Source organism: Scomber japonicus, chromosome 14 (genome assembly GCF_027409825.1).
Source record: "Scomber japonicus isolate fScoJap1 chromosome 14, fScoJap1.pri, whole genome shotgun sequence".
Lineage (NCBI taxonomy): Eukaryota > Metazoa > Chordata > Actinopteri > Scombriformes > Scombridae > Scomber > Scomber japonicus.
This window is the reverse complement of record NC_070591.1, coordinates 22136756-23290188: the sequence shown is the minus strand read 5'-3', so window position 1 is coordinate 23290188 and position 1153433 is coordinate 22136756. Positions and strand designations below refer to the sequence as shown.

The window sequence follows — 1153433 nt, the reverse complement described above, 5'->3', positions numbered from 1 at the left end:
TTTATCTGACATTCATGAGCACTGACAGGATTTTTCCACAGTGTTGTGCTTTGACAGGCAGGTAGATCATCGCTGCACAGTCAGGACTACAATTTGTCCTTGCGGGGGAAGAAAGCTGAGGCTGGGAACAAGCCGGGACAGATACGTACATCTACAGTACAGAAGACCTGCAGCACGGGAGAGGTGAGTCAGCGCGCTTCACTGGATAAAGCAAACTCCAGGACTGATCTGTCAGACACCTGCTAGGGCATCTAACCTGTGAGCTCCATTTTCCCTGAAAGCATAGCTACATTTCAGCCATCAAATACTTCAAAAGAAGCCTCCGCTTTGTGACTCTGTTCTTATGAAGATTTCCTTCAAAAGAGGCCTGACATCATTGTTAGGAATAAAACAAAACGTGCAAAAAAATGACAATAATTTGAGACCTTTTAATTTGTATTCTCAGCGTGAGCCTCTAAATGGCTCCTTCTCCAAGCAATGAAACAGAGCGCAAATGATATGCTTTGACAAACACTGTGGGGAGTTTCCTGTACAGTAGATAATAGATCCTGAGGGGACCTGCAGGGACACACACACACACATTCAACTAAAGGAACAAAAATACACAAACAGAGAATGAGATCTGGAAACTTATCAGATGCCCAGATCACGATATGTGAGGCCTTTCAGACTGAACACTTACCACCACCATATATCACAAACAGGGTGGGTTACATACTGCATACGTAATCTTACACCTGTGTTAAACTTCAGATAAGCCATAGACTGACCCATCGTGCAGCTTTAGCTTTCCTCCACAATGTTATCATGCTGTTACATTTTTAACACACTCAGCATCTCCCGCATCTAATTTCTTCTGGGTGGGGAAACAAATTAAACAGCCTGTCAACATGCTGACAATTAACGCTGAAAAACTGGATGAAAAAATACACAACACAATTTTCTCAGCCGCTGCAGAAGATGAAAGGTTCTGTGCCATGGGCTTCAGTCACTTTGTAGAAAAACTCAACAGCTCAGACGGGTCACATAGTTTGAGGAATTAAAATGTAACTCACTCAACATTCTCACTACAATGTGGATTACATGTACAAAACAACCTTCACCGAGATTAGACAAGGACAAGCTGTTTCGCACAAACCCCTGCAGCAATGAAATTAACATTTTCAGTTCCTGCGGGGAACAATTTCATGCGTAAGTGCCAGAAATCTGATGGAAGATGAAAATCACACCTGGGAGGAGTGTCACATATACAGTGGCTATAATGCAAACAGGATGTACAGTACCTTTTGTGTGCCTATTTCAAAGGCCCACACACAATGGGTTCTCAAAGCATGGGCAGACCACACACACCTGTGACTGGTGCAACACAGTGTTTAAAGGCAGATGGTGATAAGCACTGATAACACACTGAAAAAGACTTTTGTTTTCACATTTTCTCCACTAAAATGTTCTCCTTCCGGCAGTAATGGTGAGTGCCACACACCTTTGTGCCAAAACACAAGGGCTGTTTTTTTTAACTTCCTCCCTTTCAGCAGCACCCACACTCCTTGTCTGATGTGGACTGGGTATAAATACAAAAAGTATAAGCAGTGGATGGGACTGAGGCTTATTTGAGTATAATGACCAGCTGTGAATCTGCTTTCACACTGTTCCTGAATAATGACATGCCTGAAGTGAGGTGGTATTTACACACCCAGTGCCAGTGTTAAATCCCAGCATTCACAGGTGTCAGAAATGTACTGTAAGCACGTTAGATGTGCCAAGTGTTGTAGCAACAAGCTGTCTGAGAAACACAGAATAGATCAGACACAGAGGAAAGCCAACATGTCTCTACAAGGTCATTTCTGTAGCCTTTTGGGCTGCTGCTGGGCACTATTTGTTTATCGAGCACAGCACAGGCTGAATTACTTTAATTCTTGGCATCAGCTTCAGTGCAAGCCAGAGCCTGCAGTCTGCTGCTGGACATATTGTATAGAGACCACCTGTGCTTAATCAGGCTCCTAAAAACTTTACAGAAATGCAAGGAAAAATAAACAAAGAAATGTCAAACATAATGTGCCAGAAATTAAAACAAAAGCTGAGGAATTTATTTTTCAAGTCTTTTGCTTGTGAGATAAAAATGAGCCATTACAAGAAAAATAAAGGCTCTCTGTTTTTCACATATCGTTTTTTATCATCAGTCGTGAGAGGCAGTAGCAGGATGAATGATTATGGCATGCCTGAATTCATTCACCTAAAAACCTCACTGCAGAAAACAGGAGAGGGGCGTTTACTCAAAAAAGGGAGAAAAAAAGAAAAAGAAATAACAAACAGAAAGTTAAACAAACTGAATTTAAGCAGCAGGGCACTTATTTGAGTAAAATAAACCAGACCCATAAATTGCAGAGGAAGAAAGTCAATAAAACGTGAAAACAAGTCAAGACCTCATGCACTGTTGATAAAATTCACCTCAAACCTGATTATCACAAGTATTCAAATTGATCTTTAACGCAATGTTAATGAAGTGCGCACAACTTGGCTACGCGTCATGGAGAAAGTGGATAATTGATTAACGCCACGCGACAGCAAACACAAAATCTCCATTTCATGTGTGTGTGAGTGCGTGTTAGCTCTCTTTTTAAAATTAATTTATATCCACAGATCAATGAAATAAAAACTTACCTGTGAAGATTTAAATAATCCTCAAGGAGTTAAAATACGTAATTCCCTGCGCACTTTTCCCTTATCCTTACGCGTTCATTGAGAGGACGTATGGACCATCGGGCGTGTTTGCAAGCACTGAACTGTTCCACCTGGACTTTTACTCCTGCATGATCGGAGCGCTCATTAAAAGTGGAGAACGGGATGGGGCCAGAGTTCGCCCCCTCCACCCCTTTGCCCGTCCCACTTCAGGCTCTCAACTCTTCACCCAGGCAGAAGAGGAACTATAACCCCGGGGGGCATGAGGAGATGATGCGAAGAGCTGGCACACTGCAGCGTTATCAGTGCAGGCATCTTTTTGTTTGTTTGACGGTTTCTTTCAAACACATATTTTCACAGTTTAAGCATGCCCAAGAAAAAGATGGTTTCAGTTCTGTAATGAGGGTGGAGAAACGATTTATTGATGATTCTTATCAACTTTTCTGCAAGCTACTCATCCTCTGACTGCGAAATAAGACAACCAAGAGGAGTGAGTAAACTCTCACCACAGCAATCACTCCTCCTCCACTAAACAAACCAATTAACACCTGTTTGGGAAACAGAGACACTTGGAGTCACATCTACTATCACTTTAGGGTTTGTGGCTTTAGTCTGCTGTTGTGGTTTACTTTACATGTGCACCCCCACAGCACGCCCAATACACCCACACACACAGTACACACAGTACATGCACAGTCCTATGTAGACCCCTAAGAAGGGTGTTGCACTAACAGGGAAAGCCTGTTGGTGTATGCAGTTCTGCTATTATGCACTTTGGATAGTTCTGCTGATGCTGCCTCCCATTTTGATCTAAAGGTCTTAACTGCTGCTGTTAAAGAGCTCATTGTGCCTGTGATTATGGTCTTTGCAGAAATACAGAAACCACCTCAGGAGCTTTTTTGAAAGATTAAACCTTCATGGCTCAAGTAGATGATTGCACATTGATGTTGCTACTGTTTCAGTGTTTCTTTGAACAGTTCCATTAGTTTGGAAGCCTCTCGGAAGAAAACAAGTTGTCGTAAATCTTTCTGTAAAAATAGAGTCTCCCTTGTTCCTTTAATGAGAGCTTCCTCTCTAAATTGCAGATGCTGCTTAAGAGAATGTTGTCTAGCATCTTCCTGCCAGGGAATGTGGGATATATAGAGGATCTGATGGCATGAGTGTCTCTGGGGGCAGCCTGGGAAAATGCAGAATACTGTGCCATCACACGCCTCAGTTGAGTTGAGGACACTTCAGTGTTTCCAGATGGTATCCTGCATCTCTGACTGCATATTTCATGAGATGCATACAATAAAAGGAGATTCAAGAAAACCAGAAAATATTGATCCAAACTGTATGTTGTCATTACCAATTTAGTCTGGGAGATTGCAAAAAAAACAAAACCCAACGACAAAAAAACAAACCCCATATGAGATTCATAAAATAATTTATTGACAGCAGTTACACATTTTACACAGTTTATCAACACGGGTAAGACCAAAAAATACAAAAATACTCTCAATCTCCCCTCATAATTCAAGTATTGGTTCAGGTAAAATGAGAACAGTCTTCAGAGCCTGTCACACCAGTACTGTGATGTTTCAATGTGCGAGGGCACATCGATGTGGAAGACCTCCTGTGGGTCAGATGGAGGAGTCTGTGGAGGACTATTGACCCCTGAGTCACTGTCAGCATTGGACTGTTTCAGTGTGTATTTCGCCTCCAGTTTCTGGACAGGAGGTGATGCAGGTAGGGGTGGGGCATCAGCCCTGAGCTTGAAGTTTTTGAAATGTTGCAGATGGACGACCTCCTTGTGCTCTCCCGTGCATGGCAGCAGCACAGCGATGTCCTTACGAAACTTGGAGCTCATACCGAAGTAGATGAGTGGGTTGTAGAAGCTGGCAGACTTGGCAAAAAGACGGGTGATGATGCTGGTTGTGCTTGGCACATGGAAGCCCCAGGCTGACCACATAGACACCACTGCATATGGTGACCAGGCCATGATGAAAGCAGTGCAGATTACAATGGAAATCTAGGGAGGAACATGAGGGGAGAATTGTCAGGACTGGAAATAATGTGTGAGGAAGTTTATTACTGAGAGGGCACTTTAAAGAGTCTCAATCAAGTCTTTTAAACAAACCCTTTGCTATTAACCTACCCTTGTGACATCTCTCTCCACCTTCCTTTGGCGAGTGGTGAGGAAACCATCAGCTGACATGGCATTAGTGCTTTTCACTGTGTTGATGATGGAGACGTAGGAGAAGAGCATGATCATCACAGGAATGAAAAAGCAGAAGATGAGGATGGAGATGATGTAGGACTTGTGGATGGTGGAGTAATTGGCTTTCGACCAGTCCACCTCACAGGTACCATATCCTCGATCTATGAACCATAAGACACGAGGATCAGATTACGGCTCATAAAATAAACATCTCATATTCCCTCCTTTATATGAGATGGGTACATGAACAGACCTGTGTAACTGCCCCAGCCCAGCAGCGGAGCAACAGACCAAAACATCGCTCCAGTCCAAATGCAGATGAGTGATATAGCGATGGTGTTCATACTGATGCAGAAACCTGCAAAAACACAAAACAAAGAAATGCAATACAATGAACACAACACAATAAGCAACTCTGCCTCCCAGAAATCCCCAAATAGTTCAACAGCTGTTTGTTTGTGTGTGGTCTAGAAAGGTTAAATGTGCTGAATTTGGCAAACACAGGACAGAAAAAGTGAGAGGCACTTAAAGATGCAGCATTCTTGCCTTGTTATGAATGTCAGATTGTGACATTTATTGAACAATGAGATCTTTTCTCATATTAGCCTTTGCAAACATCTGCGACTGAAAGGACCTCTGTTGTAAAAGTACACATAGCTTTGTATTCAGAGGGAAAAAAATCAATCAGTCTGCTCTGTTTCCAAGCAGAACACACACATCTTATGTCAATACACCATAAGTCGAGCAGCACAGTTAGCATATACAATAACTTTGTTGCTCTGGGTTACCTGCTGTATTAGCTGTGATTGTTGCATGTGCAGCTAGATACCTACATGATTTACTTAATTTATTTTATTTTCACCTAAAACCACATTGCACTTGTTGGATCAAGTTGTATTCTGGCACATAATATATATAATTCACTGGATGTTATCCGACATGTACCACCAATGTCGACAGCTTAACCACTGATGTTAAAAAAAATACACACACAGGTTTTTTTATGTCTTGTGTTTTGTGAACACTCCAAACACAGACATAATTAAGACATTCTTCAGCATCAATTACACCCGAAAATAGAAAATGTCACCTCAAATTAACTTAATGACATGTTGGCAAAATGTAAATGGAATTATGGGAGACAAGTGGTAACTGTTTCCACCGCTGACGGAAATAAGGTTTCATTAAAACTGAAAAACACTCTTTCTGTTAGATAAGAACTAAAGGAATGTTAGGACGCTGGTCAAGAAGCTTTCTTCATGTTTTCTCATTTGAATATGAGATCTAACCTTTGTTTGGGTGGCATCCCTTGATGTATCTGGTGACACTGATTACGGTCAAGGTGTTGATGCTCGCAAGGCCAAAGAGCAATGTGAAGAAACCGTCTACCTGGAAGGAAACATAAAGAAGGGGTTGATCATGATATATCTTCAAAGCATCACTTGAGCCTCAGGGTGCTTGTCTAATTGTCCCAGACCTTTATCTTTTGACTTTGTTTTGCTCTGGACTTTATCAGTTAAAGACTGATCTTTTCCTGCCTGTTACCTGACATGTTCTGCAGGGTTTTTTTGTTTTTTTTACATGTAGGATCAGCACTGGAAAATTAAAATGTAAACCCTCATTGTAAGACATCTATGAAATTCATCCTTATTTCTGTAAAAAGCAGATGGATAACAAGCTTATTCAAACTGCTCAATAAAGCAAAGAATTATGCATTATAATATTCAGCCCATTGTTTGAAAAGACAAATGATAAGCCTAATCTTTTAATCGCAGCTCTTCTTAAAGGGAATTATGCTACTGTGTTTCAGTCTGGCTCGATCTCCCTGCTGTGCCATTTCCAGGTGACATGGATCAGTTAAGGTCTCTCACTGATTAGGGTCTTGATCGTCCTTACTTGTAATCCTATTACTGTCCGTCATCACGTTTTTTCACCCTCACATTCTGCAGATTACTGGACTGTCAGTCTCTGACCTGTCTGGATTTTACCTTGAAACTGGGTTATTGTACATTTAGTATTTTTAAAGAATTCATGACCAGGTGCATTAGGATGGTGGCCTGATGTTCCCTGTTCATCTCAGTCTCTGTCTTGACTGACAAGAAAATATGTTGTGAATCTGGACATTTTGGATCATAGGACAAGTATGTGTAAAGTAATGACTTGTTGGTGTTCACTGCTTGAACAATCCTTTCTCCAAATTTCCCCTCTCAACATCAAAGAGTCCCACATGGCTCCATCCTATTCAAAAATGTCCTGTCCCATAGGGTGCAAAACACAGGGATCTGGCTCAGCTTGCAAGTGTTCATGTCCCATCATGCTCCATGCAGTAATCTGCTAATGCTTCTCACATGCCTGTCTCCTTCACCTTCCTGTTCCTTCCCTCCTCTATTTCTGTCACTTCTTACTTTTCCCTTGTTTATTCCTGACACCCCCTCCCCTTTCTCAGCTCACCACTCTCAGGGGAATGTGAAACAGAGAGCGCCGTACTGCTATCCCAATATTTCTCCTTCACCTGAAAACCTGTGATTGGATGTCTGAGAGATGAGATCACCTCAGTGGTTGCACTGACGCCCAACAGCAGCAGCCCTCTATTTACAGTATCTCTCTCACTCAGATTTTGGGGTTTATGCCTCTGAGACTGAGAGTGTTCTTGTTACACCAGCTTGTTTTTGTATGATTCCTCAGAGAGTTCACTCTCTGCAGCACGGATATCACGGTTTCCACCACAGCTAGCCTTGAGCAAGAAAAATACCCTGGATGAATTCCAACCTAAAGTATGACAACTATTTCATTTCAAGCAGAGGCTGTGGAAGGAGGCTACCAGGAGTGAATGGTGCAACTTACATTATAAAAAACAACTCATCTTTTAATTTAATACAAATTACTTGTCATAATTTAACAGTGTAAATCACATAATTAAATTCTACAACATATCACCACCTTGAGGCTGTGACTGTATTTGTTTCCTGTTTGGTTGTTGACAGGTGCCACGCTGCTCGAAGAGTTTTCCCCATTTAAAGGCCTCCACAGAGGTAATCTCATTACAGATTTAACCTCCAGCCCACATGGCTACTAGCATAATCCCCTCTACACACACACACACGCACTCACACACATACACACACTCACGCATTCACATTTTACCAATAGACTTCCACAGATTCTTTTAATGTACTCCATTAATTGGGGATTGGCCAAGAAAGCAGATCATACACACATGTTTTGTTTTGCAAGCTTTGCATTACCTTAATAGGCTGAAGGACATTTAAAACCAACATTCCTGGGATTTGAATAATTGTTAAGATTGTTGTGAAATTAGATCCGATATGGTATTAATACGAACACAAATTACACTTTTAAATGTAGTGCTTTTAAATCAAGTATTTGTGTTTGTGTTGCTTTCACCTGGCAAGTCCAAATCCAGGTGATCAGATATCCATTGTCCTTGAAGATATTGAATATTTCTAGAATCCCTCTGGAGTAGCCGAATACTGAGATGCTAGCATCCGAGATGGCAAGATTTAAAGTGAGGAAATCTGTTGGCTGAAGTGCTGCCCGTTGTCTGTACAGCACAAACATCACTAAACTGTTTCCAAACCAGGACAGCCATCCTAGGGAGAGACAAACATACAGCATATTTAGTACATGCTGAGTGGAACACACATACATATAATAGAGTGTTGTATGGTAACCTTAACATAGTTTAGGAGAGAGTACAGCGTGATTTAAAATTCTAGTATGGTCGAGCAGAGAAGTGTATAGTATAAAATAGTGGGGTAATGAATAGTAGAGTACAGTATAATGTACTAGAGTATTTAAGTTTAGTATAGCTAAGTTGAGCTAAGTTGGAAGCGTATGTTATAGAATATTATAGTACAGTACATTGCTGTATAGTACAGTAAGGTACAGTACAGAAGTGTATAGTATAGTATAGTATAGTATAGTTTAATGCAGTATTATTGTATGTTAATGTGTAGCAAAATGAACCACATAATTAGCTGAGTTGCAAAGTATATAGTATACGATAGCATAGCATAGCATAGCATAGTATAGCAAAGTAAAGTAATAATAGAGTATGGAATAAATTACAGTGTAATAGAGTGGTTAGCATAGCAGAATAGAGTCAGCTAGTGCAGAATATAGAAGAGTGCAATACAAAACATCATAATAGAGCACAGTAAAATGAAGTAGTGCATAGTGTAGTAGAGTGCAGTAACATAAAGTAAAGAATAGCATGTAGAAAAGATAAGAACAGAGTAGAGTAGAGTAACGTGCTGTTTATAGTTTCTGATCTGTGTCATTGTGTTAGCTGCTTAACTACTCGGTAACCTAAATTTTAAATAAAGACTCGAACAGCAATCATAGTTATGGATGTTCAACATTAAGTATTTTTTACTCCATGTTAGATAACAGTGGTGAGAATCTTTCATCTTTTTATAACTCTGTGTTAAAAAAAATTGGCTGCATGAATCGGCATGGGCCAGCAGACAATCAGTGCCACCTACACAAGCCAAACTGTGTCGGCCACTGTGTCAGTGGTGGACTCGCCTTTGGAAACACAAAACAGTGGTTTTTGTTCTTGACAATAACACATAACTCTCTCTTTCTAATACCCTGAACATTAAAGGACAAAAGTCCTTTAATGTGAGAGGTCCTCCCTGAGAATAGTTATGATTTATAAATGTATTAACTATTAACAATGCATAACACACAACAACATTTAACAGTAGACCTACCTAACACTATCAGGTAGACTCCAATGATAGTCTCTCCTTGTTCGGATAGAGGCGGGTCTGTATGCAGATTGCTAAGGTTATTATTCCTCCATGGAATATTGACGACCTTCAGAGGAAAACCCTTCAACGTTATTTCCATGGCCTAAATGTTGATACAACGGCATGGATTCTTGCTATCCTCTACAGTAGCTGTGCTCTCTCTTCTGCTTTCAACAGACACTCCTGTGTTAAACCAGTGGGGATGACTGGTATGTACACTTTAAATCCAGCTTAGATGTAGTCACTAATACCTCACCACTCACTGTCCAAATGATTGCAGCTATAATCCTATTTATTACTAACTAAGCAGATAGAGATTTTGGGGGGAAATCTTAGCTAACAGGGAAATGTCTAGTAAGCTGTCTACTAAATGGGAATTCATTTGGAGGGGTTCCATTGATCTTAAATTCATTTTAAGTCCTAATACTCATCTCCAGTGAAGACACTTTAAGGCCTTCAGGAGAGTCCAAACCTACCAACATTTCTCCAAATTACACACTCCCATTGGTTAAATGTGTTTATTATTTATCTTCCTGCTGCTGTTTTCTAAGAAAATGTTATGTGAATGCAATTCTGTTTAGCAGCCAATATGAAAGTTCATGATTTTGGACTTTTCCACCAAGGCATCAGGGCAACATTTAAATTATACAGTATGTCAAACTTTCCCTAACATCTTCTAATTACTGAACTAATTACCGAACACACAAAATTTTGATAAAAAACATTCCTTAAACTCAATTGGTCTTCAACGACTAAGTGCACAATCCACAATATAGCAAGTGAAATGTCCAAATGCTTTAGCTAAACTTTCTTTCAGCTGATACTTTGGTTCATTTTGGCAGCGTTAGAAATACACTTCATTAAAGACTGATTGAAAAAATGTGAACACAATGAAGATATGTGTTTGATTATAAGTTGCTCCACATTGTCCCAGTTGCCCAAATGTTGGAGGAACTGTTCAACATTTCTTGCGAAGAGTTAAATACAAGAAAGGAAATCATTGTCTTTAAGTAGAGCATTTCCTTTGCATGTTATAATACAATAATAAAGACCCTACAGACCACCATTAGGTCATTTTGTTAATGTATATGGTCTTATTATGGAGTCAGTGTGTAACAGAATTAGTGAACAAGGTCCCATACTGTACTGTATGGTCTGGCAACAATTTACGTTGCCCCAACCATTACTAAAAAGAAAAGGTTTGTATCCTGTACATAACTCATGCTACAATGACTAAGAGTGCCTGCCTTATCTCCTGAGGCATGTTCTAGTTTTCACTAATCATTTCCATTTAGGAAGGGTCATACAGGTGAGGGCTTTAGTCCTGTTTGCGTGACTGCACTTCACTAAAATGTACAGCAAAGTCAACTAAAAGTACACTGAGGACAGATGTAGATCATATAAAAAAAGTGTGACAAAATATGTGGCTTAACAAATTCATTGACTCTGATGTAAGTGTGAGAGCATCTGGCGCAGAAACAAAACAAAAAGCCATCTATCGAGGAGAAGGGGTGTTTGGGGGACTCCTTTAACACATGCTGGTGCAATTTCATCAATTAAAATCCTTTTGTTCGGTACAAACGTACAATTGCACCACATCTACCCACCTCCACCCTTCTCCTCTTCACAGTGAGCTTCTCTGTGGCAAAACACCTACCGAAGGGGTAACCTGAACCGCCCCCCCCCCTCCTCAGTCTGTGTTTAGATCACAGTATGCACCTTGTTTCCCTCCTCTGGCCGCCACAGAGCAGTTCTGCCGGCCCTCAGGATGTGGAGGGAAGGGTTGCTGCTGCCAGATGCCTTGGTGCTTCCGAGTCCTCCTCATCAAACCCTTTCTTTGAGCCTCTGAAAGCCAGTCTGGAGAGAGAGAGACGGAGCTGAAGGGAAAGTGAACCTCTGACCCCAACTGTCACCCGTCCAGCAGCAAACACTGAACCCAGTCATTGCTCACCCCCACCTTCACCCAGAGACGCAGCACGACAAGGTCTGCAGTGATCCCTGTGTGTGCCGCCCGTAGAGTTGAGAGTTTTCTGATGCCTCTGTGGTATGAGTCTACTGGTTAAAGTGGATAATGTGATAATGGCTGTGGGAGGCATCATACAAAAACCTCATGGTGCAACATAGCAGCTCATGTTTTAGTGTTTCCAATGAGAGGTCATGGCATAAAGTTCACATAATTTTCATGAATGATCCTTACACATACAGTAGTTAGGAATCCCATCCTCTTACAACGAAAGTGAAATTAGACCGTCTGGCAGCAAGTGAGCAACACTTGTCGTGCTGTCAGTGTTGAGGACAGCTGCTACTGGGATTACACTGCTAAGGTAAGGTTAAAGGTCAAGGAAGAACCTGCATTCAGCAAGTGCTAAGGACACTATTATCAGGAGACATGAGACATGTGTTTGCATGTAGGTCCATTGACATCCAGGCATTTATGCTCTGTTCTCAATGTATTCTTATGTTAAGTTTTACATATGTTAGGTCTGCAAAGTGAAGCATAAAGCAGTGACATGTACTGTACACTGCACAATGCTCAGGTGTTAGCATGTTAAAGACATCAAGATTAGCTTAACTCTCTTCTGTATGCTTTGGCACGTGTATGTGAAGCTTGGCGATCACAGTGGAGCCACAGTAGGCCACTGTATCATTAGGCTTATGATGATTACGCTTGCTCTCGCTCTCTCTCTGTCGAGTGAAGCCTGGGATGTGAGGTTAAAAGCTCACAATTTTCCAAATGGAAAATCACAGACACAGATACTATTATGGAGGTATGTGTTAAAGGCTACGAGCTGTCTGAGGGCAACAAAGCCTCTCTTCACAGAGGACATACACCAGGTCAAGAGACCAATATAGGATCTCCTTAAAAAGGTCTACACACGTTCTCTCTCCATGTCACTAAACTAGAGCGCTCCGACACAGGGACTGCTTGTATGAAGGCTCCACACAGTATGGAGGTAAATGGCTTGCCTGTCATTTTTTTGGGTCAGTCTGTGCATGATATTAGTGACTTATTTATGTCATGTAAGTTACAGCTATGTACACTCATTTGGCCAGCAAGGAGGAAATTTGTTTTGTATGTCTGCTCAAGAAGGTTTGTCAGAGTTTGACTTTTTTTTAACGCATTGTTCTTCATATGTGAGTGTTGAATCTGTGACAGAGCTTCTTGCCATAAACCTTCAAATTCAGCTCAATGCAGAGAAGTAAGACAATCTACATGAGAAAAAAAAACGTGGTACTAAACTGAAAATGTGGAAAGATTTCTTCTCTCCCCCTGACTCTCAGACACAGGACAACTAATTTACAGGAACATCAAGCTGGTCTACAAGTGAAGATGGCACAGCTCCAGTAACAAAAACCTATAAACCACCACTGCCTGCCCACTATGTGTTCACACCTCTAGTCTCTTAGGGGTGATATTGGATCACAGAATTGGGCGTCTTCATAGTATTTTTCAAGCAATTGTAAGTTTGATATATTGCAGTCATACTACACATGGTGTTTTCTTTCAATATTCATGTGATAAATCTGTGTTCCCATCACTGCGCCTGATGACATAATCTGGACAAAATATGGATATTAAACATGATATGTTAGGGAAGAGTTAGACAGCATAAGGTAAAAGTTTCTGAAATCCATCAGTGAAACCCACAGTTCATACAGTGACTTTATCACAGGTACAAAGGCTGGACTGTTTCTCCTTTTCCTCCTGCACCAAAACAGCTCCCTGCCTTGATTAGGTAGAGCAGCAGAAATAGGGGTTGCTCTTTAAAATACAATTACTAAAAAACAAGTGCAAAGTGTTACAGATCTTTAGTTTTGTGGTCCAGTTCAGTTTCATGAAATTGCATGCAGGAAAAGAGCACTTTGTATTATTGCTCTTATCTGAAGAGAAAGGGGCTGCACTGTTGTTTTAATGCTTTTTGCATAATAGCTCGTACACCATAGGAAAATAATACATGAATTGTTCAGAATGTACCTAAAAACATGTGAAAACAGCCTCTGTGTCAAGCCCAAGGAGCAATGTTGATTGGTTTTTGTGGCTCAAGAACTTTGGCTCTGAACCACATGAAAACATTTATTTAGGCACTTGGTCCAGTTTGCAATTTCTCCTCCGGAGTCTGTTTGTTTAAGCAGGTAACTTATGTAAGTAGGTCTCATTTTGGGATGAATACACACCTCTTCCGACACAGTCTGCACAACAGTTTTGACATGAGTGGATATTTTGCCAAAATATGGAGTGATTTCCATGCGGAAATGTAAATCTGCAAATGAAACTTTACATAACTTAACACAACCAGGCGCAGCGTGGACAATATGTTGTTTTAAACACACAAGAAAGTAATCATTTCCAGGAAAACTTAATTGACACACTTTCTACGTGATGTCTGGCAGACTGAGCCCTTCGCTTCACTGAAGCTTATCTGGAGTAGCTGGCAGTGTTGCAGCCCGGCTTGGCACTGTGGAGAGACTACTGATGGTTCTTTGCTTCAGCCTCCTACTTGGTCTGAATGAAAGGTTTGTGCTCTGACACTGGACCCTAGATACTCTCCTCAGGCCTTCTGGGGATTGGGGAGATTAGTGACCTTGCTCCTCAGAGGAGCTACAGCTGCAGGAGCTTGACGATCTATCACATTGCAGATCTCTATAGACATCTTGAGGGAAGCCCACCTGTCTCCCAACCTGATGCGTTGCAACACATGGGCGCCTTGGTCGATGGTGGAAAAAGTCAACAAGCTTGAAACTGTCAGTCAGGATCAAAGTTACATCAAACAAGCACTACAAATCTCCTTAGAAACGCATGACCCCATTAACAACATAGATGTTCTCAGCTGTCCCATCGCCCCATCAGGGTCGATGAGTTGACCCATGTGTGACGGGAGGTTATTGGGTCAGACCATTATCCTCTCCCTCAGCAAAACTTGTTATGCTTAAAGGTGACACTCTTGCTACACCTGATGACCCGTGACACATGCCTGTTTGGGCCTAATTAAGAAGGAACAAGACAAGTTTCAAACTGACCTGCTGACCGCTGGATGAATGTGGCCCCTCCATGGCCCCTTTCAATCCTCTGGTCAAATAATCAATTACTGAGTTTCAGATGTACTTCACTAAACACTTACGGTTTAGATGCTCTAAGCTTAAATATGCTCTTTGTAAGGTGGTATGCCAAGGTATATTGTTAGCTATTGTTACAGTTGTCAGATCCCTTTTTCTTCCTAAGAAGCGTATGCACTGGCTTATAAATAAATTCAGATCAGGTGCAAGAAGACATGTCATAAATGTACAAAGATGGGTAGGTGTACTCTGTATATGAAAGAAGTAGAGAAGTCTTTTCACCTACTTTCCTCAGCTAATTTCCATATGTGAAGGCGCAACCTTCTGAAACCGGGTCTCACTTAAAAGGAAGCATTTTCTTGACCACCTGGATAACATACCAGATGGTCTAGAGTGACTCACTTAAGCATACAATGCCCAGCTGTAGAACATCTGGTAAGATCTGGTCTTCCACTTAACATACCAGTCACATGGTATTGTATGTTAACAGGTTGTGTCTCAATTAAATCTTCTCAGAAAATCTGCTACTACTGACAATCTGAGTGATGAAGGATAAAATAAATGTATTCAGCCTTGGAGGATCGCAGTGGCATATTTCCATAAATAATGCCTCCTGATACTACATCAATCCAGATATTAATTTGATCACAGTAATCTGTTCCTTGCTCCCAGTGTGTGAAAGCTGGCAGCATGCTAAAACTAGTGCTTGGGTGCAAATAGAAGCCAAGCAGCTGCAGCAGTTTCTTAGATACATGTCCTCAAAATGACATAAACCAGCCACATGTGACTTAAATACTCTTTGCTTGATGGCCATTAATGCTCTTTCAAGGTTTTTAATATACAGTACTGTGGTAATAAGCTCTGTGGCTATATATGCAACATGATGCCAGGTATCAGTATTACCACTGAGAACATTGCGCAGGTTAATTCACACTTTACTTTAATTACACAGTGATCTACACAGGATGCTGCGATGGTGCACATTAAACTTTATAACTCTTGGTGCTGCTTTACCCTGTGATATATCTAATAATCACTGCAGTCATTCACTGGCTCAGGTTTTTTTTCCTGTTCCATGAGAGGCAGTGTCTCGGTTTAAGAGTACTTGGCAGATGCAGCTCTTCCTGTGACTCAATCCTAATGTATTTCTCCTCAGTGAAGTCTATTTTCAAGTTCAATTTGTCCTTGACGCTTTCAGACAATGTTTACCACAAAGTTCAGGTTACTCAGGGAATCACCGTGAAAGCCGATGTGATACATTTGAAAAACAACATCCTCAGACTGACCTCATTCCCCTGTCCCATCCCCCAATAGATTGCACCTCATAGTCCAATTCTGTGGATAGGGAGACATCTGTTAAAGAGGTCATGTGACAGAGGTCAAGGTCTGCTCCATGGCTGAGTACTCCTGGCCACAGGTCCAATTTCAAGGTCCAGGTTTCATTGCACACTCTGATCTAGACTCAGATAGTGTGGGTCCCTGCTGATTGTTGGAATTAAAGAAAGCAAAAAAGGAGCCATTTCTGGAAATACAAAGTACAGTAAAGATTTCTTTATTCCACAAACCAGTGTTGTGGTTTTGTTGGCTTAACAATTTCAAGGATTTTGTCCCCAAGGGAAACTTCCTAATCATGTCAAGCTACCCCACAGAGCTACAAATCGACACAATGCACCACAAACTACAAAGTAAATAGCACAAAACTGTGTGTTGTATTATGTTGTGTTGCGAGTGGCGCTGTGAGACCCTGTGAGATGCTGTAGGACACAGAGAGATGAAAGAGCTCCAGGCCTGTTCCTGGGCGTGTGGCCAAGACAGTCTGCTTTGAAACATCCTGATGAAACTAAACCTCACTGTAGGCATGTTCCACCGGGACGTCTTTGATAGATTTTGATGTCCTGCACGAATGGACAGGAATGTGTGATTAAATGTCAGAACACAGTATGTTGCATGCACTGTGATAAATAGGTACAGATGAGATATATCAAATGATAGGTCTCTATCATGAGGGGATGCAGACAGCAAAACATATGAGCTTCTATATTGTCTTTTTCTATAAATAAGCTCTTTTGGTATATTTTATTCAGATCACAGGACGAGACTTAAAGTGTGGTAACCAGCAGGCAGAGCATGTCAACATGTCCAGATCTGCAAACCTGTGACTCTGCAAACAGCTTCAGTCCTTTCAGGTCTAATGCTAATGCCAGTGCAGGAATGTGTGTTTTGCGTAACTCTCTCAATACCTGCCAAAGCAAATCATATTCAAGAACCTACATTTAATTGCTTTAATCTTTGTACGTGCCTATTCTATCACATACAAAAGAGTGTTTGTAAAAGAACAGCTGTGTGAGCTTTATGATCCAGATTTTAAAGACTTAAAAAGCCATTAGGTTGTGATTTTGTACGGCCAGTTCGCTCTAGCATAAGGGATGTTTTGATTTCAGTGGGACTTCTTGGAAAAAAAGATAATTAATTTTATCAAGGAGAAAATATTTGCTCTTTCTGTGTCAACCCAGTATGTTTGCTGTGATGAAGTTTAATTGGCATCAGTGGATGGCAATGTCAGTCAGTCTGCCCAATGCTTTGGTTAAGAAATTTAAACAACTATTGAACTTCAGCAACTACTGGATGAATTTCTATGACATTTTGTACAGACGTTCATGATTTCAGGATAATGAATCTGGATGACTTTGGTGATCCCCGACTAGTGTCACCAACAGGAAGTTTCGGTTCTGAAGGAAATGTCTCAACAACTATTGAACAGATTGATGTAAACTTTGGTAATGACGTTCACATTCCCTGCAGTCTGAGTGGTACTAACCTTTATCCTCCCGATTCATGCAGCATCATTGTCAAGCCAATATTTAAAAGTGTCCGATCAGAATAAATCAGAATCAGAATAAATTCCAACAGAACTACTGACATTATCATCAGCCTCCTTCGGGGCTCATCATCAAACATTGGCACACTGAAACACTAAACTTAGGTGGTGATGGGTGTGTGTGTGTGTGTGTGTGTGTGTGTGGGGGGGGGGGGGGGGGGGGGGGGTATTAAGTTGGTTGCAATCTGTAACGTCATTGCTAGATGCCACTAAATCCTGCACACTTTAATTGAAGTGATGACTTTCACAATGTGAGCTCAGGTTATTTCAGTCCTGTAGTCATCCAGCCCAATCTTCCAGTGCCAATGTAGAGCACTCTGTGCGAGTTCACTTAAAGTGCAGCTGAAGTTCATCATCACTGTCGATCTGCTGAGTGACTATGACACTATGATAACATATAACTATCATCACCTGTAATATGATCAAATATGATCAACATCATCACATCACCTTTTTACCTTTTGAAACATTATGTTTCATTCTTGAGCTGGAAAGCATGGTTTACACTTAAGTGTGAGATGGGAATGGACTGATAGTGTAATAACTGCACAGTGAACCTGACCAGGGTCAGAGGTGGAGCTGAACCCACCACTCCTGTCCTCACATGAATGACCCGAGGGAAGGGCAACAAAGAGATAAAAAGGGGTGGACAAGGGGAATGGGAAAAGCAGAATGACAGACAGACAGAGCATTATTCTTGTAAAAAAATGCTTTGCACTTTCACTTTACATCAGGAGTTTTGGCTGCACATGAGCTGAAAGAATGCACCGCCGGGCAGTCTGCAGCTCACCCTGACAGTGCACCGTTCCCCTCAGCATTGTCCCTCCTTTCCTCCATGCATCAAACCCACGTCTTGACATGTCCATCTCAGTCCAAGTCCAGTATGTAGCCTAAGCATGATTTAGAAAGGAGGATACACCTAGGAAAGAAATCACTATTCTCCTCCAATTAATACAGGCATATAGCTGTATTTAGCTTTTACAGAATTGAATCCTAACCATCCGGATATGAGACTGAAAACAGACCTTTGTTGACAAGCAGGACTGACTGATGTTAAGTCTGATACATCTGCACAGTTTCTATGAAGTGAAGAGGGTTTAGCTCCTGATCACTGCACAGAGGTTATTGAGATTAATGGCTTTGCAGGTCATGTGCAGGCATGACAGAGAGTTCACTTCCCTCTGTCCACCACAATCTTTTACAGCTTTGTGGCTGCAGGCTGCAGTGGGATAGAAAATACATGAACTTAGATTAGTTCACTTCAGGGCATGAAAACATGGGATATATTCAAAGTCAAAGAACTTTTTGAAAAACACTGTCATGTGGCCTTAAACAATATCCCCTCCCTCTGCTAATCAGTCATCTACAGACGTTAAAAAATGTTGTTGTTCCACAAGCTATTTCCCCTCTATCCCTTGGAAAATGGCGTTGGCTTCCCAAATTGATGGTAAGGGTGTAAGACCATCTATTACTGACTTCACCACAGACCTATCACACTGCTTGAGTGAAAATTTAACAGACACACAATCAGTGGTTACTGTAAAGTACAAATCAGGGAGTATAAACAAACTAAAATCTCTTTGGAGCTCCTGAAGACCACATGTCTTATTTTTTGCTAGGGTGCAATGAGATCTTGAGCTAGGAGTGCATGGGTTTCACAATTATCATGTCGCCAATGCCTATATCTATCATATCTGACCATCATCTGGATTTAAAAATGCATAGCCTTCCCTGAGTTAAACCAAGGCATCCAGTGGCATTTAGTGAATAAGTTGTCTGTATTTGAAGGGTTAAAATAAAATACTACCTGAGAAGTATATTGATGTCTGTGATGTGTGTCATTCTGTGAAATATGCTGATTTGCTGTCTTGCCTAGAGTCCGATGACAAGTTCGACTCATCTACTGTTAGCTTAGCTTGGCAAAAAGATTGGAAGCCCAAAAACAAAAGACTAGAAATGATATGTTATGGTTTTACAAAATGATGTGCTGGTCAGTCTGCTGAATATAAATGCAGCTTGTCCTGGCCAAGACACTGTCTGGCACATAATCCCCCGCCCATACAACCATGTGCACTTTTTAAATTTCAGTATCTGTATGGATTAAACAAACAAGATATAATGTGTCAATTAGTGAGCTTTAGAGTTGCTGATAGGTGGATTTTATTAATTTTGCACAGAGCCAGGCTAACTGTTTCCAGTTTCATGTATGCTAAGCTAAGCTAACCAGCTGTTGGTGGTAGCTTCATGTCTATCATGCAGACATGAGAGCACTATCAGTCTCATCTAATTCTCAGCAAGAAAACGAAAATGCACCCTTCCACAAATATTGAAATATTCCTTGAAGTGTTTTAAACTTCACATTAGATAGATGAGTTGTCCTTATTTCTCCAAGCTAAGGCTGATATGGAAACATACCAACACCCCATTTTTTCACTCTCACACACCAACAGATACACACATACACCATAAATAAACAGAGAGCAAGAAAAATACATTTTCTCATAAAAGACAGATGTTGCCATTGGATACAAGATTAGACTCGGCTTCTAGCCTCCCATGAGACAGAAAGATAACACTCCCATGGTAAATGAAGTTATGTATTGGGTGTGCAGAGCAGTGGAACAGTAGCAGCCAGTGCTGGAAAGTGGACACAACTCAGCCCTGAAGGCTTTCCACTGTGCAAAGCACTGAATCACATCTTTAAACCAAGGGTGATGAAAGGGCCAAATCCCAAATTTTGAAGGAAATCCCGTTCCACCAGTTCAACAATTTACAATCAGGCTTTTCTTAAAAATACTCAAGCTCTCAGTGACTCTCCAGAATAGCGCTACACACAGTTAGTGTACTGTCTTTTGATTTTTTTAGTGTCTAATATAACACTGTGAGAAATAGCTATAGACACATTATATTTGGATTATAATTAATATCTCCACAGACTCAACGAATAATCCCTGCAGCTCCAGACATCTTAAAGTGAGACACGTGCACACACCATAACAAAACCCTCCCATCCACATACTGTTTTCATAATGGGCCACTTGAAGAAAAACTCACAGACTGTTTGCTCAGTCAGTGAGCGGTCCTCCCTATGTTGACTATTATTCAGCTCTCTACAGGGTGGGCTATTTCACTGGAGGTATCAAATGATCACCTATTCTGTTTTCCCTTGAGTGGATGTAGTGGTCAAAGCATCAATGAGCCACTGTGGAGGTGCGAGCCTCTGACACGCAACCAAAAAGGGAAGCTGTCAATCATCTGCAAGGTTTAAATCACTTCAATAATGCTCTGTCAGCTAGAAAATTCATTTAAAGCACATTATATACATCTGATAATTGCTTTCTACTGTAATTACAGATCCTTCAAAAAGTAATTACCTGCAGGAATGTTGATATGAGGTGATTAGCTAATTATACCACCTGTAGGCATTCATTTGATACTCACACATGTATGCCCGAAAGGTGACAAAATAACGCAAGTGAACGGCCATGCAACTGGTCTGTCATAAAGGCCATTTGTTTACTGTGTAGGATGCTCTCAGTGAAGAGTAAACAGAAAAAAAGGTGATGACTAAACCCTAACTCTCCTAACACTCTCCATTCCTGTCTGGCATCATGAAAGAAGCTCTTCAGTCATGACAAGTTGAAAAAATACACTCCAACATCTCTCCCTTGGGGTAAAGAGAGTAGTCCTAGGTGTGGTTGCAGCTCTGGAAGCGAGTGTTTTGCATGCCTTATTCCTTCTTTTTGATGGCCTGAACAGCATGAAAAACACACGATGTCTCAGGACAACCTTGAAAAACCAAATTAATTGCATTAAATGTTTGCATTTGCTGAGTCTGTAAACATCTGCAGGAACAGATTATGCAGCTGCTGGGCCACATAGACCACAGGCAACACCACCAGCTAACCATAGGAAGGCCCTTTGGGAGAAAAGTTGTATTTAAGTTGAATTTTTAGTGGAAGAATTTGGAGTGCACTGAAAGATCTATGACCACACGCATTTACTAAGCCGAAGTCTGCTATTCCCAGACAGCTGGTGACCCTTGTTCATGTTAAGTCTCTAGCCTTGTTATTAGCTGTTGGCTAGTTATGGGGTCTCAACCACAATGCTGAATAATGTAACTTCATGTAATAACACATCACCCTCTCTTTTGAATCACCTCAACCTACATGCATGTGCATAAACACACCAAGGCTCCCATTGTACAAGTGTAACTATTTGGCATATCCAAAACTGCAAACATAATCTAATCTGTCATTTAACCTGACAGCTAACACAGCAGAACAAGGATTTAATTCTCATTAATAGCAATTTACTGCATTCCTCAAATCTGTGCTTGCAGGCAAAATATATGTTGATTCCAGATGCAGCTTGACAGAGGAGTGTGGAAAAAGGCAAAAGCAGGACTGCAGCACCATCTACCTACAAGACTGAAGCATAGGACTAATCTGTGTATGGTGGGAACAGTGGAAAAATAAAGCTGGAGAAACTTTTTCAATGGATTTATTCATGCATGATAAAAAGTGGAAAGCCATTACAGTTCTGATTCTTTTCAGCTAAATATCATACATGTTTTTGGGGCAACACAACAATTCATTAGGTCTTTCTATTTTCAAATACAATACAAGTATTTGTATCTACAAGCTGCAAACACATTTACACTTAATATACAAAAGCACTCATTTTGGAAACTTTTTACAATTATTATCATTCTTGCATGTGCACAAATACAGAGAGCACTTGCTATACCATCAACATGTCAATGCATCAGGCAATTAATGGATGTGAAAAAATCATGGCAAGAGAAAGATCACTTGTCGTTTTTCAAGACATTCTTAAAAATAATGGAGTAAGACTGTTTGTGTAATAATACAGTAGAGAAACTCAACATTTTTTTTATTTTATTATTAAATATTATTCTTAGCATTATTAAAATAGGGAAGTTAGGTACAGGTAGAGGTCAGTGCTTCATTAACAATGTTAATGTCTTTCACCTGTAGAGTAAACCAGAAAAATTGAAAATGTTCAGGAGTGAAAATGAACTACTAGGTTCAAAAAGTTGTTGTGTCACCAAAGTCTCTGTTCCATTTGACATACATGTTAAGAGTCGCTGGGCTAACACTGGGCTTAATGCGCTTCAGGGAATCCTCAAAGTCTTTCTTCTTGATGTTTCGCATCTGTGAAAACATACAAGAGTATATTTGTTTAGGTAAATACATAATTACATTACATAACAGGTGCAAAGAAGATATATGCAGCACTGTATTTTAACAGCTTTATCTCACCTCACTAGCAGCCATATTTATGACTTGGTCGGGTCTCAATTCTGTACAAGGGACAGTGTTCTCATTAAAATGAGGCTGATCAAGCGTGGCATGAAACTAAAATATAAGTACATAAATTAAATGTGATCAAGGGGTCTTTACCTCTGATCGGCCCAAGTGCGGCATCTTTGGCTAACGCTGTCAGATCGCTCCCTGAATATCCTGCAGACGCTCTGTCGAGTTACACATCCGCAAATTAATACAAGTTAACATAAAAATGGAGGTGAAACGGCTGCATCTCATGTAAACGTGAAACTCACTTTGCAAGGAAGGTCAGATCATTTTTGGTCAGTGGATTCCCGTGTTTTCCCAAAAGATTTGTCAGCAGTGTGAATCTTGTCTGGAGGGATGAGAGAGTTACATTTAAAAACTCAGTGAACCAAAAACAGTCATTTTGCACCGTTCATATCTCAAAGCTGAAAAAAGGACGCAAAAGTTTACACAGCAAATACCTCCTCATCCGGCAATGTCACATAAACCCTTTTTGGAAATCGCCTGCAAAATAATCACAGGAGAAAAATGTTGGTGACCTTGTACAAAAAACAAAAAGTATTATTAGTATATTACAGCATATAGGTCACATGATATACCTCAGAACTGCTTCATCAAGTTCCTGAGGCCTGTTGGTTGCTCCCATTACCAGCACCCTGTCATCCCCTCCTGACTGCACCTGAAACCAAAAAGCAATAATACCATTGCACTCTGGGATAGCGGTGACTTAAGCAGTATAAAAATGACATTTCAGAGGCTTTATTAGAGTGACAGCACTACTGCTCTTACCCCATCAAATTCAAGGAGGAACTGGGTTTTTAATCGACGTGAAGCATCATTTTCTCCCTCCCTCCGTTCACAAAGCAAGCTGTCAACTTCATCTGAAGGCAAAATGAAAACAAAGCTCAAAGTGATACTCTAAGCTAATGTGATTAAGGTTAGTTATATGGGCTCAAATGTGGTGTTTTGGAACACATCTGGTGTATAAATACAATAATACAAACCAATGAAGATGATAGAGGGCTGCAATTCTCTGGCAACTGCAAACAATGCTCTGACAAGCTTCTCACCCTCTCCCACCTGTAATAAAGATGATAGAAAGGTTAAATAAAGGCCCAGTTTGCCTACACACTACATTTGGTGCATTGTGGAGACCTACACCAACAAAGAGAGCACTTAAAATGACTACTAATGCACAAGGATCTGACAGTGTTCCCAACTTGGACTGCTATCTTTACATGTTTGAAATTGTGAAATTTGTTTGTGAATGTATGTAAAGGCCTATAATCATTAACAATTGACTTGGAGGAGATAAGTTCAGTCCTCTCTGTCATCACAAATCGTGTTTTAATGCAGACAAATTCCCAATGTAGCTATTCCCATTTGTCAGATCAGTAATGTATTCAATTAGATCATGGTTCATAAATACTATATTGACCAGCAGTAAAGACCAAGCCGCTGAGATACATCCAGAGAGCTCTAAACATGAATGTATGCTTGAAAATGACAAAACAACTAAACAAAACAACTCCATTATGTAATAAAGCCTTTTCTGAAATGTTTCCAGTAGACATTGAAACCACGACAGATCCTTGACTGAGTCAGAAAATAGCAGGTTGCTGTGTACATTTGTTGTTACGGCACCAACTTACATATTTAGAGGTCAGACTGGCAGCGCTGATGTTGAAGAATGTGGCGTTTGACTCGGCTGCGACTGCTTTGGCCTGTAAGAGGAAGTGAAGGCTGTGATTCAAATGATAATAACTGGAGCTGCGGCTATCAGCAGCTACATGCAAACTATAAAGCAGAGTTTGAGCTGAATTCTTCCGTTTTCTTATGGTGGAGAGAACATTTAACTCACCAGCATGGTTTTCCCATTTCCAGGCGGGCCAAATAAGAGCAAACCACGTGCTGGAGCTCTTAGACCAGTAAAGAGCTAAAAATGAATGTGAGAAAGAATTTAATGTGAATCTGTAAGCATGACACACTGAAACCAGAGACCACATTATTGTTCATATAATAAGCGAGCACCTCTGGTCTTAAGGTGGGAAGGATGACGATCTCTTGGAGTGCTTGCTTGGCCAGATCCTGTCCCGCAACGTCATGAAAGGACACAGACGTTCCACTGCAATGAACAGAGCAAGGCCATTTAAATGCAGCACAGGTTTGTTTTAGACATGCATTTAACTGACCCAAAAAAACTGAAAGTGTAGCTTTGCCTCTATGTACCTGTCAACTATTTCATTCAGGATCAAGTTGGCCATTCTGCTGTCCACATTCTTAAAGTTTCTCATATCTGTCCTTCTGGGCGGTCTGTCAGGTTTTCCATTTTGAGCTCTCCCCATCCGTGGTGTCACCTTTTCAGCAATCAAATCATGTAGAAAACATTACACCCTAAATCATAATCAGAGATCTTGAAAAAGCAACTGGACGACTGAAATTGATTAAAACAGATCACCTTCAGATCAGTAGACCTCGATGGCATTCTGGCACCAGAGGGTCTGATGTTACCGGACACACCTCGAACTGCAGGCTGGGTTTTGGAAGCAGGCTTTGGCAGAGAGGGGGTATGATTTGATGCCCTCGGGGGATCACTCTTCTTTTTAGTTGCCAATGTTGCCTCTAAAAACAAGAGCAGTGTGTCATTTTGGTAAAACTGGTCAACTGGTAGTGTCCAATGTGACATTTTTACCTCAGTGGTCAGTAGATCAGAGTTTTACTAGCACCTTGCATATTTTCACTGGTCCGGCAGATAAAAAATTAAAATAACTTTTTCCCCATAATTTTGGTGATATATTCACTGTGGACACAATACGTACAACAGTGACGTCACCTTTACATATGGTTGTTTTTCTTCAGTTATGGATATGTGATGTCAAGCAAGCCTAATGATGGGTTTGCCGCCATCCGCTTGGCTAGCATACACTGCTTGTGGTTTCTATTTTTGTCATGCCTGAGCATGTTTTCAAGCATGTCAATAAAAAAACAAACCCCCTCCATTGGCCTGAGCAGGAAATTACTGGCAGGAAATTACTGGCAAACTGTACAAAACATATCATAGTTGCTGTTTTCTACACATATGTTTCTTTTACAGACATCACTTCTTTTAAGTACAGATAAAGTGGATGTATAAAGAAAGCTGGAAACAGTGTTGGAAGCAGGGCTCTGTTAAATTCCTATGAAAGTTGCTCAGTGGTGAAGTCACAATAATTTGACCTCCAGGTATAAAATGTCCTGGATCTCCCAAGTTTGCATGGCCCATACAGCAGACGCACTCAATACTTTCCCCACCTGAGCCACCTGACTTCCTGTTTAGCCCTCTGCTAACTTGAATTGGGGTTAAAATGATTCAATTGTGCAGCTCTTCTAGACTTTCCAAATTATATTGGACTTAATGGGTTCACATTTGGATGGTGAAACTATCTTTATATGGGGATGTGACGCTGAAAAAAAAACTGCTGATTTGCAGATGTCCCTTTCACAATTAAGTCTATGCAAAAAAGTCTTTTTGGGCCAGTGTGCAGTGTCACATGATAGACATGGAAATTGAAAGTTTAGCCACTATGACAAATATGCTTCAAAGCCTGGAGCCGTTCCTGGGGGCTTGATGAAGACAAGTATGATGGATGAATGACATTAGGTTGGGAAGGACTGGTTAAATGGACTTACCCATGACCCTGATTGACGAATCAACTTGCCCTGCATAACATTTTAGTGGATCGGGAATATACATCCATGCCCCCAAGCCCCCAAGCCCCCCAGGCTATCAGTTATGTCAGACCCAGATAACCAAGGTGTAATTTACCTAACAAAGCAAGCCTGTCTCTTGCCATGGTGAGATTGTTGACCATTTTATCTCGGAGTCTCTTTGCCCGGTCATGTTGCTCTCCTGTTAACAAAACACTGAAGTTAGAGTAAAGCATGTCAACACTGCACTCCGTGTTCATGTGACTGTTGTTTGCATGTTACCTTGTCCTGTGATCTCCACTGCTATTCCCCTTTCAAGCTCAGCAATCCCTTTCCTGTACCACTGCGCAGCCACCCCCTTGTCTCCTGTCACCGCAGAGAGGAGCGGGGTTAGTGTGACCAGCTGTCAAACACACTACAATATGTTACAACTCATGCTAATCACTAGAAACAAACCTGTATCGTCTTCATCGATCTTCAGAGCCTTAGATATATGCTCAAACGCCTGCTTGTGGTGGTTTTTAATAACTTCGCTGTTGTCTTTGGCTTTACTCGCGTTTGTTTTGACCGACATTGCTCCCTCGTTTGTCTGCTTGCTCCTAACGTTGGTAACGTTAGCCAAGTTATGAAACACGATACTTTGAAATTACGCTTTTCATTCGCTTTTATGAACCGGTCGAGTCGCAGTTTAAGGTTAGGAAAACAACAGTTTTGCTACATATGACACAGAAATCGTGATGCCTCATCACAACACAAGTATTTCAACCGATAGCTTCCGCTTTCGCGTGTGCCGTCCGCTAGGTTGGACAGCAGTCCCCGCCCTCCTGTTACGCTCAGAAGTAAAAAACAAGGAGAATGACTTCCGGTAGATTTTCAGAATGAGCGCAACCTAAACTTTTTGCACAAAAACCAAACAGACTAAAGAAACTCAGAAAATATATATTTGATAAGTTCTTATATGATACAACTTGTTCTTTTAAAGAAGGAGCGCTCATTTCAGCCATATGGTTCAGCAGTAACATCTAGTTTAGACCTCTTGTTAAGCATTCAGACCTTCTGCATAAACATAATAGCAAATGGCTTCAGTTACATTGCCCTTATTGTAAGCTACTGTGTGTGTAACTTCTGGGAGTGATAAAGTAGGATAATAAATAAGACATAATTCAAATACAATATGCCAGTGGGAACACATTGTGATTGATATGTGCACAGACAAAAGGTATGATTCACACTGATACTAATTGCCCTTAGATCAGTGGTTCTCAATGTTTTTCATGTCAAGGACCCCTAAACGGAAAAATTAGACCATGGACCCCCAAATGAGATGTTGCCTCAGTGTACCCCATGAGATAAGACTTTTGATTTAAATGTTTTATTTCAGAAAGTGTATGAAACACATAACCAAAACCACCATACATTCTGTCATTATGTTACTTATGGATAGAATTACAGAAAAAGAAATAATTCCCATTTTTGCTGGGAAACCCTCTTTTTGGATGCACTTTGAAAACCACTGCCTTAGATTAATCAGATCAATATATGACCTCTCCCAAGGCTAGCAGAAACAGCATTCACAACAACATATACTGCTGAGAAGTTGTCACGTGACATTATCTGCTTTGATAATGTGCAAATTTAACAATACAACATGCTGAACTGTTACAATCTGAGAGAGTCCCCACTATAAAATCACTACTTTTATAACACACAAACACAAACCAATGCCAGCTATACTAAAACAGTCAGTTGTACAGTCCCCTTTTAATACATGGCTAGATATTTCATCAACGACTCTTAAGCAAAAATAAAACTAGATGTAAATGTTGTGAAACCTGAAGACACAACATTGACAGAGTGTACATGTATATCAGTTTTAGAATTAGTGTTACAGTTGTTTAACAACTAACATTGAGCGCTCCTTGATTTTTCTGAAGAGAGAGGTTTTATTGTAAGTAAGTGAGGTAAGTGACATGCAGTTTGCAACATGTAGTTAAAGTATCATGGTGAAACTACTCAGAATAATAACCATGGTGAATAATTTATTATCTGACATTATTAGATTGATGATACCTATGCATGAATGTGTAAGCAGCATTTTATTGCTTTACTTGAAGTGAAGCTATCTAAGTATTTTATACAGTCGGTTAGTTTGGTCCATTGGTACCTTCAAATTATACATATTCATTTAGTTTAAAATACAAAATGCGTGGTACATTTAGCTAATTACTATATATTTGAACAGGCTTTAAATACCTATGTTTATAACCAAACTTCTTTTCTTTCTTTTTTTTTACCATTCAGTATTTATCTCAGTAGTCCTTGTTCTCTCCTCTTCTTTACAGTAATTGTGTCCTGTTTACAGTTCACATAAACAGTTTAATCTGTTTATTGTCATTCTTTGTATATATTTATGAAGATATTTTGTTATTTTGTGCTTAAGTATATTGAGAGACACTTAGCCAGAGTCAAATTCTTTGTATGTGTAAACCAATAGGGCAATAAAGATTATTCTGATGAAGCAAATAAGAAAAAATAAATATTTATTTAATTAATATTTAATAAATCCCAAAGAAAGCAGCAGTAATTATACCCATATTATATAGTAAAATGAAAGTAGTGAGATAGTTATGATCCATTGTGTAATGATTATATACATAGTATATGATAAAAGATAACAAAAACAAAATCAGTTTAGTAATTATTATTATGATTAATATTATTGTTGTTGTTGTTATTCAATGTGCAAAGTGCGATAGAAACGTTGTTAATATAATACATTTTGCAGGGCGATAATAATTATATAGTGCAGTCCTTAACCAGATATGAGTTAAATAATCAATTCTTCATATTTTCTCCAGCATTGACACACTATACCCGCTCACCTGACGGACAGATCAACTTCATAATCAAACGACCCTGTAAGGGGAGGTCACGCCCACTAGAGTTTTACACCAATCATCTTTAAGATGTTTCATCAAGCAGCCAATAATCGGGCTTCAACGTCATCGCCAGAAGCGTTTCAGGGACGCCCCTCACCTGAGTCGACAGACATACTCAGTAACACTTAATCCTCAGATTTCGGCTGGGACAGACCCTGTTGTCGTTATTTCCCTGCTGGCTGCTTCAGCTTGACCCATCACACAGATTTTGTCCTTTGTGCCTTTTGGGAATTTGCTCAATAATACCCCCAGACTGGCTAATTAGCTGTCGTTAGCTGCTGTCTCCGGGTAAAAACACAACGGCTAACCCAGCTGTCTCTGCCCTTTGTCTCTACTCAACTACTCCACTCTAGCAGCCGCTGATTCTCCTCTGAGTTCACTGACACCGGCTTATGCTATTTTATTTCACTTTTTCGCCTGACAAGAGTTAAGTAAACCAAGATAGGCGGCTTGGGAACCAAGATGTCGAACCGAGTGGTGTGCAGAGAAGCAAGTCACGCCGGGAGCTGGTACTCTGCTTCGGGTAACTGTCAACACACCACCGTTAGCACCCTGCTGCGTGGTAGCTGGCTGTTGTTGTTTTTCTTCTGTCATGGCAGCATTTTATTACTTATGGTTTTCTTTTAACATGTCGACACCAAAAATAGTGGAATGATTTGCTTGCCAAAGCAGACGGCGACAGCAAATGTCAGGGTTGTAAATCCAGCTGATGAAAAGTCGTCGAGCTAACACTTAGCTGGTATTGACAGCCTCGTCTGTGTTATCACATTTTGGTGCAAGGTTGGTTTGAGCTTATTCAGCACTTTTCCTCTCCGTGTGGTCGATGGAAGTGTTTAAAACATAAAACAGACATCTTCTACTCTTTTTTTATACCAAGTAATCAAAGCTATCAATTTGAAAGAAAAGCTAACTTGGCTAATATTGCAGAACTTCCTGGCCTAGCAACCATCTGGCTAGATTAGACATTTCCCGAAACAGACAGCCAGCAACTATTTCATTAAGGCTAAGCTTCTTGTGTTGTGATCTTGTTGTTGTTGTTTGACCCTGTCTAAGTGAAGTGCAAAAATACTCCCTGCCGTGAAACAAAGAACTGGGCTGGGCAGGGCAGAAAAATGAAGGTTCATGTTGCACCCCTTCCCCCATTTCACCAGCTAGCTGCTGCTCGTTTATCCTTTTAAAGCCTGCCTTACTGCATTGTAGTAATACCCACAGAGCGTATACAGCAGCTACACACAAACAGTCTTACCAAATTCATATAGCACATAAACAATAATCTGTCCAAAGATCTGATGTTAATCCACCTGGATTCAGATGTCCTTGTCCGCTTTTACAAACATATTATTCAGGTTTGTTTGTTCTTCGTGTAAACTTAATTATATAACTCAGTCAGCTGTTTGATTGATGTTGACATAAAGTTAGCAGCTTATTTTTTATTGCTTAACCCAGACCAGAACAATAGTGTGGTTTGCTGTTAGATGTCAAAGGTCCTGGGTCACACAGATATTATGTGTCATTAGAGATGGGTAATTATTTGTATTTATTACAGGGTGGATATGACAGTCACTATTTCCATTTCTCACCCAAAATAGCATACACTTGAATAGGTTAAATAAGCTGCTGTCACCCCCTGGGGATCATTACAGTGATATAAAAATACATTTGTGAGATAGCAGTATGAGGAGGAAACTTATCTTTAATCCAGCTATCTGGCATAATATATTTATATAATTTTTAATGGTTTTGTATATTTGTTTTTTTGGGTTTTTTTGTTTTTTTTACTTCTGCTTTTTCAGGATCCCAGCTGAATGCACAACTAGAAGGCTGGCTCTCCCAAGCACAATCCACAATCAGACCTGCTAGAGCCATCATAGCACCGTAAGCACACAAATGACAAATGAGAAGAAAAGAAAATCATCTGAATGTGTTTGAAATGGTGCCATGTCATTTTCATTTGTTTTCAGGCATGCTGGTTACACCTACTGTGGTGCTTGTGCAGCACATGCCTACAAGCAGGTTGATCCCTCTATTACGTAAGTCATTCAATTTTCATTCTCCATTCTTTGTTTAAGAAAATGCTTTATAGTCTTTTTAAAAAATCTTGAATTTGCCCCCATATAGTGAACAGATGTTAGTTTAGATAGTAGCACTGGTATAGATAAGGTGGAATGGCTTTGTTTAAATAGTGTACTGTCGCCCTTCAGTCGTAGGGTGTTCATCCTGGGACCTTCACACCACGTGCCGCTCTCCCGCTGTGCCCTGTCACCTGCAGACATCTATAGAACACCCCTCTATGACCTGAGAATCGACCAGAAGGGTATTCAATGCTTTTACTAATGAAATTATGATTCTGTCACCTTTGTTTGGTGTTTGTAACTCAATCTCACATGTGTTTTAGGTTGTTACATTTGGGGTGTTATAAGGGAATAGCATAATGACTGCTTTAATTGCAATTTGGATATTGTAAAATAAATGAACCAACAAATTTGCTTTCAGTCATTCCAGTTCATGGTAGTGGTACAGCAGATAACGGTAGAAAAAAATACACTGTGGGTACAAATACAGCTAAGTTAGGCTTTATTCTATTGTAATTGCTCTAGTCTAGCAACACTGGAGCTCCAGCATGCAGACCTTAAGCAGCCTTGGGAGGCGATACACTTTTAATCATCCTCCAGGGACCAGATAGCTCCCTGACTCTGAAGGATAAAGGCTTTCTTAATGATGAAGTTTTGCTAAGCCAATTTAAATGAGTGTTCAGCTCCAGAAACTACTTAATCAGTAGGTATCGTGGTCATGATAGCATGCACAAATTAAAGCGAAACTCACCTCTGTTTTACAGTTTATGCTGACCTCTGGAAAACTGGGTTGTTTGAGCGGATGACTATGCAGACGGACGAAGATGAGCACAGTATTGAAATGCACTTGCCTTACACTGCTAAAGCCATGGAGAGGTAATGCACATTGGAGTGGCATACATTACATATACATTAACAAAGAAATCGACACTATACGTTTTCAGAGGGGAACGTGTCTAACAGAGTGAAACTTTTTCTGGAGTATTATTGATGAAACTAGAAGACAGTACAAGGGCTCTTTTAGTTCTGTAAACCAGAATCACATGGGTGCAGTGATAGATGGAAAGTGTGACATGCATTATTGATACAGCCTTCTGTTAGGTTGGCGGGAGTCGAAGGCATTTTCTTGGTTCAGAAAAGCTGGAATCAGGTAGTATATAGAGAACTGATAAGTTTCATAAAGGTTATTGAAGGGACAACTCAACACTCACCAGTATTATTAAGTCACTCACTATGCTGCCACAGTTTAAGTATATGTGCAGCTTTCTAAGAGATTTTCACTGATGGGCGCTCATTTATCTATCTAATCTCCTTAAACAGTATTTGACAGTGAGGGGCAGTTATTGTACTATAAGTTTTTAAATTCTATGATTTGATTTTGCAGCCACAAAGATGAGTTTAGCATCGTCCCTGTGCTTGTGGGAGCCCTGAGTGAATCCAAGGAGCAGGAATATGGGAAGCTGCTCAGCAAGTACCTGGCAGACCCTTCCAACCTTTTCATCATCTCATCTGACTTCTGCCACTGGGGTAGGTACCGCACTATCTTCATTCTGTGCAATTATTCTGCCTTTAAAATGTGCAGTTTTAGTGATGTGTGTGTGTTATTGTGTTGATGTGTATGTGTTATTTTGTGTTCTGTGTTAATGTTCTTAAATGTGACTGTTTATATTGATGTCTTTTATGAAGGTCAACGGTTCCGCTACACATACTACGATGAATCTCAAGGGGAGATCTACAGGTCTATTGAGCATCTTGATAAAATGGTAACCACCGAGATGTATTTGATTCAAATGTGGTGACTTGTAAAGACACATTTTTGCAGAGTAATGTCACCGTAATAGAGGTGCAGAGGGAATATGAATATAGATTTTTCTTTTGTTTTCTGGTGATAAGGAGGCTTGTTTTCTTGAGTTCTGTTTAAGATCAGAAAACCTAGAGATTAACAGAATAATTCAGTAAATGTCGACATTTGACATAAACCCTAACAAATCATTAGTTTTGTTGTTTTGTCTCTGAAAAAATTACCTGCCCACAAAAATCAATTATCTCTTTTCAGGATTTTTTTGGAAAGACATGAAGGTACATTGGAATTTCATTGCTTTTTGTTTCTTTTCTTTCTGCGTACGAAGGGGATGGGCATTATAGAGCAGCTGGACCCCATGTCTTTCACCAACTACTTGAAGAAGTACCGCAACACCATCTGTGGACGTCACCCTATTGGAGTGCTGCTAAATGTGAGTATTACAAAAGTCAGTCTCAGCACTTTGTAGAGGTTTTGACGGGGTTCAGTTGACTGTTAGCAAAGCCCCCTCCTCCCCTCAGTGACTGACTGCAGTGATAATGGAAACAGATTCACCATTGAAATGTTGAGTAACGTAGTTGAAAATACCGTCTCCCATGAAACAGCATTGTTTTTGTACTGCAGCGTAGAGATAAGTACCTACTGGTTACTTACTGCTGTAGGTCATTATCTAATTAGCTGGATATGCTTACAGTTGCAGCTTATGATACAACAGATAAATACACTGTTTAATCTATTCCTCACACTTCTGCTTTTAAACTCTTTAAACACCAACTGTTTGTGTTATTTGTCTTATAAGAGCCTCATGCACACCATGTCAAGGTGTTAAAATCTATAGTTTGACAGGCCTTATGGTTACTAAGGTATAATTGAGCAATCGCTGCTTCTAGGGAGGGGCTTAGCAAATGATTGACAGTAATTAACATTAAAAAAAAGGTTAAGAAATATACATCCTGTCATGGTGAGACACTATTTCATGTGTGTGCGTGTTTTGCAGGCTGTGGCTGAGCTGAGGAAGACTGGTTTAGAAATGAACTTCACTTTCCTGAACTACGCCCAGTCAAGTGAGTGCAGGAACTGGCAGGACAGCTCCGTGAGTTACGCTGCCGGGGGACTCATCGTTCATTGAGGTCAACTTTCGCAGGGGCCACTGCAGCGCCGTCACCCTGCCCTTATTATCTATCGCCATAACTTGACCCAAACACCCTCCCTCTCACCCCACCCCTCTCCCTCTTCCAAGTTACACCCACTATTTGCAGGATGGACCTAGACACTCCAAGCCAATGCAGTCTCTCCCCCCCCCCTCCCCCCCCTTACCTGTCTCCCACTCGCCTCTCACGCCTTTCTCCGCCCTCCTCTCAGTTTGAAGTGTGTCTCAGAGCTTTAGGTTGAAGCTTTTTGTTTTTGAAGTGCAGTTTTGAGATTATGAACGAGCACATGGTAAGAGGAGATGGGAGGGTTGTGTGTTATTTTGGATCGGAGCAAGCGCGGGGAGGGGGAAATCTTATGTGGGTTCTTGCAAGGACTGCAGTCGTCCTTTTTAGTCCCTTTTTTTATTTCCATAAGAAAACAATGGATTTGAGTTGTACTAATGCAATCTTCACATTTGGACTCTTTGGCGGTATGTGCTCATGTAACTTGCCTCAGAAAAAGGAACGAAAATAAAACTGCAGAACTTAATGGATATCAAGAATATTGAAATGTTGCCAGATGAAAATGAAATGAGTGTTTTTGACTGATTGCTTCAAGCTACATGCAACTTAAACTTTGAACCCAGTGTCATAGGTGATTACTACCGTTGCTCAACATATACAGTATGTTCTAGTTGCTAACAAAGGGCTGCATCCAACAAAGTTCACTAACCCCCCCTGTACAAAACCAAAAATGTTATTACTATTATAATAGTTTATGAAATATTATCTTTTATTCATATTTCATTCCTTTTATTTCTCCCTATTTTAGTACTTTTATTAGACGTGATGGTATTTACTCAAGTAGTGATGTCATTTATGCTTTAAGGTCATCGACATAGTTTGCCCAATAAATTAGTTTGTGCAACACTGCTTCCAGATTCCAACTAAACGCTTTGTAGCATTATAGATGTTTTATTAGGGCCAGGCTGCAGTTGTGGGTGCTACAGAAATGTAATCAAAGCTGGATATAAACACTGACACCTCTAGTTTTTGTTTACACTGCCACCTTGAATCTCTGTAGTTTTTGACTTGTCAGATTTTGAGTGCGTTTTTTTCTTTCACTAGACTTGTAGAAAATGTCTTTTGTTAAACACTGAGCTCTTGTCAGAGCTTTCATTTTGCTCTGAGCAAAATAACAAATATATAAAGACCTACATGGTCTGCTTAAGTTGTAGGAAATGTTGTTATATTAGCTGAATAGGTAGCAATTTACAGCTGTTTTTGTTCATGCGTTTTGATTTAAGAAAGCCAAAAGTTATTGGGACGTTTCAAGTGTTCATCTTTATTTAAAGGTTTGCTTTCCAGCTTTGTTGCCTTTTAGTGTATGATAATGAGAATTCGGCTATGATTTCTCTTCAGAATTGCTCCTGAGGCATTAGGAGTATCAATTGGATTTGGTCGGCTAAAACAAGTAACAGATGGATTTTTAAGATCAGAACAAAGCCACAATGCTTTGTTCTAAGGTTTAGGAATTTGTGCAAAAAACTCCCCCCAAAACTAATAATTGCTGCTCTCTACTGGATCTGATCTCTTGAACAAAAATGTAACTGTTTTCATGATGAAATATTAAGCAGGAGGATCATTAAGAAAAGAAAATGTTTTTAAAGTCATTTATCTTGTAGTCCTCCTGTCCGTCATGAAAAAATGAATCAAACACAAAAGCTGGATGTAAATCCTGATGATTCATAGTGACAGTTTACTGTAGGCTCAATGACAGCGTTATGCAGGCAGCACACAATGTCTGACATCCTGATCTTTGAGCTTTGATTATCACTTTTTACAGAGAGACTCTTGTTACTAAAGTCAAGTATTCCCCTTACAGATGATGCAGTCCACTCATATTGGTCCTCCTTCTCGGCACACTTCACATTAAGCTACAATATTCGGTCGAACCAAGTGGGCACATGAATCCCCAGACTCACTCGACCTCCAACGTTAATTTAAGGGAAACTAGTAAAGCATGACACACTGTGCTATTGTGCCTTTTATCACTGTTGCACATATACATATAAAGCGTATTCTCACTTTTGGTCTTATTTTAGAATGTGTACTTTCAGTTTTCGTTTTTTTTTCTCCACATGTACCCCCTAACCCGAACCTCATCCCCTCCCTTGCCTAGTGCCCAGCTCCAGCTCACTGAGCACTCCAGGAGTATGTGACCTGTCCCCCCATCTGTTGGTCTAAAATGGCACCAACTGTTATCTCCTTTCTCCAGCAGGGAGTGGTGTTCTGTTTTCTCCACCTCACCTCATTCCTGTAGAGAAAGACAAAGGCTGAACCTCAACACTGTTCATTTTCTTTTTATGGATCTTTGTCTTTTAGAAAATGTTTTTGTATTATTATTGTTGTTTCTCTTTTTTTTTGTTCTTGCTTAGAGAATGGGAACTTACAAACGTCATAAACCTAAAATATACTACTTAACTACTCCCTGAATGGAGTTTTTTTGATCTCAGGTTCCACTGACAAAGCATCCCAAAAGGCTCTTCAGATAAAGCCGAGGATTCATGTTACAAAACAAGTAAAATATACTGAAAAGCATGTCTGCTCTGGTGTCTTGTTCTTCAAGTATTTACAATCACACACAAAATGATTTACTTGGTATATATGCATATCATTAATGAGTCTCTTACTTTAATTGAATTATTCCTCCAAAAAACAAACAAACATAGAGCTCTTGATTTAAAAAAACAAAACACTATGTAAATGCAGCCACTTTGCAAAATTACATCTTCTATTTCCAGCACTGAAGCAGATGAAGTCTAGTGTTACAGTGATTGTAAATGCTGTATTTTTCAATCCAGCTTATCACCTTTCGAACAGGTTTACAGTGCAGTGCTGCATATACTGCTAAGGTATGGTAAGGACATGCTGGGTGAAATAAATACAGACCTGTTTATTCAGTGTCATTTTACAGTGAAGATATTTAGGTAAATGTCACCAGTAGGGGGAGCCAGATAGTTGGAGGAATCTAGTAACAACACTGTTCTTACACAGCAGCAGAGTATTTCATATATATATATATATATATATATACTGTATAAATCTAATGTAAAATATATTTCAGTTTTCACATTTCAGCATGAGGTTTCAGCAAGATGACTACAGATGATGTCAATTTGATCTAGTTTTGTAAATTGATCATTAATCGCTTATATTCTATAGCCACTGACATTAAATCACAACAAGAACAGTTGATTTTGTGTAACTTTAAGAAAATACTGCTGCTGACACTTGATCAGTTGATGTAGATGCAGGGAAAAACATGCTTGGAGTTTATATATGAAAGCAGCTCACATGTCACTGACGGGTAACGGCAGGAAAACCAGAATATCAGACAAAATGTATCTTAAAGCAAAGTTCAGTTTCTGTATGGTGTCATCAGGCATTAAGGAAAGTCAGAGCTCAGATCAGGAAGAACAGGTTATCTTTAGTGAGGCTGTCTTTGACATAGAAATCAATTTATCATGAACCACAGTACTAAAGATATTTTGTCTTAACTGTGTGTTACTGTCTGCTTTAGACTGGCACTGTTTGGCTGGATGTTAATGGTCATTTTAATTTTCTTATTGAGGTATTCATACTGTGCTGTGTGTACTAAAAATACAAAATTGGTTTGACCTTTGAAAAAACAAATACACTGCAAAATGTAATTTGTAGTGGTTGTATACAACATGTGGACATCTTTCCTCAATGATTCAGCATTTGTGGCTGAATCTGGACTGACTTCACTGTGAAGTTTTGGTTTAGTCAGTCCTTCTGTTTAAGCATCTCATTGCTAAACTTCACACTTATTCCAATGGTTAGGAATGGCAAAGCTTCATATAAATAGATCTGGTCAGTAGCATATTTACTCACACACTTGGGTAAAATCTTCGAAATATAAACAGAGCTACATCATTTCAGATTGGTGCAGATGTTGCTGTGTGTCTGTAAACAGGATGGACAGGCAGAGGAAGTTGTCAGCAAGGGACTTTGGTTGATTTCATACCAAAACAGATTTCTAGCAGCTGACTTGCATGGTGATTATAATGATTTGTGCAATTCTGTTGTAGCTATGGGAAATTCAGCATTTTAATGTCAGTGCTTTCCAAGATGGAAAAGAATAATCATAACCTCACCTCTAGCAATGTTTATACCCACGCTGTGAAAAAAGGAACACACTCATGTTTCAGCTGGCTGACACACATCTCTCTTTGCCTTTGGGAGGAGTCAGAGTTGCTGTTTACATCACTTTAATTTTACACACACACTTTAGATTAGAGGCACAGATTATAGCAACACTCACCAATACTGCTTCGAGATGCACTGCTATGGGACCCTGATCAACTATCTCAGCTGTGGGTTCATCCTGACAGGACTGGTGCATCTGGTCCATCACAGGAGTTTCCAGACTTCCTACGGGCGCCACATGAAACTCTCTCCTCCAACTAGGATGGTCCCAGCCAGACTAGCCTGGTTCCTCCAGGAGATGCCGGCTCTCTTCATCCCCCTGCTTCTGACACTCACTTCATACAGACCCTCCAGCATGGGAAAGACACTGCTACTTGGGACCTTTTCCATGCACTATTTTCAAAGGTAAAAGCAGAGGCAGATGCTGGTGGTGGCCATTTGATGTGTCTGTGAAGGGAATTGTGAAGATTTACTTTATGATGTGCAGCAGTGATCAGTATCTTTTGAGGTAGGCGAACACACTCCCATTCATTCAAAATAGACTTGTATAACTGTCTGCAGGACTATTTTCAGATTCATTTTAACTATAACTCATTTTAATCTTTGTTATTTGTCACTGATTTGATACAGTTTGTAGTTTTTCCTCATATTTATTTGTCTTATACATGTTAGTCTCAGTTATACCTGCAGTATGAACAGGAAATGAGTGCTTATAGGAGAACTCTATGACTTTCTGTATTCAGCATGGATCATGTTGCATTAATTACTTTAAGATCTTATAGAGCACATTTTACAAACACTAAACCTAATTCAAGCTTTTCTTTGTATCATTCAAAAGGTTGAACTCCCATAATAATGTTTGCATCCTTCTGGTAAAAAAAATGTGGTATTACCATCTTATTAAAAGGCATATTTTATCATTGTACCTTTACATTGTACTGTACTAGATGCATGTATTCAGTCACTCTGTGCAAGATGAATATTACAAATACATTTTTAGATGGAGTGAAAAAAGCAGTTTTGAAAAGGAGATCTCGTGCTGTTATAATCTGGAGGATAAAGCTCTTTGAGGAATGCTGAGAACCTCCCATGAAGAAGAGGGCTTAATGGCACCTTTTTCCACCTGATTATACAACTGTTTTTGCATGTAGCAGCATGGATAAAACACAAAGATTATGCTTTCATCTTTTTACCTGTTGTATATACTATTTCTTTACCAACCACAGGACATTTGTCTATTCACTACGGACCAGAGGAAAGCCTTTCCCGCTGAGTGTGATGGTGGCAGCAGGTTTCTTCTGCTCTCTGAATGGTTTCCTGCAGGGACACTACCTGCTGCACTGTGCTCAGTTTGATGATGACTGGTCAGCTGACTATCGCTATAAAACTGGTAGGTGTAATATTGATTCTTTCATTTTTTATAGATGTGTCTCTTGAGAAGTCAGTAAAACACAATTAAGACTTTCATCTAGGTTTAGTGCTGTTTTACGTGGGAATGGCCATTAATATACACAGTGACTATATTCTGCGTAACCTGAGGAAACCAGGAGAAGTCATTTACAAGATTCCTACAGGTAAGAAACAAAGATTGCACATTGATGAACTCAAATCCATCCTGATTGTGTTGACCTGTGGTCTTTTTAATCTCCTGCAGGAGGTCTTTTTGAATATGTGTCTGGTGCCAACTACTTAGGTGAGATTGTGGAGTGGTTTGGCTATGCAATAGCTACCTGGGCCCTTCCGACACTCTCATTTGCTGTGTTTAGCCTCTGTTTCATTGGACCAAGAGCATATTACCATCACAGGTGCCTTTGATATTTAAGCATAAATAAGCAATACATGCACAGACATAGTCATATGTCGTTTCTGATTGACAGCTTTTATCCTTTGCTCCAATGTTACAGGTTTTACCAGGAGAAATTCAAGGACTACCCTAAGTTACGAAAAGCTTTGATTCCATTCATCTTTTAAGAAAAGGTATTGCTATCATCTTATAAGGGAAGACAACATCTGAGTTCCCCGTGGACCTAACAGCAGAAGACAAGGCAGTTTTGACACTACTATTGTTGTATTTTTTAGATACCACTCATTTACTGCACAAGAATCTGGTTTGATTTTGATGGTCATTACTATGTAGACTTTCCTGCACTCTTACACTCACACACAACTTCATATTGAAACCATGCTCATTTTTCTTTGTTAAGACAGGTCAAAGTACATGATTCATGCATGGAAAATTTCTCACACCAAGGGAGGTGGAGGGTGTTGCTGGTGTAACTAGATAAACAGTGATGATGGCTAAACAACTGAGCAGCATTCAGATGAAACTGCCACTTGAGCCAGCCATTGTTGGTTAGCTTAAGCAGGTGCAGGGTAGATACACAAGCTGCCAAGTATCTGCTCTTTGTTTAGGGAGAGTAGGATCAGAGGCCACTTAAAGGTAAATTAGGTCAGTGTAGACGATGGGGTAGCCTGTCATAGGGCTAAGTACATTTATAATAACAAAGCCTGATACCCACTGCAGGACCTAAATATAGTTCAACACATAATTTAATGTTAACTAGGAATGCTTACCCAACTTCTGGTACATTTCAGCATTAACCATTATACCAAACTCTGTTCAACTCTTTCTGAACACACTGCTTCAAATGAAACTATGGAATAAACAGTTTCTGATCGGAAGAGATTTTGTGAAAATAAATAAACATTAATTTGTTACAATCTGGGCTCATTGTCCTATCTCATGAGATGGTTATGTCTGTGTGCAACATGGCAGAGGAACATCCAATTGCCTGAGGTTAGTCTGTATTTTACAGCTCTCAGGAGTGAGTGTATCTTCCCATTCAGCAGGTTTAGGCTGGTAACATTTTGGATGTAACAGTGTCACAAAAGTAGAAAATGACCACAAGCCAAGAGCTGATAGTTTTTTTTTCTTATTGTTTTGCTAGTTTGCTACTATGGTGGTAAATACAAACAAAAACAAACCCAAATCTTTAACATCCTTGCAGCTCCTCCTAGTGTTGACCAAAGGCAATTACAACAGAAAATTGGTCTGATAAATAAGGTGAATTATTTTGATTTATGAAATGTCTTTTTTCTTACAAACACTTCTCACTGTAGATCATCTAAACACAAATATTATTGGCTGGAACTGTTGCTGAGATAGTTAAATTTTAAATTTTGGACAGTGGACAAAAGGTTGCTTCCTGCCAACAAAACACCAAACTAAGAGTAAACACATATACCAAATTTGAGCTGAGAACAAGGCTCGTATATTATAGCCAGTAGGCCGCAAAATTAAGAAAAAGGGTGAGTTTATATCTCTAAAGGAAAATATGTACAAATATGATGCTATGATTAAACAAAACACTTTCAAGATGATCATCACAAACCAGCTAGTTCATATCTTGAATTATATAGCGTATATCAAGAGCAATATTAGCAGTTTCTACAGCAACCTGCAATGCATTGAGCTTAGCTGTGAAGGAGTCCAGCACACGCGGTAGCACGGCCGTGTCTCTAGACAAAGGCGCAGGTAAGAACTCTGGATATTTAGTGTTCAAATAACTCCACTTCATATTTGGACTACTTTCCACCAGTCCACAGCCACAACAGCCCAAGCTATCCTCCATGTGTTCTTGTATCGCATCCGCAGGGAGAGTCCAGTGGTGAGCATAAGTCAGATCAATAAGAGAATTCCCACCGTCATGCTCCAGTGCTGTGGCTACAGACTCCAGAGAGCGGCAAAATGCCTTCATGCCGAGCAGGTACTCTGTCTGTGAGCACCCCAACACTGACGCTGTGTCAATGACATCATTCATGATCTAGGATGAAATATAACATGAGTAAGACAAGCTCTCCTTAAAATATGTGAAATTAATCAATTTTTTTTGTACTGCTCACTGGTTCAAGACTTAATATTGGATCTCACCTTGTGTCTGATGTGAGCAGCTAGGTGGGTCTCAGTGCACCCACCTCCAAGTAGCGCATATGGTTCCCTCAGGGCGAGCCGCAACACATGTTCTGTCTTCTGGCACACCACCTTTTACAGAAATAACCACAAACAAAAATGAGCCCATAAGTCCATGAATCACATCTGCCTTCTATTAATGGATGTTTCAGGCTGAAGAAATATATTCTTACATGATTTACACTGATTTTAAAAACATATCTGATTATGTCTTTTGGGTGCTTTTTATGAAATGTGCTGTGGAGAAACTGAATCTATACAACTAAAAACCTGTGTGTAAATCTGTGCGTGGGAAGGAGTGAATCTAAAAGCCTCTGAAGCCACCAGTACAGTTCCAACATTTCTCACTTTATCTTACCTTCAACTCATTTAACATCGTCTCATTCCTGTGGCAGAGGACCATGGTGCAGATCACTGACTCCTCAGGAGGGAGTAAATGCAGCATTGTCTTGGATCCAAATTGCCTAAAACTGAGACCCCTCACATTTCCATAGGCCTTGAGTGGGATTGTGGTATGTAATGTGGCCACAGGTTGAGCACCTAGTTGTTAAAGTAGACAGAGATGAAACAGGGTTTTACAGCACGGGATACAGTTTTTTTAATGTAGGATTTGATGCTTTTCTTTGTCATTTACAACAATTAACTGAATATTTTTTCTATGTGGTGGAATAAAACAAGCTCTTTGAATACATCATGTTGAGCTGTGGGAAATGATAACGTCCATTTTTCAGAGAGTTATTTGAGAAGTTAATGGGATGATTAATCAATAATAAAATGTTATTTTCAGCCCTACATATAACATTATATACATATATATGTTTTGCTGGAGCTACTGTGCATAACACACACATATTGAGATATGTTCCTACAATTAAATCTTGTGTAATTTAAAAAGTTCTGTGAGTTAAAATCTGATAAAGGCTCCCTGCCTACATTTAAAGGCCTACCTGTCAGCTGAGTAAGTGGCTCCATGAGAGTGATGCCCAGTCTCTCAATCACTGTGATACCGTGACTCCTCAGAAATTGCTGCAAGACTGGGTGGATGACCTTCTGGCACACAAAGAGCTTCACTTCATCTTTAACCACCTGTTTGCCAATCTCTAGGAGCTGGTCCAGGATTTGAGAGTCTGTGTCTGTACCACAGTGCACCTCAATTGTCCCATTTCCTAGCTCAGAAAGATCCCCAGCGAGAGATACATTAAACAATACCACACGCAGTGGATGAGAAGACAGATTCTCCACCTTGAAGATGCCAAAGACATCAGATAACTCCACCAGTAAGCCTGGAAACACTGCAGAGTCCAGCACACACTGACCTTCAACTGAGACAGTCACTATCCTGCCAAGACTTACAATGCCTGGGCTATTACAAGGAACAGTCAGTAAAAAAGCTTGCACTGCCAACTTGCTGATGTGAAGTGCCTCTGGCTCTGTAAGCACACTGGCTGGTTTGCTGGAGATGACACTGTGAGCTAATGTAATCAAGTTGTGGCTGCTGCAGAAGTCGAGCTTCATTTTACACCCACAGTCTTCTTGATGAAGGTAACTGGTGCACAAACCCAGAAAGTACTTGTTCAGTCTGATAGCCACATTTCCACTGACACCAGTTTGCTTTGCTTGTTCAATAAGAGCCAAACAAAGAATAGCAGCAAACAACCCACAGTCACTGAAACGAGAAACGTGGTTGCGGATGGAGGTTATTATCAGATTAATAAAAGGTTGAGGCGAAGAAATAGCTGGTAGCAGCACTGAGGAAGATGAGGTGGTTACAACGTGCCCTCCTATGTTGTTATGAACTTGTTTCAGTCTACCCGTGGGACCAAAACAGGATCTCAGAAGCTGCTCCAGAATCTGAAGCTTGTTACAAATATCAGTGTTGTCCAGTGGTAAATCCGTGCAAAGAGACGGAGCTTTCTTTTCGACTCGAGACATCGCTTCAGCTGCTGTTTCACCTTAGGACCATTGTTGACAGCCTTTCCTTACTGAAGTCGCTCAGACAGTAAGTTTAGTTTGTGTAGTGAAGGTAAGACGAGTCAGAAATGTCATGTGCAACTGTTGAACGAAATTCAATGTTGTAGGGCACCGTTGCCTGTCACTACAGAAGCTGGTCGCATTGCCTGAGCATAATTCAATTAATTTTGGGTGACCACTTTGTCGTAGCAGAATAAAAAAGCAAACGAAGTTAATTCAGGTGAAAGTGACTGCTGTACGGTGAATAAAAAAATATCTGGATACAGTTTGACAACATATAATGTCGATATTAATACAGGCTTTTTAAAATATGCCACTCGTTTCCATGGTAGCGTCCATAGCGTTAGCTCCTATTCGACAAAAAAAAAAAGTGTTTAGAAATTACTGCTGTCAATTTAAAAACCCATAGCTCCGCCAGCCCGCTTCATAATAGTCGCTTTCCCTTCCTTTCTCAGTATTTCCGAGGAATATAAAGAAATCCGCCGAATAGCTCCCACTGCCGCTGGCTTCGGTGTTGTAGGACTACAAATAGGACTACAAATGAAGTGTGACGTCAACTCCCGCAGCCCAGTCGTCGTTTGACAAACATTCAAAACTGTTGGCGGTATGAACTTTTAATGTTAATGTTACACAGCGTTGTAACAAACACACATGGTTATTACATATGTGTAGCATTATGTGTCATTTGCTAATGACAGTTTAACGTTGTAGCAATGGTGATTTAGCGGTCATTATTCGTCTGGTGAGCTTTTCAGTAAAAAGCAGAAGTCGTGTTTTTAAGGTTGAGAAGTATAATACATTTATATCTAAGAAACCAAGGACCATAATAATTTACTAAGGTTAGCTGGCGCATCATAGACACTCACGAAGTGTCTAGTTAGTATTATTTTGTAAGGAAGGTGGTTAATTTATAGCGTCCCAGTTTTACATGTTGTCCACAATGCATGATTACTGGAGCGTTTTGTTAGCCTATTAGGCTACTGTGTGTAATACATAGACTATACCTAAACATATGTAATACTAGTATACACTGTATGTTGTAATCCATGACAATACACTTGTTTCAGGTGATACTGACTGATTGCTGTGTTCAATACAATGGCGCCTCTCAAATTTGTCATTAAGGTAAGTGTAAATGGACAGTATGCACTTCTGTATGTAATATACTTTATATAATATGTTATATTAAATATTGTTGTTTTTATATTAAGTGTTCAACATTTGTGTGTAGCAACTTCTGAAAAAACAAAACTAGTTTAAAAAGCTGGATCATCGTTTTGTGAACCCATTTGAATGAATACTGAAAATACATTACATAGATAACATGCATAGAGGACACATAAAAGCTTAAATACTTTTAGAGAAATCTTTAAATTTCAAGAGAGACATTACACTTAGTGTTTATGTTTAACTCAACATTTATATTTCATGTATTTCTGTTTAGGGCAAGTTCTGTAGCCTATAACTATTGAGTTCACAGTGAGTACTTTGTGTCACAGCCACTTGACATAAATCAAAATACAAAAACAATGCGGTAGATAAAAGAAACAAACACAATTAAAGGTTAAATGATATACAATAACCACATAGACTAACCCATATATAAAACAGAGCAGGGACTAGGGATAGAAATATAACCATAAGTATAATTATAATACATTATGTGCTGAGTCTACATTGTTCAATTATGTTAATATGCTATAATACACTGTACATTAGGGCAAGTCAGGTGGATATTTCTATGGTAAGGTTAGAATTACATATTCAATTGAAACAATAATAATTTACACAATGTATATACATGTGTATTGGTATATGCACACAGTACTTGAAAGTACTGATGATACAGTACTTGATGAAAAATGATGGCTTTAGGATTTTTGAATATTTATGTTACCTGGTAAAGTAAAAGTTTAAAGTTATTTATTGGAATATTGTGTGTGTACAGTTCGGCATAAACACTTTTAACAAAGTGAGATCTAAGGTCCAGTCATGATAAAAACTGCTGACCAAAAGTAAAAGGTCCTCATCTGGACACAATCATATTCTTAAGTCTCTTGTGAAAATTTTTTAGATGTTGGAAAATCTATTGTTTTTTAAGCAAAGAAGCTTTTGGATGTTTCTCTGACCACAAAGCGTCATTCCTACTGTCATTTCGTCGAGGAAGCAACATTTTTTCCCACATAAAGTACACACAAGGTACTAATCAAATCTGCTTTTGATTAGAGCCTTTCAGCTTTTATTGTCAGCTTTCATGATAAAATGACTATATTTGCGTCATTCCCAAACAGTGGAACCTGCTACAGACACTAACTTATGTTATTTTGGTCTATGTTAAACCACTGAAAAGCTCTTTTTCACCAGTGGAAAGCTATTGTTCCTCAGATTAAGTAGGAACAAAGGCATATATTTTGCTTTTCTGACATTTATAGATTGAACACAGTATTAATATTGTTTTGCAATCTCTTTTATGTTGCTTTTTTAATGAGTTTACCCTTCACCAGTAAACTCTGTGACCACTAGAGGGAAGTAAAGATACATATTTCAACTGTGATGTTATTGCTCATCCTTCAGAACAGCTTCTTGGTCACCTTTTGCAAATCTCAAAATGGACTGCCTCCCTGAGAGCTGTTTGTTAATGGACGCAGCAATACAGGACAGAGGAAACTCATTCTATTAAAAAGCCAAGCTGTTCATCCTCAGTCTGATGCTCTGTCAGGAATAATGCACATCAGATGTTTTTGTTAAGTGCAGGGAAAGCCGATGATCTCTCTTTTGTTGATGTTTCATTTATTGAGAGTTTTGAACGAGGGCTTCAGACATTTGCACTGATCTCTCACATCCTCCATAATGCCATGTGTGCCTAGTTGACCAGATATTGCATTGGCTCCCTTTATTTGTTTCATATGCATGCCTGCATACAGGCCACCCCACCACCCCACCAGCTGGTTGTGGGAGAGTAAAACCCTGGAGGTTCACGAAAGGTTCCTTCCCACTGGGCACATAATGATACTGTTGTGTTACTCTGCCTGAGAAAATGCACAGAGCCTCTACCATGCTTAACCAACTAACCACAAACAAGTATGCTAGAAGGGATCAGGTCAAACAATAGCATTCAAGGCGCTGCATTGGGCTCCTCTTTCGCAAAACAAACACCACTACAGCCATGTTTTTTAATGAATGAATCATTGTTTTCAAAAAGACATGTTGCAAACGGTGTTTGCCGGTTGCACAGTGCAAGGATTATTGAAGTAATGATGAGTTATGTTCTTAGATTCACATGTTTAGTAGGCTCTTCAGCAGTGTGTTTTACGATCCTTTCTCCTCAAATGTTTTCAAAGCGGCTCCCTCCCGGTTTGTGGAGCTGCAGGAGGTGCTGGTATGCTCCCTCTTTAATAGGCTTAGTCTATATAGTGACCTGCCACTTCTCAGACCTCCCGAAAAGGGCCTGCAGGCTAAAACACTGATGCACTGAAGCGCTTGCTGTCTGCCAGGACATTACCGCTCCAGAGCCCCACAATCTGCCTTCTATTAGCAATATGCACTGCTGACTTCTAACCGTCTAATGTAGTAGGTTGATACACAGACCAAAGTGTTTTTTAAGAATAAAAAGTTTGAGGTACCACAGAGCAGTTTAATGTCAGAGGTTTATGCGCTGTTTAATGTTGTTGTCATTCTGTAGATGAGCTCATATCAGACCACACATCATGCCTCTGTGCAAAGTCATTGTAGCCTGATTAGAAACATTTTGACACTTTCCAACTTGGGGAATCTCTGAGAAAAGAAGGGTTTAAAACATTAGTTTAAGAAAAAAACTCTTTCATTTCAGCATTTATCTATATTGTCAAACAGAATTAAAATTTCTTAATGTAGCCAAACACTTCTCAGCTTGCTATTTCTGTCTATTTACCAATTTCTCAAGGATGTGTGCCTGAGTTTTGTTTGCTGAGTGTTACCTGGAGATATTCCTGTCTGTTCTTGCTGCTGGAATTCCACTGCTGGGTTGTGTCTCTTTTTATCATCAAATAGACGACTCAGGTGTGCTAACATTCACCTGAATGTAGGCAGTTTTGCACAAAAAACACTTCCACGCACTATCTGTAAATGACATTCACCTCAGTAATAATCAAGCATCACCGCTAAGTATCTGGCAGTTTGAAAAGTTGGAATAAAGGATTTTCTCTTTTTTTTTTCTTAAGGGGAAACCCAGGTAACTCACAGCAGAGAAAGAGCTGGGAATGAGGCAAATAAAGCCTGAGAGCAAAGCTGTCACACCCACAGATCTAAAGAGCTCCCCTGGGTTTCTTGCAGACTGCAGAAAGTGAGGGAGAAAGTTTTAAAAAGAGAGAGAGACAAAGGGAGAATGGGAGAGATGCAAGTTTTATTGAGTGAGACCGCATCTGCTGCCCCTTCTCTCCCAATGTAAACATCTGTGGCTGGTTAGTGTTAGCCTCTGAGCTAAGTGCAGTCCGAGAAGGTCTGGTTCTTATACGGCGCGATAGCAATGGCAAAGGGCAGCGAGGTGGGGAGGCGAGTGAAGCTGCTCATAGAGTTTGGGCCGTGTGCCCAACTTGGAGAAGCACAGGCGGGAGGATGGAGAGCCCGGTCTGGGAGAGAGATAAGGGAAGGTAGAGAGTGTTTTGGGAACTGAGAGTGATATAGACCAGATCACCGAAGACCAGAAAAGGGAAAGGAGCCGTCAGTGGGTTTGAGGCAGGATTTGTTTGTTTACAGACAGAAAGTATGACGGCATTGTCTCATGTTGTGCTCTGGACGTTAGGTCGCTTATGTCTCAAATATTTATAATGTTTTTGTCTTTGCCGAACCCTTTATTTCGTGCAGGTTATCAGATTGCGAGTGGGAAGAATTAGGATAGAATAAGTTGAGCTTAGCCTGCAGGAAGAGTCCTATTCATTCACTGTGTGACAGCACACAAAAGATGGCACAATAAAGGATTTGGTATTAAGTAGCACTCCTTGCCGCTTCTCATTCAGCCTTCAGCTCCTGTTCATAACTCTAAAAAGCCTGTGCAAGACAGAACAAAGCAGTGCTGGCCCACTTTAGCCTGTATGAAAAGAGTAACTTCCTCTAGAACTTGGCCATTTATCAAACCTTTCTTTCCAGCAACGACAACAGTTGCTCCGTATCGCCTTAAATGTGTCAAAGCAAAGTACATGAAGTTGATAAATGAATATGCAAAGTTAATAAAATTCTTTAGGGCTTCTTGTTTATGATGCAGTAGAGATGGTGTAATAGAGAAAGACATGTGGTAGTATTTGCTGAGAGGGCTGTTTTTTAAGGGTCTTCTAGATTGATTGGGAAAATAATAGAGGACAATGTCTCCCGTCGGTAAGACGGCATCCACTAAGTCTTATGTTACTAGCAGAGGTCTCACTAAAGAGGGGCTGTAGATGGGCTTTTGGGGGCAGGAGGGAGGACATTGAGGTCATAGTTCATGGCAGAGTTCACCTTTGAGATTCACTGGTCACTCTTTGTGCTCCGACTTGACAAATTTAGACCACATGATGTGATTGTAGTCAGATCCTTTGTGTAAAATTAGATTCTATTCCCTTTTTTGTCCTTCCACATCTAGTCTGACACTACCTGCCACACTCAACACAAATATCCTTTGTAACAGCTCTGGTAGCTGCACCTAAACATTGCAGCCAGGACTCAAAAATTGACACTTTAGGGGGAATGGCTCTCCCTCTGCTAAACCTCAAGTTTCGCTGGGCAAATTAATTGTTTTCTCATTAGTGTGATTGCATTAGTTTGCATTCCTGACATCCCCCATTTCTGAGAAGCCCCGCGAATCACATGCTGTTTTTGTGTGAGGGGCAGACCAATGTTTATCATTAATGTCCAGTTCTCAGTCGAGCCTTGTCTGCTGCTCTAATGTGATAAAGGAAGTTAGTCTAAGGCTTGCTAGATGTCTGGTTTTCAGCCCAAAACACAGACTCAATCAGAAGCTCAGAAACCACTTTAGAGGATTCACCCTGCTGTGCCTCTCTATAAGGACTGCACTCTAAACCCTGTGCTGCTCTCTTCATTCCAAAATATTGATCAAATTAAGTCATTTTAAGCCATGCACCTTAGAAAACTGATCTTGTGCTCCTTGTCAGGATTACATGCATGAGGGGGACAGAACATTAGAAACACCTTTTTAATATAATGCAATATATACAGCACACTAACTATGTCCTAAACCTTACAAATAATATCTCTGTGACACAGTGTGAATAAAATGCAAAACAAAGTTCACAGGATTTATTGCAGAGTCATTATATCTGGAAAAATGGTAACTTGCATGTAATGGCGGAGTTGCTACACTAATCTGCGAAGCCATTCTTAGCTCTGAAAAGGCAGAAACTGAAGGCAGGCTACCAAAACCAGTCCAGCGTGTGTCAAGTCCAGCCCAAGAAACCACTGTGGGACTCAGCCACTTGTCCGTCCCTCTGTTTTGATTGACAAGGTCTGACCCTCGGTTGCCAGGCTTTCCCACGCACTGGTAATTGTTGGAAGCAGTCAGCTGAGGCCACCAGTCATCCGTGGACCGCCGCGAGACAAAGGCCAGGAGATGGAGAGAATACTGATCTGTAGGGAAGAGCTCATACTGACAGGAAACATGCACACATTTTATACAAGAGGAGCCAGCGCATAAAGGTGGCTCTGTTCTGGTCTGCGGTATTCTTGTCTTTGTGAAAGCATGTTTTTGTTTAACAACTTTTGTGTATCTTTGCAGAGTACCATGTTTGCGCAGTGACTATTTAGTATTTCACAATTTTCCATTTGCGGCCGTCACATCTTTGGTGTTCGGTATTTTGGTACTCTGTCATGTTCGAGGTCAGAGGATCACAGATTAATGAGCTGCCTTTATAAGAAACTTGGAACTGCATTAATTTTATATTGGTTTGGTAATACTAATGATGACACATACTTCAGTGCAGGTTGGTGCACTTTAGGGCTTAAGAACTTCACTCTCTGCAGAAACACAGTGCAAAGCACAGTTGATATTAAGCACTAGAAAAATTCACCTTTCTGTCATATGGGGGCGCCCTCTCCTCTAGTTGACCTGCAAGCAGAGGTAAGGAAGCAGCTTCTACAGAGAGACAACAAAAAGAAAAAAACGCTTATGAGGAAAAAAATATGAAAAATATTGGCACTTTGATTTGCTAAGAGCCAAATTTCCATTATTTAGTCTTTTAATGTCTCTTGACAAGAGTCTTACTTCACTTTTTTTACTGTGAATGGAAGTCTCACTTTACCTCCTTGAGGAAGGAGCTAACCCAGTTCATTTTAAAGAAGAGGAGGGGACAGCTGGAGAGAGTTTGGAGTTTGAGTGTAGGCTTGTGTCCAGAATTAGGACCTTAAGTGGCAGGGGCCTTCCCCTACACACCCTGTTAATTCATTCTCTCGCATCACCCTGAGAGCAAGGCCGTAGGAACACCCCTCAAGTCTGGGTTGTAGAGTTTAGTCATCCTGTCTGTGATTCTTCAGCCCAGGGGAAAAGCCTGGCTCAAAACAAAGCTTTTAGTGTGCACAAGTATTCCCTTTTACTAAATGAATAACCTCTTCTGTACACAGTCGTTTCCAGTTCTGCACTCTGTGCCTGGTTTTGTCTTTATGTGACTCTTTATGTGTATTTTTGCTGCCCTGTTCAGTTCAATGCCTTCTGATGCATCATCATCACTTTGGATTTTAGGGCAGAACTTGTTGCTCCTCTTTGTCATATTGTGGGTGGTCTCAGTCCGTCCATTACTTCGTCGTCCAGGGAGAGGCGAAGTTCACACGAGACCCACATCCATTCGCTCTCTGCAGTGGGCAGCTTTTGCACTCATGTGTAAACCATAATCAGGCTGGCTTGAGAAAGATGTAACAGCAACTTAACCAGCCGCGGCGTTTCTGGCCTCCCTGTCCCTTGTAGCTTATTGTCATTGACACAATGACGTATTGACTCAGGAATCCACTCTGCAGGCCTGTACTTAGCTTTCTACAGCACTCAAAAGTGCAGAAACACGGAGTGCTTTAGGGTAGATCTGTGGCGTTTTATCACCACTTAGCTACAATTTAGGATAATCCTCATTTATATGGTACATCTTCAGGCTTTGTATGCAGCCTATTGTGACCTGAGACAGTGACTGTATAGCAAAACTTATAGAACAGGAAAATACTTTTTATGCTGTGAGAGGGGATATATAAGGAGACAGACAGGACCCTAGTTTTTTTGTGAGGAGATTGGTGGTGAGATGGCTAGACAGAGGAACAGGAGGGAGGGGACTGCAGGAGAGAGGCCTGGGGTGATGTTTGAGGACATAGGGGGTCGTTGTGGTTTGTCTCGCTGTCAATCACCCACACTCTGATTTCCTTTGTTGTCTGTGAGCTCAATGCCCCTCAGCAACCTGTGGCTGTCCTTCCTCTTTGTGTTACAGTGTGGGAACTTTGCTGTGCTGGTGGATCTCCACGTTCTGCCCCTGGGCGGCCAAGAGGACACCAGCTGGTTTACTACGAACCACATCGAGGTACAGACACAACGAGAAGAAGGGCGTGCGTGTGAATAAGTGTGCGAGTGAATATATGGCTTCTGTTCTGCTGGAGGGCTTTTCAAAAAGAAAGCAACAGCGTGGAATCTAAAATGACTTTGAGCCTTCTGTCTTTTCTTCCTGGGGGTTTTCATTGTTGCACACTGTTAACTGTTCCCATCTCTTCACCTAACCACCTGCAGAGTTGCCTTGATGGCCTTCCACTGCATACCCTTACTGCCCTGTTGTTTGACTGTACTTTACTTTGAAAGTGGAATCTCAACCTACTTTGTCCCAGTTGCTCAACAACATGTTGCCATACTGAATTATATTCATGCTGTTTATAGGACGTCACAGCTCTGGTTCGAGATTCCGTGGACCAAAGGGTTAAGCAGTACACAGAGTTCCTCCACAATAGAAGACTGCCCAAACAGAAAAAGGAGTTGGCACCTGCTTCAGCCTTTATCGCGAGAGGTAACACACCATCCTGTGACCCTCATTACACTGAACTAGAGCCAAATAGCCTGTGTTTAAGATATATCCTTTATTGCTTTACAATCCATTACAGTGCATAACATCGTTTTAAGTTAATGAGGACAAGTCCTATTTATATTGTTTTGATTTCACTGTTGCTCACTCCTCTGGAATGTAGTCATCTTTGTCTTCCCTTTCCTTGTCTTAGGTGTGTCTATCATCAACTCTTGAATAAGTGAGAGGGTTTATTTTGGCTATGAACTCAAAACCATTATTTATTCACTTGGACCTCTTTGCAGAGATATGGTTCTGCACATGGAGGTGGGCCATTGAGGTGGGAATGGAGTTGCAAAACATTCTGAAAAATATTTCATGGCTACCTTTATTGGGCGAGTGTGGGTGGAAAGACAACAGAACTAGTTGGGACACGGTGGCTCTCTACGCCCAGGGTGTGACCTGTGGAGGCAAGAGCTGATAGGAGTCTTTATATTGTGTAGCAGTGTTTAACTTGGCACGTCTTAGACCATTAATATAACTTAATGTTTGTTACCCACACCTGTGTTTATATGTACGTGCAGTTAGCAGGATGACATCAAAAACAGTTGCCTTGACACATTACAGTCCACATACAAGAGTGAGAAATCAAAAATATGTCAGTGTGAGTAAGCCAATTCAATTCATCCCTGTTTATTCAATGGGAACACATTCCCCCAGCCACCCACGCACATGCCTTTGAAGCACTGTAAGCTTAGCTTCAGAGGAACCCCCAGCTGCGTGTTGTAAGGCAGACAGGTTTGTCACAGGTAGCAGTTAAACTGGGCTCACTCAGCAGGGCAGGCCTGACTGTGAGAGTGGGATTACAGGGCAGTCGGCCCCATAAAGTTTGTCCTGTGGCTGCAGCTCTGCCTCTCACGCTACTCCCCTCTACTTTAGTCTTCTCCCCCACTAAAACTGTATATTCATTTGTGTGCGTGCATCTGTGTGTGCATTCGCTTTTTTGCAAAGGTGCATGTGTATATTTTATTGAACGTTTGGCATTCTGTCGGTATCCAGGCTGTAAATACGGGTAGGTGTACTGGTTAATATGGATTTGCACGCATGTGTGCGTGCATGGGAGCACACAGGCGCTCACGCACACGTCAGAACCAGTGAGAATCAGAAGGAGCGACAGTGTGTTGGAGAGATATACTGTATCCTCCCCCTGGGCTAGGTGTGAACAGGCTGACAGTGTAAGGTTACTGAAGAGCCTGACTCATATTCCCCATGACAGACTGAGGAGAGACAGACATCTCTAATGATGGAGATCACAGACTGAGGCTCCACACACACACTTAAGCGCATGCACTTTCTCCACTGTGTGAACAAGGGGACTATCAGTATTTCAGCAGTGAAATATGCATGTAAAAATGATTAAGCCCCTTGCAGCTTTGCCAAGAAGAATGTAACCAGTGGAACATGACTCCATACCATATCGGAGAATTTTTCCCTTCTCTGAACATGAAAAGGTACAGTGCCTCAAACAGGCCTGCACAGTTCATGTGCTCTAGTCCTATTAAAGGTCTTAAGTGAGTGTAATGAGATTCTTGGTCTTTTCATTGTCCCATGCGCGGGAGGCAGCAGAACCGTAAAGGTGGAGACTGTGACTGTGAGAAGTGAGCAGGCAGGCAGGAGCCAATAAAAGGGGAGGACAGACTATAGGCTTAGGGAGGGAAGCCCAGCAAACCTCAGGGCGGGTTTTAAGTATTGGGGTCGTCTGTTCTGCAGGCAGGTCAAACGCTAACCTGCTAATCCGCGCAGGACTTTCAGACTGTCTGTGTAGGGAGTGGAAGTTGGTTTTCTGTGTGTATCTGTTTCAGTAGAGGACCTATTTGCATCCGTGTGTATATGTGTTCAGCATTATGTTATTCGAGAGCAGAATTAAGCTGGTTATCCCGGCGTGAGACGTGTGTATGTGCTGGAAAACGTGCATATGTACGTAGTTGCATATAGGAAAAGGTGTCGGGCGGGGTTGTACTGATGTCTGGGCCAGGAATAGGCAGATGGAGTGTGGTGCTATGTGTGAGATGGTATGGGAGGGGGATTGTGAGTCTTGTATGAGGTGGTGTTTGAGCCGGTGCCAGTGTGAAATCGCAGGGGCTTCCGCCAACAGACAGCAGTAAGGACAGCGTAACAGCCTCAGCTGTTGGCACTTCAAATGAGCCATCAACAGCTTTTAACATTCCTGGACCCTTCAGTGCAAGTGTTTGTATCTGAGTTATCTCTATGGGTTATTGTATTTATGTATGTGCTGTGTGCTTTGTTGGGTGCATATGTATGTGTATATAGCACCCAGTGAAAATGTCAGAGAGGAGCTTATCCCATGTCTTCTGCCAACATAAATCCAAGCCATTTCTTCAAATCTCAGCTGCAGAGGCCAATTTCCAACTGTCAGTCCCCACCAGCCCCCTCATATTTTTTTTTTTTACCCAGGCTACTTGAGACTTCATGATTAGCTCATAGTGATGTGATTTATTTATGTTTTTAGAGAGATGAACAGAGGGAACTTTTCCCACCAAACATCTTGGCTCTGGACAAGCAGAATGGACATGCTAGACTTTAGAAGCCCAGGGAAAGGGGAGTTTGGGAGAGGCCTCTCGCATTCTCCCTGGTAGACCGTGTTGAACACACCCACATTTCTCAGAGTAATTACAGATTGAAAATGAGTGGATAATAGGTTCTCTGTGCTTTGAGGAACACATTTTTGTCATTTGATATGATATTTGAGCAAGGATGGTGGTTATTCTGTATGACAGTAAACGTGTCACAGTTATCTCCAGGTAGATGCCACTGCCCTACAGAAACCCTATTTATATAGAGTACAGCTTGTTTGCTCTATAGGCTGTTCCAGAGATTGTTCTGTGGGCTTTACCAACATGCGTTTACTTTTTACATTAGATTAGATTTTGTTTACTCACACTGTTGGCTCATATGCTATCTGGATTTTCACTGGGTCTTAGGCTAACACCTCAATGGGAAATTGATTCTTGGTTGGTAATGGTGTATGTATTTGTGTGTATATGTGTAGAGTGTAAACTGAGAAGTCCCATTTTACACGGATTTAGTTAACATGCCGTTTCAAACTGCCAAAGCTCATTACCAGATGTCTTTTGTCTACTATTAGTATTGATAGAGGCACATTGATCTCTCTATGTGAGGCAGAGTGCCTTCCTGTAGTTTAGTCTTGTGTTTGAGAGTCTTCCTATCAGTGAGAAGAGGTAAAGTAGCCCTGGCAAAACCTAGTGGTACCTTTTTAGCCCATGGCAGAGCTGGGTCCCTCTTCCTCTCCCTGCACAGGTGCCAGGGCTTAGGAGGAGGGAACACCTGCCAGCCTGTTTCCCCATGGCCACGGCAGGCTGGAGAGGCATTTTCCCAGGCTCCCCAGATGAATGGTCACTAATAGCCGTGGGAGAGGGCTTTGCGAGTGCTGCACAGTGTACCACTGACTCCTCTTGGCAGCCCTATGAAGGGGGCTTAAGGCAGCCTGGCCACAGCCATTGCAGGGAAAAGCACAAGTGTTGCTGGATAGCTTTACTGTTGGAGAATGTGTTTACGAATGACCATCTCCCTCCCATTGAAGAATGCGGAGGATGTGTACAGACTAAAAGGGAGATGGTTAACTTTTTGCTCTGCCCTGTCATAGATTTAGCTTTGCTTGGCCTCTCTGGCCCTTTGAAGGCCTATAGCCCCAGGCTAGACCAGTTATCAAATTAGGTGAAACTGCTCAGTCAAAATGTGAGCGAGCAAAGTGCACAAACATGTAAACCATTACTTGTGTGTTGGACGTCCATTGCAGGGAGAATCAATATATGCTGAAAGGCAGCCTCATACTGTGACAGATCAAAGCAGTTCTCTGAAAACACACACATGTAATTTTGTAGTGACAACCTGTCTTAACCTACCTTGTTTCTTCACAGTGCAACCACAGCTATAACTATTTATATGAGGGACTGCTATGTGAGGGACTGGTCTGTAAATAGAGAGGCATGCCTGTGGCAGAGTTACCTGCCCTGCTCTGTGTTACTGGGCGTGAGGCAGGCTGGGATTAAGGCGAGGGGGAAACGGAGACCTGTGACAGGAACAAAGGAATTCCAAGGCCCAGGCTGGAAATGGATCCCGAGAGAAGCCTAGTATCAGAGTAGCCGCTCCAGCCAGCCTACCCCTCTCCCCACTCACCCTCCCTCCTCTGGCCCCTGCCGGGCAACCCCCCTCACCCTGGTGCTTTGTGGTGTTGCTGTGGCTCTTTAAATCCCTCCTGTAAGCCCCCGGCCTTACTCAGCAGCAACACATAGGACAGTCTGACTCCACTGTTAACCCCCCCCCCCCCATTATTGCACACACGCACAGTCGCACACACACACACACACACACACACACTCCTACACACCTTTTCTTTTCCTGTCTTTTGGATTTTTACACTCTCCTCTCCTCCCCTCTCCTCTGCTGTCCTTCCCTCTTCTCTTATCCTCTCCCCTCTCCTCTTTTCTCCTCTGTTCCCATTTCCTTTAATTTCTCCTCTCCTCTCCTAACCTCTCTCCTCCTCTCTAACCACTGCTCTTCCATGTCCCTCTAATGTCTGCACTTCATGTTTTCTCACTTTCTCCTCTTTTCCTTCTCCGCAGGGTCAGCTGCAGTCTCTTAGGACACAACCGCAATCCCTGCCATAGCTGTCACACCACACTCTTTTCCCATATAATTAGGGCCTGAGCCTAAGCACGGATCACATTCATGTGACTGTTCCCCTTTACCACAATCTGGTCTGGGAGACGGCACACACTCTCTTGAACTCATGCTAAGTGTTCAGCCTGACCAGAGCGCCTTGTTTCAGGAATTACTGAAACGTTTCAGAAGATCTTGTTGTTTTTCTCTGTCTCATGCTTCACTTTGAGAGAAATGAGCCCATGTCATGTGCTCTTGTTAGCTCTGAGGCTTTTCCTGTGGACAGGTGTCATGGTTGTGCAGTGTGCTAAATTTGCCTGGTGTTGTCAGGAAAGGCACATTAAGGCACTACCACAAAGTGCACTGTAACACAGTTTACTTGTAGACTGTAAGGAGTTTTGATCATGAAAATTTAGTGTATTACATTTTTTTATGACATTAAAATTAGAACTTCAGTCTATTCACGCATGTGACGCATGTGAATAGACTGCCTTGGCATTACCCATCTGTTATCATTAGACAGTTGAAGCAAGACCTCAACACTTTCACCATGTGTGCCATGTAGGGTTGGGTAACTAAAACCAAACTTGAACCAAATCCAAAATGCCAAGAACCAGGTACCCATCAAAAAAATTGAATTCCTGTTCCAACCACAATTACCCTTTTATTAGCCTTTGCAAATAAAGGCCACACATCTGCAAGGACATAGCTATCTGATAGGACCTGTCTATGTCATACGTCAACACAACAGTGTGTTGGTTTGATTAGACGCAGTAAACATTCAAAAGTTTGACTTCACTTTATTAAAGAAAATGACAACACAAAGTGCATTTGACAAGTTAATTAGCTGTAAGTCAGTTTGCACATCAAATTTGACCAAACATTTAAGGCAGCACAGTGTCAACCTGTAAGAATGTTCAGTGGATGTCTTCTTGTCTCTTAGCATGAGTGTGTCATCAACCAGCGCTAGCACTTCCAGCACAGCCAGTGATAACTAGCCACAACACACTGTTACATACAGTTTGTTTTACATTTTGCCTCTGTTGCTCAGATGGACCCCAAACTTGGACAGACTTTTTGGATTTTCTTTTAAATTTTGGAGTCATTTCTAGTATTTCATGTGAAACATGCAGCGACCAGTCGTTACATGTTTTGCACTTTTCAATGTTTCATTGCAACGGTACACTATCAAGGAATTATTTTTCTGGAGTGTTCCTTAAGGCCTTGATGACTGATCATGCGTTTTTATTATATGTATTTACTGTGTGAATGTTCAGTTAAAAAGACTTTGAATATAAATATTTTAATTAAACAGTAAAAGTCAAAGTAAACACTTAAAAGAATGAGGGTATTTTCTTATCTAAACATTGGACCTTTTTTTTACCATGTTGAAGTTGAAATTGAAACTGGGAATCGATAAGAACTGGAATTGATGAAATCCAAACGATACCCAACCATGTGTGCCATGGTTCATCTATTTGGATTTATAAACACAGACTAGGAGATTTACAGAGGACCCAGCAAGCAGGGAGTCTGCTTTCAATGAGTCCTTGATCTGAGTTTTAAAGGGCCAGCACAGTGCATAACTCAAGTCCACAAACTGCTCTGCACAACATAAATGCAAAATAAGCAGTTTGCATCCTCTTATTCTGAATGCTCTTTAATATAAACAGTGTCAGCACTTTGAGAGATTTGTGGCCTCTCAGGCTAATTAAGATATAATGATGATTGAATATGACATTTTGTATTGTGACTGCATTTCTCTCATCAGATTGTTTCTGAGAAATAGATTTTCTTCCCTTGATAATTGTTCTGTGCTCCAAAATGCTCCCCACCACTTTAGTCACATGCTGCATTATGGGTTGGCCTGAGCTACCATGCTGCGGCGTATTTTGTAACTGCGATGAAGGGGTCACCCAAATGTTAAATTGAACACTCATGTGCAAATATTGTTTCAGGTGGACGTTGTGCAGGATGATAAGGCACAGTGCTCTGCTACAGCCGTAGTTACAGTTACACACAGAGAGTGATGTCCTTCCAGGAAAGCCCCCACTTACATATGGGTAACTTCCTCATGCTCTCTCATCCTTCACCACTCCACCCCTCTCTCTCGCTCTAAGCCCCAACAGTCCACCCACTCTTGAGGACAGAGGGAGGGGGTCCACATCAAAGCAGAGATGTCAAAAGAGCAGGATTCTCAGGCACTGATGTCTGACTGTCCTGCTGATTCAACTCCTGTTCATAAAGGGATTGCGTGGGAAATGCAGTTTCCCTGATACACAGTCATTACATTAACTGTACATGCACACCAGAAACATGGTTAACGGGAGAAATCAGGTTACAGGAAAAGGACGGAGAAGGAGTTTACATGCCCTGCAATAACCAGGTTACTGTAAAACTTGCGTTTATATGCAGCTGCTGGGTAATCAGATTTCTCTCCTTCTCAGTGCCATGTTTGTGAAGCAAGGCTGGCATAATTTAATCCTATTGATGATAAAAATGCTGTAGCCTGAAAAGAGTTTTTTTGATAGCAACATTTGGACTGTTTGGGAGTCCCTAAGTCTTTCCTTATTGTGCACATATAAACACACTCACCTGTGGAAAATAAATTTGACTTATTTATTGTAGTTTAAATTTTGGTCAGACTTTGGTTTGAGCGACTTCGCATACAAAGATGCAGCGCTACAAGTTAACGTCTTTTCTTCTGTCCCTTAACACGGCTTCTGCGTTGATAGTCACCTGAAGAAGTATTATCATGCACATCTGGTTAAGCATATATATGGCCAAGAAATCGGTTTCCTCCAACAGAAATTAAACTGTGCTAACAACATTTGTCTCAATAATTTGATTATGAAAGGGTGCTTTCACGTTTACATGACGTCAAAGAAATCAGGTTAGTGCATAACTCTTAGGTGCATGGAAATGCACTGACACCCTCTGATGTACTTCGTTAGAGGCCCTGCACCCACTGTGGTCAGGCTAATGCATGGCCAGGACTCGCAAGTTACCCTAGAAAATCCTCCATATCAGAGCAGAAATGCTTATGGATTCCTGCATGAGTCACAACAACATAGGCCGCCAGGAATGCGGATGGTGAGGAGAAGTAGGCTATGTTTTCTATGGCTGTTTTAATGATCTCCTCAGGATATGACTGAAGTTAATGAAGTCTGTTCCATGGGGGCTTACCTTTGACCCCGGTACAAATGCCTCTCACCCCTGTCTTTTCCATTTTACAGTTCTAGTCACTCTGGTTGCCTTTTGGTTTGTTGACTTTTCTTTCCTCTCATTGTTTTCCCAGGAAGCGGTGAAAGCTGAAGGGATGTGTGTGTGTGTGTGTGTGTGTGTGTGTGTGTGTGTGTGTGTGTGTGTGTGTGTGTGTGTGTGTGTGTGTGTGTGTGTGTGTGTGTGTGTGTGTGTGTGTGTGTGTGTGTGTGTGTGTGTGTGTGTGTGTGTGTGTGTGTGTGTGTGACTCGAAAGTACAGTTTTCTAGCCTTGGCACCAGCCCTGTAGAGTCTGCTTTTTTCTGGAGTTGTCCTGTGGTATATTACAAGATGTAGGAGTCTCTTCATACAAGTGGTTACGATATTATCTACCACATTTCTGAAAACATGGCGTGCTGGCTTGTTTACTGTTTGATTTGACCTGTCATAATATTGTTGTGCACTGGGTTTCAAAACAATTAAGCAAGACCATCTTCTCTTGAAGGAAGTACAAATGAAACCCTTTAAAGTTTCTGCTCTCAGATTTGTGTATTGCACCACTGTGGGCCACAGTTGCCACAGAAAGGGGCCACTCATTCCCAGAGGAGGCACCAGCAAACTGTTTGTGAGAGAGAAACATGAATGTAAGCTTAGCACGAGAGAACCTGGGCAGAGAGCCAAGAGCAACTCTGCGCTGTGCAGGACGTTATAAAGTTGGAGCAACAGCTGATGTCTCGGGCCATGCCGTTTCACTGGTTCCCAACTCTGTGTCCAGACGTCCCTGTCAAACTTGTCCTGGGAATTGGCAAGCTCAACCCACCAGGGAAAGCAATGAGAATAGTTGTAGAGCTAGACATGAGGCTAAAGAGTCTAACGGACTAAATCAAAGCTTCTAAAAACATAGAAAGCCATGAGTGTGCAATGAAAGATGTTTGCTTCCTGGTCCCTCCTGGACCCAGAATGGGCAGAAAAAACAAAACAGAGATACAGATCTGCATTCCTCTCTAGTTAGACATCCAAAACGGACAATAGATGACCAATGGGTTGCTATTTAAAGAATAACTGAATATTAAAAAAGTTTTCCAATAAAGGAATGTTGCTATTGTTAACTACAAACACGCTCAACATAACATACAGACTGTTTATGCAATTTCCCTTTGGGATTTATAAAGTATTCTATCTATTTAAATCTTGTTGGCTTATCTAGTATTATTACATACTTTATGTACATCCAGTATTAAAGGGCCAGACTTACAAGGATGTCTGTCTCATTTATATTACCGCAGTCCATAAGAATTTGGACAGTGACTTATGTGTTGTTTAGTCTGTGTTATCATATTTAAAATGAAAAATGACCTTAAGGTTAACATACCAACTTGTAGCTCTAAATTGAATTTAGATCCACATCAGATGAAGTATGTATGATTTGTAGCTGTATCCTAAACTTACAGCTAGACAACCAATCTGAAGTTTTTATGTTTCTTTACATAGAAATGTTGCGAGTGGCCATGTCAAGCACCTGACCTCAGTCTAACTATAGCATGTACTTCATTTGCTGAAGCTCAGATTTAAGTCCCATGAGTCACCTAAACAACCAAAAACTGAAGAGGGCTGCTTTTGAGGCCTTGGTGATGACCACATGGGATGCTATTAAGACTGCTGATGTCGATGGCTCATACACTTCAGGTAGTCATTAACTGGAAAGAATCTGCAGCTACAGCTGTTTGTTCACTTCCGTTCTGTTCGGTATAAGACTGGTAGCCTGTTAGGTAATATCAATTAAACACGACTTTAATATTTTATGTTTTCATGTTCATTAAATGCTGTGTGTCTCTGGCTCTGTGAGGGAGTTTGTGAGCTCAGGGACAGTCTGTGCCAAGCTGACTAACGTTTGTTTGAGGGCATCACGTGAGCAGAAATACATCAGTATAATAAAATGCATATGGTTGAAATGAATGGTAAAATATATTCGTCCAATTGCATAGGTTCTCTAGGCTACACTTGCAACACTAATCAGAATGTAAATACCCTCAAATTAAAGCTGAAAGTTGGCAATTTAACCTCAGTCAATGTTCCAATGCAGTGGGGTACAGATTCAATAAAATAAGAGTGTAGCCTACCTTTGTCAGTATATTTACAGACTGCTGTATAAAATCATTATAGGGCTACCTGAGTCTTGGATTGGAAAAAACAAGTTTTAAAATGATTTCTATAAATCCCCACTTAAAGCTGTCACATGGCCTTTGATTCATGACGAGAATTCTCAATCCCAGTGTGCAGGTCTTATGTTTTTTCTTTATGAAGACGAATGACTTCAGTTTAAATATAAAATGAAAGTAATTAAAGCTCTAACTGTGATTGTATCTGAAGCTGACACTTTATGAAGCTGATACGCAGGAATAGGACAAACAAGCGTTGTTACGGATCAGTTCTTCAAAGAATACTAATTCCTGATAAAACAACCTTTGCACTGTCTACAAAGGTGTTGCTTCAAATCTCCTCTCAATAGTGTGGATACAGGTTGTTCTGTCTCTGAGAGGATATAATGTATGTTCACAAATCATTACGAAACTGCCTACATGTGAAGTTTGCTGTAGGCTAAATATCTGCTTAAGAGCTTTGGAGGGGCAGACACATTCCTATAGGAGCTAACCTGACAAGTGCCTGTCACCAAGGTAATAATTTACCCTTTCATCTTTGGAAAAATATTGGTTGTAATTGCTCTGTATCATAGTAACAAACATCTACATTTCGAAATCCCAAGTAGCTGTTTGATATTTTAATTTAGTTTCATTTTAATTAAGCTGTAGAAATCTAAAGATTTATCTTTCGTTGACAGATTGAGCTTGGTTTGTTTGAAATAGATTAGATCGACGATTTCATTCATTCTGTCATTCATTTATGTTTGCACATGAATTGTACACACTAATATATTTATCCTGGTAGCTAATTCAGCCACAAACAAAAAGAAAAAGAAAGCAGAGGTGGTGCCATTAATCAAAGGGAGGTGACTTAACCGTATACCTGTGGCAGCTTTGTGGCAAACTGTCTCTGTAATTGCATGTCATTATCTAAAGAATGGCAGGAGAGCTTCTTTTTGAAGATGATAAGTAGATGCTTTGAGTCGGGGCTGAGATGACTTCAGCAAACAGAGAAAGGGGAAATGTTCACACTGGCGCCTTCGCACTTGCGTGTGGGCCAGTGCTGTTAATGCTGTCTGCTCTTTGTGTTGTATGTTCATGCCAACGCACCATGTGGGAAATTAATTGCCCTTGTTGTTGGTCAACTTTTAAATTAGTTTTTTCTTTTAACCCAGTGTTGTAGGGACTATTTTTGTGATGAGTGATTGTCAGTGTTTTTGCCAACGGGTAAAAACCTTCCCCACTTCCAAATGTCAGCTTTTCAGAGACAAAGACAGCCTCGTTTTTTTAGCTTGATGACATTGCACGTTTGACATTATCCAGGGAGCTCTGAGAAAGTCTCGAGTTCAAGAGGTCAACAGTTTTTCAAATGTATAATCCTTTAATTGAAGTAAAAGTACTAAAATCCCTAAGTTAGCTTAATGAGCTTTTCACACGAAAACAGAAATATGAGAATACAAAACAAGAATAAGAGGGAATAGAAAGGTGGAGGTGGAGGTGAAGTGAAGCAGGGTGTAGTTTTAACGTGACGTGTGTAAAGAAAAGGGCGAAAAGTGGAGAGTCAGGTTGAAGTGTGTGGATGTACCAAAGTATGAGCAGGCTCTGTCAGCTTCCCAGTGCTGTTGTCTTGTTTACAAAGAACAACTGGATAGCGTGTTAGCCAGACCCTTGCTTTTAGTCAACAAATTCCTGCCAGATTAGGCAACAGGCCACTGTTTCTGCCCAGCACATCTTACATACCATGACAAACATTCCATGACAAATAGAGCAGAGGCCCAGAACACGGTTTCTCTGCTCCTGCCAGACTGGGAGGTCAGTTAAATTACAACAGAATGAATAGGGTCTCTCTCCGTTAATGAATTAGCTCATTTGGGAGTATTCTGGGCCTCTGACTGAGCATAAGATTAAAGTTAGTGGGGAATTGAAGAGCAAGGGAATGCCATCCAGACTTGCCTGCTGCCATGTGGAGCTAACAGTACAACAGTGTGCTGAAGTGGGTATAACAATTTGTATTGAGGAAGTAGAGCTGCTGGTTTCTTTAAAAAAACATCCCATATCTTGTATTCACTTTAAGTTTAACTTCATGGGTTTATTTCAGCAGTCAGTAAGCCTAGCCTGATTCTAATGTATATTATGACAGTAACTCATCATATGCAGGGCTTCGTATTGGATCAGAACTGTTTGCATTTCATGTCCCTTGATGAACCACTTTATCTTGTTGTCTTACCAACAGGATGATCTGAATGCCAACCCATGTTGTTTTGTGTCATTACAGTAAATCGAATAAATGTTATCAGCGTATCAGGGAATGGCAACAATGCTAGCACACATCCTTCCAGAAAGTCCCATCCAGAAGTAATCAAGTAGTGGCACTTTTCCAGCCTTGGTAATAGTGCCACATGTATATGAAATAACTCTGTGCCCGTTTGCTCCTTTTTGCTGTTGATTGTAATTTTGTTTTGTTTGTTTGTTTGTGTTTTTTTTATAGGGCAAAACTTCAACCTAGTCGCCAATTTTCTGAAGCGCCACTTAAGCCTCAGATGTATTGTGAAGCAGCTCCATGGGGGTACGTAATCTAGATGCTTTTCATGAGTCAATTCCCACTTAAATGAATCAGAAATAGACATTTCAATGACTCATACTCAGCCAAATTTCCCACAGAAAGATCAAGTCATCTGTGCTCTGCATGTTGATTTTTCTCCCCCTCACTTGTTTTTATGTCCTGTCCCTACCTGCTTGGGGTGTTGTTGAGAACCGGCAGCCATTAAGTGTTTCCCTTGAGAGGCTACTGAGAGTGGGAGAGAAAGATTGGAGAGCTGTCTATGGAGGGCAGTGAGAATCTATCTCCATGGCCCATCTAGTGCCTATGACCCTTGGCCACCTTTTCATGGGACCAACATGGCTCTCTTCCTGTCAGTAAAGTTAATATCTGCTCCCTAGGGGCCTGGATGTTAAAGCAGCACTGACCTGCTGCAGACTGAGATGACTGCTTCTCTCAGCAGGTCCGTTACACATCAAATTAGATCCAGTCTCCTGGGGCAAAGGTTGTGTAATTCAGTCCACTTTGTTTGCAGTACATAATAGTCGTGTAAAAATTTCAATTAGCTATAATCTGACCATAAAGAGTAAGAGTTATTCTGGCGAATTACAGTTAAGTTTTGTCATGGCAGTCTTTTAACTTGAGGCTGGTTCAGAAAGAGAGAAACTGATGAAAGATCCAAAATGTGCAGGGTCATACTCTGTGAAGCATGAAGTTGTTTAGTAAATGTCATTGCAATATTCTTTTTTTTTAATTTTGAAGTTTATTGCTGAAATTGTCAGATAATTAATCTTCAAAGGTCATAAACATCCACAGCAAACTCCACTTACCCTCTCTCGAGTGTTGGATGATCAACTGACCCCCTGACTGACTGACTGACATAATCCTCCTTAGAACCTCAACACAAGTCTGCATACACTAATGCAGGATGTGGTTCTGTGGAAGTGGAAGTTCTCTGCCTGCTTAACATGTGTGTACATTGGCTTCCCAGGAACTAGTTTATGTTTGTAAACCACTAATCCACACAAGTGAAGCAAAACCAATGTATTTAGAAATGGCCACTTAGGAGGAATACAAGCTTTTATGCACTAAATTCACCACTGCTGCGAAAAAGAAAGCGTTGAACAGACGACGGCAGGCCAAGTGGATAACCAATACAAGATGAATATTCTTGTGATTAGTATTTTCTTTTTTATCAGTATTTAACATTTTGCTCACATGAGACACATGATGAAGCAACACATGTTAGAGTTGTATTACAAGTTTTGGATTTGCTCTACAGGCTCTTTACATACAGTAAGCTATATAACAGGCAGTAGGTCAAACACTGGCTGTGCAGTTGAAGTGGTACATTGACTTCATCTCATCTGTAAAAATACTAAAGGACAATTAGATGTATTGTAATAACATAATAAATAATGTAATGTATGCGATAGTATTGTTGTTGTAAATGATCTTTGTCTCTGAAGCTGATGAATGATATTACTGATATTACTCCCAAGAGCCATTATTAATATAAAATTTCCTAATAATTCATGCTGTTTACGTGGTTCATAAAGCTTAGCAATTATGTGTACACTGCCATTTTCTACTCGGTTTGAGGGATAATAAATACTTGTGTTTGTAAATGTCCTCACAAGCCTCCACCACAATTCCCACTGTCTGACTTTGACTCGTAATTAGAGGTGAGCCCACGTTATTAACTAACATCGTCTGTATTGTTATTTCGCCTGCCTTCAGATTTGCGTGTGTTTCCTGAGCGCTATGTTGTGTGTGTAAGCTGTCCAGAGGATGCCTCAGCGCACCATGGAAACCCGAGCCTGGCCGCGGTGAGAACTGTTTATACTCCTCTATTTCCTCTTCCAGTCGCCTGGCAAAAAATCTTGCAAGGGTCTGTGTGTTATTATAGAGATGTGTTGCCAAATTGTGCTCTTGCTTTATATATACTGAGCCTCTTCACGTGGTGGACGTGGGGTTTTGTACCTGCAGGGGCTGTGAGGAGATCTACTAAAGAGGAGTGAGAGGGTGGGAGGAGGTTAAGTGGAGTGAGATGGGAACCAAAACTGCAGATTCTCTCTGTCTTTTAAAAAAGTCCCCACTGCCACATCGTGCCAATTCACCCCAGCTGTACAGTTCAATTTATTTTTGAATGACTCAGACATGGAGTTGTTGAAAACCTCAACATTATCGGGTAGTCAAAAAATAAAGCCAAAACGAATTTTGCACATTTCAACATTTCCTGAGAAAGTCTAGATGTGCCTAGAATTTTCTCATACTCGTGATCTGTTTTGGAAAATTGTGGCAGAGAACATCAATTTTTTTTCTTCTTCTTTTTTTTTTATTTCAGTAGAACTTGAATCCATGTTGACATTGTAAGAACATCTGATATAAATATCAAGATTTCCTCTTACCTCTTTCCACCTTACTCTTTGCGTAAACACTTAATATTCACAATCTTAATCTCCATTATGCAGTATGTTATTCATGGTACACTGTAAAAGTTACTGGAACTACAGCATCACTCTTTCTCTTAAACGTACATTGTTTTTGGTCTTAAGAGAATTCAGTTAATGTGATTGCCTGCGGTGAGATGTCATGTGCCTTGATTGATTGGTTTCAGATAAAGTTGGTTTCAGTGGGTATTTCCCTGTAAGAGTCCACGCTGGATGTATCATGTTGCACTCTTGCCCATGTCATAAGCCCTACTACTGCAGTTCTTTTTTGTTCATTCATATTGCAGGCAACTATCCTTTGGCCTGTGCTCATTTGATCCCAAAACTCCCCAGAGTATTCTGGGAAATCGTGGTGGAGCCTCTCACCTTGGCACTCACATCAAGGACAGACATCTCTCCCATCACATCCCATGATCAGTGGCCCGCTGTTTTTCTATGTGCTCTTTGCTATTGTTTCCCTTTGAAACGTCTCTGCACTCTCCACAGTTTGGCTTCCAATGAAAGCAACGATTGTAATATTTTTAGTGGAGCAACACAGTCGTCAGTGAAAAGTTCAGATTGTGTAACCAATTTTCCAGTTCAAGGAGGCATTGCTGTCGATTGCGTTCCTCTCCTCAGGATGTGGTTCTCCGGGCTCATACAGTACAAGCAGAGGGAATTGGAGGGTGGGAGTCTTGTGGTGGAGCTCTCACTAGCCCAACCTCAAGCGTGGTTTGCTAGGGAAAGATACCAGACAGCAAGGCTGAAGTTTTTCACATGACAAAAACAATTATTTGTTTACGTCCTCTGTTCTGTTCTAATTTGTCAGAGTGAAAGTTTTTGCAATTTTCAGTGTTGCCAAGAAAGTTGAAAATTTACACGAAAAAAAGTTTACGTAGTGAGTCAGAACTGATGTAAGGCATAATAATGTTGCTGTCTAAAAATAATGGGGCCTTTGGAATTCTATGTCAAAGTTAGTCATATGTTTAAGAGGGGATCTTTAATCCTTCAACTCTTGACAGCTTGAGCTCCGCTGGTCCCAAAAAAATGCCACGTTTCCCTGTATTTAAGGGAGGTTTCGGTTTTGTTGTTAGGATTCAGTTTGTGTGACTTGCTGAACAAAAATCCTTGACCGCAGTGGAAATGTAGACTCATCAAATTAGCACTTCTCATAAGGTCAGGGGGTTATGTTGTGAGGGAACTAAGGTGACATCATGGTTGGCCTTTTGTCCTGTGAAAGGCAGCAATTCACTCCCACACTTCAGCATGCTGTATTTCTGTTTTATCATCTGCTTCCACATTAGTCATATTCTCAGCTGCTATTTAGACAAGTGGATGGATGGTTAGTAATTTCCAGTAATGTAGAATATCAATTATTATGGGTATTATGATTTTTTCTTAATTCAAAGTCAATACTAATACTTTCTTAGGTCTTGTCTGCAGTTTGAAATGTTTTGTGCAGATTCACCACATGTTATCTCAGCATTTAGTTCCATCAAGGGAGAGTAAAACTACAGTTGACATAATCAATGATTTTATATTTACAGTGGATCAAATAACTATATTTATGTGAATGAGGTTGCCTGCAAACCCATACATAAGTATCATCCAACTCGGCAGTTCCCCTCAGCTTTGCTCAGCGTTTCTGAGTCTTTCAGCTCAATTTTGGTTTTATAGGCCACAGCTTTTCTGTTTCGGTTCAATCTCGACGCTCTGAACAGCGACGTTTCCAGCAGCAGGCAGCTGTTTCCCTCAGGAGTTGGTGGGGAGCAAAACAGAGCTAAAAAGAAGACTGAATATTGGACAGCCACACTCGAAGGTGGAGGGAAAAGCTTGTGGTCGCATAGAGGGCCGAGACACGGTAATGGTTCAAATGGGGATAATTTTGTTATACTGTTTTTCCATGCTGTATTTCTGTATTTTTGCTTACTTGGTTTATTCTGTACACACAACATCTATTGCATGTCTATCCGTCCTGGAAGAGGGATCCCTCCTCTGTTGCTCTTTCTGAGGTTTCTTCCATTTTTAACATTTTTTTTTTTACCCATTAGAGGTTTGGGGAGTTTTTCCTTATCTATCCTGAATCAAGGATGGATAATGTTATATGCTGTACAAGCAAATGTAATATTGGGGTATATAAATGGATTTGACTTGACTTATTTGTACGTGTTTGTTGACTTTCTCACTAAGCAGCCAGTTAGAGTTAGATTGAAACTGACTGAAAGTTACAGACATTGTCGGACACAGGCCTCTCAATTCTGACATCAGAATGGTGTGGGCTGGAGGAGTTTCAGATGTTTGACCATACTGATGGCTTTGGTTTGGGCATACTGATGGCATTACTGTCACAACTGTCATGCCTGGAGCTGTTGAGTAAAATGAATCCTTCCACCACATCTGTGGAGGGAACACTAACTGATATTTGATCTATTGAAAGGCCTGATGTCTTTGGTCTGTTACGACCTAGAAACCTACAACCAACTGGTGCACTACAGAGTTACGGCTATTGAAAACTGCTACGTTTGCATAAAACAGTGGGAAGCAACCAAAGGCGTCTCTTGCGACATTGCAACCCCCCCACTCCCCACCCCACCCCTCCTGACATTTCGAGATTCAAGCATTTTATAAAAAGTTGCTCCCATTGTGAGTCAGCACCAGCAGTGAGGAGGGCAGCATGGGAAGGAAGAGCTAGTGTTTAGGATTGTGGCCGTTGTTTTCTAGTCAGGCACAGAGTGGGCAGCCGAGGTGAGTGGCGTGCTGGGCCGCAGAAGTTTGGATCAAAGGCAGAGCAGATGTGTTTCCAGTCCCCCCCTCTTCTGAGCTCTGGAAGAGCCTGTGTGTTTACTCATGACCTCAGCACGCCTCTGTTCTTCACAGCTCGCAACAGCTAGCAGCAGAGTTTTCCCAAGCGTCCAGTGTCTGCAGATCTTCTCTCCACCGGGGCCAAATCTGTTACGATACGTTGCCCTGTCTCATCATTTCACTCGATCATCTGCTTTCATTGATTTGCAGCACATATAACAGCTCATTTTAATCCTTACAAGTTGGGCGGACCCAGAAACGTTTGTCATTGTTAAGGGATAAGAACTGTCCTCTATTTTAGACAAGTATGTGCCCATGCATGTTTGTTGACTTTGTTGCAGGGAAGATGTGGTGAGCTTAGACAAACAGAGCATGTTTCCTCAGTGGGAGCAGGGTGGGTGGAGGGTGAGGGATGAAATTTGTGGACTAGTTTCACGAACATCTCAGCAAGAGGTATTTCTGTCCTGACAGTTAAATGGTGTTGTTGTTTCCTGGTGCCAGTTTAAGGATTTTGTATACTTAGTCTTGCCACCATAAAGCCGTTCAAAAGCTTTCCATTGAAAGAATAATTCGATTTTTATAACTCCAGTCATTTGAGGGATTCAAGTGTTACAAAGTAGTACAAATTACTACATTGTTAGAGTCAAGTGAAGAACTGGCTTTTAATGACTGTGTTTCAGGTGGGATACAGAGACATTAGAGTTATCCAAGAACAAACAATGTGGCTTCCACTGCGGCTCTTATCACAAGCAAATATGAGTTGATGGTTGGTTTGAGCTTTCCATGCTTGCTCGGCCATGTGTAATGACTAGTTATCTTGTTTTTTCTGGTGTTTTTTCATGTGTAACTGCAACTAAAAGTTTGCGTTGCTAGATGATGGTTTTAGAAATGTCTTTGACCTCTTGGGCTTTTGAAAATCCTTAAAAAAAACAAAAAACCCTGAATGAACTAAAAATGCATGGCCATAGCTAAAGTGCTCTTGCATTGTACAGCTGCACATGGACATTTATGTAGATTACATAGGACAACCACTGTTGCTTGGGAATACTAAATAAGCAATGTCTTTGTCTACCAAGAGGTGTTTTGTCATCTCATGCAGCAGTGGGGTATTTTAGACCACTCAGACTATTTGGCTGTATCAGTGCATTACTTTCAAGTGCAGCTGCATTAAGAGATAACCAACATAATCTTCCTATCTGTGTTCCTGCCTTATCTTAGATGGCAGGGTAGAAACTGCTCATTCCCTGTATTTTATGGAGCCTGTAGTCGGTTATCTTTTTGAAGTTGTTTCCAGGAGTCATTCAGAGTCAGGACAAGCTATGAGAATCTGGACTGGTATCCTTTTAAAACCCAGTGATTCATGCTCCCTGCTCTCCATGCCCTTTTGCCAGGCTTATCTCTATAATCTGACAGCCAGATGTGCTGTCCTGTTGCTGCTCCTGAGGTGGAGCCGTGTTGTTTTGGAGGCTCAGGGCCGGGGAGGGCACTGTTGGTCTGCTCTCAGTGTTGCATCATGAGAAGTGTTGTGCAGCATTGTGTGGGGGCGAGCAGACTGGCTGGCGGTGGTGGCGGTGGTGGTGGTGGATGGGGTTAAATCCTTGTTGCTGGTGGCAGCGGGTAGACGTTCATATTTACCACCATCCCTCCCTCCTTTTTCATGGGACACTCTCCAGCTTATTGAGAGTTTGCATCATTCCGTACAAGATTAGTCCACTTTGGTTCCCACACAATACTTACTGTTTTAGCCACATAGCTTGTGATAATTATAATGTTCATGCACTGTCTCTCTCACTCTCTCTCATTTGAATCTTTCCATCTGAAATCCCCCCTACTTCCTTCTCAAGTGGCTATATACAGACCCCTGGACCCCTGGTAATAATCATTCATCCGCCATTCCTCTCACTGTCTGACCTTCTATCTATCCCCATCTTTCTACTTTCTATGTATATCCAGTCTCTTCCTCTCTTCATCCTCCTTCCTCTCCATCACTCTGTTCTTTCACTCTCTCGTACTCTTTTGAAGTCCTGCCGACAGGAACAGAAAGGCACTAAACTTTCCCAGAGAGCCTCCCATTGGCTTCTTGTTGATTTTTCTTTCAAGTTCATTTTCAAACAGCAGCATTTATTCATATTAAACAGATGAGAATACATATCAAGGCATTACAATGCAAATGATGGCACCCACATCTTTCTCAGAATTGTTGTTGTTGGAGTGGGTGTGCGAGTGTGTAGGCAAAATGCGAGTTTGTGTGTGGATGTGTTTGTATGTGTGCCACTGTCCCAAATCCAAGGCTAGCCGTAGCTCCGCATACAACAGAGCGTAAAGACTGAATTTCTGCCCACACTCTAGCATGACTCCATCTGTACACAAAGGGCAGCCTGTGGAGAACTTCCTGTGTGAGGATTCTTGTGTTTGTGGGCATGCTGGAGAGACTGTTGAGGTCAGGCGATATGACTCTGGGGGGGGTGCCTTTTCCTTTGTTGTGTTCCCCTGTGAACGCTCTCTCTTTTTCTTATTCACTCTGTAGTATCTTGTCCCTTGTTTCTTGTCGTCTCCGCCTACTTCCCTGTCAGCCAGCCCCTCCATTCACTCCCCTCCCTCCGTCTGGCCTCTTTATTCCGTCCACCACACCACACACCATAGTGCAGTTGCTAGGTCTCAACAGCCAGTGCAAAGCCACAATGCCCCAGCTTGCGCCTGCAGCTTGGGACAATTACTTTTTTCCCCATGTGTATTGGGTCATATTTTGTCACTGGTATCATGACATGTGGGAGAGGACATTAATGATTTTTTCTCTGTGTATACAGCGACTGTTGCATGCCAGAGCTCACCACATTGGCTTTCCCCTTTCTTAGAGTGCACATTGATCATTTTACCAACCAGTTTATGGAATAGTAATGATCTGAAAAATGGCAGATATTAAATAAACATCGCGGCCACAACCTAGAATTTTCCCAGATTTAACATCCCGGGTAGTATTTTCCCACTGCTATAGTCTATAGAGTGTTTTTAGCCGTGTTAGCAGTGCGGCTTTAAGGATGGCAATTCCGGTTTGTTAGTTGGTCATCGATCCACCACTTTGGTCCAGACTGAAATATCTCAACAATTGGATGGATTGCCATGAAATTGTACAGACATGCATGGCTCCCGCTGTATGAAGCCATCTGGCTTTGGTTTTCTCTAACATTTCCTCTTGTGCCACCATGAGGTTGACATCTTTGTTTATTAGTTAAATGTTTTATGTGATTGCATTAACACCTAGCACCATTAGCAGGTAATAGTTGTCACTTGTCCACTGAAATATGTAAAAATCAGCTTCACGCATTGGCACATATTTTTGTACAGACATGGTTCCCCTGACTTCTACCTCTAGTGCCACCATGAGGTTGTCATTTCTGCTTGTTATTGAAATGCCATGACAACTATGGGAAGGATTCCCACGAAACTTGATTTATGTCCCCCTCCAAATGATTTGTAATAAATTTGGTGATCTCTGGACTTTTCCTTTAGAGTCAGGTCAAAATTGTAATATTTCCAATGCTTCAATACCCATAACTACATTCCTGAAAAACCAACATTCACAATAGCCACAGTACTTTGTTTTTATTGCTAATGCTACCATGATAATACAAGGTAAACATTACTAACCAAACATCAGCATGTTAGCATGCTGGTGTTAGTGTTTCGCTCAAAGCCCCAATGTGTTTCATAGAGCTAACATGGCTCTAAATTAAATTTAGTACTTTTAGTACACATGTCACTCAAATCTTGAAGCTGAATCTGTTTGCTGCTTATTCTGATGAAACAAGTATATATTGGCTCATTTTCTAAAGCATAGTTAGTGTCTCTCGCCAACTTTTTTTTCTTTTTTTTACGATAAATTGACAATCTTTCAACCTTTAAGTTCTGCTCAATTTACCACCAGCGTCTCTTGTCCACTCATAAATCCACAGTCTGTTCTGGCTCAGCCAAGGAAAAGACCAGTGATTACCCTTAATTAGTGGCCTGTTGAGGGCACACGTTGGTGAGATCCAATCTTTGGCTTGCTCCCTGTTCTGCCTCAGAGGGTGCCTTGCACATCATTGATATTGAAGACTTCAAAATATGTGGTTATACTGAACTTTTAACCCGTTGTTAACCATTTTAGCCAACTCAAATATTCTTTTTTCCAGGAGCTCCTATTTATAGTGGCATATGAAGTGAGGGTTTTTACAAAAATAAAGATTTGTACATGTAGCCTTCCACAGTCATACTGCTTGTTCAGTAACAGTTTCAAAAATAGTAGTTATTGAGATTAAAGAGCTTCTTCCTGTCAAGATTTTTCCAGCCTGTTTGCATTAATTCCAGTGAACCCACAAGTCAAAGTGCTGCTACAGTCTACTAACCATAAGAGTGCTTCTAACTCTTTTAACTCTTATCCTCTGGCCTCTTAAATGCTTTTTACCCAATATTTGCATTTTTCCATTGCTGTGTTTCCCTTGTATTTTTCCTCTTGCCTTGCTCCATCATCCTATTAATGAGCCTTATTTAATCGTTGTTTTAACTTGTCAACATGGTTTCACTCTAGCAATTCTGCCTCAGGCACTAAGAATCACTCTGAGCCTCAGACAGTGGAGACTATGAAACGCATGTCACACTATGACAACCTGGTGATTATTTTCTGAAGCCTTTGAGGTGGTTCCTTTGGACAGAATTAAGTGGGGGACTAATTCTTTGTGCCAGCTGGGGTGTTACTAAGTGTTTCTAAAGGCATAATAGCAAACATTCTTATTCGCCTGTATCATAGTTTAGTTTAACATTCTGCCTGATGGGAGATGACTAAACATTGAGGGGCATGAGTAGAGGATAGTGAGTTTGGAATTCAAGAGAATCGAAAGAGAATTCATTTGTATGAACTTGCTGCAAAATCCCCTTTATCGTATTGGATTATTTTGTGTTGTAATTGTTCTCATTATATTATCATTTTTACAGCAGTCTAGTGAATGTTTGTTAATGTCCGACAATGCCAGATGATGACAGCAGTCTGCTGTGCAGCCAAACCTTTCCAGCGGATGCCAGGAATAATATTTTTTGTTTACACCGATTCTGTTTGTCCTCTCTAGACTGAGCTGAGCGAACAAAGCCGATCTGAATATTTTTCCAGAGTGGGAGAAACCCAAGAGCCTTTAAACAGCCCCACAAAAACAAAGAAGACTGCGCTTCAAAAGATGTAAGTATGATCTAATGCAGAACTTTCCAACCCCGGCAGTCAGACAGGACACTCGAGTATCTGCTCATATCCTCTCATCCTTTTAACTTTTTCAGAGCCAAACAAGCTAGTGTCCAGCAAGAGCTCTATGGTTCCAGTTTGGGGGAGCAGCAAATTGACCAGAGAGCCCTTCCCAAAGTCCAAAGAGGGGAACGTGGAGCAAAAGAATCAGAGTCACGTCCAAAAGAGACAGAGACAGAGCATCAGGTCCATTGCCCCGGTGTCAGTGAGGCCGTGGCTCAGATTGGGTCAGCCCAAAAGCAGCAGCAGGCTGAGAAATGTCCTCCAGACAGCATCAATCTAAATGGGGCCTTGGTAGTTTTCTGCCAAGATGAAATCAGTCGGGAGACCAGTAAGAGCAAGAGGTGTAAGCCGAGCGATGCAGGGGAAGACCCTCACCCACAGAGGGCTAAGAGGACATGCCTTGGAAGACCTCCAGCCACAATGCAAACTCACTCCACTGAGTGCTCCACACAAACATCCAAGCATGACCTTCTTCCTCTGCCGCCCCTTCCTCCAGAAGAAGCCAAGGCAGAGTCCAAGGCTTTCCCAGTCTCCGAGTGCAAGAAAACCACACTGGAAGTAGAGCTGCTTACTCCAGGGAAACGGGCCCAGAGGCTCCCCCTCACAAGCAATAACACGGCACAGACAAACCAAAACAGGCTGGCCGCAAGTCTGAGGGGCCTATCTGTCAAGCCTGCATCCTCAGGCTCCTCTATTAGTTCCAGATCCACACTCGGAGAGGAGGGGAGTGAAAATGTGCCCAGAACCTCCAGATTACGACGACTGAAGAGGTCCTGAGGGGGAGAGACAAGCTACAGTAAAGATGCCTGACGCCACAGAGATAGAGATGATATTGTGTCAGGCTACATGTTTACCCCATGCTGTCTCTTCAGATGCCTCGCATTTGTGCACACGTCACATTTTACTATCTTTTCTTTTCACATATGCTGTACATGCAGCACACACACACACACACACACACATACACACACACAGCTCAAATACTGAACACATTATGGCAACTGATACATGAGCGTTTGAGTTACGCTTTGTCAAATACTTGAAACAGATTTTGCCTCCACCCATAAGTAGTGGTGGTCAAGAGAGGCTTGCAAATGAAAGTCAAAAACCTTTAATTGGAGTTTAGATTTGGTTTTGTGTTAAAGATTGGGGATTTCAGACAGGCAGGAGCCATGCAGTACGTCATGGCTTTCAGTCTGAAACACTGGCTCCTACATGTCTGAAAACTGTCCAGTTTCCCTGCTGAAGCTCTGGTGTGATTGATTGCCGTTTCCAGATTTATTTCATCACCCCGTTTTCAAAAATGTATTTTCATAGTTAGATTTCATTCATATACAATTTTCTCTGTACTTAAATGGTAAGCACCTGGAATGTATCTTTGAATTTGAGCGTATTATACAGCTTGTACGTTGAACTTGAACCAAGTATGTGCTGGTACATGAGCTGTATTGAAATATTAGTGGTTTTATTGGGGAATAGTAGGACATCTATAGTTACACAGGTTAAATTGTAGCTTCTGTCGACACTCTGACACTGTCAGGATTCAGACAGTCTCTGTTTGAGTTTTCACCCCACTGGTCCAAGCCCAGAGAGAGCATAGGGCAACCAGGGGCCAACAGTCACTCATACTGTGCCCCCCCCATTCAACATGTACTACTTAATGAAATAATATTGCCTCGTTACATTACTCTTGATTTATTTTTATTTTACTGGGCAGACATTTATGATATAAATAAATTTGTTTTTCCCAGGAAAAAAAAGTCTCTGAATCTCTGTGGAAATATGTAAATAGGCTGATAATTTTGGGGAAGCAACCAGCATGAAATACCATGTAGGTCTCTGCACAGTGTTTTGCACACACTCAGTCCAGACTGGCTGATACTCATGGCAATTTGACAGTGAAAGTCTGTCCAACAACAGTGATGTTACTAATAAACCAGTGCTTGCTCCTCTGTTCTCGTTCTCCCTCAGCATTAGCGGGTGTAATCTGAGATGAGTCACAAGCAGCAGCCAATTCTGGTCGTATCGGGGAGGAGACAATAGTGAAACTGACCCAAGTGTTTTAAGTCCTAATATGTTTAAGGTCATTCTCAAGAGGTGTTGATAATCTTTTGCCTTGTCTTTAATCCTTAACAGATTCTGTACAAAAGCATGACTTAAGATCAGCTCAACTCTACACCGCAAGGCTCCTCAAGCCTGCTAGTTTGAAAGGTTTTTAGTTAAGTCTGCTTCTTAAACCAAACCAACAAGGACAACATTGTCTGAGGATCATGAGGGAGGGAAGGTATTTTTGTCTTCAGGATTGACTTAATGCACGGATGGCTTGCTACAACGTAATTAGCTGTAAACACATTTGGACCGAGACCTTTCTGAAGTCTAAGATGTCTTTCCAGCAGCGGTTCCCACGCCAGCTGCTGAGAAACCTTTCATAGGGTTCCGACATGTTTGGCTTGATGCATCACAGACAGACTCTTCACTCGCTCTCCAGAACAAAGACAACTTTAATTCTCTTTTCATACAAAATATTTAATAAATATGACTTTCAAAAATATATTGCCAGATCAACACATAATTCTCAAGTTCATAACACAAGTCAAAAATAGGACAAAATGTTGCCATGATCTCAAAGGGTTAACAAATGAGATAAAACATGTTTGTCTTTAAGAGCCTCATTTTAAAAAGAAACAAATGTGCACAGAAACAAAGCAGACTTGCAGAGCAAGGCAGTGTATTTTATCTGATTCTACAGTGTTCCCATTGCCCCCCTACTGTTCAAGTACTCGTGGTCTAGCTTATGATATTATGCTGACTAAAGCAGATGGGAATTCTGGCTTGTCCCACTGATGTGACTCGCCTCTCGCACGTTTGGTGGATTTTCGACAGCCTTTGAAATGTGTCAATGGGTTAAACTGAAGCTGCTAAAGGATTTTGTTCCCTTAATCCATTAGTGGCAAGCAATATGTCTGCCACCATGTCCATCCCTCAAAGCAGCCGGGATCTTTTGTTGTCCTAACCTCACTTGCCTTCAATCAAGGTCCTGGCAACAAATAATGAAATGTCAAATGTGTGGAAAAACAAACAAACAAAATTTCTTTCAGGCCAAAAGTGCCCATCCTTTGTCTTCTTTGAAAATTTGGCTTTATAGAATGCGTTGGAGAGAGAAAAAAAAAAAAAAAATTAAGTCATTGAAAGAAATGGTAGGCTTGCACAGCTATCAAAACCTTCAAACTAGACAGAACATATAAATAAAAAGGAATGATATCTTAAGGCTCTTGATTATTAAGTTAATAAATCAAATATACACAATGATTAATAAAAAAAATGTACATATCTACAAGTTCTAAATCGACACATAAATTCTTCATATTGGCAGCAACTGCTGACATTGAACCCATCCCTCCCCCTCTCCATCCCCCCCCCTCCCCAAAAATAAAAATAAATAATAAAGTTGATCTTTTTTTTTTTCTCATTTGACAGTTGCTGAAGTCTAAAACTGAAAAGGCACTTTCTCCAAACGGAACTAGAAAGAATTCAAACACATACTAAAAATAATTAGCTCTAGTGCTGAACACGTCGGGTAGTTTTAGTCATTGTACAACAATTACACCAGGAGCCCCTTTCATGTGTCCACTAAATAGAAAAGGAGAAAAAAAAAGGGATGTGAAATGCATAGGACACTTTCGCAACTAGTTCTACAGTGAAATGTATACCAGTGCCTTGTGTTTCCAGCCAACCAAAGCAACTGTCACTGCCAGTGTAAGCCAGCTTGTCAAAACTTAAATTAACACGGGGAATATCTGAAAATACTGTGGGGTCACGACTGACATGACAGTTTACTAACTACACATGCCAAAGCTCCCCCGTTTCACCCACCACCGGGGTGTGAAGGCATAAGGCTTGGTTGCACAGCAACACAGCTGTCTGCTATACAATGTAGTCCATCCTGTTTATGCTGTTTGCTGTCTCCAAGTCTCTGTTGTCCTGTTTATTAGTCCAATTTGGATGTTTGGATGTGGAGTTGGGGTTGGAGATGGGCGTCTTCTCGTCCCTCTCCACCAGTGTGTATGCTGGCTGTTTGGCAAAGCGGCCCTTCTGTAAGTGCCTCTCCTTGTCGTCCTCATCCCCCTCGGGATGATTTGTCCTTATTTTGGCAATGATGGAGTTCTTGTTTTCATAGTCTTTGATGGCCACCGTGAGGCCCACGTGCTTCTCTATAGGGTTCTTGATCTGGTTCAGCTGCTCCCGGACATTGTTGGTCGTGTTGTCCTCGGAGCCGGCGGCCGTTGTGCCATTATGGTTGCTCTGTTTCCGCCGGCGACGCATGCACCACAGCAAAATGGAGACCAGCACGAGGACCCAGATGACAATGAAGATGGAGCTGAGGAGGGGCACTAGGTAGTCTGAGAAAAGAAAACAAGACAGTGAAAGGTAAATGAGGTGCCACAGATTTTAAAAAATGAAGTCCCAGCTGAGTAGTAAACAACAGCTTTTATTATATCACTACACCAAGCTGGCTAAATCATTAGCATGCTTTTGCCAGTGCAACCTGACCTCTGAGCCCTTAAACAGGGGAGGAGAAGGCTTGTATTTGGCCGTGGCGGCAGTCTGCTGTCACCGTGTTGATGAATGGTGGACACATGCAAGAGTCTACTATGGGTCCAACCAGTCACAGTACGAGCCAATCTAACGCCACGTAGCCAAGCAGCTCTGCTCTTTCCATTGAAATCCTGGCTAGATTCTTTCTAAGCTCCATTTCAACTGCCATGGGATGGCAGACATGGGCGGCCTGAGTTGTGTGGGAGGTTTAGGAATTACTTTTCATACATGTTTTTCTCTGGTACACTGTCGTGCTGTCATATTCAGGGCTTGGCTCTATCTCATCTCATCTCTTCAGGAAAAAAAACAAACTCCTCCCACCCAGTTTTTTCACATGCAAGTGTGTGCAAGTCTGGAAAAACTTTACAAGAGATTGGAGGCGGTTCATACCAGTTTTGCTGGGGCTTGGCACGCGCACCTCTGCGATGGCGGTGATGATGGTGTTGTTCCCGTTGCGTTTGCTAACCAGGTCAATTATCCGGTCTGTGATCTCTTTAATGGGGCTCCGGTCCAAGCGATGGTCCTCAGTAGACTAGAAGTAGCAAGAAGAAAGTGAGGTTTTTAAATCTGTTGGCTCGGGTTTAACTTCTATCTCGTCTGCCATCGATTGTGTTTACTTGCTGTCAACCGATGAGACAACTCAACCAAATATATGTGAATATAAATACACCACATATCCCATTAGAGCATGTCTTAATGCTGCTAGGAGTGCATGCTGCCAGCTATAAATCAAAGAGGATTTTTTTGAGTGCATTAATAGAGGCAGACAAACATATGGCAGACTTGGATGACAGTGGGAAGAGGTACTTACGATGCAGACGTGGATCTCGTTGCTGGCTGAGTATGAGGGGTCACAGGTTATGGACACAGAATGCTCCAAGGAGAAATTCTTCACTACATACAAGCGCCTCAGCTGCTTACACACATCCTCTACAGTCAAGCTCTAGACACAGGGCAAAGAAATGAAAGCAAACATTAATGCACATGGAAAATCGAGGGGCAATCAAGAAGGGAAAAATGAAAAGCTAGACCTCCATTTTGGCAGTAAGTCCAACACGCTATCTGGTTGGGATCCACCTCATTTAGATTAAAGACCACGGGCTCATATGCTTGTCACTATCTGCCGCATGCTTGTTAGGCAACAGGCGAGTGATGATCCTATGTGGTGACAGAGTCGCCAGTGGTCCTGTTTAGTTCAAATCCTTATGATCCTGAAATTAATCTTACAGTGCGGTTGGGTTAAGAGGGGATTGGCATGAGTCGAAAGTGCCTGACTCTCAGGAACATCAAAACTTGGATACAGTGAGAAGAGAGAGAAATATCTCCACTATTTTCTTCCTGGAACACTTTTAATACATAACCGAATTGTTCATGGTCCTTGACTGGGAATCTTTTTTGCCCTGGAGGGATGCTTGAGCACTTCTGAAAACCTGATCTTTCACACTTTGCTGCTCCCATTCAATTAAGGGCGGCGGAGTAAGAGAGGCATGAAAAATGACCTCAAAACCCTTTAATTCAATCTCTCAGTGCCTAGGTAACTCACTTGAGGCATGGTCTCCTTGTTGAAGGTGAAGGTGATGTTGGCGCAGCTGTTGTCCTGGTAACTGGAGCTGGGGTGGCATTTGGTAGGAGCCGGGGGAGGGTTGGAGCGCCAGCACTCTCCCAGGCTGAGACAGGGCTTCACAAAGCAGTGGCTCTCTTTGATGGGGATGCAGCTCTGGCCTGAAGGACACCCGCCTCGACCTTTGGCACCCAAGTGGCACGACATAGGACCACACCACATCTGGAGAGAAGAATATCAGAATAAGTATAAAGATATATACCATGGGATATACGGTAAAAGGTACTAGTCTGGGCATGATTATTGAGTAACTTAAAGCTTTTTTCAATACATTATATTAAACTTGACTTTCTGGAAAAACCCCTGGCATGTCTGTTGATTGGCCTACCACTTTGTTCCAGGCTGACATATATCTCACTCAACTATTGGATGGATTACCATGCAACTGTACAAATATTCATGGTCCTCTACTATCCTACTGACTCCAGTGATCCTGACCCTCTTATTGACATTGTGTAGTTTTGAGTGAAATTTCACAAATAACTATTAAATGCATCAGCATGCAATTTAGCACATTTTAATGGACAGAAACTGGAATGCAGCTATTGGTACTTGACAGCACTTCAGGTGTAAGGCTGCAACTAACTATTATTTTCACCATTGATTGGTCTATAAAATATCCAAAAATGTTGATCACTATTTCCCCAAAGCCCGAGGTCACTTCCTCTAATGCATTATTCTGTTTGCACCAACTACATAACCCCAAAAACATTTTGTTTACTATAAAAGATAAACCAAAATATATCCGAAAATAATCATATTTGGGAATCAGAACATTTGGATTAGTGAAAATGATTCATCAACAATCAAAATAGTTGTTTAATTCTGTTCCTGTCGTAGCACCTCTACCCAAGTAGCAGCATTTTGGTTGGTACCTTGGTTGTGAGCAAATAAAAGATCCCACTCTTTGTTACACCAGATACGGTTATCAAAAGTGCAGCATAAACACACAGCTTTTCCCATCAGACTATGTTTCAGACATTATCAGGCTATATTTGAACAGGGTTAGCTTATACTTCACAATCCTAGATCATTTTCACCCGATGATGCATTTTCCTCCTGAGGGGAGCGGTATCAGAGACGCACCATTGTTCTCCTTACGATTAGACGAGCGTGATAACGATAGCAGAACTTCAGGCCTCGACTGTATCTTAACTGAATCTCCACCAAGTGTGACATCGGGAGATCCAAAACTGGCATCCGACACCCATTTCTAACAGTGCCATTGTGTTTCTTCTCAAAACAAACTGCATCATCTCTGTATAGAATTTGACACTCCTAAACCAACTCCACCCCATGACACACAGAGCGTTGTCGAGGCCCGACATGGCCCTACCTGAGTTCTCTCGGGACTCGGGCGCCCACGCAATATTTGAGTCTGTAACTATTGCACAGTTCTACCACTGTAAGCATGCATCTCTGTACAGCTGCGTAGCATGTGTTACCATTTACCATTTTCTTTATATTTATAGACATACCTTTGTACACACAACTTTCCCATTGGAACAGTGGCAAGTGTTGCAGTCTTCATCCCATTTGGCTCCATCAGGGGTGGCGTGTCCGTTAACAGAGCATGGTTTTCTTGTGACTGTGTTAAATACAACCGCAGCATTAGATATATGTCACAAATAGTATGTTTGTTACGTGGACTTGCCCTTTATTGTAAAGTGGAGGCTCATACCTTCTTGACAGTGGGATCCAGTCCTGTCTGGTGGGCACAAGCAGCGATATCCATTGATCTCGTCTACACAGGTGGAGCCGACAGTACAAGGAGAGGACTGGCACTCGTTTATATCTGCCACAGAGGGGAAGAGTAGGAGGTAAGAAATGGCTCCCTTACAGAGTAAAGAGCACAGCCAGACAGCACAAATATTGGGTTAAGTAGTCAGCACACAAATAATTCCTAGGCTAAATTCACTCAGGTCATGTGTCATTTGAACAGTACATTCACATACACAACCAGTTAATAAAAAAACAAGCAAACTTGCTTTAAATCAGTCCTGGACTTTTTTTGCCCCATGCAGCTTTATTAAAAGCAGCATCATTAGCAGGTATGCAGGAGCTAAAGGCTGGACTTAGCAGAACAAAGGGTTTGCAATGGGAAAGAATGTGGCCATCTGAAAGCCTTTAAGAGGGAAAACAATCTGTGTAATCAGTGTCAGAGAGCATGGCTGATTAGCTGTTGGCCTGCTAAGCCGGTTTCCCCCGGGGACAGCAGCAGGGCCCGGTGGAGTGACACCGACATGGCTCAGCCTGGCCTACAGCCCAATGCACAGATAATTGGCCGGCTAGACCTTCCCGCGGCCCGGGCCTGCTCTAACCGACAGCTCAACCAGGGATCAGGGAGGAGCGGGAGTCAGGGTTAATACTCACTGATCCGACAGTCTGGACCCGCGAAGCCCGGGGCACACTCGCAGCGGTACCAGTTATCCCCGTCGACGCAGGTTCCGCTGTTGTAGCTGCAGAATAAAAAAAAAAGGGGGGGAGAGAATGAGACTCACCCCTCTGGGTACCCCCTGGCTATTTTCATTTTGTTCCCCCTCTTTACAGACACACATTTATCTATTTCAGGCTGGCATTTTCTCAACATTCAACTTATAATGATCATTTCTCATAGGCAATTTATGCAATCCGACTAGTTCTTTTTATTGGACAAGTGTGCATTGGTTTGGGAGTGAGCTCCAGTGGTGTGTGGTTAAAATACAGTCGCGCCTGGGAGTTCAACAAAGGCAGAGTTAGCTGATTGCATCCCAGGAATGACAGGGAAGGGTGTATGCCTGGTTCTCAGCAGAGTTAGAGAAAGCCTCCAGGTGAGAAACCATACAGGAGGAGCACCCTGTTTACATCTGTCTAAATATACAGGAAATGTTTGGCTTTCACTTACCAGGGGTGGGGACTGCAGTCGTTGGTATCTGAAATAAATAATAAAAAGACAGGGAGAGAGAGACAGAAAGTTTTGAGTATGTTGTTTTCCTTTTTCTCTTTCTTTCTCATGTATGAGTGTTTTGTGTACATGAAAGCAAAGAGCATGTCTGAGCTTGCGTGTGCATAGGCGTGTTGGGCCGGTCGGGCCTGGCCCTGGACGCCATGCCGCCTGGTTACTCTGCCTTATTAACAACACAGAGCAAACAAGCGAGTCGGCTCTCGCCGTCAAAATGAGTTCCAGCTAACAACCCCCCCACCCCCACCCCCACCACCGCCGACAACACCTCCACACCCAGATTCCCACCCCGGCTGTTTCTCCCTCCCTTTACAAATGTTGGGGGAATTCATGTTTTGGAGTACATGCGCTCAGGGCAGGGAAGCCAGGGAAATGGAGGAGAGCTGTAGAACAAGCCGACATGTCACTGTTCGGACAGGAATGCAACGACGAGAGGGGAGAGAGTGAGAGAGAGAGAGAGAGGGGTGTGTGTTGGACGAGGGGGAGAAACATCTGTCTCCACTTTCCTCAGTTTGAGCCCCCTTTCTCCCTCCTCCTCCTACTCTTCTTTTCTCCTCTCGTGGCGGGCAACAGCCAGAGAGAGAGAGGGGAAAGAGATTTTTTTTGTGTTTTTTTTTTTTTATAAAGAAAAAAGGTATAGATCAAGAGGGGATGGGAGAGGAACAAAAGTCAAGATTTAAATCAGATGCAGGACTGCACCTCTGCACTAGTTAGCAGGAAGTTTATCATCATTAAATGGTAATAACTGTCCACTTTATCCCATCCACCACTCCCCCTTAAAGAGCACTTACTCTGCGTGCATGTGGGACCCTCCCAGCCTTCCTTGCAGACGCAGGTGAAGGATTCCCCCGTCACCACACAGGTACCTCCATTCTCACACGGGTTTGGAAGACAACTCGAGTTCTTGGCTGCGAGGAAAAATTTAACAGAGAAGTTCAGTTTTTTTGCAGTAACACAAGCAATAAAGAGGATTATCAGTGCAATCAGAGCTCCAAAACCTTAAACAGTCACAGGAGACTCATGTTGGTTTGACTTTTTTTGGTCGGGTTTCCATTTTTTCTCTGAGGGAATCTACATTCCATGACTTTGAAGTGTACTGTCAGTGCAATCAGGGGGTTTTAAGCGGATATCTGTAAGCGCTGACAGAAGAAACGTTGACAGATAGAAGGATAAGAGCTGTTTGTGGACCTTGCGTATCTCACAGATCTGATTAATATCTGATACAAGAGATGGTGCTCTCCCACAAGGCGATCTTCTTGAAGCGTGTGCGGGTGTAAAGGTGAAACATCAATCCAAACCGCCGTGACCGTGTGACTCACCTATGTTACAAGTCGTGCCTTCCCACCCTGGTGAACACTTGCACTGGAACGTGTCGCCCTCGTCGTGGCAGGTGCCACCGTTGTTGCAAGTGGCTTCATCGCACTGACTTTCGCCTGGAGGGGGGAGGGTATTTAAATCTTAAAATTTGCTTAAGCTGTGCACTCACTCAGTATAGAATATTGGGTAATTATATACAGCCATAAGCACATACCATGAGCCTGCACAGACAGACTACACGGTTGTGGAAAAAACAAAAGAATGGATCTTACGGGAGTGGCACGTCTTTCCCTTCCAGCCATTCTTGCACTCGCAAAAGAAATCAGTCACCAGGTCTCGACATGTCCCTCCATTATGACAGGGGTTGGTGCTGCAGTCATCGATGTCTGGTGGAGGCATCAGAGAGAGAGAGTGTGATTTATGCACAGCTTATTGAGCTGATCATCAAACAGACCTTTTTATGTCGAAACATGGGTTGAGCAGTCACGTGGAGGGTGAGGTGTGGCATTGTTTTTGAAGTCACGGGGCATGCTGTCCTACTTACTGATTTCACAGTGTTCCCCCTCCCAGCCGTCGCCGCAGATGCATTGATACACGCTGACTTTGTCGATGCAGGTCCCCCCATTGCGACATGGGTTGCTCTCGCAGTCGTTGATGTCTACAAAAAAACAAAAAGGAAAAGACAAGAGAGCTCAATCTCACATATCATGATTAGTTTTGCAATGGGTTTCGGTCTCAAACGTCTTGTTTTAGTGTGTGTGTGTGTGTGTGTGTGTGTGTGTGTGTGTGTGTGTGTGTGTGTGTGTGTGTGTGTGTAAACTGTGGTCTTACTCTCATGGCAGTAGGTCCCTCTGAAGCCCTCCTGGCACTCGCAGCTGAACTGGCCCCCAGCCTGGCTCCGGCAGCGGCCGTGAGGTCCACAAACATTTGACGAAATGTAGCGCTCTCCTCCCGGCGTGCTGTTAGACGCTACAGCAACAGTGCAGCTGTCAATCACTGCAGAGGGGGAGAAACACAGGGACGGTTGCTGTTAGAGAGAAACAACTGATGCAGCCTGTTAGTACAAACTGTTCATTCCAAATCATAAAATGCGGTTTGTGTCTTGTGAGTGATATGGAGGGATGGGAGTTTAGTTTATAGCTGATATTTAAATGAGATACGCAGCTGTCGACCAGTCGACGCTGAGACAGCCAACAAGTGACCGAGAAAAGGAGTGAGTAGTGATTAAGTAAGGGATCATCAGGGCCCTCATAGATAATGCTGACTAGTCAGATAAAAATTCCCTTCCCCAGTGAAAAACTGTATCTCTGCAAGAATCTGACTAAAAAAAAATTGAATGATAGGAGAAACAGCGATAAGCTGTTATGCTTTCATAAGCAATTCAGAGTGATCCTGTTCACTCCACACTGAAATCCCTTCCTTTCCCCCTGTCTGATCAGGTTAGGAGAGCGGGGTGATTTCGCTCCCCTGTAATCACTTGATTCTTGCCAAGAGCAGAGAGAATCTCACCGTCTGCTATCTGACTCCGTGGTTGGTCCACTCACTCAATTACACACGCACACTTGTGCACACACACACAGAAAAATGTGCACATTCATTGAGGGGGAAAAAGAAGAGGTAGCCCACCAAGTCTTTACCAGGAACACACACAGTGCTATCAGCCTTGTGCCAGATTTTCAGGGAACTCAGAGGAGGGGAGAATCATTGGAAAAGCTTTGCTGAGGAGATGGAGGGGGGCATTCATCAAGGGAGCTATACTCAAAAAAAAAAAAAAGAACATTTTGCTCACCTAGGCCAAGAAACTTCAGTGCACGAAACTAAAATATAGGTATTGCCCTCATGGGAAAAAAAAGCGGGCAAAGTGTTCAAGTAAATGGACCTGGGCTTATTCAGCATTTCGCTACAGCACGCTACGTAGATCACCTTTCAGGAACGTTCTGGAAAAAGACAAAGAGCGAAAAAAGCTTGTGGTTGTTGGAGGCCGGAGACATACCTTTACACGTGGTGGTGCGACAGTGGTCTTTGAGGTGAGAGCAGTTTTTGCCCTCGTAGTCCTCGGGGCATGCGCAGTAGTAGTCTGTGGCCAGGTTGAAGCAGGGCGCTCCATTCTGACACGGGTTGGGCGAGCAGTAATCGATATCCAGCTAGGGCAGAAAGGTATTGAATAGAGAGCGGTGAACCTGATAGCTGACATAGTTTCTGCTACACTAAACAGAGCAAAACCCACAGCATCCTCCCTACAGGCTGTGCCAGGAAACAACACACGCACAGCACTTGGAGGAAGGGGAAAAACAAGGCAGAGACATAGGAGCCGTCCTCTGAGTCTGGGCTTCAGCGCTGAGGAATGTATCCCGCTGTAGCCAGGAGCAGCTTCAACAAAGCACTCCCTTTTAAAAAAGGAGGACTATGGAACAACAGCCATTTAAGAGGGTGGGGCAGGAAAACTTTACAACGAACCCAAAGATACAGCAATGCTGGCAGAAAGGGGGCAGGAGGAGCAAGACAGAGGCTTAAGATGCTAAATGATAGCGGGGGGGGGCGTGGGGGGATTGCACGCATGGGTGCTTAATTGTGTGAGGGACAGGGGTGGCAGACGTGTCTCACCTGGCAGAGGTTTCCTGAGAAGCCAGCTAGACACAGGCACTGGAAGCCGTTCACTTCGTCCTGACAGCGCCCGCCGTTCAGACACGGCGAGCTCGAGCACTCGTCGACGTCCCTCTCGCAGTGCTCGCCGGCAAAGCCAGGGGGGCACACGCAACGATAGCTGTTTACCAAATCCTTGAGCGAGAGAAAAAAGAGGGAGAGAAACCTGGGTTAACCTCATGTTCGCCACAAATTTGATTAACTGCTTTGACAGGGTGGGGTCCAAACAAAAACTGTCAAACCAGGGAAACAGAATGAAGGGTGAGGCTGAGAGCGAGGGGGGTGGGGGGGGGGGGGGGGGGGGTGGAAGAGGGACTGGTTTTTTTGGGGGGGGGAGGGGGGGTGTTAGCGACAACTTTGAAGGAACATTATCACAGTTCCACAATTATTTCAACACATTTTCCTGGCACAGGCTCAACACAATAATGTTTATGGTAATTCAATCTAGTGTGGTCAAGGAACTTGTGTGTCCCTCCCTTAGAAACCCCTCTGAACCCACTCCCCTCAGATTTGATTTCAGAGAGGAATTCCACAACAATTCCACAGTTGGTTTGGAGTGAACAATTTACAGCAGCTATTTATATAACCGCTGTAAATGTCCCGGGCTCCGACAAAAAAGAGACACACTAAAAACAAACATAAGCTGGCAAATAAAGCGGCAATACCAGATAAAGCTAGAGAAGTTCTCCTGACACGAAGCATACCTTGCAAGTTCCTCCATTCTGGCACTGGTCCTTGCAGTCGTTGATATCTGCGGAGGGGGAGGGAAAAAACAAATCTGAGGATTCGTTCTGAAAGGCTTTACTAAATAGTCTGTCTTTGAAAACTACTTTTGTGCTTTATGTTTCCCATGCAAGAGGGTGGAGGGGGGGGGCTTTAAAAACATTGTGGAGACTAAGACAGAGAGAGAGAGAGAGAGCTCTGCAAGAGTTGGAAACCGTGGCTGCGGAATCAGTGCAACAACGGTATTGAGCAATCCTGACTGCTGCCAAGCGAAACCAGTCCTGGGATTGTTTTGAGCCACCTCTAATCACCACAGCCTTGGCCACACACAGGCCTAATAATCATACAGCAGATTCATTTACACTGCACTTGTCCAACTATTTGCTTTATGCCTTTGTCTTATAGCAGTGAGTTCTGTTTTTTTTATAAATTTGGGCTGTGCTGAATGAACAGAAGGAAATTTAAAAAAATAAAATGGGGGCATAAGCTGGACAGGTGTCCCGCTCCACAGCTGCGGCCGACAGCCTTCTACTCACTGATGTCGCAGTTCTGGCCCGTCCAACCAGGGACGCACTCGCAGAAGTAGCCGCCAATCAGGTTGCGGCATGAGTTGGCATTGACACAAGGCTTGCTGTCACATTCGTTGGCATCTAGAGGGAGAGAGAGAGAGGGAGAGAGAGGGAGAGAGAGATGAGGTGGGAGGGCGGCGGTTGGTGGCGGTTGGTGGCATTCACAAGTGCAGTTGACAGAATTGAAGTGTTGGTAAAAGCTAACCCTAACCCACCTATCAGACACGTCTTCCCCGTCCACTGTGAAGGACAGTGACACTTGTAGCCGTTGACCAGATCCTGACAGGTACCTCCATGGTTACAGGGGTTTGGAGAGCAGTCGTCGATATCTGCGTGGGAGAAGTAAACCGCTGGTTATTCGATGACATATTTCCTGTGGAGGGTGTCGACACGTAACATAAAAAAAAAGTAAAAAAAAAAAAAAAAGGGTATAATGTAATCTTACTGATGGTGCAGGAGGGGCCGCTCCAGCCGGATGCGCACTGACATTCGTAGCCTTGACTGGTCTCGGAGCAGCTCCCTCCATTAGAGCACGGATTGGACAGACAGGCGTGTTCCGCTAGAAAAGGGAAAAAAAAAAAAAAAAAGACAGTGTTAGAAAACAGGTTACACACACACACACACACACACACACATACACACATAGACACACAGAGCACTGTGACTCATTTCAAAAAAGGGAAATTCCACCCTTGGATACTCTTATCTTTCAAATTTATGACACTCTTGAATTCATCCTGTTTTGCACAAACCTGCTCTCTTTGGCAACAGCCGTAACAGATATTTACATTGTACTACTCTTACAATGTAAATATATATCTCACTGTGACATCATGTGATCTACCCCCCTCCCCCTCCCTTTATCCATAAGGAGACAAATTAGATGTAAAAATGCATTACAGCTTGTGACTCCCTCCCTCCCACCCCGGACCTTCCTGTCAACAGAGCGCACCCAGGGGTCGACTCCTTCCTTCACCCATCACCTACCCTCATCACCTACCCTCCTCCTCCTCCCCTGCCCCCAAAAGCCCCACTCAAACCCCTCCCACCACCCGTCTCACTCTCATTACCCGGCCGGCGGACCACACCACCAGGAAATCATCTTTCATGCTAAGCTGACCTGACCAACGCACCGTGACTTCCCTCTGACTCCCCGCCATTCTTCTTCTGAGTGGCGGCGCAAGATGAGAGAGTGGCGGGAGGACGAGGGAGGGAGGGGGAGGGGGGGAGGGGTGGGGGCTCGGCCCTGTAGCTTCTCCTTTATGGGTGAATTAAGGATGAGTGAGTCCCAAATGAATCAAAAATGAATGATTCACTCAGGGAATAACTAGGCGGTCGGAGGTGATCAGCGGACGGGTCTTGGTATGCCGAAGGGGGGTGGGGGGGGGGGGGGGGGGGGTGGATACAGCGATGCACCCTGGGGCCTCCCCTGCTACAATAGCCTGACGTATCCCCTCGTCTGCGGACCTCCTGTTACGAAGGGCACGGTTTCCTGACATCTCTGCAGTTAAGCTGTCAGCACCCCGCAAGACTCAGATTTAATGAGGAAAAAACCATCATCTCCATGGTAAGTGTTCGCAGCAGCTGAACCTTAGCACCACACCCATCAGTCTGGAGTGCCTGAGGAGCGAAGGGATGACCGCCGACTGCCTCCCCCCACCCCCCCCCACCCACACCTCAACATCAAACTGGTGGATTACCTGACTTGGGGGCCACTTGTGCTGGAGTGGAAACAGATTATTGCTGAGTTACCACCTCCTCTGATTACAAACTCAAGGCACCTCTGACCTTTAGTCTGCAGGCTCATCGAGATCAGAACTTTTCAACTTATTATAACTGTGAGCAGTAGTTTGAAATCCTGTGAGATTTATTTCACTTGTAGATAGTTTTTTTTTACTTCAAATAAAAATAAAAAAAGACTTAAAAAAAAAAAAAGGTGGTTCACTTTTAATTTGCCAAAAATAATGTCAGATATCCTGACTTTTAGTCCCCCTTATGAGACAAGCTCTACAAACACTGGATCCTAAATTGCCCACAATTCAGCTTGATAGCATCTTCCATTGGACCCTTCACTTCTGGTTAAGGCCCGTGTCTTTAAAAAACACCACAACCACAGTTCATAACACAGGCTTTATGGTAAAAATTAATCATAATAATGAATAAAGTTTGAAGCTCAAGATTACCCGATGACATCATCACAGTTATTTTCTCAGACTTTCGAGAGCTCCCTCCAGAGCCACACGAGACATTATCCAACTGTTTTCCACAGGCTGGGTAGTAGTCCCCGTGTGAATGCACTGAACTTAATGTGTCAGTCGCTTTACTGCTCTTTATAAGCCTACTAGTGATCATTCTAAGTCATCTGCTGAGCATCATTACTCACCTCTCTCACAGGTGGCTCCAGAGTAGCCCTCAGCACAAGTGCACTGGTACTTGTCAGGTCCTGTGTTGATACACGTCCCTCCGTTCAGGCATGGCTGGTGAGTGCCACAGTAGTTCAGATCTGGAGGAGGAGGAGGGGGGGAGGAGTGTTTCACAGGGCTTTAGTTTGTTTTGAGACAACATGAGCCGCTCCTACAGCGACCGAAACTGAAATAGGATGAGGCAATTAACCTTTATCGCAAAGATGGCCGCCCCAGTTGGTGTCGCACAGGCACTGCCAGGGTTCTACACAGGTGCCATGTACACAGCCAGGGTGAGGGATGCACTTGTCACAATATTGGCCTTGCCAGCCATACAGACACCTGCAAGACACACACAGAGCCATGCGATCAGCCTCAGAAAGGGGACATCAAATAAAAATAATTATCAGCCCACCTATACACTTAAACACACACACACACACACGCACACACGCACACACGCACACACACACATATACACACACACACCACAGCAACACATGCAGGACATTCAGGCATATTCAAAACAATCACAGCACGGTCAGATAATCCCTGTGGTATCTGAAAATGCTAATATCTTAATCTTTTGTTTATCCCAAATTCCTTCAGAGGCAATACAGCGATAATCTGAACTTAATGAACTACACATTAGCATAAACTGCATGGAGCTGCACAAATGAAACAAACAAAGAGGCAGTATTCCCACCCTCACAACTGGGCTGCGTCTTAAAAGACCACAAATTAATCTTAAGTAGCAGAGTGTTTATGCAACAGCTTTTATACAATACTTGGGGACAGGGAAACAGAGGAGTATTTAGCATTTTACTAAACAGAAAAAAACCCCCAAAACACTAAATTACAGCTCCAATGGGACCGTTAGCACGGCTAACATTAGCATGTGGCCAGACGCTCTCTTTAACAACACTGTGCCTGTGGCTTGGCAATAGCGACATCATTGCCGAGAGGAGTGTTCAGCCCTCCTTTTCTGCTGTTACAGAGTTGCTCATCCTGGTTCCCATGAGTAAGGAGTCAGGCTTGTGCCCCAGGACCAAAGGAGGGGAACTCAAGTCTGCTGACCGCTGAAATGTCCAGGTCCATAATTACACTGATAATGCTGCCCTTTTTCCCCTCCTGGGCTCCATAATTAAGACTGCAATCCAGCCCTACTGATAAAGTCAGGCTCTTTAAAAGGTGGCGAATTGGCGATACAAGTTGCTGCTATGGAGCCGAGCGACAGGAAACACAGTGTCCCTCTGGGGCAGCGGCGCGCTGATTAGCCCCGAGAAACGGACGGACTGTAAAAATAAACGCGGTGGTTAAGTAAACTTCAGTCTGTGATTAGAGAGGCTATTCTTAAAAAGTGTGCTAATCCTCTCCATGAGAAGCGGAGCAAGATTCCTCAGCAGGATCCCAAATTATTTACAGTTATTACACAGCCAAATTACCGGGGAATGAGACATTACATTGTGCGGCGCTGCTGATGCACATTAAGATTTTAATCCTCTACATGAATGCAGAACTCTTTCAAGAATCTTTTTTTGCAGTTAAAGCTTCTTCAAACCAGTTCTCTAGTCACTCACAGGTACACTGTTATTACTCTATTAGAATCAACGAGAGCTGGCTTAGACTATCATTAACAAACAAAAAATTCCCACGGAGCGTCATTAGCTGTGACTGTGCTGACATAAAGTTAGTGACAAGGAGGCTGCCCTAGCCTGCAGCCAGTGTTGCTATGTACTGCTGTTGTTTAACTCCCTGAACTCAACGATGGGAAACTACTTACTCTCTACAACAGTAGTCGAGCTTGCTTGGAGGGTTTGTTGGCAGAGTGTGTACAAACAGAGTTAAACCCAGAGCTTTATATATAGCCACACCTGTGCAGAGACTAAAGCGATTCAACCCTCTTGTTCTGCCAGTGGCCACACAAGCACTTACAAGAAACCTGATGATGTCAAAAGCATGGGAAAAACAACAAAGCTCTTGTGCAGAAAATGAACAAACCTGATCGTCTTTGTGCTTGATTTACAGCCAAATCAGACAACTAAGAAAGCAACCGATGCCTGAGCTCTGGGAAGAGTGAGGCAGTGCGGGGCCTCCTCCAGGATGAGGATGAGATACAAAAAACTGTTACTGCACACACACAATGCTCCGGCTCTGATATCCATCTGCGTCTGGGCTTTTCCTCTAGCTGTGTGCATAAACAGCATTAGGAAGCCATTAGCTACACAAACAATACACTTTAAAGCTCATCCGAATGTTACACACGATTTGACTGATAACGCTCGCCTCATTAGAGGGAAACACATAGGTTTCCAACGCGGAGTCTTGGCCAGTTTCCTCAGACTGGCAGCTCCGGTCCAAAGCCCCCGCGAGAGATTTACAAGCAGCTCAAGTCTGTGTCTTTTGCTAAAGCCTTGGTATAGATAGTCTCTTGGCCGAAAACTGGAGCACGTACGAGAAAAGATCCATGCCATGACAGAATTGGCGCTTGGACAGAAATCCCTACATATCTGAATGATCCACACCACAGGCTTCTGGCACGGGCCTCCATAATAAGTACAGGCACTTGGACAAACCCATGTTTGACGTTTCACATAGTAAAAACACAGTCAAAACATTGATACAAGACTAATAAATCATACAGGGCGGCCCTCGGTCACTTACTTGCATCCACCTGGCTCCTTACATGATCCGTGTTCGGTGCTGCAGCCTTGTCGGCATATAGCTAGAAGAGGAAGAAGAAAAGTGTTTAAAACTGCCTGCTAGCTAGATTCAAATTTAGCTTCTTAGTTTTTTTTTGTTACACATTTTAATTATAGCTATAAATTATATAATTAGTACCCGCTATGGCATTTCAGCCTGCAAGAACAAACAGCCGAGCTTGCCCCGACATCATAAGATATGATTCACAAATGGCTCGCTACATAAGGCTGATTACTGGGGGGGATAAAAGTTTATTTCTGGTCATGGATGCAATGAAAAGATCATTTGAATTGAAGAGGAAAATGGGTGGTAGTGGGTGGGGATGGGGTTGGGGATGGGGGCAGAGTAAGAGTTCAGAAACAAAGTCTCCCATTCAATGCCAACAATGCAGCAGACAGTGTATCAGCATGAATCACAGATTACAGTCTGGCTGCTAGTTTTAGAAGAGTCATTCACAGTCTAAATACTAATCCGACTGTCTCAAGCTGCTGCCTTGAGCGCTCTTTCCGTTTTTTTCCCCCAGAGTGATGTCACCCGCTCGCCTTGCGTATTCGCCATTTCCGCTCACCTGTGTTGCAGTCAGGTCCGGACCAGCCTTCCAGACACGTCTTGTTTCCGTTGTAGTCGCACGTGTAATGCCCGAAGAACTCGTCCCTGGGCCGACAGAACTTGTTGCAGCCGAAGCCGTAGTAGTGCTCGTCACAGCTGACTCGGATCTGGTATTCGAACTGTGCTACGGGGCCGTTGTGAGTCAGCTTCTGCCAATGCAGGCTGGGGTTGATCATGCCGGAGTGAGAGGCTTTCTCTATCAACCTCCCGTCTGCACATAAAAAACAAATTCAACACCATCAACACTGACTGCGAGGGCCTCTTGTTAAACCATTTAATTTCAGTCGGCATTCTTTAAAAAGGTTGGAGCCGGGGGAGAGAATAGAAATGGGAAAAGCGAGCGTAGAAACACTGAAGTTGCGATGTTTACCGGCATTCATTACACAGTGGGAAACATAAAAAATGGCCTAAGAATCCTGACACAAATTGCAGAAGATCTCTTAGATAGCAGATTATATGTAATTAAAGCAACTATGTGTGCTGGAGAGGAAGAAAAATACGAGGAGGAAATGCAGGAAAGAAAAAAAAAAAAAAAAAAAAAAAAAAAAGGAAAAAGCCTGCCTTTAATGAGCACTCTTAACTGCTTTTTTTCTCACGCTCTCTCTCCCAACTCTACCCCGGGTTGGGTTTTTCTGATTCTCAGGTTTACAGCTTGAGGACATTACTGGTCTCAGATGCTGTCCTCTGCATCTGCTCAGGCGAAGACAGAACCGCAGCCGCCATAAATTATAGCGTTAGGACACCAATGCCACAGTCGGTGCTACGAAGCCTGCCAGTGTACCATCAGCACTTTTTTTTTTTTTTTTTTTTTCCAGCCTGATTTTCTCACATACACATTCTTGTAAACAGCAGTCAGAACAGTCTTGATTCGACATGTTTTTCACACACACACACACACGCTTACAAGTATCTATCTCTGCTTCTGACAGAGAGAGGCACGGCTTACATTGCGCTCTGTTTTTTTTTTTCTTTTCTACGTCAAACAAGACGAGGTCACGGCTCTGTCAAGCGGGCAAGGACTTAACCTGAGAGCCAAGGGCTGTAATGAGCTTCACACGCAGAGCAAATACACTGGAAGTGAACAAACATGCTTAGCCTAGTCTGCAGACGCTACACTGTACACATGCGTACACGACCTGCCGCTCGCTCGCATATGTAACCCTCGCTACCTGATATCTAAATCTTCCACCTGGGAGAGAATGAAAAATGTGTCACAGTGGTTATTTAGTGCGCTCGCATGAACAGAGGTGGCTGACCGCTGGGTTGAACTGCTCCTCTGTGTAGTATGATGCAATGCCGCTGAATGGGGGCAGGGGGGATGGCATGCTGTCATTTATTTACTGTTCTGTGGTGTGTATAGGAGGGGTTGGAAGGGGAGAGAGGGGAGGGGGGGGGGGGTAGCTGAGTGGGTACTGAAATCACAGTGCCCAGTAACATTTCGCAGCGGTCTGGAATCCAGAGCTCAGCTGTGTGGCATTTCTCTACCGACCGCTGGCCTGCAGTGTCAGGAGTAGCACATCCTCGCTACCTGCTGCCTGGCTTTGGAGCTAAACATAAATCATCACACAAGCTTTATAAAGCTTAGAAAGGCTGCATTCCAGCATAAAATTAATTTCATATAGGAGAAAATCCAAACTTTTAAAAAGGGGAAAAGTTTGTTTTTCAGATACTTCACACAAAATCCTCTTGAGTAAGAATCTGAAATCAGAAAACTCATGCTTGTAATCCTGGAGGCGTCAAACTAAAAAAACTCATCTTTTTTTTTTATTTGAATAGGAACAAGTTGGCATTTCTATCCGTTAGGCTAGTCACAGCCACATGAAGCTAACATGAAGCGAGCTAGGCTGCCGGAGCTCAGAGGGGCTTAACCAGCATTGAGTGTGTACATTCAGGGGGCTTTTCACACTGATGCCCTAATAGCTCTCTGGGGAGCGGCAAATACAGCAGAAAAGACCGAAACCTTGTTGACCTCATAAACCTGCATAAACAAGCATGAGGACGAGGCCCGCCCACAGCTGGAATCACCGTGCCGTCCCCCCGATCTGACCACCGACCCCAGCTGGAATGTCAGGATAGTTAATGGCAGAAACCAAAACCTGGCAACCAGAGTTTATATTCAGCACGCTGCCACAGTCTTCTCCCCACATTCATGAGAAACACCCGCAGTCTTTAAGTACACTACAAAAAAAAAAAGAAAAAAAAAGAGGCCTGATCTCAGTGTGTGGAGCACCTTTGCCAGAGGTAACTTTAACTTACAGTAGAACAGTATATCTCATAGGCTTCAGCCGCTCTACCGCCCCCCCCCACCCGCCCCTCCACCTCCCCCCTCGCATTGTGACTGCTGGCTGGTCGCAGCGACGGGCTGAGCGGCCGGATGAACTCTGTGTTTCACGCCTCAGTGACAGTGAGACAGTGTGACCCCAACCCTGGCTGGCAGCACCTGCCATCAGTCATCGGCCAAATGAAAACATTTTCATAGGGGGGGGCGCGCAGCGTGGCCCCCTCTCTACCTCGCCACATATCCTTCTCTCTGTCTACAGCCCCCCCTAGTCGACCCTATCCCCGTTACTTCTTCTTCTCCTTCCTTACAGGCACCTGTCAACACACTTTCTTCTTTAAAGACACACATGCACACCCAAGTGGAGTATGTGGAAGAGGGCAGGGGGGGTTGGGGTTCAGGAAGGATAAACTTCCTTTTCTGACCTTCAGCACGACTCCTCCCAGACGCTGCAGTGAGGGAGAGGGGGATAGGAGGCAAAAAGAGAGAGAGAGAGACAAGAAAAGAGAGAGAACAAATACTCACCATTGGTTTCATTGTTGAAGTCCAAGGCTTCCACTATCAAAGTGTAGGACCTCTGAGGAAGACAAGACAGAGATGAGACCAGTTAACCAAGATCAGGATCATGAAAAAAAAAAAAAAAAAAAAGAGACATTACTAAGCAGCCAACCACACAACCTCTGACACCCTTGTGTCGTGCAAACTATTTTTCCACACAGGGTTTTTATGAATACATCCATTCATTTGTAGTCAGTCAAGTTTGACATTATAATTAACTAAAGCATAAACAACATTTAGAAGTTTATTTTCCTTTAATTATATTTTCATTTATTGGTTTCTGTATTAAAGCCTCGGGGGGGATGGGGGGAATAAATCACATCAATGTTTTTTTGTTTCTCTCTCGAGGTTTCTCATGACTTCAGGAGCTCTGCCAGCACAACTTTGCAGCTTCACCTCCCGCTCGTTGACTTAACGATGAGACCTGCTACTATTACTGCTACTGGGACATATAACAACAGTCTAGCTTATCTGATTAAGAGAGGATAAGCTTGCAGTGGTGGAGCGCTCTGTGTTGTGATGATTAGGATGACAGACAAATGGGCAAAGTGGTCTGGTCTAGCTGGACACCCACCCAGCAGGAGGGTGTCTGATGCACCGAAAACACCACCCACACCGAGCTGGGCTACACAGGACAGACTCTTGAGTAATGATTAGAATGAGTCAAAATTTAAAAAAAAAATTGAAAAGAATAAAAAAAAAAAAATAGCACTCCGAAAAGGATACTTCACCCTGCAATGCCAAAAATATGTCTTCATCTCAGCCACGGTAACCTTGCTCACTTTAGAAACCATTTTTCCCCCAAACACAGTTCTCCACATGTTTATAAAATGTGGCGAGAGCAGCCAGTGGATGATTTCCAGTATTCTGAGAAAGCACACAAGTCCGTGCTGTTTTGCAATGTATATGGGATTTTCAATTTCTTGCTAATTTATGGACCTCTAACAGAGTGCTGTGAATGCTGTGAGTGATCCAGATTTGACAAGACAGAAAGAAAAAAAATGCAGAAAGAAAGAAAAAAAAAGTAGAAGTGTATGTGACGGATGGTGAGGCAGAAGGGGGCGGAGGGGGGGGGGGGGTTGTAGGAAAGGAGAGACAGCGGGGATAGAGAGAAAGAGAGAGAGAGAGACTGAAAGAGTGCTACACTCTGGAGGGCCTGTCTTGATTTCAGCACTCCTGAAACGCTTTGTCTGATTCGGGGTCGGTAGCGCTCACACCAATATCAGCTTACACATTCACACTGCCCTGTGCCACAGTCATGGGGGAGACGAACAATGTGCCTGCGAGCGTGCACGACCGAGTCAGAGAGAAAGTATGTGGTTGTGAGAAAGTGTAATCCACTTACACTGCTGGAGCATCCAGTAGAAAACACCTACTTGTTACATTCGCACACGCGCGCTCGCCCCTTACGGCGCTGCTCGGAGGCATTTCAGAGATTCTAAAATTGCCACTCCGGCCCTTTTTTTTTTTTTTTTTTTTTTTTCTCTCTCCTCTCCTTCTGCTTTTTTTGCTGTGATGACTTCATGGTAAACAAACCTGCTTGAAGGAAAACCCCTGTTCACTTCCCACAGAAAGCAAAAAGCTATGACTCACTCCTGAGCCTTCTTTCTTTTCTTTTTTCTTTTTTCTTCTTCTTCTTCTTCTTCATGGCTTTACCTTGTTTTGTCAGACGTTCAACTTTCCATCTTCCAGAGGAACACATCTGTCTCATCCTGTGCCAACATTTCACTGTAATCAGAGCTCCGATTGTTTGAAACACGGAGCTCATCAGCAACACTGTCTTTTACTGTATGTTCTGACTCACAAATGGTTGCAATCATTTTGACACAGAACTCGAGTAAGTGACTCAGTGGTAATGTGATACCTAATCATTCAATACTACTACTACTACCCCAACCTACAAAGCTAGCTATATTAACACTAACAGGAGTCCTCTGGCTCCTCTTCAAGCATTAAGCTGTATCATGTTATTGCTTTTCACCTCATGTGTTCACACTTAGCCAACACTTGAGAGGAGCTTTTGCGTTCATTTCCCATTAGGGGAGTAATTTTCCAGTCTGTACAACTGCACTTGAACACATCATTCTAACAGACCTCTCACCCCACTTCTCTATCCACACAGGACTTTAAAAAGCATTTTTTTTTGCATTTGGGTAGGGTCATCCAAAATAAATCCCACATATGTGACACAGTGCAGTAAATGTGATGAGTTCATGCTAAAAAAACAGGAACTGGACAGCACCGCGCCATCGCTGGACACACGCAAAGTCTGACAGTATCGTCTGGCTTGTAAAATCTGAATATTAGTCATGATTGTGAAATAAAAATGATGTAGGAATGACATATATAAGAAGGCGTAAGTAGGTGGAGAGAAAAAAAAAATCTTGCATAAGAACTTGTATTCACTACAACAGAAATCACCCTTCAATAACCTCTCAAACAATCAACCTTTTTTTTTTTTTTTTTTAAACTGGCTTTGGAAGCATATTATTATTTTACAGGCGGTTACTTTCGGTGCAACGATGGATTCCTGCCAACCGAAAACATCCCTGATCTTGCTTCACCTGCCTCATGATGAAACATCTCATTGTGTCCAGGTTGAAATTGATGAGGGGGGAGCGGGGGAAGGGGGAGGGGGAGGGGGAAGAAAATCATTATTACCTTTGAGGTTGCCTGTTGTCAAGGAGCCTAAAAGTTTAAAAAGGATAATTCGCAGGATTGGCGTAACTGGTAAATCTGCTACATGGCAACACACCCACACCGTGTGCTATTAAGACTTGCCTCAACTTAGAAGCTATTGCGGCAATGTGATCAACGTCATCACCGCTGATTGATCATTAGTGGAACATAAAAATGGGGCTTTTCACTTGTTGCTGTATCACTGAGTTGCAATCAACTAAAACTACAGCTGAAGATCTAGAGGATTGTGTTATCCTGTCAACTATTTGGGGGTATTTTGACTTTCCTTATTGTTTGAGTTGTTTTTTTATAGATAGTCTTTTTGGCATTTCTTACATACTACCATGGTTTGTTGTCCATCTGCTCTTTTCTAACCAAACCACTTCCACGCTGCTGAAGTCGCTCCCCCTTTTTCTGGAGCCGACCCCCTCAGTGTTACTTTCGCTTTCGGCCACGCTTGTTGTTTTGCGTGTTGGTATATTGCCATTATCGCCATATGAATTAAATATGCCGATATCATCGTGATACAATGTGGCACCCCCCCCCCCCTTGAGCAGCCTCACCATTATTGGGGACGTTTAGCTCCGGAGTAAATAACTGCTTCCAGAAAAAAAAAAAAAAGTGAGATACCGCCTGACTACCCGTTCGCTAACACTCCATAACTCCTCGGCGGTTATCAGCTTGGAACCGTCTGCCACTGCCAGGTTCACTTTTCCCAGGCTCCCAGCTGACTCACAACTTCTCTTTGAACTACAGAGCTCTCACTCTCTCACTCACACACTCTCTCTCTCTCTCTTTTACACACATGCACGCACACACACACACACACACACACGTCCAAGTGCAATAAGTGTGGCCATATGTCTTCTTATCTTCCCTGGCCAAGCAGACACTGTCCAACAGACAAGCAACATAAGTGATAAAGATCATTCCAGTTCGGATCACACCGACTTGCCAAAGAACACTACTGAATCCTCTCACTAGGGGAATTTTCCACACACACACACACACACACACACACACACACAGAGACAAGGCTTACGTCCTGCCCATGACTGAAAATGGAGCCATCTAATGTACCATTCCAAGGTAATCTAGCAAAATACAAAAAAGGTATGTCTCACAAAAGCAACAGCCAAAGGTCTAAATAAAGGCAAGGCACAACAGATGGGGCTAGTCTCGGCCTATGCTCGGCACAGAGGAAATGTAAACAGTCTACTCAAAGGGATGTTGACCTTCTGTATCAGTTTTCCTGAGTCAATCACTTCAAGAGTATCAACCTGCAATCTAACCAATGATTGGGACTGCTAAGTAGCACACCCTGTTTGCCATTACACTCGCAGCTCAGTCGTGAAAACACACCTCCGCTAATCGCCTTCAAAAGCCAAAAACACTGCACTGATGGATTGGGGAGGAAAAAGAATGCATTGTTTGCCAAAGGGCTTATACTTTTCTTTTTCTTTTCTTTTTTTTTTTTTAAATCAAAACAAGAGTTAGGGCTGTTGTACAATCAACAGCTTATTAAATATCCTGTAAAAAGGTACGTCAGTTGGGCTACGACAGGACCTCACCCTACCTCCGCCAAGAGAATCACACCTCTCGCCAACTAAAACAAAAAAAGACACAGCAAACAGATTTTGGATCCTTCACAAGTCAAACAAGATCAAAACACGAAGCTGGGACTGGGGAAAAAAAAAAAAAAAAAAAAGTCTTATCAGCCATTTAACTAAACAAGCAGCCAGTCATCTGTCTTTTTTAGATGGGTCACTAAGCATTTAGAGGAAACAAAAACAGGGGCAACAGGTGATCCCAATTAAAACGTTGTTGTCAATGCGGGGGGGGGGGGGGGGGGGTCGTGATTCCATACAGCTTGAAGCCACTGATAAGATTATGTAACGACATACTGACACAACACTGCAAGTATGCTTAAAAAAAAGGTTCCTTGTTAAAAAAGGAAAACAGAAGGAGGGAGAGAGAGAGGGAGGAAAAAAAAAAAGAACGAACATACTCCTTTTCACTCTTTCACTTGAGCAATTTGCACTTAACTGCCACATCAGAGCAGACTGCATAAAACAAACATGTCATTACTCTTGCAGCTGCCAGCAGCGCTTACCCTCCAGGCTGAGCCGACTATTGTTTTACGACTCACCTGATCCCTGGTTCTCAGACTCTTCTGACTTGTCAACAAATTGATCAGGTTGGTCAGCGTGTCGCAGGTCTGAGGAGGGGGGGGGGGGGGGGGGCGACAATTATGCTATATGGGCATAATCACATCAAAATTTGAGTGTAATTAAAAAAAGGCGCTCCAAAAAACAATTATGGATTGAAATGAAAAGATAACAGATTGCTCAAGAAGAAGGAGAATCTGGAAGAAGTTGCTTGGAATGAGCCCAATCTAAATCATTAGGAGCAATCCAATTAAAAACAGGTCTTCTCTTTCATTGTATCTACTGGGCTTAGGTGTAACATGGGTCAATGTGCTGAATTGGCCACAGAGGCAAGGTCACAGTTTGCCTGAGAGAGCCAACTTCATCACTGCTGAGTCTACCACAACTGCTTCCTGTTGCTTGCCCTGCACTGGCATTACAGCTGCACTGCCTCTATTATTCTCTGTAATCCTCACTGTAGTCACTGAGGGCACACTATTGTCCCTGCTTGATACACTGTGAGGGCCCGGGTAGCTGGGCCCACACTTGGAATAAAAGCATGAAGCAAAAAACGGTGAATCCATACAGGGGACTCTAAAAGCACCACAGATGCGCTTCATGTTAAAGATGTCCAGCCGACGGCATTCAGCTGGACGGGGCCGGCTCTCGTCCCCTACCTGATCTAAGCACATGTGTGTAGCCTCATTAAGTGCAGCAGTTACTGTGGGTGGCAAGGTTAAAGCGATGAAATGCCTGGGGTCCAACCGAGCGTGACTTAAACAAAGCCCTTAGCCTGGACAAGAGGCCAACTTCATGCAGCTCACAAGAGAGGATGAAGAGAAAAGGGGGGAGAGAGAGAGAGAGAGAGAGAGAAAAAAATAAAAAAAAAAGCTTCATGAACTCAGAGTACCCAACAACCCAATTGCACCACACTGCCATCTGTCCACAGCAGCCAATCAACTGATGAAAAGGACAAAGAGTGATATCATACCTAACCTGACAATTGTTAATGTGCACTGAAGTAAAGCACTTGAAGTGAAGGATGAGAGAATCTAACGAGCAGGCTCTGTTCTTCCCAAAACCTCAGGAGCCAGTGTGCTCCCAACCCCTCTTTTCTACAGCAGAGTTATGTTATGATACATTTATCGAAACCTGAGATTGCTTAACTGAACCACTTACTGCACAGAGATGAAACCACAAAATGGCAATGCTGCCAAACCATTGAAACTATTTTCTACACAGTCCACAGACAATAAACTCTGAACACTACAAGAACATCCTCCATTTGGTCTTTGAGGACAACAAATTTTAGGACATGTAGGCCTCTGGACAAAAGCAATATGAGCAAAAAGAGTCCTGAAACTTGAAATGGTACCAGGTTTCATTTCAATGTCAACATGTGCTGTTTTCAAAAAGGGAATGATTTCCAACCAGTAAGATGAAACTAATCTGGCACTGAGCGTCCATGCCAACTTAGTGTTGCTATAGTGTGAGTATAAACAGAAACCTTTGTCTTTAAAAAAAAAAAAAAAAAAAAGAAGGTGCGATGCAGCAGTTGAGAGCACATAAAAATACAGACGATATCAAATTGCATGCTACCACGCTGAGAACATTGTTTAACTGGCTATCAGATCAGAGAAAACACAAACCTAAATTATCTGTTCTGCTCTGCTGGAAACCACTGAGTGAACAGCAGAAAAATGTACAACAGGCATGATTTTCCCACTTCTTTCACTTATTCTGGCTGTGTGTGTGTGTGTGTGTGTGGGGGGGGGGGGGGGGGGGGGGGGGCAACACAATGCTCCAAATTACAAACTTCCATCAAGATTGAGATAAAAATAGCCTGTGTGTAATTGGACACACACACATACCAACAGGACAGTGCCTTTCACCCATCAGGCACAGCGGAGGAGTTTTTTGCGGGCCAAGCTGTGGGGCCAGTCAGTCTGTGCGGAGGAGACCTTGTTTTTTTTCTCACTACATCGAAATGTGCTCCAGCATGGCAAATCATCTCTCACACAGACCTACAACACTCCCACAGGCCTGTCAGGCCCATTTATTTACTCTATGAAGAAGAGCTGACACTTGAGGAAACCAGAAAGTGGGTTTTCACTGTACTGAGCAACATGACCAGCTGCCAGAGAGAGAGGCAGAGGAGGGGAGAACTCTGTAGGATCAAGGCTTTTTTTTTTTTTTTTTTTTTTTTTATAATTTGTAGAATTCAACCAGGCTGAGGGAAAATATTTATGGAGGCACATATCAAGAAGGCGCTGTAAAAGATTTTTAAAAAGTACCAAGCATCAAGTAAATGATGCTAGATAGTGATTGTGTTTAGAGAGGGGGGGGGGGGGGGGGGTGTAAAGATCAAATTGATGGCCATCTGCAGGTTAAAGTGATCTGTAGGTCATAGTTTACCTACTTTTTCTTTACTTCTCACAGCATGGGTGTGCCCTTAAGCCAAATTCTGAGACTTTTTACCTTTATGGTTTACCTGACATCATGCAACCTAAGTTTTAAAACCCCTTAACAATATTTAGACAGGAGAAAAAAAAAAAAAAAAAAGACAATGCTGGGCCTGATGGGAGAAAAATACCTGCACCTGGTTAATTGGCGCAGATAATGGGAGGAGAGAGAATTCACACTGGAGCTAATTACCCAAAGAGAAAATCAGCTTGTGTTTGTTGTGCTTTCTATCCAACTTTTTTTAGAGGAGGGTGAATGAGTGACGGACAGTAATTGCGCAGAATTGCCTTGCAAACACCCTCCACCTCCACCACCACCAGCCCCCTTCCCCTTCCCCACACACACACACACTTTTTTTTTTCGTTTGAAGAAGCACGGCGGGAAGCACAGAAAGTTTGTTTGCTTTTTTTTTTTTATAAGTCTCCAACTCACCGGCCAGGCAAAACTGAAGGGTAATATTATCCGCGATTTGTCATTCCTCACAGAGCTCTTGAAAGAAAAGGTATTCCCTCCGAGGACAGGCGTAGATCCCATTCCGAAGCTGCAGGGCCCCGCAGCAGAAACTCTCGACTGGTATTCCTTCAAGCAAACTCTAAAAAACGCATCGCACTCGTCCCGTGTGCATTTTCTATCCGCCGTGTTCCGTGTGCCGTCGCAGCACATGCCGTTCAACAGCTCTCCGTTCACATTGTGCATCGATAAGATTTGCAACTCGAATTGTCCCGATCCCTCTGACACCTGTTGAAGACAAGAACACAGTGAATGCAATGGAAAACACAACGTACCCTCATCATCGTATTAAAAGAAAAAGTGCATTAAACACGCTTTGTTTTTGCCCCCCCCTGCATCTGTATGTTAGTCTCACAGCTGCGCTATCTTGTTTGTATTATTAGCGAATCCGTGCATATGATCAGATCATCAGAATAATAAATACGATCGCATCCACACCGCTGAACTGAGTGACCCCCCCTTTTTTTTTTTTTCCTCCACAGTCCCAACACCCCAGATGTATAAATCCACGTACCTTCGCGAGAAAGCAGAGCAAAAAGGCAACAACGACTGAGCCCCGTCTCAAAATCATGCCTCCGGACTGCTGTTGCCACTCGTTTGTACTAGTCTTCTGGCCGACACACGGCACCAGAGCTCTCCTCTGGTTTAAACATGCACGAGTGAGGGGGGGGGGGGGGAGGTGGGGGTCGACACTTCTGATCAGCAGAGCACAGGTTCCCGATTCACACAAGATCTCGTCTTCTTCCTCGTGTATGTCCCGCAAATATCTGCCCAGGCGTCTCGCTCGTCTTTTTCGTTATCAGACAGTTTCCACTTTGTTGTTGAAGAAAGTTTACACAGTAGCCATGCGGCAGCCGAGCCCACTGCTGACTGACTGACTGACTGACTGGTCCGAAGTGGAGCTGGCTGCACAAGTTCAACAGGGAGGGGAGTGTCTGTGTGGAGCCCACATCCTCCATATTCATGAGCAGAGCGCACAGGGTCCGCCCCTTTCACATCAGGAGGATAATCATACACTCAAGACTGCTTCTGAGGACTCTTTGGCACTGATGTGGTGGAAAGTAAAAGTGGAAATAAACTGTGACCTGCAGCCATATTGATAATCATAAGTCATCACAACCGCAAACCTAAACATAAGTGAATTATATCTTCAGACCAGCATCAATTCATAACCCTCCGCTCCTTTAAGAGGCCTTATCTTCCTGCATCCTGCATTGGTCGCATACTATACTCACCACAGTTTATACTATTATTTTACCTCATTAAGATTTATGTCTGCCTAAAAGGTGGGTAGACAGAGTTTAGCTGGTTTTACTCTCCTCTGCATTTGCCCCATTAGGTAACACACTAAATCATCCGGATTGCAAAATGAGCTCGCACCAAGGCCAGTTAGCTGAGTCAAGGGCATTTCGATAAATGCATGGTATGTAAGACAGTTTTCCTCGGGGAATGCAAGCCTTGGAGAAAGAGCATTAGATTCCATAGCGGAAAAAATGCTTGATATCTGCACATTTTCTATTTTTTTTTTTTTTTTTTTTTTTAAATATATTTTTGAGTATTTTCAGAAAGGAATTGCTAAGAACATGATGGTATCAGAGTGCACACAACAGTGCCCCAGAGTGGCAGACCTGCAGCTTTTATGCCCATGCTGTGAATGTCACCCTCTTAAAATGACAATCTATGGTCGTTTCCAGCAATCAAACTCTAGTTTATGACCTACACATTATGCTCGATATTAGTCAGATTTACAGCTTTAACCAGCTTTAAACTTACACCAAAGCTGCGAGAAAGGAAAAGGGTGACAGATTGTTGAAAGATATTATTGCCCCTGTATCCTTTTTCTCTTTTTCTGCCCGCACTGGTGTCGAAAGGGCAATTGCCGCCAGGTGTATCTCTGGATAAAGGTAATCTGCAAAGTGGATCAGTGACTAAGACTACACACTATACACACACCAGTACACACATTCATATGAGGGGATGGGAACCCCCTCTGCCCCTGTGGTTAGTGATTTGTGTGGACCAATTACACAGGTCACTCAATGGGTCACAATCAAGGAGACACAGTTGGGAGCTGCGGCGATGCAATGAGAGGAGCGTATCAATCAGTAACTATGCCATGTTTCACCATCACACTTTACAGCCGTTTATGAGGCTGTCACACGTCTCTCCTCTATGTTATTATACCTGATAAGCGGAAAGGTGTGGATTTTTCTCTCGAATTTAGAAAGAAATCCTACAAGTATTCAAAAGGTGGAGTTCATTGTTTCCACTTAAGCAGCAAAGCAAACACCACCCACATAGAGTTGTTGACAGAGGCTTCTGCAGTGAGTGCACCAAATACCTTGTTTCTTATTAAACAAGGCGTAGTATAATAGTAATATGAATTTATATTGTAAGTGTTCTTTTCACCACCTTAAATCACTGCTGCCAATATTCTAATGTCATATTTCCTGTGGTTGAACTTCAAGATGAAAGGTACGACTTCCTCCCCGCTCGCCTCAGTCACCGGACTGATAGACATCTCAGGTTACAGGCCTCATTGAAATGCTCTCTCTGAGTAATTAGGGTTAATTGGAGAAGTTTTTAACCCTAGGGAGTTTTTTTCCCCCCCTTAATGGCAAAAGCTAAAATTGAGTCTAGAGAATGTTAGAGGGTTTTGGGAGGGGGGATGTCTGTGCACCCGTGACCTGCCCAGAGGTGATGGGTGTGTTGACAAGATGACAGGGGTGCGGGAGAGTGGTGGAGGTACTAAACTATGAAAAAAGAATATGGATATTATACTATTGGTCAATGAACGAACACATGATTTTGATAGTGTGTTCATATATAGGGGAGTAAATGTTAGACTGGAATTAGTTTCAGCATCAAAATGAGCACACACAAAGAAATATGTCCCATAAAAATGTACTTTGCATTCGAAGATAATCTGCTATCTAGGATAAGGAAGGAAGGATGCTTCCTTGGTTTATCCATCACTTCCACATGACTGTCACATCACTCGTGTATCATACAGCTAATAGGTATCTAGGCAGCACATTCAGTGTTCCCTAAGCATGGTCTGTAGTCATGGAGCACAGACAGGGTTTCTCCTCTGAGGCCATGGTGCTAATCTCCTGCAGCCTTAATGTGATTATGGTAATGATCACACAAATGACCCCTGGGCTTTGGGGGATCCGTGGTTCACACATCCTCACACAGGCTGCACAGGCGCTGTGACTCCACTGGCCCGCACAGGAGACCACCAGACTGAGCCAGTCCCGGTGGCCTGGTCCTGTTTCTCTGTCCTTGCTGAGCTTGGAAGAGTAGAGTGAATGACCAAATAAATTCCAGCCAGCAACAAAAGAGCTGAACGGCCATGAGAGAGATGGATATCTTTTGTTGTCTGACACTCAATGCCGTATTCCAATCCAATTACCTCAGCCTTTTGCAAACCCTCCTGTCGCAGTGCATGGCATTGAAGCCTGCCTGAATTCAGCCTCGGACCCCTAACAAGAATGTGGTGGATTAGGTGCTTAGTGAGCATTCCCTTCCCCCCCTACCTTTACCAAAATCTGCAGTGCACTCTCTCCTAAAAAGATTTAGAGCTAACAGCCCTCTCTGCTAAATTGTATCCTATTTATTTTAATGTCATTATTGCCCAGCTCTCAAAGACAAGGATCAGAATAATTTCCCCTCTCATTCTCATATGGTCAAAAGTGACACTACAATGTTGCTTCATCAAGGACTTCTGTTATCGACAGTCAGCTCTCATCTTCTAATTGCATGGTATTTGTTTAAACGGCAGCAAGAACAGCCACTGACAAATCTACACCCCTTGCATTTAGTCAAAAACACGCCTTATCTGAAATGATGCTCTCCCCATACATTTATCCATATTGAACTGCATGTCACTGCCCCAATTTGAAAGGCTGCCCCAAAGATTCTCTAATCATTTTCACCCTGTTTTAGCAATGAAATCTGAGAGATTGTCTTCAGTCTCCATGAGTAAAGCATTTAGTGACTGGTACTGCATCTGCGTAGCACCACACCTCTTTAAAAATGTACCTACACATCATGAGCTAGTATGATGCCACATTTAGGTCATAAGAAGCGTGATAGGTCAGCTGGGGCAGTTTGTGTTTTCTTCTAAATGTCTCTTCCCCCGGAAAGACTGTTTATAATGAAGACAAGGTGACGTAAGTTTAAAAAAAAAAAGTTTAATAGTCTTCTCCTTTTCAATAATGCCTGACAAATCTCACAAAGCCATTTCAGTGCAAACTCTTTCCTCATATTGACTGGCACTCTGTCAAAAAAATGAATGAAGTAATATGAACATGATTACTCCAGGTTTAGGGCTGTTTTCTCAACTAATCGTTTGGTCTATTATATGTCAGAAAATGTTGGAAAATGTTTCTGTTTCCAAAAACCTGAAGGTGACTTCTTCAAATTGTTTGTTTTGTCTGAGCAACAGACCAAAACCCAAATACATGAAATAAAAATATCATAAAATCACACAAGAAGAAGAAAAAAGCAGCAAACCTTCACATTACAGAAGCTGGAACGATTAAATATTTGGCAATTTTGCTTGAACAGTTAATGGATTATCAAAATAGTTGGCCATTGATTTTCTAGGCTAATCGATTAATCATTTCAGTTTTGGTTTGTAGAGTTTGCACAACACAGTCCATTCATCTAGCTGCTACAACAGTCAACCCACTGAACTATAAATGAATCATAGTTGAATGCCAGCGATGTGCAAGTATAAAACATGTAGTTAAATAGTGAATTGACTTGCTGATGTTAGTTTATCTGTGCATCAGTTAAAGATGTGTGAGTTGAAGCAGCACATCTGAAGGAACAGGGAGGGTCTCTCTGCAGTTTAGCGTTCAGCCCATTTAAAAGTACTGCACTGTTTACATGGTGTGTTTATGGGAGCTGCTTTTACAGAACGTGTCACAGATGGTATCAGCAATCGACGCTCAGATAAATATTATTTTCCACCGTTAAAGGTGGCTGCTTTGTTATTTTCAGCGTTTATCCGAAAAAGGCTGTTCTGTGAGGTGATGGTATTTTTATGTCTGAGTGTTTAAGTACATCCATGGGTTTGGTGAGCAGGGAGTCCAGCTGCTATATGGAGGTTTTAGAAATGACATTATAGAGGGTTAGGTTGAGAGAAAAGGTTTTGATTTTCATTAGTTGAAAGGGTTCTTAACTGCTGTGGTGATGCGGGTGACTCATTTATGTCGTGTTTATTCTAGTTGTCTTTCCTGTGGCTTTTTTTTATATTCTTGAAGGGTTAGTTTATATCAGCGATACTTAGAAACTACAAGGCCTCTCAGATGGGTACTTTTTGAGCATGCACATGGACATACTTTGCATCATGGGACAGATGACTGGATCAGCACTGCGTGAGCCCACGTGTCTAGGTTAAGAACCTGTGAATGGATCATCAGTCTGTGTGTGTCCTTGCACATCCTTAATGGTCAGGGAGGTGTTTGATCCTCGGAGGGGAGGGGAGGCCAGAGGGCTGCTGCAGTCAGTGAAACAAATCAGATTATCCCTGCTTAGGCTAGTAGTCTACTACTCATCAACATAGTGTTTCCACCTGGTTAACAATACCTGGTCTCATACTGCTGAGCTGACCCTTGTGATCATGTGATTGAGCAAATATGTCATAGCTTGGTGGTTTCAATGCGAGGAGTCAAATGAGTGATTAGATTTGTCCCTGCTGTGTTAAAGTTGGACTGCAGAGGAATCTTTATGGCTTAAATCATTGATCAATGTGACAATGTCTCAGGTGGGAGGATGCAAACCATTCAGGCAGGGAGATTAGATCCTACGCTCATCACACCATCCAAGGTGGTCTCCCAGTGTTAGGAGGGTCTGTGTGTGTTGCCCTGAGGATCAGTGAGTCAGAACAGTGCTCTCTTCAAACAGGATATTGGACCTCGCTTGAGGTGAGTGTGGCTAATTACCTGAACTTCCTATCTGGAGGAGGTGACACTGATAAAACCCTTCCTCTCTTTTGTCTCTGTTTGTCAATCAAGGTACACTATGGATCGTGTGCATCAAAGAGAGAGAGGGGAACTCATTCGTATTCTTCGTATTGCAAACTCTTGAAATTATGACCTGTAGACTTGTCGAGAGGAACTTGACACAAGTACATAAGCCCAGTCAAAACGACAGCCATTGCCAGCCTTGGAGGAAAATATTGATGCTGGCAACATCTTGACGTCCCTTGCACCATGACGTAGCGGTTTTTCCATGACACATTTGATGATTGCTTCCAAATGGGCCTGTCAGTTTTAATACAGGCGACCCCGGCATTTCACTTTCCTCTAAAGTAAACAAAATCCACAGGCTCTCCCACACACACACACACACACACATCCAGAAAGTGTGATCACACACCAGGAATGGGTCTTGAGATAGAACAGGCATTTGCGAGCTGAAATATGTTTTCATGTTCAATCTTCTTGCTCTTGAGTGAGCCAGTTTGAATTGATGTTGTTTTTGTAAGTTTGCAGATTGAAAGTCGCAGTGTTATTTTAGGAAACTGGATGTGAGTTCACAATATGGCATAAAAAATGACGAGATGGTGTTAGGAAGTCAAAAAAAAAGAAGAAGTATCAGAGATTTAAATTTAAAAGAAGAAGCCTGTCAGGGTGTTTACTTTACACTTTTCCTCACAGTAATAAATTAAAATATTGTCCAAGTCTGAGACAATAAACTCATTTCTTGTCATATTAAGTGCTGGGCTCACACCCAATGCCAACATTTCGTGAGTCAATATACTGACAATTAGATTATACAGTGTCAACTAACAAGGGAAGGACAATATTCAGTTTGTTTATTGACGTATGTATGTGTGTGTGTGTGTGTCTGTGTGTGTCTGTGTGTGTTTGTGTGTGACTGCGCCGCAGGAGAATTGGAGCAGTCACCAAGAACATGGAAATATGTGGGAACAACTCACTTACAAGAAACACGCCACAGCTGAATACTGGACGGGTCCACTTCACTCCACTGGAGCATGTCAACCTGTTAATGTTAAACTAATGAGCCCACTTTCTTTCCCATTGGGATAAGGCTGCTAGTTTAAAAGGCGTGACTCAGGATGTAAATAACTGTGTACAAGTATAATTTGTAGAGCAGAGTTGACTCTCGCTGGATGTGTTGGAGCCCCAGTTTACTTTCTATCATCTTAACTTTAAAGAAATAGTTTGCCACTTTGGGAAATACATGCTTTTTTAGCTAGATGAGAAGATTGATATCGCTTTCATGTACATTAAATATGCAGCTGTTTACAGTCTCACTTACACACTTACATCTAATACAGCCTTTAATAGTGCATTTTTCCATTAATGTACAATTTTGTATCTGTAAAAGGTGAACTTTACTTGTTTATTTTTAAGATTCATTGACCATATTTTCCCAATATATTGACCTTGCTATTCATTCAATAATAATCTGCTTTTAATATGTCTGACAGTGAGACTTGATATACAGGCCAATAAGGAAACACTTGTGTTTTAATCTGTTTGCAGACAGGAGAGGTTTATTAAACAAACTTGCAACTGAATAATGTGCTTCCTGAGCCAAGTTTTGAAAGCTGCAATATCAACATCTGACTGTTAATTTTTTTGACATGAGCTGACAGATGTAAATGTTGTATGTCATTACCTTACCTTGATCTGTGGACAAATTTCAGTCAGTTTGTGAAGACTACAGAAAAAAAGTCAGGTTTCTTCAGTCTGCGCAATAAGAGCAGAGACACACGATCAATGGTAAACCTCAGTATGGTTAAGTTTCACTATGGCTTAATATGCAACAGGAGGGTTTTATTGCCATCTCCCTCTCTCTTTTTTCTTGGCCATGACTCTCAAAATGCTGTGTGAAGTACTCATAAAGCTGTCAGTAGGAGCAATATTTTCCACACGGCATGATGACAAATAGCATGTAGGCAATGCACGCGTGGGTGTCATACAGACAACATATTGTAATGTGTAATGTAATTTCTTTTTACATATTATCAATTTGGCTCATTGGGTTGTAATCTGACAGCTGGTTGTCTTGTTCTATGGCAGAAATAAATAACTGGTTACACTTGGTTGACATAGTTTTTCACTTTTTTTCAAAGCTACTTTCTTTTCTCACCTTTTTTTAACATTTTTCAAGATAAAAAATGGCCAACTTCTTTATATTCTAGAAATCCTCCATGTTTCAACAGTTCAACATGTTGGCGACTTAAATCTTGTTTCCTACATCCTGTGAAGGCAGGAAAATTCTGTGCACCACTGCACTGCATCCAAGACATCATGAAAAGTGAGAAATGGGAACGTTCAGGCACATAATTTCCTTCTTTCTACCTCACAGCATTCCAGTGGTTTAAGTGGGAATAAAGCAGACACCCAGGAAAAAAGTTGCATCTATTTTGTTGCTTTCAAAGTACACCGGTAAAAACAGTATACCATCAGAAGAGCTAAACATTTTCAGCTGTATCCTACTTCATTAATTTATTTTAAATTATGCCAATTATTGAGTCTTGAAATTGTCTTGAAAGTGTGTTGCTGTATAGTACTGTCAGACAAAATGTCCGATCAGTTTTAAGTGTGAGAGTGAGTCTTGTTTTTTGAACTCAGGTCAGAAAGAAGATACCTCTGCATGGTTGGCAGACTCGCGGCCCTTTGAAGAGGTGTCAGTTTGCAATGAACTGGCATCTGTGCCTGGTTCTGTCCTCTTGTGGTTACACCACACTAAATGAGCCAAAACACCAATGCAAAGTCTTCCCATTAACAGAAAATAGGAGAAGAAGAATCTGATTAAAAATACTGAAAAACAAAGTTAGTGGTAAGCAAGGAAGAACATGGCCAGACCTGTTGATAAAATTATTCATGTGTTTTAAAATGCACAAAGTCAAAGTATTTTTAGTATAGGTGGGCAGTGGATGAAGACAGAGCATGCAGAACCTTCACAAACTATTTAACAGTATGAATGTTAAACTGTTAACGGGACTGTTGCTAACTTTTATGAGACATCATGTTCTTTTAATAAACTGCATGTGTTGTGATACATGAGAAGTATGCTCAAAAATGTTGCCGACGTCGAGGGTGACGGTGTAACTACGCCTTGCCGCACGCCGTCTGGGGTCTGCTGTAGGCTGGCTGCAGCAGACAGTGTTTTGACATGAGGGTGCCTGTCTGTCACTGGCCAAGTCGACTTGTGCTGAAAGAGAGCGAACCGCTGGCAAGTCTCACAGGATCTGTGAAACGGGGTCGGCACAGCAGAAGGGGCCCAGTGTTTTCTTAATTCACTGACAGACACAGCTAACTCTGTTTATGATGAAGGCTAAACAATAACAGTCTGGAAACCATAGAATCCAAACCTTGTTTTAATTCTTTTTATTTGATAAATAATGTTTTTCATTCTGGCCTAATCAGAATTCCTGAATGCATTTTAATGTGGTGTGCAAATGCTTGAATGTCCCATCTCTCCCAGTGCATTACTCTTTATGTAAATCAAGGAGAAAAAAGGGAGATCTTTTGTGTCAGCACATCTAACATTCCTTTGTGCTAAATTAAAGGCTTGTCTCGTGAAATCATGCTTCAGTGCTATTGTGAACATGTGGTTTGTGCACGTTCATTATGAGGAGCTTGCAAATGACATTATGTTAGCTGGTAGGGTTGAAAGTGAGAGGTTGTGCTCATTAACGGGCTTAGAATGAGTCCCAGTCTTTTCAGTCTAAGCTATACGCCTCTACAATAACGTCTGGATTAATGAAGGACAACATGAACATTAAGTCATGGTTACTGGCATTACTAACAAGTTTCCTTGCCAATTTATAAAAAATACTAAAAACTTCATATTAATTCTGGCTCAATTAATACAGAGTGCATTCACGTTAACCAGTAATCATTATGCTCCAGTGATCTAAAGGCCATTGTCACACAGGCACTTGAAGAAGTCTTTTGTGTAACAGAAGAATGGCGAAGTGACCCCCGGCAGTGCAGAGCAAGGCCAGGGAGACGTGCGTTTCTTTAGCCCCTCCGCCCGCTCCTCTCAGCACCCCGGGGTAAAATTTCAGGGTCCGAGTGGCCATGAGTGTTGCTGAGTGATAGGCGGAGAGAGGAGACCCCAAACCCAATAGCTTTGATGATGGAAACAAAACACAGAATTTCCCCAGACGATAGCCTGCAGGTCTGTGACTAAGCACGCTGTAATGCTTGCATGAGGGTCACAGCTCCCTAAGTTTGACGATCTGTGCCCTTTCCTCTCACTGTATGTGTTTAGTCTAGATGTGTGTACGTTATCAAGTCACTCCCAAAGCTTGAGACAAGACAGACTCTAATATAGAGTTTACTGTCATCTATCAACACTCGCTGCAGCTGCTTCACTCATGGCACACAAAGACACCAGACAGCCTTGACAATGACAGTGATTCTGTGAAGTGAAGGTGAATCTGATGGGTAGCAATTCTTTTACTTTTCATGAAATAAAAAGTCATTTCTGTGCATCTAAAAACTCTAACTCTTGTTGGAAAAGCAATTGTTGCCAAGATTAGGTTCCAGGTAGGTTATACTGCACAGAAATCACAGGGGATGGTATAAGGCACAAACAACAGAGATTGGAGTTGGCTTTCTGTGTCACACATGTTGTTAAGTTTGGTTAAAAATAGAAAAAGCCACTGCTTCTCCTCATGTGTTTCAAGTCAGCTTTGCCTTATTTAATTTTTAACCAATACCATGATCTCTCCCTAACCTTAACCTTATACGACTGAAATACCAGGAGATCGTTGGATTGCTGCAGCCAGGCAGAGCCGGTTTTGGCTGGGGAACAGCACCCAAGATGTGGTCCAAAGCCACAAAGAAGGAAAAGAAAGACCTTGTGATCCCTGAAGTTGTGAAGATGGAAGAGGAGAGCTATAAAATCAGAGCTCTGAGCCAACAGTAACAAGGGAGCTAGACAACCTGGAGGCTGTGATCAACAGGGCCGTTATGTGGGCGGTTATGTGGAGGATGCCCCAGGCGAGGTTGAGCTTCCTTATCAGGGCCACATATGAAGTCCTTCCCAGTCCCAGGAATTTGCACCTCTGCTGTGGCTCAGAGGAGACCTGCTAAATCTGTGGCTCCCAGAACCCCAGCTTGCAGCACATCCTTTCTGGCTGCAGGTACGGACGGTCCACAACTGGGTCCCCCATAAGTTAGCTGAAATCCTAGAGGCATGCAGGCTGGAAGCAAACAAGGCCAACCTGGTAACATCACAGCAGCTGATCCAGTTTCTCAGGCAAGCGGGTAAAGCTTAAGTATAGCAGTGCGTGGAGTGGTCCCTGCTATCACCCAGAGGCAAGTGGAACACGAGAGCTGACCTCAGCCGCCAGTTTAAGTTCACACAAGAACTCCATTTGGCCAGCTATCGTGCTCTGGTGACTAGGATGATCATAATGGCTGAATTGACTCTTCCTTGGGGAGAGGGAATGAAGACTGCCTTTGAGAGAAAGAAGGAAAAGTACACAGAGCTTCCAGCTATGTGCACACTAGCAGGATGGAGGGTTTTCACCTATCCAGTTGAAATTGGTTGCAGAGGCTACACTGAAACATCCCCGTCCCTACTTCCCTGCACTGCTCCACCACCTTGAGATGTTGTAGGCTTAAAAGAGCAAAACTTCAGTAAAGATGTAAAGAAGAAGAAAAAAGCAAATTGTCCAACATCAGTGTTCTTCTCTAGAGATAAGGTTGTTAAAAAACAGAATGTGGGCGGCCTTAAGTGTTCTCCAAAATGTATGTAATAATGTAAATTGGTTTTATGGACAACATTCTTAAGGTGTGAGCTGTAGTTTTTTTAGATTATAGCCTTCTGACATGGTTGCTGTCTCTACTCACTGGTTTTCAGTGACGAATGCTCAACATCAAAGGCTCACGAAATCTGAATGTCTTAGAGAGCGAGTTTTGCCTTAAAAAGAAAATAATTCTTCAGAGCCTTTCAACTCTGCTGCACGCTCCACGTCTTCAGGATGTATGAGAGAGAGAAAACACTGGATAGTAAAATGTTCCAGGTTCATGGGATGTGTTTAAATCTGGTGTTGCTCAATCAAAGAGTAGATAGCGGCTCCTTCTCATTTTATGACCCTTTAGAAACATACCCAGAGTATTATGTTATCAGACTGGGGAAAGGGAGGGAGTGCACAGACAGCTGAACAAAGGCAATGCAAACAGCTGTGCCAGTGCAAACAGGCAGTCAGATTATTTGTGAGTGAAAAGTTAGGCAGGCCTTGCTAACATAATACTGCCATCAAATCATAGCAGTCATAAAGTCCTTTTCAGCTGCGTCTGTTTGTAGATTTAGGTTTTCTTTTTTTTGTTTTGTGAGAACATTTTTCTACAGTAAACAGTATTTTGCTCAGATCATGGTGGTTAAATTAGATTCAATCCTTGGTATCAAACCCTGATTAGTTCAATATTTCTCTCAGCTGAATGACAATGGCTTTGCCTCATGGCTTTGTTCAAACGCAGTCAGAGGACGGTTCTCAGACTCGATGGTTTCTCACTTGAGGTGGCTGGCTGCAGTAGGAGGACCAGTGTTGATACAGCTGATCTCTGTTATTGCAAGTGAAATATATGGCCCTGTTTGTTTTCAGAGATAGACCCAACGCTTTGCTTCAAGTTCATATTTATCTATTGAGGGAAATATGTCAACGCAGATCCAGTTTGTACTTTTACACAGTCTTCTTCTCCTCATACAGCTACTGAAGTACAATTTACCTGCATGAGTCATAATTACTGTACATCCAATCACATCCAATCATATTGCTTAATGAAAAGGATACCTTCAAATGATCAGGATTAGAGTCTTAACTCTGTTCTCACAGCTCTTCTCACATTACCTAACCTAAAAATAGAGTAAAGGAACCACACTTACATTCAAATTAACCCTCTGTGAATTGCATATGATGAGAGGTGTTGCACATTATGAGCCGTGTTTTAACAGATATGGACCCGCAGTGTTCTGGGCTTTTTAGAAAAAAAAACACCCCTCAGCACCCTGAGGTGTTGAATGATTATCAGCCATTATCTGTGGATAGCAGTAATTTTAGAGTTGCGTGCAAGAGACAATACCTCGTGGAGCTGCTGCACACCCATGTGATGGATGAATGGATTCCCCTCAAGAAGATTTGATTGGTATCTATCAGGGGGGAAAAAACATGAAAATGACTTAAAGCATTGTTCGATACTCTTGGCAGGAGTCAAGGTAGTATGCTCTGTTGGAGACTAGAGTTACAACCAGAAAAAAAAAGTGTTACATTGCACAGTGAGATTTATTCCAATGCTACAATAATCCAAGTATTATGGTAATGCTTCAACATTTCTTGACTTTGTATACTCTCACACACATGTGGTTTGGACTCATAAGACAATATTCAGGTTAGATTTTGCAGTATTTGGTTGAAGTAATGATATTACCTCAGTGGTGTATGAGGCAATACAGTATTCCTCTACGTCTTTGGAGGAAAGGGGAAGTCCCCACGTCTGTGTGCTGTTTGACTGGACCGGTTGAGTAATGCAGCCTGGGATTAGGTGGAGCAGCCTTTCAGCAGCAAAGCCTCCCTCACACTGATCTGTCTGGACCCACACAAGTGAACGGCTGGATCAGAACCACAGCTGGCCTACATCCTTTCACTGTGTCAAAACACTCATATAGTCAAAGCTTCAAGGCTGCAACATGCAATTTTTATTAAATGGTACAACAACCATAAAAGAAGGAAAGAGTAAAAGAAATAAACAGGAATAAAATACAGTACATTATATGACATCAACCCTTAAGGAAGACTTTTTTTAATTAACTTGTTTTCTTTGCCAAAAATGTATGTGAGGACATGTATTTCCTATCTGATTTACATCTTTTGGCTATGTTTTGTTACATTCTTAAAGGACTGAGAATTCAGCATGACAATAAAACATATAATCACAGCGTTAAGCTTCCCACAAAACGTCAATGCAAGTTAGTTGATTATGAACATAATTTTAAGTTGACATTAACGATCTGTGCCGCCGTGACTCTGTGTATACATTTCTAACTCCCCTGTCAGCCATAAAACCACTTCTGAATGAGGGAGTTTCCACCTGTTTCTATATGCGTTTTACATTTTTTAGTCAAAGCTGTCTCTACTCAAAGTCTGACTGGCATTTCTATAATCAAGCATATTAAAAGAAGTTCATTTTACATAAACAAAGATTTTCAGATTGGCAAAACATTCTCTCTCTTGTTTTAGTTCTGGTGTATTGCCAGAAAGTATTAAAATTAGAAATGTTTTCATGAAGGTAATGTATAGGCAAATGGAGAGCAGCAAGAGAATATCATGATGAACCAGAGTTTCAGCAAAGCTTGTGGTGCTCTTTTGCAATTTTGTCCTCCTTTGAATAGTTGATAGTATAGTTGATGGATTTTTTAGGCCACTGAAATATTTGTTTAGCCAACACACGGATGTGGATAATGTTTGCAATATTTTGTGGCATAAACCATGTCCTGTGTGTGTGTGTGTCCTATAGGTGTGGTGACCGGCAGTCAGCTGGGTTGTGGCTATTGAGGTTAACAGCCTCAGCATTGCAAAATTATAGCACAATAACATACACAGAGAGCAGTGTGAAGCAAAAAAGCAGCAGAGATTGATATTTCTTTACATCAGCCTGATGCTGGATGCAAGTTTGAAGTTGACAGCTTATCAAGATGAGTGGAGTGCTACGGTGGGAAACAAGCGGGGGGGACCTAATGATAATAACGATAAGGATCTTGCTGACTGACAGTGAAAAGTTGAGTTAACGTTGGGCTTACTCGACAGTCTGGCTTATCATCGGGTTTCCTACAAATGAAAAGTACATTTAGCCCATCATTTAAGATCTTAAAAGGACACAAAAAATATGCATATACTATTTTTTGTGGACTGACTTCCCTGACATGCTTCTTATTGACTATGCCTCTCCATATCAAATTTAATATGACATGTAGCACTAATTTGGTTGAAATGAATTACAACGCTCCATTGCATCAAAGCATCAGAATATATCAGTGGCAGAAAAAAATAACTCACTGTGTAATATGTCAACATTAAATCATTAGACAGATGTTAAGGGTGGCAGTTTAAAAGCCCAGTTAAAACATGATTAATGTTGGGATGTGTCAGAATGGGAATTAATGAGCAATCCAATCATATAAGTGGTTAAACAAACTGCCAAAAGCAGAAAACACCCCTCATTTAGTGCTGAAAGACAGCAGCAAATATGTGACAGCCCCCTCCCTGCTTAACCATCTTCATTGCTATCTTGCAACATTTAAATGGTAAACTAATCAAAGTTTAATTTACAAATGAACCAGTTATGTATACAAAGGACTGTGTTTGCTTAATTAAAAAAGAAACAATGATTAGGCTGGGAAACAGATTAGTGGAGAGAGTGCGTTGATGAAAGGCTTCATAGTTGTATTGTATATATTGTACCACTGGGATTGAGAGAGGCGTGGACTACTCTACTAACTCTGCACCAATCAGCTGTATATAACAGGGTGGAAATTGCCTGTATATTATCAAAAGATTATTATCTAAGCAGTGCGGTGTGTGCATATAATTCATGCCATATCCTACAAGGGCCTGGGGTTAAACAGGCAGACTTAAGCTACATGACTGAGAGTTCAATCACTCTGAGGCCCCAACAGGATGAAGAGGAAAATTCACTGCCAGCAGTCTATCTGAAATGACATTAGTTTAGATGGAAATGGAACTGCAATTATTGAGGAAATGTGTTTGCTACAGTTTGTGGGATTTTAAGTTTGAGAGGTGTTGCTATTGAAAAATCAGATTTTCATGTGAGTTTTTAGTGTGGTAATGTCACGAGAAATTCAAGAGACATCAGTGAGAGCCACAGGACTGTGAAGAGGGATGTGTGTGTGTGTGTGTGTGTGTGTGTGTGTGTGTATGTGTGCGTGTGGCTAACAGAGTACAGCTGGTTTGTGAGTTTCTGAGGCGGCAGGGGCAGCCTCTCTGGGGTGTCTACAGTTTAGTGTCCTTGGGAAGGACTCCCACGTTCACGCCCAGGCTTTAGTCCCAGCATGCAGTGGTGTGGACTGACAAATTGTAACGTTGAGGGAAGTGTTTAACCCCTACCACCCCTCCAATTAACCAACTTGTGTCCCATTTCCGAAAAGATCTTGAGAGCACATTTATTGGAGAGGGGCTTTGACTGAGTATGAAAGAGTGAGATCCTCCTGTCGCCACTGAGATTTAGCAAAGGTAGATATATTTCTAGTCTTTAGGTTTATGTTAGCAAAGATCCAATTTAGCTTACCACCAGGTATTGAAGACGGAATTTTAAAGTCAAACCGAAATGAGAATTCTCCTTACTTTTTTTGTGCAGGAAATGAGCTGTTGTACAAGATTTTCCAAAAGAGGATAAAACATATTTGTGGAAACAGTGTCTAAGCTTCAAGCCTCTGGGTCAGTGTTTCCCATGGCAGCAGTTAAGTGACAAATGAGAGCCAGTGTTGCAAGGAGATGTACTGTTTTGTGGTCTGTCAAACTATATATCCTACAAATGCTGATACAAGACGTCTCCCCCCCTTTTAAAAAAGCATACACAGTGGTGGCTATTAACTGTTGAAGTCCATCTGAAATTCAATTGCATGTTTTTAAGCTACAGCATTCATCTGTGCCTCGTAAATAAACTTTTAAGAAAAAAATCATAGTCCAAAAGGGAGAATTTACATTTAACATTGTTTGGTTTAATGGTGGTGCCACCTTTCTTTTGATGAGTGAATTCTTAGCATAAATTATTCTTAACTTCAGTCCGATTATAAAGAAACGTACAAAGAGTGATGAACCGTGGCTCTCTGTGACAAATCCCAATGGGCTGCCACAATGCTAGGTCGACGGGCTGTCAAAAAATATGTTTTTTAAGGTCCACCAGTGTGCCCATCATTCAGGGTGTGCAGGTGTGCATGAGAGTGTGCATGTATGCCACTGGCTAACCACAACTGAATAACCCCCCTCCCCTCTACCAGTTGGTCCCAGTGGATAATTTCTTTCCCACTACACCCCTGAACAAAAGAGAATAAAGGTGAAACCAGATCTATGACCCGATCTTAGTGCCACCAATGAACAATCAGGAGGAAATGCAGCGGTGTTCAGGGATAATAATCCTTTTTTCTACTGGTTTTCCAACCTCTTAAAGGCTCCCATGCTGCCAATCAGCACCTGATTAACACCAAAGGCCTCCTCTTTCCCCTCCCTGCTTTCATCTCCACAGTGATCTACCCTCTGAGTGAAATGGAGACTGTGGACTTGTCAAAACCTAGTCTGCGGACAGTCTGTGTCTTATTATTAGCACCTCAACAGGTTTTACCGAAGCCAAGAAGGAATAAAACTTGGACGTGCTTAGTCGTCTAGGCTTTTTTTCCCTTTTCTCCTCAAAGCACAGAGCGGCAAGGAAATGATCATTATGCTTCATCATAACCCCATCATGGTTCTTTTGAAAAATGCTCAAACCAGCTCTTAAATTTGGTTATTTTCTTGGACCTTTCTACATACTTGACATGATTGCTTTGAACTTGAATGTCAAAAAAGGAGAAATTTAATCTGACCCACTCGAATGCTTTTCACTGACAACTGGAGAAAATCCTCTCAGGTTAACGATAGGTCAATACTGAATAGGGGACTTAGGCCTATATGCTTACAGAGTCCCGGGAGAGGGGCTATCTGATGGTCCATATGGTTAGCAGGTATAATCGGACCGGGTCACAGGTGAGCCACAGATGGTAAATGTATGTGTATCAGTGTGTGTAGATCTTAATGGCCCAAGTGATTCATAAACTACTGCTGGAGGGTTATAATTCAGTGGAACAGGCAGCTAGTATTTTACTAGCTTTTTTTTCATTTTCATATGGACCATACACAGTCTTAAATTGCACAATTTCCCTTACAGCATTTGTTGTTCTTGTACGAGAAGAGCAGTGAAAACACGTGTGTGTTTTACAAGAACTTCAACAGAAAAAAGGAGTATTCTGACCTTTGTCCTAGTCTTCAAAAATCTACAATATAATTCTTCCAAAGCTTAACACTATGTTTGCTAACATTAGCCAACATAAGCTACTGGTCATACCACACCAAAGAAGGCTGTGCCAACAATACTGACACCTGAGTGAATTCACCTGAGCAAAGGGTGTGTTTTATTATTTACAAGCTCAATTTTGAGTCTACAAGAGAAGGAAAGTGTTGTTTCTTCTTTCAACAGTTACACAGCCTCTCTTTAAAGCCAAGAATCAACTGACCAGAGTTACTATGGTCAGATTTCAGTTGCACAATATTAATTGCAGGTTTGTATACAGCCCTGCGGTCCAAATCGGGCTTAAAAACATAGCCGGTTTGGAAGAAAGCAGTTGTGTTTGATAAGTTTTCTGCATAACAGTATTTCCAAATGTGTCGCCCGCTTAATAGAAACCTCTTCAAAGTATGCATAAGGATGTAGTGACAGACCAAAAAACACAGGGAAAAAAAGCACACAAATTCAGAGATATTTGTGATGACAAGGCTCTTTCTGTAGGTTGACCACAGTTGGGTCTATTAAGAGTCTGTTTATTTGAGTCCAGTTCAACAACACATGTATATAGTATTTTATTACTAAAGCATCGCCATAGGACTTTCAGGGGAGATTTGGGGTGTGCTTTCAGGAAAACACAACCACTTATTAAAGTCTAGACGCAACATAAAACCATCAGAAGTCCTGGAGTAAGCACTCACAGGCTCTCTGGTACAAAACTGTCAGTGTCTGCTCAACCACGTCGCTTTTCTTGTTGCTGTCTGTGCTGCGTTAGGAGAAATTTGGTGCATACATCAGTACATCTGTCCTAATGGATGGTGACAGCGCAAATGGAGGTTCCTTCACTGAATGCATTATAGAAGGACAACAGTAGACCAAACAAAAGCCCAGGTCACTGACTTCTCTACCATTTGTGGTTAGAAACATATTGTGACTATCCTAAAGCAAAAAGGGTTAAAAAACAATACAAACTCTATCAGGAAAACCTAGAACAATAAGTCAGTTTTTCTTCAATATTACCCATGCTGACTTGTAATATTTTTGTTTTACTGATGGTTTCCTTCGCAGCAGCGCCAAGACATTCCACAATATCCAGAGGTCTCCCACCTGCAGCACAGTGAAGATATCTGAGCTAGATTTACAAGCTCTCAAACTGCATTCTAGTGGCTGAAACTGCATGCGGAAGAAAATAAACGTATAGACCGGGCTCAAGGGAGGAAGAAACTTTTGGTTTTAAAACAATTTCCTGTCCCACCGTCTCCTTTACAGGTAAGTATAGGGAGAGTTACATCCTCTGCACAATGGATTCTTTCATAAAGATAAACCCATGATTTTAAACAGATCATCCTAATATCATTAGAATTAGTCAGGAAAGCAGGAAATGATTTTGGAGACTCAGCAGAAGAGAGCAGTCATTAATTTAAGCTTCTTACGTAACCAAAACACTTAGGTGTCCTTGTTGGTGATGCTAGCACATTACAACCTAGAGTTCACCCCACAAAAGACCAAAGAGATTGTATCACAAGTAAAAGTGCATCTGATGCGTCTATGAGCATGAGACTTGTTATTTTTCACCATGACTCACCACAATGGTAACCATGACTTGGTGACCTTTAACAAAACAGTGGAGAAACTTGGAGGGCTGTTTGCCTCAGTATCTTGACATTCAAAGAGAAATCATGAGCACTTTTGGAATGAAAGCATTTCTCTAATCTTTTAGCGAGACATTGAGATAGAGAACATAGCAAGGTGAAAGGAATGGGGCTGCCTGTGTCTGCGCACAGGAACAGGTCTCAGGAGTCCGGAGGTCTGGCCCACTCTTCAAATGGCACAGTGTTTGTTGGGGAATGTGCAATTATGGAGGCCAGGCCTTTGATCCAGGTTTTCCATCAGGGCTAAATTGTCCTCACATTGAGCGCTGCAGTGTATCCTTGGGCACTCCTTTATATTCTGCTGCTCTTTCATGTGCACCCCTCTGGAACTCAAAGCATCCCCTCTTGAAAAGTGAGCTTTGGCCTGTCCATGCTCTAGTGCAGGAGGGGGAAATAACTGGCCAGTGTGTCGGTGTTAGTGTGTGAGCAGATGACCATACAGTATGTATCTAGGAGAAAGAGATTTGTTTGTGTAAGAGGGGAGCTGTGTGGTAAACAGGATATAAAAGTGCTGGTGTCTATGGATGTATTTGGATGGGCTGAATTTGATATTGCATGTGTTTAAGTGTGTGGAATAAGTGTTTGTGGCTGGAAGTTTGTGTGCCTGCACTTTGCGTGTGCTTGAATCTGCCATTGTGATTCTTTCCACATGTGTTATCTGTCCTCGTAATAATAACCACCACCTCTGTCAGATTAACCAGAGGGACTTTCTCTCTTTCTTTTTTCTTTCAGATAGCGGCCTCAGTTCCTTTTTTCTCCAAAACATCAAGATGGAACGCTGCATGTGCTCTCCACCAAACGGCTCCTTCATACAGTCTATGTGCTATAAGTTCATGTGAGCGACCGAAGAAGCTATTTATATCTCAGATCATTAGATTGGTTCTCTAACAAGATGGAGAATTGCTGTCCTCTCTGCGTGTCCTCATGTGACTAAATCGTGTGACGTGACACTGCAAGTAATAATCAACCGCAAAGCTAGACCAGATGTTTTATAGGAAAAGAAATACCAGTGGTGATAGAGGTGTTTCACTGGAATGTTTTATTTGAAGTCTTCACATGTGATTGCTGCAACTATGTGTACCTTGTGTACTTTAATTTAGAGGTGGAACATTGGTGTCATTACTGAGGAAAAAAATCTTCCAGTAACAGTATGGACAAAAATAATAGCTGTTTACAGGTTGAACCTAAAAAATATCCTGTCTATACACATGTATTATCATCACAAAAACAAACAAAACACTATCCAACATACCTATATCTTACTTTTTTCCCCTGCTGACTAAAAACCCTAGCGGCACCAGCCCTGTTTTTCTTTATGGAATGATTGATACAAACATTTCATTCAAACAAAGCAAGACTCAATATCAAGCAATATTCAATATATTGATTCGAATCAGACATGCTCCTACTTGTCGTATACATAATTATTTTATGTCATCGTTTAGATTGCTTACATCTGCAATATAGAAGGACATTGTATGCCAGAGGGGCGGCTTCATGCTTTGTAATCAGTTTCTTCTCATTAAAAGTCACTATTTGAGTCTGACTGTTAATTATCTGTCAAATTTCCAATGATTCACTGCCAGATTTGTTAATGAGGTGACAATGAGAAATAAAAGTATCTAGATGAGGTTTTAGCAAAAGAAAAAAAATAGAAATCCTCTGCATGAACACATAAGGAGGTTTGGTGAAATGACTGAGTATCATATTTCACCTTCTTCCTGTGGTTAAGGTAATAGCTTATTCCCAAAGCCCCCCATGCTGTATCGGCCCTCTGCACGCCGACCCCAACCAGCTCTACGGAGTTAGGAGGACCTCAGCTGTTGAGCCGCTGTGTTAAAGAGCTGGAGGAATGTGTTTTAAGTGGTCTCTGCGTTTTGGTTGAGGCCAGGCCAGGCTCCGCACTTAAAACCCTCTCTTCCCTCTCAGTTGGCGACGTGCCAGGCTCCGCAGTAGGGTGGTGGGTCCCCTCCGAAGGCGACGATGTGAGACTCTCTGTGTGTGTGTGTGTGTGTGTATGCGTCGCAACAGTTGGTGTCGGTGGGGGCGAGCCTTCGTTAGTGGCTCCCACTGTGGTGAGGAGAGCTCTGACGTGATGTCTCTCGTCTCTGAAGTCTGGGCCTTGTGCTGTGCTCACTGTCACTCAACTCCAAAATAAACATGTATCTTCTACACACCCAGAGACCATGGGTAACCTGCACCATGTCTCAGAATATCCACTTGGCCCATTAATAGATTTTTACTGCGTTTCATCTATCGCCAGCCGCTCATTACACTCACCAGACAGTTCTCTCTGAGACAGGAGCCATGACAGAGAATTTAATGTTTTATCTCTCAGAGGAATAAACCACTGAGTATTAAATAACAATTAAATGAATTAGACATCATTTTTTGTGTGTCTGAGAGATGGTCTCATCTTGTTCGGATTTACCCGTGCGGCCACACAGACCAAAAGAAATCCTCGATGCCTTTGCTGTTGTGCTGAAGGTTGCAGGAAGCGTGAGTGGAAAGAGATATTTCAATCCTATGAGACACATTCTCATTCTGATAAATTTTTATTACCACAGACAAAGGGAGGGGCTTGTAGAATTAGATCGGACTGGGACTGGTGCCGATGAGAGCTTGGCTGGCTGCCCTGGAAAGCCACACATGAGCGTATTTAATTGCCAGACAGACCAGAATAATTCTTCCATAATCTGAATTTATACAGTCACTTGAGTGGGGCCATAACACGCTGACAGTGTGTGTTGGATATCAAGACAGAGTGCCTGGTGCACATCAGTAGAGGCAGAGAAAGAGAGAGAGGGATAATGTGGGTATTGTGGAATTGAAGGGCCCCATCACTGTACCAGCGACTGTAATGGCCACGAACAAGCACTCCTTCAGAGCCGACCTTCCGCGTCTCTGTCAGACAGCGACAGGCAGACATAAAAACGGCCCTCAGCCCTTGACAGAGCACACTTGTCTGGGGACGGCTTTTCAATCTGGTTATCTTGTGAAATGCAGACGTGCGAGGGCCTCTCCATGCCCTGTAGAGTCACTGGTAGGAGTGAGAGTGGCCTTGCTTCCTCTCAAGGGTCTTCTGAGAGCCACATTCATTAGAGATCTCCTGTCATGAAGAGGATAGACAAGGGTGTGTGTGTGTGTGTGTTTGCACATGTGTGTAATTTCTTTATGCATGTGCATTCATGTGTCTGGTAAAGTGCCAACATCTTCAGTGAGTGATAGATACCTCTAGTAAGGTCAACACTCCCCCGCCCTCCCCCCCTCCCGTAAGCATCCCTGGGTTTTTTCCTTGACCCTTCCAAAAGGTCGCCTTGCCTTGTTGCATCTGTACCACTCTGGAGACACTCAAGGAGAGCGAGTGCTTTTTAAAAGGCAGGGGGCAAGGCTAGGCTCTTCCAGTTGTAGATCTTTCCTGCCAGCACGGTTTTTGTCCTTGAAGAGCCATGAAGGATTATTCTGTGTGGTCCCAACTTTCTCTGATGACACGTCTGTCAATGCAACATTTCCTCTGAGCTTCTTGAAATGCAACGAGACAAGTTTGTTTGGGGCACTTTTTAAAAACGATTTTAGACTAATGGTTGGATAAAGGCATGTGTTCTTCATTAAGATGAGATGATACTCACTGATAGTCAGAATCCCACCTGCTGGCACTTCCGAAATCCTGAAAGACTTCTTAGAGGACCTTAGAACCTTCCTTATTTCCTTTTTAGCTTCATTTATTTGCATAAAGAGCTACAGAAAGGAGTTTATATTTCATAGTTTGTTATGAACTTTATTTTCTTTTAACAAGCTGAAACCAAGCAAAAATTGAATTAATACTGCATAGGTTACTTTAATTTCAATCACAAATTTCCCCAGCATATATTTGTTGTGAATGTTTCAATGAGAATCAGGCCACAGACTATTTTTCCTGTTATCTTCGGATTAAATTAAGTTGTTTGATATCATTTGCGTGCCATCTTCCAAATGTAATTCCACCTAACATATGTTGTTTTACAGCTCAGTAGAGAGTTTTGAATCTGTGGGTTAAATCTTGTCATCTGGAAAGTTCATAATAGAGGTCCATCTGCTATCTGCATTCAACTCATGCACGACATTAGATTTTATCTTCCGGATGAGCTGGATGTGTTTTGTGTTTGGAGGCAATCTGATGATTTTTTGACTTACTGAATGTATTCTCTCCTTGACCAGGGGGTATGTTTTCATCAATCCCTCTTTTCCCTGTGATGAATGGTTTGGCCCCGAGTGAGCAGTAAGTAGTTTTCATAGCTGAAGGCGGTGCACGGTACCTACAGCATGACGTAGCTGCTATTGCTCAACACAAGCTATACGGCAGTCTGTATGTTGAGCTGAAGATGGAAGACAAACAAGCACACACGTACCTTCCCCCTCATGCATTTTCAGAACTAATCCATCCCTAGAGTTTCAGTCCTAATCAACGTTCACTACCTCAGCTGGTCCATCAGTAACATAATCTCATCCACAAACACAAATAATTGACGGTTTGACCAGAAGTGCTCAGCTTTTTCCAATAGAAATTCATTTAGCTCACCATCAGGCGATTGCATATTAAGAAACACAACCTTGCCAGCTCAATAGCAAATTCAATTGCAAGCTCTCCATCTTCTAAGGAAACAACTGTGACAATGTTATATATAGTAGATTTTGTTGTTTTTCTATTTTCTATTGGTTAGCCTTGAAATTGCCAACGGTAACACAGAATTTTCCAGAGCTGTAGAACTACATGATAAATGTGGCTGATACATACAATAGCTTGGCTCTTGGAAACTTCCATGCAACATGGAGCAGAAACTTGAGGCCTCACTTGTGAAGTGATGGGCTGGACGCTGAAGAGGAACCCCCTGCTTGGAAGCAATTTAGGCTGAAGAGATGCACTCTAAATCATCTGTCCGGGGCCAGCAAAACGGGAGAAATGGACTCTGCATCAGCAGCGATAGCTTTTCAGAGCACTAACTCTCTCGTCTCTGCTGAAATGTGACTGACTTTCTGTCTTAAGCTAATAATAACACAGAAGGATTTTTCTTTCCTGTTTTTGAGCTGTCATAAGGCTGTGTGTAGTCTGTATGAGTCAGCATAAATATTCGTGTCGCTAGACTGTGCAAGTATTTCCAAATACAGCATGCAAATCCGTGACACTAATAGCTTCAATTTGATTTGTTGAATGAAAAGAAAGCAGAGACAAGAAACAACAGCACATGAAGGAAGAAATAACACATAAAGGATTGCGGAATGTTTTAATTACAGTAATTTGGATGAAGAATTACATGTGGCTACTGCTCTGGGTGAAATGTATTGTATGCACTCTATGGCAGGGCTATTATTAGTGAATGCGTGGGAGGATCTTCACAGCATGGAGCTGACCTCACACTGTAATCAAATGGATCCATAGGTTAATAAATATTCACTCTCTAGGAGCAAAACAAAGGCGGTTTGCAAACTTCTAAAACCACCTCTAAATCTCTGCTTTATCATTATGGACACAGTTCGGTTTAGTCTGCCGTAATAGTTTTTGCCACAGTGTTTTACAGCCCTGATGTGTTGTGTGTGACAGTGTCAAAGTTTAAAATCGGCCACAGGATGTCTGGCTGTGAGAAATCTGCGTATGAGAGAACACATGAAAGCAAAGCAGTGGAACTGTGGTCCACAAAACTACATATTGTGATAGAGATTGAGAGAATGAGGACACGAGCGAGGAAATGGGAGAGAGGAGGGGAGAGTTCAACAGTGAGGGAGTTAGTGGGGAGGGCAGAGGGAGGGATAAAAGCAGGAGGCCCAGACAGGCTAGAACAAGAAAGCAAAGAAAAATATCTAATTGGAATTAAGTGTCCTGACAGAGTGCGTGGGCGACTGAATTCCGCAAAGCGTGCTGCTTTTCCACTTGCAAAAAAAGAAGTAAAAGAGTATAAGAGAGAAAGGGTAAAAAAAAAACTGAAAATCCCCTCACATTTGAGTAATTTTTATTTCTGGGCGGGTTTGGTTAAGACAAATGACAGAAGGGTGTGGAGGACGACCGTAACAGCATTTCCATTTCAAACTCCTTTCTGTTAACAGGCGTTAAGACACCGCACTGCCTGTGCTGCTGGCTTTCAGACAGAGGAAATACTACCCAATGACAAACTCAAACCACTAATTAAATTTCCAATTTCTAATGGATCCTAATTACAAATGAGGCTAAGAAGTGAGCGTTTCTGACTGTGTCTAGAAGTGTGTTCCTGTGTCGGGGTGAAAGGGGTCAAAGGGCACCGTTGCCAATTAAGGGGTCAGTTTCTGAGGTAGTTATCTCTGTTTCTATACTATGTGCTGTTTATTGTATTTGAGTGTTAGATTTATGAGTTTATTCCTAAGAAGGATATTCAAATTTTTGTTTAAAAAAAAGAAGAATCAACCAGAAAATTGGTAGTGAGCCATTACCTTGTGCACACTATTATTCAAAAAAGTCTATGCATGCAGTAGTTGTTCACTACATGCATGTTAATAGCAGTGCACAAGTATACACACATTCCCTCATGTTGTGAAATGATTTCTCAGCCAGAGGGAGGATCTCCTCTCTGTCCACTGACCTTTGCTTATCCAAGGTAAAGTGTTCAGTCTGCTTCCAAGTCTTGGTGAGGGACTTGGGGCCCCCACAGACACTCAGCCTGACCACCAGGCATAACCACAGGATATAGCTTTACACATGACATATCGCAAAGGAAGCCAGCCAGATTTTAGCATGATATGCATGTCAGTGTTTTTCTTTTTCTTTTTCTTTTTTTTCTGGGTGTCTGTTATAACTGATGAAAATCAATCCGTGGATGTTTTCCCATCATGCTGTACTGCACTGTTGTTCCTGCTGTGTGGGCTTCCCCTTCAGAGTCCTCTGGTGGAGCAGCGTGGTTCTCTGGTTTAGGAGTCCAGACACAATGCTCTCTCTCTCTCTTGCCCTCCTTTCTCTCTCTCTCTCTCTCTCTCTTACTCTCCTCCCTCTCTGTCTCTCTCGCTCTTACTCTTTTTCTCTTCAACACAAAGCTTCTTAAGAGGGAGGTTTGTATTCTACTTTGGTGGCTTGCTGCGCCCCCCAAATAACACATGTAATACAGATGAGTTTGGAGTGAGAGAAGGCTGGGTGGGACATTATAATATTGTGTACCCTGAGACCCCCCAAAGTAATGTGGGGCCACCCGGGCAAATGCCAACCACAAGGTGACAGAAAGAGTAGGTGAGATTATTGAGGAACTATTAATTAAATGTTTCAACATTTGAGATATTGTAAAGCATTTACGCTTGAAACACATCATAAAAATAACCATCAGTCTTTGCACCAAGTTCTATATTTACATTATAATGTGTGAAGCACTGTGTAATGACAGCCAAATGTATTCTTTGGTAATGCTACATGTTAATTAGTCCCACTTCTGACGAGGGGCTTAGCTGCTGTAATTAGTGGTTAGAGGAGCAGAGACATTGTAAGTTTGGAGTGACGTTGGCCCAGTATGAGTCACATCTGTAACCATAAAACATTCCAAACAAATAGGGCTCAGAGTGAGTTTTTCCCACATATTTCTTAAATGGAACACCAGGTTTGCCCCTCCACACACTACATCCCACCACCTGTGTCAGGGGGAGCGATCAGGGACCACTTTGAGAGTGTAATTGAAAACCTAAGGCTCTCTCTGCGGTGGACACGGTATTTGAAACTCACAGGGCACAGAGGGAAACTTAACTCCAGTTATTGTTCGCTGTATAACCATAATCAAGGGAACACCCTTTCTCACTATAAAGTCAAAAATAGAGGTATGAAGTGAGAATATTGTGCTGCTAAAATACATGACGTGCAATATAGAGCTATTTGTGGATGTTGTGGTTAGTCTGGAAACAAAAAAACAGAATGGAAATCTGGTGTATTAGAGAAGCTCTGTGGGGCCACTTCTGCTCCAGCTGCAGACAGGAGGACATTTTTCATTAGAGCCGGTGTTGTTGCTGCATTGTTCAATGGTGTATCGACACTTGACATTAGCGTTCAACTCTAGCCACGAGGCAGGGTGTACCTCCCTTTCTCTCAAAGAATCTCCGCCGTGCACTCTCATCCTGACACACCCCTTAAAGCATAAACATTAGGAGATCCCTGGCTGATAGCTGGACAGTCCCTCTCTGTAAAGGCCATCCTTCACAGGTCATTCATCCTGTTCAGTCAAAAGCCGACGTAAAGCTTTTGGAGGCCGGCTGAAGGTCACATAACTTTAGAATTCTGTAGTTGAGGTGCTTGGGAAAAAGATGCTTTACTACTCATTTAATCTCTTTGTCAAATATTATACTGTACCAGAGGCATGTAGATGAAGGTATATTACTATTAATAAATTATGATTCTTACATACTTTTTAGATTAAGTCTCTGGACAACCCAACATTAGCTCTTATCAGCCTAAAAACACTGAGCCACAATATTTATTAAACCCATGGAGGACAACAGCTCATAGTTGCCACCCCTGTCTAGTAACTATACATGTGCACACATCAAGACCAATCTGACTTCACTGAAGAATGCAGCCAAGTTCAAAGATATAAAGAAATGTTAAATATATAAGAATTAAGGGACTGAGACTTTACTTAAAGGTATCCAGTCAAGCCTTCCTCTCCATACAATCTAAATCCTGCTCCAAAATGTACCCTACCCAGGATGGAAAAGAAAGATTCTGTACAATGTAATACAAATTTGATTTAAAGCACTACAGTTCAGGTAAAAAGTTGAACATATCATATTGTATTACTGTACAACCAAGTAGGCAAAGTGAAGCTCTAAATACAAAACAGCTCCATGTAAAAATGTCACACATCATAAATACTGACCAAACTGTCTCGTTCCTGCTGGCAAATACAATTATTTTGCCAGCATGTGGAGTAATCATCAAGTGTGTTACTGTTAAACAGTGCTGGATGTATCCTTTGAACACTCTTGTGCCTGGTGGTGTAAACATTGACTTTGACCCTAATCCTTCTCTGAACTTTGTCATTCATTCAAGTGCTATACAGTACAACCATGTCTACTTATTTGGATGCTATATCTTTCATTGGCATTCAGTTCACGTATTGTAAAGACAAAATCCCTGGCTCACATATTAAGTTACAGCATTAAGAGTGGAATTGTGACCTGTTGCAAAGCCAGATATACTGTTTCCCTGGACATAAACACAATATGGTGCAGCTGATAATCTAACAGACAGTCTTGCCTTGCTGACTCCTACATTTTTATAGAGAGAAAGTAAGTGCTGTTTGTGGCTTTTTAAACTATCTTCTACATCTATCACAACTTTGGCCAGGCTTATTAAACAGTCATGCATCACCTCTTGAAAATTGTTAACTGAACTGTGCTCATCGTGCCATGGCACATAAACACGAAAAATGTTTGTTTTCTGACCTGCGAGGGGAGCTCAGGTTGCCTGTTACTGTAACCGATGACAAAGAACTTGTACTGCCTTGTCCCTAACCCTGTCCAGATGGGACGGCTGAACATCGGTTCGGAAAAGTTAAAAATAGTCCGTAAAGTAACACTTCATCTATCATCCGTGGCCCTGTGGCATCCAGCTGAAAGAGAACAAACCACGTCACTTTTTCTCAACAACGAAGGAGATGCTGGAAGAGCTCTGACATTTACAGATTTGTTGTTTTTCTTTGTGCTGAGCAAAGAGGAGAAATTCTTCAAATGCTTAATTCAGACCATCTTTCTTTTAAAATGTCAGATTCAAGCTTGTAGTATGTAGAAATATTTTCCCAGTACAGTGAGCACATTCATTAAATCCGACATGGGACTGGGATTATTTTTCTTTGCTGTTAACACTAATAGCTCGCAGGGTAAACCACCGCTGCCAAGCTGATTATATTTAAGTAACTGTTAAATTAGATGATATTCTAAAAGGAAAAGTGAATCAGGATCATTTTTGTCCTTGACTTTGCTTGTATGATGATTCAGGCAGAGAACTGTGTGCACAGGAGTTTCAGAGAGGTTCTGTTTTAGCTCAGGTGTTTTGGTGATGTATGCCTCAGGCCCAGAAGTATGTTATTTTCAGCAGTGTGCATGTCATGACATATTTTTGGTACATGGCTGGCTGGTAGTACATGCAAAACTGCTGTTGCAGGTGTGCATGTGTGTGTGTGCCGTGTGGGTGGGTGGGTTTTGATGTGTTAGCTTGCAAGAATGAGGGAAAAGAAAAAGGAAGTGAGGGAGGAAAAAGCGAGAGTCGGATCGAGCTCAACACGGTTCACCACAGATGGTTATTGTTTAGGATTCCAGGGTCATGATCTCATGCTGCGCTCTCCTTCTATCTCACAGATCCTGTAGGCTATGAATTAATCAAACGAAACACAAGCCTTGATATTGTAAGTACTCTCCTATCAGATTACCGACTACAGCCCCTGTCAACAGAAATCGGATTACTTCAGCAATAGGCAGAGACACTTGTGATTATAGTTGTAGCCAGCAGTGCTTTGGAGAAGAACACCACCCTTGCCAAAGTTCAGGGGAAGTAATCTTTTATACATCGAAGGACATCTGCAAGCAGCCCACCTCGAGTCCGTGTGACAGAGGTAGACTTCCTTCTCTCTCTTTCTACTGTGTTTACTTTGCTGTTAACCAGGGGGGATATCCTGTCGCTGCATGCTCTCTTTCTTCTTTCTCTGTCTCCTCAGCCAATCACAGTGACGGGTGCAGTAAGGATGTCAGCAGGAGAAGCCTCTGATAGATAACGCTCCAAAGAAGCCTCTTTGTTTGCACAAGACGACCAGCAAAAGCCTTTGATGGGATGAAGTGTCCCCGCCTGTCACCCACCGCCTCACACCTCCCATTATCTCCGTCTCCTCCTCCCCGTGTGTGTGATCCCCGCGCACAGCGACGCAGGACTGAAGCATTTAGCTGCTGTCAGTCAGACAGAACAGGGGTGCGGAAGAGGACATAGAGGAGCTGTCTTGGCTGACTGCTGGCAAACGAGCCACGGAGGCCCCATTACTTTCCCCGCTTGTCAGGAAGGAGTTAACCCCAGGGGGGGAGGCCAAACATTAGGCTCAATGGTAACTGAGTGTGTAATTAATGCCGCAATGTGTCCAGTCCCCAGGACCTTCTCAACCTCGAGACTCTTTCTCAGACTCTGGAAGAGAGGGAGAGGTCAGCAGGAGGAGAGGGGGGCATCCGGGCCCCCCTTATGCCACTGCATCTGTCCAGAGAGGGGATATAGTCTCTGTCGTGGCCTCAGGCGAATGACCCTTGTCAGGCATGAAGTTATGGGAGACAACAGATTGGTCTCCGATGACGGATGTGTGGAAGTTGAGAGCGTTTCATAGTCTCATGATTTACATTGACTCCTTCCTTAAACTATTGTGGTTTGGTAGAAAAGGATTTAATAGCTTGCAACACAGCGTAAGTGACTCAACTAGTTGGTAATTATTTTCATGTTGTTGCTTGTGAAGCACTGTGGAACAATTTTCAAATTCCAGTCGGTGTATTATTCCTGCTAGCTTTTAATGAGCTCTGATTCAAACAGCTATTTAAGGAACAAGCATCATTTTGGAAATGTCAGCTTACAGTATGAATAATAGATCCATATAAATATTTTGGCACAATTGCTGAGGGGTAACAAATTACTTTCTCTTTATCTCTCTAGGCTATTGATATTAAAATAACAGACGGCACAATCGCTGCAACATCAATCAGTGTGAATGTTTTTTTGTATGGAGGCAGCTATGAAACCGTTTCTGTTGTGCATCAATTCGCACATTGTAGATATTGTTAGTATTGTCTGGCTTGGCCGGTTTGGTGGAGTAGATGGGTTTGGACACGTTCGATCCTTTTATGGCTTGGGAGGGACAGGTCCTGTCCAGTTACATTAAAATACCAGTACACAGCAAACTACTGGGGAGTGTCTGTAAATGGCTGGTGGTATACTGGTGCGCTGAGTCTAGCAGGTTCTGGGCTAAATGTCTTATTGATGAATGCTCTTATGGCTAGGACTGATCTTATCAGGGCTTATATTTTGTTTGGCATCTCACTCAGATTCCTAAACTTCTTTACGTGTTCATTTTTTGCCTAAATCCTACACTTCGGGCCAATATAGCTATGTCAGAACTAACTTCGGCCTGGTGGAGGCTGTGAGAGCATTTCGGAGTTGTATAAATAAATATGAAAAGACATTCATAGAATTACACTTGATCTGGGAAATGTTGCTGTCTGCCATGTCATTCCATGTTTGTTTCAGATGCTGGTAACTGGTGATTAAGTGCATTTTTGGCCCTGACCGAGATCAGTCAGCCAGTAAACAATAGTGAGATTGGTTGCTTTGTCAGAGTTTGGAGTAAACAAATAACACGCTTCAGTAGGAGACTTGAGCCAGAAAGGAAACTGGCATCAGCAAGCACGGCCTCAAGTCTTGAAGTCAAATGGCCTCCTATGTAGCTCTCCCCACCAGGAATCTTGATGACCAAAAGCCATCTAACTCTCTTGTCAATGGTGGTGAGAGCCGCTCGACCACATGTGAGCATTCCTGGGGCACCACGGCCTCGCCACAAGCTCATATTTATCGTGTGTGGTTGAAACGCCACAGAGGAGCCCACACACACATACACACATACACACACGCACATGCACACACACACATGCATGAACAAACACACACACATGCATGCACAAGCACACATACATGCATGAACAAACACACACACACACACACACATACACACACTCACACATACACACACACACACACACACACACACACACACACACACACACACACACACAATCTATACTGTCTAGCCCTGCTTTGCAATGTCTGTCCGGCTCTGCTGCTCCTCTCCTCTGTAATATAGACAGAATCAGCAATATTGTCAATGTCAGCAATCCAACGCCTGTAAAACAAGTCTGCAAAGACGTCTGGCAGCCATGAAGTCACGATACGAGAAGCCTCCCATTAAGATCAGTGTGCTGTAACTTGCTTTAAGGGTGACCTACCAGGCTGGTACAGGGTAATTACTGCTTTTCTGAGTCTTTTGTATTTTAATTAACCCAAAGTTAATGGAGTTTAATCACTAACACCGAAAAAGTTCCCTCTCTTTACAATGCATAGAGTGTGTGTTATAGGAGATATAACGACTGTCAGATCAGTTGTCTCTGACACACACAGGCCATTAGCAGCCAGTAAGAAGTGCGGGGAGTCCTTCCTCTGGGCCCTTTGATTGTGGACTGTCTTAGTAGTTTTAGTGGTGCTCGGCTATTATCATCCTCCAAGGTAACATGCAACAGCGCTTTTATGTCTTCCCTGAACTTTGGACCCAGCTGGATGTGTTTAGAACTGTTATAATGTAACAGAGGTTCAAAAGATTTCACTACCTTCCATTTAGCTCTCCTGCTGACACTGTTGGGCCACTTTAATATGCTTCCACACTGGGTCTGGATCTCATCAAGACCATATGAGGGAAGGGGGAAAGGTGGGTGGGTTGACAGGGGGGCGGCTTTACACGGAGAATCAATGTGATAAAGTGTGGATCCATTAGCCGCAGTGGTGGTGAAGCCTGACAGATACAACTGGCTTGCGGGCTGATTAGCACAAGTCGATGGAGCAACGTTACACGAGTGACATTATGTTGGGATAATTGCTATCAAAGAGGGGGTTCAATCCTTTGTTTTGACTGCATTTGAGCAGCTTACTTTTGCTTTCAAGGTGTGATATTTGACCACAGCAGCATTTGGAGCTGCTTGAAAGAAAAGCAATATCATAACCCCACACTTTCACAGTTTCAAGATACCTAACAGACCCCGACTCAAATGCAGCAGTGTCAGCCCCAGGCATGAGTACAGAGTATTTTTCTAGGCTATGGCGTCACTTTCCCCTGGACTCTCTGGAGAGTGTGGTGGGACGCTGTAAAACTTTACTGAGGGGAGTAGTGCAACATGGGAGTGTCTCACCTCCATTAAAGTCCCTGCCAGGGTGCTGTGGCATTTAAACACTCATAAATAAATAACGGTGAGATCTACAAACCTCCTAACATGGAGTTCCCCACTCTGAGGGGGAACAGCTGGGGGGGACCTTGAGGGGTGCGACAGAGAAGGAAGGGTCAGAGGAGGCATACTGGTCTGATACCAAACTAAATGGCCCCCAAAAAAACTTTACAGTAACCACTAATAGGTGCTGGCCCTCTGTAGTCACACAAAGCCTCAGCCAAGCCTCTGCTCCCTGGGAGAACGAGACCATTATAGTCATCATAACCAGGGTGTTTTTCTTACTCTTGTTTTACAGGCGAGGGGTTAAGTCACCAGCATCTGGATGCCCATGCTGCAATTGAGGGAAGGTCAGTGCAGGAGCAGGCGTTTTCAATACTGTGAAATAAATTGCTGTACCAAATAGGGATGTTGGGCAGCTTACACAATGTAAATTTCATTTAGGTGCGACATTAATAGGCTATATCCTGCTCTTGGCAGTTTGAGCTTGTGCCTGTTGTTGAGCAAGTGATGAGTGTGTGGTGGGGAGCCCATGGATTAATCTGCCGGCAGGGTTGACATAGAGAGTGAGAGGCGGAATTGGGAGAGAGTGGCAAAAAGCTGTTAGCAGCAGAGCAGGCTGACATCATCAGAGCTGATACAATCAAAGTTCTGGTTGTAAACTGGCCCTCCAGTCCAGAGCGGAGGGGCTGGCCTATGTCAGCCTCCTGAGGTAATGCACATTGCTGTGAGTCCTGCTTGCTCTGCACCAGGAGGATTTGGAGGGATTTTGGGTGGGCCTTTCGTTGTGGTGTCCCTCTGGTGTCTAGATGGACAGTGCCGCTGAAGTGAGATTGATCTGTGGTTGGAGCTGAGCCCTGTGCCTGAATGAAGACAAACGAAGGCCCCTGCAACAGCCACTGATCTTCATCTGTTATACAGAGAGCGGACAGGACAAGAGCTAGAACAAAGTGTGTTTACCCAGGTGTGTGTTGTAGCTTGCCAGCTGCTGTGGAACATTATTGAAAGCAGACTGAAAGCTTAGCTGTATGTACAAACCTGAGAAAGAAGAGTGTTTCCCTTACAAAAATGGCTTGGTTTATTTTATTTTATTTTTTGTGATCAAATATTTATTTTTCAGGACTGGATTGAATATAACAGCAAATCATCAGCCTCTACTTACATCTGCAACACTGGACATGGATCATTTTAAAGTAAGCATACAAACACAATACTCTTGTTTATCTATGTATATTCTGACATTCATCAACTCTTTTCTTCACCCCTCCAGTTTTTAAAGTTTCCTCTACTTCCTTCCCCCACCTTGGATGCCACATAGGTAAGACAAACCAAAAGCAGGAAAACTGAAAAATAAATAAGTAAAAAAACAACAAAAAACTGCAATAAATAAACAAATTAAACAATACATCAGTTATAAATGTCAAAAACTGCCACTGGAAAATAATGTCGACTATATCTTGGTAATAGAATGGATGTTTGAAAACAGTCCAGTGTAACTTAAAGGGATAGTTCAGATTTTTTGAAGTGGATCTGTAGATTGTTACCTGAAGTAGATTTGAGTCAGCACACTCCCAATTTGAACAAGCAACAAGTGTAACCAGCATGGAAACAAAGCAACGTACTGCTGTGGACAGGCCCAGCTGAAAATTTTATTTTAGCTACCTACAAAAAAGAAACCTAAAAAAATCAATCGGTATAGGTGTATGCTATATTTAGCATTTATATTTACCTCATCAGACCATCCTTTCCTTTGTCACTACTTTTTCTCAACCAAAAACTGCATACAGCGCACTGTACTGTAGTACACTACAGACCAACTGTTTGGGTCACAAAGTGCTATTGCACTTCATTACTGATAACAGATCTATATTTTTGATAATATGGGAAAGAGTATGGATGCCGCCTTTAGACCAGGCGGGAAAGGCCAAAGATTTACGCCCTAAAAAAAGTAACTTATATCTCAAAATTGGCATATGTGTATGTATGCCATTTCACATCCCAATTTCCCAATTTTTCAGCCTGCTGCCATGTTTGGATAGAGTGAGATGTAATAGAGCCAATTTTTTCCTGGCAATGCTTACGGTTTATTATTTTCTGAAGGCAAATCAAGGCTGATCTCTGCCTTAGAAACACACTTTCCTTACAACCCCTACTCTGCTCTCCCATAGGCCAACCTTTCCTTATCTCAGTAAAGAAAGTTTTATGCAGTCGAGATGATTTAGATATGTATGTTAGATGTATGTTAGAGAAAGAATTACAATGATTTTGGTCTCACTGTTAGAGCCTGAGCACAGGCTACTTCCAAAAATACTCACAGGAGAGACATAACTGATTTTAGTTTCAATTCATTCAAGCAGTTTCTCCTGAAAAATGATCCAATTGTGTTACTTTTCCACAGAATATGTATCAAGGCTTAAAGCTGCTCAGTGAGTTAAAAATGTCCAGAAATGGAGAGGTGGTTTTGCAGAAAACCTTTGGCTTGCGTACCTAAGTGTATATCTGTAACACTGTGGATTCATATTCCCAACTCCAAATTTTCACTCTGCATGAGACAAGTATTGCAACAGCTATTGGCAAAAGAGCCTGGCTACAAGCTTTTTTTCACTTCAGTGTATAAAAGTATTAGTATGGTGGCCATGCCAGGAAAAGTAAATCCTCCAGAGCTTTGTACATGCACATATACGCGTGTGCATGTACATTTGCACATGCAGAAATGTGTACTTACTGTATACGTGTGTGTGCAGACGGAGACAAAATCAATCTCATCAATTCAGAGGGGTATTTCCAGCAAGCCCACTGCTTCTAATTACAATAGACCTTGCAGTCATTGTCTATTTTCTCTTTCTTTCATTTGTCTGCCATCAGCTTCATATGGTTGTAGTTTGCATTAATTCATATGTGGTCCACATTTGTGTTTGTAGCCTCAGAAGTTTAATCTCAGCCCAATCACAACAGAAAGGTATGTTCCGGATGTGTCTGAGAGTGATCCCATCCCTGCCCTCTGGATATAAGAGACTCGCTATATTCTCACATGCCTATGCAATATATAGCAAAGCTCAGTCCGACACGGCATAATCATCAGCACCCATCGCCTGGAAAACACACACAGACACACACACACACACACATTGTAAAACTCTTACACTGTTTTTGCATGTGAGCAAAACAGAACATTGCAATATGAAATTGTTTAAAACAACTTGAGAGTAGTTATGGTGTGCAAACTGAGAAAGTATCCATATGGCACAGAGATCACTTCTTTATGTTAAAGAAAACAATGTACAGAGTGGTTTGAGTTGCAGGGGGTTTTATGAATACAGCTCACATGGAAGGAAGTCATGCCATATGCATTCAAACTAAAGACAAAGCTTAGTGCATACATGTATATTGTTTATGTAGAATGTGGTGTCTATAGTATGTTTTTCATATCCCTGCACACAGTATGTGAGGTCCTGTTCTTGTTCTACTGTATGTCTGTTGTTATGTTCTGTTAAAGTCTGTATATTGTCCATCCGCCTCTGCACTAATAGCGCCAAGATAAATTCCTGTACATTTATTTGTCTTGGCAATTAAAGCGCATTCGCTCCTTTATTCCAAAAGTGGAAGTCATTGCAGCACAAGCCAAAAATGGAATTAATCCTCTGGCTAACAATGGAATTTGACAATGAAACCAAAATGCAATATATGTATGATTAGTGGGATTGTAGGGAGTTGATTAATTTTACTGTTCTCCTAATAAGGGCCAATCAGGGCAAAAATGAATGTTACTGGAGCTGGTTTGGTGCCACATGCACCGAATGTGACAAATTGGCTCTCATAGTCGGTGCGGTTTTCCACAGAGCTGATCTGACTTGACATTTGAGAGGGTATTCCTCCTTTGGCAGGGAGTGTGGAAGATAATGACTGCCATATTACATCAACATAGTGCCATGCCAACTGCTCAACTGATGACACATCCCATGATGCAAAGCTTTAATGTGTTTCCCGTCAATGGTTGTCATACGGCCCTCAATATTAGTTATTTCTCAAACGGTGTTGCATGTTGTAACAGATAGTTGCATAATGATGAGTGCACAGAGGGAGCGCCAAATTGACTTTAGAGACATTATGATACATTTTGTGCATATTGCATGCATCAATATTAATATATCAGTAAGGGAAATTTCTTCACAGTCACATTTTCTGGTTTATTATAAGGTGACGTATCTTTGATGTAATATGTTGTGATTTTAGCTTTAAACCTTTTATCCTCACCTGTTACTGCATGCCAAACTACCTCCTCTGACCTGCCTCTCAAATTGGAGTGACCAATTTTTAAATAATTGTAGCTATTACTGATTACTATTACTCCTTCCTCAGTAAAGGAAAACAAACAGAAAATATCCTTCGCTCATTTTCTGTACAGTAACTGTACTGCTGTAAGGCTGGTAAAAAAGAATCAGTCTTGATGAGAGTTTATTCAAGGTCTTATCCCTCTCCAGAAAATCTATGCAAAAAGAAGATGATTCTATTTACTTGACCACATTAATCATCCTTGAGACCTTGTTGGATTTATTCTCCTGGAAACTATCTGTCGATCAGCATTTTGCTTCCCTTGTGAGCCAGACCGCCATAGATTGTTTACTATTGTTAGAGCAAAAATATCCCTGAACCTCTGCTGTGAGTTGTTAAATAGTTACCCTGACTTTTCAAGAGTGAGTAAAAATCAAAAAGCAAATCCCTGTTCGCTTAATGCCTCCCTTTTTATTGGATATTACCCTGGATTGTCAGGTGTGGGTGGGCTTGGCTGTTCTTCAGCCTATTAGCTTCAAGCCACAGACTGAACAACCTTGCCAGTTTATAAGTCACAGCCAGCCAAGACAAGGTGGTGGTCTAGATTTCCAGAAATCAAAGCAGATTGTTGTAAATCGTGATCATCACTTCCTTTCTTTATCCAAGTAAAGCAGTTTGGAGGTGGCAGGAGATTATTCTACCAGACGCTGGTGTAATGTAGTATGTTTGGCTTTACCTATCCATCTGGAACACATTATACAACACAGGGTACACACTGTCATGGCAACATGGGCAACAGGGTCTCAGGTCCACAGCCAGATAATTTAGGTCTCAAAGAAAACAACTGATGTCACTCAAAGTGTTGAGAGGTGATGCCAGATACAGTTTAGATTGCTGAATGACTGAGAGGATCAACACGTGTGTACAGTGTTATCTGCTACACACTCATACAGTGAAAGCATGAAAATACTGCGCAGTTGTATATTCTAGCCACTGCCCTGCTGAGGCTTTTAGCTCTGTGGCTGTGGTGAGCGGACTCCCTGCTGGGTGCTGTTGGGAAGAGGCCACTCTGTGGTTAATTAGCGGGCAGTGATTTGGCCCCAAGAGGGCCAAGTCGGCCCACCAGTGAGCTCACTTCCCCTCGTCTTCACACTCACATGCACGGCCGCTCCCCAGCTATGAGTCAGCCCATGGAGAGTGAGAGAGCGAGAGGCAGAGCGAGAGACAGGAAGTCATTTTACCCGCATCGGGCCCATCTCCAGTCTCATCGCCTGCCAACTTTGAGTAGTGTGATTACAGGCGAAACTGATTAAAACAAAACAACTTAGCCGAGTAGCCCCCCCCAACCCCCTGCACACATATACAGTACACATGGACTGTGGACTACCCCCCTCCTCCACACATACACACAGTCCAGAGAAACAGGATGTTTGAGCAGGATCCTGGACGTGATCTTTTTAGACTCTAATGGCATCCTGATGGAACACAGGTGCCTCCTGAGAGTTGCAGCCGTGGAACACTTACGCTGAATACACATGAGATGACTCAGTGCCTACTTTCCTGGTTTAATCATTTAATGATTATTATGTCTTTTGGTATTTCCTCATGTTCATGCTCAGGAGCTTCAGACTGGTTCCTTAGAGACAGAGTTAAAAGACTTGATAATAAAGTGATGAGAAAGCAGGTCGCTGTGGCAGCCACATAAACATGCCTCTGACTTTTAAAGGATTTTCTCCTGAGACATCGGATGCAGGTGCTCTGCCAAGATCAAAGAAGTGAAGTAAAACCTACTTAGTTTGAGAACTCCAAGAGAGCTGATTTATTCAGCCAATCCCACTGTAAAAATGCCCTGTAGTTTTGTTGAGGACATCGGGCTAATGATGTATTCCTTCGGAGCAGTTGAACAGGATGATGCATTGTCACTGACTGTAATGGCAAAAAAAAAAAAAAAAAAAAATCCCATGAGAAATCCGTTGATCCCCTGTGTTGGATTTTTAATTTTTAATAGTTGAAGACAGAATGTGATTTTGGGCGTCAGATGTGATACCTTGAATTTTTCTTTTTGGTTTTTTTCCCAATATCCAGTACATAATGACACATATGGCTTTAATTATGGGCTGTGTGGTACTCAGAACATGCATCAGTATATTACAGTACCTATCATTGCCATGTGCTCAACTCTGGGGAATTTAGCATTTTGGAAATTAAATGGAATGCACTCAATGAACGCAAAAATGTCACAAACTTCTCTTTTTTTCCATTTGTCTCCAATGACCCTGCCACACCAGCTACAATATGTTGTTTTTAATATGCCATTATAGCTTACACTGTAGAGTGGAGAATTGGGTCAGAAATGGACCGTTTCCAAAACGCAGTGAACATTTGCTGTTCGCTCATCAAATCCACCAAACATGTGAGTCCAACCCAAAGCAGTGAACCACTGAAACCATCCGGCAAACAAATAAGGCTTTCACTGTAGAGCCTCTCCATTGCCATGGGAACTGTGTGTTTTACTGTGCAAATCAAACATAATAAAGTATAATAAAGTGGGGTAATACAAGTGTACAGTATTGCAGCAGACCAGAGTGCAGCACAACAGGGCAGAGAGGGGGCAAAGACAGCCAATAGCATTTTAGTATAGTCACAGTGACCTCACTCCAAGATGAGGGCTCTTAATAATATCATCAGTAGGTGACAAGTTGAAAAATGTGCACTCGCATTACAGTGTAGGTGTGAAACCTGCCAAAACACAAGCACAAACAACTCGCTGTATAGTTGTATTTATGTTGCATTGTTAAAGTAACTAGCTCTGTGGGAACACTTCTCAAAACCTCCAACTATGTCGCATGAGAAGTATGACACTGAATATATGACGCAAATGCTACAATAAAAAGGACGTTAAAGGAAATTAATCACATAATATGATGAACATCTGGTATTCGGTCCCGTCCCTGGGGTGATATTGTCATGCCAGTAGTGACTCTTGGTTTTGGCAAAAGTTGATACGCAATCATTTTTGACCTGTCAATACATGCTTGATTTTCCACTGAATCAGTGGATTTACTGTCTCATTGCCTCATAGGCGGCAGGATGGCAGAGCAAACTGGGGTGATTTAGGTTCAGGGGTGCTCACTGTCACCTCTGATATTTCTGTGCTGTACTGTATTTATTCTTAGCTTTGAAATCCAACTCTTTCCATTACTGCATGTCTTCAACAAACTGCTCATTCACAAACGTTTTGTTCATGTGAACATTCAGAGTTCCTTGAAATATTCCGAAACTGTGTTTCTCAACCTCTCTGCGAAAGAAAAATCCTCTCTCACTGCAATGTTAAGCAGCTTTTTGAACTGGGATTTATCCTCTTGGTATGTTTATGCCAAGTACTTGGAGCTGGCTTCCGTATGCACAGTTCCTGCATGAGCATCTGTCAAAATAGCCATAAATAACATTTATTCAGTGCTGAAATGGCTTTTCCTCCTCGAGGCTTCCTTAAATACCTTACACAAACACCAACATGAGCACACACACGTATATTGCTTCACTTTTACCTGTTCAATGGGCACATTTCACTCAGTGTGCTCACAAATCTAGATATACCCTTTTCCTTGTCATGTCTGCATAATAACGATAATGAATCTGGAAAGATTCCAGACACTCCCTCAACAATGCTAGATATTGTGCTCAGCACTACTATAGAGAGCAGTTGAGAGCATGAGGATCACAGACCTAAACACTGCCAACATGAGTGAGATCAGTCCCTATGGATGACATGCACCCACTCATTATGGAGCTTAAGGATCAGAGCATGTGCTTTGTTCCCTTGTCATGGTGTTTTAAGGCTGAAATCCTCAAGACTTTGAGCTGTGTCTTTGGACGAGGCCTTCTCACCTCAAACATCACCCAGTCCTGTATCATGTCAACATACCACATCTAATGGTCACCCCAAGGATGAGTGGATTTTATGCCTGGTTGGTCCCCAATGCAGCCTCCTGTAACTGCTTGTATCCCCGCTGAGTGAATGTTTCACAGGCATCCTCAAGGGGAGTTGACAGAGGACGACACAGAGCCTGCACCACAATGCAAACTGTTTTACAAGAAAGGGCCAACCAGAGGTGAAGTGCAGCTGAAAGCAAAAGGGGTAAATAGGGGACATAAAGCAGCAGCGAGCAGTGCAAATATTGCTGTGAGAAGGAGGGAAGGCTCGCAGGATCATTACCTGCAAGGACTGAAATTCTTGTTTTGACATGCACAAAGATACATACCCCAGAAAGGAATAGTGGAGACATGAGGGCAATGGTGAAGGCTTGAGTGATTGAGCACCTCCATACTGTGTACAGTCACCTGAGCATACACGCAAAGCCTTATGCAGAATACAGACAAGTCATCTATTTGCTGTCTATTGTCTGTCTTGTACTTCATAGACACACTGTAGAATGATGTATGTAAAACAGGATATATGTGTGTATTAGTGTGCATTATTAGGAAGGAAGTTGATTTTATTGGCTATTCTGTAAAAAGCATAAAAGTAAGCAAAAGTAAGGGTAGAAGATCTTAGGTTATAATTTGGGACAAAGTAGGTAAAGTGCTGAAAGAGACACTTTATCCATGTGTGTAAAACATGACTTTATTCTCTGATGAAATTATACAGAGAAGCATCATCATGTAGCTCAACAGTGTAGGCTATACAGTATAAAATATGTGAAATTACATGTTGGAGCCTTTTAGACCCACAGGCAGATTGGTCATTAAAAACTTGTGCTGTGCTGCCAAACATTGATCAAACACACACAACTTTAAATTCCTTCGGAGATGGCAGGAGGAATTTTGGGGGAAATGTGTATACAATGATGTGCAAGACAACTAGAAAAAAACAGTTTGATTGAATAGTGTGGAAACATCAATAAAGCGTCAGTGAAAAGGTGAGATGAGCCTGAATATGATACAGTCAAACAATAAGGAATTAGATGATTTTTCCAACCTTAAAAGCACTTGAAGGGAAGGAGTTGGAATCCAAGAGGGAAAAAACGAATGTTAAGGGGTAAAGGAAAAACCTGAATAAAGGAACGTAGAAACAATTCATGCAGATGCCTCCATACAGAGAACAAGGGATCACTGCAGGGTTTGACGAGGACAAGAATAATGTGAATCATATGCTATGGCCTTTACAGTCATCAAATCATAAACCCAGTTGAACACTAATGGGAGAGGCTGGAGTGTTGTGTTGTCGACAACACTCTACCACTACCATCAAAACACAGAACGAGGGAATGTCTTCGAGAAAAATTATGTTCTTGCTTCCAGTAGAGTTCAGACACTTGGAAAATGTGTAACAAGCAGTTCTGAAGCTGCTCTGGAGGCTTGTGGTGACCCAAAACATTACTAAGACACTTTGTGTTGGATTTTCCTTTCATTTATCACCCGTTTGTATCTGCCAAATGTTTGAAATGTACTGTCTGTCTGTCTGTTGTTATAAACACTATGTAGCTATTGTAATATTACCACTCCATTTAACATACTGGAATGTAATTGTGCATGTATTATTAGTATCACACAAACAGCAGCACTTTACTTTGTAGCTCTGCGGCAAGTGAGACACTTAACCTCTGCAGCAACAACACAGTTAGCATTATGCTTTTGATAATACTGAACATAAAGTATTATATCTGTATATTACCTGTAGCCTATTGTTTGTACTATAGATGCACATATCTGTAAATAACCTGCACTTCTAAATTAGCACTCTTTTTCTTTGCCCTATGAAACTAATATTTTACGTAGAAACGTGTATAGTTGTGTGTGACACTAATGTAACAAAGTCACATTGCTTGTAAAAGTGAACACAAATTGTGATTCTTAAGTCACATAGTCTGTTTTCTATTATCTATTATCTGCAGATCAGTCAGAGTGCTCCAGTCCTCTCTCTGAAATCTCCTGTCTGTGATCTGAGCAGCACCTGATGCAGCTGTACAATTATACAATGTGCTTAAATGTGAGTCAGATTCTGCAGCTAATGGATTGCAGTTATCATGTTTTATAACTAGATTACTTTAATCCAGTTACTTTGACTCTGACAACCCTGACAATAAGAATTACAGGGGCGTGATGGGAATGAGAGGTGATGACAAACACCCTCAGTTTTGAACCACAGTCCCACACTGGGATGGAGCGGCTTGGCTACAGCCACTAATTTGTAGTGTAGTGGTCATTACTGAGAGACAGCAGCCAGCTGTGGTGTACTGCTGCTTATCTGGAGGTAATGAGAGGTAACATGGGTGTAATGCGGCTCCGTGCACACATATTTGTCTTCACGTCCAGAACGTCTCTTGACTTTCCCTTTCTCTCTCCTTTCTCCCTCTGTCAAATAAATCCTCTGTGGCTGTTTTGAAAAATCCCTCCACCTTTTCTGTCTGCCAAACATTCTTTCTCCCTCTCTTTCTCCTATTCCTCATTAAACTCACAAAGAAGAAAGCATGTTTAGTGAGAGCTCAGGGGCCCCCCGCCTCAGTTGTGGGAAGGGAACTGTAACGGTTAATAGAGGGAGGTCTCACCCGAGGAAAGAGAAGACACCCACATTCAACAAACACATAAACAACACATATAGATCAGAGAGCAACAATGTTTTCGAGTGATGTCAAAGGCGGCAGATGAACAGAGCATGTTTTTCGAGGAGTGGCGGGACTCCTGATGGGACTCAGGTGATGGAGGGGAGAAGGAGAGAGGAATAGCCCAAGGAGACATGGTGCTTGTCTGGCCTGTTTCCCGGCCTCCCGTGTTGGAGCATGAAAAGAAGCAGGTCGTTTACACCCCAGTGAAAAAAGCCACCATAGCCACAGCAGCACCTGGATGTTATTTAGGCTAATGGACTCGGGGCTTACTCAATAGTAATCAACTTGGGGGGGCTTGTCGCTTTGTTTCCTGCGCCACCTTCCTCCAGCACTCCTTTTCTTTGTCTTTCTGCCTCTTTTCCACTTTTTTCCCTCTTACCTGCTCTTCCTGGCTCCCTCCCTGTCCTTATCTCCCCCTCCCACCCCTCGCCTTTCTCCCTCACTGTTTATTTTATTTTGCGGAGAGCTGTGTTATGACAAAGACTTCACTCCCCGGATGTATGCAGTCAGTGCTTGTGTCATGCCCTTATGAGGTATGGGGGCCCTCACAGCTCTGCCAGCCCCACCCGGCCTGCCCTTTCCAGGCAGAGAGGGCTGGGGAGGAGGGGCTGGAGGAGGGTGGAGGGTAGAGGGGGGGGGGATGACTCCTGCCCACACCCTGTCCTGTCCTGCCTGGCGTTGATAGAAATTTCACACACACAACAAAGTATAGCTAGATTCACGCTTCTAAGATTATTTTTCTCTTTCTCTTTTGTTCTCATGGACAGTTGAAAATGCTGACATGAGACTTCCTGGCCCAGTCCATTTTCCTGTCTTGCTGCTATTACCTCATTCATACAAGCTTCAGAATGGTTCGGGTTTGTTTACCATCCATCACAAAGTCCCGAAGGGCTAAAACCTTTAGCTGAAGTCATGTAAGGCTCTAGAGCCACATAGCATAGTTTATCATGTAGCAGACTCATTTATCCTCTGCTGACTTCTTTTTTTTTTTTTTTTTTTGGAATCACTAGTGGGTTATTTTTGAGTCAGAATGTACACTTCCACTGTGGAGTGTCTTCTATTAGTGTTTCATTCAAGATCTCTTTCATCCTCCTTGACAAAAATGACAAACACATTTCCTTGTTCACCATGAAATTCAATGCATTTGTCATATCATGTAAGAATCTCTCACCCCGAGACACAAAGAGCAAAGCGGAGGGGGATTTCTGGTCTTTGTATACAGCCTCTTGTGAATGGATTCATATGGAAAGTTGGGATGAAATAATGATAATTATATCCCCTATAAGATTGTGCTGTAAAAATATTATGTTTCTCATGTTTGCTTTGCGTTACGTGTATGACAACTGGCTGATCTGAAAACCAAAGATGCCACCCAAGACATGCCACTTATCATGGTAAACTTGCATGAGCTGCTTAAGAGGAAAAAAATGGGGCTTTACATGAAAAATAAGCCCACTATGATAAAAGTTGTCAAATGTGTTTCCATCAGTCTCATCTTCTCTCCCTTCTCTAACAGCTTGAATGTGAAAAAGCCTTAAGCAAAATGTTACATTTCATCATTTTTCCATTCTTTAATTTTCACCACAAAGCTTGACATGTTTTAAGAGGTGCAACCTAATATTGCCTGAACTCCAGGACCTACCACAAAGATCTCTGGGTAAATGGGAGGGAAGGAAGTGCACAGACAGGAGGACGGGCGTGGATGGAAAAGTGCGCAGTAACTTGGCTGCAGCACACCCTTAAGTAACAACACATGGCAGTGGAGGAATTCCACATTCACGGGCCACTCTACATGAGCGAGGATGGGATGGAAAGGCTGTCCGGGCTGCTCGCGCTGAGTTGCCGGCCGGTTCCGAATGGGAAGCTGATAAGACTTTGCCATACCTAATTCCTTTCCATGTTCTCATCCTGGGTAGGCATCACAATGGGCATGATTCATGGGGGTAATTCCGCCAGCTACTGACTTGGCTCCTGCCTGCATTTGGGAAGAATGTGACCTCACAATACGCCTCTTTCAGGCCCATCCCTGTCTGACTTCGACCAGCCTCTCCTTGAAGCCTTCTTCTGTTAGAGACTGCGGAGTGAGGACAGGAGAATGCAGCAAAAAAGCAAAGAAGAGAGGCTAGGTTGAGGGGGGGGGGGGGTTACTCTCCTCCTTCCCTACTGTCTCTCTCCCTACATCACTCTCTCTCTGTCTCTCTCTCCCTCCGTGTTTCTCTCTCTAATAACTAAATGATGTGCAGTGAGGAGGGGAATTTAAAACAATGAACTTGAAAGTCAACCACCGTGACGACCACAGAGACAAGCCCTGATTGCGCAGGGGGAAGTTGTAGGTGTGATGCCTGTTTTATGTTTCCACATATCAGCCACAGGGACTACCACAAGTCTAGCCCAAGTGATGCTCTGAACAAGAACACGTGATGCAAAACAGTGTTTTGTAACATGAGACCTCTGAAGCGTTCTCTATCTAGTGCTTAAACAAACTGCAATCATCGTGGGTAATTATTTAGCTGTATTAGGCCATTTGAAGCTCGGTTAATTCCTGGTTACATTCCATCTGTCACAGACACAAAGACTCTTGTCTTTATCTGCAGTCAGCGCTGAAATATAAATTAGGCTGTGGAGTGGCTCAGGCAAAAGTAAGCTTACAATGGATGGAACATAAAAGTGTGTGATCAAAATCCCTGCCAATACAGAGTTAAGAAAACATGTGGTCTACAAAGGCCTTAAGGACGATAAGGATATAATAGTATTCCCTAATGTCCAAGACCAAGGCATTCTTTAGTTTCAACAAGATTAATTGAGCATCCTAAAGACAGGGGGTGAAGGATATTATCTTAAAAGAGGGTGGTGGTGGGGGGGATTATATACACTAATGTAGAATGTATGTAATTTGCAAGCACATCAGGCATAACCCTAACCCTCCACGGCTCTTTCTTGGACATAGATCTCAGAAATATGAGTTATTCTACCTCTTTAAAAGAGTTCAGAGAAAATAGAATAATGCCTCAGTGGTCCAATAAATCTCCTTTTTATTCAAGCAATTCACCCCTACCCCATTTAACTTCACTACAGAGGAAAATGACTTTACAGACCTGCACCATCATCAAACAGCGAACACACACGATCATAAACACTTACAGTCTGGCACAAGTAACGGCACGCACACACTGGCACCCACCCGCTCTCACACCACACACATAAAAAGGGCACTGACACGTACACGTTCGTAAGCAGAGGTGGTTTTGTCATGTCACCCTCCTTAACTTCCTGCTGTAGTCTCCCTCATAGGAGGAGAAAATATGGTGTGATGTCACCTCTGGCACGGCCCTGGTGTCTGAAAACTTTTCATGCGCCGCCCCAATGAATGAGAGGCAGACATTACTCAGAATAAGAGTGGAGACTATCTGCTCTCCACAGTTAAAGCTGGTATTTGTTAGCGTGGACCAATGCCAGAGCCGGGCCACTGTCTGTTGACTGCAGATCAACACAATGCAGATCAGATAATTCAGACTCCACAAAACATCCACAGTATGCGACTCGATTTGCCACTCACAAGTTCTCCCTGTCACTCCTACTGGCAGGGTCATGCTGCTCCCCTAGCACCACTGGCACTCCTATAGCGGCCCGGCGGCACCGTCTGAAAACCACCAAGTGGGGTTAGTCATAATAGAGCTTCATCTGGCCATCAATCTTCATGCTCTCCCCTTGCGAGCTGCACAGACCGCGTCTTGTGTTGCAGTTAAAAGCCTTGGCACTGCTTTACCAGGCCTGTGATAAATTGATTGCTCTATGAAGCCTGTGGAGAATGTTTGGAGATCCCGATCCATCCTCCCTGTTTGTCACTGTGCATTAGCAATGAGTGAGGGGATTCCTGAACTCTGACTCATGCAAGCTGCCTGGGCAAGCACCTTTCAAATAAAATTTAGCAGGGAACAGTCGACTGGAAATGTAAATTGCACACCCATTTAGAATGTTTGATATTTTTTCCAAGGTTTGAGTGAAAAACAAAAGCCAGAGGCATTTTGGGCAAACAATGTGTCAGCAGTTAAAAGAAATAGACTGTTGAAGGACCAATAAAATAATAAATTTTGGGCAGTTTATCAAATACACGCACCCCCTGCTTTTCATCACCGGGAGAAGTGAAGGAGAACGCTCACTTCGGTTAGCTTATTTGTTTCTGAAATCAGTTGTTTTTTTTCAACTACTGTTCCCAAATAAAGTCATTGTTTTGTTTGTGTGTGGAAATATAATAAATGTCAAAGTCATCTGTTTTTTTCCAAATTTTGTGGTGACATTCCGATTTCCTTTGATTATGCAAGCGAAATGTCACTTTTATTTCCCTTAAATGGTTTAATTTAAGACCAAAAATCTATGGTCATCCATTAATATCTCTGTTCAGTGTTCCATGCATGTCTTCAAATCCAGATCAGATATCACGGTTATCTTTCCCATTCTTATTGCTGTATCAACATTTCTATTACAGCTGACAGGTCTACTGGACTGTGAAGTCGAATAACAGAACGGAAGAGGCCTTTTTTTTCACCCATGAGAAAGTACGCTGATCCTGCGGGTAGGACAGAGTTGACACACAGCTAAATCCGCTCAGTGTGTCTATTTTGGTGCGAAGTCTAGACGTAAAAACATTTTACAAGGGACCAAAAGCCACAGTTGGGTTATGCAAAGCTGGACTTGACTTGGACCGGCCTAGACACAACTGCCAGAAAACACAGCGCTACATGTTAGGACAAAGTGTCTGTAATTGATTTCCTGCCAAGCACCTTGCAGGGTGTATATTTTAACTCCAGAGATAAAATAAGTTGATGAGGTCTTGCGTTTACTTCTTATAATGTCTTTGTGCTGGGGGAAAGATTGTCTGCAGTCATAAAATGTTTATATTAGTGTCTTTTATGGGATGTTCCTTGTATACATAATTGTTCGCAGCATCATAAAAAACAAGACCGACAAAGTGCAAATTAAGGGGTTTTTGGGGGTAGTGACCACCTATTTTCCACACTCCAACTCACAACATCTGTAAACAAAGAAAATGTGTTCAACTGTCAACATACACCCAAAAGAGTGGCCACAGATGATGTCATTGTAGGGTAATGAACATTCAGGGTTGAGAAACAAGCTGTGCATTTCATTAAAAATGAGTTTGCTTATTAGTTATATATAAAACTTTGGTCGCCTTAAGATGTCTTGATGGTTAACAAAGTGCCAAAACAGCTACGCTACGGTCAATTAACTTGTAACTGTAGTGTAATAATGGGATTTTTGGATTCACACAATGTTTTATACTTACTTATAATATACAAACTCCAAATGTATCTGTTCTAGTTTACACCAGAATGGGCAGAATGACAACGAGCTCCCAACAACTTTTTTTAAGAAGTGATCTACACGATGAAAAGTTAATCTCACGGTGATGATGAGATAATTCTGGTGCTTTTTGTAACAGCCTTTGTGAAGCACCACTGCAATTATTTCAGACTTCATCATTTTCCTTTAAGCTTAGTCCGCTTCCTGCAGCTGTGGAGTGAATCTCAAACGTCACCTTCCTCTAATCCTCTACTGAACACTTCCACATACATGCATTCATAAGGTAGTACCGCTCATGTCTAATGCCCATTAAAGAAAGGAGGGGCATTATTGGGCATATACGTGTTGCATTGCTTAACAGAAAACAGGCACGCTATTATACACAAGTACAAAAGTTAAAAAGCTATGTATTATAATCATAGCTACATGATAATGAGACTAAGAATATCCACGCTGGTTTCTTTGTCAGGCCATGAGCTAACTGCTAACGTCAACATACTAATATGTTGACAATAACTATGCTAACCTTCTGATGTTTAGTAGATATGTTTAGCTACTAGTGTGTTAGCATGCTAATGATAAACTAGCAGTAACACAAGTACAAGTACAGTTGAGGCTTTGCAGGCATTTGGTCAAAAATTGGTGATTGGATAAGGTGAAATTTTGACCTGATGATGAAAAGTCCTCCTGAGAGAGACATGAGTGTCTGTAAGTGAAAATAAATGAAAATTCTGACGCTGCTGGTGGCGCTATATAGAGTATAAAGTCTGGGGATCAGTCGGCTTTATCCTCTTAGGACCACAAATGTGTGTACAACATTTTTCAGCACTTCATACAACAGATATTTGAGATATTTCAGTTTGGATCAAAGTGGTGGACTGACTCACTGACTGACTCACATTGCTGTTGCAAGTGGCACGTTGCTAACTACTAACGTGTATCGACCACACACACCAGTCTCCCCCTGGGTTAAACAATTACTCAACACTCATATGAACAAATGAGTACCATCAGCACAAGCTTCAATCACAGACGTGAGCATTTTTATGGTGAAATAAATGACAATGAAAACATAAACAGTATACATATGGATTTTCTTGGTACACATTGGATAAAGTTACAAAGTCAACCATTGTGCAACTGGGTTACATCACTCTCAGATCTAAGTAGCATTTCTCTTTTTTTACGGTATGTTTTGTGGTTAAATTAAAAAAAGACCCCCCAAAAAAACAAACAACTTTTGAAAAATGTTTTTTTTGTTCTTAATTATCTAAACTAACTAAAAGCTTGGGGGGTTTCAATTTTTGCTTTTTCAGTGTCCAAAAACCCAACCATTGTTGTCCAAAATTAGAGCTTGAAACAGATTGTTTGCAGGTCTCCTTCCTCTTTAAAGCTACATCAACTGCACGCTTTGACTGATTTCTTTCCGTCAGAAGCACAAATTCTATTTTGTCCTAATCTTGAGGAAACATATTAGTGTGAGAACCCTGTTCAGCACTATGCTAATCTCCCTGTCTTGATTAAAAAAGACTAATTTAAGCCAAACTCTGATACTGTAACTGGGAACAAGAAACACAAAGAGTCAGCAGGAAGAAAGGGCCTCCATTAGCCTTCACTGTAGCCGCTGATGATTGATATGATAGCGAGCCCATTCAAACTGCAAATTTTACACATGATTGAGGCTCTATTGGATGTAATGAAATGGCCTTCCTGAATATTGCACTTGAGTGACTGTGTGACCACCAGCACAATAGCTGCTATTATAGTTTTGGGCCCTCAACCCATTTTTCATTGTACCAGGTCCACCGTATTATTATTGCAGAACTCAGAGTGAACCCGCGGCTTTGGTTTCTTGCTGTTACGGATGTGACCGTTCTCTCCACCGGGAGCAATTCACAGAGTGTTAATTGACCACCGCAATCACTCAGCAGATTTATGGAAAGTCTGAAGGGTCACAGGAGACTTCCAGGGGAGGCCGTCCAGGGAGCAGGGTCTGCCCCAGAGCTGTGGCTGGGGAATTTCTGGCCTTTGTAACTACAGGTTCATAAACTCTGCCTTTCTGTAATGACCTCAGAGGAAATGAACATTATATAGAAAATCTGACATTTAAATGGCCCAAAGAGGAAAATTAAATCATCCTGTGGGTGTCCCTGTGTATAGTTTTGATTCTAACAATGCCACAGCAGCACTGATTAAAATCATACAAACACTACAGAGCACTTACAAAATGTAATCTGTCTTTGAATATAGGCACGGATGGGTGACCTAGTTTGTGTCTCTTTGTCATACAGATGTGTGTCTTTTGCTGAGGGGGAGGAGCTGTAGCATAGAGAGACTAGGCGTGGGCACTGGGGTCCATCTGGCCCGCTATAATCAGCTTTAAACAACAGAGCTAACGACAATGAAACGAAACAAGGCACACGTGTCAAAACAGAATCACACTGTTAGCTACATTAGCAAGCATCTAACTCCAATTATTTACATGCTTTGGCTTGTGAGGAGCCAATGTGCAAACACTTGATATGATACAGTAGGAGGATGGCGTTAAGATGATGGCAACGGTTTTTTATCATCGTTTATCCCCCAGCACAGTGTATCAGTATGTCTAAGTATTAGTTTGAACCAATGTGCATGTGCCCTTGCATCTGGACACTCTTAATACTGTTTAATCCCTTTCTGTCAGCCAGCCAGGCTTGTCCTCATGCCAATGCACTATACAGTGTCACTTATCTTCAAACAGAGAAAGTGAGCGGCAAATAATGACTTTGGTTTAACGGCACACTCATGGAATAATTACATTGTAGCGCTTGTACATGGGCTTGTTTGTGTTAAGGTAAGAGTCAACCTTCTTTTTCACATTTTAATGATACAAACACGATGTAATTACGCAGTGACGTTGCCTCGAGATTACTCCATGTTGAATTCTAGTAGAACGGGAGGCTAAACAATGAAGCCAGCTTACTAAATAGGGGTGTAGGCACAACACTTCTCCTTATAATAAGTTACAAAAACGGGCTTAATTTTGAGATTAATGGATCGTTTTTGTGGACAGAATTGTTAGGAAATTGCTCCTACAGTTTAACATGAAGCAGTTGAAAATAATTGCCTCGGGCATGCCAATAATTTTACAGTGATTATGTGATAAGCTGTATCATTTCTTTTGATGAAATGTGTAACTGCCTTTTGTGAGTGTTGCCCAGACCCGATGATTTACGAGGCCTATAAGTCTGTGTTTTGCTGCATGGAGCCTGCATGGTGCATGAAGTTTGAATGCCATGCTTGCTTACACAGAAACTCAACACACTAATGGGTTTGTGTTACATTGCTAAATCAACTCGAGCTGTGAAGCGGCTCCCAGCAAACCTTTATGATCCATTACCCACCAGGCATGGTTTTGCCAGGGCGCCTGTGCCAGCTGGCAGAGACGGACAAGCCTGTATCATAAGCAGCCTCTGCCAGCGATAGCTTTACTGAGGTTTCCAGAATTCCCTCCGTTCTCTCTAGCTGATTACATACATGTTGTTTTCTCATTAGCCCAGGCTCCTCGTGGTCCTGTCTTGTGGAAATGGTTGATGGAATGAAGGTAAACGCAGTCTCTACAATATGTTAGACTTGATGTCTGCAGACAGCTCGGGAAGAGAGACAAGTCTGTGGAGTGGTTTGAGTTTGGGTGGAGACAGCAGCATTTACTGTAGAACTGCAGACAAATATGCATGGACCCCACCCTCGGCTAGTGATCAACTCCTCTGTCATCAGTGTCTTTATCACGCAGACAGAGATTGATATCCGGGGATCAGATTCCTCTGAATTCCTCTTGCGAAAGAACGTCCCATTTTTCAAACATTTGGAAACATGAAAGATTTCTGTAGCGTTGTCTGACTTTTTTATTCTGTTATTCATGAAAGCTGGCAGGGCTCTGAGATATCTACACACAAATAAGCTCTCTCTTTTCCAAGTTGCTTTTCATTTCAACAGTTGTCAGGGCATGTCTTATTTCTGAAAATGCAAAATGAATTTTTTTATGCCTTTTTTTTGTTGCAGCTCTGCAGTTCTTGTTAAATATTTTGATTATGTTTGCCAAGCTTTTCTCCTGAGCACACTACACATCTAGCCTCTGTGCTGATGACTAATTGTCTCTTGTTTCATGGCTCATGTTTAATGGGTCATGACAGGCAAGGAGAAAAGACAACTGAACTACAAAAGTCATGTACGCAGAGGAAGATATATGTATTGGATTTTCTTTAAATTGTAATTGATAATAATGTGGATTACATGTAAATCCTGTATCATGTCATCTGTTATTCCCAAATCCCGCTTTTTCCCCTGAAGTGAATATGATCTACCTACCCACCCATGGTTTCCAAACTGCATTTGTTTTATGACTCTGCAGTCAGATGTAGGGGAATTCCAAGTTTTATCAGATCGAAAACAATAGCGAGCCAGTATGAAGGCTGCTGAAGCTACATGTATTCATTGAGTAAATACTGTTATCTAGGTCATAAGTAGATAAGATAGGCTAATCAGAAATTACCTCCTCCTTTAAAATGAGACACTTTCACTCAGTCAGATAGCAAAGCCTGATATCAGGAGCAAAGGGGTAGCAGAAGAGGGTCGTGATGGGCATGAGCAATAGAGGGAAAAGAGAGGAACAACAATAGTTCAAAGCCTTGCCGTTTGTATTTGATCCATTGTCCGTGCTGGTCTTTCGAGACCACCACCAACAAGGCATCATCTTACTCAGGTTGACAGCGTTTTGTATAGCTAAGATGCCCTGTGAGATTAGGTTCAGGTAGCTCAGGGTTAGAGCGGAGTAGGAGGAACCATGTGTCATCATTGTTTCTGCAAGGACAGCAGACAATGTGGGGAAGCTGTACTGATTAAAATGATGGATTTTGAGTTTTTACAGCATCTGCAACAGGAGTCATAATCATTGTTTTGTTAGATAGTACTTAGATAGTGAAAAAATGTGTGTAATAGCAAAAAGCCAGATAAGGAAATGGGTGTTTCTTTATCTGATAAGGATATTAAATCCCTCCTAGAGGATTATCACAATGGCCCGTTTATGTTTTCACCAGATTTTCCTCCTGTGTAATTAACATTTGCCTCTATCTCTCTCTGTGGCAAAACTGACGGGCGGAATATCTTGGGAAAAATGTGAGGAAAGGCCAAAGGGGAAAACAACTCAGAGGCGCACCACAATGAATGAGAATTTGAGGATGCTAATTAAACAATGTCATGATTTATTGTCTGTAACAAAACATTTACTGTTTCAGACCCAAAGGCTTGGATTCTTGGAAAATGTATCATTGGGTCACAGCTGAGTTAACTTTTTCACTTCCCTTCTGGCTGTAACTGAGGGTTTATAAAAAAATAATCCATAAGGCCTTGATTATTACAGGTCTTGTGTCAGGGGACCTCCATATATTTATTTAAACAGAACACAGAACGTGTGATAAATCATGGCCTTCGGGTATACTTTTGCCCTTCGTCTATTAATAACTTTTTGCTTACCCTTAGATTGTGTTTAAATGTCAAAAAAACAATTCAAGGTCAAGAAATCAATCAATAACCAAAGACAGCAAAGACCAGTTGAAAGAGTTCATCACAACTTGTCAAGAAGGTTTTCTTATCGCTGATGGTTTCACAACTATAAACTTGTAACTACACATGAAACTGTATGCTGCTCTCACATATTTAAATTGAATAGACTTCCTAGAAAGCCTCCCCGGCTTCAGAACACAGGCTTTTGGCTGGCTCATGAATGGACGGGACAGAGATGTTATCTGGCCTTAGGGAGGATGTTTGGGGAGTGGCAGTGGAAGGGCTCTGGGGCTTCAGTGTGCTAATGCAGCTAACAGCCAGGAAAGCAGAGTGTTGACTCTGCAGATTTAAGCCTGCTACTGATGGCTATGGGGCTAAATACTGACCCTGTGGACTAATAAAGAAAATCACCTCAGGCACGAGCCACAGGGGTCAGAGGTAACAGCATGGCTGGGAAAAACACAGGCCGTGGCTTTCGATCACTACTCTGCCTAATTGAAATGACAGTTGAAGACCGGTGGGGGTAACAGTGTTTATTTACGTCTTTGTTACGCAGTGAGCAAGCACAAAGATATGCCTGGCCCGGCCAGGGATGACATCGCTCCCGTATGCTGTCTGGCTCCGGGATCTCTGCACCAGTACAATAAGGACTTCCTGTCTGCCACCAGATTCCCCTGCATTCCATCCAGGCCGGGGATGAGGCGAGGGGGCTGATGGGGACGTGGTTTTGTGAAAGAGTACAAGTCCTAATCAAACTGACAATATGGGCCTGTTGCCTTCTTTCAACTCTCAGCCTGAGCGGTCGTCTATCAGGTCGCTAGAACAGATTGTGATTTGCTGAAGCTGTAGCGTGGTTGGTTTCCTGTGCTTTAACAGATGCTAAGAGACGGCCTTAGGGAAAGGCTGGACCTGACTGTCAACACCCCGTTTCACAGCGCTGAGACCAGCATTTCTATAAAGGCCATGCACTCAGCCTTGTTGCATGATAGTTGTTACTGTATAGTTTAATGGTATTTATGGGAAGTTTAAATGAAAGTTCATGTAAATGTACATCTGAATCACAGATGTTGTGCATATATTGTACACAATGAACAGAAACAGAATGTATGTATGAGTCCAATTGTACTTATATTCATATTAATGTTAAAATTAATTTAAATGGTTACTGAAATTACTAAAACAAAACAAATGTTATTTGTTCATAAGATTTCTGTTGTGAAGGTGCACTGAGACTATGATGAGCTTTTTTTTTAAGTTGTGATGCAAAAACGTGTGGGTGGCAATGAGCACATGCTCCTGGTAGGTCCTAATGACCGTTTAGTATATCGCTGATACAACAAACAGTGGAATATAAGACGGCTGCACCGAGCAAGAGGATTAACCCCATATTGCTCTCAATAACATTGAGAGAAAACAAAGAGAGGAGGCATAGGATAAAAAAAGGAAAGAACAACAAATAACGGAAAATGATACAAAAGCTGATATATTGTGATTAATAGTTACATTGAATACACCATAACTGTTGCTTTCTTGGAGTTATTCAAGTTCCAGCTGCTTTGCCCATACTCCACTGGTGTAAAAAACACCCTGATGTTGCTATTTGAAGAAATGGGGGAAGACAGCATTGAAGCTCTCCTGTTTCAGTGGGGTCAAGGTGAGAGAGCAACAGCAACCTTCAGCAACCTGAGCGCTAAAACAGCCTACTGCTGCCTAGCGTGACTAGACATTTGGCATTAAAGGCCTCTTGGGCCCTCGGTACAAGAGGAAAAAACCACAAATACTCCTCACTCACACCCCAGCAGCATAGAAGACAGAGGAAGTGATATGTAAGTGACTTCACCCAACAAGCATGCTGTTTAAAGGATTATAACAAGATTTTAGGATACTGGTCAGTGCATTATTTAAATTATACTAAAGTAAATTAGATTAAACAAGTGATCCACATGTCCCCTGTAAATCACTAGCCTGAATGCTCCACTCTAACGTTTTAGGGGAACTTTGTTTTAGACGGAGATGGAAAATTTGTGTGTATTGTATCTCATTGTATGATGCACATGGTCGCTGACGCAAAAGATAAGCCTGGATGTCATGAGTTTATGGTATTTTTAAATTAGACAATGTGTTTGCAGGGATAGTAATTTCCTGTGTGGAAGGACCGTAGTGTCATTTCTACAGAGAGGACTTTGAGTCATTCAGATTCTGATAATAGTAAGAAGATGAATAAGCGTGTGATCATTTCAAAAGTCTTTTCATCTCAGGAAATGAGCAACTATTGCTCTGGCTTTTTCTAATTTAGCTGCTGAGAATACTCAGGTTTCTGTCAGCACTTCATTCTGTGAAATTAAAGGATCATTGCCTTGAAATTAAAGGATCATTGCCTTGAAATTAAAGGATCATTGCCTTGAATTCTCAAATGTTGGCGATCTGCATGAACACTGACTAATGTCACAGGTGATCAATGAGGGTACAGTACATTTGATATCATTGTGTTTCCAGGTTTTGTTGAAGCCACTCTAGGTGTTGATTACTGGTGATATTATGCTTTCAAAGGGGGCCTTTGTGCCATCCTGCATCAGCATTGCCAGACCTTCATAAATAGTTTTCAGTGAGAGATGGAGGGAGGGGAGAGAGAGACGTTTGTGTGTGTTCTTTCAAACACAGATTTTTTTTTTTTTTTGGAAGTCATGAATGGGCTTCACTCACCCTGAGACATATGCAAATAACCATGCAAACATGCACACACTTCAACAATAAAGTACATTTTTCATCTCTTGGAATTAAAAGGTTTTAAAAGCAGTGCCATAGTCATCACATCAAATCAACAACTGAACAAATCAAATCTATTATAATTTAAATCTATTAATGTTTCAGAAGGAAGAAAAGCAAACAAGAAGTCACTGTATTCAGTGATTATACCATAGAGCACCAATCAGACTAGGTTGGTACAGTAACGTGGATAAACAGGCTCAAACATCTTTCATGACATGGTGAATTTATTTTTAGATCCCTTACATCCCTTTTTTAGGTTTCCCTTACATGTAGTAAGTAGTGGCAAAGAAAAATAAGCCCATACTTCACTCCTCACTACAGCTGTAATCACTCTTTTCTCACACGGCTCTGTGCCAAACACACATTTGCTTTATGTTTACATTACTAAACTTACCTGCATAACACAATATTAAATCAAATGTATTTATATCTTCTAACCTAGCAAGTACTTTGGGCTTTTCCCTAGGTACCCCTCACCACCAATCTATGGACATATGGTGGCCAAATACTGAGTGATAATCCACAATAAACCCAAAATGACCAAACGACTATTACGAGGGCTACTGTTTATATTTAAGCCACTCTTTATTATTTGAAGTTTTCATGTTAAAGCCATGTCAAAGACAATGGGAGCTATAATGTTACAGAAGGGGTAAACACAGCATAATAGCTGATTTATAAAGCTGTGTAAGCCACTTTTAAGTCTTTTAGACGATTTGTTTGTTTGAACCCATAGGATCCTTTTTTTACTTCTTCGTCAATAAAGCAGTTTTAGGATTTCTCCCAGGTCCCATTTGTTTTATCCATGGCTATTTCCGAAAAGTAAACACATTCCCTTCTCGCTCAGCCATGGTATGAATCTGATCAAAAGCTCAGCCAGTGCTCCCTCAAAAGGGTCACTGCCCTTCCAAAAGATCAGATTTATGTACCCTTAAATGGAGGTAATTTATTTGTGTTAAAAAACTTGGTGGTCATTCAAATATGATTCTCACTCTGCTCCCATAGTGGCAGCCAGCAGACAAACTCAGACTTTCCTCCAAGTCTTTGTCTTCATAAATTTCTCCCATGAACTGCATACACTACAAATTAGTAATCTCATGACCCAATCAAAAACAATCACAAAGCTGTGAGACTTCTACGTGTTGGGCTGTATTTACGTTCTTTCAGCTCATGATTTGTGACACAAGAGAAGATCATTTTTCCTGACTGACGTACATGCTGTCTTACATTAAATAATATGTGTATGAAAAAGGAAGTTAAAGGACATTAGACACATTTCCTGTACAAAAAAAATCAACCACCCCCCCCAAGAATCTAACTGACAAAATGCAAGCATACAAAGCAAGCGTTTTTTTGTGGAAGAGGTATGGTGTCAAAAGGAGTTTACATAAATATATCTGGTGCTTGGGACCTCTGTCATGTCTTTAATGCCATTGACCTGTTGGCAAGCTTCACCTCCTAGTGCTAACACTTCAATGAAAACCTCATGAAGTCACGGTAAATTTGTCCCAAAGAAAAGATGTCCGTGAACAGTGCTGATCGTGCTGAGGCCCGTGACTATTGTTACCATCTGCTCACTAGTTCCTCCAGCAAAGAAGATAATTGAATCTGAAATCACTTTTCTCTCTTGGTTTAAGAGCGAGGGTTGTGTCTGTCACTGAAGTCTCCACCACAATAGTTTAGGCCCTTGTTTGTACTCTTTATAGAGCTATTACCCCTGGTTGTCTCTTGCAACATCTGCCCCTAGCCCTCCGGATCAATATGGACCATCTAGGGACTTGCCACACTTAATTAAAACCCAATCACTGCCTTTACGAGAGGCATCAAAGGGCACCGTGCCCAAAGGGGGTCTTCCAGATAAGACTTCAATGGTGTGCTTTGCATGGTCTTTGCACAATAGAGGATGCTAAAAATCTTTAAGCTGGTTTGGTGAAAATAGGTCAATGTTGGCAGCTGTGGGTAATGTGTCCCAGGCCTGGCCTGTGGTCCAGCATGCTGCTCGCCATATTTAACACCCTTTGTGCCATCCTCTCGGCACTAATCTGTCTTTTCACTGAGTGTTAACATTAATTTGCAGTGATTTCTATGAGGGCACAGGCATCGTTAGGAAACCTCAAAGGGGCTACAAAATGGACAAGTTGCCAATAGTGGGCCTTTGTCCTTGGTCTGCCCCTTTCTAAATACCCATGACAGCAGCTTTGAAATGCCTGCCTGATGAGGCTCAGATGCTCTGGCTGCGGACATCACAGTGACCATACTTGTCTGGCTGTGAAAAACATCTCATGACAAAGACAAACCCAGCACAGCAAACAATACCACGGACTGAATTCCAAAACTGCCCGAGTCAGAGTCCAGCCTGCATTGCACAGTGATGTATCATGATAATCCTTGTTGGCTCTGAAATTACAGATAAAACCTAATTTGATTTTACTTTATTTCCTCAAAGCTATCTCAACAGCGCAAGTCCCGAAGGAGAACATCAGTGAAAAGAGATAACCGTATCAGAGTGCTTGGCATCTACACAAAATGGTGTTCCCATGGGAAAATTGTAGACACAACTGTGTAGCTGAAGCTTTCCAGTGGTGCTCATAATGCCATTAATTGTGTGCTGGGAGAGTTGGATAAAGGGCTAGCCACGGAGAGCCCTGGAGGAAGCCACATCTTGTAAAGCAGGTTTCTGCTGTATGTGCTGTGTTGTATGCAGTCAAGCGCTGTGTCCCTGTTTCCCTGGCTCATGACTTCTTCCTTTTTATTATGTCTTCCTCTTTTATTTTGCTTTATTTAATATTTCTCCCTGTGCATATCTTACTCACTCTCTCTCCCCCCCTCACACATGAACTGCCTTTGCTGTCTTGCCCCCGGGCCATAAAACAAGAGGGGAGAATTACCGACACAAACATTTCTGACGTCTGCAGGAGTATGGGCCTCTTTTCTCTGTCCGCCTCACTCTCACTCTATAAAAAGATAAACCTATAAACTTGGAGGTGAGAGACGGAAGAATCAGAAATGGAGAGAAAAAAAACTGAGAGGAGGGCAGTTGTGGGTGGGTGTGGTGGGAGAGTTCCTCTCATCAAATTAAACTTCCATCACAGTCAAAGACATACCCAGATTCCAGCCAGCCAATCAGCCAATCTAAGACAAATGATTTTGTTGAGCTTTCTTGCCACACTGGGCGTGGGAACAGCACAGATTCTCATAAAAAAAAGCCTGTAAGTTATTTCCCTTCCTGCTTCAAAGACCTGCACAACAAAAAGGTTTGTGTTTATGTGCGGCATTTCTGTGTTGTTGTCTTTGAGCCTGTCAGTCTCTGCTGGTTTTTACTGTTCATGTGCGAGTGTAAACAATACTTGGCATCTACAGTTGTCCACTCACGTGCGACAGTCCGAGGGACAAAACCCAAAAGGATGCAATCTTTCATTTTCATAGATAAATAAAACTGTTCAAGGGTCATTTAAACCAGGGGGGTCCTGTTGCATTCCCCTTTTCTCGAGGCAGTATTTTGATCAAAGCCGTTTGTAGGACCTCTTTCCTCCCCTTTCCCCCACGCGCCCCCCACCCAGCCTCCCACATCCCACACTCCAACCCCCAAACCACGTCTGCCTTGCTGCTGCTAATCATTGGTGGTCTCCTGACTGCCAACAGTAATTGATTAGGGAGCAGCGGAGTACTGGCGGGTGAGGATGGAGGGGTTGGAGGGGGAGGTGGGGGTGGAGGGGGAATTCAACCCAGAAGTTCTCAAGGTCACTGCCCTCTCCTTCCCCCTGCCGAACTCCTTTTCTCATGCTATTAGGTATCAGCCACAAGGGAAACTGCAAATATTTGGCACACTTGGTCTGACTTCCAAGAGGTTTGGTGGTAGCGAGCACAAACAGGAAGGTCTGTGTAAGCAAAATGGATGCATCTGTTTAAGGGAAACTCAGTGGTGAAGGCTTTACTCGTGATGTGTTGATTTATCTGTTGAATTGGGAACTCAACATCCTCGGTTGAATATGCTTATTTTTGTAGACCCCCCTCGATGCTCTAAGAATGTCGCCGTGTTGTTTGGCCATGCAGGGTTGCTCAACATCTTTGACAATATAAAGAGGTTGTAGATGTTATTCTGAAATAAAAGCATTTACAAACTGGGTGATGCATTCATGTCTTCTGTGAACTGGGGCAGAGAAAACCCCCTCTATTTCTCTTTTTGTGTGTGTGAGTGCCTGTGTGAGTTCTCTGTAAGGCCAAACAGGGTCATGTTCACCACAGACCCGGCTGCTGACTACTCTTAACTAACTGTGGACCCAGAGACTCTATGCCTTTGGAAACATGACTGTCACAGGAAATGTTCGACATGTTTCACAGTGCTGCAACCGAGCAAGAGGTGAGGGTGTCTTATAGAGAAGCCTTCCCCGAGCTTAGGGCTGGTGTTGATGTTGGCTACATGGAGGTCTGGGGGCTGTCCAGAACTTACCACTCTCTGGTTGTGAGACCAGTAAAAACACTCTCAGAGCATTCTCAGATACTCACAGATATATGTCTGGACATGTAGACTAGCTCTCCCAGTGCAGTGATGACCAGTGATGTAACTTCCATGAATGCAAAGAGAAAGTCAAACAAATCCAAGAGGCTAAGTTAAAGACAAATAATTAGCATAGTTTAAAATTTACATCGTCACTTGTTGGAGAGTGGAGACAAGTGGCTTTCCATGTCTGTCTCAGTCATCTCTCCCTGAAATGGCCCCAGGCGATGGCAGCTGTGAGGCATTCATCTTTGTCTGCTCTGTCACTTACACTGTCTCTCAACATTTATCATAAGGAACTCATTTTTCATAAATCTGCCAGTATGGTTGCAGATTTTCAGCTAATTTCAAACACAACCCATATAAAGGAGATGGAACATTAATCTTACATATATCTTTTCGTTCCCCTACCGCTTATGTATATTCAAACAACATGTAAAAAGGATTATGACAAAACTTGATATTCTTGCAAATACCAGATCAAGATATCATGAAAGGCAGCCTCACTGTGCTGCGAATGAAAAGCACTTGTGTGGTTTAACTTTATCCAGACTTGTGAATACCAGAGGAGGTCGTTCTAAGAAGTGGTGGGTTCTGTTTTATGTCCTGTTAGTATTGTGCATCTGCTCTTTACTGCCCCCCTTTGTTGGGCACGCAGTATTGACCAGGATTATGTCACAGACCCCTGGATTGAAAATCCCCCATATACAGTACAATGTTTTAACAATGCACGCTTGTTCTCAACATTGCACAAGTTTGCTCTGACTTAACATTTACATAATGTTATAGACTTTTTTTTTCTCTTAAATATTTAATTCCTTAAATGGTTTGCAGCTGTTTCTAAGTGGAGGGCATGTTTCCTTTTGCTAAGGCACGTCCCCCTCACCTCTCCAAGTGTACTTTAGCTCTCTGTTTACTTCTTGACCTTTTACTTTTGCTGTGTCATGTTCAAATCTGAGGTAAACTGAACCCACATAGTTGCTCATTCACCACTCATTCTGAGGTTATGTTGTTAAAGACAAGGCTTCAGATAACTCCTCTCACAGCAGAAACTGTCATGCAGGTCTCTGAATGACATGATTATAAAAGCTTTGCAGTCTCCAGATCTGGAATAGCCAGCTGGCATTCCACTGAAAACACCTTGAGGTGCTCTGGAACTTCACTACCTGAAAAACACAGGGTATCTAGAAAAATAAAACAAATAACTTTTGCTCATATCTGATGCCAACATGCAGAAATGATACTCCTGCATGCCAACAAACTGTTTAGTCTAATTTGAGAATAGTTACTGTGTCTGAGGTCGGCTTTTATTTGGGAGAAAATGTCAGTGTTGTTAAAACCCCAATTAAGGCAACCTTTGTGGTCAATTTTTATTCAAACATGGGGCTGAGTTTTCCATATGAATGTGAGTAATGTAATGCACTGGCACTTTTATGACAGAAGAAAGATGTAGAATAATTATAAAAACCACAGGAAGTTTATCTGGATGACATAAAACTGTAGGCAGGTAAACTTAAAAAAAAAAAAGAAAAAAAGAAAAACAAAGAAACTTCTCAAACACAGGGCCTGTATTTTTCTCAGAAATATGCATTGCTGGGGGCAGAATTGGAAGGAACTAAATAGAAATGAAGTATCAGCTTTAAGAAACAAACAGTAGCAACTTCCTTTCACTACAAAGTGAAAATGCAAGGTGAGAGGTGGATACTGGAGATGAGTAATTATTATTCCCATCACTCTACTGTCACTTCATGAGCGTGAGAAAAAAACACGGATATCATCTTTTCATAGAAGCCTTCGATGTGGGTGGTGTGGCAAAATGGTTTTACGCTGCTGCTGGAAGACTTATCTTGTAGCAAAGAACAGGACTGGGCCTGTGGAATGAAGGAAATGTCATCTGATGCCATAGGGGTTGTGTAAGCCAAGCATCCGCCAGCCCATATTCTCACCTGTTTCCAAACATGGTGTAAGTCCCCGACAGATGACCCACTAAGAAATTGAACACAGACTTGTTATATTATGATCACATGCCCTGGCACATGCACAATCATGCATGCACGTGTGCTGTAATATGCACACACCCTGTATTCTCATGCAAATGCATGGCTGGTTATATTTTACCAATTCACATTTCTAGTTGTTATCTACATCACATATATTTTATGCCAAGATTTTATTTGCAGGGTTTTGCTATCATGTTGGAGCTCTTTGAAACAAGAGCTGTACCTACAATGACGCTGCTTAACATATCAAAGCACGCTGATGAATCCCAGCATTCATTTCAAGTGCTCACCTGACCCTGAGAGCATGAATCTGACTATTTTTTGTTCCCCTCTCCTTAGCAACACGTGTTGCAGATGAGTGTTTGTGTGTTTGTAGTGTGCAGATGCAGTGGCTTCTATCACAGGGCAGTTTATCATCCTAGAGGTGTAGATGCTTGTTTATTTCCTCTTCAGTCTGCAAAGGTTTATCTGATGAAACTGAAGAATAGTCTGTTTAACAGTATAGACAGTTTATAGTCAGATGGCTGCTGCAATGTCGAGCACAAATGCAGACTCAGAGAAACTGTGGCCTCGTAGGCGACCCTGGAGAAAGACTGCTTCGCGTCTTTCGTGCAGCCTGTTCTGCTGCTCGTGTTTGCAAGGCGAAGAGGGGGATCCTCTGCAGGAGCAGGAAAAAAAGATAAATGGGGGCCCTCAGCATCCCTACATGGATCAACAGGGATCAGGTGATAAGGAAGCTATCCAGATTACAGTGGAGGATCTGGGGATAGTTAACACCAGTTTCAGCCTGTTTGAGGAGGACCCCCTGACCCTGAGGAGCAGCATGGCTCGCTCAGCCAGTGCTGTGTCTGCATGCCCAAGAGCTTTGAAAAAGAAACGACTTAAGCCTCTGTCTTCATTGCCTATTCAGCCCCAATCTGAACAGGCCATCACTTCTACCAGTGGTGAAGATGATGAAGAAGAGGAGGAAGACCCATTGCTGTTTGATAGTGGCACTGATAGCACAGTAGCTTCTGGGAGCCTCCTGACACCACCAGTCATCAACTTGATTCCACCCACTCCCTCTGATGTTGTTGACGATGATCAGTTCTTTGACATTATTTCAGAGGAAAGTATGGCACATACCTCAGGAAGTGAGGGAAGCTTTGCTGCTGGTGATGTGGAGAGCTATGAGGAGAAGATGGACAATGTGGAGCCAGAGGAGTCAAAGGAGGGATTTTCTGAGAATCAGGTTTGTTCTGATAGTGCAGCTAAGCCCGAGGATGGGATCAAAAGGGATCAGCTTGGAGAAGAAAGGGAGGCTGTGCCAACCAAAGAAGGGGAAAAAGTAAAACCAAAGCCCAGGTTCTTACGTAGTGCCTACCAGGTGGCTCCTCTCCCAGAGTACCCTCAGAAAAGTGAGTCCAACAGTGATAACATCTCCAGCGCTATTCCACTGCCATTCAAAGCTCTGATATTTTGGGAAATATGGTTGTTTGCTTTCTTATAAGAGAATAGATGAGAAGATTTAATCTGTGTGCTCAGTAGCAAGGTAGCAAGCTGTTTAGTTTTGCTTCGTAGGCACAAAGACCGGAAGCAGTTACCTTAACTCCAACAACTGCAACAGCTCTACTATTTACAGGAGGTATCTTTAACTCTGATAGAAACTAAAAAAGAGTGTGGTTTAACTAGCCTTAATGAGTTTCCAGTGGCAATTCCTGTCCTGACCAATTAATATTTTTTTTCTAATGCTGAACATAAACCAAGTCATTCTGTATTATTGTCTAGATTGTGAAGATGCTAACTGCTAAGCTAGGCTAACCACACCCTGTAACAATAGGACTTTACACTGAAGACATTTTAACATGTCGTAGTAGGAAAAGCAGAGGTGTAAATAATAAAATCAATTATGTGTGAATTACATTTAGCTGCTTCAGTTAGATGGTCCTGGTATTGCTGGCTCACTGTCATGGTTTACTGGGACACTTGAACAGAGTGGAGCCTTCATGAATGTTATTGGTAACAACTGTGCCTCCCCAATATGACAAGTCAAAATGTGCAAAGGAGCAATCTCTTTATTGAACGATAAAGTTGACATACCAAAAAATGAGAAAGGTTTCTTAAATGTCATTTGTGAAAATGGCTCTCTTGCTTTCCTTCCTCTGTCTTAGGAAGCTTCAACACTGGAATAAATCTTTTGACATTCACTGAGCACAACTTGGGTGAGTTTTCTTGAGGTGAATTTGGGTTAATAAGTGTTTGTATTTAAATCTTTCTGTTTCCATTTAGGGGAACTATAGGTGAGAGGTAAATGGCACCAGATGATGGTTCGCTTCATCCAGCTGTTGAGCTCATGTGTTACCTCTTCGTTTTGATCTCAGCTCCCCATTCAGTTGAAATTGCAGTCATTATGTGACATGGCTACAGTACCTCGAAACGCCTCCTTTGGGAGTTGCAGAAGTTCCCCTTTGTTGGAATCCCTTTTTAGCTATTGTGTGTGTATTCCCAGTGCATGGCTGGGCAGGCGGTTCCCAGGTTTTGGGTTCCTGTGACTCAGCATGCTCTCCTCCCTCAGTCGTCTCTCAAAGAGCTTACTTTCTTTTCAAACCAAGAGGGGGACAATAATACTGGAAACGATAAGCATCGCTTTTGCCTATCCATTACATAAATGTGCTGAAAAGTTCTGACTCTAAAGCTTTACTTCGTCATTAACCCTGTGTGTGTCGGGGCGTGAGTAGTTGTCAGACTTTGTCACGCACCTGATTGCTCACTGTGTCTGTGTGCGTGCAAGGATGCAATGTGCTTGTCTATGCTAACCAGTCAAGGGTGCAGGAGCTCACTCATGCTTTTACTTGTCCTGACTAAGCCAGCATCAGTCTATGTCCCTGAGTCTGCCCAAAATTTCTTGTCCTTCTTTGTTTTGGTTGGACTTTTCCTGGACCACGCAGACTGTGTGTGAAGTCTGGGTATGGCTGTGGTAGGGTGGGTGTACTGCTACCCTCCATTACCATTCTCAGACAGCTCACCACTTTCTCCCATGCAAGGTGAAGAGGAGTCACAGTATGAGACTGGAAGTGATTTTCTCACAATTTCAAAGACACGCTGTTATGTCTGAGGTCAGCTGAAAGAGAGTGCTCCTCACCGTTCTCCCTTAGCTTTACTAGTGAGGATAGAAGCGATTTGCATGGACAGTATTCTGATTTTGCTTAGTGGGCCAGACATTATGATCCTCTTCAGAGTGACTCACAAGCCAGGCAGGTGATGGAGAGAGTGCCTGCTAGTTGCCCCCCTTCCTTGTACTCTGCTGTCTCTCCAGGGCCCAGACAAGATTCCACTGCTGACACACATAAACCAATTACACTGTCTTATCTGATTCTGACTCCATCTAAACTCCTGTCCATGTCAAACCAGCCTTTCACAAGAAGGCCCCTGAAATGAAAAACATGTGTTTAAGAAATTACGCTCAAATTTTTTGTTGGGTAAACTATTTGAAAAGACTACTGTTTTTTAAATGGTAAAAGGGGTCCTGATGTTTCAATCAGTGAAGGTATAAAAGTTAAAGTGGTTACAAGTTTGGACTGTAAACATTCCAACATCTATCACAATCACATCACAGCGTTGTGTTTGCCTGAGAAAGCTGGGCCTAGCCTGGATGCCATATTCTCAGCCTCATTCGTCTTGCTTGTTATCATAGCAGAAAAAAAAGATATCTGCTTGCTGACCAAGTGACATTTGGAAAATGTAAGAATATGTGCTTTCTGTGGGAAAGAACTTGAGTTGTCAGAAAAGTATGTCATCAACCAGACAGACGTTAGTGTGTCTGACAGGTTGCTAAGCAACTCCATCTAGCTGTGTCCAGTATCAGCACCGGCTAATGTACTGCAAATGGACTTGATGACCTGTACAATAATAAAAGTCTGAGCAGGCCCAAGAGAACAGAATGACTTGAAAAGGAGAAAACAAGGACTTAGTTTGTTTCCAATATGGTGACTAAATAGGATGTGTTCATACTATAGGCATTTACTGACATGTTGTCTCTATTTCAATGCAGATGACCTGAGTAATAAAGATGTGAGCTGCTCTGACATGCTGAAGGCTGAACTTTGTCTGCATCCTTACACCGTCACGATGGACACATTCACTCACCAAAGGGTACTGTATAAAGCCATGCTGTGAACCTTTTGCTCAAAAGTTTTTCTCATGATCTCTTCATACTGTATATCACATGCTCTAGCTAAAGCCAACATGCCCACACATGCACCTTTAATGTATTTAAAGGTATCTAAACAGAGTCACTACACATTCCTGGAAGAAATGTGCTTTATCTGATTTAGACTGTGACTGTGTATTACTACTCATGAAGTTAAAAATACTTACTGGTGGTAAATTGATTAGACTAGACTTAATTTTCAGTCCAGTGTTAACTGGAATCTGTTTTACATGACAGAAACCGTTAACTCGCTCCTGTAGTCTTGGGGACACACTGACCAGGAGTGCCACTTTCCATGCTCTAACCCAGACCACAGACCAACAACAGAAAAAAGAGGGCTCGCCACAGCAACGACGCATAACTGTTGGTGAGTCTGGTGTTGTTATATTATGGACGATCCTATTGTTCCAAATGATATAAATTCAAAATATGACCTTGCAACTATCTTTTTTTCTCTATGTCTTTCATGCAGCATCATATATGCCTCAGTCTAAGGATCAGAATGGAAACTTCCCTGAGAAGGTACTGTAAACCATCAAAGCAGGGCCTTCAGGGTGGCATCAGCACACAGCCCAGAGCTGCTGCAATTACAGAATATGCTCTGTTTATATTTCCCAGCTCCCTTGATCTGTCAAAGCAATGACTCTGCAAATAGTCTCAGGATTTTAGTCTTTGTGTCCAGGATTTGCCAAGCAAGATTGCTTGTATCCTTAGCAATCCGTGTGTTAGCTAAAACACAAAGTGGATTGAAAAAAGAAAGTATTTTTTTAAGGCAAATTGCTCACGTCCTGCTATTATTATCTACATGCACTATCAGCATTTTAATTTTCCTCTGGTACCCCATCAATTTCATATGAGTCATTTATAGTATGTATAACATGTATCTTAAGCAGCCACACCTCATTCTAGAGCCCCACACAGGGACCCCAAATTATACAAAATAGCTAAAACTATGGATTATGTATGTGGTTTTGGTAAATTATGATCTAATAGGGTTCTTTTTTACTAAAAGTCTCTCTGTCTTACAACATAATAGTAAAATCCCTAAAACAAGACAGACCTCTCACCTCAATTTATCCAATCTCTCCACAGTCACCTTGTAAAGCCTTTGCTGGCAGCAGGGAACACTGTATTTTTCTTCCCAGGAACACCATAAACAGTGAATCTATGACTCAGGCAACAATTACATAGAAACCTGTGTTTAGGTTACGCGATAAGTAAACACGTCTTTGTCCTTTTTAAATAATTGTTTACAGTTTAACGCACAAATGTATTTATTCGCTGTAATAATTAAAACATGGATCACCAACATTTGATGAATCAGTTACACAGACGATGACAAAGTGTCTTGGAGTTCAACCATGTTTTGCCTTGTCTTGTCTTGTCTTGCCTAATCTTTGGGCTTTTGTTGCCTCTATGAAGAGAAGGATGACATAATGATGTTGGACATTGTACAACAGTTAGATCTGACCAAGTAATTTGATTGGACGAGGTGCTGATACAGAGCAAAGCAGCACTGGGATTTTTAACTATACGTGTATCTCTCTGATTTACAGCTGTTCTAATAACTACACTTAACTACATTAAAAGGTCATTATTCAGCTTTGATTGTAACAAACATGGAATTTAATGCAGGACATAGAGTTCATAGAGTTCATGAGCTATAATGTTTTCAAAAGTGTTCTAAAGAGATTAGAAGAGTAGAGAAAAGCAATACACCAACTCTGATTTCAGCACATCTTAAAATAGTCTGTGACACGAAGTTCAAACAATCCAAAAAGGTTACTGAATAAGGTCAGTTGCCCTTTAAATGCAAGGGGGAAAGAGGGAAATCAGCATCTCAAACCTGACCCATTCCTCCTATAATGTAATGAGAATAGAGCAAAGTATTTCACCATGACATTCAACAAAAAAACAAAAAGATCATCCTCTGGAGAGAGAAGGAGAAAATTGGGAGGGCACTATTTTCAAGGAACAGGGAAATCCCCTCTGCCTGGTAGCATCTCTCTCAAAAAAAAAATCCTGAGCAAAATTCCACCTGTTGCAAAAGTCCTCTATCTAGCAGCTCAGAAGGATAACAGCTCCAAAACAGAGCTTCTGGTATACCACTGATTCCCTAGGAGTAAACCAGCTGTCACAGATGTTGCCTAGGATGTGCAAAAAGGCAAGGACACACATCTTATAGCAACCACAGCCTGAGAGCCACCGCCAAACAGAAACTATCTGATGCAGGACTCTACACAAGAGAGATCATGACAGAGAGTAGGTATAGGTAAGATGCTTTATAAATATACAGAGACTACAAAATGATTTAAAATGAGTTGGCTGACATAAAAAAAAATTACTAAACTAATAAACTTGTTTGTCTTGCAGGTCTGAAAAGAAACCATCCAAGAAGAGCCAGAAATGATGAGCAAAGTAGTCTTTGATCATACGGATAAATGTACATGATACAAAGTAGCCGGCCTGTGGTAACATGTACACTGATGCAAAGTAGCAAGCTAGTGTGCAGGGATATGTTATGTGTTGCTCGGTAACAGTCTCGAACTATTTGTGTTGGTGGAGCCAAATAAATGATTAAATAAACTAATCATGATCTTTTGTCGTTTGTTATTGTTAACTAATAAATGGAGCATGTTAAACTGTCTTATCAAAGCTATGTCTCACTCAAGGTTGTGCTGTCATAATGAATATTAACACGGCTGTGATTGTCTTTAGCACTCGGCTTTTAGCCTTGTACCTACAACCGAATCACAGCCGTGATGATATTCAGTACAACAGCACAACCTTGAGTGTGATATTGCTTAATTATTCAAAGTTTTTTTTTTTTGTTGCAATATGACGTTTATAAAGCAGTTTTCCTCATAGGATTATAAGCAGTGGATATATAACTTCTTCTCCCCAGGACGGGAACAAGCAAGGGGCCAAATCACTCAGGGAGCTGAACACAGATGAAGTCTGCCAGTGGTTTACCAGTATTGGACTGCAAAAATGTCTCCCTTTCATCAGAGGTGAAACACATTCTTGTCTCCCACTGCAGATCAATAATGAGTTTTTCATGAGCATCCAAAATTTTAAAGCAAAAGGAGATAGGGATAAGGATAGATTAAGCTTGATACCATTACTGTTGCATTACTTCACAAATCATGTTACAGTGGCAAAATAGTTGAATGAGAATATAATTGCTATACTATACTTTATATTTCTCATACAATCTATGCTTTGTGTTAAAAAATGGAATTTGTGCAACTGGTTTCCTTTACACCTAAAACAACCTTCAGATGTTTTAAGTCTTTATCAGTCAAGCATGATGAATAAATCCACTCTTCATAATTTCTGAGATGTCTAAATTGGATGATAAAAGTAACCCATGACTGTACAAATGTAATAAACTTAGATCATTTTGTAAAGCTGCTAAAAGCTACTATAACATTGTAACAGCCACATTTCTTCTACTTTTCATAAAGATGTCACTTGTTTATTACTACATGTTGGATTTCCACATTTTCTTTAAAGGGGACCTAATATGCTTTTTTTCTGTCATATATAAATATAATTTTACAATGTTTGATGTTCATATTAAACATAGTATCAAATAATGAGTAAAACATATGTAGAAATGTAATCCTTGTAAGCAAAAAGCATCAGCTTCAAACTGTTCTGAATGCTTGGTTCCAGCCTGAACCGAGGTCAGCTCATGCCTGTTTACTTTATATGATCACCTGCTCCACACACAGCACACAGGTTCACTCTTCCACTCAACACAGCTCAACACAACATTATGGCGTTTTTCCATTGTTTTTGGGGTAGTCATGCCGAGCCATGACTCAAGTCTAGCTGGCACACTGTGACTGTTTTTCCACTACACGGCAGGGCACAGTGAAATGAGTTGTATACCTGTTGGAGGTGTGCTGGTCCTCTGCAGCTTTTCATCAAACATCATTATCACTGTGGTTGTTTCTGCTTGTGCTATTCCTCCCTGCATTACTTCTAACTGATCCACTGAACAAAGAGCTCTAAATATTAACATATGTTGTGTCAGCTGGGTTTTAACACCGCTAATGAAGCTCTGCTAATTTTGTGAGCAACACATTTAATTTTCTGTAAATTCTTCACAATAATAGTGTCAGTAAAAAAAGAAATGTTAGGTTTGCATTGGTGGTAACTAAACACAACTCTGATACAGGCCTCTGGAAAGCTGGCAAATCAGAACAGAGCAGGTTTATCAGGAGGGGGGTCTTAAAGAGACAGGAGCTAAAACGTCCTGTTAGAGAAAGAGGCTGAACTAAGGGGCTACATAAAGGGCCAGTATAAGATAAATAAGCAGTTTTGCAAAGATACTCTAGTGGAGTATAAAAATTAAATGAAAAAATAAGCATAATAGGTCCCTTTAACAAAAACACTTTTGCAAATGTTATTTGTTGGATTATAGAATACTGACTGCAGTACTTCTCCCAGATGTGTTGCAGAATATGTGTATTAATAAATGTTTCTCTTGCAGAAGCAAAACTGTGTGGAGCACACTTAGCCTCAGTAGATGCGAACACGCTGGACATCCTCCATATTACCACACTGGAAGAGAGGGAGCAGCTACTGTCTGCCATTTATAACAAGCTGCACCCTCCCAATGCTATCACCCAGAGACTGGACTCTCTGCTCGGTACACTTTTACCATTACGACATGACAAATAAAGATTTAACTCGGCAGCGTGCAAGTACACTGATGTTTCTTGTTTTCTACAGAATCTGTGGGGCCTAATCATGTTGAGACATTCACTGCAGCATTAGTGTCAATGAGTAAGTCAAAGTCCTCTCCTCATGTGAGTTGCCTAAGCATGAATCGGCGTTCGTTCAAGCTAAGGTACAGTCTGCCCTTTTATAAGTTTACTGCTCACAATACCTATACTGAACACCTCAAAGCCTGTTTGAAAGCAAATGACAAAGCAGCATATGTTTTAATATCTTGTTTTTTTCCACTGTAGAAACAACAGCCCAAACTACATGGCACAGAGGAATTCTCATCTGATAGAGATCACTATTAATGGTGAGTAATTGAATAGGCTGATAGGTTAAATATGCACAGGGTACAACCTCAATGGGAGTAGGATCAACTATGTACTGTACAAATGTACAGATATACGTGTGTGAACATATTCACATGATCACATGATTCAGTGTTCAGCCTGTTGGGTAGTGTATGGCTGTCATATTTATAACACACACTTACTTAAGGATAAACCAGGTCTCTGGATTACATCTGAGAGCAGTGTCATGTTGTGTTACAGCATCAGAACGGATAGTTCATCTCAGAACCCCAAAGGAAACAACAGTGGGAAAAACCATGGATTCTTGTATGAAAACGCTGGGAATAACAGAAGATAGAAGCCTATACACACTGAAAGACAAACCAGGTGCACAATACAGTACATGTTGCATACTACATAACTTACTCTTTATTATAAAAACACAAAGACATTATGTATAAATATATTGCTCATATGGTTTGTTTTCAAGGTTCATCTGAGGAGCTCTCACCAGATAAACAGATTGGGTCTCTGCTGATGTCACCATCAGGGAACAGGCAACTGGAACTGCACTTGTGCAAAATGGTAACACTGATCGTTTTGTCAACATTTTTATGTCAGCTACCAACCCCTTTACCAAACATGCTTCCTCTCTGTTTATGCATCTTAGGACAAACCCTCAGGTCCCGCTTCCGAAAGCAGCTCGGATGTCAACAGCTCTAATGAGAACAGCAACGTCAACAAAAATGTCCAGTCAGCTAAAGAGGAGAGGATCAGGGAGTTAAACCAACAAGTGGACTCACTACAAAATGTCATCCTTCAGGTCACTATCTCTATTCAACTATATCTCTTCAAATATATTACAGTACAGTATTACATTTGTTCTACAACTGATGGTGTAATAACAGTGTAGAACATTTAATGTATTCACTGAGGAGAGAGTATAATCACAATCACCATTGACAGCTGACCTCTTTTGACCCCAAGGTCCAGGAGCTCCACCATGGTCTGGTGGCATTCTGCTCAGAGTTAAAGAACATGGATGGAGATGTGAATGTAGACAGGCTCAGCTCCGCTGAGCTGAAACAGAAGCTAGAGTTGGTCAAAAGCCGACTGAACGACAAGAGACAGAACCTGCAGACCCTTAGAGACAACATTAACAACGCTGCTGCTCACAAGAAGAAGTAAGTGGATTGTCTTTTACAGGAGTAGTTTATTGAAATGCATACAATTCCATTAGATTAGAGATTCCAAAAAGTTCACTGATATCAATAGAAATGTGATCAACTGTTTGTCTTGATGGCAATCTGCCCAATAAACTTTATGTGATGATACTGCAAACTTAAAAAGTAATCAAGTGGCAGAAAGAGTTAAATAATGATGAATACATAGATAACAGTAACACAGTCTTAAGAGAACATGGATCTTGAAACAGTCTTACCTGCACATGTCATGTATGTATGGATGGATGGGTTATATGGCAGAGATGTATTAACTGCACTTTATACTCCATGGAAAATAAACCATCTGCTAAGTTTGTTTAACTCTGTTGTGGTAGATTTAAAAATTTTACATGTCACTACAAATCTCATAAGCCATGTATGTGTTTATGATTTTACAATGTGACCTTGTTTGTTGTTGTCTTTCCATCCAGACAGTTGGACATTCGTCTTTTGGAAAAGATGAAGCTGAACTGCCAGGTGTTTAAGGAGGAAATTTCCATTGTGCATCTGAACCGACAGGTGGCTCACCTCCAAAATGCTCTACAAGAAAACTCTATTAAGGTACTATTGACCTTTATGCATTAGCATTACTGTGACAGCTAAAGTGGATGGTTTGGAGCTCATTCGGTGAAGTTTTAATAGACAGCATGTGAAACCCGATTACAATGATATGTGGGAGAGTTGCGTGGTATGAGTCAGAGAATGTTTTGATTGCTTAAAATAAACAATGAACAACTGAGATTCATACCAAAACAATAATAGTTACTGGGAGAGGCATTTGTGGCACGGGGTACAAAAACCAAACTTTTGCTTAAAAAAGAACAGAGTCAAATTTGGTGTTTTGTGGACAATAATGTTGTGGTGAATGCTGTCTACTCTCTGTTTTTGGTCTTTGGGTCAGAACATTTTTTTGCAATATACTCAGTAAACCCAAATAAGCCATTTCATGTGCTAGCAATAGATTAGATCTGAGAGCATAAAAGGTATTAACAGCTTGCTGATATACTAGGGTCATTACTTGACACTATTATGTCCACCATCTTTGATCTTCTCATCACTGTTCTCCTGAGTGACAGCACAATACTTCATTTGATCCACTCTGTTCCGTTAAGCTGTGCAGTTAGTCCCATTTTCCGAGTGGGCATACAGGGCAGAGTGAAGTCTTTTGGATGAACATGCACTTTTTCTGAGAAAATGAAGTTTAGCGCTGACATCCGAGAGCCTGTGACCATACCAACAAAGGAATGTGTCTGACAAAAGCCACTGGGAGAGTGCAATGGAGAAATGGGCCAGCATGTGTAAAACTATCTCCATCTATCCCCGGAGGAGCCCACTTCTTTTTTAATGTGGGTCTTTTATCCCGTTGGAGAAGCCCTAACGAGGTGCCATGAAAGGACACACGCGGCTTTGGCTTTGAAAGGTGCCCCGTGTCACGTTGCCGCCCCGGGGCCACGCTTTTTTAGGTGCTGAGTTTGTGGGAAAAGCAGCAGCGCTAATGTTTATCATATGACCTAATCAGAGTTAACACACAGGTCAGAGCTGAGGAGCAGCCTGGGAACTGATGGAGCCGCTGCTCTAATAAGGAGCAGACCGCCCCGTGTTTGGTCTTGTAGGCTGCCCTGCATTACAGACAATAAGGAAATATTTCATCATCGGCAGTCTAATCTCCAGGATCTATTGCAACTGGAGAGCATCAATAAAGCAGCCGAGAGGGCAGGACAAAGAGAAACAGAAGGAGAGAGAGAGAGAGAGAGGGAGGATAGGAAGGAAAACAAATGGCGGAAATGATTTTAAATAAGCAGTTTAGCTTGGACAACTCAAAAACTTCAGACAGATTATTAAAGAGGGGAAATTGGGAGCATAACTGTTTCCCGCGCTCTTTAATCTCACATGGTCTTTGAGGATGGATTGAGTTTTGAGAAAAATCTGCCACCTCTTTTCCCTGGCGTACCTCTGAATTTAAAAAAAAGAGTTAGTTTGTCTCTAGTTTTTATATAGAAATAAAGTCATATTACAAGTTGCGGTTGCTCAAAGTGGTCAGATTGTTTCCCATTACTGTGTCCTCTGTTTTCTAACCCAAGGTTGATTGTGTTAAAGATCTGTGCTGTTGGAGCAGCCAAGGCATTCATATTCAGAGTGACAGGACTGAATTTAGAACTACTAACACCCATCATTATAAACGATATGCAATCCCTTCCACTTATCATCTACAGTAGTATATTGTCTGGCCTGTCAAAGAATAACTTCTCACACGGGGTGAAACTAAGTCCTATCACAGTTTATGTTGTAGCAAATTATTCTATGTATGAAATTTGTATGTGGGTGAGCAAAATAAGATACTATTTCTCTTCTGTGCCACCTTTGTGATCCTGAATGGTAGCATTTTAATTAGTTATGTCTGGAGTGTATTTGGGGTGTGTGGAATGGCCTGTGTCTGGCCTAGTTAGGTTAGGATTTGATCAAATCTTGTGGATAAACAAGAAGAATATGAAGAGAAAATTCCTTGGTCTCTTGGCGTGTGTCCAACTTTGAGGGAAACTAAAAGGGAAAATGATGTGCATTAGAGTGTGCTTCTCAAGGGGCTTCGGCTGCGTTTCCGTGGATATATCCTGTCTGGCTCACTTGTCTGAGGAAAGAGAAGCCTTAGCTTTGACCCCTGACCCTGGCAAGGCGACATCTATTGCTGCAAGGCATTCACACGCCATATGGGGGGGTGGGGTGGAGTATGCCAAGAGGCTGGATAAGGGAACATTGGAATTCAGTGGTCAGACTCACAAGTTATTTCTGATCCCTGCAAGCTACTTGTGGTGTGATCTCTTCCACAGCTAATCATTGCATCTTGGTGGTCTCATGGCTTTGACGCACCTTCAGTTTTATCACTTAAGGACTTCCACTAAGAGGGATTCGAAATCTTAAAAGCGTCATTCTGAGAAATAAAGTTACATATTCATCTTAAGAAAATTATTACTACATTTTATATCGACAGGCACAACTTTTAAAGATTCTTTGGTTTAATAAAGTTGTGTTACAAATAATGATAAGAGATTGAACTTCTGTGCATTCTGGTTCAACTTTATATAAGAGTTAGATGAGAAGATCAATACCATTCTGTCAGTAAAACATCCGGGAGATGGTTAGCTTAGCTTAGCATAAAGACTTGAATTGGGAGTGGGGGGGGGGGGGGGGGGGCTCTGTGTCAAAAGGTAAATATAATCTGCCTGCAAGCATCCCTAAAGCTCACTTATTTATACATTACAGTATATCTTACATGTTATATCAACAAGTAGCAGTTTTTTGGGTATTACATGCCAGAGCCAGGCTAGCTGTCTCCTCCGGGTTCCAGTCTTTATGCTAAGCTGAAATAACTGCTGGTTGTAGCTTCATATTTAATGGACATACATAAGAGCGCTATCAGTCTTTTCATCAAATTCTCAGCCAAAAAGGAAAAAAAGTATACTTCCTAAAATGTTCAACTGTTCATATAACTTTTTTCCTGCAAATATACTGCAAGTATGGTTTCACTTTATAGGTGTATCTGATTGAAGTCAGACTAAATAAAAAAAAGCATGAAATGGGCCTGTTAAAAATACTACTTTTTTCATGACCAGTATGTTTAGCAATAATCTACAGCAAACCTGTGTATAGGGAATGGCTCAAATCCTGAAACATGTTTGTATGTGTTCTTGCTGTAAATATGTGGTTTCTATATTCAGGAGAAAGCTCAGAAAAAGAGTTTGGCCATCAGTAATTTGAGCCAGCTGGTGTCGCCACAGTCTCCAGCCATGCTGCTGGTTGTTCAGGAGAGCCGGGGACCTGACGGCTGCTACAGCTTTACATGTCTCTACAAAGAAGGCAGTGGGTTGGTGGTGGTCAAGGTAGACAACTCACACCTATGCGTGGATGACAGGTAACACATACTAAAGAATTGTAATTTTATTTCGCCAGAATTAATGACACATACTTGGTTGATGTTCACAGAAGCTACCTATTTAGTCAAAGTAGTATTTAGTATCTCACTCATCCCACCCATTTCTTTCATCACTCTATTTTTCCATGCTTGGTAGCTATGGAAACCCATTAGATATTGGCTCGCAAACAAGAAAACACTGTAATGTAATATCTTGGATGCAGAAGAGAGTGAAAAGGAGCAGATAAAAGAATTTCATATAATTAACCAATTACTGCATTACAATAAGTACATACTTAGATCCAAAGCATTCATGAACACGCCCCCTCACACGCAAACACACAAACACACACACAGTGGTTGACATCCCCCTATGAGACTGTACAGCCAAAGAAAGAGAAGTCTGCATGACAGTGCAGAGACAGAACCGCAGAAGCTGAAAAGCCTTTGAGCCTCACCGTGTGTGCTCACTGATCACAGCATCTGTGCCAATGCTCTTTACACAGCCAATGAAAAAATACAAGGGGCTGCTATTTCCCCGTCAGTTTTATCCGGGTGGCTATAAATAAAAACTAATGAAGGGGAGTTTTTCATGAGCTCTGTGTGAAGGTGATGTTTTTAATATTTCATGCCCAGTGATTTATGACATATTTTATAATATTTGTTGCTTGTTATTTTGATATTTTCCAGGAGTTGAGGCAGAATGTCTGCTTTAGTTGATAAGCATTAAATATATAATTTTCTGTATTTCATCAAAGAAACATTTGAATTTTCTTTTATATATATATATATATATATATATATATATATATATATATATATAAATTGGAATTAATCACATGATAAAAGGCATTTATTGTATTTCTAACCCTCTGTCTCTTTGGTCCCCTCCCCCGTAGGCTGGTGGAGGTGAATGGTGTACCGGTGGTCAACTCTACAGAAGAAGAGCTGAGTGACCTCCTGCTTCAGGAACCAAGCGCTCAGATTGTTGTCCTGCGCCAGCCCCCACCCGCCCTCGCCTCCCAGCAGCACCCTCTGCTCCTGCAGCACTTGGTTAACCCTGATCCCCTGCAAACAATCTGCTCAGAGAAGGAGGATGTGGTTGCCTTGGAAACCCCATCATGCCGGAAAGTGATGGCCATCTGATGATAAGGGGCAGAAACAGAGAAATAGAGACAATTACAAAGACTGAGATAAACAGCACTGATGAAGATAATGCAAAGTGTTTATATTTTATTAGACTGATTTCCATCCGTAGAATAGCCCCTAATGTGAAATGCCATTTCATCTTTTGTTACTGATTTACCTTCATAGTTGGACATTATTATTATATTGTCATTATCAGAGTATCAAGTGGTATTTTTTGTTTTTATTTGACTTTTTCCCTACTTTCACCAAAAAAGTTCACCATATGTACATAACTTTGTTCTTGATAGACAGTAATGTATAATCCACATTATTTAAATGTATGTGTAGTACACTGCCTATGAAAACATATTTCCAGCACACACAAAGAACTACATTCACTGTTTCTTTTTCCCATTTGGATCTCTCCTGGTTTTATATCATATTTGTAGCATGAGGGGAGGCTGGAAAGTACAAATAAAGAAACACAAAGGCAGATAAAGCTTTTGCTCCACAGGATATGTGATAAGCACAGGCTTTTTTTTAGCATCTAGCAGAGTAAATCCTGAGGGTATGACAATGCGAGCCTGATGAGGACTCTGCATTGTTCACCTTTGCAAAACAGAGATAGAACTAGGTTGAAAATATGTGATGTAGTTTAAAAGACACGTGGAAGCTTTGTATTCTGTTTGCAAGCTTTCTCTTTGCAGATTAGACACTAAGATGATCTGGGGTTCAGTGTTCAGAGCAGAAGATTTCGTTAAAAAATGGGTCGTGTCTCTACTGTATGTTGTAATGTAATCCACTATGCTGTAGGAATAAACCCTTGGGCCCGGAAATGCCTCATTTCTCAGCCTTGTTCTCCCTCGTTAAGTGGCAGTGGATCATGCAAGTCTGACAGAGAGACAGCGCAAACACTACCAAACCCTGACCCAAGCCCCTGGGGTCCAAAGAGCCTGAGAGGCAAAGTGATGAGACTGGTTTTGCCTGTCAGTTGATGAGAAAGGTCACAGCTCAGTCACCAATACTTCGGCACGTCAATGATTTTGCAATCAAAGGCAAATGAGCTCTATCTCTCTACTCTATGTGTGCATGTATGTATGTCTTTTGCATATCTCAAGAACTGTTCATCTGATTTACTTCAAACTTGGTGGGTGCATAGCTGAGGATCCAAGGAAGTGCAGTATTGAATTTTGTGAAATTTGGACATGCAATACAATCAATATTAATAAACAAGCAATCACTGAGCCACTCCACTCTGCAGTAGTGGGCCGGGGCTTCTGGGCTCTGTGACTGCATATCATGGTCAGACCCGTACAACCCTGCCATGAGAGAGAGGACGGGAGGACAGAGAGAGAGAGAGAGAGAGACAGAGAGAGAGAGAGAGAGAGAGAGAGAGAGAGAGAGAGAGAGAGAGAGAGAGAGAGAGAGAGAGCAAGCTGACAGCACAGGCAAAAGACAGAAAGATAGAAAGTAGTGGTGAATAGAGACAGCAGTGGAAAGCTTTCTCTGAGAGAGAGGACGCGTGTGAATGACAGAAACATGTTATTTTCTGATTGTTTCACAGCTAATACATTGTAAAGCACAAATAAACAACACCCATTAGACACTCAAGATATGATTTACTGTGGAGACAGATGTTCTAAGTAGGGAGAGAGAAAGAGAGAGAGACTACTACTTCCTCCTACAATGTAAAACATTCAGTGAAATGAGGAGTGTTTACTTTTACAAGTCCAATTCTGTAATTTCAGATTTCAAACAGCTTAATGACCCCTCAAATTTTAATAAGTAGAGACAGGACATATCTTACTGTCCAATATGTATCAACATGCCAGAACCTGAGGAACAGTGATGTACACACACACACACACACACACACACACACACACACACACACATGCATAGGATATATCATATATCATATATCATATATATATATATATATATATATATATATATATATATATATATATATATATATATATATATATATATATATATATATACATATGTAAAGTAAATATGAACATTGTTCTAGAAATATTCATGCCAATAAAGCCTATTTAATTGAAAAGAGTGCAGCAGAGTGAGGAGAGGGAGCAGTTGGAAAGTTTTCTCTAAAACAGAAACCCTGCGAATAAGATAAATGACTGACCAATCAGTGCTCTGCCTTGTTTTCATGTCACCTTTTCGTATCAGCACAGTTCAAGAAGTTTTTTCACATGGTGTGCTGTAAAAAATGAAAAGTAGGCAGCGAAAACAAAGCTGTTAATCAAGAATGGACAGACTCTCAGGCTACTTCCCACGGGCAGTGCAAAACCAAGTCTCATATAAGCACAAATGTTTTGAGCAAATATATCCATTCAAATGATCTGAACTGAAGCCAAAGAAAATAAATGACCTAAGAGCCCAACATAATCGATCCACTTTATTTTAGGATGCACATTTTCTCAAAAGCTTTCCGTTAGATTCATGTTGTTGGTACTCATTCATACCTCACATCAACAGTATTCATTTTATTTGCGTTGAAGCAGCAAACCGAAGGCCAAGCAATTGCTAGTTCTGAATAAGGACGTTTTGAACGGGCACTGCTCTAGCATAATCCAATGATGAGAGAGATGGCATTTGCTGATTGCCAAACAGACCCACAAGCAGGGAGGAGTATGAATCTGGCAAGCAGGAGATTTGAGAGACTTAGTCACAGACATGGGAAATTGAAGTCGACCATGCCACAGCATGTTCATTTACCCTCTGACACAGATGAACCATAATGACATACCTCTGGAAGCATAACAATACGGTGAGAAGTTATCCAAACCCACAAAACAATGCAATAGCAGGGTGTAGACATGTAGACTGGGGGAGATAGAGAGGGCAGACAAAGTGAGGAGGAGAAATTGACAATGATGATGATGCTCATTGTCAAAATAACCATGCAACAGTGCCTGAGGTCAATCCAGTCTATTCTTTCATTCAGCACTGAGAAAAATTCATAGCTCTGTAAAGTAAAGCCACACAGAGACAGAAAGCAAAGGAGAAAATGTGTCATGGCTGCCTTTATGGAAATAAATTAACACTGGAGAAAATGAGACAAAATCCTATAAACACTGCTGCTGGCAAGAGTAGAAAGACACCGTGGGATTCCCAGTGACCAACACACCCAAGAACACACGCTCACAGGCTTTGATACTCAAGCTATAAACCACTGCAAGTTGTCAATCTAAAAAGCAGAAGAAATCCATCGGGGTGAGTAATTGAAGTGACACCATGAAGACTTCAAAACTATTGCAGGATGCTGTCAAGCCAGGAGGATGAACCGCAGGACCTATGACTGTACTATACACTAGTCAGGAACATCTGCAGCACGTTTGAACTGTACAGTGGCCTCCTCCTATACAGCCAAGGCGCCTCAGGTTGACCCAGGCTGTACCTGACACATAGTGGCACAGAGAAACCTTAACTGCATCTGGTTTGCCTTAGCAGCCTCAGTAAGACTACATCCAGCATTCACTGATAAGCTCTGAGGAGAGCCCAGTGTGGCTGGATTTCTCTTTTTCGCCCAGCGAGCCCCCGCTTCTCACTCCTCAATCCCCCTCCCTCCCACCTCCTTCAACTCTCTAACCACCCCATGACATTTAAGGGTGCCTGGCATCTGTTTGAAGTGGGAGAGAGGGCATTAGCTCTGGTTTCCTGCCCAAATCCCACACAAGCCAATAAAATGCATGCAGGTCTGAAGAGAACCAAAGGAATTCCTGTCCACTAAATGTTAAAGGTAGAGTGCGGGACATGTACATATAAGTGAATGAACGCTACGTGTAAACTCTTGCCAAATGAGTTCACACAATGCAGATTAAGCCGATGATTGCCAAATTATCAGTGACAGATGAATCCCTTTGTATTTCACAATATGCCAAGTTTGTGAATGTGGTGTCAATGGCAACTTTCCCACGCTGGTGCACTAGTAATCATGCATTTCACATCAACCAGCAATGATAGGTTTGCCAGAGCTGAAGGGTGTCTATAGATCAGCTAACTTGGGGTTTAGCCCTCTGCTAACTTAACTATTTGCTCTCAGTGCCACAAGGGGGATACCAACGCTCCTCTCAGCAGGTTTTAATAAACAACATTGGCATTTAACTTTAAATTAGAGTATGTACTGTCCTATTGCTTGTTGTGGAAGCTATTGTTCTTCATAGTTTTCATTGTGACTTTCTGCTCCACAAGACTCTAAATGACATTAAATGATATATGATGTTAATTAGAGGGCAATCATTATTAATGTATGTATACTGTAGCCTTGTGCTGTGTAGGATTATGTAGCTGATACAGCCCTACAACTTCGAGCATCTTACGTTTCAGTAATCACTCAGCAGCAGCGAGGGCTCGGAAGTTCAGAGTCAAATCCCAGGGGCTTCTGATTTCATTTTGCAGAGGTGGAAATGGGACTTCTGCCTCTTCCTGTGGCAAATCTCACACTAAGTAGCAGCACTAGGCACTTGAGAAAGTCCCTGGGGATATTTATGTGTTGACCCACTCTTCGTCAACAGTGCTGTGTTATTTGACCTTTGTCCCTGGGATATTCTCAATGCATACACTGCCAGTCCAGACAAGCTTAGGAAGTACTGCCATCTACTGGCAGCATTACGCACTTCACACCAATGTCAGAATTGGTGTACAAATGAGAATGCCTCTTGGGGTTGATTATGAAGTGATTCTGATTAGATCCTATTATTCATACAGAGCAGGCTGTGTGTAACAATTATCTACCATGTCTGGATGAATACCCAGATGAATTCACATGCTCCAAACTGTAATCAGTGATATAACCCTCTGGTGGATTTACCTGATTAATGTGCAAAACACATGCACACCTTTTTGGTTCAGGTGTTTAGTCCAAACTGTAATTGTAATTCCTACTACCCAAGGACTTAACCATGTTGAACACAAAATCTTTATTTCATTACAAAATTATAATTCTTTCTCTTCACTGGTTATGGTGATTTTTGACATCCATATGCAGTTATCAATAAAAAAAATCTAATATTCATACTTATATGTATTTACCTTAATGACAATGTCATTTGAAGTGGTATCATTGTAAAATTACAAATTATCATCAAAATGAATACATCTTTATTTAAATCCTAAAATAAAATACCTTTCAAGCCAACATTATACTATATGTCTGAAAAAGTACAGGACTGTATTTGTTGTGTCATTATAAAACACATTTCTATATAAGTTGTAATAAATCAGCATCAGTATTTTCTAATGAGATTATTACGATCCTGTTATTAATGTAATTACATTAATTTGGCTGATATGTAAATGGTGAGCCAAACTCTTTTTCCATTCATCAGGTTATTCATTAGGTCACACAGTCAGATCAGGAATAAAATAGGGGGGAACATGCACGATTAATGAATGCACTTGGAGGTTAATGTGGGTTTAACTACCCCAAATTAATGGGTATAGGCTGGATCTGACGTGGGGCCACTCTGCAGAAGCTGCCGAAATACATTTAAACAGTCTACGTGCTAGTAAATTAAAAGGCTAATGAATAGGCCATTAGGATTAAGTCTAAGGTGTGCTTTGGATGAGATAAATACGTTGGTGAAATTGCTTTTCATAGCCTTGCCAGCAGGCAGTGATTGAGAAAGTTCAGCATAACGTATTAGTCATTTTCCAATCTATTCTCTCTGAACTATAGAGAGTATAATACCCTGTGCCTCTGTCCAGTTAAAAGGTTTAATTAAAGCAAGATGAAAATGATAATTGGAAAAATAAGTGTGGAAAAATCCTAGCAATAAGTGTCTGGGATAATAAAAAGAAAAAACTTCCCACAGTTTAAACAACAAGTAGTTCATTTATAAACCTCGGGGCAATTTGTGGCATTTGGGACTGATCTGGCATTACTTGTGCTGAGAGGAGGAGGCTTTTCTATGAAGGAGGTTTTTTTATGAAGGAGGTGAAGGGGCAAGAGCTGAGAAAGAGAAAGTCAACAAAAGAAAACATTATATTGTCTACTGGAGTAAATAATCAAGCTATTAAAGACTTTGAATAGTTTAATGGACATATAGTAAAGCAGTTTTATTTAATGTACTGTATGTAGATCAGTTTCAACATAATTGGAAATCTCTCCTAACCACACAGCTTTCTCCCATGAATCACTTGCGACTGCGCTCTAGATGGCAGTAGAAGCCTCAGTATTCTTCCTGTCATCTACAAGAAATGCACGGAACGCTCTTGTTAAGTCTCTCAGTGAAACCCAACACTTGCAGAAAAAGGATGCATCACAAGCATCCACGTTTGAGAGACTGCCAGGCAAATCCGCAGTTCGGGCTGATTATTTGCTCCTCGATGGTTTGGGAAAGTAGGCCAAGGCAACATTGATTTCGATTGGCAATAAAGGTTTGACACCAGGAACAGACATCACACATAACATGCCGAAGACAAGATGAAAAGAACAAAACACAGAGGCAGAAATCACCATTTGATGTCATGTTTGTAGGGAATTGAGAAGTCAACAAGGATGACTGTCACGTGAAGAATAAAGAGTCTTCATCCTCCCGCTCTGCTCATTTTAGAGACGTGGCCTCAAAGTTGTCATGGAAATTGATGAAAAACTTGTTGCTTTCACCATATGATGTGTGAAAGTATAAATAAAACCTATAATTTACCGTTTTGACATAAAGTTGAGACTGTGTAGATTTTACAGTAATATCCAGCTGTGGTTTCTTCAAAGTGACATCAAAACCCATTTCACTCAGAGCACACTGTGACACATTTTGTGAAAAATGGTCATGCTGACACACAAAAATACACTTGAAAGACTCGGAGAAGCAGGTTCCATGTAATAGCCTGCAAACCTAGATATACAAGTACTACGCCTATTCCTATACACTACACACTGAGGCACACACACACTTACTAAAACACATACACACACAAATAAAAGGGGTTTATGGGGAGTGGTTGATGGCAAGTGAACAGGGCAGAGGAGATGGAAGAAGCACACCGGGGGGAATGATGAGAGGAAATGATGCGCATGATGAGTGCTGAATGGTTGGCCAGTGGGACAGACCCTGTCAGACTGTTTGCTAAAGGGGTGGAAGACAGAGAGAGAAATGACTGCAGAGGACGAGAAAGAGAGAAAGCATGAAAGAGCAGGAGAAAAATGATGATCAGTGTCAAAATATTATTACCCTGTGACAACCAAGGTTTTTCCTGTCTTGTGTTTCACGCACTGCATTTTTACGTGATTGTGTTTCATCTCAGCTGTGCAGCTATAGCCGACCAGAAGATGATTACTAAACTTAAAGGGTTCAGAGATAGAAAACCGGGCCAGTAGCATGTTTTATTCAGCTCCTATTACATAAAATCTGTGTTGCAGTTCCGATTCCTCAGTTGTATGAGTATTTCTGTAGCCCAGAAATGTCTAGGGCTCCCAGTGCTGTATTGAGCGTCGTTTGCTCCTCTTGTCTTCAAGCTTTTCATCTGCAGAGCGGGCCCTCACACAGAAACAATGATGACCCAGTTCTGAGTTTGTCTCTGTCTTACAGCCAGTTCTCTTCTGTCCTAATCATAGTCCCTCAGCTCCAAGAGCTGCCGCGCTACCAAGACAGGAGAGAAAGAGAGAGAGAGAGAGGGTGGAGGAGGAAAAGACAAGGAGAGATAAAAAGAGAGAGAGAGAGGCGGAAAGAGATCCAGCATGAGAGGAAGAAAAGAGAAAGAGAGCTAATCTCTACGGAAAAAGAAGAGAGAGGATGACAAAATATGAGGATGGATGGAAACATTCACAGATGGAAAAAGAGAGAGAGAGAGGAAGACAGAGAAGGTTAAACCACAGCACCTTCTCTGATTCGTTCCCTATGGAGAGCACATCTAAAGGCAGGATTGATTCCATGACAGGTTGTGGAAGAAGGGAAACGGAGGCCTGATGCACAGAGCTTCTTCATCTGCACAGATGTCTCTGGAGATACACGAAATCAGGTCATTCTGTTCATCATCAGGTGTGACTATACATTTGCAAGCAGGGCTGAGGAACCCTGTTGTGTTTATGTAATATACTATCTGATACAGTACTGAATATACAATAACTACATACATCCAAGCTATACACTCAAATTTTTATTTTCTGTTGACCTGATGTTGTAAAAAATGAAAATAAATGCCTTGGTGTAACAGAAAAGGTTGAAACACTATAACCCAGCAAACCAACTGATTGAAATCACCAGATTAGGGCTTTTCTTGGAAGCATTTAGTGTGAAAAACTGCATCCTCAGAGAGCTAATTTCACAGTTTTGTATCTTGATAATCTGCTCAGATGGGTTACATATAGTAAGTCTTGGCTAATTTCACTGACATTTAACGGGTTTATTTCAAAGATGCCTGTGAGGAGCGGAACAATGCGAAATGACGTAGGAGCCCAGAATACACAGATAACACTTCTGTACAAAATTACTGTGATGGATTGCCATATTTGGCATAAGAGAAGATAATAACTAACATTTACACATGCACTTTCAATTCCTAATAGGTGTTTCTGACCGCCTGAGTGAAAATATGTGAAGTGAGGGCATTCTGTGGGTTTAGGACTTACTTTTTAATATTAAAGGAATAGTTTGTACCCTCTACCACAACTCAGTCAGGAACTTAAGTCCACGGTGACAAAAAGGGGAACTTGTGCACTAAACTGGCTGTAACTTTGGAATATATCAACTTGATTTAATGGCAAAGCCTCAGTTTAGCTTCAGTTGAACTTTGGAATACAAATTTGCACAGGACAAAGGCTCTGGATCCCCCCCCCCCATTCCTTACAGTGTAGTCATGTTCTGAGAGAAGAGCTTTAGAGTCACTATGGACAGTTGAAATGGTTACACCAACCAAGATCCATTTTTAACATATACTTGGATGTCAATATTGTTTTAAGAAAGACTTGAAAAAACACAAACCTAACTGCTTTAAAGTTAGAATGGGTGAACTCTACCTCTGGACTCACACACGTACCACCACTTCTTTCTATCACAGGTGATCATCATCCTCTAATTTATCAGGATAGATCCTAAATTAATTGCTCAAAATATGAAATGCATAAATCAACTCATCAGTCAAAAGAATTGAGTAACGAAACAATATAATTCATTGAAAGACGCTTACAAATAACTGTGTATGCTTCCAGGGTACAAATATTTTGCGAAAGCATTCATGCTTCATGTGCAAAATTTGGAGGATTTCCAAGGTAACCAAGAAAAAAAAGCAATAACTGTTTGTGACTGTGGATGTGACTGTTGATGTCACTCAGGTCTACTGTCAGTGATGCAAATGGACAGGAGAGTAAACACTGGACAAATTGTGCATCCAGCATGAAAATGTCTCCCTCTCTCAGACACCCTTGTCACTGGGGTTTGTGCCAGCTGGGGACTGTAGGGATGGATTTGACCTTGCCCGTCTCCCCATATCTGGCATGGTACCCAGAAAAAGGGTGATATTAGATTACAATAAAAATTTGGTTGATTGGAAAAAAAATGTGACTAACTCAATTTGAGAATGTGAGATGTCGCCTTGCACAGCCCCCTCTGTTGACACCAAATGTAATGTTAGCAGACAGGACGGTTAAAGTAGATGTGAACCATACAGTGCCTCGCTGTATCCTGTGTGTCTGGGGGAGGGGAGGTGTGAATGAGATACAGTCAACGGTCAAGGGTGCCAAAGCTAGAGAGGCACAGAGTTGGCATTGTGCTGGCAGTGAGATAGTATGGGGGAGGGTATTCCTTGCCTGGCAGTGTCTGACTGTCAGAGTAGAGGGACCATCTCAATGACTCCTAAGATGTCTGTATTATGCTAAGACATGTATCCTTGAGGGAGCATGGCTTGGAGTTGAAAGTCACCCAAGGACGGATATTAACAAGGCCAATAAGAAGCTACTGCATGACTTCCAGCACCACATCTGCATATATTTGTTTGAATAGTTCTATTTGCATTGGTTGTTTTTGATTCACCTTCTTAACAAATCAATGACAAATGATACTTTCTTTAGTGATGCAGCAACATTTACTGTGATATATGATTTACAGCAATAAACACAGAATTGACAGTCTTTAGATGCATGGTTTAGTGTGCTCATAAATATAGACATCTGTGCTGGGTTTGTGTTTGTGTTATCTGGGAGTTTATCTGCATGTGCTTCAGTTTCCACAGTGTGATATATATCTCTGACACGAAGAGATGAATTACACCTCAGCTCATTTCTTCCTCCTTCCCAACCTTTACACAAGGTGACCTTGCATGTAACATCATTTACAACTGAATGACATGTTTGCTGTTCATAGGGCTGCCAAGCTGCATCAACAGTGCTAGTGTTGTGACACATTGCTTAGCCGGTCTGTAGCACTAAGAGGTACAATTCAATGAGGGGGAATTGTCTTTGCTTCCATATGTCTTCCATCTGCCTTGCTAACACTGATCCTTTCTTTCTACAATGAGACTGCAAACAGTTATGGCATGTATGGGTGGATAAACAAACGCAGATGCCGTTTCAGTGTGATCAACCGCCTCCAACTCATCTTCCTGTAAATGAGAGCTTAACTGCTGCAGAACAGAATGACTGAATGTGGTTACAGCAGTAAAACAGAAAGATATCTGGCTGTTCATTACCTCTACAACACCTACTGTGCAAGTGTAAGATGTAGCCCTAACTTGACTTCTTTTGCGGTCCAAATCACTGACAGTATTGGCCGCACCTCATCATCCTGTCCCCATGCTCCACCAACCAGTGGTTGATGATGTGAAATATTGATTTGCATGTCCACCCATATCACCACGCCTTGGCTTTGCTGTCAAGTTCATTTAGAAGAAGCCTCTTTAATGGCCCTTTGATGCAAAGCTTGTGGCAGTGGCCACAGCAGAGGTGCAGAAGGAGGGGGATCAAGTCCCTTAGGGTAGACGACATAATGCACACATGAGGGCAAAAACAGCATAATGATGTTTAGAGATTTTCATAATGTAGCACTGTGTTTATAATCAACAATATAATAGCTGCAGTGGTGTAAGAAGCTTCACATGAGCACTGTATTTAGGGCATAAACCTGCAGTTATTCATGCAAAGGGAATAAGTTGCTTGGTGCATCAAATGAGCTTGTACACTATATTTCCCAATTAGTCATTTCAGCATGGATACACTCTTCTGCTTCACATAAGCAGCCAACAGCCTTGCCTGAACTTAGACACACACGCATAAGTGGATACACACAGGCATACACACAGAGGGTAAGAAACACTGGTTTATAACTTGCGTCAGAGACAGGATGGCCTTTGCAGAAAACATGAGGTAAAAGGTTACTCTTCTGTCACAGAGTGTGGGTCAGTGTTACGTCCCTGGTTCAGTGGTCTATAGACAGATTTCATGCTGAAAACTAATGCCGCATGAGACCATGTGAGAGATAACAAGGTGACCTTTTCATGTACAGGATTTAAATGACAAAGTGATGTTAATGCCTTGACTCAAAGCCTCTTTAGTCTTCTTCCAAACAGCCAGACTTAGTGTTCATTTCTCTTCCCCAGAATGACTGCGAAGGTTCCACACAAATCAGCTGCTGTTGATAGTTGATGGGTTTGTTTTCACACTTTTTTTTTCTCTCTCAGTGAATTTTAGAGGCTGCTTCAATCAGACAACGACAGTTCATCATGCAGCGAGAGAAACCATTGGCCTTTATTCTCACTGCCATGGTCTCTGACATTGTCTGAATGGCAGAGTGAAGAAGAAATCTACTGAGACAACAGAGAGAAGCAGACAGGGTGGAAGAGAAAGGAGCACAGCGAGAGGAAGAAAAAAAAAAGATAGACAGGGCATGGTCTAGGGACAGAATGAAGTAGACAGGCCAAATCACCATCAATAAGACAAAGACTCCAAAAAAAAAACACCTTTCGTCAATGTCCTGGCTCTAGAAAAATACACCACAACATGAAAGCCAAGCCATTCCCTGAGCTCTACTGAAGTGTGCAAAGAGAGGTGAGTCACAATATACAATTGAACTAAGAGAGGCCAATTCAAACACACAGTCATGCTGGTAGCAGATATTGCAGGCAGCATTGTGGGATAGAGTATGGGGGAAGCAGAGGCGAAGAGATGAGAGAATGAGTACGATAGAATTGGTCTCTATTACGCTCTCAGTGTGAAATCCAAAGTCTTTATTGTTATAATGTCATTAGCTCATCCTGTGTCCCACTTCTGAAGATTTGCCTCATCCTCCCTAAACCCCTGTTTATTTATTTATTTGCATGGAAAAATATAGGTCACGCATTCATACAGACCATACATTTTTAATAGTTTTGCAGCTTTAATTCAAATGTCTGCAAGCAGCCCCTGTGAGCCAATCTGTCGCAGACGCCGAGTATGAATCGAGCACAAACAACACGCACAATGCACAGCAGAGCAAGGTGTCTTTTCAGAAGCCTGAGGTATTTAGAAATACCCCTGCTAATACGGCTGCGGCATGATTAAAAACCTCTTCTTTTCAAAGTGTGTGCTATGATATTCAAGGTGAAGAGAGACAGAAACCTCCTGCTTACAGCTGTGGCTGATTAATACAGCCAGGATTCTCACTCCATGGTGGACATGTTGCTCTCATTGTGAGTCACATGGGTTAACAGCATCAGCCAAAAGCAAGATGAGTTAAATAGAAATATAAGCTACAGTATATGAAGCTAAATTCTATAGAGCTATCTTCATGAGTATATAACTAATGAGCACCAAACTGAGACACAACTGCAGATGGTTTGATCCGTGTTTGTGTTGATCAGTCTAGCTCAATTTCTAGGAGGCATAAGGGAGCCCAGAGGCTGTAACTGGCCTTTTCCCTCCCACAGCGTGTTCTATCATTTCCACTCTTCTATCTATCACTGAAGAGAAATGGAGAAAGGGCACTCTGTCTGTGTCTTCAGTATCCATCATCACCACTGTGATGATTATATGAGACTAACATGGAGGCTCAGTCAAATAAGCAACCTGAAACAGATTGAGCTAAAACAAATCTAACAATGATGTAGAGGATGTTTTATCTTTGAATGTGACCTTCAAAAATTTCATGTGGTTATGAAAATTGTCGAAAGTCATGGAGACATCTGATTTTTGTCTATTTCAACCATGTGAGATGGGCAGGAGCACAAAGTAGAATGCACAAACCAATTTCATCTGTGAAATCAGGCATGATAACAGTTCAAACTGTGTACAATTTGAGGGATTTTGAATGTTTTACTAACACTGGAGTGATTCCACCAGAGCAACACTTCTGTGGTATTTAAGTGGAAATAAGGGGATAGGATAGATATTATGGTTCCATTGTTTCATTTTACATCCATTTAAATCTGATTAGACTGTGATCTCACTTGGGTCTTCTGTCTTCACTTTTAAACAAGGTTTCTTCTGGAAGGCAACTAAGCGATAACTACCTCTTGGATCATATAACAGGAGATAAAACGTCAATGAGAGGAAGATGTTAAGAACTATTTCATTTATTACTTTTCTCACATCAGCAGTTTGCCAAATGACACAGCATTTCAATTGCAACATTTTTCCTACCTCCAGCTTTAAATGTCTGACAACTTACACAGATCGCTGTTGGCAGCTTCGGTTTAAAAACATTGTACTTTAGTTACTATTCTAATCAGTATTAATCATATTTAAGTGCAAATATAGGAATGTAAATGAGGAAATGCACTCACATTTACAATACAACAGGTGCTTTACCATCTTTATGTAGTGAAGACATTCATACATTTTTTTTTGGTTAGCCCATCATCCAAATGCAGTGACATGCTCCAAATAAAATGTATATTGTTAGTTATGCCTGACAAGAAGAGTTCCTCAGCTGAGTGGAGCCATAGTATTATATCTTGAATGCATTAAATGGGCAAAATCAATAAATGTCTGCACTGTAATGCAATGTCAGCCATGTCAGCAACACTAGCAACACTGCAATGTCAGCCTGCCAGACCGGAAAAACAAATTTTTTATTTCACGCTCTGTCTAAAAATGAAATTGCCCAGAGAAGAGAATTAACCATGGTTAAGTTAAATCGTTAGAAATGGTTACTTTCTCTGTGTGTCCACACTCTCTGCCCACTAATCCTCCAACTGCAGTCTTAGAAGGACGTGCAAGGAGAATACATCAGAATTTCAACTGATTAATCATGCATTGAAAATGTATATCATATTAGAAGCTGTATCCTGTAATTCATGTCAAGTGACATGATGAAATAATGAAATCATCCACAAGATTATTTCTACTTCACATCCTCCCACCTCATCTCCTTGGTCCAGAATAAAATATCTTGGTAAATGTTTGAATTGCCATAAAGTTTAACTTGATTGACCAGACTATATATGTACTTTAACACTACCTGCAGGTACATTTTCTCCTGTTTAACAGTTCAAGATATGTCATTAATTAATGCCAAAATTCATATATGCTGAAGCTGTAAGATTTCTTGTAATAACATTTGTAACGTGGGAGGCATCGCTCCATGAACCTATAGAAAATTATAATTGACTCTACAGTTCCCTCTCGGCTTTATGGAGCTTTATAGATCTTTATAGACAGTTTCAGCTCATTGTTTAGCTGTCCAGACCACAACTTTACTGTTTTGGTTCACTCTCAGCACTCTCATAGTGTCCTTTTCAGTCAGGCAACTGTTTCCATTGAAAGAACTATAAATCCCACTGTACACTACCTGCCCAGGTAAAAAATAATATACTTACTGTAAGTGTAATTAAAATGCAATGAAATATTGCAAGGTATGTGCATGTATATAAATGTGTACATATTGGAAATAGATTGAAAGTATATACATATTATGCTATCATGAAATACTCAACAGAATAGTTTACCACACTTCATTTCAAACTAAAATACAATGTATTTGTAATAACTACAGTACTGTAAAATACAGTTTTAGTAAAGTTTGAGTTCAATGTGTAAAATGCACTTTTAAGATAACTGCTGCTCACATGCTGTTCTAAAATATTTTCATCAATTCAAATCAACATATTTAAACAGATTACTTACAATTGTCTCAGCCAATGGTATGCATGAACATTAAATACAGAGTAGCCTTTAATATATCATTTGAGATTACAGGAGTGTTGTCATGATTCTGTGTCTCTTACCTGTTGCAACTTCCTGTATGTGTGCGTGTGTGTGCATGTGTGCGCACAGGTGCACTTCATTTCAGTAATCAAGCCCTTCACAAATGCTCAGCCCTGCCACTTCCACTCTGCCAGATAGTAAAGTCTGCTACTTGTCAGTGTTACTATGCTTCAAGCCAATTCAACTGCATTTATCCTGTTTTCTTGTTGCCTGTTTTCCCTTGCCTAGCCCTGTCTCCTGTTCCCTGCAGTTCCATCTGCTCTGGCTCCAGTCCCTGTCTCCTGTCCCCTTGTCTGGTCAGCTCTGCTTCCCTGCCCTGGACCCCCACATTTCCCAGTTTGGCCTCAGGTCCCAGCTTATAGCCAAAGTCCCATTTTCCAAGCTACCTGCCCAAGCTTCCCCAGGCCTGCATATCCCTTTCCCTCCACCTTTTAAAATAAATAGATTGTTTCTATCCCGGTCTCCTTGCCATTGGATGTGTGCACTTGGGTTCAACTGTTCCAGGTTGAGTGAATAAAGAGATCCTGACTTGCAAAAAATGGACTTAGTGGACTTTGTTGCATGAGAGTGGTGTTAGCTCTGTGTTTGCTTCCCACTTCCAAACGCATGACAGTTTGGCATGACGTACCTTTGATTGTCATGGTGTTTACTAATGCCATGAATATGAAGGCTGCCTAACTTTAAGGAAGCCGTAAATTTAACCGAAACCATGTTGCAAGTATTTTAACCTATTTAAACTGATAAAATTGTGCCAAGTCTGAAAATGTAGCCTGACGAGCTCTGAGACACAGCTTACCGTATACCATAAATGTCCGCGACACAGAATATGAAGTCATCTGATTTGGAGTAAAACAGGATTTTTCCTCTGTCACTATTCAACCCAAACCTTTCATCTTTTGACTTTATGTTAGGGAGAAGCTAAAAATAGCAAAGCTTTCCATAATTTTAATTGAGCCAAATTTTTTCTTATGTGTGATAAGAATTCATTACAGTGTCTCGAGGCTGATAGCATGACTAGACTTTTAGTCCTGTCTGACTGGGTTTGTACAACTCCTTCCAGTAGTATGGATGCATAATCTTTTAACAAAAATGAGGCTACTGCTAACCAAACATCAGTCATGTCAGTATGATGCTCTACCATTTGATAAAAATATAGTTTGTATATTTAAGCAGAAATAGCCCCTCTCAGTGTTACAGTAGCTGAATAGCATAAAGATGGTGGCAACTATTAGGGCTTATTTTGTACTTATGCAGCTCTGACAGAGAGTAGCATGTATCACAGAGAATAAGCAGCCAGAAATAGTACTCAGTGTTCTGACTGAGTGTGTATATCCAATAAAGAACACTTTTTTCCCTTTAAGACAAACATCTTTATTCACTCATTTAATCACGTTGTTCTGGTTTTAATTTAGGTGATTACCTCAGACAAGAAGAATGATAGGTAGGTAGATTTTTTTCCTTTGTTTTCATGTTTTTCCCAAGCAGCATGGTGGGTGTCGAGTGTGTGTTGCATCCCAGCTGTTGTAAAAGCAAAATCAGGTTTAGCCAGCTGGGTTCACAATTCATCGAGTTACAGTTTAATGTCATTATATCATAAGTTAGAGGGAGCAGCTGGAGAGGCGACATCAGGAAAAGGGTAGAGAACGGTTGCACTGATGAAGCTTTTGTGAGTCAGTGCTTTGATTATGTGTGCGCTCAGTCTGAAAGTAGAACAGAGAGAGCATCGTCTTGTAAAACTCTTTCACTAGAGAAGCTTCTTCCCTCAACACAAACTGCTCGTAACTTTTATGTACAACTCCTGAGACATCAAAAGTGAATCGGAAAAAAGGAATGATTTTGGGTGCAATATAAAATTAGAGGGAAATGTATGACATAAACATAAGTCAGGATCAAATCACTCACTGTGTAAAAATGTGTGATTCATATATAAGTGTGATGTCCATATAGACCAGATAGTGTATGTACAGTATAAAGAGTCTGAATGCAGGTAGTGAGGGAATTACTGTTAAAGCTTATTTTCATTTTCATTTTGGCCTTATCAAAACTATGTTTGTCACTTTGAAATCATACCAATACAATAATTATGAATTCAATGTTTATAGTCTTCATGTAAGCCTATGTGTGGAAACTAATTCATGCAGTGATTTCACATGTTGTGAGTAGATCTGTATCTTATGTGTATCTGTATTTCTCTATCTGGCTCTGACATACAGTAAACTATTATTAATTAACATATATTCAGTTTTAAAATCTGATATTTATACATCATGACTACAGATTTCAACACAGATTTCAAAGCTTTGGAAGACAATAATGTATTTCATTTGTTTATTTTATGTGTGTGTGGCAGCATGTATATCAGCATGTGTGACTGTGTGTATGTTTTCGTCTGTGTGAGCGCTGCAGTAAAACAGCAGAGCTGACAAGCGCACCATTGGCCCTCGGTGGCACATCAGGGACAGCTGGATGTTGTCAGGCAGCCATAACACTGATGGAAATGGGCTGATTGCAGCTCACGGGCCCCTCCCTCTTATAAATCAGCTTCACAGCACTCGGGTGGAATACAACAGTGACAGGCTGCACTACACCTATGGTACAGTACAAGAAACCCTGCAGCAAATACTATGTGCAAATGCTGGCTTTACTCTAGCAGATGGATGCGAGTTACTGCATCAGGGTAGTTAAGGCGGTGTCAAAATTTGACAGTTACACTAAAAGTGCTTTGCTGTTCGATGGTTTTTGCATTAAATGAAACTCATTAAATTGTATTTTGAAAAAAAACCATGCCCAAAACTATAAATACATATTTTATAATTACTGTAAAACTATTGTGTGCTAATCCTATATCATTCTGTTCCCTCTTATTTACAGGATTTGCACCATTTCAGACAGCCATGCAAAAGAAATGTGAAGCTCATCCTAAAGGATTTCATCTGCGAAAGTACAAAAACTAAATCTTCTACCACCTTACACTATGACAACAATGTTCTTCTCTTATAATAAGTATGTACGGTCTTTTCTCCTGGCATGTTGGATGTGAGCTGCCAGGCATGTTCACCACCCACATGGGCTGCACCACTGTCAGACAAATCTGAAATTAGAAAGTAAAAGTGTAACATGCAGCTCCAAAAGTAGCGTCATTCCAATTAGTCAGCTTTGGCTGCTAATTTGAAGGAAATTAAGATATGAAAGCTTAAGTAGTGAGCTGTGGTGGATTTTAGTAGCATTACATTTGATTAGAATGAGGACCTCTGAGAATATGAAAGTTTTTGCAACCACGAATATGACATTTCTTCAATGAAACATGTGAATATCACTTTTGCCTAAATCTTTTTGCAGTAAGGAGAATACAGAACTGTTAAATGTACATCAGTGTGGCTACACACACTCCATGCAGAAAATATATCCAAGCTTAAAAAAAAGATAGTGAAAGATGATTTGAATTTGTATTGACTATCTCATTTCCAATCACCTCACAGAAATAAATATTTAATCACAACAAGCCATAATCAATCATTCAATGCTGACCTTTTAACGAAGTTTACCCAAATTAATTGTGCTGAAAAATTACCAGATGCCCAGAGGCTTAGTACTCATAAAAAAGGAGAAAAAAACATAGGATCTTTCAGTTGGCAGTCTAATTGGCACTGTGCACATTTTGATTTGCATGCATGTGAAGGTCATTCTGGTATAGCCTATAGTGACATCCCTCCTTGTGTAGGTGCAGGTGGTTTGAATTACTGACTCAGGAAATAATATACAGATGAGGGAAAGGACACAATGATTTTCCTCTGCAGAGAAACAAAAGAACTGGTTATTTGTTCAAATGCATGAAACAACCTACAGTACTGTTTGTTGGCTTTACTTACCTCTCCTGGGCCTTCACCAACTATTTTTTACAAAATGTTATATACACTGCAATCATGGCAGATAACTATTGTATTTTAGCTAAAGGTAATAGTACATTTCATAAAATATATGTGGACCATTGTGGCCCTTCTTTTTGTCACTTACTCTGGGCATTTTTTCAAGGCCGCACAAGTCCTTTTGTCTCAAAAAGCCATTATTTTGTCTTTGCCAGGGGCAACAAACCAAAAGCTGTCTGTAAGATAACAGTGTGTGTGGCTGGACAGGCAGACAAATCACCAAAACCCCACAATCTTCCATACCAATCTCTGCAACAGGTTTAGCTCTTTAGTTGTTCAACTCCAGTGAATATAACAAATTGGCTGGTTGCCAGAGCATATGTTTGGGACAGAAATCTCTACTACAAAGCAGAACCATGAATTGTGTATTGAAAGTAAAGCGAGATAAGATAAAACATTCTACATATGGTCAATTTTCTACAAATTGAAAAGGAATGATACGTGTTTTAAAGCTGCCACCACATTATCCTGATTACTGTCACTTGTTTGTGTTGCTGATAATAAAATTGGAAAAGGTCATATTTTGGCCCCGTAGGGCTGCAGACAAATCATGAGAAATTAGCAGTGAGAAGGTTAAACCATCCGCTCCCATTGCAGCAGCAGTAGGTAATTAGTGTAAATGAATAAATCTAGGTGGTCGTGGCATACACTGGATTCAAATTGCTGTGAAAAATTTAAATGTTAATGCAGTGTCAGAGATTAAACTGAGGGAAGGAGAAGGGAGGAGGTCTGGGGTAGAAAAGGATTAGGAATCAGCTTTGAAGGGCTTTTCCCATGTGCTCCACAGAACCATATCTCACTTTCTGCTTTTCCATGGCTTTCTATAGGGACTGCTTTCACTCAGTACAGAAAACCCAATCTCTTCTCTGACCTTCTCTTGCCCCATGGTTTCTGTTGATTAACACACACACACACACACACACACACACACACACACACACACACACACACACACACACACACACACACACACACACACACACACACACACACACACACACACACACACACACACACACACACACACACACACACACACACACACAATTTCATGTTGCAATATAGAACATGGGGTCATCTGACAGCATCCACATTGCAACAAGCTATAGCATGTGGCCACAATAGTGTGATGCAAATCCAGTATATAAATCCTTAACATCATATAAACTACATTAAAAAAAATGTATTGTATATTTACTTCTTATTGTTCTCTGTCACTCTATCTCCCCCTCCTCTCTTTCCCTCTGTATAAATGTCATGGATATGATCTAGACAGCTGAGCACATCATTACTGTTATCCCACTGCCATACTCCTCCTGCTTTATTAAGACAGTAAGGAGACGTCGCCTCCTCCTCAACAAAAGGACCGTTATTACAAACTATCTCTCTATCTCTTTTCCATCTGTCTGCTCCGTCTCTCGTGCTCTGCGTTTTCTTCCACGCCTGTATGTGCCTGGTCAGCAGTGTGCTTCATTGGGGGGGGGGGGGGGCTCCTTTGATGCAGTTTGAGCACATAACAAATCTGTTTAGATACTCACACATGTATATCTCAATTCAAGACAGCACACCTACTATGTTAATATGTGGTATGAAAATGTACAAGCTAGTGTAGTGATAAGTGATAAGGCTACACATTATGCTTGGGGTACTTGTGTTCCTGCATCTGCATGACATGTAGACATGTAAAATCACATCACAGAACAAACCATATGGTCAGCCTTTCCAGCGTCGGTGGGACTCCTGCCAACACTGAAACAGCTTCGTCAACACCTTGCTTTCCATATTTTACTTTTAGCAGAGCATGGTGCTGTGCTGCAGGAATAAGCAACCGTGTCTGTCGCATGTACGGGTAACAAGCGTGCACATTTCAGTACCTACATAACACTAAAGCAGCTGATTTCACTGATGGTCGTCTCCTGTCTTGACAGCATGCAAATCATAACGCTGTGATGTTTAGTTGGAATGAAAACCTGCACACTTTACAACATGGAGTGATTTGAACCCTGTCACTGACTCAAACATTTTACATTTAACAACTGAGTGATGGTGCAGGCAGGTTTATGTAGGTGAGATGATGGAGTATGAGTCTGTAAAACCTGATGCTATACCAGTGGAAGTCCTGGACCGTGGTGGGGATGTTGAGGAGGAGGTGGAGGTGTTGGATATAGAATGTAAATATCTGACAGGCAGATTATGATTGGTTTTCAGTGTTCTCATAATAAAGAGAAAAAGAATCGGATTAGTTGATATTATAGAAACAGTAGGATTGCATTGATTGAACAAATGCTTTGAGAATAAGAACAGAAAGAAGGAAGAATAGTGACTAATTTAAAAATAACTGGAGGAGGTATCATTGTTACTCTGTATTAGTAAGAGTAGCTTGTATAGCTCTTTTTTTAACATTGATCCTAAGGGATTTTTTACAGGTGAAGAACTCCTATAAGATAACAGAGCTGACCTCTACCCCCCCCCCCCCCACCCCCCACCCAAATGGTTCAATACTCATATGCACATTTGAGATGATATTCAAATGAGGTTGCAATAAATTGGATGCTCCCTGAACCATGGCTGCACCTGGATTTCTTTCTGTGAATATTATATTCTGAAATGGTAAACAACTCTGAATAAGCTTTATTGAAAGCTGAATATGTCAAAGCAGCTTTCACCTTAAATGTGGAAGAATTGGGAGGGTCCCAGTGGCTGCCCCAGCACCCACACTTCCATAGCGTCTCCTGGAGGAGATCTGAGAGAACACAGTCGTAGCCTTGTTTCAAATAACCAAACATAAAGGATTTCAACTGCAGAGCTCTGTAACTGCTTCAGTGATCTATGCAAAGGAGATAAACTGTGTCCAGACTGGATTAGTATTGCGGGAAAATCAATGTTGGTTATGTAATTTAGTACATTCTACGTCAGTGATTTTAATGAACGATATGGGCTCATAAAGTAGTCTTTTATTACTCTCATAAATTGGTGAAGAAGCATATCCTTCCAGTCAGACTCCAGAACACTTCTATTGCCAAAAATATTTGTAATTTATGAATCACATATTGATCTGGATGGAAGTAGAATTTAGATAGAGGATAAGAGACAGCTGCAACGTATGGCTGGCATTTACTCATCACAATTAAATTCACTAAATTGCATATGCAAAAAAGAAGGTAGAACTAAATGACATTCAGAGAGGGTTTTTTAGAGCCTCCACACTACAGTACTGCTTACTGAATAGGTGTGTCTGTCAGGATTTTCATTTTACCTTTCAACAATACCCCCCAACAAATTTCAGCATTTCACTATACCCACTGAGCAACATCCTGCTTCCTACAATGGTTTATCAAAACCACTTTGGGGTTCAGAAATCAGAAACTGAAAATCATTTTCCATTAGCCCTGAACTCCTCCCACAGCTGAGCAGTCACTTCTTTAACAGCAGGTGCGCTGGTCTTTGTAACCTGCCTGCACCTCTGTGCTGAATCAATGCAAACCAGACCTGGAAAGCCTCTGTAACAGAAGACTTCCAGGGTAGATATTTTGGAAAGAGTCATTCTGACCTAATGTCAAGATGCAGGATGAGCTCATCCAGAGTCATGTCCTCCTTATGTTTCACATAATGGATAAGCGTTGAGAAAATGGGATCATCAACCGTGAGTCTAAAATGCTGAATTTCAAAGTCAAGAACTTCTTTGCATTTGAACATGGTATTTGTTGCAGATCATATTTAAAACAGTATCATAACTCAGCCTAGGTACAACTCCTCCGCATCATACTCTTTCAATCTTCCTACTTGCCAATATAGCTACATAAAAACCAAGAACAGACAATGTAACACCCACAGGCACTGGTTCATGCCAACCCCTCCATCACAAACGAACAGTAATTCCTTGAGAGGGGCACCAAACAACACTCAAAACAAATAAACTGAATTAACCGCAGGGCAGAATACATAATAGATCAGCAAAGACCACCTCATACCACGAGCAAAACATTTAATCAGGATGAAAATTATGGCTGTCAAGTTTTATATGACAGCAACAGAGAGGCGATGAGTGAGCAGCGGTAAAAAGTGTGTGGGAGTCAGCGTGTGAACATGTGGTGGGCCGGGGGTTAGAAGGTCTTCTCTACACTGTCATTACTGTGTCCACGCACTCAGCAGCACGCACACACACACACACACACACACAGCTGAAAGAAAGACACACAGAAAGACAGAACGATAGCTACTGTGTATGTAGTGAAAGTCTGCCTATGTTAAAATGCTTCCTCTTACACATGTGATCCAGAGGGGCTTCTTGTGGATCTTGTGGCCCTCCTACAGTCTCTGTCTTTTCTGTGCTCTCCAGACAAGTAAAATTACCCCCATACATCTTCTGACTATGACATATTAATTGTGAGCCGAAGGGGAGGCTATCATCTTATCTATGGTGTTGTTGTCTTCTGTGATCAGTGTAAGTGTGTTAGGCCATATGTTGGACAAGAAACTGTTGAAAAAAAAATCAGCATGGATAACAGGATTGCATATTTCTTTATTTGCATATGGTTTAATTCCATGTTTACGCTGTGTAAACGTCTTATTCAAATTTTGACGAGCTGATTATGAGACGATGGTCTTTGTGAACAAGGAGAACAGAAAATGGATAAGCAGAGCAGTGTTGGAAAGGTTGTGTGGATAAAACCCAAGTTTCAGCTTCATAAACACACATTAACTCGCATACTTGCTTACTTTCAACACACAGACAAGCACACACACACGCACACACACAACTAACAAACACTCACACTGTTCTTCTGCATGACTGCCATCTCTCTCCCAGACCCCGCTGACTAACAGTTCTCTTTTTCAGGAGTTCTAAGCCCAGTCTCTGGGCAGACGCCATCGCTTCCGCCCCTTCCACCTGTCAGGTGCCCTTGCCTGCTATAACGGTGGCGACGGATAGGGCAGGCGTCGGTTGGGGGGGGGGGTTTGCGAGGGAGGAGGAAGGGCGGGGGGCACACACAGGACGAGCTGCTGGATCCTGTCCCTGCCTCCGTGTGCCAGGCCTGAATCACAGTTCATTTCCCAGCCTCTTCTCTCCTCCGCTAAGCTCAGCCAAGCCTCACAGCAGGTGTCTCTCTACAGAAAAGTCCCGTCACTACCAAGGGCCACAACTCTGTGCTCAAACACACACTGGTAAGCAGTCACTTCAACGACATAACTAATGACCTCAGTATCCAGCGGGTTTTTGACGCAATTAGGTTTTCAGACCTTCCAATAAAACCCTATCATGATAATACCTCATTTGATTACTAATAGGACTTTTATACAGAAAAAATTGGCCAAAACACTTCACTTCACGTCTCGCAGTTTACTGTGTGCAGGCCAGTTAATGTACTTTACTGTCTGAAGTCACTAATGCTCATTTTTTCTGTGTATTAAGCACAATTATCCAATGATTTATAAGTTAGCCACTATGTATTAATAAGATGTGTAATCTAACAATACTGATGAATGTTACAGTCATTTACTTCATGGAACTTTCTTGAATACAAGCTGGTGGAAACAACAGCAGAGATGGAGAGCAACTTCATTTACTGATGCATCATCGAAATGTTTAAAGCACCTGACTCTTTCTATTTTGTCCACCTTGTCTGAATTTCACACTGGCTGCATTGGGTTCTTCTTTCAAGATGAAAGTGTCTTAGTGGAACCATTTTGAAGATAAGGGTGTTGCATTGAGTGCTGTCATCAAGACGTTATCAACAAAGGCACAGCTGGACTTCTGCTGCTTTTTAACTTCACCTTTTGAAGTTAATACACTGAGACTGGACTTCTTCCAAGCACTGGGACATGTTTAAAGTGGGTACTTGCTTCAAACCATTTACTGCTTTTATCTGAAAATCATAAAAGACTGATAGTTGAGATATGCTCAGCACTGGCTATATGATGAGTATGAGTACAGTATTCCCCAGTTTTTGTGCACACTTACTTTAGTTTGCGTTATATTCATTTTTTACATTATTTCAGCATAAATGATTAAATGAGGAAAATATTACTAGTAACACAACGCTGATTGCTTTGCTACTACTAATATTTTCCATTCCTGTGAAAATGTGTGACTACATGATGACATAGTGCGAGACAAAGGTGATGTTGATGCTGTGATAACACCATTATTACTTCCTCCTCTCACTCCTACCTGAATGTGTGAATAACAAGATTACATTTTCTGCTGATGAATGGAGAGAAAATGCAATTAAAGAAAGCAGGAAGCCATTTAGGGTGATATATGCAAAATGACATCATATTTATCACATAGGCTACTAGACAGAGGTGTCAGATAAATCACAAAAGTGTTGGTTTAATATGTGTATTCTGTCACGGTTATCAAGGTTTCTTCTTAAACATAACAATTTCTATCTAGTGATAAAATAGCAGGGGTAAAAAAAAAAAAAAAAAAACTGCACAAAATGTAATCTAATGTAAGGTTTATTGTGACGTAAAACAATGCAGAATTATATAAGCATGTTACCTTTACCATAGCCATTGTTTTTTATGTCCCTATACTACATGTCTGTCCCACTGTTGCTTGTGGATGTGGTTACCAAGGTAACATCTCTAGTGGCCTGCAATTTGAGAGCATGGTGCCCTGTAATGTTGGTTCGATGTTACCATAGCAAATTTCCCTGTTCGGCACCACACAGTGTATAAGGGGAGCTTTGTGGGCTAATTCTCCACTGAGCAGCAGATACTAAGACAGTTAATTAGGGTTTATGGAAAAATCATTATTGTAACAGTGGTTCAAGGAAGACTTTCTCAATTCAATTTATTCACATTTATCCTGCTCTTTTTTTGCCAGTTTTATTTCCCCCTCTTACAAATATGAAATAAGATATGATGCAGCAAATTAACAGCTATTGGTGGTTATAGTGCTACTGAAATATTAAATTAAGTCAAATACTAGATTATTATTACATCAAATATGTCAGCATTTCATAATATTTTCCACCACTACCACAAAATAGCTAAATCATCCCAGTGCTTTAAATAGAAAACCCACAGTGCAAAAGCCTGACTATATACAAAGAGCAGAAGAGCTGTATGCATTATACATTGTGCCAAGAGTGCATTGCGTTTAAAGCTCCATGTACTCGTCTGAAGAGATGACTTAACAAGAAAGCTTAAGCACAAGAACACTTTCTAGGTTTGGGACTGGAAGCAGTTGGCTTTTTAAGAGAAAAGTTCAGTGATTATTAACACATGATGAACTTCATGTATTTAAAAGGCAAAAAAACTCATTAAAATCTGACATATTTAAATATGGAAGAATATTAACACACTGCAATAAGTTACAGTGCAAAGTCAAATTATGGTAGCATTGTCTGTCTATTTCTATATTGTGTCTATAAGTCTTATACGGACTTGAATCTAAGGAGGTTTTGTATGTGCAAACGTGTTGAAGTCATAGTAAGTCCAATCAAAGCAGCAAAGCGAACAATGAATTGCAAATTCAACTATTTGTACACATTTATGAAAAGCTTATTAAAAAAGAAATATGACTGTCAGAGAATGCATGAATTAAGCAAATTCTGCCCTTAAAAAGAGCCCTGTACATTTGCATTGCCCTTTTGATTTATAATGTGGGATCTATATTTGCTGTGGTGCAAACTGCATGCTGTGACTCCAGGTGAAGCGGACAGAGGAAGTAAATCTATAGATAAATATATCATTCTTATGGGGGATGGCTGTCTCTTTAATAGAGACGTTGACTATTGCATATTCAAGTATGTGCTGCACTGGGCTGCATGAGCCAATCATGAATGCTGTGCGCTGCCATTGGCTGTGCTGTGAAGAGAGCTGTGTACTGTGCTGAGAGGGCCGTGGGGGGGGGCCTCTATCTCTTCTGCGCTCTCCCATTCAACCTCTGTAGTCAGCAGAACGAGTGGCTGAGCAGAGCGACACAGCATCCACGGCTACAGCATCCTGCAGATGACTGTGCTCCATGGAGGAGAGGGAGGTAAAAAAAGAAAGAAAGTGCTGAAGAGGAAACGGTAGAGCCACAGAAGAAGAGAGATTGAGAAGGGGAAGAGAAGCACACAAGGAGTAAGAGTGGGAAATTAAAGGAATTGAGTAAACACCGCTGCCTGCCTGAGGACCACTGCAGCTGTACTAAATCTGGGGCTGTCAGGCCAACCCTCAGCAGAGCAGTGAGTGAGAGAGGAAAGGGAACAGAGGAGAAAAAGAAGTGATTTGAAGAGCTGATCTCATCACTCTGGGCAAGCAGAGATGGGAACCCCAGGAGTCTTTCTGTCAGCAGATCAAACTTCAAACAGAAGAAAAGTGCCTTTGGATCACCACTGTGAGCCTGACTTTTCAGAGGAGTGAAGAATACGAGCATAACAAGAGAGTTATCCTCGTAGTTCCCGAAGGTAAAACCTCAGACAGGATCTCCACTGTGCTGCTGAGTACAGCTCAAGTCTCTGCTGTCCTCTTCCCGAGTCCTCCCTCGCACCTGCCTGCTCCTGGTGAATGTCTTCTCTGCATGCAATCCCACTGCTCGGCAGTTGAACACACTCATGGTCGATGCCAAGGGAAGGAACATGAAATGTCTGACTTTCTTCTTAATGCTTCCTGAGTCAGTAAAAAGCAAGTCAAGTAAAAGCTCCAAGAAAGGGAATGCCAGTGGCAGCTCCAAGCTGCCCCCAGTCTGTTATGAAATCATCACTCTGAGGAGCAAGAAGAAGAAGAAAATGGCAGCTGACATTTTTCCCACCAAAAAGCCGGCATCCACAACCACAGTGCAACAGTATCAGCAGCAGAACCTCAACAACAACAACACCATTCAGAACTGTAACTGGCAGGGACTGTACTCCACTATAAGAGAAAGGTAGGTACAGCCAGCCTCTTCTTGAACCAGGGACCGTTACTGCTGCTCCCAACATTTCTCATCAACATTACAAACAGTGAGGATGAAGTCCAACTGAATTAATTATGACATTGTCTAAGTAAGTTAGATTAGAAAAGCATGTTCTACTGAATTTGTAATGCAAGTTTTGGGAAAGAAGAAACAGTAAACTTAGTCTAATTAATAAAAATGAAATGTATCCTGAAAATATACTATGTTATACTAAGGTGTGTGTGTGTGTGCATGCATGTGTTTGTGCATGTGTGTGTGTATAAGTACAAGTGGGTGTTCCTGCCGCCCTGCCCTCTATCTGTTGGGGGTATCTGTGTTTACACCCTCTCCACTCCTGCAGACTTTGCCGCTCTGACATAACAGAGGGTGGACAGGCAGCAGGTGCGTTTGATACGCACAACAGGCAGAGGTTGCTCTGTACTAAAATCTAAATATTTACCTTGGCCTATCAGCAAAAGACCCCAGCTGTCCAGAGCAAAATGTGTGCTTTCCGACCTGGCTTTGTTGTCTCTCCAGAACATCATGGGGCTGTTTATCCACCCCTGTGACATGTTCCACTACTCAATAATATATGAACACAGCTTTATTGTTGGTCCCATTCTTTCATAGTGGGGATTTTCCATTTAGTCGATTGTCTCATTTGCCTCTCTTTGTATAGGTTCAAGTTCAGAAATGATTGAGCCATGAAATAATGTTTGTGTTTTTCTCAAATACTGTGACGTGGTGTAACTTTTAAATCAATGTGTTCAGTCTGGCTGAAGCATAGCAATCATAATAGTCTTGTTTGTATTAGAGTAGCAAGACAGATACAAATACATGTAGTTTACAACTTTACTTGAACTTCTGCTAAAGACTCATAGACTCACAGATTCATATGTGAGGTTATATGTGTTGATCATCATTTAATCTCACCTCTTCTTCTCTCCTAGAACAAATAAAGTAATAAAATCTATAAAATGTGTTTTCTTCTGTATTTTTTTCTCTCTCCTTTTTCAGAAATTCAGTAATGTTCAACAATGAGCTGATGGCAGATGTTCACTTTGTGGTGGGTCAGCCTGGAAGGACCCAGCGGCTGCCAGGACACCGAGTAAGAATTTCTCTAACCAGTAAAATAAGACTCAGCAGGGAGGAAATTAACAAACAAGCAATCAGCCAACCCACTGTTGTTCACATCATATCAGCATAAAAATAGTCTTCCTCGTTGCCAGCGGTAATTTAACTGAAATCCTTTGTGCTCCACTCTCACTTCCGCACCATGTGTCTTTTCGAGACAGTCTTCAATTATTTATGTAAATGAGGCTGAAGGAAGGAGGAAGGGATATCCTCTCCAGCAGTCATCTCGCACAGAATGGATCGCCTTTGTCTCTCTTCTTGAGCTCAGCTTTTCAGAAAGAGCTCCGCAATTACTCAACTTTTAATCAAATACATCCAACAGCACACAGTTACAATGATAGACTGATGAAACAATGATAGACATAAAGCATGGAATTAAGTGCATTCAACTTTGCATCTCACATCCTAGAAACACTTTTGTACTCATTTACTTGATTATCTTTTTGGATTTTTGGAATGGCAGTACAATGAAATGTACCTTAAATAGCTGCGATTATGATTATCATAATTGGGGCGTATATATTCATTCATCCTGTGCATGCAAGTCGAAAGCTGCAGGTTGACATCCGCTGACTTGGTTCTTTAATCCGCTCTCTGGCCTCATTGTTTTTTTAAGATGTTCACATAAATCATTGATCAGGGTTTATAGTTGCCTTGACCATGAATATAATCTCAAAGCACATAATCATTCTCCATTTGAATATGATTATAAAATTCACATTAAGTCTGTTAAGGGATTTTCAGAGCCATGAATTTTGGCACTGCTGTCCGTTCCACATCTAGACTGTCAGATGAGCCGTGCGTGGGTCATCTTTTCTGGTCTTTACGTAGGACACAAATGTATTATGTGTGATTGGTAGCTGCAGTGCATTTGGTGCATTTATCCAAAGCAGTTATGGAAGGACATGGAGGATGACTGGACACTTTATGCTGAGACATTATGCCAATGGGATATAATGACATTCAGCGTAGCGATCTTGATTGTGTCCATTTGGTAGAAATTCAGACATGCAAGTATGATTTTATTTACAAAGCTATATATTTCAAGTGAACATCTGTAAAATACAATGGGGTCAAGAGGTGGGAATAATCATATTCTCACATGTAGTATTTATATACTGGTCTTAAATCCACATGAAAGAGCAACTGTGTGTCAGCTGCCCTCTCTTTATTAAAATGAAACATGCATTTCAGTGTCTAACAACATCATTGTTTTTGAAAAGCCCTTATTTGTAAAGGTTATTTTAGATTGGGCTCACTGTAATTTAATCACTTCAGAGCAAGACTGTGTGCCTTTTTTGGGAAATTTATACCACCCACTTACCCACCTACATATACTTCTGCTGCACATTCTCACACACACTCACACACATACACACAGACCTAAAACATGAATCTGCTTGAGTATAATTACAAGACTCATACTCTTACATACAGTGCTTATTCCTCAAATTATTAGCTGCATTGTGTTGCATCTGATTTCATCATACGTTATTAATTTCAGTAAATTGACCTTTTGTTGCACTCAGTTCAGTTGTGTTGGTAGGATTTTTTTTTTTTAATCAGAGGCAATCTTGTTCATTAGAAATCTGCCTGCCTGTCCTCAGGGGAAATAGTATCTGGCTGAGCACTGCTCATTATGTGAGAAACTCAACAGGTTCAATCTCCAGTGATTAGAATTGAGGCATTGTTCAATATCCATGAGGAGATTTGTGTTTTTATGTACGGAAAAAGAGCTACATTTGTAACTGGATTCAGAAAAATGATCACAACTAATCTTTTCCTTATTTCCACTTGTTACTACACTTGATGTACTGTAGTTTCCAGTGAAATTCCGGATTAACTAGGGCATGTTTTCATTTCCTTCTCGCCTCTGTCACTGTTTTCTCTTCCTCCAACAGTATGTTTTGGCTGTGGGCAGCTCAGTGTTCCATGCCATGTTTTATGGTGAACTGGCTGAAAACAAGGATGCAATCCATATTCCAGATGTGGAACCAGCTGCCTTTCTGGCAATGTTGAAGTAAGTAATTCTATTGATTGTTTAAACATTGTAACATACAGCACTTCCTGTGACTGGGCATCTTCCAACACTTTCTTTTCTTAATGTAATCTTTATGTACATAGTTGCTCAAATGAAGTGTTTCGTCCTCTGTTGATTTGATTTTCATTCTTTCCATTATACTTTATGCTTTTCATGTTGGATCACTTCATATTATTCTCTGCCTCCTTCTTGCTGTTCCTTTATCACTTTCATTTCTGAGTTTTGTTTTTCCTATCCTTACAAGGCGAGCTACAGTGGGTGGTAGATACATTTGTAGGCGGAAAACAGGGGGCAGAAATATGTCACTAGAAAATTGTGCTCAACATGAATAATAATTGGTATTGAAAAACTGAATTTGAACTGCGTAATTTGAAATTAAATGTATTAATATGAAACTGAATTCAGTTGCTTTGAAGGTGAATTGGATCCCCACTGAAAATTGAACTCTACATATTTCCACATTCAGTTCACGCAATTCAGTTTCAGTTCCCTGAGACACACATCTGGTCACAGAGGAAGAACAATCGACTGAAGACTCAAAGAACTTCTTTTTGGCCAATCAGCAGCTATTCCCTCTGCACTAGCACCTATTTTTAACCGTTTCCTTCTGTCCCATTGATCAATGGGGTGCTTTTCATTTAGCCAATTAATGCTTCCTTGCATCCTCCCTCGTCTGTCCTCCGACCATGACTCACAAACCGCTCTCTCTCTACCACCATTTTTCAATTCCTTAAATGCACCTCCAGGAGCAAGGAGAGAGGAGGCTTCTTGTTTACTGATTGGTCAGCTGATCTGATGGGCTGTTGTTGTAATACAGCAGATCAGGAAAACTACCCATGGAACAGGAATGACAGCACCAACAGCAACTTTTCATATTCACTCATACAATAAATGTTCCTGAATTATGAATCAATCATAAAAACACTCATAACTTTATTATATTTCTACATGAACCAAAAGGCTTAACCTTTCTTCTTTTCATGTTTGTCTAAGCTGCTTCAGGAAGATGCCACACAGCTGCATATCTCCTAGAAAATCATCCTGAGCCTGAAAACAATGTCAGACTTTCAACTAAATGAGATATATTTTGTTTAAACATAATCTGCAGGTTACAGCTGTTTTATTACCCCTTTTTGTCAGTTCTGTTCTTTCAGTAAATAACAGATTTAAATTAATTGTGTCTCATTCTGTGACAGACGCTGCTACAGATTTATAATCAAATAATAACACATGGGAGCAGTTATCAGGTGTTTTTAATCATTGCTAAATGGTGATAGCTGACTTCTACATATTTGGGGGTAATGACATTGAAGTGAGTGAGGACATCGCATTTGATGAAGTCAATTCCTCCATCCTTGTGTCTCTTCCTCACATCCTCACTGGGATCTATAAAGAGATGAATTTTCAGTTAAGATCAAATACAGTTCAGAGCAACTAATATTACATTTAGTTTCAAGTTAACTGGAATCCATTTCCAAACTAATCATTTCAAATTATGATCTTAAGTTTTTCAAGACAATTATTCAAGTAAAGCAATACAAATTAAAATGATGTCATTCAAATCCAGTTTTTCTAATGCAATTATTCAAGTGTATGTGCAAACTGTATATGTATATGGAAGCCATGTGCTGTTAAGATGCTGGTGTTTTTTCTTTTACATTGCAATATGTATGATTTTATCTTCTGTGGAACTGCAGGACGGAGTCCAGAACAAATTTCCCTACGGGGACATCAAAGTGTATCTTATCTTAAGTCGGGCAATTTAAATTCAAATATAAATGATTTAAATTCAGTTTCTGGTGACACATATTTCTACGCATAGAAAACTATCATGTTTTTTCCACATTGTTTTTTAACAGATGCAGTAATGCCAATGATTTTAACACTATAATACTGTAATAAACCACAATTGTCAAAAAAGTTCTAGTTATCATCCCCAGGCATAATCCTGGAGGGGATCATGTGTTTGGTTGTGTGTGCATCTATCTGCAGCTAATCTTGCCTTCATCTGGACCCATCTGCTTAATACATTTTGTGCACATTTATGACTGTATGCTTAAGGATCTCTCATAGTTGCAGTGATTCAAACTTTTGAAAAACCTATTTTATAACACCAATCCTGATCATAAAGCTGAAAAGCAAAAGGCATTTCAAGCAAATGGCTGGGCTAAAAACAAGGCTTACCTGCCAAATGTTAGCCTTTTTCATGGCTCAAAACCTGACACTGACAGAGAAGTTTGGTCTCATCTTGATCCAGAGCAACTGCAAACCCAATATGTTATGATCCACTAAAGACAGGTTCTGGTATCTTCACTGCCATCATGACTGCACACACCTGGCAGAGACCTGCACTCTACTGAGTGCATTCTTCTAGTTATTTTTATTTTAGATAGATAGATAATACCCCTACATCATAGATAATAACCTATCTGTCCAAGTAAAGTCCGATTTGGACTTTATTTGTTGAAATAAACTCATCAGTTATGAATGTGTGGCTTTGCCATTTTTTATGTGAATACAGCTGAGCATCACATTTTTGTGTCAACAGGTATATTTACTGCGATGAGATTGACCTTAGTGCTGACACAGTACTGGCCACTCTTTATGCTGCCAAGAAGTACATAGTCCCTCACCTGGCACGTGCCTGCGTCAACTTCCTGGAGACCAGCCTGAGTGCCAAGAACGCCTGCGTGTTACTCTCCCAGAGCTGCCTGTTCGAGGAGCCAGACCTGACACAGCGCTGCTGGGAGGTGATTGATGCCCAGGCTGAGCTGGCATTACGTTCAGAGGGCTTCTGCGACATCGACGCCCAGACCCTTGAGAGTATCCTACAGAGGGAAACACTCAATGCTAAAGAGATAGTGGTATTTGAGGCAGCGCTCAGCTGGGCTGATGCTGAGTGCCAGAGACAGGAGCTCACCTCATCGACTGATAACAAGCGCAAGGTTTTGGGCAAGGCCATGTACCTGATACGTATCCCTACAATGGCTCTGGATGATTTTGCTAATGGAGCAGCCCAGTCGGGCGTGTTGACACTTAATGAGACCAATGACATCTTCCTGTGGTACACAGCAGCCAAGAAGCCTGAGCTGCAGTTTGTGAGCCAGCCCAGAAAGGGCCTGACACCCCAGCGCTGCCACAGATTCCAGTCCTGTGCGTACCGAAGCAATCAGTGGCGTTATCGGGGCCGCTGTGACAGTATACAGTTTGCAGTGGATAAAAGAGTTTTCATCGCTGGGTTTGGACTGTATGGATCTAGTTGTGGCTCAGCAGAGTACAGTGCCAAGATTGAGCTCAAACGTCAAGGAGTTCTGCTCGGACAAAACCTCAGCAAATACTTCTCAGACGGTTCCAGCAACACTTTCCCAGTGTGGTTTGAGTATCCGGTCCAGATCGAGCCTGATACCTTCTACACTGCCAGTGTGGTGCTGGATGGGAATGAGCTGAGCTACTTTGGACAGGAAGGGATGACAGAGGTGCAATGTGGGAAAGTGACATATCAATTCCAGTGCTCCTCAGACAGCACTAATGGCACAGGGGTGCAGGGTGGTCAGATTCCTGAGCTAATCTTCTATGCTTGACAACTCCTGTGCACAGATCTGACTGATTTTCAGTTCAACCATGGAAAATAGAAAATTATCACTTTGTGCAAAGTGTCACTTTCTGTTTGTTTATTTTTGTCACTATTATTAAAAAAAAATTCTGATATCAGACGTCAAAAAAAGGTTTTATGTGGTTTTGATTTGAGTAAATGGTCCATTTGAGTAGGACCAGAAATATATCTCAAGATGTTGGATTGTACAAACATGTAGATGAACAAAAGTCCTAAAAGATAAAAATATCTTGCACTAGACGTGCCTGTATATATGAATATATGTAAATTCTGAAATGTATATGATGCTACACATCTGGGCAATGATGAACACAGAGATATCTTATATGACGAATATGCTACAGTATGTTTATTATTTCTATGCTTGCATAGAATGCACATACATATATAGCAGCAATACTTCACATTCTCTATGATGAGTATTTCATGTCATTACTCAGTCTGGTGGAAGTGAAAAAGGCTGTATGATACTCGATACCAACATAAAATTACGGTCAAAAACACTGTTTGTCCTATTGTAGTGTGTGAAACCCATTAGGCATTTGTGTTTGAGTGGTTGCAAATTGTATCTGCAGCTTTTTGATACTTTGAATCTAGTAAAGGGCACTTAGAGAGGGCCTGAGGGGTCTTAGATTAGGGAACACTAGATATAATGAGACACATAACCCCGATCTCTCTGTAGCATGTTGCTCTGCACCTACATTCATCTCAGTCACTACAGTGATCATTCAGTTAGATCAGTGTCATTATGTTTACAGTGAAAATTAGGACTTAAAGTGATCACCATTCACAACTACATAGTAGAGTGAAAGATTCCTTTGGTTTTCTATCTAAAACTGTCTGCACTGCAGTATTTACAGTACTTACAGCATGGGCAGACAGGTTCCATTTCATCTAATGTGTAGTACTAATTGTTCTGGCACCTTGGTTTTGTTTACAGCAAAAAGATCAATGATTGATTCTGTGTTAGAAGCTGTTTATCTTATGGACTTCTCTTTGTTGAAAATCTGTGCACTCTGAACTGCTGAGCACTCCCTCCAAATGTGATCATACAGTGTCAGTATTTGGAGAAGCATATTGTCCATATGCTTCAGACTTGTACTGATGTTGGTTTGTAATTAAACTTGTCATTTTGTTTTACTTGTTCTTTTTCAATGAGGCAGATTTTTTTTTTTTTTTGATTTCCTGTACTACTGAATATGTTTTTCTGGTGTCTGATAAACCACAGGCTCTTCTGGTGAGGACAATGGATGAGCAAATCGGTGTCATGTCCCGTGTTTACGTGCTACAGCGCTGGGAGACCAACGAATGTGTATGATTGTTGATGATGCAAATAAAACAACACAAGTGGTACATATTGGTTGTGCATCCCATCTGTAAAAAGAGATGCTATCAATAATGCTTCATACTTTGTCTGAAATTAGGAGATGGGGACAGATGATGCCCTTCGGCACAGCAGTCATTTACAATGCCAAGGAGAGCTCTCTGTTGATGGATGATCCCTGTCTTTACGCCAATTTCCCACGCTGCTTTTGTCTATCAAGCTCTAACTCTATTCTGCATCACACTGAACAACACGACATTATAACACCCCACCTTACTGTGAATTTTAATGGGCAACAGCTCTCAAGTATGGCTTTTTGACGTGCAATCACTTCTGCAAAGGCATGAAGAGATAGATAGCATTGCAAACAACCGTCAACAGTCTCAATTTTTTTTTTACAGGCTGTAGTCAGAATGCCTCCTTGAAATAGCCATCACATGAATTCAAGTGTCAAAAGATAGAGAGAGAATGATATTACAATCTTAAACCTTTGAGAACCCTAAAGTGTTGAATTCCCAGCATACCACCCTGACTGTTTGACCCACCGTCGATGTTGATGGGTCTGTCTGCTGATACAAAAGAAAAGACAGCGAGTCTCAAGAGGAGACTTCTTCTCTTGTTCGTATCTTTTTCTTAGAAACACTCTTCAGAAGAGTTGCACTTGTGTTTTATGTGAAGTTAAAAATTAAGATCACAGGAACAGATTTTTGAGTTTCACTTTTTTTCAGTACCCGATTCGCAAAAACCAGAGGAGTCATTTACTGAATCCCTAGGTGCATTATATCTCCTTGTCAACTGTATGTTCAAAAAGATAATCACTCCTGGGTGCTCATGGCAGGTACTTGATTACCAATGCACTCAATAACACTGAGACCAAGTCTGACATCGCCAATGAGCATGAAGCCCTTGATGAATTGAACTCAATATGTCAGGGGACTCAGCGCGTCGGTGTGATTTTTCATGATTGTGGTGCTAATGTCGTAAGCAAGATCATTACCTGTACTGGAGGTGACAGGGGACTAGAATGTGCCAGGAGTCAGAAGCAGGCCTGCTTTCCACAGACTCACAGACATGCTCAGGTTTTAATTTTATGAATATAAAATAATAAAATTACATTTTAAAGGACAGTAAAGGTTCAGTGTTTATTGACCAGAGCTGTGGTGGACCAGTGCTGCTCTGTAAAAAGCACAGTCCCAAAAAATGACTGTTGGATCAGTGGAAAGACTTCAATCAGCAGTTCTGTTGGCAGCTCTAATTAATTGCTATAATTAGTCTTCCAAAACCCTCTAAGATATAAATCTATCACAGACTCATTATGTGTTTAGGCTATACTTTGTGAAAACATAGTATTTTATTTAATGAGAGGTGACAATTACTGTAGGTAACCATTATAATACAATGAATGAAATGCGATTAAATCCCAGAGGGCTAAGAATAAAATGCATGGTTAGGTGTCTAATTATAATTAGTTTGTCAGTAAAGGAAAGAGTCACCATGTATTACTGATGAGGATGTCAGTGTGGCGATATAGTATTTTCATCCAAATACTAACAGTACAGGATAGAAACCTCCCTCAATTCCTTGGATTGCTTACTAACATATACAGTGCGCACATCCTGTTTTGACTATACCAAAGATAGTTTAATAATTTAATGTGTTTACAGTCTTATATCTGTTTATTCATCTGTAACTATAAACATGACTAGGAATTCTGCTCATAGAGTCAAGCTTTGGAATAAACATGTGGTTTAGCAGGGGAAGGGAAAAGCAGAAACACACTTGGTGGATACTGACGCAAACTGGGCATATATTGCCCAGGAAAGTCTTATTAAGGGTTTAATTGCTGTTCAATACGAATTAAGGATGAAAAGATTCAGTCCAACTTGAGAGACTCGAGGGAGGACTGTGGATTACCACTGATCAACATTCTTCATGCTCTCTAAGATTGATTGTTCCAAGTGCAGATCAGTCTGTGAACAGAACAAAAAAGGTCCTTTGGTATTTAAGAGGGATAGTTTCTTTATACTGTGGTTAACATGCTGCACAAACAATCAGATTGCTGACTACTGGGCATATTAATGTGGTGTGGAGGACAGAAATGTCTCCTTAATCTGCAGAAAAAAAGCACTGCAATTCAATGCTATAAGCAGTAAACAAACTGATGAGTGGAGGGACTCCGGCTTAAAACAACCACGGCCTGTTGTTGAACTGTTTCAAACACCATTCTGTGTACTGCCAGCGATCACATATCCAACCCTCAACATCCTGGTAATTTCCATCCTTGCAAAATGTTGATGAATTAATAATGGCTGGAGAAATAAGGGGGAAACACAGCTGTGGGCTTAAAGAATTCATCAAAGAAAATAATTTAAAATTATGTTTTTTAATTCAGCAAATCACAAAGGAAAACTCAAAGCTCTCTTCCCCTACAGACCCCCTAAACCATATGTTTTCTCCAAGGGTATACATGTATCTGTGCAACAGTGTTTGGAGCACAGGTTATCTTAAATACTGTACTGGTGAGTTTTAAGTGCAAAAACTGCCCAGTAAGTGTTATGAGAACATCTAGCAAGGGCTGCTGAAGGTTATTATAAATTGCTGTAATCCTGACAGATGTAAAAGGTATTTCAGCCCCACACTACCCATTGCACTAACCTCAGCATATTGGCAGCCAGTCAAGGAGGAACAAGGCAGGGGGTGAGAGGAGAATGGAAAGGGAGGAGCAGAGGTAGGTGGCCAGTGTGACCTGACTAGTATTCAGGTAAGGTAGTCATTCCCTTGATAATTATCACATGGATTATTAGCGGACAGTCAAAGCAGCAATTAATCACAGATGAGAATGCTAAAGGGTCATAAAGTTCGCACAAGGTGTAGGTGGAGGCGGGGGACAGGGCGAGAGTTTGACTGATGATAGCCCACCATGGCTTCTTTGTCATCCCCATTCCCAACCCTGCGGTGCTAAAGAGCTGCAAAATGTAAGGGATATTATTTCAAATAATCTCATATCCCTGCGCTGTTGCCTCCAGTCGCATGCAGTTGGAGGTGCGCTGCCGGATCGGCCCCGCAATTGTGTGTCTCATTTATCTATTTATTTATTCATTGCTACCAGGCAGAGCTAAATCGTTTCAACAGGCTGGGGCATTGAGAGGCCAGCTTTTATGTTAGATTAGCCTGTTTATAGCAATGTCGCTCAGTTCCAGATGGATCAATATGGCTGGGATTTCTGGAGGTAAGCGCGCCGTGTATCAGGTGAATTATGATTACTGAAAAGAGGGGGAAATACGCTTTTGGTGGACAATGGGAGCTTCAGAGCCTATTCAAAGCAGCCAGAAATACAGACAAACATAGTGAAGGAGTATCAGACACACAGTGGAACTAAATTATATTACCTTCCAATGGTGCAGAAGTAAATACCCTGTTTACATAATTGTGTTTGTCCTATGAAATATGATCCCAGAAGGTATATGAATGCTGCACTCAGGCAAAAACTAGTTCTTTCACATGGCTTGAAAACTGAATTTGTTGGTGATGCATTATGCTAATCAAGCTATTTATTCCCACAACTATGGTCTCGTATACCTGTCACCCACAGCCATTACTGCAAGGCTTGATCAAAACCTTGAATGTTGGCAGCTTCCTACTGAGAGAGGTGATGAGGGCTGAGCATGCTACTTTTTGTATGTACTCTAGAGCCTCTATTCATACTGAAGCATGTCCTCTAAGGCAGCACCATGGCTTTGATAGTATGGAGTGAGAGGGCCCTTCTCTCCCCAGGGTCTGATATAATGAGAGTGAGCTTACTAAACATGATCTGCGGCTCTCTCTCTCTAAAAAAAAAAGAGAAGCTACTTGAAACAGCTCGAGCCTGAAAAAGAACAACAAACAGCACTGATTCATTTGTACACGTGCTTTCTTTCTCTCTCACTCTCTCTCTCTCTCTTTCTGCGCTGTATAGGGGGGGGGGGGGGGGGGGCTAATGTGTTTTAATGTGTGATAGAGAGTGATATGGAGATAGAGGAAGAGCACAGAGAGGCACAGGAGCCTAACTCTGTGTGCATTCATTCAGAACTCCAACCCAGGAAATCTGGCTTTCCAGTTTAATTATTTTCCCGTAAGCACAAAGAAAATGTGAAGTGACAGATTTTAAATGATTGCATTCACGCTTCGAGTTTGTACAAATAGGAATAGAAATGTACCATAGGCTTATAGTTATTGTCAGAAGAATGGTTTAACCGTGCCATTTCTCATATTCGGTCATTATCTGCTATTGAATCTTATCACTTGGCGGCGGGCAGTCTGGTAATCAACAGAGACGTTATATTGGACACCAGGTATTTCTTTTGTCAAACAAATCAACTAAGACTGGGAGTCAGCACAATTTTACAGTACTATAGGCATACATTTCCAGTCCCTGAATACACATTTCTAAAAGAGAATTTTATTTGCTGAATGCCCGTTTCCCCTCCCGTTTAACCTCAAAGTGACCGGATTTTCCCACACTGGCAATTTCTGTCTGAATTATTGCAAGGAGTATAATAACATCTACTGTGGAGTGATACTGTGCCCAAGTTCTTTGAAATCCAACTGAGTTCTACCAGCCTGCTTTTGTGGCCTAATTTAAAAAAGTAGAGCGCTATCTCCTGTTTCTCTGCCCTTTTTTTTTTTTAATGTCCTGCTCACCACAGGGAAAACCACTTCCGGTATCTTAAAAGTCCATGCAATTAGCACCGCTCAAAAAGGCATTATCGTGGCAATTCTAGTTTAATGCAGACAATAAACGCTTGTGTCACGCAATTCATTACATCTTTGTAGCAGAGGTTTAATATTCAATCAAAGAGGGATTGAGAGAAAAACTCCTGCGTTCACAGAAGCATCACATTCCCATCATCTGTCTACACAAACATCCTTACAGCTGCACGATCCCGGCCTAATTGTCAAGCTGATGATGAATCTGATGTTGGCGAAGCAAAGAATCCTTTCTCATCTTACCATTAACTCAGATAATTAGCTGCAGCTGCCTCAACTGTCAGAAAGAAACCCGGTTTCAAAGTTGCTAGAAAATGTCAGAAGTTATTTAATTATGAAGGATCAGTTTGAGAAAGTCAAAGTTGAGATTCACAGTCACATCCCATTACTTCCCTTTAACAGTAAAACGTAAGACAGACATCATTTTCTGATTGTCAGGATAGGGGTGAGTATTTAATGTGTTGAACCTTTAGATTATTTGAGAGATTTAAAGGAACTGCCATCAGTGTTCTTCTGACCTAACTAAAACTCTCTGTCTATGCTTTTTTTCTGAGTCAAGCCCCCAACTATTCCCTCACTGCCCTCAATAATGGCCTCAATTTAAGCTTTACTGTGCCTTACCGTCTCCTTATTTCCACTTCCCTTTGAGATACCGAAGCTTTTCCTGCTCTGAGCTTCTGGAAATAATCACAGGACATGAGATGAATAAAAGTGCTGTATTTTGTGGGACATTTCCTTGTTTGACTTCATGTTCTTTGTGTTCTTCTGCAGGCAGTGTATCTCTAACCTAACATATTACACGTGCTTTGAGACGTGACGCCTCTGATAAATTCAGCATCCTATAACTGTAAGGTCCAAAGAAAACAATGAAATTGTGTGTGAATGATAGATAAAGAGAGCGTCAGACCTTTATTTGAAGCAGTCATCCCAAACAGACCCACTCGCTGCATGACCGTGAGTAATATGTGTTTGTACTGGCAGGCAGTCACACATGTACACAAGGCGTAGGATGAGCATTATGTATTCATTCAGAGGAGATGGAATGTATGCATCATATGTTTTTTCACATGGTTGTAATGGAGTGTGTACTATACATTGTAGTCAGTGCGTGGGCAGACGTCAGAGCTGTCATGTTTATCTAGTTGATAATAGTGGCGGGATCAAAGGGAAAAAATAACAAGGAAGTGTACAATTATGTTTATAAAGCTAAGCATGAACGTGGGAATTATATTTCAGCTGTGATATTTTTTCAGATTTCATAATAGAAACTTGGCTTGATATATATGCTGCTGACATATCACGCTTTTAACTGTAATTTGATTAATATTTAAACAATTTATGAGTTAATTGCTGATGGCAAAATGAGAGAACAAAACAGGATGAGTCTTTGGATTCACTGACAGATAACTTGTGTTGTGGGAGATTTTGACCACCCTAAGGCAAAAAAAAAAAGACTCAATAGACAGATGTAATATTAACCAACCCGTAGCGCATCTAATTCCAACATAATTTCTTTCACTACCAATTATTATGTTGTCACCAGAGGCAGCACAAGTAGTACGGAGAGGAAGGACAGAACATTCATGAGCATCTTCTGATAAAATTCAACTGTTTGCACTTTTTTGCAGCATTTGCATTTGGAACAATACAATGTAGTTAAATATGCTCAAAATGTGCAATGTCAGGAAATGTGCATTGATACTGTAAGCAAGATACTACGTGAATAATTAATATCTTTCATCAGAGTGCCAGCACTGGGTTCACTGAAGAGTGCAGCGTGTACAGTAGTTTCTGCACTCGTTTACATATCACCAGAGTTCTCAATCTACTATTAATCTGAGAGTGACTGAATACAGGTTGGACTGCTCTGTGCATGTGCATCCCCCCCACTGCATCTATTTGCTGATCCTTCTATGGCAGAGAGGAACCACATGAAATATCAAAAGGCCAAGTACGTCGACGCTCAACAAGATTGGAGTGGAGGGGATTTTCCTCCAGTGTGCAGTGCTGCACCCCTAGCAACATTCATGACCACGGGGAGGAGGAGGGGCAGCTGGAATTCCATTTCTCAATGATGAAATTCTTTTCATCATGCCTCTTTTGCATAACAAAGGTGCATAAAATGTATTATATATGGCAAAGTGTAGCTGTAAACTGACACAAGAAGGCTGTCTTTCCAACGCACTTGTCTATTTCCAAGAATAGTAACAAACACTCTTGCACAATATCTGCCGTTGCCTTGAAGAGGTTAAAAATATCACCACCCACCACTGCTTCATCATGCCAAATGTGCATGAGCCACTAAACATACATTTAATCTGCTTAGAGTGTTCATGGAATTTCAAAAGTAATTTATCCAATGACTACAATATAGGAAAGAGAAATGTAGACGCTTGGCTGTTTCCTGATGTTTTTCATACCTATTTGAATACATCCTTCTAATTCGCTGTATCATTAACGTCTCATGAGCCAATGGCTTGTTTCCTCCGACCCCACACAGAGTTCAGTGAAGCACAGAGAAGAATCTGCGGGTTTGTAATATTTCATCAGAGGTCTATTATGCTAATAAAAGGGATGAGATGAAAGGGCCATTACAGCTGAGGATCCATGCCAGGTGTCACTCTAATTTAATCGAGCCACTAAAGACAAAGAAGTGGCCTGAGGGAAGCCTCTCAATAACAGGCCTGACTGCAGATGACAAGTGGCACAGTAACCTGTGATTGAGGGGACAGAGGAGGCTTTAGGGCAGACCCACCCTGCACAAATGATAGGATTCACTGAATTAAAGAGGCCAAAGACACAAAATGTGCTTTTATATAGATAATTAGAAATTACAAATAAAATCTGATGAAGAGTAACATATTTGCACTTGAAAAAATGGAGAAAGTAGGACAATGTGCATTTTTTATTTCCCTGGAAATTAACACATGCAGTGAGCAGCTTCTAAACAAAGACAAGCAGCAGTTCATTTTCGTGATTAATATTAGGAATTTAGGAGGTAGAGCATTCAAGCAGTTCTTGACAAAGGAGATATTTCACTTTCCCTGTGCCATACTACATTTATCAGAGGATGAACCAGCTGTGCTGTGATCAATAGCTTCAGATGTTTTTCTATCCGTAGTTATATATAATTTAATAGTATAATTTCTATTCAGATCAAGCCAACGGCCGATAAAGTTTGAACAGATCAGTGAGGACATGGACACAATAGTCTTGGCGACCTGCAGGTAAAGCAGGGAAGGTTCAGGTTCTTGTGCCAAGGCATCTATATATGGAGGTCATAATTCACATGAAAAGTCCAAATTTAAAATCAAAAGAGATCAAATTACGAGGAATAATCAGGCCATAATTAAATTTAGAAGAAGAAATAATCATATCACATTTATTTTTCACTTGACTGTATACACAAGTATAAAGAGGTGAATGAAAGTCTTGGGTACCTGCCCCACAACTATGTATCTTTATAAGACACAGACATAACCCAATACACTCCAGTCTAAAAATGTAATAGTTCTGATTTAATACAGGGTTATTGTGTTGTAGCAGTGCAGTGTATGAGGTTAACACAAGCTCCACTGTTTTTCTGTTGCTCTTACTTGTCCCCCTCCCTGCATACAGAGATGTTTCACCTGAACATCACAATGAAAGACTACCTGGTGTCACAGCTTTGCATCAGCGGTCCGCTGCAGTGTTTACTGAAGTGCTCAGTGGGTTACAGCACAAGCTGGATGTTAGATACACAGCAGCTGATTCTGTACCTACTGGATCAATGGACATCACTAGACTCAGGACTTTTTCTCTCACTCAGACATGTTGACACTTAATTCATTTTAGGATAATGGAGGATAATGTTAAAATAAGCATTCTTCCTTAAACTATTGCAGCAACAGAAGGTTCCCACACTGGATCTCAAACCCTGGTCTTCCAAACAACACTCAACTGTCCTAATCACCAAGCCTCAGCTCCATTAATCATGTGCACATAAAACAGAGGACAGGAGTGGGAGTCTGAGTTGGAAGAAAGGAAGGGTGGTGGTTGATGAAGAAACGCCAACATTATTGAAGGTTTCCTCATCATCAAGAACTTCCGTTGCTAGTATCCGATGTAGATGGCAGAACGGAGTGTGGTTACTCTTGTAGTTTGGACTCATACTGCTCTGCCAAACTCACTGTGCTCTTTAGCAATCAACTCCCGCTGATGTCTATAAGGCACCTCTGCACCTCAGTCATTTAAAACATTATTTCCGGCCTTTGGACCACGCCTCCTCATTCACGTACAGCTTGAAAAGCCAAATGGCAAATACGAAATGGCAAATACCAATGGACAATGGAAAACATGAAATTTAAAATGCCAAATGTCAACTGCCAAGTGGAAAAGTGCAAATACAAATGCAAAAAAACCCAAAACCTTTTAATTTAAGTAAGCTTTTCCATTTCCAATTTTTAGTTTGATGTTTCCCCTTTTCCAATTTCCATTGACATTTTCCATTTATTCTTTATAATTTAAGATTTCAGTTTAAGCATTTCCAATTAAGCTTTTGCATTTTAAATTTCACTTTTTTCATTGTTACTTTTTAATTTGATCTGTTGTAATTTTCTGTTTGGACTTTTCATTTTAAAGATGACCGAAAATATTCTCCTGGCTATCAGTAGGCACTGCAGCTAAAGGTCGACTGATCTTGAACAATCAACGTGCTTGAGCAGGAATGGATCTGGACACAGGCAGACGCATTACATAAATTATGCTTAAGCAGTGCTATCCGAGTCATTCAGATATTCAATACAGCACTTCAGGACCTCAAGAAGATTTGCAGGATTAGAGGTTGTAAGCCAGGCCAGCTCGATATATTGATCTCCCCTCACAGAGAGCTGCATTCAATTTCCCAACAATTAGATGCACCTGAAGGTTAATATGGTGCTTTGTTAATCTCTTGCGTGTTGTGCTGGCTAAAACTAACTCTCTCTCTCTCTATGTTTTCTTTTTGTTTTGTTTTTTTGTCACTGCATATTCGGGTGCCAATCTGTTAGACTGAAAGGGTCAGATGGCCTGCGAGGCACTATCCAAACTGGTATCAGAGAGGTCATTTACTAATTAAAAAGGCCATGACAGTAATGCATCAGAGGAGAGCCTTTCTCTTCTAATACTGCTAGGTGAGTACTCTAGATAATTTCTAGGCAACATTACCAGCCACAGTAAATTAGGTTGCTCCCCACTGTGACCTTGTATCCACACTAACTTCTCATATGACCGCAGTATGTTTTTAATAGGTCTGCCTATTATACCTTCTGGCAATTTTGTTTCAATTTATTCCCGCTGGCTGATTTCATATTCTGAGGATGTTGCGGGACTTATGGCTATATGAGAATGAAACTTCCCTCATGGGATCTGGGGATATTACTCTAGTGTGCCATACATTGGCTCTGAGAAGCAGAAATGAAAGCAACATTACATGGTTGAAATGACCCCCCCCCCCCAATCCCCCAATAACGTTATCCATTTTTATTCATAAGAAGCTATGACATGCCTCTCATTGGTTTATGTGTATGAATGCAGAGCAGTAGGGGGGATTTTGTAGCAATTTTCAGTTATAAATCATGGACAACCGAGAATTATGGGGTCAACAGAAATATAAAGTGACAGTGTAACCGTGTATGTGTAGCATGCACACGTGGCTTGATACAGGGCTCACATGTGCTCATTTTATACGACTCCAGCCACAGCCAGCTGAATGAATTCATACATCCTAATTTCTGCTGAAAGTGAGCAGCAGAGCGAGGAAGGGGCTGATACTGACCAACCAGGAAAGAGGAGATTAGCTACAGAGGTTTTTGCTGCTGTCTGCTATTTTAGGGGGAAACTAATGGCGAGTGAAAAGGGAAACAATGACTCCAGATCTGGAGTAAAAGTAGCTGAAGCGAACCTGGAAGGTGAAAGTCCCTCTTTCAATACCTTCCCAGGTGAAAATGTAAGATAATGCATGTAGTTAGTGTCACAAATGTTCCTTTCTATAATTTGCGTACCAGATGCATTATTCACATTACGCCAAGAACATCTAACTTTTCCATCAAAGAATCCTTTTCCATCAAGGCTGATATTTTAAGCAGTCAGGACTAATAGAAAGTAATAATTGGCTGTTTTAAGACTGTTTTTCTCTGTTCAGGCACAGTAAAAGGGTTTCACACGGCAGCTGTGCAGAGGCCACAATCATCTAGAGCTTCCATGCTAGACACGAAAGCCGGGAAATAATGAAAAAATTGGCCTGATGGAAAATCTATTATAATGGCGCTAATTTTTTTTTGTTCTTAAAAGCCTCATTTTTACAGTTGCCATGGTATGGCTATTTGTATGGCATTCCGTTCAAAAGCACACCTTCAGTGGTCAACTGAAGCAGAGCTACTATCCCATGAGCAACTCACATATATAATATACATGTACTATGATGTTTTTATTCTCCAGAACAACATTAACCTCCACTCCAATCAATGTGAAAAGGTGACAATAAATCCAAATCACTAGTCCACTCTCAGCCTGGTTTCTGTCATTTTCACCTTCACCATCCTTCCCTCAGTACCATCATACTGTCACCTCTGCAACAGCTGATTCTGCAAAACTGAGAAATGATATAGGGTGTGAGGTTGGTTTTACTGCGTGTGAGTCTGTGTGTGTGTGTGTGTGTGCGTGCGCATGTGGCTGTAATCTCCATTGTGTGTATGTTGCATTGGCTGTTACAAACTCAGATGTCACTAATCATTAAATATTTCTGTAAGATTGATCTTAGTGCTTTGCCATTTAAAGGCTGCTGTCCTACTGATGACTGATAATCCATGAAGCAGTCAATGACTCATATAGAGTGTAAATGCTGAATGAATGTATGACATCTATATGTTCCCTCAAGGCTACTGACACACCGTATCCTGGCTGATGTCACATGGCTATTATTAAACCTGCAGTGCAGAACTTTTGGATATAAATGAACATCTGTTAAATTCAAGCCCTTGCTAAATGACTTTACACAATGCTGATTAAGCCTATCAGGTAAATCTCGCTGTTTTCATAGTAAGAGATTTGACAGTTCCATGCTGGCCAGATGAATACATATTGTGCATACTATATGCGCAGATCATTAGCTCTAAAGACTTTGTCGGCTGAGCTGGCTAACTTCCGGTTAGCCCTCTGCAGTCAATCATTTAATTCTGCAGTTCTTCTAGACTTTCCAAATGTTATCGGAGCTAATGGATCAAATTCTGATAGTGAAACAAGTCATTTTGTTTAATGTTCAAAACAATTTATCCAGCGTTTTACAGCAGTAAAAACATGGCTAAGCTGTCTTTGTAGCAACAACTGCAATGCAGAGTAACCCTCACATTCAATTTAAGTCTATCCTGTAGTACTGCTAATTTAAACCATTAATTCAAACTCACACTGTTCTAAGAATCCTTTCCATTTTCTCATCTCCTCACACACCCCTCTTTTTTTCCCCCCTGGTGGCGGATGGAGAAGCGGTCAGGGGTATTGCCTCAGTAATTGGAGAAACCTTCTGAAACATGCAGATGAAACAGGGTGAGAAGGAGAGGAGCGAAAAGTGTTAAAGAAAAACGGACCACATTCCTAATTATCCGCCCCCTTTTTCTCCTATTCCCTGTTTCTTGCTCTGACAGGGTTTGAGTCATACAGTGGAAGCTCCTTCTACTTCTCATGCTGGCTTCGGCATAATTAGGCGCAGTGTACAGGGCTGAACAGGGATTGACGTTCACATAAAGGCCTGAGTGAGGAGGGGGGTTCAGAGGAAAGCTGGGGCTTTGATGAGAGGGTTAAGAGCGCTGTCAGCACACTCATTCTTACACATGTTACAACGAAACAATCTTTCAGCTGACACCCAAGATGCCTTGCATGAAACTTGGACACACAGCTACAAATGAAATGTGTGCGCTAAACATGCAGCATACACCAATCACTCAATCACTGCATGGTTAAACAGACATACATGCAATTTAAGGCCAGTGCAGTTTCAGAATGGGGGAAAAGAAAATGCAGGAGTCCCAAATAGCAAACAGGCATGTGATATAAAAATGACTCCTTTGCAATGAAAGAAACCCCCATTTCAATGAGGTGACATTCATTTCCTTTCAGGTGGTGAGGAGGAGGATAAGAAAGGCTGTGTGCTTTTTAATATATCTAACGATGTCAGAGCTCCTGGTAGTACACAGCAGAAGCAAAACTACATTGAGAGATAAACTGCACTGTAGTTATGTGTACTGTGTTTGCCACCAGAGCACAGCACAGAAATGGCTGCTATTTGTATCTACACGCAGCACAATATGGACAAGTATCGCATTCAGGGTGTAAATTTGCTTTCGCTCCATGAGTCAACCAGCATGTACCAACTGTTGCTGCAATTTCAGTGAGTCAGGAGGAGAGGCAATTTGACTTTTGATTGTACATAAAAGCAACGACCCCAATTTGAATTGTGTGCATAAACTGGATGAGAAAGACAATATTTCTATTATGTGTGATGTGTCTCTGAAAGTGACAACATACAGTATAGACGATGACATCCCACTGACTGTAAAATAAATACAAATATGCTTCACTCCAAGCCCTCATTCTTCAGTGTGACAATGCATTGTTTTTGTCTCCTTATTTAAAACACAGTTCTGTTTTCTCTACAGATGTCACACAAGTCCCTTTCCAGCTTAGTTTTATCTTACCTCTATTTTAGTGTCTATTGTGCTACAAATTATTTGACAGCCATATTCTGGCTTATTTTCCTGCAGGCAATTTCATCTTTAACAAACATACACACCTCTTTGCAAAAGCTAATTCCCACTGAAATGAGTCCAAAGGCTCTATGGAGCATTCTTCCCACAGTTAAGCCACCTACCGCAGCTCAAGGAGGCTCAGCGCTACCCCTCTTGCAGGGCGCCAGACTGCTCTTATCGCCCCACCACGAGGCCGTAGAGGGGTAATAGGATTGTGACTCACAGAGAAAGTGCCATGCTCACCAAGCAGGGGAGGGCTGAGGCACAAGTGTGAAGGGGCCTCTGCGGCTGTCCAGCATCATGAAAGCAGAGAGGAGCAGGCGGGAGGATGTGTTCTCCTCGCTCCATAAATAACCCTGCTAAATTGCAGGCTTTGGAGGGTCAGTGGGACACTGGACTGCCAGTGTATATCTGAAGGCCTGGATATAACCTGTAATCCTGCAGCCCAGAAAACGAACAGCACAGCAGTTACGGCAAAATGTGTTTCTGCAAAATGGAAGCCTGGGCGTTTATGAGCTTGGAGAGAGAGAGGCAGAGAATGAAAGAAGAGGGAGTGAGAGAGAATTGAAGGAGGGTGGGAGTGATTTTTATAGTTTGTAGTCAGTGTCTAAGTGGTAGACTCCTTCCTTGGCTGGCTGGGTCCCAACAGCAGCACAGCATCCACTTTGTACTTAGAGGAGGAAGATGAAAGTGCTGGGTCAAATAGGGGTGGAAGGGGAGGGGGGAGGAAAGGCAGATGTGGAAAGGGAGTGGGGGGGTGGGTTATTTTACAGACAGTAGGATCATTTTGGTTTTAGACACTGGCTGGGTGTGACTGTTACCATGCGACAAGAACTCTCTGGGTTAGGCAAGCATTCAAAGATTAAATACTGACTTTAAAAGTTGCTCTGACTCTGATGATTTGAAATCACAATCCTGGGGCACCAAAGCAAAACAGTGTTTTTCCTTCCGCCCCCTCTGTAGCATGTTCAGTGCTGCAGGGGAAACCATTCCACCTGTCGGCAGTTAGGCGAGTGGGTGTGTATTTTAGTTACATCAGCGCTCCGGTGCTCATGGGAAGGGCAGTAAAAGGCACTGCAGGTGGTGAGACTGAGATGGCCATGCTGGTTGTTTTGATAGAATATAAGTGGCCTGAGGCATTAAGCAGTAGATGGAGGGCTATCCTGAAGATGTAAGGCTATTATTGAGAAGCAGGCATGGTGCAGCCCTCAAAGATGCACACAGGCATGGACTTGATATCTTTATCAGATTGGCGAGATAAGAATCCTTCCCTCCAGGACTGATTACTTCGTGTGGAGGACCATACAGCATGTAATGGGCAAAGAGAGGATAGAGCATGGTACAAAATCTAGCCTACACTGAGATTAAAGGTGCTTAACATATTTTCACATTTAACATATTTAACTTTTTTTTTGCAATTAATGCAGAAAAAAAATGTTTGTTCACTCTCACTGTGGTGCATCAGATAAGCTGAGAGATGGGTATGATTATAATTATAATTTGGCATTCATGTTAACACTGGCATGGTCCTGTAGTCACAGGCAGGCATACTGGCAAGTGAGTTTTTGATTATGCTGAAGTGCCCTCTCATCTGCATGCCATTTTACACCATCAGCTGTTGCAATGCCTGTCTTATTTAGTTTGATTGATGGTACTGTTTACTGCTCACACTCCCATCAGGACAGTTTCATTCATTTCACACATGCTGGATGACGGCAACCACGAGCAGATGCTTAGAAAGCTTGAGTTGATGTCTGGATGTTCCTGTCCTCGTAGATAAAGGAGCTTTTTTTTGGTCTGTCTTTCTGAAGATCTGTATAAATCACATCTCTCACACAGAGTACCTGAATAATTCAGAGAAAAAGAGAGTTCTTCAGTGTGAGCTAAAGAGTTCAATAGTGTGGGTGAACAGGTTCACACAGCGGCAGAAACAACTGGAGGACACAGCAGCCAAAGATCATGGATTCTGCCCTCTCACCTTCTTGTCATCTGTACTGGAGAAATTCAGCTTTCTGACAAGAATATTGTCTTCAGGTCAACATTTTTATGTGAGCAAATAGTCTTATTTTATGAGGGCATAATCTGTACATTGTTTTCTGAAAGTAAATACTTTATACTAGCTGAGAACTTTACCCCTGACCCTTATTTGCAGGCATATTTTGTTCACTCCTACATCTAAGCACACTAAGGTTGGGCTGATTGAAGAACTATGGATGGTATAAACTGCAAAGAATGTCTTTATCTCTGACGTAAAGCACTCACATGACCGATTCTCCATGAAATGTGTCATTCTATACCTGTCTACAAGCCGTCACTACTAGCTCATTACCTGCTGTCTGTTTCTAATGACATATTGCCTCTTGACTGCCGCATGCCTTCTCAATGCTGACTCTGCCCTTTTTTTCAAACTAAGACTGTTTCAACCACACCTGCTCTAATTCCACTAAGTGTTACAAAAACTACCAGACCCTTTAATGCTGCTAAGAAACGCTTCTTTGTGTCTTCAGTGTTGCTACACCCAGAAAAAAAGGAAAAAGGTTTCCTTGGCATACACTACACAACTACTCTTCCTACAACACTGTAAAATTTGAAATACCATTTTGAGAACACAAACTCATCATCCAAAATTTGTTTCCTCTAAATGAAAGTTCTATTGCTCTGAGAATCAAAATTTCAGACAGTTAAATTTATAATGTGCATCACATCAGCATGATGGAATCTTTATTTTTCATACTTTGAATGACAGAGGCATATATTATCAAACCAGCTGTGCATCAAGCTGTAATCAATCTCAAAATGCACATGCATGAAATTACACAGGCATTAATGGCAAAACAAGATTGTCAGCCAATGTCATATGTGTCACAAAGGACACTGCTTCTGTTTATCCTGCGCTCGCTGTATTCTAATTTATTTCTTGCCTTGATGAGATAAAGTGACGAGCGGTAGGAGATGGTTGTCAGGAGGAGACAGGCTCTTTCTTCTGGCTGTCGTTTGGTGGCTATCAGGCCTTCTCATCTGGCTGAGAGGATGCCTGCCACACTGAGAGGGTCAATAGCCTTCACACTACAACAAAACATGTTTTTGTTCTGTGAGTGACACACCACATATATTGTTGCTGCTGAGTGTATAGATGTCTTAATAACAAAAAAGGCTTTCGCTTAGACATTGAAGAAATAAATACAGTACTTTAGGAGTGCAATTAATTGGAAATGTAATGTACTATATATGAAGTGAAATAGGAGATGGTAATCAATGATAAAAAAATATATAAATATAACATACACTAGTATGTCTTGCTGACACTGATGTGCTGTTATCTACTGGCACACATGCACATATATGACAGGCCCTTGACAGTGCAACAGTGCATGGAGACAGACAAGGCTTGTATTAAATACCATCAACTCTGCACTGCTATACTGGTGGGATTTATAGATTTCTGCAATCACTAGGGAACGTGCAACAGCAAAATGTGTCAGTGTGTGTTTATATGTTTTTGGATGTTGGAATGTTTAATAAGCAGCTCCTGTCACATACTGTATTTTGATATGTAGATACACTGAAGAATACTAATTTCACTGGATGAAATCTCCATTTGTGAATTCTCTCCCTGTTGTTGATGGTCACTTGACATCATGAGATCTATTTTTGTCATCAGAGGATTCAGCTTTCTTTGAACAAAGATTTTCTCTCTTCTATTGTAATGTATGGAGATTTTTCTATCTCTTGATTCACGTCTCCCAACTTGTCACATAAAAGGCTGTCTATTACTTCCTCTTCTACAGTTCCTACTGTTTAATGTCTAAAAGATCCACTAGTCTGATCTGTGTGGTTATAGAAGAACGTTTGTACAATCATATGTGACATATGTGCTAAAATTCTCTATACATACGGCAGCTTATATTCAATCTCCTCTTCCTCCTCCTGGTTTCTTTTTCCTTTCTGAATCTCTGTTTTTTCTTTTTCCTCTCATGTGCACTAGTAAACATACTGTACTTTGTCACTGGGTGAGCTTATGCTTCAAAACACACAATCCTGTTAGGAATTGGCACAGTTTCATTCATTTGATGCCAGTCAAAATATTACAGTCTGCTCACCAATATAATGAGCAGTGGGCACAATGTAGCCCATAGTGAAGCTTGTTTATACGTCTACATGGTGCAGCATGCTTTGGAACAATGCCATGTTGGTTAAGCACACATATCTGTTCACCTTGTTTTACAGTTTGGAGTGTGTGTGTGTCTATGCGTGTGTGTGTTTATGGGTGTTCCTGTTTTAACCTAAGGAGCAAGACATGGATGCTATCATGACAAAGTGATGGGCTTTACTAATATGAGCCAACAGTCTGATCAGGATTCAGCAGGTGTTCTGCTTAAAGGAGACTGACGTCTGCTTGGGACCATCCATCAGAGCTAAATGGCAGATGGTCCTCTCTGTGGCCAGGCAGGAAGTGCACTAACACAATCGCCACAGAAACACAGGGAGCACTCTACCTGCTGATAATCCACTTACATACAGACAAAGCTGCTTTAATCTGCCTGCTCCTTCCCTGCACACCCCCTCTCCACACGACAAGGCCAGGCTCCATGCTGGAGAATCACCATTGATCCGCTGCACACATTACACAGGCTAAGCACTGACAAGCCATGTTACAATGAACCCAATCACTCTCACATATGACAAGAGGCTCCCAGACAATTAAAACAAACACTCATTATAATGCAACATTGTAATGGCAATTTAAGTGTTGCTTTTTTTTTTTTTTTTTTTTTTTAATTATTTTTCTGCAAATCACATGTATGCATCTAGTTGAAGTGATGGAGAAACTGATGAATGTCAGATGAAAGATTATTATCTATATTGACCAAAAACAAAGTAAGTATGATATATATAGTGAACTAAACCCCTAATTAAATTTCCATCTGCTGTATACAACTATAGACACAAATATTGAGAATCTAATCACAAACGTTGCATACGGAAGTAGGAAGCTGATGTCATGTGTCACTCGAAAAACATGGCATATAACACTGAAAGGATAGGACTGGTGATTTTCTATGTTTTCCTTATCGTCAACAAATCTCATGCAGAGCCAAACCAACCATGAACTCATCCTAGTCAAAATTAGATTAGCTTCTGGGGACGTGGCCAGTACCATCTGACATATGAAGATTATAAATTAATGAAAAAAAACCCACAGTAAATATATATCTTATTCCTTGGTGCTACAGACCTATTTACTACACCACTGCACATGCGTTGAAATGTGGTTGTGTTTACAGAACTTTGCTAGCCTGTTGTGCCACATATCTCAATCTACTGAAGTTCTTTGAGAAATATATAATGTAGCACAAAGTCAAAAGGTTGTGATGTGTTGCATGTGCTGTACAAGGGACCGCTCATCTGTTACAATCTTATCTCTATGGAGCCATTTCTAAACAAGCTAAGGTAGCCGGTAGCTGTTTTTCACTTTTTCCATGACAGCTACATGGTTCATCCCTAAAGTATGAGCCATCTAACCAAATGAACCCTTTGTAGGTCACACCAAGAAAGTGATATTTAAAAAATCAGTCTTTTGCTTTTCCTACCTCTTTGAGGCCATGATAACATAAAACATGGATTGTTTTCTCATTGATCCTAAATGTGATGTTTTACAGACCTCATTCATACCTCATTCGTTCAAAACTGTCTTAAAAGCATGTTAGAGACTCATTCTGTTCATGTACAAGATGAAAAACTTGAAAGTCAACTTCAAAAATGTCTCCAGCAGGATCTCTTATGTCAGCAGTGATTTGTGTTATTCTTCATTTATACACTAGCACAACCTGTATCTATAGCAACCATAATACAATCTGATGGTCTGTCTGTTCATTACATATCTCATACAAGTGGTAAAGACTGACCAAAAAGTTAAATGGGTTAAATAGATTTTGGTTTTAACCAGATATCATGACACTAAGTGACCTCTACCAAACGGTTGAGCAGACCTATAAAGGGTTAATCTTATTTTTGGGCATTTCATTATGCTTGTGGGCTTTTTTTCATTTTCTAATTGTGTGTCTGTTTAATGAGAACAGATTGCCAGTTGACATTTTGGTCTAGGATTCTTATTAGAAAAGCTGGACTTGGAACTGGACTCAGAGGTACATCAGGCTGAGACCTGGAAGTCCCACATGGAGTCATTAGAAAAGAAGATGAAGTTTGATTGAGATCTTTTGCCAGGTTGTTGCCGCTGATTGGGCTTCATTAAACCGCACAGACTTATTGAAGCTGAGCAGGAGGATGTTATGTTTATCATTCTGGCATCAGAAAAGTCCGCTGTGCTGAAACTCTGCCCAGATCAAAACAGATTTCACTGTGTCTGCAATCACTACGTCTGTATTCACTGTGTCTGTATTCTGGGGTGCAGAGCTGTTCTTGCTTATGAACTCAGTTTGACAACAGTTTGAATAATGACATGTCCTCTTTTCTTAAGACGTGAGCACTAGAGCTCTACCGGGAGGAAGTGTCAAATCGAAATAAGAGGAAAAGAAGGAATGAACAATTAGTGTGGAGTGGAGGAACGGTTCCACCACAAGGCAGAGGCAGAGGCGAAGGGGGGAGGGAGCCATGAAAGAGGCCAGGTGCAATATCGCATCCTTCCTGTCAGAGGGCTTAAAAGGAGAGCAGAGGAAGAGCGTTTAGCTCCAAGGGACGCATGTGGAATGCTGACCACAGGTTGGAAGAATCGACTATTCAGAGTGCGTCTCTTCCATGTGCCCTATCAGGTCGGGGAGGTATCTGCCAAGTAAAAACTGTTGCCAACGTCTTCAAGGTGCTTGGAATACTGACAAGCAAAATCAGGTCTGGAGGATGAAAGCTGACCTTGATCACAGCAACTGTGATACTGTGTTGAGACTGCATGCCAGCCAAAAGAAGCTTGAGATTTCATGAGTTTGCCACAGTTTTCTTTGAGCACTTGATGTCATGAGAATGTATTTTACGGAGTATTGTTTAATTATGAAGGGAAAAAAATATGAAGGAAAATGTATTTACAGTACACGCCATTACAATGAATTGACATTACACACCAATTGATATTCACACCATACATCTTTCTTTTATACTGATCTCTCTGCCACGCTTCTTTCTCCTGTTTAATTTGTGCTGTGTTTCATGAAAATCAATATAAATAACATTTCTAGTATGTCAGCAGAGATGCTCTTAATGTTTTTTCATACCACTCGAACGATGAGTAATCCTAACTGCTGGCCACTTAGAACAACTACTGGGCATATGTTTTAAAAAGTCATATAATAGTCTACATTTACTAAGCAATAATATACAAAAACTATGATCTTATTAAAACTTGACAGCAGAATGAATTCTGCAAGCTTTGTGAACTGGGAATATAGGCTACAACAATAAAGTAAACTGATAGCCTTGCTATTGTTTATTTGATGCAGCCAAGCAGCCAGCCTTTAGCTGTAGCTTTGCCACCATCTCACCAAGGCTGCTTCTCACAGGGGGAAAAGTTAAACCTCCTGTTGGTTAAATTACATGTTATTTAACAGTGGAGCTCCAGGCTGATCCATCTGTTTCACTGTGTGAGATGTAACGTTACCTGCAAGAAAACTGTAAGACTTTTCGGAGTTGCATTAGCTGCTGTCGGGCAACTTCACACCAGTTAAAAGCTGGCATATGCCGGCTACCGTAAACCTGGCCTCCTAATTCCTTACAGCTTTCACATCGTTCAGCAAATAATACTGATAACCATAGTCTTTTATTGCCAAACGTATATTCACATGACATCTGCATGTGCAGTACAGGAGAAAGGTCTGGTAGAATGAATAAGCAATCATTCTGTAAACGGTGAAACGCTCTGTTATTTCATACATGAACACAGTTTGAAAATGCCTTATAAAATATCAGAGCAGAGGGTGGAAGCTAACAGAGTACACCAGACAAGGATGGAAAATACAGCTGTCCACATCTGGTGAGTCTATTTGATTAGAGATCACCCCTGATTGCAATGGGGACAATTATTTTCCTGATCATCTGTATCTCATCCAGTTAAAGCTGCCCTATCATTTCTTGTTTTATGCTTTGTTGTTTGACGTGTCCTCATTCAACTCTCCCTGAGTCACAGATTTGTTTGACTGTCTTGTTTTTGGTAATAGAGGAGCCTTTACAGTATGTAGTTGTATGCTTACAGCATCAATTGATGTTTGCCGTCATCAGCAATGAGCATCATCAAAGCTACGTGTCATTTGTTAATTCCAAATTAAAATGATCAGTGAATAATTACATTTTCTCACATACATTTAGCAATGTTTCCTGTAAAAAGGAGTGGACATGAAATCTCTCTACTATCCACTCTGCAATAGCCATGACTCCCAGTAAAAGCTAAAACCTAATGTTTTTTTAATTTCTGATTGCCTGTCACTTTGATTGGCCTTAAGTGCAACCCAATCTCCTTTCAATGGTGATTACTGTGGGAACTTGTCAGACTGGTTAATTGGTTCTATTAGTAGACATTTTCTTGAAAGGGCTTCCTGCTTCTCCCAGGGGCAGCAGGTGTTGAAAGAACAACACTGCAGGCTCTAGATGCTAGGAAGACCACTCCAAATTACATTCATTACCGCAATTCAAATATAAGGAGACTTACGTAATTATGCGCTATTAAAGAACTCAAACAAGTTTGAGATTGGCTTAAAAGGACCAAGTCAAACTCACTGCCACTGTGGAGTTTTAATTGCACTCTCAAACTGGGAGAAGATTTTAATTTGTCCCTTGGATGACAAGGCAACATTTCAGCTTTTTATTCATCAGTAAGTGTATAAAATTTGGTTCTATTTTTTGTTCCTGCTGGGAGAGGGGTCACAGGATGTCTTTGATCGGTCCTTTGTGTGACGCAGAGCAAAATCCCTGCTGGGAACTCTTGGTGTTTGTCCATCATTGATTAGGAGGTCTGTTAACAGCATACACTAACATCTCAATTCTCTGGTGAGATGAGTGCCAAGTTCAATAAGCATTCACTGCTCTCATAGCCAGAGTGACTTTTTGCTTGTCACAAGTATGCAAAGAACTGTCTTTTAGTCTTCATTGACATTTGTGTACCAAAGTCAATATCAGCCACTTATTCACTCAGTCATAAGTACAGAATGGGTCTAGTGGGTAAAAAGAAAAAAGCAAGGACACAACGTACTTGAAAAGTTTTGCCTTTTGAGGCAGTTGAACAATGCTCATCATTAAAGACTTCTCTTGCTTCTCAATCTAGGGTAAAATACTGGTGCTTTCTACAGAAGAAATGTCAGTTTCATTGCATTCTACAACAAGCAGTCTATGCTCTGCAACTGCAGAAATAACAACAGAACAACAGATTATGATGCCAAGTGAGAAAGTATATCTGCACAAACAGCTGCTTATCCTTAGACTCTGCTTCTATTGATCAGTTTGGGGTTTGCCATTGGGGACTGACAAAGCAGAGGACATGTCCTGGTATCAGATGCTGAAGGACACTTTAATGTACAGGATGTCATTAGTCTATTTTGGACAACAAATGCACTGTTTCTTTATGCCTCCAGGAAGCCCCATTTGACATTGAAGGACTTTTACTGAAAACTTTCAGTTAGGAGAAATGAACTTTAACCTATTAATACTCTAAGCAGGCATTTACACTAATGACCACACTGACTTGAGGTAGAACAAAATCAAAGCGTGGCTTTTTTTGACAGTTGGCTCCTGGTTCTGAGGAAAGTCACATGGATTTAAACCTTTGAGAGAACTTTTGTGTGAGAAAGGGCGTATAGTTTGGACATAATGAGTGAGAGACCAGATGTATAAAGCCCATTTATGCTGTTGTAGTGACTGAGAACAAAAAGGGAGCACATCATTTCCCCAGCAGATAGAGAAAACCACTTTTTAGGCATCAACAGCTAAATGAACTGTTGCTGTAGTGCAAGTGCGTGCAATAAGTGTGTTCAATAAGTATTGAGGATTTATGAGAATCAGTGACAACTAGTACTATGGCCTTTCACTAAGAACAAAATCAAACTGTACCGTCATTCAAAAAGAGGCTTGTGTTTGTCTATATAATGGTTCCATTGTGAATGCCAAGTATGTGATACAACTCAAGAGCCATTTGGTACTGGATTTAATGAGTAGGAAAACATAAGAGACGGATTTTTTTCAGTAGCAATTGAAGTGTCCGCGGATGTTCTTGAGGGCTCTCTAATAAATAAATGGCCAGGCAAATGCTGCCTGACTTAAGAACATGCTGCTACCTGGCTCCAGAGTTAAAAGCCCAAAGTGAGATTAATCACTGCTGCTGAGGGAGATAATATTCTTTGTTTCTGTTAATTTATGTTCTCTACAACCGAGACCTTGAACCAACATCACATACTGTATGTACTCTGCTGCTAATCATCAACAGCTCCTTAGGCACCTCTTTAGCAAATGTTCACAGTGACAACAAAATGGGCTGTACATAAACAAGACATCAGAGCTAATACACTGCTGCTTCAATGAAAGTAAAAAAGGTGCTCAAAGCTGTTTTCCCCCCTCTTTCTTGTTTTTCATCTAGCATCTCTTACCTATTCAGGATTTATCATCTAACATTAGGTAGCAACTAGTGTTGAAGTAAGATAGAAAGATGAGGAAGGTAGTACTACAAAACAAGGAGCAGTGTACAGCATATGGAGCTGGCTTGGCATGGGGAGAGACAGCTTTTAGTCAAGAGGCCCAGCAGAGGATCAAAGTGAACAGTGACTCCTCTTAGCCAGGTCTGATCTGGGAACAGGATAGTCAAGCTCCCTGCAGTCTGAACATGACTCGTGGTATTGTGAATATTTCATGGCAGGCGTCACAGAGCTGACAGTAGTGCTGGCCACAGGGCAGCTCTGAGAGAAGAAAGTGTGTATCGCAGGGTGTTGGTATATTAGTATTCAAAGGGAAGAGTCTGTAAGGTATATGAAAACACATGTGAACACTGTGTGCAAAAATACAGTAGACCAAGTTCACCTATCTAACATTGTGCTCGCAATATCAGACACTACTTAGTTTCTTTCTTGGTTTTACAAGACAGCTGGGACAGAAAACTGTGATGTATCCATAAATGAAATTCCCCCCATAGGCCTATTAAAAATTGTCCCTTGAAAAAAAATGCCTTCTCTTGCGGGGGTTTGAAGGCAAAGCATACAGTTTAAACATTGTATAACACAAAATTGAGCCATATTTATCTAGTTAATAAGGTGCTCGGTTATGCACTATTTCATTGTCACCCACACATTTTCATTTTTGTTTAAACACAGAGCTTACATAACTGCGCTGTGTTAAGCCAAACCATTAAATGCATTGTTGGTCTTCAAATAGTTTTAGAGGGCAACACTCAGCATCGACTGCACTGTGACAAGCTCTCTGGAGAGGCCAAATCATGTAGTCTTATTATAGAGGAGACAAATCAAGTGTACCAAAACCCTCCCCTCCAGCCCTACTTTCTCAAGGTTATTTTCAAAGATAGCTCATGTCTTGGTACAGTATGTGGGTTGGGCTTTAAAGGTGCAGTGTGTAGAATTGAATGGCATCTAGCCGAACAGACTTGGCAGAAATTATATATAATATTCTTAAGCATGTTTTCATTAGTGTATAATCACATGAAAATAACATTTGTTGTGTTTTTGTCACCTTAGAATGAACCCTTTGTATCTACATAGGGAGCAGGTCCTCTTCCACAGACGCTCCCATGTTGCACTGTCATGTTTCTACTGTAGGCCAGAAAGGACAAACACTGGATCTGTAGAGGGCCTCTTTTTCACAAGTTCCACAGTCACCATAGTTTCTCCTACATCCTTGGAAGCGGAGGGAGGGTATTCAGTTCACACACTAGGTGCTGCTAAATTTTACACACTGCACCTTTAAGTAAGCTCTGCCACTTGAGACATGGTATAACCCATAGCAGTAGAAGTAGGGGGGCTTCAGAGGCCATAGAGAGAAAGGGGTGTAACTAATTTAAACCCATGGGAGGCCCGGATGGGCACTGGCTATGTCCCAGCAGAATAAAGTCAGGCCACTTTAGTCCTGGGTGCATTGTACTTCACAACGGCATCGGCACTGCCGACTGGCATGTCAGCATTATAGCACTTAAAGGTAATGAGATTTAGGCTTTGAGAAACCCTTGAGACAATAGTGACTGTGTTCTGCCTTGGAGCTCAAACCAGACTTACATCATATCAGAATCGCCACATTCCACAGTGAAATATGATTATAGGCTCCAGAGAGTCATGTTCCTTCTGTCAGTGATATTGTAGCTGTCCCACAGTATATCTCTCAACATTGCATTTACTAGCTCCACTTCCGCTTACGGGAAGGGATACCACTTTTACAGCTCGCTGAATTCAAAGAAATGAATCTCTGCAAACACCCTGCCCACTCTGATAAGGATGTTCTTATTTACTCAATTCAGGAGCATGCATCAGCAATATCTCTTAATAAAAATAGTCACATCCTCTATTTTTTAATGCATTGCACTGTGGATGTGGAAGCGAGACAACTTCTGTACTCACTGTATCCCTTTTGGTGGGAAGCCAGGCATCACTAACATTGATTTATTTTATTTTATAGTGCAGTATAATGAGATAGTTTCAGTCAAGACCTGTCACCATGCATTACTGTCCAACCACACCAAATGAAAGCTATGCTGCCTTTCAGGCACTTTTAAATGCATCGGCTAGATGACTCTATGCAGACAGACTGGAAAACAAGCACCGTGTGTGCAAATGTGCAGCGTTTGAGATCAAGATCTAATGCTTATTCATATTTATTTGGTCCATACGTACCAAATGAGGGGTTATTCTGAGAGAAACCAGAGCTAAAGGATCGCCTGTGGGTAACATGGAGTGTATGCTGATGTGTTTTTTGTAAAAGTATATTACAACATTTTGAAGAAGATGGCAACAGTATCAAACTTGGCAGAACTGAACAGTTTAAATTCTTTTTCTTTTAAAAACCCATCTGATTCACTAATATTGTTTATTATTATTAGTTTAGCTCCTTTCTCTTTAGTGAGTGGGCATAATTATTCTTTTTTCTCAAAGACATGAGTGATGAATGTCCAGTATGAGAGCTTGGACTAAATAAATGTGACCTAAAAAGATTTCATGCATTAGCAAGTCATTGAAGCAAGAGAAGGCTGCTTTTCAAATCTTATTTTTCAAGGACATGATTTGGCACACAAGAGAGTGTATAGTTATGTTCAGGAGAAGTAACTAATCTTTAAAAGGTGAAAATATATTACAGAAGTTAGTTCCAAAGTGTGGAGGCAATGTGCATCTTAAGTGCATCTGTTATACAACTATTACATAAAGAACAAAACCAAACTACAGTATCTAGATTACAGCAGGGCGGCCTTTCACATCGGCCTATCTTGCCTGTGGCTGAGATCAGGAGACATCCAGATGGCAAGTTTTTCTCTCTCCATCTTCCTTTCTTTCTCCTGCTCCTTCTCTACTACTCTTTGAATCCTATTTTGTCTGTCTTGCTTAGTAATAATTGCACAAGAACAATTGTAATGCTAATGTGAACTAACCACAATGTGTCTGAATATAACAAACTGAAGGTGAAAAAGACATGCTTGACATACAGCGTCTCTAATGGCAATTCCTTGGTTGATAGTGTGTGTGTGTAGTACACCGGTGCTAGTCCTTGCAGCAGATGCCCTGGCCTCCTCACGTGTACGCACTAAGCAGGAGTAAAGAATCGTCATCCAGGCAGGTAATTGGCTGCTGTTTACATTGCCGTTGGCCTACCCCTCCTCCCCTTCTTGACACATCTGTAGTGTTCATTAGGGCCGAGGAGCTCTCTGCTACACTATGTTATTAAATCTGGCTTCTCAGGCTGTTCACTTTGCAAATTGCAAGACTGATTCAACCACATCATGCTCAGTGCTCACATGTTGGAGAACTCAAAAATTTAAGTTAAATTGACCCTTAGGAGGTGTTTTGGAATTGCACAATGATGTAAATATATGAAGTTGTTAGATATTGTGTAATTCCCTTGAATGTGAGATTTATGTTGTGCCTGTATAATCTACTTCTTCCAGGGAAAAAGCTGTAAATTTTGACGAGAATTGTATTTTTTTTGTTAAATTTTGAAAATGCTAATGTTTTGCTTACAATCCAATCAGAAGAATTGGAAAGTACAAGATAATAAGAGACACAGGAGAAGAGCGTAGAAAAACAAAGCATACAAAAATAGAGAGTTAGTTAACAGGGATAGGCGGAGAAAAGCAGTTTGTAGAGGAAGGCTTACCCCAGGTGCTCAAACGCCAGATGGAGAAACAGCTGAATCAAGTCCAGGGAAATAGACTCGTCATCAGCTCCAGTCTTAAAATCTTCATTAAAAACCCAACCAAAGCAGAGAGACCAAAGTGAGAGAGAGAAAAAGGGAAGACGTAAAGGCTAACAACAGCTCGTGAAAGGACAGATTAAAATTCAAAGTGGTTTCATGGCAGAGTGACTTGACTCTGAATTCCATGGCTTAATAGATTAAATCAAAGAATTATGTGCATGCCAACCTTTCTTTTAATTACTGATTTCAGAACATATTAATTATACAACCACACTCTATGCTTGTGCAGTAATTCGAGGAGAAAGGGCTGAGTGCTCTTTATTATCTTCATTATTGAAGTGAGGGTATTATTCAACAAATGCATCCTTTAATGAATACAGTATATAATATTATAAGGAGCATTTGTCACACCACATTCCCTCTCCACCTCTTGCTTTAGCCATGGAGCGGAGGCAGCAATATTTTTCTCATAAGAGGCTCATCATCTATTGGAGGGTTTTGTTTTAATGATAGTTAAAACCTGAGCAACTTCATACGTACATAATATATTCCCATTTTGTTCTATTTATAACAACAAAAAAAGAAATGATTATTTATTTGATCCCACTATTTTCCATCTACTGACTGATAATTATTAACAAAGAGCTGATGCAAAAGGTGTGTAATGCTGGCAGGTACTATTAAATATAAAAATTATAGCTCATACGCAGATACCATTGACTGAAAAGTAGGACACAAGATGAGAGTAAAAAATACATAAGGTGTTACTACAGAGTGAGCACCAATCATCTATCATATATTTCATATCACTATGACACTGCATGTAGTTAAACATCATATGTAATGTCAAATTCATAATGGACAAGATTAAGTGACATATTAATGGACATATTTGGGATATATTTAGCACTTGCATGTACAGTCACTTAACTGCATTAGCATGTAACTACATTCTATGTGAAAGTGTGTCCTCTGAGTTCACCAGGTTACATTTTCATATTTAATGTTTCATACTGTTTCTTCTGAAAATGCTCTTTCAAACACACGTGGGGCTACACTCTTTCATCTGCAGCTTTCATTTGCTTTCCCTTCATACATATAATACTTTAATATCTGAGCTATCTCAGGACATCATATGTGGATGTCTATCTTTAGTGCACTTACACCTGTAACTTGTATTTGTGCTGTTAACTTCAAAGGTAGATGGAGTATTTTTAATTGGAAACAAACACTGTTCAGCTGTCAACAGACCAGCCATAGAGCTACTTTCACAGCGCACACATTAAATAAGTGGACTAAGATGCCTACCAAGCAAAAGGAACACTAGTTTGAACATGGCTCATTATGTACTGTGTGACAGTTACTTGGCCAACAGTACTGCTCTCAACTTTCCTGCCTCTCTCTCCAATTTAAAAAAAAATATTATATGCAACAGGCCAGTGGGAAATCATTTCACTTGTAGCAGTGGAAACACAACAAAGACCTGTAATAACACATGACCTGCAAGGTGTGAGGTGACTGCAAAACACCCTTGCAAAAGTTGACTGTCCTCAGCCAAATCTGCAGGTGTCTTTGTGTGTGTGTGTGTGTGTGTGTGTGTGTGTTTGAGAAAGAAAGAGGGAGAGACACATAGAGAGAGTGAAACAGAGATCAAGTGAGACTGACTGTCATTTTAAAAAGGTACCATGTGGAGTTACATTGTAAACAACACTGGATATGTTTGTGTGGATCTTTTAATGCCAAACAAATATATTATATGCATTTCCTACCCCATAAAACAAAGCCTTTGTATCTGAATGTTCTGAGACCTGCACTGTTTACACTGGCCTGCAGTCTTTTTCTATTTAAACTGTGCTTTGCTACTTTTAGAGAACGTTACCGCCACCAACTGTTAACACCCTCTGCATCTGGCAAGAAATGTATGTTTCACATTGTGGTTTGTTCATGGCGTGTATGTGCTTCTTTATAAACACACTGTTAGTAGATGTGATACAAACAGCAAAAGGATAAGGCAATTTTCTATATTTTCTTACCGTCAACAAATCTCATGTGCTGAGCCAAAACAATAATGAACTCATCCCACTCAAAATAGATTAGTACAGCTCAGATTGGAATGGCCAACTCCATCAGATAGATGCAGATTAGAAATGAATGTAAAAACAGAGTGAATAGGGGAGTAACATAAAGAATGCAGATGGAGTCACTGAAGAGTATAAAAATGTTGTAAATCATAAATTATGACGCTGGCATTCATCAGATCGCAACTCAATTCAACAATCCATGGGAAATGTTGGACTACCATGTTAGACCGGTGTCCACCATCGTCAAAACAAGATGACTCAAGAACCAATGCACTGAAGCTCTTCTAGACACTACACCAACCCAACATCTTATTAATTGACTATGTGTTATTTTTTCATCTTATTTCTCACCCATCTGTATATATTTTGTATCCAACAGAGTCCATAGTTTCCTTGTTTCCCCCGTCCCATACAAGCTACACTCATAATAATATGCATCTGTATATATTTTTTACCATTAGTAAATGTCTGTAGCCACCTTTGATGCCATTATATAGCCTTACCAACATATCACATAATGATATGCAAGACATTAAATACTGTCCCTGAAAGTCTGTCTCAGTCTGGCCCCATCACTTCTATGTCAGGGCCTGGATGGCCCCATTCAGGGACCTCTCACTTGTTCTATAGCCTTCTTGATTGCCATGGGAGATTAGCTGACCTCAGGACCTGAAAAGAGCTAGCATTACTCACCTTGACCATGCACTCTCTGCTCTGTAGGTTTCCAATCAGAGCTGGCTCCGAGCTCCCATTCCCCAGCAACCACACTTGGAGGTCATGGTTGTCCTGAAACATCTGCTTGTGACAAATAGCTGCTGGAAGGTTGGCCCGCAGAGACAAGATGAGAAGGTCTGTATGATGGGGAGAGGGAGAAAAGGTACAGTGTATGAGCAGGACAGGCTGCAGGACAGGCTACAGAGTGGAGAAACCCCCAGGCAGCAGAACGATACTCAAGGTAGCCCCTGGACAAGGGGAGTGCTAAAAGAGACATAATTGTAGAGCATCATGCTAGGCAGAGCTTGCAGAAGAGAGCCAAAGTAAAAAGACACAGAGCACTAATGAAGTTGTGCTCTTTTTTCTCCAATTGCCACAGTCATCAAATATTAATATTATTTGGGGGATTTAGGCACTGAATATTTTCAAACAAGCCTATAATTTCAATAACATCAACAAGCACTGAATATCTTTTTTTTGGTCAAACCTCCTGACTCTCTTTGATTAATATCATGCATGCATCGTATGCTCACTCTGGAGAATTTCTGGTATAGTCTTTCCTGATTATCATCTTAGTGTATTTCTTACCTTCAGTTCACCTCAAAACTTTCAAAAAGTAAGCAGAGAGAGAGAGAGGGAGGAAGAGAAAGAGAGAGAAAGAGAAACCGAGAGAAAGAGAAAGAGAGAGCGAGAGAATGAGAGGGGGAGATAGTCAGTCCAAAGATGTTTTAAACATGAGGGGGTTTTTGTTGCCTGTGTTTTGCTTTCAGCCATAATTAAATTCTTAATTAGCGAGCCCTCTGGAAGAAATACATGAAGATGGAATTCAATTTGGAGCCCTAACTCATTTGGCCAACAGTAAAGGAGCAGAGAGAGGGGAAGAGACATGGAAGAGGTAAGGAGGCAAAAACCCAGAGGCAACAAAATGAGCACACTGTTTTAACTTTAATTCGCTGTGTTAATGCTGCTTCTGCAAATATAGTTGTATCTGTACCATCTTGATGAAGATCTCAGTCTACAGTAGCCTGGAGAGGGATGGAGGACAGACTGAAGGAGTGTTATTACAAATTTCTTGGCTCACACATGCCCTTGCACCACCACCCCCCGTATTTGTAAGAACTGAGGATATCACTTTCATTACTGTGCTAAATGGATTGACTGCTTGCTGTGCAATACACTTGCCCTGATGTACTTGGGTATTAACTTCCAAGTTCATTGATCAGCATGGTTATGTGAGATTTTTCAGGAAAGTAAGTTAAGGTATTTTTTAAAAAAAGAGTCAGACAGTGCTCTACTTAAAATTCATTCATCACATCTACCCTGTCATGCACATCTTATGATCCAGATCATCTCTCCTTAACCCCCAGAGTTAACCAAGCTATGATGGACCAGGAAACCATCAAGCTCTGCCCACAGGCTGACCGGATAACTTTAACTCACCGAAGTGAGAAATAGAGAATCCATTTTTTAATATGTCTACTAAGGTCTTTAGTCATGCCTGGCCTCTCCCTGCGCCTGTCTGGCCTTACCCCGAGAACGGCTGTGACATAGCTGTAAGGCTCTGAGGAGTAGTGTGGATTTGCCGCAGCCCTTTGATGTGTCAGCAGTGCGTTGGCGGCATACCTCTGTGCAAATTTGAAATGTGATGCAACAACGATAGGTAAGGGTGAGGAACTGCCGCCGGCTAATTGAATATGCTCTGCCCTATGCAGTATTCCTTGGCTCCAGATCCTCAATTCACCCCTTGAAACTGCATATGTGTTATATGTTGGTGTAGGTGTGTGTGTGTTATTATGCAGACATGTGATAATAAAGTCAGTGTCTACATGTGTGTTTGTGTAAATGTCCTGGGGTTCAAGTACATTGAGAAACTCCAATTCTCCTGACCTGTTTTTCCTCTAAAAATAAACTGATATATAAATAGATACATTTTGAAAAATCCTCACTCGAGTCAGAATGTCCGACTCTGTCCGTAGTGAAGCAATGGTGAACTAGAGGGTCAACTCCCTGGTGATCCACTGTACACGGAGGCAAGCTGACAAATTTACTCATGGTCCGACCTTCGCGGGATCTGCAGAGCTCTGCTGATCTGGAAGTAAGCAGCCAGCATCCTGGGAGAACGGAGGACTAATGGTCGGTGGAGTGGAGCTGAGAGTGAGGGGGGGGATTGTGCAGTCAGATCAGCTCTACGGAGGCGAGGGTTTAGAGGCTTTAACGTGTACGCAGCACATGTAATCCCCAAGCCCCTGGGTAGGACTGTGTGCCAGTAGGATTCTCAGTAGTGCTGCCATTCTGACGAGGACCGAGAAAAGATATTTTATCATACGCATATTCACTCGTTCAATTCTTCACACTCTGGGATGCACCAGTCTTCAGCAAAGTCCAAAAGACGTAGGGTTTTGATGTTTATCTTTCAGCTCTATCATAAAATACCCCTGGAGGGTGGAGGCACAGTTTGACTACTTGCATCTTAATCTACAAGTGGGTTTGCTTTGTTTCATCAAACAAAATCAGCAGGTTTGATGACTGCGTGTGCAGATCTTACTATAATCACAGTGTGCAGCTATGCATGATAACCCCATCATCTAATCAACTTATTAGACATACTATTGAGAACATCAGGGGTACCGGATTACCAATGCTTCATTTCCTCTACAAAAACGGGAAGCTCTGATCTCCAGAACAAGCAGATGAGGACATTGTGCTTATTGAAGTTTACTGCGTTGTGTTCTCCGCCTCCTCTTTCTCCCGTCTCTACCTTTCTCCTCTCCCTGGTTCACACCTCCCAGAGGGAGGTTGTGGAAACCACGCATCAGCAGCACTGCCGCAGTGTGCAGAAAAAAGCAAGAGGAAAAACACTCTGTAGAATATTGCCGTCTTGTAAGACATAAGCATTGTAAGAGATAGTCATTATTTTGTGCAGAATCTGTGACAAAAAAGGACAAATGTGCTCCTTAATGTCTTTGCTAAACTGCAGGATGAAGTAATGGCATGGATGACTATAACATGAATAACTCTGACAAAACTTTCTTGCTGAGTTGTATGTTATGCAGTTTATGCTACATTTCATGCACACAAAAAAAGATTCTTAAACAAAGCTTGTTAGAAGACCTGATTGGAATAGTGTGCTTATAAAAAGCTGTATTATTCCACCCACTGTTAAGACAAGAATATACTTAAAATTCAGCCAATCAGCCACCAGTCTGCATTCATTTTGACCTTGTTGTGTAAAACTATAAGTGAGATTTTGAGATTCTTAATGGCGACAGAGTGCCGCTAGAAATCCAGTTAACCTTCTTAAGTATGATTAATCATTATGTGCAGTGGATAATTTCCTTTTCAAAGTAGCAATACGTCTCTGCCTGTAATCATATCAATCCTCATTTCATATCCTTGAATTAATTTTCCCTTTTGCAACTTCACAGCCACTTCATGACAAACTGTGAGGATGTGCAAAAAAAAAAACCTAGTTGATCTAACTCATAATTTATGCAATCAGATACATGTGTGAGCTACTAAGAGGATCTTGATCTTCTAAGAGGTCTTCAGAGGAAATCAATCTCATGAGAATGTGAAGAAAGTGAACATTAAAAATGACTGATCTGATCAGATAGAATACACACGGGTTAATGCTGGCTTATTATCATAGTAACTCAAGCATCCATAAGTCACACTTTTCCATTTTGAAGAAAACGGTTTGAACATGTACTGCATTCCCACACTGATATGCATGAACAATGAAGAGTCAAATGAAATCAGATTATTAGATTAAAAGCAAAGTGTAATCAGGATCTTACGCGCTGGTGAAGATTCTTTAAGGCGGCGTGTGTGATGTGTACGCTCATTTAACTCAAAAAGGAGACGAAGGGAACTGTTCAGCCAATGGAATATTACACCTTATAATGTCCGACAAGTGGTCTGTGCTATTCTTCTGCCTCAGAAAGAATAAATGAAAATCAACTCTCTCCTAAGCATTTCTGTGTCATGCTGCCACAGAAGCTAAATCCATGGTTTAGGGCATTAATTGTTTCTCTGCTATTCAGCTCATTTTTAGCAATAACAGAATTGCTTATTTTCTAGACTTCATGTGTTTCGTGTGAAGTACCTGTCAGCCAGGAGACTGCCTTGAGACAAGCTTATTCATTCCATCACCTGTCTACAACATTTCTCTGAGCCCGAGCCTTGTGTGCTGCCAGCCCGACATGCTGCAGGGAGTCCACGATATCTCCCTCTATTAGGAACTCGACTTTAACATGGGGAGCAGCTCCGTGCTGACATGCAGAGCAGATTGATGGGTGCTGTGCTACTTTTAAATACAATTTTCTGCTGGTTTGAGGGGGTTAATTATATCTAGGTCACTGTTTTTTGATGAGATCTAAGAATGTGTTCCAACCAACACAAGCGCAAAAAAAAAAAAAAAAAAAAGAAAGAAAGAAAGAGAAAAAAAAAGCTGAATATAAGCAAGAAAAGAAACACACATACACACACCAAAAAACATTTGCATGTATGCGTGCATGCGCAGGACTACTGATACACACACACACAAACATGCACACGAACACACGAACACACACACACACACACACACACACACACACACACACACACGCTGCATAGTGAATTCACAAACACAACATTCAGAAGCCTCCAGAGCAACTAAGCCACTGGATGGATGCCTGGAAACTGGGTCATCTAAAGCCTTAAATGCAGTCTTTTTTTTTTCTTTTTCTTTTTCAAATTCCAAGTAATTCTTTTAATCTTCAACATCTTTTGCATTTGCATCGGATGCTGGAGAATATGTTGAGCAGTTTAACAAGTAAGACTGTCCCAGATTACTGTCTGAGTAGATCTGGTGGTCATGTCCCACTACAACGACGCACTGACACAGAACATACTGACCAAGTGAAAATCTGATCAAAATGTTACCAGTAAAGGCTGCTTTTACAATGTACAGTAGAGCTAGTGGAAAATAAAGAGCATCTATTGACAGTCCTAAAATATTCTACTACATGGAGGCAAAAACATGTCAAATTCCAGTTCAACCTCCAGCAGATCTTTCTACATGAGTACTGAATCCACAAAACAAGGCAAACTGAGCAATTTGAGGTGACATTAATGGTATGACCCCTCATGGCGTGGCCTTCTAACATCTCACCCCCTCCTTGGTCAGCTAATTAGGTCATTCTCAGTGGGGGGTTGTTAATATAACCCTTGATAGTGTGGGCCTAACACTTAGTTATCCACATTAATTCTGTGTTGAACCATCTATGTGAGGCGTACTCTCCCGCGTTTGTAGTAAACATTTCACGCTGCCTTTCTGAACAAACTGGATAAAAGCATATATGTGTATATATATCTTCTCTGTGCAACATGCACTCCCCTCCTGAGATAAATGGGTGGTCCTGCTGTTGCTGTTGCACATTAAAAATAAATATAACTTATTAGACTGTGAGTTTTTGCATTTGATGTCATGGAGATAAATCCTAGTACATTTCTCATGGGCAAAATGCATTGAGATTCAGATTGATGAATGTTGGTGCATTTATGTTCACTTGAGTATTTTTTAAAGAATGTCTCCTTACTTGTAAGCGAGCAATTTTTAGACATGAGAGTAATGAGTGAAAAGATCTGTCCTTTAGTGTAGCAAGACAAATGATTCTGGACTGCACCTGATCAAAATAGAAACCATTTATAAAACTTAAGCTGACATGAAAAGCCTTCACCCATCAAATTGTGTAAGGGGACCATGCCAACACACATTCATTTGGTGCTGCTTATGGAGGCAAAGGGAGAGTTTGTGTTTTGAGACACCAAAAGTAACAGATAAGGAGAGTAAAGGCTGATTTATGCTTCTGTGTCGTTGTCCTTTCGAAGTTCTGCGTCGAGGGAATGTGTTGCTAGGGGGTGTGTGTGTGTGTGTGTGTGTGGTTTCAGAGGAGTCTCTATCTGTATCCTTGTTTATCTTCCGGTCACAGTAGCATGTAGCATTGCACTATGTGCTCTAATAACAGAAAGCACATACCTTTTGTTCATTATTAATAAATAAAGCAACTGCCGGAGGAACTGACGCTTTGACCGGACCAATCACAGCCCTTGCGATCCGCATTGCCGCGACGCGTAGTTAGGATTTTTTGGAGGTGCACGTCAGGCTACTGGGTAGGGGTCCGCGTAGATGCAGAGGGCTACACGTAGCTACGCTGTTGGTCTGACGCAGTAGCATAAATCAGCCTTAAGCGCTACCACTAAACAGAATACATTCTTTTAACTAAGTAGTTTAGTAATGTCTCAAAAAAGAAACACCAAAAGATCTGTGGTGCAGTTGGATAGAAGTCTCAGAATAACTGGAGCCATTAAGAAATTAGTTAATTTAACCGCAGGCTGTTATGGATAATCTGAGTCAATAGGCAGATAGTCAGCAGTTTCCTATGCTTGGAAAACACAGAATAACAGAGAGCCAAGTGCCAACTTCAAGTGCCTTCTCAATATAGAGTAAAGGCTGAGTATGCCAAGGAGCACATTTACAAATTCCTTGAAAGTGCTTAACTGGCAGGACCACTGGAGAAGGTTAATTGGGAGTGCACATAAATCATTTAATTGTCTTTAAATGCAGTCTGAACCAAAGAAAACAAACTTTAAGCATGATTCAGCCATTAGAGGACCAACACTTTTCTCCCACAGAAACATTTTAGCTTCGGCACTTTCACGACGACAGTAACCATTTCCCAAACAGTGATCACTAACTTCATCAGCTCGAAAATCATTATACAGATACTGTTCTGAATTCCTATCTGCAATTTTCAGACGCACCCTGGAGTGTTGCATTATTAGGTCGCCGCTCTGATTTATTCTCACTGATGCTGTAGATCAATCTAAATGATGCCTTTCATTTCATGGGTTGTTTGGAATGATGCATGTTAGCGCTCTTTAATTGAGATGTTCAGCCCCTCCCCAGTGTCCCCTTCTGACATTTACTGGTGGTTCCGATGAAAAGAAAATTTGCATATCAAACACTGGTTAAACCATTCTCCCGGGAAGTCCTTTATTCCCCCATATAGCATAGTTATTTCCTCTGTTGTTTGTTTATCTATTATATTTTTGAATCATGATTATTTAATTATTTCAAAATGAATGTGTCAGGAATGTTTACAGCGGGAGGGTAGGTGACGTGTGGAGCTGGGAAGATCTGAGGGCTGCTGTTTTGAAGTTCACAAAACAGTGTGAAACACATGTTGGGAAGAGGTTCCTACTTGAGTCTAGTGTTAAAATGTATAAGCTGCATAATATTTGAGAGGACAGATTACACAAAAGGGACTGTCCTTTTTTTAAGCAAAAACGTCAGGTGATGTCAAAATGCAAATTGGACAACTTATACAAAACGTGAAGTCTTTTCTCCTACATTAGCAATGGCCCATCACATGTGGCAATATCCCTCCCCTTTTCTACCATCACAACCACTAGCCTTCATAAATAATTAAAGATTTAATCTTTGATATTTTCAAAAGGTCAGATGCACAATAAAGAGAGAGAAATGCCAGTCCTTCCTCTGCAAGAGCACATTTGGTAATCACTCCACACTGGGTTTATGTTTTCACCTGAAAGCTCTATCAAGTGGTGCGACAGATATGATGATGTCTGCGAGGGTGGGGTGGGGGTGGGGGGTGTGGGGGGCAGTGATGAGGAGTGAGGAAGGAGAGGTGGGGAGGCCACTATGGCCAAACAATGTTGGATCTGCCATTGTCAAGAAGTGATCTCATGAATATTTCATCCTTTTGTCTGGAACTGGGGGGGGGGGGGGGTCACTGTGTCCCTGAGACCTGAGCTACTGTAGTAGGGGACAACCTGGAGAAGACAGCCCCCACTTAGCCTGGCCGCAGGTTCAGAGCAAGAGGCCACGTGCACTTTCATACATAAATGTCTGCTTCATGCATTAAATGGATGTGGTCCTGATGGATTTCTTCTCCTGGTGCATTATCAATGAGACCAGTTCTCTGCATCACAGCTCCGGCCCAGACAGAAAGGGCTCTATCATCTATTTCCCTCTTCAGTGCTTCGCTCAACTATGAACCAATGGAAATTTAAAGGGACGCCTCAAGGTGAAGTGTGAATCTTTAAGCAGCGATGCATCATTGAAGTCGTTTAAGGTATATGCAAGTTGAAAAGTTGAAATAATAATTACAGAACGATACTTTTCACAATGTGCATGATTATAAGGCAGGAGAGTAAAAAAAAAAAAAGATAAATAATCATATGCATAGGCTGTCCACTCTGTGAGTTCAGCTGACTCATCTGCTTGTTCTATTTCTTCAGATTTTAGCTCAGAGTTGAAGGTTTTATCTGGCACACTGGCGGTAAAATTTAAGACTTTGCTGGAGTAAAAGTTTCCCTACACTTCGATGGCACTGAAGAAAACCTTATGGCTCTTTTCCACTATACAGTTCTAGCACTACTCGACTCGTTTTTTTGTGTTTCCATTAGGGATAGTACCTGATAGTCTCTCTCTCTCTCTCTCTCTCTCTCTCTCACACACACTCACACTCTCATACTTCATGACACATTTGACTAGTATTCCCTTTGTGCTGTCTCGTCCATAAAGCTGGAAGAGTGGGATGCTGTCAGGCAGATATAAGAAGCTGATTGTGTTTATCTTGCAAACAGAGAGTAAAGGACTTTGATTCGATTTGATGTTGTTTGTGCCTTTATAGTCAAACATGGCATCAACAAACCAGCAGAGCTTTTGTTTCAGGGACATGGTGTGGGGCTTTTTAAAAATAAATTAGGTAATTGCTCTCTGCATTACTGCTCGTCTGTCTGCCAAAACTAGCATATCTCCTCCACACATTTCTCCACTATTTCACATACAATCTCATTTCACTCTCAGACCCAATTATCTCTTCCATTTTCTTTTAATATTATCACTTCCTTCTGCAAACTGCTTCTTGCTATTGTCTATCTTTTTTTTTTTTTTTCTTCAAAAGGTGTTTCGTGACTAGAGAGAGTACATGGTGGTAGATAGAAATTTTGAGGAGATAGAAGAGGTGTCAGGGGATGCAGGATGTGGGCAAGACTGTAAAAAAGACACTGTCGCAACGACACCTCACCAGCAGTACATCTTGTTGTTCCTGTTCCTTTTTACCAAATCCCCCTCTCATACTCTACTTAGCCCCCACCCATGCTTTTTTCACTGAGCCCGAGTTTGTCATTTCTCTGTCTGTCAATCAATCAATCAATCAATCAATCAAGTGTTCTGGTATGATATTCGATAGCATTAATTAATCTCTGGCTGCTGCAGTAAAAGATATGGGTCACAATATCTGTAAAGGCTAACCAGGATGTTAAATATAAAGAGATCAAATATGACATCAAAATGTGTGTGTGTGAAGGAATGGACATTGTCTTTGTATGTGTCTTTGTGTGCATAATTGCATATTGCCCTCACTGGATACCTTATTTCTATGGGTATGAAGGGTGTCTACTTGTCAAAGGTGGTGTCTGGAGTCCTTTGTTTAGTAGCACCCACCCTTTTAACCTCTGCTCTGCCTTTGAGTTAGTATGTTTCTGTCAGGCAGCAAACCCAGCTTGGCAGGCCCAAAACAGCCAGCATTTCCATTAAACATTCATGAACTGCAGTGCAGTGGCACCAATGCAGAAAGGTCATTCAAGAATGATCGGTTTAGTCGGGTATAGCGCTGCACATCAACACACGGCTGCCTATAATAAATAAATATGCTCCCCACAGAGCTGCACCTGGTGGCCCGTTCCTTTCATAATGGAAAAGGAAATCCCATCATTGCATGTCTTCGCTACTGAATATGATATTGAAGCAAATTATTTGACACAGCCAAATATAAGTCAGCCTCTCCACTCCAACACCGTGTCTTTGAATGATGAGGTTACTGATTGCGCTGTATATGGGGCAGGTCACCAAAGACACAACAGAAATATTTTTGATGTGCTTACTGGAAGCAGAGTGTGATCTATCAATCTAGAAGTTTTTGGTATTAACTGTTGTTCACTGTTTAGCATGGATCAGAGACTTTTTTCTTCTCTTAAAATGGCAATCGAAGATCCAAAAATATACATTTGAAATGTTAAATACTAATGTGTCTTTACCGATAAACAATAATAAAGTTACTCATGATAAGTATTAGAGTGAAAACCAAAACAACCCCCCCCCCTTTCTGAGGTTCATGGCGTTCATGGAGGCGCATTGTCATGGTAACGGACGTAACCACTGCACAAGCTAACCAACATGACGGAGTCTGAAGCGTCTGCTGCGGGACGGTAAATTAGCTTCAGTTTGATAGCAGCATTTATTTCTCTGATAGTACAAGTGGCTAGCCTGGCTAACACCAGACCGTGTCTCAATCTCATGTGAGATTATTGTGATAGCAAACCTGTGTTTATAAGTCTTCATGACTGTAAACACTTTGAAAGCAGTGAACAAACACCACATACACAGCGAGCAACTACACAGCAGCTACGTTGTAGGTTACGTTAGCACGCTGCTAACGTTAGCTAGGAAGCTAACGTGCAGAGCGTCAAACAACTGTAGTAACAACTCAGCTACTTTACAGATAACATCACAACAACAACATCCTGACTAACCAGACAGTGAGCTGAATGTCAGCAGGTAACGTAACAGTTTATGTGAAGCGGCGCTGATGTTACTCACCTGTCCGGCAGATCAGCGTCCGCCTTCACTCTCCGCTCCTCCACCGGGTCTTCGTCAGTCCTTCCGCCTTTAGAAAACCACACCGATGTGTCCGCGGGTCTGGTCAAAGTCCCATTTTTATATTAAATGTTCTTCTAACTTTGTCCTCTTTGGATGTTTCTCCACTGTGTTTGTACCAGACGTTTCTCGCTCCGACTGCGTACGCTACGTAACCCCCCCCCCCCCCATCTGACCGTGGACGCGCATGAACACCCCCTGTCTCTGATTGGCTGGAGCATTTGTTGTTGACAAAAATATTGGATTAACGGTGTGTGCTCTACAAGTAAAGGTCTCTGTGTGTGTGCTTCTGATAATTATATCTCTTTGTTGGTTGCTCATTTTCTCTGTCCATTATGTATTTCTGATAATAGATGGTTTGTGCAGGTGAAAACAAAAAACAAAAGCAGTATGTCATATTAAACCAACTAGAAAAATCCTTTGTGCAACTATGACATTCCACCCACATCAGTGATATTGCACCGGCATCACCCCTCTTTGGTTTGCATCTGCCTAAAAACAGTCTTTGTGTTTAAGGACAATTCTCTTAAGAACACACCACAGTGGTGCTGTAAAGACAGAGTGCTTAAATGGTTATTCACTTTGCATAGTGTCATTGCGACATTAACCTTTTCATTTGCAGTTGCAAGTTGTTTAAAGCACACAGATGTAACCGGGGCCATTAGAGAGTAATCACAGGGGATCTGATTCAATGGACTGGGAAGGGCTGCTAGAAGGGCCAGCAAAACAAATCACATTACACCTCAATTAACACCAGTGAGGCCTCTGGAGTCCAGTTTCATTCTCGGCAATAAAACTTCCATTTTTTCTCACTAAATGCACTGTCTGCATGCAAATATTCCACTATACATCCTATACAGGAAAGCAAGAGCAAACTTCTGCAGAGCTAGTTACTGTACAGAACTGCAGCGTTTCTCTCTCTGTCTCTCTCTGACCCTGCTCGTCTCACTTGGTTAATTATGAAATGCTGCATCTGGCTCAGAGGGCAGCAAGCTGATAAGTCCGTGGAGCGGATGGTGTCCCCATCATGAGACAAGGACAGTCCCACAGAGCACCCACTGTACAGCTCAGGGCCAATTACCCACCTGCTGCATGACTGCAGCTCAGGGGTGTCACTTCATGCTAATACCAGTCCCACTAATTGCTGTTGTTTTCCCAGTTAGAGGGTTATGGAAATGAGATCTTAGCAGGTTTTAAAAGCCACTCAAATTAGACCATAATACTGGTTCGCTTTGTTCGGATCGTTAAAGTCAAGAGAGCGAATTACCAAAAAGAGACACTGCCAAGTACTAGTATTTAACAGACATTTAAAAAGAGACTGGGGAAATTTTGGTAGCATATTAACTAATTATATAGTGAATTAACCTCAATTATACCTGTTAGTATCTAGTTTTGCAACACATTGAAAGCAATGTTTAATTTGTGGGAGAAAAAAACCCTAAAATAATCCATTATGTAAAATTAAATAATCAGTACTACATGTAATTCTATCAGCTGACACAACTACATCATTATCCCACTCCTCTAGTCAGGGAAGATTCCAGGAAAGTAAAGAAAATGGTAATCAAATACAACAATAAGAAGACAATCACTATTTTATTACCTGCTTCATTATCGCTGTCACTATCAGTTTTTCACACTGGTTAAGCAGCTCACTGGAATAACATGTCTTTCTATTAATTTCACAGTAAATTCCAGAGGCTGCGTCCCACTCCCCATCTCTTTGGCGTTATTTCCCTCAGGATGTCACATGAAGAGTTCTGAAAGAAAGGAACAAATCAAGGTCAAAGAAAAATGATAGATGTTGGAAGGCCAAGACCTGTACTCTATTATGACCAATATAATATCCCATAGTATTTCTGTTATTATTGGAGTGATTCACTGTTGGATGGGTTGTGCAAAAGAAGAAAAAAATATCAGTCCGTGGCTTTGTCTCCTAGGGTTTCTCCCCGAAATTGCTTTGCAAATTAAATGTACAGATGTTCAATAATTAAAGTGGACAGCTTTGTGTTCAGCGGCACAGTGTGGTACCAATCTTATCAGTACAAGAGCCACATCCAGAAAAAGATGTTTTGTGTTCACTCATTCACTTCAATGCTTCAGCTGGCTTTTGCCTCTAAACATATTAGTGAAGATGATGATGAGTGACAGGGACTTTTACATCTCGCCCCAATTAGCGAGCCACCCTTGTCCCCCCTCAACATTTATTATAGGAAGAGAGTTGACACATGCCCATCAGTCACTCACCTCTTCTTTTCCCCACCCTACTGCCTGCATGCAACCTTCCCCCCCTTTTGCCTCCAGACTCATAGGCCTGTTGCCACCAGTGTCACAGCCAGCCGCCATCATTCTCATGTCTCTCTTTCCTTTTCAACTGCAGGCTGAGACTTGCAGGCTGCGGGCTTTTCATTACTGGAAAATTCATTCGATTTTTTTTTGCTAAATTAATTTACCATCAAAGACAAACCAATCTCACTTCTTGGTCACAGTTTTCGTCTAACCGCTGAATAGGGGGCAGTTGAAAATAGACTCTAATTTTAAATGAATTATATTTGTATGGTTTCAGTAAGGGAGTTTTAGTCTTTTTTTATAATGGTAAAAATGCTGGGTTGTCATTAAAATGGTGAAATTGGTGCATCATAAAAGGACACAATATTGGTCGCCAGCACCTTCAACCAAAAAACTATGTGTGTGGATGTCTGTTGGATACCCATAGTGATGGTAACATGAGCAGACATAGTGCAGGAATGCAATTTCTCAAGTATGAGCACAAAGCGGGCCATTACACAATAAAATTGGGAGGTTTTAGCACTGTGGCTTTTAGCACCAAATCAGAGGCAAGGTTTTGAAAAACATCACCTAATGGTGTGGGTTTGTTCTACTGTAGCTGTGACACGAACCACTGTAAACCACTGAGGGGTAGCATGATCAGTGGGAGCTAAGTGTTGAAGCTGTGCAGAGAACATTTTAACGAAACAGTTGAAGTTACATCATGCATTAGGCCTAACAGCAACAAGCCAATGCCCACTGCGATAACCAATGATTTTCAAAAGACATGCCAGACATTTTTATAACACTGTGCTGAATGCATCCGTTTGTTTTATTGATCCTTCTTTCATGGGGTGAAAGTGAACCATTAACTTCCTTCTTTGCTCTAGGAGTTTCCTGTATCGACCCGTTCTTCTCGAGGACGCTTCCAAAGTGAGAGAGTGAAGCCAAGTGTAGACACATGAGCAGAAGCCTCCAAGAAAGAAAAAAAAAATCTACAATCATTAGACTATCTGTGCTTTTTAAAGAAAATGAGAAGCTGATCTGATTGGTCATTACTGAAATCCTCCAGAACTCCGCCTGCTGATATCGTCTTCCTCCTAATTTCAAAAACTGCAACAATTATTTGCTTATGCGCTTGCACCCTCAGTTTGCACCACCCACTGCATTTGCACCCAGTTTTAGGGAAATAAGAGGCATGAGTGTCAGGCTCTCGCCATGTGTTCACAGAAGCCTGGATAAAACCTGCAGTGCAGTGACAAGGAGTCAAAGCTCTGCATGGCTTATAAGGCTTATTAACATTCATCTCCAGCAGAAGCTCGAAGAATAACAAATATTGAATGTGACTTTTAAATACAGTAACTGTGATATTCCCATTTGAGGACTGGCAGCGTGTTGTAAATGAGTGGAACAGCAGTGTGTCGTAATGTGGATTGATACTCTCATAATAACTGTGCTCAACTAAGCAGGCTTTCAAAAAGAGCCCCTTCAGCTATCTGTCTCTCTCTCTCTCTCTCTCGCCCTTTTTATTTCACTTTTCGTACTAATGCAAATTTGATGGCATGGCAGACCAGCTCAAAGCACAACTGGTCCCCCTTTTCTTCTGAATTGACTTGCTGATATGCGGGGTATATTAAGTTTTACTCTACATTCCCTGGCACTGTTTCATAGGTTTTGTTTATTATCATTTTCATCAAACGCATATAATTGTGGTGTGTTGGCAAAGCTGCCTTCCAAATTGTTCCATTGGGAAAGTCTGATTACTTAATCTTTGTTTCCGAAAGCTGCGCATTGATTGGAAAAGTATTTAATTTATTTTTGGACAACGACATAACAACAAATCAATATTTGAAACTAAAGCCACTCCTTTTATCATCAGGCTCCTTTCAGCCCACAACATAGCTCAATGAAATGTTTTACATCTCAGTCTAATTCACGTCCTATAAAAATACTTTTTCAACATAAAGTAAGCACAAAGCACCAACTATCCTCATACCAATCAATTGAAACACATGCTGCTAAAATTCTGTCAATCAGCCCTCTGCATCAAAACCAGAGTCGACACTTGTTATATTGAATAACTGGCATCAAAAGAGAAAGAGAACCATCCACATACTCATCGATCATAGACACTGTGTTGATGCTCTGAGCTTTCTTTTCTTCTTTGTGACTATTTCTCACTTTTTCCAAGACTCCCATGAATTATTATAATTTTTCAGGAGAGGTTTTTTTTATTGTTCTTCCTGAAACTACACGTATTGTTGCTGTCTTTACCATGTCTTCCCCTACAAAGGAATTATTGATCAAACTCATTTTAATATAGGTTCTGTGCCTTCCCTCTACATATCCTCATTTATTCCTTTTCCTGACAGCCCAGGTCGTATAAACTACTCTTTCCTTCTACAGCAGGAAAAATAGCAGCACACTGTGTGTCTCATCAGCTTGTTCGCTAGACAACATTTTCTCCACCCTATCCTGAACACAGAAAACTCCCATCTATCCTCGCAGACACATTTGCCCGATGTGACAATGACTTAAGAACAGCCCGATGTGGGAGGAGAGACCGTCTGTTGAAATCAGCCTCTGTCAGAACATGCATCAACCACCCTGGAGAGGACCTCACTTCCAGGAGGGCCCTGCCTTTCTGGGCTGTCCAGCTACCTAGCTATCTGGATGCTGACTGACAACATCAAGGAGATTTAGTGCAGAGTCTCGGTGGGCCTGGTCGGGACAATCCTGGCAGATAGGAAACAGTAATTACAGTTGGGAGGGAGGCACGCTGGGAGTCTGGAGCCTTGCAGAGATTTGATGTCATAAGGCCAATAGATTCCTCTGTGCCTGGAACAAATGGTTGCTTTACTTTTCAGAGCAGAAAAAAAGAGCCGTAAATTTGGGCAAATTTGACTTCAGAGCTGTCTGCTTAGTGACATAATTCTACCCAGATGGGAATATTAAGACTTTGAGTTCACATTCTGACTTATGTATGAGCTATTCAACATTAATAACACTTCAGCAAAGCCCAATTCACTTCAGCTGACAATGCTAATAAACTCAGCTACCTATATTATTTCTGCAGAATATAAATATTTCAAAGTCTCCCATGGCATTACAATCTGCTTCTAGGATTGGCACAATGAAGTAAAGATTATAGACTGACAGCGGGGGGAGCTTGGAGGAGGGGATGACACAGTGGGGAAACAGTGGATGTAAATACATGACATCCCCAACAAAGATATTCCCTCTAGCCCTTCAATGACTAATTTGCAATATCCGCAGGACTTAATTAGGGTCAACACAGACAATAAAGTGCCAGCCTGACCTACAGAGACACAGATATTTACAACCGGGTCCACGCAGCCTCTGGTGATGTCTGAAGAATCATCCATTTCTAAATCTTCCAAATCTTTATTCTCCGCCATCTCCCCGTTTCACCCCACAACTCTGTCATTCTACTGCTCTGTCATTTTGCAGCTCCCTCTTACTTTAACCTTTCAAACCACAATCTCACTTTCTCCCACTCTCTCTATAAATATCTGTCTCTGAATCCGCCCCCCCCCCCCCCCTCCTCACTTCTCCTGCTTGCTTCTGAAGAGAACAGGGGAATCTTCCATCCCCTGTGGATGTGAACACCCACTCAAGGTTAGGAGTGCTGCAGCTGCAGGAGCTAACAGATGAGGCTTTCTACGGTCACACGGGACTAATTGAAGACATTTGTACAGTGAGTCCACAGCATTAATAGCCCATGCTGTCAAACACAACCTCACTTATCTACTACAAAAACTAAAGCGAAATTGAATTTTACGGTCTATAAAGCTCTAATATGAAGTGATATTTCAGTCTGTTCCTTCTTCCATCCAAAAATACAGCGAAACACAATTAAAGTTTTATACCCTATTTAGCTGAGTGAAAAACACATTCTGTATTCTTATACCCAGAATAGCAACCAAAAAAAAAAATCCCAACAATTCAGCCATTTTATGCATCAACCTTTTATGACATCCTCATTTCTCCTGATAGTCCAAATGGATTGAGCATTTTGCAGAACTATATAGTCCTCCTATCAAGTCTCCCTCCTGCCAGCCGACGCAAACGAAACACTAAATTGTATCGCAACATATACTGTAATATCCCGCTCCTGCCAGTCGACCATCCAAATGTAAGGAATCTGAGCTTATTCCGCTGTCGTGCTTATTTCAAGCCTAACATGATAAGTGTGTCTGAGAAAGGGATGAAATTCAAAATGTAAATGTTAGATAGCACAGTAGATACAAAATTCAATATTCCTCTTTTTAATGTTTTTCTTAATGCCGTCTGATGTGGGTATTAAAATGAGGTCAGCCAGGCCTGACGAAGAAATTACATGATTTAATGGCACCCCAGGGGAAGTTTAAATATAGCTCTGCATTACAACTGGCCTCCAATAGCACAGCATGACATGGGTTCATCTATAAACACTTAAATCCTAAATAGGGAACTGTCCATTTTGTACAAGACTTTCAGATGCCAGATTAGAGAACATCACTCTTTTTTTAAAGAGTGATGCTATTTTTTTTTTTTAAAGGTACAGTAGGCTTCAACAAAAAAAGGCAGTGCTGTGCAACGCAGTTTTTATAACCTGCAAAGAGCACTTTGTCTGATTGGGACCATACTCTCCTGCTCCATCGCTAACTAATTTAAATAATTTGTATTTCACCACCACAAAATCTTTCAAAAAAATTGTACTCCAGTTTTGAGGAAATAAATATGCCAAAGACTGGAAAAAGGAAAGAACTAAAACAGCAGAGTTGGCAGCTAATGATGAAAATTTGCGAGACTAAGTGATGCAGATAAAAAAGCGTAACAACTTAAGAATAACAGGCACACCAGAATAGTAAGAGGGGACAAACTGCTCTCTCCTAAAATGAAGAGAGCTCACCGTATTGCCAGCAAAAAAATGCAACTCTAATTTGCTGCAGGTCTTTATTGTGAAGTTTCTCAACTATAGAGATAAAGAAAGAGTCCTGAGGGCAGCAAGATTGAAAGGCCAGGTAATGTACAAGGACAATGTTATCAGATTCCATCAAGACCTATCAGCTGAAGTCTACAAGCAACAAAGGGGCTTTGACAGCATACGGCAAAAACTGCGAGAGAAAGAGATCGCCAAGCATCGTATCCTATTTCTAGCTGGACTTTTCTTGACTCACGGACAGGCTACTTAGACCTTTGACTTGCCCGCAGCGGTCAGCAACTACATCGCTGGAATGTTCGACTAGACACAGGAGAAGGAAGGACTTTCTTTTTGCTTTCACTTTTTTGCTAAAGGGACCTCTTCTCACTCATTGCAGATATCCTTGCATTAAGGTTAGTCAGTAAATAGTGTGATAACAGTAACCTAAGAACTGATTGACATATATTGGGAGTACTATTCAAATGTATTAATGGACATCTTCACTTGAAAAACTGTAGAATTAGACAGGTCTGTCCTGTAATCATTGAGTTGACACACAGTGCTATTTTTATTTCCTACTTTGGGCTCATCAAGAGGAAATTTGATGACTAACCAAGATTAATATGGGGTGTATTGACATCTACATAAGAGCAATGTGAGCAGGAGTTAAGGAAACTCAAACGGACCTCAGATAGTTTCTCACAATGATGTGGGTCCACTGGTAGTTGAAAGTAGTTGTAGTATAGGATAGGATCAGGTTTGTAAGTTCCAGGTTATTCCCTCTTCACAGTCTGAATATACATCTAACTGCTACTCTAGCACTTACGTGTCACTGCCAAAAACACATCTGTGTGTTTTACAGAGTTATTTCATAGCAGCAAATGGAAATCGCATAAATTTCAACAGTTAAATTGAATTGAATTTCTCAGAACTGCAGGGGTTTAAACAAATTGGCAAAGGCGAAACAGGTTATAAATAGGATATAGTTTTGGGGGGCTAAAGTTGCTATTTTACAGGAGACTCATTTGCAACCTGGGGATACATCAGGTAGCCTAGGCAGGTGTTTTCAGCAAGTAATTGTATTGATTTATAAATGCAGATATAGCATGTGGTTGAGGGCCTGGCTGGGAGGTTTGTGATTATTTATGGTTTTCTTTTGCATGAAGAGGTATGTCTGATAAATGTATATGTCACAAACGGTGATGAACCAGCTTTCTACAGCCATCTCTGTCTGAAAATCTTAACATTTCCTGGCAAATATATTATGGTTGGTGACTGCAACTGCACCCTTTACCCTGTAAAAGACAGATCTTCTGGTTTGGATGTTAATCATGTGTAAACTAGGAAAACAATGCAATGCTTCATCCAAGAAATTAATCTATCTGATGTTTGGCGGCATCTAAACCCAAATGCTAAAGAATACTCTTGTTTCTCTGGCACACACCAAATCTATTCAAAGATCACCTATTTTTTAGTCTCTGCTGAACTTCTTTCAAAAATTGAAGGTTGTCATTAAAATAATATAATTCTCTCAGACCACAGGGCTGTGTCATTGGTTTACATAGAAAAAAAGCTGCTTAATGGAGATTCCAAACAAGGATCCAAAGTTTGTATTATACCTAGGCCAACAAGTTGACTTGACTGAGATAAACATCGCTCAACACATGTATTCGATTGGAAGCATTCAAAGCATATGTTAGTGGACAAATTCTCAGTTTTTCACGAAAAAAGACTAAACAAGCCAAGGAAAAAAATATCTTGTGAGAGTTAAACATAGCAAGATATTCCAGCCAGGACTGAATACGACAGATCCAAATTTATGTCACTTTGTTTTGTGTATAATATGGCTCTCTGCCAATATGCTGAGACTCAAACAATTGATACTTTTTGCAGATGATGTCATTTTGTTTTTAAAAAGGTTAGATTCCTCTATCCCTGCTCCATTAGAACTTATAAGCTATTTTCGTAATATCTCTGGTTATGAAATAAATGCTTTAAAATCTTCAGTTATGATACTCAATGAGGAAGAGGAACAGAATAAGAGTACATGTCCTTTAATTTCATGTTTCAGAGAATTTCACTTGGCATTAACATTGCCCAACAATTAAACAAAATGGCATCCATTAATTATGGACCTGCCATGTGGTATGTAGTACTGATTTCTGTACTGTTGGATGTTCTTACATACTTCTCTTATAAGAAGGATAAATATACTAAAAATAGACATATCGCTAAAATGTATTTACCTGTTCCCATGAAGCCACTGACCTATATATTTTCAATGATGACAAAACTTTTCACAACGCCCAAACGTCCAATGATATTACTGAGCAGCACAGCTGGGAGCAATAATCTTTTACTTTTCAACAGGTTTCACAGTGTGGATGGATCAACATCCCTTCACAAATGTATCTAAACTCCACTGGGCTGAAATATACCCTCAACCCCATAGTAAGCAACATAATCAGTGTGTGGTTTGATGTGAAAAACTGTGTGTATCAGGCTTCCCAGCTGGTTTTGATCCAGTGTGGGGTATGTCTTAATGACGTTCAAAGAATTCTCACCTAGACACAGCATCCCAAGGAAACACTTTTTCAAGTATTTACCAATCAAATGTTTTTATTTATTGTATGCAGCATTCATTGTTGAAACCAGAACTTTTGCCATTGGAGAAATTAATGACAGGGGTTTCAATTCATTGATGTATAATTGGCTTATATCAGGTTCCACAGTAACCTCAGAGTCAACACTTGAGGCTTGGAATGGGGATCTAAATGTCGAAATATCAACTGTGTGAGGCCTCCACAGAAGACCAAGCAAAAACAGCAAATACTAGCCTGAAACTTCTTCAGTAAAACTGGTTGATGCACACTTACAGACAGATTCAAATATAATATCCCAGACCTTTGTGTTTTAGTATAACCTTCTACAAGGAATATTTACACACTGCATATGGGAATGCAACAAGATAAGAACTTTTTTGGGGGGAGACGATTTGTAACCTTCTGTTTATAAGGGCGTCCATACAACCTAAGGCTATTATTTTGGGGCTGTACCTTGGCAAAAGGGAAAATTCAAATTCAATGCCTACTGCAAGCAAAATGCTTGTTAGGACTTCATTGGAAGAAAACAAAAAGATATAGTGTGAGGACTTGCACAAAGAATATGGCTCAGTGTATGTCAGTGGAAAAGATGACATATAATGACTTATAATTTGTAAGAAAAGATATGGGACCCTTTCATATTTTGTGGAACATGGTGACTTGGGGGATGTACAGAAACAATAAGACCATTTGGATGACATATGAGAGACTATGAAGTTTGTCTGAGTTTCTGAAATACCTTCGGATTTATTTCATTATCGGAAAAACATGGATGGAGGGTATGAAGTAGGGTTGTGTGTGTGATTGTAGACTGGGCTGCTGTTCCCTGCACTGCCACTAGGTGGAGGGACTCTCCATAGCTCATCAAAAACCTTACAATAGTGAGAGCATATTGAACTCTACAGAATATTTTACAATCACAAATGCCTTGTTTTTCATCCAAAACACAGACATTAACACAGACGTAAATTCACAAAGAAGATTAAAATCCATAAGAAAAAAAGATATTACTCAAGCTGGCAAAATTGTGTGTATATGTCTATTAAAAACATGAAAGCGGATCAAATATGGATTAGTATTCATTATGTATTTAAGGATAGCCCATTTTACATGACATTCACATGAAAGCAATGTAGAGTATGATGTCCCACTGAGCTCTGTGGGAAACTCATTCCCTATATACACCGTCTCACCATTCATCAGTATTCAAGGTAAGAAATCTCTTTCATGGAAGCTTCAAAATAATTTCCCTCATCACATCTTGAAAAGGAAAACTGCATCTAATAATTTTAAATGCGGAGAAGAGAAGCTGGGGTTAGAAATACAGGGATCAATCCTGTTAGGAAATTAAAACCCTAACCCTCAATCAATATAAAAAAGGATACATTTCAAGCGAAGAAATGAAGCCCAACCTTCAGTTGCACTGAGAAACATGAAAGATGATTGTTGAAGTAAAATGGAGAATTTCCCTGCAGCGATGAGCCTAATTTTATGATCCTCCATAAAGACTGACTAACTTCAGTCAAACTAACAACAACAGTATGTTCAGCAGAATGATGAAGTATGATGAAAAGTTCAGTGCAGCAGACTTCACAGTGAAAACCATTACTGCCTGAATGTGCAAACTGAATTTTAAAAAAATTGAGAAGCTAAAATGAACAGTGCTATCCAGATTGACAAAGCTAATGAAGCCTGACAGATGTAGGTTACATCTGGTCCCCCTGGTAGAAAGCAATCCTGTAGTGAAGGCAGGGAGGCACCAGCCGCCGTGACAGCTCCATTCAAGACTTCAAGCTAAGAGGAGGTGAGAGCTTGTGGTATGCTACCCTACATTCAATCACTCTCTCTGTAACAGCTGGATGCAGACCAACTATTTTCCCTTTTCTCTCTGTTTCACTCCAACTAAAATGTCCATGATCTCCCAGCACTCCTCTGTCAGCATTTCCAGTTTACCCACATGCGAGTATCAGCCTGCGTCACCCCACCCGCCCTTCCTTACAAGGGTCTTGAGTTATGAGACAACACCAACCCTCATCAGTTAGTGTGAAGTGAAGGCAGCTCTGAAGTGACACGTGTCATCCCACAGGGCCTGAATGCTTTCAGCCAAAACATCAACCAGTGCATGCAAAGAAAGTCAGATTCTTACAGCTTTGCAATTTAAATGAAGACTTAAAGGACCAGTGTGTAAGATTTAGTGGCATCTAGCAGTGAGGTCGCAGAGTTCAACCAACTTAACACCCCTCCCATTCCCCCTCCCAAGTGTGTGAGAACTTGTGGTAGCTGCGAAAATCACATTGAACGCAAAAGACCTTCTCTAGAGCCAGAGTTTGATTTGTCTGTCCTGGGCTACTGTAGACACAGGGTGGTACAACATGGTGGGATCTGTGGAAGAGGACCCACTCCCTATGTGGGGCTCACTCTATGTAAACAAAAAGAGAAAACAATTCTGACTTTCAGCTGTTTGTACACAAATTAAAACATACTTATGGATATTGTATTCCATTTCTGCCAATTCCATTCTGCTAGATGCCAATAAATACCACACATTCTGCACCTTTTTGGAACTCTAGATACATGTCAAAGAGACAGCACAATTTCCGACTCTAGTGAGATGGTAAAGGAGGAAATAATGTCTGTCAAATGGTGAATGAAGGATAGAGTCTTGCACCTATAGTAATAAGTGATTTGTGTTTAATTGACAAAGAGACAAAAGATATCAGAAAAACTCTAAAATATCCTATATTGCAGTTCTTAATCAAATGTGCACCATGTCTAACCAAATAGCAGTAGAATATCACAATGAATAAAAAGTGTATAGCAGATACTGTCATCTAAATATTTCCTAATCTAAGGGCATAATGTTCAGACATGCACTTGCATTCCAGACTTTAAGTCTCTCTTAACATTAGCTGGACTGTCTGCTGCTTCCTGTATTCTGCTTTTTCACACCCTCAAAGAGATAATGAGACAATTTCTTCAGAACAGTAACAGTTCAATGTAAATATGTAGAAAAACTTTTATTACACTAACTGTCACAACACCAAGCATGTTCTGATATACTGTGCACCCACAAACTAAGTGCACCACAAGATCACTGAGTAGGCGTTGAACTTTTACCAACAAAGTGTCTTTGTTTTTCCCTGAAGGGAAAATCTCAACAATGCAGGCAGACACTGAAATTGACGGTAGCCTGCATAGAAGAAGCAAGTTTACAAGGCTATTTTGATTTGACCCATACCAATAACCATGTGTCTGATTTATGGCACTTTGGTTAATCATCACCTTAAAAGACTAACTGCAGTGACTACAAATTACTGGTATGCCTGCAAAAGCAATGCCACAGTAGCAGAAGGGGATGCAATGTTTATCATTAGGCTGAGCTGGGTTGTTACACATTACTGCTTAAAGCTGTAATCCGAGACATTATCTATTTGGCAACATGTACCCAATAAAAGTTCCTTATTACTTACTGAACATTTGGGGCAGTATAGCAGAGTGGGCAGGAGTTCAAGCCCCCATGTTAGTAGCATCTGTCTTCTGTGGGAGTCCCTGTGCAAGACAATGACACCCCCTCAGCTCCAGATGTGGCTGAGTCTGACCTCTGACCTGTACAAGCATCAGGACAGGTTTTTTTGTCAATAACAAGTACCACATTATTAATATTAATGTAAGGATTGGGCAATATGACAATTTGTAGTTAAATTGGCAACTCTCAGACACAGTGCTATACCATATACCTTTAATATCTCTGGCTGTATTAGGCCATAGTGAGCAACATTGCAAATCAATGACCAGGACTGCTGCAAAGTAATATTGGATTTTTAAATGATTGCCTGTCAGGTATATAATTTGCTGGATTTGTCAATAACAAACATCCTTGTCTGGGTTTTTTTCTCAATGGAGTTTCCAGAGATTTTGCTATAGCACAATATATATCAATAGTAGAATATGTCTTATATATCTATATATTCTCCACAAGACTGACAGATTATCTGCATTGTAACCATGAGTTAAACTGGATTTCTACAGTCTGCACTCATTTTTTAAATTCAGACTACTTTAAGCTTAGGTTGTAAAATTACAATATGAACTCAAAGTAATTGGAGAACCGTTTCACTGTACAGAGATTTTCTATTTTACAGTGGGAGAGTAAGAAAAGCAATACCTCAATGTAGAAAATTCTCCATTAGAATTAGAAGTACTTAAGTGAAAGCACAGTAATATTAACACAATTTGCATGAAGTATCAATGGTAAAATAAGTTGTTACACGGGAAAATGGCTCCTGTGAGAGATTATTATGCATTATATTATTGAATTGTTAATGGGTTCATCTGCAAGTAGCATTTTACTGTTGTATTAATTCTGATCACTTAACTTAATTCTATAGATTTTAGTAGTTATACAACAATGTATCATATTTTATAAAAACATAGCCTATGTTTTGAAAGTAAAATAATCCATGAGTTAACAAATAGTATAAGAAATAGTTAAGTAAAAATGAAAAAAAGAGATTAAAAGGCAAATAAGCTTCATTTTAAGACTCACTCTACATAGTAGAACATGTGTGTGAAAGTGTCTGATCACAACGCAAGTCAAGTTTCATTTTCGTAACAAAGAAGAAGAGACACTTGACACATACCGAAACAATCAGATAATGACATGTGATCGTTTTTTTTAGAGAAGCGTTAAACACAAGCAATGCTCACACAATTAGAGGCTGACCCGAGCAACAGAAAGGAGGAAGTAAGTTGTAACTTCAGTGAAGCACAGCGGTTGTCTTACCTGACAGTCAAACACAGGAGACAGTCGCTGTTGCCTGTGCCTTAAGGAATATGGCAAGAACAGCTGCTGACGGCAACTTAAAACCAAATTCAAACCAGAATGGACTCAAATGTGAAGATGTCAAGAAAAATGGCTATCACCACAGGAGTGAGGTATGTCTGACAACGTATGGATGGTTTCACATTTCCGTGCAAAAAAGTAATGTGCAACAAATCATGCACCGTAAGTGCGCCTGTTTTACTGTGCTGGAGTCAGGTATCCTATTTAAGCACTTTATCGGAGAGATAGACTTGAATCTGTGCAGATGTATTTTATAAGGTGTGTTTACCTGAAACAACCTCAGTGACGTAGGCAAACGTTGTAACCCATGGAAACATCTCACAGACAGTAGTAGGCTATATAAACCACTACAAATCTGCACAATAAATACAATCCCCTACTGAAGATACACTGGCTCAGTGTATATGGACGTAAACACGTTTGTAAATTGCAGTTTCCTGTATCAACACTCATATTAGCGCTTACTGGAAGTGATTTTGTAATGGTATTTTGGCAAAGCTGTATACACATTTTCAAACATACCATTTTTTTAGCCTATACTGTCGGTGTTTGGGCATTAGTTAACTGTAACAGCTCCTCCATTAGAGACATGTGTAAACAGCCATAAATGAGCGACCCCTCCCTGAAAACAGGTTCTCTTGGCTAGGTGTGTAAGGTGCTGTCATGTGTTTTGTGATTTTGTTTAACTTTTACTTTTAACGCTTCTAGCCTATGTGCCATTTTTATTTGAATACGGTAGACATTATACCTTGCTCATTCTGGCTTGAGGCTACGATGCTATTTGTTGTTTATTTGTCAATATGGTAAATTCATTTTGTAACATACAATTTTACTACCCAACATAAGTACCATAACAATTTATATCTGTATCTCCTCAAACAAATGATTTTGTTTTTAAAATATTGTAAATGATGGGTTAGCTAACAGTCTTCACGGCTACATCCATGAGGCTAACAGTTAAATCACAGCCGTTGGTTGGTTCAAAAATACTCACCACTGTTTAGAGATAGTTCCACATTTCTAAAAGGCACTTTCTGCACAACTGTCCCGACTGCTGCATTTCATAGACTTTTTTATTTGCTGTTATGCTACTTATAAACCAGAAAACAAACAAAAATGGCTGTCGGAAGTGACATCTCTTTAATGGTCAAAACTACACTAATTTATTTCTATATTTAATCGTTCATATTTTTCTTGAGTCGTACAAAACAGTCCCAACTTCAGAAGTGGTTAAAATATTTTTTTTATTGTGCAGGCAGTATGTGTATTTATTTTGGTCTAGATGGACAGCAATGACTGAATTGTGGAAAAAAAACCTTCATGAGAACCATAAAGTTTATCAAATCATGCAACAATCAATCTGTCATAAAATAGATGGTTATCGTTAGCTCTTTGACACCAGTTCAGGAATCTCAAAAATGAAAACAATGATTAGGAAATATAAGTAACTGAAGCTCTGTTGAAAGCCAAATATCGTTGTCATTTGTTATGTAATAACTGACGTCTGCATTTACCCAACAGTTTGGTTAGAAATGTCCCAATCAAGTGTGATGACAGCAAGGGAAACAGCTTTCCAATAATTTCTTAAAGGATGGGTTCACAGTTTTTCCAAGTCTGTCAGGTGCCCATATGAACTCTGAAAGAGGTTTTCCTCACTGTAATCATTCCTCCTGTTCATACTGGCTATTAAAAGATCCTCTTCAAAGGCGCATTCAGTAGAAGCAATGGTAGGCAAAATCCAGTGTGTTCACACAGTCATTTTGTGCAAAAGTGCATTTAAAGGTTTATCTGTAGGGTTAAATATTAGGCTTCAGCAGTCTGAGTTAGTCATGTATCAAGTGGATGTCTGCCACATTTACTGTCTCTTTAGCTTCAAATTTCCTCTTTGTGTTTCCTTAAACAGTGTTTCCCTGTTGAGCTGTGGTGGAAGTATAGTAACAAAAAGTGTGACATTGTACATTGAAAAACTTGATTCGACTCATTTGATGGCTGAAGTTTGAAGTTTCAGATAAACTTTTAAATACATTTTTGCATTGAAGGAGGACTGTGGTGTCACTCACTGTTAGTGCACAATATCACGACTTACTGGGACAAATTAAACAGAGCCAACATTATGTTTTTCTGCTCTGACAAGCCTAAAATGTCTCCTGGGAAATGTGCCTATTGTTTGAATGTTAACAGTGTAATATAACAATATTTTCTGCAGCATGCATTTAATTTAACACAACTACTAACTATAATATCTGTGCTGTTTATTTATACTTAAATCAAGTCAAGTCAGTGCACCAGACTCTCATTTTAATTCAGGTTAATTAGTGTTATTACAAGTATTTGTTTGAAATCGAGCCACTTTTATTCACATGGTATTGTTTTTATCTTGTCTCATTTGCAATGTAAGCAGCTTATGTGGGCCTGTTGTTGTATAGAAATATGTCCCAGGGAGTGGAGTCGCCTCCAGGCAGCACAGGCTGGAGTCCTTTGAACAAGCGCCAATGTACGTGGCTGTGTTGACATACCTGGGCTTTGGTATTGTCACCCTGTTTGGCTACCTCAGAGACTTCCTCAGAGCTGTGGGCTTAGAGAAGTGCCATGTTGCCCAGGAAAGAGTGGAACAGAAGGTTGGTAAAACATCCAATCATCACAGTCATATGCATGTTGTAGCCATACACATATAATGTAGCACATACACACACAGACAGTTAGAATAGAAGAGCATGTATGCCTTGGGTGTCAACATATTTTGTTTTCCCCTAATTATTTCAATTTTTGCTCTTAAGCTCTCCCTCTGCCTTATTCATTCGTGTTCCTCTGCACTGTAATGTTGCCACGGGTGAGACAGGACACCACTGAGAATATCTGCTGAAGACCTAATTAAATCTCAGAGGATTCAAGTTCCTTCTTTGTTACTGTGCTTCAAATTCTAGACAAGGTCTGAGCATTGCCACATAAGGAGCCATTGTGTTGCCATAGATTTGAGTGCTTGAATCCAAAACTTGAACTTAAGATATTATAAGTTTGTGGTAATGGCTTGTTCTGCACTGCTTGAATCAAAGCAAGTAAAGCTGTGATAAAGTTTTTGTTGCCATTTTGGTAAGGCAGTACAGACAGAAACAATAAAGCAATTTCAAGCAGGGATAAACAGGCAGTTTTCTCACTCTGGCTGAGAACAGTCACTTAATGAAGTCAAGGGATGGAAAGTTTTACTGTATGAAGGCTCTCTCATGGGTGGTGGCTACATTGGATCAGACAACAGCATTGTTAACACTGCTCTTAGGGGATCATTTTTTGAATAATTATCGTATTAATAATAATTACCATATATGAATAAAGGCTATAGTAGATCCCCCCAAGATAGCAGAAATGTGGTTCAAAGTCTCCTCCATACTGTAGTCAGAGGAGGACACAATGCATTGAACACCTGCCTTCTTGGACTATACAATATGGTCTATTTTTTATGGAAGAGCTCCTAATTACACTTTGAGAATGTGGGCGAAAAGGCCTTTAATCTCTATGACTTAAGGTTCAACCTGCAACAAGATTTATTTTACATATTTATGTTGGAGCCAGAGCAGACAAAACAGTCTCATACTATAAAGACTCTGCAATGTGAGTTCTTTGGTTTTTAATACCACAATAATCCCAGATGTTAATGAATTTCATCTCTATATAAAAATCATGACATAAAAGATATACTCAGCACCAGTCCATTAGTGAAAAAGAATTTGCGTCATTGTACTTGAAAAATGCAGTCCAGGAGAATATCATATGTTATGTTGTAGGCTTTACATTTAATTCCCTTTTAATGTGCCGGTCTTTTGAAACCTGTCATCTAACCAGGGATGGTCTTTGTTTTTAGTCCTTGGAGGCCTTTTAATGTAACCAGAAAGCCCCATTTCCTGCTTTTTATTGTCCCTATAGTTTCATCAGCAACCCACTTAAAACAACACACTTTAATGCCCTTCTCCTGGCTTATTTGTCTCTGCTTAAAGGATTTCATACCACTTTATCAAGATTTTGAGAACTTCTACACTCGAAACTTGTACATGAGAGTACGAGACAACTGGAACCGTCCCATATGCAGCCTGCCAGGACCTGTCTTTGACCTTATGGAGAGAGTTTCTGACGACTACAACTGGACGTTCAGGTAATACAAGCTTTGATAGATTAGGAGAGCTACTGTAGACAATTCAGTCTGTCGGTATGTGTCATCAATATGTCAGTTTTTGGGCCATAGTTGAGATGCTACTGTGCAGCATGGTCATGGAATATCATATGAATAGGAATATGAACAGAGCCATGGGGAGGGGATATGGCATTATGAATCAGGGAAGAGGGGTAAGCATGGATTACATATTTAAAGAGATTTAATGTGACTGGGAAAACAATGGAAATTGGGTAGTCAGTTTGTCTTTTGTGGTATGCATAAGTATAAGTGTGGTGAATGGGTAAAGAGTATGCAGACAGGTTTTGTAGTGGTTTACAGGTTTGCATGAGCTGAGACAAGAACTAGGTCAACTGATGAAATGGAGCAACATTTAAAACATTGATACTGACGCACACTCTTGACTTTACCTGAGAAATGTATTTTGGATGCTACTATATTCACTGCATCATTCTTTTTCCAGTTTATTCTAAATTTATATCAAGTCACATATGTTCTTGTACTTGTATATTTGATTATGTTCTTCCTAGGATCCAAGGAAATAGGAATAACAAATTCTACTGCAGTCACTCACTGGTGTTCCCCTTCAAAAAAACATTGCTATAATTGCACTTCTCATGAATAGAATTCCACTGATTATTTAACAAGTTTATAATTAGCTATTGCATTTAATTGATTGTTGATTGCTTTTTATACCATGTAATTAATTCTCTGAATGCGTGTTGGAAAAAAATAAAAAGGCTAAAGGAATTTCCTAATGTTTATATGCCTGCAGATTAACCGGGAAGACAATACACAGTGTCATCAACATGGGCTCCTACAACTACCTTGGCTTTGCTGAGAACAACGTTGATTTCTTGACAACTGTGGCAGACAAAGTGCACCAGTATGGGGTGGGGGTTTGCAGCACAAGGCAGGAAATAGGTAAGTAAGTTGTAAAGATAAAAGAAATGCGTGGTAGTTGTCCTATTGACAACGAGGGCACTCAGCTGTATAGTGGTGTTCCTGTTACTTTGTCTTACAGTGTTTCACATTTCACATGTGCATCTTTTAAAAGTCGGACCCTGTATAGGTCGAATATCAAACTGGAAATGAAATTCCATCTCCCTCATCACATATGCCATCATTTATTATCTTTCTCTTGAATTATACGGCCTGCATGTTTAATTATCTTTCAGTGGCTGCAATGTAATATGAATTATTCACCCTTTGTTAAATTATGTAAAATCTGAGGATAAGCTGAGATCATTACACACTGATCCACACTGAGCTGTTGGGAAATGGTATCATAGTGAAATGTAACATTATGAAACACCCTGGACATTAGGCTGGATGCAAAAGGAATATGTGTGATGGAAGTGTTAGGGCAGCAAGGATCAGAAAGTGGATCCGTGGCTTCAGATGAATTTTGAATGCTGTTTTATCCTCTGAACTTCAACCCGGTGTCTGATGGTGTCGAAGTGGGCGACGTATGCCAGGATCTCATGTTCCTGTATCCCAATGGTGTTGTAGTGAAATCTGATGATTGGACATCAGCCTGGTGCTGATGAGTAAACGTCAAAGCTCACTGAGCAGGTCATGTGTTCAAAGTCTTCTTGAGGAAAGTAGTTTATTTTTTTTCTCTGTCAGTGATGTGTGGTTTATGGAACTTCTGACAGCACCGTGCTGAATATCTACTGAGAGAAGGCTAAGGTGAGCAGATTCTGAGGAGGCCGAGTTGCTGCATAGTGTTGCATGATATCAGCAGTTTGACAAGACCAGAGAAAACCAGAGTTATTAAAGAGAAAACCAGAGTTATTAAAGGGCATGTGATTAATAGTTATACATGTTTGTCAAAGTGCAAGAACCCCATGCTCCTCCACACTATCCATTATTCATTTATGTGATTTATTTATATGTTTATTTCTCTTTCAAAATGGAACTGTTTTCCACAGAGTTTGTAATCTGTGTTTCAAATGGCTCACTGACAGGGTTAAGGAATAACAAGCATTTCTCCCATGAGACCTTAACAAGCATCAATTATTAAAGACCCTAGTGTCTCTGTAGCAGCACAGATGCCAATATCACCAACGCTTTAGTTCACATGCAGGGATTTGTATTGGTAATACACAGACTTTTCATTTGAATCTTCAAAATCAAAATTTCCTGGGTGCGTTTTTTATTGAATTTACTCAAAGCACTAAATTTATTCAGAACAAAAATCTCCTTTCATACTTCACTCTTGTCTGTGCCTCTGAAGTCCTCTTAAGATGAAAGTTACCTATTTGGAATGCACAGTTCCTTTTAAAATGTTTCAGTTCAAAAGTTAAAAGTTCAGATTATAAAGTGACTCAAAATTCTAATTCATTTTCCCTTAACTACTAAATGTATGTAAGTGCAGTTAGAATATTTTCCCCTCCAGATTATGTTATTGAATGGGCAAGTGAAAGCAGATACAAAGTGCACTGAAAGCACGCCCTGTGAATAAACAGACATGTCAAACATTCATGGATTTGTATAAATGGACAGCTCACTGTTACCGCTTTTCTTGCAATCATTAACATACAGTAAATTAGATAATGATGTCATGCATTCAAATGAATGACAAATTACCAAGATATATTAAGTGTGGCTACGAAGCAAACAACAGTGGGTGTTTCACAGCCATGTGTATAGTAATATACTTATCTGATAGAGCTCTTAGGCATGTTTACATGTTAAAACTAAGCCATGAATTCTGAACTTGTCTTATGAGACTGCAGTTGAGGTTAGTGATAGAAATTATTAACTCTTTGAAGTGGGTTTTTATTATTGTCTTGTTGTAAAAGAAAAACCTCAGTCACAGGTTTACAAAGAAAGAACAGCTTTGAAGTAGCTTGGTGATTTGCTTAGACAATCTTTATTTTCTCATCACTGTGAGACTCTTCAACCTTGGGAATAGTCATATAGCTTTTCTGCCAACAAGCTTTGATGATTGTGGTGACAGGAATGTGACCTTGGTAATTCAGAGAATAGGTAGGAGCAGGTTTTATGAGATGCATGTGACAGTATAGGTATATTTTATTTCAGTTAACTCAAGTAAGCAAAGTGGTTGAAATCTAATAAAGCCTCTCGCTTACCTGAAGAGCATCCAGACCCAGAGCAGCAATATCAAGTTAGCATATCAATAAGGTGGAAGGACATGCCTGTGAAGCCACAGCTATGTAAAAGGTTCTTTTAAAGAAAGCAAATATCAGTGCAGTGTGATTAAAAAAGCTGCACATGCCAGCATAGGCTGCGAGCCTGGGTGGCTGAGGAAATGTATGAATCGATTTGACTTGGTGCAAGGCCTGATGGAAAGCACCGAATGAGAAACACCATAAAGACAGAGCTGCTTCACTGCATTAGGTTTTTATACACATCACTCAATATCCATTTTCCAGTCCTTCCTGAAACATTGAATCTGATTGAACTCTCTAATGCCTGCCCACTGTGGTTACTGATTGTTATTGAGTTTGATTGTAATGATTAGTATGCCGTGTATAGGCAATTAATGCACCATTTCCTTATGTGGATGACCTCTGTTTTTTACATTATTAATGGGTTATGGTTAAGGTTAATGGTAAATGAATGAATGTATGTTTTCAACCTTTTTTTTTGTTTTCAACTGGCTATGAGTAAATGTAAATAGACATTTTTTCCCTGATCTTTTTTTTATATCTGCAATGATGTTGACAATTTTATCCTAGAATGAAGGGGAGTGATGTACTGTATTAGTCATTAGCAGTCATTAATTGTATCACTAGTGAATTGGAAGTGTAGAATATTTACTTACTGTCTTAACTTCTGCCCAACAGTTTATTAAAATGTATTGAACTCATGTTATGATGTATTACTACCATATAACTTCACCCGGAGCCAGCTGAAATGAAATACAGTATATATGAGCCTTTCACCGCCTGCCTCTCTCGCGGTAGCTCACAATTATAATAGTAATTCTCTTTTTTTTATCAGCTAACCACAAGGGCAGTACAGAAAGCACCCCAGAGATACCCGAAAATCCCACATTTATTGCACAAAATAGAAAAACACCATGTCAGGTGGCAGATTACAATCTGATCAATTTGCTAAATGAATTCTGGTCCCCGCCTGTCAGAGTGGTTTATAAGCAACTGCCTCTGTCCCAAAATGTGCTGCAGACATATTTTAGATCTTGTGGGATCTGCCCTGATATCTCCTGGGATGAAAAAGGGTAGTTGCACAGAATTACACATTTATCACATCTTGAATCTTTATAAATCTCTTCAAATCCCCAGAGAGTGAGAGGCACTGATACTGTGAGTGCTGCTGGTCCAGGCTTTTGCCCCCCAGTCTGCATTATATCAGGAAGTATCAGTGTCTGTCAAAACTTGTGACTACAACCAGAAAACTCTCAAGATTCAAGGACCACCAGATAAACAAACAAGAACAGCGTTTTTTGTCACAGTGAGTCACCTTTTGTGATTTTTGTCATATAGGTAACCTCGACATCCACGAAGAGCTGGAGCAACTAGTGGCTAATTTCCTGAGAGTAGAGTCCGCCATGACTTTTGGGATGGGTTTTGCCACCAACTCGATGAACATTCCAGCACTTGTGGGCAAGGTATGTGTTTTAACACACTAAATGCCACACAGCATGCAAAGGAAATCCAACTGTATAAGGGAACAAGTTTCACGGGGAAGTAGAAATTAATTTAATTAGCCCAGCTTTTGTTCTTCTCTTGCATATGGCCTAAATTAATGAATAACAGTCAAGTAAACTCAGCTGCGAACAGCTCCCGACCCACTCCCGTTAATTAAAATCATAATTAAACATTACAGTAGCCAGGAGGTTGAGGCTCTGGGCATACATAGCGCTTTCAGACAAATAGACAAGGAAGGGCAGGTTTTGTTAAGAGCGCCACTCAAGGGTATGATTACTCCGGCCTGTCGCCACACAAGCCTAGCTCACACAGACGGCCATGGGTTACCAGGGGCAACACACAGCATGAATATCTGTGATTGGACTGGACAGGAAGAAGGGTAGGTTGACTGTTTAAGTGATGAGAGTGGGGTCATTTATGCAGCTCAAGAGGTGCAGCAGCCCCTTAGGCTGCAGCCCCCGCAGTAACCCTGGAGGGGCTGAGGGTCAACCCATACTGCCAACTCTATCCTACAGGGACAGGCAGTGCCAGGACTGGCCTTGCTGTGAAGGCAGAGCTACATTAGAGTGACAGCTGCTGGTAGACCAGGGACCAGGCCAGCTGGACCTCAGGCCAAACTGAGGGTATCTGTCAGTGAGAGGGTGTCAACATACCCTCTACAAGAGTTCATTCAAACTAATGCAGTCAAATGCTTAGAGCTTCCATGTTAAATATGCTAATGCACTGGAGAGAATTTCATGGAACGGCTGAATTCATTTGCATGCTGATTTGTACCTAATGTGAAGGACTGTTCTCTTCATTAATAAAATTGAGATGTTTGCATTGGTCAAAACTTCATCAGACATAAAACAGGTGAAAGCAGATTTACATATAGAGTACATACAACCAATTTAGCACATAGTGGACCAAGACATAGGTGACTGTGACTGAACTGTGGTAGGGGGCGGGCTGACATGTAATTGGCCCGGTGGATCTATTTTAGAGCGGTGATTAAGATACAGTACATTCCACAAGGCTGCAGCAAAAAAGCACAAAGACATGTTGAAATACATTAATAAAGTAAGTTGGTAGCAGGTACTGTTCTGATTCCCATCCATATATTGTGATAACTATAAGGTGTTCAGTTTAGAAGCAAATTATTTTCTCCTGTCCCAAGATAGCATTTAATTGACCCACTCTATCTAGAACATGATCATACACCATCTATGCAGATGTCATTGTCATGTCAATATACTGTATGATTACATATTTTAAAGGGAAACTCCACCAACTTTGCACATCATTGTCTGTGGTATTGCTGCATGTGTTAAAATGTATAAAGACTTTTGTGCCTCCAGAGAGAGCTGCATGGTGCGATGGTGTCACTTGAGTCAGTGTGGATTGGGGCTGATATCTACATATTTGAAAATGACAATTAGGTTAGAAAGAAGTGAGGTTACCCAATCTCTGTAGCTCACTCCTCATTTCTGCTCAAGGCTAGCAACCTGATGCTACATTAGCCACTAGTAACATGACACCTAAATCTGTAAAGTCACGTGAATCCTGTCAAGTTGCAATGGGTAGGTGCCAGGTTTTGACAAGGAAGAAAAAGGCATGCGATAAAAAGACAATATCTCTGGTTCTGCTGCTTGATTTTGATCCTTGTTTTGTCCATTGTGAGTCTGACAAAATTACAAGACTCTGATGCTAAATTGGTGGAGGACCCTTAAGTTTTTTGTTTTGTTTTGTTATTGTTATTATTTAATGCAGCTACATATGCTTCAGCTTTTACATTGTAATTTAAATGCTTTCTTAGGGAAAAATGGCTAACGTTTTTTTTCTCTTTGCTGATTTCCAGGGCTGTTTGATACTGAGTGATGAGGTCAATCACACCTCTCTCATTTTAGGGGCTAGACTCTCAGGGGCAACCATCCGGGTGTTTAAACACAACAGTAAGTCCACTTGCTATTTCATCTGAGAATGAGCCATAGCGATTTTGCACAATACTAATGCAATAAGCAGTGAAGTATGACTTAAACCTGTGTGTATTTCTGTTTGTACAGCCACCATTGCTCACCCTATCCGGTTTGTCTTGTGTTCTTTCCAAACTATCAGTGCTGTGAAAAAAAAACACATTACTTTCTGTGCAGTACAGGATTTGCCTTAGGAACGACCTACTTAACATTCTGTGTTTAGAGCAGCAAATGTAAAAGCTTTAATGCAATGGGTTCAGTTCACTGTCACGGCCATGTTTATCCATCAGTAGCAGAGCAGCAAAACAGAAGTTTATTTGGATGAAAATGTCATCTTACTTAATATATCTGTCCTCTATTATATTGTCAAATTACATAGTGTCAATACGGGAGAATTATTAAGCATATGATACACTGTTCATTTAGCTTACATTAGGAATCTCCTCTGCTCTTTCAGGAGCCAGTCCTCTAGCAGCAAATGTGTCCTGACAGGTACAAGCAGAGTCAGTTATGGGTCCTCCAAGCAGACCCCAGAGGCTAGTCTAAAGGCAAAGAGCCCTCAGGCACCTAAGCAGCTGACCCCTCCCTGCCTCTATACCTCCTGCACCAGACACTCTTTTATTAGTGCAAAGCCAATATTTACAAAGAGGGTTATACCAGTTAGCCTAGCAAAAACATAGATAAATAAAGTAAAGTAATGTTTTGTAGTGATATATTGATGAAACCCCCATCTCAAATTTCTGAGTCCCCTTATGTATATTTGACATGCTTGACATGTTAAGTGGCCAGTTTTGCCTGGAGATGGAATTAGCATACCAGAGAGTCGATAAACTGGTCTGTCCAGTCTAGCATTGTCAGAGTCGTCTGTTAATAATACTTCAAATAGTTGAACTGTAGATAAAGGGTGCTTCGTTTGAAGGTTTGCATTCTTTTTCTTTTAAATGATAAAATGTCTCTGTAGGAAGGTTAGGCTTTTGTTTATGAAGCTAGTCACATTTTTGCATAGTGGAGGTCAGTACAAAGATAAGATAATTGAATGGATATCATACCATACATGCTTCATTTGAGGAACCAAAGAATACCATCCTCCTCATCACCATCATACAATATTTCAGGCTGTGGCTTATCATAAATCAGTGCTTAACTGTGAAATAATCTTTCCCCTATTCTCATCTGTGCACACAGCATGCCACTGTATGTTCCTCCAGTTTCCTTATTGTTGAGACTGGTAACATTAGATACGTTGTGCACTGCTGAGCTTCAGGAAGTAATTTTTATCAGATGAGCATCTGTTGCCTCTTTACTAAACCTGTTGTGCTGCAGCAGACATATCAATCATCTATGACAGAGTATTGGCTATGACAGGTTTACTCGCTGCTCAACTGGAAATGGTTGGATTGCAGTCATACTTTGAATAATGCTCCCTATTAGCTAAAGTCATTCAATACTGCCATCTGCTGGTGAAGCAAAAGATAATGATCATTAATAGTATCACATTTAACCTGTTTAAAATCTCCAAATGCCACTTAGGAATTACATTACTGAAGCCAAAATTTCAGACAGAATTTAATGCAACCATGCAGACGGCAGTGAGGAAACCTTTGGCCAAACTCATGTTTTGCTCAGTTAGTAATCCTCTTTGATACAGACTTTGCAGGTGTTCATGAGCATCAGGCAGCAGTTATTTCCTGTCTGTAGTTTGTGGAAGGCGTTTCTGGCAGATAAAGTAGTACCTTGTGTACTCTGAACTGATTTGGCCTGCCCTTTGGAGATGATTCTGCTGCTTACTGTTGTTTTCTTTCAGACAGTGTTTCTTACAAGCCATGATTTGATTATTGCTACAGTCTGTATTGTTTATGTACATATAAATAGTGAGTGTTGTGTGTTTTTATAGCACAAACTATTCTGAACATCACTGTGTGTTATAAGCTTTGTCTTTCTCTTAATAATATTTTTTGGGTTGCTGTCTGTTTTTGTGTGTGTGTGTGTGTGTGTGTGTGTGTGTGTGTGTGTGTGTTTCTGTCAGACATGAACAGTCTGGAGAAGATGCTAAGAGAGGCGGTTTGCTCAGGGCAGCCTCGGACCCACAGGCCCTGGAGGAAGATCCTCATCATGGTGGAAGGCATCTATAGGTCAGCTGCCAGCTATTATACAACACACAGACATATTACTCACAGACACATATCTTGGGTCAGCAGATTTGGTGTATCAATCTTTTTAAGTACAGGCTTCAAGGTGGTCTTAAGAAGAGGTTAGTAGAGCCAGATTCAGACTCTGCTCAGGTAGGAATCTTAATTTGTAACCTGAGGAGAGCTTTCGGTCTGTGTTTAGCAGTCCCTGTGAGGGTCCCTGTTTCAATTGCTTCCCTTTCTACCCTTGAATATTGGATAGCGTGTGTGTGTGTGTGTGTGTGTGTGCGTGTGTGTGCGTGTGTGTGCGTGCATGGTTGGGTACCGTTTGATTACTGGAGAGAGGAGAAAGGTATTGTGTGTCTCTCCTGGCAGTGAGCTATCCTGAGTCTTAGTGACCCTCTCCATCTGCTCATTAGCTCCAAATCAAGGCCAAATAGAGCCACAGAGATTGACTTGGCTACACCCCCAGCTCCAACTGTTTATCACAGCCATTTTCTCTTCTCCTCTCTTGCCTCTTTTTGCCCCTCAGTTGCATTTCTGAACAAAAAAAATAACATATCTATAGTGCTTTTGTTAAACATGTCGTTTTTCGTCAACACATTTAATCAATTAATTAATTGTTTTATGACAACCTTCTAATCAATCAAAGAGGAAAATCTTAAACATGGCCATCAGTTGGTAGTAATATAGTAATTAGTTTCACAACCATCCTGGTAATTTGAGAGACAACTTAATTGCACATCATCAAACAGGCTTTATCAGGCAATAATGTCTAATGTCTGGCTCAGATATAAGCGAGATGCCATCTCTTGGTACAGCACTGAAAGAACTAATGCTCCATCTATCGCCTCTCCAGTAACATCAAAAGGCTCGGATAAAGAGTAAGCATGCTTTAACATTATCCTGGGCCTGCCTTTGATGTCCACACGGGTCCTGGTGAAACCCTGTCTTATGTCATTTGGACTGCAGACATTCTCAGCCATAGCAAGGATAGCAGGTCTGGGATTGCTCCATTTCTCCTGCCGTATATTCACTCATGCTGTCCATTTGTAGCCTTAAAAGGCTTGCATCAGACTGGAGGAAAAGATTGGAGAGAGGTGGGAGTAAAATGAAAGAGGCCAGCAAAAAGATTCTTGGAAGATTGAAGTATGTGAGATTATGTAATATACAATTACAGATGTACAGATGCTGAGCAGTGGATGAAGTGAGGCTGAGGTCAGCTTATTTTCCTTTTAACAGTAATCACTTTAAGAGTTTCATTAACAGTTGATTAAATGTGTGTGTCCATGTTTTTTCTTGTTGTAACTTTTATTCCTTGTTTGTGTGATCCTTTGTCATTAGCATGGAGGGCTCAGTGGTGCGACTTCCTGAGATCATCGCTCTGAAGAAAAAGTATAAAGCGTTTCTGTACCTGGATGAGGCCCACAGCATTGGAGCAGTGGGACGTACAGGGAGGGGCGTGACCGAGCTGTTTGATGTGAACCCAGCTGATGTGGATGTGATGATGGGCACCTTCACCAAGAGCTTTGGGGCTGCTGGAGGCTACATTGCAGGGAAAAAGGTTCCTGTCCATCTTTGGATTTTCTGCATCAGTTTTCTCTTCATTCAGTTTCATTTGAAATTAATATTAATAGACTTTAATCTCAATGAACATATCCAAATATCTACACTCCCTTTTTATTAGTAGTAGTTTTTTATCTAAAATCAAGTAATAAAGGCCCTTAGTGAGAACCCTACTGGGAAAGTCACAGCATGACTTTCTCAATAGACACACTGTATACACTGTCTTGATGCAACAGCACAACAGCTGATAGAAGAGGCAGTGGATTGGCATGGTATTCCTTTTTGAAACTACAACAGAGATATGTTACACTTAACAACTCTGCCTGTTTTAAATTATAACACCATCCATCATCACTGTTTTCATTTCCCTTCATATAACCACTTCATAGTACACACGTAAGAGACTTAACTTGTTAACACTACGTCGACCTGTTGATTCTCCTGTCAGACAGAAACTAGTCTGGTTGCTATGCTGCTCATTAAAAGTAATTCTCCTGGACCTGAACAGGGTCAAGATGTACAATATGTAGGTGGGATTAATCCCAGTGAAACAATTCCGATAGCCTTGGGTAAGTTTGCCAGTCTCAGGAAACCAAATAAAAAAAGATGACTTTGTGATAATTTCCGGTCATTGTTTAAACAGCCTGGCAACAATTGTGTAACAACATTAACCTATTTGGCTCCAAAGCAGGTTAGATCACACCATGAAAAGTGTGTTTAAAAACGAATTAATCCAGGTCTGTTTTTCAAGACGTATGTTTTTTAACCATACGCACTCCGTCACATCTCTCCCTTGAAGCTCTCATGTGTCCAACAAATGTTCACCAGGCTGTGACTCTGGGCCTTTGTAATTCCTTTTTACTCCATTAAAAAGTACACTTTAGTACATAACCACACCGGTTTTGTGGCAGTTGATTAGAAAGCAACAGAGGAAACGGCCATGTTGTTTGAATTAGGTATTCAGAGTGGGACCCTTCCTGCCCTTCCCTTATGTTGGCTCAGCCCCGCTCTGCCATAATAAGAAGGTAAAGCTGGCAGAGGGCCAGCCCCTTCTTGTGGCAGGCGTCGGAACTGTGCTCCAGATTTAACAGGATGGCCTTTAACAAGCATGATAATGTTTGAAGTATGAACACTCTGCCTGATTTGACAGCTGGCAGTAGTAAACTCCTGAAAGAAACAGGCAGGAAAAGAGAGAAAGCCTTTAGATTTGTTGTTGTGGTGAAATCTCCCAAATCCTACATTAAATGGATTTGCGTTGCCCGACAAAAGACTCTGCAGATGTGTTCTGGAAAACAGTCATGTTATAGCTATTTTATGAGTGTACCAAAAATAAATAGAGCAGTGAATATACTCCAAGCTCCTTCTAATTCACTTCAACCGTGCATGGAGGAGGTTTTGTTCATCATCCCTTTATTCAAAAGCTGGGATGGCATTTAAATTGGGTTATCAAATATATAAGGACCGTGTGTGTGTGCGCGTGTGCTGCGCCAGCACTGCTCCTATTCTGTGGCATTGTGGACATGTATCGCCACATCAGTACTGCAACCGCCATGTGGCTGCGGAAAACACTCTGAGCTGTCACTCCACGCCCCAGACGTGAGATGGATTTCGGACATGTTCTCTTAACTGGTTTATCTTGGTTGCACCAAAATCCTGCGGGGCCCTTAAGCGGTGAAAATCCCCTGCCTTAAATGAAAACAGATGTCAGGTTGTTTCAGGGCTCTTACGTTTGAGCATTTCCCCTAAAATCCCTTCCCCTTACTGTATGTGTGTGAGGAAGCCACAGCCACCGCCCAGCAGGGACAGATGGCGGTGAGTGGAAATGGTGGCCAGACAGCATCTCCGGCTACGTATCATCACCCTGCACCCGCTGGCCACCGCTCAGCCACCGAGCAGCAGCCCATCACAGCTCCAGGCCCGCTCCAACCTCAGACCACTTACACACACATGCTCCAGGGACCCGTGGCTGAATCAGTTTCTTGAAATCTTGCTCTTCTCTTGACAACCACAAGCAGAATTAATCTCTTGCTGACATTTAGGAATAATGAGCATGACAGTCCTCATTCTGGCTCATTTCAGCATCGGTTCTTTCTCAAATTAGTGCTCTGGCTCCCTCAGAGCGGAGAGCAGGAAAGCATCCAGAGCTATTTTACAGTCAATGCCAGATAGTCATAGTGACAGAGAAATGACTTGAGGTATTTTAATTGATTCTCAGGTGTTGCCTGTGCATGAGCTCTCTCTAGTGGTCCTAGAGGAAAAGTGCAGGGCCTCACTTCTTTCACAGAAGATATGAAATCAAAAGTTTATTTCTGTAGATACACATCAGGCACACAATCAATATTTTTTTCTATTTATGATCAAAAATAAATTGTGAACATATTGTGTGAGGTAAATGTGTTGATTATCCATGTCCTATATTACAGGAGCTGGTGAACTACCTGCGCAGCCATTCTCATAGTGGAGTATACGCCTCGGCCATGTCTCCTCCTGTCACTGAGCAGATCATACGGGCAATGAAGTGCATCATGGGAATAGACGGGAATTCGGAAGGTGAGTATGTCAGCGCACTAGAGCTCCTTCCAGTGAATGTCACTCTCAATCTCAGTCTCATTATCCATATACACGTCAAACCTGATGTTCTCGGCTTAGACAAATATTATGTCTGTCTTATAAAAAATGTTACACCTTTATATAATTTTTATGGTAACAATAGCAAACCAAATCCAGAGGACAGTACCAATGTTAACATTAGGAGATACTCCAGACCTGCAGGGAAAGACAAACAGCTGCTTGGTCAGAAAATGTGGTAGCAATTACTGGGGTCTGCAGTGGTAGAACGAGGGGGGACACTGAGCACACGTGACCTTAACGTGGAGGAAATCATTTTCATGTGTGTTGTGAGGAACCATGTACCTCTGAGAAGTTTCTTCTTTAATGGCATCAGACACTGGGGCAGGGAAGTAGTCATTACCAGACCAGCCGCACTACCACCAGATCAACTCTTCTTGAGCTATCGTGGTTGTAGCTTCGGTAGTGGTGGGAATAGAGTAAGTACACATATAGTGGTTGTAGCATTAGAGAAGTGACTCTGGAAATTCAGACCAAGGGCAAAGGTCAGAGTTAAGGAGTGACAACAGGCCTAAGCAACAGGAAAATAAGCAAAAAAAAACTGTGATGCAGCATCATGCAAAATTACAGAACATGTCTATCATAGAGTGCTGTAATGGTTTAATCACTCCAAGGTCTAAAGCCTGGTATGTTGTTCTGTTGGCGGCTGAGGTGTATCGTACTTTCATGCAGAGATGAGTAACTTCCTCATCTGGCTCTGAACCAGACATGCCTTGCGTCTGACGTAGCCCAATGAAATAGCTGTTGTGGAGAAATGAGTTTTGACCTGTCTTATAGAGGGAAGGGAACACTGCAGTCTTTCAAAACATCAAAACACTATAAATGCACACTGCGGCAAGAAAACGTCAAATGATCTTAGTGTATATGCCATGTTTGTTTTTATTCATCTTCCACTCAGTCTTGCTCTGCCTCCCTTATCTTTCTCTCAAATGTAGAATTTCGCACTTTAAGGCAAACTGGTGGCAACAGCTCTGAAATAGGGAGAACCTCCGACAGACAGCAACATCTACAAATTCTCACCTACCACCTATGGTTCCTGTGTCTGGCAGCATGTTTTTGACCTTCATGCCCTCTCTCTTTGCAGAGAGGAACAATTTACAAAATGGGGCCTGTGCTTTTTGGCAGATGCCCGAATGTTATGTTGTTATTTTTTTTTTCCTTCGCTCTCTCTCTCTCTCTCTCTGCTGAGATAAGGGGATTTAAAGTGCTCTCTTACATCCCTTTGAAAGAACTGCCAATCTGTTCCCAGGTAATCAGAGGGAAACAGAGCTGTGTTCCAAGGCTGGGCCATGCCAAACTCTGCTGCAGCCACGGAGCAACCTGGCTCCCCAGTGATTCACATCGTTAGGGCACACAGGGGGTTAGCAGAGTGCTCCGCCTCTGCTGCCTTTGATTTTTTTTCTAATACATTTATATGAAATACATGCGATACTTAAGCATGATTTGTATTCCGTTTTAGTTATGGCTACGCTCCAATGGCAACCCAGAGTCACTCATTTTGTGCGAAATCCATCGTATCCAATTTGCGAGCCCTCATTTTGGCAACATGCAAGTGCGTACACCATGCCGTCAGGCGGACAAAACTGAACCATCTGCTGCTGCAGCTGAGTTGTAATCACAGTGTAGGCTGGAATGGCCCAGATGGAGGTGCAGGACTCAGGATGCGATAGCCCTCCACGGAGCTTACACTACATTAGCTACTACTGACAGGTGATGTCCCTCTCGGCAGGGGCCAGCGGAAATATGCAAAAAAGCAGTGAGTCTCACTTATGTACATCTGGTGGTGTCCTTGTTTTCATGGCAGGTATGAGACGGATCCGCCAACTGGCAGAGAACACAAGATACTTTAGGGCCAGACTGAAGAAGATGGGCTTCATCATCTACGGCAATGATGACTCACCTGTGGTTCCAGTCCTACTCTACATGCCAGGCAAAGTGGTGTAAGTACACTTAAACTCTCATCACACTGGCACCGGATTGACAGATGCATTTTCCTCTTTTGGAGTAGAGTGTGGATATTGTCATGTTAATTATGCATAACCCAATTTTGAAGCTATATGTGTTAACTTCATTGGCCCTTGTTGTCACAAGCAGTTTCAGGCCAGGTCACTGTGTACCATCTCTCAGTGATTTGAATAGCTTGCTAATATTACACTCTCAAAGTTTCCATGAATCAGTGGTGTAGACTGGTATCTGTGACCATTTAGGAGGAAACATCAGGTACTGGTTATGTATAACTCAGGTCTATTTCAGCCACTCAGGTATAATCAGTTGGGTATAAAGTGTCTTTCATTGCTCATCACTATTAATACGCATGAAAAGTTCAAACCATTCAGCAATTGTCATAATCAGAAGCGACTGTAGTGTGTGATTACAGTAGTACACTAGCAGTGATGGGCTCAATAAAATAATACATACTGTAATTAGTTAGAAGTCATTATTTTAATGGGCGTTAGTAATGTAACGTAAAGTAGTTGTTACCAGTTTTGGCCTTAAAAATTATTTATCAAAACATGCAATTCTAACTTTCAAGACACATTTTAAAGACAATTTTATGAAGAGTAACAGTCTGATATTCACTGTACTGTTATTAAATATTGTACAATGAAATATGTGTTCAATCTACATATGTTGTGACATCACTGTGGTGTACACACTATTATGTGTTATAGAGCTAAATGGAATCAATATAATTTGAAACACACAAAACATTTCTTACATACAAAAACTGTGTTTGTCTTTATATTGCTGTGTCAGATTCACCAAATATGTTCCAAAACATATTTTTATGGTCTGAACTCTCCAAACTGTCCACTTTCTCACAAAGTTAGAGATCATTTACTGCTTGACCTCGCCAAGGTAAAAGTCAGACAAGTTTATATTGTTTTCAAAATTGTGAGTTATGTGTTTTGATTTAATTCATCATATTTTTGCAGAAATTATGATGTCATTCATACCACATATCCCAATTTTGCATAATTAAGGTTTTGGAAAGGCATTTCTCATGATTGCTGAGGCTAAGCAGCAAATGCTTTCTCATTCTGATGTGGCTCTTGGTGTCATTGCACATTTTGGAGGCTTCAGACCTTAAAATATGAAATTAAAAAAAAATAAATAAAAGATTGTTCAGTTTTGTATTGGGAGGTAAGGTAGGCAGTGATTCGCACCAGCAACTTTACAAGCTCACAGTGACACTGTTGTTGGTGAGAGGTGAATTTTTGCCCTAAAGTTTTTGTAATTATGAAAAGATATCATCACAAGAAAAAATCCTAGTGCCACTTATTGTTCAGGAAATATAAAGTCAGTGACTTTAAAAGAATATCAGCTGATAACAAACATTAGAGGTGACTGCATTTCCTTGAGTCAGAGAAACCTTTATTTGAAACTTGCAAAAACTACAATCTTTTGTCTTCTATATATAAACTGCTAGTTGTTTGTGTTTTTCTGTCTCTGCATAGGGCTTTCTCACGAGAAATGCTGCAGAGGAAAATTGGTGTAGTGGTAGTCGGCTTTCCAGCCACGCCGATTACAGAAGCCAGGGCTCGCTTCTGTGTGTCTGCAGCACACACCAGAGCCATGCTGGACCAGGTACACACACAGTACAGATGTAGAAATTTACCAACATTCACTTTTTTCAGTATCTTTTCTCAGTATTTACAGACTTTTTTTTTCTTTTATTTAAATCAAACACACATTCTGAGACTTTTCTTTTGTCCTCAGGTGCTTCACCATATGAACGAGGTGGGAGACACTCTCTGTCTGAAGTTCTCACGACAGAAATATTCCCCCTGTACTGACCTCTATGGTGAGACAGACTTTGAGCTGGACAGCTGATATGACCCTTGACACCTTCACTTCACAGTGTCAAAACTAAGTCTAAGTGTCCACGCCACAGCAGACCCATAAACACACAATGTTGAGTAACACCCATGTCTCGCAGCAGAAGAAGGGCCAAATGTTTGCCAGCTGCCTTTTTTATATGTTTGTAAAACATTGTGATTTAATAGAACACTTACTTGTGCTTCTTAACAAGAGAAAGTATTTGAACTTGAGAGCATGAAATACTTTATCTCTGAATAAATCGATCTGTGAATACATAAATGTAATTATTGCACATGCCTTGCTGGATTGTTCTCAGAGTCAAGTATAATGTAAAATACTGTATATTTACAATATGTACAACTTTTTTAGTGAGACAAGCTAGATATTGTTAGTTAAGTTATGAAGTTCAGTTTTTCTGAACATTTTTGGGGGCATTTTTGAATTTTAGATTTAAATCGGGGTCATATAATTTTACACTTTTGTTCTAAATACTCTAGTGTCTATGTTTGGACATGCAAAACTTTTTTTTATTTCATTTTTCCACATCATAAATTGTCATCAGTCACCATTTATTTAAAAAAATTTGTAAAAAAATACAATGTATTACGTGCATTGCTAATATTTGGATTTAATTTAATTTCTGACATATGTATATGTGTATATATATATATATATATATATATATATGTATGTGTGTGTGTGTGTGTGTATATATATATATTTATATATATATATACCCCCAATAAAGAACATATACAGCAAGTAGAAGCCTCTTGAATGTGTTTTAGATTAGGAAGGGCCATGAATTATCTAAAGGGTGAACTTATAAAACTTGCCTTTGAAACTGACACATGATTATTTACACTATTCATGGCTGAACTGGTTAAGCAAAAAATTGACGAAGATGGCTTCATTGCGTTCCATTCGTGAGCTGTTCTTATAAAAATCGTCCCATTCTAAAAACACTTTCATCTCCATAGTAAATGATAACCTTCCTGTAAATAATAGATCATGCGGCAATTACTTTTTTGACATGCAATTAAATCTCAACAACCCCTGTGCAGTATAAAAAAGGTGTTATGGCTTGTTTTGTGGTGAGACTGCTCATATTCACCAAGTCTTAACAGCTCAATTATTGATGTTTTAAAGACCTGCTGTTCTCCTTCATGCACAAACTGCATAACAGTTGTGAAGGTAAGCATGCAGAGTATGCAGCACCTGAGCCAACAGAAACCAAACCCAGCAATTAGCTGAACTCAAAATTCCCGTGGTATGGGGTAATCATTTGATTAGCACAGGAAGGATTATAGATGGATGATAAATGTGTTTTCACAATGTGTCAAAATTGGGTCTAGTTGACACTTGTTTACCCGCCGGGCATCCCCGTGTTTGTGTTTTTTTCCTCCACATAAACAACATAATGATAACTTGTTATGAGATGGGATAAAAAATACAATATTCAATCCTTGAGAAGAAGATAGTAGATGAGCTACAAAAAGAGACAGAGCAGAGCAAACGTTTGGAGAAGTAAAAAAACAAGACACTTTCCCCCTGAAGGAGAAAGCAATTGAAATCTGCTCTATACTGGATCACTTTGTTCTGTAAGTAAATATTCACATCTGGCTCCTATAGCCAGAAACAATAGAAAACAGTTTCTTTAATCCTCAAATCTGTGATGTCATACCAGTGTACTGTTCCATAAAGATCTGGAAGAGACGGGCCTCACAATTTTAGACCGGGATATCTGTTATTAATTTGTATTTACTTTCACCTTTAGTCCAAATGTGACCGTTGTTAAAATCATTTAGGATTTACAGCAGAAGACAGGTGTGTGTAAAGAGACATTTAAAGCTTGAATTCTCTCGAAAATAACTCGTCACAGACGTGGAGCGTTCAAACACTGAGCTCTATTGTGATTATGCAGAAAGGCAAACTCTAACTTGCAGAGACTTACCAGTCACATTTTTGCACATAACATTTGCACAGCAGGAAAAATGCTTGTAGGAAACTCATATTTGATAATGCAGCTGAGCTCAAAGAAGACATTGTATTAAAGTTTGTATGTTGTTTTAGTCAATATTCAGACTTATAAGAAACTGAATCACAGCAACTTCTGAAAGACAAATTTGTATAGTGCATGTGATGGAAGTCTAGTAATGATGTATGTGTGTGTGAGAGAGAAAGCAATACATTGTTCAGTGTGTAATTGTTTCTTGTTGGATATAGCAGGAAATGAAAGCAAACTGTGGTTGTCAGCAGACACAACATCGACAAGCTTGGTTAAATACAAGCACAGACCCTTTATATTACAGCCGTTACCATGACAGTCAACACATTTTATTCATCTCTTTAGAAATAAGAATTTGGATGAACCCTCCTGGCAAAAAAAAAAAAAAAAAATCCTAAATGATCAAATCCTATTTGGGCACTGAAAAGAAAATGTTCTTCAGCTGCTCTACAAGGCCTGTTGTCATAAAATCATTACAGTCAACACTGCACAGACATCAATTTCAGATTTGTGAATATGACTGTTGGGTAAGGTGGGAAGCACGTGTCCTGCCAAACTTCCCCGCAGTCACTTCTAACTGCCCTCAGCGTTAGCCGAAGTGGCAAATGGTCTGCGCTGGCATTCAAAACATCTGTGCAGCCAGACTACTGGTGGCAAGGCCCCAGAGACCTGCCTGCACCAGCCTCTTTTGAACTGCAGATCCAAATACACTGCACTTATTGGAATGGCATGTAGCTGCTATTCTGAAGGGGGGATCCTCTGCTACGCCTTTGATGTCCACCACTGTGTCCAAAGCAGGCGAGGCATTCTCGCTGCTCTCTGTTTTCCATTTGGAAAGAGATTTTTCTATTCTGGAAAGGGATTTTTTTTGAAGTGAAGCAGACAAAGGACAGATTTACATGGTTCAGACAGCTATGCTGTGCCTGGTGTGAGTAAGACTGTAACTGAAGATTGCTGTAAAGCTCCATACTGGGAGCCACTTGTTAACAGGGAGCACACTGAATAGGCCAAGGTGGTGTATTTCAGTAGGACAGAAGAGTTTACTTTCACATTTATAGCCCAATTCAGACACATGATCACTTTTATGAGTTATTTGTGAGATCATTTGGAAACAGGAAGCTTTATGCAGTCAATTATGGCACTAATAATTATATGCAACATTACTCATCTGATTCATCTGATTTCAGGTATTGAATTGCTCCCATTCGCTCAGTCCCATTGTCACGAGCTTTTGTGTCACTAGAATAAAAAGTAGCTGCCACTTAACCCAAATGAGTTATAATTTAGCCTGAGTTATAAGTATAGATTTATTCCAGAGGATCATGCTGACAGGTTGACTGTTATTTATGAAACATCACATATGGAGTCTGCTACCCTCATTTGAGAGTGAATGACAGGACAGGACAATAAAAATGTAATTAATGGTGACATCTTGCAGTTTTTCTTAGTTTGGGTTTCAGTTCAACATATTTTCAAACACTGTGTGGCTGGTACACTTTATGTGTTGCAGTCAAAATGACACAAATATCGATAGTAACACAAACATTTTTTTATGTGAAAGTGTCTTGGATACAAGAATGGTCAAATTTCAGTGAGTGACTGACCTGATGGTCCATTATCATCGTGCAGCCGGATCTATGCGTCACGCGCCGTTTGCCCAAGACATCAAGGCTTCAGCGTGCGCAACATCAAATAGGTGGGTATACTGTCGATTAGAAAATGTCCAAATTTATGATTTCATACGAGCTGTAAGAACACTGACAGATAATCACAATTACACTGACAGGTAACAATTTGATCTAGGTCTTAATCAGTAGCATTAATGTTCTTCTGGCGCCTAAACTGAATGTAAATAAGTCGACACATACCATCAAGGTCCCTGCCGTGCCTTGGGGTTCAGTGAACTGTCACCTATGCTGACTCAGAAGCATCCCTGCTTGGTGCATAATTTGACACAACGAACTATCCTTTGAAGTGGACAATAAAAAAAGTCTCACAAAGGCTAATCACATTACGCACCATTTGTCTTGCTTAAGTGAAGTGTTACAGCACCTTCCGTAGCAGCGTGCTAATCACAGACTGAGACGAGGCTGCTGCTGCTGCTGCTGTACATATGACAGCAGGAGAGTTCAGACCTCCTGTGGAGCGCCTCCGGGTGTCTTCCTCTGCTCAACGGCGCGGCAGTGCGCCCAGTGCGCCTCCGGGGACCACCAAAGTTACTTGAGACCGTTTCAGGGAGTCCTTATTGTGCCAGAGCAGTGGAAGTTACTCAAAAATAAAGTATGTTGGGGTGACTTCATTAGCATACATTTCCTCTGTTTAATGCCACTGAAACGTGACATTTTATGGGATCTGCCTCAGGGACCCCCAATATATGTTGTGGTGATTTGAGACACATTGTCTGTGTTATTGTGACAAGTAGTGGCATAAATATATCTAATCTGCTTTGGGAAGTGGAGCATAATAAACTTTTTTTTGGTTTCCCACTCAAATGTCCTCAAGCATATATGGTGTTACACCCGGCATGACTGTAGTTTGGGGAGGACCGGTTGAGAGGGACGAAAGAGTTAACCAGGGGGAGGGCGCCTGCACAGGGGCGTATAGTATAAAACCACCTCAAGAGCGCACAACAAGAACAGCGTGTGTGTCTCTGAAAGCTGTAGTTTGATATGGTTTGACTGGTTTCCTCCAGGAGGACTCGTTGGAGACGCACGCCAGCCTGTGAGCTCACTATCGGCACCAGAATGGATGAATATGCTTTTTGAGAAGCAGACACAACTCCACCGAGAAGTCTTAACAAGGAAGATAACATTTTAAGTACCTTAACTTTTTATTTATCCAAAGGTACTCTCGTCGAATAAGGCTCTGGGGAGCGCAGAATGTGGACACAACAAGAGATGCGTAAAGCGGCTGAAGTGGAAGTGAGGAAAAGTGAAGTGTGAGGCTGAGAATGTGGCGGGGACACCACGGGGCAACTGGGCTGCAAGTTTCCTAAGCTTGGAGATCTGACTAGAGCGCAACAAGAGAGGAAAGTATTAAAGCTCAGCGCTGTATCAGTGCTGCAGTATCCTGTACACTTTGTTAATTGGCAGATCAAAAGCAGTAGCTCTTGAAATATTTGGCTTTAAATCAAAGTATATGAACCATCACTAAAAGAGGATCAATCTTAATTTAGGGACAAACCCCTCGGCTTCCAAAGAAAACCACTGGATCCAAATTCACCTACAGCACTTTTTCCAAGTTACTGGACTGCCACCCCCCCACCCCCCCCACCCCAACCCCCCACCTCCGATCCCCACCTCCGATCCTTTTCCCTTCAACTTTGCAATTCTGATTCCCGAAGTGGCTCCGAAGTGGTGTTGCGGCTCGTCCCCGGCGGATCCGGAGATTGGAGTCTCTGCACCGGGAGGAGGCGGAGTCGGAGCTCCGGCCACACCGCAGGCTCCCAAGAGCGGCCGGGTCAAAAGGATGGTGCGACTGGCGGCCGAACTGCTGCTGCTCCTGGGACTTCTTCTACTTACCTTGCACATCACGGTGCTGCGGAGCAGTCCGCTGCAGCAGGGAAATGCAACTCTGAGCCTGGATACAGCACACAGAGAGGTGAGTGTGGGAATCTAGAAATGTGGTGAACTTCCACAACTGATGATAGCCAATTGGGGGGGGTCATTTGGTCCTAGATGGGTTTGATGCAGTGCTCACATGTCACAGGTAAAATAAAGCATTCATTACCCCGGGGGTCCCAGTGACTCTTTGGAGGATTGTTGACATGCACACACGGATGTGGTCTCCCCAGGGTGCCCCCCCCCCCCCTACCCGGGAGTGTCAGTCAGCCAGCGGAGGGAAGGAAGATGATGCAGGGTCAGAGATCAGTCCCCCCACACACACACACCAGACACACCGCCCTATTGTCAGAGGTTAAACTGTAGCTTCAGGCACTTCTCTGTCATCATGGACTCATCACTGTCATTCAAGCGTTCAGTTGATGAAGCGGAGGGCTCAGTGCTGAACCCCACCCACCCCCCACCCACTACCACCACCACCACCACCACCAAGCTTGGCATCTAACTGACTTGTAGCTTGCAGCAGATCAAGATTTAAGCCACATTTGATTTTGTTTATTCTGTACTGTATTCACATGTGTAAAGCCACATGGAAAAAATCAGATTATGGTACATTAAGGAAATTTATATTTATATATATATTTAATGGATCAAATTTTTTTTTAAACTTTTTTTATAAGGTTTAAAGTCTGGACTCTGGCTGGTTAAAGTACAGTTTTTGATGACAGGTGAAATCCTGAAACCTATTTGGGTTACGGTCTAGTTTAGAACGTGGTGCGTCAACAAAAATTCACAAGGGAGACATTTGTCAACATGACACCACTTAAGACAGGTTTAATAGTTTTACTGCCTATTTTAACATCAGCATAAAGCACACAGACTCCAGTAGAGCACCAAATCCTGACCTGAGGGTTAAGACGGGTCTGGGATCAACAGGCTTTTTTAGAGAGTGTTAAGCATCCTTCAGCTGTCTTTTGATGTATATTTAGCATGCTACTGAGATATTTTCTTCATGTTCCAGTGATAAATGGGTATTTATGCCCACTGGAATGCGGTCCCTTCATAAATGCTTTATCAGGGCTTGAGAGAAATTAATGGAAAGAATTTTGACTTTGACTAGAAGCAGTTTAGGTTAATTTCTCTTATCTCCACTATCACTTACATCACTGCAGACCAACCTGTGTATATGCAACAGCAAGCCTGTGTTCAGTCAGATATTAGAGCATGCAAAGCTGAGGAAATATTCCAAGAATTTATCAAATATTTGACAGACGGCCAAATACTGGATTGGACAGGCAGGACCAGGAGGGAGTCCCTCCTGAGGAATCACAGTAAAAATACTAAACACATGCCACCCATTCCAACCAGCAAAACCTCAATATCCCTTTTGTCATTTGTCCACATTTACATAGAAACTCTGGCTTGTGATGAAAGAGGCCAACCTTGCCACTCATACCCCATGTTGAGACAAGCTGAATAGTTTTTTTCTGGCTCATGAATGCTCCGACTATGTGCGGATATGCTTCACTGGTCCGCCACTGAAGATGGTGATGTCATCTTTCGGCCAGGCTTGTCACGGCCCAGGGGGTGCATTGTCACCCCAAGGTGTCATATTTAAAGTACCATTCACAGAAACACAAATGACAGGATGCGGCTCCATGCACCTGTAGTGGAGAGAGAAGGCTCTTTGGTCCGGGGCACATTATCATCACTGACCCACGAAGGCAGATTCATTGGCTGGAGCAGTGTGAAGTCAGTATTTGTCACCTAAGAACATGCACTGCTGATTCAAAGACAGATGTGAGAATGTGTGATGAATAATGAGTCAAATAATTATTGGTCTGGGCATCTACCCTTGAACTTGTTCTTTTATTTTCAAGGAGTCTCATCTAACTTGTCTACCATGTATCTTTTCAGTTTGATCTTTTAAATAAACACATTGGTGCACCCAGTATGAGAAGTGTGACAGGGGAAGGATAGTTTTCTCTTCCACCTCCGTAAGTGTAGCGCTGAAAAGCATCTGGCACAATATGCACTGCCTTCATTTCCTGCCAGCCTCCCTGGGGGAAGGACCCCTGAGTTGCTTCCAATTGAAAATGGAGTCATGCCCCTTTAAGCAGCCCTCACAAAGTGAAAAGGGGGGAAGCGGGAAAAGAAGAGGAGACACTGTGAGGAGGGAGAAGGGGGTGGCTTGTGTGTGTGCAAGTGTTCATTCATGGCTTTTGAGAGTAGGGGGTGACATCCTGGGAGACCGCAGATGAACTGAGGAATGGTGTGTCACTTTTGATCTCCAAATTAAAGCATGTTCCTCGTTGAGGAGGGTGGCAGAGGAGTGATAGGAACTGTAAAGCAGCCCATCAACAGAGGAGCACTGCTGACAGCATTTTTTAACAGTTACTCCTGTGCACTGTTACAATCTGGACTGTATGAAAGAAAAATGAGAAAACAGCATGTTTTTCTCATTAAGTTCCATTGAGAGTCATCCGGGAAAGATTGAGAGGTGTTTATGTGGACATTATCATGAATTGATGGACTTTACACAACTGCAATTCTTTTCTCCTGACGAATGCCCTTGGTGTTCATTTTTCCATGATTTTCAACTCTACTGATCATTCTGCTAAAATACTGATTTAGTCAGAAATTCTGTAATTTTGACATATAAAATTTCATTGGTTGCTGAACCCCCAGATGGAAATACAGATTTAGTGAAATCACAGTGCTTACGGGAACAAATGGCTTCGATTTCTTTCCATTTCTGTCTGTTTTAGACTGTATTATCCTGCAGTTTCATTATTTACATCACATTTCAAAGCTTTATTCCACTGCATCATGTGTGAGACTTGTATTTTACTATGTTGAGAAAATCAGCATTTGTCCTGTTGGCACCAAAGAAAGTGAGACTTCTCAAAGTTAACACTTCATACACCATACCACCTTCCAGAGGCATCTATTGCTTTAGCAGGAGTTTTCAAAGGCAAAAAAATGAACATTTAACATGACAGTTTAGTTAAATTAAGTCAAAATAATAATCAGTTTATAGATCTAACTGCAATGTTACTAGTTTGAAATCAGCAAGGACAATCTAGGTTGGTGACATCAGGTGTTTGCAGCTGTTTCTTTGGCATTTTCGTGAATATCAACAGATATTACCTGGCGTAGCAGCTTTTTACAGCTGATTAATAAGAATTTTCTCTTTAGTTTCATGGTAATAAAACAGATGCTGACCTAACATTGTTAAATGAACTGACTTTTTGTCAAAATACCACATTAGAAAATATCCTTTCATAGCAGGATTTAGCGACATGCTATTAAAAAAATAATGTAATCAGTAAATTTGAAGGTGGTCACAGTGACTTGCACACATTTGCAGATAATTTAATCATTTCCTACTTTATCTTTTGGATCCTAATTAGGTTTAGTAGCAAACAGTTTTACCACCTTTCTACAATAACAACCAACAATTCTTTCACATGGTTAGTTGTGAACCTACTGTCTGCAATCTACATGGATTTAACATAATTCAAATCGTATTAGAGCTAAGCTACCAATATTTGCCCATAAACAGACAAACTGTGTATGTTTACAAGCAGGCTTATACTCTAAGGCCTCCCCATACTGAGCGCAACATCATTATGAGTGTTGCCATGGGATTAATCAGAGTACTTTGAAGTTTGACTTTAAATAAACCAAATTTGTGTCAGGATTAGATAATCTGCCTGCCATGTGTAATACAGCATAATATGACACAACAGAAGATTCAGATAGGATTAGACTGGGTAATGGAGGATTAATCTGCCTGTAAACACTGTCACTGGGTTTCATGACCTGAACGCTTTGTGTATTTTGAAACACTTGTGGTGGCGTCTGCTCTATTTTAATAGCACGCCTCATGGAGAAATAGTAAATTTCATGTTTTTAAACAGTAGGCTGCCCATTAAAAAATGTTCTGGCTGAATTTGCTCACAGACTTAAGACGGTGAAAGAGAAATTGTATGCATTCAGTGGCTGTGAAATGTGTGCTAATCAGGTTTTTTTCTGGCAGTGGATTTAAATGATTGTTTATAGTATCTGTATCATAAAGCTATAATGTCTAGACTCAAGAACTGCTTGTGTGGTCTGCAGTTAAATGCTATCCACCAGCTAACCACAGCTTTTTTAGTTTATTTACTATTTTATGTATGTATTAACCATCATGATTGGACCTGTAAGTGTTGTGTTAGGGCTGCTCCCTCGGTGGAGCTCAATTACAGCCAGTGAGTGACTTCTGAAGGCTGGGAACTTGAAAGGCAGGGTTATCACATGGGCATCTCAAAGCCCAAAGTACTTGTGATAGAACCAAAGAGGATCCTGTGATGTTAACACAAAGGGCCGATAGCTGAAGCACAAACGATGCCATTGAATTGACCTTTTTCTGTTCCGACCTCTCAGCTGTAATTGTTTGGTCGTGGAAGAGAAATGTGCGGTTTGAAGTGGAATCTGTATTCTCAGAGGCGTCTGTCCTCAAATTTTTATGATTTTGAGAATACATTCTCATCAAATCTCGTCATCTCATCAAAAAACCTCTCCCACTTTTTATTTGGTGGTCACAGGCTAAATGCAGAACTATCTACTCTTCCTCCTCAAAATTATGGCCAATTGTATAATCATTGTAATTATGGCAGTAGCTCACATTAAGAAATGTGCTGTAAACTTTTTGAATTCTTTGATCAAATTATCATATTAACTTCATCTGGCCCAGGGGACTGAATGAAGCTGCTGTCCTCAGAGCAGTTGAATTAAAGTTACATGTACGTTTATAATCCTTCCTGCCATGCTGCGCAGCTCCATTTACAGCACCTATATTGTGCAGCAGTGCACCTTGGACGGACACAAACAGCTCCACTGGGGGCTTTTATGCCCACCACAATGTGGCTGAGCTGACACTTTGTCTGTGACTGGCCACCGCAACCGTACAGCACTGCTGCCATATTCTCAGGCCTCAGCCCGGCCGCAAAAACACAGTGGAGGAAGAAATGGGACATGAAAAAAGAAAACAAGAAACATGATTGATGGCTTGCTTTGATCTTATTTTCTGCCACCCCAGAATGGATGATTACTGACTACTTATGGCTGTCTGTCCAATTGAGGAGTAATTGTTCCTTCTGTGCATACCTGACAGGGGACATATGCTTCAACTGTCCTCTTGGGGTAAATTTACAACCCCCTTGTCAGAAGACCAAATGTTTTTCTGTCTACAAGAAGGCAGACATAATTATTTTTGCAATGTTTGCTTAGCTTTCTCTGTATAGCCTCAGTGCTTGAAAACCATCACTCTCACATAGTTCTTTTTCTCACAGTCAGCACCAAAACAAGCTATATATGTCCACATCACATTACTATGGTAAAGCAGCAGCGTACTCTGTAAGTTAAAAATGGAAAAAATATACAGTCCAACTGTGACATTGGCTTTAAATACAGACTCTAGATGGATTATGTTTTGGTTGAAGCAGACTGACACAGAACTGTGTTTGTCCCACTGTTTCAGTGACTTTTTTTTCTCTGGACTCACAGCAGTCAAGAATCCACTGTCTGCAGGATTTATGACAGAGGTCACAGCCACATGAACCCCTTGTCAACATGAGAGATCAATATAACGTTGCTGAGTGTGCAGTCTCTGTAGACGCCAAGTGACGACAGTGTTCTTCACAGTCACATTAGTTTGAATTTAAAGCACAAGAAAATAAGTATTTATTATTTTTTTTTAAAGAGGTTTCAATAATCTTATATAACAAATGCACAAACCAACAAGAAATTGATATCATGTTTCTTTCTCTCCTCAGCAGAACAATATAAATGCAAAAAGTAGCTCATCGGCCCAACTGGCACCTGAAGACCGGAGATCTGGTCCAGAACATCGGTTGGCTCACCGGCCCGCCACCCTCCCCTGGGCACAAGGCACGGGCAGCAACGTACACAGGGACGGCCCCGGAGCTTTCCTTCTAGATCTGCACAATTTCCCCGACCTCTCCAAAGCCGATATCAATGGACAGAACCCCAACATACAGGTGATCATGTGTGTCTGCGCACCTGCCGGCATGCTTTCATGCTTTCACTCACTTTGTAAGACATGGCTACTCAAGCACACAGCGCAGGGAGAGCAAACAGGAAGAGGGAGAATAGTTTGGTGCACATCACTACCCCCCCCCCCCCTCCTTCCTTCTCTCCCTGTGTTCTTTCACACATCCTGGCTCGTAGCGAAGCTTTAGATAGGCGCTGAGGTCTCACGTCCATCATAATGACATCTGAAAGGCAGACACTAACCATCAATACGTCGCTACTAACCCGTGGGCAGGAAGACAGACGGCAGCTTATGTAAATGTGTGGCGAGCTATTGCCTATAAGTCCCTCAGCGTGCAGATGGCCGGGTAACCGCTGCCATGTTTAAATCATTCTCCTGTCTAATCCAGCAAGGGGGTCTTTCCATTTCTGAGAGCATCACTGCTAAATCCGAGCACGAACAAAGTGTATTAACATCTCAAGATGTGGGAAGAGAGTGGAGCAACCAATTGAGCAAGGGCGTGAGGCTGTGGGAGAAGAGGAGGAGGAGGAAGAAGGGGGGTGTCTTTGATCCTGGGATTCATCTGGCTTTCATGGTCTGGAGGAGGCTGAGTAGCCCTTTGAACTTTGCGTTTAGGTGGAGAAAGCCCAAGAGGTGGGAGGGTGGCTGTGGGGCAGGGGTGGTGGTCTCCCCCTCATCTGGGAAGCACATGTGTTAGGATAGAAAGGGGGAGGGAGTAATATTGTGTGGTTAGGGGTATCAGAAAGTGTCACCTCTCTACACCTGATTGACCCATTCTGTTCAAAATAAAAACTTTATTTATTTATTTACTCTCTGCGTTTATTTAACACAGGTGACAATTGAAGTGGTGGATGGGTTGGAGGGCCATGAGCCAGAAAAAGGACTTCGTAAGGAGAGCAAACCCAGCTGGGCTTCTCCTAACTGGAGAAACTGGTGGCCTCACACTTCCTCCTCCTCCTCCACCTCCTCATCTTCCACCACTCATCAGACAGAGGACCACGACCGCTCCTACGGAAGCAAAACTGAGGACAGCAACTTCCTCAGACCACCGGTAGACTGGGATAGAAGAGGAGGCACCGGAGGAGGAAGCAAAGCTCAAACAGAATATGGTGAGAATGACACAAGTGCGTGTTGTGTGCGAGGAAATGAGCGCACAATGCACACAAGAATATGCAGGATTCATAGTCTCTTATTAGAGCACTGGTCTTCAGCGTTTCCACAGATGGTCATACTCTGATGTGGAATCTGTAATTTGCAGATTTGCTGATTTAAGCTGTCACCATAATAAGTGCAGTCATCCCAGGCGAGCCTTTGGGAGCCCCTGATTGAAGCCTTTAACACTCTTTTATGAGATGGATTCCTCTGTGGCGTGGAGCTAGCTATGTAACACAGTTTAAACGCCTCGCAACATCAAAGTTCAGGAGCAGGAACGGGGCCAGAAGCACTGTCGGGCTGCCACACCAGTCTCACAACACTCTCCAAAAGTAACCCCACAGATAAATCTGCCGTGGAAGAATTTACACTCGCTGTCATACAGTATGTGTCCGGCCCGAGTTGTAGCATGCCCAAACCAACGTGGGTGAACAGGAATGCGTGCTCTGTGGAAAATGTCATTTTATCCACTTGCACTTGCACTACGGCGGTTAAAAACGCGATTTTATAATCTTTGTCTGTCAAACCGTAACCCATATTTAATGTTTCTGGCTTATCACTGCGGTCAACTCTCATTCATCCTTTATTTCATACCACACTAATGGATAAGGAAATATTTTGTCATCATTACTGTCCTGGTTTTCAACCTAAGCATCATAATTATGGACGGGCAGTGAAGGTCATCCATCACAGACTGTTGATAGAGCATTCAGTCGTCTCTTCTGTGGTCTGAGGGCTGCTTATTATCACGTTTTCTGAATTCAAAATTTGGTCTGAGCTGCCCACCAGCTCTTTGGCCCTAATAATCTATGGAAGGGGGAGGGAAGCGGCCCTTGATGGCTATCTGGCCTGTATTCATACAAAATGCTCATAATGAGGGGCAGATGGCAGTGAGAGGGGAGGTGGGTTGGAGGGGTTGGGGTGTATAGGAAGGTTTGGACCCCTGCCAGAAATACTTCCATCCCAACATGCCCACATTAATTCTCCTCATTGATAGAGTACTGCTTTCAAGATGTGTGTGTGTGTGTGTGTGTGTGTGTGTGTTTGTGTGCGGCGGGGTGAGGTGCTTGTAGAGCCTAGTGTAACTGTTTCCATGTATACCCATTACAGTGATCTGCTCAATGATAATTGGAGTTAAAGAGGATTTCTTGCCATTTCACTTCCCATTTTCAAACCAATGAATCACAGATAGAGCAACTGAATGGTGTCCAGTGCCACTGTGCCAAAGATATTCAGGCTGCAGAGAAAATTTCTATTTGTAAATTGCCTGTCGGATGTCTTGTAGCTTTTTTTTTAAATTTGCAAAAAAGTTCCTCTGTTACTTTGCTTACTGACTGAACACACATGCTGTTCCTATTGCCTTGGAGTTATTTACTCACCAACTCTGTGTTTGCATGTATAGCATAGTGTATGTGAGTGTGTATGTGTATGTGTGCGCCTGGTATCTGCTTTGAGGGGCAAAGTCAAAGAGAACTTTGAGCCCCCCCCCCCCCCCCCCCCTCGCCATTTCCCCCTTTATGTCCTCCCCCCACTTATTATTAGTGAGGCATGCTAACAGGCCTGAGTAAGTTCAGCATGTGGCCTGCATCAGAGCTGAGGATCTCTCTCTCCTCTTTCTCTCTGATCCAGACTACATGGACGGCGAAGGGGACTGGAGTAACTGGTCAGCGTGCAGTATCACTTGTGGAAATGGCAACCAGAAGAGAACCAGATCATGTGGTTATGCCTGTACAGCCACTGAGTCCAGGACCTGTGATATGCCCAACTGCCCAGGTGAAGTCTTGATTTTGGATCCTAGAGCTAAATAATCCAATAGTAAAGACAGTGTTTAAGGATATTACAGGATGGTTTGTAAGTGTATAGATGTCATCTTTTGATCATCCTTCCATGTGCATTCATCTCTCTAAAGGTATTGAAGATGCCTTCAAGACAGCAGCTACTGAAGTGAGCCTGCTGGCTGGAACAGATGAGTTCAATGCCACGGAGCTCTTTGGTGTTGGTAAGATACAGCCTTGTCTTGTCATACTACAGACTATCCCTCATTTAAATGTTCTGACACTATCAAAGGCAGTTCATCCATCTGGCAGCAGCGTTCCTGCACACATTTGGCATTCCTCGTGCTCGGGCTGCGCTCCATTACAGTGCAGAGCAGGAAGAGCACAGTATGCCACTGCTCTCTCTCTCTCTCTCTCTCTCTCTCTCTCTCTCTCTCTGTCTCTCTCTCTCTCTCTATGTCTGTCTGTGTCTGTCTGTTCTCAATCAGCCCAGAGAAAACACACCTTCATGTCATATGTTACACCTTCTCACACTTCTGGTTTGATCTTTGACTGTCAGGAGGGAGCATTTAAAAGTGTCTTCATGTCTTCCAGACACAGACAGCTGTGAGCGATGGATGAACTGCAAGAGCGACTTCTTGAAGAAATATATGAGCAAGGTAGCGAACGACCTTCCCAGCTGCCCTTGCTCTTACCCGACTGAGGTGGCATACAGCACGGCTGATGTACATGATGCTCCTACACGCAGAGATTTCCGTTGGAAAGACGCCAGCGGGCCAAAAGAGAAGCTGGAGATCTACAAACCTACAGCGCGTTACTGCATCCGCTCCATGCTGACGCTGGAGTCCACCACACTGGCTGCACAGCACTGCTGCTACGATGACAACATGAAGCTCATCACTCGAGGCAAAGGGGCAGGCACGCCCAACCTCATCAGCACAGAGTTCTCAGCCGACCTGCATTATAAGGTGGACATCTTGCCTTGGATCATCTGCAAGGGAGACTGGAGCCGCTACAACCAGGCAAGGCCGCCAAACAACGGACAAAAGTGTCCTGACAACCCTCAGGATGAGGACTTCTACAAACAGTTTGAAGAAGCAAGGGAATTCTAGCCTGCTTTGAAGCGAATGGAAAAAAAACACACTGCATAGATATTCTGCTAAACCTCAAAAATGGTGCTGAAACCATTCTTCATTCTCTTTTAGGTTAAATAACACATGAACATTTTAGGCTCTGAGGAAGAAGACTTACTTGCTCTTTTGAACCAAGAGGATTTAAAATCCAACAGAGTCAGAGCCCTCACTTGGACACAAGGAACTTCTCTTGACTTCACCAAAACCAGGCACAAAACGATGCTTTGTTTTTTTAAATGTTTTTTAAAAAAAAATAAAATATGGAAAAATTCATGACAATTTTTCCAGTAATTGTCTTGCCAATTATAACTCTTTCAGATTTGGTCACTAAAGGGAGAACTGAGTTTCTGTTCTTAAAAAGGGAAAATGATTATTGTAGGTATGTCCATTTAGAGTGTGTCCATGTTTGTCTCCATAGTTTGTTTATGTCTGGTGAATCTGAGAGGCCTGTGGTAATAGAATAATGAGATCCTTCAGGAATGTGTTGGGGATTTTGGTGGGTGGGGGGTGGGGGTGGGGGTGGAGGGGACAGGTTACGACACTTTTACCATTTTTTCCCAATTTGTCTCCCATTTGCAATATCCAGGTTCTCATGTAAGCTTGTGAGTATGTTTATTTAGCATGCACATTTAATTTGTTTTGTTTTTGTTTTGTACCAATAATTTACAACCACAACAAGTGTCCCCTCCTGTCTCTCAGAGGCAGATCTTCCTTGTAAAAATCCTGCATTATTTTTGTAAAGTATTTATTAAGTTGTAGCTGTGTCTGATTTGGGTGTCTATGACTGTGGTTTCTGATTCACATATGGCTGAATGCTAACTTGAGACTCCTCTCTTACTAAAACTTTCCTGTCAACTTTGCTCATCCCCGTCTCAAGTTAGGATTAAACCATTACAGAGCGTAAAGAATGTGTGAATACAATTGTACGGAAAGATTTTTGAGATATAAATCTATAAATAAATTTTTAAAAAGCCAATAAATGTGTTGCTAGAAAACAAAAAAAACTTTTACTCTGATTTGCCAAGTTCACCTCACACGTATGGTCTCCCCAAAGGTGGTAAATTAACAGTATTTCCAGAGAAGTTGGATCAGCTGCTATTAGATTTCCATCCTGTCAAAGGAAATTCATTGCAAGAAAAAAAGAAATCCATCTCATCTCAACAATTAAAGTCGTCTAACGGGCTTAAGCCAGTGCACAAGACTTCCATTAGTTCCATCCAGTGTGGCTCTGAGTCCAGGCCTTTTGATGGGATTGTGATATTTCTTCAGAGGGTGAGGAGGGTAAGGTTCCCTTGAATGCGACTCAAATTCTTTGTCTTTGGCATGTATCCTCACATTCCTGAGTAATTTCTCAGTGTACACATGCGCGCACACACATATACACACACACACACTCAACATTGCCTGTCCGTAGCGAGGACCTCTGACCATTCTCTCCTCTGAGTGCTGCAGTCATTGTCACACAGAGAAAGCCATTCATGATGCCCTCATTCCTCCAGTCTTGTGTACGGCATAGCTGGCCGAGTGCAAGGGCTTGTCTTTATAATGCAGCAGGCCTCAGCACGTTCCACACCCCTGAGGCGCTACATGCAACCGCCTTGTTGCTTCACTTTTCATACAAAATTCTTCCATCCACGCGTGTCCTTCGACCTATTTATCCCAAACATCATCAACCCACCTTTAAATACTCACTGTAAATCTCTGATACATTCTTTTTTATAATGCAAACTTCTCTGTCTGTATTATCAGAGCTGTAGTGTGTAAAGCTATCTTTTTTTTTTGATGTCATCTGTCCCCCTCCTCAGTAAAAGCATGGTTCCAGGCTAAGATTACTGTAACCAGCATGGATGATTATCTTAGCAGACCGTCTGCTGCACAGGCCACGAAGATCAAAGCGAGGTGTTGGTCTATATTTTGAAATATTAGGGCCGAGCTCAAATTGATGACATACCTCCACCCCTTCCTCCTCCTCCTCCTCCTCCTCCTCCTCAAGTATCTCTTCCCCAGACAGGCTCCACGCGTCTCGAGAGCAGGCAATTACTCGTACGCCCTCCTCACTTTTTGTCTTCCATTTCTTCTCCCCTCCCCGCAAAACACTAACACAGCTTGCTCCGAGGTGCAGGTAGGAGCATTTAAGTCTCATTGTAATTGGTGTGAAATTGTATGAGAGGGCAGATATAAACGAATGAGTGCAGAAAGTACAGAGAAAAAACTTGTTGGGTTGGCTGTGGGGCGTCAGTGAGGCCTCTCTTTTGTGTTACTATTTCCAGGACTCTGGTATGTTTCAAAGGATGGAAAGCACCATATTAGTGGTATATTGTCAAGGATCCGAAAGGGCTCATTAAGCATTACCAAGATATGATTGTTGGTATTTTGCCTCTATTTTTGTTATGAGAAAGAAATTATGTCCAACGTACTTACACTGTTTTAGACCGACTTTGACAGGGCTGGCTCTGGGGTTTCTCAGTAGGTCTCCACACATGAGCTAACTATGGCAATAAGAAAACAAGAGGAGTTAAAAAAGACAGCAGTGGAAAAGTTGGATGGGTAATGTTTAATTAATGATTAACTCACCCATTTTTTGCTAGGAATACTTCTCATTACAGCAGGTTCATGTGCTTTGTGTGTTGTGCATGCTGGTGCTCGCTGTAGGGGGTTCTTGTACTGGAGGTAAATACCTTACAAAGCAAAACATGGGGTGCATGTTGGCAATCAGGCATCTCTTTGTTTTGTGGTGTGGCGCAGATGTGGCAGAGTCATTTTTAGCCTCTCGCCCTCACTTTCTTTCACTCACTCCCTCGCTCTGCTACTTTATGGGTGGTGTAGCACAATGCAGGAAGTGTCTGGGCCGCAATACCGCAGGGCCCTAACTGCGCAGCAAGCCTAATTAAAAGGTTTGTCTTTGGTCTACTAATCTGGAATAGCTGACCTGCACCAGGAGGTTACTTATCTTGCCGCCATATCCCTCCCTCTCAACCGTCACCCCCCTCTGTCCTATAACAGCAAAACAGGGGTAGGGCCGTTGCCATAGGGTTGCATCTCTGGCACAGTGAGTCAGGGGAGGAGTGGGTAAAGCAAGCGATTGGGTGTGCAGCTGAGCAAACAGGTCAAGTAGCTGTTGAGCATCTAAGAGGGCAGGGTGCCTTACTTAACCCCTGCTGTCCAGGAAATGGCCGAGATGCTGCAGCCACATCGTCTATGGCACAACAATGGCAGTGAGAACATAACGCTCTAGTTCACTTAGACATATGCAGTAAGATCACCATGAACTGAGCATCATTGTGGTAGATGAGGCTGAGTGGCTTGAGTGGCACCTGCCCCTGGCCCATGTCTTGCTATACCAGCTCAAACTAAAGCTTATATACTGCAACATGCTCCTGCTCATAAATCCAAACACACAAAGCCATTGGACAAATGAGGACAGCAGAGGAACAGAAATCTGCTTTCCCTCCTTATAAAAGAGTTATTATATTCAACCATGCCTTTCATTGGGCTAAACTTATGACCAATGTACCACCACACATTTTATATGCTATGCTTACATCACATGCCAGTAGTAGTGAGGGGCAGTAAGCTTCAATCTAATGCAAATTGACTTTTAAAGAGGCAGACTTTATTTTAAATCCGATGGGTCATTGCATAGAAAAATAACATTAATTTTGAGTCACCATGCACACACATACACACAGCTTTGAAGGAATGAATAAAGCACTAAGGCATGTATGCAATTGCTAAACTGTTAACCCTTAACACTCTAAGAGAGGATTTTGATGTGAATATTGGTGAGAGATGTCTGATCCTCCTCAGTTCTGGCTTCATCTCACAAGGGTGTGTGTGTGCGAGTGTGTGTCGATGTTAGACACTGGCACACAGGGGCTGTAATAGTGTTGAGGGGGTTGGTGGCCCTGAGGTGGTGAGTAAAGGGGAAGGGAAGGGAGGGGAGGGGGGGCACCATGAGCACGGAAGCTGCATGGCTGTGATTCACTGTGACAGCACCGCTTGGCATGTGAGGACAGCGGGCCAGGCAGGCAAGGCTGCTGCCTTTGATCTTTATTTGCTCCACCGTCTGTTTTGCATTTAAGAGCCTTGCTGAGCGCAAGGCATTGGATACACCTTGAATGGTTCAGGGACCCCGTCCACTTTTTAAAGACCCAGGATCCTTTTTCAAAGCAAAAGGGGATCCAGGACAGAGAGGGATGATGTTTGAAGGGGAAGGTTCTGTGCTTGAATAGGGCCGAGGGTCTCCCAGCAACACAGATTAGCTCTGATGAAAAGAGGGTGCTCTGTAATAACACATAATCAAGCTAATGGAGAATGGTGTGAGTGTGGGTGAGGGGCAAGGTAACAGACGTCTCCCTTTAGATGGACCCTCAAGATCAAACCAGGGTCAGGAGGCTGTGGAACAAAAACAAACACCCGCAGCACAGCACAGCACAGTACCCCCTCCCCACCCTCCCCACCCTCCCAACCTTCTGCTGCTCCTCCTGACCTGTCAGATACATTTTAGTGATGTCGAAAGACTGACATCTTACACCTGAAAGGCAATCTGGCTTTGGATGTAATCAATATATCTCACAACCAGGCTCTGCTCATGGACAGTGAGACATCTCTCCTCTCAAACAGGGAACATATTTATCTTCTTGAACATCTCTATTGCACATTCCTCTCAGACAATACAGTGGCCACGATCCAGAGGGAACAACTGGACTGACTCATGCCCTGGAGCTGATACAATTGTTATAAATACATGTCATTCTTTAGTTATTGCCACGAACACTGAATTAGCCTACTGTATGTACTTATTATATACAAGTTCATCATTTAAATACATTTAAGAGGAATTAAATGAAACTTGTTGTCAATCTTTGGAGAATGGCACATTGGTTATGTAATCCACACTTGAAAAGTCAAAAACAGTGGCTAAGGAAAGGACTATCTTGTGTGTTTGTGGGAGCATGGCACACATTTTTAACAGTCATTAAAGTTCCTCAACAAACACAGACTTCAATATTGTTTTCACATGCTGAGAGGTTTCAGCGTGCTCACGACTCCCTCTGCAGAACTGCTTTTTTTCCACACCAGTTACAGTCCAGCATGTAATTTATTCCCAGACTATACATTTTTGGCAATCCACAGTTCAGATTATGATATTTATGCTGTCTGTTAGGGTTTACACAAACGGCTGCGTGGGTAGCAATGCGTGTCTCTTTCGGAGAAAAAGCAGAACAATTCAAAGAATATGTCTCATGTCATCAAGTTTATGAGACTAAAGACAGTTAGACAAAGACATGTAGCAACATAGATTTTATTTACTTTTCAAGCACTGTAGAGAGCTGTGCAATCATTTCCATAGCTTATACCATTTTATATTCATTGCATTTTCAAGTAAAGATAAGACAAGCTCTATCATGGTTTTGTTGGAATTCTTATTAGTAACTGAGTTTAACAGCAAAATCAGAGAAATTGATTATCCCGACAGAAGTATCGATTTAGTTAGACCTTTACTCTTTTCAAGTACAATCAACAGCACCATTTCATGGGCTTAAAAATGCATAAATTCGTTTTAAGCTGTCCTTTTTTCTCTCTAAACAAGAAAATACATGTCCTTCAATGTAACTCTACAAATATAAATTGTGTTTTTAAATGCTGACTAACAGTCATGTTTGGCGGTGGGATCAATTACTGCTACCTGAGCGCTATAGTATCAGCATCACTCTGCGAACTGCTTCTTGATCAACTCTACGCCTGCTAGAGAACAAAAAGTGGCTTACTGGAGGTGTTTTGTTTTTTTTTTGGACATGCAATAGCTGTGTGTTCACATTTTAAAACAATCATAGCAAAACAAATTCTATGGCCGTAATGGTTATAAAACTCATCATGATCTAAGATGCACATAAATGCTACATTATACAGTATGCTGGAGGATTAATAACAATATGTGTGAGTACATGGAAGTTGGTCTGTACGTGTTTATTAATATAAATTGCTTTTATCTTCACTGTTCAAACTCTCACAGCTGTAAATGCTTCATTCACAACAACAGTTATCTTGAGTAGCAGGCATTCCCACAAGGTGCATACCGACATCCTTTATACTTGAAAAGTATATTTTTTTAACAAGAAAATAAGGTCTTGCATTTTAAATTCCTAAAAGTTTGAAAATAGTCACATCTGTTCAGCAATACAAAATAACATGAACATCCACCCTGTTTACCTAAATCATAGCTTATATACAAAAGGAAGGACGTCACTTTTTAGTTGGAAAAGAGTAACAAAGAAAAATAATGGTGAATCAAGGCAATGGTGCATCAAGTCTAATCCAGGTGACACTGGAGAGCTGAGGGGGGTGTAGATTGGCATAGAGTACATGCTGTAGGCAGACAGTGGCAACAGGAAGTCCTGTAAGTGCACTAACTAGAAGCTAACACCCCTCCCTCCTTCCTGGAAACCTGTTAAAACAGCTAAAGCTTATTACTTCTAGCATCACAAAGGTATGTGTGTGTGTGTGTGTGTGTGTGTGTGTGTGTGTGTGTGTGTGTGTGGAAGGGTTTGTATTGGAGTATTGCTAAGGAGGCCCAGGAGGAAGGTAAATGCGGCTCACTCCGCTACACTCATCAGTCGACACACACCTCCCTCGATGGCCAGGGACTGGCCAGGAACGGTCCCAGGTGGTAGTCTGGATATGTGTGTCTGCAGGCAACAAAAGAGGAAACCCAGACAGTGAGAAAAACAACCAAGCAAAGATATACATACAGGGTAAAGCTTTTTTGGGGAAAAGGAAACACTAACTAAGTCTTGATCATTCAATAGTGATGATGGAAGATGTTATTTAATATGAAATTATGAAATATGAAATACCAACCAAAAATAGCACTTTATAGAGAGCAACCATGTACAGTTGTTGTCCAGTTTGAGAAATATATATATATGTATGTATGTATGACTCATAGGCCTTTTATCATTTTATTAAAATACTATGAGACAAGATTGATCATTTTGCTTTTTGATTCAGTGCTATCATTCTGCCTCCGCCACTGGTGTCCACAGGCATTTTCCACATTTCCACAATCCTAAGCAGCTGCCACAGCTGTAGAAGCATAGCCAGTGGATACAAGAGATTTTTCAGGAAAAGGATTTGAAGAACTTGCATACAGGCGTCTGTGCCAGATGTTCTCAGTTCACCATCACTAAGCGTTTGACTTTACAGGAATCTGTAGGACGGGCATCACGCCACCTAATCCAACTATTAACAGTTTTGCATCTCTTCATGTGTGTGTGTGTGTGTGAGTGTCCAAGACAAACAATCACCTTCAAAGCTGACCATTATTTGTTGGTCTATGGTGTTGTGAAACCTACTATACTTCTGAACATCCTTCTTCTTGTGCAACTTCAATGGCTAGCACAGAAAGTCAAGATCAGACAGTCTCTTCTTACAAGCAACTACCCTCAGGTTTCTTCATGTCAACCCCTGAAGGATTATCTTCCTGGACGTCACTCAGAGACATAGACATAGGCAGCCCCAAGACCAATTTTCTTCAGCAGACAGTACCAGGAGACCTGGTTCAGGGTTACGGGGGCACCTGTAACCCTGAGGTAACATTTCACAAAGCAGAATTTGGAGTAAAAATGCTAAATATCAGTCAGGGACATTCTACACTATAATAAAAATCTATAATGTATTGCTGTGGAAAGAGATGTTATTTTGCCAGGAAAGGTTAAAAGTATACTATACGTGACAACAATCTGAACATCATTTGCTAACTACAACCCAACCAGTCATTTCCATTTTTCCGAGAACATATGACTACTCCTGTTGCATCATGAGCAAGTATCCCTGAAGTCTCAGGATGCCAAGTGAGTATTTATAGAGAGACAGTAAGTGGAGAAAGGGAACAGACTGCTAGTGTTTTGTGTTTGAGCAGAAACAGAGAGGAGTAAGAGGAGGAGGGATGGGGCAAACACAGCTGTGAAGACGGGAGTGATACTTCCACTGGGGGATCAAAGGTGACCGACTCTCCCTGTGCCAATAATGGCTGTCATCCGCCTTCCTCTCTCTCTCCACGGAGTTTAGCAGTTGCTCCAGCCTTGGGGGAAGAGTCTGTCCACTTGTTGAGCAGGCCACTGAATTGGCCTGACATCACTCCCCCAGTTGCAGGGTGCATCCATCCTCTACGAGACTCCTTTTTTTTGCGTAGGTCTGAACTTTGGCCCCTGGCACCCCGAGGGCAACTGTCACTACAATGGGACAACAGCCAGACAAGGCCACGCACACATGGCAACACTCTCAGGGGCTATTATGCCTCCAGTACCCCTTTCTATGTCCATCTTCTTGCCTTCATCTTCTGGGGGTGGGGTTACAGAATGGACTTTTTTAAATTGTTTTCAAGTGAAGGTCCATAGCTGAGTCATAATCCACTAATGGTGACATGATGAATGTTTTCCTTTTGATGTGTGCATGACAAAAAAAACAGTTTGAATACATAGCTGAGCATTAGCAGTATGACTTCATATAATTTTCAGGAAAACTGTGTATGACAATCATACCAGCGTGTCATAAACCTCATACCAACTTGCAAGCCTTTGTACCGCATATTGTTTCAATCTGACACAACGGTCAACATGAGTGAGTAAGCAGGAAGAGTCAAAAGCTTACTAAACCAAACAAGTGGTACAGTGATTCACCACCGCAGCGCTGAGAGCAACACGTGTCTTTCCAGAGCTTTAGTGCTAGTACAGAACTCCAGGTTACAAGGCCACAGCGGTGAGGATGTGTCAGGCTTAAACTCTACTTGAATACACAGATTTATACTGAGTTTCATTTTGTCTATTGGTGGGAGTGACGTTAATCTCAAGAACAGCTCCACAATGAGCCATATCACAACGTATGTTCAGATATACTTTTTTAATGAATCCTTGTAATGGAATCCATGTTTTAAAGAGACAGAGTAAACTAATTATCAAGTCAGTGTCAAATGTAGAATTGCATGAAAGCTATGATAGATAGAAAGAAAGAAATGAAGACACGCAAACCTACAGTGAGCCTGTTGGCAGCTTGTCACCCAGTGACTGAAGTGACCACATGACACGACTATGGCGGAGTCAAAACAGAACGTGAATAACACAGTTTCATTGTATCTGTCGGAGAAAAACAACATTCTTTGGTGATATGAATGTGTTTAGGAGCTAGAGAAGCCACACATTAACACCACAGTGTACGCCAGAGGATAAATTTAGCTCTGTGACTGTGCCGCTGTTTTTGTGTTGTGGTTTTTAACATTCTTCTCTTTTAAAATTAAAAAATTAAAAAAACAAACATATGCTATTTATTCTCCACTGGAGATGGATAATAAAAACAAAATGTACTATAATAAAAGCCATTTGTCGTGTAATATACAAAGCAGACAATATCCAGGATGCCTGAATTGCATGCCATTTGATTTTTTTCGGGCTTTCACAATTTGTGCAGCGATGGCTTTATAGTGGTAATGATGTCCAGGAGGAGGGAACTGAGCCATGGTGGTGGTGCTGTGGAACCTACACTTCTCTTTCATCTGTCCAATCATGACAAACAATAAAACAATAGTCTAACTGTTTCAGAAGCGCCGCCACTGGCCTGTCCATGCAGCTTTGTGGAGCTGTTTAAAACACGGCCTGATGTTTTGATGTCCTATCCAGTGCAAACACAGGTGAGTGTTTGAATGAAACCAGATGCTCTCCCTGTGCAGCGCTGCTGTTTTATAGCTATTTTACAGTCCAATGTCAAAATGATTAGGATACAGACTCAACTTTCCCCAGAAACAAACATCTGATTGAAAAGTAAGAAAAAAACTTGAGAGAAGCTGCCAGCACAATGTCTGGCCTGACGTCAAACACATTTTTACTGAGCTATAGCATGCTTCACTGCTCTCCTGGGTTTACGAAGCTGTCATTTGTCAGAAAAAATATACACATATGAATCTGAGTGTATAAAAATCAGTGTTAAAAGAAGTAAACCTGTGGCAATATAAATCCAGTCTGACCTCTGTACTAGATACTCCTGTATGTCAGCCCTTTCAAGTTCTTATCACAGACAGTCAATGGAGGATGGACTCTGACTGGACCAGTGGGATGCTAATAGGAATGGGAGGAATGTCGGTAGAATAGCAGCTGGGGCTGTGGATGTCTCTGGCTTTATATATTTAGCCACTTACCTTTGCAACAACATGTGCAGATGCTTAAATCAGGATTACTGTAAGTCCCGTAGGAACACCAATTCTCCTAAACTTTTCTTCAGTAACTACCAATGACAACACAGTCATAACAAAGCTCCATATTTGTTACTATCATCGACCCTCATCTGTTAGGGCCGACACGTATAATTTTCTAGACTCTCACTGCATTGTGAACTTCATTGTGCTACATTATTCTTCTATTCCCCTTTGCTGTGTCTATGAAGTAGGACTTCCTCACGGATCTAATATTTGTATGAAAATCCAGGTGCCACCTCCTAGGCCTCCGTACCAATCACTTTCTACACGGAGTCTACAGACAGTAAACATCATAACTGGAGCCTGATTCCATTAACGTTCCCATCATGGCCTTTTTGAACTATAACGGCTGAAGGGAAAACAGATGCACCGCGTTATGCCATCCGCTCAATGGACGATGTGTTAGCAGTGAACAGAGGCCAATTCTGAGTTCAGCTGGGAAGCAACTCTGGGAAGAAAAATGGGATAAAATTTAGTTTTGCACCTAGTCTGGAGGCTTGAAGGACAGAACAGCCAGCTGCTCTGGTATGCAGATGGTGAGAGCTGCAGAAACACATGGGAGGTTTGTAGCCTCCGCCGCACAACTAGCTGCTCAGTCTCTGAGGAGCAGAGTGAGGTTTTGGTGGAGCAGCTGTGCTCCGGGCTGCACTCTACAATATCAGCATGTCACCAGTGGCTCCTCAAGGGGAAGTGGATACCCTCTCCCAGGAGATCCAGAAACCACTACAGATAGACAACATTCCCAGATCTGTGCCCACTGAAAACATTCATTTCATAGACAACATCTTTCATGCATATATTAATGAAGTGATGCTCGGCAACTGGTTCTAGTTATATATGCCACCAGTAACACAAACCTCCTCTAATGCCGGCTAAACATCCAACTATACACATTACTGTATGGAGGCAAATAAAACAAAAAGCTACAAACAGTAGGAGTGTCTAGTTATGCACCTGAAAAACACAGGAATACAGGGTTCATCGTGTCCTGCTCACCTCTTTACGTTGGCACAGGCGTGAAAGGGGAGCTTGCACGCTCAAATTCCACAACAAAGCCCAATACACAGAGCAAATATGCAGATGGATACTGATATCCCCGGTGTTGCATGACTTTCAGTAAACTTTATGGTACTTTAGGTTCAGGTAGGGCCAGAGAGGGGGCGCGACAAGAGACAGACCAAGAGACAGAGAGAGACTGGTGAGGGGGCAGGGAGGCGGGACAGAGGACAAAACACTTTGAAATCTGAACCAGGCTTGAACAACAGTGCCCTCTCTTCATAGCGACAGAGATACATTAGCCAAACAAATCAGTCAGAGCCGGCGCTCCACTCAGAGCCAGGAGACCTGAGCATTAATCACTGCTCCCTATAAAGCCACACTGATTCAAATCACACAATATCTGTACTTGTGAATGTTGCTAATGCTTTTAATTGAATTCAAATAATCCAATCTTTAATGATGTAGTCATTTCTTTCCACAAAATTGTTAAAAGAAAGTTCTGCGTAAAAGATTTTACGTCCCATAACACAACAGCCAAGGTCATCAGCAGATTACCAAACAAGGTGCAGGGGCAAACGTGTTGTCTACAACCACAGGGTACTGGGTTCTAGTTTATTTCAGGAGGGAAGTTGGGGAAGGATTATATAGTTGTCATTAGACTAGCAAGCTCTACTGGTTAGGAACTGGAAGTGGGATTTGGGGAAGTAGCACAAACCCTTTGGATGAAATCCATTGCAGGCAAGTGACAAGCAGAATCAGAATAGTATATAATAGGAAGTGAGGAAGGAGTGACAAGGCCAATTCAAAACTGTGAGGAAAAATGGGGACGAAGTGTACAAATGAACAAGATGGCAGTCTCCCATCAGCAGGTGAAGGGAAAGGACATGGAGAAGGCTTTGCAAATACCCCAATTTCAAATCAGGCGCAACACATTATCAAGGACTGTTTGTCAAATTGACTTAGATTCTGACATGTGCTCAAGTTCAAGTTCATGGCTCAAACTGGAGGTCAAGACAGGAGACAAAGCAGTGCATAAAATATGATCAAAAACATAACTGATTTATCTTCAAACTCCATAATACTCTACATTTTATGAACACTCATATGAACTAGGAGTGTCACAGAACACTGGTATTGATGATAACCGTGATATATAAAAAATGTATAGTCATATATCAAAACACACAATAAACAAAGGTGAAGATGAATTTGACTGATAAAATTATTATTATTTTAACATTTTCCATAAATATTGTAATAATATTCTTATTGTGAAGTCTTATGGTCATGTTTATTGTGTAGTGAAAATGTGATATTGTAACAATCTTAATACAAACTCAACCCATACAAGTATTGTTTTAAAGACTTGTTAATGTTGCTTGTCAAGCTGATTGGAAAGCTCACCTTTGCTTTGCTATCTTGGGCAGACATGTAGCCAACACACATGCTCTCTGTGGTGTGACTCCATAGGAACTCCACTGTGAAAATACACATTAAAAATGTTTTAAAAAAAGAGAAAACAGAAAAACAATCAACATAAATATAACATATTAATTCAATACCATAAAGGGGGCAGAGAAATAGTGTGGAGAGGGAACAGGAACATATTATCACTTAAGCTGATATAATATATTTTATTAACAGATCTTCACAGGTCATTAGTCATTTGAAGATTCAAATCAAGATGTGTCAGTGCATGTCAGTGACCTGAAACTCATCTACATGTATTTGTTTCTTTGGAGTTGAGGGTTCAGTATACATCGTGTCATCAACACACAGGGCAAATGGCAAAGATAAAACCCACAATTGTCAGATTCTGACTTTCTCTTTCAGAACTGAGATTAAAGATTAAATCTCATTCCATGACGGTAGCTTTGCGAAAAAGAAAGGAGCTTTCACAGAAGCTCCAGGTAGAGAAACCAGATCCACCAACACAATCAGCCAAACTGGGCAGTATTGAGAAGGCCTCCACTTGTCTGAAGATTAGCGGTTTATTCCATAGTGGGAGGTCTATGCTTGAATCTGAGATGAAGGGTGTGAAACCAGAGACTGATTGTGCAAGTTAAAACACAGACCACCCGCCAGGAAAAGCCACCTCCCCCTCCTCCCGACCATCTGATGATAGATTTTTAAATATTAGCAGCCAAACTTTTTGCCTACCATCAGCTGTGATGTGGAGTTTTGAGTATGATCAGGCTTGAAATGATTATTGCCTCACCCAGTATACCCTGAATATTTTGAGATGGCTGAGCTTCCACACATCTGCAGCACCGCAAGACAATTACTCCACCCAAAACACGGTCTTCGCTGGCCAGAAAGGGTGAGCCTGGACACAAAAAAGACAAGAAAGACAGTTCACTTGAGATGACTGAACATGGCATAGGCATAGGTTTTTACTTTAATCAATATAGTTACTCCACTCTGACAAACTGAACCAAGAATAACATGTGTAAAGACGAGACAAAACACAGCCCGTTTAATCAAATTAGTCTAATCTATGAAAAGAAAAGCTCTCCATTCTAGTTGTCTGGCCAAGTTAAACAACTGAAAGCAATTATTGTGTCATGATGTATTTTTTTTATTTAGCAGACTATTAAATAAAAAAGTATTTCAACTCATTTGTAAGAGCATGTTTTAGCACACAATAGTGACAGGTGTTGAAATATTTAACACCCCATTCTGTATATAATACTCTTATAGAATTCATCATGTAAAGAAAAGCATCCAGCTAGATAACCCTCAGAGACTTTTACGCTTATTCTTTAAAACTAAACAGAAAGAAAACTATTGTGTGTGGTATGAGAGCTTCTTGTTTCCTGACTTAGCAGAGGTATGCTTGACTGAGGTGTCATACAGACAGAAAAAAATCTTGGCTGCGATAAAAGAAAAGAGGGCTCGGTTTGGAAAACAGCAGACTAAGAACAGCTACAGCATGTCAAGACAGCATCAAGTTGAAGGAAAACAGGACCGGTTGGTGCCTTTGATGGAAATATTGTTGGGTCTGCATTGTTTCTTTGTTGCATTTCACACTTTCGGTTCCATGTTGTAATGTTCCCCTCACTCTAATAAAACACTTTTTTTTTTTTTTTTTGCATAGCTTGAGAAACATTTACATAAAATCAGGGTATTTGTTGTACAATCTATAACAACTGAAAGAAGATAACATTTGATCCAGATAGTTTTGGCTCCACATTGCAGACATAACTACATCCTGCTGTCATCACCTATGTAGGCTGTGCCCCCCTATCATAGACATTGATTGGTTTGTAGATGGGCGTGTGTCCATTTCATCAGCGTGTTGTCAATTTGGAGGGTAGGCTTCTATCACTGTTTGAATGAATGGAGGGAAAATGAATAAACATTTTGTTTCTTTATCTTCAGGTGGCATTACTCTCCAGTCCTTTCGTATCCTCTCCAAAAATACCTGGAAAGTGTTGGCGTTTTTATGAGTTTTTTCCAGTTGACTTTTTATAATGTCGAGACTGAGAGTTTTTTAATTAAAAACTCTGTCTCCTCCTCTCCCCATGTGCTATCGCAGCTCTTTTTTTTTCTTTTTCCGTGACGATAGCCTTCTGGAACTTCCTCTAACTGGTCCGAAAGTCTGAACCATCCAAAAAATGTTTTAATAGTAGAAATGAACCGAATAATGGTTCAATTTGATCCAGCCAATGTTGGGCTGTTTGGTCCAGACTGTGGTCCAGGGGAGGTTTCACACTCGTAATTTTAATATTTGATCAAACTGTAAAGTCCAAATTCTGGACCAAACGGGGTGGGTGTGAAAGGGCTCTAAATGTATGGATTTAAACCTTACATGTGTGTGTGGCAGGTTTACCATACCATGAGACTCACTGTATTACACAAGCAGATGTAAACAACTGATGGTATGCTTATTATAGATATTCAATTTTGAGAAATGTATTATGTAACTTTAGTTGAGACACTGTTATCATTGCTCCTTCTAAAGCAAGATTTATGGAGCTTTGTTTAACTTAATGTGTGCCTTGAAAGGAAACAAACAGGAGAATTAACTTCAAATTGACTTCATCCAGCCTGTCCAAAATGTCTTGGTGTTACAGATGTCCATGACAGAGCCAAACTGGGACGGACTTCTAAAGGGGGCCAGAACAAGGCAGAAACCACCACATGTTTCCACATGTCCTTTCTTCCTCTGCTCTGTCTTCTCAGAGCTGTCCCAGCGGTCATTCACAGGCGCAGCAAACACACTTAACAAGACTTTCTAAAACTGACCACTTCTGAGAATATGGCATAAAAAATTACATCTCCACATGAACTTTCAACAAAACAATTATGTCTTCCAAAATTATCTGTGGCTTTCAGCTATGATGTGTGGAACATTTGAGGGCCCTGTTTAAACAGTGAAAACTAACCATGAATCAAAAGACTTCTCTTCTGATTCTATTATTTCCAATGTTTCCAGTTGTTAGTTCCTTCCTTATGTTATGCAACATCTGTCTGTTAGTTTAATTCTCTCGGTGCATCATTTTTCACAAACACGCTCTTGGCTGACAAATCTATGGGTATGGAAAGGAGTGCTAATCAGGCTACATGAGGGGACTCACTGATGAACTTGTTTTGCATAGCCTCCAGCAGTGCTTGGTGGGCATCTTCAGACTGCATGGCAGCAGAGCATTCCTGTGCCAGCATGGTGCGAATCAGATGCTCTCCACAGCCTGGCAAAAGACACACAGACACAGCTGAAAATGTAACATAAGCTTGTATCAACTCACTCCTTTGTTGCAAGGCTCCAATCAGAATTGCACAAAGTCTCCAGTGAGAGAATTAAGACAGTTGTTGCACATGCAACACAAACCACTCACGCCCAAGTGTCTTAGGCAAATAAAAAACACTTTTAAAACATAAGTTGTGTATGGTATTAATCATGTGTTGATGTTTCACATCTTGATGTTGAACTGAAATTTTGAAGAGATCAAGACGTAAGAGCCCTTCTTGATTACCGTTTGTAATACTATGCTTTGATATTCAAAATTTGTATTTGTTTCCAATATATCTGGTTATTAAGTGACGTAATGGAAAATATTGCAGAATTAAAGGATTTGCTTTTTCGGCCAGCACAAAAAGACTTAGTGCTACTGCAGTCATTCTGGCATGTTCCCATCAATGTGATGCCTTTAAGCTGTATGATTTCAGGTAAACTTGACAGAACCTGGTGGCTGCCAAGTACAGCTGCCTTGCTCAGGGGCACATTGACAATAATTGGTGAAGGAGAACGTGTTTCTCACTCAGTTTTCCCTGCCCAGATTCACAGCTGGTCTGGGAATTTGAAACTGCAACCACCTAGTATTAATTCCACTTCTGTAAACTCTGTGCTCCAGCAGGCTGCTTATGGCAGCATGTGTCAGCATACTCATAAAATAAAAATGATCACCTTTACATTTGTGCATCCATTTTATGTTACTTGGTTATAAATTTACATATCACCATTCTATACATTTTAGAAACATGATTTTTTCACTCCAAATGTAAAATATTGTATTTATATTATTTTAATGTGGATGGTAAAAAAGAAGGAGTTATTATTATTATGTAAGGTCTTAAGGCATGTAACACTTGTCTTGAGTGACTGCGTGCCAAATACAAAACTAAAAATTTTATCTGTAAAGCTTTTGACACACTCTATATTTTAGTGTGAGAACATTTTATTCATGCCAAAACCTATTCCTCTGAATTAATTCAATGCTCGCCAGTCATACTGCATGTGGTGTAAAGAGAAGACCAAGGAGAGAAACAAACTGTTCTGTTAAGCATTTAAGCAAACCAGGAACCATAAAAAAAACATGGGCAGCCTGTAGAAATGTCTCACCTTACAAATTCAAAACATAGCAGGTGTGATTTTTTATATCTTAGATAGTATGCTACTATCTTATACTTACTGCTTAAAGGACTGCAGCTAAAGCCAATACATTGTTGTTACCAAGAAAAAGACAGATATTGGGTGCATATGATCTTCCTCAAATGTAAAGTATACCTGCGCTCAAGATAAACAAAAGAAATCTAAATGTGAAAACAAAACACGTTTGGCAAAAGCTCCAGCGCCAACCCCATAAAGACTGAAGAATATAGCCTTGTTGTTTCTGTAAACACAAATCAAGTACCCATAAAATATCAGGTAACTACAACAAAACTGAATGCAGGTTGGTAACTGTGGAGACCAGATGCCTGGAGCAATTTGAAGTTCTTTTTTAACAAGAGCAGAATGTCGGATTGGCCAGGTACCGCGCCTTTTGTACTGAGTTTACCGTAAACCACTCTGTCCCGGGGGAACTGGATATTATGGCAGCACAAACACAGTTGAAGCCTCACGTACAGCAGCAACTCTAGAGAAGATAAATGTAAAAAAAAAAAAAAAAGAAAAAAAAAGAGGCCAACAACAAACTGAGACACAGCATGCGACAGCCAACAGCAGCGAGAGTAAACAGAGATGTTTTGTGAGCTGTTCTCTCACCGGCCACACAGCAAAGTAGAGGCCAGACAAAGCATCCAACGTGCATAAAACAAAAAGACCCGCATGAGCCGCATATTGCAAGACAAATTAGAGCAGAGGAGGTGGTGGGTGGGTGGATGGATGGGTAAAAGGGGTGGTGGGGTGAAGGGAAGGAAAAGTGACATATAGGGTGAGGATCATTCTCCTCGTGTCAGAATGAAAATTATTGTTTTTCTGTTTCTTTTGATGGGAATGCCTTTCATGTTAGGAAATTAAAAACAGGTGTTGTACTGGAACACACATTATGCTCTCCATCCCCATAAGGAAAGATTTTTTTTTTTTTTAACTAACATCAAAGGGAAAGCCGCAACATACTGGAGGAAGACGGAGGATGAGCTGAAAATATATACAGAGCTAAATATCTACACCTCATGTACTGGAATAATAGATTAACAGTAAGGGTGCAACCAAGATAATCTTATATTGCTTGTAGGAGACCAAGAGGAAGTGGCAGGATGCCTTCAGGAAACTGGCATTTTGTACCATCATAGACACAAATGTCCCTAACAGAATCCAAATTTACTGCAGCATAAACTAATAAAACTGGCTTCAGAGAAATATCTCAACAATCTTCAACAACTGCAACTATTTTTCTGGGGTTTATTGTGTACGTAATGAACACTCTAGTTGGATCTTTTAAAACTGTGCTTCTGATTGGTGTGTAAGTTTCTAAGAATTGTATAATATAACATACAGAGCTGGTGATCATTCATTCAGGCAAGCTTCAAGGGTGGAAAATGCCGGCAACCTCAGTGGTCCAATGTACATATGACTCCCGCTTCAGCCTGTCTGATCAAATCAGCTCTCTGCACTGAGATGCATTAGGCTACAGATCCACATCAAAAGATTTTAATGTTCCCCAGAAGCTATGTTGCAGACAAACGTCTATGCATCTTAAAGAAGTGGGCTGATATATACATCTCACAGCCAGGAATTTTTCTTTCAGCTATAAGAGGCATGTACTCTTTTAGCACGGTTGTATAAATGTTTAATAGGTCCAAAAAAATGCAACTCCTTTTGAAAATGGCAGATTGGGCCCGAAAGGGAAGGATGTCTTTGTTCAAATGACTATCTGTATTAATTTAAAACCTAAAAGAGACAGAGCTTCAGGAGATTGCCCCTCTGCTCCTGTGTTTGCAGTGTCAGCAAAAGATGGACGGATTTAGGAAGGTGGCCGACATACTTTCTCTACATGCAGAGCTGGAAAGGCCAGAGCCATTTTTAATTCCAAAGTTCCCAAGGCTCCTATTGCTAAAAGAAGTTGACTTTCACTAGACATGTTGGTGCAGCGAAGGCCAGGTTTCTATTGAAGTGTGAAGGATTTGAGTAACCTCTCCATCCAAACCTCCAAGTTCCTTGTACACACACCAGAGACTGAAAGAGAGAGGAGGTGGGAATGCAGATATCTGTTGCTGTGGTTTTTTCAGCCATAATAGTGAGAAATGGATGCACAGTGCTCCAAGCATTAGAAATTTACATTTGAAAAACTGAACAGCAAAGTCTCCTTTAAACAGAAATGTTACTCCAAAGACCAAAATACTTTCCAGTGGTGTCAGATGCTTTCAATCTAACCATCCATCCAACCATTATGTTTCAGCTGACGTTGTTCTGCACTTTGATTGTTTATGCTAATTTAAAATACAGGACAACACTGGACAGAAACTGGTCTTATTGCACTAATACTAAAATCGTTTCTGTTACAGCAGTGCTGGCAGAATATGCAATGGCTCACTTTATTGTTCGGATTATTCTGGGCTGACTTATTTGTTGATGCATTGATAGTTTCTTTCAAAGTGTCAACAGCCCCAAAAGCAAGTTTAAGTTTTTTTTAAATCACTAACTTAACTTAAATCTGTTGTGGATGATGAGAACACTGAATCTAAATGAGCTTATACTTGAGGGGATGAAATCATCTACTGCACTCTTAGTCATCTTACTATCATAGCCCATCTATTTCAACAGCATTGTTCTGTGTGATAAATGTGCTATGATAGCATGTGAGGGAGGCACAGCTGTTTTCATAGCTCTGACTTCCTCTAATAAATTATTGACAACTTTTAACAAACTGTCAAACCTTAAACCTTGATGACCGCCATTAACCACAATGGAAACCCAGCAAGTTTGCCAGTTGGCAAAGTTCAGCTTTCTAGCTCTTTATTACGAGAAACAATAGCAACCACCTACTTCCTCTCACTCCTCCTCCTGATGCTGACACTGCAGACACAGTAAAGAGAGGAAAGGGAGAGGGACAAGCAGTGACAGGTGACGACTATAAATCATTCTCATGCACAAACAATGCGTGTGTGTGTGTGTGTGGGGGGGGGTTGGAGGGGGAGTGGTGGGGGGGCAGTAGGGTGACTGACAGAGACTGTCTACAAATGAGTTATGAGTTCAGGATATTTGCAAGCCAAAGAGTGTGTAGAACTTGAAAGCATTAAAGTTGCTAACCTCTGATACAGTTCTATTCAAAGTCTAATAAAAGTTGTTCTCTTTTTTTTTCTTCACCTTGCATCTCATGAACTGTCATATCAACAACACATTATTTTGATGCTGCAACATTTTGTTTTCAGTTTAAAGCAGGAAGAAGCTGTAACAATGCAAAATAGGGTAAATCAATTGTTTTATATAGCTCACAGGCAAAAGGAAACCTGATACCATCAATACTGGATGCCTCTTGCTTTAGATGTTGTGACATAAACTTAATATTTAAAAATAACTTCATACAAAAACTGTATCTGACTGACTTAATTGCACTTATTTACACCAACTAACTGATGACCTGAATCTAGATAACTGTACTTGAAGTTTGCGATCTAACCAGCGTCCCGCTGCACTACAGCGGTTCTCTTTCTGTCACGTCCATAGCAGGTGTCCCATGTCAAATGTCACTGCAAATCCGAAGAGCTTTTCAATGCACCTGGCATGCAGCTGACTAACAAAGAGGGGAGAATGATGACTCAATCAACTGAGGAAGTGACAGATGAGAATCACTCAGCGGGAATGGTTGGAGGTCATCGGAAAGTATTATCAGGCTTTTTGAAGCATGACTGTCTGGGGCTAAACAAGAGACGCACATCAAATATCTCATTCAGATTCATATCATCTCCCAGAGAAAACATAGGCTAGTAGTAAAAATGTAATATGAGAGGAAACATTACACACAAAAACCTGCAAAGTAGGCTGTAGAAAGTGTGCTGTGGTATACCTGAGGTACTCACTGCTGTAGAGTAAGGGTTCATATTACAGGCATTTTCAGCCCAGCAGCCACATCCATAATGAGCAGCCTGAGAAAAGAGAGGAAATGTAGACAGTTTAGACGCAAAAGAGTAATACTGTTTACACAGTAATGATGTTAATGAGGCTAAGACAATAAATCCTACAGATTCATTAATTATGTTGGTATTGAGTGCCTTATTTTATTTTATTTTTTTGCTATTGATTTTTTTGTGGCCATTAATGCAAGACACATAACTTCCTGCAGCTGAGTCATAGTAAGAGTAAAAAGACCTTTAGCAAAGACAGGTTTTCTGTTTAGAAATTTTTTTAAAGATATGTTTATGTTTATTTTCTGTCTTTAATGGAGAACAGATAGTGGAGATGCAGACAGGAAACATAGGAAGGTGTGTATCACATGCATCAAGACAGTCTATTAAGTTTTTACTAGAAAATGTTGAGTTTGCATTTATATTCAAAAAACATGACGTACAGGTAATACCCAGGTAGCCTCATTACTTTAATCACATTAAACAGCATTACTGGCAGAATAACTCAGCAAATAGTGACAAAGGGGGAAAGTAAGAAAGCTGTTTTTTGCAGAGACAAAGTGGTATGACATGTAACAAGTGTCCCTGGTTGGATTTGAGCCTGGGTCGTTTTGGGTACCAGACAAGTTGCATTAGCTAATGAAAGACTTGGCTTCAGATAGAATAGGTAGGAAAAGCCCTAATTTCCTTCTACTGCATAAATTCTTGGCACTGTATTATAATTTGACACTACACTACACTACACAATTTTGTCCTCTAAATATACCACTGAGTCAGCTATGTGTTAAGATACATTAAAAATGATACATTACAATACTAGAATATTCAAAAAACTAAACTAAAAGAACAAATTGAAATGAGTGTATAACACATTGGGGCTGATGATATTTGAAGCTGTGATGTGGATTAAGACATAGATGCAGACTACCTGGCCAACCCTGCCGGGGTGTTTCATGGCCAGGCCTCCACTGGACACTGCTGCAGCTACATTCCCTTCCAGGTCAACCACAACGGCTCCCACTGTGTCGAGGCACCCTGAACCATTTTCCTACATATCAAATGAAAAGAAAAAATATTCAGTACTTGTCAGAAGTTTGGATACATTTATTAATTCATGGGTTTGGGTTTTTTTTGTTTGTTTTTACTATTTTCTACATTGGACAACAATACAGAAGACATCAAAACTATAACATAACATATGTGGAATCATCTAGTAAAAAAAAATAGTGTCAGACCATCAGTTGCATTGTGCTGAGGTGGTGTTGGCATACAGCTAATCGCTCTATTTAAGTACTGCAGTAAATCATTCTATGGCAAGAACTGCTCAACTAAGTAAAGAGAAATGACAGTCCATCAAAGCTGTAAAACACGAAGGTCAGTCTGTCTGGAAAATTTCAAGAACTTTGAAAGTTACTTCAGGTGCAGTTGTAAAATCTGTCCAATACTATGATTAAACTGAGGAGGACCACCCCAAGAAATAAAGCTGGAGAGTTACCTCTGCTGCACAGGATAAGTTCATTAGAGACCAATAAAAAGAAGATAATAGCTTAGGCCAAGAAACACAAGGAAAGGATTTTAGACTAGTGGAAATCTGCATTTTAGTCTCATTAGTCCAAATATGATATTTTTGGTTGCAACCTCTGTGTCTTTGCGAGGTACAGATAATTTGAACAGATGGAATCTACTTGTATGGTTCCCACTGTGAGGTACGGAGGAGAAGGTGTGGGGTGGGTTTGTTCTGCTGGTGACTGTTGGTGAGTTATTCAGATCTTTAACCAGCATGGCTACCACAACGTTTTGCAGCAACTCACCATCCCATCTGGTTTGCGGTTTAGTGTCATTTATTTCTCAACAGGACAACGACCCAAAAACAGGCAATGAAAGGGCTATTTGATGAAGAAGTAGAGTGATGGAGTGCTGCATCAGATGACCTGGCCTCCACAATCACCCGCCCTAAATAGTCATCAAATCAAAGAGGAATCTAAAATATGAAACATATTTTGGTTTGTTTGGCAGTTTTTGTTTATTACATGATTACATGTGTTATTCTATAGTGTTGATGTCTTTCGTATTGTTTTACAATGCAGAAAAACAAAATAAAGAAAAACCCTTGAATCAGTAGGTGTGTCCAAACCTTTGACTGGTGCTGTATATACAAATACTGACAATTACCAAGTGAGAATTTTACTCAACATAAAGGAGGAAAGATTATGGACAAAGGCCTGTGGAAACTTTCACATCTCTGAAGTAGAGCTATCATCTTTGGGAAAGCACATTTCCAAAATTAAGAATGTACGGGATGACAAATTTATGAATCATTCTTTCATGCCCTTCAAAGTTCATCAAGAATTTATTGTTGTGATTTCAGTCAGCAGTTTTCTTTCCCTGATTGCAGTTTGCTTTGGACGTGACTTGTTTGTGAACCCTCATGAGTCAGACCGTAAGATGAATAGAGCTCTATGGTGTAAATGTGTGAAATGGCATTATGAAAATGTATTCCGACTCTACCCATTCTTACCAAAAAACTGAAGTATATGCTGAAACCATGAAATGGAAGAGTAAAAAAAAAAAGGCTGTCTCATCTTTCTTATGCGCTCCTAAATCAGCCCTGTCTCCAGGCGTTTGAGGCCAAAGAGAACCAGAGCCAGCTATTTCGAAATGCTACAAAGACCATCTTGTCATTCCTTATCAAGATCCGTAAAGGAGGAAAAATCCACAGAAAATAGGGACTGTAAAGACTTATAAGCATTCTTGAAATTATATCAATATGCTTTAGATTGCACTGTAACTAGACACCATCAACAGGCAGGTGCTTATATTGCTCTGAAAAAAAAATAAGGGAAAGATTTTATTGCTTGGCAGAAAAACAGAGACATAAAAAAAACACATTGTGCAGGAAAATTAAAGCCTGCTGCAGTAATATTTGAGTCTCTAACGGTCACGATTCTTGATGCAAAGAAGTAATTACATGTTAACTGACTTTGTATGACCATGGCAGAATCAAAATTTAAGATAAGGCTGATGCCAAGTTCCTGTAAAATACCCTGAAACTCATGACTTGCATGTGAGCTGTCACAGTCTGAGTGTGTCTGTTATGTCCAGGTCTGTGGAAGCTGGACTGCACCAAATGGTCATATATTAATCTTTTAATAGGTCAACCAGGTTTGTCTAAACATGTAAGAGTTAGATGAGAACAGAGGGCAACTCAAAGCTTTAACTCTCATTAGGCCCATTACCGTTTGACACTTAAATCAATCAATAGATCATATGTCAACAAACAGTCCAACTGGGTTGTTAGTCTTTCTTTTTATGGATACACAGTATCATTAATATTGAGGATTGATGTGACTGAACTAAATAAACAATAAGACTGTTCAAAAACAGGTCCAATGGAGCACATTGGGCTGTGGCCATTTACACGTTTTAGACCATTTAACACAATTAACATCCGAACCAAGATAAACTTTCCCACCCTTGTCTGTGTGGGCACCACTGCTGGTGAGCAGGGAGCAGAATTAATTTGCTCTCAGCGGCTTTCTACTCATCATCAAGCCACTCTCTAGTTCAGCTGCTCAGGGCAATGAAACTTTGCCCTTACTCTTGTTAGTTTCTTAAATAATTTCTTGGAACAGTCTGTGCAAATCTGGTAATGCAATTTCCTTCAACGACCCTGGAAGAACTTGAGATCAAAAGTGGTAGGACATAGCTTAGTTCAGGAGGATTATTCATTTCTTCCTGTATAAAATACCATATTCTACTTGATACTTTTGGCCTTTTTTCGTTCAGTTTTGTTTTGTCCAAAAGCTAAGCTACATACACTGCAATTTTTTTTAAACTAAAAATGTAGCTAGAATAAAAAACAATGATATTTAACAGAAGAGGCAAAAATAAATGCAATTTTCCACACTAGTAGCTGCAACAGACCAAGTGATGCAGCCATATTCTTGTTAAAACAAAACAAGAACTCACCCATATTTAAAAAGAAAAAAAAGAAAAGAAAAAAATAAGCTCTATAGTGCTACTAGAAACAACAAGTGATACCTATAATACTGTAGGGGTGCTCTGATCGCCCTTTTACTCAGTGTACTTGCATCTAATAGAACATTTCCAACACCTTTGTATAGATGAGACCCCTAATCCATAACACATAAAGCCATTAAAATAAATGATCTAACATTTACTGATATAATACTACTCACATTTTCACTTGATTGTCGTCTTTTCTTTGTTTGATTATGTCCTGTGTCCATTTTCTCCGCCAGCTCCATCTTTCTCTTGTTTCTCTTGTACGCAGATAAACTGAACTCTGCGTGTGACAAAATATTCTCACTCGACTGAATCTACACCAGTTGATGGACTTCTCCAAATGTCCTGACTCAAATACTTACTGGTAGCCATTTTCTCTGAAGGGCATGGTGGTATACCATGGCTGACGGCCCAATCATGCGCTCCTCGTCCCACTAAAAAGCTGACAGATAAAAAGAATTTAAAAAACAAAACAAAACATTAACAAGTAGAAATATAGTGGCATTAATAAGATATTAATTGATAAGCATGATAATCACCAGGGAGGTATTCTGCCAGCTGAGAGTTTCCCTTTCTGTGCTTCATTCAGTAGACGATTTGCAACTAAAACTGGGTTCTTAATACCTGAAGGAAAAGGTACAATTATCAGAGTGCTGTCAATTCACACTACTTGCTTTTATTATTGTATAAGCAAATCATGGTTAGATTTTACAAACACATAATCCTCTAATCAAATCAATACAAGAAACACGGCTCATCATGGATAAAAAGCCTGAAAGATTCTTATTTTCAGGTGATTTTACACTACATAAAACATACTTATTAATGTTATATTACATTTTTGCTGAATCATCATCTTTCTTTCCATGCTTTGGTTTGCAGTACATATGATTTTGTTTATTTTCACAGACAATGTCTTCACTGAGTCTATTGTGGAGGATTGGATATTTTCCTTTTTTTGATTTTCTTACACAAGCACACTTATGAATGCTAAGTTGCTTTTTAAACATTCTGCCTCATAAAAAAAAAAAAAAATCAACTCACTGAATTCTGCTGACCTTTTGAAAAACACAGGTTGACAAGTATCCTATTTTATATTAAAAGCCAAGAAAATTTCATTCATCATGTACAAAATTATATGCCTAACTGTTACCTCATGCAGACGTGGTAATAAAAACAATCTGCTGTTTTTTGGCCTAAATGTTGAGTGCCAGCTTTCACCCCTGGGCTGTTGTTTGGAATAAGTCTTGAGCTCTTGCAAAAAAAGAAATACTGCTTTTGTTGAAAACCTTCAAGGAAAACTGTTTATCAGTTTGCTGATGTGTACATATCAGGAGCATTACTTGGTTGTCCTCCAGGTAAAATGTGGGTGGTCCCCTATTTCAAGAATTTATGATGCCAATTCACTCCCGTAATCTCTGAAAACTCTGAGATGGTAGAAAGTAAATCAGTAAAAACTGGCCTGATTTGTTGCCAATACTTCCAGGTGACTGAAGTTCAGTGCCACAGCAACCTAGCAGTATTACATAAATATCAACACACGTGTTGTAACTCACCACTAATGGCGCCTACAGCTCCATAATGCAGCGACTTCCCATCCATGATACTCGCATCACATTCAATTTGCCCTGACAAGTTAAGGTTGGAGCCCATGCCAGCGTTTGTAAAAGGAGAGTCCTGGGAACAATTAAAACAACAGAGTCTAAAATAAAAAAATATGAACTATGAGCCATACTGTCAGTATGATATGTTGAAAGAAAATTAATCTTTTGTAGGTAGTTAAACCATGATAAAAAGGGGTACCTCTTTTAACAGCGATATTTCCAGACAATAAAGAGTCCATATCTACCGTAGTAATATGTCTGTATTATACAAGCTTATATGATGACCCTGCTGAATATGCTTCACTGCTTTAACAACTGAAAACACTAGTAGCTGCACAAACTTTATTTTTTGAAAGAAAAAAAAAACAGATAGATAATCAAATACTGAATGACGATCAAAGCAAGATAATGAAAATTATTTTACAACATTATGAGAAAGAACCTCGCTGTAACGCAATAATAATCAGATTGGAAAACCCATGTTGTTGTCAATCTGCCTAACTGTAGACGTTTTACCCTCTCTGCACGAAAGATAATGATCTTGACTTGATTTTGGGAGAAAATGGCTGGCTAGCCTATGTCCCTCTGTTCTCTCATATTAATCTAGTTATGTTGGTTCATATTAGGTTTTAAGTTTTTGTGCCTAATGGCTCCCTCATAAAGAATTTGTATTTCTGTGCTGTATAAGTGGATTTATTTTCAAAATAACATTTTTACTTCCAAACACATGCGATTGCTAATATCAGTGTTTCCCACACATAGACTAATTTGTGGCGGTGCGCCACAGATTCAACACCGGACGCCACATAATTGCGTTTCGTTATTAATTATTTTTTTAACGCTAATTAAAAAATACGCATCTCGTATTCGTTAAACTGCATTTCCTTTCTCTGCTCTCTGTCACTCACGCGTCTCTCTCACATAGCTCACACACAGTTCCTTCCCCCCCACCCCCCACCCCGTCGGTCAGTTTACCGAAACCAACCCCCCCCCCCCCCCGGTCGGCCAGTTTACCGAACCCCCCCCCCCCCCCCCTGTCGGTCGCAGGCCTACCACCACACATTGCCTTCAGATCTGTGGGAAACACTTAATATGAATTACATGCTACAAATATGTCAGTATGTAAATGGGAAGTAATATTTTACATGGAATAAAGGTTTAGTTTGTTACTGACTTTTTTCTCAATGTATAATTAATTGTTTATCATGTTTGTTTCTCTTTTGGGTGTTCATCATTTCGCTTGCTACAGGTCATTTTCCTGTACATTTTTGCAGCTGCAGAGTTCATCACAATCATTCTTTTCTTCCAACCTGGCCCTGAGGAGAATCATCCCTTACATCATCCAACAGGATGTGCGTACATGCATCAGAGGTTGGAACAGAGTAAAGCCGTTTTGGATAAACACACACACATGTCAAATTATGTTGCTTATCTGCACTGAAAGCTTTTTGGATGTTGTTGTTTTTTTTTATTCCAATCTGGACATAAAAATAATTGTTTGCAGTGTGTTAATAAATACTGACTTTACAATGGTTGAGTACTGAATCGATATAATCAAACCTGGATCGTAATCAACCAACCTCAAGTTCAACCAGTGCTGCAGCCACTGCTTCCACTGCAAGAGCCCCAGCTTTGAGCCGGTCCACAGCCTGTAGAAGACAGACAGGGCCACCTTGTTAAAAAGAGTAGCAGGTTTCCAGTAAAACCACCACATACAGTCACTGCTGTCAGCAATATCAGCATTGATACAATACTTCATTAAAGTCCATTACATAACATCATGATAAGACAAATACAGAAATAAATCATTTTACATTGCCCCTTATCTCATGAAGGTGTCATTTTCCTCTACAACGCTACAGTGCATTTAGTAGAATATATGAACATTCATGTACATTGTCTCCACTTTCCTAGTTATCTGTTTAGTTTTTTTGCACTGTGCCTCCACTGATTGCATGTGAGCTCCTTCTGTGAGTAAGAAAACAGAGGCCGACAAAGGCTGGCTGTGTGTTCATGTGCGTGTAGACAAATGGCAGCACTCTAATACATTGGAACAAGGTATGTGATTGACCAGGACACATGAACGCAACTGACCCCTTTTGAAATTGAACTCTTTTGGTCTTAATGCAAAGCACAACCTCTGACAGAAACTGAACACAGCTCATCATCTAACATCACAATCTAACACCATCTCTATTATAAAGCAAGAATGATGGCACTATGGGCTTGTTTTTCTTCAGTGGCAAAACTGAGAGAAGATCTAAAGACACAATGAATGAAATAAAATACATGGACATTCTTGAGAAGAACCTGCTCTAGAGTGCCAAAGAACTAAGGCTTCCCTTCCAACAACATAATGCTCTTTAATACAGCCAAATGAAAACTGGAATGACTTCAAAACAAGAACAGTGAAGTGCCTCAGTGGTACAGCCAAAGCAAAGATTGGAACTGTTGAAACACTATTGAATGATTTAAAGACAGCTGGTCACACATACTTTGTATCTATCCTGAGAAAACTTCTAATAAAATGTAAGAGAAAATTCCAATATTCCAAATATTTTTCAAGCTGAGGAATAATAAATGAAATAAATAAATAAAGTTGATGTACTATGTTGGGGGTTGTAATTGCTAATAACTGCAAAAAAAGTGAGTGTTTAGTAAAAAAAGTGAATGTTTAGTAAGAAATGTTTTTCCATTTTTCTGGAAAAAGATGGAAAAAAAATCCCCACTTTTTGAACAAATATGCAAAAAGTTAGTCATTCCACATGCAATATATTTTACTTTTAAAGACAATAATTCCGAATTGTATGCACAAAAATGTAGTCGAGGAAGTTTATGCACCTTGATTTAATTTCACAATTTGTATATCAACCAACTTTTAGATAGTCAGAGCAGCTGACTGTAATAGGTCATGTTCATTGTATCAATAAAAGTATACTTATTTTTAAATGATCACATAAACATATTGTGAAGGAACCAACATGTATTGGTAATAAATGTAGTACATACTGTATAGTGTATGTTGAATGTTGTGAGCTAAAACTGCATTTTGATTGTTCTGCATCATTCTTTGATTTTTGAAGGAAACCAGGAGAGGTTATTTAATGGATGATCACGTCTCGATCTGTTCCGTTGCTCTCTAATTAGAAAGTACTTAAGTGATTAAAACCTGTGAGGTCCCAAATAGCAAAACATTTACAAATATTTCACAATAAATGAGGCCAATTGAGGACAAACATAGGAAGGTTTCATGTGTTCAGGCTTGTTTGCACACATATTGGATAATCTATGGTAATGCCCATAAGGTAAACTTACTCGCTGGCAGGCTCTTTTGCACACATGCTTGTACTCCTTTGCCTTCGATTCAGAATGGTATCCTGCTCCTGAAAGCAAATAATGTGAAAGTGAATGATAAAAAATAATTGACATCTTTAAGCACTAAAAGATATCAGATGTAGTGGGAGGGTCATATTCAAAGCTACCTCAACAGAAAACCTTATCACAATGCTGTAGCTTGAATTCACATCTTAATAAGCTGAAGAAGACAGGGGGTGATGCTGTGTGGTCTGGCACAAGGCCAAAATTCATGTTCTGATCTCTTGTACAGTTTCTCTATATGCATCTCAAATGGACAACACATACCAGCATAATGTACACCTATGAAAACACAGGGTAAATGTGTGTCACAGCTGTCAGGGTTTGCAATCTGCCTGTAATTTGTTGTTTCATTTAATGAGGCAGCAGCTCATTATGCAAAGCATGCAGGTCAATGGGCAATCTTATTAATGACGCGAGTATGTTCAATGACACTCCCCACATCTTTGATTAAAATAACTGTAGCCTATATGTGGGTTTTACAGATGTCAATAATAAACTTAAGAAATGTTTGTAAAACTCTCACAGGAGTGCTTAAATTAACTTAAATACATAAGAAAAGACATGGAATACAGACTATATACAAATATATATACACAGGTGTTGTGTACGACGTGCAATAGCCATCTTCATAACCCATTACAAGTTCAGTTAATATCAAGTTCAATGATAATGACCCTGGCATTACACACTGTTGACTTATTATGGGTTAGCGCTCACAATATTCCTCTTTTGGCTTCTTAATTATGCTGTTTAATGATGGTGTGTACACTTACCAGCATGCACCAAAACAAATCCACCGACACCTGGCTTTTGATTCTTGCTTGATTCCTGTTTATTGGACCATGACTTGTCCAGGGGAGAGGAGGGCTGCTGCTCTTCAGCAGAATTGATTAGACTTTCCATAACCCCTGCATAACTTGACAAGCCAATCATGGCCTATCACACAGAGGTGAGAAAGTCATTTTCAGGACACACCTGAGAAAGAAAAAGGAATACACAATGAGGGTGATTTCGTATTTTTGCCTGGACATGCAGACATGAAGGGTGTGGTGGCTCTAGAAAACAAGCTTTCATTTGAAACATGACTTACAATGACTTCAGTGGTTAAAGTAATGGGTCATTCTTCTTATATACAACACATGATGAATCACCCATCCGTTAGCTGTCAGTGATCTGTCAGCAGTGGATCATCATGTCAATAACATCTACCTTTTACCAAAGGATATATTAATACTTACAATTTGCTGTGACCGATAAGACTTAAAGTCAAAAGCTTGAAAGCTTGCACATAACATTAATCTGCGGTATCGTGACGACGTTATCAACTCTCCTAGCAATGTCTGTTGTTCATGTACCCAGCTTCAAGTTTGAACTATTAAACATAGGTTGTTTACTTTATGCTACGTGTCTATTGAAATAATTAAAGTGGATAAACTTGCAGATTACAGACAAAATAAGATTGCAGTAATGTGTTTTCGTTAGCTTGTTAGCTAACAGCTCGCTAACACAAAACAAAACAAACCTTTAACTTACAGATTTCACTCCTCCTCCCCTTTTAGCGACAGTGCTGTATGCTAACCACGACGTTAGTTGACATGTGTTTAATACTCATGAACTGTTGTTTCACTGACACATGTAAGTGAGACAAACTTTGCAGCTACAACACTCTCCATCCACAGCGCTTCACAGAGCTAGCTGAAGCGTCCAAAAGTACTTCCTGGTTCAGATACACGTTGCTAAGGAAGTGAGTTCAGCCCAAACATTGGCCCACGTGGTCACTCCCGCACACACAAATACACAAAATACACATACAAAATAGCGTTGTTTGTATCCTGCTAACATGTACAGTAAGAAAACACAAAATATAAATAAGCAATAAGTGAAAACAATTTCTATTCATTCGTGTTTGAAATAAAGAAGAATGTCTTATTCAATTATTGTTATATTTATAACAATGTGGAATATGCCCAACACTAGGGGACATTTGTTGAAAACATTTCAATAAAAATAAAGAGTCAAACTTTACGTTATGGCCCACTCACAATTATTTTAAACACTTTTGAACATTAAACTGAAATTATAAGTAAACCCGGATAAGTTGATTGTACTTAAACCATTTGCGTCAAGTGATTGCCTCAAACGGTTTAAGTAATTGACAGTAGAGAAAATTAATTTGTTCAAGTATAGTCAACTTAATAATAATAATAATAATACATTTATGTAAAGGCGCCTTTCTTGGCAATCAAGGGCACGTACAGAATTAGTGAAATTAAAAACACATTAAAAAGAAGCAACAATACCAATAAAATATAAAAATAACTTGTACAATAGTCAGAATTTAACATTTTTAAGTTATATATACTTAAATGGTTTAAATAATCTTCAAAAAATTGTGGAGTATACTTAAAAGCGGTATTGTCAAAACTTAAGCTGAAAACTTGAAGTCCTAGTTTGATTAAAAATATGAATATATATTAAATGTTTAACTATTATGTTTGGGATAAGAAAATTCCAATTAAATTCTTCTTTTGTCATTGACCACACAATGCAGTACATTTTACATTCTTATTTAGACATACAACAAAGCAACAAATATGTATTAACAATTATGCTCTGTGTGAACAGTAAGACCTTGTTTTCATACAATTATCAAAATGGGTCTTTGCCAACAATTATAACAGTATATTCTTCCTTTTTGCTGCAGATATTACCGTACAGTACCTTTCTATGATGCAGCACATATAACATGTGTATTGAATCTGAATCCAACACACTTACATAAAAAGAAAACAAATAATGACTTAGTTGTACCTTGAAAAACATATAAATATAAAACTTTTAAAATACCACGTGAAAGTTAAATAAGTGCAATGCAAAGAGTGGACATGGACTGTCCTCTCCATAAAAAAATCAGCAATTAGTTTATATTTGATAGTTTGCTATTATGGTATGGTATGTTGCTATTAAGGGAATTTATTTGTAATTTGGGCTTTCTGTCCTTCTTGCAGCTTACACCATGCAGTACGGGATACGGGATGGATGGACATCGGTTGAGAAGACATTTGTTGAGGTGACCATGGTCAAATAAGTCCTCATAGTAAAGACTAAAGTAATTGAATGCTCTGCATTGTTGTGCAACTGTGTGGAACACTGTTAGACACTTCTCTAAGAACTTTAACTGAGAAGAGACACATTTATAGACTGTCTTTACATTGCTAGCTGAAATAGTCAGTTGTTACTAGTTGCTTAAGGCAATCTGCATTTTTTCTGAAGAGATCACTTTTGTCAGAAATGTCAAGTGTTATCATGATTCTGTTCAAACTGTGTTTTATAAAGTGCTGCTGTGTTGTACACTAAAGATGGTGATTTTAATAAAGATTTTTAAAAAGTGTCAATATATATGCTCCAGTACTGCTCATTTTTGTTTCTAAGGGAGGTCTCAAATAAAGCTCTGTCATGTCTCAAGTAAGGTTCCTGTTGCTTGCTATCATGTCTCATCTATTGCTCCTATAGTGAATTTTAGGAGAAACGAACGAGAAATGTTTGAGACCAAAGAAGACTACAACGAGACTGAAATGACAACTTTCAAGCTTTGAGCAGTAACATTTTCCTCTGGGGATAACTCCACTTGTTTAGATTCTCTTTACCATTACATCTCACTTGCATGTCATTTTTACTCTTGACATTATGATAGTGGTGTTTAGCTGTGTTTTGTTGTGTGAGGTAGGGAAAGGATGGGATGTGCTTTTCCCAAGATATGGCCATTCCAAAAAAATTGTGCTGAGCCTGTCAGGCAGCCGATAATTAAACCTCGAAGAAAAAAACACTCAGGTCTTGCCTCCGTGTGAAAAATGACTCAATATTGCAGTGGATAGAGACAATTACATCACCGTCGTGACTACAGTTTGCTCTTAAATTTCAGAGGTTTAATAGCAGTTATTATTATGCACTTAGAGAAGTTTTCACCTGAATATTTTTCATCATTTAGTTTGTTAAAGAGAAGTGAGCTTTAAAGGAAATGACTCACCAAAATTCTCCATATTGTTGGAAACATCAAAAGATTATTGTTGTATTATAAAGCTCTGCTAAGACATATACTGTTTGAATAAATGGACAGTGCGTCACAAACATCCAATAGTACTATACTACTAATAGCTACTATGACATAGGTTATCATATTTATTATTTGACTGCAATAAAAAGGCATCTTTATTAATTCAAAACGTTTAAGCATGCTGCCAGTAAAGTCAATAACATTTGAGCTACTATTGGCCTATACCGTACCATATTTACTACTAAATTATGCAAAGTGATATAAAATATGATTACAAATCAACATTGGATATATGTTATTACTGATCTGAAACAAGCTCTGTTATGTGTCTAGTCTAAGCAGGAGTTGTATGGGTGGACCAGAACAAGGACATTCTTTAATCATAATGTGCAGGGTGATGTTGTTTGCTTTGGATCAAGTCAACAGAGATGAAAGAGTGCCGTTGAGCAATTAATGGAAAGAGGGTTGGGGCCAGGGTGCAGAGTTCTGAAGAGAGGCCAGCTAGCCTTTAGGGGGTGGCTTTAGTATCGCATGCCATCAAATCTCTGTGGAAACTCGTTCTTGCTGTTGTTAATGGTGTGCAGAGGAAAACTGCCAGTCCTGTTTTAATAGATGTGTTATCTCTGTTGACCACACAGACTGCAGCTGTGATCCATCTGAGACCTTCTCCAGTTTTTCATGAGACAAATTCACACTCATTCAGGCTATTTGTGGAGTAACTACAGCGTTGCCATGAAGTTGCTCCACATAATGTCTGATAAAATAAGATATCTTAACGTTTTATATCTACATGTGTGCGCCACATGACATGATATTTCAAGATATCATGGGGCAAAACAACTCTAAAGCCCTCCAGTATTATACTGAAAACATTAAAATAGCATGCACTCCTTGATTTTATTTACTGGCTAATGAAACAAATGAGTTATTATACCCCTGGTAAGAAACAGGAAAAACAGGTGCAGGACTCAAGGTGTCTGTTGTGGTGATGAGAGTGAGCAATACTGTTTATAATATAGTTTCTGTGATCATGTTTTCTGGTTCTCCTGAGATATTATGCTTAGTCATCTTGCAGACATGGTAGGTATTTATTTCAGTGAGTAGTCCTGTAGCGTGACTAAATGCATAGTCAGAGGGAACACATGATAATTTAATTTGTTTTAGAATAGTTGGAATAAAGATATTTGCACCTGTGACTCAAAACAGTTAGTAAGCAGAATAAAACTAAAACTATCTATGAACTAAAACTGTTTATAGAACCTATATTTCACAGCACAAAGGCATATAACTGTGCAGGAGAGGAAAAGAAGCCCAAGGGGTTTATATAAAATCCTCCCCTTCAGTATAAGAAATCACCCAAAACATATCTTCCACATTCTTTTGATGTAAACTGAACTGCGTCACTTCTTTGGGTCATAATTACTAGGGATGCTAGATGGCGTCTGTCATGCAAATGTAACTGTAAGTTGCTTTTGCTGGCTGAATTTACAACCTATACTATTATTTTTCTTGTAAGGTTGAACTAGAGGAGACATACTGTATGGGGTCTTTATTAAATACAGTAAAATAAACAGAGGGAGCCTTTGTGATACATTTTGCCAAAGCTACAACCCACAGGAATCCTGAAGGAAAAGAATACTGACAGTGTTATGCTTTTTTAAATCAACCACAAACCCATTTTGAGTAAGTAGACTAAACAAAGTACCACTCAGTACACCACTATATTCACATCAATACATCACAGTGCATCTCATGACAAATTGCTCGTGCAGTTGACTTGCGGACTATTGAAGACAAGCAAAGTCAGTGCACACGAGGCATTTGTGATCTACAACAACAAAAAAAGCTTGTAATCATGAAAAAGATATTTGTCGAAGAAAGATTATAAGAGCAGGATTTCAGAAATAAATGTGTTCTCTCATTCTCTATTCTTCTTAATCAGATTTATGGGACAATGAACTGAATCTAGTATCTAGAATCTATAAAAAAATCAATATATATATAAAATAAATATATAAAAACAACTCCCTCATTTTATACAAATGTTTTCAAAATACTAACCCTAACCCTAACCCACCTGATAGACATACTGCACATTTGCTGTTTCATAATTTTTTTGATTAGTCTTATACTACTAACAGGATGTTCCCTTACAAGCTAACACACAGGTGCATGTTGTAGAGCATCACTGTAGAGTTTATTCATCATTTCCCTAGAAAGCAATTGAAATTGATAATCACAAAGTAGTTTTTGTTTAATTTAAATGTGTTCTGATGTGAAAGGGCTATGGGTGCTTTTCAAGACAATATTAAACACATATGGATATAGAGTGGTGTGTATCAGATTAAGCCTGAGCGCAAATGGGGCACTCAGTCAGAATAACAAACCACTGCTCACATCTGTGAAACAGATGAGTTACATATATGACAGGACACCATGGATGATATTGGCATACAAATGTTTGACTGAGAAGGTTGAAAAGAACCCACACAAACCACTTGACTGTGAAGTGTTGTCATAGTAAGTGGGTCAAAGACTCACAGCATCCTCTGCCTGTGGAAAGCGCTACAAAACTATCTCCACCTCTAATGAACGCAAATTAGCACTATTTTGATTAAATATGTTTACAGATTTATGTGAAAAACAGTCATATGTTACCATCTTTGCGTATCAAATTTGACTGAGGAATTGTGTTTTTACACAATAATTACCTTTATAAACCCTCCACATGCTTTAACAGGCCTCAGATGAGGTTTGATGCACAGTGTCAAACCTCACTGAGGCCTTCAATTAGCAATGTTTTTCTCAAGGCATTTTATTGATGTTGGCAATATATGATAAATGATGTAAATATTAAACCATTCAAGGCATCCACCAAACGCCTCAGGGCGCAGTTGCCCTGATGGCTTAGCTTGGTTTTTCTTCTGAGATTCACATTAAGTAGAGTTGCTTAGTCTACACCCATGGACCTGAGCTATGTCTGTAAAACCACCACTTATTGTACTAAACAAATTATGTGTTTTATCATTAGGCACCAACTGAGAACAGACATGATGATATAATTGTTTCACAGAAATGTACCAAACCAAATAGTCACTTAGAATCCATCAAAGGGCTTATGGATATTGACATAAGAACACCTATAAACAAAAGTTATAATTATAATTCCTACAGCCTGTGGGCTTACTTTGAGTTAAGGATAATTTTGTGCATTTCTCTGTAGATAATTGGCCTACATTGCTTTCTGTAATTACGTTGCTATGATCGTAAGTGGGATATGAAAAACATAAAACGTATCAAGCCAACAACAGATTAGACGATGCAATGTTCTTGCTAGTGACTTGTAGGTGCAGACACCGGCTTAATCTCCTTGTGCTGTAACCATGACAATAACAATTGCCTACGCAGTCTTACACAAATAGATCCTCCTCTGTTTGGGGTATACAGATTGCCCTGCAGTGCCTGCCTTCACTGGCAACAGGCAACCAAGTTGTATTATTATTTTTTTTTTTGCTGCTCATCAGGCATCACGCTGTCTGTATTATTCCTGTTGAGCAATGACAAGAACCACAGTAGTCAGGTAATTATGAGAAATAATGCTTTACATAAATGGCATGACATGTCCCTCTAGAAACTGTACATGCATGTGACAATTAGACAATTAAATCACTCTTAAATTAAAACTATAAAACAACAATTTCATTGTATAGTATGACATACAACACTCCACACAACATGATGCTATTGTTATTGCCAATTTATCATGGTAGTGACTGAAGCTAGAAATGTACAGTCCAAAATTGACACTTTAAAATGTGGCACACACATACAGGTACTTTCAATCACTGTAGGTGATTGGAGCTCAAGTCAGGTTAAAGCAGGGTAGTGCTATGCGTGGAATAAGGTACTGTCACAAAAGTAAGGGTAAGTTGTCCTGCTCTAACAGGTGTCCACACAGAACAAGGGCTTATTAGACAATAGGCTATAAGTGAAAACACCTGTGAGAGTAGTAGACTAAGGGTGAGTAGAGCCTTTTATCTCATCAATAAAATTATAGTTGTAGTGTAGTTGACAATTAGTTAGTGTAACTAGATGTGCTTAGAGTAGTGTACGCTTATTTAAAAATGTCTATATGAAATATGTGATGGTTTATTTAAAGGTCAGATGTAGAAGAAGCATGTGCTCTGGTTGAAGTCCAGTCAGAGAGAAAATTAGATTATTTACAGATTTGGCGAAAAAACAGCAGTCTTTGCATGCCTCTGTGAAATGTCTGCCAGTCTTTATAAGATTAGTATAAAACCACATACCTCTTGCAAGATGCTGTGTGATGCCAAATCTGACCATTAGTTATGACTTCACGCTGTCTCTTAACTGTTGGCTATTATGTTGCAAGACTGACATCTAGTGGTTAGGTTTGAATCGTACAGGGAGGGAAAAATGCAGTGGCCACTTCATTCATATCACAATTTATTTAGGTCTGCTTCAGGTCAGGAGAAGATACTTTCTGTTAGTGTGTGTTAGGGTCACTAGCTATTAGGGGAAAATTACTGGAGATGTCCTATTGTGAGTTTTAATTAGAACAGGCACTGATACAATATAATAATATTTTGTGGATCCACATTAAGCAGTTAAAGTGGAAACTAATTAAGATATGATTAATTTCTGAGCCAGATGTGAGAGCTGATTTATTGTCTTAATTTCCTAAAAAGGGCAGCAGGCTGCAGCTCAATGAGATAAAGATTTTTTAATTTGACTGTAATATAGTGTGAGAAGTCTGGAGAACACTGAGATAATTTTGTGGTCTTGCATGGGAAAGGTAAATCTTTTTGCACTTTATGATATGTGTTTTAGATATGATATGCCCTGAATATATACTTAACTGTATGTATTTAATGCAACATAAACATGGATAATATTAAAAAACCCAAGCAGTGAGTGCAGCTTGGATGAAAGATATTTTCCTCTGAGATAATGTCAGTGGTTTTAGGAGCAGATGGGTCTGGACCAGAGCAGAGCTAACACAGCAGATGACAGACGGTGGTCTCTGGAACCAGCCTCTCACATATGACAGCCTGACTTACTGGTCTGATCTGGTCTGTCCTAATAAGTATTGTTCTCTGCCACAAACCAGGACAGGTTACAATGCATACATTTAATCACACTTACAAAAGAAACATAATTATCTTAGCTACTGCAGGACAAATGATCATCAAAACTGTATTCATGAACCACACCACACACAAAAATACAATCATGGGCCAGGGTCAAACAAGTGGGTTGCATTAAAGTGTAATCTCCAATGTCATCATTACTCACAATTCTTAACTTTTTGTTGCCAGAGTGTCAATAAAAAGTAGTGGTTGGCAACTAAAACGTGTGGTCTTGGTACTGTATTTCTTGTCACTGTTATAGCCTGTTTTAGATGGTTGATTGAACATGTGGGTTTAATGCTGGAAATACTCAAGAGGTATAAAATACAAGTAGGGTCTTAGTAAGTATTATAATATCACATTATCATATGGTATCATATTGAGTTTATATCTGTTTTAATGATACTTTAAAAAATATGTATGTGTGAATTAGTGTATCTGGCATTGTCTTCTATAATTTGTTCTTTTTATGTTTGCCTTGTAAATCACTTTGTTATTGCTGATTTTGTTAAATGGTAAATAAATCAACCTTATTATCATATTTATTATATTATCATCCAACTAAGTATCCTTTTGGGACAAAGAATAAACTGAATCTGAACGATACAAATATAGGTACAACTGCACCTGCACTTCTCTCTTCAATGGGATCGAAATTTATCTTTTGAAATATTGCAAAAATACACTGTCATAGCCAAAGATGTACCTTTTCGAAAGGTAAATTCCGTGTAAAAATGATTACTATTACTATTGTTGTTATTTCCCTCTTAAAATGACTTGACTGTTTCCTTGCCCAGTATCAGCCTACAACCTCACACGCCAAGAGGATGAACCGCCGGAAACAACCTAGCCTGCCTCCCAAGTGGCGTAAACCCTTATTGATTGACTCACAGCCCGGCCAATCATAACCCCACTTCCCCGTTCTCACCAGCCAATCATTCGCCCAGGGAACGTACACATAATTTACGGCGCAATCACGGTAGGTTGAGCCGGCTGAGGTCCATAGAAATTTGACAGCTTCACAGGTGAGACAACCGTCCAGAGGCTGTTTCACTTTTACATTTCAGTTTATTTTTTCCCCCCCCGGAACACAATTCACTGTGAGCCTGGGGTTGCCACAGTCAAAAAACAACCACTCGAAGTGTAATCATTCCGGCAGCATGAGCAAAAAGAAAAAGGACTGGAAGATAGAAAAAGGTAAGGCTTGTTTTTTGGGGGGGAATGAGGCTATCATTATCTCCATGGCAGACAGCATGAATCCTAACCATGCCGGAAGATTGACAGCTGCTCTTCTCGTCTTCCTCGTATTGCTGTGTAACTACTCACTGTCTAGACTATTCGGTGAGCCCACACGGTGACTGTACAGATGTTAGGAAGATGTTGCGCCTGTTGTTTGACATTCGCAACAACACTGTTCACACAGTGGCTCTTATTGCTACTTATTAGCTTCCATGGAAGCTGCTCACTGACTCATTTACCTGTCAGAGTGCCACTAACTAACATGTCCTTACACCTGTGTGATACATCCATTGTAGCTTGCTGAGTTGCAAACAACCCTCACAGAAAGTGCTGTAAATATTCCTGCAGCCAAACAGCACTCACACAAAGGAGCGGAGTGTCTACTAATAAAAAAACATGGTTGTTTATAATTAATTGGATAAAAAGAGGGTCGCTGCTCAGTTTCAAACGCGCATAGTTAATAGCTGCTTATATGCAAACTTGTTCTTTTGACTCCAAGTGAGCTTGTGTGTGCAGTATAGACCTGTTGTGCACATAAATGCAAATAAACGTTAACCTTCTCCAATGTGTGGTTATAAAAAAAAAAGGAAAGAAAAGTGATGCATGTCTCACACAGTAGAGCTTTTTCACAGCACAGACGTTTGAACCTGTCACAGCAGGTACAGTACTGCACAGGTGTCATTTATCACATCATGAATTAGCTCATTTATGCCACCAGATCCCTGCCCATGTCACTGCCCCAGAGTGTATAATACAAAGGCCTTGGAACTAGTGGACATAATTGGGGTGCAGCCTTTTTAATGCCATTTATTACACCTTGTGGTTTGTTAACAAAATGTAAAAAAAAAAGAACTTGCTCAACAAGTCTATACTACTTTTGGTTGTATATGGTTAAACTGTATTCCTCATCTTATGCCTGGCTAGAGTAGACCTCTCATTCAGACAGACCTTGCCTCTCCTTAAGGAGGATGTGGCTTGATTTGATCAATGAAACAAGGCTGTTTGCAATGATTGTTGACATTGTTGGCAAGTCGACTTAAATGGTTAATTTTTCTGGGGAAATACTGAGGGTCAGTCACTTTCTTGTCGTCAAGCCTGCTGACTCACGATTCTTGCATACGGATAAATCTTATAATAGCAATTAAAATTCTTGGTGCAAAGATAATAATTAATCTTAGCCAGCCATTTCCAGTTGGAGCAGGTAGCAGCATGGAATGAACATCAAAGTAAATCAGATTTCCTATTCTGAGCGTATACTCCGCTAGCTCAAATTGCTTTAAGAGGAGATCAAGGAATGTCAAAATGGGAGAGAAATTCTGAAACTTAAGGATGAATTTAATATGATTTTCTTTTTCTTAAATAGTGGCATGGGCCCAGGGCTAGCCTGTAGGCTGATAAAAATTGTAATATGTAATACCACCAAAAATAAATGAATACAACTCATGTTGGCATCTATGATTTGTTATTTGCCAAAATCAGTCTGATTTCAGAAGGTGTAAAACATGCAGAATTTTACCAGGATGCAGTCAAATCTTGAGGCGAACGACTGTCTTAAAATAAAATAAAATAAAATAAACAAAACAAGGAACATGAGACAGCAATATCTCTAAAATGTTATGTGACATGAAGTCATCCCATTTGGGTTTGTTATTTCTAGATTTGACTAGAATTTGGTTCAGGGATGTCTGCAGCTTTTCAGTGACCGGCTTTCCCATGTAGAATTCATTACGTACCGAAACATCTTATGGGACCGAGCATCAGTAGCACAATCTTGTATGCAGACACTCCATATTTGATAAAAACGTATCTTGACTCCATCATGTTCTCATGACAGCTAAAGCTAAGCTTTGGGAGTCTTCAATGACTTCAAGTTCAGCAGAGTGATGAACCGCTTTAGTGGAGTCCAGAGAGCTTTGCTATGTTCCACCTCAAAACTGCCTTTTTTAGTCATCCATGTAGAATAAAAGCAGCCTTGGGAATAACAGGAGTAGGCATGAGGGAGAGAAAACACAGAATGGATAGGAAGGATATTCCCCAATGCAGAAATACCTTTAATGTAAGCCTGACCTACCGCAGGATGTTGCCAGAGGGTGACCCGAGGAAGGTTGTAGTTCACTAAAATATAGTCAGTCCTGACTGCCTCAATATTTTAGGCTTCCCTTCGTGTTAGAGATAAGTCCCACCACTCACAGTCTCTTTAACAAAATACTGATGGAGCTAGAAAGAGCATTACATGATAAAGCAGTATTGTGCTTTTCTGTAGTCTCATGTTCATTAAAACTATTTTACAGAAAGGATGTTTTAATTGACCAAAGTTGACATCATGTGGACTATTGTGAAGCACATAATTAGGGAGATTCTTGTGTTGTGGAACAGCCCATTGCTTTTTGGAGAAACAGTAGCAACTTATGGCTGTTTTACAGGAAGTGGTGATGGACACGAGGACACAAGCTGCGAGAAGCAAAGCAGTGATGCAACAATGCAGAGGTTAAGCTGCAGATGTGTGACTATTATTAGCCAATTATCATGCAATTTGTGGTGAAAGACTTGCACTTACTCTAAACATTGGAGGGACTTCAACATACCATAGATAGTGTTGAATTTGTTAAAAAAACTATTTAGCCGTCCTCTCAGCTCCCCAGTCATAATAATTCTTTCACATAAAACTTGTGCAGGGGTAGACCAGCACAGAGTTAGAGCAAAGAGGACAAACAGTCCAGAGTGCAGTGAGGTTTAGGCAACAGGGTGACATAGTGCAGCAGTTCTCAACTGAGAGCCATGGAGACACAAGAGTATGAATGTTTTCTTCCTGACAATCACGGCCATTTTTGCTAATTACCTTTACCACAACCAAAGAAGAGGGACTAATGAGGGAAATCAACTGGTGGTGAAGTGTCTAATTGGACTGCAACATGTGCCATGGAGACATGTGCCATGTCTCCTTGGCACATGGTCGAGTAGTAAGTGGAGGAGACTGCCATTCAACTAGAGCACTTGTGTTTATATGTCTTGGATGGCAATCAAGTACTCTGCTGATGTGTGTTTGAGCAAGACTCACAATCCCCACTACTTCCAGGGGTGTTCTTTTATTGCTCATCCTGCACTTTGACCCTGCAAGCTAAAATAGGATTTTAATGCATGAAGCAGGTTCACGTTGTTCAGGCTGATTTTATTAAACATCACATTTTTCATGAAGTGAATTTATAGAGGCAGGGAGAGGTGGAGCAGGTGGAGAGAGGAGCAGGACATGACTGGCAATGATGATGGCGGCTGAGAGGTGGAACAGTCTGGTCAGAGAACATCCTCAATCAGGACATGGCCAGCAATAGTTGCAGTTGTGGTTGGTGGACAGGTGAACTAGACAAGGACACTGGGGGGAGCTTGACACCAAGTAAAGAAACAAGAAGGAAAAAACTTTGTGACTTTAAATAGAAATGACTGTTGCACTTGTTCTTACTGTACCAGTACCGCACCTATTTCCTTCTTTCTTATATCCTTTAACCCGTTCTTCTTCTGCTTCTTCATTATCATCATCATCGTCATCATCAGCAGCAGCTTTAATCTTTAATTACTTTTCTTCCACAGAGAGACTGCTCCGTCTAGATCGGGACGAGAGACGCAAGGAGTATCGTCGTCAAGAGTTTGTATGTCTGGACAAGATTCTTTCCTGGAGAGAGGAGAATAAGCGTAAGAGAGATAACTCATTCTCTGGGTTTTGAAACACCTCTTGAGTTGGGAATGTCTGATAAATTGACAAATTATGGCACTGTGTACACAACACAATTGAGCCGAAATATAGGTATTGAAAAATTAAAGGTAGAGTCAGTCATTCTGGAGAAAGATTGTTGATATTTAAACTAAAACCCAAACAAATATACCCCTCCCCTCAGAAGCGCCACCTCTCAAATACATATACTCACATTGCCAAGACGATGACACAAATGGGCGGGCTAAATAAATATGGCAAAATTTGGTAGAATTCAGGGCTATGCGTCAGCTGTAGAGTCACTTTTGTTCCTCTCACACTTCATCATGAGCAGAAATGTTTTTTTTTGTCTCAAGTGAGCTTAACAGTTCATCCATACTCTGCATCTCTGTGCATACTTCTCACTCGACCTGCGTTCAGCGTCTCTGTCCACAGAAGCAGCTGTCTGTCAGCTGTAGCTCCTGGAGAGCAGAGAGGACAGTGGCCAGACAAACAGCCTTCAGCAGACTGACTGACAGCAGAAATTCACTGAACCAAATAGTTCTCATGTCGGCTCCATGGAAAGAAATTGACAGTATCTGTATCCATTCATTGATATGGTTAATAAGTTCAAAACACATACACAGCTGGATTTTTGTGTGATTTAAACAGCTGCCTGCTCAAATTACACTTTGCTAAATGCAATAGAAAGAGGCTCAGAGTTTAAAAAAACAGCAGGGGGTCTCTGTGAGACTGTCTAGGATTTAGTCTTGAGTGATACATTTAATAAAATGGAAGCGTATCTGTTCTGTGAGAAAACGCTTTCTATGTGAATTGGCCATGGCCTTTCGCTCCCCAGTTTGCCAGCCCACCCCCACTGTTCAATGGCTGCTGGAGACAGGAGACTGTCATGTACTCACACAGACAGCTGCACTGATGACTTCCCCCTGTCCTGTGCACAAACACGAACGCCCCCTGCTGATTGGCTGGAATAGTGTTGTATTGCTTTCTCCAATCCACTGTATTAACATTGCCCATTTAAAGAACCAAGGCTGTGTATGAACACCAGATTTTTCTTCATCGCACACATAGTAGGGACTGCTAGCAGACCATGAGAAGATATTCACTGGATTTAACAAACAGTGTATTAAATTCACTGATTCTACCTTTAAGTATTTAGCCCATTCTTGTGCATCTAGCCACACTTTCATACTATGTAAAAGCACAAACCATGCTTAAGACCTCATGTGTCTTTCTGATCTGTGAGAGAGAAGTTGTGGAGTCAGAGCAGATGAATGATGCTTACATTAAGAAAAAATTACATCATTTACTGTAGCAAAAGAAGATGCCACACTATTTGACTGCTCCATTATTAAAATAGGGTTCTGCAGTCAAAACTTTAGCTAAGTAGAAGTACTTCAGTATTATCAACAAAATGTTCTTAAACCTCATATGAACTGCAGAATGGTCCCTGTCAGTGTTATATTATTATTGGATCAACATTATTGATTAAAAAATATGTGAGCACTAGCTTTGGTGGCATTGGGGCTGATTTAATCAACGTATATACTATTTGTTATTGTAATCTGTAACAATGAATCTTATTGTTGTTTTTGTGTGTAGAATCTTAATCTCCATGGTTATGGAGTAAAAAGATCAACATTCCCCTCTGAAATGTTAAGTCGACATATAGGATAAAATATAATACTGAAATAAAGTATCTCAAAGGACAATACTTGACCAAATATACTAAATTACTTTCCACCACTGCATTGAAGTCATATCATTCTTAGATAAAGAAAGCTGATTTTTCCAGTCAGTAAATATATTATATAAATAAAATAAAATGTTCACCAGAAAAGTGTGACAGGACAACATAATCCATATATAAATGCATGTTATCAACAACTCTTTGAAACATTTCAGTGTATCTTCAAAGTGTAGTCACTTTAACCTGAAAAAATATCAAGTAGAGGCAGCAGACATTTTCAAATATGGAAAAGAAATGTGACGGATACCCTAGTTTGGTGATCATATCAAGGATATTGGTTATCTCATGTTGATTCTTTACAAATGACATCAGAGGCTGTGTGAGTCATCTAAGACATGCAAGTCTAGGTTAGATAAATGAAATACACATATTGTTAAATCACTAGTAAAATCAAAGTCAATTTCTGCATTAGAATTAAAAGATTTGTCTGATGTAATGTATTAAACACTACAATTCTGCACCTAATTTTTGTATTCACCAGCGTGCTTGAGTACTTCTACAGTACTTGCATAACTCTAGTGATTCACGGTGCAACTAGATATCAAACTGTCAGAGGAAACGTCAAATAATTTATTCTTTTCTTTCCATAATCTCCTTTTCCAGTAGATAGTCGAGAGTTCAACAGTTGAACTTTGCTTGGTAGCCAAAACAAACAAACAGACAGCACCTTTAATCTGATTCTTAGGAAATTCATTCTATTGCATGTAAATAGACCTAGACCTAAACCATATATTTATCACCACACACTGTTGACATTTCTGTACTCTCAAAAGGTAAGGTAGTACATTAGACAAAGTTCCACAGGTCTGTTCTTGAAAATTTGTAATACTTAGGTTGTACTTTATTGCATGCTGCAGAATTGATTTAATGTTTTTTTACACATTTCTGCCTTAAAACATGTCTCAGTACAATTAAAGAAACAAAATTAAATTACTAAGTACATGTTAGTATGTGTGCCTAATGAAACATGTAGGTCATGTATAGAAAGGTGAGTGAGGTCCTCTGGTGAATATGTAACTGGAGAGAGTGAGGAGGATGTGATCCAGGCTGGCAGTCACGGTCAGATGACTGGAGGTGCAGAAAGAGACACTGAGGCTGAGTTTGCTGGTGTAGGAGGGGGCAGCTTTATTGAACACAATATGATTGACTGTTGAACAGCAGCCATGGCATCACACTGCAGAAAGGGACGAAAGGAAAGCAGACATTACACAGGGTATATAAACTAGACTGGTAATGTCAAAGAAACAGCCAGTAGCAAATAAAGACAAATAATGTCGAGCAGACAATGTAATGGAAACATGGAAATAAATGAAACTAATAATTTCACTGACTGACTACCAGCTGTGTATAAGTAGGGCTAGATTCCTTGCAGTCGAGACAGACAGCCAGGACACAAACTTCACATTCACAGGCTGATAATGGACAGAACGCCAAAGCATCAAATTAAAGATAAGACCACAGCCACACTGAGTGGTCGACATGAAACAATGATCAAGGCCCTTAACTTTACCAGCAACAATCTTAACTTTAAAGCAACAGTGTTCAAAGGGTATTAGGATTTATGCATAAGGTGATAACTGTGCCCACATTTAAGTTCTTCACTCACACTAATCTGGAATTCGGGAAACAGAGACAAAGCAATGTGGCTTAGCTTAGTTTGACCAACCTGCTTTCTGTGTGGACCACAGTTTTAGGACCAGTGATTTTCAATCAAAGCTAATTGAGTGCAGAACCTGTATCTTCTATGCATCTGGGGCTGGACGTGGCTGGGACAAGACAGACAGCAGAGATGGAGATTGGCCTTTTGTAGAAAAAGCAGGAGGGAGCAAGACAATGTACAAAAACATATTCAAGCAAGAAAATTCATGGTTGTGGCTATTCCTCTGACTAACCAGCCCATACCAACAACAATTGAAGTTCAGTGAAGTGAGATAGGTTGGCAAATTGGGATGAACAAGGAGAACCTGGTGATGAGTTCATATCTGTTGTGGTGTGTTTCTCTACATTAAATTAAACAAGGTTTAATAACTTTTTATCTCAGTTAGTTAAAATGTACTGTGTGAACATTTACTGATGTGTTATCCTTCAGCACCAGTATGAAACAGTTTGATAACATCCCTTGTTTCAACTCTTAGAGGAAATATATTGTACAACATAATCAAGGCTGATCAGGCTAAACTTGTCTGACTTGTTACTAGTGGAATTCATTTTTATGCAGGTTATTAAAAGAGGAAGCTATACCATGAGTATGCTTCAGAGTTTGCAGATTAGTAATCCACAGTAGAAATGTTAAACACTGTGTGGAGTCCTGACATTGTAGCATGTCGGTAGTACTACAAATGGTGGTTCAAATTGTAGTACTACTTAATAATATTACTGTACATTGGAATAACGGATGAAATGATGATGATCATAATGACATTTATCTTAAAATTGTGTCTTGACATCTTCATATCTTTTATATTCTTGCTTATATAATGTAATGAGTTGAATGTATCTTCTATTTCAGCCAATGACCAAGAGGAAGGGACAGAGCTGACAGGTGGAGGAGGAGGTCTAAGTGATAAAGTGTCTCTCTACAAAGGAGACATCACCGTCTTGGAGTTGGATGCCATAGTCAATGCTGGTAAGGACTTTTCCCTGTGACCTTTTGAGAGCTGTTGATGGTGTCTGTTGCCTTGGCAGCTCAGCTCATTAAATTGTCGTTGGCTGCCCTCTGCTGTTAAGACTCCAGAAGTGCTGGTTCTTGAAGCATTACAAAACCTAACGCTTGCATTTGAGATGAATGCTAAACAGGACTCTTGTTGGTCTCTCACAGTTCCAGCTCTTTTCCTACCTTGTGCCAGCGAAACACAAGGTTAATGACTGAATTAATTTAGATTTGGTTGGCAGTTCTGTTCATCTAATCTGTCATTAATGTAGCATGTGTGTGCTGCAGTGATTAGTGGTCACATATTCAAGCGTGCAGGGGGGTGGGGGGACATGGTAAAGATGTGTTACAGTGAGTGGATGTAGAATCAGAGAGCGTTAGTAGATATTTTTTCAGAGATTTTTGCTACTGTTATGTAAGTTTCTGCATTTGGCTCACAACCTACACACATTGTCAGATATTTTAAAAGACTACTCTACCTGTTGCCTCTGCTGCGGGTGCTTAGGAGCACCATTTCTCAGCTGTAGGGTTAATAATCTCACACCATCACTATATAGCAGTGATGGTGTGAGACTATTAACCCTCTTTTTCATCATGCAGTATTTACACACACACACACACACACACACACACACACACACACACACATGCACACACATTTACAAAGCAGCGTGCATGTTGTGTCAAATTAATGCTCTATAATTTATGCAAGATTAATATATGTGACAAACCGACTGCTCTGTTGGATAAGGCTAATGAATTTAATCTATCAGTCTATGTAAATACCCATCCTGATGAGGACAGGGTGACATGACATTCTGAATCATCATCATGTAAAAGACAAAGATGTGTGCACCTAACAGACCCCCGCATAAATGTCATGGCAATTGTCTTGCTTTATCAACATTTTCACCTTTTACAAATGTTGCACTTGTAGCAGTTATTATACAATTCAAGTACTTTGTTGTTTGTTCTGAGTTTGGTAATAGATGTTGCTTATTTTCTAAATGCATTTAACCTCTATCTAGATAGATATTAAATAAAAATGTTGATGTTAAGATATTTATATTAAGAGTCTGAGTCCACACTCTGGTAATGAAGAGCTCTTTCACTGCACTTTCACCCAATTGTATGAATTGTGTTTGTCCTTTGCAGTCAGTATCATAAATACATCATGGGGAAGGCAGTCAATAAGATGAGCAATGTATCCATTAATTTACATTAAGAGAAATCAAGGTTATGAGAATGGGAATGTGGTTTAGGACCGAGCATTGCAGTTTTTTTTAGTTTTAAACTGTTGAATACTATTGTATCTCTTCAGTGATAAATTCTGCTAGATGCCCAGCCTCTGATTGAGCTACATGTTGGCTAGGAGGCAATTTGTTCTTTTTAGCAGGCTGTCAGAGGGTCTGAAAAGGTTGAAGTAGCCTGAAGCCTTTTATAATTTTCAGAAGGGCTCTTCTGCAGTTGGCACGCTGCTACTCTATCTATACTGCAGGTACCAGCTGTCTCTGTACAGGTGGCTGGACTGTTAAGATCATGTAGTGGGGGGTTTTGTGGTCCAGTTGTGTTTACTATCTGAGACAGTGCTGCTCAACAACAATAGTATGCTGTGATTGTGATCTAATCTTAATGTGAACAAAATTATCCGAATCATGTTTTTTGTTTCTTTGGTAACAAAACACAGGTATTTTTGTGTCCAAAATAGCTAAGAAAATATTATTCACTTTCCGTAGTTGATGGTTAACAATAATATTCAGCATTTCCAAAATAATGGTAACAGACTATTTATGTGCTGAATAGCCTGGGCATGTTCTGGCTTTAGTGGCTCACGTCCAAATTTTGGTGAGTAACACGGCTCTGAGCGCCATGTGAACAACTCTGCGGATGTTGTACAAGGTGTGCAGATAAGATCTTTGGATAGTTTGTTAAACTTCTTGCCTTTCATCTATTCACTGCTTCCAATCTCCAGCCTGCAGTACTTCCATTTTCTCATGCTGTTTTTCATTTAGGCTTGGCACCAGTAGACTGCTGTGTGTGAAGTGTGGGACTTTCTGAGCAGTGTGAAAAGATTAGTGTACAGCTTAATAAACTTTTTTTTCCCTCTCCTGAGTCAAACAATGAAGTGCAGAGATACTAATTATGCAAAAATTGTGTAGGTAAAGGTGATATTTGGTGTGTAAAACCTTCCAGGAATACATTTTCTAGTTTCTACATATTTAGGTTGGTTACTGTAGGAACTGAAGAGAACAGTCACAGGAGCAATTTGTCTGTAAATATTGTGACTGTCTAGCACAGTTCGGTATTCTGTTTGGTCCTGTGGTTGGATTTGGACATGTATTGATATAATGCTGTACTATGAGTTTTGTGCATCATTGTGTATGACGACTCAACTTAACTGTTTTTTATTATCTTAAAGTCTATAATTATAATGACCTAAACGCAGCTGCTCTAGCTCAATGAAGTGAACAATGAAAACCTCCACCCTCTTGGTCATGATATGGACATTACTAATGGAACTAAGGAAACAATCATTGTTACAGTTGTGTCTGCTTTGATTGCAGAGCTCTGTCATCTTCCATGTTTCAAATGTATTTTTTAAGCCAAAGGTGTGTTTAAAATCTCTGTTAAAGGTTTTGTCTAGCATCGGCAATATGTGGCATGCAATGGAAAAATGTCTGTAATTTTACAGGCCTGCTTGGTACTGCTGTTATTGGGGGCTGCCTATAGCTTTTAGAGGGTGTCTAGTTGCTTTATGTCCTCCATTAAAGTTTAATTATTGGGCTCATTGAGTTTTTAATTCTTCCTTAATTCTGTTTGGCTGGAGTTTGGACAGGAGGTGCTCAAACTGTCACCTGGGTGAGAGCCCGGTGGGAGCCGGACAGTGAGGCATGTGGTGATAATCGGTTAACTGCAGGGGGTGGTGGGCAGGATGGCCATAGCATGACAAGGTGGCTCGGGCTGCAGCATCCAGCCCCGCCAGATGGATCAACTCAGCCTTATGTTTACAGTGAGCCTGCATGGGTCCACCACCACTCTGCATCAAATGTTGTTAGATCCACCCTCATTCTCACTATAACCCTCTTCCAAAAGATGAAAGCAACAGGCAGGGATATGTGCGACACATCTCCCAGTGGTGGATCTCATTTTTTACTCGGCACATTGTGTAGATAGCATCTCAGGACTGTCGACTGTTTTTCCCCGGTTATTGATTCCCTGATATGGAACACTTTCTGCCCAGATTGTTGTAAAGGGTACATTTTTCTTCTTTTGTATAAAAGCTGTAGTATGTTCAGTATGCAAGTGGCAATACAATGTTGTTCTGTAATTTTGACAAATACCCAGCAATTTTCCTGATTACTAATTCAACGGCTCTAGTAGCCCATGTCTTTGGCATATATCTTTGGATTGGTATCAGACAATGATAGATGGAAAGAGAAGACTATCACAGTTAATCAAGGCATGTTTCATTGAAAATTGCCGGGTTCACTAAAAGTTGAAAGCATACTCAAAGTGGGTTTTAAATTAATGTGTATCATTAATGTTGCCTCTACATGGCAAACACAAGATAACGTTTTCCATTTTTCTCCTTTTCTTTGTGCATGGAGTTCATGTGAGTGTCACCATCCCTCTCAGATCAGAATGAGGTCGTAAAGATAGCAGTGTGAAGTGAAGAGGACTTCTCTTATCACGATGACTGTGGTAATTATGCACAGGGTTTGACTCCTAATCCATTACCCGCTGTAAACCTTTCCCATCATTCTGTATTAGATCATTTTTTACAGGAGCCAATTTAGTGTGTGTAGGGAATCTGGTTATGAATGCCATAAAGAAGCTGAAGGGGTAGAAATGAGTGCGAGAAAGGCAATTGGTATTCACTTGTATGGAGCTGCTGGTACTGCTGTCATCATGGGTTTGATGAGAGTGGTGACCTTTGGAGGGCAAAATACCTTGATCCAGTGGAGATTGACTTTATTTATTTATTTTATTTATTTATTTTCTGATAAGCAGTCGATTCAAACAGTGTTCACCTGCAGCGGATGCTTGGCACACAGACAGCATTGTTTACCTTCATGGTCATTCATGCATAATGTACTGCAGAGCACTACATGCCCTGCTCTGGTCAATACTGAATAGAGTACAATGTTGTTCTGTGGTCAGGGCAAGGTAACATGCAGTAGTACTACTGTTTTTGATGCTCTGAAGGTAATGTCAGCCATCATATTATTCTAAATGAAATCCTAACAAATTTATTAGCCAATTAATGGAGTGTTCCTGCCTGTTATATCAGGTAAGTGTTAGACAAAAATAACAAAAACAAAATAGGCTTTTAAATCACTTTATTGATATTATTCAAATTGAACTGAGCTCCTGAACGGAAGACTAAATTATTAGAGCATCCAGGACATGACATGCGTTTGGTAATTAGGTTATTTGAGGTACAATTTGAATAAGAATAATGGATTAAAATAACCTAAAAAAAAATTTGAATCATCCACCAATATTCAGATGTTTTGAAAAACAACAGCCACAGGCAAGCAAAGAAATGCATATTGTTAGCAGATTTTTATTGAATGAAGAAAACTCTTTTTGCATCTGTGATTGTGATTCTTTTTCCCCTTATTGAAACCCTCAGTAGATGTGGCAGCACAGCAACAGTCCTGGATAATGGCGTGTAATGTCCAGAGAATATTATGTGCTTCTCTGAGTCACAGGCCTTAATGGAGAGCACTGCCTTATTTATTAGGGAATGACTCTCTGAGTGCTCTGGTAATATTTTAGCTTGAAAAGCAGAAGGCTTTCCAGAATGAAAAGTAGATGTGGCATTTTTATTCTCTGGGTGAGCTCTTGGTCTGTAGACAGACTCTATATAGACAGACTTTTCACTGTCACACTTCCCAACTTTAGGGTGCTTTTAAAGTCCTGGTTGTAATATATGACAATGTATTCCCATTTTCTTCTTTGTGAGAGCCAATACTCTCTTGCCAAATTGATTTGCTGTCCAAATCCTCATTTTACTGCATCTGTCTAAAATGTTGTTGGGACACAATGATACTGTTATGGACCAGGGCCATTTTTTTCCTTTTTTTTTCTCTTCTTCTTTCTATTATTGAATAGGCTGTCTCACCAGTAAGCCCACGCAGACTGTGGTATGACATAGCAAAGAGTGGTGTCAAATTTACAATTCACTTTTTGCTTTTCTATTTCCCTCTAGTGATTGATAAAACCTATGGCTTTTGGTTTTTGCTTCCTACTGTTTTGGGATCTTGTCGGTGTAGACTCTTCATTAGATTTTCTGTCAGGCCACGGATGTGCTGCACAACACGCTCAGCCCCCAGAGAGTCAGGCTCGACGGGTCTATCTGTCTCTCTGTGGATTCACACCCTGTGCCATAAACTCTCTGCGTGATACATCCATGCTCCGAGCTATATGACTGCAATTCAGGGTCTCTCACGTTGTCCCTCTCTCTGATGCCAGTTGTACATACATGTGAGTACACACTGACATGTGCACTCACACACACATACACACACAGTACATTAGATATCATGGCAGAGTACTGGTAACTTCTTGAGCAAACTTGTGATTGTTGCACTGTCACACCAAGAATGAAAATCAATGCCCCTGCCTGAGAGAAGTTGCTGCTCTGTTGAACAGTGAAATGACTCCGGTGAGTGGGCTGCATTGGGTCCCGCGCTAAAAGGTCCAGTTAATCGTATCAGCTCTGAGAGAGATACAGCACAAGGACAGGGTTTTCCCTGCCATCAGGGTGTAAATGTGAACCGAGGTGACAAACCAGCTGGCGTGCCTCCCCTCCTTCCGATCTCCGCTCGATTTCTCTCCTCCCAATGTCCAGATTGTGAACAGCCCTGCAGCCTGCCTCAGCATGTGTGGTTGTTGTTGTTTACCTAATCTCTACGACCTACGTAATGCCAACACAGCCAAAGAGAAATAATTTTTCACGAGGTGTGGCTAATGGAAAGTAATCACGGGAATCTTTGCTGTCAGTGTGTATCCGGCTGGCACTTAGAGAAATGTCTCCCATTGCTTGGACTGCTAATGGTCTATGACCGTATTGAGTGTTTGGAAAATGAGCCTCACCTTCCTTCTTAGTCACACGTTTTGTGTCCGAACCCACACACCCCTCTCTCTCTCTCTCTCTCTCTCTCTCTCTCTGAAACTAACACTGTCTTTAGAGACTGTTGCCAGTGTTTATGAAGAGCCCCGTCAATCAAGTCAGGTCCTCTCTTGTTGTCTTCCCGGTAGATGGAGAGCTTAAGTCATCGTTGTCAAGGTCAGAAAGCCGTTGTTTGCATCCTTGTTTTTCTTCCTACCCTCCTCCCTCCCACCTCTGTTCCACCACCTCCTCCCTGTCCTGAAACAAACATTTCAAAACAGCCTGCCTTATGCTGCACACACGCCAGATCCCATCCGTCAGGCCCTGAGAGTAATTGAGAGGCTATTCAGATGGGAACACAGGGTCTGTCCAAAAGGAGGAAAGAGTCTCTCACCACCTTCTGTTCCTTTTTTCCTTTGTCCCACACAACCTGTATAGGTCATTTATAGAGTGTGGAAGGAAAAATAAGATGATGGAAAAAAGTAACAGAGGAGCATAAACTAATATTTAGTGAGATACATTTTACCTTGATCTTTTGTGGTGTTTAACATCCTTGTCCTTTCCTTTTCCTAATTCCCGTTTTAGGGATTTTAAGGACAATAACATAATGCTTTTGAGTGGGTACTTGGGGATAGTGGTTGCAAAAAAAATATGGCACACAACTTACCCCTCTGCATACAGTATGAGATGGCCTACCTGTTTGTGTGCATGTATGTGTGTGTGGTAAGGGTACAGTACTCTCAAGCAGATGAATTAAATGTTTTTTTGTTGCAGTGTAAAGCAAGTAAAGCTTTCTTTTAACAGGTAACACAGCAGCAGACCAACGGATGAATGGATCCAGCGAGTGGTCAAAGCTTATTTATTTATCTGGTCACCTGTAGGGGGCACTGTGGCTCCACCTAAGGATCACTGAAATCTCTGATAGCAGTTAGTTTGAGAAGTAGGATGACTGAGCTGGTTCTGCATTTCACATGGATAAATCCCTTTTTTCTGCTTCCCCATCACAGATGTTTCTTTAGAACTGTTTGAGGTGACAACTGGAAATTCTGAGGCATCTTACAGATTTTCAGCATCTGCTCCTCTAGCAGTCTGGAAAATGTCCAATGTTGTGCTGTGTTTTTTTTAAATAAATTTTTTTGGGACAAAATGAAACAGGGATGCAGTACAGGGTTTCACATACAGTATTACACCGTAAGAAGTGAGACTGTGGCATGTTCACTTCTTATTTTTGGTCTTTTTGGTGGAGATGCTGATTTGAGAAGTTGCGTGGTTGTATGAACAAAAGAGGGAGTGAGTTCTTTTATCTGTGACAGAATGTAGGGAGATGCGGGGTGAGAGTAGCACTTTACTGGCAGAGTGAAACACGAGTGAAAAGAGAGGGTTGGAGAAATCAACCCCTGACTGCTGACTGTTTCTCTGCACAATCCTCAAGCAGTGTACTCGGCACGGTCGTCAGCAGGCGATTCACTGGTTTCCACAATACCCCTCTTTGAACATCAGTTCATTCTCTTCAGTTCTGCCCCCCACCCCTCCTATGTTTTCCTCTCTTCCCTCATCTCAGTTTCAGTTCATCTCAGTTAATCTTTAGACCTGCGATTACTGTAAAGCTTTGATGAAACAAACAAATGCAAGCCATGTACACAGAGAGACCAGAAAACTGTGCACCTTAGCAGAAATACTGATGAGCTGCTTGGTTACAAGCCTGCGGTGGTTAGGTTTTGTATAATGGTTTCCTACTGTATGTATAATAGCTAGGTAATGGTAATGGTTCAGGTAATGAGCAACATAATGCTACAAGTACGTAAAGGAATATAAAGCACATATTTTGGTGATGGTGTTTGAAGGATGTAATTTTCTTTCACCAGACACTCCATTCGATAATTTTATGCTTTAGCTTCACCGTGCTCGTTCCTTCAGAGAAGTTGCAGTGGTTAGAATAAATTCATGCTATCTAGAAAATGTAACCGTGTTGTAGCAGAAATAAACTAATCCAATGTAGCGTTACTGTGACTAAGACTCTGTCAAAATTCTACCTAGAACATCAGCTCTTTATGGAGATATGAAATTGTGTCCTCCCTACTATTTCTCTGTTTGCTAAACAGAAAAAATCACTCCGTATAAGAGGGCCTCTAAGCGACTGAAATGAAAGACTGTGATGTTTGCTGAGAAGCTTTAAATGAGAATACAATTCCTATAACCCAGGGCAGTTCATTCAATATTTGTGAGCATGTACAAGTTTTTGTGAGGAACCAGGGGCTGTGTCCTCAAAACTAGTTCTCAACTGGCCATTTTGAATGCATTTTAACATAACTTATATTGCTCTCCTTATTTTAAAATGCTGTTTTTTATAGTCATTCTTGTAGGAATCAGTCACTAATAGAATTTAAGAGGTGTATTTACAAGTCCTAATAAGACGAATGTTTGCTTCTAGACAATTAGGGAAACAACACTAAGAAAAATATGACATTTCACTCCTAAACTACAAAATATTACTAAAAGTCGCTAAATAAAAAAAAAACTATCAAAACAAGAAAAAACAATTATTTGCTTGAACACTTAAGTTCATGTGGTTAACTGTACAGAATAATGCCAATTTTAATTTTTCTTAAATCAGATTAATCTACTACTACAATCTACTACTACACATAAATGCAAATTAGTCATGTTTGTCAGTTAGTAACAGTGCATTTGTATTTTTACTGAATTAAGGAGTTTAAAGAGCAGTTTATGAGAATCGAAGCAATCAAAGTGTTTCATTATCTTTAATTTAACAGGTACAGAGAGAGCATTGGCAAACTTGTATTAGTTCCTACTTTTATGTTTTTTTTTATTGAAAGACTGCTAATGCTTTTTGTTCATAACCACCACTACTGTTACTATTACTGGAAAGAACCCACTTTTCAAATATATATTTTTTTATTTATATAAGAATAAATATATACTCTTTTGTATATGTTTTTTTTTTGTTCATTCAGAAGTTTTTTAGATGTTTACTTACTGTGCTAACATTAAAGATTGATTAACTAATTATTTTAGTAATATAGTAATATAATATAACTTTTTGTGTTTGTGCATTTTTAGACACTGTAATCCTTGAAACTATGACTAACTTAAAAAATCTCAAATAGGACCTTAAAACATGCACTAAACTGGACGTACTGTAGGTGATTGCTGCTTAACCATTAGCAGTCTGTTAAAATACGCAGCTCGCTATTCCCATTGTGAGAAGTTTACACACTCTAAATATTTTTAAAGTGTTTACGCTCAAATTATATTTTATAGCAACCCTTGCAGACGTGAACCAGGAAACTTACTCTTAACTCTTAGCCTAGAAAATCACCCCAAGGCACAATCAGAGAGACCTTTTCCATCTTTTATAATGAACCTGGTGCATAACACCAGTAGCCTTTCCCCAGATGAAAACAAATAAGGTATGAATTCAAAACAACATATCTTTTGAAACCGGGGAAAAAAATCCAAGAAATGTGAAGAGGAAAAAAAAAGTAATTTGTCATTGATCTCAACACTGTTTATTGCAGACTCGGTTAGGAATTTTGTTTAGAAAGGAATCAGCTAGTTGAAGATGACAGAAAACAGTAATGATGCTGACCTTAGAGAACACTGCTGAATACTTACTAATACAAATTAGATGACCGAAGGAAAACATTGGAGGAAAACATGCTGACTGTCAGTGGTTTTTGATCTTGTCATGCTTTATGAATCCACACATTATTGGGCAAAATTAAGATGAGTTACAGAAAGAGAAAAGTAATCTCAGTTTCTATGTGTCGCCGTAGTTTGTATCATCTTCACCATTCTTCTGGAACATGTTACACGTGCTGGTTTTAGAGAAGTGGTTCGACGCAATATGTCAACCTGATGAATTGAACACGCTCTATCTGTCGTACATTCATAATGAAGAACTCTCGGCAAACACATTGAACTCCAGCAATCAGCAGCAGCTCTCTAGGGCTACATGGCTGCACAGTTGTTGCCCTCGTGTATGGTAATGAAGTACTGACTGGACGTCGTGATGAAATGGATTTCCCTTCTGTTGACACAAGTGATTGTGTGGTTACTGTAGGGCTTAGGGAATGTGGACTCATTATAGACAAAGACCTTGGTACAGCTGAATGTAATAGAAATGAGGCTTGGTTCTGTTGGCTATGATGAACGGTGAGCTTTATGTGAAATGTCTGGGAGATATGATTCTATTAGGCTTGATGGAGTTATTATGTGGAAAGGTCTTAGGGCTTACAAGTCAGTGTTTGATGTAACTACCCTGCAAACAATGAGTACTAATGAACTCCATCAGTTTTCCAAAAGCAGAGCCCATTTAGGCTCATTTCTGACTAAATGATCTCAACACTGTTTATTGGAGACTTTGTTAGGAACAGATATTACAGGATTTTATTTCTTCAGTTGATCATTTTTAAAATAGTTGTTAGGCCTTGCATACTGGGAATATTCTGTCATGTCATACTGTGTAACAAACTCCCCAGAAGAACAAAAGCAATTTTAGCTTGACCAAGGAGTTAGATTGGTTTTTATTTCCGTAACAGAGCGCGGCATGCGAAGGAAGTTTCGATAAGAGGAGACTGAAAAGAGGACTCTTGGGCCTTAGTGCCAGTGAGTGAAGAGGTGGTTAATGCAGCAGGGTTCAGAAGGTTGCTTATATAAAGTAGTTATAGACAAGCTGATGATTTGTTGTGATGTACAGAGGGAGAGCAGCGAGACCTGACTTGGAGGTAGTGCGACCTCATACAAACTGCATTTGTTTAACCTCGCTCAGCTGTGGAGCTATAATGGGATGATGGCTCCTACCATTAGCATGATGAAATGGACAAATAAGTGACTTTAGTGAAACCCACTCAAGTAACAGGCCGCAATTTGGTTGGCCTTTGATGCCTCAGTTGGCTATGGAAACAATTTAATCTCTTTAATAGAATCTTGGTCCCCCCCCTCCACACCCAAACAAAGCAGATTAAGGTTCCCCATAAGGCGAAGACCTCGCAGTCTTTGTGATGGAACCGAATTCCCAATACTGTGGGTGGCATTTGGTTTTTTTGTGTGCTGGGTGCAGATACTGGTGAGCAACTCTCCCTGAACACAGAGTCAATGCTCCAAAGCTGTTCAATTGTACGTATCTTACATTATTCACTTGATTTGCTCTTTATTTAAGCAGATTTCTTTTATGAGGGAGAACCCACCAAAGCAACAACAGTACATTACGTATTACATTAATCTAAGGGAACAACAATAGACACATAAATGGATACAACAGGATAGATAGAACACCCGACTAAGAAAAACAGACAATAGATTCACACACTAATAAAATAAGGCATATTACCTTGTCTGCAGAGCAGTGAAATCTCTGTACTATAAGGTATATCTAGGTTACTGCCTTATTGTGTTGTGCTTCGGCATGACGGTGAAGCTAATTATATCTCAAGTGGCTGAAACTCAGGCTGTTGTAAATAGTCAGCTCCTAAGCAGCTTCCACGCAGTCCTCTTTGATATGAGCACCAAGAAAGCAACTGTTGATCTTTTTTTTTTTCTTGCCTCCTCTGCCATGAGCAGGTGTTGATTGATTTGTAAGAATATAATTTGCTATGGATGAATGTGGAAGCAGTAAAAGTAGAGAAAAGGAGAAAATCTTGTGTTTGTCATCTTTTTTTTTTTTGCCATTCATGGGTTGTGCCACTTAGACAAACATGAAGACAAGGTGCAGAGACACTGTATATTTATAGGTATACTTTGAAAAGCTGCCAGGTGAGGGGAGAAAAAGAAGAAGAAAGAAAGATGGGAGTAAATTATGACAGGCAGGGGACTCGGAGGAGGATGTTGTCTACTCTCAGCAGATTTAATTTCCCATGTTCCCTGGATAATCAGCCACCACATGGCCATCCTAGAGCCACCACATTTCCCCAGAGGCTGCACCACGTTGTTGATGAAACACATCACATTACAGTTGATATAAATGCGTTTATCATGTCACAGTAGGCGTCTTGAAAATTAGTGGAAAAGGCGGCAGTTGGCTCTATACTGCATGGCCAGTAGACACAATTACCCCTTTTAATTACTCCTTTAATCACATGATCTCTCTTCAAAATCGAAGTCCAAATGCACACAAGGCAAAAGCACAGATGTTCAAATTTGGTTGGCAAATATGTATATATGTAGTATATATATATTTTTTTTAAAGGATAAACACATTTGCCTTTTAAAGCCTAATTTTACAAAACTTGGTCGCATATGTAGAGGTATTCAGATCAGATATAGGTATATCTAGGAGTGTTTTTGATTAACCAAAGTGACTCAGTGGTAGTGCCATCTATTTCCAGGAGCTTTTAAAACATACCATCTAGCCTTCAACAAAGACACACTGCAGGTATTTTAAGACAACCCCTATTTCTTCCTTTCTTCTTCTTCTTGTACAGCGCAGCAGTGGAGGGCAGAGTTATGAGTGATCGGCTGCCGTCAAAAACCTATTCAGTCATGGCTAAAAAGCCTTCTTGTCAAGCCTAAAAAGAAAATGACAAAGTAGCATTATTATCTCAACATTTAGCATCATGATATAGGCTATTGCCTCAGTAAACATTTTTGTTGGATCTCTGCTCTAACGAGCTTCCTTGTTTGTGTCTGTTTGTTTAAATGTGTCTTCACTGCAGACCTCTGTGGTTTAAGTGAATTGCAAGGTTGAGAGGCTGATGTATGGGCTCCTGTGCAAATGAATGGAAGTAAATTATATAATACTGTATTTAGTGTCTAATTGTTAGTGTGAATACAAGTCTTTAATCAATTTATCGAACAGACCATTTTTTGGATGCCAGACTAATAACATTTTGCATACAGATACAGTTACTTTCACATTTATAGCTGTAGGTTATGCTGTGTCATTTTATTATTCCTACAATTAGTCAACACTGCATTCATAATCCACACTACAACATATTATAATTGAACTAATACTACTAAAACAACTTATCACATTTAATTCCAGGGAGAGATTATCATACAACATCTTATCACATCAGCAGAATGTCATGCCTTCAGATAAAAAAGCTTTAAAAATATTTTACTAACTGTCTCAGTTAAGCTCACTAATTGTCATCACACTCTCGCTCTGTGAATCACTCATGAATTGCACATTTAAATGTAACTGCTGAAATAATAAAAAAAAAACCCAGGGTAAAATATTCTACCTGCCTTGTGTTTTGCAAAATGACTCTGCAGAGCTTACCATCTGATGCAAGGCGTTGCACACAGTCGCAGAGCAGGTGAACATATTTGAGAGGGATATCAAACTTGACTGCCCTTTGAGCTTGACTATTGCAAAATACTAACTCTGACATCTCTCTTTCTTTTCTTCCTTTATCCTTCTTGAGGTGATTCCTTCTCACACAAAGTTAATGGCTGTAATCTGAAAATCCCAACTACATAAAAGGATGTGTGTGTGTGTGTGTGTGTGTGTGTGTGTGTGTGTGTGTGTGTGTGTGTGTGTGTGTGTGTGTGTGTGTGTGTGTGTGTGTGTGTGTGTGTGTGTGTGTGTGTGTGTGTGTGTGTGTGTGTGTGTGTGTGTGTATATGATGTAGTTCAGTCAAACAACATTTTTTACTATGACTTGAAAAATGTCAAAGGGCCTGATTTACTAACATCCCAAATAAAGGGTACTAAATTGCGTGCACAGTGCAATACATGTGCATTTCGTTTGTGTGTGTTTTGCAGGTGATCTACTAAGAATAACTGATAACAGGTGCAACAGGGTGGAGACAGCAGTATGTAAATGAGGGTTTTGCATGTCTGAATGGAGAGTTTGGACGAGCAGAAAGCTGCAAGCGCAAAATGAAATGTGATCAGGTTCTAGTTGAAGGGGTTAACAAATATATTGAGTTATAAAAAAAAACTAATTTTGCCAGAAAAACCCACATATGGGAGAATATTTCTGACAAAGGCAATGCTGTTAGTAAAACCAAAAATATTCCTCTCCAAAATATTAACACTTGTGGAAAAAATCCGTCCTGTGTGTATTCTGTCATTGTGCTTCCTTCTCCTCTCCATAGTGACAGAAGTCATCTGTGCGCAGTGCTCAGCCGGTTAATACCTGCCCTTCAAAGGTATTATTTATAGACACAGTTAGCATCAGAAAAATTACCTTCAGGTTTAGTAAATCACAATGCGTGTGCTAAATAACATATTTGCATTTTCTCCTCCCTGTATTTTGCACATTGGGGTTGAAACGCCCCATATTACATATTCATTATGGCATACATACTAAATGGGTAGCAGGTATTATCTTACACATTTGAAAGACGCAAACCTTTAGTAAATCAGGCTCAATGAGTTTTATCAGCACCCCTCTGACTGTCAACTGAAACTGATCATTTCACAAAGTTCCACTGCATAGCTACTGTATTGGACTAAATGATGTAGCTGAGATGCACCTGAAGAGGACTATGTTATGTACCTAACACAGGAGATCAGATCACCCCAACATTTGATTTTCCTCAGCAAGGTGACATTGTAAGGGGTGTAATTGTTTCTGTAAGTGTGTTTGACATACGTGGTATCACTAGTATTCTAACAAAGTAAAGCCCTGAAAACAGCTACACAGTGATTTCCATTTAGAAGACAACTCAATTAACTGTGGGCCAATTAATGTTGTCTGTGTGGCTGAAATTAATGAGGAGGCATGTCAGAGCAAGCCAGCAGGATGGAAGAAGAAGCATAAGGTCAGGCAGGATTTTCATTGATGATTTTATTTTACAGGGAGCTTCACCCAAATAATGAAACGCCAATGACTATTTGCCTTAAAAATACAACCAAGTGTGGTTAATACTGTATGTATGTGATTCAGTAAAGTGACAGTAGTTTACTGTTGAGATAATCTGTATTCTGAATGGGTCCCTGCCACAGACTGCTCCTAATTTCTGGGGTGTATTCAGAGCTGATGTGCTTCTAAATGTGTCAGCCCACACTGGCTCTGTAAGCAAAGAGACAGATTATACTTAATTTACAAATCAAGCTGTCTGACAACATAGGGGGAAATTGTTCTTATCCTTCTTTCATGAAGGAAAGAAGGATAAAAACAAACATAACTTAAACACCACTTCTTTTCAGCAGTAATAGAGGGTAACTTTAAGCTTTATACTTGTAGGTGTATGTGAAGAAGCAGGAGTCCACAGTTTGCCTGAGGCAGCTGATAGCGCATTCTGTTTTGGGATTTTCCAGTATATAAAAGCAGAGATCTGGATTTTGTGTCCTGGGATACAACAACTTTTAGGCATTTTACTGATTTCTCACCGGAAGGAAAAATAGCTAGTTTTGACTGACTGGTGTGCTTTTTCCCCAAAAGAGTGGCCTGGCTTTAGGTGACCAGAACTCTTTCTATGATAACTATGTAGACCTGAAGCTGCCAAAACACAACAATCACAGCTGAGAGGTAAGTCGAAGCTGTCAGCTGGCAGTAGGTCGATGTGATTCAAAACAATGAGTAAAGTCTACTGTCCATTTGTGGCAACTAAGCACAGCTGAAATTCAAAATGTGATAGAAAGTTGTCATTAAGTAGTCATTTAGGGCTGATTACAAAGGGGAACAGGGCACCATCATTTTGGAACTGATACTGTAATGCTTCCTGTTATCCATGATAAGCACATTTTAATTCAAGTTTTGTCTTGGAACAGACTTTCTCTCCTGAATAAGCAAGCTATAAACAAACAAATAAAGTATGTCCAACAGAGAGAGGGCAAAATTATGTTTACCCATCCTCAGACAATTTGGCACCCTGAAATGAAGATTTTTTTTGTTGTTTTGTTAGACTCATGCAAGTTGGCATCAAATAGTCAATCATTTGTTTAGTGGGGCTCTCTCAAGCTGTGCAAACACACCCAGTGCCACTTTTTAGTAGCAACCAGGGAGATCTTGTGTTTGTCCCAAAAAATCCATGTGTGTATGTTTCAAGTTTGGAAGTGTTAAGAAGCCAAGTAAAGCAGCATGGAATGAGGAGTGCATCGCCTCCTCCTGAGAGCTTCATTATGGTAAACTAGGTTTAGGCTTTCACTCTAAACACCAGCTGGCGTCTCAATCACAACCGTCTGCTGTGGTGTGTCAACATATTTAGATGTTAACACTTTTTTTTATGGCAGTTCCTTTGCTGTTCTGTGGTTAAGACAAGGACCGCCTGCTACAAAGTATGAAATTGAATCAGCATTACAGGTATTTTTTAATTTGCATTGTGGGAGATGATGTTTTGTATACCGTTTGATTATTTCACTGTCCGACAGTCTTTTTGGAGAAGTAGTCAATATCAACAGAGTATGGACATAGATGAGTAAGTGTTTATGTCTCAACAACTTCAGCTCATGAGTTACAATTGAATTTTGTCCAAACTCTAGACATCACCGCTGACAATATTGACAATAATACTGATGTTGTTATTCATGGCTTTTCTGCCAGTTGAGGTCAGACAGACCTCTGTTTGTGCTTTGCCTGCTACAGTACTGTCTAACATTGGCCTATTCATTTTCATTTGACCTAGAGCTATGCAGTTACAATAATACTGTTGTCATACTCAAAAATTCTCCTCTGTCTAGCATCCTGCTTTTTTTTTTTCTATAAATATTGGTGGAATCCAACTGAATTTTAATAGTTGTGACCTTTGTTGAGAGTATTATAATTTAAGGTTATTTAAAATTAAGATTCTCACCAAAGTTTCTCAAAGTTACTTTCTGGTTTGTGTATTTTCCTATTTCTTGTGTTGTTTTTTAAATAAAGCAGAGATGGTTCTCGAGGTAACCCAATGTTTCATGTATGAGTAGCTTAGAAAGAATTTTGTTTTCACTTTTACCCCTTCTCTCAATTCTGTGTTTACTTTTCTCCCAGGTGAAGAATGTGCCAACAAACCTCGTCCTTGTCTGAGACATGCACCTTCTAGGGTGTTAGGTGTAAGGAGGGCTAAGATGCATGTGCACTCATTGTTTTTCAGGCTCATTCCCGAGCTCCTGCAAGCAGAGATTTGATGGAGGGGTCTTGAAAACCTGTGTGCTTGGAGATTAATCATCATAAAAGACAACAGGCCTGTGCTTCGTACTGCCAAATGGCGCATGGGAGAATGGACCACTCACGCCTGCATTCTTTGGCTGCGTGTTTCATTCACTTCCTTTCCTTTCCTTTCCCTCTAGCAAAACAGCTTTGTGGGTTAAAACTTATGTTAATAATCAGAACAAAGGAATATGTTGGCATCTCAAACCAATAGTTACAGAGGCCAAGCAGCACACATTCACACATGCCTGTGCAATGTTTTGTGCATAGGCAAACATTAGGGTCAGGTCTGGGCCTCATTAGGGAAATGCACTCAATTGCAATTAGTGGTAAACATATTCTTCCGTGCACTTACCATTTGATTGCATTGTTATTGCACGAAGGCAAAATAGATGGCTCTATATTTGACGTTGTATACTTTTTCAATTAGCAGACTTTTCTGGGTCTGTGGCTATGTGTCCCACGGGCATAGTACGTGAAGCACACAACCTGAAGAGAGCAAAGTTAGTTTTGAATTCATTAACAATTAGCCAAACTAAGAACACACTGAATTTTATAAATGGAGATTGCATAGTGCAAATGGAGGATTTTGTGGTTTCTCACAGTCTTTTTAGTGGCAGGTTCCCTAACTTGCTGTATGGCCAGCGTTCAGGTCCGAATAATTTAATATACAGGCTGGTCCTTCAAGAGACTGCAGCAAACTGGTAAATCTGACAGTTTTTGACAAATGCAACATAATTATTTAATCATCCAGAGCACGAGAAGGAGAAAAAATTCAATATAAAGCATTTTCAGCTGTGACAGTGCTAATAAAAGCGTTTGTTGGCGTGCTGGTGGAATGACAGCAGATTTTACCCATTCATTTGTACATTTATGACTGTGAGGCAGTGTCCTCCCGGTCTGGGCCACAGCAAGAGGCCAGGAGGCGGTAGATGAATACTTGATAGCTACACTCCCCAGACATTACTAAATGAGCAAACTGGCAGTTTACAGCTACCTCTAAACGCAACCTGCATGTTTTATAGATGAGAAGAATCTCACTAACTGTCAGAGAATGAAAGCATCTTTCAGGATGGTACCATAATGGCTTCTCAGTAAAATGAGACAGGGCTTTATGGGTGTTTATCATTGCACATTTCACCAACTTTCTTTTATGGCCCAAAAGGAGATGGCAACAAAGCTTTAGAGAACGTTGGAGCTTTTATTTCATTAGCCAGGATGTCAGATTGATCAGAGAGCACAAGGAATGTTCTAGTGCTTTATTATTTAGATAGCAATTAAAGTGAGAGCAGTACTGTAAAAGATCAAGTAAATACCTATGGGTGTCTACGAACTGCTCCATTCCCCACACAACTATTAACTTTATGCTTGTTTCATGTGATGTTTACATATTCGTGATGGGGAGCCTTGGTGTCTTTCTATTTATACTGGGTTTATCAACCCTGGTACCCCTCACATGACTTTGCTTAGCAGTACTGGTGATGAGCAATGATTTGGGGGTCCTAGCAGCTCAGTTTTAAAATGGTAATGCTAATAGAATATGGCTATAGTTGTGTTAGTAATTTAAATCTTTTAATTTGACTATTTGCATGTCAAATATGCAGATTTTGTCCCTGAGCTGTTTTCCTGTCAGAGTGGAAAAACAGAAACAGCATTAAACCTTGGGACAAAACCCTGAAGAGCCCTGTCAATCCAAAATAATGAAATTATTTTATAGTGAGCTGCTTCTCAAGGCAGAACGGTTAAAAAAATAACTGTAAACCAATTACACCAATGAATACATAAATATTTTTTTTTATTATGCTTTTTAAGTTATGGAAGTGAATATGAAAAAATGACTGATAAAAGCACCTTTTCATAATCTACAGGAGATGAACTGCACATATGACCCTATAAAGCCACTTTGGAAACAAGGCATGAAGTATCCAAAGGTTACAGGATACATGGTCAGAAGTTTCCGGCCAAGTTGCAAGGTTTCACAACATTTGTCTTCCCACCACTGGGAGGTCATCAGGAGCTCATATGCCTGAGAAGTGCTGAATTAGCTTTGAGTGGACAAAGATGGAGACTCCCAAGGAATCAGCAAGGAGGTAGAACAAAAGGGCTTACTTGGAAGCTAACGAAGCTCATCAGTTTTCTGAATTAGTTGGCTGCCGGGAGACGGCGACTGAAACGACTTTGGCAAAGAAGCTTTATTACAGTTACTTGTAAGGGATGGCCAAGAAGGCAGGGTCTTTATGATTCCTATATTATTGGATTCTGGTATAATAAAAGCATGATCAGTAATCTGTTTGATAGTATTACTGTGTCTAACATTCCTTATGCTTGCATTTGAAATTGTAGTCGTTTAATTGCTAATATCATCATGAGCCCAGGTTTTTATTTCATTTCTTTTTCTCAGACTTTACAGTTAATATTAATTACCAGCCTTTCAGGCAGTACAGCTCAGCATCTCTCTCCTAATGCCAGTGTTAGTGTCGCGTGTGAAGGCTGAGATTTTGATCAGTATCATTCCTTAACGGCTGTTATAGAGTCAGGTGTGAGAGGGCAGGTGTCACGTGCCTGTGATACAGACGAAGCATCAGTGGGAGAAAGACAAAAGCTGCTGGCCTTCTTATTGCCTTACAAATGCCTTAGGCCATCAAGTAAACATGCACCCCAGCCCTCCCCAGCACAGTAACTCAATAGCTCTTTCCACACCACCCTTCAATGTCTCAACACCTTTCAAAGGTTGAAAAATGCTTCACACCAGTTAGCTCCCCAGGATTTTGACCCAGCAGTGCAGGTCATCACTCTGAGACAAAGAGATTCTTATCAATCCTTTCGCCCTTCTCCTCACCCACCTCCATTCCCTGCCCCTCAGATGGTGAGCGATGACTTCTCTGAAACCTAATATCAGTGATATCATCAAGGTGCTTCTTTACCCCTCTCTTAGGACTGAGAGGGGTGTTGTGAAAAAAATACCATCAGGCACTTGGCTGACGGAGGGTGCCTCCAGGGAGTGTTGGTCAGTTTGGTGCCATTAAGTAGTGTGTAATACAAGACTGAGAGAGAAACAGGCAGACTGATAGAGAGAGAGGGAGAGGGGGGGGAAAAAGAGAGATAATTGTGAATGAAGAGGTTAATGCCCCATAACTCATTTGGCTCTTTTCTCCAGCCAGTAATTCAACAGCAAGGGAGAAATTACAAGCTGCCCTCCTGCTCAATCCATTATGTTTCCTTTGAAATGGATTTGCATTTTTAGTGTAATGCTTATCCTTCCCATTCTCTTTTAAAAGCAAAAAAGGATATATGCACATTTTATATGTAGTTTGTAAAATAAATTGGTTGAAATACTGTCTATACCTGTGTGGCAGTGTTGATGGCTCACAGTACCTAGAGAAGCTGATCTATGAAATATATAATCTCCCTGTATTCTTGTACATGGGTAAACATAGTTGTTGGGATATTGCAAAAGAATATTACCATGGAAATCAAATTGCACTGATCATAAAGGCCCAACAGTAATTGGACTAAAATGTTTACACAGCTCAGTATACCAGATAATAACCAAGCTCATATATTCAGGCTTCTAACTGGGATATGATCGTAAACTGGGTTATTATAAACAGGACATGATGGTTTGGCATACGTGAGTATCCTAAATATTACAGAAACTCTACTGTGCATGTAAATGTATTCACCAAGGCTTCAATTAAATTGCATATTTACAAGGAGTTTTCCCCTGTGGTGCCACTGTGCTGAAATCATTTCTCTTGGATTATTGTTTCACACGACTAAGAAGAATATGTGTGGATATTGAAATTCTTCTGATGATGATGATAGAGTGATAAGCTGGACTGCTATCCTGGTAGAACTGGAAAAAATGGACCAGTAAAGTCCATTTTAGTGTGGACAATCATTTGTCTTTGTTGTAATCTCACTTTGTTGTGTATGGGTAGGAAAGCAAAATCCTGTTTGTAGTTAACTAAACATGCACATTTCTCTATGTTTGTTTTAACAGCTAGTACACACTTTCATCATCTCGCACCATTTTGCTCCTTTAGTAATGCAGAAGATGTAATCATGTTAATAGAAGGATAATATGCAAAAATGAGTAACATATTATCTCACAATATTTGTACCGTGATGCATCTTTCTGCTTCCACTGTGAACCACCTCAACAGAATATATGCACATTTATATTCAGGCCCTCAGAGTATATTCATAAAGTTTTCATGAGAGGTGAATTAATTTGATCCCTGAATGCTTAGCTATTACAACTCGTATTGTGCCTGTCAACACGCCTCAAAAGCCTGGACAGAGTAGATGTCTAAGACCCAGGCAACCTCATTACAAACCAGTTATTCTTTAGTCTCAGTATGAGCTTGATGTATGTTTTTGACATAATGTACCAAAATGCAACAATGAATAGATAATAAATTCCTAGGATTGTCAAATAGTGGCTCATCGTGAGGTCAGAAGGAGCTCTTTTTTCATTCTTGTTCACAATCACTCAACTAAATCCAGTCTTCTAGTCAATCAGCCAAGCTCACATATTGCGTGCTCAATCTGCACTTTGCTTATCAACTAATCACAACAGAGTGCTATAATCAAATAATCAATGAGCCATTTGACTTGAGTCAATATCCCACCTTCCAAAGCTGACAATTTAGGTTTTCATTTATCTGCCTGATCTGACATATAGATCAATGGAACATCCTTTATACTGTCTATCCAAAGTACATGATCAGTTCACGTCAATGTAGCCATGTCTGCTAAACAGATAATTGTCATTATGTGACCAATTTGGAAAATGGACAGTGTGTAAAAATTGACAGAATTCCTTATTTGGCCACCATTTACCCCTGACGATCAGTGTAATCTATTGGGGATGAGAGGTAGAATGAGTTTCTAGCTTTTAGCTGTCACACTTATCTAGAGAAACATAATAAGAAAAACAACAGCATAAACACAACGGTCAGAGTGACAGCCCACAAACTATACATCTAAGAAATATAACTGTGTTGCAATATTCATGTATAATAGAGAAGTACAGGGTGAATAAATATGAGCCAGGCAGAAAGGTGATGTTATGGTGATGTTATTTCTTTTCTTTTATCTGTACTGCTGGAGAGAAAAGTGGCACAGGACATCAAACACATGGCTATTATGTTCTGGAGGCTGAAGACAGTTGTGAAATTGAGGCAAAATAGCAGACTCTCCCTCTCTGATAGCAAGGCTCAGCTGTCTTTTCGCATGGCAGGTCTTGACATCGGGGTGCTTCTACTCCCTCATAATGAACGTGGCTGTCTGCTTTGGTCATGGCCCAGAAGTGGTGTGGCGTGGATTGGGAGCTGGTTTCATTAGCTGGAGTGCATAGCCAAATTTCAGGCCTCTGATGGACTGTGACATGGTAGGCCAAGTTTTCCTTTTGGGCAGTGCAGGGTCTGAACTGTGGAACTAAGCCTCTGTCAGTCCAGATGGGGTCTGGCCACAGCAGATTACCACCCCTTCACTGGACTGCTATTGGCTATGAAGAATTATTCAGAGAGTAATACAGTGTAATCCCCTCACTTCACCGTGACATTTGCCATTCATGGCACACAATCCCTTTGACACCTGTCAACAGTGCCCAAAACATGGCACCATTGTACAGAATGCAACTTTAAAGATGGGTGATGTGTGGATGGTGGCTTAAGATGGCAGAAAAGACAAAAAGCAGCAAAGCGTAATATGAGTTTGGTATATTTTATAACCACAAAGCCTTTTCAGTTTCAGGAAAGGTATGAATGGAAGGTGTGAAAGTATAAAGAAACCCATTGTCAGCAACAGTCACAGACACGGATAATAAAAAACTGCCCTGGAACTATGACACAGATGGACTCGTCATAACATTGGAAAAATATCTTATTATAATAACACGACACATTCAGTGAAACTGGGATATTATCCGTGGGATGACACGTACATGATACATTCTGACTATTCAGTAGCTGGGGGGTCACAGAGAAGTTGTTGACTTGATTCGCTTTGGTACATGCACAGCCCCAAAAAACCCGTGTTGAAAAATGTGTGAATTGTCTGTGCAGACACCCAATGCAGTATAGATAAAACCACATGAATGTCCACTCTCCATGTGTTAGGACTATATCTGAGCACTAATACTGTGTTAAGTTTTGCCAGACTGATTGGAAAGTCCCACAGGTTGACTAGCTCACCAGGGAAACTCCCACTGCTCCAGATGGCCAGTCCACCCCTATTCAGTACAAAATGAGACAGGAATTTTGAGACATATGGCTCATCTGTAGTAAATGCTCTAAGCAAAGATTGAAGCTGAAACTGCCTGATTGTTCTTTTGGCGAGTGCTCTTGTTTGGTTTTCTTTTTGTCACCAAACACATCCAGACAGTAGAAGACTGTCTGAGGTTAAGCTCTTCAAAACAGATGGCTGAAATCTGCTCAACCGTTGGGGTTAAATACCCTCCTTATTTCCTCAGGTACCCTAAGTGGTATTGTGTTTTACAGAAAGCTTGTGACTTTCAGGTCAAACTGTAGATGAGTTGAATGTGCTTTGCTGCTTCAAGTTAATCTGGTAATTTATCACCACATCTACTTGTTTACTGAGCCATATGGACAGAGAGAGGTACCTTAACCAAATCCACAAAAGAAGTGTGACAATGCCTTGTACTCTGACTAACTGCCAGTCATAGTCTTGTAGAAGTGGAAAGCACTGACTACATTATCAAGGAATTCTGGGAAAGCATCTCCACTCTGTAGTGGAAGGGGCACATGGAAGATTGAGCAGCTCAAAGAACCAGAATGGGAAATAGTTAAGGGTGTTAGTGCAAAAGGGAGGAGGGAAGTCACAGAGGGCGTGGATGGACTTTTACACAGGCTGGGCTTAAAGAAAAGAACCTGAAGGATTTCAAAGAAGCTCCTCCACATTGAGCGGTTCAGTGCCTCTCACTGCATCTCCTTGTCACTCACACAGCAGAACAACTCGCTGGACAGCTGGGCTTCGGCTAAACCAGTAGCTGGGAATGAGATGGGCTGTGAAAGCGATGAGCTGAGTCCGAGTCATGCTGCAGCACAGGGAAGAAAAAGAAGTTGGGTAGAAGAATCAGAGGATTTGTCAGAGTGGCCATTAAGTCCAACTGAACCTTTAGTTTGTCAATAACTGTGATTACTGGCCAGACCTTCAAGCATGTGGAGTGACAGGGCCATGACCTGCTCTAATACCCATACTACCACGAATTACATCTGAAGAAAACACTCTTGAGTGCACTTTCTTTTTTACTTGTCCCATTAGCATACTGTATATCTTGCAGCATGTGCTTATGTTGTTTAACACTGGTTTCTTTATGTGTGTTTTTTAGAAAAATATTATGTCTTAATTCAATCTATAAACATGAATTAATTAATTTTTTCTCATATTTACCCAAGGCTTTAGTGAGGGCTAGAGTGAAGGACTGTATAAAACTGTGCTCTGGCTGCTGATTCTGATTCCAACCACTATTCATTCATAAGCGTATTGCGTATTAACACACACACACACACACATTCAAACAAGGATGGCTGCAAGCTACTACACCACACGGGTCGGTGAAAGCTGTCTGACCAGGGCAAAAGTACTCACATTCTGTAGCTACTTAAATAGAAGTACAGATACACGCTCACACACCACACCTGACATGTCTCACGCTGAGAGGTGATAAAGCCCACCGCACAGCAATAAGTATAGGCTATAATATACAGAAATGAACAGCGAGGTGTGGACAAATTTCTCTGCTGAGTTCACAGCTGTCCTGAATTAGCGACGTACTAGCAAATCTGAAAATAGTATTTCTTGTTTCTTGCCGGGTAAATTCGGAAAATACGTTCCCATGCTGCAAGCACGTACTCATAAGTCTGTCTAGCGCTCTACTTACCCAAACAGCCCACAACTGTGTATTATTAGCACACCCACGCAAACAAACACACACACACAGATGTTGAGCACTGCTGTGTAACCCTTACATGCTGTTTAGGGTAAAATTTGACCAAGGATTAAGGTTTAATCTTGCTGTTTATATGTGACTGATGACGAGGTATTCGTGAATGGTTAGTTGTGCAGAAATTTGGTAGAGACTAATTATGCCGGGATACTGTCAAGAGTCTGAATATGAACAGTGTGTGAGGATACGCACAGAATTCGAGTCGCTCCGGTCCCAACAGATGTAATCTCACTTCAAACTTTTCATGAAACTTGAGAGCCCTGGTTACCATAAGGTTGCAAGAAATATCAACCACTGCAATAACTATTAAATTAACAGATAAGATAAATGATATGACTTAAGATCTCAAGGACACATGCACATGATAGCAACCGACTAATGTAGCCTCTGGACAGCAGACATCAATCTCTTCCCTCTTGACTCTCAGCTCTCTTTGTTATTGCATGCTTGCTCCAGGTGTCCAGAGCGTACCTACTCTAAATTTCCGGCGCACGCCCTTGGTAAACGATTGACGGCCTTTTGTACAATAGCTAGCTTTGCTAAGCACTCCTGCTTAATATTCACAGAGTTGCACATATTAACAGCCTGAAACAGCCCAGTACAACTACAGTGATGGTCTGTCACTGAGCAATTTGGGGGTTAAGTGAACAATATGCGTGATCCCTACCAATATTTATCTTTACTGGCCCCAACCCTGCTTTTCTCATCTATAGTCCAGCAGTGGTTTTCCTCTTAGGATGCTTAGAAATTCTGCTTGCTCTTTGAATCATAGATCATCATAAAAAATCATGTAGGTCCTTGTGATTTGTGTTAGTGTGTGTGTATGCATGCCAATATGTGGGCGTCTACATTAGTGTTGGTGGTACTCCTCCGTTGCAATTTGTCCATCACTTATGTCAGTAGCATTTCAGTGGAAGTGTGTGTGACGTGGGTGATGCTAATTCTTATCCCGCTGATCAAAGCAGACCCAGGAGAACGTTGTGAATGATGCAGGAGAGTAATCTGTCACGGAACATACATCATGTCCAATGTGGTCCTGACGAATGTCAGCCTGCAGAGCTTGAGTGGGAAAAGTAAAAGGTTGTCAGGAAAGGTCCCTGCCCGGTGAATTAAATAAATGTTTCATGAATTTTAAACAGCTTGCTGTTTGTCTGCCTGCAGTTTTAAAAGACCAAAAGGTTTAGAAAAAAGCAGAGTACAGGCTGATAGAAGGAATCTGCATATATTTGCATTAATTTTGCAACACGTTAATTTGCCTCCTTCTTTTAGAAGTGCATTTACAGTGTCTGTGTGTCTTGTGCTTCATTCTCCACCATGCCTCTATATTGGAACAAAATAGTCTTCTACAGTAGCATGTCATTTCTTCCCTTAATCACCGATCTTTTAATGTGCTGACAAAATGAAATCTCTCTACTCTGTCTTTTATTTGTCTGTTTTCAAAAATATAGTTTTCTCTCTCAGTCAAGGTTATATCCTGGTTTAGTCATGGAAGAGCTATGTAGCCTCTTGTTGTAATTCATCAGGTCATTTTCTCTCTCTCATTCTTTGTAATTGCTTTATTTATTATGTCTTGTAATATCAGTATCACTTCTTCTAAGAGATTAACTGATATTTGCAGTTGATAGTATTATTAAATAATGATGGTTTTGTTAAATAGCTAATGGCACATTCTCTGAGTTGCAGGTACCATACACACTGGCAGCTTATTATATGAAAGAAAAAGATGCTAGTGAACTTAATGCTCTGTGCTCATACCCACAGCCTCCTCTATCTTTCTTATCCAGTTTCTTTAACGGAATATTGCTTCTAAGGAACTTGCTATCACATCTTTACTGAGGAATTTAAGCTCTGTGACCTAATTTAGTTTGAAACATTAGCTCTCTGTACAATGTTATTTCCCCCTTAAACTGGAGCCTCTATTCTTTGATACATGGTTTAATCATTAATCTACATTTTCAATGATTAGATAATTTTTCCAAAACTGTTGGAAAAATACTGTTCATTTAGAAGAGCTGGGTTTATGTCAGCAAGCGTTTGTCCTATTAAAGCATCCTAAAGCAAGACACCAAACCTTCACAAGGATGCTGTAATGAAGCTCACTTTTTGCTTCACCATCATTAAAATGAATAAAGGCAAATCGTTTTAATAAACCCAATAAATTAATATGAATGCATGAGTGGTCACTTAATCATATAGGCAAAGTCAGAAAGTAGTTTGGTGCTGGACGCCAACAGGTCTAGTCATCATTTTTCTGTTCCTTAGTAGTCAGATGGATGGGCATGACCGCGGTGACAGCAGGGAGGAGGGTTTATACTGATTGCTCCTTGATTATAAGATCTGCGGCAGGTGCAGATGAGAGTTCTCATTTTCTGCTTACTTGAGTTTCCACAGAAAATGTTTTAATCCCTAATTGCTATATTTCCATGCACAGAGGATTCTGATCTTGAGTCTGTTCCTTTAGTAACATGCCTTTGGGTGTACACATGTAAATCTGTAAGTGGTGCGACTTGATTTTAGTTGAAATAATATTTTTAAGTTAATATTATTATGTCAGACTACACAACAAACACAAAGAATTGATACTGTTGTGGGGTTGGGGGCAGATAAAACAGCGAACCCCCCCGATATTGGCTCTGGTTACTGGCATTGTAAGCTATGCTAACTACAGTAACACAATCCAAACATGCTGTCAGCTTCACAGCTTCACAACACTTGCTCAGTTGTTACTGTAGCTGCTTTGGTATTCTCTTTGGCACTTGTTTCTTTTGGTTAATGCTTAAAGAAGAATTCAACATGAATTGTAATCTGTCAGATTTGAAATATTTGTTCGGCTTTGATACCTGCTGAACATGTTGGAGATGCACTGATTCAACTTTTTCAGTCCTAATACAGATACTTGGACTTTAGGTATCAGCCCACACTAAATACTGATCAGATACCAGTGTACAATGAATAAGCTATGTGCCTCACTGTGTGGAAGACACTGGGATCATTTCATCAGTAATGCAAAATCAGGATTGACCTAAACTATGGTATCAAATAAGAGATCAGTCCATTGTCACTGAAACCCAATGCAGATATTTAAGTTAGTATCATACTTATACCGACATCATCTCTTGTACACTATTACTAATACACATGAGAAATGAAAATCAGAAAAATGCCACTTTAAAAATATACTCTAATTTTGAGAAAGGTGACATCTTGACTTGTGAACATTACACTACTAACAGCTTTTAGTGTTGTGTGATGTTTACAATACAACAAAATGCTCAGAAGGGCTTCACAAAAGCCGGCAGTGAATAAGTGAAATTAATTCATGGCAGGAAAATGATATTATGCAAAGAGGGAAGTCAGTCTAATATGACAAAGCATATCCTGCGGTGAGGTAAAATAAATTTCATGTTTCCAGTTATAATCATCATGCCTCAGAAACATGTGAGCTCATAGGTTGGCTTATTTTCCTCTACACAAGGGACAACTGATAAGTCTGAGTCGGCCACATTGAACCCTGACACATCTTCCTGTTAGTGGGTAATGGCTTAAGACAGGTGTTATTGACCTACCTGACTGATGCAGCTCCAAAAGGTTTTCATTATAAAGCTTCCAGATTACTAAAAGGTCTTTTATGTTAGCTGGGACCCGATCTCTATTCCAGAGACATTCTCACAATAACCATTTGAGAGGAAATAACATTGCTTTATTGAGCCAGGGGTTAATTCAATAGCTGAGTGTTAACATGACCTAAAACTCTTGTGTCTGCTGATGACTTGAAGACTAAATATGTTGTGAAGCCAGTCTTCAAGAATTAATATTGTAGTAATAAAGGAAGTACTTAACCATTCTTTGTCTTGTGAGCACATAGATTGTGGTGTACGCCTCGTATTAATAGATTAACTCAGTTTGTGTCTCAGTATGTATTCTCTGAAGGATCCCTAGAAGGGCAAACTTGTGAGGACTCAATAAGGTTAAATCCAGTTATTGTTGGGAGAGATGTGATGAAATATGATTTGGTACATTGCAACATGATTTAGTTAAAGGTAAGGTTGGATATTGTTTGGGTTCATACTGGCGCTGAACGAAAGCAATACTTTTAAAACAGTACCAGTGCTTGAACGATTAAAAAAAAAAAGCGCAAAATAACTGTTGACAACATTAAAGAACAGCTTTTTTTAAAATGCAAAGACAACTTAAATCATAATAGTCAAAAGTATACTCGAATATATAAATATAAATATAAATATAAATAAATACACAACTATGAATACACATAATAAATAAAACCTAATCCAACCACAATAAGTTAACACTAAATTACAGTTACTGTACTAATAATAACAAAATCAATTTTGACCTAGGATGAGTAATTGTCTCCCTAATGCCAGGTCTGGGGGCGGGGGCGGGGGCTGGGGCCGGGGCCGGGGCCTGTGCTGGAGGCGTTCACGCTGCCAGCTGATGTGCTTGCTATCAGGTCACACAAGCAGTTGAACACAGTGGATCCCTCTGCATTCCTGTGTGCTATGTGCAATGCTGGATGCTTCATTAAATTTGACACATTCCCCCTATTACATGCAATTGTTTTGAAACATTTGTAGCACATGTCCATGTTGGAATCCTTTTGAGTGAAATACAGCCACACTTTAACCATGTTTAAGGTAGCTACTAGCTAACGGTCGGCTACCTGCTCCCTGTGGTGATGCTTCTGTTGCCTGTAAGGTTAGTTTTAAAGTACTGCAGGGAGAATACTACAGTTGACAGCTCAGGTATTGAAGTGGCACCAAAATAAGTCAGTGAAATCTGCACTGTGATTTGGATCGGTAGGTACTGGTGGTATAGGAGTACTCAACCCTAGTTAAAGGCGTCCTAGGCTTCCAGTGCAACCCGCACTCATGCTGTTTTACAAATGATTCCACTGTCAAATTGCCTCTATCTGCAGTCTGTGCATCACACAGAGGACAACATTACAGTCAGTATCAGTGGAGTTCATTGCCCAGTTATTATAGGAACGGTTATGACAAAAGAACTGAGCAAACTAATTTACTTTCGATCTGTGTTGTTTTTAAATTACACAGTAGAGACAACAACACCATACAGTTGATGTTGTGATAAGTGTTAACATCACTCAGCAAAGGAATATAATTGCACATGTATTGAATTAATTTTACAACAAATCTGACTCTTCAACTTTACATTTTATTTATCACTTTAGTGCTGACAGCTAATCCCATTTGTCATTTTGATAGCATTATTCTAGTGTCACTGAAATAGAGAGTAGAATGAGCTACTGAATTCACCAGTTTATTTAACACTTTAAAACTTAAAAGATTAGAAAATGACTTCTGGGGCTTATGGTATAGGAACATCACAGATGTGAGTGAAGATTATAATGGGGTGTAACTGTGTGCATTGAAACTGCTAAATAGAGGAGCGCTGGTGGGGGGATTACAATGGAACACTTCTATAAAATCTGCTTTAGTGCTAGTAAGGCAGATAAGGTACTAGACTCAGTTTTATATATTTCTGACATTACTTCCTCATTTTTAGTGCATCACAATACAGGGATGCTTTCTGAAGACATGTATCTAAACAAGTTGAAAATGGTACAGCACTCAGCAGTGGGTTGGGTTTCACGATTTGAAATGTGTGTTGTGCATATTATATTTGTATAAACTGTACAAAAACTGAGGGAGCCCAGGCACAAGAATAATATAATATTCTTAAATGATCAGTGCACTCACATTTTTAGTAGTAAATGCTTTGTATCATGCTGCATTATCAGTGGCAAAGACATTTCCAACATTTGCACAGATTCATGGAAATATCTTTCTCCACATGTTTTGCTCATTTCATCTCTTTTATAGACTGCTAAGTTTATAAGTCTTACTGATGGATGAGTGAAGCTCTGCTGTCCCATTTTTATTCCCCAGCATACTTTATTTTTAAGAGGCATTGAACTAAATAAACTGTTAATCATGCAATCATACACAGGTAGGTGAGAGATATTCGAGAACTTCAAGAAGTCATTTCCATGTTTAAGATGCCTTTTAATTTCACAAAACAATGCAGGGAAAATAAATGGCTAGGAAGATTGTAGACATCTGAAAGTACTCTTTAGCATGAGTTGCAGTAGCACACTCATTGTTCTAACTTTTACCACCTTCAGTATGTTAAGAGTTTTTCTCTTTCAGAACTGGTATGACAGGAGACAGCGTTTTAAGGCACAGGTAATAAAGGCAAGAGACAGCAGGTGTTAATGAGACAGAAATGCGTCGTGTCTTTTCTGGCTCTCAGCACCGTAATTGTAGGAGGCCTTTTGTTGACAATCCCTGGAGGAAAATTGCAGGCACTCTCTGACGCCTGGGCAGTCTGATCCTATTACCTGACTCCATGCTAACATCAGCTTCAATCAGCAGGTAGAGCACTACCACATACTCCCCTCATTCTACTGCTCTTTTGTCTGAAAGGATCGGCCGGTTTCGGCTGGGGTCTGGTATTTCGTGCAGCAGAATAATAATAGCCTGCTGTTAAAACACATCCTGAAAACCCCAGTAAGTTTTACACCATCAGGCATCATTAATGTATTGCTTGTGCATATTTGGGACTTGTTAAACTCAGAATTTTCAGGTGATTATTCATGTATTTCCTAAACCCTGGATTTGAACTTCTTGCTCATATTTTCCAAGTGTATGCATCATATTACAAATGGAAATATACTGTTTTAAAACATTTGCACCGTGCTTGAATTCAAATGGTGGTTACTGTTGTGTTAGAGTCTACATGGTATCTTGATACTGAAACAAAAAAAATTCCAGCTTCCTGTTCAGTCAACCTACAAAGCTGCTTGGTGTAGCTTCACATAAGAAAAAAGTGAATTATTAATTATAATTAGGATGTGCAGATACATTTCTTCACAGAAAAATAAATTGATGTTTTTCCTAACAATTATCTTTGTAATTATAGGTGGCACCGTTGAGGATTCAATTTTCTGAAATATATGACTCAGATCTCTTAGATGGGAAAGTAAAAAAAGTTACTTAGTTGCAGGACTAAATAAGTGTGAGTTAGATGACAGTTTTTCCTCATTTTCTCCCCCAAGCTGCCACATTTGATTTGTCAGAATACTCAAGAAAAAAAAATCCCCTCAAAACATGTTTTAGCTCAGGTTATGTAAAGCTTATATAACAGAGGGATGGAAGAGGCTTCTTTGAGTAGGTGACTCTGCTTTGGGATTGGGAACAGTTTAACCCTTAGAGACCCATCATAGATCCACATAAACACACCAAGACCCTGAGGAGCGCCATAGAAAAAATCATGCTGTGATGATTTTAAACTTGACATTTAGAGTTTTCTTTAAGAATTACATTTTTCAGGGTTTGGATGGTGAGCACTTCTGCTGTTGAAATGACTCAGAAACCCCCTTGTTGTCAGTATACCCATAAAGCCATATATCCTCTCAATGACCAGGATTGCTAGTTTGTGGTTGTAAAGTTTCATGAGGCTGTGATTATCCTAGAAGCACAATAGGTCATACAGCGAGGTCAAGTTAAAAAAAAAAGCTCTCACTAAAATGAAATGGCTACTATGGGGACTAACATCATCACACATGAATGCAATTGGGCTTACTGAATCTACAAGAGTCTCGACTTTCCAGTCATACCAAATGAATGCATTTCCGAGATTGTTTAGGGACCCCAATATGCAGAAATGCTTAAATTCACAATTTTTAGAATATTTTTTATTCTTTATATTGGATTGATAAAAAACTACATGGTTTTCACATGAAACTGCATAGGATTGATGAACATGCCTGTAAAGGAGAGACTCATCAGTACCCATATAACCCACACAGCTAGCATGGCCTGGTACCAATTGATGCCTTAGGTTGTCTGGTTTCATACGATACGAGTGTCTTCACTATAGCTTTAAAATTGAGCCTACCGTTCCCTCTGTCGGCTAAGGGTGCAGACACCCCCGGTGGGTCTCTGAGGGTTAAATGTCCCTCGTCATGACTTCCAAAATCCCTCCATTAATCATGAACTCCCTTGTATGAAATATTAAAACTGAATGTAGCTGTGAGTGTCGGAGCAGAACTTCCCAGCTTTCTCTGGGCCCCGTCCTTTGTTATCTGGCGCTTACTACGCTCTGACGTCCGAGATGGTTCAAGACAAATGGACCAAGAGGGAGGCCAAGTAATCAGCCATGAATCTCACAGAGTGAAAGAGTGAGCTCTAATTAAATTTGACTTGGCCTGATAAGAAGTTTAAGTCCAAGGTTAGCATGAAGAATGAGTGGAGTAAAAATAAAAACTCCATTTCTTCTTAATGACTAAAGGCAAATTTGAATACAACTGTTCGGATTGTAAAAGGGTATTTTTCTTTTTATCCCATTAAATATTTGAAAAAGTGATACTAATCGAAATGTGATAAACTGAAGTTTTATACTGCAGATTATAAGCTAGATCTAATGTATTTTGTTAATAATCTGCTGGCTGTGGACCCATGCATAGTACTTGTCAGCCACGAAACAAATAGCTCTGTTGCGGTTATTAGCTAGACGGTGTGCTGTATGTCATGTGCAAATGCATTTCTCAGATGGGTTGTCTTGGAAATATATGGCTTCTTTCTCTGTGCAGCGATGAGTCGGTTAGAACAGTAATGAAGTTATTTTTCCACAGAGTGAGAAATGGGAGAAAGAGAGGGAAATCAATAGTGATATCTTGAAGCAAGAGTCTGCCATCTAATCTTTCAGTGGTACTGGAAGTGCTTCATTTGGCCTTTTTGATGCTTCCCCACCCACACTCTGCTCACAAAAACACCTACTCCCCAGTGTTTCTTATAAGTAAACATGCATAAATGGACCTCATACAAGCTTGAAATATGAGCTTACCCATGCAGTAGAAATTTTTGAAAAGTGCAGACAAGTTTCAAATTGAGGCCCGTTAGAATTCATCACAGACTGGGTGCTGAAATATGAATTTCTTTTTTTCTTCTCTGTTAATCATATTTTATTCAGTTGCTAAGTTTCCACTTTATCCATTTTGGTGCCTAGCTGTAAAATTACTTGTGTTGTATTATCAGAGGATTTGTGTGCAGCGAGGAAAAAGAATGGAGAGAAGTTTGGCGGCAGTTGCAAATGACCTGGCACAGACCTCCTGTATGTTGAGTAACCCCTTCCCACACATATTATTTGCTGCTTGTGAAGAACAGACATCCACACAGCTCTTGTTACGGCGCTGTGTCAGCTGAGGAATGTAAATCAGGAGTAATGGATGAGGGCCCATAAAAGCACCTGCACATGTGATGTTAATGTTCTGCTTCACATGATCCAGCATCTGAAAGGGTGAATCTAAAGGCCATGAATAAATCACACGCTTTCAGGCAAAAAGATATTTTGCTTTTTCACATTTGCCGGCCTTTTTTTTTTTTTTTCACTGGGGTAGAGTTGTTTTGTTTCTCTGCCTTTTACGCAAGCCATAAAGCAGAACCACAGCCTTAGTCTGAGTGTTTAGGTTGAGCTGAGGCAAGCAGCCAACACCAACGTTAGCCTCTATGCAACATGACACCAAAGTCTAGATGATCCTCCCTTAATCTTTGTGGCAGGGTGGCTGTGGTGCTGGAGGACATCAGCCACCATATCATAATAAGACACCTTTCATGTCTGAGGCTGAGAAAATATATGGCCTTCTTTAAGAGCCCGTTTCTCCTTGGGCATTTATGATTTTGCCAAAGTTTAGGTAAGGACTCCAAAACTCCAACAATAAACCGGTGCCCCCTGGATTCTGGAGTCTTTTTTAGTTTCTTTGTTTGATTTTTCACCTGAAGAAAAGCAAACCTGTCCACCTACATCTTATCAGACAACATCTCTGTTAATATTGTTTGGGAATCTGGGTTGCAGAGGTCTGGGTATTTTTCTACCTCAAAGTTTCTTCTTGTACATTCTGACAGCAAAGGCACAGAAGAAGACATGTATTGTAGACAAGAGAAGAAGTATAGGGTATGGTGGATTGTAGAAAGTTGGCAGGTTGGGAAGGAATGGTAATAGGTTGTCACTGGAAAATAGGACAGTGATTTGTTCTGTTAGGGTGTAGCATGGCCACTTGCGCCTGTGCCTTGTCCGTGTGTGTCCTTGTGTGTCCGTGTGTGTGTGTGTTAATGTAGAAAAGAAAAAAATGTTGGATAACCCAAAGGTCACAAGTTCACTTTGTGCTATAGCATCTCTCAACAGCCTTTAGAAAAGTAAGTAAAATCCAAACATACTGTGATGTAGGAAATGAAACAAGTGAATATTTCATGGCTTCCACTACTCTTAATCAGACTGTTCAATGCTCTGTGGAAACAGGAGAGCCATGTCCCATGTGTATGCCCTCGCTCCTTCTCCCTGCTGGTCATAATCCATCCTCAGTCCAAACCTTCCTGCTGCCACAACAGTTTTTTGGCCCCACATTTCAAGCAGAATCTGAATCTGACACAGCAAACACTCCTATTCACACAAACTTTGGGACACTAACGGAAAACGCAAAACCAAAAAACTCTCCTACCGGGCATGTTGTTGAGACAAGTTGTTGCTCAGGTCTCACCTCAGAAAATGTTTAAGAGATCCGACTCCCTTACTCAATGTGACATGCTTTTTTAGTATTCTGTTAATAGGCGAATGTATTGTTTTATTTTGTGCTTCTTGATAGAACCAATAACCAAGAAAGTCAAACTAGCTTTGATGAAACTATGAAACATGACTTATAGTCCTGTGGAAGGGTCATTTTCTTGTGTGTAGTATTATTCTCCACAAAGTGTTACTTGGTGTTTCACCTCATGTCTGTAGTTGTTGTTGTTCTTAACCTGACAAGCAAGACACATCTTACAGCCGACCTTAAAGTGTCGGTGAACAAAGAGGATCGTATCTCTTATCATACAGCGAACTGCACTAGAACCAAGTGAGTAATTGGTTGGCAAATTTACATTTGGATAGTGATAGTTGGTGCCCACTCATTCATCAGAGGGAGCGACACAAATGAATGATATCAACCGAAGCAGCATTACTCAACTGAGAGGAGGCGTACTCCAATCAGAACAGAGGCAGCCCCCTCATTACTGATTAGGTCCACAAACTGTCAGCGACATGTTTTTTTTTTTGGGAGTGGCTGTTTAATGTTCAGGTCAGTGTCCGACTAATATATTTGCAATTAATCCAACGACCTTTGGATTATAATGATGATTATCATGTTTAATCGGGCATTTATTGTGGCACCGTTATTCAAACACAACCAAATTCAATTGTTACGGTTACTAAATGAAAAAAAGATGTGTGTAAAGTGGGTGAAGCAATCAGTTTGAAGGCTTAATTCTGGCTGTTACTATCGACTTGTTTAGAAGAGGAACGGCTGTCTGATTTTTCTATACCTATCCCATAAATCCCTCGTATCCTCTTCATCATCACTGACACTTCCCTTTCTCTACAATTGTCAGGCCTTGTTTTCAAATCATAGAGACTTTTCAGTGGCAGAGAGGCTCTCTCCCACTCTGTATGTCAAGGTGACATAGTGATGATTCAAGCAGAGAAAATGAATAGAGTGTAGAGCCGCATTACTATGTGTCGGTCCTCAGTTAAAACCCCATGCCCAAGGGGAGATTTTAGACACTCACAGTGAAGTGAAGTTCTCGGTCTCTCTCTGCAACCTCCATCCCTCTCTCTCTCCAACCTCCATCCCTCTCTCTCTCCCTCCCTGGCTGTCTTCCTTCTGCATTTTTTCACCCACACCACCTATTTTCTTCTGTGGTTGCTTTCTCTCACCACGTCCAAAGACTCAGGTCAGAGAGAGCTGACAGTCTGCCTTTAGCGGCTATTAAAGTAAGGTTTAGCAGATAAAGGCCTCCAAGGATAGCCATCCATCAGGTAAAAGTGTGAAAAGTCCATTCTGGGCTCTCATTAGAAAGGTGGTATTGGCGATCAGGAAAAATAGAACTGTTCATTTTAAACGCTTTGACCTCCAGCGTTTCAATACTTCAAGCTTTGAATCCTGCATTTCTCCTTCCACCTCCAACCCAGTGGACTATACACTTGGATGTCATTATGGTCCGATCCGCTGAGCCCCACATCCCGGTCTCCTAGGGGCTATACGCCTTAGCCGGGGTTCTTGAGGACTTTGCCTCTCTACTCACGGGACCGAGGTGACTCCTTCTCCTTTTCCTCCAGGCCACGTTAACTCAGCTTCTCTATCTGACTAAACTCAATTTCCTCCTCCACTGCCTCGAACTGCATCATCAGAATAGGGCGCAGTAGAGCCAGAGCGTATTCCCAATGGCCAGATTTGCATACGTGCCACTGTACAAAAATCCACTCTCTCTTCTTTTCCGAGGGCTGTACCTTTGCTTCTTTCATTCCTCTAAGCTGTCTCCTTTCCTCCTTCACTTCCCACTTCCCACATCTACAGATATATCTTGAGGGTAGCAGATTGTGTGAAAACTTGCATTCATATGTTTTTTGCATCTGATACCAGTCCATTGCCGCATTTGCAATGACCACCCTAACAGGAAGCAGACTGGCATGCAAACAGCAAAACAGGATGTAAGCCAGCATGGGTAAACAGTTTCTGTAGGTGCCGTGTTACACTGAGAATGTCTGCTGGCCCTTTGCCTGGGAAAGCCCCAATTAACAGCTACTGCATGCTTTATGTTTACCTCAAAGTAGCTAAAGTTGATAGGTCTGCTATGGAACAAAAGATGGCCAGGTCACTACCAAAAGCAACTTCTTAGACTTACACTGATCCCCTTAACTACAGTGCTTGTAAATCCAAGTTCTATACACTGTGGAGCTGATCTGGCAGCCAAACCTAAACAACTCAGCTTAATCTGTGTGGATCATTACAGTCAAGTCTGTTTTGATAAGATTTTAATGGCTGGGAGATGACCAACTTTAGACAGCCTTTCCATTGCCAATGGCTTGTAAAGGCATAAGCACTCGATCGTTGTTTTGATCCTGTCACTTCTATTGCATGCGTCTAATATAATTTCGAAAGGAGGATGCCTTGCCAAGAGGCAAAGAGGCATCCTTTGAGGCAAAATAAAATTTGATAGAGCATAAAGGGTAATGCGATTTCCGCTAAGGAGCTATCAATTTTGTTCATCTCCTTGGTTTGCTGGTAGCTTTGAGCACCCTTTCAGTGGGAGTGAAGCGGAGATCTTCAAATAAAAAAAAAAAAAAAAAGCACACATTGTATTTGTGACAGAGGCGTGTATCTGTGGGGAAGCGCTGACTATCCAGATGAGAACATGAGTGATGTTTTTTTGCCTCGCATTAGACCTCACAGAGGGGATGTGTATCTGTATGCAGCAGTGGAGGGGAGAGGGGGGGGGGTGGTGACAGGATACAGAGATGGTAGCAATGGGATCAGTCTTTGACTAACTCACAGACACACAAACACACAATGCACACTGCATGGGTGGCAGTCCTAGTCGCACTCATATTTTTACAGCTGGACGCACATCCCATGGCTTCCACAGATGCTTCAAAGCTCTCTTCAAGGCCTCCATTGAGGACACAATTGCATGATTCACTCAAGGGACATGTTTTGATGAAGCCTCCCTACAAACTGCACCTGAAATTGTATTTTAGAATGTTATTGTCACTTTTTATCGCTGTATACCGATCATAAAAAAATAATGTGTATTGACAGTATTTAAGTCTGCCTGAGTCTCATATGTGAAACAAATGCTTAAGCAACTACTGACTACAGGCTGTTTTTATTTAGTTACATTTCAAATTGCTTAGCACTGCAACTCGGAAGGACACATTTGAGCTTGGACTTGCTCATTGATTCCCCTGAATAATTATGCTGCATCAGGCTCTGTGCGTTTCCTGATATCTGAGTGCGGGTGTATACCTGGATGTGGCCCGTTGTATTTAACAAACTCCCAGGCTTTCCCCTTCAATGGGATTTGAGTGCAGGCAGGGGAGACTGAGATATGAGCTCATAAGAGATTAAAGTTTAGTATATTTGATTGTTTCTCTTGTGTGGTGGGGTTTTTACAATGGGTCCGGCCAGACGAGTTCAGTCTGAATTAGCCTTAGCAGGAGGGAGAGAAGGGGCACTGAGACGGGGCCGCAGCTAATCCCAGGATATTGAGCAGGATTCCTAGGATGAGGCTGCGCTCCTTTGCTTTCCCAAGTGTGACGATGGGGGAGTACTAAGGTGGGGGATGAGGGAAGAGGGTGGATTTGGGGTCTCTTTCTCTCCTCAGTCCCCATTGTGAGGAGAGTTTTCACAGTTTAGGGGCACAGTGTTTGGGATTCTCTGTCCACTGAAGTGAGTCTTTTTTGGGGGGGAACGGCTAGGCAGTGCCGGTCTCTGAGGATTAGGCCCACTGGGATAATCAGGATCAGTTCACAGTGTCCTCGAAGGGGGTCTTAGTCTATGTCCAACAGAGTAGGAGAAGGGACGCCACTGTCCTGTGTAGCTGCTGGCTCTGCCCACATCCCCCTCTTACCCCAATGACATCTGCTCCTCTCGCTTCCCTTCGATGCACTACACATATAACACCTATTCAGATTCTGCATGTTTTTAATTAGTAGTAGTCATTTCTGGCAGTGAATTAGACAGAATCTTCTGGTGAAATATTTTAAAGTTAGATAATTGCCTTTTTTAAAAATTTCCATTCATTTCACATCATTTAAATATCACACTTTCTTCTACAGGATTTTGCCCTTTTTAAATGCGTAGGAAACGAAAATGAAATTCATATTATGTATCGATATGAATGTCGTTGTTTAAGTCTGTAATTGGGAATCCTTTCAATTCTTCTGATTGTGATTTCAAATGTTCTCTTGAACTTTTGTGAAGTGTGAAGTATAAAAGAGAAGTTGCAACAGATAAGTATGCCATTTTTCTGGGCGGCACATCTGGTTTTCATATTTATCAATACCTTTTTATATCCCCCTGTGAAAAAACTCAACTCAAACAAAAGCCCAGGAAATGCTTGGAACTGTACAAGACAGTCACCGAGCGTTTACAATGAAGGGAACACTGACGCAAGCGGATACCCAGGTGGTGCAACCGTTTTCCCTCCATCTTGCACGTAAAGCAGGAAAGCACATATTTATAGCATGGCACTATTGTTTTTTTGTTCCAACCTGAACCTTAAACACGCCCAAAACCAAACCCAAAAACCACATTTTCAGCAGCCTTCTGTTACATTTCATCAACAGTGTTATTTTCTCAGAGACGGGGGAAAGCAGACTCTGTTCTCTTAATCTGTCACCCTCAAACATATCTTACAGTAAGACCCTCCGCAATGTTTGGTCGCCTTGTGCTGTTACTAAGATACGAGTGGTAACAACCGTAAGTATGCGGGTGAGCTGGTGGGCAACTCCAGCACGCGCACAGACAGAGCAGTTCACAGCACAAAGGCCAACAAATAAGCGCTTTCATATCTACCCTCCCCCTCATCTTGGGACAGTTGAGGGGTTGAATGGAAAGCAGGGTTGGGGGTGGGGGGGTCACTTGGTAGTATAGGAAAACCAGTGTTTGGAACATTGTGTTGTTGGATTTCATGGCTCTGTGTTCATGTCTGTCTGTGAAATCTTGTTTATCTGCTCTGCATCTTTGTCAGCATTCAATTGCTTGCATTAATCAGTGCTAATCATCATGTTTGGAAACTCAAGAAGTTGGCGTCTCTGTTTTGTGTCTTCATTATTAATAGTCATGTATTGATGTTGTTTTTTATTGTAGTTTCCACCAGAAACCCAAGTGTGAAGAATGTTTATGCAATATAAGGAGATTATTCTTATGGGGGCATCAATTTCACAAGTTAAAACTGATGCATTGAGGATTTTTTGAAATCTTATACATATTGGCTTAAGCAGAATAAATCTGTCTCTGCATCTGAATATGAATATAAGTACACATATATCAGTGTCTAAAACTATGTAACTAAATGCAATAAATAAATAAGATATTCTGTCTATTTGTAATTTAGCTGCAGTACATCATGCCAGTGCACTACTTGTTGCTTATGTCAGTTTGTGCTGCATACTGTACCAAAGTGTCGCAACAGCACATCTTGTGGTGTAATTTCATAGCAGTGTAGCTCTCCTTTGGGGCAGGTGTAACAATATAAGCAGAAATGGCAGCATGCTATTAGTCTTATGCTCTTCTGGCAGGCACTCTGTCTCAATAGACCCCACTGCAGTCAGACAGTGTAGCTTATGCAGCATGGAGAAAAGGGTTGGTGCTCCCCTTAATACACAACATCTATTCCCTCTACTCACAAGACCAGACCCACTTACTAGATGTTGTCAGACTCACAACTCAGAGCATTGCAAGTTTTTAAGTGCGGCACTTTTTCATACTTTTGTGTAATTTCATGATGAACAGCACTGCCAAGGTCATTAAAATGAAACATTACATGTATAATGTATTACTTCTCTTAAACAGAGAATAAATTGAACCACATTACCAACTGCTCTCTGGGAAAAAAGCACTTGTTTCTTTACTTTTTGTTGCACCCAAATGATAAAATAAGCTATTGTTCTTCATGGTGCAAAATATGTCCCACATGTGCACCCTTCAATTATCACTCTGGTCTAGAGTCTCAGCCATTTCTTGTCCTTTTCATCTCATTGCCTCTCATGTCTTACGTGCTTTTTCCTCTCTTTTACATGCATGTAAACAGAAATACTATTAAGGGAAGGGATTGACTACATGAAAGTGTGTCTTCCTGACAATATTAAAAAAAAAATGTAATCTGTAGAACAAGAACCTTAATATTCCGTAACTGTAATGTGATAATGCGAGGGAAATTCAAACAGCAGCACTTCTCATCACTCAACCCCAGAAAAAGTAATGTAATTACATGTTCTATTTTGTGTCATGTTACCTTGCTACACCAATAATAATCCTCATCACCACTATAAACATATATCTTATCCTTGGCTCACTCCAACTATATGAGATTCCTTATTTTATTTTTTGTATCACCTGTTCCGCACATCATAAATTTCCAACTGATGTTTGGATCAGGCCTCCTCCCTTTGGTGAGTGCACACTGTGGGCAGCATCATATCATATGCTGCATTTCATCTTGTAAAAGTAGTTTTGGTTTGTCATTCCTATCATTCCTCCCACAGCAGAAATAACTGCTGGGCCAGCTTCAGTGTGGGCTGCTCCGTGATGCACAGATGCCGTACTGCCGCTTTATTAATGGGATTCAGGAGCTCATCTGAACGCTCCGATAATGGAACAATGGAGGACCCCTCTTTGACAATCCCTCATCTCTGAGATGCTACAATTGATCACCAATTCAATTGCTAACTGTAGAAAATTGAATTTCTAGCCCTAACATTGTTCGTTAACCACGGTGCCGATGAGATGGCCATCCAGATTAATGATAATGGGAGGCTGAGATGGCTTCTGAGACGGCCTGTGAATTTGATTAGCTCCAGACGGCTGTGGAGACAAAGAGCAGCCAGTCAGACTCTTATGTGGAAGTACTTAATGAAAACCCTGCATGGAAGGTAATTGGGAAATGTTTGTCTGGCTGCATGCTTCTCAACTTACTGTACGCAGTCTTTAAACCTATCTCTTTTCAATCTCGCTCTGACTGTTGCTTTTACACACACACACACACGCACACACACACAATCGCACACTCCGTCTTCATTTTCTCTAATATCATTATCTTTCTTATTGAAAGTAAAGAAGCCAATTTAAAAAAAAACAAAAAAAACAATACTGCACAAACAAAGTGTTCCGGTTGTGGTGCTGTTGATAGGTTTGGTTTTCATGCTCAGTGTTCAGATTAATTATATTTCTTAAAATAGATTCCCCAGTATCAAGATCTCATTCTATACCAACTCAGCCTAGGTTTTCTTTAGCTTCATAAGTAAGGTCTACATAGCAACTGCAATGTCACTAAGGATTCAGAAATAAAAATCATCTAGCATATTCATATACATGTCTTTTTTCTGCATTCTTCCAATTTTCTCTCCTGCACTGCGGTCCTTGCCACTGCTACATCTAAGTCTCACTGTTTGCTTGGGGAAGATGTAGACAGCCATGTTCCATCTCTGACACACATGGAGTCATACCAGTTGCTTCTTATCAATTGACACAATGTTTATGTAGATTCCAGCCATGTATATATTATCACTTGTGTTTGAGGATGTGATTAGCTAGTCCAGTTTTAAGTAGTTACCAAGATCCAGTGAAATAAAGAAACTGCCCTCCCAAGAAAATGAACAGAATCTGCAATTTCAGCAAATGCCCAAAAATGTGCAAATTCACGTGACAGAGCCCTCTAATGGCTGTAGGATGTATGACGGGAGCAAGGGAAAAAAATTGGGTGGCGTTATTATAGAGCGACAAAGTCTGCCTTGGAAGGAGATTGGGATGGGTCACTAAAACATCAGACTTCAACCATGTGGTTTTTATTGTAACCAGGACAACAAAGATTCCCTAACCTCAACAAAGCGATCATTTTAACCCATACCGTGATCTTTCCTAAACCTGGCTAAGTCGTTTTTGTGCCTGTACCTAATCCAAACCAAACTTGCTGTAGTGTGTTTTTTGGAAAAACCTTCTTTTCTGTCTTTCTTTTCCCACGAATGATATATGATATATGATATATTTTGTGATATTTGCTGCAGTTCTAAGAAAATGACTGTTTTGCCTATTCATTGTATTTTTTTATGGACACTTGTTTTTTAGTTGGTTGAGCAGTAAGGACAATTTGACCTACAGAGTAGCTTCAAATCTAGCTTGTCTCATTGAATTGAGCATGACAATGATATGCAAGAAATGCAGTTCTGTGGCATTTTCCAGTTTATCAGCATTTTTGAATAAGACTAAATGTTGAGCGACTCATGTCCATGCCAGACTCATTCTGTCTCCTTGACAGTCCTGCTTACATGTCTCAGCACTGACTGTTCTCCCCTGGTGTCAGCGGTGCTAGTCAAACACTGCCAATTAAGCAGTGGTGGAAATGGCTCATATTCCTGCCCCTCTCATCAAAATGAGACTGACTAATTTAGACTATTGAACAGGAAGATAGTGTTTAAAATGGTCATTTCTACTACTATGTTTGACAGGAGAGCAGATATCCCCAGTGCCAGTAGTGTGACATGTCATGGTTATATGTGGAGGGACGCTGTTATGAGCAATTTCTCCTCCATGTTAAAGACACAATTAAACATCTACAGTAGAATTCATCTATGTAAATTGATAACAAAGTCGTACAGAGAGTAATGACATTGAATGTACTACAGTAGAGGTAAACAAGTTCACAGCCGTGGTTGTTGCATGGTTCTTTCACCTTTTGATTATTACAAGACAGGAGATTCTGTGGATTGGAGATTAATTGTCTTGTTTAATTACACCTTAGTGATTAGAGAAGGGAGGAAGTGAAATCCCTGTTGCTCAATCTGTATAATATATCCACCCTCAAAGTCAAAGTCTGTGTTTTCAAGGATATTGTCCTCCTAAATCTGCACTTAATGGACATAGACAAGCCTGCTGTCAGCACCTCTGAGGAGCATGCAAGCGTGAGTCGTGACAAGTAGCATGAAAGTTTGTGTTTGTTTGTATGATTGTCTGAATTGTGTGTGATGATCATGCAAATGGACACTGCAGAAAGAGGTGAGGTGCAGCTGCATGAAGAGACCCCTCCAATAAATGTGAAGGATCCACTTACTGTGGGCTTCCCTTGAGGTTGGACACATTGTATATTGTGGATGTTCTCTCTTGTACAGCTGTGTCCAGTGCCTCTGAATTAAGGCTGCATGCCAGCTGTGGTTTGACCATCAGTTCATTTGATTACAGGGGACCTGGGGATGTGTAGCCTGAGAAAAGTGTGTTGTGGTTTGAAGATAACTGTCCAACTTTTTTTGTAATCAAGGTACAATTTATGTTGAGCTTTTTATTCAGCTTGTGAATAGGGTTCTGCAGCCAGAATTGATTAGAAACCTGTTACATTTTGGGTGCAAAAGGCAGCCAAGGTTAATTTGCTGAATGAGGAGGCCGTTATAACTCTCCCTTTAGTGTCTCTTCATTGGCCTATTTTAAATCCCCCCTGAAAACAGGAGTTAATTAGAAACACCAACAGAAGAGAAATCTAAGGCAAGACACTAGGTTTTGCTTTAGACTGAAAAAGCACAAATGTGTTTGCATCCACAATCAATTACTTCCTGATACATTTTTGAAGTGCCTGCCATGGACAGGGTGTTATTGGGCTATTTCATTTACATGGGGCAATATTATTAGAAAGTAAACACAGTGGAAGATCTTTGTGAGGTTAAACCTGCTTCTAATTAACAAAGAGTGAATTTGAAACGGGAATTAGTCTATGAAAGGGAGCTTGTTAATGAAGTGTGTGAATAGAATGAAAGAGGAAAGCACGCAGCCCTCCCTGCTGGAGAAAGGTTAATGACTGTATGAGCCGACCAGGAGTGTCTCCTCTCACTGTGCTCTGGGTCCTGATCCTCAGGGCTTCCCTTTTTATTCTCTTCTACTTTTGTTGTGCAAACACCATTGCTTCAAAGCAACTCACTATGTCCAGTTACTGCCATCTTGATATTAATGATATGGCATCATTGTTAAATGATGTCTTTGTTGAGCTCTCAGTTTGTACATGCATTTTGCTGGCTGATAGGTATGCTTGCATTGCAAGTTCATACAGTCAACATGCAGTGCTATAAAGGGCATGCACATGTTTGTTTGCATACCCATTATACTATGTATAAAGGGCAATGTAGTGTCTGTATACAATGTATACTCACCTCTGGGCAAGTAAATTTAGCACATACCCACCTAAAAATAGCCGTAGATATGTGAAACATCCTGCAGAGTAAACTGCAGTCAAACATGTTCCAGACAGTTTCTGTTTGTAATCTGTGGTGTTGACTGCTTATGAGTGACTTTTCTTTATTATTAGTTTTTGTTTTCTTTCAGATTTTTATGGCACACCCGTAAAACAGCACCGAGCCTGGAGAGAAGAGCTGTCTTAAGAGCAAACTTGTGGAACAAAAGTCCCTTTTATTGTTGTCATCCCATAACTTGTTCCACAAGCTTTATAACTGATCACACACACAACCAAAGTACAAAAACTATCTTACAGCGACTGCTGCATCAGAGTTGGTCGAGGACTATTTTATGTTGAGTAGTTTAGATCTAAATCTGTGAGTAAGTAGGAACTACAGATGCCATGTAAATATGGTGGAGGGACATTTCTGCATGAATATTTGTAAAGTAGGAGTGTCAATTAGAACCTAAAAGCCGATGTGTCAGTGTGGCTCCAGGGATGGCAACGCTGGTTAGTCTATCACTTTGGTCCAGACTGAAATATCTCAACTTTTGGATAGTTTTCCATGATATTCTGTACAAACACTCATGGTCCCCAGGGGATGATTTCATCTGACTTTGGTAATCCCCTGATATTTCCTCTAGTGACGTCTGCTGCTGATATTTTTGTTTTTAGTGAAATGTCTTGACGTCTATTGGTGCCCAGAGGATGAATTCTAATGACTTTAATTCCCTGACATAATATTTAGTTCATTCATGTCTCCTCCAGGATGAGTTGCGGTAACATTGGTGATCTCTTTACTTTTACTCCCTTCATTCATGCACACATTTGTCCATAACTTATATTTATCACCAAATACATCAACTATACTGTGTGTTCAGTGCTAACAAGCAGTATAAACATGCTACCACTCCAATTACGATCATGAACATGGTAAATACTATGCCTGCTAAACATTAGCATAATTGTGATCATGTTAGCTTGCTGGTGTTTGTATGTAGCTCAGAGCACGGCTGAACAGCCTAACAGAGCCTCTAGCATGGCTGCAGACTCTTGTTTTGTTTATGAACTTCTGATTAAAAATTAAATATGTGAGAGATATGCGAGTCTCTGAGACTGTCGCCAGCTTTTGACATACTCCCATTCACATCACAATATCAGTTCTGCCTAATGATGCAGGAATGATTAGATATACAGTCATTCCCTTGAGTTCATTATGCACATTATAGCATGTAACAAATTGCTAGCAGGTAAGTCTGGGTTTTCACAAATAGGAAAGGAAAGCTTGTGAATAATGTCAGCATAATAAATTAATTACCCAGTGGTCCTTGCAGATATGAAAACGCCATGTCTGTCACAGCACTGCCCCCTCTGTGTTGTATCTTTCTTATACTTAGACTGCTAATATGAGAATGTAAAGGGCAAAAATAACAACAAAAAAGTGTTTTAAGACCCAGGGGATGTTAAGATTGTGGGCTGCATATAAATGTTGGCCTTGTGACTGATGTTTTTCACTACTGTCACCAGGAGACACTAATTTAGTGACTAGAAAGGGAAACAAGGGACCACTTTAGTGCTAAGACTTTGCTGATGGCAAAACAGTCGCAACAATTACTGTGTAAGAAATCACACCATGGCTCATACTTCAACCCCTTCACCTTCCACTGCATTAATTCTACATTACTTATTGAGTTGTTACAGTCACTGTTTTTAATGAATGCTCACTGTCAAAACTTTGCTCATTGAATCCACCACTCTGTCTGGAGTCACACAGACTGATTTTAATCGTCCCTGACTTGGAGATGAAGCTGAACACAGACAAAGTATTGAATTTTCATCCTTCATTTCAAACAATATAGAGCCACTAGGGTGTAGTTTTCATCACAGCAGTGACTGATTAAAGCCAGGTGCCACAGGCATAAGGGATGATTTTAGTTTGGCATGTCCAAGGGTTTTGCATATTTCACTGATTTACCTTCACACACAGTGGTTTATGTAAATAACCAGCAATGAAAACACATTAAGGACATTATCTCTTCCCTTAGAGTTGTTATGGGCTTGCGGAAAGTTAATGCACTACATTAGAATGACTATGTAATGCCATTATTCACCTGTTGTACTTCTCCTAAACTATACCTCATTGAATATTTATGTATTTTCTTAATTGCGTGGAAAATGTAGTACATTATTTAGTTTCAATTGTATCTATCTCCTTGCATTAATTGTATCTATCAATTGTGAATTTGGTGCCTGGGGGCAGTGCTAAAATGTTCTACAACTTCAATCCTGTCTTCCTCTATTTAGTAATCATGGTTTAGGCTTGAAGTGGTAATACAACAAAAACAAACAAACTATTAAAATCATTTAATAAAATACTTTGAATACTACAGTCAGCATTACAGATTCTTAAGATATAAAAACAAAAATGGTGTTTCTTTTCTGTTCATTTATCAGCAGGCCAGATATTTCTATTTAACAGATGTCACTACAAAATATTCTTGCCCATTCTCATAATCCTCTAATGACGGATTAGTCCTTTACTGATATTGTACACATTTTGCCTTGTTTGACATCTTACTTCCAAAGCCTCTTTTGGATTACATCCATGTTAAGAGTTTTTGATATCTTCAATTTGGCAACTTACAACCCTGAGCTTAGTTTCTTTGTCGATGTGTGTTAGATGTGGATAGCTACTTACTGTAGACTTTGCCTTTAGCACTGTGGATATAGTTTCCTATCCTGATGTGACAGTAATACTTTAGAGGAGTACACTCTTTAGATGGAGAGATGATTCCAGGGTTTCTGAGTCCATCAAAGAGCCCTTTAAGGACAAGGGTTTCATGCCAGAGATTTCATCACAGTTTCTTCTTTCTATTTGTTAGCATACATTTGAGTGTTACCCATTAAATAGGTAACTGATAATACTGTGTGATACTCTATGAATGCTATTTAAGAAGCCACTGGTAAAGCTTTGCTCTATCCTTTCTTTCTCTTCTCTCCAGCTGGCCTCAATGCTCTTTCTGAGGCCATGGACACTCTCACCCAGGTTTCCATGTTGGCAAGGTCTTCTTGGCTCTTTTTAGGAGAACACACTCACAAACTAAAGCTTCTGGGGCTCAAGGCATCTGGGGTTTCACTTGCATCTTGGCCCACCTCCTTGTCAACCCTTTTGCAAACCAAAATAGAGTCTATAATTCATGCCAGCCAAACTAGCAAGAATGTAAATAAAGAACAAAAGTTGCCTGTTCTACACATATCAGAGGGCCTCTTTGGGAATAGAGCCTTCTTAAAACTGATCCTGCTGCAGACATGACCCCGGCCATTTCTCTCCACTCCATTTTCTAAAGCAACAGTACAGGGCAGTGCGCCATAGTCTCTGTGCTGTCCTTATCTCACATTGGCAGACACTGGGTCCCCCCATAGTCTGGATTTATGAGCTCCTGTGGCCTGGCTGTTCCTCTCTCATCTGCACAGCCATCTCCTCCTTCAAAACCGCCTCAAACTAATTGACTTTAATTTGTCTTTTTGCCCTCCTAAAGTGTAGGGTACCTTTTGAATTTGTCAGTCATTTCAAGTGTCAATTAAAAAGGCATCACCCAATAAAATCTGTGAACAACTGATGTTAATTAATATCAGAGGTTTATGGTGTGTGGTACAGGTCCCGGCATGGCTATTAGCACTTGATATCCGTTTGGCCATGCAGTTTGAGTACCATTTTGGAGGCTGAGACTAATGAAGCTTGTCGGCTAAAATGAAGCCAGACTGTGAAATAGCCTCATCAGGTACATTATCTTAACACAATCAGAGCATTAGCACCTTCATTTGGATACATTCTCGGTCTCTCTCTTTTTTTAAAATGCCATCAAAATCAAAGGACACAAAATTAATAAAGTGAATAAAAAGACATCCTAATGAAATTTACATAATACATCATCCAAAAATGTGCTTGTACTGTGAGTGTGCACAGAGAAAATCAGGTGGGCCTATCTTCAATATCATTTTTTTTTTTTTTTACTAAAGTAGGAAACTTTTAAAAACTTAAATTACGAGTATTTAATAAAGTAACATTACACTCACACATCATCACATGAACACATTTAATAGAGACAGCATATCCTTGTAGTTAAAGACATTATAGTAACTGTAACTTATCTCGACACACACCACACTGCTATATTCAGGTGGCCTGATGTCAAACAGAATATTCAACTTGTTCTCTCTTTCTATCTGCAGTCTGTCTTCACCTCCACTCTAACCAATTTCCATGGGGGAGCGAGATTTGATACGAATGGTGGAGAGCGAGTTGGGCAGTGCTTTGGTTTGGCTCGTCTGTTTTCAATGTGGGCCGCCCCAGGTCACAAACTTTCTCATTACTGCTAAACAGTACACTAAAATATTCTGAAAACATTTGAGGTGAGAAATATGCAGTGCAGTAACAGAATCTTGGTTCATATTTAATCAGCACTGTCTGGTTTTACTCCTCCTTGGTCCTGGCACACAGCTTTGACAATGCTGGACAACAGCTTGACAATGGCGTTCCTCCTGGCCATGGCACTGATTGACTAATCATCAGACCCCACGTAGCTGCACATTGGAGAGAAAGCAGTGTTTCATATCATGATGTCAGATGAATCAGTTAACTTGGAGGAGTGGGTGGATTCAAAGGTCTGGATCCAAGCAAAAGTTCAGAGCTGTACTGCTAACTTAATTCTCACCGTTACACACATGCTTGCTCTCTCTCTTTCAAAGACACACTCACTACGCACACCACATATGCACTGAGCTATTCCTTAAAGGAGCTACACTACTTGTATAACACATTTTAGTTTAACAAACTTCTTAAAAATACATTTTAAAAAATTGTTATGCCTGTTGCTGGGCTTGCAGTGAAACCCTAGTTACATTAACATTGTGTAGCAGATGTGGTAATGCAATCAAGAACGACCCATAGGTCAGTAATATGACGCTTTCGGACTTGTGACAGGAAACAGGACACTTACAGTTGGAAACAGGAAGCAAACAGCGGTCTCCTGCAGCAAAGTTCACTTTTTACAATCTAACTAACTAGCCATCCACCCAACCTGCCTCCTCATAATGAGGCTAAATCATCTTATCAAGTCACCTTATACTGATGTCATCTGATACCCTTTTTTTTTTGCTGGCTGAATTTTAGACCTATACTGTCGTTTTTCTTGTGAAGACAGGCATGACAGCATAGTCTTGGCACTCTCTGACAGCCATGCACCCCCCCCCCTCCCACACACACACACACACACACACACACACACACACACACACACACACACACACACACACACACACACACACACACACACACACACACACACACACAGACAGCAGGCATACACAACCATATCAGAATTAACCTCAAACCATACTGATACACAAAAAAACACTATGTAGTGCTAATGAAATGGAGAGATCTCAGTAGTCTGTGTGTAGAATTACAAGGAACATCAAACAATAAATGGCATCTCCATATTTCACATCATTACATAATGTTTCTTCTACACAGAAATCTTGCTTCATGTCTATCACTGGACTTCTTGGTGTTGTTGATGCTATAGATATCACCCATTTTCAACTAACACAATGACATTTCATTATACTTGGATTATTATGATGAATTATGAATCAGTCACTGAGGGCATAATGAATTAAGGCCATTCATGAAGCACAATGTCATCCACAGAAACAAGGTCAACTGTTTCTCTAAGCTTAGCTTAATTCTTAAGTAAGTCTATGTTCACACTGCAAGTGTCGGTGCTCAAATCGTATTTATTGCTCAGATCTGATTTTTTTTTGTTTGGCCAGATTTAAAAAAAAAAGGCCAATGTGAATTTCCAGTGTGAATTGGTCATGGTCTTAAACTGTCCTGTATGTGCAAGAGAACGATAAAGTCACAGAGAGCACACTGTTGTATGGAAGTGATCATGGAGGCCAATGTAGTTAGTGTTTATGGTTCCATTTATAAGTTGGCGTGCAGTGGAAGCCAGCAAGTTTGTGAGCAGATGATAATGAGGATAAGGATGAGGAGAAAGAGAGCCACATTTTTAATTATGGCGTTTTGTGGAGCAATGGTGATATGATTGTGGTATGTATGACTTCACGGAAACACATAAAACCAAAAATTGAAGGATGCCAAGGGCTACTTTTAACTACATTTGTCAGCGCCTCTCCACAAGACTTACAGCAAGACACTCAGTTCAGACGACCCACCTCCCTGAGAGAGCATGTAGAAGATGGGTTGTTTTGACTGGTGTAACGTTAAGTTGCATGAATTGCAATATGACTTTTCAGACTAACGTCAAATTGTAAAAAAAAAATAGATCTTTCTGATTTAGGACCACATATGAGTGGCCCAAATCAGAATGTAAAAGATCAGATTCCATGTGATTTGTGCTGTTCACAATAAAAACAAAACCCCCCCCCCCAAAAAACAAACTAGTCAAGTCCGACTCACGTATGAGCAAAAAAAAAAAATCGGATTTGAGCCACTTTTGCCTGAAGCCTGAACTTGGCCTGAAAGTTGATCTCAGCAGCTTCTTGAATAGGTCAGGACATAGAGGAGTAAGACGGAGGGATAAAAGAGGGATAAAAGGGGAAACTCTTTGCTATGGCCTTGCCATTTAGGAGAACTCCTAGTGGTGAGATAAACCCCTGGAGTTTAATGTATTACTAGCTCAACATTTCGTCTGCGTGCCTGGAGGGTGAAACCAGAATGACCATCACAAGAGAGATGTGATCTTGTTTCCATTATCCCTGGAGTATCACACTTTGCTTCTTGGGTACATTCACAGGTTTATATAAATGCTATATTGCAGCATTTGTTTTTTGTCACTGGGGCCTATGTTTGTAATAGTATCCATATTGTTTCTTGCTTTTTTGTGGGTGACAGCTTCCATGTCTGTCCGCATCCATTAACATCTTTTGTCATCCTCTCTGCCTAGCTGAGTGTGTGCTCACTTGTGTGTTTCACACAAACACACTTGTGCATGCAAAACATGCCTTCGTAGGTTGTATATAGTCTCTCTCCTTGACAGGTAGAGTCAGAAAGGGAAGCTGTGTATGCTTATAGCACCAAATTATCTCTATTTTAATATGTTTCCTCTCTCTATTGTTTTTCCCCTTTTCTTTCTTATTATGCGGTCTGCATGCTTACATCTTTACCTTTCACGGTCAGCCAAAGATTTCCGTGAGAAGGAAACCTCACCCTGTTTCATTTTGATGTTTAAAATGATGGAGAGTGGGCTGTGTTTTGAACATGACTCATGACTCGTCACATCATTATCAGATGGATTAGTTAGCAGCTTGGTATGTAGCTGTGACTCATTTATTTATCATCATCAATTAGTGTATGCAGCTGTTGGGAATTCCAAGAAACTAATGATGTAATGTCTCAGTTCAATTTGGGAAAAATTGGTAAGCTTTTTGAACAGTTTCACAAACATACTACAACAACTTCTTCTTACTTACAGTATGGGCTGACTGACTCAAAAAAGAAACTTCAACACCAAACAACTCCGTCACTTTATGAAACTCTTTTCATGTAGAAGCAAAATGTGTTGAGGCACGGTACTCACTAATCTTGAATAATTCTATCTAAGCCACTAATATAGGCCTGGAGTTTAATTCATTGGAAATACAATTAGCGTTAAATCCCAATACTGGTATAAAACAAATTGTGATTTAGATGTTTTCCTCAACTCATTTAGTCCTGTGGCCCATGCCATGTATACACAAGTTAGTTTAGATGGTCTGTCACTCTGTCTGCTTTTGTTTCCCTTTTGGACAATTATTTCTTTTCTTTCCTAATCTCCTGTTCCTCCATCCTTTGCTTGGTTTTCCCTCTTTCTCTATTCATCTGTAGCTTTAATGCCACCATGATCGTGTGCCGGTAGTATGAAAGAAGCACTCTGACTGTATTGTAGACTCAAGCACTTGAGCCTCCGAACAAAAGATGCCTTTGCCACAGACATTCCTCCGTGTCTCTCTCATTTCACAACAGCTAAGTGAGAAACCTTGCTCCTTTTCAGCCTCTGCGATCTGCTATAAAACCTGCTAATTGCTGTCTCTTTAATGACAGACATCCAATGAAGCCTATTGTCTTGGTCGAGTATTCAGTCAATACTTCAGACATTTGTCTGCTGATTGGCAGTTTCTGGCACTGTTGCCATGTGCACTGCAATATTGATGTATTTTCCTGTTATAATCACTTTCCGTATTGCTTTATTGCACATGACCTGTGTGCCTTTTTAATCTAAAAAAGAAATATGGACTGCAGCCCTGGAGACTGGAGATTCAGGTATTATACATTTCTCTTAAACCCACTGTGTTTAAGAGAAAAATATCAATGGCCCTGGTGGATTCAATTGTAATCATGCTACTACTGGGCAGAGAAGGCATAAGTGTAGATTTATATTGATGTCCATAGGTCGTTACATAGGTCTTGCTCTGCCTTTTAACACAGCATGTGACTTTACACTCTGTGTGGCAGCGTCTGTGAAACGTTGCAATTTCTCACTTCTCCACATTGAGGAAATTGTCTCCAAGACAAATTCTTCTGTATTTATAGCACTTATCGATTAAAATGATTCTCATTTTGACTCTGAAATACAATTTTCTCATTGGGACATGGTCATACTGTTCACCTTCACAGTTTTTAGTAATGTGGCTGGACATGATTAAGCATGGATAAACCAGTCCACAAGTTTCGCCACCAAATTGTGCAGCCACCCACCACGGCCCACTCTGGGGAATGAAACAATGGCCGCCACATTAAAGGTTTCAATTAATCATCCTCAAAGAAGATTTGCATTTCTCAAGGATTTCTCTAGATAGGTTAAATATATGACCAACTTTACATTCAAGTCACACTAACTGTGAAATGTGAGCTCAAGTGGTCATTGAAATGACAAATTTCACAAAGCAAAGAAACCAATGGTGATAATACATCTTCTATGCTCTGTCAAATACACATTAAAGCTGCTCAAATTAATTGCACCCCAGGACAAGACATTAGAAGGCAATATAGAAAGTTCAATTTTTAGCCTGTGATAGAAGAGATTCAAACATATTTGAAGTAAATGTTTTGCTTTATTGTACTCATTAAAAAATCATAACATTCACTGAAGTCAACTTAGGCCATGTGTTTCTGTTTCTGGCCATGCGGGTCGGATTTGTGGTGACAGAAGGTGGCTTTGTGTGGTTAGGGAGTTGGCGGGTGACCCCAGAAGGAGCACCTGTCCAAGAGTGGACCTGCTGCTCGCCGTGTTATGCCTTTGGGTGGGTTTGGCATTAACCCCACTGTCATGTTCCTCTCTCCTCACTGCCCCCTCACCCCGGCCCTAAGACATACATAACCTGCCAGATCCACTCTGTCAACGCGGGATTAATTAAAATGCTACACAGCAAAAGCACTGGATCCCTTTGGGACTGTGGTATATGCATGAATGACATACACACGTGTAAGTCTCACCTTAGCATTCCTTTTTTTTTTTCATGTGTTGTCCAATAATGCACAGGCCATATTTATAATGTGAAACATTACTTATGCTTGACAAAGTGAATTTGCCCAAAACTATGACCATCTGGCCCATGCTGATGATTTGCATTTGCATTTGCATAGTTTTTCTTGCAGTGACAACTATGTCGTCAGAAGTTCCAAATTACCTACTCTCATTGTTGTGTTTAATTCATGCCTTGCTCACACGGCATGCTATTCATTCAAATAAATTGAGAAGAAAAGGGGGTTACTTATTTATCCCAGACCCCAGCGATGTCGGGGCAAAGAGACAATAGAAGTAAGGGATACTAAATGAATTCTGTTGTCCGTTGCGCTATCCCTGGCTATCAACATAATTTGATTAGTGACCTGGTAACTATGAATGTGTGGGACCTCTTCTTACCAGTCCATTTGAGCTCCAGGGGCAAGAGTCCATGTTACAGGGCTCAACCCCCTTCCATTGCGACCCTGCCCTATGTGTCATGTATCACACAACCGGCCGACTGGGTGATTAATGACCGAGCTCGTGGTGCCATTGACAACTTCTGGTGACTCTACACAAAAGCCATCACCCTTGTCACATTAGCACCAGTCTGGGAACATTTGGCCGTATGCTGCTATCCTGCAACAGAGGCAATATCTGGTAGACAGATGTATGTATACAGAGTATGCACGCCTCAAGCTCAGTATTGTCATAGTAAAAAACAAAAAAACAAAACCCAAAACAAACCCCAAAAAATGAATTATATCCTTTTTCTTGTATTTTCCTGCCAAGCTTTTTCGGTTGGCCTGTGCACCATATACAGCAGAATCCCTTTATAATAACATCATCTGCTCAGCGTGCATTTCCTGGCATCTCCTGATTTCATTAGCACACTACTTCCATCAATGTATGTCTTCTTCGTCAGTTGTGTGTCTCTAGCTAATAATAATCCAGCATAATTAGAAAATGAAGAATGGGCCTGCCAGCATTCCCAGCAGTGTTTTCTGAAACTGGAAACTTTCCTCTTTTGCCTAAGTTTTTGTTTAAATGAAATGTCTGCATATTAAAGGAAATGAATAATTAGCAGTCTTTAAGCTTCTGGTTATATTAAATTTTCATCTAACTCCTGAAGAGCTTTAATTTGTGAGGTGCTGCTCACAATCTTTGGTTTATTAGGTTGTAGTCTCATGAGAGAATAAAGTCGATATCATTCAGTGAGCGTGTTTATTTTTCACTGATGAAACAACTAAAACCAAACTGAGATTGCATACATGTACATGCTATCTATATGTTTTTAGATCTGTTAGAAATAATTAGCCACATTGCTGTCTTCCTCATCTACCTCTATCCTGTTTTTATCAAAGCTATCACCTTTAATAAGAATTGTTGTTAATAACATCTGTGGCTGGGGTGTAACCTTTAGCACTCCAACCCAATTTTTACATGTCTCACTATCACAACACTAAGAAAACGTGGTATTTCCCCCCCCCCCCCTCCAGATATTTTTACTTTACTTTTCAACCTTGTTATATTCATTGAATCCACAATTAAATCCTTTAAAAACAGTGCTGACACAAGTGTTAGAATCTGACAACACTGCAAATGGCTGATGCATAAAGATATCTCCAGGCTGATGACAGATTGTAAACATTAGAAAAGCAACCAAACTCTGGCTGCATAATAATGTGCTGCTACAAATATTTCAACACCAAATCATGTGTTTTTTTTAATTCTGTAGTGTCTCCTCTTAAAATGCTATTCATCATGAAGATTTTTTCTGGCTAGCTTAGTGGCAATTGCAAAACCCTTGAGAAGTACCATTAAGTACCATTCCTATAGTCTTTCAAATAATTTATAGATAACTGGAAAAGGTAGAAAGGAAACAAGGGAGCTAAAAACGAAAAAAAAAAGAAAGGGAAACAAAGAAAATCTACACGGCTTCACAGGGGGGTGAATAGAACTGTGAAACATGGAGCTTATAGTACATTGTAGATGAATATTGGGCTGAAGTAATTGTTGTCACTATCAGTTAACTGTTGTTTATTTTTTTGAATTATTTTATTGATGATTTAGTTTATAACATGTCAGCAAATTGTCCAAAATGCCCAATTTACTAGAGACTGAGGCGACATCATCAAATCACTTGTTATGTTTGACTATCCGTACAGAACATATTCAAATTATAATGAGATTTTAATAAAGCGAGGATGATGATGTCGGTCTGTTGGTTGGTTGGTTCACTACTTTGATCCACCCTGAAATATCTCAATAAGTAGTGGACTGATAGAGATTATGTTTTGCACAGACATTCATTGTCACCAGTAATGACTTTTTATCTAGTGCTACAAGCAGGTTGAGCCTTTCTGATTTTATTGAAATATCTCAACGTCAATTGTGTGGATTGCTGTAAACATGGTTACAGACATCAATGATGCCCAGAAGAGAAGAATATACAGTATTGAATGGATTAGCACAGTATTGTGTTCACTGGGGTTCCCACAAGATGAATCCTCTTGACTTTGGTGGTCCCCTGACTTTCCCTGTGGCAAAATCATGAGGGATACATTTGTGGTTTTAAATGAGTCATCCCAATGACTAGATGGATAGCCATGATATTTGGCACAGTCCTTCGTGTCCCCCTCAGGATGAATTGGTATATTTTGATGAATCCATGACACTTCATCTGCAAAATACATCATAAATTACTGAAATAATTATGAAAACTCTTCTTAATTGAATTCCTGTTGAATGACTCATTTCTTAATTGACCACTCGTTGCAGCACTAGATGAATGGGAAGCAATTCTGTCTCATATGTATTCTGCAATTTGATAATTCATTCAGTATATTAGTCACAATACAGGGATTACCAAGCTTTCTGAGAAAGAAGTAGGAAGTTAGATATGGTAGCATTGCCAGATGTTAACTTAAGCTGCGTGTGTGTCATAGAGTCTATAGACACACACATATCACCCTGTTAACTTGAGCAGGTTTTAAGCAGCAGCAATCTTAGGATTACAGTGGCTTAGATCCTTTGACCTCCTCCTCCCACCAGCCGAGTGTATCCCTCGATTGAAATAGATTCAACAGACTCTTATTCAAAAACAAAAGAATTTCTTTCCCTCATCCTTCTTTTTTCCGCCCTGCCCTTTCCTTCCTTTTGGATTCTCAGATTCCTCTACATGAAAAATTATTCTCTCTTTCTTGGCATTTTATACAACAGACGGTCCCATTTTGCTCCCCCCCTCAATGGGGAGGAAATGAGTTGTGGGAGCAGATTCCTCTCACACAGAGATCTCAGTAATCGTCTGGCTGCGTGTCACAAGCACACCACAGTAACAGCAGCTTTTAATTAATCCCACATCCCACCACCCTGCCCTGACCATTGGTGGCTTCTCCCCAAAACTTTTCCCTCTTAACTTTTCCTGTGTTTGACTGTGTGTGTTGTTTGGATGGTGCAGACTCTCACCCCGATGCAGCGTTGTGTGCATAACTTGTGTAGTTACAGGATGACACTGCTGTCACTTTTCTGCACTCATGAAAGCGGGAGACAGCCCACTAACTACATTCACGTGTTTAAAACCTCTCATGTCAACTCCACCAACTCTTGTCTCCAAGACCTTGGTAATTGTGACTTAAACTATGTGAGTACAGGAAGTTCACATGAATTGTTAATAACCCTTTGTGGTGGTTGACACTTGGGTCAGGGATGTTACCCCCTTTGCTGCACTGCAGTGATCTTACGTCGAGGTGCTTGAGGACAACGAAATAATGAGGCCTTGAAGTGTCTGCGTTCTCCTTCTGGTGCCCTGATGAATGGTGACAGGTTGTATTTACAGTCCTAAAAGGTGCTGACACTGCTGAATTCTGCACCTCTTGGAGAAGTACCAAAACATTGCTACCCTTGAGCAAATGTCTATATGTTAGCCCCGGCTGTGGTGTGGAGGAGCTCTTGTCTGAGTGAATGAGGAGCATGATGGACTTCCCTGGACTTAGCTCTTGCCTGAAGGTCGCACTGTCAAAAGGGTAATATCAGTACTGCTGAGGTAGAGTTCTTCATCCTCCAAACATCTTGAGACAATGAAGTCAGACATTTGAGCGGGAGAATTGAAGCCTCAGCGTGCAATTGATATCATTTAAATTTGGTCTTCTTGTTACATTAGTGTTATTTAGTGGACTTCGTTAAGCCAGTGCTGTTTGATAGTCAGCATTGAACGTTTCTTGTCATTACTCACTTGCTGGTCATGCAAGATCACTGCATTTTCACTGTTTTATCCCTGAAAGGCAAAGTGAATAAGGCAGCTGCAGACAAACACTGCAGATACAAACCTTGGCTCACTATTTAGTATGACTTGGCTGTAGCAAGCATTAGGTTAGCACAGTGGGCTAAACTTGCATGCGCTTAGGCTGTCAACATCTGAAAATAATGAGCTGCAGACAGAGCCACATTGGCATGCAAATACTGTACTGACATTTAAAGCTGGCTTAACATAAATGAGAGAAGAGAATGGATCGAAGAGGGGCTTTGGCATCCCACTGCAGAGCTGCAGATCTGCTGGGGTAATGGACATGTTGGACCCCTCAGAACCTTTAGGAATGAAACAATTATCCCTTTGCATCAGACTTCATGGACAAATGGGACTGAGAGTCGATTAAGTTCTATGGGGGACGTGGTGTTGATCTCATAAAGGGCATCAGGAGATGTATGGCCTCTTACAAGATCATTTAAACCACTTAATGGAGGACAGGAATTAATGGCTGCTGTAGTACAGAGTCAATTATATGGATATTTTCATAACATATTGTGTATAATTCATAGTGTAATGGCACTGACACCAATCACCCCCTCTGCTTTTGTTTTGGTTATAGCCTGTTAAATGAGATTATTGACTCTTGTATTTTTGGGGTGTAGAATAAGTCACTGTCTACATACAGTGATATAGATGCAATGTCATTGTCTGCCATTGTGGGGTGGCACAATCTTGATGATGGTGGCTCTTGTTAATTTGTATTAATGTCAGATAATTTAGAGCTGGGATGGATGTATGTGCACGCCTTGTGCTCTCAGGCAAAAAATTGGATTCATTAAGAAGACGGAGGAGCTGGTTAGGTTTTTTGGCCCTGGGGTTTCAGGTCACTGAGTAATGTGAAGAGATGGAGAGGGTCCTGGCCTGGAGGATGGGGGGAGCTCGTCAGAGGCAGGACAACACCCCCACACAGGAGCACATCACTCACACTGACACATCTCTCACCGGACACACTGTTTTTGCCCCTGCGCTCTTTTACAGCTAGAACAGACTGTGCTTGTGACTGAGAGCGACAAAGTCACATGTCAACTGTGAAGAAGGTGATGGCTTTAGGTTATTCTGCTCGCATACATGTAAATCAGTACGATTGTCTGTCGCTGTTAATTAGATGTGTGAACAATGCACACTCATTCACATGAAAGCACAAGTAATTATGAGTACTCTTCTGCACATGTGTAGATAAAGCACAGTCACAGGCAGACATTTGCACGGGTTAGAGCGAGGATCACTTTGTCAGATGCGATCATGAAGGAGTGATGAAGATTGCCCCGAAAATCAAAAACATGCTGTCCCTTTAGTTTAAGACTTAGGCTGTCCGTTTTCACCTCTTCTTGTTGTCCATTGCAAAAATATACAGAGCAGTCAAATGACGGTCAAAAGTAGTTATTAGGTTGTGTTATGATGACGTCTTTGAGAACCCCTCCCCAGTCTGGCATTTAGCTGTGTTTTTAATGTAGACCACACCTCGACATACACAAGCATGTTTGCATTAATAAGTGTGTGGATGAATATGAACAGCGATAGTGACTAATGTATGGTACTTCACATCAGAGTATCAACAGCCGCTGTTAATTTTCCTTCTATACATATGAACACACACACACACACAATTTACACACTGGCAAAAGTACAGACTGTGTGAGGCCCTGAGCCTTCGTTTGGCTTCTGCACTCAGCACCGCTCAGCAGTTAGAGACCATTAAATCATGGGTCTGTTTGATGTGCAAGCTGTGTCCAACAGTATAAGAAAAAGGGAACACAGAGTGCGTATTATGGTTTCAAACGTGTGGTTGTTTTTGGCAAAGTTATCTATGTGTTGATGAAACACACTTTTTAACAAGAGTTTAGAAACAAGGGAATTTTATCCAGTGTTTTAACTCTTTCTAGAACAAAATGATTAATATGCTTAGCTTTTGTAAGACATTCCCTTACATTATATTCATTAAGAAGTGTGTGTGAGGAGACCATTTAACTTGCCTTGCCTGAATCTTGATTAATTCCACAAAACGGACACAATGCTGTGTTTTGTTACCCATGTGTCCAAACCAAGCAATTTCTCTTATTTGATACAGTTTATTAAGTTGGCCTGGCTGAGCGTGCTTAATCAACTTGATAAACCATTTCACTTTCTCTCTTAATCAACTCATTGGCTTAACCTTGTGCTGCGATTCTTTGTTTTATCGTGAAAGCAATAAAGTAATTAGCTTAACATCTGACCTTTTCCTCAGAGCCCCTCCCCTCATAATTTCTGGTAGCCCTGCTAAGAATGTCCTGTAATAAATGCCAGGGGCGGGGGGTCTCACCTGAGCAGAGCATCCTTATGGTTGACAGGTTTCCTAACAAAATCCTTGATGATAGGCTGTTTTGTGGGCACTGATATGCCTCCATTTTTCACCTTTTGAGATCCTTGAACTGAGTGCGACCTGACCTCACCGACCTCTAATCAGTCATAGGCTCACATGGCCTGTGCTTTTTTGATCCTACTAATGGTGCTGATGGAGAGAAAGCATGCTCGGCTACTGACCACGATGAGGTCATCCAGGGGTACTTTGATACGAGCATCTATAGGAATGCAAATGTGACCGGCTGCCTGACCAGTACATTACAAAAGGAATAACAGCAGCCTGGGGCAGACAGTGCAGCTGCCCCCTTTAGTCCTTAATCTCTGGGTTACATAAAAGACAAACATAATTAGTTTTTGTGTGTGTCACACAGGAGACAAATGTATGTGGCATCTTGTGTTGTTTAAAGACTTGTCTGACCTCAGCAAGAACATGAGAGTGATTAAGGAATTGTTTAAAGCGACAGATGGGTCAAGGGGTCATGAGTGATAAGTGAGGTCACACAGGGTCGTCAGCAGTCCGGTTCATTAATTTAGTTTCATACTTGGATCAGCCGAATTGCACAAAGCTGCTCTGTCTAATGTATTATTTTCAGTGAAAGTCACAACAATGGCATGCTCCTTTCACCATTTGGCAAAACTGTAATTTATCACAAAAGGTGAAAGAACAAGAATGAATGGCTTGCTCATTCTCATAGCTTTAAAGTGGTCAGCGTACTTCAGTCACTACAAAGTCCAGAATGTAATTTACTTAAACCCCAAAGCCCATCAATAACACATGAGAGATTGCTGTTAGCTAGCTAGATAAATTGCAGTGATCTCATCGATACACTATATTTGGATTCTTTTTGGCTCTGAAATAACAATTTCAGAGATTCTTGCAATTACGAGACATATGGACGCTCTGTTGAAGCAATACAGCAATTTTCAATTTCTCAATATTTGTAGAGTCACCTCATCCATCAGTGAGAGGCTGAAGCTGTGAATCCAGCTGAGATCTATGAATACACATTTTCAGCAAGGTTGAAAAACAGCAACAAGTAAACCATACAAGTTTATAGCATATTATATAGCCTGGTTTCTTTTATGTTGCTGTAGAACACTACCATCAAATGTGTGATAAATGTTTTCTCTAAAGAGGATGCTCTGCTTACTTTAGCATAAAAAGAAAAATTTACATTTCAAGGTTTTATAATGTTGTTTGCTTTCTCTCAAATGAAACATGACTGAGGCTGAAAAGAAAAGGAAAATATTGCCAATGTTCATATGGTAACTATTAATATTCAGTATTCTAAAAGTAGACCATCTGTTTACTTAAATTCCAATTTAACGTGATATATATTTAGTGTACGGGGCAGGGTTAGTGTATACTTAAGGTTTGGATCACTTGTGCAGCTTTTAGCGGCTCCCCTTACTGTAATTAAAGCTTTCACTGTGTTAAGAGCTTGTGGGTGTGTGAGTGTGGGTATGTGATCTTTTTTGTGACACAAACTGAATGCTTATGTGCTTTCGAGTAAGAGCATGGTCAATGCTCGAGTGAAGTGAGTACAATCTGTAATGCATTAATTGTATAGCTTTCACAAAATATTCTGTTGGATACATTTGTAAAATGGCTTAATAAGCTATTTTACTGCTTTTGCACATGTACATTTTCATGGGCCCTTGCCTGAGTGAGTTGCAACCATGTCATTAAGTGTGCTGCCTGGAGCCCGGAGCAGTGTATATATACTTTGTCCTCTGCAGGGACGGGCATCCCCAGCAGGGTCTGCCTGTACCACCCTCCATATGGTGGCTCGTCATTCGTTTTCTGTTGCCCTGGTGCCTGGGAGTTTCATCAAACCCTAGAGCCCAATCTCTCCACAGCCCCAATTCTACTCTACTGTGATATTTCTCTCTCTGGCCAATCGGATAAGTCACACATGGCTTCACCACACGAAAGAACAACAGCAGCCTCAAGCAGATGTTGCTCTGCAGGCTACCCATGGAGTGGAAAACTGGGTTTCAAGAACAGTATCAGTTATTGTTAAAGAGTTCACTATGCCTTGGAAGGGGAGATGTGGTTTTAGGGCTATGATCTAAAATTCCAGTTACTGTTGACCCACAATATGCTTTTCATTCAGTTTACCTTTGCACATTACAGTTAATTTACTGTTAAATGACTGTTAATCTACTTTGCATTTTTCCATATTTGCACTTTTGTCCACACAGCAATTCAACCTTGCACATTACTTTTTATCCAATTGTCTTTGTTGTCTTTTTTTTGTATTTCCTTACTATGTATTTATTATTATGACTATTTTATTCCTTAGTTGTTTTTACCAGCAATTTAGCTGCAGGGTTATGTTTTTCATCTCCAAGCATTTTTAGATTGTGTGTCTAGACAGTCATTTTAGATTTGAATGAATAAACAGGTCCCCAGTAGCCAACTTTTTAAATTCAGGTCAGTTCACATTTATACACAAATAAAACGTTTGAGTAACTAAAAAAACAAACTGAGAAATCACAGCAAAGCATGATTGGATAATAGTAGTTGAACACATCCATATATGTATAATTAAAGTGGGGTTTTCTGTACTTGAGGTAAGAAAAAGCAAAGTTATTTTTGTCCACTTTTATTCTGTAATATGACCAATATTTCTCATATTCAAGTGTGTATGAAAAAAAGTCACTGGTTTCTTAAAAAGCTAAATACAATAAGCATTGGATCAAGGCACATACAAGACTGGCCAAAGGGCATACAATGCACTTTGGTTTTCAATTGTAAAGAACAGTTAACTTTAAATTGTGGCAACATAAAAGTGTGTTCATTTGGAAAATAATACAAACTAATACTCATAACAAGGAGTTGCTGACACTGGTTATTCTAATGAACGCCAACATGTCTTGCAACGTTTTTTTTTGGCCTGGCGACTAGAATGACGTATGGTACATGGTACTAAAGAATGTCGCCATTGTCGTTTGGCCATTGTTGGCTTGTACAAATAGAGATAGTGGGGGGTCCTCTGTGTCAGCCTGTCTACTTGTTTTGAGGAGCAGAGAGCTCCTTAAGGTCGGTGTGCTTTATCTGCCCTGTGCTGTGGCCTACAATCCTATCGGAAACACAGAAACCCTGCTCGGGTCGCTCTTCTGTGTTTCTTCTTTTTCTTGCAAAAAGAAAGAAAAAATCACACTGAACAAAGCAGAGAAATAAAGCATGGCACCTCATCTTTAGTTATTTGTACTCCATATCAGGTGAATACTAGAGAAAGACTCTTGGTCTGTAGTACGTGGAGACAGCAAATGGCTGCTCATTTCTTTGAGAGGGCAACATGCCTGCTTTGCAAATTACTTGATCAGCTGTGCCTTAGTTTATGTCATGACATTTTTTTGCCTTTTTGTTTTTCAGACAGCCACAAAGTTAAAAGAATGACCTGTGCTTATACTACAAGGTTTTCTAAAGTCTGATTGTTCAACACAGCAATGAAAACCCACTTTCACAGTTGACAAGTCATCATATCTCAGTAGAACACAGAGTTTCTTTTAGTTGGTCGATAACCTTAAGCAAAGGAAATACAGTACAAATTACTACAAATCCCTAAAATATAGAATTGCAGTTAGTTACAATTCCCACTGACGGTTCAGTGATGGCCTGCAACTGCAACGTTCTCCGTCTTCATAAAATGTCCTTAAATATAAATTATATGGCAAATGTACAGAACATTGCTTCCTTAGTCATATAGATCCAGTGTTTTGTAAAAGTCTTGCCACTCTGTTTAAATCACGCACTCATCATGAATGTCCATGCGCAATATCATGAATGGGAATGGTCTGAATCTGGTATTCCACTGTCTCTGTAGCTCCTGTTGTTAATACTGTTCTCATTAGGTGGGCTTTTGTATAAACTCAGGCCATTAGGTGGGAAAATCGTGTGTATCACAAACTCCTCCTTGGAAACAGGCAGGTGATTTATAGGAATCATTTGAAAAGAAGTCTCTCGTATTTCTAGGATGGAGTTGTCCTTCTTAGTGCCAGCCTCAGCATAGTCATCCTTTCTCCGACGACCTTTGTTGTAGGTGCAGTTCCTGGAAAAAAGTGAACCGTTCCTGTGGACATACCAGCAAACCAGTGCCAACATGATTATTGCCAAAAGTGCCACAGCCCCTCCAATGATAGCAGCCAAAGGCAGGCTGGAATTTTTGTAAGGCTCTTTCTCCTGCTCTCTGTTTAAAGTAGTGGTCGGGTTGTATGATTTGTGAGAACCAGTCTCTGTCTCTATGCAAACGGGGGTCTCGTCAGACAGGTAAATGTTGCTGGTCTCCATGGGAACCAAGCATATCCTGTAGGAAGACTCTGGCTCGAGCGCAGTGAGAAGGTACTCCGTCCTCTCTCCCTGCACAATTGTCTCTGTGATGGAGCCAAAGGCAGGGCTGTGTCCTAGCTTTAGCCAGCTGAGCCGTAGGGCGGTCATGGTCTGTGACACCTTCCATGATATGTGTATTGTATCTGCACTACTTGACTTCACGATGATGGTGATGATCTTTCTGCCTGAAGTGGTGGTAGTGCTGTGGTAATTCTTGCCCATGTCAGGCCCTTTTACTACAGGCCTTCTAGTCACAAATGAGGGCCACTGGGGCTGTGAGGCGCGTACAGTGTTGGAGACTGTGCTTGTCTCATATGTGGTGACGGGTTCTGAATCTGTGCAGTCAAACATGTCTGTAGTTAGGTCTTTAATCGCCATGCCTTTAACCTTATCAGGACCCTGGCACATGAAGCCACGTACATTCACTTTAGATGGCAATGACCGCAACCAGTCTCTCACCCATTTCATCCTGCAAGTGCATTGCCAGGGGTTGTTGCGTAGCAGGAGATGTGTGAGATTGTCCAGATCTTCAAATACACCTTGTGGGAGGCTACTTAGGTTGTTACCAGACAGGTCCAGGCGATACAACTGCCTCAGGTAGGCAAAGGCCCCGGGTGGAACCCGATTAATGTGATTATCTTGTAGCTGCAGCTTCTCCAAACTGCTGCCTGGCAGGTTGGCTGGTGGCGATGTCAGGGAGTTCCTCACTAGTGAGAGCTCAGTTAGGTTGATCAGGTTGATGAGAGCCATCTCCCCAATTCCACGGTTGTTGAGCAGATTACCATCCAGGATTAGTCGCTTCAGGTTGATGAGATCTTGCAGAGACTGCTCTGAGATGGAGGAGATGCGGTTGTCATCAAAGCGCAACTCCTCAATGCTCATGGGTAGGCCTGCAGGGATGGTGCTTAGGTGGTTTCTGGAGAGAAAAAGCAGTCTGAGATGAATGCTGTCCCTGAAGGCCCCCTCCTCTATGCTGACTGCTGATACAGAGTTATCATCCAGGTGCAGCTCCTCAATGACGGGAATTTGGGCTAAAGAGGAATGGGTGATCATCCGAATGTTGTTCTCCTGAAGGTGAAGCTCTTTAAGCCCAAGAGGAAGGTTAGTGGGAAACTCATCCAGATTGTTGCAGTAAAGGTAGATCTTCTCCACATTTGTGAGTCTGCGGAGCTCTGTAGGAATGCCCGAACTCTTAATGTGATTGTTTTGCAGGAAGAGCACTGTAGCATCCAGGGGTATACCAGTAGGGATGGAAGTCAGGCCACGGTCATTACAGTAGATGAAGGTCCCATCACAGCGGCAGAGTGAGGGACAGGAGGCAGAGGTCACCAGGGGGTTAGCAAGACCCAGCAGCAGTCCGATCCTGATGAGGAAGAGGATAAAGGCCTTGCATTGACGCACCATCTTGATGCTGTGTTGCCTGGCAGTCTAATCACTCAAGAGCCCCTGGGGAGAAGACACAAGGGTACATTTAATGCACGAGGCCTTAAACGGAGAGCCAAATTCCTGTTCTCATAATTGCTGGGTGTTTGAAATGCTGCCTACAGCACTTTCTAGATTAAATAACTGCTGAAAGAGTCAGTTTGAATTCCTCCTATTGAATTGATATGAATTGATCATCAGGTTTGCCAGGCAGTGAAAATAAAGTGATTGTTTTTACAATATAGTGTTTGCTTTGAACTGGCTTTACATTGTCCACAGGCATATATATTTTCTATGGATTAGAATTTAAAAAGTAATTTACATCATGAAAGAAACTGTTTTTTTCTATTTTCTTCATTTTTGATCAGAAATCTTCTCTGAGCTCCGTGAATTGAATCTCTGTGCCTCAGCTTTTCGGCTAGGACTTGTGAAATGTAATAGCATTCCCTCGTTGTTTTACACGTTTCTGTATCTAAAGGCTGCCTTTCATCGCTACAGACCACAAGGGTGAACAAAGTCAGGCTTTGTTGTTGAACTGTTGTGGACCCGACATACTCTTAAGTCCTGTTAAATCATTACCCATGCCTTTCCCCATTCAAATTCTGGGGTTTAACTGGCCTCTAACAAGATAGCAAAAAAACACTCTCTCTTCACAGATAGGTTTGATAAATGTATTAAGCACATTAAGATCTAAGAAGAATGTGTTTTCTGAGGTAGTGCATTTAAGTCTCCTGGTTACAAGATTAAATTTGTAAGCTTGGCTAGAACTGGGGTAGCTTAAGAATTGTAAAGTATATTTTACATTTTTTACATAATAATATTACATTTCACAATTCATAACTATATGGCAGATACAGCCTTGAAATGAGCAAAACTGTGGTGCAAAGCAGAGGGTGCCAACCAGTTGTCTCTTTTTTCAATATCGACGTGTAGCTCCCTTTTAATTAGGCTAATACTGATTTATTGCTTTAATTATACATTCCTGCCATGACCTCTCTTCCTGCACGTCTCATTAGAAACTGTTGTCTGGTCAGTGAAGTGGAAAGAAGCAAAGCCATCTGTATTTGTCATACCTGATTTGCACGACGTGGTAAATCCTTTCCAGACACGGAATATCCAATCAAGATTTCCTCTTGAATTCGCTAATATCCTTTCTGAAAGGAAACGTTTGTCTGAGGGGTTTCTGGTGATATCCTGACCTGGTCAATGTTTGCTGAGCTGATCCTTGTTTGGACGATGACCTCCTCTGTGTTGTCAGAGGCTCATGCTTTCAATGCCTTTACCATGGCAGATAAGCCTGTAGAAAAAGCATCCCTTCTCACTGACAAAGCATATGCTCTCAGGTAATATTAAAAATCCTAATGGGTGTTGAAATTGTCGAGCTCAACAGCCATAACCGTAAATTAGATTTTTGGGGTGTTGTATAGTGATCCGCGGGTGAGCTTCAGCAAAGGTTCCTTTCTGCAATCAGACCCAGCAGGCATGATGAGTTGACACAAAGCTGGTCTGAGCCATGCCAATCCCCAGTGCCACAGGCTCAATCCAGGCCTGTTCACCTGTGTACTCCAGGTCTTCAGGTAACCAGAATCCTCTGCTCCGTTGTCGAGTCTGTATACACATTAATCCAGGGCTGTGGTAGCTTTCTCTGAAGCAGATAATCAATGTTCTCTTCTCAAAGCAGGGTACTTATTCTTCTGGGCCCAGCCTTCCTCACGCATCTGCAACTTGACTCATGCTGTGCCCTCCTCACACCAAGGGGGCTGTTCTGAAAAATAACCAGAGACAACATATTTAGTATACACAGTCATGAGAGAGTAATTTTTCAGGATTAACAAAAGCTGTTGAAATGTTTGCACGAGTAACTATTTATTTTTTTCATTTGTTTCTTTTTAAACTGAGGGAATAATCTAAAAAAAAATATAATATACTGCTTATTTCAACCACTGTCTGATACTGAGAAAACCTAATTAAGTTCAGGAATGTATTTGATACTGAAATCTGACATGTCTTAAATTGTAAATTCTTATTTTAAGCACCCTTTCTTCTTGGCCATGATTGTGCCTGTTGACCTTTTAACGCCTGTTAGTCTGACAGACAACATTTCTTTTCTATGGTGATACAAGGAAGAATGTCCATGCATACGAAAGACAACAGTGATCTAGACCCCAACACAATAGCTGAGGGTGGAGCCCCTTTGCCCTTATGTCCAGATCTCTGCTTATCTGGTGTTTTGCTGTTTCACAAGAACTAGTCCTGCGATTAAAAAAAAAAAAAGAAAAGCAGTCCGTGCTACTTTAAAAACAGGAAAACAGGGCTAGACCAGATTCCACAGATGAGAGGAAAAAACAGATCGAGCCGGCGCTTAGTGAATTACTCAGATTGTTAAAAAACCACTCATGACAAATGAGGCCCATTTAAATTTCGTATTGAGAAGAGGATGGCTATTGCATCCATCCTTGTCACTCCCAGCTCCTCCTTGTGACCCCTTACCCCCACCCCATCCTCACTTCACATTCTATGAATGCTGTTTCTTTTTGTAAAAATAGAATTTCCTTGGCCAGAGCAAATATTATGTTTCCTCTCATGACACAATAGCTTTGTGTCCTTATATGTAACCATTCATGTGACCTGCTGGCAGTCACTCTGTGCTGTAAAACATGTAAAGGTAAATTAGGAACAAGGGCCCAAGCCATTTAACAGTTGTAGCCCATGACAAGGAGAAGATTAGGGAATTGAGAGGCTTGTAACTCAATTACAACTCCAGAGATGCTGTCTAATAATAACGCGCCCCCCCCTCCTTCTCTTCCATCTAAACACGGGCCCTGAGTCCAATATTACATTAGTAGTAGATTAGAGTCTGGGGAAAAGCACCAGATGTGACCTCTACTAACTTCTGGAATAAAAGAGTCAGACAAGAGGGGGAAAAAAAGATGAAATTTGGTGATATAGTTTTAGAAAATGGCGGGATGATAGAGGGATATGTGCTATCTGTCTGTTGGAATGAACTTTTAATGCAGCACTTAGTCAAGCTATTTCAATTTTAAATAGCTCTTTTCACCTCATTTTATACAGTTCTCCATTCCCTGAATATTGTGAAGTATGTAGTCTTGATTCGAATCCTTCAATTATTTGCATTACATAAAAGAAAGTAATTGTCTCTGCATTTATATCTTATCAAGAGAACTCAGCAAGACCTATGTGCACTCAGAATAATAGGCTTTTAGGGTTGTGAAACAGGATGATTCTCTGCATGAAAAGACTCTCATATGATAGGTAATTCATTTGCTTTTCTTTGGCCACTGCAACTCTGTTACCTGCAGCTTAGATGACAGAATAGAAGTGAAGAGGGCCAAGGGACATGATTAGTCATTTCTGATCTGGTATGGATAAAAACATATTGTAGCATAATATCTTCTGCGTGTTGAATTATATTGTGGATAATTTATCAGATTTCTGCTTTGAACCAAGCACATCCTGCTTAGTTTACAAGGAGCATAGTCAGGCCTTGATAATGGGCTGTTTTTTCCCCTTTTCTTTTCTCAACGCTCATCGGATTTCGGTGGAGTGGCCCCTCTCCATTGTTTGCTACAAGGCAAGCATGTGGACCTTATAGCCTCACAAGAGGGGGTTTAGGTATTAAAACATTTTATTCGGGCAATTCAAAATTCTTCCACTTTACACACTTCATTTTGCAAGCTTTCCCTATTGCATTTACTAATAACGTAGACTCACGCAAATGTACGAAACCCACCCAACCACACAGGCTCTGTTCATTTTTGAGAGCAACGGGGGCTAAGTTAAACATTTTTAGTGATGGATGTCTTTCTCCATCGTTCTAATAAGCTCTGCCGGCTGACAGGAGATTCCTCTAGCAGTCAAAGTGGCTTCCGCTTCATTTAATATGAACTGGCAAAGTTAAATTGAGCATCCTGGTAAAATTGTGTGTGAGTGTGTACAGCTAGTTACCTTTCAGTGGCGAGCGTGGGAGGCTCACACAAAGCTGGACACTGATAGCCATTGTGAGCTCAACACGCATAAATGCACATTAGTCTGCAATAACAGAGCCCAAGACTTTGTGCCCCCTAGTCATACACTGCACAAGAAAGGCTTTGGAAAAAAAACTCAAATAGAAACAATTTCATGCCTGTCAAAAGTATTACAGATTAGAATGACTTTTAGTTCCATAAAATAAAGAATAATATTACATGGGCTGCATTTAGGGGGAAAGAGCTGTAGAAGTAGTAATGGCTGACTGATAAATTATTCATAAGCCCCGAAATTAATTTTGAACCACACTAGAGCACTCCATTGGGAAATCAATGTTGTTTGTATCTGCTGTTGATTATTCATTTTAATTCACAATATAGTTTAAAATTATGATTGATTGCACACAATGTAGTTATTGTGGGTTATATTTCTTTTCTGGAAAAAAAAATGTGTTTTGTCTGCAAAGCTGCTGCTTGGCAAGTGAGTAGGTTTTAAGCTAACACCGAAATAATACTTGAATTGTTTTGGGTTGTTAGTCCATGACAATAATTTTGAAAGCAAAATATAGTGTCCATATGTATTTAATTGGTTTGTTTTTGAAATGATTTTCTGCTCTAAACTTCCATGTCTTAGAAACTGATGGTGAGTTTTTGTGACTTTGTTCCTGTGTGTTCCAGGGAACCTTTGCGCCATTGATTCCTGCATTAGTAAGTTGTACGTCAACACACCGGGCATCGGCCTGCTGTGCTGCCGAGACACAATGGAACATTAACGGTCACATCTGAATTCACAGGGACACTGAACACGTTTTAGCTGAAGAGAAAATGGGCAAAAAAAAAAATCTCTGATAGTTGCACACATTTGGAATGTGGCCTCCTGTTGCTGTCTTTAGATGGGCTGAGCAGATGATACTTTTGCTGGCCCATTAAGAGCATAGAGAGGCCTGGGACAGACGGGGGTCTCTCTTTTGTAACAGAATGAAAGGAGAGATCTGTAGCAGCTGCAATGGTTTTTCCCCACATGGGGGTGGTAGGCACTGCAAGATGAAATGCGTGCATGTGTCTGTATGTGACAAGCAAACAGCAGAAACACTGAATACCCATGTTAAGCTGCACCCAGGAGCCCAGCTCAGCAAAGGCCAGACACCTACCAACATTACAGGGATTTGCTACCTTCACTCCTGGCCCATCTACAGTTTTTCATGAGTCATAACGCTTCCAGAGGTTTTTCCTGCAGTATTTATGATTTGCAGCCATGTTTACACCTTTGCATTGAGTAACCGACGTGGAATGAGTTGTCTGTTTAAGCTCTGGATAAGATGGTAAACAGATACGGCTTAGTGGCTAAATAAATAATGAAAAGATCTGAATCAGGCCTCCTCAGATTACATCTGAAATATGTCTTGGCAGTTATGAAGGTCTTACTGTTGGTTTTTCCCTAACGCAGGCGTCCATATTTTCTGCTTTAACTTGTCTGACAATAGATTCTGTCTGTGGTGACCTGGTTAGTTGTTAATCTGATATGTGAATTCCCTCTGAAAGCAATTGACTGAGGACTTTTGCCTCAGGCAGTCATCAGTGAAGACAACTGGGTCTGTCCTCATGTCTACCAGTTTAACAGGCAATTTATTTCTTTGTCTATCAAACATACTGAACAACAAAGACCCACCATTAACATTACTTGACAATTGGAACACTATTTGGTGGGTTTACTGAAATCAGACTGTAGCCTATATATCTGTCATTGTTTCAAGCCTGGATGACCTTATTGCCTCAGGATGATAAAAGGCTATGTTAAATTGGATTAACTACTGTCTCTGCCCTGATGCTGCCAATAAGACATACAGCTTAAATACCGTGCATAGGAATTGAAGGCGCCCACTTTTATTGCATTGATGAAATGGGACAAATCACGCCTTGCTTGTATCATTGGCAACATAGTTGACATTAGGAGTGTAAAATCTGCTGTCAGCCGGCCTTATGAGCTAAAAAGTCTTACTGTAAACCTTTATTTCTGGATGCTTATTATTAATATAAGACTATCATTTCCGAGCTGCGGTTGTAGAGGCATGTCGTGTATTTTATTGGAGGTATTGTTAATGCAACGTTACATGTGCGTTAAATGAACAGAGCTGCTGAAAAATGAAAACTTCCACGCATTTTCGTGCATTTTAAGGCTCAGCTTCACGACTGCGCCCCTACAACAGCAGCAGGACCTTCTCCTCACAACGCATCATGTTTTTATCCGGGGGGGCGTCCTTATTATCTAGTGGACAAGCTCACAGTCGCACACTGTAAAAGTTCAATGGAGAGGCATATGAATAGGAGCTGGACCCCGAGTCGTCCAGACAGTGACGCCTGAGAGACGCATTTAGCGGAGTTTTTTTTTTCTCTCCAGCTGCCCCATCACGTCCAACTCTGCGGGATCTGCGCTGCAATTTCAGATGCACACCGGGGTGTCTTCTCGGGGCCGCGACGCCGAGACTCAAAATCGCACAGTCCCCCTTATAATCCTATCAAGTTTGCGTATTCACCACTGTTTATTTCCCTCCCCACTGTCTGGAGATATATCAAACGCTGAAACAGGGTAACGAAAAGATTTTTGACACGTCCCTGTTGTTGCTTCCCAGAGTGTCTTTCACACGCTTTGACCGGTGTACTGAGAATGACTTTCATGGAGTCGCAAATTTTAGCGCTTCTCGATCATCTCCTAAGAGTGGAAAACCGGTAGAAAAGACACAGATCTGGTGTTTGTGGTCTCTGTTAGATATACGCAGAATAAAGAGGGGTGCAGCACAGGATCGAAGCAGCAAGTTGCAGGCGTGAGAGGGGCTTGACACGAGATAGATAGATAGATAGATAGATGAATAATCTGTTTAAGTCTGTTTTTTTATCTCCAAATTGAGCCAAACGCTTTGCAGTGCGTAAAAAAGGAAGAGCTTAATTGGTTATTTGGAAGAAAAGTGCACTCACGATTTTTTGTTACTATGGCTTGAAGCATTAATAAGCCTGTGTGACAAGCACCTCAGAGAAACCCTGTATTTAAGACTAAGGTCGGGGTTGTAAAAAATAAAGCAAGAGTGGTGGGGGGGAATAAAGAGGACAACTAATGAGCTACGAGCAACTCTTTTGGCGATCCCGAATGACTTTAAATTCCTTCTGCCAGAAAAGAAGATCCAAAAAAAGATGAAAAGGATGCACTCCCAACCAGCAAAAAACACACACTTACCTCTATAATCAACCAAAAAAAGAAAAGTAACAGGTATCCTCTTTAAATTGGGGTTCACAACGAGGGGGGAAAAATAATAATCCAATCCAGGTTGTGCGGATTTTAAATTCAGATCCAAAAAAGCTCCTCTCACTCACAGTGCTATAGAGCTATTTGGAGTTTTATCTGTAGCAGCACTGCTATGTTTACTGGTGCCCCCCCTCACACGCATACACAATCTGTAGGCTGTGCAAGGACATAGGTGCACGGGTAGATCCCAATACAAATGTGGAGTTGTGTTTGCTTCTAGCCTTGCTTCAATAGAGCACTGATGTCATCTGGAGGAGGGGCCTCTCCATCTCTCACTCACTCTCTCTCTCTCTCTCTCTCTCTCTCTCTCTCTCTCTCTCTCTCTCTCTCTCTCTCTCTGCTTTCCCTCTGTTTGGGAGATGCACAGGAAAGATGCAGTGTTGGGTGGATACACTAGGGGGAGTGGAGGAAAGGGGAAAGGCATTCACATCCTTGTCAGATGTGTGCACTGAAGAGGAGCGAGTAGTCACTGGTTGGAAAGCAATGCTCACTAGCTAAAAAAGAGGGGAGAGGATAAAGAAAAAGGAATACACTGTATGTGGGTGCATGCCAGTGAGAGTGAGAGATGCACACAGCCTTTTTTTTTATTTGTAGTGGTTTGGTTATGAGTCAACGTGGTTTTTGTCTGTGGAATTATCACTGGTGTATTTGAGTTGTGTCAGGAGAGTTTATGGGCAGATTTATTTTGGCTTTTTTTTATCGCCTATCATATTTTCAGTGATGTGTTTTGCAAGAGTTTGTTCTCATCCAGACATTATGCATGTTTTCTCAAAAGAGAGAAGGGAAACCAATATTTCACAATTTTAAAACCAAAGTGTTCCATTCAATATGCTAATAAAAACTTTGTCTGTTTATTTGTGAAGCACATACCTGACAGTCATTTCTTGTTCTTACAGGTAATACATATTTGATGAAGTTTTCACACTGAACTAGAATAATTTATAGCAAGAATGTAAACTTGTTCATTCCTAACATGTGTTTTTGTGTGTGGGGGCCCCGCGATCGTGTATGCCTTCATACAGCGCGCATATGTGTGTGACTGTGTGTTGATATTGAGAGAAACATGTGAGTCACTCAGACATACCTGAACCGTACTGACTTCTGCCCCTCCTGCTGTCTGTTTGACCCTCTTCGGTTTCATGTTTAAATGAAGCCAAACAGTGGGTGTACTTCCTCCGAGGCCCGACGCAACAGTGAGTCACCCTGTTAGTCAAAGGGTTGTACAGCAGAGTTGACCCAGTCGACACTCTCCCGCCCCACGTCATCTCCAGTGTCTCCCCCTCCGGCTACCTGACAAGGCAGACACCACAGCCTGGCACACTCAGCTGCAAACGGAGCAAGCTCTATTCATCTGCCGTTAGATATCAACAATCAGATCTGTGTAACATGGAGGACTCTTCTCTTATATGTCATTCACTACTGCCAATACTACCTTTAGCTTATTACTGCAAAGCCTATCATGCCGTTCAGTTGTAGATGTCTGGAGGGGGTCTGCTTTCATTTTCAGTAAACAAACAGATTTGTTAGAGAGGTGTTGTTCATTCTTTCTGTGGCTGAAATATATCATGTCGTATTGCTGTCATGCTGTCAATAGAAAGCAGCTGCCTTGTTAAAATTAATACAAGTTAAAAAAGCAGAGGAACATATTTTGCCAGTAAATTAGATTACTAGTAAGAAATTAGACCCAATAATATTTTCAACAGCTCAACAGCTGAAATGAACCATGTAATTTTACAAATGACCCCCAGTTCATTCAAAGTGTTTCCAGTGAGAAAATGCTGTTCACAAAGGCACCCTCCTGACATACACTCAAAAGCACTGCTCATTTAATATTCCCATCTATACTCCACTACTGTTTCTTTATTCTGGCCCCCTATTGTCTGCTCATGAGCTGATGTGGACCTGTACTCCAGGCAATTGTTATGGCCTCATTAGGATAGTGCATACTTGACAGGAGTGACTGTCTAGGTGTGTGACCACCGCTGACATCTCATGGGTTATTTTGCCAGGACAGAGGGACGTGTTCCAACTTCAGCCTCAACACATCCGCACACGGTTAAACCATGATTGCCATCTTAACTGGAGTGCCTAATTGAACAGACACTTAAGCCTGGAGCATCTGCCAAAACTACTTAGACCTCCATTGGAGTTTTTTCAGATTTGTTTGCTTTCCAGCTGGAGTGGCTCTCACTTTTGTTTCGACACACAATGGGATTTCTAGACAAATATAAATTGTCTGTCTGTACTTGAGGCAAATTGGTATGAAATATATTTTCTATTGTTTCATGAAATTTCCATGAAGCTTACTTCGAGTTTATAATGAGCTTAACTATGTTATCATAGTGGTCCAGGTGTCGTATGCCAAGGACTGCGAGGTGAGAAAAGGTCAGTCTTGGACATCCTTGTCTTCTCTCCAGGGGGACAGTGCAGTAAAACCTGTAGCTGACCTCAGCCTGGCTTCCTCTCTTAAATCGACTGCAGACACATCTGTCAGCGGCTGCTGATTGACCCCCTCTCAGACATACAAAGAGCCCCACTGGAGGACGAGGGTGTTGGATTTCAGTTATCTCAGGACCAGGGAAATCTGTTGCCCCGTTCATCTTTTGTTTAAGAGGATAGGTGCTTTCCTTTCTCAAGGATGTACTCTAATCTATGTGGCCCACTTCACTGTTTGGACAACAGATGCTAGTTGTCTGTGTTTGCAATGAGGGACAGTACAGCTAAATATATTAAGCCACTTGATTTTGCTAAGTGCTGGTTAAAGTGCCCTTTGGCTCCAGTGGCAACAACACAACTGTTAAGCGTGCACTTTGTCTTGTTCTATATCAGACTGTCCTTAGCCCAGTTTTTGTCTGTCATGACAAACATTTGACCAGATAATTGATTTACTTTTTGCTCTTGCTGTGGTCAATAGATAGGGCTTACAGTTGGAAGGCTGTGGTGCCCTACATTCTGGACTGTCTGCCAAAACACATAAACCCAGTGAGATTGGTGCTGTGTAAGCTAGGTGTTATGGATATTATTTTATCTCCGTCAATTCTCAGTTTATCTGTCACTTAAGCTTAGTGTGTGTTCACTGAAAAGCGTGTGTGAAATACAATAGGCCCCAAAACTGCTCAGGGGCTCACAGGGGAAAAATGCAGACTGATTTCCCCTCATGTTTCCTTCCTTGCTCTGACTGGAATTCATTATTGATAGACTTTCTATGTTCTTAACCAATGCCAAATTAAGGGGAACACGTAAAAGGCTGCTGCCAAATCCCTCGCTTTGTTTTTCATTTACCTTTTGCTTTATTTGCATATTCATCCTCTACAGGCAATCAGCAGCGATCTTTGCTGTGGGCCTTTCATCTCCTCCCTGCCATCCTGACAGGCAGCTTTTCAGTATCACAACAGTTTAACTAGGGTTTATGGATGAAAGGTACTGTTGGTTGTGCCAGAGTATTCACATTTTTGATAGCAAAGAATTTTATGTGAGTGACACAGATAGAGAAAAATATACCAGTGAATGAGTGAATATGTAGATGAATGTTGGATTTCAATAGTATGGGTTCAAATTAATGTAAATGTAGGCATCTTATTGCCTTATGTGGTTGGTAAACAAGAGCTTTGATTGAAAGAGTTTGATGGATCTCTATGCATATCAATGCAGATGAGACATGGAGCAGGGCCACGCCATGGGCATGATTGTTATTAGGCCATGCAGTAAGGTACTAGTCTTTTCTGATGCTGATTCCAGATGTTGAGGGATAAGTTGACCCCTTCATCTCTTGGGACTAGGATGCAACCAGAGAAAGAAAAGAGCCAACAACAACAGAGACTAAAGGGGCCGACATCCTGCTGCTTAGAGGAGGCCAGAGGCTTTGGTCAGTAGTCATTTGGGCCATGTGTTTGTGGAAGAATGACAAGCCATGCAAATAGCTCCGTCGGCTGTTTTTCCCCTCGTCTTTTGTTTTCTTTGGTTGTTTTTGTGGTTGCTGTTGTGTTGCCTGTAGAGACAGAGGAACTCAGGGATGAGCGAGTTTCATAAAAAAAGGTAGAGGGGGGTAGGAGCTGACTTGTCAACCTTCGGACCTCCCATAGGTTAATGACCCCAAACACAATGCTCTGTGATCAGATTAGATAGAGCACTCTCCCCCCACTGCACTAATCAGCACAATAAAGGAGATAAAAGATACAATTACCATACAGTGTTTTCACAGTTCAGCATGCATCTCTGATGCAGCTAATTGAAGCCCCTCTCTTTTGCTTTGTAACTAGTTTAATATTCCTGTACTAAATCTGTAATTAGCCAACTTAACATCCTTTCTCCAGTATTAGTTAAATGGTAGCATTTATCTTTCCAATGGGCTCTATGTGCTTCTGTAAACACAGACAGGAACTAAAAGACAAACATACAACTTTCTGATTATTTAACTCAGCTGCACATTCCCACAGCAATATGGTTGAAGTTAGAGCTTCAGTCCTTTGAGTTTAGGGATGTGAGTGTCTAAAGAAAGGGTCAGTCAAGGTTTAGAGTTGTAAGAAGAGGAAGTCAGTGCCAATGTTATCTAGTGAAACAAACCAAGTCTTTGCTGGTCTAGATAAGATAGCACAGATTACACAAAACCTCAAGGCCTGTATGTGGCTCTGTTGATTGGAACACATACAGGAAGTAGGCATGTTAGGCAACAGCATTTTGAGTAAAGAGAAGGGGGAGTATTAAAGGACGGAGGTCTCGTCATAGAGAGCTGCCATCACAGTGATCAAAGTGTTCACTTATCTGCGCCAAACACTAACTCTGACTTTGTTTTCCCTATGATCTCCATGACTTTGTTTACTCTCGTGAGTCATATCTAAAAATTACTCTTTTTAATGATTTCTCAACTCTTTGTTTTTTCCACTGCTGAACACAATGAATAACTGCTCAGAAAATACAAAAGCAATGGGAGTTTTTCTCATGTTCATGCACTTTAAAGCAAACTTAGTACTATCAGCGCTCTCAACTCAAAAGCTAATGCCTCAGTTGCTTGCTTAAAATACACTCTCATCATCCAGTTCCATACTTGAAGGAGTGATTTAATTCTGCTTTCATTATTATGTTATCTGTCAAAGCTCAGTAGACATATGTACACATTCTGTCACTCCAGTGGTGAGAAATGTCGTCAATTAAAATGTATTGTGAAAATCGGAGTAACCAGAGCCAGAACATTGGAATTAAACTTTACCTAAAGGTGTTTTCAGGTAACACCTCCAACCACCCCAACAACAAGGAGGTGTCAAGCCCTCAGCGTCTGACAGCAGTGCTTCAGTACTTATCCTGAGTGACTCGTATATCAAATGTCTTATCCCACTGCAGCCAGGAGCCACATTCAAAGGAAGCCTAGAGAACGTGATGATGGGGGAATAAAGGGACAACTTGAGATGAGGGGACATTTATGACTTTCCTGAAAGAAGCGTTTTGTATACTGCCCGCCCACCTATTAACGCAAGAGTGTAAGGTGCTTGTGGTGGAGTTGTGAAGGACATGTTTTGGGTAAAACTAGGAGTAACTGGAGTAGACCCTCTTTATTCCACACTCTGCTGCCGGGGTGTTTTTGAGGTTAACCCTCAGCAGGATGTGTGTGTGTGTGTAGGTGTTTATTACATTGGCAGTGATGGGGACGAGGCGTGGGAGGATCTCATTTTAGTGTCAACATTCACTGGGACATACTCCATTTTTGTCAGTTGCATAAATATAGTGGATGGACTTTCACCATCTCCCAATTACTGCCATGCAAATGGCTTCAAAGTATGATGTATAAGTTTTATTTCATATTTCAATTATTTTTAGGACATAATTCGTACTCACATATGGAGAGAGTTTTGTTACTCTAAAAGGAAAACCCATTCAGAAGAAATGGGAAAAGCTTTGGGAAAGGATCACACAAGGGCTTACCTTCCTCCAGGGTGGTGCCTGTTGCACAGCATGACGAAAACCAGACAGTTGATACAAATCAAACATGACAAAAAGGTGTGCCTGTATGGACATGGTTATAGTATTTTGCTGCTTACCTCTATCTTTTAGCAATAATTGTCATTAAGAATCTTTATTGCTTGTGAATGCAGGGTCATGCATGCACATGTTGAAATTCTTAAGTCTTTGAAGTATGTCTGTGCAAACAGAGAGACCTAAGAAGACAAAGTTTTTTAGTTTTTAGTTTAAAAAAGGGCTCTGGGCCCAGGAGCAGTTCTTTTCTTCTTACAGACCATAGCCTTGAAATATACCTTTCTGTTCTACAATTTCACAAACGGACAATAAAGACAAAGCTGTGACATTTCACAGGCCAATAAGAACTCCTTTAAGCTTACCCATCAAAGACAACCAGTAAGAGGTACTGTAGAGGAAGTCAACCAGCAAATCACCGATAGAGGAAATGGGTAGATGTGTTGGGTAAATAGAAGTAGTATCATTATAACTTACATCAGTCACACAGGCAATCACAGAGATGTGAATTTATACGTAGCGATTGGATAAAACACCACGGCAGGAGCTGCCAGACTTTGGCAGTCACTGATGCTGTCTCAGTATTGGTGTGAAAATGGCTGTGATTTGAAATGGAAATGGTCCCTTTCTCTAGCGGGTGTTATTGGTGAACAGTCTTTCTGTTGATTGAATTGTAGCTTCCTGCATCAAGTTTGTGCATAACATTGTAATGGGCTCTCAAAAAGCATTCCTCTCTTCGTAAAGGTCACTGGTAATGTGGAGAATGCCAGAATTTCTTATGTGGAAACATTCATCACTGTGACTGTATCATTTGCAAATGCTTTTTTTTTTTTTTTTTTTTTTTTTTTTAAATACCCATTTAAGCATTCTTTCTATACCCATTTATGGTCATGTGTAAAGCTTATAATGTGTTTTTGCACATCAGCATACAAATTAATGGTCTTTATTGATTATGTCACCAATAATTCCATTACCAATAGCATGAACAGTTTCAAATATAGGTATACTATATTCTTTGACTGTTCCAATTTATAACCTGCAAATGCTGAATTATTATTATTATTATTATCTACTACAGCACTCAAACTATGTTCTCTTATTCTACTTCTGAATTCATTTACTGTAAACCACTGTACCTTTTTTCTGTTTTATAACTTTAACTTTTTCTTTGCTGCTCCACTGACCCAATTTCCCGACTGTGATCATTTGAATTTCATTATACTTGTCATCAGCTGCAACATTTCTCTTTTTCATACCTATCACCTGAGTATCTTCCATGGGATGCCTTGAATGTAAGCAGATACGTACGTCACACCGATGGCTTAAACACTCCTTATATGTTGCATTACTGAGTTTTGAATTGGAATTCCTTTGAGTAGTTTAAAAAAGTTTAACTGAAATTCTGCCAAATACATTAAAGTTCTCTGTGCGCTGCAGCAACAGCCGCCCCCAGCTCTCTCAGGATAGGGAAACCCCAGAGGAGGCTCCATTTAACCCCCAAGGATTAGTGCTCATGCCTACTTTAGCATTGGTAAAAGGGAAAACGTCTCAGCACATTGAGTCAATAGGGATTCAGGCCCGCTCTACTGGCTTCCCACACAAAAACGAACAAAGAAAAAAAAAAGTGAAGCTTCAGCTCGGACTTGAATAGGGGCTAGATGTTTGCCCTGCCTGCTTTAGCTTTTGCCCTTCCACTGCTTTCACAGTACATTACCAGACCAAAAATTCAAGGCTGTAATCTCAACAATATATTCAAAGTAAGGACCTGGAGCTTGCCTCGAATATTGTGGCTGCATCAGTAGGTCCACTTATAATGGAAGAAAGATTTCTAATTGTGTGTTGTTTTTTCATACCAGCGGTGTATGGAAATGGACATATTATAGTTGTACTTGTTCAGTGGTGTGTTTGGACAGTGTTTACCCCCGGCCTACTTTAATCCTTTATGCTGAGCTGACTCGCCTCTGCTTGGAAAAGGAAAACAGCCTCGTGGTGTTTCTTTATGAGCTTGCTTTTTGTCTCCTTCTCTCTCTGTCTTCCTCCCCCTCTCTGTTTCACAATTTACATTCTGCTCAGGTGTCTTTATATAATATCAGAGAACATAGATGTTCCTGTGTTGAATATTTTTTCTGTCTTGCCGGTGAGGAGCATTGTGGAGACACAGTCCGTTGCAGTGTGGGAGGGCATGGCCTCTTTCACAGTGGTCCCTGGCAGAGTCGAGGTTCTGTGTGTTGACTTTAGCCCTCCGTTGACATTCCCTTGTGTTTGTCTAGGCTTTCATCACGGCACCGTACAAACAAGCGCCAGCAACTGATAAAACACATGCTCTCACTAACTCATGGTGAAGCGCACACACACACACACACACACACACACACACACACACACACACAGACAGACATATATGCACAAAGTGACACATGGACAGACTTCAGTTTTGCTTCATAGCAACAGGTGATTCCTCAAAACGGAGTCATAACCATAGCAGCTGTATTGTGTGTTTCCTGGACAGTCCTAGTAAAAAATGACATGACTTTTAAGTTTGATAGCAGTAACAGCTGTTCATAATGTGGAATAATATATGTCTGCAACAGCGTCTTCTGCTGCCAGAATACAGTAGCTAGATGTTTCTGCTTGGGAAGTTGATGTTGGAGAGTACGGGAGTAAAATATCAGAGGACTGGTTATGTCTTTCATTCTCAAGGAGAAAAAACCCCCCAAAACAGCTGTGTTTTTACATTTGGCCCTATTACTCTGCCCTGTACATTTATCTGTCTGAACTGAAAACTTGGAGCCAACCGACAGGAATGTATCTGCCAGTCAAGCAGGGAGAGTGTATTCTACTGGTGTGGATTGCTGTCTGTTCTCTTGTGTGGATGGCTTTCCATCCTGAAAGATTTCACGCCTGCACTGGCGCCTGAGATGTGCAGTAGGAGGAGAAGAGGAACGCAGGGTGTTGGGTCGGTAGCAGTAGGGGTGTGAGCTGAGAGCAACATCACAGGCGAAGAAAGGGAGAGTGTGATCATCCCAATGTAGTTGGGACATGGAAAAGCAAGTTTCGCAAACCAGGTGCAACCCACACCTGCGTGTATAACTTCCACCTCGCTTAATTAGAGTTCAGTATCCTACTAATGAATATTCTCTCCATGTGTTTGTGTGTGTGTGTGTGGATGTGCGTGTGGGTGGGAGCCCTTGGGCTCAATTGGGAATTATGTTGCACTCCCTGGAGAAAGCCTCTTTTCCCTCATCCTCTGTTTATTCACAGGAGCCTGCTTACTTCCAAGTTAGCTGTACAGACTCAGCCGCCCATTACTGATCTCTTGATCTATTGTTAAAATTGATTTGCTGTGAATATATCTGCATGTTTCCCCTTAATCTTACTTTTGTTGTTAAGACCCTAATGTAAGACTCATTATTGAGTTGGCAATTAATGCTTGGTATAAGTGAGTTACAGGTTCATAGTCAGTCTGCTGTCATTGTTTGCAGGAGATTCATAGCGTGAGCGCAGAGGGAACCAGTTCTTGTCTGTCACGAGACCTGTCAGGTGGTTGCTGGGGATCAATCACACCTCAATTACATCTGTAGTTGAATGTGTCAGTCAGACAGATAGACAGACAGATTTATGCTTTATTATGTTTAAAACACAACAAAACATAGCCACTTAATAGCACTTAATAGCAGTATAAAAATATGTACTTGTAGTCAAATATCCATAGTTGTATATTGCATTTGGGGAAAGGGTAGTTGTTTTGGAGGAGGGTGGTGGTGTGGGGGGGGGGGGGGGCATTATGGGTCCATTTTGGCTCTGGGGAAGAAGTTGTTTCTCAGCCTGTTGGCTGAACAGGAGACAGACCTGTGTGTGTCTGCAGTTTGTTGACCAGTTTGTTTGGGTTGATGGAGTTTAATGCTAAGCTGAAGTCAACAAACAGCATCCTGATGTTGGTGTTGGGGTTTTTCTAGGTGGGTGAGAGCTGTGTATCTGATGTGCAGTCATCTGCTGGGTTATAATTGGGACGAAGGCTGCTGCACCCCTGCCTAGTTCCTCTGAATGCAGTGACATAGAATCCTTTATAGAGATTCAGTGTGTGATTTGTCTCATAGTCTGCAGGCATTTTCTGATTCTGACATATCCAGCTGTCAGTTGACCTGATCCACTCTTTGTATTTGTCAGTGTTAGGCTTGTGTATGACTGTGAGGATACAAGTGCCAGGCCTCCATTTACACAGCATAAGGTCTGGTAGGTGTTCTGCTCATGATCCCAGTTAGCTCCAACAAAAGAAAAGTTTCCTTATTGTGGCTTGCCAGTAGCAGAAACATAAGGTCATCAAGTCAAAGAAGTTCTTTTATTAGATTCATGTAACCAGTCTGCGCCCCTACCAGCCACCTCTGATTGATGCCACTACCACCCACATCACATGGTCAGCTGACCTTGCCCCCTCCATGTTTAACAAACTCTGTGCCTTTTGTTCATTCAGCCATGTTTCCATAGTGACCAGACTGAGTCACCCCAAACAGCAATGACACGTAGCCTCAGAAGGCCTTAGCGGAAGTCCATGGCTTCACAATATTCTTGTTACATGGTGTGAATACACATCAAAAGCCATGTAGCATAATCTAACAGTACCAAACATCTTTGAGATATTGTTGTACTTGTGATTGTTTTTCTGGAGACCAATATGATGGTCAGATTTGTTGTGAGAGAAAGAATAGTGAAAGTTGTGTTGTTTTCAGCTATGTTTATAGTCCACCCAGTGAGCAATTACCAGGCTGTTAGCTTAGAAATGTGGCTTTTTCTGTCCAAAATTTCTTTAGTCATCTGAATGGTACCTTATGGAATATGAAACAGATTGTGCTATGAACCATAAGAGAGAAAAAAGAGAAAAAGTGGATGGGGGAGTTAAATATTTTAGCTTAGAGGAGTAAATTGGATAGACTGATTTACCCACATAGTTAATATATCAAGTTATGAAGGACATATTATAGATGTAGTGAACAGACCAGAGATTTGATTCTTAGTCTGGACGAATGGTTGACAGGTTATTGAAATCCACAATAAATGGTCTCCATGACTTGAAAAAAACCACCATCACCCTAAGAGAGACTTTGATTGAAAGGGGAGAGTGGTTTTGGAGACTTCCAAGATAGTAATAGCCTTTTTCTTGCTAAAAGTGTTGTAAAGGCAGTTATGTCTCCATTTTGGTCTGTGCATTGCAAGGGCATGCCAAATATCACTAACAATGGGCATAGTTGTAGTGGTATATGTAAGATAATAGATAATGCATCAAATGCTGACATCCAGAATCAACCATTTAGACTAGACTCTATGTATTTTGTTATCAGTGAAATGCATTATATCGGCATGAATATTTAAAATGAAACCATTCTCAAATGGAGACAGTGAAATAAATTTGAGATCATTAGGAAGATGTGGGAAATAATCCACTTTGTTCAATCTGAAGGATTTGGAGGTACCTGGAAATTGAATTTAGCACAAAGATGAGAAAAACTATATATTGAAATATAGAGATCTTTAAAGTCCTATACTGTACCATTTTGTAAATGTTGAATTTAGGGTCAAAGGTCTTGTGAGGATGGTAGAGAGAATTTAAAATTATGTTGAAACTGAATCCAGATTTTTAAAGTTGGATGACTAGTGAGGAAATAGGGAATGGGAAGATAAGGCAAAGGCAGGTAGAGAGGATGATCAACAAGATTGAGCTTCCAGGATGCATCAGTTTGTATCAGGTGCATGTAACCAGTAATGTATTTTTATAAATATTAGCTTCCCAGTAATATTACAGGAAATTAGGAAGAACCCAAACTTTTTAAGATTGCTTCAGCGGCAGGAATATAGCAGTTTGGGTCATTTATGTTAGACAAAATGTTGTCCTCATATTGGAAAGCCCTATATTCATACCATGCCAAGTAATACCGCTTAAAGTAGTAAAAAGTAACAGAGACATGGGGCATCCTTGACATGTCCCTGTGTAAAGGTGAAAAGATGAAGAGTGCAATGAGTTTGTATTTTCACTGGGAAGCAGATTTAAATACAGCAGCTGACTCCAACTAACAAAAGTATCTCCAAAACTGAACTTCTGTTTTGATCTTCTCCTTTTCCAGACAACTACTTCTGAAGGGAGAAGTGGGTTTGCCATATTAATTATGTTTCCTGATGTTGAAAAAACAAATGTCAACCTTAATAAAACCTGTCTGGTGTACTGAAATTATCTGTGGGAGGACAGATTCAACCAAAACTTTTGATAAAATGAGTAAGGGAGTGAGGAGTGAAATGGGGCAGTACGAATGATCAGCGGTTTCTTTATCTTTCTTGTAAAAGGAGTGTTGTAGTTGCTTGTATGAGTGACAGTAATGCAGCGATAAGGAACTGTTTCCCAACATTTCAACCTTAATAAAACTGGGGCTAATTTGTCACTCAATTTCTTATAAAAGTCAGCCACGAAGCCATCTGGGCCTGGCAGGCTGGCACCTTACCGTAACATAAAGATCTGATAGCTGTGACATTTTCTTGAAATTCTGTGTTTTTCAATTTTACCTTTTTCCCTCAAGATTGAAAATTGGTAAGATAAAGTTATCTAAAAAAAAGAGTGAATCTTATTTCCGTAAGCTGGTTGTGAACAAAGAATAATAGTATGATTTAAACACCTCATTCATTCTGTGAGGATTAGATAGAATTTTAATGGAATTAACTTTAAATTGAGGGTTTAAGCATGAGGCAGCTTGATGCTTAAACTGATGGGCAAGTATCCTGCTGCCTTTGTCTCCATATGGATCTGAGGCATATTGCCTATCAAGTATAGATATTGCATCAGTAAAGTCTGTGAGAAGTTTGTTGCACTTTCTTTTATCATGGGGTGCAAAAAATATTATTTTACCTCGTAAAACAGCCTTGAGGGTTTCCCATAGCAGTGAATAGGAGCATGAAGCAGATTTATTCTCTACCAAGAAAGTGGCTATAGATTTAGAGATTTTGTTGCAAAACTTCTGTCTTCTTGTCTCTAAGCAATGAAGCATCCAAGAGCCAGGGGGTGTGTTTCTAAATATTAAGAGCGAATTAAATATCTAATTGATGTGATGCATGGTCAGAAATGATTATGGCTGGATATTCCACTAATACAACAGAGCTGGGAAAGTATCTTTCTATAAAAAAAAAAAACTATAGAGAAAATGCTTGGTGGACATGTGAATAAAAAGAAAAGCTTTTAGATAATGGATTAAATGATCTCCAAGGGTCAACACACACCCATCATCTTCCATAAAGACTGACAAAGACTTGGATATTTTCGATGGTTACATTTTTGGAATTGGAACAGTCCATTAATGGATTGAGAACAAAGTTTAGATCCCCTTCAAAAATAAGTTTATGGGTGTTTAAATGTGGAAGAGAAGACTGAGGTCTGTTCATGAATTTAATATTATCCCAGTTGGGAGCATAAAAGTTAACTAATAAAACCAGAGTTTGAAGTAAGGTTCATGCCACAATGATGTATCTTCCATTCAGGTCTGATTTTATATCTGAGCCTGTAAGTTGAATTCTATCATTGATCACACACTGTCACTGTAAAGGCCCTAATATACTCCAAAACGTATGGACAGCGGAGGTGCACTCAGTTCTTTTTATACTACTTTGGCAGTCTGTATCGCTTTAGGAACACAGATGTTCAGATAGTGAGTATGGTTTCATGCAGTCATAAATTTTGGGCTGGAAAGTTTGAAAACATGGGCCAATGATGACATGTATATCACACATACCATTGCAACTATGCAAACACAAAGTATAATTTAGACTGAATACTCCTTTTAAGGCAGGTACTTCACTCCATAAATGTTGTAGCAATGAGTTGCTGTCTGCATTGTGTTCAAAAAAGACCTTGAGTCAGTTTTTTGGAAAAGGTATGCTAGTATTCAGACTGGCAAAGACCTTGCAACATTTCCACTTTAACACAGCTCAAGCCAGAATTGAATGCAGTCACATTGACAGAGAGGCTACAGCACACAAGGTTACATACACATATTTGAGAGAGCTATTAAAAATGTGCTTTTTTTTCTGTTTGCTATCATTTGGGAATAAAAGCAGTTTAATAAACTATGAGAAACTATGAGATATTCAGATTAACCTGTTTATGAAATGTGTTCACAGTCAGGATTTTCCCCCAAAATCCTAACATCAATATTTAGTCAATTACAAACATTTGTCTTAGGTTTTTGGATAAAATTATAGCAAAGCACTTTTTATACAATATATTAACAAATATAGGAACTGTTTTGAACTTTTAAAAGTTCACTTGAACGCTGTTGGACTGTGTTTAGTAGTCAGCAGAATAATATCATAACTAATAACTGATGAAATCCATGAAAATGAATTATTCCGTGTAATAACATAGGGGTAATGTGAAATCTTAAAGCTAATAAATAATAAACTAAAATTGTTGTTAAGATGTGTCAGATTTATAACATTATAGATTATATGCTGCTCATTTCCACTTTTAAAGTAAAGTTTTAATCATAGGCCAGTGTAGTATGTCTACCATCTCTGCCACCTAAAGCTGATTAAAGATCTCAGCTGAAGAGTTTTCGGTGCTTTAATATTAAAGCATTCATAACTTTGTTATTTAGCAAAGTTTAAATATACATTTAAATGGATGGTAGAAGATTTAAAATGATTAGGCAGATTCAAAACTAGATTCAGATTTGATAAAGATGCTATTGTACCCCTAACCTAATACTTCCCTTTATTGCTCTCAAATGTACTGAATCAATTGACACTATAATGAATTCTACTGTAATAAACTGATTTTTCATGATGTGCTGTGAGATATACTGCCTAACTACGTTGACGGGCCATTTACTGTTCAGCAATTTTTTTCAATTTTACACCTTTTGATTGTGTTGGTTGTCCGCTTTAATTCCACCAAGTTTCACATGGAAATTGCACAAGAGAGAGTTTTTCTCATTAGCTTGTCTGAGTTTGTGTACCACTAAACTAGCTGTTTTTTTGTGACGCTTCTGCAGGTGTGTCTTTGGCTTTGCGGCGGCCATGGTGAGATTGCCTGTGTGACTGTAATTACTAATTTAGCTAAAGTGCGGCGAAAACAAACAGAGCAGGAAAAGCTGGAATGATCTGACTATAGCTCTCTCCACCTGCCTCTCGTTCTAATCTGCACAGGTAATTCTCCTCAAACCCATTGATTCCATGCAAGCGATTGAATTTCAATGCATCTCTGATGAGATGAGGAAAAAAGACAACCTTACCGGAGCACTCAAATGGATTGGCAAGCAGATGCTCGGTCAAAGTGACAGGTGATAAGTGCTTTGCCAAGCTTTAAGTGAAATCTTTATGCATGTCTTGCTGTATGTAGCTGCGCTGTCACTGCCCATCTTTCATGTGGTCCCTCTCGATTGCAATGCCGCTCGGAGCATTTTGTCAGACACAGAGCAAGCAGCCCTCACAGTTTCATAAGCACCCATGACCTTTTCAGATGAAGTGCTCTGTTTATTTAAGTGACTACTTCACAACTGTCTGCTTGACAAGATGGTGTATAGAGAAAAAGAAATAAGCAACTCCACTACTTCTGGTACTTCATAAGCATTGACCTTACTGGCCCTATATGATAATTTCCAGTTGGAATTGATTTTAAGTTTTACTTTTCATGCAAAGATGATAATTCCAATCAAACCCTGTACTGTGCAGTTGGTGCCATGTTGACCCAAAATAGTAGACTACATTTGGATTGTTTGGAAAGTCAGAGTTGTAGTCTTTGTGAATATAAGAGGTAATGTACTGTCAATACTACCCTGGTAACAATTCAATAATCTGATAGCTTTTCGGACTTATCATCATGTAAGAACTGCAAACCTTTATTTTCCTATCATTAATGCACATGTTATTCTTCAGCAGCCACCCTTAATGTATAGGTGTCCTTGCTTGCATTTTCTATAAGGGCTTATTGCATTCCTTTGTCATTGTAGTGGTAGAGCTTTCCTACTTGAGCATGCACTATCCAGTATGTTTCACACTCTGCCTCAGGATCATATTGTGGAACGGGCTGCCTTTTATTGTAACTGCTGAATCCTTTTGTTAGCATGCAAGGCACCTGCCAAATTTTGCACCTCTGGTGGAACAGTAGTTAGTTAAGATTACACTTTCTGTGGATAAAATACAATACACATTTACTTATTAGCACACCATCTTTAATCTTTGAAGTGTAATGTGCTTCATTGTATGTACATGTGTATTAAACAATGCTGTCTCTGTCTTTCCGGACCATTACCATTCCTTTTATCTGCCCTTTTTCTGGTCTTGGTAGTGTTTCAAATAACACCAGGAGCCTCATTTTGCAACACTTAATCACCTTTCTCAGTGTATTTGCCACAGCACCAGCAGGCTGAGCAGCACATGCAGAGCAGCTTAAGATGCTTGGGCTCATATTTAGCCTGTTGTGTATAGTGATGTGAAGCCCCCTTAATTGGAGTCCAGAGGAGAATCTCTGGGAGCGCTCTCTAAGTACTGACCCACAATTGTCTGCAGGTCAGAGGGCAGCTCGGAGATTTGCATGAAGTTCCATACTAGAAAGAGCGTTTAAGCCGAGCGTTTCATTTAGAGCAGCAGCTGAAGCAGTTAGAATGTGGTGCAATATCTTTTCATTCCCCACACGAAATGGCCTCAGCCACCTTCATTTATTTCCCTCCTCACTTCATCTCACTATGCGTTTTTCATCTGTGTGGATCAGCAGCAGTCTGTGCTTTCAGCTGGAGACCCCCACACCAATCACATCATAGCACATTTCTGCAAAAATGGACGACTCAAGGCACTGTCTCTACATCAGAAATTGATGGCAATCAGTAAATTGCTGTCTTAAGTGCAATGGGAATACATTAGTAATGGGTTGTGAGCGTAACTAGAGCGCTGTGGATCAGAGTAGCTAAGCCTATTGTCTCTAAGGACAAAGCAGGCATGGGTGACTATTCTAACTCCTTTTGCCTCAACCCACAGTTGAATTTCCCTGATCCCAGGGCCTAATCCCCCTTTTCCCAGTCTTGCTCTCGCTCAGTCAGCCATCAGGTCTTCCCTTTTTTCCTGTGGACACTTGGGCTTGCATAGCATCATTAGCTGAGGCTCAGTCCTACCCCGTCTTTAGCCCCCTATGGAGTCCCTGTTGCTCTTTTTTAGGAGCGGTCACCATTCCCAATAGCATTAAGTCTTTGGCTGTTGGACTGTAAAACTCTAATACCAGCATCTTAAGGAGTTTTTAATCCTCTTGAGCAAAGACCCATAAAACATGGTGATGAGGCAGCCCATGCATGTGTCTCACACAATTGCCTATGTATACTACTGTAGCAGCAGCAGCAGCAGCAGCAGCATTATTTGGAATGAATAAAAACCACAACATATAGAGGCTATTTGTAGCACTACATAATGATCAAGGCATGATGACATGAATGCAGAAACACAGCAGAGTTCAGTTTGCCAAAAAATACAGTTACTAAAATGTACAATGCATCTGGTTGCATGATGCTAACGATTGCCATATTTAGATAGACTAAACATGCACAGTATCTCAAACACTGCTGGTCTACTCTGGATTTGTCTATGTTGCTGTTATGTTCTTTACAACAGAAAGGCAAAAGCTCTCAGAGGGCATTAATGCTAAATAGAAATTGGAACAGCAACACATAGATGTTCTTTCAGGACGATTAGGGCTGCAGCCAGGCATGGTGTCCTTCTACATTTGCCAGTTTAGAGCCAGATTAAGCTACTCAGAACCTGCACATTCACGTTCACTTCCTGTTCCCAAATGTTTTTTTGGAATACGTCTTCTGAAGCCATCGAGGAGCACAATGGCCCCTCAGAATTTAGAGATGCTTCTCTTGAACGCACTTTAAGGTGCTATGCATAATGATACAGAGATGGTTGATGAGACATTTTTGGTTGATGTAACAAAGTACTCATCTATTTATTAATAGCTATTATTATACTCCGGGTTTTATTCAGATTTCTTCTTCTTTCCTCTGAGACCTTTTTCAGTAATATCTGTGTGGGGTCTAATCTTAATCATTTGTGGTGGTAAAGAACTCTTATTTCAATATTATGATTAGACACACCAGTATGTCCATATGTGGTGATGGACTGATGGACAGTGAAGGTGATGCATTTACAGTGAGCTGAGCTGTAAATAGCTTACTCATATTGGAGGTGGAACAAATGTCCTGTTGTACTAATTCACAATCTGGCCTCAAGCATTATTTATGTAATGTCATTTGGGAAGCAAGGACGTGGAACATGCGAGTGGGAGACTGCACAACTGTTTACTGGAAATAATCAAAACAACATGGCAGAAGTTATACAGTCACTGACCGGTCACTTTGACAAACCAAAGATACATTTTTAAGAATGCGCTTGTGATGTTTGCAGGAAAGTAGCCAGCAAACAGCAAACAGTAAACAGCATTTTTATATTCTCTCCTCTCCTCGCTCTGCTGCTCTCTCTCTCTCTCTTTTCCTTTCAGTTCAGTTCAATTGAATGGGTTTTATTGGCATGAAAGTTTCAAGAACAATGTTAATATTTATATACATTTTGTATATAGGTTACAATATATCCTATGCATGCTGCATTTACATGTGTTTGTGTGTCTCATTCACTGTCCCCCAGGCTGTGGCATATTGGGTCTCTCTCTCTCTCTCTCTCTCTCTCTCTCTCTCTCTCTCTCTCTCTCTCTCTCTCTCTCTCTCTCTCTCTCTCTCTCTCTCTCTCTCTCTCTCTCTCTCTCTCTCTCTCTCTCTCTCTCTCTCTCTCTCTCTCTCTCTCTCTCTCTCAGCATATTGTGTAAGCAGCATATTATACTTAATACAACATTATCATTATAACATTTTAGGGGGCGTTAGGTATTATCTGTAGCTGTATGTACTGATGTATAAACAAATCTTTATCCCCATTCACTTAAAAAGAATTGTAAATACAATGTGATCAACCGTTTATCCGAAGGCTGATATGTTTATCACACAACCTTATGCATACAGAAAGCTGATGTGGACTGGATTCAAAATTGTCCTGTCAGTGTAACCACCCTTCTGCCTTTCTATAATAAAGACCTAAAAAAAACCATAGAAAGATGTAAAATAAACAACCACGCTGCACTCAATATTCTCCCTGCTAAGCCCTGAGGATCCAGTAAGAGCAAACTCCCAAAATCTACTGAACAGAATCCCAGAGAGCTGCAATTATATGAGTCAATAGTTAAGTTTCCCACACTGAGGCAACTCCCTTGTCCATCTTACTTCTCTGCTTGTGATGGAAAGCAATTTACGTGTTGGAATTTATACTGGTGCTTTATAGCACAAACCTTGCTCCATCTCCAAACAGACCTTGAGCCTGTGTCTGTTTAAAAAATTGAGGCGGATGCAGTCAGACAAGGGGAACAAGGAGGAGAGTGAAAATACCTCCACTGCTGCCTCACTTTGTCAAAATTCCTTCATAATTTTAGGAGGCAATTAATCTCAAAGGAAATAATTGAGCGTGTTCTGCCAAAAATACTCAAGTAGGATTTGAAAGATGACACAGCTTGCTGGAGATAATGCTGCACAGAGTTGGATAAACATGGAAGACGATGGCTTGTATAGTCATTAATTAGGAAAAGCACTATTATTTTTCAAAAGTAGAGGACATGTCACAGATGTTGAGCTCAAATCATTTAGAAACTAGAAGTGTGCACTTCTCTGCCAGGTGTGTGCAGTCTAGATGACGGTGAAGATAACAAAGACGAGGATTTAATTCATCTTGTATTGTGATAAAGTTTAAATGATCATAACACATCAGTTATGGAATTAATCTGCAGATGTCTGTTTTTGATACATGATAAAGGCCTACAACAGTGCCAACTAGGTAAGCCTTGTTATTAGCCTAGCTATGTAGTCGTGCATATCATAAAATGGCAAGTATGGCGGAAAAGATAAAAGTCTAAGATTTACGGAAGGCTCATTATGAATCTTATCAGTATTTATTTCAATTCATAACATAACCCGCTCTCATGGTACCAACATTTGGCACTGATCGTTCTTGTGTGGCAACAGGCATGATTGGTTGTCCCTTGTGGGAACAGGATTCCTAACTGAAGCAGTTTTTGATCACTTGCGACCCCAGCCGACCGATTAAGAGTAGTGAGGAGTCAGCAGTCAGTGAGGGTATGAAGCAGAGCAGTTAGTGGTGTTATAAAATAGGTCTTTTAAAATGTGTGAATTACCACAACAACAAGAGGTCCTCAAGCATACAGTCATAAATATGCACAATACATCTTTGGCTGGTGGATCCAGTAGTATGTGAGATTAGTTAGGACAGATACACATAGACACTCACACACCCACACACACACAACCAAATGCATGATCCCCTCCAGGCTTACGCTTGGTGGAAATAATAAAGTGAAATGACTATTTTTGATTTTGACATCTGATAGTGATCATCTCATAAGTGCAAAAGCAATAAACACATGACCAAGTGACAAACAGGTTAACATGAGCTGTCAGGCTGCCTTATCTTTTTCTACAATGTCTTACATAAATGTAATAACACAACATTAAATAGCTCTTGGTTGTTTTCGATGCATTGAATGGGAATGTAAGCATACCATTAACCTGTGCCCTACTGTGGGCTAGATAAGGTTAGAGGAAACTGTAAAGTGCTGTTTAGAAGTGTGATCTTAGCATGTTAACCATATAGATCTGACCTTTGGTTTTCTGGAGTCTTACTGTAAGCCTGTGAACCATGAAATCTGGAGTTAGTTATTCAGAGTACATGTATACAGCTCAACAGAGTTGGTATAATGAAAATAGTAAATATTTATTGAATTATTACTCCTGTTAATTAACCAAATGTTGTCATTCTATGGGAAGGTTTAAAAGAAAGACAATTGTTTGCTGATCTTCAGGATTTGTGTTTCTACACACTGTACTACTTGACAATGTTGCAACACTGGCTGGTCTCTAATGTTACACCCAACTCTTTCATCCCTTCCACCTCTAAAATACTTAACTTAGAATGATTTATTTCATAGCATAGGAAAGCATTTTAAATGCCACTTTTTAGTGTATAAATGAAATAAAGGGCATGACTCAGGTATATGGATATTGCAGATTTCTGTACACAGTTAACTTTACCAATATTTCTTTCCTAATGTAGGCTACCTGAAAGGTGCTGACTTTGCGTACTGACCAGCTGCTTTCTGCTATTGTTTTGTGATGAGCAAGTGTATGTATATACAAGGTATCCGCCAGAAAAGATGTTAGGCTTGGTGGAGGGGGGTTGCTGAGCAAAATGTTTTAATGTGTGTTACTGGTGGTATATGGGTGTACACTGTTAATATTATTTCCCCACTGTCACTTTGCTCCTTTAAGGAACTATACTAAACCATCTTTTTTTTCTTTTTTCTAATTCCCCAATGATTAGGCCAAGCGGGGGGTCAACTCAGGCCTGGCAGCAGTACACTGGCAGAAACCCTGATATAGCCATGATATATCTGGCCCACACATTTGATAACCATCTCTACCCATTTGCTTAGAGTGCAGGCACTTATAAAGAACAGCATTTGCAGTTAAGTTTAGCATAAACAAAAAACTAGAATGGCAGTGTGCACAGCTGACATATCTTTGGGTTGTTGTGAATTAAAGTGAAGCTGTAAAACATGGGGAAAAACAGATTCGGTAGACATTCAAGAAGCACATTGAAGATGGATTTCTTTTCACGTCACCTGAAATTGATTCATCTTGGTGTCATAGCTGTTCCATCTACCCGAGGTGAAGATAATATAAGAAACTGTTAAATGGAGAGAATGCAGCCCAAGCCCACAATCAAGAAGTGCAACTAATCACATGAAATTGTTCACCAATTGCAGGCAACGGTGCATTAGGAGGCGGTAAATGACAATGCAAACAGTTGAAGAGGTTTTCATTCACTTTGTATGGCGATTGAGGCTTGTATAAGACGACTTTGTTTTAATCACAAACCCACCATCCTACCTATGAGAGTACAACATTTTGGAAAAGTATAGACTAATATTGTTGCTAATTAGAGGACTCATCCTCAGAGAGTCTAGTAAACAGGTATTTATCCACAGGTAATATATCACAAAACAAAGTCTGCAATAATAATATTTGTTATTTCGTTTTTTTTTGGCTTGAGGACATATTGTGTTCTCAGCTGTGTTAAGATTGTTTGCATGGGGATGCTAACTTGTAGCACTATATTCCATCAAAGAGTAGCTGGAAGTGTTTATGTGAAAGAGTTTTTGGGGAGTAGATGGGGAATTGGGAGTGTCTTGAAAAATCTGTAGACAGTTTTCGTGCCAAAACAGAAATAGGTTAGAAAGTAAGTTTTAAAAAGCCAATAGTCTCTACGGCTGGCAAAGTGGTAATTCTTCATATTGATCAACACCTCTATGAAACCCTCCCAATATATTATCAGATATAAGGTGCATCAGTATATTCAGTTTTATCGTACTCATATACGAATAGAAATCCTGCCATGCTCTTCTTTTAGTAGTAGTATTCTCTTCTGCACACGTAGGCAACATTTCCGGACGCTTGATTAGAAAATGATGTCATCTAGACATGACATAATCGGTGTATACAGCTCCTTCTGACAGGAGAGATGAACATACATAGGCATAGTTCCCGCTGAAAGCCACTCAACTATGGAATTATTTGATCAGATCTGCTGAAGTGAACATCCTTCCGCTGTCTTCCTAAACAAATAACTGTCATTTCATTTTTTACTGGACCTCCTGTTCTGTCACTTGGCAGTCCATTTCCTGGCTGCATGCACTGCTGCTTCCTGTGCCACTGAATCAGAACAAACAGTGGAGTGGACTGTAGAGGGATCTGAAGGAAATGCAGACTGCTGGTTCTGAGAAGTTAAACAAGTAAAATGGAATCATAGCCTGGTCCATTTTAATAATCTTGGGGAATACACACATAATCAACGAGGGCTTTCTCTTTGATCATTCCAACACGTTTCAGTGGTTTATATTGGACAACATTTTTACAACTCCAGCATGTACTATTTGCATGTGGAAATTAATGAGTGATAGATATTATACAGTATGTTATTAGCAACCAAAGCGCTCAAAATACTGTAATTAAGTCAGTCCTCAATGATATTTGGACACATTTCTAGCCAAAAGTGTTCATCACTGCTGTCAAATAATGACACTTTGTATAAATGTTTTCATAACAGTTGCTGTTTTTTTACCCAGATATTGATATTTAATAAGCGTTTTGAAGTATCAGTTTGATACTTAAGATATCACATATATTTCAATGAACAACTTTTAATAGTGAAGTCAATAAAATTTGACCTGATAAATAGACTTCTAACAATGTGTCTTTGACCTCAAAGAACGTTAAATAAACACAGAAAGTCAAAGGTGTCTAGACTTTAACGTAATAATGGGAGTGTCAAACAGTTGTGTGAGTTGGAAAAACACAGTGTTGCTGCAGTCCTCCAGATGGGCCGGGTTGTATCTGCTGTTAGCGGGCTCGGAGGCATGAGGCCTGCATGGAGCCTAAACAGATGCTGCTCTTTAAATGAGACTTCTGACATTAACAGTGGTTAGTGTGCTCCTGTGAAGCCTCCCTTTACAGCTGTTCTGAGGCCATTTCATCTTTTAATTGGGATGGGAGAGATCATAGATTGCATTAATCGAGCAGAAGACACTGCGGGCCAATGCGCTCCCACTTTGGGACCCCCCCCTTCCGTTTTTTACTTGTCCTTTGGGCTGATAGCTTCAGCTTAGCCTCATGCTTAATAAGCCTCCCATATGGAGCATTGGTCCTCAAAGACCGACCTAACGACGAGAGAGTGAGAAACAACTGTACAGGAAGGTTTTGCTGGGAGGGTCCATCTGTTAGCTCCTTTGGTGTGGATGTTGATGAGTGAAAAGTACATGTGTTATTTTTTCAGAATCAATTATTTATTTCTTCTGTACTTCTGCTGCAAAAATATCCCCCTAAAAGAGAAAATACATATCAGTTTCCTTGACGCTAGTGTGTTCCCTGTCTAGACTGGGTGACTGTAACCAATACCTGCTGTCTGGCCAGCAGTGACATATTATATTTGCAGGAGACAATCCCTGTATTTATATATGAGTTAAATATGCCCAGGAGACACCACTGGAGATTACATATCTGCAACCGGAGTGCTAGAAAAGATTGACACACGGCTGTTAACTTGATTCTAACTTGATTAGGCCAAATTGAAGAATGAATGCTCCCTCTCTTTGAGTTAGGTGGGGGAGGAAAGGCAAAGAGAGGTATTGACAGGGTATCAGTGCTCCCTGAGCAGGCCACATAGCTTCAAGGATATTTTTTTTTATACCTCAAACAGCTTCAGACAAACATTATATCCACTGAGGTTGTAGAGTGAATGCCTGTACTCCCTGTTAGATAAGAATAAACTAAAAACATGTCATATCCAATCCCATCAGTCAAGATTTAGTCTTTCCCTTTCCTCTTATACATGTCACCAGAGACAACTGCGCACACATGCATGACCCACCTAACTGCCATACTAACACAACAGGGAACACTGATCAGAGGGCAATGAATTTGGGCTGATCTATTTCATTTAAGCAAAAGGTACTTGGAGAGGTTAATCCTGCACTAGTAGTATTGCTCTTAAGCCTCCTCCTCTTCTGTCCGTGGTCTGTTTCTGCTTGAGATACTGCTTCCTCTCTTTCCCTCTCTTTGCCTCTCGTGAGAGACTGTCACAGCTGACCAAAAAAAAAAGAAGAATTTTGCTCCAGCCCTAATGCTTTGTGCATGTCACTCTATCACACTGCATCTATTGCATTACTATGTGCGTCTTGGCGGGCCTGCATTGTGTTTTAGCAGCTACCACAGGATCCTGCTCCATCCTGCATCCGATCTCATTAAAGATGGAAGTGAAGATTAAACCACATCCTCTTTTGCACACTGCGGCACTGGGCAGGAGGCATCCACTTCGCTTGTATTACTCATAAATAAGATTGAACAGACAGTTCCTGCAGTGGCAAAAATAATGATTGTTTGCCACACCAGTGAAAGGTTTATTTAATCAAACAAGCTGACAGACACTCTGGATGATATTATCAGGACTTTACTTTTAAAGCCAAAAAAAAAAAAACATTAGATTTTGCAGAGACCTAGTATGAATCACAGTGGGATATAAGCTTGTGTATGAAGAATGCATTTAAAAGGCTTTTCATACCTCATAAAATGATACCAGACTGGGCCTAATTAAGATTTTTGTGCTGTCTACTGCCTTATGTTTTGGTAAATCCTGCCTATTTTCAGTAAAAAAAAAAAAAATCACACATTGTCAGCTGTTCTGTGCCGACTAATTAAGTATGTGACTTTACCGTGTGACACAGACTAATGCGGGTTTGTCAGACAGTGTTCCTCTGAATGCGGCCGAAGCTGTGTCCCTTTTGTGTTTCTGTGTAGCAGAAGGAGAGATAAGCCAATTAAACGCTTTGGAGAGTTGAAACTGTAGTCCGGCTTCATAAATGATGAACACTCCGAGAGCTAGCACTGGTCCTTTACTGGTGGCTCCTCAGTAATTAGACCTTCCATTAATGATCACAAAGTCCCTCTTCTTTGAAGTGGCGCTTTAATCCAGACAGTGTCACATTCTTTCAGTGTGCTCGGAAAGAAAGCTCAAAGACCCAAATCTGATGCCAAATCTGAATTTAGCAGCGCAATGGTTATTATGCTGTAAAGAAATGCCTCCATCTTGGCATTTAATTAAAAAGGCTGAAAGAATGTTTGCCTCTTCCTTAAATAATCTTATCAGAGATTGTTAATATTTTCTGTTTTCCGTTCTTAACCAAATTCTCCAAGTACAATGTGAAAGCCATGCTGAGTAATTGCATTTTTGGTCTAATCATCTGCTTAACTTTTTTTAGATTTTTAGCTGTTGGCAACCGCGATGCTCTGAGACAAATCGAAACCCACTGATGTACACCATTTTAGTCAGGGTCAGTCTACCTGTGCAGCTGCCGATTCCATTTAGGTCATTCATCCATCTCAAGTTCCTAACTGAATTGCATTTTAATCATGTATGCTTTTAGCCATCTGTGGCTTCAGTTTTCTCTCTTCTCCACAATGCACTCACATTTACCGTTTGGAGACACATAGGCAGGAGCCCTCTCGTTCACTGACTGGACCGCCTCATGGTCGAGATAACCTTGGAATACAGATAGATCTCTGCCACTAATAGAGGTCACAGAGACATTTCCATCCTTCACGTTTCCTAAAAAAAGAAAATCACAATTAGATTGTATTTTTCAAACATATGCTTAACTGACCTGCGAGATCTTTCTAGCTATTTGTCATGTTTGCCTCTCGCCCTTACGAGCTGGTAAACATACAAAAGGCGGGGCGAAAAGTGCTCTGAGATTGTGTGTCGGGACTTGGGACCTGTCTCCATTCATACCCCCTGATTGGTTGGTGACAGGAAAGACTAGCTGAGGTTAATTCTGGAAAAAAGGATATATCACAGTGCTGTGGCACCCAATGCATTTCAAATGATGTGTCCTTGGGATGCAAGGTTACCGCCAAGTCTGTCTCCTCTCACTAGAAACAGGCTGTGTAACTATGGGTATTATTTAATGGGCCTGACAATGAAAAGGTCTTGTTGACTTGTGCAGAGTGTTTGGTTATACAGAAGGTCTGTCTACCCTGTGACATTATTGTTTGGATGAATTTTGCAAAGCTCATTTCTTTGTAGGGATTCACCTTATTAAGATCGCCACTGCAGCAGCATTCCTGTTCTCTATGAAAGCTTTCAGACCAGTAGTCTTACAGGCAGCTGGTTGGAACTGCCTATCCAACTGCTCCTTTGGTTGTATTAGATAGCACGAAATGAGAGTGCAAGTAGTAGTTACTGACATGATTGATGTTGAATATTATGATCGTAGGTATAATATTACCTTTATATCCCTGACATGTCCAACAAAAAAGTTAGTTTCTAGCTCACATAATCATATCCTATCTATTTCATGTCATCTTTTGCATTTCTCTTTCTTAAAGATGCTTTTAACTCCCTGTGAAATGTCACTGCCTGATTTTGATCTTCCAGTATTAAAATTACCATGGTGTATTACAGGGATGGAAATTAACTTTTTTTGTCCACCTGCTACTGTGGCTGGTAAATTCTAAAATCTACCAGCCACTCAACATTTTTACCAGACACAGCGTTGATGTATACAGTACAATGCCTAGAAACATAGCACACATAGCACATAGTATTTCCCAATCAGTACTTGTTACCAGAGTTGATTATTCAGTAATTATGTGATACCAATGAATGAGTACAGGGGTAAGACTATCCAAGGGTCATCTACTAGGTTGTGAAATAACAGGGAATGAAGCCTGAATAGACAAAGTGGTCTAATGGCACAAAATGAAGGTCAGGTGATGAAATCTATATTATCTCCCAGCAAATACAGTAAGTCTACTTCAACTTATTTCAGATGTTCAACTGCACTGGACCCACACAAAGGAAGTGGAAATTGCATCATTAGGTGATTAGGAGGTTAGTAATATATAGCAACATGCATCTCAACCTGCAAAAACACTGGGTGTCGGTCCGGGGGGGGGGGGGGGGGCTGATTAGTCTAATAAGCTGCAACACTGAGCTATAAGGTCGCTGTGCTCTCACACGCACTGTATTTTTAGTTACACACACACATACACACATGCGCAGTCTCTTTACAGCTCACTCTTGCTCGCTCCAGATTCCGGGAGATTGTATCTTAGGGAGCCGCTATCAATATGCGGTACAGTTGAGATGTCTGTAGCAATATATCTACTTGCAACTATAGAATTTACTGTACTTCAGTTGACTTTCCTCCTCGTACACAAGCCAATACCAGCGTTCCCCATCATCTGCTGTTCTCCATTTTACATTAAAAGATCTCTTCTTGGCCTTTACCTTGCTTGGCTCCCCTTTCTCCTTCATGCTCTCCTCAGCGGTTCTTCTAAATCCAGCGTTGTAACACCACATTTTAATTTACTTCAGTTCTTGTAAACTCCGACAAAAATGTAGCTCCCGCTTACCTTTATTCATGCGCCACAATAAATAGTTCCAACTTAGAGTCCATGAGGCCATCTCCATACACATACAGCCGGCTTGGCTGACCGGAGTGTGGAGTAATAATTAGTAGCAGTGAAGTGTCCAATCAGAAACATATAATCTAACTCTAGGCTTGTGGAAAGCGCACTGTTATGCCTTAATCAAGATATCGATCATTAAGATTAATTGGATCAGATCTGACTGCAATGAACCCGCCACAGTGGCTGCTAAACTGATTCAATTCACCCGCCAGCACACAAATTCACCCGCATTTGGCGGGTGGTGGGTGCTAATTTCCATCCCTGGTGTGTTACATTGGATAGCAACAGTATGTTTTGCAAGTTTTTTTCTAAGTTGTTAGAGAAAAGACTTTGTACAGTTTGTTTTACTTTCATTGAGTAGTTCTTGTCAGACAAAAAACAGGAGAATTAATCCTCTGCCTCTGTCAATTTCTCTCCTTTCATTTTTTTTGGCCTTCCAATCTGAATTACAAATAAATCCTGCACAACTGACATTTTATTCTATCACTTCTTGTTTGATTTTTTATTTTATTTATTTATGTTTTTGTTTTTTTTTTGTTTTTTACAAAGTCCTTCTGTCTGGCGCTCTTGTTTAATGTTCCTTTTCAGGTTGGATTCAGGGTTTTCTCCATTTCCAGGCACCAGAGATTTCAGTTAGTCTAGTGTGAGAGGATGATACTGAATATCTGTTCCTTCAGGAAATGTCCAGTCAAGGTCATTAGAATTGAGTGTTAATGTTAGGTAATTCATGCTGATTTCACATAGCATATTGAGACATTTTTTCCATCTCTTATATAGTGCAGTGCAGGAAATTGTAAGTAGCAGTGGGTTAAATAAATCTTTGAGGTGCCTCCCCCCTGTGTTTTCCTCTCCTTTAAGATTCAGCTCCAAAGCCAGCCTCACAGTTAGTCTCACTATGTGTGTCTCAAAAACCTTAATCTTCTTCAGCAAGTGTAAAAGCCACATAAATTGGCTCTCCAGATGTGACAGGCCCCTCACAATGTAACTTGTGTGCTAGTGTGATTTAGTGTTTGATTGGTGTTTTGGAGCTGCCAAAGTGAAGCAGCTCTCTGTTCATTGCTCCACCTCCTATTGTAGAGGCTCTAACACAGGAACACTAAAGCTGACAGTCTCATGTAAAACTGTCCTGGTTTGGCTAGAAGTACCACAGGGTTTGTTTCTCGTTACTGCCCGCATTCTTCAGCCGCTCACCTCATAGATGTGAACCACTGGGGGCGTGCTATTTGAGTAGGATACATCGGAGTCCTGTATTGGACCTTTTCAGGCTAAAAAAAACTGTCATCTGGTGGTGATGGCGCTCTCACATAAACCTTCCTGGTGGGAGAGCCAGTGACTCTCACAGGGGTGTTAAACTAGCAGGAATCCCTAAAGTCGCTAATGCTAGTTCATTGATTTTTCTCACACTAGTCTATGTGCATCTTTTTCATCAATACAGCAGTGAGAGAAAATCTTGTGTAAATCTTGGCTTTAGAGCATAACCCAGCATTAAGATGGTTATAGTGGGTGTGTGCTGGGGTTCAGCAATGAAATCAAGAGCTTGGAGACAAGCCAATTAACAGCTGCAATTAAGCGGCACTGCAAAATTCAGCAGGAGGATAGCAATATCATTTAGAGAGACACAACCGTCGTCCCAGCTAAGTGTCCCCAAGATAACTTTTTCAGTCTCTCAGCCTGTCACTAGTCTGTCAATTATTTGGTTTGATGAGGTTGATTATGTGTACTATCCTCCTGTGTGTCTGTTAGAGGAACATTCTCTGATACAGTAATATGTGTGTATAGAGTACATTGTATACTTAGCTGCTCTATCCTTGTGCACAATCTTCAATTTTCTTGTCACACCTTGTTTAAAGTTGGTGATTTACTTGCCGATGATTACCGGTACTTACAATGGATGTTTGCCACTTGCTCAGGCAAAAGGTGGAGAAAAGGTGTCTTTACATTATTCTGTGGCTGGATATTCTAGTTAGAGAGATTCTACTAAGCTATGTCATGTCCTCTATGTAAATATCACTAAAAGGTAGTCATTGGACACCTTCAGAATGGATGATGAAGTCAAAGAGAGATTGTAATACAGGATGCAGCGTGTCAGCCCAGGCAAGGTATTTTTTTTAGACCCTTAAGAGAGCTGCTTTCATATTGTAAACATGATTTGAGGAGTCTGATGGATTGTATCAATTCAGTTGACACAAACAAATGACTCTCAAAGCAGAACAATACAGAGAACCACAGTGCTCAAGACTGAAGAAAAAACACAAAAAGATGGCAAACTTAACTCTTTTTTTTTCTTTTTTCTTTTTTACTCCTTATCTTGCCAATAGAATGCTTTGTTCAGTCTCTTTTTTGATGCCAAGAGGAAAACACTGCCTGTCTGATTGTATAGTTCTCATGGTGTCAGCACTGTGTTTTACTATTTCGTAGGGCGCATATTTAAATCTCCTCAAATAAGCAATTGAAACAGGTTGTCTTTTTGTTTTCCTGTAACAAAAGAGAGCAGATTCCGGTGAGCAGGAAATTATCCATTGGGATTCTGTGTGAATGCATTTGTGAGGAAAAAAAAAAACAGATGCTTGTTTGAAGATTCAGTGAAGTGAACATTGTGTGATCCACAAGCGACACAAAAGAAAGTAGCTCAAGACAATGTTATGCTATTATTGTTGCAGTTTAAAAAAAAAAAAAAAAAAACTAATAAAAGTTACAGATGTTGAAAAGGAAGGAACTGTGAGGGAAGTGTAGTTTCTGTTGTGCTGTTAGAGCTAGTATTAGAGCTAGCTGTTAGTGTTTAAAAGCTACACCATCTAACAGGGAGATAATAGAGTGTAACATCAACGCGCAGTTGTCGAATCTCTTCATCTTCCTGTTCAAAACGGGCCTGTTCAGAACATCCATTTGCTTGGCCTCCAGTATTGCTGCTTCAACACATAGAAAAATGAAAGCTGTTAATGAGAGCTGTGATTGAATATATACACTGACAAAATGAAACAAACGTTGTATTATACACTAGTAATAAGTTATTTTCTCATTTCAAGTGAAATAAAATACATAATAATAGAGCGCTTTTGAGAAAATGTGCTTCCTAAAATGCATTGGATCGATCATGTTGGGCTCTTACATCGTTTTTTTTTTTTCTTTGGCTTCAGTTGGGATCATTTGAGTGGGTATATTTGCTCAAAAGATTCAAGCTTATATGACACTTACTGATTTTGCACTGCCTGTGGAAAGTAGCCTGAGAGTGTATCCATTCTCGATTAAAAGCTCTGCTTTCGCTCTTCTTTTCTCTTTTTAGAGCACGTCATGTGAAATTAATTTTCTCGTACTAAAAGGTGACGTGAAAACACTGCCGACCACTGATTGGTCAGTCATTTATCTTATTCGCAGGCTTTCTGTTTCAAAGAAAGCTTTTCAACCGCTCCCTCTTCTCGCTCTACTGCTCTCTCTCTGTCTCTTTTCATTTCAGTTCAGTTCAATTGAATGGGCTTTATTGGCATGAAAGTTTCAAGAACAATGTTAATATTTATATTCATTTTGTAGATAGGCTGCAATATATCCTATGCATCATGCTGCTGCATTTACGTGTGTTGGTGTGTCTCATTCACTGTCCCCCAGGCTGTGGCATATTAGGTCTCTATTGCTCTCTCACTCTCTCTTGTGCTCTCTCTCTCTCTCTCTCTCTCTCTCTCTCTCTCTCTCTCTCTCTCTCTCTCTCTCTCTCTCTCTCTCTCTCTCTCTCTCTCTCTCTCTCTCTCTCTCTCTCTCTCTCTCTCTCTCTCTCTCTCTCTCTCTCTCTCTCTCTCTCTCTCCCTCTCTCTCTCTCCCTCTCTCTCTCTCTCCCTCTCAAACACAACATTCACACGAGGAAAAAAACAACACAGATTTGTCATGTTCTTTGTATTTACTGCTGCATTAGTTGGATCTAATGAATAAATGAAAAGGAGAAATGCAGAGGAGGAAAATGAAACAGAAACTAAGTGTGTCTGTCTGCACAGTAAATCATTTGTTGAGTGTTTGATGGTTGTTTAGAGCATAACCGCTGTGAAACAGTCAGCAAATAATGTTGCATTTCTGTCATTCATAGGCATTCTCTCTCTCTCAAAAAATGCTTTCCACTGCTGGCTCTCTGTCACTTGCTCGTGCTCTCAGCTCACTCTCCCTCTCTCTCTTCATCTCTTGTCTTTTTTAACATTTTTTAAAATGAGCTGGGAAGCCGGCAACAAAGCCTAACTTTTAATGTCATCAAATGGAGAAAGATGTCCTCCCTACCTCTCTGTCATGGCATGGTTGTACAGCTCTGATCATGACATGCAGCCTCAGAGCCCAGAAGCCACAGCTCACTACTGCAGAGTGGAGTGGCTCACTGATCACCTGTTTATTCAAAGTTTATTAATACTGGTTGTGTTGATTGCCTAAATTGCAACATATTTGACACTGCACTTTTTTGGGTTCCCAGCTATGCACCCAGCAAGTTTGAAGTAGATCAGATGAACAGTTCTTGAGATATGACACAGTAAGGACACATACATATATAGACAGACCAAGATTTCTTCCTTTTTAGTGGTGAGATGGAACAGGGATGTAACAACCTTAATAACTCTGACTCACTCTGACACAATGGAATACTTTTATTTGTTTTCTGCAAGGTTTTCTCTTTCATGTTTTCCATCTCAAATTCTTGTACCTGCAAAAACATGTTGTCCATTTCTCACGTATGTAAGACTTGATCATTGATCATGAACAAAATTGATGCCTTTCAAATGACCATACAAAGTGACCTGTTCTGCTCTCTTTGTGGTCATATAAAAAGAAGTATTTCACAGTGTGATGCTTTCAGAAATCAGCAGTCAGTAGTATTGGACCCAAAAAAATCTGGAAATACTTATACAGCTTTCAGTGATGCATATCACAGGTGTGCAGCCTGCTGTCAGGGGCAACAGAAGTTGATAGAGGCCTGGATAAGACCATGAAACAGCTAAAATATAATTTTAAAAAACTCATTAAATTGGCAAACCATGATAATGATGATGACAACAATAAAATGGTGAACATAATAGTCTAAGAAAACAAGTGAATGCCACAAATATTCTTAAATCACTTGTTCATGGCCATTTAAGAACAAATCTGTCCACATGAGATTTGCATGAAGCCTATTTTTTTGTATGGGAAATTAAAATAAAATAAATAAAAAAAATAACTGATTATGATCAAACCATACAGCTGTCACTATTAATGTTAATTAAAGTATGATTATTTATGAGATCATCTCTGATCCAAGAAGGATTAGCCTATCTTTGTAAAAGCTTTAATCATGCACTTCAGTAGACTGGACTGACATGTCTTCATTTAGACTCTGTTAGACTTAGGGACATGATTTAGGAGCACCACTTTTATACAAGTGCTCTATATTTAGGCAGAAAAATGTTTAATATTATTGCAAATGCTTTCTTAGCCTTACTATATTCAACACTATGTATTTTTATAACTTAGACAGTGTCATATTCTACTTAAGAAAATGTACATACAAGCTGTAGAAATGTATATTATTACTGTCAATTACAAACTGTCTCCTTACATCAACATACAACCCATTTTAGCATCCATACTTCATAAGCAGAAAAAGAAATACGGACATATTTTTGCACCATGTTAACACAAATAACACAAATAACACAACGGTCTGACTACTGGACTTCAGATTGAGTTGCTCCAGTCTGATTGCTATTGGTGCTCTAGGGAGATGAGTCTCTGTGACATAAACTAAGTACTTCTGGAGTCTGGGCTCACTTCACACATCACCTCAAAACATATATACTGCTGTGATCAAATAGACATTGGTGGGAAAGGAATCTCTTAAGTGCTGGTTAAGTGCATTTTGCTAAGGAAGTAAGAGAAGTTAAAATACATTTAGTGTTAAAAAAGACAATGCACTCTTCCTTAATGCAATGTTCTGCACTTAACATTGGACACGTGAACTCTGTCTGAAGTCTGAGTGTATATATTTGGCCTGGCTATCAAGGGCAAGACCCTCATTTCCAGACTTCTGTTTCCCGCAAAGAAAAGGCAGTGATATGTAAAAATGAAGTCGATTCAGAAACCACACTTCAGTAGCCGAGGATCTCCAATTTAATGCTGCCCTGGCTCCTCCGTCAGGAGAAATCCCAGCCATGTTATTTTGGATATTGTGAGGGGAACTGTCTGACTGCCTGGCGGGTACCTAACTGGGGGTAGTGGACTGTGAAGGCCCTGAGGAGCCATGCAGGTCTTTACCATACCAACAGGCCAGATCACCAGTAAAGAAGAGACTGCATTAACGGGAGGCCCAGAAATCCAGAAATGTGACTGGATAAATCTATAATATGCAGCTGCTGGCCCAAATCCTGCCAGAGCTCCACAGCGACACAGTGCCTTGTGAAGTTTGTAGATAGCCTATTTCATCTCACCCAGAAAATGACGGTGCCTCTTCAAAGTTGTCATACTTGCACAGGGTTGGTGAATATCATTAAAAAATATCTTGCAGTGTTTTTGCACATTGACACTGAATTTAGTCCAGTGAACAATGCTTAGGCTAGCTTCATTTCTATATGGATCTTTTCTGTCTGCAGTATCCATCTGTATTGCATATACTGTAAGTGTCTCATCTGTTGTTAGTGTTTTTAAATCACCCAAGGCATGTGAGCAATGAGGTGTGCTAAGATGTCAAGACATGCATTAAAATATGCAAGCATGCTGATATAAATGCTGTAAACGTTAGCATGATTCATTAACTGGTCTAATTTGTGTGTTTTAATCGGAGTATTTACATGAATGTTTGTGACTCTAGACATTATTTAATATTATGTTTTGAAGATTACTTTGCAGGATTTTCTCAGTATCACGTGGAACTCTCTAAATTCAACTTTAATCATGTTGTAACAGTATCGGTGGAAATATAATACAGCAAATAATAGATTGTGTTGTTTTTCTGAGACTGTGCTTGTGGTTTCTCACAAACCACAGACATTTTTATGTTGTTGTGACAACCACAGTGCATTTGTGATTAAAATAGCAGGACCGGATCGAAACAACTTTATCTAATGAACCTCGCTCTCTCTCTGCTTGCCCCCTGCATTGTGCTTTCACAGCCCTTGTTGTGAGTCTTCCTCGTTCATGCTAATAGGCTGTGTCTTTACTGTTAAAAACAATTATTAAGCGACACTTCAGTTCTTACAAAGTTGTTTTCCATGTCTAACTTTGGTGGCATTGACTTTCTCTTGGTGTCAACTTCAGAAGAAATACAAAGTTGCGCTTTGCCGAGCCCACCTACAGCTTTATTTTCTTGTAATTTCTCCAAGCTGCCTTCTTAGGATTGGGGGGGTTGAGCAGATGCAGGTAGATGTATATTTATGAAGGGGATGTGTATTTCAGGGAGAAGCAGTGTTGTGAAAGGTGACCTTGTTAGATAAAAGGAGGGCTCGGAAGCCAAATGATGAAAGAGAATGGGATCATCCTGTGCTCATTAATGTGGATTTGAAGGTCAGGTAATTATAACAATAGACGTGTGGGCTGGCTTTGGCATCTGGTATTGTTGCTTTGTTATGAAGGTGACAAGCCTGCGGAGGAAAGGGATTAATCACTGTGACGCCAGCCTGTTGTCACATTGATACATTCAGACATCATAACAGTACTACTGTAGTTCTTGAAAGAAGCTGCAAAAACAACATAATTTCAACCATCAACAATGTATGACAAGTACTAAGAATATCAGCTGGTTTCAGACTCAACCCACAGTCTCATGGCATTGTAATGAGTGCTTCAAGGTAAAATCCAACCTAAAATAGAATGGCATCATTTTTATTGAAGTGTTTTTTTTTTATTAAAGCCTGATTTTGGACACACAAACAAGTGCCTTCCAAATTTATAGTGCTAGATGATGCTATCATAAGTTGAAGGCTGCTTCATACCACAGCAAATCCATACAGCTGAGGTTGGGTGAACCACTGCATGCAGTTGTGAATCCCACACACATTCTCTGCATTCATGAGCCAGGTGAGCGTTTTAATAGGCTGAATTGAAAATACTCCAGAGCAGCTTAGAGGTTCAACCCATCATGTAACTTAATGGGAATTGTGTTTGTGCTTAATGGTGACAGGATATCAGCACATATGTGAAATTAGACCTGCTTTATGTTGTGTGCACCAAACCAATTTAACATTAACAAGGTTCTCCCAAACTTTTACAAAGCAGACAACCTCTGTAACTTTCTATAACTTGTTATGGAAGACAGGAGATACATGGCTGGCAATGTACTTTAAATTAAATTCGGTGTGTCGTAAGACTGTTGAACTCCTAGGCGTGCGCATTTATTGTGTGCGTTAGTAGGCACCGCTGACAAGTTTGTTAAATTGAAAAGTTAAAATAGATAAAACCCAGCATAATTATATGAAACCAGACCCATTATCATGTTACATGCTGTTTTAGAAGGAGAGGAACGAGTTGCAATTTTGATAAGTTGATCTACTCAACCTGCAGACACAGAGCAGGTATTAATGCCAAATGCAAGGCTTCTTTTTGGTTGCATACCTACCACATTACCTTTGCTGAAATGCCAAATTCCATTTACAATACTGAACTATTAAGATTTATGCTTTTTTTTCTGCCTAACAAAGTGGTGCTCCTGCATGTGTTATTATTGTACCTACAGCTCGAATACTGTCAATTTTGAAATTGTGATATCAACATATATATTAATTTTAATATTACAATAATGCTCTGATATGAAATGTGTTCATATTGCACATATTCTCAGGTGAGGCACAACCTTGCTTACTCGTTGCGGTGACAGTTGCATCATTTTCACTACATTGTGTTGTATTCCACATGAAACCAGGCTTTAGGGTTTTTTTTATTGTCTGTGTGTGTGTGTGAGTGTGTGTGTGTGAGAGAGAGAATGTGCTGCTGGGATCATGCTACTTCTACCACAACTTTGTCTGGCTCAATCTGGCTCCCCAGGGACCACTAGAAGCTATAAAGAATGAAAATACGAACCAGTATTATCAGGAGAGGCAGCATGTGTGGTGTAACATGCATTTTTAATGTCCCACAAATAAGAAATACCACTGTTGCCTCAATTCTCTTATCCCACAACTGGTGGCTCGTTTAAGTTTTATTTCTATTTGTGTGAATTCTGGCAGCTACTAAAAGAAGAAAGAGCCCCCCCATTATTAAAGATTCAAATTTCCTCAATTTAACACAGAGCTCCACAGACATGAGATGGATTGCTCTAGATATCAAATCCTAGCCTGAATGTTTCCAGTTGTGTTGGAGTATGTCAGTGCATACCATGCATGTGTGCACTGTGCATGTAATTGGTGTGTGTGTGTTTATGTGTACAAGGCTAGTAGCAGTGCTTGTTAGGAAGACTGGTGGAGTGGAAATGTGTGTGCGTGCGTGTGTGTGTCCGTGTGTGTGTGTGTGTGTGTGGAGCAGCACATTATTCCACTCAAAAAGAATTTCCGAAGTCATTCACTTCACTGCTTCACTGACTCTTTGAACATCGACATACAGAGCTGACATGTTAGATATCAGAACACTGTGGGAGGAGCATCTAATGACCATCTAGTGTCAACCAAGACTGCAAACATCATCACCTTTTTCTTTCTCTGTGCAAGACCTATATTTGTCATTATTACAGGTCTTCCATTTGCAGAGCATTGTGTAATAGATGCTAATATGTGTCAAATTAGCTGTGAATATGACTTCTAATTAAAGCAGAAGAATACAGAAAAAAAATGATGTGACTCGCGGTGACAAAGAGCAGCTCCATTGACCTAGTTAATGCTTTTATTTGGGACAGTTAGTGTGTGCACAGTCACAATTGCAAATATCTATCAGAATTCCTTTCTTGTGGACAGGTGAGACACACCCCAAAAGCAGCAGTGAGTGATAGTGAAAGCTACTGATATACAGCACAGTACAGCTGCTGTAGAACATCGCAAAAATAATCTTTATCACCGTTAATTTGACTTAGATTTATTTACCGAAAATCCTGCCTAAACACCTGAAAGATTTGCAGACACTGATATGCTGGTAGCGTTATATTGTCATGGCAGCTCTGGTTGCTTTGAAAAATTGCACCACATTTTTTTTTTTGACTCAGCAACCTATCTATTTGCAGCAGAGCAGGCAACCTGAACCATAAAACTTTTTTTTTATTAGTTTCTGTACCCCACCTTTTATCCCAGAGTCACAGCGCAGTACACTATTAACCTCTGGGCTTATTGAGAAGTGTGTGAGTGGCTGGTAAGGATAAGGTGAGTGTGAATTCGATGGGGCATATTTAAAGGGTTCAGTTAAGGTGGCAGAGACCAGAAGGTGGACACAGGATCTGTTTACTGCCTTGGGGTTTTGCGGTTATGCATGAGCACTTCCCATTTAACTGCATGATCTAGGACTCTGCTGACGACACCGAACACGCAACCCAGATCCATGCCTCACTGTCCTCTGCACACACACACACACACCAAAATGCACACAAGCCATTTTTATGAATGCATTGCAAATATATGGGCACACTGAGGCAAGAGCGTGGTTTCACAATTCTTTTCTGTCTGTGCTGGATTCTTGATGCAGTGCCACGATTCATAAGCGGTGGCTGTCACACTCTCTGGCTCAGGCTCTGTTATCAATATTTTCTTGCAGTGAAAATACACAGCAACAGCCTCTGTGTTGTCATTGGGTAGAGATATATGAGAGTGTTACGGTGGGGGGTTAAGAGTTCAAAGGGGCAGACAGGAAGTGGGTGTCCCCACAGTGACAGTGCAAGCATGTGTTTGATGGGTCATCCTAATGCTGTAGACTAGCAGTTCCTAATGAGCTGCCATCCCCTGCCAGTCTGGGGGGCTCTTCCCCTGAGATTTATGACCCACAGCACGTGGGGGCTACCACTTGGATGACACTCCCCCTGACAAACACCAAATCATAGCCTATTCTTTTGGCTTTACTCTTTCTTCTCATAACCTTGGATATTGCAAACCTCCAAAGCTTATTTTTACTGCTACAACAGGTATACCGGTTCCCTGAAATATTGAAGCTCAAAGATAACTGCTAATCTCATCCATTCTGTCCTTGAAAAAATATTGATTCATGAAATTCCCCATGGGGCACCCATGGGCAGACGCTAAATAGAGGATGAGGCTCTTGTGGCAAAGTGAAAACCCATTAAACATACATTCAAAGAGACAATTCCACATGTAGGCGCTCAACCACTGTAGAAGGAACTCATAATAGTCTTCTGATAATACTAATTATTGGCTCTCTCACTGCTTCCCTTAAGGCAGAAATGTGTTGATCCACCACAAGATAGCCAAACTGAGCCCAGGGCAGGCACAAATAGCAAGGAGAGCTAGTTTATAATTAATACACACACTATAAAATATGTATTATGGGGTGAATGCAGCCAAATATGGATTTCTGTTTTGATTTTCACTCAGGATAATTGAAGCACTTCTCAGCAAGTCATACTGAATAAGGCAGAAGCTTGTAGCCTTTAGTGCCAAAAGTTAGGAGCCGCTCTGTGTTCTGCTGTAGTATAGCTTCACTACCAGCTGTTTCACATTTGTCTCATGCTTGAAGATGGATTGTTTGAGCAAGTCCCCATCCATTTGGGATTTTAGTGTCTCCTTTGATATGTATCGCTCTGGGCTGAGGTCTCTGACTCTGTAGGTTAACGATATTGTGTGCATACCATAGACTGTAAAAAATAATGCAGTCACCATGAGGTCATCCATTGGATAGTGGAATCCCGTTTTTGAAGCCTTTTGCCTGTCGATTTTTGGAGCCAGAAGCGACCATATTTGGATGAGAGGATGGAGCTGACCTTAATACTAGCTGCAAGTATTAGGTTTAGCATTAGTTAGCACAGTGCACTGACAGTCTTTGGTTAACAGTGATGAAGCTACTGCAAAACATGAAAGCCATTAAAACAAAATGTACTTACAATAAAAAGTTAACATTGGACTCCTTAGAGGATATTTTAGAAAATATTTTTACGATTAACTTTCATGAATTGAAAATACATTTAAATAGCAATAGCTACGTCTACGCCTATGCTCAGTGAATCTGGGTTTATGCCATGGTTAGGTTACATAACCAACATTGTTGCCATGATTTCCTGTGATGGCCCCCACCTGTCACTCAAAGCAGTCACGTCCTTAACTATGCATAACTTTAAGCCTTTATACAATTTAAATGAGTGGATCACATAAATATTCACCCCCCATACTGTTGTCATGAACATTAGCTATAGAGACCAAAATCGTCTTTTGTGTCAGACTGTAAACATGTTTATGCCTGCTGTAAATTTGGGCATTTTAACATGGGGTTTATGGAGCCAGCCTCAATTGGCCATTCAAGGAACTGCAATTTTTGGCACTTGAGCGTTGGCTTCATTTTTTAGCCCTGGAGGTTGCCGCTCGGTGCATACGCGGCACCGTATGTGTTAAGATAAATTGCCAAAACATGTTTTCATGACATTCTGATCATTATAGGAGAGGATGCAGGGAGAGAGGAAATGAAAAGGCATAAAGCAGCTTTTTTTTTTTTTTTTTTACCCTTCCCTATTTCCATATTTATCAATCCTTCCGCAGAGATGAGATGGCTGTCGAACTCTTTTCATCTCCCATTGTGCCATCACTGTGATCATACCAAGTCACATGTGGTTAGAAAGCATCTATCATGTCAACTACCGTGTTCACCACTACTACTATACCCCTCCACACACACGTGCACAAACACTGTCCTGTGTTGTCCTCGGTTACATTTGGGGAAAATACATAGACCCTAGAGACTTATCCTTACCCTACCTATAACCACTACTTCCCTAACTCTTATCTTAACTCCCCCCACAGCCCCTACAATCCATACCCCAACTCCACCACACACACACACACACACACACACACACACACACACACACACAGACACACACAGACACACACGCACAAGAGTTCTGTCAGACTGATTAGCAACCACATCTCCAATCTCTGATTAGGTGTGGAGTAAATGAAGCGCCCCTCTCAGGTATGCATTTCCATAATGTCAGGTAATTAAACCCCAGTGTTTTAATAGCTCATGAATAGGAAGACTCCCCAGGAGACTACAGAATGATGATAGACTTTACTGAAAACTAGCTTACTATTAGCTTGCTTTGAACTGCCACTGAAACTATTACTTTCATCATACTGATAATGAGAAACGATAACAAGCTAAACACATTTATGCCATTGGAAAAGTAAGATACAAGAATTTTTTACAACTCGCTCTCACATATCTCTATTCATTTACCGATCAAAGTCAGATCTGGTACTTTTTTTCCCCTTTACTACATGTATTCACGCTTCAGGAATGTGAGCAGAACATTTCCAAACGGGTAATACAAGGCTGTTATGGAAATGATGCACATTGGAGTTGTGTGGTTGCTGTTGATAGTTGACAGATTCCAGCTCTAAACAAAGGCTGGGAGAGCATGAGCATCTTTTTCATCACAGAAAAACCTGGAGAGGTGCTATTGTAAACATGACAGTGGATTGTCAGTACATCCCTGTTTGGGTTGCTGTTTTTGTGTGTGTGTGTGTGTGTGTGTGCGTGTGTGTGTGTGTGTGTGTGTGTGTGTGTGTGTATGTTATGCTCATACCGTATGTGCACTCAAACACACATAACAAAAGCCCTTTGACGAAACAAATTCTGCAGAGGGAGAGATTCCTTTGTCCCAATGCCCACTCATATGTGAGGTGCTCAAATCAGAACAATGTAAAGCCATAATGGTGCCACAGAAAGGTGTGGAAGCTGAGTGAACTAGAAGTCCCCTTCTGCTTGTAATCAGACAAAAAAAAAAAAAAAAAAAAAAAAAGTAGCCAAAGGATTGTGCAGTGATTGGAGAGCTGCTCCCTGATACCGCATGTTCATTATCTGTTGCTTGTGAGTTAAAACATTTTTGAAAAATAATAAGCTTTTAATGGGCTAGTGTTCAATGCTAATGATACCCGATGCTGCAGCTGGATCTGAAGATCATTAAAGGCATGTGGCAGTGTATGATTCTGCCAATGCCCGCTATCTGAACTGCACTTCAAACACATCGGCTACCTACTCTCACTAACACCCAAATTAACAGATGTACTTTAAATCCCATCTAATCTCGTTTCCTGTCATGTGCAACGGACGTCTTTAACTGACAGGTAGAGCAAAATGAAAATAGGTTCATTTTTAATGATGCATCCTCCGCTTAGAAAAGCTCTCTGACATTACCTTCTGATGAGCCAGTAAATTACCACTAAAGTTGGAAATTGATGTGAATACAGGGTTAGGTCATGCAGCATTTCGGTTAGGTCATGCAGCATTTCAGCACTAAACTATCTTAAAGCTTATAACAGTGGTGTTCTACATATGTCACATTTGAGAATGGAGCCTCACTCTTTAAGATCACAAGCCTTGCACTGAAGAGCTCCTCTCAGCTCATATCAAACAAACAAACGACCAGACCCCGCGGAGCTGTGGTGAAATCTGGATTTCTCTATTGTACAGCAGTAGATACAACTATCTCAGATTGTAGGCTGCTGTTAATTGCTTTTAATGAGCCACATGTTTTATTGAGCATAACCTTTGTCAGGCTGCCAAATAAGAAATCAACTAAGGTGTGTATCTCTAAATTAGCAGATGACTGAATCACACGTGTTGCCAACTCTCTAATTCAATATTCAAAGAAAAACACTGCCACAATGATCACTTTTGTTTATTGGAGATAAACAAATTATGGCATCATTTTCTTGCTGCATGTTATTGTTACATTGGGACTACTGTGATGTTATTGGAGGCAACCGTCACAAGGCTTAATACAGTATTTTTAGATTTGGGTTTGTAAATGGTGTGTGATTACAGGTTTAAGTGAGAAAAAGACAAAAGTGCTGTAATATAGCAGCATAATTATTGAAGCCAATTATAGATCTCTCTTGGCTGTCTATACTGTAGCACTATCCTCCACTCTTTCCTCCATGATAAACCCTCCCCACTACCAGCTTCTTCTGTGATCACAATAAAATGAAGGCAAGAAAGAGACTTCTCAAATGTAGTTTTCAATGCTGTTGAAATGTACTGTACATTTTGATGAATCTTTGTATTCTGCTCTCAATTTCAGTGGCAATTTCTCAGTTCACTTCATTAGATGATATAAATGACACATTTGATAAATTGTGTGTTAGAGGTGCATTTGTGAAATACCACACTGGTGCAAGTTAAAGAATCCAAACTAAATAATGCTGACTCTATTGAATGATAAAGATTTGCTTACTCTTTGAAGTTTACTGACTCTTTTTTTTTTTCTCTTCTCTTTTCAGCAAACTCAAGTCTTCTGGGAGGAGGGGGAGGTGAGTGTACGCCTTTTGTTTTTCATTGTGTCATCTCCTTGTTTGTTCCTATGGTATTAAAGCAATTAAAGTTGCACTCATCAGATCTGGCATATGGCATATATATATATATATATATATCTATATATTCTTCTGTGTGGCAGACTTTAGTGTCTATTTCGCTCCGAGTGTCTGTGTTAAATGTGGGCGACTGTAAGGCCAAAACATGGGAGTATAGTGCAGAGGAACCTTGCACTATGCCACACTGAGAAATGGTCATTACTTTAGCAGCCTGCCGAAGAACATTATCATCAAAGTAACGGAGGAAATCTGAGGCAGCCAACCGTGGTGTGGGAATAATGGGTAGGGAACTCCAGGAGAATGCTACTGCCCAATCCCACTGTTCTTTTCTAAAAATTTGACTGTTACAGTGACATGATTGAGATAATCATTCTTCACCACCGTGGGACAATGTTGGGCTATAATGCATCCGGTTATATGTAGAATGTTAAGTTTTTGATCCGAGGGGGAAATTTTTGATGATATGTTGAAATGGTATAACAATGGAACAAGGTCACTGCTCCAGCCTTATCTGTTTATCCATCTGTGTTGGCTGTCACTTTGGATGTGTCACTGCCTCCTGACAGCACTCAGTTGTACAGGGTGATCCTAACCGGTACATTAGACATTGGTCCGTCCATCCATCCATCCATCCCTCTATCCATCTCTATCTATCTATCTGTCTATCTATCCATCTCTATCTATCTATCTATCTATCTATCTATCTATCTATCTATCTATCTATCTATCTATCTATCTATCTATCTATCTATCTATCTATCTATCTATCTATCTATCTATCTATCTATCTATCTATCTATCTATCTATCTATCTATCTATCTATCTATCTATCTATCTATCTATCTATCTATCTATCTATCTATCTATCTATCTATCTATCTATCTATCTATCTATCTATCTATCTATCTATCTATCTATCTATCTATCTATCTATCTATCTATCTATCTATCTATCTATCTATCTATCTATCTATCTATCTATCTATCTATCTATCTATCTATCTATCTATCTATCTATCTATCTATCTATCTATCTATCTATCTATCTATCTATCTATCTATCTATCTATCTATCTATCTATCTATCTATCTATCTATCTATCTATCTATCTATCTATCTATCTATCTATCTATCTATCTATCTATCTATCTATCTATCTATCTATCTATCTATCTATCTATCTATCTATCTATCTATCTATCTATCTATCTATCTATCTATCTATCTATCTATCTATCTATCTATCTATCTATCTATCTATCTATCTATCTATCTATCTATCTATCTATCTATCTATCTATCTATCTATCTATCTATCTATCTATCTATCTATCTATCTATCTATCTATCTATCTATCTATCTATCTATCTATCTATCTATCTATCTATCTATCTATCTATCTATCTATCTATCTATCTATCTATAGTGTAGAAGTATGCATGTTAAAAATGGCATATTTAATTTTACTTGGCCAAATCTTCTTCTAGTTTCATTTTTGAAATTCAACAACAACAACAACAAAAAAAAGACAAAATTATTCATTTGCAGGATGATTCTACTTTCTGTATTTATTTATTCATTAGGAGAAGAACACCTGGTGTGAAATGTGGGTCATCAGAGACAAGGGACAGGCATATAAAGCAACATCAAAGCTGCCACACCGTTAACTGCACAGTCCCACACGGTGTCCATTAGAGCATACACAGAGCTGTTGAAATCCTATTCACATTTAATCATGCTGCCTCGAGTGGCCCTCATCTCGTCTGATACGTGGTTAAGACTGCAAACTTTCCAGCCGTTGTTGCATAGCAGTGCGCCATCCCAATCTGTATCAGTGACATAGAGAGGGCCCTCAGCTCACAGCCGTCTGAACAACTTCTGTGATTGAGATCAGAGGTCACGAGCATCCGTCTCTATAACCAACCCCGGCCCTGTAAAGTAGGATATACCGTCCTCCTGATTGGTGTCTGTCTCCGCTGCGGTCGACTCTCAGTATTGATTTGCCACCTACAGAAAAAAAACACAAGAGGCAATTCTCTCCGCTGTTATGTTTTCATTATTGTTATTTTGTAGCAAATCATCTTTTTACAATACTCTTGAATCTTAGAACATGCAGCTTTTGTTGATTGATTCAGATCCCTTTTTCAACTAGACAATAGGTGTTACAGTAATACAGGTTGCTCCTTTTTTCAACACAACTGACAAAACTGAAGTCTCATTCTCAGCTGTCAACACTGGAACGTGAGATCTTATGCGTCAATTAATGTCATACTTTGGAAGAAAACATTTCGGTTGATTGTGACCTACAGCTGTGCTTATTAACTCCAGAGGAATTCTAATTGTAGCTAGTGCCATTTTTTTGAGAGCAAAGCCTCCTTTCATTCTTAATTGACTTCCAGCGATGCTATTCCTGCCAAGTTACTGGCACAAGATACAAGGTCAATTAACTCTAAAATGCTAAGACTCACATTTTTCTCATGTTCATAATGACCACAGCAAGTCTACATTATTTTATTATTTCTTATATGTGCTTTCTTTTGTAGCTTGTTTTTGTGTTTTTTGTTTTTTAGGGTGTTTTTCTGGTTTTTTTTGTGTTTTTTTTGGTCGTGCTAAAGAATGAAGAGATGATTATAACCAGCGAGAGATTGCTATTATCTACCAGAGAGCTGAAAATGTTATTTTTCCCCCCCAAAACAAAACCATACAGCGTTTGTCTTTTATCTGCACAAGGCCAAGAGAGGTATTATCTTCCAGTGTCTTTATCGCTCGAAGGTGGCTGCTAAACCTGCAAAACTGTTCACTCTGTTCTCACCCTGGCCCTCCCTCTACCTCTATCTGTGGTTTGGCATGTGAGGACCTCCTGCCTCGGTGGCGGCAGGGATCGATGTGAAGAGGAGATGTGCTCTCATATAGGGCCCTCCTTATCTCCCAGCTGTCTTCTCAGGGCTTTGCAGAGGGGAAACTTCACAACAGGATGATCCATCATGTTGGCCTCACACACCTGAGCCATGTTTAGTTCTCTCAGCTCAGGAGGTTTGATGTCCCGCTAGTATGTGAAAACTGGACAAAGTCCTTACTTCATGATAGAAAGTTAGTTTACCACCCACACACTTTTCTGACTTGGCTTTACATGACTTTAAGGAATAGTTGTTATTCCTTATGTAGCATGCATATGTATGATTTGAGAGAAAAGTTTCACCTGTACGTATCAGTAATTCAAGTGTGATATTCAGCCACAGCTTGTTTTGTTGGTCTGTAGCCAGAACAGTGTGAATAGAGTGGAAATTAGTGGAAATTTAAGCCCTTGGTGAGATGTCTTGTACCCAAAAACATCATTATATTTTGAGCATTAAGTTATGGAGACAAAAAAAACTCTAGAAAAGATTCGTATGCCCCGGTGCTCTATTAAATCCTTAGAAATCACTGATGGGAATTCCCTCTGGGTTGAATGTCTTCAGTATTATGTACACAATGGGGTTAACCAAAATAGCACCGTTATCTACGTGAGACATGTTGGTCTCACTGGGATTCCATACATTCATGGAGGGAAATAACAATGATCTCTGATAATAGCATGCTAAATGAGGCCTCTGTGAATAGAGGGTAATTATGAATGGTACCAGGTTGCTTGTGTGATGTGTGTCACAGCATGGCTGGATTGCTGGCACTGTCCCAAAAGAATAGACCTAATGTAAACATCATGTTGTCTATCTGTCCCTCCCCCCCACACCCCAATTTGTGTCTTCCTCACACACACACACACACACACACACACACACACACACACACACACACACAAACACGCAAGCACACACTGAGCCATGTAATGATACCACGAAGCCCTGTGTTGCCAGCGAGAGGGAGCCTCACTTGCCTTTGATGTCTCCATCCAGGAGGGGAATTGGCTCATTAGCATTCTAACCAGAACCGATGCCCATTTAGCAGTAGGCTTTAACTAGACCACCCAAACAAATCGTTCCTCTCAGGTCGGGCCTCGTTTCTCTGCTCCAGTCAAGCAGCAGGACTCATGCATAGTTGTTTTGTATGTCCTGACTCGAGCTAATTTAGCCACAGGCTGCTAACGCTCACTGAACTCACCAGCCTTTGTCATTGCTTACATAACATAGGCTGCACTGCTGTGTGCCCCCAGCTCTCCTCCCTCATTTCCTAAACATTGGTGTGAGTCATAGCAAGTTCCAACACATTCTAATATGTGGGATTAATTATGCTTGCTGTGATTATGTCTGGCCGTGGTGGTGCTCATGTGGTTCTCTACTCTCCTCTGTAACTAAAGATGTCATCGGATGTAGAATCACAATGACATGACTAGGCAATGCTTAGTGGCTCTACTGAGAAAACGATGTGCAGGCAAAGGCCTTTAAATTACAAATCTAATTACCTGAAGGAGTATAATGTCCTAGCTATGACCTTTTATGTGAAATATGAGAAGATGTGCTTATAGTAAGTTTATCTGACCACAGAAGCACAACATCAGCATTGCTATTTCAGCAGAACTACGCAGTAACTGCAGAGCTGGCTCTTACTACATCAGTGCTCAAGAAGCCTGCTTAAAAAAAGAAAATGTATCCAGTTTTGGACATGTTTGGATAATCATTTATCAAGATTTCTAAGTGCCTCACTGTGCTTATCTCTGTCTCCATTTGTTATGCAAAGAGCTCTGTTTTCTTTTCCTGTCACCTTCAGGTGAACCATTATCCTCTGTCTGGGTCCTGCCCGAGGCTTGTTTATTGAGTAGATTGGAGGGGACCAGGGCATGGTGTTCTGTGCAGGGGGAGGGAGGGGACGAGATATAGGATGGTGTTGTGTGAAGGTTTAAGCCGGATGGCCTTATGTCTGTGTCACAGCCTCATCAGCTCTCTGGAGGCCCCAGAGCCTCACTATATGATTAATCATTCAAAGATGACACATTATTCTCATAGCTCATAGATTGTACACTATGCTTGACTGATGGTCCTCAGTTCACAGATGGTAGTAAGAGCCATTAGCATAACTTACGACAGAGATAGTGTATTTCCCCATGGACTAGCCTAAATAATAATAAATAAAATGATGAATGGAATGCAAAGATTCTTCAGTCAGTGTGGTACCCCTGGGATTTACTTATCTTCTCGTATTTATCGGGCAGTTAGTTACACTGTGATATAAGTCCACCTTGTATTTGTGCTAAAATGATCACTGTGCTTTTTAAAGTGTATTTGTGACAGCGCCAATATAAATGTGTGTTGGGATGAACTCAAAGCATTAAAACATTTGTATTTTCTCTTTTTTTGTCTAAACTGAGTGTTTTTACCTTTCTTTTCAATAAGTTGTGTTCAGGACAAGGCATGGTACTGTTGCCTTCTTACACTGGATTTAGCCTGTGGCATTCATTTAAATAATTTAAAAAGAATAAAAAATAAATCTTATTTGAATTGAGTATAATGCAGGTCTGAGTTTATGCATTAACACTGTACTGTATGCTACCATTCACATTTTCTCTTTTTTAAAGTCTTACCCCAGTATACTGACTGCATGATATGCAAGAAAGCTGTAACACTCCAATCAGCTTCATTGGCAAATCAATTGTTTGTACCAAGTTGAAAAAAAGTGAGTTTATTCTTATGTTTGTTCTTTTGAAGAAGAGGGCTGTGATCTATAACACCTGTGTGATAGTCTCTTGCCTTTATTGAAGGTGCTAAAAATCTGTATTACTATATAATTATATGCTGTCACATGATGTAACTAACGGAAACATCAGTCATTATATTGAACAAAATATAATGTAACAATGACCTCCACGCTGTCATATCATTCCACCCAATTATAATAAAGACGACATATTTTAGAGGGCATTCCATTGAAATTAGCAGCTAACAAGGTCATCGTGTGGACTGCGGTTTGCGATACCCAAATAGCGATGGAAATAGCATTTTAGCGTGAAAGCTCTCTCTAATGCCGTCTCTGTCTCCCTCCTACCCTCACTGAGAACAGTCACCATGAACACTCCCTCCTCCTCCTCCTCCAAACAGCAGTGATGGATGGACTAATTGATGCAGAATGATTGGGCCATCCATTTTAACCTACAACAGTGGGTTCCATATTTAGGATTAGCGTTGCATTATAATGGGAAGGGAAGAGGAAATGGTCAGGGAGTCAATGAACAGTAGAGGGAGAGAGGGACAGCTTGAGGAAGAGTTATGAAAAAATTAGATATAAAGGGAGGCATAGAGAAAGACACAGAGTCATAATGAGTGTCAGTAACAGGACTGGTCAGTTGTGTAATGGTAAGCTTATGAGACATAAGAGAGTGTTCCAATGGGATTTATGGAGAGGTGTGTGCCTGAGAATGAGAGCAATATAGAGGGGCATAGCTGCCACGTGTCCTGGTATCCCTCTCTTAGCCTATGAATCATTCATCTCTGTCCCCATGTATAAATCAAGCTGCCGGCCGTCGCCTGCGGCAGTCATGTCATTAGCTAGTTGACGGCATCACTTGATCTCTGGCACTGCAGTGCGGGCGAGGGAAAGGACCTAACTTTAAGCAGCATACATATCAGCATATCAAACTGTATAGAGCTCTCTGTGTCTGGCTGTGGTGTAGAGAGCTTTGTGGAGCTTACCAGGACCACACAGAGACAGGCTTACTCAGAGAGACTCTCCTCTGACACTCACTGTTGCACTTTGCTATCAAATTGATGGTTTTAATGGAAACTGTGTGTGCATCTGTAAGGCACAAATATCACTTCTGTAAAGGTGTATTATATGTTATATTTTATTATAGTTGATTGCATTTGACAGCTGGATTGTCTTGCATTTGTAAACAGATATTTTTACATTACAATTGGAATTAATTAATGTCAGTATGTGTTGCTAGTGTTTGAAAATAAGTCATTAGCTGACTCCATGTCTTTTGTTGACATGTAAAATATGCTATTATAGCTTTCAGTGCATTTGATACTCCAGCAGAGATAGAGAATGAGAATAGCCCCAGTTATTCTTAGTACCCTACCACCTATTTCCAATATAATTTCTCACTGCCTTTCACCACTGAGGGGTCATTTGAGGTGGTGACTACACTGCTTTAGACTCTCTCACGTTGTATATTGTACCAGAGGACTGAAAAAGTGTGCAGCCTTATCAGTTTAAGTGGCTAGCTCTGCCAGCTGCAGCTCAAAACCTTGGAGCAGTAGCCAAGCCTTGAGGCAGCTCAGGTTAGGGATGTCTCTGAATAAGGTTGTATTTTGGCTTGCAGTGCTGGTAAAGTATAAATGTTTTTTTTCTTCTATTTTTTTTTCTTTTATACTTAGTTTGTTCATAGAACTGTTACATGACCATTTGTGTTTGTTTTGAAAGCTCTGATGTGTACCTTTTGGCGTGCATTTTTCTGCTTCTGCATGCTTTCAAGTATGCCTGCAAGGACACGGCACAAGCATACAGTAGACCATCTCGACTCCTTAGGATGATTTAGTTGAAAATAAATATATGTGATATTGTAGTTGGGTCCTCTCCTTCCCTCCGGGTTGCTGCTGTAACCATATTGCAGCTGCTTGTTTTCCTTTGTGTTTGACCTCTGCAGCCTCTCTCACCCTCTCTTTCTTTCTAGCCCTCTCAAAGAGGACTTCACTTCAAATAGGGGATAGGAAGAGTGATATTTTTCAATCCCACAGCATATTGTGCCCATTATGTATATTTCAACCACTTATTAACTCACATGCTTTTGTACAACAAAGGACTTGGACTGCAGTTTAAGGATCATCCACCTTATTCTGTCTCCTCTCATTGTACACAAAGTGAAAATACCACCACAGGGCTTGAGAAATGGGCAAGTGTCAATTTAGTTCTCTTCCACATTGCATCACACACGACCAAAACCCCCCAACCCCCACGTGCACCAGAATTTCTGGGTCAGTTGTTGAGATTTTAGACAACTCAAAGCATTACCAGCCCCAATGTCAAAGCATATTTGTGTCCTGCACAGGCCTTTCTGTGGCTGTTTTGGGGTTAGATCCTGCATTTGGTCTGTCCTTTTTCTTTTGCATGCACGTGTCTGCTTGCGTTTGCATGACAGTGTGCGTGAGTGTGAACGTGACTGTGCACACATTTGCTTCCGTGATGGCATGTCTGTGTGTCTGTCTGAATTAGCAATTGTGTGTGTGTGTGCGCGAATGATTCTTATTCTGGGATAACTGGATGCTGAGCTGTCTTGTCAGTTGACTCAGTGGTCAGTTTTGGTCCCGCTGCCCCCAGCAATGTAGGATGGAGTGATGAGATCTGACAGATGGGGACAGTTCTTAGCAGGGCACTTCCCCATCCCATAGTCTCACCAATCAAAGCAAGGCTGATACAAGGGCATCACAAGAGGCTCTGAGAGCTTCTCCACATGCTCACAAATGACTCAAAGACATTTGACTTGCCAATATACCAATCATGCGAAACCCTATTATTTTCAAAATGTTTACTTGGATTGCATATGTAATGCTGAAATTGTTGCAAAGTATATATTTGGAAGTGAGAACACTTCCAATAATAATAATAACAGGTGGGACAAAAGGTAAACAGAAATGGTGAAGTCTACATAAAACCATTTAACAAATTCACTTTGCTGATGCACAACCTGAACTGAATGCTGAGGCACTCTGAAATATGAAAGGCGTCTAGTATCAAAACTACATCCTTTGTTTGCTCTCTTTTGAAGTTGAATGGAAATGAATTTCTTAACCCAAGGGTTACTTCCATGCCATCCACTATTTATATCTAACAGCAGAGAAGGTAATTGAGGAACCAGTGGAGATCAATGGAAGAAATTAGTGGGACGTTGCCATTACACAGAGCCATTAAATCAATAAGCTGCCACCAGGCCAAACAGAATTACCTTTTCCTGTGTAATGTAAATTACATCAGTTTCCTTTGGACAAACTAATAGTGTTACTGATTTAAAAATATAAAATATCCACACAAGTGTAATAGTTTCCACACACATAACTTTATTAAATTAAGTGTGTATTTCCATTGTTTGCATTGTAGAAGCACTTTGCTGTACCTGTGCTGAACCCGGGTGTGGTTTGGTTAAGCATGGCTTAAGATTATGCTCTTTCTGTTTGTGTTAAAATTTGGAACACGAGACCACACACAATCAGAGGGAGTGAAGCTGCACTAACGGTTACCACCAAATAGGTGTGGTAGCACGTTTTGTTTAAACACTACAGTTTCAACCTTATGAGCTCCATTCCTAGATGGGAATGTACCATGTACCATTCTGGTATGTTAACTAGAGCTGGCTCCTGTTGCCTCCTTTACAGTGAAGGTACACATGCACACTGCATGACTGAGGTTTTATCCTGCTTAACGGTGCATGTCATAATTCCACTAACCACTGTGCATGACAAAAGCATAAATGAAAAAAACACACAGAGTGCTGATTACTCTCAAGTAATCAAAGTTTACACTAGCGTTGGGGTGGTTTATGGATCTGAAGCTTGAGTGCACTGATAATAGTGGTTTAAAGTAGTTTGAACTTCTGTAACTGTGGGTGAGGAAGGAGCATATTCATGTGAGCATCGCAGCTGGTTGGTGGCTGATTAGTGGCACTTCTTTGACACTTCCTGCACAGAAGCTGACCTGTTATGGTGGCCTTTTGCCAACTAGTTACAAACTGTCAAGCTTTCTGCATCTCTCATGGGGCAGCCTAGTTAGCTCTGTCTGACAGGCCGCTTGCCTACAAGTGAGGTTCCAGCCCAGGGAGGGCAGAGCAAGCTCCAGAGAAAAGCTGTCATCATTTTGTCAGACCACAAGGAAGAGGAGGAGTTTCTTTCTCCTGTCTCTCCCTCTCTCCCTCTCTCCCCCCCCCCCCTCTCTCTCTCTCTCTCTCTCTCTCTCTCTCTCACCCTCTATCTATCTTTCGCCTTGTGTTAGCCTGTTCCCTTGGTGAAGATCTTCACTTTCCAAGTGCCTGTTATGCTCTTCTCAGCCTGGCTGTGCAGAATAAACAGGCTGGTGTCAGAGGATGAATCGTCAAGCGCCCCCCAGGAGATGAGTCCGTTGTTGCGTTAACCCCCTCGCTGTTCCCTCCCGAGGGCCACAGCAGCCATCCCAGTATGCTAGCTGTGAGTGACAGAGAGACAGCCAGTTGGACTGAGGTGAAAGACGCTCCATGTGTCCTTCCTGAGGGAGAGATGAGCGCTTATACCGCAGGGATGATGCCCACCACTCCACCTAATCCTCTTTTCCCAGACACTTCATTATCACCCGCACACTGCAGCCGTGCACAGACAGATCTCTGAGGAGAGCCACAGAATCTCACATAAAGGTGGAGAGAGAGAGAGAGGAAGAAGAGTGAAAAAGGTGAGAAAAATATGAGAGGAGGGGGGTATGAAGAATGACAGAAGGATACACAGAGTAAAAAAGTGTGGTGGAGGTAGAGAACAGATGTCAGATGTAGTGGGCTAGAGTGAGAGGAAAACAGTGTGTAATGTCTTCTCATTCTCCTTTTGAATATTCATGCATTTTCATTACAGGAGCAAGAAGCAGGCAAAACTGAAAAGGAGTCAGGGGAAAACAGGCCCTCTCTTCATCAAACACCCCGCTTTATCAAATATGATACACAGACTGTTTTGTCTATTAACTAACTTTAAAGTTGAAATAATTAACATGTTTTTGTTGTGTGAAAAAAGCATGCAGATTTGAGGTAAAACACTTTAATAATATTTTCTCTTATTAAACGTGTCATTCATGTGCAGCATCCTGTGTATTGGTGGGTACAAATCTTCAAACGGAGAGGTTTTCAGATAGAAATTGAGTTTGTAGTTTACACAAACCAATTAATACTTGTATATGCGTTCCTTTCTGTGTTGGGCATGTGCGGAGAGGTGTCTGCTGGGAGGAAGATTAATTTCTGAGTGGGAGAGTGCAGCAAAGCTATTTGAGCCCACTGAAACATGTTGGCTCTCTACTGTGAGACTCGCATTAGCACATGCCATAATTGATGGAGGAGCATACTTAGCAGTAATAATGGGCATTATAGGGGGTGGTATCAAGACATTATTTTCAGAAAGCTCTAATTAAGCTTTTTGCTATGGCTTTGGCGATGCATTGACTGTCCAGTATCATCGGGAATGCTTTCTACACTTCTGATAAACACACTGCTTGCCAATCAGTTTGTTCTGGGCTTCCCATGCGCAGGGAAAATAAACAAGTTCATCAAACAGTGAGAGACAGAGCTTCTCTCCACTGACTCTAGTTCTGGCCCTGATGAAACAGCAATCAGCTCAGTACCACAGGGAGCCATTGTGTTTACAGTCGGTGGGTGGATAGACTGTTGCTAGCTCCGGGAGATTAGACCTTTGAGACCAGCTGGGACAATTCCACCACCAGTCAGTTCCACCTGTGAAATTGCAAAGAAGACCCTGTCCCTTCCCCTCAACCTCCACGGCCGTTGGAGTGATCAACACCACACTGACACTTTCCCGAAGTCTCTACAGTCATCCCGGTATTTGAAGGGGGGGTTGGTGGCCTAAATAAAATAGAGAGCCTGTGGACACATGTGGTTGTGTGACTATCTTTGTGGTGGAGGTGCAACAAGGCACACACAGCTGCAGTGCTGGTCTTTAGCGTGTGTGTGTGTGTGTGTGTGTGTGTGTGTGTGTGTGTTTGACCCAAAGATCAAGATGTGCGTGGGTTTGTGGTCTAAGCAAAGAAAGCATTTGACCTTGATGGCGTTTCTCCAACAACTTTCCCATCACCTCTTAAGTTCACTTCCTCTCTTGCCAGTTGTTTGAAATGTTATATTAACATTTCGCAGAACTCCTTGGCAATACCCCAAAGATTAGACACACGCTTTTCCACAATAGTAGTTCCTTAGACACCATGTTCTGTGTACTACATAACAAGTAAGTCTGGAGAAAATACAACAGGATAGAGTGTGAATATGAGCTTCAAATGACAGCCTCTGGAAGGTGTTTCTCCCCCTCGGTGGGCAGCGGAGAAAAACCTCAGCAAGCGTGACAATAACAGAATGCCAAAACATGGATTGGGCCAAATGAGCTGTGAACGCAAACAAAGTAGCGAATTTGTTCTGTGGCATTTGGGGTGGACATGTGTCCCCTCCGCACGTTAAATACTCCACACAGTCTCACTGACGAACAGGCACGGAGAGAAAAAAAAAATAGGAAGAATAATTATGGAGAGATAAAGGACAAGACAGAAAGACCGAAGGTAAAGAGAACAAACAAAGCAGTAATGACGATGTCAGCTCAAGGATGTGTATGTTAATCATTCTTGCGCTGCAGTGTTTGAGAGCATTTGTGTGAGTGTGCTATTTGTCAGGATCCCACCTGAGATTTGTCATGCCTTGTGGTAAATTTTTGAAGTGTGAGCTACACCAGTGTAATGATTGTTCTTTTCGGTCCTCCCCCTAGAGAATCTTATCTTTTTCAGTCTGTTGAAACTGTATTTTTAAGTTTGTGTCATACTTATCTCGGGCGTCTCTGTTTCTATGTGATCTATGTGGTTTTCTGGGACCAGGCAGGCTGCCCACACTGTCTCTGCAATCCTGAGATTGGCGCAGCTGTTAAATGTTTTATTTACTCAGCCTTGATGAGATAAGAGCCGAGTGTTTCGGAATGTCTGTCTGAGGACATCACCGTGCTTCTCTGTGTGTATGTGTCTTTTAAGTGCTGATTGGTCATTTGGCATCCGTCCCCCAACACCTAAATGGACTGTTAGAGCAACTCAGGAAGGTCATAAACATAAGCAGCCCGATGGCAGGGCCGGTCTGAAAAGGGGAAAAATCCTAATAATACACAACTCTTTTGAATCGTTCCACTGGGCTATTCTACAATTGGATTTTCAAACTTTTAAGTCTATTACTGTTTAGCTCGGAGCTTTATGTTTTGCAGGGCTGAACTGTTGTGTATATTACATTGTTTTACTTCCTCCCTTCCTCTGTGTGAGACTTAAGCAGACCAGCTAAGGAATCAAAAGGGCCAAACTGCATGGAAAATGGATCTGTGCTGGGTGGCTTGTTAATTCCCTGGCGTGCCTCCTGAGGTGAATTGCTCTCGATGCGGACGCTGCCTTTGATCATTCACAAAGCATGTCGCAGCAAGGTCTGCACCGGCACCCAGCAGATGGTCATTAAATCATGCGTTTTATTTTACTGGGGCTTTTTACATTCCTGCAAGATCTGTGTGCTTTTATTGCTGCCATTTAGGATGGCTACCATGCTGATTAGAAACATGCAGAGGCTTTTTGTGAGTATGCCAACAGTCCTGATGGAAAAACAATGTGCATACTAGCATTGCATTAATCCAAACTTAAACAGTCTTTACCCTTTGCAGAGCACACAGAAGCGTAGATGTTAGACTGGATTAGCCTGTGAATTTTTATTGATTACCGGAGGTGCTGTAAGTACTTTACTATGAGTTCTTAACATTTTTTCTTTAATATGCGTAGAAAGGTCTCCATGTAATGTAAGTAGTGTTCATTGTTGTGTGGTCTCCTCTAAGGTAAAGCACAGTTCCAATGCCATCGGCTCCTACAGAACCTTGTTCATCATCTAGGAGATAATAGCAGATTTCTTTCCTCCAGTCAACTGTGGTCCAGAAGCTTGTTAATCTTAGTGTCAGTCAACGTCATGGAGACAGAAATGCCTAATTACCTTTGCATGATTGGCTACTGAGCAGAATAGGAAATCCACCCTAATGATGTATGTCATCTGTTAGGCATTTAAATCGCTGACCTCCGCCGGCTACCTCAGCATGGCAAGAAACAAATGATCAAATCTTCTCAAGTCAATTATGGTTCAGGTCTGTAGGCATAGAAGTGGGAAGCTTGAGAGTACAATTGAAGTAAATAATGACAAATGTTGGAGTAGAGTTTTTACGTAATGACGGTCCTCATTTTCTTAAATTTCACTTATAGTTTCTTTTAAATTTCTCTTATATTTTCTCTTAAATTTCTGACATGTTAACTCCAGATGCACTAAATATTCTTAACCACCCAAATCTACTCATACACAGGTGGGCTGAATGATACATTCCATTTAATCTTACATGTTGGGTGTGTAACCAATTGTTTGTTATTAGAAGGTGACGCTCCCTATACACTATATATGTGCAAATACCAAAAAAGGCAGCAAGAAGAAGATGAACTTAAGCAGTAATGATATTGACATATGTTAACTTATTATAGTCCTAATTGCGATCAGTTGACCAATAGTATTTCTTTGGGCCACAGATGTATTAATCCAATAATTATAAATACTCTGAAGCATAATCTAACTTCAATTATATGATATTCATACATTTTTTATGTTCCTTAAATGTAAATCTTATGTTTTATTGCGTTGGACAAACCGTTTGCAAACGTTTTTCAGTTTATACTAAAATAAAATAAGAACAAGTCATATCATATGTTTGTATATGACTTCTTGCATGAGGACCAATTCTTCATTGTACTTGATTTGTGAACTGTGCTGACTAGTTTGTGGCTTGGTGAGATTTTGCTGCTCACTCTGTTGGGTTAAAACTGGGGTTCATCAACATGGCTGTTTATCCCTGCATGTATCTTATGTTCTTGTATATCTCAAGATACATGTGTCCCTCGTATAACCTGCTCCGGTATGAATATGCATTCATTTGCATTAAATGTAAATGTTAATTGCAGTGTAGAATTGCTGCAAATGAAATTCTCTGAAGCAAACACCCCCATACACTCCTACATGAATTCACATTGTTGTTATTTTCTAGCAAGAATTGAGGTGCATCATATAACCTTTTGCTACTCCTTCTATATTAAAAGGCTAAATGAGGGACAAAGGCTGTGTATTATATTGGCATGAGGGCCAGAGTTCCTGACATGGCAATTTGCTGTCTTTTTCTTTAGGTGAGTGGTGACAATAGGCCACTGTAGGCTCTTTCGGGTCCCCGTGTACTGCAGTGTGAAAGCGGCTTGGCTTTTTGCCCTTAGGGTCAGCTCAGGATCTCAAACAGCACGACTGATGACCACTAATCTGGCCTCCTCGGCAAACACAACCCTTTCTCTGTAACCTTCAAGCCGTGAAACACAATTTACAGAGGTGGCAGGGGGTCGAGAGGACCACGATGTCAACAAGCAAACGGGGGAGGGTTTTCGGAGTGTCACAACACACAGCCAGCCCATTTACATGCAGTGTAGCAATCTGATGATATCCTGCTTTCAGCAGTAATCTGATTTCAGGAATCTAGGAACGTCCATGTAAATGACTGAATTTATTAGGATGTATTAGAGAAGATAAACCCTTTGTCCTCATGTTTATGAATGTAAGATAGGGAAAGGGGAAGTGACTCTGTTGTAGCAGTATCATGTACAGTAGCAATTACCAATATTTTGCAAAAGTGGGTGCCAGCTGTTGCTGATTTAAAATATCAATAACAATCAATAAAAATATATTTTACAATCCAGTACAATAGCCCTACGTTGAACACTTGTTTGTTAATCTTGTCCAATCATTAATTAATGTTAATTCACCTCTGTGATCAGTTTTTCTTTTTTCTCTAATATTCTCTCCATCCATGTATTCAAAGGGATGAGGAAAAACAAACAAACATTAGAAAAAACTTGAAAAAAGACTTTACAGTAAAAGCATTCCATAAAAGATCATTGTATTATTGCAGGTCGTTTGTATTATATTGTATCATGTTTGTCATTTGAGTGATATGGTTTTATTTTACCACTGTAAAGTAAGATAATAATAATTCTGAACAATGTTGTGATTAAACCTTTGTGAATTAGATTACTTCTTGTTGTTCTCAGCATTTCTAAATATTGATCAAATAAGAAATAATGTATTAAAGAAATAGATGTTCATGCTCTAGGTTTTGCTGTTGTGGTGTCAACAGATAATCAGCATGTTAACATACGTTGATATCAGAAGTAGAACAGATCATGTCTGTTTAAGTAAGGGGTTTATGTTTATGTTAACTCCTTATTTGATATTCATGGAAATGTCTGCAGCTGCACATATCTGTAAGGAACATGACTCTCCCCATGCAGCTAATACTGAAGTTGATTAAAGAATTTAAATGGTTCATTTAACCCCTAACACAGCTAGAGCCTACCTATGTGATAGTACCATTACTTTGCAGTAATTCCTGCAAGCAGCAGCTTGAATTGATCCCCTCTCAGCCATCTGGAAGTTTTAGTGCTGCTATGTGTGTGCTCAAAGCCCAGTTTAATAAAGCTAGCTGGTCATGAGCCGTTAAAGCAGAGGAGAACAATAAATAAACAGACTTGCTCTTTCCTGCTCTATTCCTTACTCCCTCTTCCTCCTCCAACATACCTGCATTGTAGATGTGCGCCATGCAGAGAGTCAAGTAAATCACTGCACCCCTCAGTGCTTGCATTGAGATAGCACAGCAGGGTGGCTACCATTTAAGAGGTCTTGATTGTCTCCTTTGGGAATCAGGAACACTAAATATTAGAATTACATTTTTTGTTTCTTTTATCTACCATAGCATACTCCTCAGAACATTGATGTTTTTTTATTATTATACATAAGCAGGGTGGTAAGAATGTGTTACGAGACTGTTGCTACAAAACAGGGCATCAGCAAGGCAGATTGATGTTGAGGGGCCTGGCTGATGGAGATAGTTTATCTGCTGCAGGCTGGGATGTGAAATCTAATCACATGTGTGAGTGCCAGGTGAGAAAGCGCAGCCACAGATGAGCCACTAACGCACACCATCACACTTGTATTCAACAAATGGCTAGGAATTTCTCTCTGCAGGGTTGAGACAGGCGATAAGACAGTCTCAAACAAGGACGCTCCTGCTCCATAGATCTGTCTTTCAAAGAGAGCAAAGAGAAATCGAATGAGAGGAGATGGAGAGAAAAAGCATTAGAAAGAGAGAGAAGGCTGCAAAAAAAAAGAAAAAAAGGTTAGCTTTGGAAAGTATAAAAATTATCTGAAATAAGTGCACTTAAAATACTCTCAGCTGCCTAAAATAATGAATCTCCATGGTCTTTTTGTTTTTTTGTTTTTTTTTGCATTGTTGATTCTCCACACTGACTGGAATGCTGACCTTATGATCTGTTTTTCTCTTTGCACTTGGCTGTGGTCAGTGAGTGGTTCCCAAAACACAAAACCATGTAAGATAAGTGAGAGTTATAAAACACTCTTCATTGTCGAATAATGGATTTTTCTTTTGCATAGTATATTCCCCCAATACACACAAAGCCCCCTATGCATATGTGTTAACCCAAGGTTCGCCTACATCTCAGAACCACTGCAGCTGGCAGAGCTTTCAGTGCGCTTCAGTTGTACTGGCAGCCACCACAAATGAGATTTTAGTGCTCTTCAATCTCTCAAGTACTAGTCTAGTCTACTCTTGTATTATTTGAATCAAACAATGTGCATCATCTCACTTTTTTCAATCACCTGCATTTTTATTATGCCGCATTTCATTTGTGAGACACTATAACATCTTATGTGGACATATTTTAGGTATAGCCACTGTAGCCCACAGCCATGGGACATAAACTTATAAAGGCCAAAGTAATTGTTTTTGACCTAATGTGATATTGATCACTGACTGTCTGCAAGTTTGACTGAAAGTAAACACAGAAGGTAGCCCCCTATTATGGCTGCATAGGATCTCCATCTGGTTGAGCTTGGTAATAATAATGATAATACCACAATTTCCCTTTAACACAAGCTCACATTGGACTTGTAACAAAAATCAGCCATGAAAGCCACAACATATTTTTGGGATTGCTATGATTGTGCTTCTAAATCCCACAGTTGGCTCAGGAAGTGTGTAGACCACTGCAGGTTTTTTTCAGGTTTATGGAGCTGCCAAGGAAGATGTAACATGTCTAGAGGTTCATGCTATCGCCTCAATATGCCTGCCCTCTGCATAGGCATCCTGACCAGAATGTCGGAGATGATAGTGCTGTGCTAAGGGCATGTTACCTGCTGGCTTCCCATTGACAAACACTGCCAAATATGTTTTTTGGAGCACCTTACCAAGAGAGGCAACAACCCCTGCACAGGAACTAGCCTGCAAACACTCTGCATCCCATCTAAATGGGCTGACACCTTGCTTTGCCACCTGTTGCTTCAGTATTCTTCCACTAGCTCAGTGTACTTTGCCCACTTCCTCTTGTTGGCTTATTCAAAGCGGTCCTCCCAGGGCATGGTACATTTTAAAATAATGAGTAAATCCCACTGCAGATGGTGTCCACTGGCATTAAGGACATGGGTGTGGCAACAGTGGTAGTGGCCCTTACCCATGGTTTCTGGACAGCAGCTGAGGATGTCGCTTTCCTCTTGCAATGAGGGCAAGCTGCTGACTCCACCTTCCCCCCAGCAAAAAAGTTGGATGGGCTTGCTGGAACGTCATAGACAGCCTGGATGAAGAATATTAGTGGGGCTTGGTTCTGAAAGCTCAGCCCATGAGACTTTGCACTCACACCGCTTGCTCCCATCTTGTCCAGGCTCCCTGCTGCCGCATTCCGGCCATCCTGCTGGCTCCCTCCGCCTCGACTAACATTGCACCTCTCTGGATCAGGAACATCTTATTCTTCCCCTACGCTTTGTTGTAAGAAGGGTTTGTGCTGCTACCCAAGTCAGTCCTTTCACGAGATACTGTGTACACCTGTACCCTTTGCCTTAGCTATGACACAGCAACATCCACGGCCTCCGCTGCCCTCAACTTCCACCCTGTCCTGACCTCCATACCGGCCTGAGAGACTTTTTTGGTCATAGGACTCTTGGTAGTGTAGTACCTTATTACGGATCACCATTAATTCTTCATTCAGTCTGCTGATGGGTAGCTTCAGCTTGTTGTTCTGTCTGTACAGGCAGATGTTGCTCAGCATTGCAGCAGGTGAGCAGGCCGCTGCACTTTTGCCCGTGCTATTTTGTAAACCAAAATGCTAGAAAGGCAGTGTGCTTCCTGGTCCTCTCCTTCTTCTGCCTCATATGGCAGTCAACCAGTCTGTTCCTGGTATTCACTGATTGTTCCACACAGAAGATGAAGAACAAGAAAAATATTTTTAATACACAAAAAACAGAAAAAACAGCATCACTTCACATATTGGATACATATATAATCTACCATAATTTGAAATGTTGCATTTTTACTGTGGTGTTAAAACACCAGTATTTACAAAGACACATGTAATTCCTTGAAGTAGCCATTATCAAACATATTTCAATTTAGTAAGTGCATCTCTCATTGAAGTTTGAGTTTATCTCCTGAACCTGATCCTATGAATATTATAGTAGGACCATTTATAGGTGGAGCACAAGACTGATAAAATGCTCGGAGGAAGTTATATAACATGAAATTGGGTGAAAAATGCAATGGTCAAGGACAGAGGTTTTCAAAAACTTAACTTTGTACCAGTTGATGCAAAGTTGGCTAGTAGGCTGCAGAGATGTTATGAAATAATTCAGACTACTCAGTTAATGATAGGGCCATGATTTTGACAGGACATTCAGATAGAGCAGGAAAAAAAGTTAAAGTTGAGAGAGATGATTAGTAAAATAAGGAAATGAGCTTCGCTTCAATTTTCATCTGAATCTAAGACATGTAGTGGGCATGAGAATGTATTTGCTGAAACGCTATCCTAAAACTAAAGTTTAGAACTCTGACTGACTGGCCTCGTACTGAGTTTTGAGGTTTTGTTCTCTTTCACCTTTCTGCCTGCTGGTCAGCAGAAAGTTATACACACATTGTAAATCTCCAGAGACCTCTAGACAAATACATTTGTCAGAACATCATTAATGTCTGTTATGCTGTTCATTAGTTGTTGAATGTTTAATAGTACATTTCCTACATTACTGCATCTAGTGCGCACGAGGGAATGTTAGAGGACATGAGAATGACGATGACCTCTTCACCTGGTTGGACAGAACTATCAGATGTCTCTGGGGAAGGCTTGCTGGACACGTCTCTATCTCTGTCTGTGCAGCATTCCTGCCCTTCACCACTCATTCACACATCCTTTGGGCTCCCGCTGAACTGACGACCCCAGAGCTAGGGTGCCTTGCCATCATTTGCCAACAGAGAGATTGTTTTTCAGCCCTTGAAATTTTAGCTTGGCAGATCAATGTTGCAGCTGCCTTGAGAGATCCTAGTTCAGGGCACAGGGGTCCAGAAGGGGGGTGAGGTCAGGGTCTTCTTCCAGACTCCCTCTGGTGTGCTTAGAGAAAGATAGGACATTCTGATATCACTCTTTGCACTAACAGCAAAGGGTTTAGTCTTAAATCAGGACTTGATAAGGCCAACTACTCTGGTTGATATTTTTAGATCCTTCTTTCTGCTAACTGTTTGTTATAATCATTGACTTACAAGCACGTCAGGGGATGTCTTACTTAAGTTAATATAAAGACTTCTGTGTTTCTTTTTGTGCCTACACTGGGTAGATCCCAAAATGCAACACTGTGATATTCCCATTCCCTTCTCATTAACTAATCTATGTAGTCAGAGGGGATGAAATTGGAGAATGTGTTTTTGCTAGCCCATCTTTAATGGCCACCTCAGACCCATCCCCCACATTTGCTCTCTCTCTCTCTTACACACACACACACACACACACACAAGCACGCACAAACACGCACACATTTTTTTCTGCCTTTACTAAACTGGACTAAAGCAGAGCGATTTCATGCTTTCAGCTTAGTAATGGCATTATGCAAAATACCATTACCCTGGAAAGGACACTCCAATGTGTGGAAGCAGGTCAAGTGCTCATTTTAAAAGGGGGAAACTGTGGAGTTGTACAATACAACACAAACAGCCACATCTTCCTCACTCTCCACTTTAACAGCCATTAAAAGGGAGACATTTTGGCTGGAATGATGGTGGGCAAAGGTTCCTTGTAACTAATGGTCATTGTTAGTTTTGTTTAAGGAGCACACTAGAAACATCTGAAACATCTAGAGCTTTCCATACAATATTTTCCCTTTTCTCTTTCACACTCATCGCTTCTCTCAGTCTCACACTCTTAACGTGTTAAGGTGCTGTCGAGATTTCTGGTGAACATGGCATAATGGAAGCTCTTTGTTTGCTCAGGTGCTGATCCTTCACAATGGGTGGATAATGGAGGAACACTTTGGAGACAGATGTTCCCTCTTCATCACACTCCTCACTGTGACCCTCTTAGGAAGCACAGAAAGGGGAAAAAAACACAAGATCACTTTAACCAGCTATGCAGCCCCCAGTGCTTCTGCATTAAAATTGGCTGTTTATATGTGGAAACTTTAATCTGTCGTGGTTGTTTACATTTTCTGAAAGATCGGTTGGCCTTTTAAAATGGCACAAGGCTGCGTGTTGCTTATGTTGACCACACTAATTTGCTCAAATCAATCCCCCACAGCTCGATGAATGTGTAATAACATAGCAGACACATAAACAATCATAGACCTGGGTAACAGCAGACAAAGCCTTAGTTTTAGGTTGCTGCATGGCACACTTTTCCAGGAGTGTTTATTAGTTATGGGTCACCTTGAAGGTAGAAGAGTGGATGGAGGGCAATCAATAGCTAAGCCAATAAGGAAGCAAGAGGCTAAGGTTAAGAGGGTAATCCTTGATGGTAAAGCAGGAAATCTATAAAATAAATGATTTCTCCACTCCTTGTGGAGACTATTTATTGGAACAAGTTTGGGAACACATACTGGGTTACACCAAAGTGAAAAAAGGAATGGTCCAAAACTATGCAATTCAGCCCCGACCTGAACACATGGCAATTTGCAGGCCAATCATTACACCATGTCTTTCTAAATCCTTCACAGAAGTTTCAACAACAGCAATAAGATAGTCAGATAGTCAGACTGGAGGGGGGTTGGCTAGGCTGTTTTGATGTAGGAGACAGTGTGATTCTGGAGGTAACAATTTAAAGCTACATGTCAGCTTAGTTACTTTTCACTGAACAGAAGTATCCCCATGAAAAAAAAAAATCTAAAAGTGAAACAGAACATTCAGCCTAGCCTGAATCTAAACTCAAATTTCAGTCACAGTTTATGAGAATCAATATTGTTTATTCATAAGTATAAGGAAAAAAAAATCCCAATTTGTATCAAACTAAAAGCAACGTCAGCGGTATGTGTACTGAATATTTAGCAGTCAAATGGGTTAGAGCGCTTGCTATGTGTTAGAGGATGAACTATTGACCAGCACAATACCAGTACCAGTAGTTATGGCTTAGCGTTGAGTGTGAGTGTGTGAGATGTTTATAAATGCACCTGACAGAGACATGACGGGACAGACATCTGCTCAGTGCCCAGTGCTCTGGAGGAGAGAACCGGTGGGGGGAGAACTGGAGCTCTGGGACAAAAAACACCCACAAGTCACACCAGTGTCTGCTCTCATCTGGAGACGTTTACAGGCAGGAGGAGAGCTCAGGGTTTGTTTTGTTAAATGACAGGCTAGAGGGTTTATATCAGCTTATATGTAGCAGCAGCATCATGCATAAACCTGTGTCACGCCACGTGGGACAATGTTTTTAGGAGGAGTTGGGAGAATGGCATTTTGGGCTTTGACCACAATTTGAATATTTAGATTTGAATACATATGGAACACTATATACATATAAAAACCTCAACAAAAAAAAGGAAAAAAGGACCCTCATTAAAGCTTGATTTGAGGAGAAGTAATTTCTGTCAGATTCAAATTTATTCTTTATTGTCCTCTATAGAAGAAGTTAGCTTTTGCAGTGTGTACACGGCACACACACTCAAAATAAGGTATAGCAAACAAGAACAACACTGTCTGTTACCCTGTTCCCATGTCAATAAAGGCAGTGATTGCTGGGGGCACAAAACAGCTCCTGAAATATGCTTTTTTGCAAGTTAGTTGTCTGTATCCGCAGCCAAAAGGGGGGGAGGTGAAGGATTGAGGAGGTTTTAGGGGTTGTGTGCTATGGTTCGTGCTCTGCGGGTGGTGGTAGTGTCAATGAGGTCAGGCAGATTGGGGTTGGAAAGGCCAATTATTTCTGAAGATATGTTATGCGTTGAGCATGGTGAAATAGCAGGTGGCGAAGTACAGGGGGGATGGGTTCAATAATAATTTGGTACAGAAGGAGCAGGGACTGGGGTTTGACTGAGAGAGCCCTAAGTTTGCAGATGACAGAGTCTTTCGGCAGCGTTTATGGATGTCTGTGATGTGGTGATCAAAACTCAGTTTATTGTCCAGGATGATGCCGAGGTACTTAAAGCTCTCCACCGTCTTCACTGGCTGGCCATTGATGGAGGTGGGGCAATGAGGGGTGGTAAGTTTATTGCGGGTGTCAAAGATGAGCTTCTTCATCTTGATGACGTCGAGGAGGAGGTGACTGTCTGTGCACCACTGGGTGAAATAGGCAACGGATTATTGATAGGCTGTGACTGATTCCCTGACTGTGAGGAGGGTGAGAATGGCTGTGTCATCAGAATATTTAAAGTACTTTGTAATGGAGGGGGAGGGGGGGGGGGGTAACACAAGGAACATAGGGACAGCACTAACTAGAAACACACCCAGTATTTAGTTTTAGATTTCCACTTAATAATGATAAATATACAGCATGAACTCACAGAAGTGTAATTAACTTTAAATAAAAGCATCCACTCTATAGCATACATGTAACCAACCAATCTAATGCATTTTTTCTTCTGTCGGCCTCTGAACAGCCCTGTGAATCAGTTTGGGCTGGATGCCTTAGTCAAAGGCAACTTGATGGTAATTGTTGACAGAGGGCAGGCCATAATTCATTTATGTTACCGTATTTTCCAGCCAGTTAGGAAATGTGCATTGGTGATCTTCCAGTCACAAACGCTGCTCCTGTAACCTTGTGGCTGCTTGCCATGCTGGAGAAGGTGCGCTCCAGTGCTTTTAAGTCCCTAATAAATCACATGCAGTAGTTTTTATGAGTCTGCCACTAATGCCAGCATCAGTACATGTTTGGCTGAAAATTACCAGCATCTGGCTTCACCTGTTTAGCTAAGTAATGATGTGTGTTATGAAAATGTCTCCCATCCAAAAGTAAGGTGTCATCGCTTTAAGTAAGGGTGTTTTTATACTGAGTTTTTAATTGAACAGCGGGGATGAAGCACTAATGGTTTTTTCAGCAGCATACGTTAAGTGTCTCAGTATTTGAAGTCTGACCTGTCAGTGAAAGCAACAGGGCAACATTTCCCTCAGTAAATAATTAACATCACCATTCTCTCTTTCGCTATGCCCAATGCATATTGATACAGACAATTTGTTGCCTCATCTAGGCACTCAGGTTTCTTCTGTTAGAGTTGTACTCAATGCAAAACAACCACAGCAACACATTTTTTAAGTAGCTACAGAACCCGTTGCCCCCCATTTTCTTATGCTGCACTTTTAGCGAACATGGTGCCAGTCTACAGTCATTCAGAACATTTTTCACAGTATCTGGACTCGCTTTGAATCTAACAGTATTAATGTAGATTGGCCAAAGGATGACAAAAATGCGTTTTAAAGAACACAGAGACATCATGAGTCACAGCCACTCATAGCTGGTTGAATAATCAAAACACTACAAAGAATGCCATATCAGGTTAGATCAACCCAGGAAAACCAGAAACAGTGTGGTCCTGGACGTCAGAAATGATTCATTTCCTTTGATGCGTTTGAGCACAGTGTTATGTACTGTATGGAACTTTTTTCTAATCTAATTCTGTCAAAATCCTACAATGGCATTTTGATAATTACTTGTGCCATTGACATCCTGTAACTGAAAGAAATCATGAGATATTACCAGCAGGCTGGCATCAATTTCAGTTCTCTGGATAGTAATTAACAACTCTGAAATTACAGCTATTGCACAAAAGCAGGATGACTCATACTTGACAACCGTTGTCTTTAAAACAAAAAGATGCTGTCTAACCGGCCAGTTACATGTTTCCTATTCTACTTCTAGGGCAGTGTTTTGTTCGGCAGACCAAGTGTCCGGTCCGTAGCTGACTGTCAGCTCGTGTCAGTCGTAGCAGCAGTGAGTGACTGGGTGTCTTTTCGTGCTCCAGTCAGTTCACTGTCTGAGATGACTGCTTCCACTCCACAAAGCCTAAGCTCTCAAGCATCCCATTAGCACCTGCTAACTCAACCTGAAACTTTTTGATGCCAGTTTGACTTTGTGCATGTAATTACTCTTTCTCTCTTGCTGTTTAAACCCAAAGACCTCTTATTCCTTATAAAGGGTCACAGAAGATTACTGACTTAACTTTCTCTCTCATTCATTAGCAAAGTCCTTCAAATGAAACAATGGTTTAGACTTGCCGACACTACTAGTGATTTTGTTTTGTACTGTGGTCACTTCATACATACAATTAAATTCAGTGTTTGCTAACATGTATTTTTTCTGTGGTAGGGTATATACTGAAATGATGGCTTATATTTGTTTAAATATACACAATGTGAGGGATTTAACAGGCTAGCTAAGATGTTGTGTAGACCCGTTTTCTGTTATCTTTTAATTACGTAGCTCCTTTGCAGTAGTGTAGCGGAACATCAGCCTCTCTGCTGTCAAATCAGCCTCTCTATCAATTAAAAGATGATAAGATATACTTTTTTTGGTGCAATATTGTCACAGTATTGTTGTAGACATTTATATAACCCAGTTTGTTTACTCAAATTCCCCATAAAAATATATAAAATGACTTCACGTTATAAAATAAAACATTGGGTCCAAACAATATTCCATGTTATAGAATCCTATAGACACATAAATACTACATGCTAACATAATTGAATGCATTATCTTTTGTGGCGTTTCATTCCTCCCTTTATGTGAATCAAGATTCCTGGTTTCAAGCACCAGCACATTTTTTACCCTTCCTTCCCTGATTATGCATGTTTAAGGCTATCAGGCTTTAGGGTTTTCAGAGGGCCCTTGTGTGAGAGCCACCAATCTACTTGTCACGGCTAATATTCCCCCAATTCTAATCTTATTGAAAAAAATGTTTGCCAGATGCTAGCAGTCTTTTGACACATGATTTCAAATGATGCTAAATGGCCTCACGGACTGATACGTCCAGAGGGTGAAGCAGGGTTGTCCTGATCAACCTCTGACACCCGGGTCATTCATGAGGTTATGCTCCAGGCACGGCTCCATTGACAAGGGTCACCGAAAGGGTCATCCTCTCTCTCTCTTTAGTTCTATCCAATTAAAGCATCGGCAGCTGAATCAGTGCCCGATGTTCATTGGAACATTAATTGTGCTCATTGATTGGCATGTAGTTCAACTAAGTGTCCTCAGAGCACCACACAATGGCGGGGTTGTTTTCGCATCTCAACTGACGGTCTTTCTGTTGTCAGTTCTGATGTAAAGGCTTGTAAAATTGGTGCCTAAAAAAAACTGTGCTCTAAATCAGGTGGGCGTCTCTGCCTGAAAATACAAGGACACACTCAGTTTTTCTGTTTGCTTTTAGCCTACTATTAGATCCCAAATACAGGCTGCAATACTTTCTTCAGTGCAGGTGAGGGGTTGTCTGGCAACACTTTGGAGTGATTTCCAATCATCCACTCGATTTACAGGCCATGGGGGAGGTATAACCTGTTATTGTGTCCTTCAGTTGAGCATATTGAGCCTTTTTTTTTACAAACAGGAAACAAAGTCTGTACTTTTTGCTGGCATTTAAACCAATCATTTTTTGAAGATCAGCAATGCAAAAATACTGACTGATTCAAGGATTTCTGACCTTTAGTTTATATGCTTTGGAATGTAGAAATTGAGGATGTTCCTCCCAATCCCCTAAATGTATTTTCTGTCACTTCTCATACAATATCTGTCAATTGTAGAAGAATAGTGTGCAGAAAGACAAACTAAGATCTGCATACATCTGAGTGGCAAAGCATTTACTCTAAATGTTTTTCTACCTCAAGAAGTTAAAGCATGAGCATCACTGTTTGGATAAAACTACTACAACCTTGATTAAATAGCTAAGGTAGTTTTTACTACACTGTAATATACAAGGTTAAGTGGTTATAGCATGACATTAAGGGATATGACTGGTGTATCTCATTATTCATGCAGATGGGTCTCAACTCATTTTGCCTCATGCTTCCAAAGCTTATTAAAATGCACAATTATCATGTATTTTAGAGTAGCCTATGCACCCAGGCTTTTAAATGCAACTTCACAAAGACTGTTCTCTTTCAGAACTGGGACAGCACCCCCACCCGTTCGAAAATCTAATTAAACTAAACTAGTTTTTATCTGTTCTAAATGACTTCAGAGAACCCATTCATTATGCCTGCCCTCCAGTCCTGTCACAAATATACTCCAATATTACATTTATTTAACAAATAGGTTACTAAATATTTTTCTTTTTTGTTGTCTTCTCTGTGTGTGCTTCAGCGCACTGATTATATTTCAGCCCTTATAAGCACTTGGGAAGTGGGAACTCACTCTTGATGGCACCGTTTTTATCAAACCTTTTAATCTAGCTTGTTGTGAGGCCACCAATCCAATAACACATTTCACCCTAACCACCAGATATGATGAAAGTATAACAAAGTGACAGGATTTACACTTTGCCTCCCATTTTTCCTGCAGCTCTGCAACCTTATTGTTCCCTCTGAATTATGTATAACTTGTCTGGATGCATTTAAACTTTGTTTACTCTTGTTATTGTCTTCTAAATGTTGTATTATTTTATTGACTCTAAGAAATATATATGTTTCAACCCAAATATATGAAACGTATTCTTTGTCTAAGTTCATAACTTTTGTTATCTGCCTGTATTGATTCATACTTTATTGTTTTTGTCCTTGCTTTGGGGCAGTAGGAAACTTGCTGGAAAACAGTTTCTAAACTGAGGCAGGCCCATAGCTGCTAATGGTTCTACATTGCTCTGCTGTTTTTTTCCTGCTAAAAATAAGATAAAATGAAATGAAATGAAACCATAGCAACAGGACCAGGATAAATCCACTATTTAGTGAAACGACACAAGAATCACCCTTGGATTTGATCATCAGCTTTTGCTCTATTCCTCCATTTCCCCTCTGCCAAGCTTCAGCTGAAATGATCTGAGAGACAGATAGGCAAAAGAGAAAAATGAGTCGCTTGCCTCATACCTGGTTTGAGTAAATGCGACGTGAATGGAAATACGAATGATTTCTATTTAGTCTGTTACCAAGATGCCTGGCTCATTTGTTGCTCTGCTGAGATGGAGAGGTATACGCACATTTCACAGGAAACAAAATGCTACAGTGAGGTTCAGAGGCAGGGGCATATTGCTAGTATTTGACTGAAAGACACTAATCTCTCATGATGTGATGAATGAGATATGTCATGAGAAGATGTTGGATAGACTCAAATCTTAACATTAATCTATTAATCTATTATCTTGAAGACCCAAAAGCCACAGTCAAGAATCTGCTGAGTCACCAAAATGTGGCAACAGTGGCTATAAAGCTTTGCATATAGCAGTGTAGTTAATTCAAGCCTGTATCATAATCACACACACTGAATGTTACTATGAAAGTATGGGAATGGGTGATTGTCCAAAATTGGCACCCCTGAATTCAAGTCAAATCTCTGCAATTATCTCTTTGTAGAAAAACATCATTATCATTATCAAATGTATATTACTATAACATACTACTTTTATGGATGTCACCTATGGCCTTTATTATATTGTATACTTTAGTGGGAAGCCTACTAAAAAGAATGGTCACCGTTTATAACTTCCCCCCTTTTTTGTGATTGAGATGAGCTGGTGGTGTTCCTGTCTTCCATCACACTGCCTGCTCCGGGGATCCCCGTCTAATTAGAGCGTTGCCGATGAGATGGCCATGGCACCTGACAGAGAAGGATGGCCACTCAGGAAAAAAGAGATAATTTCAACACTGACTGCTCACAGTCAGGCTGTTCTGCTGTGCTACTGCACTGGCCACACATTGTTGATTGATTTGCATTGCAGATTGTATAGACTTGGAGAGGACCTGGCCAGCTTTCCAGGCTGTCTCAAACCCAGCGTAATCCCTGGCTAGTGGCCCAGCATGTTGCTCACCCTTTCATTAATATGGGAGTGACGGTACACCTTGCTAATTGGATGAGCATTTGAGGCAGCCTCAAATGAAGAAGTCAGTCATAGCATCTCAGTGGTAAATGGACTGCTGATGCTTGTTCTCTTCTGTCTGGCTCTTTGTCTCCACAGTAACCATCTTAATGCAACTTGCCCAGAGTTGAACTCGTAACTACAAAGTTAAATGGAGGGTGTCATTATCTTTGTATACAACCGCACAATACAACTAGTAACATTCACAATGGTAAATGGACTGTACTTATATAGCGCCTTTCTAGTCTGTGCGACCACTCAAAGCGCTTTACATGACATGTCATATTACCCTTTCACACACATTCATACACTGATGGCAGGGGCTACCACGCAGGGTGCCAACCTGCCATCAGGGGGATCTAACCATTCATACACATCTACACACCGTTGGCACAGCAACGGGAGCAATTTTGGGGTTAAGTGTCTTGCCCAAGGACACATCGACATGTGGACTGGAGGAGCCGAGAATCGAACCACCAATCTTCCAATTGGAGGACGACCGCTCTACCTCCTGCCCACAGCCGCCCGATAATTACAATAATAATTAATAACAATAATTACAATAATTCTACATCGCATAACAGCCTTATTGAACACACAAGATATAGACATAGAACATATATCTACTACTGTATATTTTACACTTCTTTGTTGTTTTACACAATACATATTTTGAAACATCACTGTCTTAACATTGGAAATTGCTTCCAGTTATGAAAACGGCACCAATTATGAGCCATAACGGTGTAAAATTGAGGGTTATTTTCTGTCTAATTTCACGGACTGAAGCCAGCCAAAATGTGTTACTTTGGTTTGCACACTGGCTTGAATGGGCTGTGATTACCAGAAGGTAAGTCTTCACACAAAAACAGTGAAGCTTGATATCAGCATTCTGGTGCGACTGCAAAGTGCTATATGTATGTTGGGCTCTCGTTCACACTGACTAATTACCTTTACAGCTGACATATCTGGAGTCTGTGTCTTGTTGAACTGAATTAGACTGAGACACCTCATGATGTGTGGAAATAATACAAGCCGTTCCACCTCTAATGCCCTTGCCAGGAGATCAAATGTAATCTACAGTATGTCTATCTTTACATACCATAGCACAAAGCCCGGTCAGGAATTATTTGTCAGATGTATCTCATGAATAGTGTTAATGTAAAGTTACCCATCACCTCATTGAGTTTGACATAAGGCCTAATTTGGCAGAATCACATATTGCAAGCTTTATTAGGCATCAGACTTTTTTTTTTTTGATTTCAAGATGAGAAGTGTTTTGTAGCTCAGGTGCACCAGCAGCACGGTTGTAGGAGGTGAGGTCATACTGCCTGCCATCAATTAGGACCAATAAAATGACATCCTTTCATTCCCTTCCAAAGCAGGGCACTCACCTCCATGCTGACAGATTTATATTAACACTCCACCTATTTTTGCATAGCGTCATGGGGTTCCAAGAGAACAATAAATGATAAAAGATGACAAAATAAAACACTCTTGCCCAGCTGGATAGCAGTTTAATTTCTCTCATCTCAGCCATTGTAGAAATATGACCCATAATGACCTTTCAGCCCGAGTGCTTATTTTGTCCTAACAACTGTTAATATGACCAGTAGCATTCAGTTTATAATTCTCAGTATTTTCCTTAAATACCACACTGAATAAACTGAATAATAATAAGTAATAAATAGTTACATCCTCTGGTGAGAATCCCCAGACAAAGAGCCAAACCTCTGCTCTGTCTGTTAGCTGCACTGGCAGTTCCAGTCTGAGTGGTGTTTACCAAGCCTGTGCCAGGTCTTTGTGCTGGCCCAGCTTTATGTTTGCCCCCTTTCTCTATTGACAAAATCCCCAGTTGTGATGCTAAATGTCGAGTTTGTGCACAGAAAGGGCTTGTTGAGCACTATGGTGGGTACAGTGCACTAGAAAATACACACTGGTTTGATTGGGTCATAACATATAATCTGTTAGTGTATATTAAATTTCTGAAAGCAAAGATCATTATTAATGTTTTATGATCAGTATATGAATTTGACATTCTGCAGAGGTAGTATGGTTTACTTTACACTAGGATCCCTGCCAAGTGTAAATTCTGTTGACTTTATTGTCTTCTGTGTCAAAATGTAACTACTATATAGAGATTCAAGTTGAACACCATTTCTACCATTGTGCTGTATTTGTATTTTCTACTATGAAAAATTAAATAAATGCCTGGCGCTGCCTTTTGTTTTTAAAGTAAGCTCAGGCTGGACAGTATTGTGCCCTTCTGTTCACCTTATCTGTCTGTGTTCCTCCTCCATATGTACTTGTGTTTACCACTGCAACAGGAACAGATACAGAATATCAGATAGTATTTCTGAGTGGTGATTACAAGTTTATCATTGTCCATATTGTGCATTTCCACACAGATTGTATTTCAGTGCCATTCACCAAACTCATCTTTTATGTCCTCCCAGACGTTAAGTAAATGCAGTACACTGGCAATCTTGAATTCTGGCTTCTGTTTGCAAAGCTATTTCTCTCTGGCAACTTTCCTAACAAACATATGGCATATAGAAATATACTGTTTATTGTGAAAAATATAGTGACACAAACACTACATCTGTAGCTACACTGATGAGTTGCTGCATTCTCAGCTTTGCCTTTTTCAGTCCCTTGTGTGTGTGTCTTATTTTTAAGGTAGCTTTGATATGCAAAATAATCTGATTTTAATAATATCTTAATCTCTTCTTTAATGGCATCAGCAATTATGCCATAAATGGATTTAATATATCCTGTCTTAGTATAAGACATGAAAAATGGATCATAACCTGCTTAAGAGGCTGTAAGGAAATGATCAGATTAGCTTCAAAACAAAGAATGTAGCCTGCAATTCCTTTAACATCCATCACTGCTGCCGCATCGTGACATATATGCTGACCTGAGAGATTTAAAGTCAAAATTGATAACTAATATTCTCAGAGGTGACAGTGCACTGTATTGTAAGTCCACATATCATCTCAGGAAGGTCAATGGCTTCCATCACCGTCTCCACGAACTGATACCCAGCGCTGCTAGTTTGTGATACAGAAATTGGTGTATAATGGTATTGTGTCAGCGTAGTGTGTAATGTTTTAAGGTGGCAATAACTCCTCAGCTGCTATCATTGGCTTTTACTCATGCTAATCTGAAAAACCATAGAGTCTCAACACCAGAATGTTATGTATTGTAGGATTTTAGCATCTAGGTTGATAAATGCTTGTACTTTTTTTTTATTATTAGATGTTTGGCCAGGTGAATGTTTTTTTTTATGACCAAATTACCATATCCAATGCCACTGCTATACTTTTCTGAATATCATAAAAAAATATTTTGGGTTGCATTTATGATGGTTTTAAATTCATGGGCAGTAAGCTGTGAACAAGCAGCTATCTGAATGCTGTCACTGTAGAGGCCATTATAGCATTCCGTTTGAATTATGAAACCTCTACAGAGCAAAGTGGGTGCTGCATGGGTGCGTGACTGCCCACCGGATAGCAGAGATAGGTCCCTTCAGTAAAATGGTTGAATGGGTGACCAGGCATCTCCCTCGTTATTAGACTTGTCACTGTCACTCACAGAGTCGTGAGTGACAGAAGACCCTATTACCCTCCAAGATTCACCTCCATCCTTCAGCAATAGGGCAACTTTTACAGGCATCACTGAAGTGGGGGGGGGAAGACAAAGGAAACGCTTCAGCAATCTCATTAGCATACCCCCACCAATGAATAATTTCTCCTAACAGTAACAGTCAGTTCTTGCATCAACACAAGTGTGATTTAAAAATATATGAATTCATAACATAGATAATAGTTTTGATTAAGAAGATCTTTTCCACTGTTCTGAGAAAAGTCCGCTTTTGAAATAGCCGGTAAGTATGTTAAAGCTGGTCTTCCCCAGAGAAAAATTATCTACTTAATTAAAAAGACCAGCAGGAAAGGCCTGGAATCATGACGGTATAATTATAAAAGCCCTGTTTCTGTTAATCCTTGGCTCTGAAGCAAAGGAGCCTCACATAGTGGAGCCAGGCCACGGCCACTAGTTAAGCACCCAAGACCACACAGGGTTTTTACAAGTCGAGGCAGTAGGAGGACGGCAGGCCTTTAACTGAGGATGTGGGGAGCTGAGAGTGAGCCCAGAGGTCTACTAGAGGCTTTTTACTGCTACATAGCCTCAGGAGGAAAGCACAGCAAGATCATTTATGAAGGACAAGGAGTCAAGAGGCAAGTCATAGGCATGTTTATAAGTCAAGACTATGAATTGTGTTCCAAGCACTGATGCATTATTTGACCCATAGGGCAACAGAGCAGAGTAGTACTGCAGAATATACTGAAGAATATATAATTTTATAAGACCCAACCCATTAGATTTGATCTGAATCATCAGTTATGTGACAAAGTATATCAGATTTGGGTAATAGTCACGATCAGGCATCATACTCTAGATATTTATTAAACAGTTTATCAGTGAGGGGACATTAGTGCTGAGCTTTGTGTTCGTGTGGAGGTGGGCTCTGTGTTGTGCTGGTTCATCTCAGTGCTGGGGCCTTTGATTTGTGTATCACAGCTGGGCCTGGGGAAGACGTTTCAGTGGGCAGCTGTGGACGCTTAATCTCCCCTGTGCTGACACAGGCTCAATTAATAGATAGCACACTTTGGGATTCTGCAAGAAAGTTGTCAGGGTGCCGTCAGATAAATCACTGGAGAGGATTCCACGCAGACTATCACAAGCTCTGGCCCCAGTGGCCTGCTCCTCTTTGTCTGCTTACTATGGGTTACAGAAAGGTAATGATTTTATAGCAGCCATGCAAACTGGGGACTATTTTGAATTAAAGCCAGTTTAGGGAATGTCCATAATTATATTTTTGGTTTTTATTTTAGGCAAAAGCAATCAGTATAATTATTGAGTAACACTTGAGAACTTAATAGATTTTGAACTTAATAACTTTAATTCTGTCATTTTAGACTTTCATACCTTTGAAGTCAACATGTGAATCTGTGGAGATCACAGAATCCTCTCACTTCTAAAATGCTGTGACTGGATGATTATAAAAGACAAATAATCATTTTGTCCCCGCCAGCAGTTTTTTACTGATTTTATTCAATTTTCACTTCTTTTAATCATCTTGTTTACAGTTCCACCATAATGGAAAATGGATAGTCATCTGGAGAACTCTAGTAATCTCCTTTTGAAAGAAAAGAAAAGCACTTACCAAAGATTGTATTGATTTTGAGGCTTTACCTTAATTCTTTCAGGCTTCTTCCTTCTTTCAGGCAGACATCACATTGATGGTTATGATGAAAGAATGCAAATTTAACTTTCGCTAGTCCTAAAATCCAACTCCAATCCCCATCTCCTTCTGTCTATATAAGAAAAGGCATAAGGCAGGAAACAGACTTGTTCAATGCTTGTAGAGAATTTTACATTTTCTATCATTGGATTGCCAGTGTATGATCTTTAGTAGTTTTTTTGTCTGTTTTTCTACTTTTTTAGGCCTCAGTGTTTGTTTATTTTGATAATATTATTAATTTAATATTTCATTTATTACATTATTTTGTGATGTATGCAGTGTGCCTGTTCAGTATTCTAAAAATGTTCATAGTTGATATTGTTGAGTTCTTTACTCTGGAAGAAACAAGATATCAAATTGAAGCCCCCTTAATTAAGATAGCTCTGGTATTAACTCTTATCACACAGGTTTATCAGCTTGAATTTGCTGTGTGTTGTTACAATAAACACTTGAGCTACAGGTTTCTCATCAATTTATGAATTCAGAAAAGGCAGCCAGCTGACCTATTGTCCAAACACAACAAAGGGACATGTTTGGCAAATTAGTTCATTATATTGAAGAAAAACTTCATCTAAACATGAGCAGAGCAAATATGGATCATAAACCTAAGTGTCCTCCACATATTATTGCTGCCACTGGACCAACCATAAGCTTACTACTATAGAAGGTATATCAAACAGGCACAGTCCAGCATGAACCTTAATGAATATCACCAAAAGCTTAGTGACATCAGAAAATAGTTGCTTGTTCTGGTTAGAAAATATACAATAATCTATGCTGATGACATACAAAAGCTTCATTGAAATGGCTGAGAACCTTTTTTCTGATATTAACCAGGAGGACATTGTTCCCATGTTTTCACAGTCTTTTACCTGTTTGCTTGAACATGAATCCAAACATCTGCCTTTCATTTAACCAGTAAAATAAGGTTATTGGTCAAGAAAAAACAAAATTATGATGACCTTTTAATTCCAAAGCTCTCTATGGTTTTGACATGCCTCATGTGCTGCTTTGCAAATGTTAATGTATTGTACCATGCTGTAGGCTTTTCTGAAAAAGGGCCTTGCACCAGCAAACCAAAAGAACCATGCATAATAGCAACAGCTGTTCATGCATTTTAATCCAAAGCAGTGGCCTTTCATTGAATGGCTTCATCTTTCTTCATTTCCGCAATTACGGACTTGCCAGAGAGTTTGGCCTGAAGATCCACGAGTCTGGAGCAGCAGCCATGCTTTCTTTCTCTCCTCACCAGCTCGCTATTTAGATTACTCAATAATTACATGCATTTGTCTAGTCTGTCTACGCTTGTTGTTTCTTACAGCACTGTATTCATCGAACAAACTGCTTCTGTTCCAACTTTCACCTCTAGCTAGGTTGTTCGTAGAAAAAACATCCTTTACCATCAAGCAGCGGGCTCTCCTGGGTGACTCAAAGATGAACTTTGTACAGGGAAATCATTTATGATGAAATTGGCCAGGATCTGCTCTGGGGGTTTTGTTTCCAAGCTGTGTTTTCTCAACATTAGTGTGTCCCTTATTAGGTAACTTCTCAAAGAGGGCAATTTCTCCAGGAGGCGACATTTAATTATGTCTGGATGAAAATGTGTGTGTGTTCTATTGATTCCAAATAGTCCCTCATCTGAGGTAGAGCCGACCACATGTTGTTAAAGAACATAAAGATGTGCCTGACTGATACAGCTTTCTAGCTTTATTATAATGCCATAAACACACAAAAAACATGAAAGACATGAAATCGATGGAAGCGGTAGGTCTCCATTAATGTTAACTGAAAGCATGATGTGCCTAATCAATAATTCACATCTGGGTCTGACTGTTGATCTAGGGAAACCCTCTCTGGTCAGCAGTAGGATTATACTTTGAAATTACAAAAAACACATTTCATTTAATCTTTTCTGGCAGCTGATTTGCTTCTCACCCACTGAGCTAGTTGGCCAGCTTATTGATAGGAGATGCTTCCTGGTGGTGGTGGGTTACATGTTGACTACCTTTGTACCAGATATGTACAGCTCTGGTAAACCCCCACTATGCGAGCTCTTTGATGTCTGAATCCCTTACTGGGAGGAATTAACTACATGTCATGTTGTTCTTGTTAATAATGTTTCAAGTTCGTTCAGAAATATTTAGCTTCGCCCCAGGAACTCGAAATAACCAACGTAAAATGTGTGTAATTTTACAAACAATTTAACTTATATGAAATTATGAGTTGAAAGATATGAATAAGAAATGGCATTTTTTTTATTTAAATATTGCCAAGTGACTCTGCAAGCAAAAATAAAACACACCGAAACATGATAATTAAAGCTTCATAGACACACTCGTATGTACACCAAAACACACACACACGCACGTACGCTTCACTTCAGATTGGTTTTGCTGGAAGAAAAATATTTCATACAATACTGTCTACTGACTCACCTTCACTCCCCCCACCCCCCCACCCCCCTTTTCCTCGAGCAGTAATAGTAAAGCTGGGGTGCCAAAGGTAATCTAACCTAGGAGACGAGGCGATAATAGCCACATTGACAGAGTGCTTGTTTGTAATAAGAGACTGGATGAGGAGTCAAAGGTGAAAAATGAGTGTGATATTGGAGGAAGGAAAGGAAACTGTAAAAAGGAGTTTTGTGTTTATCTGTGATTATTAGGGCACCTCACACCCAGAAATGAAAGAAGGTTTTCTGACACGAGTAGCATAACATAAGACACAAATGGCAAATTTATTATCTGGCAGGATATCATTGGGTAAACAGGTGTGATCACTGTCTGCTATAAGGAGGCAAAGCTGATCATGTTTCCATATGTAAGACGCTGCTTCAGTTCACTATAACAACAATACAGCTTAGTTTAAGGCAAGCAGTGTGGATCTGTACAGTTGAAATACAAATCATTATGGCTAAAGCATAAAAACTACACAAGTGACCTGGAACCCACACTGCCAAGCTTGTCAGACTTCATTTGGATAATCCTTTGTTGATACTCTATGTCTTATCAGCTAACTACACTTTGTCACTAAAACGTCTGCAGAGTTTAAAGTGAAAATCATAATTGTGTTTGTTGATAGTCAATGTCTTGGCTCATTTTTTAGGGTTGGATTTAGGATTCAAAATGTATTAGTTACACTAGGAAAAAGAAACACTTTACACACTTTTATTCAATAGCTACTGTTAGAAGAGACTACCCAAATAATGTGTTGCAGAGCTGCCTGGAATTACTGTACAGAAGAAGAAGAGGTGCCGGTGCCGGTGTCATGTATACAATGCAGACAGTGTAGTTCAGGTTATCTGGGACAGGGCGACTCCGCTATCTCAGACAGGGAATGCTGCAACAACAAGACAGAGCAGTTAAAACAACATGTTTAAATGTGAGAGCCAGAGCTGTGACAATTGTCACAGGGAGTCAGCACGGCTGGGGTTCGGCACCGAGTTGTCCGCAGCTGTCGGAGTGCAGGTTTCCAACAACAGTGTCACATGAGCTGTTGTAACCTAACCTGGCATTCCTTTACAGCCCTGGGAACAACAGTGTGAGAGGTGTATGTTTTCCTAATATGTCCAACATTAGCCCTACACTGCATAAATTAAACTCTGCTTTTCAGGGTGCTAACATGCTGTAGAATGAAAACAGTCATCTTAAGTACTACTCCAGCATTGCTTTTCACCCTTATGAATGGTAACATAATTCATTTTACTAACTAAATACTATTATAGTGTGTACACCATAATCTCAGTATGATTGACAGAAGGGGTACCATGGTAACACGGTAACATAACCATCTAAGTGTGCTGTTAATTATAAGAAGTGTGAGAAAGGACAGGAATAAACCTACACATTTTACAATAATGACTTTGTCAGCAGGAGGTAGAAAGCTGCTGTCAATGTTATGAGAATCCATGTTTTCCATCCATGTAGAAAGACATAGAAATGGAGAAAAGAGCAAATTATGATATTAAAATCATGGCATTGTTACATCTATTAATAAGACTCTGTTCAGTGAATATAGCAATATAGTTGTTTGTACTTTGCTAGTGTTGAAATGTGATCTCATTAAAATCACCTTTATTGAGAGTAGATTTCAGGTAATTGAATGATTCTGTATTTATCTCTTAATTAATTTTAAAGCACACATATTGTTTTTTAGTAGGGACTTGATTTTCTCCCATTAAGGTACACACATTCACTACATTGAAGTGTGCAGTCCAGTGGTGGTTAAGGGCACCTCTGTAGATCCTTTTTTTTTCTTAGACTGTATATTTAAACCAAACCAGTTGTTTAAATTGCTGCTGCTCTGTTATCAATGTGACCTACAGTATGTCATAATAACTCTAATTGACCATGTTCCTTTATGACACATTAGAGAAAAAAAACTCCAGTCTTTACTGACATATTTGTCAATTTGAGCTGAAACATAGTAATGATAACCACAGGGTTTCTACTGCATTGTAGTGAAGCCTGTGATTGTTGTGTCATTTATTCTGGTTCCTACTTGCGTCACGGTCTCAGGGGAATTGTGAGCCGTGTAAGCCTAACGTATTTCAAGTCACTTTGGAGAGTAACATCTGCGACTATCTGCCTGGTATTCTATTAGTCCAAATCCCCTGTTTACCTGGGTATTATGGGTAGAATGGAGATTATTATCCCTGTCCCTTTCTTGGGAACTTGGTTACAGTAGAGAGTGAGCTCTGGCTCCTGTTGCATCCAAAATTGCTGTGATTAGGACACATAATCTAGTATCACAAGGGAATAACCACAATGGCTTGAACATATTCCACCTGACATTTAGTTCAGCCAGATATCTGATTGGCACTTGATTAGCAACTAATCCATGTCATTATCTCCTTCAGTGAAATTAGTTGAGTAGAAAATGGTGTCGTAAATCACAGAGGTGGAATTGTGGAGGGGCTTTGATCAGTGTACAGCTCTGGATGTGCTGTGAGGAGAGAGGAACTAAGTTGTTGCCATGGATACTACAAAAAAAATAGGTGAAAGGGAATCTATGGCTTAATAGTTTGAGAAATATGTTTGCAGTTCTCAGTATGAGAGAATACTGATAAAAGTTTGTGGTCCTACCTGCTGATCTGCCAACAAGTGTCAGTGTTGTCTCAGTGGAGCAGCAGTTAATGCCCTAATAGGCAAAAAAAGGTTAGGAAAAAAGGTGGAAGTTAAAGCCTCCCTTGATATGAATTACTATCTATTCCCCCCTGTTAGATTATTGACTGATATTCAGGCTTCTCCTTATCCTGCCAGGTAGAATCCAGCTCACCCCCCCCTCCTCGCCCCCCCTTCCCCCCTCTCCCTCCTGCCCACCCCGTGCAGCCTCCTCTGGCTCCAGTCCTGAACCTAACCCTCAGAGGAGCGGAAAATAATTAGGAGAGAAAATTGCAGCTGACACTATTTCTGAAAAGCAGGGTATTGTAATGAGAGCAGAGCAGGTATTCATTGTGTCTGAGGGAGCGATTGAAAGCCCTTGGTTTTCAGGCTGCCTGAGAGAAGCCCATGGAGAGTCAGCAGAGCTTTGCTGAGTCCCTTAATGCATGTGGGAACGGAGCCTTGAGAGGACGAGGCAGAGGTGTCTTCAACAATGGCAGGAGCCAAGGTTACAGCTGAGTAACTAATTCAAACTGCTCCAGACTGACACACACACTCACAGGCACACACACTCGCCTTCTTTGTCTCTCTCAATATGTCTCTCCCTCGGTCTCTTGCTACCTCCATGTTCCCATTATGAGTTCAGAGGGATGCCGTCCAGCCACCGCACAAAGTTATCTTCATTAGCTGCGTGGACTTGCTGAAGTGGCTGCTCAGGGAAGCGTTCTCTGAGCAAGGCACTCAGAGAAGATGAATAAATGTTTTGTCCCACATTGGCTCAGCCTAAAGCAGTGGCAGGCTGCAAGGAGAGATAGATGAGGTATTAACTGTTATATTTTTCAACAGTGGCTAAGGAAGCCCAGTAGTGGGGTGGACAGAAACCGAGGCAGTCGGAATATTAAGCCTGTTAAATCAAACGCCCTCCGTAAAGTAGTCCTAACAGGAGTTGAATTACAGCATTCGGCACCACTGATTGTGCATCACGTAGCCGAGCACATGTTCATCTTTTGGCTTCTACTTGACATATGACTCAGGCTGGAAGCTGGGAGATGAGAGAGAGGGAGGTCACTTTGATCGCTTTTTGCTGCTGTGATGCAGGTGCATCATCAGGATGGGCACACTGTGATTTTTTCTCCCCCCCCCCCCCCTTCTTTTTAGCACTAGAATCTGATTATTGCATCTAAGTAAAATGGAATAGGTATGCAGGCTTAAGGGCTTTCAGAAACTACTCCACCACATGAGACTCTGACTGATAACAAAACTTAAATTACACAACTTAAATTGACTTCATCAAAGACAGACATGTATAACTGCATCATTTCACTTTCACAATGTTTACCTGATTGGATTAATTTGCAGATAATCAAAATTAAATGTAAATCTTTGTAATCAAACAGGCACTAAAAATAGAATTGTTTATGATTGTAGAAGTCGTGATGTTTCATTGTGAACAACAGGAGAGTGAGCTGACATGTCCTCCTTTCTGAAATGAATGTAAATCCCATTCTTAGTTAATGAGAATCTGAGGCTGCCTTTGTAATGTTGCAGGCATTCATAACGTTGGAATCTGTAGGGAATAATGCTGAAATCCCACTTAAATGAGAAAATAAATTGATGGCCAAATTGCATGTGGGTCATATCTGCACTTGTGAAAACTCAGATCTTCCTTCAGTTGAATAAGTAATGGACACGGAAAAAGAAAAATGTGCTCACAATCAAGTTTTGATTGCCTCACAACCCACTCTGCAATTGAATTTAAAATTACAAAGTACATTTTGAAATCTCTGTCATTACGCTTCCCTACCTCTCTCTATCTCTCTCTCTCATGCACAACACACATACACACATATTACCCACAATGCCTCTGCACACACTTCACCCATTCCGTGAAGCGGTCTAAGTAAAGCAGGTAAATTAAATCTGTAGCGGTAGTATCCAAGACTCTGGCAATCAGCCAGATCAGTTCAGCATCTTCTGTATTTACGGGCACTGTGAACAAATTTCAAGGCTTGTATAGGGACCGGCTGACACTCGATGCACAGTGACACACACACACACACACACACACACACATATGCATCAGAAAAGCAGTGTCACATTCACAGCAGCTTATGCAACCATGAACAGGAGGAGCAGCGAAATGGAAGTTGAAACTATTATCTACAATCTCATTATTCAGCTACTGGGATGAAACACAGAGCCCCATATGCTTTTCCTCACTGGTTTCCCAAGGTGCTCATAGGTAAGAGATCAGCCATGCTTGGTGGTGATGAGAGGAACTATCTGGGGAGGATGGACTCCTGTGTGAGAGCTGCAGACTGAAGGAGGGCATTGTTAAATTTTTCTAACCTGACTGGCTTTATATGGCCGGCAAAAAGAAACAAAAAAAAATGAGTTCCAGAAAAGAATTGAGGAGGATTTCCAGCTCCTTCCCTGCCTTATTTCAGATTGTAACAACGCATTTATTTTTTAAAGAAACAGCTCCATTATTTTATATTCTATCTAATAAATAAATACAGACATGAATATTCTCTAAGTATTCAGGGCACAGAGATATTTCTGAAGACCTTGTGAATATCTTTTTTCTGCTTAGCCAACACATGTGCTATATACTTATTCTTATACGTACTATAACTGCCAGCTTTGTTCAAAGATTGGATCTACTTGGCTCATTTAACAAGCAGATGAGTCAGCCAGATCAGCCAATAAAATGACTGAGGATCTCTTTTGAGTAATTTGCATGTGAAGATGGCCAAGTTTTCATCAGTGTTGTCAAAGTCATCTGATGTACAACCTTCAGTATCTCTCTGTTCTTGCTCCAGTTTACTGGTCAAAATGTCAGAGAGCAAGTGATTATAAGGTGTAGAATATCCTCACAGAGGGAAGCTGCTGCTATATAACAGCTTGGGAAATGTTTAAAAAACCCACAGTGGATGTTAGTGCGTCATTAGAGCTCTTCTGTGAACTTTATTTTCATGCCTTGGGAACCTTTTTTATTTTCAATATCACATTTGAAAAGAGAAAACTACATTTTAGATGATATATTCAGGCAGAAAAAAAAAGAATAGTCGTTTCATGCATAAGATAAGATGAGATAAGATGTATTTTAAGAAAGATTGATGCTGTATGTTATGCGATTATAAAGAATATCAAACAAGGCAGCAAGAAAAGGAAATATTAATGAAATGTTTGGTCGTATTAGAACTTCATATGAAGAGTAATAAAACTTTAATAACACTGAAACCTTGGGGGCGCTTAATCAATTCACCTTAATAGGCAAACAGTGAACATAGAGCCTGTCTGTGGGAATAGAGACATTGGAAATTATTGACTTTCCTGTCACTGCTGGGATATAGATGTTATATCAGGTGAACACATCTTGGTAATTCAGTGTTGCAACTAAACACAATGAAAAAAGGCAACGTTTTGTGACTTCATGTGTAAGTTTAACCCTCGTGTCATCCTCCCGGGTCAAATTGACCCCGTCTAATTCTTCCTCCATCCCCCTTTCTTCCCTCCTTCTTTCCTTCCCTCCTTCCGCCATCATTTCCTTCTTTCTTCCTTCTTTCCTCCCTCCTTTCCTCCCTTCCTTCCTTCCTCCCTCCCTCCTTTTCTTCATTTCCTCCTTTCCTTCCTTCTTCCTTCCTCCCTTCCTTCTTTCTTCACTCCCTCCTTTTCTCTTGGAAGGGAGGAAGGTAGGAAAGAAGGACAGAGGATCTTTCCTATGTCCTCTGTCCTTCTTTCCTACCTTCCTCCCTTCCTTCTTTCCTCTGTCCTTCCTTCCTTATTTCCTTTCCTCCCTCCTTTCTTCCCTCCTTCCATCCCTATTTCCTTCCTCCTGTCCTTACTTCTTCCTTCTTTCTTCCCTCCCTCCTTTTCTCTTGGAAGGGAGGAAGGTAGGAAAGAAGGACATAGGAAAGATCCTCTGTCCTTCTTTCCTACCTTCATCCCTTCCTTCTTTCCTCTGTCCTTCCTTCCTTCTTTCCTTTCCTCCCTCCTTCCTTCCCTCCTTCCATTCCTATTTCCTTCCTCCTGTCCTTACTTCTTCCTTCTTTCCTTTCCTCCCTTCCTTCCTTCTTCCTTTCCTCCCTCCTTCATTCTCTCTTTATTTCCTCTGTCCTTCTTTCCTACCTTCCTCCCTCCTTTCCTTCCTTCTTCCTTCCTCCCTTCCTCCCTTCCTCCGTCCTTTCCTTCCTTCTTCCTTCCTCCATCCTCCCTTCCTTCCTTGACTCGAGGACAACAGGAGGGTTAATGAGGAGCATCCTTCTAGACCCTGAGCTTTTACTGCAGACTGTGTGCATTTGGCTTGTCACGTTTAAAGTGTTAAGAGGCAATTATGATGCAAACAAGTGTGTCTGATCATCAACAATCTTGTTTGCACGGTAGATATTATTAAAAAAATGCCAAGCCTGTAGCCAGCACTACATCTGCTCTGTGTTGTGTTAAGTAGCTTTCACTGTCACCAGCGCGATCCCTCCTCATATCCACATCACTGTCAGACTCATGTTACTTTTTCGAAAAGCCATCAGGATTCGTCTCTGTCTACTGCCTGTCCCCCAGTCCATTAAAGATGATTGATAGAGCTACAAAATCTTCCGCCCAGCTGTTGTCGTTGACTCATCCCTGAGAAATTGAAAGGAGCTCAGAAAAAGGACCATCCCTCATCAAAAGACCTTTTGTCTGTGTTGACGATGTGAAGCAAAGTACATTTTTGAAGATAGTGTATAACTAATCTTCAGTCCTTTTCACAGATTTTCCTGGCACTGTACGTGAATAATTATTACATTTCAGATCAAGATAATGATTAGAGTCATATTTAGTCTTTTATCATAGATATAAATTCAGATTATATTTTTATCAGTTTCCTCAGTTCTCCTTTTATTCCCATCAGTTATTTAAGCATACATAAACATTGGTTATCCTGCAGAATATCTGAACTCAAACGTTTTAACTTTGACGGATGAAGACAGTTTGAGAGGCTTGTTCTCTCCATTGGCCGAGTCTTTACAAATAGAAACCAAAGGAAAGACACGTCTGTTTCTCCAACTGCTACTGTTCCTCCTCCTGGCTCTGTTATCCCCTAATGGCTTGTGAGGATTTTTACAGGACAACTTGAGGAGGATTTTATGATGTTTCAGTGTGATTGATAACATGCTCTTGGAGGGATGTCAGGCTTTCAGAGATGGATAATGTGGATTTCTATCTCTCTGCCTTCTTGTATAAGACGTGCCATCAATCAAGTCTATCGCCAGCCTTAACCCGGTAAAATTAAAACCTTAGGGGGGCGGGGGGAGGGGAGGGGGGAGGCCTGGGGTCTCTGTAGAACCAGGGCACACACACACATCAACAGCGAGCGCGACAGAATCAGAACACAGATCCACATCATAACAGGCTCACCACAGAGAACAGGACAGATATAAGATTCCCACCACGGGGCAGAAAATACAGTTAATGATCTGACTGTATATTGTTGTTGACAGTGGAGAGGGATTACAGGAAGAACAGTCTCATTTTCACTGTGTGTGGAGGCGTTATTAGATCCTAGCCCAGCTAATTTCATTCCTAAACTCGTCAGTATTTACCAGCAACAGGCTCAGCGCACCATGGCAGCCCCTGCTCTCCCTACAGAGTGGATATACAGAACAAGGGAGATAATTTAAGAACATAGAGACTCAGTAACCAGAATCAACAACTCATGAACATATTTGTCACGTCGGTTTCTTGTTCTCAGTCCCGTTTCTGTAAACACTTGTTTGTTCTGACATGATAAAGCACACACACTGCTAATTAGCCCAGCTTGTTTTGAGATATGTCGAACACTGGCTCCTTGTATGTTTCTCCTCAGGTAGTCCTAACCTCTCTTTGTGTGTCTGTTTGCATTTCAGTCGACGGCTGCATACACAAAGCGGCAGGGTCCTGTCTGTATGATGAGTGCAACTCACTAAATGGCTGTGAAACCGGCAAAGCCAAGATCACCTGCGGCTATGATCTCCCTGCAAGATGTGAGTATCAGTAATTAATATGCCTTTTTGTTTGTTTGGTAATGTGTGTGCCCCCGGTGCCTTGAGGGGACATTCTCTAATCAAAACTGCTGCCATTGAGGGCTGCATCACCTGACAGTTAGGGAACATTAGGATTAAGTGACACACATTGGAGCAGTGAAACATTGCACAATCCAGTATGAATCTATTGTTTTTTGTTATTGCTCAAACCAAATGTTACTGAACCAACAGGCCAACAGTTCTGGCACAAATGATTTGGCGATTTGTGTGTGAATTTTAAATCTGTGATATTTGGATAAGCTGTGTCTCAAATGGAAGCGTATACATGACCATTCATAAACTGTACCGCGTATAATAACTGGGGGTCATTAGTGTCCAATCCAAAAAGCAGAGTGGGATGCTTTTAATGTCCACAATAAAAAACATTTCAATCATAATTTATTAGTTTTGAAAACTCATTTGTAATAAGTGGGGAGTTATTATTTGGAGGATAATTAATATGATTGGTGCTTGTTGTATGGCTGGATGGGAGTGTCATCTGCACACAAACAAAGACATTAAGGGAGCTATTAGTTGCTTAATTTGATTGATTTTTCATCCCTGATTTATTCTGTTAACGGATCACATAACTCTTGCTGTCACGCAATAAATGATCAGAGGAGGGCCTGCGCTGTTTCCTTTGGTGTTATCTCTACCATGGATGCAGGCCTAATGTTTGGTAATTAAGTATAAGTTTTTTTATTCTGTTACAAATTTCTAGACTAATTTCTTATGGTTGTTGTTAGTAAAGGGGGTGTCACTTTTAAAGTTTGTCACAAGTTTCTTTCCTTGGAAACGTGAAGGGGTGGGGGGGGGGGGGGGGGGGGACATAATAGGGTTATGTAATTCGGTTGAGAACAAACCTTCCCATCGGTCCTCACCTAAAACCTGAAGAATTTCCATGAGGCAGCCAAGAGAAGACATTGAAGCCCATGTGAAATTAAGCTGTGTTAATACTGTATGTCGTAAAGATGTCAAACAAATGGAGCAGATAAACTGTGAGTCAGTCTTCTGGGCAGCCAGTTCAAGTGTCTTCAGCGCCAAAAACAGGGTGCACCGTGACAATTTAATAACCTGCAATGTCACCTGGGAGCAATCACGCTGCCACTGGGTAATGTTATTGTAATTATCTCTGGGCAAAACACTTTCTCTCTGTGCTGATAACTCGTTATAGATTGTGTAGTTCTTTACCGGGAACAGTCGGATCTTTTTTTTTTTTTTTTTCTCGAACGTGATGTTATTTCATTTTAGAGCCTATCTTTACTCCCAGCCGGTATCATCTTCTTATCTTCCAACTCTGATCACTGTCATCATCAGTGTAGTCTCTCTCTTGTCTGCTCTTGGGATATTGACAGCCGCTTGACTTTTCTTTGTGAGTGCTCAGCTCTGACAAGAGATCTCACTCGTTCCTAAAGTCTAGCCACATTTTGGATTTAGTTCTTTTTTCCATTAATTTCTATCTCTGACTCATTTGTTCCACCTACACACACACATTATTAAGCCGCCTTGACTGCAAACAACAATCTATTCGGTTTATGAAATCTCAAATAATAGCCTATCCACCCCCATCCCACTGAAAGAAGTAAACAAACAGGACAACATAGATTTTTCACTTTTTTTAATTTGCCTAAATTCTGGGATGTAACATGTAGGCGTGGCAGGAAAAGGGTAAAGGCTTACAGTGAAATGTCAGTGTGTATATTAGATTAATTGAAAGTTAATTTTATGTTAATGTCTTTCTGCTGTGGCTAAAACTAAATGCACACAATGATTAAAATTGACATAAAATTAATATTAATAATTAAAATCAAATTATTAACTCCAGCAAAACAACCTCATGTCATTATTTAGAGTGGATGGATCATCATGATAATTGACGGAGGTGCCTATTGAAACTTCCTAAAAGTAGTGCTATATTTATAATAAGCAATTAAAAAGCTACAAGGCAGCATTTCTACATAAACAAAACCCAACATGTCGGTGAGAGAGAAGATGATGGCAGTTTAAATGAGATCTACACTGAGAGTTGTTTGTTTTCACATCTCATTGTCTTGTCTGTCAAAAGAGTTAGACAACTGAAATATTATTATCGTCATAGTGGGTGTAAGGAAAATAATGTGATGTTGTTAATGCAGTCACAGATTGATTTTTCAAGGGCTGCCAGTCAAATACAAGAAGTTTTAAATAAAGTGTTTATATACGGTGAGACAAACAACACAGCCAGACAAACCTATTTTGTACAATAAATGTTGGCACTACTTTTTCAATATAAGCAAGAACAAACCTGTTAATATTTATTCTGATGTTCACATTATTTGTTAAACTCTTCAATCTTCATACATATATTTATACATTGCTGTCAACAGAATATATTGATTTAATTCCATGTATCTACAAAATTTAATGTCTGTATACAAGACTCAAATTTTCATGGCATGCAGAATATCTTCTGCTGACGCAGATCTACAGATGGTGACTCATCTAGTCTTCCAAGAGTGAGAGGAACACAGACAGATGGACCATTTACCGTTTACATCTTGGCAAAGCCCAATGTTTCCAACGTGGGCATTCTCTTCCCAGTTTTGCCTGAACATTAGGCTGCTTCTCACAATTTTCTATAAACACATAAATCTCTCAGAGGATTGCAGTCTTCTTTGGGGACCCCCTCTCTGGAATCCATTCCACTGGATATAATTGGAAATAAGTAAGTCTAAACCCTGAATAATGTAGTGCAAACTGTATGTAATCACATCGCTTTTAATTAAGTTTTTAGGGATTTAGGCTTGGCTTCATACCGTACCTCCAGCAGTCATTTTACGACTTTGCCAACAATACATGGGAATGCCATCCATCATACCATAAACTCAGCCATTCCCCTTGATCTTACAGCATTTTTGGAGTCTTAAATGTTATTTGAAAATACTTTATCACCCACAGCGTCTTGTATTTTATTCAACAAAGGATTATGCTGGTCAATTTAGTTATTTCTCAAAGATATGCATGAAATTGCAATTCAAAGATGATACTCAAAATAGTTGGTAAAGCAATAAAATACTTCCTTGTGTCCTGGAAAACTACTTATTGCCCACAGGGAGAAGAGCAGTTGATCTGAAATCAGAGTTGTCCTTGTTTGGAGATGTGATGTGCTGAGGCAATGGAAAATGACCAAGCTAACCCGCTCCATCTCAGCCTTTTTTTTTTTTTTCTTTTTTGTTCTTTCTCAAGACAAGAAAATTGCTCCCCCATTACATCTCACTAAGCAGTTTAGGTTGTGAATCCCAGTGGCAAATGAGCCTTTCCTTTAAGAAGGCCAAGCACATGTGGGACTGATTACTATGGGGCTGGCCGAGGATTATTAATCAATGACAGTAATTACCCACCTACCATAGCGGAAAGACTCCAAAAAAAAACCTGTCTGTTACATCAATCTGACAAGGAAATTGTCTATTTGCCCTCGTGTTAGACAAGTTACTCATCTGTTCATAGATTAATGATCAAATGAAAATGTGATGTCAAGTGTAACAAGCCAAGTCACATATTTATTATTACACTATCGGATGATATGTTGCAACATTGTCTGTGATTGTTTGATTAAATACATTCCAGTTTAAATATACATTATGTCTACAAAGTTATAAAATGACAAGTTTAGGTGGTTAGTGAGTAGAACTAGCATCATATAGCAGAGAAGGCTACATAGATAAGAATACTGTAGATATAAATAGGCCATTTTTTTTATTTGAAAGGTTGAAATGCAATAGAAAGTTTGTGGATTGTATGCAGTTTGGTAATTCAGAAGATCTACTGTTGTTGCAGCCTGACTTAGCCACGGGTATTAAAGTAGATTTCCCAACCGAGAGTAAACAGTTTTTCCTCCAACTGTCTGAGACTTTCTGAAGCACACACGCTTGTTTTTTTTTTGTTTTTTTTTACCACCTGTAGTTGCTTTGTGCCATTTCAACGTCTGAAATCCTTATAATGGTGTTCATTATACAGTGTGTGTATACGGTGCTTTTTGTTCTTTGTAGATACAGACATCATTAAGTCACCCGTAGACATCTGATATAAGTCACTTTTTTTTGTGTACGTTGGTAGTGTTGCGTCTGTTAAGAAGATTTCCAGTGGTTCAAAAAAAAAGCTGTCTGTGTAAATCTCTCATGACTGGATGCAATGAATCAGTTGTCTGAGTGGCTCGCTGCTAGAACTGTCTAATGCGGTGTATTCTCTGGCTCAGGTCCTTCGTCTGAGAGAAAACAACCATGATATTTTTTATTTGTGGCAATATTTCAGGTTTGTGCTTTTGTTGATCGTGGGATATCACTGCATCCAAAAGCTCTCTGAAATGACAAGAAAAGTGGAATCCAAAAAAAACCCTTTGGAGGAAATGTTCACACAATCATCCTGCATTTCAACATGGATTTAGTAGATAATATACTTGAAACTTTAAATGATACTAAATACTAAAGCTCTGATATTTCACAAAGCAGCATTAAATATCTCATTATTTATGACAAATGACTGCATCTTAAGCAGAAGCTAATTTGAAATTAATATATCAAAACCAAGCAGTGCCTTAATCATATGTTTCTCTTCTCTTGTGGCTGAACTACAATGACCTGCATTTGAATGCTTGTTCATCTTGTTTACTGTACATAGTAAAACACTGGCTTTGCATTGTGTTACAAGGTGTTATTATAATTTAAATGTATGACACATCTGAGGATGATCTGCAGTGACTGAACTCTATAATAAAGTTGTCTGAATTGTATGGTTATTATTCTGGTCCACAGGGCCACTCTAATAAGGTTTAACAAAGACCTTGTGGGTTAATCTGCACTTGCACATTTCAGCCCTAGCTGTCACAGCAGACCTAGAAGGTATTTAGAGTTCAAACAAGAGGTCTGCCTGAGAAAAGTTAATGTCCCAAAGGAACTTTTAGATAGACGTCGGGTGTTTTGTTTCTCCAGTTTCATCTGCAATCTTTTTACCCAGTTTTGTTTTCTTCCCTGGGGCTACTTTAGATTGACAGTTCAAAACGTTTGTACTGTTTATTGTTTTGCTTCTCTCCCCCATGCATTATTTTAGCTCTATGTATATGCTTTAAATAATTAATCATATTTGGATACAAGAAATAAGGACCGACATTTTATTCTATCATGCTGCTATCATAACAGTGGCCTTATATTTTATATATGAGTTTCAACCATATACTTACATGTTTACATGCAGGGAACAATTTCTACAACATGTCCTGTATGAATACTCTACTCATTCAATGTGTATCTCTTAAAATGGGTCTAATCTCAGTGAACAGAGAACATAGTTTGCTTTGCTATTTTCCTAACTGCTCCCTCCAGAGCAATAGTGCTCATTGGGATTCAAATGGAACTCCTTTTCGCTCTGAATTATCAGTTGTAAGGTTATAGATTTCAGCCTTTGGAGTATTGCTTTCCACCCAACCCACTCTGATAGTGTGGAGATCCAACCTTATCCAAGCAGCATCGAGACGCCGGCAGACCTTTGATTACTTTAATCTAAAACTGGATGCTAACTGTTTTGAGCACACTCAGCCAGCTCTGTCTCTCTACTGACTGGCTACTCCTCCGCACTTCTCCACTGTGCACTCAAGCTTCTCTAGAACAACATACAGCTCTGCGATTTATTTACTTTTTACTCGCTGCTGCCTGCCACACAAGCCTGTTGGCCTCCTGTACCTAGTGAATCCATATGCTCTCTGTAGCTACTGTGTTATTACAATCAGGGCGTGTTCTCTTTAACAACATTAGACGTCTCTGTCTAGCCATGTGTACAAGACATTGTGAATTGTAGTTTGCAGTAATGTGGTTCCAATGGCAGATTTTTTAACTCAGATTGTGTCACTGAATAGACAGGGGAGTTGTTTTTGCTATCCAGTTGTAAAACCTCTCCTGTCTAATTAAAATATATATATTTATCTTTGTTGGAGAGATTACTATGTAAATATTAAGCGTATATATTAGACTATAATGTATAATAAAGTGACACTACAGTACTATTAATTTCTTATATATCAGAGGCATGAAATGGTGAGGTTGTGGAACTGCCTTATTTAGTTATCAGAGGAAAAGACTGACCAAAAAGATATTTAATTGGGATCGAGCGCACATTTATCCTTGGTGGAGATTTCTCATTCTTTCTTTCTTTGAATATTATTTTCAGGAATAGAGAAAGATTTATAAAGAAAAATGGAAGGAGGACATTTGTTAGAAGTCAAAGCTTAGAAATGACATCAAATCAAAGACAATTACTACACAGAACCATATATGAAATACCATTTACAGAGAGGGAAAGGACCTCAGCTAGGAACTGGTACTTTCATGTTGGCAGCAGCTGAGGAAGGCAGAGAAAGATTATCCTGAAGAGCAATGCTTATGTGTTTTTTGTGATGTTGGTGTTGTCCAGGATGAATTTAATTTTATATTTCATTGGCCTTTGTACAGTGACTTGAGGAATTGCTTGCTTGAAACGATCCAATTGAAGAATCCTAATTTGTTTTGCTTGTCAGAAGTTGATACATTGAGTTGGCTTTTGAATGTGAAGATTTTAGTTTTGGCAAGATTTATAGGAGATGCTTGGCAGCTAAGACAGAGAGCACTGTATCCATCCTAACAAGACATTTCAGCCATGTAAATGAATGCTCTGAAATGTGCACCTCTTGAATTTGTGGAAGTGTACATTATGATTTGTCATGTGGATGTGGCCACCCTGATAATTGTTTAGTATGGGTCGGCATCAGAGAGGTACAGGACACAGTCTATCATTCAAAACCTGTATTGTATATATAATTACTGTACTGTAGTGAATATATCATTGTTTTGTTGAGATAAGCCATGTGTTTTATGACTACAGCATTGGCCCTACTAAGATAAAATGAAAGCTATCTGTGTATTCAATCAAGATCATGTTATAATTCACTCAACGTGAATGATGTATTGAAGAATGAGTATCATGAGGCTTCATGTTAATAGATTTTCAGGTTAATTTTTTTTTTTCATTATAATTTTATGAAGCACCTGGTTATATAATATGCCTCAGGATATGACTCTTTAGTGATCTTGACATATCTATTTAGCATAAAGACATGAACAAGTACAGGAAAAGTCATATTTTCATATTTCTTTTATGAATTGTTGCCACAAAGGAAGATGATATTGGCTGTATGACAAAGTGGAATAGCTCAATGAGCAGTAACTAATTTTATACACGCAAAACAAAAGAGCCAGAGCTCCCGAGCTGTTGTTGCAGCAAACTTTGTTTCAGCATTGCATTTCTGAAACAGTATTTTTGGTTGCGCGCTCCTGTGGAACTCATAGACAAAACACCTTTGGGAGCCCGCACTCCAGTTCAGTTCACCTCCTTCTTCATCTCCTGCTCTTTCGGGTACAAAATGGGAGTCTCAGGTGTTTACTGTAACTGCACCTGTGCTAATAATACTAATCATCAGCTTGTGATAAATTTTCCTCCCCGATAGCGTGCCGAATCTTTTTCCGTGCCCTATTTAATCTGGAAGACCAGGCCGTCTGTTCTGTCTCTCTCCACTCAGCAAACACAGATAAATCACAGCAAAGTACCCACTATTAGTAAGTGACATATAGCTCATTCTGATTAAATTACCCCCCTAGAACATTATCATTCTGCCGAGCTTGTTTATCAAAGCAGTCTCCGCCCCATCACATACAGCCGGGCTGAAGCTTTCAAAGGGCCATCGGACGGCCCCGTAATTCATTTATTTGTGTACAAGTGTTTAAATGGACAGGTTTAGTCTTGTTACGGAGCTGCCGTTTGACCAGGATGTTTCTGTGGGTTGTTCCCCCTCAAGTTTAGAAGTCATTGTGTTTTAAGTGTTTCCATGTGTGCAGCAGGCCAGCAGCATTCACAATAAAGAATACAACAACCACTGGCTTGAACATAATCTCAAAATGAAGTGATTATGATAAAGGAGTCATATCAGTGTCGGGTGAAATAGCCCTGACTTTATTATGAAGCAAGAAAAATCCCTGTTTGTTTTTTGTTTTTTTAACTTTATCCAGTGAGTCATTAAATGGTCTCGTAATCCCAGGGACTCATTGGATTTTCTGAACCTGCAAATGAGCTGTTATCCCTTCAAGTAAAAAAAAATAATAATAAAGGAAAATAACAAATTTTATGAGATTATCACGCAACAGCAGTGCATTGTTAACATTGTTAGCCTTTCTTTCCACAAATGAAAATGACTCACATGGCAGACGGCTGAACAGACTGTACTTTATCTCTACGTAATGGATCAAATAGACGCAGAGTGACTTTTTACAAGGTGTTTTTTTTTGTTGTTGTTTTTTTTTTTCTCATTTTGGATTCAAGGCTTGAGTGAAAGAAATCCTTTGTAATAGTTTGATAAATTAGTGGGGCTTAACTCAGCCATGGTGGCCATCATAACCCCTACCAGGCTACCACACACACACACACAGTGCTAAATCAACATCTTCTCTACTGCTCACTGTTAGCACTCACATCATAAATGTCACTTCATCACTTCATCCACACTCCATTACCAGACAGGATCTACCTTCAGCCTTTCTCACTCAGTTTTGATTGTTTTTGTCTGGTATCTTAGTCTGTCTCATTATGATACTAATCAGCAGCAATAGGTTTAAATAGAAAAATGTGTACTTTTCTCTTGTAATAGTTGCACAAGTACTATTTTTTAAAGGTAATATTTAAAGATCTATTATTAAAATTGCAAATTAAATCAGACAAAGCATTAAATCAAGGGAAGGTGAGTCAATTTCCAAAATAAACTTAGAAAAGTGATAAACCTTTTGATGCATAAAAGATAATGGTCAGACCTTGCTGTGAGCATGAAATATTAGGCTGTTTGTGATTATACTCTCCAGCATTTCAAGATGAATTAATGATTGAATAAATTGAGTGTGAAAGGGAAGATCGGATATCAAGGAGAGGCCAGATGTTTTTTAGCATTATTTATGAGAGGAAAACTGCTTCTGCTTCTCCAGACTAATCAACTCACTTTCTGGCTTCTTCAGTGGCTGTAATGTGGGCACTCTCAAAGAACAGAATAAACCTAATTTCGCTGCTCGTCTGTAAGGGCCCTCTCTCTGTATGTTCCTCTCTTTTCAGATATTTGTGTTTCCTTTGTTGGCTGGACTGTCAGTCTTCCAGGCCTTGTGAGGACTGGAGTAATTTGGTAATTTTGCCTAAACGGTGATACTGTAATTATGTGGCATCAGCTGCCTAGCTGTCAGCGAGACGGCCAATGGTCATTCATCACCAGGAAACTAGAAGTGGGAGGGGGGGTGGGCATTGTGACTGATCGGGTAAACACTAGCAGAAAGAAAGTATGGTGGTCTCACCCCAAAAATGGCTGAAAATAGGAGGTGAGAGGCCTTAGGAGTAATGGGATGCAGGAGCAGCTACGGCCTGTGTGGCAGGCTGGTTGTTTGGCTGAGATAGGGATGCAACAAGGCATGCCTGAGCTCCAGAATGACAGTGATGCATCAGGAGGGGGCTTCTGGGTGGCAGATGAAGTGGGACCACTGGAAGGTCAGGTTTGAAGTGGAATGTGGCAGCAGCTCTAATGTAGTCCTGCCTTCCCATCACACACAGCTCCCATCTGTCCATGAGTAAGCCGGGCCTAATGAAGGCTGTCGGTATAAAGGGCTCAGTAGTGGCACATTTACACATGCACATACACACACACACATACACCCACCCACACACAGATCCATCAGTGTTTTGGTTGCCAAAGTCTTTTACATTTTAACATTTCGATAAAATGTTGAATAATACTTTTTGCATGACGCAGCAACAGGACGCAATTAGTCTGATTTAAGTAGTGTCTCATAAGCCCTTGTGGGTGTATTGAAAAGAATTAACTTAATACCACACATCACACAACTGATGATGCAGTCAGAGCCCAAAAAAACTGTCCTACTGTATTGAGTTTGTTAGTCATCCAGGCACAAGATATAGTAGAAACATCAGATGCATCATTGAGAAACAGACTAGAAGCAATAACAGTTGGTCCCTACTTGGCTCACTGCATTCAGAGTCTCACAGATTTAGTTTTGTAATGGTTCTTTCCTCCTGCTGCCTATGCTTGCATCATTAGTTGTAGGGTTTTGGGGTTGACCGGGGTACAGAATAAAAACCTTCCTATGAAGTTCAGAGTATTGACAGGTGCAGTGCTTGGGGCATGTCGATCAATGACAGCACATTCAAACTGCTGTTGGTGTGAAGATGTTAAATAAACTGAAATCAGGTTATACTCAATACAAATGTTTCATGTCCAAAACTCAGACAGCCTCATATTTTTTTATTAGTTATTTGCCCTCATGCAGGAATGTAGAATATTTGCCATCAAAAGCACCAAATCTAAATTCACTGAATCGTTTAACTTGTTCTTTTTGTAGTACTGTACATGTCACCAAATGAATCACTGTTGTGAATATTATTCTGTATTGTTTTTATGCCTACTAAGACAAAAATGCTCTGTGAACTTTGACCTTAAAGCAGTATTTCAATATTATTTGACATTTTTGTCACTATTTATAGCCTCACGGGAGTTTCTGAACAATTTGATCTTAAATGGATCAATAGTGAAATCTCTCACAAATGTCTGCTGAGTAAGGACACATATATTGGTTTGGGGAGTGCGCACTGTGCTTAAAAACAAGGATTTTTCTTACTCTAGGTTAGGAGAGGAGGTTTTTATGTTTGTTTTGTTCTGTGGGTCATTTCCACTGACCCCCCCACAGCCCTCCCCCAAATACTGAGCTGTCTTTATTGAAATATCATTGTATGCTCTATTTTAAAGATTGACTGCCTTGCTACCATAACAGCGTGGTGTTAAGCGGGGCTTCAGGCTTCCTGATACTGTGACTAGTACCCCTTTTCCACCGAGCTGGTGCTGGTTTGGAGCCAGAGCCTGACTAAGCGCCGGTTCTTTGCTTTTCCACCACCAAAGCTCCAGCCCCGAGCCTCAGGACGGGAGCCAGAGCAAGCACCAACTCTTTGCTGTTCTAAAGCAAGAACGATTATGTCAGCGGACTGGGGGCGGGGCTAACATTTATTAGCCGGCTAGCGGGGTTAACATTTATTAGCCGGCTAGCGGGTTTCACGTTTATTAGCCGGCTAGCGGGGTTAACGTTTATTAGCCGGCTAGCGGGGCTAACGTTTATTAGCAGACTAGCGGGGCTAACGTTTATTAGCCGGCTAGCGGGGTTAACGTTTATTAGCCGGCTAGCGGGGCTAACGTTTATTAGCAGACTAGCGGGGCTAACATTTATTAGCAGACTAGTGGGGTTAATGTTCATTAGCTGACTAGCGTGGCATTTACGGAGGGTTAAAGATTTGTTGATTAAAACTACTATTTTTATCATTTTTTTTGCCAGAGCTTCTTTTCCTTCCTCTTTCTCTTCTTCTTCTTCTTCTTCTTCTTCTTCGTTTCCGGCAGGCTAGATGCCTTGCGCCATGTTGCTGCCACCCATTCCTCAGGGACAATACTACACAGTTTATTGGTAACACTAGCATGTCGACTCTGTTGACAGTGTTGTTGTCTCGGGAAGAAAAGCAAAGTTTTAATCTGATGGCTTTGTTTACCTCTCATCCAAGACTAAGGATAAAAACTAATTAAGAACAGGGAGTAACAGACTCCTGTAGTGCCATTTTCACAGCTAATTATGCATGAATACAGCCTGCCTAAATAGTTGCTCCCTAGTCTTTGATGTTCTTTTCACTAAATTGCTATGGTTACTTCCGCTCATTAGGCTTTTAAGATTGTAAACGTTGACAGGTTTTGTCTTTTTTTTTCCCCCCTTTTACTTCACATCCCAGAATCCCTCTACTGAAGAGACGAGCGGATGGAGACTTTGGAAGACAGTCAAGTAGAGTTTTTCAATATAGTCAAGCAACCAGTGTGTATATCCCTGGTTGCCATTCTTGGTTTTAATGGTGTAGATTTAGACCTGCGCTGTGGTCCTTAAAAACCATTAACCTTCCCATAAAAGTGCGTATGTCTCTCTATAAACCCTAATGGGGAACAGGACCTATACACAGGAGCCTAAGTGTGCTTTCAGGTGCAGTGCTTTTAAGAAATATGGAAATGAGGCTATAAAACGACAAGTAAAAATTCCTTTTATTTGGTGTATATGATGTTGGGGGGTTTCCCAGATTTGCGTCTACCTTGGTTTAAGTGCTGACTCAATCGATATGTTCCCAGGAAATTAAAGATTTTATACTTGTGTGTAGATTTAATGGCCCAAGGCTGGTTTGTATTTCTAACCTTTAATTCATTCCTGTTTTCTTTTTTTTTATTTCCCTGTTATTCTCACACTACCTTGAAATAAAACATATGTGCAGCTGTACTGTGTGTCTTGAATCAGTTTGGTTTTCAGAGTGACTTCCCTCTATGATGATTTAGCCCTGCACCTTAATAACAAAACACAGCGTGGGGAAACTATTAGACACAATGAGGAAGTATAACTGTATTGTGTAAATGTGTAATATCATATGTTCTCATTATTGGTATTGAAAATACATTAAATATCAGTATCCAGCTATTTTAAGTGATCATCAGAATGACTACATGTTGGCTTTTTAATCAAACTTAACAACAGTTGAGGGAAAATGATGAAAATAGTCCATTTTTGAAATAGCTTCTCTGCTTTTAGCAATTAAACATGTAATAGTTTATTTATGTAATCACATATATCAAAGATTTATTTAGCAATGGCTTCAAATTGCCTATTGACTGCAGTAAAGCAGGGCGTGTTTACTTAATAAGTGTATATGACACATGTTGGCCCGGGGGGCTGGTGTGCCGTCATGCTGCCTCTGTTTCCCAGGTTGTTTTAAAAGCATTGCAAGGTGAGAAATGGTTCTGTGGCAAGCAGTTTTATGGTGATCACCTTGAGTCGTTGCTCCGGCCAGGAGACCAGTGAATGTAATGGATCTGCTGGGAGCCCTTAGTATGGATTTATGAAAGTGCAAGGCTGGAGGGAAGGATCAGTCACCTGCCACTGTTTTCCACAGACCAAGAGACACCAATGAATAACATCAGAGACCCAATCCAAGGCAAAGAGCTTTTGACAAACAATGCACACGGACTATTTTTGGCAGTTGTTACTGATCCACAAAGTTTACTTTTCCAGCACTTCCAGGAACGCCTAAAAGTCTAAAACATAAGATGTTGAATTTTTAATTGAGATCAAGGCGCTGCAACTGCAGAATTGTCTGAGAAGTGAACCCCTATAATGGTTTGCATTCTTTTTTCTGAATAATTGCACATGCACATACATACACGGCATGTCATGCTGCACGTGGCTGTGCACTGTAGGGGACCCGGACGTGCCATTAAAGGCCCCCTCCATGTGTGTGGTGGTTAGGTTGGCAGGGCAAGCAGGGAGCGTCCGGATCAAGTTTCCCCCTCCTGCTGTCTAATTATTGACCCATCTGGTATTGTCTTTTCAATTGTTTCAATTATGATGGCACTGGTGTTGCTCAGCACCCTGGCGTCAAGGCATGCATAATTCATGTGTAACATCCTGGACTCCACTCAGAGCTGTGGGTTTGAGCTGAATGTCAATACCGTCTCATGCCCCCAGTGGAGCAGTGGGTTGTCTGTATTGACAGCAAGGAAGATAAGGGGAGCAAAAGCAAGTGCTGCCAAAGACTGTAGATAGTGATGCTATCATAGAGCGTATAGGTGAAAAGAATTTCTCTGAGTGTGTGCCTGTGTGTATGTCATCGGGAAGAGAGCTGTCTTCACAGTTTGTGTTTGCAGTCGCCTGATATCTGACCTCATTATTGTCACCCCCAGACCTTAGAATCAATAATGTTCAATTACTCATGAGCCACAGCCACATCACTGTTTACTAGGAAATCAGAGCTATCCAAGGGTTAACTCACCCATCAGGGATTTGACTTTTGTGTCCAAAACCACCGTTTTCATCACGGTACTGTACAGAGGCTGAGAAAAGGTAAAAGTCAATCAAAATGAAAAGGTTCAGGGAGTGTGACTGTTCATTAAGAGGTGTGAAGATGAAAGGAAGAAGGGGTCATATTTGTGACACTCTGCTGTAATGGAGGTGCTTCTGGGAAAGCGGTATATGACATCTGTAAAATGTGTCATTACCGGATGACACTGGCAATTGTTTACCCACAGATTGGAGCTCAGCAGATGATCAAAAGAGCTTCATATTTTCACAGAAGCTGTTTTATCCACCGCTGTCTTCTGACAAGAAAAACATTCTGCAGTCTGCATGAGCACTCAAGACTATCAGCACCATCTGTATTGCTCTTAAATATTGTTTAACAACTTAGAATTTTAAGGTGTAATATTATCATTCTACCCAGTGGAACCTGAGCTTTTTTGCATATCCATTTTTCATTTCCATTATCATGATAGTAAAAAAAAAATCCTCATTGATTCAGTACCTGTGGACCCATGTGACTCATTCAGTATTCATACAGTGACCTCTCACAACAACTCACCTTCAATTGCCGAGGTGTTCTCGTTCACACTGGCCCACTGGCCTTCAGCTCTGTCTCTTGTCCCCCTGCAGTCACAGTGGATGTGTGCAGAATAAGCTGTCAGAGTCGTAACAAGACAGAGATTTCACTCTTCTAAATGCATCTCTGAAGACCTCAGCCTGCAATAGCTAAATGATGCCTCTGCCTTTAGGGGAAAACTCCATACTGGGAATATTAACCCCCTGCACCTCATTCAAGGACATTTGTTTAAGTGAAATTTTTTATAGTATGCAGACATCTTCAGACATTAGTATTGATGACAAAGGGAGTAAGTGATGCAAATGAATGTATTTTTCCTTATTTTAAACGGTTTCTGCTGTTTTGAAAGACAAAGCAATTGTGAGATTTTAAAAATGTATCTTGTCTTATTTTGTCAGAAGATCCTAGTTGACACCAATTATGTCGTGGCTTATGCTTTGCATTAATGCAATGTATTCATTTCGTTTTTTCATTTTCGTTTTGCAGTTGGTCACACTAACTTGCCTTGAGTGCCTTTGTGGCCACTGTTGTACTGCCATGCCTGGGACCTTGTTACCCAGAATGTAACTCCTCTGGCAGCTTTTCCTCCCATGTCGTTGGCTTGTTGAGGATTGCACAGAGGAGCTACCTGAGAGGCTCTGGACAAAAGTGCTTTGTGTAGTGTTAGTGTACTGCCAAAGAAACAGCTTAGCTTGATAAGTGAGAGGACCCAGAATAAAACAGCCCAAAGATGAGATGACTTAGAAAGGTTGTTTCATTTAAATCTTCTCAATAACTCAAAGAACTGAAGTGTGTCATTACGTTGATAATATTACACTGATCATATCAATTATACACATTTGGACAGAAAATCTAACTATGAAAAAAATAATACATTTTCCACTAATGTATTTTCCACATTACACATGCTCCATAAGTTAAAAATCACTATATGGAATCTCAATTTTAACATATGACAACCCAAACTAAATATGTTTCTTCTCTTGACATTATTTGTTGTGTGGGAAATTAAGATCAAGGCGTTGTCTTTTGAGTCATACTCACTGATGTATGTAGGTTTTGATGTGGGAAAGAGCTGATAGGTGTGATTGTTTTCTAAATCACGAGCTGTCAATCTGTTTTCATTCTGTCTCAAATGTTTGTCCTGTTTGAATGTGAAGCAGCATGGTGTAGGAATTATAACAAGCGAGACTTATTTTTATCTTTTCCAATGTCAGACATTTTCTTTGTGATATTAAGAATGTCTCTAGCCAGGCTTTTTTTCCCCCATAGATGTGAAAGACACATACTATACTCAGTGTGACATTTACTGCATGGGCTGGGTGTGTGTACATGGAAATGACAGGAAAACATCCCAACTTGAGCTTCTGAGTAGATCTACCGGTGAAAGACTCTAATAAGCTTTACCTCAGTAGTTACTCATGACAGTGAGGCTCAGACACACTGCAGGAAGGCAGAAATAGGTAAAATATTGAGACAAGACAACCATTCCTCAAAGCATTGTGCTCACTCCTGTAGAAACATTATTTTCTCTTGATGTAGGACACAGAGCCCGGCAGTTATCACCCTCTCCTGGCATGGCGACACACGCACAGCTGCACACCCCACCCCACAGCTCATCCGCCTCGTGCTCCGGGGCCATCGATCGGGAGCTGTCATGCTCTCAGGGGGGAGTTGTACGGACTCCTTCCATGGCACAGCGCTGCCCTTCCTAGGTGGAGTCACAGAGCAGCAGGGGGGCTAGGGGGAATGGAGGTTGCAGTGGGTTGCTAGGTAGGAAAAGGAGTGGATGGTGGAGGAGGGGGTTGTGTGGTGAGCAGCTGCTTTCCTATGGATCACTTCATTAATATCCCAGGGCAGAAATTTGAGGGGCCGCTGCAGACTAATTAGCCCTGTCTGACCCTTGTGTCTCATAGAGGTTGCTCCTTTCCAATTCCTGCAGAAGCAATGCAAAGCCAAGTAATCCCCCCCCCACCACCCCACCACACACACACACACACACACACACACTGCCCACCCAACACCCACCTACCATCTATGTTTTAAGAATACAGTGCAGCAAAGGAAAAATCAACCCCTCTGTCGTGTGCTGCATTACAGCTTGTTGAACATTGAAAGCATCTATTGGTCTTATTGTGGCGGTAAATCGTCCCATGTCACTGCATACCTGTCCATGTCCATCACTGTGTGTATGTTTGCGTAATGAACGGTATCTGTGACTCCCAGGGGGCAGCAGGGACAGACTAGCACAATGGAAGCAGTGTGTGTGTGTATGTGTGTGTATGTGTGTATGTGTGTGTGGTGCCAGGAGACAAGGAGCCATCCCTCATTAGTATCATCTGTTTTCCCAGATGGCAGGGTCAGGGTAAGAGGGAAGCTTGATGAAAGGACTCGTCCTGCAGGGTGACACTCATTCTGCCATGCAACACTCACAGCGACTCCCAAAGCCAAGTTCCCAGCTCTCACAGGTGATACGAGGGCTTTAGTGGGATTCACAGTCAGACAGAGAGAAAGCTTCATGTTCTCAATCCGGGGTGTACAGCCACGTACCCATGCTGCAACCTGATGAGTTTAACAGAGAGATACAGCAAAGCAAAGAAAAGTTAACTCAAGAAGGTGACATTTCAACTTGTTGCATAAAAAGGGAAAAAAAAAGAGAAATATGGAAAAAAGAAAAAGGAATGCAATTACTTTGACACCTGCTTTTCTCAAACACAACAACTTCTCACCTCAAAATACCCCCCCCCCCCCCCCCCAAACATGCTCTAATGATTTTTCAATGGCTCATTAGAGTGGAGCCGGGGTCCAACAAAAAGCCAGAGAGCCTTGTGTCATGGCTCTGCGGCATGAACGAAGGCGGAAGCTATCGCTGCCATGGCGTGTGAAGGCAGCAGCAGCCTCTCTGAGAAGGAAAGGATAATGAGTGCCTTCACACTTTACCTTGAAAACTCAGCAAACGGCCCCTTATACCAATTAAGATCTTGTTTTTCAGTGGAGTGGCCATTATCAAATCTGACCTTCCAATTATTTTTCTCATTTTCCTCCTGATTCTGTCACCCTGGTGTGCCCGGTTGGCCCTCAGAGCCTCAGAGGATGGACAAGGAATGGGTAATGGTTCTCCAGGCTGAGATCCAAAGACCTGAGACGCAGAGACATTGCCACCGGTGCTATCTCCTGGTCTTGTTATCTTTATTTTGTCACTATCGTTGGAAAGAAAAAGAAAAAAAAATGACACACACACACACTTCACTTATCTTTTTGATTTATTTTCTTTACTAAAAATTTGGTTTCAAAACACTGTTATGAAAGAGGGGTATTGCTTTCTTGGAACCTTTACTTTTATTTTTTTGGCTTAATTTTCGAGCAGTTAAGATGCACATTAAATTGATCAGTGAAAGCAGGCCATCTTGGTTGTTTCAGACCCGTCTCATTTCTTTCTCCCCTTTCATATATATGTCTTCTGTCTGGTGTCCTGTTAGTGTGCTTTACCTGATGGTGACGGCTGTTGAACAGCTGCATCAGGTTCACAAATCCTTCTATCTGTCACTGGATACTCCTTTTTAACCCCTGTTGCTCTCATAAACACACACACACACACATATATACACACCACATACCACACAAGCGCTGAATAATGTGTATTGGACTCTACAAGCTGGTGGTGGTGGTGGAGAGGAGGCAGAGGGGAAGTACAACTGTTCATTGTAAGCTGAGTTAAAGTCTTATGGGTTCAATTTAAGCAATGCTGGGATTTCAGTTATTTGGCAAAGCTTTTACCTCTATTAATTTTGATCCAATTACACACTGATCATAGCAGGATGTTTTGCTAAGGGTTTGATGTCACCTTTTCATCTCTAGTTACCACTTCTGCCAATCTCAAAATGACATCCTCAGTTATAGAAACATGAAAAGAACAGATATTTTATAATTGGTAAACAAGAGCCTTGATGTCTGAATCCTCACAGAATTAATAGATGTAGATCTGAAATACATCATGGACATGGTAATACACACATGTAATAATGTCAGTGTTAAAAATCATTGTTTCAACTAAATATGGTAGAGGTTTGGTTAGGCTTAGGCTCTGAAACCACTTGGTTAGGTTTTAGGGGATCATATGTTGGGCTAAAATGACTACTTTGTTAGGTTGGGCGACCTTTGTCGTCAAGGTTACAACAATAACAGCGTTATGGGACAATCATGGACACAGTTAAAAAAAAGTCCAATGCTGATTGGGAATAGAAATTTTAAAATAAAAGAAATGAATAAAAATCTCGAGTGTTAAAGTCAGGTGTTTTGTTGACCCAAATCATCTGACGTCCTCCATATATCGGCTTTGTCATTATATGATAGTGTCACCTCACCTCTTTTGCTCTTATCACAAACAGCCACTAGAGGGCTCTATCACTTGTCACACTTTTTTTTGAAGGGACAGTCTGAATTTATAATGAGATGAATAATTATTAAATCACAGAATGAGATTAGACTGAAATGAATAATATTCCAAGATCAATTGAATACAAAAAAATGATCTGTGTAAGGCTTTGAAACAAAGTGGTGAAAGTTCTATAGGAAATGACAGCCAATAATGACAAGGTAGGTCAGAAACTGCAATTAAAACCAACCACAAAGACATTTACAAAGCTACACTCACCATTTACCCTGTTTAATTCAGATTGAAACATAAGACCTTTCAGCAATTCTTTTAGTCCGCTCAGTGAAATAAAAAGGTAAATTCTGAAGTTAGATGAACATTTGACCCCTGGCTATGTTCTGATGCTTCAGAGGTCATCTTAAGTCCCGCTACAAGAGAAGACATTGTTTAATTCATCATCCCTGGAACATTGTTTCTGTCAGACTGCACGTAATGACTCCATTAGCATTTTCAGCCAGGCAGTGGATACAACCTGAGACCAGATGCATAAATTGAGCTAGATTTCATCAAAGTGGTATACAGCCATTGGCAGCCTTGCCAGAAATGTAATATAATATTCATAAGTATGTTTTTGTGTATTGTCACCTATATATGAGAATGATTATGTTTTCATTACCTTAGAGAGGGTCCTCTTCTAAGTATCCGCCATATTGCATTGCTGTGTTTCTACAGTAGCCCAGAATGGACAAACCAAACATTGGCTCTAGAGAGGGCCTTTTGAGTTTTTTTGTTAGTTTCCCAGCCACCATAGATTAGCTACACTCTTTGAAGGGAAGGGTGAAGGATTATTCAGTTGGTTGCAATCTGCAGCCTCATGCTAGATGACACTAACTCCTACACAGTGCTCTTTTAAGTCTACAAAAAAAAGCATGTAAGAAGATAGAAACAGACCCTAACCCAAAAAGCAAAAAAACACAAGAGCAAGCATGGCAATTCAAATATGTTTAAACCATCCATCATATGTATATCATACTTTAAAATTGAGCAGTATGAATTCCTGAATACATTATCAACATGCTTAAATATCACTGAGCATTAGAGTGTATAAAACAGAATGACAAATTATCTAAAGTTCTGTGTGATCTCTTTGCACACACCTAGGATATGATTATTGATGCTTAAACAGACATTTCACATCATGCTTAACAGATGGGCTAAAAAATCACAAAGTGTGATTGTGTATGAGATAATGTTAGACATCCTGCCAAAAACCCATAGAAGATAAATGAAATGTCTTATATGACAAAATGCTGCAAAAATATATTTGTTGGACTCATGCTTTATGTTGTCTCATCCTTTACCTCTTTTAAATTGTATATTTATTACATAGCATCTAAAAAAAAACATAATGTCATTTGTTTTTGTTCCTTTGCACTTGAGAGACTCGTGCCTGCAGTTCTGACTGTGTGTGGGATGAAGGGGAGATAAAATGAAAAGATCTGAGGCTACTGTCAGACTTGCATGCTTGAAGATGTTCCTAGAGGTGTTTATATTGATTCTTTGACAGTAATCATGCCAGTCTTGTGTGTGCATGCCTACCAGCAACACAGTGATGGGAATTTAGGACAGGCAATGTTTCTGTGTTTTATGCTCATCAAGAATATTAATGAGAGCTCTGTTTTATGTGCATACATCACCCAGTCTGTCATTCACACTGTCCATGTCCATCACAATATATAAAGTCACTTTATTCAATATTCTCACATTAAATGTATTACACTTGTTTGTAGTGTTTATATCAGAATAATAGTATATAATGATGCACAATGCAGGGGTATGAAACATGTAGAGTAGATGATGCAACATGCAACAGTACCATTTGCTCTGTGTGTTATGTTTTGAATGAAGCAACACACTTCCTCTTCATTTTAAATCATTCTATGTAAACCATCTGCTGCAGGAAAAGTATGAGACAATAAAATAGGATTGATGATACATGTGTTAGGAGGACAAATATTCACTGTAATTGGGAGGTGGGGGGGGGGGGTGTATCACATTCACAATATATTTGCTTATTTTTGTCTCATTTTTGCATTTGACAAAACCCCAGTGCATTATTTTTGATTAACACTTGAAATATTTAAAGCTGAGCGCCCAGATCCGGGCAGCTTTATAATTCTGTTGCATATGCAACAGAATTCCAATTCAGTGGAGTACATTATGAAACAGATGGCCCCTTAGCAACCAGACACTTTGATGTTAGATGATGTCTGGTCTCTGACTAGCTATGTCATTTCAATGAATCTACTGATGTGAAATGCACCAGGGCCCCCTTACTGTAACTACCTCATTCAGACGGATAGTACCTTCTTTTGGACTGAGAGAAGAAGTAACTCATAGAGCCAGAGAATGGATGTGCATGCGGCATGCAATTAGTTTTGCTGTATGTGTATTTACAGGAAGGGTTGCTCATTTCCGGGCGCCTCCTGATGAAATAAATGTAACAAATCAGACCAGAAAATGTTCAAGTTGTAGTTCTACACTTCCTATTACTCAGTGATGCCTTATGATGCTCCTGAGTTTTAATGGAAATAACATGGAAACAACAAAGAACACAGAGAGATAAAATGTGTATAAAAAGATCGTAATGCACTGTATGACGCATATTAGTTATTATGATGTATGCATTTTGCTGTAAGCTCACAGTGCTGTGCAAATACCCACTGAGAATATCAATATTTGTCCATCCAATGAGAGTTATAACAGGGTGGGTTATGTGTAAGACTGATAATAAAATGGAAAAGTGATACTCAGTGTGGATGTAAAAAATAAAGAGCATGTTTACTTGTATCATCATGTCATCCAAGTGGACGTTTTGTGCCATTGTGCTGACTGCCGCCTAGGAACCATTCCAAGGTGAAATTCTCCCGGTGGCCTTCAGCTTGTCACGTATTTAGTAGTGACAACATTACCCCCCCCCCGTTAGTAAACCTGCTGGATGGAGATCAACATTATTGCTGGTCCAAGATCTTCCTCAGGTCCTTTATTTCATTTTCGCTCAGTTTTTATCACGTTATCAATAGAATTATATGAAAGCAATATTTCTCCCCGACTCCTTGTGCGGTCTTTGTGAAAGATGAGATTCTGGCATTAAACCCACCTGTTTCGCCTCAAGTCAGTGAGAGCGCGGGTGCGGGTGCGGGTGCGGGTGTGTGCTTTCACAGTATATTTGTTTGTGTTCGTAGACATCAGAGCAGGCATGAGTGTGAAATTGACCTCAGCCACAGGACGCTCAGTGGATTATTTGCCCCTAGAGAGATGGAGTGGCCACCTACATATCAGCCAGCTTCAGCATGTGTATTTAGTCGACAGCAAAATTAGCTGTTTAGTTTCAGTCTCTGACACAACACACCCACTTTACCCTTAGCTTATCATTGTTTTGGGATTGCTATTGTTAGTAGGGTTTGTTTGTTCAGACTTTTTTCCTTGAGTGTATTTTTGGATTGCATTTTTTTTTCTCTCCCTCTCCCCTCTCCCCTCTCCCATCTTTGAAGCATTGTTTTTCAGTAACCTCCATTAATTAGACAATTGTAAGCTTCTAAAACTGCATCAAAAAAGAGCAGGAGTGGAGAGTTTGAAGTGTGAATAATAATTCATTTGCCCAGTCACTCCCACCCACAGTACAGTATATGCTTACTCATAAACAGAACCTATCCTTTATAGATGAATGAAAAAGTAAGCATGGCGGAACAGAAATGTCCTTGCACCAAATAGACATTCATGGCTCGCAAGACATGCAAAAAGAAACAGAGGCTTATTGACCCTGCCCTGTTTGCCTTTGCTTTCTTGCCATTTTTGCACCGGCTCAAGGTAGAGCTGCTTTATCAGTTGCAGACAAAACTGACATCAAATGGGTTTCTTTCATGTATGAACAGATAGCCTCTTTCTGGATTGGCAGATGGCAGATGGCTTGATTACACGTTTGAAGGACTTTGTAAGTGGAATTAAAGGAATACTGTCTCATCCATGACTTCTCCATCCTGTGCTAAAGGTCTCCAGTTTCAAGGCCTTTTGAAGCAGGTCTGCAAGATCAATGCACTGCAGTCAATCGTCTTTTGTCATTCATTATTGTTGTTGACGTGTACTGCTATTCTACACACGCTTTCTTTTCGATGATAATAGCTCTTTAAATTCAAGTAAGCACAGCTAGCATGTGTGTAATAAAGTGAAATTTGTGCAGTCAAGTCAGTGTGTCGAGGTCTCAGGAGAGCACTGGAGGTGTGTATATCTGTTTCCTCTGCGTTGATTGCATGTGATATTTATCAACTGTTAATGAGATAGTATTGACCTTTAATTAATCGCTGAAATGAAACATTGTACCTCAAGTGGCTGGTGTGGCCTTAACCAAATCATTGTACTTTTAATGTTAATTTAATCATTTAAAGAGTGAAGCTGTTGGTGTAGAGGAGTTATACTGAAGTGGGGGAAGCTCACACACACATTGGCATAGACACACACACACACACACAAACACATAACTTTATTACATGAGGAAGAGTTTCACTAACACTTCTGGAGAGCAATTCAATAATTTATCATCAGGAATATGCCTGAAGCAGGGTCGTATACTCATTTTGTGTATTCAGGTTCACTTTATATTTATTTGTGTGTGCGTGTGTGTGTGTGTGTGTGTGTGTGGTTTTGGTTGTGCGTGTGTGTGTGTGCGTGTGGTTGTGCGTGTGTGTGTGCAAAAATAATACAGATGTAGGGCCCATTTAAAACTTCTAAAACTTGCATTGCATTCCCATCTCACATGATTTATGTGTTAATTTATTTATGCATAAGTGTTTCAGATGTGTGCTCCTCTCGGTTCCATACTGCACACTCCTCTTCACACAGCTCAGTTCGGTAGCCGCTCTTACTTAACAAGCTTCTTTACAATATTGAATGAAATCTGCTGTAGCTTTTCATTACAGTGTGAATAGAGCTGAAAATGAAACTTTTGTCACATTCTGTATGCGTCACTGTCGTGGTTCTGCGAGTTTAAACCTGCCTGAAACTCAAGTGCTCTACCTGCACTTCATTTTCCATATTCTTCACAGCTTTTTTTTTTTTAAAGTTGAGATGTAATTTAACAAAATTCTTAACTTCAAGACTTTTCATCTGCATCACCTTTGAAGTTATATAACTGGTCATCATTGTCAGGCATAGGATATCATCACTGACAGGAAAAGGAATTCAGCTAGCTATCTATGCGGTAGATTGCCATGAAGATTATATATTTTTCATCAGCGGCTCTCGTGGAGCATATTAAGCCAGTGTCCCAAAAGGGGGGGAATCGCTTATTTCTCTGATGCTATTTTGAACACAGTAGGATTGAACACTTGGCATGTTGCTGTTTAAAGAGGCGGATTACCCATGGAGGTATTTCTGTGTTGATTTCTCCTCCATGAGAAGCCATTAGCCTCCGGGGGCAGCAACGAGGTCTGCCCATTATTCAGGGACAAGGTGGTGGAAATGGAGAGGGATAAGACACAATGTGCTCAGGGCCAAGCCGCTCACTCCCATGACCTGCTTCTCAAATGGCTTTTCCACACTCTCATAAAAGCCATTGCGCTGCATTTTAAAGAATAATAGAATCGCTGCCTCCTCCCTGAGAAACTATTTTAGCTTTGTAATTCCTTGGCACCGGGGCATTTCTTTGAAGGTGACTTCACAGCAAGTTTTCTTTTTACACCTCACAAATGCCTATAAGAGAAATCAAATGCTCCCTTAAACAAGGGCAGTGTGAGCATTGATGCTTTTGTCGCTACATCAAGCTAAGAGAATGAGGCTGTGGAGAAAATGAGTTGTGTCGATGGGGAGGTCTGCGAGGGGCATGCAGAGGAGTTCTGCATCTCTATGATGCTTTCATCGCTATTACACTTGATCTTTGTCTCTCAGTATCCTGCATGCTTAAACACCTCCATTTTATACTATTTTACCCAATCTCCAGCTACTAAAGGTGCAATGAAAGATCCAGAGAAATACAATTTAAAAACATATGTGCCTCTGATTTTTTTTTTTTAATCTTTAATCTAATCAGTGAAAACTAATCACGTTAATTTGCACTACAGATTGCTTGATTGCTTGAAATCAGGTTCCCTTGCACTCTGAAGTTTGTTGTTTTTCTCTTTTTCTGACCAGAGCTGGTGCTACTGTACATCACAATCCATGCAAATATTCTTGCATAATCTATACTTCATATTACTGATGAATATGTTGTCTCTGTTCAATGTTTGTCCAAATCAGAAAACACCATTTTATCACATGACTGTTTTGACCGCAGTCAGAAACATAACAGCCAGCAGTAACATAAACTGTGTGAGCTATTCCTATTGGGTAGCGCTTGATCTTTGCCCTTTTTGGTGGGATCATCTGCTGCTGACTGCTGACCTGAACTGTCTCGCTCATCACAATTTCCAGTCTGCTTTGGCACAGGAGATTTGTTTCTTTTTTTTTTGTGTGTGTGTGTGTGAGGAGAGAGTCCAGAGTTCATTTTATTGTCACCACAGGATCGTGTGTGAGAGAGAGAGAGAGAGTGTCCGAGAGCACTGACAGTCACTGGTTACAGGTAGAAGGCTGCCTGCACACTAAAGTAGGTGTAGGTGCTGTTATGTTGTTAAGACCTGATTGTTGTGATATTGTTCCTACACAATCTTATCTCACAGACTCTCTCTCTCTCTATCTCACTCTCCCTCTCTCTCTCATCCACACACACACACACGCACACACTCGCAAACAGAAATAGCTGGTTCTTTCCCTTCTGGTAATAAATAATTGAGAAATTAGAGGGATAAATAAATATATAAATGGGGGAGCTTTTGAAAATCTCACTAGTGTGTCCTATTTATACATTTTAGTTGCACCAATTCAACAGACCTTTAAACATGTGAATAAACTGTCATATTCAGGAGCCCTGTGATGAAATGTTCTGCCACATCCAGCACCTGGTTGAATTTATTGTCAAGTACAGATTGGTCGTGACCAGTTCTTGACCACTGAGATATGTTTTCTTATTTATTGAGAAATTATTGTGCTATCCTTACCACCCTTAAGCTGCAGGCACTGGGATAAGGAGCTTAGGCAAATATCACCTGCTGCTTTCCCTCCTTTTTCTATTCTAAGTAGCACACTCACTGTGTTTATAACAGAAAACACACCACTCCTTTTTTCCCCCCTCTAATACCAGGGGACCCTGAAATTGCTCTTATTAATCAGAGCAGTGATAATGAGCAGTGAATAATAACCATGGGTGGAGGCCTACTGAATGCAATGAGATGGAAAAAAAAGGAAGAAAAAAAAATTCCCCACTCCCCTAGAGAGGTGTTTATTTGAGATTTGAGGATTTGAATGTTTCTGTGGTTGTCCCTTTAGACTCAGTGTGGGTATTTCTGCTACTGACCTTATCCCCCACAAGTGCAGTACCAGCTGCCATTCTACCCTCCTCCCTCTTGTCCTACACCCTTTTACATCTACTGTAATGCAATTGCTGTGCTGGAAAAGTAAGTTAAAAGGTTTTTACAGTAAGACATTCATGCCTTTAACCTTTCAGCGTTAGTTTGCCTGCATCAGCTGCATTATGGAGGTCCTGAAAGGCAAGGTGTGGTCCTATACACGTAACACATATGGACAAATGTGGATTTTATTAGAGGATTAGCAGCGCCAAAATAAACGATAATGTAAATAAGTAATAAGTAAACAAGACTAACCAAGCATGTTGCACCAAATCAATACTTTACTGTTTCTATTATTCTCTGTTATGGACATTCATTTATTCATTACTTAAAAGGTTCAATACAGAGACCTTTAAGGGAAAAAGAAATATCCATCTACTCATTAAATGAATTAATAGTTTGGACATATGTTTTGTAAGCTGCTAAAGAATATTATATAATAAAATAAAAAATCCACAGAAATCAGCTGCTTTTACTTTTCCTTTGCATGGACAATGATTTTCTCTTCTGCACAGCTTTGCTCTTTATCATTGCATTTCATCAGTCATTAATTATCATTAAATATGCAATCTAAACCACTAGAGTACTTTTTAACACTGAACTTTGTAATGTCTACTCCCCTGTTTTAACTGTTTAACTAAAATAAAGACCTGACATGTCCAACACTTATCTATTAGACAAATTTTGGCTCTTACCATCAGAGGTTGTTCTTGTGCCAGATTTCCTCACTAAGGGATTTACTGATGTAGACTTCACTTGGCATCAAAGTCCTGTTGAATAGTTGGTCTTACTTATAATGTTTGTTTCCAGCTTCTGAGCCTGCAAAACACAATACAATATCCTCTCTCTATCGCCCAGTGTGAGTAGACTTTTCAATTCCTTTTTACAGCCTGCTGAGTTTTTTTATTTCTATTATAAAAGAACAGAAGTCAAAATAGAGAAAGCACTGCCCACAATATGTGTTTTCACACATGGGGAGTAAGAAGGGGATAAGGAAAATCATACAGTACTCTTGTCTAAGCCATTATTGCAGACCTTTGCCTGGGTTTGCCTCCAATCTTCCTCAGATTGCATTTTTAGAGATGTAATCGTTATAATAGCCACTTTGAGCGACGGTAGAACTGAACATTGAGCAAACAACCACTGATGAATGGAAATTACAAGTAATACATGCATTTTCATTTCTCTAAAATCAGGCTTTTGTCTGAATTCATTATCCTAACACATATATTGTATACCACATAATCTAGGAACCTAACAAGGAGCTTATTACATCTGCCAATGGATCCACACCAACTATGCTAAATGCACTCAGAACTAAATGTACAGGCTTGTGCGTCATCCACCTTTTGCTTTTCTGCACACACACACACACACACACACACACACACACACACACACACACACACACACACACACACACACACACACACAAATGCATTTTGAAATCTATCTTTTTTTTAGCCCTCCTATTGTCCTCAGGTCAATGAAGGACAGGAGGGAGGAAAGAAGGGAAAGGAAAGGAAAGGAAAGGAAAGGAAAGGAAAGGAAAGGAAAGGAAAGGAAAGGAAAGGAAAGGAAGGGAGGGAGGGAAAGGAAAGGGAAGGAAGGGAGGGAAAGGAAGGAAGTAAGGAAGGAAATGAGTAAGGAGGGAGTGAGGAAAAGAGGAAGTAAGTAAGGAGAGAAGGAAGGGAGGAAGGAAGGAAAGGAAAAAAGAAGGAAGGAAGGAAGGAAGTGAGTAAAGAAGGAAGGGAGGAAGGAAAGGAGGAAGGAGGGACAGGGGAAGGAGGGACAGGGGGAAGGGAGGGAGGAAGGAAGGAAGGAAGGAAGGAAGGAAGGAAGGAAGGAAGGAAGGAAGGAAGTAACAGTCAAAAGAGACAGGGTCAATTTGACCCGGAAGGACGACAGGAGGGTTAATGAAAAAAAAAAAAAAAGTATTCCACTGTAAGTGTGCTTACCATTACAGTGTGCTGGCTCAACTAGCCACATTTTTTCACACACCAGCCTGAACTGTGTGACCATCTGCAACCTGTGAGATCTGAGATGATGTAACCGGCTGTGACATCAGGTTCATCGCCTTTCTTTGAAGTTGCTTCTAGATCCTGAATTTTTTTCCTCAGCCATTTCTGTTTCTCATTCATTGCAGCCAGTGTTGTTGTTTGCTTTAGTCAAGGCCATTTTTAGTTGATTACGGTTGCCTCCTTTTGTAGCATGAAGAAGTAAACAAAGAGAAGCTGCTTTCAGTATGCACAAAGACATCGTTTCTGTGGCAGCATAAAGTGTGTGAATGTGCCTCGTGTACGGTCAGCTGAGAGTGATTAGCAGCACACAAACACACACATTTTGTATTTTCTCTTTCTTTTTTGTACCTGTAATGGAGGTATTTCTATGTTTCCATATTTAGTACACCTAATCTTACCCTTACCCTGCTGTTTGGTCTTAGTTTGTCATTTTAATATGTCTTAGCTTATTTGTGTTTGTGTTTCTTTTGGCATGAGCTGTTAGTGCTTTTTCTCATTTTGTCTCTACCTGCATCATGTTGTTCTTTTTCATCACGTTTCATCAGTGCATGCTCTTTTTTTTATCTCTTTGCTTCAACGCTTTATCACCGCAGATAAACTGGAAATGAAAGTTTATTAGAAATGTAGAAATGTGTGATTCATACCCTCATTTCCTTTATGTTCTCTTTATCCAATAGCTCGCCTTGATCTGCTATCACCCAAACAGCTTCATTCCAGTGATTGCAATAATGAGCTTTAGTAAACTGTAGTTGTTCTACTGAGCTCTGTCTTTATCCAGGCAGCCGGTTTGTATTTGATGGCACATGATTAAATTTAGCTTAGATTTGCACCAAGGCTCCCTCCTTTCACCTTTCTCATCAGGAGCTGCAGAGTGCGTGAGGCTTTTTTAGATGCAAGTTGTGATTGATGAGCTTTTGATTGGAATCGCGAATGAGACACTTTCATTACTGTCTGTCGAAGTGCATCCTGTTAGGAGCAGTAAAGTCTATGGATGTCTGTGAGAGTGCTTGTGTGAGTGTAGAGAGGAGAGAGGAGAGAGGAGGAGAGAATGGCATCACTTGATGATGAGACCCACTTAATGACATTTCTCATTTGGTTTCTACCAAAACCATAACTGCTCAGAGTCTGGGGATCTGGAGGCCCAGATCACTTCTGTAGAAGAGACGCCGAGCTCTGACTGGCTTTTTCTCTCACTTATATAAACAGGAATTCAGCCAATACCCTATCCTTCACTCTAACCATATACAACTATTAGTCAAAATTGAATATACAACAGGTGAATGTATGGAAACTGAGTATGTGGTGGATGTACAGATGTGCTGCATGCTAGAAAAACTGAGCAGCAGATTACATGAGGAAATGTTTCCATGTTGTTTTTGCTGTTTTTCACTAATTAAGAAAAATCAAGCTGCTTGACTGAGGAGTCAAGTAAGTTTATTTTGTTCCACAAGGACACTTTGAAAAGTGTGACTTCATTAGCCAAGTTGCATGACCGAAAAAAAAAAGAAGAAGGGAGGGATCATAATAAGATGGGTTACTTTTTCAGGTCTAATTTGATTATGCTTTGTAATTAAATTAAGGTATAATGCAAAGGTCCCTTGATATTCTTCTCAGTTTGTGTAAAGCATTTATTATGCCCCCTGCTGTGATCAATTAAGCTGTCAAGACAAGTTTTATGAGATATGCTCACCTCATAATCACCACAACGGGAAGCAGTTTGCATCGACCTGCTCATCTATTAACAGACGGGTTGCTAGTTAGCAATGACACAAGTGCATTGTGGGAACACTATCGATTGTTTTCCACCTTTTTAATAGTTGTGGTGCCAGATTTATTTGCAAAATAGCACTCATCATTTCCTCATATTGAGGAAGCGTGACAGGCCATTTTGCTCCTGGCAGCATCCCTATTTCATGTCACATTATTTTGTGTTTTGTTCGGGTCACCTTGGCACTAAACAGGGAAGCAGTGCCTGCAGCAGCTGTGATTCCAAAAATGTTTATCAGCAAATGATGTTTCTTCTACAGAAACAAACCGCACATCACGATTACTGCTCAATTAGCGGGAGCCAACTCATTTATTTTCAGGTTTAGCCTGAGGTTCTCTTCTTCGTCTAAGTTGCTTTGTTAAAAAAAAAGAAAAGAACAAAGAAGAAAATGCTACAATTCTTGCTTAAGAAGACAGTGAGTCTATAAATGAATATTATACAGTACAGTGTAGTGTAGGCAAGTGGTGGATTTAACTATTAAATTTGACACCAAGTTAGAGTTGGAGAGTTTCTTTTTTTGTGTGTGTTCCAGTGTGGGACAGGAATCAAAGAACAAAAACTTGGCAAATTGAGAAAGCACATTGGCATTATAACATTTACTTTCTTTCTTTCTTCTATCATTTTCGTGGTGCATGCATATTTCAATCACAAACATGGTCGGTATCAGAACACAGTTAAAATACTTTAACACTATAATACCATGCTAATACAAGTACATACCAGTACTAATATGGAGTTAAATAAGAGATTGTTAGTTGTCTTGTGAGAACTAACTGATAATGGTCTCTTAATGTCACTCAGTTTATAGGCAGCCACTGTCTGAAGTATCTAATCTTTTGTTCAGAAGTGAAAAAAGTCATTAACATCTGTGCTTTTTTAGTTAAGGCAGTATTGAAAGTGAGTTTGAAGCCTATATAAGCTTAGCACCTGCTTTTCATAGCACTTCAATCAATACAAGATTTCACAGTTCAAAGACACAATGCCCTCATTGCTAAATGATACCTGCAGCCCGATTGGATCGGTTCATTTAAATTAGACTAATACTATGATTTGGATTACACACACACTTGCAGACAAATACCTTTAAGCACATATACACATATCCGCCCTTTGTATTCCATTGTGATTCATGTGAAAATGAAATGGTACGATATGGCTGACATTTTCATCTCCACATTCTCTCACATCCTGTTTCATTGAGTAGCTTTTTCGGAAGCTTCCGTTTCTTTGTGATTTTTGGAGTCAGCCTCGGTGTACTTTGTATGTGTTGTGTGCAGGAAACAACATGCATTATTTACACTGGATTTGTGAACCTGGCATCCAGCCATGTTTTTTCTGTATTGAATCCAGGTGCTTTTTGGCAGTGGTTTTGGTGATTCATTTTGTCAAAGGGTGCAGTGTACGACCTGTATCTGTGTCTCTGCAAAACACAAGCAGCATCCCGCAGGTTGTCTCATCCCTGCCTGCTCTGTTCACTGGAAAAATGAAAATACAGCTCTTCTGCCATCACTCCACAATGACAGAGCAAGGTAATCCCTGTTCATGAATTCTAGATCCCCTTGCGTCATGTGCATAAAAATGATTTCATTCTCCATTTTTCCTCTCTCTTACTCCTCTGATGAGTTGTATGACTGCAGGCTTCTATATCTGCCTCTTGTCATGTTGGAGTGATGCAATTAGGAATGTATTCTCTGCGGTCTCTGTTCTTTTGCAGGAGGATTGCCTATAAAATACCTGTCTGTAGCAGCTTCCTGCTCCTTCTAATGAGCTGTCGCCCATGTTGTTCTTGGATAGGTGACGTTTTAGCAAAGGAGACATCTCAAAAACGGATTATTTGAATCTCTTAGCAAAAATACAGAGTTAAACAGTGTGTGAATGTTTGGTCTGTGTTGGATGGGTAACAGATAACAGCAATGCAACAAATATGTTATGTTGGTATATCTCAAACCCTCAAGTTCTTTATTTTTTCTCCTGCACTGCTCCCTGCTCCAACAGTGCGTGGAGGTTTCTTAAACTAGTTTTATCAGAAGCATCCTGCCAGCAGAGGTCAGGGCTGAGGGACAGCGTGTCAGAGTTTAACTAGCTCATGTCCTAATGGGTCCTCACTTTGACTTGACCTTAGAGTTTTAGTGTGTTTAGCATTCCCTGCATGCTGGGGAACAAATCCACCTCCGGAGCCAAAAAAGAAGTCCATTTTTAAAAAAAAGAAAAAAAAGAGTGCTCCGTCGACGAGCTTCAGGGTCACCGACCGCACTGGTGCACAGAGATTAGACGCTTGCAGATTGCTCTGAAAATAGCTGATGACAAGGCATTGCTGCTGACAAGTAAGGTATAAAGACAACGCTTTGGAGTTTTTGCACGTAGTCTAACAGAGTTATGAGCACAGCGGCTTTGTGAAATGCCAACTTCTGCTGCTGGAGGGAAGCAACAACAGTAGTATGAGTTGAGTTGTCATACTCCACCTGAACTGGCAACAACAAACTTTTTCCTTTTCCTCTTACCAAGTGGTGATGTATTATACAGTGAGAACAGCATTAGCGCCCCTGCTGATTTTTCCCTATGACTCTAATTCTTCAGATCTACAGGAGGTTGATACCCACTGTGAACTATCTCATGCATGTGAACTTTCTCTTGCATGTGTCCTCGCCCTGCCTCTCCCCTATCTCTCTCTCTCTCTCTCTCTCTCTCTCTCTCTCTCTCTCTCTCTCTCTCTCTCTCTCTCTCTCTAAGCTAGATCTTTCTCTTTTTCTAACCTATATTTCATGACATATTTCTCTTATGCCATCACCCTTATCAAATTTATTCTCTTTATTTGAGCCCCCCCCCCCCCCCCCCACACACACACACACACACACCACACCCCCCATCTCCCAGCTACAGTTTGATAATCTTTTTATAGTCCGTTATATGGATGCTTCTTAACTCCCCAAACAGCTAAATCAGCCTTGCCTCATATCTCCTAAGCTCGCTTCTTCATTCTATCTGACAATTCAGGGCCCTGCTCCAAACTCCCTCTTTGATAGAGTTGATTCCTCAAATCCTCTAAATGATATCATCCTGACCAGCCTCCTTACAACCTTTTCCTCCTGGTCAGCACATTGCTCTTTGCCCAGAGTGGAAGAAGCCATTCTGCTGGCTGTCACCACACAGACAGGTTCTGTGTTGCTCTTGTCTGGATGATGGATCTGGAGTAGTCAAAGAGTGCTGACTCCTCACTGACCACCTTCTCCCTCACCACCACATGTCGGCTCCTTAGCCCCCACCAGCAAGGGCCGCCATGATGGATAGGGCATCCATCGCTCAGCCTAGCCCACATCCCCCTCTCTCCCTTCCTCCCTCGACCCGGCAGGGCCTTTGTCAGTCAGGACTCTGGTGGAAGCTCACGGCTTGAGGCGGCAAAAAAAAAAAAAAAAAAAAAAAAAAAAAAAAAAGACAGGCAGGTAAACACTGCTGCCATATTGTTCTCGGCTTACCCGCTGTCATCCCTCTGAGGTCATTTACAGTTTAGCAGCAGGTTCAGACAGAGAATCACAGATGCGTGGTGATGGATGTAGTTTTTACTTCTCTATTCTCATGTGTATCGTTACTTTCATCAACTTTTTAAAGATAAGGCTCTTGAAAGGATGTCTATTAGTTTTATAATATGGCTCGGACTAATGCCATGTTTAGATAGCAGAAGGCTTAATGAATTTCACAGTGCATCTGAGGTTTTCTGCCCTTGTAGTGCCCTTAATTATTTAAACTGAGCTCAGTCCTAACATCAGTCCTATTAGAATCAAGTGGTTTTTTTTTTTGTGTTTGTTTTTTTTTTTTTTTTTCTCATCTCTTTCCTCTAACCCTAACCCACCCAGTAACCCATCAAACAGCCTGGGTTTTGTCCACTGACTTGAAACTATGCCAGATGGTGTAAATTGATTCAGGTTGTTTCAGTTTCCATCAGGAAAGTCTGAAGAGGCAAAACACAAAGAGAAGCTTAGATGAAACAGACTATTAAGTGCTGCTGGTGGGCTGATAAGTTTGTTGAAGTGGGTGATTTCCATTGGAACTGGAAAAAAAACTAGCAGCTATCACATGTTTGTAGCAAGAAATTTGTATTTTTCTGTTGCTAAAAGGAACTTTGATACCATTTCTGGAATCTTTAAGCCTGCATATCAGTGTTAGTCACATATACAACATGAGAGGCATTGTTCACTGTTATCTCACATGAGATGTAGAATGAATCTCAGTCCTGGTCCTTTCTGTTTGTAATTTGCATGTTTACATTAGTTCTCCATGTTTCCACTCTGTGCTCTGTTTTCTTCCTGCATGCATATGTGAGTAAATATCAGCTTTGGGACTGTACTACTCAATTTGACTCACAGTTTGATATCTGCGGTGAGAACAGTGCATGTGATATCATTGTCAGTCTCCTCCAGCCTCATTATATTACATTTAGAGCGTGTTTTTGTTTCCTACCATGGCTTGAGAGAGCAGTAGTAGAAAGTGAAGTGTGTGGCAGCAGTTCATCTGGACAGGTGAGGCAGCTCACATTAATTTTACAGTAGTCTCTCCATGCTCCAGACTGTGGGCCTGCCAGCATTTCATGGAGACCTGAAAATACAGCAGAATTGAAAGTAGAACTTTTTGATGATCCAAAAGTTACAACAGAGGAAATATAGGAGACAAGTTAACTTTAGGATATAACATGGGAAAGAAGTTTTAATGCATGCCATAAAGGATTTAATAGCCTTATTACTTATTAGGCGATATAGATACAATCATTAAGAAGTGAGGAAAAACCCTCTCAGCAGTATGCACATATAGTGAGTGTGTGTGTCTACATGGGGGGGTATATTTGCTGTTTTCTTTCAGCTATACCACATGATCTTTGAAATGAATGGGCTGATTTCCAGTCGTCTTGCCATCAGCACTTAAGCTAAACCCTGTAATGAACACTTGATTTGAGTAGATAGACACTAAACTACAATTAAAAGATCAGACTCAATCTTCCGCCAGATCACACATTTTAGTCTCTTAATGCATCCTATATCCACTTGAGATGTGTCCCATTTATAGTGATAAGATGGTCGCACCATGCAGAATGTCCTGTTCACTGCAGCTGAAGCCCTGCAGAGTGTCTCACCAGGAGATGTTATTCTGCCAATGCGAGATAATTCTCACTTGTAGCACATCCTCTGTCTCAGTTTAATACAGGCAGCCTGTCAAATTGGCTGTTGATCACTCACGGTTTGTTATCCCACCGAAACAATTAACGTGGAAGTTAAAGTGACACTTAATTGGTTTGTTGACAGTTTATGACAGTCAGCGTCAATTATCAGGCAAGAATCAAGACTGACTGAATGCTGTCTTTGATTTTTCAAAAAGCTGACATAAAAGGTGAAACAAGCAAATGACTGCGAAATTTGTCAGCGTTTGAAAACTTCTGTTGCAATCTTGCATAAGCGATGATTGTTAGACTGACACTTTTTTACACTGTTGAATTATTCTGGTGCAATAGACTTCCAAGAAAAAAACATGAACAAAATGTTTTAAGTAATCAAACAGGAAGTTGGAGAGATGGTAACTTTTAATAAACATCACAATACTGAGGATACAAGAAGCTGTCATACGGAAAACACAATAGTCCCACAGTGTTGTCACTAAAAAGTAAATCTCAATGCTTCAGCCTGGTTTACTACTCTTATTTTGTAGTAATGATAATGGCATTAAAAAAGCAGCCAGTTAGTTAACGGTAAAGTTTTACAGCTTTGTCTTTGAATTAGGGCTGCTCGATAATGGAAAAAAAAAATCATAATCACGATTATTTGGGTCAAAATTGAAATCACGATTATAAAAACGATTTTTTTTTTCAACTTAAGAAACATGCTGCATTTATTGGACATTTCTTGTTCATTCAGCTTAATTAATTTTCTCTCCAAGCAGCAGCCTTTTATCTGCTGCTTAACGCAACACACAGCAGAAAATGAGCACAGATATTAGAGCTGAGCAAGTTACCATGACGATAGCTCACACGTCACTTCCTGGTTTTTAATAATTAGTCAGTAAACTCAGCATCGTCTGACGCAGGCTGGAAACTCTGCACGTTTACTTACAGTTAAAACATTTCACCGTGTGTTTCAGCTTCTGTCAAACTAACGGAGCTGCAGCGGCTTCCGTTGGCTTCCGGTCTAAGCTTTTCAAAATAAAACCTTTGTTATTGCGCTATCTCATTATTATTTAAAAAATCGTTTCCCCTCGATTTTATTAGTTTTGAGATCGTTTGGTCCCTAAATCGTAATCACGATCAAATTTCGATTAATTGAGCAGCCTTACTTTGAATGTTAAAAGCAGTGCTAAAATTGTGAATTGTGTACAGGAGAATAAGGCACAGACTGAGAATAATACTAAATTGCATATGAGAAGTCACTAAACTAATCTGTATATTTTCACTAGTGACAGACTAAACTAATCCTTTACATTTAGATTTTTTTTAGGTTACCAGGACACATCAAATCTAGCCTGAAGCTCAGTGAGGATGAGGGCGTATAGAGAGATAATGATAGGCAGAGAGAGATAGTGTAAGACAGAAATATAGTTTGCAAACTCATCACTATTTTGAAAAAAATATCTATTAAACCAGTGCATATTTGATAAGAAAAAAAAATCTATGAAAAATGCATTGATGCACTTTGAAGGAACCACCCTATTCTGTGTCAAGGAGGAAAATAGGAAGCTTAGCCTATTCATTGGTTTCAGTTGTCCATTAGACGTCAGTTGCTCCTGATGAAAAGAGAATCTCAGTTTGCTCTATGAATGAAATCTCCTTCACATTTCACATTGAGTAAATGATTCCCCTTTTAAACTATGCAATTTCACCAACTGTTTTTAGTAGGAAAGGCAACTCATTTAATAGCGTATAATAAAGCCAAGCCCTTCAAACTGATTCTGTATTCACTGCAGCCCTGTGGAAATTGAGTGGAGCCCTGTTGATGATATCTGATCCTCAAAAAAAGAAAGAAAAAAAGAAAGAAAAAAAAATCATGCATTATTTTCAGAGGAGGCTTACAGTTCCCTTGTGGAGAAAAGAAACCATAAAAACAAACCAAAAAAAAAGAGAAATGATTAAATAACATTGGTGCATCAACATCATCAATAAAATCATATCATAACAATTACTAATGTATTGGCAGAATGAACAAATGCTTTCTGATGAAGTTCTACAAAAAGCAGTGTTATTGTGTTGTTTTGGAGTTGCCCTTGTTATTCCAATCAGAGATGGTAACATTGGAAGTTGAAAAAGTCTATGAAGTGTGTAATGAGGTGACACCTGATATTCTCTTGGGCCCGTGTTGCATCGGGCTGGAAGGTCTCCATCTGTCAGGGGCCACCAGTGGCTAATCTTCCCCTGCATGCAAGGAACTGATCCCACTCACCTCCAACCTGAATTATTCATTATTCACACACACTTTAGTCCAGACTGAACTCTATTTAGTCAGAGGAAAATGTCCTGTTCTGCAAGACAAACAGGAAGGCTTACTTAAGCGTGAGGTAGCTGGTTCAGCTGTCCCTGTCTCACTGCACTTCCTTACTTCTCTTTGATAAGTCACACCTTCTGCTGCCCCTTTGTGCTGTTCAGATGACTAAGTGGGGAAATGGGCTGTGGAAAATGATCATCAATGCAGCTGGCCTAGTGACAAGAAAGGAGCATTTTCTCCCCTGCTCTCAAGAAAAGGAACATCCATTCAAGCCCTCTACGATTCATTGCACTCTTTATTCATTACAGGCTTCTTTCTGCAATTGTTTAGGTTTCTAAAGATTTGATGTTTTTTTTTTTTTTTTCTCTGCGTTTTAGGTCACTTTGCACCTTTTTATTTGATCCCAAGGCTGTAATAGTTATTATGTTTGGTATCTTATTCAAATATATGTTCAATACATTAACAGTGTATGAATTAGGTAAAATATACTAACTGTTTGATTACTTTGGCATAAATCATGTATTCTGTGCCTCAGCTGGATTTTTTCCCTCCAGCTCTTCATGAAAAATTCTGCACAAGCACACATCTGCTCTATCATATTTAGACCTAAGTGATTGGACAGTGGTGTTGAGGGCATTATGGAACCGCGGTTTACTTTTCAGTTATGTGGCTGCTCTACTGCTGTTCGTTACCAGCAACAAAAGGAGCAATTTAAAATGATAATGAAGCGTTTATTGTCTTATGGGGATGGGAAATGTGGCGTGTGGCACGCTCTGCCTCGTAAATCTCTGGATGTCACCCGCAGCGTGTAGATGGATCTCCTCTCCTGTGGTTGTCTCCAGCCCCATAGAGCGCAGCTTCGGCAGACTAATGAACACAGAGAGCCTTGAGAATGGTAAACAAGTGCCTGATTAATTGGCCCTCTGCTTCCATTATTTTAGCAGAGGAATACAAAATGTCCTACAATGGAATGTTTCTGATCAGTTTTTCTTTTTTTTTCTTTTTTTATTTCCTGTATCTGCCATTCTCCCCTAGAAATATGGGTGGCCTGGTTGTGGAGAATAGTATGCTCCAATATGCTCTGTCCCACTCAGAAGAATGGGTAATACACTCAAACTATTGCCACTCAATGACATTAGAAAATCAGCCATAGCATGTTAAGCTGTATGAAACTTGCCCCATTTAGAAAAATAGGCAATCTCAGAAAACAGCCAATAGATTTTACAGTAGTTCATTTATCAGGGGTCTTTTAATCAGTGCTAGCCTTTTTTCCACAGGCAGCACTTGTTACTAAATTTAGCAATGAAGGAATATTTGAACCCTGAAATGTCCACTGCAATTATTTAGAATATCAGTCAAGCGCAGCAACTTTGAAACAGTTGACATAATGATCAAAAGATGAACCACATCAGATGTCTTTGCTGTCAGAAAACTCTGTGGATCATAATTTATTAAATTATCTTTTGATTTACGTCTCATGAAAGATGTTATGTAATCATCTTTTTGCCAAAAAAAAAAATCCTGACTTTGCCTTGTGCTGCTACACTCCATGCCATGTGTGCATATGCATGAACACACACAAGCAAGCATATATTTGCACACACTCAGCAGATGGTAAACTCACATCCCACCCAAATGTCCATGTCTTGCCCTCTTATCAGTGATTTGAATGACTTTGCATACTGTATAGCAACTCTTTTCAGGTTAAAGATGTTAAGATTGTAAGTGCAGGCAAAGACCCCACTGTTCCAAATCCTGCTGTAGTTCACTGAAATTTTAAAAAGGCCCAAAGAGCTCAGGCTCTTGGCTGACTCTCTTCACATTGCTTGCTGAATCATTGAGGGGCCGTTGGATTATCAATGCATGAGAAAGTCCTCAGTACCAGCTCTTCAGAGAAAGCCTTCAAAAAAAAAAAGAGAGAAAACATTCAACATCCAAATAAGTGCAACTGTACTGAATGTGTCTCTAAGAATATGAATGTATTTTCTATGTGCCTCTGTGTCATAGTGATTTGACAGCTCCTGTCAGTGTGAAGCTTACAGCACACACATATAATTCCAGTGTCACTGCTTGGAAGTCGTCTTTGGGTATTCTTTAAATGTAATAGCTCTATTTTACATCAGATCACAGTTGCTTGCCATCATTCATTAGTTTAACCTGATTGTAACATTTTAAACTTTAATGCTTTAGCAGGCAGTGGAGGTGAAATCAGTTTCATTAGCTGCTTGCTTTGCCCTGGCAGGTGGTCAGACTTGACCTCCTTGCTCAACCTGAAAGTGTTATGTCTTCATCTCTGATTGGAAAAGAATGTGAGCCTTTCCAGACAGATCATTTTTCAGCTTTACGGCTTGACACTTGAGAAAGGGAGTAATACTCTTTCACATGACATGATAACTCTTTTTTTTCTCCATTCAACAAATGTGGCTGCACCATTGTAAATGCTTTACAGGTTGTCTATGGTACAATGGATTGGTATTGAAAGAAAGAATGATCAAAATGCAGGCTTGCGTTCAAACCTCTCATATTAATTTTGGCAAGAACATTTTGGCACAGAGGGGACATTGTATTTTGAATGTGTTGCTCCCTCTACACATGATTACACACTGTTACAAAAAATATATATAAATCACACTACTCTAATTTTCCACGCATCTGGTTCTGGTCATTTTAAGACAGTGGGCTGTTTTCTGATAACATTGACAATGGCATTTATAATACGCTTGCATAAATTACATGCTATTGTTTTGCTGTTTTTATTTTACATGATTTAAATAGATATTGAAATTTACAATCAAAAGTTAGTGAAGCAACAAATGTTTAAACTCCAAAGTTCTGCCTGTTTATTTATAAGGAATATTCTTCTATTTCTTATTACTAGGCGTCTCCTCGCCCATTCGAAGGAATAAAGAATGAATGTGTTTGGGGTTTAACAAGAAGCTTTTCACCACAGCAATCCACTGTGGCATGCAGTCTGCATTTTTATCTCTTATACCTCTTGCTGCAAAAAGCTGTGCTACATCAAAATCACAGCAGACAGGCTATGTATATCAAATATATCCAGCATACCCCCTAATGATAAAATCATAAATCTCCTCGGGCTTGTAGATAGCCTAGTTAGGCAGTAGTTTGAATTCATTTTGTCTTGGGACCCATCCCTCTTCAACCTACCTTGCCATGTCTCTATTATGGTGAATACTTTCTTGTTCACACTGAGTTAAACATATTGTAAAACAGTGATTATTTTGTGAACTGCTGGTGATTCTGTGAGGTTCAGATATCTTCTGGGTATACCACACAGCTCAGCAAAGCCAACAGAACAAGGCCTTTTTGAATATGTATGGTTGGCCTTTTGGGATTACTTTTATCGTTTGTACAAGCACAGAAACATTCACCACAGGGGATCTGTCTTTTCATGATCAGAACCGGTATCTGAATGTGACACTGAACGAGGAGGTGAGTTCTGACAACAATGCAGCATTTTCTTTTTTAGCAGGTATCTTGCATTGCAGTTCTTGGCAAACACAGTTACAACTGCTGAACATCTTTGATGGATGGAGAACAGAAGGTTGGATTTCTCTTTTGCTTCCTCACTCTTTTTCAGAGAGTTCGGGAACAATGTTTGTAATGCAAATAAGGACACTTCAAAGAATGGCTTATTAGCATTTTCAATGGTAGAAATGTTCCATTGTGCGAAAATTTCAATGATTGGATTTTGGGCTTATTTTTTCATTGCTTTAGAGACAAACTGCATGTGACTTTGTTAAATGTTATATGTTAAATGATATATGACCTTAACTCGTGTGTCATCCTTGTGCTCATGCACGTGCATTAGTGCAGCAGGGATAATCAGGCGTGTCACATTTGGAAGCACAAGGATTGATTTGTGCTGTGTTTTATTCATTGTTTTGGCACCTCTGACCATGACTCTGTCCCTGTGCTGTGGGATTCAGCAGCAGCAGACCAGGCTTAGTATCATTATCTAGTTCTATATTAAGACTATTGATTATATTGTAACTGAGGCAGTGAGGCTGAAGTCAGTGACAGGCTGGTGGCGTTTTTTTTGTTTTTTTTGGGAGGTCAGGAGATCAGATATAGTTGTTATCAGTCTAGTGAGAAATCCCAACCATTTGTAGTATTTTAGTGTGACATTTGTGTGCATTTATAGACTACAAATATACAATAATATAACACAGTTGCCTGCAGTCTTTCCCTCTCAATTCACTCCGAATGAGCCAAATGATTCAAACATTTGGTGTAAGTGCTGTAACCTGTGCAGAATATTGCGCATTGACAGCGATGCCTTGTCCGCCTGTGCTGAACAGATGCCGATATTCCCTGCAGCCCTGTTGATTATGACTGGTATCATAGTAATTGAGCTGCTGTCACACTGTTGTGCAAGTGCTGAACTTCACAGTCTGACTGGAGCCCGCCTCTGTCAGAGAACCTTGGGCAGGAGGGTGACAGCTGACAGAAAGGACAGAGAAACCACAGCGGCACATCAAAGAGCCCCAATTAGGCTTCTCTGAAACATTTATGATCCTTATTGTTTACTGAGGAAGCCGCAAAAAAAAAAAAAAGAAAAAAAAAAAAAGCTCCACAGAAAACATTTGACATCCACTGTATTTTTTTTTTGAATCCCCAAGTTTAACCTGGCTGCTGCCTCCAAACAGACTGTTGCTCATCTTGTCCCTCGAACAGGTGCATATGAGTCAGTCACCCCTCTCGTGTGCTAGAACAAATTTTGTGGGGGGGGGGGGGGGGGGTGGTGGTGGTGGGGGGGGGGACTAATGGCTGTTAAGAGCTTCACAAACATATGCAATGCAATTACGCTCAATTATGGATGATCAACATTTGCATAATCTTTATTCCAGCTACTCCTTAAGAACCAATCAGGTGTTGTTTTTCAGCATGAAAATCGCATGAATAATTTATAGCAGTAAAATATATCTATTCTGTGGGTCTCAGTGATCTCGGTGGCTATTCAGCCTCCTCAGTCATCTATCATTTATGATGGAGAGAGTTAGGAAGGCTCCCTGATTGAGCTAATGAATGCAAATGCAGTGCGAGACTAGCATGGGTCAGTAGCCACACTCCCTCCTCCTCATACCTGTTTTCTTCACTATCAATTCACTCCAAGCCCATAAACAAATGTGGCATGTCATTTACTGTGGCCATGAAACGATTAATTTTCATAAAGAAGGAAAGAAATGGCCATCTCTTAGGTACTTGGGGCACCTGGTTGTGTTTTGACAGTGATGATAAGCATACATGGCAGCTCAATTACGTTCTCAACACTCGTTTTCTGTTTTATTTAGGCGATGGGAATCCTCTCTCTGAGCGACACTCGTGGTTAAATACATGGAAAGCTGCATTTATGGTTGCACCTGTGCTATTGCTTTTTCATTTGGCAACCTAGTGTGAAATTACACACATTGCTCCATAGGATGTCTCATGCATATTTGCTGTCATGTGTCTATTTATGCAGTTGCCATGGCTGACAGTTATGGATCTGGTTTTTTTCAAGGAATATACCGGTATTAACTTTACCTCAACTATTACATTTTACATATCTTATATTTTGAATTTCAAACCTTAGTTAAACATTATGTCACATACTCTGCAAACTGTTTTTTTTCCTGACAATGACACAAATGAAGAAAAACATAAATAACAACCTTTCTTTGTGAATCAAATACTCTTGTAAAAAACTTTTACAAAAAGACGTTGTAAATGATTGCACTGAGTTGAAGTATTTGTCTCTGACGCATTAGATCTTCCCAAACTCAGTATGTGCTGTCTATTCAGTTTCACAAATTAAGCTTATTTTTGTTCTTTTTTAGAAATGAACAAAGATAGCAGAAGAGGCAGTTAACAAAGCATTGGCCCTCTGCTTGTGTTATTCTGAAGTATCCCAATCATTTTAACCACTAATTAGGAACAGGAGGATTAGCAGTTGTGTCAGTCACTTGGCGGTTTGTTCTTTGTCTTAATAACAGGTGAAAATGAGGCTGCTACTTCTCAACATCTTTATCTATTCATTGGTGAAATATCAAAATTAGAAGATCCTATAACCTCCCTGCACATCCATTTGTTATTTTCTTGCATCCTATCATGTTAGTGTGATAATGACTGTTTCTCACCATAATGACACTTTCTTTCAACCCACATATGCAGGGTGGTTGTGATATTTGGGACAATAAAGACTTCAATTGGGTGTTTTTTTTTTTTTTTAGTTACCAAGAAGTAAGAGACTGTGAATGTGTTTTCATATAAGGTGTTCTTTAATCACTGTTTTTGCCCTCCGTGTCAAACAACACAGAGGCTAAATCAAAGCTTAGAAATGTGGATTGACCCAGGTCTCGCTGTGAAATTGCATTTCAGATAGTAAATTCTCAGTAGATTTCAGTCCTGCCCATTACCTCTATTTATATTGTCATCACAGTAATATGCCTCATGTCTTCTTAATATATCAATGATTGTCATGGTTTCTGAGACATCGTCTGCCGTCCTTTCGTATAGATCTTTGATTTAGATCAAAGGAATAATTAGAGACTCAAAAGCCCTGTCTGGTACAGGAAAAGCACATCTCGAGGCCTCTAATGGACAGTGACTGCTTTTATTGTTCTTACTTATTATGGGAAGGACACATAATGGACAACTCGTGGACATTATTCCTTCACTCTACACTGCAGTGCTTTTATGCACCATATTCATATATTTTAGCCAGCACTGAAACACCCGTTCCTAAATACAAAGACTGAGTGACATTATCTGCTGGCAGAGGTTATATTCCTTTTTATTTTCATCCCAAGCTTCCACAGCTTTGACAGCACAAAGCAGCCCCACTCCCCACTAAAACACACACTCACACACACGCGCACTCACACTCACACTCACACTAGCGCCTCCTTTTCCACACGTCCAAATGTGAAGCTCTACCAGGGTTGTCAACTATTGCCAACATGGCCCTTTTTTTCCCCCTCAGCAGGCAGTTATCAGAGCCTGTTCTGACAGCTCCGCTTTTGATATTTATATTTGCACAGAATTTTAATTACTCTGTGCTTCATCTTTCATGTCTATCCATTGTTCGTATGCCCATGGCCACGTGCAGTTGTGTTGTTTTACAATGTGGCTTCCAGATATTCACTTTTTCATTCTTCAACACATGCGTCCCCCTTTTTTAAGTGTTTTCCTCAGGGCATTAGCATGTTGTGTTCACCTGGCCAACAGAACCACGCATGGTGTATAGTAGACATAACACGCACAGTTTGCTCTTTGACATGCTCGCGTCTCAATCGTTTCCTGTCTCTCCAGCTGGCATGCATGTAGAGGCTCCACTGCAGGTGAAGTACAGATACTGTTTGGAGCAGCTGTAAAGTTGATGTTCACGTCTTTTTTTTTTTTTTTATTTGGTTTGTTTGTTTGTTGGTTTGGTTTTGACTGAAGCTTATGGAGTGCATTACTGGGGTAGGGAAGGGATAATCCATGACAAGATTTACATTGGATGCAAAGAGGCAGAGTGTGTTATATTACATCTTTGAGTGCATTATTAAATCCTTAAACACATAAACACACTTCTCAGAATGGATTATCCTGCTTACTTCCTGGTCACTTGGCCAAAACCAAAAATGTGCATCCTGCTAACATTTCTGACTCAAAAAACTGTGAAGAAAAAGTTTCCATTCAGTTTAGTGTGATGGGTTTGTTATTGCATTACTATGTTGTTATGGTTACACATAATGGTTAGTAGCTTTATGTCTGACTATGAATTGACTTTTGAATTTCTAATTGGAATTAAACGTAAACCAACTTCAGGTGTCAGATAGTAATCAAGGTCATTGTATGAACTAGTTTGTACTTTGCTTTAACTCTCAATCTGGGGGTTGGGAACCTGCAAAGGGTCACTGGATTAATGTAATGAGTTGATTTTTTCTCCTTACGTTTCTAAAAGTTATTCAACTAAAACAAAATAAGTCTATTTAATTGGTGGACAAGGCAACTTGTGATGAAAGGGTTCCAGATAAACTTTGTTTTATTTTAAAGGGTCAGAGGCCAAAAAAGGTTTGGGACCACTGCCTTAACTGACCTGGGAATGGCTCTCTGAGATGTTGGCTGGAGTATAGTTGAGGCAGCACTCTGATAAAGCACAGCGGAGAAAGGTCCAGCACCTTTTAATGAGCGGACTGTGAAGTAGTTACAATGGTACTGTTATATGTTTTAAATAGTTTTTGTCCAAAGTAGTATGAGATGTGTTTCACAGATGCATACTGTAAGTTGTCAGGCTGGCAACACATACAGTACTTGTTGTAGGGTGAATACAGTGCTGCTTTTGGCCTTTTTAGGTGAGTTGTTGGTAAAATATAAAACAATCATGTTGTCCTTAAATCTTAAATGGAGTTGAATTTAAGTCTCAGCAGTTTGGGTACTTAGTATAGGAAACCAAGACATGCACATTTACCCTGATGACTGTAACTTGTGTATATGTGCTACGTCCACGTGTATGAATGAGCATGTACCCGTATGGATGTTTTTTATGCAGTTATGATGTGGATGTGTGCTGTATCTATGTATCTGTGTATTCACTCAAGAATATATCTTTGTATTTGTAATGCACATTCATATACATACAGTACAGTAGTATACATGGAACCATTATGTCTGTCACCTGTCGTTTATTCTTTCCAAAGTTGAGTTGCTTAAAGTTTTGTTCACAGTGTTTTAGCAGAAAACTGGAGTTGCGCAGAGGAGCTGAAATCTATTTTCATTTTATCAAACATACTGTCTCCCAAGAGAGAGACTAACGCTCAGCTCTACTGTAAAACGCTATAGTTTAATACATTGTGAGATCACTTTAAGTTATTGTGACTGACATTTTTCAATGGAGCACATTCACTTGTTTTTTTTTTGTTTGCCTGTTTTTAAATCAAAATGCTTAATATGTAGCATAAAAAAGAGCATTTTCTTTATTTGTCCCTACACATGCTCATGGGATAACTTGTGTTAAACAATTTAAAACACCATTCATCCAATCATGTGCTTAGTTTAGACATATGATAAGTCGGTCGGCCAGTCTTGATGCGTTGGTTTGTTTTTAGATACTAAATTTCCTGACAACCCTGTAATGGGCACTCCAGTTAGGCAAGCGTTGGATCAGGTCTGTCATGTCAGAGTACATTGTTTGTGGCAGCTCAGAGACAGACTCTCACTCCACTTCCCCTCATGGCTGAACTCAATCCTTTCCCCACTCCCTGGTGAAATGTCCCTCTTACAAGCACATGCTGCTTCCCGTGGGAAAACTATGAGGAACATTTTCAGGTTTTCCATTGATCTGCATTTTTTGTTGAAAGCAGGCAATCTGTCGCCCTGATTGTGTTACTGTTTGTTTATGCCTTTCAGTTTATTTTGCATGTGACCTGTGAAATTATGTAAATACTAAATAGAGGCTTTCCCATGGATGTGATTTGTTTTATTTAACTTAGTGCTATTTAAATGGGAACTTTACCCAGCAAACTAAACTCATTTTCTGCATAAACACGTCATCAGGTCATGATTAATAAGACCTTGAGCAGCAGAAGAGATCAGTGCTTGCACTCGAATAGAAAGCATACTGGCTGTGTGCTCACACTATCCTGCAACTAGTCTCTGTTTAGTAGATGGGCTCAAGGTGAGGAGAACAAGATGGCTACCTCAGACATCATTTTGGGCACGGAGTCCTGCAGAGTTATCAGAGAGGCAGAAACATTAAAGATTTATTAACTACTGTCAAACTTATTTTAGAGTGGTACTATGATGTCTCTTAATACAGCTTCATTATGAAACACATTCATATTATCTTTATTTCATCAGTATCATAGATAGGAACATGTATTATACAGTAACATCAGAAGGAGAAGAACATCCATTGCACTCCACAGTGGGATAAAAGACTAATCAACCAAAATGTATTCCCATGCAGTCCATTAGTACTGTTCATACAGATAGCATGCATGTATGATCAAATCAATTTTTTTTTGTATTCATCTTTGTGTTGGTTAAAATGTACTGGTTAACCACACTAGAGCACTCAAATACCTGTGCAATTTAATAAGAGGGTCTCTTTGATAATTGTTTTTCGCAAACAAAATACTTGTGTTGTTGCATCTTCATAATCTCATGTCCTTCAAAAAAGTTATTTAGGAATTCAAAGCATGCATAAGCCCCTGCTTTTAATCACAGATGAGAACTTTCTTTTTGATTCATGCAACAGCTACAGTCAGGATCGACTAATTATACAGACAAATGAGGATTTGGATTCAGAGAGCTGTATTTTTAATTTTGCCAGCAGTCTTTTCGATCTTCAGCCTGCTTACCTTCTGTGTAGATAAAGCTTTTTCATCCTCATTTTCAAAGCCTTTACTCTTCTTTTTCTTCTCCTTTTGTCCCTCACGTAGATAATAAATGTAACTTTCATGTGTCACCACTTATTGTGCAGCAGAATCTGTTTTTCTACACAAGGCAATTAATTTGAATGTACTTGAAACTGATTCCTTTAATTATTTTCCCTATTTCCCAATAACCATACATCCAGTAAATGATTATATTTTTCATCTATTGCTGTAGCACAGACCTCACCACCGCAACTTTGACACAATATGGAGAAGGAAAGACTTTTGTGGCAAAACATCTCATCAGCTGCTCCCTGTCATCTAAGTCATTTTGCATCTTGGGCCTCTTGGGTGCGCAGGAGAACACACTTTGCATTATTTAGATGGGCAATCACTCAGAAATCCCTCTGTGTTTGGCCAGGCAGAGAAGCAGGGCTCTAAAAATATCACCTCAGCTCATGTGTGATTTTCTATGTCATATCAATGGGACCTCCACGTGTGTACATTTGTCTCTGAAGCCATATTTCAATATGAAGGTGGCAAAGGGATAAATGTCTGTGTGTTGGGCACAAGAGGATTCTTGCTGTAGGTTTCCTCAGGAGGTGTCCTAGATTCCCCACCACTGCAGTCATTTGTTTGATGGACAGAAAGACAATTATCCGTGAAAGAATTGTCAAAAAACGCTGACGCTGATAGACTGAAACATTTGTGTCAAGTCAGCATTATCATATGATCTTCACCGTTATTCACCGGTCCTTTTGTATAGAAGAATGAAACTGAAAAAAATAGTGTCCTAAATATGTAAGCACTAGATAATTTAGGAAAAAGTATGTGCTGCATCTAAATGTCAGAGGCTGCATATTCACTCAAGAATTTATTATCCTCATCAGTATCATCATCATCACAAAACCATTTTCCTGGCATATTTGCATGCTCTTGTGTCGCAAGAACTAATGACTTGGCAGGGTAAGTTGCACAAGTCGAACAAAATTCATGATGTTTCCTTGTGTCATCTGTAATTCATGACTGTAGAGAACTCTAAGCCAAAGCTCTCTGGAATTAAAGGTGTTCAAGCAGGATGAGTTCAAATGAATAGCTGCCAATATCCTATAGCAACAAAAAAGTTCCAGCATTGACATAGAATGAAATCAAAGTTACCATGTTTGCATTTTCATGTCAAATGATTAAAAAAAAGAATGCTCCTTATTCTACAAGGGAATATTAAGTAATCAGTTTCCCAAATTACATTTTAGCTTTTAAGGGCTGTTAACATGACAAACATTGTATGTCTAAATAAGTATGAACTAATGAATAGCTATGTTTTTAATGTGAATTTCTTGCCATGTTTCCAGTGTGAGTAACATGGGAGGATGAACAGAGCCCGTTCAAGCAGAAGTATGCGTAGGCTTAGAAAGAGGCATGTAGCCCCATCTGAGTTGTGTTTTTTCCATGGATAACAAGCTCCACAGCCGTGAGGACCACATCTCCAGACAGTGTGGAGGCTTTCAAAGAGCAACCATCCCCTTTCCCCCCCCTGAGCCCAATCTGGCCTTAGTCGTCAAGACGTGTTTCAGCAGCATACCCTCTGGCATGTCCCCTGCTGCTTCAGCCCCCCTGCTATCTTGATGGTGCTGTAGCCACTATCTTCCACTTGAACACTTGAAAAATAAGGGAGAAAAAATGCAAACGGAATGACTGTGTATGCATGAAGCAGTGGAAAAGAAACATAAAATGAGCAGCAGTCAGACAGAGAAAGAGTTGAAGTAAACAACATCATTATGACTCCCTCAGCTCTGGCCTTCTGTGTGAACTGGTCCAAAGCGTTTGTGCAGATGGCTGTTGTGGTTGTTGCTGTAGTGTTTAGACAAGGTAATTACGGCACACAGCTACAAACTTAGTCGAGCAGTCTCCCCCATAGTGTGCGGCCTTGATGAAGGCAGAGGTAGAAGGAGATGGCAGCATTCAAAAGACGTCGTAGTGTACAATCATATTTAATGCCTGAGTGGAAGGATGGTACAAATTAACACGTTTGAGCACACAGCCGTCATCAGCAGTGATTTGGTGGCTGTGCACTAAAACATGACAATTTATTCTCCTGCTTCCTGTGCTGCTTCGGGTTCTTGTAGTTTCTTTAACTCTCATTTATCTTCAATTCGAGTCTGCAGATACATACTGTATACATAGACAAGGAGATGAATAGGAAGGGATGTGTACACAGTCTTCAGCCACAGAGAAATACATGCTTTTAAATATCACAGAGAGAGACATCAGAGTCCAGAGGCAGTGAAGATCATTGCCCTTAGTGCAAAAAGGCCTTAGTAGTTATCTCTCAATGATAGATTATCTAACCACAAGGAAACCATGAGGAATGACTGATGAAAAAAATATTAAAAACTTAATTTAGTCAGAATCTTTGACCCAGTATTGTTTTAAGAGTATGTGATTTTACAGCTGTTGAGGGCTCCAATTAAGTAACTTATTGATTCAAAAGGAAAAGTTGAGGCAGATGCAACTGTTGCCAAACATCTCTCAGGACCAGCCTGAGATATTCTTCTGTCTATGGGTCATAATTACCATTGTAACAAGCCTCTAGCCCCTTGGAATGGGTGGGCCAGTTTAATGTGACTTTTTAATTAACAAAGGCATTTCATGGCTCTGTTTAACATTTTGGGTGCACTGTTCAGGGTGCATCTTGCCACCTCTTCCTCACCCCTCAGCCGCCAGGCAGATGGTCAGTTATTAGCAGTAATTAAAACTCCATCATCGATCATGGTTTGTAATTGTATTTAATTTGAAATGTATTAATGATTAAGTGCTGCAGCTACACGGTGTGAATGCTAATAAGGATTGGGACCAACAGAGGGATACAACATGTCAGTAGAAACATCTCAGAGTTTATCCTCTCTTGTTACCTGCGGACTATTCCAATTACATGTGCAGGTAGCCCTCTACATGGCATTACTTCTGTTTCAGAGACTGCAATACTCATTAGCTGAAACCTCATTTCATCACCCCTCATTTGTTTATTTGTGTAGCTGATTTGGAATTAAGGAGGTAAACACATTGTAAACAAAGCTAATATCATTTGGAGGCAAACTGCATGCGATGACATTTTCTGGATCTAATGAAGACAAAATGGTGTCTTTGTTGTGGAGGGGTTCTTGAGGGAGCTGCAAGACCTTACAGAGAATAAAGTAGGTCAGCCGGCTGACATAGGGTGCCTGTGGACATGTTCTTTATGCTGCTGCTGCTGCTTTGCACACAGCAGCTCTGCACAGAAAGGAAGGAACCGTAGTTAACGCTGGCAACAGCTTATCATTAGAGGAAAAAAGCCTGGAGGTATTTATTTGATCATCTGAGTGGTTCTTGTCCATCAAGTTTAATAGTAAAACAGATATTAAGACATTGTGCTAAATGTGACAGCGGAGTGTGTAGTTGTGTAGTTGTGTGCATGTGTACTCTATGTCTATGTGCTGGCAGGCTATGTAGAACACAGATTTTTGAAAATGTAAAATAGTTAAAAAATATATATAACAGTAAAACACTAAACAGTGATGAATATAGAATCACTGACAGTAATCTCTGGTGTAATGTACATTTGTCCTTAGTTGAACAGAGGGTCTAAGGAAGAGGATGAAGTATTGCTGTACGGACTGTAAAGCCCCTTTAGGCAAATTTGTGATATTGAGCTATGCAAATAAAATTGACATTGCCATGCTGATCTGATCAATACATAGACACAGTAACATTGTCTTAACTCTTATACATTTCAACTGTCCTTATTTGAGTTTTGGAATTTGAGAAACAATATTCAGGGTATAATTATTCCCAAACACCACCAATGTTCTGCTTATTTGTGGTCCAGAGGCTGTTGTTCATTTTCAATGCAAATTTAATTTTCATCAATACTAGGGCAAGACATCAGCACTGAATTGGCTAGAACTAGTCTAGAGATTTAACTTTGTCTCTGAAAAAAAAAGAAGATACATAACCTTTGTGGCCTTACTGTAGTTATTAGAAACATCGAATATTAATCAGAATACAAAATTATGTTTAGTAGAATAAAATATGTTAGAAACATGCAGTAAACTAACTTCTGGCAACCAAGTTGTCCTATAAGTCATTGTTATTTATTGCACATTGAGAAGTTCAAGTAGAAAGTTGAAAGAATAAAAGTTATACAACAAAATGTGTCTTGTTGCTGCTGCCGGCAGGAGGAACCCTGAACAGGGCTTATTCTAGGAAGAGACAGATTGACAGCTATAGTTAATGACAGGAAATCTCTCCTACTGCTCAGGCTCTTGTTTATTGATTTGTTGTCAAGAATATTATAAAGGAATCTGCAAAATCCTAGTGTTACTGTTGACCGCATGCTTTGAGTGACAGTCAATTAAAATAGGAATGGGATCCTTGGACCGACACTATCCAAATAAAGGCTCTGTGTGCCAAGAATCAGCAGTCGTCAGATTTAACAGCTATAAGGATACTTGGACTCTCTCGAACTGTGAAACTCTGAAAAAGAAAAGATCTTAATTCCTCAGTGTCTGAAATATGAGACATTTATATTTTGTAAAGTGCCCAGAAAATTCTTCCACTAGAACATTAGTTAAGTTATGCCTGTTTCATGATATTGTAGATTTTATGGCCTATTGATCATTGCACGGTGAACTGATTATTCTCAGTGTATTTGATTTATCTGTGTTCAAGAAGACACGTTTTTCAAGTTTTTGCCTTTATTTGACAGACAGTACAGAGATAGGAAATGTGGAGAAAGAGGGGGGGTGTAACGTGCGGTCTGGGTCCCCTGGCCACAAGTTGAACTGTGGATGATGCAGTTATGTCTTATGTGCCCATTACATTAGACCACCAGGGCTCCCCAATCGGACTATCATGCTTGCATCAGGGTTGTTGGGGAATAATTCATCTTTATAAATAAATATCTGCATATGAATGTAATATCTGTAGGCAGCGGGACAAGATTTTGGCATTGGAAGTGTTCTGTTTTCCATTTATAGTCCTAGTAGTATTGACCAATCAAGTTTGAGCGGGCTTTGGTTGCATGCACGTAAACAGTCTGTGTGGAGAGCAAAAAAGGTAGAAGCATTGGCCAAAATGCAATTTTGGAACCCATCAGCTCTCATCTGATGACAATAAAGTTATCTGGATATTCGCTGGCTGCACCGGAGCCCGGAATATTGGCTGTTGCCCTTATAGGCTAAATCATGGTCAGACAGACAGCCGATGAGTTGTGAGATTAGGGAATAATTACCTTGTTTCAGACGTATTTTCACTGATTTATGGAGCCGTGTCTGCTGCAGGTTGTTTATATGCTTACACCGACTGTCAACACTTAAAGTACTCAGCAGTTGAGTTTGGTGGAGTAAAGCAAAGTATCCTTTCACCCTTGTGGATTTCTAAAGAGAGGAAAGGCAAATGTAATGCAAGCCTTTTCCCGTGTTCTGATATCTCTAACAGCCACATGTTTGTATTGAAAATGATTCGGATTTTTTTTTTTCCTCTCTCAAAACACTTGCTTCTGAAAAGCAGCAATCCCCTTTACAGCCTAGTTCTCCACAGTGCAGCACTACTGCTTTTGTGTGTCGATAAGAGTTTGTGAGTGCATGCGTCTTTGATCTGCCCTACCGGAGAAGATGTTGACGGTTTAGCGGGGAGATGCCGGTGTTTACTGTTGAGCTCAGATATCGCCCCCCTGCGTACTCCACATGGAGTGGCTCTGTGTGTGCTGCTGTACTGTGGTTAGCCTTTTTCAAGCATGTCTCCAAATTCTGTCGACTAGCTTGTTCTCTTTAAAGAGAAGGCTTTAAACACAGGAAGGCATATCATGTGAATAAAATGATTCAGTGCAAACTTATACCCCTTGGTAATTGAAAAGTGATGAGCCCATAGCAGCAGGCTCTGCAAGGATTGTGGTCAGTGAACTTTGAAACCAGTCACATACACAGAATATTAATTAAAATCTATTTATAAACTGTTTTCCATAATTATACAGAAGGTAATACATTTGTTGTTTTATAAAGCCTCATATTCTCGGTGTGAAGTAATTTACAAATGGCAAAACTAAAGCAGGAATGAATGGTGTGGAGGAAACAGTCATTTGATATGCCAGCGAATGCACAAGAATGCTTCTTAGTGGGCACACAGAGACACATTGACAAGGACGATAGGAGCTCTCAAAGACCGTTGTGAATGTTTTTTGGAGGCTTTGAGGGATAAATTCCAGACTGGTTGATTTTATTGCTGTCTACAGTCTGCTTTTATTTGAATATGACAACCATTTCACCCAGTTACTCACTGAACGTTACACTCCATTGATTTCTATTGATGACTTCCTTGTGTTCCCTCTGCTTTGCAACATGTGACCTTTGGACGACTCAGGCACACACAAAGAGAAAGGGCACGTCACAGAAAATGAGATATAGATTCTTTGCAAATGTGCAGAGCATATCATGGATTATTGCAGCATTGTGAATCATGTTGTTACAGTTTTCATGTCTGTTTTTGAGGGAAGATTACTGACCACGAGTGAATGTGACCTTCACAAGGATTACTGAATGAAGGGATCAATTCCAACAGTTTGACAAGTCAGTTGGGTTATCATGATTAATATAGCCTTGTGCCGACAGCAAGATATGTGGGATCTGAAAAGTTCTCATTACAGTCCTGTCAAGGTCCTTTTGAACTTACCAACAAGTAAATAATGTTTAATATCATGTAGCCTCCCCTCCATCTTTCACCTTGACCCTTTACTGTCATCAATTAGTGATGGTCATCTTACCCTTCATGCAAGTCACTCCTAGTTTCTTACCTTATGAATTTTACAGATAAAGAGAGAGAGAGTGAGAGAGACAGAGAGACAGAGAGACAGAGAGAGAGAGCAAACTTCCTTTGCACTCATTTTTGCAGTGCCCATGATAATCATTGCAAAGAAGCCTCAGTAGTTAAAATTGTGCCCATCTGGTGAGGAAACTGGGACAAAGTGTACTTTAGAGTGAACAGAGGATAACTCTCCTGGCCTTTAAGGCTGGAGCTGGGGAGCGCCTAGTGCTCTGAAATAGTTAGGTAAAGATGCTTATTTTTTCATTCTTTTTTTATTTTTAGATATTCCTTCGGGAAGTTGCATTTGTGTGGTTGCAAAGGTCATCAATTTAAGTTTCCCTTTCACTTGTTAATGAATGCTGGCAATGTGAAAGGAACTGTGACTTTACATATCTCTGGGTTGAGATGCAGGCACCCTTCTTGGGAAGCTGTATGGGGTCTCGGTGGATGTCAACAGTGTTCAATACTAATGACGTACTGGCATCAGGAGAGAAGTCCACAAATTGGCTTTTTCAACTCTTAGCCCAGTCCCATACTGCTGAACTCCCCCCCCCCTCTTCTATTGCTTTCCCTGCCCAATCTCCCAGGATTTGGGCCATTCCAGCTCAAGCGTTCAGAGCATCATTATTCTCGCATCTCTTATCCAGAGATGGGATCAATAAATCTATGGATCCTGCCCTGACTGGACTCTGGTGTCCACCAGCCTCCTTTTTTTTCCTCTTGTCAATCCACGAGAACACATATCTGCTGGAACATGCTGATGCATTGTGTGACACCTTGGCGAATGTTCATTAAGTTGTTTTTCAATGAGAAGTAGGGATCAATAGCAGACTGTGGTGATTCATGCATACACACCCCTATGCATCTGTGCTGATCTCTCCGAAGGATTAGCATGGCGGAAGACACAGATAATATGGAGGAGTCAATTAGTAGCTCATGAAATATAAATGATTATGCAGGTAAAAGCTAAAATAGCTCTTAGGATTTTTCCAATTGCAATTAAAGGTTTCTCATTGTAAGGCATGAATAGTCTCAACAGTAATAATATTGCTTTTAACATTTTAGAATTGTCAGTAATAATGCATGATGTATCCTCATGTGTTATAAATGGGATAAGCCTTCGAAACCCACATCTCATCTTTGTTGTGACTGGCTTGTTATAAGCTCCCAAACAGTATTCAGCTTTTGCTGCTATCAAATGTCTACACAGAAATGTAGTGGACAGCTAATTCACAGTCTTGGCAGGCTTAACAGGGTTGTCTCCTCTCATGTTATAAACACAGCACAGACCCACAGGCTTTGAACCAAAATACCCACGTTCTGCTTCTTTTCTTTTCTTTCTTTTTTTTTCAAAATTACATTTGTAACAATGCCATGGTGAACCAGTAAATGCTTTTCCAACTCATAGAACCGAGTTGTTGATTTGAGGATATAACTTTCTGAATATCTACAATTGACAGCGATCGTTTGCTCCTTCTTTTTGTCAAATAATAAAACACATGCCTCTGCACATCCTGTATATTCACACACTGACTCACCTGTACATGCGTGTATTGTCAAGAGGAATATCATTCTCATCAAAGCAAAGACCATTACAGCCTCATTACATCAGCCTGAAGATGCACTTGTTTTAACCTCCCACATTCAGTCTTTTCAATCTGCGTAAACACTACAAACATCTAGAGACATAGAGCTGTATGCAAAAGTGTGGGCACCGCTTAACAAATAACATGTATTGGTGATTTTTTAAAAATTGATAAGATGTAACACAGTTGTACGTTGCATATTTCTGAAAATGGATTTATTGATGAGGATGCAGGTAAGGTTGTCTTCTACTGACTCTTTCATTAAGGTCTTGTTTGTGCTAGCATCGCTACCCAGTGGAATGATGCACCACCACTTCTGAGTCTGCTAAATCTCCCTGCAGCTTTTTTGCAGTCAAATGTTTTGATTTGCCTGTCTGACTAATATATGAACACTTCTCTCCGAGAGTTTTCTTGACCTTCCAAATCTCATCTTGACCTCCAAATTTATCCTAAACTGTCATCTCTTAATTTAATTTAGCACTGTGAGAAAGTGCAACACATTTCGCTGTTTTCTTGTAGTCATTCCTTGCACTGTGAGCATCAATAACTTTCATTTTCAGAGTTGTACACAGCGGCTTAGAGGAACCAGTGGTTGCTGAGTGCTTGCACAAGCTTTGAAACTGGCACCAGCTGACAATCCCTAATGACAACTGGTGACATGCCTCAGGCCTTGTAATAAGAATGGGAGACTTCAAAACTCTAAGGGTGACCTAACTTTTGCACATGTTTTTTGTTTGTGTGATTGTGATAAGCTGATAATTGTTGCATTCAGGACAAATCACTACAATTTATTACAGTAATGCACTATGTTATGTTATACTTCTTAAATAATAATTACCAGTAGACAATTTGGGAGATATTGTTTGTTTTATTGTTTCTGAAGCATTTTATGCAAGAAACAGGAAACAACTACAGTACTAATATTACTCATGCTGATATTTGATAGGGAATAAGTTAGAAAAAGAGCAGTTCTACTGTATGTTTGCTATACTTATTTGACTTTGGCTGATTTAATTCCACACTCAGCACATGGCGTACATCATGGTTGGAAATACCCCAGTTATGGAGAGATGCCAGTTCTAATATGTGTATTTTTCAGAAAGGATGGTTTAGTCCATCTGTCAAATAGTGTGAATCTGGGACATACTGTGCGCCTCGCAGTCTGAGGTGATTGCCATGTAACAGTGAGGTGTAGAGTTCGAAACAGGCCATGAACCTTTGGCATATGTCATCTCACTCTCTCTTTCTCCATTTCCTGTCCCTCTTCACTGTCAACTAGCCAAGGCAAAATGCCATGAAAATGATCCTAAAATGTAAGTTGCCTAGTTGTCTAGTTAAATTGTCTAGGACTTTTTAAAAATGATTATGACATTATTGTACACGTTCAGTTAACAATAAACTTGATTACTCTTTTGCATTATATTGCTGTTGAATAATTTGGACACAATTATATATAATTAGTATAATAATTAGTAATTATAAATAAAAGTCCAGGTACGTTGATAGTTGAGTGTGTTGTAGTTATTACTGCACAGGTTAAACTATACACCCACACTGGATATGTGGTAGGAGATAGTGATAGCTTTTCTGGCTTGGTCATCATGTAAAGCTGTAATCAGTTTTAAAATATGGTCAGTTATAAAAATGTAATCATTCTCAGTGAATATTCACACATTTTCCCCCAAAGACACATGTTTAAAATGCTGTTGGACTTTGCTTTTTGCTGACCTTGGATGTTCTTTTCTTGCTTCTTTTCCCAACCCTTCTGGTTCCTGGTGTGATGGACCTGAAAGGTGGTGATGTATGGTACTAGTGAAGCTGCTGGAACAGATGGGCCTTCAGTACAGTAGTGGACCAGTGGGGTGGAGATCCACTGATTGCTCTTTGTTGCTACATAGACGGGGAACTTCCTAATCTACTGTAACTGATGACGGAGGACATCTTGCTCAGCTGCTCACTCCCAGAAGCTTATCATTCTCTCCTTTCCTGAATCAATCACCTCAGAGTCGGGGCCATTTGGTCATGCTACATAGCCTTAGCTGTACCTCCCACTGTGTCTCCAACTGTACAACATTATACTGTCTGTAGTCTTGAAATACTGGATAGAAAGCTTTCCTTTTGATTCTCATTCACTTCTCCACATGGTTTAAATCTATGAGGTGTCACACTGAATATCACACATGACAGATTTGGTAAAATGGGAAGAAAGAAAACAGCAGGTGGAAGTTAAAGTTTCACAGTTAATATTAGTTTCACTTGTATCCTGCTGCTGAGCAATGAGGATGAAGGATAACCCATTGTCTTGTCGGCTCTGCTGTGGTCGTGTATCCTATTCATGCGCTAATTTGTACATCCCACTTACCTCTGGCTCAGTTTAGCAGGAACAGGAAATGATCGACCTCCCATTGCTTACCCTGTGGGACACTGCTGACCACAGCACTCAGCACTAAGCAGCATCACAAAGACATCATTACAAACAACATATGTGTGACTGATGGAGAGCAACTGCCTTTTGCTCTAAAGAAGCATCAACGTGGACAACAGAAAGCATCTTTGGAAGCAACATTGTAGTCATGTGACAGTAGCAAAAGCCCTTGGGGCCAAGCTGAAAACGCCCAAGTGAAAGGGATGAATAGGGGGCGGAGGCAGGAGGGGTGTGGGGCAGTGATTGAATGCTGTCAGAGAAAGGAGGATAGACTGACAGTATGATCTAATGCTCTGTCAATTTATGGATCTGGTTTTAATGGAAAAGCTTGATTTTTTCTTCTTTTTTTTATTTTCTCACAGTCAGAGTAGCCATACAATTCCATTCATTCATCAATTAGATTTCACTCGCAATCACTGTGTTGCAGAGCAAATACAGAGACTCTGAGAAACTGCAGTTTGGAGTCTAACCTTTGAATGAGAGCCTCTGTGCCCTTTGCAGGTGGCTGTTTAAGATTTATGAGTTCTCTCAAGAATCTTCTCAAGAATCAAGAGTAGATATTGAGTCTCAGTGTGCCAGCAAAACGAGTGGGGCTTTTGGGCTGCAGCTCGAGAGGGCTGTCATTTTGTAAATAATTTGTAGTAGCTGACATCTGATGAAATATATTATTAGGCTTGTCTTCAGTGAGAAAGAATAGGGTGTTCATTTTCACTGTTTATCTATATTGATTACACCATCTTTATACTGTAAAATAAAAACAGTGCTGGAAGTGTTGTATGTCGTATTGCTATATTAGAACAGATATTTTTTAGTTTAATCTTAAATGTGGACTTTCTACATGAACACGCTTGCCTCCACTCTAGCAAAAACACAATGCTATTAGAAAAATTAATATTTTGTCTCAGTGCAGTGTCCTGGCCTCAGTCAATGAGGTCTTTCTCTGGAATCACTCAGCGTATTGGAAATGTCAAATCCATCTTGGTGGCTTCTGTAATGAGTAGAGGGGTGCTGGCTTAAAGTCATTCATTTTGTTTTATTGACCATTGAATTCCATAAGGAAAATCACACTGAGGTGTTAATGAAAACACGGGTGGACCTTGAATATATTGCTAGAGGTCCTTCCAGAGTCATAGCCATAGAGCATATTCGGACATGGTTGAGCTAAATCAAATCAACAGCGATGTCATGCACCAGCTTTATAAAGTTGGTTTTGCACAGAAATGATTTGAATGTGTCTCCCCTGCGATTTTTCTCTTGGATTCCTGCTCTGGTGTAACCATTTCACCGTGGCTGAATGTCTGCTGGGACCTGAATGCTTACTTCCTCATGTTAGCTATGAGCCAGAGAGCCCAAATGTTAAGTATGAGGGGAAAATGAGTAAGACTGAGTGGTACTACAGTATCTCTGCTGTCTTAAAGGGTCCCTGTAAGGAAAAAAAGGTATTAAATGTAGTTATTTCCTGGTGAAAACAGATTACAGTAATATTGCTGTTTTGAAGTGTGATATCAATGCAGTGGAAACTGTGTCTTTGATGTCCTTAATATACTTGTGCAGTCTACCACTTATTTAACAAAGACGCTTGATTATCAGCAATTCACATGTGGACCTTTTTTCCACAGAAGCATGATTAAAGGTAAATATACTTAAGTGCCCCCTGGCCAAGGGCATCATTGGACCAAGTGGTCCTCTTTTTTTCTAAAGCTCACTGTTGGACCAGCATATGGTTTAGGCATGTGGAGAAAAGAAAAGCTGTGCACACAATGAAAGAGCCCGGTAATACCATTTGCAATTGGGCGTAACACTTTGCAACAAGATACATGGGCAGAGAGGGGATGGGGTGTGTATTCAGCAATAATCCTGTAGAGGGGGAAAGTAAGAGGACTCAAGCTGTGCAATTACCAGAAGAAAGAAACAACACAGGACTTCACATCTGCACAGAACAGCACAGTTATTTCTTAATTTTCTAAATCAGCACCAAATGTAGATTCTGCGCGCTCTGAAAGAAACTTTCCCCTCTGACTGAGTCATTGCTGCATGTCCTTGTGTCTCTGTGATTCTTCCAGCTGCATGCTGGGTGATTTGATATGCTGTATGTTTATTTAGTGGAAATCATGCTTTTGTTTGGGAGAAGTTTGTGTATCTTTTAATGCAGAGACATCTATGTGTCAGGTATACAACTGTGTTGTCGTGTGCCTCTTACAGTGACCCTCTTTTCTGTAGCCTGAAGCAATACTCAGGCTGTCCCTTAGATTTGATTTTGCCACAAAGGAGTCCAGTCAGGAACAGGGGTCCTGGAGGGGAAGCAGGCAGCAAGGCCTAATGATGAGAGGAGGGGATTTGTGGCTCGCAGTATCAACCCTACTCCCCCTACCCCTCACCCCGACCCCCCCATAACACACACATTTCTGTGTAGTAGCACGGTGACAGTGGGAAGGCCCTGGAGTGTCAACCCAGTTGTCTCTGAAGTCTGTCTACAGAGCTATGGATACTGTATACGGGTCAACATGGCGGCAGCAGTCTCACTAATAACGCATGCTCTTCATCAAGCAAAACTGAATCTGAACATAAGAGGTTGATAAAAAACCATAAGACATGCATGTTTCATTCACTGCATATAGTAGTCAAAAATTACCTAGTTAAAATTATTACACCACATGAAAATGGTCTAGATTGCACTGCACATTGCATCTGAAACTACACTAAGTTACTGAATAACACCTGTCACCATGCACTGGCTATTTACACAGAGGAATGGCTAATAATGGAAAGTTTGTAAAGTTTTTCTTCGTATTTGAGGTGGGATCAATGAATGTCGATCAAATGCTTCTGTACACTACTGGACAAACTTACAGCCTTTCATATCAACGATAGACGATGACGTATTCAGAGCCTGTAGGGAGCAGTGTGAACACATCCTCTTTATGAAGGAAAATCAAGTAGTGCAAGTTTTTGTTCTATTTTCAAAGTGAACTTGTCTTCCAATTGATTTAGCACACAACCTCCTGCTGCTTTGAACCAAGGTTATTATAGTTTTGAAATGTTCTTTAGTTTTTATTTTTCTTTAGTTTTTCAGTTTGCTTTTTTATTTCAGTTTAGTTTTAGTTAGTTCAACAAGTGATTTAGTAGTTTCAGTTTAGTTTTTATTTTGAGGAATTGACTAGTTTTTATAACTAGTTTTTATAAACTAGTTTTTATTTAGTTTTAGTTTTTCAGGTATTAAGAGAAAGCCTTGACTTGTAGAAGCTGAAAAGGATGAAAGAATGTGTGACACCAAATATGGTTTATCATCAAGTCCTTTTTAATTTCATTCTTTAACCACTGCTGCTGCAGGACAGGAAGTAATCGGGGGAGAAAACGAAATGACAACGGAAACGAAGCTGAATTTATCTGCAATACAGTTCAGTTTTAGTTAGTTTTACATTGTTCATTGTAGTTTTTATTTAGTTTTCGTTTTTTTTTAAATTGTAGTTTTTATTTTAATTTCAGTTAACTAAATAATTTTTTCATTGCTAGTTTTAGTTTTAGTCTTAGTTTTCGTTAACTATAATAACCCTGCTTTGAATGGTTGCTGCACCTCCGTGGCCGCCATGCTGGATGTAAACAGAGTCGCTCTACGGTCGTCATTGTCTTGAGCCCGCCTCCCCGTTCTGTGATTGGTTCCCTATCTCAGGCGAAGATTTTGCTAACTTTCTGAGCGAAGTGGAATGTCACTGGAAAGAGAGCATGGGTATACCCAGGCTAATATTGAATGACACAACTTTAAAATGTAACTTCTATGTGTATCTAAACAATCTGACATATATTCATAAAGTGTATTGTTAATTTCTATCATTCTTGAAATCTTTAAGATTTACATTTTATGATTCAAAATCAACTCAACAACTCAAAACCAGGAAAAAAGATAATCACAAAATATACATTTCAATCTAGCATGTTTTTGTTCCTGGCAGGGTATGAATAGTATTTTACACTCAAAATGAAAATCAAATATAAGCCAAATGCTACACAATACATAACAACATTTTTTGGTTATCTTGCAGGGACAAGAGTGTGATTTACATGATTTTACAGTAAGCCCTTGCTGACTGTAGATTTAGCTTAGCAATAAACACAAAGCATTATTCATTTCTATAGAATTGATGTAGTCTGGTGCTACAGACTGTTTCACATGGAATACACTAGTAATAAAGCACACATAGCAACACAAGTCATTTGTATGTTAATCTTGTGTTGCCAAGAGGCAGAGTGTATTCAAACTGTATATAATAAAATTTTATAGGGAATTTCACCAACCCTCTACACATTACCTATGTAGAATACGTGGGCTGTAAGTGTAGGTTTCTTTCTTTTTTGTATTGACTGAGCTCTTATTTTTATTTAAAAAAAAATGAAAATTAATTATCTATGTTGTGTTAATACCAACATTCAAGCATATGTAATGTTTCAGCAGCTATCCTAATTTCTCCACTATTAAATTGAGCATTACTTTTTTCTTTGTGTTGAGTTTGTTTGAGTTAACAGGCTCGAACAGGCAAGAATTCTTTGTTTCACATCACTGTCACTCGTATTCCTCAGGGCGGCTTGACAGCATCTTAGTGTCAAGATTTCCAGAGTCCCTGGCTTTTAACCATCTTAGCTGACAATACCTCCATTTCTTGACAGCTTAAATTCATCCACTCCGTTGCCATGTGACAACAACAAATTTTTCCCCTGCCCACCCTTTCTCCCTTCACTCTTCCCTTTCTTTTTTCTTCTGTTGCATGGTTACGCCTATCTGTATTCTGCAATCAATTATATTAAATGGCATTTGATGGGTAAAATGAGGCATGGCAGAAAATGTTGAGTCACTTCCAGTTTTTAGTGTCATTTTATCTAATTCCCACTGCAAACTGGAAAGAGTTCAAGTTTCTTCTGTCACCAAGAAGGGACAAAGCAGGATTTAGAGGATGGCAGGCGTGGAAGCATTATTATGATTAAAGCCTTTACTCAAACTGTCCTGCCTATCTGTGGGCTAAATTTGAGTATTGTGTTCACACAAAAGGACTTGCTTGGCAGCAGAAACAAATGGCCACTGCTGGTAATGTGTAATGGGGAGAAAATATTCTGCAGCTCCCTCTTTGCACCTCAGCTTGGTTCTGCTGCTGACACTTTTCTGTCCATCATTAAAAGCTCAGCGCCTCACTTGCTTTCACTTTCTCTGCAGGTGTACAATATTCCTTGATGGTTCTAGCTTACAATATGTAATGCCACGTGGTGTCAATATTGCCTTTCTGGTGCAGAGAAGAGAGTGCAAGTTTCCATGCAGATCCACATCTAATTGGCTTGCTCCGTAGTTTGCCGAGTCCAGTCCTGTGGCTGTTCTTCACTTCCCATTCACACCTTTTTTTTCTGGCATTCCCGCAGGTGGAGTGTGAAATCCATTTGTTTCTAAGCTGGAACCAAAGCGCTCTCTGCCCCATGACAGACCATTTTGTCTTTTCCTCCAGACAGTTCCTATTGAGCTAAACAGGTATAACTCAACGGTATAAGTCAGGCGGCTAATAGTGAGTCATTAGAGAAACTTCAACCTGAACCCAAAGCGAGTGTTTCTGCCTTGATGCAAGGGCCACCTATTGTTCCCACATTGCTCTGGTGATAAGCAGACAATTACTGATTCGACTAAGCAACAGCATGGGTCATGAATCATGAAGTAGCATCATGTCAACCTTGTACCTGGGCAGTACAAAATTAACCCCTTTAGAAGCCGGTTTAATAGCAGTGCCTCTATTGTGCGCTTTAGCTTTTTAGGAGCTTCACCATTGGAAGTGACATAAATAGGTCTTTACCCAACAGTGAAGAAGGGGCACTTAAGCGGTGTTCTGTTCTTATGGCATGGTTAATGACTGACCTTTTGAAACTGTGTACAGGGATAGCCCTGAGAAATGAGTCTGCCATCCAGAACCACTGATAACCTGTAAGCTGACCTTGACTGCTGGTAAACACCAGGTTTGTCTGTGACTCCATGTAATAGCCACGGCCATTAGAATGCTCTGAAGGCATTTGGGACTGGCATTCCTCTGAGGCTCCATGTGAAGATTTAGTGCATCGTGCTGCAAACTTTACCTCCTGACTGAGGACTAGTACAGGCCTAATGAGAATGAGGAATTCAAAATGCTAAATCGCCACAGTTAGGGCACCACCTGTCTCTGGTGTGCCCTGGTAATTATCTTGCATCACTACTTTCTCATTTCTGCCCACCGAGATGACATTAGCATACAACAGGAATGGCTGTGCATTCGCTAGATGAGGCACTTGGCTGATTGCATGCCTGTCCTGACCCTCATGTCCAACACACAGCACTAGCGGAAGCTCTCCAGATCATAATGAACCCATAGGATGTTTTCTGGCTTCTCACAAATAAACAAAGGGCTCAAATGTTAGACTTTGTATAAATTAGCATTAATGACTTCATTATGTTTCTGGACACTGTTCTGTTCTCACAATCAGCACTTCATTAAGTGGTGTTGGACACTTAATTGAAGTTCCTGTTCTGTTTAAAAGGTAGTTTGACAAGTTGCACAAGTGAACACCTGGCCCCATTTAAAGCAGACAGAACTGAATAATGTTTATGAGCACCATGTGTCAACTTAATGAAATTAAAGTCTTTTACTTGAAATTAGAATCAATTTTGTAGTCTTCGAATATATTTTTCTTGTGTTGATTTCAAGACTGAATGTGTGTGCCTGAATGTGTGTGCACACTGAATATGCTTCTTTCAGATGTGTGTCTACGTTGTTCTTCAGTGGGTATGTGTTTTTTCATCCTAAATTCTCTTTTTAAGTAGCCTGAGGCGCAATGAGTAGCCCGAGGACTGACTGAGATTGCGGATTAGATTTTGATGTGTCTTGAAATAAAGAATATTTAGACTTGTTTCATGAACTTTCAAGTTGTGTAAAATTGGTGCTGTGTTCAGTGCTTAATACCATTACATTCTGTGTATCTGGACATATCTTTTGTTTGTCTTGGCTATATAAATGTCTTTTCCTTGCTTTAGAGCAGAAAACAAATTACCATAAAGCCCATAAGCTTAGGGATTGTCATTGAAGATATTTCATTGCTGACTGCCGTGTTTCACAGCCTGCCAAGGCTGTTGGCATTAGCTGTCAACATTAGGAAGCTGTCAATCTGTAACCACTGCAAAACAAATCACCTTGTGATGGTAAGACAGTGGAGAAGTGAGGTGCAGATGAGACAGCTGATTATAGAAACACCTCTGATCAGAATATATTATTTGAGGATTTATAAATAGTGTAGTCAATGAGCAGTGGTATAACATAATGGACCATCATTCAGGTGTCATGATATGTTAGAAAGGAAAAAAGGAAGAGATATATATACATATGGGAAAAATATATATTTTTATAATGGTACATTTACTGTAACATTATTTTATATGTCTTTGTTCTAAATCATTACGAAATAAATATTAAAATATTTGTTATAGCATAACAGTATGTACACATTTACATTTTTGGTTGCTATCAGCAAGTCCCACCAAAGTAAAAGAGAATGAAGAGAAGCAGGCACTGTTGCAATGGTGGAGATAGAACTGTGACAGTACTGCAATGTGTCTATTATTATTTATCCAGTGTTAGCTCTGAATGAAGTATTCCGACATTTTTTTCGGCCTCTTTAGTCTTTCCTGGCCTGAGTTCTGTCAGATGTGCCTTAGGGACTTGGACCTAATAGCCTTTATCGATTCAGGCAATAGCTGTATGAAAACTTGCTTTTCCCAGGTCTCATTTTAATGTGGCTTTTGCACCTATGCCTACCAAACTGTCAATTGGTTTCTGCGTCGTTATGGAGCTGTAGGGGTGAGTTAGTTAATGATATCACCACTGTGTGAAGATTAGAACTCAATTATCTGCCTGTGCCATGGACCTGGGTTCTGGCCCAACATATTAATCATATTTCTTGATAGAGTTGCAGCGAGGTGCAGGTGGGGAATGAGCAACATCCACATTAAAAAGGAACTACTGTGCGAGAAGTAATATACAGTAAAAAAGAAAAATCCTTCAGTTTTTTTTTCTCTTTTACTTTCTTTCAGTGTTCAGAAAAAAAAAATCCTCAAGCAAAAATGTTGCTTACAGTGTTGTATATGTACTGTCATTCATTAGTTCCTCACTCTCGTCCTTGCCAGTTTAGGCTCTAGGATCAAAAGCTTTCAATTATTGTAAGTCCCCTAAAAAACCTGTGTGAACTAATTGAGCCCCGTAGTCCAGATATAAAGTTCTATTTTAATATTCAAATCACTAAACTGTCCTGAGGCTCCTCACATTGTTCATTCATGTTAAAATTGTGCTTTGAAAAGAGACTGAGAATAGAAATGCACTACTTTTCAAAGCATGTGTAAAAAGCACTTGCTCAGACAGAATAAATAGTAACATTTATACTGTGCTGATTTTCAAGGGATTCAGTTATTGTTAACATTTGCCTGGCACACTGCAAAAACCCCTATTTTAAGCAGTTATATAGAGTCAGAAATACTATTGTCTTCCTCAGCAAAGATAAATCTCTGCTATTGGGGTGAAATAATAATCTTATCTGTTTTCAATAGAAATTGGGCTGTTTTGTGAATTCTGCTAAATGAAATGTACTTTTTCTTGATGCAAGTGCAGCCTTATTCTGCATTACTTCAGGATATAGACTCTCATTTATTTAAAAAAAAAAAAAAAAAACAAGCCTACAAATCTGGGAACTATTGGAATTTACTCACACCAAAATGTTCTCTTAGGGAAACTGCAGATGAATGGCAGAATATATCATTAAGTGGTGTGCTAAGAGGTTGTTTTTTTCTGATTGGCAAGATAATGAGTCATTGTTAGATAAAAGGTTTTAGTTTCAATGTGTAAAATATTGAGAAGTTGATGTTAAACAGTACTGTATGTATAAAAGAGAGCAAGCTACTGAATAAATGTGACTGTGTTCTGTAAAGCTGTTTCATTGTTACGGTATAGTGTTCACCTGTTTAGAGTAAACCTTTTCTGAATATAAATATGGATTAGTTTCAATTGCACTCATTCTTCAATTTTAGCAATAGCTTATTTTGCTAACAAATGGCATTGTCAACAATGAAGTGGAACATGGTTGTGTGTGTGGCCTCATTTCAGACAGGAGGGTTGTGTTATTTATTCTCATTCCAACTCAACAGATGCTTTTCTTTAGCGTTCACCTTGTTCTTTCTTTAATCATGGTCATGTAGAAAACCTTTATATCTTCTGAAGGTCAGTTTCTTTAACAGTCTGCAGTCTGCCTAATGGAAGTATGTTTCATCAGAGGACTCCTGTGCTTCCTGCAAGGCACATACAAGATGCACTTTTGATGTGGTTTTCTTTTGAGAAAAATACAAGACTGGTGATAGTAATGACATCGCCCTCAGTCTGCTGCAGATGCTGATTGAAGAGCCTATTTTGGCTTCAGGAGTTCTGTCAGTGGGACGCACACTCCTGGAGCAGGTCACTGTGATCTTTTTGGCACCCACTGGAGCTCACAAACAGTACCCCCCTCCTAGTCCTCTACCACATGTCCTGGTAGAGTGATACAAGTCCCCAAGGGAGGCTGCTTCCCAGCCAGATGCCAGCCAACGCTGCCTCCTACTGCTGCAGCACCTTCATTAACATACTGACAGAGTTGACGTGGATAAGAGGGCTTTATAAAGCAATCATTCTACTCTAGAGACTAACAGAATTGCCCCTGTTGAGCCTCAACACTTCCAGTATTACATAAATGTTTTCTTTTTTTCTTTCTAATGTGTCAACACTGCTTCCCCTCCTCTCTCGCTGTGATAAGACCAGGCAGGAAAATCAATAAAGAAAACACTATGTTTTGACAGTGACGTGAAACACCCAAACTCATGCACATCTGTAAAAGTGCCAGTTGTCAGAATAGCTTTGGTTAATAAAGTAGCTGTTTTTATTTACTTTTTAGAGGCAGTCTTGTGTGGCCAATCACAGTGCCTAGATCAGTCACAGCTCATTGATGATGTGTATGTCAAATAGTAATAGATTATATTTCAAATGCAATAAAAGAAATGCAGTGCTTTAAAAACACTTCAGCAATGCAAATACATCTGCATGACAAGAACAATGACACTTTGACGCCAAGATTACTCTTTACATAAATCCTGCTGTCAACACCCAGGGAATATGTTAAAATCCATATCATTCATGCCTTCAGTGCTTAGCAGCATTTTCAGATGCTTATGTCCCAGGCAAATTACACAAGAACCAAAATGCTCGACTGATTAACATGTTTGTCTTGTTCTAACAGGTGTGCAGTGTACCGCAGTGTTACCAGCAAAGAAAGTAAAAGCTTCCCACCCACACAACAGGGTGACTTTCAGCCCCACATTGCTTTGATGTTGGATTCAAAGCATAAAACACAGAGGTTGGGAAAAGGGAGTGAGCCCCCCCCCCCCCCCCCCCCCCTTTTCCCCCCAACCTCCAATCCTTTCTCTTTGTGAGCGAGTACGAGTCCACTCCCTTTGTGGTCATTGCAAGTTCACTTTTCATCACCAAGCCACTCTCTCCTCTCTCATCTGCCAGTGTGGAGGAAAAAATGTGGATTTTTACCAGTGCCATAGCCTGAATTTTGATCTTTGATTTTGATCTTTGGTTAATGAAAATGTGTTTGTTTAGATTGAACCTTACAGCTAACTTTTTCTGAATCCAGTGATATAGATGCATGATTTATCATACTGTCCAGATTTTATGCTGTCTGTCCATCTCAGGATCTCATGGTGCTGGTTTATATTCAGTCGAGTGGCTGAGTGCTTCTGTGTCATGAGGTGAGGACAGTAAGAGGTTTGTCAGGAGGAGAGCACCTGTAAATAATTTAACTAGCCAGGGAGTAAAGGATCATGGCTCCTGCATACATTGGAAGGTTGTGAAGGCTCTGTTTGTGCTATGGGCAGGCTGCATACTTCTATACAAGCACAAATGCACACACTTATTTTTTGTGGTTCCAAGCAGGCCTAACTGAATCCAAAAAATAAAATTAACTTCTAGATCATCCAATTCTTGACTGGATTGGTCAACATTGATCGTTCATGTTTGTATTACTATAAGGAGATGACCACATTCAAGTTGGATAAGAGGAGAGTTAGACAACTCCATATCCTCAAGCACACTGGGTGGCACAGAAGTGTCATCTAGAAGAGAGAAAAGCTCTTTCAAACTAAATGATGTTCAGCTTTTTTGTATGCTGCATCCCGTTTCCTAATGATGCAAAAGTACTGATGTCTCCATTATCCGGGTAGTTACTTTAGATGTACAGATTTAATGAACACATTGTCGGTTTGTTAGAATGTTGCAGAAAGTCTTTTGAAGGCTATTATTAGGCAGCGTTAGTCTACATTAGTGGCATCTGTTATTCCCATACTCTCTTGCTACTATCTGTGCAGGCTAATAAATCACATAGCAGTCTACAGCGATGTGCCACAGGCGGGGGTATAACAACACCAGTGTTGATACAGATACACCTATGTAGCGAGCCCCAGCTCTCTATGATCTCTTTCATTTCACTCCAAACCCTCTACCCTGCAGCACTGAGGCTTACACAGAGGACACTATCAAAGCATCAGTTGCAAAAAAAAGAGGAGACAAGCACAAGCACATATATTTAGGAAATGCTGCAGTGTTCAGAGCTGTGGCAAATTGGTATTGTTACAGTTCCTCATTTTAGTCTGCTCTGCTTCACTGTGCCATAGCATTACCCTGGTGGACTTTGATGGTGGAAAAGAAGGGATGAGGCTAGGATTAGTTTATTGCTACTAATTAACAAAAGACAGAGGAGAGGAACATACTATCTGGTGCTGGATGTCATGAAGCCCTTCAGCACCTCCGCCGCTGTTAATTACCTCTGGCATTTCACCATCTCTCCCAGGAATGGACAGAGCTTGCATCTCTTGAGCTGCTGCCTGCGTGGTCATTAGAAAGAATAGATGTAGCCCCACCAACTGTCGTAGCACATGGGCTGTTTTATTTCTGTAGGCAAGTGTCAGTCCTAAGGTAAACTGTATCAACCTGAACAATTTTCATTTTAAGTGAGATTTTTTTTAAGTGAGATTTTTCTTTCATTTAAGCCTTTTTTTAAAAATATATTGTTAATAATATATTTTCATATTAACAGGAGAGTATCTCCACATGTCCATTATTTTCACCTTCATAATATTTGAGCCAGGCATGACAATTAGTCCAACTCTTATCAACATCCCTCACATTTATTAAATGGATGATCTCTCCAACTCTTGATATCCAATTAAGATAGCATTTGTATGGGGCTTAGTAGATGAATAATGTTAGTCAGCCTTTTCAGTGGACAATAAGTAGAAATAGCAATAGCAGATTTGTGTATTGTAAGTTTAATCCTGTTCTGCAGTTGTTCTGTTATATTGTGCTTCTTTTCCTCTCCTGCTGGTTGACCAATTGAATTGCATCTCCAAACAACACCACCATCTCCAAAACAATCAGATAAGTGCTAATGTAGACAAGATGGTAAAAACACATTCTTATAAACTTCATACACAACTATGACAATAACATGACCACAAATATGTTACAGTTTGCATCTCTTTTAGCATGTGTTGACATCGCCCAGATGTAAATTACTAGCAGCTGTTAATAGCTACCATATTGTTTGACAGAGGCACAACTTTAAAATAGAGTGCCTGTGTTAATTGGTGGTTGTTGCATTTGCATCTGTTGTGCCAAGAACAGGAACAACTTACTTAAAATAATTAGTGCTAAACTTTCTAATCACCACCTTCAGAAGTTTTCTTTAAAGGTGTAAAACATTCTTGGCAGTACCATGCTAGTATTTCTCAGCTTTGACTCATAATTCAGAGGCAATGGATTATCTGCATGCTGACCTCCAGAGAATACTGTGTGGCCAGAGGGCCTAATCCAGTTACAATGTGTGCACCAACCGTACTTTATCACCGGGAACAGTATCTACCTCTCCTCAGGCTGTGAGACCACACTCTTGAGAAAAGATGCCTCTGAGCTCTACTGTAGTCTTGGATCACGTTGTCCTAATCCATTCCAAAGCGTAACCACTACATCCTAGGAAAACAAAACTTGCCCTTGGCCAGAGCTGAGGGGTAGCTCACACCTGTCTTTTTGGTATGGTCTCTGTTCTCGTGTGTTTCCAGAAGGGAGAGCCACATAAACAAACACATTTCTCCTTGAGTCCTTCAGTTTGCCTGCAGAATGGGTTCAATACTCGATTCATCTTTCTTGTTCCTGTGAGAACCACAGACACACATTTGTATTGTTAGGATGGCTTTTATAAATGAAATACTGTTTTATGTTGTCTCCCACTCAGTGATTTTTGATCATCTATAACAGGGAATGAAAAAAACAATCTAAAAACCATGTATTAGTAACAGAGAAAGTGTTGCTACAGTATAAGCATGAACAACGTGGGTGTATATCTTCAAAGCCGATGAAATTCATGACCACAGCAGTGCATTTTTATATAGTTTTAAATGGAATACATTATGTTTAGTCTTATTATTTATTGACTAAAATAGAGAGCTATATGTATTGTAAGAGGTTTTGGTTCATCAATGTTCCATAATCACTCACTACTGTTGTATTTTGTCTTCTATTTAGTAACTAATTGTTACATTTTGATGAAACACACTTCAATGTATTCCTTTGGTCCATGGAATGTGCTTCCCATTGAAACACTACATGTATGGAAAATAAGTTCCTGTTTAAAACCAAGGCTGGTTTCAGGTGACAGGAAACTATTGGAAATTAAGGGCAAAAAGTCTGATTATTTCTCCATCTGTGTTGAATTTAACGCTTATCATAGTGGTCGTTGATCTCCGTCTGTGCAGGCCAGACACTATTGGGGTACATGGTACTCAATCAGATAGGCTCATTTTGGGATTTGTTTTTCCTCCCCTTAGGCATCTGGTGCCAATTTTCAGAAGGGTTTGGACCAAATTGTGGCTGGAATGTGAATCATCATTTGGTGCACTTATCTGTGCTAAAAAAAACAACAACTTATACAGTAAATACTGCTATATTCTGCCCCTGAGCTTGTTAAAAACATTGCTCTAATGTTCAGCATGGTTCACACTTTCTCCTAATAAGCTCTCACATCCCACCTTTCTGCTTTATAATAAACACAGAGACAAGAAAGGACCATACCAGCAGAAAAATACCCTCCTTCACATTTTTTCTCCGATTCACTAATGTATGTCCTTCTCTTTTCTTTCATGCCATCATCCATTTGGCCCAATTGACTCTGCCTGGTTTATCACCGTGCAGGTAAGTCATGCACTAGCTGCTGTGTTTCTATCTGTGTCTTTGAATTCACATGAAAATTATCTGAGGAACAGCTCATATCCTCCAGCTGTCTTTAGTGGGTTGAGGCAATCACTTCTGTTGCCTCCTTGTGACTCCTTTTTATCGATTGAGTGTCTGTATGATTTCCCTGCTCTGCACTCAAAAATTACCTGTGCTAGAAGATAGAGATAAATTAAAGGCCAGGCATTTTAAAGTAATGCAATTGCAGGTTAAAAAGAGCTGCTCGGAATCTGAAAGAGTCCTCTCCTCTCCTCTCCTCTCCTCTCCTCTCTTCTCCCTCTCCTCTCCTCTCTTCTCCCTCTCCTCTCCTCTCCTCTCATTCTCCTCTCCTCCCCTCACCTCTCCTCTCCTCTCCTCTCCTCTCCTCCCCTCTCCTCCCCTCTCTTCTCCCTCTCCTCTCCTCTCCTCTCCTCTCCTCTCCTCTCCTCTCCTCTCCTCTCCTCTCCTCCTCTCCTCTCCTCTCCTCTCCTCTCCTCTCCTCTCCTCCTCCTTCAACTCCTTCTCTTCTATCCCCTCTTTTCTGCTCCAGTGGAGTTTCGTAATTAGATTGTCATAGCACAGACTGCTCTTGGGTTTGCTACTGTTTTATATGCAGATGACTCAAATGATTTGTCTCATGATTTCATTGTCACTGTTTACTTGACTTTGACTATGTTGATGCGACAGTGTTGTGGCTCAGGAGGTAAGAAAGGCTTAGGGGAAGTGGAAATCAGAGAAAAATAAACAGTGTTTGCATAGGAGTGCTCCCAATGAATAATTAGTCATTTTTGTGTTGTTGGAAGATAATCCAATTAAAGTATCCAGTAATGACTAACTCACTGTATAATAATCGTGTGGTGATACAATGGCACACAAATTTTTAAATTGATTTCCAGTGAGACTCGTAACATATCGCTGTGATATGAATGACGTGCATGTGCAGAAACTATCATATAGAAGTAGAAGTATGGGTCAACTTTCCTTCTTTCATGCGTAGTCAAATGTCCTTACTTGTTCATCCAAGTTCATGTCATATTTTTAAAGAAGATCAGAAGCATAATTCTCCAGGGGCAGGACATTAATGGAGTTTCTGGGCAGTAGATATCGTGGGAATGGCCTTTACTCCGCATTTTAACCATCCCACTGTCCAAAGTCATTCTGTTCCATTTCCACATTTAATTGCTGCTGACAGTACTTACAGAAAAGTCCTGTGTAAAGTGGTCTGGCTGCTGTACAAACGTGTTTGCAAAAGCCTGGCCAGATCTGTGCTGTGGTCCAGAGGAGTGGGCCAAAACCAACAGATGGGTAGAGCAGAGGAAATGTTGCTGCAGTGTTTGTCCCGAACGCCATGCTGAGCGGGTGTCCCTCCTCTGAGACTGACCACTTGGCCCTACATCCATTGGGCCGATGCCAAGAGAGACAGAAAGAGAGGAAGAGAACGGCAGCAAGGGGCAAATAATATGGACTGAAGATGAGAAAAGACCTTAGACCTTAGCTAAGTCAGAGAACTTTGTGTGAGACCTTTCTGTCCATACATGCAAACATATGTAGACACACACACACACACACATACACACACACACACATTTACAGTTTAACAAGCTGCAGATTTTTACCCAGCGGCATTTACTCACTGATGTCAGGATGCGGCCTCTGAGATTCGGCCTTCTGCGTCATTCTTCTTCCACCTACCACAGCCTACTGTAAGCCAAAATCTGCAGGTCGATGCAGAGCCAGGGGCATGCTGCCCTCTCTGCGTGTGGGTGGAAGTATTGCAAGGGGAGCGCTAATGCTTAATATGAGCTGCCTCCCTTCTCCCTGTAAACAGGATATAATATCTGCTCTTCATTAATGATGCAGGGCCCAGCCCCACGCAGCAGAATGCATTAGAGCTTTAATCAGCAGATATGATTGCTTTGTACTCCGTCTGACTGCACTAGGGGGCCTCGTGGGGGTTTGGTGGCGGTTTATGACAACTAGCTGTCGACAGAAGAAAAGAGAAATGAAAAGAAATAAAAAAGGTTTAATGATATTCAATCCGACAGTGCCTTGGAAGGGTTTAAAGGGATGCAGAGAATATAATCTTGTTTTTTCCCCTCTCCATAACTTTTGGATTCAGAGGCATGGGTATGAAAAACTGCTTAGTCAGGACTAGCATCTGTTTCTTCCCTTTTCAGGTAGGTGTTCTACTAGTTTGGCCTGAAAAACCAAGATTCATTCCAAAAGTCATGAAATCATGACAGAAAGAGTGAGAGGACCCATAGCAGCATCTTCAAAAACTCTTCCCAACTTGCCCAAGTGGCTCTGTCCTTCTTGATTTTCAAACCACATTTGATCCTACTTTTTCCTTACCATTAGTTTTCATGCCAAAACAACCACAAATATGTCTCATCAGCGCCTTGGGACCAGCCTTGTCACTAATTAGTTTCTAGGATGTTAAGAATCCAACAAGGGACAGTATTTTTTTTCTCCCTTTTGGGACTCATCTGTTTCCTGCTGTTATTCTTGTACATTATGCACACTGAAAGATGACTTTGATGTGTATTTTTTTTTCTAGTTAAATGTGCCCAAGCTGTCTGTGCTTGCATATATTGTATAGCATATACTGTATATCATATATCCTCTCCAGTATTTGAAGGGTCACTATTTCATGTTATAAGGTTTGACTGATAAGGTTTCTGGATCACCTTAACTGTATACAGTATGTGAGGGGGTGATATACTATGATGCAGTGGGCAGAAAAAACAGTGGCCTCTAGGCACCATTATGTCTCTACACACTTTCCTACCCTATAAGGCTGTTTTCATTGTCTGCTTGGTAACTGCAGAGGTCACAGTGGATTGTCAGATGCTTCCTAGTAACTGGCCAAGTGTTCTCAGAAACAAAGAATTTGGTGTTTTACTAGGTTGTGGGTCTATTTTGAACTACAATTTATTCTTGTACCAGTAAAGAATTTTCATTCTGTGACTATAATACACATTTTGCTATAATTGGCTTGTGCAGACACACCACCAAAGATTGCATAAATTGCTCTCACTCTGTCTGTTTATTTTAATTGCTTATGGTTTCATTTTAACGGAAGTTAATTGCATGATACATGCTTAGGAGAATTCAAATGTTTTTATCTCAAAGAATGAAGGAAATTGCTTTCATGATTTGTCCATTCTCACTCACAAATAAGGATAAACAATGTGACGCTGCTCAAGTGATGTGAAAAAACTGTCTGTGTACAGGTAAATGCTGAATAAGAAGGCTTTTGTATCCTTTCTCTCACATGAAAGCAATCACTAACACGCACAAACCCAAATGGGCATGACTTATGCTATACTCATGCACTCCGCAATCTTATGTGAGTGTTGATTATTTTCTTATTGAGTTGCGGTTACTTGGTATGACTATTGCAATATTTTTTTCTTTTTTTTAATCAAGTGCAGTGGTAGGTTTGGCTTGTGTAAATGTTGTGAAAAATTGGTCATATGCGAAACGTGTGGGTGTCATCGTCATCATTCTTGTATCCCAGTCAAATGATGCAGGTGGTTGGGCACACTTGTGAGTGATAAGCTGCTGAAACAGTGAACTGAGTCAGAATCTATCTGACGAGACATCTAAAGCTACGGTCCAAGGTGAAGGATCAGAACTGCCAAAGTGTGGGTGCTTTGCGCCTCGTGTCAGTCTTAATACAGATAGACCTGGCCTTAACCCTGTCAGTACATCTTCTTCCATACTGTCTTTACACATACCTCTACTTCTAAACTATTATAGTGGAAAACAGTTTATATGGATTCAAACGATTTTCATACCATTCAGTTGTGAGCCAATATACATGTAGCAATTTTGGATACATAAGTGTGACAGTTGCATGTCTATTGTTCTCAGTCATAAGTGGAATTGAAAATAATAGAGTGTCTGGTTGTCTGTCTTACTGAATGCACTGTAAATCTCAAAACGTGTGGCTGTCTATTAAGTATTACACTATATACATGAAAGGTTATTGTCAGACTATGTACAGTAGTGCTGAAAAAAACACTTTGGTGCCATTGAAAAGTATTATTTCAAGTGGTATTGAAATGGAAGGCACCTATGAAGGTCTCATCATCTCTTGCTACACCAAGTAAAGAAATATGGAACTTGAAACACTTGAGTCTTTGTCAGGAAATCCTATTTTCAGTATACTGTTATGGTGGCAACCAAGACAAGCCCACAGCCAGGCTTTCTACGGTGTAGTACAGCATAAGAAACAAACAAAGAAAAGAAAATGGCAACACAGAGCTGATGTCAAAACCAGAGTCGAGCAAACTGGCAGCTAAGCTTACGGTTACTTCAGCCGTGAGATGTCATGAGAAGGTCTCCCCTCAGTGGTCCAAAGAGCCCAAGCCCAGCTCCAATGAGCTGCCAGCCCCTTTGTTGTAGATACCTTCAGTTTTAGTGCGTGTGGTGGAGAGAGAAGTGTGTGGTCACCGGACGGAGCCAGCTGTGTGAAGGTTTTCCCAACTTGAGTTCTGTCAATCTGCACGCGTTTCTAGACTTGGCAGCTACTCGGTCCATACCCGCATTGGGGCACGCTACAATTAAGAAGCACTTCAGCAGGTTTATTGTTTATGATCCAAAAGCTGAGAAAGGCTGTTTTTTTCTGAGCAGGTGTACCATGCCATCTGTGACCACCGTGTGCCGATCAGCTGTGGCACATTTATCAGCCTCTCCCGCCAAACAAATGTGCAGGAAGTGATGTCACACAGCATACAACCAATAACAAGCATAGCTGCAACCTCTCAGGTTTAACAATCAGCTCTGCATAAACAGATAGGACAGAAATGATAGAAAAAACCCCAAAACATATCCTGTAACAATAGACTATACAGTAAGGTATTTCAATTAAAAGGATTGTACAGTTACTGCTCATGGACACATTTCTTTTTCAATAAAGATGAAAAAAAAAAGAAAGAAAAAAAGATACAAAAACTTATTAAAGCTGGAGTATTAGTAAAATGTGAAACCATTGTGGCAAACTCATTATTCCTTTGATGAGAAAAACTTTTTCATTGACTAACTTATATTGTAAAATCCTATTCTGAGTGGATGTCTTAGCCATTTAAACACAATTCAAATATCCCGAATTTTATTTCTAAAGAGACTTAGTATCAGCTGGAAATTCAGTATAATTGTGTCCAGAGAGTGTGATTGTGTACTTGTGTAATCTGGAGTTATTGGATTGCTCACAGTGTGTCATTTCAATCATTTTTGTTAACAATTTGTTTGCTGTCTCAATCCATCAAGACCTTTCACCTACTGTACTTAACATTTAGCATTACCACAGCTGTATGATGATAGTCCACAGCAGCTGAAAGTGTTAGATCTGCAACACCGCTGCTTACAAAAAGCAGTAATTACAAAACCCCTTTTACTTCATATGTCATTTTCACATTATTTTTCCATTTGATACAGAACGTACTGTCCCACTATAACATTATAATTGAAATAACACACAAAAAGTACCCATAAATGACCCATTCTCCATTTGAAGAAAATAAGAATGGTGTTCTGTATTTATACCACCTCTGCCTGAGACATTCGGGATAAAGGTGTCCTTTTTTTAAAATCTCTATTAGGATGAAAATGATCCGTAGTTGCTGTTTTGATTCACTGCAGAGGTCCTAATCCATGTCATGAAGCTGTGTAGGTCAAGACTCTGATGTACCCTTCTCAATTGTATAGGACATGCTTCTTATTGAGATATCACCCACAGGTAAGGTAATAGCCCCTCAAGGCTCCCCTCTTAAACCTTTCTGATGTCAAGCCCATGGCTTTAATAGCGCTTCTCGACAAGATTCATAAAGCACCCGTGAAGTTTTTTTTTTTTTCATTGGAGCCAATATTTTGTAGTGTCTTGACCTCACTGTGGTCGTCCTTTTCTGGTGGACATTGCAGGTATGAGGTGCAGAGTAGAAGTTAAGTGCATTAATGACTCTTACTGTCCCCCAGCGAGGTAGAATTAATTTCGGTCACACATAGTTCAGTGATGTCAGATAGTCCTTTACTGAGGTGGCAATTTGCCTGGTAACATAAAACTGTGTTTGCTTAAGAGCTCATCAGAGATTATTGGCTGTTATTATGTCAGTGGAAATCATCCGCCTGGTGTGGAAATTGCCTAAATGGATTTTGTGCATTAGCTATCATGAGGGATTTGTGTAGTTGGTATTTGATAGGTATGGTCAACATAATTTTAACCAAAGGGGTCTGTCTTATTAGAGAGCTGCCTGGAAGAGTTAAGATAACATGGAAATCCCTCAATCGTCCACCCTCCCTGATCTTTCTTGTTTTATTTCTGTCTAAGCAGTGTTGTTGCCTTTTTGCAGACAGGAGCAGGCTGATACTGTTTGTTGTCATGAAAGCATCTTATTAGTTGTGACAGCTTGGGTCTGTCTCTGTATGTGATGGTGATTTGGCCTGGGGAGGTTAGTGCCTGCTGACTGCCCATGCTTGCCTTTCTTGTAGCACCACTGGCCTCTTTGTCAGATGTTCGTCCATCCTGAATGTGAAGTGACATTCGCTTTCTAGTGAAGAACCTAATATGAAGGCACATCATGCTCCCAGGGTAGGAAAAAAAAACAACTCATGGATGAGCTCTAAAAACCCAAATGAGGTACGATTCCTGCCTCCCACACATAATCCAGAACGGTGCAAGTGTGGCTCAAACTGTTTTCTGCCACAGGTAGAAGCCAGATGCTGTTGAAGGCTGTTACACTGAAATGGGTTTCATTGTATGTGCCTGTGGCATCTTCTCACAGCCTGCCAATCAAACTGAAGGAAACACGTTCCTTAATAGTGTTTGGTGATATAACTGTATAGGTCACTAATAACAGGCTTTTATAAGCAGGTGCAGGGCCAGGTAGTACCCTGCCCTTCCTGTAATTCACCTTCAGAGGCCTAGCAAAGACCGTCATAGAGTCAGAGCTTTGACTGACAGGGAGATGTACTGATGTGGGGTTACAGCCAGAATAAACAGGCGCAGCTCACTGAACACTTGAAACCATACAGGGCTTCCCTGCCCTCAGGACATGGCTGTTTCCTCATACAGAAGAATGAATGTCAATCATGTAATTTTCAAAATCCCCTGTATGAAAAAAAAGCCTTTGGAGCCCCCCTTCTTTTTTGTGGTAATACAGAGCATGTTATCTCTGCCTCTCTTTCACACACACACACACACACACACACACACACACAAAGGCACACACAGTATTATACAGTACAGTATTTTATTTATGTATGTTTACGAGACTCCGTTGTCATATTGAATGCTAAATGTAGATAAGCTAATTTTCCTGAGCTGATTATCAGCTTCAGAAACAAGTGGGCAGACCACAGTGAACATTCAAACAGAAAATAAATTGAAGGAGCAGTAGAGAGAGAGAAAGAGGACGGTTTAGTTCTCCTCCTACATAGCTAGAAATGGATCTCAGCAGTGGCATTTCTCTCCGGCTCAGTCCTGACATCCCCCCCCCCCCCCCCCAGCTTTAAGAGACGCTGCTATTTGCCACAGTAAATGACCAGTAATTCATTTGTCCTGTAACTCAATAGGAATGCAGCAGATATGATGGCTTTTAGAGAATTTCATTGTAAACAAAAGGAAAAGCCCTTTCTCTGTGAGGATTTTTGTGGTAACCTCAGCAGCTTGAATCAACAGTATGCATGCTCCTTCTGCATGCTTTACGCTACTTGATAGGTACTCTGTGTATGTATGTAAACCATTAGACTGTTGTTGTTGAACTAATGTTTTATAGCTTGTATATACACAATCATTTCCTGTCTGCAACACAAGAATATTTGCACTAACTACGTTTATTAGATTATCCATGAATAGACTTTTGCTGTAATAAGGCTTCAGTATTTTTAGACCTATGTCAACTCATGTGCAATCAAGCCTACCTTTGCCCTGCTCCTCCTGAACTTTGACATAGTGTTTTTTTTTCTGGAGATTGTAATGACCTTCAACTACTTTTAGCAGAGTAGGTATTCAAATCTATGCAGCACGGACACAAATATGACTTGAAATGGCTATACCCGCCTGTTTTCCTGTCACAACAAGGGTATGCCTGAGGATGGCTTCATCCAGGGGACATTTACATTAGTAAATAGCACAAAACTGACAGGCTCTGCTATAAATGAGCGAGTATGCTGTCCTATCAAACGGCGGGATTGCTGCTGGTGGGGAAATGGGACGTGTTAGGGGCATATGAACTGTATATGCCTGCTGACAATGATGAATGTTAGCTCCAAAATACAGTATAAGTGATTTTCTCCGCTTTATTTATTTATATACCGACTGAAATTGGGGTCGTTTTTGACCAATCTGATAAGGAGGCTATAGTGTGGGAAAGGAGAGCTGCGGCGAAGGACACACACCTCATGCGATAGGTCTTTCACAAATGGATATTGGCTTTTGTCAAAAGGGCCTCTAACAGCACTGGTAAAGTGTAAACAGTGACCCTCTGCACCACCTGGCAAACTGCTCCTGAGTTATTACATGGAAAATGCAGAGTGCAGAGACATTGTGTTAAACTCTTGTCCCAGCTCACAGTGAATAGAATGAGAACTTAATACGGCCTGGACACAAGTTATCCAGAGCACTTGTGTTCACATACAATGACATTAATCCATTAATCCATCCATTAATCCAATCTAATTATCTAAATCATATACATGCGATCATTAATCAATGTTGAGATATATACAGTATACAATCATTTTCATCCTTTGCCGACAGTTTTCTATTTGGAGCAAACTCTACATATGTTTCCATCCAGTTGTTCTCATGCAGGCGACAGCAGTAGGAACAGCATACATTTTAGGAGCCCATAGTACAAAACACGTAAAGTTGCCTCTTTACTTCATAAAAGTGTTTTATAGGCCATGATGTTTTAATGGTGTTTACAAGGTTTGGTTGGTTTAACGGAAGCTTTCTGTCAGAGACACATGACCAGTGCTGCTGAGCTGTTGCAGTCTTGTACTTAACTTTCCTCCAACACATTTTATGCCTTGATATAACATAGCAATTATTCACATATTGCGCCATTTGAGAGAGATTGCAAGTCAAGACGGAGCAGTGAAGAAGATGTGGCATGGTGAGGTGGGGGTGTGATGAATTAAAATATCTTCTTCCACAATCCATTTTCATTTGTGCTCCGTGGAGGCGTGTTATTTGCTTGTTAAACTGATGGCAAAAAGGTTTCAGTCTCCCTTTGGAATTCTACACTGTGTAATGTGTGTTGTAGTTGTAAGGGAGTAATTATCAGTAATTAGCTAGGTTTTTTCTCTGTTTGTTTTCTAACATGCTTAGCTTTGAAAAGTCTTGCATGGAATACATTTTCTGGCAATTTGTGCATTTATAGAAACTTAAGAGACTTAAGAGGTCTGCCTGAAATGCTCGTTTTCATAACAAAGCACGGCTACTGCACAATTGATTTTGTTGAAGAAATTAATTTATTATTGACCTTTAACAGTGCTTATCCATCCATCCATCTTCTTCCGCTAACCAGCTATGTTACTATTTTAAACAAAGACAAACCAAACAGATAAAGGTTTTTCTTACTTACTTCACTGTCTGCTCAAAGTAGAAAAAAATCTGGTTAGCAGGCTCAAAGCAGTATACATGGATTTTTATTTCTTTAAATAAGAATGCACAATGTACAGTAAAGGCAGATTTCAAAATAAAGCCAAGTGTTTTTATGCCTTCAGGCTTTCTTTAGTGTAACCCCCCAGTTTCCAGCTACATACATACAGCATACAGTCTGACACCCACAGGCAAGCATTTTGATGTGCAAAGAGCGCTAATGGCTCAGTGTAATGTACTGGTCAATTATAATGGCTTTTAACTTTTCAAGATATTAATTCTTCACAGTTTTTATAGCTTTCCTAATACTTACCAGCCACCTGTTGTGCTACTCAGTGGTGATGAAGGGTGGTATAACATAAAGAAGTGACATCAATATGTGACATCTTATTTTGAGACAACATTTTGTTATGCCCGGGCCACCTGCCAGCTTTTTTAAGTGAACGTTTAAATGTTTCAAGTCTATTAGCCATTGTGTCAGATTTGGAGTCTTTTTTTCTGAACAAATTGGTAAATGTACACATGCTGTTCTTAACCTTTCTCACCTGGCTTTATCCCTGCTCTCCCACTGTGCTGGATTAATGTGTCTGTTTGTTAAATTCATCCCTTTACAGAGGCTGACATTAGGGCCTGCGTTTATATACATTTAAAAAACTGCCAGTCACTCTGATGATGTTTTGTGCTGCTCTAAGAGACTGCCATGGAGCATATCCATCCTAGGTATGAGGCTGCATACCTGGGATGGATATGCTCCATAGGCCCAGTCCATTAACACATCCACCACTGACCCATAAATCACTGTCCAAGGCCTCCACAGACAGTCCCAGCCTGTTGGAACAGTCTGGCCTCCCCCAGTACTCACATATGGACCCCCACAGATAAATCAGATCCCTCTCCCTAACAACTTTCATTCATTTTCCTGCCCTCCTATTTATCTCCTATCCTCATCTTTTCTGACTGGCATATTTTTTATTTTCTCACTGTTCATGATTAAAGTCCACTGCTTTACAGTTTTTACACTTTTGACATGCAGGTGTTGACATAAGACCATGGTTGTGTCTTTTGAAGAGACTCATTCATTCAAAAAATGTCCTTATACTTAAATGAGTCATATCAAAATGTGTAAATTATTAGCTAAACATGTGTCGATCATTAGCGTGATTAGCTTATTTTGGCACATAATCTTTTTGAGGACATGACTGAGAACATAAAGTCATTCCGGCACCTTCTCTTTGGACTACACAAGGAAAGCAATATGCAGTTAATTACTGCACAAAGTTCACAGTTCTGGTATCAGCATGTAACCTCAAGTGCTACACACGCGCTTTTCAAATGCTAGAGCTGCCGAACCCTCTTACACTCATGAAGAGGCAGTCAACCAGCCATCCCCAGAAGTCTGCTCTCCCTGTCAAAGAAATGGAGTCGTTGTATTCTCCGTGATGAAGCTTTATCCCATCCCCTTGACAAATTAACTCATTAATGATTGATTTAGATTGAACATGTATATGAAGAAACCATTCATCTATTCATGGAATCTCATTTGTTCTGTTTTATGGAGTGATGCTTTTGACAGGAAGTAGCAAAATGGAAAAACCCAATCGTCCAGGAGAGATAGGCTTTTTTATTAATGCCTTTCTCTCCATCTGCCTTTTAATTCTCCTACACAGAGGATTCATTTTAATTTTTTTACGGTATAAAAATGATGATGGGTCCTGATTAGAACTATTCTTGTACTTAAATTGAAATGCAAGATATGCCATTTTATATAATTATCTTTTTTTCCTTCTTTTTTTTTCTATATGCGCACAGGTCCGTGAACCCCAACTCTGGCAAAGTTCTTAAGGTTTTATTCACTTCATTACTACTCCCACTTAAATGTTTTTTTTTTCCTTGCATACCTCATACCCTCGGCATACAATAGAGGGACAGTGATTATTAGCACCAAGAATGTGGGGTACTGTGGTAGAAATTGTTTCTTGATAGCAAATGACAGTACTGGTACTCAGTCCCTTCTGGAGCTTTGTGAATGCCAGCTGGAAGAACATTGGATGAAGAAGAAAAAACAAGTGCGGGCATGGAGGGAAAGTGATGGAGTAGAGGAGTTGAGGTGGGGAGGGGGGGGGGGTATGATATAAAAATCGAAAGAAAAGATGCCAGCTCATTTAACATGTACAGTTGAGAAACAGTGAGAGAAGAAAGGGGCAAGAAAAAGGGAAAGGAAAGTTTTGTCTCTCCTGGGCTTAGATGCAGCCAGCCCGGGCATGGCCATACCCTGTTGGCCTCATGCAGAGCAACAACCCTCTATTCTGTCAACATGAGTGTGCAGCATGTCATCACTGATAAACCCTCTGTGAAAATACATACAGGCTAGTTCATAGGAAAAACAGATAATGTATTGGAGGCAAGATCAGATAAAAAGGCCCAGATTTAGAACATTTTCATGTGCTGGCACTGATTACTTTTCTCTTTTCATGTGTTTCTAAAACATATATTAACAAGAAATGCAGTAGCATGTGGATGTGGTCTTTAATGGAGAGGACCCCATTATTTCTTGCTACAGAGGCAATGGGAGATAATATCAGCTATTACATTTTCTCAGAAGTCATAGAGTCCTCTGCACAAAGAAAAGTGCCTCTTTTTTGCAAGCTGTGAGTGTCTGTAAGGGTGTTATTGTGCCGTCCTGGTCTTCACAGCAGAAGTAATAGCTGATGGGAAGGCTGCATGAAAAGATTTATTTGGAAGTGACAGGATTTTAAATAGTTTAGTAATTCTTTTAGTTTGTTAATAGTAAATTTCTGTGTCTTTCATTTATCCTCTTTCACTCTAAATGTATCAGTGTAGTATTAGTGTTATGTGTTCTATGATAGTTTGCAAGGACAAGTTAATCATTATAATTTTGAGGATTTATGCTTGATGGGACTGACAGTCTGAAGCCTGTTTAATGGCTTATTCAGAGAATGGAACAGGATCTTTTTGAAGCAAAATATATTCTCATAAGTCTGTGAAATAACTGCTCTGATAGGACTGTAATTACATTACGAAACCATTACCAGTTGTCGGGTTTCCTAAGCGACTGTCCAATGATATGATCCGCCGTTGTGTATTTCATTGAGCACAACTCCGTGCTCAGTGAAATACGGGTGGCTAACATTGCATCATTGAGCTGTACAGATAAGTGTTGCTTTCTCTTTAGAGCAGCGTTACAAGGATCTAATGTTGGCAGCAATTATAAGGATCTAATGTTGTGAGTTATCTTTGAAGCACATTTCCCTTTACACTAACTACATCTGTGAAAGCCTCTGCATACTGGAGGTACTGAGATTATGTGTTCACAGAAAGGCTTGTGCAGTGTGTATCAGGGTTTGCAGCAACAATGTCCTGGGTTTGGATTTAAGCTGTGGTCCTTTTAAGTTTTCTGCATGTTTGGCCATGCTAGCAGCATGATACACCACTGTCTACATAGAAATCACTAAACGTCCAATTGAATGGATTGCCATGAAATTTTGTACCTGTAGATATTCATGATCCCAAGAGTATGAGTGTGGAGATCCCCTGACTTTTCTTCTTATGCTGCCATGAGGTTCCCATTTGTGGTTTAGATTTAAATATTGGAAGATTATTGGAGGGATTGTCATGGGATTTGTTACATATATTCAAGGTCCCTAGAGGATACATTCTAATGACTGGTGATAGCATCATCAGCAAATTTACACTTTTGGTTGGTAATAAAATATCTATATCGCTTTACTATTCGATAGACTGTCATGAAATGTCATACGGAACACTCATTTAGCACCATCATCACGATTTCACATGACCTTCCCATCACCCTTAACTGTACTTTGTGTTTAGTCCTAATTAGCCAATCTTATCATGTGAAAATGTTAAACTAAAGATAGAGAGCAGGGTAAACATGCATGGTAAAATATGATGTTACGCACTGCAATGTATAACATCATTCTAGCATTATTACTGTAAGCATGTGGGCAGGCTGACATTAGTGTAAAGCATCACTGTGCCTAAGTACAGCCTCACAGAACTGCAAGCATGACTGCAGAATCTTAACTGTGTATTAACATAGTCCAAAGACATTTGGATTAGGTCAACTGAAAACTTCAAATCAGACTGAAATTAGTGTATACTGTATGTGTCTTTGTCTCTGCGGTTGTCATGTGATGAACAGGGTATTTTCCTGTCTCTCATCTAATTCCTGTTGAGGTAGGCGCCAGTCCTCCTGTGACCCGTGATGAGTGAGTTACTGTCATGCTGACTGCCTGCTATCATCTATATCTGCATTTCTGGCATTGGTGTCTCCCTCCTCTGGTGCTGTTTCTGTGGTTATCATAATGAACGAATGAGCAGAAGATAGGATCCCTTGTACCCTTGTTTAAGCATGATATGGGACTGCATGGGCTGAAGAATGTGTGTTAAAATGAGTTTTGACATTCACTTTGCTGCATGTCCAAACTGGTAGCACAGTGCATTATTCACTCATAATGCACTCTTTGTGCAATGCTAATGCCTTCTCCCTGTTCCAAATGCCAATGATATTTTAGCACACTTGTCACTGCAAAACCCGATTTAATGCCAGTCTACTTGCCCAACACTGAATGGCAGTCAAAATGTTGTTGCTCTCTCGCAAAATAAATTATTGGTTATAACATTAATGTGTGTGCCTGCACTTTTCTGTGTATCTAGGAGAAAAACACACAAAAAAACTTTCCAAGAAATATCCATAAATATTCTTTTTGATAAACTCTCCCGAAGGAGTAAACATTGTTCTCTATCTTCATGTGAATTTCTGTGACACCTCTTTTGCTGATTGTCCAGCGCGGTTTATCTCAAAGCCTCCCTTCATATGAGTCAGAGTACCGAGTACTGACTTTCACTTCTATCTGGAGTAGTTTCTAGGTAAGAAATGTTAACCATGGGACATAAAGTTTCACTCCTGACAGATTGCTAGGTCAATGACAGCAATACAGGGAGCAACAAACAGATGCTTGGTTAAGAAAAATAGCCAAGGATTTAGTGGCCACAAAACGCTTGGATCTCACATTGTGAAGAAAAGACTTGCTTTCACCTTATCAGCATTCACATTACAGGCTCATTAACAAGAATAATGGAGCTCAATAAAAGCAATCAGGCTCTGAAATAAACTACAATTAAACAGCATTATTTTTCCCCATTAGAGGAGGAGCACCCCTCTGGGCTAAAGAAGAAGGACATTGCTTCAGTCTTTCCCCATCTGCTGCAGACAGACATTATTACTGTGCCTTCATGACAGCTGCATACTGTAAACATCAGACGAAGACAAACAGGACAAAGAGGATTTTTGAGTGTTCCTGTTGTTTGAAGGCTTCATAATGCTTCTGCCATGCTAAACAAACACATCCCAAAGCTTTTAATGTCTAGTTACGCTGCACAAACACATTGTGTACTGTTGTCTTTCTGCAGAGTATCACTCCCTCCATAAATCCATCCAAAGCTCCAGCATGAAGTGTGGACTGTAGTGTGCAAACATGTCGCAGGGCTTTGGTTTTGGAGCTGCAGCGCCAGGAAAGGCCTGTCTGCTTAGGAGCTATAATTTAATTGAGGGATTAGCATTACTGTGCAGGGTATAATATGCTTCTTTCAGCACCTGCCATTTAACCTTGCTGGTGGTGTGCAGGACTTGCAGGAACAGAGAGAGGGGTTAGCTTTAATCGTCAACATGTTAGAGCCCTGAATGGTGGCTGGGGGTTTCAAGCCCCCCTTATTGATTCCAACAGATGGCAGAACCAGAGAGAGAGTTTTTCCGCTGACTCGATGCCCAGATGAACAGCAGTGGAGAGCTTGCCACGGCTTCATTAAATATTCACTCTCAGTGACAACACACCAAACATTAAGCACACACAGCCAAGACACAGAAGAACCACAATAAATGTGCTACTGTGCAGATATATGAACAGGACATAGAGCCATATCCAAGGGAAAAAGACATTTACCTAATGCCTATGGCTCTTGAAATATTGAACAGTCAGCAACAATGGCTTCCATAGCTCAGTACGCTTGATAATACATGTCAGAATTCTATTAATAATTCATTCAGAACTTATTGTTTTTTTTCTCCTTCCAAAATAGTTTGTATTGAGGATCATACATATCATCTCAAACAATTATCATTATCAACCAATCTTTCAGTCAAACTGTTTCTGGCAAACTGTAATTTAGCACATGATGAAGCAGCAATGAAACGTGGTGTGTGATGCGTCTTGGGAGAATTTGATATTTGTGCAGTCTTGACTATGAGACTGCCACTATGCATGCAAAACATTCCCCATGAACTTGGACCACCTGAGGATTTGTTTATGTTAGCAATTAACTTGAGGAAAGATGATTGTTAGGCAGGTCAGGAAAATAATTACAGGGCTTAGGCAATGTCAGGCGTCACATTAAGGCCACATCAAAACCTGTCTCTGCTGTCCAGAATTAAATATGAAAACATGCAAATGAGGCTTCAAGGCTTCACAGGGATGCACTTCCTGTGGCACTGCAATAACAATCTCATTGAGATGCAGTGTCACTCGTATGTGATACCTACTATTTATTTGTGAAAAATTGTGTTATGGACTGAGATATCCAGAACCTGAGGTGACAAAATGGTGTTAAAGATGAGGTTGGTCAGAGTTTGAAAAAAAAACAACATAATTTGCCGTTGTAGGTTTACTGACCTGAGAGTGGCAGCAATATAGTAATTTTAATATAGGCGAATGATTCCTGCTGGGTCCATGCATGCTAAGCTTTTATACACATTAGGTGAGGCCATCCACCACTGAGTATTAATACCGTAATCTTTCCCACAGTTGAATTACTGATATTAACACTCAAATACGGAACTTCATGTCTTTGAGCCTAATTTTCTATTCAGTGATCTTATGGGGACAGGAAGTCATAAAATTGAAGTTTTATGGGTTGTGTTTTGTAATGTCTTGTATTTGGCAGATGCGGTTAAACAGAGCTCAGAGCTAATTTAATTGTGCATATCTGCTCATGCTTGCTTTTCAATGTGTGTTTGAGAAAAAAAAGAGAAGGAGTGGGAGAAAAGAGAGAGAGATTTAGAAGACGTGAGCTTTGTAAACACATACAGCTGTATCCTTTTAAAGCAGGCCCTGTGGCTGTCCCCTCTTCTTCTCTGTGTGTAAGCTATCATGTACTTCTGTCATGATAAGGGGCAAATGAAACTCAAGGCTCCAACGGCAATTATTAGTTATGTTCCACAGTCTCCTCTCTATCTCTCTCTCTCTCTCGCTCCCTCTTTTTCCGTCTCCACCTGTTTCCTCGCTGCTCCCTATTTTCTCGATTTGTTTGGGTGATGGAGAAACATCTTTTGTACGCCGTCATCTTTTTGCGCAGTATGATTAGTTTCTGTTTATTTTCCTTCAGTGTATTTTGTTCCTGCTTACATTCATTGTGCTTCAAGGCCAGAGAATAGACCACGACCCACAAATAAATGTGTTATATTGAAATTCTCAGTCAAAGGATATTGTTTGATGCTCATTATTTTCACTGTGTTTATTCAAAGCCAGGACTTTGTCATGCTGTATTGGATTCTGTACAAGCGGCTTCAGTCTTCGGGTAGTGTTCCTCTCTATCTCTTTCTCTTTGTTTGGTCTTCTCCCTCTTCGGGATCACCAGACTGTGCAGCATAAATCTGATTGGCAATGCATCACTGCTGCAATGTGTTTTTCCTTCACACAGAGATACTAAGTGTAAACTGCTAACAGAGAGGAAGTAGAAAAGAGGTAGAAGGAAATGTTGGAATATGTGGGGGGGCTCTTTGAAAACAGTTGCTCCATTCACTTTAGTCAAATATGGAATATTAGCTGTTTTCCATGCCTCATTACCCTCTTCCAATACAAGATACTAAGCCAATACAGCTGTACCTAGGAAGTCTGCTCCAGGACTTATGATCAGAAGTGAGCATTTATTCCACTATGCCATTTTTTTCTCTGATGGACATTGTCTTTGCTACTTAGACAGTTGAACAAATATATTATTTCTAGTTTAAAGATGCATTAAACACTTTTAACCACTATAGAATGAGAAACAAAGTTAATAATACTATTGGTTGGCCAAGTTCTCATCATGAATATTAACTAACAAATTGTCTTCTTCTACACAGCAGAGTAATTTAGACGACCTACTGTTGCCTTCTGACTTTCCACTTGATTCCAAGTTTCTATTTGATTTCCACTGACTATATGTGTAATAATAGAGATTTATTTAGACATTAAAATCTTCATCATAGTTTTAGCCATGGCAACATATCTGATGAATTCATTCTGTCCTTCATTCTGAACTTTATAATTATTCCACAGAAGTTAAAATGTGTGGGTAATGTGTCATTTATGTATTTATTATTATATAATTATGTATTGTATCAAATAATTTTCACTTTATTGATCTTCATTGCATCAGCCAAAATGAAGACTTCTTTATTTGTATGGCACATTTAATGGGCTTAATAATCTGTACTCCATTAGACCCCTTGACTATGTGTGTTATAGTCACTATGTCTCACAGATATTCTCTGTGATAGGGCTCGTCCACTCAAGATAATCTCCTGGGCAATTTGACTAACAGAGCTACTATTTTGCATGGAATGCAATTGTCTAACACTTTTTTATATCCTGGCTTAAATAGAAAAACGGTGTCCTCTTTTTCAACGCTTCATTTGTCCTAATGCTCTTTTAAATGGACACCAGCTATAGAGATGGACAAGGATTCTTGTGGAACTACTATGTGCGATTAGTAGCCTCTCATTTGACCGCCCTTGCAGGCCAATTATAAAGCTGTAACAGGGCAACACCTCCTCAGTTTTTCTATTATTGAACGTCTTTGGTCTCTCCCTCAGTTTCTCCGTTTGTCTCCGTCATTTTCCTTTCTATCCTTTGTCTGTCTCTCTCTACCCCCGCGGCAAAGAGTAGAGAGGGCAGGCGTGGTGATGTCCAGCCCTTGTGTCCTTTAGTGTCCGATAACAGAGCCTTCCCATCAGCCGTCTTCCTCAGCCAAGCAAGGCCTGCCTAATGGATTTGGCTGGCAGGCATACATCCCTTCATCCCAATTCAGCCACCCTGCTCTCTCCCACACCTCTCAATTATTCAGTCTCCACTTCTATGCAAATGGTTTCCTATTGAGGAAAAACCTGCCATCATTTTCATCTGGTTGTTATGTGTGCTGATGCGTGAGACTCCAGAGACTTGTCGGCTGTGACATATGGTATAGCTGGTGAGATGGAGCACGCTGCCTGCTTGGCGATCCTTCATCTCCTTCTAGGCGAAGCTCCATCAGACCTGAACCATTAGAGGCTGATCTATCGAAGCGCCGTTCACAAGTGGTAACACTCTCTAGCAGTTCCCTAGCAACCGCCGCAAGCGCTGGTCTCTTGCACTGTAATGCTCAGTTGCTTAGCTACAGAGACTGACAAAACTACACATGGCTGATCTCCCCATGGAGTCAAGGGCCAAAAACCGGTGGTATCATTCAGAAACTGGATCAATGAATAGAAGCGCACAGGAATATATGTCACAACACACCATTTTATGGCTGTCTGTGAAATGTCAGTGTGAATATTTCAGACATCATGTTTGATATTCTCTGTAGATTATATGCCATCAACTCTCTCATGTCCCCATGTTACAGTGGGTTAACCCAACATCTGGTATTTGAATTGAAATGATTACATAGATGGTGTAAAGGTAGCATGTGCTTGATTGCATTTGTGTATGTGTGTTGGCAGGTTGCTCCTTGGAGTCAAAGGGTGAATGAAGGACAGTGGGTGCATAGGAAGGGAGGATGGGGGTGAAGGTTTTGGAGGACTGTGTAATTAAGGCACATAAAACAGCTAGCCTTGCCGGCAGCAGGAAGGTGTGCTGCTAATTTAGCCCTTCCCCTCTTTCCTGACCACCTGTAATAGGTTTTATTTCCCAGGTCAGTGGTGGGCGCCTGCCATCATCAAGCAACCTGCTTCTTCGCTTGGCACAGAGGGAGGCCGGCAGAGGAGAAGTGGAAGGAAATGGGTATATATGGCAAGAAAACCTCAAGCAATAACCTTTGTTTTCCCGTTTTCTAATTTGGGGCTGCGATTTCCAGTGAGGGCAGAGATAGGAAAACAACCAATTTTTGTCTTGAGATACATCTTGAGAAGTGTTGAAAGTTCTAGGAAATATAATGTTTCCTGCTGCTCTTTTCCCAGTGTGTAGAGTGCAATGTGCAAGTGAAAGAAACTTCCTCCTCAAGTCATCTGGGAGACATTGTGCCCTTCCAGTAGCCTACCTCAGCAATGTCACACCCCACCTTAGCAGATGCTTAAAGAAAACACCAGCAAGCGCATTTACCCCCATTTCACACTCTCATATTTCATTTTCACGTCCACTGAGGTTACCTTTCCATTTTCTTCTCCACTGCAGATACTGCAAGGTGAAAATTGTATATTATCTGTTTATTTATGAGAACTGCAGTAAGGGCAATGTGTTTGCCATAGCCACAGATCTCTGTGTGTTTTGAAGACGTCTCAGAGGTAATTTCATGAAACTGTAGTTAGGTTTATGCTAACAAGGCCGGGGTAGACACACCCCCAGATGGCGGCATGTCTGTGCCCCCCTGAGAGGCAGGCACCGCTGGGCACCACCAGGCAGTGGCAGGGCCTGCTACAGCCAAAAATAATTAAGCATGCTGTCACAGGCTTTTTGCTGTATTTGCACAAAATTTTCATCCAAGTCTCAACATGGGAGAAGGCCCATGCCTCCAGTCTTTTCTTTTCCAGAGACTCACATACACAAACACCCACACACACACGCGCTGCAGCACTCACTGTTTACACATGATGTCACTGCCAGTGCAGAGGAGGTAGTCTTTGATCAAGTGTCTCCGAGGAACAGCACTTTGTACACAACCAATAAGATTACATCCTCACAGGGTCGTAATTCCTCATTTGTTATTGTATACTCTATCAGATGCTGCATAATGATAGAAATTATGTTTGTACTTGCTCAACCTGTATGTACTGAACATGCAGTACAATTCATAGTAATGTACAATAAAAATGATAATAGTTGGATCTTAGCAGCAATATGCAACTCTAAATTAATCATTACACTGTATTGTGTAGCAACCCACATGAGGTATGAATCTCATTCTTTGCTGTATGTTGGCAGACTATGATTTCTGCTGCCACTGTTTCTATGACAACATGGTAATCAGTGCGGGATAGATCGTGCAATTTAATTCTAAGCAGGTATACACTGACATATATTTTTCTTGATTTTCAGATCCACAATAATAACTGTCATTGGTTGAAATAATGGCAGTAAAGGAAACAGGAAGCAGCCACTGTCTCTGTATCTGCTGCTGTGCTGAACAATGAAGTGCTGCCTCAAGCCTACAGATTTATCTTCACTTTTATGTTTATGTTTTTAAGGCTATACAGTGTCACACATTTTCTGCATTACTGTCAAAGTCCCTCAGGGCAACTTCCACAGTATTCTAGTGAAGCATATGGCATAGGATAGTTTCAAAAGCATCTACATGTGTTTTTGGAGGTCTGCTGTATAAAAGCAAACATTGGGCTACCCCTTTAAGCTAGTCACAGTGGGTCCTCATCACCCATGGTAAAAAGAATGTATAATTTCTAAAGCAAAGATAGTAAAAGCCAAGGAAAAAAAACAAAACATGCCTCGTAGGTATACATGTGCTTCGACAGATTTCGACAGAGCTTTGAAGTATGCTTCAGATATCCCACAGACGATTTACACTGTCAGTGACTCTTAGAGTTTAATGAAGTTACAAACGTATCCATATCTTAGTATTTGCATCATCTTTGCTTCACCTTACCATGTTATGTAATTGTCAGCTGTGGGGCTTTGGAGTGTAAAACTCATCTGCACCTATCATTTATCCTGAAGTGTGAAGGCAGACCGACAGCACCCGAGAATTGCTGTCCATCCTTTAGATTCTCTCTGTCTCTCCACTCAGGTGTGGAGAACTATTTTCAGCTCTGTCTGAGCGGCACCACTGATGTGTGCAATGTTTTTCACCTGCTCTTCATCATTTCATTTCATATCCTGAGCAGTTTTACTTTGAAGAAGTGCTATCTGGCTGATGTGTCAGTGTGTTTTTGGTTGCTTTGGGGTGGATTTAAGAGGTTGTTTTTACTTTTTGCCTCAGTGCTAAAAGAGAATCCTCTCGGCTTTTACAAGGCTTCTGTTTCACACGGCCTCGCTGGCCAGGCTACCCAAATGGAAAACAGTGTTTGTTCACCTGTGCTCTGATACTTAAAAAATAAAGATTTTTATAAACTGCTATGGTACAGCTTTTAAAGAAAGGTTTTTGATGACATGTATCTCAATTGATTCTGTATAACCTGGATAACTTTTGTACATTTAAAGCATCTCTCTTGACCTCTTCCTCATTTTTTTCTCTCTACTTTTCATTTCACTCTACTTTTCTCTATTGGTGGCTCCTTATGTTGCGTTTAGAAACTGAAATCAGATGGTGAGGCATATTTTAAAGGTCAATGTGGTAGTCGTAGGCATCTGCTAGATCTGGCAGGAATGGAGACCTGCTTGTATGCTTCCAGGCTCCGGACTAAATGATTTCTCTCAGCTGGGGTGAAACTGGAGGCTGATTGCTCAGTTCACCTTGTGCAACTTGTTAAAAGGTAAAAAAAACCCTGTTAGTCCTACTGTGTCTTCCATCCAACACCAAGGTCCCATGGTAATTTATTTTGCTCTCCAGTGTAAAAGTAAACTAAAATAGCTGTAGCCATTGCTTTTTACTGCATACAACCAACCAGTTCTCATACCCCTGACCTGGACTCTGCCTGTATAGAGACCACACATTGAAGCTCTTCTGCCACGTCAATCTAGTATAGAACCCCAAATTATCTCATTAAGTCCACATTTTTGCGAAAGTAAGATAAATGTTCATGCAGCATGTGGCTCTGATTGCCAAAATACACTCAAGAACAAGAGACTGTTGTGCAAAAGACTCAACTGCTATGAATTATGGGGGCTGGGGGAGGGAGCAAGGATAGCCTCCCGTCCATCACGTTGCTGGTGCACTCAGGCCAGCGCTACTCAAAGTAGTTGTGTGTGTGACCCAGCTATACGGGGGGCCACCCGTGTTTGTTGAACATATGGAAACATCACCTGGCTGCCTGTGTCATCAAAAGCTCACCCTAAAGTGCACTGTGCCATTAGTAGCATTAATGCAGGCCTGCTGAGAGATCCAGCGGCACTCTCTTATCTCCTGTTTGCCTTCCTTATCTGATGGCTGTGACTGGTGCAGCTGGAAGGCCAACAAGTCGCTGCTCCGCTCCTCTCAACCTAAGATAAGACCACTCCAGCAAATGTTTCACTTTAACATTTACATTTTTCACTATAACTCCCTTTTTTTGTGTTATGTAAAAGTTTATTTTTCCCTTTTGTAAATGCACCCTGTCTGATGACATGACTAGACATCTAAACCACTCCTAGGAGTGGGAAAACGAACATTAATTATCCATTGTTTAAAACAGTCACTTCAGCATTTTTGAAAAGCCTGTGCAAAGCAGTGGCAAGGTCAAACTCTTGAGTTTAGTATAGTGCTCAGAAAGAGACCCCATAAATGTATGTATTTCAGCATTTCCCATGCCACTAAGAGGCAAGAGTTTATATGTGCTGTACTAAAGCACTTCTCCCTTGTGAGGCATTTCTGTCGGGGGTAACAAAGTGAGCGTATGCACAGCGTAGCACAGCCCTTAGTCCAGACATGGCTGCATCTGTGATAAATACATACGGCAAACAAATTGCAGTAAAGCAGGTGGGGAACCGAACCGATGCTATGCATGACCTTGCATTTTTTAGGCATAAACCTTTGCTAAATTCAACAGATTTGATTTACAATACTGCTGAGAGAGAGAGAGGGAGAGAGAGATGCAGGAAGAATTGTAGGAAAATAGAGATTGGCAGAGACAAAAAGGACAGAGAATTGGAAAAGAGACAGCACTGGGCCACATTCCAACACCAACCCAGAACCTTTTACTATACCATCAATCCAAAGCATCAGCCCACAGTGCACATGTACTCACTGTGTGGTAACTTCAATTGAGTTCTAACATGTTTGATCATGCAGCCATGTATAATACTGTGAGTAGTGTATTCCCATAAGAGCATGTTTCTTATAGCGTTTGCTGGCATTGCACAAGCAGGCATTCAGCACACTGTGTTTGTGTGTTCTCTGTCCTTTTAAGTCTTCTGTGGCAGGTGTACCACTGCTAGGCAGGTGAATTCTTTTTGTTGGGTCTCCCTGGAGAAGTTTGGTCACAGTTCTTCCGCATCCACACAGGGCCTTGCAACTGTCTTTGCGGGTGTTTGGAGGAAGAGGTGAAGAGAGGAGAGACTGTGAATGACCTCTATTTATTTCAATAGGGCCTTCTCACAGATCAGTCAGCACTGCCTCACACTGATGGACAAGTTTTGACGCTGTTGTAGATAGATCCTTCATCCTTGTATGTGTTTGAGTGCACCTTGTGAGACCAAAGTCCTGTGAGACCTCCCTGGGTCCTTGTAACAGCTCCTTCAGTGGAGCTACCTGAAACAGGCACAGATAAAAGGCTGCTCTGGTGGCCTTCACAGATGGAACAGTAATGGGGCCATACCCCAGTTCCACTGACTGAAGTTTCTGAGAAAAATAGTCATTCCTCTGTCATTTCAAAAAGGTCACACTAGCTAGCAAAGTGCCCACAGGTGATGCAGAAAAAGATTTTTCTGAAAACTGCTATTGTGGTTGACTTGCATGCTGGCTCGGTGGTTTGTCACCTTCCTACAAAACAAGACCAGGTTCGATTCCCAATCCTATCAGTGTGGAGTTTGCAATGTTGCTGTGCATTGGTTTCTTCTGGCTTTTACTGTTTCCATGTAAATTGACCAATGCTGTGAAAGTAAGGTACAAGATTACAACATGCTCGGATGTTCTTCTCTGCCTGATACACAGAGAAGATGCATGAACTGTATCGCCCCTCGTAATGTGTTTTGGTCAAAATTAAGTAATGTTGGAGAATCGGTAGCTGCAGTGGTAATCTAGGAGAAAACCGGGAACACTGAACTGATTAGCTGCATTGAATCCCTGAGGCCCACATTAACCGGGCAGCTGGTTCAGTAGTGAAGGAGATAGTTTGTTGTGATTAGTTTGGTAATTAAACTGCTGAGGCTATGAATACGTGAGTAATGAAAGGCACGCTGGATGTGAAAGGAGTTGATAAGTGGGCTGTCTATTTGGTGGTGCTTTGGGCTGAGAGGAACCTAATGTGTCAACCATCACTGCTAAAAAAGAGTGCAGGAAATAGGAAATAGGCTGACCTGTCTTGTTGTACTTCAAAAAGTTGCTTCCTGAGGTCACTGCCCACCACTTTAATTTAATTTCAAAAAGTGCAGTTAGCTTAGTAAGTTGCAGCACAAGGGACAGAGAACAATGCTAACTAGATAGGTAGGTCGGTAGGTAGGTAGGTAGGTAGGTAGGTGGGTAGGTAGGTAGGTAGGTGGGTAGGTAGATAGGTAGGAAGGTAGGTGGGTAGGTGGGTAGGTAGGTAGGTAGGTAGGTAGGTAAGTTGGTTGGTAGATAGAAATAAAGATATACCTTGAGGTTAAAATGAAGGTAAGAGCAGACTAGATTACCTCAATCAATCTATCAATGAATAAATAAAGGATTTCCAGAGTGAGTGTTCATATATTTGTAATGTGCCCTTTTCTCTGTGATTGTAGGTATTTATAAGCATTATTTGCACAGAGGAGACACACAAGAGAACTTGGCCAGATTAAATAACCATTTCACATTCACATGAGGACAGACTTCAGTCCAGCCCGAGGGAGAGAGCAGCTCTTTCAGCATGAGATGATGCCCCCTGCAGTTTTTTCTTATTGCAGCCTTGAATGTCAGCATGTTAGCAACTGTCTGACAATTTTTTTTGATATGTAGTAACAAGATTTTCAAAGGCCTTGTGGCATTATCATATTGCTTTGAACTCCAAAAACAAGAGGGGGGAAAAAAGGAACGTCCTTCATTTCAGTGCCTCAGGGCCACATTTAGGTCGACACTTCCCAACATTATAGAGTTCATCATTCATTTGAAAGAGCAGAAGGTCAAAAGTTATTTTCTGATTAACAAAAATATTTATTTGCTCTGGGCTGTAATATAAAGGAAGCCATTTTTTAAATGTGTTTTTAGGAGAAAAGAGGAGCACAGAAGCCAAGAGTTGACAATAATAGACACCAAAAGCCAGAGGATCATTTTGATCATTTTTCAGCTCCATTTAATATTCATAGACAAACTTCTCATTGACACATTTTGAAGATGTTAATAAACAATCTAGATAAACACTCTAGTCTTCAGTTTTCCTTAATTTTACATTGCTGTTTCTGAGTAGCATCCAGAAACTCACTTTAGTCTTTCATTGCCAGTGTTAGAAAATACCATACATATATTTTTATAACACCTACTTTGGAACTGAGTTATATAAAGGCTCATTTGTGTTTTCACCGTCTCCTGCAGATGTTTTCTGTGTTGAAGAACAGCATGATGTGTACAGTTGATAAACACTGACAGAAAGGAGATAATTTATTTCCCCTGTAATTAAAAATGCATGACTTTTTTTTATTCAGGCATTATTCTTTTCATTGTTTTTTTTTTCTTGCTTCCGCTGCACAACTATGATCTGCTATTGTTACTATTTGATGATTTTGTCTTTTTTTAACATTAGGTTAAAGACTCTTGCAGTGGCACATCATTTTACTTTTCATCAATTAAAAGAAAACATGAACAAACACAATATTGTAGTATCAAATAAAACACACAAAGTCAATGCAAGTTTATGTTTGTGGATCACTGATGACTAAAATGAATTATACATAGTAGTGCACATTGATTCACAGGGAGGGTAATTTTGACTTCATGGAGTCTTTTATGAATTTATAAAACTCACAGCTTGATTGTTGCACAAGTTCCAAGTCTATCAGTGAGAGAAAAATACAGAATCAAACAATACCATTTATTCCCATTTCCTAACCCTTACCCAAACACCGACTTGAATGTGCCTTTGCAATTACTGTCATTAGGACAATTTGGGGAGAGTGTGGCACATGGTGCTGGAACGAGAGCGTGCTTAATCTCTCCACCCGCAGTGTCTTTCTCCATCAAATCCACGTCGGGCGCGTATGTCTTAATTGAAATGACGGATAACAGCATCTGTGAAGGCCACATCACTTTCGGTCTCCCTGCAGCTGTGCCTCCACAACTGTGTGTATGTTTGTGTGTTTGTGATTTGTGTGTGTGTGTGTGTTTGTGTGTGTTTGTGTGTGTAAACCTTACTGAAATTTGAAAGATTCATGAAGCTCAACTCACCAGCTCAAGGACCTGCTTGCACAGACCCCTGCAGAATTATGATGTAGTGCCCCGGCTGTTTGGTGCCCTAATCAGGGAAATGATGAGATGCAGTTGAAGTTGGTCTAATGTTCAGTGGTACAGATGAAAGGCTTTACTGAAACTGTATGTGGTTTGTTTTGTACATATAATACAAATAAAGGCTTTAAAGGCAGGGTGCTTTTAAAGCACTCCCATCACATGGCAACTTGCTGAAGAGCCAGCAAATGGAATGGTAAATGGTAAATGGACTGTACTTATATAGCGCCTTTCTAGTCTGTGCGACCACTCAAAGCGCTTTACATGACAAGTCATTCACCCTTTCACACACATTCATACACTGATGGCAGGGGCTACCACGCAGGGTGCCAACCTGCTCATCAGAGGGAATCTAACCATTCATACACATTCATACACCGTTGGCACAGCAACGGGAGCAATTAGGGGTTAAGTGTCTTGCCCAAGGACACATCGACATGTGGACTGGAGGAGCCGGGAATCGAACCACCAATCTTCCAATTGAAGGACGACCGCTCTACCTCCTGAGCCACAGCCGCCCCAAGCACAGCAAGTGAACAAGTACTGTAGATATTGTGGATCCCAACTGTATATGATTATTATAATAACACATCTGCCTGTTCAATTCAAATTGAGCTGACCAGGCTGTAGTTATTCAGCCCTATCAGATTCATTACCAGCATGTTTCAAAGGAGTTTCAGAGGGGATCCATGTTGTACAGGAAAATCAAGATTGTATTTTCCTCACAACATGAATGTTGTTGATGTTACCCAGCAGGCCCATTCCTTTTACATGCAATAGTCACTACATCACCACACAGCCATGTCATGCCTGCAGAGATATTACAGACAAACAGACCTGCGGATGCCGAGTAAACGGGAGGCTGTGGTTATTTGATGTGACTGCATAGCTAAAGTGGCCTTTGATTTCCTTTGGTGACTCACAATTTGCTCAGCAAAAGCTATGATTACATGTCAGTTAGTAAAATAAATATCCCTCCTTTCTCCTGTAATAATCCATATATAGATGGCATGCTGTGTATGTAATGTTACATACAGAGTGCATGTGTTGTTGTTTTTTAACACAGAATTACATTTACAATTAAGTCACATTCATAATTTAAACCATATCTACACATACAAATTGTGTATATTGACTTGATACCTGCTACATGTCGTGGCCCAGTCTTTAGGTCAACAAGCTGTGTGTGTGTACAGAATGACTTTTTACTTCCTCTGTCTCATCTCACACATGGCAAAACTGCTCTCATATTTGAGTTTTTCTTTAGAACGTTAGAATAAAAACTCTGGTTAAACTGGGAAAAGGGCATGCAGCAAAACCTAGTGAGGGCTGTGGTGAGCAGTGTCACCTGGCAGCTCATTCAAGCTTAGCGGAATGTTATAGAAAGCCCAGAGCAGTGGAAACAGCTGGTGGTGCTGCTCAGTGACTTTCTCCCTCTATCTTTGCTCTGGGCCGTCGTCCCTGTAGACTATGCCAGGGCCATTCTTACAGCATGTGTACAGCAAAACAATCATCACACCCCCAATGTTCTTGTCCTTCAGTATGGGGCCAATGCATACTCACTCTCTCACACACACACACACACACACACACACACATTCAGCTCACCTTTTTTCAGTACTGTAAAGTAGTAAAAACGTGTGGCAGGCTGAGAGATGGCTTTCCAATGAAGTGGTCTTTTCTTTCACTGGAAGAGTTTCTGGACATTTGAAGGCAGCATGGACTGTATTGCACTGTACTTTATGCTTGTGTGGATGTGTGTGCGTGTGTTGAATTTGTGACTCCTCTGGAAGATTGAAACATCTCATTGTAAGTTGCCAGTAGAATAAATGATTGACAGTATGGAGAAGCGCCGATCAGTGCTTCATAAAAATGCCATGCCTCTGAGTCGCTCAAAGGGTCATCACCTCACACAGTGGAAATATAGTACTTTAGGAGCCACAGTCAAAAGTTATTAATTAATGTCTGTATATCATATGCATAAAGATAGAGTATTTTTATTTTCCAGATTTATAAGACAACAGGTCAGGTGCCTAGCTTCCATCCATCAGGACTCGGCTCAGGGCAGAGACTACAGAATACAGAACACCTATCCCGAAGCCATTTGCAAGCATGTTTACAATAAAACAAAAACATTTTCATATCTTGGCAGGTGGGAAAGAAACTATCAGGCTCCTTAGGTCTTGATATTACCTCTCACTGCCTGGGTTCAGAATAGGGATATCAAAAATCTCTGTATATACACAAATCTATTGAGGGTGCTATACATCAACATAGGCCTGTATAATTACGATCAAGGCCTTGTGGACCTGCAAACTGCACTATGTATTCTCATTTATAAGTACCACATAAATGCATACGTGAGTAAGAATAACAACACAAATAACAACACAATATACATAGGAGATGATTGATGAGATTATTAATCTCTTAATCTCTGCTGACTGTTATATACAGCGGACTGTTATACAGTATACTGTACTATTACAAATGTCCAATTTTGTCATTTTTATGCAAAACTAACATGATTGGACTCAAAAATCCTGTGTGACCACTGCCACTGCTCCACTGATACCAGATCCAAATAATCTTTAAATCAGCTGTCTCTATTGGAACAATTCAATTTCCTCACCTTGTCCGTTTCACTGAGAGAAAAGTTAATCCAATCAAGTACTGTAATTCTTTTGAGGTTACTCCATCTATCTTATTTCCCAGTAGACTCACTGTTGAACATCATTTAAAATTTATATCCAATATTTTGCACAAAAAATTCTTTCACATTTACCCAAAATCTTCTTACCTCAGGGCAGTGCCACAGTTGATGCATAAAAATGCCAGTCATTCATACAACCATGCCAGCACATATCTGAAATATTACTGCTCATTTTCTTCAGTTTGTGCGCAGTGATATATAACTTAAACTAAATCTTCAGTTGTATAACTTTATACCTCACACAGTTTGAAAGATAAAGTAGCTTGAATGACTCAGTATACTGTCGCGACCCTCTTGATCTGTTGTGAGAGGTACACCCACACCCATACACCCCCATTGTGCTTTTATGGTATACAGTCAAGAAAGGTATGACATAACCTTTACAGTTTGAAGACTCTGCCAGTTGCTGCATCTCTTAATTGAATATCAACAGTGTAATTATTAATAGTCATCCTTTTAAGTGCACAGAATATATTTTTACTGGATATACTTATATGTATCTCAAGTTCATGAAAATGCATTATATATCCATCCTTTAGTAAGTGACACATTTCAGCAATGTTTTTATTTAGCTGTATGTCATTTAAAGGAGGTTTACCACCAACTGTCAATAAATATGACAATGAAAGTGAAATGTGAGCTATTTATGGTTTGTGCGAATCCCTGTATTAAATAATTATTAGTCTCAATCAGCAAAAACATGCTTGTGATATTGCATGTGTGCATGATGCTCTGTCATCATCCTTTGTAACCGTTCCTCTCTTACTCTTTACCCTTTAGCCTGTTTAAGTGTGACAGAATCTCAATGACACTCACAATGGAAAAGCTCTTTGAAAGCGCAAGTGTATGAATAATCACTAAGACACCCTTAATCCATTTTTAAAGAAGGGAATATTAATGCACTAACAACTGTATCTGCTCGGCATGCAGCAGATGATTCCAGGTCTGCAAAAAGCCCCTCTCTCAGACTGAAGCCACAGCGAACGTTAAGGGATCACTCTGCACTCTCTGTCACCATGACAACACCAGTTCCATGTCCGAGTGGGTGTACACACTTCATTTAGTAATCCTCATCGACCAACATGGGAACAGCTGTGTGCATGCTGAGAGGGTCCAGGCTAGCAATCACGCCAAAATACACTTAATTACTGGAAATGTGGTCCTCTTATGGGTATTATGGAATTAGAATTCGAGTGGCAGTGGCTGGCATCTACTGTATACAGTACATGCCCTTGTATTTGGCCTTTTTCTGGATTTTTACAGAAGTGCAGGTTGTTTTTTTGTTGTTGTTCTCTACAGTATGTAGAAAAAGTATGTTCACTGTACATGCAGTAGATGAGAAATACAAATACACTTGCCTCATTAATGTTAAATTCTATTACAACTGAGCTATCAAGGAGCCATCAGGGAGTCACATTGACCTGCCTTAAGTGCCCTGACTATCTGACTACTACTACTACACACACACACATACACACACACACACACACACACACACACACACACGTGCGCTCTCTCTCCTCGAAGACCCAGCCATACATCTTACAGTTGAACTGTGAAGTCTACCTTCCTTCTGTGCACTTTTTAAAGTTGTAAACAGATATATTTTCCTGTGAAGTTATGAAATTCAACCACTTTTGATATGTGTATTGATATTTAAAGGGGACCTTTTAATTTAAGATTCAAGATCACTTTATTGTCATTGTGTAAAAAATATACACAATGAAATAAAGTACTCTGCCTAGAAATGGAACTCAAGTTATATACATTAAAAAAAATGTATCATACACACACTCATCAAAACATATTTGCTCATAACACACTTCACATTCACATAATTACCAACACATTTTTAAAAGAGAGTTAAAAATGAGATGTACCATGATGATATAGCTAAATAAATAAATCTGTAGCAAATAAATAATATTGCACAGGATGTTGATAGATTTGATGTGTTACTGATTACACTGTGTTTAATTTCAGAGAGGTGTTCAGTGTGATGATGGATGTGGGCTACAAACTGTTCTTTAATCTTGCAGTGCATGCTTTAATGGACCTGTAGCATTAGCCTGAGGGCAGACATTCAAACAGCTGATGGATAGGGTGGGATGACTCCTTTAGGATACGGCAAATGTTCTGCAGGAAGCAGGATGTGTATATGTCTTCTAGAGCAGGCAGCTGTGTGTTGTGCAGTTTTTATAACTCTCTGCAGTGCCTTCTTATCTGTTGCTGAGCTGTTACCATACAGTACATATCAAGATGCCGAGGACACTCTCAATGGTGCACCGGTAAAAAGACACTAGCATCTGTTGAGACATGTTGATTTTCTTGAGAGTTCTCAGGAAATACAGTCTTTGTTGTGCTTTTTTAATGAGGCAGTGTGTGTTGTATGTCCATTTCAGGTCCTCTGGGATGTATGTATCCAAGAACCTGAAACTAGAGACTCTCTCCACCTCCTATCCACTATGTTCAGTAACAGGTGAACATTCTGGTTTCTCCTGAAATCAATTATCAGCTCTTTAGTCTTTCTGGTATTTGGTATTGGGGGAATAGTTACAAGCAGAAACAGCCACAGTGATGATGATGATGTTTGATGAAGAGTTGCAGACAACCAGCAAACCTCCATCGAGTAAACTACTTGTTTTACTTTGGCGTGCTGTGTAATGGAAAAACACTCACAATGTGTCAGCTAGGCTTGAGTCATGGCTCGGTGTGACTACCTCCAAAATAATGGAAAATGCCATAATGTTAACAGAGGAGAGCAGTGAACTAACAAGTGTGTGGAGCAGGTGACCACATAAAGAAATTGGTCACAAACTGGCGACAAATAAGGTGAAAAAACTGTTGGAAACCATGCATGCTTTTTCTCACAGGGATTACTTCTACATGTGTACCTCATTATTGACATTTTGGCCATGCTTAATATGAACATCCAACAAAAGCATAATAAGTCTCCTCTAAGATCAAGTATGCCAGTGGTGTATATATGTTAGCACTTATTTTACCCAGGAAAGCCCCACACAGTCATTCCCTCTCTTTGACAAGCCATACTCACTGTGTTGCATTCTTAAGTTGCCACGGTGAGTGGGGTACAACATTTGCAAATTTTCACCACGGTTTTAGCACCTGTGTTTACAGTGGAGCCTTATCTGCCAAACAAGGTAGCGTGCCGTGTGGTGCTCTGACACACTGACGGTAAGTTACGTGTCGAGATGAAGGAATGGGAAATGATAGAGAGCCCTTTGAAGCAAGATGCCATCTCTTAGATTTTTTTTTTTCTTTTCCATGGGCCATTGAACACTTTGAAGAGAAGGCTTCATGACTGACAAAAGATAGACGTTTCTTCTGGGTTCACAATGAATACCACTTATTTGCTGTCATGTTAGGATGGTTGGAAGCAGTCATCAATTAAAATATGAGCATGTCCAAGTGACACAATGGATATTTTATGTTGACTATTTGGCAATACTAAAGAGCATAAAAATGATGGAGTGCTGAGTTTAGTACATGACAATAATGAAAATCTGCTTAGACATATACTGTATTCCTACTATTACCATAACACTTGCTTATGCATTATACTTTTATTTAAACAGGACAGAAAATGGTTTAATGATAAAATACCTGCTTCCACATCACTGATTAAGATGTGGTTGAAGCTGTGAGCTCTGTAGCAGTAGATTTTCCCCCCCCCTGTGCTTCAGTGGTGAATTACCCTTTAAATGATAATCCTTCTTCTTCTCCTGTGTTTTGTTTTCCTTTTTGTTTTGTTTATGTTTTTGAAGAAACAAATTCAATATTAATGGCACAGAGATGAGAGATTTCTGCAAGTGCTGTGTTACCTTATTGATCTTCTTTCTTCAATTTGCTCTGATGCATTACACTGTAAAGTCTTTCTAAATCAAGTCTTTCAAAAAAAAAAGACAGGCAGTTGTTGAACAACACCAGGCATCTTTTCTTAGCTTTAAAAAATCCCACAGGCTCATGCTACAGCCAGCTGTGATTTCCATTCCTCTGAGACAATTTTCAGAACAGGCCCACACAGAATTCTGATTTTTCTTTTCATAATTAGGAAGCAAACTATACCAAAAAAATACCTCAGTGTTTTCATTGTGGTGATCAGCCTTCAACAAGGAGAGTTAATAGCCTCTTGAATTTACAAATGATTTGAAAACAGACCTCAGCCATCACAATGAAATCAAAAGTGCAGTGCATAAAATGCAGTTGATGATTTTCAGCATCAGTCATAGACATTTATAGAGATGCTTAATTCTATTCACAAGGCTCTTACAAACTAATACAGTCCGCACTCTCCATGTAAAATCTGGCTTTATCAATAAAAATAATGACTGCATTTAAATTGAATTTTGGCTGAATTTCTTAATGGACTGTAAGTCATTATGTGCTTTGTTGATTCTTAAGTATGGAAGATAATTGCCATGGGCAGCATGAAAGTGGTTTGATTACTGTCTGCTGGCTCATGTGAAATATAATAGATCTAAATGAGGATCCCATACCCACATATCTCGTTGGTACTAATAGTGTTTATATTGCATCTCTAGGGTTGTTGGCAAGAATGAGTCTGTTCGAGAATAGTCACACTACAGTGTTCAAGTATCTCTGCCTGGTGGAATTGTTATTATGTGGAATGGTAAAGCAGCCTCAAAGTCAGTACAGGCAAGTAAAAATGAAAGATTGATTAGGCTGTGAAGAACTGGTCCCACTCTGAACTAGCACTTCTCTTCTAAATGAAGTCTAGATATTTCAAAAGATTTTTTAGTTGCTAAGAAAGTGGCATCTTTGAAGTGTGCATGTCCCCTTGGTAGTTATTCCTCAGCTCTCCCAGAGCTAAGGAATATTTTAGTAGGGTTGTCTAAGATGTTCACACACATGCTTCACAGTCGATGCATTAAGGGGTCATTTCATGTTCAGTCCATCCTGAACTGTCCAGACTTACCAGAAATCACTTGCCAGGGATAGGATCAGAGATTTTTTGTTGTTTTGATTTCTATTTTCCTACATAATGTATCTGCACGGTTCACACTGAGGCCGAGGACATTTAGAGTTAAGATATGTTTGACGGCTGAATAGATCTGCTTTAAGAAAATATAGCCAGCATTACAACTTTATTTTGTATTCTGTAGTGTTTTGGGGTTTTTTTGTGTTCTCTATCTGAAAAAGGGTGTTAGTCTGGAACTGGTTGGAACAAGCAGCCACCATAGGTTCTCCTATACATCATCTGGCATCTGCAACCTCACTGCTAGATGCCACTAAATTCTACACACCAGTCTAAATGAAACAATATACTAAACAATGAATATCTGTTTAAATATGTCTTAGTCAGTCCCAATAGAACTGCTACTACCTTACAACAGTGATATAGTAGTTATTGCATGAGGGTTTGGAGAACAACACGATGGCTCCTTTTGATTCACATTCTTTCTGGTTTAAATATTATACTCAGTCTGACTAGAAAAGTGCAGCTGAGAATTATGTCTTACACTTGTTGTAGAGCCTTTCTTTTCATATTGTTGTACACCTTACTTGATGGCTAAATATTTAAGAGCATGTTTGCATTTATTGCTGCCCCAATTATTTTCCAGTGTCTCTTGCTGTTACAGAAAGATGACAATCTCTGCAAACAAACTAAAGAAAACTAAATGTCTGCTGTTGTGGGTTTTTAAACAAAGGCTGTATGCATTCAAGTGGCTCTATATTCTTTTCCTTATAATTGGATCCAAAAAATATTTGTATGGGATATTTTTATATGACCAGATTGTCAGACATTTTAAAGACTGCTCATGCTCTTCATTTTTTTTGTTTATCAGAGACAACACACATTAATTAAAATCAGTATGATGTCTGATTCAAACCAACAGGCTAATTTCCATCTGCAGTCCCTCGTCAGGTTGATGTTATGCATTGCTGACAGATCGAAGAGAGGGAGAGGATAAATATGCAGGCATGCAGTATGCTGGGGAAAATACATTTTTCATTTTTCACCCAGTATCTCCAGTTATAGGATGCATCGCAGAACAACAATATCAGTCACTATCAGTCTGTTTATTGTATTTAATTTGCTCCATACACCTGTAGTCGGCACACAATCATCCTTTGACACGTATAAAAAGAGTAAACCTCTGGGATTATTTTTATTTTGTTGAGTTGTGCTTTCTTTGTGGTGCCTATAGACTCACGGGGAAGGAAAACATGGTTTGAATGGGAATCATCAGTCTTTGCTTGTTTAGTTGTGTTACTGACCTTGTAGCCCCCAGCAAGAGAACACAATGAGTAAATCCAGTGGAGGTATTGGGGGTGGTGTGGGGAGAAATGCTAAAAGAAAATTGCTGGGAATAGAAGCTAATTAACTACTGGTGGAATTGGCAAGGCAAGAGTCTTGAAGGAGGTGTGTGCAGTGGGGATTTTGTAGGATGTGTGATAAAGAGAAGCTCTTTCAATTCCTAAATGACTTATTCTGTATGCTCAGAGCAAACTATGCTTGGCTCTGTCTAGTAATATACAGTAGTTCTGTTTCTGTTTCTGTGCTGGTTAATTTTGAAATGATTGGCGTTTTAATTCCCAGTCACTGGTATATTTTTTAAGTTGATTTCTGTTTAATAACACTTCAGGAGCACAGAATATTACTTCCGGTGTGAAAATTTGAAAATCCTGATACTGACAGATTAATTTCCTTTCAAACATACATACCAACTAAACAAGAGCTTCCATTTAATGTATTTTATCAGGACATTTCTCTTGATGTTTTTCCCTGCTATCAAGCCACCCCCCCCCCCCCCCACCATCCCCAAAGTGCATGAAAACCACTAGTAGTCTCTTCAACCCTAAAATAGATTGTGCCCCTTTCGTTACATGCCGATAATGGTATGCATGTGTCAGTATGTGCTTCTCACCAGCGAAGAAACACTGATACACTGAAATGTGCCTGTCAGCTAATGGATGAGAATAATGATAAAAGCTGAGAGCTCTACCAGGAGACACAAAACAGTGATGATAAAGACCCATGTTGGATGGATTATCTGCCATTGAAATCTGCTTTCCAAAGTCTAACATTAAAGAGCATCTTTGTATAATGTATGTAATGAAAAACGGTGTATTAATAACTATTTCCTGATTCTTCAGACACATTGGAAAAAAAGGATTTGTATATGCCCTAACCTTGAGGCGAGAGTATGTTAAATGTTAAATTGCTCATAGTTAATGTGCTACACTGACAAGCATATATTATATACTGCTAAACTAACTATTATTTGTATTTTAGTGTCCATGCAGACTTTCTTCTATTCTTTAGAAAAGTATGATTCAATAAATGAATAGACTGTAGCTTCCTATTCCAAATCAACATTGAATTTTGTTGGATTCTGAGAAGGACTGTACTTTTTCCTATATGAACAAAATGAATGACCACAGCTCCTCTAAGACAAGGTCATTTATGTTTAGGTTTTCAGCAGCTGCCAGTGTTATGGAGCTCTTCAACAACTAACCATCCTTCCTGTAATTTTCCTTCTTATGCACAAAGTGAAATATGTCTATTACCTTACAGAAACACAGCTGCATAAATATTTATTTGATGTGGAAGTGTTGATGATACGAGCAGAGACATCGGTACTGGTGAGATAAGAACTGTTTAAATTTTCATGAATTCACCAGTAGTCTGGTTTTTGGCGTTTGCCCACATTCTAGTTGGCGTGTTGCCATTCTTGTAGTGTGGAAATTCATGAATTATGCATGAAAAACAACTTACCATGTGTCCCATTATAACCACATTGTTCTATGCAATTTTCGGGGTGCTTTTCTGGAGCTGTCTGAAGACAATACTTCAGACAGCTCCATTCTCATTACAGCCCAACTTCAGCTGAGCTGGGGATCACCCAAACCCCTTGTTTCTAACCTCTTCCAAACAGAAAATCTCATCTCTTAAGCAACACCAGTGAGACCTATTTGATTATGGCTGTTCTCCATGCATTTAATCATCTTGACCTATTAAGCAACCAGACATACAACTGAGAACTAAATTTAATCTATAAATGATTTATGGTCAAGTAGAGTAGTAATATAGCTTACATTTATTCTGTGGAAAAGTGAAGATAAGTGTTTCATATTATAAATAAATGGTGAGATTAGGTGTAAGAAAACACTTGAGGGTCTCTGCATTTCACAACACAGGCTGCTGTGTTTTCCTTTCTTGCCCTCACCTGAACCAGGTCTGAATTTTCAGTATTCATACTTCAACAGGGTTTAATATTTTAGGGCACAGAAAAGGGGACTTGATGCGTTAAATTGCAAATGTATGAGTCGCAGCTGATCTATATTTAATGGGCCATGAATTCAGACTTACCAGCCAATACTGCTGAATGAAGTAAAAGACTGTAATTTTGCTCTCTGAAACAGCCTACTTTTGAATGAACAGAAAAACAGTCATCATGGTTGGCGGAATTACAGTATAATTTACAATGGCATTTTATTTAAAACAAACCTTTTTGAAAAAAATATCAGGCATATGGCATGTTTTATATGCACAGTTAAGTCTTGTGCAGTAAAATCACGTTTTACAGTGTTACTGAAATCTTTGCAGTTAGTATGTGTCAGTGAAACAGCAGTGGTGAAGCTCTCTGTAATGCTCTGTGGATGATGCAGAGTTGCTTTTTGTGTGTTGATGTTGACCTGCCCTGTCCAACACGGAGAAGGAGAAGGCCAAGGGTAGTCAGGCAGAATGTGGAAAATTCTGTTTTCGCTAAGTCACTGCTTAGATTGTCTTATTTTCCTGTCATCACATCTATGATTCAATTAAGAAGCCACATTCCTCAGTCCAGGCCAGACATGAAACCAGTGATTGACAGGTAAAGACATTACTATGTGAAGAGAAGGAGAGTACAGGGAGAGATATGAATATTTGAGTAGATGGCATAAAAGAATCTTGTAATTGATTTTCTATCTAAGCTGCTATTTCATTTACTGAATAAATGCATTCATTCCAGACAGTGGGATGTTCATGCTGTCCCCATTCTCTCATTGTGAAGACAAACTTTATTGTATTGTATTTTCTAATAACTTTGGCTCGGCCGTGTGGTCAGCTGAGAGGTTCTGCAGTGCTGTACTTATCCTCACCCTACATGTTCCTATTAGAAATACTGCCAGCAATGTAACCTTGCTAGAAGTGGACTGTGTTAAAATGAGCTTTGTCCGTTGTCCCCTTCCTACAGATGTGATCCACACCGTGGGACCAGTGGCCAGAGGTCATGTGGGCCCAACTGAGACCAATGACCTCACCTCCTGCTATCAGAACTCCCTCAGGCTGATGAAGGAGCATGGCTTGAGCACTGTGGTGAGTACAGTACGCCTCCACTCTTGCACTCATCTGAGGAGCAATGTGTCTCTGTTCTGCGCAGCTTGAAAGAAATAAATTATATGCTTCTATGTTTTTGTTTGACAGTAAGTAAGCCTTCACTGAGAAAGGCTGCGTTTGATTTCTTTTTTTTTTTTTTTTTTGAAAATTTGGAAAAGGTACAAGAACAAAAGGATTTAGCATCTTCTATTTTCTGTTATTTTTGATACAGTTCTAAAAAGCCTTAACCTCCTCTATTTAAACAAAAGCAACTGAGAACACAACAAAATGGTAATGTTTCATGTTTGTCAAAAGAAGGTGTTTCATGTGGACTACTTTGGCTTGTGATAAAATGAAAAGCAAGCCTTTGTATCCACCTCTCCATATTGAAGTCCCCAATATAACTACACATTTTTTCCCTATGTCATTGTATAATAGGCCAGCTACTACTTTTGACAATTTCTTCATAGGCTTTAATATAGATTTGATATTTCCAGGTTAATTCAGATGTTTTGATTCTTGTACATGTCTGTGCTATCTCATCAAAAAATATTCTTTAAAACAGCGGAAAATCAAAAGGTTTAGTGAATGAAACTGAATCAGAAGAGCTTTAGATGAGACAATACCCATACAATCCACAGCAGGCAGCAGACAATCATTCACACACTATCCCAGCTTCTAGTCTGTTCTGCATGGTATGTTTCAGTCTGGTACACAAGATATATACACATTAGATATATATACATTTGCCCTGCCTACAGAGGGTAAACAAATCACTATCACACCAAAAGGTCACAAATCACATTTTCAGCACCAACCTACTGCCCTGCTACCTCCTCAAAGGCCAATCAAGGGCAGTACTTACCAGCACAGATAGGAGACATAGATGAGTGCCAGTTTAATTAAAGATGATTGTGACAAATTTCTGCTCTGTTGATGACTTATTGTGAGTGTGACAGACACCTCTAGGTAGCAATTAAATGGATTGCAAAGCCAAATGACTGAAGTAGTTTTGATAAGTGTTTTGAAGTTAAAGTGAAGTCAGATGGATTTTTTTAGGGTTAGGGTTACAGTTAGGGTTACAGTTACCATAGATTAAACTCTTACAACAGCATTTTATTAGAATGTCATTTGTACTGTAGAATAATTTACTTGGGAGGACTTTAGGCTTCATACACACAAGGGAAAAACTACTCTATACAGCTCTGGGCCCCTAAAGCCTCATCACAGGAACACACCACCAACATGCCTGCTTCCATCCACGAATGTCCCAAACATTTGCACGTTCCAAAGATTTATTTATTTTAGGTCTATCTCTTGATTTATTTATCTGCTAATCCATAAGAAACTGAGTTTTTGTTTTTGCTGCGAGCTGTCTGGATTCTGTCTAATGTATTTATACAGCTGCTCTGTGTTGAGCATGCTTTCAGTGAAAACAGTGCTCTTCTGTGATTGACTGGCCTTGTAGGATGACACTAGCCATTACGTTATCTTAGCCACAGTCCATTTTGTCTCTCCTTGCTGCAAGGACACCAGTGAGCCTTTATTTTACCAAAAGCAAAGTGGAAATGGCTGTTTCTTTCTTCAAGCAAGGATGTGGCCTTGATTTAGTTTTACTCTAGACTGCCTTGATATGCAAGACTAACTGCACTTGAAGAGACGCTCCAAGGGGTTCTCTAGTCCTAATTCTTTGTTAACACAGTTGTCCAGCCTCCTAATACAAAGCACAATGAGTCCACGTTTTTGGTTAGCTGATCAGCACTAAGCTCATTTTGAGTCATCAGAAAGGGTCTCACTATGAGCTTTGCAATGTGAGAGAAACAAGAAGACGGGCATCCCGCCAAGTGGGTCCGCAAAGTGGGCAGGGGGGGGGTGGATACTTTTGGGAATCCTAGACGACTGGTTTCCCTAATGGGGATTCCAGGGCATTACAAAGGAATAGGAGACAAAACAAAGCCTAATACAAAATAAACTTGAGCATGAAAAATTAAAGAGAAGCAGAGCTTGGTAGTTAATCCCTTTTTCTTAGAGCTCAAAGCCACCCTTCAGGCTATGAAACAGTACAGCTACCACAGTCATAATCTGCACATCAAAATCTTCTTGTGACTGTAGCATGTCAAGACAGGGAGTTAAGAGATACCACTGGATTTCAGAAGTGAAAATGCATTTTCTCTACCGTAGGGCAGCTCAGTGTATATGACTGAACATTTACTAGTATCCCCAGAAGTGAGAAATTAGATAGAAGGGGTTTTCCTGTCCTGAAGTGATGTTGCACTGATTTACAGCTCTACTGGGAAGGAACTGGGGAAGATGGAAAATGTGACTTTTAGGCAACCTAAGGCAATTTCTGTCTGACTTTATCAGCGCAGTTTCTAGGTTGCACTCTTACCATTAGTGTAAAACAAAATTCAGATGCAAGAAACAGCTTGTATATATATCCATAAACCTATAAAGTTGCAGTTATACTTTTGGAGCAGCTCTCATACTGTAGTGGATCATGATGGTATTAAAATTAGATTATTGCTTTTCTGTTTTAGTGTTGAGAGATAATTGGGTATATTTGCAATGTTATGTAAACAGTCCCAGGTCAGGGAAGTACATTTTTATTGATTTTATTTTTAAATGTTAAAGGTGTTAAGCAATAAGCATTAAGTGCTACAGTACATGAGAAAAAAATCCCTTTTTCTCTCAAATTTGTATTGTCTTATTATTTCTCTAAAGGCTTGTAACTCACACTGGACACTGCCAAGCCAATATTGGCTGAAATGTAAAGGCAGATGTGCACATTTTGTTTATGGCACTACCCCTGGCCCACAGGGCACACTGTAAGTGTACAGTAGGATGCAATTCTAGACTTTACTGCGGGATGGCCTTCAGATGAAAAATGATGATCAACCTGAGCCAAGAAACCTGCCGTTTAACCCCCACACTGAAGTTGAAAGCTATCTGGAACGGTCCAGGCTTTCACTGCTTCAGTCTCTGGACAAATATCAGATGGCTGGATGGCCTATTGAGTTGTGTTTACCAAATCATTTGGCTGCAGTGCATGCTGGAAAATGATAGCTTGTATTTGTGTGTATGTCTTCTACATGTATCTTCCTGAGGCACATGTGATCGTGTCTGTTAGTGACGTTCTTTGTTCATGTCTCTCCTGCCTAGAGGACTCTTATGCTTCAGTGCTTTTTTTTTTTTTGCTGCGGCTGAAAGAGCAGCAGGCTGTCACAGCTCCCTGGGCTCTGACTGACCACAGCCCACAGCCAGGATGCCATCGTTGCCGGCTGGGCTCTGCAACATCACACAGGGGAGTCGTGGGAGCTGTGCAGCCTGTGAGTAGAGTTTCAGCGCTGGGCTGATGAGCACCGTGTTGTCAAACAGCCCCCTCCTCTGCTCACTGCTTGTTACACTATGTTGTTTGCTTCCAAAGGAGGCTCAGGTGAGGAACCAAAGTGGAAATATAGCTAGAAATATGGATTTTTGGTGGATTGATTCCAGACAAGAATTGTGATAATAACACTGCCTCTCTGGTCGATAGGAGTGAAGAGCTTTAGCAGACTATCAATATTTGCTTGAGCCAGACCATATTAACAAGGCATCATCATGGTTTCTCTAGTATACTGAGCATGCTACATTATTATGGTCTATTTGGAAACAGATGGGTTTGTTGGGGAAACTCACTGCTCAGCATTACCACACTACTGAATTGACAGAATATTCAGAAGACAGCAGATATAAATATATAAAAAATGATTTTCTGTCATGTGTGAGTTAAAGAGCCATACAGTGGCTGAGATATGTAGATTTTTAACCACTGACAGAGACCTGCTATTCACATTATCTTCTTATTCAAAGAATAATTTAGCCTGCATCCACGTTTAGGTTTTAAATGCTTAGTGAAAAACAAATGCTTCTCCTGTGTGTGTGTGTGTGTGTGTGTGTGTGTGTGTGTGTGTGTGTGTGTGTGTGTGTGTGTGCATTATCACAGTGCACTCTTGGGTATTAGTGTACTGTATCTGTGTACGGTCAGACCCTGGGGGGCCTCCTCTCCGAAGAGCTGAGAAGTCATACAGTACATTGGACTGAGGAGATGGTTAATGCAGGTCCCCTGTCTTGGTTAGTCATGGAAGGCTGCTCATATTCTTCCCTGGAAGCAAGCATAGCATCTGTCAGGCAGAAACAGAAAGACTGTGTGGAGGGGGACGCCACCATCTGGAAGCCATTCAGCCTTAGACTCTGGTTCATTTTAGAGACCACATTAAACACCCCTTAGACTGTGACCTTTAGAGTAAAAAAATAGCCATGTTTACCCAGAACATCATTATTGTTTCATTTCATTTAGCCTTCCTACTGAGTCTTTGGGGAGTATTCTGTTGAGACAAAATAAGGATTCCAGTCTCGAGGGTATGTGGCAGAAAGATACAGCGTGCATTTTAGTTGTTGGCTAATGATCTTGCGGATAGCTGAGCCTCCTTTTTGTTCCTAATTTGATGTTGACAGGCCACAATTTGATGCTTTCCGAAACTATCTGTCATTAAGCTATTTCTGGCAGTGTGCAGTGGGCTGGCAGCTGTCAGTGTAGACAGTGACAGGGTCACAGACTGCATTTAGTGGCCTTCTATCTGACTCGTAGGCAGCCCTGGAAGTGTTTTGTAGTCATAACATACTGGCTTCAAGGAGATCCAGCAGGGAAGCCACAAATTGCCCGTTGAGAAAAAATGCTGAAAGCCAAGTGGATTGGAGATGAATGGTGTAGAATGATAGGATTAGCCACCCTTCTCTGTGGGCTCATTCCAAGGCTGCTAGGAGCATTAGCTTCCATTCATTTGCTTGACATGTGTTTCCAAAATGCATTCCCACAAACGATACCTCATACTGACACATAAGCATTCACACTTTACTTGAAGATGACAGATGATACCTTGTACTAAATAACCTGTTTAACATGAATGGGGCCACAAGTGATGAACAAACCAACAATGCATCAGTAGGACAAGGGACAATGTCTCCAAGGTGTCTGTGCGATAGCAACTCATTGGGTCTGGGTGCAGGTTGACTCTGACCCAGATGTCTATTCTGTTTTGGCGAGACAGTTTTAAAAGCATCTCCTCTGTTCTTTGGAATAATGTAAAATATGCAGTAAATCACTTTTATTGTTCTACCTTTATTAATGTAGGTCATGGGTGATATTTGAAAATGTGTTTTTACTGCTGCATTTAAGTGCACTGGAGGGTCTTTGTCATTATTGATGTTTCTAAATACCACAGTATCAAACTTAACGACTTTGCACTCCGCCCTGTTCCATTTTGGTGTGCTGACTTCCCATGTGATTAATTAATTTTCATTTATGTACTGAACAGATCGCGCACAAACTTTTTTCTCTGTTTGCTTCTCTCCCCTTCCTCGTAAATTATTGTCCAGGAGTGAAAGCGACTCCAGATTTAATTATATAATGGCTTAGAGCAGGATAGAGGCTTGATTGTCCACATACTTGGCTTCTGATCATAGCAAAGTAAACTGTGCCATTAATTGGGATAGAAGAATGAGAGGTTTACTGCTGATCTGCTTACACAACACAATTCGTCTTTGTGTTTGTGTCATCCAATAGTCTGTTTTGTTAATATTTCAAATTCCTCCTTGACATCACTCAATTATTTTCTTAATAACAATATTTGCCAGATGTTATTTGCCAATGAGCTGCAGACATTGTATGACAGGCTGCAGCAATTAGTGTTTTTTTACTGTGAATGGAAAGAGGTGATGTAATAGATGGTACCTACATTCTACACCTATTGTTTATGTATTTCCAAAATTGGACTAAATGTCAGTTTTTAGCAGTCTGCACACTTCTGCCATGCACCATGTAGCATGTATCTGTGCTTTATGAAGATAAAGCCATATAAGTCACAGAAGAGGGCAAAGGGTAAATGCTGTGAGGGAACGAGACAATGCTAAAATGTATATAAAGTCCATTTTTGTCTAAGCATACTGGCAATAACATGTTACAGAATTCAGCTATTCCTGAAGATATAGTGTTTTTATTTTTTAATTATTATTATTTAGCTTTGAAGGTTTGGATTTTTAGGTAAATCCTTTGCTCTTTAAACATCTTGAGATTGTGCTATACTATTTTGGTTTGTGTTGGTCATTTTGCCATAATTGTAAGAGTTGTTGGCATTATTTATTATAATGTTGACCCATTAAGAGCTACAGAACCAATAAAAAAAATGTAGCGTGGTATTTGCCACAGAGGGTTTCACAGGGTGCCATCCCCCAGTCAGCACTTAGCTACAATATGTGATTATAACCCTGCCTCTTCTGCGGCCAGTCAACCAGTCGTTGCTTGTGGCCCATTTCCACATACAGTACCTGGCTGCATGCATCACCAAAGGTTAATTAGACTGAAGCTTTTTAAAGGTCATGACGCCATTTAAATTAGTCATTGCTATTTGTCTGATCCAAATCATTGGCAACACCGGGCCAATTAGATCCAATTACAGTACACTGATAGTAGTTGTGGTGTTCTGCCACCGTCTAAGTTAATGACCATTGGAGCCCCAATTACCCCAGTGCCCTGATTTAGAAGGAGGCAACCACGGCAAGAGCAGGAGCTTCAGGTTGAGCTGAAGAGCACTGCCCTGCCACATCACCTTCCCCTGACATTCTCTTCACTCCAGGGATGACTGCATAACTTTATGTGAGGTGAAATATTAGGATATGTAAAATATGACATTTCCACACACCTCAAGAGGGGTAATCACAGCTGATGGGGATTGAAGATGTGATCTCCTGAGTGTCTATGTGGAGTGGGCTGATGTGAGCATGTCAGTGTCTTGATTACAAGTACAGGAAGCCCATAGCAATCACCAGCAAAACTAAACCCTGTCTCCTACAAAGGCTACTCCACCTAGATGTTCTGTGAGGGAAATGGCAGCAGTTTCGTTCTAGATTAATATGCTCTGACAATAATAAAGGCTCTTCAAATAGTTTAAGTACTAAAGCACAGTCAAGCAGTATAAGACTCAGACTCAGCACTCAGACTGCTTTCACTTCATCTTTTTCCTCTGCTGCTGTACCTGGCTGTGAGGAGCTCCTGGAGATGATCTCCTGAATTTCTATGAGGCTCATATCCCTCTGCGGTACCATCTGAGAATAGAAGCGACAGCTCGCACCCAACTGAGGGACTGTCAGAGGAAGTTGTTGATTAAACAGATGTTGTTCCCGCCATACGCCATGAGACGAGAACGCCACAATAAGCATGCATTAATTAAACATACCTGAAGAATGTGGGCAACACAGGAGAACAAAAGGCATTTCTGTCTATCTTTGTTTCTGCTTCACAACTAGAATGACAGAGTGACTCTTTTCTTACCTCTGGTTTGACTTCTCCTCAGAATACAAATAACTCACATAGGGGGGGGAGAACTTAGTAATAGACCCAAGGAAAGAATAGTTAGTGACAATTACTTTTCATTAACTACAGCTCATTCAGATAAACTTCAGTGTTGGAATGAATTATTGGCAGTTGTGCTTATTTTCAAAGTGAGGCTCATGTCTTTTGCCTGAGGGAGGCAACTTTTAAATCACATTGTTCATGTTGTTCATGAGAGGAGACAGTGAGTAGAGACAGTACGTGGACAATGGCATCTTGTATGCTTTGAAGCTTCATCAGTTAAACCAATACACACAGAACTTCAATAAAAATGATGTAGTCCTTTCTCTCCACCTGAAAGCCTGTTTTTCCTCCCACCTGTTCAGAGCTGTGCTTACGCCTAAAACACTGATGTCATCAAACACTTCTTCCACCACCTGATAAATGCTTCTTCTTTCATCCAAGGAGCTGAACTTGCAATGGAGGGTGTGAAATACCTTCTATGCATAGCAGGCCTCTTAGCCTGACAGTTGCTCCTCAACTGAGTAAATCTCAGCAATCTCACAGATACTGTAACAGATTGCTGTTCATCGGCGGCGGACCTTGGTGGAATGAGTTCTTGTTTACATCATTATGGTTAATTACCATGCAGAATCAGTCCAGCCAATACTGCTTGTAATGCGTGTGTGTGTGTGTGTGTGTGTGTCTGTGTGTGTTAGACAGAGCTGTCACACTCTTAGTCATCTCATTACTAGTGCAGCACTGTCCCCTCTGGTGTGTTTGGTCATCCCTGAGGTCCCTTTGAGTCTGTGCCAGTGGGCGGGACTAACCAAACAGCATATTTGAATGTATAACCAGGGAAACCCTTTGTATCTAGTCATGTACAAAGCATGCAGTCATCTTCTACCTCCAACTGGTCCACAAATCTTGGTGACACATCATGCTGCAATTGTGATACGCATGGCAACATTTTCAATTTAACACTCACAGATGGATATTTTAATTATTATTGAGTGAATAATAATGAGAATGCTGAGTCTGTGCGTTCCTTTTAATGCACTTAATTAAAGTTACTAGGCGAGACATTTAACATGGCGGCGTATCAAAAAATAAGCTTCCCGGCAGGTTATGTATCAAGTGAAAAACACCAAGATAAAGCCATGAACATGTGATGTATTAGCACTAATCAGTTTGAGGCGTGAGTCTCATTTTTGCTCCAATGTTGGATCTAGTCCCTGGGCTTCATAGTTTTTTCTTCCAGTCTTTCATTTATGGCTTTTATGAAGCCAGGTGTCGAGTCTGACGACCTTGCCAGGGCCATGTCCATGAAACTGGAATTTCCTGGTCTATCACAGGGTTCCATTTCAACAAGCTTGCACCCAATTATCCTTCAATCATAGTCTCCAGTCTTACAGATGTGTTTGGTCCAAGTACAAGGTCTCTTTATCGTGGTTTGACACACAGGGGACATTCTCTTTCGCTTTGGCTGTACACATGAAATGTTTTCAAGGGGAGAAATCAGTGGCATCCTAGATTAAGATGAATGTCATCCAAAGAATTATTCATGTGGTTGTTTGAAGCTTTTACACTGAATAAGTAGCCAAAATGAGTGCGACTCGACAGTACGGTACAGTATATGTGAGACATTAAAACCTTCAGACATACAAATTCGCAGCCTGTCAAGCTGCTAAAAGGCTTGCTAGCTGTTGCACCATCACTAAAGTTTTCTACTGCTGTTTTGTTTATGCACAGTACGCATACAGGGGAATAGAAACAGCAAGATCAGCTCTCTGTTATAGTCCCCTATGCACTGATATAAAATGCTAACCCTTCGTTTTGTTTTTTTTTCAAAGAGAGCTATGTAATTATTGCTTTTACACAATAAAAAAAACCCTCTTAGTTACAGGATTTATAATATACATTATAATGACATTTTGTTAGTGTTGAGTGATGGGAAAATTAATTAAGAGAAAAGTGATGGAACAAAGACCCCTCGCTGTTCTCCATCGGATAGAGGGGTAGCATTTTGTTCTATTTTATTGCCAAATATAATTGTGAATTTTTTAAAACTTTATCTTGTAGTTGACATTTTGTTCTTTTGTAACTTGCTTTAGCTCTCTTTTGTTCTTTTCTTTCTTTTCTTTCCTGTTTGTGACTTGTTTTGTGTTGAGCAGAAATTGGGACTTGAATGCTAATGCCATGCAGCCAGTTCTACTCTCTGCTCTGAGATTATTTACTCTTTTTCACTGCAGGTACCCTTCTTGATTTCTCATAGCAAGCCTTTTCCTAACCTTAAAACATACTGAGCAGAAGTGTTTCCTGTGTTTTGTTAATGCATCGGTTCCCACGTGTTTTTATCAAAGAGAATGCATAAGGAAGAGAGTTGACAGGTATCAGGAGCCTTGGGAATGTTAGTAGATCTGTTTGCAGTTCAGAAGTGCACAACTGTTTGTCTACATCCAGGATATGTATACAGTCAGAAATGAATATTTATAATAGTCCCCATCTGCATGACACATATTTACACTCCGTATTGTTTGGCGTTACAATTTAACTGACAGCAAACTGGGAACAGTGCGTATTATGTTGACCAATCAGTCAGCCCCTGTTCATGAATATTTATTTACAGTTTAAGAAAATCAAAACAGCTATGAGACTCCATACAAAAGCCGCAAGACTTAAGTTGTATCTGCAAACGTACACAAGTTACAAGGCTGGCCCCCCTCATCATTTTGTTATCAAAACCGCAGCAGTCTTCCCGGAGGCTCAGGTGAATGATTGTGTGCATTGGCAGACACGCCAATGTTTATGCTCTCCTACATAATTCTTTAATCACGGTGCTATTACCCCACACATACACCCGGTTTAGTGCCATTATTATCTTCCAAGGTCACAGCTAACGAGGGCTGACGCACTATGCCTGGCCTGAGCTGATTGACTCACAATTTGAAACTGGCTCAATCCAGGCCTACTCAGCAATTCAGGAGGCAATGCAGCATCTTGCACAGGTTTATGAGGAGATATATTAGCCCCAACAATGCAGGACTGGCTTGCTTTGATGCTGGAGATTACCACTGTGGTATAAGATGCTTCTTCCTGGCCCAGCAAATGTCTCAGCCCATTCAACTGGAAGTGACATTTGTGTTCAAAGTACAGATGTGGATCTCCATCATTGAGGCTGATGTGATATGCATCTCGATGCAATACCACTGATCTGATACATTAAGGATACATATGATGCAACTACCAATGCAATACAATCAGCCTGGTCACCAGAATAAAACACTGGTAATGTACATTTCTGCAAACCGCAAATACGTAGAGTGTCTATGTTTCTACGTTTAATACACAGCATATCAACATTTATACAATACTTATATATATATTTACATATCATATCTACATTTAAAGTTACATACTATAGATGACATCTATATGAGCGTACCTTCTTTTTGGGAAGATTAGGAGTAGTTGAAAAGTTGGAAAAGCATCAAAGCAGAAGATTGATTCAATGTATACTAGATATGCAGTGCAATTTGATGCGATGCAAAAGAATGATGCTATCCAATTCAGTACGGTACAGAGAGTTTGGTTATATGTCTTAAGCATACAGCAGATCATCAATTAATTGAAAAGTGTCTGTTTTACTTTAGCTATCGTTTCTCCAGCACTGCGACTCAGTGAGAATCTCATTTATGCTGTTTCTTCTTGGCCTCCAAAAGCACTTGGACCTTTCACAAACAGGCCTTTTAGTGTAGTATTCACTGTCTCCTGTTTACATGCAAACGCTCCGTGACCCAAGTAATAACTGTCAAAACAGTTAAATAATCCACTTACTCCGATAACGACTCCAATAAGTCTGGAGTGTGAGTTCCACCTGCATATTTTGGCACCGCACCGTTTAGCTGTAGTATGCTAACATGCTTGAGAAACAGTTCAGACAAGAGGAATCAATCTAAATGTCAAAATATTGGTCACATATGATAATTAATGATGAATAATTATATTTGATTTCATTGATACAATGATGTTACTGTAGAAATGATGCATTGCAAGTTCAGCACACTTTGTTAATCAAGGAAATTTCATCATGAATGTTTATGCTGGTACATCAATGCAATTCAATGAATCTTCCCATCCCTAGTCCAGAGTGAGAATTCATATTTCCTTACAAAGATTATTTTACTGTTTATTAGTCTAGCCTTGTAATTTACCCTTCACTATAATTTGTGATAGAGAAACTCTTAAGCATCTGAATATCAGCCACCGGATTTTAAATGTACAGTTGGTCCTTAAGTTAAACCTCCGGCTTCCACATTCTCTACTGTTCCAAGTTAATTAAAAATTATACGACATGTTAGCATTAAATCATTATGAAGTAGGTCTACTGAAGTAATAATTTCATGGGGTAATTTAGCAGATTAAACATTTCTTTCATTGTCAACCTGTGACCTTAATATCGTAAATGTCAGACTCGCCTTTTATGAATGACGCCGCCACTGTCAGGACCGCAGAACATATTTAAATTTAAATCAGGTCTTACTGTACCTTTATCCACCTTTTTCATTTCATATACAGATGAATCTAGGGAGCCTAAAGATTTAGTCACCATACCATATGAAGAATGAAGTGCCTGCTGGAGCAAGCACACGGGTGAATCCTGTTTCATGGTTTGACTTTTTGCACACAGCCTGGAATGCCAGATAACCTCCAAATCTCACTCAGCTTAATATCTAATGTCACATCCATAAACCCCTGGTAATGGCAATATGCATGGAATAAAATCTGGGGATCTGTATCATTTAGGTCTTAGCCCCCTCACAGGCAAGAAAAGAGCGTGACATGGGACAAAATAAGTGTGTATCTGATCCTTTTTAGATATGTCTAGTAGTATGCCAAAAGCAAGTGTTAAAAAAGATTTACTTTATTAGGTGTCAAAAGACCAATGTGTGTCTGAAATCCAGACTTGCATAATTACCACTTTATGCATGCAATGTTTGTGTGTGTGTGTGTGTGTGTGTGTGTGTGTGTGTGTGTGTGTGTGTGTGTGTGTGTGTGTGTGTGTGTGTGTGTGTGTGTGTGTGTGTGTGTGTGTGTGTGTGTGTGTGTGTGTGTGTGTGTGTGTGTGTATGTTTCTGTGTTTGCAGGAGCACGCTGTATTTAGAAGTTGGGATGTACTTTTTGATCTGGAGAGCATTGAACTCTCTGGAGCAATGCCAGAGGACACCAATCAATTTGGATATTGAGAAAGCACTTCATCTGATAATTTCCCTTACAGGAAGTCTTCTTTTTATCTGGACTCAGCAATGCAAAGTCACTGAGCAATTAAAAGAACAGACACTCTACAGTGGTTCCCATTCAGTGATGCAGTTAAGATGCTCTGTAATGAAACTGTAGAGAAGTGATTTGAGATAAGTATACACATCAGAACACTTTGGCTTAATCAAGACCATCATGGCTCCAGATAACTAACACAGAGAATGATTGACTCCCCACCTGAGTCCAGTCCTCAGCTTTTCCAGAAGGAGGCTGAGCCATAGTGACATATGTATGTGTTTAGCATAAGGCTCCATCAGGCACAATGTGTAATTATGATCTGCAGTAAATACTAATTAGGCCTCTCTGGTTTGTGTTGTGCTTGTATTACATTATTGAAAAAGAGATGTTATAGAAAACATAGTGTAGCCTGCTCCAATGTTTTCAAGCTTGTCTAAAGAGAAGACAATTCCTGAGTGACAGAGTTGTTTGGTCACATTATTTATTGCTGTCATATATAATTCCTCACTGCTCTAACTTGATGCAGTACATTTTTGCTCTAAAAAACATGTGATGTATTTGGTGCAGGGAAAATGGTTTCCAGTTTTAGTAACTAATTAATGCTTTATCAATATTCATGATGAACTCCACATTTAGAAAACTGTAATTAGCTGTATTATCCTCTGGCCATTTGTGCAAAAGTTATCCATACACTTCAAATCAAACTATAGCAACAACTCCAGCCTCTGACCAAACATATCCTTTGCAGCACCTACATGAAAATCAGACATCATTCCAGAAGCAAACAGCACATGACAGGAACACTTCCATACTGCACTTTTTCGTCTGCGTGAGAGATAGAAAGTGCTGGATGGGCGGCATCATAATTCACGGGAGCCACCTGGTGATTCCCTCAGTCACCTTCCTGTTTCCTCTCAGCCAGCTGCTCCCTGTACTCCCAATCAATCTGCAGTTGGTGCTGCTGCAATTCACCGTGACCTTGAGTGGCGTGTCCCCGCTCTTTCGTTGGGATTTTGGTGTGCCTTGAGTCCCTCCTCATTTCTCCTCATTTAGAGATGCACCTGTGCTCAGACCAAGATATCGCCACTTTGCAATGCAGCTCTGGGATTTGACTGCATTTAACAAAAAACCCCATATACTGTACACAGATATAGAGCCAGTTGGCGCTGGCCAGCTCTTTTTGTTACCTCTGCCTTCTGTTTCATATATTTAGAGTGGTTTTTTGTACCATTTTCAGTAATTGTCCAAATTTCCTCTCTATACCATAATAGTAAAAAGAGATTGCCCACACATGTGTTGGCGGTTTCTCTCAGTTTTAATGGTTATAGAATTATCTCCATACTGTATATTTGGTAGTGTGTGTCTGTGTATCTGTGTATTTGTCTGTAGCTAATCTCACATACTACTGGACCATCAGCTCAATAATTTTTGTACACATTTATGACTGTATGCTCGAGGACATCTTGTGGTTACAGTGATTCACGATTTTTTAAAAACCTATTTTATAATGCCATTTCTCATGAGCCTATCTTAAAGCTCAGACTTTTGCCTTTTAGCAGTCCACATCATTTTGTAATATGCGTTACAACATAGCAAAAGGCATTTCCGGCAATCAGCTAGAAACAAGGCTTACCATGTCTCTTAGAGGCCACATTTGGCCATCCACATACAGTAAACGTTTGGTTACATCTTGAATCGGAGCATCTGCAGATTAATTCCATACTTCATTTGTTATGATCCATTTAAGTTAGGCATGATAAATAAATCCCTGTTTCTGTTATCTTCACCATGATCCTGACTGCACACACCTGGCAGAGATCTGCACTCTTTTAGTTTAATTTGCAGTCCGTGATTACATGTCATAATCTAAAAGCATCATTGTGTTCAAGTAATTATATATATAATAATAATGTTTACTTAGATAATGTCTAGTTTGAGGAATTGTACAGTAACCTCAAACAGAAGCATAAAAGTACCATTTTGATCTAGTTTTTAAATTCTATCCAAGTTTGTTTCTTTCTTTTTTTTTAAGTCTGAAGGAGGTGTGGGATTTGTTGTTCTGCTTGGTTGCCCATAGACAGGCATTGTCTAGGCCAGGCTTGGGTGGCAGAGTGGCTCCCTTCATGGCCCTAGTGTGACATAGCTGTCTCTACATGAAGGTGACCCTCTCTCTGGATCCTCCTCTCTGCCCAGCTTGCCTGTCAGGTCCTTCGGCCTGCACGGTCTATTAAGCACCTTAATGATGACCATAGCCCTGTGCACTCACACAGTAGACCCCTTACTCCTTTATATCTCTGTCTATATTTGCAATGCTGAATCTATTTGAATATATGAGCTATATGTTTTTTCTGTACCACCATCCCTGTAAGAAGGAATCTAACTTGTGCTGGCTTTGAGGGGAGATTCTAATTAGATCTGGAAGCTTGGTCAAATAAATCTCCTTTGGGATTTAAAGGTGGATACTTTGATCAGGCAATCCTTTTACACTCAATAAATCCACTAACGCCCCAATGTTTCAAAACACTGATTTTATACCCTTGTTACTTTATATCCATATCCCTCAATGTAGTGGAGAAGTGACAGGACTTATTTGAAGGTGGCAACCAGCCTTGGGGAGCACTCCTACCAACACTTTCACATCTGTTGATCCTCCATATCCCTGTATCTGCCATGAATAAAGGAAGTCTACTACGTGACGAGGCAGTTATATTATGTACTCTCCCCTTGAGGTTGGCAAGAAGAGACCATGAGCTTCAGATGGCTGCTGCAGGGCTTGGTGTGTGCACATTTTCAGTAAAAGTGTGGGGACAGGGGATCAGATTAAGTCTCCCAGGGCATCCTAGCCACAGTTCATCCCATCGTAATTACCTTTATGCGGTGTTTACATCCGTTGACCACTGGGAGTCTGTGTTCTCAAACAGAGTGGATTAGAGGCAGGAGGGAACAGGGCAACCACACCACCCTAGTCACATTGTAGTTTCAGGAATTTTGATTTTAAGGCCTAGAGCAGAAAAGGTCTGTGTCTCCTTATACACAGTTCATTACTACAGTGAAACAGTGATGGTGAATTTCTATTGTATGTTGTCTAAATAATATTCAGGGTTTTTTGGTACATCTTCTGTGACAACATGTAATTTAATAGAGGAACCTTTTCTTGCATGACATTTTTGGCTTCATATTTTGCTAAGATATACTTTGCTACTGTCCAGCGAAAATCATGTCAGTTCCTTCATAATTAATTCAAATTATCAATCATATTTAAATTATTTTATGGATGGAGAAAAGTCTCACTAAGCCAAATATACCACTTAAAAAGCCCCAATTGAAATTGCATGGTCACAAAAATGAGACAGGCATAGAGATACATCCAGATAGTGAAGTGGTTTTACAAGAGCACAAGTACTCTGGTTATAATCAGGTTTTTGGAGTATGCCAGTTATGTGTTTTCACATATAAACACCACCTATTTAGAGAAAGATGAATAATGGCTGGAGAACTCTGATAGAAACAAGGACATAGTGGCATGTAAACATATTTCTGACCATCTCTGCTATGCTTTTAGATGTGTCATCAAATGAAGTGATGTAATATGATTCAGTAAAGCAAAAACAAACAAACAAAATAGTCATAGTGATTGATGATATAAAGGTCTGACTTCAGTAATGCAGATCATGAACTATATTGTTGCTTTAGTTTTACATTAGTAGAGAGCAGACAAAGAAGCTAAATCCACTTCAGTAGTAATGCAGAAGAGTTCAGACAGCCAGAAACTGTTCTCATTCTCTATTGTAAAGGTAACTCCGTCTGTACAGAAATGTGTGATTCAGATGTTTAGGAATCAAAGACGCACCTGCAGGCAGATGATCAAAAACCTGGATACTGTTATGATCATGTGTACTGGGAGATGAATAACCAGGTTTCTCTTCGATGTGAATCACACATCCAGAAAATGATCAAAACCAGCAATAGTGTAAACCCACGCACACTGGTGCACACTGGACTACAGCCAATATTATATAGGAATATTATTAATATTATATTAGCTGTTCACATTCATACCACGACTATGGCTAAGAGCTAATGGTGGTTGACATCAATAAAGGCATGGCCCACATGGCTAATTGCTAGGTTGCCAGTGCTAACCAGTCACTTCACATGGTATTTAATTGTAATTCTTAGTTTAATAATGGACTTGAAAGTTGCTGGGGAGCAGATTATCTCAGTGCTGTTGTGGCTATAAAATAAAAAGCACCCAAACAAGTATGCCATTTTATTCCTTTAATTTTAGTTTTTGTGACATCCTTTGTCATCTAACAATAAAATATGTCTTCATGGCTGAATTCATATTCATTCTCTAATAACCAGTTTCCAAGACAGTTCTGCATTTATGTAGCTTTGTATGGTTCCAGACAAGCAAGGTTAAAAGCCAATCAAAGAAAGGCACACACTACTGAAATGCACATTTACATTGTCACCTTTCAAGAGCCTTTTCAAATGGAGACAAAGAGATACAAGGTCCTTTGTTTTTGCCGTAGGTGTAAATATCATTAGATCTACAGTGAGTGCAATAAATCTGAGTAGGTGCTGTAGCCTTTGCCCATGAGACAATAAAACATATATGGAAATGAGATGACAGCATGACTAATAGCTTGCAGTTTGAACCACGTGCCCATCTCCACAAAACGCCTGTTCTCTCAAAGTGAGCCATTATACAGTTATCAATGAGCCTGCTTCGCCTTTGATCTCTCTTTTTAAGAGTTGAGGATTTTACACCCCAAAAAAAGAAACACCTCAGAGAAGCCATTGGTTTGTATGCCGCATGCCGTTATGCCCAAAATGAGGATAAAACGAATACAAAAGAAGCTGTCACTCCCCATGTCCCTCCTGTCCCTAATCCTTCTACTCCTGAGTCTGTGCCTACCACACCATCATCAGAGCTCAGATCAAAGTGTGAGAGAATGGCCCACAGGTCTGCACCGAGGGAGAGCTGACCTCCTCAGAGCTTACTCTGTCCTTGGACCAAAGTCCTTTTAAGGGCTAGACATATTCATTGAAAACCAATTCTGCGCTGTGTGCCTAAATTGAGCTTTACTTTGGATCAGTGATCTTGCTTTGTGGACATTCCCTGAGGCAGTCATCATATCTAAAGTGTCAGCTGTACAAAGACAATTTAGTCATCTCATTTGAAAGCCCTTGTGTTCATACAGCTGCAATGAGGTTGAAAACATGAATTATTGTGTACACAGTATGTGTATTTGTATTCATACCCGTTGTACTGCAAGCTTAAATCTTTATTACTTAAAGCACACCAGGCCAATATACTGTAAATTGAAAAATAGTGTTTTCTCACGCTAATGCGACACAGGCCTTGACCTCTCATCCCGCTACAGTTAATTAGTGTTGGTTGCTCTTACCTCTGGGCAAGCTCAGATTTATGGCTCCATGTTGTGGGGAGCTTTAAAGTGTAAGTGTGCTGCTGGGGCCTAGCCTGCCCACAGACTACATGGATAAACAGGCTTTCATATTCTGAACAAAAGCTCTGGTACGAATGCTGATTCCTTAACTGCATAAGAGTATGCATATGAGTGTGCTGTGTGATACTAAAATCCACCCACAGTTTAGCAAGAAACACTCAAATAGGGTGATGAATTTTGACACGAACAATTGGATTACTACAGGTTTTGTTGTATAGTATATATTTTATGAATATGGCAGTATCGCTGCTATTGTGGAAGTTTTTTTGTGCTGTACTGTATGTTGTAATCCAAAGCCATATCCATACAGTATAATCTGTAGTGATTTATTCAGTCTCTAAGGGCTACTTTTACATTTTGGGAATATGACAAGAAGATTAATATCAGTTTCATCTCCACACATTTAGTACAGAGATACCTTAGAGAAGTGTTTAGCCTAGCTTAGCACAAAGACTAGAAAACTGGGGAAATAGAAAGTCTCCAACAGAACTGAAAAAAGCCCTCCAGTTATCTGGGGTTCTAGTTATATGTGTGCCTAGCAGCACTGTTTTTATTTTCTCATGCCCATTCATCTCACCCCAGCCTACCTTGGCTCACAGACATGCTGCAGCCTGCCTTTTATTCCACCCTACGTTGCATCACAAGAATTCAACTAGGCTGTGTATCACTGGAGTTGTGCAAATGGGATGAGCTATCATCAGTGTTGCGGAACTGAGTGCGATGAAGGCAATCACAGAGCACCCTGAGCTTCCGTTAACAAAGAGAGTTCATTAAGTCCATTAAATTCCCAGTTGACAAAAACATCCCAGGCTTCAAGTCGGGGAGTAATTATTCCTAAAGCACAAGGCCAATGAAGAAATCAGAAGAAACAGACTTACCCAGTGGTATACTATATGTTTTGCCATACACAATCCAGGAAAAAGACAAATATTCAGTCTTCTAATTGGAAAATTTGTGTCCCTATGATTCAATAATAATTATGTACTTACCATGCTTCCAAGGGGTCACTGCTACTCTAGTGCAGAGAGTGCAATTCGATTTACAGTTAATGAGGTTGCGCCTCTTAACGAATGCTGGTTTTTATTTTGTATGTAGTGCTTTGGGAAATGTGGTTATAGCCTATTTAATCATGTGTTATGATTCTATACAGATCTGCCATCTAAATTCATCTGGGTAATATTTTACTTAGCTTTCCCGTTTTACACAATCAGAGCACTAGATTAAAAAAAAGACAAACAAAACAGGTTGTGGAGTATAGCTATGATGTTAAGTTAGCAACATTTTGTGAAATATCTCTGTCTGTGTAACTGTCTATCTATGTATCTGTCTTTTATGGTGGTTGTGCTGACAAAATATGACTTCACTATGACTGCGCGATCAGTCAACCTTCAAAGCCTGGAAGTGGAAATGGCCTGCAGGCTGTAGAGGGAGTCCATATCTACTGGGGTGTTCATATTCAAAGTCGTGATGGCAGTGAGAAATATCCTTCAATGAAGCCTTTATTAGCATACCCCTAACAACACTGTAGCTCATCAATAAACCTTTGATGCTATAAATAATGCAGGGCCAACAAAATAAAGGTTTATTTAAGCCATCAATCATCTATCTTCTCTCCAGATGACAGTGGTGTTTGCTCAGTAGCTCGGTTCAAACCACTTTGGTCAATTTGAGGATGCTAACCAGGCTTTTGCCATTGAATACTGCCTGAGCAAAGCCAAGCCTTTATTTTCAGGTTTTTAGTATGCAATATGCAGCAGACATGAATTTTGTCTCATACTGGTCTTGCCACAAAGACAGGGTCCATGCAGCAGGTCACTTGTCTAAATATGCATGCTGTTCTATCACTTCGAAATTCAGAATAGGGTTTTGAGAATAGGGTTTTTGACTTTGAAGCCCCTTTGATATGGTGCTTTTGAAATGTTGAAGGACGCCTTGAAAGGAAAAAAATGTTTAATTAGTAGCCTTACGTTAGAAGGGTACTATACCACATTGCAACCCTTTTTTCCTTTCTCTGGTTAAATGTGCTGTTGTTGATTTATGAATGGAAATTAAAGTAATGCCTCATGAAAAATGCTCCATAATTATTATTTTACTATTCATTTAGATCAACCGCTTTGGAATCATCTGCTATTGCGGTACAAATCACAAGCTATATTTTAGGATTACTGATAATCCTAACCTCCCAGCTCCATATGCTGCTAATCTCTACTAAAACAGTTTGACATGGAGTATGGATGTTTGAGAATTCACATATGCACTGGTTTTATGTTCCACAGAGGGATATATGGCTCAGCTTCTCTTTCGCTCCATTTTATCTTTTATTTCAGAGACTCTCTCACTTTGAGACACCTTATGAAACAGCAGTTTGATAGATTCAGACAGAATCCTCATATTCCCCGCTTTGATCATTTTCTTTATGCCCACCTGTAATTTAGGCTTCCAAAATGCAAATTACTTCTAACGCTACACACCATGCACACATGGTCGACATTTCTTAAGCACTCATTGGAATAGTCACAGGCTTTAGATTCCCTGAGGCATACTGAATGATGTATTCTACACTGGTGAGTATTTAAATCAAACATTTTGCTCAGAATTACCACAGGTACATCCTGTCCTATATTTTCTGCTTTCTTTGCTTCACACCTCCATCTCAGGATTCAATCAAAATGCCTTCTTCAGTTTATAATGCCATGGCTCTTGTGATAAATACAATAAAAATTTCATAAGACTATTATAATCATGTCATGTTGAGGATCTTAATCAAAGTAAAGTTCAAAGCTTTAAAGGTAGCGGGTGCAAGATTCTATAAATTGTCAAATAAAGCCGGTATTCAAATAATAGCTGAGGCTGTGGTCTGTTGGAACAAATAAAGTTGTTGTTGCCAATGGAGGTGGTAAAAAAAAGAAACTGTTAGCTGCACTGTAGGGTTTGCATGGTAGATTCAGAATAACATTCAGCACATTTCTGTGGTATTATTTCCACCATTGCAACATAGTTTTGCCATTTTCCACCTTTTTTCTCTTGGCAGCAGAAATGTTTTTTCTTTCTAATCTATTAATACAGATTCTATTTTTCAGTTCTTGTGAAAACATAAAATGTTGAGTTTGAGTTTATTGCAAATTATAATGGCAACAGGACAGAGATCAAATACTATGTAAAAGAATAAAGAGCAGGGGTAATTAAGATATGTCTTTAATAATAATAGCATGTCTCAAAGTCCTGGTTCTCCCTTCAATTGCGACGGATAAATGTAGTATTTGAGAATGTACTGCATGTTATGATGGTTCTTGATGAGACAACAAAACCATAGGTCTATTACCCCACCTGTCAGTCTGTGGCTCTCTGTACTCCTCAGCCTCTTAAATCAACCCACACAGAAGCCTTGATTTCACCCACCACAAGCACACTAATCTAATCAATAAGTTATATTTTAAAAAACAGAAAATATCTGACAAGTAGTCTGCCTGCAGCTGTACATCGGAGTGACACAGTACAGTGCAATAGTAGGAATAGATTTTGTCATTGAGTTTACCTGACATGTTCTTCACCCACTCATTTGAATTCTGTCAATCATGTGCAGGTCAGGTTGAGGTCAGTCAGTTTGTCTCACCGATGTGAATTTTTTTCTTTTGTCTTTGCCTCTCTGTTGCTGGGCGGTCAGTGATATCATTTCAACTGATACTGAGCATGAGTCTTCATCCATAAATATATGAGCGTCGGGTTGCATGTGCTCTCAGTAGTGTGTGCTCTAAATGTTCTCTCTTTAACACTGAGGGAATCATCAGTGGACCTCTGTAGGAAATCATGGCGATATGAATAATAAGAGAACAATTATCAATCAACACTGGATTGTATTTGCATTATACATGTATTGGTTAACAGTGTACAGGTGTTTGCCATGTGTTTTTATTATTAATATTGCTTGACAGTTCCTCATGTGATGACCAAATTATGTTTTTTTTAAAAAGCTCCTAAGAGTACCTGTGCACTGCAGCTTTGGGCTACAGGTTGAACTGTGCCTGATCAAGCGTATACCTGGTCATGGACCAATGAATCAAGCAGCCATCAGTTTAGTATCTGCTTCTATGTGCTCCACTGCTCTGCCCTATCCACTAGCTGCAGCACTTACACCTTTTTTTCTGCCAATTCATCTCACCCCTGTCATATGTTTGGCTGACAGACATGATGCAGCCTGTCTTTCCTCCTCTGCAACACCGCCTCCATTGCATGTGCAGATGGGATGCGTGCTGTGGCGCTGATTGTGATGAAGGCAATCGTAGAGCACCCGCCACGTCATTATGTCCGAAGAGAGTTTGTTATGTCCATCTGCTGCATCTATCTTTGGTTCAGTCTGAATTCCAGCCCTCGAGACACGTTTTAACATTATATTTGGATTAGAATGACCCAGCAGTCCTCACACTGTGATTATAAAAGACCAGGTTAAGACGACTGGTATATTTCAGTATTAAATGTTTTACTATGAGGTGGGAAAATCTCCTCCCTTTCAGTGTTTATTTATATTGGTGTTATAAACTCACACTTGCACAGCATGATAGCTATATGTTAATGCCAACAAAAACATTGTGTAAAGCACTGTTTACAATTTCTAGTTTGGATTGTCATTTCTCTCTTCTATATTAAACGTTACCTTCTGTTCCTCGGGGAAAGGATTAACGTGATGGCTACACATTTTCCTATTTTATTGTTGGCCTAGAGGAAGACAGGAATGCTCTGTTCCGGTTTATTCAGAACAGCAGGGATTCTCCATCACAGGGTAGCAAAAGTGCATGCAAACAGCTTATCCTAAATAAGCTGTTTTCCAGAGTATCATGGGCAGTAAGTTTATCCCTGCATGTAAACACAGCCAGTGATGCTGACACAGAGCCCTTAATGGACACTCAGATATTTTTGTAATAATAGTTACACTTGATCACGGCAGAAATAAAAACGGGTAGTGGGACTCGGGCCATTAGGTTCCAGGTTTCTCACCCTCTGCATTTCTCTATCCTCCATTTAGCATAATGACACTCAAACAATCAGTGCTCACATTAGAATATGGAGTGTATTATGCAGAATAAAAGGGTGTTAATGTGTCATATTTGAATATCCTGATCTGTAACCGTGACATGCTCTTCCCAGCAGCAGCAGCAGCAGCAGCAGCAGGTAGCTGATTCAGACAGAGAAACCAGGCATGACCTACATGCTTAAAGAATTACAGCAGTCAACAAAGAGGATTCTCTTGGATTCATGTTCTGATACTCTGATGTAAGCCCACACTGTGGCAACAAATAATAACATACTTGTGGTTGCATTTGCACAAGGTCTCCTCTTGCTGCTGTGATTTATAAGCACAGCTTCCATCTGCAAACAGGCTAGGGGGCTTCAAGCTTCGGGGGCAGCACCCTGGGTCCAGTGCTATTTACTCAGCCAGCCGAGACGAGGTTCTCCCCGTGGCAGGATCCTGCAGTCACTGTGCACTTGCATGGTTTTCTCCTCTTTACCTGTCTGCTCATGGCTACTCCACAGTGCTTGCAGCATGGGATGGTGACAGCTACAGCATTTTGCCACAGGTTGAGCCATCTTCACTGTGTCATGTCCTGCTGCTTAACAAATGACTGAAAGCTGCAGGCTATCATGCCCTCAATGGAATAATACTGACTTGGTTTTACGAGTGCAGTCTTTTCGAAACTCTAGTTGCACTTTGAAGTCAATACATCATTGTTTTAATAAGCTGTGGGAGTGTCAATTAAAACATTTAAAATCCAATTTCTTATGTCAATATTAATTTAAATGGGAATGATAATAAACTTAGCTTCCTTTCAAACATAAGCATTAATGTAACACAAGTATAGCTCTGCCAACAATAATCACTGTAGCCACCCTGTTCTGTACTTAATATACTGTGAGCTGAATAAGTGTGCAGAGATACTAAGAGGAGAGGTGCTCTACTTTAAAGTGATGTGATAGATTAGGGAGGAACCCTTGCAACAGAATAATTTCCCTGGTGACCAATTTCTGAACACTCCCTAAGCAAAGAAAATCAGCAACAAGCTAACATGTCAGACACAGCCCCATGCCAAGGTGTAAGCAGACATGCTGACTCACGGCTAATGAGCAGCCACAGATAGAAATAATAACCTATAGCAGGAATCATAGGTCATGACTGGAAATATATTGCTGGCTGGCCTAATTAACACTAGGTCTTATACAAGGTAAGCATATGTACAGGTGCAGATGTACGCTAACAACTATCAAAATAGCTTCTACGGTGGCCCAGTGCTGATACAAATGAAAAAGAAAAGTATGCTATGCTTTACTAAGCTTATTCTGTAGTATATTTCTACATCTGAAATCTGCTCTAACTGTTTTATTACATTTGCATGCTACAGGACACTAGCAATCATTTGTTGTCTGTCTCCATAAAGGCTACAGCTCTATTTGATAATGAACAGTTCCCTTAGGACTGACCGTCATGTCTTATCTGCTCTGCATGTAAATATGCAGTACTAAAGCAGATACAGCAGCAGTCAACAGGTACTGGTTGTTCTGTCCTTACTCACCTTGACATTAAAAAAGTTGTATATTTAAGTTAGTTATTTGCCAAACTTGAGGGTTGGAATAATACTGAGCATTTTGGTATTTACAGGTATTGATTAGCTGTAAGATTTATAATTTGAGCACATCTTGTTTATTGGATGCTTACTGCGTGGCTGATTTATTGAGAAATGGAGACGCCTCGGCCATGATGCACTCCAGGTTTTTGCAGTTTTATTGGAAATATTCTGTACGGTACATCTCTTCACTTCTGGCAATAACTGTCCTTTAAACAAGTTACAGACATCTACATGTGCCACAAAGGTGTCAGATCTTTACAACATCCTGTTAAGTGATTACCCAGTGCATTTTCTCACACACACACACAGGTGGATCAATACCTTTTAATGGATCAGCTAGGGAACTAATAAAAAAAAGAATTGAATTGATTATGTTGATGGTATGTCCCTGCACAAAGGCACTCAGAGCAGAAGTTCAAGTTGAAGAGACTGACATTGTGGCCTTTTAGCTACCTACAGAATAAGAGAGGATGACAGGGCTGCTGGCTCAGGATCAGTTTGGCATATAGGACTGGCTGGAGGCAATGACAGGAAATAATGCTCATCTTGGCTGAGGATTAAATTTCTTTTATTTTCTCCTTATTATTACACACCTTCACATAGATTTCTCTTGCTGAGGTAAATCTTGATTCATATTTGTATTGACTGTGGCCAAATGTTATGGCATCATTTAAAGAGTAACTACCAGTATTGAAATTTCACTGGTCTAAATGCCAAGTATCGTTCACCTCATTTATGCCACCGCATTTTTTAGTCATCTTATTTCATTTGAAAACACAATTTTGTGAAACCTGACATTAAAATCATGAACAGTTATTATTTAGATCTGATGTCAATTATCTGTTTTCATTGAACCATTTTGTGTCCTCAATCTCAATATACTTGTGTATATACCACGGGCAGAGCTTGGCATAGGACTAAAAATGGCCATACTTTTCCACGCTTCATCATCTGTGGTTTATGTCAGACCAAGACAGTCATCTGGAAAGGTCAACGCTTCAGTAAAAGATTTAAATCACCCAACAGAAGAAAGATTCACCTTGACAGGCGGAACCTGAAAACTGGTAAATAAGAATACAAACAGAGACTCATTCCTCTTCGCTTAAAGCAAGGACAAAGGGACCATTGCATTTCAAAGTGGATGCCATAGGTTATTACGCTTCAAAGAGACAAATCTGCGTATTTCATCATTCATCTTAATCAAATATTTCCTGGCTTTACATGTGAATTATGTTAGAAACTGGGTTTTCTTTCGTCAGTAGAATGAGTCTGACGACTTAACTGATTGTGTAATCATCATATGGGGAAATGTGTGTTTGCAATCTTACCCTTTGAGATGTATTAATTGTTTTTTTTCATCTCTAAAATAAAAGCATCTTGGCACGGCTGCTAGCTTTAGCCTGTTCCTAAATACAACTTGACAGGGTCAGTGTGGAAAAACAAACTGTTGGGTTTAGTTTTGGCACTAGAATAAATTCACATATGGCGGTGCTATTCTTTGATGAATATCTGTAGTGTTTTGTTGCTCTAAATTAATCCAATTGTGAGCTGGTAGTGAAATGTTTTCCTTTTTTTTTTCATTTGTCATTTTATTATATTAATGTAGTGGCCACATCTTTTGATGAATGCAGGAACTAAAGCACATATTCAGCTGCTTTTGAGGACAAATGGGACCTTTGAAAAAATCCTTTCTCTTTACTGTTTATTAATATACATAAAAAGATGAATGTGAAATAGGGAATCTTACAGCTAGGCCTATGTATCATAATATATTTGCTCAGAGAAGTAAAGAATAATGGAACTATTTTAAGCTATAAAGCCATACTTGAAAAATATGCCTCCCGCAAAGTGCTACAAAGCAAGAACTATTACAAGGCGGTTACTTTTTATAATGTTATTGAAAAAGACAGCCATAAATATGTGTAGGTTGTTGCTGTTTAGCTCCTGAAAGTGTTTATATTCAGAATATTCATCCTGATTCTTTGCATGTCTGTTTTGTATTGTGTGTGTTTATGAATCACTGCACTTCAGAGGTTGGTGGGATATTATTGATTCCTACTATTGATCTAAATGTGGCAGCAATGACTTTGTGGGTTTTGTGTTTGGTTTTGGTCATAATTTAAGTCAAATGTGCTGAAAACCTTCATGTTGAGTTGTCCTTGTTGTTGAGACATAGCTGAGTCACAGTTGGCAATGTGCTCTAACTTCATACAGAATGAGACCCAAGTCCATATTTTGCAACTTCCATTCTAAATCACTGGTATCAAGTCGTAAATAGTCGTCAAGCTTAAATTATTCAATGCTTTTGACAGGATAGAGATTCATAGTCTGAAACATAATTTGATGTGTGGAGTAGCTTCAGTCTTTAGGAGAATTCCATATAAACGTCAGTGGAAGGGCAGGCCCGATCAATCCACCATCGTTTGGATATTCATACGCTGGAGATTATTAAGCAGTGAGCTCTACATGTACCTATGAATTCACAGACCGACCGGCTCTTCCCTCAGGCAACATATGCAAACCATGGCTGTTATGGACATCAAGTCCAAGAATTAAGTACTAATAGGCCGTCATGTTCATTGGTGTAACCGTACATGATAGAATTTTCTCCAGAAGCCTCTGTTGTGATTATGATCTGTGGGTTTGAAAAAGTGGGCTCCAATCCAGGATGTGTATAATGCCTTGTTTTAGAGGTCAACAGAGGAGTACATTCTGTGTGTGTGTGTGTGCGTGCGTGTGTGTGTGCGTGCGTTTTTTGTGTGTTTATCCATTTTGCATGCAAGCTGGACTGCCGTTCACAATGGAGTTCTCTGGACCCAACCTGCATTAGCATTGCAGGAATTTGGCTACATATTGCAGTAAATTGCTCCTCTTGGGAATGAAAAGGCAAAGCAGTAGAGGTAAAACACAAACATACAGAGGTGAACAGTAGGTGTCCTATAGCAGCTGCAGTTTACTTATACAGTATACAGTTGTGTAATATTTACTTAAAGCAGTTAAAGACTGAATTCTTCTGCTGTGGGTTTTTATACAGTAATAGCTCATTACACAAAAATATTATGCTCAGTGTGCTTTTAGACAAAGGGAAATGAAATAAAGGCCTCATAAAAAAACTGGATTTCAACTTCTTGGGTGGCATTTTAGCTCAGTCGTTGTTTGTTTAGTGCTCAATGGGACTGATAAATGCTACAGTGGTTTTGTCTAATTTCTCAGTCTGTGTGAGCATGCTTTGACTGTTATTTCTCTTTTCTCTTTTTTTTTCAACAGGCCTTCCCATGCATATCCACAGGAATCTACGGTAAGCCTAATCTCTCCTGTGTTGTTTAATTGACTTTGGATTTTGTACCTTAGATACATGTTTTACCATAACAACCTGTACACATTACCACGGTCCAGTCTACATGCCTCATGTTGCAAAGAGAACACAACATAAAGTAATTCAATATATATCTTTGAAGGAGAAAACAGAATGTTCAAGTATACTGTACCAACAAGTTCACCTTATACCATGTTGCACAAAGACACAACCTACTATAAGGTGAACAAAATGGAGATCATGAACAATGTTTGTGCTCCCTGGTGGGAAGAGGCCTGATATGCAGCAAAGCATCGCTGGCAAAGAGCTAGTGTGCTCATTAAACAAAGTCACATTGAATACATGCCAAACTTGTTGATATGCACAGTCTTTGAAGCTATAATGGCAGAAGATGTTAGATTTGGTGAAACTACTGAATTTTATGAAATGTTTTAAATTGCCTCTGTTGAGAACTAATAATTATTTCTTCACTATTCTTACATACTACACAGTATTTGTTCTCCTTTGAATTTGCGCACAAGCTCTAATAATCATAGCAGGTCCAAATAAGCAAGTGTTAATTAGCAAACACATTTATCTTGGTTGTCACTTGTGTTGTCACAATACCAAAATTATGACTTTGATATCTTGATAGTGATACTGAAATGATACCTCTGTGAAAACTAGAATATCAAGAAAAGTAATGGAATTATATTTTAGATGACAGAACATGGAACTTAAAATTATTTGTTTTTTATTACCTAAAAAAATTGTTAATATGTGGTTACTGTCTAAATTTAAAAAAAAATCAAATACATAAATTAAAACTGTCATTATTTTAAATTTGTCACAGCTGCTGAGTTGCTACACCTATTATGGTTGGGCAATATGTTAAAATGTTCCTACTGGCCACTGTCAATCTATTTGCACTGGTGGAGCAGCTGAGATTGTCACTAAAATGAGAACAGCTGGTCCACCTTAAAGGTCAGTCAACCTTTAGCGAGCCTGGTCAGGTTAGGCTTAACCATTATGGCTAGTTTTAGGGCTAACCCCCCTTCACTTTAATCAGCAGGTGATAAGCATGACACAGGAACTACTTGGGTCTTGATGACTTGTAGCATTTATTCACTGACAAACACATACTGCACTGCTACTTTCACAGCTATACTGCTAAATTCATGCTCTGCTCTAGCCGCTGCAGACTCTATGTCACATACTGTACATGCTTTCTCACTCTCTCTCTCTCTATCTATCTATCTCTTTCTCTGTGGACCACACACTCGCTATGCACACAACCTACGCACTGATAAATAATTACAAATAATGCCATATTTCGCTCCAAGTGTCTGCTATGTCAACTGTGCCTGCAGGGAGTAGAAGCGGAGCGCTGCAAACACTCATTGCCCTGCTGTTGCACATTATGCTACTTATAGGAGATGGGGTATAGTACTGTTTTTAACGGCAGGGTATTGCAATATCTTTCTAGTATCGGTATACTGTGCAACACTATAGCTGTCACTAAAAACAAATCAGCAGCAATGTGGTCTCATAATATCAAATATAACTCTGGTAATCTTAAGAATAATTTCATATGACCAAGAAAGCAATTCTGTACACTACAGTGTTATTCACACTGTTTAAATAAAAGCCAGTGTAAGTCGTAAACTGTTAAATATGATCAGGGACCTGTAATTGTTTGGGCAATCATCTCGTGAGAGTTGTTAGGTGCTCGGATCACTCTCTATGATCATATGAAAGCCAAGGAAATAAAGATCAGGCGCTCTCTATGGTGCAAATACTGCTCCCACAAACACAGCACATGTATAAAGATGATAATGTCCCAGTGTACGATGTAAAACTAATTCAGAAGTGGTTTCTTAAACACTAATGTGAACTCGTAATGCTTCCATGGCCTCCCCAGTCAACAGAACTAAACATTAAATCTTTATGAGGTGTATATCTCCATCATCACTGAAAGAGGCTTTCCTTCACGAAAAAAGATGTAATCTATCTCTAAAATATGTCTGGACACAAACCCAACAAGTACTGGAGCTGTTCTGAAGCCAAAAGGTATTCCTTGCTCTCTGTTCAGATGCTTGACAATTCATATAATTTTAGACATTTCTTTTGTTTGAACTGCTCAGTGTAGCTTTCTGAGCTATATTTTTGGTGCTGTATATCCTTGATAATGAGGTTCACCTCAGACATCATATTCTGTGATATCCTGCCTGTGTAATGGTGTTGAGGCTTTGTTCTAAATAGAGTTGCCAACCTTTTAAAAACTATAATACCTTGGGGTTAATTTACTACACCTACTGCAAATTACTGTCATGGCTGCAAAATAATTTTGCATCACTGCATGTTTTCAATTTAGCAGGGTTTTTTTTCTAACACTGGTGGTGTAAATGAGCACAGCCGCAGTTCTTTAAATTATCTGCCACTAAGACTTGATGCTGAGCTGTTGTTTTAAATATGTTTCATTGAATCTTCCATTATCATAAAGGCAGAGAACAAAAATCTAAAAATGTACATTACCCAGTACAGCTTAGCACAGACAAAGAAAAGAAAGAAAAAAGAAAGGAACAAAAAAGAAAAAAAAGGGAAAAAAAGGCACACGTGTAAAATATTGCACATCATTTCGAGTGAGCTATCACAACATCGAACCTTATCTCATATGCTTCATATGAACACTCTAGATAAGATGGCAGATATATTCACATTCACATATTCACGAAAAGGTGTCCACATTTTGATGAGGTTAGCTGTCTTGGAGTGTACTAGAGAAGTCAGGAGATCCAGCTCCATTATTATCATATTCCAACCAGAGATCTTGGAAGCCTTACAGGAAATCCACTGAAAAAAAGGTTTTCTTACACAGAATATGAGGACATTAAACACTTTTCTCTGGGGTACATCATATGAACACTTTCTGCTTATTGTGATCCCTTAGCTGAAATAACAAAAGAGGTAATTTCTCGATACATCATTTTTCTGTCTAGTTAACGGTGAACGAGGTCCCTGAAGGAAAAGAGATACCCTTCCAAAATTCTAATGTTTGAAACCTGAATCTAAGACACCTGGCACAAAGTCAGGTTTATTAACAAGTGGAGTAAGAGCCCCCCCAGCCTTAACTTGTACTAATTATTGTTATTGGGTTATTGCAACAACCTCTGACAGATTACAGTTTATCTAAAAGTAGTACATTTAAAATAAAATGATGCTGGGCTCTTTAACTGTAAACACAGACATCCCCAGCTGAATTTCAAGTTTACAATTACAAGTGAGACATCAACCATTAATAATTTTCATTTAGTACTATCATGCATAAAATGGAGCTTTCTGTAATGTGATTAGCTAATCACAGCCCAACCTGAAACCAAACCTGCAAACAGTTAAAAAAAAAATCAGTGGCAATTAAAATGTTGTCATGCACTCTTCTTCCCACAAAAAGGAAAGTTACATAATAGTTAATAACAATATCTAAATGTAAATTATTTTTTTCAACAGCATTTGAAAACCATATAGCTGTAGGTCCATAGGCAGTGGCCCAGTGAGCACAGTCAACCTTGAGTACCAGAGAGAAGCATCTTCACATACAGCATTTCATACAGTTATTAGTGAAGCCCAGTGTGTGCACTCAAGAGAGACTTTGCACTTATAAATCACTAGTTGTTTATAATTATGCACTCTTTGCTAGATAGAAAACTTCCCTCTCGGGATATTGAACATTTTCCACCCGTCACTTCTGTGATTCACACAGTTTACTGCACAACAACTCCTCATCATCTCCTCTCATCATCTCTCTCTGCAATAGCATCTTGTTTTCTGCCACCTGTCTATACACACATCTTAAGATGGAGATTACTGAAGTGCTAATGATAAGCTGGATCTCTCTCTTGCATAGGAAATTCCTGCAGCACATGTACTGTAATAATCAAAACATGCATTTTCTCTCATTTTCCCAGCACAAAAGTTTGATGGAGCCCTAAAGTAATTATGTGCTCATAATTAAAATAAAATAAAACACCTACAAATTCCCAGTAAACTCTTTGGTGTCCTATGTGTGTAGTGCCTGACTCGTTAGTGTCTGACTCATTAGTGCCTTAAAGACTGTTCCAAATCTTCAGTAAATTAACTCAAATGACGCACAGCACGAAATACCAGTAGAGTCTATTTTAAAACATAAAAATAAATTTGAGTATGACAGTCATAACACTTTTGCAGGCCATAATTAAAAAATTCAATTTATAAATTTTACATAATGGTCCATTTTCAAAACGGTTATCTGACATTGTGGAGTAAAGTAGCCCAGTTGTAAAGATACTTAACAAAGGCAGCCCAAATGCATGCATGAAGGATGGGGGTCACTGTACTGCACGCTGCTGACGAGGGCACTGCTTACTGCTGTTCACTGTGGTGCTGTGTGCTGCATTGCCGGTGGGAGTCCGTCATACCACTCTACCAGCAGCCCCTTACATCAAAGGGATAGGCTGTGCAGAGCCAAGCATGCAGCAGAGGGGAGGAATTAAACCCTGTTCAATAAATAAACAGCTTAGCGCTTCCCATAACTGCATCTCCACAGAACAATACAGCTGATTAAGACTGAAGATCTTCACATAGCAGAGGGCAAATAGAGGAGGGATTTTCAAAGGAAGTACAGTATAGAACGGTGCTGTGATGTTATTCTCTATCACTCCTCCCTGTGCCCCCTGAGAACTGCCATATTCTGAAAGCGGCCCTGCTCTCTTGTCAGGCCTTTTGACATTTTTTGTACATTTAAGATAACCTTTAAGGTCAACTCCCATTTCAGCAATGTAAACAAAAGCTTTTTAGTTTGAAAGGCACATCTTTCCGATCTCTCTCTTTCGCCCTCTGTCTTTCTGTGTGTGTCTCTCTATCTGCCTCAGCCTCTGTAGAATACATAGATATAGCCATAGTTTTATATGTGTGTTTTCATGGCCGTGCACCCAGGTACTATACTAATGCACATGTGCTTGACCCATTTCCACACTCAAATTGTAGGAGGAAAACAAATCCTGTGCTCCCAACATTGTGACAAAGAGGAATCAGGAACAAGTTATCCGAGGGCTTTGTAGTGAGAAAAACAGATTTGTCAGGAAAGTTAATGCTAATTGACACTCCCTCTCACGCCTCCATATTCCAGGAGACTCAGTCACCATTGACAGATGATGGCAGAACAGGGAGGTTGGGTGTAGCAGGGGTGCGCAGGGGGTACCTTCGACGCTTGGAAAGAAAAATGAGGGCTCACACTGCGCTGACAGTCCAATCCCTCAGTCCGGCCCATTAGCCACAACAGAATTTCTGCACGGATAGTGTGTCGGAGGTACCACCCATAAACAAACTGGTGCCCACCGTGGGCCACAGGGTCACCCAGCATGATAGAGGTTATTAAGTGCTGCTCCTGTTTGCACATCAATCACAGCCATGCGACCCAGGTTTAAATGGATTATTCCTTCCAAGGAAGAGACACCTCTCAATGTCTCACAAGATCAGTGCCAAGAGTCCAACTACCCAGACTTAGAGAGGTCATTTGCTCTTTTTTTATTTTTTTTTCCCTTCCGTTTTCCTTTTTCCTCTCATACATCCTTTTGTCTCTAGTAGTCCTTTTTTTCTCCCTCATAAGTCTTTCCTACACATAGACACATGAGCATGCTCACACACACAATCAGGGATACTTGTTCAAGCAAAGCCACATACATAAAAATCCCATTTCAAGATGCATTGTGGATAATTTAGCCTTGTGGAGATCACATCAGTTGGTGCTGAAGGAGCACTTTCCAACAGCCTTGTAATGAGCTGTACAGTTTAGGGGCGTCTGCTAAAATCAATCTTAGTGCTAAGCAGAGGACTCACTGGCACGATGCAAAAGCAAGGACATGAACATTAAGTCTACTATTTACCTGACAGATGCCATGGCACACATGCATTTATAACCCTATCAAAACAATCAGAGGCTCTCAACACAGCTGTACCTCTGCTCGTCTTAGGACAAATATCTCCCTGTTTACTGCTCACCCTCCACCTTTGGCTCATCTGTCTCTGTGACGGATCTGAGGATTGTTGACAGAGTAGTTTCAGCACTGACTGGTGGCTGTGGAAGATATGCGGATGTAATCCACCCAAGCTCTACTGGTATGTCCACGCTGCCATTCTACTGTACTGTCCAGATCAAAGGTGTCAAGCAGCTAAGATTTTTTTCCTCTAGCCGGCATCATGCTCTGGCTCTCCTCATCCCTGTCTAGGATTAGGAAGGTTGGAGACATTCACGGTACCTTATCTGTCGAAAGTGATGGCTTGCTGCTAGCTTGCCAGGGATGGCCCGGGCAAGTCCCCCCTTCTCTTAAAACCCAGGCTTTACTACAGGGAGCTTAGCCCAGCTGGGTTGGGAATTTCAAGGTACATAGGAGCAACATGCTATATCAGTGGGTAGCAGAGTGTGTGCTCAGAGGAAACAGGAGCTTCGTAGCCCATTTACTGAGTCACACAGTGTGCATTGTACTCAACACTAGCCTTGCTCTACCATTTTCATGGATGATAAGCCAAATGTAAAAATACTTCCCACCCACAGGACAATATATTTAGGACTTTGAAAAACTTGGTTGAGCATTAAACCTTTCCGTATCAGTGTTCAGAATGTTTTTTAAACAAGTGAAATACCAGGTGTTAATTTTAGCATGTAGGACAAAGCATGGCATCACCTATATTGAATGTTTCCAAGGAAGGTCATCATCTGTTGTGCCACAAAGGCTGCTCTCTTTCTTCCTACCTCTTTTTCTGCCTGTCTTCCTCACATAGCACCCTCCCATCCCTCTTTGTCTCTGTCTCCTTCTGTGGGCTGCAAAGTCGGTCATGGTCACAGCCCTGCCATGTCCCAGTGTTAGTATAGAGAGGAGCTCCGGGCCATTTGACACCCACGCTTTGGCGTCTAGAGTCCTGGGGCGCTACTCTGTCCTCCACCCCGGGTCACCTCACCTCTCCTCTGGGCCCTGATGGGGTGACAGCCCTTCCCCTTCTCCCTTTCCAGATGAATACACAGCACTGCTGCCCTCAACTAGAGCAGCCCTCAACTGTACTGCGCTTAATGATTTCCCTTTGCTGCCCAAGCTACAATCAACTAATTCACTTTGTATTATAAAGTACAATAATGATGTACTTGTGTGTTGTAACAAGGGTCCTCAGAGACAACGGTCAACATGTCACAGTTATTAAAAAGTTAAATATGCCACATTTTTAATATTTTTTTTAAAGATGTTTAGTAGCAACAGTTGTAAAAAGCAGTATGTATTTAGCAAGCAGTGTGTTTTGTAAAGAACTTTCAAAATCGGATGAAATCAGCATTTTGTGGGATTTTTTTGTTGTAGCTTTCCTATTGTAGATTTCCCATGTTTACTGTTTGCCTTTTTAATACCTTTGGTGAATTTACGGATACCGTAGGCCTTAGGCTATATGCTGCTTCAAGGTAGACAGCTCATCAAAATGAATGACAAGTGCTGAGACATGAACTTGACCAACTACAATTGAAGAGATTGATGTGAGACTAATAATACAATCCCTGCCTCAAGGGGAGAAAAGATGTACTTTGTGTTTTTGTAGAATTCAGCCAGCTTATGTTTATCAAAACCAAAACAACATACTCCCACAAAAATCAGTAAGTTCTCCAAAGAAAGAAAAAATACTAGTTATTATAAAGGACTAAAATAGCAGTAGGTCGTGGTATCCTCCTCGCAATATAAGCCCACTCAGGAAAAACAAATCTGGTGTGGTGTGCAGTATGTGAATATAGCATATATATTTGCAAACAAAGAATGGGAATGTATCATACCACAGACATGTATTCAACTTGTTGATTTACCTCCCCTCACTTTATCAGCTACTTCTCACTCCTTCTCACTGGAGAAAAACACCTTAGCTAAACAAGTTTGTTGTGAAAGTTAACTCAGTGAATTTAGGATATGAAGGAGTTGCCATGCTGGCAAAAGAGAGAGCAACGAGCTTGCTTGTTCTTAAAGTAAGAGTTTCCCCCTAAGGCAAACTGCACATTTATATTATTTTTCCTATGCTCTTGTTCAGTGGATATTTTTGAAAATGAACTTCTTTACCAAGTGTCACAGTTCAAGATAGGATTGTCTGTGATGTAAAGTGGAAGCTGTTTGATTATGAACTGAATGTATTTTTGAGCTCCAACATCCAAAGCAGTGGCTTTTCTCTTTTCTCTCTGGCTTATATATATAAATATATATATATAAATAAACATAAAGCCATATTTCTTAAAAGTCATCCAGGGTCCTGTGCAAGTGTTTATAAAGGTGTTTTACATATGCCTAAGAGAGGGGCCAGAGACTCTGTCTCTTGGTTGCATCAGAGATTAGAGTGGGCTCTCTTTTTCTTCATATTAACAAAGGTCCTACATGCCCGAGATCATAGGAATAAAATATGTGAATTCTGTTTTAAGATGAATATTCCCCTTGGCATAACTCACTAGGCTGACATGGAGACATGGATGAAAACGTACCTTTCATTTAAAAGGAAATTAAACCAACTCTTCTTTCTAATATAATTTGATCCTGCATTTAATTGTTGCCTAAAATTAGTCATGTCAGATTGTGATTATCTAACTTTATACTTTGTGGTTACGGTCCAAATTCATTGTGGTCACTGAACCCATAACTACTATTGCAGTCCTCATCACTGGATGTACTATGCAAACGTTACGTAAGCGCATTGTGCCACCGTAACCCTTTGCTCACATGGCATGTGCCATAGCCCCTCTCCCCCACCCACCTTCTCCCCTCTTTCTGAATGCTGTGCTCTGCTTGGTGATGAAGTAGAGGAGCCTTCAGCAGAAATAACATTGCACCACCTGAGTCCTCATCAGTGGCGGTGCGCTGCACATATCCCATCAGTGTGCCTCACTAAGACAAATCTCCCTGAGCCGACCATATTCCCTGCATAGGACAGAGCCGAGCCAAGCAATGCAGGGACCCTGGAGGGCCCACCATCACTGTGCCTGACGCTAGCTCTCCACCTCCTGACAGATTAGCTTTCACTGAGCCCTCCACACAGCAAATGGAGCAAAAGAGAATGAGAGGGAGGTGAGGGAGAATGAGAGAAGATGTAAAAGTAAAGCACTGAACTTTTTTATTGTGTGTGTACTTGAGCATATAAAAAGAGTCAGCTCAATCAATCTTTTTCTGAAAATGGTTTTTTAAAACACCTGTAAGTGGACTATGTCAACTGTACTACCAACAGTGCTGTGACTCTTCGAAGAGAGGTGATGAGAAGCGATGATTATGGGTATTGTATTGTATCATTTTAAACATACTTGGCCAGGCTTATAGAGACAGAGAAGCCAGGTGAGGAGAGATAAAGGTAGTGGATATTTAGAAGGAGACAAATGATGAGAGAGAGTTGCAGATGCACTTGAACTGCAGCTGTTGACCTTGAGCTGTTGATGTTGCTGCCGAGCAGAGTTCTCCTGGCATGCTGTCCCCAGCTGCACTGACCTCTTTTTTCAGCTTTCCATCTAACTCTCTAACACACTCCTTTTGTCATCTCATTTCCCCCGGATGTTTACATCTATCCCTCTACTCTCCTGCTATCTTTTTCACTAGTTTTGTGGCTCACCTCTTTTCACCTCTTTCTCCTTTTCATCTCTAACCTAATGTATCTCAAGCCTCACTTTTATCTCTCTTAAGCTGGCATCAAGACAGCACAAACACAGGCCTTTACTCCTTAAATAATAATTTTCTCACTTATTTCACTTGTTTGCCTACTTCGCTGACACCTCAGTAGTACCGTTTGTGTGTGCTCTTCTGAAACAGCTGGTCCTATCTCCATGGATCTATTTTTCTCAGCTTTCTTGTCTTCCACACACCACAACATCTGCTTGACTATGTTACTTGACGTGTGAGTTGGAGTGTCAGTACACCTGCATATGTGTGGAAAAGGATTTCAAAGTGGAAGCATCACCAGACAAAGTAATATCGCTGGAAAGGTTAAGTGTGTTTGGGAGACAAGAGGAGTCAGGTGACCTGCAAACTGATTTGGCATGCTGGATTAGGTTCTGAGCACACATCTCTTGGGGCATCTTTTGAAGGGCAGGAGCTCTGAACGGGCCACGCACTGTCTGCAGACACTGCCTAACACAGCCATAGTGTAGGCTGGCTGTCACTGTTAGCTTGTATGCAGCTCACATCCTGCTCCACCCAGGGCTCATAGAGGAGCTCAGCTAGGGCTCAGCAGCACTTCAGCCCATCTCTACTCCTCATTGTAACTCAGCCACTTCTGTCAGGCAGAGGAGGGGGAGTGGAAGAAAAACAGAAAGAGAGAGACATCAACAGTAGTCAGATGTGTGAGAGTGGTGGAAATGAAGTATACAGTATATCTTGACTGTCAAGGCAGTTGATTTAGAGCAGTTATAGAATAGTTATTCAGAGGCTTGACAGCAAGCAGTCTAAGTGCGAGATGAAAGAATTCAGGAAATGTAAGGTTAGATCTCTCTGGCTTTTCATTTTTTCTTTACATCCGCTTGAAGGGGGAAAGGTCGTTGCAGTACTTGTAAGCCTGTTTCTTAGGTCAGAGAATGTTATAGTTGTGGCATTGACCCAGGAAAAGAAAAATATTTGAGAATGTGACCCGTGCAATAACCAACAGGTTACAACTGTGGCATGGCCCTTGTATCAGTTGATGTGGGTTGAAATTGAGGTCTTGACCCCTGTCGTTACAGTAAGATAGTGACTGCTTGTGGTCCCTTATGCAAGTCACAGGTTACAATATGGGAGGAGGTGTAGATTTCATTCCTGGAGTGGATCACTCAGTAGTGGAAAAAAGGGGACCATATGTGTCTAAACTTTGTATATGGTATACAGAATTAAGGTTGTATCTGCAAAGAACAGCAGCCTACCTTTTAGGATTCATGCAAAGCCTTGTGAGTAAAATATTTCAGTCAAGTTTTGTCAATGATAATTACTTTGAAATGAAGACAACCAAAACACAACTGTGCAACAGAGTAGCAGATTGTAAGCACTTTTGGTAATGGCATATATACTCTCAAGTTGTAGCAAGGCTGGCTCAAGGGCTTTTATAGTCAATAGCTCACTCTAAGTGTTGGGTCTTGGGAAGTTCTCTCCAGTGGTAGCAAATGATCTCACATCCAACAGAGTCTTCACTTAGTCGTCCTTATTAAAAATTAATCTAATCGTGATCTGTGTGTTTGCAATCGACCGATACATTCTCTTAATGCAGTGTTAAGGTTTCTGAGCTGGCACAACTGTTGTGATTAATAAGGTACTTAACCACACTGCTTCTTAGCAACACTGTAAGCTTTACATCATGTTCACCCGATAAAATAGGCCAGTATGAATGGTCACACATCTAAGTGTAATTTTCTCCATTAAGGTAAAACAGCATTCATCTTTTATACCTAAGGTGATAATAAGTGAGGGTGTGAAGATCTATATTATACACTGTATCTGAAATGTCTTGTAATGTGTATGAAGCTAGTATCTACACTTTGTAACCCAGGAAATATGTTTGCATGTGTATGTGTTTTCTGGTCTCATCTACCAGAAGCATTTTATAGTGCTTTCCATTGATTTAGGAGAAATACATTTATCTGTGGTGATATCGGTTTGTCTGTCTGTTCACCTTTTGGTTTTTGTCTCCTTCTTGCATCTGCATGTTGGATACAACTGGTATTGACAGTTTGTTTCTTTTTTCCTAGGTTTTCCCAATGAGCCTGCAGCTGACATCGCTCTGAACACAGTAAAGAACTGGATCGAAGAGAATCCTGATAAGGTAGGACGTGCCTGGGTAATGCATGTTCAAAACAAATAGTTGTCAATCTTAAACCACTTATCCATTTCTGGAAGCACTATCTTTTTTTCATGCTTTTTTTGTTTTTGCTTTTGGTTGATTTGTGAGTGGAGATGATTGGAGCACTGCAGAAACACAGAACACTAATTCTCATGCATCTCCACATCAGACAGACATCTCATCCACCTGCATCACTTGATCAACCATTTAGTTTGTGGTCTGCATGCATATCAAATTAAAAGGCAGTCTGAGACTAATCAGGCCTTAAATGGTCTGTTTACTATTTAATTGGTCTATGCTGAGGAGAGCTATTAAACCCAGAAGAAAATAAACACATCAGATGAAATAATCTGAAATTGGTTTTTGTATTAGATCAATTATAATTATGCCTTCCTTAGAGTGAAGGCTCAAATAGTCTGTAAAATGCCCAGTCATTCATGCTTACTGATGTATCTCACCACTACAATTTATTTGGTGGAAAACATACATAAACACAGTCATCTTCAATGAAAAGCATGGGGAACTGCATAATCTGACAAACAGACGATCATCTTCTATTTCAGTTATTAGGTGAGTAGCAAAATAATAATTATTTGGAATGACTATCACAAAGAGGCATAAATCTGTATATCCATCTTCCTCCGTGGGAAACTGAAATACATGTGGACATTTTAATTTCAAAGCCACTTTTACTGAAGATTGAGCTGCATGCTGTTGTAAGGGTCCTTACCACAGAGAAGCCAACATTACTACTGCGTTATTAGGCACTGAGGAAAACAAACAGCAGTGTGCTACTTTACATTTATTTCTATAAGGCCTTGAACTGATTATCAAGTACTACTCTGAGGCTGATAAGATTCTATTATATACTACTAGATACTGTTATGATACTGTGTTTTACAGTATCAATACCTTTATTTGTCTTACAATTTGTCAGGACTGATTACCCTAGTTGTTGTGATAAACCAAATTAAAGCCGATACCAACTTCAATACAAGTAATTATGAATTAGGTACTACTTAGCAGCATTATCATGCATGACAGGCATTAAAATAGATATTCATCACACTGATAGATTCTCATTAACATGATCAAATTTTGTCCAGTTGTCAAGAGGCTGTTTCAGGCTATACGGGACATTTATCAGTTTCTAAGTCAGTGACTGATGGTAACCTCCAGGGGTCATCTCTGTTTACTGTGGCACTGTTTATATCTGTCACCGTGGATTGAGGTGTTTTATAAAGCTCACAGCTTGATGTGCCACAGCATCCCTCAGCTGGTGTTATGGATGTTGTGAACAGGCAGCCAAATGATACAGAGCTGCTGGATTACTTTGCAGCTGATGTGCTATGTTTGTGGCATTCATTCTCTGCCTCATCATTGCTGTAACATGTTCTTGGGGAATCTATCAACACTCTGGCATAAAGAAGGTTTTATGTAGCTTATTGCTGACTGTAAATAAGAACCTAATGTGTAAAGCTGACTTTTGTGGTTGTTGTTATGCCACATCCAGGATTGCTACCTGCTACCTGTACGCCCTCACACATAAAAAGACGATTTTGTGATGAACTGGCTGATAGCTCTCTCTAGTGTAGATAGATCAAGTAGAAAAGATTACAATTCAGGAAGAGGAATACACTTCTGTGAAGGCTTCCCTAAATGCTATTTGGCAAAGCTCTGCAAGCACAAGCAGTGGATTCTAAACTCTAACTACTAGAGTGAGTAAGCTTTTAGCGAGATCAGAGAGAATAAAGTGATACATTTTACCCAGAAGCACAGCAGTGTTCCCTTACATTGGAGAGTCTTCCAATCAAACCACAAAACAACATGCTCTGATGCAGGAGGTCTTCCCTCCAATTAGTGCTTAGTTACTTAGGGTGCTTCCCAAAACAGTTTTTTTCTTTTTAGAAAGGATACATATTATTTTATGAGTCATGTCATTTTAGTTTTTGCCAGACAGAAATGAAGAATTCAAGCAGAATACAAATAAATGTCTCATAGCATTTCATAGTGAATGGAGCTGCACCATGCCCTTCCTGTTAGCTGTGTTAGTATTTTAGACTCTGTGTTGAATTATGAGCAGAGAATTGCTCATCTGGTCTTAGAGCTTACAGTCCATAAAGACATTCAGAATAAAAGGTTGTAGGTGTTTGGACATACTTTTTTTTTCATTTTCTCAACCTCGCTTCACAGGCAATCTCAAAGTGAGGAGATATTGTTTGCTTTACCATAAAAAGCCTTGCATAAGTTCAGCATTGCTACAGTAGTTCATATCACAGATTGCACACAGTTTTTCAGACTCCAAAGACAGAGTGAGAATGAGAGGGCTGAAGGCCGGTTTATCATACATGGAACAATAGGACTAGATTGCCCCACTCATTCGCCTCCAGCTCTGTGCACTTGTGCCCGAGGAGCCAGTGTTGTGGGCGTCCGTAGAGACGAGTCATTTCAGGGCCATGATAAGGGCTCTGCTTTTGGGAAGATACAGTGCTATTGTGGCTGAATTTCAGCACAATAGCCTGGCGGAGGATCTAACACACTGGGGTGGCAGAGTGCAGGCTACAGCCCCCCAAGGCAACCTCCTCAATGGACACACAAACTCTTAACATGATAGTGTTGTGTATGTTTGCTTCTTCTGTGTTGAGTGAGTTATGTGTGACTCTGGCAGGTTGTAGTCACAAACACACAGCAGCCAGACTGTAATTGTCCACTGATTGAAAAGTGCAGAGAAGAGTGTCTAAGGTCTGAGGGCACTCACATCAAATAGCTGAGGACTTTGTGTGCATACAGTACAGTGTGAATGTGTATGTGTAAGACAGGGAGAGAGGATAGAATTTTAAAAAGAGGACACTACGTGATTGATTAGCAGTGAGTTTATCTTCAGAGCCAGCACACTGTAGCCCTGATGCACTCACCAGCACACAAAGGGCACCAATGTCAGCATGAAATTCACTGTTAAAAGCACCTAGACTTCTATTGAGGAAGAATAAACAACCTCACTGTGGCCAGGGAGAGCAGATCCTTTAATCTACAGAGACTTGAGTGCAGGAATGATCCTTCAGATCACAATAGATGAAAGCGTAAGGGAGGTCAGCCTCTGCTTCCCTGTATCCTCCACACAAATAAATGAAATAGAATATGTGTGTATTCATAAACAACAGACCAGAAGGCTCTAATCTCTTCAAAAATGCATAAGGGTTTGCAGAAACAGAGGCAGTGTCAACCCAACACAACCCGTTCTCCATATGGTATCGGAGCAGTTTTCCCCCCTGCTCACTGCACACTCTGCCCTCCACTCATCTGGCTTCGTTTTATTTCTCATTTTCAGATCTAATTTGGTTTAATTCAGGTTTACATAGGTTTAATCTGCAGATGGAAAATGTGGTCTGGCACTTTATTTGGCTGCCACGGATGTGCTCTGGATGGCCAAGCTTTTTAATGAAGCATTTCGAAGGCCCAGCAGCCCGGCATCACTGACACAGTCTGAACACTTGAGACAGATTGGGAGTCTGTAATAAGCTCTGCTGCGCTGTGCTGCTCAGGACAAAATTGATGTGTAGAGATTTCACCTTTCACCATCACTCTGGTTTGGGCTTTAGTATTAAGTACTCCAGTGTGCCCATGATGCTCCCAAAACAGGTGTTTACACCCCTTTTCCTGTTCTGTGAATGATCTGTTTACCTTAGCTGCATTTGTCATTTAAGACTCCTGATAATAAATTCCATCTCAAGCCAGTGCTGGAGACTTAACAGTGATTTGTGACAAATGTCAAGTGGGTATTAGGAATAAATACAGTATGGTGTACAGTATGTTTTGTATGAATGTGTTTTTCTGTGTCAATGGATATCAGTTAAGGAGGCTGTCTGGGTTTTGGCAGATGGAGCTATAATGTGACAACATTGAGGCATTCATTGTCATTCAGCTGAATAAGATGGATGGTTTCTGTTATCATGGGTATATTGTTCACTTCACCTTTAGAAAATGTGAATTACATTTTTGTGTATTGTGACCAGCTGTATCTCTGCCATGCTAAGCATAGTAAACTACATATGTGCTTCCTCTGCTTGCTTTATCATCTATACACAGCCGTTAAAATGGTGATGAATTGCCTCGGAGAACACAAAAAGAATAGAGTCAGAGTCCCACCATTTTTTCAAGTTAGCCTCTGTTCCATTAGTATTTGCATTTAGAATATTTATTTTCATACATATGTCTTCCTAAACATGATAATGCATGTCAAGGTGATATGTTAGTGGTGTGCTAAGTGGTATCATTTTAACCAAAGGAAAAGTGATATATTGTTAGTATTCAGCAGTATTTCTCATGAGGTTTTGATAGCTACTCATTGAAGTTGGGAGCTACAATATATTCAGCAGACTCGAAAGATGTATGTGAACAGCCCACTTATGTTCCAGCATGTCCTTATATACAGCAGTTCTGGTCAGATGCTCTTACACAGTCAGACAAAATCGTTTAAATACTTTTTTCAGCTGTGTGCTTTGACATGTGCTGGGATTAATGATAAGTAACCAAGCAAATCTGAGGCCAACATATACTGCATATTGTATAGCAGTGGGCCCAAAGATGTATATTGAGTCTCTGGATTACAGATCAATTTCAGGCTTGCTTTTTCATCAGCTCTGAAGGACAAACATTTTTTATTTTATTTCAGACTCAAACTGGTACTGAGGGCTAAAGGATCAAGCCTGGTAACAAAGGACTTAAATCTGTACAAACCATAATATCTGGTGCATGTTATCGGAATTCAAACAACAAAAAACAAAAGATTCACATTTGAGAAGTAGGAATGTTTGGGTTTGTTGTTTCAAATGATTTAATAATGATAATCTATAATTAAAATACTTCGTGATTTCACCTCTCATGATTTACAAATCGAGAAATCCCTTTACTTGTATTGTACTTAAATACTTTATATACATTCATATTTGAACTGTAACTGGTATTAAATGCATGGATGAAAAGAGGCTCCTTTCTTTCCCTGATGTACTTTATTGGCAGTAGTGTTTTAGTTGCTCCAACTTCAATAAAATGACCAGGTGTTTAAATTCCACTATCCAATAGATCTCTGTGTAGTTAAAATATGGGCAGAAAACCCCAGCAACACATCTTCGTTCAGAGCGATCAAAGAAAACCTCTTTGGGAAAATACTTTGAGAGCTGAAGGTTGCTGGAACAGAGGTTAACACTAAGTGAAGCCGTACTCCAACTCTCTGTTGCTGCATCGCCTCCTTCGTCTTGTTTTCATTGTCTAGTATCCAGTGAAAAGACTTTGCCAAGTGTTGCATCTGCAGCTGAGAGAGGCACAAATTTGCTTCGTGCATGCCTCAAGGACGCTGATGTGCCGCTGATGGTTTGTGCAACTGGCATAGTGTTCAAAGCCAGCCCTGGTCTTTTGAAGTCAGTGTCTAGCCCCTTTGAATCGTTTGCTGTGACTGAGAGCATAAGGGAGATATGGCCTGATCAGGAGCTTAGAGCATGACTAAACACTCGACTCTGCATCCACATACTGTACTGTCTCGTGTGGATGGAGATGTACAGTTTGACCTGAGAGAACTATTCTCTCTCCAAGTACTCTGTCAGACACCTGCAGATTTGGCTACAGAAATGCTTTAGAGAGAGTGTGTGAATGCCTTATTAGTTTTCTCTGTCAGAGAATTACTTTTCTGGCACCAATGCTAATGCATGTCATGTAGTCTAATACATTAGTGGCAGCCATTTGGCCAAAGGCAGTAGAATGGGGATTTTATGGCTTTTATGATCTGAGGATTTTATTATCTGCCTCACTCTGGATAATATGATGTGTGCTCTTTGATTCCCCTGACCTCAGGTTGGTGTAGTTAAATACTGCTAGTTTCAGTGTTTAAATAGATTTAAGATGATATGGATCCAATTTCTGAATTGGCACTGGTGAAAGTTATTTCTTAAATGTTTAACTTTACGCAATTTAAATTATCTGCAGAGCCAAAGAAGTTTTGATTAAGCGCTTGTGCTGTCAAAGATAAAGAAAAGTTTATCATGAGCAGCAAATGCTACAGTATGTTTAATGTTTATCTAAACAGTTAGATTGAGCTCTTGCCTTCAGAGAGTAATGCTCTCTGCACGACTGGGGATTAAGCCTGTCATCTCTCTATCTTGTCCAAAGACCAAGGTGTTGCTTTACTCCTGGTAATTGCAGAATGATCACCTTATTCTATGATGAAAGGTGACTTTGAATTTTCAGTTCTGAAAAGAATGAATTGATTCTTCTGTTCATGCTCGGTACCCATTCAGAGTGGGAACAATAAAGAATTGAATACATGAAATGTTGCTTGTTCGATTGATTACATCTCTCTCTCTCTTAGGAAAGTGATAAATAATTGAAAAGTTGTTTGTGATAACAACAAATAATGTTGTAAATGTAATTGCTGTGGCTGTTATTGATGATTACAGAACCAACAAAACAAATACTACAATATGAGTTACTAGAGGTCTGAATAATTTGTCTGTATAGGTAATACAGATCACTGGTACTTGTTGAGGACTATGTAAAACACTTTTACAGTGGTGAGAAAGACCTTGATGTTTAGTTGTACACATGCACTGAGCTTACCAATAGATACAGCCCACTGCACACCAACACATGGACACTGAGATATGATGCCCTCTGAGTTCAGCTCTCCCTATTCGTACAGATACTGTAGTCCCACCTCCATGCTTACTGTGCTGGAACAAGCTATCTTAATGACATGCTAATTGATTTAGTGTAGCACAGATAGCGGTAGGCTGGCACACCGTGATAAAGCAAGAGCGGGTCGAGCTATTGGTTCAGAAGAGGACGGGAGACTCATCAAACTCCAACCAGCTCATTCACTCTATTTGAACACAATTTTACACTGCAGTACCCCATGCTGAAGCATGGAGACCTTTACCGTGGAGGTGGGTGTTTGTGTGTGTTCAAACCATTTAGTGTATGGTCTGTAAATACAGTAAGTGACCCAGGAAGCTCATTTTAAGACAAGTTCGAACAACACAAAAAAACCCTCTGCTGTGTTGTCACAAGAATGCTCAACGCAGCCATTAATTATGTAGTCTATCTATGGCCTGCAGGAACAGATAGTGAATGAAAAACATTATGACCACTCCACTACACTCACTCACTTGTGCTGAGCCATAAAGTCTGGGACACACAAATAACCTTGGTAAGCATCAGCACTATAATGAGCTGCTTATTGAATTCTGTATTGAATTCTTTATCAAATGTATTATTAGCTCTCCCACAATCTTAAGGAACAAATGTTACCTTAAAATGTAAGAGCTATAAATAAAATACTGACATTAAAAAACAAGAACTGATCATGTGCTATTTGTATTCTTTGTGATAGACAAACAATTAACTCCAGACTGCAAATCTCAGCATGGAGGGAAGTTACATTTCATCTTGGGTGATGCATTCTGCAAGGTGGGAGTATCGGAAATGTTTTGGCATTTAGCAGGGCAACAACTTAATAGGCAGATAAGTCACAGGCTTTACCTTTCATTCACACTATGAGCAACAGATTACCAGAAATCCATGAAATTTACAGCTTAGTGACCAGGAAAACATATCTGACATAGCAGTCGTCAGCAAGCTTGTTAGATAAAAAGTTTGCTGCATCAGTCATTACACGTCAATGCTTTCCTGTTTCTTCATGCACAAAGAAAGCTCTGGTTGGCATCTGCGAAATGGATGAGAGGTTGGATACAGTCGCAGTTTTCCAGTTCTCTAAACCATTTATCTGAAAGATTACGAACAAGACATGTTTCAAATATAAAGCTGAGTATTACTAATGCAGTGTATGAACTACACGTGGAACAATATACTGTAACATAACAAAAGGCAATATCTGAACAGCCAGAAAGGGTTTGACCTTCCTGTTCTGAAATTCATAATGATATCCTCTTTCATTAATCACTATTGGTCATCATTAGCACCCTGTCTACAAACTTGCTTACAGTGTGAAGTATTAGTATTAATAGTGTGAGTGTTAGTATTAGCAAGACTTCACGGTGCTACTGATGTTGTGGGGTTGAGGCTTGGTTCAAGGGGGAAGTGGGGTTGGGGGGGGGGTTGGGGACCACCACAGTGATTACTTTAGCTGTTGCTGTGTGATTGCACAGTCTCTGGCATGTGATTAGGGGGAATGGGTCGTATCTCTCACCATCTCAAAGGGGGATCAAATCAGCCTCAAAGCTTGGCTTCAGGCGGTGGTGCATTTGAAAGTCAATGTTTTATTTCTAAGCATAAATTACTTGATCGGGGCACTTTTTTGCCTAAGGTTGTATTCAGAATTAAGGTCTGCCACAGCTAGAGGGGTTGATAAAGGGTCTAATGTTAGCATATGTCATGTCACACATCAAGTCAATAGGTTGTACTCCTGCATGAAATTCAAAACTGCCCAGTGTTACAGAATTGGTCAAACATTGTTGATTGTGCTCTTTGTCATCTTACCGTTCACTAAATATACCATCTATGAGTCTACACTGAACTGCATAATTTTCTATTAACCTTTCCCATAGTATTTGTAAAAACCAGCAGTATTTCTGAAAGCTCTCCAAGATGAGAGAAAGATGCTCATATTTCCAATGACGCCCGATTGATCCAGTGAACCATAAAAGGGTATAAATGCTCTTCAAAGTTGTTTTAAAGGTTGAAACTGTGGTTCCATTCAAGTCATGCTGAGTTCTGAAGAGCTAATCCCCCATGCAGTTTGTCTTTTCTATGAGAGTTTTCTTTTGAGCTGCAGGAAGAGGGATGTTTAAAGCTGTGGGTCAGTGTGTGTGTGTCACTACCTGGTTTGATCATGGCAGGATATTAACAGGACAATCTCTCACAGCCACCCCTCTGTCTAGCAAAGTCCCTTAATTATGTCATTGTTTGACTGTTACCTTTTACTTCATTGATAAATGGTCTTCGCAGTGCTGATTGACAAGGGCATTTGTCTCTGTGGGGCACAGCCAGAACAGTAGGAGTGGTACATTGTAACTCAACAGGGCTTCAGAGATAAGCCTGGGCACTGAGGTCAACTACATGGTGGAGAAGGATGATGGACACAACAGGAGGCACTTCCTGAAGGCTATAGGGTTGGAATTTGTCCATTAGAAAGATGCTTTCGTGCACAACCCCTCTACTCACTTTTCTCTTAGTCTTAAGGATTAATATCTTGTCTGAGGAGATCAAGATATTTGAGAAAAGAGACACTTTCATTTCTGTGAATTGTAATATGAAATGTACAGGGGAGGTGAGGACAGTAAAGCTGTGGGCAGGTGTGACCAGGCTTAGAGACTACCAAGTGTGTTTATGCCACATTACTATGCAAATGCTGCAAAATTAAGCAAAGCAGCTTACTTTTTCTGATGTTTATAACGGCTGTGTATGTTAACAATGTGACCCAAACTTGAACCTTCATCAGAGCTGTCTCCTCTTTGCTTTGTGCAATGTTCCTGGAGTCGAACACTATCTGCTGGTCTGCTGTATCCCCAGGCTGTCTGAGGTAATCAAAGGAGGGCAGCATTAATTGCTTGACCCTGGCAAGAAGGCAGGTGGTCGGGAATGGGTCATCACCTGCCCGGGGAAAGGGCGCCCCTCATCCTCTCATCGCCCAGCCTTTCCTTCTTTCTCTCCCTTCACCTTCTGCCACAACCAAGCACCAGGAAGTTATGGTCCATTCTCTCAAGGGGGGGCTGCAAAGTCACCTCAGCCAAATGCTCATGCTTAATTGCCAAGCGCCCAATGCATCTCTACTCAAAGAATAATAACATTCCATTTGAAATAATAGATGGAGTTGGACCTTGGCCTGCCTGCTTTCCATAAACCTTTTTTCATACAATGGTCCCATTCCTGTTACACTATCCAATGTCTGTCTATACCTCAGCATAAACATGTTAGAAGGTGCTGTTGCAGGAAGGGCAGGGGTTTGTCTGACTTATGGCTGATACATTCATCAAGCTCATGCCAAGCCAATATCACACTGTCAGAAGGGAGCATGTGGCATTCTATCACCATGAGGGGCTGTGACAGAACAAGTCCTTTTCCATTACACTCTCTCAGGGCAATCTCTGATATTGCCTCTCTGCTCCTCTGTAATGCTGTTTATTTCAGTTGTTTGCACTGGTGGATTCCATATTGCCGGGTTTCGCTCTCTGGGCACTAATCAGTGTGAACCTAACCGAATTTGAGCTTCACTATGTCAGTATTGTATTCAAGATTGGAGAGCTGCTCCCCTCAATTTTTTTTCTAAACTGACCTAAACCCATGTAGTTTATTTATTGTTGAGCATATATATTTTACAGTGTGAAATATTTTAATGGAGTAATAAACTGTATTTCAATTTCAAATCAATAAACAGGCTCACATAAATGTACACTCACCTGCTTTCTCATTACTGGCATACTGCTGTGCAGGGCTCAAGGTTCTTCGATCTCACTAAATTCCTCTTTCTCATTTAATGGGCTGACAAAGGTTTCCTCCTCCTTATCCCAAATATATTAGAAAGAGCAGTTGATGTGCCCAACCTTTTCCTATCACTCTGTATTCTCTCTGTTTCCTATTTTTTATTCAGTGGAGGCCGTTAAAAAGCTGTCGTCCTGTGGAGTGGTCCCCAGCATGCTCCTGTGTTCTCCTCGCCTGGAGCACTGAATTACTATTTATGTGCTGAACTTTGACAGTACAGCAAAATCTGTCCCTGCTCAACCAGCACAGCTAAAGCAGTATTGCTATGACGTTTTACTTGTCTTCTGCTTTTAAGACTTCCTCTTGGCTGAGAAAAAAGTGGAGTGGATTCGAGTGGTATTGAATAAAGTGCACGAAAACATGCTGTTAGGCTGCTTATCAGAGTCTATGTCGTGCAGCCACTGCAAAACAGATACACACTTTTGATACACCTTTCCAATTCCTTTTCTGTGTTTTGATGATTTTTGATTCTGGTATCCAGTACAAGCCTGTTCCTTCAAGCAAAACAAATCAATGAGATTTTGCCGATTTTTTAATGGCTGTTAACAGTCTCTCCTGAGTGCTAAAATGAAAATGAACCCCTTCATGAAGTCATCGGATTAGATTTGTTCACAGTTATGGGATAAAAAGCACTCTCACACTCTGTAATGGGAACACCACAGATAGAGTTTTTCATAAAAGCTTTGATGGACATCAAATCTAATCTGAAGGATACAGAGCCAAAGTATTCTGGCAAATCTGGTACGATTTTCTGCCTTTGATGCATAGTAATTCTGCTTTCGCATCTGAAGAGGGCAAACCTCAAACTGAGCAGACACGATTTTCTCAAAGAATGAGGTTATACTGCAGACATTCCTTCTCCGATGGGAACTCTATTGATTATCTCACATCTGTCTGGCTGTTGGATTTTTCAGCACTTTCATAGCAGAGTTTTATGCCAGATATTTGACTTTACTCGTAAAAAATCCAGAAAGTTCATGCTGTAAATTGAACACTGATTGTCTTGTTACTGGGAACCATTAATTCAAGATGGCACAATGCCATGTTTTTACCCTACTGTCTCATATTCCGAAATGAAATGTCACAAAAATAAGAAATTTAAGTGAAATTAAATCTCCTCAGTTGCGTTAGAAAGAAGAAATAAGCCCTTTAAATATCAGAAAATCATATCCATGTGAAGAAAAAGTCTTTTTAGAAAGTATCCTATTAATTGCATTGGGAAAGCCTTTAATGTTGTTTGAGTGTGTACAATTTTATACACAGTATCAGTCAAAAGTTTGGACACACCTTCCAATTCACTTAATTGAGAAAGTGTCTAAACTTTTGACTTATACTTAATATAATAAGAACTGTCAATCATACCTCTTAAATGTGCCAAAATGTGCATTCCTATTTCAATGCATTCCTATCTTCATCCTAAAATCCCCTTTTTTAAAAAACTTGAAGATTATCCTAGGGCTCATTTGGGATAAAAAGAATCCAAGAATCTGTAAAGTATACCAACTGAGACACAAGAGGTTGGGGGAGATATCTGCAGGTTTGTAGCTTTGTCTGGGAAACAAGCTTCCAATTTCCCTCTGTAAGCCCCTCCACTGATGCTTTCTCATTACCACCTGCTACATCAAAAGGTATCATCGCATGTAGATATGAGAGAATTCTTTTTCTTTGGAATTGATCATTGTTAACTGCCACAACATCATGGGAGCAGGATGTAGGAGAAGAAATGAACAATGATCTGTGGGATGATGTTCTTTTCTGGGTCCATTCTTCATTAATATGTGCCAAACATGGTCTAATCCAATGTTAAATCATAAACCACACTTCCTGAACAAAACACATTTATCAACCTGCATCACTGATTCATATGTTTTGGTCTCGCTCCTTCTCTTGATAACTATTGGTCAAATATCTTTGAAAAGCTACCAAGGGTATTTCAGGTGCCCTTGGACCCAGTTGCAATAATAGCACTATTTTGGGGTAATACCAAACACAGTGGTCCTGCCAAAAATTAAAGCAGACCTTATGGCCTTCTTGGCCTTATTGGCTAGGCAGCTTTGTTGGAAGTTATCCTTTCCTCCATCCCATGAAGCTTGGATCAAATATGTTCTTTATTTAGTAAATTAAAAAGGATTAAATACACACTGTGTGGGTACATTTTTCAAAAAATATGGCCACCCCTCTTTGACCATAAACACACACTGAAATTCCAGCTGTTGTGTAGCTTTCCTTTTAATTTTGCTCCTCTGATTACTCAGTACTAATCTGTAGCACTAACAGTAATTATTTTGTAATTTACCACAAAGACTGTTTTGTTTTTCTTAGAGGGGAGGGGGAGTTATTATAAACACTGTTTTATATGTATTCTTGTCTTGTTTGTAATTATTGCCATATCCATATTGTTTATACAGCATTATTTTTGTATATGTTAAAGAATATATTAAAACAATTTGTCAAACTACTGTTAATGATGCAGAAAAACCACAGTATAAAGAGGTTTGTTTTTTTTGGGAGGGGGGGGATATAAATTTCACATTTTTCCTCCACCAAGAGTGGTGGAGTAAGGTCGAAAATGATATATTCTGTGATTATTGTTTTGTTGTAAATTGTTGCCCTGGTAGAAGAGAGGATTGTACTACACTGCAGGCAGAGAATAACAAGCTTCAGATAAAGTGGGTTTATCGTGACAGACAAAGGCAGTTGAAATAATAAACTCCACTGAGCCAAATTGGATAATAAGTTATCTTGGATATATCATCCTGATACTGAGAATTGAAATTATTAATTCATTAAAAGTGTCTGCAATACCCACAGTCAGCAGGTAAAAAGCTATTGTCAAGCTGGTGTGCTGATGCAGTAACACCACTAGTTATCGATGTAGCATGTTAATGCTGCTGATGTCAATATAGAGAATATACCTCTCACCACCTGTGCTGTTGCTCATGAGCACCCTGGTCTAATGTCTTTTTAATGGAAAATGATGAAATACTGTATGAAGTTTAGTTTGGTTTGGTTTCTGGCAGAGAAACAGAAGCAGGAAGGAGCCTGTGCTGCAGTTCAAAGCGTAATAATAATTAAATATGCTGTCAGCTTGGCTCTAACACTCAGAGCCAGGCTCTTGGTATAAGATACTGTTCTGTATATAATTTACACAAGCCTCGTTTAAAAAACTACAATGCAAAATAATTACCCACTTTGTGTCTGCCGCTGTCAAGGCAAACTGAATGACATTAAAGTATGAGCACTGTGTAGCTTTGGCATAAGCACTTTTCATCCTCATCTGACAGACAGATTGGGAGAGATCTCTGGAGGGCTTTGAGCTTTTTTGCCGTTTGAGTTCTCTCAACACGACCTGATAAGACCCCATTCATCCTCTCTCCCTTCATCAGCCAGCCAGGGTTTGGACCATAACCAGATTCAGCCTGTCACATCATCACTGAGAATTCAGACGTGCCACTGTCTAAATGTGCTGCTGACAGAGTGTTCAGTGGCAGCTCATGGCTTGGGTTTAGCAGGAAGATGATTTCTTAATGGAGCTAACAAATAGCATCTATCAAGGTTACATTTAAGTATGATCTGCGCCTGCATATATGTATGTGTGTGTGTGTGTATGTGTGCGTGTTTGTGTGTCTGTGCTCGTTTATTCTCAGTACAGCAGGATACTACTGCATTACATTACATTGCATTTATCAATCTGTATTTGCAATAGGAGTCGATTCTAAATTCGTTCAAGCTGGCATAGTGTCAATTTGAGTCATACAAACAAATCGCTTTTTCCTGGGTGCATGCTGGGCCTTGTATTGTAGGCCTGAGAGGGCTGCGTCATCTGACAGCTTTGTGGTTTCTTCTGACAGAGTAGACTTATTTATGTCTCTCATCCTCTGTGCAACCTCTCTGAAGGCTCATGCTACAAACCACAGAGACTGCACAGCTCTTGACAGGGTATCACACTACAAAGCCCTCACACTCATTTTTGACTGGCAGCAGTCAACCTTCGATTTCCGACTTCTGCTGCCATGAAACCTGGCTCTTAACAGGTTTTTGACATGTTTGATGTAGGGATATTATACTGTAGTTGTATTATGAGCGTTGCTGACTCATAATACAACAGTCTGTGCCGTTGAATTTAGTAATGCTCTACAGATTAACACAGGATCTCTCTCTCTAATTTGACTGAAGATGGGCTTTCTAATCTTTTTTCTTTTTTTGGCTTTACAACAAGGATACAGTAAGATTCATTGTGATTTTCTGCTTCTTCATACTATTTTACTGTCACTAAATGTTTGTAGATACAGTACGTTTTGGGTAATTGGTAGGAGTGTCAAAGTCTTCAATTTCAGACAAAACATTGGATCTGTTTCAACCATTTCATACTCCACTAGTTTCAGAGTCGTACCACAAAAGGGCAATAAGATGACAGACAGAGTGACTTAAGAGTAATAAAATCCCTCTCACAGTCATCTCTCAGTCCACCAGTCATCTTGGGGTTGCAATTCCAGGAGGGGTTTTGAGGAGAAAATTAAAAAGAAAATTAAAAGAATTTCAATTAAGCGATTTGCTGAATTGGAGGGAAAATGGCAGCGATGTGGAAAAGGCTTTTAATCTTCGTGAGCCACCTCTTGTTTCATTAAACTCATATCCCCTGCTTATCTCACTAATCATTCCTCCCAGTGCCAGCAGTCTTGGCGATTTTTAATGAACCCATTATGTCCTGATTCAGTCCACCAGGACAGGCAGGCATACCATACGCTCATGAAGTGGGCTGGAAACAATCAAAGTACAATCAGGCTCTCGTGATGATGCTACAGCCCAGTTACAGATAGAGAAAAATTACATTAAAAATGCCCATAGTGGCTTTCGGGAGGTCAAAAAGCTTGCAGTCAGGACAGAGAAATAAATACTCTGCTATGAGACCTCTGTACAATTTGCTTGCCATCGATGGAAGGCTCAGGGTGTCAAGCTGTTAGAGGGATTACAATACTGTTACTGGAAGACTGTCAGTGGCAGAGAGGCTGTGGTAAAATAACTGTCTGAATAAAAAAGACGTAACTATAAAACAGTAGCTCAGAAGCACAAAGAGAAATTTCAACTATAACTGCAATCTAGCTCCTTAATATAAAGTTTAGTGTGTTGTATGTAAAAGAACAGAATAGTGTAAAATCATAGTGCTAGATGATAGAAATGAAAGGATTTGGCTGCTTTTAAGGAGAAGGAGGTATTCATTCTTTATGATTAGAGAGGAGTCTTGTACTGTAAATGCTGATGATTGAAGGCAAGTTTTTCAGTGCTGCAATTCAGCTTCCCTACCTCTGAGCACAGTCTGATCTACTGTTCTGATCTAGAGCTCTGTGCTGCTGTGTGGACAAGCACGCCTCAGCCTTCTGCCTCCGGTAACAAGCAAAATGCATTCTTTGTTTTATTCATTCACTGTATTGTCTCAGCAGACTGCCCGTGTGAGAATGTCTCCGGTGCATGTTGTGGTTCAGATGTGCATTCAACACTTTTGATTCCCTTCTCTGATTTTAATATATAAGTGTGGCAAACTTCAAAAGGCTTTAGATGATGCACACTGTTTTTCCAGCAAGGACATGCGTTTGTTCCTTTTTGGTTTTAGGCCTCAATAATGAAGGAGGTGTTTTATTCAGGTCATACAGAAAAAGATGAAGCAGTGCATGTTACTCAAGGCACCTCATGTGTTCTCACCTCATGAACCTGTAGCAGCTATTTTAATAAATTGTTGTGTATATGCATATGTATGCATCATACAGTCACTATAACTTAATTAATTGTACATACTCTATATGAATAAGAAGGTATACAATTAGTTTGCCACAAACTAAGTAAACCAAAAGGACATATTCTGAACCTTGTTCCATTTTATTTATAAGTTATAAATAATTGATAAAGAAAATGCCTTCAAGTATGATATTCTGGTCAAGGCTGTCGAGAAAAGTTGTAATTTTCTTTCATTATATTTTCCCAGGCTTATCAACTGTGCTCAAGTCTCTGAACTCCAGTACTTAGTGTGGATGATTAAACGTGTTCTTAAAAGTCAATCTTGAACCTCCTTGGCCTTTTTTACTTTTGCAAGAATTTTCAGACGAATTCGGTTTGATTGCATAGAAACAAAATACTCAAATGCATTTGTTTAACTAACTTCATAGCAATCAATCATTTGTATTTGTATATGTGCTCAGAAAAATTGATTGCAGGTCAACATATGTAATACTATGCCATGCCATCTGTGTTTAGAGCACTTTGATACAAATTGATTATTTGCATTTACTTTTTACTTTAAATGCTAACTGTATTGATAAAACAGACATTCCAGGGCAACTCCTGGTGGTACCACAATGGGCAACATATGTCCATCGCAAAATTAGAAAACCTTTTACAGTCAAGGTTCAAGGTGGACTAAGGCATTTAATTCATCTAACCTTTTCACTTTTTTAAGTGTGGACCCAGTTCATAGTGACTGTTCCGCATTAACATCTCCTTTTCTCATTAGTTGAAGGACAAAGGACACATTACATAGTAGAATTTATTTGTAGATTCAAATATGATCTCTGATCATCTGCTTTCAACAAGGCTGTTAAATTGCTACAAATATTTAAAAATAACAATGTACAGTGTTCTAGACTGGTGCACTGGAGTGGTTATTTGCCATGCCTCATATTGAAATTGATATGCTTTTTCAAGCTGTGATAAGAAGTGGTGCTGTGCCTTTTGTCATTATTCATGCTTGTCAATCGATTCTCCACTATACCAGCCAATCGGGTAACTTGACTTTTACTCATAATTAAAGCTATCTAGATGCAAATCAGGCAAAGTCAGAGGGCATATTGTACTATATGCATATCAAGTCTTGCTATCCAAGGATGCTTCATTTTTTTAATTTTTGTTGCAAATACTTACTAATAAACCATGTGCATACCCACACACACACACACACACACACACCTTATTGTCAAGAGATCAAACAATCATTGCGCTGATTAAATCCTAGTGTAAATTGCAAATGTTAATGTGATTACTTTTTAATGTTTTTCTTGCCCATTTCCATAGTAAGCAGTATTCATTTAAACATTCTGTCAGTAATCAACCCACAGTTCTATAATTGTAAATATTATCGGTGTTAACTAAGTGTTTGTCCCTCTCAAGTGTCTGGTATTGAAAATGAGTTCATCTCATCAACTTAAATTCACCTCTAGTGATCCATATGGAAAACTTGTGTTGACTTTGACTCAGCTTATTGACTCCAAAAAACATCTAAGGAAGAGAGAAATTACACTAAGAGGGAGAAGCTAATCTCAATTCACATTCAATAACTAAGGGTTCTTAGTTTCCACTGTTAAATGTATATGTTATACATATAAGACTTTTAAATGTCTGCTGAGAGGGTGATTGGCTGCAACCTGGCATCCCTTAAGGACACTGAGGCGAGCAGGAAAGATCATGGCCCCCTTCCACCCACGGACATAAACTTTTTTCAAGCACTCCCCTCCGGCAAGAGGCTGAGGTCCATCTTAACCAGAACCTCACAGCACAAGAAAAGTTTTTTTCACAACTGCAGCTGGCCTCATCAACAAGGCACAAGACCCCAACTGACATGCACGCTATTCCACTCATACAATATAGTACTCATTACACATCATACTAATGTGAAACCTATAATCTTAGATTGAACTGTGAACTCATCACATCTAACATCGCACGTTACATTAACGCAATTATTTGTCTTTGTATTATAACACTTGAACATTAATTACACTGTTTATACTGTCAGTGTCTGTATCTGTGTATTATATTCTCTTCACGTACAACTTATTTTTATTTATTATTTTTATACATATTATATTGTCAATGTTTTAAAATATATTTATATCACCTGTCTCTAACATTGGATAATATATAATAGGACCTGCAATATCAGCTAGTCATTGCTTAGACATTGACATCTAAAAAGGACTCAAATACAGCAGGTGTTTATGTAACCAGACAAGCACAGTACACAAAATGAACATTGCTATTGTTGTTTGTTTATTTAGCAGAGACAATGCACAACATATATATTACACCAGATATAAAAACTATACAAGAACTAAACAAAAAAATAACAACTACCCCAAAACAAACAGCAGAAAAACCAAACTCTATTCCCACTGGGCAGCTCACCATCAGCAATCCCAACACCATTAAAACAGACAGTTCATCAGGACAAGAAATTTCCGACCAGACGCTCAGTAACAATGCTGGCCAGTGTCTCTTGGCTCAATGACTAGAGACCTGAGTTTCTCTCAACCATGTTTTCAGACCAACTTTAAAATGATTTGAAGGTAGTGCATTCTCTGATACTCAGGGGAATACATCATGTTTTTCTGTGCTTAAAAGATACCATATTTATTCTTGCTTGTAGTAGAGCTTACATCATTGCTTTATAAATACACGACTATGCAGTGCATTGAAGTTAACAAAGTGTGATAGGCAAGTAATAACCTCACACATTAAATCACGTAATTGTGTCAATCCCAAATGTGATTGATTATTTTGACAGTTGCATCTCTTTCTCACCGGTTCACTCCATTTCTAGAATTTTCTTCTAGCTGTCTAATGGATAATAAGACAATGCTGCTACACGCTTCAGCTTTCAAACACAAGCTCCATTTCAATGTATTTTTCTCACATGAAAGCATATGCCATTTCAGATATGTTACACGTTCTGAAGTGACAGCCCCGTTTTCGGCTTCCACATCAGTGAAAAACAATGTATGCTGAACCAACATGTTGATGGGAAACAGCAATATCAAAGAACACGAACCTATTGCACTCACTCATAGAAATTTAAGGAGGCTATTCATACTATTTTTAAACTTTAATTTGACACTTTCATACACATACTCATTTACATGAAAGTTAATCTCGTAACAAAGAAAAAAGTCATTGATTTTCTTGCTTATGATCTAATAATTCAGTCTGGGGAAGAGAAACTTGAACTTTTGAAACCTCGCCAGTTCACAGTCCAATATAGTCTCTGTGTTACCTGAGTTTGTGTGATCTGTATCTTCCCTGGTGTGTATTTGTCTGTGTGCATCTTTTATATTTTTATTTGTGAGTGTCTGCCTTATCAAGTGTTTACTGTCTGCCGTATCCATATTAATTTTTGGTAGCTGTTATTGCAGCTCATTTGAGATTGAATGTGTGGCAGCAGAGAGGGTGCAAGTGTGTGCGTGCGTGCACATATGCGTGTGTGCGTTGGATAGCGCAGGTCTCATATAAAGTTCTGTCTGCTCACAGCACACACATCATTAGAGGCATCCAAACAGCACAACATGAGTGCTGAAAAAACAGTCATTAAGTGTGAGACATGAATGGATTAATGAGTCATTTTCCTTGCCATTGAGGTTTTCTAATTATCATGTCGGTTTGAAACCTGTCCTCTCTCCAAATTCCTTTCACATGCGTGCGCGCGTGTACTCATCCGTAGTTGACAGGGTAACAAAGAAATAAGTTCTAGCAGGCAGCAAATACAACACTCTTTATTTATTCATTTTAAAGAAATAGTGTGAGCTTGTTATAGCATGATTTGTGTCCACACTACATCAATGTTTTAAGCACCCTGCAAAACTAGTGTGAAGAAATTTTCCAAGAGGTCTATGACCTGCCATGAATTGCTATGAGGGCCTGAATTAAGAAGGCAAAGGTTAATGTTATTGTAATTATCAGTGTGGAGCCTTACGGGAGATGATTTCCTCATCACTGAAGAGCCTGTGTGATCACATCTAATGCATTAGACTAATAATTAAATTCAAACGCTGCCTTTTTTCATACTTTATTAATACCAGTGGCAACCAGTTTGTCATTGCTATGGCTATTTCAGGGGTCAAACATGTCGACGGCCAGTTAAATGGGAATTGAGTAATGACAGAATCATCAACATAGACGACCAACAGGCATGCGTAAGCGCCATGCTTACTTAACAGTGTCCCTGCTGCTTGTTGAGTCACACGTAATTATCATGCATGGTTTGTCTCATCAGGCCAAGGTGCTGAGGTGTAAAAATGGCCTTGGGTGAGTCACAGCCGTGTGACTTAGACTTCCCATTTGCCTCAGGGGAGATGGAGAGGAACTAGAACTACTGTCCAACACAATACATCATCTTGTTATGTTTACCTATTGTCCACAAGCACTTCGTATGGTTTTAGGGACAATGCAGCACCACATTCAGGAGTATAATAGGATAGTCTTGGACATGCAAAGTCTGTCACCAGAAGAAGAATTTATGGCATGCAGTTCTTTTAGAGGTAGCTGTACAAGATGGAATTACACTGCGAAATTTATTTGACAGTCTTCGGCCAGGCCAATCTTTTCTCTAGCAGGAACAATATCAGTTGTTCAAATATATCAGTCTTAGGATAAGAGTGTGACTGGCCCCTCTGGCACTGCTCTGCTTTACTATGTTTGTCAGAGTTTGTGTATCAGAGAGGTGCTGTCAGTGCTCGCAGCGTATTTGCTGCAGGTGCCCTGACTGGTGCGTCCATCATCGTCTCCCCACCCCACGGGCAACCTAAAATGCATAGTCTGCAGAAAAAGGGCCCTGCTTTGATCCAGAGCTCCAGACAGGAACAGCTGTGATGAATGAGGCCTAGCTGTCCAGACCCTTAGTAGTGATCGAGACATTGCTCTGGAACTGCTGTGGGCATTCGGGTACTGCCCAGAAAATGCATAAAATCCATGTGTAGGAGTATGTGTGTCTGTGTTTTCAAATTCAAATCAAGATGTCACTTCTTTGTGTCAGAGAGTGCTTGCTAATGTTTGCTATTAGACCAACAATCCTATTAATAGGCGTCTCACCAAGCATCTATCAGTACAGTAGCTCGGAGCAATTTCTGTTAAGCTAAATTTATTGCTTCATAATTCAGTGGAGGTGGTACACTATAGTGAAAATAATCTCATACACTGTTTTAATTTGCATCATGCTGGGATTTGTCACTGTTACAGATGATGCTGGATGAAACCACCAGAGTCTTGTTAGGTAGAGTTGTGTGAGGGCTGACATAATTTCCATTATTCAGAGCATGCTGCATAAGTGTGTGTTAGCTCCTGTCACTCTATGAAAGCCCAATGTGCTCTCCCACAGTGCAAAGGGACTCCCCATGCAGAGCCTCCACCGGGACCCGCTCTACTCTGGTAGACAATAAGGATGGCTAGTGTTGGCCATGGAAGGAAAAGATCAATTCCCCTGCTTCTTAGAGGTGCTTCACCATGCCATTGAAATATTGGATGGAGAAGAATACTCATGGGGGGGATCCTGCCCTCAACAGTGCTTTCCTTTCTATTTTCCCTCATCATAAGAAGTGATTTCTAATTAATGTTGTTTTATCACTGCAAAATTAAATCTTTCTAGCAGAAGGGAAAAAGTCAATGGAAAGTTGGCACCAACCAGCCTGTCTTTCCCAGTTGAATCACTGTATTAGCATGACATTAGCAGCTCTCAGTGCTCAGCTTTCTTTTTTTTTCACCTCCAAGATAAAGCTGCAGCAGGAGCTCAAGCTGTCAGAGAAAGCTGTGTGATTAACCAATCCTAGCTTCTCATCAACATGACCCTGAAGTCAGCGGTGGCCCTAAGGCTGAACAGACTCAAGTAAGCTCCAAGATGGTGACAGAAGGTGCTACCTCTACCTTGCTGCGTATGTAGCCATTCACACCATCTTCTCCTCCACCTGTTCACACACCCGGCCATAGCAGGAACATATGCCAAATCACATCCCTGCAAACTTGGTGAGAAACTGAACCAATCAGGAGGCATGTCTGGGTAAATGTGTGTGTGTGTGTATACATGTGAGAGAGATCTGTGGTTGGCACGTTTTCCACCATGACGCCCACCCAATCAGCGTGACTAAATTAAAACTGGAGCCAGGATAGAGTGCCCTCCTTGATGTGACTCACAATTGATAGTCATAATTACAACGACTAGAAATCAATTAGCGCAAATGAAAGTGATTTGTTGCTACCTTTGCCTTGCTAATTGCATTTTTAAAAGGCAAGTATCCAGCCAACATAAGCATTAACCCCTCTTTGAAGAAAATCTATATAACTATCAGAGGAAATAGGTTAAAGCAAACATGTCTTTCATCAATAGTGTGGCATCAGCTTTTTCTTTTGTTCAGTATTTTAGCAGAAGCATCTGTGTATGGACTCTCCAAGGACATCTGCTAATGACTCATTTACCACAAATTCTTCTGAGTCTTGCTTGTGAAAAACATCCGTCTTTTTAATGTGAATGTAAGCCAAACAATAAGCACAGGCCAACGTCATTCCCATGTGTGTTTTTAAGTGTATTGAGTATCAGGGTATTTGAGTGCATGTGTACATAGAACAAATCTACTCTATCAACCTTGCAGTGTGGTCATGGTTACATATTGCCTTTTCACAAGCCTTAAACTTCAGCCTACATCTTGGTTTCTCACCCTGACAAGAGGGAGGGAAAGAGGCCTTAAAGCATTGCTGTTTCTAATTGGGCAACTAATCGAATGTCACTCTGCAAAGCCACAAGGTGCTGGATGGATTAAACTGTCCAGGACACAGGTGAGACTGAGATAAAGAGAGGATGGCTACCATGACAGCAAGACCTGAGGGCCAGCTCGTCTTGTCCTTTACTGTTACTTGCACTGTCTCCAAGACAGAGTGCAGAATAATGCTACTTGAATGCTGTTACTTTACACCATGTGCAGAATAGACCTGGACAGACAAGCCAAAACTACACAGACTTTAAGGATCTCTCACCAAACCTGCTATTTGGGATGAGCTTTCCCCACATCCTGGCTGAGATGCAGTCAATTAGCATCCACCTCACCTCATCCAGCCTTTGTGCCTCATCCAAAACAGCCTCACAACCATATTGTTATTGACCATAGATAATCAGCTCTAACATGCCGTGCATAGTGAACAATTTGAAAACGTTAGACCTAATATCCCCCAAAAAACGTTCTCAAATGGGCAAAGTGTTAGTTCCCTTGCAGTTATTGTAGTAGCTTTAGTTGATGCATGATATTCAGTATATGATTAATTTGATTCGCAGTCATGTTTTCCAGCCAAGCATGGATTCAGTAAAGTCCAGTGTGCTGTTTAGTGAACAGAATACACATACTTTTAAACATGTATTCATGAGATTGTGTTCTGCTTTACCAATCATGTCTCTTTGAAGATGAATTAATTTGCCTTTAGACATGTCTTCACAATGATGTCATTTTACAGTGCAGCTTTAGCAAAAAGGCATCCTGATTGTCATTCTACCTTCACTCCATTTAATGGACAAAATGGAATGCATATAAAAGTCAGTCACTGAGTTGAATGTCAAGAGTGACAAATGTGATTTGAAATATCATTTCCTGTCCTCATCACAGTAAGTGCTTTTTCCTGTGAATGTCATTTTATTCCCAAAGTTTGCCTTTCGCTTAGTGTGACTTGACCAAAGCAATTGATTTTGCGCTGTTTTTGTTTTCTTCTCTGTAACTCTCCGTGCCCTGGCACAAAGTGTTAATGTAATGTCAGTCCAACTTTCTTGGGAGCAGAGTGACTCCATCAGCCAGTACATTCCTCCCTGGGCTGGAGAGTCTGTTCAGTCAGCCCCCAGCAGCATTACTGTTGATAACTGTATCACAGCCGCAAGAACTGCTTAATCACGGCAATATCAGATAGAGTGACAGATGACATCTTTCACGGCCCCGCTTTGTAGTGACAGAACGTCTGATATAGAGTAGACAAGTCTCATCTGCTATAGCTGACAGGATACAGTTGTTTTTTCATGTCTCTATAGCTAGACATGAAAGTATAGGTGCCAAAAAAAACATTGCTAAAACTGGTTGGCTCTTAATGACCTATTTGAAGAACATTTTCTGGCTCAAATAGGCATGATATAATGTAGTAGGCTATGCTGAACTCTCCTTGACCAAAAAATGTTAGTGGAGGAGGCATTTGAGGAATTTAATTTTTTATAGGTCAGTTTGGTGACTCTCCAAGAAGGAGTTGTTATGTAAATTGTACTTACAGCAAATAGGAAAAGAATCTCTAGATACAGTGAATCTCATCCTAACCCCATCTAAATACTATTCTTATGTAATTATAGATGCTTTTCTTAAATCTTGTTAGTTTCTCTTAATCTTCATGTAGCTGTTTTTCAGTCACCAATATAATGCTAAGACAAGACCAATTATAGGTGCTTTGTTTAAATAATGTGCAAATCTTTCTAACATTTTTGGCTGCCTTAAACCTGCATTGCAGAACTTTCACACATAAATAAACGTCCATTTCATTCAAGCCAACTGAATTCACACAATGCTGATAAGCTTATCACAGCCAGACTTTAATTTGGTGTAAGGTTTGACATTTCTGTGCTAGCCAGATGAATGCATATGACACATCCTCCATAGGTAGCATATGTACCAGAGACTTCCACCAGCTGAGTGTCTAACTTCTAGCTGGCTCTTTGCTAACTTGAGTTTGAGATAAAATAATTTAATTGCACAGCTCTTCTGGACTTCAAATGTTATCAGAGGTTTAATACTGAAATTAGTCATTTTGCAGGGGTTGTGTGACACTCAAAACAATTTATCCACCGTTTTGCAGCCACAACAGGAGCAGTGATATTACTTCCACTGCGTGAAGGGGAAGATAAAAGGTGCCTCACTCCTGTTTCACTAGATTTCACCAGCACAATATACCACTAGATACTGTAAGATGACTGTTGGAATAAACAAGCCTAAGCTGTAGGCACCTTTTTTAAGTAATGTACTGTGAAAAGTTATACAGTTTATGAGCCACAGATGTTTATATTATTTTTCTTTACTCTTTTATTGGCTGCAGAGTTAAATCGTCTTATCTAGCCTGTTTCCATGTTAGCAGTTAGGCATGAGAGGTCTCTTTGGCCTCAGCACAGTTACGGTTGAGCTTTTACCACAGTGATCAAGGGACCGGCAACTTGGTCCTGCTGTGGGGCCCAAGGCATGATGGCAGTGATGACAGCCCCTTCAGCTGCAGTCCAGCTGGGAACCAGTCTGCCCAACATCCTTGGACAACCTATACTAGTGGCTGGCAGTGCCCTCACCCTCAAAAGGGAAGGAGAGAAGAGAAAGACTCCTCAGGCAGGACAAGCTCTGTGGAGCATGTTGTAGAAAGTGGGGCAACATGGTCACATCTGCAAGAGTCACTCTGCCTGCTAATGTCTCATGTTTATCCTCTCCTGCAGTGCTGATTGCAGCTCAGTATCAGGACGATAAGTCAAACGGAATAAATAAAACGGCAGGTATCCAATACCAATTTGAGAAGAAAATTCAGAGACATCAGGTCAATTTCTTACAGCTCCAGCTTTGTGAAATCACACTATTCTCCTCACCACGTCACTGATTTAATGGCGAGGAGGAAAAGGTAGAGATGATTCATTCCTGTTGTGCTGTGATGTTGTCGTCCTCTGGCGGCAGTGCTGTCAGAGGGTTGTAAATCTGTGACAGCAGGGAAGGTTATTTGTTTGGATTTGGTTCAGGCTGACCAGCCAGACCTGTGGACTGTCCTTGAGTGTTGATGTGTTCCTGAATGGTAGAAGCTGTATTGACAAAGCACTGTGGCCAGGGCAAAAGGGAGTAAATCTGGAGGTCACCCTCACTGTGTGGGGATTCTAGTCCACTGACGAGTGGAAAGAGACACACTGAGATGAGCTGTCTTTTTTTTTTCTATGTTAAATTCAGCATTATTTTTTTCCAATATAGTCAATACAGTGATGTAATTTATTGAATTTTGAGAATGTTTATTGAATTTCCTCTTGTATAAAGCAGAGTAAAGATCACAGCCTGTAGGTAAAATACAAAATCAAACAAACCACAACGAAGCATCATTATGACATGTGTAAAGCAACAACAGCATTTTCTGATCCATACCACCTCTCACATATACACTTACAGTATACACACTAAACACACAAACATGTCCACAGATACTGTATAGTACATGAAAAACACTACAGAGGGAATTGCTCGCTGTCACAGTCACATCGGCATGAAGGTCAGAGAAAATGGCACAGATGGCCTTTTGCACTAAATCAGCAACTTTTCCAAAGTGTGGTCAAACATTCACACATGGAGTTGATTCACACACTAACCCACTTACACTTTGTTCTTCCACCATCACGTACAGCCATACACATACATCAAGTACCACTGAACAGCACATGCACTCACATAGCCGCATTCTTTACAACCTTGCAGCCTTTGACATTACAATACACTGACAGTTACATTTGCTTTACATCTTTACATTATTGTTTTTAAATACACATGATTATTCATGCATTGAATGTTGCCAGATACATTTCAATTTCTTTCTAACAATGGACACAGATATTCAGGATTGATGCATTAAATCTAAACATTAAAATGAAATTAAAATCAGGTCTGCACATCAACCAGTGAAACTCATGACTGTAGGTTATGTACTGTATTGAAATCAGTTAAGAATATTTATATATTATGAAGACTTGAAACTACCTACTGTATGAATCAGTATAGTATAACACACCTTCCCCTTTTCTTATTAGGGTACAATAATACAATATTTCACTTGTATGGATAAACGATAAAGGTAATGACAAATAACCTGTAAATCACATAGAGGAATGCTAGTCCCATCATCCAAAAAGTGATCCTGATATAAATAATCTACCAGTTTTGGGTTTAATCATGCTCCTGTGAGGCTTGTAGGTGAGGAGCCGAACCGCTGCGGTTGAACGCCGGTGTCAGGAGAGAGAGCGTCATAGCATCATGGTGGCAAAGTGAGGTGAAGAAATGGAGTGTGACTGGGCGGATATGACAGAAAGTCTAACTGTCACCTGGGGTCCCTCAGGCCCAGCTGCTCCACAGCCGGAGTTTAGAAGAGAAAAACAGTCATTAACCCTGTCACATTGATTCAGCTCTGTTAACTTGTTTTTTCTGACCCATACTGTGGAATAAAGCGACTGAAAAGCTGTAATGATATCCTTTTTGATATTGTTACAGTCTCTACACACTATTTTGCTCAGTGTGCTTGTTCATTGTGTCGTAAAAAGCCCAATATATGGTGTTTTGTTATTACTGTGCTATATTTGATTTTCTCCTCCCTGCATGGCTGCTCAACTGCCTTTTGATTTTCTGACACCTGGGATTGTTAGGAAATACTGATAGAAACCAATGTTGTGTGATAATGAATGAATCTGCTGTCAGTCAGCGTTAGATCTTTCCACTTCTGTTGGATTGTATGTCAGTCATGATGTGTGCAGACACACAAACGCACAAACACACGTTTCCTCCTCCTCTCTCCCAAGCACTTTTCCTTGTATTTAGAGATTCTCTGGATTCCTCCTCCCGCGCGGTGTTTGTCCGCATGCTGTTTGTTCATCAGACAAACCATCTGCTGAAGTTGTGTGTTTTTCTCTGCGTGCCGTCCCCTTGGCGCACTGCTTCACGTGGCGGTGCTCTACCAATTATCTGATGCGTGCGGGATGCCCAGCGTGAGCCACTGCCCACTGCACAGGCATGAAGTCTGTGTGTTCACACCAGGTAGCCTCTCTGCAAGCCATCGGATAATGGGGAGAGCGAGAGGGAGTCCTCTCTCCTGCTCTCCTCATCATTCATTTGGCGAGCTGATTAGCTCCTCTCAGTGACCAGCAATAATCTGCAGTCCTGTGTATTTCATGGCCCATTTCAGAATTAGTGCATCTTTATATGTTCAAGCCAATCTACATTTGCAGCAGTGTTTGCACAGTGTAATAAGCATTGCCCCTCTGTTTTTGTGCAGTGTACCATGTAAAACAATAAGGCTTGAGCTGTGAGTGCTTGTAATCACACTTGTTCCTTGTCGTTTTACTGTGTAACATTTAGGTGGCTAACTAGAGGAAATAGGTCTGAATTCAGTGAAAATAAAGTAGAAATTAGCAGCAGAGTCTTTAAGTCAGAACATGACCAATACATTTCACCCAAATGATTTTGGATTCATAGTGAACGATAAAAGAAAAGCAAAGAAAATAATATGTGGCAATCTAGCACACCCAGATTCCATAGACAAAAAACAATTAATTTATTCATAAAGAATTCATATGCAGCATCTTTCTGTCTGGCAGTCACACGCCTCAGCAGACTTTCATAGATTCCTTTGTGTCAGAGGATGAAAAACATCTCTCCTTCATCATCTACTGTGATACCTTCTTAGGCCCTCCGTATATCAGTCACCTCTTTTTTCCCGAACCCAATCCTTATCAGTACTTCATCTAAATTGATTTATATTTTTCTTTAAAGTTGTGAGAGTGTGTTGTGTTAAGCCTGTCATACAGCATGTCAGTAATACTTTTTGGATTGATCTTTTATTTAGTAATAATTGAGAAAATTGAACGGGGAGATAAGCATGGTCGTGTTTTTCAGAGGCTTTATCTGGCGTACAGGATTGCCCAAGTCAACGCACATGTGGTAAGAGTTAAGGGGAGTGAACCCATGCAGCCTACTGAACACTGACTGAAACATACAAGTGTTCCTGCAGGGGATGGGGGATATTAGAAAAAGCCTGAAATTGAGAAATGTGATATGGGGGGCTCTGTGGAAGAAAAACAAAGTTATTTAAGCCGCAAGCCTTTCCTCTTATTAAAATAGTATCAAGCTTTTATTGAATTTTACATGTTTATGGTAGGGGCAACATAAATGGCTTGTGCGAGTGTGGATTTAGCCGAAGCTCTGAGATAGTCATCTTTGTTCACATTTTCATGCAAAATATGACTTACTTCGCGTGGGCATGCTTGCGCATTTACGACTTTGCCCTTGTGTGAATGTGCATGGACATAGTGTATGTTAGCAAAGTTTCCCCCCCCCTCACACAGAAGACTCCTCAAAGCAGTGTTCCTGTTATTTGTTGGCATTTTTAAAGGTGTTATCAGTGAGCCCTTTCTTTGGCACTCCATTACATTCTCACTCTGTATCTAATAATCTTGTCATTTTCCACCACATTTCCTCCACTAAGCAGTCAGTTAGTGATGCAATACTTAGCTGCCTTCAAAATCCTCAGAAAATTGTGTCTAAAAAGGTTAATGTAATTTCAAAAGCATAAAGTGGATGGAATAGCCTGGATGTAAGTGTGTCTTGCTCATTAGAGTTCATCTTCACATTAACTATCCCAGACTGGAATCTGATTGAAAACAGGCATTGAAAGCGTCAACGTTGAACTAGATAGCATTTGCTCTATGCATAATTTATATGCAGTGAGACAGTGGTGTGGTAATTTAAAAAATATGGATTTAAACTGTGGATTGTGAAAATGCATGTAGCAGTGCTTCAGTTAACTGGCACCATTTCTCCATCTTGTCAGGATGTTGTGTTGTTTCATCAGAGCCAGAACAACTGCAGCCATTATGCTCTTTTTTTTTTTATGTGACGTTTATCAACATCATATCTGACAATAAAGTCAGAATGTTATCAGGATATATAAATGAAAGGTTATGAGGCAACACACAAGAGAACCCATGTCTCATATCTTATTTGGAATTACCCATCTACTGTGTGATATCCCTGCTATAGCTGTTACAGTTCACAGTAAAAGTTTTGGGTCCCCACAGGCTCCGTGTCTGTATTTGTTATTTTTAAATTGGTACGGCTGCTTTAACCTGGAGAGACAACGGATTCAGCTCTCATGAAAAAAGGCGTTTATTATTTTCTTTTGCAGCTCATTTTCTACTCTACAGTGTTTTGCAAATGTTGGCAGACTGAATGATGTGAAGACTGTCAATCAGTCTTCAAGTAGTCTAGTGGTGCAGATACGGCACGAGCCATCACGCAGCGTTAACTGCTGCATTCAGCAACATTAATTTATTCTGAACTTAAGTTGTAATTATTAAATCTTATGCGGTGACACCCTGAGCCGTTTCAGTCACTTCATTTTGTTAAAGAACACTTATGAGGTCATATAGAGAGCACTTGTTTAAAATGTTTTTCAGATGGTGGATGCACTTTTCAAGAGGTTAACCTTCAAACTGAGTGAAAAAAAAACGTAACACGAGGTTATTTTCATAGAAATCCATACTGTACCTCTCAGCACAGGACTTGTGAGCCGAGCGGAATGAACAAAACCACATGAGCTGCCAGCTGCACATATTTACATCAGGTTTCCCCACTTCTAAGGACTGTGCTTGCGGCCATCTCTCAAGGAACCGGTTTGTGATTTGTGCCATACAAGAAGGATCTAAAGGACAAATTAAACATTTCAGTTACAGGCCGAGAACAGAGGCAGAGCCAGAGTCTCCCCCTAATCTTCAGAGTCACTGGTTTATGTCTGAATGTGACAGGTCACAAAGCCTGAACCAAGGCTGATTCACTGCATCCAGCTCATGTTATCATCAGTATTGATTCATCTCCACTGTGTGTCTTTGTACTCCTACCGAAAATTCCATTGGCTCCAGGGTACAACCTATTATCCATCGCTAGCAAGAGAATAAATATTCTCATCCTCTGGGCTCACGTGTATATTCAAACAGTAAAGATAAAGTCCTAACATTTGTGATAGGTTTATAAAGCTTCAGAGAAAAACTGATAATAAAACAAACTTGCATTTGGCATGCTCTAAATGCATCTTGAACCTTTGACTCATTGTAGCCCCTCTCCCTACCTCCCTCACTGGAGAGTAGCGATAAGATGTCTCATTTCCCTTTACCTTTTAACATTATTCATGGTTATGGAGGTGTTTTGTGGTTTTGTTCCCAGTGCATCCTTAGTTCTGTGCTGAAGGCTGTATTTTTTCAACTCTGTTTTGAATCATACAGATAGAAATTTGAATTATAGTTGCTTACATTAAATTATACAAACAGCAGGATATTACAAAAGACCCACCTTTAATTAATACATCAGCTAATTACGTCAACGTCATTGTCATTACGGTGCCATGAATATCAATTAACCATATAACCTGGGTTGGTGGGCGAGGCAGGGGTGGTTCTTGAGGGATGGGCATCACACAAATGCATCCCTGACTGGATAAGAGGGATGCAGAGTTTCTGGCATCCTAATGAGTTCCCTGATGTATTCGTGTCCAAACAGATGAAAGTGGTGACACCACAGGGTGTCCTGCATTGAGTAGCACAGACCTGAATTGACACTGATGCTGACAGTTTGAGTTTTATTTTTCAGTGCTCTCTGTATATTGGGGGAGGAGGGAGCTCAAGTTATTAGTATTTTTTCTCTGATTGTAGAAAAGCATCAAAAAGTAATCCCATTTTGATCTCACACCTACTCCAGCGAGTCATCAAAGTAGGCGCTTGGGAGTTGGTCTCTCTTCACCACAGCAATAAATGCCTGTGTTACATCCATGAGGCATACAAACTGATATGAGACAGGAGTCCATACCAAATAAATTAGTTACTAAATTAACCCATGTACGGTTCACAGTGGACGTCTGATTGATGTGATCCCAGGTCTGACCTCTGACCCTCTAAGCCTGAGGCTGTTGTAGGGACTGAGGCTGTAGATAGGATGTGTACCTCTCATCAGCAGACAGCCAATCAGAGGGAAGGAGTCTGCATCAGCCCCTGTCTGGCTTCACCTCATGCTGAAACAGCATGATGGGGCTTTTATTAGCTTTTAACGGATTATAATTGTCTGCTAAGTACTCGTCTGTCCGTCACACAGATGGAAGTTGAACCTTAATCCTCATTTTGGATGCTTTCCTGCAGTTTTAGGTGGAGAGGTTTTTATGCACGTTTTTCTTGTCTTTTCATGAAACTTCTGAAATCCTCTTTTCCCTCACAAAGCCTCTGGGAGTCCAGTAAATGTCTCCTGACACCTGGCGAGCCAGGCATTTCTATAACAGGCTGTAACCTGGGATGTTTTAATGACACTGTCCAAGGCACATCAACCATCGACTTTGGAAATGTCTTACAGATGTGTGTTTTTTTCTCGGGAATGTTGGCAAGTGAATCCACTAAGCGCCAAGGCTGAACAACTCTGAAGTGTAAGACATGTGAGACGATTTATTATTCCAACAAAACACACACAATTTCGCATATGGGCTCATAGCCTTGTGCCGATGGGACAGCCACAGCTCTTTACACTTAATCTGAGCCTTTCATATAAACCAGCTAATTAGAATTAGTTTGACTACACTTAAGCTCATGAAACGCATATCATGGACATTTATGCAATGCTTAATTGACATTGAAAAGGAATACATATTCATAAACACACACCACTGACTGCTTAAAGCTGCCTCATACAGAATGTCAAATTTAATTGGAGTGTGCTGAAAGATAGATGTGCCCGCTGATTTGAAATATAGTATATCCTATGCTAACTTCGTCATTCATATTCATACTGTTGCCACAGATTACTAAACTGTGCCAATTACAGCATAACACTGAGGAAAGACGAATTTCAATAAATAAAGAAATGTAAATCTGTGTTATCATTCTAGGTAGTGACAACTCATACCGCTTCACCACTAATGCATTTTCATGTTAATGACATACTGCAGCTCGTAAATTCCTCATGTTCACGCATTACACACACAGCCCCCCACAGCGCCGACTGTATAGAACATGGAAGAGGTTATACTTTCATCCTTCTTTTTTCATGGTTATGCAAATAGCCTTTTACCCATTTCTTTGTCAACTTTTTGTGTTTTACCTCTTCAAAGTGGTAACTGGATATTCTAAGGAAAACATTTTTTTTAATCTCTGCTGAGATGCACAGAGGTAGAAGTGAGACATTGTGAGATCAGTCAGAAACTAAATTCCTTCCTGATGGTTGCCCTCCTGTTCACAAAAAAGCTCAGTATCATTTTGCAATAGACTGGTGCTACAAAAACAAGAGGACTTCAACATGTCAAACTGAATCTTAATTAGAAAAAATACAGTGAAAAACAAAGGGATGTTATCCACAAAAACCCATTAAAGCTCAATCAAGTGAAATAAGCAAATGGCAGAAATGAAAGTGCTGTCAGGCTCTCAGCCCCTTATCTGGGTAAGTGAAAGCAGGAGAGATATACCTCTCGGGTCTGTGTTCCCTCTGCGCTGCTGTGATCTTTTCTCAGCTGCTTTTTCAATATATCTTAGTGATAAAAGAGTGACCCACTCTCTTCCTGTGTGCACAGCATGGTCTGCGACAGCAAAGCTGTCTGTCGACCTTGCTGACCTGCAGTCATCGCAAAGTAGGAAGTAAAGCCTCCATTTGAAATTCTCCCATACTGCCATCTGCCTTGATTTTTAAATGCACCTAACCCCACTCAATGATCTCATACATTCATATCAACACCTCCACACTCCCTGTCAGACAGGCAGCCAGTGACCGAAAACATGGCGAGGACATAGCACATGAATTGAAAGTAGAGTCACGCTGCATCTGAAATCACATCATATGCACTACATACCCAATGTCTGTACTATCATTCGACATACTTTTGTGAATAAACATTATGTATCTTTTCAGACGCACTGAGCTATACTTATCACATCAATTCCTGAGAGCCTCCTTGCTGGTTGGAGACACATAACCATGGTAACCCATGCCAATCATAAAGTCTGAACTAATTTTTAAAAATGTTATGCCTACTAAAGTGACCTTACTTAAACTGAAGCCTTTTTGACATTACACTGGAGTTGCCTTGGTCACTGTTGGACATTTCCTGTTATGTTGTTGCTGCTGTTGTCACTACTACAGTGCATTGTGGGATATTTATGCCAGTGTAGTGTTAAGTATATTATGTATGTATGTATATTATAATATATTTCCATAAATGGTATGCAATTAATGATCAATAAATACAAACACTATTCCCTGCCCATTGTATCGGGTGAAGGGACTCTGCCGAGCTCACAGATGTGGGAGCTTTGATCAAATGAAATATGAAACAGAAATTAATTGAAACAGTTAATAATTCTTGAATTATTGGATTCAGTGTAGATTGATACATTGAATTAAATGGAAGTGTATCTGTTCCTTAAGAGGCATGAGTGGTAGACATGACCACTCATAATACACTTCACCAGCCCTCCCACACCATTAAAAAGGTGCTTGAGACAGAAAACTGTAATGGCACCACAGACAGCTGCTCTCATGACTTCACCCTTTGTACGAGCATGAATATTCCCTGCTGATTGGCTGCAATATTGTTGTGTGGCTCGGTCCAAGCCACCTTGTTTGTTTCGCATTTACAGAATGAATGAGTTTTTTTTAGTATGCACACAGATTGGACAGCTAGCAAACGGTGAAGAGATATTCACTGAATTTGTAATGAAGAATCTCTCCAGAATCACTGACTCTACCTTTAAAGATTCAGCGTTAGTGCACACGAACAGATGAATGCAGGACAGCATGTTACCACTGTATCTTCACTATATTGTCAACATGTGCCTCTGTATGTTTAGGTCGTAAAGACTGTATGTCGGTGCATATCACAGCATACCACCGTTTCTCTGAACTATAAATATCTGATAAAAAGCTGTACTGCTGTCATGTTTATGCCTGTCGGAGTTCCACTGTTTATTTAACCTTATAGGTTTTCTAGAAGCCTCTACTTTTAATCGTTAAAATGGATTTGTGGTTCGCCCCCATCTTGAAAGAATTAACAAAACGATTGGCATGGAGATCAGCAGATGAGATAGGGCAGGCAAAACAAAACCATTCCAGCAAAGACAGAATATCAGACTGGAGATGCATTTGTGGAAATAATTCCATTTTCCCAGTGCACCAAGATAAAACAAGAGAGTGTTTAGAGTACAAATGTGTCATAGCCCTTTCATTAGCTTGCCATGGTTCCAGTAAGTATCTTAATTAGATTATTGGAGGAATTATAGAGAACTTGTGGCTCTGTTTGCCCTGGGGTTCTTTACTCTTGGTTACAGTGTGTTTCCAGCTAATTGTTTTGTTTTGTTACTAAATCTGAGCTGCCTGATATGATGCAGCCCTATCTCTGGTCAAATGTATCTTGAAAACACAATTGCTTTTCTATTTTAATATTCTTTGTTGTTTACATCGAACCGCTACTCAATTTAAAATAAGTTATATAGAATATAGAGAGGCTCTGTAGCATTGGATCAAAACCTGGCAGATAACTATTTTTTTCAGGACAGGAAATTGGGCTTGGAGCTGCCACTTACTATGATTACTACACATGTAAGGATAGATCATTCTAGTCTGTATGGTTAACAATTCATTTTGGCCTCTGACTTAAAGTGTTCCCTGAAGCACCTGTTATTCCAAAGGCCATCACCATCTTGACAGCTTCAGTTGTCATCTGAAAAGCTGAAAAAACTGAAAGCTGAGAAGCTGCACTCCGAGTTTGGACCCTCAGGTTAACCCTTTGTATGCAGGCCTTCCTTCTGGCTTGAATAACCTGGCTGTCAGCAATTGTCAGCATTTTTTTTAACACAGGTTTTAAGATCTCCATATGTGGAGTGGAGGACTGTGATTTATACCAGACTAAAGCATTTCAAATATAGAAGCTTAGAAGTCTCAAAGCAAAATATCGGTTAAATGTGTGTTAATTTTAGACATTGGAGAGAATTGGTTGATAAAGTGAATACTAATGAAGATAAAATCAACGACAGCACAAAAAATTGACACGGCCATTATATTCAGTTAGCAGTCTTTGCCTGCGCTAGCTCACTCTTAGTTTCAGATGGCCCTGCACAGACATATCACAGACTGATTAAACTTTTAGTGGCTCCTGAATACCATTTTCACCTCTCAAAGCAGCCAAGCGATGGGCTTCCTTTTCAGAGATCCCTCTAACCAATCGTGTCTAAAAAGCTTTTCAAAGTGCAGAGTGGAAGAGCACTTGAGTTTGAGGAAGGGTTATGTTCTCCATGCAGCAGGTAGAACAGAGTGGTGTGGAGAGCGGTGATAAATACAGTTCTTTTAATACAATAGTTTTGTAGGTCATTCTGTGGAGAGGCGAGGTGCGTTCACTCAGCCGGCTGCTCCTGCAGAGCCTGCGCAGCCCACAGACACAGGAACATGCAACCTTTAAAGTGGGATTTGAAAAGGTCAAAGCACAGGCATGCAGAATGGTAATATAGTAGTGTGCTTTCAGAGGTCACAGGGTCAATATGGGCTTTATTCCTCTGTGTTCCTCTTATCGTGAAGAGATGGCTTTATGGGGAATCTTAAGACTTTAATTTTTGTGAGTTAAATGGTCAAAAACATAACAGCATTTTCGTCGATTGCATGAAACTATGTATCTCCTTGAAAGCGCCCTCCCTTTCTGTGGCTGCGTTGACCCACTTTGGAGGACTTGGCAGTGAAGAGTGAGAGTGTCCACCTGGACTTGGTTAGAGGTGTGGTTAAGACAGGCTTACTTGGGGGCTGGTCTGTCCCAACACACCACCCTGTTGTTTTTCTTCACTCCCTCGAAGGCTCCTTTTTACAGCTCAGATGCTGTCTAAGTGGCCGTTTGCCATGAAAAGATGAATCACATTTATTATTTTGCCAGGTTTATCCACTGGATGTTACTCATGAATCTTGGGGTATTATGGTAGAGCCTGATTTCCTCTTGATGGAGCAGGGAGGATTTCCTTAAGACTGAGCAGACTAGGTCTGTGCCATATGACAAAATGGGTGCTCTCCCTCTTTACTCCACAGTCCCATGTGATATCACGACATGCTTAGCGGCTCTTCTTCCACTGATCTAATTAGTCCCTTGGCACATCTTTAACGGTCTATATTCATCACGAACATTAATTAGTAACAAGACTGGATATATTACATTGAATATAGTGGATGCCCTTGTTTATTAAAGTATTAACAACAGGGGGGAAATACTCTCTCTTATCCCCTGGTATTAGTCACTTAGTGAGCCTGCCCATTCATCATACCCTTTCTGCACTGTTTTCTACTCCTACTTACCCTTGTTTGTCTTTTTCTAAGTGCATATATGAAGTGATGTTGTATTAGCATACAGCAGAACTCTATGGCCCATGTTACACAGTTGTCACATTAACAAAATGTCACCCATCTCGTCACTGAAGTACAAGGCCGAGAGATAACTGGCTCTTGCTTTGGTTTCAGTCAGGTTTAAGGAAGCTTACAAGAGGCAATGTGGAAAACAGTGTAAGAAATGTGTAGGTTATTGATTTTCTAAGTGACAGCCAGTCCAAAACAGATACTGTATTGATTGGAGGGTTCCTTGGGATAGTTGTCGAAAGCTGGAGAGAGTTCAGGTGCTGGGAAACACTAGTCAGTGGAGCTGTGCTGTGTGACCGTCCATCATGCATGGGGCAGACTACCTCAGCATCTTGGGCTAATGTGGTTGCAGCATAGAAATACAGCATCTTCTGCTCTATATATCTTTTCCTTCCAATAAAAGCACATCACTACTGTTAATGTAGTTGAATTTTTTGGAAATGGCCATGTTGTCTCTTCAGGCCTTGATCCAAAAGAACACTTTTTAGCAGCCTGGGGCACCTTTTTGTAATTGTTTTCAGTAAGATTTAAGCTTTTTGCTCACTGCTTTATGTACCTCATGGTTTTGCAATAGCACCCTGAATGCCTCATGTTAAAAAAAACTTCAGCCTGTTTTCAGTAACACTCTACGCTTACAGTTAGAGCTCTCTGATCTGTCAGAATGAATTGCATCTCTAGCATGAACGGCCTAGAAGGCTCTTGTAGGCATCCTCTCTGTTTTTAAGTGGCTTTAGCTGTGGGTTAGTAGCATGCAGCTCTACCCTGAGGTGCAGTACAGCAAACCTGCATAAGGACATTGACACTAATATAGATATATTACATTCGCTCTGAGAGAAATCATGCAAATCAGGGAGACTAGGGAGAATTACCTTTCTCTCCCTGCCTAACCGCACTGATATGACTGTACTGGAGTGTAGATGATGATAAAAATCTTGCCTTCGTTTTGCATCCTTACAAATTTTGCCATAGGTTCTATGTATGTTCTCTTTGTGTTATACTCTTCTGAATCTAAAGTCATCCATGTATTTTGTTCCTCTTCTCCCATTAAACCAATAGCTTTGTGATTCCCATGGTTGATAGGATTTCCTGGTCTTCTCTTAGCATATAAAATAACTGCTCTCATAGTTTAGCTAATTAGAAGTCCTCTTCCTCCCACTACAAACCCTAATCCTGATTTACTGTAGATGATCTCCCCAGTGTGAGATTTTTGACCCTTGTTACACCTAAAATCAACACCAAAAGAAGGAAATCAGATTATATTTGAGGGGGGCAAAGATCCGATAAATCCTGTGCCTGGGATACATTTGGTTACATGAACACTTGAGTATAAATGACAGTAATCTCTATTTGAGTTTTAAAAGCACCTGTGTAAACACAATTATGTTTCACATGTAAATAAGGTGGCAGGTAGCTTGGGTAGTAATGTTAGAAGAAGAGATGAATTGAAGCAAGAAGGAGACAAAGAATACATATTATCATAAGACATCAGCCATCAGCAGTTCAAGGGAAAGATCAGATTTCAGTGTGTGTGCTGGAATAGCATTTTTATTTCAGTTGTGCATCAAATGTAGTGTAGATATCCAGCTTTACAATGCCTGTTAAGGCCAGTTGTGAAGGTAACCGTTCTGTCATCAAAATATTACACTGCATAACTGGGACTTTGAATGACTAGATCTACAATTACACAGCTGTTTGTCATAAAAAAAAGTAAAGACTACAGTGGATGACACTCATTTGCACAAACCTCCATGGCGTAATTCTCTTTTAGTTGATTAACCTGCTATAAACCTTGTGAGCCACTTACATGTACAATATATAATCAGCCTCCCATCTCCAGATTAAACACCCTCAGGCACCACCTATCAGTCTGTTGCTGCCAGTTGCTGCAACACAAAGGAGACCCAAACCAGACAATTTTATCTTAATCACTGCTTTCAAAGACTCTGTTTGGGGCACGCTCTGTGAGATCTGTATTTTATTTCCATCCCAGTACCAACATCAACATCTGTGTGTGTGTACTTCGTCTGTTGACATCATTTTTACATACTCTAGCTTTGCTCAATTTATATTTAACCTGATTAGTGACATAGCACTCTAACTAACTGCAACTAATAATGGGATCCCAAATGGTGCCAGGGATAGTTACATTAATATTTTGTTCCCAAGCATCTTTTGTTTCAGTCAGTGTTGGAGGAATTTTGAAATGTGCCCTTTAAAGTTTGCATCAGTCCTTGAACATTTCTCTAAAGGGTAGTTTGGTGGGAGAAGTACAGTAGAAATGTCGTATAGTGTTTCATGACAAAGCTTCGAGCTTGTAAGCATCTAAAATAATGATATAAAGCGATGTTATAATTTTTAGCTATCAAATGAGGTAAATGAGTTATTTACAAACAGGTCTTTAAAGAAAATTATACCATTTCTGAGCCACAATGTAAATACTGGGTCAAAACTAAGTGCTTTATATAGTCAGAACAGAATGATGATGATGATAATGATGATGATGGTGATGATGATGAGTATAGAATGATATATTTGGGTTGTCCAGTTCTATAATTTGTAATGTTCTGCCGTACAAAGGTGTATCTTGTAGGGCTATAATATCTGGTTTAAGGGTTTAGAGTTGTGTAAGCTGTTTCACTTCATTGCATTACTGAACCCTTTAACATTCAAGATAATGAAAGTAGTGAAGGCGGTCTTAGTCTTAGATGTCAGATTACTGGGAGCAGCCCTAACCCATCAGTGGGTGGAAATAAGTCACATAAAATAGAATGAGTTCTAAATTGTACGTGAGATTAGCAATAGTGTGAAGTAACACAAGAAAAAACAAAAGGACAAAAAGTGACAAGAGAATATATGTATAACATCTACCACTGACTCATTTCCCCCCAAAAGGAGACATATCCCACTCCCTAAATTAGCTATAACCTAAACATACAAAATGAAGGTTTGCAACTTCACACTGAATCTTACTGAACTTTTTTTTTACTGCTCCTTGAAGAGTCTTGATCCTAAACATTAATGTCCATATGCATTATGTCAACTTGAACACTTTTAACATAGGTGCAGAAGAGAAATGGCATTTAGGAGTAGATGATATAAAAGTTTTCCAGCAATCACATATTTGGCAGTTCAGAGACAAAGGAAAAAGAGAGACAAAAAAACAGAAAAGCACTGAGTCTATTGAAATGTAACAAAAAAAGAAATACAATCTTTCTCCTGCAAGAAATTGAAAGTACATTCAGTCTTCTTTACTGCATATCATTTTAAATGTGCTACCCCTGCGCCCCTCTTTCCTCCCTTTATGGTTTTGGATTATTTAGGCCTTCTACCCTATATATCATTTCTAGGGTGAAAACAAATAATAGAAGCCATCAGAGCCTTCCCTCCCTATTTTGAATTTCTTAGAAACTCTTTTGTTTACCACAAGGGAAGGGAAACATTAAATAGGCCTATAAGAATACAAAGTTGCCTCTAGTGGTACTGATTGCAAGGGAAACATAGTTACATATACAGTATATCAGGCTGCGGTTTTAGATTTGCACTATTTTCCAGCCTAAACCTCATAATTATGTGTTGCAGTGACCCAGAGCCTGTGCTGCTCTATGTTATGATTATTATTGGGTTAGTTAACAGGGCACTTATCTGCCAGACATATGATTCTGGTCTGGAAGAAGGTTTTTATAACACAGTCTTTGGCAGCATCTTTCTCACTCCTTTCTAATTTTTCTGCCTTTCTGTCAAGTCACTATTTATCCTCTCCCTTCTCTTTTTTTCGGATACTATCTGTTTCTGGCCCAATTCACCTCTAATGAGTGTTTAGCCATTTGTATCTGAATCATTTAGAACTAAATAGCTTGTTTTAGTCATTGATAATTATCCATTTAACACTGTATCAATGTAGTGATGGTATTCAAACATATTATTTGAAAATGATTGTACAAATATCAATAACATAGTAATTAAAGAGAATCAAGGGTTATGTCACCTCCGTCAGCATAGATGTCAAGTCTATAAGATGAAATATCTGTCTTTTGAAGTTGACAATTTGGGTTTAGTTTTTTCATTTTTCAATTTCACAACATAGCTGTAATGAGTGGCCATTTTATTTTAGTACTTTTAATGCTGATGAAAATCCACATTTTTAAACCATAATTAAATAATGAATGAATTAAACAACTTTTGAGAATTGGGACAAAACCTCTGTTTTTTTTCTTAAATAGTATGACTTGTAACTAAATACTTTAATTATATCAACTCAACTAATTTGTCAGGCATGCAAAAAGTCACAGTATTATAATATAAACATGACTGAAAAGTACTTAATGGTGTTTGAAGTTTATTTAATCAGCTGTATAATCACAAAGTTTGAATGTCTTTTTAATAAAGAAATAAATACAGTACCATTATAATGTTGCCTGCTCAAAAAATGTAATTTGTCTTTGTGAAACAAAATACAGTATAATTCATAACATAACGAACACACATTAGGTGTATCATCGGAACTTGTTATTGACATAAACTGCTACTACTGCAATTGCTAGTACAAATACTGGTCGGGGCAATTCAGCATTATTGACATGAAGTGACATGTACCTACTGTCCATACTCGAATCCATGCCTTCCATGAGCCTAATCATTTCCTTAGTCATGGTTTATGGAGAGTTCATTACACATTCAAGATTTATTTAAGTTTTTTAACTTCTCTTATGTCTTTGCACTTTCTTCTGCAAGGGACTGTCTGCTATTATAAATTCCACTAGTCTAAAATCATTTAAGAAACTAACCATACTCTTTTTGCTGGATCAATAATTAGTAATTCATCACTATAATCACTCTCACTGTCATATTCTATGCATCAGTAAATTGTCCCCTTTCTTGTTACACTTGTAGCATCTTAGTTTTTTTTTTTATTTTACTCTTAAATTTTTATGTATGTCTCACAATAGGAGGGCCACCCGACAAGCCCTTATGGGTTTTATTTACTCCTCCTGCACATTTCTCTGTTAGTTATTGGTTTCTTTTCTTAATCTCAAAAGATGCTGCATGTATTACTTGTATTATGTATTTTTTTCTCTTTATGTGCAAATCAACTAAACTAAACATCTGTCTCATCAATGGACCTTAAGTCTTGCTTGATGAAACATTCCAAATCTCATATCCTGGCAATGCTGCAAAAGCTCCTTTACTTCTTTCACAGTGGCTCTGTGTTTCACAGAAGTGGGCGGCACATCCAGGAAAATCATTATCTTGTCACCATTTAGGTCAGTGGACTCACCCTTGCTGCTTTCTGTAGCACTTCCAGCTCCTCTTGGTGGTAATGAAATTATACAATGAAAGCCCTGGGCTGATGTCCTCTTGCAGATTCTGGCTGCAGACCAGGATCTGCCCAGTCCAGTGTCATTGTTGTGTCCAGACCGAGGGTCTCTTGACGCAGCTTGGCCACCGAGTGGATAGGATGAGCACCTGCCTCAAATTTTTCCTCTATCCCTTTAATATGGATGTTGCACTGGCGTCTTCCTTCCAGGTCTTCAGTTTTCTGGTTTAGCTTGATCACATGGTCTTTTAGCAGGAGCATTTAGATCTTTAGACAGACTTTACAGTGAAAACAGTGATAGGTTTCTCCACAGACAGCTTTAGTGTTGTAACTGTTGAAGTAGTTATTAGGAGGGGAATTTACATTATGTATGTAGAAAATGGTTACTCTCTGCTGAGCACCAGGCTAATGCGTCGTCACATGTCTTTGCTCAAGAGCGCCCCCTTCACAACTGTTTTCTCTACTTTCATTGTAATCCTAATCTGTTTGTCTCTCAAAAAGTATTCTACCTTCTGCCAGTCTGTCATTGTAAATAAATTGCCCTGACACTCTCTGCAATTCACATTGAAGGAGAGGCTGTAAATTTGCTTGACGCATCTGACAAAGTCCAGATCAGATCTTCATTCCACTTTGTAAGTTATGTCAAACAGCACCTCTGCTTTAAGGCTTGCTTCCCCGTTTGATGTCGCCCACACAGCCATATGGTATCGCTCTCAGGATCAGTTTTTCTGTTCTTCATTTCCTGCCATTACACTCACCCTGTGTTCCATTCAGCAGTGTGTAAATCTGTTGTAACACCACAGTGGCTATTGCATTTAAATGTGAAAAGATCACCTTTTTTGTTGTGAAACATGTTTTTGTAATGTTTTCTTTAAATTTGGGTGTATTTCATTATCCTTTTTTATTGTACTGTAAGACCTCTAGAAAGCCTGTAGTATATTCTTGGTATCAGTGGATGGCTTTACAAACATAATGAGAGGATTTCGATTTGTGACTCTGTCTGCATATAGGTGGCAAATGGTAGAAATAGTAAGCCCATCTTTAAACGTGAGACAAAATAATGAGTAATACTTAGTTGATTTTGTCAGTGTTTAGTTAGAAAGCAAAAATGGGCTTTATTGAACCTTGTCTTCGAGGGTTCGGTGCCAGCTCTAATACAGATGGTGGATGAGCAGTTACAAAAGGAAAAAATATGAATATTTCTGCCTGAACATTCTGTTGGCATTTTGTATAGGCCTTGTTATAATGGCAACAAAGGGGTAATAGCTTTAGCTAGATAAAGTGTATGTGAAGCAGAGTACTTTCTAATGAGTGCTCCTCATGACCTTCTGGCATTAAACTCTACAGGAAGAAAAAAAAACACCTCCTGTGGGTAAAACCTTAGAGAACTGACAAAGTTATTAGCATTTCCATGTAGCGAGGGATAGCTCAGCCCACACGCTCTCTCACTCATCTGCATCATCCTATTCAAGTAGTAACTGGTGTACAAGGCTGGAGAGCATGGTTAATAAGAATGCAAAGGACAGAGACGCTGTTTGACCTCCAGTGGCTGTAGCACGTTTGATTTCCCGAAGAAATGTGGACATCTTTGTAAAATAAATTGCAGGTCACTAGTGGCGCCTGTGTGCCTCTCCATGACTCTGCCAGTGGTATTCTGTTCCTGTGGTTCTTTCTCTACATACGTACATGTTCAGATCCAGCTTTGTGTGCACTTCAGGCAATTTTACCATGGGGAGCTGTGATTGGATTCCCATTTGTCTGGCAGCTTTTGTATAATACTCAAATTGGAGAGGACCTGGCTGGATCACACCACATATTTCCTCCCAGGAAACCCCCTCAGAACCAGCAGAGCCCAGACAGGGCAAACATGCAGCAGAAAGGAGAAGGTGAACATGCCAGACAAGTGCACATAGAAACACTGACTGCTCTAAGTCCTGCATACACCAGAGGGAACCATAAAAAATGATTTATTTGGAAAATAGAAAAAAGACATTTGTATTGCTTTATTTTCCTCAGTTCGCATGAGTAGACTTAATTTGCTAAAGACTGTATTTTCCCTACAATTTACCCCTGCTGGACCCCAAAAGGGTTTGCCCTTGTTGTGAGAAGTGTATCTGACAAGAAACCAGCATTGCGTAATGACTTTATCAACATGAGCTGGGCGTAACAGCTTCAGCTTAGAGGATGTCTATACCTGGCTGCACACACTAGGCTCCCTCAGATAGAGTCTGAGTTGGCTCTTATTGACTAGGTATTGACTAAATAGAAACAGGAAAAATGAAAACTTTAGTGGATTTGACAACTGAGCAGGATAACCCCTGCATGGTGCTGGAGAGCAGATGATCAGACACAGAGCCTGACACATCCATAGCAAGCACCAATCCTTCAACTTGACATGTAATACTGCCTATTGGTGGTCAATATGGGGGATTGGGAGCACAACAAAGGTGTCAGATAACAGTCATTGCTTTGAGTCAGCTCAATAGGAGGTATGAGTTCATGCAGAGGAACATTGCAAGATCATAGCAAGTAGATAACATTTTGGGGCAATGCCATGTACCACTTCTGCTTTGATTGGAATTTATTTTGAAGATAAATGTAGATTTCATCACTTAGTTTGGTTTGTGGTATATTTTACTGTAATCTTTCCTTCTTAAAAGGACCCTGTGAAGTAAATGGTGGTGCATGGCACTAAAAAGATCATTATTTTGCTTTTATGGGACGTTGTTTGTGTCACATTGCATACCATAAGCATGGATAGGGATGTAGTCTGACGTTTCTGCCAAATGCAGCAGGCAGTAATGTCATGTATATTAATAGTTGGTGGGCTCTAAAAGCTAATTATGAACCAGTAAAAGCAGAAAAGGACTGCAAGCTGACAGCACGTTTCCAAATATTCTAAGATTTTACAAAAGTTTTAAGAGGTAGGAAATGCATTCAACGTGTTTGTTGCCTCAGGGAATTAATGTATTTTGGTCCAGAAAAACATGTTTAATGTAAACAAAATCGTGTTTGTTTAAAACTTCACAGGATATCTTTAACCAGAGGCAGACAAACTTGTGGACTTGTGGATCAATCACATGCTCAGGAGAGTTTGTGTCCCTTAGATGGGCCAAGCCAAAGATTGGAACATTTTATTATTATTTAAGCGGTTGTATTTCTCAACCTCATAGAGGAGCCTCATGTTCAACAGACATCCATGAACTGAGCTATTGAATAATAAGCTTATTAAGCTCAGCATTCCATTTTCTTTCAAACTGCTCACAGACATGAAAGGCATTAATGAGTTTGTCTGACTCTAGGTGAGGAGAAAAATACCATATTTCTCTTATTCAGTACAACAGAAAAGCTTAGACCTTATACACTGTCTTTACATGTGGACAAGATGTCTCAAGAACCCTCCTTCAACCTTCGCACACAGACACACCTACACATACATACTCTGCTTCATCAGCAGAGGTTGTTATATGCCAGTGGCTGTCCAGGGGTCAGATCATTACTAATGCAGCCATGGATCATAGATACAGCTCTCATATTAGTCCTTCCTTCATCATTCCCCTCTGACCTCGTCCGCAGCTGCACTACCTCTCATCTTTATGATTTGAAAATGGCCCAATCCTTCTCCTTCACACCCACACTATTCCCCATTGACTCAACAGAAGTACTCCATCATTATAATTATTTGACCGTCCATATTAATTGACAAATTTGTGAAATCTATTGCATAGTGCCAAAAGATGCTGCAGTAGTGTGAATCCCAGGAGGATCCTTAGATTTTCAGAGATGCACACACTGCTAGGGAAGAATTTTCATTAGTGTCATTGCTAATGTTCTACTAAACATTTAGTTGCTGCTCAGTGATGTCAGTTACAGTTGCTGCCGTTCCTGTGGGAGGCTATTGACATTTTCTGAAACTCTGGTGGGATAAAGCTTGCTGAGATAAAAGAGCCACCTTATTTCCTGCACAGTGTTTAGTGTTCATATTGGCAACATTTACTGGAGAATTTAAAATCCATGAAGCTTGCCCTCCTCCTTCAGAAAGATTAAAAATGAAAATATTATAGAATAAAATGTGGGGGATGAATTGTGTATTTTTCCTGCTTGAAAATCATGTCTCTTTTTTTTTTTTAAATCAGATACCACAGTGCTACTGCTGTTGGCAGCGAGAGCTGGCAGAAACTGCTCAAAGCCTGTGAAAGTCAAATGCTGTCTCTTTCAGTTTGAGAGAACAATTTTTGAAAATGTGAGCGGCCTCAAGCATGCTGTACTCCAATTTTTGTCTACAGTGCCATGCAGCAATGAGGCCTGAATAATACAGTAGGAACTATTTGTTCAGCTCTAATGTGGAAAAAATGTGAGGCACACGCAGCATTTGTTGAATTAACATACAAATTGCTGATATATTATCTTATGGATTTTTCCAAATCTAGCAAGACAGCATTTTCCTGTCAAAATGTTTTATATTCTGCACTGCATACAGCTTTAGAAGCAGCACAGTGATGTTTTACACTGATGAAATAACCAGACAGCTTACCAGAATGTTATCACTTCTATTTAGTCACACTGTGCTGAGCACTCATGCATAATTGTGTACATAAGCATTTACCAAAATCTATCGTCTGTTTAGCAATATTAAGCTGACTCCATTGACTATCCTATTGCCCTTATCGTGATAAAGTGGGCATCTAACATCGACCGGCTTTAGAAAGTAAGGATTTGGGCTCAGCACTTTCTTCCAGTCTTTGGTCGTAACCATAGCTTCTCAAAGCCCAGTGTCAGGCTTCTCCTTTGATGTATGGATGGAGGCGTTTTGTTCAAAGGGATAACCTTTTCTGGGCACTTCTTTGAAATGATAATTCACCAGCTTGCTGCAGGTGGAGCTCCAGCTCTCTTGGCAGACAGGGTCAATCAAAGTCAAATGGAGGAGATGCTCACAGCTTCACCCGAGAAGTCGGTGCCAGTGCTTGGCTGCTGCTGTCAGCCCTGCCACCAACATAATCTCTACCTCTGGTAAAGCAAGTGGACACGAGGGATGTCATAGTGATGAGCATATTTTAAGCAGCAGAACGTGGACTGAGTAGTGGTGCTGTCATAGTCATGAAGGAGCTGGAAATGTTTATGTATATTTGAGTGTTTACACAGCTCAGACTATACAGTAGATGCCTGTCAGACCCAAGCTGAGTTTTTGCCCTGTTTTTCCAAGCTGCACACTCTGTGTAGTAGTGGTGAGGGGGACGCAGGTGTGTGTAATTACATCAGTAATAAGGCCTGGATATGGTCCACCTGCCTCAAAGTGAACCCTCTATACAATCCAGCGCTCCTGACACAAAGGAGACTAGAGCTTGCTGATTATGGCTTTGATGATGCAGCTACAAGGCTGTGTTTTATTGAGAGATATTTCTAGCTCCTGAATAATTTGCTGGAATTATTCAGTCTGTCTCGAACAATGACATATATTATCAGTGTATGATCACATACACAACCCTTGCACAACACTGAGCACATGGCATATATATGTCATGTCACACATTAATAAATCATAAACAAACATACAGTTACTGTATGATAGTGCTAGTGTATGATGTACACACTTCATTATGCCCATCCGCTGTGATGTACTGAATACTTGCCCAGGTTCCCATTCATCCAGTGCATGCTTTTGCCTGCTCACTGCAACCTTAAATATAAGAAAATAAAGTGAATTAATTAATTATTTCAGCTGTTGTGAATATAATATCAGTCTCCTCTCACTGTTTTCCATCTGGATGCAACCATTCAGGATTCTGCATCAGCCGGTACCTCAGTAACGAGGCAGCACAGGACACACACACACAGACCTCCCTTGGGTTCAGGCTCCAGCTGGAGCAGACATGCTAGGGCAACCTGTCCCTATTATTGTTTGTGACAGAATCAAGAAGGAAATGCAAGTAGCAAAAGTGCGTGCGTTGTGCCTGCACGTCAGATTCTGCTGGCAGTGCCCCCAATGTAATTATGGGCATGGGTGGCCAGCTATGACAGCTCATCTGTTAGCCAGCCAGTAGGAGTGCGGGGCACCTGGTGAGCCCTGCACCAGAATGATGAGCTGCAGATACACACAAATTAAAAATCACATACAATGTTTCATGAAACAAGAAATGTGAATAAAGGACACTTTCGTGTCCTATCATGTTGCTCATTAACACCCAGGCACATACATCTGCCACAAACTGCCAGAGCTAGCCACTTGCAAATCTTGTTTCTTTGCATTTCACGTGTCATGCTAATGAGTTACAACAGCGTAGGTTGAACTCCTGCCATTATCATATTAATTAGTCTCATCTTATCACATAATCAGAATTCAGTTACAACTAAGAGGCATTGGTTTGAATTGATTGGGGTACATGAGCAAAGTGTCCTGCAGATGATTTTAATGAAATAATTGAAATGAGATCTTTAACCTACATTAGATATTTGTACAATACGGCATTAGTGTTGACAGGTAATGTCTGCAGCATAAATATACATTTGTACAGTGTAATAGAAGTATGCCCCCAATGCACTGCTGGCCACTTCTCAGGTTTTCTCATATTTTCAACAGTGAAGCTCACAAGTGATGAAATGATGACATGGACTAGTATTTGAAAATATCACTGTGCTTTTTTTACTTGATAATTGAGGGAAATAAATTATTTTCTCTTTGAAATTCAGTTTAATGAGGTCATTCACAATGTCAAAATGATGTTTGAATCGGATGCTCCATTCCAAGGAAGCACACTGTTTTCGTTAAACTTCTGTTTCCACTGAAGTCCCAGCTTATGTCAGAGGTGGCTGGGTTTTCACCAAGTACAGCTCAGAAAGCCACAGGTCAAGCCAACTATGCAGTCTCAACACCTTACAGTGCAGAACACGTTTCTGTCAGGATGGCCATCCCTCCATATGCAACCAGGGGACCCAATCATATTGTGCTCACCCTTTGGCAAAGGCCCTCCAATCAGGGATGAGTAATGACTAGGCAGGGTAGCATGCAGTGATCCCAGCTTTCTAATTAGTCTTCCATTAACTTTTTCAACCTTGGTGGCTGCGGGGTGCACACTCAACGCACACACATGCTCACACACACATACACACATACAGTACATACACCACACAGCCTCTAAGCAAAGTATTGGTCTTTTTCCAAAATAGAACATTTAAAAGGAAGTATTTAGTAATATTTTTTACTCTGCAGTGCTCATCAGTGCTAATTTACATATAGTTAAAGAATATTTACACTCCAGTAACCACCTCCTCTCGTTTTGCATACGTAATCATCCAAAAAGGACTCAATATCACACCTAATCAAACAGAGACAAATCAAAGCAGTTTGTAGAGCAGAGTGATTATTTTCAGTGCCAGTCTTTATGATGACAGTAAAACTGTAAAATGTATAGAATTAAAAATGTTTCTGCATGTTATCTTGGCTCAGATGAGTATCCGGGAAACTGTTCTCCAATTACTCTAATCAAGTCCTAGATCACCTTCTTTCTTGTATTCAATTCATTTTACACTGTTAGGAAGCCTCAGCCAGCAGTGTTTGTGCTCTACACTGGCATTTCTGGTTTCATTTGGCATCTTGGTCTGGCTTATATCTGTCAAAGACCATACAATGTATTTCTGTAGAATAAAAGAACTTGCACAAGCCTTCTGCAGAATGCCGACATGCTGTAACAGAAACTAGACAAAGAGATTAATAGAGAGGAAGAGAGAACCAGGGAGAGGAGTCTGCATGACATGGATACAAATATTTTCCATTCGGTTTTGTCTTGGCACAAGATGGTAGTTAATTCAGAGTAATATTTCTTCTTTCTTATCACATTAAATACAACATATGGGAAATGTAGCATCATTGTGTGTGGGTGTGTGGGTCTCGCATTGGCCAGTTAATGGGGGCGCCTTGTCCAATTGGGGCCAAAACCTGTGTCCTCAAAAAGCTGATTTCTGGGTCAGTGGTTAGGGTTCAGGTAAATCTCCAAGAGATTAATGTAATTCTATGTAATGTCGCCAAATGTGACCTAGGACATGTGTCTCGGTCAATCATGGGCAACTTATGGGACAAATTTAAGACTTAGGTCCAGTTAATTTGGCATAGCTTGTCCAGTTGGGGACAAAGGGGGAAAAGCTGTTTTTTATGGTTTGTGGTAAGGTTAGGTTTAGGTAGTTATTGGTGATAGTAAGGGTCAGGCTAAGTCTCCTGGAAATTAAAGTAAGTCTAAGTAATGTCCCCAAAAGTGGTGTGTGTGTGTGTGTGTGTGTGTGTGTGTGTGTGTGTGTGTGTGTGTGTGTGTGTGTGTGTGTGTGTGTGTGTGTGCGTGCGTGTGTGCGTGCGTGCGTGTGTGCGTGCGTGCGTGCGTGTGTGTACACTGTGTGTGTGTGTGTGTGTGTGTGTGTGTGTGTGTGTGTGCGTGCACGTTTGTGTGCATACCTGCATGTGTGTGTGTGTGTAAGAGAGAGAGAGAGTAAGTGCGTGTGTGTGTGAGCATTTCTGTGTTTCAATGCAAGGCATGAATTTATGAGTCAATTTATGATTCATCCTGTTTCACAATGGGCAGTCAGTTTAAGAATGGAGCTCCATAAAAGAGTAATGGAACTCCTGGGGAGCTGCTGTCCTGTGGCCTTCCAGCACCCAGTAGTATGCACTATCTTGGTGTATTATCACTTTCCACACAATCTGTTTGTCAGCGAGCCCACGACTTCAAAGGAGACTTAAAGCTTTCTTTCATTTTCCGTCGGGGTTGAGGGGTTGAGAGAGTGAGTCTACATTTTATGAACAAAGCTCCCACCCCTCCCCCCTAGGCATCCAGCAAAATAAAATGTTACCATCCTGGATTCAGCTCCTAACATTTACTCCAAAGCACGGATCATAAACTATTAATAGGTATATGTCTGTATGAACACCAGAAGGGTGCCTCTTTGAATCAGATCCTTGTGTTGGGTAGGGTCAGGAGTGGGGCTAAAGCTAGTGGGCTCCTTTTATTCCCCTATAACATCACTATTCTACATGAAGGAGGATGGGCGGGGCAGATAGCTACCATTATGGCTGTTGTGTAAAATTGCCATTATTCAGTCAAGCGATTATCTGCTGCCGTGATGTGTAATGCATCTCTGTAACTGTGACTGATGCCTGCACATCTAAGACTCCAGTAGAGAAGACTCAAAGTGAAATAGGTGACCTCTTTCACTGCAATCTTTCAGCAGTTCAGTGTATGACTGTTTTTAGACACATAATCACAGTAAATCGCTAGTGGGTAGCTGTATGAACCAAAGCTTTATGTAAACCTATATACAGAAGGAATTACAATATATAGAGTTAAAGAACAGCTTCAAGAATGATATATATGTTCTTTTATGAATTTGTTCAATAGGTGATTATATAAGCAACATGTTCATGCATCGTGTACATGCTCAATTATTTAGCATAGGAATGCCTTGATGACTGAAAGCACCAGAGACTATAATGCTCTCCAACTTTATCATCCTTGTGTGCATTGGGGGCCAAAATATTTCAAGTATTCAGTTTAGTATGCAAGAGATTTATTTTCCCAGAATACATTTTGTATCAGATTTTCCAGCCAGCAAATAGAAGTAAAATAACTCAAATATGCTTGAAGTTAATTAATATGTAGTAATTTGTCACTATAAAGTCCTTGCCATGTCTAACAGCCTTTGGGTTTTATTTTACTTCTTCATCACTGTTTGTTTTGTTTATCCAACAAAAATGAGCCTCCCTGGTTTCTATAGAGGTTTAAACTTGGGCTCTTAACATCTTTGGAGCAGCCTTTGGTGAACTACATCAACAGTAAGACTTAGCTAAAGGTGTGCTTAAAGTGAGCCACATCATACTGTAGGTTGTCAGTTTATCATGTCAACTCTCTGTCTGAGTCTGACTCTTTGCAGCTCCCAAATGATGCACCAGTGATTCCTCAGGTTTTGAGAAACTAAACTAATTGCAGTGCACACAGCAGGTAGTTGAGATGGTCTGAGAGTTTGGAGCCTTTCTGAAAAATACAGAAAGCCAGGTCATCCTGACTTACTTGAAAGCTTAGAATCTCACCAGATAGGAAAGTCACAGAGGAGTGACTGGTATTGATCATCAAACTCCTCTGACCTGTTATGGTTACCTTTCACAAAGAGCCTCTGTAATATGTCTGATTTCACCATCTGACTCTAATAGGCCTTTTACACATAGAAGACAGACTCTTACTTCATCTTAACAGCCGAGGGGTCCATTGCTACTGCTTTGCAATCTAATGAAGTCCAATACACCAGCTCTGCCATACATTCTACTTTTATGAAGCTTTTACATTTTTTGAAGCTCAATCATACATTTTCTGTACTTCTGTTGCCTGTACAATACATTGAAAACTGTGGCTTATACATTATGTATGTATGTATGTATTTTTATGTGTGTGTGTGCATGTGTTTGCCATACATATATTGTATAAATAATCAACAGACAATGAATTAATCTGACTCTGTTCAAGGTTTTCAACTTCTCAAAGCCTCCTTTCATATTTGCTTGAGATTTCAATATCAGATTTACATATTCCATGTTTTTTCTTTTCAGCATTTAATTAAGGTTTTATTATCCCCACACGTAGAGTAAAATAAATTATTTGCCATTTTCTCTTGTAATTTTCATTCTGACTGAAAGCATTCTCGATTGCTCATTTTTAATGTTGCAATTTCATTTCATTGCACTTTCTGTGATACTGAGGCATATTGCTCTGCTTTAACCAATGCACCCATTCAGTAATGCTTACTCTGATGTAATGTGCTGTAATGATCACTAAATGCTATCTCAGAGGGTCTCGTTTGGGTGGTCTTGATTGGGAGAGTAACTAATTAGATTTCTCAATGGATATGATTGTGTCCTGCTGATGCAGACCATAATCATCATATCTGAACTTGTCCAGTTTGTTTTCTCCCTGTCATGTAATTCACCAGAGACCTTTTTCGAAATGAGCATCTATAACTAATTGCTTCTCCATCTCCCCTTCTTTCTGTGCAGATCACACGGGTCATTTTCTGCGTCTTCCTTGAGACTGACTTTGCCATCTACAAGAAGAAAATGTCTGTCATTTTTCAAGGTATGTGTGTTAACTACCACTTGACTTGACTGCATAGCATTAATACCATACCATTGCATTTCCTCTGTTGCCCATTGCTGTTTTGGGTTTAACTTGCAAATGGATTAATGAATAATTAATATGCTTGTTTCTCCAAGGCCTCATTTCAAATGTGTTGTGTATTATGTGATGTCACCACCTACCTAATTGACCATCTGTGTTGAGCTAGGCAGCATTACTACCTTGTGTATCCAAGGAAAAATCTGTAGCAAGAGATAATTTGTGGCTGAAAGCAGTAGCATAAGGACTCAGCTTGGGCTATGAATGAAAATATTGAGAACTGGTCAAATCATAAATGCAGTGTCCAGTAGATCTGGATGTGTTGAGCAAAGAGAATTTTTGACAAACACAAATGTGTTCAGTCAAGGAGACAACAGTTACATATTGAAGTGCTGAGCTCCTGAAAGTGCATAAACAAGTGAGAGTTAAACCACTCTCAGTTATGCAGGCAGCGCCCAGGCGACCTTGTCCCTAGTCACAACACTGCTATAAGATTATTTACCTTCACACTGCCTCTATGGCAACAATCACCAGGTCAACTGGACCGGGAAGAAGACAGCTGTCCCTCACTGTCTGCTTGGCCATACATGGTACATTTATAAAAATAGGAGCATTTCATATATACCTGCCTTAATCAAGCAAACATTATGTGTCAGATGTCACAATGTAATACAGAATTTAAAGATGAATGTAATAATGTGTTGAATGTAATGTAGTGTAATATAGTGAATCTAATACAGTGATTGTTGTTAGACATATTAACAGCAGTCTTTACACATCTAATCAGATATGAAAATATTTTCTTAATTCAGGAAGTCAAAACAGAAGAAAAATGAGCCTTGATAAAACACCATCCATCTTCTCAACTCATCTATTTTGCCTGACTCTGAGAATAGCCAATTAAAGTTAAAATAATTCACATAAATTAAATATGTGGCAGTGAGTAATCAATCAAAATAATAATATGGAGAGATGTATGCTTACTTAAGATACTATACGTGGCATATAAGATTGAAAAATACTTCATGATTCTAGTTATTTTAGCAACTGGAATATGTAGTGATCATCTGAAATCTACTCTCCATATTAATTGAACATATATTTTAATACCTGATTGTATTGGATTGAATGGAAACACCGAAAATAAACAAACCTACCTAAAGGATTATTGCATTAGCAAGCAACATTAACTATACACTGTAACTAACTGTAAAGTAAAGTGGAAACACAGAAGTAACAGCATGTTAAAACTGTGTCTGCGGATAGGAACTGACATGTATCTCTTAATTCCACTGAGTGAAGACTTTTGAATCTCTATCCGGTTCCTTCGTTTCTATATCAGAAGATGGTTGTCAAACACATTTATCCTCAGACATTTTTCATCAAATTGTAGACCTGGTGGAATCCACTCTTCAAAAACCTTGGTAGTCATAATACATCAACTTCACATTATTATCTTTATTGCTTACCATCCTTTGAGGTGCTTGAATAGGAGATGTCATGGTTCTACAGATATTCAGTCTAATCACTGTTGCCAGAAAGGAAACACAGTTCTTTGAGGAGTCTGTGGTAAAGACTACATCGCTTATGTTTTCAGTGTTAGTGGGACCCCGGGGTCAGCAGACACATAAGTAAAAATATCTACTATGCCCTGGTTTCCTGCTAAGCACTTCAGTCCTCTACTTCTTTTGCATGGTTTTTGGCCCACATCAGTCCTGAGTGTAGCCTCCTTTCCACCTCCTTTTCTTTTGAGAAATCTGGAGACTTTTGAGGATGCTGGAGTGTCACCCCGACTTGGACTGGGCCAATCTGTTTTGGTGCTAGCAGTGGTTGGCTTGACATGGACCCAAAAGGCTCTCTCCCTGCCCTTTACCACTGCTGCTGTTGTCAAAAGCACCTGAATAGTTCTTTCCACCTCAGAGACAGAGACTTTGAGAGAGATTTGATTCAAAACAAAATCACCAAACTGCCGTAAATGAATTGGCACCTTTGAATGACACTCTCTTGACATTTCTGCTTGTATTAATTTAGTTGATCAGTTAGTTAACATACTCAGTCAGGTATTCATCAGTCCAAAGCAGTGTGGTTTTGTGATGTGTCAAAGGTGCTCCCCACTAGTACTTCATGAAGATGTGATTCGTACATCTCTTTATATCAGACTTGTCAGTTAAAGGTTTACTTTGAGCTCCTCTCATGTTCTGCAGTCATTCTGAGACTCTCCAGTTCTCCAGACATGACATTTGTTTGTATTATACATTAATCAATTTATATATTTTTCCTTTGTTTGTATTTATCTTTACCCTACGGTTTCATTCGTGTTCTTCAGTATTGTATCCTCTTCCCATGGGAATGCCGTTTCACAGCAGCAGCCCACAATCAGCCTCTTCTCACTCCGGGGGAGGTAGACTCCTGGGTATTTGAGCAATTTTATTAACCCTTGCCACTTGCACACAGATTTAACTTGTGTAGAAGGAGGACAAATGATGGTATGAGTCAGCATCCCTGATAGAAACCCAGATTCTCATGGCAATTTTGCAAAGCCACTCTGACAAAGAGGAACAAGAGAAAGACTTCATTACAGTATTGATACACTTTACTTTCAGAACATTTCTGACTCAATTGCACCAGTTTCAAATCTAAAACTGTCATTTTAGTCAATCTTTCTTTTGTTGTACACTGAACTCCTAGCACTGTTACAAGATTCTGTGTCATCTTTGCCACAAAGGCTGTCTTTTTTTTGTTCCCTGCCTAGTCTATTCCCACCTTTTGGTCATATGCAAGTTTAGCAAAATGAACCAGGGAAAAGTAATTGGATAGAGAAGTCTTGTATTTTTTAGAAGAAATTAAAGGCAGAAATTTAAATTATTCCATTTCATAATCCTTATCCTCCCAAAAATAACTAAAAAGGAGAAAGAAAAGAAAATCATCATTGGATGAAGGACAAGTTTTATTCCTTTAATAAACTATCCACTACCATATATGGACATTTATCAGTGCTATTCATTTACCCATATTTGTCTTTTTGCTTTTTTGTGTCCAAACCATTTATTCCCCCCTTTCCTACATGTGTTGACCTACATGTATGATCAACATATACCAGCACATGGAGGATAAACTGAGGAAAGAAATGCATTCAAATTTACACAAATCGGATTTTAGGGTCGTGAGGAGGAACAGAGCTGCAGAATCAGTCAACACATTTCCACATGTCACAGGATCACAGGATTGTAACTTTATCTTTGGCTGGAATACACGCTCTTGTAAGGGTGTACAGTTTAGCTGCTCATGCTGAAGTACCATTAGGTATCATTCAAGCTTCTATCACTACCCAGTCATTCACTACAGCATAGCTAGCAGGGTGTTTGTTATCAGATGGTCTACATGGTGAAGCATGAGTATAGGGAATCATATCAGAATTAGGTACTGGTGTCTGCAACCAATCGGGTCTTGAAGAAGTGCTCATCTCAATAATACAGTAGCAAGGCAGTCTCACTTTCTGCGTCAATCAACGAAAGGAGAGCGGCTCTATTTAAGAAAGGTGAGGGCTTTAAAGATATGTGGGAAGTGGAAAGAATGATTGTCTTGTATCCTGAGCGACATGCTGCTGTCATATGGGTTGCAGAGAATCATAAAGAATTCAAAGGAAATTAAACAAGTCTGGCTAACATTTTCTATTACCCTGTCAATTGCAAGTGCCTTCATCATTATTTCAAGTGCTAATTGTAAAAAAAAAAAAAAAAAAGACATCTGGTTAAGTCGTAAATGCGGAAACAGGAGATGACTTAAGCAAAGAGATTTATTGACAGTTGATAATAAGATAGTGAAATACCACATCAAGTATAAAGGGAAAGGGAAAAATATGAACCACTCTCAGTTATTCAGGCAGCACCCAGGCGTCCCCAGTCACAACATCACTATAAGATTGTTTACTTTAACACTGTCTCTATGTCTACAATCATAAAGCCAGGTCAGCTTGACTGGAAAGAAGACAGCTGTGTGTCCTTCACTGTCTGCTTGTCTAAAGAGCATTCCATACATGGCACTTATGAAAATAGGAGCATTTCATAAACGACACCTATATGAAAATTCCTTCACATGAATGACACTTTCAATACATCCGCATGGCCTTTTGGAAGATAAACCATGAGGATTTGTGTTAACTGGTAAAACAAGTGCTGAGTTCCCTACAGATTGCCTTGATAGGATTGGAATAGTTTGACTACTAGTGAGTGAAACAGTAAGCTGATATTTTACATAATTGCTAATATTCTGATGAGACTTTTATGTCAGATTTGATAGACTGTAATAATGATCCTCGACAGTGAATGTCTTCTACAAGAATTAAAAAATTCAGGGATGCATAGCAACCAGAGATAGTCCTTGGTTACTGCTCCTTAATTCTGTATCTGAAATAAACAAACATCCATTATCTTCTATTCCCACTCTCTTCTCGGTCTCTTTCTCAATTCCCCCTTTTCACGCCATCATCTTTTTTTCGGGGGCCAGGAGCAGTCGCCAGCCCTGATGGGGGCTCCACAGAGGATTGAGTTGAATAGCTGGGGAACTGAAAGAGGCTGACTGGCTTCACCAGCCTAGCATTACCTCCCATTTACCTCACTTTTCCCTCCCCACCTCCCCAACGGAATACCGGCTCTCAGGCCTTCATCTCACTGCTCCCAGATGGAGAGTGTTTTGTTCCCCGTGCGCTCCTGTCATCTGTCCTGCTCTCCGCCCAGGCTCTTTCCTGAAAGATTACATTCTGGGGAGAGACCTTAATTATATTGCCTGCCCCCTTGCACCAAGCACCCGTCTCATCATATTAGTGCTCTGAGATGAGAATCTGGAGCTGTTGTTCTCCAGTTATCACTCTTGCTATTTACAAGTGCTGTCAGTTGATAAATGTCCTATATCTCTCCATGACTGGGTATCAGGGAAGAAACAAAATAATAGGCTCTGTGTGTGTGTTTGTGTGTGTGTGTATCACAAAGGGAAATCATAGAAGTTTTAGAGTTACATTTTCGTGGTTAACTCTTATAAACTATTGTTTACCTACATGGAATGAGTTGCTAATGAATGCAGAGGTCAGTCTTTAATTAAATGGGGGGTTGTTCTTGAAAAATATAGCAATACTCGCGCAAGTGCTCTTTCTCATCCCAGCATCTCGCCTGTCAAGTGCACTTTGACCTCTGGGGTCAGGCTCAGCTTTGTCAATGCTCCCTCTGTGTGGGCTGGAGAGGATATTAATTCCATCATAGACCAAGTGGCTAAATATGTGTGACATTCCCATTTAGGGTCACTGTCTGGAATGGGACAGGCAAATTCGCCTTCTCCTGCTCTGATCATTCACCTCATGTGTATGTGCAGAGCTTTCATCATACTCCCTAGATGTTAGAGGTGGAAAACTCAAAGATGACATAGTTACTGGTGCTGTGATTGTGGACTAGATACTATGAAGCGTAAGGGGATTCATTCATATGTGTTGAAAAGGCTGTCTAGGGCTGAGCAGAGAGTGGCTAAACATCAACCAGTAGAGGGCGCACTGTTGCTGTTCTGCTTGGCAACAAAGCCAGTTTTGCTAGCAGTAAGAAAAAAGAGAGCATTAGACATGCTTGTAGGAGCTTTCAGTTGGGTTTTTTGATGTTCCAGATCTAGTTTTCCAGTTCAAGAGGATTGTGTGCGTCCATTTGTCCTGTAAGTAGGTTTCAGTTTGATATTGTGAAACATAATTAGTTTGAGTTAAAGTAGTAAATAGAGAGTTAATGTGGTAAACCTTTAAGCAGAAATAAAGAACTCTCTTTGCACTCCACGATCTGGTTATTGAGACCCACCAGAGCCCTGACCGGACTCTCCACAGCGATCCATACTCTCCCACCACCCACACCCCAACACTATTTTTCAATATGATTTGTTAGTTTTTTGTTATTTTCCAGCTAGTCTGCACCATGTTAATGACTTTAGGAGTAGCTGATAGGTATGCCTTAAAGAAAGAAATGCTGATTGGTATGATTGCATCATGTAGGGAATGCACCACCCTGTAGTGTGAAAATACTTGCATTTAGCCTTCACAGAATGGCAGTAGTGAATCAGAGACTGTGAATTAGCTCCCCAGGTGTGCTGAAGTGCTTTCAGAACATCTCATCATCCTCACTGCTAGAGACAGACAGTCCGGTAGATCTTGCGACAACACTGAATGCATCACATAGAGGCCTGAGACCATTCTGTCTCCTGCAACATCTTCTCACATTCAATAACCCTCTGTCAAGTCGGCCATTCTTATTCTCTCATTCTCTCTTCCTCAGTCATTCTCACTTACACCTCATTCTTCCACTTTCTGTCATTTCTCCTCATTATATCCCAAAAGGAGCTTCTTTGCCATCTCTTCAATCAGCAAGCCAGTATGAAGCTGCTGTGAATAGTGGCCTTGATCTTTCTGTAATTTGTATATGTGTGTGTGGTCGTGTCTAAGTGAAACTTCCCTGTGACATCAGTTTCAAGCATGTCTAGGGTTGAGAGTAGGCACAATAGATTTTTTTATTGAAGTCTTACTATTCTCATTTTTCATCGTATAGCTGCTCTCCTTCTATTCAAGCAATCTGTCAAGTGACAATGACTGGAGCAGGAACGTGTAAACAGGACATTTGCATACAGGAAATTGCTTTATTACAATGTGCATTCCCACAAGCTGTCATTATGTGAGAGCTAAAATATGGTTACATCGCTGCCGAAGGAGGAAACTGAAAAATAGCCTTTGCTGACAAGAATACACATACACACCTGCATGCAGGGACACAAACACATGTGTGTATACATATATATATATTTATATAAAACAGCAGGATGCACCTAGTCACATACTGAATATTTGAACATTGAGATCACAGTGAAACACAGTGACTACATGTGTGCCTATTCAAGCAGACCCACCAAAAGGAGCGGATGACTGATGAGCAATGATGGAGTTCTCACTAAGAGACAAATGCCTTTTTATGTAGCAACAGCTTAAGGAGCACTTCAGAGGTTAAGAGATATAACTTTTGTAAAAGAGGCCTCTCAAACACACAAATACTAAAATATACAAGTAGACAAACAAGCTGATACACACAGAAACTCACATAAAGCTTAGCCTCTGTAGTACCATTCACCATCCATTACTTACTTTGCCAACTGAGCTCATAACCTGTGATATAATGACCTATTCATTACTTAGAAAAGCAATAAACTGTACACATCTCAAAGGTACTGTGACGGCCTCACAAGAAGGCTAAGAGGGCCATCAATGTTTGTATCATTCCAGAGAATACACACTTCGAGTCAGAAACTCATGCAGTGAATTTCTTTTGAGGGGGCACAGTTTCACAATGCATATATTAACGTTCACACCAAAACAAACTGTTAACAGTGATTATATGCTTTGGCTTCAATGTTTATGATCAAACCTAATTTAAAAATTAATTCAAGTCATATTTTTTGGCATGAGCTGAGATTTGTTATTCATACCTCACACTGCAGTTAATACGACAGCAATTGATCATACACAACTTCTACAGCCACACAACTCAATGTTTCTGCTAGCCCCACTGTTACCACTTAGTCTGAAGGAAGGATGTTAAATATGGATACAAACATACAGAAAAGTGATTTTTGTCTACATACCATATTATTAAGGCTAATTAAAAACATGTATTGTTAAATTAATTAAAAGTGGTGGAATGTAACTAATCACATTTACTGAAGTACTGTACAATTTTGATGTAATTGTACTTAACTTGATTATTTCCATTTTGTGTTACTTAAAATATCTGCGCCACTACATTTGAAAAGGACTACTTTTTGCTCTGTTACAAAATATTAGGAACACTTTTCAATTAAATCCACTTCATTACATCACCACCACCCACTCAGTAATAAACATTACAACAAAAACTGAAAATGTAAAAAAAGGTTAGTGAAAGTAGAATATATGGCAGTTGTAGTTGTTGTATAGTTGTTGTACTGTATTGATGAGTTAATATGTTTTATAAATATAACATTCTAATTTGGGCCATTTGGGCATAGCAAGTACTTTTTTACTTTTGATCGATTAAGCACATTTTGCTGACTAAACATAGCACCTTTACTTGTAATTGAGTGATTTTCCCATTGCAGTTTTATTACTTAATATCTGAGTACTCATTTTATCACTGATTTCTAGTCCAATCTCAAGCTGAATGGACATAATGCTTCTGACAAGAAAATATTCAGAAGTACTATGGTTGCATTAGAAAAATAATCTTAGAGCTGAAAGTATGAATAAGTAAAACCATTAATTGATTAACATTCATGGCATAATCAATTTAATTAATCATGTGACATGATTCTATTTGGTATTTAGATTGGTTCATAGATTGTGATTGACCACATGCTTGCTTTGGCACGTATTATTTGCAAGCATGGAAGCAGTCAGGCAGCTGTGGTTTTAGAAGAGTAAAAGCATGTTGAAATTGATTCTGGTTACACTCCTTCACTAATATGATCCGGGTGGCTGCCCACAAGCTGGGCTCCATCTCTTCTTCTCCTCAATCAGCCACAGTGCTGACAATATTAACGTAGCCCACAGATCTGCAAGGGCTGATGCATTCTCTCCAACTGTTTTACTGCATTTCCAATTGACATTTATTTACATGGCTCTTAATACATTCCATACTTCCAATCCCATAACCCACACACCTTCACCCAAATGTTCATAATCGAAGCATCCCCACAACTCCCCATTGCTTTTGAAAGAAGAAAAGCTGCGGTATGCTCACGCTTCTATCACACACATGTAATTTGTTGACACAGGATACAGAGGGCTACCGGAGCCCTATGAGGGATGAAAATGAAGTCTGTGTTGGTTTCATGGGGATATCCCTCAGGGCAGGGAAATGAGGAGACCATGGTATGTTAGTGATGTGATTGCCAGAAAGCACATTCACTCTCAGTCAGCTTTGGCAGATATGACCATTCAGTTTTAGCTCATCATATGTGAAAGAGTTCCCATGTTTGTGCATGAATCACAGACATGTAGAAAAGGTATAAATCCATACACTTACACTGCTGCTTATCAACATGTAAAGCATTGGCTAGACATGGCTACTTTCAGATAATGTAGAGGTTGTAGTACAGTTTAAAACTTTAAATCTAACAGCAAGAGCCAGCAGTGGGTTAGTTTAGCTTATCATAAAGACAGGGGCACACAGTAGGTCTGGCTCTGTCCATACAATATGCACCTCTAAAAACGTATCTATCTTAATAGCATAAAAAAGATGTTGGGTTATGTGATTGACTATGCTAAGCCAAGCCAAGTGTCCTCTGTCTGTAGTTTCATATTTAGTGCACAGAAAATAGACTTGTGTCAATCTTCTCATCTAATTCTCGGAAAGAGCAAAGCTAATTGATGTATTTACCATAATGTCTAATTGTTGAACAATTGATTCTGATCAGTTTCATATCATAATAGGTTCTGTTCATTTGTAGATCAAATCAAATAGTGTGAATCTGTGTGATTTTTCTATCTTTACCCCTTGAAAGATAGAATGAAAGAAAGAAATGTAACATATATTGTTAGACTAGACTAAGTCCCATAAATTTCCTGTGTTGACAGCAATGTTGAGCAGTGATCATTTTATAGCATGTGGCAGTGGTGTGTTTCCATTTTTTTTTGCACCATTGTTATATTGTATCAGTAGGCCTTTTGTTTCCCCAAGCAGGGTTAGATTAATGCACTGTAGCCTTTTATTCAGTGTTATACAAAAGAAAAGCCTGTCGCTGGATCCACAGGGAGCTCTGATGGTTACACTTCTACAGAACAGATGACAACAGCTTTTCATCAAAGCTAATGCTTGCTTTTGCTTGTTAACCACGGTGCAATCATTGCACAGATTCGCGCACAGCCATACACACTGTATGTAGTCAAACTGTACTCGTACCCAAACACGCACTGGGTATCCATTCACATGAAACATGCATATTGAAATAGAAGCACACACATACTGTATACATACAGAGGCATGACTCAAAGCATCTTGAGGCATTCTGAGCTGAGCGACATCTGAGTGTATATGACTGTGTGTTTGGATGATGGGAGTCGGGAGCCATGAGCAAGCTTCTACAGTTGCTTTCTCTCCATCTAACACTCTGCAGTTCCTCCTGAAGCAGCATCCAAAGCCTCCTTCTCATCTCCCACTGTGCAACTCAACTGATCCACCCAGAAACACCTCTAGTTCACTCAGTCTGTCTCACAATGGACTAAAAAAGAAGAGAAAATCAAAAGGTTTTTTCAAGGCACAGTTGTCCACCTCAGCCTGCAATCCCTGTAATTTGAGGAAACTGGAGCTTTTGTGTCGTTTATTCTGAGCCTACCAGTAAAGATTTAATTGAAAAAGAATGTCTTATGAATTTGACCCCCTTTGCACACACATACACACAGTCATTTGATGTAATAACTCTCTAGACCCAAGGCCGTCTGGTGGTGGAATTGAGGGAGGCTGTGAGGGGTTGTTGGTAAGATTTTCAAGCATTGCAGCTGATGTGATGAGGAGGGAGAACATGAAAGAGTTTCAACAGCCGGCCATTGGATATGTGAATGGGATGGATAGAAAAGCTATCATATTTCAATCACATTCTGAGGAAAACACTGCAGATTATAGTTTCATTGGTTGACTGGTTTAAGCAGACATGAAGTACACAGCAGTGCGCTACAGAAATGCTTTGCTCTAACATTATAATCAAGGAGACGAGTTGTTATGACTTGGTGTATCGTACATTATAAAATACCATGATTTGACATGATGTCTTTTTCCTCCTCTGCCAGACAATGACACGGAGGGTACAGAGGAGCAGGAGAAGGGAGGTGAGTGACAGAATATTTCATGGTTGCCTTTTCACCTTAACACCTCTATTAAAGCACACAGAGGCTGAGTGAGTGGCGTAGCTTCAACTTGTGACAGTGATTTGCTAGGTTTTATGCAGCAGATGAAATTGAATGTTTATTCATTTTGTGACAAGTTGAATCCCAGGCTTGACACATCGCAGTTAAAAATACTTAATGTCAGGTACATTACATTACAAGAGCTTATATCCGCAGCTAATTCCCAACACCATTCTCTTCATCCAGCTTACCGGCACAATGCCTTTAGACCACCTCAGCGAGTGACAAAGAAACAGCAGAACAACACCCCTCCGCAGCATGCGCCAGGCAATGGCACAAACACAACTGTCAGCGCATAATGCTTTTATCACCCCACCATCTTGGCTCAAGGCCTGAAACTCCCAGATACTGCTTATCGGGATAAACTATTGACATTTGTCTGTGAATTGATGTCCTAAATAAGCAATGGCACCAACAGGAAGCCCCATGGTAGTGTGTATACAGTTTGAATAGCAGGAACAACAGATCTGATAGAATTTAGCAGCAGTTGGGGTTTTTTTCTCCTTGGTAGACAAAAGATTTTTATGAAAAGTTTGATGAAATGTACAGCCTCTTGCAGTTTTCTCCAAGGTACAGTAGGTCTTAGAAAGCACCTGATGGCAAGTTTTTTAGAGCATGGGGCTCGGCAGGTCTAACTGCTGTTTCCATTGACAACGTCATAGCACATGTGCAATCAACTATGCAGAGAACAATGTTAGTTTTACTGTCTGTCAAAGGAAATGTTCAGATTACCATAGATGTAATGTAGGACCCAGGGTGCTATCAAAATGTTTTTCCTCCCAAAGTCACCCTCATGATTTGCCAATTACACGCATCTGTGTTTTCAATGAGATTCCATTTTGGGTGAACATAAAAGGGCTGTTTTATAAGTGCACTGTAAAATGTGATATTCCAGAGTGAAACAATGTGCACGTAATGGCTAAATCATAAAGACTTGGCTGAGAGGAACTGCATTTTAGAGTTTGTCCTATTGTTAGCGCCTGAATGACTCCGTTGTTTTCTGTTGCGTTCCTCACCAGCTATTTTACACCCCATACCATATAATAACATAGCACTGGACCATATCAAGCCAACTGAAATAACCCATGATAATTCCTAGCTCTGGTGTATCATCATGCCAGCCCTGCCCTGGTCCAGTTTGGCCTTGTTTGATGGGCCTCTGCGCCAGTGCCAAGGACTGGCCTTTTATTCTGCTCCATCAGCCAGAGTTTGCATCAGTGCTGCCTGGAGCCTATTCAAAGGTTCAAATGACTGCCATTCTCACATGGAATGGTGCTTTTGTCCCAGACTATACTCTGGAGTTGGTCTCAAAGCCTCACATTCTTCCCTCTTCTCCCACAGGAGTCATCTTTTTATGTCAGGCAGGTATAAAACAAAACAGCGTTAGAGCCATTCTCCCTCAGGCTCTTGTAATTTGGTCAGTTGAGACAAAATGGCCAACTTAGAATAATCACTGTCTCAGAGAGCTTAGCTTGCCAAATGTCATCTTTTCTCATACCATCCCTCATCCAACATTCAAAAATTGACAATATGTTACGCCCTTTGCATCCTGATGGTTTGGTAATAACAATGTGTCGATCTTGCATCACTGAATCACCAATTACCTTTGTTTATTTATAGATGACACACCACCATCCACGAAATCCACAACCCAGGAAGAGAGTGAAGACAGTAACAGAGGTATGCTTGAATATGTTTTTAATTTGTATTATTTTGAACATGCCAGGTAGCGTTACTGGTAGAGGAAACAAAGAACATTAATATATGTTTACATTCAAATGTATTTTGTGTGTATGGCCCTGTTCACAGCTGGCATTAACATGCATCATGGGTGATCTGATTACAAGTGGACAGCTCTGAGTACAAATGTTCACACTGCATCTCCACATGCGTCTCAAGTGACCACTTGTGATCAGATCTCACTTCCTGACTCCAGAGGAAGGCCAGGCACTTCTCATAGCTAGTTTGCTGAAAATTAAAAGAAGTTTGCAAAGACCTTGGTGTGTAGGCAAAATCAAAACTCTTTGAAATCAGACAGTGTGTTTCACAAGTACCCCATCCACAAGAATTCATTTTGCTTGTTGTTGTGGATTGCTAACACACTCATTCACACCCACACACACATTGGGGTTCAGTATCTTGCCCAAGGACACTTTAACATGCACACTGGAAAAGCTGGAGATTGAACCACCGACCTTGTTATTAGTGGTTGACCCACTCTACCTCCTTAGCTACAGCCACCTGTGATCTTAGATCTCAGTGTGTCATCAATGCTTCTTTGGTGCACGCAGCACATCTTAGGGCAGTCCGCTTGGGAATGGATCACCGAAGAAGATGTATTTTAATGCCAGGTGTGACAACAGAGCCTATGAAGTAATAGAGTGCGTGCATGGTCAGTAATCGTTTGCTCTCTGGCTCTCTTTGGGGAAATGAATACGAGATGAAGCTTTGTCTTTTTTAAAAGAATGTTTTCTTAGAGGCAAACTTGTTTAAGAAGCCATTATCTGGCTATTCTGCAGTTTCAGCCCCTTTGGATGTGTAATATTGAAACAATTATAGGCTTCTCCGATACGATGGACCAAAGATAATTAGATTCTTACACTGGAGGGTGTTAGTAGGCAATTAAAATCGTACACCATCCATTTGTCTTCAAGCCTTAACGTTGCAGGGAATTTTTGAAGATAGCAGTCACGGTTGTTTTCTTTGGGGAAACGATTCCTCTTGCTGATTGTGAGAGGCTGGACTAGATAGCACTGTCACTTCAAGGGCGTCAATGTATTTTGTGTGTTTAAACAAAGCACAATAACTAATTTCTTCCCGCCTATTCAACATACCTTTCCATAATCCACAGCAGTAATTCAATATGATTCACAAATTCAATCACCAGCATTAGGAGGGCATAAGTATTTTGTAATAATCTTTATAAATCCTAATTTATCAGGCCCGGCAGCTTAATAGTAACTAATCCATTCACAAAAGGCCTTGGCACAGCTTTCTAGCATGGGAACACTCAGTCCTTGAGACAACCTCTCTCACAGGAAGGGATTGAAATGATTTTGTACTGCCTGCACTGTAAAGGTTAGGTCTGGTTCAATGTAGCACATAGAAAGGATTAATCATAGAAAACACTCAGATGTCAAGATAGCACAGAGCAGAGGGAACACTAGCTGCAAAAACAGAGTGTCAGCTATGTGAGACAGACGTTTTGAGATCCTTGAGAGTCTCACACCACCTCTGTACACCAGCATATGATGTTGTTACAAACAAAAAGTCCACTGTGTTGTCTATAGAACCAGCAAAACAGGTCACATATTCAGTCCAGTCAATATGTGGACCACTTTTGAAAAATAAATTACACTCTGCAGCAGTGTTGGTGGACTGTGTCTGTCAATATGCCTCAGTGTGATCCATCACATCCATCACACTCCTCGGGGGATTCATTCTCCCCAGTCTATGGGTCAGGCATGAGGGGCTTTTAGTCACGGTACTGATGAAGAGAAAACATTAAGGCTTTTTCTAATGTTGTTTCATGATAAATACACTGGTTAGTGGACTTAGGGTAATTATAGGGCTGCTCTGTCCCACACACAACAATCACTACACTTACAGTTGTTGTGTCACTGACTGCACGACCATAATGCTTCTTGAGTCTGGGCGGAGTGAGGGAAGAAAACAGCAAAAAGCATGCAATTAACACAAATACAAAACTGTATGAGAGAGCACATGACCTGTGAAACAACCCACTGTTCAAACTCAACACAGCAGCTTCTCCATCTCCTGTTAAACATCAAAACACATATGAGACTATATTGTATTTTACAGTGTATTATGATGTTACACTTATTAAATCTTACTAGTTATTGTATTATGTATTCCTTTTATTACTTTATTATTGTGATATTTTTTTCCAAGCATTTAGCTTAGCTGTCTGAATGAATGTTTTCCATTCACATTCATGTCCATATTAAAGCTCTACATAAATAAAGTTAAAATTATATTTACTTTAAGACCAACCCAACTGGTGAACAGCCTCTCAGATTTGAGCAGTATTTCAACTCCTCTTCAAACGGAGTGAACACACGATCCCCCGTCAACTGCAAATAACCCCGAAGTGTATTTGTGAAAAAAGGGTCACAGATTAACTATGTGTGTATGTGTGTGTTATGAGCTATGTTGTGATGTAATCCACATGAAACACAAGCACAGCATGCAGAGGCTGCGAGCTATAGAAAAAAAAAGAGAGAGAGATGGAGAGGGGAAGGGTGGGGTGGGAGGGGGAGACACAGAGGCGAACGCTGGCACAGAGGTCCAGGGCTGAAGTATAAAGGAGTCTCTTTAGAGGACACCTGAGTTGGCAAGCAGCCCCACAGCATCTATTATTTGATATCAGATTGGTATTAGTGAGATTAGTGGATGTCACAGGGCACAGTAAAATGTGAACATTGAGCCAGAAATCAATGCCTGGCTGGATATGTTTGCCTGGCATGCTTGAGCTTCTGGGAAAGACCAGAGTAAGAGAGCAGGAGATGGTGAGAGATGGCACTGAGTGTGGACATGGGGATTAATAAATCTGCGTGGACAGACAGTGAGCCTCTCCGTGAGACGCCTTTAACACTGTGGCAGCCGTCAAGCATCACACACACACAAACGCACACACATTTCACATGAAAAAGGTCTTTGAATTATAGCTTTTGGTCATCTCAGAGCCCTTTTTTCCTTTTTACACATGTCTCATGAATTTTTCAAGTTCCCCTTTTTTTTCTTCATTTTTTTAATCTTTTTTTGTCCTTTGCTCCAGTTGGCTTTAATGGACGTTGTAGGAGACAGGGCTGAGGGGAAGAGATAGACTGTAACTAGGGTGTGTGAGTAAGTGTGCGAATTAACTTGGTCACATTTCTGGTCATTTCTGAATATACCATACTCCTTTTATGTCCTACTTGTTGTTTACTCAGTGGTCATGCAAGTAGGACACTGAGGGAAGGTTGCATATCAGCATCTAAATTGTTTATGTCCTTCTGATACTGTACCCCTGGATCTGTTGTTGACATAAATAAATCATCTAAGTGTTTGTGAGACTATTTTTTTTCCAACAAAATGCTACAGTGCTCAACACAAGTGCAGCCCTAAAATTGCCTTTTTTTCCGCTATATTTCTGAAAGTGGAATTCACAGGAGAGAACTGACACTTCAGTCTTGAGGTGTGGACTTGGGCTGGAGCCCTTTTGTGTGAAGTACTATGTCAGACTCTGATTCACAGCGAAGACAGTTTAGTACAGTGAATATTGGGTAGGAAAGCTGTGACAATGCTGCCACCTGCTGCTTGGATTACATGTGTGGGCAGTGTGGTGGAGGTGCTGGCTGTGTTTTTACTTTGTGGAGAGACTGTGTTCTAATTGAGCTAACTTGGAGACATTACAAATCACATCTGCCCCACATAGAGTCTTTTGTTGTCTGGTTTTTGTGTGCATGTGCATGTTAATTCACAAACTGTCCCTTAGCATCCTTCATCACAAACTGAATACAGTTTCATTCAATGAGTCATATATGAATTATCAAATAAGAGGGAGGAAATTATATTCAATCTTTTATTATATCTGATATATTGTTGTTTGGGATAGCTTGAGATAGATACAACAGTCATGCACAATTTTTAAAAGCAGATGAAAGGTTTAGAGTGACCTGATGGTCAATGAAGCATTCATCTTAACCTGCTCTCCTTATATAGCATTCTTCTCAGACCCATGTCTGAAGCTCAATCTCAGAGTGCCAGTCATAATTAATAGAAAGGATTGCCATCTACTGTGTGTCACCAGTATTCTGCGTGATGGACAGAGACACATGAGACAAACATGCAGCACTGGTAGAAGTGGCCTTTTCCCCATTTAATAGAAGCTGGCATTTTTATTGTTCTGAGTGCAGGGCAAAATTGCATAGATATGGAAAAATGGTTTCTCTCTGCAGCTTGTTAAAAAAGCAATTATAGAAGCTGCACAATAGCCATTGTGGAGCATGTTCTCTTATTGGTGTCATGGCTTTCATTTACTCAATTTGTCCCAAATGTCATTGGTTTGTGTGTGTGTGTGTGTGTGTGTGTGTGTGTGTGTGTGTGTGTGTGTGTGTGTGTGCGTGTGCGTGTGTGTGTGCGTGTGCGTGTGCGTGTGCGTGTGTGTGTGTGCGTGCGTGTGTGCGTGAGAATCTAAGAGGGGGAGAAAGAGGTGTGGATGCAGGAATTAAAGTTGATTTATGTCACTACTAAAATCTGCCTTTTGGCATAAATTGGTGGTAATCTGCATTGATATTGATGATAGTTTATATATAGTATTTGAGAAAGTGTTTTCATGACTCTATGAGCAAATATGATGTCTATAAGATCAATATGATGAGTGTCATTCCAGGCTGTTGCACTTGCATTATCTCTGGAAAGTACTTTTATACAAACTGTTTTCTTCATGGCTATTCATGGAAATAGTAGTAACAACTTTCATTCTATAGCACCATTCATACAAGAAATGCAGCTCAAAGTACTTTACGACAAAAGAAATTACAAGTGCTTCACATGAAAAGGACATAAAAGATTAAACATGATACCTGAAGGTTTTGTATTCATCATTTAATATAGTGGCAATGACTGTGCTGAAATAAGTATTGAGATCATTTACCTTACTTAAGTCAAAGAAACAGTACAACCAAGTACAAATACTCCATTGCAAGTTAAAGTATCTTGAGAACTCATATGTTATAATATTAATGTAGATGTGGTTTTAATGTTGAATCTGTTTCAAGCAACTTTATGTACCACTGTGTATTTCATTGTATTATATTATTCTAAGTGCCTCATATTTTATAAGCCAGTCTTGTGTTTTATGTGTCACATGTTAATCACCAAAGTAACTATAGCTGTCAGATTAAAAAAAGTGTGATATGTCCTTAACTGCACTGAAGTACAATACTTGAGTAAATGTTACGTTCCACCACTAGCTGTGGGCGCCTACTGCTAAAGTGCTAAATAACATTTGAGTACCTCTTCTTTGTAACAATATAACAATGATTCATCAGTAGGCCTCCAACAACTGAAGCTCAAATTAGCAAGAAAAGATGAAATATGATGTGACAAAACATGACAAACTGAACAAAATAATAAGTTGTTCCATTTTTATTGACATGCGCGGGGGGCGTCCTTTACAAATAAGTTAGAACATGGGCACAAAACCAGATCACAATTGATCAAAGAAACCCACAGAGTGTGTAAAAGTACATTTTGAAAGTGAGGCTTGTGAAACAGGAGCCAGTAAGGGATGTTGCCATTTTACGTGTGACGCCAGCTCTTACAAGATGATTTCTTTGCCTAGAGAGGACAAACAGTTTGTGATCATTAGTGTGACTGGTAGCTTTGTATTCCAGAATGAATGATTGGCATCATTCCCACCCATGTTTGTGTTTGGCTGATGAGTATTCTCGCTCCCTTTTCAGGTAAAGCGGAAACCTGCGATGAAGAGGAGGGTGACAATGGTAATGTAGCTCTCCGCACCATTAACATGTTCTGAGCCCCTCGGCTCTACCAGTGCTTCTTGATGTCATTTGTCATCAAAAATTGAATTTTCTATTTTCTCCAGTTCAGTCTTTCCATCCTGTGTGCCACCACTCTAACAAAAAAAAAGTTCTCTTATCACAGAAGCATGGAACAAAGAAATCCCTCAATTATGTATGGCTTTAGAAGTGACATTCTTTTTCCCTTCTTTTTTGTCATTTAATTTATGCATGTCTTTGTGGTTCCATTGCTCTCATACTGCAGTACAAAGACAAAGCTACACAAAGAGATGGAATGAAAAGGCTGTTTGAGGTGATATCGAAAGCCAAGTCAGTTCAACTCCAGGCACTACCACTGAACTCAAATGTTTTCCTCTTTGAATTCTTCTGTTTCTAGATCCTGTGGAAAACCAAGACGTGGAGATGGAGAGTCAAATCCAAGGTACGGTACGCTTATAATCTATGCTTGAGCATTCATGAGAGGTGAGATTATGTGTTACTGTCAGTGTTCAGATTAGCTCTCTACTCTCTACATATTACTCACTGTGAACCAAGGAGCTCACTTTGATCTGTCTATTACTTCTAGAGGAGAGGGGAATTGTACAAACTGACCAATGTGCACTTCACTGCTCTGATTTTCACTATGACATGTGTCTGTTTATGGATGGAGTTTGATTGAAGGTCCAACCTGATCAGTCTTGTTAGCAGCCGGAGTCAATACACAGCTCTAGACTCATCTGTATAAGTTGGACAACAGACCCTCAGACTCAGATGTGTTTTGTTGTGCTGACAGGGAAAGAGCCTTGAGACAGAACTGAGAGTGTGTGTGTGTGTGTGTGTGTGTGTGTGTGTGTGTGTGTGTGTGTGTGTGTGTGTGTGTTACAGAGGAGCAACCATTAACTTTGAGCTAGAACCATTTCTCTTTCCCTGCATATCCTCTGTGCTGCTGGTATATAATTAACATTCTGCATTTGCATACTGCAGCGCCTCGCCTCTCTTCTGTTTTTGTTTTATTCAAATCCCATCCCATTGACAAAGATTTGACAGATAGAGCCTCTCTGAACATGAATTTTGTAGATATTCTATGAGAGAGTTATAGCAAATGCAGCCCTGGGATGCTATCCAAGACCTGAGATATGTAATTACTTTCTCATGAGACACAAACAGAGAGGTAGAAGCTGGGTTGAGCAAAGATATACAGTTTAAAACAACACCTGCAGTCTTAATTGAGCCAAAAATGCAGCAATTGCATCATTCTTGTGTGTGTGTGTGTGTGTGTGTGTGTGTGTGTGTGTGTGTGTGTGTGTGTGTGTGTATGTGTGTGTGTGTGTGTGTGTGTTGTTGATGACAACCAGAGACCACAAATCAATATGCTGTTCAATTATGTGGTCTTGGTCACTTTGTAAAAAACTAACCTTTGTGCACGGATCTTATCAGCAAGCTCACTTAAAGAGAGTACCTTATCTTCATTTTACATCCAAATGATGTCTTTTAACTATTAATAATACACACATTTTAAGACTAGGACTATACTTGCCCTTCAGACTTTAAAAACTACAACCTAGCAAACGCCTTTTATGATCTTCACTCCTTCAGACACAAGAATCAATAAATTAGTTGTTTTATGAATCCACGTTTAAACTAGCTTATACTGCCTAAAGCTATCACCTGTTTAGTCATGCAAAACATTTATTTTTTAGTGTCTGAGTGTCTTTCCTTCTTACTTGTCACCCGCCTTCAAACCACAAAAGAGAAACCTGTTGGTGAAAATGTTTCTGTAAGATTTCTGTCAGCAATAATGAAGTATGGGCTTGTTTTCCTCCATGTCTTACAGGTTTTAATATGAAGACTTAGGGCGCACTCACACTAGACAATGGTACCGTGCCCAAGCAAGTTTTCCCCCTAAAGTCCAGATTATTTGGCAAAAATAAGACATTTTAAATCCCAGGAAAAGAAGCCAATTTTACTGGGAATCTCGGAAAATCAACGATTTTTAAAAGGCAACACTAGCTGAGCCCTGGTCATTTCAAGCAACACTAAATGCAAAGAGGAGACATTATGCATATATGGGTCCCCTATCCGACCATTTTTTGTGTGTTATTTTATTATTATTAAGGCAAAAGAAGAATTTATGTCCACCGACATTATAATGAATAGGCTAATATTAGTTTGCATCTAGTGGGCTACGTGGACTTCATTAGCAGCCGTGCAGCAGATGCTAAGCAGATGCTAAGTTTATTGTCTGTGACTGTGACCCTCATAAAAGTAATATTTACAAATCTGCATTATATAAATTTGTTTTAGTTAATATATTTCACCAATGTTCTGTGTTTTTTTTTATTTTTAAATATGTTTTTTTTTTCCCGGTTCCCGTCATTACATTTCCCGGGAATCGGGAAATGGTTTTGAGGTAATGTGAGTGCGGTCCAGCAGGGGACAGGGGAGGGGGGACATTCGTGCTTCAGCACGGTATGGAACAACTGGCCCTAGTGTGAGTGCGCCCTTGGCCCTAGTGTGAGTGCGCCCTTAGACTACCCATACCTGAATTAATCCTTCAAAAAGTGTTTGTATTTTGATGTTGGTTTCCTTCCAGAAGAGGAGTCTGGCCCTGAGGAGCCAAATCAAGAAAAGGAGAAAGATGAGAATGAAAACCGAGACAAAGATGAAGAAGTAGGTATTGAGGACAACAAAGATGGAGACCCAGGTATCGACAAGGATAATGATGAAGAAAAAGGTACTTATGTACACAAGGCTGCATGCATTTATTTCCTTTCACTTAAAAAACTTGGTACAAACATTGTCAGTCACCAAATTGAAAAAATGGTACAGGTGATTTCCTGATAGTTTTCTCCCTGTATGTAGCAAGATGTTGAGGGACTGAGGTAGACAATCCGAACCAGTCAGCTCAATGCATGAAACCCTGATGGTTGACATAATGACAGCATAACAAAATGAAAACATAGATGTTTACATTTTTGGTTTACCAGCAGTCTAAAATTACATGGTTGGGCAATGGAACACTACAAATGCACAAGAAGAGTGTTTTTCTGTTTCTTTCTGTCAGCATATGAATCTATGCAAATGTATGGCTCAGCACACAATAAGCAGAACCAAGTGAGAAGGAATTGAGGCTGAGATTGTGAGCTGTATTACAGATTGGACATACAGTATTCTGTCACTGTCTGCCTCACAGTCCACAGCACACACACACACACACACACACACACACACACACACACACACACACACACACATACACACACACACACATATATGCTAGCGAACCACATTCACAAACACAAAGCTGATCAGTTTGAAGACATGACAGGTCGAGCCTCTTTTTGCAGACACGTGGGTGTGATCGCCTGTCTGCAAAGACACTGATGTAATGTGAATGAAGTGTAACAAACGTCAGAGCTGTGCTTTCCTTTTCCAGCAAAGGAAGAGCAGCCTGCTGCAAAGACAGAGGAGGATGACACAGGAATGTCCACTGTGGAGATGGAAGGTAAGATCAGATTTGTTTTTTGGGGATTTGATTTGATTTAACTTAATCAGATCAAGAGTCTGACTGACTGACTCCATCACTGTGTTTTTGCCTGTCCAGTTTGGTATATTTATATGCTATTGAATTACTATGGTCAGCATTTGTTTTGATTTGTTTGGCTGTAAGTCAAACCATTTTTCCACTGAAATCAGTCTCTGTGTATCACCAATCTGTTGTGTCACCCATCACTGTAAACAAGGAATACTCAGCGATGCTCAGATGGCACAAAACACAACTCTGGAAGCCATGTTGGTAAAATAGTGTAGCATAGAAAATAATACATAAATAATAAAGGTTTGCAAGATTCTGTTTTTATATTGTCAACAAATCCCATAAAAGGACAAAATTAACAATGATTAATCGTGCTGTTAAATATTATATATACTGTATGTGTAGTTTGTTCCTCTGTGCCACAAAGTTCTATAATTGTCCAAAAACACATTGATGAGCCACATTGTTGGACTGGCTGACATGTTCCTTCATGATCACTGTAGTTTATTGTGAGTCAATCACACATATACTATAGTAATGCAATAAATACTCACTGGAGCATCAAATGTTACTTAGCAGGTGAGAATAGTCCCATCAAATGCGCACTTTATTCTGGTTTGAATGTTTGTTAAACAATGCTTTGCTGTGCCCAGCTGTTCTTTTTGTAAATAAATGAGACTATATATTTGTGAATCACTTTTATTAAATTACATTTTCAGTTGGAACCGATGAGCTTTGTTCAACAAACAGTTTAGGAGAGACAGAAAACACTGAGCGACTAATTTAGACTAATATGTTTATATTTGGTCTTGTCATGGGATTTATTGACTCAGAAAAGTTTACAACACAAAAGACGTTTGCCTTTAAATGAAAATGTATTGTCCAGATCTTTTCTCATTTCTCTCCGTAGCCAAACATTTGCATTCAGTCATTCCAATTTAGCTCTGTAGTGAAGCCAGCCATTTTCTTAGGACCTCTCAGCACAGGAGTATTTTTCTTTGGCTGACATAGTAACTGATTAAGCGTATTCTCTAGAGAAGTTGAGGGTAGAATTGTGAACCCCAGCCTCTCTCACCACTGCACTAACACAAAGGTCTGAGTCACTCTCTCACCTCCATTTCACTTTCTCTTTGACTGACATTCAATTAATTTAGGGTGAAAGTGAACATTCCAGATAGATCTATCTTGAGATAGCCTTCTCCATTCTCTCTGAAAAGCCATTGGAATACGTCCTGCAAATACTACAGGCTTTCCATCACTGGAAAGCTTCACTCTTGCCTGTTGATTGTGTCTTTGCCTGAGCCCGCCAGTGTCTGTCACTGTCTAGGGTGACTATGGGCTGGCTCTGTGGTGGCACCGTCAAGCAGTAAACAGTGGTGTCACTCCTGATTGCAGGCAGATTGCATTTTGTATGGAGGAGCAGGGCCTTGGACAGAGCACAGACCCAAACTGTCTCGGATATTGAATCTCATGCAGGCCAGCACAGCCCGGCTTAGCCACGCGTAACCAGCTATTCACAGGACAAGACCAAATGATTCCCGAGCCAATACCCTTTATTAAAAATAATAACTGTAATCAGGCTGCCTGCTCATGGCCATAGAGGTTAAATCTGCTTCATTGCTTCATTGAAAGGAGTAATAAAATGGCTCATAATGATGGGAGGAATGAGTAATGAATCAAACAATTTGAGGACAGCAGAATATGAGGTTGCCATACACACATGTGCAAACACCTCCTCCTGTGAGTCAGACTGTGTGTGTGTGTGTGTGTGTGTGTGTGTGTCTTACCTTAGACCCGAATTTTATGTTTTTGAATTTGTTTTATATTTACAATCAAGTAGTAATTTGCCAGCACAAATAACCAATAATATTATGTATTCATTATTTAATTGTCGTCACCCCTCTCACCTTGTTGGTTCTCTGATGTTATGTTTATACAGAAAAGGGAAAAATTTGTACATTTAGTAAACGAAAACATGTTGCCAATGATTATGGGCAAATATTTTGCGGCAGCCTGACTTATATTTGCAGCTGTAGCTTCTGGAGTTATTCATCAGGATCAACACCACTTTTATGTATTTATTAATTTTCTCTTCTATGTCAAGGAGAGAGTGTCATTTCAGACATGACCATCTAGACATGAGTCACCATTGCTAGCATGTTAACTATGGCCAAAAAGAAACATACATCTACTGCCTCTTTTTAGGTTTATTGTCTAGTTACACAGTTATACATTGAGCCACAGCCTTCTAAGCAAAATCTGCTGCAGCTGATATCAAGCAGCTATACTATCTACTGACTTTGGATGCATTTGATCTCAAAATTACAATCTTGGTACCTTCTAGTCATTTCAACATTTCCATAGCTTCACTCATGGACCTTATAATAAACAGGTCACACTGTACACATTAGTGATCCCACATTTCCAGATGTGTTACAGACATTTCTCTACCATGTTCTCAAATACCATCCTTTGCATTTACACATTTATATCCATGTGCTCCCAGTTGTCACCACTGTCTGTTGACGCCCTGCTGTTGTCACATCGCTAAATATTGCACATATTTGGAAGTGTGTATCACAGATAAGCATCTGATTCCCAGTTCACACACACTAAATAATACAAAGCTAAAGAAAACAGCTTAGTGTTTTATTCATTTTCACTCCAATCGTCATTGTTATTACTTGTTAATGTAAAACTTTCTAATTATATACATAGTTTCTTATGTGTAGAGATGTAGGATGCAGCTCTTTGCTAAAATTGTATCGGTTCATGTAAATAGTAAATGGTAAAGCATGTAATTCTGTTGTTCTTAGCTCTACAAAAGGAATTCAATGTAGTACAACAGTGGAAAGAAGTTCATTTTTTGCTGGCAGTGTAAGTAAGCAAAGAGCCATAACATCTAGACAATACATATAACAAATATTGTATTCTTGGGATTTTATCTAGCTTTGTGGTACTGTATATATAAATAGAGTAGAGATATGTAACTTAGTAGTCAGAGGAGAGATTTTTATTTTATTTTAAATAAGGCAGCAAGTGCCACCATATGAATTATGTGTAATAGCTATCTCCTCGCACTGGCAATAATATTCTCAGTCCGATATTTGGGATGTTATAAAGGCTCACCATATTGAATCAGAATCCAGGCGTCCTTTATTTATAAATATTCATAACATACTTTAAAATGGAAATGGAGGCTATATTGTTATTGTGTTTGAAATATCTATCCAGCAAGCCTTGTTCTGGTGACTTGTGAGAGTGGGCAGCCGCTTCAGTAAGCTCATGGAACACCCATAAATTAAAATAAGACCGTCTTTGCCTAAAGCTAGGAATAAATAAATCTGAGTTGTGAACAGAAATTGTTTTTCCTTCATGCAGTGTGATTCTCCTACAGGAGTCGATAGCTATTGTCTTAGCTCCAAAGGTAAGATTTAATGGATGCACGGATTCAATGCCACTGAGTATACAGCAGCTCATCCTTCTTTCTAATCAGACTTGGAGCAAGTAAAGCATTTGCATCTTATATGATGCACTGACACAAACCTGTATAGGGTTAGTGGTGTGCTACACTATTCTGTGATAACGTTTCCTACAATGCTGCCAGTTAAGTGCGTGCCTGTTACTGAAACAGCCTTTATTAATGTGGTCAAAAGAAGTTGCTGTTTTTAAAATTGTGCCCTTCAATATACACATGAATATAACCAGAACCTTGCAAAGTGAATCTTCAGTATATTGATGTTTTTATGCTTTTGATAAAGTTGGCCTCTGCTGGAGGCTGACTGTGGGTTGAAAGCAGCTCCCAGACTATAAAAGAGAATACTCTGGAGATGTGGCCTCTACCTGAGCGTGGCTGGGTGCAGCCCAACTGGGCAAGTAAGGCACAGACTGTAATGGCATACTAAAGCTGGGCAGGAGGGACCCTGCAGGGGAGAGGATGGAGAGACGGACAGACCCAGCGGGCCATCACAACAATCTCAGTCTCAACACAGCAGAGAGACAAGGCACCATTACAACAGCCCAGAGGCTGCTGGAGCCGACATTACCACTGCTCATCTCTCCCTTGATTTCTGTCTGTTTCCTTTTCTCTCCATAGACCTGTTGTGTTTTTAAAACAAAAAAACATCACAGCAACTCAAGTAGACTCAAGTCCATCCTTATTCTCCATACATTTTCACTTTTTATGGTTACTATATTGTCCTGATTTTCAATCTCCATTTTTTTCCCCTTGGTGACCAGGCTGCATTATCGATGGCTGTGCCCGCTTTATTTAGCGCTGTGACTCTGCCACAACAGCTCGCAGCTCACTGTTTGTGGGGCTCTGAGCAGAAAGCCCAGCTGTATCCACACATGCCATATGGTGCCCAAAAGCCACATGCGCATCTTGTACCCACCTCTCTCCCTTGTAAGATCCAAACAATAAAAAATGCATCAAAAATGGGGGCACAACGAATCCCCTTTTAACAACTGTTGTGGGAATTGGTTTTATTCTCGTTTGCCGGTGTTGTTTTGGGGGACATTATTGATTTCTAGGTATTTTACTCCCCTTGAGTGCAACAAAACAACAAGCTGACACAAATGGCTCTTTTGAAATCCAGCAGAGTTGCCATTGGCAATGTGAAGGTGTACACAAAACTATCTCAGCACAGTGACCCTCTGTGGTCGCTCTTTTATGTTAAAGCATTAAGTACGAAGAGTGAAATTTCTTAGTAATCCATTGCAAATCAAAAGAGCTTTTCTCTTCCTCTCTTTTTAGCTGCTTGAATAATTTATCCCAGAAGTTGCTGGTATATTCCTCTCAGAATTTGTTGTAGCTGAAGTGCACTTTGCATTTATATTCCTTCATCTACAACAGCAAAAAGAAATTAAAGCTTTGCTTAAGTGGTTGTTTTGTGCCCCTTTGTCTTGGTCTTTGGTGAATAATGGGACACTGGTGATGTAAATCTAATTCTGGAGAGCAATGCGGTCTTTCCTGTGGCTTAGACTTGTCAGCACACAATTAACTTTTGGCATAAGATTGTATACTGTAACACTGAGTGACTCCTCAGGGAGCAAGCTTCCACTAGCTGAAGACATTAGGCTATTCTTGTGTTTTATAGCTTTTCACACTGACTGTGAAAGTCCAGAAACAGCAGGTACACCAATCACAGTTCTGCTGAGGCATTGTGTGGGAGGGCTATGAGGAGACTACCCACAGTCTTATCTTTACTCCTATTAATACAGCTTTTATCGTTGAACATTTGGCGTCACTCCTCATTCTTAAACTCAATTTGTTTCCTTGTTTTGACTTGTTATGTTCATTGTAGTGGACTGGATATCAACTCAACCTCGTTTCCTACTGTTTGCAAATGTGGAAGTCTGGCTTTTCAAAAATACTGAAATCCTTCCACAGTCTGTTGATCCCTTGCAGTCTCAGTGAATTTGGTTTTTTGCTATCATTCCTCAGCGTGGCAGCACCCTCCATCATTTTGTCTTATTGTTGATGAGAAGCACAGAACTCCGGTCATTTAGCTGGAGATGGAGAGCAGACCAACAATGTGCATGGCGTCCATTATGTTGGTCACCTCTGGCCCAGAGCCCCGCTTCAAAGAGACGGGGTCTCATCTAATAGGCTACACAGACACACTTTTTCTGTTTTCCTTTGAGCCTCCTCTTTTGATCAGCTCTCTTATCTTGTCTCCGCCCCTCCGTTTGGTTTGCAAAAATGGCAAATGAATAAACTCTGAGCAGAATGAGAATTTGTCTGCCGGCAGAGATGCAACAAATGTGTGTGTGTGTGTGTGTGTGAAAAGTCTGGGACACATTTTCATCACTGTCCCAAACACACACGCTCACACACACACACACACATACAAACACACACATGACACTGTTTGAGTGATGAATGATCTCTGTATGGGTTGCCTGTCTCCTGGAGGCAGTGAGGAAGATTTGATTGTAGCACTACTTCCGTTAGAGACAAGAGTCAACTCAAGTAAGATACTGACTGATAGTAATGGCCTTTGACATGCAAACATGACACTGGGATTTAAAGTCTTTATCCCTTTGGATTTTAAATGCTCTCTCTAATGTATAAATTCACTAAAGTTGTGACACAATATGATACAATACAGCATGATATAATGATATAATGATATAATTCAATGTATTATAATATGCTATGATTATTAAATGAAACATTGCGATTATAGCTCATCACAGGAAATACTGCGTAGGAAAAACACAGTCAAATTCTGCAGTATATGTCATGTGTCACAATAATCTGATGCAACATTTTCATTCTGTCTTTTTGACACACACACTTGGGTCCTCTACTGAGGTCTACCAATCAAGCTGCTCTCTCGCTGACCTTTCAGTGATAGACAGCTGCTCTGCCAGGGATGCTGGCTTTTACTTCAGTCTAGACGGGCACTTTGATTATATTGACCAGGCCGATCCATGATCTCCTGCAGAAAACGTTGAGCTGCCCAGAAGAGGCATCACTTCATAACTGCAAATCACTCAGTTGGCCCGAGCCGTGTCCTCTGTCCTCTGTGACACGCAAACATTCAGGCCCTCCTCTATAAACATGCTGCTTCTATTTATTGCCCAACTGTGGTGTGTCCCCATTTTAATGTATCGCAGGGTTTAACCACATCACCTTTAAGTCAAATTAACCAGTCCTTTGCAAGACTGTCTGCCTGTGCCTTGATATAGTAAATCACAATAGGTATTGGAGACAGAAGCAGGCAACTTCCTGCTGCAGGCCTGCTCACTGTGCAAGGAGAGTCTTAAGATTATGTAAAGTAATTCACCAAGTGATGAGAGAAGAGCAGGCCACCCCTGACAGCAGGTTTAGCAGGTATGTAGGTCACACAGGGGGAGGCCTCTTTTGCATTTTCTCTCCCATGTCTATTTTTGTGTTGTCTCTCTCACTTCTTCACTTAATCAGTTATTCACTTACTGCTTTCATCTCTGTGTATCTCCGTGTTCTCACTCTCTTTTTTTATCTCCTTTTTTGTCCTCTGACAGACCACTGTGACTGTCTCAGGATACGCTGGACACATTGAGAGTAAAAAAAGACTAAAAACATTGAGATCAAGAGTGAGAGACATAGCCATTGGAGATATTATAATATATTTATGTATTATTTATTATTATTACTGGCTTTTCTATTTCTTTCAACTCTGTGTCTTATCAAAGGTTCTCCAGTGGTCATTTTTTCCTTCATTTTTTACAACATATGTCGTCAACTGTGCCTTCTCTCTTCACTCGCTGTCTCTCTCTGCCTTCTAATCATCTTCACTTTCTCGGTGTTGGAGCTTAACCCCAAAAGCAGATGGTGTCCTGTTCTCTTTTCAGTCATTCAGAGTACTTTGTGTTTTCTCATCTTGTCAAGCATAGCCCAAGCCTGTGTAATGAGCTTGGGCCTTTTCAGTCTGTTTAGAGGACCCTGACCCAACTTGGAGCTGCCCCACCACAGCCACCACTGCAAGGTTACCAAAACCCGCAGGGGAGCTCAATGCTACTTAGTGTCCACAACCCCTCAGCCTTTTCTTAGGGAGAAGAAAGGCGGAATATTAATGAAGACTCTTGGCTTTTCGGGGGGGGTGTAGCAATAGAGAGGGGCGGTCAAGTGTTTACTGAGCAGGCTTGTTTTGGTCTCCCTACCCTGCAGGTCACAGCTCAGTGCTCTTTAATTGGCTCGGATTGTCAGACAGTGTTCCATCTCATAGCAAAGAAAACTCGGGCTATCAAACACTGACCCCCCTCCCTTCTCTCTCTTCCACATAAAATTCTTTTTTCCTGATTTGAGAATGGCAGCTAAGCTATTTCCACAAGCCTTCAATACAAACTTAACATTAACATATGAAAATGGACTGCTTTCCACATTTACCAGCTCATTAGTTCTTTTGGTCGGGCACTTGTTGAGGTCCACCCGCTCTTGTTTTGGTTGAGTCGGGAGATGTCTTTAATTATCTTTGCAGCAGGCATATCGGACCCAAACCTATTAGTCCATGGAAAGTTCAATGAGGGGTCCTTTGATATTTGTTTAATATACATGGCCCAGTGCAGAGCAAGACCAAGTCACTCATAGACCTCCCAGTTTGCATTTCGAAATCAATTCTGCTCTCATCATCTGAAAGGAATGAGGCGTCTCAATAGATACTTGTATTGACCTTGACATTTCCCTATCTTATTCTCTCAAGATGAAGTGCTAGTGAGTAAGTAACAAAAAGCTGCAGATACCAGAAGACCCCTCTTAGATATTTGAGCTCAAACAAAATAGAAATAGTTTGTGCAATCAGTGAAAGAGATTCAATCAGTAAGTGTTTTCACTTGTTATGTATTTAATTTGAGCATCCAGTTCTTTATTATAATATAGTAAGCTACTATTGTACATGAAAGGATTTTTAGGAGTGTCACAAGCTCCTGCATTGAGATTGTGATGGGTCATGTCCATTGTTTGACTGGGAGCAGCTGGACACCTGTGGTAGCTGGCTGGGATCAAAGCACCAGCACCTGTTCAGACACAGCAGACCAGCACGCCACACTACGCTTTGGGGATCAAATGAACAGAAGAAATTCTCCCAGGGGACTGACACTGTAGGGGCACAGACACTTCTACACCTCCATACCTCCATCGATTTTTATTCTATCACTGCACAAGAAAGAGGAGTTGAATAAAAGACAGTGGCTTTGGGACAAAAGGAACCTCCTGTTCTGCCCAAGGCTCCTGTCTGGAACATTAAGCAGAGACGGTTCCCATGCTGCTATGTGAGTGACCCACAGGGACTGCCTCCCCTGTGGGCTGACTGAGCTGGAATGACAAGAACATTAAAAGTGGTGTGGAAAAAGAACTGCTGCTGATCGTGACAAATGCATTTCGAGGATGATGCAAAAATAATGAGAAAATGCATCCTAAAAGCTACAGCTGATCAAATATATATAGCTCACCAATAGGAAACTTTAAGATATGAACTTGACATTGCTGTCCAATTCATATTGTCTATCATGGTTGAATATTGTGGTGCAGTGCAACTAATGCTGACCAACAAAACGCTAACTACCTCTTGTCTAATAAATGAATGGAAGGTGGGGGGGATGTAATTTTCTGCTTGTCTGCATGCGAGGGTGACTTATGCCCAATTCTCTTCCTTCCTCTCCCTTCTCTTGTGTGTGCAAATGTGAGCACACACACACACACACACACACAGATATTTTCATCCTCCCTCTTGAGGTGCTGATGGGTTTTTCTCCCCCATGCTTTTCACTGAACCTGTGAAAGGCTGAAGGGAAAAGAAAAAAAAATGAGAATGTGAAAGTTTGGGAAATGTTTTTAAATATTTTTGAGCTCTTGTGTGACCTGTGTTCACTGGGAAATCAGTCTTGTGGATACAGCACGGACACAGCATGTCATCTGAACAGATAATAAAATGATGAACAGATGGTAGTTGATATGTGTGGAATAAATGCAGATCAGATACCCTTCATTAGCAATCACAGTTTCATGCACATTTTGGTACCATAATAGTGAAATCCCCAAAATATTTGATGGTCTTTTTTTTATGACCATACACAAATTCAGTTACCATGCATACTGATGATTTACAAACCAAAATTCCAAGCAAGAGACACAATGAAGGACCCTGAAGGGGTCCTTGGTCCTGGCTTTGAGAACAACTAGTGTAAGCTATCTAGTTTCCTGCTGAGGGAGTCAATTCAGTCTACTGTTTTTCTCCTCTTTTCCTTATCAGCCCTCTGTGCCTCTCCTTCACCAGAACCTTGACAGAGGGCCATTTTTCTCTTTCCCCCCATCTTGTTTATGTGTTTACCACAGCACACTCGCATCCTTCCTTAAATGATAGCCCCTCTACTGTCAGCACACAAGAGTCAAATTAGAGAGCGAGGCAGACCAACGTTGCCGTTGGCTCGGGCCGCAATCAATTGAAAATCTGAGCTTTTTGTTTTGTTTTGATAAGGGCTGGATATTAGGGGGGGATGCTACCCTAACACTCAGGCTGTCGTATGACTCTGAGAGAGAGAGAGCAGCATCTGGAATGAGGCCAGTGCTTCAGTGGGCTCCTGCTGCTGCATTAGATTGCTGTGCTAGCTTGGATATGATGGAGGTTCTCTTCCAACACGTGTCGCAACATCAGGCACGTTCCACATGTTCCAGCATCATCCTTAATATCCTTAATGCGATTAGGTGAAAAAGTGAACATAATTTCATGTGTACTATGCATAATTTATTACATCACTATTGACGCCATATGTCTGCTTCTCGTATATATGTGGCACAATGTGTGTCTGTACATTTCATTTTCATTTCTTCCATCACACTGAAGATTTGAATCTGTTGGTCAATCTGCTTCTTTGATTAATTCATAACAAAGCAGAGGCCAATAAAGGATAATCCAGTTTATTCCAATTTGGTTCTTATTATGGTGGTTGTTTGGACATTATCTCTATTAGGCATAATAGCATTATACTCACCAAAATAATTGCAGAGATCTTGGAACATATTGCTACAACAGAAGGGCAAGAAACACAAGGTTAACAGAGTTCATCAACATGCCAAAAAAGAAAAACTGATTATCTGAACAGTGTGAGTACCTGCAAAACACACAAATAACACACATAATAATCCCACATTACAGAAAGTGTGTGTAGAGCTGCTGAGACTGATGACAGTTGGTGTATTTATTGGCCTAACTAACTTTGTTTTAGCAATGATGCCACATTCCTAAAATCTCAGCAATTAACTTGGTGTGTGTACACTGTTGTTATTACTGATTGCTGATAATGTTGTTTTGAATCCCTGGGTGGTTTCATGCCTCAGACAAAAACAGACGAAAACGAAAAAAACATGGAGGGTGAGATCCTTGTTGCCTCATCCTTCCTGCTTTTTGGGAACTGTTATTCCATCAGGGAAGTGAAACCTGACTCAAAATTTTTGCATCAGATCAATTTATGTGGGTAAAGCATTATATCGTATGTTCTCCATAATGGGCAGCACTACTGGTCCTGATTGCAAGAGAAGAAAAGGCAGTATGTGTAAAGCCTAAGCTATCTATTTACTCTGCAACCTGGCACGTATATCTATATCTTCAATTACAACTGCGTTTCTGTGAGAGATGAAATAACCTTGACCGTAGACTTGTTGCTGTAAACATACAGAACATTTTGAATTCTACACATTCTCTTCTATCACGCCTAAGCAGTTTGTATTTGTTTACATCATCGCTAGACTGCCTGGGGAGAGCGGCTATTTTTACGGCATGCTTTGTTTGGTTGATTGTTGTTGCAAAGGGAGGAAGCGGCAAGGTTTGCTCAGGGAGTGAGGAAGAAGGAGTTGTGTGACTACAGAGGTAACAGGGGGGACAGAAGGGGGAGAAAGAAGGATGTGGGGGAGTCCCGGGCTGCCTTACAGGGATGGCAGTCTGTAATTAATTTTGCATGCATCTCGCTCCTCGCTCCCCTTCTCCCCGTTTGTTTTCTTCTTTTTCGAAGTATATAACTCTTTAGGAAAGCGTTGAATTTCCAGGCATGAGAGACTGTTAGGTACAATCAGTATGATGACAAATGTAAATGTAAGGCCATGAATATGAAGTCACTCTGAAATTATCACACTAGTTTGAGGATCTAGATTTTTGAGCAGAAAGTATTTTGACTAAAACTACCAAGACTAGACTTTACTTTAACTCAAGATTAACATGTCTGTGTCTCTGTGCTCCACATTTCAGATGTCTCTGGGAACAACGAAACTGGCACCAGCAATGGAGGTGAGTAAATATCCTATTGTTACCCATTGAGTTACCCACTATCGGTGCTGTGACGCATCACAGAAATCCTGCTACTTAACAGAAACCTGCCTGCCGTCTGCTGCCCACAGCCCTTCCTCCACTTCCTGCTTTTCTATTTCTTCTACTTATGGGTGGATATTTCTGTCAACGTACCTACGTACAATCATAAAATATCACAGTATGAAGTAGCACTCTGATTATATGTTGGATGTATTGAAATTTCAGTGGTAGGCAGCTCCAGCCGGCATCAGAAGTCAGAGCTGTAATGTAGATTCTTGTTGAGATTGAAAAGAAAAAACACTGAGTTGCCCACATCCAGTCATATTCTGATGTCGGAAAGTTCCTGTTAGCAACAATGTAACTATAAACAGCTTGATTGAGTGATTGTTTAGGTAAATTGATGCTTGCCTGCACAGGATGAAGGGCAACATATTACCATGATTATCATCGCCTTTCATATTTTCCCTCTTCCCCTCTCTATTCTTCTCTTTTCACTCCGCTACTCATGTCTAGAGGAGATAAAAGATCATGTCGAGATCTCAGAGGAACCTGACTCAGTTTTAACTGACAGCATTCAGTCCAAAGGTAAGGGCACGGAGGAAGCACTCACACTTGCTCACGTCTCGATTTATAAGCGGATTCTTATTAGTGGCCACAGCTGCTGAATTAAAATTCACTTCATCCGGAGAAGCCTCAGCGCTGTGCAGCCGAGTGTTACCCAGCTTCACCCTCCTTGTCTCCGCTTCTTTTTTTTCTCCTCCAGCTAACCCCATCCACTCCTCCCCGTCTGCCTCCATCTCCTTGTCTCTGTAGGGGTAAGCGGCAGCCAGGCAGTTAGTACGTGCTCCTCCAGGGCCAAATGCATTTGTAAATCCTCTCTTCCCATTTCAGGTCCACAGATATGACCCTGATATTTTGGTATAAACGTGTCAGCACGTCTTTGGAGATTGAGTGTGATGAATTACCCGCAAACTCAACTATCAGACATTTAATAAATCAAGTGTGCAATGCATATTATTTTAACATTCAGCCAACGCAGACTGTAGGGACAATAATCATGCCAATAAATCATATTTGATAAGGATACCACACTGTTGTTATTCTCAGGTCTCCATTGAGATTCGGGGGTAATAAGATGGCATGTAATTTGAATGTAGACATCTGTAGAGAGCGCTGTGAATTTTTTTTTGCATTTGTTCTGTGTGTGTGGCTCTAGAGTTTTTGCGAGCCAAAGAATGGGATTCAGATTTAGGCATCGAACAGTTTCCAGGTAGAAAAAAAATAATAATTAAGCAACTGTTGTGAACAGATTGTCGGGGTTGAATAAATAGGACAGGCTAGCAGCATATGAAATAACTTGGCAGAGACAAACGGGTTGGTGCAGAAAGGAGAGAGCTTAAACAATGCCAGACACGGCACCAGAGAAGAAAAAGCTTGTTGTCGAACAACCGTGTGGATCAGGGTGGGATGGTGTGTAAGAGAGCTGCTTAGTACGTAGCGTGCAGTTAAAATGAAGGAACAGTATCAAAACAGATGACACTGGTCAATCACAACAGACTGCCCTGTTTCCTGAACAAAGCTGCCGGCTTATTTAATCTCTACTAAAGATTCATGTGATCCCCCAGTATACAGACAATGTTCAGCTTCAGTGTCCAAGTCTCTGTTTCTCCTTCTGTCTGTCCACACGCTGTTTCTTGGAAATGACAGATTGAAGTTTAATAAACCTTTGGGTGATGATCAATGTCATTACTCTTTATTGGCTTTTACAGACTCATGCTGTTGCTTTGTTTATTATTAAATATTTACCAAGAGATGCTGCATCATTCATAGTCTGTGCAGCACTTTGGTTCAGAGTAAGATATCTTTAAGACAACTGAGTAGTATTATCCATGAAATTTGGTATAGATATTCTAGGTCCCCAGAGGAGGTCTCCTAATGATGTTAGGTGACCTCATAACCTTTGGTCTAGTGGGAATATAATAATAACATAATATCATATATTTTTCCATCTTCTTTTCTGTCCATATCCTTGACTGTCCTATAAAAACATGACTCTGATGACATTTGCTGTTAATTAGCACACAAAAAGGTCCACTTACTACTTACTACCACATACTCTATTGCAGAGAATATAGTGTATGTTCTACTATATAGACAGATAACTATAAAGTAGTCGTGCTTCTAATGGAGAAAAAACACAGTCTTTCTAAAGCCAACTTTAGGATAAACTACACTTTACATTGACTACTAGTAAGACTCTAAGAATAAGCAAGATCATCTTTTAGGTTTGCAATTAATAATTATTGATTCATATCCTTTTTAGATTTACCAAATACTATCTCAGTCAAAAGAATGGTGAGAAGATATTCTGTTTACTATAAGATAAGGCAAAGAAAAGCACAGCTCCTTAATTGGCATTTCTGACTCCAACTATTAATTCATTATCAATAAGCTGCCTAGTCATTTTCTGTCGACGGGCTAATGGATTAAACTAATTGTTTCTGCTCTATATATTTTCTTTCATTTGGTGGGTTGCAATGATCATTTCAGCATAGCGGAAATAGCTCTCAATGAAAGTGTCAAATCTTAGATTCACAGTTGCCTTTTTTGCTGCTTCTCTGCATCTACCACATGAAGTCTAGCATCACACAGTAATATTGAAGAACACTGTATTGAATATTTAATGTTGACACATTCTTCTACTGTGCAAAAATCTAAATCCAGACTATAAAATTTGTTTTCTGTCCCAGACACTGTTGAAAAGAAAGAATGACCGGCTGAGGGAAGGACAATCAACCTCATCTGACAGCCAGCAAACTGTGCGAAGGCCGACTACACTGGTGTCAGACTGTCCCATGCCAGTATGGGCTCTGACACTGGCCCAGGACAACCAGTATCTCACAAGATGCTCACATTCCCAACTTTATTTAGCCTTTTCTCCAATTTGTTAAAAAAATCCCTCATTCCTGAATTATGTATGTATGTATGTATATGTATGTATGTACAAAACCTTACTATAGGACTTGAACATATCAACCAGAAAAGATGAGCCATACCTCACTGTGTGTTAGAGTCATACATCATTTTTCCAGCTGCGTGCGATGAGATAAACCAGGTTCAAGTCTCTTTTATTTGATCTGTACCCACTGTGAGAGCATGGCGACACTGTCAGAGGACAACCGCCACAGCTCCTGCATTTTGACACTGCAGGCTTGGTGATGCTTAACATCAACCATCCTTTTATTCTTACTACTCAACTAACGCCGTCACAGTCATGATGACATTCAACAGCAGATCACTTGACAACACACCCTGTTTTCGTAAAGCCTCTTCGGAGTGCAACACACACTGACACCTGCCATGTCTCCTCACACACTACTGCAGCTCCAGCTCCCTTGTTTAGTCAAATCAGTCAATACCTTGATTCAGACCAAGGTCTCTGAGGCGGTGTTACCACTCCCAGGCCTTTCATCTATGAACATCACTGATCGTGTCTGATCTCAGCCGTTGCTGTAACTGCAGCTTAACTCGTTTTACCAGGAAACTGTTCATCAACGCCCACGCACACTAAATAGGATGTGAGTGTCTTTTAACAAATCGATTAGTTATTCCCCTCCTTCACCCCTGCTTTTTTCTTTTTGCAGTTCCCAGTGCATGCCAGAAAATTGCTTTTGAACTTCACCAACATTAACAGGAATTGCAGTCCTCTTCGCTTTTGCTTGTCTCCTTACCAGATTGTCTAATTGTATCGAAGGAATCTGCCTTATTTCATATCAAACTATAAAATCGCAATCACAGACTTAAAAAAGGAGGTGGTCCAAGTATGAATTCTTGGTTGTGTAACGCTTTGCAGATGATTTGTAATTTTAAGTACATTATGTAATGGCTAATACATGTCGTCAAATGGTTTCTTGGTTTTTTTCCTCAGTTGATTTAAAGAAGAAAAAAAAATGGTTTCTTTTAAATGTCGGTATGATTCATGAATTACTTTTCAGTGGTGCCATAATAAAGATCAGATGAATTAAAGTTCTATGAAATGATGCCTTCATACTTTGATGTTTGCTTTGCTAAACTATAACAGAAACAACTAATAAAGTTTAAGGTGGAAGCCATGTCTCAGTTTATGTGTACCTTGTTGTGTGTCTTTAGGACATTTGCTAATATTTATTTACTTCCAGTTGCAGCTAGTATAGTTAATTTCCTCCCCTCAGCTCAAACATGTGAAATTGAACATCTGTAACAGAGCAGATCAGTCATTTGTCTCGGGGTAGAAAGAAACAATTAGTCTGTCCTGTGATCTCCAGCATGCTGCCTCTCTGGCCCTTTGGCTCTCTCATGTATCAAATGAGGAGACATATCTGGCAGACCCTCTCACCCCATAGCCCTCCCCTCCTTCTGAGAAACTCACTAATGGCTAGAGACCTCACAAGGAGTTTGTTATCGAAGATTCAGCAGCTCTCCAAAGCAAAACCTCTCTATCTTATTTTTTTAGCCTTCACAGCCAAAAACACATATACAAGTATGGCCAGTGCCTATATTATAGAAGACAAATGATTAAAATATAGTGTATATGATTTTATTTCCAGACTGGAACAGACTCATTCAAAACTGGTTCGATTTGAATTTAAAGATGAAAATACTCCTGTTCATCCCAACAAAAGGCATAGAAACAGGTCTCATGCTTTAACACCACGGGAGCGTCAATCAAATACAGGAATGTGGTATTTTAACCATTATCCTGCCTGAGAGGTGCTTATTATTGGATTAAAAAGAGCATTACAAATTTGGGTTATTCAGACATTGTTATCGGACGATACACAGTAATAGCAGAAATATGATCAACAACAGGTTTCTCATCTGTTGGTGTGAAAAGCTGATGGAAGAAAAAAAAAAAAAACCCCAACAAGTTTCACATCGCTTTAACAGCTACCATGTTTACGTTCCATTAAGTTGTCGTATGCCAAGCAGATGTCAGGAGTGATTGTCCCTGGAACGGAGACAGTTTAAATTTTAATGACTTCATTTAAATGTTGCATGTCACAGTGGAGAGGGCTCCCTGGACTTGAGGAGTAGGTAGTTTCTGGGGGAAACGGCTTCATCGCACAGGCTTGCTGTTTTACACCAGCTCCTTGGCATACAAAGCACATCAGTACTAAAATATCAAACTGCCTATTCCACACCAAAACAGCCTGCCATCCTAGTTTAAACCTAACAATGTTGGATTTTCTGTCTTTCATTAGAGTTGCGAGGCTGAGATTTGTTCACTCTCATCATTTACTGCATAACAGCGCTGCCGTAACACCTCACAGATGCTTCGTCTGTATGTGCACATTAAAATACACCACGTGATAGAGAATCTGTGAAGCAGCTTTGATTGACCTGTGTAGCAGCCATGCTTTTGTCGGTGTCTATCTGACAGGTCTTATCAAGGCACTGTTGGCTGATATGATGTGATTTGCTCCGTTTATTTCATTTTCCAGATGAAAGCTCGGTAGACCTCTTCTTATACAAACACGCATTACCATGTTCTCTCTGCCTCTTTCAGCTTCCCCCCACCCCACCATACTCCCGCTGCTAACTCCTCCCACTTTCCTCCACCTTCCCGCCACACTACGGCGACCCGGCGTTGTAAACACAGCACAAACAAATTGGAGAAAAATAATTCCAGCTCTAAAGCTTTAAATCCCAGCACAAGATAAGCTGTTTTTATCTGAAGTACAGTGTTTGTCCTTCATGAAAATTCATTGCCCCCACAAGAGGCAAAGGCAACACTATAGGTGAACTAAGCCGAGATAAACACTCTAATTGGGATGAAAATTGACGCCATTCATTATGGATGCCTGTCTTCAAAGGCAGGGTGAGCCACTGAAATGTTGAAAGGAAATTGACTTGCCGCGTTGCTAGTTTGCTTTGAACAAGTGAGAATACGTCGATTAGACTCCACCAGCACAAGACGGTTATGCAGATTACATTTGTTGTCTGAATGAAAGAACACGTTTGTCTCATGCTGATGGCCCCCTAATGACAAGAGAACTGAAGAGAAAGAGGATTAAATAAACAAATTTTTATCTCTCTCCTGCTCTCTGTTGTTGCTCTAATTATCAACTTGATAATGTGCTTATTCAGGTGATATGGCAAATTCTTACTATTATTGTAGCTATTGTACAGATGAAGCCAGACTGAAACTATTGTGTCTCTAACACAGCATTGCTATTTAAAAAAAACAAAAAAAAACAATGCATGTGCCATTTCATAAACTGGTTTTGATAAGCAAACAATATGCACACCTCACATATTATTCAAGTCAGGCATACACATTTTTCCAAAGCGATTTGAGAGCGATGTGATGAAGTGGAGATGAAATATAAAAAGGTGAGAGACAGAAGGTTTTAGTAAAACACTATCTGTTTGGCTTGATAACCAGCTGCACTGACTCGGTGTTGACACAGACATCTTATTTACCAACCTAATGCTGATTAATCATTTTTGTGGGATTCATTTTATCATTCCTTTCATACACACCATTGTATTTTGTTGTTAATATTATTTTTATTTTATCTTTGCTTGTGTCACACCTTATAAAAAGTCGGTTTCGATATGAGTGCTACAAACTAATCATTGATCACATTTCTGAGATATCACTGCTGTAGATGGTTTACAGTCCATGAGGTGAATTGATGAAATAAATGTTATAAAGAGCTGCACAGCTGTGAATAATGACAGCTGTTCTGCAGTTGGAAAACCTCGCTGATGCAATGTAATCTGTGAAACTCCCTGTCTTATTCCACGCTTGTTTCATTAACAGGTATATAGACTGATGGAGTAGACTGCCTGTTGATATGAAAAACGGCTGGTTAAGGGTGGTTTTATCTATTCATGGGCAGGCACGTGCACACATAGGGCCCTGGGGGTGCTTGAGCCCCTGCCCTTTTTGCCTCGTATTAAAAAGTGCCCTCTGTGTGTGTGTGTGTGTTTATTTGTTTGTTTTAAATAACACACAAACACAAACAACATTTAAATTCCTGTTAGGGATGTAAAAAAACGGTACCCATTTCTTGTAATACGGGGTTGTTGTGTGTGTTGAGCCTGCTGCTCCTCTGTCCGTTGCGGCTCCGCTCGGTCACAGAGCCGCCAGAGAGAGAGAGAGAGAGAGAGAGAGAGAGAGAGGGAGAGAGAGAGAGAGAGAGAGAGAGACTGAGGAGACGTGACAGTGGAGCAACTTGAACCTGTGAGTTATGGTCTAACTAGTCTCCGTCCACTTATCCAACGTGCTTAAATATGGGTAATATTTCAGAAAAACGCTCTCATTTAGTCAATGTGTCGGAGCACGGCGCATCATTCACACAGAGCAGATCGTGCGGGACAGAAAATCGTGTGCAAAATACAAAATAAAACACTGGGTTAATTTTCAAAATAAAATGCAGCGTGTTTACGGCAGATCATATTTCCCTCACTACAGGTCTGAAGTACAGGTCCGAGGTTTAGATATAAAGTTTATTGTGACTTTGCTACTACTGTGTGGGCTAACAAAATAATAATAATAATAATAATAATAATATAGTAATTTCAGCATTCTGGGGATATAAGCTGTATTATTACTCATGTTGACAATCATTTGTTGACACAAAATAAATGGCAATTTCATATCACTTTCACCTACAGGACACACAGCTAAGTAGTTAGCTTTCTATTAGCACTTTATTTTTTAATTTTACATTAATTTCCATATTGTGTAAAGGACCGGGAAAAAAATTCGGCACGCACATGCTGCCCTTTTCTGACTTTGAACCCCTGCCTCTCTATAATCATGTGCACGTCCCTGTTCATGGGTAATTGTGGGGGTGGAAATTAAGCTAGTGTGTGTGCGCCCAATGCAACAATAGACATTTTTGGACCAAACGGCTCTGGGGACTACCTGAGAGGAGCTACACACTGGGAAGCTCCCCTGAGAACTACATACCTTCAAGGGCTTTTTTTTTCTCTGTGTTCACACCGCCTATAAGAAAGCTGAGGTGACATAAGCCGCCTTGCAGTTAGTATAGCAATGTCACTTCTGCAGAAGGTACAACAAAAAGATGGAGGACACGGTGATCCAAACTGTGCATTTGTTGTGTGTTATGGATTTAACTTTTTTAAATGGTGGTTGTCGCTGCTGAGTTGGCTCAAATGATTTCCACCAATAAAAGTACTTTTCAACTAATCGCCATACACTTATGTCACTTAAGGTTCCTCTTGTGGTGTACCTTTCCCTCCCCTTCAACAGTTCCTTAAAAAGTTCCTCCAGTCCGAGAGCACTGATCAACTAAGAATTGTAAACACATCTATGCTTATACACGGTTTTATAAATCTGACCAAAAGGATGCTTCTGGATATATCAGGAGTCATTGAATTTTTCCTCTGATGATTTTTTCTCCTCACCAGCTTGCTCAGAATAACAATTCAGTGATAATCCACAAGAGTGACATCCACACCTGAATTCATTTCACTTCTGTTTTTAAAAACAAAATATATCTTGGTTCAGAATAATATGAGTGTAACCTGGTTCACTTGGGGATGAAACTAATGTGTGTGTGCAGCGGCTGTGTAACAATAAAGTTATTTCACTGTTTTATGTGTTAAACTGCTAACAACCACAACTGATCAAGAGCAGCTGGGTCCAGTATAAGGTCTTGTATTTAATTTAATTGGAGACCCATCAACAATATCTGTTGATAAGCCTTTGGTTAAATTGCCATCATTAGCTCAGAATTGTCCTCATTATCTGATAGGTCAAAGCTTTTATGTTGGTGAACAAGCTTAATTTTGGATTACATCTAAATAAATAAAATGTGTTAGTGTGCATTATGCTCCTTTTTTAGTAAATTGAAACAAGAGATTTAAATAACGTCTCTTTATAAACAGTGCATCTGAGAAAGAAGTGATTCAACGTGTTGTTTCCCCTGTTAATCGACTTACTTCAGAAGTCATTAATTTTTTTTTCCATATCTTTTTTTCAACAGGCGGAGAGAAAAAAAACACACCCAGAGAGCCTAATGAAAGGAAATGAAAAGCATTGGCTCTAAAAAGCTCAGTAATTAAACTGGACATTAATAAATGCATTAGGCTTATTTAGCTGTAACTTTGTGAGCAGTTTGATTATGCTGATGTTCTCTAACTCACTTAAGCAAAATGTCACCTTATTTTTCGGAGTGTCCAGGGATGCTGGGAATGAATCAGCAGTGCGTTTAAAGATCAGGAACTTACATGTCAAGCTGAGGGGAGGTGCAGGGGGGCTTTCTCCTCCAGGAGCCATGCTGTTTTTCACTCCAGTCAGCTACTGTGAATGCACTTAACTACAAATACTTAGAAAACCAACATAACTCCAGGGGGACTGGGGTCAGTCATGTTTTTTTAAGTTTCCCAATTTTAAGAAGTTAGTATATTTTTAATAAATGGCACAATAATGTGTCTTTTATCATCGCTGTTGTACGCAAGACTGTTACTCTTCAGGAAATGAAAATATCAAATAGACCCAATGGGGTAATGAGATTTAGTCAAAAGCTCTTTTTAATACTTTTCATCAGTTAGATGTTTGTAGAACCCATACACATAGACATATAGGATGCAATAGCATTGATTTATGAAAAAAAATATATGAAGAAATATGGAAATACAAAGTTTCTACCCAACAGCAATATATGGAAATAGTTAAAAGTTCAGTATGGAATATAGACTGTATTTATATGGCAACATTTTAATCGACAGTTTAAAGTGGCGCTATTTTAACTAGATCCCAATTAGCTGTCGAATTATGTTGTAATTGTGTTTTACAACTTACAATTAAAGCTTGAACAGTACACTTTCCCCATTGGGAATCTGCAGTGATTTTTCTGGCTGTCTCTCCAACTGATGATATGTTGTTGAAAGACATGCCAGCAAATTGGGTAAGGTAGCACTTGAGAACCTGTTCATTAACAAGTTTATTAATTAATTATCAAAGAGACAATGTCTCTAATGCCTCAGTTTTCACTCCTGTGATGAAGCTGCTTCTTCTTTCTAAGCAGCTTCAGCTTTGTCAGCCACAGTGATGCATGTGTTACCAAAACACACACATCACACTAACCACACTACCTTAATAATGGGCGTATAGTGTTAATGCTGTGACAAGAATTACAGTGAGTTTTTAAAATAAACATGAGAATAAGAACATTACAAAACATACTTAAGGAAGACAATTTTGACTTTGAATTTAAGAAATGATGAGTGTGATTTCTTGGTGTGTAAGCAGAGCAGAACTAACAGGCATCATTCCACGCGTATGAGGAAATTAAAGACACCTGCTCAACTCTGTGGCTTAATGACAAGAAGTGACAATCACTGCAGTTCATAGAAGCTGGTGGTGACAAAAAGTAGTAGACCAGAAATAATGTGGACAGCGCTGTAAGCACAATCTGCTGAAACTAATTTGACAAGCAGGCCAAGTATAACAATCGACTGGTTGAAAATGTTGCCTATCCCTGTCCAGCGTCCTTCCTGCTCTGCTGCTTGTCTTTGTTCACCATGCAGTTATACTGTACAAACAGCAACAACAACTCAACTTCTCTTACTCTTTCCAATTGTCTGGACATTGGAGAGTTCAAAGGTGATGGTCTGCCTGAGCTGATCATACCAATAAACCAGCCACACAGTATCAGAGAAAGGGAATGAGAGGTAGAGTTAATTTTCATATGACTTGTTCTGTTATCACAGACAGAGGGCTCTCTAAAAGGACTCTGTTGACTTCGCTACTCATCTCTGCCTCTTTATATACGGATATTTGCATGTACTTTCACATGCTCATACCTCAAAGGGCAGCAGTAACACCACTCCTCACCCACTCTGTCATCAGCATCACCGTTAAAGAGCTTCACCTGTGTGTGATGATCGTAGAGCTGAAGGTAAAATATGAAACTATCATTATTCTCTCTTACATGGTGAAGCAAGTTGGCATTCACTGTTTTGTCATACTTGAAAAAATTCAAGTATGACTAGCATTCAGTTGAGCTAGTTGCTCTCTTCTGAGCCGGTGGAGCAGTTTGACCTTCCTTCCTGAAGAATAAATATATTGTAAAAGTAGAATCTAAATAAATGATACTGCAGGTACATCATTCACAATGACAGTTCAACACTGGGTTCTAATATAGATACCAAATCTGTGCTGGGTTTAACTGAATTTTTCACAATGTGCATGCATTTATTTCAGGCTGACACTGAGATAAAGTGTTTCTCACTAGGTTTTTGACTGACTGACTCAGTAGCTTTTGTCTGAATCTCTGCTGAGAAACGGAGCAGCCAGTCATAATTGTTGATCCCGTCCCCAGAGGTTGATTGACAAGTAAGTGTCATCCTGAAATAAACATGCAGTGACATAAAAGAGAAGTCTGAGGGAGGAAAAAGTAAGAAAGAAAAAGAGCTAGTCTGCAAATAGATACTTGGAATTCATTAAAATTGGAATAAAATTTTAAATTAATGAGCAGATGTTTATTTATTTCAGTGGATACTGATTTATTTGGGTATATATTAATTTCATATTTGTTTAATTATTCATTTATTTAATAGTCAATTTCATCTTTGTAATTATTTGTCTCTTTTATTAATATAAATAAAAGAGACAAATAATTATATATAGTCTTTGATAAAGAAGTTCTCCAGGGAATCATGAGAATTTAATGCCATCAGGTTGGTAACGCTGTATTCCACTTAGTGTTTCTCATCTGTCACAAGTTTTAAAAAATTATAAATATTTTAATGGATCATATATTTGACAAACCTGTGAATTTGCCAGGAACCTTCCGGGAATGGTATATATATTCTTGAGCTCCATGAAATTGAGTCTGGAGTATTTTGATTAAATTGGTGTTTACAGAAACATCAGTGTATTTTATATACAGCATTAATCTGATGTAATGATTCCTGAAACCCTGTAATGCACAGCGTACATACATGCACAGAGTGTGTTATGGTGAAATACTTGATCCAAATTAGTGAAATAATTATCACTAATTTGACTGTGTGAGTGTGTGTGTGCTTATTGTGTTGATTTTATGTGTTTTCCTGCAGATATGCAAACTCACAGCACTAATCAACAGAATGAGTCACTGTCTTAAGAGCCATTCAAATGAGTCCTGGCAGCAGCCTCTCCCCGTGTGATTAACCCAAACCACTCCAGGCAACTTCTTGGCCACCGTAGTGATCACTCTTGCCAAAAAAGTTGCCACAAACTTGAAGTAAAAAAAATCTTCTGCAATTCAACACAGAATCCTCTGTGTCACATGTAATCTACGGGTAGCTTTACTGCCTTATTTTTTTGTTTTGTTTGATTGTCGACAACGCTGTGGAGAATTACATTAACTTGATTATTTTCCCAAACAAATTTGAGATCACATCACGAGAAAACAGATAAGCTTGATTGCTTTTGCATTTCAGCACCCTGCCTGTCAGCACTGACGGAGCCTTCGGGGTCCTCCACTGTTTCTGAGAGCTGTTGCCGTAGCAACAGGCTGTAGTAAGTGAGGCCCTGTTTGCATTCAGAATCAGGTGAATGGAGTTTAGCTATTGAACACAGAAAAGTGAATGGGCCATCACATCCTCTGTGTCCAATTTAGTTTGGCTCATTTGCTAAGGAAATGTACAAATGGTTGGGTTATGAGTTGATTTAATGATAAAACATTTCAGAGCATATGATAAAAAGGTAAGCACCGTTGCGATGCATTGCAATCCACTACAAGCATTTCACAGGTGAGCTACAGTGTGGTAATGACACCTCCAACTGATCCCGATAATGGTAGCTGCCAAGTGGTGGTCCTTTTACTTAAAATATGCTGCTGCTCCTGCTGTGAAAGGCAAAACAGGGATATCAGACCATTAGGCGGTTAGGGTGACACGCTCGTTTCAGAAGCATCTGCGAACCACCTTTCTCAATATAACATATGTGTTATGTGAGGACCTCAGTTGACAATGAGGAGCCAGCCATCCAGTGTGGTAAGCATAGTTTGGAGTGCACATGGTGTGAGCCATAGGTGCATACTGTATGTGTATTTATTAATTCACAGATAAGGGTGGAGAGTGCTGCTCCTTCCCACCAGGATTCATTATTTTCTATTCTGGACTCCTGCTGGTTATGTTAATGTATCATGAATTTCCATAACAAAATAGGCATCAAGGTAGGCAGGAAAATCACTTCAACACAGCAGGCAATTTAAATGTGCCATTTCGCAACCAATCATTCAGAGATGAAGTGTGGACGGTTACACATAGGTACACTAATCATACCTGCAGACCAGTGCAGTGCTGTTGTAGGGTAAAGGACAACGTGTAAGGAGATTTGTCAGTGTCCTTCTCCTTGTTTGACTGTCATTAGTCCTACTTCATCCTCTTTATACCATTCATCCTCATTAAGCTGTATAGCTCACAGTATATTCCTCACAACTCATTAAAACTGAGAATTTTCACTCTTGTTGGCTATGACAGTAAATAGGGAAACAGTTCAAAATCCATAACATTGGTGTTGATTCATTTTCATAGCAGTACTCATATCAGTATGAACCCCATTAATAAATAGATGATTCATTTAGCATCACTGTCAAATTGCCTGAGCCAGGCAGTGAGGTGCTAACAATACAAACGAGCTGATAGAGATGATTAAAGTTACACCAAACACCACTCTTTAAGCTTCCCTGTCACAAAATGCCACAGCTTCTCTGCGAGATGCAACTCACAAAACACCTCAAACTGCAATATACTCAGAGATTTTCTTATTCACTGTTAATTGGCTCATTTATTCCTCCATGCAGGGAGAAAAAAGACACACACAAAAAAAATAACAGCAGAGATTAAACAAACTTGCCTAACAAAGTTTTGGAGCATGTCTGAGGCAAGCTGTCTGGATTGCAACAGACGCTGACATTAATGGAGAGAGGCTAGAGCGTCTGCAGATAGTCCATGCCACCCGTCTCTCTTGTCTCCGGGCTAAACGCCTCTTGTCACAGCTGACAACTTCTGCAATTGATTAAGTCAGTCTTGCTGACAGGAAGACACAAGGTCACAATTATGATAAATGCTTGGTTGATTTTTTTAATATTATGGAGACTTAAAAAAAAAATTAATTAATTTTTTGTTTAGCTTATAATTATATTGGTCACTCAACAAGCAACTACTGGTTCACAGTAAATTTAAACATTCATCTCTGAGATTCAAACACGTCACTGAACATTGCAACAACCTTCTTTCTGTGGCTGTAGCAAAAAGAATGAACATTCCATGTCTAAGGATGAATCTGTTATTCATTCCAGCATTTCAATGTGCATCTATCAGTTCACCATCTATTAATGTAGCCTGTCAGATCTGAGCTTAGGGTCCCTCTCACCTTCAGCGTCTATGTGCCTCAATATCTCCCATCTCTTCAGCTTTTCACGGCTCAATACTCTCTCCTCTAATATATATGACCGATCCTTTCAGAAGCCAATTCACAGGCTAACCACCACATTCCGGACTTCTATCAGGCCCTGATAACGTGAGGTTTGACCATCTGTCAGCGCTCTGACTGTTGGCTATAAACTTCACGCTCTGTCTTTTTATTCATCTGTTTCTCTGAGGAGAGATGCAGCCAGCGCCTGAGAGCCACAGGCGGAATCGAGAGAGGAGAGAGAAATCAATTACTGCCTATGCCTCTGCCTAAAACAAGCCATGTCGGAGACCATCTACAAAGGGAGGACAAAGGGGGCTAGTGGCCCCTCAAACTCTCAAACCTCAGGAGACGGGGCGGAGAGCATCCTGTCACGAGCTCTGACACGCAGCCATCACTGCCACCAGCACAAAATAGGCCCCTGTCACACCTCAAAAATGGGATCCAGCCACTTCATGTGCAATCTGGCCCACATCAGTGATTGATGACCACAAAGAGGAATATGAGGAGAGACATCAGAGAAGAAGCAAAACAAAAAAAAAAAAAAGTGAAACAATTTGGAAAGCTTTATAAAGCCTTCACAGTTCCAGATTCCTGCTTGTACAACAATGAATCAAAACTTTCTCTGATACTTTTGAGTTAAACAATTACTACGACTTCATAAAAGTAACATGTAGTGAGAGAAATTCATGTGTGTGTGAATGGTGTGTATGACCTCTTTCTCTGACATGAACGAGCTTGTGTTTAATAATTTACGCTACAATACATTTATCTAAAGAACGATCACAACTTTGGCCTGTTTCCCTTTCTGAAAGCCAATCATTCAGTTTTGTTTCAGCGGTAACAACATGTAGACAAACTTCTAGAACTACAGGTGAGGCAGGTCTACTTTAACTAAAAAGCCAATGACAAAAAACTGATTCATTATAATTGTAATCTCTCTCAATGAAAAGAATCTTTCAAACTCATGAAATGACTGGGCTGTCTGAGAGGCTTTTCCATATCATATCGCCCTGAGCAATGGCGAATGCTAAGTGACTCAATATAAAGCCAGAATGCAGCAGGATTTCAATAATAAAACAAAATATCCACATTGAAAAACTGAAAACCCTTATTCCACAGCTACTGGGAAGCTCTGTTTGCTCCAGACATTTTGAATGATAACAAATTCCTCCCGCCTCCTTGTCTATAAAGCCAGAATGTGCTTTGAGGGGTGAGAGTTAAACGAAGCTGTTCCCACTATAGTCCAGCCTCTGAGATATGAACTTAATAAATAACACGCTTTATTTTCTCCAGCCATTTGGTCCAAACCAGCTGGTGAGGCCAGAGACAAAACATAGCATCTGGCAGGGTAGACTGTGGACTCTTCGCCACAGCGTGCATATGTGCGTCTGTCTTGGTATGCGTAGATGCAATAGCGTGGATGTGCGTGCAATGGCGTCCGCAGAGAGGAGACAAGTCACAAATCGCTGCTTCCATCCACGCGCCAGGGACAGTGTGCCCATCAGCTTTGGCATGATTATGGGCGTGAGAGAGGCTGTGATTGTGGGATGCTGGAGCGTGAAGCTGCTGGAGGAGAACAGGGAGATGTGCAGGGCAAGAGAGGAGAGATGGAAGAATGGAGGGGAAGCCCAGCTGGCGGCTGCTTCTAATTGGGTTGAGCAGGTTTCCAAGGCTGACCAGACCCATATGCAGTGCGGATCTAAAGAGAGAGAGGGCCACAAGCAAAGTAGCAGGGTAGGCCAGGCTGGTGATGGGGGTGTAAGGCGTGCAGGCGGGCTAGAAGCTGGTCACACTCCAGCAGTCACAGCCTCTTTGTGACAGGGGGCAGAGAGAGCCAGCTGTCACCCCCTGACAGGAGCACACACACTCCTCCATGTGTACAGATAACACAGGCTCAGTGAACACACAAAAAAACACAGAAGCATAACAAAAAAGCCACTTATGAAACAACTACTTTAATCAAGGCATCCTGCACTCACTGAGGGAAGGAATGAATAGGCCAAAAAAACAAAAAAACATGAAAGACAGAAAGGGACCTGATGAGGAGAACCAGGGGGTAGGAGTGCATTGCATAGCCGCCGGGTATTTACTGCACCGCATTGGAAACAATTAGAAGTGATTAAAATGGAGGTGAATTGACAAGGGGAGTGCATGATCCCACCCCCCACCGCCCCCTCACCACTACCACCACCACCACAACCCCGGCTACCCCCCACCATGCCTGTTAGATAGGGGTGTTGGTGCATGTCGTGCTCAGGGGGCGAATTGATTCACTTCACACTCTCTGCAGCATTAATTAATGATCTGTTCTCTGTATTGTACAATGACTGGCTGTCACACCATACTTTCTTTCTTAACTTCCCTCCATCCATACTTGCCTAACTCTCCTGACTTTCCTCCCCTTTCCTCCCCGGTGTGTCCTCTTTTCATTTTTACAAAGACATAACAGAACAACACGGATGCACTTAAACATAAACGCTGACACAAACAATAAATGTACCAATAAGGATTATAATATTGAAGCAGAATATATGTTTGCATGGAACATAAATTCTTGGAGCGTCATTCATAGGCCTTTGTTTTTATTTATTCATTCCCTTTACAACCGAGCAGATGTCTGGAGGGCAGACCACAATCCTGTTTATGAGAAAAGAGAGAGGGAGAAGAGAAAGGTAGGAAGTCAAATCTGATGTACAACACATGGCTCACTGCTGCCCCCTACTGTACTAACAATAGTACTCACAGATACACGTTATCTTCTGGACACAAAGAAGTTCAGCTTGATAACCAAAGCAAAACATGTTGTTGTACTTATATTTTCTTATAGCCTGGGGCCTACATTTCTGTGTATGTGTGTGCACATCAATATTCAGAGTGTATACATTGTAAAAAGTAGTGCTTTAATTTACACACTCAATGGTTTGATGTTTGTTCTGTGTACATCCTACAGCTCACACTGAGCACAAACAGTTTGACCTTTCCATTGGGATTTTATAAATGACAATAAATCCCCCCAAATTTTCTATTACTATTACTCTGAATTTGAAGCTATATGTGAAATACCTGTATTCCATTATACTTAGGCCCACTCGTGACATATCTGTATAGGCAGGGAGGGGAGGGGGGGTTAGAGTGATTGGAATGACTGCAGGAGTCTCCAGGGGGCTGAGAGAGACAGTAAACTAAGCCATGAGAAAAATCAGATCACCTTGAATTTGCATAAACAGTCTTCAAATGGCTGCGCAGAGGGTATAAGTGTTAGCCATCCGAGCCTGAAAAACTCCCAGCCGCGGATTAGTATTGGGTTCACCCAGGTCATTTAACACTTAAAGACAGTCTCCAGGGAGCCTATTCATGTTGGACAAATTGTTTTGCCTTTACAGCAGCTCTGCGCTGCACAGGGGTGTTAGTGGAGTTCTGAGGAGTAATTTGCCGCCTGTAGTGAGGGACACTTTGCACCCTGTTCCTTTTGCACAGAAAGGGGGGCCATATCAAAATACTAAATGGCAACCAGAGCAACATCAGCACCAATTACATGGAAATAGTCCCCATCTGGGTTAAGGTCCCGAGGATAGGCTAAAGACATGGGGAATAATGAGTGAATATTCTTCGTTTTCCTCCTATCACTTTTAAGCAGAACAGGCATCTCAGAGCGCTTGAATGAAAAATGGAACACAGAACTTTGTGAACCAGCGTTGGAACTATGAAAACTTCACAAAGGTGGACATAGCTTGTCAAGCTATGAAGGGAATCACAAGGTTATTGAGAAACTCAGAGTATGTGCGTGACCTAGAGAAAATTGCTTTTGTTGGAGTTGAGTCTGGCTTTGTGACACTGAAGAAGAGACCAGGGACCGACATCCCTACAGTATCTTGTCAAGAGGGATTTATTGGGTGTAAACATCCTTCCTGTTATATAATACAGTAATTTTCACGCGTGGAGGACACCTGAGAGGGCAATGACATGCTGGACAGTCAGACGTGTTCATAAGATTTCTTTTTGCTTTTCAATGACTCTCAAGGTGTCCAAAGTATTCATTGGTCTCACTAGCGTCAAGTGAGCCAGCACTATTTCTAGTCCATAGGCAGTGATTATCATCCCTGCAGAAAAGCAATCTGAACAAAATGCATCCCCTACTGAATACAGTATGACTGTAAAATAGATTTGTTGCTAACTAATTATGCATTTCCCATGCAATTTATAACACAGGAATGCCTGCAGTAACACTTAACTTCTGGAGCTTGATTAATGGCACCATGCTGGAAGCCTAGAAATAGGAGGTGTGGAGAAGGAACTCAACATCGCCGGCATCAGCAGTCTGGACTCGCTCCTTCTGTCACCACTCTCACCCGCCTCCCATAAAAGTAAAATGCAGCAGGTTTGGAAAACAGCCTTGTCCTGTTTGTCAGAGGGCTTGTCGTAAATATTGTGTTTGTCAAGCCCTGGAGGAGAGAGAGATTTGGTGATAGCGCTCATCACCACCATGGCACTTCATCTGCTGGTGCCAACCACACTTAGTGCGAAGGATTGTTTCAGAGCGTGCTAATTTGCTGCAGTGCAAGGTGATAATCATTTTGTTAAAGCTTCAATTCTTTTTTTTAGTTCTACCGCACAAGTGACCATGCCACTGTATACCAGCAAAGTTTTGATGGGGTTGCTAAACAAAAGCAATTATGAGTGATCACTTTAGATCCCAGGATTTCAGGCTTTCATAACTCACTTTGTCATATTGTTTTGGTACAAAAATTCCAACTACTTCACCTCAGCGATGGAGGACAGTGCTATAGTAAAAGCAAACAATCAGCATTGTGTCAAGCTAAATAACAAAGCACCATTGTAACAGAATATTGCATTTGTGATACATTATCTCTATCTCTATTGGATCACTAATTAAGTAATTATTCATCTCTATCGTGAATATATGGTTTTATTATTTGTTTCAATTACAGGCCTCTATAAGCAATGGCAGAGATTTATCAGTGCCGTTGCAATTTGTTGGTTGGTGTTTGATGACCCTCATTGATTTTCCCAGAAATACTTCTTGTTGGAATATGCAGCTAAAGAAGCAGGAACATACCTGAGCATATAATGCATGAATCACATTACAAAGTCAGATCATACAATAACAACAACGTGTTGGTGTTGTTTCCTCTCCATGTAGTTAACCTTTTTCACAATATTAAATCACGTCCGTACACTCACTTGTTATGTGAGAAATTTGGTATTTTCTGTTTCTCTATGTTAACTTCCAACTGGCATTCAATGTGAACCCTCCACACACAGTACTGTGAGCACGATCAGTATTCCCCATGTCATATTTACAGTCCAGGCTTTCACTCTCAGATGTGATACAACAGTGGAGCCTCTGAGAATCTTACGGACAATTTACTGATCTAACTTAACAGCACTCCACTGACTTGAGCCCCTGTTGAGTCAGCACTAACATGGCACATAACAATGCCACCACCATTTGCTTCGTAAAGTAGGAAGTTTAAACTGAGCTTCCACTAAATACTAAAAAATTAACCACACAGATATGAATTGAAATGACATGAATCCAAGTTGTTACTTGTATATGCAAGCAATGCTTGTTAGTAAGCAAGTAGTGAAATGTGTCTGTAATTTATTTACTAAACTGCCTATGATCGAGACGTTTTTGCCTTAGAAGTGCAGTTTTTTTAATAGTGTAAATGGTTTTTGTACTGGTTGGAGGTAATTTATTTTATCTTGGTCCAATGTCTGCATGTGTGTTCTTATTTATTGTGTCTCTTAAATTACTTTATTGTGATGTTGTTGAAAAAAAACCCTGAAATCCCACAAAAAGATGTTGAACACATTAACATTTGAAAGGGTTTTTTATGATTATTGTAAAGCAATGAAATTCTGTGAAGCAACACACTGTATGTTCCTGAATTAGAGAACACACTGTCTTTAACTCCTTTACAACTTTACTTTGTGGGGAGCTTTTTGGTTAAATACTGTATTTGAAGTTTCATCTCTTTATCCAGCTTTTATGGGAGTCTTAAGAAAATCATGGAAAGCACTGAGCAGCTCTGAGCAGCTTCTCATCTGTGCAACCTGCTGCACAGCACCTCTATCTCCTCTTATTAGAACATAATCAGAAACGCTTGTGGTCTCAAAGGACTGTAGTGCCCTGCCAGCCGCACAAATATGAACTGCTTTTTCAAGGTGTTAGCCTGTCAGCCCTGCATTTAATTTATGAATAAAATAATTGCACAAAGGAAGACGCACAAGGTGAGTCATTAAGTTGAAAGCTAATTAGCAGTGAATGTCACTGAAACAAACTTTTTATGTGAGTTTTTAAAACAAAATGACTTAACTAACAGACCTGAACCCCCAAGCAATGTAAGACAGGAACTGAATAAGTTGTTTAAACTTGTATAGGAGGGAATGAAGAATGGAGGGGGAAATCAAAGTGTAAAACAAAGGGTGGTGTAATGGGAGTTATGTGTCAGACTGCGCCGAACTAAGAGGTTAGCATGCAAACTCCATAAAACTATTTTTGTACAACTCAAATGAATAGAGAGATCTGTGCAAGGGGACCTATTCTTATCCTAAGTTAATGAAAACACAACGATTCTTATTTTCAGGTGATTATACTCCAATTAAAACTTACTTATGAATACAATATTACATTTCTGCCAAGTCCATACTGCCACTAAAAAGTATTTACCCAGTTCATGTGTAGATCTAAGAATTATCATAGGACTGTTAGCATTGGCAGGAAGACAGCCTCTTATGGAAGTGCCGTGTACAGTCACAATCAACAGATGGTGAGTACTGCCTCTTCCCCCCTAGGGCAACAGTAAAATTGAGCTTGTGAAATCTGTCACAATCCATGGTGGTAAATGTCTCGCAGTTCCTGCAAATGCTAATGAAGCTCATGTGAGATCCAAAACTGAGCAGGGGTGGGCAGGGAGAAATGGAGTCCAATTTAAAAATGACACTGTGTGACAAACTCATCCTTCTAGAGGGCAGAGAGTTTTCTCTGGCCTGCGGACAGACATTCACAAATGAGCGGGGCTCAAAGATGCCAGTGACATTCAGGTCGCCATTGTGTCTGTCTCCGTTGAGACTCATCCCCAACACTTTCCATCAGAGGCCTGGATAAAAACCTGCCATTGCTGGCAAACCCAGGCCCTCATTAGATAGGAGTATAGTGATGAAGTTAATTACGTTGTGCTGCTTTTGACTGAAATGAATTTAAAACGGTGGGGATGCACATACTGGACATTTTAAAAGACCAACATTCAGCTGGAATTGAACTTGAAAAAGTGCCCTTGACATAAAGCCTTCAAAAAGATAGTACTGATGTGACTTTGGTTTTATCTTCAAATTAACATATCCGGTATCCTACTGCTTCTCATATACGCATTTCACCCTTTATTCATAATTAGCACCAATGTTTGAATCACCAATTCAAGGTTTCAGCTCTGTGCAGAATAATTGACTCAATCATAAGTATCAAGGTTGAACTAACACACTTGAAGGTGTTCACTGTAAATGCAACATCACCAAACAGATTATAATGTCATTATGTGCAGAGTTAATAGCATTGATGCAGAGGCCAATTACAAACATTATGTGTATGTACTCGCGTCACGCTGTGAGCATTCTCTCCTAAACACAACCAGCCGCGAAGGAAGTATGCCACCTGGGGGGTATTCCAGGTAGGAGGTTCAACAAACTCTGAGTCTAACCCTGAACTCTGAGTTGACTTACTCTGAGATGGGAAACTCTGAGTATCCGGTTCCAGAACAGCTGATCTGAATTAGTTCAATCAACTCTGAATATGTTCGCTTTGAGTTTAGCACATGTGCTACCACTACACAAAGCCATCATCAATGGAGCCCCGATACCTTGATTCACCATGGCAACTATTGAGAAAAAAAGCTCGAGTTACGTCACCTCACTGAAACTGGAGCTCCCCCTGCAGGTCTGTGGTGAATATGAAAAAATATTTAACAAAAAAGTAACACCGCTGCAGACGCTAACAAATAAATTCCACCGGATCCGGATCCACTCCGGAATGGCTGCGCTGCATTCCGGCTCCACTCCAGAATGGCTGCGCTGCATTCTGGCTCCGTCCTCCGCCGTCCGTTAAAACTCACCGCCTCCGTCTGTGTTGCGGTCCCACCCAGCTCCAGCGAGCAGTGGGAGCCGTGAGGACCCACGAGATCTCCTGAATTCACGGATAATGAATTCCGGACTGCCGGAGCCGTTCCGCAGCCATGACGGAGCCGTTCCGCAGCCGGTGGAAGTACACACATTCTGCCTCAATATCTATCAAATTGCGAAGAAACGGACAACCTATGTCTGGCAGATTGCCTCAGGTAAGAGGAGACAGGTAGAAACTCAGGGTTTCTTAAAGAAAACCTGCCAGCGAGCAGGTTATGTTCACAGAGTCAGTTACCATGGTGACTGATTCAGAGTTTCAGTTACCTCTCTTTCTGGAACGGATAACATGGAGTTTCCCTCATCTCAGGGTTAACTTACTCCCCCCAGATTAACTGAGGCTAAATCTAAAACCAACAATCCACCTGCCATGACACATACACAGTATTTACTTAGATATATTAAAATTATAAATGTATGGTTGGAGAAAGTAATCTCATATTATGAAAGGTTATGCACTGTGATAAGCACACAACCATTGGTGCATGGTATGAGCTTTAACTGGCTGCATGTAACAGCATGATATAACAGGAGCTCAGCAGTTTAGATGTAACTGTGTGTGAGGAAGATGTGAATATAACTACATTTCATGAGAGTGACTAAAGCTATGATGATTTCAAAATGTAGCCCTCTATAAACAGGAATATATGTATTTGAATGGTGCAAGCCAACATACAATATTATCCTCTACTAGAGACCTCAGATTGCATCAAACAGCAGCAAACTTGAGAGGAAACACTTCACAAAACCAATTCAGAAGGCGTAGACACTAAATCATGAGTGCACATATTTAACCACTACATAAATCAATAGCATAAGGACATAACAAGGCACATGCCTAACTCTAACCAAAAGAAAGTTATATTGTCCATAGTTAAATATGAACAGTAGCAGCAGGATATAGGAGGAAAAACTAGGACTTACCATTGCATTACCTACAAGCAAATATGCAGAGCAACAATAAAACAGACAACAGCGTAAAGCATAGAGTGTAACGCTGTCAAAATGCACAGAAATGCCTTTGACACCTTTCATAATGTTGGCTGAGAATTGTAGTCAACAGGGTACTATGTTCCAGACATCAACAGAGCTTCTTTCTTCCCTTCACTAACAATGTTCTAGCTCTGCTACTGAGTGTGCTGGCTCACTGGCATGACTTGCAGGGATACATTACTGAAATCATTTAAGATATTATACATACCTGTGATCATATTGTGCCCCTTTCCCAATTAAATATTTTCATTTTTGTAGCCTTTTTACAAACATTTGCATGTTTTATGGTGAAAAGGCATCTGGTTACAGCTGTACAAATCAAGGATGCAGCCGTAGTCTCACTCAGCATGAAACTGACTGTTTTGTGCCTCTTCTGAGTGATGCACACCCGGCCGACCACAGATAACAGGTTACAGCACACAAAGCAGAAGAAAGCAGAGAAACTAGTGCAACACCAAATAACTGAAAAATGCAGTGGACACCCTCACACTGAGTTTAAATGAAATGAGTGTGCATAAATGAGGTCAATAAATATATTTTGTGTTTTGAAGGAACTGTGAGCCACCACTCCGACACAGTGGTATATGAAAATCTAAAAGGCACAGTTTCTGAATGCAGGCTGTGGTCATCACTCCATGGACTGACAGTATTTATATAGACCTGCTTTATAATCAAAAAAGAAATGAAAATGTTCCTTTCTACAATATGTCTCTTTCATAAAAGCTTAAAATCACCATAAAAGCATCATCCTGTATGTAATCTGGCTACAAGCAACTCAAGCCAACAATCACTGCTAAGCACAACTACCTAAACCTCACAACATACAGAACATATTAACAAAAGCAGAAAATACTTATCTTGTCAAAGTATTTCAGTGGTCTGGCATCTCAGTGGAGAACAAATCTGTTCTGTCACGCATACAATGACACACAAGGAAAATTCCAGCTTCCTCCCAAAAGTACACATTTATGGTCTGCATGTGATTTGATAAATGACCGCAGATAACACCTGGAGCAGCAGGAGGACTAGATAAGCTAACACAATAGACCTTTTTTCTCAACAGACATTTTGGAAAGCAGCACAGATGTAAACAGTAACGATGGCTCCATTCATTTAATTGTCCCAGAAACCCATGTCAGTGCTGGAAGCGGCTCACTTTAAAGGTAGTCATGATTATTTTTATTAATGCCACCTGTGTTCCTTCTGTTTCGTCAAAATGTCTGCGATGAGGGTCTAGTTATCTCCTCCACAAATCAATCTAAAGTAATCTGATTGGACTGTTGATGGCTAAGTGTGCATAAGGTAGTGGCAGGTTTGTTTGTTTAAGCTGTTTGCAGATATTGTGCATTTATGAAGAGGGCATAGCAGCAAATAAAGTCGGGTGTGGGCATAGCACTTGAGTTATTTTTGGTTCTTTTTTGCTAGCCTTGACTGTTGGTCATTTGCTGCTGGGCATATTAAGGGTCGAAGGGAATACGATATTTTATGCTACACAGATTGTAAAGCCCCCTGAGGCTAATTTGTGATATTGGACTATGTAAATGAAAAATTGACTTGACTTCACTTATGAGGGTTTTTAACACTTTGCACTAAAAACAGACACAGATGTGTCTGGAAACAACCTGAACTGTGAGTATGAACTAACGGAGTAAAGTTGTGGGCTGACATTTGCACTTACTGTAAGTAATCAGTCCAAGGCTTTACAGATTACCTATATCCACACATGGGTTTGCAATATAGGGCAAACTCACCACCAACATTATAAATGTTCTGTGCTGATCTGCTGGCCTCTTTTCCGAAGGCTCTGTATGACAGGTTAAATTAGGATGCAAGTTTCTCTGAAAGATTCATTTTTGGTTTAGTTTTTATTCTAGAGCTTAATTCGTATCCAGGAAACTGACTCTGACACAGGCAAAAAAAAGAAAGAAAAAAGTCTAAAAGGAGGAGGAGATAGGGTAGTTTTATGTTTGCCCATCTAAAACTGATGTAATTATAAGACCTATAAACATTATCAGTGCTGATTTACAACTATGTAGAAGGTGGATTAGCCTTCAAAACCTCTGAAGAAAAAAATGAATCATTAAATTTCTGTGGCTACTACGGGCAGGCGAATGATCAAGATAGACGCAAAAAAGATTTAGCCCATCACTGGCTAAGCAATGAGAGAACTGACTAGGTCACGTTCACATGCTTCCAAAGGAGGAGGTAAACAAATTATCCTGTTATGTGCTGTCAATGATGGTGCGTATTAAGGCCGGAGAACCCAGTGGGAAATCACACAGAGTAATGATTAGAGATTCGAAGCCGACCAGTGGGTATGTGTGTGTGTGTGTGTCTGTGTCAGAGAATGAGCACTTCTTCTTAACCAGTTTGTGCCCAACAAGAGCTCTTATCTATTTCAGACACAAACCAGTCAGTGAACTCAACATGACATGGTGAAGGAGATGAGCAGTGTTTTTCTATTTCAGCAGCAATATACATTCCTCAACTTTATTTTACAACAACTAATTATTTTTATTTTCACTGAGATATAATTTACCAATACCATTAAGGATTATCATCTCCCCCTCAATTTTCATAACCCAAAGAATAGCTTCATTAAAAAAACGACACACTGAAGGCGTCACATATGGTACAGGAGAGGCAGAGAGGTTGAGATGTTAGCCAACTGCCTCAAGTAGGAACAAATTCACCAGCCCACACATGCACATGGCAATAGCTAAAACAATTCAAAACAACTTCTCAATCACTCAGTCAGTGTCTCATTCTGCAGTTTGCATTAAACTTTTACCTGCAGAAATGTTTGCGAAACACTGGCTTTTGATGTAATCTGAAAATGTGGAAATTAACCTGTGGAAAATTAAACGCACAATTCTAATCTTCCCTCACAGACACCCAGCCTCATTTTCAATACGTCAGGTTATGATTTGTCTACCTTTTGTGTTTTATTCACAGGAAGGCATGATACACAGGGAATGGCTTGAATGCTAATTAACTGTCTGGAGCAGAGAGAGAAAAACAACCCCCTTTCACATCCCTGAGCTTTCATCCTGGCTCAAACCTCACCGCTATGAGGTGCAATGTGTTTCTTAATTCGAGGCCAAATCTCCATCCTTCATGGTGGAGCAGACAAGAGGGCTGATTGCACTATATTGCCCCTGTAATTCTCCATGCTGGATGGGGTCACTCAGTCAAGAAAAGGAGCTCAGGAGTCTTTGCCTCCAACTCTCGAGATGTGAATCAGACTCAAGTTCTTCCCAGTGATGGATCATGATCAAACTATTCAAAATTTAATGCAGCTCTCATACAATAAACAAGTATTGTCCTTGAGTGGAAAATATTGACTAGCTGGGGTAAATGACCATTTGTGCAGGTTTTAACTATAGCAGAGGTTAATCTTGACCCCAGATACTAAGAATGTATCTTTACAAAAGTAAGTTCAGTACTTTGAGTTGAATACTGATTCATGCACAGTCCTAGACAGTAAGAAAGAGGCTTAAACTCAACAGGAGGAGAGGAGGGAGGAGAGAAAAAGAAAGCCTGACGGAGATGATAGGAAGAAAAAAACAGACATTAGAGAAGGCAGTGAAATGCATCAGACTCTGAATTCTTTGTTTTCCCCAGTTAAAAGGCTCAACTATCAGAGCTTATCTGCATCCTAAGTGGTAAACAAACTCCAGAAGAACAGTGGATTTACCTTCCTTTTATTTTTTCCAAACATATTCCCACCTCAAAACGACCTATTTTCTTACATAAAATACATATTGACAACTTGAAATTCATACAACTTAAGCATGACGTTGAAATCATGACGTAAAATCCTAAAATATATACACACACAATGCCACACACACACAATTCCCATGAAACAAAAGTACCAAACATTTTTTTAATCTTCAATGTTTAACCTTCAACTCCTAATTTAAAACATCCCACATTAAACTAAGAACATCTCCATTACTGGTGAGGTAATTGGTTAAGAACATGAACAATGCAGAAACATAGAAATTAACGTGTTTTAAAGATAAAGTCTCAAGTGCTAAATCCAAGTTACATAAAAATGAAATACAAAAACTTCTAAATTGGTCACAGTGAACTGTGACTGTGACAACACTGTCTGGTTGGAATGCACGTTTGCCTTGGCTCCCTGTGAGTGAGAGTTTTCAAGCTGTGCTGTTCATTACCGGCTGTTCAGTCCTTGATCAGACATTTGACAAGTGATTAATCAGGCAGGTGGCCTCAGTGGAGCAACTGAAAGTTAATTTCCACACTTCTGCATGGGGAGATGAATTTGAAGCATGTGTAGGCAGGATAGCTGCACTTTCAGGGTGACCCCTGGCCCTCACATTTGCAAGGATTACATCCAGTGTGACAGCTCCATGCTTGTCTTCATCATGCACCAGCACGCATCGCACATCTGAGCGCTGACGAAGAGTTAAATCGTGGAACTGTGACCGGCAGGTCTCTATGGTGACAGAGCGTGGAGTCGGGTGAAAGACAATGTCCTCCTGCACCAGACCAAGGTGGGTATCAGTAAGTAAAAGCTGGGCCAGAGGTGCAGTGCGGCTACCGGAACCAACGCACACCCCTACACTTGTGTACAGTAGCAGCTGTACCTCTCCCAGAGCGACAGGTTGTTGATCCATGTTACAATGAAGGAGGTAAACCAGGTCTGCAAGACTTTTCTGAAACTGGCAGCACACCCTTAAACCAGCATCCAGCAGCAGGTCAGGTAAATAAGCCTGCCCTTCTAGAGAGAGTTTCACTAAATCTTTGCAGAGAAGCGGGTGCTGTGAGACCCTACTGTCCCCAGGGCAGATGACACCAAGTATGGCCCAGCACAGCTCCTTGGTAAGCTCCTGGTTGTGGGTGTACAAACCTAAAATGCTCTCCTCCGTAGATCCCATCAAACGCAAACTGTGGCCTGCTAAGCCTATCTGCACCTCCTTCAGCTGCAACAAGGGGAGATAATGGAAAAGCACCAGAAGCCCAGAGTCAGAGGTCAGTGTATAGAGGCCTGTCTCCATCAGGATCAAGAGCGCAGGATAAGGTTCAGGTTGGCTACATTTAGCCACATTCAACCAAAAGAGAGCTACAATCTTCTGGGAGGAGAGCACTGAGGTAGAGATAACAGACTGCAAAGAGGCAACCAGGTCTGGCAATGGCAGATTTTTCAGATTCACAAGAGCATCAGGAAATTCTATCAATGATAAAGATAAGATTTGGATGTCATTTTTGTTCTGCACAGTCACCGAATTCTCCAATGCCTGGCCATTGTCTGCAGGTAAATGTGTAACCTCTGGCTCACAAGTGTGTTTCTTTGCAACTGTTTTGTCTCCTTTTTTTATATTAATATCAGCCACATCCTGCTCTTGCGGTAACTGCAGATCCCCAATACTCATATTCATCGTCCAGATATCTTCTGGGATTAGCCGCATGTCATCCGGCATTTCTTCTGCTTCGATAAAATTCTGAGTCGGGGACAGGACTGGGAGTTGTGTAGTGAGAGGACTAATGCAGCCTTGAATAATTCTAGCTGTCTCTTCAGCCTGAAGGTGTTGATTTATCTCAGTCTGGATTTGCTGTATGAGTGGTAGGTCTTTCAGCATGGAAAAAATGTGACTATCCTTGAACAGTGAGAAGACATAACTCCTTTTAACCAGAGAGAAGACTTGGCTGTCTTTCACTACAGACATGACCTTACTTTCCTTGACTAGAGAGATGACCTGACTTGACCAGCGTGCCCCAACAGGTAATTTTTTTCCCTCCTCTTTGACTTGCTGTGAAACTGTGGGAGAACTCCAAAGATGGCGCCCTGCATCCTGGACAATCCAAGAAACTCTGTTGGCCAAAGAGCCCAGCCCTGAGCTTTGAACGGCAGCTCCTGCAGTCTCTGTCATACACATGTCCGGGCTCTCCTCCCAATCTCCAGATTCATCCATCTCTCCACAGCTGTACCGGCCCTCGAAAGTATTTTCCTCAGGTGGACAACAGGCGGCTTGACTGCTGAGAGGCTTTTTTTCTAGCTGAGAATGAGTGCTGGTCTGTGGGAGGACTGATGTGGAGCAAGTTCCTCCTATGCTCTGCAGGGGGGACATGCTGCTTAATGAGCTCCCACTAGAGCCAGATCTCCCCTTGTACCAGTCAGTCACGACACCTTGGATCTTGTTAGCATTCCCCTCTGGCTTCATGCCACATCCATCAACCGGGCCCAGGACACTTGTCTGCTGGAGGCTGGCATCCCTTGACCAAACCTCCTCTACCTTATAACTTGTGACTCCAGCCCCACTCTCAGCTTTCCTCTGAGGCTGCTCAGACATGAGCTCTGGCTCTGATTTATGACACAAGTCCCTCTCCTGCTCCTGGCCATCTCTGGTGCTTACCCCACCCTGTAGTACTTCTCCATCCAACTCAAAACTAGTGTGAGGGACAGGATATTTTTCAGGTATGGCCTAGTTTATGTTGTGCATTAGATGAGAAAAGGAGAAAGGAGAAGAAATAAATGTTAAAAATACAGTCATTCCAGTTTGTTACGTGCAATTTACTACAACTAAAAAAAAACAACAACCCCCCACCTCAAAAACATCTTTATGTATTCAATTATATATGAATATCTTAAGATATGCATTGGGAAATTGGAGTGAAGAACAATACGGTACATGTATAAACAGAAATATTTCAAAAGTGCTCTCATTGCAATGTGCTTTCACAAAATGAGTGTCATTTCCTTTGAAACCCCTGCAGGAAAGTGTAATAGGGTTTAAATATGTGCATAATAAACAAACAGAACAAGCCAAGGGAGAAAAGCATTTCATGCCTCATAAAAATCTGTATTGGGCCTGGCTGGCAAGGGGATAGGTTTTGACATTTGCTCTGTTTTGCAAAGAAAAAAGGAACTTGTACTTGAGTTGCACAATGACACTGTTATGTCTTGATCAACAAACTACCGAACAAAGTCACTATATCTGCATACTGTGTTTTAGCTTTTTATTTTTAATTCTATGAGCACAATACAGCTATCTACTCCTTCACCCAGAAATAACACCATTAAATCCTTATTTCTATTATATGTAATAAATAGTGTGATTTGCTGTAACTGTACAAAGAAATGTGAATACATACTGTAGTGGTGAGCTTGTCTGTTGTGGCAGAAGTCACATAGCTGCTTGGTAGTTTGGACACAGCTGTCTCAGCAGCCAGCACATCCATCTGGCTGAAAGGGGCACAGTTCAGACACAAGAACAAAATGATACATTTTAGAAAACAAAAAAATTGCGTCTTTATATGAAGCGACGTGCACATAATACAGCTGTGTTTATATTCTTATACATGCTGACGGCCTTTTTGTTTTCAATAGCAAATTTAATTATTTGCTGTGGGGTGACACTGGAGACTTCAAACAGTTTTGCAGGCAAAAGACAAGACTGCAATAAATCCCCCCCACCTCCCATACACACACACACAAACCATCCATTAGATTTGAAAAGCAAACAGCCCAAATGGCTGGATGAGATTAGAGCCACTCTACTAACTGTGAAATTAAATAGAATTTGTGCATGTTGATTTGAGGATTTACATACAATACTCAGCACTCCAGAGGGGGGAGCATAAACCAAATATACAGCTCAGAATCATTTCTGACAGTAAACAGCAGCTTTGGCTGAGCTTTGTGTGTTGCAGCAGGTTGTCACGGGAGGAAAGTGGGAGTATTAATGCATGACAACACCAACAAGAGGGACAGTACAGGTCCTTGTGACGATTAAAGGATTTTTGCAGATCCTGTGGATCAGAAGAGCGGATGTCCTGTACTCAGTGATATTTGTCTACTCACTTGAGTGAATGGAAAAACGCTGATCTGGGATTCCCAGTGGATGAAGCATGTTTTTTCCCCTGTCATGCATGCCACTCATATGCAGTGTTGTTGCTTAAGAATGACTGAACAAAATTGGTACACAACAGATTTATCATCAGTCCTACAGAGAGCACAGTTCATCTCCATTCTAACTTACCCATTGCCAGTGTCTTCTACCTCTTCCCCTTTTGTCATCTCATCAGCTGTGTTTTGAAGGGGAGCCCCACTGTTTTCCTTTGAAACCCTTTTGATGTCCCGGTTGCGTCTGTTCAGGCTGTCTTGGACCTGCTGCCATCCCACCTCCTGCTGGTTGAGCTTCCCTTCCATCCTCCTAGTCATCAATCATATATGCACACCCACAAAGTTTCTTTGTGAGGTATGTAGTCTACATGATATTCAAGTCTTATATACTTTTATATGCGCTAGTTACTACACACTCGCGTCATATTTTTGTATTTTTCCAGTTCATGTAGTAGCTGTTTCATAAAAAGAAATTTTTTTTCATAAAAAAAAGCTTAAAAGTAAAGCAACAAACAAAAAAGAAAAGAAAAATCAGAGCTAGATAGATGTGTAGACAAGATCATTCTAGCTGCACTAAAGCTGGTGGCAGGAGGCATTAAGTGGCACAGTGTCTCCTAGAGAGATGGATTTAAACCAGTGTAAAAACACCATTTCAGGAGATGCAAGCTGTTAACAGCCTGTCATAGGTCAGAGAAGGCAAACAGTAAAGCGGCCACTTGGCCTTCTGGCCAGAGATGGAGGATACTGAGAGGGTTGTCAGATGAGGGACTTTCAGAGCTAAGGTGGCCATTAAAAGCTGTGAGGACCAAACACCAGCTGGTCCGTTCTATCACTGAGAGTCCAGACGTGCTGGGCTTGAAAGAACTGAATTTGGGCTTGGCTACGACATAGTGTTTTCGTTTACACAGTCCATTAAATATAGACTGAATCAAACACAGTGGGCAACCTTTTACTTGGAATGGAAGTTAAGAAGTGGCTCTTGTGGATGGTCATGAACTCACAATACATAATAAAAATAAAATAATAAAGCTTCAACGGACAAGCTTTCCTCTGCATTTTGGATGTTTCCCAACTATGCCCAGGGGTAGAACATGCATTATTTTAATGTTTGCCTAACCAAATATCCCAATTATTTATATGATAAACCTAATAAATAAATCCAACAGGAAAAATGACAACTATCAGTCTACCAAAATATAAATATAGATATAAAACCACTAGCTACATTTCAACAACTTCTCCAAATACATCTGATAAATGCAGAGGGAATAAATTACATGAAATTAAAAGTTATTGAAAGATTATGCAGATTATTACATCCATGTTACTTACAAAACAGCAAGACGATTTCTACAACTTATGCATAGTTGGAAAAAAAATTAGCATTCATCATGACATCATTAATGCACTTGAGTATTGAATATATCTACATAATTGAACTGGAGATCTTAACAAATATAAAAATGTGAAGCATTCCCTGTGCTGAAGGAGCAGGTTAGACTTTTTGTTAATGCAGTTACCCTTTTCCTGGCCAGACTCTCAAGTGAGAAGCTTCGTGATCCAACAGATCTAGCTGATAATAGTCTGGTTGCTTTTGGTAGAATAAAGCACCCCCAAAAGCAACTGCAGGTCACTGCATTAATAACCTGTGTCACTCTGAGTTGCACAGATATCCACAGCCACTGTTTGAATTCAAATTATTTGCTCACCACTGAGGGTTTTTTCCAAGATGATTGGGCAAACTTAAAAATTATTTCTGTCCTTGCTGCGAGGGAGTTTGAGCTATGCAAACAGCAAGTGGAACAAGGATGGAATACATATCTTAGCAACAGGTGAAAAAGGTCATTTCCCTAATGCCCATCTTCAGTGCTTGAACAGATGATGATTTAGTAAGCCAGATGAGAGGGAGGGAAAAACACTTGAAAAATATCAGGTGCATGCTCATTTAATATTTCATGGTGCATTGGTAGTGAAAATAGAAAGCTAGAGAGGAATCAAATAAAGTGTAATTTGCAACATTCTGTACACCTTTGTTTGCCTGTGTGTTTTCTATACTGTAAAAAGCAGTTGACAATGCAGCTGCTGATCTGTAATTAACACTTATATGTCCCTGTCCACCAATCATTCCTACTGACTTCCATTCTAGATATTCTGCACACTATTACCAATTTCACACACAACCCCATTTTCCTGATGTAGGATAATGAAAATTGTAGCTGTGTAGTCGATTGATAGTCACCGCCCTGAAGTAATCCTCTATTTAGTATGCTCATGCATGTTCACCCTTTCATACCCAAGCTAAGCAAGGTAAAATCAGCAGGTCAGGGGGAGGGTAGCAAATGTGGAACTGAACAGGGGTATGAATCACCTGAGCACAAGTGCTGCTTTTTGAGGATACTGCACTGTGAGGGAAATTACATGTCAAACAGCTCCACATGCTGTAAAACATCAAGGTTATCAGATCATAAGAGACAAGGAGGTGGGGGGGGGTGGTCTCAAATTGCTCACTACTTCAGTATGAGCTGAATCACTAGACCGCAAATTGGATTTTGGGGGATAAATTAACATGTCTTCCAGAGTTTAGTAGGCTATAAGTGGAAAAAAAATTAAAAGTGAAAATAAAAATAAGCTGTACTAACTGTTTAGTATGCATTATAATATTCACATCTATTTCTGAAGGGAACAAAACTGAAAACAGAGTTGAGACTGGTTCATATCCTCCATCTTTGCCCCGGGTTGATGCAAAATGCATGCTGGGATACTCGTTTACCACAAGTTCACACAAGTCAGCTCCCACTGGATAACTGATAATATAGGCAGAGAAAGAACACTTCCAGGCATTTGGACCATGCTTTCCTAAATGAGGACAGTACTCAGGCCATAACTGATGACATTTCACATATACACAAGAAAATAAGTAGAACTAAGAACAAATAAGAAAAGCTTAAGATTTTTTTTTTTTTTTTTTTTTTTTTTTTTAAAAAGGTATGTTCTGGGAAATTTCTGGGAAGCTGACCGTCCAGTGAACTGAAGTGAATTTGAAAATGGGACAGGGAGCAGTTTGCTACCTACTGAACTAGAGGCTGGTTTGGGATGCACACTCAGCTTTTGAAAACAGGCCTGCTGTGATTTCCACTGGCTAAGCATGAAGCACTATAGAGTAGCTTTTTGCATGTTCCCACTTCTCTTCACAGCAATGCAGCTATAATTCATGGCTTTGATTTGGTCTACACGCCTTGTGAATGCTGCTAAGTAGGCACACAGTGGAGACTGAGGTGAGATCGGTCAGACCTGGGTCACATAGTGTAAAGGGCTATTACACGTGTCTGCATGAGCCTCACCTTGTATTTTGTAGCATCACCTTGGTCAGATTCTCTGTAGATTTGGACATGTCAGTCAAGGACAGGTTTAATGCAGACAGCAAGCCACTCTGCAGACAACAGAATGAGACAGCACTGTGAAATAAAAATCTGTGAGTCTCAGAAATGAGTTTGCAATTATAAAGTGGTGTAATTAGAATAGTCTATACACCATTTACAGTACAAACGATTAAAACGATCATATACCCCTGAAAAGAAAGGGCCATGCATTTTTGACTAAGTAGAGAACAGCTGTAATCTTCAACCAGGTTCCTTCTTGTGATTCCATGTTTTACAGTTTATCTTTAGCGCTGTTCTGCCTGAGTGCTTTCACATTTTCATTCTAAAATAAGAGGGAATGTTATACAATTTGCTGCCGCTGGAGTAGACTATTTTAAAGCCAGTCACACACACGGCATTCGAGGTGTGCTAGCACATTTTCAGACTGAGTGAATGTGGAACTCTTGAGACCATCTCGTTTGGAATTAATGTTAAAAATGAATGGCAAAGACTCCTCTTGGAACCACAGTGAGGGCTGGATGCCTGTACTTTACCTGGCTGTAATAGTGTGCAACTTTCAATAATGCAGTGAGTAGAACGCTGTCAAAAACTAGAAGTACCACTGTGTCTATAAAATGGTTTATGAATCCATTTGACAACATGAAATTGTTTGAAGCACAGGAGGAAATATTTAAGAAATGTGGGTGGGCTTATTTGAGTTGCAGGCATTACAATTGAATCACTGAGTCACTTTTTTCCCCTATAATAAAATGATTTCCAATTAAACGAAATTATACAGAAGGAATTTTTGTATAATAACAATAACATTGAACTGATAAGAAAGACCAGAACCCATTTTGTGAATTTCATTATGACCGAATATCATGGTAATATCATGTTTTTATAGCCTAATATCAGTGCCTGTTTCCAGAGAGGGGCCTTTTACCTCAGCATATTCCGGTCACTTCATTAATAAAAGGTTTAAAAGTAATAGGGCTTGATCATCTTTCATCTAAATATACAGAGCATGTTATGGTTTGCTTCTGCTGAGGCCTGGTGTTTATTGGCATGTTTCCTGCACATTTCCTACCTGCTTTCTGTCAAACACTCACCCAAATGTCATACGGGTTATTCCAACAGTAACTTTCTCTTTGCCACTGTGCCATAAAGCTATGAGAAGTGAATCATCCAGGCAAACGTATTTGTATGCACCGTGGCCCCTGTCTCAGCTACAGCATGGCAGCCTGTAGCTCCTTCAGAGTGCTCACAGGCCTCTTTCTGACCTCCCTCACTAGTGCTGACAGTTTTGTGAGAACAGCTTGCTTAAAGCAGATTTACAAGTTCACCAAGATGTCTTTCATTTTCTATGACTGACCTAAATGTACTTTTCTTGCATTCTTCCGGTAATTGGTAGTTTTCAATAAATTTCTTTTGGAATGTTCCTTAAACTGAATTTAGCCTTAAAAATCACATCAAGAGTTTTTTTTTCTCTTGATCTGGGATTCAATTTTGCTAAACAATAAAAATATATATCATAAGTCTATGTGTTGAATACTTTTCATATTGTGGTTAAACAAATTGTAGATATTTATTCCTATTAATAGAACACTTTTGACTTCACAATAAACTGCAGAAGACTTTCCAATCTCAAAGTTATGTTAAGTTCGCACAATACACATATACTAACATTACGTATTAATGCATTCATAAAAGACATTTTTCACCATTGTTTACTGAATTTAAAATTCAATTTGGTCAAGCACATAAACAGTTCTGAGTTTTTAATATTAAAACTTACACAAGCCAAACTTCTCAAGAATACTTAAATGATTTGAGAGAAAAAAAAACTGGTTGCAGATTCTTTAGGTAGAAAAGGGTGAATTCACACAATGCTACTTTAAAAAAGAAAACATGAAAGCCAAGCAAGAGCTCTTGTAAGATGGACAAAAAGCAGCCAATTTTGAAAGACGCTGCACCTGGCCTTCGTTTGGGGTCAGCATAGAGCTTTTCTAGTTCAGCATTGTGGAGGGATTGTTTATGACGTGCCGGTCTGCCTTTTTTGAGCACCAATTAATCAGAACAAAGGAGTAGAGTTTCGTGCTAAACAGACAGAAACAAGCAGTGGCAGCAGCAGTTGTTGTTCTGATCAGAAAGAACCTGGTGCTGTTTGTTGTGGAGTTCAGTGTAAATCAGAGTTCAACGTAAACACTGTTTGCTGAAGGTAGCAGGTATCACAGCTGGCAGTTATGGAAACAAACTTGTGTATGATGCTGACTTGCTTTTAAAAATTACCAGCACACAATGCAGTTGAGGTAGCATCTTTTCTCAAAGACGCTCATTCAGCTTAGTAAAAAAAAAAACCCCAGCAGAATATTGTTAAAAAGGCAGTAGAACAGTATGTCTAGTGTGGTTTTGAGTACTGTCTGTACCTGTTGTTCCTCTCTGAGCTGGGCAGCTTCTGTGGGATGGTTAAATCGAAATATGGTTCCTCTCCCAAGCTGTATGATGGCACCTGAAGGGAAAACGAAGGGGAAAAGTGGAAAATCACTCCACTCCACTTACAATCTCGAACTATTTGGTTAAAATGCTGAACCATCTGCTGAGACCAACGTTACAATTTGAGACAGACCAGTACAAAGAAAATGTGATGAATTTCAAAAGAGATGCCAGTGACAGTTACGATGTTGAAGGTCAGCAAGAATCCCTTTTGAGGTGTGGTACAGTATCCATAATGCATGGAAAGCTAAGTAGCTTAAGATGTTGGCCATGGGAATCTCTCTGCCATTGTGGCATTGCAGGTAACTGTCTCTGCACTGAACTTGGGGGAAACTTGGCAAACGGCACAAAAGTTTGCCTGCATTTTTCTCTGCTGAGGTTATGTGAATGAATCACCATGAACACAATCCCCAATGTGACTGGTAGTGACCTAGACCAGGAGGATGATTTACCAGAGAAAATGGTCCTGGAAAACTTGGGGTCTTGTAAAGCTATAGAATTGAGGTGATATTAAGGTTTATATATCAGACTCAAACTCATATTGTCACAACCACAGATTTTCTTCGAGGTCTCCTCTCCACTCTCGTCGTCCTCTCTCAGCACAGCAAATACTAATCTTGCTACTACTAATGACTTCTGACGAGTGACAAAGCACCTGAGAGGGCAGCCTGTGATGGATTCCAGCTGCTGTTGGACTGAAAATTACTATCATTTGTTCAAGAAAATAGCCTCAGATGCAGCCGTTTCTGAAGGGGATATTGGATAACTTGAAATGGTTATAAAAAGAGACTAGCATAGCCAGGCCCTGCGCTGGCTGATTCTGTGTGCAGTTTTTATCTCTCGAAAGCAAAGCAGTGTGGATGAGGAGGCAGTAAGCGGCAAAAGCTCTCAGACCTGGCAAGCGGGGTCTGCTCAGGGGGGCAGGAGTTTCAGCTCGGCTTGGCTCTGTCCTTTGAAAGGTTAATGCTATGGCCCACTTCAAACCTGTCGGCCCTATCAACTCCATCTGCCAATTAAATGGAGGGCCTGGGGCTTTGTCTGGAGCTTTGTCCGTGGCCTCTCGCCCTTCAAAATGTTTAGTAAGAGAAATGGCATCTGCCCTGTAGAGAGCTGTGTTCACAATCCACTCATGCCCTGAGTGTGCTGCCATAGAGGAGCTGGGGACACAAAGTCTGCACATTTCATTTGCAGATGTGGTCTCATGTCACTGCATTCAAAATGGATGAACGCATTATTGGCTCACACTAGTGTCATAATTGTGCATCTGAGAACAAAATCCGTATTCGTACAGAATTTCTTTGTACCCCCCCCCCCCCCTAACCCCAACTCATTAAAGAATAATCAGGAGCATATTGGCTTTGCAGAATGCTTACCCTGAGTCAGCTGGCAGGGTTCAGTTACCACAGAGCCATTGACTGAACACTGTGCACCATCCTGAGGGATCAGAGTCACAGTTCCAGCACAGTTCTCAAACACACAACGATCACAGAGGAGTCCAGGCCCATGAAGCACTGCAACACAATTAAATATGAAAGCATACAAAGAAATACTGATTATTTTCAGTGCAATGAATAACACAGAAACTATATTAACCATACTGTAGTGACCTTGACTCACCAAAACCCTGACTGCATGATGCTTTCTCACCCCCAATTAGGGTTCTGCCATCCTACCATGGAGATTTAAAAAAAAAAAAAAAAAAAAAAGGGTAAATAAGATGTTTATTTGGAAATCAGATGCAATTACCATAATCAGTGGAGCAATGGCTTGTAAAGATTTCTAAGAAAATGCAGATTTATGTGGATTATACTACGTTTGAGTGCTCTATTCACTTTCAAATAATAGAGGATGATGCCAGTGCTCAGCAGGTCTTCATCAATGCCTATCAGATGAGGTAACTGGCAGTCAAGGACTACTCCACTCCCCTCCTTCCTCAGAGCCACCGTCTCCTCCTACAAGACACAAGAGAATATTCTGTGAGGTGGGAAAAAACCTCTTTCAATAGCCTGTAGCTGGAATGGCATACAATATAAAATAAAAATGCTGACAGACATTTAATGGCAACCAGCAGAAAACTGAATTCTTTATGACTGCTCTTCCTTGCCTGAAGGCCAAGCAGAATAGCGGTGTTCCAACCATGTGTCGCCATGAAGCAGTAGAGTGGCTAACGGCAAGAGAGACACCATAAATCATTCAGATTATCATGGTGAGAGTCAAACTGTACATTGTGCTCACTGAGCGAAACAGACGCACTGCCACCGCCTACGCACACAAACACACAGGTGGGTTGTGTAACATGCATCATTGCCTTTATTGATACATTGCTATCAACACTGTATGTTGCTATTAAAACACTCCCAAGCTTGTAAAGTATAACAACTTTAGATACCAGAAACAAACTTCAACTAGTTCCATGTCATTTACAATGTGTCTGAAGGGAGTACTGTATGAAAGGTCAAACACAAGTGAATTCTTCTTCCTTTTAGCTTCATATGGAGGTGGAAAGTTGCTATGCTGAAGCTTAAGCATAAAGCAACACCTTCTTTTCCCATCAATAGTGCATTACTTGTTGAGCAAAATGAATAACTAGCATAAAATGAATCATTTTAAGATTATTTCATATGTACATTTTCAATCCCCCCCCCCCCCCCCCCATATGACATGTTGTGTTTGCATAAATGTCATGTCTTAGAATGCAAATGAAAAGAAAAAAAACTTAAATGTCCATATTTCACGCATGAAGCCACATTAGTTACATCACAATTCAAATGTCAAATAGAAATTAATGTCCATTTAAAAAAAAACCCATTCAGCTTGTCCAGAAATCCCTGTTAAATATGGATTTAATGGTGGTACAGCACCTCTCTACAGAAACGTGAGTAGTAGAGAAATTGATTTAATCCTTGAAAGCCATTTCTAAAGCATACGACAGCCACACTTAAACCTCTGATCTGTTCCATACACCGCTTCGCTGCCTCCAACAATTGTTGCTGAGGAAATGTAAAAGCATGAGTCACACACCTTACAGCATATGTGTCTGTCAAGAGGTGATATTCATTTAACTTGAAATGTCATTTAGTATTATTTAATTTTTAACTTGACTAAAAAAAGGTACAAAAGAAGTAAAGAAAAGACTAGACAGGCTGCAGACAGAATGAGTTTGTTGAGCAGTTAATTTGGCCATTATTTAAAAAGAAATTAAACATTTAGCCTTGGATGACCTGCTAGGTTCAAAAGACACACTGAATTATGCTATGAAGAGAAACTTAACTCTCTGGGCAAGTGTTTAAGGCCAATAACCTTTTCCTCCCAGGGAAGTGACTGTGGTTCAATAACCCAGAGTCTACCAAAGTATGAGTGGCCCTATCAGAAGTCTTCTTCTGTTAAGCTGGTGGACTAATGCCTCACACTGCCATGGATTATCATAAGTACCTCCCCAAGAGGCAGAGCAGAAAATCTCACATATGAAGGAATCAGAGGCAACACTCTGCATAAACTAGTTCCCCTCTCTTTCAACCTCTTCCTACTCTTTCGTATAGATTGGACCGTGAAGAGAGAGACGTGTCCACCACCACCTCACTCATCGGCAGTCGAGATGGGAGAAATCCTTTTTTCTAATGAAGAAGGAGAGGCATCGACCCCAGCCCCTGTACTTAATTAAAAGGGATTCTTTACAGACTTCATTAGAGGTGAGGAACAGCCTGGCAGATTAATGCACTGTGTCACTTTCCTCAGACATCAGGAGCAGATGAGATACTCTGTTTTCTCCTCACATCCGCACACATACCAGAAAAGTTGCTCCCACCACACTCACTCAGTCAGTTAGTCTGAGTGTTGTGAGGACAAAAAAAAAAAAAAAGACAGTCTTTCAGACCAAGGCAGCTGGTGAACATACTGTAATTAACTGTGGCCTAGACCAGCAGCCAGGCTCGGGCAGCATTTAGGCTTCCATTAAAATCCATCATCTGTGGTTGGGCTGAATTTTTAATGGATTTTTTCTCAGTGCTTTGACAGTTCAGGTTCCCGACTTGGTTAATATGCATTTCAAAACACTGCCATACCAGGCCAGCCAATCAGTCCTTCCCAACTGCCTATCAGCCTCATCAAGTGGACCAACTTCTCAATATAACAGACAAGCAGCTACTAAATTATGAACAAGACAAAAAATTAGCTCTGTTGCAATGTAAGGTTAATTTCCTTGAAATTAGTTGCATTTATGTCCCTGTTCTTTACAAAGTTACAATGAGTGGCACATAAAAGGAAAGGCAATTACATGGACAGTTTTCACAATGGCATGACACCCTTTGTTTGCAATGATTGGTTATATTCCAGTATGTTAACATGCAGAGAAAGAACTTGCATCTTGTTAACACTCCTTACTGATTCTTAACCCTCCCCTTGATGTTATTTGTGTGTGTGCCAAACGCAAAAGCAAAATCTCAACCAGAAACTTCTTGTTCTGGTTGTAATATTAATATGTTGTATAATAAGACTGATATGCACTCCAGCTGTTATGTTGCCATGCATGTACTTGTACTTAAATCAAAAGAGTGAGTCATCCTGATAAAAGCTTTTATGAACCCCCATCAATCTAAAAATTGCAATATGTCGCATTGCTACTCAGGTCAGCTAATGTGTCCATTTTGCACACTGCTATGTAAAGTACAGTTGATTTTAGCAGTAAGATTTTAGTTATTGTAGACAGGGATGACACCTATAAATCATGGATTTGTCATGTGTTTCAAACAGCGTAATGGATTTTTGCTAAATTAAAAGCAGCAAGAAATGGAAGAAGTAAAAAAAAAACTGACTGATAAGAATGTGTAAAGGTCATGAAAAGCTTTAATGACAAAATATGATGTATAACTGCTGACAGTATGAAGTAAATTGACGTTAAACAGAGCAAGGCTCAGAGCATTTGAGGCTTAAGTTATGTCTTTGTGCTGATTGTTGCATGTTTGGAAATACAAAGACTACCAGGATCAAAAGAAACATTGTGGTTCATTTTATCTCCCTGAAATGGAGGTTCCTCCCACCACACTATGTTACAAGGGGACCTGAAAGGGTGGCTGTGGGAGCAGAATGCAACTCAACTCGTGCAGTGAAAGAACTCGCAAATGTGTGTGCATAGGCGTGTGTGTGTGTGTGTGTATATATACCCCTGCAGTAGACAACATTTCACTTTACCCTCTTCCTGCCTTTTTTGTTCTCTCAATCTGTTGCCGTCTCTGTCTGGTAAGAGGCTTCTCTGGAATCCATCTTATATTAATTACTTTCTCATTCCCACATGCCCTGTAACCAATCTGGGAAGCTGACGATGAATAACTTTGCATTCTAAATCTGCTTTGAATACAGAATTCAAAATTCTGTTTACATCGCTCTTGGTCAACTTGTCTCCTAACGGCCTAAGAAAAAATTCAATCTAACTCAGTAAATTAACACCAAAAAAAAAAATATATATATATATATAATATATAAAAGAATTGAAGACTTTGAGAAAACTGCTCTTAATTTATAAAGTGAAGCTATACAGCACCTTAAACTTTAACCTGGAGGCTGGATTATATTAGTATATACACGTTCTATATAGAACAACAAGTTGAAGGCATTTGTTTAAAAAAAATGAATAAATCTTTCACTAAATGTGATTAAGCTTTTGTTTGTTGAGCACATGTACAGAATATTGAAATAGCCGACTTCAAACAGGGCCTTGGTGTGCTTCTCTTTTCTAAGCTCTGTGCAGCAATCCATGCAGGAATCCCACTTATCATTTTTCACCCGGGCAGAATGCAAATGCACAGGAAGACAAATGTCAAATCCATAAAGTCATTCATCAAACACTTATGGTTTCAGCAACACCAGTGTGCCTGCTGGTCACCAGTACAGTGGCCTTTTCGCCCAGGTGTCACATTGTATCATGCAGCATAACAGGTGTGTACATGGATTGCCACAGTCCGACAGTAAATAAGCCTTCATTTTCAGCTCTGCCAGTAAACAGATGATTTTGCCTCTAAGCATTAAAGTCACCACTGCTTCAAGATGCAAACAGATTTACAACACTAACTTTAATTAATATGCCGGACAGTCAGAGACGAAAGTGCCATATGTCAATAATCAAGACCTCTTAATTAGGAGCAGTGACAGCTGCTAATGAGTTCCAATACACTGCCATGAATAAAGGGCTGTCAAGCCACTAAATGTCACCTGCTAACCACCATGCAGGGTAGAATGTTAATTAATCAACATACACACATGTAGCTGACAGTAACGTGTGGGGTCTTCAGCATTCTTATGTAAAAAGTGTCACAAAATGCTGTCAGATTGTAGGAAATGTACTCTACACAGGATCACTAGTGTTATCTACAAGTCAAGAATACACAAATGTATTTCGAGACAGTTTATTTTTAAATAAACTTCACAGCCAGATCAACACAACACAACAATTTAAACCCATGCAAAAGCTGTTATAGAGAATATATTTCTAGTGTGGATGATAGAGACAAGTAGTCACCCCATAATTCTCATGACTAGCATGCTTCACAGTTCAATGCATAATGTAACAAGCTACTTGGCTGAATACGGCGAGTCCCAAACAGATGACATTTGGTGTTATTTGGAAGGTTGGGCACAAATTCAACAGAGGAAAAGTGTTGAGTGTAAATACTTTTTTTCTACTTTTTTTTTTTGCAGTGGCTTGGGGCTTTGCAAGAATGCTGCCACTTGTAGGAAGCATGTCTGTTCTGTTTCTCTCAAGACTCCCCAAACGCTGTCACACACTCATTACAAGAACTCAGCTTTTGGGTGCTAGTTGAATCTAAACGGATGGAAAATTAAATTTAAATGCCAGGTTGACTCTAGTTTCATTGCCCTTTGCCGTCCAATAAGTGGCTATGGCTGTTCATAAGACTTGCAGTGACACCAGCTGGTAGGATGTCTTTACTGCAAGCAACAACGTCTGTCAAAACTGCTTCTAAAAGGCTCCTCAGGCTGAGATTGTCAGTGTTAAAATGAAAAAAGGTAAACTATTACACTATGTATTTGGTGGCCTCGCCTTATAGAGCCTTCTGTACCAAGTTTAAAATTGTGTAGTTTTTACATATTTCAATTAATACAATTTTGGATTTTTTTTAATGAAATATCAAAATGGGGGCATAGAAAGCAAGGTAAGGAACAAAATCATGAACAACTATAAGAGCATCAAACAAACTACTGACTGTCTAGACACAACCAAACTCAAAGAATATTACTTTGGACACTGGGTGCCTTAGTTTTTTCTGAAATAACTTCATCCCAACTTTGCAGAACTGAAAAAAAACCCCACCAAAAAACATTCAGATGCCAAAATATTGCAAGGCTTTTCGATATTTCTATGATATTATTGATTATACAAAAAGGAAAAAAAAACATTACTGGAGCTTTTCATCAGCCAATCCTCTCCAATTAGTCCTGTCATCTTCTAGCTCACATCCAAAAATCAACCAGGTTTTTCTTAGTCAAACTAAGAATTTTATATTAGCTCTGGAATATTTACACCTGGCCTCTGTGAAAATACACTCTTCTTACAACAGACTGATGCTGACTAAGTGGTGATTCAATTCATGTGTTGGGCTTAGTCATAAAAGTACTACATTAAAAAAATCATTAATACATTACTGTACCTGGAGAATACTCTGAGACTCCCCCCATTTGCTTGTCCACTCCTTGGTCAGTGTTCGTACCTGGGGGGGACATTGCAGGAATAGCATTTGTATTACTTAGAGGAGTACATCAAAACACCTCTGTTCTCATTGTGGCAGATGACTCACCTTTGCCTCATTCTGATGCAGTTCCTCCTCTACGTTCACAGAGGAAGACAGCTCCCTGCGGGTAACCTGGAGTAGTAGTCAGAAGATCTACTATATAACCTTTGAATAAAATCTGTCAACATAACACACACACTGTAGTATTCTTGATGGTCTTTTATGCTAAATTGAGCATAGGCATGGACCTGATTGGCTTCTTCTAGTAGCCTTTTGAGCCTGGTGATCTCTTCCTGCAGCTCTCTGATCACCTTCACGTTGCCGTCTTCGTTCACCGTGGGAGAGTTCACTATGTTTTTAGCACGGCTGGCATAGCGCAATGTGCTCAGGGTCTCCCCATAGTTCACATCAGCAGGAGAAACGGCTGCCATGAGAGATCAGAAATGCACATAGTTTCATGAGGTAAAACATGAAAAACAAAAAAGGATTATGTGGTTGAAATATTTATTTTTGAATACAACTTCAAGAGCAGATAAGAAAAAAAGAGCTACAAAAACTTTCTGGAAATTGCCTGTATTGTTTTGGTGTCAAGAGTTCAGATTACAGTACATACTTGCTATCATAGCAGTCTTTGAGTTTCCGCCCAGGCTATCTTTAAGTAGCCAAGTCAAAACAGAGTTTCGATAAGGAATGAAGATCTGCCTCTTCTTTTTTGTTGTTTGTTCTCCCACACTAAGGTCAGCTGGAAGGTCACACAGAAAAACACTGACTCAGAAACATGAGTTCCAGTAAGATATGCAGTGTTTCATCATCTAAAGTTCTCCAAAGATCTATTTTGAGCACGAAAAAGGGTCATTGCCAAATATCAATCCTAAAAAATGGTTACTACTTTGACCTTGTGTTTGCTAATACCATCAATGCAATTAATAACTACTTTAATTTCTGCCACAATCAGAGCAAAAGTTCAAATAGCAAAAACTATAAATGAACCCAAACTCCTACATGTTTTAGGATTTGTGGAGTGATTACAGCAAACAAAATTACTGTCTCTGTATAGAAAGTCAGTGTTATTCCTCATCTATTCTTCGTTTCGAGCCAGTCAGCTCAATAATAGATGGAGATGTTGTGTCATGGTGTGTCAGTCATGCTGTTAGCAGTCATTTACCCAAAGCTGAGATAACACTGCCCAGGATGACCAGGGATTTATTGATGTTGGCACCTTCTTTCAGCCTGGTGCCTGTGGTGTGTGTGGCATCAGCTCTCTCACTGCCTGCCAGGTCTACCAGGTGGATCTTACTCAGCGTCTCACATGGCATCTCTGCATCAAACCATGCCTGTGGTATGAAAAAAACATAACTGAGCAATTCTTGTTTATTAGTTCAAAAGAGGCAACGTCACAGAGGAGTACTTAGGCATATGGGCGGTATCATGACAAAAGTGCTCCTTAAGATGGAAAACTTCTTTGTAGATGAAAAAACATGTTCAAAAATGTTCAGAACACAAAAAGGATAAATGGGGCTAATTAGAACTCTTGAGGAAAGGCCTTTACTGACATCCAAAGAGATTTTATGGAAACTCTCAAATGTTTAATCTAATGAGACATGGCAGCAAAGATACTAAACACTGCAGTTAACCCGAGTGAAGTTGATGGTGAAGATGGCGTGAGAGCGGCTGCTGAAGTCATTCATCCCTGTGCTGGCTGTGGTGCGGTTGGCATTCCCAAGAATGATCTGCTCTTCCATGTCACTATGATTGTGCACCAAGTGCTTGGACAGATCTGAAAACAGTTGTAGTTTTCTGTATAAAATGTTTTGCATTTCAAGTCAACTCAGCAGAGATGGACATGATATGCAGAATAATATACTTACTCTCTACATAAGGTCCATCCCTCGGGTGCTCTCTCACTCTCAAGCCTCCACAATCTGTGGGTGTCTTCTTAAGGAGATCTTGCACACGTTCATTGTAGATCTCCAAAAAGCTGGTGCCAAGACACAAAACATAAATGCAAAATTTAAATCACAGATTGCATACAAGGCCACAAAGATACAAATTAATAAAGGATTTCAGTGTTATGTGAAGACAGCACCAAATGAGAACAAAACAAGTCACTATTCACACTCTACCATGAATAGAAATACACAGTAGGTTTAAAGCCAAATTATTGTGCTTGCATTGTTCTGCTTGCATTAGCAGTGAATAAACAAACATGCCGGTATGCAAAGTAGGTTTTAGCAGAACACTTCAATCACTACTGTGGTGGGTGTTTGCAAGAAGCAAAAGGACTAAACTGAGTGGCTGATTCAAAAACAATACAACGCATGGAGCAATTAGGCTTTACAAGAGCGTGACAATAATGAAATGGCAGAGACCATATCCTGTGGATATAGCCATGCAGGTTGTTTTCTGGCACAGTGTCGAGACCTCAAATATATCACAATATTAGATAAATGACTACAGGCATAGCTGCCATTATCAAGGCGGGTGTGGCTCAAGAGGCAGAGCGATCGTCCTCCAATTGGAAGATTGGTGGTTTGATTCCTGGCTCCTCCAGTCCACATGTCCTTGGGCAAGACACTTAACTCCTGTTAAATGTCTTTCTCCTGTTGCTGCGCCAGTGGTATGAGAATGAATGGTTATCTTCCCCCTGATGAGCAGGTTGGCACCCTGTGTGGTAGCCCTGCCATGTAATGTAAAAGCGCTTTGAGTGGTCGTAACGACTAGAAAAGCGCTATATAAGTACAGTCCATTTCCATTTACCATTATAAGAAAACATGGAGGGTTATTAAGCCAGTTACGTATGAGCCCAACTAACACCATCTCTTTACAGTATATACAATGTAGTTTAACATTTAACACGCTTTCAAGGCAGCTGCCTACACAAGAAACACAACACAGACAAAAAAACTGTCAGAGGTTTTAGGGGGCAAGTGTAAGATGACCAAAACCAAAAGGTTAAATATTTTATCAAAAGGTCCCACAGTGTGTTGTTGATAGAAGTATTGCTCAAGTTCAAGTTTTTTGGGTGGTAACCGCTACTTCAAAACTTCAAAAAGGTGTGTACTAGTTTTGTCATGCTTTGTCATTTGTCAGACATTCACTTCTGACGGGGTGTCTAAATAAAAAAAAAAAAAAGGAGTAACCCTGTATTTATGACAACCACTTACCTAACCTCTGTACGGAAAGACAGGGCACCAGACTTGCTTCTCTGAGATATTTCTGAGAATAAGCATTCGCAGATCCGTGGGATTAAACCTTTATCTTCCTGGCATATTAAAAAGGGAGAAAATGTCAAGTTTGGCACACACTTATCACAAAATTCTTGTATTACTCAATTTCATTTTGCTCCTGTTAGAGTATGTCTTCTTACTTTGGGTGTGTATGCTTTGCTGTGACTACAATTCAGCAAATGCAAAAGACTGCTGAACAACACAGCAACAACTCATCTGATAGAGTTATTGAAGCATAAAAGCAATTCCACTCTGAGCTCCATGCCCTTGTTTTAATTACAAAGTAACAGATAGTAAGCATTAAGAGCCATATATAATTATCTAGGATGTTGACAGCAGCTCTACTGATGACCTTGCACGCATCTCCTGGTAGACAAGCAGAAACCTCAGTAGTAATGTGAAATTTCCAGTGCTGTGCAAGGTAAGGAGAAGGAAGCTGCCGCCTGCTGCCCTCATCACATTTTCTGATTAGTGGGGAGAAACATGGAGATAAATGGAGAGAAGAGGAGGGACGTCTGTTGAGGCTGCCATCAGTCAGGTTCTAATGTGGTGAGGAGGCAGTGCTATGTTCACACTAGGTTAGTGCTACATGGATTTTTGCAATGTAAGCTTGCAGTGGTAAGAATATGTGACATTTGGGATGTCCCTGGTGATTGAAGGGCTGATTATAGAGCATGTTTGGCATGCAAATATTCAGTTTCATCCAAGATTGTTTATATGATGGCTAACTTTTAAGATAAATTTAAACCTTAGGAAAAGTGGTGGATAAGCTGAAAGTAAGCCTTACTTTATGACCCATCATCGTGTAAGATTTTCCAGAGCCTGTTTGGCCATAAGCAAACACACAGGCGTTGAAACCCTCAAAAGCAGCTTTCAGGACATAAGACCCCAAGTCATGGAAAATCTGAAGTACAACAGATAAAGTTAGTTAATATAGGAGGTAAAAAAGTAATTAAAGATGAGCAAAACCATGAACCAAGTTATTATTGTACACAATACAAAAAGGTGTGAACAGAGGAACTGAGATACCCTCTCCTGGGATGCAAATGCGGGGCATTCTTTGTCAGTTGAATCATATGAAAAGTCGTAAGAAAAGGTCTTCACTCTGTCCTTCAGCTCATCTCCTCGAACAGCTGAAGGCTAGAATAACAAAAGAGCAGCCCACTCTTAATGAAAACTTCACTTACCTCAGTATGGTGCATCTCATTTTGGGCAAAAATACCTTATGAATATATAAACTGTTCCCTTTTATGTAGGTTATGGCCTTAGATGATAATTGCTTTTCTCTGTGGAAAAGTAAAGAAATACCCATTAAATTTAACATCTTGGAAACAATACATGTTTAAAAACAACACCCAATTGTTATAACTCCTGTACCTTTTGTTCAATGGACGGACTCGGACTGCTACACGCACTGAAGCCATTGTTAGATCAAAATCAAACTGCACACCTAACAGCCTGTTCTCCCCAGCAGCTTTCCCAACCTGTTGGTTTCAAATGAAGGCTGTCCTCCTGCAGCATATTTCACACCCAATTATCTCACCTGTGACCTGTTCTCACTTTCTCACCACATTACACAAACTCGCCACTGGGGTTCAAATAATTAATCTCTATGACAAAAAAGCTTTCCCTGACATATTGTTCAGAAGAAATCTTTAAAAAATCTCTGTAAATAGATACCCTGCTATAATGTTCTGAACAAAAGGTTTAATTTTGATGCTGCTTCTTGTACATTTTGTGCCAGTGCAGATAAAACTCTTCATCTTTTTTTCTCATGTCTTATGCTGGATGATAGCCTAAAGACTTGATTAAAGTAGGAGATATCTGTGTTTTTTAAATCATTATTTTTCCTTTCTACAATAATGAAGTACACATAGAAGTTGCTGGTTTCATCAATTTAATAATCACTAAGTAAATATATCAACCTGCAAATGGACTCAATCAGACTTTACACACTTTACTTTATCATTATATTATCCTATTTTCTGAATCAATTGTATTATATTAAAGTTCATGTTTTTAGTTTTTCTTCATTTTATACATTGACAAAAAAAAAGGGCAATCACTGACTTGTGTTTTTAAAAACAACTTGACAAACAAATGTTGGAGAAAAATCATCCCCATATTTTCTGGGACTGCCCCAAAATACTGACATTTTGGAAAGCTATAAAGCAAGAAATCTTAAGAACTGACATCCCCATGGATCCACTACTATTCTTATTGGACAAAGCACCTGAACACTGTTTTACCATTGATCAGCGCAATCTAATGCATATATTGTTGATGACAGCAAGAACATGATTACTATTAATTGGATGAAGCCTAACCCCACTGCAAAAGTGCAATTGATACAAAAAATCAGACACATCTTTGGAACATATGACTGCCCAGCTACTGTTAAAAGTGCCTATATGTATGAGGAGGTGGACACCTATTACTACCTTGATTAACATTTTCATTCTCTATGTGATATATGGACCTATGGTGTCATTCTGATCCTATGCAGCATTGTTTCATTTGTGTGCACCTTACATATGTGTGTGGAACAAAGCCCAATCTCAAGGTGATCTTGTTTTGTATTGTTCTGTACACTTAAAATTGCCTAATATTTATGAATGGTAATTTTTAAAAAAAACAAGAAAACACCTCATATACAAAGTGATCTTATTTTAGACAAAAACAGAAGTTTGGCTTTTTACCTGTAAATTTGCTTTTGTGAATCTGAAATTTAGCGATTAAAATGAAAAGATTTGTAATATATAGCAGGTAATTAAATTTTTCCCCCAAAATAATATGAAATGTTGACCAATATAAGGCTATTAACTTCTTTTATACAGTCTATGCTATTAACCCATTACTTATTTTGAATGCCTGAGTCGACGTGCTGCATTCTAGACACCCGGGAAAACCGATACTCAGCATTAAGCGCCAAACTAATGACTTTTACTTTCATGCTAAAACAAATTTTAGACTGTCAAACGACTATTTAATAGCCTTAATGGTGATCTGTTACGGTCACTATACACGCGTTTATTCATGAGTCTCGGTTGTTATCACGGGTCGTTAAACTGTTACCAAATTACACAATCAGGGCGCTTAATTCCTCCCAGTACATCCAGAAATACTTTTTCTACCAGTGACGTTAAATGCAGAGGGTTTTGGATCACCTATACACCAACACATCCTTCTGTGGTGTTATGTGAGAACACATTCATTTTTGATGTAAACAGCACATAATAGGCCGGTGAGCAATAATTTCAAAACGGAAGTGCAACATTTTTCATGTCCCTGAACGCACCATTCAGGCTGAGCCACGTTTCCCATGATGCACTACGGAAATACCCGGCGCGGAGGTTCAAAACTATGGCTGAAGATTCAAATATAATAAAGCTAACAAATCTGAATTCAATTAAACTACCAACAAATACGGACACGGGAAGTACGTCCACGGTTAACAACGGAGACAATGCGACAGAAAAACACGTCAACACAGCCGAAGAACCGAGTATGTCCTGTAATGTCTTAAAGTTACAGATTGTTTCCGACGACTCAAACAGACAAATCACCGGAAAACTCTCACCGCCGGCTGTAAACACTGGAGTACAGGTGAAGAATGACACTGAGCTGGAAGATACCTCCGTTGAACATCGATTCAACTCCAACCAAACTATTGTGAACAGAGCTGAAGACAAAGAAAACACTGTCATGTCCTCTTCAATCTCCACGTCTGGTAAGGAACGGGTCCCCGTGTTTCCCAAAACCCCAAATCATCATAATCGTCATTATAATTATTATCATTATTATTAGTAGTAATAGTAATAGTAGTAGCAGTGGTGGTGTAGTAACGTTTCTGAGATTGAGCAATGTAAAGATGACAGCTTGTTAAAGTATTGACACCTTCGTTTCATTTTGATTGTGGGAAACACACTCACAAATAAATGCATAGGATATACTGTATTTAATATAGGCCTACACCAATATATATATATATATATATCAATCTTAATGCTGTGTTAATGTTAGCTGTTATTTGGACAACTTGTATGTTGATGCATTGGCAACATTCATGCCATTAAAACTCTTTAGATTGAAATTAATTGAACAAATTGCAGAACCTTTAAAGTTGTTGGATACAGTCAAGTTCACATGTTGACAGTGTGTGTTACAATCCAATTATTTATTCAGCAAGAGGTGTGGTATTCTGAGTCAGCACGGGTGGAGTAACTACAGTAAGTGTATTTACTCTAGTATTGAACTTTTGACGTGCTTACATTGAGTATGTCCATGTTGTGCTATTTCATAGTGTCTGCTCCACTTTAGCTACAGCTGAAACAAATAGTTTGATTCATTACTCTATTGACAATTAATCAGAAACTATTGATGATGATAATGATCGATTCATCGTTTTTAGTCATTTATGCATAAAAAAAAAACACCAACCATCCTCTGTATTTGCTGCTTTTCTGTTTTATGTAATTGTAAACTGATTGTCTTTGTGTTTGGGACTAATCATCAGACTGTTGTTTGTTTGTTTGTTTGTTTGTTTGATTTACTATTTTCCAGTTTCTTTCAGAAAATATGAGATCAACAAATCAGATTCCTTGTCTATATGAAACTATCTAGCTGTATATAGAGCAGTGAACATTAGCCACACATTGAACAGTGAAAATCGTTATAATCCAGTAATCTGTATAACCATGTAACATTCTTTTTTTTTTTGCTGATAATAGTTGTGTTAGGTTTTGAATGCAGGACTTTTACCTCTGACTACTTGCTGTGAATACTTAAACAAGGGGAGTGTTTCCTCTACCATTGTCAGACAGAAGCTGTGCAAATTGGACAATGGCTTTATTAGAAAACTGCTCATGCTAGATTTCGTTAACATTTAACAAGCTAAAATTGAGCCAGACAAGTCTATTGCTCACCCTAATTACATTATTCTGTTCCTTGTTTGGACAGAAATCACCCAAGAAGAGGACGCTTCAGGTCAGAAGAGTTTGCAACATTCCAGTTTGACTGCTAGTAAACAACATAGTAACACCGAGGACAATGATGCTGAGGTAATGAGAAAAGTGCAGGAGGAAGGCTGTGTCGACGTGGTCCTCCCTGGCACTGTAACGCAGGAAGGCTGCTGCCGTTTCGTCAGCGAAATCCTCAAGTGTATTCTGTATCAGAGACAGCAGCTACCTATGACGTATGACCAGCTGGTGTACTCCCAGAAGAAACAACAAGCAACAATGCAGGTTAGTATCAAAAATGATGGTAGCGCACATCAAATGATTTATAAATGTTTTTGAGACTGAGTTAAGAGAGTGTTGTTTTACCTTTTTAGGATAAAGATGTAGTGAGCCGGAGGCCAGGGCAATCTGTAGACATGGGCTTGCGCAAGTGTCAGCAGACCCTCCAGGAGTTAGAGGAGGTGCTGCAGCAGCTGGAGGTGCTATTTTCTCTTAGCAGAGTGCCCCGTGTTCTACTGCTAATGGGTGGCTCCCTCGTCCTCCCCAAAGAGCTGTACGAGATCAACATGGAGGCACTGATACTGGCCAGCGGAGATCAATGTCTTCGGGTATCATCGTGCTTAAGGCAACTCTTCCGCACTCTTTTTGTTGCTGACCTTTTGTCTGACACCAGACCTGTTCGTTTAATGCCCACCACAGTCTTAGTGCTGGCTCACAGGGATTGTGGTGTAGGCTGGTTCCGCCCTAAACTACAATTTAAAGTGCCAACTCGTGTAAAGAACCAAATTATTGCTCTGTCTACTGATCCCAGCATCTGTACGGAAACAAGTGCAGAGGGGTCAGACTGGCAAGATTATGTGTGGTTTCAGGCGCCCATGACTATTAAGGGCTTTAGTAACTGACCCTAAAAGGGGAGTATGTTTTCTGAAATTGGAGATGCTCTCTTTGTGGAGTCTGTATAATACATTTACATTTTAATGGTGGTTCAAGTGGATTTTGAACTTTAATTAAGCTGTATATATTTTAAAGGATGATGAGTTTAATTTTTTTTTCTACCTGTAATTAAAAGTACGTCATTTCAAACAATAGTGGGTTTATTGACACAATTATATCCTTTGTATAAGTCTTCTGAAATACTGACAAAATGTGTTCTGAAGAGACTTTGTTGGCATGTCTTGAAATCAGCTTGAGGACAATGTGTATTATTGTTTATATTTATACAGAATATTTTTGTTTCGTATAGTGTATCTCTAATTTTCAAGGACCTTTTTAACAGAACAACACATATAACATTGGTGCAATATCATTTTAATGAGCATAACTTGAAAAGTATAATGTGATGTATTGCTTTGTGATGCTTTCTTTAAACCAATCCTCAGACACATTGACGTGCCAGTATCATCTGTGTATGTTTACATTCATTAAAACCTGGATATGATTTCAACAGTTCTGCAGTTTTCTACACAGATCAAGCAATGAGGCATTATAGTGTTAGAAACAATTTACTTACAAGGATGTGTGTATGGGTCTCATTTGGAATGATAAAAATCGAACACAACAGCAATAATAAAGAACAGATGTACCATAATAATTACATTGGTCTGAGTGCATCAACGGGTTCAGAACTTCTCCACCTTTTTAACAAACTGGACAATATCGTTGGCCAGCAGCTGGGGCTCCTCAAAGGCAGCAAAGTGACCCCCTTTTGGCATGAGAGTGTAGGAGTAGATGTTTTGAAACCTAGTTTTTGTCCACGTATAAGGGACATGCATCAGCTCCCCAGGGAAGGCGGCCATTCCAGTGGGCACAAATATCCTAACCCTAAAGCAAAAACAAAGGATATTAATAAGCATACTTAACAAAATAGTAAAGTCATCATTTAAACAGTTTCAGGGCTTTATGAGCTATGAGCTACATACTTCGAGTCCAATCTGTTTTCAATATTAGTCTTCAAGTTCTCTTTGTAGAAGCGCATGGAGGAAACTATGGAGCCTGTAGTCCAGTAGATCATGACATTCGTCAAGAGGTCGTCAAGGCTGAATTTTCTGTACAAACAAACCCAATTATTATTCATAGAAAGCAACAATCATAAACTTTGTTGAATATATCACCAAATAATCAAAACATGCACCCTCATGTACCTCTCCAGCCCACCATCTTCCAGGTCTCTGTTCTTCAGATCGGTCCATGTGGAGAACTTCTCCAGAATGTAGGCAGCCAAGCCCACAGGGGAGTCATTCACTCCACAGCCTGTTAACACAACGTAAGCTATATTAGGAGCTAAAATACTTGTGTACTGAGATCACATAATACGAGGAGCAGTTAGCCTTCCAACCTACGTTTGTCTTTTGACTTGTGAACAGAGTCAATGGTGATCATCAGTGAAGCTGTTTGCTTGTGTTCTCACCTACAGTGTCAGGTTTAGTGGCCTGAATGTGGAGGTAGCCTGTTTCCCTCAGGATTTCCCAGACATTCTTCTCAAAGAAAGGAAACAATCGGCGGACATCTTCTTTACTGAAGCCCACCAAGAAGGGCAGATAAGGACCAATCAGGAGGGACAGCAATACCTTGAACCCGTTTCTATGACCAAGCATGTTTAAGTGGAGACCTTTGACACACCTGGAAGATAGAGTACAAAAATGAACAATTTGACCTAAGATTAAAGGTTTAATCATTGTGACCTGTGTCAGTATAGCTATAAATGCTAGATTTAATCATGTTTGTGTTTTTTTTTAAGTATCCTTAATCCAGGAATTTGTAGTATTAGCATTTATTTTTTTGGTTAATTGTACACTCTGTAGCCTGAAAGCACTGTTTCACAATTTTGCAAAGAATGACTCCCTTTAAAAAGTAGATGGGTGGTGAAAATTCCATTGCAGTGAAAACATATCACATGTCTTCTGGAGAGGCTTGTTTTGCTGACTGTCTTACTGAGGTTTCATCTGTGCCATATTGACGGTGATGAGGGAGCCCCAGTCACCTCCCTGCAGATAGAACTGGGAGAACCCTAAACGCTCCATCAGTGTCAGGAATACTCTGGAAGCGGCAAGACTGTTAAATCCTGAACAAGAGAGATACAGTAAAAGCACATCTGTAAATATCTCCTGCTTAAACTGAAATATAAAATGATTATTACAATCATCCACCTTGTTTATGAGGGGCTTCTGAGAAACCGTAGCCAGGTATAGATGGGCATATGACCTCAAACACAACACCATCCTGGTTCTCAGTGAGAAGTGGCAGAATCCTGTAGAACTCAAAGAAAGAGCCGGGCCAGCCGTGAACAAGCATAAGAGGCAGAACTGTCTGATTCTCACGATGTGGTGGCCGTACATGGATGAAATGTACGTCCAGTCCTGTATAAGATCATTGTTGAGAAAAGAAAAAAAGGTGTGTGTGTTTAACTTTGGGTCAAAAGAGATTTAGAGATTACAAAAGAAGTTTTACAACATTCAGAACAAGAATTGTGAGGAGGATGATTGTGCATATTCTCACTAGTGACTCACTAGCATACAGCATATTGTTTTTCCTGATATGTTTTGACTTGTCACAAGGGAGCCTGTATATTTCCATTGTTTGATTACTTGTGTATGACTAAAAAAGGATAAGATTTAATAAAAGTAAAAACATTTGTTTCTTAGCAAAACGTAAGGAAAAGTTAACCTAATGTTAAAACATGTTAGATGTGCCATTTTAAGAGTTTACAACATATTTTGATGATTATCTGGATTATTTTTGGATCATTGTGATATTAATTGTTCACATTATATGTGAGTTGAGTACCTTCAATTTTGGTTTTGAAGTGGGGATATTTGTTAAGCACTGCCACCTGCTTTTTCCAGTCAAACTGATGTCTCCAATAGGAAACCACTTTCTTGAGATAAGTGGAGTTGAATCCATACTGAAAGCCACTATCTTCTAAGGGATCAGTGTAGCGGGTTTTGTCGATTCGCTCATGGAGGTCCTGTTGAATGGGGACATTGCTGATTACGTCACATAAACATGTAATTAAAGGCTTATTGTGTCTCCTTAACTGTGATGAAAATGTTGAACAGCAACCAAAAAAAACTACCTTAATATCTTCATCTGAGGTTCGCACTTCAAAGGCATAGATTTTATCATCCTCTGACAGTGGCTTCTCCCCTGCACCCCACCATCCCTCACCAAGAGGAATACTTTTAACCTCTCTTCTTTTGTGCACTATGTATGCCAGTGCCCCCCCTGCTGCCACAGCTGTTCCTATCAGAAGCCTCTGATGGACAAAGTCCAAGTCCAGGAAAGCTTCCCTGCAGGTGGCAGGGACCAAACTCGTTACATTAAATTACACATTAAATTAGAGCAGACTATTTGTGGTAAAATACATTTTTAAAAATTAAAACAAAACAAAACAAAACTACTTACTTCAAAACCTGCAGTTTTTGCATTGTACTTTTCCCAAGGTAAACGCCCCAGGTGATCTTCTATGATAAGCACTAGGACAGAGGTCAATAATTATGAATCTTCCACACGGTTTACATACAGAGAGTGGTGTTTACAGTACACTAAAATGCAACCACCAAGCGAAAAACAATACGTTGTTTGACTTATTTAAAATACAAACTGGGAAAGCAGTGTTTCCAAGTTCCCAAATGGCAGACGTATAAACCAGCCTTCAGTCACTGACTCTTTAGGGGGAGGCGGGGTTTGAGTTGCAGAGATCGTTGATTGGCTGCGCGATGCGCCACTCACTGCGCACAAGCTCAGCCCTGACGTCGGTAGTTATATAAGAGGGAGTTGTTGTCTTGTTTTGCAGCCCGAAAATCAGAACAAAGATGATGTGGAAGCTCGTTTTTCCTGCCCTTGCGGCGGTCTTCACCCTCGGCTCAGCTGCACTGATCGGGGGACCGAGAGACATCGATGTAAATGACTCCGGTGTGCAAAATGCTCTCAACTTCGCCGTCGTCCAACACAACAGAGGCACCAACGATATGTTTGTTAGCCAAGTGGCAGAGGTGATCAAGGCTCAGAGTCAGGTTAGTAACGTCTGGTTTCAACTTGTCAATGTCTACTCCAAGTTTCTTATTTTAAAGTCGGACACTGTGGGCCTCCTCACAAAACAAACCTTAAAGGCGGCCCAAACAACGCTTGGTTTCCTGGTTTAATCGAGCCCAGTTCCTGAACGCCTCATACTAATGCTATTTGATCCCATTAGCAACAATAATAATTCAGCTAGGACATCTTAATATTAGTGTTTGGCGTCGTTTTAGCCTACGCCAGTTAAATCAAAAGGTCTGTCCGAAGGCATTTATTTGTTTCTGACTCTGGGAAAGTGGGAAAAATAGTCAAATTCCCCACAACTCTTCAGCCAAATCACACTTAAACTGTACATGATCTCCTCTTTGATGATTCATTTCACTTTTCACCCCAATTATTGAGCCTCCCCCTATCATGATTGGGTTGAGACATGACGAGATTGTAGTAACCTGAAATCTGCAGCAGGCCTGCTACAGTTTTTTTTTTATAAAGGATTGATCTGTATTAACATGTCTCACCCAATTCTCTTTTTACAGGTGGTTGCTGGCATTAAGTATATCATAACTGTGAGAATGGGAAGGACCGACTGCAGAAAGGACAGTGGGAATCAACAGTGCACCATCCACCAAGGGAATGAGAAGGCTCGGGTAAAAGTCCTTTTCATTTTTGCCAGTGGGACTCACTAAATGCAATGTTAAAATAGTGTACAGTAGACTTGCACTTGAAATGTAACAGTCAACTGCACTGAGACACTTCCTTGCTTTAAACCACTGGGCTTTGTTTGTGTACCCATAGAGAGAAGTTATAATTAGACAGGCTGAGGCAAGAGGAATCAGCCACCAACCTGAACCACTACCATAATCCCCAAATACCTTAAAACCACTGCCTTTTTTTAGTCAAATGAAATATCATGATCATATGTTTTCATATCAAAAATGAACAGCCTTTTTTTTTTTTCTTTGACAATGTTATAACCTCAAAGACTCAATACTAAATGCAGTTGTATTTGAGATGTATAATGTGTATACTGAACGTCTTTTTTTATTTTTTTCCTCAGTTGTACCAGTGCACCTTCACAGTGTGGAGCCGCCCATGGCTTCGTGATGGCATCCAATTGCTGGATGAGAAATGTCAGTGATTGCTTTGTTTGCTGTTTGGATTAACTGCAAAAGAATGAAAGTTGCCACGTCCTGCTATGCTGAATGAAATAGTTCAAACTACGCTGTGCAGTTCATCAATGTAGAGAAAACTGTACATTAATTTTTCACAGGAAGTATTAGCACAAACTTCTTTTTTAATACTTAATCATTGAACCTTGCAACTAACAAATAACTCTGTACTGCATTTGAACTACATGCTGCTGTAAAAGTGAAATTAAATGACTTAAGCAGTGTGTCCATGTGTGATTGTAGTTGTTCAAACTTCCACCAATAAACATACTGTATACAGGTATAACATATATTTTGCTGTCCAGACCTCAGATCATTATTTTTGGGGTTGCGGGGGAAGTACAGAAAAGTTGTTCAGCAAAATTGTAGTTTTTATTTTTTTCAGATTTGTCATCTGACTGATTGTTAATGTTGTAAGAGGAAGGTAAAACTATTTCCTCATTTACTTTTTTTTAATACTTGGTTTGGCTCAAAGTGAATTTCCCTGCTGGGGATCTTTTTATGCTCAGTGTACACTACTGCCAGACTTTTCAATCAATCAATCTTTATTTGTATAGTGCCAAATCACAACAAAGTTATCTCAAGGCACTTTACACATAGAGCAGGTTCTAAACTGAACTCTTCAGGTTTTAACTTTAAAGAGACCCAACATTCCCACATGAGCAACAGTGGCGAGAAAAAACTCCCTTTTAACAGGAAGAAACCTCAGAACCAGACTCAGAGTGGGCGGCCATCTGCCTCGACCGGTTGGGGTTGAGAGGAGAGAAAGGAAGGATAGAGGTTAGAAGCACAATGAAAATCAACAATGAAGCTAGAAGGTCCGGGACTGGAATCCATCATCCGGACGTCTACAGTAGAAGCCAGTGCAGTGAAGCCAAGATGGGAGTAATATGATCTCTCTTTCTAGTTTTTGTCAGAACACGAGCAGCTGCATTATGGACCAGCTGGAGAGTCTTTAGAGACTTGTTAGGACAGCCTGATAATAATGAATTACAGTAGTCCAGCCTAGAAGTAACAAATGCACAAAATATACAAAATATAACCAGCAGACTGCAACAAAATGATACATATGCCATGATTATAAAGGAATAGAAGGAAGAAACAAATCTTACATTATCATACTTACAGTCCCACATTTTTTTGGATATATAATGACTTAATTGTATCATGCTTCTTTAGTCATATTGCTTCTAGTTTAATGGTTTAGTTTTATTTATTATATTTCAGATAAACTTGACGCAGAACTTTACAAATCCTTTAGGTTGTAATTGCTGACTCAGCAGCAGATCAGTTGTCTGTCATGTTTTAAGAGATGGCAGCGAATGGAAATCCAAGGGTGGCAACACAGTGTAAATATCTAGTTTGCTGCAAGTTGTTAGCTGTATTTCTTTCATTAATCAAACATTTATTTGGGCTAATTGTCACAAGACCTGCTGTGGTGAACAAACTTTAATTTAAATATTCCTTACCTCCCCTCCCATTATTTCATCAGCAGATAAACTCACAGTAGAAAAGTGTTTATTATAACCAGTTTGAAGCTAATATCACCTGGTAGCTGCAGTTGAAGTCGACCGTTATTCGCCAAACTGAGGTAAAGTCTTTGCCAATCACAGGTTTGTTATGTCACACAAATCACACTCAGCTGGATTGATTGACAGGCTTTACAGCTGCTAAACTGGCATGTTCACTGACAACCTGGAAATCGGAGTGACTACAATCAGTCTTTTTTTATCTTAAATTAACTTATAATATCTGAATACAGTAACACTCATAGCATAACATGAGAAAGAGGGAACATGTTGTGATACAAGAGTCAAGGGTGGACAAAAAAGCTGTCTCTTGGCAGACATTTTATGAGGTACAGCTGATGCCAGATTCCAGAGTGATGACTCTCTTTGTGGTCTTTGCATGCTACTCTGTGGCAATGCTGAATACCTTCCTCCAGCCACCTGCCCCTTATACCATTGCATTCCTCTATCTGAGTTTACCTCTTCTATTTGCAGTAATTATCTCCTCATTAGAGCAAATCAACTATCAGATTCCTCTATAATCCTGCAGGATTAGATACCATCTTGACAGGGACACCTTTGGGATTTAAATGACAGCAGTCTGCCTCTTGATCAGGGATGATGCATCAGGCTGTCCACACAAAGGAGCGCAACACACTAACAGCATCAATGGAAATCCAAGGTGACTTGCAGGTGATGTTAGCTGTAAAACTTTGAATAGTCAAATATGGGGTACGTCTTTATGCACAGGCAATGGTATCAAGGCCTGGAGCACATCTCAATCCGACTTTTACTACCACAGCATTACATAACGTTCAGGTACAGTACCCACCATGCTTTGATTTTTTCACTAAGGTTTGTTTCAGTCTGTAACAACTACACAAACACAATTTAATAAAATGAAATAAAATACAAATAATGATTTAAAAAAATATAGAAACGCTTTCCTTTTTTTCCTAGGATGGCGAAGTCATGACCTGCCCTATTCTGCCCCTGATTGGCTAGTCGGTTGGGTTGACCAGAGGAAGCGCAGGGCGGGTCATGACTTCGCCATCCTAGGCACAAAACTGTGAACGGCGATGGCTGTTAATGATTAGTGAAAGCTGAACTCTCGAAACCATGTGAGTGGAAAAAAGCAGTCTGAACCAACAGAAGAGATAAACTTCATTAGCAAGAAAGTTCCACTCCTAAAACATGAAGGTCCTGCATAAAGATGAGCTGCTGATCGCTGAACGAGTCCTGCTAAAACACCTACCCAAGAGTTTTAAGGTAGTCTAAAAGCTTTGACATACATTCCTCATTGAGTCAGCATAAGAAACACGGTGTTGTAAATGGGATTGTTTGTGTTTTCAGGTCTATGGCTACCTGTATGGTTTCAATAGGAACAAACCAACCACACTGGAGGTAGTTGTTGATACATGGCCTGATTTTAAGGTCATCATTTGCCGACCTGACCCCAAGGTGAGTTCACAACTAATGAGTCGGATACTTTAAAGCTTTATCAGGTTGTCTATTAAGTTAATCCCAGATGACTGCTACATTTTTGCATTTATTTCACAGAATAAGCTCGCTTCGGAGTTCAAGAAACAGGTGACCTACTATAGCATGGATGATCAGATTTTAAGGAAAATGCTGACAGAGGATAATGTAATTGACTGGAGCACTCATTTCCTAATTGCAGGTGAGTTCAGGGCACTGAAGATAAGGTGTCTAGTAAAAGTGCTTTTATATTCAGTCATGAATTGACTTCTTCTCAACACAGAGTTAGTTAATCATAGTTCCCTTTGGGGTAAAGACACTTTACATAATTTAAAATGATGATAAAAACACACTAGTTTTGAGGTATTTCAGCACATTTCCAGAGATAGGGTGCACATATGGAGAAGCTTCTGTCAAAGTGTTACAAAGAGAAATCACAGAATGGTTTTAACATGTGAATCCCTACAGGATTAGACTTTTCCCACGCCTCCATGCTCAAAGAGCTTTCCTCTGCCAGAGAGGTCAACAACAGAGTCTTTACTTTGGTGCATCTCATGTATATGCCAGACTGCAGCCATGTGCTTTCACCAGCTATTGACAGGTATAGTCAGATGATAACTTTTTTGTTGGAAGGCTGCATTTGTATCACTGCATCACACTTCAAGTATTTCTTTCAGCACTAAATTGACCTGTAATTTTAATCTTCTTTTTTACAGTGAGATGGAATCAAGGATTTCATCTCTTGACCTTTCCCATGTTGACTTGGTGAATAAAACATGGAAGTTTGGAGGGGATAAGCAAGGTTACCACTACATTAAACATTTCATCAGCAACTTTCCTTCATGCTGCATCACTGATGGCCAGGGTCAGCCGGTATCCTGGATTCTGATGTATGATTACTGTGCCTTGGGCCTATTGTACACCCTGCCAGAGCACAGAGGGAAAGGCTACGCCAAAGTGTTGGTCAGCACCATTGCCAAGATCCTGCATGCTCAGGGTTACCCAGTGTACTGCTACATAGAGCAGGACAACACAATCTCCCAGAAGTTTTTTAAAAACCTGGGCTTCATAGAGGATCCCTCATACAGGGCATCATGGTTTGAGTTCAACTTTTGATTTTGGAACCAGTGTGGCTTCTAACATTGTATTAATCCTATAGTTGAGCTGGTAGCATGTAAAAATAAATAACTTTAAACCAAGTTTAACGTTATGAATAATCTGCCATCAATTTCGAATAATATATTTTTTGGTAAAAGGCTACTCTGTTCAGTAATAAAGATTACATCCTATGAAATAATGCAGTTTTATTAAACAACTTAAGAAACAAGAAAAATGAATTGGTATTTGTATGCTCCTTTTTGCAAATAAATAACATTTGATAATTTAAACAGACACGTGTAGGCTACAGTTTTTGTCTCATTTAAATAACTGATGTCTCTTTTATCAAGGTCTAGGACATTTTCAGTCAAATTTAAATGTATGCAGATTCTAAAGGGTTCATCAACTTTCAAGCAGCACTGCAAGTGTATGTTATTATATGGGTATGCATATGTACATATTTATACTTTCTCTTCTTCTCCTGTGCTTTTTCAGAAGGTGACAAATGTAGTAGGCCTATGTTATATCATCAATTTATTATTATTGGTGTTTTATCAAGGTTATTAAATAGAATTATTACTGTTTACTTAACCTATTCACCTTAGTTCTGGGTCAGTTTTCCCTCTTGTGTTGGTCATTATGTTTTGTTTTTCGCTGTGTATTATGATATTGGTTGCTTATAGCCTAAAAAGTGGGATACTGGGTTAAAAACAAGTATGTTGGCTGATTTGATGAGTGATAACCAGTAAATTGAATATGGAAGATTTCTTTTCTCTCTCAATCTTTCACACACACAAAGCAGCCCTGAAGTTACCAACACATTACCTGGAGATGTATGTGTGTGAACAATGACCAAATCCATACATTACTTTAGCCTACCAAGCTCCCTAAAGTCCATGTAATGTATGTAATGTGAAAGTGAATTCTCCTTTGGGTCACAAGTGCAACAAAATCAAACAGTAAGGGAGACAGTAAGAGTAATTTATCAAACAACGACGTCTTAAATGAACTCCCTTTTCCTTCTCAGCTGATGGAGCCTGCAGAGTTTTGACTGATCCTGAACACTGCCGTAAAGTTAGCGCTAATATCGTAGAACACTTCCTGTGAATTCCAGTGAAATAAAAGCAGTTTTATTTCTGATGACAAACCCAAAAACGCTTAATTACAACCACAGCGTATCTTTTGCGTCATGTCCCGCTCCCTGCAGCCCACAACTAAACCAAATTGAATATTTCCAATAAGCATCAACACGTCTGACACACTGATAGTCTCCTGCTGTGTGCTACACATGTGAAAGGGCGACTCCGGAAAATGTCCAGATCTGCTTTACTGTACATGTTCGTTAATGGTGAAAACTTGAGTCACGTGTCAAAAGTACGGGAAATAGAAGTCCATTGAGTAGTTGATTAAAGGAACTTTGCACACTGTAGATGTTATCAGACTGTTCGCTGGGCTGATATCCAGTAGGCTACATAACGATCATAATTACTGATTATGGAATTGACCGGAGAGCAGCTGGAATTGGCTGAGACTCAGCTGAAAAAATATTTACCTCGATCACAACAGGTGTGTTCAGGCAGATCTGCGGTAATGTTGTTTAATTAGCTACTATTATTAACTCTATAACATGTTTATAATCGATATCTTTTATTTTTGCTCCATTTCGTTTTGAGCGTCTCAACTGCCTCATTCATATTTGTTGGAACTATTGTTTTGGATTACAGTTTTGTTTCACTTTTAGGTTTACGGATATTTGGTCCTCAGAAACAGAGTTAGATCAGACCCTGTGAAGATTTTAGTTGATAGATGGCCAAACTTCTCTGTCATAGTCTGCAAACCACAATATGAACAGGTAAATAATGTGTACATATTCAAATTATGAATTGATTAAATCTCTGCATAATACAATATCTAAAATCTTTATTCTTACAGAAGGGGGACCGTTTTAAAGACACACTGGTTTTTGCAAATGATGAAGGTCTTCTAGAGGAATTCGTGAGGAAGTCTTCTGTTTTTGATTGGACCAGGTTCCTTTGTATAGGTAACAGCAATAGGCATTTGTACCTTTTCCTTTATTATAACTGTCATTTATTTCTCTTTTTCTGTTTCCTATTCCAGCACATAGTTAACATCATGGCCATATTGTCATGGCATTAATACAGTAATCTTAGCACTACAGTTATTTAGCTGTTTTGTAATGTAATGTAGATAAAACCCAGACATCTGATGTTCAGCGAAACATGAGTTTTTTCACCACTACCTTTTTTGGTACCTCTACAAAATTGGTTTTGTTTGGAATTTGATAATCATTGCTTTGATTGAGGTCAAAGTCCTCCAATTGCCCTGGCACTTATAGGCCTACAGTTCGGAAAAAGATATGACGCCATTGTAAGTCATATTCCACACCACAATACTGTATGTAATGCGTGCAAAGATCAGTAGTGCTATCACTGTTTATAAATGACTATGGGACCGTTCTTTAACAGTAATAGCAGATTCCATTCTAGGTCGACTATATATAAAAACACGTCTTATGAACCATCTGCTCAATAATATCAGAGAAACTTGGTGACATCTTCCAAAAACTTAATCTTCACATGTATGGTTGAAATTACAAGTCTAAAATCCCAGTGCACTTCTGATAGACTGAAAAACTGGAGTCTTTAATAATGATTTTTTTTTTCTTTCAATATATCAAAAGAAATACAAAATAGAAGTTTCATACATTTGTTAATTGTTACATTTGTTACTTCATCACATCTGTTACAGGTATCAGTAGTCAGCATGTAGAGATATTCAAAGCAGTGGCATCAGAGAAGGATGTACCCTACAGGAAAATGGCTGTGTGTCACATGATGATACTGGAGGATGTAACCAACCTGCCTTGTACAGACAGGTATAATCTTTCCATACAGTAATATCTTAAATCTAGGCTGAGAAAAAAAAAATCTGTCAGGTTTGGTCATTTATTGATGAATCATGATTCTACTCTGTTCTGCATCAGCTCAGGGATTTCACTTAGCTCTCTGGATGAATCGCACGTCAGCTTGGTGAATCAGACATGGAAGTTTGCTGACAGCGAGGGTTCTGCCAGGATGATCCGTAACATGATCGTGAACTTCCCCTCTTGCTGCGTGCTGGATGCAGAGGGACAGCCTGTGTCCTGGATTCTGACCTATGCAACGTGTGCCATGGGGATGTTGTACACTTTGCCAGAGCACAGAGGGAAAGGCTATGCCAAAGTGTTGGTCAGCTCCATGGCCAAGAGATTGTACACTCATGGCTACCCAGTGTACTGCTTCATAGAGGAAGAGAACGCCATCTCCTACAAGCTCTTTAAAAACCTGGGCTTTACAGAAGACCCCTCATATAGAGCAACCTGGTTTGGATTCAGTGATCTTTCAGCAGAAGGGTAACATACAAGTGTAAAACATTATAATGACCTGTTGAGTTCCCTAATATAAGTTGCTTTCAGAATGTAACCTTTGTTTTTGTAACACGGAAAATAGGCGAGATGAACTGAAAATGCTCGTCAGAAATTACATATGTTTTTTTTTACCCTTCTACAGTATGGGAACATGTTAGATTTTCAGTTCAGGTTTAGTTGCCTTTAACTGAAATACACAGCTCCAGATCTCATGTTTTTTCTGAGGAAGAACTCGATGCATGACTGGAGCTGAAATGAGAAGAAGAAAATACTGATGTAAGTGAGGAGCATCTTTATTTGATACAGAATTCTTTGTTTTTGGTGCTAGATGTACATTTATTCAAGTACTGTGGTTGGGTTTCAAGTACAAATGTCAAACCCAGCCCAAACTCAGGACCTCAACATCTTTTTTGTCACTCCTAAAGTATTTTATTCACAATTAAACAGAATTTAGAAAAGCAAGCAAATGTCTTTATATACAAGTGGAGAGATCAAGCTAATAAATATGTGATTAAATGATATATATGTGCTTAATTTGTAATAAAATTAATTATTTATAAAAATATAAATGGAATCGATTTTTAAAAAGACTAAAAAAATGTTATGACTGCTTCACCTCTTGTTTGTGAACTCTTCAAAGCGAACCAACCACTTGTTCCAGTACTGCAGCATTAGCTCTGAGCTCAGCTGGTGAGCGTGGGCAGGTGTACCATCCTTGTAGGCCACTACAATGAGTCCGCTTTCAACCTACAATGAGAAGAAATCAGTGGGGCATTGAGTTGTGCCTGTGTGTGACACACTGTTGCATCATCAACAGACTGACTTTGAGAAGGTATAATTATGTACTTTATCATTGCATCATATTCTGGGCTGGGTATTTTAATCAGCTTCTATTATACAGATTTTGCTGACAAATAATTAAATAAATTATCTTAAAAAGGTAATTTAGCTTCAATTTGAGAGACAGTTTACAATCTAGGTGAAAATCTGGGAATTAAAAGATTATCGCATCACTTATCTCAGTAGAATACCTGGTATTTGTAGTTGTTGTCATTGTTCAAAGCTCCTGCATAAGCTGCCACCTGGACAGGGTTGTCATATGTGTTGCCCAGGAATGGTTTAGGTTTTTCTGAAGTCTTCCAGTCAATAACACATAGAACGCCCCTGGGAACAAAAGTGGATAGTTAGTGAAGTGAAGGTAGAGGTATGTCTGGTGTGGAAAAAGTTCAGTCTACCTGTGTCTGCAAATCAGTATATTTACCTGTAGCGGGCAACACAATCCACAATTCCCCTATAGCCCAGAGAATCATGTTGCACAGCGCTCTCAATTGCTCTGACAGCACGCACATCCTCCAGTACATGAGAGATGCTCTGCAGGTATCCCTGCACTTCAGGTGGATGCTCCGGTGTATCTGATGACAGATTTTTGTCACCTGATGTCAGAACATCCTCCAACGCTGAATGGAAAAGCTTCCCTTGCCTAAACAAATCTGAATGAAGCAACAACTTTATGTTACTTTTCAGTGCATTAACCAAATACAAGTATCACTCAGTAAGCATGTTACAAAACCTACTTTGACTGTATTCTTTAAAGCCTTCCTCTCCTAGCTCTGCGATCATCTTCCTCTTCCATCTCTCCAGGTAGAAGATCTGCTGTGGGGAAAGTGTCTGCTGAAGAATGCGAGTCACACTCGGCACAAAAGACCTGTCTTTGTCCCTGTTTAACAAAATCCGGGTTGGGGGTCCTGACTCCTCAGACTCCGTTGTTTCTTCTGGAGTCTCTTCACAGTGTAAGAAGGGATGAAGAGTTTTAGGTACCCTCATCTCCGGTCTTTTGGATGGGGTTTGACTTTTCACAATAGGTCCATAAATGTTCTCGTCCTCCACTAAGAGGGTCTCAGGTGTTTGGGAGCTGACCCTAAATGACATGACAGACTTCACAAGAGAAGAGTAACGCTCACTGTCCACTGTGCTGTATGGACTGCGTCTCTTTGAGGATCTTAAACATTGACAGGCTGAGAAATAGCTCACAGGGAGGGAGGTCCTCTGAGGTACCCGCATAGTTATGCCTCCAACAGACGCCACACGTTTAAGAATGAACATTTTGGCAACTTTGAAACAAGCTTTGGAGACAATAACTTATGTGGTTCAAGTATTTTACATTACATTTACGATTTTTACAATTGCCCTACTTTCAAAGGTGGTCCTTGCCCCAACATGTCCCGGAGTAACTCGTGCAAACCGTCAAAACATGTAGTTGTTTCTAAACGACCCGCCTTTAAGGTTACACACATTTCCGTAGCTGGGAATTGAAGTTCCGGGTAAAGCTTCGCAGCCATATTTAGCATTTATTATTTGTAACTGTGGAAACTACATTACCCATAAGGCGCAGCGGTACTGTCATTTGAGTTACTTTCATCGACTTTCCTACTTTCATAATGCCTCAGTTGTTCTTTACTTAATATTAAAAACGGCTGCGTGCTGTTTAAAGACAAATTATATTCCTGTGTCAAACTACTGGTACATAAATGTGATATGATTGATTAGGATTAAAAGCCAATTGTTACGTTTGTAAATTTGACGCTGTCCAGTCAGATTCACTTCGAGGCGGGGTTTAATCTTTCATCGTCGGTATGGGAGAGAAAAAAACCAAGTGACAGCTCGTCAGTCTGCTAACCAGTCAACACAGAGAGAGAGACAGAGACAGAGATAAAGCTTCCTGCAAAACGTTATAGATTTATTAGTGGGATTATTGGTTGAGTCTTTTCGTCCTCTTCAGTCACATTATGACATCTATAGACGAAAACAGCAGAGAAAAGGTAAGTTAGAAGGGTTGTGGCAGGTAAAAAAATGGCACCAAAAGTCAGCCCCGGTAGCATTAAGGTGGCTAAAGTAGTACTGCTAACTTGTTGTTCTCTGTACACAAAACATTAATGTATTACATGAGCACTTATAATACACCCATGACACAAAACCAGCCGCTGACTAAAGCTAGCTAACGTTTTATTTAACTATCAGTTAACATTAAATGGGTAACAGTGCCAGTCTTCATGTATCCAGGACAAATATGCTCGTTGGCTAATGTTACTGAACTTAGTTAACGTGTTAAAACATGCAGTAGACTACAATGTATAACGCTTCAGTGAAGTAAAACAGTCTCTAGGGCGTTAAGGTGTTTATTTTTATTACGTTTTACCAGATTAAACTAATTTACTGTACTGTACTGCAGAGCGAATGCAGCACACTGGCCTACTGTGACAACTCAGTGAAGTTGTAATGAGCTACAATAGTTTAGCAGTGTGACAGGTAGCAAATTGAACAGGTATGTTATCATATTTGGGTGTTTCAACTTCATGGTCCCTCTGTAGGCTGCAGTAAATTCCCATTTGTTATAGTCAAATGGGTTTTTAATACTTTATACATAATACTTTATAAAATATTGGAGTACAATGCAGTGTTGAGTTCAACTACAACCTTCAAAATGAGTATGAAGTTTAATCAGTCTAAAACAGTTACAAAAGTGAAGAGTGGAAGATTGTTATGTATTCCTTCCACAGCAAGAGAGTAAATAGTTAAGACTGTGTTTGTTTATTTATCTATATCATAACAGTGGTGGGAAACTATCTCTTAAGATCTCTTAAGCCAAAGAAAGACAGGGATCTGTGCTCATTGTTAGGTTCAATGCTAACCGCCTCAAGACCTTAAGCCCCACACCCCTTCACCACCCAGGAACTTCAAGAACTAAACTAATAGAAGAACAATTTGCAGCACTACAGTTTTTCTTAGTGCTCCTGTGTATGTTGGAGAAAAGTGTTTTAAAACTCATTGTTGAGCTCTATTGACTGGAAACTAGTCTTGCATGTTTTCTTCTAACTTCAAACTTTAGTTAGTCCTCACTGTGAAGCTTAATCGGTCAGTCACTGAAGTCATTTGTCACATCAAATCAAAATGAAGTGAATCAAATAGCTTGGCATTATGTTATATCCAGAACAATTATCTGACCTGGAACATGATGGTTATTTCTTAAAAGCAGCATTACCACAAACTAAAACACACATGCATAGTACTCATTAGATGGAATGGTGAATAATAACAGATGAACTCACTAGATCTGTTGAATAACTTCTTTCTCCTTAGATGCGCTCTGTGTCGGTGGACCTAAACAATGACGCCTCTCTTCTCATTGACATTCCTGATGCACTCTGTGAAAGGGACAAAGTCAAGTTTACTGTCCATACAAAGGTAAAAACTAGTTTGTATCTGGATATTGATACTTCTTTTCTTATTCTTCTAAGATTAGGAAAGATTTTCATTGACGTTTGCTGATATGTTGAAAAGTTTAAATGCTATTTTAATTAACTCTGTTCCCAGACCACACTTAGCTCTTTCCAGAAGCCAGACTTCTCCGTTCCCAGACAGCATGAAGACTTCATCTGGCTACATGACACTCTGGTAGAGACAGAGGACTATGCTGGCCTTATAGTGAGTTGAACTATTTGAAGACATGACTTGCATGACTTGACAGAAGCTGTAATATCACCAGTTTATTTCTCTTTGGGGTTCTTGTATTCAGTAAAAAAAAAAAAAAATCCAAAACAAAGGAATTAATTGATTTCTTGCTTTTTCATTTGTAGATTCCTCCAGCGCCCCCAAAGCCTGATTTTGAGAGCCCAAGGGAGAAGATGCACAAATTAGGGGAAGGTGAAGCCACTATGACCAAGGAGGAGTACACTAAAATGAAGCAAGAGTTGGAAGCGTGAGTGTGACACATTGTCATCTCAGACAGGCAAAATTCCACATGTTGCATGAATTAATTGTATCCTTTGCAGAAATGCAGTGAACTGTTGTTATACAAAGGATCTTCTTCCTGTATCTATTGTCTGTGTAAAGTGTGCTGTTTTCTTTTCAGTGAGTACCTGGCTGTGTTCAAGAAAACTGTCCAAGTGCATGAAGTCTTCCTGCAGAGATTGTCGTCCCACCCCATTTTAAGCAAAGACAGAAACTTTCAGATTTTCTTAGAATATGACCAGGATGTAAGTTCCACATAATGCTGACTTCCTTTCCTGGTTTGTCAGTTGGAGAGAGGGGAAGTAGAGTTTGCTGGAGACGTGTGACACATAGCTTACATCCTGCTGTGATCAGCAGTTATGCTTATCTGTGCAGTTAGAGGCAGTGGTGTTAACAGAACTGAGCTGTTAAACACTTTATATAACGCTTTATATACAGTAATTTAGTGCTAGAGTGATAAAAACAGTCAAGCCACTTGTATTCAACAGTATTTGTGCCACATAATGACAAAGAAAATCTGTGTTGATACAGTCAAATGTTGATACAATCACAAACATGACTACTTCCCTACTTAGTTCCCACAACATCATATAATGTGCCACTACCAATACATCATTTTGCTCCCATAGATTTAATATCTTTCTTCTCTTAATTCTTTCATTTTAGCTCAGTGTCAGAAGAAAGAATGCCAAGGAAATGTTTGGAGGATTCTTTAAAAACATGGTGAAGTCAGCTGATGAGGTCCTTATCTCAGGAATAAAGGTGGGGCTTCTGTGTGATCTGGCTGCATGCATGACAGTGCTACAGCAGTTGTTGTAGGCACTTCTCTAATTAACTTTGTTTGTGTCCTTTTACAGGAAGTTGATGACTTTTTTGAGCAGGAGAAGACGTTCCTGCTTGACTACTACAGCAAGATAAAAGATTCCACTGCCAAAGCAGAGAAAATGACCCGCTCACACAAAAGTAACTGAGGGTCTTTTATTGAATTATGTTACAGAACTTTTCAAAGTGATCCCAACTTAAATGGGATCTGCACTGTTGGAATGAATAAATGTAATTGTAATTGTAAACTGTAATTTCTGTCATTACAGATATCGCGGATGATTACATTCACATCTCTGCCACTCTGAACAGTATCTCTGCTGATGATAGTACAGCAAGTAAGAAGTGAGTGTCGAAGATTTTAATAGATGTTTCTCTGTTGGGTGTTGTGGAATGCAAAAATCACTGCCTGTATGGGCCATTTTCCAAATACTAGGATTGTAATGGCAATTAGATGCAAAATATATTAATTCACATCTTTATCAAAGACAGTAATCCCAGAGTTTTCCATGTTATGTTTCTTAGGCACCTGGAGAAGTTGTCAGACCTGTTTGAGAAGCTCAGAGTAAGTATCTACCAGCAGACTGAGACAACTTCCAACTTATATTTGTCCTGTCTTATAAATACATTGTGGTGTCTTCATTTGTTTTTCTGCAGAAAGTGGAGGGAAGAGTAGCATCTGACGAGGAGCTGAAACTCACAGAGTTGCTAAGATATTACATGAGAGACATCCAGGCCGCCAAGGTGTTTATTTTCTGCCTTTATACAAGATCACGACTATGTCTCTTGGCGATGCAATCCGCACACTGCTGGATTTCAAACAAGTTATGCCACCTTTCCCAAATAGACAGAACAAAGCTTATAATAATAACACTCTGCTATTAACCACAAATCAGTCATCATTCTCCTTTTTGTAATTCATTTAGAGCAGTAAAGAACACTTTCACAGAAGTGCATGTATTTGTGAACTGTAGCACTAAATTGGGAATTTCAAGGAATGAAAAAATTCTAGGTTCAGTTTCTTTAGAGTCCCTATTCATTCTTTTATTTATCCTGTTCCACTGTCTGGCACACATCTTTTAGGACCTCCTGTACAGGCGAGCTCGGGCGTTAGTTGACTATGAAAACTCTAACAAGGCTTTGGATAAGGCTCGGCTGAAGAGCAAGGACATTCCTCAGGCAGAGGAACACCAGCAGCAATGCCTGCAGAAATTTGACAAGCTCTCAGAGTCTGGGAAGAAAGGTTTGTGCGTCCGTGCATAATCGATTCAAACCCATTCTGTACTGGTTTCTTTGTGTGTTAAACATTTTTTATAAACTGCTCTGTGTTTTCCTCATAGAACTCGTCAGTTTCAAGGGCAGGCGTGTTGTGGCCTTCAGGAAGAATCTTATTGAGATGGCTGAGCTTGAGATTAAACATGCCAAGGTGAGAGGCACAAAACGACCAACTTCTACTTAGCGATGAAGTGTGGGTATATTTACACTAATGGAAAAAACATGATACTCTTATGGGGACATATACAATGTATGCATAGTATTTTAATAATCAATGACATTATGCCTGGCTGTGCATATTTATAGCTACCGTAGTGTCATTATGTCATGTGTGTCAATACAATATGTCTCAATCGTCAACATCATCGTCAAATTTCAGAAAGGTAGTACACATAATATATACAAATAAGAATGTGTGTGTATGTATAAATAGAAATGTACGATTGAGCACACAAAATAAGTTGTTAGTTTACTAAAAATTTAAATTATTAAAGTTTATTAATGTGCCTTTGATTGGCACATTATAAATAAGTGTGAACTGCAAAAAAGTAGCAAAACTACGGAGCCCCTCTGGTGACATGGTCAAAAAAAAAAATTGAATTGCAAAGCAAATCGAGTGCACCTTTATCATACTGTCCCTGTCCATCGTGTAGCTTTAGCCCCTCTAATGCCTCTACCTTAGACCTTAGAAAAGGTGCACTTGGTTTGCTTACCCAGCTGTCCAGGAATGATATTATTATTATTAATTAGTCTTTCGTGTGCATGTTATAACTATATTGTGGCCATAACAAATTTTTTTTGACCATGTCACCAGAGGGGCTCCGTACAAAACTGGCTGCCAAACTGAAAAGAAAATGTTGCATTTTAGCATTTTAGATTCTGTCACCTTGTTTTTCATTTTCACACATCCACATCACACTATGCTCGCTCTACAAAAACATTTGTACAAATGCATGAAGTGCCAACATTCTCATTTTTTACTAATAAATACCAGTTCAAGTGTGGGACATAGTGTATACACAGTTTTATGTGTTTATACATCTGGTCTTAAATGTTTCTGAAGGAATTTCTACTAGCAATGAGAGAAATGTGCATGAGATGAGTGTGTGTAGATAGATGCCAGATAGTGAACAGAAGTCTGAACAAGATGTCCACATGCAATGCCATCCCTGTTTCTTTTTTTTAAACAACCAGCATGCACACACAGATTAACAGGATGACAGTGTGCATTTAATTGTCCTGTTTGGTCAGTTATTTGTTTGATTTTTTAAAATTTGTTTTGATTACTACAAAGTAACAAAATTTACACACGATGTCATCAACTTTGTTAGGAATTGTTATCAGAAGATGTTTGTGTCTTCCCTTTTTTAAAGGAGGAAAGATGGACAATTGAATTTAAAGGTGATTCATTAATGACAAGCTGGACTTAAACTTATTCACAGGCATGGGATAAACAGCATGTAGCAGCAGACTGAATCATGAAGCCTCATGATTTATAAGAGAACAGACTCTACAAATAACTGTGCTGTTTTCTCCTGTCTCCACAGAACAATGTGACTCTATTGCAGGGATGCATTGACCTGCTCAAGAACAACTGACATGTTTTCAAGTGTTCCTGTCCTACCATCACAAAGTGACCAGTCATAGTAAATGAAACCCTGGCCTCCCTGGGGCCTTGCATGGACATGAATTCAGGCTCAATCCCTGCCCCCACCCATGGGTCTGATGCTACTTTAAATACCTGCAAAAAGACCAACTGTCTTGTAAGCACAATGTCTTCATGTTTACGCAGTCCCTGTGCTCTGGTCCGTGGTCCATCCTTTCCAAGATTGATTGAAATCTAACTCAATGTGATTGCCTCCAGAGAATGAGGCTGCCAACATTAAGGTCTTCCTTATTTTTGCTCCACCGATAGAGGTGAATTTTCTTTTCTTCTTTTTTTGGTAATTTCTTCTTTCACATTATGCACATAATAGAAATCTTGTATCTTTGATCATATTGTTTTGCTCTATAAATCTGACTCCTTCCCCGTTTACACTCAAGCACAAAATACTGGTGCCATAGAGAATAATCCATCAAAATGTGCTCCCTTAAGTATGTTTTAAGAATTTTTTTTTTTTAAGTTTTAGGGAATGCTTTTTCAATAGCCATGACCTAAGTTTTATGATTCATATGCTTATTCTGCTGGGGCTTTTTTGTTTGGTAATGGAACAGTTGATGCAAGATCCGTGCCTGGAAAAACATCCTCATGCTCTGCATTCCTGGACTCTGAGATTAGTGTACAAGCAACCCAGGCTTCTACAAGGCTTTAGTAAAGAAACTCTTCACTGACATTGCAGACATCTTTGAGTGTTCAAAAATAGCCACACTTCATCTCAGGAATGGACAGTTGGATTGGTGGTCCACATTCTTGATTGTAAGAAGAGGTTTCGGATACCACAACTATCAAATATGCACATTCGTTTTGCAAATATAAATGAATCCTGTAAGAATAAGTTAAACTATTGGTTTACATCTAGCATTAGTAATGACTATGATTTGCATTTTGGATTTGTTTGCACAAGGCACTCATAATACCTCTGCACTACATTTAATGTGTCCTCACAGCTCCATAAGCCCAACCTACTCTGCCTACTCACTCTTTTTCAATTCAGTGTGTAATTACTGGTGTTTTTCTTTATTTTGGCCAAAAATCCTTTTTTGTTATTGATGAGGTCTCATGTAACAGACCTGATATATTTACCAGACATCTAAGGAGTTTGTTTATTAAAAAACAGTTTAAAAAAATGCACTAAGAAGATGGAAAATAATTTACAATCATGACCAGGCTCAGTGGAGTGTTAAAATGCATTATAGTTTTTTTTTTTTTTTAAATTGAATGTATTTCTAATGGATTCCAGCTGTGTGAATTCCTTTACATGATGCTTTTCTAACAGAACATTAGCATTTTATAAATTTGTAATAATGGCATTGAATAAATCCTACTTTCCCAAGATTGCTCTGTGCCTTTCTGTATTTGTGTTTGTAGCATATTTTCTGTTGTCTTTTTTTGGACCACATATGGACTCTGTGGAAGTTACTCCTCGGTCTATTCGGGGGGTTTTATATGTAAAAAACAATACATAGAATCTGTATTTTAAGCTACCTGTTGTGCCACTAGGTGGTGGTATACACTGCATCTTGTTTCCATTAAGGTTCTAGTAGTTGGCCCTTGACTTTAAACACAGCTGTATGCATGTTTCTGTTAAATCTATTGACCACAGCAGATCCTGGGATGGGACAGTGGTGTATTGGGTAAGTTTTGAGGAAATGCCAGAGTGCTCATGGGAAACACCACCAGCAAAATGCATATTTCATGTCCTGCTTCTTGAGCAGCACTAAGCAACACGAACTAAACAAATAATCTGCAGTTTAAAAAAAAGCTACAGGCCACCCATGTGGAAAATCCAAATATTTCTTTTTTTGGGGCAACACTTTCCACTCATGTTCACATTGTAATAATGTATATTTATCATTGCTATTAAAATAAAGACATGTATACAGACTGTACATGCAAATGATGGTGTAACTATGAAGATGTGTTAAGCATTCACACTGGGTTTAATGAGTTGGCTTGATTACTGAAATATTATTTGCCTTTAATAGACCAGTTACTCTTCACATCACACACATCTATAGTTCTAGTTAAATGAGAAGTGGAGAGGTTGTAATGTTCATGTGTGTAGACACTACTATACCTGTACATAGCGGATTTGTCAATATTGACATCACCACTTATGCTGTCACAGTGACCTGTGGGGTTTTGTCGATTTACCGATTGGTTGAATCCATGGGCTTGAGCCAATGAGATTGAAACACATTGTCAGTACAAACGGATAAGTTTGCTAACTGGGATCAGTGCAAACAGTATTTGAAAGAATGTCATTAAAGAAATATAGCTGTAGTGGATGTAGAGAACAAAGCCTGAGGTGTCTGCTGTACATTTACTTATACAGTAGCGATCTTATTCCACGGTTATGACACTGATCTGCAATATCAGCACTAAATGTAGTCTTCTTCATGTTCCCATTGCTGCTGCTGTGACACTAAGATGAAGAATTTCCTCATTTGTTGCTCTCACCACACAAATAAAATTTCTGAGGCAATGGTGCTCTGTGAAATTTGGTTGTGCAAAATGATGCAAAGAAACAAGCCTGCTGTCTTTTTTTATTCTATTTTACTGGTTTCATGAATTTCCTCTGAAGTAAGTTTTTTCACATTTTCTTTTGAAGACATTAGTAACTGACCAATAATCATGAATTCGACACCTTCTTTAAGATTTTTTCACTATTGTGTCATGAGATATGTGTTTTTTAATTTTTTTGCCACTTTCATTGCGACCTTTGATAGGTGAACTGCAAAGAACTAATATAGCAACATCTTACTTAAGCTAAAACGCACCTGCCTCACGCTGCACAGCTGTACACTGTCCAGCTGTTGAGACAAGATAAAAAACGCACCCAGAAGCCTTGGAGGAAGTCTGGATGCATGAAGTATGCAGGCCTCCTCAAATAGAAACCGTGTCCTCTGAATGCACTGAGAAAAGGTGCACCTGCAGGGCCTGCTGACGTAACTGAACTGCCTGCTCTTCCTCAGTGAAACAGATCAAGATGCTTGTTCAGGACGCTCATCGGGTCAAATTTGCACACAGATGGAGATTTCTTAAGATTTAAGATTTCTGCCTCTCTACCTCCTGAGTTGTGTGCCATACAGTGAATGCACTGGAGCCTTGTTCACATAGTATATCTCTTCATCATGCTTCCTAACCAGACACCCACCACACATGTGCTTCATACAACATTGTTCTTCTTCAGTGTAAAACATTAGAGATGGCAAATTTGAGCTTAAGTAAAATGAATCACCAAGCATCATTCAAAACTAAATCTTGTTGCATTAGGTTGTTACTCTAAAGGATTATCTCTTTTCTTCTTGCAATAATTCTCTTCAGTCAGTAACAAAACTAAAAATTTTAATGGACCAAAACATTTTGTAAACTGTATGCTTTCGCCAAATCTTTTGCCCTGCCCTACCCTGCCCAGATTGTCGTCACATGCACACAATACAAACACGTCATCTCAAGTTTGAATAATTGATATGCACACACCAACACGACAAGTACTTTCATCTCATCGCACAACATACATACTTAGAAAGTAATTGATAATTTATATGTCACAGCTGTGTTATGCTTATTTGTACGAGATGATAAGAAACATTTGTATGAATAAAAGGTTTGTTATCTTGATTATCACATTACATAAATTCTAGAGCAACAGAGAGTGAGGAAATGAGGCCATCTAAACTCTCAGCAATGAGAGGGCTAAGGGAGTCAGTGTGAGAAAAGGGACTGAAAATGTCACACATCACTGAGTTACAGCAATGCAAACTTAAAGCAAAATCACCAGCACTGGTTGATGTGAAAGACACTGGGTGTCTTGAGAGATTAGTGGTCCGAGAAAGGGTTGAATGGTTATAAAAGTGGTTTGCAACTAAGGCTGTTTCAACCTGGAGAGCCACCAGTTTTTGACCTGTGACACCAAGTGAATGTTTTTAGGGATAGAAAAGCAGCAGTCCAAGGTGTCAAAGAGCATGAGTAGGTAGAACTGTGATATGCACGCTGTCAGGTGCACATACTTACCATTATGCATCCTGCACCATGTTATTGTTCATATTTACAAAAATCTTATTTTTTAATGAAAAGAACAGAGTGACACTTTGATGCTCCGCAAAATGTTCTATTTTTGTGATGGGGAACAAGTCTCAAATGGAAAATAAATATATCATAACCAAGAAATTTGTGTAATCTGAGATAGCATTTTGTGCTTGTTATGTACTGTGAGATTCATGTAGCTTTTTATCATATTGTTATAGTTTAGAGAAAGCTGAAGAATCTGTCTAGACTTTAGTAACAAGCGTCTCCACCTAAGAACTGTTTTACTGAGCAGTTTCAGAAGAAGTTGTGTTAAACATGCCTTTAATACGTGTTTACAAATGCATCACATTGGCAGTGGACTGGGAAATGTTCCAGGAACCGAGCAGGAAGGATACATGTTTTTCATATTGACAGTTGTCCCACACGTCATACTTAATCACCTACACAGATGTATACTGTAGCAATGACAATATAATTATGAAGGCTCTGTGTTTGCTTTTCAGGGCGTTAAAATAATATAAGGTGTGGAAAATAAGCCTTTCAAGTAGCACTGCCAGCACTTGAAAAACAATGGTGCTAACAATGTTACTCTACTGGTGACCTTTTCAGACATTCAACAGGTGTACCTAATGATGATAATTTCTCTGTACTGTCAGCAGGATCCTGATACTCTGGTATATCTAGTAGCACAAGAAAACAAAACCAAGTGGTACCACCATGAAGAAAAAAACACTACAGCAAAAGTACTGCTTTCAAAATGTACTAATGTATTTAACCATCAAAGATATTTCCATTTGATGGTATGGTGCAACTATGGGTTTGAATATTTCACTCAGTGTAAACATCATATAGCTTCAAAGAATAGTTAGATCAAGCTATACAGACTATAAATAGCTGTATCATAGACATGCCAGAAGGTTTGAAATAATATGACTGATATCATGTTTTAACAAGCTCAAAGCTAATACAGGGAAAACAAAACTTGAAGCTATTAACTAGCTTGCAAATATCTTTCTGCTGCAACATGTGATTAGACTGATGCTTTCTGGTCAATGCTTTCCTCTTTCTCACAAATAACTCATAACTAAGAATTGCACTATAAAATGATCATTGTTTTTTACAATGTATAATATAGTCCACCATTAGGAATAATTGGGGTAGTACTATTTATCGGGTCATTCCTGATTCACTCCTCCCTCATTTCTAAGTCTAAGAATTTAGCAATCATTTGCAACTTTATGTCATTATTTTGGTAATTACTCAAGAACTGCCTGTAACCTCAGGGTTCACTAGCAGTTACTTCCTCCTTTGTTCTCTGGTGACTACTCAAGATTTGATACCTTATTGAAAAGTATTTCATAGTTCATATGATAGAAATGTCTAAATATATTTCATATGGCAGCTGACCCAATGTGCACTAGCAGAGGTGCAGCAGGTACACCTCCTGTACAGCACACTGAAAATCTTGGAAAACCAAAGACTATTGCAAAAGGGCAGTTGGCATACATTATATGTGTAAATGGACTGAATGCGGTTTATGTATGTTTTCATGTGCACTTTAAGGCATTGCCTCTAATTTCGTTGTACTAACTGTATAATGACAATAAATTTGATTCTGACTCTGATTCAGAAAGACTGGAGGACATCCAGAAAAGACCAGAGGTCAGAGGGAGAGACTGCACTAGGAGTGGGCTGTTAGTCACCCTAACCACTAGTTTCTCAAGCGGAAGCACCTTCACTGACCACGAACCAAGTAAGACTAATTGCAAAAAAAGAACAGCCAACAACAACAACAAATGTCTCTGGGAGTGTATGTGTGGGTGGCAGATAGTGACTTTGCTCAGAGGCTTGCACATCCATCAAGGAGGGATGAAGTGTGGAAGGAAGAGCAACCAGCAATTTTCACTAACCAAAGGGAACCAAAGTCACCATAGCACACTCTGACTCAGTGAACACCTGAGTTGACAAACTGACATGCTTGGCAATATTTTGTATGCAGAGTGCAGAGAAACATTTGGCAAAAATACAGTCAAGCAAGCCACAGCCACAAGACAGAAAGGACAGAGGGTACATCCAGGAGCTCTTACACAACAGACACCAACTGCACAAGACATGAAGGAAAGCAGCTCCAGGGGACATAGCCAGCCTGGAGGTGCTGTGGGATGAGCTCAAGCAGAGGTTGTCAAGCTATGCTGAGCAGACCAGATGGAGGAATAGGAAAGAAGGAAAGAAGAGACTTTCTCAAGGACCCTTTCAGGTATGCCTCTCCAGCTACTCAATGTAAAGTGTAGCAGAAGGCCAGACATCCCAACTTTGAAGCCTTCCAGTTTAGAAATCAGAAAAACTGTTCTAGCCAGGTTAGTCACTAGTAGCAATAGCAGTTGATAAATACACATTCTGCTGTATTTTGCCAATACAAACACTGTAGCAACATGTTCACAGATAGAAGTTGGACAATGTTGTGTGTACAACTGATTAAATGAGGCAAATAAGACAAAACATAAACAGGACATTACTACAACTTTCACACTGTTGATGCACAGAGCTATCATCTTGGATTTTGAGGTCCAGGCTGGTAGGGTATATCCAACTTTACGAGTCAGAGATCTGACTTCAGAGGGCATTCCAGTTTACTTTCTGATGGGGAACTCAGAACTTCTGACTGTACAACTGGAACACACCAACTGTCCCCACTGGGAGGCATACTGGGTCGGGGTTTGGAAAATCAGTGAATGGTGGCTCCAGCTGCTGACCCAGTGTGCACCAGCTTAGTTACTTTTTATTTCAAACAAACCAGTGGTCCAACTAAAAACTGAGCCATTTCATGTAAGTAAGAAGACTATAACTCCTATTGGCGCATTTCTGGAATGAGTGTGTTGCATCCAATTGGAGGCCTTCTTGCTTTAATGCTAGCTATCTCATGATAGAAATTTCAAAGGATGGGTATAGAAGTGCTGTTTTGTTGGGTCCCTGCTCATATGGGCTTTTAAGGTAATGAATAATTAAACTGGATAATATATTTGACAACAAAGTGATAAAAGGTAGGGGAGAGGCAAAATCAGTCAATAGAACAGCCATAATTGAGGCCTGCCGAAGGAATGGGCTACATGTAATAAATAAGTCTGTTTCTTTTTAACAGTTTAAAGGAGGATATCATAGAGGAGGTAATCATCGCACAATTAATATCACTTCAGTTTTGGCTTCCTGTCGGTGAAAGAACTGATTCAGACAAACAATACTACTGTATGTTTATAAATGACTCAACAGTTTGGGGTCAACATTTCTGATCTCAGACCTCTCAGATTGCCTGGATCAGGTTCTTTCCCATAGTCAAAATTAAGCATGGAGAGGCAGCTTCAGTTTATACCACACATCAGGAAAAAAAACCTCCCTGAAAACTACATGTCTGCTGCAACTCTTAGTTCATTTAAATCAAGGCTGAAGACTTCTCTGTTTGCCACTGCCTTTTACTAAATCAAATGTGAGGTGTTTGATTACTAAGTTATATTGCACTGTAACTTTTACTATAGCCTACTGTTTTGTGTGTCTTATTTTATTTGAGCTTATTTTTATTTTCTATTGAACTGTTTTTAATTGTATTTAAATGTGTTTTTATACTAGGCCTACCTCGTAGTATTGTCTTAATGACTTTTATGCATTATGTAGAGCACTTTGAAGTGCCTTGACCTGTCATGAAACTGGGCAAGATGGAGTTTAAAATCACTACAGAGCACAGGACAGGACTTCAGGAAAATTAGAAGTGGGTTGATAGGTTATATGATACAGACAGGATTAGGAGATAGGGTGTGAATGTTTTGGAGGGGAGGGGGTTGTTTGTTTGTTTATTTTTCAAAGACCAGTGGTTCTCAAAGTTGAGTCGAGGGAGCCCAAGGGGGAATCATTTATTTTGACTATAAGTCCATCAATAAGTAACAAGTGCAATGACAGAATATGACTATTTTGGTAATGTATTTCATGCACCTTCTGTGATAAAGCATTCAAAAGGCAAAATTAGATGGGGCTCCGTGGTCTAATTGGTGTCAGTTTAACGTAAAAAAAAAAAAAAAAAAAAAAAGGGGGGGGGGGGGGAGAACCACTCATTATCCAGATGATCTTAACGTCATGACTCCAACCACTCCATGCTCCGTAGCAGTAGATGGCGCTATGCACAGTTAAATTTGGATTGCAGTCTGCCAGTAAAGCCAGTGAAGAAGCAGCAGCAGCTATCTGGGGCACGGGGCCAACACGTCTAGCCAGCTCGGAGTGCCACGACTTCACAGCAGACCACGGATCCTCCAGTGGAGAGAGTTGAGGGGGAGAGCTCTGGAAAAAAAAATCAAGTTAGCTAGATAGCTGGATAAATAGGCAGCTTCACACAGAAGACATTTCATCTGCAATTCACAGATTTCTGCCCTCTCTTCGGTCCTTTTGAAACAAGCAGACGTATCGACATAAGCAGGAGGTGAGTGTCGGAATTAGACATTTTTTAATTCATAAAGCCAACGTTAGCTAGCTCGGCTGCTAACTCCAGAGCGAAGTACTGCCACATAAAGATAACCAATTAAACTTCATTTACTGTATACGCTTTCCTCACCGGCTATTTATACTTTTTTTTACCACAGCTTTCGGAGTGTGTTTGTGCAACCTTTTCACTAGCGCTGATAATTTTCAGGACGCTGGCCAAGTCCATTGATTCTCAATGTTAGCCATAAAGCTAGTAATGATTAAAAGAGCATTAAGCTTAAGAATAATTAACGAATCACGCACTTTTTAGTCATCAAAAAAGGAGTGTGAGTGGATGGTAATGGCTCATAAATCTTGGACGACAGTAGTGTCAGTAGGATAAATTGCATTGCTTCGTGAATATGCTGGAAGTTGGGAGTAAAAAGTGTCGAGAGGAAAAAAAAAAGAAGTGCCGTGATTTTAAAGCACAATATGTCTTTATCGTTACAGTGTTTCTGAAACCTAGCAAGCGCCATCCTTTACATTGAAACAAATGAAATGCCTTTACATAATGTTTCCTCTAAGTAAAGTTTGTGGAGTTTCATATCTTATTCTGTCTTAATTCAACCCCCTTAAGCAAATTGAGTGAAAGAGAAATATTTTACACTCGCCTGTTTTGCGACCATTTACAGCCCAGTAAACTTCATCTTTTTCGGTTCATTGTGAGTGGAGATGCAGTGACGTGTGACATCTCAGATTAGGAGGCAGTACAAGCTCTCCCCTTTCACCTCCAGCTTTAAGAGCCTGTAATGATCCTGGGACTCTGGACTCAAGTTAGCTCTCTAGTTTTTCCTTTCTTGTGACACAGTGTTTCACTTCTTTTTTTTCTTTTTTTTTAAAAACTATAAAGACCACCATTGTTCTATTTTCTTTGCATTTTTATATATTTTCAAAAAAGGGGGCTTGTGTTCCCATCTGTAGTTTTAAAGTCAGATAGGATTTTATAACTGCTGCAAAAATAAATGAAAGAGTGGTGTTTAAATGTCTCTCTTGGCTCCTATCTGCCCTCAGTCAGCTTTCCTTCCCTGCAGGCTAAATATTCTGGTTTTTGACAGGAGAGTTGAAAGACCCTTGAAGGGATAGGTTTTTTTTTTTTACAGGACAGGAAATTAACACTAAGCACTAGCCAACTGCTGGAAACGTTTACAGTCGCCGGTAACTACTTATGCTTTTTATCCACTTTTTGTATGTAACTCTCTTTTGCATCTGTGGTCTATCCTGTGGATCGTAAATTCATATTCAGTTCGTTAAACAATGTTGCAAGGGATGGATTTATCTTGTGCCCTGGTCGCATATGCTCTTAACTTTGAAGTTGCTCTGATAATCTGTAACATGTGGGGGGGGGGAAAGGACATTTTTAGTGTAACATGCTCTGGCAATTTACCCATGGTTGCATGTATGTTAGAGCAGCAGCATTCTCAGAAACATCAGGTATTGTATTGGATGAATGTAATAATCCATAATTATTGATTTATTAAAACTTTGAATTTGAACATTTCCAGTTGTAAGCCATATTTTTTTTAAATGAATATTTACTAGAATAGTTACTTATTTGGGGTTGTCTTTATTGTAGGGGTTGGGGTCTTTGCCTCATGCTGATATTTATTTCTTCTAACTTTGTTTTACTATATTTTAGTGCTGGTTCTTCCTCACAAAGCTCAGTGACGCATTTCACTTTAATAGTTGTAGTAATCATGAGGGTCAATTTGAGCCGTCGTTTATGTTTAATCCAATGTGGACGGCTATATGACTTGTGTATTTTGACCAGATGTTCTCTTGCTGCACTGTGATCTGATATGAATTGCTGCTCTGCATAAAGTGGAGCCTCAGGGCATGAGTTTATGAAAGGGGTTAACAGTGACACCTTGAGGCCGGTTAGGGTAAAAGGCTGTGGTTGTTCTCCATACAGGTTTAATCACAATCCTACTTCATCAGCTGATGTTAATACAGCTGCAGTTAGTTTGATTGTGCTTGGACACAAAGAAATTGTTGTAAGTGGTATTATTACAGTTTTGGTTTCGTGTGGATTGTTTTGATTTTGTGTGCATTTTAAAAAAGCTGAGAAACAGACTGTTACTACCCTTTCTTTTCCCCCTCAGAGGAAAAGACTTCTCTCAGATGTCTTTAGTTATCTGCTTAAGTTTGAAAAAATGTTAATTTCCTAACTTGTGTCTGCCTCTCTCTCTTTTTTTTTTTTTTTTTTTAATAGGTGAACTGAAATTGAACAATGGATATCTACGACCCCCAAACCCTTGGGATAATGGTATTTGGTGGATTCATGGTGATCTCAGCTCTTGGGATTGCTCTTGTCTCCACCTTCTCCATGAAGGAGACCTCTTATGAGGAGGCACTGGCTAAACAGCGCAGGGAGTTAGGTAAGATACAGTCTGTTCGCTCTGACAAAAAGAAGAAGGACAAAACATCTGAGAAGAAGAGTCGCGCAAAGAAGAAGGATGAAAAGCCCAATGGAAAGATCCCGGAGTCGGAAAAAGATGAAGAGGCTGCTGAAGCTAATCTAGTCGCTGAGCCTGCTGCTGCTCCCCTTGTAGCCAGTGCTCCTGCCCCTGAGCCTGCCCCAGCTGTCGAGGTTGCGCCAACTGAAACCCCAGCACCAGCAGAAACCCAACCCAAAGCTGCTGCCGAACCAAGCCCTGCTCTGGCTGATCCTTCACCTGCACCCTCACCTAAAGAGAAAAAGAAGAAGAAGGTGGCCAAGGTGGAGCCAGCCTCTACCCAGTCAGCTCCACTCGTGGCTGTCGCTGCACCGGTGAAGTCCTCCGCTGCCCCACCACCAACCCAGGCCTCTGTGCCTGCCCCAGCAAAGGCTTCCCCTGCACCAACTAAGTCTGCCGCTGCTCCTGCATCAACAAAGTCTACGGCTGCCTCAGCCAAGTCTGCCCCTGCACCAGCAAAGGCTGTCTCAGTCCAAGCCAAGTCTGCTGCTGCCCCAGCTAAGTCGTCACAAGCCACATCCAAGTCTGCCCCGGTGCTTGAGGCTGTCACTAAAGACGTCCCAGTTATGGCAGTGCCCCCGGTGGGATCCCAGCAGACTCCTGCTGCTGCACCAAAAGCACAGGAGCCTAAGAAGAAGGCCTCTAAGAAAAAAACTGAGAATGGTGAGAACAGAAATATTGACAAGAGATTATGTTACGTTAAAAAATGGTAAATGTTACTTTATGTTGTTATTTTCTTTCTGTTGTTCTGAGTTAAATTCTACAGAAAATCTCAACATGAGGGTGAAATAAATACACATCAGTCTTCAGTTGTTAAATACACAGGATAGCAGTGAAGCTTAGTGTGTAGTTTGGCCCTTGATGGTATCCACTACCCTCCTCTGCACATCAAAGATTTGGTCTGTCAATATTATTGTTACACTAGAACCAAAATTAGCCTTCTCCTCTGAATTGATGGAAATGGTTGTTTAGGCAGGATCCACATTAGCCATAACACTAGTGATAGGACTAAGACTCTGAGTGTTTGGAGGTGGAAGTGGGGGCATGTCTGTACAGTTTAGACACACACACACACACACACACACACACACACACACACACACACAAAATCAGAATCTAAGGCAGTAATGCCCTGTCAGTACAGATGAATTTCTAGCGGCGTAGCTGTGGAAAGTAGTGCCAATGGGCAGTGGTGGGTAATGTCTGGCACTCAGCTCAGGAGGGCATAGAGCATGCCAGCCTGTCCAAACACCACTGCCCTGTTTTGTTAGCTAACAAAGACTCTCAGTGTCCTGACAATGGGAAGGGAGGGGGTGGGGTTCTCTCTTGCCTGAGGCGCGTCTCTGCCTGGTGCCACAGTGCCCCATCATTTGCCATTCGAAGCTGCCCAGGGCCCCAGACTCAAAGGAGTAGCAACCTTGCCCTTCACCTGAGGCAGTGTGTGAATCCAATCTTAACTGCGGCAGTCTAATGGGGCCTACAAAACTGTCTGGCTTTGGGGCTTTAAACATGAAATAAATTTTGAGTTTCACATTTTTCACTCATTGTGTATGACTTTGTCGTGTTTTTCATTTAAATGTTGTTTTCCTCTTCAGTGGTGGCGGTGGATTCGGCCGACACTCCGCTGTACCTGCCCTACAAGTCTCTGGTGTCCACCATCAGTAACATGGTGTTCAGTGAGGGAGAGGCTCATAGGCTCATTGAGATCCTGTCTGAGAAAGCCGGCATCATTCAGGACACCTGGCACATGGTATGGCACACTGCAGTCAATGACGAGGGGTGTATGGGCACTGGATTGTTTACTGATCATTTGCAAGACGCTTGAGAGAGGGAGATCCACTGTAATTTTGCCATCTTTCTGTGTTTGTGTGCATATTCAGGCCACTCAGAAAGGAGACCCAGTGGCCATGCTGAAGAAGCAACTGGAAGAGAGGGAGAAACAGCTGGCAGCAGAACAAGAGGATGCCTCTGCAGCAAAGAACCGTCTGAGAGAACTCACAAAGGTCAGTCATTCAAGTGTCAATTACCATTCAAGCATTCTTATAGACTCTAATGCTCGTTGCACCAGAAAACAAAGTTGTTAGATGGTTTAAACGTGGTATTCTGAAGTGTTATTCTCATATCTTTTGCTGCTAGTGGAGCGAAAAGTGTGGTTTGACTTTCAGGTGCCACTGAAGGACAAAACCATGTTGTTAAACTTAAATTTAAAGGGGTTTATTCTCCTGTGAGTGTGTAAGTTGCAGCCGCCTTTATCTTTTTTTTGTCCTCAGGGTGGCACTAGAGGAAAGGTAACAAGGTGAACACAGTCTTCAAGAAGCATACATTACTCTTATGTAATATTTTTCAACCTATGAGTGGCAGTACATGAAAAGTCCATCCACGGAGCAGCATGATTTTGTGCAGCAAATGCTATCACGTTGTCCTTTGTACAAATGGTATCTCAAAATACGAAGTTGACACTAAAGGTGAAGGAAAGATAACTAGGAGTTTATCAGATTCTTCAAGTTAGATCCTCTGATAATTTCTTTTTCGTGAACTAAGTCTTTCGCTCTTATTAATGGTAAATCTCTGTCTGAACCAAATTTCATGACAGTACTTGTGAAAATATTTCACTCTGCACTGAAGTATTCTCCTCCATGATTGCTAGGTTCTACAATGTGAGTAACTTCTGACCAAAATTAGATTTGGTCAGATTTGGCTTAAAATCTCTCTGCAAGCTCGACCAAAAATTGTTTGTGAGGGAAGAAACTCCACTCTGTAAAACCGCTGTGCTATTGTGAGTGGCTCGAGCGATTTTTATAGTCCCCATCGCTCCAAAAGAGGGATCCATCTCCTGTAGTGAAAGGATCAACTGATGGCATCACATCAATTTCACAGTTAAACTTTCTTTCATCTTGTTTTAATTTAAACTTTTAAATGTAATAGTTTTGACCGCTCCTCCAGTTATTTCAATGTGTCACATATATTAAATCAACATTTAAATAAATAATAAATAAAGTTTGATATCTGCAGTTACCCATTATTAAAGGAGTGGGATCAGGATTGGGGCCAAAAGAAACTTGGTCGGAATATCCCTAGATTCAAACCATCTGAAAGGGCTCTTTGCTCTTTGAATCTGACCGTGCTGTCTGTTTTATCAGGAGCTTTCTGCTGAGAAGTCCAAGGTGGCCAGTGTGGAGACTAGGCTGAGTTCCCAGCTAAGTAAGAGGGAGCAGGAAATGATTGCTTTGCAAGCTCGGATGCAAGCCAGTTACCAGGACCAGGTAGCCCAGACCCAGAGGCTCAATGCAAAGGTCAGTTCACATGCACAAGTTTTACTCTCTCATTGTACAGTTCAGATTAGTACATTATCAGAAGTTTTTACTCTTCAGTGGTCTTGAGATAGATTTAATGCTGAACATCTGTCAAAGTTTAGAGTCCAACATGAATGGTTTTATTAAAAAGAAAACTTTAAACTACTCTCCCAGATCGTCAGCCTGCAGGAGCAGTTGGAAAAAGGTCCCAATGCCCAGCTGGCTCGTCTACAGCAAGAGAACTCCATTCTCCGTGACGCCCTCAACCAAGCCACTAGTCAGGCTGAGAGCAAGTAAGTGTTGTTAACAATAACTGAGAAGCAGTGAGCCATTAATAAGTATTTGACCACTTAATCCTAAGATTTAAGTGCAGTTTGAGTACAATGTGAACATATTGTGAAGTATGTGGAGTAGCAGATTTGAAGGTTGGCTTATATTTTTGTGACGCTTGTGTGTCTCTCTCTCTTTCACTCTGTCCTCAGACAAAATGCGGAGCTGGCTAAACTGCGTCAGGAATGCACAAAGCTAACCAAGGATCTTGGAGAGAAGACAGAAAGTCTGCTTGCTGATGAGCACATCAGGAAAGGGCTGGAGGCCAAGGTTTCCGCTACTGAGAAGCAGCTCTCCGTGCTGCAGGTTGGCCTAGCCTGTGGGAACACCACATCATCTTTATTATTAATTACTACTGCCCTTTGGGAACAAAATTATTCTATCCTCTTTTTTTTTTTTAGTTTCAGTTTCTTGTTTTAAGCAGCCAGTTAGTTACAGAGTGTCTACAAAATGCAAGCCTAGACCTTTCCCACCTATCCCCCGATCCTGTAATGTTTCGTGAAGTTTAATTGCCTTGTAATCACAGAGCCCAGGGCTGCGCTGGAATGCAGCCATACAATAATGGGGCTGCAGGGAAAATGCTTCTCAGCACCAGCTGGAATGTGTGCGTGTCCGAGCATCTCTCCACTCCAGCTCTCTGTACCTGGCTGTTAAGGGGGCGGGGAAAAGGAACAGTCTTAGGCTATTTAAAACATGTGTGACTTTGAGACATGAAGAATAATATCACTATCAGTTCATTTGTTGTACTTAAATATACACTATCGGCCTGCACAGTCACTTACTGATGGAACGCTGTTGGTCTGAAGTGTTTCAGGTTATGTGGAGCAAGTGAGTCAGCACTTCCTGATAGTCAAGTGTTCCGCTTGTTTAATCATTTACCAACAGCCGCTCCAGTAGTTTGTGGTCTTTAAACATATTATGCAATAGCTCATGTCATTAGTCCATTTACAGTATATATGTTCAGATAACTGATTTCCTTTTACTTGAGATGAGTTTGTACTTGTTGCCCATGTATGTGTTGCTGGACTGTGAAAATCAACTTATATTATCAGCAACAAATATTTTCAGAGGTCCAAGTGGACTGATTACCTCAAAACCCCTTCAAGTTTAAAGTGCTTCCTTCAAAACACTTCCTTAAAAAATCTAAACAAATGCTTAGCATGCTGTTTTAAAATTTCTTTCCCCACCTTTTTTTTTTGTTTCATAACCTCAACCTCACTCTTTTTATCCATATATGAACATAAGATCATGTCTTCTTCTCTGAATGTGTGGAAAGATTATATTGAAGTATACTTTACAAAAATGGTGTGTAGTCTCCATACACTTCCTTTCGAATCCATGTTGTCAAGAAGGATAATCTGATGAATCTTTGCTGCCCCCTGCTGTTTGATACATTGAATCAATTTCTTTAACAGGCCAGCCATACAGAGAGCGAGCAGGCGTTACAGAGGAAACTGGAGGAGGTGTGTGAGGAGCTCAGAACAACACAAAGCAAAAACAGCAGCCTGCAGGCCACTTTGGACCAGGCCCAGCAGGACAGCACTGCACTCTCAGGTCAGAAAATTAGAGAAAAAGAAGAATGAAATATGGGAAATAGACATGACTTCTTGTGCTATGGGGACTTTTGTAGAAACAGTGGGTGCATCACAGAAAATAAAATATCAGATACGTTTTGAGTGATGTGTATTGAAGATGTTCTTTCCCTCTGCAGAATTTCAGGTGTGTGTGGGGAAATTGGAGGCCGACATCAAGGAGCGCTCTGCTCAGGTAGAGACCCTCAATGCCCAGCTGGAGGAGACACAGGCAGAGAAAAGCCAGCTTGTACAGCAGGTGGCCTCCATAAACACACTGCTGGAGGCCAGTCAGAACAAAAAGGAGGAGGAGAACAATCAGGTCAGACATTCTTCGGCAGTTTGTCTTCTTTGAAACGGCCAGACAGCTTGGCCACCCATAGTCACCCCTAATGATGTTTGTCATCTTTGATTTGGCAGGTTAATGCTGCAGAGCTTGAACAACTAAAGCTCAGGTAAGTGTTTCATCCTCATTTGATTAGCCTCAGCATCATATCTGAAGCTGTTCCATTAAATTGCTTTAAATGCTACACCCCCCCCCCTCCATTTATTAAATGCTGTGCTTCCTCTGCAGCCTCCAGGAGAGGGAGAGCCAGCTGAACACTCTCCAAGAGGAACTGAAGCAACTGCAGATAAAGCAGGAAGCTGCTGTAAGTGTTGCAAACACATATTGTTAAATCTGTTACTGAATAGTATCACTTCTCGGTAATTCAGGAGAAATAATTGATTATGCAAAGATGTAAATGGGGCACTGCTAATCACAAATACACTGCTGTTCTTACAGGAGAACACTATTGCTGAGGCAGAGGAAAGAAATAACAGGTATGATGCCTTTTTATTAGCCATCCATTAATCTCAGATCTAATGCCACACCTTTTTGTTTTGTTCTCTGATTAATTTGATTTTATGTTATTGTTTTGTCTCTTAGCGAGGATGCCAGCCTCATCACATCACTTCAAGATGAACTTAAAAACCTCAAAGAAGAGATGGAGCAACTTAAGAGCACACCAGTAAGCATCTATGTGTTGCACACCCCTTTCTAGAGCTGCCCTACAGTACAGAAACAGAGCTCATTTATTTACATGTACTCTCTATTTCAGCAGTCGGATAACTCTACAGAGCTCGAACTACTACAGAACAGGTAAATGAAATCTGGCATGAAAAGATAACTCACATATTGTGAGGTGAGGTATGTTTATCTGTTTTGTCTGTTTTTTGTTGTGTGGCTAGTGTGACTGAGAAGGATGCCCTCGTCACATCACTACAAGAGGAGCTGAGGGAAGCGAGGGAAAAGGCAACAGCTGATGGAGTAAGACTCTCTTTACTCTCTAGTGGCTTATCAACTAACGCTGCTTTGCTTTTAATCACTTTACTGATCATGTTTTTTGGGTTTTTTACAGGGCGTAATGGGTCAACTGACAGCTTTTCAAACTGAAGCCAAAGAAACTCTCCAGGCACTCTTTCCACAGATTCCTGTAGAGACAGAGCAGGTAGGAGAAGGAGATTTTGACAGGAGGAGTTTCTGAGGGAGCTTTTAATTCTCATGGTTTTGGTCCCATGACTTACTCGTGTCTGCTTTTGTCGTCATTTAGCCAAACTGGTCGCAAGTTTTTACACAGAAAGCTCAGGAGGCTCTCACCCAACAGAGCCAAGAATCTCAGTCGAGCACAGAGTCGCCTGTAAGCCACAATTTTACACTGTTGCCACATTCTGCTTTGATTTAGTCTGGCACAAGTTCAGAATATTTTTGTTGTTTCAGGAGCTGCTTGAGAAACTGAAGGAGGCTGAGGAGAGCCATGCTTCCCTGCAAGCTGAATGTGAACAATACAGGACAGTCTTGGCTGAGACGGTAAAGACTGTTCAGACTGCTATGAAATCATAATAACATTCAACAAATCTTGCTCTGAGTATGGTCGAATATGTGTATGAATTTGTATGTGTGAATACAAAGTACATTTAATCCTGTTTCCCTTTTAGGAAGGAATGCTGAAACATCTGCAGAAGAGTGTGGAGGAGGAGGAGCTGGTATGGAAGTCCAAGATGGCTAACACAGAGGAACAGCTGAGGGAAGTAAGTAATACTTACATGTGAAATCACTATGACCTTGTTCAGACTGCCAGACCAAATCTGTTTTTTGGCATATCCAAATTGATTTTTAGAAAGTCACACACTTACAAAGATTTTTTTTTTTTTCAGATTTTTATCAGATCCAAGGTGTGTTTAGAGGTGGTTTAAAAAGCAAGTCCAGATGCTTTGGCTGTTGAAATCAGATTTCAGAGTGTCCTTTGTGTCACTTGCAATGCAACACTCGATTATGGCATCAAGTCCAGAATGATAGAAATATGTGAGAGCAGCGGAGTAGAATCCATGCTGCTTCCCGTCACTGACATGTCTGCACACACAAATCCGATCTGCAACACAGTGCGGGGAGTCTGTCTTAAAGATCTGAATTGAGAAACAAATCTGATTTGCCTGCACTCTGAACAAAGTCTATAACTTTGATATTTCTTCACTGTGTGTGACACTGTGTATGGGCCCCTGTTGGTTTTTGGAAACCTAACAATAGTCCTTCTTGCACACAATCAGGCTTTGGAGAAGGCCAGCAAGCTGGAGGCAGAAGACCAAAGTGTAGAACAGGTGGGAATTTTTCTACATGGAATCTGAATTTCCCCTTGAGGTAATTTTGGCAGGTGGGAAGATATGTTCTGCTATATGAACCCTGTCTGTGGATTTGTTTGTAGTTGAAGGAGCAGATGATGCTTCTGGAGGCACAGCTGGAGAAGCAATCAGACAACCTGGGGAACTCTGAGGAAATGGAGCAGGTACATGAGCATAACAAATTAGCATAAATATTGTTTGTTTTTTACATAAAAATAAGATTCGGCTGCATTTCAGGGGAAACTTGAAAATGAAAGTTGGAACTGAAGAATGATGATAAGTTGCATCACTGCTATAATCTATTGATTATTTTCTAAATAAATAGTTTGGTCTGAGGTGTCCTGACCAAGAGTACCAACCCAAATATGTTTACCAGCATACAAGATAAAGTCAACCAGAAAATATTCATATGGGAATTGTGGAATTTGTAATTTTTTTTTTTTTTTAAGTTTTAAAGTTATTGATTATTAAAATAGCTGGTGAATAATTTCCTGTTGATCGATTAATCATTGCAGGTCTAATTTTAGAGCTTGTGTTAAATATAGATAATTGGAAATACACAATATTGTCTACAGTATTTTTCTATGAAATACTAGAAAGGTATTTCCTATATTTAAATCTCCTTGCGGCGCATTTACATATATTTTATAAACACCCATATGATCTGTTCATCTGTGATTTCTCTGTATTCAGCTGAAGCTGCAGCTGTCAGAGTGTCAGAGCCAGCTGGATTTGGCCCAGAAGGAGGCACAGGCACACAAGGAGGAGCTTGAACAGGTATGTTTACCGACAAACCTGCTTTCCCCTCCTTCACACAATAAGAATGTCATATTCATTTCTCAGTTTAAGTCATGTGAGAGAGAGACATGCTATTTATGTGACATCACATATTGAGAAATTTGTGGAAATCCCTCCTTTACCTACGCAGCCAGCTCGGCAAGGTTTCAGTGACAGCAAAGAGCGTTCATGATTTGAGGTTATGTAACCAGTGACTAGCGACGGCTTCCTGTTTTCAGGTCAGAGAGCAGCTGGGCGAGATCACGATGCGGGGTCAGCGAGAAAAGAATGGCCCAACTGAGGCTCAACCCAGTCAGGTCAGGGTGCAAAGGTCGCAGGGCACCCTTCACTTCTTGTCAGAGAGTACTGGACAGTGACTAGGCCTCAAACTCGAAAGATTATCCTCATTGATGAGCATTTTTCAATTGAGCGAAAAATCAAAAGGAAAATTAGTGTTATTGGTTCATTGCAGTTATGAAATCTATGTCCTAAATCAAGGACTGCAATGCACGGACAATAAGTAACAGATGACTCTGCTTGAGAACAGCTGTATTTCCAGTCTGTCCAGTACTCCTCAGACACAGCAGCTGTTTCTGCTAACCATTGTTTGCTTTTATAGAGTGCACATAACTAACTCCTTCTGTTTCTCACCTTTTTTTCGGCATGCTCTCCTCTCCTCCTTTGTTGCCAGATATTTGTTTGAGCGACTCTTAACAGTAACCAGAAATGTTGTTTGACTTGAGCCTTTCACATCAAGTAGTCTAAGAAGAAACTAACTCGACACACACAGGTCGAGCAGCTTTTGTGTGTGGATGTGTAGTGCTGCTTTAGTAACAAGAATCTTTTCATACGCATGCATCTGTTAAGCATTTGTCTGTGTGTATTTATTTGTGTGTGTGTGTTTTTGTTTTTCTTCTCTCCATCAGGTCCAGCACGAGTTGAGTCAGACAACCGAGAAGCTGCAGGAGGAGGCGGCTCAGAGGCTGCAGCTCTCCGAAGAGTTTGAGCAGGTAGGAGCCATCGTCTACTCATTCTTTTCAACACTAGCGTGGTACTGATGAAACTCCCAGTTGATAACATCTGTGTGTGTGTGTTGTCAACCCCCAGGCCCAGAAGACTGTCACAGAACTTCAGGCTCAACTGGATCTTCTGAAGGATTCTGCAGAGTCACCACAAGCTGACGTAGAAGATGTTGCTCAACTCAAGGTGTTGTAATGATTAAATATCCCTAATCCGTGTATCATCGTATATCTTAATGAGTCAGTATTATATTTGAAATTGTGTGGACCACCTTGAAAGCTTAATTCTAACTGCGTCAACTATGAACACAGCTTAAATTTTCTTCACCCTCAGTCTGTAAAGTCCCTGAAGCACTTGTCCTCACTTGATTTATGGAGACCCACATAAAAAAATCATAAGAATATATATATATAGACAATTTGAGAAATAACTAAAAAATAATTGTAAGTTCACCCTGCTTCTTTTTACAATAATACTGTATTGCAGGTTTAATTGAAAACAAGCAGTTTTTACTTACAATGGCAGTTTTATTTCATAATGCCACTTGGCTTGTTGCTTTGGTCTGAAGCGGTGAACAACCAATCACACAACTGGTTCAGATGAGTTTTTTGTGATTGCAGACAAAGGTTGTGATGAAAAGTGGCATTATGAAATGATGGGAAAAATGGCACTGTGAAATAAAGTGTGGAAAAAAACCCTGAAAGAACTGCAATGAACGCTTATTGTGAAAAGACAAGCAGAATGAAGTAACATTAAGTCATGATTATAATGAGCTGAGTTATTTCACAGTTTTAATGATTAAATAATGGCTCTCCATACTGATTAGGGCTCATTTATTAACAGTCTCTCTTTAGTAAAAATGTGTTTTTGACCCTTCCGAGTGTTTTTAAGGCTATAAAGCTGCTTTGAAGTAATGTTTGCTATCGGAACAGGAGCGTCTGGAGAAGGAGAAGAAGTTGTCCAAAGACCTAGGCCAGGCAGCCACTAAGCTCCAGCAACTTCTCAAAGCCACTCAGGAGCAGCTGACCAAAGAGAGAGACACAGTAAGAACACTACAGGAGCACCTGGACGGCAAGGTGAGACACTGGACCTCACATACACGTCTAAGCTTAAATAGTTTTTGTATGTTTTGACTCTGATCTTTTTTCTTATTTCTGTTGTCAAGGGAGAGTACGTGGAATTGAAGGAAGGAACGTCCGTCTAAGAGGAAGTTCACTGCGGACACTACAAAAAACTGCCAAATATGCCTTATGATTACCATAGTTATGCATTCCAAAACTATTTCTTTCTTGTACTGTAGTTGATTGCATTTGCTGCAACTGTAGGATCAAATGTTTGATATTATGAACATGTCAAAGATTAGAGGAGAAAATCCTGCTGCGATCTTTATTGAAACCCACATTCCATCAACAATTCTGGCTATGTCAGAAGATATTTATCCCCCTGCCTTATATTCCAAACATTTCCCCATAGTTCAGTGTTAAAAGGGAAACCGATTGTACGTCTAACGTACATCAACCTGTGCAATTACTTTGTATGTTTTTTTATGTGGTTGAATGATGGGAACATTTTGCGGTTCAACGATGCAGTACCTTTAGGGCCTGCTTCCCTCTATAGCTGGCTGCCAATAACACACATTGAATTAGAATTTGTATGAATGAATAAACTACAGTGTAGCTCTATGTCATTCCTGGTCAGTGTCTGTGTCTTACTTCCTGTAAGTGTGCAATGAATGCAGGCAGGAAATGGTAAAAGCTGTTGGTTATTGTGAGTATGTTTATATACTAACTTAGTTTCAGATTCAATGTTAATCAGACAGGAAATCTGCAAGTATGTGAACTGTACATTTGTCTCACGACATTTCAAAGACTGCCTTGTGACTGTCACTCAGAAGTTTTGTCTTCCTGCTTAGGGTAAAAAGCTGCTCGCAAAAAAACTGTTACAACTTTGGCGTGCAAAGACCATTCTTGGTTTCTGACAGGAAGTATTACTACACAGCAACGTTCTCACAGTATATCCTCATACAACAAAATGGAGGGTTACACAATTCCAACCTCTTCTACCCTGTTAAACATTTGACATTGCACTCCTTGAAACTATACACAAAGGCTTAGACCGCATCAGTGGTTACCGTAAAGCAGTCAAACACCAGGAAGTACATGGCGAGAGTGCGCGGGCTTTTTTCAAATGTGTAACGCATCATTTGAGTTCAGGTATCTCATCTGTGTATATCACCCACACTGTCTTGCTGGTGTGTGAACAAGCCAAATATAACAAATGGAAACTTACACATTATTTATTCTTTATATAATTATAGTTACTTGTAAAATTATACTAAAGTTATTTTTAGTGAGCAAGTTCACCTTAAACTGAAAATTGGGGGGAGGGGGCAATAAAATTCATTACAGTAGAAATTACACTCATGTAAGCATGCTAATGTCTACTAATTAGCACAACAGCTGATGCCCATGGGATTGTCATGAGTTCGGCAGGTATGTAGTCATAAACTTAAGTATGGATGAATAGAGATGTGACTTAATGATGGCTACATTAAAGGTCAGGGAATCAATGTCATTAACTTTTCAGGACCATGAATTTCTAATTTTATGGCAACCCATTCAGTAGTTGAGATATTTCAATTTAAAAAAAAACAGTCAGCCTGCTGGTGGCACTAGAGAAGTCAAGGGATAACCAAAGTCATCAGGCTTCTTCCTCTGGGGACCATGAATGTCTGTACAAAATGGCAATCACCCACACACACACATTGCCATTCAGCATTGTTAAAAACTCAGTTCTCATATGTAGCCACCAGCAGGTTAGCTTAGCCTTAAAAAAAAGCAGTGAACTGTCTTTAGTTATCAGTCTTATTTGCCCTCCTATCCTTGAGTTCATTGACTGTTAAAAAGTTGTGTTGAGTTTCTCAGTGCTGGGATATGAATGAATGTATCAAGATTAGATTTTATGTAACTGCAAATGTCATTTACCACAAAGAACTAGACCAGCCTGCTGATAGAAGTACTGTTCTGTAGCCTCACATTTCCATTATACAAGTGTATTATGGACATCACATGTGGTGCTTGGGTTAATTGGAAAGCCTTAAAACCTGGGGAAAGCCCAAAGTCATCCAGTAAATATGGTGTCCAGAGTGCCCCAGGAGACCAGGAGGCCCCAGGTTTTCTGGGAGAATCCAAATCCAGGTGCTGAGACTAACCCCAAGCCTTTAATCAATACTAGCTTTTTTAAAAGGTTGTATGTCCAACTGATAAGACACTAACAGCAAATAATGGGGAGAAAAAAAAACACCCACATGCACAATTGGTTCCACTGAATTTATTTGGCAATAACAAGTGCGCTGAGTGCTGCAATTCCAGTGCTTTTGTCTTTGTATTATACTCTTTATAGGTGCATATCATGTAACAGTCTAGAAAATAAAGATTTATTTTAAACTTGTAGGCCGCTTTAGTTTGACCTAGTAAACTCTGGGGCTGTATACAGTGAGCAAGACGTTATTTACCAATTCACAAAATATAAATGGTCTACGCTGCAATATGCAGGGTTTCAAATAATTTTGTATGTACACAGAAATGGTGAATGAATAATTTGAGGAATATAAATCTACTCAGTGATATGACAAAAAAAATAGCATAATTCATTTATGAACAAAAAATGAATAATTTTACATCTGATACTCAAGTTTTGTGTTACAGGAATCTAATCCCATCCAGAGCCCTCCCATCCGGGGGGGGGGTTTGTTTATTAGCGCCCAGTTGGTTTCACAGGGTGGCCCTCGACTTTGATTACACCTTTCCCCATTTTCTCTGCAAAATTGTCCCTGTCGCCGTAATCTGAAAGGTCATTCATCTGCAGCTCGTGTTTGATGCCTGTGGAAGAGACATAAGAGTAACTTTAAAAGGGTATCCTTGTGGAGGAAAGTGGTGATAACATTTGGAAATATGGAGCTTCCTAAAGAATCTGTGTTTAAAAAAAAAAAAAAAACAGACACAAACCAGGGGATTTTCCTGAAGTGTATATATTTAAGATGGAATTGGGTCATGATCAGAGTGTTTTCATTCACCATTTCATTAAAAGATCAGGAATTAAGATATAACTGTGGTCTGAAAAAAAATTGAGCAAAGCATAAAAAAAAAAAAACACTCACCAGTCAGGGCCTTCTTGAGGGAGTCTTTGGAGCTAGCGTAGTTCATTTTGTCTTTGATGGCAGCTGTGTCAGGAGCCCTGATATGAAGAGAAATCATTATCCATAAGTGTCCATAGTCAGATGTGGATACAGATGTAAAAACACTAGAGCAGTTATGATTAAATTGGAATAAAGGACCTACCACATCACGAAGACCAGTTCTTCTTTTCTACTTGATTCCTTGGTCTCGAAGTGGCAGTCGTACAGCATGTAGCGGCACTGTTTAGGATCTAGGTGACTCAGGAAGAACTTGAAGACATCATCCACGTTTTCCAGATCTTTTTCCCTGAAGATTTTGCCCTCCTCCACATCAATGTAACGGCCATTGATTTCAAATATCACCAATCGTAGACGTTCCTTCTGATCAGCATCACTCTTTACTACTTTCATTTCTTTGTAGACATCTTTCACCTGGTCAGCGACTTGCACTCCAGACGCCTGTTTTGAGACGACATAAAACATTACATGTCAGAATTTCGTACGACACCCCCACCCCTCCCCCAACCAAAACCAGAAAAACCCTATGTCTCTGTCTCATGTCTTCTTTTTCGATATATGTGATATGATGGCATTTTTATTTCGATATACTCTTTGGAAGGTGTTAACCACACAGGTCACATACAATGCTGCTGAGCTAAAGACATCAAACTGAGCTGAATGTGTATTTTAAGTAACTGTGCAAAAGGGGCCTGAAAGGTCATGAGGTGAACACAAAGATGAGAAGAAAAAAAAAAGCTTAAGACTTGATTTTGGTTTTTTAAAATAACGGTTATGGTTGAATTTCATTCAGTTCTTTTTTTTTTTTTTTAAGTGACAGCAGCCCTTCTCTATGATGACTGCTCTCTTCTCTTTTTTAGTCATTCAATTTAATGAGTTCAGCACAAATGTCCATTTTCCAGGTAAGTGCACAAATTCGTGTAGAAATAGGAAATGATCAATCTAAAGATAAAGAAGACATCACAGTATCAGCACTTGGTAAGATTTGGGCCTTGGCTCGCATTTGAAGAGACGTTCACTTGTACTTGGACGGAAAGCAGAACTGAAAGATGAAGAAACAGGAAGTTCTTCAAAAGTAGACTTTGAGAGAAGTGTTAACGCTTTTTCATTATATCAAAGTGCATATATCCGAGCAGCTTTTCACTAGTAACATGAAATGGGTGTAACTGCCCAATGAATTTTTCAAGTCCATGGCTCTGTCACATTCCAGTCATTGTGGACAAGTTAGCACAAGAAACACCGCCCCAAGGGATTCTCTCAGAACAAGTTTGAAGCACGAACAAAGCTTCCTCCATTTTGGAGGCAAAACCACACCTTTAACTAGACCATTCAAAACACCAAATTCTGTCTAATAACATTTCCTCAAAGTAACATCAATTGAAATTCTTGCAGTCTATGCAGATTGACAACCAGGCTTCATTGGAGTCATACTTTTATTTAATCCTTTAGTTTTTGACATATATTGTTAAAATGAGGATGTGGCAATTAAAAGTTTCATCATCTCTAAACTAAATATCCTGTAGTTGACACACATCACCAAAGAAGTTGCGAACTGCACAGCACAAATCAATCCAGCCAAATTTGTAAAAGCTACTCACCATTTTGCTTCTGATGTGTAGAGGAAACAGGCAGCAGAGAAGAAATGGCAGCTGCAGTCAAAATGCTGAAGGGTCATAAGGAAGCAGAGCAGGTTGACTCATGGAGGAGGAGCTGCCATAAATGAGCACACCTCCAATAGTAGGCCCATCCCTCTCTTCCCAGGTGTGCCACAGTTTCAGCTGCAACCTCAGCATTTCCATTTTATCATTTTACATTTAAAGCCTTATCTCAATAGGATATATGTGTTTCATTATCTATCACAATAAGTAAATTCCTGATTCCCTTTCTTTACGTCTCCCTGCCATATTCTTCAGTCTTGGAAAAATGAAGATCTTCCTTTTTAGGTAAAACTTCAGGTAAGTTTCAGCCAGTCATGGGTGGGAGCGGCACCTAACACCCTTATATGGAGAAGAAACCTGTCCACTTTTTAACTCATCTGCTGCTGAGATGCAATGACCTTATATGGTAAAAGATAGGATGAGTGTACAGATATGTGAAAAGGGGTTTATCTACCTACAGAAAGTGAGATGTTGCATCGTCATTAGATTCCACAAGTCACAGTCAAGAGTCAAGATATGCAAAAACATTCATCTGATCCTCCTCTAAAGATAGTAAACATTACACTATTTACTATGTCTAAAGATTAGTCTGGCTGACTTTTCTTTTTCTCTCTAGTTTCTTGTGTTTTGTGAGGCCTGATGAGTCATTTTACTGATTCACAAAAAGTGGCTTGCTGCTTTCAAAATTAGAGTGCAGACTCAGTGCCAGCCCTCTCTCTCTCTGTTTCAGTGGACTTATAAGGCTTAGGGGATATTTTTAAATAAGGTTTGTGATGACCTGAAGTCTGTCAAAGAAGGAGCAAAATTACAAGAGCTTGACTTTTGGACTTTTGGATTGTGGTATGAGTATGAATATGGTCTGCATACTGACTCCAAACCTGTAAATAGTTAGAAAATAGAAAAGTAAGTCAAGTAAGATCTCCATCAGGTTAAAAAAAGAAAGAACACAGTTTTCCACATGTTTATAGAAAAAACAGTCTAGGGGTGTAGCTAGTAGAGGCCCAATTCACAGGAGGGAAAAACTTTGACTTTGACCCTCTTTCCTCTGATCCATCACCACTACCATCATAATTAAAATGTACCACTGCTTTTTAATAACATTAAAAAGATATGTGTATTAAGAACCATGAAGAACTAATGAAGTTTCCATGTTATGTTAACTAATGAAGTTTCCATTTATGTTATGCCCAGTTTTTTGCTCTGACATGTCTTTTGAGACAAAATGTGTAGTCCAAAATTGGTTATGCAATGCTTGAGTCATGCCTTTAGAGGAGGCTGTGAAAAATACTACAGCTACCAATGATGCTGAAGTAATTTCCTGAGTAAACCGCTGAACTCATTCATTAGCAAATTCATATTCTTCATCTTTTTACATGATAAACATAGTGGCTTTTTGTTTTTTTTTTGTTTGCAAAACTCTCCTTTTGATGGTGAAATTGGTGCATAACCCATCCTCCACAGGGACTATTTTTAAACACTGATACTGTGTTTCAGCATTGCAGTGGCTTTGCTTCCTCTGTTTGAATTAGTGGGTTACAGAGCGTCAGAGTTCCGCCCCACATCCGGACTTGCTGCTGTTCCAACACGAATCGTGCCCAAATATCTTCACGTCAGATCATACATTACCTGTTAACATTTGCACTGCATGGCCCCAGAATCGGTGGCTTTTCAAGACAAGCTGAAATAGAATGTATATATGTCTAATAGAGGATAGACTGATTAATAAAAGAATGATTGCTAAAGCTACATTTCCTGTCTTGCTGTTGGTGAAGTGAGGGTACTTTTAGTGTAACTGTCATAACTGTAGTAAGGCACACGCTAATGGCAGCCAGCAGCAACTTCTCAAAGTAGTAAAAGGGGAAATATAACTCTGAGCCACACTGAGCAGGAAATGGCTGCTGCACTGTTCTCTGTGAGTTGAAGACTTCATGCTGCTGCAAGCACATTGCAGGTTTGGCCACAATCCAGTCACTGACGTCAAAGCAGCCAACCCAAATTCATGAGAACTCTGACATCTGCTGGTAAATTATAGACACTGAGTTGGCCACTTGCTTTTGGGTTGTGGTATAAAATCTGTTACATCATCATCATCATCATCATCATCATCATCACCAAAGACCAGAACAGTTGAGAACCAGGCTTTCACCAGTAGTGCATGCACAAAAATGTTGGTTGGTGTAAGAAATTAAATCTACACTGAATAGTCAAGTTCAAGTTTCAAGTCTGTTCAAGTTTCTGATACTTCTGTTATTAGATATGGTCATTTATTCTTCCAGGTTGTATTTTCACAGTCAGTGTGCCATTATATACTAATTCTGCTACTCAAAATACTTCAATAATAATAATAATAAGAAAGTTTAAGCTAACAAACAAAAAAAAGGCATTCCAGACTGAAAAAAGCATCAGAGTTGATGCAGTAACTAACACTGAGGTAATGGTATAGGCATAATTTAGAAAATGTACACAGTTGCTACAAAACCTAAAGTGTAAAAATTAAAAATTTTGATTTTATAGTTCTGTGACTATTTGAGTGCAGTGACCTCAACAACCATGTCATTTTGACACTTTGTTGTTTGTACAGATTAAAGAACAAGTGAAATATATTAATACAGTATCTACAGTAACATAAAACAACAGAGTCATTTGTGGTAGATTGCAATTTTTTATTATATTTGTGGATAATTAAAATTCATTATTTTCCCCTCTGGTTTAGTATTCATTAATTAAATTGTACACAAGACAACAAGAAGCTGATACAAATATGAAGCAAATATGCAGAAATGTTGACTGTCGATAGGAAGCTGCTCAACATAATCATGAATTCTTCAGCTGCAAACAATCAGAGCTCCTCTACACCATTGCCAGACTCAGCCACTGTGGATAAAAACACAAGTGTAACTCTATGATTCATAAACCGTATTTTTGTTTCATTAGCACTGACAGGCGGCTCTTACCTCCGTAAAACCCAACTCTATCTCACCAGAGTCATCCTTGTCCAGGGTCTTGAAGGTGTCTGTTTGTGAATGAAATACAACATCAGAACTCTACTGTAATGTCTGCATGACTGTAGGATAAACATGTGGTCACAAAAACTCACTGAAGAGTGACTCTAAGCGGATCAGGCATCCCACAAAGCTGTCAAAGTCAATGGTGAGGTCTGGTTCACTGTAGCGGGCCACAATAATCTGATGTAGTGGGTTGTTGAGAGTGAAACCTGCCAAAATGCAACAAGGTGAACAGAGAGTGTGTGGATTATTTCATTCAAATCTTTGAGTGTATTAAAGTCAAACTAGTATCTTATACCCTTGTCCCTCCACACTTTAGCTAGTTCAGGGAAATATATTTTTTTGAAATGGACTTCTCACCGGCAGCCTCCACAGCCATCCGCATCTCAGAAGTACTCATACAGCCACTGTTGTCTGTGTCTCTCTCTCTGTAAAGATCCTAAAGGATAACCCAACAAATGATTATAGACTATCATCATTCCACTAATTAACTATGGTATCCATGCTACATTAATATAAACAGAACAACATACCAGGAACTTCTCAATCTTTGTCCACAGGATCTTAAATTCGACCACTCCCAGTTTGCCGCTTCCATCTTTCTTTGAACCAAATGTCAAAGAAAACATGCAATTTATTGTCATTTGAAATGAATGGTTCGTGGATGTCTCCTGTCCTGGCATAACTACAGTAAGAAGAAAAACAACTGCAAAGGATACATCTAGTAGATTGACCATGTTACGACACGTTGCCAGGCTAAACCCGTTGGTTTTGATGTCGTCTCCTGAAAATGAAACAGAGGGATAAATTGCTCTTAATGTCAGCTACACATAATTGCACCTACAGAACTTGCCTGGAACAGGAGACACTTACGATTTCCCACCACTCGGTTGAGGATTTTTTGGAGCTCGAATGCAGAAATCTCCACATCCTAAGGAACACATACGCAGACACTTTGTATATCATAACAATAATGAATTGAGCAAATGAATGTACCAGGTCTCTAGCATGCTTACATGTCCGGCAAGCTGTCCAAAAAGTGTCTTGAATCTGTCACTGATATCATCTTCATCAACATCAATCTAGAGATAACAGAGTAACATGTTTTCATTGTTGTCTTCAAAATATTATCAATGTTACATCATCTTCAAATGATTTTATTGAAGGGATGTGATTTTACCTGCTCGACATGGCAGTCTACAGGATCATCAATTTCCCTAAAAGCAAAACAAAAGGTCATAGTTACACACTTATATTGAATTGTATGATATTCATGTCATACCATTTGACTTGGCACATGTTTGTGAAAGGAACATACTGGAAGTCAGCCTGTTTCTCAGAGAACACCCGCATGTAAAAGTCGCCATTTTTGTTGGGCTCAAAGGTGGAGGGGACGATGAGGTATTCCCCAGGGGGAAGACAAAAGCGGTTGCACAATTCCCGCAGATTGATGAAGGTCTCGGAGCGTGCGGCTGAACTATTGTACAGGAAGAAGTTTTTCTTCAGGTGCACATTCCTTTTTCCTGAGTACTGGACAATGACAAACATGTAGTACAGTCACATGAGGGCGCCCTATACCATTTTCAAAATTGAACATTGAAAAAAATGCAATTAATTCTTTGAATATGCATTCTGAGTCTCCAAGTATCTTAGTCTTTGCACACATACCTCATCAGGCAGCTGAAAAAAGAGACAAAAACAAATTCAATGTAAGAATAGGTGAAAAATAATGCAGACTAGAATATTATCTTATATTGCCATCTTAAAAAGCAGCTTGTTACCTCATAGATGGCAAAGCCGATGGTCTCCATGTCCTCCCCCAATTTCCTCCTACAACGCTTGTTCTTCTGCATCAGGCCTACAATGAAGGTGCAGCCCTCCTCACCATCATCAGGGTCATCATCCACATCTTCCAGCTTTATGACAAACTGGGGATTCATCCAAAAAGAATCTAGGAAAGGAAGCAAAGGTTGGAAGGAAGCCTATATACTTTGTGTTTAGCTACTCCATCTAAAATCCCTTTGAAAACACATAAAACAGCAGTAGATTCAAATCTGGAGGGAGAAGAGTGTGAAACTGGTTCATACTTGGATAGTTTCTGCAGCCACCAGCTGACACGCCTCTCCTCCATGTGTCTTCAAACTCGGTCTCTGCCCATTTCTTGTAGTCATCTCCTGAGAGCGCATCAGGGGTGAGGTTGCAGATCTCAAGACGAGAATATTGGTGCAGGAAGTCAGAAAATGACATCCTGTGAAAAAAAGAGAGGTAAGAGGTCAAATTTAAACAAAAACGTGTAGATAATATAACATTGCTCTTGTTTGAGCGACGTGATACTGTATGCTCTTTTTCTCTCACAAGAGTATCAATAATAGAGGCATATATCCATACTAGGAACCAAGAATATCAGATTTCTGGGTATTGTGACCTTCGACCTTAGCTCTCCTTACTAATGGTTCATTAGTAAGGCAATGCGGACCAAGCTGGTGGTGCTACGAGAAGGCAAGGGGGGGGGGACAACGTTTTAAAAACACATATACCTGTAGCATATTGAAGCAGTATTTACTTGATTGCACTACATTGCATTGCTGCTTTTAGGTGTTGGACAAATACATTTTTATTTATTTTGATGTTTGGTGAAGAAAAGTTATTTGTTGAATTACCAGAACTCTCCGTCTTCAGACCGGTTGGTCAGCCTCGCCCGGTCATCATCACTCACATATCGCCACTCAGAAGAGCTAAAGAAATGTGTTAGAAATAGACTGTGTGAACATTTTATTACACAACTTCAGGACTGCACCTATAACTGTGTGTCATGTAATACTCCACCTACACCTGGAGCACATAATAAGCTGTCTACTAGTGTTTCTAGGACAGGACATACCAGCCCTTCCACTGGGTGTGTATGTCAGGTGAATGACCGAAACACAAATATCAAACAAAGGATAGATGTTTTGATCAGACTGGGACCTTTCATAAACATCACATGACACATACTGGCATGTATTGGGGTGTTAGTTTGCTGATATTTCTTAAGTAGCACTAATACCAAGTACAACTGAGGCAGAGGGGAACATAATCACTTATTTGTTTCTCAGGTATGTGATCATAAACCAAAGTATTAAACAATCACATCTTTCAGCCAATGACAGTGTGAGGTTTCACCAAATTTAACAGCAATAAGTCTGGAGACATTTTACCAAACCTCATGGTGAAGAAGCCAAAGTCAGTCAAGTCAGAACAATTCATCCAATAGTTGAGATATTTCAGTCTGGACCAAAGTAGTGCACTGACTGACATCACATAGACTAGACTAGTACAACTCTGGAGTAGATGTCAATGATAAAAATTTAAGAGTTAATGTGACATATGCGTTATTTTTGTTGTATAATACTCACTTGTCACTCCAGGCTCCATTCCACTCCACCTGTCCCCATGGGTTTCTAATCCTTATCAGCTGCACCCTGTCGCCTCTGTATTCCACCTGATGTAGAATAAGGCATCAGTTACTCTCACTACTAATTCTAGCATCTATCATAAAGAATATTTGCCATGCGATCACTTCAGCTGTTGATCTGTGTCTTATGTATATAATCATACAAACCTGCTCTGCTCCTGTCAAAGAGTAAGCATGGCCCTTCACCAGCTTGCGATGTGTGACAGCTTCTGAGTCGGAAGCGCTGGTGATCTGCAATGGAGAGTAAAAGCTTTGTGAGGTAAAAACCACCAGATACAGCAAAGACATTAATGAGAGTGAACCAAGAAGCTCAAACACACATCAATGGAGCATCCCAGGAGAGAGCCTCTGTCCAGGGCCTTCTTAATGATTTTGAAGAGGTGGGGATCAGCCTTGCTCAGCTCGTGACGCTCAGCAATACCTCCAGTGAAGTCCTCAAAACCCTCAATAGTGCTGCCCCCAGAAAGGGCCTCGTAGGATCCATTTAGCCTGTAAGGGAGAAGGAGCGTTCATGAAAGACTAGACCAGAAAATGAAATACTGAAACAAATAATATGTTCCATGCGTTCTTACTTGGCATAGGCTTTCTCCAGCAGCGCACTCCAGAACTCAGAACCCTCCTCTGAGTGAACAAACAGAAGCTTTCCATCTTTGGTGGGCAAGAGGTCATCGACCACTACATCCACCCAGTCACCATACTGCCAGAACTGAGAACCACAGACACAATTAGTCAATGTGTTTGTGCCACTTCTCAAAGTATAAAGTTGCGTAGTAGTTCATTTGGACACTGGGTCTGTGTGAAAAAAGTACCTGAAAGTGAAAGATACCAGCATAGTTCTCCTCAAAGCTTTGGTCATGAGGTACAACACGAGACAGAACCTGTTTGTTGAGAGTCAAGGAGGCGATAGCTGCTAGGAGCCAGCAGTCACCTAACACAACATGACAGTGTTAGAGCAGAAAGGACTCCTGTATTAAATGTCTCCCAGAGGATTTCAAGTTTTCACATTTTCATATTGTGATAGTACCACATCGATAAAACATAGGTTTGCATTTTGTTTGAGACATACACAGTCATGCAAAGTCACAGGTGTTACAGTCTCACCCACACAAGTATGTGGCTCATTCTCACCCACACAAGTATGTGGCTCAGTCTCAACTGCACAAATATGCAAATCTACACATGCATTGTACCAGACTGGGTACAGACAGAGAGATGTGAGGGAGATGTTTTGCACACAGTGACAGCTGTTTACTAGGAGTTATGAGGCTCAGATGTAATGAAAATCACAAGCAAAAAACAGACAATAGTGTCAGGGGAGGAGCAGTACAACTGAATGTTAGGGCAAGACAAAAAAGAAAAGAAAAAAGAAAAAGTCCAGCACAAGAAAAAAAAAGCCAGGCAAAAAAAAAAAAGAGAGAGAATGAAATCAACTTCCTGCAGAGGCACACCAGTGTGTGATATAAACATGCAAAGGTAGTAAAAAGTAAAAGTAATATTATGATAAATGCAAGTCTGTTAAATTGTAATTGTAGAATGTGTGTGTATGTGGCCAGTTAATTGGGTACAGTTGAGGACAAAAGCTGTGTCAATTAGGGAAAATGCTTTTTGGGTCGGTGGTTAAGATTAGGATACGCATTTGGCAAATAGTTGTCATGGTTACAGTTAGGGTGTGTGTGTTTGTGTGTCTCACCAAGTGCTCCTTGGCAAATATCAGTCCTGGAAGCATTTTCAACAATGAATTTTGGATTGGAAGACAATTCCTGGGAAAAACAAATTGAACCATATTGTAATACCTCTTCACATCAATGCTTTTTATTTGGCCTCAGTTCTGTGATACGCCCTTATATGAATAACTATGTTTTGCTGAATTTCATAATTGTGTTTTTCTTGACTTAATGTGGTTGTAATATTGCAAATGGCAAAAGCAGTTTTCTGCATTTTAAGGTCTGTCACTTCTTTTTTTTAGCATATTGATAAAACATTAACAATTTGGTACACTGATAATCAGAAACAGGTGAAATGAACAGCAGCAATTATCTGTTCTAAAAACTACAGTGAAGGCTATTGACTGACTTTCCATGAAGAATATGAACAATATTATTCAGTATAAAAAACCCTCAAATGCTGTCAACAATACCCATGAAAAAAAAAATCCTTGATTTCTACTGTTAATAATTTTGAACGATTTTGAATTACACACAGGTCCCTCCATACAACACACTTAGCGATCGTATTTTCAGTATTGATGCCAGCTGACATCCAGTACATGATGTACCCACCGTAGGTCTCTTCCATTCGATGCCCCGAACTTTGTAGGAATTCGGTCCAAGTTCATTAAAACCTAAGGATGAGGGTAAAGCCTCAAAGCAGTCATCGTCAAACAGTCGCCCCCTCTCCAGGCAGCTATCTCTCAGAGCCTCATAGTCCTGGTTAAGGTATTTTACCGCCTGAGTGTTGGATCCAATCCCACGTGCTTTATCTCGGTTGTGTTGAAGTTTAGCTGCAATGCCAGACATTTTCAAGGATTGTGCTACAATATCTGTCTGTAGCTGTCTCTCAATGTATGTGTATGTGTGTGTGTGTGGTTAGATAAGGTCTGTGTGAGGTAGCTCAGGTGTCACCACACCCTTTATTGTTAATAGCAGACAGCAAACCTGCTCTGGCTCACCTGTTTCTTCCAACCTACAATGAATCAGGCTTTGACGACCTAGATGTGACACTTGTACTGACCCAAACCTACATACATGTTTACATTTCCCATGTTGCATAGTGCTGCATTTCTGATCCACAATTATAAACAGTGAAAACACAGTTTTCAATTAATGATTTATTAATTTGTTCACCAATCAACAACAGCAGATTATATTTGAAAGGCACATATAGCAAGATTAGTTGTACAATGAGTCCTATGAGGCAACATAGATCTCATTCAGTGCATCTGTTAACCATTTAATATTTCAGATTTTACAAGATTTTATGATTACTAATAATCCAGGGGTCATAGTTTCATAGTCTCTTTATTTTCTTTCAGTCAACATACATTTTGCAGTAGAGCCAATAGAGTTAAAACATCAACCAAGTCTTTCTCTACTGAAAAAAAGTTTATTTTCTCACTGTTATTGTTGTGCCCTTAAACAGGGAAAATAGTGAGGGAAGAGGGATGAATGAACACACTCTGCTCTTGCCTTCACTCGTTTGTATTGAGTTTCAATTATATACAGAACTTGTTACAGTAATAAAACAACAATAGCATCTTACAGCAAATACCACAGTAACAAGCTCAAATATAGAAGATGACGGAACAGTCAGGCGCGAAAGCGGGACAATGACAGTAGCTAGCATACACAGTGACGGAGTTAGCCAGAAACTCTTTAAAAACATAAAAGTATAAAATTCACCTCTTCCTTTCACAATTAGCAACCATGACAACATAACAATTATTAACAACGTGTGTCACTACATTTACGGTGCTTTGTGTAGGTAATTACCTTAAACAGGGAAAATAGTGAGGGAAGAGGGATGAATGAACACACTCTGCTCTTGCCTTCACTCGTTTGTATTGAGTGAGGAAGTAGCGCGAATCCCCCTACTGAAGCCCTGAGGCATTACTAGTAGATTGACGCATAATCAACCCAGACAAAGAACATACATTACCTATCTATTATTTACACTCTGGCTGCATTTTCTCCAAGAACCTTAGCAATTTAGTTGAAACAAACAATGAAATTTTATGTGAAGAAAGTGGAACACTAGGCATAACGCTGAAAAGGAAATCAAATTATTTTTAAATTCTTAACTACCACATACTCCCCCTCAAAATAGATGTTGTCCCCAACATCCTGACATTTGACCTTTAGTGCATATAAGGGGTTAAACTACATATCATCTATAAACATTCACTACAACATTACATACTATTACTGTTGCTACAACTTGTCTTATACTCTACACATGTCGTTTTACAGGCTGCAACTCTTTTCATACATTCTTCCATATGGGTTAACACCGAGAGTCCATTTACTTACACACAGCTAATATAGTCCATTGCTGGCTTGTAACAGAGTCCTGCTATTGCAGCATGTCCAAAGCAACTACACTCTCCTTTGATAAAGGTCCATGAGAGTGATATGATTGACTGCAATCATGTGATGTACTTGAGATGTGTGTGGTGAGCTGTAATCACAGTTTATATGTGTACCAATTGTTCAACAGTCCCTTTTAATGAAAATTCTATGCTGAACAGTCCATTTGTTTTGTCTAGAGTGTAATGTTTATGCATTTACTCAGTTCAGTGATCTGTGGTGTGTGTGATCACAATGTTTCTACCGCCCATGTCCATAGAGTTGCTGGTAGTAGTATGGCTGCACAATGTGTGTCCATGGCACCTTAAGGTGTGTATGATGTGGTAGTGCTCTCAGATTGTAGCAAGCTGGTGAGCCAAGTCGATCATATGTGAAAACCTTAGGTCGCCTGTGCTGTCGTCTAGGCCGCTGAGACCTCTGCTCAATGGTCCTGTTGTGCTCGCTTGGGACAGGTGAAGGGACAGCCTCTTCCACAGGTAGGTGTTCGACATAACTGTCCTCTTGGTCCGGTAAGTGCTCAGGTTGGTTTATCACTCCCTGTTCTGTCTCTGACTCAGGTGACGCATTTTCCTCCAACTGTATTTGTTCAGCAGGTTTATCTGTCCTCTCAGCATTCAATGTCTGAGGTCGACATGGCTGAAATGGCACTGGGTAGTATTCATCGTCCTCTTCTTCCTCTGACTGCTCCACTCCCTCAGTTGTCTCTACAGTTCTTTTCTTTGCTCGTGGCTGGACAGGCGTTTCGAGTGGCAGATGGTCACACGGTAGGAGAAGATTGCGGTGTAATATCCTTGATCTCCCTTTTTCCTTCTCAGGTCTGAGCTCGTAGACAGGGATGTTTTCACTGACTTGACGGACAACTGTATGGACCGCATCTTCCCAGTGGTTTCTCAGCTTGCCCGGACCACCACGAGGTGTCATATTCCTGATTAAAACACGATCACCGGGCTGTAATACTGAGCTTTTCACCTTACTGTCATAATGCCTTTTGCTCCTCATGGCTGCTTTGTGAGCATTCTCTCTTGTGATCTGGTATGCTTCTTCCATGCCCTGTTTCCACTTTTCCATGTAGTGATGATGATTACTGTCGCCTTGTTCTGGGGTCAAGTTGAACAGCATGTCAACTGGCAAGCGTGGAGAGCGCCCATGTAGCAAGTAAAAGGGAGAGAAACCAGTCACCTCGCTACGAGTACAATTGTACGCATAGATCAGTTTGTTCAGTGAGTCTTTCCAGTTGGTCTTTTGTCTTTCTGTGAGTGTCTTTAACATTTGGAGCAGTGTTCGATTAAAGCGCTCTACCTGTCCATTCCCTTGGGGGTGGTAGGGAGTAGTTCTCGACCCAGCAACTCCACAGTAGTTTTTCAGTTGCGCAAACAGCTGATTTTCAAATTCACCACCCTGATCATGGTGTATTCTGCTTGGGAAGCCAAATCGTAGAGCATAGTCATTAAAGATTTTCTCTGCAGCTGTTTTGCCTGATTTGGAAGTCGTGGCGTACGCCTGGGCGAAGCGTGTAAAATGGTCAATGATGACAAGAATATATTCATAACCACCCTTGCACCTATCAAGGTGGAGAAAATCAACAGCAACAAGCTCAAACGGGTGAGTCGTGACAATGTTAGTCAGTGGTGCTCTTGTCTCACGGCACGGCTTCTTGTGTTTAAGACACACACATCTCCTCATGACGTAATCCTCTATCTCCCGTTGCATATAGGGCCAGTAAAACCGGTCCCGTATCAGTGACGTCGTCCTATCCACACCTTGATGGCCCATTTTATCGTGGAGTTCCCTCAACACTGTACTTTTGTGTTTTTCTGGTAGGACCAGCTGTTTTCTGCTAGCTGTTTTCCTGTACAATACTCCAGTCTCACTAATCTCTAATTTGTCCCATTCTCTCAGAAGACAAATGATCTGTGAGCTAAGTTGTTTCAGTTGTGGACCTGATGGCTTTTGCTCTGATAGTTTATACTGAATCATAGGTCCAGTAGTCGGATCACTCCTCTGATCCTGTTTGATCTGTTCTGTTGTCAGGGGAATGATGGGTGTGTCTGTAGTTATGGTTGCACACTTGGCTGAGATACCCATGGACCAAGACACACTGGATTCATCCTGATTTTCCACTGCCTGTGAAGTTGCTCCAATCACATCGTATGACATTTCCTCTGAGCACCCTTTCATGAACATCTCCATATCGATAGGCATCCTAGACAGACTATCTGCGTCAATATTATCCTTACCAGGGCGATACTTGATCGTGAAATGGAAATCTGCCAATTCCGCTACCCATCGGCACCCTGTTGCATTCAATTTGGCAGTAGACAGTACATAAGTAAGTGGATTATTGTCACTATAAACTGTGAAGAAAGGCGCATAGTAGAGGTAATCACGAAACTTTTCTGTGATCGCCCACTTGAGGGCTAGAAACTCTAACTTGCCTGAATGCAAATGATAATTCTTCTCAGCTGCAGTCAAAGTACGAGAGCCATAAGCGATCACACGCAGTTTTCCATCCTGCTTTTGGTACAATACTGCACCTAGTCCCTGATTTGATGCATCAGTATGGAGAATAAATGGCTGTGAGAATTCTGGGAAGCCTAGAACAGGAGGCTGAGCTAGACAGTCGATCAATTGCTCTAATACTGACTGATGCATGTCGGTCCATTGAATAGGTGTACCCGATGGAACCCTACTGTTTTGTCTTGTTTGCCATTTTCTCCTTTTGTTTTGCAGGGTTTCAGTTTCCACAGGTCCTTTAAGCAGGTCATACAGAGGGCTGGCAATCCGTGAGAAATCCTTAATATACTGTCTGTAATAACTCAACAGTCCCAACACTGCTCTTAACTCACCAACAGTACCTGGCTGTTTGTTTTTCAGAGCTATTACTGCAGCAGTGTCGGCGGGGTCTATCCTGTTTCCCTCTGCAGACACAATCCTGCCAAGGTACCGTACTTCAGCTTTAAAGAGGTCACACTTCCTGGGTTTTAGTTTTATTCCATGCTCCCTCAGCCGTCGCAGGACCATCTTGACATCATTAACATGATCCTCAAATGTCCTGCTAAACACTAGGACATCGTCCAGATAAGGCACACATACTTTATCCCTTAATCCCTCTAAGCACTCTTCCATGCAGCGCTGGAATGCTGCAGGCGCGTTCATGAGTCCAAATGGGATTCGGACCCATTCATATAGGCCCCCGGGGGTCACGAAGGCTGTTAGATGTTTACTGTCCTTGCCCATGAACCCCTGGTGATATGCCTTACCCTGGTCCAGCAATGAAAACAGGGTGTTTCCACCAAGATTGTCCATGATGTCCTGTACTCTGGGGATGGGGTGGCGATCTGGGTGAGTTTTCTTGTTGAGCTCCCTGTAGTCGATACATAAGCGCAGAGTACCATCTTTTTTTCTCACACAGACTACTGGGGAGGAGTAGGACGAAGTGGATTTTTCCACCCACCCCTGTGCTATCAGATCCTGTAAGTAGTCTTTCATCTCCTGGTACAAGGGCTTTGGGACAGACAGATATGTCCGCAACACTGGTTCATTATCTTTTAGTGAAATGTTCATCTGCAGATTTTCCACACAGCCTATGTCATCATCAGACCTAGAGAATGACTGTGATTCTTCTCTTAACATCTGCCTTACAACTTGTCTTTGGTGTTCAGTCAGGTGTGTCAGGTCAACAGGAGGATCCCATTGCTCATCGGTGGGTGTGTCCTGGCTGGAACTCTTAGCCTGGACTTTGTGGACTGAGGCAGTAGGTAGGCGGTCTGACTTGAATATGTTGGCAGGATAAACTGATCTAACAGACTGCACTGTTCCAATAACAGTCCTTCCTGACAATGTGATGTCATGGCCGGTAGGATTTTGTACACTGACAATGATTTTTGGGGTCATGCCTGCCTTCACTGATACAAGAGTGTCGCAACACTCAAGTCCTTCAGGCCACTGTGGGTTCTCATGAGGCTCAAAAATAAGAGTCTTATCCTCCTTGAAGGGGGGAGCCTGCACCCGACATTCAATCTGGAGGGCGCTGCGTTTAGGCACACTGACTCTCTCATTTGCTGTTCTCACATTGTGCTCACATGGCTGCCCTACGCTCACTGCCTTAATAAAAGCTTTGGCTCTATTCTTCCTGAGGTGAGGGAAAGCTATCTTTACTGTTTTCAAGAGCTTTTCTTTGTCCCTGTGCTTTGTCTGATCCAGCACACTGTTCACCACTAGGTACTCAATAACGTTAAAGCCAATGATGGGACAAGGTTGTTGATTACCTTTTAGCACTAACATGGGTATCAGTAACTCTTCATCATTAGCAGTAAGTTTAAACCTCACCTCAAGCCAACCAATGTATGGCATTTCTGTTCCATTGGCTGCTTCAATGTGCAACGGGTCAAGTGGGTCAACTAACTCTGCTACATCTCTTAATTTTACATCAGGTAAGTGACTCTCTTTCCAGACCTCATCTATAGCACAAATTTGCGAGCCTGTGTCCCACAGTGCCTGGATTCTCTCTTTGTGCAGAAAACACCTGATAACACATTTCTTTCCTACCAACTCCCTTACGGTAGGTGTTTTAGCTGGGTCGCTAATTTTCCTACAATTGGACTTCTCATATGCCTGTGTTTCTTGTTTCTTAATGCCTGAACATGTGTACGGCTTACAGTGTCTTTTGTGAGCCTGCCAGTGGGTCTCTTGGCATTCTTTTGAACAGTACAGTGTTGTTTTACAAACAGAACAACGATTTAGTTCCCCATTTTCTTTCTCTTTTCCACAGCTAGCACAACCGTGGGACTTATCTGTATTGTAGGTTGCCCCATGTCCCGTAGGAGCAACCCCTCTTAGTTTAAAGGGCTCTCTCTAGCTGGTTTTATCAGTCTCTGTGCCTTACATCCTGCACGAAAATGCTCACTACTTCCGCACCTAAAGCAGTGCTGACAGTATTCCTCACCTGACTGGATACAAGCAAAACACCTAGGGCGGGGGCGTGGTGCTGAGTAATATCGTTGTGGTGCAAATCTTTGTTGGAACTGTGCTGTTTCCCTCACATGTCCAGGTCCAAGTGCTGGTTGGTACTCCTGTACCGTTGCTGGTGGCTGCTGGTGGTAAAACTGCATACCCTTGTGTTCAGCCTGAAAGGAAGAGGGTTGTGGGGTTGCAGGTGCTGACTTTTGAATGGTTTCTATAATTTGGGAGACCTCAGCTCTCAGGCCTTTCAGTAGCACCATGTCAGACCGTATTTCTTTAATTTCTGAGAGGAGGTCGGGGGGTAGAATGGCTGTATTTTGTTGGGTGTTGTTCTTCTTTTCCACTGGGGATTCACTGGACTGGACAGTGTTTACATGAGTTACTCGTGATGGAGCTGAATGTTTCTTTTTGTCCTGTCTCTCCTTTTCATATGCACATGCAACGTTCACTTTCTCCAGCAGCAGCTCATCTGATGTACTTGTTTGCAGGAGGTAAGGCTGCAGGTCACTTTTAATATTGTCATTCTGCAGACCAGTCAGGACAGTGTGCATGAAGAGACTTTGGACTAGCGCTGGGTCGTATTTGAGACTTGATTCAACTTCCTGAGAAGCGAACAGAATTTTCTGTCTCAGATCCATTGCCCTTATCAGGAAATTTTGGGGTGTCTCCTTACTACTCTGGACCTCAGAGGTGAGTTGTTTATATAGCTCTGTGGCACTTCTTTCCTGATAATGGGACCTGAGGATTCTCCTCAGGGCAGGCAACGTGAGGTTTTCTTTTCCTTCAAGGTAACTCCTCAACTGCAGGCCTGGTGTGATGGCACGGATTACAGCATCAGTGACCTCTGACTCTGGGTAGCCCTTGCTGAGCCCACTTTCAATTTGCCTAGCCAGACTAGAAAAGGTGAGTCTATCTTTTTGTCCGGGCTCCCCTATTTGGCCTGATATCTTAAAATCTTTGTGCCACATAGAGCCATTTGGCAGTGCTGGAGCCATGTTTTTTATTGGGGTGCTGGCACTTAGAGGGAGTTTCATGCTATTTTTCATCAGATCATGCATTGCACTCTCTTTTTCACTTAATGACAGCCTTAATGCCTCTACCTCCTTCCTGAGGTTTTCCTGTTCCTCGATTTGATTTTGAAGTTCACTTGTACTCTGTACTTTGTCCATTTGTATTTTGTCTATGACATCCTGAGCATTAAGGAGGTCGGACATACCTTCATCCTCTAGGCTGGCCGATTCTTCCCGTTCGAGGTACCTTATGACATGTGCAATTAACTGACTGCGTGTCTTACCAGTCACATGCTCTTTTCCTGGTCCTGAGATTTGAAGTGCATCACATACTTTAATCAGCTGCTCTACAGACAGTTTATACAGTGTTCCTTTAATCTCCAGCTGCAGCTTCTCTAATTCAGATTCCATTGTATCAGAGGAGTTGGCATAGGCAGTCAAATGAGGGTTTATCTGGTTCAATTGGTTTTTCGCTGCTCCCTAGTGGTCACGTTGCTCACTTCAGGATACAAACCACCAATTTTTGTCTGAAAAACCACCTCCACTGCTTTGCTGAGCTCCTTTCTGATGCCTGGGTAGTTTGGGGGGATGATCGACGAGAGGATTTCTCTTACAGGTTAGGGATGGTCCTAAAGCCGAACATCCCAGCGGTGCCTCCAAATGTTGTGCCCTTAAACAGGGAAAATAGTGAGGGAAGAGGGATGAATGAACACACTCTGCTCTTGCCTTCACTCGTTTGTATTGAGTTTCAATTATATACAGAACTTGTTACAGTAATAAAACAACAATAGCATCTTACAGCAAATACCACAGTAACAAGCTCAAATATAGAAGATGACGGAACAGTCAGGCGCGAAAGCGGGACAATGACAGTAGCTAGCATACACAGTGACGGAGTTAGCCAGAAACTCTTTAAAAACATAAAAGTATAAAATTCACCTCTTCCTTTCACAATTAGCAACCATGACAACATAACAATTATTAACAACGTGTGTCACTACATTTACGGTGCTTTGTGTAGGTAATTACCTTAAACAGGGAAAATAGTGAGGGAAGAGGGATGAATGAACACACTCTGCTCTTGCCTTCACTCGTTTGTATTGAGTGAGGAAGTAGCGCGAATCCCCCTACTGAAGCCCTGAGGCATTACTAGTAGATTGACGCATAATCAACCCAGACAAAGAACATACATTACCTATCTATTATTTACACTCTGGCTGCATTTTCTCCAAGAACCTTAGCAATTTAGTTGAAACAAACAATGAAATTTTATGTGAAGAAAGTGGAACACTAGGCATAACGCTGAAAAGGAAATCAAATTATTTTTAAATTCTTAACTACCACATTATCATCTAGCTAACTTTAGTAAATGCCATAAAAAAGGTACATATGTTGCTAATTTTTAACCATTTAGGATATAAAGTCTACATGATAAGTATTTTAAAATTGTATATTAAAAGTATACTGAATTTATAAAGATGAAAAATGAGTTCTTATTCATTGTTAACTGATTGAACTTGTCCTTCTGCAGATATCACACAGGGATCATCACTTCTTCTCCAGAGCTAGTAGATCGCCAGACACAGCCACTGTAAAACAGAACAAAATTATATACAACAAGCTGTCTACTATACACACACGCTTTTCCACTATACAGTTCTAGCACTACTCGGCTCGACTTGGCCGGGTTTCTATTGGGTACTATCCCTAATGGAAACGCAAAACAAACCAAGTAGAGTAGGGGGGCCAAGGAGCCATTGAAACCCTCCCTGTCCCACTTTACCCTCCTCCTGCATTCTTTTTAATTCCAAAAAATAATTGTATTCTCTTAAATGACCTTATATTGCAACACTCTGGAGGTTATTTGTACCTCCTGCATCTCATTTGTGTTCATATCAACAGCAACAGTGAACACAGCAGCTGTGAGTGCAGTGCGAAAGCGTTGGATCCATCCTGTAAGTCCTGTTGGCCGAGCTGTTGCTTCAGCCCCGAATAGTCTGAGCCGAGCCCTACATACCTCTGGTCCTCAAAACTAGTACCTTAATGTAAGTGGAACTTAATGTGGAGCGACAGGAGGAGGGGGAGAAATATGGTGCTGCACATGTTGAGATGCATACAAGCATTACAAGCATTAAAATGACCATTTACAGTAACGTTAGGGATTCCAGTGTTTCAGGGTTTCTTATTTCAGTTCTCACATAATGAAAAATGCAGAAAGCACAAATGCCTCAAATTACATGTCTTTAGTGAACAGAAGTACACACAGGCAGAGCTCCCTACTATCACAAATCACCTTCCATGTGTTTTGCTTTTTTTACTCTTCAGTAACATATTCTACTGAAATATGCCTAACATTAGGCTACAGCGATTAATGTGACCCAGGCAGGTCTGAAACATGTTAGATTAATGCCTGACTTTTAAATATATATATATAATACATAAATGTTGGCCAGTTGTTATTGAATGTAATCAGAACACAACAAGTACATCTTTAAATTGCACATAAATGCACACTTACATACATGGGCACAGCAGCAGTAATGAATGTTCTGTGTTCTGCCACCCATCTACATCATTGACTGCATATAAAGAGGTCAGCTGTTACACAGATTAATGGAATTAAAAAAGCAGCTCTTATAGATGAATTCTGAACTCCATCAGAGCTGTCAGGTCTTTGTTTTCGGGGTGGGATTACCCCTGCTATGTCTGATTATGACTTAAGATTCCACCCTTGCTGAAAATAGTCCTTTGTAAAACAATATAAAGGGCTGGGTGGTTGTGGGAGTGTTGAAGTGCCAGTGACATCATGAAATACAATCCAGCAAGTCTGGCTGGAGTAACAGGTTATTGTGCTTAAAGGCACACAGCTGTATGTAATATTCTCCCCAGACTAGCCTTTTTTGTCATTCTCCTGTTCACCCACCTGTTGCATGTCCAGCTCAATCTTCCCTGAGCCATCACTGTCTAGAGCCTTAAACATTTCTGTTTGAGAGACAGAAAAAGAAACATCAGTAACACAAACATGCCACTGTCCTTTGATATAGACCAATATGAGATATAAAGGGATATTATTGTGTTTGCTGACACTTACTGAAGAGCATTTCTACTTTGATGAGACAGCCTACAAAACTGTCAAAGTCTATGGCATACTGAGTGTCAGCATAACGACTGACAATGGCCTGCAGCATAGCAGCGTTCACCTGGAAACCTGTGGAGGAAAAACACCCTTTCCTTATCATCTTTTTTTTCCTAATGTTCAGTTGCATAGATGCAAATGATTTCACATTCAGGAGAAGTATAGTTTTCTGAAAGATGTCAGATAATAGGAGGATCAAAAGGAGGTGTTATGTTACACAGCCTCTCCCATGTTTGTTTTGTTTTTGTGGCAAAGAATAAATGGACAATGTGGTGAAGGACAGACTGGCTTATCCAGTCTGTCAATTGGCCTATGTCACAATTTCATGAACACACACACACACACACACACACACACACACACACACACACACACACACACACACACACACACACACACACACACACAAACACACCCTAACCATCACCACTATTTACCTAACTCTTACCCTAACCTTAATCATTGGTAACATGCAGTTATTTTCCCCTGAAGGACACACTGGTCAGTAGGTGTCCAGAAGAATGTGGCTCGAAAATTGTGCAGCACAGATTGTTTACAAGTTGCACTTGTACTTAAATATTTTGCCTTGAAAAAAAATCACATGCCTGTTTCTAATATGTGTCTCAAAACTGGTCTGTCAACTACAGTGGCATACTAGCCTTCAGGTAAGATATCTAAATAGCTATTTTGTCAGTCAGTGTTTAAAACTTAAATCTGGATATTTAGTTTTACTCTAGTGTTTAAGATTACTCGTAATAATATTTGTTACCTGCTTCAGTGGAAGCACCTCTCATCTCGTGGGAGCTCATGGTGCCAGAGTTGTCATTGTCATACTTTTTGAAGATCTCCTATATAACCCACATGTTCAGTTTGTTATGTTAACAGATACAGCTGTTTTTTTCTAAATGGCCTACAGCCATTTCAAACCATATGAATCACAACTTACCAGATATTTCTGGATTTTGTTCCAAAGCATGTGGAACTCCATCAGTCCCAAATGGGCACTTTCATCTTTCTGGAGAATGTTCAGGTTTTTATAAAACAGCAATTACATTTAATTAATTTCCATTTCCAGAAAGTTATAGTGTACCTAAATCCCCAAATTTCAAAACTAAATCACAGTAAGGTTAGTTTTTCTTTATTTCTAAAAGAGGATACATCTAGAAGACTGATAATAAGACGGCATGTGTCAAGGCTGAAGCCATCTGTCTTGAGATCAGACCCTGCAAGAAAGCAATAAAACATATCTCAAACTGTCCAGTCGATGAAAATAATAAGGCTCAATTCATCAATCTGTTTAATGCACTTACGATGAGAGACAACATTGTTCAAAATTTTCATCAGTTCAAAGGCTGATACTTCCATGTCCTATTTGAAAAATGTGAACTGTTGTTAATTATACAGATCAAAGCTGATTACATGTTTCTTTCACTGTCAGTTCTCATGTTACCTACATTGCCAGCAATCTGCTTGAAGAGATGCTTGAAATGAGGATCCACATCACTCTCTGATATTTCCTCCTGTGAAGTAAAGCATTGGATCTTCAGGTTAATTATAGGCATTTAATATGATCTGATTGAATTTAACCAGCAGTGTATTAGAGTAGATTATTATGACACATTTATAAGTGAATGTGTTCGTCACTTCCACCCAGTACTTCCACCCAGTACTAAGATTAAGGTGAGCCAGAGCAAGATTAATCATTTTACATTTACTGCATGCAGGCTTATCACTGTGTATTTTCTTACCTCCTCTATTACAGCATCAATTTCCACCTCCAATGGACTGAAAAAATAGAAAAGCAAAGTTTGAGCCTACTCTGCTGGTATGCAAGGAAATAACATTTACAGTGAGTCATGACTGGGAATCTAGGACTGACACTAGAGAAGGAGCCAACCTAAGCTTTGTCCACTAGATGGCAGTGTAAGCTAAAAGTGACATTTTAGACAGTTGTAGGTTCAGACAGGTACCTGGTAGCAGCCTGTTTCTCTGAGAACACCCTAAGAACAAAGCTGCCATTCTTGTGAGGGTGAAAGGTCGAGGGGACTATGGCATATTCTCCTGGAGGAAGTGTGAAGCGGTCACAAACTTCCCGTGTGTTGACAAAAGTGCTCATCGCCACAGATTTCTGTCGCAGCAGGACATCCGGACCTAGGTGAACATTGCTGCAACCTTTGAGCTAAAGATTAACAGAAAAAAAGAGTGTCACTACTGAGATATCAGATATCTACCAATAAATTCACAATGCAAGGAAGCAGTAGAAGTGAAACCTGTGATGTCTATTACGTAAGGCAATAAATAGAACAAATACACACCTGATCTGGGATCTGCAAGAAGACAACAGACAAAAAATGTGAGAAAATCATCATAAACAGAGTCAAATGCAGAGTTCTGATGTTGTGTGGTATATCAAATAATCTACACTACCTCATAAATGGCAAAGCCAATAGTCTCAAGGTTTCGGTCAAGATTACGCTGCCTTCGTCCATCCTTTTGCATCAGCCCCACCAGAAAGGTGCATCCATCCTGCCCATCCACAGGATCATCATCCACATCTTCCAGACGCATCACAAACTGAGGGTTCGACGAGAAGGTTGCTGGAGCACACAGAAGTATGTGTGATGCAGTGTAAACAGAGCTTCTCACCCAGATATATGCTTCACAAAGTTTCTTTGTTACCTGAGTTATTGCGGCAGCCGCCAGCAGTGGAACCGACCCTCCACATCCCTTCAAATTGGTGGTGGTTCCAGTGGCCCACATCTTCACTCATGAGCGTATCTGGGGTCAAGTTACAGATCTCCAGTCTGGAGAACTGCCGGGTGAAGTCTGAATAGGACATCCTGAGGAGAGGATAACGGTCTCATGAATCAACCACAGATCACTCAGGCTGAGAGTCTGAGCCTGGTGATGTAGGAGCCTGTCATTACTGACCTGGTGCTATTACATCATAACAGATATAAGATGGTGGATTTACCAGAACTCTCCATCTTCAGCCACATGGTTCAACTTTGATTTTTCATCTCCACTGACGTATTTCCATTCATTGGATCTAATTGTGATAAACAATTAAGCTTTTAGGAAAAGTCTGAAAATAATCAATGCTGATGTTGATGGTTTACAGATACAAATATATTTGTTTACCCATCACTCCAAGGCCCTGTCCACTCCACTTGACCCCAAGGGTTCCTGATGCGTACCAGCTGAACCACCTCATCTTGAAAGTGAACCTAGGGTAGAAAGCAACAGTGGGCAGTATAGTTTGCATGAAGTAAAATAAAAAAATTAAAAACCAGCTTACATTAAAACCCTGTTGACAGTTCAGGTAAAGCATATACCTTTTGTGCACCAGTGACTGAGTATGCATGTCCTTTTACGAGTTTGAGAGCTGTAACTGCCTCTGTCTCATAGGCACTGGTGATCTAAAAGCACCAGAGAGAACAAACAAACATTTCAATTTGATAGCATCAGTACTGTGGATGTAAATCAGTATGAAAATAAAAAAAATCCAAAAAAAATCTTTAAAAGAAAATAAGATTTGACTTACATCAATGGAGCAGCCCATTAGAGAGCCCAGCGACAAGGCTCGCTGCATGATTTGAAAGAGTTGTGGTGGAGCCTTGTCCAGAGAGTATATTTCTGCAATTCCTCCAGTGAAATCCTCAAAACCCTCGATGGTGTTTCCTCCTGACAGGGCCTCATAGCAGCTATTCAACCTGTCAGACACAGAGGCATGTGAACAAGGGTTGTGAAACTTACTGCAGTGCATCACAGCACATTGTAGAATTTTTTGAAGAAGCAAATAGTATGTGAAGAACAATCCATACTTAGCATAGGCTTTCTCCAGTAGTGCACTCCAAAACTCTGACCCCTCTGCTGAGTGTACAAACAGCAGCTTCCCATCTCTGGTGGGCAAGCGGTCATCAATCACCACATCCACCCATTCACCAAATTGCCAGAACTGAGAATCACAAAGAGGACACAAATGAGAAGATGAAATAAAACACTGTGCTGTAACACCAAAGTAAGAAAGAAACCCACTGATACAAATGTATACTTAAGAAAAATATAATTATTTTGCTTATAGTGGTTAGATAAGAGAGGTCTTTGTCTGACCTGGAAGTGAAATATCCCGGCATAATCTTTGATGAAACTCTGTCCAGAGGGCACCACACGAGCCAGGATCTTCTTGTCTAGAGTCAGAGAGGCTATCGCAGCCAGAAGCCAGCAGTCACCTGCACAGTTAAAGCAGGTTCATGATTATATGCCCAACATGTGTTGTTCACAGCACAGCTCAAAGCTGCATTTACTAAAGAACCTCTGTGATCATTTCTTCTCACAAACTTAATTGCAGAATAGGTGGAGAGTTTAGTGCCGGGATGTTTGTGGTTTCATTCACTGAGCCATCTGTTTTTTTATTCATCTTCTTTCTCCTCACTTAGAATAGAATAGAATAGAATAATCCTTATTGTCATTGCACAAGACAATACAATTCTGTTGGAGCAGTCCTCCAGCTGCCCAGGATTCTAAATATAAATATAAAGATAAAAGAAAACAATTAACAATTACCCAGAACTCCTTGGCAAATGTCTGTCCGTGTGGCTCCATCATCAATGAACTTTGGGTCGGAACACAGGTCCTATTAAAACAACAACATTGGAGACTGGCTTTACAGTAAGAAACATTTCCTTTAATTAGTAAATTAGAAAAATGAATGGGCTCTCCTTTCCTCAGTAGTCCTCACATACTACTGTGTTTCTTGGAAGCACATTATTTAGGGTATAAGCTCAAGCGACTGAGCTTTGTAGATCCTGATGTGGAAAGTAGCTAGTTTCAGCTACTCTTTGGAAGTATATAGTCTTTACAGCTACTTTAATTAGAATCCTTTTTTATGAGCACAATACAAAAACACTCCTTTGTGAATTCAGCATCAATACCTGACAGACAATTTAGCAGATACAAGATAAAAAGAATCCTTTCCCAAATACCCACGGTGATGTTTGACCATACAGTACAATATTTACCCATACATCTGGACTTGACAAGATTAAATTATTAAAGCTAAGTCAAAGGAAAACCTTAAATACTCACTGAAGAACCACTGTCAAGCTCAAGGACCCTTTCATTGAACCATAAAACAGTTAGCACAGTTACTTTTTTCCTATTTACCAGTTTTTTCTTAGTGAATTCTTACATTTGGCCTCTTCCAAACGACACCCCTGATCTTAGATGAGTATGGTCCCAGTTCATTGTAGCCCAGTGACTTGTGCTCAGCTGGAAAGCAGTCATCCTCAAACAGACGTCCACTCTTCAGACACTGCTGGCGCAGAGTCTCATAGTCCTGCTTGGAGAACTTCACAGCCTGCTTGTTGGTGCCAATACCTTTTTTCCTATTCTGCTGATGGGCCAGCCGACCTGCCGTGGATGTCATCCTGCCCTCTCAACTGGATGCTGGGACTGGGTTTCCTTCTTTGTGAGCTGAGTTGGGCTGACTTGTGAGCTGAACACAATCCAGATGGAGCTTTGTTCCAGCTTTCTCTTCTCCCTTACTCTTTATAGCTGCCACAAGACAGGTGAGGAGAGGCTGGGAGGAACTTTCAATTACCAGGTGAGGCAAACAAAGCAGAACGAAGCAACCCTAAGCAAATCTACTAGAGATGGCTGTGGCCACAGCTGAAATACAAATAAGGACACACCCAAAGGCAACTTCATGCACCACTGTCATTGTCTCATTTTGATTTTGTGTGTCTGTGGTGGGAGTGGGCAATAAATGAAATGTATTGTCTCCAACTACAAAAGCAAAGAAAGCAAATGATTTGCTTGATCTTGATCTTGTCTGAAAGGTTATTGCACATTCTACAATAATATAGAAGTTGAGGTGTTTTTTTATCATTATGAGAGTTGTGAAAGGAAAGCTTAAATGCTCATAATGATGCAACTGTTTAATTGAGCAAGAATACGATACGGATATAAATAACATTGCAACATTAAGCCTGGGTGACTGTCTGAATCCAGTGAGCTTTAGACGATAGGCCTTACATCCTTATTATGTCCGTACAGTACATCTTCAGGACAGCAAAACAAATCCCTAGTCAAACAGATCTCAAAGTCATAACTCAGTTTGATCAACTGGTTTGGTCAGTAGCTACACTAATATGTCTGCTGTTGCATGCAGCACTGTTTGTTTTATCAAAGGATAATACATGTACAAGCATCAGAAGGATATGTTTTAGAAGTTGGTGAATGGTAGAGAATACACCCTTGTTTGATATCAATCAAACATTAATAACAGAAATGCCAAATCATGTGACTGTCTCTCATAGATGAGTTTTTGAATTGCAACCCAGTGCACAGTGGATCTGCAACTGTAGTATTTGTTCAAGTTTATTTGTATAGCACAATATTCAAAAGCAATTCAAAGTGCTTTGCAGAGTGATATCATTGCAATCATTTGACTGTATTCGATGTTATATGGACACAACAACAAAAAAACCATTCGGTAGAGAAATCTGCTGGTGCATTAGATTGTTGGAACTTCTTGATTAAAGAGCTGATTTAAATATGCCTGAGCCTTACTTTTATGTGCCAACCCTCCACAACCAATGGACATAATGTATCCATTTAATTAACAACTATGAGGTTAACCACAGTTCCACAAAGGCTTGCTTAAGTTTAAGAAAAGGTGGGTCTTAAATCACTGAATGCTGTATTGACATCTTTGTTTATCCATGGTAAGATAAATAGGTGTTAATGAAAATACCAGCCCTCTGTCTTTACACTGATAGTCACCATATGACCATTAATCATTCCCTCTGATTCATTTAATTGTAAACTGAATGTAAAGCAACATTAATATATATTGGACTTAACTTTTCAACAAATAATACATCTGATTCTCTGTTATAGACAAACAGGCTGTACTTCTGATGTAATTATAAGCATAGCTATTTGAGTTTATCCCATGCCACCAGTGACCTTTATCTTTAGCAGTCATTTAATACATTATCTAACAACTGACTCACAGTTGTTTCAGTTTGTAAGAGTCATCAAGATCGTTGACACAGATGACTGAATTTCTATAATGATTAATGATATTTTATGTTGACCCTTGATCACCAGTTCTAAAGCTCTTGTTTGTTGTCTCTGTTTTATCAAACGCAGTATAGCCTGTACTTAAAAAATAATTAGATTTACTTTTGTGGGTTTTCAGTATTTGGTAAAGATGATATGAATGAATCTGAATTTGATGAATGATGCATACAATTGTTCTTGCAGGGATAGATAAAATCATATTTATTCTTTATCTTTGCACTAAATGTCACCTGATTTATATTGTTTGATGTACTGTTGTTGTGTTATATGTGCCTTGTACGGTGTCCTTGAGTGCTTTGAAAGGCGCCTTTAAATAAAATGCATTATTATTATTATTATTATTATTAGTAGTAGTAGTAGTAGTAGTAGTAGTAGTAGTAGTAGTATTGAATTTAACAGAATGGGTGGGTTTTATGGGTCCAAGTCTTGGTCAAGATAGCATGTATTGAATTGAATTGAAATTAATTGTATGTCATTCCCACTACTTTGGCGCCTCTAGTGGCCGTGTGGAGCCGGGTTGTGTAGTCTGGCCCCTCCTCTCCTCCTGCAGGGGCTGGTCTTCCCTGCAGTGTGTGTTGCGGAGAGGGCTGGACCTGCTCCTCCTCCAGGATTCCCACTTTCCCAGATTTACACGATTAACGTTATTCGACTGAAGGGAAAGGACCGTTAAATAACCTCTAAAGCGGCGGTGAGTGTGGTTGTGTGGTTTATTTAATTTATTTATCATGCTCATTAAACCAGTTTCAGAGTAACTGTACGTCATGGTTTATTGTAGGTGTTGCCCACCGACCGGTTTGTTTGATGTAATCTGCTGCATGTTGTCACTTATAATAGTCAACAACACAACTGAGACGTCCAGGAACACAGTTTTAATCCAGGTTTTGACATTTAGTGTTGAATTAATGCGATTTTGTTATGCAAGTGATCTATTGTTGTCAGAAATCCTTAAAGCAGACTGCAGGCCATAAAAAGACAGGCCTACTTCTGAACAGGTGCTGTGAACAATCTGAGCATGTATTACAGTACATGCCTGACACACTGTGACTTTTTGATAGTTATGAGCCTATGAATTCATAAAGTAGCCAGCATATAGTATATGAAGCATTATCTGTCTTTTGCCAGCCAACATTAGCTCCTGTTCAGTATCTTAATAGAGAGGCTGTTGGTTGTTTTAGTGTATTGTTGAGGTTAAAGTCCTATAGATGACATCATGACTACAGGACTGCATGGATCAGCTTTTCACAGCCCATCAGGGGGAAGAGAAAAAGACCAATCTTTTTGGTTAATAGCCAGCAGGAGCCTCTCGTTGGCTTGTTTGACATTCCTGCAGACATATGGGGCCTCATATATATGGGGGGGACTTGCCCTGTAAACAATGTCCTTGTGTGAAAGTTTTATTTACCATTAAAAAGCATTGGCTATTTTGCTCAACAGCTTGTCCATTTTTCACCCTCATTCTCATCAATGGCACTGTAACACCATCCAAATTTTGCATGGACCGTTTACTGAACTTCATTAGGATTCCTTTTGAGTGGAGCAGAGCACAAAAGATCATCCCATGCCCCAGTTTTTCCTGCACACTGATTCAACTTTAAATCCAACAGCCTGCTTCTTCACTTGTTTGGTTGTTTGTTATATCTGTTTTCCTCACAAAGCTATTAAGTCCTTTTTGGACACATGTGAAGTTTTCCAGCAGATAAAAGTAAGTGCATTCGGAGAGGAGAAAAAGACCCCCAGCGAGTTGTAAACTTTAGTACGCTGAAGTCCATTAGGGTCTGCTTTAGCCTGCATAAGCTTCTGTTACTCACAATAATGCTTGTACTAATACCAAAACATCAGTGAATGACCTTTTCTCTTCTTTTTGTCTCATTCCTACTCTCAGCCTGCATATATATCCAAGGTATCATGTTTCTATTCTTTTGTGTTGTTGTTGGGTTTGTTGTGTTTTAGGTGGTGGTGGTGGTGGTTGTGGTCTTCTCACAGTTTTCAGTAATCATTTTGTACATGCTTGCTGCCATTTCTAACTGAAGTTTCACTTATTTTGATTTTACTTGTCACCATTACACCATAACAACCCAACCAGAAAGCAGACTAAACTAAAAAAAGAAAAGTAAAAGTGAGTTAGTTATCAGAGATATTAGTAGGAAAAGGCTTGAATTGTTATTGTTTGCTGGATTGACCTTTTGCAATTGTATAGCGAGGACCAACCAAATACAGAGACCATGAGCCCCCCCAATGCTCCCTTCTCCACATTTTGACCAGAATCCAAAAAGAACATCTCTACATTTTATTTAGTCATTTAACTGTAAAAATGTGCTGTTATTTCCCTGGTGTAAGCAAATTGGTGTTTCAAAGTCTACTCCCCATTATTTGTTGGCTTGAAAGTAGTATATAACAGTAATATAACAAATAGTTTAAAGATACTTGAATTATCTTTTAAAATGCTCAACACATGTATGTTTTAATTGTATAAATTATATATGAATTGATAATGTTTGAAAGTATTCCATTTTATTCAATTCAGTTTTATTTATATAGCACCAAATCATAACCGTAGTTATTTCAGGGCACTCTAGACATAGGTCTAGACCGTACTGTTTATCTAGATTGTGCTCTTTATCTAGATCTTTCTCTTTATCTAGATCATGCTCTTTATCTATACTGTACTTTTTATTCAGCTTTGTGCTACTTTAAGGCTAACAAGATAATGTAACGTCCATGTGGGATCAGACTAATTCGTGGGAGACAGATTCAGTCGAGCCAGTAGAAAAAAAAACATTTGCTACCACTGGTTTGAACTTGAGTTTTCTCCCAGATTGCTTACACAAGAGTGTGTCGCTGTAGCCATTAGACAAGAGTGTGTCGCTGATCAGCCTGTTACTATTAATAGACAGTAGCGTGCATACCCACCCACCTCCATATTTTTATCTTGCACCAGTATGTATCCAGCTGGAGGGATATCTGCAACCATATACGCCAACCGGCTACGGGCAGAGGGCATGGGCACCAATGAGCAGGCAGTGCAATTTGCCAACCAGGACTATGAGGCACTGAAGCAAGAATGTGTGGAGTCGGGCTGCCTGTTTGAAGATCCCTGTTTCCCCGCTGAGCCTCCTTCCCTGGGCTTCAAGGAGCTTGCTCCCTTTTCCTCCAAAACTAGAGATGTGGAGTGGATGAGGCCTACGGTGAGAAAACTGAAGTTCACGTTAATTCATTTGCACACATGTACACAGAAATAGATTTGTTTTTCCCCAAACAGACCCCAGACCTAAAGTGAGAAATAAAGTGGAAATACTTACTCATTACTCTTTTAAAATATTCACATAATATTTCACAACAGGCATGTGGTTGTCACTGCTACTGTTGATGACAGGAACAAACATGTCATACAAATAAACATATCAGTGACAACTTAGACTCGTGCAAGTTGCTACAGGCACCTCTCAGACCACTGCAGCTGTTGGCATGACTTTGCATTCCCAGACCATTCCTCTCTGTGACATGTGTTTACATTGTTTCATAAAAATGGGGTAAGATGACACATAGATGCAAGAATAGTAATGGTCTGAAAGAAGTGTTATTGTCAAGAAGATCTTAAAATGTGTTGACTTGTTTTAATTCTATTTCAATTAGAATACGAGATGAAATTGCATTTGAGGATGTGATGTCTTTAATTGGTCTCACCCAGACATTTCATTTTTCCATAGGAGCTGACAGGTGACCCTCAGTTCATTGTTGGTGGTGCCACTAGAACGGACATCTGTCAGGGAGCGCTGGGTGAGTCCTTATTGGTCAAGTCATTAAATCTGTTATGAAATGATATAAAGAGACCTGGTGATGGTGCTAGAGGAAAAGTCAGGATAATCAGACACAGTTGTTCAGATCATCAAAGTTATTACAATTCAGTTATTACATGTGGGGCATGTGAGTGTTTGAACCAAATTTCATTGCAATGGATCCAATATTTCCAAAACATTTTACAAAAAGACACAAAAAACTCAACCTGTTGGTGGTTCTAGATTAAAAGACAGCCATTAGGCTTCTTCTCTGGACTGGAACGTCTGAACAACAATTCATGGCAATCCATCCAATAGTAGTTGTGATATTTCAGTTTGGACCGAAGTGGTGGACTGGACATCTATAGAGCCATGCTGCTTGCATGACTTAAAACAGAAAGAGCAAAATTTAGATGGAATTACAAAATGTTTCTTCTCACTTGCAGGTGACTGCTGGCTCTTGGCAGCCATCGGCTCTCTCACCCTGAATGAGAAGCTCCTTCATCGGGTTGTCCCACACGGCCAGTCCTTCCAAGACGACTACGGTGGAATCTTCCACTTTCAGGTACTTGAAGTTCATCTTCTGGTCTTTGCCCTTTCAATCAAGTGGAAGGCAAATAATTGAGATTGACGGAGGTCTTGATTATTGCTCTGTGTTACAGTTCTGGCAATTTGGCGAGTGGGTGGATGTTGTGATAGATGACCGGTTGCCTGTCAAAGATGGAGAGCTCATGTTTGTCCATTCTGCTGAAGGCAATGAATTCTGGAGTGCCCTCCTGGAGAAAGCTTATGCCAAGTAGGTGTTCAAACTGATCATTTGCTAAATTATTCAGTATGCAACAGGAAAATGTAAATGTCTCTCAAACATTCAGAAGTGCTGCTGGTAATGGGAATACAACTGAAGTGCGTTTTTTTTGTGGCTCCAGGCTGAATGGCTCCTATGAGGCTCTGTCTGGAGGAAGCACCACTGAGGGGTTTGAGGACTTTACAGGTGGTGTGTCTGAGATGTATGAGCTCCGTAAAGCACCCAGAGATCTTTACAGGATAATTGGAAAAGCTCTGGAGAGAGGCTCTCTGCTGGGCTGCTCAATCGATGTGAGTGCTGAGCTCATTGGCACACCACATGCTGACCACTGCTGCATCATCTTGAGAACTTATTAGACCAATTACATTAAAAGCATTTCTATTTATTTTGGCACTTTACAATTTATGCTCGGAAGCACTGATTGAATGTCATTTGTAATACAGATCACCAGTGCCTTCGACATGGAGGCTGTTACATTCAAGAAGCTTGTGAAAGGCCACGCCTACTCAGTCACCGCATTGAAGGAGGTATGACTCCGTTGTCTTTATTCAGCTACCACTAACCATGATTTTTATGGTGCAAAGTTACCTATCACTCTGGCATTGTTCAGGTTAATTACCGTGGCAACGTGGAACGTCTAATTCGAGTACGTAATCCTTGGGGTCAGGTGGAATGGACTGGTGCCTGGAGTGACAAGTGAGTGTTGCCAAGCACACTAAAAGTGCCGGTGTACTTACATTTTGCTGAAGAAGTATTTTTTAAATGAGCATTATATCTCATACTGCCTACTTGTTTTGTCTCATGTAGCTCAAATGAATGGGATGAAATCGACCCGTCTGAGCGAGAAGACCTGCACCTACAGATGGAAGATGGAGAGTTCTGGTAAGATGTCTCAGGTGCTGTAATACTTAATGGTAATTCTTATGTAGTATGTATGTATTATGTAAATCTTTTAAAGGATAAGTTCTACAATTTTGCTGATTTAAAAACTGATGCCACTGTCTTATCCCATCCAGACATATTGTAAAATCTATTTCTGATATCGATATTCTTGAAATGGCATCTCCTCCTTCTCCCTCATTGAAAACCCAGACTCTGTGAATATGCATATATTGTTAATTTTGAAGGTTTTCGTGCTGGTAACAAAATATCTCAATTTTCATCGTATGTGCACAGGAGGCTTCACCTTTCCACATTATATGAGTAGCATACTGGACCATGGTTGACTTGACACCACTTGTTGTGATGTCAAAAATCATGCTTGTAGGCCCACAACTTAAACTCAGATTGCCCTCTAGTGTAAACTATTGAGGTTTTAGGGGGACATATAAACAAATGAGAAACTGTTTAATGGAGCCTCAGAGGTGCTGGATGGTTGATTTTGTTACTTTATCTTAGTCTTAGTAATTTCCCTAGTTGTATTAGTGTTTGTTACTACCTTCCCAGAAACTGCAGATGGAAATGATCTATTGTTAAATCTGGTACAATATGTCTTTTCCCCATGAGAGATGAATGTTAAGTATATTCTCCCTGACAATTATTGGAACAAACTAAATTTGGCTCTAGCTTCAAATTTAGTGGGCAGATGGGAGAGTGGTATCGACCTCCTCATCTACTGTAACTGTCTACAAGAAAGAGAGGTCATACGACTCCTTTTTAAAAACGTCACACTGAGGTTTCTGACCCAGCACTTTATTCTGGTTATTCAGGATGTCCTTCAGTGAATTCTTGAGGCAGTTTTCGCGAATAGAAATCTGTAACTTGACTCCTGACGCACTGATTGATGATGGTATGAGCCACTGGAACACCACAAAGTTTTACGGTACATGGAGGCGAGGCAGCACCGCTGGAGGATGCAGGAACCATCCCAGTGAGTCCCAACTGCACAGAATTTACAGACATTGTAATATTTCTCCGTGAAAGCACACAAAGGTGCCCTGTGATATCACTGTGGCTATGAAAAAAATCTAAAACAAATCCATCATCTGTACAGACACGTTTTGGATCAACCCTCAGTATAAGATCACGTTGCTTGAGGAGGATGATGACCCAGAGGATGATGAGGTGGCATGCAGTTTCTTGGTAGCTCTCATGCAGAAGGACCGCCGCAGATATCGGCGCCAGGGTCAGGATATGCACACTATTGGCTTTGCTATCTATGAGGTGAGAGCAGAGACTAAAAGGCACTATAATTCCTTTGACCTTCTCGTGGTTCATTCAACATTTTACTGCACTGTTTTTAAATTTTGCTTCAGTTTATTCAAATATTTTTTTTGTTTTATCTTTTCTACAGATTCCAGAAGAGGTAGGCAGAGCATCAAATACTTATAAAAAATAACAATAAAAAACATTATCAATATAATCATGATTTCACATATTTAGCCCACTTATTTAAAGTTAATTATTGTACAGCACTGTTGATCATTTGATTTATAAAGTGGTTGGCAGTGATATAAAGTATATATAATTTGAATGAATTACACCGAAAAATATGCAAATGCATCTCAACCAATTATTGCTTCCTACTACCTTTAGTTTAGAGGCTGCCAGAATGTCCATTTGAAGAAGAATTTCTTTTTGAGCCATTCATCGTGTGCTCGCTCTGAGACCTTCATTAACCTGCGAGAGGTGAGCACACGGCTGCGACTACCTCCTGGAGAATACCTCATTGTCCCCTCCACCTTTGAGCCCAGTCAAGAGGCGGACTTTGTCCTCAGAGTCTTCACTGAGAAGCAATCAGAAACAGAGTACGTTATTTTTTATGTCAATATGTGTGTGTGTGCAGTAATTGTAATGTGTGGCGGGGGAAGTCTCATGCTAATATGTTTTTGTCCATTACAGAGAACTGGACGATTTAGTCTCTGCTGAATTGGAAGATGAGGTAACCTAATCTACTGTATGAATAGCATGGAATAACTAGGAATCTCTTGTGATACCAATACGTTGATATTCTTGCTTTCCTATAGGATGAAATAACTGAAGATGACATTGATGACTCTTTTAAGTCCATGTTTGCTCAGCTGGCAGGAGAGGTAGGTTCTGAAAAACATATCTATCTTGCCCTTTTAAATTTTAGTTAGAATTACTTTATAACGCTATTTTAAATCATCTTTGTATAGTATTATTGGGATTGGTAAAAGTGGTATTTGCAATGCAATGGTTTTAGATGATCTCTAAACCTTAAAAGATCTGAAAAAGTATTTATTATGGAAGAAAACGAAGTATTTCTGACTTGAATTTAAGACTTGCTCCTTTCATTTTCTTGTCCTTGCCTTTCCAGGATATGGAGATTTCTATTCGGGAGCTGAGGACTATTCTAAACAGAGTCGTCTCCCGACGTTAGTTTTCCATTTATTTTCAGTTCATAGCTGCTGGAAAGTTTACATATTAGTAATACATCTCCCATTACTGTATTAGATTCCACTGTAGAGTGATCACCATCTGTTTCCTGCCTGTCTTACAAGCCTCTGTGTAGCAGAGTGTTTGCAGGTCACAGTGTTTCAGACTTGTTTTTGCTATTTCAGACAAGGATCTGAAGACTGATGGCTTCAGCATGGAATCCTGCAGAACTATGGTCAACCTGATGGACGTATCCTGTTGAGTTATCAAACAAAAATAGAACTAAATAGTTTGTTACATTGATTATATTAGAAACAAAGATATATGCTTTTATTGTGGTAATGATTGTCTGTGTCTAGTTTCATCCCTTGACAACATGTTCACCAGAAAGATGGAAGTGCCCGTTTAGGGTTGGTGGAGTTTCAGCTCCTTTGGAACAAGATCCGAAAGTGGCTGGTAAGATTAGATTATGCACAGTTTCACACCTAAAGAGGGTCTGTATTTCTGTTTACATGTCTGCCTCTGTCTCACAGGTCATTTTTAGAGACTTTGACCTCGACAAGTCAGGGGCCATGAGTTCATATGAGATGCGTCTTGCTGTGGAGGCAGCAGGTATCAAGGCTATTAAGCACTCATTTCCACATTCATGTAAAGTATACACATTTACAGAGAAGTATAACACTTTCTTTTATTTTTGTTGTCATCTTGTGTAGGTTTTAAATTGAATAATAAACTGAACCAGGTTCTGGTTGCCCGGTATGCTGAGAATGAGATGATTGACTTTGACAACTTCATCTGCTGCTTAGTCAAACTTGAAGCCATGTTTAGTGAGTATTCATCCTTCTAAATGTAGACGTTTGTACCTTATTAGTCATTAATTTAGTGACAAATGACAACCTGTGTGGAACAAGTTGCGTTATTGCAATAATAAACAAAGTGGGGTTTTTTTCTACAGGGGCTTTCAAGCAGTTTGACTCGGAGGAGTCAGGAGAAGTTGAGATGAATCACACAGAGGTAATTTCTGTTTTGGGGGTAACTCTAATTGCATTTTTTCCAATCTTTGCTGTTTGTCTAACTTAATTTGTCCTTCTCACATTGCTAGTGGCTTTACCTTACCATGTGTGGTTGAAGAGGACTATCTTTACTGGAGACTGGATAGGTGCAGTGCCCTGCAGACTGCCATGAACGTGGGAACCGTGAAGACCCTCAGCCTTAGTGACCAGATAATCTTTTAACACACCCCACCTCATTTTACCAAAAGTTGCAAAGAGCTGTATAGAGAAATCCAAAAGTCAACCAAGTGTCTCCTGCTAGAATCTTAGGAACTATGCAAACCTACAGTATGAAGCATACACTGTGCAACCCTCATCTCTGTAAAAAAAAAAAAAAAAAAGTAAAAACAGTATGTGTATGCATGACAAATCACAAGCTGTAATGTGCATTGCAACAGCTGATTTTATACTTTTACATTTTAGTTTTGCTGTTTGTATCCATTAAAATCTCATGAGAAGCTGTTTTAGCTGAAGTTGAAGTTTTAAGTCTGTTCCTGTAGTGCTTTTAAAAAGTGAAGTCTTATAGTTTCTACGAGTCATTCTGTTCTATGTAAACGTTTTTTTTTCTTTCCGGATTTTATAACAAATATTTTTTACAGGAAATAATCTCCTCAATGTTCAGTTTGTTGTTTCATTCATACACCAGTAGGTGGCAGTACAGACTTGATCTGATGTCAATGGTTTTTCTAACTCTTTGCATTTGATACTGAAGTTGGGGCTGTTCAAACAGTACACTATTTTCTTCTTTGGTTGAAGTCAAGCAGCTGACCTGTTTAGTTTTACACCATTGTTTTGCACTAGGATTTTAGTTTAAGGAAGTTTCTTCACGAGTGACTGAGAAATTTCAACTCACTCAAGTAACATTTACAGGGATCACATGCTACTGAATGCCTTATACATGACACTAGGATGCTAAAAAGAGCTATTAGAAATGTGCCAGTTATGTTTTTATGTTGTGAATGTATGTTGTTGTGCCTTCAATAAATATTTCCCTCAAAGTTCATGCTTTCTTGGTTTGTTCATTGTGTTCATGATAGTGAACCCACACATGGCTGCTTAGTATGCCAGAAACTCCTATGTTATGCATTTAAGGTGAAGGGTATGTTTATTGTAAGCACAGAGAGACCTCAGTAAAATGCCAGACATGCTGACAAAAACTAGTAAGTAACAACTAAATATTGTTTTCAGAGAATAATTGTAACAGTGTGTAGTATGTTCCTTGATGGTTTATTGGGGACAAGAACATACACTCAGCAAACTGAAATATAGTTTTTACATCTCAAAGAATAAAAATCATAGCATATTACAATGATAATTGAAGAAAAGATCAACAAGTAAAGAAATTATTTGCATGATACTGTTATTAAACAAAGGTACCAGCAATTGCTAACACTTTAGAGTAGTCTCCCTCCATATTGCGTAAATGTGTGGGTACTGGGACCTTAATCCTGGTTCCTGTTGGGTTCCCATTGTCCTCAATCAGAACAACATTGTTCGAATCAAAGCGTGGAGTCATGCGTTCTCCAGGCATTTTGTGTCCAACGATTAGTGCCTTCTTCTTCTGTCCTTTGATGGCAAGCAATACTCTGTCACCAACTTTTCCAACGCCGTTCTTGGTGTAGACATGGATCACTCTTGGTGGCCGGTGATGCGGTGTATTTCCAAGAGTGGAGTTATCCACAACACGCACTCTTGTCAATTTCTGAATGGCTGCTGCCACAGCAGATACACTAACAAGACAAAAAGTAAATAAGTCATCTTAAATCAACATGACCCATCAGTCAGCTGACATGCAAAAAAGTGACCTAATCAAGGGCAAAAATTCACCCTTAAATAGGTGAACTATGAACAAGTTGCTCCTTAAACTAAACAGTAGAGACTGTCTGTAGTGATCATATCATCTGCACACACAAATGCTTAAGCTGTTCCATACACAGTGAATGAATAAATACCAGGGCTGGCATCATGGGGGCATTTAAGGGGACAAAGCAAAAAACTGTACTATGTGATTAAAATAAGTTAAACGGTATTATAGGAGCACATGAGAGACAGTCCACTACTGCAGCAGCTACCTAGTCATTGAAAGTATTGTTTTACTTATAATTAAAACCCTAACCCAAATATCTTACTATCACCTATTTTTATTGTTAGCTCTCCTACAGCTTTGCCCTGATGACAAAGCTGAAATTACTCAAGGACACTGTGATAGCAACCATGGTGATGTCACTGGGGTAATAGAACATTTATATCCAACATTACCACTACATTCACCTACTGTGTATAAGGAGATGCAACACATCTTCCACACACACACACACACACACACACACACACACACACACACACACACACACACACACACACACATACACATACACATACACAGAGTGTGTTTGTTTTCTCAGTGTGTGTGCACAACAGGTTTTTATAATTGTGTACGTTCCGTATTGAACCATGACTGGCTTCCAAACTAGTTGTAATGTCAGGAAACCAAGTTTGTCCTTTTAAAAAGTGGCCAGAGAAACTTTTCCTCTTGTGTTAAAGTCTGCAAATACATACATTTAACACAATGAAGGTCAACTATTCTTTTGAACATTTTGGATTGGGCAGGGGCTTGAATAATTCACAAAGACATGTTGAAGCCTGTCACTACTCAAAATGCACAGTATTAAAATAAAAATTGTCAAATTGTCCATAACACACCCACAAAATATGCTGGCACTAGAGTTGACTATCACACTGGGTTCTCCTCTTACCTAAAAGTCCTCTGATGGACGATGGACGAAGCATCTACGAGGAGGCCAGTAAGAGATCTTGAAAACTGGGGGAGAGCCATTACTGTACTGTGTCCGCTGGGAAGAGAGATTACACACATGGTTAGCAGCCTTTATACAGTCTATGTTAGCAGCTAGTAAGCTACGGGAGTTTTCTAATGACATCGCTAGCATGAGTCAACAATCACATGAAGAAAACTGAACCTCTCTTAGTTCATAATCACAATAAACAATAAGACACAGACGTGAATAGTTGAATTATAAAGTGTGAAAGCGCAAAGTATTAGTTACCCTTCTTGCCAATGTCAAAGTGTGGCGTCACCAACACGCGACCAAACACCTTTCGCCGAGAGCCGCCAAACAGAATTAGCTTTAACATAAAAACAGATATTCCTCGCTGCAGATAATGGTTTTGGTTTTGGGGAAAAAATGTTTATAAATATCAATGGTGTTGTGCCCGTACAAAACTAAAGTAAACCAATTATAAACGCTCCCGTGTTGTTATGTCGGCCACGGCTAGCTTGTAAAGGAAAACATAGAAATACAAGAGCATAGAAGCGACACAACGGCGCGTTTAATGATGACGCGATGCCGCTCTATCCACTTCGCTTCTATCTACGTCACGCTGTAAACCCGAGTGCGTCAACACGTCGTCGCCTCCCGTCAGACTGGTTGGGTTAGCGAGAGTCGGTCAACCGGCTGTCAGACACTACAGCAGCTGCACCACTACACCACTACACCGTGTGAGTAACTAGCTGCACCTGGTTAGCTTTAAGTTTTGTGACCAGCGAAGTTCAACCAGTTTGATGAGGACATCAGCCGACAGTTGTTAAAGAGACACAGAGAGAGGGGGAGAGGGGGAGAGCGAGAGAGCGAGCCTCCACCTGTTATTCGCTACATCGAGGAGCTAATAGCTAACGCTCTGGTACGGGTTGACTGCTAGCTCACTTTGGCTAATTGAGACCGTTTATTCCCCCTGCTGCGTACCATAGCAAGGTAAGCTTGTGTCTTTTGAAGTTGTTTTGTTAACACTTTTACTTACTCCTATCAAACGGCAGTCGTGTGTTTGGTTGTTCTCAATAGTTATGGCAGCTCACCGCTAACTAACCGTACTTTTTTGGTAAACTTGGTGGTTTCTGACAGAACAATAAGCAAAGTAAACACGTCCCCGGTACCATTAGCGTTAAGGCTAACTTAACGATACCAACTGAGTAAGATAAAGTTTACGAGGTCGACGGCAATGTGAGCTAAGTTTTTCATAATGAATCAGCGTTGTCATACAAAAGTAAGGTAGTAGTTAATAGTGAGGATTCCAGTTTTGTTTTAAATAGGTAACCGTGACATTCATGATTATTTTAGTATTTGCCTCACTCCAGCCACAAGCCATGGATTAAGTTTCCCTGCTGGTCCACTCATCAGACACGGGAATGTTTCTTTACTTACTTACCGTATTCTACGATTCATGGTGACATTAGATCAATAACGAGATGTCAAACTATTTTTCAAGTAAACTCGAAAACAGGACTTCCATCATGCCTGGCTCTCAGCTGTCGAGGATTGGAATAGAGATTTATTTCTATCTGCTATCAGTGAGAGAAATACATGGGTGATATGCACAGATATACAAATTCATATACACACATAACGACATAGTTATCTTAAAGAGAATACCAACGTTTAAAATAACACAATTTAAGATTTCTGTAGGCTGAAGTTACAGTCTATCATGTCAGCTCTGTTAACAACACATAATATTTGACTTCAAAAGGAAACATTACTTGGGTTTGGACATAAAGAGCAATGAAGCTATAGTTTGTGAGCCTGATGCAAAGAAAACCTATAATTTGCTCTATTGTGTGCCACCCACCAGAAGGTCAGTAATTCCTAAAATATCTCAGCTCCCAGCAGAGGAGTCTTGTCAGTAATGGATTCAAATGTTTGGTTCACTGACATGGGCTTCATCTTTTACTGATGGCTGGAGAAAACTTGGCGGGGACAGTTAATGGGGTTTCCTTGTTGGGCCTATTGGGACATAAACATCAGCTGGCTGCAAGCCACGTTAATCTTTTGTTCATGAGAAATAATGTGACATTGATTTAATATTGACATCACTACTCGTACAGATTTCATGCAAGATAAAATGCCTCACTTGCTTGACTAATTTTGTGCTTTTCTGATATAATTTAATGTTTTGATCTGTTACTACATGCCAAAAGCCGGCCCTGCCAGTAATGACCTTTTTTGATTTGATTCAGTTTTTATTGCATCTCTCACTCTTTGAGTCTATATTTAAATCACATTAGGCCTCCATTTGCTTTAAAAACGGGGTGGATCACACACAGTTGAGTCTTTTGAAGGTAGCAGTAGCAAGATTACTTTTAGACAGATAACACAATTAGTTGGATTTATATAACAGTGAGGCAAAGCTGATCTTCGATGTAAAGCTGTGTATAATCAGTTGCTCAGTTGGAAGCAGCCATTGTTGCTGCTGAATAGTTATTATAGTTAATATTTTAATCATATCGCCTACATGTGTCACTCTTGACATGATTTTTTAAATAATGTCCTTATTTTCCTAGAGATGTGTTGTCCTAATTTTACATACATACTGTGACATGATTATGAAACTGTACACCAGAGAACTCTGACATAATCATAATCTGTGATAATCAAAGCTCACACACTGAGCAGGACTATTTTCGTTGTCAATGATTTACAGGCTAATACCAACGAGGCTAATATTTGCAAGTCTACAATTTTCAGACAGCTGCATTGTTGGAGAATTCATGTCATGTTTGATGTTGTGTAGCAGAATGCATGTGTATGAAGCTAGTTTCTTACTCCACAAGATGAACAGGGCTCAGTGGCTTCAGATCTGTGCTTTACATAAAGTATTTATAATTTGAAATGCAAACACTTTAATAACATTTGGCTAAATGTGTGGAAATGTAAAAGAATGGTCAATGTAGGCCATGTGTAGTTGGCACCTCCTGTCTTCTTTCATTGAGCTGTCAGTCTGTGTTTTATCAATGGAAGTCCCAGTAAAAATCTCAGAAATGTGGTGTGAGGTGGAACTTGCATCATTGCATATGTTTCCTGCAGTACGTACACAATAGCTCTCTACTTTATGGGAGTGGTTGGCCTGAGTTATCTGGCCAGATAATCATAGCCAATATATCACATTGAAAGAATCCAGTCGTTTTCAGAATTACAGGCAAGTGTAAAAACTGGAAAACAAACTAGATAAACTCATGATTGACAACTAGTGTTTGACCTTCTTTAGTTAAATTTGTGTTTATTTTGCTAGAAAAGGCAAAGTGGGGTATCTCATATGGGTGTTGCTTGTAACCTAATTCATAACTTAGTGTTTTTAGGTTCAAATGAAGCCAAATCAAATAATAAATAAATGACGAATACTGAGTCACACACTAATTGACAGCAATGTAGAAATAGATGCTGTGTGTGTACTCGTAAATGGAAAGCAGTGTTTAGTGCCAAACTCAGAGTGCATTAAGATGGAGGCACTCTAAAAAGGTTTGGCTTTGTATTATTAGCATGTCATGAATGCTGCAGCTGCTCATGTGGAATTTAATAGGCCCTGCGTTGTATGACTTTTCATTTTATTTGTCCTGGCAGCCTTTTTTCTCTGATATTGTTTGTCTAACTTAAAACATGTGTAGTATCCCTGTTAATTTGACAAACAACATTGTATAAGCTGCAGCACAAACCATAGATCCACTTGAGATTGGGTTTCAAATGGACAAATGTGGGCTGCTTACATCCCCTTTTATGTTTATTTGTATTTTGAGACTGTTTGCCAGACTGATGGTACCATAGCAACTAGTATCAGGTGGAGAAGTGGCACAGTATTTCTGTGCCGCTGAGTCATGCTGTAGTAACACAGCACTATTGGAAACAATAGTCTCAGCCAATTAAATTATGATAAAATTGAAATTAGTTGTGTCTGCAGTGTTTGCTGCTTGTACAATTAAAATAAATCACAATTAGGATTTGCAAAATCATCATAGCTGAAAAAATACTTGATGAATAAGCAATGTGTTATGTGACCTATATTTCATATTTAGGCTTTTAACATTGTTTAACCAGCTACAATTATGATAAGACTGAATTTTAAACAACCATGATTTACAGGAAGAGTTTAGGGTGGATGTGAATTCAGAAATGTGAGAGACACGGTTTGTCCCAAGTGCTTAGGTTAATATATATTTAATTCACAAATTTAACTGAAATGTTCTGCCTAAATTGTACTTGATTGCTGTCAGGAGCTGTGGTCTAAATGTATAAATAGGACTTTTTAATGGCACTTCAAACAGACAACACACTGTGTGCTTTTTAATAGAATACAACTGAAGGAAAACAAGTTACAGGAAAAGATTGAGACACAAGTGACGGGCAAATTGTCACAACCTGACAATCTAATGTGATTCTGTAATACATACCATCTTAAATTTATTATGTTACTTTTTGTGTCAGATAGTGATTGACTGAGCTCTACTCAGTCAATTGTTAGAAAGAGGTGGGGTCTTCATGTTGTAGTGTCATACCCTGTAAATTTATAGTGAAGTGATGTTTGTAACTCTGTGAATGAAATTGAAATGTAGAAGCTGTAATCAAATTTTAAAAAGATCTTTTATCTATTTTTTTCAAAAATAAACATATTTGTTGAGCGCCTGGGCATCAGGTTCGGCTCAAACATTTTGCTTGAATATCAGTATTTTTCTTTAATTCTTCTGGCACTCATTTATGGATACATACTTATAATACATTTTAAAGACTGACTGCATCTCTTAAGAAGATGCAACAATACTTAACCTGTTTTACTATTCCCATGACACTGACATCGCAGCCAAGCAGTGGGCTGACTGTATCACGAGTGAGATCGATAGTTTAGTTATTGATCAGTTAGTTCTGATGTGTACTTAAGTCCTTTTCAAGATGCTGGTGTTGAATGTCAAACAGTGTGAATTGAGGCATTGGGTCCAGGATGTGCAGCAGTGTTGTTGAAGGCACAGGGGGTTATGTTGTGTCCTCCTTGGGTTGAGCCCGGTCCATTTGAACCCTGTGGTCTCTATCGGCTTATTGTTCGGCTCTGGCTGTGTCCCTCTCCAGTGATGTCACAGCATTCCAGGGAGCGGATAAATGAGTTAGTGTTAGGGCAGATGAGCAGCATCGTGAATGCTGGTAATAGTGGGTCGAAGGGCGCAAGTATAGCTGTGCAACTGTGCAAACACACTCGCCAGCACTCACCAGAACACCTACATGTCTTCTAGCCTTCCCTAAGTCCTTTGTTTAGTCTGTGTGAAATATTAACTCTCTGCGTGTGACCTCCTATAGACATGTTCTTTCACTTTCTATATAGGATATCGTCCTAGTTTTAGATTGGCTCCATATCATACATAAGTTGTAAATCTTTAAATAGCAATCTTTAAACCAATATGTTACGTGTCACTTCTGGTGAGATATTTTGCAACACCAGATACTACTGTAGAAGATGTTGGGTATTTTTCAAAGCTGATGTTGATGTGTCATCAGATGACTACATGTATTGATAAGATGGCAAGTTTTTAAGTAAGGAATACTTTTGTCCTGCCACTCACATTTGCTACATTGTTGGTCATATATGTTAATTTCGTGACAAGAGTATAACTGTCTGAGTCAATGGATGTAGAGATGGGAGGACTCCACAAGAAGCCTGAGATCTAGGATATCATTCTTCATGTGCACTGTGTGTCGGTGCTAGCGTGAGGACTATCGGGACTAACTGATATTCTGGGATTACTCTACAGCCAATCTGAATCCACAACGTCAGGCGTAAACTGTGCTAAGCTCACTGAGGCTCTTGCTTCAGTCACGGGGTGGGTCAGGGAAGGCATTAAGATGCATTTTGCCTATGACTTATTACCTGCCTCATACACTATTTATGTTTTTGTCAGTGTTTTCCATCATTAGGCAGGTCTGTTGCCTGGTGTTGTGGCATCAGAGACTGGAAGGAAGAGTGCAAAGCAGCTATGTAAATGTAAAGATAGCCAATGTGAGGCTTATCCCAACAGGCTGCCTCTGTGGAGACTGACTTGTCAGTCTCACTCATAAACCTGCCTAAAGATTCAAATGACTTTGTAATAGTGCTCAGTCCAGTGAAAAAACAGCTCTTCAGCAGCTCTGTGCTAACTTTAGCAGTTTTTAGACCGCTGTAAACAGTCAGTTATCGGAAGCTGGCGAAAACAGCAACTCAAACATATAAAGTGTCCAGCAGACAACCTCAGGCAAGCTACATTTGTGCTACTTGAGAAAATGGCAAAAAGATAAAGTAAATCAGTGACTTCTGATGATACTTTAAAAGCCGAAATACTCAGATATTCATCTTAGGTGTTGGTGGCCAGAATCAAGGCTTAAAGGAGGAGACATGTCTAGAGACATGTCTCTACGGAGACATGGGATGTGTTTGTTGCTCTCTACTGGATGTATGTAGGGAATTGGTTGTTGGTACTAGGTACACGTAGGTGTTCAGAGTGTTATTTCTCTTGAATTCAGGGAGAAGCGGAACTATGTTTTATTGGCACATGTCATGATAGTTCAACACAAACAAGGAACAGAAAGTGTGTACATAATGCTTTAAACAAGCATATTTCAGTTGTCACGCATGTGGCCAAAAGCAGTAGTTCAACATGTGACCAATGACAAGACAGAAATGTCAGCCTGAGTATAAAGGGACAGATTTGAATGTCATTATTGCCTTTACTGCTTTGATGTGTGCTGCTTTCCAGTTATTTCCTATTTGGTTATTTCTTTGCTCCATTTCTGTCTGCACTGAAGGAAGGTACTGTTCAGAGTCCGTCCATATTATGTCACTGTTCCAGTACACATAATGTTATAACCATTTTGTTTTTTCCTTACAGCTTGTCAGCATGCTGCAGTGAGTGATGCACAGAGTTTTGATATTAATAATGGCCTTTTGGGGGGCGCAAGCATGCCCCGACTCAGAGAGCTGTCCGACAGAGTCACCCAATTCCACCAATTCCAGGGATTACTGCTACTCTGCCCGAATTCGCAGTACAGTGCTACAGGGTTTGCCCTTCGGTGGGGTGCCTACTGTCCTTGCCCTTGACTTTATGTGCTTTTTGGTGAGTCATTCTGTCAAATATTTGCAACTGATAAGTACATTTTTGCTCCATTTTACAATATATGCTAACCATGATGCAAAGTTTTCATGTTTTGTGTTTTCTTCACAATTCCTAGAATTATAATTGAGGTAAAATGTTTCCAGTAATGTGACTTTAAAATGTAAACACGTTCAGGAATACAACTGTTGTTGAGTACAGCTCTGTGTTACTGTGTACTGGTAAATAAAAGGACGAGAAGTTTTGACAGCCACTGTTTATTTTGTACTGCAGGTCCTGCTGGTCGTGTTCTCCTTCTTGAGGAAAGTAGCATGGGACTATGGGCGCCTCGCTCTGGTGACTGACGCTGACAGGTAATTAGAGTCTAGTTGGGTTGCACAGACTGGAAGGTCCAGTACCAACGCACTGATGCATGTACTGATATTATTTATGGTTGAAATCTGTTGCAATAACATCACTGTATTCAACTATTGAATTCACAGTATGCTGTGAAGTTAATATTTTCTGTTGTCTGAAGTGAATATTTTGGAACACTGAAACATGTCTATTTAAATATAACATTACCAGATAAAAATTATTAGTATACAATTTCAAAGAAATGTAACATTTAAATTAAAAATGATTAATATACAATTTCAAAGAAATGTCACATTTAAATTGTTAACTTGAATGATACTCTCCCTTATTCAGTAGTTTGCAGTCTGTCCTCAAGCGTTAAAGAATTTACATGTGAAGTTTGACAAACAACACTGTTTATCATCTTGATAAGTGATCCTCATGTGATGTCAGGCTTGTTACACACAGTGTTTGCCATGGTTTAGACAGACACTGTCTATAGAACCAGTGTAACAGAGCCATTGTTTGTTTTTATGTGATTTGCCCATAGTCAGAACATGTATGATGGTGACAAAATTACTCCAAAGGGTGCCTATTACACCCTTTTCGGGATTTAGATTTTAAGTTTCTCAGAATGTTCTTGCTGTGTGGCCTATATCACACCTAGCGGGTGACCTATTTTTATCTATCAAAGATACAACATTTTCCAGTATTTAAGACTTGCTGCCTAATCATGTAGGCTCTTGTTGCAAAATTCAGTGCACCCCCGTTCAGTCTTATAAGGGTTGAGCTAAGTTTTTCCGACAAAAGCAAAGATCACAAGGATGGCACTCCAGACAGGAAGTCAGTGTCAGCAGCTTTTAATAGCAAAAATGCACTTTGACATTGTGACACTTCATTGCTTGTTAAATGGGTTGTTCACTTTGAGATTGAAAAGCCAGAAAGCTGTTAAATAGACTCTAAATGGAGGAAGAGGAAACAATGAGTTAAATTTTTTCTACTTAAATTTCCATTTTGGACAATCTATGTAAGCCACTATCTGCCTCCAAGCTTGTATGATGATATGCTATCAGATATATTGAGATCATTTGAGACTAATGTCCACATTCTGATCGAATAAAAGCAGCCAGAGAGACGCCTTTCAACAAGAACTGATTCCACTATCCTTTTCTTTTTTTTTAACTGCCACGTCATAAGGTGTAACAAGAGGACTGATTAAGCTGGGGTTTCAGTGGGAGAGGGAGATCAGACGTGAGATTCTTTGACCATGAACCCTGGAAGCTACATGACACAGTGCCTCATCACCTACATCCCCCTGCTGTGTTTGGTTGATGTTGCAGTCTCACTATTTTTGCAGCTGCATGTGAGCAGAGAGTGGGGTTGCAGCGTAGTGAGAGGATGAGAGGGGGTTGGCAGCATGAGTTACTTTTGTAACAGACAGAAAAAGTCATGTCTTGACAGTGTTTGAAAGCACTGGCTTGAGATCAGCATCTGTCTTTAAAGTACTCCTTATTTCTGAAAACTGGATGTTTCCTTACCGGGAAACTCAGTGACTTGTCTAAAAAAGGGATGCGGTTTGATATTTCTGCCGTTCCTGCTACTTAAGTCACAAGTCTCTACGCAAGACCATAATATGTATCTAAATAAACAGAAACCTTCATTGGTGTGCCTGTGGTGTATTATTGATTTTTTTTTCGTAACCAGCACCGTTACTGGCAGGCAGGACCATTTCCTCTTAACTAAGCTGAGTGACGTATTTTTGCTCTTTTCACCAGAAGAATGGACCAACGGTACAGTCGCCTGGATGATCGGGAATAGTATGTCATCTCTCCATATTGCAGACTCACCGCCTTTTTTCTTCTCTCCCTTCCCTTCTCTGTAGTTAACCTAACTCATAACTCTTGTCCATTCTGCCCAGGCCGCCGTGGGTTTCAGTCTGTTTCTCACTTTTAATGGTTTAGTTCTTTTTTCCCTCTTCTCCTCCAGGCGTTTCCCAGTGCCAGGCACCTAATTATTCTCCCTCTCCTTGTCACTCTTGTACTTCTGCTGTTGGGTGTCCCTGTCCTGTCTCACCATCCTAATCAGATCTGTGCTAATCTGTGTATTGACCTCTTTATGAAGCTTGGACTTCTTCTATGTGAGCGCACCGCATGAGCTGCACACAGAGGATGCTTACAGGGAGAGGTAATGCTTCCCTGATCTGTGGTTGTTCATAGACAGGCCCTAACATGGTGTATATACACAGTACCTTGCCTACTAGAGCTGAGATGAGCCATTCTCACTTCTCACAGGAATGTGGGAGAGGAGGACTGATGGTGGATTACAGCCGCAGGCTCTCTCCTCATTCCCTTAGAGATCTCTTAGATTCCTGGGTGACGTCATGCTTTCATGTTGTATTGAACACTGAGACACTGTTGGAACTCCAGCAGAGCCTGTGTTCTGTTTGATATTTTTAAATTCGTTATAAAATGACCTTACAAGGCCTCCCTGGCCAGTACAATCAAAATATATACTAATATAAGGTCTTGATGCTGTGTTATAACCAGGAGAACCTGTGGCTCTGCTGGACAGACTCCATACATGTGCCTCTTGTTGATCACTGGGTTTCTGTTGTTTCCTCTGTCAATGTTGTTCTTCTGTAGAGCTTTGCCCCCTAACTTTTTACCACAACCTCTGTGGTGATGTCCTTGACTTGTGTGAAGTAAGCCCTTTACTCCTAACGCTGCATGGAATGTGGTTGCAGAGATTGTTCCTGTGGTTGATTGGTTTACCAACCTAAATCCTGTGTGCAGCCCACACCGGATAAACAGGGGTGAATCTCTTCAGTCCATTTCAGGGCTTGTTTGTGTGTATGTATGTATGTGTGTTTTATGTTGTCAACACTGATGGTAATCCCGGTGTGGTGAGACACAAAGAACTAACATCCACTTATGGTATATGGTATAGGGTAGCTGTGTAACACCATTCAAATGTTCTGTGTTATGTTTTCTGCACAGTGTGGCTTCTGCCATGACGTCAGAAACACCTGAACGCTACGAACGCCTCACCTCAGTTTCCAGCTCAGTAGACATTGAACAAAGAGACACAGTAAGTATGCTGTTGTTCTTAGAGGGTGAAATATGTCGTCCTTTCCTCTCAGACAAACAGTATGTTTCATGTGGGAAAGTGTTCCGACTTCTGTTTTCTGCTCTCTTCTATCTAAGGGCTTCTGCTCCTGGTTGACTGCCATCTTCCGCATCAAGTGAGTCAACCTACTCACAGCATATTGGAAATAAGAAAAACGAGACAAATGCGAATTCAACTGGATACCATTTTGTTTTTAAAGATCAAATAAAAATGAATTTGTTATCTCTGTGTTGAATTGTTTCTAAGTGGTTGACTTTGTGGGTGTGTTTACTCTGTAGGGATGAAGAGATAAGGGAGAAGTGTGGTGAGGATGCAGTGCATTACTTGTCCTTTCAGCGCCACATAATTGGGCTGTTGGTAGTGGTGGGTGTGCTCTCCGTTGGCATCATCTTACCAGTCAACTTCTCGGGAAACCTACTAGGTGAGTTGATTGGAATTACTACCACAGGATCGTGGGAATGTTTTTTTTCCTTTTGAATCTTTCTTCTTCTGTCTTTTTCTCTTTTGTGTTTCTTCATACTTCAGACTAAAAGTGGATTTCCAGATCAAAAATATACAAAATATACTTTGCAACATTTGCAACCGGAGCATGTAGGTCTAAAATTCAAGGCAAAATAAGACAAATACACAACTGTATAACCTACAGAAACATATGTTTAATGTACAACACTAAGAACATATCAAGCAAATTTAAGAATTTTATAACTACCACTTACAAAACAACCACATTAGCCAGAGTAAGCTGTAACTGAGTATAACTAAGTATAGCCAAAGATTCTTATGAGTTTCTTCTAAATTACTTATTTAGTAGCATTTTAGTGAAAATAAAAGTGTGGACAAAGCACTGAGCAAAAAGCAGATACCCAAAACTTTTTTAAGGTTGCACATAATTGGACAAATATTTCCTGAGGTTTTGTATAAGTATTAGTGTAGATGGAATCAGTAATTTTATGCTATGTATTTTAGTCTAAACAAAGCTTGTCTATTCTCTTAAGCTCTTTATTCTATGTCATAGGTGTCCTGTGCCATATGAACGCATGCTTCTCATTTTGTTTATTTGTACCAAATGTCCTGTTACTGCTCAACCAGTTTAAACAGCGGCCCACACTCCTTGCCTTATTATATGCAGGGCAATGCAACGGCAGGCTTCTGAAGAAGTGATTGTCTTGTGTCTTTTTTTTTTCTCCACAGAAAACAATGCCTATAGTTTTGGGCGAACCACTATAGCAAATCTGGATGCTGCGTGAGTCATTCTTATGCAACCACTTTATTTAGCATATATTGTGCAGTCTCATTTGACTCACTTAATAATTTGACCATTTCTGCTCTCCAGTAATGCACTACTGTGGCTGCACACTACCTTTGCGTTCCTCTACCTGTTACTGACAGTGTACAGCATGAGAAGACACACCTCCAAGATGCACTACAAAGAAGATGACCTGGTGAGTTGCATATTTCAGCACATGGATGTTTTATTCACTCATTGTAATCACATAGCTATGAATGTTATTTGTAATAACTTGCCTGTCTTCATTGTGATCCAGGTGAAACGCACTTTATTTGTCAACGGAATCTCCAAATATGCAGAGGAGACAGACATAAAGCAACACTTTGAGTAAGCACTCTTCAGGATCTTTCTCACTGGTCTTTCCTGGCGCCACACTTAATATCTCAAAATGCTTATTTCTGTCTGCTTATAAAAATGGTACACTGCTCTGTCAACATGGCATCAGTGTAGTAACTGTATTAAGTTGTATGAGAGCCATGCCTTTTCCTGTTAAAATCAGCTGTCTTGTCCTAGCCCTTATGGTTGGGATCAGACAATGGCAGGCCTATACGTGTAATTGTCCATAATAGAAGCCAGATGAGCATGATTATGCAAGTCATGTGTCATGATGGTCTAATAATGAGGAGGGGGTGTTTGTCTCAACTTCTACTCAGTCAAATAGTATTAAGCTAAATCTTGTCTTTGCTCATTCACAAAAAAAATCTTCTACGCTAAAAAGCCCCAAACTTCTTGTTTAAAATAAATTATAAAAGCATTTTTCTGTTGCATTATCACCTTATGTGTAGCTTGCCTGTTATTATAATGTGGTAGAGATGATGTCATCTACTGTAAATCTACATTTGTGCTTTTTTAAAACTTGATCCAGTTTTTAATTCTCTCCTTTCACCTTTCTTCCATAGGCAGGCGTATGAAAACTGCACTGTACTGGAAGCTCGTATCTGTTACAACGTGGCCAGACTCATGTATCTTAACTCTGAAAGGTAACAATGTTAAACATTATTTGTTTTTGCCTTTTTATAGCATTTTGGGTTGTGTTTGAGAAGTGTGTTATTGGCTCCAGGACCTGATCTCGTGTCAGTGAAATGGTCCTTCCTCATTGTGACACAGTTGATGTTTTGTTTGCAGGAAGAAGGCGGAGCGCAACAAGAAATTCTTCCTTGACCTGCAAGCCAAAGAGCATATTACCACCATGATAAACCCAAAGCCCTGTGGACATCTCTGCTGTTGCATCATTAAAGGCTGTGAGCAGGTCAGAATGACATCTTCTAACTTTATCTTAAGGCAACCCACTCTTAAAAACTGTTTACCTGCAGCTGTTCTCCATGTGGATTTATCAGAAACTGGCAAGCTGACACTCAGTGTATTTGAGGTTAAAGATAAAGAAGGCATCTATCAGATTTTACAGTCAATAGATTAGTAGATTCCTGCTGAGAAAGCGCAGCAGCAAGTGACTACACAAGAGGCATTTAGGTACATGGCTTAGCGTACGTTACCACGCTCATAGTCCAACACAGTTACTGTGTGTGTGTGTGTGTGTGTGTGTGTGTGTGTGTGTGTGTGTGTGTGTGTGTGTGTGTGTGTGTGTGTGTGTGTGTGTGTGTGTGTGTGTGTGTCCTCTGGCAGTTCAAAAACCAGTTTTTAAATACAGCCCTTAGTTTAGACTACTTGAAATGAGAAAAGAACATGTGTTTACCAATTGAGTTCTTATTATTTACAACATGTGCATACAATAGAATATTTGTTTTATGTTGTTGGTGTATATATTCATTCACATCAACTGCCAGAGGCCAACCAATCAGCCTATACTGAACAGACACTCTTTTGATCCGGCATTACACTAGTGTGCAATAAATGGATGAAGAAACAGATTAATTTAAATATAATAACTACTGTAAATGATGGTGTTGTCTTAAAGGAAGATTGATAGTGAGAGTGTGATCATTGGACCAGCATCTCATTTAGGGTCTCACTTAGGTTAGAATTAGTTTGAATTTGATATTTACATGATTATATTGAGAGCTAATCATGCAGTTAACATTGTGTATGAAATTATATAACTGAAAGGTAAGTATCAGTGAATATAATGTATGTCATTTCATGTCCCTCACAGGAAGAGGCAGTGACTTACTACACTAAGCTGGAGGCACAACTAAAAGATGACTACAGAAAGGAGAGAGAGAAGGTTAACAGGAAGCCTTTAGGAATGGCCTTTGTCACCTTTCAAAATGAGTCTATAACTGCAATGTAAGTACATTTACACGTGGTAAAATATGTGAAATTGTATCTGTGAGAATGTTTTTGAATAGACAGATTCTGAAATTATATGCATTTTCTATGTTTGGATTGATGTATCTTCTCAGAATCTTGAAGGACTTCAATGCTTGCAAGTGTCAAGGCTGTCATTGTCGCCGGGAGCCCCAGTGCTCTAATTTCAGCGCCAAGCTTCACACACAGAACTGGGCCGTCACCTATGCCCCTGATCCACAAAATGTCTACTGGTAAGAACACATTGCGTCCACTAACTGTGGTATACATATATATCTGAAAATATTGTGTTTTATGTTCCATCATTCCACATCAAGAGACACATGTTTACTTCTAATCAATTTAAAAAATCTCCAAAATTGGATGAGGAATAATTAGACTTTATTCTCTGGTCTGAAGCGGGTTTTCTCACTCCAGATGACAAACCAGTCTTTGAGCTTCAGTATCAGTTTACTGGCCAGCTGTGTCCATAACTGCGGGTCATCGCCCAGTGTCAGTCTAACTGCTACACAACCTTTATCCCACAGGGAGCATCTGTCATTGGGAGGATTCTCCTGGTGGATCCGCTGCTTGATCATCAACAGTGTCCTCTTCCTCCTCCTCTTCTTCCTCACCACCCCAGCCATCATTATCTCCACCATGGACAAGTTCAATGTTACCAAACCAGTGGAGTACTTAAATGTGGGTGCATGTGTTTAAAGTCTTAAAGCTGCCATCATTCTCATATCATTTACTTCTAATAGTCCATAAGCATATCCATCCCCTTTTTTTTGTCAAGAGTGTGGTCAGTTAAAGTGTCTTTATCATTTCAGTGGAAACACTGCAAGAGAGGCAGAAGGAAGAGAGAGAATAAACCTTAACAGCATTTAAACCCAAGCCATCACAAGTCTGCATGCTTGCAGAGGCAGAGGAATTTACCTTTCACTTTCTTGACACAGCATGTCCATGTCTCTGTGCTCTATCCCTCAGAATCCAATTATCACCCAGTTCTTCCCTACCCTTCTCCTATGGTCCTTCTCCGCCTTACTTCCTACCATTGTCTACTACTCTGCCTTCTTCGAAGCCCACTGGACCCGGTATGGTTTACACTTTCTGCTGTCAAAAGTTCAGACTGTTCTGAGGTTTTGTGACCATGTTTTATTTGGGGTTTTTTTACGTGTAAATATTTATTTTTGTCCTACAGGTCAGGAGAGAACAGAACTACAATGCATAAATGCTACACTTTCTTAATATTTATGGTCCTGTTGCTGCCCTCCCTAGGACTCAGCAGGTATAGCATGTTTTTGATTTCAGTCCTGAAAGACAATGAAATGTAATGATGTATGGTATTTCATTTTTGTCAGCCTAAATATTTCAGCTGTTTTCTTTCTTTCTTTGAATCTTTGCAGTTTGGATGTTTTCTTCCGTTGGCTTTTTGACAGAAGATTTTTGGCAGATGCTAAAGTGAGATTTGAGTAAGTAAACGTGTCATCTTCAAGTCATACCTCAACCAGGTCTCATATCTACATTACTGGAATTAGGTTGACCTCTGCATCAATGCAATAAATTAAATTTTTTACTTTGCTCTTTAGGTGCGTGTTCCTCCCTGATAACGGAGCCTTTTTTGTGAACTATGTCATTGCCTCTGCGTTCATCGGTAATGCCATGGACCTGCTGAGGATCCCAGGTCTACTTATGTACATGATTCGCCTTTGCCTGGCACGCTCTGCAGCCGAGCGGAGGAATGTCAAGAGGGTCAGTGTGTGCCCAGCATATCAGGCTGAAATCTTTTTTATATTAATTATATTAGTTCAAGACTAACATAGTTAGTATCATTTAGCTCTTACATCAACGTGCTCTAAAACTGAAGGGGGATTCATTTATGTCCTCAGCACAGTAGATACAGTAAGCCACATGCACATGAGCAGACCAGGTTTTAAGTGAAACATCAAGGTCATACAAGCCATAATAAATGAGTATCCCTGCTATAATAGTTATTCATTTCTTTTTTTTTCCAAAGTATTATTTAGCTGTAAGGGATTACTAGACACTGTATCGTGTTCTTGGTCTCGTGGAGTCACACTGAAATTAGAAGTTTGGATCCTGATTTTCTTTAATATCCTGTCATTGTGTCTCCACAGCATCAAGCGTATGAGTTCCAGTTTGGAGCAGCTTATGCCTGGATGATGTGTGTGTTCACTGTGGTTATGACCTACAGCATCACCTGCCCAATCATCGTCCCTTTTGGTGAGTTCTGCCATTTATTACCATTGTGCTGTTTCACAGTAAGATAGAGTGCTGATTAAATTGCGCAAGGAGAAACATACAGAAGGCTGTGCTGGGTGTTTTGGTTTTTTGTACTGAAGCCTATCAACAGGCCTAATTGGATTATTTCCACTGACTGTCATTTCCCCCCTCTCTGTGCAGGGCTAATGTACATGCTGCTGAAACACTTAGCAGACCGGTACAACATGTACTATGCTTACCTGCCATCCAAACTGGACAAAAAGATCCATTCAGGAGCTGTTAACCAAGTGGTGGCTGCTCCTATTCTTTGTCTCTTTTGGCTTCTTTTCTTCTCCACAATGCGCTCTGGTAAGAGGAGGGCTCCATCTACAGGCCACTTATGTCCTAATACATGCCTAAATGTTATAGTCATAAAACATTCATAGTCTATGTGGCATGTTAAAGTACAAGCATCTGATAAGTGTCCTTCCACTTTCTTTCTCTCAGGGTTTTCAGCTGCAACATCCATGTTCACGTTCATAGTTTTGATCATCACAATCATTGTCTGCCTCTCTCACGTCTGCTTTGGACATTTTAAATATCTCAGTGCTCACAACTACAAGGTAACAAGCTGTTATTAATGTTTTTTTAATTCCATGTCAGAATTTCAGACCAGTGTTATATTTAGCTGCTCATGTCAAATCTGTGTTTTCTGACCCAGATTGACACTCAGGTAGACGGGATGGAGAATGGGCGTCCAGTGTGCACTACTGCTTCCAGCAAAGCAGCAGTAAGTATTCACTCATGTGTATTTTATAACAATATGTGTCTCAGCATCACTCAATCAGCTGTTGCTTCAGCCATAGGGGTATACAGAAACACAAACTGATTCCATTAAGAACAAAATTAGAAAATGAAGAGCCTGCCATGAGAGCCAGCTTGAACATAAGACAAAGAAATTAGTCAAATCAGTTTATTTGACCGGAATGCAATTGCATTGAAAAAGCTGCTTCTTTTTTAATTACATAACATTTTGTGAAAATCTACACCCTGTCTAGGATAAGGGACTCTTTCTTGAGAATCTTGATGAGCGTCATTAAATATTTCAAACAAGCTCTGACATGATTGTTAAGATGTCCTAATGTTTAGCAAAATTAATGAAATGATTACTTTGTGTTTTATCTTTTAATGAGTTTAATGAATTATGCTCTTAGTTTCTTGTTTTTTATAAATCTCACTTTAAATTTGTTGTTCATTAATAGCTCATCTGTACATATTAGTTTTTATTCTGCTAAACTAGCTGTGAGGCAAACTGTTGGAGTTTGGGAGGCGTCTATCTGCTCTTACGACTATTGATGTCTCTTGACATAGATCAAAATGATTTTCAAGATTTAGATTTCCAAAATTCACTTAGATCTCATCAGTAGTAGCTTATCAGTGTCTTCTTCATCATACTCCACTTCACATATAACAAAGTGTTGTAGGGAAAAAAGCAAGAAATAGCAGTGCCATTCAGAATCATAGCTTGCTCTATATAGCCTAAAATCTTGCAGGGCATGTTAGGACAGATAGCAACAACCCTCTGCTGTAAGGAGAAAATGCTCTGAACGCATGTATTAGTTAGCACAATGATACAGAGGTTGTCTGAGCTCTGCAGTGAATTTAGAAACCATGCCTCAGTACATTCCTGGTAATTTCTGACGAGGTCAAATTATAGACTTTAACTTTCTCTCTCATCTCTCATTGCATTTTCTCCCCTGTAGCAGATGTACATTGCTCAGGTACTTCAAGACCCAAATTCAGAGGAGGCAGGCTCAGGCAGCGGTGAGGATGACGGCCAGGGGTCCTCGCAGGACGAGGAAATAATCAATGTGGAAAATGGCCTGAATGAGGACTTCCAGTCTGGTGAGGACAGTCTTATTGATAATGAAGTGCGACACTGACTCTGCCTAAAATGGAAATAAAATAAGTTAACTTAAGTTTAACTTGAGGAGTGCACTGAATATGTGAATTAAACTAGGAACTGGACCAACAGTTCTCCAAAGTATCTCAACCTCCATCGAGGGACTCTACACTAACAAAAGCACACTTTCTACTAAGGATGAAATGGATTCTAGCTCAAGGACTCTTGCATTTCCTTCAGTGGGTCTCATCAAAGCTACATATCCTGTGAACCTGCAGAGGAAACCTACTCCGACAATGCAAGGGCAGCAACATCTCCTGGTAACGCAGAGGCTCACCCTAAACACTACACATGGACCCAATGAAAGAAAAACACTAATGCACAAATGAAGAATTTTTTTGCCTTGTCTTGTAAGGGGAGTGATATTCTGTCTGTATTTCTTTAACACTATTGCACTTGAAAGAGAGGACCTGTCCTATAAGCTCGAGTTCCACTAAGGTACTGTAGTATGGCATGCCTTCAAGTTCAAAGAACGGAGGGATTTTCCCATAATCCTTTGCCAGTATCCCTAATTGTCTGCACTAGATACTTTCACTGACTAAGCAGCTTATGAGAGACGAGAGCTTTCCACACCAGCAGATAACTTGTCTGTGCAGTTGTGTTGGTCCCAAAATGGTTCTTCCAATCTTGTAAAAGCCTTTAAAAGAAAAAGACAAAAAATATATAGCTACTAACACTCCTGAACGCTTTGACACTGTACAACTGCAAAACTCATGATTTGTGAAATAGCCTTTTTTGACATGGTATTTATTTGTAGGCATGGGATTTTTAATGCTATTAAGCTTGACACACCCCTAAACTGTGGAAGGAGATGATTCATATCTTGGCACACTTCATTGATAAAGGCGTTAAGCCTCTGAGCCTTTGTTGGAACTGCTGTTGGACTGCTGCTACTGATGCTGCCCCTGTTTGGGGGGAATTCCTTGCACGGTGACCACAGGAGGACTGGAGGCCCGAGAGCCTGCTGGTTCCTTTTGTGTTGCTCGGAGGATGGACAGAAAGGCCCTCTTGGTTTTTCTGGGTCGGTTTCATATGATACTCATTGTGACTGGTTCTCTTTTATCTGTTGTTTTCATTTGTTTCTTTTTGTCCATATGTTTACAGTACGTCGTTATGTACAGATTTTGAAATTAGCATTCAGTTGTAGGTGGCTACTGTCTGGTCCTCTTCAGTGTATATGTAGACACTTCATCATGTAGGTAGAATATTGTAACTTCAAGTCGTCATTGTTACAGTCTCCCATTTGCCAGCACTCAGTACCGAGTTGTAGATTAACTCAAACTGCGCAATTTTGGTGATAACATATCAAATCTTTAGCAGGCTGCACAAGAGAATCAAGCAGTTACACCAGTGGATGAGATTTAGATCCATTAATCATTTCACACATTTTCAAACGATAGCTTGGAAGCACAATTGAAGATATGTTCATTACGTCGCTTCTTGAGCTGTTATGAAGGAATCAAATATCCCCCAAAATCGCACATTCCACTTGCAGTTCCAGTTACCAGCTTTGTAAGACTTCTGCCAGAGAAATAGTGATGTTGTCATTCATTTACTGTACACAGTGGACACGCTGTGCAACATTTACTCCATACTTGATCATTAAACACCCAGATTAAATGTCTAAAATAGTCCTGATTTGCCTCAGTCAGATGAGGTAGCTTTTTTTTGAAGTTTCAGGAAGACATAAATATATACTTAACTAATGCGTACACCAAGTACTGTAACAAAATGTGAAACTCAGTGCCTGCACAGTTATTATCTTACTTAAGATTTACCAAGCTTTTTGTTTCTGTAATTTAATTCTTCCTTAGTCAAGATGACACTAATGTTACCCCGCTGAACATGAATAAGATTGTTATTAAAGCAAGGTAAAGTGCTGCAGACAAAGTAACACTACAGTCTGACATTATGGACCAATTATCATTATTGGACCGTAATATGGAAAATGTATTATCTAGCTGCTCAGAGAACCATTGTGGGAAATGTGCACTAATATCTTACTTTCACTTATATGACTGACAGAGAAGAGTGCGCTCCCTGTGGGTGTGATGACGACAATGGTGAGCCCGAACCGTTTTCATAATTTGTCCATGGGTATATCAGCACCACATATGGGTATATTATTATGGTACTAACTAAGAGTTGTTTGACACCATTGAGTCTGGTGCTCTTCTAGTCATGATAAGGTGATTTTATTTTTTATACCTCTTCATTTTTATACCTCTGAGATGTCTTCAAATCTCTGAATGTGTCCTGTCAGAATAACATACTGTCCAGGTCTGAGGGAGATGCTTAAAAGTCTCAACATGTCTAACAACAGTTTTTAAAATGCTGAATGTAGGTTAACTCCTTGACTTTTGGTAAGATATATGTGGCTGAAGTAAAAGTGTGATAGCTGTATTCAAACAGCTTTGTAAGGATGGTTCATTAGCTAACTAGAAACTGACAGTTTTATATGAAACTAACTGGTGTCCTGTCCCATGTCGAGGCATTTCATTTGAATACAGATTTACATTTGTCACTTTGATAACTGCATTGATTAGTAGTCTTTAGTTAGTTGTTAATCTAGAATCAGTGCATTAAGTCATCCTCATGTTGAATCATTTTCTTTTAGATTATCTTCATAAGATCTTTATAAACAGTGGGACCCACTGGAAATAAATTGATAGTTTTTTTTTGGGAAACAACCAAGCACCCTCTAATAGAAATTCTCAGCTTATTTCTACAATGTATTCAGAGTGGGTAGTGAAATGTCTCTATGTCAAAACTGTGTCCATAGAATGTGTTTTTTTGTGTGCTTTGCCTTTTTTAGTTTTACATTTTTGCAACATAGGAAGAGTAACAATAGCACATCTCAGCATTTGACGGTCTCATTTTATCATTCTTTCCAAAGGGCCATCTGTACAACGGGTATGCGACATATATCTGTACCTTTCCCCAGCTCTTTGAACAATAAATCTGTATTTAATCAAGTTTGTCGACAATAAGAGTCTTTCTGTTTAACTATCCTCTATTTTGTGGGATTTATATGATGGCTTTAATACAGGATGTGTTGGATATGACTTGTGCAGCCTTTGAAAGAAGAAAAAAACACATTCTTCTGCTCTGAAATGAAAAGTTTGTTTAGGCTACATTATTTGTTTTGGCTGGAAAACCCTTACAACAAGTATGTTTGTCTGACCCCTTTTTGTTGGTTGGCTGTTTGTTGTGAACACGTAAACCAAAGAATGCTATTATTTATCCATTTTTAGAGGCCAATAATTCCACCAATTCACTTGAGGAAAAAAGGAAGTCTGGAAAAAAAAAATACATTTGTTTTTCTTTGGTTTCCTGGTTCCTGTCAACAATCTCGTGATCAGGTTTTTTCCTCTTCTTATTTCCATTGGCATTCTTAGATTCATCTTAACAATAAAGCATTCAGTTTGAGCATTTCCATTTAAGCTTTTGCATTTTAAATTTCACTATTTTCATTGTCACTTTACATTTTCAAATGATCATTTTAACTTTTATGCATGCTTTAAAGCGCGTTTTGTTAAGTTTAATTATGGTCTGATTATTCCTAGTGTAGTAAAATAATCTTTCTAAAGTTTCTATCCATAATTTTCTATAATCTTTTTGTATTGCATTCATTTTTTAAATCAATTTTCTATTTGGATAAATGAAACATTTGATCAGAAAATACTAATAAAATACACTAAAAATTCCCTGTACTTAAACTCAGTGGTGTAAAATAACAAAATAAAATAACAAAAATATACAGTTTTGAGGTACTTTACTTGAGTATTTCCATTTAATGCTACGTTATACTTCCACTCCACTATATTTCAGAGGGAAATAATTGACTACATTTATCTGACAGCTTCAGTTAGTTTTCAGATGAAGATTGGACACATTGGATAATATAACAAGCTTTTAAAATACAACATATAGTTACAGATTATTCAAATGTTTTTGGCTTTTGATGTCTTACAAAAAGCAGTGTGTAGTCTGGCTCACATTGCAGTTGTTCACAGCTCCACCAAATACATTATTCCCTTTCTCACTTCTTGCATGGTTTCATTTCTAAAAATGTTCAAATAATTCAATATCATACCAAAAACGAAGATCACAGAAAATACCCAACAATCTAATTATGTCATATAACTCAAAGGCAAGGCAAGGCAAGGCAGTTTTATTCAAAGGGAAGAAATTGGTAGTTAAATAATTCAAGCACATTTTTGTAGGATTTTTCATGCAGGACTTTGACTTGTAATGGACTTTGTTTACATTGCTATACTGGTGCAACCATCCATACATTTCTTTTCTACCCTATTTACCATACAAGGAGTAATGACTGCGGTTGTGTTGTGAGGTGAGCCCAAAAATAAACTACTGTAAGAAACAACCACCCGAGCAAAATGTTAGTTATGTAATTAATGTCATTGGGAAAGAAAAATATATATAGAAGGGGAAGTTACAAAAAAAAATATAAAGGGAAGTTACAGTTAATTTGCATATTGTGAAATGAAAATTGAGTTTTTATCCTGAGTATAATATTTCTACAAAGCGATACTTTAAATGAGAACAAACTGCACATGTAGAATTGGGTGTCTTTGAGTCCTGAACAACTGGAATGATATTGGATTAAAAAAAAAAGTATACCTCTGGGGTCTGCGGATACCCCCTGTCGGTGGGATTAAGGTTAACGGTCGTCAGGAGTGCTTAGTAGGAGGTGCAGTTCTCAGTGTCCAACACTGGGTGCCGCTCGGTAGGGAGGTGCTGTGGTGTAAAAAGAGCAGAGAGACGGAGGTGCGACGTGGAGAGGCAGAAGGGCACTTTTTTTTTTCTTTTTTTTTTTTTTCTAGCTGCACCATGAGAGCACACGGTCCGCTTTCAGGAGGCGGTAACACGAAGATGAAGAGTGTTGGTAAGCAGTGGTGTTAGAAGACGTCGACATGGACGGAGGGTTGACGATCACTTTCATATCGGTGGCGATGTTTGTAGGCTGCTTTCTTCTTGGATTCATCCCACTGTTGTTCAGACTCTCTGAGGTAATATTTATCTTTCACTTTCAAACAACCCCTCAAACTATTGCAAATTTATTGTAATCGTCTGTTTTATGAATGAGCTGTGCCGCGACATGATTTGTTTATTTTGTCTACAGCTGTTTTGACTGTCAAATGAGTCACTGGCGTGCAGTGCTAAATGATCCCACTGAATATCTTAAATTATGTGTTGATCTCTAGAAAGGCCTGCAGTTTGTTTCCATCCTGGGTGCAGGGCTGCTGTGTGGGACAGCACTGGCTATCATAATCCCTGAGGGAGTGGGTTTACTGGAGGAGTCATATCGAGGTTAGCAGGGTCATTCAACTCCAAATACAAACAACTAATCAACTGAAATGATAACCTTATAGTCCTGCATTCATCTACACACACCCCTTTTCCAACCACCTCTCCCCACTGATCTCAGGCATAATCCACACCACCCTCACTCACAGGTCTGTCTTTGAATGTAACCCCTTTTGAAAAGGGTGATGAATAGCAGGTGGGGATGAAAGCAGGCTTAGTGGTCTATATTTATTCTACCATGCCTTGTTATTGTTGTTTTTTATGTGGATTTGATCAAAAGCTTTTCCTGTTCTTCATCTTGTCTCCATAGCATCCTCCTCTGCTGAGCCCTCCAGCCTGAATGACAGTGAGAAGAATCCAACCCCCACAGATGGGGGTCCTCCGCCTCGGTTTTTCATTGGGGTGTCTTTAACTTTCGGCTTCATCTTAATGTTTGTAGTGGATCAGATAGGAAAGTACTGTTCCATGCACGGTAAGTTTGAAGAACTCTCAATTATCATCTTGTATTTACAGAGTGTGAGCTTGACATGACATATAACTTGGTAAATAGACAGTGTACAGTCTATTTGCCAGTTAAATGTTATGTCAAGCCTATGTGTTTATATATCTATGTGTCAAGCTATATGTCTTTTTATTCATCATGTGTGTCTCCTTTCAGGCCAAATGACTCATTTTCCAAACAATGTTGGCATCACAGCCACACTGGGGCTGGTTATTCATGCTGCAGGTACGGTAGTATTTTATATTGTAACATTTACAATACATTTCTTGTGATTTGTGTTTGCCCAAGGTACATAACATGTTTCAAGGAACTCCAAGTCATAATCAGGGGAAACAAAGCACTTGAGTTATAGCCTCATGTGACTTCTCATGTGTTTTAATCACCGTCTTCTTTCTCTACAGCATAACCCTGAGGCTTTAGTTAGGTTCAAACATTAACTTCATTGTCCCATGTGGGTCATCTGGCTTGTTGCATGGGGAAAAAAACAGATACAGGAAACTAGACCCAATCCATCAGTTTGATGTAGAGTTGCAGATAGAATGAGATATATAACTTAAACCAGAAGTATATTGTTGTAATCAGTAATTAGTTTTTTGTTTTACATACAGCGGATGGATTTGCTCTGGGTGCAGCTGTGGCAACAGGCCAAGTTACAGTGCAAGTAATAGTATTTTTTGCTGTGATTCTACACAAGGTGAGATTCCTCTAGAGAACATTTCAATGAAAATATACAGTGGGAGCAATCTGAAATCAACTATAATAGCACTTGTAATAAGAAACCAATTATACTATCTCCTAGGCTCCTGCAGCTTTTGGTTTGGTCACCTTTCTGATGCTCTCAGGCCTGGAGAAGAAGTTCATACAGGGACATTTGCTGACCTTTTCAGCTGCAGCACCTATAGTTGCCATCATCACTTACTTCATATTGCATGCGGTAAGAAAACACACATCAAAGTAGATCTGTTAGTGATTGTACAATTTTAGTCTGAGGTATTATTAGATTTGGGAATGTGTTTGTGTCTGCAGTCTGGCAGTTCATCCCAGAGCCAGCTCAGTGCAACAGGTGTGGGAATGCTCTTCTCTGCTGGGACTTTCCTCTATGTGGCCACAGTGCATGTTCTCCCTGAGATTAGCAGCAGCAGGACAGGCCCCCGCCTCTCTGACTGCCAGCAGCATACTGAAGCCGAGGACCACCCCTCTGACCTCCATCAGCACTCGGGAGTTGAGCACCACCAGCAGCAGTATCTAGGGCTCCTGGAGAGCATCACTCTGGTCCTCGGGATCGGGCTACCAGTGGTGCTGGCTCTGGGGCTGACTGATGACTGAGGAGTTAACAGCAGGGCCATTAAGTTTAGGGCAAAGGGCACTGTGCCAATAAGTCTGAAAAGAAAACTGGTAGCACCTCTCTGGTGTATTGTACTGAGTAAATACCTGGTGTGGCACAATGACATGTATGGAGGACAAAATGTGCCTTGGAAACAAACTCACCATGGTATGAACTGATCTCAGTGAAACTTCCCCTTGAGTTCAGCTATTGTTTGAGTGGGTGTAAAGAATTTGATAGCTGATATATTATCTTACATGCACTGAGTTTCCATTCCAGCACTGACAAAAAGGGTGTAATTTGTGGCCAGAAATGAATTCAATAACTGTTCCAGAGGACCTTTTTATCATGTCTGATAGATAGAAGATATTGAAAATCTGAGGTCATGGGGTGTTCAGCATTGAATTCCAAGTAATTCCCACATGGGGCTATAATGGATGAATTTACAGTAACAACCAAATAATCTGCTACTGTCTGTCACCCAAATAATATCAGATGTAGGTCACTAACAGCTTTTCAGTCTATTCATTTCAGCAGTACAAATGACCAAAACACACTGTGGATTTTGTGTATTATTGTTAATAGTTTTGCAGGTGAGAGTTTATATCAGTGACAAAATTATTTTTAGATATATGGTGGTGGAACATCTGCAAAGACACACAGGAAGTCCTGCTGTGCTCCACACTTGTCAAATGATATGTGAGTCACACAGAAACAGCTGACTGACTGCAGCTACTGAACAGATTCAGAAAAATGAGATTCAGGGTTTTTGTGGGTTTGAATTACTCTTGCTATTTCTCTTTCATTTCAGTTGGGTAAAGTTTGCATAAAATAAAAATATGATGGTTTATTGTGAATAATGTCTTATTGTCTCCTTTTAAGATTTCTCCACATGTTTTATGATGCAGAAGTAAACCATGTGAAGCTGATTCAGTTGCTTTTCATCAACTACTCTGTAGAGTGGGACAACATAGAGTTAAATGTAGACACAAAATCAGACACTGTACACTTAAATGATGATTTATAAATATAGATTTAATAATATGTATAGAATAATACAAATATATCAAATCTAAAAAAATAAGTGACACATGTAACAATCTGACTACTAGGAAAATATATATATGTAATACATGATCACACTAATGGCTTGACATTTCTTATGGTCCAGGACAGAAATGATAAAATCAGGGCTATTTATATTCTATACTTATGTTCACAGAGTGTTTTCTACTTGAGTTCATACAATATGGATCTACATTTATCTGAAAGGTTTTCCTCAGTTTGTTTTGCTTTGACAAATAAAGCATGGTGGTCAAATCATGCCACTTTCACCGTGCCCTCAGGCTGGTGGATGAACTTGGAACAGCAGAAAACAAGACAGAAGTACATGGAGACTCAACCAAATTATAAGTGAATACCATCCAGAGCACTGCAGCTTTCCTTGTCTGCCACCTCCCTAAATTGTCACATAACTCTTCTCTTATCTGTACTCTGCTGGCTGCTAATGGCTGCTCATATCAAATAAAAAACACTGACATCAGCTCAACTTTCTGCAGTCTGTACATGTAATGTGTTTGCTATAAACGCTTAGCAAGACGCAGTGCTGTGACTCACACTGCAGAGACGTCTTTTTGTTACTATGTATGGAAGTTTTGGTTATACTAAAGGACTGGTTCCAGACCTAGAGATCAGGGACTAGTCAGAGGCAGAGCAGGATGCTTCACAGGACACAGTATTACATTAAGTTTACTTTTTGAAAATGTTTACTAACATTACTATGAATTGCTCACAGCCAATGGACTAGTCGAACTTGACATGATCACAATCCAAAAATGGTCATAAACTGGTCATAAAACTGCTTTACAGTAATTTTTTTTTTTTTTTTTTTTACATATTTAAATGTCATTGTAAACTTAAAATTTGGAGAGTATATGGCACAATCTCATCATATTAAAAGTTAATACACCCCTTTAAAACACAGTATGTCATTTTCTGTTGCCAGGGATCTCAATAAAAACAGTAATAAAATATAGCATTTTTGATGACATCATGAAGTAGCATGGGATCATGGGAGTTGTTGTTTTCATTGTTAACCAGCTAACATTTGTGTTATTGCAGTCTGCTTTTCCGGGTTAGGATTCCTGCAGTGTTCATTGTTGAGGTTTCTACCAGGAGCCGAATGATCTTATCTTGTGAGGTAGCTGTATTCACAAGATCACACAAGAAAAGGTACACATTATCTGCAGAAGTCATAGTAATAAAAACTAAATAAAGCAGTTTCACGTTAAAAATCTATGTCTTCTCCCACACTGTACAGTGGACACAGGACATCCTCTAAGGTTTGCTCAGCTTGTTTCTCATAACTTAAGATTCAGATGTCCAATGACTAAAATCATTCATCTGGTTAAAAGATATAGTTAAAAAATGACCAATATCTGAAAAGTGTATTGTAAAAATGTGGACAAAAAGTCAGTTTCAGGTGGACAACCACAACACTAACGTACGCTCAAAGGGGATATGATGCATGACAGGAGACCAAATAAAATGGACTGGTGCCTCGGTTAACATTGCAGATTTAGTTAACAACTAAATCTGCAAAGTTAACAACTCAGCAAAATATATATTACATAGGTTTAGTCATCCTTAGACACAGAAAGGTTACATACAGTATAGGGCCTTTCAATCAGAGCTGGTATTCTGCACATCTCTGCTCATACCTCTGACACAAAAATGATCTGTGGTGGCATCATGTTCCCAGGTTCCAGTACTGCTCTGTGCCCCTGTTTTAGCCAGAGTTTCCCCTTCCAGCAGCACTCCTGTTACAACTTGCACCACATACACATATTTGTAAGGCACATGTCCTTACTATATTGTTAGATTGCCAATAGGATGATTTGTTATTCTGTTTTTCTGTATTTCTTTTCTCCACAACTCTGAATTCACTTCTTTTGCTGCATCTCTGGATGAGTGTGTCACTTATTAATACCCGAACTGTACTGAAGCCTTCCTGTGAGGAGCTCTCTCTGAAATCAGGATGGGAGTTAATCATTTCTTTCACAGTTTCATGCGGCTAATGGAGGCAATCAGCTGAGCTTCCAAAGCCATCTGATCAAAGGTGCGACTCTTTGTCTGCTGCCTCACTCTCTCCCTCATGTGAAAAGAGGCCCGAGCCAGCCTGTACGCCTCCTCCTGGATCTGTTCTCGTTGTCTCCGGAGCCTTTCCCTCTTCCACTCCTTCATGGTGATGTAGTTCTGTCTGACCGTTCTCATCGCCTCCTCCTCTCTCTGCATCCTCTCTCTGAGCCTCTGGTGGCAGAGCTGCCTGTGTCTGTTGTACTGGTGTCTTTGCAGAGCTCTGTCCCTGCGCTGGGCCGAGGCATGTTGGTTGGCTCTCTCCATTCGATGTTGGCTCAGTTGGACCAGGAGCTGTTTGTGAGTGAGCTGCTGGATGCTCTGAAGCTCGGCCCTCAGCTGAGCCCTCTGAATCTGCTCCTCTTCCTGTGCCGCCCGCTCCTGCAGCTCCCTCGCCCGAGCCTCTACAACCTGGGCGTGTTTCTCGCTGGATTGCTGCAGCTTTCTCTCGAGTATTGCCCTTTTCTGCGCCATCTCCTCCTGCACCTGTTGCTCTACTTGCCGTTTCAGGAGGATGTGTCGGAGCAGCTGCTTATGGTTCTCTTCCTGTAGCCTCTTCCTCTCCTTATTCTCCTGCAGCACTCTGCTCCTCCTGGCCTTCTGCTCCTTCTCCACCGCTACCTGTCTCTCCATCTCTCTCTCCCTTTCGTCCAACTCCTCTTTGCCCCTCAGCAGCTTCTCCTGGTAGCATTTTCGCACCTCTGCGTCTTTCTGTGAGGCCTCAATTTTTTCTCTGCGCTGTGCCTCCGCCTCCTCTTTCAGCCTCCTCCAGCGGTCCTCCTGGAGCATCACCTCCTGCTCAAGTCTCCCTACCTTTTCATTTTCCAGTCGCTCTCTCAGCCTCCTGCGGGCCTCCAGCTCCTTCTGCCAGCGCCGCATATTCTGCTTAAGCTTCTTCCTCCTCTTTTTCTCTGCCTGAGCCCTCTGAGCCTCCTCCTGCCTGCGGGCCTCCTGACGTTCCTGTTCCTCCTGCTGACAGAGCTTCAGACGGTCCTGCTCCTCCTGGTGCTTCACTAGCATGAGAGCTGCGATCTTGCGGTCTCTCTCTGGTATTGTTACACACATCTTCTTTGTGATGTCCTTGGTGAGCTTCTCCAGTTTAATATCAGTAGCTGGGGAGCGTCTGAGGTCCCCATGCTGGAAGCTGCAGAGCGTGCTCCTGTCCTGGTCTTTGTGACCAACAGCAGACCAGGAGGACCTGCTCACAGATTTGCCTTCCAAACACAGATCTGCATATGGAACAGACTCATGAACAGCAGGGTCATCCTTCAGTTTCTTGTCAGGCACCCTCTCCAGGCCTCTCTTATTGGCTGGCCACCTGTTCCCTGCCTCCTGGATAATCCTCTCCCTCTCATCTCGGCACATTTGTAAAACCTTCTTTCTCTCCTTTTCGTAAGATTCATGCATAACTCTTACCGCCTCGAAGGGGACATCACGCTGCTCAGTAATCAGCTCATTTAAAGATTTGATCAGAAGTTCAACAGGTTTGATGCCGAGCCGTGCGCAGGACTCCAACGAGCGGGGGCTGGTCAAAACATAACGACTCATCTCCGCCTGGGCCGAGTCAAAGTTGTTCAAGTCCAAACGAACCGAAGGTGAGGTGGATTTCAAGTCCCCCATGATTCAAACAAGAGTGAGCTATATATTAGCCTGCCTGCATGCAAAGATTTGTGCGCCTGATCACCCTGCTCTCCTGCACCACACTGCCAGGTCAGGAGGGGATTATCTGCTCCATGTGATCGGACCCATCTATCTCAGCTGGAACAAAAACATAGGCACTGTAAACATTTGAAGACAACTTTATTAACACGCGTGAATAAATAAAGGACAATTATGGGTTGACCTTTTATATTGATTGCATAATTTAACATTTTAATCAGTCTGATTGTATTACAATTTCATTTACATTTGTAATTATGCTGATCAATGTTGTGATTATAAAGCATTATTGAACAACACATCAGTATAGGCCTATCATCATGAAACTGGCCAATTTCCTCAATGGGAATCTTCAAAATGTCCAAAAACAATTATTTTAAGCTAAAATAAAAACAACTTTAGAGAAACTTCCTGCTGGTGAAAGTAACAGTTTACATTTTCTATTCTCTAATTGCACCACATGTCTCCATCTTACACTTTACACGGGATGGGATGGGAGCAATCCTCAAAAATAAAAAGACTGAATTTTTAGTAAATAACCTAATTATACTAACAAAATATTATGTACATAAATGTCGATTTGCTAAGTCCTCCCCCTCATGGGCACTTAAAAATGAACTCTTTCTTTTTCAAAGGTGTCTTATAGAAGATAGATAATGCCCATGCTAAGAAATTGTATTCACTTATGGTTACAATATTTCAGCTGTGCCAAACCCCTTGCTTTTTCTTTTTATTATTTTATTTGTTCATTAGTATTATTTTTTTCTGTTTTTTTATTCTTTTAATATATTATTTAAAACATATTTGTTACCTTGCATTTTCTCCCTTATTGTGTATTGCATACACTGTGGCAGTAAGTTGATGTTATAGATCAACTGAATTGTACATATGAAAAAGTTTGGGTACAGCTGGAAGTGACTTCTGGTTACCATGACGACAGCATAACCAGAGAAAAGCGCGGCTGACCGTCTTATTAGGATCAGTGGGCGGATCCCGGTGTTTTGCTCGTTTTTACCGCCGCCACTTCCAGCTGTAGCTGATCGTAAGGGTGAAGTAAGTTCCATATTCGTATGTGACAGTGACGCAGTCAGTACATTTAGCATGTGTTACCATAGATCTGAAAAGCAAACTGGGGCTAATATACATATTGATATCATGATACAGGATTAGTCTTAGATTTTGGTTATGTAATATCATGATAGGGCATAAAGTGTTGCCTTTTTCTGCTTTAATAGGCTCCATTATAGTAAAGACTGTTCTAGCTGCTCTATTATTTGTCTTTACCCACTTTGTCATTATATTTACATTACTGATGATTATTTATCAAAAATCTTATTGTGTAAATATATTGTGAAAAGACAGTAGTCATCCCTACAATATTGTTGCAATATTGATATTGAGGTATTTAGTAAAAAATATTGGGATATTTGATTCAGCCCTATTCAATATGCAGTATCTAGTAAGGATAAGGATGCTCTGTATGGCAGCCTGGTAGAAGCTGACCAAGAATGTATTGATATGTATTTGATTTTAAGGCGTTTCAGAAAGTATAGTCTCTATGTGTGCCTTCTTAACTACACAACTGGTGTTTAAAGACCAAAAGAGAGAGTCTGAGATCTAAATGCTTAATAATCTGAAACTATTAAGTTGTTTTATATGCATTTATAAAGAACCTAACTTAAATCTAAATTATTATTATTGTTGTTGATGTTGTTGTTGATGTTACATTAGCCTGTTATTGGCAGTTTCACTTTCATCTGTTTTGGAAACTTAAACACCAATACAAAACTCTCTTCGTTTTCTTAAACGTTGCTGTGTCGTCTCTGGCCTGCCTAGTAACTGCTGCAGAGGTACGTTAAAGTTCACCAAAGGAGAGAAAATATATCGAGTTGAACGACAACCAGAGCCCGCTACAACTTCACTTTCACCATGAGCTTTGCAAAAGGCAGGAGAGTGGAACGTATTCAGGTTTAGCCAAGCTGCTAACACAACAGATGTAGCAAACGTTGGCTAACATTAGCTCAGAGCAAAGGCGCAGGCGACTGAAGCGAGATGATACACTGGTACGCACTTCCGTGTTTGTATTAGCCGGCTGCAGATATGTGGTTCTGGTTGGGCTGAGAGTCGTTCAGTGAGGTGATAGTTTATACTTTGTGCTTTTGTTCACCTAAGCGTATGTTAGTGATATTCACTATCTGCGTTAGTCTGCTCACCGTAAGGTTAAGGCTGTGTTTATTTTTTATTTAATATCGCAGAGCAGACAACGCTTCCTCGTAGTAACAGTAGTAATCGTTTGTTCTCATATTGCAGGTGTGCTGTGAGAAAACACTGAATCCACGGAGTATGTTACTCGCACTGCGTTATTGGACCTTTATTTAATCCAAAACGCTTCTCTAGATTTGCCTCACAGACGTACCGCAGCTGCGTATTTTTATCTTGACCTTTCTAACTTCTTTGGCTAAACTTCAAGAAAACCGGCGACGTCAAGTTTACAAACAGCACGTTAAACACCTCGGCAGTGGCAGTTAGTGTCTCTTTTGTCTTCCGGAACTGTTGTCAGAAAGTAGGTAAGCAGTTATAGCAACCACAAACACAAACATATTTGAGTTATTAGAGCCTGTTTTGCTTCAACGTGTTCCCTTTCACAACAGACAGACTGAAACATGAAGGCATCTAGAGGCGGCAGTGAAGAGGAAGCTCCCCGGCAGAATGGCGCTACTGGCCGCAGGAAAGGAGACCAGCAGCAGCAGCGAGGTGATGGGGACGAAGGTACTTCTGGCTTCAGCCCATCTGACATGCCTGACGATGATAACCCGGGTCTCAGAAGAGAAATACGGAGCAAGTACAGAGAACTCATCAACACAGTGCAACGTGAGTAAAACCGGACGATCGAGTTCAGATAGCAGCTGGCTTGGTTTGTTTTCATGTCTCTGATGTGTTTCCCTCATGTGTTTTCTTTCAGAGAACAGAGAAGATATGCTGAGCCCCTCCAATAACAAACTCACAGAGGTTTTGGAAGAAGCAAACGAGCTTTTTAAAGATGGTATGTGTGATACAACCTCAGAAATGTCAGTCTGTCCTCATAAGAAAAATGACAGTATAGGTCTAAAACAACCCATGGTTACATTTACCCCATCTAGAGGCTTTAATAATTATCACTTAAGGAACGTGATAGTTCAGTTAGTTTTTTTTTCTTTTTTTCTATGTCACTATTTTTGAGCTGCTGTAGGAATGAATTTTCCCCACTGTGGGATCAATACATTTATCTTATCTTATCTTATCAATATATGCTAACTTGGTAAGATGATTTTGCTTTGTTAAAACTGATTTATGGTAGGTCACTCACATTTTTCAGTCATCTCCATGGTAACCAGAAACTATCCTTCAACCTGCTTGTTTAGTTACATTATACCATCAGGACCAGGGCCAATTAAACAAAGGTATTTCAAGTTATCTAAGTTACAGACCAAAATATCAACGAGGAAATAAAGTTATAACTACATTCTCCATGGCGAAAGCATAGAGCAAAACAATTTCTGTCAAACAACACTAAACAGTATTGAGCTACCTTCCATAAATCGTTTCAAGTGATCATTTTAACTCAAACCATGATCTTTCCCTAACCCTAACCAAGTGGTTGGTTTCCGTAACCAGACCTTACTCACAGTTTTGTTACACCCTAAAACATTATTATTTTTTAATAGAGATTTGGATCTGGAGATCTGGAGTGTATTCACATGGTCACTAGATGATGTAACTATAAGCTGCTGCAGCTTGAGTTTTAGTCCGCTACTGTTGTTTTTTATGAGGATGTATTGTAAATGTTTAATTTGGGTTTCTGTCCAGTGACCATGCATGTAAAACAGGCATGGATAATCTGCAAGAGCCTGTGTTCATTTTAGTGCAAGTGTGCTGCACTACACAGCAAATAATTGTTATCTTTTCATTTAAATACTTTCCCTCTGTATTGTGAAATTCAGTATCATTTGCATCAGTATACTCAACTGGTGTCATCATCACGCAGTACGACTTATTGATGTGTCTGATTGTTGGCTGTGTTTTGTGACAGTCCGGCAGGTGAGGGAAGCCGCTCTGGATGCCCAACTCCTCGTCATGGCCACAGACCTGGGAAAGGAGAAGGCCAGCCAGCTGTTTGCTGAGAGCTCCTCTTTCAATCCATCTGCTTTTGCTGAGCATCTTGTGAGTGATTTTATTGTCTATACACATCATAACTGTAACTGCATAAAATGCTGCAATGAAAGCTGAATAGGAACTCACAGCAAAACACACTGATTGCCCAGTGACCAAGCAGACAGTAGGTTATTAACAGAAACTGACATTATGAATCTAATAGACCTAATTTAAGTCATATGAATATGTTTTCAAAATTAATTCCCTTTATATAGAATGTCTAACTGCAGTTCAAAGTGACGTAATTAACCAAACTTGTCCAGTGAAAGCCAAACGACTCAAGTGTTGGAGAGATGCAACAGTGTTGGCTTCATTTATCACAATTCATGACAAAATGAAACTAAATGAAGATAAAGTCAGAAAATAGCAGAGTAGCGCAGCTTCTTTGGGAGCGTTCGGTGCAGAGTGTTTGAGGCGAGTGAGCAGGACAGGCAGAGACGTGGTGAGGCTGCAGTCAGGACAAGCAGGCAGGTGAGCTGGATGTTAGCACTCAACTGTGTATGTAATGTAACAGAGAAAGTTCAGTATGAGCTACAGTTAGTCAGAAAATAATGTTACTCTAAAACATCCGGCGAATGAAATTAACAGAAGTCATTAAAGTGTTAGTCGGGTTTATTTTTATTTTTATTTGCAAGCTATGTGAAGCAGAGCTATATTTTATTATGATTTAGCAGTTTTAGCAAACAAATATTGAAAGTTTTTGAATGAATATGACTAAGTCATAATCCAGGCTTTTCTGATTCTTTTTCATTACAAATAACCAAAAAGTGTTCTACTGTGAGGTGTGTTTAATAAGATATTGCTTGAATAATCGTTACCGAGGTATATGTGACAATTAATCGTGATATTGATTTTAGATGATATCACCCAGTCCTGTAACAATGAACATCAGAATACAGACGGTTGTTTAAAAGCAGTATTCATGAGGAGATTCTCTCTACTTCCCTGACAGCTGACCTTCATGGGTCTTAACCGACTAGAAAACGGGGAGAGTGAGCACCACAACGGGGGTGCAGCTGATGGCTACTTGCCTCAGGATGCCTGGCACAGAGTGGCCGAGAGGGCAGCGTGCTGTTTCAGGACAGCACCCTCCTTCCACTACATGTGAGTGCTGCATTGTCTCATGTTGCCTGTTAAAACAACCAGTTATGACAAAAAAGGCATAATCATGACAAATATACTGATCAGATTCTACAATGGAAATGTTGTACAGTTGATAAAGTGCATGTGTTGCCTTGTTGCCTGTGTCACTGTATTATCTGCCTCCGATACTTATAATATTTTATAATTCCTGTGGTTCTTTTATCAGGATGGGTACGTTCCATGCAGAGCCACCTCCTCCAAAGCAAAGGATAGAACGACAAAACAGAGCACCCACCAAAGAAGCCAAAAGGATAATGCCCACTCAGGTAGCGTAACTTACACTTCCATGGCTCCAGTTTTCTACATGTGATTGTGACTTTGCAGGCAGTTATGTAATGTTTCAGATCATTTATAAATGATAAGAAATACAGATGCTCTTAAAAAGCATGACAGCAATAAATGACAAGACATTTTACTTACAATTCAATTGTGTTTTTTTTAAATGAAGCCTGCAATTAATTTCCACCAGTGATAGGCAGCAACAGTTGTTTTGGTTTTGGTTTTCAAAATACCAATTATTTTCTTTTTTTACTCTGACAAAAATAATAAATGTACTGTATGTTCAGATTGAGAAGGTTTTAATGTCCCAAATATTTACTGTGTCTTGTTAAATTTATCAGATGAAAAAAATGGAAGAGTCTCATCAAGAGGCGACAGAGAAAGAGGTGGAGAGGATCCTGGGATACCTGAAGAGTTATTACCAAGACGATCGTGAGTTTCAATTTGACCACAAGGACATTTAACATTTCATTGTTGTGTAAATAGTTTTCACTAATCTCTCTCTGTTTCTATCACAGCCACATCACCAATATCATATTATGAGTTTGTCATTGACCCCAACTCATTTTCTCGGACAGTAGAGAACATTTTCCATACGTCTTTTCTCATCAGGGTAAGTTTCTTGTGAGCTGCTTGGGATACTGGGATAAGTGTTTAAATTGAAGCTAGTCTGCCCTCTAGTGGCTGTTAGGATGTGTTACAATGTTGTTTATGTTTCAGGATGGTTTGGCGCGGATGTATCTGGATCCAGCAGAGTTGCCTTGTATAGGTAAGTAGATATAACTAACAGTTATTATTTGTATTATTTAGAGAGGGAAATAACAAAGAAAATGGCCAGAGTTAAATGATTTAACTGTTGTGTGTGTGTGTTTGTGTTTCAGCTCCTGTAGAGGAGGGGGAGGTGGAAATTGAAGGCTCATGCAGCCGGAAACAGTGTATCGTCTCTATCAGCCCAAAGATCTGGAAGGTGAGCAAGTCACAGCCTGAAGCAGGTTTAATCTAACAAAAATACAAGTGTTGTAAAAATTCTTGCTTGTGTCGCTGGTTGTGATTGGTTGTTTTTTTCTCTCTCCCAGGAGCTCATAGAGGCATTCGACATCAGAGACACGATTATTCTGCCTCCAAACTCACAAAATGCGTGAACACGACATTGTTTGCTGTTGTTTTTAAGTGTGGCGTTGTGTTTTTGCGCTGTTTTCAAAATTGGCAAAGGCATTCAATTGCACATTTTGTTTTTAATTTTTACTGTTTTATATATTTGATTAATAAAATATAAAGAAATCTGGTAATGTTTTGATTGGAAAAATAGAAAGGTATTGATCAAATTATATTATGTTAAATGTGTCAGTTTCAAATATGTTGGTTCTGATTGTTTTGGCTTTCTATACAACTTCACATAAACCCACTTAAATTAATGCTGTACTAGTTTGAAATCTGGGTTATTATGCTGCAGTACACAGTAGATTGTGCAGTTCCCAGATGAAACATTTCCAGTTTCAGCAAAATGTTAGAGGTGCACAACATGCATAACTGAAAATTAATACAGGTTTTTAAAGACTGTAAAGTGAATTCAGATTCACATTAAATAGGTCATAAATGTATTTCTAAAAAATGTGTAAAAAGCATTTCAACCATTTAGATTTGAATTGTGGAGCTAGGCTTCACAAACTGTTTCAAAATTTGTGTTCAGGATTTAGTGGGCGGGTCTCAAAATCACTGCCGCGTTACGAACCCGCAGCTGTAGTGGTATTCAGCACTCTACTACAGTCTACAGTTAGCTGAGTTAGCCGCCGAGCTAGCAGCAGAAAGCTCTCAGACACCCATGTTTTGGGTAGAGGTGGTGACTTTGATTGACAGGTGACATTTGGTAGGGGGCGGGGTTTCAGCGTACTCGGCGGGCACGCCCACAGCGTATGGGGGCAGAGACAGAGGCTGATTTTTACACAACTTTGAAGCCTAATCATTCAAATTTGGCAGGGTGGTTAACAACACACTTTTCTGTGATATGTCAAACTCAGAACACATATTTATTCTTACTTTACACAGACTAAGCTTTGATGAAATGACTATCGGAACAATATTTTACACTTATCAGCCATTGATAGAAGTCTTTAATTTGAACAAAACAGAGCTAACACGGTTCCATTGGACATTATTAACTGGCTGCTGTAAGTCAGAAGTTTATTACTTCTGTTAGACAATCAAGACAAAATAATAAATGTACATTGCCCACGTGCCTCACATTGGTGGGTAAAAAGTACATGATTGAAAAAATAACAGAAAAAAATCATTTTGGTCATTCACATTACCCAAAAGAAAATCATTAAAAATAAAACTGGTTATTTCCACATACAGCAAGGAAAGGGTCTTTCACAGCCATTATTTTAATTATGTATTCATTTTTTGATGATAAATAGAAAATTTGAAAAAATCCAAAAAAGGATAACTTCATTCATTTAGCCTTGTAATTTTCATTGCCAAAAGTATTTTTTATGCTGGGGGTATATAATGTCTCCCCTGTCATTGCTCAAAATTGCAGGGAATGCCAGGAATTGTGGGAAAAACTGAAGAGTAAAAATGATTTGTGTGCTGTAATACTCCTCTTGGTCTATTTTGACTTAACTTCAGTATGATCAGATATAGTTGGGTGAATGCACTCATGATTTTCATCATGACAATGCACCACTATCTTTCTTACCATCTCCTGGGTCTTTTAAAGGGACAGGCACCCTTTACACTGCTTCTCATCTCGTCTTCTCTCTTTCTGTGCATTTTTTTCCCTCCAAAGCAGCGCTTCAGTGTGCTCATCCATGCAGTGATGTGAGGCTAAGCTGCACATGAGGCTGGGAAGAGTAGCTCCCCTTTTACACACACGTTTGATTAGGTTGGACTCCTTATGTAATGTAGATTTTTTCAAAGGCTTGAAAATATATGTCACAGGCGCACCACGGGCAATGCAGCGCAGAGCATTTATTAGTCACTCAGGCACACACACACACACACACACACAGACGTGCACACACTCACTCTGAAGCTTCTGCAAAGATCTGCCTGCCTTGGCAATGCTGTTTCTGACTGATAACGATGCAGTTCTGCAGAAAGGTGCTCTGCCAGCCGTGTAGTGCCAGAGTCACTTCACCAGAGGAGGACATGGAATACAAGATGGGGAGCTGCATCGGAATCTCACACAGACAGGTAAACAGAGAAGAAGGAGCATGCTTCCTGCAGTGTAACATCAAAGCCTGTGTGCCTGAGCAGAGAGAGCACACAAGAAGAGACCAATACATATTTTAATGGTCAACGGCTGAGTCTTTGCTCAGGCAAAAAGGCAGAGAGAGAGAGAGAGAAGGTGTACAGTAGTGTTGGAGGAGGGGTGACGTCAGCAGGGGAAAAGAAGCAGTGGAGATGGAGAGCAAGGGGGTGATGGAGGGAGGAGCTGAGTATAATAGCAAGGGGTGATGCTGATTGTTGTGAAGGGAGATGGATGGATGGATGTGAGGAGGGGGGAGAGGAGGTTGGAGTGAATGGATGGTATGCAGGGATTAGGTCCATTTAGGCAAACGTCCAAATGACATGTTTGATGAGATTGTGCTGTGATGTCAGTCAGCAACAGAGCTGATCAAATCCGTGTTATTTATAGTGATGATAATAAGCCTGCTGTCTTCACAGATTGGGCATGCAGCTGAAGCTGGCTTGTGCTGAAGGCAGATAAAGAGAACCCAAAATACATTTCAAACCTTCTGTAGTCAAAATCAGCTAATTCTGATAGCGTCAATACTTTGTTGTGGTTTGTTGCTGCAGGCTTGTGGTGGGTAAGTGTGTGTTTGACTGTTGTCCTAAAATGTCAATCACTATCAAATCTAGAGACACTGCAAGGGCAGATGGGAGGTACAGTAAGAGTGTCAGGAGGATGAGGATGATAAATAAATGGAGCTTTGCAGATTTTGAAGGAAAGTTACAGCTGGGATGAATATTCATACAACATCTGCAGCCCTCTACATGATCCACCCAGGAGCTATAGGAGGTCAGAAACCTTGTCCTTCCCACATACCCATTTGTTTACAGTGGTGCGTCAGAGCTAGTATCCCCTCCAGCTGACTGCCAGACCTCCTGTGCCTGTCAGAGCAGGTGACAACCCCCCCCCCCCCCCCCCTCCCCCCCAACGCTACTACCACCACCCTGAGCTGACATGGCTTCCTCAGATCTAGTTCAGTGTCCTTCCCTCCCTCCCCTCAGCCCTGTCCCCACTTCTCCTCCTCCTGTCCTGTGTCCACCTCAACCACCCACCTATCAGCCCCCTCTCGCACTGCGTCCTCTCCACCCACTTTACCGTGCGATGCAAAAAATAGCAACAGAGAGGCCGGGGCTCCTCAGAGGAGAGGACAGGCACAAATATTGGCCTTGAGTCCGACAGTAAACACAGACTGGAAGGGTTTGTCAAAAGCTTGAGAGCAGACACTGTGTGTGGAAAAAAATCTCTTGTTTGCAGTGGTGAGTAGATAATGAACTGTGGTATTGGCAGAGTTTCTTCAGTATCAAAATATGAATTTGGAGGGGAAAATGGTGAAGGATAGGATTGTTTAAGCTTGGCAGGAAATCTGTGTTTGGTCTCGTCAACAGCTCTTTTGATATGGTTTCAGTGTATGTGCTGAATTTCATTATGTATATTATGCATATTATATTAGAAACATGTTATTCTATTATATTAGACATTATATTAGAGATACATGTTCTGTTTACTTCGGTGGTTGAGTTGTTGCTGTGTTTTTGTGCCAGTGGAGGGAGGGGTCACAAAGAGGGCAGGAAACAGTAACCTCATCCTGTAGGTGTCTAAGCAGAGACATATGCTGCTCACCCAAACCCAAGAGCTTAAAAGATGGCTCATGTTGAGTGATGGACAGATAACTGATGAGGTGAAAAGAGACCTGGCAATCATCTAATCATATGATTTGCCCCAGTGCTTTCTGTGCTGCCAAAAAGCTCAGAAACACTGCCGCCAGTTAAAGTGCACACGCGTACACACTGCGAAGGCTGAAATTACACCCCATTCACACAAATAGCAAGTAGACAGGCGTGGGGGAAGAGTTGCCACACCATAGAACACATAATAATTAAGATGTGAGGGGCAATAAGGATATTCATTTTCTCATGCTCACTCTTTAATCAGTGTGGAACAAAAAACTGAATTAATGTTTCATATTGCACACACATAACTGGGATTTAAAGCCTCTACATTTGTCAGGAAATCTGGTGTGCATGACAAATTGTGCACAAGAGTGGAATAAAGTAACAGCAGTGGACACGGCAGATCTCTATTTATAAAGTCTTGCAATTCAGGTCAGTGCTTTCTGACTAAACAGAGCTACCGTACAGTCCCTGCAGTCATATGAGGAATGCACACACAGGCTCTCTGTGGTATCAGTGTTTACAGCTGAGCACAATATACATACAATGAGGAAATGTCACTGTGAGAGTACAGAAAGGTAAATATCAAAAAATATTTGACATGCTCATGAAAGTGGCTTTATAACCAGTGTATGGTTGAATGTTGCTGAACTTGTCTTTTCTTGATACAATATACTGTATATAATTATGCCAAACAGAATTATTAGTATAATTTGTATAATAACTGGATATTTTTTATGTCTGGGCCATACCTTGTGTTCACTAACAGGCTGAACAGTGCTGGAAACCAAGAGACACTACACTACTGTTATTTATCACAGGACAAGTATAACTTTACGGGATTACCCAGCCTTAGTCACTGTGTATGTGTAATATTTTAAACATAAAGATGTTTTTATTCTTGGAGGCGATGCCATTGGTTTGAGATCACTGAGACCAGAGTGACTCTGCTGCTCATCAGTGCTGAATTGTTGAATTTCTCCAATATGCCGGAACTCTAAAATCAACTCCTATAATCACGACAGTCTCTGCATTACTGAATATTCTTTTTCTCCTGCTTTTAAGCCCTCATCAGCCGAGGTAAAGCCTGCACTTTGGTCCCAGAGGGAGGTCTTGCATCACAAGCCCCTAATCTCTAAAATAACATACACACTTACCATTCTCTCTCTCTCTTTGCTAGTTCAACCTCATACCACAGACCTCTAATCCTCCACTGAGGGACCACAGCTCCCCTGCACATTTTGTGGTTGTACGCTGATGGTCCTTCTGTGCTGTGGTGTCTTTCAGCCAGCTGATGTGAGAGGCTGTTGGTTTGGGCAGTTGTCGCCCTGCAGCCGGATGAACCATGGGGAACGAGAACAGCACAACTGAGGTGTTGGTAAGGGCAAGCCTGCTGGCATTGGATGGCTGGAATTGCTATACTCACTGCCCCCAGTGCTGCTACATACCTTGAAGTCTTTCATGCACGGAGGACTAACTACTAACAACACTTTACTTGCATGATTACTAACTGCTGGCTTCAGTAAAACACACAGGATGTGCGTGGAGCTTTGTATGCATTCTCATGCTTAATTGAGGCTTGTCTAAGCATTTTAGATAACACTCCTTGGATTATGTAGCGGTTAACTGTTGTAAAGCAGAGGTTAAGATAAATATTTGATGTTTAAGCTATGGCTCTGACAATATCAGTCTTCATTTGTGTTCACTGCTATGCACCCTGCTCTTTCCAAACGTTGGTTTCTTTCTGGATTTTATTAAAACCATCATTTCTTTGATGGTCTCCACTGTTTGTAGAGCTATTGTTGCAATTAACTCTGATTTTTGCTTATCTTGCAAGTACTTCATACGTTGAAATTGTGCTATTTTCACTACAGCAGTTACAAAAAAAAAGACGGTAATTTCCACATGTGACTAGAGCACTTCAGCTGTGGAATTCAGGATTATCTTAATAGGATTAACATACACATTTGTCTCATGAGCTATAGAGGTCCCTGACCATAAGGTATGATTGGATAGTGGGGTTTGTTTTGTTTCAAAAAACAATGGCGATTTTGTTTTCAGTGTGTTAATGCATACCTCTACTACTAAATTCTGTCGGTTTGGCCCTTTAAGATCCCTTGTTGAACTGTTTCATTCCTGCTTACAGCCAGAAGAGGGCGCTCCAGAAAATTTTGTTCTGTTTCCACCTCAGGAAAATGAGAATGACTCCTTGAAGGTACAATATGTGTGTGCGTGTGTGTATGTGACAGAGAAAAATTAGTTTGTATTCACTAGTGAGATATGTTGTGCGTCTTTTCAGGTTGCTGTTGTTCATTTGAAACTCAAAATCAGCTGCTGTATCTAAGATGTATCTTTAAACTTCATTTAAGAAATGATGCAGGAAGGACACAGTCATGTTCTTGCTGCAATCTTTTTTCATTGCGACCCAAGAAATCAACATTCCTCTGTTTAGTCTATGTGAAATGCCCTCATACTTCAACTATTTTAAGCAAAGCAATCATGCTTTCAGTTCTAGCTTGTAAAGTGACACACAGTAGAAATAAACTAATTTCCAACATCTCATTCCTTTCACATTCACGTCAGCGTCACATCATGCAGCGCATTTGTTTGGTTATACATGTGTGCTGTGATCAGTGGTTAGATGTAGTTTATTTTCATTCCCCTTGACATCATCCTCAAATGTGCATGACACTGCAAAATGTATCCTCCTAAAGGCTTTTAGTTCCATTGCCATATACTGCTCTTATCTGATTGTGTGGGTTTGTATTGTCTTAGTTTTTCAGGAGGATGTCAAACATAAGAAAGGTCACAAACAATCCATAGAAGATACTTTTAGAAAATCAGCCACAGGAGACACTTAAACATAAACTAACCAGCTGAAAATACCCAGTGATCTAATAGTGTGTTTCTGACCAGAGGAACGGTCACTGGCCTTAAGTGGTGAAGCGTGTGTAAATTAGGGGGTCATGGGGAAAACTGCTGTCATGTCCATCTCCTGTTAATGATGTCAAACACTTAGTTGGCAACACTGAGAGGTCAAAACAGCATGAGGGAGGAGCTTTTATTATGATGCAGGAGGATGGCGTTTCTGTTTGTATGAAGCTTCTTGGAGTGTAACCTGATCCCCTCTCAGGGGGTCACCGCAGCCCCGACCCTTGGCCTAATTCCCAGCATTCACCTGCAGAGGCACTGTCAGTCAGCCAGTGCAACCAGCCAGAAGACACAGCAAGAGAGAGGCGAGGGGAGGAGGCCGGAGCAGAGGTGGATAGGGAAGGACAGAAAGAGGAGAGGAGGGAAGGGAGATAGAAGAGTAGGAGGAGGGGATAGAGTGAAAGCTGAGTGGAAAGAGTTTACAGTAGAGGGGGAGGAGAATTCTTAGCACTTCCCTGTGACCAGCCCATAGTCAAGTCAGTCAGTCTCAGCAGCAGTGTTTGTATGTGTGTGGTAGTGTAGTGTTTCTAGACTCCACACACACACGCACACACGCACACACACACACACACATTGCAAGAGCATGAGGACCTTCATGGAAATTTAACAGGGGAGCGGCAGCAACAGAGGAAGAGGACAGGACTGTGGAGAGGAGGAGAGAAGGGGAGGAGGAAGTTAGCTGAGTCAGAACAGGAGAGGAGAGGGAGCGTCAGCAGCATGTGTTGCAGCATGTTTGTGTTGTCGCCTGCCCTCTTCAAAACACAGTGCCCTGCAGAGGCTGCCTGTACAGTGGGGAAAGTAGAAGGGTAGCAGAGGAGCTGCACTGCACTGTAGAGTCACCTTCAACACAGTGGAGCACACTGCTGGGTAAGTGCAACATACTGTGTGGAGATGATGTGATGAAACTCAAGGAGAGAGGTGTACTGTTTTACACAAGGAAGTGGTCTGGATAGGGGCATGTTGAATCTGTTAATGTCTCTGTTTGTAACTGACTGTTCAAGTGAGGGCCTGTTCCTGCTTTGACACTGTCCTGTCTGTCTTTACAGTAGTCATGTGTAAAGCATTAAAGTTTTACTAGCACATGGGCACCGACATGTTGAATTAACATTAAGTATTACTTACTGACTTTTGGACAAGTGGCAGTCTCCAGGCAACCTCAGTTTGCTTTCTGTTTTGTACTTGTGGGTTAATTAATAACAGGCAGTGGTGGGGGTCAAACTGACTGAAACAGCAGCTGTGGTTTTCCACCTCAACGTGTTAAAAACTGGTTACAGGTAACCTCACTGGTGATCTTTTAAAAGGCAGATAATATGGCTGTAAATTTGGTTTTACCTCTTCACCTGGTGCTGTTCCTTGTCATTCTGTCTAAACTTTTCTGAATGGATATTAGGGGCTAGTATGTTTTACACATCACACTTTCACAGTTTGCAGTGAACCATTAGCTGGTCTACATGACAAGGTAAGAGTTTAGACAGGAAACAGGAAACCAATATACGTCAACATACAGATATTTATATGCTAGAACTGTGTTCGTCTCTGCATGTGTAACTCCTAATGTGTAAAAGAATTTTAAATTAATTTTTATTATGTAACAATACAGAAAATAGCTAAAACAGGGAGATCAAATACATCTGGAGTGACACACTTACTTCCAGCTGTGCTTTTTTAGGATCACTTTCTTTCACTCTGCAGTTCTTAAATGTTTCATGTTCTCATGTTTTTTTTTTTCAGCGTGTGACCAGATTTCTTTTGAGAAAGAGGCTTGTTGGTAGCTGGAGTAGTCTAAAATAGTTCATTTAAAAATAACAGAATGTTGCTCAAGCTATGCATATGCAGATGTGAGGAGTGGCTACAGAATTTGCTAACTGCTTGTAAATAGAGCTTTAACGTTGGTGAAGTACAGTCGGCATCTTTTTATAACAGTTCATTTGAGCAGCACTGATATTTGTGGGAAAGAAAAAGAGAGCCTCCATCTGAATGTGTGTTACACTAAGGAGACTCTTTGTAGTGGTAACACAGGTGAGGCCAGTGACTCAGAGCCTCGTCACTGATCACACCCACAGCTCCACGTGTTAATGTGTCTCAAATATCCACATCCAGTAACTACACCATTATGTTGAAGCTAGAGCAAGACCTTGTGAAATGGCACTTCACTTCATCTGGAATGAAGAATACAACATTTGATTATTTTAAACTCACATAATTTGATGCAAATTTGGCTTGAAAATCTTTTCCTGCATTCACCTTTTAACAATAGCCTAAATGCAAGAGCTAAAAGGATAAAAACAGTAACACAAATGTACAATAGGAAAGAACTATTATATTCAGTCTGGTCTCCAAAGATGTTTTTTAAAGAGTTGGTTTCCTCATTGTCTCTGCTTGAGCCTCCTCTGCTAGTGTGCAACCATGCTGTCTACAACTGGCTCATAAATAATGAATGAGTGGATTCAGTTTAGAATCTCAGCCCATGCTCAATAGGCAACATCACCACTGTCAAAGTGTATGTGTCTGTACTCAACTCATGTCCTACTAAAAACAGGATCTCTTTTTGTAAGAAACAGTTCATTTACACATGTTCCTGACATATTGAATTTTACCAGGCTACATTATATCTGTACATGTTTGTATGTGTTTCATATTTATATTTTGAAATCTGATTGGGTGAAATAAGGAAACACCTTTGGCGTCTGTAAACTGAGTCTACATGGTGGATCCACAGTTTTATGTCATGAGGGCAATGTTGCTGCAACATGACACCACAGCCAAGTGTTGTGGTGAGTGGCTGTGGTTGAACTTCAGACTCAAGAAAGACAGCTTTATTTTGCCAAGTGCTACAGAAGGTGTTGTCTACATGTAAGCTTTCAAGCCACATGAGATCACGCTTTGAACACATTCTTTAGAGTTTTTTTTTCTTCAGAAAAGTGAATGGTGGAGTTTTTTTATTTTCAAGTTAAAGTGACGAATTAACGTCTGAAAACGGCATATAAATAATCCACTCTAGACAATGATTAAACCATGTACATGTCTGATTATATCTGTCACAGTATCTTCAATCATTATTCTCGCTCACCCTGTAAAATGTTACTTACTCAGGCAAAAAAAAAGTCCCAGACTTCTTTAAGATGTGCCTCCGGATACCTAAGGGAAAAAAACAGAGTGTAATGACCATATATTCATTTAATTAAGGTGCTTTTTCCTTCTGGAATAATAGTTAGGTGAGACTTAAGAGCAGAGTGTAAACAAAGCTGCAGGCATCTGGCCTGTGAAGCGAGACTAACATAAATCCTAGACTTGATTGCTGGAAATAATCCTTTAATGCAACTAATAGCATAAGAAAAGCCAGTTGAGAGACAAAGTCAAGGTTTAAGTAGAAGCAGTCAGGCACTCAGTATGACCTTTGCATTACTATACAAACAACACCTCTTAAAGAGATTAATACATGGGTGGAGTTATTTGTTCATCTTGTTTGGCTTTGAGCATTAATCTGTAGATGTTCCAGTGTTTGCTTACAACATGCTCAGACTTTATACATAACCATCATGTACCTAACCATGAATATGTCTCACTGTCCCACAGTCTGAAGCTTACACCGAGAGTTTGACCCAGGGGGACGACAGAGCGCACCTGACTGAACCCATCAGCCAGCAGAGTCTGCTGTCTCTACCATTGCTCCCAGAAGTTCCAGTCATCACTGGAGTGGAGGAGAGCAGAAGTGAAGCTGGAGACCAGGAGGACAAAGAGGAGCTTGAGTTTCCTCATGACCTGCTGCCCAGTCTAGACTTCAGCAGTGAGCTCAACATCTGGGAATCTTCGCTGGGGTAAGTTTGGTGTTACACATGCAAGCACACATACACACACACACACACACACACACACTATTATGCAGGTAAAATAATAACTATAATAACTATCACAGTTCCTCCACCCACACACTAACTCTTCATTACAGGAACAAGAAAGACAAGTTCTTGCTTGGTTTTTGGAGGCTGTTTCAGTTCTGAATAAATATAATCAGTTAAATAGTTATGGCTGTTTTTATTCCGTCTACTTCCAAAAACAATACAGTTGGAAGAGTAAAACCATTAGTTGTACTTTCTTTAAATGGGTCCACAAATAACAGCATACTCACTTTTTGCTGTCACCTTATGTCATTAACTGTTTTATTTTTTAAGTTGCATATTGTCACTTTAAAAGTGTTTTTGTTTTTTTTGTATTTAACAAAAACAGCTCAGTCAATCAGACACTGTAAGTGTGCAGTGTTTATCAATTCACACACCATTCATACTTTTTTCACTTTTCTGCTCCTATTGAGGGTTACTGTGCAACTAGAGCCTTTCCCAGCATGCACTGAGAAAGCATTGAGAGACAATCACAAAGTCTAAACTTGATTAAACATGCCTACTGTGCGAGTATTTGTAATAATACTAACATATTATTGTCACGATACTGTATAGTCATGTTTATTTATACTTGATTTATACCCTTACAAGAGCAAAAATGAAGTGAAGGTGAAATATAATAGATATTTATCTGTTGTGAATGTGTCTTTGTGTGTGTATTTGTGCGTGGGTGTTGTGGGTTTGTGTTAGCAGAACTCAAACTAGCTCAGGTGAGACGAAATGTGAGCAGGTGAACCCCCTGCTGGCTGGCTTGCAGCATCACATGGAAGTCAGTCGACCACTGGTGGTTCTAGACAGGTATCACAAAGACTCTGCATGATGCGGGATAGAGAGTGTCTGCGTGTGTGGTCAGCACAGCAGCAGTAGGCTGGATGATGGAGACTAAAATCAGGGAGCATGGAGTGAAACAAAAAGATGATAAAATGATACAATGTTGCTTACTTATACTTGAGAGTGACAGATATTGCTCCTGTATGGATGTTGTTTGTCTAAGCAGACCTGGCTTGGGGTGTGTGTGATGTGTGTGGGCTGTTTTTTTCATGCTTGGATGAATTAACTGCAAACTGACTTTATGTTCTGCCTCAAGTGTTGCCTGGTATTCTGCTTTTGTCTGAGTGCTTAGGTTAATTGCACAACTTTGCCTAAAGCCTCAGTGTGTTTTTTTATGTCTGGCTCATTTCAACTGTATGATTACTTTATGATAATATGTGAAAGTGTGAATTTAAAGTAGTATGCAAGGTTTCACTGTATTAACTAAAAATGCTTAGACTGTCAAAACAGAAAAACAAACAAACATAAAATGTCACCTTTTCAATCAAAATATTCCAGAATAGCAGCACATCTACAGTGCACAAAACACCTGGTCTCAGGCCTCAGGTAGGCAGTCAACAACTTGAATTGGAAAACTTTATCCCGGCAGTAGGGACTGAATTAGATGCAGATTTGTGTCAGAGAGGCTAGTGAGTAAGGTGAGTGAATAAGATGCTGTCATGGCAAAGGATGTGTTTATAAGGAAATGACGGAGCCTTTATGGAGCAATCATGTGAGACTGTATTAACCGGTCACCTGCAATATCTTAATGGCATTTTTGTTGCTCATTTTTCAATTTGCACCTTGGTATCAATAATGACTTTGGCATAGTGGTTGATGCATGACTTAAATGAATAGATAAGGACTGTCCTGTGTAGGGCCCTGTGTATTATATAGATCATGTATACAATGACTTAATGACAACAATGATAGAGTGGGAGTACATCTTCTAGTGGAAGTAATTATAGTGGATCTATACACTCAGAGAGGCACAGAGATATCCCACAGCAATATCCTGCACTGCTGGCTAATGGCTTAGCAATGACTCAGCATCTGATAGGCATAAGGCTGCCCTAATTTGTTAAAGGCATTTATTCCAAGCATTCACGTCATAACTCTAGCTGTGTTTTGTAGAGCAATGACACTCCTTTAATATCTGATTTATGTATGACCATTTGTTAGTTTGTTTATCGGGTTACAATTTATTACCATCCCAGTTTTCTCAAGGAAATGATAACGTAAGACTGTAATTATAAATATATATATATATATATATATATAAATATGTCTCACGCAACATTTACAGTTAGTTTACTATACTTTATATAAAAATAGTCTTTTAGAATTAATAATCAAAGTACATTCATTATTTTGATTGTAATGATAGAATAGGCAACATTGCTCAGTACATAATCACAGTATCACAGTACATAGCAGCCTCAGTGAAATAAATGCATTAACCATACAAAGTACTTGAATGAAACTGCTTGTATAATAAGAATATCAGACAGTCTAAATAAAATTGAGCACTGATATTTGAAGGTAGTGGGTTTGCGATAAACATCCTGAAATTGCATTGTTATTGGAATGCTTCATAGTAAATAAACCATATATTTTGGTGTAAATGAACAGACATGCATGTTCATTAACAGTCATATATTAGAAACAGCTGGTGCGATTTTTGTTGTTGTTGTTGTTGTTGAGTGCACATCTCAGAATAGGCATCCTGAGTACAGTTGTGTGTTGTGTGTGCCTATTGTGGAGTGCAGTGTCAGAGCATGGGCTTTTTCTCCGCCAATAGCAGCACTCTGTGGCATTGTGGAATGACCAGCTGTCTGCCTGCCAGTCCAGACCCTTAACTCTGTCACCCTACCCTCGTCTCAGGCCTCACGACCCAGTTCTCACAGATGTCCAGCCTTCACTTCGGCCTACTGCCACACCTTCTGCTACACACCTGCTCCTAGACCGGGAGCTGCAAGAAGCCTTCCAGGAATGTGAGGAGCAAATGGCTTCACTGGGCTTATTTCAATCCCCAGAGCCCTTGAGCACCATGCCTGAAACAGTTAATGAAAAAGAGAAGAAAACTGGAGAAGCAATGGTTAATAAGCCCAGTGAGTCATCATCACTGCCTCCAATCGTAGTCCAGCCAGGACGTAGCAACGGGGGCCATGGAAACAGGAGTGCACACGGAAACAGTGAGGCAGCAAACAGTCAGATGGATACAGTTGTGTTTAGTTTCAGGAATTACATACTGGGTACTGACAATAGCGCCAGGACTGCAGAGATGGAGAGTAAAATAAAAACAACACAGAGCCAGGAAAAAAGACCTGAAATAAAACCAGAAAAAGAAAAAGACGAGCAAACACATTCAGAAATGGCAATGAATACAGATTCATTTAAAGAAACCCCGAAACCCCCTGTGTTCAGTGAGCAGAGAGAAAATATAAAAGAGGCAAATGCTGATTCTAATGCAGTCAGTCAGGAAAAAGGCACTCCAGATGGTAGTGCAGTGATTACAGAGAAAAACACTGAGGCAATAACAGAGGTTGCAGACATAAAGAAAGAAAATCAAAGTAATGAATCCAGTATCAACACTCATATGGTTGAAAGTAGAAATGAAGATGAATCAGATAATGAAACATCAGAGTGCAGTAGTCTTCATTTTAGGGGTAAAGATACAATTATAGAGATGCAGTCAGAACAACAGACAGAAGCAGACAGTCACCAAGAAGAGGATCAGGAGTCAAAAACAGACAAACAGACTAATTCACCAAGTGACCTACAGGCTGACGCCAGGAAGGACAAAAAGGCAAAGAAGAAAGAAAAAAAGAAACAAAGGAAAAAGAAAAAGATGGAGAAGAGTGCAGAGACTGAACTGAAAGCAGAGATGACAGCAGCACAACCTGAAAATGATTTACAGGCGGTGCCGCTTATAAATGCAGGAAATAATACAGATTCAAAGGCAAATGCAGAATCAGTGTCCGAGGCAGACACTGAGACTGTGGTGTGTGGTGAACAGCCTGATAATGGGTTTTATTACAAGCAACAGCTGAGCCTCGGGGGAAAGCGCAGCTCTAGCCCCCCACTATCATCCTCTCATATACAGCAGGATCATCTTACTGACTTGGCCTGTTCACCTGTGTCCAGCCACACTCTTTCACAAGAGTCTCATCAGTCAGATAACCACAAACATACAGATGCCCCATGTGGCATGAATCACAGCTCAGAGTCAAGCCCACAGAGCAAGCAACATGCAACCGGAGATGTCATTAATAACCAAAATACAACCCTGACATATGTTGAAACTGCAGTTATCAATTCAGCTGCTTCTGCTGATAAGAGATCAGATGCACAAGCACAGGAGGCTATAGTTACCTCAGAAGCAGAGATACACACACTGGAGAGTTGGAGCCCACTCTCCAATAGCCGAACTTGTGTGGGAGAGAGTAGCATGGAGAGTGCCCTTGAAGAGGCTTTAGTGGTGGTTGCTGCGTTGCCACTGACAACACCCACGATGCCAGAAGTGATAGAAAGCGAGGGAGAGGGAGAAAGCATGAGGCGTGATTCACTGGAGAGAGCTACTGTAGCAATCGCAGAGAGTGAAAAAGCAGCAGGAGAGAAAGATTTGGGAGAAAAAGAAAAGTGCCTCGGCACTGCAGACGGAGAGAGAGGAGGACTTATGGACAGCCTTCCTCAGCTCTCATTAGTCTTTTCACAGGAAAAATGCTCACTTGCATTCTCAGCAAAAGAGGGACAGGCTACATCTGAGAAAAGCTGCAGCAGCAAAATGCCACATAACACGACTGACAGTGAAACGAAGGGACCAAGAGAGTCAACTGTTCGCAGTGCAGACACAGAGATCTTCCCAGCTGAGGAGGGAGACAGAGAAAAGGAGCGAGTCCAGCTAGAAACCTATTTCAATACTTCTCCCCTTGGGCTGCTTACTGGTCCTGATTGTCTGGATCAGAGTGCTGCGGGATTGGAGGGAGCAGGAGAGGGAGGAGGAAGAGGAGAGGAGGTGGAAGAGAAAGGAGGGCTGGCTAGAGAGCACGGTTCATTCAGCCAGCCAGAAGGCTTTGCTAGTGGGGTGTCATCAGCTGAGACTGAGACGTGTCCGCCCACCGATGTTGCCGAGTCACAGCTGAAGTCACAGAGCTGGGGTGAGCCGATCGCTACCATCACTGAGAGCATCTGTACTGAACAGGACCGTCTCTCTCACCCCTGCCAGGAGCAGCTTGGAGCAGCTATTTCACCACTCCCCACTCACCCCAAACAAAGCTCCTGCAATACAGACGGAGGAGCCGATATCAAACTAAATCTGATTTCAGAGGAAGAATTGTCTTCTGGACCCACATGTGGGGAGTCATTCATCACATTGACAGGTAGAAACTACAGCCAAGTCTTTCTGCCTTCAATTTCTCCTCAGCCTTTGACTACTTCACAACAAATCCCAGTCGAGCAACAAGAAAGCAACAATCAACAGGTCCGGCCTGAAAGTAGCACAACAGAAGTCAGGACAGCCGGAATTGCAGCTGAAGCTCAAGCCCAGACCCAGAGCAATAGTAGCCTTGATATGTCTGGAGTGGGTATGTATGTATATAATGACAGTGGAGGTAAAAACAGAGTTCACTTTGTGGACACTGTGAAACAAGAGAGCAGTTCCTCTGTGGATGTCAGGAATATGTCGATGCCTTCGGACTGCGCCTCTTTGCCTCCATTGACGGTACATGAGAGTTTGCACTATCCTGTTGTTGAAGCCAGCTTTATTTTCAAAGATTTTCTTGGCTTTCACAAGGCAGTAATCCCCACAGAGGCAGCTCCTACCAAGAATGAACCAGCAATACAACACTCAACTGACTTCCAAAAGCCACAGAAAGATGTTCAATTGGATAAAAAAGATACTGCGACTCAAGAGACCACGAACATAACCAGAGATCAGTCAGTTAAAGACAACTTGGAGACAGACACAGTGAATTTACAAGCAGTGACCGAGGCCTCCTCAAAACCACTTCAAAGTTCTACAGAGAAGAATCAGACTGGTAATGAGGAACGTTTTGACCTTCTTCAAACCACAAAATGTGACGGTCGTGCCATCTCTGACCATTTAACAGTTGAACAGGTGTCAGCACAGGTGCCAAAGCAAGAAGAAGTAGACATAGAAAAGGGTGCTGTAAAGCCAAGTTTGTCGAAGGAGAAAGAGCCAGATGACCTACATGTGGAGTGTAAAGACTCAATCAAAAATGACCAGCCTCAGGAGTCACCTATTATAAGTGATGTGGAGAATGTTATTGCCAATGAAAAAGAAGGTAACCAACATCCTCCCGTTCCATGTTCTGTGCTTCCACCTGATGATGTTACCTGTAAGCCTTTAAGTGACACCTCTATTGAGCTACCTGATGGACAGCTCTCTACTGACATTGACTCTGGTTCACTACTTGAAACTGTGACTTTAACCTGCTCAGCCTCCCTTGAGACAAAGCCCACTGACCCCAGCTGTCTGCCTCCCGCCCAGGTAGATCAATCACCTCCTTGTGCAGTTGCTACCACAGAGCCCATGAACTCTAGTAAGGAGTTGTCCGTGATTCAGTCCGCTGAACTAACAAAGGATGAATCAGTGACTTCAGAAGTGACAGCAGCTGACCAGTCGATTTCAGTTAGCAAGCAATGTGCCAGTAATTCTGCCTTTGCGATGCAGCTTCCTGGCCCGATGTTGAGTCATTTGGAGTTCGTCAATGACTGTAGTGTCTCACCTCCTGAGCAGAAAGAGAGCTGCAGTGCTGACGGTGACAATACCTTTCTCTCCAGAGAGGTGGATAGCAACGAGAGGGGCGAAATTACACAAAAGTCTTTAGCAGAGGATCTGGAGCACAGTGATGTCAATGTTAAAGCAGACAAACCACACCCAGAAGTGGAGGATAGCAATGATCCTGCAGAGTCTTTTGTTGCACTTGATAATTCTTCTATTAATAATGAAAAATTTCCATCTGACCATGAAACTACATTGTCACATCAGGAAAGTCTGTCTCCCAAAAGTGATCCTCTTGGTGCAGTGGGTGCAGCAGCAAATGGTGGATCTGATAATGTAATTTCTCATACCGACCCAAACTCTATTTGCATTAAACCTGTTATTTGCAAAGTATCCACTAGGGATGACCTCATGAATGCCAGCTTCCCATTTAGCTCTGACCTGCCTCTTGATGAAATTAAACAAGACAATATGAAAGATGAACACAAATTGGGAGATCAGACCTCTGTGCCGTTTAAAGAGGAAAAGAAAGAGCTCGAACAACCAACCATGGATAATCAAAAGGAAACAACAGACGACAACAAGCTGCAAACAGGAAAGACAGGCACAGCACCACAGCAGAGTAATGGGCCAGATAAAGAGGCTGTAGAGGAAATTGAAGACCTGCAGCGATCACATAAACATAAAATACAAGAGACTGAATCACCAATAAGGGACTTAAAGGAGGAGGGAGATAGGCAGAGTGTTATTGCATCTAAAAGCGAGACAGAGACTTCTTCCTTATCTTCTGACAGACCTGCCGGGTCATCCGAGGACATGCTTTGTGCTGAGGTAGAGTCTGGTAGTGAAAGTCAGACTGTTTATGGACACGGTTTACGCCAAACTCTGACAGTAACACAGGAGCACACTTCTGACAGGGACACAGCACCACATGATTTGAGTGCAGATCCTGGCCAATCACAGTCCACACAAGATCCAAACAGTTTTGCTCAGCAACAGGAGCAACAGCAGCCGCGTCAAGAATCCAGACAACCCACAGAGGAATTGTCAGGTGGTTGTCTGGAGGGACACAAGGGGGGAGAAAAAACTAATAGTCAGATCAGCCAGACCCAAGCACTGGTTCCAGGGGTAAACGAGGTAGCAGAGGGAGGGGACGACTCTGTTGGGAGTTTGCGTCAGTCAGGAAGCAGGGATGAGTTGACAGGCGATGACAGCAGTGGCAATAATCAAGGGATAAGTGTAGAGAAAGGCAAAGAAGAGGGAGCACAGGCAGTACCAGGCGTTGACAGGATTTATGTGCCGTCTCCTCTTGCCTGTGATTTAAACCAGAGTGGAAGGGTGGCTGAGAGAAATGCCTTAGCTGACATAGGAATAGTAACTGCTCGCACACATGTAGGTGAGACAACACAGGAGATGGATGGGAATAAAAGCCCTGGGTTAGAGGTAGATGGGTCAGGTACAGACTTAATGCCAGACCCTGAGTTTCTGAGTGATCTGGGTGTTAAAGGTCAGCAAAAAAGCAATCTATTAGCCGCCTGTCAAGACCAACATGAGGCCTTAAAGAACACTGTTCTCTCTGTTGAGCGTGCATCACAGGAACATGAGACTTCATCTTTCGGACTCTCTGTTTCACTAAAGGTCAGCAAAGATAGTCATGACATTCATACGGACGTTGTTCCAAGTGCAAACCAGGCTGAAGAGATTCATACAAAAATATTCAGTTCTCTGCCAGATCCTGTTGGGCAACCAGAAACTGTGGAAAAGTATTTTAATGCCACCCCGGCTGTGAAAAGCAAAAGTAGTGAAACTGAGGAGTGTGAAATTCAGGATACAGTGTGCAAGCCTCCTGAGCTAGAAAGCTCCAATAAAACCCCAGCCACACAAAGCAGCCCAGCAGTGCAAACACCCATAAAAGGCCCCGATGTAGTGGAGATCACAAAGGGTGATAAAGCAGCACTGGACGAAGAGAACGCTAGCAGCCAGGGGAAGGGACAAAGTGAGATAAAAGTGATTAACAATGAAGCTACAGAAAAACAGGTCATAAACCTAAGTGGGAGTGCTAACGACAGTGGCTCAGAATCAGTTCAAGTTTCAGACATCAGTGAATGTGAGGTGTCGCACAGCAGCACTGACACCACTGTTTGTCACTCTGAGGGGAGCATTGCTCTTGGGAAGGCCACTGAAGATGACAGTGATACAACAGACAAGATAAAACCTCATGTTCTCACAGTCCCACCTGCTGTTTTGTCAAAGAGCCCGGAAGATGTTGCATCAACACCTCTTGCAACTCCTTCCCAGTCAGAGAAGCCGCATGATCAGTTGTCATTGTCACAGCCTCCAGATGATATTGTGGTCACCCCCATTGTTATTGCTGGTCAGTGTGAGCCCCAAGAAAAGAATGCACACATCTCCTCTGTTGAACAAGTGTCTACGAAGGCAGAGACTGCCCAAAAACCAGATACAAACTGGATAAGAGCTCTAAGAGATGCTGCCGCCCACTCTCAGACTGAATGCGAGAGCACAGTGGCAACGTCAAGGTAAACAGTAGAGCATGTGTGTGTTTCAAATGTGTTCATGGGGCTTTATTATATAAGGGGAAATGCCTTAAGAATTACAGATAAGAGGAGCACACACATGGGACTTCATGCTGATAAAACCATGTTTATTGCAAATAAATGCCATCAACTTAGCCAATGCGTGTGTGTAAAGGTTTAGTGGAGGTCATCATGGGTTACTTCACTGATGTGTTACACAAAGTTGCACGTTAGCATCCTGTCACATATCATCTGCTCATGAACATCACAGAAAAAAAGGCAGAAGTGTGGTCTGTTGTGGGGATTTTTGCGGCATTTTCAGCAAGGGAAATCAGAACAATCAGAACCACAACTAATGAATTATAAATTAGGTCAATGAATGTCTTTATTTATATTGACATTTCCACAGCTTGTAAATCTGTGAAGTTCAGCCTATTTACCAGTTCTTTAGGATTCATAGGGTTTCTACTTCTGTTTTTTTTTTTTCAATTTAGCATTCCAGTAACTCGAGGTCTTGTTCAGGGTGTTATTACAGAGAGCAGTGTGACAATGAATATGAATGAGGAGGTAAACACAGAGCTTTACTTTGTATTGACTCAAGCTCGGGTCAGATGACTGTTGAAGTCTAATGGAAGTAATGCAGCCCTTTATATTCAACTGGTGACATCATCTGTGACATCGTCCGTGCTCTCCAGGGCACGAATGAGCCTATTCTCACACAACACACACAACTCAACACAATGCAACAACAACAACAACAGCAACAACACACACATACCTACAGTACTTTTGGACACACACTCATGCCCCCTTTTAAGGGTAGAGGCTTCTGTGCTCACACACACATTTGTCATTTGTCACTCATTCCTTGTGCATGTGCTGTAAACTAAACAACAATTCCCCCAACCCCCTCTTCTCTTGTATTGTTTTCGCAGACCCCTCCCATCTCTGGAGTCTCCTCAACAAGAGTTTCTTACTCCGTCTGAGGAGATAGATGCTCCACTGAGAGAGGACGAGATCCCACAGTCTGAACAAACAGCAGAGGAGACAACAGATATCCCACCTCTAGATGTTGTGAGGAAGCCAGTGGATCTCCCTGAACCCACCAAAAAGACAGAAGAGCTCTACGAACCGACAAAGACGACAACAGTAGAGCTCTTAGAAGCAAAGAAAGTCGACCTCTCTGAACCAACCAGGAAAGAAGATGATCTCCCAGAGGAGCTTCCACAACCAAAAGAGGATCAGGTAATTACAGAGCACCCAACTGAGCTCTTAAAAACAGCAAATAGCACAGAAGAACTCAGAGAACCAATCAAGAAGGAAGAGGAGTCGCCTGAACTAACAAAACATGAAGAGGAGGTAACAGAACCAACAAAGAAGACAGCAGAGCACCTAGAACCAGAGAAGAGGGCGATCAGTGACCCGCCTGAAGAGGTAGTGGAAAAACCTGTGGAGTGCCCATCTGAGGAGTCATTTAAAGTTCCAGCTGCAGCGGCTGAATCAGTCCAGGATCCTGCTGAGGAGCTACAGGACAGTTGGTGAGTATCTTTTTGAAAGTATAAGATTAATTCATAGTCAACTACCTCAAGTGTTTAGACAGTGACGTTGAAAAATCTGTTTTAAATGTATTTTATTGTTATGATCATGATCTGTGTTATGAAATACTGGCAACAGCAAACAAGACTAACCTCCATTCACTGTCCAGATACTTTAGCTGCTTAATGTACATGCCAGATCATTTGTTATTTTCAGTGTCACATGGCCTGTGTTATGAATTGTTGTCTACAGTTTCCAGTGAAAGCCTACTTTAACTGTGTGGATAAACTTTGGAGTAATGTTTCCCTATAAGGCCGCTGCCAAGACACTGTTCTCTTTCAGAGCTCGGTCAGAGACTGGATTGAAAAAACAAAACATGTCCTTGTAAACCCTAATTGAATAAAATCTAAGGATTATAGCCACTCACCATTTAAGAGAGACTGGTAAACTTGTGGTAGACTGGTCTTCCAGCACAGCAGGAAATCAGACATCAGAATGATTTGTATGTGACCTTTTAGAGCTGATAGTTTCCCCAAAACTTGCCATCACAATGACCTATCAGAGGTATGCTTTTGTGGGGATATTTTTTGTAAAAGGGGACTCTCAGGGGGATATGTGCTTTTTAGCTCAGCGGCACACTCTACCCAGCTTGTCACACTTTTGAAATGCATTTCCATGTGCTGTGAGAGTCCCCTTGGTAGCTTTGTTTGGCTTTCAGACACCTCGAGGGCGTCTGGTACGCTGCTGCTGTCTGCAGCGGTTTAACAGTGTTGCATTGGATGAATGAGAAGGAGTCTGACAGATTTGTACCGGTTGAAGTAATGGCAGTGAAGCCTTTATGTTCAGTTAAATACACATAGTAAACCAGTGTGCCATTCAGTTTGACCTCGTTGTGTTTCCATGCAGGCATTCAGTATTTATTTTAGCATATTTATATATTCTTGTTGGATTAACTTTCCATTTCTGTCATTTTTTACAGAGCAAGATCATGTCACTTTAGAGTTCATTGTGCCAAAGTGCAATGTGTTTCCATATTATTTGCAGTGTGATGGAAGCCTTCAGTGCTATTCTAATCATATGAAATCATCACTAAAGACTTCATTTCACTTTATACTTAATACTTAATTTAGTGTTTCTCAGCTTCCTCAGCTATTTATCCTATTTGTCACCTCCCATTCTCATTCTCTCCTGTCGTTTGCTGCAAGCCCAGGAGCCATCTGACATGCCAGAGTAGCACTTGCCACCTGTCAGTCACAACACTTGTCCCATCACTGCTGTTGGAGACATAAAGGTTTGTTCAGAGTGAGAGAGAAGAAGAGTGACAGTGCTATTTCCACTATATGTTTCATCAATGGATAAAGTTACACTTACATACATAAGGGAGAGACAGAAATGTGACTGCATGGTTGGTGGTATGTGTGTACATGTGCTTCTTTCCCCGCCCCCCAGAGGCTGTCCTGGCTGTCAGTCTTGCTCAGTCTGTGCGGCTTTGTGAACTGAAGCCGTGAAGCCTGTAGTGGGAGGAATTTGGGCAGGCACTCAGCCCCACTGAAGTCATTTGCACAGACCAGACAGAGTGGAACAAAAGCAAGAGTTCAGGGAAAAACTTGGGCATGTGCTGCGTTGAGAGTGCGTGTGACCGAGTCAGTCAGAGTCACAGTGAGAGGAGAGGAGACAGGGTACAACGACTGGGACTTACAGCCTAGTGACGCTGGTGTTTTGGAGTGCATCACGAGCTGGACAGAAGCTATTTCCATCACTTAGTTTGCACTGAAGTGTGATGGATACCTCCATGGTGGAAATCTGGGTGAGTCTATAAGAAATAGCTGCCCTTTTTTTCTGTGTGTTTATGTCTTGGTGTTTAAGTCCGTCCAGGTGGATGCAGCAGATGGTCTGTAGGTACTGTAACTAGTGCTAATTACGCTCTGCCTCTGCTGACCTCACCAGATGGGAGGAGGGGAGGGATAAATAGAAAGACGGAGAGACAGAAGGCGGAAAAGAAGGAACAAAGTTTCAAAATTAAACATGTTGTGCGTTGAAATATGTTACAGGTCAGAGCATGTTTTGCTGCTCTTCCTTGCTTGACGCAAGGTCTCCCTTATTGACAGTTGGCGAGAAATTGCGTCAGTAGAAATAAAAGTTACCTGCTGTCTGTGAGTTTTCCAAAAAATCCTGTTGGCATGGTCGACTTTTAAAAGTTGGATGTGAGTTAATACATTGATTTGGCAATCATAAACATCTTATCACTAACTTTCTGTAAGACATATGGCATCAAAGTGTGGTGAAAAATATATATTTGAAAATGGTACACAGCTAATTTGAACAACCCCCCCCCCCCAAAAAAAACTCAGTGAAGCCAGCCCACTCTGGGAATGAGTATGACTTTAGCTCAATATGTAGAATATTAGTAGGATATTCCTGATCCGTGTTTTCAGGGTGAAAAGGAAGTAGTATGTGCTAGAGCCCACATTGTACTGTAAATAGACTAGTTGCCATGGCAATTCTAGGTTCATGCCTTGAATCGGATAATCTCAAATATGTCATATATTCAACCATTTACTATAGGCTTTAAATCGTGTTAGTGACAGTGGGGACATAAGAGAATTAATGGATTGATAATGATGCCTGTGTGTGTGTAATATACACACAACATACAATGTATTCAACAGTGTGCAGTGTATGTGTATCTGTGTGTTGGGAGAGTATGAGCTAGCTGCTGGCTGTGGGACAGAAATGATCCTCTCATCAGTGCAGCATTTAAGAAACACTTTTCTCAGTACTCTCAGCTGGTTTTATTTACGGCTCTCTGTTTATCATCAAACGCCCTGCCTGGACTTTCTGTTTTCCAGGTCCAGCTGTTTCCCGTAGATTACAGTATCATTACTGTATGTGTGTTTGTATGACTTATTACTTGGTCATGGAAGTGGAGGTTAAAGAATCAGGGTACTTCTGGATTGGCTATGGAAAATTTGCGTTCTCCTCTCAAGAGCTGTTCAAGAGGCGCCCTCGTCTAACTCGCTGCACATTGCTCAACGACCGACAATAAAAAATTGCCTTGGACAGCCTCCAGGTGTTAATACCAACAGTTAAACTATGTCGACATGAAGAAGTGCGTCGTTGAAAAAAAGCAAATGTTCTCTCTCTAACTTGTTGCAATCATCCTGTCATTGCAATAAAGCCCCGTACACATCATATCTAAAGCAGGGCCAGGTTGGAATGCTCCAGCTGTTAAACTTAGCAGGTCAACTGACACATAAATGGCCCTCCACCAGTAAATACTTCTCACCTTCGCAGTGTCCAGTGTAATCTTAGTTCCCACTCTATTAGCCTGATTTATTTTCTGTTTTTGTCCATCTTTAGAGGCAGCAGCAGGCATGACAGTTTGCTCAGACTATGTTGTGACTTGGATGTTTCTATTTCCAGAGTGCATGTGCCAAGTTGGCCACAGATGCTGACATATGTATAGCTTTGGACTGTCACTGACTCAGGATTTGCGATGAGAGGAATGGGACGAAATAAAAATTCATACATGTAATTGTAGGATTTTAAAAAATATTTCATCATGAATGATAGGAACCAGACCTGCGTGAGATGTAAACTGTAACTTGCTACGCCCTCAAGAAAAGCACACGCCCTCATTAAATGTTATTAAGTTCTGACTTTTACTGGAGAGTAAGAGGGAGAATAACAGAGCAGCGTTCTCAGTCTGAAACAAGCTGGAAGGGACGTGTGGAAAGTGCCGACAGCAGATAGTTGGCTTGGTACTTGTGAATGTTCTTTAGTTGATGAAGGTATTGTGAAGCTCTATTCTGTAGAGGAGGCTACTGGAGTATTTTTAGAGCTTAACAGGAGGCATGCCCCAAGTGGGGAACAGCTGCATGGGCGCCCTTCGCATTGCGTAGTCAGATTAGAGAGCCTACCACGCTCCTGATAAGACCGGCCTAGATCCGGGCCAAATCCACTCCACCAGGTGGCCAATGATGACAGAGGCAGACACCCTCAGACAGGCTACTTCACTGCAGAGGGCAAGTCGAAACATGGACCATCATGTTAAGGGACTGATGAGGGACAGTTTCGTGTAATTTGAATAAAAAAGATGGTTGAAGTGAGTATTTCCCTTTTCAAGTCACTGCTAGGTTTAGGTGAAGGCAGACAGGAGAGTGTGTCATCTTTTTCTGCTTTGAGGTAAGTTTCCTTCACGGCCCGCTTGCACAGAAGAAAATGGAATGTGTCCTCAGAGGGCTTTCCAAATCGCCGTACTTGGCCGTCTAGTTTCGGTCTGTCTGTTGATGTTTTGTGTTCCCTCCTCTGCAGGCCCTCCCTCACTGAACAGGCAGAGAGACGTGACCGTGCCCCTGCCTCCCCTCCTACTTCCCCCAGACCCCACCTCCCGCCTGCCCTCCTTCCTCACCTCAGCGATACTGCAGAGTTCCCCACTCCTCCTCCCACACCCCCAGAAAGGCAAGCTCCTGAAGCTCTACCAACCCCACCTGCATCCCCCTGCCTTCCTCCACCTCCTTCTCCTCCTCCTCCAGCCCCTGCCTCCCCTCCTGCACCTTCTGTTCACCAGAGTGAGGACCCCTGCCTTGCCTCTGCACCCTGCCACCCTCCTTTAAGGTATGAACATGAACTCTGATAACTCTGTCACTGTACTTGTTCATTTACTAATTACCCTTGTCACTGCTATGTTCAGTATGAATTAAGCACATGTCATCTGTTTGTGTTTTAAATGTGGTGTGAATTTGTACTAAGACTTGTAAGTTGTTGCTCTGAGTTTCCTCCTCCATTCATTTTAAGACCTTAAAGTAGATTGGTCCAGTTCTGACACTAGTCCTTTAGCCTGATGGACGAAAAGTAGCCAAGCTGTTATCCTTTCAACCCAAGTCCAGTTCAAACCACATGGCATTAAATCGACATCTGGCACACTAAATTGCCTCGGAGATGTTGATTCTTCAAGCTCCTAATCAGAGAGAGAGAACTTGGTTATCCACACTGTTGTCTTTGTATAACGTAAGCTATTAAAATATAATTCAGAAATGTAAACCCTCTTTCTCTCTGGACTGTTCTAACAATCACATACAGCATTATTTTGACATTGGAAAGAAAGATGGGGAATGACATGCAACAAAAACAGAGATTTTGTGGATCATGGTTAGCCCCTTAAACCCCCAGGCCACCAGGGCACCCCCAATTGCCAATTTTTAAGTGAAATACAGAGTGATTGTCTCTTTTGCTATGTCAGCAACCCGTCTTGTCACCACACTCATAAGATTACATTTTATCATTGCTATGTACGTCTACCACATGAACTAATAGGAAACAGGATTTGCTAATGTATGAACTTAGTGGTTATGGAAACAAATGTATGTACTGTGTAATTGTGGCTTTATATAGCAAAAGCATGAGGGTAAAATGTTTATACTTGGATCTTTTAATCATTACAGGATCAAGTACACACTACATTTTTTCACACTATCTGCCCCATCTTGATGATTTACGGCTGATTTCTTGTCATTAAAGCTGCATGTGTAGCACATTGTCATGACACAGAGCCACTGTCTCAACCCAGAACACAATGATTTTCATTCATAACACTGATTGCATGTAATTGCTACTCATTATTTTGCTATCAGCGTGGTTTCCCGCAGATAGCACTAAGCATTCCCCCTGCAGCCCCTATGCTTTATAATTTATTTCATATACTCTATAAGAGGGAATGACTCAGCCACTTTCACAGTGCAGTGTTATTTTCAACCAGCAGAGGGTGGGTTCCCCTTAAAGAGCTGAGCATTTGTCTTGTGCTGCCGGCCTGTGTCTGCACTCTGCTGTTTGAATGCCGCGGACACCTGCTGTCTGAATACTGCAGACACCTGGTATATGACTGTAACACAGGGAGACACACCAGCCCCAGCAGCTCTCATGTATCTCACTATACATCACAGTTTAATTGTTTTAAGTTTCTGGTATATTTTTGTGTGTAATTATATGTTTGCTCATGACTAATGACTTTCTGGCTCTCTGAACACCTCCATTGCCAAGAAAAGAACAGAATTTTGAGAAGGCTAGGTTAGTATAGTGTTGTTGTATTATTTATGATATCTGAGAGGGTGGAGCAGTGGAGAGGAGACCAACAGAATAACATGGACACCATATTCAGATTTGACAGCACATACTGTAGACATATATGCGTACACTAGGGCAACATAAGTGCAGTTATAAATTATACTTTTAATACATTAGTTTAAGTGTGAAGGTCATATGCAATTGAAAGAGCACTGAAACATACAGTCTTTGTCTGTCAGAACATGATGATTTTTCTGTCCTTGTAGGGAGTGGACAACTCCCTTTAGGCTGCTAAACATTATCGTCTTGCTCAAAGTCACTTCAGCTGGGCAAATGCTTGGCAAAACTATGGCTTCAATGTGTTTTCCATCAGCATAAGATAATCACAATGTTAGTTATCCAAAAACAAACATCTCATACAAGCTTTTTCCTGAATGATTCATCAAGATTTTGTAATAATTACCAAGGTATGGAGAAATCAGGGTATGCTTCCAATATGCATTTTAAACATGTTTTCTGTCATAAAGACCAACTAAAGCAGCGATGAGCACCTTGGTACTTTTGCTTTTTCTGGTTCCAAATCAACCAGTTCCTCCCACTTGCTGCCTTCCTTGTGATTGAGCCTAATTATGCTTTTCTGTTCTGTCTTCTTTTCAGAATTGTAGCACTGTATTTGCTGCAGTTTTTAACAGCTAATACTCCTCATTAAATTTAGTCTGAAAAATGCATTCATCTCACTTACCTTATAAGGCCACAACAATTGTCTGTTATTGAGATCATGGGTATGTGGGTGTCTCGACCTTCGTTTTTCTGGATCTTTCTTTTTTAGGTTTTCCATTGAAGAGCTGATTTCTTTTGTCATTTACTTTGATGAAACAAGGAGAAGGAACGCCAAATTACCTCAAAAATATGCTGTAAGGGGATATAAGATAAATGCAGACAGATCAAATCTGAGAGTGGATGTTTGGATGTTTTGGTAGACACAGCCTCAGGAAATCGATCCCAGTAGGGATTGTTTATGGGAGCCATGCAGCTTTTCCTTGGCATTTAATAACTCTTCAGCAGCTGTTTAGCAGGAACATCAGAAGGGAACGCAGATATCACACAGATATCTGAAGCCAGGATTCCCCAAAACACACGTTTGTACTGTTTGTCACCTACGGAGCTGCTTGATTCAGTTTGATAACACATAAAAGTGTGTTTTCATATTTCGGTCTGATTGTGTATTTGTACCTTTTACACACAAAAAAAATCTGTCCTATCATTTTGAAATTACAATCATATTTGACTGATAATGTGGCATTTTTACATTTTACTGCAAAGTCTATATGTAGTATATAAATATTTTTTGACATACACAGATACACAGTTTCTTATGTCAGGACTTTTTGCATTTTATTAAAAGTTACATTGTTTTAAACTTTCATTTGGTATTTTGTTAACCCCGCTCAGTCAACACTGGGGATTTGCTGTTGGTTCCCCTCTATTTATAGTCCTCCCTGAGCTTTGTTACTGTATATTTTTCTAGGTTAGGGTTTCTTGAGTCTGTCTGTCTATTTTCTGTTATTATTATTGTCAGTTGGTCCAGTTGTTTAATCTGAGCCTGTGGTGCCTTTCGAGACCTAAGGTACACATTAACTTAGGTTCTCATTATGCTTTTGGTAACATGTTAGTATTTGCAAGTAAAGTCAGAAACAGCTTTGATAAATTACCTTCTGAAACTCATTTCAAAGGTGCACAGAGGTTACATTTGAGCTACTGCTATGCTTTGAAGTATAAAAAGATTTTTGTCAATCTTTCCTCCTATACATTGTTCTGCACCAATCTGCTTAGAAGCATTCATATTACATTCTCAAGTAGCAACCAGCCTGTATGTGTAGTTCATGGTGACCCTGATTCCTCTTAAGCACAGTTATGAATCTTTCAGAAAAAAACTGCCACAGCAATATCTTCCAGTGCCTGAGTTTGTTGAATTTTTTATTTCTTCATTTCCTTCTGTGTACGTATGAAGCTGAAGTGCAAGGCCAAACTCATTGGCACAGCAAGGAGAGGATCTTTATGTTAGTCGCTCAATAGAATAGGAACTTGTACGTCACACATATGCTTTGCTGTCCTAAATCCATTTTTGTACTGGTGTGGGGGTCTGGATGGAGAGGAATCAATATTTTTACTTTAGCAGGGGTCTATGTTGGGAGTTGTGAGTGGGCAGCATTTTTACTTGTCCCCTCTGGCTGTGAAACATCGACCAACAGGCTCATCCGAGACTAGAATTACATCAATATTCTATGTGAACATCAATTAATGGGTTTGGGTCTACATGCAAACGCTCTCCTTTCGAAAAATAGTGTTGGCTCAGACATGAGCGCCGGCCTTTGTGCTCCATGCTGTGCACTGGAACTGGATATTGCCCATTTCATTGTTGTCTTTTTATTCCACATAATCAGAGGTTCGACACCCGAAACTCTCGTAGGGCAAGTTTGTGTGACCACAAGTGCTACAGGCTGTAGCTGCTATTGTAGTGAGCCCTCGTTTTCCTCACTTTCCCATGAACGTACAATAGATTTATTCTCCTCCTGTTTCAGATGCCCTTCTTTCCCATTGCTCCTTGACAATCAATGTGGGAACTTTGTAGGACCTGTCCCTACTCATATTTCTATCCCATAGGACACATTCTCTATATCTGTCACATACATATGTCTAAAAAGACAAATTGGAAAGACACCGCTAGACAGAATATCATTATAAGGTTTAGCGAGAGTGCCTGTAAATTAGATCAGTCGGCTGCCCAGGGGTTCAACACAGAGACAGTATTCATTTAGAAATGCTTATATGTCTGGAAGCATATGTCCTTTGGTCTTTAGCAAAGAATGACACCCCTGGATTAAGCTACCATGGTAAAAATAAGAAAGAGATGCCTTTAATCTTACAGTTCCCCTTTAACATTTTAAGTCCAGCTAAGAGGTTGTCACTGTTTCATGCTTTCCTTGTTAGTGGATGCTGAATGAAAAGGTTTTAATGGGTGATATGGTATTTCAAAAGTTAGATTTTTGTCATTTTTTGACTTGTAATATCTATTTTCTTTATGTGTGCTGGTATGATGGAATGGATTGAATGAAAGAAAATAAGGTCAGAGCTGAATAATACAAACATACTAGTTTCTCAGAGTCTATTGTTTACCTCAGGCATCACTCTGGTTGGCCACGCTGAGTGCTGGAAGCTTCCATTGTGTAAAAAGGAGACACAGAAAATGTCATTTTCACCATGCATTTCACTGGGTAAAGGAGGGGGGTCCTGGCTGGAGAAAGGCAAAGTGGAGAGATACGGTTAATGTGGAGGGAGGAAAAAGGGTTAAAGAGAAAGGTCCTATTAATCAGTGCGGATTGGGGGGTCCTATTGTTTGGCTCCCCTGCATAGCCGCGGTAGCAGACTAGAAAAAGCTGCTTGTCTTTTTAAAGGCACAGGAAGCTGGTGTCAGGGGAGAAAGTGGAGGAGAGAGGGGGGAGGAGGCAGTGCGAGCAGCAACACAGCTCAGCGATATCAGCAACCAAACAGAGAAGAGGCGCTTCACACACACACACTCACACACACACACACACATGCAAGACGGCAAGGAAGCAGGATTATTATTTCATCCTATTTGTTTTGGATTATTCTCTACTTTCCATTTTGCTCTTCAAGATTTGATTCCTCCTGGTGTTGCATCATTTTACCTGCAACCACCAGATGAGAAAACAAGAATATTCACAGTCTGTATTGGACAGACATCAGGGATGATGTGCATAAACTGAGGAGCTCTTAATCATCCACTGCTTTGCTCCTGATGCAAGCAGGACTCACTCATCCTCTGCACTGCAGCATAGTAAGCTCAGCCGGCGCTCACCTCCTCTGACACAGGCTGCCTCGTAGCAAGGATCATAGCGAAAGGAGAGGGTGTTTTGGGGGGGCAGGTGGATGTGGCGTGTAGCTGGAGACCAGGAGCAGGCAGGGGGCGCAGGGGGGGAAGAGGTAGCTGAGGATGGGAGCCAACGAGTCTATGGAGCAAGGAGAGACCCCCTGTCCCTCACAAGAACACATGTGAGTTTGACTTAACCTGCCTTCCTGCTCAATATTCTGCCTGGTAATGTTCAGATGTGTGATCCCCAATTTAAAAAAAAAATTGAAATCAGGAGAATGCTATTCAGATACCCTCAGAGATGCTTTATTTAAAAGCTGGATGACTTGAGAGTAGCTGCAACTGCTTCGCTTTGCTGTGTATATTTTTTATTTATTCATGGCTTTGATTGCAGAAAAATGTTCAGCCTGAGGGCAGGGTGATTTTATTATGCACATTGCAATCACCTGTGAGTTATATTATGAGTAAATGTATTGCTGGCCATTTTTGATGTTGCTGGATTAAGCTTGACAAACAACACAGTGAGATGCTGTATTGTGTGTCCTCCCTCTGTTATATTTTTGATACATTTGCTTGCTTTCATTCTATCATTGCTTGTATACTACCTTAAAACCTTTTCAAGCACTCTGGTGCAACCAATTGAGCACGTCATCATTGTTGTTGTTTGCTTTTGTGATGTAAATAAGGATGAGGGGGATGGGAGCACGTGAGCAGCCACATGCACAGAGTACATGTGTATCAGTGTGTCTCGACTACAGTACAGAATGTATGGCTCAAACGTAATAGAGCTTCAGGGGAACCTGTGGGAACCAGAATCAGGCAATGAGTACAGTAGGTGCCGCTGGGAGGCTGGTGGGGTGATGTTTTGTTCCGTGTGAAGGAGGACGCGACTGCCGCTGTGGGAGCAGGAGCTGGTGACAGTGTTGAAATAGAACACGCCGTGCAGGATTGGAGGAAGAAACATCAGCATATGAGAGAGAGAGTTAGAGACAGAGCAAGAGTGCTCCACTTTGCTGTGTTTTATTTATATCTCAGACATACTGCTACACATGGGAACAAGGACCTAGGGAGAAATGGAGGAGAGGGATGGAGTGAATGTGTGTGTGCATGTGTTGTGTGCAATGTAGGAATTAATGATTTATAGCAGTCATTTTTCATTTCAAAGCTCGGCCCAATTCAGACCACGGAGGACTGATATTTTTATTAAAATATGAGCAGCAAAGTGCAGGCAAAGTGTTCCTACAGGTGTGCACAACAGAAGCACTATGCCCATCATTAAAGCTTTTACTCCAAGTTTTGTAACACTGTCAAAAACACTTACAGTACAGTATATAAAGCCGTCACACTTCACAACACTTCAGCACTTTTATCAGGAAGTGTTAAGATTAGGAATTGGAGCAAATTATGATTTGTATTTCTATTTAGTCTGACATAATCCAAAACAAGAGGCTAGTTTTATGTCTGCAGTGATGTGGGTTGGGATGCTCTCTCTCCTTCCTGCGTCTTTCCCGTAGTGATTTGAATGAACCTAGCGTCTGATCTCATCATCAAAATGGTGAGGTATTTTAACCCCCTCCTTGCTGCTCTGCCTCACCATGGCTTGTTGTTTTTTAATGTGCCATCTGCTTGCAGTCAGAGTCACAGATTAGGTTAGATTAGCCTAGATAGATTATCTTCAGTCGGACACTCTTGAGTCTCAGTGGTTCCTTGGTTTTAAGCATTGTTGTTAACTGAGTTAATCTCCGGGACAAAGGGAAACCAGAATCTAGAGGGGAGATTCTTGCTGTGGACTGATCGATGTTGACATCAGTCTGGATGGAGATGTGGGAGAAAAACTGAGAGACATCTGCTCTTTTAGGAAAACACCTTTCTTCCAGGTTCTGTTGATATGACCCACAAAAGGTGCAGGGTGAGATAAGATTTCATTTCCTGAAGTTGAATAATAATTTAGCAAAAGACTGAAGCTGCTTTGTGCTCCTGTCATATTGCAAAGCTTATACAAGCTGCTCCCTGTACCAAATCACATCTGTGTAGAAACTGAAGAGGCTCTCATAAAATGAAAATAGGCTGTAGTGTTTCACAAGGTGTAGTGTGCCCATGATGTAATATTTCATATCCAGAGTCATACTCATTCAATAGAGAAATAAAAGCACAGGGGCTCCCTCTGTTGGTCTCATTACATCTCACTTGTAGGACAAACATTTGACTGTATTTAATAAGTGACAGACATATGCTGTAACTCCATTTTATTATTACATCATTTTACTTTCCTGAGTCATTGTAAATTTAATTACTTCCCAAATCCATGTCCATAGTGTTGATTTGTCTGCTTGGGTGTATTTTAATATATAAACTCTAAGGTAAATCATACAAGTTATTCATTGGTCAATAGTTTGTTTCTGACATCTGGTAAAAACAAAGCATGTGACAGATTTACATTACACTGATAAATCCATATAGCCCCCTTTATGCTGGCAAAAGAAAACCCCAGACTAAGCTGCTGTACTAAGCAACAGCCTAACATGCAAACAGCAAATCACAAATCAATCTGCTCAAAGTGCTCAAAAACAGCAGAGAGGAAATGGATGGCTGAATGAGGCAGTAGGCTGAAGATAACAAAGGGATGGAAAATTAGAGATATAGATTGGAAGGTGAGGGAAAGGGAAGGAGTAATAGGTAAAGGACAATGGAAAGAGATAGATGACAGCCGGAGTCCAGACAGAGAGGGTTTAGAGGTGTCTGACAGTCGACAGACGATGGCGGGAGTCCGCAGCCGCTAATCCATTGAAGCTAATCACACAGCTGCTACAGTAGGACACCAGCAGCAGGTAGCCTTCCCCCATTCCATACCTCCCTCTTTTCTTCTTCCTTTTAGTACCCTTCCCATCGACTTCATCTAATCATACCAATCACACCTTGATGGTTACATCATCTGCAGAAAACAGATAACTGCTCATATTTATTGGCTGTACCATCATCTTACATTTTCTTGTTTATTTGGAAGAATGTGTATATGTAGGACAGACAGGTGGTGTTAGGTTTACATGTCAGAATAGCCCAGTTTCCCCTTCTTCCCTGTGGCTGGCACTAGCTCTCCCTCCAGCACTGTGAAAGCTGTTTAGACAGGATGGGTTGGATTTGGCTAAGAGCAGTGACACGTCTGGCAGTCTAAAATGCAGCGTCTACCCGCCTCACACTGCAGAGTTTCTGTCTCCAGGCAGTCATCTCAGCCTGTGAGAGGCTGCTATTAACTGCTGCTCTCTTTGTTTCTATTCGCCCCCATACTCTGACTGACTGCTCACCCACACGCTGCTCTTCCTCTGTCTATTTTGTCTGCTATTAGCTAACATAAGAGGAGCTGATGACTGTGAAAAGACAGATTGATTCATATTCACCATATCAATTTAATGTCCATATTAGAGCTCTCCTTCCAGAATATTTGATGTTTATTAGATGCCATTTGTAGTAACACTGAATAAAGATGATCAGTATGAACAATCCTAGGATGAACAGAGGTGCAGACTAAACATAAACAGAATGATGCTGATGCAGCAGCTGCTTGCCTTATTAATGTGCAATGTGCCTTAATTCATCTTCAGCATCATATAATACACTTCACAGGTCCTTGTTGGTTAAGCAATCCTCGGCTGTGTTTGTGTGCGTTGGGCTGTGTGCAACCAGCCACTTTTTTTCCCCACCGTAATGGAACATATGGTGGGAACGACCCCCAGTTACCATAGCAACACAGTGTTTGCAGTCACATGAAAAATGTCTTGGATATGGACATACGAGCACTGAAATTAGCCCTAATTACCATATTATTTCACTGTTTCCAGTTTTAGTTTCATCCGTTCTCAAAAAGCAGCTTCTACTGTAAATCAGTGTCAGTGGGTCCTATCCTTGGAGCTGTCTGTGCCACTGCTTGTCTGACCATCTGACATTAAGATCCTTGCTCTCAGTTACTGATCCAGATGGATATCCAGGCAGACCAGTCTTATCCTGCTGGGACACACTGGGTCCTCACAGAGATTACAGCTCTAGTTTCCTTCTTGGCCGTGTGCCATCTCATTTCGCATCACAGCACCCTAAAAGTAATAAAGGTGTTTGGAAGGAGATTAATTAGAAAATAAATAACAGCTAACATTTCTCATTTTATTATTTTTAATATACTGTCTAGTGTTTTTATACCATCTGATATATTGTTTACCAGCAGAGCACAGTATTATATGTTCTTTTGCCACATTGTTGGCTTACAAGATCCTCCTTCTCTGCAGTGATGTGACCCCAGGTGACCATAGCAGAGACATTTATTACCAGAAGCCACCTCTAAAAGCATGTATGTCTCAGAAATGAATTTAGTTGCAGCGGCCAAACCATTCTATCATATTGATGGGTAGATTGTGTTTTCAGGCATCCCCTTTTCTTTCATGGTTCTTATTTGATCCATGTTAGCATGTGTCTGTTATAAAGGACCCCCACAGGACACCGGATGGCTTCAGCAATGCCTTGAGGTGAATCCCTATAGATCAGCTAGATCAATAGACTGTATAGACTGGGAAGTGTCATCTAACTGTGGGGGTCTTCATCTGTTACTACATGTATGTTACTACATTTATGTGTTTTCTTATTAGAAATTGTAGTCCACAATAATGACATAGTTTGCTCTAGGCTTTGCTTTTTTTTATTGTCCATTATATGTATGTATATATATTATACTGACCAAGGATGTGTTGGGGAAAGCAATCACCTGCACAACATAGTATTGATAGTACATTATTGGTTATTCTCTTTTAGTATGTCAGTAAAAGTACCTTAGTATGTAAAGCAAATTCTGAATGCATCTTTGCACTGATTAAAAGGGTACATCATGTCAATTTTCTCACTATAGAGGAGCTAAGAGACATTAAATATATGACAGATGCAGTGGTTGTATAAATAATGTGCCGTTTTTATCAGAGCACGTTAGACTGATAGGCAATAGACTTTTTTTTGTGGATACAGCAAAGTGGCCGAGGAGCAAGAGAGAGAGAGCTAGGGGGAAAGTAGAGAGAGGGGAGAGAGAGAGTGAGCAAGAGGCAGCGAGAGAGAGTGCCAGAATATACAGTATGCAGGCGGTGGGCTTCTGCAGCCACTCTCATTTAGATTGGGAGGCACCATTTCCTACTGGGGAGGAGTAGAGGCAGACTGATGTGGAAAAGAGGAATAATGTGGAATGGCTGAGATTGTAGATCGGAAACAAAGAGAGCTGAACATTGGACTGTAGAGAAAAAGAGAGAAAGCAGAGGAAAGGATTGCCATCATCTGGGGAAGAGATCTTGTGGAGGAAGCGGTGGGCGTCTACCTGTGCGTGTCAGACAGTAGCATCGTGGTGCGGAGAGGTGTAGCCCACCGGCAGCCATGGCAGTGAGTGCGTGGCAGGCTCTGTCTCCACTGCAGTGGGCTCGCTGGGGCTGGGATACACTGCTGGGAGGGGCAGGGGATGGGGACAGTCCGGACTCGGATCCTGCTCTAGGGCTCCTTCGGAGTCTCTCCTGGGGCTCGCATCATGACAACATGATCAAGGCTGCTGTGAAGCCGGTCAGACAGAGGTGAGACAGACAGGATGGGGATGCTAGGGCCGCATATAGTCAGACAATACATTGATCAACAGAGCATGGAGCCTGGTAGTAAGGTTATGTGTCGAGGTTTGCTTCTAATAATATATGTGCGTTTGTGTCTGGTGTGCCTGGTGCTAAGGAAGACCAATCAGTATTCATTTTGCTAAGAATGAGGATCATGCAGTAATTAGTAATTCATCATTTTTGGTTTGATGTTACCCTCAGTCCCTCTTTGTTTATTTCATAGCATTGATATCTTCAGATCTTGAGCTGGTCTTGTGTTTGTATAGGTGGTCTATGTGTGTGTGGAGGTCTGGTTGATTCTGTGTCTCAGATGTGCCGTCTTTGTCACCTCAGTGCAGATTCAGCATTTTAATTTTATAGCCATAAAGGTCCACTGGAAATGGAAACAGAAACATATACTAGCCAGGGGTGTTTTAAAAAAAATCCATACACACTACAGGAAGTAGATACTGCACATGCACACCAAAGTACAGTCCTTTTTACAAAATATATATTGGCCTAAAGAATTATATTGGACCTGCTTATTTGATGAATAAATGTGTCCTTCTTGATATATGACAGATTATTAGCTTTTCCTTACATGACATCAGTGTTCATAGGAGCTTTAACTTAGTGCATCATTATCTTTTCTTATAGGAGCTCAGACTCTGATGGAGCGTTTGAGACCCCTGAATCCACAACCCCAGTGAAGGCTGTTTCACCGACAGATCCCCAGATCCCACAACTAACATCCAATGACATAGGTACGGTAAGATAATTATTCCATGATGTGTGCTTAGCTCTTACACTGAATGATGCTCAGATACACTACTGTAAACTTAGCATTCAGGCAGAAAAAAAAGAAAGTCTTGTTGCTCCATCTAGTGGAATGAAGCAGTATTCCATCTATCTGGCTTCGTTTGCTGAGACAAGCATCTCCACTGCACAAAAATGAGGCATTTGGGATATCTGGAAAAATCTGACAAATCAGTTCAGCCTCAGGGTCTCTTTCATGTGGTTATTATTCAAAACTTTCTGTCCAACTGAGGGATTCTTATTTAATTATTTATAACACATCCATCTCTATGATTGGATGTGCCAAAAGCCTGCTGCAGGTTATGTCTCCATGCAGCCTTGTTCACACCTGTACTTTACCCACACATTCGGTAAAATATTTCATGATCCCAATTTCATTTCAGATTTTTAATGTTGCTTTTATTTTGCCTTTTATGAACAGCTGAGTGAAGACTCAGTGGTATATTCCATGTCTCTCCATCTTTTGCAGAAGCAAACACCTCTGTCAGTGACCCTGCCTCTGAGTTCACTTCAGCTGACCGACCCTGCCGTTCCCCATCTATTGTTTTTGATGAGAACAAGCCGATTGCAGCCAGTGGCACATACAACATTGAACCTTTTCCCCCTGATTCAACAAGTCACACTCTGACCCGTTCCCTCAGCCTTCAGGGAGGAGAACTAGACAGTCCTGGTCTGTTGGAAGGATCTGCAGCAGGAGGCTTCCGTCCACATTCTGAATCCTTCAGTGTCGGCACTGAGAGTGCCCCAGGGACACTCCGCAGACCCAAAAAAGTCCGTCCTGGGTCTGTGAAGAAGAAGCCACTTCTCAGACAGAACTCTAACCCGGAGAGTCCAGCCTCATCCAGCAGTACCCCAGAGATCAAGAAGCAGGCAAAGCCTCGAACTTCCAGTCCTCTGCAGGTGCAGGAGGAAGCAGAAGGAGGCTCTGCAACCCCGAGCCCTGGAGGAACCCTTCGAAGGACCAGGAAGACCCGTGTAGAGACTCCTCCTCCTCTGCCAGAAGAGACCAATCATACCAGCCAAGAGGAGAGCCTTGCTGTCCCAGCCTTACCCTTGTGCCAGGAGGAAACCCCTCTCCCTGGTAGTCCAACGGGCAAAGACGTCTCCCCCATTCCTCCCAGTGGCTCCTACAATTGGGATCCAGATAATTTTGAGAACATTGACCCCTTCAATACTGGAGGTAGTAAAATTGCCAATTCCCCTGTCCTGGGTCGTAAAGGTCCTGTGTGTGCCCCCATAGCTACGGCCCCAGAGAGCCCTGTCTCTGCTGTGGAACCACATCACCCCACTCCCCCAGCTCCTCTTGAAGAGCCAACTACCAACCCTGAGGAGCAACCCATCATACCCAAACGTCAGTCAGTAAGGCTGGAGTTTGACTACTCTGAGGAGAACAGTGAGGCGGCGCACCCAGCCTCTCCTCCTCCCAAGAAACTGGGCAAGAAACCAGGTGCCAAGATGCCTCTGAGGAAACCAAAGCTGGGGCTGAAGAAGGCCCCTCCAGCGCAAACCGAGCAGCTGGACAACAAGCCTCCAGCAACCCACAATGGCAACGAGGACGAAATCCCTACTCCTAATGTTTCTTACAACTTTGAACCGGATAAATGGGAAGATCCGAATTTCAATCCATTTTCATCGAAGAAAAGCATTGCCAACTCTCCCAAACTACACAGAGCCTCTTATAAGTTTGACCCTGATAATTTTGATGACTCCATAGACCCTTTCAAATCCTCCAATAGCATAGCTATTTCCCCTCCGAAGGCCTCTGCCTCCTTTGAAATGCCATCCAATGACTATGATGTTGAAAATGACAATGACAATATTGGGGAACTGGAGGACCAAAATCAGAACAAACCTGCCAAGAAGAAGAAAACTCCAATCAAATCGTAAGTTCATAATCACGGTCTACTACCGAAGGGCTATACATTCATGCCATAGTAAACACTCACTTAGAGAACTTTGTGTTGGGATTGTCTGCGTCTTTGTCAGTGTTGTTTTAGGTTAGACTGTTTGTTCGTGGTCCACACTTGTCTATTATGCCCGTTTCCTCTGTCTGTCTCTCTGTCACTTGTGTCTGTGTATTCTCATATATCACAGGAAGTCCAGGGGTGTGTCTTCTCTATGTTGTTTGTTGTAAGTACAGGGACAACAAACTATCCAGCCTTTTTGACCCTTAATTCCATGTGGCTCCCTTTGAACTGCATGTTACCCTGTTCTTAGTCCCCTCTTCCTTTTAACAGAAACATCTCAATCCCTTGTGACCACTATCTGACAATCTCATTTTAAGTTTTTAAATCCTACCCATCTGCTATTTTTACTGGAGGACATCTGTTTTCATTTTTGTTGTACATTCTGTATTTTGTATATTAAAATCCAATCTTTGAAGGTGCCAATACAATAATGTCATTGCTCGATCAAAATGCAAAAAGAGTAATTAAACCAGTGACTGTACACTGTTTTGTATTAACAATAAACCAACACACTATTTGTAATGTAAAAAGGGTCACTCATAGTGACAAACCCAAACCCCATAAGTCAATAACACATCTTTAGTCATAATAGATCTTACATACTAACATACCACTGTGTCCATTTTTTAAGTGTGTAATTTAGGAGGGGCTCCCTCTTGTGTTCAGTCTTGGCCAGTGCCTGTAATAGTGGTGAAATTACAACTATACAATACAAATCATATTCATTAGTAAGATATATGATTTTATACTTATTGTCCCATTGATATTAATACTTAATGATTTAAATTAAGCACCATATACCCCTGGACACAACAATATGTGTTTGTGACAGGATGCTGACATTTTATAGAAGAAAGTAAGCGTCAGCTTTTAGTTTCAATTTAGAGTAAGAAATCGGATGACAAATTTGAATGATACAATTTTTTTTTTTTTTTTTTTTTTAGAGAATGTTCATTGCCATCCAATGCTTTTATGTTTAATAGTATCTAATTGAAAACCAAGGTAACAAAAGATGAAACTTCCCAACAGCAGTTAATCTACAAAAAAATTATACTCTCACAATTGTCCTCCTAACTAACCAACTACATTAACATATTCCCATTTAGGATCTATGTTTTTTGCTAATTTGTGTGACAAGTAAAGTATTCATAACATAACATCGTTTTTCACAACTCTTTACACAACTGTGCAGTACTAAACTTACCCAACTCTCATCATAAATATTTCACAGTTTGTCCATTTTAGCCAAGCATACAGTAAGTCCTACCGTCACATGTACAATAATTTTGCTCTGTATAGATTGTGGGGTTTTTGTGACTATACACATATTTGTGATGTGTAGCAAATGTACACTACACAGGGAGTTGTTTCAGAGTTGTTTCCTGAAGGTGAGGAGTGACTCTGGATCTCAATGATTGATTGTTTTCTGTTTCTCAGTAACACTTTCAGAGTGAAGAGATCACCAAAGAAATCACCGTTGTCTGACACATCCCAGGTGTGCACTTCATTCTTTATGTACATCTCTTTCACATGAGTGTATCAGTTCAGTCTTTCTGAATTTCTCCTTCACCCCTCTGACTTTTTCACTTTGTGTTGCAGGAGCCTACGCCTGCAGATGAACCCTCCTCCCTTCATCCACAGGATGACCACGCCACAGACGAAGAGAAGCTTGCCTCCTCCACCAGTCATAAGTGGGCGACCATGCAAGACATGGATGCAGATTTGAATTCTGACCAACAGGACTTCCCTCACCCATCTGATCTTACGTCCTTCGTTAATGAGAACAGTCTTCCTTTTCAGGCCCCAGGTGAGGCAAAATGTAGTTATCTGATTCCTGTTTCCCTCTTTGTACCGCCAGCCACCTGCGCCCAAACAATGCTTACAGAGATCAAAGCATACTACAGACAGACAGTGCTCAAAGGAAATTGAAAGCATTTGTTTGGATGAACTATTGTGTACACCAATCAGCAACTTTCCTCTTTATTGATTTTTGTTGTGGCACTAAAATAAGCCTGTTGGCACAGTTCTCTACTGCCCTCTGACCCCCAGAAGAGTTGCCTCTAACCAGAGGCTGTCTGGCTCATCCCATCTGGGTCAGAGATGAAACAAAACAGATGGCCCTGTTTCAGCCTCTGATCCCATCAGTCCAGAGCTAAACACCACAGCTGAAATGTCTCTCCATTTCTTCCTCTACATCTAAAACTTTGTTTTGTCTTTCTATGTCAGTGCAAGATTATGAAATTGAATACATGGAGAAGATTGGCTCCTCTTCACCTGTGAGTATTTCATGTTATTTAGAGATGTTATTTGAGATTGTCTGCGATGTTTATGGCTTACTTCATTTATAGAACCATTATATGTGATATGTGATTTCTGCCATGAAAAACTAATTAAAATTACAATTCAGACTTAAAAAGTTTCTCCTTTCCAATGTGTCTTATAGCCACTGTCTGTGAAGAAGCCATCTTTGTACTTGAACTTGGACTCAGTATCTGACAGCTTAACCAATAATTCGTGTGCACATGGATCTGAACCCAGCTCCCCCTGCACTGGGTACAACACTCTCTACTGCACTATATTTCATAAAAATGTGCTGTTGCCTTACTGTATTTCATGATGAATGTCTTGTGTATATCTTGTGTAACGTGTAAACCACAATGAATCTTGATTGCATATTGCATACAGTTTAGCTGGTCCAGCAATGTGTTTCATTAATACTCTTATCCACAATATATATACAATGATAAATGATGTGTCTGTCTGTCTCTCTTCCTGCTCTCCTTCTCTCATTTTCTGTAGGAGTTTTGAGGAGATGGAGGCCAAGATAACAGCGGATGTGAAGACTCCTGTGCTGAGTTCCCGGCCTGGTCCCGAGGGCTCTGCTGGGGACAAGGGCAGGAAGAGAGAAAGTGAGGCACTTAGCCGAACACAGAGCACAGAGAGGGAAGAGCAGGTGAGCCAAACACATCCGTCTGTCTAGAGGGGATATAAAGATTCAAACTCTGTGAGCACTTGTCACATAATCATATGTTTTTCTGTCTTTTCACCATCATTTAAGGTGACTCTGTCAATTTTTATTTGTAACATTTACGTCATGTCATTGTTTAGTCACAAGGGGGAGACAGAGTGCAATACTGCACATATTTATTGTAAGCCCCTGACCTGAATGTCATCAGTCATGGTGATTCTCATTAATGCCTGGTAACAAATACCCAGACACAGTCACGCTAAGTTCCCAGCTTGAACTCTGTGACTCAGTTCCCAATGCTGCCACTCAAACACTCAGCGCTTGCTTTGCCATGCTGACCCCTGCCCTCCTCCCTGCCCTCTGCCTACTCCTCCTGGTGCCCCTTTAGCCCCCTTCAATTGGCCCTGTGGAGGCCCTTGCTCCAGCCCTGGCCATACCCCTATTAGAGAGGCTGTCTGAGTGTGACGACCCTCTGCAGTACCTGGAGCCTGACCTCGCTGAGACCAACCCCACTGCATTCGCCCAAAAATTACAGGTGTGTAACACACACATGACCCCTCTTGATAAATCTTATTGGCATTGCCTCTAGTGGCCCATTTGTGGTCCTTATTTGTGATTGTGTGTGTTTTTGTGCCAACATTACATTGTGCCACCTTATTTCACCCTGCATTTTCATTTTCCCATTTTGTGTCCTCCTGTTACCTGTTAAGTTGCAGTTCATTTTAGCTTACTCTGTGGCATAGACTGATGGTGTGTGAGATGTAGACAGCAGCTGTGTGTGATCAACTCAAGTTTCTATATGTTCTCCCTTTGCTCTCTCATCCTCGGGCCGCAACCCCCACCCCTACACCTCAACATCAACCCCCTTCCCCCAACCTCCTTCCCTCGTCTTGCGTGCGGCCCAGGAGGAGCTGGTGCTTGCCGCCCTGAGGATAGAGGCTCTGCAGGTAGCCAAAAGCATCTCTCAGTGCCCTTCCCTCTCCAATGTAACCCCCCAGGTACTGCGCTGAGTCAGCCTGCACCTGCTGTATGTGTGTGTGGGTGTGTGCATCTTGAATGGATGATTACAGAAAAGCAGGTGTGTATAAGTGCACATGTGCACAGCTGTAGTATGTGTGACTGTTTCTCAGCCTGCCAATCCCTCCCCCTAAACACACCATTCTGAACTCATGGCCTTATCAACATGGTGGCTGCAGCACCGCATCGTCAATCCTGCCACCTCTTCAGTCCCCTACATGTGAAACCTCTAACATGGCTTGCATCCAGCGCTCACCCAGACTAGCAGTAAGCTCTTTTAGGTTTACCACTCAGGAACAGAGTGCTGTGTCGTCTCAGTCTTACCTTTGTTATGCATGTTGGGCAACATGCATGTTGCCTGGTCATGAGAAGTTTACATCAGCGTGAATGTGACTGGGAATGTCTCACATCAGACTAAATATTAGAAACTAAGGCATTCAGTGGATATCACTGTCCCAGATGTATTTGTTGATTTGTTTATCACTCCAAATCCCAGTCACATTCTTGTTTTTGTGATTTGGTCCTTTACCCAAACTAACAGCACTAACAAACAGCTACATTAGACAGGTGTCAGTATACAGTGTCGTTGGAAATTCAGGTTGAATTTAGGAATTGCTGGTTTTGGGGTTTTTGTTTTAAAAAAAAAACAAATGTCGAGATATATGTCCAGTGACATTTTTTTGGTCATTGGTAATCAGAGGTGGCTTTACAGTTTAAAGCCTGTGGAGAAATTCACCAGGCGCTTCCCAGCCCCCTATCCGTCCATGTCTCATGCTGTCATCACACACATTTCACAGTTTCGTCTTAAGAAACCCAGCACTCGGCGTTGGAACATCAATGGTTCACCTTTACTCAAAGTAAGGATAACATCTTACCCCTGTGATCTGTCTTCATCGTGATCCAGCTTTAGTTCAGCCTTTGAATATTTGGACAGTGACATTTTTCGTTAGTTTGGCTCTGTACTCCAGCACTATTGATTAAAAAGGAAACAACCACCATGAGGTTCAAGTGGTGACATTTCAGTTTTAAGTGTAGTTGAAGGTGTCCACATCCACATTGGGTAAAAGTGTTGGAATCACAGTGGATACATGCCCTCAAATTAAATGTTAAAGTCAGCACTTTACCTTCCTAATGATTGTTTCATTTGAAATCCACCTGGATTGTGCTGGGGTACAGAGCTTAAACAACTGTCCAAATACTGACAGAGTGCACTGTGCACTCTTCCTCCTGTAGACCCCAGAGGCTTCATTTTTTCTGAGTGGTGCCGTCACTATCATAGCTCTATTTTGTCTAAGTGACTGTACTTTGTCCCTGTGAGCAAATTTGTCAGAGTTGTGGTTTTTGCAGTAAAATCTAGCATCTCTCTAGTTTTCAAACATTTTTGGGAGAAAATTACCTTCTGGGTAGTCTTTGTGTTTGACGTAGTGTTGTTCTTCTGTTGCATCAAGTCATGTCTTCCGTGTTCATTGTGTCACATTTTCTGTTCTTATTAAGTAGTTTTGCCGCTATATCCATTAGCAAGAATGTCTTTCTTACATTCTAGCTTTGCAAAGCACTGTAAGAATGTACTTCAGCAAGTCATATGTGTCATTCAGGTTGGTCTAATGGTTGTTATGTGCAAGAAGTCAGTTATTTGCTTATTACTTCATGCTCCATGTTATGTTAATGACATTTGGTGGGGGGGTGGGAGGCGTGGGGGTGGGGGGACGTGTATGGTGTATGGGTAATGTCTCTAAAAGACAGAGATAAATGTTAATGAGTCATACCACCACAGGACAGCTTGCTTACAGTTTTTGTTTAAACCTCACTGTATTGGGAGGGTAAGCATAATCATTACCTGACTGAAAGCCAAAGTCTATGGTTGCATAAATTTGACCGTAGTAGAACTTCAGTCTTTACCTTCATTGCAATAAGGGCATTAATGCTCCAGCCAGACCAAACACTTCACTCTCTTTTCCATGTATTAGTGGGTCTCAGTCTTCTTGTCCCCTGTGAACCCCACCATTTCATCAAATCCTCCCGTAATCCGGCTCTCCTGTGGATGATTAAATCCCTCTCAGAGCCGCATCCAAGAAGTATCGTTTTTGCATTTTATTATGATTTATTGTGTAAAGAGTTGTTGTTGATAGAGTTTCATTATAGTTTGCAATAGTCACATGTGTACCATCCAAAGTTTAAGTCTTTCTAATGAGAAATCCTGCCAATTTTCTGGTTTTACCTCACATCATGTCTTTGTAATTGGGAAAATAATTGAACAAATGACGTAATCAGTCACAGTCAACACTTTTATTCTTTGGTAAGTTACTATATTGCAATGTGCTTTAACATGAGACTAACATCTGTTTCCCATACTACCCAGTTTGCTACTCTCTCCCTACTTTCCTGTACAGTATATGATGTGGTCTCTGCTGTATCAAGTGCTGCCCTCCTTCCCCTCTGCCTTGCCTGGACCCAATCACATTCAAGCTATACTGAATTGAGCAGATCATTATGACCGCTCAGCTGGGGGCAGCATCAGCCAATCACTTGGCTAATACTGTGGCTATGAAGACTGTTTCATCCAATCATGTGGCAGCTGGCCAAGTCTTCAGGAACATCACTAGCCTGCCTCATTTGCATATTGATTTTGCTGTGTGGTACATTTTGATATAGTTTGATGCTGCCTTGCGGTTTAGTCCAGGAATCCTGTTAAGAATGTGCGTGTGGGCCCGAGGGTGAGGGTGTGCTGCGTCCCATCTCTAGCTCAGTCCTTTTTGTAACTAACTATGTTTCCTTTCCTCTCACTACTCGCCTTTCGTTCCTGGAAGCAGCAGAGGGACTTGTCATCTCCAGTAGAGAGTGCTGTGTCCAAAACTTCGCTCTATGCCAGGACCACCACCAGCTACATCGAAGGGGAGAGCCCCCATCTCCCCAGAGAGCTGGACCACTCACTGGAAATTGCACGAGAGGAGGTGCCCAAAAATGTTTTCTTTTTGTAACGAGTCACAATTATTGAGTGTGTCATCTTTGCACGTTCCAATTTAGTATCTCACATTTTACTTAACAACATGTCTCACTCCTCAGATCGTGACAAAAGAAAAAGAGGTGCTGGACTGGCGGAGGAAGTATGAAGACAGTCGACAGGAAGTGGTGGAGATGAGGTAAGATGTAACACCTTGGGTTGTCATCACTGACATCACAACAAGGTCCTGACCATGCAGTTTGGGTTTAACATCTCTCTACACTTCTGCTAAGTGGTGGTGTCTTGTTTTCAGACTCTACCCATTATCACCATTTAACCTGTCAATGAGTTTATCTTACTTAAACTGTCAACTGAAGCCATTGGTTAACTGCAGCAGTGAGACCATTAAAAAGGTCCATCCATTTAGCAGCATGAGTGATTATAGTAAATAAAAATGTTATTTTCAAATGGTTGTGTTTGAGCTTCAGAGAAAATGTGAGTTATGTGTTAGTGGCTTTATAATGCTGTTATTTGAATTATAGACCACCTGAAAACAGGACAAACCTTGGATTAATTACCCTCATATGTATATCCACAAATGATAAATTTATGTCTGACAAATGTTTGCTCATAGGGGTTCAGGGGAGATAAAGATATGCAGTACTGAAACCATGTTCAGCAGGTGGTGGGTATGGGTCCAGCTGGCTACAGTTCAGTTAGTATGGATAAGACAGAGCTTAGTTCATTTGACTGATTGGGCTCAGGATAAGGAGGTGCTAAGAGGCTAAGGGGGAGACATGGCTAATCAATCCTCTTACCTTTGGCAACCTGCTTTTCCCCAAAACAAGGCTTCCTATTGGGTCCCACCAATCCTTGGTACAAAGTATGGGGGAACTTTGAGCAGAAAGAGTTAGATAGAAACTGGGCACACAGTGCAGATTAAATGAAAAAATACAAAGCTAACGATAGGGCACTTAGTGGAGATTAAACCTCTGCCAAGACACCATAATTCAATTTCGTAAAGCTGCAGGCTAACAGGATAACAGTTTGTGTTTGTCATTTCTCCAAATTCTAACAAAAAAATCTAATAATAGCAAATTTGTTACTCAACTTGGATTTTTTAATATCACATGTTCTCAGTAGCATATTAACGCAACATCAAAGTTGTGGCCACAAACACAAAAGCCAGGTATAGAAATCCAATCTATAATCCCCGGGCTATACGACTAATGTCTACCAAATTTCAGCTATATGCTGTTATTGAGACATCTCGCTGTTGAACAGACAGTTTATTTTCATATGAACTGCATGATCGCATCCATATATTGACAATCTACAATTTCTCATCAATAGGAGAATTGTTGCTGAGTATGAGAAGACGATTGCACAGATGATAGGTGAGTTCAATATTAAATACAGCTTTTTGGTTGGTAACAAGTTTCTTTTCAGTGCACCTAAATTTCATTTGTTTCCCAACCTCTGCCACTATTCTTTGCTGCACTTATTTGCAAACCGAGGAAAACATGTAAGGTCTATGCGCTCTAATCCATTGCTGCTGATTTCAGAGTTTTATCCTCTGACACAAGCTAACCTTTTCCAGGTTCTATTAACTCATTAAATATCCCTGCAGGTTCACCCCCTGCATTTTTTCTGTTGTCACTTACATCTTTTCAGCCACATATGGACATTTCTGAAAATTTGATTTTGCTGCTATCCAATTTCATTTCTTATTCTCATTAAAGCACTGTCACAAAAAAAAGGAACAATCTATCTCTGCTTGTGTCTAACACTCAGCTCTCACACGTGTCTTGCCCCCCCAGCTTGACTTAACACAGTCCCTTCTTTTCTGTTCTGCTCCCATCTTTGCCCCTTACTATTTGATAACCCTGACAGGCATGCCAGGTGAGTAATGCGGACTTGTCCTTCACTTGTGTGTGTCAGGTCACATCTCTCCATCTGTCCGTCAGTGAGGGGAGCAGATGTGCTCACTTTCTTCCTCACGTCCAGTGACATTTGCTTGTCCATTTTTGTTTGTGTTTCATTCTATATGTTGAGACATTGTTTATTGTGCTTTTTAAGTGGGTTAAAAGGACAGAATCTTTTGGCATTTTCTATTCTTCTGCCCTTTGTACTATCACTCAGATCTTGATAGTACAATAAAACTTCTATAAATATGATCAAAACCTTTTAGATGCACTGACACACACTGGTAACCTTTACATGCACATCTGCACTTTGCTTCTGCACTGTAGATAATTGCTAAAGCCATTCATGCAGATTTAGCGAGTTAAGCAGGTGGATCATCTAAGCTTGTGACAGGAAAGGAAAGTGAAAGCTGGGATAGGGGCTGACATACTGTAGCAGCTTTATCATTCAGTAGTGAAGGGTCTAGAAGCCATGCAAAGCAATCCAGCCACCAGCTCTGTCTCTGTTTACAATGATTTTCCCATTGTTCTGTTTTTTGTTTGTTTGCATGCTCCACTGGTTTATCAGAAGTACCCATAGTGTAGTATAATGTATAATGATGTTAAAACATGTACTAAAGCACAAATCCATATCTATATTTATATGTATAGTGTGTTGGTGTAATTCCCAACCAGAATATGTGCCCACCATGCTAAGTTCTTTTAGATTGAAGATCTGATCCTATATTTGTGTGTATCCATCAGAGGATGACCAGAAAGAGAAGTCACTCTCCCATCACACCATCCAGCAGCTGATCATGGAGAAGGACCAGGCCTTAGCCGACCTCAACTCTGTGGAAAAGTCTCTGGCCGATCTCTTCCGACGTTATGAGAAGATGAAAGATGTACTGGAGGGCTTTCGCAAGGTAATTAACACTCAAATTATTCACAACTAATGAGCATTTTCAGCATGGCTGGTCTTAGTAAGTCATCTAAAATATTGCTTCCCAACACTTATGGATGGTAATTGAAATGTTTCTCACTCTGTGCAGAATGAAGAGGTTCTGAAAAAGTGCGCTCAAGAGTATCTATCCAGAGTCCGGAAGGAGGAGCAGCGCTATCAAGCCCTGAAGATTCACGCAGAGGAGAAACTTGACAAGTGAGTCAATACATACTCTCACTATGCTATGTTTATTCTTTCATGACTGTATAATTTTCACCCAAAGGGAAACACCACAATGCACTACCTACACAATTACAATGAAATGTTTCTGGATACATGCCAATGTAATTAACACTTTCTATAGATTGTTTATATTTAATCTACTTGAAATTCAGCGTTTATAAAGATTATTCATTAGACTTTCCAGGCTTATAGAGGTTATAGAGAGTGAGTTGATTCTCTTGTTACTTGTGTGTTTCCAGGGCCAATTCAGACATAGCTCAAGTGCGGGCCAAGGCCAAGCAGGAGCAGGCTGCCCACCAGGCCAGTCTGAGGAAGGAGCAGATGAAGGTGGACTCTTTGGAGCGCACATTGGAGCAAAAGGTCAGTCAGGATCCCCTCGCTAACAGAGTCCTGGGATGTAAAAAGATATTAAATCAAGCATTAAAAATATCTTAGACTCAATCATGTTTAAAGGCATGCAAACTGTACATTTTAACCTTTGTTTTTTTTTACAGAACAAAGAGATAGAGGAGCTGACAAAGATCTGCGATGAACTGATCGCCAAGATGGGGAGGAGTTAGCAGCAACGCCCCATACAGGCCAACTCTCACACAGAAGAGGAGCGGTTGTGGGGGAGAAAAAACTACTCTGATCAGAACTATTTTACCATTCTTCCAAGGACTGATGGACATTTAAGGCCAAAGTGGTCTTGGGGGATATATTTCCTACTGACTTTGTGTATACAGGATGCACAGAAATGGCTTCCTCTTAATCACTCTGTACATTTTTGATGTGTCAGTGTATCGTACTGTATCAGGGGTCTGGTTTAAAGTTTTAGAAAATGTACCATATCATTAATGAGTGTGTCTGCGTGCGTGTGTGTGAGCGTGTATGATAATGAGAAAGTGTGAGCATTTGTTTGTGGGTTAAATTAACTATAATGATGTTGCCATGACAGCCACTGAGGGAGAAGACTGTTTACCCACTCCTGTTGTTGTCTCCTCTTAATATGAGAGAAAGATAGATTTTGAAAAAGAGTACCAGAGACTAAGATTCATTCATAAAATGTTGATACACCACTAAAATAATACAAACTATCACAATAGCTTATTGCATGTGAGAGGGGAAGAAAATCTTGTATTATTAATGTTTGTGTAGGAAATTCCAAGAATGAAAAAAGACTCATCTGCATTTTTGAGTTACTCAGACATTTTCAACCTGCTTCCCTCATGTAACCTTGTAGATATTTGTCATACTTGTCATAGCTTTCTCGATGAAATCGTGGGACTTTATTTTTTGGATTTTATTTTGATATAAAGCAAAGTAATTGTCACTGTATTCAGTTGTGACTGGGGGTAATTTAATTTTTGGATGGATTTGTTCTAGTCCTGCTATGGTCGTTGTGTCACACTGAGGAATAACTTCTCTGCACAGCTACTGTACAGCATCTGCTTACAAAGTGCAATAAAAGATGGCAATACAGCATACTGACTTTACTCTGGTTATTTTCATGTATGGTGAAATGCCACAGTGTAAATCAAACAAATGTGATTAAGATGATTTGACAATGTCATGCTTACAGTAGGCATCTTAGGAAACTAGATACATGAGCATGGATGATCTTGCTTGTGTGTATACCATGCAGTGATGCATTACAGACCCTTGCTCTTGGGTTTATTTTCTTCTCCTCATTTACATGTACATGCAAAAAACATATCTGCACATATTTGTGTTTACAAGGGGAAAAAAACACAAATTGGTGTGAGGCTGAAATATAATGCACTGTATATTTATTCTCGTAATAACAATTAAACTACTTAATACAATAATCCAACTGCTTACAACCTGAGTCTGATGCAAACTACCAAACCTGCTGAAAAAAATGGAAGTAAAAGCCAAGGCAGGTGCAACAAGATGGTTTAAGGACTTGACCAAGTAACACATGGACTTAAGATGGTGTGGCTAAAGCTCAGTAGTAAGGTGAGAGCTAAAGGGTGAATCCTACTACGCCGCCACTCTTTTACCTATTCAGGAGGAGGCAACTACAGCCACTAAAGACAGAGCTGTGGACCCCAGTGGAGGGGCTTGTAATCTCCTGGTCAGTGCAGGGAGGCATATTAGCTCATTTGATAGCTCAGATTAGACTCGAGGAGCTTTAGGAACAAACAAGCTGCTTTTTATTGTGTTGATCAGGACATGCGAGGAGGACCTACTCGCACCATGAGAGCTGTCCAGTACTGCCTGCTGCTCCTGCTTTTCCTGCTCCAGCTATCAACAAACAGTAAGGACATGGTTGTCTTTTTCTATTTCTTCTTCATCCTTTCCTCCCTTCAGATCACTGCTCTTCCCTCTTCCCACTTGGCATTTTAATTTAGTTGCTGTCTCTCTTTAGGTACTCTTGTCTTTTGCAACCTTTGAATTTCCAAGAATAGTCTGAATTTGTATTCTTCTATATTTCAACCTGTACAGAGGCAGGGACCTGAGTCCAATCTAGCTTTACAGGACATAGAGTATTATGTTGGACACACCAACAGTACAGTGATCTTTATTTTTAAGAGGCGTTTTTAAGGCTTGCATGTTTTATAACTCTGACAAAACAAGATATATACGATTAAAGCCTTGTAAAAAACCTTGTATTTCTATGTCAGGTTTGCTAAATACTACTATTTCTCTGCTAACTGTCTTCAGTTTTGCATAGATTCAGTCTGTCATCCTGCTCTGTAACTAGCATGCAATCCAAGCAGCTAATCTCTTAATAGGCCTGGAGGCTAATTCTTTTAGCATGTGTTTAGAGCGGCTGTGCTGTGGGGATAGACTGGGGTCAACTATAACAGCAGGGGGCATGTATATGCTATGTCAAGACAGGAGTACACAACAAGCAAAGGATACAGAGCAACTGCTCAGACTCATACAAGAAATGTTCATTTGCTGTTCATTTAATTGATTTACTGTTAAAATTGTGCTTTTTTTTAGTCAAAGGGCCATGTGTTCTAGTCTGAAGTTGCCATCAAGTTGAATTTTCTCTTTTTATCAGAACATTTCACTGGACTTCATCTCTACACAGACAACACGTTTCCTTTTCTGAGCAACATTTTTGTCCTCTTGCCATCGTGACTGAATGATAAAACATGAGTCCGAAGGGTTATTTTGATGGCCAAGACAGCAGATGTGCTATTTCAGGAAAAAAAAGTTTAAAGCTTTCAGAAATTCCTATAAGTCCAGCTCTGTTTGATCCTCTTAAGAAGGAGCATTAAGAGCAGTTTCTGAAGGTCCATTTTAGAATTTGGGCGACGGATGGAAGTCTTCAAAAGAAAGCATTAAAGTGATATTTCAAAGGTCAGCTCCAGTAGTTCTCAAATAACTGCTCCTTCCTCCTCTGGAGAGCTTTGGAAAGACATCTAAGTATTTTATGTGCTGAAGTGGGCTCCAGTAACTCTAGCTGAAGGTTAGATAGATGTGTTTTTATAGAAGGGCTCTGGTTTCATTCTTTGGTTGATTAGAGAAGATTTATAATGGATGAGGGGAGTAATTAATGCTCTCCATCATCACTCTCTCACTTTGGAACAACATCACAGCATCTGACTCACAATGTGAAATTAGCATGTCTGTGCATGCTTGCTAATCAAAACTATGAGTCCAGTGTAAATTAGGAATATAAATATCCCTTGTAGACGCCGCTTGATTTGGACTAACTGATAATGAATGGGACATCATTTGCACCAATGTCTGAACACTGTGATATTTGATGGAAAATACTATTCTAGCATCATGTTCACAGCAACTGACGCAGTACAATCAGGTCAATCTTGGCCTTAACTAGATGTGGTCAAATTGCAAAACATGACATGACTTAAGTTATGAATCCATAATGCATCACAAATAATATAAGACTGGCAGTTAAAAACAGTGGTGTGTACTTTTCTTGAAATGTCTCTTAAGTGTTTTACTCATTCACAATTAAATAATTTACATATTACTGGTCTGGATACTTGGATTTGCTCATATAAAAAAACACACAACAAAAAAACAGAGTGTCTTGGTTTTTTTTTTAAATTGTTCATCTCATACAGTATTTGACATCTTTAATGCTAAATATCTCTCAGCTCCACCAAGATAATTGAGATTATTTAAACACTCAACATGCCACCTCTTTACTGTGTGTATTAGCATCTACTGTAGCTGTTTTTTCTTGTCTATTCCCCTTTAGGTGAGGCTCTGCAATGTTATACCTGCATGGCCTCCAATAATGATGACTGCAACCAGCAAGGCACCAAATCCTGTCCCACCTACTCTGATGCCTGCGCTGTGGTGGTGGGCCATAACAGTGAGTCCAATAGTAACAGTGTAGTACCCTTTCCTTTCCTAGTTCACTGTCACGACTGAGATACCACACAACTCTATTTGTATCTGCTTGTGTTTATGTGTGTTTTTAACAAATGGAAGGCACGTTGTTGTCTGGAGATACATCTCAGTCAGAGGGGGGTCTGAAGCTTTTAAGGGAATCAAGAGCTTTGCTACTCCTACTCGATCAATATCTTTATTAGGATACCATGTGTTCGTGGTACCAAGACAATTCCTCCTCACAAAATGAAGTCAACTCTAATTTAAACCTGCACAAGGAAAGATTGTTATATAAAAATACACCAAATCAACCTTCAGAAAGTAGGGCTGAAGCAAAGGACATCTTTCTATCTGTGCATGGCACATTGTACATGTACCAGTTATCACATACATAAATTATGGTGAGAGGTATGTACAAAACTTTAAAAACTAATAAATTAATGGTATCGTGCATAACTGCAAAGTCTCTGGGTCGATTCCAGACAGGGACCCTTATTGAATATTATACCCATCTCTCTCTCTCTCTCTCTCTCTCTCTCTCTCTCTCTCTCTCTCTCTCTCTCTCTCTCTCTCTCTCCCTCCATGTTTCATATCTACCTCTTCACTGCTCAAGGCAAAAATAATCTTAATATTTTAACAAACAAAAAGCAAACTGCACTAACATGCTTTTTGTGTCTCCCATCTCTTTTAGTCAAAGCTTTTCATATTGGAACAAATTAAATCATATCACACCATCATTTATCATTTGTATTGGTATAACAGATGCTAAACCAGTGTAGCTGACTTCCTTTTCTGTTTGTTGGTCAGGTGGGGTGATGAAGTCATGCTCCTACAAGTCTTTCTGCAGCCAGGCTAACAGCCAGGGTTACAGATCACCAGGCGTCAGAGTTCACTGCTGCTACAGTGATGACTGCAATGTGACAAACTTCGCCTCCAAGCTGCAGGGCCTCAACTCTTTGCTGCTGCTCCTGCCTCTGTTGTTCCACTTCATTTTCAAGTAGACACACGACTCAAATGAATCATGCCAGCAAGTATTCATCTGCAACACAAATGCCAACTACGATTGCATTAATTTACCACAACAATGCCAAATTACCCTTCCTTACTACAGTTTATTTTTTCTCCTTTACTTACCTTATTTATCTTAACATGAACCTAGACATCAAAGAGTTACTCCATGTAGTTTGAGATGCTAGGTGTGACTGCGTGGATTATGCACACACTGCTGGATTGAATCCATTAAGAGGTACTCAAGTAGATGCGTTTGTCAATGGATTTCAGTAAGCCAATAAGAAGAAGATCCTGAGGGAAGTGCTGAAATAACAGGCAGACATAATTTATTTTTTCTTTCCTACATTAAAGAGTAAGGGATGTTGTTTGAGTTTATCAGTTCCCCCACCTGGTTTGATGCTGAGCACACAATTTGTGCGAGTACAGGATAAAAAGTAGCAAATCTACCTCCTTTTAGTTTTTACTGATCACCTTCTGAGTTACTTTTTATTGGATCTATCTTCTTTTATACCTAACCTGTATCTTGTGTCACAGCAGATGTTACTGTAGCTAAATATGGAAACAAGAGTTCAATAACACTCGGGTGCCGTTGCATCATTAGCCTTCTACCTGTCAATCACACCTCTGACGAGCTCTAAGGGATATTTTGGAAAGTAGTGAGAAAACAGTTCTGACGTGCTGCAAATCCACATAAGCCTTTAACACGCCTGTGGCCAGGTGCGTTACACTGATGAGCTTAATCCACTGCATTTCAAGTCACTTGAACAATTACTGAGTTGGTGCAGAGGGAGAGGCTACTGTGTGTAAAAACCAAAACCAAGATGCAAAGTGAGGACAAGTGAGGAGTTATATAATAATTCCTGGCATATTTAACCCTTAACACTTCAATCTTTTGTGCATTCTTTTACTGTACTTACTGTATGTAAATGACTCATTATGTATTCAAATTAAAGCTAGACCTAAAGATTATAGGCTACTGTATATATAATATTGCAATGTGAACTTTAAATGGCACGACTTATTTAATGCTGGATGTACAGGTCAAACAATAATACATTAATAATGCAATGTAAATACAATAAACATAAAGGTCTTTTTGTAAATGTCTCTGTGTGCGTGTAATTATTTAATTCCTAAAAAGATTGAGATTGTTTCAACTCATTTTATTAATTTGAAAGTTAATGAATGACTCGACAAATATGTTTCCTGTACTGTATGCTTTTATCATTCTTACTTAAAAACAATAACCCACAGTATCCCATATGGATATACTTTACAAACCCACCACTCAAATGATCAGTTATTATGGTTTTACATGGAGGTTTTTTTCCAATTGAAGGGTTTTATATTTTTCAGTTGTGAGTATATATTGTCACTTAATGTTTTTATATGTGATATTTTAGTGGTTAGTTATGCCAGTGACTTTACTTTGATCAACTACAGCATCAAGAAAAAAATATCTTACAACTTCATATAACAAAAATATCTTAAATGATTTGAACCAGGGTAAAGTGCATGAATGGGCCAAAACAAAATTGAGTAAATCAAATAAAACAAAGACCATGTTTGAACCTATGTATACATATACACCAGTGAATATGTTGATGTGCAAATGACTGAACATGGAGCACTAAAACATCCCTTTTCTATCTGCTGCATTTAAATGTGTCTTGTATTTCCAAACTCAAATGTAGCAACTAGTAAAGAACAGCTGCTCTCCTGCTAAACCATGTTAACATATATTATGATCATTCTGTATTTGGAGAAGCTATAAGACGGAGATCTGTCGAACTGATTACATTCACTGCTTGCAGAACAGATTACTTGTATTTCTGACTGTGTACGATCTATAAACTGCTTAAAAAACATAACATATTAACAACACACAAAATATTACATCAACCATAGAATATGTTATGTAGGAAAAAAGCTCAGCAGGCTCAACAAATCTGTGCTTATTAGAATATTCAAGATAATATATATCAGCTCAACTTTTGTGCTAAAACAAGAAGCTCTGTCTGCGGTCAAAACCATATTTTTCCAAGCATGTCTTGTCTTGTAGTTCACACAGCCTCCACTGTGGGGCAGTCAAGCCATACTTTTGACTCCAGCACAGGAAGTTGAACCTACAAGACTGTTGCAGTTCATATGTACCAACCACGCCTCAAGGGTGCCTGGACGATTGACTTGAGTCAATAGTTGTGCTGTTTTATTGCTGTCAGCTGGGGTTTGTCCTTTATTTAAAAATATGAAAACTCTCCCACTGTTTTTTTTTTTTTTGCTTTGACTGGCTCTCTCTCTCTTTCCCCACCCTCCCTGATGATATCCTACTGCTCTCTCCTTTGACAGGCAGGTGTGAGAGTGTGAATGGTCTGCCCTGGAGGGGGATAGACACTGACCCCAAACCGTGAGTCTCCAGGCCTGCTCAACCGGAGCCTGTTCTGGGTGCTCAAATCCACAGACAGCCAAGGGAGCGGCCCCTCGTCAGCCCTCATCAGCTTTATCTGAAAGGCTTCTTTCACCTTAATTAGGACGGTGAGGGGAAGGTTTGCCCAAACTTGGTGGAATGATTGGAGGTCAAGGGGTGGAGGTGCCGCTGAGGTGTAGGCGGGGGCGTCTAAAGTTTGTCTTTTGGGGCTCATAGTTCATGTCAGACTGTTCAACAGTGTTACGGTCATGATTCACTGAAGTGGGATTGTTTGGGCACTGTGCAATTTCCCCCGCTGCATGACTGTTGTGTGAAATGTCACCTGCACTTTTCTCCTGAAAAACTCCGGGTCAGACTTTCTAATTTGATGGAGGATTTGAAAGTGCAATCATGGCCAAAGCCCCCGCTGAATTGGAGCGTCTCTGGACAATAACACCAGTCACTGCGTGTATTCCCCACGTGTCCGCCATCTGAGCTAAAACTGAAGGTCATCACCATGGCAACTTTGCTGTTTAAATTGGAGTATCTTTAATCCCAATCCTCTGGCACCTGAAGACATTATCACCTCAAATCCCACCGTCAGTCATCAAAGAGATGAGCCGGCTGCCCTTTAAGGAAAGCTGTGCGAAAGTAACAGACTGAAGAAAACTTGTGTCTACAGTGGTTTTCTAAGGTGAACCTGACAGGTTTCACTCGTTGTGAATGTCACCGAATGTCCCGTACACTGACATATCCGTGATTATTTTTGTGTGTGTGTGTATGTGTGTGTTTTACTGTTATCAGAGAGGATTTATCACTTGCCTATGTTTTGATTTGGCGGTGCCCTGGAAAGATTGACGTGTTTCTGAGCAATCATGCTTCCAGTCACGCTTCCATATTTTTGTTGTGAGATTATCTATTAAGACATTGCATTTTTCTCACAATATTAATTTGCCCAGTGTATTGATTGCATGACGTTTGTAATGACAGTAGGTTGCAGCAGAACTGATAACACTAGTCAATACAACTAAGAAAAAATGTCATCATAAATTTGTGTTTTATGAAGGCTCATTTCTGTGTTTTTCAGTAAAGATCAATTTTTGGTTGTGTTGAAATCATAAATGAGGATGATGACATCAGTGATCAAACAGATGGTTCTGGTTGGAAGCTCCTCCCAATCAGGGAAATGAACTTAGGAACAATCAGTGGAATCCAGGTCCGGCCCACATAAGCAAACCTGTTCATCTAGGACAGTTCCCTTGCTGCAGAAAGACCAGTTTTCAGTTGTCCCATGATGGGTCAGACTGTTTTGGCAATACAGGGCATTGGATGCAGTCACTCAAAATATCCAGCAGTGAAAAAAAACCCATAACAAATGAATGAGTTGCGTGTGCAGAGTAGCTATCTGCCTTTAAATCATTGATCAACTGCTCTCATCCAAGTGACAGTCGATATCGCCGGACATGATGACCAATAGTCGCAAAAACAAACACACACACAAGCTAAGAGAACACACTGCTCAAACATCAAATGCTTGTGCCATTGTACGGAGGGAACAAAAGCAGTGGGGTGGGTGGTGTGGGGCTGGGGTGGATGAGAGCGTGTGAGGCGATGGCTGTGTTTACAAGCACCCGGGTCCTGGCTGGTCGGCCCGGGTTCACCCAACGGTCACCGGTTCTGAGGTCTCCGGGTCTCGGGTCTTTTTGAAAAAGATCTGTGAAGCAGAATTAAAGTGATCTACCTCCGGACTCCGGACGGAGGACCATAAGGGCTTTTAGTCTTTGAAACGGGGAAGAGGAGAGATAGGGAGAGTGAGAGAGGGGGGACTAAAAGAGGGAACCATGAGGGAGAGAGGAGAGGAAGAATTATGTGTAATGAGTGTGTTCCCCTGCCTGAGCTACTTTGAAATGTGACTAAATGGCCCACCTTCTGTGAGGCCGGTTGGCTTGAGGGCAGCGAGGAGCTCTCTGAGACCTGAGGCCGACAGGGAACACAGGCTCCAGAAAGTGTAACGCAAGTTTAGACACTTTCCTCGAATGAAGCCCTTTCAAAAAATGCAAAACAAAGTGATTTGCATTGAAGTAATGGTTTTGAGATGAAAGAAAATTAGGCCTTTCTTTATGCCTACAATGTGAATTTCTTCCAGTTTTTCAATTTTTGCCTCAAGTTCCTGTAGACAGTAATTAACTCAGTTCAAATGTTGACCCATTGACTTTCATAATATCTAACATAGTAAAATGTAGACGATAACTATTCCTTTAAGTGTTTTTAATTGAAAGAAAAGTGGGAACATAAAAAAAAACACCATTCTGCAAACAGATGTCATGAGCAATATGAGCAATTTTCCACACAAATAACATATTTCAGTTGTCATCATTAGTGGAGAAATTCCAAATAAAACATTCTTCGAGCCAACATAAAGCATCCAGCGTCTCCACCATATGTTCTCTGTAGTTTTCACCTCCTTCCCTGTCTCCTCTCATGAGAAGACAGTGTTTGCACCATTTCTGTTTCAGCTGTAGCTGTTGCTGTCTATTTTTGTTATCCCCAACAGGATGAACAAAGGAGCAGGATTATATAGTGTAAGGGCTCTTATGGTGAGCTCTTTGTAAAATTAAAACAGTTCTGCTAATTCTACCTGCTTTACAGGAGGAACACGATCTTATAGGAGTGCTTTCTTTTAAGTGGGGGAAAATGGATCATATAAAGTATAACAAGTCATTATGAACAACTTAAAAGTAGAGGGGGCTGTACTGCAAAGAGTAACTCATTTGTGGGGTTGACTGTGTTGAATGAGTGAAGAGGGAAGAGAAGATAACAAAAGAGAGGAGAGGAAAGCAGACCTTGGAGCCAAAACCAAATCACATCAGTAACCGCTGCGCCCCGGGGTGAGGGCAGGCTCAGTCAGCCGTACCATGCAACTGGGATAATTAGTTTTGGAAAGGAATATCAACTGATATAATTGAGCATTCTCCACTAATGAAGATCCTCTGTGTTGTCACTGGTGAGGCGCTAATTGACGGGAGACGGATGGATGGGGTGGGTGTAGGGAGGGGTTGAGGGGCTGTGCAGGATATGATGGTGAAAGTGCTGCCCGTACTGGCAACCAAACGTTTTTCAGGTTCGTTGATCTCCATTAGACAGGTTTTATTTAGTAGTCGGTGACTCACTGTCGGCTTTCATACGTACAAAGCCCTGTTAGTGTGTGTATGACGGGCTCATTCACAACCGTTTGCTGGGTTCCCTCTAAAGGTTTGTCAGCACATGAAAGAGAACTTGCCGCAGCATTTAGACAGAGCCAGATAAGAGTGGTAGAGGAGAGGGCGGGGTCTGAAAAAAAAAATCACAGGAGATGGGGGTGGAGGAGGTTTAGGGGTTGCACAGGTCGTGTTGGGAGTTTCGATTGAGGGAAGCGGAGGGTCGAGGATTTGTGGAGGGAGGGCTGTGAGGAGGGGTCATGGTGAAATCAGTTGAGGGAATAATAGGAAAGCAAATTGGTTTTGACAAGTTTGGGGAGCTGGAAGTAATGCAGTCCTTTTAAATGGGAGATGAGGGAATATCCAGCAAAACTATGAGATAATCAGGGGTACCAGTCAGGACCAGGGTGAGGGGGAGGACCTCAGCCAGAACACGGGGCCTGTTGATGACCCTGAAGGGCCTGCGGAAGAGAGTCAGTGCTCATGTCCAGCCTACAGGGGGTGAGAGCTCAAAAGCAGAGTAGAACATTTTAAGAAAAGTGAAACTTGTGTTAAAGTTTTTACAGTTTTAGTCTCTTTCTATGAAACAGTTTGCTAATCCTTTCAGGAGATTAATTTTGTATTGATTAAGTATATTTTCAGCCATGAATGAATCAAATAAAGAAGGCTTGCCAAAAATGCTTTTCATGAAGATGTTAAAAAACTGCTTGTTAATTCAGAGACCATCAGGCAGTCAGACAGATGTACAGCCAGAAAGAACACATTAACAGACAAACAGACATTCAGAAAGACAGATACAAAGACAGGCATGAAGCACGTCAGACCAACAATACTGATCTACTATCCACTTTCACACATCTCTGGAATCAGGAATCGTCCCCAACAGCAGGCTGCCTGCCAGATCAGCTCCACCGCCAGCCAGCTAGACAGACTGCTCACAGCAGCCAGTGCAGAGACAGACTGACGCAGAGCAACCAGTGAAGGTGTTTGAACACAAACAGAGGATTAACAGAGTTCTGGGCATGGAGGTGACGGTAAATAAAACACCAAACAGGCCCACTCTGCAGGACAGCCGGTCCAAACAGGCAAATGATTTCACACTCATTTCAAATTAATGTTGGTGGCTAATGGAGTCATGGTTCAGCTTTATGCTATCCAATTTACTGGAGCTGATTTAATATGGAGAATAGGAAAGAATGTGTCCACTTAGTGCTCTGCTTTTAAGGAGGAAATGTTGCACTTTGCTCAGTGAAATAAGAAAGGCAGAGGATCATCTTTTGTTAAGCTGAAATTGTAAATTCCTGATGGTATCAACACAGAAGTAAACGGTTGAGATAAAGTCAAATAGTCTCCCTGCGCTTGCTGACACCTGCATGGCTTGATCTCTCTTTACAGATAAAATCACTTATATACGGCGAAAGAAAAGACACACATGTCTGATGCAAGAAAGCGGCCGCAACCCTTCAGCCCCTGAGTGTCTGATTCAGAATGCAATTTGCTGTTGTTGTCAACCTTGACAACTTCTGAATGCAAATACAATACACATGGCTGTGTTTGTGCATACACACCCATAAACATTCTCCTTCATCTTCTTCTGGATCTCAATCTGCGACACCAGATATGTTATGTCTGCAGCATCTGGACACTAGATAGATTCTCAGATATGCGGTAAGTTAGAAAAAAAAGACCAATCTATTTAATATGCTAAGCAGGTAAGAACAAAAGCAGGGAATTAATTGAAAGTAAGTCAGCATCTCAGACTACTACTAACAGCTCATTATGTTATCACCAGGTTATTTTTCTTTAAAAGGCATCATCCGACCATGTCTTGGTTATTTTAGAAACCAGTTCATTCTGAGTATTACATTCTTTAAGAGTGTTTCCATGACTTTATAGTTAGGATAGTAAGGAACAGTGACACTTTCACTGAAAAAACAGTAATCTGAACACTTTCAGTTCACCAGCTTCCTTCTCCGTGTTTTCCATGTGACTCCATATCCCTTCACATTAGTGCAGTCCGCCGCAAAGTAGCTGCAAGAATCAGCACGCGGTCAACTGTGGCAGGGAAAAAAGAAGGGAAGAAAGAGAAAATATTTAAGGCCTTGCTCCCTCTGTCAGCTTTCACCTCCTTTCCCTCCTTGTTCTTGTTTTCACAGCCCTTAATCCTGGCGGCTCCAACGCGGAGCGGTCACAGGTTTTGACAGCAGACTGTAATGACCTAAGCTGTTCTCTGTGGGGGGTGAGGAGGAGGAGGAGGGTAGTTGGGGAAGGTGGGGAGGGATGGAGACTAGGGAGGGAAGACGGAGGAATTTTTAATGAGAGGGTATTTGGCATTTATTTTCAGGTGTAATGTAGTTTCACATCCAGGCCTCCAGGGGCTGAACATACACACCATATGTATGGAAGTTGGATGGAAGTATGGAAGAATTTGGGATATCCTGGTAATACTTGCAATAAATCAAAAACACCACTTCATTAATACAAAGCCCACAATATTCATTCAACCTGAAAACTGAAAATATACAATTAAGCTTAGAAGTTAATGTCAAATACATCTAGTTAGTTAGCTGAAACTTTATTAACTTTATTAACCACCATCTAAATATGCCTGTTATTGTTTCTGAAACACTGACGCAACAGGTCTTATTTCCTGATTGTGGGCAGGTTAGTGATTTAAGAGACCTCTTCTTTGACACACTTAACACGCCATCCTCCCTTCAATAAAAGGAAAAAATTACACAACCCTCTCTTTATGATAGAATTCATCGACTGCCGACCCTAAACTGCAAGAATTTTTTTACACCAGCTGGTCTTTACTTGATCTCTCTACTGTTTCATTTTGGGAAGGTATTTTTTGGGGGATTGCATATAACAGTAAGATTCAACCAAAAGAAAACGCTAAAAGTAGATAAAAGCTGCATAGATCTGTTGAGCTAGGTGTTCATTCTCAGTGGATTTGGCATTATAATCGACTATTTCATATTAACCCCAAATTATTATTATATATATATATTATATACATATAAAATTATTAATGTTCTCTCCAATTTTGTGCTACTAAGCTTCAGTAATGCTTGTGAACATTTTATTTTCAAGTTCTGGTGTTTTTAGGGGGGGCTTTTTTGCCTTTTCTACATTTAACTTCTTAGATGGTGCAACTCGTCTGTATTTCTTTTCTAAAACCTTTTGTGTCTTTTTAAAAATACACACATATATTAGCTGAAATGATTTGACTGAAAACATGTCCCATGAACCTTTAATCATTATTATTTAATCATCAATCAGCCTTTTATCATTATTATGTCATTATTAGTTTATGTGATTTAGGCTGACACAGTATATTTACATATGCAGAGCTGGTATTTGCATAACGTATAATGTATATTTCATACAAAATATAACATTCAAACACAATATATTACAGCCATCGCCATCATCCATGTCCATTGCTGTTGTTACATGAACCTAGTTGCAAAACCTAAATCAGCCAACAACAAATGGTGTAAAAACAAATAAATTGCAGTAGCCTCTTGAAAATACCTCTTACAGTTCAACAATGTGAACACTGGATACAATTTTCTCCTCAAATGCAAGATACAAATATGGTGTAGTCACCCTGACAACTCAATTGGTTCATGGAACGCTTGGTTGCTATGCAACTGTTAGCAAACCTAATGTGAATGTATGGATAATGTTGAAAATAGAGACATTTCAACATTAATTGTATTTTAAGAAGAGAAGGACCTAATTTCATGCAGTGTGTACTTAAATTAAAATTAAAATTGCTGCTGTGATGCGGTCTGTGGTTTTCACTTCTGGTTTCACTCAATCTGTGATGTCAGAGCAGATGTTTTTCACCAGCTGTAATAGAACTTTTTCACAGCCAACATTTTGACTTGTCATAGCAGGAAAAGCACAGGTGTCACTAATAACATTAACGATAGCTCTGTTCCATTTAGGTGTCCCAGTATGCCAAGCCAGTGAGCCAGCAGGCACAATATGAGGCCCTGAAACCTGCACAAGTAATTGGAATGCAGCCATGATTAATGTTATTAATTACACCTTTGGTTTTCCTGGTATGGCATGTTAAAATGTCTGCTGTGAAAACACCTGCTGCACAGTGTGGCCAGTAAAGGAGCATGTTTTAAAAAAAAGTTTCAACCTACAGAGAGCAGTGCAGCAGCATTTTTTTTTATATTTTTTTTGCTCAGTGTAAATGTTGGCTTAACCTTTAAAGTTTAACCTTTAAATTACTCACCAAGAGAATTAGCCTTTCCCACTAGGTGCAGCTGTACTTTTCTCCATGTGACAATGATGTAGTGTAATGTGTGATCAATTTGGAGCTTATATTTAATCAACCAAATCCAGCATGTTCAAAGTCCAAGCACATGGTTTGAGCAGTGCGGCCATGACCACAAAAATGTTTACAAAATGCACCGGATAGTCTTGTGAAATAGTATATTTTACAATGAGTAGTTGGACACCATTTTAAAGCTGTAGTCCAGTTTTACAGTCCACAACTTTAGTGTTTTGGGTCGATTTTACCAGACCATTTCCAGACAGATCAGTTATCTTCTTTCCCCCAATGTCAGACAGACAAAATTAGTGACAATAAGATAGATGTGTAAATATGCAGCTGTTTGCCAAAAATACTTTATAATGTGATATGTCAATGTTATGTTTATAGCTTATTGCACTGCTTCCCAAATGGCTGAAAAATATAAGTTAATGCAGATTTTTTTCTATATATAGTGGATATTTCTATTTCTATGGAATCTTGTAATGTAATGTTGAATTGTTAAATGTAGTTAATGACAAATCTAGTTGTTTTAATGTAGTATTTGTACTGGTCCTTTAGGAAAAGAATGGATAACTTCTTCCCAGACTGAAAAGCTAAATGCCTGTGTAGCCCACAGCAGGAAAATAATGAAAAAAAAAAAAACTCTAACACTGGCAATATGTTTCAAATGTGTCTGTGAATGTTTTAAAACTTCACGGTGAAGTAAATGGTGTTTAAAATAATATTGGATGTAAAATTATTAGTTGTATCACTTTGTTGAATAACCAATTGTTGATTTGATACTGTTTCATATCAAAAATATGATTGTTTTTATCTCGCCTTGAGTTGTAGGTTACCTGGTTTGGTTACCTGGTGAGGTGAAAGGTCACAGTGCCAGTGAAGCTCATGGGAGTGAAACATGTTGACTCCATGTTAGGTATATTAGCAATTTCATGGATGAAAACTCATTCAAAGGTAATTCATATGTACTGTTAAACACTTGGAGTCGATAAAAAAAAGTGGAAACTGTCGCTCCAGATGATGTTGAGAGGCCTGACATCGTTTGGTGCTAGCCTATGTACTGGTGAGTTAATGCTACATTTTATCATTGTCAACTCCATTGACTTGTTAGCTGTTAGCGATCTAAAGCGGTTAGCTTAAACGCTAATTAGGCTTGTTGTGGTAAAGGTGTTAGGTGGCAAGGGTTAGCTGTCTAAAAACCTGTGCTCGGCTACTTGCTCTGAGTTTAAGGAAACAAAATGGCATGCACCCATGTTCTGTGTACTGGTGTTTTAATGAGAACTATGTGTTTTGCATGAACGTACTTTTCTACATTAATATGAATGTTTATGCTGCTAGTTGGTGAATACTGCGTTTTTTGTTAGCAATGGTATTTCTTATTGCTGTGAGATACCGTTATATTAGAAATGACTACATGCACATTAGCCATCACTGAGTTATTACTGCATGCATTAGCTCTCAGAAAAACATTTTAATGTATTGATTTATTTGATTGTACAACAGATTTTAAATTGCAACATGAAGCATTACATTTAAGCTAATCCTGTGTTCAGCAGTGTTTATATTGAGACTTAGGCTACAGCATAAGTGTAAATTAATTTTGACCTTATTCATAGGTCAGGTTTTTGAGTTGGAGCCAGAAGGCCAGGGGATTAGACACTGGAGTGTTCTCAAAGACCATCTGTAGCTTCATATGAGATTCGACAACTTTCCATGGAGTGGATGACTAGCCCCAGCATGTTTGGAAGTGAACCTACCTGGACATGGTAGGATCAAACTATACTCTGACACACTGTTTAGTGGATGTATTTCCCACACCCACATATCCACCTAATTTAGATTAACCAAATGATTTGAACTGGAGAGCACTGACATTAAAAGACCCGGGTCTAATTTAAAAAATATATATTCAAAGCGTGCACACAGATGATTTTACTGTTTTGGATTTGATCTGACTACATGCTTGTGTCCCATTTAGTTATTAATATGTTTTCTGAAAGACAATTCAATACAAAGCCTTCTAAAGTCATCTGACCTGGTCCAACCGTATGACTATTAATTATTAGTAACTATATTAACCATACTGTACTAACTGCTAATACTGGTTAAATCTGCTTTCCTCAAACTCTGTTTTTAGCCTATAATTTGCAGTCAGGTTTGAACAGCTTCTGTAAGATTAGATTTACAAGATTTACATTCTTGTAATGTTTGCGACAAGCGGTGATTCACCACTGATGGTCAAGCAAATAAGAATATCATTCTTGCCAGCTGGGAGAGCAGTTATATATTCTGTCCAGTGATAGTCTGTGTCATTTTGTGAATGAACCCAAGAACAAATCCTGAGAACCAAGCCAATAACTGATGACGTTTGATGGATATTTCGCAGTACTGCTAAAACTTCTAAATGAAAAACATGCATCACACCCCAACTCCCGAGTGCTGAATAGATATTCCAATATTGAAATTTAGTGTTGTTCAACTTCAAAAGATTTGTTCTTCACTGCTGTTAGTGTAATTTCTTTTTGCCCCCCAGCCACTGAAATAAAATGTCCAAGTTAATAAGCATTGCTTTTCTTCTATAGCGTGCTAGTGGAGGTACTATGATACAGCCCCAGACACATGCATTTTTGCATTATTTCATCCAGTGGGTAAAAATATGAGAATCTTTATGAGGTGTGTTTTGTTTATCACTTTCTTTCCACCTTCTGTTCCTCAGTGCTATCTTTACTACCTCCACTGTTTCACAGACCTCATCTCATTAGTTTCATCCCTTCACAGGACTGGCTGTCTCACCTTCTTATTATTAAGCACCAAGCTTACACTCCTATGCAAACTATAGCACTCAGTAGCCCTGATGTTCAGATTATAAAGACCTTTTCCCTTGAGGCTGAAACCAGTCAAGTCCCAATATGAGATAGAGAATCACAGACTTAACCTTGTCCCTTCTTATACACCAATCAAGTAGATAAATAAAGGTTTAATTAAGAAATGCACCTCAATAGGGATGTAGGGGCTTGGGGGTTGGTGATAGATGTGGAGGGGGGATATGAAAAGCACTTTGGACAAGAGAGGCTATACTTGAGCTTCACCTATAGAATAAAGCACAATAAAGGGATATTTATTAAATATCAGAGGACCCACAGGCTATTGAACGTCACAGACAACATAGGCCATTCATAATGAAAAAAGAAAAAAAAAACTCAATTAAAAAGAGAAAACCATTACAGCTTGGTCATTACAAAAATATATAAAATAATCAATTCAATTATTTTGCATTTTATCACCTCTACCAAAGAGCAGAATGCATCGTATAGGTGAGGCATCAAGATTAATTGCCGAGGAAATTAATTTGGAGAGTAATTCTCATCATAAACAAAATTACATTTTCCTTTATCAGGATGATTCAGAGCAGCAGTATTTGTTGTGCTGATGTGCGCTCTGCTGCTGCTGCGGCTGCTCTGTGGGCAGAAAGACTCAGACAGAATCCAATATGTTATAAGCTTGCTATTAATTTGGATGTTTTGAAATGCTTGGATGAAAAATTCATCTCTGTCAGTCAGTCATCCACATTTAATAAAAAATGCAAAAAGCAAATAGACTTAAAAAAACAAACATTTTCTTATGTTTGCAAGTGGCAAAAAAGTGAGGAAAAAATCATTGATATGTTATACGTGCTTAACATCCAGCAGGCGATTCCAACTTTAGCTGGTAGGTAAAAATAAACTACTTTACAGCAAATATTGATGTTATAGTTTACATCATTATATAAGCAGTTGCTAAGATGCTACAGTACATCATCTTCTAATAAAACATTATTCTCTTTAACCCACTTAAAACATGATTTAATTAAACTAAGTGGCAATGCCTTTCTTCATAAGACTGTGCTTCAGAACTATGTGAAAGATTTTATTTATTTATTATTACTTCCTCACTTCCATAAGGGTTAGCATGGCAACCATCTTATCAGAACTTAATGGTAGACTTCACCGACCTCTCCGTCATTATACAGTACTTTCCCTAAGTAGAGGCTTTCTGCTCTATTGTGCTCAGTGATTACTGTGCCTGTGTGGTGATGTGCAATTGGAAAGATGTAGTTCTTTTCGACTGATTTAACTATTGACTGCGGCTCCAAATTGCAACTGAAAAAAAAAATGTAAGTGTTAAGTGTTGTTTTTTTTGTATTCTTGGAATACAGTCCTCTAACCTGAGCTGAGGACATTCAAATCAGAAGTTTGATATGTTATGGATCGGTCTATGTATCCAAGGTATGAATATGTTTCTTTTCCATGTTTCTCACCTATTTCCCAATCTAGTAGCTATGGAAAATATACCCTGAGTGAGCGCAGAGGTGACAATAAAAAGCAATTGTACCATGCTCACAAATGCAGACACACCTTCTACAACGCCAGTCTGTCTCGCTCTCTTTTCCTCCTTATCCTCATCACACACACAGACACACCACCATGCATTCAGTCACTCAAAAGACTATTGTGTGGTCAGATCCCGCTGCTGTGTGTCACACAGTTTATGGGCCTGATAGCTTTTAAGTGGCCTTTAAAGATGTTCTGCTGAGCCATTAGTAGCACTTCACCATAAAACTACATCATTTAGGGAGCTGAATCGCTGAATTGTGCCTGTGCCCTTAAAGACAGAGGATAGTAGTCAGAATAAAAGTAGGTTTGTCCTCTGTGAAGTGAGTTTGTGCCTGTGCATGCACACATGCTTCTGCATTTATGTACGTATATACTGTATGTGTTGTGTGTCAATGCCTGTGAGCGTGTTAGTGTGTAACAGAGACAGTGACTTATATTTTATTTATATATTTAAGAGCGGAGGAAGTGAATAAATGGCCTAGCCAGCCTTTGCCTGAGGTGACTACGGACCTCCATATGTAGCATGCCCCTCTCTTGGCCCTCAGTCCCTGCATCATCTCCACCAGGGGCCCCTGGAGTCCAGCTGACCCACCTCCATCCTCCATCCTCCGTCCCTCCATCTCCGTCCACAGCCACGCTACATGTAGCACACTCCCGCCCCAGGCCATGGCTGACTTTCTCTGCAGTTTGCCATGATGTAGCACGCAGTGCAGACAAGCCCTCTCCTCTGTCCCCTCAGAGAGGGGGGTGTGCTAAGGTTGACCGATTTAACAGCTGCTGGGTGATACACGGAAAGTCATTTGTTAAAATCTAATTGATCGCTCCATTTCCACCTCTACACTCTGGATGTTTTATCCGCTGTATGAGCGTGGCTGAACAACAGATGCTGTCTGTCCTAGAGAGGGAGGAAAAAAAGAGTGCAGTGGTGGTAGGATGAGATGAGACATTGTGTACATTGTGATCCTGCATGGCTTCATAACATACAGAACCCATGACTGTACTTGTTTTTATGAATGCAATATATAGCTGATGTTGGACAGTTTGCAACAAAAAGCTTGTAAAGCCTCGTCAATGTTTGAAACAATAACATCTAAGCAAAAAAAGGCAAATTATAGTGTTTGCAGTTATCTCTGAAGCTTGCTGGTTTACCCAGCATTCTTCTATTTCTTGTAGCACTTAATTTTATCTTATTCATATGTCCCACAGCCTTTCCTTTGCTCTATTCACTGACATTGTAAGAACATTTCCTTCAGGGACTGAGAAGTGCCCTTGTTACCCCTTCCTCTCCCTGTTTCATTTTCACCTCCTTGCCAAGACCAGACCCTTTTTATCTGGAGGCATTACCTGGAGGTGAAATCAGCAGCTGCATCCTCAGGGCCCCATAGCACACATATATACCACCAGCTACATGTGCCCCCAGCCCTGTGGAATCCAATGGGGTGCAGCACTGCCTAACCTAAGCCTGGCTGACCATGTGACAATGAGACCAGGGCCATGCCTGTGGTCTGTGCACCTCAGAGCCACTTAAAACGCAATCATTTTACATCAAAGCAATCAGCCACCAGCCCCCGGCACAATTCTCACCCACTGAGCTGTGAGACGGCAAGCGCCATCTACACACAATAGCAACCCCGCCCAACTCGCTCTCTCACCTCACTCCAGCCTGTCACCAAGACCTCGGTCAACATATACCAAAATACACCTACATATTATGATCAGTGGTAGCTGCCCATGTCGAGTGCCTGCCAACTATACACACTCAGAAAGAGGCTCCTGCTCCCTGTACATTAGTGGCAGAGAGCAAGGAGCTAATTATAAAACCACTCTGGGTGCCTGGTTGTTCCTAGGCATGGCTGCTGTGCCGCTCCATGCAGAGTGGGGAAAATGAGCCTGTCAGCCCAGTCCCAAGTTGCTGTGATGAGTGCAAATGAGGTAAGGCCCTGGAAACCTCTTGGGGAAGGGAGTTGGGAAAGGGGGGGTTGACGCTCCATGAGGGGAGGTGACGCTGGAGGGTGTGTAAGTACACATACACCCATACAGACACGCAGAGCACATAAACTGATGGCTCTGATTTGTGAGCTGTCAGGCAAAGTGGGTCAATATGTGACAAACAAGAGGGACTTACAGATCCTCGTGCCAGCCAGCACAGTGTGCATCAACCAACAGGTCTGTGGCTGGGTTCAAACACCAAAATACCCACAGAACATCAAGTCTTTTAGGCTGTAATGAGACATTGGCCTCTCTTAACATGGGGTGTGTGATATTAACATCTCTACTGAATGCCTTTGAGGTGCTTCTGGTGATAAAAGAGACGGTTTGAGGGACTAGACAAAAAAAAGATGTAGCGTTTTTCTGTGTGAACAGAGCTTTGTAATGAGTGTTCAGGTGCAGCTTGTCATTATGAAGACACGCAGGAAGTCACAACACTGTCCTGAGGAGACAAATGGGGTGACAGGAGGCAGGAATGCGCCTCTGATGATGAGGGGTATCCTGGCACCACAACAGCCCCACCTGTCATTAACTCACGTCAGTGTCTGAGCTTTTTTCACACTGATTGCCCGAATGCTTGCCATGATCACAGCCTCACATGTGTGCAGGCCAGCCGGCTTTGATTCCACACTGCTTTCATTTATCCTCTCTGTACTTCTCTCTTCCCTGTCTCTCTTCATCTGCATTCCTCCACTCCACTCCCTCCCTCCAGCGAGGTATTATTAGCGGCCGTACAGAATTTTTTATTTAATTTTGGTGATTGACAGCCAAGGTGATGCTTTCCTTTCATTTGCATTTTCTGCCGTTTACTCTCTATACCTGCCACTAATGGTGGCGATTCCCAGACTGTCGTTCCTGAATTAGTATTCTCCAGCCTGGGAGTCAGGGCTGCTAATCAGAGGCTGTGGTGAGAGGAGAAGGACGGCTTCAAATTACATCCTTCACAGTCAACAGGAGGTGCACATGAAAGTGCGACGTCCCGCCGTTTTTCTCCGAGCTGAGGAAGTTTGCAGATCGACAGTGACAGCACCCCGCTTACCTCTGAGACACCCACTAGAGCATCTCCAATTAAAAGCCTCCTATGATTTCCTCTATTAATAATAAATGCCTCTGAGTTCAGTGAAGCTGTGATTGGTACGTGTCTGTGAGGCTTTTTAGTACATGTACACATTTGTGCGAGCAGTATACACTTGATTCTGTGGTTGCGAGCGTGTGTGTGTGCCTTTCTCTAGGAGAGCATCTATGTGCTACACCTTTTCATGTACATTCACTGAGGTGTTTAGTTACATGTGGTCTCCACCTCCTGTCTGTGGCAGTGGTTACCTCATAATCACGACATAACGTGCCTCTCTGGAAACTAAAGATGCCACATTGGATTTCAGCAGGAAATCCGAAGAGGTGCCTCTCTCTTCATAGCTGAGGTAGATGCCGGTAAGCCTGAGATAGTTTTCCAGGAAAAATGTGTCGCCGCAAACACTGTCTGTCCCTGTGACTACTGCACAAACATTTATCAGGCTTCAGAACACCTGGAGGGCAGCAGCTCTTTTTAAAGGCATGACTGCACTGTTGTTACCATGATTACAGATTATGGACTTCATAACTACCTCAGACTGAAATAAAAAAGGGCATCATACAGGAGGTGAAAGCATACTGATAGCTGTAGCAGACCACACCTCATCATAATAACAATAATTGAAGCGATACTGACATTTAAGTGTAGGGCAAGTCTTTTTTTATTCAGAGCAATTTGCAAAAATAAAGCAAGCCAATGAGGTGGATAGAAAGTTCCCCATAAATACATCTAGAAAATGTTTTCATGGAGGACAATGAGTCCGTCTGGCGAGGGTATGACTTCAAAATGACTCATCCACCTGGCTGCACTGTTTCTCATTTAACTAACACAGTCCATCACAGTGGTGTGTCATAGCTACTCAGGCTGGAGCTAACACATCCTGATTGCTGGTTTATTTACATCTCCTATCACTATAACACAGCTCTATTCAAATGTCTTTAAATGTCTCTCAGTCACTGTTAAGGCAGCATTCATTCCACCTCACCATTCTGCAGATTCAACTGATTTTGCTAATGCCTCCAGGCCTTAATCAATATGCATGACTTAAGGTGTCAGTTATCAACACACGAGTGGTTTTTCAGGAAACATTATCCGTCTCCGGCTCCTGATTTGTACCTGAATAATGTCGTCTATGGATTGGTGGTGAGTGCATGTGGCGGGTAATCAACAGACATTCACTGAGGCTGTTATGCTAATGGAGAAATTCGTCCCAGAGCACGGAGGGAAAGATGTACATTCATGACCAAAGCACGCAGGACATGTGAACCTCTGTGACATACACTGGTGATGAATGGAGAGGGTATGACCTTGAAGTAGGTCTTTCTCGCTTTGCCCTTCTCCTCCTCCATTGTTTTTTATTCTGTCTCCCTAGCATGTCACTTTTTCCTTGTAATGGCCAGTGAAAAATGCCCTTTCCTCACACCCTCTCTTGTCCTGAATGTTTGGTCACTTATTTATATTCTGAAAGTTCCTGCAATTGCACATGTAATACCTGAATAAGCAACAGCCAAGAACATGTTCAGCACATAGCGCAGACTAGTACTTTTTATAACACAAATTGCTCATAACAGATCTGTCACCCAGAAGAATGTGACCTCCTTTTTGCCAACATTCACTCTTAGTTTCTCTTAAAGATTCAATTTGAGTAAATGTGACTTACCAGACCTCAATTACAGGCAAATGATCGGAGAAGAGGTGGATATAACTAGAAATTGCGTATCAGGGTGTTGTTGCTTGTGTTTATTACCAGAGCATGTGCATATAGACTGCGGAAAGATTTAATCCAGAGTGTCACTGTTGATCTGTGTTAACAGGCAAACACTCTTAGCAGTGTGATGCCACAGTCTGCTGGGATCTTTGTCTGTGTTGTCCCAGACTGGTAAGCCCACATATGAGCAACATGAAGCATAATGCTGCTGTTTGCTCGGTAGACATACAGATCAAGATTTCAGTGGAAGATTTAAAACTTTGGAAATAAAACTGACTCTTAGCATGATCAAAAATACTTCAAACTCATATTCATATATTCACATTCATATATCACTGTTATGCTTAAAAGAATACTCCACCAATTTAGCATTGTGCTCCTATAACACTGTCAGACTGGTGATAGACACTTTCTAAATAAAGGCTCAAAATCAACACAGCAGAAGAGATATCATCTGTTTTATTCCATGAATGTTTCTTCCTTAGAAAAATCTGGCCTTCATTACCCATAATTCACTTTAACTCAGTTCACTCGTCTGTACAAATTAGGATGTGTTATCCTAGTAGTCTCTAATGTAGCAGAGATGAGGAGAGGGCTACATAGTTGGTAACATCATCTCTTTCTAACACCACATGCACAGATATTTTTCATATTCTGTCATCTTGTCTTATTCACCCAGCTCCCTCTGGAACCATAAATGGATTTATACCACTTTATACCAAATACGGTACAAGCAGTACACTCCAAGATCTATAAAAACACTTGGATGTGTAAAATCAGTGGAATTCCCCTTTAAGGCAACATGACATACAGCTCTGAAAGCAACGTTATTCTTTAAAAAAAAAAAAAAATCTCCTTTTCATCGATGACAAATGCCCTGTCACACTGTCAACGATTTAATAATTACAGCCTACTTAAATCATTAGCTAGGAAAGTGAGCTTGAAGCCTCCATGGCTCTGTTATGGCAGGTATGTTGCGCGCGCACACACACACACACACTCACACACTTGTGAGAGAGGGAAAATGCACTACATTCTCAGGCTGTATTGCATTTTTGATGTTATAACCAGTGTTAGGCAAATTACTTAAAATGTAAATAGTTCCACATTACTCATTTTAAAAGTAATTACATCTATTATTCCATTCACTAATTATAAAACAGTAATCTTTTACATTACTAATTACATTACTTTTAGACTGGTACTCAGCACAGCTCATTCAAGACCTCCAAAGTCCACACTCGCACATCACATCTCATATTACTAAATCTTTTGCCATAGCAATAGAAAATTAGATGTTGTGATGTTTGGAAGCCAGCAAAGAACATGTCAATTTGACTTTGGATTTACAAGGAGTGTTTCTCTTCTTTTGCTAGCACCTGTACTAAGCTAACAAATCCCAGACCAGTCTATGGTGGCCCTCAAGGGCAAACGACAACAACAAAAATAAAAACACAACAACATTAACATAAACACAATGACAAAAAGGAAAACACAACATTAACTCCTAACGGAAAGGGTAGGTAACTGCTATGATAAGGATCATTGCTGATTGGATGAAAGCATGTCTGTCTTTTTAAGGTGGGAAAGGCTGCTTTACACTGTACCTGAGGGCTGTTGCACAAAAGCAGAATTAAGAAATTCAGGATACGTGAAAAAGCAAGGCTCAACAAAGTGTCTTCAGTGTATCCTGGCATGATATGTTCCATGTTCACCAATCCAGGATGAGGATATGTCAAGTATGTCAAGCCAGAGGCCTGTACTACGAAGCTGGATTAACATACCTGGGATATCGCTCGGTTACCTGGGTTGACTTACCCAGACATTCGCAATCCTGATAAGCGGTACTACGAAGCTGGTTATCAACTTGGTAAATACAGTTGGTTTGACATATTCACTCAAATGGTTGAAGTGCATAATAGGTTTATAGCCTACTTTGAATGTCAAATGAATGTTGAATATTAAACTAACTTAATGTTGCTTGAAAATCTGTACTTTTCGTATAGGATGTCATTGGGGACATCAAAAGGATTGCATCCCTAAAAACTCTTTCTCTCCTAAGCGCTCCTCTCATGATCCGCGCACCAATGTCAACAGGATCCTCTAAGAATGGGCAGGTCATTTTCTAAGTGATTGGTCAGGAGGTGGTGCTTTTATACTCATTGATCTCTTATCCAGAACATAACCTGCTCCGGAGCAGGTTAGCCGTTCAGCATAAGTTACCATGGTGATTTACCCCAGTAAGAAGTGAACCAGTGTTGTAGTATGGAAAACCCAGAGTTAACCCTGAAGTTACCTCCATAAGAGAAAATCCAGCTTCGTATTCAGATATATAAATCATTCAGATATGTGCTTGTTGACAGCTTTCATACACAGATATCTCTCTCTCTCTCTCTCTCTCTCTCACCTGTTAAAAAGACAGACATGCTTTCGTCCAATCAGCAATGATCCTTGTCATAGCAGTTACCTACCCTTTCCGTTAGGAGTTAATGTTGTTGCGTTTTCCTTTTTGTCATTGTGTTTTTGTTCATATCGTTGTGTTTTTGTTAATGTTGTTGTGTTTTGCTTTTTGTCGTAGTCATTTGCCCTTCAGGGCCACTGTACCAATCTGTCCACTTAATGCACAGAGACTAAAAACACTGTTTAACTCAAGACATTTGTATGTGATGTTACATGACATTAACATATTTGGTTTCAGGTACTGTATGTATGTCTTGGCCTAAGATTGAAAGCACACAAACAATCATAAAGGGAAAATCATTTTATTGTAGAGAAGTCTATTGTCAGCCCAGAAACAGCACAGTCACAGGTCAGATGTAAGGCTGCTCTTATTATGAAAAATGTTTCTCTTCACTTATTGTACAGAATATGTGCTGAATGCACCAAGTTCACTTTAATTTAATTTACTTTGTCCATTTCTACTTTGGGAGGATGTAGGGACACTAAAGAAGCTAATTACAACACTTGCCATAAAAACCTCCTGAAATGTATTGCGCTTCACATACAGTATATTCTTAATGAGGATAGTTTCTTGTTGAGACTTCACCTTTAACAGTTTCATAAAACATAAGCTCCTATTATTTACTGCTTATTGGCAGTGAATTAGATGTGGCAATTAAAAATGACAGAGCTTCGTCTTTTTCTTCCATGACACAAAAAGAAAGAAAAACATCACTGACATATGAATTCTACAGGTCAATTGGCAGTACTTTCAGCATTGCACCGCACAAATACTCCATCACATCTGTATGCTTTATTTGGTTGACTGAGCCATCACAATGCTGCCGGGTTCCCACAAGCCACAATAGATTAATTAAATTCATTTCATTCCTTAATTAGCTCCATTTTTCTCTCTGCCTTGTTACAGCAGAATGTAAATGTCAAACACTAAAGTGTTCAGTTTAATCTGATGCTGCTCCACATCATATGCTAAAGTAGATTTGGACAAACACAATTTAAAGTCTCATATTAAACATGTTAATCTGTCACTTTTACACACTCACATCTATTTGCATTAAACTGTAAACAAATACTGTAAACAAAAAACAAATAAGACCTTTCACACCTGCAAAATGCACGCTCAGCACAACTTTCTCAATTTTCTGTTGTGAGGATTAAAAAACCCAAATAGCAGAATAACACCCATTTGAACTTATAAATAAGATACATTCTATGCTGATATTGTTAAACTTTTTTTTATTGTTGTAAAGCTGTTCATCAAAGAAATATGTAACAAGCTTAAAAAGCATGTCTCTCAAATTCATTCAAATGTTTTAAAAAGTACACTACATCCTCCAGGTTTTGACTTTTAAAATATTATGCATGTGCAGGAAAGTATGTAGCTGTTATCTGTGATTTTGATTTGTGGAAATTGTTGATCTTACTCTTAAGTAACCATAGAAAAACAATAAATGAATAAAAATAACAAATAGCTGCCTCTGGGGTCTACTCTGGATAATGCTATAACATTATCTTGTATTAGACAAAAAATATGTATATTATACCAAAACAAAAACAACATCATTTATTTTTATTATAACTGTCATTTACTTCCCATAAAAATACTGGTAGGATTTAAAGGCACTGCTGCAGATTGTGATCATTTAGGGAAACACTACAGAGGAGTTCAGAGCCACCTCTGGAGCTGCAGTGGCTTTAATCATTTCAGTGGCTGTAGGACAAACCTTTTTATCTGAAGAACTCAGTGATGAGAGAACCTGCTGTGCATTTGGTATGACAGCGTGTAGTATAATAGAAATGTCCGCTCTTGTGGTCCTTGTTAGATGAAGAATGGTCCCCCTCCACACAGAGCCCTTTGCCATCTTTTTGTCTGCAGGAGAGTAGTATGATGTGACCTTTAATGGCTGGCAGACCAGTGGAGAGCACAGGACTTATAAGAAATGGCAGATCTGCAGCTGACCTTTAAAAAACCCTCATATTGCATTAAGACCCTTTGATCACTTGGGTTATCCACTGCTGTCTGGGACCTCAGTGGATCATTTTGACCAGCCATCCTACGTCAAGGTGCTAAGAAAAAGAAAATTACACACACATTATAAAAGGGCACAAACTTTTGTCTTAAATATTATTTCTAATCTATGTTGTGTATCATATGTATCTATGTGAAATTACATAAAACCATTCTAAACATGACCCAACATATCACCAAGACGGCCAACTATACCGTAAAGACATCAGCGATATATTTATCCTGACTATTATAAAGCTTTTGCCATTTCTGGATGCAAATGTACGACTGAATGAACATGTAATTCAGTAAGAGCTTGTTTTCATTACAGCCTGTTCAAGGATTTTCTTTAGAGAATCATTAGCCTCTCCACAGTGATGTAAACGTACAGATGGTGTGTGACTTAGTCATGTCCGTTGATGAATACTCCTGTTAGCTGGTCTAGACTCCAAAACATTTCCCTAGGAACAAAATTATACTTGCAGATTAAATGGTTATCCAGCAACCACAACAACTGTTCCGATATGGAAACTGCTGTTTTTCATTAAAGTGTTTTCATTCTGTATCTGTAGGTCAAGTCTGTAGGGATGCTAGTGAAACGATAACGTGGAACACAGTTAGCATCTGGACAGATGTGCACCAGTCTAGGCTTGATTAGAAACCTGCACTACAGAGTATCAAGCAGGCAAGTTGTAACTAATGTGAGGTTCTCATCTGGACTCCAGTACTGGAGTGCCATGGTAACATTTTTGATCTCATTTGCACCTTGACTGGATTCAGTCATGATCTCTCACCAGAGTCCTTTTGACAGGACTCAAGCTTTGCTTTCTCTGATGACAACTATCAAATTCAGCCTGAGGTATGTGACCTCTGGTGTTCTGCTGATGTGACAGGACATATATTTTCTCTTCTTTGTGTGTTACCTTTCTGCCGCAGTTCTTTAAGCCACTGAGGCCACTACTTCTTTCCCTGTATGGTATGTATATACTGTAAGTGATATGGTGCTTTCGCTTTAAGGCTGTTCCTCCAGGCAATCATTCAATAACTTTAGGTCCTCTGCCAGGTCCTCATCCTCTGAGCCTTAGCATCCTCATTATCTTCCTCACCCATGGTTGCTGTCGTAGATTTGAATTACTGTCAAATTTGTATCTGGGAAATCTTGCCAACCCAAACTTTTATCACTTTTTGGATGTATCTTGACTGTCACAATCTCGATTGTAAATCGGATATCGATCGAAATGACATCACTATCTCGACCTTCGAAATTAACGGCGGAATCAAGGATGTAGCCACACCCCCAATGTCACGTCCAGCAGGCAAGCCAAGAGGGAAAAAAACACAGATGTGTTGAAATGCGGTGAGTCAACACTAGCTCCTCTAACTTACGTACCTGCAGCCGGTTAAAATAAAAGACACCATGGCAACCGCTGATATACGACACAAATCAACCAAACTCCTGCTTCGCTGAAATCACCGGCATGGAAATATTTTGTGTTCCCCGTGTGTTATGTTAACAATGTTTGCATGTCGATAAGAAAACCACAGTTTGTAAGAAATAACTAGTGCTAGGGGTATTTGTAGCATCAGACATGCTACTGTTAGGATATAGTTTGTTAAGACACTTAACTGTTCAGTGATGGCTATGGACATGGCTGTTAATTTAGTATTTGTTTTATTGGGAACTTGAATATCATCTAATATGAAGAGTGCTCACTGCAGTTACAAAAGGGTCACTAGATGATTCTTTTGTATACAGTAAGTTTCCAATTGACTGCTACAAGTTATTGTTACATTATATTGTTAATAAATTATTTAATTTTGACAGTAAGGCCTTAGTATGGTACAAAAAAAAGACTGAGAATCGAATTGTGACCTTAAAATCGAAAATTAAAGCAAATTGAGGATGGTGGCACCCCTAATGGTGACTGTTAACCATTCTCCAAGTTCACAGAGGTACTCTTGCTTCACCAGGATTCTTAGGCCTCTTCTAGTTTTTGGTAAACTCTCTTATGCCAATCTTGATCATCATCACTGCTGGGCAGTGAACTGGATCTCTCTGGGGCTTTACCCTTCTTTCTCAAGGCAGAATTGGATGGTAATGCAGTGACATCCTCCCTCTGTGGAAGGTCCAGGTCTCCAGGTCTCACGGACAAAGGTTCATAGATTAATTCTGGGTATTTGATTTCATTCTCTTGTTCAAGAACAGGAACATCCAGAGGTTGTTGTGTGTCTTCTTCTGCCCTCACCTCAGCCTTTGTAGGTTATTGGGAGTTCAAACAGGAATAGCACTGACATTGATCCTTGGCATCCTCTGAGCCACTTCCTTCGTTCCGCTAATATTAATTTTTTAACTGTCCAATTCTTACATTTAGTTATTCTAAAACATATCAGATTATTGTCATATAAAAATGGTCAAATAGATTGTTGAATGTGAAACTAATTATAGGATAAATGCTTATATATATATTTATTAAACCTTACCACATTTAACTCTTTTCAAAATGCAATCATGGAGTACCTCAAACATTTTCATGGCTATACTAATTCAGTGATTGTTCTTTGCGCTTAAAATTTAAAATCATTTTGCAAATCAATACCTTCCTCTGCTTTCACTGCTATATCCTGGTTGTTGTTCTTTTCCTCCTCTAGGCCTCAGATTTTCTTCTGATGATTGCCTGTCAGGTATTGGAGACATGCAAGTATGAAAAGATCTGGTTTCTACCTTCACCCCTCTCCTTCTACAGGTTTTTCACCTATTCTTCTATTTCTCCTTCAGGATCTTTTGTTGCAGAATGATCTTGCTGTGCCTCCCTTCCATTTGTCTCTGAAGCCTTTTCCTCTGAGTTGTTCACAGCCTGATTCTTTGACCCAAGAGAGCTGTTGTCTGGTATTCTCCTTTTTGGATGCCTGAGTTTAGCAATGACGTCCGTTTTTCTGGCTTCTTCGACATCAGGATTAAAGCTGGCTATTTATAAATGTTTCTCTCTGTGCCTCAGTTGTTGAGTTAGTTGAAACTGTGATGGTCCACAGATGATGCACTCTGATCACACCATAAAAAGACAGCTGTATGAATCCTGTCGGAGTAGAAGAGAAGATAATAGAATATTATAAAAAAGCAAAGGTCATTCTATGTGACGTTTATGCCAACCACTCAACTTTCATGTACTGAATCTGAGAGTTATGTCAACCTTGTCAGTAGGCTCAGGTTTGTGTTCTGAAATGTATCTCAAAGCAACTCATTTACTTGTTAATGTACAGGAAAATGTAATAATAGGAACTGTCACAACTAATAACAAAAGCTTTTCATTCATTAATCGGTTATTATTTTCGATTAAAAAATACAGGATGAATTACTCGATACAGGGGCTATCTTGTCAGCCAAGTTACTTGTTATTCAGCTATTTGTGTTATTAATCATTTGTGAGTGTGTGTCACTTGCACCAAATTATGGATATATTACATTTTGCATTCCCATTGACTTGAAGTTCTGAAGTCTTGAATGAAACTTAATTCTATGTTGTTTTTTCCTCATCAGCATAGATGTGTACCCTTTAAATCCCATCCTCCCATCCTGTGTCATGTTTATATTTTTTATTACATGATGGCGCCCCCATTTATTAATCAGAATGCTATTCTCTGATTAAACAGATGCTGAACTCAATTCTATACAGCCAGTCAAATTGCTCCATATTAAAACCAATTTGCATAAAGCAGTTATTGCACTAAAAGTGACTAAGGCTTTGAACTCAACTTTGGACAAACAGCACATTAAACAGTATGTAAGCTTACCTGGAAATTTTACTTTGGTCCATTTAAATGCTGTTGTGTTTCTTATCATTAAATACCACTGCAAACAACTAACTGTCTGCTCATGGCTTGTAAGCTACAGTGCAAGTTTGTTTACTTTCTCTTTCATTCCCCTGCCACAGCTCAGCCTGCCAACTGCTGTCAATTAGACACAGACTCGACCCTCCAGCCACTGAAAGGAAAAGGAACATTTCTGATATTTCCCCAAAGACCATTTTCCTTCCTTTTCATAAAAAAAAACAAATAATGATAATAGACTTTAAATAACTCTGACATGAGGGATGACTAAATTCCATTAGACTTGAAAGTACATCCTCATCACCACCACGTAACATCCATCTTCTTAAACTAATGCATTAAATAGTTGAAATACTGTCACAGATTTAATGAAGAGTTAAATGTCAGCTATGCAGCAATTTCATTGCCATAAATATATTATGTATTGATTAAATAAATTGTGTATTTTGAATGCATGCAGTGTTTTCATACTGATGAGACAATCTATTTTTTTATTTCACATTGTGCATAACATTGACTTTTTAAAATAAAAGGCGTAATGTTTCTCCCAGACACTGCAGCAGGTGAATGTTTATTTTAAAACATTAATAGTAGGTGTTATTGTGCTGCCAGACTCTTCAGACATGTTATGATGTGAATCTGTGGCTAATTATGAGAATCCCAGGAGATGTTATCGGTTGTTCTTGGACCAGGTGTTCCGTCCTCCTCCTCATCTCAACCTGCTACTGCTACAAAAGCTATCGTAACCAGCGCAGCCCCAAATCAGAGTCAGTCAGGTGTTCATAAGTATTGCCTTAAGGGACATACGATAGCTTGGGGAGACCCCTTTGATACACCTCCTTCACTTCAACTCTGCTTGTCTTTAATATCCAAATCACTGCTGTCCCATATGGACGAGGTAATTGACTCTGTGATTTAAAGGCAATCTGACCACCTTCATTCTCTGCATGTGTCTCAGAGATAAAACATAAAAGATTGTTCTGTTAATCTATTCACAGACCTCTTCCCTCTCACTGCAGAAATTCAGCGACCCGTCAGCAATTCTAGATTACCGTAATGTGAAAATCTCCCCATCTGCCATAATTACCATGTTACAAAGGGCTGTCTTAAATTACATCAGGAATAATGGCTTTGTGCAATGGGAGTTAGAACCAGCTACCTGTCTGTATCCACGATCACAGACTTGTGCACCAAGATGCACACAATGAGGATTTGGTCAAAATATGTCTGAAATATTTGTTAAAGATGTTTTGACTGACTTTTCTTTGCTTGAAAATGATAGGAAATAAATAGCATGTGGGAGAGTTAATGATCTGTTTGTTGTATTCATAAAAAATACCCATGGAGAGAGCAAGTAAAAAGTGAATGTGGCAAAATAAGCAAATCTTAGTTGTTATGTGTACTTTCATTTCTCAGTGAAATACACAGCAGAGAGAAATGTTCCTGAAAATCTGATCAGCAGCATCTGATGTATTTGGGTATCATATCCAGACAGAAAAGCACCCCTACAGCTATAGCATTAAGTGCAATTTTTGAAAATACCACTCCTTGAAGACTTGTCAAAGGCCAGCAAATGGCATCCAGCCAGGTTATTGTTTGTGATGGACGGATAGACAGTTGTACAGACGGTGGGCTTATTAACAGTAGTCTATTTCATCGTGGGGGACAAAAGGCTTTGTCAAACATGATGTGCAGCAGGATGTGCACAGAAAATCTATTTCAGAAATGTGAAGTTAAGAAAACCCTCCATCTCATTAAGAACTATTCCTTTTGTCATCTGCCATTCATGTCAGTCGAATTTGAATAAAAATCGATTCTTCTACAGTTGAACCCCCACGATTAGAAAGTTGCTTTTCATTGTTCGTCTTGATTTGTGTGCTCCATTTTTAATTGCAGGTTTGGGAAATGCCCAGTACTTGTGGCAATTGGCATATTCTGAACTGGACAGAAATTACAGCCATGCAAAAGCAATGAATTTCAATCATCTTTCTTGTCTGCTCTCTAGATTGGCTCTGCGTCAAACTGTCATTAGACTCACCCAAACATTTCACAAAAGGAGAGTGGTGACATCATTCATGTGGAGTTGATTAATCAGTCATTTAATACAAGGTGGAACAGAACAGGAGTACAAATACAAATACAGACATGTTTTTTTGTGACAACAGATGCTGGAACCATCAATTAATATACTTACGCAGTGCTGGTAATTATGCAGGTAATTAAAAAGGAATTGTAGCATATATTGTTACAGACAGACTTGTTTATATCGGTTCTTGAAACAAGATGAGACATGATGCTTTAAAATAGAAACATATTTCACATTTTAAATGCCAGCAGTCTCATATATTAATTGATGAGACATGGTATGACTTTGACAATGCAGAAGTAGTGGTGCCTTATTTTACATTAAGATTCTACTCAAAAACACAGCTACAAATGATGTACCTAATTTCTCTGGTTTGTTAGTCTGATAATGTTTTTTGGTCTGATGACTTGACATAGTGTCTAGATGTTTCCAGCAGCTGAAACACCATTTATTTTAACAGAAAAACACAATCAGTTCATTAAAATAATGAAAATGGGCTTTTATACTCATTATTACGTACCAATCTTCAAGAATCATAAAGGGAGATTTTCATTGTAAAAGAGAGGGATTGTAGTATCCTCACTTGATGATATTAAATGATAACAGCACCATGCAGCCACAAGGCATGCTGTGTTTTGATTTAGGTATGGTTACTTTAGCTTGAAGCACCGCTTTGTTCTCACGGTGCTAGCTTTATCACTTTAGCCATAATACTTTCAACATAAACATACAATACAACCTACTGTAGGGTTTGAGTAAATAACGAGAAAATCCAGCTTTGAGGACAGTTTTGGTGAATCTTTCCTAAACGAGAAGAGGAAATCCTTAGTTACAACCTAAAAACAAGATTTTCCATATTTTAGTAAGCCTAAGAATTAGAAAGCTATCTTTATTTCCATGACAACACACTAAAATGCTCAACTCACATCATAAAGGCAGTTGCATTGTGCAGTATTTTTCTAATATGTTGCACAATGCATATGCTGAAAAAACCAAAAGATCCATAGCAGCTGTGGACTCTTCAAGCAGTCACAGTTCTCTCGTTTGTGTAGAGTTTTTTGTGCATTCACCAGCTGGGTGTCAAGCCTCAGGAGGAAAAGGACAGTCTAGCAACATATAACTTGTGCTATTTATGCTGACCCCCACCTGTGAGATTCTGACCAACACGACAAAATAAAGCTCTTAATATATGTCCCTCCTGCTCACATATCTGTCTGGAAAGAACGACCCTTGGTGCACAGTGTGCAGTAAAGCCAGGAGGAAATCTCTGCCTAGACTGTTAATGACACCACTTAGATCAATCCCCTATAAAGTATTTTTTCTTCTCTCTCGGTCCATGTTCTTCTCCGTCTGATTTTCTGTCTTTCATTCTGCCTTTCATCCTGTCACTATTTCCCTGGGTCTTTGTCTGCACTTGTGCAAAAAACACATTTTTGTAAAATGTGTTCCAACTGAAGGTGTCCTGTTGACCCATGCTGTCTTTTTTGCTGTTTGCAGTTTTTTACAATTACAGCAGGTCTGTCTCCAGACAAATCGAATGGGCCGCATGTCTCCCTGACTGTGTGCAGTGCTGACCGATCGATGGGCTTCACAGTTAATACCCTCTCTTATTTTTGTCGAGTTGTAGAATGTTTGTTGCTGATGGACACGCCCATTGGCTGCTTTCCTCTCCGCCAGATCAAGGCTCTGCTCCGCCTGGGGATGGCTTGTCGAATCCCAGGCTGTTCAAAGTGATCAGAGTCACTGTCCACAGAATCAATAGGCTTCACCTACTCCCCCTCCTTCCCAGTTCACTCTCTTCTTACAACAGTAGACAAAGTTTTCCTGTACATCTTAATGGAAAAAACATTGGTCAGATCAATAAATCAAATAGTCAATGGGCTCAAAGGAGCAGGCAGGATAGAGTCCCTGGAAGGAATAAACCAAGGGGACTTAATAGGATCAGTGGGACCAGTGGGACCAATGGGTCAGCTTCTGTGCCTGGAAAGACCTCTGTATGGCTGGTCATTAGAGATAACAACATCATTATTGGAAAATTGACATTTTCCAAGTCCACAGTACAAATATAATAATAAATAAAATAATAAAACATACAGATATGTAAAATAAATGTTCAGTGCTCTGTACTATATGTGCTTGCTAATGCCAATGGTTGTATTGCTTGTCCCGCAGGATGTTTATGGATAAATTCATATTTTCTAGTTAACTTAAATAGATCATCAGCAGACAGCCCTGTGCAGTGCTTGTTTTAAACATATACACTGCTAAACAAAAACATGAGATGTCACCTTGCATTGTATTTCAGGTGACATCTCACATTCTGTATTTATAAATGTATTATAGTGTAAATACCTCAACATTAGAAAGCATCAGTAATTAATAGGTTTACGTGAATTAAGAAAGCGACTGGGGGATGCGTATTTATCGAAACCTGCTGGAAACAACAGCTGATGCTACCACAGTTTGTGTGTTTTCAACACAAGCGATTAATAAGGTGACCTTTTGAGTGTAACTACCTTTAATAATGCACTAATAAAGGACCCTATTAGGAACTGAAAGCTTCCCAATCAATAGGTTAACACATTTAAGCCTTTGGTGAAACACTCAGCAGTCATCACAGGGGTGCAATGACAGCTCAATAGAGAAAAAAAAAACCTGAGCTATTTTTACTTTGAAGAAAGAAAGTATTGTCTTACAGAGAAACTGTTAGCAAACTTCAAGTATCTTTGAGTGCTGTGGCTTAGCCTGTCAGAAGACATCTAGTAACTGGAGGAAATGCTGATCAAGAAAAGTCTTGCAAACTAAATGTATCTGAATATGACGGAAGCTGTAAAGCAACTACTACCACTATTACAAACACTAGGGGCTGCTGTGTTCCATTAAACATAAGGAGTTTTCACAGACATCAAAATTCATCATCTTGGCAACATGAATATATAATGTAAATTCAAACTAAATCAGGCCATTAGTTGTTGAAATATCTTGGACTGGATGGATGCATGGATGGATGCATGGATGGGTGGACGGATGGATGGATAGAGAGACAGCCAATCGACCGACCGCCATGGTTTTCTGGCTTTCACTTATGAGGCAAGAAGACTGTGTGTGTGTATATAATTCTTTGTGGAATAAATCATAGTACATCGTCATGATTAAAAGGTAGTCTTGGATATATGTTGTGGTGAGAAAAGTATGCTATGCGAGTGCAGCAGTAGACTCAACTTGAGTTTCCTGAATTAGCTGTCAGGCTTCGTTATAAGTACTACAGAAAACTGTAAACCAAATAACAGGACGTTATCCTTTTAAAGGATGTCATTACAGTAATCAATATCTAGGTTATTTCCATATGTTATAAAATATACTTTAAAAATTTCCCATGTCTTTTGTTGTGACAGCCTTCTGTCTACAGGCCTCCCTGCTACCTCTCTCATTCACTCTGCAGGATGGAGGGATTTTCTCTCCTACTATCTTCTGTCATTTGCGTTTATTTAGGTGTAACACTCAACATCCACACCATACATCTTCCACTCATTCACTGCTATTGTTGTACTGTTTTCATCTGGTTTAATGTAGTTTATCTTCTACTATAGGTTAATAAAATTTACCTTATTCTAAAAAACAAATACAATTTATAATTTTTATTTTCTCTTCATTTGAACCAGGTTGATCCTTATATATATTGTCTAATTTTGTGGTAATTTTTTGATAAATGTCTAATGATATGTCTGAACTAGAATATAGTGTATAATAAGACTAACAATTCAAACATGCTGTTTAGCAGGTAATGTCAACAATATTCACCATCTTAGTCTTTTAGCATGATGCGAGATGAGAAGGGATCACCAACTTTTGACAGTTAATCCTGAGGAGAACATGAATACATTTACCAAAATCCATTCAGTTGTTGTTGAATGATTTCACTCAAAACCCAAAGTGTCAACTTCATGGTGGTGGTAAAGGAAAAGTCATTATGTTCATTCTCTGGGGATCATGAATAAATATACTAAATTTCTTGGCAATCCATGTAATAGCTGTTGAGATATGACAGAACAACCTAGCCTGGGTAAACCCATGCTCTCTTTCCAGTGACATTCCACTTCACTCAGAAAGTTAGCATGGCCACCAAGACAAAATCTTCGCCTGAGATAGGGAACCAATCACAGAACGGGGAGGCGAGCTCAAGACGATGACCGTAGAGCGACTCTGTTTACATCCAGCATGGCGGTCACGGAGGTGCAGCAACCGTTCAAAGCAGCAGTAGATTGTGTGCTAAATACGTAAATTGGAAGGCAACTTCACTTTGAAAATAGAACAAAAACTTGCGCTTCTTGATTTTTCCTTCATAAAGAGGATGTGTTCACGCTGCTCCCTACAGGCTCTGAATACGTCATCGTCTATCGTTGATATGATTGGCTGTACGTTTGTCCAGTAGCGTACAGAAGCATTTGATCGACATTCTTTGATCCCGCCTCAAATACGAAGAAATGAACTACGTTAGCCAGACTAAGAACAACCAATATTGCCATCAACAGGGCCATGTTAGTATGAAAAACCTTTAGATCGCAGTGCAGTAAACCATGGATATTTTCCAGCAAAGTTCAACAGTATTTGACTTTGTAAAGTACTGCCAACAGTACATTGTATTCTGTAGCTTCCTGAATCACTAAAATAGTATTTGTGAAGATGACATTTCTGATGATTGACATCTTCCTGTGACAATTTACCTGCCGTCACCTTTGACATTAGAGTCCACAAGTAAACGGTCTCTACATGAAAATAATATGTCACCAGATGTCTGAGTTAATTATTCATCACTACACATGTAGTGCATGCATCTCTTTGAAGCTACACACTACCCTGCAGCATATACACCACTTATCTGCTTGTGTTGCACTGTGTATTGCAGATTACATTAAGAGGCGCTGTAGTGTAAAGGGCTGGATTTAAAAGTCTTATAAGTCTGAGAGGGTTGACAACAACACAAGACCTCTGTGTCCTTATTAGAACGAAGTGAGGATCACTAATGCATCAGATTAAAGAAGACAGCAGAGTCTACAAATGCTCTGGGATTTAGGGCACACACTGAACTTTACCCTGCAGAAACACATCATACCTCTGTAAGCCAGCAAACAGCGTAATTCACATCAGTCTTTCTTATGGGATTTTGTGTAGTGATTCTTTCATCTCTTTATTGGACTTTTACATCTGAACAGCTTCTTTCTTGGTGTAAAAATGGACTCTATGGTGTTTTGGTTATGAAAAGCAATATGGCTTTTAATGCTTATACAGCTTACCTTGCCACTACCTTTTCCCAAATAAAACATTACTCATGCTGAAAGCAGCTTAGTGAAATGAAATCACCATGTGTCCTGACAGCTCAATAGATTTGCATCTCCACTTGGATACACAAGAAGACACGATTAATCCTCTAGTGTTTGGGTGCAGCACAGAACTCTAAATCACAGTAATTACTATCATCTATGCCAATTTACACCACATGACAATAGAAAATCTCAGAAAACAACAAGTCAAGTAATTATGCACAGGGTGTCTTTATTTTTTATAATTGCATAGATTCATGTTTGAGCCATTTTGCAGGCCGCACTGCTGTATTGTCTATAGGTTTATGTGTTTGTGTGCATGTATTTGTTTCTTGTGTGTGTGGTCAGTCACCCTCCCTTAGTGGCATTCTCAGTGTCAGTGCTGTAGTCATTCTGGCTACAGGCATCCTGTCGCTGCGGTGGATTTACTGGCAACATGCCCCCCTCCCTCCCCGGCCAGCTCTTTAATTACCCCGGCCTATTGATCCTCCCAGGGACACGGCACTCTGGAGCTGCAGCTAGGTCTGCACCAGTTAATGACTGATTATTCCTCCGTTGGGCCCTTGGGAGCAGGCAGGCGGCATGGGGACAGAAGGAGCCCGAGAGCACCGGGCCTGTTCTGCTGTGCAGCAGCATTTGCGCTTTTCACCAGCTCACCTGATTGCAGGAAGGGCTCAAAATAGCATTTTATACTTCTTACTCTGCCAGCTTAAGGATTTTGCTATAGAGGGCGATGGTTTGAAAAAGTGAGATGATTAAAACAATTTATTTGTGAATTTTGATAATAATTCATAACTGTCACAATGTGGGAGACACATCTGTTACTCCAACCAAGTACCAAAGTTTACCTCACATAAACTCATCTAATTTTATTCTGTTTTTGTTTGTGAAAATGCATTCACCTGTCTTTTTAAAGTTACAGAAGCCTTGCTATTATAGCTTATATAATGAGGAAACAGTTTGAAACAAACAACTCTTGTTGTATGTCTGTAGCTGCAGGCCTACAGGCAAACAAGTGTGACAGGAGGATACAATGGCTAATGATGACAGGCAAGCATGTGAAAGGAAGGAAAGAGGGTCGTGAGACAGTGAGGTGTGGATGTAAATGTGAAGAGTCCTACAGGGCCCTTGAGTTAATTTTTTTTCCCTGATAATCATCTCACACTGTGCTCACACCCTGACACCTCCGTCATGCTTGTCTCCATATTCCTCATTGTACAGAGTTGCACTGGGTGCATCCCAAAGCAGAGAGAGTAGCTACTAATCATTGGTGGCATCTTTAATGCTCATCACTATTAAAGGTCTTCACTTTATGTTCACTTACGTGCTCATTTTCTCCTCTCCAAGAGTTGAATCCGCTTGATGTCTCCAAATGAGAATGGGTTAGAGTGGTAAAATGAAAGGATTGGAGAATTCCTGTTCCTCTTTAATGAGGGTTGATGATGAGTAGTCAACGGGGCTCCCTGTCACTTTGAAGCGCGTCTTCAGAGGAGACGGTTGTTGGATGAAGTTGACGTCCTGCCTCCTACCGCTTTGAGAGAAGCCATTGAGTGACGTTTGACTGACAGATTGGACAATAAAGTCCCTCCTTTCCATGGCTGACTCTCTTTCTCATTCTTATCCGTCTCCATTTTTCCCTCTGAGGCCACCAGCCATCACTATTCAGCAACTTAGTCTTTTTTTTTTTCCTCTGAGAGATTATCTTTAGGGAAATAACGTACTTGTCATGTGGAGGGATCTCTACCCTTCGCTCTTCTGGGAGTGACACACGAGTCAAAAAGACGAAGGGATGAGTGCTGAATATTTCAGAAGAGAGGAAAGAGAAAGTGACATACTGAAGTGAGAGTTGGGAGGGTGGGATGAGCCTATGAGCTGACCTGATCCCATTGTCTTTAACCCCAACCACTATAATAATACCAGGGGCCTGAATTCTTGAATGATAAAATCCAAGGCCTGGTTTTATACTCTGCATCAAATGATGTCTGTTATATAAAAAAATATGACTTTTTAATCAATTTTATTCATTTTTCTGCAAACCTTTGAAGTTAAACAGAAATTATAATTCATTTTTGTCAAGAAATCAATGTAAATACAACACCAGTCAAAAGTTTGAACATACCTTCCCATTCACTTGAATGATAACGTGTGTCCAAATGTTTGACTGGTATTATATATCATTGGTGTTGGACTTTTGACTACTAATTACTGAAAAATAAGAAATGTGAAATTAATTTAGTTGTTAGCTGTTGAGCCCTATAAAACTATGTGACTCTTTATGTAACTCCATGCCAAAATTCAATTGACAGAGTAGGGCAAATGTAGAGATTGCTAAGCTTACAGCACTAGTTGTTTTGGTCTAGTTTCATTATCGCCACAACTGGACTCAAGAATTAAAGACATGTAATGGTGGGATCCTTTTCCTTTCTCCTTTCAATAATGTGGTATGAACACAGCAGTGAGTGTGTAGGAGCTGCCAATGACTCAACAGTGTTGAAATAAGCATGAATGAAAAATAACTTATAGTGGCAATTAGTGCTAACATTAACAAGGAAAGCTAGCTTGCACGTTATGAATAAAACACAAACACAACAGCACAATGGTTCACCCAAATGTTGAAAGTTGTACAGACAGATTCAATAATTACAGTTTTATCCAGTTTTGAAAAAAGACAAAATACACAAAAAATTAGGATAATTTAAAATTCAGTTAGACTTCAACATGCTTATAACAAGGCTAAAACAACCAAATAGTTGCTAATTTTCATATTCTGACAGGCAATTTAGGGTCTCCAATCCACCTGCATGTCTTTGGACTGTGAGAGGAAGCCAGAGCTCAGAAACCAGCAAGATACCATGACAGTATTGATCGTGTGTCCGTCTTGCTGAGAGAAAATACAGCTGCCATATGTAAGAAGCATCAGTTAAGAGCCACAATGATGGTCTCCTGGGGTTCAGAGACCATCAAGACGTCACAGTTAACCCAGGTCAGCGCCTCCAAGGTGGCAGGGAGCCAGATCACTGGAACTATCCCCAGCATGGATGTGAAATCTGGTGGATACATGTTAAGAAAATCCATGCCGCACGCTTTTATCTATCAGTCTATTGATTTTTCTTACCTCGCGTTGCACATGGGCAAAGCTCTTTTTATGTTCATGTGATGCCGGGGAATGATGCAAATTATGTATAGATGCCAGAGTGAACATTTGAATGTTCATTTGGCTAGTTATTTGCTGACTTTGTATGATGTTGCCCTTGTTTCGTACCTCTGCTAGTCTGTGACTAAGAGGCAAAACTAAAGGAGGCATAGCAGCCCTGCAGCACAAACAAAAGGAGAGCATTTTGCAAACACATGCATATGATTAATGTCCCCACACATATCATCCATCCCTGCCTCCCTTTGCTGTGTGCTGTATTATAAAAAAAAACAAGGCCTCACAAGATGGAGCCGTTCCATAGAAGAAATACATCTTTGAGTTGTACACTGACTGAATAGTATTAGGAATAAAGCATTAACAAGCTTTCATAATTACTTAAACACTTAAAGATGCACAACTTTTTCATTTAGTCATACTGCATAAAGCTATAAAGTGCATGTTCTTTTCATCATCCAGCACAGTTTGTTCGTACATTGGGTAGCAATATGAATTATGTGATAAGCAAACAGTGGTTTGCTGTGCTGTTAATTGTTGATTACAAGATATATACTGCTGTGTTAATACAGTTTGTTCGCTCCCATATATTTGAATTTGTAATTATTGTGCGCTATTCCTAATCATCATTAGTCACAAACAACAACAATAAAGATTAAATAATTGGTCTGTCTAATCTTGCTTTTCTTCTCTGTCATCCTCTTATTTTCTCTCTTTCAATCCTCCACTCTTATATTCACTCATTCTACTGCCTTTGCTTCACATTGTATAAAAATAATTAATCCATCATTTCAGTGAGCTCCTTTCGATGTTTATTCCTACAACCACCTTAATATGGTAACCGCTTCATTTAGCTGTGAGTTAAGTGAATAAGTTGCTAAATTACACAAGCTGCAGATCAGTCATGACATGTAGCTAAGTGACTCATGAAATCTATTACTGAAAAAGTGTCACGCTGTTTCATTTTTAGACTAGCAAAAATTGATGGTCTCTCAGGTCTATGTATGTTGTCTGTCCTTCGATTTCCTCAACAACCATTCTTCCAGTTGAGTCAGGCAAAGCTCAAGATGCACACCTAGGTCAGGATCGGGCAAGCCATGTGCAAGGAGGAGGAGATGCTGGAGATTCAGGTGGTGCGAGGGAAGCAATGATGTGCACAAATGTTATTATGAGGGCAGAAGAAACTCTGGAGATGCAGAGTGACAGGCAACAATAGGGCTGCAACAAGGGTTTAAACTTTTTTAAACAGCCCGCAATGAGGTTAGCCCAGCCGCTTTCTCCTGATCAGTTCATCCACAGCCGTGAGAAGGTGGGTTGCTAGGGAAGGTGCATCCTGTAGGTGCAAGAATTATTTTTTTTGTCATGTGTTAGCCGTTTTGGCAAAAGACTAGGGAAAATAACCAGATTTGATACATGTGACTCACGGACCAGATCGTCTCATGCGGGCTACAGTAGTCTACGGCCACTCAGCCCGACTACTAAAAACTGTCGTTATCAATTTGACCAGACAGAGGAGACTCTCCAGAGTAAACAGATTTAAACTTTTAGCTTCTGAAATAAATTTCCCGGGGGGGACGGACGATATAGAGACAGTCTGTGCAGATGGGTCGACCTTTAATGATGCCGTGTGCCTGTAGTCTGAGGAGTGATGTGCAGCTTGACAGTGTGTACAGAGAACCTTACTGAGACTAACTGGGCAGACAAGAACCAGAATACCTGTCAGCTTTCAATGAGAGATGTCAGCCTTCAGTAGTTTAACCACAGGTGTTCATTAAGATAGAAATACTCTGTTACTTATGTAGTTTGTTGTTATTTTTCTGAAGTCATTTTTCATTATGATTATTTTATTCCTTCCACACCTCTCCCATACAGTTAAGAGTAACTAAAGAGAAACTTTCTCAGTTTACACATGAAAGGCGGCATGCATGATAGTACAGTCTGTGTTGTCTGTGCACATTTAGTCCCTATCACCAAAATAGCAGCTTAAGGTGGCCAACCTGTGGATATAATCTTTTCTGCACACTCATCATTCAGTATTAAGCATATTTCCCAGCAAGCTGCATGCTTAGTGTGGCATTTCTTACAGCAGACATTTTGAGTTGTCATAGTACAGTATAAGCATAGCACATGTGTTACCATTAATGTATTAACAATTACTGTTATATTCAAGTGGACATGAATTGTTAGAAATTTCAACTTTTTTATACACGATGATAAGAGGCAGTTTTTAAAATATGAATTATTACTTCGTAATAAATACTGAAGGATTTCAGTTTATTGCTAAAATTAAGGACAGTTGCAACTTTCACGAACTCTGTGTCTTCACAAGAGCATAACATCAAGTTTTACTTTACAGGAGGTCATTATGCAGAGTTAGTACTATAAACAAGAATGTATAGACTGTAAATAAAGAATAATGCAACAGCATAAATAATTATATGGACATTTAAAGGTTTGGATTAAAGGATTAGAACAGGTCATGATACAGTTGAATGTACATATTCATTTAAAAGAACAATGATACTTACATAGGCTGAATATTCTGATAAATTAAAGTTTGCTCAGTTGTTATACATACTGTATGTGTCAAGGGAAACAGTCTTGAACATAAAAGAGATATTGTCAGACTGTATCAGCAGAGAGAAAGATGTGGACACAGCTTGAATCTCACAAAGGTAGACAGACAATTTATAAGATAGTTGCTAAGCTTCAAATATTATCACAGTATTAAATAAACACAGCTGTGACACTACAAAAACTACTTCATGGGGAATACAAACCTAGTATTTGTGGTAAAGCTGGTGTTAGGAACCAAACTGTATCCAAGGCCATTAAAATAAAGGTATAAAACTTGCTGTAAACGTAACCCCGGACAACAGTGAGAAGCAATATCATCTTATGAGTAATCTTTCAACCATTCTGAGGAAAACTAAACGATGCTTTCAACCCACAATATCTGTTGCTGACTGTTAAACATGGCAGCAGAGCTGTAATGGTAGAGGCAGCCATCTACTGGGGATCATTAGGTCTGATGATTACTCTGCATGATTGCAAAATAGCCAAGCAATATGAAGCTATTTTACAGAGCCAGGTGTACCCTGTGGTGCCAGTGCTGTTCCCTGGTGACGCTTCTATATACCAAGAATGATAACACCACAGTGCACGCTGCTAAATAAATTAAAAAGTGATTCCATGCACGCTAGGAATGAGCCACATCTTTTCATTTAAAAGACCTTAACATCATTGGACCTTTGGGATTTTTAACATTTTTTTTATTTTTTGAGGAGCAGTGTGTGAAGTAGCTATTCACCTCCTTCAACCCTCAAACACTGGATCCTGATGTTCTTGAAGAATGGTGTAATATTGCACTGTAGGGCGCAGTATTACTGAAATTCAAGGATGTTTTAAACTGCTGTGAAGGCTAGTTGCTCTTATACACTGTTTGGCATTTTATTTATTCCTTTTCTACGTCCCATATGTCAGATGCATGTTGTAAGATTTAATTTGTTATGGAGTGATGGCAGCTTATTCTACAAACAACAGTCTTGCTATGCTCCCACAGTCTGTGTCTGCCCCCGGAGTCTAAGTATGAGTAGGTACCTGTCTGCTATAGGTGCATGATTTATGATAGTGAAGTCTCATTTGTGCTCTCTATGCAGAACAGGTGTGCTTTGTTTGTAGCTCTATACTTCCCTGGACTTGACACTTGGTAGTTCTCCTCTTTCCCTTATTTTCCATTAAACTGCCACTCTGCCTACGGAAAGCCGCAAGTCACTGAGCCGATTCATATTTCTACCTCTGTCTCTCTCTGGAAGAAGGCACGGGGCTATCATGAGCAAGAACTCTGCATTTCATCTTTCACCTGTAAGTGATTCTGTAAACTCAACTAGTTTTTAAATTTTCATTTTATTTTTCATTTTCACCGTTTTCTTGAAGGCAGAAGGTAGACTGCAACCAATCAATCATCTCCAGGCAGTTGTCTTGGGGGCTGGATTTAAAGGAGGAAGACGATGTGTGTCATTACTTGTTTCACTGAATTTTTGAAACCTTTTCCCTCCAGAAATTACCAGCAGAAGCTTCAGTAATTATTAAAATGTTGACGCTTAGCACTTTCTAAATTTCTATTTGTATATACTAGAGTGTCATGCTGAGGTTTCTCAACAAATCCCAAGAAAAACCAAACCAAAACCAACAATGTGTTAGATTAGACTAATATTCAATCTAATAGTCTACTTCACAGCCTGTTCAGCCTGTTCTGTCTACAGCACTCAGCAGCAAGCCCACTGGTTCTTAATGAACATATAAATCTTTAAAGAAGAGGTCACAAATGTAGTATAATTTTCAGATGGCTCAGGAATTTCCTAAAACAGCTGGGGACTTTAGTTTTTTAGCAAATGTTACTAAAGCCATGGAGTAAATAATGCATTTGTTGGGGATTGTTTTCAGCCATTGATATGGTGCTCTGGTGTGTATTTACAGCAGTAGGACTGTGTATGTGGGACTGACTCAAAATCAACTAGAATGCCCATGTGTGCATAGTAATGAAGGGACATATCATTTAGTGCAATGATGTGGCTCATTTATGTTTTTAATAGTTTTTGGACAACAATGGAGTTCTGTACCACAGAGGAATAAGCTATAACATGCTGCGGATATACAGACAAAATAAATTGTTTTTTTTTTTTGTTGACAATAAGGAAAAATATAGAACATCACCAGCCTCATCCTTTAACTAGATTGACTGACTAATATTGTGTATTGTATGGGTTATAGCACCCTGAGGTAAATTACATGGCAACAAATTATACTGAATCTTGAATGTTGAGTCATAGTTCTGAGATGTTTTTTTGCGGTCAGTATTGTGGTAATTGTTACTAAGTGAATACCATCACAGCTTCTCTGGTTTTCGGAGGTCCCTGCTACATCACAGGGGGTGTGGACTCTGCCATGACAGCACTGCCTCTTAACAGGAACTTATCATGTTCAGACAAGGCGCTGCTGACAGGCGGTACAGGGTTTAGCAGTAGCCTTGCTGTGCCAGGTGTCCCCTGGGGTATTTCATCAATGCCTCCCATAGAGACACCCAGTGCTACACAGCCGATCCCGTACTCTAATTATGGCACACACTGCTCTCTGATTAGGTCCAATAGGCTGAGGTGAGCTTGCCAATGTCCAAGATAGAGCAGCGTGGGCGCGGTATGGGGTTTGGAGGGGTGGCGAGGAGGGTGGGCTGATGTTGGGAGTGGGCATAATTAGACTGTTGGGAGCCATGGTGATAATGGCCATGCTCAGAGCAAGGGAGCACAGGGAAAGCACTTTAATTGAGATATAAAAGACTTGGTTCCAAGGGTACTTCACAGGAAAAGAGATACCAGCTCTTAGGCTCCAAATACGTGCTCTGTAAATACAAAACAACTACGCACAGCCTTTTAGTCTGTATTTAGAACACTGTTTACAACACAGCATGTAATTAATTCCTAATTACTGCTAACAACAAATGCTAACTTTCTTAATGTTTTAAGAGGAGAAGGAAGCAAACAAAGCATGATTCATCAGAGGATGTTAGCATAAGCACACTTGTCTGCCTTCTTAATCAGAGACATTGTTGCCAATTGCGCGCAACCACTCACTCAATCCCTGCTCAGGATTTGATAGAGAAAGTCATGATTGTAAACCAATGAAAGGGAATCTGAGTCAGTTTTCTTCCGTAGGTATGTGTTGAGGTGGCAGATGGGCTTTACCTGAGACAGCATGACAGTGGGTGGGGTGGGGCACAAAGTGGGATGTAACTCCTACTCCTCCTCTCACAGACACACAGCCTCTGTCATGTCATGACAATGAGCCATTAAGCAGGTATCTGCAACTTCAAGTTAATCTGCAATTCAAATACATACAAATCAGATCATTTTGCAAATACTAATAACAAATATTTGCTTGTTTAGTTTGAGATTTTTGCATTTGTCTTCAATATTATGTCCCTATTTAGCATTTTCAGCCAGTGTGGGGCTTTTTTTCTCCCTGCTTTTGCATACAAATATTGTCTTGTCCTGCCTGGGCCCAATTTTTGGTAATCAAAGCTTAATATTACTTAATTTCTGAAGTAGATGTGTGTTGTCTAATGTATTCCAGCTACCTTAATTTGGATATCAAAACACAGCAGGCAAATACAGTACAGCTGAGTATAATGTTAGCTGCCAGAAATTTACATAGAGTGTACATGTTGCTTGGATACAAACATCAATGTTGGTACATTTCCAAGCTAATATTACAAAATCAGAACTATCAGGTGTTCAAACACACACACACACACACACACTCACACACACACACACACACACACACACACACACACACACACTCACTCAACACCCCTAAAACTAATGCCCTGCTAAACACACACAAACCATAAACTGTATAGTAAGGTAGTGGTTTTCAAACTTTTTTTTGCCCAAGGCACACTAAAGGACAAACCTAAATCTCAAGACACACCTCTATTCATATCCACACACAATAGCCTCTATAACATGTTATTACTCTTATCACTCCTTAAAAGCTTATTTTATTTAATGCAAAATAAAATTTAAACAACTATATTACTCATGAAATATTTATAACTAAATAATTCATTTTAATCTTTGTAAAGTGATATCAAAGCAGTAACACACCCATTTAAACCAGACAGGTCACAACATTAAAATGAGGTAATGGAACGAAAAACAGAGAGAGACAGAAATGTGTGTGTGTGTTCCATGTTATAATATAAAAACTTATCACATTATAATGTAATAACAATGGACAGTGGATGATATTTTGATTAACTGTGTGATGCTATAAAGGGTTGAACTTGTTCATCCTGCTATATAGCCAACAGAGGGAAGAATGGGCAGCATGTTTTAACCATAAAGCCTGGAGAAAATAAGCACATCAGATAGGGGGCATGATGTGTTTCTCCACACAAAAGCACTGAAAAGCAGACCATTTTGTGATGCCATGGTATATGGAGAAAGTGTAGGAGTTCATCACAGGGAGTCCACCTCTGCTCGAGACCAACTGTGAGTTTCAAGTTATAATGTAATAAGTTATCACATTATAATGTGAAATGTTGTAGCAATCAATTTTCATTTTCATTTCCATTTGGAGCCAGGACCTTCTTAATAAGGACTGTGGAGTATTGTCTTACACACTCTGCTACCACGGACCCAAGATAACGCTAGCTTAGGCTACTGGTAACACAGAGCAGTGCAGACTTACGGCAGGTATTGTTATCAAGTAAGATTAAACTCATTGAAATATTGTGACTCAACCTAATAGTCTGACTCAGTACGAGTTCCAGACCCGAGAGTGAACTGTCAATCATAGCTGTCAATTAGTGTCCATACAGCACATATCAGAATGAATATTTGCCATTATATCTTATTAACAGTAATGACTTCCAAAATAACCACCAGTATGCTTATTAGAAGGCCCTAATTTAGCAATTGAGACCTTAATGATTAATTGAAAAAATGTAATGACCTAGTATTTCATGAGAGAAGTTGATGCATTTCGATTGCGAGTCTATTAGAGCCAGATTTTTTGGAGCCAGCCTCTAGCGACTGTCAGCGGTATAACACTTTAAAGTATTTCCGCATTGGCTTTAAAGCTAAGCTTTTTGGCGCTTGGCATTAACACATGCAATCAGAAACTCTCTCTTCCTCTCCATCTGCCTTTCACCAACACACACGCACCTATGCACACGCACACTTACCCTCACTTTTCTCTGAGTCACTTTGGTTCAGGACTTTGTTGTTCCATTGATTGAACAAGGCCATCAATAGCTTTCAAATACAGCTACATGTCTGAAGAGGAGCTATGGAGCATGAACAGCAGCACCTCAAAAGATTTCCTGCTAATACTCTCCTTCCCCACGTAGCAAAGGCGCCCTGCTATTATTTCCAGCCTTTTGCCTTTGGCGATTTCTCTCTGTTCTGAGGTGAGAGGGCTTTGTTGCCACACGAATGCAGAGCCACCAAGACACCTCGCAAAGTCAAGATAGAAATGTTTCCATGGTACCCAGCTCAAGGTCATCTGGATGACAATATAAAATTAACCCTCCTGGGGCTGAACCTCCGCTGACACCTCCGCTTACGAGCCCCATTTTGCCACCAGTGCTACCCACCTACGCACACACACAGGAGAACAGCATTGACTGGATGGATTTTTTCAGTGTACTCTAGTGGGATCTGGCTGAGCAGAAGAGTTGGCACCTGCAGGGGGAAGAGAGGAGTGGGGGTGGTAGTGGCCATGGTGGGCAGAGTAGTCTGAAGCTTGAAGGAGAGTGAAGCAGCTTGGCAGTGGTGGCTGCACAGGTCTCTCAGGTTTGGTCTAATGGCCCCACTTGGCCCAACATACTGCTGGTGGTCAGATGGTTTGCTCCACTATGAGGCGACAAGGCCAGGGGCACGCTTTCACATTCACTTCAGCCCGTTTTTGTCAAAGACACTCAATGACTTTCCAAAAATAGGCAAGTGGGAATTCAAAAGAGGGGGAGTAGAGTGTGCAATAGAGGGAAGAAGGGTGAAATAAAAGCCAGTCTTAAGTGCAGAGGTGCAAGGGAGCAGCATATGTTGTTTTAATGCTCTCATTACAGACCCTCTTTTTTCTCCCCAATGCCCTCAGAAGGGTCCTTCAATTTACAATAGGCTCAAAATGACAGCCCTGTTTTTTGTGTGGGCGGCAAAAGGGAGCATTTACCTACAACACTTTCAACAGCAGCATCAGTGACTGTGTTATGGCCAAGGATGCAGAATAAAACAAAAGGAGATAAGCAGCAGGATGTTCTTAAGCCAGTCACATTAAGCAGCACAGTCGAAGCCATGTGTCAAACTGTGCTTTTTAACAGTGCATTTGAGACATCTGATGTTTAGTAATATATTTGGCTGGCAGGCTCTGTTTATCTCAATGTGACAGGTCGGTGTTCAAGATGGAGACATTACCGGTACGACAACCAATGGCTGGCTGCCCCCTCCTCTGCTTCAGGACCCCCTGTCCCCCACCAGTCCCACATCCCTGGAGTACAAGGCTGATAATTGTTAGAATTCCCAGCAGGCAATGGTGGTGGTTTAATCTAGTGTGGATGTAATCCTCATGCCCTATCTGGTACCGAAAGGCCCTCACCACACCTGCAGCACCCCAGAGCTTTTGCAAAGAACTGCGGGAGGGAGAAGGCTTTCAACTAAGATGGGAGTGTGAATCCACTTTGTGCTCACATGTGTTTGAGTGAGCAAACGAGAAAAAGAGAGGGAAATAAGATGATAAATGTAGTCATAACAGAAAAGGGAGGCGCTGCTGATACGTGCACTTGCTGGAAATGAGGATACGTATTTTGCCTGAGGATATGGGAGATGGGATGTGACCTGTGTTAACTCCATATTCCAGTCGGCCTGGAGCCAAGCATCCCCAGGCTTTGCCCTAAGGGCTGGATAAATGTTGGCTTTTGTGGGCTCAGTGGATAGAATTATCCTGGGTATCACCAGATACTGAATGACTTGTTAGAATAGCTGCATTTTTTCCTAATCAATGCCAAATATTGTGCACTTCTTGTGTGCGTGTTACAGTGCAAGGCACCACACTGTGTGGATAAATTGACTGCTGGCATGGAAATCACATAGGCTTCACTTGGATACACATGCATACACAGCCACCTCAATCAGTAAGTCTGTTTTCCTTCTGCAGTCAAATGCAGTTAGCGTTAACAAGCGTGAGGGAAAACATCTCCACTTCCCTTAAACTCATTCTACAAGAGCACAAGATATTCCATTTAAATGGGCAGCTTTTCACAGGATGCGATCTGTTACAACCTGTTTTTCTTGTTGACCTTCAAATCTCCTGTGGAGACCCTGCACCATCATATTGTCAGTGTGGGCTGGCATTAGTTGGACTCTTTCCTGGATCCTGCTTTTCTAATGAGGGATATCAGCACTTTGGCACGGCTTACTGGCAGCATGCATAAAAATGGATGGGGATGTGGTGCAGCTCGACAGAACTGTCCTACAGTCTTGGTCCAAGAAAATGGTGCCCAGAAGGATTGGGTTGCATTATCAAATTTTAAAATATGCCCATTATTTTCACAGTTATATTTAATCCAAAAAACCTTCGGGATTCTGGTTATTTGTAGATAATAGGGGCCACATTGTTTGCAGAGAGGTATTTTTTTCCAATGTCACGGTATGCTGTAGGTATCATTTTCTGTTCATTTTTTCCTCCCCCTGTGTTAGTAGGTACAGCTTTTCCACAAATAGCCTCTCTTGGCTTTGGACACCATCACATTTAAAATAAAGTTTGAATGGACATCTGGAGTCATTGTTCACCAGTAGCTACTGAGGGCTACTATATTTTTACAGAATACAGTAGCCCTCCTCCACAGAAAAGACACACAAGGTTAATGCACCCATGGGGGATATTTTCTAGGGTGCTACAGACTCATTATCTTGTCACGTATCATAAAAAAGACAGCAAAGGCCAGTGTCAGGGGGCCTTCTCGTATGTCCCCTTACTCCCCTGATTCTTCTGCAAGACTCGGCAGCAGCCTGCCTCGCCACGCATAACAAGAGAGGGCTGTAGCCGTGCACCTTAGTGAGCACTATTGATTGTCTCCCCCAGCATCTTGTGCTTAGAGGTCTCATTCTGTCTGTCACACACACACACATACTAACAAACAAACCTACACACACACACACACAGGCACACATGGTCATGCACACACCTAACTTCAACAACACATGCCTCCCTGGGGGGCTCTGGTGTTTGACATCTTGCTCACCGGGTGCTCAATTAAAGAGTGAAAGTGTGGCGTTAATGTCTTAAACCATTAGCAAGTCTACATCCTGTCAGTGACGGATCACTCTGTGAACCCCGACTCTCTGTCCTGTATGACTTTGTGACTTTCTAGCGTGTCTCTCAGGTGCCCAATCTTTGTCAACACTGAGGTGGGAGGCCGTAAAACACCGTAGCTTTACTGGTCTCTGCCACTCAGACGGAGAGCGAAATATCCCCTGTTAAACAGGAAAGAATGGAGATGATGGAAAGTTTACCACCCATTTTCTCTCTCTCCCATTTCATTGGTCATGGGTCTATGCATATGCGTAGGGGTGCTCTCAACTGATGACAACTGAATTACCGGGAGTCTTTTCTTTCCTAAATCCTCATTTTACCATTGAACTTTCTTATAGCTTTCATTCTGCAACAATGTAACCTTTCAAATTAAGCTTTTACAGCTTTTGTGGCCTCATAATTCCAAGGCACGTCACACTGAATAAGTATAAAATGCATGCAGTTCCCGTTGTCTGATATACTAATATCCTGCAATGTGATTTGCATTTATATAATATGTGCTGACTAAATCATGTAAATTAAAGAAATTTACACCTTTCTGAAACACTATATAAAGGTAAACATGTGTATTCATATCCAAACACGTATGAGGGAAAAGTGTTAATTGACCAACCTGCCAGGCAATTATTGTCGGTTGACCTCATAACCAAAATGTGTTTCTGATTATCATGCTTCACAGGGTCTGTTGTCAAGTAAGCCATGTTTTAAACTGTTTAGACAGCACCTTCCACAGTCCACAGGGGACTGTTCTCAATCAGGCGAAAATGTAATCTAAGCTAAAAACTAATGAAAAAAAAAAATTTTTTTTTTTTTTTACTATTTGAATGTGATCACAGAATTCTAATTATATAAGCTCAGGAAATGAAACGATCATTTGCATGTAACCAAATCATCTGCCTAGCGGACCACAGACCTCTCCAGGACTCAACGATATCATATCCAGATTCTTATTCAGAACATTTCCCCAACTGTGAACTGATTATTGAATTTTTCACAAGTCTGTGTAAATGTCTAAACAACGGCGTGATAAAAGTGAATGAGATACGACTCAATCAAGAAATGAAACCGATGGCTCTGTCTTTATACTTTCTGAGGTAATTTATTCCCAGTGTAAAGGTTTTTTTTGGGGTGGTGGCTCCGCAGCATGAGCAAAAATGTTAGCGGCCAGGCAGGCAGGGGTTGTGCTTTGTGAGCTGAAGATAGTCCCAGCAGACTCGGGGGGTGAGGTTACAGTGTGTTTGTCCAGGAGATTATTATCCACACACACACACTCCCCAGGGATAAACACAGCCGTGACAGCGTTCTAATAATATTTCACTTTTATCAGGAAGCACAAATGTGCACTTTGTGTCCATTTGCTTCCCGAAGCACAAGTCGTACCACAAACGAAGACAAACATCAAGTGGTGCAGTAAATTGGAAATTCTTTTTTTCCCGTATCTAAATCCTTTGAATTCTCCAGGTCCCCAAAGTAATTAGAGTCTCAGGCGAGAGGGGCTCATAGGGGTGCCCAGAGTCCCTCTACTCAAATAGAGGGAATGCCCTATGCCTGGCCATAAGAAAATGATGTCCCAGCCCTTCTCCATCAATTACCCTCTTACAACTCAAATTTACATTACGTGCTACTCACTGCAGCAAAATGTGCAGTCAAGATCAAGCTCACTTTGCAGATAGTTTATATTTCATATAAGCAATATTATCAACTTGTGTGAACATGCTGGTGATAAGCTTCTTACAGCTGTAGGCTCAGTGTGGGCAAGCTGTCCAAAATGGGAAGAAACGGCCAAGCCCAGGATGCCTGCAGGGTGACTGTTATCTGCTGGGCAGTAGGCGGTGTTAACAGGACCCTGATAGCCTGTCGACACCTGGCCTGAGGTGCAGTATCAAACTCCCTGTCAAAGAATGATGAAGTCACAGCAATCAGTCTGGCTCAGGTTAATAGCACTAAAAGTGAGGGTCAGGACTTCTATTATGGACTAGCGCCTTATCAAACCTGAACCAGTCACCTGTCAATCACCTGACTTACCTGCTATCCATCTGAGCGAGTCTTCAATTAAGAATGACACGTGTGTACAAAGGAACACTATATCTGTGAAGTGCAGCTGGTCATTTTTCACATTTGTTTTCGGACAACCATACAGACGCAGCGGTGCAGGGCAAAGCTGACACTTGAATTGGACAAACATCTATCAGGGAGAAACTTTGGCCAACCTTGTCTGAGGGGGAAAAAATCAAATGATAAAAATAACAGTAAAAGTAAAAAAAGGAAATAAAGAGAGCACTGTTTTATTTCTGGCTGGAGTCACAGTGTTCCCCGCTCGGCCCTCAACCACTTCACCCCTCTCTTCAGCCTGTTGTTTCTCCAAAGATCACCTCCTTATTAATCATTGTTCCTTCCTTTTGGTCTGTTACACCCTTATGCCTCTTATTATCCCCAGCTGTTTTTTTCCATAAGAAAAAGCTCAATGCACATTCAAGTGGACCATGATCATATTTGCTTTATTCCACCTCTTTCATCCCTCTTCCAATCTCTATACCGTCCTCTCCCTCTTTCGCCTCTTTGTTCTTGTTTTCAATTCTTTTCTGGCCCCATCCCTCTTTTCCTATTTTTCCTGTCAATAGACTGATTTCTTTTTATCCAGGAGCGCAGCAGATTAACAGATATTGTATCATGGCCAAGACAGGCAAAGCCCCTCTCTGTCCCTGACATCTAATTAATGGTAATCCTTTAATCTGCTGCTTGTAGTGCAGACCCCTTGGTCGCTGTCCCATTTGCAGCAACAGAAGCGAGTCTGAAGAAGGGACAGAGATAGAGTGGGGAGAGAGTAGGTTTGCTCACTCAGCAGGTTGAACCACTGGGCTGCTTTGGACAAAGACACACAGGGCACAATGAGAGACAATGTCTTTTTCATCTCTAGGGATTACACATATTTCATTTGTAATGTACAACTCAGTAGTCGTCCACCCCAGCTGCTGTTTTGTGAGAAGAGAGAAATTTTGTACCACGTGGCGCACTGCAAGCATTGGTGACAATGATATTTAAACTTGTTTGCACATGTGCACATGCACAAGCATGCACATACAAACACATGCTGAGATTAATCTCTAACATTGCTTGTGCAGAGATGACATCTGTATTTACGGCATCAACCCAGCGCTGTAGACACAGATGTAATTAACAACAGGGGCACGGGATGCAAATCCTCCCATCTTAATTAACTTAATTAATAGATATAAATAATCACCTTCAGCCTGTCTTCATTTGTTAAGCAATAAAACCGGGTATTAAAACCTCATCTTGGTTCTGTCACAAACAATATGCAGCCTTTCTCTCTGGCGGTGACACCAGATGGTGTTTGGATGTCGTCTAACAAATTTGTTGCGTCTCCTTAATGCGGCAGCACTGTCTTGGACTTCCAACAAAGATGCAGCAGCTCCAAACAGCCAAGTTCATATGACAAATTTATGTATAACCAGACTGGAATGAGCTATTTCTTCAAAACAAAATCTCTTTCTACAAAAAACAAGTACTTGTACCATCTGCATTGACAGAGCAAACCCTTCCAAGATGGAAGGCAGTTTTAGATTTTTGGTTTCCTCATTATCAGCATGGTTTGATTAATCAATTAACACCAAAAGTTAATGATCATTAGGAGATCTTGCATTTATGCCAAGCCAAAAAAAGGTGTCTTTTACTGGCAGAGCCACATAGGTGATGGACCATATCCAAGGGTAAACATGCATCCCACAGCTATTTCCCTAACAAATACACACGGACATAAAGACTGAGGCACAGATCTTTAGCTGTATGCACACACAAACACAGGGCAGGCATGCATGCACACATACAGACTCAGCAACAGAGAGGGCTCAGATACCCGCAGTCAGTGTCTGTGATTAATGCATCGGGTGCGGGGCCCTCCTGTAGTAGGTGTCTGTGTCTTAATCACTCTCTCAGTGTGTTTCATTAGCTCCTGATGGTCTCTGATGAATGGAGTTGCCCTGGGATCCCGGCGTCTATGGTGGGGCTGTCACCCAACAGGCTACACTTCTGAGGTGCTGATCGATCCCACCCTGAATATACCACCTCCTCCCCTCTCCTCCCCCAACTCCCCTCTCTTCCCCCCTCTTTCCCCTGCCACAGATTGGCAGGTGTGTCTGTCAGGTTGTTAAAGATATGATGCTCATGAGTACAGCCTGCTCCTGAATTCATTAACCTACATTTGAAGGATAATTCAGGCACCGGTCGCCAGCCATATGTGCTTTGATTGCTGGATTCTTTCCCACTGTTGGGATTTAGTGCAAGGCGATGGGCGGTTTAATAACACATGCAGATGGCCTCTGGCGTTTCTTCATTCTTACTATAGTCTTATCCTCATCTCATCAGGGAATGTTGAACTCATGTTGTAGTCTTAAGATACTGCACTTTATCTGTAATATACTGTAAATCCCTACGAATATGGCAACAGTTATTCTTATCAAGCCATGCTTCCAATTATACAGCGCATCTTAGATTCCTCTGCAGTTCTTGGCCACTGTGCTGTTATGTAATAGGAGTGAAGCGTATTTTCTAATCTGGTTGATGTGCATAACGTGTAAGGACAATGTTTTGAGGGGGTGAAGCTCACACATTTTGTCACATTTCATTCACCTGAGTGGGTTGCATCCTTGTATAATATCACCCTCCATTCTCTACTTGATTGTAAACATGGCAGCTGAGGACTGTGAAGGCTGTGTCAGCTAAACAAATATGGACATGAGGGAGTACTCCACAGCAGAGATCTGCTGGATCTTCAGCCACTGAGTGACTGAAATCTGGGGAAATAATTAAAAAAAGACATGTAGCTATTGCATTCAAATTTGCCCACAATATCTGAATAAATGCAGCATCAGGGTATGTTGTGGGCTATTACCCCTAAATCTAAATGCTCTAAATGCTGCAGAGATTGTTGCTGAGGCAGGCAGTGCAGTGTTGGGGCTTAGTATTGGTTGAGTTTGCCAACTCTCTCTCGTACCACTGCATCATGGGGATGGGAGAAGTCAGAGTAGGGATGGAGGAGAGTGGAAGCTGCCAGCTGGGACTACGTGAGACTGTCTGGACTCTTCAAATTAACCGAGCTCTGCCCTCATCCCCTCCAACCAGAATAGAGCCTGGCCAATATGCTACCATCCTCCGTAACTCTTGGCTGGAACAAAATACAAACAATATAAACAACTATAGTATGTTTTTCCAATTACATCCAGCCAGCCAAAAAGTTTTTTTTCCCACTGGAAGTTGACTTGAAGGGCACAGTAGACAGAGCACAGCAGTTCCTGACATGGAGGCGATTGTTGATATTGTGAGAGGATATGTGTGATTTACCGCTGAGGTTAAGTTGTAACAGTAAGATGAAAGATAAGCATAAAGCCAAAATACAAGACATCTGATTTAGCCATTCCAGGGGTTTAACAGAGAGGTTCTCAATTTTTCAAGACTGACTTAAAATAACAGTCAGGTGACCAAATGAACACTGACACATTTTTCTTACTATAATCATTCCTCTTGCTCATAAGGACTATTAAGACTATTCATAATACACTTTAATGCACATGATGTGGAACAAAATCCACGGCCCTCTTTTTGCACAACAATTAATTAAAACGTTTATTTTGAAACTAATTTGAGGCTTCAGCTACCAAAATTAGTCAAATAATGTCAATATATTTCAAAGTTGCCTTTTTTTAATGAGTGCACTAATCAGAAGATTAGTGGTTGAATCCCTGGCTCTTTCAGAACAAATTTTAAAGTGTCTTTGGGTAAAATACTGAACCCCAAATTGCTCCCAAAGGCAGTGCCACCGGTGTGTGAGTGACTATTAGATTATATTAGATTAGATCTTGATGAGAAGGTACCGTGCATGGCAGCCTCTGCTATCAGTGTATGAATGTTAACATAGCGTTTTGAGTGGTCAGAAGACCAGAAAGGCACTATATAAATACCATTTACTACTTCAGACTCCTGAAGCTTCATGTTATCTTCAGATAAACTTTTAAATACATTTTTGCTCAAATCAAGGCTGGTGGATCCTGTCACCCATCACTTACAAGCACATTTGGAGAAGATCCTCTAATGTCATTATGAACAGTGATAAAAACCTCTTTCAATGTTAATTTGGGAACCTGACTGTTGTTTTAAGACATTCTCGAAAAACCTTGTGAACCTGTTCTTTAATGGTCAATGTGTAGGCATTGATAAGCCCCAATTATTGTTGTCTCCAGACCTCATCTGGAATGTCTTCTACATTATCAAATGAATGATATATTTATCAGCATACTTGCAGCGTTAGGTTGATCAAGATGATTTGACATCGAGACAAGAAATGTCGACCAGGTAGCGTGAGGTCTGTACTAGCCAAAACGAGACAAGAAACAGAAGACATAAGACATTTGATGGGGAACAGACATTTTCAGCAAGTTTCTGTCCACACTGGCATCCTTGGATACGGATATTAAAGGCATTCTGTGGAGTTTTTAGTAGCACATTGGATAGCATAGTATTTAGCAATGTAGCACTGTTTTGATGAATGGTGCTCGTTCTGTTGTGCATGTGCATGAATAAGAGTGCCTGCCAATTGTATCACACTGTATACTACAACTGGTCGAAAAGTGGCGGTAAGGCACCAAGGAAAGAAGCAATGAGCCACAGTTGTAGCAACATGCAGTGAAGAAGAAGATGCCAAGCTAGCTAACATATATATGGTATTTGATTTGATTTTTTAATTTGAACTAATTCAATAAAAGATGATTATCAGAATGCCATTAAATGCCACTGATTTCAGTCCAAAAGATCTCATGCAAGGAACAACAAAATAAGCAGTTACCTTGTTTATGAGACAGAGAGATCAGAGGATAGAAGTACTGTATTATAGAGTACAACCATGCATGTAGAGGGTGGTGAAGCAGAGGCATGTAAAAAACTCAACCCCTCCACCTCCACCTCCACGTGTCTCCTCCATCTTCTCGCCTCCCTCCATGCATTTCATGTTCTCCCCCGCTCTCTCAGTCCCATCACTCCTCCTTTCCACTCATTTCCTCTCCTTTTCCCTTCTCCTCCTTCCACTCCCCTCCCCTTCTGTGCGCTCTGTGCTTCTTGGAGTCTCACCAATCCCTTGTGTTGTTTCACACCAGACTGTGTAGAAAAGACTAAAAATATATGTGTTTGGTCCTGGCCGTCCCAATAGGCAACTTTATAGAGAACAAAGGAGATAGCAGGACGGCTCAAATAACTCATGAAGAGAGAGAGAGGATGCTGCTCTTGGGGCTCTGTTGCTCCACTGAAGAACATTATTACTGGATTATTGATTTACAGCACAAAATGGATGGAACATAAGTAGGGTTAAGCTCATTAATCCCTCTCCCGCCTCTTTTATGAAAATGGACTTGTTATCAGTGATTATTCTAATGGATTGTTATGATCGAACACTTACTGTACTGTGCATCGGGCGCCTAAGCAAAAGACCAGGGACAGCAGAGGTGAGATTTGGGGACGTGCACATACCATAAAGGAGGGGCTGAGGCAAAAAACAGTGGTATCTGCTAAAATGGATGCATCAAAAATAAAAGCTGAAAACACAGACAGTGGATTTGCTGGCATTCTGGTGACATTTGGTGCATCGGTGGCATTTCATAAGACATACGAGTAGGTAGCTCAGTTCACGTCACTTCTAGCACGAAAGGGGACCACGTGCCCTCTGAAATATTCAAGCTGCTAAACTGAAGTGCTCATTAACATATCTGAAATGTCTTTTTACTCAATGCATACTTTGGCAAGGTAAAATGGTCTTCATTACCCATTGTTTTGATATGACTTTTTCTCTTATGAAGCTCAACAAATGCTTTAATTTACAGTAATGAAAACTGTAAGACACCCCGACCTCAATCTTTGTATTCCCGACTCTCCCTGCCTCCCTCTTGCTCCCTTTCCTCTCCCAGCTCCCTGTACATCCATCAGGGAGTGCTCCACTGGAGCGCGGCGGGCCTGACGATTGTCCTCATAAATTGTATGTGTGTCGGGGTGCAGAGGGGCTAAGTGAGCAGTAAATAACAAAGGGTCCTGCCGCCATCCGCTCACCATTGCTACGTTTCCGGCCACGCAAGATTACCCAAGATGCCCCTGGAGGGGTGTCTTCCTCCTCTGTGTGATGAATGGACAAGAGGAATGAGGAACACAGAGAAAAGGTGAGGTCCAGGAACCGTGCCGATTTAAATTGATGAGTGTCTTTATTTCGCTGTTAAAAAAAAGAAGAAGAAGAAGAAGAAGCTGTTTGTCTCCCTCCCTCTGTAATAACAGATTGCTTGGCAGATATCTTTATCTGCCTCCATTTTTCATTGTCAGTCCTTTTTCTTTTCTTTCTTTCTTTCCTGCTCACTTTCTCTTGCTCTCTTGTGCCCTTTTCGATTTTTCCTCTCCTGCCTATTCTCAGTCTCTCTATTGACAGAGCATTCATAACTGCCTGTGGTCACTTATTTCGACACAGTGTCCCTGTACTTTTCTGCATCCCCATGCTATTTTCCATTCCTGCCCCTTCTTGGGATGTTCCTCTAAACTTCTCCTGTTATAATGGTCCAAAAGGCTATCAAAAACTCCATCAAACCTGAGAGTGCCACTCAGTTTTCTTATTTGCCACTCTAGTTTGGTTTCAATAATGAAACCACTTACAATTGATGTAAGTGTTTCTCAGGTTCCATTTTTTATATTATTGTTCTCACGCCATTATCATGAAGCTATATTCTATCCCAAGTAATAACCCTTCACTCTGACCGCCGGTTAACTTTTTCTGGCGCCTTCTTGGCGGTTTTCCTTTCCTTGCATTTTCCTCTGTGCTTCTGCATGCTGTATCACCTTGATACTCACTATCACATCATCCATCTACCTTGGTGACCCTGATCCTTTCCTGCTCCCCTTTCTCTACTATTTACCAGATTTATACCTGGAAAACAAAATCTCTATCTTCATCAACTGCTATTGTTTTTTTAATTTTCCATCATAAAGATTGTGACAGGTTCATTGCACATTGTGTGATTTTGGTGCAGCGGCTCCATTTAGCTGAATGACATACAGCTTGCATGTGAAAAAGAAATTAATGTTAGGTTTTGAGATAGTTGGATTTGATGTGGAGATGCTCTGTGACTGTCTCAGTCTCTCAGCTAGAGTAGTTTTCTCTCCAGCTGTTGACAGCCCTATGAAAGAAGATGAATAGGTTCAAAATGGGATCTTCAGCCTGTTTGCTGAGATATTCTTAATATAGCTTATGTAAGGGCTGAGTTATAGGTACCCACATCACATGTCGCCTTTCCTCTTTCTGTTTTTGTATGGGAGAGAACATCATGTCAAACTGCATACTGGAAACATTAAACTGTCAAATTTTGGCATTGAGTTTGACAGGATGTTCTCAAAAAGAGAAAGAGCTGCATGCAGCCAACTGAATGAGAATTATTTGCCTCTCTCCCACACATATGATACTGCAGGAAATCAAAACAATGAGAGATATTTCTTACTTCTGTAGCATTGAACAGGGATAACATATCTATAGATTTCTATATAAGCACAACATATCGCATATGGATCAATAGAGTATTTAATAGTTTGACGTGTAACCTTTTTAAGAATATCGATTTGTGCAGTGTTCTGCATGAGGGCTCAATTTGGAGTGTATTGACTGTGGTGGTGTTGTGATATGGTGAGGGAGGGCCTCGGGCTCCGGGCAGACGCTCTCAACGCCACAGTTATTGACCCTCTTGACCTTCTCCCTACAAAGACAATATAGGCATGTCTTATATAGTCTCAATATATTGCATCAACACTGCAGTAATATAAACAGAACCAGTCAGTCTGCACTTATTAGAACCAAGAATGCTTAAAATGTTCCTGCTCACAGCCTCTCGAATAATGTTCCCAAAGGTGCTGTGTATCGAACTTCATCAAGCAATAAAACCTGCAAGTACCACTGATATTGATATATATTCACATATTTATAGATCAATTGTAGCCTGGTTTAAATCATAGCCTCATTTTTTAAACTTAATGCTGCATTTTGTCTTGTCAAAGTGTTGGTTATTTGCATCAGGAACACATTACTGGTACATTTTCATAATGCAAACTAAAGGGTCACTCCCCTACCGAAAATAAGGACACAAGATTGGATCACTGTCATACTGATTGAGAAGTCTTTTTATACAGTGACTAACATAATAGAAATCTAAGTTATGTTTTTTTTGGAGCTGTCAAAGGTCTGTTTAAACAGGAGATAAACAATTAAAAGATGTTTGATTTTGAGTTGCTTTTTAATTTCAAGGTTTAATTACAGGTTAATTTAATTCACCTCAACATGATTCAGCAAGAAGCAATAAAAGATCGAGGCTTTAACGGAATAATTTAACATTTGGGGAAATATGCTTACTCACTCTCTTGGCAAGAGATGGATAAGAAGATCGATAGCATTCATATTTGTTTATTTAGTTAGAAGCTAGAGCCAGGGGAGGTGATTAGCACAGCTTAGCTTAGCATAATGATGGAAGCAGGTTCAAACAGCTAGCTTGGCTCTCAAAAAAGTTTCAAAATCCACCTGCATATATGTTTGTGTACAGATAAAACACACAAGTTGCAGCTAAGTTAATGAGTGAGCTTTAGCAAGATATATTTTTTAAATGCTATGGTAAGCTAATAATCTATGTTTCCTGGTTCAAGCTTCATATGTGTGCTATTCTCTGCAAGTAGGCAAATATTTCTCAAAAAATGGAACCATTTATTTATATTTGAGAAAAAAACTCAACATTGAAAAGTTATACTGTACACAGTCCTGTTTCACATTTATTTTCCCTAAAGGATCTTTGAAGATAGATTGAAGAAATCCACACTGTCTGCAAAACATTACATGGCCCCAACACTTTATTGAAGTTGCATCACACTATTGTGTATATTGAGTGAAATACTCAGACCAAAGATGACATTTTTATGACTGTACTATTACATGAAATGGAAAACTGGAGATGTCATTTACATTACTTCGGACATGTTTTCCTGTAATTCAGCCTGACATATTTGATATCTTTGGAGACTCTGGCTTCTCCGCTTCAATTTAAAATAAAGTTCTGTTGTTTTGAATAGTATTATTCCACACAACATATCGGACCCATCAAGCAGTCTCTACGGTGTAAGAGGCAAGTTTCTACATACCTACTAGCACGCCCTGTTTAAACTGCAGCTGTGAAACCACATAACAATTACTTTTAAGAGATGACCAGCTGGAGTAGGTGGGATGGGTGAGCAACATCTCTTCAAATCTCTTATCCCCTCTCTTCCTATCTCTCTCTCTCTCTCTATCAGCCTTCATGTCTTCCTTCCACTGTCCTCCCACAGCTGACTTGGGCATCAGTGCAGAGGTAAGCAGCCTCCCTTGGCTAGAGGTGACCCCCAGGACCCTATTAACATCACACACAATCTGAGAGGCCAAAACCCACTCCCTAAATGAACTCTCCTCTCCCCCTCAGTCACCACCGTTCCCAATACCCACTGCTAGGTGAATTAGATTGCAGGCTTTTTAATATGGCTCTTAATGGTTTATAAAGTGCATGTAATGATTCCTCCTTTCCTCTCTCTCTCATGGTGCTTTTTATGGCCCTTCGGCTTTCCAAGGGAGTGGGTGGGATTTAATATGTGGTGGAGGAGGCAGAATGAAGAGGTGAAGCCAGACCTGCACGGCATTCTGTGTGCCCTTAACACTTCCCCTGGCTACAGGGAAGGGAGTGTTGAAAATATTGCTGGACACTGATACTATCTGGCTGTAGCATATAACGGCTGGGACATGACAATACTGCATGATGAAATGGTCACAAGAGAAGTGCAAATAATGAGGAGTCTGTGTTTGGTGGAAGGCAGAGAGCGTGATGAGAGGTGCGATTTGTGGGAGAGGCCACACCTTAGGGATAGACAAAAATATGTACGTCCCAACTAGGTGCAGGACGGAAACAAAATATGAAAAAGGACAGAGTAGCACAGTCAAAATATCACCCCTGTGTAAATATTAATGTATTTCTGTTCCCTGGTAGTGCAGTCAAGACATTACACCGTTATGTTCCACAGTGGAAGTCTGAATAAAGTCATCCAGTGGCACAAACTCATCTTTCTCTGTGTATCCTCTCCTCAGCGATGTTACCCGAACCCTCTGTTGTACTGAGATGGAACAGTGAGACTCTGGCTTTACTGGGGGTTTTTTTCTCTCACATTTTCTTTGCGGTTCAATATTTTTCTGTTGCAGCATTTGAAAGGTCAGTGTGTACTGTTGGTATTGCTGTAGAGGAAGGATGACATATGCACCTAAAACTCATGAGCCTTACGATAAGAAACATAAAAAACAGCAATGCCAAATCACAGACAACCCATTCACGTACTCTGTGGGCAGAGTATAGGTTATAATAGCTTCATTTAAATTAATAAAAACCTTTCACGCTTGTATTAAAAAAGACATCTCTTTCTAATTGATAATTTCATCCCAACACTTTCCTTCGCCAGCCGGCGTTATGCCTCCAAACTATCTAGAGACTGGTAAATTAGAGCAATGTGGGAGGTTTTCAATTCCTAATGCAACACAATATGAACAGTGGCCAGCATAAACCCGGTGCCTTACTTGATGGTTCGTTGGCACTAAGTGAAATTCCAATTAACTGACCCACCACATGTCTGCAGGGAGTGTTTGTCCGAGTGTGTTGTGAAAATGCAATTACATTTTCCATCTTGTGCTTTAACGTTATTTGTGTAGTGGCCGGCAGCAGCAACTTGTAGTGGGTCCACATGTTGTAAAGGTGGTTTTGTAAAGCTTTACCTTTCACTTCTCCACTTTCCCACTGTAGAGGTGTAAAATGTGGCTCATTATGTGTTTCCAATGGTCCACTGAATTGCAGAACTGAGGGAGCAAAAGAGAGGAATCATTTACATTGTGTGCAGTGAAGCCCTTAAGGTAGCAAGGCTCAGCTAGACTCCCTCTTACGCAGTCATTGTCATAGCGAGGTGCAATGTTAACAATAACTTCTATCCACCTAAGAGTCTCTCAGGAAGTGAGGCGCCATGGGTAGTGAAAAAAATACCTGCCACCATACTCTTCTCTATCCAACTGAGAACAGGTGGAGAAGCAATGCCCTGTAACTGCCCCATGCTGTGCTTTAAAGAACTGTTCAAACAATTTAGTTTGTCAAAGAGGAACTCCTGCCCTACTTTCCCCATCTTTCTGTGAATCTTCAGCTATTCCCTCTGCTGCCTCCAGACCTTTACTGAGATGAGAACAGCTCCAGACAGAAATTTGTCTATATAAATAAATACCTCTGTGTTTTAAATACCCTGTAGGATGCCTGATTAGTTGGGGGGAAAAAAAGAAGTAGCATTATTTGAATCTAAGCCTCATTTACTGGTACAACCTCTGCTGGTGTGCCAAAAAATTGGGCAGAAATCAAAAATAGGAGAAATGGGAAATGAGAGGGATGGGGCAATGGCAAAAAGGGGATGTGGTTTCCCAAATACAGACAGAGTGGGAAAATAAAGATATAAACACACACAAGTACACACAGAAACGTAAAGAGATAAGAAATGGTGGAAGGAAATGTTTATCCATGGTCCCTGTCTTGGAAGGCAAAAACAGAACATTGATTCTGCAAAATCCACAAATGAAAAATCCATGGGGGTGAGGACCTTTTCGGCCCTGCGGCAGAGAAAGGGCACCGCCAGTCAGGCTCTCGTATTGCAACTGACACCAAGTCTAGGCCTCTCGCTGGGTGGCAGTGGGCAGTGCTGGATCAGCTGGACAGGGGCCAAAACCAACCTAACCAGCAGGTAGCTCACTGGTAACGGCATAGACAGAGAGAACATTTAGTTTTAGGCTTAGCAAAGAAATAAGACAGAGCTTCTTTACGTTGAAATGTAACCAGTGATTACACGATCTGCTCACAAAGAAACTTCAAGTCCGCTATTTTCTATTTCCTTTTCTTGTTATATTTTTGTTTGCATTAATCCCCAGTTTTCAGACCCTTATGCCACCCCATCCCTTAAACTGAATCAAACCTGGTCACACTGTACCTGTAGAGAGCAGATAAAGAAACAGAGACCCTGAATCTCTGTTCCATTTGAACTCCCCCTGTTAAACCAGGGGTTTAACAGATTCGGGCTGGGGGAGGGAGATACTTTTTTTCTCATTACCACCCTCTGTCAGTACATGAACACACCACAGAAGCATTAATCTGCACATCTGATATACTAATCTCTCTTCCTCCCCCCCTACTCCTTTTAGATGGCTGCCACACCTAAATGCAGAGAGGGAAGGCAAAAGGAAGTCATTAAAGCATGCCCTGCAGGAGCCTGCCTGGGCCTTGGCAGGACGAGATGGGACAGCAGCAGCACTTTGGGTGTGTGTGCACTGGGGGAAGAGACCGGGGTCTCCAGGGAGAGGTAGATCGGTTTAGTCACTGGCTCTACATGGTTACCCCTGGGGTAGTCCCGGTCTCCAGCAGACAGGATAGCAATCAGACATGCAGGGTGTGGTGCAGGAAAATATTGTAATGCCAGTGGTGGTGGTATTTGTGTGTATGTACGTGCGTGTGTGCGTGTGTGCGTGTGTGTGTGTGTGTGTGTGTGTGTGTGTGTGTGTGTGTGTGTGTGTGTATGCATGTGGATTTGGGAGATTAAAGGAGACAGTCGTCGCTTTGCTTAGACCTGCTCACCTGCCACAATCTGTCAGTAACCAAAGCTGCTCAGTGAGGTGTACTGCACCTGTCATCAGAGTGAGTGTTTGTCACAGCGTGCACATATTTTGTGTGTGCTCGTCTTGCTCTGTCTGTCATTTTTACTGCATTTGTATTGATGTATACATATATTGATATGTATATATTTAATATATAAATATATATCCCAGTCCTCACAATCACAATGCTCCATTGGGGTGCTGATTTTACGCATTACTACAGAATAAAGAATAATGTATAAGTGTGAATTCTGGCATTTCCATTTCAGTTGAAGTTGTGTTTTGTGGCACTTCAAAACCTACAGATTAACGTACTTTTGAAAAACATGTTCCGGCTTGTTGTTTGTGTATGTTTGTGTTTGTGTACACACATGCACAGAGAGAGAAAGAGAGAGAGATTCACATTTATGTGGTAGAGAGAACAATTGATGTTATTGTGTGCAGCATTCTTTCCACTCAACTTCAAAACCAGCAGATTAACGTAATTCAAAATATATAAATATATCTATCTTTGGTGCTACAGTGAGATATCGAGAGGAGAAAAGGAAGGGAAAATAGACAGCGAAAGACAGACAGCATTTCTCTGCCTGAAGCACCTTAACTGATCATATATGTCTCCTATCAAAAGCTATGAGCTGTTTAATAGTTTGAATATAACCTCTCCATTTGTCACAGGCAATAATCACATTGTAACTCAGCTTTAATGGCGAGGTGCAAAACCATAATGTGAAATGATACTGATTGCTGTGTGTGCATGCATGCATGGGTGGGTGGATTTCTGTGAGACAAGGATCTCTGAACATCTCTTATTAAAGTTGGATATTATGACAACTCAGTCCAAAACTGTGTTTTGACACATATTATCTCATCTTTAAAGGTCTTTTGTGTTTTTAGCTTTTTTTTTCCGGGAACAAATCTACTGTTTCTGACAATATTAATCTAGGGAGGTTCAAAATTGCAGTCATGAAGACAAAAGGGGGAAAAATGTTCAGATGAAAGCAACGCAATACATTCTAATGAGCTAACAGGAGATGAGGGTTGCATTTATATGCCCACTGCATTCACATCCAAACCTCATAACTGAATTTGTTGTAAATAAATATGAGCAATCAGCTAAGAACGGCAATAAAGGGCCCATAAAGAGCTGCAAACAGTGAGGTGGGAGGAAATTGCATTTCTGCACGCAGACACAGACTGACTGACTGACTGACTGACTGACTGACTGACTGACAGACACAGAGAGAGAGGAAGGTAGATAAAGACTCAAAGGGGAGAGCTACATTCTTTTTCTTTGACCTCCATATCTAAAGACTGGGTGGAAGGTCACGAAAAAATGAAAAAGGTCGTGGTATTTAGACCATTTGAGCACAACCATGGCAACAAAGAAGTAACAACAGGCAGCAGTACTGGTCCTGGAAACACTGAAAAAGGGAGTCAAAGAGAGGTTAAAAAGAAGTGCTGTATCCTCGGCTCCCTCAGCCCTGCGGCATGGGGTCACCTCAGAGACTGGAGACTGAATTACCCCAGCAGCTCTGGCCGCTCCCAGGATCAGGCGGACAAGGGGAGAGGACGAGTGAAGTTAATGAAGGGAAGAGACAGTTCAGGTCTCCCGAGGGCCTCTAGGCACCTGTCTTGGCAAACTCCCACTACCCAGTCTGCTCTGATTGGCTAATTATCAGCATGGATTTAGCCTTGAGTCAAATCACTGATTGATTGGACTGTTTTAAAACTGTCTTTGGTCTCTTGCTGTCTTTCTATCTCATTCTCTGCGGAAACTCTTAGTTGTTGGAGTCCTGCTGTGGGGACTCACACAGCACGGTAGCAGTAGGTGACCGGTCCTTCTGCACAGTGTTGACACACAGCCTCAACTGTGGTGATTTCATCTCTCAGCGGACACATAATTAATTTGTTAAGTGTTCAAAAGAAATTATTCGTATCTACAGATAATTGCTAATTACAGCCTAATAACTGACAGAACATTTTTCAAATGGGAGCCAGGGAAGAAAGGCTGTGGTCTCCGTCATATTGGGTCAACATAATTTCAGTAATAGATGATATTTGCCATTACCATAGAGGCCATGGAGGTGTGATTAAATAAGTGTTGCTATGTTTGCATATATTCATTCATCAGCAATTAAGTGGCTCCTGTTCCAGTAGGAATCTCTGGCCTGGTTCATTAGAGTTTACATTAAAAGCCAAAGGATATTAATGCCGTACAGCTTATGACTGTTAGCATTAGTCACAACTGTTGTTTCTCTGTAAAATCTTTTTCTTTAGCACAGATCCAAGGGAACTTGTAATAGCTTACTCAGACATGGCTCACAGCATTTTTCTTCGTTCTTACAATAAAAGCAATTAATTCCGCCAGCATAAGCCAAAGTTTATATTATAGCAGTCTAGAAAAAGTGCAAAATAGAATTTAAATTTGGTTTTGCTGGATGTTTTCCTCACATTTATGAGTATTCAAATACATTACTATGTGTGAGGGTTTCTGACAAACTTTCCCTTTGTGTCCTTATCTGCCTCTAGTTCAAACTGTGTGCCTCAGACGTCGTGTTTCTCTCCTGAAAGAACAAGAGATGAAGAAGCAGTAAAAAACAGGCTGAGCACATGTTGCTTGTAAAAGTATGCAAGCAGGTACGTCTCTCTATTTTTCCTCGTGTCACATTAGTCAGACAGACCATTCTCTACTCTGAAAACAAACACAAGAGGTGCCGGAGCTGTACGTAACTCATAGTGGGATGGGAATATTTTGGCTGTGCATAACCACAGCTGAGAGCTTTACTGGAACACTAGAATCCTGAATATCAACCTACATTGGTGAGGAGATGTAGAGTGCAGATTTAGCTCCATGGTTACGGTCCACAAAACTGTTCAGGATGTCTCCCTCTTTTTTGATGCAGTGCATCCTGGGACAGGACATCTATAGCAGTCCTGGGAAGCCCCGGGGGAGGCTGAGGGATTAGCACTGGCCTATCTCTTTAGAGCTGGGAATTAATTAAGTAATTATGAAAGCCAGGCAGGGGGATGAAATATGCATGAGCCCTGATTGGGACGTTTGTGATTGTGTAATCTAATTTCAACCGGCGGCTCGTCCCTGTCAACCAGGTACAACACCATACGTACGCTCGCACACACACACACACACACACACAAACACAAACACACACACGCGCACACATGCTTTCAGGGAACAGAAAACATAACCAAAGATCACATTCACTGTTAGCAGAATGAGCATTCTGAGTATCTCATTGTGTTAATTAAAATGAGGTAATCAGTGTGGATTAATCACCATAGTAATGAGGATTGAACAGCAGATTATGTCTTCTTACCTAATCCATATAATTGTATTTGTATAAGCATGAGATTAATATGCTAGCATCCAATTAATGATGAAATGATTGATTAAGCACGTTTTTCACTTTGGGATTCTTTTGCAGTGTGAAAAGTAGATTTTTGCTTTTCTGTTGTTGTAAATGTTTTGGATTCCACAGGGTTTTCTGTTTCTCTCTCTGTTCTGTTACTCTCTTTCTCTTTATTGATGGACTCAAAGGTCTGTGTGTGCAGCAAAGAGCTCACTCCCTGTTCATCTGAAAAATACTTACTGTGGAAGACTCAAACAGAGTCGATACCAAACAAGAGATCAGTAGCCACAGGATAAACCACAAGAACAAAAGTGTCGCATTCTTTATACATGAGTGCAGTATAGCTGTGTAATATAGGTCTTAAGTGTAACCACAAGCGTACACATGATGTTAACACACACGCGCACACAAGGCACAGCAGGGCTCCCATTTCCTCTCAATCACCTGCAAGTGTATCGACCCAGGTGCATCCTCCTTCCTTTCATTTATTTTGCTTTTTTCATGTATTGATTCGTACATCGGTGTATTTGAAAAAAGCTGCATCACATAGTGCTAGAATATCATGTTCTAGGTTTGACCATTTGTGTCCTTTTACATCCTTCCTATGTTCTGCCTGTCTCTAACAGCATCAGCATTCAGTGTAACAATGCAGCTTTATAATATACTTTAATTAGGAGAAGGGGAGACTATTCATAGAAATGAGAGGAAAACTATAAAAAAAAAAAAAAGTGGGCTTTTTATGTTTCACTATATGCTCTAGTTCACCGGAGCACTGCAGTGGGAACCTCCAGTATTTAAACTGGTCCCCAGTGTTTGAACTCTGCTCAGAAAGCAGAACATAAAGCAGAGAGATGAGAGGATAGATACAGAGAGGGGAGCAGAGATGAAAGACGGCGGTGCGCCCTCCAAAGGGAACGTGGGAGCCCAGGAGCACGCTTACTCACAGTGATAGTTGTATGATTGTTCCTTTGTCTCCGTTAGTCGCAGAAGCATCTGCTTTAAAATGGGAACACAGAAGATGTGGCAGAAGAAGGACTGACGTTCAGATTTTTCACGTTGGCATCCTTGTGACTCTTTACTTCACATGTGATCACTTTCTATAGGAACTGTTGAACTTTGAGATGTGAGATTGCGCTACAAATGAGGTCAGAAAGAGTTTTTTTTTGGTCGAACTAATGTCAACCGTCATGTCATTCCTCAAGTAACAATTATATAGAAGCTGAGAGGAGCAGGTGTGTCTCCAGCATCAGATGCCCACCTTTTCAACCCCGGTCTGTACCATATAAGCCGCTGCGATACATGCTCATTAACTGATCTCAGGTTTTGACCTACCTTAGAGTTTAGTGTACCCTGTTTTTCTTGTCTCTCTCCTATTTTCTTTATATAAATCTGTCCTTTCTTTAAGATTCTCTCCACAAGAGGTGATTCATACTTAATGCTTTTATTATATCTATTTGTCAACAAAATCCTGCATGTGGTCTATGCCTTTTGTTTATGCGCCTGCTTTGCTACTCCTTTGATGTCATTTACATCAGCTAAAGGAAATGCATGACTGGTGATATTACTAAATAGATTCCATGTTTTCGTCTGGCTGTTTACAACATAGGACTGTTCATCACAACAATATGACCTTATTCCAATGCTGCATAATCTCTCCCTTCCTGATTTGAGGCTTGTGTGGATTCAAGCTCAACTGACTGCTTTGCATGGATTTGACTGGCAACCATAAAAGGATTTGCATCTCTTGAAAAGAAAAAGCACCACAACTGCCAGAGCACAAAGGTCAAAGAAAAAGACTCATACATGGAAACAAGATAAACTCCAGATAGTCCCTCTTGCCTCTGCTTACTCTAACAACCAGCCAATACATTGATTATTCCCATTTTCAGATGTCTAATGCAATTTGTGGAAAGGCCACTGTGCTCAGAGTGCAATATATTTAATTCATCTAATGACGGACATGACATGTATCATCATTATTGAGTGCAATCACACTCATCTCGGAAGATGTTAAAGTCATTTAGTGTGAGAAAAAAAAGTGCCATGATTTCCCTTCTGCCTATTTGTCATCCCTTTCCATCCTCATTCCCCCTGCCTCCCTCCCCTTCTCTCCCTCCCTGCCATAGTTGGCTCCCACCTCCAGAAATGAGGTGATATTGGTGTGATGGGAGACCATGTCCAGGCAAACAAAGCGCGCCCACACCTGAGCTTTTTATAGGCTAATAAGATGACCGCTGGCTGTCTGCACTGCGAGGTCAGCCCCTGTGTTATCCATCCTCTGTCTGCTGAAATCCACCCATTATGATCAACTTGATTGGCTGTCTAGTCAGACAGCTAATAATAGTGTTCATTCAGCTTGCGTGAGAAATGTGGAAAATTGTCACTCGACTCTATTGACTTTTTTCTATCATTATGCCTGGAAAGGTAAATTGTACTAATATTAAATCCTTTTGATGGACAGATATTGTGCTGCAAACTATGATATAAAACCCTGCTGTTCTGTATTGCATTGTGGGATGCCACTGATTCTTATCCAGGCTAGAACAGTACACTTGTGGTAAATCAAACACTTCGTCATGCATTTGATACATAACAATTCAACGCTATGATGGCTCCTGTTTGTGTTACCATATTTTGCAATTGTTTCAGAAGTGTGAAGCTTTGTTTTGTTGTGTGTAGTTGCTTAGAAACCGCTCAGATGTGTCAATTGTGTCATTCCAAACCCACAAAGATTGCCTTATAAATGTGGATGTTATTGGTGTACACTTTCTCAGGCAGTGCCTCCTTCTGCTATATTGGAAACGTATTAAATCGTGACACCAGCGTGACACATCACATCAAACCGTGAATTTTGTAAATAATCACACTCTTAAAGAATGGCCAATCCTCGTATAGCATGGTTGACTATATCCTGCTCTGTCTCAATAACAATAATCTGCTTGTGCAATTGTGTTAAAGCACAAATTCCACACATATCACGCCAAGACAATTACTCTGTTTTCAGGGGGACGTTTTGCCTCAGTCTCCACCCATTCTCGATGGCAGCTAGAAATGCAGTGGTGGCAACTCTTGAGTATTATTTTCATCCAGAGCTGTCAGCGTTTCCAACCAGATCAAGGCTGTGATTAATAAAATGGGCCTCCTGGTCCCCTCCAGCCTATTCTCACCTTCTCCCTACACTGTCTTTGCAACACATGCTTGTCTCACAGTGTCTGCCCCTTTGTCAACTTTTCTCCTTATTCTCATTCTCTCCTTCTGGATAGCGCTGTTGCTCTCTTTCAGCATTCCCACCTGCGTGAAATAGAGAATTTCTTCCTTTTCGACTTTTTGTCTCTCGCCACCTCTCTGAGGCTCATGGTAAATGATGCATGGTAGACTCACAGCCGCTGAGCAATCATTAGTGAGGTGGCACAGGTGAACAGGAGCGATGGATGATGAAGAGAGGGAGGGAAGGTGGGAGTAACAGAGGGAAGCAAAAGGCATGTTTCCACCCTGAGGCGTTTCCCTATATCGTCACAAAACTAGAAGTTGTTTGTGTAAAACGCTAGTCACTGGCATTCCTTATGCCACTGGTCATTAATCTAGATGCATAAACACACACTCATACACACACACACACACACACACACACACACATACAGATACAGATATGAAGCCACAATGTTGCTCTAATACATGAAACCCTGACTTACAGTGTCCTAAAGCCCTGTACAGCCGTAAAAAGAAGTCCAGGCTGGACTAGCATAGTGAATGTGCTGAGCAGCCAATATTACGAAGTGTACATAATGCATCCCTTATGAAATATAATAAGTCAACAATGCCCTGACGCCCCTCATCATAAACAAAATTTGGGTTTATAGTTCATATCAGGGCTAATAAACTGAGACATTACCTGACAAAGGCCCACAGTGGATTGAACAATCCCACAAGTGAAGCTTGGGCAGGATGTTTCTCTTTTTCTTCACAATCAATCAACTAAATGTATTCAGTTTGATAGACAATGACAGAAACATTGTGGTTTATAATAGCTGATGATTTGATCATCAGCATCATAACTGCCAGACTCTCTGATTCCAATAGATGTAATGTTTAATTAATGTTCACACCCACTCTTCACTGCAGTTATCTGTCTCACCACCTCACAATACATGTACCCCCTGTTTCTAACTAGCAATAAACACTAACAGTATTTCAAACACCTTTTTCCCCTTTTGCGTATCTGAGTAAGAGAGCTATAATGACCCATAATGTAATGTGTAAAATAACACACACACACACTGCATCTCATCTGTCGCTGGTGAGATGCAGCTGAGTTTCTTGTCTTAATGATCCATGCTTCTCAACATGCATCAATCAGTTTCTACTGTTGTGGGAGGCTGTGCACAATAGAGTTATGTCCCTTATCTTAACAGAGAGCTGAAATGAAACAGTCTCCTTGGGGACTGGCTTCTCTTTCTATACAAGTATTCAGCACAAATGACCATCATGTTGCTCCTCATTCCTCCTGTTTACTAATGAGGCCCGTGTACGGTTGAGAGGAGAGCTCAATCTGATCATGGCCATTAGAGAATAAGTTGAGCATTAAGCTTCCTATCTTTCCAGAATATCAACAAATACAATTTGGGCATGAAGGTAAATCCAGCAAAGTAATCATATCGACTTCAATATGATATTTCTTGCTGATGATTTCTCTACTTAGAAATATACTTTTATGGATTGACATGAAGATGACAGAATCTGTCCACATTTAAATCAGCTCTTACTTTTCCCAACTTTAATAAAAGGTTAAAAAAAAAAGACAGAAAAAAGTTTTGATTTCATCAGGCAGTAAGAGAACTATGTATGAAACTCACTCTGATTTGTTTGTCAAGGGATCCATAAAGTACACTCAGATGTATTAAAAGCAGCTTGTGGACAGATTCTCTCATTTTCCACATTGTCCTCTCACCTTTAATTTTATCAACGTTTCCCCCCCAGAAGCAGAGGGACAGCAGAGTTTCTAGGGCAACAATCAGTGTAATTGTCCTAAGTCTGACATATGCAATCTGCTAAAAGCCCTGAAGCCCAAAGGCCCAGGTGTACACAGGGATTACAACGGTGGAGGACAGGTGAAGTCAATGCTCACTGACAGGGACGCACACAAACAGACACGCGCACGCTGTCTTGCTCTCTCAAACACACACATACCCATACACACACAAATGTTTAACATACAGAAAACATGAACAGACATAGACATATGCAGTGTCATTGTGTACAGCTGCTGAAATGTTTAGTTTTTGTCTAACAGCTGAACAAACCTGACAAAAAAACAAACATATTTCCTAAATAGTTTTCATTGGGAGCTAATTTTTGGCAGAGTAGTGCCAGTCAAATCTTGTCACATGGAGGTCTGCTGATGATCCAGAGAAGCAGCTGAATATGTTTTCAAATCCTTAACTTAAGAAATAATGTTTCTAAAACATAAAATACAAAAATCCTACTTTTGAAATCCTACTCACATAAAAGCACAGAGGTAATATCAGTGAACTTAAAATATCAAAAGTAAAAGTTCTCATTATTCACATTATTCTTGTTCTATTTGTATATATTTTTTATAATACTGCATTATTATTATTAATGCATGAACATGATAAAAAGCATTTTCATGTTGCAGCTAATATGAACAATTTACATACTGCTACATACTTTCACTTAACTTTTTGGCTTTACAAAGAGGACATTGAGAGAGAAAGAGGGAGATGACATAAAACAAAAAAAGGAAGAAAAGGAGGACATTGCTTTGTTATGTGAACTGTGTGCACCATATTTTATAATATGTGTTATATGTGAAGCACCCACAGTTGTCATATGAATGCAGTGGAGTAAAAAATACTTTATTTCTGTTCTGAAATTTAGTGAACAATAAGTGCTATAAAATGGAAATAATTAGGTAAAGTAAGTCAAAATTATTTTTAAACACATTTGAGTAAATACATGCTTTTTTCTTGAGGCAGCATCGTTGTAGAAGCTGACTTTCAATTATAATTTTTCAATGCTTTGAGCTACACAAAGGAACATTCCTTCACCTTCATTACATTGTGGTGGAGGGAGATATTTGAAAAGCTCATGAAACCGAGTTCACGTCCTGAATCTTATACACATCCAAATAAAGTCTGATTATCTGTATTTTCATATTTCCATGGATGATGTTTTCTTGGACCACGGATAAAGCCTGCAGATTGGCTGCTTTATTTTGCCTTATTCACTGCAACCAAAATCTATTAAACAAGTTCTCCTCTGGCCTGCAAGAAATAATTAGTCTACTGGATAGGTCAACTTAATCATTCCTGAAAATAATATTCAATTATCTCCACAGCAACTTCTAGAGCATGCCTCCTATTTTTAGAACCCCTCTGTTTTACAGAGATAGGCAGTTTGATCCTTTTTATGTCAAGCCTGCAACACAAAGCAACGGAGAGTCAGCGCTGCTAAACAGTCCTCGGCGGATAACCTATTATGTCTTAATAATAGCCCTAGCTTTCTCATTGTCTCTACCCCTGTATGGTGCACCACATATGAGTTCCATCCTACTCGATCACGGCTCTTCTTTACCCCAGCTTTTCTCACCAGTTTTCCACTAGATGCCCTTGACTTATATCTTCAATTAGTCTTCGCAAAAGATTGAAAAAAGAAGAACTTATGGCAAGTTAAACATTCATCAGACCTTTTTTCTAATTGGGGATATGTGTTGTGGAGAGGCAAGAGAGGGCAAATTGTCTAATTAGAGCTTGCAACGTGTTAACATCCTGTGTGACCTCATCAAGGTAGATGTGTTACCATCGTCTGTCACATAAAACTGTTAAATGATCTCCACACACGCAGTGAGAAATACAGCTAACCAATTTGAAAAGGAACGGGGATGATGTTGTATGATAATATACTCAATATGCTCATAAAATGAAAAAAGAGGCCCAGAAACACAATCAGAAACCACGGCATGCACAGACATGTAAACACAAAATGCATTTGCAGCTCCATGAGGAAAATCTGTCTCAAACACAACCTGCGAACTCCATTTCACGCATAACCTCTCTCACTCTCACTGACTCCGTCACTCTCTTCCTACCTCTCTCACTCTCCCTCTCTCACCAGTCACAATAACGTATTAGAGAATAAATAAATAATCCAGAGTGTATTCTGTGCTCCAGGAAACAGCATAATTGTCATCGGAGGAGGGAGGCTCTGGGAGTCATCACTTGTCCAGGCGGATTATGACCTTTGAAGTTGGATTTGAGCAAAGTACAGCAATGCTGTTCTGTTGCCAGATACTGTCACATCTCAGAGCGGGCCTCGCTTTAGGCTCAGAAGCATGCGTGCATCCTGTACATACTGGCTCTCTCTCTGCCTCACCCCACGCTTAAAGCAGTGCGCTTCATTCTCAAATGTCGTATTTGACTCCTCAGCATTTTACACTAAAGCATTAACCCAATCTCAAAGTCCAAGTCATGCAATAGGTTAAACCTTCCTCTCACTGACCATCAGTATGACTCTGCAACAAAAAGACAGAACTCTAGTCTCAGTATAAACCAGTAATAGTGATACTGCCCATAGAGAATAATGTCGGAGAAAGGCAGAAAATAATCTGTGACATTTTCGTATAAATAAATGCCTGTTCAAAACTGATTATTAATATAGACAGAGACACCAAAGCAGCTTCAACTCTCCTTTACACTGATTCTCCTCTACTGAGAAGATGAATGTCACGCTTCCTCACGTGGTGTTTTGATGATGGTGATGGAGAGCTAACATACAGATGTTCAACTGGGTTGAGATCCGATTGGGACCACCAACTTATAAGATTCACATCATTTTCATACTGTTCAAAACATTGCCCATCTGCTCTGTATGGAAGCATCTGCATTTGTTATGTTCCTCCTTTCATTTAATCAGTCTTTCCATTACTTTTTCATCAATCTGCACATGTCCATGAAAGCATTAACAATAGACACTGTGTTGGTATGTCAAAGGAAGTCATCCAGTGTGCAGTTATAGTTTAAAACCTACAGGAACATTAAGAAAAGTCATTTTTGTCATAAATTTGGGAAGGAAATAGTAGTTAGCATAAGTAAAGAGTGTTGCTATGGTCAAGAAACAGAAAGGAGAGTCACCATAAGAAACTAAAACTTTAAAAGCAGCAAATTCAAATAGGATGCCAATGTAATAATTAACAGATAATCCCAGGAAACATGCAATTATGTTGCCAATATTCAAATTAGACCCCCACCCACCCTCCAGACTTACTTCTGTTCACTTGAGATGGAGCTGGATGTGGTTCTTCAATCACTGCTTTTAAAAAATACATTAGCATTAAAGCACTTCAAGCTTAAATTCTAAAGCAATACTCACCTCTTCATCATGACCCCCCTGTGGTGTCCACTCACCAACCAGGCAGTAACAGCACCACCGGGACCCAGCCATATAGAAAACGACTTTCATAATGAAAAGTGCTGCAGAAGATCCAGTCAGTCCTGCTCCTCACTGAAGATAGACTCATTTATGAAAGGCTGCTCTCTTGTGGCCACAGAGAGAAAAAATATGATCCAGGGATGTTGGGAGGATGGATTGATATGAAATAATATACTCTCATAAACCAAGATTGGTGCTGCTGTACTACGTGGATGGATGGATGGATAGATAGATAGATAGATAGATAGATAGATAGATAGATAGATAGATAGATAGATAGATAGAATAATTTATAAACTCATGAACTCAACTCCACCTGTCACCAGTGAGACCTTAGAGCTTGTAGTGTACCGAATCCAGAGCATTGCTGTGCACTCTAGGGTCCGGGTTTTCTGTCTCTCCCCTCCCATCTATTTCCTCCTGGCTTGCTACTAGTTTACCTTCACTTGTTCAGCCTTCACTCTGAGAGGAGGAGGAGGAGGATGGTATGTGATTGGCCAGGCGGGGACTGGTAGTCTGGAGGCTGGCATTGAGCTCCGCGTTGATCCCCGTGTTCTTGTTTACACCTTGCGGACGGGGAAGACACCCATGGGCCCACAGCAGATGCGGGAGTCCAGTCTGCAATGAGCGCGGCTGTCTGACAGCATATCCCCCCCCCCCAGTCGTAGTCCACTAATGTTGTAAGGTCGTAAAGCAAGTTTCCTGTTTTCTCTGGGAATCGGACTCTCCCGTCTAATTGCATCTCTCCATTCAGAGCAACGATGCGTCAAACTTTTTGCTGACTTTTGTGGCACATCTGCTCTTATGGCTCCGAGAAAAGCCGGGTTAAAGTGGGAATGAAATCTACCAGGAATACTGAAGACAATATTTTTGTTTATATTCCAATGGTGTGATATCTACGGACCTCTTCAAACTTTGATTACGAGCGGAAATTACACCCTTTCAGTTTTTGTCAGACACTCAAGCTGCTCGCTGATGGATGTGTTTTGAGCGCTGCAGCCTGTTTGCGTCAAAAGTAAAGAGTGAAGTATTTACTAAAACGACCTATAACATCAATTACTGGACTCGTTGGTGTTTTATGCCCTCCTGATAAATATTTCAGGAGCAAAGACTTTGTTGGAGAAAAGACACACGCTGTGTGCACTACCCGGGGCGTTTCGCAACGGCGTAGCCGGAAAAGATGCTCTCTGCTCGGATGCAGCGTGACCAAGGTCTCGGTCCTCTGGTGCTTCTCCTCCTGATCGGAGGATATGTCGTGTCTAGCAGTGGTAAGTTCCTTCATTAAATCTCAGTTTGGAGTGTGATAGTTGTGAAATACTGTACACATGTCACATGGCGCATCATTTACAAAACGGTATATTTAGAGTTTATTTTTTATAAGATCAAGTCAACACTACCACAATAATCAGACGATGCTATTTCACATCCGTGTCAAACTTGGAAGTCGCATTAAATTATAACTTTGTTCTATGGGAATAAAAAAATGGATTGCAGGTAAATACCACAGCGCAGGGGTCTGGGGTCGCCTGCTGAACAGCACTTTACTGTAACCAACAGCAAAGTCTTCATCTTTACAGTAGACCTGAGCTCAGAGCTCCCTTTTTTCTACTTGGAGCGGAAAATCTAACTCCCCCGGTGCGCAGGGAGTAATGGTTTTACTCCGTGCCTCCTTGGCCTCCCCGGCCTCCTCAAAAAGTAAAAGCAAAAGTCTCGTAAAAAGTTAAGACAGTGCACTTAAAGTGGTATGGGGAAGATAATTTATGTCTCATTGCAAGGAACAGCATCTAAATTTAGTGACTTAAGTTTGGATGTACCAATGTGTTCTTTAAATTCTGAATTCACTCAGCTGGTTATAAAGCATTTATACTGTGTTAATCATTATTTTATTAGACATAGTATTACAGTCTGAGCAGTACAGGCTTTGATCAGGGTAGAGCAGACTTTTATCAGTGGATTGCAAAGCCTTAATGCCATCAAAGACTGCTACCGCCTCTGATGGAGATGAAATCACTTGGCATACAGGGCAGGTCAGTGTTGGTGAGCTGATGAGACAGAACCTGGAAACCAAGGTGACACTGCCCATCTCCACAGTTAGATTAATGACTGCCTTCAGTGTGGCCTAGTAGGAGGTGAACCTAGACATTTTCTTGTCCCTCCCTCTGTCAGATCAGATTGAAATACAAGGCAAAAATCTGAGGGTTTAGTGGATTGTGGATTAAACTCGGTTTACAGTAGGAAAAAAAAGAACAATGTGGACAACAGCGAGTGCACGTCTATGGATGCTTTGCTAAAAGACCACTACAAGAAATAAATCAGACACTGTGGTGAAGAGGTCAGTTTTTTCTTAATGACAGCAGTAATCTTTTAGAGGACACCCTATCACACTCTGCCCAGGTCTGTGGCCATTTCTTTGAATGCCAGTAAGACCCCCACCAAACTTCACCCCCACCCCTCTCGTGTGTGTATTATTCCCCGAACAGGCGGAGCAGAAAAGCAGCTTACGTTTATTAAAATTGTGGACCGTTCTGAAATCCTTGCATGAGAAATGAGAAACGTTGATGTAAACAGTTGAGGATTGCAGTGAGGTCCTGTTAGGGGAGCAGACCCTGGAGGAGGGGACACCAAGGGGACAATAGATCAGTGTGTCCCAGTAAAGTTTCTGTCTGTCTGGTAGAGAGGAAGGCAGAGATATATTTATGGAATGCATGATGGGACAGACAGATTGCGTTTATCTTCCCTCCCATTGTTTGTATACCTTTCCTCTGCCGCCTCCTCCTTATCCCTCCTGTCTCAGTCTCTGCCTGTATTGGTGGATGTGCTGAGCTCACATTTCTGCAATGGTGCTCCTCTTTCTGTGTTGACATACACATTAATTATCCAGACTGCCAGGAACACTTGTCTGGAGTAACTACCCTGCTGTCCACAGCCTCTCTGTGTGACGTTATTAATGACTTCATCAGAATTAGAAAACCGCCATACGGGAAGTGTGTTTGAGCTTTGTTTGTGACACATGAGGATTAAATTTGCAGATGACCAGGTGCCCAGTGAGCTCTGAGTAAGGGGGAAGGGTCAGGGGACAGTTTCCGTACCGGGAGGTCAAGACAGGAGGAGAGCGAGGCTGAGGGGAGCTAAGGGGCAGCCGAGTGTTCAGAGTTAGGGAGCGTAGCATGTCAGACACTCCCATAGAGGGCTCGATGAATAGTGACACCCTTCTAGGATGTGCTGTCTCATTTGTGTTAAGTGTGGGAATCCTCCTGTTCCTAAAATAACGGTGCGGTGACTGCAAGAAGACTCACATTCTTTAATACACGTGAGCAAGTAATAGGCTATATTGAAATATTCGTTGCCCCGCTCTACAGTTTGGTCAGAAGAATTCTTTAAATTTTCCAACAGCTGAAATATGAATTTTAGATGCATGAACAGAAAGGAATGTGACAACAAAGCTAACCTCGAACAAACACCAAAGTAGATTTGGCTTCAAAGACGCTCAGCAGATTGAGATGTCAGATTAGATTAAAGTGTCTCTGAAACATGTAGTCATAACAAAAGTGCTGCCAGGCTGTTGCATCTGCAGAGATTTGGACAGGTGGTTGGGCACTGTGATAAATAAACAGACAGACAGACAGCTCTCTTTGGGCCATGCCACAGGCCAGACGAGTTCTTCAGGAAAGTCCTGCTGGCAGACCAGACCAGGCCTCACTCTGTCCCGGAGCAGTGCATTAGTTTTATGGTCGTCAGGCGGCTGGGGATGGGATCGCTGGCCAGCCATTGCCCTCTCTGCTGTATTATTCATACTTGCAAAGTGGTCTTTGTTAATATTTAAAATGTGCTTATGATGCTCAAATTCTTGACATCAGAGGCAGCAAAAGAGAAGGAGGTGGAGGGGAACAGCTGCTTGGCTCTCATCAGCGCAACTGACCCGGATGGCTCCAGGGGGTAGTGAAGAATTTTTAGGGTACCAATAGGCATTTATAGACTAGATAAAAGAGTGGCAGCTCAAGCAAGTGTGCCAATTGCAGGCAGGGGTTGGTGCAGAGGATGTGTGAACCAAACAGGGAGAGAGGTTACGCAGGGTAATACTATCTATCTGAAGAGGGGAAGAGGAAAAAACAGAAAGTGGAGATGGAGGAGAAATTAATCCATGAGAGACACATTGAGATAGATTGATCTCAGGGCATGGCTTTTAAATATCCTTTATGAGAAAAGCACGAAGAAGAAAACTCCATAGCAGTGGCATTCAAGCGTCATTAAATCTCTGGCACAGGCTAGAGAATGAGGCGGGGAGTTGGGGGTGGGTTGGGTGGATAGGTGGTAAAGAATGAGAGGAAGGGAAGTGATGTGCAGCAGCAGGTTAAAGCTAGCAAAGCAGCAGAAGAAACAGTGGTTAAGAGAGAAGGATATTGTTGAAGAGGGAGGCAGAGGGCGGAAAGTGAAAAAGAGACACACAAATCCACTAGGGGGATGTTTTTATTAAGGCTCTTATCGATGGAGAGAGCTCACAGTATTAAGAGTAGACATGTTTAATGCTTTGCCAATAATGTGCATGTTAGACCGGACCATAAATCTGCAGCAAACAGCAAGGGCTCTGTAGAAGAGAGCCAAACAGCAAGGTAAATGGAGGAGGGAGCTGACTATAAAAAACGGAAAGAAGAATTAGTAGGAGGAGAAAGTTTCGAGCAGTGATTGACAGACTTGAGATGAATCTGGTTTTAAGCACAGGTTGTTATCGTCTTTGTTTAATAATGTTTAGTATCTGTGGTGATAATGATTTAATCAATATGGCGCCTGGCAACTAATACAAACTGTGTGTTATTTAAAACATGCACAAAAATGCTTTATGTAATTATCAAGTGAAGCTATTTCAATATTTCCTTCCTGCCTTCTTGGATTTTGGTTATAAATGTCTTGTTTATCTCACTCCAGATGGTCTCCCCTACCTGTGAGCTTTCATAGAAAACAGTGATAAAATGCAGGAATGTTTCAATTTATTCCAGACATTCAAAGCCATTCATGTTTGAAATGTAAAAATGTTTTTGACCAAGCTTTTTATCCTAAGGTCAAACTAGTTTTTCACCAGTAATGACCAAATTTATTTAATTCTCTGCTTGACTTTTGAAGGCGTCGTTTTCAAATAATAGTCTGAGTAAATGGAGTAAAGAAAAAGTTGAAGCAGGAGTGAGAGAGGGGGGATGGATGGCTGGCTGGCTGGCTGGCTGGCTGGACCCGGGGGTGGAGGAGGGAGAGTTTTGGTGGCAGATGGGAGCTGAGTTGCTGCTGGGCCGGCAGTGCAGGGTACCCCCTGCCCCTCTATCCTGCCCTGTGGGGGGAGATGGGTGGGGCAGACAGGGAAACAGGAAGAAAACCTCTGTGGGGTTCCATTGTGCTTTAGATGAATAGGAGACTCCAGAGAGCTTTTGCTGCCCCTTTGTGTGGGGTAAAGGGGGGCAGCAACAGAACACACACACACTCAGAACTCATTCACAACTTCAACAAGAACTATCTAGCATATGCGTGTGTATGTGTGTGTGGCGGGGGTATGTGTGTGTGTGTGTGGGTGGGTGGATGAGTGGGTGGGTGGGTGTGTGTGAGATTCATTAGAGGTGTGTTACTGTTGCATAACCCACTCATGCACAGGAAAAGACCACACCTGCTTTTTTAGCTCCAAAAACTCTCCTGCTGATTGATATGCTAAGACATGCTCACTGACATCTGACATCAAAAGGAGTGCACCCACCTACACAAACACACACACACATACACACACATACACACACATACATACATACACCCACGCATGCTAAAAGGAGCCACATCCTCTGACGAAGAGGTAGCATTTATGCGTATAATGGTGGAAGACCTGCTGGGTCACTTGGGAGGAGTGAGTGAGCGAGTGCAGGAATTTTCATTTAAGATCTCAGCAGCACTCTGAACATCGTGACCAATAGGATCAGGATTCACTACGGGGGGTCAGACCAGATCCTGAACAACCCCCTTTACCCTAAGACACACACACACACACACACATACAGACGCACACACACATACAGACGCACACACTTGGTAAAAACGAGTTGTGCTGAGGTCTATAGATCAGAGGCTGTGTCAGCATTTGATTGGCTGTGCTGTGGTCCAGCACTCTGTGTGTGTCCTCATCTAAAAAGCGAGTTTTTTCAGGCCATGTAGATTCCCCTCATCTTCTTAGCAGAGGCTTTTTTGTCTTCAAAAGGCAGTTGAGCCAAGTCCACTCAGAGCTTAGACCACAGCCAATCTCTTAATGCTTGTGTTTGTGTTTGTTTGTATTGGAGCGTGTCTGTATAGGCTCAGCTGACCGGAGGAACATTTTCTTTAAAGCATGTTAATAATATACTTTATCTCGGGGAGCAAAAAATGTGCTGCAGTAGAAATGCAACAGTGATGGTAGAGGCCCAGATTTCCTGGTTTCCTCGTGTGAATTTAGCATACAAAAGCTACATTTCCCCACATCCTCATTAATAAATTGCCTTCACTTGTCCCCATTTCCCCTTCCTCTTCCTTCAATCTCTTTATAGTCTCATCAGGCGTATTTATAGCTTTATAGTCTCACATATACCAACCTCTGTCATCCATATCTCTCTCACTCCATCATTCTTTTTTTTTTCCAGCCAGCTCTCTGGCGGAGTTTGGGGGAATTGCTCTTTAGAAGGCACTGTGAAGAATCCCATTTCTCTGAGTGTAACGCTTATTAGGGTCCCATCTGCCCTTAGGGTACTTATGAATGTGGGGGGTGTTTGGATTGTCATGGGTAGGTAAAGGAGGGGAGGAAGAAAAGGGGGGAGCTTTGTCATGCCTGTGTGTAAGTGGATGTGGGTGCCTCTGGGGGCTTGTGCAAGGTGGGAAGGGGCTCTTAACACTGCTGAGCACACACTGAGCAGCTGGTGTGTCTAAAGTAGGGGAATGACACACAGACCTACACAGAGAGACGGGCGTGTTGAGCGTATGTGCGCGTGTCTCTGGATGAAAGAGGGAACGGAAATGATCCTGCGTCCTTCTGTCTGCATGGCAGGCAGCTAGGCAACAGCAGGACTTTCAAACAACCAACAGTTTGTTTTTTTCCTCCCCTGTGCTTCAAATCAAGGCGAATGATGCTTAATGAGTGTATTTGTGTGAGTGTGTTGTTGTGTGTTGGCGAGGAGAGGGATAGCTTGTGGTTTTTTGTGTGATTGGCTGCATGTCAGTAGTGTTCCATTGTGTTATTTAAAGTGATGACTGTCTTGGCGTTAAAGCATTAGGTGTCTCATTTGCTCATCGTCCCTGTCTATAATGGAGCGGTGATTGGCCACTTAATCAGAGGTCAACAAGGGCACACAGATCTTTCCTTTCCTCTCCTCTCCTCGCCTCTCCTCTCTAAAAGTCTGCCGTTCAGTATCTATCTTTATCCCGAAAACATATGCAGACACACAGAAACATGCACAGCAGGGGCAGTAATCCCCGTTTCTGCTCACACACACACTCTTGGAGCACAACCATCACAAGGAGAAGACTGAAAGAATGAATTCTGCCCTTATCCACTCTTTAATTCCTCCGCCCATCCTCAGGCCCAGGACTTAATTCTTACTTTTCCTCCAGGGGCTTTGAGCCTCCAAACACAGTAAAGATTCTGTTCTCGCCTCAGATGCAGGTCTTAATCAAGGGCTGACAAGCTCGTCTTGGCTTGCTATGCGGGTGTGTGCGTGTGCGTGCGTGTGTGTGCGTGTGTGTGTGTGTGTGAGTGTGAGTATGGAGTGTGTGATGGGCGCACACTGATGGTAAGCCAGCCATATTGCTTAGGTATTACTCCCTTTTTCTACATGGGTCACAGTGGGGTCACACTCCCAGTCTCAATCAGCACACAGCTCGCACATACACTGATCATTCTTCCTCTGGCAGGCTTTCTGATTGCACAGGAGGAAACCTGGTTTATCCTCCAGGTGTACGCAGTGTACGCTGCAAAATGCCACCAGACATCAGTCACTGGGAAGAGCTGCTGGGAATCGTTTTAAATGAGTGCCATGTGTGAAGTAGTGGGACGAGATCTGGTCTAATGTGGCAGATGTACCTGCATGTAATTAAGGTTAGATTTAAGTGTATGAGCTCACACTCGCATCAAGTGTGTCAGCGGGTGTGTGTTTCAAGCCTCTTACCTGCTGCTGACCAGATGGGCTCAACCGCCGACCTCACGCTCACCTCTCCTCGCCACTCTGCTTAGATTAGCTGGTGAGCTGAGCTTTATAATGGACACATCAGGCCCCATCCTCCACCCCTACAGCATCCAATCTCACACACACACACACACACCCACACATTCTTTATATGGGATATTTAGGATGACGATATGCTGTTTTTGAATGTGTGCTTGTCTGTGTGTGTGTGTGTTTGTGTGTGTTTGTGTGTGTGTATGTCGCTGGTTGGGCAGCACCCATGGCCTGCTGTTTATGAGGATTATGAAAGCAGATGGACAGCCATGCTGACTGGTGAGGGTTCATTAACTCTGGGTGTCTCTGCTCTGACTCCACCGCTGCTGTTGCTCAGCTTCACTTGCCTCCAATCCGCTCAGCAACAAGAAGTGTGTGCGTTTCTGCATTTGTGTGTGGGGGGGTGTGTATGTGTGAGGAGAGAGAGATTAGATACAGCAGGTAGGGAAGGCACCTCTCACTAGCAAATGAAAGCCATATAGATGTTTATTGATCGGGGATAGGTGTGAGCTTGAAGTTTCTGCCTGAGTGGAAGCAGTGCAGTGGCTGCCGATTTTTGTTGTGCTCTCTGGCGTCGTTATGTTAAACTGGGTACAGATGAACTTCAATGATATTGACGTGTTCCTTTTGTCGTTTAGTGTCAAAAGAGAGATTTTGTACATGAAAAGCAGCGAGAGAAACATGTGTCGTGTGATCACATTGGTACCGGCTGAAGAGTTATGATGTAGCATGATGCAATATGCTCAGCAGAGGACCATTTCCATGGCGTTTCAGTGCTGTGGCGGGAGGAGATGAATAGGTATAGTTATAGTGGGTCATTAAACACTGAGCAGTGTCTCTCTGCCTATGTCTTCAACCTTCACGCTGCAGCCAGCTACTGCCCTCTCCTTATACAATGTTACAAAAGAAACATGGATCACGCAGGGACAGACAGACATACCTGCAGAGAGATAGACGGACAGGCAGACGGATGGGCAATTTCTTGGGCAGATGGGTTGTTTGGAGCCCCTCGGAGGCCTCTGCACCATCAGACAGTAAGAGGAGTAGTCAGTCACATAATGTCACGCAGGGCTGGAAAGGATGTGACTCAGAAGGTTCAGTGGAGCAGGGATATAGCACTACAATTAATGACTGTTTTCATCGTCAAACAAGCTCTTAATTAGTATTATAAGATTTCGCTGGATGTATAAGTAGACATTGAATGTAATATTCATAAGTATGTTTTAATTAGTGTATGAAAATAAGAATCAATGTGTTTTTTATACCTTAGAATAAGCCTGTCATGTTGCACCACCATGTTTCTACAGTAGCTCAGAACAGACAAACCAAACACTAGCTCCAGAGAAGGCCTTTCACATTTATTTAGAGTATAGCAGCCACTGTACACGCAAGGGGCAAATGAGGGAAGGGGTTATCAGTTGGTTGCAATTTGCAGCCTCACTGCTAGCTGCCACTAAATCCTGCACACTGGTCCTTTTCATGTCATAAAATAGTGAAAAGTGCTCATAACTATTACTCAGAGTTCAGTGTGTGATCTTTAAATTGTTGATCTGTCCAAACAACAGTCCAAAACTGAAGATATTCAGTGTACGATTTTGTTACAAAAGGTTATTGGCAAAAAAAAATTCTTGGCTGTGAACAGTCATTTCTTGGAGTCTCTGCTGGTTGCCTGGTAACATCACCTTGACAACAAGACTCCCAGGAAGTTACTGTGCTTGGCTATGAAAGAGTCCAATATATAATCCAACATAATGCCAGAAAATGTCCTTTTTACACTTTGGTTTTTGAAAGGATGGGACAATTAAGATAAGATAGGTCAATTAGTGAGCTTTAAAAGTGCTGGGAAACAGATTTTGTTACTTTTCACTTTACTTGGAACACCACATTACAATTCAAAATCATCATTATTGTTTTATGATTTTTCTCATAAATCCAGATGACACACAGTATAAAGGTAATTTCACATCCATTACATTTACATGAGACATATTAACTGCACACAAATGTCTTTTTCTTGCTCATTTGGAATATACACTGTGGAAGCTTCAAAATATATGCTGTATATGTATGCTTCACCTGTAGTAGAAGTTACCTGTAATAGAAGTTACAGGTGAAGGGTTAGGGTTAGGGTTAGGGTGACTCCTGTCAGATAGATCCTGGCAAATAATAAACATTTATGGACATGCACAACTTAGTACAGTGTGATATCAGATGCACTCGACCAGTTTCTGGTTTACAGCAATTGGTGACATTTCTAAAAGCTGGTGGCATGACAACACACATAATTAACCCAATAATAATTAAGTTGTAGCTTAATTATTATTGGATTAATTATATGTGTTGTCACAATTCACAATTTTTCTAACTTGGTAAGACTATGAGACAATATGAACAACGCACAGATCCCTCAGATGACCACCTCAACATAGCTTCAAAAGCAAAGGGGGATCATTAAGAGGTACTGTACCTTTCTGGTTTTTACCCTCTGAGGTCTGTAGAGTCCTAAATAATACTTTTTATAGAAGAATATTGGAGTTTTACAGTAAAGCAGCGACAGATTGTAACTTCACTGCTGCTCTTAAGCCCTTTGCGACGAGGTGAAGGAGTCTTTTGTTAGATTTAGGCTAGGGGACTATGAATGGCAGAAGAAAATAGAACATTTACTTTTGCGTGTCACTGTCCACCTACACTTCTTGTCAGTGCCCTTGTGTGTGTGTGTATGTATGTGTGCATGAATGGATGGATGCCTGCATCTGTGCACGTTGTTTGGTGAGTGCGTGTGTGTATGCTGAGATGCTGTCGCTCACGGCGTCCCTCTTTATGCTCTTGTGAGTGTGAGTTTGTGACTGACAGTTATACAGTGGTGTGGAGTGTGTAAATCTCCTTCTAAAGCTCTCAGCAGTGGGCCTTACATTAGCACAACAATTTACACATCTGTCCTGAGGCGAAGACCAAGCAACTCTGATGAAAGTCAAAGCGAGACAGTGTGTATGTGAGAGAGAGAGAATCAGTCGAGGTAGGAGAGGCTCTGTAAACAAGAGCCAGAGGAGGTTTATTAAAACCCCACCACCACTCACCATCCTTTTGTCCTTCTATTCTTTGTGTCCCTTCACCTCCTCTCCCACTCTTTCAGTCAGAGGAGCGATTACATGCCTCTGTCTCTCTTGTCTTTCATCTCTCTCTGTGAAGACAAGGAATGAAGGTCTTCTGTGGCGTGTAATTACACAGAGACATCCTGGATGAGGGCGTCTGTCTCCACAAACAAAAAAAGCAACCCCCCTCTCCCCCTTAAATACCTCTTGATAGGGGGAGATCTAAAAAAAGAGTAATTTAAGTGCCTTTGATCCGCCACAGGTCCCTTGTCTTTACCTGCCACTTACAGAGAGCTAATAAGTACTATCACAAGTCTATTTATTTCATTAGAAGCACTGACACTAACATACGCGTGGCTCAGCTCCAGCACCGTGGGAATGAAATACACAGCTCCCCCATTCATTTTAAGCACAGAGTCATAATCATGACACATTTACAGGCCGTTGTTCCAGTCTTACCCATGAGTCATATTGCTGAATGATTATGGAAGGGCGGGGTTTTATGGGCTTACATTGGTATTGGCTCAACCTCTAATTGGCCCAAAGCATATTTGCATTCTGGGAAGGTAATAATGAGGCTCTTTGGAGGCACTTAAAATGAGAAAGTCATTGCACTCTGACTTAATTCTGCCCATAGAAGTGCTGATGCCTCCAGATGGCTTTTTTACTGAGTGTGATATGGCCATTTTGTGTCCGTGATCATTCACTTACACGAAACTTTGGGAATGGCTAACTCGCTATCAATGCCACTGGTGTCTTGTTTTCCATTTTTGCATTATAATGTTTTATTGCTTCTTATTTAATGCTCTCAAACTGAAGAGAAACACAAATAAAGCGTGCTAGAATGGCATGCTTACGAAAGTACAAAATAGGTGTTGACATTAATAGGTTGTTTGTCGTGAATCTAATGGACAAGTGTTGCGTGACAGAGGTTTTTCTTTTTTCCGCCACCTTTTCTCTGTTCTCTGCTCTCTGTTATCTAAATGTGTGTTTCAGTGTTGTGTAGAGGGAGGCAAAGGGAGGTCATACAGTGCGGTTTGACATTCTGCCGAGGTCACAGAGGTCAAGCAGCTCTCTCTTTGAGAGATGGAGTCGGCCTGAATGTGTTTAACATGTCTTTTTACTTGTGTAAATCCGCCCCTATTCATTGAGACTTAACTGTTTCTCTGAACTCACTGGGAGATGAAGTGAGCGTTCTGGTGCAGCTCAAACAGACCTGGCATCAGACAATACACCACGGTCTTCTATTGCACTTAGCTGAAGCTGCTGAATAGACTCTCAATAGACCTGGAGTGGTGCAGCCATGCAGCTGCTGGACAATAGCCCGCTCAGCAGAAAGGCAGCCGGTGACCTCGAGGTCTGCTCTGGCCCTGTCCACTCTGATCCCTGAACCCTCACCACACTGGGAGTCAGCACTGATAATGTCATAGCACAAACACAGTGCAGTAAACTGAGCAAATCAAACAACATCATAGTTTGGAAGCGTAAACATTGTAATACAGCATGGCCTCTGGTGGCTGGCATTAAAGGAATAGTTTGACGTTTTTTGGAAATACCCATATTCACTTTCTTCTTAAGAGTCTAGGCTAAATATGAAGCTAAAGCCAGCAGGTGATTAGCTTAGCTTAACATAAACACTGAAAGCAGGGGAAACACCCAGCTGGGCTCCTTCCAAAATTGACAAAAAATCACCTTCACCACCAGCACCTCTAAATTTTACTTATTATATATACAGTATCTCTTTTGTGTAAACAAAACAGAAACATAAATATGATGGCAACAAGTTGTGGTTTTACAGGGAATTATGTGATGGAACTATTTCTTGGATGGGATCTGTAACTTACCGTCTCCTTGCTTGCTTTATCAAAATGTCAGACTTTCTTTTTTTTTTTTAATTTTGGCTTCTGCTTGTTCTAAACAAAGTTCTGCATCCTGATGTTAAGATTAATTTTGGATTTGGCAGCTTTTACTGTCTTCAAGTAAAAATAGTTGAACTGGTATGACAGACCTACCACTTTACTCTCTCATGCTCTCAATTCTTGCACCAGTTTTTCCACATCTCTCAAATTGCAAACAGTGTTTACACAGTGTTTAAACTATACACTTGCATGAGTTTAAGGTCCTTGTCTAACTGAGTGGCAATATGTTTTAAAAAAAAATCTGGACTCCATTTAGAATTGAATTTATTCAATTTGGCTTCTCAATTGAAGATGTCCATCCCAAAATAAACACCACTCTCACACCAAAAATCAACACAACTTTCCACAAATCCCACAGCCAAGAATACAAACATACACACACAAGCAATGTGACTCCCCTCCCTGCATTTGATCACAAACGGCCTACCCCCTCCCCATTTGTGTTTATTCTGGGGATTATTCTGACCTAATCTCTTTAGAGCATAATTCAGATTATATTTTGTGTTATTATTATTACTATGTCCATTCCCTACGGTCCTGCTGGGATTTCCTGACTGCCGTACTGCTCCTGTGTTTGGAAAATTGATTAAAACTGCTGACCACTGCCCTAGATAGTGTAGTCTCTGGAAATTGGATGAAAAAAAAATAAAAGCAAACACAAATGATACAGTGCTGCATTTTCAAAAGATGTGTATTCTCTAATAGAGCTGTGGCAGTACATGCTCAGTACAACGGCAGTCACAGCAGAATCCCACTGTCATGTGTTTATCCTGCATCGATCCTGCATCAGAACAGCTGAGATTTTTAATTTTAATTTTTACAGTGTTTTACGGTATGCAGAAATACAAGATTTACTTCAAGCAAACAGTTATTGTAAGTTTGCTTTTAACTTACATAAAGTGAACAAAACAACTGAATTACCTGAAGCAAAAGCCTGCATGCATGCAGTTAAAGCTGTGGGTGGCTCCGTCTGTGTTTGCCTTGCCATTTTGGCGTAAAGGTTCCTCAGCAATTTGATATTCAGATGTCATGTTTAGTCTACATTTTTAAGATAGTGTTTAAACCTCATCTGCCTTTTTGCCTCTCTGTCTTTAAGCTCAGAAATCTACACCAGAGAAGCCCTGAATAGATTACAGTGTATGCCTAAAAATCACAGTGAGCGCAGAAAGTTTTTAAAGAGTCACTCCTGTTCCTTCATTATATTTGAAGCACATACTAGAGCAATTTTCTGGGTGACTTTGCAAAACTCCCTTTAAATTGCCTCATACTTGCACAATGATAACTTATCATTGTGTGAATTCATTTGACTATTGTGGCAATTGAGCCAAATGACTGTAAAGTCTACTCCTTAAATCTTGTGCTTTCCTGCATAATCTGTCACTCCTTTGTTTTCAACCTCATTAGAGAAAATACCTTTTTAAATAACATTTGCACCAGAAAGAGGAGAGGGGTGAATCCATTTTTTTTTTTGGAACAGTAAGCAGATACATTAACTTTTCACAGGCACAAAACATACACAAGGTCCCTCAGTCCCAGAAATGCATGACCTGCACTTTACATAAATAAATGATAATAATACATTTAATTTGTAGCGCACTTTTCATTCATAGTGAAACTCAATGTGCTACAGTATTAATAAATCCTTCCAGTGCTCCCATTTTCTTGCTTGTTTTTCTCAATTAAGATGAATTATAGAATCGCACTGGGGAGCAGGGACAAGGAGCGCTTTATTGTGATGCTACCCCGAGGCACTCAGTCAATGAGTTGGAGAGAGAAACAGAGTGGTGTGGATATTTTTGGTCTCTGTGCCTCACACCCCTCAGATTCCTAATGGACCACACGATATGCAACTTAAGTCAAACATATGAGAGCCTGTGCGTGTGGGGAAGGACAAGAGAAAGAGGGGAAGAGGAGGAGGAGAGGGAGGGGGGGTGAAGCTTGGGTTTATTGCTCATATGTGGAGGCGGAAGAGATGAAGGAAGGGAGACAGGGGGAGGCGTGGGGGCTTTGTTTGTGCTCGCTGTTGGGGACTTGAAGATAGACCGGGCTGCAGTGTACATTTCATTACTCTCTTATCCTCCAGAGGCCCAGGTGTGTGTCGCAGCTCCTTCTGTGGGCAGCAGAGTGCCAAATGATTAGATGAGCTGCACCTCAGTAAATGGATGCTATTGAAATGGATGCTATTGATCTCCACACGGTGTTATATGGAACACCTCAGAACGTGATGAGTCTAAGACAAGACAGCGTGATGAATCTCACACTGTCCAATATTGCCTCTTCTGCTCAGCTAACTTTCTCTCTTTTTCATCTTCTCACTCTCACTTAAGTACACAGGTAGCATCACTTCACCCCAGCAATTCGACCCGCCTGTGTCTTTCTGTCCCTCTTTCTTTCTAGTTTACTTCCTCCTTTGATTGCTTTCAGTGTTCCCACCGCCATTAAAATGATTGGAGACTATAATGTATATTAATGTGCTTGTACTTTAAGAGCAGTTTTGCTGTACATGCACTAATATTTCATAGGAAGAAAACTCAATAGTGAGCCTCTGTGTCAGGTAATTAAATTGAGATTGTGATCTGTTGTTTTTCTACACGCGTGTGCAGAATAGTCACGTTCTCTGCATCAGAGCGGGGCCACTTATGAGGAACATATCGCAGATGGAGGTGAGGGGTCAAGGGGTCACAGAAAGGTGAGGCCATGGCACAGGCTGAGAGACCTTTTATGTCAACCCTGATTGCTGTGCTTTTTTTTTTTTTTTTTTTATCAGTGTAACGTGAGGTCTTAGTGCAGCAGAACCATAAAGGTATTATAATATTGAGCAGTGGAGCCTGGAATATGAAGTTAACCGAAAGCTGCGACCTCTGACCTACACATTTGTACTGGATAATTTGCAGTGTTACATGTTGATGTGTTATGAGGGCACCGTTGTGAGCCATGATAACAGAATTAAACCACAACATGAATCTTAAATGTTATTTACTAGCATCTGTACGCTGTGGAGTTGATAAAGCTGGGCAGTCTGGCATAAATTTAGCTTCATGCATATTTGTAGAGAAGCATACACGCAGCATCTCATTTTATTCACATCAATCATTTTCTATTTGCTTTTTCTTCTGGTGTGTTAACTATTCAAACAGCCTCAGTTTTATTGTGTTTCACATCATGTGCTGCATAATGCTAACAGAGTAGCACTGTATATCTCAGATTGTTTCTCTGGTCTACCACCCAAACACTGTTCACCTATATGTTCTCCAGCATAGACCTCTTACATCTTTTACGCTCACTGCACATACACACACACACACACACACACACACACACACACACACACACACACACACACAAACACACCAAATCCAGTTCTTTGTTGTTGTGGAAATGGAAGTTGTGAAGTCAGTCGTGCTGAATAGATTGTAAATTGTGGGAAAGATATAAACACCTTTATGTTTGCAGCCGGCCATTGTGCTTCACAAGTGACCCAGCTGACCGCCGGCATATGAGGGTCAAGCTGTTCTTTTCTTACGATTTTCAGCACAACTTGGCTGTTGAGGGCCTGCGCTGTTGTTGCTGTGTGGGCCGTCAGTATTAGAAAAACTAGATGATGACCACAGTATTGCATTTAGCAGATCTTGAGGCCACATTTTGCTCTTGGGAGTTAATGGAGAGTGAAACAGAGATAAAAGTGTGAGTCTGAGTGACCAGTGGAATTACATTTATTGGGTGGCTAGAGAAATGACACAAAGTTATTGTTGCTTTGCATATGCTAAATGCTTGTTTCTGCTATCCTCAAATGACCGATAAATCTGTTTATCTATTTATTTACAGTCTAGTGAACATACAAGAATTAGTTTGGGTGATTTTGGTGATGTACTGACTACTTCCACTGTGACACTAGATTCTAATTTCTTCACAACTTCTGTCTTTTTTGTTTTAAATTCCCAAAACATCTGTTCTCTTTGCTAATTTTAATATAAATCCATGTAGTCAAGTGATAGCACGTGTAAGGCCCTATGGATAAAAGTGTCCACCACATTTTATAAATACCACATGAATGCTAATGTACAGTCAGTGTGTGTAGCTGAAGATAGCAGATTGTTATGCATGAGTGTTTGTGCTACAGTACCTGTGTTTCATTTTATTGCATTGTGAGTCTTTGATGGCGCATCTTTGAGCAGCGTCAGTGCTTTAAGCCCAGAATGCTCAAAGTGATTATACAAAGTTAATCTACGTGAATCAGAATAATCCAGACGACTAAAGGGGAGATGGGCCTCTCTGTTGTATGTATAAAAGTGTTTGTGGTTTCAAACCCCTATACATCATATGTACACATTCCATCGATTTGTCCCATAAATCCCACACAGAGTCAAATCTAATCATGTTGTCACCCATATGCTGTATATATATGCTCATAATACTGTTGGTATGTGTATCCAGTCTACACACAAATAGATCCAGTCCCTAGCTGTCATACTTTTTTTATCTGTGAGACTGTATTATCTGTTATAGATATGGATTAGTAGATGACTTGCTTCCATCTTGTCAAATTTAAGGCAGAGGAGCTACAATAGTTAGATTTTGAGTGTGTACATTTTAGTTGTTACTTCCACCCAGTTCTGTCTCTCTAGGTCTGTGTGTGTGTGTGTGTGTGTGTGTGTGTGCGTGTGTGTGTTCATTTATCTAATTTCTAAGCAGAACTCTCTCTTCTGCTTTTCATCCTTAAGTAATCAATACTACTCCTATGAATCCAGGTCATCTTGGCTCCTGTGGCTTCTCTGTCTCCCCTTCTCTTTAACACTCTATCTTGATCAATCTCTGTCTCTTTTTTCCTCTCTTGCTTGTACTCTCTCTCTTCATCTTTGTCCTCTTCCTCTCTATTCCTGTCTCTTTTTTTTCCCTGCTCTGTCCTCACGTTCTGTCTTCCTCTTCTCGCTCTGCCCTTCTGAAAAATTACTTTGCCCATATGGACAGAGCCCTGCATGGCCGTTACACTATTAGTCCTCGTGTGGCAGTGATTAAAAATAGATGAGAGTACCGAGTCAGAATTAGTCAAGACTTTTATTCCTCTTCAGCCTCCTCTTTCTACTGCATAATGTTAGAAATAGATATGAGATTGAAAGTGAAAAGTTAGCAACAAAATGTCCCAGTATTTACTTTTTTTCTGAGCCTGTGTGTGTGTGCTTGTGTGTGTGTGTGAACAGCAGTGAGTGTTTGTCAGTGAGTATGTGTACTGCCTGCGGGCTGCGGACCTCCTCGCTGGGTGCTGTCTCATGTCGAGCGGTGTGTTTGAGAGGCTTGTCGAGGTAAAGCTCCTGTCAGCGCCTGGCCTGAGGGAGTGTACTGATGAAAGGCCTCTTCATCATCCTAATGGGATACACAAACCTCTTAACCAGCACTGCTGCCATGGCTTCGGCTGGGTGAAGCCATAGAGAGAGGGAGAGAGAGGGAGAGCAAGAGAGCCAACACTGAGGGACTAGCAAGGCCACACACACCAAGGACCACACTGAAAACATACACAAATGCACAGGTCAGAAAAATGTACTGTGTAAACAAAACAATGCTGTTGGGACTCAGTACAGAGGAGGAATTCTGACTCTGGGCTGTCTCTGTGTCTCTATGAGCTGTTCAGTGGGCCAGGGCTATTAGGATCTAGGACAGACAGTTAATGCCCTGCTGTCCACTGGAGCCACAGACATGTGCCCCCTCACTCAACTGGCTGAGACCCAAAGGAAGTGGGCAAAGACCAGAAATATGTTGATTTATATTTTCAGTCATGTCTATCCATTTGATTTGAGGGACACATTTGAGTATAGCATATGAAAAATCAAAATGGGAATACCAGAAATAGAAAGATATAAATGTAACAAAAAAATCCTTTATTGCTTTATTGATGAAGCAGAGTTCCAGTTCCAGAGAGCAGCTCTTTTTAAGATAGGACCTGTTCACGCCTGCACACATTCACACCTGGAAGATGCCCAGTGCAAAAACAGACTGACCTATTGGCCTCTGAGTGTCCAAGTGGGTCTTGCTCAAGAGTAACTTTTGCCGCAATCCAGCACAGCACTGCATTGGCTAATCACATACATGCAGATGCCTGGTTGTAACGAGAATGATGTATTTCTATTGTATACCTTGTGACTGTCTGGACAAAACTGACTGCCATGATATCTTTCCAAAGCTGTAAAATCTTGAACAATATAAACTATTATTCAAACTGGACCTACTAGATTATACTATATGAGTTTTATGATAAATTATTAATAAAATATATACAGTATAATGTTTGGTACCTAGGCTCTGACCTTGTTGCTCTCCACAAACAAAATGTCAAGCTCAGCACAGCAGGGAGTGAGGGGCAATGTTACTAACTATCCCCTGCAGGGAAAAGTATATTCAGAGTCTACAGATGAATGCTGAGGTGGAGGTGGGGCTCTATGGTGCTGTATGGGTGGCAGCTGTCATTGTTGCATCCATGTACACACAGTCAGAGCACACAATATATCACATTTTACCATGACAACCTTTTAGAAATGTGTGCACTTGGATGGAAAAATATTTTCTTGAGTTTTGTCTGACTCCCAAGTGGAAGAGGGAATATGCTGGAACAAGGGAGTATGCTGGAACAAGGGAGTATGCTGGAACAAGGGAGTATGCTGGATTAAGGGAGTATGCTGGAACAAGGGAGTATGCTGGAATAAGGGAGTAAGCTGGAATAAGGGAGTATGATGGAATAAGAGAGTATGCTGGAACAAGGGAGTATGCTGGAATAAGGGAGTAAGCTGGAATAAGGGAGTATGATGGAATAAGAGAGTATGCTGGAACAAGGGAGTATGCTGGAATAAGGGAGTAAACTGGAATAAGGGAGTATGCTGGAATAAGGGGGTATGCTGGAACAAGGGAGTATGCTGGAATAAGGGGGTATGCTGGAACAAGGGAGTATGCTAGAATAAGGGAGTATGCTGGAATAAGGGAGTATGCTGGAATAAGGGAGTATGCTTGACAATGTGATTTGACCCAGGCTGGAGTAGGAAACGTGGTAAGGGTGTGGATCAACGCACCAGTCTGCTGCAGGGTGTGACAGGAGGAGGAGAGAGGGAGAGAAGAAGAAGCCAGAGAGAGAAATCGGGAAAGAGTCTCTCATCATTACTGTCACCGTGTCACACACTCTGGCCACTCAGTGTCACCATCAGTCTGCGCTGGCCCTGGGCGTCTGGCGGGTGACGCTCTGCCTCTGCTTCCTCCATCCATCTCTCCTTGTTTCAGCTTACGCCCACATACACAAGCACGTTTTCTCTCTCTCACTCACAGCTGCCTATTATATTCGTCTACGCCAAGGGGGTTTTCGTCATGCTCTCTTCATCGCTGCCCTCCATCACCGCCACTCCAGCTAGTCCAGTCATACTTGTAATGTCTGGAGACAGAGTTGAACCCACAGACCTTGAAAACAAACACAATCAAAGTTAAGGTAACATGAATTTTACTTATAGCTCAGACGAAAAAGACAGGCAAGGGGTCAAGCCAGGTAATCCGCACCAAAAGGCAAACAAATCGGATAAGGGGTAAGGGAAGGGAACAAGCAGGCACAAATACAGGAACAGAAAGCTAGGCAGACAAAAACTAGACAATTTGGCAGAGCGGGAATGCAACTGGTCTAGTATATATACACAGATGGATGAATAAGGGAATGGAATACAGATGAAAAGGTGAGGGGGGAAACTCAGGTGAGGGGAAGAAGGTAATAACGGGCCGGTGGGAGCGACTGGATCTGAAACGGCAGTAAAATTAGAGACAGGATCGATGACAAACAAAGCACAGCAGACGAATACTGGACCTGGCCCGAGGCTCTGAAATGTCCTCTTTTCTGCTCCAGCCCTGTCCCCATCCTGTCCTCGGGTCAAGGACACGTTCTCTAGCTGCAGTAAAAAACTTCAGACAGGAACTAATGCCTCATGAATGATTGATGCGCGAATGCTGACTCATCACACAGGGGAAACAACTATTATTTTGACCTGAAACATAACAAGATTTACATTTTTAGAGAATAGAAGAGAAACACAGGCCGCCCAGGCTGCGGATACGTTTGCAGGGATGCTACCGGTCCCTTTGTGCAATGCAGAGTTATCTGCTCTCACTGTTTCACAATCTGTTAGTAGCAGAGATTGCCAGATATGGAAAAGTTGGCTTGGTCTAAAGTGATAGCCTGTTTGAGCTTTAGTTATTACTTTTATGTTTTGGTTCTGCACTGCGCTGAGATTACCTGGCAGTCAAACAGTGTGGTGTGTTTTTTCCCTCCCTATCTTGAACTGCACATTTCCTTCTGAAGTTTGGCTTCCTCTGGGGTTTCTTTTTTTTCTTGCTTGCTGTTGGATAGGAAAAACAAGATTTATCACAAAAACTTAGAAAATAGCAAAATAGATCCTGATTTTTGACAACGATGAGACGATAAGTCAATGCCGATTTGGTTTTACTGAAGCACGAGTTTTGGATGGACGAACAACGTTTTTTTTTTGCCACTTAGCCCTTCCTGCTGCCTTTGGCCTGGTTTGAACAAATTTGTCCAAGCTGAGGTGGGGAGGGATTTATTCGGAGAGAATGATGAAGCGAGGCATAAAGGGAGTGAAGGAAAAAGATCAAAAGGATAAAACAGACATTAGCTTCTGCAGTGGACTACTTAAGCTTACAAGACCCCGACATTCTGTGGGGTGAGGAGATTGAATCTCACCTCGATCTTCTTCCTCTCTATTTGTCCTCCTCTGCTATCTCCACATCACCTCTCGTCATCTATCTCCTGCAACATGGATTTTCTGCCTATTAGTGCCCTAATCTTTTCTGTCTACCTCTCTGTCTTTTCCTTCCCTATGTCTATTTCTGTCTCTGTCTTTCTCATTTTTATCTTAATGTCTAGTTAAATAAAAAGACTGTTTCTAGTAAGTTGTGGTTTACAGCTTTAATAACATTTAAGCAACATTTTATGTCTTCATAAATATGTAATTTAGTCAGCCTCTAAGTTAGTTTTGCCAATGTTTTTTTGCTTGTGGCCTGTTTTCATGGTAATGCACTTTCATCATTTTAAATGTATATTGAACGTTTTCCCAATTTTATTTGGCCAAATTTCCAAAGCTCATGAACCATGTCTCCCTCATCCTCACATACACACACAGAGGCTAGCCTACAGCGTGTTGCTTGTTGTGTACTGCATATCTAGGGATTTCTCTGATGCAAGGGGACGCAATGAAGCAACAGAGTGACGCCAACCTCGCTATGTTTGTACGGGGTGTGATCGTGCATCTGCGCATACACGTTGTTTTTTTTTTTGTTTTTTTAATCTCACTTTGTTTGCCCGTGTGTTGTCACCTCCATCACACCAACTTGGTACAAGTTATTTGTGAAGGGGGATGTCAGCACCAACGTGTCATATGCTGTACACATTTATGACAGCGAGGTCTGTTGTGTCTTTGTATATGTTGTCTAACTCTCTGTTTATGTCTGTGTAAGTGTGTGTGTGTGTGTGTGTGTGTGTGTCCGGGCGTGTGAGAAGTCATGCTCGTGTCCCGTCGATCCGCTGTCAATCCGGCTCATCTCCTCATCTGTTCATTAGCATGACAGAGGAGCTCTCCTGCCAAAGCAGTTAGTCACAAGAATCAGCCCCTGTCACAACACATTACAGCAGCAGGCATCTCTAATAGCACTGGCAATCGTGGCAACCATAGCCAATACCCACAGTACTCACAAACAGACACACACACACACACACACACACACACACACAAACTCACACATAGACCAATCAAGAGTTGCAGTTGATCTGTACCCAGGGACTGTTTCTGTGTCTCCCTCTATCTCTTCCTCCCTCACTCTTTCCATCCACATATCCTCCCTCCTTCCTTCCATCCCTTCTAGCATGGCTACCCACTTACAGCAAAGCTAACAGCCTTGTCATTAATCTGCCTCTTGCCTCCTCGTCTCCCTCCGTCTTCACCTTACTTTAGTATAAGTTACCTGTACCTACCGTTCCATCTCTACCATTTTCCTGTACTTTTCCTGAAGTTCTCTCCTCGACTATCTCTATTTCTGGCTCCCTTTACTCACGCTCTCTGTCTTCATAATGCTTGAAGAGATCGAGACTTTTCATTTTTAATCCATCCGCCCCCCCCGCAATGTTTTAGTTTCTCTCTCCAGCTCTTTAATGCCCCTCCCCTCCCCCCAACACTTTCCTCTCTCTTCATTATCACCTGCTCAGGGTGTCTGATGTGATTTGTACAGGAAGTTTGATCTGGCCGTCTTCCTGTCTCCGGGGAGCTGAGTTGTCATATCAAATAATAAAAAGCACATATGTTGTGACGCCTTTTGCCAACTCTTCTCAAAATCACAGTTCATGTCTCTTGTTTTAAAACATTGTCAAGTGACAGGACTGCAAGACAATATTTGGGAAATGTACTTAAATTTTTTAACAAAAGAGCATCTTGAAATTCTGAGAGCTTGAACAGGCAATGAGTCTGAGAACTGTAAATGAGTCCCACGCTGAATATGTGCTTGGAGATAAATGAAAGAGTAGCAGCGGCTCAGACTCTTGGTTGTTGCAACAATTGAGGGGGTTTGGGTGAAGGACATGTAATTTGACTGTCTGTGTGTCTCCAATCTTACCGGAATGCCCGCCTGGGGTGGACTTACTGGTTTTGTCAAGGTTTGTGTGTATGTGTGAGGTCATGTACTCAACCCCACCCTTGCTTTGTGTGTGTGTGTGTGTGTGTGTGTGTGTGAGACAAAAGTGGGGTGAAAGAGCTCAGGGATTTACCTGTAGGGCAGGAGCTGTCGGTATGTCTTGTCTGGAGGAGTGGCCATCAGGACTGATTGGCATTTGACAGCAACCCCACTCCCCCCACCCTCCCTCCACCAATACGCATAGAAATGTCTGCAATTAGTAGTATCAGTCCCTCCAGAAAATCATTACCTTGCAATTGTAATAATTTATGCAAATTCGCCACAGTATTTGTGGGGCAATCTCTCTGCATTAAAAGTGCTACTAGGATTATAAATGTAATGACCATACCATGCAATGAGAATGATAGATGACTCCATCAATATCCCTTATTTTTTTAATTGATATTGTTTGCAATTTAGTTTAGAGTTCTGCTAATGGCATTATGGCACAACGTAGCTAACTCCTCATTTACCATTAGCAAGGCTCTTCAAACTCTCCTCTCATCATTAAAAAACCCCAAAAACAAACATGCCGGTTAACCGGAAAAAACGGTAAAACAGCAAGTGACAAGGTTTATAGGAAATGTGGTCTTATCATGATAATTAGGCTATACCAGTCGTGGCACTTCCCTGCGTCAAACAATCAACTTGATGAGTCATCACATCCAAATCGTGCATTCAGGTGAAAAAAAGAGAGAAAAAAAAAGAAAAGCAATATTTCCTCAACTTGCAATTTTTGCCAGTTCCCCCACATAAAACTTTGGCAAACTGAATCGCACATTTTGAGAAAAGCCACTGCGAAATCAAGCATAACAATCATAAAAACCTCTCCTGGAGGGACTGTAGTAGCTGTTGTAGTCATCAAGAACTGAACAATATGGGATTTGAATTAAGTACAGTGTTAATATGCAGACTGCAGGATCCTGTCTACTGTTTTAGAAATCCCAATGCACCATACAATTTCATGTCTCTTAATAAAAGATCTGTATGTGCATGATGCCACATCTGCTATTTGTTCTCTGAGTAGTCTCTTAGTGTGAGTAGTAATCAGTTTGAGGAGCAATGAGAGAGGACAGAAGAGTGACCTGGTGAGTGGAAGGAGAGGTGGAGTGTTGCAGAAGTTGGGAGAGAGGTGGATCAGAGGACAGGAAGGGGAGGGGGGGTGAACGCGACTGTAGCCCCGTCGAGGCAGAGCTGATGCGAGTACAGTGGGATGGTGGGTGAGGCATGGGGGTGAGGAGGAGGGGGGAGGGAGGGAGGGAGGGAGGAGGGGGGGCAGGGTAGAGTGGGTAATTACAGGGGCCCAGAGAGGAGAGGCCTGTAATCAGCCTGCCCTCAGGAAGGAATGCAGCTCATCTTCTCATGTAATTACTGCCATTTAAACGGCCCCAGCCTACAAACACTCATCCCACTGTACTGCTCACCTATTCACTATATGTACACGCGCGCACACACACACAAACACACACTCCCTGTCACTGTGAGACAATCAGTGACTGGGAGACAGATTTTCAACAAGAATCTCAAAGTGAGGTGGCAGAAGAAAAGGCGAAGGAGAGACAGACAGACTTCAGACTGTGTGTGTGTGTCTGTCTGTCTGTCTATGTCTGTGTGTGTGTCTCATAGTTAATGGTTGTGTAGACTGCAGGCCTCTAGAGGAGCCAGCTCCATGTGAATACCCACCATGGCAACCAGCCACTCTGGGTAGATTTGCGCAACTCTCATCAAGCAGCGGCACAATGGTGGAGCAGAAAAGCACTGGCGCCTTACACTCAACACATACAGTTATGTCTATATACGTGCACACACACTCACACACAGGAATGGGAAGAGCCTCATTCTACCATATGAGTTTGACCTCCAAGTAATAGTTGTGACATTGGTCTGTAATATCGAGAGGATAATAGGACAACAACATTGTCTCACCCACTCTGTCTCCCCTCCCTCTCTCCCTGCCTCTCTTTCTCTCTCTCTCTCTCTCTCTCTCTCTCTCTCCCCGTCTCCCCACCCCCTCCCTCTCTCCACCTCTGATAGTGATTGATAGTGCTACTTGTGTACGCCTGTGTTCCCATGCAGTAGGTGGTCGTCAGGGCACACACAAACAGCACAGGGCCACTTTTTGATGGGCTATGATTAATGAGCTCTATGGGGGGGTGGCGCCCCCTAGCTGTGACAGAGCACACTTTCATCCACGATGTAGCTGCCCCCGTCTGTCTATTTGAATGCACCCATAGCAGCAGTGGGCTTGCTGCTGCAACACAAGCAAAAATCCTCTTAGTGCTCCCACTCTCACAGTCACACTCACCCACACGTTCAAAAACACAGTCACAGAATCTCACTTAGAATAGGTTGTCCCTTGCATACACTCACTCATACACACACTGAATATAATCCGTAGTGTGTTACGAATACACCCACCCAACCTCTCACACACTGTCTGAATGTAGTGTGGGTCCATGTAAAACAGCCACAGAATTCTACTACCGGTATATTCTCCTAGTTATCAGTAAAAAACTCTGCTGACTGTCACTATGTCATTGAGCCTTATTTACTGTCTGGAGCCATGAAGTTAGATAACATGTTTGTGTTTGTGTGTGTTTCCCCCTTGGTTTACCCTCCAACAGGGCTGATTAAGTGTTATTATAACACCGATGGTTATGGGAAAAATGAGACAGACAGTGAGTCCTTTAAAAAAGGGCAGGTCACGCTACTTTTACAATTAGTGGGTTGTAGGGAAACACACCTTGCAGCTAAGAGTGTGGAATAACACTCCTTTTACAGGCAGATCTGTAAATGGGCACTTGCAAGCCTCTGCATTTATTTGCAAAAATACTTTTTGTCTGTGTGCGTGTGTGTGTGTGTGTGTGCATGCGTGCGTGTTACCATGTCCTCAGGCTTGCTCTCTCTCCTCCTGCCACCCGGACATGGTGGATGGACAAGCGAAGCATTTCTGTCACTCTGCATCTCCATCACCTGCTCGGCCTTCCCCTTCTGCCAATCTGCTTTCCAGCCTCCTGTCACCTCCCTTTTCCTTTTCTCACACACACACACACACACACACACCTTTTCAGTTCCTTTCTCTGACTCACACAGATTCCATCTTTGTTACTCACTTGCACATGGTTGCGCACACGCCTCACACAACCAATTACACGCTCGCACTCGTATCTCGATGAAATGGGGAAGGCTTCGCACTGCACAGAAATAGCCACTCTGCAGGCGTCCTCATTAACATGTTGGAACCAATCAAAGGTGTGACATTTCCTCTGTTATGATGAACTTCCAACAAGTTGTAGCTCACAAGTTCCTGAAACAAGCATGCACACATGTGCATGTATGTGACGTTGGGCTGTCATGTGAGTGCATCTTTGTTTGATTCATAGTGGGAAGTGGTTTCTGTAATTGTCTTTGGGGTTTTAAAATGAGCTGATTGTGAAGTTAATTAACTAGGAGAAGATTATAAAAAATAACTTATAACATTTGTTTGTGTCCCTTTGTACCAGAGTAAAAAGGGAAACCAACTATTTCATCTGTGTGTAGTCCAGCAACAGTTGTAGGACAAGTTATCTTAGGAAAGTTATCATAGGAAAGCAGCTAGCATATCTCAGTCACTAGTGAGTTACATCTGTGTCATGTTGAATATTTAACATGAAATGTACACAAGTAAAGATATAACACTGAGCAATGCAGTTGGAGTGGTTTGTTGACAAATCTTTTATTAATGTGTCTAGCACCTCTAGCAGATGTTAGCAGGTACACTCACTTGTTAATCACCTGCGTTTAATTAGCAAAATAACTTGCAGTTCCATAACTTTTGAGGTTTGGCAGAGCTTCTTGAACAAAAAGACTCACATAGCTATCTACTTATGAAATTGATACACATTAAATACATAATATGCAATGTGTAAGCTGCATGGAAGTGTCTTGCTTTGGCAAAGCTAGGGTAGCTTCTTTCCCTTGTTCCAGTCTGTTAAACTACACTAACACATGCTGGACCTGTTGATGACCAAGAGACACAAATATTAACCTGATACTGCTTTTGGGGGGTTTTCAGGGTTTTTTTTTTGTTTTGTCTGACTCCCACCAAACTATAAAGGAAGTGTCTTTCTCCAAATGCCAGACTATTCCCTTGGTCTTATCAAGCTGTAATTTAAAGGTCTTTTAATACAAAGAAATATATTGTCAGTTTTGCTAGTTAGAGGGGTAGCTGCAGACAGAAAAAGAAAGGTAAGTAACAATCTCGGAGGACCTGAAGAGGAATGTTTTTTCCCGCATATGTCAGAGATGAGTTCTGTTAGTTAGAGAGTTACCATGTTGAGTACACAGAGACAGTCTGCAGAGCCATGTGGAGCCACCACGGGTGCACATCTTGGTGGTAGTATCAAAATATCCAAACAAGAATTTTCAAGGCCAATGTGTCAAAGGCTTTATGACAGAGCACACAGTGTTAGATCTGTGTCGCTCTTAGCAGGACATCATTTTCTGCTTAATACCTCCTGTCGCCTCACAGCAACCATGATGAAATGAAATTATGGCATGTCTCTTAGTCCCGGGTGTATTAACGGCACTTCCTATTAAAAGATGACCAATTTTCCCCCCTGTTGGTCCTCAGAGGGGCTTCTTATACTGTAAGTGTTTGCACAAGTTTGTGTGTGTGTGTGTGTGTGTGTGTGTGTGTGTGTGTGTGTGTGTGTGTGTGTGTGTGTGTGTGTGTGTGTGTGTGTGTGTGTGTGTGTGTGTGCTCGGTCAGATGGGTGAACTGCATGACTCCTCACACTCTGTCTGCCTTTGTTGATGTGAGAAGTGATGCTGCGTCGCTCCAACCTGCACTCATGTCTTCTCATGCTTTGACTGATGCCAATACACACACAGTCTGTCCCAATCACACGTTCAGTGATTTTCAATCAAACCCATCGTCTAAATCGTGACAGTTGCTTTTTCCTCACATCTCCTCACTTCATCTTTTCTCTCCACCCGTAGAGAGTTGTTTTCAGGCTGATGATGACGATGAGGTCAGTCTGAATATCAATCACTCAATGTAATTGTCCTTTAAGGAAGGCAAGGAGAGACTGTCTCCCTCCATCCATCTCTGTCTCTTTCGACCTGCCTCTGTGTGTGTGTGTGTGTGTGTGTGTGTGTGTGTGTGTGTGTGTGTGCGTGTGCGAATTGCGTGCGCGACTACCTCGGGGCTTCCTCGCAAGAATGATGATAATGAGGTAGATTGGAGGAGGATGATGGATATGGTCAGCCCGTCAATGTTACATAATGGCTGCTGATCACTCTATTTATTGGCCTTGTTTCCTCTATCTCTGGCAGCATTGTCTTATTTGACTGTCTGTCCTCACAGCTGTTTGTCCTTAGCGGTCTCAGTGAGCTGTTTGTGCTTCATAGCTGTGGGCTACAGTTTTTTTCCCTCTCTGTTTGTGTGCTTGCATTTAAGGCTGTAGGATGTCATTTGAAGTCGACTGGAGCTCCAGAAAGTGCTTTGAATCCAGCAGGCAGGAGGGAAGGAAGACTGGAGTCAGGGGAGGGCAAGAAGAAAAGCTCTCCCATGTCAGACACAAGACTGGAAAGCGAAAAGGGAGGAGCAGGGATGATGTGCTGTTGTTTGTTTGTTTTTGCCCTCACAGGATACCTAAGATATAACTAGGGAGGAAAAAAAGGACTCCTGATCTTGCCAAACACAACCTGACCCCGTGCTTTTTTTTTTTTTATAGTGTCTCTCCATTGTTTGACTGCTTCAAAGTGTTCTCCCTTGTGCTTTATTCTCTTGCTCTCTTGTCCCCCACCTCTTCTGAATGTGTGTTGGGATAGTGAGGGCTCTGGAAGGGACAGTAATGACTAACTCTGTAAAGGTAATCATAAAGTACAGACGCTTTAGACTCCACTCTGGCTAGAGGCGTTGGGGCTAAGAAAATTACAGTCGTCCTTGCGTTTCATATGTGTCTGTGTGTGAGAATGAGAGGAAGAGAAAAGAGAGGGTGGAGAAAGACAGAGGGCAAAAGGAACAGAGACAGTTCCAGTCAGGCTGAGACAAAGACAGACATTACTGTGATTCATTTTCCTCTGAAGCTATCATAGAAGTCAAGCATTGTGTGTGTGTGTGTGCGTGAGTTTCGTGTGTACTCCATCTTCTTTGTCCTATCCACTCGTCTACTACTGTCTTTTGACCTATCTTTAGCCTTTCCTATCTTCCTATCTTGCCACCTCCGTCCAGATTCCCTCCATCTCTCTCCCACACAGTTATCTCGTCTAGTGTGGCCTCGCTCCACCACTGTCACTCCAACTCTGGTTTACATTGCACTGAAGCTCCGCCACACACTCGCCAAAGGAAGGGATTCCTTCAGATTTCCAATATGAGTTTAGTATAGATGAATAAAAGTGAGTGAGAATGCCCTGTATAAGCGTAGGTTGTCATCTTGTGTCTGGGTCTATGCGTGTGTGTGTGTGTGTGTGTGTTGGTGTGATTGTGCGCTCGAGGAGAGAATACCCAAGAGCCTGTGTTTGCTCTCTAGCTGTCTGCTGTCTGTCATTACTGTAATAAAAGACTCGCTGTGCTGCATGGCGAGGAGTTCTTGTCTTTAAGGCTCTTCCATTCCGCACAAATTGCCGGCTGCTGAGCTCTGATGGATGTTTGTATGCTGGCCCAAAAACACAGGTTCCACTTAAAACCCCGAGCTCCATTATCCCAGAGTGAGACGGGGAGGGAGAAAGAAGCTGTGTTTCTGTCTCTGTCTGTCTGTCTGTCTGTCTGTCTGTCTGTCTGTCTGTCTGTCTGTCTGTCTGTCTGTCTGTCTGTCTGTCTGTCTGTCTGTCTGTCTGTTTGCCTGTCTGTCTGTCTGCTACCTCTACCATCTAAAAGTGTTTTAATTAAAATGTGCCTCTCTGCAGGCCCCAGAACCTACACACACATGCCGCCCAGTGAGAGGTTTATCCAAATACACAAGGGCTCTCCTTCCATTCTGTCTCTATCTCAACCACCGTCTCTCTCTCTGTCTGTCTGTCCCCCTCTCTCTCTCTCTCTCTCTCTCTCTCTCTCACACACACACACTCTGTTTGTCTGTCTCTTCTGCCGTTCCTCCTCTCCCTACCTCTTTCTCTCGCTCCATGCCCCCTCTCATCACGCCTGAAGAGTGACAGGCTGTGTTTTTCAGCCGATGTTTGAACACTGAGCGATCAATGCTGGACAAAGAGAAAGAGCGGGGGTGAGGAGCAGGGAGGGGCAACACAATTGGTTATTGACAGAGAATTCAAAGCCTGAAAGACTGGAGGCAACAACTTAGTAAGAGGAGAGCAAGGGGATGGAAGGAGAGAAAACAGACAGAGGGGAGGGGATTATGAAAGAGGCACAACGATAAATGTGATTCATGCTCATGGTCAAACATCACTTGAGATATGTTAACATGAATTATTTGTGTTTGTGGACACCTGCATGTGTACTTAGTTGCAGCCTTGTATGTGCTTAGTTGAAAATGGGGTTATTGAATAATGAACAATGCTTTGTTTTTGTTCTTTTGTACTGTTCTGTCCTCTTCTTATGAGCACCACTTTGTGTTTTACATGTCAAGTCTGTCAGGGAGAAAATTTTTCAATTAGGATGTGACCATGCTAATCCATCAGACAAATGTGTGATGCACAATGGATTACATGGGATCATATATCACACATTTCCACAATCCATCCAGTATACAAACAACATTCAATCTCTGACCAAAACACCTGTTGAGATTGAGAAGCTCTGATGAGAATAAAAAGGGACCAAAGTCATTTTGATAATTTTTAGAGAAAATCCACATAATGGAATATTTAGAGATTTCTTTTTTTAAACACATTATACATGTTAGAAAATAATAGCTGAAAATGTTAAAAGACTGTGAACTATGTAGTACTGAATTGAGGATTAAGGAGCATCAGAACGAGTGGACATGGAATTAGTCATTTTGGGGCAAAGTTTGAGTATTAGCTGCATCTATTAAGATAAATGTTACTGTGGACTATTTTTTTAGAAAATGTGAAAACATTTCAAGACATTTCACGACCCATATGAATCATGCAGCCTGCAGAATGTGAATGTTTTGTGTGTGTTATGTGTTTTATTTTTTGGAAGCCTGCTGATTATTTAATATTGTTGTTTTTTTGCACTTTTAAGGATTGCATTTCAATTTCGTTGTACTTGTACAATGACAATGAAGACATATTCTATTCTATTCTATTCTATACAATTGCAAGACGACATTTTACATGAATTTCCTAAAACTCACATGTAATCAGTTTAATGACTCAGCATAAACCTTTCCACTTTAACTGTACAGCGCCTGGGTTTAGGTAAGGCAAAGGATAGTGTGAGGCATGTGGTGGTGAAGGCTCAGTTGGAGGTCATGGTATGGTGAATAAATGTTGTCAGTGAAAGGTCCTTGTAGAAAAAGATCAAGGATGTGTTTGTAAGAAAGTCGAGCAAGGCGGACACAGACTAAGGACGATGGCTGTCGGGCCTGGAGCAGCTGTTGCACTTTCCGGGCTGTCCTGTTCTGCTGCAGCCTCTTCCGTCCCGACAGGCCACTTCACACATCACGCAAAACATTAGTGAAGTGAAGAAATGGTAACGTCCCCCCATACCTGAAGATGGTGCAGCCTCTGGATTCCCATGAATCCCTGCTAGCCTTGGTTTGAGCCCTGCCACAACTTTCTCTACCACTTTCCATCACGCTCTGTGTTCTTTGCTTTTCCCTAATGTCTCAGTGCAGTGAGATGGGGGGAGGGGAAGTGCTCACTTTCCTAAAATAGGAGATGGTATCTTTCTAAGTAGTTTCTCTTGTTCTGTGGTTGTAGAATAACAGATTATGTTGAGCTCGAAACATTTTTGAAAAACGAATGCTGCAAATTCTCCTGCTTTAAATCTCATTTTTGAAAGTGGCTGCATCTGCCCTCACACCTCTCTCTTTATCCAGTGAATGCAGAAAATGAGACAGAAGAAGTGTAGCGCTATGAGACTGTGTGTGTGTGTGTGTGTGTGTGTGTGTGTGTGTGTGTGTGTGTGTGTGTGTGTGTGTGTGTGTGTGTGTGTGTGTGTCAAGGAAAGAAAGTGCACTTGGTTGCCCATACCATTTTTTGCATCTACTGACCGGAGCCAACCCTGTCAATCCTCTGCACTCTGCTCCAGTCTTCCGTTTAATGCTTATTGAATTCAGATCATTTTTGTAAGCAGAACAGAGTTTTCTATTGGAAGGTCAGACCTATTAACAATTTATAAGAAACTGGATTACCCGAAAGGGAAAATCAGAAAGTGATGGTAAGAGTTTGTATGTTGATGATGTGAGGGCATTGCATAAAAAGAGAAAGGTTTCTGGCATATGCTGACTTGGAAACATACTTAGTACAAAGTTGCTAAATGTGTCAGGTTGACTGTTGTCAGGTTGTTCTTCATGGAAGAGGCTACTACAAACTTGTTTGCAAGTGTTATGTAACGAGGTCTTCTTCAGTTCAGCGTCTTGCTCAAGAAGAGAAAGATGCAACCCATTTGAGGGGCAAACATGGAATGTGGTGAGGGTTGAGTTTGCTTTATAGTCTGCCATCCTGAAGCTATAGTCTATGCTATAAACAGACAAGTCTGACTGATGCAAGTTTGGTGCCCAATGCCACTAGTAACAGCTGGGGAAAAAGATAAATAAGTGATGTGACAGTTTATGCCTTGTTGTAATGATTCAGCAACATACTTTATCATTATAATACTCTTGAAAATGTCAAGTCAATTCAACATAATTATATTTATATAGCCCGAAATCACAAAACAAACATTTGACTGACAGAGCTTTATAATCTGTACAGCAGATGACAATCCATCTATATTACACCCCGGTGTACAGTGAATATCTTAAAAAAACAAACAAACAATGCAGTCCTTAGTGGCAAAGTAATCAGTACATATAGGTTAATGTATGGGACTTCTGCTGCACCAGTAATAGCCAATAACCCTGCAGCATTGATATACTGCCTGGAATATACCTGTCATTATTAAAGTAACAAGTCAGAGTGAAGAGGTCAGAAATACCATGTCCTTCCTGCCAGGAGAAGTTCTTGGCAGCATTGCCGGGAGGGATGTGTCACATCGAAAATGTCAGGGGATAATGTGCGATCAACAGGACCTGTCCGTGGAAGGTCATCAGCTCGCCTCCCCCTGCTGAGAGCCATGGACTCTTCCAGAGAGACCAGAGTAGGAGGCCTGCGTTGACCAGATTACTGACAGTACAAGGGGGCGAAAATGTCACTTTGACCCTCCATTTACAGTGCAAACTGTCAGCACCTTAAATGTCTTCTTGAAATACTCTAACAGGGTTGCCTTAATGTATACGGTGACACAGTGCTGACAGATTTGTTCACACATGCCCTGCAGCTGGATGGAGATACGCAAGACAAGCTGTCATACACACATACACATGCACACACACACACACATATCTTCCCTCCAGGTATATGATAGCTGATTAATACCCGAGAGACCAGTTTGTCATTTTGCTTATTTCTTACCTCCTCAACAGTGAGGTCAGAGTGCATTATCAGCCCCACAGCAGCCATCTGAATACACAGTTACACTGCAGCACTGCTCATCTCCAGCAGGGCTTTCACAGACATGAACGCTCACGTCTTGAAGAACAGCCCCCCTCATCCATATATGTCTGCTGTGTGTGCTTTCAGAGAGCAGCGACTACAGTGAGGCCGAGGTTCTCCCTGACTCCTTTCCATCAGCACCAGCGGAGCCTCTCCCAGAATTCCTGCTTGAACCGGAGGATGCTTTCATCGTAAAGAACCGGCCGGTCCAGCTACGCTGCCGGGCGTCACCAGCCACCCAGATCTACTTCAAATGCAATGGAGAATGGGTCAATCAAAATGACCACGTAACCAGAGAGAGCCTGGACCAGATCACAGGTGATACTTTCATACTTACAGATGTATTGTAAACACAGCTTCACACACATAGTAATGTCACCTTTTATTTCACTGACATAAACATCATACTCAATTACAAACATCATTTTCAACTATATAATCCATTAGCTCCTATAGGGTTTTATGAGCATGTTAACTGCATTTGGCCTGCAGCCAACGCATTATTTATATGCTCAGTGAAAAATATGCCCCACTAATCTCTCTCTCTCTCTCTCTCTCTCTCTCTCTCTCTGTCCCTCTCTCTGTCTGTCTGTCTCTCTCTCTCTCTTTCTCCCTCCCTTGTTTGTTTTTTGCACTCTCTCTGCACAGGTCTGGTTTTGAGGGAGGTGGAGATCTCAGTGTCAAGGACCCAGGTGGAGGAGCTGTTTGGGTTGGAGGACTATTGGTGCCAGTGTGTAGCCTGGAGCTCGGCTGGTACCACCAAGAGCAACCGCGCCTATGTCCGCATTGCATGTCAGTACCAATGCTGTGTGTGTGTGTGTGTGTGTGTGTGTGTGTGTGTTTAAGAAAGAAGTAAGAGAGACACCAGAAGGGCAAATGTTTCCAACTTTTTGCTTGTCATCTGTGTCAGCTTAAGTATATATGCAAATAAATCTGCTGTAGCACTCTATCTTAGTCCCCCGTGGTAATGTGTGTTGTAGCGTGATTGACACTTTGCATGTTTATGAGGGTATGAATTGAAAAAAACCCGACAGGGTGACAGAGGCTTTTTACAGTTTTGCCTGGTGTCTGTGTGTGAGTGTGTGTGTGTGTGTGTGTGTGTGTGAGAGAGAGAGGGAGAGACAGAGAGAGGGAGAGACAGAGAGAGGGAAAGAGGACTAGAGAGAAAAACTGTCACTCTGCTGTCTAGAAGCAGCCTTCACTAACTGCTGACTACATATGTGTCACCCCCTGTAGACCTGAGGAAGAACTTTGAGCAGGAGCCACTGGGACGAGAGGTGCGACTCGAGCAGGAGGTGCTACTGCAGTGTCGCCCCCCAGAGGGCATGCCCGCTGCTGAGGTACAACATATCTCTCTCTTCTCATCCCAATACTCATCTGTTTCTGATGGCCGTCCGCCCTTTTTGGGTTGAACTTATATTTTTGATACTGATTGATAATTGTTCAAGTTCATCTGTATTTTGTTTAGCTGTAAGATCTAACTAACCTACCATCAATTGTAGGAGCTTCAGTCTGCAACAACACAAAACGTAAAGATTGAGCCATTGAAGTTTGAGAGATTTAAGTCTATGCAGCTACAAGGCAGCATCAAGAAAAAGCTCCATGCACTTAAATCCATTTAGTGACATGTTTTAACATTAAGCTGCTCTATCTAAAATTCATCACTTTTATTGTTTTCATAAAACAGCAGTAAAACAATATATAGAAAAAGAAAAGTCATTATTCATGAATGTTTGTTTTTTTTATTATACAAGTAAATAATCACCTTCCAAGCTGTATTTTTTTATTTTTAGTGGCTAACTAACATTGTTATGATGTGACATAAAAGAGAGAAAGCACATTATGTGATTACAATAGAGCTTTTATATATTTAATAATTAATGGTAATTGTCTTGTTTGTAGTTGTTATTATGACATGATGGCCCTTAGTGAGGAAGATGTTTCAAAAAGAAAAGAGGGAGAAATCAAGTTTGAGCAAAAAAAAGCAACAAATTAGTTTTTCTTTTTCCTGAGCGAACTAAAAATAATCAAATATTGACTATGTTTGATCAATATCACATGTAGCATTGAAGCGTGCTGTGATGGCTTAATACCCTGCAGGTTTATAGTGTTTACTGAATGTGTCTGTGAGTGGTGCGTTGACACATGTTTATGCATACACACCAGCTGATTTGTACGATAATTTATGTGAAGAGTGAAGAGAGAATGTGCCAAAAGAATTAGAGGAAGTTCATTATTCAATATTGCTGTGACACAGAAGATTGAGAGTACGAGATGAATAATCAACTAAATTATTAGTTGCTATGGTTGGTACTGTTGTTAAAATACTGTCTTAATTTAATCCATTCTAATTGATGTCAGTGCCTTATGTGATCACACCAGAGATTTCTGACTATTATATCTTTAAGTATTTTAATGTATTCATGTGTGTGTTCCTCCTCCCAGGTGGACTGGCTAAAGAACGAGGACGTGATAGATCCATCGCAGGACTCTAACTTTCTGATCACTATTGATCACGATCTGATAATCAAACAGGCCAGGCTCTCAGACACTGCTAACTACACCTGTGTGGCTCGTAATGTGGTGGCCAAGAGGCGTAGCAGCACAGCTACTCTCATTGTTTACGGTAACACACACACACTTCTTTTTCTTCTTCCTCTCGTACCTCACATATGAGGATGAATCTGGTATTATTGTCGTTCACCAAAAATGGAATTAAAGAAAGTCAACCCTTTATATCATCATCCATGAGTTCCAGGGTCAGTTTGGTTTAGCATTGCAATGTATTGAGTGAAAATAGTGACAAAACATGAATGGGAATATTTCAGCAGCAGTATACATAAATTAAATTAAACTACAACTTACTCCTGTGAACCACCAATAAGAATTTTTACAAGCATCTAAATGTGGTTGAAAAAAAGGAAAAAGATAGAATATGTGATTGATAAATTAACAGATGAATACAACTACTTATATAACATATGTGGATGTATGCTTTATTTAAATTTGTGAATTTGCTAAATATGCTAAACTCATGTTTGCATGTTGATATGAATGGTTTGTGTGTCCATATTTTAATTATAGTATTGTTAATTTAACCAGGTTATAACTGTCGGTTTCACTCACTGTCACTCTCTGGTTGTCTGTCTGTCTGTCAGTGAGCGGAGGTTGGTCTTCATGGACTGAATGGTCGGAGTGTAATGCTCGGTGTGGGCGTGGCTGGCAGCGACGAACACGTAGCTGCACCAATCCTGCCCCTCTTAATGGAGGAGCGTTTTGTGAAGGCCCACCCTTTCAGAGAGTGACCTGCACCACACTGTGCCCAGGTGAAAATGACACGCTCATCAGTATTACTGTGCTGAGGGAATTTCTGAAACAGGCTATTTAATGGTAAATACCAGGATTCATTTTAAAACTTTCAAACATCTACATCAGACGCTGAATTTGTCCACTGGAGATTCAACTTTAGGGGAAACTAAAGTGTTTTAAGGTCCTTTCAAAATGTTTAAATCCAAAAACAACTTCAACCAACCAGGAACGGATATCTTTCACTCATGTAATTGCTCTTGTTTAATCCTGAAAAGTCATCCACATCAGGAACACAGTGTTGTCTGATTTACTGTGACACACCTTAAGGTACCATTGTTGTGGCCTGTGTGTCAGACAATCCTCACTCAAGAGTGGTCTGAAACAAACAAAAAAGAATACGTTTGCAAATTACAAAGTTATGCACGTCAAACTATTATATATCCATCATGCCACATTCTACCGTCATGCTCAATTCCCCTCAACCTGGAGTGTTGGAGGTATTTAGCTATTTAGCTGATGGAGGTATTTAGCTGTCGGTTAGTTTTTAAATGACTCACATCTCTGCTGTCTCATTCCAGTGGATGGAGGCTGGACAGAGTGGGCAAAGTGGTCTGCCTGTGGGACAGAATGCACCCACTGGCGCAGCCGCGAGTGCCAGGCCCCCCCACCCAGGAACGGAGGAAAGCACTGCAGTGGCAGCATGATGGAAAGTAAAAACTGTACTGAGGGGCTGTGTGCACGCAGTAAGTTGCCTGATCAATGCATTTGAATTGGGGGTGACAGTTACATGTCAAAACTGAGTAAATATTTGGCTCATGTATTTTTCTTGATGTAATGTATCCAAAAGTCTTAGTTTACTAGTACAAATGAAGTAGTTCAGCTGTTTAATATCTGAAAGGATGTAGTGCACCTGTCAAGGTTTATTCCCTAACAGCACATTTTCTGCTTCTGGTGGTTGTTGGATTGATAGAAAAGATAGAAAATCTTGTCACTCATAGTTCACTTTTATAAGGTGTATTGCATTTCAAAGCTATTTTGTACAGGACAATATTCCCAAGGTGTTCAGCTATAGCAGCAGCATGGGAAAAGCGTGAATGATGTAGAGTGAGATGAAAGGAAGAACAGCTAAATCTCAAGCAGATGTTTCATGAAGGAAAATTTAGGTTCACAAAGAGAGAAGGCAAGTGATCCACATCTAAAAAGCACAGATGGAGAGAGAGAGAGAGAGAGACAGAGAAAAAGAGACGGAGTGTGTGGAGTGGGAAGCGAGCATGACACAGCCAAGTCGAAAAATTGAGCATATGAGAGTGATTCAGACTCACACTGACACCCAATGTGCAGCCCGTGATGAGCTGGGAAGAATCCAGCTGACAGCGCATTAGAGTCTTAGAGACGCACATCCACAGAGGCAGTGAGATACATTCAAGTGCGAGCTTAAAAGACATACACACACAAGACACAAACCAACACTATCCAAGCATGCAGACAAACCTCCCAAACCTCCTGCACGTGCAACGGGAAGGATCATACGCACACTCGGAGCAACACTGTGCTTCAACTCTATCTGACGTACACGCGAGTCCCTGACATAAACAGACTTCCATGGAGCGGCCAGATTAGACAAATACATTTTCTGATTTGCCTTCACAGAGCAAAGCATTCTCAGGAGGTCGTCAGGAAAACATGCACTCAAGTGACACAAGGGGGAAGATGGGAAGTGCTGCTTCTGTAGAAAAATCTGTAAATGTGTGATTTGTAAAACTGTAGGTTACCAAACACATAATTCATTTTCTCAGCACATTCATATGAGTATTCTGCAGTAAAGAATTGTCCCAGTGACATTGACTCATTGCTTTCTTTGCTCCAGACAATCAAATAGCGGCTCACTCTAATGTATCATCCACTGTAATTCCACTGAGGATAAGCCAAATACCACAGTCATAAATGTAAAATGCTCTGAGACACCACAAACCATCATCTTCTCTGCACATCAGTAGTTTCTAATTGCCGTTGGATGAATGGGAGAGTCGGGGAGCCCATTTGGTGTTTTGACGATGCTTGGGAGAGAAGGTTATTTGGTTTGAGATCTAGTAAGTGACACAATCCAACATTCATCAAAACTACTCGCTCAGTGGTGATTCATATCAGCGTTATCATGGAAAAAAAGACTGTTCCCGTCAGGACGGAGGTGTTTTGTTTTTCATAGGATGGAAGTGATAACATACCCTGTGGGGTGTATACAGAGATGTTAGTGGCGCTGACAACATGGTTTCAATCTGCGTCGTCTCCTTTGTGTACCAAACAACACCACCATCCTCGCTCATATTCAAAAACCATCTTTTTTTCTGACACTTTCATCCATATGATAATATTCTCCTTCAGTCATTTTCTAATCAACTTTTATTGTAATTTTTTCTGTGTACATTATAGAAACAATTATGCTGAGCTTATACATTCATGCTCCAGCTCTGCCCATTCTCACACACTTGTAGAAAAGGTTATTTTTTTTTTTTTTAGATATATTTTCTTGCTTGCAGTACGCCTTTTATGTTTACATTTCTATTTTCATATTGATGAGCTATTGTTTACTTTCCCGTTTCTTCTTGGTATTGTTATTGTATCTTTCATTTCAACGACTAGTCCATCCATTTTTATGTTGTTGTGTTTTTTTTCTTTCTTCTCTTGTTTTTTCTCCTGCTCAAACAGATAAAAAGATTTCTATTGAACATGCAAGCCATCGTAAGTTCACCTTTCCATAACTTCACCCTCTTACTGCTCACCGTTGCCCTCTCATACTGTTTGTGTTTGTACAGTACCTGTGTGTGCATGTGTGTGTGTGTGTGTGTGTGTGTGTGTGTGCCAGCCTGTGGGGTGCATACAGGTTAGGAGTCCTAACATCTGTGTTAGCACGTGGAGTTGAGTGCGTGCAGCGTTTCATGTTGAGCCCGTCTATCCACACTTTGTTGTCATCTCAGATCGAGTTCAGTGAAGACATGCCTCACCTTCTTGTCTAGCCTGCTTATAAATGTTGTTATCCCATCTTGTCTGGTCTGTTGACTAAGTGTAGTGTAGGTTTTCTATGCTGGCTCCGTGTTAGCACATTGTACCATTTACATAGTGGCTTGCTTCAACAGTGGATAGAAAAAAAATTAGAAGATACAATTACATCAAACTGATTAATGGTGTAATTAAGCAGAATGCCCAAAAACTATTCATTTCACTCTAATCCAATGTGGCAGAGAGGAAAATCTGAAAGCTCTGTTAACAGAAGGAGCAAAATGACATGGCTCTAAGCTGAGACACTTTGATCTATAGGCTATGAGGTGGAAGTATAGCACTTCCTGGAGAAAAACAGCTCTGACTTTCAGTTAATCTGTGATATAGTTTACATTTGAAGTGATGGTAATTCCTGTAGCTCAATGTGACGTGGGCTCAGGGGAGAGCAGCCACGGTAATGCACCTAATTCGCTATTGTTCCGTTTCTGGTAATAAGTGCGGACGGCTGTCGGATTCGGTTCCATCGCGCCACGTGAGCATGGAAGCTCTCCTCTGCCAGCCCGTCTGCCTCCGGCTTTTCCTCTTCTCCACACTTTCTTCTTACCGCTTCTCTGTAGTGTCTCTGGTTTCCTCCAACTTCTTCCCCACTCTCTCCTGCTCTTTTAACATGGGCCTTTAAGTTAAGCACTGCCATCCTTATCTCCTCTCTCCTCCTCACCACACTTATAATCCCTCTGTCCTCTCTACAAATCACACCCTTATCTAACTCTTTCCCATCCCTTTTGCCAAATTGCCTCTCCTCTAGCTCTCTTCTCTGTTTATCCAGCCTGTCTGCTTCTTCTTTTTTTGTCTCCCGCCAACCTCGCTACTTGTCGTCTCCTCTTTTCTGCTGTGGTGTGACCGGCTCACGTGTCTGAGTTGGGTCTGGCTCTGCTAGTGTTTGGGAGTCACAGCTAAGCAGGCTGAGGTGGGCCTGCTGACCAGTCACAACCAATCACCCAGCAGAAGGAAAGATAGGGAGCCCAACGGGGAGCAGGTGAAGTTGAGGGCAACCACCCTCCCTACCCATGCTGCCTTTTGGTATCAGATGCACCTCCTGGAGGCTAGGAGGAGCAGGTTTTCTATTTTGTTTGGATGATCTTTAACAAAAAGAAAAGAGGGGGAAAAAAGATAAAGCTTTAGCTAGAATCAAACTGAACACTGTGTACATCCTGGCAGGCATACTGCCAGAGTTGAAGAATAGGTTCATATTTGTACATTCCCACATGATCATTCTCCATGTATGTACTGGCTGTGAAGTGATCCTGTCCCTACTGAGATTCACATGTAACAGATGAAGGACTAAATCCACAGTACACTGAAGCTAAAATGAGGCTTCAGCTGACTGACTTAGTCACACAAATAAACATTTTCCAGGGATGTACTGAACCAACTTTGTATCTCACCAGTTAAATACATCCAATACTTACTGGCCAGTGCTGTCTTTTCCACTTATAGCTTTTATAATCCTCATTGGGATCCTTATTTTTATGTTAACTAGCATGATGCCAGGGTAAGTCAGTTGAGAACTTGCCCTGACTGAATTAATGTCACTCATAGCAGAAACTGACACATTGTACCCGATCCACCTAATAATATATAAAGTGGATTTGACTCACTCAGTCTACTGAAGCTTCATATTAGCTTCAGCTGAACTTTTTATACAATGTGAGGTCTGTGGATTTTACCCCCTAATATGTTAGACTGGAATTAGGGAGGGATCTCTTCAAGCACAGTATAGACAGGGGACAAGTACAGCGACCAGTGCCTTCAATGTACATATTGGGCAAGTCAGCATTGTGTTAAGATATGGCTGCTCCAGTAAAACAATTTTAAGTGATTATTTTAAGTAGTATTCTTAAGGAAGCGGGATAGACATGCAAGTTGTTTGAATAGGGAGAAGGGGTGGGATTTGATAAGTCTTGACTTCGTCCCACTCCTTTTTGAACATGTATTGTGTTAAGCTTTATTTGTCTGCTGTTGTTGATTGTTTGTTGTTGTTTTTTTCTCTTTTCAAATTTCTCTTTTCATGTTTTATTTCATGTTCAAAGTCAAATTTTCAAATCAAAATTTAAAAAAATCTAATTTTCATTATCAATTTATCTGTTGATTATTGTATTGATAAATTGTGTAGTTTATAGATAGAGACTAAAGGGCCTACCACAATTTCCTAGCGTCCGAGGCCACATCTAATTGCTTGTTTTTGCAGTCAAATTCCCAAACATGTCATTTAAAAAGATTTGAAAGGGAGAAAAACAGCAAAATCTCACTTTTTAAAAGCTGAGACTTTATTTGAGTGATTTTATTTGACATCTTTACATTGACAAAAGAGCTGTTTGTTGACATTCTGATGATTGTCTAATTAATTAACTAATCCACTCAACAATAATTTAGAGTACTCAGTACAACAGAATAGAATAAAAATATCAGATATCCTAAAAAAATACATTTATACATTTTCTTCCCTCTTGTGTTTTCCTTTCATTTGTATCTGTGTGTTTTCACACCTCTCATTATAATATCCTGACCATCGGTTTTTCTGTCCCTCTTGCAGCACTAGCTCCAGGTATGGGTGTAGCAGTCTACGCTGGTCTGGTGGGGGCCTTGCTGCTGTGTGTGATACTGGTGCTGTGTGTGGGTGTGCTCGCATATCGCCGGAGGTGCCGCCATCTCCACGGAGACATCACTGATTCTTCATCTGCTCTCACCGCCGCCTTCCACCCTGGCAACTACAAGCCTCCTAGACAGGGTGAGTTCACACACACACACAGTCACACACACACACACACACACACACACATCATACAGTACACGCTCGCACACAATTCCTCTGTTTATCATTTTATGTTTATTTTCGCAACTATTCTTATTTTTAACCATCCCCATAGAACCACGTCTTCATAATTCATTTCATTGTCACACTGCTATTTATATCGTCCCATAAATTCATTTTTTAAAACCATTTTTATCTCTCACTTCGTCAATTCTCCATTCTTTACTGCGTTACATTTTTTACATATTGAGAATTTGTCATGGTATCTCTACTCTTGTTCTCGCTATCAAATATTAATTAACAGCGTTAATCAATTTCACTTGCATCACTTTTAGCACTCTCAGCCCAGCCTGTGTCATTTATAGTGATAAGAGAGCTCTTCTCTTCTCCTACGTCCACAGATAACCCACACCCTCTGAATCCCTCAGCTCCTCCAGATCTCACAGCCACAGCGGGGGCCTTCCGCGGCCCGCTCTTCTCCCTGCAGCAGGGTGTCAATGACAGTCCCCACAAAATTCCCATGACCACCTCTCCCCTGCTGGACCCCCTGCCCAGTCTCAAAATCAAGGTGTACAACTCCTCCACTCTTTCCTCTTTGGAGCTCCCCGCTGACATTTGCATGGGTGATGGGGAGATCCTCAGCCTGAAGTCAGTGGGTACTGTAGGGAGAGAGCGAGAATACCACAGCCACACCCTGTCCAGAGAGCCTGGGCTGAGCACCAGCGCCACCCTGGGAAATCTGGGAGGACGCCTCACTATCCCAAACACAGGTAATATGAAACCTTTAAAAACACAATTCTCTTTTTATGCTTGACACCAAAATGTGACCCAGTGTAAACCAATGACATTTCAAGCAAATCATAGATAGAACAAGATAAAACGTGATACCTTCTCCCTCAGGTGTGAGTCTGCTGATCCCACCTGGCACCATCCCCCAGGGGAAGTTCTATGAGATGTACCTCATTATCAACAAGTGGGACAAAACAACGTGAGTACTCCTCCATTTCACTCATCGTCTTTGCAACCACGAGACAGAATAGACCTCACTCTCACCTCAATCAGAATTTTTCCCAATGAGAGCTCTCCTACTGTGAACCTTTTGAAGTTTATTTGGAAGTTCTGGCACTTTTTCTGAGGCTAAGAAATTGATCAACTTGTCTCAACTTTTATGCTAAAATTGGAATGGATTAATTTCTTGCCAATTTTCCAAATGTTTGATGTGCAGTTTGCCTCAGATACATTAATACCAGCATATTTTAACCGTGCCATGCCCATGATGTTCTTTTATAAATCAAACGTGATGTTTTGGAAACTGTTGCAAACACCAGGTTCTCTCTGTATGTGTGAAATTTACAGGCTACCCTCTGAGGGCAGTCAGACTGTGCTAAGTCCTGTGGTGAGCTGTGGTCCATCTGGCATGCTGCTGAATCGTCCTGTGGTCCTTACTTTGCCACACTGTGCCCAGCTAGACACTCCTACACCTGACTGGACACTCACACTCAAGACACAGACCCATCAGGGGGCGTGGGAGGTGAGACCGCCTCTTACTGGTCTCAAAATAATGGATATCCTGTTGTCCCATGTGGCAGTATTGAACCTTACTTCAATCTTCTTTTCAGGAGGTGCTGACAGTGGGTGAAGAGACATTGTCGTCTCCATGCTACCTGCAGCTGGAGGAAGAGTGTTGTCATGTTCTCATGGAGCAGCTGGGAACGTATGGCCTGGTGGGCCAGTCCTGCCCTCCACAACCTGCCTGCAAGCGCCTGCAGCTGGCATTGTTTGCCCCCCGAGCACCCTGCCTCTCCCTGGACTACAGCCTCCGTATTTACTGCATCCACGACACCCCACATGCACTCAAGGTGCTGCTTGTGTGTTCGTCAGTCTTTTTTGCCTGAATGAGTGTAGATGTTCACAATCATTCTGTTTGTCCAGCTGGCCGCCTATTTTCTTCATGCTGTTCTGTTGCTATTTTCAGCTTTGTTTCGCCTTTCTTGCTTTTCCATTTCTTTGTGTTTGGTGTATGTCTTTGTTGTGTCAATCTGGCAGTCATATTTATAGTGTCAATAAGTACAGTGCTGGTAATTAACTTAAATCTGCACAAGACTTTAGGTGTACTGAATGCCATCGCCTCTTAAATGCAGCTACACCCTGCTTGCAAAATTCAATTCTGGTAACACATATTTACAATTCCTTTCCCACTGGAACTAATGACTCAAAATAGTACGGCACAATACAACCAGCAAGTGAGCAGTCCATCCAGAGACTCACTGACATTAAACATTTTCACTGTCTCACAGTCCCTTTTGTATAAAGTGTTAACAGACCAACCGGGCTGGTAAACATGAGCGTGCTGTGTGCAGTTTACTGGCATCACATTACATGATTTCTGGCTGCTAAAGTTCAAACAGCTTTCAAACTGTTAGCTCTCACACATTCCAAGTAATATAAATGTTCTTAAGTGTTTTTCATTGTAATTCATAACAAACTGATGAAATAAATAAGTTTTTAAGCTTGTCTTCTCTGTGCCTCTGTGCAGGAGGTGTTGGATTTGGAAAGGAGTCTAGGTGGAGTGTTGCTGGAGGACCCCAAGCCACTTCTCTTCAAAGACAGCTACCACAACCTGCGCCTGTCCATCCACGACATTCCTCACACTCACTGGAGAAGCAAATTGTTGGCGAAGTACCAGGTGAGACACTCAAAATGTAGTAAATATAAAATTCTAGGATTTATGGCGGTAGCCTTGTATGCAGTGTTATGTGAGCTCTTTTATACACAGACCCCACATTATAGTTGTAAAGGGGATCGCCATTAAGCCGCCTTTGCTTTTTTACATTGAACCAAACTAAGCCGGCATTATACCACCCTCATGTGTATTTTTACATTCAGAGGCATGCCGTGTAACACAACAGCATGGGCTCCCCATTAACGTCCTGTCCCTCCGTGCTGGCTGTCCCTTTTACACAGGCGTTGATACGTCTCTATGACTACGTCCATAACCGGCTTATTGCCGAGGCAACTGCGCTCCCCCACTCTGTGACTATACCTTTTATACAGAACAGCGAGGCGGAATAAAAAGGCACAGCATTCCCGCCTCGAACAGACTATGTAAAAGGGGCTACTGTCTTCAGTCTACTTATGCTACCTATGCAAATAAAAATAAATATGTATTGATTGTCTGTGTTACTTTGAAAATAACAAGCAATAACTAATAAATAAAAACTTTGGTCTGACAGACTTCTGATTTCACTTTAGTAGAATGTGTTTTTTCTCTGAAAATACAGCAAGTGGACTTTACACAATTCACCGCTGTGATAAACATCCAAACTCTCTGCTGCATTCTTTTGACGACAGCACAGAGATTGCAGTCTGAACCCACTCTGAATAAACAAACAGGAAATCTGATTGTGGCCCTAATTTATGGACAATACGCTTTAGAAATAAATTGTGCACTGACACACGGAGACTGTGGAAACACCCAATATGAAAATAAAGCATGCTGCACACTCCTTGAATGGAAACTGTGTTCTATATCCTTCCTGATTGTGCTGCTCAGGACAAAACCACTTTAATCACAGTGAGAGACCATTTTTTCACCTCTCTTTTTCATTCATTTGTTCATTCATTTTCTATACAGTTTATCCTCTAGAGGGTCATGGGGGGGCTGGAACCAATCTCAGCTGACATTTGGCGAGAGGAGGTGGGGTACACCTTGGACAGGTCACCAGTCTATCACAGGGGTAACATATAGTATGTAGGCAGACAACCATTCACACTCAAATTCACATCTACGGGAACTTTAGAGTCACCAGTTAACCTGACTTGCATATTTTTGGTCTGTGGGAGGAAGCTAGAGTACTCGGAGAGAACCTACACAGGCAGACATCATTCAAACTCCTACTGACCCTTGTGGCGGGCCAATGGGTTCAAACAGAGAACCCTCTTGCTGTGAGGCATTAGTGCTAACCACTGCCAGCTCTCTTTTTTTTTTTTTTTTTTTTAATTATATTTTTTGGGCTTTTTGCCTTTAATGGACAGGTTAGTAGAGATGGACAGGAAACAGGAGGCAGAGAGAGGGGAATGACATGCAGGATAAGACTGCTCGGTGCGGGATTCAAACCGGGGTCGCCTGCAGTGAGGACTGTAGCCTCTACACATGGGGGCGGGTGCGCTACCCGCTGAGCTGTGCTCAACCCCTGCCAGCTCTCTTTTTAACCAAATTTTTTTTGTGTTAACAGGAGATCCCGTTCTATCACATTTGGAGCGGCAGTCAGCGGCCCCTACACTGCACCTTCAGCCTAGAGAGAGGCAGCCTGGCTGTGTCCCAGCTCACCTGTAAGATCTGTGTCCGACAGGTGGAAGGAGAGGGACAGATATTCCAGCTTCACACAGACATCCAGGAGGTAATGCTGCAGTAAAAATTGGGTTTCTGCTGAAGTAGATAATATTGCCATGAAAAACATCAACTTTGGTCTGAATGCTTCTCACTTTCTCTTTCAATCCAGACTCTACCACCACACTCGCCCCTCCCCTCAGGAGGCACCTGCCTGCCTTCATCTCAAGTGGGACCTTATGCCTTTCGCTTGCCTGACTCCATCCGCCAGAAGATTTGTGCGAGTTTGGATGCACCCAGCGCTCGTGGGTGTGACTGGAGACTACTGGCCCGCAGTCTAGGCTTTGATAGGTCAGATCTACCTCACAGATTTATGTGTGAAAGGCAGCATGGTCACAACTCAGTGGTGTTCAGTCCAATGTTGATACCCAGATTCATAGTTTTATTGTGAAGTGATAACTCTGAATTCTGTGAAAGGTGGCATGTATACATTCATTTTTTGATTTATGAGATTAGGTATATGAGATTATGATATAAAATGTTTCACTTAGATTAAGATAAAATTGAAGTGCAAAAATGTAGATAGACATCTGTTCTGGTCATACTCATTACAATCTGCAAAACAAGACTTGAATATTAATCCCAACATTATGATTCAGTCATGCATGCTGTACATTGCTAATCTACATTTCAGACATCATTTCATGGTACCTTTTATGTGGCTAACTAGCTAATCCAGCTGTGTGATTGCTAGTTGAACATCAATATCAGGCTATCCAGCAGTATTTGTAATATACACTTTTGGTGATTCAGAAATGTTTGTAATCAAATAGCCACTTTCATTCTGCCCTTCTCTTCTTACAGTTTGCCTTGTCTTTTTTTTCCTCAGGTACTTGAACTACTTTGCAACAAAGCCCAGCCCCACAGGTGTTCTACTGGACTTATGGGAAGCTTGTCACCAAGGTGACGCAGACCTGGTCTCTCTGGCGACCGCGCTGGAAGAGATGGGCAAAAGCGAAGTGCTAGTTGTCATGACAACAGATGGTGATTGTTGATTGGTCACGGAACAAGAGAGCGATCAAGACAGAAAAAAAATATTAATACCTGCCTATGAATATGCACACCCCAGCACAAATCATAAGCTCACAGAGCATTCTGGTTCCTTCACATGTACTCTATTACCTCTGCCTCATCACCCTTTTCACTGGCCTCTGATCAGCTGCTGTAGCTACATCTCCACCATCACCCATTCCCATGCAGTCCATCCTATGACAACTGCTAACCTGGTTCAGCTTGAATCCTCTGAAGCACATGCATCTAAAAGATGTGAAAGCAATTTGAAGGTACAAAGGCGTAAAATAGGTGTAAAGTCATCTGTCATGTGGTGTTGACTGTCTCCTTCAAAGATTGAAAATGATTATATTCTTGTATATAAATCACAATGCTTTGGGATAAACAAAAAAAAGTCATATATTTATCCCACTAAAGCATGCACAATATCACAAACACACAAACGCTAATGCGGGATTAGCCATGTTCCAGTAGCAGCATGAAAGTGCATGATTAAACACCATCACACCTCATGGCAGGGGCTTTTGTTTTCTCACTGCAGCATCGTTTCTCAAAATCTCCATTGTCATTCTGCGTGCACAGTGAATGACAGGCAGCCCATGACCTGTCTGCAACCTCCTCAGGCTACAGACACACTCCAACACACACATGTGGACAAACTGGTCATTAACGGGCTCTGAACCAGACAGGCTAGGATTTCTTGTCTTACTGCTTTAACTGTATACAAATCAAATGAGAATCGAACTCTTAAGGTTTGAGGGCCAGTGCAAATCTCGTTGGGCTGAAGAAAAAAAAAAAAGAAAAGCTGCCTCTTCTTTGTGGTATGAGGGTGGATTTTGAAGATTGTTTCAGAATTGGCGGATAACTAGACCGATTGACTCTTTATATTGTACCAACAAATGCCTCAAAGCCTTGGCATATCATTCTGACTCACAGGGGTGTTTCTCTTTCATCTCTCCTCACATCCCTCTATCGCTTTGCCACACTCTCCCAGTCTGTTGACAATAAACTGCAGGAGAGCTTTCTGGTCATCCCTTAAAAGTTTCCTTTGGGGAACGCTCTTTAAGTTATTATCCATATTTGTGGATTATTTGTTGTTGTTTTTTTTTCATTGTCATTGTTGTTACGATCATATAGTACAGTACCTGTTTTATCATTTGTGCTTTTTAAGGCTTCTGAGCTGCTGTGTTATATTTTTGATTCTATTAGAGCAGGCCAATCGGGAGAGTTAGACGCACAGTGGATGACTCAGTTGTGAATAACAGAACCACGTTTATTTGTTCTTTTTTAATATCGTGTATCTATTCGAAATGTAAAAATATAATCTGTAAAACATGATTAGAGGTTTGTCAAATACGCAGGTGAATATACTGTACGCTCTATTTCGTAGGCATTTTTGCTTTGCTGTAACTGAGGGGCGGTTTCTACTGTCCAGAGACAAATATTGCAGAATAGATTAGCCTTGTCTTGAATCAACTAGGCAGCAAGGGACCATAACATTTACCTCAACACTAGCTGCATTATGTTTCATTCTGTTCTGTCCACCACTTATCTATCTGTCCATCTGTCCATCTGTCCGTCTATCGCCTTGTAACTCATTACGTCTCCCTTCTCTCAATTTTTGACATTAGCATATTGTTAACCTTTTTACTAAGCCACCTGCTTTGTGGTCAGGGTCCTCAAGCTATTTGCATTATCAATATTGTTCTGTCAGACGGAAATTGAAATGCTGAAATCAAACATTGTCATTACTTCATTTTTTATTTTTTTTTCTCCCTCAAAGCAAAAAAGTGTTCATATCTTTGAAACCACAAAACCAAAACACAGGCAGTATCCCTCCTCTTCAGCAGTGAGTCATGTCACTGTTTTGTGTGAATGAACTGAAATGCAAGTGTGTGTGTCTGTGTGTGTGTGCGTATGCGTGTGCGTGTGGGTATATTTGGGCAGGCGGGTGTGCACACACAGTCTATGGTGCACACGCTGGAGATCTGTCATTTCTCTTTGTAAGTGCTATGCAAGTACAAAAGAAAAGAAAAAGCATTTTGACTTCTTTTGATTTCTGGAAGAGTAATTCTATTTTTTCAGATCAGGGCATTGACAGGGTTTTGATTTTCTATCCTTGAAGTGGTTTAAGAGTAGTTTAAAAAAAATGGTGCGATGGTAGTATTTGTGGGAATTCTCCACCTGGATCGCAAGAAATGGATTACTGAACAAGGAAACTACTACTGAAAAAGCACATGTGGGAAAACAAAACAAAAGTGTGGTGCATTGTGACTAAGATCATGAACTCGTGCCCGGCAGGTCTTTGCCCATGAGGAAATATCTGAACATGACCAGTTCAGTACTTTGGATCCCTGAACACTGCAGGACTGTTCTCTTTCCTCAAATCTTGTTACAGACTGACTAGCTGTAGACTACAGTGTTCATTCGTCCACATCTCTTGAGTATCTTGTGGATCTTTGGCCATAGCTCGAGATAATTTCTGCTGGAGCTGGACTGGATTCCACCTTGCTCCCATCAAAGAGAAAAAATAAGCCTTTGTTCAAGAAGTCAGACATTTTTACAAACAAACAAAAATGGATTCAGTGACATTATTTTATCTCTGTAAAGTACCAATTGTAAATAAACGTCTAGCCTTCTTACCTGTAACTAAATATAATTTTTATGCAATAAATTATATTTCTTAGTTTAAAAATAGAGCTTCTGTGTGTTTTGTTGTTCTTGTTTCAAACTGTGGGAGCCAAACTGGGAGCTGTTTCCAAAAAAATTCATAGACCAAATTACAGGCTTCTAGTGAGTTCCTTGGCAGGACAAAATTACCGTTAAATGGCATCCGTGTTTTTATCAATTACTCCTCATTTCTCACAGAAAATGCAGAGCTACTCAAACCAACCCTCTTTTCCTCACACCTCAATGGAAAATTCCCTTTAGGTCCAAGATGAAGCTATGAAAGCTTTTAACTGGCAGCCTTCAAATTAACAAGGTTTTAGAGACACTTGTAGTGCCCTTTAAGGATTGACTCAGGAGATAGATCAAGCATTCTTACTTCAGTTTATGCACCAGTGCAAAATATGTGGAGATTCATATTACTCATATTCAGATTACACTCTTTGAGAACACACTTTGAGAACAAATGCCCCAGTGAGTCATCTGCAGTGAGTGTGCACTGCGGTATGGTCTTAATGACAAGCAACACGTTTCACCTGTTTCATTAGACACACTGTTAATAGAGGACTGATATGCCTCCCTTCAGTGCACGAGTTAACTGAACCTTTCTTTTATCATAAAGTGTTGACCGCAGCTTCAGCCCAATGGCTCACCTCTGCAAAGAGTATATTTGTTTGTTTTTAGTGAATGAATCAAAAGTGAGAATATTATTTAGAATTTATGTTAAAAAAAGAATCAAGATCTTGATGCCAGCTGTAAACACATACATGATGTACAACATTTCCAATACATATACTTCTTCTGAATTTATTTCAAAGTTAATAATAATAATGATAATACTAAGTGTCAGTGTTTGCATTAAAATGTAACAGAACTGTTTAATGAAAACATACACCACACCTAAATGAGAAAATGTGCATTAATTACAAAACATGTCTAATCAAGGATGTTCATAAGATGCAGACTAAGAATAAGGAGGATGTATTTCATTTTAGGGTGAAAAAAAACATCTGTAGCCTATTATTAGTTGCAGATTGGTGTTTGCCAGAAGGCAACAGCAGTTCAGCAGCTGTGAGTTGGGTTTGGATGATGACTCACATCATAATTATTAGTTTAATCCAGCGGTGTTCACTCATGTGTCATAGGAGGGCCAAGAGTCGGCAGGTTGTCATTCCAGTCAAAGACACAAAATCACCTGGTGTCATGTTTAAAACACCTACCTACTGGTTTAGTCTGTTTTCTTCCTACAGGTCCTCTAACTATTTCCATCTACCAGAAAAGTGCAGTAATAATTGTTAGCTATGCTGTCTTATGGTGCCCTCTGCTGGTAAATATCAGGAGTTACCTGTATTTTTCAGTCTGTTGCACATAAGTACACACAATGGTAAATTATTGTATACAATTATTCGTACAGATAGATAGATAGATAGATAGATAGATAGATAGATAGATAGATAGATTTCTCATAACCCCCCCCCAAAAAAAAAAACACACGACGTACAGCACAACTATTGTTATTGTCAAGATAAATAAAACATAATAAGGTAAGTTTGCTGATATATTTCTTTTTAATCAAACATAACTTAGGCAATAAGGAGATGGTGTTATTATCTACATATGATATTTGGAGATTCACTTCATTAATGACTAATCTAATTCTATTTAACAAAGATAACTTACAGTCCACAACAACATACAGTAATATATTTCATACATACAGTAAATACTAATAGCTCTAAGGCAGCAAATAGTTAAAGGTGGTGGCTTTAATGTGTGTCTAATCATCTACATGTGATATCTGGAGATTAGGTTAACATCATTAATTACCATTACGAATGGCATGATAGTATATTTTGTCAGCCTTCTTATTACACATTTTTTGAATTTCATTTTTCATTTACTGATATTGGTCTTGGATATTCGAAAAATTAGTTAAAGTAATTTGCCAGAGAAAATCTGAAGTCTTTATATGTTGCCTAATTATAAGATTTTTAGTCATAAATATTCCTAAATTCTTAATAGAATCTATAGATATTTTCAATTACTGATTCATCATAATCATACAGGGACAACTTTTCACTCTTGGACATATTCAGTCTTAGACCTGAAGCATTGGAGAAGATGGTTAATGAAGTTAATAGAATTACACATTGGGTTCTTGTCTTAAAAACAAAAAACACATAGTATCATCTGCCAGTTGGGAAAGTAATTACTCTACCAAAATCTAAATTCCTTCCAAATTTCTATCATTAACAATATAATAATTTGGTGACTAAAATAAATAAAGGAGCGATAGGATAACTGTCTAAACCCTCTATTAATTTGGAATCTTATGATTAATTACAACCAAGCTATTGTAAAACATACTGACAATGTCAACAAAGTTATTACCAAAACCAAATCCCTTGAGTAAAAGAAACGTGTGCTCATTGTGTCAAAGGCCTTATAAAAGTTCAAAAAATGTATATTTAAAAAAGTCCCTGAGTTAACTGCATTTGTACAATCCAACATATCTAAGATCACTCGTGCAGCCGTGTTGCAGCCGTCTGTGACTGATGCATTCTCTGTACTATACATATTGAATAAATCCATTTTTAATAAATGTATCTGCCAATTTACAAAAAGTACAGGATATACAGATGAATGGATTTTGAGTAAGTTCCCAAACATGTATAAAAGTGTATCAAATATAGCAGATAGAGCGAGTCCTGGAGATTTGCATTTCTTCATTGAAAATAATGCAACTTGAATTTCATTAGCAAGTCAGAGTCACACAAATTTAAATTTCTCATCATTTGAAGGAATATTAGTGTGGAATTTGCATAATAGTTTTTATTAAATTGGATTCATATAATTTTCCATAAAATGAGTTCCATCAATATTAAGGGCAGTTAATTATTTTCTTCTAAAATGTCTTTTCATGAGAGCAAAAGAGTTATTTGTGGTCCTTTCACCTTCCTCTTGCCACTTGACTCTAGACCTAATAAGCACTCCTTTTGCCATGTTTGAATTAATGGCAAGCGTCAAATAAATTTGATCTAGCTGCAGCCAGATGTCCTTCAGCTCAAGTTCTTCCTCCGGAGTGATATTTTCTTTTGTCAGTAGAAGGTCAAGTTTGTACATCAAGTCAGCTTTTTGCATACCTTTTTATTTCTTTAGCTCCTTACTTTTAATAGCAACAGACAAAGACTTTATATCTGAAGAATTCCTATTGTCATTGTTTAAGCCATCATTGACAATTTCTTCTGCTAGTTTTTTATCAGTGTCATTATATGACTCATCATTCAAGAGAGTTTTGTTGAATTTCCAATATCCTCACATTCACAAGGTCTCCTGGGACCTAATTTCAGCACCTAATTTAAAGTATTTGCTTGTAGTCTCTGATAATGGGGTGTAATATTAATATGAAATATAACTTATACATAAACTAAACATAAATTGATGAGTAGGGGAAGAAATTAAAAATAGATCAATTATTGATTTTAATAATAGTCTTCTATTAGGCCAAGTGTTTTTTTTTCTAGTACAGTTCTTTTGTACGACATCATGTGTCAGTCAAAGAACGTTTGGCACAAAACCAGGTCATTGCACTGTGAACCTGGGTTTAACCTAGCATGGTGTTTATCCTTCATAACATTAGGACATTCATTAAAGTCGCTACAAAGAAGTATAGCCTATGTGTTAATTAAATAAGATCTTGTTGGAACCATGGGCATTAAACCTGATATTGCAAACAATAAAAATCGTTATCATCATTGTCTTGCTATCAGGGTTATCCATCTAGCACAGAGCACTGTTTCAAGACCATCCCCTTGAACTAAACTGAAAATAATACTACTACTACTACTACTAATAATAATAATAATGATAATAACACCCCAGCTGAATGATTAGTACCATGACTAAGGCAACCACAGTCCTTCTTCTCCCACTCAGTTTATTAATGACACCACAGGTTTTTTTAAATTTAATATCCCACTATTCTCCTTGAAAAAGCAAAAAAGTGTGAAGTGCGCGTTTTTAATCCGTGCTGAATAGATCTTGTTGTTAGTAAATGTTCTCGCGAGGGTAGCGCTTTGCAAATCGTCCCTCTGATTGGCTAGTACTTCATAGTTAAGTTTGTTGAATTGGTTAGGTTTAACTCATGAGGCGGGAGTTGTCAAGGTTAGAGCCAATCAAAACGCAGCATAGGGGCGTGTCTTAGCAGAATGCGGGTGTGAGATAAATAACACTGCTGGTGGATCATAGGCTGTAAAGTATGTTGTTTATCAGCTGACTATAAACGAAGTTTGCTGTGAAATGGATTTGTGTGTCAGTGTTACGATTCAGAAAGGACAGAAGCAACCTCCAGTGATTCTCTAACAGTGAGGTACGTTTATATTTTATTGAATTAGCCCGACATTAGCCGCGGGTCGAATATCAGTGAGCTACGATTTTGTACACTTTGTTCAAGGCTTGGATACACAAGCTAACAGGTATGGTCACTTTACGTTAGTTTGTTTAATGACAAACGACATATTTATTCGTCAATGTCTATTAATAGTTCTTTAATAATGAAGACCTTCTGAGTTGTGGAAAAACACATTGAAAACAGTTGCCCGCAGCGAGCAGGGGTTGCACTTCCTTGAATGAAACTTCTCAGTATGTTATCTGAAGTTTTAAACGGTGTAATTGCATTTTCTTGGGTAAGCATCATGTGAGTACCGGTTCCTCATTAGAGGCTTTAAGATGCAAGCTCAGCGTCATACTGTCATGTTATTCTAACCCTAGTCTTCCTTTATTCTAGTGTGTTTCAGTAGTTCAAGAAATAACCTCACATTGTGCAAGCAGATGATGCAAATGAAAGCCTGCTTTTCTATTTCTGTCAGTAGTATTCAGCCACTGCATCTCTCTGGTGTCTGTCTCATGACTTTTCCCACAAGGTCACCATTCATTGCTTCTTTTTTTAAATGTGAGGGTTTTTTTTTTCTCTTTGTACATGTGAGGTTGTAGTGAAGAACGTGCAAATGTGAGATTAACTGTGGTTACTGCTGAAGGTCAGCACACAGTCAAACAATCACACTGCACCAGTCCACTTAATAAAATCCTTGGAGTTCACGTCCACACACTGATGTCAAATAGTAATAATGTCAGGGGCCCCCAGTAATATTATTGGGGGTGCTTTGGCTCAGTAAGAACAGGACAATGTGTTCATGTGACATTCCACATCAACTGAAACATGATGAGGAGGCATTGCTGAATTGAAGACTTTTCTGTCCCCATAGAAGTAGATAACTTGTAAAACTTAGTGGCTTGGAAGAAAGCACAGAGTTGGCAAAATGCCAGCTTTGGAATGAAGTCTACACAACATAACCATCATTCAAAAGTTATCTTTGTTTCTTTTTCTGTTGTGTGCTTGAAAGTTTCATTTTCATTTTTTTGTATTGCTGAACATAAACAGTTCAAGTTCAGAGTACAGCTTTTCCTCTTTGGGTCTCACGTTATCTTCTTTGTGTGTTTTATTTTTTTATGAAGAGATAAAGGTTGACAATATTAGTTGATATCCCCAAAATGGCTTAAATGTGATTCCTCTCACTGCAGCATTGCTTTTCACTGACCACCGGACTGTTTTCTACCAGCTACAACCCAGATATCTCTTCAGAGTATGGCTTCACTGTCTACTCTCTCCTTTGTGGACAAGTACTTATAAAAGTAAGTCTCTTCTTCTCTTGACTTAATACAGGAATATTACTATGTTGCATTGAGTTCTTTTTAAAGATGTTTTTCTCTTTTCTTTCACAGCTTTCTGCTTAGTGTATTTTACTACTTCCCTTTCCCCAGCCTTCCCCTTTTTCTCTCTTCTTTACTTTGAGAGTGAAAATGGACAGCACAGGGCCTGTGCAGCCCAGTCTCAACTCCTCCTATGTTTCAAATGCTCTTGGTAACCATAATGTATCTGATGATGAAGAGAGCGAGGACCAGAGTCCCTCTGCATCACTTCTGCCCAAACATTCATCAGTGCCTCTGGCCGTACGCTACAGTCCTGAGGACTCTTACTGTTTGGTGTACATCATCTTCTTTCTGATGGGCATCGGCTCCCTGCTTCCCTGGAATTTCTTCATAACAGCCAAACACTACTGGCTCTACAAACTGAGTAACAACACTCATGGCGGCAGCAGTGAAGAGCAACGTTCAGACCTCGGTGTGAGTTAGAGGAAAACAACAGCACTGTTTTTGCTCTGTGTGTGTGTGTGTGTGTGTGTGTGTGTACAAAGATGTATGCACACTGCTATGTGTGTAGTGTGACAGATGTAAGCACTGAGTGTTCTTTCACATCACACAGAAGTCCATTTCAACACAATTATACCATTAGAAATGCCACAAGACCTGTTGAGGAATGAAAGATTGAGAGAGTAAAAGGAAGATTTCTTGCATCCAGGTACTGTCGCTATAAATCAGGGGAGTCAAGCAAACAAAGTGGATCTGCTGTGACAGTAAATAAATTTATTTGATTCACTCGTCAATTTGGACAGGAGTGTCACAAACGCAGACATATGTGTAGTCAACTGAAAGAGCTGCACAACATCCAAGAGAAAGGCCAAAGTACTTAATGACTCAAACTCATTGTCAACTCTAATCAAACTCTTAATATTCCTGTATTTGTACCTCACTCCTAGCAAAACATGCCTTTGCTGATTGATCACTTTAATAATAGCACAGTGGCATGCAGCATGATTCAGCAACCAGCAAAGAATACAAGAAGACAAGTGTTCATTTGTTAAAACAGTACAGTTAATCCTAGGTTGTTATTTTAGATAAGACAAACCACTGTTAAATCTGCAGAACAGTCTGGGTGGTTTCTGAGAGATTAATATTTGACCTCAGTCCTCTGTACACACACTGTGCTGCATTGGCCTGAGACGAGCTGACTAGCTCGCTCACTTGCACACTGACACAGTTCGACTGATAGGCAGAGTGTCAGTGGTGTGTGTGTGTGTGTGTGTGTGAGTGAAATAGACACACTATGTGATTGCATAATGTGTGCGCTTATATGCAAGGAACTCTGTGAACTGATAATGTTTCTTTTCTGTAACTATTCACAGGACTACTTTGAGAGTTACCTGGCCATCGCCTCCACGGTGCCCTCTGTGCTGTGCCTGATACTCAACTATATCCTAGTAAACAGGTTGCTTTTGCCATAAACACACACATTCATGCACAAGCAGCTCAATCCTCTCTGACTTTTTAACTTGTTGAGTCTTTCACTCCACGACGATAAACATAATTAAGTACCTTAGTACATTAGATTAGATTACAGTGATCTAATTTGCCCAGTGACCTTAAATGGTGTGAGTCTCTTTATTTTCCTCTCTGGACTTTGATCAGTCTGTGTTGGTGTGAGATAACATGGAGAGAAGAGGATGTTTCAGCATTGTAAAAGGCATCTCTTGCGCACAATGTTATATGTTTATTATTTGTGATGGATAGTTCATATCATATCATGTCACAGTCAGAGTTGTATGAAAATTTGTGGTTTACACAGACTGTATTCAATCAAATCAAACTGTCCTTGCTAAGATAAAAAATATCTCCCCTTATGGCTGCTTTAATTTTTGAGTTTATGTTGATCAACTGACCTGCCTAATCTGTGTGTGTGTGTGTGTGTGTGTCTGTGTGTGTGTGTGTGTGTGTGTGTGTGTGTGTGTGTGTCTGTGTGTGTGTGTGTGTGTCTGTGTGTGTTTTTCATAGGTTGTCAGCAAATGTGCGGATTCTGTCATCTCTCTTTGTGATCCTGTTGCTATTTGTGGTGACCACAGTGCTGGTTAAGGTGGATGTGTCAAACAGCAGGATGGGGTTCTTTGTCGGCACATTGGCCAGTGTGGCTGTCGTCAGCGGAGCCTCAAACCTCTTTACTGGCAGTGTATTCGGGATTAGCGGACATTTCCCCATGAGGATCTCCCAGGCCCTCATATCAGGTACAGTCCTTAATCAGTTCAGAACTATTTCTTTATACATCACATTTATACTCTTTTTGCTGTCTTGAAATATGTACAGTACTGTTTATGTACTGTTTATCAGCTTTATTAAAGGTTTATTGATGAAATAACTTGCTATCACGACTGTTTTTTCATGTCAGCACTCTACTTAAATTTAAAGATTTATATTCAGATTTAATAACAGAGGTAATCATGGTGGGACATGAGGTAGCTGAAGTGTTTCTAGTTAAATGACTGAACAATGCATAAGCTTAAATCCTTTTCTGTTTCAGGCCAGGCTATGGGAGGCACCCTGAGTGCAGTAGCATCAATAGTAGATCTGGCAGTGGCAAAGGATGTCACAGATAGTGCTCTGGCCTACTTCCTGACAGCCGACGTCTTCATCCTACTCTGCATTTTCACGTACCTGCTGCTGCCCAAGCTGGCATATTCACGGTCAGTAGGAAAGATAGAGATGTTGGTTCCCATATAGAAAATCCTGTATTTTAATTTTCAAATTCATCAGAACACCTTTTTTTTTTTTTTTTTTTTTATAACAAAAACCTTTTGTCTTTGCTGAATCTGGATACCATAGATTACAAATTCAGTGTCATTCCTTATATTACCACCAGATGGGTCCAAGCTTGAAAACATACTGAACATTACATCACACGTTTTGTAATGCTTCACACTTACTTGTTCCAATAACATTGTTTGTGCATTTCAATTAGTTGCTACTATTTGATTCATTCTGAGATTTTTGTGGGACTAGATCTATGTTCTTCTTCTCTTCCCTCCAGACACTACATGCTAGCAGCAGCGTGTACCAATCCAGGAGTTATGAGTGAGGGGGAAGAAATGTCAGACGCAGGGAGCAGTGTCTCGGTCCCACCGCTGCAACCTATCCTCAGGAAGATATGGGTGCTGGGCTTGAGCGTCTTCTTCGTCTTCTTTGTCTCTATCATGTTGTTCCCTGCAGTGTCATCAGGGATCCAGTCTGTGAACAAAGACAGCGGCAGCCCCTGGACCACCACTTACTTTGTGCCCCTGACCAGTTTCCTCCTATACAACGTAGCGGACTTCTGCGGTAGGCAGGCCACAGCCTGGCTTCAGGTGCCTGGTCCTACCAGCCGAGTCCTGCCTGCACTGGTGCTGTGTCGCTCAATCATGATCCCACTTCTCATGTTTTGTAACTACCAGCCAAGGGACCACCTCCACACTGTGCTGTTCACACATGATGTGTACCCTGTGATTTTTAACTGCCTGCTAGGCCTTACTAATGGTTACTTAGGTACTCTACCGATGATCTATGGGCCAAAGGTGGTACCTCGGGAGCTGACAGAGGCCACAGGAGTGGTCATGTCCTTCTTCCTCACTCTGGGACTGGCTTTTGGATCTGCTTTCTCTGCGCTTATTGTTCACTGTATCTGATCAGACTGTTATGCAATAGCCTTGTCATGTACAGCTGTATAGTTGAGCTATACAGCAGACTGTAGCTGGACAATAGAGTCTGTGAATGTCAGAACCTGAAAGCACTGTGATGCAAAGTGCAGCCGTAAAACCATCTGCAATGAGGGAAAGGTGCAAATAAGCTTCTAATTTTCACTTGACCAAAAAGCCTTAGCTCCTTCATACCTCACATTAATGTGTGTTATGTTTACACTGATGTTGCTCATGATGTGAGTCTCAGGGCTGCGTCCAGCATAACTAGGTCATTTAAATATTAAAGAGAGAGATGAAGATGGCTCAACCACATGACAGTGCAGTCCATAAGGGACACATCATTAAACAACATTTCTTGATATTTTTTATGTTTGATATTACATTAACACATTTTGCACAAATGTATGTATGTGATTCAAGGGGTAAAAGTTTGGGGTATATAATAGGTGTGTCTGTTATTTTTAGTTCAGCTTCAATGAAATATGCAGATTGCAAAGATGCACCATCTATTATAAAAGAGGTACAGCTGGAAAATGTGGCAAATTGTTGTTGAACAACCTGTGGTTCATTCATGTCTGCTGTCTATAAATATAATGACATTGCAGGAAAACCTGTTGACTTTGTCATCATTTTGCAATGGAATTTCATAATAGACATAATAACCAGTTTATAAATCTCTTGTTTGCTTTGTATTTAGTTTTAAAAAACCTTTTAAAGTATAGCAACTTGCAATGTAATTCACTGTACCTTTTGTACACCCTGACATTAGATTTAGGAGAGTCTATGAAGAATTCTTGCACTCTGTAACATCTCATTAACTTTAAATCATGTACTTTACATCACTGCAGACCATTTTCCAAATCATCACTGAATTCAGTTTTTATCTTCTCGATGTTGATTATCTTATTGTAGTGAATTAATGCCAGTGGCTTCTTGGAGAAACCAATCTAGATTATCATTATCTTAGGTAACTGTTGTAAATTTTTGTTACATTAAAACCTTGAATGGTTGCTTGGCTTTAAAAGCTGTTTAAAAACTGTATTTGTGCAACACAACGTTGATAAACTCTGAGACAAACAAACGTACCTTAGTCAAAATGCCAACGCCACAGTTTGTCATGGCCACTCAGCTCTTCCAGCCCAGTCAGTACTTCAACACTGAGGACACTGCTGCCACCTTGTGTCAACAATACTGTTTTGTCCATGACACTTCAACAGCCATGTGATTGACCTTGGATTCTCATGACCCAGTGCTGTGCTGTGGTTGCTGTGCTCAGAAATGTCTTGCTGGGTTTTCTTTCTTTCTCTTAGAGAGGCAGACATTCCCATTTTGCACTCCAGTTTGTCTGAAATTTGGGAGAAGTTGAAAATATTGTGCAGTTTTTCTTGCAAGCTAAGTTTTAGCACCAGTGCCATGGAGGCTTCTTGCACCTCAAACAGTGTATTGTTTTCAGTCTGCTGCCATGGGAAGGTAAACTGTCTTTGCTGTTGCTGGCACATATGAATCGCACTGTTCACTACTGCATCCAGCATCCCTCAGGCTGCATAGATCACTGAGGCCTGGTAAGGTTAAGAAGAGCTGGACATTGCCCTGAAGCTCTGTGGGGAAGACATGACCAGTGACCCCATGAAGAATCCCTTCAATACTACCAGGTTAGTACAACAATGGTACCAGCCTGAAAGGTCTTCTGTAAAGGATATACTCATTGGATAATATATGTCGTGTTGAGGTTGGAATTTTCTTGTGATGAGCCAGCAGCAAAAAAAAAAAAAAAAAAAATCCTTCAAGCTAACTCGACCCAATAATTGCATTTTAAGCACCTCATTTTTATGGCGAGGTTACTCAGAATTCTCCCTGCAGTGCTTTCTGTCTTCACTCCTGCTTCTTTCTTCTCCTGACAGATGTCAAAGCTGTCAGAATTGGCTGAAATAATTCCACTGGCGTCCCAAAACTGATCGACATCCTGCCATGATTTAACGCCTGCAAGGGCCTTTCCCATTGAGCCCATGGACTTCATGATAGCAGGTATGACCTCAGCCACCTGTTCCTGGGCCAGCTCTCAGTTCAGCAGAGAATTGAAGAGTAGAAGTGTAGGCAGCAAGTACAGACAGATCTAGGGTTCACTGTCAGTGAAACCTTGACCAACGTCCCACTGGGAGGCAGAGCTGCCCCCAGCCTGGGTCAGTGTCTCCTCACTGACTACAAAATACTTGTTGAAAGGATCTTCAGTGAAGGGTCTCACCATCACAGTGCACAATCTGCAAACAATTAAATATTCACTGATTTATTAAATCCATTTGCCAAAAAACGGTTGTTTAAGGAACGAGGGCTCCAGACCATATTATCAAAAATAATTATATCCTCAATCAAAACAAATATAGTAATAGAAATATTTTTAAATGTCCTTTGAAATTCATTTTCATTCATTCAAATTTAATTTTTAAATTGTGGGCTTTGTCTGGCCAACATATACAAGATATTAGTAAATATTAATAATCATTATCAGTGAATGAACATAATTGTTCATATTAAATGACAGGGTTTTAGTGTTACTGTATCTTGGATTAATTTTTTTTAATATTAGAAATCATCGTGAATCATCCCATAGTGTCATGTTATGGTAAGGTTATGGTATTAAGGTATTTTAAATCTTTTTTTAAATAATGTTTGTTATTTCTTTACCAGCCCATAAACTTTTGGAAACTCATCCACTTTTTGCCAAAAACTTTAGTTACTGTTGAATCACTTTATTTTAAGCTGTTCAGTCGTGCTGCTAAATGTATTCAAACAATGGGCTTAAAGTGTTAAACTAGCTACTTCATCTGCTTTGTATGACTTAAGATTTTAAGAGAAACCAGCCTTTCTGTAAAAGTGCCCAGATATAACAGGTATGTTGTGGTGTAGGAGCCATGAATTTGATTTTAATAATAAAATAATAACTTTATTTTGTATAGTGCCTTTCATGAAACCCAAGGTCGCTTCACAATAACACACAGACAAAAACACACATTTAGCCGGCAAAGCCTTTGATTTAGTTAAATGGTAATCTTCCTCTCAAACACTAGGGGGGACATGGTAATGGCTGGCTGGGCACAGGTTCATTTAAAGGTCATGCCAGGCATAGTCAATGCATGTGGTAAGAAGGTTAAAGCTCTTTACTGGCAATCTCATTCTCTCCTAGATGCTCTCCCACTGTCAGAGACAAGGGTATTAGGAGTATCACTTACACAAGCTATCAGGAAAAGCGAAGGTCAAGTGAAGATTTGCACATGCACCAAGAGAAGCAACATTATTTCAGCTGATCTGTCACATGCACCATGACTCAGTCTCAATACAGAAACCTACGGCTCCCAGAGTGCAAAATAAACGTGCATGATATTTTTGATCTTTCCACCATCAAACGCTTATTCCTTATTCTAAACATTCAATCACTTATATGAATAAATCACAGGTTAGTTTCACCAAGACGATATACATTTTTAACTGTCAGGCTTTTAGCTAATTCTATATGTTAAACTGTTCACACTACATTTACATTTCAAGCTCTTTGATTTAGTTCTTAATAAACATATTTTATCTATACAAATCAATACTTGTTTGAAATGGTAATGTCTAAATGTAAAGTCTCAAGTCTGGAACCTTTTGTTCCAAGACTTCAACTGTCCTGTTTGTTTCATACTGTTTGGTAGAGGTCACTTTGTGTCATGATATCAATATAATAACTTTAAAACCACTACCACTACCAGTCTATAACACAGAGAGTCACACGCAAGGCACCAACAACTGCATTGCCGGATAGTCCACTGGCACAGAGAAAGGGAAAGCTGGAGCCTTTATACTGGGGCTGATTGCAAATGGGGCACAGCTGTGGTGATCAGCTGAGGGAGGAGGATGGCAGTACCTGGCAAGAGAAAGGAAAAGAAACAAAACACAGCACCAAACACAAAGCAAACACTACGGCACATAACAAGGGCCTTACAGCTCACAGTGCATATCAGAGCAAAATGAAAGCCATGAGGTTGAAGGAACTGCCCGAAGAGCTCAGAGACAGAATTGTGGCAAGGCACAGATCTGGGCTCTTAATGTTCCTAAGAGCACAGTGGCCTTCATAATTCTTAAATGGAAGATGCTTAGGACAACAATGATTCTTCCTAGAGCTGGCCGTCCAGCCAAACTGAGCAGTCGAGGGAGAGAGAACCCAAAGATCACTCTGGCTGAGCTCCAGAGATCCTGTGTGGAGATGGGAGAAAGTTCCAGAAAGACGACCATCACTGCAGCCCTCCACCAATCTAGGCTATATGGCAGAGTGGCCCGACAGAAGCCTCTCCTCAGTGCAAGACACATGAAAGCCTGCATAGAGTTTGCAACAAAAAAAAAAACCCTAAAGGACTTTGGCCCAATTCTAAGTGGTATGTGTGGAGGAAACCAGGCACTGCTCATCCCCTGCCCAATACCATCCAAACGTTGAATCATGGTGGTGGTGGCATCATGCTGTGGGGGTGTTTTTCAGCTGCAGGAACGGGGCAACTGGTCATAATTGAAGCAAAGATGAATGTGGCAAAGTACAGAGATATCCTGTATGAAAACCTTGTCCAGAGTGCTCAGGACCTCAGACTGGACCGAGGGTTCACTTTCCAACATGACAATTACCCTAAACACACAGCCAAAATAACACAGGAGTGGCTTAGGAACAACTCAGACCTGACTGAAAACTAATTGAACATTTCTGGAGAGACCTGACTATGGCTGTCTGCCACCGTTCCCCATCCAATCTGACAGCGCTGGACAGGATCTACAAGGAAGAGTGGCAGAAAATCCCCAAAAACTTGTAGAATCTTTCCCAAGAAGACTCATGACTGTATTAGCTAAAAAAGGTGCTTCTACTAAGTAATGAGCAAAGTGTCTGAATACTCATGTTCATGTGATATTTCAGTTTTTCTTTAATTAATTTGCAAAAACTTGAAATGAACTTAGATTTTAGCATAAGGCTGCAATGTAAAAAAGGGTGAAGAATTAAAGGGGGGGTCTGAATACTTTATGCACTGTATATCTTACACTGTCATGCACTTTATCTTTGCCGTCTGCTTAATCCCTGATGGCTACTAGGTGCACTCTCATTTTTGCTGTTTTGTCATGTCTTTTTTTACCCGTTTTGTCTTGCTACTTTGACACTATGAATTTCCCCCTTTGTGGGATTAATAAAGTCTCTCATTATCTTGTAACAACAAAACTATGTGAAAGAATACATGAGAACATGGCAAATGAAAAACGTATACACAGTTCTGTCTAAATGAGCACCAATAAACTTAACTGTGACTGCTTTTAAAAAAGGTAGGTCAAAGAGCTGTGTATTGAAATTGAGATTTTCAATTACGCCTTTGCCTGAAACCCCTAACTCTAAGTACCAGCTCTCAAGTTTAGAAGTAAAATATATACACATACACACAAGCCGTGACAGGCCCTTATTATTTTGCAACACTTAATGCTGAAAAACCAGTAGGTGTGACAAACTTGAAAGAGCAGGGCTGTATTCAGTACAGCAAAGGCAAAAATGAAACAAGAATGGATTTGGGATCATTTTAATTGTTAAAAATTTACAGATCAACTGACAATAGGCTCAGGGTATGAAGCAGACATAGTCGAGATGCTTTCTGTACGTTAGAAAAGCAGTGATTTACAAACAGGAAGAGTGCAAACAATGGGAGGTGAGTGAGGAGGTACACATAGACCATCTTATTTCCTCCGTATCAGCTCCTTAAAACATCAACCCATTTTCGGTCTACAAAATATAAATTTGTTGTAGGATTGGACATACTGCTAAAAGTAATGCCAGTCATTCTTAATACACTGAGCTGTCTCAGTTCTCATAGTGAGGAAGAATCATCAAATCCAGCTGGGGGGGGGGGGGGGGTCTGCAGAACCATCAGAGCAGCAGCTATCTGATGATCTGTCGACATTATACAAACATGTGAAATTTGTGTTCCTACATACACCACACCCACCAAGCAATACAGGCAAGTACAAATCAAACAATGCAAATCTGCAAAGTCCTACAGTGAAGCTTAGTAACATCTGCTTGGAGTGACGCAGAAACACAATGAGCTGCAGGCCGCTAAACACGTAATCAATTCTCCTCTGCCCCTCCCAGAGAAACAAAAAAATAATAAGTGTCCAGTCCCTTTCCACCATGACATCATTCAAAATATCAAAGTTAATTTAAACATGAATTGCAGTCATTTATGTCTATTAAAAAAAAAAGAAAACAGGACAAAAATTAAAAGTGGGAAGCAGCACTACAGTATATTTTTTTTCTTTTTAAATTCCCTACAGGTCAGTTTGTGCTCATCTTCCTCTTCTATACCCACACGTGGCGTTTGCAGTGAGCCACAGCCTGAAAAACAAAACAGGCGGTTAGACATGCCTCATGAAGCAAACTTCCTTACACTTTACATGATCAGTTTTAGAAAATCAGTTGTGAATTGCAACACAGTAAGAGTGAGTCACTTCAGTTTGTCAATGATGATTTGGGACTCAAAAGACATTCCCTTAATGAAAAAAGGTTTATCCTCTGCACAGATTCAAGGAACCCCAGTCTAGGGATGCAGAAAATAACTACTTACATTGCACCGAGTTGCTGTCTCCATGTTCTTGCACCAGAATGCAGGTCCCCAGCTGCACTGCTCTGTTCCCAGCAGCCTCTGCACAGATTCAGGGCAGGCTCCCACTTTCTGTTGCAAAAAACAAAAAAAACAGAACATAAGCACAATTCATTTTACTATATACTACCAACAATTTATGGAGAAAAAAAAAAGAAAGACAATGACAAAAATTCTAGTGCGTTCTAAATTAAACGAGCAATCATGTTTCTAACACAAACAAAAAAACTTAGAACATCTCAGCAATGAAGATAAAATTGTTCATTTGTCTTGTCATAATTTAATCCATTTGGCTCTTTACCATGCACACAAAGTCGGGGTCGAGCATCTGGAGCAGAAGCTGGACAAGCATTGGCTCATACTGTTCAACCAGCTGGTCGCACTGTTGACACAGACAAAACAGGGGGTTAACATGAGGCTCAGGAGGAGTGGTAAATGTTACCAAAAAAAACAAAACCAAATTGTAAGAAAATGCAACTACTCACCTGAGTCTGAAGAGAGTCAGGCAGGAAGCTGCATACTTTCCTCACTGCCTCCTCGATCTCTGCCTCTGTAGCGTTCTTCTCCAAAATACCATCGATGTAGGTGACGGCCATCTTGCACACCTCGCAGTAGCCACCAGCCTTGAAGCGAGTCTGGTCAAGTGCAGCTGGGAAGAATCAGAACAGAAACCAGAATGAGAATGTTTTACAGAAATTAGCAACTGACATTTTAGGGGACCAGTCAAAAAGTGTAAAAAAAATTGCATAACTTAGCAGGAAAGCAAAACTCTGATTATATACAGTTGACATGGAGCACCTATGTAATCTTGTTCTTGTGTAAGTATAAAAAGCTTATTTGTAAAACTCTAATATTGTTTTGGCACAATTTATGCAGTACATCAGTACTTCCTTTCAGTTTGCTGTGAAGAGTGAGAACTTACGGACATATGCGCGGCTGGCATCATTGCAAAGTGCCAACACCGTGCAGACGGTCTTGGGGTCAGCCTGCTGCACCAGTAGCTCAATGATGGCCTGGCCGTAGGTCTCGATCAGGTCCTTACACTGGCCAGACAGAGAGGAGGGCAGAAGTCCGCACACCTTCTCCACGGCTTTAATCACCTCCTCCTGAGACAAAGAAAGACAGACAGAGTCAGCCTGACTGAGCTGAGTCCATTATTTTTATGATCATATCCAATTTTGTAGCACACATCCTACCTCTGTTGTCTGATCCTCCAACATACCCTCCAACTGTTTCATCACAAACTCACAGATGGCACAGGTTGGGGAATCGCGGACTCGCACCATGGGCTGCAACACAAAGAGGGAATATCTTATGTGCATGTAAAAAACTTTAAATCTTGCATCGATATCAGGTACTGAGAAAAAAATAAGCAACCAGGACTTCCCACTGGAACTTACCTGTTTGTCAGCAGCAGACTCTACCTTGGTGGCAGGGACAAGCTTGAGAGCAGGTACCGTCTTGGAGGCAGGTACAGTCTTGGAGGCAGGTACAGTCTTGGAGGCAGGTACAGTCTTGGAGGCAGGTACAGCAATGGCAGGCAGCAGCTTCAGCATGGGAATGGATTTCTTCATTTCTTCACAGAAGCCAGCATGGATACAGATATCCTTGGGTTGCTGAAGATGAAAATAGTAAGTTTAGGATACACAGCCAAAAGGTCTACCAAAAAAAAAAAAAAAAAACTGACCCCACTGCATGTTTGTAATCTGCATACCATTCCACAGCAATACCACCCATGCAATATGCATACTTTTTTTTTATATTAAAAACCCAGAGACATTAAGTCTTATGCTATGTTTTGTTTTGACCAGTACCAAACACACACCAACACACGCCCATACTGGAAAATGTTTACCAACTTTGGAGGCATTCAATGAGATCAGCCATAGTGTTAAAGAAAAAACAGCCACGCACAATACAATAAAAAGATGGTGCTTTAATTTGGTGAGGATAGACACCTCAAGTTAATAAAGACCAGTGCATCTCTCAGTTGACTTGTTTGTGCAAACTACAAGCACTCATCACAAGATCCAAACATATGGATGACAGCACTATGTGCATATTTGATGTGGGGAAACAGGAGAGGAGTTGAATGTGGCCCTTTGCTGTGTCACTTTAGTGTCAAGTTGTTCGCCAAACAAGTAAAAATGTTCAGGTTAATATAGTAGTCTTACTCAAAATTAGACCATCTACATGCATCACTACAGAGTCAGGTGAGTAGCACTAGGAGGTGACAGCACAAGAAGCGAGAGCTAAGGGTTAAGATGCTACAGGCTGAACACAGAGAGACCTACCTGTTCCTGGGGAGCAGCACACAAAAACCCAGAGCAGGAGAAAAACAGAGCAGGACAACATGAATGGAGGGGGAGAAAATTAAAGAAAGAACACAGACGAAAAACGACAGACATTACGAAGTGGGAGGGAAAAAAAATGTAAACGATTTAAAAGATGTCAGCAGGCCAGGTGGTGCTGCGAGACTGCATATGAGCTTAGCATCAACAGAATGTCCAAATAACGTTAGTTTTGATGACCAGTTCATTAAGCTCATTGTAGAGGATTAGAATACAATGATCATTGGTGTTATAATGTGGCTTAAGTATGCAATAAACACAATAACGTTTTCTTTCCTTCTTTAATAATCAGTTAATCACATGATGTGGGAGGGTTAGAAGACTCACCATGGACATGAGCTGCTGCACAACAAGGACACCATACTGGCCGACATACTGCTTGCACTGCAATGAGGAGAAAACAGTCAATGTGCAGCCTTCAAAAAAAAAAAAAAAAAATGTCAAAAAGGAATAAGAAAAAAGACTTGTGTGGGCCATTCTCTCACCATTGCAGATAAGCCTGGTCCCAGCAGGTCACACTGGTTCTCCACATTCTCAATGAGAGAGTCGACAAATGAGGAGTTGGCCTTGGCTTCTGCTTGAGCGTCAGTCAGGAACTTGATGCAGTCCTGGCACACATCTTCACTTTCCTACAAAGAAAGAAAGAATCAGGGCCAAATTAAAAACTGCATTCATCAGGTGGAGAACATGGTGTCATGTGGGTGCTGAGAGGAATTCAGTAGTGCACCTGCTTTGGCGCCTCTTGTTTGGGGGCTTCCTGCTTGGGGCTCTCCTGGGGATAAAGGAGCTGGGGCACATTGAGGAGGAAGGGAGCCACTTGCTGGGAAAGGTCAACTTGGGGGATTTCATTGGACATGAGCTGCTCCTTGACCTTAGCCAGGGCTGCCTGCTGAGAGGTGCACAGTCCCATGGCTGCACACACCACAGAGGGATCCTCCTAAAAAAACACAACACATTTAAATTACTTCAGTGAATGCTTTATTTAAAAACCTGTCAACAGTAAGCACCAATAAACCTCTACAGCCTGTATGTCCCTATAAAATTTAAATCATCTAAAATATATCTATGAGATCTGTATAGAACTCTCTTTTGTTCCCCATTCTGAAGTAGCAGGTGAGAGTTGAAACAAAGAAAACTACAGCAACTCATCCCAGTCATGGGGTTCAGTATTTCACAATGACTACTCTGTTCCCATTTAGACTACGACTCACTTCCCCATCAATAGTCCTTATTCAGCTCGCTGCACTTCACTCACAACCACTTCTGTTTTCGCGATCTTTGACACCGACGGGTAGATGAGCCGTTTAATCAAGAGACGAAGCAGAATGATAAACTGACAGACAAATCAAACACCCATCTTTGTCTGGTTTGCAGCTAATTTAAAAAACATCCAATGCGGTTCTAAATTCAGACCTTGTAATGGCACCGTGATAATGGATAACTTACGGTGGCCTTAAACTAATGTTATTTTAGGTAATTGTTTTGACCTCAGGCCATCCTCCAGAGATTTCCGCTCTGTATTTATTACTGAAGAGAGGCCAAGACCTGGACAAACAGGTTGATTGTGCTCACCAGCTCTCCAGTGATGATTCCTATAAGGATAGGGTAGTAGTCATCCACCATCTCCTTGCACTCTTTAGTCAAACCTTCATCGGGGATGAGCTGGCAGGCCTTTTCCAAGTACCCAAGAACCTCTGACTGCAATAAATAAATAAAATAAATAAATACATACATAAAAAAAATAATTCTTATTAAAAAAAAAAAAAGATAGAATTCACCTCCGATGAAGCAAATGAGTCACTTGTGATAAAATAAGGTGTTTAAAATAAAATAAATAAAATATCTTACCTCAGTAGCATTGTCCTTCAGAATCTGCTCCACCACCATCAACACCTCTTTGCACAAATCACATGGCACACTTTTCTGAAACCGGGGAATAATATGGGTAAATTTACTATTTGTTTGTCACATAATAACAACACAAAAAACGTAATGAAAACTTAGAAAATAAGGAGCTTGTATGTTCTGTGACTGATGCATTTAAGTTTGCACTTTTTAGAATAAGCTAAAGAAATTTAATTTAATAGCACTCATCATTTTGACAGAATAAAATCAGATCCTTACCATCTGGGGCTTGTTCCATACGTTCTGCTGGCAGTGAGTCACAGCTCCGCAGAGAGACGCTGTCTTCACATTCTGGCACCAGTAGGGGGGGCCGCGAGCACACTGCTCTGTGCCCAGGAGTGGGGTGGCTACAGCTGCAAAGTAGACGAGTCAAATTTTATGAGATCACTTTACTACAGAGATCTGAAATTTTCCAATATAAACATTTTAATTGAGGCACTGAAGATATTTTACAAAGTCATCATAAACAAAGAAACATTTACTCAGATAGAATTTCTGGTCAGTTTTACCTGAAAGTAAACACTGATTTTATCACACCTTTTGGTGATGAGTAGATGAGGATATTCAAGTTATACTTCCTCAAAACAATGCAGGTTTAAAAAAATTTGAGGAAGGAGTAGTTACACTTGTAGGCTTAATTAGCTTTAGCATGATTTATCTTTAAAATGTATCATCGGTGTATTTTGAATTTAATCTTAACTTCTCAGTTCATACATTTTGACATTTCAATAAAAAGGAAGTGATCTAGACAGTTGGAGTCAGACTCAATCTACAGCCAACACACAGTATCATCCATAACCTGACCCCATGCAAAGCTTTGTTTGTGGTAAGAAAATCAGTGGGTTTCTCTGTGAAACTACAACCATGTCCCACAGCGAGTATTGTGGGCAAAGATCCAGCCTTACTGTTTTATAACTGCTAACAAGCAAAACACACTAAATCCTGTTAGCTCACAATGCTAAGCCACATTAGCATATGACTGATCCAAAGCTTATGTGAATTCCCACACCCAGCCAGACAATACCAGTCAGCAAGCAGCAGACCATACACTGGGAGAATGTATCATTTACATACATTGCAGTCACAGAAGTCACACTATTAGTGCTTAGGCATATACTGAAACACACTGACCTTTGCTTCATTGCACAAACACACTAAAAAGTTTTTCACACTTCCCCATTTCAATCAAGATAGATAAAAGTGATGTGGGAAAGTACCAAATGACTTGCAGCACCATTTCCTGTTTTCCCAGTTACTTTTTTAAAACATCCTTGTCAGTTTGGACATATAGTCAGACTGAAGTCTTTAATAGAAAATAAGAGAAAACACAATAGTTAATACTCAGTATAAACTGATCAGTATGCAGTGAGCTGCAGCAGTCCACTGAGTGACCTTTGGTGACAGTCAAGAATTGGCAATACAGATCAGGCTACACAGACAAATAATAACCCAGTTCCACCACTGTAAACTCCCTCCTGCTCAGTATTCATGCCAATACAGTTGCAGGCAGGACCCACCCACCCTCCACTGAGTCACATGAGCTGTCAGACAAAATAACAAGCTGTTCTCACTAGACTGACTGTTCCAATGAAGAGGACATTTCTGCAAAAGATCTATGTACTGCAGTAAACCATTTACAAATATCTGGACCATATACAGCAGCAGATGATGATATGCAGTATTTCATCTTTTTTCTATCTGCTTTATGTAGTCATCCACCAAAAAAACAGGTCACTTGACAAAAAACATGTTTTAGAGTAAGTCAGCAAAAAAGCCTGGCATGTGCGGGCCTGTGTTTGACTCACTTTCTGTGAACTATAATTTTGAAACTGCAAACCCATAACATGAGTGAATCAACATCACATGACCCAGCAAACCCCAAAGGTTTTATAAATAGAACTCCGACCGCATTGTTCAACAGAAACTGACCTGTGAAACATTTACACCAGGATATACATTAGCTTCACCCAACAGTCATGATTAGTAAAAGACCCATGTTGAATATTGTGATTGAGACCTAAAGCACGTAAGAATGTGAAGTGCAAACTGTATTATACATATTACACATAACCAAAAGTCAGACACAAGATAAGCTCAGCAAACACAAAGCCCAAATGCCAAAAACGTGAGCCAATATTTCCAGTAGACTGCATAAAACCACATATTGTGCTTGGATAAGTAAACAAATGGCCATGTTTCAAATACCACTAGACCGAGACATCAGTAGATAATAGGACCCAACCTGGTTGCCTAAATGTTTATGCAAAGCACAACTACAGCAGTATGTTATCTGTTGTTGGCAGTACTGACCCAGTTTAACTGAACATACAGATAAACAAGCTGAGCCATTAGAGGCAAGAGTCCAAATGTAATGGAAAACCCCCATAGACCGAAAGCAAAACTGTATAGCTGGAATGATATTTGATTAAAAAGCTGAAATGAAAGATGCTGGTGGCCAGGGATTTATCTATACTTCCTCCTAACACTGAACAAGAAGTCAAAAAATACACCCGACTCAAAAGACCTGTTTAAATGAGAAAAAAACATTCAACCGAACAAAGCACCACACGTTATCCCATAAAAAGTGTCCGTAAAATGGCAGCACTTGTATTTAAAAAAAGGTTTAAACGCGATAGTCCAAGTTAGCTAACAAACAAACATCGATTTTAGACTTTTGAAGGGTCATTTTTTAGGCTAACGCCACAACAGCGTTAACTAACCTCCAGGCGTTAGCTCTCATGCTAATGTTAGCCGAGCGGATGCTAACGAGTGGGCGAACAAAAACATCTTCAATTGTCTTGACAAGATTCATTTATGTAATTTACACGTTTAGCATCTACTCTGTCGACTCTAATGAACACAAAAACTCGTTTTCTGTTTAGGAAATAATGTTGCGTTACCCAATGTTTGGCTGTTAAAATGAGCTAGCCTATTTGTTGATGTTTACCAAAGCTACGGTGACGCTTCCGTGTTTGATGTTGAAACGCACTAGTTACACAACCTTTAATGTAACTTCATAGCAGTCTCAATAGTTAAAAAAGACAGCGTGAAACACACTATTCATTTTGCTTTTGGTGTTGACGTTACCTGTAGACACGAAAAGTAGCGTTAAAAGTAGCATGACTCCGCTGTTTTCCTCTGAAATCTCTGATGAAGCACACTGGAGGGAGGTGAGCACTGCAATGCAGGCGGAGAGTCCTGACGGAGGCTTTATGATGTCTCACTGTCAGCTGAGCAAGACATGTGACTCTGTCTCAACCCTCATGTCTGATGTGATCATTTATGGATCAAAAGTCTTTCTCAACGCGTTTGAACGCCTTTTTTCACGTTCAAACACATATAATAATTACCAGCCCAATGCAACAAGTGAGATTTTTAATTGTTGTACATTAGTTTGGGATGTTTGGAGAAAATTAGAGCTCCAACAATTAAGTGATTTGTTTCCCACTATTAAATTATCACCAACTATTTTGATAATCGATTCATTCTTTTGAGTCATTTTTTGAGAAGTGATGATTCCAGCTTTTCAAATGTGAATATTTGGTTTCCTGTGACAGTAAACTGAATATCTTTGGGTTGTAGACATTTGAAGATGTCGCCTTGGGCTCTGGGAAACAGTGATTAACATAGTTCATAATTTTATGGGCCTAACAACTAATTGATTAACAGAGAAAATAATCAGTTAGTTAGTTGCAGCACAAGAACAAACTCAAGCATATTCTACAGCTTAAAGTTGATCTGTTAAACAGTACAGCAGCGGTTCCCCTGGTGACTGTATGGCTGAAAACCTCTACTGTCACATTTCCTCATTATCTAAATAGAAAGCCATGTGAGAGACAAGATTCAACTAACTCATACCATCTGATTTAAAACGGTTCAAACCTCAAAATTGTCCCTGGTCCAAAAATGCATGGTGTGATGATTACTGTGTGTTCAGATTAAGAATGACTGAGCAAAGGTGGATTTACACAAATGTCAGTCCAGCAAACAAACATAGTTTGATTCTGACAAACTAATTTAAGTAAAACCTAATGTATAGTCTTTGGGAATCATTTAACTAACTCAGACAGGAAACTCATGATAAATTATGTCAAATTAGAAAGAATGTCTATGATTAAATTTCTTGTAAGTGATAATAGATCATAAATTATGCCGGAAACCACAGAAAACATATATCAAAGCTAAATATCAAGGTTAGTAGTAACACTATAGAGTTAAAAATCTTCTATATCAAGCTGCATCATACAGCTTATACTGTTCCTTTACAGTCCTGTATTTAACTAACTGCATGAAAGTGTGGGGAAATTACATAAAACAAGCACTAATCTAATCTTTATCCTTCAGCAACAAACCCACTCTTTATTAAAGGCTCTAAAATGTAAAGATTTGGTCAACTTTAAAACTGTTTAAGGTCTATTGTAACATATCATAGTATTAAAGACAACTTGATTAAATTATGGAACAACTGTAGCAAGGAACTGAAAAATGTGAATTATTTTGTAAGCATTTAAAAATAGCATATTAAACAAATATAAGATGGAGGACCAGATACTTTTTTTCCGGATTGTTTTTATTGTATGGAGCTACTTTGGAGATTAAACGTATAAAAAGTTATTTTTTTCAGACTGCAGGAAAAAAGCATCTTA

At 40.5% G+C, this 1153433-nt stretch overlaps 36 protein-coding genes across 53 annotated transcripts; 21 read left to right on the top strand and 15 right to left on the bottom strand.

Moving 5' to 3' along the window:
- Positions 1 to 4228: 4228 nt before the first annotated feature.
- LOC128373088 (opsin-5-like) lies at positions 4229 to 9754 on the bottom strand. Its single transcript, XM_053333321.1, has 6 exons — positions 9616 to 9754; positions 8285 to 8490; positions 6169 to 6268; positions 5133 to 5237; positions 4817 to 5040; positions 4229 to 4690 (listed from the first exon to the last, which is right to left on the bottom strand). The coding sequence occupies exons 1-6, from the start codon at positions 9752 to 9754 to the stop codon at positions 4229 to 4231; spliced, it is 1236 nt and encodes a 411-aa protein (XP_053189296.1).
- A 12734-nt stretch (positions 9755 to 22488) lies between these two features.
- LOC128372673 (spastin-like) lies at positions 22489 to 27374 on the bottom strand. The gene is made up of 16 exons (XM_053332792.1): positions 27046 to 27374; positions 26872 to 26955; positions 26708 to 26791; positions 25361 to 25524; positions 25132 to 25259; positions 24934 to 25027; positions 24764 to 24838; positions 24555 to 24626; positions 23907 to 23982; positions 23692 to 23783; positions 23502 to 23581; positions 23364 to 23406; positions 23172 to 23251; positions 23014 to 23084; positions 22873 to 22913; positions 22489 to 22764 (listed from the first exon to the last, which is right to left on the bottom strand). Exons 1-16 carry the CDS (start codon positions 27161 to 27163, stop codon positions 22639 to 22641), a joined length of 1428 nt encoding a protein of 475 aa, XP_053188767.1. The 5' UTR covers positions 27164 to 27374; the 3' UTR covers positions 22489 to 22638.
- Positions 27375 to 29640: 2266 nt separating this feature from the next.
- On the top strand, positions 29641 to 37126 carry memo1 (mediator of cell motility 1). The gene is made up of 9 exons (XM_053333109.1): positions 29641 to 30051; positions 31322 to 31403; positions 31490 to 31558; positions 31730 to 31842; positions 32365 to 32476; positions 32985 to 33127; positions 33287 to 33363; positions 33730 to 33834; positions 34399 to 37126. The coding sequence occupies exons 1-9, from the start codon at positions 29991 to 29993 to the stop codon at positions 34528 to 34530; spliced, it is 894 nt and encodes a 297-aa protein (XP_053189084.1). The 5' UTR covers positions 29641 to 29990; the 3' UTR covers positions 34531 to 37126.
- A 1768-nt stretch (positions 37127 to 38894) lies between these two features.
- Positions 38895 to 40831, top strand: srd5a2b (steroid-5-alpha-reductase, alpha polypeptide 2b). Its single transcript, XM_053333085.1, has 5 exons — positions 38895 to 39169; positions 39991 to 40154; positions 40237 to 40338; positions 40419 to 40569; positions 40669 to 40831. The coding sequence occupies exons 1-5, from the start codon at positions 38895 to 38897 to the stop codon at positions 40733 to 40735; spliced, it is 759 nt and encodes a 252-aa protein (XP_053189060.1). The 3' UTR covers positions 40736 to 40831.
- A 1104-nt stretch (positions 40832 to 41935) lies between these two features.
- mkks (MKKS centrosomal shuttling protein) lies at positions 41936 to 44756 on the bottom strand. Its single transcript, XM_053333093.1, has 4 exons — positions 43682 to 44756; positions 43093 to 43274; positions 42696 to 42806; positions 41936 to 42588 (listed from the first exon to the last, which is right to left on the bottom strand). The coding sequence occupies exons 1-4, from the start codon at positions 44664 to 44666 to the stop codon at positions 42160 to 42162; spliced, it is 1707 nt and encodes a 568-aa protein (XP_053189068.1). The 5' UTR covers positions 44667 to 44756; the 3' UTR covers positions 41936 to 42159.
- A 4453-nt stretch (positions 44757 to 49209) lies between these two features.
- On the top strand, positions 49210 to 77749 carry slx4ip (SLX4 interacting protein). Its single transcript, XM_053332643.1, has 8 exons — positions 49210 to 49333; positions 51351 to 51382; positions 53135 to 53224; positions 53572 to 53698; positions 66223 to 66300; positions 68014 to 68102; positions 76610 to 76716; positions 76812 to 77749. The coding sequence occupies exons 1-8, from the start codon at positions 49210 to 49212 to the stop codon at positions 77554 to 77556; spliced, it is 1392 nt and encodes a 463-aa protein (XP_053188618.1). The 3' UTR covers positions 77557 to 77749.
- A 2468-nt stretch (positions 77750 to 80217) lies between these two features.
- jag1b (jagged canonical Notch ligand 1b) lies at positions 80218 to 108420 on the bottom strand. Of its 2 annotated transcripts, none has more exons than XM_053332558.1 (26): positions 108053 to 108420; positions 107461 to 107766; positions 99707 to 99758; positions 96863 to 97114; positions 96256 to 96316; positions 93803 to 93933; positions 93573 to 93692; positions 91635 to 91748; positions 91405 to 91518; positions 91157 to 91270; positions 90602 to 90648; positions 89859 to 90032; positions 89248 to 89398; positions 88086 to 88250; positions 87799 to 87912; positions 87527 to 87640; positions 87257 to 87370; positions 86729 to 86845; positions 85881 to 85908; positions 85370 to 85455; positions 84678 to 84791; positions 84475 to 84584; positions 82919 to 83158; positions 82187 to 82318; positions 81766 to 81907; positions 80218 to 81179 (listed from the first exon to the last, which is right to left on the bottom strand). In XM_053332558.1, the coding sequence occupies exons 1-26, from the start codon at positions 108107 to 108109 to the stop codon at positions 80704 to 80706; spliced, it is 3645 nt and encodes a 1214-aa protein (XP_053188533.1). In that variant the 5' UTR covers positions 108110 to 108420; the 3' UTR covers positions 80218 to 80703. The 2 variants fall into 2 exon arrangements, with proteins under 2 accessions (XP_053188533.1, XP_053188534.1); XM_053332559.1 differs by having other exon boundaries at positions 80927 to 81107; positions 81795 to 81907.
- A 106904-nt stretch (positions 108421 to 215324) lies between these two features.
- Positions 215325 to 222400, top strand: btbd3b (BTB (POZ) domain containing 3b). Its single transcript, XM_053332955.1, has 4 exons — positions 215325 to 215635; positions 216662 to 216752; positions 218680 to 218798; positions 221368 to 222400. Exons 1-4 carry the CDS (start codon positions 215325 to 215327, stop codon positions 222398 to 222400), a joined length of 1554 nt encoding a protein of 517 aa, XP_053188930.1.
- Positions 222401 to 279744: 57344 nt separating this feature from the next.
- On the top strand, positions 279745 to 300786 carry sptlc3 (serine palmitoyltransferase, long chain base subunit 3). Its single transcript, XM_053332994.1, has 12 exons — positions 279745 to 279846; positions 282181 to 282372; positions 283744 to 283898; positions 284692 to 284840; positions 288392 to 288516; positions 290394 to 290487; positions 292535 to 292640; positions 293982 to 294201; positions 296627 to 296753; positions 298636 to 298771; positions 300290 to 300419; positions 300552 to 300786. Exons 1-12 carry the CDS (start codon positions 279745 to 279747, stop codon positions 300663 to 300665), a joined length of 1650 nt encoding a protein of 549 aa, XP_053188969.1. The 3' UTR covers positions 300666 to 300786.
- A 5343-nt stretch (positions 300787 to 306129) lies between these two features.
- Positions 306130 to 316318, top strand: ism1 (isthmin 1). The gene is made up of 6 exons (XM_053333135.1): positions 306130 to 306261; positions 312041 to 312265; positions 313112 to 313388; positions 315061 to 315204; positions 315341 to 315430; positions 315801 to 316318. Exons 1-6 carry the CDS (start codon positions 306130 to 306132, stop codon positions 316316 to 316318), a joined length of 1386 nt encoding a protein of 461 aa, XP_053189110.1.
- Positions 316319 to 321628: 5310 nt separating this feature from the next.
- Positions 321629 to 348061, bottom strand: tasp1 (taspase, threonine aspartase, 1). 4 transcript variants are annotated; one of them, XM_053333361.1, is made up of 15 exons: positions 347912 to 348061; positions 347469 to 347551; positions 347152 to 347353; positions 346316 to 346383; positions 344581 to 344649; positions 342953 to 343073; positions 341936 to 342020; positions 341759 to 341838; positions 341570 to 341676; positions 338299 to 338418; positions 337313 to 337391; positions 332165 to 332275; positions 329803 to 329910; positions 328989 to 329062; positions 321629 to 323028 (listed from the first exon to the last, which is right to left on the bottom strand). In XM_053333361.1, exons 3-15 carry the CDS (start codon positions 347309 to 347311, stop codon positions 322936 to 322938), a joined length of 1275 nt encoding a protein of 424 aa, XP_053189336.1. In that variant the 5' UTR covers positions 347312 to 347353; positions 347469 to 347551; positions 347912 to 348061; the 3' UTR covers positions 321629 to 322935. The 4 variants fall into 4 exon arrangements, with proteins under 4 accessions (XP_053189336.1, XP_053189335.1, XP_053189337.1 ...); XM_053333360.1 differs by lacking the exon at positions 347469 to 347551; XM_053333362.1 differs by lacking the exons at positions 332165 to 332275; positions 347469 to 347551.
- An 8513-nt stretch (positions 348062 to 356574) lies between these two features.
- On the top strand, positions 356575 to 773118 carry macrod2 (mono-ADP ribosylhydrolase 2). Of its 2 annotated transcripts, XM_053333714.1 has the most exons (18): positions 356575 to 356779; positions 360407 to 360508; positions 364787 to 364903; positions 483528 to 483557; positions 528958 to 529074; positions 641336 to 641457; positions 669459 to 669489; positions 681230 to 681303; positions 735098 to 735176; positions 746047 to 746085; positions 747784 to 747843; positions 753633 to 753671; positions 754087 to 754131; positions 756283 to 756423; positions 757126 to 757194; positions 768951 to 768989; positions 769524 to 769595; positions 771761 to 773118. In XM_053333714.1, the coding sequence occupies exons 1-18, from the start codon at positions 356743 to 356745 to the stop codon at positions 771781 to 771783; spliced, it is 1236 nt and encodes a 411-aa protein (XP_053189689.1). In that variant the 5' UTR covers positions 356575 to 356742; the 3' UTR covers positions 771784 to 773118. The 2 variants fall into 2 exon arrangements, with proteins under 2 accessions (XP_053189689.1, XP_053189690.1); XM_053333715.1 differs by lacking the exon at positions 769524 to 769595.
- On the bottom strand, positions 429602 to 440236 carry flrt3 (fibronectin leucine rich transmembrane 3). Its single transcript, XM_053333712.1, has 3 exons — positions 439982 to 440236; positions 433840 to 434531; positions 429602 to 432790 (listed from the first exon to the last, which is right to left on the bottom strand). Exon 3 carries the CDS (start codon positions 432746 to 432748, stop codon positions 430796 to 430798), a length of 1953 nt encoding a protein of 650 aa, XP_053189687.1. The 5' UTR covers positions 432749 to 432790; positions 433840 to 434531; positions 439982 to 440236; the 3' UTR covers positions 429602 to 430795.
- Positions 773119 to 796826: 23708 nt separating the features above from the next.
- Positions 796827 to 818742, bottom strand: kif16bb (kinesin family member 16Bb). Its single transcript, XM_053332642.1, is given in 20 exon segments — positions 796827 to 799076; positions 799747 to 799837; positions 800634 to 800807; positions 803839 to 803927; positions 806286 to 806368; positions 807726 to 807863; positions 807970 to 808021; positions 808185 to 808304; positions 814011 to 814070; positions 814158 to 814223; positions 814340 to 814515; positions 814705 to 814833; positions 815257 to 815425; positions 815726 to 815868; positions 815960 to 816069; positions 817256 to 817353; positions 818106 to 818222; positions 818348 to 818484; positions 818558 to 818604; positions 818696 to 818742. Coding segments are annotated over 20 exon segments (4296 nt in total).
- A 1858-nt stretch (positions 818743 to 820600) lies between these two features.
- Positions 820601 to 823178, top strand: mad2l1bp (MAD2L1 binding protein). Its single transcript, XM_053332641.1, has 3 exons — positions 820601 to 821048; positions 822212 to 822561; positions 822651 to 823178. Exons 1-3 carry the CDS (start codon positions 820601 to 820603, stop codon positions 823176 to 823178), a joined length of 1326 nt encoding a protein of 441 aa, XP_053188616.1.
- Positions 823179 to 823444: 266 nt separating this feature from the next.
- On the bottom strand, positions 823445 to 826926 carry ephx5 (epoxide hydrolase 5). Its single transcript, XM_053332770.1, has 9 exons — positions 826678 to 826926; positions 826349 to 826562; positions 826060 to 826240; positions 825423 to 825632; positions 825208 to 825337; positions 824684 to 824895; positions 824418 to 824526; positions 824196 to 824321; positions 823445 to 824097 (listed from the first exon to the last, which is right to left on the bottom strand). The coding sequence occupies exons 1-9, from the start codon at positions 826698 to 826700 to the stop codon at positions 823896 to 823898; spliced, it is 1407 nt and encodes a 468-aa protein (XP_053188745.1). The 5' UTR covers positions 826701 to 826926; the 3' UTR covers positions 823445 to 823895.
- Positions 826927 to 827019: 93 nt separating this feature from the next.
- Positions 827020 to 828682, top strand: cst3 (cystatin C (amyloid angiopathy and cerebral hemorrhage)). Its single transcript, XM_053332771.1, has 3 exons — positions 827020 to 827288; positions 827826 to 827936; positions 828347 to 828682. Exons 1-3 carry the CDS (start codon positions 827088 to 827090, stop codon positions 828425 to 828427), a joined length of 393 nt encoding a protein of 130 aa, XP_053188746.1. The 5' UTR covers positions 827020 to 827087; the 3' UTR covers positions 828428 to 828682.
- Positions 828683 to 831099: 2417 nt separating this feature from the next.
- On the top strand, positions 831100 to 832664 carry si:dkey-76k16.5 (uncharacterized protein LOC566887 homolog). Its single transcript, XM_053333276.1, has 5 exons — positions 831100 to 831235; positions 831320 to 831427; positions 831527 to 831647; positions 831914 to 832046; positions 832162 to 832664. The coding sequence occupies exons 1-5, from the start codon at positions 831161 to 831163 to the stop codon at positions 832559 to 832561; spliced, it is 837 nt and encodes a 278-aa protein (XP_053189251.1). The 5' UTR covers positions 831100 to 831160; the 3' UTR covers positions 832562 to 832664.
- A 1296-nt stretch (positions 832665 to 833960) lies between these two features.
- Positions 833961 to 835989, top strand: si:dkey-76k16.6 (uncharacterized protein LOC566817 homolog). Its single transcript, XM_053333277.1, has 5 exons — positions 833961 to 834109; positions 834285 to 834395; positions 834476 to 834584; positions 835313 to 835439; positions 835548 to 835989. The coding sequence occupies exons 1-5, from the start codon at positions 834038 to 834040 to the stop codon at positions 835957 to 835959; spliced, it is 831 nt and encodes a 276-aa protein (XP_053189252.1). The 5' UTR covers positions 833961 to 834037; the 3' UTR covers positions 835960 to 835989.
- A 146-nt stretch (positions 835990 to 836135) lies between these two features.
- Positions 836136 to 838199, bottom strand: mgme1 (mitochondrial genome maintenance exonuclease 1). 2 transcript variants are annotated; one of them, XM_053333274.1, is made up of 5 exons: positions 837545 to 838199; positions 837232 to 837460; positions 837002 to 837134; positions 836587 to 836717; positions 836136 to 836219 (listed from the first exon to the last, which is right to left on the bottom strand). In XM_053333274.1, exons 1-5 carry the CDS (start codon positions 838071 to 838073, stop codon positions 836180 to 836182), a joined length of 1062 nt encoding a protein of 353 aa, XP_053189249.1. In that variant the 5' UTR covers positions 838074 to 838199; the 3' UTR covers positions 836136 to 836179. The 2 variants fall into 2 exon arrangements, with proteins under 2 accessions (XP_053189249.1, XP_053189250.1); XM_053333275.1 differs by lacking the exon at positions 836136 to 836219 and having other exon boundaries at positions 836583 to 836717.
- A 448-nt stretch (positions 838200 to 838647) lies between these two features.
- On the top strand, positions 838648 to 845848 carry snx5 (sorting nexin 5). The gene is made up of 13 exons (XM_053333413.1): positions 838648 to 838789; positions 840108 to 840212; positions 840342 to 840452; positions 840605 to 840726; positions 840880 to 841003; positions 841425 to 841520; positions 841616 to 841721; positions 841850 to 841925; positions 842106 to 842145; positions 842238 to 842324; positions 842664 to 842823; positions 842921 to 843006; positions 844403 to 845848. Exons 1-13 carry the CDS (start codon positions 838757 to 838759, stop codon positions 844451 to 844453), a joined length of 1197 nt encoding a protein of 398 aa, XP_053189388.1. The 5' UTR covers positions 838648 to 838756; the 3' UTR covers positions 844454 to 845848.
- Positions 845849 to 852822: 6974 nt separating this feature from the next.
- Positions 852823 to 866625, top strand: rrbp1a (ribosome binding protein 1a). 2 transcript variants are annotated; one of them, XM_053333408.1, is made up of 27 exons: positions 852823 to 853009; positions 855260 to 856166; positions 857099 to 857253; positions 857384 to 857506; positions 858644 to 858796; positions 858971 to 859089; positions 859279 to 859432; positions 860542 to 860680; positions 860838 to 861019; positions 861118 to 861152; positions 861272 to 861347; positions 861482 to 861519; positions 861626 to 861707; positions 861798 to 861838; positions 861928 to 862006; positions 862098 to 862187; positions 862290 to 862376; positions 862457 to 862546; positions 862675 to 862767; positions 863284 to 863334; positions 863439 to 863519; positions 864049 to 864132; positions 864372 to 864449; positions 865059 to 865142; positions 865240 to 865338; positions 866085 to 866228; positions 866318 to 866625. In XM_053333408.1, the coding sequence occupies exons 2-27, from the start codon at positions 855278 to 855280 to the stop codon at positions 866354 to 866356; spliced, it is 3285 nt and encodes a 1094-aa protein (XP_053189383.1). In that variant the 5' UTR covers positions 852823 to 853009; positions 855260 to 855277; the 3' UTR covers positions 866357 to 866625. The 2 variants fall into 2 exon arrangements, with proteins under 2 accessions (XP_053189383.1, XP_053189384.1); XM_053333409.1 differs by lacking the exon at positions 864372 to 864449.
- Positions 866626 to 868896: 2271 nt separating this feature from the next.
- Positions 868897 to 870996, bottom strand: cfl1l (cofilin 1 (non-muscle), like). Its single transcript, XM_053333414.1, has 4 exons — positions 870946 to 870996; positions 869493 to 869788; positions 869312 to 869388; positions 868897 to 869033 (listed from the first exon to the last, which is right to left on the bottom strand). Exons 1-4 carry the CDS (start codon positions 870946 to 870948, stop codon positions 868909 to 868911), a joined length of 501 nt encoding a protein of 166 aa, XP_053189389.1. The 5' UTR covers positions 870949 to 870996; the 3' UTR covers positions 868897 to 868908.
- A 2696-nt stretch (positions 870997 to 873692) lies between these two features.
- Positions 873693 to 879980, bottom strand: LOC128373143 (calpain-2 catalytic subunit-like). Its single transcript, XM_053333410.1, has 21 exons — positions 879744 to 879980; positions 879155 to 879224; positions 878274 to 878392; positions 878037 to 878170; positions 877785 to 877953; positions 877612 to 877695; positions 877406 to 877491; positions 876671 to 876745; positions 876098 to 876258; positions 875792 to 875961; positions 875679 to 875690; positions 875329 to 875540; positions 875191 to 875227; positions 875027 to 875092; positions 874884 to 874941; positions 874730 to 874794; positions 874544 to 874612; positions 874371 to 874449; positions 874103 to 874219; positions 873960 to 874018; positions 873693 to 873879 (listed from the first exon to the last, which is right to left on the bottom strand). Exons 1-21 carry the CDS (start codon positions 879978 to 879980, stop codon positions 873856 to 873858), a joined length of 2103 nt encoding a protein of 700 aa, XP_053189385.1. The 3' UTR covers positions 873693 to 873855.
- Positions 879981 to 889083: 9103 nt separating this feature from the next.
- Positions 889084 to 896082, bottom strand: LOC128373144 (calpain-2 catalytic subunit-like). Its single transcript, XM_053333411.1, has 21 exons — positions 895846 to 896082; positions 895221 to 895290; positions 894768 to 894886; positions 894479 to 894612; positions 894199 to 894367; positions 893990 to 894073; positions 893796 to 893881; positions 893629 to 893703; positions 893334 to 893494; positions 893082 to 893251; positions 892970 to 892981; positions 892625 to 892833; positions 892403 to 892439; positions 892109 to 892174; positions 891965 to 892022; positions 891813 to 891877; positions 891601 to 891669; positions 891424 to 891502; positions 890610 to 890726; positions 890442 to 890500; positions 889084 to 889107 (listed from the first exon to the last, which is right to left on the bottom strand). Exons 1-21 carry the CDS (start codon positions 896080 to 896082, stop codon positions 889084 to 889086), a joined length of 2100 nt encoding a protein of 699 aa, XP_053189386.1.
- Positions 896083 to 898426: 2344 nt separating this feature from the next.
- LOC128372451 (calpain-1 catalytic subunit-like) lies at positions 898427 to 907718 on the top strand. Its single transcript, XM_053332519.1, has 23 exons — positions 898427 to 898431; positions 899626 to 899643; positions 900682 to 900928; positions 901451 to 901520; positions 901966 to 902084; positions 902182 to 902315; positions 902446 to 902614; positions 902768 to 902851; positions 902935 to 903020; positions 903132 to 903206; positions 904034 to 904194; positions 904318 to 904487; positions 904618 to 904629; positions 904860 to 905071; positions 905166 to 905205; positions 905291 to 905356; positions 905605 to 905662; positions 905849 to 905913; positions 906051 to 906119; positions 906197 to 906275; positions 906377 to 906490; positions 906619 to 906677; positions 906766 to 907718. The coding sequence occupies exons 3-23, from the start codon at positions 900683 to 900685 to the stop codon at positions 906790 to 906792; spliced, it is 2115 nt and encodes a 704-aa protein (XP_053188494.1). The 5' UTR covers positions 898427 to 898431; positions 899626 to 899643; position 900682; the 3' UTR covers positions 906793 to 907718.
- Positions 907719 to 908025: 307 nt separating this feature from the next.
- mrpl14 (mitochondrial ribosomal protein L14) lies at positions 908026 to 910030 on the bottom strand. The gene is made up of 3 exons (XM_053333014.1): positions 909781 to 910030; positions 909472 to 909567; positions 908026 to 908445 (listed from the first exon to the last, which is right to left on the bottom strand). Exons 2-3 carry the CDS (start codon positions 909549 to 909551, stop codon positions 908079 to 908081), a joined length of 447 nt encoding a protein of 148 aa, XP_053188989.1. The 5' UTR covers positions 909552 to 909567; positions 909781 to 910030; the 3' UTR covers positions 908026 to 908078.
- Positions 910031 to 910197: 167 nt separating this feature from the next.
- tmem63ba (transmembrane protein 63Ba) lies at positions 910198 to 930780 on the top strand. 4 transcript variants are annotated; one of them, XM_053332758.1, is made up of 24 exons: positions 910198 to 910485; positions 916407 to 916631; positions 916902 to 916981; positions 918743 to 918781; positions 919961 to 920051; positions 920168 to 920205; positions 920369 to 920511; positions 921282 to 921333; positions 921424 to 921532; positions 921635 to 921705; positions 922278 to 922358; positions 922504 to 922627; positions 923489 to 923622; positions 923739 to 923876; positions 924171 to 924324; positions 924613 to 924719; positions 924827 to 924913; positions 925032 to 925097; positions 925215 to 925377; positions 925764 to 925869; positions 926050 to 926217; positions 926356 to 926471; positions 926570 to 926638; positions 927612 to 930780. In XM_053332758.1, exons 2-24 carry the CDS (start codon positions 916431 to 916433, stop codon positions 927789 to 927791), a joined length of 2517 nt encoding a protein of 838 aa, XP_053188733.1. In that variant the 5' UTR covers positions 910198 to 910485; positions 916407 to 916430; the 3' UTR covers positions 927792 to 930780. The 4 variants fall into 4 exon arrangements, with proteins under 4 accessions (XP_053188733.1, XP_053188731.1, XP_053188734.1 ...); XM_053332756.1 differs by having other exon boundaries at positions 918740 to 918781; XM_053332757.1 differs by lacking the exon at positions 910198 to 910485 and adding an exon at positions 916259 to 916327 and having other exon boundaries at positions 918740 to 918781.
- Positions 930781 to 932574: 1794 nt separating this feature from the next.
- Positions 932575 to 935828, top strand: LOC128372478 (zinc transporter ZIP9). The gene is made up of 7 exons (XM_053332570.1): positions 932575 to 932844; positions 933040 to 933145; positions 933453 to 933614; positions 933801 to 933869; positions 934253 to 934338; positions 934444 to 934578; positions 934671 to 935828. The coding sequence occupies exons 1-7, from the start codon at positions 932749 to 932751 to the stop codon at positions 934968 to 934970; spliced, it is 954 nt and encodes a 317-aa protein (XP_053188545.1). The 5' UTR covers positions 932575 to 932748; the 3' UTR covers positions 934971 to 935828.
- A 2197-nt stretch (positions 935829 to 938025) lies between these two features.
- On the bottom strand, positions 938026 to 939723 carry LOC128372476 (coiled-coil domain-containing protein 177). Its single transcript, XM_053332564.1, has one exon. It carries the CDS (start codon positions 939721 to 939723, stop codon positions 938026 to 938028), a length of 1698 nt encoding a protein of 565 aa, XP_053188539.1.
- A 1853-nt stretch (positions 939724 to 941576) lies between these two features.
- Positions 941577 to 946657, top strand: nsmce4a (NSE4 homolog A, SMC5-SMC6 complex component). 5 transcript variants are annotated; one of them, XM_053332568.1, is made up of 12 exons: positions 941577 to 941612; positions 942073 to 942329; positions 942414 to 942633; positions 942725 to 942805; positions 943832 to 943962; positions 944906 to 945057; positions 945263 to 945362; positions 945717 to 945807; positions 945894 to 945988; positions 946096 to 946144; positions 946257 to 946342; positions 946452 to 946657. In XM_053332568.1, the coding sequence occupies exons 3-12, from the start codon at positions 942426 to 942428 to the stop codon at positions 946515 to 946517; spliced, it is 1059 nt and encodes a 352-aa protein (XP_053188543.1). In that variant the 5' UTR covers positions 941577 to 941612; positions 942073 to 942329; positions 942414 to 942425; the 3' UTR covers positions 946518 to 946657. The 5 variants fall into 5 exon arrangements, with proteins under 5 accessions (XP_053188543.1, XP_053188544.1, XP_053188541.1 ...); XM_053332569.1 differs by lacking the exon at positions 942073 to 942329 and having other exon boundaries at positions 941583 to 941612; XM_053332566.1 differs by lacking the exon at positions 941577 to 941612 and having other exon boundaries at positions 941623 to 942325.
- A 4851-nt stretch (positions 946658 to 951508) lies between these two features.
- Positions 951509 to 997552, top strand: tacc2 (transforming, acidic coiled-coil containing protein 2). Of its 3 annotated transcripts, XM_053332560.1 has the most exons (21): positions 951509 to 951658; positions 952427 to 952495; positions 956788 to 957029; positions 967136 to 967738; positions 972051 to 972353; positions 983949 to 984055; positions 984577 to 985990; positions 987512 to 987569; positions 987674 to 987881; positions 988301 to 988350; positions 988518 to 988627; positions 988874 to 989027; positions 989431 to 989577; positions 989948 to 990040; positions 992870 to 993010; positions 993123 to 993199; positions 994354 to 994397; positions 995670 to 995830; positions 995957 to 996063; positions 996330 to 996450; positions 996585 to 997552. In XM_053332560.1, exons 1-21 carry the CDS (start codon positions 951626 to 951628, stop codon positions 996648 to 996650), a joined length of 4308 nt encoding a protein of 1435 aa, XP_053188535.1. In that variant the 5' UTR covers positions 951509 to 951625; the 3' UTR covers positions 996651 to 997552. The 3 variants fall into 3 exon arrangements, with proteins under 3 accessions (XP_053188535.1, XP_053188536.1, XP_053188537.1); XM_053332561.1 differs by lacking the exon at positions 989948 to 990040; XM_053332562.1 differs by lacking the exons at positions 989431 to 989577; positions 989948 to 990040.
- A 737-nt stretch (positions 997553 to 998289) lies between these two features.
- ly6pge (lymphocyte antigen 6 family member pge) lies at positions 998290 to 1001411 on the top strand. Its single transcript, XM_053332640.1, has 3 exons — positions 998290 to 998350; positions 1000277 to 1000393; positions 1001218 to 1001411. Exons 1-3 carry the CDS (start codon positions 998290 to 998292, stop codon positions 1001409 to 1001411), a joined length of 372 nt encoding a protein of 123 aa, XP_053188615.1.
- A 109386-nt stretch (positions 1001412 to 1110797) lies between these two features.
- unc5b (unc-5 netrin receptor B) lies at positions 1110798 to 1125794 on the top strand. Its single transcript, XM_053332638.1, has 17 exons — positions 1110798 to 1110909; positions 1111379 to 1111609; positions 1111940 to 1112083; positions 1112528 to 1112631; positions 1113737 to 1113917; positions 1114450 to 1114617; positions 1115179 to 1115343; positions 1117307 to 1117339; positions 1120191 to 1120385; positions 1120811 to 1121179; positions 1121310 to 1121397; positions 1121766 to 1121940; positions 1122029 to 1122268; positions 1122946 to 1123095; positions 1124645 to 1124809; positions 1124912 to 1125090; positions 1125629 to 1125794. The coding sequence occupies exons 1-17, from the start codon at positions 1110798 to 1110800 to the stop codon at positions 1125792 to 1125794; spliced, it is 2865 nt and encodes a 954-aa protein (XP_053188613.1).
- Positions 1125795 to 1132703: 6909 nt separating this feature from the next.
- Positions 1132704 to 1138473, top strand: slc29a3 (solute carrier family 29 member 3). 2 transcript variants are annotated; one of them, XM_053333114.1, is made up of 7 exons: positions 1132704 to 1132846; positions 1134058 to 1134168; positions 1134259 to 1134660; positions 1135560 to 1135642; positions 1136206 to 1136432; positions 1136726 to 1136888; positions 1137233 to 1138473. In XM_053333114.1, the coding sequence occupies exons 3-7, from the start codon at positions 1134337 to 1134339 to the stop codon at positions 1137861 to 1137863; spliced, it is 1428 nt and encodes a 475-aa protein (XP_053189089.1). In that variant the 5' UTR covers positions 1132704 to 1132846; positions 1134058 to 1134168; positions 1134259 to 1134336; the 3' UTR covers positions 1137864 to 1138473. The 2 variants fall into 2 exon arrangements, with proteins under 2 accessions (XP_053189089.1, XP_053189091.1); XM_053333116.1 differs by lacking the exons at positions 1132704 to 1132846; positions 1134058 to 1134168 and having other exon boundaries at positions 1134508 to 1134658.
- A 4965-nt stretch (positions 1138474 to 1143438) lies between these two features.
- Positions 1143439 to 1151999, bottom strand: psap (prosaposin). Its single transcript, XM_053333111.1, has 14 exons — positions 1151875 to 1151999; positions 1149007 to 1149140; positions 1148731 to 1148805; positions 1148455 to 1148580; positions 1147610 to 1147819; positions 1147368 to 1147511; positions 1147210 to 1147266; positions 1145932 to 1146147; positions 1145728 to 1145820; positions 1145454 to 1145637; positions 1145017 to 1145180; positions 1144833 to 1144913; positions 1144496 to 1144603; positions 1143439 to 1144266 (listed from the first exon to the last, which is right to left on the bottom strand). The coding sequence occupies exons 1-14, from the start codon at positions 1151906 to 1151908 to the stop codon at positions 1144231 to 1144233; spliced, it is 1662 nt and encodes a 553-aa protein (XP_053189086.1). The 5' UTR covers positions 1151909 to 1151999; the 3' UTR covers positions 1143439 to 1144230.
- Between the last annotated feature and the right edge of the window lie 1434 nt (positions 1152000 to 1153433).

Bases quoted from the DNA above. Each gene is read 5' to 3' on its own strand.
- LOC128373088 (XM_053333321.1), bottom strand. From the start codon at position 9,754: ATGGAAATAACGTTGAAGGGTTTTCCTCTGAAGGTCGTCAATATTCCA. The intron at 6,269-8,284 runs GTGAAAGCAACA...GTTTCCTTCCAG, and splicing joins CCTGGATTTGGACTTGCCAG to GTAGACGGTTTCTTCACATT. The intron at 5,041-5,132 runs GTCTGTTCATGT...TATGGTTCATAG, and splicing joins GGGCTGGGGCAGTTACACAG to ATCGAGGATATGGTACCTGT.
- LOC128372673 (XM_053332792.1), bottom strand. From the start codon at position 27,163: ATGTCGGTCAAAACAAACGCGAGTAAAGCCAAAGACAACAGCGAAGTT. The intron at 26,792-26,871 runs GTAACATGCAAA...TTTTGTTAACAG, and splicing joins AGTGGAGATCACAGGACAAG to GAGAGCAACATGACCGGGCA. The intron at 23,407-23,501 runs GTATATCATGTG...ATTATTTTGCAG, and splicing joins CTTGATGAAGCAGTTCTGAG to GCGATTTCCAAAAAGGGTTT.
- memo1 (XM_053333109.1), top strand. From the start codon at position 29,991: ATGTCGAACCGAGTGGTGTGCAGAGAAGCAAGTCACGCCGGGAGCTGG. The intron at 30,052-31,321 runs GTAACTGTCAAC...CTGCTTTTTCAG, and splicing joins GAGCTGGTACTCTGCTTCGG to GATCCCAGCTGAATGCACAA. The intron at 33,128-33,286 runs GTAGGTACCGCA...TCTTTTATGAAG, and splicing joins ATCTGACTTCTGCCACTGGG to GTCAACGGTTCCGCTACACA.
- srd5a2b (XM_053333085.1), top strand. From the start codon at position 38,895: ATGCACTGCTATGGGACCCTGATCAACTATCTCAGCTGTGGGTTCATC. The intron at 39,170-39,990 runs GTAAAAGCAGAG...TACCAACCACAG, and splicing joins TCCATGCACTATTTTCAAAG to GACATTTGTCTATTCACTAC. The intron at 40,570-40,668 runs GTGCCTTTGATA...CCAATGTTACAG, and splicing joins AGAGCATATTACCATCACAG to GTTTTACCAGGAGAAATTCA.
- mkks (XM_053333093.1), bottom strand. From the start codon at position 44,666: ATGTCTCGAGTCGAAAAGAAAGCTCCGTCTCTTTGCACGGATTTACCA. The intron at 42,807-43,092 runs GTAAGATAAAGT...TTTCTGTAAAAG, and splicing joins CGATGTTAAATGAGTTGAAG to GTGGTGTGCCAGAAGACAGA. The intron at 42,589-42,695 runs GTGAGATCCAAT...ATTTCATCCTAG, and splicing joins CTGCTCACATCAGACACAAG to ATCATGAATGATGTCATTGA.
- slx4ip (XM_053332643.1), top strand. From the start codon at position 49,210: ATGGCAAAGGGCAGCGAGGTGGGGAGGCGAGTGAAGCTGCTCATAGAG. The intron at 53,699-66,222 runs GTAACACACCAT...TTTTTTTTATAG, and splicing joins TTCAGCCTTTATCGCGAGAG to GGCAAAACTTCAACCTAGTC. The intron at 66,301-68,013 runs GTACGTAATCTA...GCCTGCCTTCAG, and splicing joins TGTGAAGCAGCTCCATGGGG to ATTTGCGTGTGTTTCCTGAG.
- jag1b (XM_053332558.1), bottom strand. From the start codon at position 108,109: ATGATTTTGAGACGGGGCTCAGTCGTTGTTGCCTTTTTGCTCTGCTTT. The intron at 91,749-93,572 runs GTGAGTAATGAT...TCCCTTTTCTAG, and splicing joins TGGAGCCACCTGTGAGAGAG to CGGAACACGCCTGTCTGTCC. The intron at 84,792-85,369 runs GTGAGTATTAAC...CCTCTGTGGCAG, and splicing joins GGGTCCAGACTGTCGGATCA to ATATAAACGAGTGCCAGTCC.
- btbd3b (XM_053332955.1), top strand. From the start codon at position 215,325: ATGGTCGATGCCAAGGGAAGGAACATGAAATGTCTGACTTTCTTCTTA. The intron at 216,753-218,679 runs GTAAGAATTTCT...TTCCTCCAACAG, and splicing joins AGCGGCTGCCAGGACACCGA to TATGTTTTGGCTGTGGGCAG. The intron at 218,799-221,367 runs GTAAGTAATTCT...TTGTGTCAACAG, and splicing joins GCCTTTCTGGCAATGTTGAA to GTATATTTACTGCGATGAGA.
- sptlc3 (XM_053332994.1), top strand. From the start codon at position 279,745: ATGGCAAGAACAGCTGCTGACGGCAACTTAAAACCAAATTCAAACCAG. The intron at 288,517-290,393 runs GTATGTGTTTTA...GCTGATTTCCAG, and splicing joins TTCCAGCACTTGTGGGCAAG to GGCTGTTTGATACTGAGTGA. The intron at 298,772-300,289 runs GTAAGTACACTT...GTCTCTGCATAG, and splicing joins TACATGCCAGGCAAAGTGGT to GGCTTTCTCACGAGAAATGC.
- ism1 (XM_053333135.1), top strand. From the start codon at position 306,130: ATGGTGCGACTGGCGGCCGAACTGCTGCTGCTCCTGGGACTTCTTCTA. The intron at 313,389-315,060 runs GTGAGAATGACA...TCTCTGATCCAG, and splicing joins CAAAGCTCAAACAGAATATG to ACTACATGGACGGCGAAGGG. The intron at 315,431-315,800 runs GTAAGATACAGC...CATGTCTTCCAG, and splicing joins CACGGAGCTCTTTGGTGTTG to ACACAGACAGCTGTGAGCGA.
- tasp1 (XM_053333361.1), bottom strand. From the start codon at position 347,311: ATGATTGGCTTGTCAAGTTATGCAGGGGTTATGGAAAGTCTAATCAAT. The intron at 343,074-344,580 runs GTTGGTTGATTA...AATTGTTCCCAG, and splicing joins CAGCACTGGTTGAACTTGAG to GACTCTCCTTTTACAAACGC. The intron at 332,276-337,312 runs GTATACCACAGC...GTCTTTTGCCAG, and splicing joins TACAGCAGTGAGTACCTCAG to GCTGTGGAGAGCATCTGATT.
- macrod2 (XM_053333714.1), top strand. From the start codon at position 356,743: ATGAGCAAAAAGAAAAAGGACTGGAAGATAGAAAAAG. The intron at 529,075-641,335 runs GTGAGTATCAGT...CCCTTCCTACAG, and splicing joins CTATGATCTCCCTGCAAGAT to ATGTGATCCACACCGTGGGA. The intron at 641,458-669,458 runs GTGAGTACAGTA...TTTTTTCAACAG, and splicing joins AGCATGGCTTGAGCACTGTG to GCCTTCCCATGCATATCCAC.
- flrt3 (XM_053333712.1), bottom strand. From the start codon at position 432,748: ATGGTGCGTCAATGCAAGGCCTTTATCCTCTTCCTCATCAGGATCGGA.
- mad2l1bp (XM_053332641.1), top strand. From the start codon at position 820,601: ATGTCCCTGAACGCACCATTCAGGCTGAGCCACGTTTCCCATGATGCA. The intron at 821,049-822,211 runs GTAAGGAACGGG...ACATTTAACAAG, and splicing joins CTCTTCAATCTCCACGTCTG to CTAAAATTGAGCCAGACAAG. The intron at 822,562-822,650 runs GTTAGTATCAAA...TTACCTTTTTAG, and splicing joins AACAACAAGCAACAATGCAG to GATAAAGATGTAGTGAGCCG.
- ephx5 (XM_053332770.1), bottom strand. From the start codon at position 826,700: ATGCAAAAACTGCAGGTTTTGAA. The intron at 826,241-826,348 runs GTAGTTTTTTTT...CCCATTCAACAG, and splicing joins CCTCAGATGAAGATATTAAG to GACCTCCATGAGCGAATCGA. The intron at 825,633-826,059 runs GTACTCAACTCA...GATCTTATACAG, and splicing joins CTTCAAAACCAAAATTGAAG to GACTGGACGTACATTTCATC.
- cst3 (XM_053332771.1), top strand. From the start codon at position 827,088: ATGATGTGGAAGCTCGTTTTTCCTGCCCTTGCGGCGGTCTTCACCCTC. The intron at 827,289-827,825 runs GTTAGTAACGTC...CTCTTTTTACAG, and splicing joins TGATCAAGGCTCAGAGTCAG to GTGGTTGCTGGCATTAAGTA. The intron at 827,937-828,346 runs GTAAAAGTCCTT...TTTTTTCCTCAG, and splicing joins AAGGGAATGAGAAGGCTCGG to TTGTACCAGTGCACCTTCAC.
- si:dkey-76k16.5 (XM_053333276.1), top strand. From the start codon at position 831,161: ATGAAGGTCCTGCATAAAGATGAGCTGCTGATCGCTGAACGAGTCCTG. The intron at 831,236-831,319 runs GTAGTCTAAAAG...TTGTGTTTTCAG, and splicing joins ACCTACCCAAGAGTTTTAAG to GTCTATGGCTACCTGTATGG. The intron at 832,047-832,161 runs GTATAGTCAGAT...TCTTTTTTACAG, and splicing joins CTTTCACCAGCTATTGACAG to TGAGATGGAATCAAGGATTT.
- si:dkey-76k16.6 (XM_053333277.1), top strand. From the start codon at position 834,038: ATGGAATTGACCGGAGAGCAGCTGGAATTGGCTGAGACTCAGCTGAAA. The intron at 834,396-834,475 runs GTAAATAATGTG...TTATTCTTACAG, and splicing joins GCAAACCACAATATGAACAG to AAGGGGGACCGTTTTAAAGA. The intron at 834,585-835,312 runs GTAACAGCAATA...CATCTGTTACAG, and splicing joins GACCAGGTTCCTTTGTATAG to GTATCAGTAGTCAGCATGTA.
- mgme1 (XM_053333274.1), bottom strand. From the start codon at position 838,073: ATGTTCATTCTTAAACGTGTGGCGTCTGTTGGAGGCATAACTATGCGG. The intron at 837,135-837,231 runs GTAAATATACTG...TTTTGTTCCCAG, and splicing joins GATTGTGTTGCCCGCTACAG to GGGCGTTCTATGTGTTATTG. The intron at 836,220-836,586 runs GTGAAGCAGTCA...TTCTCATTTCAG, and splicing joins GAAGAGTTCACAAACAAGAG to CTCCAGTCATGCATCGAGTT.
- snx5 (XM_053333413.1), top strand. From the start codon at position 838,757: ATGACATCTATAGACGAAAACAGCAGAGAAAAG. The intron at 840,453-840,604 runs GTGAGTTGAACT...TTTCATTTGTAG, and splicing joins AGGACTATGCTGGCCTTATA to ATTCCTCCAGCGCCCCCAAA. The intron at 842,325-842,663 runs GTGTTTATTTTC...CACATCTTTTAG, and splicing joins GAGACATCCAGGCCGCCAAG to GACCTCCTGTACAGGCGAGC.
- rrbp1a (XM_053333408.1), top strand. From the start codon at position 855,278: ATGGATATCTACGACCCCCAAACCCTTGGGATAATGGTATTTGGTGGA. The intron at 863,520-864,048 runs GTACATGAGCAT...CTCTGTATTCAG, and splicing joins ACTCTGAGGAAATGGAGCAG to CTGAAGCTGCAGCTGTCAGA. The intron at 866,229-866,317 runs GTGAGACACTGG...TCTGTTGTCAAG, and splicing joins AGGAGCACCTGGACGGCAAG to GGAGAGTACGTGGAATTGAA.
- cfl1l (XM_053333414.1), bottom strand. The intron at 869,389-869,492 runs GTAGGTCCTTTA...TCTTCATATCAG, and splicing joins GAACTGGTCTTCGTGATGTG to GGCTCCTGACACAGCTGCCA. The intron at 869,034-869,311 runs GTGAGTGTTTTT...TCTCTTCCACAG, and splicing joins CCTCAAGAAGGCCCTGACTG to GCATCAAACACGAGCTGCAG.
- LOC128373143 (XM_053333410.1), bottom strand. From the start codon at position 879,980: ATGTCTGGCATTGCAGCTAAACTTCAACACAACCGAGATAAAGCACGT. The intron at 879,225-879,743 runs GTGGGTACATCA...TGTTTTTCCCAG, and splicing joins TCGAATGGAAGAGACCTACG to GAATTGTCTTCCAATCCAAA. The intron at 875,228-875,328 runs GTATGTTCCTTT...TTTTGCTTTTAG, and splicing joins GAGAAACAGGCTGACTTCCA to GGAAATTGATGATCCTGTAG.
- LOC128373144 (XM_053333411.1), bottom strand. From the start codon at position 896,082: ATGACATCCACGGCAGGTCGGCTGGCCCATCAGCAGAATAGGAAAAAA. The intron at 893,704-893,795 runs GTAAACAAATAT...TATCACAATTAG, and splicing joins ACAGGGCCTTGGAGTGATGG to ATCCAATGAATGGAAATACG. The intron at 891,503-891,600 runs GTAAGTTGTGAT...TGGGTTATATAG, and splicing joins ACAAAATCCAGAAATATCTG to GAGATCTTCAAAAAGTATGA.
- LOC128372451 (XM_053332519.1), top strand. From the start codon at position 900,683: ATGTATCCAGCTGGAGGGATATCTGCAACCATATACGCCAACCGGCTA. The intron at 905,357-905,604 runs GTAGGTTCTGAA...TTGCCTTTCCAG, and splicing joins TTGCTCAGCTGGCAGGAGAG to GATATGGAGATTTCTATTCG. The intron at 905,663-905,848 runs GTTAGTTTTCCA...TTGCTATTTCAG, and splicing joins AAACAGAGTCGTCTCCCGAC to ACAAGGATCTGAAGACTGAT.
- mrpl14 (XM_053333014.1), bottom strand. From the start codon at position 909,551: ATGGCTCTCCCCCAGTTTTCAAGATCTCTTACTGGCCTCCTCGTAGAT. The intron at 908,446-909,471 runs GTAAGAGGAGAA...TTGTCTTGTTAG, and splicing joins GTCCATCAGAGGACTTTTAG to TGTATCTGCTGTGGCAGCAG.
- tmem63ba (XM_053332756.1), top strand. From the start codon at position 916,431: ATGCACAGAGTTTTGATATTAATAATGGCCTTTTGGGGGGCGCAAGCA. The intron at 924,914-925,031 runs GTATAGCATGTT...GAATCTTTGCAG, and splicing joins CCCTCCCTAGGACTCAGCAG to TTTGGATGTTTTCTTCCGTT. The intron at 925,378-925,763 runs GTCAGTGTGTGC...GTGTCTCCACAG, and splicing joins AGCGGAGGAATGTCAAGAGG to CATCAAGCGTATGAGTTCCA.
- LOC128372478 (XM_053332570.1), top strand. From the start codon at position 932,749: ATGGACGGAGGGTTGACGATCACTTTCATATCGGTGGCGATGTTTGTA. The intron at 933,870-934,252 runs GTACGGTAGTAT...TTTTACATACAG, and splicing joins GCTGGTTATTCATGCTGCAG to CGGATGGATTTGCTCTGGGT. The intron at 934,579-934,670 runs GTAAGAAAACAC...TTGTGTCTGCAG, and splicing joins CTTACTTCATATTGCATGCG to TCTGGCAGTTCATCCCAGAG.
- LOC128372476 (XM_053332564.1), bottom strand. From the start codon at position 939,723: ATGGGGGACTTGAAATCCACCTCACCTTCGGTTCGTTTGGACTTGAAC.
- nsmce4a (XM_053332568.1), top strand. From the start codon at position 942,426: ATGAAGGCATCTAGAGGCGGCAGTGAAGAGGAAGCTCCCCGGCAGAAT. The intron at 942,634-942,724 runs GTGAGTAAAACC...GTTTTCTTTCAG, and splicing joins ACTCATCAACACAGTGCAAC to AGAACAGAGAAGATATGCTG. The intron at 945,808-945,893 runs GTGAGTTTCAAT...TTTCTATCACAG, and splicing joins GAGTTATTACCAAGACGATC to CCACATCACCAATATCATAT.
- tacc2 (XM_053332560.1), top strand. From the start codon at position 951,626: ATGGGGAACGAGAACAGCACAACTGAGGTGTTG. The intron at 957,030-967,135 runs GTAAGTTTGGTG...TTGTTTTCGCAG, and splicing joins ATCTGGGAATCTTCGCTGGG to ACCCCTCCCATCTCTGGAGT. The intron at 993,011-993,122 runs GTGCCCAAAAAT...CTCACTCCTCAG, and splicing joins TGGAAATTGCACGAGAGGAG to ATCGTGACAAAAGAAAAAGA.
- ly6pge (XM_053332640.1), top strand. From the start codon at position 998,290: ATGAGAGCTGTCCAGTACTGCCTGCTGCTCCTGCTTTTCCTGCTCCAG. The intron at 998,351-1,000,276 runs GTAAGGACATGG...ATTCCCCTTTAG, and splicing joins GCTCCAGCTATCAACAAACA to GTGAGGCTCTGCAATGTTAT. The intron at 1,000,394-1,001,217 runs GTGAGTCCAATA...TTTGTTGGTCAG, and splicing joins TGTGGTGGTGGGCCATAACA to GTGGGGTGATGAAGTCATGC.
- unc5b (XM_053332638.1), top strand. From the start codon at position 1,110,798: ATGTCAGGGGATAATGTGCGATCAACAGGACCTGTCCGTGGAAGGTCA. The intron at 1,112,084-1,112,527 runs GTCAGTACCAAT...CACCCCCTGTAG, and splicing joins CGCCTATGTCCGCATTGCAT to ACCTGAGGAAGAACTTTGAG. The intron at 1,124,810-1,124,911 runs GTAATGCTGCAG...CTTTCAATCCAG, and splicing joins TTCACACAGACATCCAGGAG to ACTCTACCACCACACTCGCC.
- slc29a3 (XM_053333114.1), top strand. From the start codon at position 1,134,337: ATGGACAGCACAGGGCCTGTGCAGCCCAGTCTCAACTCCTCCTATGTT. The intron at 1,134,661-1,135,559 runs GTGAGTTAGAGG...AACTATTCACAG, and splicing joins AGCAACGTTCAGACCTCGGT to GACTACTTTGAGAGTTACCT. The intron at 1,136,889-1,137,232 runs GTCAGTAGGAAA...TCTTCCCTCCAG, and splicing joins CCCAAGCTGGCATATTCACG to ACACTACATGCTAGCAGCAG.
- psap (XM_053333111.1), bottom strand. From the start codon at position 1,151,908: ATGCTACTTTTAACGCTACTTTTCGTGTCTACAG. The intron at 1,147,512-1,147,609 runs GTGCACTACTGA...CTTTCTTTGTAG, and splicing joins AACAAGAGGCGCCAAAGCAG to GAAAGTGAAGATGTGTGCCA. The intron at 1,146,148-1,147,209 runs GTGAGTCTTCTA...TTTCATCTTCAG, and splicing joins TGCAGCAGCTCATGTCCATG to CAACCCAAGGATATCTGTAT.